General features: G+C 52.5%; 14 protein-coding genes, 7 long non-coding RNA genes, 2 other non-coding genes and 1 pseudogene across 51 annotated transcripts; 11 read left to right on the top strand and 13 right to left on the bottom strand.

Annotated features, from left to right (window-relative positions):
* Positions 1-20,196: 20,196 nt before the first annotated feature.
* Positions 20,197-57,125, top strand: ACP6 (acid phosphatase 6, lysophosphatidic). Of its 5 annotated transcripts, none has more exons than XM_074349333.1 (10): positions 20,197-20,850; positions 28,354-28,485; positions 28,578-28,708; positions 29,040-29,119; positions 32,361-32,448; positions 33,253-33,385; positions 34,677-34,777; positions 36,858-36,953; positions 38,424-38,589; positions 56,824-57,125. In XM_074349333.1, exons 1-10 carry the CDS (start codon positions 20,632-20,634, stop codon positions 56,866-56,868), a joined length of 1,191 nt encoding a protein of 396 aa, XP_074205434.1. In that variant the 5' UTR covers positions 20,197-20,631; the 3' UTR covers positions 56,869-57,125. The 5 variants fall into 5 exon arrangements, with proteins under 5 accessions (XP_074205434.1, XP_074205431.1, XP_074205433.1 ...); XM_074349330.1 differs by lacking the exon at positions 56,824-57,125 and adding an exon at positions 39,246-39,448 and having other exon boundaries at positions 29,040-29,116; XM_074349332.1 differs by lacking the exon at positions 56,824-57,125 and adding an exon at positions 39,246-39,448 and having other exon boundaries at positions 34,677-34,753.
* On the bottom strand, positions 48,475-59,719 carry LOC123612199 (uncharacterized). The gene is made up of 3 exons (XR_006719408.2): positions 57,801-59,719; positions 51,928-56,905; positions 48,475-49,072 (listed from the first exon to the last, which is right to left on the bottom strand). It is a non-coding gene; the product is annotated as an uncharacterized LOC123612199 (long non-coding RNA).
* Positions 59,720-60,417: 698 nt separating this feature from the next.
* On the bottom strand, positions 60,418-75,388 carry BCL9 (BCL9 transcription coactivator). The gene is made up of 7 exons (XM_010968209.3): positions 75,254-75,388; positions 73,969-74,285; positions 72,589-72,778; positions 71,577-71,676; positions 65,583-67,824; positions 64,099-64,359; positions 60,418-62,784 (listed from the first exon to the last, which is right to left on the bottom strand). The coding sequence occupies exons 1-7, from the start codon at positions 75,304-75,306 to the stop codon at positions 61,667-61,669; spliced, it is 4,281 nt and encodes a 1,426-aa protein (XP_010966511.2). The 5' UTR covers positions 75,307-75,388; the 3' UTR covers positions 60,418-61,666.
* Positions 75,348-139,389, bottom strand: LOC141574344 (uncharacterized). The gene is made up of 4 exons (XM_074349327.1): positions 139,105-139,389; positions 80,900-81,034; positions 78,934-79,024; positions 75,348-75,566 (listed from the first exon to the last, which is right to left on the bottom strand). Exon 4 carries the CDS (start codon positions 75,552-75,554, stop codon positions 75,348-75,350), a length of 207 nt encoding a protein of 68 aa, XP_074205428.1. The 5' UTR covers positions 75,555-75,566; positions 78,934-79,024; positions 80,900-81,034; positions 139,105-139,389.
* On the top strand, positions 90,926-112,948 carry LOC141574345 (uncharacterized). Its single transcript, XR_012501258.1, has 3 exons — positions 90,926-101,194; positions 105,269-105,358; positions 108,499-112,948. It is a non-coding gene; the product is annotated as an uncharacterized LOC141574345 (long non-coding RNA).
* TRNAC-ACA (transfer RNA cysteine (anticodon ACA)) lies at positions 122,414-122,486 on the bottom strand. Its single transcript has one exon. It is a non-coding gene; the product is annotated as a tRNA-Cys (tRNA).
* Positions 139,390-190,122: 50,733 nt separating the features above from the next.
* LOC105079505 (olfactory receptor 5V1-like) lies at positions 190,123-191,179 on the bottom strand (annotated as a pseudogene).
* Positions 191,180-236,459: 45,280 nt separating this feature from the next.
* On the bottom strand, positions 236,460-282,655 carry CHD1L (chromodomain helicase DNA binding protein 1 like). 2 transcript variants are annotated; one of them, XM_074349324.1, is made up of 23 exons: positions 282,497-282,655; positions 276,846-276,958; positions 273,988-274,094; positions 273,323-273,437; positions 272,726-272,757; positions 269,516-269,597; positions 266,544-266,706; positions 265,083-265,238; positions 264,301-264,393; positions 261,689-261,785; positions 259,903-259,976; positions 258,472-258,582; positions 255,625-255,739; positions 254,868-255,021; positions 251,270-251,435; positions 247,219-247,367; positions 246,258-246,421; positions 245,510-245,715; positions 244,339-244,437; positions 240,549-240,619; positions 238,479-238,593; positions 237,675-237,783; positions 236,460-236,801 (listed from the first exon to the last, which is right to left on the bottom strand). In XM_074349324.1, the coding sequence occupies exons 1-23, from the start codon at positions 282,591-282,593 to the stop codon at positions 236,723-236,725; spliced, it is 2,667 nt and encodes an 888-aa protein (XP_074205425.1). In that variant the 5' UTR covers positions 282,594-282,655; the 3' UTR covers positions 236,460-236,722. The 2 variants fall into 2 exon arrangements, with proteins under 2 accessions (XP_074205425.1, XP_074205424.1); XM_074349323.1 differs by lacking the exons at positions 269,516-269,597; positions 272,726-272,757; positions 273,323-273,437; ... (1 more) ...; positions 276,846-276,958; positions 282,497-282,655 and having other exon boundaries at positions 265,083-265,212; positions 266,544-266,687.
* Positions 282,656-282,691: 36 nt separating this feature from the next.
* On the top strand, positions 282,692-291,649 carry LOC141574343 (uncharacterized). The gene is made up of 3 exons (XR_012501257.1): positions 282,692-283,034; positions 288,534-288,680; positions 291,342-291,649. It is a non-coding gene; the product is annotated as an uncharacterized LOC141574343 (long non-coding RNA).
* A 4,533-nt stretch (positions 291,650-296,182) lies between these two features.
* On the top strand, positions 296,183-316,680 carry FMO5 (flavin containing dimethylaniline monoxygenase 5). Of its 3 annotated transcripts, none has more exons than XM_074349325.1 (9): positions 296,183-296,206; positions 296,640-296,817; positions 301,231-301,419; positions 303,355-303,517; positions 304,868-305,010; positions 307,602-307,801; positions 308,595-308,947; positions 312,346-312,418; positions 314,658-316,680. In XM_074349325.1, exons 2-9 carry the CDS (start codon positions 296,683-296,685, stop codon positions 315,001-315,003), a joined length of 1,602 nt encoding a protein of 533 aa, XP_074205426.1. In that variant the 5' UTR covers positions 296,183-296,206; positions 296,640-296,682; the 3' UTR covers positions 315,004-316,680. The 3 variants fall into 3 exon arrangements, with proteins under 3 accessions (XP_074205426.1, XP_045361174.2, XP_074205427.1); XM_045505218.2 differs by lacking the exon at positions 296,183-296,206 and adding an exon at positions 296,286-296,443; XM_074349326.1 differs by lacking the exon at positions 296,183-296,206 and adding an exon at positions 299,521-299,606 and having other exon boundaries at positions 296,698-296,817.
* Positions 316,681-326,208: 9,528 nt separating this feature from the next.
* Positions 326,209-384,548, top strand: KIAA0513 (KIAA0513 ortholog). Of its 8 annotated transcripts, none has more exons than XM_074349319.1 (14): positions 326,317-326,455; positions 357,903-358,018; positions 360,662-360,891; positions 362,392-362,886; positions 364,998-365,097; positions 365,838-365,911; positions 368,287-368,357; positions 369,481-369,685; positions 370,497-370,537; positions 371,025-371,103; positions 373,489-373,566; positions 377,668-377,748; positions 378,195-378,289; positions 379,302-384,548. In XM_074349319.1, the coding sequence occupies exons 4-14, from the start codon at positions 362,558-362,560 to the stop codon at positions 379,349-379,351; spliced, it is 1,203 nt and encodes a 400-aa protein (XP_074205420.1). In that variant the 5' UTR covers positions 326,317-326,455; positions 357,903-358,018; positions 360,662-360,891; positions 362,392-362,557; the 3' UTR covers positions 379,352-384,548. The 8 variants fall into 8 exon arrangements, 7 of the variants coding, with proteins under 7 accessions (XP_074205422.1, XP_074205417.1, XP_074205420.1 ...); XM_074349315.1 differs by lacking the exon at positions 360,662-360,891 and adding an exon at positions 334,402-334,545; XR_012501256.1 differs by lacking the exon at positions 360,662-360,891 and having other exon boundaries at positions 377,668-378,077; positions 379,302-379,335.
* A 989-nt stretch (positions 384,549-385,537) lies between these two features.
* On the bottom strand, positions 385,538-403,354 carry CIBAR2 (CBY1 interacting BAR domain containing 2). Its single transcript, XM_074349322.1, has 11 exons — positions 402,852-403,354; positions 402,084-402,273; positions 395,890-397,189; positions 393,816-394,050; positions 392,088-392,156; positions 391,900-392,001; positions 391,785-391,790; positions 390,912-391,016; positions 387,943-388,056; positions 386,577-386,684; positions 385,538-385,847 (listed from the first exon to the last, which is right to left on the bottom strand). The coding sequence occupies exons 3-11, from the start codon at positions 395,907-395,909 to the stop codon at positions 385,737-385,739; spliced, it is 870 nt and encodes a 289-aa protein (XP_074205423.1). The 5' UTR covers positions 395,910-397,189; positions 402,084-402,273; positions 402,852-403,354; the 3' UTR covers positions 385,538-385,736.
* Positions 403,355-416,722: 13,368 nt separating this feature from the next.
* On the bottom strand, positions 416,723-443,077 carry LOC123612204 (uncharacterized). 7 transcript variants are annotated; one of them, XR_012501253.1, is made up of 7 exons: positions 442,862-443,077; positions 440,756-440,877; positions 429,289-429,421; positions 425,949-426,176; positions 425,721-425,799; positions 422,113-422,188; positions 416,723-419,387 (listed from the first exon to the last, which is right to left on the bottom strand). It is a non-coding gene; the product is annotated as an uncharacterized LOC123612204 (long non-coding RNA). The 7 variants fall into 7 exon arrangements; XR_012501252.1 differs by having other exon boundaries at positions 416,723-418,631; positions 419,235-419,387; positions 422,113-426,176; XR_012501250.1 differs by lacking the exon at positions 416,723-419,387 and having other exon boundaries at positions 419,395-422,188.
* A 292-nt stretch (positions 443,078-443,369) lies between these two features.
* On the top strand, positions 443,370-800,370 carry LOC141574342 (uncharacterized). The gene is made up of 4 exons (XM_074349308.1): positions 443,370-445,875; positions 585,931-586,111; positions 764,499-764,587; positions 800,237-800,370. Exons 1-3 carry the CDS (start codon positions 443,560-443,562, stop codon positions 764,513-764,515), a joined length of 2,514 nt encoding a protein of 837 aa, XP_074205409.1. The 5' UTR covers positions 443,370-443,559; the 3' UTR covers positions 764,516-764,587; positions 800,237-800,370.
* On the bottom strand, positions 544,726-544,797 carry TRNAT-GGU (transfer RNA threonine (anticodon GGU)). Its single transcript has one exon. It is a non-coding gene; the product is annotated as a tRNA-Thr (tRNA).
* On the top strand, positions 731,164-835,667 carry GSE1 (Gse1 coiled-coil protein). Of its 4 annotated transcripts, none has more exons than XM_074349306.1 (15): positions 731,164-732,763; positions 810,818-811,017; positions 815,931-816,106; positions 816,535-816,732; positions 817,263-817,454; positions 817,901-818,211; positions 818,704-819,028; positions 821,581-822,194; positions 823,343-823,455; positions 823,680-823,950; positions 825,406-825,519; positions 826,197-826,568; positions 828,100-828,378; positions 831,002-831,105; positions 831,818-835,667. In XM_074349306.1, exons 1-15 carry the CDS (start codon positions 732,727-732,729, stop codon positions 831,950-831,952), a joined length of 3,441 nt encoding a protein of 1,146 aa, XP_074205407.1. In that variant the 5' UTR covers positions 731,164-732,726; the 3' UTR covers positions 831,953-835,667. The 4 variants fall into 4 exon arrangements, with proteins under 4 accessions (XP_074205407.1, XP_074205408.1, XP_074205405.1 ...); XM_074349307.1 differs by lacking the exon at positions 731,164-732,763 and adding an exon at positions 783,327-783,626; XM_074349304.1 differs by lacking the exon at positions 731,164-732,763 and adding an exon at positions 800,237-800,455 and having other exon boundaries at positions 815,934-816,106.
* Positions 835,665-854,404, bottom strand: GINS2 (GINS complex subunit 2). Of its 3 annotated transcripts, none has more exons than XM_074349311.1 (8): positions 848,842-854,404; positions 848,405-848,737; positions 846,673-847,916; positions 845,015-846,566; positions 844,633-844,747; positions 840,634-840,733; positions 837,499-837,625; positions 835,665-837,303 (listed from the first exon to the last, which is right to left on the bottom strand). In XM_074349311.1, the coding sequence occupies exons 4-8, from the start codon at positions 845,540-845,542 to the stop codon at positions 837,178-837,180; spliced, it is 996 nt and encodes a 331-aa protein (XP_074205412.1). In that variant the 5' UTR covers positions 845,543-846,566; positions 846,673-847,916; positions 848,405-848,737; positions 848,842-854,404; the 3' UTR covers positions 835,665-837,177. The 3 variants fall into 3 exon arrangements, with proteins under 3 accessions (XP_074205412.1, XP_074205410.1, XP_074205411.1); XM_074349309.1 differs by having other exon boundaries at positions 846,673-848,737; positions 848,842-848,982; positions 849,244-854,404; XM_074349310.1 differs by having other exon boundaries at positions 846,673-848,737; positions 848,842-849,545; positions 853,339-854,404.
* Positions 854,405-854,541: 137 nt separating this feature from the next.
* Positions 854,542-880,114, bottom strand: C21H16orf74 (chromosome 21 C16orf74 homolog). Of its 2 annotated transcripts, XM_074349312.1 has the most exons (4): positions 879,906-880,114; positions 871,744-871,788; positions 857,439-857,579; positions 854,542-855,075 (listed from the first exon to the last, which is right to left on the bottom strand). In XM_074349312.1, the coding sequence occupies exons 2-4, from the start codon at positions 871,769-871,771 to the stop codon at positions 855,017-855,019; spliced, it is 228 nt and encodes a 75-aa protein (XP_074205413.1). In that variant the 5' UTR covers positions 871,772-871,788; positions 879,906-880,114; the 3' UTR covers positions 854,542-855,016. The 2 variants fall into 2 exon arrangements, with proteins under 2 accessions (XP_074205413.1, XP_074205414.1); XM_074349313.1 differs by lacking the exon at positions 871,744-871,788.
* Positions 880,115-898,138: 18,024 nt separating this feature from the next.
* LOC123612193 (uncharacterized) lies at positions 898,139-901,983 on the top strand. Its single transcript, XR_012501248.1, has 3 exons — positions 898,139-899,695; positions 899,835-900,292; positions 901,467-901,983. It is a non-coding gene; the product is annotated as an uncharacterized LOC123612193 (long non-coding RNA).
* Positions 901,984-902,838: 855 nt separating this feature from the next.
* EMC8 (ER membrane protein complex subunit 8) lies at positions 902,839-917,855 on the bottom strand. Its single transcript, XM_010968197.3, has 5 exons — positions 917,375-917,855; positions 910,284-910,360; positions 904,624-904,693; positions 903,805-903,899; positions 902,839-903,314 (listed from the first exon to the last, which is right to left on the bottom strand). The coding sequence occupies exons 1-5, from the start codon at positions 917,603-917,605 to the stop codon at positions 903,155-903,157; spliced, it is 633 nt and encodes a 210-aa protein (XP_010966499.1). The 5' UTR covers positions 917,606-917,855; the 3' UTR covers positions 902,839-903,154.
* A 91-nt stretch (positions 917,856-917,946) lies between these two features.
* COX4I1 (cytochrome c oxidase subunit 4I1) lies at positions 917,947-925,226 on the top strand. The gene is made up of 5 exons (XM_074349303.1): positions 917,947-918,080; positions 919,233-919,306; positions 923,251-923,418; positions 923,995-924,126; positions 924,972-925,226. Exons 2-5 carry the CDS (start codon positions 919,234-919,236, stop codon positions 925,106-925,108), a joined length of 510 nt encoding a protein of 169 aa, XP_074205404.1. The 5' UTR covers positions 917,947-918,080; position 919,233; the 3' UTR covers positions 925,109-925,226.
* Positions 925,227-955,216: 29,990 nt separating this feature from the next.
* Positions 955,217-1,005,466, top strand: IRF8 (interferon regulatory factor 8). Of its 3 annotated transcripts, none has more exons than XM_074349300.1 (9): positions 955,217-955,366; positions 991,016-991,190; positions 995,964-996,147; positions 998,490-998,578; positions 999,777-999,882; positions 1,000,870-1,000,917; positions 1,002,535-1,002,921; positions 1,003,728-1,003,843; positions 1,004,417-1,005,466. In XM_074349300.1, exons 1-9 carry the CDS (start codon positions 955,245-955,247, stop codon positions 1,004,591-1,004,593), a joined length of 1,404 nt encoding a protein of 467 aa, XP_074205401.1. In that variant the 5' UTR covers positions 955,217-955,244; the 3' UTR covers positions 1,004,594-1,005,466. The 3 variants fall into 3 exon arrangements, with proteins under 3 accessions (XP_074205401.1, XP_074205402.1, XP_074205403.1); XM_074349301.1 differs by lacking the exon at positions 955,217-955,366 and adding an exon at positions 987,510-987,664; XM_074349302.1 differs by lacking the exon at positions 955,217-955,366 and adding an exon at positions 988,057-990,385.
* Positions 996,145-1,004,511, bottom strand: LOC141574340 (uncharacterized). Its single transcript, XR_012501247.1, has 3 exons — positions 1,004,372-1,004,511; positions 1,000,527-1,003,300; positions 996,145-996,623 (listed from the first exon to the last, which is right to left on the bottom strand). It is a non-coding gene; the product is annotated as an uncharacterized LOC141574340 (long non-coding RNA).
* A 99,830-nt stretch (positions 1,005,467-1,105,296) lies between the features above and the next one.
* LOC141574337 (uncharacterized) lies at positions 1,105,297-1,106,585 on the top strand. Its single transcript, XR_012501244.1, has 3 exons — positions 1,105,297-1,105,462; positions 1,105,588-1,105,754; positions 1,105,961-1,106,585. It is a non-coding gene; the product is annotated as an uncharacterized LOC141574337 (long non-coding RNA).
* The last annotated feature ends 19,682 nt before the right edge of the window (positions 1,106,586-1,126,267 follow it).

Raw genomic sequence — 1,126,267 nt, 5'->3', positions numbered from 1 at the left:
TGGGGACTAAAAGTGGGTGTGAGGGATTTTTATGGGGTGGTGGGAATGCTGATAAAACTGGATTGTGATGATGGCAGTACAGCTCTGTAAATGGACTAAAAATGATTGAATTGTACAATTTAAATGGGTAATATATTTTTAAAAGGAAGAAAACTTTGAAGAACATAGGACAAGCAGGTATCGGGAGCAGTCACTACCACGAGGGCTCGGCTAGAGCACCCAAAGAAACGCACTCCCCACACCACCAGTCCCACGTCCCCAGCACTCCTCCAGCCACCTCCCTTGCCTCTGACGTCACAGAAATTTGGAGCAATCCAGCATGAAATCCAACTTTCCACCTCATTGTCTGTGACCTCCTGCTCCTGTTTTCTCCAGACCCAGAGGGTGAAGGGTCCCCTTTCCCAGTCTCAGCTGGTCACGTGCTCTTCATCCCATCCTGCACTGACCCCCTGGGCTCTGTCCACACTCATCCCCCCTCCTTTAAGGTCAGCCTCTCCTTCTCCACTGCCCTCTGCAGCATATCACAATGCGCACACCTCCTCCACTGGGAGGAAAAGACAACGCCCTCTCTGGTTCTGCGACTCCTCCAGCTCCTTCTTTACCTTCTTTCTCTCTTAACCTCTCAAAAGAATAGCTGGCAACCACCTGTTTCCACTCTTCTCCTGATTACGTGTCAGTTCCCAGCAGTAAGGCTGCGGCCTCCATACCTATCAACTGCTGCACTCTGAAAACGGAACAAGTGTCCCCTCCCAGTTTCTCTGTCAAATAGATTCTTTTTTCAGACTTCATTTGGTTGGACCTCTCCAACCACTCCCTTCTAGAAGCTCCCTTCTCCCAGAGTTTCTCCTGAAGCTTGCTGTCCCCCTGCGATCGTCTCTTCTCAGTCTCCTGCTTCCTGGTGCTCCCTCGTCTTCTGACCTTGGCCCTGCATCTCAGGTCACATCCCTCTCCTGGGCCATCTCTCCACTCATGGCTTCATCAACCATCTCAGGGCTGGAGGCTCTGCAAACTCCAGACCAGGCCTGGCCACTGAGCCTGGTGTCAGAGATACTACTGCCTTCTGCATCTCTCCACCTGGGCGGTCTCCCCAGACCCACTTCTCCTCCAGGGCTCCCATCCCAGGAAATGTTGCCACCATCTAGCTAGCTTCTCAGCCAGAAATCTTGGCACCAACCTAATCTTCTTTCTCTCCCTCACTCCCCATAATCAAATCACTGAACTATTTTGCTTTTATAATACAATTCACAAATCTCTCTCTGTAACTGACCCCTCCTCCTTCCCATCCTCAGTGCCACTGCCTGGCCAAGGAGCAATGTCACTTGTGTGTGTGTGTGCGCACGCGTGAGTGCGTGTATTTTAAACCCTGATACGGAATCATCACCACTGAGGACCCTGAAGCTGGAGCCCCTTTTGTAACACTGATGGGGAGACTGATTTGGACCCTCTGACCTGGGTCAGGGTTTGTCATAGAATAAGAATCATAATTCAGTCCAGAGGATCCAGGCTGGCCACCTTCACCAGTGAAGCTGGGGAAGTGTGCTGACAGGGGAGAGGCAGGACTGAGTTGAACTGGAAAACACTGTCTGAAGGCAGCAATGATCCTCTGCTCCAGTCAATTGCCATGTGGAAATGCAGGCCTAGAGTTGCCAAATATTCTATTCCCCCTCGCCCCACAAAATCTAGAAATTCAGGTTTTTATCTAAAATCTTCATTTTTCAATGTTGGAAATTAAGTCAAAAAGTTTTTAAGGCATCGTGCAGTCAAACAAGGCCTATCTCCAGGACTGAAAGGACTTGTCTGGGACCTCCACCCTGGAAAGTTTTCTGTCTGGGGAGGAACATGGTAGCAGTATTTTGGGGAGGTGTTTCTGGCAGCCGCGTGCATGGTCCCCACTGGAAGAAGGGGACGAAGGCAGGGAACACCAGCCGCAAGCCCAGGTGCGGAGGAGCGGACCTGGCCTAGGGGACGGCGGTGGAGAGAGCGCGCCTCGGACAATCCCGCATGCCTGAAACCAAGACCCAACCAGATGAGGGCTTCGTGTCATCATTTTCCAAAGAACCCAGCACAGTGTGAGCACCAGCCTCCATCTCCAAGTCCACTCATCTACTGACATTTACCTGTACTCCTCAGCCCCATCCCATCCTCGTGAGGTGCCTGAGGGACCGTGGCGCCGTCCGTATGGCACTGATGAGGAAGTCTGCCCGCTAGTCCCAGAACTGCCATTGTCTCACTTCGTTACCTTATGCAAATGGCAGGCACGCAGAGCCCGTGTCTCCATCTGGATCCCCAAAGGAAAGCCTTCTGGACAACCTAACCTTCTCCGAGGCAGTGAAAGGAGCAAGGAGGAAACGTTTGCAAAGCCCCCGCACCCACCTGTTTGCAGAGGGAAGGAGAGTAGCTATATAAATTATGCAGGAGACCATCCGGAGCCAAAGGGAGTCATGGAAACTTCATCATTACGCGTGGTGTGTGGCTGCCTTTTGAATATGCTGCTTGCTTGGTTTCTAATTTCCTTTTCTTACGTGAGTCTTTCTCCCTCATAAATCTTTGCATCTCAATGTTCTGTTCTTTCTTCCTTTGTGTTCTAAACTGGGAGTTCTCATAACCCCTCCATGGTTTATCTACTCCTTCCAACACTGCTGTCTCCAAACAGCACCGTGCATGGTGAGGGCGGGGCCGGAGGGAGGAGCTGACGGGGCGCTGAGGAGGGCGCCGCGGGCAGGGAGTCCTCCCATCGCACCCTCCACCTCTCCCAGCTGGCCAAGGAAACACTCTCTAATCTTCTCTAGAACAATCCAACCAAGCACCACAAGCGCTGAGGCTGACAGCAGGCTGATCACAGAAGCAGGGCTTCCAGTGCCCCCAGGAACGGCACCTGGCCCAGAATCAGCAGCAAGCGCCCTCTAGTGGGAGTCGGAGGCGCCCTATCTGAGAGGCAAAGTCTCACGTCCCCTCTCAAACGGGCACTCAGAGCCTTGGGCATACGATGCAACAAACACACGAACAACCGAAAGTAAAATTGGTGTCATCATCACTAAAAGCTAGAGAGAAAGGCTTCCTTTGGTATCAAGAGGAATCTCGTCCACGAGCAAATGCGTGCCGCTGTCATGAGGCCACGTTCTCTGGCAGGAGCAGCACGAGGCGGAGGGACGGGAGTGATGGGGGGGGGGGGCGGTGCGAGTGTGTGCTCGAGGCTGGCCCGCTCTGGGAAACTGCCCCCGGCAACAGGGGGCCAGGCACGAACTTGCTCCCCCTTTGCCCTGGCTTTTGAAATGTGTTGAAGGAGCTGCAGCTGTTTAAACTGGCATCCCTGTTTATCCTTGTGTTCCCAGTGCCTCATAGTTCAGAGCCTGAACTGAGTTTAAATTGCTATAAGCTTGTTAATTGCAAAATAACAGAAAACTTTCAGGGGGGTGGCGGCGGGGCTGCATTTCTGCCGCTCTGCTTTCTCACACAGACAGCCCGCTCCCCGGAGCTTTTGCCAGATCATCAGAGGAGGACAGGTGGTGCTGGGCTTCACCTTTACGTCCTGAGGGCCAGCATGGTGTAATGGGGAAGAGCTCGCGTTTTGGAGTCAGATGCGACTAGATTTCAATAGGAGTTCCTCCACTTACTAGCTGTGGAGCCTGCAGAAGCTCATAAAACTTTCCGCACATCAGTTTCTTCACCTATAAAATGAAAATATCAGTACCTATTTCCGAATCTATATGGTTCATTTAGCATAATGCAAACTATTTAAATCATGCATAGACACATACTTAATGACATGAAAATTTTATGACATGCTAAGTAAAGAAAAAGTCATGGGACGTGCTATGGAAGGTCACCACTTCGTATAATGAAATAACACTGTTGTGTGGGTCTCCCGCTCTGTCTGCTGTTGGGGCCATTGCTACCACACACACATGGCATTGTGATAGAAACAGGGGAACCCATGTGGCCCAGGGGTCCCCGTCCACTGCTGCAGACTCTGCCCGTGGCCACCCCTCTGCGGTTGCTCATGGCTCCCCAGGGAGGAACCTCTGCGCCTTTACTCCCGCCACCTGCTCACTTCTTTCCCCACAGAAGCATCCCCTGAGGACTGGCATTCCATGCTTGAGAGTAAAGAACAGCGGTGAGCGATGGCAGGAGCTGCTTTACACTCTCAGGTTTTATACACATTTGGGCTAAAGAGACTTAAGCTAATCTAAGATTCAGGAGACTCCTCACTGTCACAAATTACTATTTAACCAGTAATTATCTCGTCTATAAAATGATAGGGAAAATGCCCTGAAATGGAAACCCCATTGCCATGCTGCACTCTGTTAATGACAGTAAAAAGCTGGTTCTACCCTTTGGAAAACCATCCAACAAGAGCCTTTAAAATGGCACACCCTTTAACCCAGCAATTCTGGGAATCTCTCCTAAGAAAATGAAAACCTTTATGCACAAAAATGTTTATTGCAGCATTATGTATGCTAGTAAAAAAAAAAAAAAAACAACCTGGGAACAATAATCACTCAAGAGAGAAGTAAATTATGATACAAAGGATGGAATAATTACATAAGATTATGACAAATGGCCTCCAAAAATGGCAGCTAACATTATGAGTGAGTTTTTTTCTTTCTACTTAAATTTTCACCTTATTCTATAATAAGTGAGAATAACTTTGAATTTGGAAAAAGGAATCTTCATTATTCAAGAAAGATAGAGTTTAGATTATCTAAGCTCTAAAGCTGGGTTCTTTGGAAGCAGATGTTGAGTTGGAGTTTGGGGAGATGTTTTGGGAGGATCAACGTTATGAAGAAAGAGAGAAGAAAAAGAAGCAGAGGAAGAAAAAACCGTAGTAAAGACCTGAGAAAACCTTCTCTAGGAAGCTGTAGAGCCAGCAAAGCCCACAGAGAATCTCACATTGGCTCAAAATGGCCCGACCTTTTCCCTCTCACTTCTCCTGGTCACCAAATGCAGGCTGTGCGCAGGAGGGCGCGCCCTCGGGGGCAGTGGCCAGGGCAGAGTCCGAAGGACCCGACAGCTGGAGGCTCTCTGCTGATTCCACTCCTTGCAGCTGGGCCTACAAGTCAACAACTGAAAATGAACGCAATTTCAAAATGAGCTTTTTGACTTAAAAATTTCTCCAAAGACAATACACAAATGGCCAATAAGCATATGAAAAGATACTCGATATCCACTACCTATTGGGGAAACGCAAACCAAAACCACAATGAGATGCCACCTCACCTCATTAGGATAGCTATTATAAGAAAACCAAAACCAAGGAAAAAAACCCAAACCAGAAAATAAGTTTTGGCAAGGATTTGGAGGAACCCTTGTGCATTGCTGGTGGGAATGCAAAATGGTGTAGCTGCTGTGGGAAATATTATGGTGGTTCCTCAAAACGTTAAACATAGAATCACCATACAGTCTAATAATTTCACTTTTGGATGTCTACTCAAAAGGACTGAAAGAAGGGACTTGAACAGACATCTGTACACCCATATTTATAGCAGTGCTGCTCACAATAGCCAGAAAATGGAAATAACAGATCAATGGATGAAGGAGAATATACACACAATGGAAAACCATTCAGCCTTAAAAAGGAAGGAAATTCAGATATGGGATATGACGTGGATTAACCTTGAAGACATTATGTGAGGTGATACAAGCCAGACACAAAAGGCCACATATTGTATGATTCCACGTATATGAAATGTCTAGAACTGGCAAGTCTACAGAGACAGAAAGGTGAGTGGCTGCCTGGGGCTGAGGGAGGGAGGGAGGAAAGGTAACTGCTACGGGGCATGAGGTTTCTTTTTGGGGGTAATGAATATGTCCCAGGATTACAAAGTGGTGATGGTTGCACAACTTTTGTGAACACACTAGAATTCACTGAATTGTATACTTTAAAAGGATGAATTTCATCGTATGTAAATTATAGCTCAGTTTTTTAAAAAGTCAAGTAGTTCCAACTTCCCTGAGCCTCCCAGTTAGAGTTAACCAGCCCCTGCTACGCACACCCTTCAGCTCCACCTTTATTGTGGACTTAGGTAGCTTTTTGTAATATACCAGTCCCCTCTGATGGTCTTGAGTACCTCTAGACAGGACTGTCTTGCCTGTGCCTCTATCCTCAGCTGGGCACGGTGCTTGAAACCCAGCACAGCAGACAGAGGGTGAATTGAAGAGACTATTTCCCAAGACTTTACAATATACAGAAATACTGAGCATTTTTTTGGATGTAATAAATGTTATGTATATACTGTGTGCAAGATTTTGGTGATATAAAACCAAAGATTCATGGTCTCTACCTTTGAGGAACTTACAAATTTGGGGTGAAAATGAGTACACTTACTTAAATAACTACAAGGTAGAAAGCAAGCACCGTGCGAACGGCGTCATGACCCACACCTCACAGTTCAGCGGGACTACCATGGGGCTGATGGAAGATTCTATGAAGGCAGAGGCATGGCAGTGAGGGATGTAACAAGATGTTAATATAGAAGTCTCAGCTGAGGCACATTCCAGAGCTCCCTGTTGGACCAAAATGCAAACACTTTGAAAGTAGGTGGTCAAAAAAGGGGAGGGGGAAGAGGCAGGTAGCTCTTGAACTGTCACCCACATTGATGGCACAAAGGGACGTTGAATTGGAGAGAGGAAGCTTTTTTGAAAAGGATTTCTTTGGAGATAACTACGGATGCGGGTGCATGCGAAGAATTCTACCCTCCTCACGATGTGGGAAGGGGGAGGAGGCGGGGCAGCTGCTCCTTACTTCAGACCAAAGGACAGGACTTTGAGGGAACCGTCTGCAGAGCTTACTGTGTGTCTCCTACCATTTGAGGGTCACAGGGCTGCTGCTGGGCTCCCGCCTGAGAAACCTAAACCTGGACGACTGAGGTGTGGGGAAGAGCTGCCCTCGCAGAGTCTGCTGGGAGGATGGTGTCTCCTGTGGGCCAGACGAGGCCCATGAGGGAGAGAGATGGTGTGGTTATGCTTAGCCCCCTGGGCAAAATGACCTCCTGCAGGGGTGACGGCTGGGAGGAACTGCTGCTGGGTACCTAGATGCTGCAGAAGCAGAGAAGGGGCAGGTCTCTGGGGGACCCGTGAAAGTCCCTCAAGAGAGCAGTTAGCTTCAAACACCTGCAAGGGCCAGAGGGCACCACCTCGAGCACTTCACAGCGCCGGTCAACTCAGAATTTTGTGAATCTGCTAATTCCCCTCCCCGAGCTCCAGACCCTGAAATGGTCAGAAACAGGTCTGTAAGGTGGGAGAAGAGAAGGAGCATGAGAGGAGCAAAGAGAGAAGCAGCCAGGAACCCCCTCTCCCTGACCTTCAAACTTCAGACTTCCAGCCCAGGGCCAGTCCCGGCTGGAAGAGGAGAAGCTCCAGCTCCAAGGTGAACTTACACTAATGCTTCCCTGAGACGGCCATCTTAATTCCTGATGGCCACTCCATGCTGTGCCTTTAAAAGTGACTGGGTAGTTTCATCACCTCTGAGGGACAGCGTTTGCCTTTTCTAAGGCTAAGGGAGAAAGAGCCTCTTGGTACAGGTTTTAAAAGATAGTGGGAGACAAAAATGAATTTGCTTTAAATTGCTCTACCAGGTGCGCTTGTTCAATGTAAACTTTACAGGCAGAGACAGGAGAAGGGAACTCAAACAAAAGCACAGAGGGAGCCAGATCCAAGCTCTACCTGGAAAAGGAAACACGGATAAACCTATCTGCCCTGGGATGGGGCTGGCGGGAGGGAGGCTGCAACTGCAGACAGAGGGCTGACGGGAAGGGCCTCCAGCGCCAAGCTAAAGAGTCACTTAGACAGTGGATAAAATTCCAGGATATTTTGGTGTTTATCTCACACAATACATATTAAATACTTGAGATCAGTAAAACTAAGTATTTAATACATTTCAAATATAAAAATTCATAAGCATAAATGTAAATATACTGAAATATTAAACATATCATTTTAATATAAAAATAAAATACTTCTTAAACACTACATAAAGTTTAATTGGGGTTTGAAATGAAGTAAAATTATGACTGTTTAAAGTGATATGGGTCTATCGATGATGTCATCACTGAGCTGTGGAAACTTCTGAATCTACGCCATTAAGGGAATGATAAGGAGATGTTATAAGGCGCTCTTAAATATTTTTTCTCTAGTCCGTTATCTTCACACAATCCTATCATCGCTTGGTTAATAACTTCGAGGAGAGTTTGGGATGGGGGAACATTTTCTTTGTGTGCAGGGGTATCTCTTAATTATAACAAGCCTTTTTTACTTCAAATAAAGTGTTTCCCCTTGTCTTCACCTTCCTGTCCCATCTCACATAGACAGATTTTAATGCTGAGATCATGCTGACATTAATAGTGTTCTGTTCATATTCCATTTGCTGGAAATCTTTGTAATAGGTAAGAATTATTCTTGCATTAGAAGCTGTGCTTTGGTGGTAATTACCTTCTTTTGCTCAAGGATTATGGAAGTACAGACGATGGCTTTCTAAACAAGCTCACTTTTATTTGACTCAAAATGTTAACGAGGCACGTCTCTGGTGTGTCTCAAGACATAAATGATTTAGGTTTTTTAAACTCCAGAGCTTCGTATCACACCACCAGAAGGGCCAGGATTCCAGGACCTGACGACAGCGTGGACTCCCAGAGCAGTGGACCACCGAGCACTGATACGTAAGTCATTCTTCCACGGGCAATGTGGAGCCAACAGAGTTGTCTAAACAAGGAAATGACAAAGATGGATAGATGCAGACATCGATGTACCCTGTTGGAGCTGTAAGGGTTGCAGAGAGTTTAAGCCCACTTCCCTGTGCCAAAAGTTCAGCGACTTCGGCGTGAGTCCCTGACAAGCACACAGGAAGTGGATCAATGAGGGAAGGGAAGGCGGGAGAAAGGCATGGAAGACACCTGCGGTCTCCTCATCATCATTCACCCCTTTTTAGTAAAAACAGTTCTGAGTCTCCTTTGAGGAACTGCCCACACCATCTGGCTCACGTAATGGGTCTGACTTCCCCCTCAACTCCAGAGATGGTCGGAAATGACTTGCCAGGAATTAACCATGTGTCCCAAATCTCACAGGTGATTCTGAGCCTCAGGACTTCTGTTTATATGGGGGGAGATCTTTGCTTCCAGAGTGTACTGAGGGGTAAGAGAGTGGAACTGCCATAGCCCTTGTGTGACCCTGGGGAGAACCAGGAGTCACCCGATAGAGTTTCAGGGAAAATGCAAGAGAGTGCGAAGTGGAGCTGGAGGCTGCAGAAGGAACCAGAAACCATTCCTGTCTGAGCTTCTACCTAGCGAAGCCTTCTGAAATTTTCAATTATGTGGGGTTAATTAATTCCTTTTTTTCCCCTTTTTTTGGTATTAAGCCAGCTTGAGTCAAGTTTTCTGTGATTTGAAACAGAAAGTTCTAAATGATATTCAAGGAAAAAAACAGAAAGCCATCAGTCAGGACTGAGGCAGTGGTAGGGAGGAGACTTACTGGTGAGAGATCACGGAGGAAAAACGGCCTCGATCTCCCTCATGAGAGGAGTATAATCAGGGTACAACATCACACAAATTACTGCTCCCCCCCCCCCCCGCCGCCCCACGATGAGTCTAACAGGATATATCTGTGGCCCACAGTGCAGGCTCAGACGTCAGACAGACAAGGGTTCAAATTCAGACCTAGACTCAGCTGCTGTGCATCCTTGGATAAGTTACATATCTTCTGTTCTCTAACCTCAGTTTCTTCTCCCATGAAATGGTGATGGGACCTTCCATTTTAGTGACCATGAGGACTAAGTGACACATCATTGCATGTAAAAAATTTAGACTTAGGTATAATATTATTGATAGTTTCGCTTTCCCAAGTTTGTTGGAGAGATCACTGGGGAGAATTTTTGTTGGGAGGGGGAACTCCCAGTGTTAGCTGCCTCCGTGTTTATCTTTACCTCTTTTCTCTTCTTTTTTTTTTTTTAATTAGAATATGGTCGATTTACAGCATTGTGTTAATTTCTGGTGTACAGCATAGCAATTCAGTTGTTCATATATATATATATATATATATATATATATATATATATATATTCCTTTTCATGATAGGCCATTACAAGGTACTGAATCTAGTTCCCTGTGCTGTGCAGTAGGACCTTGTTTATCCACTTTATATATAGTAGTTAGTATCTGCAAACCCTGAACTCCCAATCTGTCCTTCTCCACCCTCATTCCCCCAGTACCATTAGTTTGTTTTTCTACGTCTGTGAGTCTTTTTGTTTTATAAATTCATTTGCGTCGTTTTTTAGATGCCACAAGTGATACCATGTGGTATTTTTTTTTCTCTTTCTGACTTACTTCATTTAGTATGGTAATCTCTAGGTCCATCCATGTTGCTGCAAATGGCATTACTTTTTTTTTTTTAAGGCTGAGTAACACACACACCCCCCCCACACACACACACCACACCACAGCTTCTTTATCCAGTCCTGCTGATGGACAGTTAGGTTGCTTCCATGGCTTAGCTATTGTAAATAGTGCTGCTTCTATGAACATTGGGGTGCATGTATCTTCTTGACTTAGAGTTCCCTCTGGATACATGCCCAGGAGTGGGATTGCTGGATCATACGGCAAGTCTACTTTTAGTTTTTTAAGGCCTCCTTTCCCATTTTAGGATGACCCTTAATGAAGGAAGATCGAAGGCTCTTTCTGTCTAGGGCTGAGCTTAGTTGGAGAGGCGACATCTCCTGTCCAGGACTGACCCTTCTTCCTTTCTTTATCACAATTTCTCCCATTTCCTTAGGAATTTTGCCCTATCAGTTATTCCTTTTGGCCTTGTTTCCTCCCCATTGACAATATTCTCACATTTTTTGAAAAATTCTCCGAGACTAAAATAGAGCCCCCCCACCCCCACCCCCGCCTTGACTTTCTATCAGTAGATCTCAGAGTGCGATGTGAGGAGCTCCTGTTTCAGAATCACCTGGGGTGCTCGCTCCAAATGCAGTCCTGGACTCCCCCCAGTGCTGGGAGGACACATTGTTGCAAACACCCTAGGTGACTCTCATGCACCATAAAGCTGGAGAAAAGCTGCTCTTTATTGGGCCCTTAATGGTACCCAGCAAGCCTCTGGTTACCTTGTCATCCCCTCTCCCCCGTGTATGCTCTGGATATTTCGCTTTCCCAAGTTCCTTAAATCTCCAAAGGTACTAAACTTTATTCCTCCACCCCCACCCCAAACACAGATTTTTTTCAGAAGAAAAGAAACCTCCGCCCCCAAATCCTCTAAATCCCACGCTAGAAATGTAGCTCCACCGAGGCCTGCTCTTTCCTTCCCACCTGTCAACACGGACAACATGTATCTTCTTCTGGGGCTAATTATGACACTTAAGTTTTTCTTCTCATCTTTTCTTACCCTCCCTAAGCATGTCACTCTATCTGTTATCCTGTCTCTTATATTTTCAGCTTCTCCCCAAGTATAGCCTTTCTATCAACGTTTAAATGTACAAACTTCTATCTTCAAAAGACAGTTTGCCCTTCACTTCCTGAATCAGTCACCTCTCGCTGCTGGATTGTCCACCTTCTCTTCTTGGCTAAGCTTCTTGAAGATGTCGTCACTGAATTCCCACTCACTATCCTACTTCTGTGTAACCTCCACCCCACTATTTCACTGAAATTGCTCGCACTAAAGTGACCGAAGAATACTCTGTCAAACCCAGGAGACGCTCGGTCTGTTCATAAGTTGAACCTCTCTACTTCCGATTGACACTATTGTCCGTTCCCTTCTTCTTAAAACCTTTCTTCCCTTGGCTTCCTTAGTGCCTAAGCCTTTTCCCTCTCTGTCCCTCCTTCTCACTCTCACTCCCAGGCTTTTCTGCCTGAGCCCTAGACAGAGGTGTTCCTCACACTACTAAGCAAGGGCTCACTGCCTGATGTGCGTAAAAGCCAACACCATGGCACTGGTTTTTGGGAAGAGTTTTATCATGAGATCGACTGACTAAGAGACAGGAGGCAAAGCTCTCAGATCTTTCTGCCCGGCCCAGGGCCCAGGGTGAAATTTATAGAGGTATGGGGAATTTCAAACTTGGAAGCTGATTGGCTAGTCTTCAATTAGTCCATAAGAGCTACTCATGCTGCTGGAAGCCAGATTTTCCTTATTGAAGGAATTCTCACTTCATAAAGGGCCTGGTGGCAACATTTCTATTCTTTGAGTTCCATAGACTGGAGATTCTTGGTTCCAGGTCATCCTGGACCCATGGGTTCCCATCTTGCCCATGCACAGTGCTGTCTCTATAAAATAACTCCAGCTTTGACTAATCAACAGCCTATTTAAGGAGGCAAAGCCAGTTGAAGCCAGTCAAAGCCAGTCAGTGTTTTCTGTGCTGTGTCCACGCCCCCCTTTTCCTTTGTACATTTCTCAGTCTTGAGGGAAACAGGTCAACGACCAATCCAGCCACTTCCTGCTCATTGGGGGTATGAATTTTTATAAGAGGAATGAAATGGTTTTGCACTTAATTATAAATATTCGTGAGTCCCTCCTTGAACTCTTAAGTCTTGAGCAATCATCACACCAGTAGGGGAAGTCTTTTTAAATATACACGATAGACAATAAGCACAAAATCTGATGACTGAAAGGATTAACTCTAAGGTACACAGAACTGTGACTCTTAACACTCCTTCAGAAACAGATCTTCTTCCTTTAGGAACCCATGAAAACATGTTATAGTACCTAATTATTTTGCAACATGATTGTTTTCAAGCCTGTGCTAACACGAAGCCTCGGGGAACGATCTCCCACGTAACGTTTCCTAAGGGCTCGACTGGAGCTTGCTGACGGGGCCACTCTTACCCTAAGCAGGGCAACTGGGAAGACCTTATCCCAAGCTTGGTTGGTTTCTTGACATATTTTGGTGATTGTCTTTTTTAAGGTAAGATTCATCTTTTCAGTCTTTCCCATAGACTAAGGTCTCCATTAGCCATGTAACTTCCACTGTATTCCTAGGGTCTGAGACAACCCTTGAGTTACCTTGGCTATGAAAGTTCTTCCACTGTCACTGTGAATTGAAAGAGGCAGTCCAAAAGGAGGGATAATTTCTTTTAGTAAGGCCTTTGTTACTTCAGAAGCTTTCTCTGTTCAGCATCAACCTATCCTGTGAAGCTCTGACCCATCCTCTGAAGGTGTCCACAAATACGAGCAAATATCTACAATTCCCCGTCGCTCTTGGCATAACAGTTAAGTCTATTTACCAATCATCTCCTGGTTTTGTCCCTTGGGTTCGCACCCTTTTCATTATCAGGCATGGCCCAGCTTTAGGATTGTTTCTAGTGCAGATCAGGCAATTTTGCATTACCTTTTGGATCGTTCTTTGCATTTCTGGAACAATAAAAAGCTTTTGTAGCCAACGATAGGTTCACCCCTCCCACAATGGGCTCCTTGATGTAGACGAGTAATCATTCTTTCCACTAAATGCTCAGATATAAGCACTAGTCCCTCTGCATTATAAACCCAGCCTTCCTTGGTTGTTTGGTATCCATCACCATCTGAGTCTCGGGAGTCAGCATGAAATCCCCATTTGTCTGCTCTCTCTAGATCCATTTATGAATACTGAGGTTTAAACAGGGATAGGTCCACACTGGGAAAGAGTGCTCGGGCCTTAGGACCTGGGTTTTTGGTTCTGACCACCTGTTTTGCAGCCTGATTAACCAAATTATTTTCTTTAGCCATACAACTATGTCCAGTGGTGGCCTGGGCAATGTACCCCGGCTACTTCTTTCAGCATTATAATAGAGTCTAGTAAGACCAGTATCTCCTCTCCATGTTTAATTTCTTTCCTTCCTGATATTAGTAGACCTCTCTCAGCTGTGAGTCCAAAGTTAGGAATCCAAACAGGACCAAACCCAGCCATTCCTAAGAATCCTTACAATTGCCTTCTGGTGGTGGGTACAAACCACTCAAGTCAATGCGTCCCTTCCATCCAGCAATACGTTTCTTTGTCCTTTCGGTAACTCAAATCCTAGATGTTGTACAGTTGGTTGAGAAATTTGCACTTTTCCCTTGGAGACTTTATATCCCTGGTCTGCCAAAAAGTTTAAAGTTAGGACTGTATTTCGGTCTGAAGCTTCCCTTGTTTTAATACCAATTAGTTCATCATCCACATATTGGAATAAGATTCCTTCATTTAAGTGGAGATCCCTTAAGTCCTTGGCTAAGGCTTCCCTGAAGATGGTGGGAGCATTCTTAAATCCTTGTGGGAGTACCATCCAACAATATTGTTGTTTTATATTAGCCTTTGGATCATCCCATTCAAAGGCACACGGATCCTGGGACTCAGGACTTAGGAATATGCAGTAAAAGGCATCATAAACCAACAAAAGTCTCCAGATAAAGTTGTATGAGGATTTGGCACTACTCAATGTATATCCTCTCCAATTGGGTTAATGGCTCTCAAATCCTGTGCAAAATGATAATCTCCAGTCCTGGGTTTTGTGCCGGCAGGATTGGAGTGTTACATGGGGACTGACAAGGTCAGATTAATTGGGATTTAAGACAGGTGGTTATCAGAGGCTTTATACCTTCCTTCGCCCGCCTCTTCAAAGGGTATCGCTCTACACCTGGAGCACAGTCCCTGGAGGGAGTTCTGCTACTCCGAGATGGGCCGTCGTGGCTCTTCCTGGCCTCCCATCAGCCTGAGCACCTGCTCCTGTAGAATTTCTCCAGGGCCTTCTGGCTGAGGCTCATCTCCCATTTGTCATAGGGCAGCCTGGAGGGTGCAGGCTTGCTTTTCCTGGTGAGAAAGTCATTCAGTTTTGTTAGTAGGTCTCACCCCAGCGAGGGAGCAGGGCGTTCAGGCATATACAGAAAGCCGTGCTTTAAATATGCTTTTTTTCCAATTACACAGGTCAGAGGTAGAAAAGGGGGAGGACACATACACAGCTGCCCTGGGTTGACCTTGGTCATCTAGACCTGTGGGAACTAGTCTCAATGGATGCGGCCCTGCCTGAGGTGGAGGACCCCCTGGGCAGCAGTGAGTACCCTCTGGGGATGGAGAAGAGAGACCTGTCCCTCTGGACTCTGGGGAGGAAGGGTACGGGGCTGGGGCTGGACCGGGGGCTCTGGGAGGGCTGGTTTGGAAGCCTCAGCACCCCCCGCAGGGATGCCCCCATCGCAAGTGGGGGAACGGCAGGGCCGCGGGAGGGGAAGCCGATCCGCGTTAGGCTCCGGCTCAGGGAAGACAGGCTTTTCCCGAGGGTCTTCTTTCGAACCATAATTTTACACATCTTCTGCACATTCTTACTCTGATATGAAGGCTCAGTTTGGTTTTGCTGCTGAAAAGTGTACAAAATAAGTCAGAAAACCCAGTCGCGGTCAGAGGTCGCGAGCCCGCCCACCGAGCCGGCTCCGAGCGGAGGACCGCCGGCAGCCGCAGCGCAAGGCAGAGCTGATGGCAGGGCGGCCGCGACTCCTCCGGAGCCCACCCTCCACGACTCCTCCGGAGCCCACCCTCCACGAAAAGCAAGCCTCCAGCCAAGTCCGAGCCTTGAGGCTGGCTGAGGGACGTCCTTCATCACAGTGCGCAGGACAGCATGTACTGTACGAACAGCATACGTACAGGTGCACCCGCACATTTGAAAGCAGCTAATGCTAACTCCCTGTGAGCTTGGCTCATACAGAAGAGGGTTAAAACTCAGTCAGGAAGACCAAAAGGTATCCAGCTGTCTAAAGGCTCCTCCCTTGCACAAAAACAGGGATAAAGCTGATTTCGTCCCATTTCTCCTCTCTTTCGCAAAACCAGTCCAATTGTCAAATAGTCTTATAATTCAAAGACCCACTCTCGGGCCACTTTCCCCCTGACTCCAGTGATATTGGGGCCAGGCAGTGGGACAGAAGAAAATCATTTTCTTTACAACTCGAGTACAGCGGGTACAATAGGAAGTCAGCTAGAACACCAAGAACATAGTATGTTAGTAATTACAGAATGAAAACACACAGCTAGAAGACCCATCTAGTTATCCAAGAGGACAGACACAGGCAGAACGGGTGCAAAGCACAGACTTGCTGCTCGAGTTCTGTGTCTGGATAGTCTTAGACATTATCTGCATTAGAAGCATTATCTCCATCTTCAAAATACTTAAACTTTCTCAGGCCATTCTCTAGATGTATTTAACGTTTAATAGTTATTTTCCACAATCCCAGTAAAATTTTTCTGATCAAGTTTTGTTTGTGTTTTGGAAGGTTTTTTTGCTTTATTTTACAAGGCCAAGTCTGACTACTATATTTCTTACTTAAACTGCAAGTAATTATATAAAATCCCTGTTTGTCCTGTTACTACCTTAACAATCCCAACCTTCCAGAAATATCTATTTGCTGAGTAACAGTGCCCCACCTGTTCCGCTTCTCCTTAATCTCTGCCTTTCGTTATATCACTCTAAAGACCCAAAGCTGTGCTTTTTAATCCATGCTGACCTCCCATTTGGAAATAAATATTTCTCCTAGCTCCCATTTCCCCAATTTTACTCTTTATATTTCCTATTTATTCTTTACTGTGCTTACTCTATTTCTGAGACTGACTAATATGATCACGTTTTTCTTCATTTCTTCCCCCTTTCCTGTTAAATTAGCATGTGTGCGGTTGCCAGTCCCCATTTTGGAAGGGTTTTTTCCTCAGGATGACCAGAGCAAAATGATAGGAAGCAGATTCAACAAAGTTCTGCTGTGGTCATCCAATACTTAACCCCATCAGCCAATTCTTAGCAAACAAAATTATCACAGACAAACATAGATAAGCAAAGAAATCCAAAGACTCGGACTCTAACCCAGGGTCTGGGACTCAGTGAATGCGACCTTTTAGATGGTCTCCCTTAGGGTGAGATTCTAACCCACAAACTTGACTTGCCCCCAGAAATGTAGCTTACAGAGACCTTTGCAAAGTAAGAAGTCCTTTAACAAGAAAAATCTGGCTTCCAGCAGCACAAGTAGCTCATATGGGCTAATTCAAGACTAGCCAGTCAGAGTCCAAGTCCGAAATGCCCCGAACCCCTTCAATTTCTCCCTGGATGTTAGATGGAAGAGACATGTTTGAGAACCTCGCCTCCTGTGTCCTTGTCAGTCGACCTCAAGATAAAGCTTTCTTTTCTCAAAAACCAGTTTTATAGCATTGGCTTCTACGTGCACCATGCAGTGAGCCCTTGCTCAGTAACACTCAGAGTCCTGTCCTGGCCCTGTTTTTCTCTTTCCACTCTACTCACTCACCCTAGGAATCTTATCCACTCCTATTATTTCACTTAATAACTAGTAACAGAGGAGTCCCACCTATATATTCTTAGTCCCCATTTATCCTGAGTTCCAGATCCATGTAATCAACAGTCTAGAGGGCATTTCTCCTTAAATGCCTCACAGGTAACCTCCGAATGTACATATTCAAAATTAACTTGCTAATTTCTGTTCAACCTCCATCCAGGTAAAAGGTATCCTCTTGCAAGTTGCCCAATGCAGGAACTCAGAAGTCATCCTTGACACCTTCCTCCCGTTCACTCCCCACTGTTAACTCTACCTCCTAAAGGTTTCACGCCTGGAAGCCTGCCACAGCCTCCTAACTGACCTTTCCTCTAGTTCTGCTCCCTTCCAATCCAGGCTGATACCCGGGAGGAAAAGATTCCAGTTATACCAGCCGGTCGGTTCTAAATATTTGCTGTAGTTGAGTTTAAAATTAGGCTGCAAGCCCCCAGTCAGCCAAGGCAAAAATGAAGGAAAAGTAATCTTCATACATCTTAATGTTTGTTCTAATGCTAACACTGCTCTAAAACAAATTTCTCAAGATGAGATTTACATAGGGAGCAGTAAGTCAAGTAGTGGGCAATGTCCTCAACAGCATTCCTAGGATATATCCTACAATTCCATTCAGCAAATATTTACAGAGTACTTATGAGCCAGGCACCCTGCTCACTCCTGGAGATAAAGCAACGAATGCTGTTGCTTCTTATCTAATCTCATAATTCAAACCGAGTTGTATGATACTAAAGCAGCCGTACCAGGGCAGCTTGGTGGGAGCAGGGCTTATTTCCCAGCCACCCCTGCCGGATGGTCACAGTAACAGTTGTTCAGTTCCCCCACTGCCTGTGGCACCCGCCCCCCTCAGCCCCTACCACTCTGGGGCCATCCCCAGAGCATGATTTCAGGATTTCTAGCCTTTCTTTTAAACTGCAGTTTACTAACACCACCAGCACCACTATACACCACACACCAAATATTTATAAGATTCCCCAAGGGTTGTCTCACATGTGCTGACAAACACAGCTTTCAACCACCGCGTGGAATCTGTCACTTTCCAACCTCACCTGCTCTGGCTTCTGGCAGAGATCTGTTGCTAAGACATCCCCAGCACTGCTCCCCACCTCAACCACACCTGCACCCTGGCAGGGCCAGTTCACACAGGCCAAAGGTGCTGCTCACGATGCCTGGCAAGTCTGTGCTAAGGCTGCCAGGGTACAGGGTGTGGACTAGGATGGCCTGTCCATTACACAGAAGGTAATGGCACCCAGATGCCAGCATTACATTGTCTTAAGCTGCTCAGATGAGCTAGCACTCCCAGGCTGGTGGAGCTGCTCAAATACCAGGGCCCTTCTGCACTAAAGATATACCATATTTTCACTCAATTGCTGAGACCAGCTTTCCCTACTGAGGTTACATTTCATTACACAGGTTCTGAAACAGTGTTGTCTGGTACCAATACCTTACTTAGGCTAGAAAAACAGCTTTCAGTTTTTAATAATATCAGGACACACAATAAGACTCTGAGAAGTGAGTCCATGGGCTAGGTCAGGGGGAAAACTAAGACAATGTGCGGCGATCCAAAATGACCCTTCCCCAACAGTAGGGCATTCAGAACTTTCTAGGTTGGTGAACAAGTTGAAGCTCAAGTCAAGAGCCATACTCTGTAAGGATGTTGCCTTCACATTCTGGTCCAGTTTGACTCAAGGACAGAATCAGGAATGATGAAAGAACTGGTTGGGTGTTGTTTAAAAAAAAAAAAAAAAACACACACACACACACACAGGCCCCAAATGGCGTCACTTGTGCTAAAGCCCGTAATACCAAACCTAGATTGAGTATGGAGGTTTAGTACCTAGATCTAATTGCAATTTCAACCTCTCCCTGAAATGTAATGTTAATGGACTAGTCTGGAATTTCCTGGTTAAGCACCAGTAAGGTAATCTGTCACGAGGTCCCTCTCCATCATCTTACTCCCACCCCAAGAGCCGAAGAGGGGTCCCTTCCACTCTCCCACCCAAGTCCTGGCCTAAACACAACACTGTCTTTTATTAGTATCTTCTTGTTCCCACCTTCTGTCTATTAAAAATCTTCCATTTTGTAGAACCCCCTCCCAACACCCTTCTAGCTGCTATAAGAGATGCTGTCCAATTCATAAATAGTTGGGTAAAGCCAATTAGATCTTCAAATTTACTCAACTGAATTGTTTTTTCAACATCAATATATTTAGACTCTCCTCACAAATGTCTCTCCTCTCAACTTTACCTTTGCCTTGTGATGGACCCAGATGGTTTGATTGGACTCTGTTGCTGGAACACAGGCTTGGGGTAGCTGTATATTCCTGAAAAACCAGACCAGCAGGTGGTTAAGGTTGGCTAAGGTGCTTAGTCACTGGGACACCCACAGGCAAGGCAGGGGCTTTTCCACAAGAAATTCAGAAAGTAAGTAAATACATTGACGAGTTTAAAGTTCTATACGTTTGCAAAGTTTTAAGCCTCTTTAAACACAGAAGGGGGACAATAAATGAAGATTAAGTATAAAACACCCAGTGTCGCCCTTCGCAAATAGTAATCCTTCAAAAAGTAGGTGTCTCGCCTCTTAACTCAGAGCTTCAGAATCCCAGCCTCCAGAACCTCAGGGAAGTCTTCTACTCTCCGCAGACAAAAATAAGTCCACTCCACTACCCGATTCTACCCATCTTCCCCTTTCCTGCCCTATCAGCCCAGCAAACTGTGGGATTCACTCCCACACACTAGCCATCCAGTCTCGGAAACTTTGAACCCGCCAGCCCGGGCCCGTTGCCGAGGGCGGGGAAATACCTCTCAGGGAGGGCCCGGTGGCGCGCAGCCTTGTGGGACTTGTAGTTCTCACAACTCAGAGCCCTCGGACAGGCGTCACCGCGGGACTCGCTTTCCCGTGCTCCTCTGCGCGGGACCACTAGGGGCAGGTCTCGGGGTGAGTGAGAAAGTGGGTGGGAGCTTGCTCGCAGAAAAGTGGAGTCCAGAGATCTGTGTTAGTGGAGTCATTGCTGCCGAGGAACTCAGGGCTGGTTACCGTCCCTTCAGGAGTGCTGGAGACCAAACTTGGAATACAAGTTGAAGGTTCCCTAGGGGGCGAAAGCTAAGGAGCAGAGCCCTCCCCGGCCCAGTCTACGGCAGGAGCGCCAGCCCCGACCCGGCTTAAAACTCCTGGGGAGTCTTCGCTGTTCCCACCTCCGCTTCTTCTCCCTCCCGCTCCCGCTCGGGGTCCCCGCCAGGGCTGGGAGTCGCAGCGGCCGCGGCCCGGGGGGCTGAATGTGCGCGCCCGCCGCTTCCCGGAAACTTAGGGGCGGCCGCTGAGCCCCATCGCCGCGGAGGACTCGCGCTCGCTTTCTGCGCCCTCTCCCCGGAGGGCCGCGGCGGGGCTTCCACTATGATCCCCGGCGTCTTCAGGGTGCGCGTGTGGGCCCCCGTGGGCGTCCTGACCTCGCTGGCCTACTGCCTCCACCAGCGGCGGGTGGCCCTGGCCGAGCCGCGGGGGTCGGACGACCGGAGTCCCGTGGACCCAAGCCTGCTGGAGTTGAAGATGGTGCAGGTCGTGTTTCGACACGGGGCGCGGAGCCCTCTCAAGCCGCTCCCGCAGGAGGAGCAGGTGAGAGCTCGGCCGGGGCTGGCGGGGCGAGGACCCTGTGGCCAACCTGTGGCGGGCCAGCCGCCTCGTCCCGAACACACACCTTTGGAATTTTGCTCCCAGGGAGCGGGGTTCGGGCTGGGTCCAGAAGAAGGGAAAACTGTCCCCCCCCCCCGCCCCCCCTCCACCCCCCTCCACCCGGCTCTTGAGCAAAGGTGCCGGCCTGGCACTCCCGCCGCCCCCCAGCCCCTTCGGAGCCGCCCTCCGAGCGTAGGGCAGCCCCGGCACTTCCCAGTGACATCCCGATGGCTGTGCTGCGGCACAGCTAGTAGTAGTAGTGTGCTGCTTGCGGTGCGAGTAAATCGCCTAGGGAGCTTCCTAAAATGCAGATTCTGGTTCAGCAGGCGTGGGGCAGGGCCTGCGATTCTGCGTTTCTATTATTTGTGTGAACTTGAGCACAAGGGTGGAGTGCATTTCTGCGTGACCTTTTTGAAGGTTGTCAAAGGGTTGCAGGGACCTTTGTGACAGGAACCACCCTAATTAGGATCACAGAGATTAATACTTTGGGGAACAGGGTTTACTGCAGCTTTCTCCCAGGGTTTGCTGGAGACCATCTGCGATTCCTTGAAGGTTTTTTGGTAACAAGCGCTGTACCTTGGGGCTCTCCTTTCTTATTTTGGACTTCTGACCCTGTTGTGGAAGGGATTTGAGGTAGGAAAAAAAAATTTTTTTTAATTGATTAGTCTTGTGGCTTGGTCTTAAAGTCTAATCTGGTTTTGGTCAGGATAATGATGACTAAAGCACAATTAGTTTATTAAGTGATTACCCTTTCTGGATTTGATTCTTGGCGAGAGCCAGTGAAGATCTCTGGCCTCTCATAGCAGGCAGGCCTCTGATTAAAGACCGTCTTCCTAGTGAAGATAAACAGGCAACCTGAAATCCCAGGCCTCCAGGTGTCAACCTTACCTGCGAGGTGCTTTTGCATTTTTGCTCCTCCAGGTTGATGTTGGAGCAGTTTCAACAAAATGTCTAAACCTGTTTTTAGGCACGTTCGTGCTGGTAGTTGCTTTTACGAAAACCTCAGGGTTGTGTCCTCGCATAGTACGATTAAAACCCTAGTTGTTAAAGCTGGTCACACATGAAATTAAACCTCTAAAGCACTTTCCCACATAAATAAATACATTTTGGCAGGCACTTAATTCTATTTTCAGGTTTCTAGGTAGCCTTTCTATATGGCTGTACCACATTCTCCCTGATACCTGAACTTTTCCTTCCTTCCCTCCTTCCTTCCTTCCTCCTTCTCTCCCCTTCCCTTCTTTGATCCTTTTTCAGTCCCTTACTTTGCCCTTTATTTCTCATTTTTTCCCTCTCTCTTTTTTTTAATTGAAGTACAGTCAGTGACAATGTGTCAGTTTCTGGTGTGCAGCACAATGTCCCACTTGCTTTGCCCTTTTATATTAGGTCACTAAATTTCCCTTATGGTTTTGTACATAGCCCATCTCTTGTGTACTCCCCTTTCTTTTCCATTTATTCTTAGTACAGATAAGCTGTATGAAAAATAAGATACAACAATCGAAGACAAAGTTATCAGTAGTAGCAGAGAATCAAGGTCCGAATGTCTGGGCCTGGACCTCCTATAGACATTGTATGTACTCACTGAAGGACCTGGGAAAAGATTTAGTTTCTTTTGCAGCTTTCTCCTGAGCCAGTGGGTGTGTGATGGATATCCTCTGCCTTTATGTTGGAAGGGGCAGTTGGAGCTCAGGTAGAGTGCCAGCTTCACTCATCTTCTGTCTTGGTACACAGAATATAGAGTATCTGAGTCCTTGGGCTCATTTTGCAATTAGGTAAGGCACATTACCCCCCTCGTCTGCTCACATTCTCCAGCCTTTAGGCAGATGCATTAAGCGTCTTTGGTTATTGCATACAAATTTTTGTGCAGAAAAGCCAAGGGTAGAACCAGCTCTTGTTCAGCTTGGGCCACGAGTGAGCGCCCTGGCCTCCTGTGACTTGTTTCTGAATATTCTCTCTCAGGTTTTTAAATTTTTTTCCCCAAGCTCCAGTTTGATAGAAGCTATGATTGGGATTTTCCAGTCTTCCTCGTTCTGCTGTTATTATAGGCAGAAAGGACTACAGGGCAACAATCCTAAAACTAAAACTGCTTTGGGTAGCTGTTTCCAGACGTCTGGCTGGTTTATGGATATGTGACAAGTCACTCTATTTAGTTATCTCACAAATCCTCAGAGAGTATCATTGTTTAAAACTAGATGGTTTACTGAGTTTTCTTATGGCTTGATTGGCAGTTGAATTAACCTGTCCTCCTAAAAGTATTGTATCTTTGCTCTGGAAATAAAACCCTGGATCTTGATTGGCTATTTTTTTTCTGATCATTAGATTAGCTCCAAGTACACTTGCAAAAGATGCATTTGGTCCTGCTTTCGGATTTCTCTCCGCTTCTCTCTAGACAATGACAAGATGCCCCAGACCCAGGCAGATTCCTCAGTTTTTATAAAGTCAAGTCCAACCCATCCCAGCTCCACTGTTCATTGAGACATTTGGGTCCATCTTTGTTTGATAGTGTAGATGAGCCGGGAAGGACCATGTCAGTCTCACGGTTGATTAACACTTGTCCAAAGGGCGGCTAAGAGAAGTGCTTGTCAGGAAGCTTTACCAGAAGGATGTGCCAGTCAGTCCCTTCATTCCTGTGGTGCTTCTCAGCCTTGCTGGGACATTGGACTCTACCGGGGAGCTTTAAAAAATACTGATGCCTGGTCTCTCTCCCAGAGCTTCTGACTTAATTGGCCCAGAGCATCCAGACATGGTAAAAAGCTTCTCATGGTGAAGCTTTAGAATGATCTGGACTGGACAGCATTGAAAGCGCCGAGGCCGCACCCGCAGGAGACCTGGATGTGATTAGCCCTGGAAGGGGCTCAGCCATGGGTGACTTTAAATAGTTTCCCAGTGATACTGGGGTGCAGTGTGCAGGGTTTCAGACCATTAGTTTATTCTAAAATCCACACCTGGCAGTTTCTGTTTACTTTTATGTGGATTTTTTCCTTTTACCTGGAATGTAGCGTATCGATCCCAGTACAGTATTATCTTCACGGGAATGTGCGTTGGTGAGATGCTGTCATTCTGTGTTGAGGAAACTGAGAAACAATCCCGCAGAACTCACTGCTGTGACTACTAAAAAGATGCTCCTTGTGTTACTCCATCCTTTTTAGGAGGACCCTTGGGAGGAATTTGTCTGTTAGCGTGAGAAATGGTGTGCTTCTCCTGAACAGTTGGCTTGCTTTTATCTTTAAGCTTGTCTAGCTGATCAAATTTCTCCTTGTACATAAAAGCCGGGAAGCTCAGTGCTGAATCTTCTGGTCCACCTACAATAAGGATATGGATCTCTGTACTAGGAGTTTGGGGGACACTTTATTACTGTACCTCCCTTTTTTTTTTTTTTGTCCCTGTGCTCATTTGCTTTTGTCTTTCTTGCCTACGTTGAGTTGGTTATCTTACTATGTTTTAGGTGTTGCTGTCATCTACTTTAAGTTCTTGAAAATGGAGTATGAATAAATGAGTAATATTATAAAGTTAGTCTTGGTCACTAACTCCAAAGCTGAAGAGCAGAAACAAGAACTAGTGTGTGTGGTGGACACCACGTATGGAACTGATGTATCGTCCATTCTTGGAAATCTGAGAACGGGTTCTCTAGACTTGACGTGACCTGACCTCAGGAGACATCTCCCAGGAGACACCGAAGGCCCTCTGTTGGTGAAGGTGCCTCACGGGAGGAGACTTAGTGCAGCTGAGCAGGCCCCGTGGATCTGGTGTCAGGGCCTGCGCTTAGACACTGGGCTGACAGGGATAGCTAACTCATTCTCAGCTGTATATGAATTTATAATGTGATGAAGGAGAGAGAGAAAATGGATTCCAATGACGAGAATATGCTGGGAGTGCTGGGAACTCAAAGGAAGTGTCTCAAACTTAAAATGTACAAAACTGGATTCATTTTGTCAACTGTTCCTCTGTCTTGGCCTTAGTTTTAGTCAACAAGCAACTCCATAACCCTTGTCACCTTAGACACGCAGACCCCAAAATCAAAGTAATTGTTTTCTTGATTCTTCCTTGTTTACCTGTCAACACAGCCTCCAAAAAAAGCTTTTATCTACTCACTTGCCATGTTTGACCCAAATGTCTTGACTCCACCCCTTCTGTCCCTGCTGCCTTAGCTGAGGCTGGGCTCTCATCCACTGTTACCAACATCTCGTCATTGGCCTCTCTGCCTCTAGTCCTTCCGCTCCCACTGCGATCTGCACTGCTGGCTTCCCGACTACTCTGTGGCGCTGAGGGCTAGAGGGATGCTGAGTGGCTGGGGCTCTGGGTGCCCACTCCTGCTTCAACTAGAGAAGCTCCAGTTTTGCCTTGAAATAGACGAATCTAACTTTACTTGGTAATTGCTAATTAAAAAGTTTGAAAACCATTCCCAGGTTGAGGCAAACCAAACCGCTTCTTTCCTGTGGACATTTTCCACCCTTGCTGCTTTGCCCCAACTCCCTGCCTGTTCTCGGAATTCTGAACGCCGCCCTCTCATTACTTGCCTCTTACTCTCACGCCCAAGTCTCTGCTTGTCTAAACCCTATTCAGTTCAAATGCCGTTATCCCCATGAAACTCCCCCTGAATCCTCAGCAGAAGAGGTCTGTCTTGCCCCTGAACGCCTGTGGCCTTCCTCTGGTTCCCTGGAGCACGTAGGGTCTGTCTTAGTACTGCTCTCGTTTACATTCTCAGTGTTCCCGGTAGATGTAGCCGGTGTCCAGGTTCTTGTCCCGTCCCAGAAAGATTTCAGAGACAACACGTGGAGGTTAAGAAAGTAAAGTGGGGATTTATTAAGGGATGGATAGTACACTCTCAGGGGGAGAGCGGGCAGGCTCAGGTGAGTGGCTGCCCTGAGCTTTTTGGGGTAAGTTGGTTACACAGAGTGTAAAAATGAAGGGACGGAATATTCATTGGGGAGGGAAGGGTTTTGGGCCGTATTCCCTGATTTTCATTCCAACTCCATCTTCCTGAAGGGAGGAGGGACTTTTGTCCTTACTTAGTCTGGATCGGTGTGTCATGGTGTTGGAGCATGATGGATACTTCTGGGTGCCCACTCCGTACGGCTAGTTTTTTTGAAATGAAGGCATAATGAGCAAAAGGTTACATTCAGACACTGGAGATTCCTGCCTTTTCCCACCTTTCTTTGTCGGCCTCCAGGCCACTTGTCACCCCACAATGTGTGGCTGCTTATCACCCAGAGGGTGGCTGGCTTTTCCTTCTCTGCCCAGGGACCCCTGTTGCTCACGCAGTGTATGGTGTCCTGTGTTTGGCTGTTTGGCCTGTGCCCCTCCTGTTTGCCCAATTCCTGCCATTTGGCCTTGTCCCCCTTGCTCTGCCTGCTCTAACAATAGCTTGCTGTCTCTACTAACCTGAAAATCCAGAAAAGGCAATATCATGTTATCTCAATCTTGCTATCTTCCACAGAACCTAGCAGATTGCTAGAGCTATTAATTGTGCCTACTGTGTGCCAGGCCCTTTGCTGGACCTCCAAAAACGCAGAGGTCGATGGATGACGTAGTCTCTGTTCTCAGGAAGCTGAGTCTACTGAGCGGGGCAGACCCGTAAAGGAGCTCCTCCGATACAGTTTGGTAAAGGCCACCCAAGTGAGCCACTGCGGCTGCTGTGAGAGCACCATAGCCACAGCTGCTGGGAACGTGAGCTGTTTTGTGGAAGGAACAGACATCTTTCCAGATGAAAGGGAAAAGAAAATTCCAGGTAGAGGAAACATGAGGTGGAAAGGCCAGGAGGTGTGAGGATGGTGCCACAGGAAACAAAGTTGTGTGGCCAGAGGGGAAGTGTGTCTGGCAGGGAAGACGACGTGGTGAAGGGAGCGAGGCCGGTGCCATCACGCAGCTGTGAGCCCTTGAATGGTTTCAGGCAGGGAAGTTAGAGGATTAGAACTTGGAGAGAAAGAGCAGCGATTAAGATTCTAGGAAGAAGGTCTCTGCTCTCAACACCCAGTCTCCTGACCCTAGCTGCTGCAGCACCAGTGGGGGCAGAGGCTCAGGTGTTGGAGACTGGGTGCAGGTAAGCCGAGACAATGCCTTCTGGAAGAAGGTAGGGCTCCCTCTGTGTGAAGAGAACCAGAGACCCCGGCAGCGCTCTCCTGGGATGTTTCTGGGAGGGGCCAAGATAAATATAGTGGTCTGTGACAGAGCAGGTTTTCAAATGTTAGTTTTAAAACGAGATGAAGTAGTGGGACATTGAATTAAATATTGTCCTTTTGGTTGTAAATGCTGCCGAAATTCAGATAAGAAGACAGCCCATGAAAGCCGGAGTAGTCACTGATGGGGAGGTAAGACTTGAACTGTCACTGAACCTTGGAGAGAAGTTGGATGGGCAGATAGAGGCAGGCGTCCCCTCAAGAAAGGGAAGCAAGCTGAAAGAAGATGCAGAGGAAGCCAGTGAGCATGGTCTGGTCTGGGGAGGGAAGGAGAGCATCGCGGGAGGACAGCTGAGGACAGAGGCTGGGCCACGCATGGTGCAGAAGTCCTGGAAGGCAGATGTTTATCTCTTGAAACATTAGAAATGATCTGTTGATGTGATGAGAGTGGCTGTGCAAGATTAATCAGTGGTTCTGTATAGATGGACTGGGGGGGTTGGAGGGGAAGGAGTCTGTCACAGGCTTTTCCCAGAAGCGATGAGGCTTTACGTTCTGACGGTAAGCTAAAAGGACTGGGGGGGGGGGTCATTTTTTTCTAGCCAGTGATCCAGAGGGTTTGGTGAGGGGATGTGGAGCAGTGGGGAGCGTCAGAGGCTTGGGTTTTGGGGACCAGGAGAATTGGCATAGCATTGGGAGAGGCATCATCAGATGGGAGGAGGGGCCGGCTTATGGGATTAGGAGAAAAGATTCTGTCTTTCAAATTGAAATCATCACACCTGACTCAGTGAGTGTAAGAATCTTATGGGCAGTTGGCACTGTGAGACCTATGGCTATTTGTTACATTTTGAAAACCGTCGCGGTACAGCGGGGACAGGAGTCAGATTGCAAGGAAGGAAGGAAGATTTACCTTCTTAGAGGGCAGCTGCTTGTTTGAGAAACTGGATGAAACAAGGGGGAACACATAGTAGTTCCAAGGGCATTAAGTAGAGTCCTTAAGGGGGATCCTAAACCCTGCATGTTGACTCCTGAAAAAGTCTTACAAGTATATGGTCACGGTTGTGCTATGTTATATTCATTCATTTATTCATGCATTTGTTGATTCATTCATTCACCAAATGTTGGGCTGAGGACCCTTGGAATAATAAGTCATGGTCCTTTCTTCCCTTAATTAGAGCTGGAGTTAGTTTCTTTCCCTTCTTCCCGTAGGAAGGTTGCTGGTCTAGTGGTGTCGGCGTGATTCTAGCTACGTGCTGCTGGCTGTTAATGCTCTACGTTTCAAGAATCCTTTTTAAACAATGTATTGTTTTTTGTTTTTCTGTCTTTTGCGGCCACACAGGTAGAGTGGAAGCCCCAGCTATTAGAAGTCCCACCCCAAACTCAGTTTGATTACACAGTCACCAATCTAGCTGGTGGCCTGAAACCGCATTCTCCTTTCGACGCCCAGTACCGAGAGACCACGCTGAAGGTGAGCGCGCCGCGGCGGGCGGAGCTGTGCGGTTCCCGGGCTGAGCCTGGCAGGCTGCAGGTGGGTTCACTCTCTCCCGCTCCCCTCCTCAGGGGGGTGTGTTTGCCGGACAGCTGACCCAGGTGGGCATGCAGCAGATGTTTGCCCTGGGGGAGCGGCTGAGGAAGAGCTACGTGGAGGACGTCCCCTTTCTCTCTCCAACCTTCCACCCACTGGAGGTCTTGTGAGTCACTTGGAAAAGGGATGTTGCACCCAGTGCAAGTCCTGAGTGTGAGAAAACCTGCCTTGCCCGCCCCCTCCAAGTTCTCACACTCACGCAGGCAGGCTGGGGCAGTTACCCTTCTATGGTAGGATCCTGTGAACGAGTGGTGCGGGGCTGGGGGGGGGGGCGGTCACGCTTCCTCAGGGCCCCAGGGCAGCCGTCCCACAGCGGAGTGGACACTTCCCAGCCCCACAGCTCCCCTCACGTAGTCTTGAAGGCCTCCCAGCCGCCCTGGGGAGTGTATGTATAAATCTTCCTTTATGAATCTCTCTGCCTTTTTGCTTTTTTCCAGCATTCGTTCCTCTAACATTTATCGGAATCTGGAGTCCACCCGGTGCTTGCTGGCTGGGCTTTTCCAGCGTCAGAAAGAAGGTTTGACTTTGGGGTCTACAAGTCAGCCCCCGTCCCTGAGGCGCCTTTTCTTCTCACTTCCAAAGCCTCCCTCTCTCTGTCTTGGTGCCCGTTCCCTTGGTCTGTGTCCTCTTGCCCACGTGACTTCCGTGGTGTACTGACCCCTCTGCTGCGCCCGTCCCTGCCTGGCCCCCTGCTGCCCTTGTCAGCCTGACCCACGCGTCCGCAGCAGCGCACCAGCAGCTCTGACATGCCTCCGGCTCCTGACTTCTGTCCAGTGTCTATGGGGCAGCCCGAGCCAGGTCTTGTGAACAATACTGGGTGCTTTTTGTTTAGTTGAGACACTCCTGAAAAGGAAAGAGGGCAGAAGGGACACTTGGCTGGGCCCCAAGCCTGCTGCTGCTGCCCTGGTCTTGGGGATGACCCACAGCGTGGCCCACGTGGTGTTGCCTCTATTACGTGTGGCCCTTCCTAGTTCAGAAATTCTGTTCTGGGTTTTGACATATCCAGCCAGTGAATGCTCATAGCTCGTGGTTCTCAACCTTTTCACCACCAAGGCCTCCATCTGTTATTTTCCTCCATGGATACCATGTATCGAGGGCCTTTGACCATCAAATGAAGCTGCACTTTGTCACTTGTAATTGACTTAAGTTTATGTTTAATTGCTGGTCTAAGTTTCAGATCATCATGACCTCATCGGTATTAAATCACTAAAATGATGCCAGAAGACAAAGGTTCGTGTTGTTTTGTGTAGCTTCTTTAGCACTATCTCAAGCAGAGATAAAATTTCCATCAGGCTTTAAAAAAATGTGTAAACTACAGAACCTCCAGGCCAAAGGAGGCCGGCCTTGCCCCGCGCTGGGTTGGATCCTGCCGCTAATTCTGGCTAAAGCTGGCTGAACACCAGCAATGAGCCTAAGCAGCACAAAGCAAGCAGAACGGGCTGGGCCACCCCGTGCTCCTTGGGAGTCTCTGAGCTTAGGAATAGCCCACAGCGCCTGGCCTCCTGAAAGCTGTTTACTCGCTCAGCTTCCAAAAGGCAGATGTCCTCTTCTTAGAACTGCCTAAGGTATAGCTGAGATAGGAAAGATGTTTCTTGGTAACACCCTCTCCTACAGGCAGGTCTCAGATGGAGGCTGCCCAGGTTTCCAGTAGTGAAGGAAGTGGTCCCCTCACCAGCCCCTGGTGTGGCTGCCTGGGTGGCGGCTCCCTGCGCTGGACCCAGACGTCCTTACACTCCAGTTTGACTTCTGTCCCAGCCACTTCCATGCCTTGGCTCGTATCAAGGGATTTGAATGGACCAAAGGACCCCCCAGGATACTACCACTGATAGACGTGGTGTGACTTTAGATGGAGTAAAATTACAGGGACGTCCCAGAAGGCTTTGTATAAGCTGCAGGAGTCAGGCTGTGGGGGGAAGCTGGAGGTAACATTTGGTCATTGGTTTATTCATTCAACACATATCTGAGTGCCAACTCCAACGTGCCTTATTAATCATAGATCCTGGGAGGTACAGCATAGTGGTAGAGTGCGTGCCTAGCATGCGCGAGGTCCTGGAGTCAATCCCCAGGACCTCCATTAAATAAATAAATAAATTAATTAATTAACTAACTAACTAACCAACCTAACCCCTCCCCAACAAAAGAAAGAAAGAAAAAGGAACTGTCAGTCCAACATCCAGACACTAAGGTCAGGCACCAGATAGGAATTATCATGTGTTAACAGGAGATTTAAGTCATTGTTGTTATTATTCTAACATTTAAAGGACCAGATATTATTCTAAGAGCTTTGCATGTATTAACTTGTTTAGTTTTTGTGATAACCCTGTGAGGTAGGTAACATTATCCCCATTTTACAGAGAAGAGAACTAAGGCACAGAGAGGCTAAATGACTTTCTGAGGGACACAAAGCTGGTCCATGGAGGAGCTGGGGTTCAAATTCTAGCAGTCTGGTTGCACGTATTCTTCACCTTTCTGCTCTACTGCTTCTTGGAAGGCGTGTGTGTCTGGAGAGGGTCTATTCTGTTTACAGCATGTCCTCCAGAGCCCGAGCTCTTCAGAGGGGCGGGGAGCTGCAGAGAAGGAAGGGGCGCAGCATGCAAGTGGACTGTGCTTTGGACCCTACCTTGAAGCCGCCAGCACCTTTTCTTTTATTACCTGACCTAATTGTGGGAGGAAGGAAAGCTTCCTCTGCTTTAGAAACAGTTGAAAATTGATGCTATTAGTCTCACCCCTTCAGTTGACACATGAGCCCCAGAAGAGGGAGGTGACTTCCCGAGGCCATCCTGCTGCTTAGCTGTAGAATCAGGGCTGAACTCATGACCGTCAGCCTGATTTCCTTCTGTCCAGACCAACAAAGTGTGTCTGAATTCTGATGTTCTGCTCAAGTCACCGCAGGCTACTTTTAAAGTCCTGGGGTTTTGACCGTCAATCATTTGTTTGAGAATCATAGCTCTTTGGGGCTCAGATGCACCCAGTCACTCTATGGGTTGACCTCAGTGAATTCCAAAACCTGCTGATAGGAGCTGTTTCTCTTGCCATCAGAGAAGGTGAGCGTTGAGCCATGTGGAACAGGAGGCTGCCACAGGCCATTGCCATCTCTGGCACAGAGTAAAGCGTGGGAAGTGTTGGAGCACCTTCCGTGGGCACTGATCCTGTGAGCTCTGAGCAGAAGCAAGCTGCTGCAAGGTCTGGAAGGAACGCTGTTTGCAGTCTAACCTTTGGTTCTAGGTAGCTCATCTAGAGGCCTGGCTTTTCTTCTGGGCAAGGCTATGGGGTCTGAGAGGATGTGGCCCTGTGGCCATCTTCCTCAGATTGTCATGGAAGTCACCACATTGGCCTATAGGATTGGACTTTGGGAAGCAAGGAAGTCACCTAGTTCTGTTAAGGTCAGGGATGGCCCGTTCTTTATTAGAAGCCCAAATGCTGGCAGGCAATACCTTGAGGCAGACGTTTTTTGGAATGGGTCACGGAGGTGCCAGTCTGATCAGAGCCTGGACCTGCGTTGGCCTATAGGTGGCCCAGTGGGAGGGGCTGTGCTGGACCGAACAGGGCTGCTGCCCGCGCTTTCCGTTGTTCAGCCCGTAGGGGAGCACCTGTGGGCAAGGCCAGGGCAGGCGAAAGCGCTCGCTGTCCTTAAGGAGCAGCCTTGATGCCCTGCCTCTGGGAGCAGCTCCGTCTGTGTAGACGAGGAGAAGCGGGTGGAGATGTTGGGAAGAACAAGCTGAAGCCTCTTCCTCCTGTGCTTCCCGCCTTCCTTCCAGGACCCATCGTCATCCACACTGATGAAGCGAGCTCCGAAGTCTTGTACCCAAACTACCAAAACTGCTGGAACCTGCAGGAGAGAACCAGGTTAGTGCCCCGGGTTCTTGCTCACCAGTCGGGGACGGACAGCATTTTACTGCCTTTGCCGGCAGGCTCTGCCTGGGCCGAGGGCCTGCCCACACTGACCGCGCTGGTGGCTGAGGGACGGGAGAGGGTGCATCAAGCTCGGGTCCGATGTCAGCTGTCCAGGCCGTGAGGCCGCTCTCGCTCACAGTGAAGGTGCGGGAAGCCTGGGGAGGGCCGCGCGCTGGGCTGGAGAGATGGGTCCACAGCTGTGAGTGGGGCTGTGCTGTTCACCAGCATTATCCTCTCAATGCTCCTGGCCTCTCAGATGAGGCAGAAGAAGAAACTTACATACAAGATGAGAAAGCCAGTCATCGAGCTGCAATCCAGACGGACAAGCAGAAGACACGTTTCCCTGCTGCCACCAGCCTGCTGCCATGTAGGGGAGATTGGTTAGGGCTGATGGCACTTTCCAGTTTCCAGGTATTTCTGGGCCGCCCTGAGACCATGTAGTGTGTGTGCCTCAGAAGAAGGAGATGCTGTCTTTGAGCAGACCTGGCCATGCTTGCATTGATTTTGGTTTAACAGAAGGAAATGCTAGACTGGGATTTGGAAAACCCAGGTTATCATTCTAGCCTTGGTACTCACTAACTTACACATCATTTGATCTCATAGAGCCTTAGTTTACCCATCTATAAAATGGCAATGATACTTGCTAACTCAAGTGAGCTGTTGTTGAGGATTAAATGGGATCCCAAATGATAAATGTGATACACTTTGTAAACTTAATCACTATGCAATAAAAGGAATAACTTATTTTTTTGACAGAGGCCGGAGGCAGGCTGCTTGTTTGCAGCCAGGAATCTCAGAGGACTTGAAAAAAGTGAAGGAAGAGATGGGCATTGCTGGTAGCAATGGAGTGGACTTCCTCATCCTCCTGGACAACATGGCTGCTGAGCAGGTGGGATGGCTGCTCTCCTCGGGCTGGGGGTGGGCGAGCCTGGGGTAGGCTCGGTGGGCTGGCTCCTGGGTTAGAACCAGGTGGAGAGGAGTGGGGTGGAGGCCTCCAGGCATGGAGGCAGCTGCGATGGGACTTGCAGACGAAATGGATACAGGAGCTGAAGGACGGGGAACAGTCCAGGGGGACACCTCGCCGGGCTAGGAGCACAGACCTGTGACTCTAGAGCAGAGCTTTTTTTTCTGTTCTTTTCTCTTCTCTTCTTTTCTTTTCTTTTCTTTTCTTTTCTTTTCTTTTCATTGAGGATTTTTTAAAATATCACATTTTATTTTATTTTTTAAAGTGGCAGTTTCTTCTTATATTTAGTTTTGGGGTGGGGGGAGGTAACTAGGCTTATTTATGTGTTTTTTAGTGGAGGTACTGGGGATCGAACCCAGGACCTCATGCATGCTCAGCATGTGCTCTATCGCGGAGCTGTCTACCCTCCCCGCTCACAGGTTCTTGAAGCGTGTTCCCCAGGACACGCGTGATGTGAGCGTGTGCGCTGTGGGAGGCCGGGCAGGAGTGGGTGACAGGAGGGGAGGGGTCATTATCTAAGCTTTTGGATCCCTCTTTCCCGTAGCTCTTCTTGGAGAGTCTGTATGCACATCAGCGTGTGAAAGGATCTGAGAGGCCTGTAGTAAGGGGGCCTGGTTCATCTTAGAGTCTGTTTTTCTCAAACTTATTTAGCCATAGAATCTTTTTATCTAATAAAGACTGAAGACCACACAATGGGAAATGCTGCACTAGATTCAAAAGTCAGATGCCTGAAGGCAGCCTGGGTCCTCCTTCCTCCCTCTGTGAACATGGCAGTGCACCCTGAAAGCAGAAGTGCACCTTATGCTTATGTATAAAACAGATTTAAGGTTATAAAACACGGATTTATACATTTATGTGGCATACTTTTAGAAATCGCTTTGGGGAAGTGAAGGCTAAGTAGAAATTTATGAGTTCCCTGCCTTGTATTTTATTCAATTTCTTTTTTTATTTAAAAAAAACACTTTTTTTTTTTTTTTTTTTTTTTTACTTTGGAGTTGATGGGGAGCATCAGAAAGGGAGGAAAAACACTTTTTTTCCTGGGCCTTCAGATCTCAAGGAATAGCTTCAGCCCTTGGGTCTTGGGGACTGAGATTTCTGAGCTGTTAAGCCCTCCCCAGGAGCAGACAGGCCCCGAGGGCTTGGTGGCAGGGCTCGGCCGCCAGCCTGGGCAGAGGACAGGCGTGGCTTTCCTCAACGGCGCCTGCCACCCTTTCAGGAGCACGGCCTCCCGAGCTGCCCCACGCTGAAGCGATTTGCACGGATGATCGAGCAGAGAGCCGTGGATACAGCCTTGTACGTCCTGCAAGGGGAAGACAGGTGAGGGGCCTCTTTGGCTGGGGGCATAAAGTCACGCTCGGTCAGGCCTCCCAGTGTGTGGGGAGGCGGCTCCTCGGGCCCGCTTCCAGCTGCCAGAGTGTGAGAGGCTGAGATCACCCCATCCTGCTGGCCTTCCGAACGGACTCAGCACCAGCACCTCCCGTTTGTGGAGCTGAGCCTGGTGACCTGGGTTTTCCATTCACTGCTACACAGAACCAGGAGTCACCGCCTGGGGCTCAGTTTCTCTTAATCACTTTTTCTTTTGCTTCAAGTTTCAAAGGATTGGGTGGCGGCGGGAAGCTGAGGGAAGAAGAATTATTGCTCACTTACTTCATCACATTACAATTTACAAGTCATTTTTCTGTTCTTGCGTGAAGTAGGCGTCATTAGCCCTACAGGGTCCACAGCCCGGCTTTAGGGATGAAAAAACCGCACCTGGGGCCCCGCTAGCAAGTGGCAGGGGCGGGACTCGGACCAGATCTTCTGACTCTCAGTTCTGTTTTCTCTATTTCACTGGCATTTAGGGCTCTGTTCTTTGAAGACCTGTTTCCTGACTACCAGGATAGAGAGTTTCTCTCTGACCAGAGTTCAGAAAAACACCTTCTTCTGATTGGTTAAAAGCATTCAGCTCGTACTGAGAATAGGTGATGTGGGAGAGGTCCGGGGGAGGTGGGAGGAGAGGGCAGTCCCGGGAAGATGATGGGGAGGAGAAAGCAGCTCATGTTTCAAGAACCCACCTGGTCTGCTGTGTACAAGCCCCGCGGCTTCCCTCCCGAGCAGAGGCAGCCTGCCGCTCCGCACGTGCCTAGGGCACCTTGCAGGCTTAGCCACCAGACCTGGATTGTCGCTTACTGCCTTGCCCTCCACCAGGGCGCGCACGCGCACATACACATATGCGCGCACACACAATTTGGTACATGTTTCAGGCTGTGGGGCCCATGCGTTGTCTGCTGCAGCTACTCATCTCAGCCCACATGCACGACAGCAGCTGTTAGGTGACACGCAAACAAGCAGGCACAACTGTGTTCCAGGAAAACATTTGTTCACAAACACAGGCAGACAGGTTGGAATCGGCCCATGGCCACCATTTGCTTTCTCCTGGTAAAAAAAAAAAAAAATTTATACAAGAGCTGGTCCGTCCTCCTTTCCTTGAGCCCTGCTGTCATAAAGCTGAGCTTTCTTCAAGGACAAATGGTTATAACGTCACAAGGCTGTGCAGCCTGGCTTGGCCGGCGCACGTCCTTCTGGAGAGTCTGTGTTACTCACGGTATCAGTTGCCTGCTCCTCGGGACTGCTCCGGCCTTCCTTGGTCCATAAAGGTGGCCGTGCACCCAGGCGCCGAGAAGCAGGATCTGTCTAAGCCAGGCGCGGCAGCCCCGTTTCCTTTTGTCGGTGATGGGGTTCTGGGAGAGGGGCTTTTTCTCTTTGATAAAAAGTGAGAGGCACCCAAACCAAGCCTTTTTGCTGCTTCCTGGCCCCCATCTTCCTGCTTTGTTTGCTGCTGTGAGAACACACGCTTTGAGTTGAGGTAACCCCCTGTGATCAGGAGGTGACCAGCCTGAGAGAGTGTGGGGGCCACCGTGCCAACTGTGGGAGCAGGCCTGAGCTCCGGGTTACATCAGATAAGTGACAAATGTCCTTTGGTCTAGACTCCAAAGAAGGGGGCTGGCACGCGGGGCAGGAAGCGTAATTTGCAATGTCCTTCAGGCCGCCTTTCTAAGGGCCTTCTGGAACTTCTGGGATCCATCACACCTTGTCCTTCCCAGTCCTGTTCTTGTAGTGCAAAGGGCCTGGTTCTCCATGGCTTGTCCCGGTGACCCCTCCCGCGGCCCTCCCTGCTCACTGTGCTCACGCCAGGTCTGTGTCCGGGTGCTGGCACTGCTGGGGCATCTGTGCACGGAGGGCCCTGACACCGGAGGTGGTGCTGCTTCTCCCCTCGCTGCCTATCACTGTCCCTCATGCATTGCTTGGCCTTCTCTCAGCTCTGACTGGGCTTGTGAGGTGCAAGGGGGCAGAGCCAGCCTGTGGCCCCTGCGTGCCGAGGGACCCCGGGTGCTTGAATGTCGTTTGCTCACCGTAGGGAGAGTCTTCAGATGGCAGTAGGCCCGTTCCTCCACATCCTGGAGAGCAACCTGCTGAGCGCCGTGGACCCCGCCACCCTCCCCGGCAAGACCAGGTACGGGGCCCAGCAACACAGCTTTGCGCAGCTGAGGGCAGAGGGTGGCCTCTGGCTGCAGCGGGCAACGCAGGTTTTACGGGGGCAAGAACCAGGCTGTCAGTGACTGAAAGGGGATGTTTGAGGCCACGAGTCCCAGACAGTCACAACGTTTCTACCTTCCTTCCTGCCAGCCCTGTCCTACCATGTTTTGAAATTTTGATTGTAGTAAAAAGTATCCCTAAATTTATTTTTCCATTTTTTTTCTCACTAACTGAGCACGTGTCCAGCAGAACAGCTAACTGTGCTGTCACACAGATTTGGTATTATAATCACCCAAAACAATGATAATTGCTTAATAGATTGTTTAGTTTAAATACCTTCATTGAGTATATAGAAGGGTAGGATTTCTACTGAGCATCTAAAAATGCTGGAAGTGGCTCATGCACCTCCACTGTCCTGTTCATCGTGCCTGGAACCCCAGGTTAGGGGCCACGGGTTTGGACTGTTCTGTGTCCTAGGCACTTGCTAAGCCACGTGTGGTCTACAGATAAACAGCTTCACCATCACCTGGGGTTGTTAGATTTTCCGGCCTCAGCCGGACTCACTGAATCAGAATCTGCATTTCAACAAGACCCCCAGGTGGTCTGTCAGCTCCCTGGTACCAGAGAAGCACTGTTGTCCTCTGCCTTCTTGAGAGAGAATTGTCCATAGCTAGAAATATGCGATGAGTGTGGGAAAGGTGGAGGACAGCGAGTTGAAATAGGAACATTCAGGAACTTGGGGCCAAGATTTATAATAGCAAGTCATGTGAATGTCCTTCCTGGCCCTTCCCAGACCTGCAGTGACAAGGTACTTCTCCCGGGCCTTTGCCCCCTTGCCCGCTCGGCCCTGTGTCTGTAGGCTCCTGCAGGGCCCAGTGCTGGCCTTCAAGGCTGGGGGTCCACAGGTAAAATCCTGGCTCTTTCCCGAGACAGATACAGGGGTTTGGCAGGTGTAGGTGAACATGGCAACTTTATTACTGACTAAAGCCATTTGGAGAGTAACCGGGGGCCAAACAGGCTTATTAATATTCCTTTTGAATGAACTTCATTCCCCCAAACTGCAAGCTTCCCTAACAAGGAGAGCTTGCTTGAGGAGACTCGGTGCACGGCTGAGAACAGGAGGAACGTTGGCCGCAGGCAGACATCCCAGAGAGAGCAGGGAAGTGGGGCTGGGCCACACGCCCAGTTTCTTCTTCAAAACTCCCCAGGGAAGGGGTTGGCGGGTAGGTGGGCCGGGCAAGGCCAGGAGAGCTACTCCAGTGGGGATCCTTCCTGAAAACATGGGGCAGGGGCAAGGGTTCTCCCCACCATCTACTTCAAAGGACTTTTATACCAGGCTCCCCTGATTTCTAGTTGTCACCCGGTTTCCTCACTCAGAAGAGGCCGGCAGCGTGCTGGCCGCCAGAGTCCAGGTAAAGAATTGTGGAGAACTGTTCTCTTCCTGCAGAAAGCTGTACCTGTATGCGGCTCATGACGTGACCCTCATGCCTCTCTTACTGGCCCTGGGGATTTTTGACCACAAATGGCCCCCGTTTGCTGGTGACCTGACCATGGAGCTCCACCAGCACCAGGAATCCGGGGCGTGGTTTGTGCGGCTCTACTACCAGGGGAAGGTACGGCGTGTCCGCGGCGGGAGGGCCGGCGGCCGGGCACCCCCGCCCGCCCGGTTTAGCGCCACGTCCCCCTGCCCCGGCCCCGTGGGGCTCCACTGGTACATGAGCCTCTGAGTCCTCTCCTGGCTGTGGCCCAGGGATAAGGCGGAACTCGGCATGTAGGGGCAGGCTGGGATTTGGGCCTCATATCGTCCTGTTCCAGACTCCTTCTAAGAACAGGACCGCCCTCCTCTTCTCCTGAGTGTGTGCCAGGATGGAACATCCTGACTGTGAGGCCTGTTTTGAAAGTCAGTGTCGGTGTCTCTGGAGGGTAGTGTGTACTGTCAGTGCTCCCGGTGCCCCGGCTGCTGCAGCAGGGTGCTGTCCTGCAGGGCAGAGGCTCGAGCCCTCCGGCGGTTAGACCATCAGCCCTCGCGGCTCAGGGCTGTAGCATGGGTGTGTCTTCCGAGTCCGTTTGCCTGGTAGTTCTGGAGTGACTTTCACAAGCAGGGCATCGTGCTCTTCTTCTGGAAGCTGACTGATTAATGGGACCTTCCTTGCTGTTCTGTGTGGACACACACACACCACTGGGCCAGAGCCTTCCAGATCTCCGCGTGCAGCTGGAAGCAGCTGGCCAGGCTCCTCGGTGACCCTGCTGAGTTATGTCTCTTCCACAGGAGCAGGTGCCGAGAGGCTGCCCTGACCGGCTCTGTCCACTGGACAAGTTCTTGAACACCATGTCGGTTTACACCTTAAGCCCAGAAAAGTACCGCACACTCTGCTCTCAGGCACAGACGATGGGCCGTGGAAATGGAGAGTGACTGATGTATTTTACAAGCTGGGTGTGCTGATTTTTAAAATAAAATACCTTCACACAGTGCCTCTGGCTGTTGCGTTTAGGAGAGGCAGGAACAAGGGTTAATGGACTTGAGCACAAGGTAAGGGTGTTTCCTTCCTGCAGGTGTACTGAGTCCTCTTCTTGAAAGGAGAAGGGGTGTAACGTGGATACCAAAAGGATGAATCCTGTTTTGTGGCTTAATTTCCACGGCCAGAACACCTGCCGGTGACATTGGCCGGGAGCATCATGGCCTGTGGAATTGTGTGTGGTTTGGGACCTCAGTTCTTTTTTCCTGTCTTCCTTTCACAAACAGATACTGAGCAGCTATTAAGCAGTGCTCGTTATAAAGGTGAAAAGTTTCTGCCCTCAAGTTGTTTCAATCCAGTAGAAGAGGCAGGCAGGTGGATCAGTGAAGACAGAGCGGCCTGTTTCACTCTGTGATAAGGGACAATGGGGGCCATTTGGGGACAGAGAAGAAACCCTCAGCCCCAGCTGACAGGGGCTGGGGGAGGCAGTTAAGAAAGGCTTCTGAGGAGGTTCTGTCCTGATCCGAGGAGAGGAGAGAGTGACTAGGAGTTAAGCAGGTGAGCAAGGAGGAAGGGCATTGCGTGAAAGGTCGGCTTGCAGGTCAGGCACCTCGCCAGGCAGTGAGAGGGCGGACACTCCATCCTGGTGGCGGCAGCGCCGGGAGCGTGGGTGAGGCTCCCGCGCTGGGCTGGGGCCGCCCGCAGCATCAGCTCTAACCTGGACCTAGGCCCCTGGGTTCCCTGATGATCTCCCTTTGTCCTTATTAATTTTCTCATTCTTCCCCAGAATCTATTTCAAACTTTCTCTGATCTCAAACCACCAACCCGTTTACTTCTCAGAGAGAACACCCAGCACAGAGGCCTCTGCCTCCTGCTGCCTTTACATTGCCGACCGACCCCCGCGTCTGCTTCTCGAGCTTGGTTGCCTCCTTCCGAGCTTCAGACGCTCGCGTCCAGCTGGATGGCCCACAGGCACAGAAATTTCCCTCTTTCCTCACAGACCTGCTCCTCCCGCAGCCCTCCTTATTTGAATGAAAGACAGCCCCACTGTCCACTCAGTTGCTAAACCAGAGATCCATCCTTGTCTCTTTCCTCTCCCATCTTCCTATGTCTAATCAGTTAATTCTTTCAGTCCCACCTGTTTATTTCTTGGATTCATTCGTATCTTCTCATCCTCCATCTTCAATATCTCTTTGCCCTGCTAATTAGTTTCTTATTTCACTAAGGAAATAAAAGTAATCAGAGGAGAACTTCCATGTCCACCAACCTGCTAACCCAGTTGCACTGGTGCCCGGAAGGCCTGCCTTCCTGTTGCTGAGGATGAACCCCGCCCCCCCCATCCAAGGCCAACCCTCCAGGTTTGCATTAACTCCTACCATTATTTTTTTCGGTACTGTTAATTTTCTCTTCCTACCAATTATTCCCATTAGCTTACAAATACGCTGTGAAATCTCCTGTCTTAAAAAAGTGCTCCCACTCTTTGAACTACTGTGCTATTTTCTTCTCTCCTTGATGGCAAAACTTCTCAGAAGAGTTGTTTACCCTTGCCACTTCTGATTCCTCCTCCCTTCCAATTCTCTCCTGAACCCACCGTGGTTGGATGGTCACCCCTGCCTCCAGGGAGGCAGCTCTGTCAGAGCCAAGGAGAGAGGCCTCGGCAGAAGCCAGCCCTGCTGAGACCACGGTCTTGGACGTCCAGCCTCCAGAACTGTGAGGAAATAACGTTTCTGTTGTTTTCCCCCCATGACCTGTGGTACGCTGCGTCGTGGCCCAGGCGAAGCAGCCCGCCGCCTCCCGCCGCTTCTCCCCGCCGCGCGCCGCAGCGCACGGTGCCCCACGTCCACGAACGCAGGCTCCGGGAAGGCGCCGTGGCCCCAGCACCGGGAAGGGCGCCCGGCGCACGCTGGCGCCCACACATTGCGGGCACACCCCCTCTGCCCGGATCGCCGCCTGGGTTGCCCTCTGAGACGCGGCCCCCGCTTGCCCCTCCGGCCTCGTGCCTCGCGCCCCCTCCCGCAGCCCCGGCCAGGCTGAAAGGTCAGCCCCGCGCCCCTGGCCCTTGTGACGCACTGCTCCCTCCCTCGAGCCCTGACGCACACTCCCTTTGCCCGTCTGTCGCTTCTCATCCTGAGGCCTGCCATGTTTCTGCTTGTCCCTCGGTACGGGGGTGTCTGTCCTGTCCATTATTGTTTCCTCGGCCCAGGGATTTACTGAGTGGCCTCGCGGGCCCCGCGGCTGCTGGCCGGGCGGCTGCTGGCGCTCCCCCCGCTCACCACCAGGGGGAGCCAGCGGCGCGGGAGGGCGCGGGGCTTCTGCGGGGCTCAGGCTCGGGAGCTGGCGTTCTTTCTTTGTGACCCCCGGACGGGGTTCCTGAGCCTGTTTTTCCTCTCGCATAAAATGGAGATAGTTGTACCTACTCGTTAGGTTGTCGTGAGAATTAAGTAAATGTAAGGACCTTCAAGTGTTCTTTTTCGCCCTATGGCCATTCCTCCCCCACGGATTCTGAGCTGTGACGGGTTTCCTCAGCTGGTCGGAACGTCCCAGGCACCGTCCCGGGGCAGCGCGCCCCCTCGGCCCGCCCTGCGTGCGCAGGGGCGCTCCGGGGCCTCCCCGCGCTGTGTGCCTGTGGGCAGGTCCTTTAACTCCCTGAGCTTCTGTCTCCCCAGCTACAAAACGGTGATGTTAATATTTGCCTACCTGACGGTCTGTCCTGAGGACGGCCTTGAAAGGCACTTCATAGACTCCTAACTCGTCCTTGGCCTTGGCTCCTTCCTCTTAGTGCTTTTAAAATGAGTGCTGTTAAGGTTAAATTAATTTCCAGGGGGGCCCACCCATGGATGGCAAAGGAAAGGGGCTCCCGGGATAGAGCAGAGTGCTCACTCCTGTCCGCCACTCGGCTGGGCTTGCTGGGGGAGGCGGACTCCACCGGAATTCACCTGACAACGTCCCGGGGGCCTCACGGCCTGTCCCACCCAGAGCTCTTGGCTCTGGTGGGCACTGCTGTGTGCTGACCTTTAATAGTTTCACACAGATGGTTTAAAAGGAGGGCAGGAAGCACACGGAGACTCTGAAAGGTCCACCTTCCCATCCCACCCCAGCCCGTGCCTTGGCGCGCGGGCCCTTAGCGTGCTGGCCTGTTTGTGTTTTCTGTAAGAAACGCAGGTCTTTGCAAGTGATGCCTGGCACCCGTCTGCTCAGCCGGCACCCTGTAGGGCTCTGCCCGTCTGCCTGCAGAGGAGGCTGGGAGGGGCTGAGAACAAACGCTTTGTTTACCGTGTGCCTGGGAAGTATCGCTCTTCAGCTTTGGGGTCCGAGCTGTGTGCACCGTGCATGTGGGTCCACGGGGAGAGTCACGACCCCTTGGCTGGCTGGGGGATCTCTGGGGAGAGGGCTCTCTGCGCTCTGTTCAGACCCTGCCCTCTAGTGGCCAAGGGGACCGGCCATGCAGTCCTGGCCCTCCCAGTCCGCCCTGCCAACCTCTAGGGACCCGGTCCCTCTGTCTGAGGGTGAAGGCGAGAGGGGAGAAGCACGCTTCGCTGCGCCCCTTACCCCCCACCTGGCTTTTGAAATGTTCACTTCCCTGAGCGGGGGGCGGGGGAAGAGGGGTGGTGCCTGGCTCGCAGTCTCCGTCTGTGAAGCAGACATCCGAGCTAATGTGTGAGGACTCGAGCGAGCACTGGCCTCGGAGTCGCGCCACGTGAGTTCAAGTGCTGCCTGCGCGGGAACTGTCTGTGTGACTCCGGGCGCTCCGTTGACTTCCCCTTGACAAGCCTGGACAGCCTCGTGTGTAAAGCGGGGCTCTAATAAATAGTGCCTCCCTCACAGAATGAGCCCTCGCAGGGCTCACACAGAGTGGGCACGAAAAGCACTTTGTAGCAGGAAAAGCGTGACACAAGCGTGAGGCGTTGCCCCGGGTGTTCTCGGGCCGCCGAGGCAGTGGGCGCCCAGTCCTGGGTGGCCTGCCCGTTGGCGGGAGGATCCCGGCGACCGTTTTAGGGGCGCTTAAGCCACGCGTGGGGTGGAGCAGGCGCGCGCACCTTGGAGTAGAGTCAAGGACTTCAGTTCCAGCTCCGCCTCTTCCCCGGGCTCTGTGACCTCGGGCACGCCACTGGGCACTGCAGGGTCCGTCCTGATCTGTACGCTGAGGGTGACGGCGCGGTCGGCGGGCAGGAGGGGCCGGTGGTGCAGTGCGTGAAGCGAAATAACTACGAGGGGATCGGGAACACGGCAGCTGCTTAAGTACGGACTTTGAAGCTGCACCTTCATGCATCTGGGGCTTACAGAAACTAGAATTCACAAGGAGCTACATTAAATATCTCATAACAACCTATAATAGAGAAGAATCTGAAGAAGAATATATATACTTACATGTATTCTTTATAGGTATAATTGAATATGTATTCCATTATATATTATATACTCTTTATATATATTCTGTCTTATATATATTCTTTATATATATATAATTGAATCACTTTGCTGTACACTTGAAACTAACACAACATTGTAAGTTAACTATACTTCAATTTAAAAAAAAAAAAAACCTTAGAAAAAACAGAAAGAAACTAGAATTCGGCAGCTTACTATATGCCCAGAAGTTTGAGTCACTCCTTGTGCAGGGGATATGCAGAGAAGGCAGGCGTGTGCTTTGCAATCAAAGGTAGGGCCCAGGCAAACCGGTGAAGGAAGTATGCCGTGGGCCTGGGCCGGGGCTGGCGAGGCTGTTTATATTGGTTGGAAAGCAGGGCATTTTCCCCTGAGGCAGGCTTTCCACAGGAAAACCTGGATTCGAGAGAGATTAAAAGTCTCAAAGGTGAAGGGAAGATGTAAGGAAATGGCCTGCTCTGAATCACTGCAAAGGACAGTACTCATCAGAGAATTAATTTGGAAGGAAATAGAGTGTGAAATAGCTGCAAGGCTTTCAACTCTGGGCGCCGTGGCCTTAGAAACCCAGCCGGTGCCTCAGAAGCTCGCCAAGGCCCAGCCTGGGAGCTCCCTCCAGAAGAGCATCCGGGGATGCCCAGAGACCACAAAGTGCTGAGCTCGGGAGGAGCTGATTGAGTGTGTAATTAAGGGGAGGGTTGTATAACACTTGGGTAAGTAGAACTTGATGGGGTCAAACCAGCAGGGCTTCTGGGAGATGAGAGAGCAGTCCCTGGAGCTGTTAGTAACTGAAGCCGTGCACATTACATTAGACACAGCTTACCTGGTTCCTGTGGGGAGAGGGGTGGAAGGGATCAGGAAGGGGAAAGGGTGAGAGAGTGATTGCTCCCTAGATCAAAGTGTCCCCAAATACTTGATACCCTAGTGGTTCATTTCTAGGACTGGGGCAACATTATGGAGCAATGGGGAAGATCAGAGAGGCTGTGACTTGGCCAAGGTCACACAGCGCAATGAAGATGTAATGGCTGCTGAGACCTGATGGTGGTCCAGAGCGTGTCTTGATGTTCACCAGTGTTGGGACAGCTGGAAGGGAATGCTCGGACTGTAAAGGGGGCATCTCTGATCACGGGTAGGATTAGGAAAGGAAGTCATGCCTGGTTTGTTTGTGGACAAGGTGGGCGCCGTAGGCTGGCTGCCGAGGCGATTAGGCGTATTCCTAACTGCTTGAGTTCCTGTAGCAGTTAGGAACTCACGGCCTCACGTGATAAGCTCTCTGCCCACCTCGCCAGCCTCATTCCCCACCTCTCACTCCTCCCTCAGTTCTTGAGATGTTGGCTCCCTCTTGTCATTCAGACCTCAGCTTAAAGATGACTCTTTTCATATGAGAAAATCGCCTTACATGTTTGTGTGTACGTTTAACTCAGCGTCTATTTTTGCAGACACACAATAGAAACCTGGTGGTTAAAGACACAAGCCCTGGAGCCAGACCGCCTGGCCTGGTGCTCCACCCTTTTAGGAGCTGTGTGACCTCGAGCAAGTGTACTTTCTCCTCTGTGCCTCAGTGCACTTAATCTACAAAGTGGGAGTAACGATAGTGCTGCGTTTACTTCATAAGATTTTGTGAAGAATAAGCATGTTAAGTGTTTAGAGCAGTGCCTAGCACATAGGAAATGCGCAGTAAGCATTAGCTACGTGAGCAGTGGTAAACGTGTTCTCCTCTGCCCCCGACCCTGCTGTGATCAGCAGGACCCTCGTCTGGTTTGTTTATTGCTGTGTGTTTCTCTAGCACATAGATCACGAGCTGGCACATAGTAGGGCCTCAACACATATTAATCGAGTGAATTTGCTGAATTAATAAAGCAATTCAGTGGTCATTCTCCAGGGAGGTGTTTCGTGTTGTACGGTAGGCCTCTGCCCTTTGGACATATTTTTCAATGGTTTGCATAAAAATACAACTGAATAAACATATAGAGTGCAGGCTGGTCACATACACTAAAGGCGCAAGGCCGGGAGGAATAGCGTATGGGATGCCTGACTGACTGCGTGAATGAATGAATAGCTGCAAGCGTGTCAGATGTGTCCGTGTTACCTTTTGGGTCCTGGGCCAGATATTACCACATGGAACTTACTGGGGATGAACACAGAGTTCTTGATCTCACAGTCAGCTGCCCTTAACAGGAGAGGGGTCGTCGTGAGCAGTTTGCTCAGTGTGAATCAACAATATGCTGTGTTCCTCAAAATCCCGCATGTGCCGTGGCTGCGCCGGTACCGGGGTGAAGGGAGTGCTGGTCCCGCTTTATCCCGCACGGCTCGGCTCGGCGCACACCCAGACATCTGTGCTCGGATCTGAGAGCCAGACCTGATAGCCGAGGGAGACAGACATGCCAGCTGGAGAAGGACCATCGGGGAGAGGCATGGAGGGGCCGAGGGCACATCAAAGAGTTAATTTATGTGGGCCCCAAGGACCACGCTCAGACCAGTATGCCAGCTACTGGGACATACAAACTTTACATCAATATAAGGACACACTTTGGGCTAATCAGAGCTGCCATGGATGGACCAGGCTACCTCTAAGGGTTCCTGTCACGGGAGGATTTTAAGCTTACGCCAGCATTCAGCCAGAGTGTTGTAAAGGGTCACACCGCCAGCCAGGTGGCAGAGACTTTAAAGCCTCTGCCCACCCTGGGAATCTGTGGCCCTGTGAGGTCACAGCACCCTTCATCCCCTGTGAACAGCCTTAGTCAGAGCAGGACTCATTTTGTTTTTCATGTGGTCAAGGATGGGGTTTGGTCCTCTAATTTGATGATTCTGAACTTTAAAGAAGAGGGCAGTGCTTGAGAAACTGGTGACCTCAGTATAACCCTATTAAAAGTGTTGTTACCATTACCTGGGCCTGTCACATGGGACTGCGAGCCTCCAGGGAACAGCAGCCCTGGGAAGCACCTTCTTGCTGCTGCTCCCACCATCCCGTCTCGGAATCTCTGCTCTGGAGCTTTGCTCTCTAAGGCTTCTCTGTGTTACCTTTAAGTGCCAGGAGGGCGGCAGGAAGGCTCCCTGGGTCTTTCTTCTGAAAGAAGAAGCCCAATTTTCCAGCTCTAGCTAGAAGCTGCCTACTGCCCAGCCAGCACACATCTTGTGAGCTTTTGAATTTACTCACTAGAGCAGCCATTTCAGATATTTTTTTTTTTTGCATTGCAAGTCCTGGGATGAATCTCAAAAATGCTCTGGTAACTCAGCTTGTACTAGGCACATGCACGTATGTTACCTGGTATCAGTCTCATTAAAAACTCTGTGACATTCAGATGTAGAGCTGCTGGCTCACAGGGGTCCAAGTCAACGACCCAGGGAGAGGCAGAGGCAGGGCTCAGGCTCCCACCTCTGACCTCGAGGCCAGCTGGGTGTTCTCCCACATCCCCGCGCGCGTCCTCCGGGATGTGGCTTTCCTTTTGCTTTGCCTCCATCACCACCTGTGGTCCCGTCTTCCTCTCACGTTCCAGTTCCTTCCTTTCTCCACAGCTTCCCTCCACCTGCGCTCTGGTTCCTCTTCTGTTTCTTGTGATCTTCCTGCCAAGGATGGCAGGCGTCCCCTTGCATCCTCAATCCCTTCTACTCAATTGATTCCTTCCTTTCTGTCTTCAAATAGTAATATTTTCATTCTCTTAAACTTTATTTCTGCTTGCTTTCTGGCTGTCACCTCATTTCTCTTGCCTAGTACTGCCAGACCTACTGCGTGTCTGTAACTCCGTATCTCCTTGTCTCCCAACTCAGACCCTTTCCCCCGATACTTACCCTTGCAACCTGGCTTCCATTTTTTCTGCTTTACCAAAACTGTACTCTGGAAGACCAAAGTGTCATTGGTCTTCAGTCACTTCTGAGACCCGTTCTTAGCCTCCTCACGTTCCTTGATTCCTCAGTAAATTTGGCCCTGTGGCCCACCTCCTCTTTCCTGAAAGCCATTTGCCCACCCGCTCAGGATTTATACAACCCTGTCCCTTTGTAGCTACTCCAGTGACTGATTCTTTTTCATCTGAACAACCATCTCCTCATCAGTTACATGAGAGGTGGGCTCGACCATTTCTCAGCATTCTTCTTCTTCTGTGAATTTCAGTTTCTTTCGCTGGAACTTCTTCCCGCTTCTGACTGTGCCAGTCCTTCCTGACTTAGTTCTCAGCCCTCCACACGGCTCTCTTTTCCCTCACACCCACAGAGAGATGTTCTCTACTCATCTCCACTTGGAGGGATTCACATCTCCATAGCCGGTCCAGATCTCTCATCCGCTGTCCTTATTTCCAGCTGTCCACACACAGATGCCACATCGTCACTTTATACTCAGCACCTTCCTCAACCCCTAACAAGCACTGCTCCCCAGCTACCCCAGTTCTTATCCATGACACCTGAGGCTGGGCTGGGCTGGGCTGGGCTGGGCTGGGGTGCGGAGGGGAAGCCAAGGGCTTTTAAGCTGTATTCTGAGAAAAGAAATGAAGAAGTAAAATCTAATCCTAGGTATCTGGGGGAGAGGATTTAGTAGAGGAGACAGGCAGAACACCATTAAACTCCAAATCCTTCTATCCTTCCTTATAAGTCTTTCCTAAAAATGGAACCGAACCTCAAGTCAAAAATGGCCAAACATGGTTAGGAGGGATCAAGCCCTTCAAGAGGTGAGCACATAACACCTGGTTGCTTTTAATGACTTCAGCTCTTCATATCCAGCGAGTAATACCCCAAGGTACATAAGGAAGTTACCGGTGTCACTTCAGAGAATTATCTCTGAGAAATTAAGATGCTGTCAAATTTTTAGGCTCAGAGAGCCAACATACAAAGGCAAATGTGGTCCTTGTTGTTTAAAACCCATGAAACGTTAGACTCCAGAATCTGCAGACCACGAGCCCGTTGGCCTCCAGCAGAGCCAGAGTGGACTCTGAAACAAGTACAAGTCTGCGCGCACTTAGGGAGGAAAGCAGTGACGGCCGTTAAGAATGGGCAGTTGGGTGACCTATTTCTTTTTTGGTGGGAGAGGGTTGGAAGACCAGTAAGTCAGAGAGTCCCAAGAAATGAGATAAAATCCGTTTGGTCAGTTGCTGTTTCTCAGTCTCACATGTCAGCAGCTGCCTTTCCTTCTTTCATGCCAGAGTTGTGCTTGTAATCACTGTTCAGTGTCTGACTTCTTCAGTCAATAGACTACGAGTTTGGTGAGGGCAGGGTGGGACCTCTCCTGAGCAGTTCACTGCTGTATCCATAGCTCTTAGCTTTGTAGGCACTGATTAAAAGAATGAATAAAAGAATTAATTGCTCAATGGGTAGATGGAAAATGTGAGTTGGATGACAGCAGACTTATAAGTGATTACAAAAGTACACCGAAAAATATTAATGAATTACTGAATTGATGTCAATCTAAAGACTTGCTATAAAACTCTTAGAAGAAAACATAAAGGAAAAGCTTCATGACATTAGATTTGGCAATGATTGCTTGGATATGACACCAAAAACACAGGCAAGACATCATCAAAATTTTGAAACTTTGTGCTTCAAAGGACACTATCAAGAGTGAAAAGGCACCACACAAAAACTACTAGCGCTGATAAAAGAATTCAGTGAGGTAGCAGGATACAAGAGTAACGTACAGAAATCAGTTGCATTTCTTTATGCTAATAATGAAACATCAGAAAAGCAAAGTAAAGAAAAAGATCCCTTTTAAAAATCACATTCAGAAAAATAAAATACTTAGGAACAAATCTGACCAAGGAGGTAAAAGACTTATATGTGGAGAACTACAAAACATTGATTAAAGAAATTAAAGATGACTTAAAGAAGTGGAAAGATATCCCATGCTCTTGGATTGGAAGAATTAACATTATTAAAATGGCCATACTACCCAAAGCAATCTATAGATTTAATACGATCCCTATCAAATTATCCAGGACATTTTTCACAGAACTGGAACATATAATCCTAAAATTTATATGGAATCACAAAAGACTCAGAATTTTCAAAGCAATACTGATGAAAGAGAATGAGGCTAGAAGAATAACCCTCACAGACACAGAAAATACTACAGAGCTACAGTAATCAAAACATCATGGTACTGGCACAAAGACAGACATACGACTCAATGGAACAGAATAGAGAGCCCAGAAATAAACCCACAGACTTATGGTCAATTAATTGTTGACAAAAGAGGCAAGAATATACAGTAGAGAAAAGACAGTCTCTTCAGCAAGTTGTGTTGGGAAAACTGGACAGCCACATGTAAATCAGCAGAGTTAGGACACTCCCTCACACCAGACACAAAAATAAACTCAAAATGGCTTAAAGACTTAAACATAAGACAAGACACAATAAAGCTCCTAGAAGAAAACACAGGCAAAACATTTTCTGACATAAATCTTAGCAATGTTCTCCTAGGGCAATCTACCCAGGCAATAGAAATAAAAGCAAAAATAAACAGATGGGACCTAATTAAACTTATAAGCTTTTACACAGCAAAGGAAACCATAAGCAAAACAAAAAGACAACCTACGGAATGGGAGAAAATATTTGCAAATGAAACCGACAAAGGCTTGATCTCCAGAATATATAAGCAGCTCATACGACTTAATAAGAAAAAAACAAACAACCCAATCAAAAAATGGGCAGAAGACATAAACAAGCAATTCTCCAAGGAAGAAATATAAATGATCAATAGGCACATGAAAAAATGCTAAATATCACTAATTATCAGAAAAATGCAAATAAAAACTACAGTGAGGTATCACCTCACACCAGTCAGAATGGCCATCATTCAAAAGTCCACAAATGACAAATGCTGGAGAGGCTGTGGAGAAAAGGGAACCCTCCTACACTGCTGGTGGGAATGCAGTTTGGTGTAGCCATTATGGAAAACAGTATGGAGAGTCCTCAAAAAACTAAAAACAGACCTACCATATGATCCAGCAATCCCACTCCTGGGTGTATATCCGAAGGAAACTAATTTGAAAAGACACCTGCACCCCAGTGGTCACAGCAGCACTGTATACAACAGCCCAGACGTGGAGACAGCCTAAACGTCCACCAACAGACGCCTGGATGAAGAAGCTGTGGTGTATATGCACGGTGGAATACTAACTACTCAGCCATAAAAAAGAATAAAATAATGCCATTTTCAGCAACATGGATGGACCTGGAGATCGTCATTCTAAGGGAAGTAAGCCAGAAAGAGAAAGAAAAATACCATATGAGATCACTTATATGTGGAATCTTAAACACACACACACAAACTAGTGAACTTATTTACAAGAGAAAAACAGACTCACAGACATGGAAAACAAACTTAAGGTTACCAGGGGGAAAAGGGGGTGGGAAGGGATAAGTTGGGAGTTTGAATTTGCAGATACTAACTACTATATATAAAAAAGATAAACAAGTTAATCTTCTGTATAGCACAGGGAACTATATTCAGTATCTTGTAGTGATCTATAATGAAAAAGTATATGAAAACAAATATATGTATATGTATATGTATATGTATGACTGAAAACATTAAGCTGGACACCAGAAATTGATACAACATTGTAAACTGACTAGACTTCAATAAAAAAAGAAGCGTGAAAAGGCAGCCCACGGAATGGGGGCTACAAATCATGTATCTGATAAGGGATGGTTTCCCAGAATATCTAAAGAACTCCTACAACTGAACAGACACAAACAACCCAATTCAAAAATAGATGAAGGACTTGAATGGGTTTATCTAAATAAGATCCACAAATGGCCCATAAGCACATGAAATGATATTGAACATCACTACTAATCAGGGAAATGCAAACCCAAACCACTTCACACACATTAGGATGGTTATTTTAAAAAACAAACAAACAAAGAAACCCAGAAAATAACAAGTGTTGACAAGGATGTAGAGAAATTGGAGCCCTTCCCTTGAACATTCCTGGTGGAAATGGAAAGTGGCACAACCACTGTGGAAAACTATATGGAGCTTCCTCAAAAAAATCAAGCTTAGAATTATCATGTGATCCAGCAGTTCCACTTCTGTTCATTAAAGAAGTTGAATTACATTAAAGATTAATTAAAGAAAAAAATTTTAAAGGAAAAGTTAAAGTGGGGACTCAAACAGGTACTTACTTGTATACCCATGTTTATAGCAGCAATAGTCACAACAGCCAAAAGGTAGAAGTAACTCAAGTGTCCTTTGAGAGAGGAAAGGATTTTTAAAAATTGGATATATACACGCAAAGGAATATTACTCAGCCCTAAAAAGGAAGGAAATTCTCACACATGCTACAACATGGATGAACCTTGAAGAAATTACGCTAAGTAAAATAAGCCAGTCACAAAGGGGCAAGTACTATATGATAATTCCAGTTATATGAGGTACCCAGAGTAGTCATATTCATAGAGATGGAGTAGAATGGTGGTGGCCAGAGGCTGGGTGGGGAGGGAGAAATGGGGAGTTATTACTTATTGGGTATAGAGTTTCAGTTTTTCAAGATGAAAAGAGTCCCGGAGATGGATGGTAGTGATGGTTGAATCACAACGATGTACTTATTGCCACAGAACTATACACTTAAAAATGATTAAAATGGTAATTTTTTTTTTTTTACCACAGTACAAAGAAATAGGTTTAAAAAAAAAAAACCCAGTAATTCAGGATTTTATACTGGCCCTTTTGCCACTTGGATGAAAATCTTAACAGCTTTGCTTTTGATACAAAAATTAGAGAGAACCAAGAATGTTAGAACCAGTTTTTAAGGACTTTGAGATTCTGGAATAATAGATTAAAATTAATATTGAAATTAAAGAGGAATAACCGTAAAATTTGGAATTCAGGATAAAAAATAAGCAAGAATTATATAGGATTGGGGCAATGACTTATTTTACATGAAAAAGATCTTGGGGTTTTCATTTCCTGAAATTCCAAAGTGACCCCATAGCAGAAAAAAATTCTTTAAAAACATAAACTTTCACCTATTAGTAGAACTATGTTCAAATAAAAGGAAGTGACAGTCTCACTGTGCTCTGTGCTGATCAGACAGCACTCGGGCACCAAACGTTCTCTTGGGTTCTTCGTATTGTGCTTTCAAGGAGTTTATAAACTATAATAAAGCAGGATAAAACTGTGAGAGCTGTCTCTGAATAAAACAGACAAACAACAAAGTCATGCTGTACAGCACAGGGAACTATATTCAATGTACTGTAATAACCTATATTGAAAAAGAATATGAAAAGGAATATATATTTATAACTGAATCACTGAGCTGCATAAAAGAATCTAACACAACATTGTAAATCGACTATACTTCAATTAAAAAATAAAAATAAATTTTAAAAAAAAGCAAATTTAGAGACCAAAAGCCCAAACATCTCTTTTATATTTAGGAAAAAGGACCTGCAAGAAGAAATAACTGTAAGTCAACTTGATTACTGCTTTTGCTTAATATGTATTAAAGATTAAATAAAATATAAAATATATTAAATATTTAAAAAAAACTGTGAGAGCTGTTAGGGAACTCAAAATCAGGTCTCATGGGACTTGACTGATGGGCAAGGGGACTAGCCTGGGAAAAACAAAATTAAGGACAGAAGACCTTGTTTTCAACTATTTGAAAGACTGGCATCTGAAATAAGGACTGTCTCTATTCTGTATTTACCCCCAGGGGCAGAACTGGGATAGACAAAAAGCTAAAAGAAGCCTGATTCTTTGTGTGGCAGAATTTTCTAAGTATTAGAACAGATGACATTCACGTACCTGTCAGGAACACGGTTGACCCGTCGGTTGGTCCTTTCCAGCACCATGATTCTGGCTTGCTTCCAGTTTCTCAGTCTCAGAATCTCAACATCACTTTTGACCCCTCCCGCTCCTCCCCCCAAGTACCTAAATGACGTCTTAGGGTCTCTTCCATCACAGCTCTCTTGGCTCCACCCCTCACTCTCCATCGCGCCTGCCAGCAGCCTCACCTCCTCCACCCTGGACGGCGTGTGCAAGCCGCTACTCAGCTCTTCCCGCTTTGGGGCTGCTTCCTTCCATTTACTCTGCACGACCCTGCCAGACTCATTTTATAAAATATTTATCATGCAATTCCCCTGATCAAGACCAAACAGTGGCTTCCCATTTCAAAATGAAATTTCTTTCCTTGGTTTTGGGGGCCATTCTTCTTTTTCTCTCTTTTCAAGTTTCACATTCTGTGACTCAAACGATCTATTTTGGTTAAGCTGTTCCCTTCAATGTCAGCTGGCCTGTCTGTCTTCACTTGCTCATTCCCGTGCTCATTCCCTCATGTGTGTCATTCCCACGGTGTCCCGACCCCCAGCTTAATTAGAAGGACCGCCTCGTGTACCGCAACCACCACAGAATCTTTCCTGGCCACCCAAGCTCACACAGATCCTTCCTTTCTCTCATTCATTTACAGATACTTACTGAGCCCTCTCAGGATGCAGGTACAACGCTAGATGAACAAGCAGTGAGCCAGGAAACTGGTTCCTGACTTCGTGGAGTGGGTGAGAGGATAAATAATTGCTATAAATAATGACATAAACAAGACATTTTGCTACATAATGATGGGGTATGTGTGTGTGTCTGTTGGGGATGGGTGGGTGCTTTGACGGGGTGATGAGAAAAGGCCTTTCTGGGGAGGTAACAAAGATGCTGAGAGCTGAAAGGTGTGAAGGAGTCAGCCACCAGGAGGGCCAGAGTGGAGAGCATGCAGTGCAGGAAACCGGAGTGTGTGAGGGTCCCGCGGCAGGAGGAGCGGGGCACACTGGAGACCCTGGAAGTGAACAGTTTCGCTGGATCCTAGCAAGTGACGGGAGAAGCACGTGAGGTGAAACCGGAGAATGCCTGGGGCCAGCAGACCCTGTTAAAGACCCTGGATTTTATACAAATTATACTGGGAAGCCATTAAAGGGTTTTAAGGAAGGAATTGATGTATATGATTTATACTTTTTAAGATGACTCTGGCTACTATGTGGAGCATAGATTGAAGGAGAGCAAGAGTGGACGCGGAAGAAATGGGTGGTAACGTCAACTAGCGCGGTGGAGAGAGGCAGACGGGTTTAAGATGTGCTTTGGAAACAGACATAAAAGGATTTGCTTATGGTTTTATGTGAGGAGTAAAGAATTTAAAATGACTCCAGTGTGACAGGGTAACTAGGTGGATGGACATACGTCATTTCTTGTGATGGGGAAGTGGGGTGGGGGTGAGACTTGGTGGAAATTAGAAGTTAAGTTTAGGACTTAAGTTCGAGGTGCCTGCAAGACACTCCTGAGGCAGCGTCAGAGGTGCCAGCTGACTGTGAGTCTGGAGCTCCTAGGAACAGGCTGAGAGGGAGATAGAGAGTCTAGACTTGTGATCATACAGGTGGTATTTAGTGACTTGTGATGAGATGAGTTAGAAGAGTAAGCAGAAAGCCGGGACCAAGCCCAGGGCGTGCTTCTGTGCTGACGGGCATGAGCTAAAGGAAGGGGCGAGATGGACAGTGCAGGAAAGGTGGTGGGAGGCAAGATCACAAGACCAGTAACTTCGTTCGGTATGGCCCTAGTCTGTCTTTCTTGGCTAGTTTAGTTAATTAATTCAAAATGGACTATGAACATGGACAATGGCGATGCTGAGAACAAGAAGTGGCCGTGTTTTGCGACCTGTGTGCATCCCCGCCAGCGGACACCTCTTCAGTCAGAGGTGGGGCCCTTGCAGGCAGCTGTTACACTTCCCTTAAACTCCATGGTGCCCAGCACAGGGCGGGACACGCGGTGAATGCCCAGAGCTCCTTGACTAAGTGATGGCGAGAGCTTCTCCCGAGCCCTTGCTGAAACCATGGATTCCGTTAGCCGGTGCTAAAGGTGCTTGCTTTCCCTGGGCCCAGTGAGGCCTAGTTCATACTTTGTATGAAAGTAATTCTTATATTTCCTTATTGGTATTATTACACTTTTAAATAAAAATGAATATATTTAAAGGCCTTGCGGACACTAAGTATCACAGGAATGAAGAGAATTCTAGGGATTCTCCAGCTCATTGACAAGGAAAGAGCAGACTGATTTTTGCAGCAGTCTGTTGACATTTCAAAACTGCCATTTAGTTATTTACATACTGTGGTATATTAAAGGTACGTATACACTTGTATAAGTAAGTCTCTGTGTGTGTGTACAATTTTTTAATAGTTCAACTACTGACAGCTACAATAGAGAATTTCACCACAGCCTCGGGGAGCTTTTGCAGTTTGGAGAACAAAATAAATCAGTAATTCATGATCCCCTGTAACTGAGTACGTTCACTCTAGCAAGGCGCAGTCTGATGCCGGGGACTGAGCAGCCAGAGGCCAGCGCTCCGGAGCTGTTAACTCATGGCTGAAAGCACGTGCTTAGACCAGACTGATTCAGGGGGCGGGGTGGGAGTCTCTAGGCAGAGCAGCTCGTGGAGGAGCTGTGGGGTTTCTGTGTGGGAAGTGGGAATAATGAAAGCTCCTGAAAGCTTGGCCAAGATGAGAAATAAACACAGGCTCCCAGGAGTGTTCAACAGAAAGAACTTAGGCTGTGGCCAAAATAAATAAATAAATAAATAAATAAATCTTGAAAGTTAAATCCACCCTCAACACTAATTAATTGGACACTGAACACCACGGACTTTCATGAAGTCCTTTTTGCCTTTGACCCCAGCTCCAGCCCCGGGAGGAGGGATGAGGGTGGCCGTAGCACAGAGCTGTGGGCAGGTGGTACAGAATGAAGAGCTGAACTTCCCAGAGTCACATTCCCACCCAGTCCTGCCCAGCCCTGTCCAGTCCTGCCCAGTCCTGCCTCCCTCTCCCCGCTACAGGGCAGACCTGCACTTTCCTAGGGCTGGGTCTCCTTTTTTTTTTTTCACCTGTTCCCAGGTCCTCATAATTGCTTCAAGCTCTGAGAGGGGATTTTTCAAGGGAAGCCTGAGTTCTCCTGTGTGTTTGGTGAAATAGCTGAGTTTTTCCACGCTCTAAGTATGTGTGAAGAACTCACGTCTGTGCCGTCTCTTTACCTTCTTTTCATGATCACAGACTCGCCATCTTCCTCCAGCAGTCCTGGTTGCCAAGCACAGCTAAGCACGAGCCAGAAGGTGAACCGCTGAAGTGTGGTTACCTATAGGCAGAAGACGGAGCGCGTCTGCTACGGTGACCCAGATAAGGAGCCGCGTCAGGGAGAGAGAGGCTTTTGTATTTAAACAACCCTCATAGCATGCCTTCTTTTAAACTTAGTTCATTATTTAACTCCCTCCAATGGAAAATGGCCACAGACTGGTTTTTGTGCTTTATAAACTGTTTGCTTTAAATGTGTCATTAAAATTTTACCACCAAATTAAGATTCCATGACTTTTCTTAAATATAAGGGTTTGTGAGTTGGAAAAAAATTACTGGCCTAGGGACAAGAAAGGGGCAGGAGGCTCGAGCTATTTAAATGGCATAAGAAATATGATGCAGTTTCATATTTTTAAAGCAAAACTGATGAGCCTATGAGTTGAAAGATTTGGTAGAATAAGCGAGTTTCTACAAGTGATCTTCCTGTGGCTCCATCACCCACCCAAAGCCTGTCCTCCACCCCCGGCCTGTCCTCCACCCCCGGCCTGTCCTCCACCCCAAGCCTGTCCTCCACCCCCGGCCTGTCCTCCACCCCAAGCCTGTCCTCCACCCCCGGCCTGTCCTCCACCCCCAGCCCTCCCCCAGCACAGACATCTTTCTGCAGAGCCAATCTGATCACCAGATTCCCTGGCTTAAAACTTCGAGGTTCAAACTCCGTGGGTCACACCGGGTTCCCCTGTGACCTGCTCTCTCTCTCTCTCTCTCCCTCTCTCCCTCTCTCTCTCTCTCTCTCTCTCTCTCTCTCTCCCTGGGCTAATTTCTTATCTCCGCCTCCCTGGAAGAACCCACCCCACTTCAGCGGGCAGGGCTTTGCTGCCCCCACTTCCCATTTAAAAGCCCACCACCACCCTCCTTCCAGGGTAAAGTGAAAAACCAGCTTTGTAGAGGTCTCACTGTACCTTCCTCTCGGGGCAGTGGCACTCAGCCCACACCTTCACTGCGGCAGTGCTCGCATCTCATTGTACCGAGCAATTTCCACCTGCGTTTCCTCTGTCCGGCCTTCACAAAGTTCTTGCACACAACAGGCATCTCTCAGTGTTACTGAGTACATGAGCCCTTTGGTTGCATACAGCTCTCCTCTCCTCTCAGCAGTTCGAAAGCACTCAGAAAAGGAAAAGGAAGTGACCAAAGTGTAGGCAGCTTAAATGGAACACAGCAGCCACCCGGCCTGGGGCACCCCGGCCACTGGGAAGGGGAAAGCAAGAGACAGGACAGAGACCAGGACCCCAGCACCACTGCGGAGCTGCTGCGGCGTTCCTTGTTCGCAACAGCCAGGGTGGGGCCCGGTGCCAAGTGGACTTGTGGGGCCCCTGTTCAAAGATTATTAAGAATTCCAAAGGGTGACAGCAGAGCACTGAACCAAGCCCAGGAAGCTGCCCCGAAGACAGCAGTTGCATCACAACCACATCATCAAGGGTGTGAGAGCAGGGAGGCAGGGAGAAATTTGGGCTCAATTTTTTAAAGAGTAGCTTTAAAATATGTAAAATTATTTTAGAATTTATTACTTTCTCTTACCCCAACCCTTCTAAGACCCCAGTTATGTTTGCTCGTTTGTTTTCCTTTAAAAATACAGATTCTTTTAAAAAGTAAATCATTTGACTTCACATTGTTTTAGGGAAAATACTACATACTCATTAGTCCTTAAGAAATAACGCTATGATCCACACCTCACCACTTACCCCTGAAATGAAGTAACAGCACAACATTATTGCATTTCCTCCATTTAATCCCGAAGTTTCGGAGGGGCAGAGGTGGGAGAGATTGGCTGGCTTTCACAGGATTATGTCACCATGAAACGTCTTTATCACCCTTTCACTGATTTTTTTTTTTAAACTTGCATTATTAGTTCTCCATGCAAAAGCATCTGATCCCTCAAATGTGATTTTATTTCATAGCAAGATTAGCCAATTAGAAATTGTTACATTTAAACCCCAAGCGAACTTAGTTTGTCAGATGTCATCATGATGAAATGCTGGTATACGCTGACAATGTAAATGAATGAAGATTTGTGAAGGTGTCTTTTCCAAACTCAACTGCTTTGAAATGGGTAAGCTGACTTGCACTGCTGCAAGCTCTCCACCAGGGGGCGGCGCATGCAAAGTGCCATATCTCCAGCCTTTCCCAGCAGGGGTCCACAAGGCTCCTGCCAGCCTTTCGCTCCCTCCTTGGGACGGTAGCAAAGGGACCACACACCACCAGTGACCACAGCACTATTGGAAGCAGCAGGGAGGGGCTGCCCAAGAAGCCAGACCAGTGGACAAGTGCCAGGTCCCAACCTTCCTTAGTTATTGAGGGCTGTCATCTCACGATCCCCATGCTTCGCTGTTGCCCTGTTCTCATCTGTGTACTTCACAGCTGGAGAACCTAGGAATCGGGCTAAATTTATGAAACAAAATCCCTGTTTTACTCTTCTAACTTCTCCACAACATAAAATTTTCACTGCCCAGCACCATCTGAAAAGATCTGATTGCGTCAGGAATTCTTAAACTATTGAGCTCAGTTTTCTCATCTGCAAATGAGATGATTACTACCTACTTCCTAGGGCCCCTCAAAAATTAGCAAGAGAACGCACCTGGAGTGGAGGCGGCTGGTGGAGCAGGGGCTCAAATCAAATCTCCTCACTTTTGTGGTCTGGGGCTCTTGAAAAGGCAGGACTACTGAAGGAGGAAGAGACAATGACTCTCCAAACACTTCTTGGAGAGAGAAACACGCGGAGGTAAAACATTGCGTGGGACGCCCGCAGAGCCCGATCTGCGCGCTGCGGCCTGCAGCCGGCTCTGCCCACACCTGCCGTCCCCGCTCCCGCGCCCTCACCTGCGAACAAGCACATACAGACGCCCGCTCGCTCAGCTGGACGCCTGCAACCCAGAGAAATACACACATCGGAACAAATCTAACTGCACAGAACACAAACAGCTGGTCCCTCAGACACGCACCTTGCAGGACACACACCGCCGTGCTGGAGGCGTGTGCGGTGGGGGAACCGTGTAGACTGAGCGGGGCCGGCAAAGGGATGCTGGACAGGCAGCGACGGCGCGGGCCGGGGGGGGGGGGGGGGCGGGGCGGGGCGGAGAACAGACCACAGAAACCCACAGACGGTGGAAACCCATGATTTGCAGGTACTGGAATATTTTGCCTTCACAAGATCCAGGGACATTTCATAGCTTTTCAAATGACTAAAAAAAAAATCCCCCTGGCCTTCTTAATTACTTCACACCATTATATTGGCTCTCACATAAATTCCTAGTAAAGAATTGCTCCTAGAGGTAGAGTCCGGCAATGGGGAGCAGGGATGCCAGGATTTCACGACTGATACAGGAGCAGCGGGATCAATCCACGAGCGGGTCTTCCTCACCAGCCAGGAGTGCGCTTCGCCTGCAGAAGCACCTTCACACACACCCCCTCACCTTCACCTACTGACCAGCTCCAACACAGAGATGCTATGCTTCTGGGTTGCACGGCAACTGACATGCCCAACACCAAACAAACAGGGCTCCAAATGGACAAAAAAGGCGGTTCAATTTTGTAAGAAACAATATATTTTATTTTTCTGACACCACAGCTCTGGTGAGTGGTTTTGTACCAAATTTAATGGAGGTTACACAGAACGTTTTACGCATGGGAGGGGGAGGCAAGGGAAGGAACCACAAAATTAAAAACAAAAACAAAATCCTGGATAGCTTTTAGCATCTGTTCCACTCCCACATTAATAAAATTCACTTGGGAATTCCTAATAAAAGGAGAACAGAAAACCATGTGAGCAGGGAAGGGGAGGCTGGGGAAGAAAAGACGAGGGCAAAGAAGACCATGGAGCATCCCAAAGACAGGCCTTTCCCTCCCGGGAGCCGGGACAACACTCGGCAGGGAAGGCGAGGCTGCGCTAGATTTATTTCCCCCAAATCACGCCGTGTATTGCAGCTGCCAAAGGGAAAAAGAGAGGGAAGCAAGGGGTTACCAGTGGGGGCACCACAGGAGGAAACTCATTTAGCCCAGAAGACGGGGAAGGAGGGGGGAGGGAAAACAAGAGGAAACCGTGAAGGTGGTCTGGAGATCAGGAGAGGCGGACAGTGCTGAAGAACACTTGAACTGAAAATCGAATGTCCTAAGCGTCATTATTTTTAAAAAGAAAAATTTCCCCCCTCCCCCCACCCCTCGCTGAACTTAGTTCCTTTTTTTGTGCTTTTCATTAATACTCTGCTCTGAGGTCGTAGTTTGGTTTTTCTATACACTGGAGTTGAAAGAAAATAGTCCAAAGGTCTGAAGATGGATTCTCCACCTAAAGTAAACAGCCCAGCATTCCTGTTCTCCTCTTGTCCCAAAGACTAAAGTCTCTGCTAAAATCCCTTTTACAATATAGTACAGTACACAAAAAATAAAGCCCAAAGCAAAAACAGAACCAGAAAAGAATCCTGGGAGAAGCCAGTCCAAAGGACGTAAACATACAGAGAACGGTGCAACACATGACCGATGGCATTTCTCAAAGCACGGCTACAGATTCCCAAAAGTAGGTGCCATCATGGGATACCCAAGTCCACAAAAATAATTTTTAAAAAATAAATCTTAAAAAAAACACACCTGTTGATTAAATGAATAATTTGTTTTCAGATAAATCCATACATTCTCGAGTTCCCCCCTCCCCCAAAGCAGCCCTTGGGTCTCTGCTCTCCTATTGCATGACCAGCAGTACTCCTGGAACCCCCGCAAAGCAGCTCTCAGGACCTGGAATCTCATCTTGACGAGGATCGGCACATCCAATCTTAGCAGCTTAAAACATCATGTTTCCTGGGTTGCCAGGTCCTTGGCTAAATCCACCCATGCCCACGTCGGCGGCCATGCCCCGAGGCCTCATCTGTGGGGGGATCATGATGTTCTGTTGGGGTCCCATCATGCCCTGCATGGACATCATCATGCCTGGAGAGCCCACAGGCCCAGGGTGGGTGTAGAGCCCAGCAGGCCCCCGATCCTTGCCAGGAATCATGCCCACGGCAGCAGCGGGATTGCTCATCAGGGTGGGCTGGCCGGGCATTGTCGATTGTGCTGGTGACATCATCCGATGGTGAGGTCCCATCATGCCTTGCTGGAGAAAGGCTGGTGGTCTCATTGGGCTGTGGCCTGGCATGGATGGCGCTGTCCCGAGAGGGATGTCCGGAGTTCCCACTGGCCCTGGACCTCCCATGCCAGGTAACGCTAGTCCCATTCTGGGGGCTTGTTCACCCATCATCCCCTGCATGTGCGAAAACCCAGGTCCAGGACCCTGGGGCTGTTTACGGCCTGGGACTTCCCCTCGAGGGAAATATTGCAGTGTCTGGCTAGGCTTCTCAGATGGAATAATGCGAGACAGATCAAACTCAGGTATTCCGGTGGCTCCAGGTCGGATGACCTCCTGTAGATCTGGGTCTGTAAACACTGAAGGCATGCTGTTCCCCAGGACAGCAAAGGAGTCAGGACCCCCCGGGCCTCCAGGCTTGCAAAGTGCTGCATCTGCTGAACTTTGGGGCAGGTTGCTGGGGCGGCCAAGGGGCCCTTCTCCAGGGAAACCCATGCCTCCTGGGAAGCTGCCCTGTCCCCCACTGGGGCCATTGTGCGGGAACGGAACCTGCTGCGGAGGAGACTGCACTGGGGGGAAGCCCTGGGGGAAGCCCATCCGTCCTTGAGGCACCATCGGAGGATCCTGCGACCCATGCCCCATGACAGGGTTGTGTGACATCAAGCCAGGCCCCATCGGGACCCCATGAGGAGGTATGTTGGGTCCCATGGCATTCGGAGAGGGCATCTGATTGGAGTGAGAAAGTGGCTGGGTCATTCCCATCGGGCTGAGGGTTGGCATTGGAACCACGGGATTTGGACCTGAAATTCGAGGATTCTGTGTGTTAATGCCCATTCCTAGAAAAATAAAGATATCAGAGGAATCAACTCAACCAAAAGCAACTCAGAAACGTACAATTAATCAAAGTAACAGAAAAACTATTCTGGACCAAAGGCTCATGGTACTGTGCTGGGGAAACCACACACTGCGCAGCCTCTGCCCCAGTAAGATTAGAGTGCGTTCGGGAGCGCACAGACCAGCGGCTCCACAAGACAGTGTGCTACTGGGTCTTCAACCGTGTGGCACAGAGATGCACGGAAGACAGCTAGGAAGGGTCTCCCGTGTGAAAAGTTACACGCTGATATGCAAATGAGCAGTCTTCTTTGCTGGAGAGATTTAACATAGAGCAAAACGATCTGCCTGGACGACCTAGTACGGCCCTTTGCGGAAGAAGAGGATTAAACAGCCCTGTGAGCCCAGGAATCAGAAGTAACAGCGAGCAAAGCACGCAGTCCCCTTGCAGCTGACGTTCAGCTTCATCACTTCACACTGACTCACAGAGAGAGCACTTCAAACCCCAGGTCGTATGACGTGTTGAAGGAAAGCCAACTTTTAATGGAAAAGGAAAGCACACAGGTTCCACTCGGGCCTCTGGGACACTTAAATACTCAGTCTCTTCATGGAGTTAACTGCTGAGCACAGAAGGGACGGGGCCTGTGCTGGCCACGAGCTAAACTGAGTGATGGTAAGTAAAGGACATCCCCGACAATCAGGACGGAACTGGAACCAGAACCCCATGGCGGAGAAGTCCTGGTCTCCCCGCCGATCACCTTCCCCACCCCAGACGGCTTCCTGCCAGTGCGACCTGGGGAGGCGGGAGGTGCGGGAGCGAAGAAGGACAGGAGGAGGAGGGAAGGCAGGAGCCTTCTTCTCTCTCTAGTCCTAGAGAAAGTGCTTCTCTAGGAAACAGGGGCTTTCCACTGTCTGAAATCCTGTGGCTGCTTGCGGTTTGAGGCCGCCCTTCCAGGAAAATATTTGTGGACTAAAGACATTCCAATCAGCATGTTAAAAAGATACTGCTTTCAGTCTTGCTCCAGGAGACCCTCCCCCTCCCCTAAAAAAGCATCCAGGTACATGGAAGCATCAGAACTTCTATAAGAAAACTGTAAGAACTATTAAGAAACCTGCTTTCTTATCAACAAATACCAAATTAAGCTAATAAAAACTTGTTATCATTCACTTCCTCTAGTCAAGACACTAACTTAGATGCTGTACTTTTTCAGCTTGGTCAGTTTCCAGCTATTGAGGTCTACAGCCATCAAGAAAACACTTCGAGAAGTTTCTTCTTTTGTCGAGCACTAGCTCCAGATCCTACCATCCTGATTTCTTACCTGGCATATTATTCATTGATGGCAAGTTGGGAGAACGAGCTGGAGGGGAGTCGTCATCTGAGCTGGCCACAGTCTTGATGGCATCGTGGTACAACGGGGTAGAACTGGGCATTGCAAACTTGGACATTCGAGACATCATGATAGACAGTGGGTTCTGGGAAAGGGTCGGCTCTGGAGGCATGGTGTAGGGTGTACTAGAGGGCAGACTCCCCGGGATACTCACAGAGGCAGACTGGCTGGCGGTAGGAGGTGGGGGGCCACCTAGAAGAAAGCAAAATAAAACAAAAAAGGGGCAAGGAATTAGATTCCTCTTGAAAGCTACTGGGCTTATGATTATGAACTAGCAAGGCCAGGAATGAGGCAGATGAACAGGATAGACCCAGGACATGAATCATGCATCTTCCAGTCAAGCTCTGTGTGTGTGCAGAGGGAGACTGCAGTGTGAGGTGGAGGTGATGGATCAGCAGATGGGAAGACAAACGCACCAAGAATGCGTCAGAAATTTTAGTTCAAGCTCGGGAAAAACATGGGTCACAGACAACGGCTTCACAGAAGAGAATGGGAAATAAGTGGATCTCTCTCCCTTGCCAATCACCATTCAGAATTCGACTTGGGTATCAGTATGCCAGGAAGCCAGACTGGCCATCCGACCCCAGGGACTAACCGAATCACCCTACACGGGCTCGTGGTTAATTTCCACCACCAAGACAGCTGAACTAGAACGGCGAGGGGGCGGCTCCACCGCTCCGCTTTTGTGAACTGCTGCCCAGCAGAGAAACACACTGCAGCTCAGTAGGCTAAATCCCCCATCTTATTCTGATTCTGGTCTTCAAGTGGAGATGGCACAGACCTAGTGTTTACACCTCAGTGCTCATCTTCCCCTGACCACCTCTGGTCCCGTTCACAAAACCACCATCATCAGTGAGCGATTCTCCCAGGAAGAAAATACTTGTAAATTGTAGCCGATCTGTGGGAACAGCAGTCTGCGAAGGAGAAGGTTTTGGTAACTGTTTCCACGGTCAACACAGATTTACGAGAACCACTCGAGTCTCTCAGCAGCCTCCCCGCTTTGTTTGGGAAGACACTCAGAGTCCCTTGACGCCAAGGCAGCCCTTTGAAATGGGCGGGCCTAGTTAAAGCAGCCATTGATCCACCATCAGGACACTTTATTTCACCAATGTGTGCTCACTGTGCAAGTGTAAATCATTCAGTGAAATGGCACGTATTTCCCATTTGCCCTCCCAGTCCTATCTGATAAAACATATTCTGCACTAAGGGCCCACATCTCCGCCAGGACTGGGCACTGGTGCATAACCCCATGGAAGGACCGAGGACGCACCCTGCCACAAACATGTCCATCTTGGCAAAGGCCGCCTCCTCTGGTTGTGTAACAGGTTGGGACACCCGTTTTCTAGAAGTAAGTAAATCAGGCTTTTGCAATCTCTGGCTATAAGGTGAGACCGTGAGGATGAACGCATACTGACCTGACTCTACACTGCCCAGCATGGCTGGGGAGGCCATGGTGAGGGGTGCTTTATGGTTTGGAGGGATCCCGGGACTCTGAAGGGGAGGTTTTGGGGAGGAGGTCCATCCAGGTGACGGGGCGGGAAGTGATGGAGACTTGAGGTGAACAGGCGAGGCAGCAGCAGACCCCAAGACAGGGGGGGACTTAATGGAAGCAGCAGCAGCTGGGCCCGCCAGCACACCTGCCAGCTGCGATGGAGTCTGGGGGGACTTGAGGTTCCCCGAGGGCGAGCCCAGCATGGGTGACTGGACTTGGCGCATCGTGGGAGATTTCAGAGGGTTAATGCCTGGGGAATGCACCTGGCTGCCTGCCACAGAGATATCCAAGGGCTTGCGCCCCAGGCCACGCTGGACCGGAGGAGCTGAGCCGAGGCTCGCGGGGTTACTGGAGGGGTTGAGAGGTAGTGGTGGCATGTGGGTGAGCCGGCTGTTAGTCCTTTGGTCAGGCCCGATCGGTTCTCTGAGACTCCGCAAGCCACTGCTGCTGCCCGGACCCTGAGACGCGGGGAGGAACGGCCTGGGGCCCACGCCGTACTCTTGCTGAGGGTGCTCGCCGAATGGCAGGGGCACCATCTTCTGCTGAGCGGGCAGCATGTCTGCGGCCCCTGCGCGCAGCTTCAGCATCTCCTCGGGGCCCGCCCCAGCCTCTCGCATCTTCTGAGGTAACATCTGAGAGCTGGATCCCATGCTGACATTTAGGCTGACATCGCCCTTCATCCCGCTAGGAACCATCCCAAACTCCAGTTCCCGACCGGGGCCCATCTGTGGGGGCATCCCTTTCGGAAAGTCGCCCCTGGAAGGACTCAGAGGGCCCTCCACTGGTATTCGAGGGAAAATGGGGTTGTTCCCAGGCTCCATGTGTCGCTGGGAGCCTGGGATCATCCGGTTCATCTCCACGCTGGGCCGGATGCCTTCCATGCTCATGCCCGGGGGCAGACCCAGCTGCTTCTCCGCCAGCTGCTGTTGAAACATCTCTTCAGACAATCCCTGGGGGTTTGGGAAGCGCTCCCCTCGGCCGGGACCACTGAAGACGGCCTGGCCAGGCGGGAAGTTTCGACCATCTGGGATTTTTGGCACATCGTCTGGCCAACTGACTCCAGAAAGACCTGGTCTAGATGCCGGGTTGGGGACATTTGGCCCCTCCATTTCAGAGTTTATCATTCCTGCGAATCCAGGGAGGCGCATCTGGCTCCCGGGCATGCTGGGGTGGGGAGCCATGGCCCTCGGGGGCAGAGAATGTGGCACGTTGATCCCATCAGCAAAGGGCTCTGCAGCCCCCGGCCCCCAGGCCTCCCCGGGGGCCATCTGGTACGGAGGGGGCGGCCCTCGGACCACCCCCCGGGGCCCGTGCTGATGGACCATCATGTCCTGGAGGGAGCACTGCTGCACCACCGCCTGCTCCTGCTTCCTCCTCTTCTCCTCGTAGAACTCCTGCTGCAGTTTCAGCCACGCGATCTGCTCGGGGGTCATGTGATCCAGGTGGTCGGGTCCTATGGGCCCAGACTGGGAGTTCAGGGAAGGTGGAACCATCTCATCTGGAGAAAAGGGCACATCTCTATGTCCTTGAGGGCCAAATGGAGCTCCCACATCTGTCCGGGGCCCAGGGCCCTTACCGAGGCTTTGGGATTGAGCCATCATGGCCTGTATCGGCCCTTCTGCTTTTTTCTGAGGTCCATCTAATACCCCAGTGTTCTGCTGGGGTCCCCCGCTCTGTCCTCCCGTGAATTCTTTCTCATCAGGGAAAAGCATTCGCTGGATATCTCTGAGCGTTTGTAAGGAGCGCTCCCGGTGCTCCAGCTGCTCCTGAGACAGCCCATCGGGATTCTCGCCCAGCGTGGGGGGCTCCCCACTGGGCACTGGTGGAGGCGGGGGGGCTTTGGGATCTGCTGAAGAGCTATTGCTCCCCTGGGAGACAGGGGTCACTGCTCGATTGTTGGGTGTCGAGTTTGGCCCAGTACCGTCGGGGGGCAGTGGAGTGGAGCTGGCAGGACTGCCTACAGAAGGAATCAGCTTGTTTTCTACCCCAGGACTGTCCTGGTCCAGGGGACGTGGAGGCGCGGCAGGCTTGGGTGCTGGTGCCGGAACGGGTGGAGTTGGCTGCAGCCTGGCGTTCTGGGAGGAGTTCTGGTCCTGGCTCGCTGGAGCCGGAGGCTGTGGTGGGAGAGGTTTCGGATCATTCCGAAGGGCAGATATCGGCGTGTTCTGAAGATAAACGAGATTTTAAAAATCACTGGTAAATTGAACAAAAGGGCAATTAAAAGAGCAAGATACGTTCCCCAGGACTCGTCCCAGTCACATAAATCCATGCTGACACTTGCTGGAGAAACTGCTCGTGTACAACCTCACTTCGGACATAAAGACATCTTGATTTTTTTCTTACACGTTACTGTCAAACGGCATCCTCCTTCCCTCTCTGAAGATTAGGTTTCAATAACTATACGCTCGCCAAGGGAGAGACACTCTGCCAAAGTGAATACATCTGAGGATCTATTTCGAGGAACAGGTTCGCTATCACATGTCTACTATGTGTCTCTGATTCAGGGAGAGATTAGTTTCTTGGTAGGTGGCAGGCTGTACCTAACACCTTTTTCTATTCCCCGAAAGTGTAACTGGGCATGTAGACTTCTCATTGTCAATCAAAAAGTCATGTTTTCAACTGAAAGAGAAAGGACTTGTCACTTACAGCTCCGTGCTCTACCAGCCGGAGGCCGCCCCCTCTCAGCACCTCCTCTGGCATGGTAACTAGCAAAGCACCCCTCTCCTCGAGTTCCCGGGGGCCTGACGCCTCCGATTTCTGTCTGCAGTCTGTGATCACTGACTCCACGTGTGATAAGCATTTGTATGTGAACTACAGTGAGAGCGGCTGCAGGCAGCGGGCTCTGCGGAGCAGCATGAGGCCATCCAGCTCACAGGGCCTCTCGAGCTGCCCTTGCAGGCGGCAGCAGACCACCCTCTGTACAGAATGGATGACCGCCTTATCATCACTTACTAACCACCAGTGCTATACTGAGTCCTGGTGCAAGCATGCTCACCCACAGCGGGGGAAACAGATGTGGTGGTGCTTGGAAGAGGGACGGATAATGTCCTGGGTCAACTCCCGGGCGCCACTGAAGGTGCTGGGGCAACCCAGCCTCCCAGCTCCATCCCTGGGATCTCCCACCAGCCCCCTGCTGGCCGCCTGGTCCCTTTCTGATGTTCACTTGCTCCTGCTTGTTCACTTGATACAGTCTGCATTTCCAGCCCCCCGAGGCTCTTACTTACCTCCCCACCTACTCTCCCGAATGTTTATCAGGGTGCAAATCTGTACAGGAATAATTATGTGCCTCCCTGAATACGAACAGTTTGTGTCGCCTAAACACAAAGACGCCTCTCTGAGTGTTCATGTTCAGTGAGCACGTCCATAAACGTCTCCCTCGCAGGTGCCCTCCACACACACCCCCCCGCAGACCGAGACTCGCGTGGGTAAGACCGGCCGAAGCTGCGTGGCTCTGCGCCTTGCGGTGTCTCCCGCGCCTCTGACTTCTTGACTGCAGTGTGGAGGTCACCTTAATTTGCTCTCCAGCCCCATTTTAAGTTTGGTTTTGTCGGCCAGGCTTTGTTTGTTTGTTAAGGGTGGCACTGATTTCCTGTAAGGTGACTGTGATGGGAGAACAAGTCTAGCACCACCCTTCTTATTTTAGATTTGGAGCAGTGGTGACTGGACGAGTCCCAATTCCCTCCTTAACTCCTTCCCTATTTCATTTTAGTACCAGAGAAGGTGGAGGTAAAAACTGTATTAAGATCTGTCATTAAGTCAATAAAGTGTCAGTTTGAGTTGCAACGTACCTTGTGCATTCCAGAGCAATGTAAATTATGAATAAAGAAATATTTTAAAGTATAAATTTTAAAATACATACATTTACAATTATTATACATACATCTATCTTCTACCCTTGAGTAGCTGAGATGCAGAGGAACGTGAAATTTATTTTCTAAGTCTAGAAAAGCCCAAATTCTGCTATGTCACAGAGAGGGACTTCTGTGTTCATGTACAACTTGGATAAATGTCACTCATTCTACCTTAAATTGTCACTTCAGTCATTTATTGTCATCTAACTTCTCGCATGTTTGAGACTCATCCCAGTCTTAGACTTTGCACACTGAACCTCTTAGTGGCCCCACCACATTCAGCGTGACGCCTTGACAATGCAAGACACAAGAAATATCTTTTGGTTAAATTTGGAACACTACATGTGTAAGACAGCCATTGTATGCTTTTTCTAATGTAGTTCATAGTAGGTGCTTAAGTCCCAGAGAGAAAATAGTCTAACATTTACTATAATTTTGGAAATATCAAGCAATTAGAAGCATTCAATGGTCCTCTCACTTTGAAATAAATAAATCATTTTAAAAGTCACTGAGACCCTAATTATGGTGTTATCAGCATGTACTCTAGTACTGTAGCTTCAGCTGTTGCTTTTTCTGTGTTCTTCAACTAACTAAAGAGTGTTTATTTTTTAAAATTCTGCTCTGTACATAGGGTCTAAATTCAGGTTTTTCCCAGTTACGTGAAAGAAATGCTGAGATATCTATATATCTCCTTTTTTATTTTCTACCTCTTCCCTCCTAGTAATTCACCAATAGGTCAGCATGCTAGTGGGAAAGGCCAGCGCAGTGTAATATGCCTAAAACCACATGGTTGGGTTCAAAGCCCAGGATGTAGCTGATACCATAAAGCCTATCTCCCTATTAAACCCTCATGCACTGCTGGTGGGAATGTAAACAGGTGCAGCCACTTTGGAACAGTGTGGAGTTTCCTCAAAAAATTAAACTTAGCACTACTGCATGACCCAGCAATTCCATGCTGGGCATTTATCTGAAGAAAACACTAATTAGAAAAGATACATGTATCTCTATGTTCATTGCAGCATTATTTGTAACAGCCAAGATATGGAAGCAACCGAAGGGCCCATCAATAGATGAATAGATAAAGAAGATGTGGTCTACATACAATGGAATACTACTCAGCCATAAAAAAGAATGAAATCTTGCCATTTTTGACAACATGGATGGACCTAGAGGGCACTATGCTAAGTAAAATAAATCAGCAAGACAAATGTTGTATGATTTCACTTATATGTGGAATCTAAAAAATAAAGCAAATGAACAAATATAACTAAACAGAAAGAGTCATAGATACAGAGAACAAACAGGTGGCTGCCAGAAGGGAGGAGACTGGGGAAGAAGAGAGAAATAAGTGAGGGAGATAAAGAGGTGCAATCTTTCCATTACAAAAGAAATGACCCATAGGTATGAAATGGACAGAGTGGGAAATACGTCAACTATGTGGTATCTCTGGTGACAGACGTACAGACTTAGCACGGTGATCTTTAAAATGTACGCTCACATCGAGTCACTGCTGTTTATCAGCAACTCAACAGTTTTATAGGTCAATTATAATTCACAAATAACCAAACAAACTCACAGAAAAAGAGGTCAGATCTGTGGTTACCAGAAGTGGGGGGGTTGGGGGAGGCAGAATTGGAAGAAGGTAGTGAAACTGTACAAACTTCCAGTCATCAGATAAACAAGAACTAGGAACGTAATGTAAAGCATGATAAATATAATTAACACTGCTGTATGTTACACACAAAAACTGATAAGAAAGCAAATCCTAAAAGTTCTCATTACAAGGGAAAAAATACATATTTTTTCTATTTCTTTAATTTTATATCTATATGAGATGATAGTAATTTCTAGTAATGAGATCGTAATGAGATCCTTTCACCATGCCTGTAAGTAATCATCATGCTATACACCTGAAGTTTACACAGTGCTGTTTTCCAGTTACATCTCAATAAAACTGGAAGAAGGAAAAAAAGAGACTGCCTCCCTGCCAGCGGGGCTCACCGCCTCCTACCTCCGCAGCCTCTGCGGGGCCCTTACACCAGGGTTCCATTCCCAAAATGACGTACCAGGGGGGCTGTGCTTCTCTCTGTCTTGCTGCTGGAGACGTTCTGGATGTGGAAAGAGACGATAGTTTCCACCTGGCCCTTCAGTACGGCTTCTGCAGCTCTGCAAAGACAGGAGACATGCACACACTAGGGCTCATTTCTGTTTCACTGACTGTGATTCCAGAGCACTTCACCCCCAGATTAAACCTGTAAGGAGGAGGAGGAAGTACAAAGAACCACCAGCAATGCTGAATGAGAAGAAATAGAGAAAAAGATTTTCATTATTTATGTCTATCATTTACCACCAAACTTTTGAAATTAAAAGATAGCTAGTAACAAATCTCAAAGGACGCATTAAAAAAACCCAGGATTTTCTTCCTCACACCAATCCACTACAGCAGGTGTCATACAGAGAATCCGAGGTCAAAATTCCAACCCAAGAAGGGGAAACATCAATTCTTACAACACCTAATAATAATTTAAGGCTGTCAAGATTCATTTTGTACCTTAATTTTTAAAAATCTTAAGTAAAAGAAAAAAAAGTCAGAAAACTCTACTTAAGATATAGTCACATTTTGCATAAATAAAAATCCATTGATCCACCAGAAACATATATACCAGAACGTTCACAGTAGTCATCATTATGAATTCCTGAGATGATTTTCGTTTTAGTTACTTATATTTCCCAATTATTCTAAAATGGACATGCATCACTTGTGTCTTTTTAAAACGAATACCAAGCTGCAGGGAAATGCACGCTGTGCAGTCGGCCTTGCTGTGTTTAAAAAGGATGCGTATGTGTGTTTGCATCAGCTCCAAACCTTCTGGAAGGAAAGCCCAAGAAACGGCGCCAGGGGCTGCCCCTGGGGAGGAGGAGTGGGGGGTTCTATGCTGTATTTTACCTCTTTCTCTGTGTTACCTTTAAGTGGTAATACAAGTGGGCAAAAGAAAAGGGATCAACCTTCAATGGGACTGCAAACTCAGGTGGGCAAACACAAGCCGTGGTGACAGCAAGACACGGCCGTCAACTTACTTGTTGGCCATCTCAGTAGAAAACACGTACACCACTTTGGCAGGGGTCTTCTGGGCAGGCAGGGGCTCGGGGGCAGCGGTCTGGCCATGGGAGGGGGTGGCAGACCCAGGGGCGGTAGCGTTTGACGGGGTCATCGAGTGCGGAGTGTGCTGGGAATCCTGGGGCTTTATGTGGTCAGCAGAATTACATTCTAAAAGAATGAAAAGACTCGTGTCACAGGAAGAACAAGACTCCTTCTCTTCTGCCAGCATGTACAGCATCGTAACACAAACCCACCTCGAGGATTTCAAGAAGCAAGAACTTTGCTAAGAGGAAACCTCTTCTACTCATAAAAATACAAACACGCTTTTTCGTAAATGACTAATTATAAGGCATCCTCCCCCCCAGCTCCTCACTTCTGTTATGCATCCCTCAGATGTTACTGTAAATGTCTCCCCTTCCTGGAGACCTTTCTACAATCTCTTCAGCTGGATGCCCCTGCTAGTGACCAAAAGCCCCTTAACTTCCCTTACTTCAGCATTTATCAAATTTTATTGTAACTGCTCAATGATCTGCTGTCTAGGTGCACTCAAACCCTTGAGGACAGCAGCTGCTCTGTCCTGCTGACCATGGCACCCCCAGCACCCAGCACAGTGCTGGCACTCTGAACAGGCCTCCCCCAAACACCTGAAGGAGAAAGGACAGACAGGGGCCGACCACCCAGGTTTCCATTTCTAAGCTGCGCTGGGGAGTCACACTTCCACGCCCTGAATACTAGTCTCATGTTCTGGCCCACAGTTAAGAATTTTTCTATTTTATACTGGGAGACAAAAAGCCGAAAGCCACAGCCACAGGTCCCACACTCTTGCCCGCTCACTCCATTTGGTGCCTACTGTCTCTCCACCACATGTGGCCTCTCATTCCTGCCACACTGGAACTGGCCGTGACAGACCTGGACTAGCACAACTCTGGGAAAACGGCAGCCAGAGTGCACAAAACCCAAGTCTTCAAACATTAATTTGATGGAGGAGAGGAGGAGTTGTCAGAGAAACTGCTCCAGTGTGGGCCCTCGCAGAGATGAACTGGAGCCACTGGCTTCATACTCAAGTACCCAGAGCACGGAGGCCAGAAACTTCCATAACATGGGCTGGGCTGTGGAACATTCTACCAAAACCCCTAGAACACTCGCATCCTTGAGAGCAAGAACTCCTCATCAAGGTGGTTTCAAACTATTCCTCAGCGAGTAGGAAAATGGCCAGAAATCATTCCACCTTAAACTGAGAACTGCGCGCCCCGGGGCCTCTCTCCCCACCCGGCTGCCGCGAGGCTCCCCGGCACCCACGCCAGAGCCCTTCCCAGGAACACCTGCTTCCCTGGGTCTCAGCGATCGTGCAGACGTACCTTTCAGGTCAGGGTCATCGTTTGGAGTCCCAGGATCTCTCTGATCAAAGGAGTCGGCGGAAACACTTCGCTCCCTTTTCCCCTTGCCCTTGGCACCATTTCCAGCCCCATTCTTCAGCCCCATGCTCCCACCTGGGCCAGGGAGTGCTTTAGGGGTATGGCCCCCACTCTTGGAGTCACAGGGGGATGGCTGGGATTGGCTGGCTGAGCCCCCCGGTTTACCCTGATTGGAGAATTTGGAATCCAGCTGGGGGTTTCCAGATGGGGACATCACTGTAGGGGGACGGACCATCACCTCCTGCTTTGACTTAGGGCTACTAAAAGAGATAAACAACAACAGGAGATCAGACACTGGGTGTGGCTGGTCGGCACGAGTCAGGGAGCAGCAGTGCCGACCACAGGTCGAGGGGACCTGACTGAGCGAGCACCCCCTCCCCCGCCTCACCCCCGCTTGCTTGTTCCCTCCACCCCGCCCTCAGCTCAGAGCTCTCGGCAGAGAGGAGGACCAAGCAGAGTGGCCTGCCAGATCTCAGGAAGCCGAGAGCCACATGGGGACCCATCTCTAGGGCTTCTGTCAATAAAGGACAACGGTTTCTATGTACATAGAGAAATGACTCTCACACTAAGACTAGCTCAGAGTAAACAAACAGACATCGTCAAGATCAAAATACTACCCCCAGCCCCCACCCCAGCTGACAGCAAGGAACAGCTGTAGCCAGAGACTGGCTTCCCGCTGGAAAACACGAGCGGGTCCAGGAGAGCGCGAGGACGCCCGCGGGTGACTGGCAGGTGAGGGAAACCCCCCAGGACGCTAATCCCGCCAAGCAGGATCACGCCCGAGCAGACGCACTAACCCCTGCCAGGCAGGAGGAAACGGTTCTTTTGAAGCATCACTCTCAGTACCACGGAAGGGAGGGAAGCTGCATGCCCGGACCAGGGCTGGGGCCTTAGTTCTAGGACCCTGGGCCTCCTCGCCACTCCAGGCCTCAGTTCCCTCATTTGCCAAGTGCAGCACATTGTGCTGGGGGGTCGTTAAGCCCTTGTCTTGGTGTTTTGGTGAGGAGGGCGTGGTAGAGAGGAGCGGCCAGGCCATGATGGACAAGAGAACAGCAGAGGAAAACTCTAACCTAAGTATTCACACTATTCTGTCACTATTCACTTGTCTCTTCTTCCTTCCCCACTTGGGTCTCTCCGCCCTCTAGTTCAACACACTGCTCCTCCAATGAGTCCTGACGGTCCACCGGGACATCCCTGAGGGGCGGCCGCACCGGGCCCTGGCCCTCACCTCTGTGTGTTGCCTGACGGAGAGTTCCTCACTTTAGGGTTACTGGAATGCATTGATTGAGATCCTGAGCTTGCGGCCACGGACAGGGACGGGCTCACCGAGTTCCTCTCGGGCGGCAGCAGCAACAGCTGCTGAGGGCAGTGGCGGCGGCCCGCGGCTTGCTGGGGGCGTCCCTCAGTGCCGGCCACCTGTGCACCTTTTTCCTCTTTGTTTTTCTCCGCTGTGGAAGTGGGTCCTGTGCCCTTGCGGCTCCAGCATCCTCTGGGTGCGTGCCTCCTGCTGCCAAAGGAAAATCTCGCATCTCCAGGGCACACTGGGAACAAAAACAGAGACATCAACACCCTTACAGCAGGACCACGGCTAAAGCCTGCCAGCTCGACGGTGCAGAGCTAGACCATTCCTCAGCTTCCGTCAGGGTGGAAGGGAAGGCCGATGTTCATATTCTGGCCAGAAGGCTCTGGTGCTTAAGCTACTGAAGAGTGACTAAGACTTTCTGCCAAGCGCACAAGCCTCCCACCGAAGCATCACGCAGCAGGCGTTTGTAAGCAGATGAGAATAACATTTTTATCTTTAGCCATATATTCTACTTCCAAATACAGAACACTCAGAAAGTTGGGTTTTCTTTTTCTTTTTTCAAAACAATGCTTTGAAACCACAGGGTACTCCAAAGCCACAGAAACTAGCTGGTGTTTCACCTCCGATGGCCCTGAAATATAACAAACCCACCCCGATTGCAAACCATGCAACAGAGCATGTCTCTATTCTCAGGGCCTCGGGTGGGGAGACATTACAGGAGGTCCCTCTGAAGTCAACCAATACCCAGTGCGAACAGTTCCGCCCCGATTTCTACACTCTTTTTGTTCAATGATGCCGAGTACGTATCTTGTGCTCTCACTGCTCAATGACAGGGACTGTGGGAACAGGTAAGCATGGGGATGATCCATGGTGTTGGTAAAAGGTAAAAGAATACCTTTGGAGGCTAAGATATTTTCTGAGCCAATTTGCAAGGCTAATTTGAAGCATAAAGGTCAAGAAAATATTCCCAAACCCAGCCAGAGAACAAATGAGCAGCTCTTTATTTAGGGGAGCCTAGACTGGCTCAAGGAAACCAAGGTACACTTTCAGTCACCGCTCCTTCCAGGGCAGCTCCAATGTGGTTTTTTGTAACCACTGTCCCCTCACCTCCCCCCGCCTCCTGCTACCTCACCGATGGGGTGCAGCGCTGGAGGAGGGTATTAGACGCAGGATTAGTGGCTACAGAATCAAAGGGAGTTAGAAGCATCTCAGGTGTCACAGCTTACATGGACCCGGAGAGGCTCGGGGACCGGGCTGAAACTGGGAGGACCTGTTACCTTCCAGGATTTGGCACGGAGTATGATCACACTGTCAAGTGTCAAATGTCTATCTCTTCATTTAGAAATTTGCAAAAGCCACAGCTATATTCCCTGAGACCATGAAAGGAATTTACAGAAGTCCTGAGCGCACACAACCACATTTTTTTCCTTTTAAATGAAGACGTCGAGAAAAAGAACTAGAATAAAGCTTTACGGAACGTTTCTACGCCGACCTCAGGAGAAAGCACCCTAAAAACATTCTGGTCTTGATTATACTTAAGGATATATGTCTACCCCCACCACCTTTAGCTTTTTTTCCTTTTTCCCCCAGCTCTGACTATAAAATTGATTGTGGTTGTCAAGTTCAACAAATATGATCAGAAACCACTTTGCAGCCTTGTAGTAAACATCAAGAATCACTGGTGAAACAGAAGCTGCAGCAAAGGACTCTTGCCTGGACAAAGCCATCAGAGAACAGCCACCTCGGGAAAAGGAGTTACCACCTATACGGTCCCCTTCTGTAACTGCTGGTACCTTCTGTCTGCATCGCACATTCCAGCACTCAATCACGTGCTGTACTGAACAGTCCTACGTGTTATGTTCTATCTCCCTATGAAGACTATGCTCCTAGAAGACAAGAGCCTTGTCTTGGTTTTTCTGTAACACTCAGCACAATGTACAGAGCACGTGGTTGGACCCTGGGTGACTCGGCTGCTCCCAGAGCAGAAACACCTGGCATCCGTGTTGCACTCTCCTCCCAAACAAACTCTAAACATACTGCAAGTATCAGCTCACCTCAACCTGCCAGGCATTTCTGATGAGCTGGTAGCAAAGATTATTTCTAGTAATGATACTGTGAACAGAGAACACTTGTGATTTAAAAGTACTTCCCCACACAGTGTCTTATGCTCACAATTCACCCCACCTTCATCAGCGGGCATTTTACAGACGAATGAACGGAGTACACGGGGGTGAACGGCTTCTCCCAGGTTTCTGACCAGTGCTCTCTGACCCCCTCTTTCCGCTGAGCCACCTCCTGACCGTTCCTTTGCGGGTGGAGGGACAGCACAGCAGGCTAAGGCAAGCATGTGGGCTCACTCCGTGACGAGGAATAAAATCCAGGTGTTCTAACCCCTAATCCAAGGGAGCTGTCACCTTAGCGTTAGCCTGTCTGATACTTAATAACAACTGGGCAGAAAACCTGTCCCATGTCTCACACGCTGCAAAGAATAAAATGAGACTCTTTCAGCCCCTGGCATCTCCAGGTTAGCGCACACCTCTTCGCCTTTTACAAACCGGGAAAGGCCTCTCCCAGAACGGTTAACCACAGCCGGAGAGGGAGAAAGGACTTTTCCCCAATAGGACTAAATCTCCTAACTCGAAGATATGCTTTTACAATGTTCCTTTTCTTCTTAAATAATATTTAAAATGTTTGCTAACCATGGGTCAGGCACTGCCGTAAGCACTCTCCACACATACTAGCTCGTTCACAACAACCCCAGCAGGCAGGGACTACTATCTCCCCATTTCAGAGATGAGGAAAGCGAGGCTCTTGGTCTCCACACCACCACGTTTGCCCAGCTTTCCTCCCACCGCCCCTGCCCCCGTAACCCTTCACCTGCCTCCTCTGCAGGCCCCTTCTCCACCCAATCTCTACAATTCCAACTTCCTCACCACTCTACCCTGGGTCCTCTTCTCTTCTCATCCAGTAAGTTCTTTCCAAGCCAACAACTCCCAAATTTACATCTCCAGCTCAGCTTCTGCTCTGCTGACCTGTATACACAACTGCCAACCTGACATCTCACTAGATGTCTGCAACTGACCAAGGCCGAAGATGCCTTCTTTATCCCTATGCGGCCTCCCTCCCAAAAGGACTTTTCCTTCAGCCTCCCACGTTTTAGTAAAAGGCACCTTCATCCCTCCAGCTGCCCATGCCAGAAACTGGGGAGTCATTCCTGACACCTCTCTCCCTCACCCCTAACCTTTCCATTTCCAGCTGGACGGTTCTTGCTGAATGAAGGCGATCTCAGCTTCAGTGTTTCTCCGTCAGGGAGAAAGGACGCCAGAACGCCAATCTACGTGAAATTCTCCGTTACACTCTCGTCACAGACTCCTGTGTTTCTCCTTCACAGCATTTCCCACGTTATGTAATTAAGTGATCATCTGTGTAACAGTCATCTCTCTCACTAGGCTCCACGAAGGCAGGGATCGAGACTGATTTGTTTATCCCTCCATTTCTAGCATTTACTATGGCGTTGGCTCAAAAATATTTGTTGACTAAAAGTTGAAGCCTTCCCCCTGCTAAGTCGGGCGTGCCCTCAGTGCTATCAGCCGCAGGCCACTCACCGAAACCCCGAGGGTCACGAGACTGCAGTGCTCATCCTGGAGGCGAGGAGTGTGACGAGTCCAGGAACCCCTTCTCAAAGGTGCCCCTCACCTGGACGAGGAGAAAGCAAAGAAGAAGAGCTCCAAAGGGGATCAAAAAATCAACAGTATCATTTTGTTACTGAACATCTTGAGAGAAGAACAGGTTTCCTATTATTCTAGAGCATTAGTTTACGAGGAAGTTGTCGTCTCCCATGCACACAGAATCAGCTTCCAGTTAGTAAAGAGTATATTATCCAATCCGGAGACATTTCAAGGCAGGCCTTATGACTTTCCCTCCTTCCCAACTGCGTATTTCATTTTCAGAGACTGGAGAAATATTAAGGGCAAATAAAATCAATTTTTCTACCTTTTAAGTTTAGGAGCATTTAGTAGGGAAAAAACCCACACATTTTTGCTTCTTCTCATTCCTAATTAGAACAGAGAACTGGGAGCTGACTGTAAAGGTGGAAGAGGCAAAATTCCAGATACACATTTGAATTCACAAAGCGAATACCATTCATAGTTCCTCCCTACCTCAGCTGTAACTCTACATGGCCAGCATTCAGCAAGAAAATTCATTTTCACACACTTCTGGGGGAAGGTGGGGCTAACGACAGGGCCACATGAGTCCCTCTGATTGAGAGCCTACTATGTGTGAAACGCTGCACTGAGCTGAGCTGGAGAAGTCAACAAGCCACTGAGTAACACACCAGGCAGAACCACCTCCAACATCAGTCCTTATAAACTAGAGTTACACCGCTGAGCCTCCAGGGTTTATAGTTTTGAAATGGCAAGGAAGAACCAAGTTTCAGGCTGTCCTAAGGGCAAATTATTTAGGAATCTTTAAAAGGAGACTCTATAAAGTTGTTGCCACAAAGCTGTGAATAAATTCACAAATTAGTCCAACTTAATTCAGCATCACCCTACAATTCCAATTTCAACTCTTCCAATGACCTTTCCCCACTCTCCTGCTCTAAGAAGTCAAGTTTATTACAACTATGTCATGTTTAACAGATTTCATTTTTATGCTATGACCACTACACCATAAAAGGCATAGTATCAAACTTAGAATGTGGAACTAAAAGGTCTCAGGATTCCATTCCTAGCTCATTCTTAACTTCTGGCATGCCAACTACTCAAAGGCTTCCTCTCAGAAAAAGGACACAACAGGAAGACCCAGTCTGCCCCACACACGTGGAGAAAGGAAAACTATACTTGGGCGTGTACAGACGACCCCGATCCAAACAGAATACTAACGTATGTTTTCATGTACAAACGGTAACAACTCATCTACCGTCCTTCAAGCTAACAAACTTTAAGCAAGCAAATAAATAGGCATCAAACTGAAGAGTTCTGACAAAATTTAACCATTAAAAAATGAACTTCAACTGTCGTCACTTAGAACAATGGCTACCCAAAGTAAAATTTCAGACGAGTGTCCCTTCTTTGTTAAATTCTCCTTAATTCCAAACTACCCTCAGGAGTGTCCTCCACGACCCCATAGCATTACACTCGTGACACTTTTAAAACTGTACCCCTGTCATGTTCAGTCAGGGAGCTCCCTGAGGAAAGGGGCGCCGTCTCGGTACCCCACACCCAAAAGAAACTCAGTGGATGCTGGTTGCTCCGTTATTGTGACGAGCTTGGGGCTTGTGTATTGCTACTCCTGCCTCCTGTTCACACAAACCAATGATGACACAATAAATACCTGCTTAACTTCTCCCCATCTGCCTTTCCGAGAGAATCAGTTACTGCAGAAATCCTTGCCCACAGAAAAGCACAAGGTAACTGCACTCGCGGCTGTGACTCGCATTCAGCGTGCTGACCTCTGCTTGGGAAAGGCCACAACAATGAACACACGTAGTTCTAACTTACAAGAGACCCTGCAGAAGCAGAAACAAAATCTAATATGCACAGACTGAACAACAGAAGCTGGGCTCTTTACCTTCCAAGATGTCCAGTTTGCTCTCTCTTCTACATTGGGACACAGAGGAACTTTCCAAGATTGATCTCGGCCTCCCAAACAGAAAGGAATTTTTAGGTCAAAGTGGAGTGACACCAGCTAGTCTCACATTCAGTCCTACAGGAATGAGAAGAATGGAAAAGTTCATACCCCAATTCACACCAATGGCAAAGAAAACCACCCATTCCCCAGTGCTCTGTGGCCAGAACAATATTTGGAAGAAGGACTAGTAAGAAAATTAATTAGGTCAAAAAAGGAGGTGGAACCACTAAAACTCAAAATGCAAGACACTGGAGCACTGTAGCCTTAGTCCATCCCGCCGAAGACTGGGAAGTTTGGAAAAGTAAAGTCCATCAGACACAGAAGTCTCATTCTAATCACCAGCTTTAACTTGCTCCTCGACCAAGAACAGTCGTCAAAGAGTGCAAAATAGACTTTTACTTCATATCCTCTCTGTGCTCTTGTTCTTAGCATGGTGAAGATGCTTAAAAAAAATTACAGAGCCTAAAATGCAAGTGGCCATAATTCAGCTTTCAAAACAGCTGGTTCAGAGCAGGAGCTCCTAACTCGGGCTGCATGACCTCCCAAGGTGCCTGTGGAGACTCAGAGGAGGGGTAGCGGCTGTGAACTTGCTGGAGGAAATTTTGATCTTCATACTCACTAACCATTAAGTAAAACTTAGCACCGCCTTCAACCGTGAATATAGGTAACAGCCCACAGTAGTATTAGCAACCCTGTGACTGTGTCACCAAGAAACCACAGGACACTGCACATCACATTACAGCTGTTGAAGATATCTCAACATAATATTTACACTCATTGCCACTTCACAATTATAGTATCTGTTAGACCTGCACCTGCACATTACTTAATGTGTTATAAAGAAGCACATGAATTACTGTATCACAATTGTTTATCATCTTGATAACTGTTTCCATATCATCTGTAATTCTATATATTTTATTTTACGCATCTAAAAACCATGACTCTCAGAAGGGATCCTATGCTGAATTAAATTTCCAAAGGGGTACATGGGACATAGGTTAAGAAGTTCTGAACTAGAGCAAATAAAATTTCCACAGACCCTAACACAGTCACCAAGGCAGACAGACAAGTAAGTCATTCCACCAGCATTACTTCATAGTTGAAGAAAATTACGCCACCAGGAAGTCAAGAAACATGTCCAAGGTCACCCAGATGTGGGGTCGGCTTTGGCCTAGGTCAGCACTCACAGTTTGAATATTCCCACTCTTCCCTCGGGAACTTTGCTTACATTTCTACAATTGTCATCACTATTACTGCGTTGCCACTAAATAAGGAAGAGGTATCACCTTCCAAACGTCATATAAAACCAAAGCCCACACAACAGAACAAGGCGCTTGCATAAGGTACTCCTTTTTGTTCCTTGATCAAGCATGCTGCTAGAATTGTAACAAAAGCTGAATGTGGTCTGTTCCTGACAGAGTAGTTTTTAAGAAGTGAGGAAAAAGTTGAGCTACGTAAACTTTCATTCCCAAAAGTGTCCAAAGCACTTTGCAGATAAAGCATTAACTTGTTAAGGACTGCAATGCGTTAAGAGTGGTCAGGGCAGTGGTATTCCCACTTCATAAATGGGAAAACTAAAGAATAAATATGAGAGATGTGTTTAAAGTCACACATAAGTCAATGGGAAAACCAGCTTCCTGATTGTAAGTTCAAGGCACTAACCACCATACTAAATCACCATGATCAAATATTTAGTTGATTATAATGCTTGTGAAACCTCTGTACTTTTTTTCCCCTCCTTGCAAGCCAGGAAGCATTTTCTTTTGATTCACAGGAGCAGACACTTCTGAAGGCTATGGGGGAAATAGCCCATAGAAGAAATTCCAATGTACGTAAGTGCTTTTTCACTTATGCTAGTCATCAGAGAATCCAGGTCAGGAATCCTTAGCTCAGGAGCCAAGTTACTACACACAACTTGCCTTATAAAAAGAGAACAGCATGGAAACTGTTCCTTCATCTTTTAGTCAATGACCCCCTTATCGATCTGCCATACGTTTAGGAACTATAATCATTTTACATTCAGTAGTTATTACAAAGTAATATTCTAAGGGTTCAATACCATTAGAACTAGGTTTTAAACCTATGAAATGTCACCCCTGTCTCAACTTAGCATTAAATTTTCTCTTCTCATCCAAACCACCAATTAATGGAATCCTCATTCCTCAAAGCATCCTCATGTCATCTAGCCAATTGCCCCTTTTATTAACCCATCTCTGTCTTTTACAGACTGGATCTTTTTCCGTAATTAGAAAGGTCTTTGTTGAAGTCGTCCTTAGTACCATGACATTATTCACGTTATCGTCAACTCCTACTAAGACTTCCCAAATCATCAATATCCAGTCAAACCCCAAAATCAACAGGACATAGTGTACAATCTTCCATGAAGAGTCAAAAGTTCTTAATCCACACGTGAGTCTTAGCTCCCAATGTCTGTTCGCCCCCCGACCCCATACTCTCAACTATTTTACTACCTACCCTTCCTACCTGCTAATTCTGATTCATCACTTTGTGCTCAGGGTACAAGACTCCACATCTCTGGCCCAAGAATGAGCACTTAGTTCCTGAATATGTCAAATGCTAACAAATACTCCATCACACACCATTGATCAAAACGCCATTGATCAAAATGTAACTCTTTACACAGCCACTCACTCATTTTCCCACCGAAGTCACTACCAGTGACCTGCCCATTCGCCCTAACCAAAGTCTAATTTGCACCAATTCTATCCCACCTTAGTCTCTCTCTGCCAAGACACAATTGTGCCCAATTCTCTACTCCGTCTCAGAACTTTATTAGCCCCCAGTTGGGCTGCAGTCTAGGCTCTAAGTCACTTCTCTCTCTGCCAGGGCAGGGCTCTGGGAGGACAGATTTCAGGCCTCCTCATTCAAGCTTGAGAGCCTTCCCATTAGGCCCCCAGCAACACTATTACAGGCCTCTGGCCCTTCCCTGGGAACATAACAACCAACCCTGCTGTTTTTTTCCTTAGGATATCTCCATTTCACTAGGCTCACCCAGCTCTAACCAGTGACATCTTAATAGTCTTTGCAATGTTCAAAGGTCAATGACTAGAGCTCCACTTTGGGAATCACTGGTGTGTCCACGACCCCCACAATGACTCGGTGACCTCAACATCACCACCGCACCTGCTGGAGCCCTTTACTACACGAACCGCCAACATTCTTCTTAGCTTTCACTTCCCCCCACCCTTCAACAAGTCACTGGCCTGCAAAGTCCCCTTTGCCTCTCTGTCCATCTCCGGGGTCTTACAGACCCCACCAAACTCAACCCGAATTCCCTCATTGGGGTCTCCATCTCGCCCCTCCAATGCCCCTCCATCCCAGAACCCTGGGACCGTCCCAGCTCCTCATTTAGCCTCTCCAAGCACGGCTTGGGACACAACCTCTAAAAAGCCCGACAGATGCCTCCGTCTCTCCCCACTGCTCACTGAGCCGTGGGCAAAGGACACCCTCCTCCTCTCCCCACACAGGTTTCTCCAGACTCAACTCTAAATCCGCAACCTCGACCCCCGCCTCTTTTCTCCCCTCCCCCTACGGCTCTCCCCCTGCGGCTTTGACTACCCCTGCCCCTAAACCGGCTCAAAACACGCGGACACGGACCCGGGCCCCCCCACCCCCCGGCTCCGGTACTTCCCCTCCCCCTCCCCCTGAGGTGCCACTTACCCCCGCGGCAGGAGTGGGGGAGGGGCGAGGAGGAGCGGAGCAGGGGAGGGGGCTTCGGTCCGGGGCGGCTCTCAGCCCCGGGGGGCCGGGGCCGGGGCCAGCGGCAGCGGCGGCGCAGCGTCTCCCCCCGGCGGCGGCAGCGGCGGCGGCGGCGCCGTCCCACTCCCGCAGGCACACATAGGCTCCATTGTCCGCCGGCGCCACCCCCTTTCCGGCTGCCCCCTCCTGGTACCGCCCCTTCCCCCTCCCCTCGGCCCTCCCCCCGCCGCACCGCGCCACCAAAGGTACCGCGGGCCCCGCCTCAGACGCGGGCGGAGAAGTGCCCCCTCCCCGCGGCCCCCAAGTCCCGCCCGGCGGGGAAAGGGGGACTGCCCCTCCCGCTTGAGCGCCGGGACCAGCCGCCGGGAAGGGCCCGCCCCCCTCCAAGGGAATGTCACCCGTCCCCCTCCCGGAACGTGCGCAATGGTACCAACCCGGCCGCTTCCTCCTCCCCCCTCCCCGGCTTTCCCGGAGAGGCACCGCCCCCCGCGCCCCGCCCACCACGTAGCCTCGCCTTCTGGACCCCGCCTCTCCCTCCAATATTTTACTATGGGGCCGCCCCCCGCCGGCACCACCTCCTTCTTTGCATGGACACGCCCACCAGGTCCCCTCCCCAGTTCGTCACCCGGCCAGAGGTGACGCCTACTCCCCACCTTAAAGCGGCAGAGCCCCCTTTCTCAACAGAAAGAACCTCCCAAAGGGCCGGCTGGGTGAGAGGTGCGGCTAGGGAGGGTCTCTTCTCTCCCGCACCTTTCTCCCCACGCACACACTCACCCGGACCTCCCCACCGTCTTCCGCAGCACTGGGGAGCACCCCAAGGGGACTGAGACGGCGCGGAGGGGGAAGGGCAGCGTGGAATTTGGCCATCTTTGACAGAAACGATTTGGGAGCTGCCGAAGGAAGGGGTCTTTCCCTCACACTTCCCTGCTGTCCTGGGCCCGGCCTAGTCCTCAGTCTTTAAGGCGACCCCCGCCCACCTCCAGGATGCCGTGCCACCCTGTCCCATCCCCTCTCCCGACTCTTGTCTTCACCCCTCAATCTCGGCACTGCCTTTTCTGTTGCCGGCTTTCTCCCCTCCCAAGGGAGCAGGCCCCTCTCAGGGTTGCACTCTCCTCCACCCTCTCCAAAGCGCATTCTCGCCAGGTCCTGCAGACGCGGTGGCTGGTGCAGGGTCCCTCCTTCCATATGGGGCCAGCCCAGCCCCGATCACGCGTCGCTGCCCAGTGCCCATTGAGGACCTCTGCCCTGATAATCGAATCGCTTCACAACCGCTTTTTAAAATCGCAGTATCGCTTCCCTGATTTTTGGAGGGCCTGTGCTTTGGAGAGCTCAAAGCCTGGGCATCCCAGCACTGTCCCCTGTGAAGTGAGAGGCGATCCATTAGACTGCACTTTTTCTCAGAAGGAAAAATGACGGCATCGTGGTGAGCGCATGTTGCTGAATAAAGCTCAGATTCCGACGACTGTTTTATCTTCGCGGCCCTTGTTGCTGCCGTGCCCAACTGTTATTACAGACCTGTCTGCTCCACAGCACTCCCCGGAACACAGTGTTGTTACATCTCTGCATTTGTGCTTTGTAGAGTCTTCATCTAAGATGTTTCTGCAACTGTATGCACCGGCCCCACAGCTCTTCCGAATCAGTTAAGTGAAGACTGCCTGTGTTATAATGTGCTGCTTATTCCCCCTGAAGATAGATGGAGGCAACATGGCCAAGAGAAGTAGATAAATTTCCTTGTGCTTTTGGTCCTATCACCATGGTTTTAACCAGGTACTTATTTCTGTGTCAGTTTCCCTGTCTGAGAAAATAGGAAACCTTCCTTGGGGCAACCTTTTAACGGATGGTGCTGATTATAAAGGATGGTACAGGAGAGCCCTCAATGATAAAGCTTTCGAAACCACTTAAAACTCTTGGCTGGCCATGTAAGTTTTTATACCATGGCTCCCCAGCTTAGATCCTGTGAAAAAATGTTTTTTCATGGCAAGATGTTTTCTCTTTGTCTTCTGTTATGACTGAGCATATAAATAAAGAAAAAAGACAACAGTGGGTATAAATAATATAAATTTAAGATCAACTGAAGGATTCCAAATGGGAAATAATTAAAATAAGATGCTTTTTGGGGTCAAATTTTGGTGGTAGAGTATTTGATGTAACATAGGTAAGGACCTCTGTAAAAGAAGGCAGGAGGAAAAAAGTCAGGTATGGATATACGAAAAGACAGCTAAACCCAGGAATATGCAAGAAACATTTAGGATTGCTAATGTAGGTAGAAAGAAGGGGTACACAGACTCCCTGTAAGAGAAAACCACTACTAAAATAAGCTCTGGCCTGAGGTTTTCCAGACCAGATCACCTCTACTTAGAAAGCTCAAAACCAAGCTCACTATAACAATAATACACATGCAGGAAAGTCTTAGCCATTTTACTAGGACTTACACACTCACTCAACTATATGTGTCAAAGTTCAAAATTATTTACTGAAGCAGAAGAAGAAAGCAAATGAATATGAAATGTACAACACTAGGCTAAAAGAGCAAAAGTCCTGAGAATTTAAGCAAGCTGAAAGTCATGAAAACTGAAGGTTAGAGACTTCATAGTAACGTTAATTTAGCTACATTGCACATGGGATAGAAATGCCTCTTGGAATATTATTTATTGTATCAAATAGTTTATCTATTTTACCAGAATTTTGTCCTCTGAATTTTCTAACTTCCATGTATTTCCATCTCACTTGAAAAAGAATTCTATTTTGCTGTATAGTGATCTAGCATACTGTATATACATAAATATTAATGGATAATGATGAAATCCTTGTTGAAAGCATCCTATAAATAAAAACTTCAAACTGTTTCTGTTCCTCTAGAAATGCTAAGATAAATCATTTTTAATTCAAATGGTAAACATTGTTAAAAAATAAAAGCTTTTGACACTAGAGAGCCCTGGGTTTGATTTCTTCTTCTTCTTTTTTTTTTTTTTTTACTTTCTAAAATTTGCTTCTCCTAATGATGGTAAGCCTTCACTGTGATGCAAACATGGATGGTATGTTCAGTTTCTTAGTTCTTCAAGCAACCACAGCATCTGTTATTTAAGTTTGCCACCAGGCTTTTCCACCTGTAAACTCCACTTTCAGGTGCTTTTGTTCTCCCAGCTCTTGATAAACTTATACCTAAATTTTAGAGTTGGAAGGAACCCCCTCCTGTTCTTCAGATGAGAAGTCTAAGACATAGAAGTTTAATGCCTTCCCAAGATTATGCCCATTTTTAGGGACTGGAATTTAAGCCCAACACTCCACAGCACTGTTCTAACCACCAAGGACTGTTCATTCCGAACAATATTTACTGGGCTGGGAGAGAGCAAGAAGCGGTGCCTGGGGAAGGACGGAACTACGACTGAAAGGGTGCGCCCACTCAGCCAGCTGGCGTGAGGGCTTTAAGGGGCCCTGGCACACCTTCGCCTTGCTCAAAGCCCTCCGTTTGTCCATGATTTCCTGCTGCTTATACTGTTTCTTACCAATCAATTCATCCACCTCATTGTCCAAACCAAAACTGGCAAATTTCAACACCAAAGGACTACTACCAAGACAGTCATTTATGGCTGAAAATGAAGAGTTGGAATGGAATGGCATTTGGACTTCCGCAGTGCTGCTGCCCAAAGCTGTGACAAAATAGCCAGGAAGGAATTTCTTTGGGTCACCCATGAAGGAGAAGCAAGCCTCCCCACGCCAGCTTTCCCCAGTGTGTTTAAGCCAATGCGGAGACCCAGAGCTTCACCCTTGCCGGGAAGACTGTTTTGTAAGAAGTCAATGTTCCCACCACCTCCTTCCTTCCTGCAGTTCCCCCTGGGGCCACCAGCTCTCTGATGTGAGCTTGGGTCTTGTTCTGTGTCCCCACATATCTGCTTTCCACAACTTGGGAATCAGAGGCACCCTGTCTGTAAAAGCTCTGACAGATCTGTGATGTGACACTCAGATCCCCTTAGAAGGTACCACCAATGTTTCCCCTTTATTTTTACACTCAAACCTACATGGTTGTGCCTCCTGCCCTCATTGTCTGTCTTCTAAAAGTCAAGCTCCGCGGCATTCAGCCTAATTACCAAGCCCTAAATGGTTGATATAGGAATGCTGACCCCCTTCCCCGGTTTTCCAACTTAACCATTGCCCACTGCAGCTTAACAAGAAACAACCTGCGTGTTCCGCGTGCTCTAACCATTTCTCCCCAAATCTCTTGATCTTCACGCCAGCTCTTCACGTTTATCTTTACCGTCCCATGTCCCTTTTCCTCTTCAGTTTCCACTAACTTGCTATTTCATTTCTTATTCTTGGGGGGAGGGTATAGTTCAGTGGTAGAGTGTGTGCTTAGCATGCACAAGGTCCTGGGTTCAATCGCCAGTACCTCCATTAAAAATATAAATTAAATAAATAAACCTAATTAACTCTCCGCCCCCAAAAAAAATCACTCTAGCATTTCTTATTCTTAACCTCTTTCTCAACAATGATTCTGTATAAGTATTTCTACTACTTCATTCCATTTTCTTCTGCTAGACTTTTCTCTAGGAATTTTGTCCTTCAGATAGAGCTACCTTATTTTTCCTGGATTCTGCCTTCACTGCTGGACTCGTCCCCCTTCCCACAGTCAACCTCTTCCCAGCTTCTCTGGAGCTGCTACCCGATCACTGCAGCTTTCCCCTCACCTCCATGGTTTGCACCCAGGTTGCTCTCATTAACCACATTGCCTTTCTGAAATCCTTGGCCACCTACCATCATTCCAGCCATGGAAATTCCTAACGCTGAGATGTACCCACATTTCTTTGTTTCCACTCCTGGGCTAGCAGACATTACTAGAAAAACCCACGAAACCGATAAACTGGATCGTCAACAAAATTCAGGTGATGAAAATTTAACTGAACTTTATTACTTTTTACTTGGCAATCCTTTTACCTACCCTCATTGCCTCCTGTATCACTTCCCACAGCATTATTCCAAATTTTATCCACTACTTCTCCTACATCGTAAGACCAACCTTGTCATCTCACCCCACCTCTGAAGCATTTGGCTCAGTTCTCTTTTCTATTTTCTTATTCTTTGCTTTAGTATCTTCAGGAAACTCTTACACAAATAGTCTTTTTTCCCTTTTAGTCCCAATTTATCCAAAGAGTAACCTACATTCTCCACCATCACAATGTCTTTTCTTCCTCTGTAATTAACCCAACCATTCTACCAAAATTCTCTCTCCAATATGGCCAAACCTAATCACCAAATCCATCCAATAAATACCCCTTCCTTATTGGATCTCTTACAGTTTGAATTCCATGATACAATCATATTCTGGTTTTGTCTCCCTCCCCCACAATTTTATTGAGCTATAATTGACATGTAACACTGTATAAGTTTAAGATGTACACATAATGGTTTGATGCATGTATATATTGTGAAATGATTACCACGCTAAGCTCAGTTAACATCCGTCACCTCACATAGTTTTCTCATGTATTTTCTCAGTCACCAGTATCCACAAATTCCTCCTTAAACCAATCTCTTGTTTTCTATTCTCAAGTTGGGACTGTGACAATAGCTTCCAAATAGACGTCCCTGCCTCGGGCTTCTCCCTTCATCAGTCAATTCTCCATGCTCTTTTCAGATAGATCTTCACAAAATACGTGTGTGTGTGTAACATCATTTGTGCAGCGCCCACCTCTCTCTAATTACTTAAGCCCCACTGGTTCTTCTGGGCCCAACTAGGGCCCCTCCACCGTAACATCTCAACAGTGTGGTGCAGCAGGAACAGTACTGGCTTTAGTCACCTGGACTTGGGCTTGAATATTGGACTGTATTCTGTAGACTGAACAAATAACTTCAAAATTCAAAAGAAAAAAATGTTATTTGTTTACCACTCATTTCAGTAGTAGAGGTTTATATCCGCAATTTGAGAACACAGTCTAGATACGCATACTTAGTTACTGTCATCCGTCTTTTACCGTAGTTCCCATCCTCCCGTGTCCTGACGGCAGAACCTTACACCTCGTTGCGTTCTGCAGTCATTTACTCGTTGCTATGTTTGTTGATCATCTACTAGGTGCAGGGCATCTTGAGGGTTACAAAGAATGAAACGGATATCCAATTTTGTCCTTTAAGTATAATCAGACTTATACGGAAGATTCATTTGTTGAAAAAAAAAAAAAGAGTAAGTGCCTAATTGGTGCCAAAAATATATTGTGCAAAGTACTGAAGATTCAAATAAGGATAAGACACTCTCCCTGACGTTGGGATCTGGGGTCTATCTAGTTAGTAACACTGACAAGTCAACATTTATAATCAAGTGTAATGAATGCTATACTATGGATAAATACCAGGCGTTGGGGCCACACGGAGGAGAGCGTCTCACCCAGACGGGAGAGTCAGGGAACGCGCTAAGACCTGAGCGGCATCTTAAAGAACGCGCAGGAGTCAGCCAGGCAAAGGACCCAGCAACGTGCAGAGGCTCAGCTGTGTGACAATGTATATAAATAACCACAACACAAGAGAGAAAGTCATAAATAAGCGGCAGAGCAGAGGCAAAGAGTAAAACGGCAGTCGGAGGGGATACATTATTTGGGAGTTGTGTGAGGGGAGCAGAAACTGCTTCCTGGAAGTGAAGGCATCTGAAGCAACCTGAAGGGTTGAGGGGTCAGGTTCACACCTGCAGGGGGGCCAGATGCCCCTTCGTCTTCTCAGCATCCTCTGCAGTGCCCTGCACACGACGGCACAACACCTGTTTGCTGGGATGATGATGGCGACGGTGATGGTGACGGTGATATCTAGGGTTTTCTCATGAAGTTGCCTCTTCCATGTTCCCAGAATGTTTACAAGGAGAGACTCATGATTCAAAAAAGCCACTTCTGGATGAAGGGGCTCTCAATCAGACTGTTTGGCTTTGAATCCCAGCTCTGCCGTTAGAGGGCTATGTAATTTTAGAAAAATTACTTAACCTCTTTAGGCTGAGTTTTTTCTTCCACAAAGTGGAGTAATGATAGGATTTCTTCACAGGAGAGTGTGTGGGATAAATGAGCCACTGCATGCAGACATGTAGGAATAGTGTCGGGCACACAGTAAGTGCCCGATAAATGTTGGTTATTATTATTACATGTGTTCATCTCTGGATTATCCACAATGGGATTGGCCTTGGGGGAGATTTTAGGAGCACTGAGAAGGCCATCTCCTCAAGACTTCATTTACTCTCACATCAAATCTCACTCTCCAGTATCTCTTCAAATCTCCTAACACACTCCTTTAGATTCTGCCGTTAGAAATTCATACCTTTGGATTTAAGATGTTAAGCTCTTGGGAAGGGTCATAATAAGGGGTCATAATAAAGGTCATAATTTGTTTTAATAATTTATCTTCAGACTTCTATCCTTCTTAACTGCCACCTGTACTGAGGGAATATTATGGGGAAGAAAGAAAAGGCTAATTCTGAAGCTTGGAGAACCTTCCCCAGAGACTCAAGCTCGAAGGAGACACTCAGAAGGCTCTCTGTGGGCAGTAAGCCCTCTGGGATTGGAAGAAGAGGAGAGATTGGGCAGAGATGCAAAGAAGTAACAGGGAAAACAAAAACGAGGTCATCTGTGTCAGTAAAGACAAGCTTTACTGACTTGACAAACCTTGGCTTTGGGGCTCTTCATCTGCCCCCCCCCCCTTCTCCACTCTGTGCTGTGTTTGGGAATCAATAATTTTGCTCAGGATACATTTGGATTCATATTAATGAAGGAGACTACACAGGTGATCAAAAAACTCTTGGTTTTGAAATTTCATAATGCCTTTTGCATGTTTACTTTCTTAGTTATTGTTTATCAATCAAAAACTAATAAACACCTGCTAAGTGTCCAGTGTCAGCTGGAGTGGGGTAAGAGTTCCAGTAGACGCTGAAGACACAGGCCGTCTCAGGAACCTCACAGTCCAACTGAGGAACCAAAAAAATTTTAATAACAACTAATTCCTAAATTGTATTACAGATATGACACAAACTCTATACGTCCAGAAAAAAAAAAAAAAAAGCAATGAGTAGGGTCTGGAGTAGCAAACGATAATCTGGAGGATCAGACGTTGAACTGGGTCTTGAAGAAGAGGATTTGGGCAGTTCCAGGAGGGGACAAGGAGCCAAGCCAGGGACTGAAGAGAATAGCATAGGTGTGGACAGAAAATGGTGATGGGAAAGGTCATTACAAACAATCGTAAAGACAGCTGTTGCTTATTGAATGTTTAGTATGTGTATGTGCCAAGCACTGTTCTAAGCACTACATTTATATTGTCTCATTTAATTCCCATAATAACCTCATGAGCTATGAACTGCTATCCTCGTTTTACAGTTGAGGGGCTGGAAGTTTCGAGGAATAAGTAACTGCCCTAAATCATGCAGCTAATGGGAACTGAGATTAAAACCCAAGTCAATCTGAAGTGAAGGCTCTTAGTCACCCCACACCACAGCCTCTCTCCGGTGTGCTGTTGGGAGGCAGTGGGGCATACAACTGGTTAAATCAGGTAGGAATTTACTACACAAAATATGATTTAGAGAAAGCAAGGATACACTGTGAATTCAAAAAAAAGACAGAAAGAAAAAGCCACAGTTTACCAAACACCATTTGTGGAAGAGGTAACTTCCTTACAGTATCATCCTGAATGTGATTTATAATTATACCCATTTTACAGGTGAGAAAACCAAGATGAAGAGGTTAAATGACTTGTCCAAGCCTCACAATAGTTAAGCAACACAGTCCAGAGTTGAATGCTAGGCTGGCGCCAACACCTGTCCCCTTGCTGCTATCCTACGCAGCTTGTCCCCCTGAGCAAGGGGAAAATGGGTAAAAATAACACAGCGGCAATTTGCATGGTATTCTTCAAAGCATTTTCATATTCATAGTAACAGCTGAGCTTTATGATAACCATGTTATAGGTTTGGAAGATACCTTCATTATAGTGAAGAATAACAATAGTCATAACCGCCACGTAAGCAGTAACATTAGCCAGCACTGACTGCGCGCTCCTCACACACCCGGCTTTGTGCTAAGGACTTCACGTGGACTGCTGGTTCATAGCAACTCTGTCGGATAGGCTCTATTATGACCCTTCCCTTGCACATAAGGAACCTGGGGCTCTCCTAGCTGGTGTTAAGAGAGGTTAAGTAACTTAATAAAAGGGGCTGAGCTCAGACAAGTTACAGAACTAATTCAAGGTTATGTGACAATAAGTGTGGTTCCTGGACTAGAGCACAGGCCCCCTGGCTCCACACCCACGCATGCCCTTTCCGTGTTACTATCTTAACAGTGAGTCTGCAGCTACCAGAAGGACAACTGGAAGAAAGAACTACAAACAGCAAGCAGCGCAGCTGGAAGACTGAGCCGTGTGGTAAGTGTGCCATGGTGCACAGCCGGGTAGTGTGAGGGGCGATGGAGAGATGGCAAGTCCAGGGTTATCTGAGGAAGGTTGCAGCAGCTCACTTCAGCGGCAAGCACATGTAAGAGGAAGGAAAAATACCTTAAGCTTGGCTTCCAGCCATACGAGTGGTGGGGGGAGGGGGGTGGCACGTTGTGGTCAGAAATAGGAGTGGTTCAAAAACAGTACCCGTCCACAGTGAGATACGACCCACCAAGTAGGGGTGGCTATATTTAAAAAGGTGGACAGCATCAAGTGTTGTGAGCATGGGGAGAAGCTGTGATTTCTCATGCATTGCTGGTGGGAAGCTAAAATGGTGCAATTACCTTCAAAAACAGTTTAGTACTTTCTTAAAAAGTTGAACATAAGTTTACCATGTGACTCAGCAACTCCACTCTCATGTCCACACACAGACTTGTATGGAAATGCTCTACAGTAGCATTATTCTTAATGGAGAAAAAGTGGAAACAATCCAAATGTCCATCAACTGATGAACGGATAAATAAATGTGGTCTAGCCACACGATGGAATATATTCAGCAATAAAAGGGGACCAAGTAGTGACGCGAGCTGTAACAAGGATGCACCTCCAAATCACTATGCGAAGTGGAAGAAGCCAGATATAAAAGACTAAGCATTGTATAATTTTATTTACATGCAATGTCCAGAAAAGGCAAAAAGACAGAAAGCAGATTAGTGGGACTGGGAATGGGGACGGACTGCAAATGAGTGTGAGGGATCTTTTTGGAGTAAAGAAATTGTTAATAAAATTGGATTTTGGTGATGGTCGCACAACACTGTAAATTTACCCCCAAATCATTGAAACATACATGTATACTTACAATGGGTGCATTTCTGATATGCAAATTCTATCTCAATAAAGCTGTTCTTTAGAAAGGTGAAGCTGGTTTGGGAAGGAAGAAAGAGTTAAGGTTTAGACTTACAAGTGACCACTGGACACTGAAGTGGAGATGTCTCACCAGGGGAGGGGTAGGCTAGAGGTGCAGAGGAGAGAGCTAAAGCAATAAAAATGGATGAGCTCATAAAAGAAAAAGAAAAAAAAAAGCTTACAAGAGGAAAGGAAGAAAGAAAGATGCCAACGGCAAAACTTTCAGTATCGCTACTGTTTAGGGGCAGGGATGATGGTTTACCTGGGCAAACATGGTATTCACCCTGGTAGCAACATGTCCAGCTCATATTCAGATTTACTTGTATTCTCCAAGCCACCGAGAGCAAAGGTATGTGCCCCACAGCATGGCAAACAGCAGAGTAAATCTACCTGGGGGAAAACTGCCTCTAAGTGCCTAAAACACACAAGGATAACTGGGAATGGACTGAATGTGCTCCCTGTATTTTGGTGCTAAAAACGGAACTGCACAAACACTTCCCCAAATTAGAAATCACATCAGCACTAGGGAGGGCAGCTTTCTAGAGGAACGATGTTTCACTTAGTCACTGGCAGCCAAGAAGGATGGGTATTATGTTGGACCACCTCTGGAATTGGGCTCTTTGGCCCCAAAATTGACTTCTCAGTTTAGAAGGAGCCAGCAGAGACTCTCAGGTAAACTCTGCAACTGCTTCCCCACCTCAATTTGTGGACCCCTCCTCTTCCCCCCACCCCCCACCCCTACCCAAAGCTTAAAACTTTGGGGAGGAGACCCTCCCCGGCTAGGGACTAAAGTTCCCTCCTCTCCTCCAAGGCCTGACAGTCCTTTTTGTTTCTCCTTCTTTCACATTTCTGGTGTAAATGAAGCAAATTTAGACTACTGTCCTTGGCTGTGAAAATCAAGGATTAAAAAAAAAAGAATCAAAGAATCAGGGAGCTCAAGATAGAAAAGGAAGCCCAGGGTTGGAACAAAAATGGCTTCAGGACCACCCTACCCCCACCCATCTCCCACATCATGTCAGGGGGGTGTCAGCTAAGCAGGGGTCCTCAATCCTGAGTCCAGGGGAGACACTAAGGCTAGAATCTGGATGGAGGGAAAATATACCTGTATTACTTTCACTAATTCCTAACTGAAAGTTACCATTTCCTTCAATTAGGAATGTAGGCAATAGATGAGGGCAGAGCCATCCGGGACTGTCCACCAACAGAATCAGATCTTTCCCATCACCTTCCAGTCGGGGCAGACATCCCAGGTGTCACTTCTGCTCATTACTGTGACAAAATTACAGTACTTATTAGATTTGCCAGTTGACCTCTTTCTGAATGTTCTGATAAAGGAGCACATATATTACTACATCACAAATTCGATGCTTTGAATATTTTGATATTTCATTATATCTATTTTTGTAATGCTGTATATTTGATGTTATGTGTTTAAAATCATTACTCTGTCCATAGGCTTCACCAGACTGTCCAAGGAGGGGTCCAACTCTAAAAAAGGTGAAGGACTCGTGGGCTGGAAAAACTCCCTGGTCCTCATGCAGCGCCACCAAAACTGAGCCTCCCTGCTGTGCCTGCAGCCCCACCATTAGTGAACATTTCCTTTGGGTTTTTAAGATAACTATTAAATTGCAAATACCCCCAAAGGAGAAGAACTTCTCCAAGTGTTATTAACTAACCCTTTAAATGGGGCTGTTTAGCAGCTAGCTGAGCACAACACCCTACAACTCAATTAAGCCAACATTTATTGCGCTCCCGCCACGAGTAAGGAACCACGCTCGGGGAAGGAGAGCGAAAACCTGCAAGGTTGCCCCCCTCAAGGGTGCTTGCAATCTAGAAAGAGGCATAAAACAAGTTCAGAAAAAAACGAGAAGAGAAACGCTAAAGGAAAAGTGCAAAGAGCAAAGATCATTCTGGGGGAGGGATGGCTCAGAGGAAGAGCTCCCTCACGTTTGCATTCCAGAAGGAGTAACTGAGCAGCAGAGACTCGGTGCCAGGCCCTCAGGACACAGCCTGAGTCCAGGTCACCGCCTAGGGTTAAGGTAACCAGGTAAAACGCAAAGCAAGCCATTGGCGTTGAGTTCTCAATTAGGTAGAAAGAGCCGAGGACGCACAGAGGAGGGAGTGGCTTAGTGCCGGTGGGGGCGGGGAGAGTCCAGAAAGGCTGTTGGCTGTGATGAATGTGGCACGGAGGAAGTGACATATGAGCTGGGCCTACTAGGGTAAGTTTAAAAAAGAGAGAGCGAGAAGGGGGAAGGGAGGAGGGGGAGGGGCACCGCATTCCTGGCCGAGGTATGTGTAAGAGGGCCAGTTCTCAGAAGGCATTTTCAGTGGGAGCTTAGGGACAGTGGAGGGACCAGGCAGGAGAGGGGACTGGAATTGTGTAGCGGGGCTGTAGTGTGTGAATGGACCCCACATTTAATGGTGAGGAGTTGGCATCCTCTCCCTTTAGAACAATCAGAAAGGCTTCATGAAGGAGGAGATATTTGAGCTGGGCCTGAAAGCATGAGAAAAATTTCAACAGGTGGAGATGGGGCAGGAGACGGGGAGGGGAGTTTCAGGCTAAACGAACAGCATAGCCAGGCTCAGGGGCTGATAGCCTGCGACTGGGTAAGCTCCGTGCAAGAGCCGTGCGTGGTCCAGAGTGCACGGCACGGGGCGCACCTGGGGATGGGAGGTGGGGGTGAGGCTGAGCGGGGAGGTGGGGGTGGGGGTCGGGTGGGGATGGGGACAAGGGTAGGGGTCGGGGAGGGGGGGCGTGTTAACAGCTCAAGTTCCCCTCCCGAGAGTAGACCTGCCAAGGCCTCTCCCCGCAGGCGCCCGGTCACCAAGCTCCCCAGTTTTGATGCGCAATGAAGGCATTTAGTGACAATGGGAGAGAAGACTAAAAGGAAGGTAGACTTTGAGTCCCGGGAAAGAATCTGTACTTAAAATCGGAAGGCAACGGGGAGCTCCTGAGAATGGACCCAGACGGAGAGTGGTATTTATCAAAGCCGTGCTTACGGAAGGTTTACGAGACAGAAGAGTTTAGGGTGGAAAGTGTGGGGACCAGGTAAGGGCTCTTAGAGTAGTCCAGGCCGAGAGCAGTGCGGGCCTGGATTACGGCAGTCGTAGAGGGAAGAGGAGGGAAGGGACGGACGTAACTACGTTTGTTCGGGTGACACAATCCACGTGGCTCACCGGGCAACTGAAGAGGGTGGAGGGGCTGAGGCACAGGTGGCTCCAGGGATCTGAGCCGGGCAGTGAGGAAAACAGCGAGGCCTTTAAAAGAAAAAAGAGGGGAGGAAAGTGCCTCCGCTTTAAAGCAGGTGAGGAAGGCGCGGTGTCCAGGTGTAAGGAGCTGGCGCAGCCTCAGGGGCCAAAAATAGGGACGATCTTTATTTTGCGGGGCACCCACCGGTGAGTGGCGCACAGCGCGAGGCACGAGTGGCACACGCAGAGGAAGGCTGCAAGGAGACCTTTATCACCACTTTCTTGAGGATCCCCTAAGACGGCGCAGGGGACTCTGAGCTATCAACACAGACAAGTCCCTTCGCTTCTCAGGAGCTCCCATCTCCTCCCCGGTGGAAAAGCAGGTGATAATAAAACTTACCACCCACTCATCTCAGGGGAGTGCTGTGGAGAGCAACCCATCTACGTGCGTAAATAAGTCTAAGGCACTCAGCAAGCACAAAGTGTGCTAGCAACGCTAAACCGTAATAAACTCAGCCACCTCCTTCGCCAGGATAGTAAACAAGGTGTCTTTTTAAAGAAGCAGATGTGGTTAACCAGATACTAAATTTGAGGCTGTCTCTAACAACAGACAGACCCTCTGACAACAGGTAATTAAATCGGAACTCTTGATTTTTCAAGAACTCCTTCATTAGAGCGTCTCAGAGTGACCCAAATACCTCTATCAGACTGAGGCCTGGACCAGACAGCAGTGGATCAGCAGGAAAATTAGTTTATCATCCCCCTCCCATATTTAGTATCCACATGTGACTAATACCAGCATCCAAACTGCAGGCCGTCCCCACCATCCCCCTCAGCTGTCCTGTTTGTCACACCCCTGAGGTCCCTCTCTTGGCAGAATGGTGCCATATAAAATATTCAGATCCGAGGCAGGATGTGTGCAACCTACACGGGAAAGAAGGCTGTCAGACAGAAAAAGAAAAAAGAAAAAAAACTAAAAGAAAAAACAGCACTCCTAAAATGACAAAGATAGCAGGTCCATTTTAAGGGAACATGCCTCTAAATGCATGTTCCATGCACAGCAAATCTCTTAATAAATCCCACCAAAGTCTCTGCGCCCCTAAAGGGCAGGCCTGATAGGCAGTAACTCCCCTCCTCTGTGGTGAAATCCAATTTTCACACCTGGTAAATGAAATGACTCCACTGTGAACCAAGGTCGGGTGGGGTGAGCCGTTAACAGAAGGTTAGGGGCTGCGCACCATGTAACAGCTCTTCTGGGAACCCCTTCTCGAGATGTGCTCTTTTCATGCCAGTTGCTACTACTCAGCCAGAAAACCTCCAACCTCCTAGGTTACAAATGCTAAAGCTCTTGTCCCCCGGAGTGGTTACAAATGAGCACCACAGTCCACACGTCACCCGTGCGCAAGGCCCGGCTTTGGCCTTTATCTCTTGTTTGGTAGGAAGGCTCCTTACCGTTTGTGTACTTGTAGGAGATAAGCTTATACTGCATTCCTGACAAACTGACCGAGAGAGGCGGGGATGCTACTGAAAGGTACAGTTGTAAAGGAGCGATATACCAGGACAATAAAAAAGCAGAAATCCAGAAATCCAGCCAGGACCGGTGTGCCACACAGGTCTAGTCGGGAACAGCAGAGTGGGCACCCACAAGGAGGCAACAGTCACACACACACACACACACACACACACACACACATTATTAAAGACAACTGGAATGTGGGCCAGAAACATCCCAAGATACACAAGAATTTAGTAAAGGTGACATCACAGATGAGTAGGAAAAGGAAGACCTGCTCAAGAAATAATGTTGAAATCACTGTCCTACTGTTTGGAAAAAAAATTCAGATTCTCATCGCACATCATATAATAAAAAATTCCAGAGGGATTAAAGAGACAAATATAAAAATAAATTAGTTTAAAAAATAAAAACTAAAAGAAGACACAGATAAATATTTATCTGACCTTGGGGGTAGGGAAAAGATATTCTTAGAATAAAATCAAAGGAAAAAAATAAATAATTCAATAGATTTGACTGCATAAAAATGTAAAATTCTGTATGTGAAAAAAAACATAAAACTATAAAGCAAACAACCTAACAAAAACAAAATATTTCGAACAGATAGGACCAAAAAGAAATTAATATTCTTAGTATATAAAGGGCTCATACAAAGCAATAATGAAAAACGTAAATACCTGAGTTCAAATTTCACATACACAGAAAATTAACAGGAAAAAAAATCATTTGAACTTGCAGAAAAAGTCTTCTAACTTGTACTCAAAGAACTAATAGGTAAATTGTACTTTTCTATGAAGGCCTGGTAGATGGTAAACGCGTGGTATTTGTTGACTTGTTCAAACGAACGAAAAATAAGAAAATCCCAAGGTTCAGTGTGGTCAAATGAACACTCACATACAACTTGTAGGATGACATACGAACGCAGGGGTCAGCAAACTATGGCTGTCGAAAGCAGACAGTAAACATTTGGGCGTTTGTAAGCAGTGGTCTCCGCTGCAGCCGCTCGGCTCTGCAGTCGTGGGGCGGAAACAGCCGGAGACAGTGTGCGAATGAATGCACAGGACTCTGTTCCAAGAACACGCTGTTTATGGAAACTGAAATGAGAATTCCGTATAATTTTAATGTGTCATGAAATATTATTCTCCTTCAGATTATTTTCCCCAACCATCTAAACATGTAAAAACCACTCTTAGCTCATGAGCTGTGCAAAATCAGACCAGGGGCCAGACTGGCTGATGGGTGGTAGTTTGCCCTGTCCTCGAGCACCATTTCTGGAAACTAGTTTGGCACATCTATCAAGAGGTTTTAAGGAGGCTATACACAGGCTGGGCAGTATGAAAATAATCAGGTACAAATACTCTTTAAATAAAAAATGAGAAGTTTATGCTTTCTCCCTAATTGCCCTATAATTCCCTTTCTAGGGATTATTTATAAGGAAAAAGGAGAGGAGGAAATGCAGACAGAAATGTGTACAAAGGAGCATCTAACCACCCAGCAGAGTGGAAACGGTTAAACAGACCTTGGTACGTTCATATCACAAAATATGCACCCATAAATCTTTTGCAAAAAATACTTTATGACACTCGAAAAATGCTCATGATAAAGGCTGGATATAAAATGTATACATTGTCCTGGCCTAATCTTGCAAAACATATATGTACGTAACAATTTATATAGATAGAAATATAAATACACATATATGCATCAAGAACAAAACCGAAGGAAAAGCAATAAAATGTGAATAGTGTCTGGGACACTAGGTTCAAGTGATTAAATTTTCTTTATTCTTTTGTTCTAATTCTCTACAATGAAGTTTTTACCCTTGTAATTAGGAAGATACACTAATATTATATTTAAAATAAAATAAACTGAAAAAAAAGTCCAGAATCTGAAGTTCACACAGAATAGTTGGAGAAGGAAAAAAGAAAAGCCTTTCGAATGCAACCTAGGTGTAAAATCTTGACAAAATCTGCAATGAAAAACAGACCCAGGCAACTGAAAGTCGCCTGGGTCTAAAAACTCAAGCAAAATCACCACAGGAGGAAAAAAACGTTCTGATCAAAAGCAGCTGAGACCTGGAATCTACAGCTGACCCTACACGGAACAGAGCCTGACAAAGAAGCAGGAGACTAAGGGCTGCCCAGGTCCTCGTGCGCAGGCTGCCGGCGCACCCAGGCATGTCTTGCTCCCACCCTCCGGACAACCCCCCACCCCGAACAATTAACCAGAAGACAACCCTTGTCTCAAGCTTCAGGACAGAATTCTACCACTAAGCCGGCTTCTTAAATTTCTGAAGAAGTCCGGCTTCTCTCTTCCAAGTGTGAACTAACCACTTGCTCCTGGATGCGTCTCTGCTGGGGGGTGAGACGGGTTAGGGCAGTTTAAGGACATGGAAGATTCCTCACTCAAACTTCAATTTTTTCACAGTTTGGTCTAGAACCTGACCTACACACAATTAGAATAAGGGTATCTTTTGAGGAGTTGGCTGTTTTGCAGTCAAATATGCCACCCCTTTATACCACTGCATCGTTTAATTCTGATAAGCCAATAAGGAGGACTTTCCCCAACACTAAGCAATTGTTATACCGGTCAAGATGAGGCCTAGCGGGGCCAAATAATTTGCCCAGGATCATCTAGATAACGAGGGGCAGAGCCCGGTTTTGAATCTTACTTCCAAGTTTGTGGTATTGGTGGCTGATTTTAAGGAAAGGCAGGGTACAGCTCCAGTGTTACCATCACACACGCCTGAGTTCAAGGTTCAAGATCATAGTATGAGTTGATTTTTCTTAGCCTCAGTTTTCTCCCCTATAGAAATGGGGTCATAAAACCCATTTCTCAAAACTTTGGGGAAGTCAGAGATAATATAAGGAAAATGCCCTGCAGTTTTTAAGTGCTCCATGAGTGGCTGCTATTAGCAGAACAGAACGACTCCTCATTTCCTTTGCTAAGTCAGAGCTCAATTAGAGGTTCTCTTCCAGGCAGACGAAGGAGAGTGAAAGCAGGGAGACGGCTACGGTGACCTGGGAAAAGCCTTTTCCTCGTCTACATTTCCCGCAGAGCTTTAATTCTTTACTTTCCTATTTGAGATGAAAGGAAGCATGTTTGGGACAAGTTTGGAAATGGGGCTACTTTAGGGAATGTTTATGCTTGAAAAATCAAGTCTAAACTCTTTAAGACCACAAACCACTGCACACGGTGCTTTTCTAGAAGAGCAGGGACAAGGTGCATATTCCTGTGGGAAGACAGCCTCACAGGGCCCAGGAGATGAGCTAAGGGAGAACCTCCTACCCGCAAAGAGGAAGGTGGTAACGTCCTTCACTTCCCTTGTGGTTTTAACCCAAACCACAGCTCCTCCCTTCTAGCTCTGTCTTTTCTTTACATACATTCAGATGCACGTTAGCTTTCTTCCACCTAATATGTCACTCCCCTCCCCGCCATATGGAAAAATAGCATCTGCTTCTCTCCCTCCTGAGGAAGCGTATCCAGCACACAGGGATGGTTTTGAGCTGCTCTCACAACCCACCTATTCCAGCCAGGGCAGCCTGCTTGAGAGTCTGTTCCCAGAGACCTCTGAAGACCCCAGAGTTCTTCCAGCGCCCAGGCCTGTGGCTTGGAGGCAGAGGGATGAATCAATGTACTGTACGTCGCTCAGGCCAAAGAGGAAAAGCCTTGCTCTGAAAGGAATGAGAACATCAGTTTCCAGCTGGGAACAAATGGAGGAAATAGAATGTCTTCTTTGGGTTTTCTTCCTTTTTTTCTTTGGAGAAGAGAAGAATGAATGAAAGGGGAAATACGCACAATGCTCAAGCCAAGTCAAGGAAAATCAGGAAATACCCCAAAAGTGGTAGGTTCAGGAAGGTGGGCAGACGGCGGTCTCCTAACCGCTGCTGTGGCTCCTGAGTTAATATTTGCCAGACTTAGCATTCCTGTGAGTGCCGGTGGGATAATGGGCCCCCGCTCAGCATCACGTGAGTCCTCCAGCTCAGCCGAGGGACGGGATTTCAACCATATCACACACAGCTCTCATTACTTGTAAGGAAATGATCTTACTGAGAAAGGCAGCCCAAACCATAAACACATTGACTTAAAAAGGCAAAGCTGTTGGGGTCCCCCTCCACTTCATGGCTAGCACAGTGTGCTGGTCTGAGCTGCGGATGCCCGAGTCCAGACAGCATTTCCCAGGGTGGGCCTGGGAGCCCTTTCAGACCATGGGCTGCGACATGAGAGGGGCACGCTTGGGTTTAACTTTCTTGCCAGAGGAGTAGAATCGCAGTCATTTTCAAAGGAAGAATTTATTAAGCACCATCCAGGTCAAGCAGTGTATCTATTCCGTATCGTAGAAAAAGAAATACTTTGCCTTTGAGAAGTTTATCATCTTCTTAGGGAAACAAGATGCCAATAAATCAGAATTCTAAGGCTAGAATCATCTGATCCGTTCTCACCTTTTCCCTCCCCCCATCTTTTAAACAACCACCATAATAACATGGAAGCCTAGGGAGGCTGAATGACTGTCCTTGGTCACTCAACTAGTAAATTAGCAGAAGTAGAACCAACGGTTCCTAACTCCAGGTGTGGGTTCCATTCCCTTGTGATTCACTTCTACTTCAAAAGGAGCAACTAGAACAAATAACTACACAAGTTAATATGATACAAACCAGGGGGACGGAAGTATTGTGGAATGCAAAGTCTGAACTGAGTTAATCCAGAATGCTTTCTTTGGAGGAAGGTCTGAAGGATGTAATGGGTAGGAATTGTCAGAAATTCAGTTCAATTCAATAATCATTTTCTGAATGCCTAACATGTACAAAGCACTTGGCAGAGAGAGGAGGAAGCCCCAAAAGATGACTGTCGCATGGCGCATGCCCTGAAAGACAGCAGGACTGATGGAATGTGTTAATCGGAAAGGGGGATGACGGAAGTACGTCACACAGGCAGTGATACGCCAGCAGGAGGAGAAAGGCAGATTCCTGGAAACATTGTGATGGCAAAGTAAAGCTGGCCAGGAACCACGAGGAGATACACTTTAAGAGGGAGAATTCAAATTGTATTAAGATTTTACAGAGGAAGGAGTTTTTCTAAATTTAAGCTGGGTAAAAGGGAAACTTTTTTCAATTAACTTCCATTTCAAAAATATTTGGTGTCTGTGCTTACAGACATAATGTCTGAAGGCACCATACGATCACAGCCAGATTCATTCAGAGATTGATATCTTGAAGACATTTTTTTAAAACCCAATTAAAAAAAGACAATATGTAGAAAAACTTTGGAAGCACTGCTCCAGAGCTCAAACTAGCGAAATGCCGAAGACAAAGAGGCCTGCAAGGTCACTTGGGCCAACATCTCATAATGAATGGAAAGATGAAGGTCCAGAGAAACAAAGCAAAAACTTACCTTTCCACTAAGGAAAGCAGAAAGGGCTGGGGCCGAGACTACAGCCACTCTGTCCCAGCTCTAGTGCCAAAAAATTGGAACCCAAAATACAAGTGCTCGCATAGACATACTGGAACAGAATATTTAAAATGGAGACAAAAGGTTACTGTGGTGCTTGATGATACTTCCGGAACATTCTTCTGCACTGGTCCTTTTGTTTGCCACAGGCACGTTTCAGAAGGGAATCACAGCCTACTGAGAGTCGTGAGAGCCTTCCACGGTCATGACACCGGCATCAGAGTCTGTCTCTATGCAAGGTGAGCCCTTGGCGAAAAGAAACGGTACAGGGACTACAGGCAAGTCTTTGACAAACAGGATGAGACGATAAATAACATAAGACTATCAGTTCCCAGGGCAGCAGACTTTCTACCAAGCCTAGTATGTGCAGGGCTCAATAAATTCTAAATATAAACTGGAGTAAGCTGGGGACGCCTCGGCCAGCGCGCTCCTTGGGCAGCCTAAGATAGCCGTACTGCAGCAACTTTAACCCAGTTTATCTGTTACTTGCACAATCAGAAATCCAATTATTTTAATATCATGGTTAGATCATTTCTAGTTATTCAAAAGCCAAAACAATTTCCCCAAATATGAGTGTATTAACTGCAGGAAGCTTTGTGGATTATTCTTGCCCTAAAATAGCCATCCCAGATGTGCATCAGGCCTGTCCACACAGAATAACGTAACGATCGTGTCCTTGACAGACGGCTCTCTCCTGACGGTACTGGATTCCCATGAATTCACACTCACTTCCTCCCCTAACCCCTCTAGTCACAGAGACCTCCAGCAAGCTGAGGTGCTGACAGAGCCTGGAACCCACGGCGTCCGCCTCATTATGCTGGCATTGAGCAAACAGCCATACAGAAACGTCATCCTGAGAGTCAGAACAGAAAACCCAGGCAGCTTCAGGACTTGCACCTGATGATGCCATTGTCGTTGGTCACGCAGCATTTCTCATTCATTAGTTCCATATTTCAAATTTCAGTAAATCATCACGATGTTTAGTAATAGTTTCTAAGAAAACAGACTTAGAGAGCTTTGCACTTTTGGTTTCTATGTACTGAATTCCTCATTCTCACTTCCTGTCTTTGCCTTGACAAGGAAGTGAGCCAGTTCACCTTTATGATTCCGTGTGGACTATGCTGTTCTATCAAAAAAACAAAAAACCCCAACCTTTTAAAATGTATATATTTGCATACGCGTAGACTATCCCTAGAAAGGCTACCCCTGAAGTGGCTGGGGACGGAACAAGGTGGAAAGAGGCCTTTTCATTTCTCCCTTTTTATGAATTTTATGCTTTGTGTGAGTATCATTTACTTATTTAAAAAATAGGTTTAAAAATGTTAATGAATAAACAATATTCTCGTCCAAACTTCTTAATCTCTAAATACGTGGCAGCGGTGATCAAAACTGAATAGCAGTTGATTTCCAAAGTGCTAAAGGCGTTGGCCCCTTTCTGATACAGCCTGCCTCTCACTCCCCACAGTGCTTTATAAGCCACTTCTCCCTTTAAACATCCAGCAAAGTTCACTTTAAAAAAAATCCCAAGAATTGTGTGTCACTGTTCAAAATAACCAGACATTCTTGGGATGAGCCAAAACTATAGCCAGGAATCAATGATACACAGATTCTGAGAGTGCTAGTTACATTTTTAAAAATCTGCAGAATCCGATAATATATAAACGCACATAAATTTTATCTGGTTTCCTCTGATTCTCTTGGGCTTATTAGATTCAATGACCAGTCATTTGAGTATGAGCAGAAAAACCTCTAAATTGTAAGATCAGGTTGAAGCATTGAATGGATAAATATGGTCAGGGGTTCAGGGACCTGCTGCAAAACTGGAGTGCTGCATTTTAAAGTGAGAGGAAAGAAAGCACATCCTCCTGTCCCTCCCCCACCCCCACCTGTATCCATGGTGCTTGTGCTACTGAGAAACTTAACCTGGGAACTTTAAAACCTGAAAAAAGGAAGCATGATGCAGAGAAAAACACACAGACCGCAGAACCACACAGCTAAGTTTGCTCACCCAGCTCAGCACTGGGGAGTCTCTGACAATTCATTCAGTCCTTATTTGTTAAGTACCTGCTACACTGCAGGCACTTCGCTGGGTGCTGGGCACTGGGCAAGGAGCAGAGAACCAGGCAGAAATGAGTTTATCCCATTCGGTGCGGAAGATGGACACGGAGATTATAATTAAGTCTGCGAGGGAACATGACCAGGAGCTAACCTGGTCTAGGGTGAGAGATGGCCTTTCTGGAGGAGCGATGTTCACGGTTAAGTCCTAAAGGATGACCTGGAGTTAGCCTGGTGAGGCCACTCCCTCATCTTCAGGTCCTTGTCTGGAGAGCAGGGATTCTGGTCGCTTCCTCAGAACTTTTCTCTGCAGATCTGATCTCTAAGGCTTTAGTGCCACACCTGGTACATAGTAAATGCTCAATAAATGATAGCTAGTCTGTTTATTTTGTACAGTCTTCTCCCATTTGGGTCCAAGCAGCCCTCACAAGTACAGAACTTACAGAGTGAACCTCCAGCTACATACTTCTGCTCTGCACGGGCTGCATGGGCTGCCCGGGAGTAGGAGGGTAACAGACCAAGGGCACATCCTCTGGGCAGGAACGCCCTCGGGCTCAGGACAGCACACACACCCCGACCACGGAGGCAGGGCCCCCAATCTTTTTAGTCACGGGGTTAACATGTTCCATGAGTCAGATCTAACGTCCTGGCCCCCTCAAAGGCTGCTGGGTCTCCCTGTTTAATCAGACATGAAACAAATCGCGTGCTGCGGCAGAGGCGTACAAACACGCTTTAATTACAATATTGTAACACCAATTAGAGATCTATCTAATCGAGGACTCGGCACTTCCTGCTCGGATATTACTCCCATGTTGGGATAATTACTGCTAATTAAGCTTGGAACTAATTAGGCTAAATGATCTCATTTATACCAACAAAGATGACTTCTAGGAGTTCATAAGAAAAACTAGGGTGATTTTATCATTCCTGGACTATTTGGCATTTCACACTGGAAATAAAACACCATCCCCCGCCACCAAGGTGCACAGCTAGCTGACTCCTGGAACGCTGGTCCCAGATGGCAGAGGCTCTCCTCTTGTCTACACAGAGTCTCTTCCGCAGTGGAACAAACACTGTAAAAACACCGTCCACTCAGATCATACGGCGTCTTTCCACAGAGGACAGCCACAGCCTCACAAAGGGGCAGTCGGAGAGCAGTGATAGCAGTGAAGGGCGACCGCTCGCAGCCTCGTTCAGAGCCCCTCTTGTTTACGCTCACCTTCAGCACACCTCAGTAGTCTAACCAGTGTTCACGCACAGGGCAGGGCAGGGATCTGAGGGTCAGTGAGACCTGGGTTTGGTCAAATTATTTCTTCTCCCTAAGTTTCAGTTGTCCATCTCCTGTGAAGGCGTAATGATAACGCCACGCACGTTCCCGTGAGGGCTAATGAGGTAACACAGACGGGACGCAGGCCAGGCCCTGGCACACAGCAGACCCCGGTAAGTAACAGGAAGGCTTCTTTCCTTCAGGGCATCCTGACACTCACTTCTGGGCTGAGCCCCGTCTTCCGTGGCCGGCTCCCCTTCTGGCGGAGTGCGGTGGCGGTGGCAGTGGCAGTGGGGAAAGCACCCGACAGGGGGTTAGGAAACCCAGTTCTGTTCAGTTGTATCTCTAGCTAGCTGTGCGACCTGAGCAAGTCACTTCCCCTTCCTGGAAAACAACGACACCTGCTGCGTGTGCCCAGCCAGGTGCCGCGCCAGCTGTTGCACGCGCATTTCCTGGCTTCACCTTTACAGCAATACTCCTCATTTTAGAGATGAGGAAACAGACCAAAATCAATATTTTTCAAAAACAAGAACAAAAAGCTGTCACTGCTGGTACATGACAGGGTCAGGAATGGGACCCATGCCCCACTCCAGGGCCTTCCCTCTTCATCACTGTTACACTGAGTTGCCTTTTGTTCCCCTTCCCATTTGTAACTGAAGGAACAAGAGAAGGCATCCCCAAGGCCCGCTCTGGCTCTGGGAATCGGTGTTCCTGTCCTAGGGGGTGAGACTCTCAGCCTTACTCCTAGTCAGCGATGCCAGTCAGCTGTGAAGCGCTGGCCGCGCGCCTGCCGCGGGCTCCACGGCAGGGAGAACAGGACGCCCCGGGCCAGCGCAGACGCCCGCACGCGACACCCTTAGACGGCCTGCCTTAGGGCTCCTACGCTTTAGCAAATACTGCCCCATCAGAATTACACATTTTAACTCTTTTCACAACAATGAAACTAACTTCCAGCTTGTGGGAAATCCGGACTTCTGCTCTCTTCTCTGGGCCCTCACTCTTGGGCTTTGTTATTTTTTCCTTCTGAGAAAAAGTTCTAGGGACCCTGGTTCTCTTTTATCTTCAGAGTCTAATTAGAGTCCACAAGTGCTGGGCGTGCACACACACACACACACACTCTTTGCTGGACTGCTCTATCAGGGGAGAGAAAAATTAAAAATAAAGCCCAAACCTCTGTTCTTAAATGTGAGGAAGAATTAAAACCTTCAGCCCATGCAACTTTTCTTCTAGAGAAGTGTTACGGGGACCAGTGCAACACCAGTTGGCCACTACGGTCAGCTCAGATCAAGAATTTCCTGCAGCCTGACCTGGAAGTGATTTCCGCTGACGCCGGAAAAGGCTAGAATAGAAACACACTGGTCACCTGACTCCGAGGGGACTTTGCAGCAGAAAGCCTGTTGCAAGCCTGGCCTCCAGGCTACACCCTGCTAGAATGTAGACTCCTGGAGGACAGAATTGCTTTGTATGGTGTTTCATCTTCAGGACCCAGAACAGGATCTAGCATACAGTAGGTGTTCAACAAATGTACGTGGAACAAATGACCAGAGTACTGGGTTCCAGTGCAGGAGTTTGGGACAAAACCTAGAAGCTTCTACAAAATACAAAACAGAAACAGACTCATAGACATAGAATACAAACTTGTGGTTGCCAAGGGGACGGGGGGTGGGAAGGGACTGGGATTTCAAACTGTAGAACAGATAAACAAGATTGTACTGTGTAGCACGGGGAAATATATACAGGATCTTGCGGTGGCTCACAGTGAAAGAGAATGTGACAATGAATGTATGTATGTTCATGTATAACTGAAAAATTGTGCTCTACACTGGAATTTGACACAACATTGTAAAATGACTATAACTCAATAAAGAAATGTTTATATAAAAAATAATAAAAAAAATATTTTTAAATCTAGAAGCTTCTACACTTTTTCAGACAAGCGGAGGTCTGGGAAGTGCACCTTCCCTCCCCTCGGGTGCAAGTCGCAGGTGGCACATCCTCAGGAGGTAACCCTAGGTAGTCTGGGCTGTTCTTTGGCTCCTCTGTCTGAAGGGCTGCCCACAGCCACATCCTATGGCGAAGGCAGTCCTATCCGATTCCCTCATCACTCCAAGGTCTCTCCGTGGAGGAAAACACTACAGGAGTGGGGACAGGATGCTTTCTCACCTGTTGAAGAAGGACCCAAGGACCTAGCTAAACACCACCCTGCGGAAGGGCTGCTGGCAGACCTGCCCGAACACCCGGATCGCTGAGCCTCTCTCAACCCAGGGGCTTGGCTTCGATGGAAAAGAGGGGCTCTGTCTGCAGCTAACTCTTTGGAGACTGAAAAACGCTTAATCACCTTTGCCTCTGTCTGAAATCCACTGCCTAGGGGCAGGGTCCAGGTGGTCCCTCACCTGCAGGGTGGAGCCTCAGGGATGCCTGGTCAGAAAGCACAAAGAGAAGGAGGGAAGGAACAATGGATCTGAGATCAGAAAGCTCAGGCCTCAGACTGGGTGCGCTCGCTTTCCTCCTGTGGAAAATGGGAATAAAAAGAGCAGTCATGTCAGAGTGATACGGACCAAAAAGGAACAGGATGCCACACCGACTACATGCGGCCAAGGTCATGTAACGGTGACGCCTGCCCCCTGATGAATTGTCTCCAATTGTGCGGGGCCCTGCCTAGGAATGCTTGTGACCCACTGCGTCCTCGGGGACACCTGGGTGGGCTCCGCAGTGCACGGCTGGGGGTGGGGGGCACTCAGGCAGTTTCCCTGTGACCATCCATGAGTTGGTCTTTGCCCCTAGATTGCTCCCGGCACCTCATCTGGCAGGATGGCTCGAGAGCTTTACGCCTAAGCGGCAGGTGACACACATAAGACATTCCTGGCCTCCGTCTCTTACTCTGCTGGAGATGGGTTTATATGGATGAAGCCCTACGGCAGCTGAGTCCTGCCTTATTTTCTGCTGGTCATAGGATTGGTTCCTTACCATCTGAAGAGCATCGGCAGCCCTGGCAAGTGAGGGACTCAGGGAACGGCCCTTGGTCACAGGGAACCCCAGTTTGACATATTAGAACACAGTTTTAAAGAATCCGGAAAGGGAGCAGGAATTGGCATAGCCCTTAAAACATAACAGGTGATGAATTTAAGAGGACTAAAAATGAAGAACTGTATTAATGAGTAAATGAATATTTTGGCAAAATGAAGAAACTTTTTATAAGAGGAATCATGGTTCTCATTCTGCCTTTTGGGTGAACACAGAGGTTCACTGTATCATTTTTGCTTCCTGAACAGAGCTGTGATAACTCAGCTTCCTGTGTTATCTAGGGCCGGCCAGACCGAGGGCCAAGGGCCTCTGTGGCCAGGGTGCTGAGGAAAATATTGTGAATCCCCAAATCACAGCCTAGCAGGTCTGAGGGAGAATTTGGGGAGCCAACCAACCACTTCAATTTGACAGATAAGAAAATTGTGGCCCAGAAAGTCTGCGTGATGTGCCCAAGGCCAAAGAACTGCACGCCCTCTGAAGACGGCATGTTGGGGTACTTGCCTGAGAAAACATACCAGTGTTCCTCGTCTGAGGCAAGGGAAAAACAAAAATGTTCTACATTTGCTGCTACAGAGGGAAAAAATATCAATGAAGTTGCCAAAAAACAAGACCTCCCATTTAAAGGCATGGGAGAAAAGGCCCGGTGAACATGGGACTCTGAACAACCCAAGACTGGCTCCTGCAAGCCACAGCGGTACCGGCAAGTCACCTGAGGCAGAGGCGTCAGCGAGTCCGTGTCCTGTCCCTTCTGTCACCCCACTTGGCCAGGATAAGCCCCAAAGGGGGCTGATTTCTTCAGGATGATGTGCACCCATCCGTTCCCGTGTAAGGAGTATGCCCGTCCCTGAAAATACCACCCACTCTTACTTCTGTTAGAAGAACATGGTCACACACGTCGGGGCGGGCGGACTAGAGTCTCCCTAGTAAGGGCCTCACCACGAGGCCCCACTTCACGACGGGTCATCCTAAAAAGGCCCCAGCGCCCGTCCTCCCTAGGGGGACGGAAGTGGTTCTTCTCTGCGGTTGGGGGTCTGATTCACATTCCTCTGCATTCAAGCTTCTGCTCATTCATTTATTCACTTGTCCAACTGGCATTTGTTGGGTTTCTATTCTGAGCCACAAACTTCAGTGAAGGAGCAACTACCCTCACCTCTGCACCCCTGAAAACTAGATTCTCTATCGCTCTTCTCATCTGTGACGTGTTTTCCTCTCTTGGAGGGTGAAGAGGAGCAAATTCACAGCTGCTTGGTTTAAAGCCTCTGATCTTCATCGGGCAAAGGCCACGTGCCATCCAACTGGAGCCACAGCGAAGGAGGAGGCTGGCAGGCAGGTCAGAGAGCAGCAAGGTGGACCAGAGGGAGAGGGAGAGGTCCATAAGCTTCTGGACAGTAAAGCAAATGTCAGTGATGAAAAGGTTTTACCATTCATTCGTTCAACAAACATGCGTTGAGCATCTACCAGGTGCCAGGCACTATACTTGGGGCAGGGTTACAGATTAAATAAAGGAACCACCTTATTCTCAAGGATCTCAAGGTGTAGAGGAGGAAACATGAACACACACACAAATATGATGAAATAAGTCCTACAAGAAGTACGTGAACAGTGCTAGATGGAGAAAGAAAGCGCTGCGTTTGGAGACATTTCTAGGTGGAGTCCATAGGTCCCCCTGACTGGATGCAGAAGGAAAGGAAAAGAATGCGAGGAGTTCAAAGTTTCTCGCTTAGGGGGCCGGATGAGAAGCGGGACTATTTAACCAGGAAAGGGAGTACAGGAAGAGAGTCAGGCTTTTCAGATGAAAGTGAATGAGTTTTGTTTTGCTCGCAGTGTCCACTGATGGTTGTAAATGTGTCCGGGATTCAGGACAGCAATCAGTCAAAAGTGTTGCTTTGGGGGTGGGGGGAGGGGTGGTCCAAAGGGACAGGACGAGGAAGAGGAGCAAAAGGCCGAGCATAAACACACAAGAATTTGCAAACATGATCCCTGCCCCCAAGAAGGTGATAATGCAAAGCTCCCACCTGCCCCACTTCGTAGAAATTGCTTTCATTCAGGCCACAGATGGCTTCCAGTGGTCAACCGGGAAAGGCACTTTCCAGCCTCCACCCCGCCTGACTTGCAGGATTCGCACTGTGGGATGCCACCTCTCTCATTCTTCTCTCACCTCCCGCTCTTTCCCAGCTCTCCTCTACTTGTCACGAAGCATCAGGGGTCCCCAGACTTCCATTCTAAAACTTCTCTTTTCACTCAGCGTGCTCTTCCACGGTGATTTCCCCTAGTTTCAAGTGCCACTTGCAAACAGGTGGTTCTCAAACCAGTGTCTCTAGCCCAGACATCCTGTTGAACACAATAGTCGATGTACAGAAAGTCCGTAATGAACATTTATCTGTTGACACTAACTGAGCGCTAGCCAGGAGTTTTCCAACCACAAGCTCCAGTAGGACATCAGAATGTCGCACAGAGTCTTCAGATTCAGTGTAAACAGAACCAATCTTCTCCTGTGGCTGATCCTCCTTTTTTAACCCCTATTCTGTTTTTCATTCAGAAAATGGCACCTTTAACACCCAGGTGCCTAGACCGGAGGCCAGACTCTGCTGTCTCACAACCACGTGGTCTTTCAAAGTCTACCTCCAAAAGGTTTCAAACACACCCCTTCCTCCTCATTCTCACTGCCAGCGACTCTGCCCACCCCTCTCCTGTTTCACTGTGACAGCGCTGTTTAATATCTGACTCTGGTCCTGCCCTCTTCCCAAGTTCTGTCAGAATGATCTCACAGGGTGAAGTGGGACAGATCCTTCCTCTCCTGGCCCCTTGCTCATTTCCTTCTACTCTCGCCAAAAAAGAATCCTTTTCAAGAAAATAACTATTTACTAAGAAGGCTTGGTTCTTGAATGGCTCTATGCCCTTGCACGTTCTGTTCCCTCTTACTGGGTGTCCTTCTCCCACTGCGTCTCCCCCCCTTTGCTCCCCAGAGCCCTCCCCCAGCTGTGAAGCTCGGTCTAAGCGTCCCCTCCTTCCCCTGCCTCCCCCGGCTCTTTGGTGCCCACCTTCCCTCCTCCAGGTTCCTGTGTATAATTTTTGCAGCCTTATGTTGGACTGTTTCTTCATCCTTACACAACACAGTATGTTCCCTGAAGGGAAGGCATTTATCTTGCGATTCCTAGGGGTCCCTAGCACCTGGGACAGAGGTAGGTCCTCAGGGAATGACTGCATAAATGAATGAATGAATGAGAATGATGGGAGAAACAGGCCCGACGTGCAAACAAGCCGTGGGGAGAGGTAAGCATGGATACAACGACACACACGTAAGGAAAGCCCCCTTCTCTTGCAAAACCTCTGCTCTGGCCCTGGATAGAAGATGTCCTCCAGTCTGACTATTTCACTACCTATGTCTTTTAGGAAGACCCGTGGGAAAGAAGGAAGCAGGTAAGAGAAGTTGCTAAGAGTCCTCTTGAAGTTGCCCTATTGTTTCATCTGAGCCCTTCCTCTAGTTGAAAAAAAAGTGAAAGGTTCCCCTCAGATAGGTGTATAGAAATCACAAAGTACTAATTTTTGTTCTGTTTGGATCCAAGTGAAATAACAAAGAAACTGGTTGATTTTTGCCTTTTTTTCCTGGCAACCTGTCTGGTTCAGCATTGCCCAGGTATGACATTTACTGAGAGAAGGGATTTAAGCATTCAGTGAGATGTTGGACCAAATGGAATTTTGTGATTCCACAAAGTCCAGGTTTCTAGGTTGTATCAGAGAACAAGGTATCTGTTACCAAGAATTTGCTCTGTTGGGCTTTAAAGCCTCGACAGGCTGTGCAACATACCTTTTACGAGATAATTTGACCACAGTTTTGCCCTAAAGCACTTACATCCTCAAACAGATCCTCACTGGGAGAAGTAACAGAACTAGAACCTTCTTGCGATGGGCTTGGATGTCTAAAACGATAAGACACTGGCTACAGAGGTCAGGGGGACTGTTCACACACCTAAAGCTTGATATACAAGGCCTTCCAAAAGGGGACCACCAGCTCTGTGGAGGAGAGTGGGTGCGCTCTGCTAGTGTCTGTGTGCAGGCGAGTTACAGAGCAGTATGCATGCAGTTTGAAAGTGTGATTATTAGAGCTGAGATGAAACAGAAAATTTGAAATAGATAGCCAGCAGCCGAGCAGTCAGACCTGCTGGGTCACCAGATAAGGGGCCCTCTGCATTAGAAGGAAGGAGACATTGGTTTCTGTGATTGGGGCGGGGGTGGGGGTCCCAGGACAAGGACGGATTTAGGCTTCGTTATGCAGGAACACTACTTGCTTTCACTTCTTATAGTCTCATTATTTCCTCACATGTTTTCCTTCAACAAAGTTAGGCATTATTCCCCCAGGGGTGTCAGTTACAAGCCAAGTTTGATGCTTTAAAAAGTATATCAATTTTTGTACCACTAATTGTTGAACATAGCTGGTTTTTAAAATAAAATATTTTTTCCTTGCATTTACTGGACTCAAAAATAAATGAAGGGGTTTCATTTTGTTTTCTAGATTTCCCTTAGGCATATACCTAGTGTGTGTGAGATGTCCACTCAGTTAGAATATTTTGGAAATGAGTTATCTATGATGGTGAAACGCAGGTCAGAGGAGAATTCTCTTCCTCAACTTCCTGATGATCCTGCTGTTATCAGGGTCTCATGTTAAGGAGAGTTCTAAAATCCTGGTTTCCTGGCTTCTGTGCAGTCCGTGAATTCACTCTTACAAGAAATCATCATCAAAGCCAAGGGCTTGTAAGAGCCGCCTGTTGGAGATGCGTGTGTTTGCGCCTGTGTGGAGAGAGGATTGGGAAGGGGGTGCTTTTCGTAGAAAACAAGAGAGGAAGAAAAGGATACAGCATTACTTCATGAAGTCAAATACGACTGCAGAGACAATGTGAGCATCGGAGCGCGACTCCCTCCCCATGTTGGGAAAGGTTCTCGTCCCTCTCTGAACCACTCAGACTCTATTTCCCACAAGGCCCAATTCAACTTTTTCCCTAGCTTCCATACACGATCAGCGAATAAAACATGCCTGATGCAATAACGTCACACACCCAGAATCCTTCTATGATCAGCTTCCACTTAGCATCCCTGCTGCGCCTTCCCTCCCCAGTGGGGTATCGGACACAGAAGGAAACCCTCATGTTGGGCCTAAACCTATAAAGAAAAAAGACAATGACGCTCTAACCTCTCGTTCACAGCCCTCCTCCAAGGTCCTGCACCGAAGTCATTGTGAATATCCTTTTCTTCAGGAGGGTCCTCCAAACTGAATACGCTTCAGGCTCCCCCAAACCTGGACCCGCCTCTGCCTGCAGGTATATTTTGTTCTCAGGTACCCAGCTAACCCCTTTCCCAATAAGGCCCCAAAGGCCATTTCACCTGACGAACGACCCCCACAGGTGCTTAGTCCACACGCTTACACTCCACACACACAGCACGGATTTTCTGGCACACTTCCTACTTCAAATGTACCCTGTTGTCTCTAGAAACGCTTTTATACCAACTAGATCCTTTGTCTTGATAAGTTTGCAAAGTACGCTCTTCTCTCACACCTTTACAGTTAAATTGTTCCTACCCTGGACCCAGACTTGTAGGCTGTCAGTGAAGGTTAATCAAAGAGATGAGAACACATCAGGAATGAACACAACGTCGTAAAGCAACTACACTTCAGTTTTTAAAAAGGGATAAGAGTTTAAAAAAACAAAAAGCAAAAAACAAAACCTCGGGGATTGCAAGTGTTTTATGCCGTGATCTAGGGAAGGGCCGGCAGCTGGTAAGAGGGTCGGGGTGGACGCGGGCAGAGCCAGAGGGAAGGGCGTTCACCTTCTCCTGGGCACCTACTGCACACCACAGGCTGTTTAGCACTTTAATCCACATTGCATATAACCCTGGGGAACCACAATCCCCACTCTACATTCCCGAGCAGTTTGCTTAAAGATCCAATATTTCATGATTTAAATGTGTGTAAAGAGGAAGTGAGGCCAATCTCAGGGAATTTAAACTGATCTGGGGAATTTATTCAAATTCTCAATCACCAAATACGAATACTCTGTTCTCAAGGCAGCCGGCCTTCTAGGGCCCTGGGCACTTAGCGAAGGCAGCTGTGGACCGGAGAGCGGCCCAGCTTCCAGCGTGCCTCCGCTGGGACGGAGCGAGAGCCCGCAGGCAGCACTGGCCAGGCGGGAGAAGGATGCTGAGGGACACCACCAAGCGGCGGGTGAATTCCGTCTTGGGCGTATTTCCTTCTGAGACGCATGGTATTAGCAGCCCTGCAAGAGGAACACAAGCCTACTCTTTACTCAGGTGGCCACAGGGACACTGTGAGCAGAGCAGTGGCACCCCACGGAAGGGCTGCAGAGCTCGAGCAAGGGACTGATTGTACTTCCTCGGGCTTCAATTTTCCATTGCGTAACATTAGGAAGTTGGAGGAGATGGTGGCTAACATTCTTTTGATTCTTGATATTCTGTCATTATAGCTGTTGGGTCTGTACAGGTACGTTGGGTCTCAATTTCCTCATCTGGAGAACAACTAGCTTGGTTTTATCAAGGCTATCGCGCCATGAGAAAGGATGGGGAAATGGAAATCAAGAAAATCAACAACAGTGCTGTCCAACAGAACTTCTGCAAAGATGGACACGTCCTCTCTGCACTGCAAGATTTGGTGGCCCTTCGCTACACGTGGCTGTTGAGTTCTTGAAATGAGGCTAGTGTGTGACTGAAGAACTGAATTCAGTTTTATTAAATTAAATGTAAATGGCCACATGTGGATACTGGCTACCATATTAGGTAGGGAAGGGGTCAACTTTATTTAAGCCAGAACCTTAAGTATAAAGATAAAAGAAAAACATACAAATTCTATTTACAAACCAGAAATAGACTCGTGGACATAGGAAACACACTATGGTTACTGGGGGGGGGGAAGTGGGGGTGAGATAGATTAGGAGTTTGGGATTAATAGACACACATTACTATGTATAAAATAGATAACCAACAAGGACCTGCTGTATAGCACAGGGAACTATGTTCACTTTCTTGTAATGAGCTGTAATGGAAAAGAATCTGCAAAAAGACATATGTATATATGTATGTATGTGTATAACTGAATCGCTTTGCTGTATGCATGAAACTAACATTGTAAATCAACTACACTTCAGTAAAAACTAAGAATAAAAAAGTATAAAGATAAAAAAAGAATGAGGGAGTGGTTTGAGAACTGTTTCAATAGAATAAAGGAAGGCACGGGTTTAATTTAGGCAACTTACAAACAGAGCACGATGACTGTCTTAGACCTTCTACAAAGAAGGACGGACTCTCATTCCGGAAGGACAGCAACACTGGCACCTTACAATTGCACATGACTTCATGCTCTTTCTCCAAAGCTCTTTCATGGCCATAATCTGCTCCTCACAACCACCCCATGATGCAGAAGACAAGTGATATCTCACTTTGCAGATGAGGAACTGGAGATCCGCCTGCTTGCCCACAGTCACAGACTGCAAACAATGATGACGTGGTAACTTACGTCGATCACTTCAGACTTCATTTCTCCGGTTCCCTGTACGGACAGTACAACCTCCAATCCTTCCTCTTGCCTAACTCCTTGTGGAATTGCTCACAAATTATATACAGTCCTCCTAGGTCTGACAGCAGACAGACAGGGAAAAGCAGGGGACCCAATGCTCCACCAACTAGACCATCAGACACTGAAAGAATCAAGAGTTAGTTGTGTCTCTCATGAGAAAATGAAAGGCAGGAACAGCTAAGTCCCACTGTGCGCCAGGTGTTTTGTGGACTGCACTTGGCAGAACACATTCTGTGAGAACTGCTTTCTCAGCAGCGTTTCATTGTCACGACAGAGACACTGGTGAGAGACCCCACGCCTACTGAGTGGCACAGCCGGGACTCTGTTCTACTCCTCCTGGCTGTTCCCAAAGAGCGCATTCACGTCAGAGGAAGAGGAGGGTTCCCACCTCCTCCCCACCCGCCCACAAAGTCCAGGTCCACGCGCCTCACCACAGAGCAGGCTGCCAAGTGGTTAAGCGTGCAGGTTTCAGGATCTCTCAGACTGAATTTGAACTTCAGACCGAACGTTGTTCAAGGGATTTAATGTTTTGGAGTCGCAGTTTCCTCAACTGCAAAACTGGGGAATCTTTTTACCTACTTTATACGGTTTGGAGGTGGATTAAATGAGATAATGTGTGAAACACTGAGGACAGTACCTGCACAAGTGCCTAGTGAAGGCAAGTTATTAATATTTTGCACTATTATGAAGGTGCTGCAGACTCTGTGGGTAATTCTAAAACAGGAATTCCAAAACTATTTCAAAGTAGCATTTTTGCTCAAGTCTACCAAGTAGACAATCTCTGGAGGACGAAAGACACTTGTACACTGTAGGTTACGTTGGAGATCCGTTAGTATCCGTGATGGAGGCAGAAACATTAAAGCGAGGCCTTTGCTCAAAAAGACCCAGGAGCTGTAAGGCAGACGTCAAACCTGGCCCTCTCTCAGCTCCAGTCCCACATCTCTAAGTGTTTGTCGCCCACCTCTACCTGAATGTGACACCTGCATAAAAAGCCAACATTCTCCAAAGAGAATCCATTCACCCATTCATTCATGCATTCATTCATAAACTCCTGTGTGCTGGGCTTGGTTCCAATAATTGGAACACCGTTATGAACTAGACACAGTCTTGGAGCTTACTTTTGTTAGAGGGACACGGATACAAAGTAAGCAAATAAATAAGATCATTTCAGACGATGGTTAAGTGCCATGAAGAATAGAAAGCAGGACGAGGGGCTAAAGAGCAGCTGCAGGCGAAGGGCGCGGTAGCTGATTGGTTAGGGAAGGCCTCTCTGAGGAGACGACATTGAAGATGAGACCTGACTGACAAGAAGAGCCAGATATTTAGGGGCAGAGTGTTCTGGGCAGAAGGTACAGCAGATCCAAGGGCCCTGAGGCAGGAATAAAGTTGGGGCGTTCGAGGGACTGAACGAAGGCCAGTATGGCTCAAGCTGAGACCCTGGAGAGTGCTAAGAGATGAGGTTAGAGTGAATCAGGGGTCAGGTCGTGGAGAGCTTATGCTAGGCCATGGTGAGGAGTCTGGATTTTATTCTAAATGTAGTGGAAGGCCATTTGGATATTACTAAGCAGTGGCACAATGGGATCTGATTTGTCTTTTAAAAGGATTACTCTTAATCCTGCCATCCCCTTGCCCAAACACAGAAATATAAGTACACAGGTGGATGCACCCAGTTTCTCTTAAGAGCATCATTTTGCCAGTTACCTGTCCTGGGTGAATCTCTCCCCACCCCCGTTTAATCTGTTGCCAAATCCTATCAAGTCAGCCCCTCCTTTGCATTGCCACCGCCGTCCCCCTAACTCAAGTCCTCACCACTTCTCACCAGAAGTGTTCGAGTGGCTCTCGAACTGCTCTTCCAGCCCTCGTCTGATCCTTCCACCCCGCATACCACTGATAAATCTTCCAAAAGTAAAGGTCTGCTTAGGTCACTCTTCTGCTCAGGAACTTTCACTGGCTCCCCATTGCCCAAGAAATTAATTGTAATTCTCTCAGTTTTTTGGGTCCCCCACCAGGTGTCCCGAGCTGCTCTTCTCCCCATACTTCCTACATTCTTCCTATGCTTTGGCCAAACTGGTTTATTTGCTCTTCTCAGCACACGCCTTGCTTTCAGTTATGCTGTTTCCTGGGTCTGAATTGATGCGTCCTCCAATTACATCTGTGAGATGCCTTATCCTGTTCAATCCCTGGAGTCAAATGATACCATCCACATGATGCTTTCTTTGCTCTCTTTGACTAGATGTGAACCTCCCACAGGATTTGGTCCGAATCTTTTTAAAGCAGTTATTTAATGGTTCTTTGTATTATCGTTATCCGTGTACACGTCTTACTCCTCTACTAAATTATGAGCTCCTTGAGGACGGTGACTGAACCTTATTCATTTTTCATGCTTGTTCGTCAGCAGCAGAGAACACAGTGTCCAGGAGGTGCTCGATAAATATTTGTTGAATGAATGAATGAATGAATGAATGAATGAATGAACAAGTGAACAAGTAGACAATTCGATAGAAAATTCATCTTTAGGCGGCATTGCTCAGTAAGATGATTTTAGAAAATTATGAATAATCATAAGAGGGAATAAGAAGGACCAAGCCCTTTAATCTCCACCATGGCATTAAGGGCTCCCGGGAAACACAGATAAGCATGGAAATAGGTTTCCATTGTTTCACATGGAGAGGCTGTGAGAGAAGGCCACTCGGGAACTGCTGGAACCTGCGCACTGTGTTGGCGGTGCCCTAGGACGCGGCTTCCGTGTCTGTGGCTCCCACTACCCACAGTCCTTCAATTCCCAAGGCAGGTCTACGGGAAATAATGTTGGACCATTTCCCTTAGCAATTAATTTTGAGTGGAGCAGTTCCTTTTTAGAAAAAAAAGATAAAAGTTTCAGTGAATTCCCTAATTCTTCGTTGTACTATGTTGGCATTCCACAAAGACTGAATTAGCGTGCTGGGGTTTGCCTCAGTCAGTCGTGTTGGTGAGTTCATTTATCTTCTGTGACTTTGCTTTGGAAGAAGGGTGCTGAATGAACTTCCTCGTGGAGCAAAGGCTTCTATTTCGGTAGGAAATGGATACAACTGTGGCTTAGTAAGCCACAAGGCAAACTTCCCTCCTTCACCGTCTTTGCTTCGTGCCCTGACCTTGACTCTGTGAAGGAGGATAACGAGATGCCGCCGTTGCTGTCTGAATTATGCATATTGTTAGTACATTGTTCAGTTGCAAACCTTCTGTAATTAATTATGTCTGAGACCCATGAAGCCCCCGTGAACTCATGGTGCCTTGTTTGTATTACTTCTTATTTATTTTTATTTTATTTATTTTATTTTAAATAAAATTTTGTTTGGGGGGAGGTAATTGGGTTTATTTATTTTTTGATGGAGGCACTGGGGATTGAACCCAGGACTTCGTGCATTGTAGGCATGCACTCTACCACTGAGCTATACCCTCCCCTCTTGTTACTACATAATATTTAAAAAGACTCCTCCTGGAAGATTAAGGAATCCTCCAAAGCTCAGTCCCGCAGTGAAAGAGAAATGTGGCAGTCAGCGCCCCCTCAGAGTACGGCTCGCCGCGCCCCAGACCACAGCCCCTTAGGAGTCCCATCGGGGCCAACACACCTTCCTGCCTACCACCCAGCTGGAAGCCAGTCACGGTTTGAGTAGTGGAGGGTATTTTATATATTTTTTTAATTTACATTTTTATATTTACATATATTTTATATTTATAACATTTGTTTACATTACAATTGTAACTTATTTTGAGTATGAAGTCCTCATAGCTTGTGCTGAGGAAGGGAGAGAAAGGCTAACTCTGGTTTCTAGAGAGAGAGTGTGTGTGCGTGTGTGTGTGTGTGACTTTGCTACCAAGAGTTTAGGTAACTAGCTTTTGCCAGCTTCTTTAAATTTCTGTTTTCTCTGGGCCTAGGTCCTGGCCTTCAGGATCAACTGCTGTTGCATTGCCCAGAGGATCCAGGAAAGAGAGGTCAACAGGAAGGAAAGGGCGGGAGTCCTACCCTTGGAGAGGACTGAGGATCCACTCTCTGGCCAGAGACGCTCTCTTGTCTCTCCTCCGGGGGAAGGAGGAAGACAGGGCATTTCTACAGTGACATTTGGCTCCTTGAGGTCAGAAGTGCTCTCCTGTAGTTCAGGAAAATGAGATAAAATACATTTTCTGGATTTCAGCAAAGTAATTTGCAGTGGGTGGAGCCACGGCAGAGAAGGGATGTGAAAACATGGGTGCAAATCCTGGTTCTGCTTCTAATAAACAGGTAATCCTGGGCAGCTGCTGTCTCAGGCTCAGTCTGCCTAACTATAAACCAGGAACAATAGTGTCTGCTACACGGAGGTTTTGCCCAGGTTAAACGGGAGGGCATATGGAAAGCCCCTGGTACGGTCGTAGACAAGACAGAGGAATGCAGGGCGTGACAGAAGAGTTCGGTGGGCTGAGAACTGAACAACTAAAAGATTTCCTATGACCTCCCAAAGGGCTCTGTCTTTGGCCCTGTCCTGCTCAAACTGTAGAGCAATGATTTTGTTAGAGCTATAGAAAACCACTTTTTAAAAAAATCTCACTTGTGGATGTTACAAAATTGAGAGAGGTAAGTGTCAAACGCCAAAAAAAAAAAAAAAAAAAAAAAATCCAACAAAAGAAAACAAAAACCCAAAGTGAAAAAACTTCAGAATTTCAACTCTAACAAGGTGAATTTTGAAGTCCAGTTTGCCTACATAGCGGGTGTTTTAAAAAAAAAAAAAAGAGGAGGAGGAGGGGAGGGAGAGGAGGGGGAGGAGGGGGAGGAGGGGGAGGGGAGGAGAAGGAGGAGAAGAAGAAGAAGAGAAGAAGGAGAAGAAGAAGAAGGAGGAGGAGGAGGAGGAGAAGGGGAAGAGGAGAAGGGGAAGGGGAAGAGGAAAGAAGAAGAGTAGGAGAAAAGAGGAGGCGAGAAGGAGAGGAGAGGAAAGAAGGAGAAGGAGTCTACCCTCTGTGATGCGGTGCTGGAGGTATCAGATGTACCCACAGGTTGTACCAAGAGAAGTGTGGTACCTGAAACAAGGGAGGTGACGGTTCTCTACACCACATGGAACAAAATGATCAATTCTGAATACTCCTCTTTAAAAGACACATCAGTATAGTGGCCAGACAAAGAGGTTTCCATACCATGTCCTATAAGGAACTCAGAATGTTCAACTCAGAGAAGAGAGTCTTGGAAGGACCCACCTAGTTGTTTTCAAGTGTGGGAAGGGCCACAAGGTGCGCAGCGAGGCCAGCTCTACACGTCTCCACACACAGAACCAGGACCAGTGACGAAGAAAAGCTCACAAAAGGTGCACCACGCTGCCCAAGGGGCCCTGCTGCTGCTTCTCAGGGGCCCCAGGGCTCCTGGGGGGGCGGGTGTGGTGGTGCTGGTGTTGTCGGAGTTCAAGCACCAGACAGAGATGGGAACAGAGGAACTCAGGCTGTCCCTCTACTCTTAGAAATCCATGCTCTCGTTGACGTCACTGTCGTTCACAGTTTTCCCCCCTTTGGAAATGTTTTTGGGCGGTAAGTCCAAAGGTAAGTGCTTTTAATAGGATGCAATGTTTGTATTATGTATTTTCTAACCGCTCTGAGTCCTGGGCCAACACTGATTTCAATCAGCAGCAATCATGAAAAGAGCTTTTACTATGGAAAGAGCACGGGATTTGGAGATGGACTAATTTGGGTCAAACTCCAGCTCTGACACTCACCTGCTATTCGACTTCAGGCACATTGTTTGACTTCTCTGAGCCTCACTTTCTCCATCCAACAATGCGACTACTTAATTTAAGGGTTTGGGGGAGGATTAAGTGAGACACCATAGCTCAGTGATTCTAAGATGCATATTTTTCACATTTTAATAGCTCTGAAATAAAGATGTATTTTCACACTGACGGTGTGCCGTGGTTAACTGGGAGTGGTTTGTTTTTTTTTCTTTCATAGCAGCACATAAAGTGAGATGGCTGTTACAAAAATCAATTGCAACTTATATGCAAAGGAGAATGCTAACATATACTGAACACAGCATAATGACTGGTACACAGTGAGTGCCCAATACAGTGTTAATTCCATTCTTTTCCAGACAACTGTTTCATAACCTCTTGAGGAACAGGAAGGTCCTCAAGAATTAATTATTGAAAGTGGCCCACAGACTCTTAATATGGAAAATTAATGAGAAGGTTCACACCAGATCTTATCCTATCGAGGTTATTTCTATTCTGTGCGTGCACACACACACACACACACACACACAATATATAAAATTCCTTCTCGTTCCATTTCCTTGTCATATAAACTTTCTGTAATTTTCCAACTGTGCTTGCTCAGTTTATTTTGGTTCAATCATTTATTGAGCACAAAGCTAAATGTTTTTACCAGCTTTATCTTAGGAAAGAAGACATCCCTGCCATTACCAACCATCTACCCCCACTTCCCAAGCCAATCACCGACCACAGAATGTCTCTGTCAAGTTTAATATCCCTCAGACCTGACTTCTTTCCTCTTCTGGTGCTCAACTCCAGATGCCTTACTTTGTCAAAAGACGCATATCATAAATGAAATGCTGCAAGGACGTATCAGTCAGGGAGAATTTTTCCTCACCCGGCTGGTCCTGAACGTAATCATCAGAGAGGTTTTTGTAGTCAAACACTGTGGTTGTAAGTGTGGATTTTTCCTCACAGAAGAACCCTACCTGGTCCTTCGTAAGATGCTATCACGTGTACTAGCTTGCTGTTTTTGTGTTAGTGAGTTACCCCGGTGAATTACCTACTACACAAAATTCACTTCTTTATGTTTAACTGCTTAATGGTGTCTCTTATCTCATCTTAAGGCGATGTGAGGAGTTCGTTTGCTGTCTGTTGCTCTCTGATCCAGCTTCTGGGCAGTGGACTGTTGCTGAGGACCCTCACCAGGAGACATGCAGTGGCAAAGCTGAGCTTTGTCTTTGGTGGTACAGTCAGTTAGCTGGTTAGTCAGCGTTTCTCGAGGGCCCACTGTATACCCATCACTGTGCTGGGTTCCGGAATACAAGCTAGACCTTCAAGGTATTTATCTTCTAGACCAGACACAGAGCAGGAGCCGTACTGAGCAGGAGCTCTTAAGTGGCTGGCACTGAACCGACTGACCTGCGGCCTGCATTTCCTCTGCACATGTAAAGACACGGGGCCCATGACGTGCTGAGTGACTGCAGTCCCGGGAGGCCGCTCCAGGGCGCCTGCACCCTGCGACTCCCGACCCCGGAGCTGTCTGCCCACCACAAGCCAGTGTGTTGCTTCCCAAAGCTGCTCATGCTAGTTCTTCCTATTGTTGTAATTACACAAGTGAATTAAAGTTACTTAAAGTAATGAAATACGAGTGCAAAAGAGACAAGTTGTTTCTATACGATCTCAGCTGAACGTGTGGGAAAGGCATGTTAAAAGGGAGATACTAAAAAATATAGTGGCAACTTAGGTGTGGGAGAGCCAACGGTAAAACATCATTAAATCTGGGGGAAAAAATCTGATTGCCTCACAAAATGTCTTTAAGATCTCGCTCCACTTTAAAGAAACCGAGAGGAGATGATTGCGAACGCCTCGGAGGGGCGGCTTGCGCCAGGAACAGGGCGGCAGAGCGCTAACGCGAGGCCCTACACTCAAAGGGCGAGACCCCGGCCCCACAGCAACAACTCGAGGAATGTTTTAAGTTGAAATAACGGCTTAAAGAATGATTCTATCATTGTGTATGATTCTTGCTTTAACTCACTTGTTCAGCTAAATCAACTATTAACCGAACAGGGTATAAGGGTCTACCGCTGTTAACACGGCAGTATGCTAAGAGCTGCAGTTCCGGGCGCGAAGGCAGGCGGGGTGACTTCGCTCAGGGCAGGCGGGGGCCCTGGCCGGGCTCTGGCGGAGGTGGGGGCCGAGGGACAGAACTCCGGGGAAGAGCTCGGTACTGTCGTGTGAGTCAGTTGTCCAGACTTTTAAAATCAACCCAGAGGCAGGACAGTGTTGGCTTCACTCTTTATTCCGCCACCACTGTGTGTCCCCAGCACGCTGTCCAGCCTCAGCGTCTGCAGCCGGGAGGGGAGGAGGTTGCAGCACACGCCTCAGAGGGCCACGGAGGGAACTGCAGGGACGACCTTTAGACAGTCCTGCGTTAGTGAAAGCATATGCCAAATCACTGCAAGGCCTTCTGGGAGCTAGAGAGGAGGTGTGCTGCAGATGGTGCTGGGATGAAGGAAATGTCGCTTTACGGCTCCTAAAGTCTCCTGCCATGAGCAGAAGCAGCAGAAGCTTCAAGACAAGGGACGGAGCGGTGTAAGGCCCCGGCGCTGGGGGCCACGTCTGCTCTCGAGATGGGCAGGTCAAGGGGGGCAGCGGGCACCCGACAGCCAGCTCTCAAACTCACACATCACAGCTCACCAGCCACTTCCCATGAGCTCACTTAGTTCTCCCAACAAGCCGCTAATTCTACAGATCCCTCATTTCACAGACGAGGGGACTGAGTCTCTAGAAGCTAAGCTTATCACTCAAGGTTGTGCAGATAAACAGAGATGATAAACTAGAACCTTGGTCACCTTATTCCAAATCCTGTCTTCCCAGCACCCCAAACTGCTTTTCTCGTGGGCTGTTTGGTTCACAAACCCTGGGCCGCTGTGTTCTGTATTTGTTGGTCTGTTAAAACTTTTCACAGGACAGGCTGCTGCAACTAACAGCTAAAATGAGGGTTGGAGATTATCGGGGATGTCAATTATCCTGCCCATCGCTGACCTCCATTACCAGGGGTAATCAGAAGCAAGGTCTAGCAATTTTCTGAAACTTTCATTAATTTTAAATAAATTTATACAATGTCACCCCCCCCCAACCCTTTATCCAAATTAAAATGTCCTTGTCTTTTCAGTTTCTCATTACAGGCAAATCCCTTGTATGTCTTAGAGACAGTGTGTTGTTTTTCTCCAGATCCTTTGTATTTCTGCTTTGTTTTCTTTGAAATGAAAGGACCCAAAGCCGAATTCTGATTTTAAGGTGAAGTCATAATATCAATGTATATCATTAAAATGTTTTATTGTAATTACAGAAATAGTCAATGCCAAATTACATGCAGTATATTATTTTCTGCATTATTCTTTATCCCATTCTGAAAGTTAATACAGCCCATTATATCTCATTCATTCTCCCGACTGCTGCTGCGCGGCGAGCAGATGTCTCCATTGAGCCATCCACAAAGAATCCGAGATCTCTTTCCTGAGCACTTACAAGTAGAGTAATTCAGAGCCTATCAGTGAGCGTGAGCTGTTGCAATTGTTCCTTCCAGTGTACATTAGCTTGCACTTGTCTGCATAAAATTTCAAAGAATCATAGATATTAGAGATGGAAAAGGCCAGTTTGTTTATCAAGACTGCCCACTCCACCAGCGGGTAAAAGAAAAACAAAACAAGCAAAGGAAATAATTCTATCAGTTCATGCTATTTTAATGATGCTTATTAATAATAATTACAATGACTGTTTCTCTTATGTGGTTTCTTAAATCCTAAAGTCAGTTAAGATGATGCTTTTTTTTTTTTTTTGAAAAAGCAACGCTCCTTTTCCAGAAGGGAACTGGGGCTCAGACATCAATGTTAATACCCAAAGCCGATCGAACGAAGCCAAGAATTCAATTCAGATCGGTTCAATAAACATCTCTGAGCACCAAACACTTGTAAGGCAGGGACCCTGTTGGGCATTTTGTGGGACACACAGGTAAATTGAAACTAAAGCCTCTTGTTTATTACCTGTTAAGGGATTTGTGACAGTGAGCACAGAGAGCCACTATGATCATTCCAAGAAAACTGCAAGATAACAGGGACACCATGGAGCTGGAGGGATTTCTCAGGCTCTGGGGATAAAGACTTTGTGGGGAAAGTGACATGAGCCACTTTCCTGAGCCAGGCCTTGAGAAAGGATGAGCATGACGTCCACTGGCAGAGTTTGGGAAAAGGGGACTTGGGCAAAGAACCAAAACAAAACAAAGCGATAGGTGTCTTAGCTGGGTTTCTACCTCACAGCGTACAGACAAGGACAGATATCCTCAGTGCAGGTGGACAAGGTCCTTATGCAGGAGATGTCTGCTTGGCCTCTTTAAACAGGATCAGGATGTGGAAACTCACCTTAATTGACAACCGGAACACACAGACTACCAATCATGAATATACTTATGGAGACAACACAAAATGTTTTGAAATAGGACTGTCTCAAAAAAAAAAAAAAATTCAGAAAGCCTGGTATCGTACGTAAGGGAAACTGGGAATTCCCAACTACAGAGTAAACTCTCCAATCAAAGTGTAGACAGACAAATGGCCCGCCTGCCGGCGCCTTAGTACAAGTCAATGCCACACGATACAGCCGAGAACAGGTACTGGTGTACCACCTGGCCGCCTGAGGGATTTGTAAGGCCCTTGTTGGATGCCTGGACCCCTGCAGATCCCCAGCCTAGGATGCACAGAACAGAGAAGGCCGCTTTCTGATTCCTTCAATAGAATTGTGCATAGGTGCAGACCAGAAAAATGCCGCTCTAGCCCTACGATTAACAAGAGTAGATATTCCTCCACTTTTAGTCAAAGAACCTAATCTTTGAAAATATCATTATTCATCAATATATTACCACAGTACGTAGGTACTTTTGCCACCCTTTATAAAACCACTGGTGTGAAGAAAAAGGGAACTCTAGCAGGCGTCTAGGGACTTCTGTCCTCGCCCCCTGAAAGACTACTGCAAACGCCACCTCGTGCATGAAGCCTTCCCAAGTTCCCTCCACCACCAAACGAATGTCTCGCTCTTGCCTCCATAGCTCTTTGATCCACTGCTTGTATGCTTTATAATTAGTTGTGTGAGCATCTATCTCTCTCCACCAGAATGAAAGCACCTTAAAGGTCGGGGCTGAGCCTTACTCATCTCGCGTTTCCACAACGCCATGCCTATTTTTCATTGCCTGACACAGGATAGACATTCAACACAGGTTTGTTAAATCATTTCACGAGGCCTGAGAGACCTTATTTTGACATAATTTAATTACTAAAAATTTTTTCTCTTTGTACCCTTTCCAAAATTTGCCCTTGTCTGTCTAATCACTCAGATTCAGATGCAGATAAGTGTGTGACTGCCACTGTGCTTCACTCAGTCAGCTTGCGCCTCCGGGGGTGGACTGCAGAACCACTGCCCTCAACAAGACCTGAATCTTGACTCAGTCACATTCACATTCGTCCACTGCGTGACTTTGTAAAGCTCTGGAGTCACACTGACCTAAGTTCAGATAAGTTCACACACAAGCTCTGACTGCCACTTACCAGCCATGTGACTTTGGGCGAGTTAAACTCTCTAGACCTCGGCTTCCTCAACTATGAGATGAAGACATTAATATCACCTATCTTGGTTTAAATATGACAGCACATGAAAGGGTTTAGTTCAGGGCTTTGCACATAGCACATTACCCAACTGAGTATTATTATTGTATCCTCATTCATAAAGTAGAAATAACACCTGACATTTATATAATATTGTACCTAAGCCCCAATAAAAAATAAAGTAGAAATAATACAGTGTAACAATCCTGCAGAACTGCTATAAGGAATAAATAATATAACAAGCGAAGACTATACCCAGCACACTGTCTAGTCAATGTCTCCTTCCTTCCTTCCTATGTTCTAGAATATCTGTTACATTCTAGGTAATGTGCACCAGTTACTTTAAACATGTTGTGCAATCTAATTTAATTCATATAGTAAGCTACTGAAATAATAATCATTATCTCTGTTTTACAGATGAGTAAATTGAGTTTCAGAGAGAATAAATAACCAGCCCGAGGTCACATCACTAGTTCATGATGGATTGTTCCAGAAGCTAAATACAAGAAGGATCAAGTACAGAACAGAGAAACAGAAGGAGAAAATACAAGAAGAAAGTACAGGCAGACCCGCACTAAGAAGCTCAGGATTCCTTTTTACTCTCACCCTGGCCCCCAACTCCAGGATTACGCTTGCTTTTTACACTACCTCTGGGGTCCGTGTCAATATAGTCTCACTTTCGCTATTCACCTACTTTTGCTTTTAATAAATACATGAAATACTGTCATTCACCTAAGAACTAACTCTAATACACTTCCCTCTCCCAATTTCTTTCCTGGTTATAAATTTGCTATTTGTTCCCACAGTCTTCTTATCTCAGTTATACTAACTTTCATCCATGAAACATTTTAATTTTTAATAACCTGGTCATCCTTAATTTCTTAGACTTCCATAATGGGCTTAGATCTGTCAAGTACATTTGTTGCCAGCTACATGGAAGGGAAGATGGTCCTTCCACAGTTCCTACTAAAAGGCAATCCAGTTTTATATCAAGCAACAACCCCAGCCCACCCCACTCCCACCCACCTCCCTTTGCCACAGCGTCCTGGACTAGAGGTGACCCTTGGGCAACTCCAACCGTCGGCTGGGTAGAGTCCCATAAGACAGGACGATGAAAAGATGAGCTGGGTTCATTGGATTCTCTCTTGGGAAACTGAATCAGGGAATTCTGAGAGAATGAAGCGATGAACAGCAAACACCATGAATGAAAGAATATAAGGACAGAAGCCATGAGGAAGAAGCCACAAAGGAAGGGAGGTGGAGATGGTAGAGTTCTGGACATGAGGGTCTTGGCAAGTCAAGGAAGCGACACTTAGGTGTAAGCAAAAGCTACGAGACAGAAACTCCTCTTCAGCTCCTACCTAAATATCAAGACAGGGGGTGGGGGGGATGTTATAGCTCAAGTGGCAGAGTGCATGCTTAGCACACACAAGGTCCTGGGTTCAATCCCCAGTACCTCCTCTAAAAATAAATAAACGTAATTACCTCCTCCCCGCAAAGTAAAAAATAAATTTATAAATAAATAAATATCAAGACAAACTTCACCGACTCATTTATCATCAGTGATTCCTTGACATAAAAAATCAACTCTTAGGTAAGGGAAGCACAAAGGTCCAAGAACGGGAAACAAGACAAACAAGCTTTAAGGGAGAAAGACTGGCCATAAGAAATGGGAGGATTCAGGGGTATAAAAGTACTTTATTATGGATGTGTAATTTATTCTTTGCAAAGGGGGAGAAGAGTGAATACACTAATCCAAGAAATTTCCTTTTTTAATGTGGGATATAAGGTTGAAGAATTTAAGATTTTGATCTGTCATTCTTCTTGTATTTAGTTAATTTATTAATAAGCTATATTTCAATATAAGCTGTCTATTCATTCAACAACATTTATTGATCACCTGCTCTATCTCACCCCGTGCTTGGCATTTTGTGGCGCAAAAACTAAAGACAGTCCCAATCCTTGGGGGGGTGGGGGGGCTCACAGCCCAGAGTGGGAGGCAGATGATTCCAGCATAATAAGGGCCACATAAGCGCACACCCAGCCCAGGAGCGGTGGCGCAGAGACAGGGTGGTTTGGGTCTAAGATGCTTTCCAGGAGAAATGCCCAGGATGTGTCTTGAAGGAGCAGCGGGAGTTGGCTTCGAAAAGACAAGGCAGAAGAATGTTCTAGGCAGAGGTGGCAGGCAGCCTGGGCACTAGCACAGGAGCTAAAACACTGCATTCTTCAGACTGCGGTTGCCTTAAACAGCCCAGGATATCATGGATTTCTGAACAATAAATCACCGATCCAGGCATCGTTTGAGCACGTATGCCTTGACCTGCATTCCAAAAGCTCATTGTCCATAGACTCTCAGAAAAATTTCCTCTTCAAACATATACTTAACTACAGAAGCCCCAAGGATGATAGTCTGTCCAGTATATCTGGTATTAGATAAAGCTACCTCAAGATCCACAAGTTTCTCTTCTGAGTAAATGATGGCTTGGCTTGGCTTCTGTCAACTGCCATTACTGTTAATTTTGAGTTTGTGTATTTATTTTTCAAAAAAAAAGAGACATTATGGTTTTCATGGAAATCACTAAAGCTCTCCAAAGTTTTAGACTGAGGCATTTTGAATCTTTAAGTGAATAGCATAAAAATGCTTTTGATAATGATTCACATCATAAAAAATTAGATTGACAGCAATAATATACAGAATATGCTTTTCTCTTCCATTATAGTTCAGCATTTATCAGTAACCAAACACCTCACATACTTCTACAGAGTATATCCTTACATTCTAAAAAGCTTGCTGGAATACTATTTCACAACATAGTCCTGTTTTCCCATCTTTAAAGTCAATAATGCATTTCTCTTATGTGTCTACTTCTAAGGATTGTTATGAAATTAAGCAAGATAGCCAACATTAGAAACTGTAAGCAACCAGGAAGAAAGGACTAAGTCAAAAGCCATCACATGTGGTTTTCAAAATTCTCTTTCCCAGTTATAATTATATCTTACATGCTATTTTTTTTTCCAGATAGAAATAAGACCAATTCAAAGAGTCAGTGGTTTTCCTAATCGTCAAAGCTGGTCCCCCTTGCTGCCAGCAAGATGATATTTCTAAAACAGGGCAGGAGGACTTACTCTGGGGTTCTAAAAATTGCGTTAAAAGCTACCACGTACAATTTTTAAATTATATCTTTTCAAAGGTTTAACCAATTTCAAATGAATAGTGCTTGGAATTACTCATAGAAAACATGATTAATAAAAACGTCATTCACTCTCGACTCTCTTTGTCCCACTCTTGGCCACATTTCAGAAGCAATTTATTACTCACATCCTAAAGGTATTACACACACACACACACACACACACACAATTTACTTATCATCATATCAGCAAAGCTTCAGCAACATCCTCCAGGAGTTCCATACCACAAAGATGGTCAGTCCTGTCCTCCCCAAAAGCACAGTGTTGAGCACACAGCATGTTTTCTCAGCACTATAATTGCTGAAACTGGTCCCTCGCATCCTCAAAACAATATGTAAGCATAATCCGAAAAGGAATAGCACAATTTCTGTGAAAAAGCAGTGAGAATGGCGAAACTCAGAGATGCACCCAGTGCCTGTCCATTTTAAATTCATACTTATTATACAGGAAGACATGCATTCAAAACAGCCTATTCTCTTGAAAATAAGTCCCCCTGCACATGCGCCTGCGCACTGACTGGCAAATTCCCTTTTTAAAATCCATGAGTTAAAACCCCACTTTTTTCTTTTGTGCTTTTCACTTCAAAATGTCAACATAGTTTTGGATGTATTGGGATGAATCTCATATACCCACAAAACTCACAACATTTCCCCTTTGAACTGGGCTTTGTGTAAGGTGACCTAAAGACCAGGCTCATGGAGGATCCTATGCACAGAATCAGGGAAATACTGAATAACGGAGCTGGGAGGAAACTTAGAGATGATTTAGTCCAATCCTTTCATTCTAAAAGAGGTTCACGGGGTAGAATGGGGTCACAGACGGGCAAAACCAAAACCAGAAGCTGGGGGGTGGGGAGAAGCTATATAGCTCAGTGGCAGAGTGCGCGCTTAGCATGGATGAGGTCCTGGGTTCAATCCCCAGTACCTCCGTTAAAAATACCTAATTACCCATTCCCTTCAAAAAAACCCAGAAACTGGATCAATGTACTTCATAAAAAAGACATGCAATTATTAAATTGGAAATGGAGCTCTCTCTCTTTTGATTAACATTCTGTATCTTCATCTGTAGAACTAAGGCAAATTATGTGAATGCCATGTCAACACAGCACCTCTGGCCTGCACAGCATGCTGCGTGCCTCATCCCTCTGCTTCTCATCTCTTGAAGAGATGTCGCCTAATGCAGAGATTTAGTCAGCTGGCCATCTTGCCCCTTATTTTCTTGAGAGTCCTTGGGTGAGTCACATAAACTTACTCAAATATAACAGACGGCTAACAGTATTACTTAACTCAACAAGATTATTTAATTATAAGAGAGGACTAAGCAGGTGTCATTTGAAAGTGCATTAAAATGTCAAGACTTACAAGAAATGTAGAAAATTTCCATTTTACATCTTATATTTATGTCTCTTGGTGGGGGTAGGGGCACAAAATTCCCCTCAGTAAAGCTACATGCTAAGGCAGTGTTTGTAACCAAGGAGCCATGGGAACGCCCCACACGTTGTGCTGGTTTTCCCTTCCGCAGGACCAGAGGCTCCGGCAGTTTTATTTACACAAGGACCCACACATCGCACCTTTTTAAATGTCATCACAGTCTTCACCTTTATTCCCCGAGTTAAAGATGACCTGGCTCATTGCTGTCTGGCTCCCCAGTTCCGTGAAATCTTTCCTTGTTCTAGTCACTTCTGAACTCCCCACTCGGATTGCTCCTCTCTGGATTACACTTCCAGGGCGACTCAGATTGCCTCCCCCAGAGGCCGCTCCCCAGTGAGCAGCCCACGAGGGAGGGGGAAGCGTCTCGGAAACGATCAAAGACTTGCAAATGAAGTCATCCAGCTCACAGGAGAAGAAGGCGATGGCCACAGGTGCCAAACGCAGACAACTATGGCGCGCTCCGGATGGGGCGACGGCGTGGGGGCTGGCTACTTCACGGCGTAGTGACCACGGTGGGCGCACAGAAGCGACTCTCACGTTGCTCGGCACACAGCTTTACCACACAACCTGTGCGGGTTCCCAGAGTACAGACAGCAAATCTAAGACCTCAGTGTGGGTGGGCGTATCTGCCTGCCTTTTAAACTACTACGTTCATCTTGAAAAAAAAAGGTGAATTGACAATATTGAAGACAGCACTGCTGAGTACCAGAGAAAGACACAGAGCAGAAAGTGGGCTACAAGCATCCACACAGATCGGCCTCCAAGGACACGACAGGCACTTCAACCACACGTTCTCTCCGCACGAGACCACGAGGCGGGGTGGGGGCGGTTCTCCTACCTTTGACCTCATGAAACCAGCAAGGTTTTAACAACCCAATTAAAAGGGAACCTGCTGAAGAGATTTTTAAAATTTTTTCCCTTTATATATATGCGTCCTTGTTGAAAGGGATGGATAAAGCCATTTCATTACACTATTATTGTCCTTGGAATTCCAAGGTGACTGGGATAATGGTGGGGTGTCCTGCTGAGTGCTTAGTACCCACTGGAAGGCCCACGGAATAAGCCCAGTGAGACCAGAGCCTCACGAAGCACGCGGCCCCCCCAAGGCCCACGAGGGCTTCACGGCGCACAGAGGCTACCGCGGACGTGACTTGCCCAGTCACCCAGACGACGACACAACACAGGCTGGCCCAAAGTGAGTGTGAGGTTATTACACAGTGCAAGTGCAAAGGGTTAGCAGACATCATTTGTATCCATGCTGTATTGTGTTGAAGAGGGGGGCGGAGAGAGAGAGGGGGTTCCCTGCTGTCTTTGGAAACACTGGACTCTGTGAGTCGGGGTGCTACCAGTGGAGTGAAGTTGGCCAGGGCGAGACGGACTCAGCCGCAAAGGAAAAAGGACAGTTAGCTTATGTCTGGTTACCAACTTCAGATCAGTGATGAGGACGACTTTATGCCCCATGTTACCGCATCCGCATGCTGTGCGATCACGTTATCAGTACTGTCAGCACCAACTTGCTGCTGTGGCTAATTTAGGGGATTATACCGCCAAGACTTCAAGCTCCCTGAGAGCAAGGGTGCATCTGCCTTTTTCTTGCCCGCCCTCAGGGCTCAGGAAGGTGCCTGGTACATAGCAAGTGCCCCTAAAATATTGCTTGAATAAACAAATGAATGCATGTGTGAATTCATGCAAATTCATGTCGTGACACACGTCTGCCATGCTTGTGCCGGGCCCAGCACACCGCTCGAATCCAGCACAGTGAGCGGAGCTCCGAAAGCGGCGCATCTCAGGCTGGCCCAGTGCTGAGGTGGGCAAGACAAGTGTGGAGGCCAGGCGAGGGTGGCTCACAGTAACAACTGACCCTCAGGGCACTCTGAACCCCAGGGTGTGGTCCAGATGCGGCCGCAGCATCACTGAGTCCCCTCAGATCATGCCGGCCTTTCCCCGCCTTTGTGTACTCATGTAAAATCTGAAGGATAACCTTCCTCTTCCCCGGCAGTCCTGAAATTCTAACCTTTTAGGAAGATATCTGGACCCTGCAATCTTGCCAGAGACAACCCATGGTGAGACCTTCTGCTTACAAAGTAGAAAACAATTAAGTTTTAAAATATGAAGTTCAGTCCTGTTCCAGTGAAACATGATGGGGGAGGCGAGGGGAGGGCTTCTTGCCAGATCCAGGCCAGTTAACACCTTCCCCTCGTCTCCTCCCACACCGAGAAGTCCGGGTCTCCAGGCCCCAGCGGGAAGAGCACAGATGTTCTCACCCAGGGCTGGCGCGTTGCTTCAGCGTCTGGCTGCCACAGGGCGTCGGTCTGATAAACGCTTGCAGTTAATGGAAGGAGGCACGGCCTCCTAGACTTTTACAGATTTTTTTGGACAAGCATCAGAGTCACAGAAAACCTAGAATTAGCTAAGAAAGCGAAATTCCCCCAGAGAATTCAGAGAGAGCTACAGCTGACGGCCTTCCAACAACTGCTGTCCAAGAACAGAAGACAGGAAGCCCCACAACGCAAGAAAACAAGCCGACATTTTTTTTCTTAAAAAAATTTAAGATAAATATGAGGCACTGATATTAGTCCCCGACTTCCATCTCTCAAGATGTCACTTTAAAAAGCACAGGTTTTATCCACAAAACCACCGGTGAGTAAACAGCCTTCACATTCTTAGCCTCACACACACGGTTAAGGTATTTACTCTCTGATAAACAGCAATTGTAAATAAATCTCATTTAATCTCTAAAAGCCACAATAAAAATCTTTAGCCTCCAAGGCAGAGTTTACAGATGTGCCTGCACACCCTGCCAGCACCAGCAAGCACAAGGTCCTGAATAAACTCCTCTGACGGGAGGCACATCTCTCCCAAGCATCTTACACTGACCTTTTTCAAAAAAATATGTACAAGGGAGGAGGGAAGGGGCAACGCCAACCCCTCCCACCCCATTCTCTGTACAAATCGGCCAATAAATCTAAGGAAGAGACACAAGAGAAAAGGACAGAAGCCAACAGGTGGAAAAAGGCTTTTTGTTTCCCTAGAAATGCTCAGACACTTGATCGGTGCTCCCGGGTCTGTCTGTCTCAGGGCGTCTTAATGACGGTTTTATTATGATGATGATGATGATGATGGAGAACAATGATAGCACTTCCACTTTGTGATTTCCCCCGCATTTCTAGCGGCAAGGTTTCTCCACGCGTTTGAGACAAAAAATAAAATGCTGGGCTTCACCGGATCCCAGGGAGGCGGGCAGCAGCCCCAGGCCTCTCTCGGGGTTTTCCCGATGGGGAAGCGGAGGCACGGGGCACCTCACGACGCCTTCGCAGCGTCGGCCACCGGAGAAATCCCCGCGACGGGAAAAGTTTCTGGGTTGCCTGGCGGCGGAGTTCTCTCGCCCGCCCTCCGCGCCTGCCATGCCGCTCTTCCTGGGAGAGTCTGGGCTCGGCGGCGGGGACGGGGACGGCGGCGGGGACGGGGGCAGCTCCCCTCTAGGACGCGGCGCGCCAGGGCGGGGAGTGGGGCGTGCGCGCACACACTCACACACACACACACACACACACACACACACACACACACACACACACACACACACACACACTCACTCACTCATTCACTCACACAGGGCACCCTCGCACACACAAAGCTCCGTGCAGCCTCTGCGGACACTCGGCAGAGCCCGGCTCAGCCTGAGAAGCGCGGCTCGGCGCGCGGGGAGGCCTCCGTGGGCTCCGGGCTGGGGCGGCTGGAACAGGGCTCTGCCCTTCCTCCTCTCCCTGTCTTTCAGGCTTCGCTCCCTCTCCCTCTCCGTTTCCCCCTCGCCCCTCCACGCTCACACCCCCCTCCCATCCCTCTCCATCCACCCCTTCTCCCCCACCAACCCAGAGGCACACACAGATCGTGTTACTGGGGTTCCCTAGAAAGAGGGGCCAGCCGGCCCCGAGCGCCGGGCCGGACTCCAGGGGCCAAGGCAGCGGCTCCGACCGCAGGACCCCAGCGCCCGTGCGGGGCAGCGCAGGAACGAGACCCCCACTCGCAGGCGCGGCGGACAAGCCTGCCACAGACGAAGGAACCGTTCGGGCTCTTACCTTTTTTATGAGGAGAAATGCTGGAGAATCATTTCAGAAACTGAGGGGGGAAAGTGAATGAAGACAAAAAAGACCCTTTTCCTGCAATCCCTGGCCTCCTGGTATCAAGACACTAGGACAACATCAAAGCAACTTAGGGGGAACACTTTAGGGGCCTATTGTCTGCTCTGGCCTGATCTGTTTTTCTTCTGACTCCCCCTCTTGCTGCGGTGACACTTGGTACGGCCCAGGCATTCATGCCAAGTAGCTTTCACACATGGAAGCTTGTCTCAAGCAATTGCTGACAAGCCACAAACAAGACATTCTCCCTCCCTTCTCCGCGCCCCCCCTCCGCCCCCCTCCACCTTTCCCTCCTCCCTCCACCCCTGGTCTCCCCTCCTCCTTTCTTCTGAATGCAAACTAAAACTCTCCAGTGACTGGCAGGCTCGCAGGCTGGGCCTAGCTGTGCACGCAGGCACACACACACTCACACACGCGCTCTCTCTCTCACTCACACGCAAGCAGCTCAGCTAGTGGCTGCTGCACTGGTGGAGTTAAGAGGCAGGAAAAAGCCTAGGCTGAATTGGGGGCAGGGAGAGAAAGAGGGAGGGAGGGCGAGCGGGAAAGCCACCGCCTGTGTCCTGGTAAAAATGGCAGAAGAGAGGTGAGCCCTTTGCAAAAACAGCAGTGGCCACACACGTGTGCACACGGACACACACTGGGAGGCAGTGTGAGCTGCAGGAAGAGTGAAATAAATGACTCCACAAAGGAAAAAGCCGTGGCCCATCAGCTTCAGACGAGGGTAGTGGGGAGATCAGAAGGTGGTGGACCAGGCCTGGGGTGGCTGTGGAAGATTTAGGTGGTTTTCTTCTTCATAGGAGGAAAAAAAAATTTTTGTTCTCTAAGGATCTAGTCTTTCTTCCCTGCCGAATTGAGCCTAGACCTGAGCTACTAGTTAAAATAAAACTGGCAAGTGTGTAAATGTGCAAGTAAACTTAATTGTGGGTTCAACTTGTACCCACAATATTTTTAAGTGGATTTTTTTTTCAGCAGAAACCCTAGAGAGCAGTAGTAACAAGTAGTGTAAACTCCAAGAGCGTGAAGTGTGATGCTAAAGTTACTGATGGCCAGGCTGCTGGAATTTATGGAGGGTGGGCACTGCGAGCCGGAGGGGGGAAGGGCCAGTCTCCCTGAGCTGTTTTCTAGGAATGAGGGGGGATGAGGTAGGATAATGAATATGGCCAGAAGCAAGCAGGAATTTGATTGGTGTGGAGGGAGGAGGAAGGTGGGGGTGTAAAGGAGGGAAGAGAAAGAGAGGAGAGAAAAAAAAAAAACACTGCATTAAAAAGGAAGAAGAAAAATGGAAGCCCAGAGATTGAAACGTGCGGAGTGAATGAGATGGCAAAGCAAGGCATAAAATGTGAGCAAAAAGGAGCACAAAGGATGTGCAGATTTGCAGATGGCATGAAATCAGGAGAGCCAACTGAGATGGGGAAGGCCGACAGGATGGTTACAGACATCCGTCTTTGGGGCGGGATGTGGAGTCACAGACCTGGCAAGGTCCCCTCTGCTGCCGGGCCGGCTACCCCTGTACCAGCAGGGTCTGAAGGGGAGTGCAGCTCCTCACTGGCGCTACCAGGTCTGTGCTTTTGCAGGCAGGTTGCTTGTACTCTACTCCTCAGAATCTTCCTCTACAAGGTGCAAATTATGAGAAACACACATCACTCACTCCTTCGTAGGGTTGCAATAAGGAACAAATTATGACTTTTTCCATATAATACTAACTAAAGGGCTTGTCACTGCCTAAAACTCACGTCAAAGACAGATTTTTTTGTTCCCTTAGTTTGTTCCCGCATCAGGGCTGATCCCTAGAACTGTCTGTTCCTACTACCACTCATGATGATAAGAGTGATGATAAGGATCATAATTGCTTCTGATTGCGTATGTACTTGATTCTCAGCATTTTTCCCCAAGCATTCATCCCACGGAGTCATTTCTGTTAAGACCATCTCCATTTGCAGATGATAAACAATGAAGCACAGAGAGGTTAAAGAACTTGCTGAGGTCACACAGCAAGGTAGAGATGGAGCTGAAATCAGATTCAGATCTGTGATTCTACAGCTCCAGCATTCACCCGCCACTTTATATCCTCTGACCTGACCTGAGTAGCCCGGGTCCTCCACGGCACCCCGAATCCGCTTAGCCAGGCAGGCACACTGTTTCTATACCCCAGAGCTAGGTTTGGATCCTCTCGCTTTGAGCCGGGGACCTTCTGACCTCTCCTTAACAGGCTACTGACTCACCATCCACTTCTAAGTGGTGGTGACTCACTCTATACAATGCGGCCTCCTAGGCAAGAATTGCATAAAGGGTCAACCTGACCTTTAATGACCACGTGATTTACAGATTGCCAGGCAATGGAGAAAGGCAGCTAAGACCAGGAAGGCTTCCTTCCTTAAAAAAAATTTAAAAAGCAAACTGAAAACACCCACCAGGTGTTGATGATAATGATGATGACGACAATACCTAACGCTGATTAAGCTGGTATGTATATTAAACCACCCCATAAGGTATAAACTATTATTGCTCCCACTTTCCAGATGAAGAAGCTGAGGCACAGAGGTTCGGTAACATGCTAAGCTCAGTCAGTCAGGAGGCGCCCGGCTGAGGGGTGGTCCCAGGCAGCCGGCCTCCCCAGAGGCCACGCCCTCCACCACTAGGCTGTGCTTTGGAGGGACTGAAAAGAGTAGTTCTGATTAGTAGAGTGAAAATCTCAATGCTCAGCGAGAGAAGGAGGAGGCAGCAATAGTGACCGTCATATTTTCATGTGATCTCCACGAGCAGCTAAGGAAGAAGAATGCATGTACCAGGGCCCGCCAACAGCCCCAATTCCAGTTCCTCTGCAGTCCCACTTGGCAGAGGACAGAGAATTCCCAGCCTCTGGGTCAGAACATGTTGGTAGGAACAGCAGGTCAGACTATCTTGCCTCCAGCAGCGATGGCTTCTACTTGCCAACTCCAAAGGGAGAAAAGAGAACCCATGTGGATAAGCGAGCGAGGTCAGTGCATGAGTGTTTCTAAGTTTACGTTGCAAGACCTCTGGGTGCTAAGCCTGAAGTGTAGAAGAAAATGCCCTAGATTCTCAGGCAAGAGGCATGGACTGTAGTGCCAGTCTGACACTCACCAGTGTGTGAACCCATCCTGTGTCTGAGCTTTGTTTGCGCGATTATAAAGTGAGCTAATCACATTAGCTCTAGAACCCTCTCCAGCGCTGAAACGCTATCATCCCAACAATTGTCCACCTGATGAGAAAAAAGATTAGCAGCCAAGGTAGCTGGTGCAATGTGTGTGTGGGTGACGTATGCATGTGTGTGCTGGAGAGGGTAGTGGCATAGAGTACAGAGCAAGAAAGCCCCTTGCTGGGCTGGTCTACCCATCGGACGGCACGTCACTTCCAAATACCTTCTTCATAATAGCCATTGTCACTTTATTTTGTTTCACTGCTAGAATTTCCACCAATTTTACACATTTACATGTGATACTAATAATCTTTTTAAAAAGCAAACCTCTAGAGGGGATAAGGAAAACCAGCCTCTTGGACTTCTGTGAGAATTCTTTCATTAGGCTGTTTTCCTCCAAAGACCTATCAAACAGCCGTTTAGATTAGCAAGTGGAGTGCAAAGACCAGGGGAGGCAGGTGGGTAGGTTTAGAACTTAGAGGACGCTTTGGTGTAAGACAGCCCTGATCTGGGGTGGGGGTGGGGGGGGCAGGGGTTGCTCGGAGCCAGAGAAGATGAAGGGAACCTAAGAGATGGCACAAACTAGGAGAATGAGAGGAAATGCTAGAGGCAAGTAGACTGTTTCAAAATTATATCTGGGGCAAACCTGGAATTAAAGGCAGGAGCAGGCCTTTGCTTCATCTTCTTCCACATTCCCTTGCCTCCTCTCCTGCATCTGGTGCATATCCCTGACAGGCTCCTATGGGGGCAGGATAGGACCTGCGGGGTCATGATGGGTTCCTATGGGGTCATTATGTGCCTTAAAATTCCATCTAAAACATGGCTTTTGTGAAGGAAAAATGCTCAGCTTTCCAAACACCCAACTTACAAATTCACCCTAAAAACCCAGCCCGTTCACAGTTTGATACCTGTCTACCCGTATATATTTAACTGTGGGGGGAAGTGTGGGAGTCAGAAAAAAAGAAGCTTTTCTCTTCTCCACATTTCTCCAAGGTGAATTGTCTGACATAAAGGAGACAGTCAAGCAGAAAATCAAGGAACAAGTTTCAAGAGTTACCAAGACGAAGCAGCAATTTGGAGGCAGGCAAACTTGGAACTCACCTAATCTGGAAATAGGCACCTCCTGTAATAATAACTGAAATTAATTATATAAACATATAGCCCCCTCCATGATTAAAGGCAGAGTGAGGTTACTGGGTCCTTGAGTTAAAAGATCCGAGTTCCGACATCAGCGTGCTTATGAACCACATGGACTCGGCCAAGTCCTGAGCCGCAGCTGCATGGCACTTCCCATGCTGTCATGAGGTACCATCGCTATGGTACAAGGTCAATGAGCTTTATAAAGAGTAAAGTGCTACACAAATTGTAGCTGGTCGTAGGTAATCATACACGATGCGAATAAGGGCACTGACTACTGCCAGGCACGCTCTTCGCATGCATGATCTCGTTGACTCCCCACAGCTCACCTCGTAAGAAGTGTGTACTGCAGGGACACGACCTAACGCCGCGTTTATGTACTTGGTCTCAGGAGCCAGAAAGACGTGGCGCTGAGTTACAGACTCTGCCACCCTGTGAGTTTGGACAAATTACGCCGCCTTTCTGAGCTTCAGTTTCTTCGTTTGTAAACGAGGATATTAATAGTACCTTCGTCATAGGATTATTTTGAGGATGAAATGAGATAATGAATGCATGTGACATAATTAGCCCAGTGCCCAGCACATAAAAAGTGGTCAACAAACGTTAGATGTTACATTTGTTCTCATTTTACAGACTTGCAGAGATTAAGAGCTTTGCCCAAGGTCACACAGCTCATAAATACAAGGGCCCCAAACCTGGTTCTGTTTGATCCAAAGCTCCTGCTCTTTACTGTTCTTTTATGTCGTCTCTCTTGCCATCGACTTTTCTGAACCAGAGATAATTGAAAGGACATACTAATTGCATCATCATTTGTTTTACCTTTATTAGCTCCCGCTTGAACTAGTCTGTAAACATAAGCTCTCAGGGAAAATATTTTCCATGCAGAGCCTCTTAGAGACATAATGTTATTATTTAAAAATACTACTTGAAAAGATCCTGCGAAGTAATGCAGAGTGAAATTCAGGCATCTTAGAAAACCATTGTGACAAACTCATGTTTTTAGAAATTAAAAATTATTTGTTTAAATTTCATCTGCTTTTCTTAGCTAAGCTTCAGGTCAATAAAGGGCATGTGGTGGCCAAAAGCTACAGTATAGAAGAAGAAAGAATACGGCAGCCAGGTAATCCACAAACTGTAACATGCTTCCCCCCAAACTTTAATAAGAGATGGGTAGAAAATAGAGAACGATAATTTTTAGAGGCCAAAAAAAAAAAATGTTTAAGGGAACACAACTAAGGTAAAATAAATATGCATTAACAAGAGATTCACATTATTGAACTCCAGCGAGAGATGGCAGATAAAAATAGACTGCTGTTGTAGTGGGAAATAGAAACTCCCCTCTCCTTCAGAATAAATGAATACGGCTTCTTCGTTCTTTTTAAGCGACAACAGACCAGAAGAGTGGACTCACATGTGGGTAGGCTGAGAGGATTACCATTCTGGAAATGGCCAGCAGATGAAGTGCCCCAAGGTCTTAACACATCATATTTTACAGCAGTTATTTTTTTCCTTTTCCAGGCAACTTTCTGAAAAAGCTCTAATTGTTGCAAAAGACCTATGGATGCACTTAAAGGAGTCTGATTAACTGATAAAGGATAGAGATCTGCTTGAGTTCATGTAGATTTGACTTTATTTATAATTGTTATTTAAGTGGGTTAACTAATGGTAAACTGGAATTCTATGCATTCCATGAGGAGATGTGGCACGTAGGTGTGTGCCCCCTCACACACAGCCCTCTTGGGAGAAATACCAGCCTTGAACTACATTAAGCACCCCAACACTGAAAGTCTCGGAGCACCTAGTATGAACGGAATGCAGACATAATAATATAGCTGGCATGTTGGTGGGACAGAAAAGCCATTTTGTCTTGTCTCCTTTCGCTTTTCATCAGGATGTAGAAGGGAGCTTGGAAGACCCTGAGTAAGGCCTCCGGAATCCATGTCAGCCTAGGCCAGGGAGGCACAAACTAGAACATAATGCATTTGCCATGGGCTGCGTCTGTAACGCATCTTCCCTGAGATCTGCTTCTGCACGAAGCTTGCAGCTCATCAGAGCAGAAAGAGGTAGCAGAACTACCAGTGGGAGCAACTGGTTTTGGTAAACAATGAGCCAGCTTCTCCCCCAAGGGAGCAGACCAGAGGAGATGTAATAAATGAGGAGAGAAACCCCAGCAGGTACCAGACAGCCGCTCCTGGCTGCCCTTGGCGGCTGCAGCGCCTGGGCCTCCCCGGCCCTGGGGACAGGGCTGTGGGATTCGGGTGTGACCCGGGCGCTCCGCAGCTCCGGGGCCTGCTGGGAAGCCGGTATAGGCAGCCGCTACCTAGGCCACTGGCCACAGCTAAGCACTTCTCTGCTCAAACCGGCCTTGAGTTCAGATGGGGCTGACTCTGAGAGGGATGCATATAAAAGGATTTCTTACTAGCCTGGCTCCGGAGTTCCAGTTGTTCCGCCCTGCAGAGCTGGAAGCAGATAATTGCTCTGAAACTATTATAGTTGCAGTCGTAGTCCGTCTGGACCTGAGGTTATTTGACCTCTGAAAACCTGGCATGGAAGTAATGCAATTATCTGAGCTAAAGACAATTTAATAATAGTAAAAAAAAAAAAAATACTGAAGCCCGGAAAAGAAAATGTGTCTTTTATGCCACACGTCTTTTGCCTCGCAATGGAATGTGTACCTTTCACAAAGATGAAAGACGCATAAAGACCAAATAGAGGCGGTGTTTTCAATTCAATTCGGTGAGCGTTTGCTCTTACCTGTTGTGTGCAAAACACTGTACTGGAACTGGGGACACCGAGATGAATGGGGCTCTGCCCTGTTCCAAAGGAGCACGCTGTCTAGACAGTGCACAGGAGAGAGGTGTACACATGTAAACACAGCACGAGTCATCATGAGGCTAATGAAGCCGGCAAGAATCACAGGCATTTTGGGGTGTCTGCCCAACACACTCCCTCCTTTCTGGGAGAGTAACTCCCGGACTGCCCACTCAGATAAGCTTCGGAGCTGGTGTGTAGCTGCAGCCAGTTCCTCTGGCCAATCAGATTCTCTCTCCCAGAAACGTCAAATTAGCTAGTTGATCTGTTAGCTCCTGAATTGAGAGGACTGCTGAGAAAAAAAAGAATGAAATCAGCCTACTCAGAGAGGTAGACATGAAAGTCCACATGGCCTGAAACAGAAAGATGGTTGGTCAGCTTTCCAAAGCTTTTCCATGGTTCTAGCTCTGGTGGTGGCGTCCTGAATCTGGGCTCCTTCAGATGTTCCTGGTTCTAAATAACCGCCCCCTCTCCCCACTCCCAGACCAGCCCTAACGGGTTCCTTTTTCTTGCACCCAACAGAGTGAGAGTGACGCTCGGTAATTTGGTTCAGTCCTTCTCAGTTGCCAAGCACTTTGCTGGTTCCAGATGCACATCAAATAAACTGAGCTCACAGGAGTTGGAGGCCTTGCAGGGATTCTGGTAGCGGGAGAAGTACAGCATGTAGTACTATAAAGGAAGCGCGAAAAGAACCCGAGGAGGGAACAGCATTGAGTTCTTCAGGGGAATTTTGGGGGAGGCTTCACAGAGGATGTGGCACGTGATCTAAACCTGGAGCGGGATTTTAGCAGATTTGGTGGGATGATGCATTTCACACAGAAGAAAAGGTACTTCCTACTGAGAAAACAGGAAGGTTGTGTTCAGACATTACTTCGACACTGCACTGCTGCTCTTATTTTCAGCCAGGCTCCAGAACGGTGCACGCACTTGCTCCCTGTGACCCGGGGGCCCGGCCCAGCCTGTGGCACTTTTGTACGGCCCAGCCTGTGGTCTAAGAGTGATTTTTACATTTTAAAATAATGGTTGAGAAAAAAATTTAAAAAAAGAATATTTCATAACATGTGAAAATATATGAGATTCTATTTTTGTGCTCTGTAAATAAAGTTTTATTGGGACACAGTCACCCTCATTCCTTCCCAATTGTCTCCAGTTGCTTTCACCCTGCAACCATGGAGTTCAGTGGTTGCGATGGAAACCATATGGTCTGCAAAGCCTAACCTATTTCTATCTGTATCTGGCCCTTTGCAGAAAAAGGCTGCTGACCCGTGCCCTATACGTCAGCCTCAGAGGTTTCCTTTGAAAATTTGGGATGGTAAGTTGCTGCCTTCAGAGAGGGAACATCAATTATCCATTTATAGACAAAATGGTATATTGATATGTACTTTGCAGGATTGTTTTGAGAATCATCCCTAATATTTGTCAAGTGAACACAGAGCTGTGAAATAGTTTGCATATTTTGGATCTTCTGTTACATACAGATACAGACACAGAGGTATCAATGTAGATAGAAAAAAGCCTGAAAAAATTTGCAAAGAGCTATCAATATTGATTACTTCTGAGATATGAATTATGGAGAGCTTTATTTATAAAACAGCAACATTAATACTATCAATAATAACCACCTTATAGTGACTGCTTACTATGTGCCAAGCACTATGCTCAGTGCTTGATGTACATATCATCTTATTTAAATTTTCCAGGAACTCGAGGATACAAGAAGTATTGTTGCCCTCACTTAACTAATGAAGAAACTGGGGCACAAAAGAGTTAGGTAACATGTCTAAGATCACCCAGTGTCAGTAGCGCCATCATGCAGACACAGGCGGTCTGAATCCAGTGCGTTCCCTCTTTCCAGCACATCATGTACTTCTTGTCAGAATTTGTAGCATTGACCATCTGTTACTTTTGTAATCAGGAAGAGCATCTACTTTATACATAAATATGTACGTACGTAGCACGGTACCGAGGCACAGAGTAACCGCTGCTGATGGCGATGAAGAGGAGGATAAGAAGGAGGAAGATGATGACGACAGCTTACATTTATTGACCTCTTGCTATGATCCAGGTTCTGGTGCAATGTACCAGGCACTTTGTGTGCTGATTTAATTGAGGAGGCATCTGATAACTTTTTATTCCTGCCCCCATCAGGTGTTTCTTAGAACCCCAGAAATGGGCTGGGGCTCTGTGGGTCTGGGATGGAATGTGGCCCATTCTAAGGGCTAGGGAGAAGCTATTCATAATACTTCCCCCACTTGCTTGCCATTTTAAATGGTCTGAGAATGAATGAATGAATGAATGTAGACAGGTAGACCAGATGTCTGCTGGGGTACTGAAGGAGGGTCCTACGTCTCTGCAGTGTTGTTCCGGGCCTTACGTTATCATGGTTGCACATATTCGTCTTGTTTTTCCAATTCCCCCCTTGTGTAGCAGATAGTAGGTGTTTAAGGCAACTGGGAAGGCCCTGTCACCCTACTGGCAGTCCTCCCATAGCCTGAGAGTCTCTTATGAAAGATTCAAGCCACTGACACCATAGCGATTTAATTTCATGGAATCATAAAATGTTAGAACTAGGAGCCACCTAGAGTCTAAAGCCTTATTGTTCCTACATCTAAACCCATTCTTCCCTTTCCCCATCTACTACTGGGTGGGGGGTGTCCCTGCTCCCGTCTAAGCTAATCCTTCGCTCTCTACTCTGGATCCCACCCACCCTCCTTCTCAAAGACCTCCCTCGATCCCTTATGCCTTCTCTCTCCAACCACCACCCCTCTCCCTCTGCTGGCTTCTTTCCAGCTCAAGTCTCTCTCATCCTAAAAAAATAAAATAAAAAGCCTCCTGGGCCTCATGCCCCTCTCTAGGTGCTGCTTTGCCTCACCTCCTTCCTTCTCAGCCAAACTTCTTACAAGAATTGCCTGTAAACTCTGAGGAGCAGACCAGAGAACTCCAGGTTTTTAGGGCAGGCATACGTTTTAGGGGGCCCAGTTCAGCCTGAAGGAGGAAGAGCGAAGTGGCATAGAACTAGGTTGAGGAAAAGGAGAGGAAAGCAGGCGGTTCCTGTGGGCACACTGCCCATCTCATACTTTTACTTAAAAATCAGTCCTAACCCCACACCAATGAATAGTTCATACTGGTTTGGGTACCTGCTCCGAGTATGCCGCTTACATGTTGTGTGTGTGTGGGCAGCGACAGTCCAGTACTCACCACATCACCGCCTTTGAGTTGTTCACAGTTTCATCTGGGACGCAGGATGGATGAACACCCTCGATTAAGATACCAGTACAAGCAGCGGGTGACTCAGGCTCAGTGAATGGTGCAGGTTAGTGGTCCTCAGGCCACAGCATCAGCATCACTGAGGAATTTGTTAGCAATGCAAATTCCTAGGCTCCACCCCAGGTCTACTGACTCAGAAACTGGGAGCCCAGCCACCTGTGTTCTAAAACGCACTCCGGTGAGCCAGTAGACAATTTCAGATCATTTCCAAACTTAATTGTGCTTCTCGGCTGGTTGAAGAAGAGAAAGGATCTGAACTGAACTGCGAACTGGGTTGCTTATAACACTCAGACTCTGGTATGCAACCAGGCACAGCAGCGAAGGGCATGGGAGCAGGAGCTGTCACTCTGCAGTGACTCAAGTTTTGTCCAACAAGAAGTCGGACCTGAGTTTAAGCTAAATGGAACCAACCAGTTAGAGGAAAAAAGAAAATTCTTAAATAAATAAATGAATAAATAAATAAGTAGCATGCCCTCCAGGTGCTCCTGCTGCAGCCTGGAGAGCCCGTGGTGTAGGCAACAGAGACCCTGGGGCCCGAGGTCCAGGTCAGACTCATGGGGCGGTTGGCACTTAAATTTGATTCTGATCAATGAGATAGAGCAAAGGGTAGAGGGTGATTCAGGAGCTTGAACTGGGTGAGTGGGTGTATAGGGGTTGGAATGCATGAACCCCAGAAAGGGTGGGGGGAGAAGGTGCTGTGGGTGAGGTCGCTGAGGGACCAGGAGCTACGGCCTGGCTGAAGGGGAGGTTCCTGCAGAAGATGAGGGTGGGGCCAGGGAGCCTTAAATACAGCTGTCCCCAGGGAGAAACAGACAGCTAGCTCTCCTGGTTTTCTCTATGGAGAGGGCTCCACCTACCACATCCTGCTTCTTTCTCTCCTTTACCTTCACAGGCATTCTCTCCCAGCCTCTCATCTCCAGAAGGAGGATCACCCCTCTCCTTTGATCTTTGCTGCTCTGATCCCGAATGGTGTCTCTTTCCCTGCCTCCCCCATCAGTACTTCCTCCTCCCTCCTCTCAATCCACCCTCTCACTCCTTCTACAGATGAGAAATTATAAACCACTCCTTTGAAAAAGTGTTCCTAGAGAGGCTACATGATTTGAACAAGCTCCTATTGAAAGCGTCAGGGGAGCTACACCTGCCTCTTAGATTCTGACAGTGTGTACCAGAGATTCATTCAGCATGAATCCGAGGACGGTTGTCAGAGCCGGCTTTACACTGAGCCTCGCAGTTAAGTGACACGGGGCCCGCGGAAGGAAGGCTGCGGCCGTGGTGTGGTTGGAAGCCGCTCTCTGTGGGAAGTCCCTTCCAAAGCCCTGAGGAATGCCTTCAGCAAGGCGGGCCAGGCTTCCCAGGGAAAACTGCTCTCACGATAGAGCCTCCAAACGCACCTTTAGGCTCTGATGTCTAGAGCACCTTACTCCAGGGGAGGCAACTTGATGTGGCGGGATGTGCAGTGGGTGCTAAGTGCACAGGGGATTTTTCCTGTCTGAAAAGCGTTCTTCAGGAGACCTAGGTTCCAAGCCGGAGCGCTTCGATTTGCTGGCCGGGTGATTTTGTCTAACGTGTTTATCCTCTCTTGGTTGCCTTATCTGTAAAATGGGGATAATGAGCACCACCTGACGGAGCCGATGAGGCTCAGATGAGAGGGAAGAGGGCACCACAGTGACACGGTCCCCTGCGACACCCACCGCGGCGTGATTGCTCAGTCGGTCTCCTTTTCCTCTGTCCTCTCCTCGCTCCATTAGATCCCGTCCGATGTTATGAACTCGGTTCCCCAAACTGGTATTTTTATTATGTGGCAGAATGATATTTCAATACATTATTCTTTCCCACTCCATTTCACCTCCCAACATTTCCTTTTGTCCTTCACCTTTCAGTCGCTTAGTGGTACAAGGAACAAAAAAGAGGAAGAGACACGCTGGGACTCCTGCCACCTCGCACCACCTCCAAACCAGGAGGCATAGCCCCCCGACAAGGAGCGTGTGGCTCGGCCCCTCGTGGGGTGGGCCCGCAGGAGTGGAGACTCTCAGGGGCCCCAGCGTGGAGGGTGACAGCGGCCGAGGACCAGCTCCCGTCCCCAGTGTTGGCTGGGCCCACAGAACTTGGTCTCTGCCCTGAGCAGGGGGTACTACAGCCCCTTCTCGCTGAGGTGTCTTATTGTCACCACAGAGCAGAATGGGGGCTAGAAAGAAAGTTCTGTTTTGGGTCTTGAATATTTCAGTTTAACCCTGAATACTTAAAAAGCTTTTGCCGATCACGCTGTTTCCCTAATCTGAGGGCCTTGGGCACTTTGTACTGTCTTCAAACTCAAGCCCTATATGACCCTGTCATCTAAGCTCGCCCCTGTCTAATCTGCCCTCTCCCGACCCCAGCCAGGCCATCGGCTGCCCCGGTCTCTTCCTCCGGCCCCGACCTGGCTTCTGAGCGCCCGCTGGGTCTATCCCACTCCTCATGGGGTCACTCGGTGCATCGTCTCACACACGCCTCTTTTGCTTCTTGTGGCTCCACTCGCTGCTGCTAACCCCCAGGAAATGCAGTTATAGAAGCAGGTTCCTCGGTGCGGTGCTAGTCCTCCCTCCCCTTTACTCTGCACATCGAATCAGTCACAGCACCCAGTAGGGCCTATTTCCTAAATGGTTTTGGACTCTGTCTCTTTCTCTCCATGCCGGCTCCTATCACTTTAGCTCTGACCTCATTTTGTTTTAAATTGAAGTGTGTGGTCAGTTTACAAGGCTATGTCAATGTCTAGCGTACAGCACAGTGATATGAACACATATATATACTCCTTTCCATATTCTTTTTCTTTATAGGCTATTACAAGGTGTTAGATATAGTTCCCTGTGCTGTACAGTAGGATCTTGTTGTTTATGTTATATACAGTAGTTAGTATCTGCAAATCCCAAACTCCCAATTTATCCCTTCCCACCCCCAGTAACCATAAATTTGTTCTCTATGTCTGTGAGTCTTTTCTGCTTTGTAAATAAGTTCATTTGTGTCATTTTTTTTATATTCCACGTGTAAGTGATATCATATGGTATTTTTCTCTTTCTGGTTTACTTTGCTTAGTATGATGATCTCCGGGTCCATCCATGTTGCTGCAAATAGCATTATTTTACTATTTTTCATAGCCGAGTAGTATTTTATTGTGAGACAGATAGACAGACAGACGGACCACAACTTCTATATCCAGTCATCTGTCGATGGACATTTAGGTTGCTTCCATGGCTCTGCTATTGTAAATTGTGCTACTATGAACATTGGGATGCAAGTATCTTTTTGAATCGGAGTTTTCTCTGGTTATATGCCCAGGAGTGGGATCACTGGACCATATGGCCTCATTATCTTTTATTCTGACCACAGCTCTGCCTGTTCCCCTGCCATCCACTCCCCAACCACCCCAACCCTCCTGCATGGCAGTCAGAGAGGTAGCAGAGTGTCAGGGTTAAGAGTTTGTCTTTGGAAATCAAAATCCTTTCTGCTCCTACTACTTGAGTGACTGTGGGCAAGTTTGTTCCTCCCTCTGGAGTTGATAAAGGCCGTTGTGAGGTTGAGGCTTATCAACCACAGTTGGCCGTAAATAATGTGAGATATGGTTATCACTGTCTTTCAAAAATGCAAATGTGGTAAGTCAGCTCCCTTGAAATCTTTCCCTGATTGCCCCATCCTCTGAATAAAGCCCAAGTCCTGTGGAATGGCTTCTAAATGCCTTCTTAATCTGACCTCTACCCATCTCACTACCTTATTTCCCATCATTCTTCATCTGCCCTTCTACACTGGCCTCCACTGTGCTTCCTAAAAAGCCCTTGCATGCTGTCTCTTGCGGCTGCAGGACCTGGCTCCCTTGTGACCCACTGAGCCCCCACGCTACTCCCCAGGACAATGACACCCTCTGCATGCTACTTTCCACACTCCTCTGTCGTCGCACTCATCACATCTAACCTACTTTTTTCTTTATGTGTCTGCCTCCCCAACTAGACTACAAACTGTTTGAGGGAAGGACTGATGTCCTATTCATCTTTCAGGTGCAAAACAGAACTTTCCCAAGAGTTTGTTCAATGCTTTTGATGAATTAATGAAATAAAAGCCATGTTCATCCCTGCTCCTGTGAGTTTCCACCTAGTGACTTCCTGCTTGGCGTGCCACCCCCAGGCCCTATCCATTTACATGATACCAAGCCTTCAAATCAAATCAAGTCCCATATCCTGAGAAAGACACACAAGGCTGCTCAGTGAGCCCCTCGGGGAGCACCAAGCGGGCCTCTGGGGTGCGATTCTGTCCTGCCCTGCAGTGGAGCTTTTCTCATAGAGACCACCCCCAGTCCCTTGTCAACGTGTGGGCTCCCTGAGGGCAGCCACGTAGCTTCCTGAGCTCCCTGCCCTTCATGGCCTTCGGCACAGTGGGTGTTCAGTGTCTGCTAAGTGGTGAGTCAGTCTGTGAATGCATGCAGGAAGGAGCAGATGAGTTGATGTCTCCCCTGTCACCCACTGTAGCAGTTACCTGCTTTGACCATTTGGGGATATATTCATATATGATCTTGGGGTTTTTGTGTCGTATATTCTCTCCAACAGAGATTGCAAGCCCAAGCCTTAGACTGCTTTATGCTGCTTTTCTGTTTCCCATAACCCTGATCACAGCGCTGAAAGCAATGGTACAAATTCCGTAAATCCTTCTTGAGGAACTGAATCAACCCCTCTGATTAGTCATGGAAGTAACAGACTGTACAGAAGAAGAAACTGGTCTGCGTGTCACAGCAAGTTCCACCCGGTGTCCGTGCTCCCTCACGTCACTGTGTTTCCCCTGTTCCACTCTTGTTCAAGTCTGTTTCTCTAGCCTGCGGCTAAACATTACAGCCAGCTCGGCTCCCGCCACGCTCGCCCTGCTCAATGCCAACAGCAGCTTTCCTGGGGCTCCTCCCTCCGTCAGTGCCTACCCTGCCGTCTCCTATTCTAAGTTGACCCTGAACATGAACCTTTGGACTTGTCATCAGCCTGCAGGCCTGGTGAGATCAGAAGGATTTTTCTATAACAAAACCAGCAATGACAACGGGAACGGCTACCATTTAGTGAGAGCTTGTGACGTGGCAGGTGACAAGCTAACTGCTGAAAATATTTTTATATTTAAAAATACTTGACAGGAGGAGGGTATAGCTCAAGTGGTGGAGCGCATGCTTAGCATGCATGAGGTCCTGGGTTCCATCCCCAGGACCTCCTCCAAAAATAAACAAATAAGTAAACATACTTACCTCTGCCCCCCCCAAAAGATAAAAATAAATAAAAATACTTAATAATAATATCTGATTGCATTTCATCATAGGAGAGTTGCATAGTTCAGGATTATATAAAATAACACATCAAATGCTGAGCATTCTTTCCTGGATTTTGTCAATTAATTCTCCTAATAATAATAATAGCAAAGAAATATACAGGCAGGCACTATTTCATGCTTTCCACATATATTAACTTATTTTAAGCTGCACCACAACCTGTTGAGGTAGAAGGACTGTTATCACCCCCATTTTGCAGAAGGGGAAACTGTGGTACAGAGGCACAGAGGGATTTACTACCCTGGCGAAGCTGCAGTGGTGAAAGCGGCTGCATCTGAACTCAGGTTACGGGGGTCTGGCTCTGGTGTCCGTGTTCTTCATCACGGTGTTTGATCGCTATGGAGCAGCGCTAGTATTTTTCTCATTCTCATGTTACAGGTTTTTTTTCATTCATGCAGCAAATATGTATTACCAGGGACCCTAGTGACACCACAGCGATAAGGCAAAGTCCCTACCCTCATGGGGTCTCCATTCCCCACGAGGACGCTGGCGCGGGGAAGCGCTCGCCCAGCGAGTGCCGGGGTTGCGGCTGAACACAGCAGCGCTGGGGCCCTCGGCGTTGACGTCAAAGCGCGACCTGAGCCTGGAGCCGCACTGCTGCTCTGAACGGGCTCCAGCCCAAGGCCCCGGAGGACTGTGAGGATTACTGGAGGCGGCAAAGGGTGGGGACGCTCAACTGTACTCACAGCAATTACTTTCATCCCTCCTTTTCCACTGTCCTCTCTCCCTCCTCCTTTTCCTTATCACTTTCCTGCTCCTTCAGGCGCACAAAGGTAGATTTTAGTCCTGAGGGAGCACTCAGGCCAGAGAGCCTGCGGAGGTGAAGCCCACCACCACCTCCTCCACCCCCTCCACCTCCACCACCTCCACCTCCTGCATCACCATGACCTCCTCCTCCACCTCCACCCCCTCCACCTCCACCACCTCCACCTCCTGCACCACCACCATCTCCTCCACCACCACCTCCTCTTCCACCTCCACCCCATCCACCTCCATCACCACCCCCTCCACCACCACCAACTCTGGGCATCGCTTACTCGTCCTTAAACTACCTTCACTCTTTTTAATATGACCAGAAACACTATTTAATAATCTTCCTCTCTTCTGTCTCCCTGACAGCCTTCCTACCCCACCTCACCACCACTTCAAGACCTTCACGTTCCCAACAAGGGGGAGGTTCTGTCCAACCTCAGTCTGTCCTATGATGTCCCCCTCCTCTGGTCTGCCTGAGTCACTGGGACAGTTGGCCTCCCCACGCATCTTTCCTTTTCATTAATTCAAAGCACCCCTGCTCCTCTAGACATTCATCCTAGATCTGTTTCCCAAACTCATATATTCCTGTGACATCCTCTCTTGAGTTCTTATTATTACGCCTCCACCTGTGGGGCACAAAGCTCAACGCGTCTGCATTCAGGAAGAATCAGTCTTTCTGCCAAGACTGGGCAAGTAGGTCTGATGGCCCTTCTGAGCACACTTCCTGGTGAGTGGTCTGGGGAGCCTGGCTGTCTGCATTCCAAGCAAGTGCTGACCTGAGGATGGGCTGGGGGTCCTGGGGAAATCCCAGTCTTTATTCCCAGGTGCTGAGGTCCGGGGACTTGGAGAGGGAGGCATTCACCGGAGTCCCACAAAAAGCACTGTAGGTCGGCTGAGGTCCAGCTCTCCCCACCCCAACCCCGAGACTGGGAAAACAACAATCCCTCACAGCTCTCACAGACATGGGGGGGAGGGGCACAGCGCACGGCCACTTGCCCTCAGGGAAGTGCCCGGTGCCACACAGATGTGGGATCCCCCATCCCTCAGATCTCAGGCGCTCTCTGAAGGCCCCTGCTGACTCTAAGTCAAGCCCCTATAGGACTAACCCCAAAGAGGGAGTTGCTCAGAGGCCTGAGAGGTGTGGCAGAGAAAACCCACATCCCCTCCCTGGTCATGTCGTGTGACTCACTCCCATCTCTGGAAGAGCTCCTTTTCAGGGATGTACAGAAAAAGCAACGAGGTCATTCTTAACCTTAGTGTAGAGGCCCTCCAAGACAAGGGCTTGTGTCCAGGTGGTTAATTTGGGGAAGTGATACTAAGGAATAGGACTGGGGGGGTTGGGGTTCTGTGAAGATGGAAACAGGCAAGGAAGAGCCCATCCGTGATTACTTTATCGGATCATCACTGTGGGCAACCAGAGCTCAGTCCTACTTAGGACCCTCTGAAGAGCCCCCGTGCAGTGCCTCTCAGACCTGGCAGCCTGCAGGGTGGAAGAGGGAAGTACTGGTCCACCAGCTTCTGCTCCCCGTTGATCAAGTGTTGCTCCTTGGGTGTTAGCATCCACACGCTTCCAGGTTTGCACGTGCATCAGAGTGGCCGAGCAAGTTCCTGCAGGCAGCGAGGGCAGAGAACACAGGAACAGAGAGCCAGTGCTGCTCCAGGCACCGTTAGGTGGGCCCAGAAACTGTGGCTGGGGCCCTGAATTCAGGAGAGGAATTCTCTTTCCACCCACTGTGCCTTCAGATTCAGATCCCCAAATCCTTCAAAGTTCAGTTCAGTCCTCTCCCGTGAAGATTTTCCAAAGGAATCTGGTCATAGCCAACTCTTCCCCTTAACCTCCCAGAGCACATTCACTTCATTAGCACTTATTTTTTGCTTGATTTATGTTATAAACTACAGTGGTTTCACTCCTTGGATGATGACTTCAAGGCAGAGACTTAACACACCCCACTCCTAGGGCCTTCAGAGTAGTGGATGTAAAACAGGCCTGTCAATCAGTGCTCACTGAATTCAATGGTATAAACGTTATTAGCAATGAGAGCTCTGTAGTTCTCAAGCAACTGTTTGAAAGTGTTTGCTTTTTGTTGGCGTCACAGACTAAGCTGCAGCGACGGAAGGGGTGAACTTGGGTGAAGGTTTTGTTTGAGGCTCTAGATTACAAATGTAGCCGCTGGAACCATGACACTGTTCTGCTCCTCAAAGTCGGAGTTATCTCTAGCAGAAAATGTACTCTGTGACCTTCTCTTTGACGTGACCTGCGCTGGACTGAATGTCCCAGCTGGTCATTTCTTCCTGTGCCCTTGCTCCCACTCAGCCTGGCTCCCCCCGTCCTTCGTAAAGCCTGGTGGGGCTAGATGCACTCAAGTCACTGAACGTTGACCCAGGGCCTTCCACGGGCAGTTTCAGCAGTTCTCTACCCCTTCTCGGAAAAAAAATAAAAATAATAAGATTTTCTTCCACATGCTCTCTAGAATTAGAATTAGTGAAGTTTTGCTCTGCTCTGTTCAAATTCTTTGCTCATTCCTTGTTGTTGACTATGGCACTGGCAGGCAAAATGGCTGATTTGGGGAGTAGCCTGTTACCACTGGAACTAACATTGCTACTGTCTTGAGACAGAGGTAACTGGTCTTCTGAAAATTGAACCAATGACCTTGACCTCCCTGACACGATGCTTTAGCTGACACTGACTAGCCCATCACACACTCCTTGTTTTCTATACTAAAGAAGAGGAGCCCTGGACACGAATAATAGAAGCCACAGGTAATTCAATTCAAAAAATAGCTAATGAGGGCCTATGGCATGCCAGGCCCTGTGTTACGTGGGAGGGCGCTCTGAAAAGACCATCATATTTGGCAACAAGAATCCTGGGTTTGAATGGTGGATTTCTGCCACTTCATAGCTATGTGACCTTGGGTGAGTCATTTGACCTCCAGTTGTCTTAGTTTCCTTGTGGGCACAATGGGAACAATAATTTTTTGCCCACTGGGATTTTCGTGAGGATCAAAAGCGGTATTATACATGAAAGTACTTTTAAACAGTTAAGTGTGAAATATGATTAGTTTTTATGTAAAGATGAACAAGACCCAGTCTCTGTCTTTAAGGCTGAGTCTGATTAGGCTGAATTTCTCCCAGAGAGAAAAATGTCCCTGGGGAACAACGTCAGGCCCCCAGCCCACTTGAGCTGAGGGGAACTTCTCATGGGAATAATTCTTCCTCACTCCACAGGGGTCTCTTTAGTGTCCTAGCCAGGGAAGGGGCTGCCTATGGAAGGGCATCTGAATGAGCAGCAGCTAACTACTAGGTAAGGGCTCCCAAGCCTGGATAACCCGTATACAAATTATGCAGAATTGACAGATATATTAGGGTGGACCCCCAAATAAAATATACATAGATATTCTGGAGTAAATTGTTCTAGACAAATGGTTCAAAAATCAAATTTGCCCGTAATTACTGGTATGACAGAAACCTTCTCTCCTCAAATCCTACTTGATTTGAGAAGATGTAAACATTCTGGCTTGGGGACCAGTCAGACCTTTTGCAACTGGTTAAGTTGTAGAAATATGCAGTCGTGCACATGTTTGGCTAGTACCTAACAAAACCCATTAAATGAGAAATGAGAGTTTCCCAAGTTTGGGGCCCTGTAAAGTGATTAGAGTTTAGAGAAGGTTGAAAAAAAAATGGAGACCTTCAAAAAAATCAAGATTGAGAGGATTAGGGGATTTAATTCATTAAAAAAAAAAAATCACTCAGCCAGGGATAAGTGAAAAAATTGCGAGATGAATGAAAAAGCCTCATCATCTAGTCCTCTGACATTTACTGAGTGTGATGTGGCAGGATGTGTGCTAGCTGTGGGGGTGTCCTCCTTCCCTGGAGCGAGCACCCACCTGGCAGCCACGAAGGACTCACAGATGCGCTTTCCTGGGGAGGGGCAGGCGGGCAGCACTCCCCGCAGGGACACCTGGGGGGTTGTCACCCACCCCCCACTTCCTGCCCATCCCCACCCCCACGTACACATACTCGGGCAGGGCAGCCGCAGTGATGACCCATCGTTGGGGGCAGCAGTAAAAGCTCACCCCTTGCCTTAAGGTGGGACAGCCCTGTGGTATCATTGCAGATCCAGCCCCCGCCGGAACCAGGCTCAGGCTGGGCTTGGGCTGGGCCCGCGGCTGCTCTCCTCGCGCCCACACGTCCCACCCACGTCCCACCTGAGGTGCTCGCGCGACGCCGCGCGGGCCGGGACCCTCCGCGCCAGGCTCGCTTTACGGCGAAGCGCGACACTGCGGCCCCGCGCGGCCCCGCGCCCCGGGCGCTGGGTCTAGGGGCGGGTTCCCGCAGGCAGGCAGGCGCCTCCGCAGAGGGCGGCGGCCACACTGTCGGAAGACACGGCGTCCTGGGACGGGCGTGCTCGCAGAGAGCTTCTTTGGAGTAGAAAGCTTCCGAGCTGAGGAGCGGGGTGGGCCCAGGGGCCGGCTGGGCCGAGGGGTGGGGAAGGAGGCGGCCAAGCTGAAGGAGAAGGCGGCACAGAGGCCCGGCCGGGGCGCCGCAGCGTTCGGCCGCCAGGCTGCACGTGGTTCAGTACGCCTGACGCCGAGGGGGCCGGTGACGAGGACAGAGACCGGAGGGGTTAGTGTGGACCTGTTGCCGGAGACCCTAGCGAGCTGCTAACCAGTTTATATTACGGCAGAGGAAAAACAATGAGGATTTTTAAGCAGAGGATACATGGTAAAACTTATGTTTTTTAAAAAATTCCTGGGCTGTAGAATGGAGGAAGGACTTAAAAGGGCAAGGCTATTGGTAGGGACACAACACCAGGCAGTATTTCAGGTTTAATGTAATGGCTGAGGGCTGGAACATTAGCATTATAGAGATGAGGGTTTAAGTTCCAGCTCCAACACTTCCCAGCTTGGGCAAGTTACTTATTCTCTCTAAACTTCAATTTCCTGAGCTGTAAAATGGGACTGTTAACAGTACTAAACTCTCAGGGTAGGCGTGAACATTGAGGGATCTGATGTATGAAGAGGATTTTATTATTATTTTTTATAACTCTAGGCACCCCAAAACACCATCAGAATTGTCTATTATTAGCCACGTGGTCTGAACCAGGGCAGTGGCAGTGGGCATGGGGAAAAGTAGATGGAGTTAAGAGTTGTGGGACATGGAATGGAAGGAAAATGTAAACTGGTTGGCTGTGGAAATAAAGTAAAGAAGGTGTTGAGGATTTCTGGTTTGGGCAGCAGATGGACTGCAGCACCCCTCGTTGAGGTGGGATTTCAGGGGAAGGTGAGGATTCTGAATGGAGGCTGTGTCCTGTTCTGGGCATGTTGCTTTTGAAGCGCCTATGAGATACCCAAAGTAGAAATGTCTGGCAAGTAGCTGTCTATGTGACCTGAAGTTCAGGAGAGAGCTCTGAATAGGAGATGTTCTGGTGGATAGATGAGTCCTGAGAACAGAGGAGAGGGTCGGGCACTGTGCTGGACCTGAGAAAAAAGGTGGGGAGACATGACTTAATACACTCAGGGAACTCACAGTTTCACGGGGGAAGCAGATCATTAAACATTATTAGAATACAATGGATATGTTTTTGAACTGAAGCTATGGGGTGGGTCCCAGGGGTTGAAGGAACTAAGGATGAGACAGAGACTCCAAAGGTCAGAACCAAAAATGGAGACAGCCAAGGGGGTAGGGGTGGGGCAAGGAAGGAAAGGGTGGAACAGCTTGGAAAGTATTTTTTTAATATGCTTAACTCAGAGACAAAGTAATTGTAACATCATAGCATCAGGAAGAGTTTTAGGGCTTTTAAGTTCCATGCCTCTCAGTCTGTGCTCTCACGGAATCCTCAGAGTTCCGGGGGCCCCTGTACATGGAGGCCGCCATAGTGTGGGGAGCTGAAACCAAGCAGAAAGCCCCTGTTGAATAGAGTGTCATCATTGTTTTGGAAATTGGGACTTTGGGATAGTGTGCAAGTTTCTTTGGGGAAAACTGTTGTACAAAAAAAAAAAAAAAAAGCAAAAAGCTATTGACTTAGGTCAGTGTACAAGATAAGGAATCTGAGCCCAGAGAAGTTAAGTAATTTGCTTAAGATCATAGAGCTAATTAGGGGTCAAGCTGGGCCTAGAATCCAGATTTTTGATTCTCAAGCTAGTGTTCTTTCTTGCTGTATCTGGGACCTGTTCTTCTCGTGCGCCTAGTCTACATTTAATTGTATCTTCCAATTTTTCTGAACTGTAGTAAAAGAGATGGGTGTGTGGTTTCTTTCACAATGAAAGACTTTTCACAGTCAAAATCCCTTTCCTATCAGGGCAGCAGGAAGTTAACCCTGGAGGAAGCCCTCAGCCTTGCTGGGGACCCAGACATCACTGCCCTTTAAGGGAGCCCATTTCATCAGAAATGGCCTAAGTTTGAACAAACACCACCACCTGATGGTGGCATGAAAGCTCTACTATGATCTCTGTGAAAAGATTGTTCTCAATGAAAAGTAGAATCATGACTCTCAAACAGATTTAGAATGAACAGGCATAGAGGCTTTATTTAATTCAGTCAGTCAGGGAGCTAGGTAGATGGTACAGCTGGTTCAAAAGAGAATCCAAAAAGAACAGGCCCATTTCTAGGTCAGGATTTGGCATTAATGTGGAAAAAGAGGCAAAATTGGTTTCTTCCTCGGGGGCATGGGAGTCAATTGATCCTCCACCAGAGGGGACAGAAATTTGCTTGTCTATAGACGAGAATTGTTGTAGAATGCTGTCAGTTATCTATAATGTGCAGAGTTGCAAAATAGCTCCCATTGAATCAAAATCAGATAACACAAAATTGTGCTACAGGTAACACATAGTTTTCCAGTGATGTGAAAATTTTTTCCGACACCTAAGAGAAAAGCAGGGACACATGTTACAAACATGCGCATCCGGGGTGCCCTTTCTCTGTTGCCTATGTATATATACAAAAATCCACGCACACACTTGTTTGCATATGCTTTTTAAAAGTCTCACAAAGCAACACTTATCCTTACAACATGCAATGCACCCTGATATTTTCGGCTCTATTCTCGGGTTAATGCAGGTATCTACACAGATTAATTTCATGCCTTATCAATGGGTTGCCACCCACTTATGGATCAAGGATTCACAATTTGAAAATGGGGGACTAGCTCCGTGCTATTTAAACCACCTGTTGTGAAGAACCCATTAATTTTTTTTTTTTTTTTTTTGCAATTTCCAGTCCTTCATATACAGCTGACCCTTGAACAACGTCTGAGTTAAGGGTGCCAACTCAGCTCAGTTGAAATCCAGGTATCACTTTATAGCCAGCCTGCCCTACCTGTGGTTCTGTATCCAAGGAGTCAACCAGATTGTGTAGGACGTAGTCATATTTACTAAAAAAAAAATAGCATGTAAGTGGATCCACACAGTCCAAATTTGTGTTGCTCAAAGGTCAACTGTACTGGTAATTTTGTAAAACACAATAAAAATATGTGACTAGAAAAATGCGCTGGAAAAAAATGGCCAATTTACGAAGTGCAAGCTCAAATTTTTTATTATGAGCTTCAACAGACATCAAATTAGATGTTGAGGCAAGGTCACATTCCTATTAAAGTTTTCAAATGCTTACTCAGTTTCTACTCTTAGTCCCCGCACACTGGGACAGCGGTGGGCTCCACTGGTCCTTGGACCACCCTTTGAGTAGCACCAACTAGGTGAGCCCTGACCAGCTCTGACAGTCCCGGGATTTTTTGTTTTCCAGGAACCAACTCTCCCTTAGCACACCTCAGTCAGTGGGGGCTTCCTGCGGTGTGCCTGTGGCAGTAAGAAGAGAAACACATAATAAGAGCATCTGGCAGCGGTGGCCTCGCAGTGAGTGAAATGCCGGATGGGCCCTGGGAGGCTCTGGCCCTGGGGGTGGGCCTTCATCTCTGGGCTGTTCACCAAAAGCATGACCAGGCTGCTCTCTCAAGCTGTGTTCATTTTCTTGATGCTTCTCGTGGTGCTGATCGATTTTTGTTTTTGGAGTTTCTCCGTGCAAATTCCTGAAATAACTTTAATGCCCTGTCTAATCGTCGCTCCTGTTGTGGCAGAACTTTGTGTATTACTGGAGTTACTTGACAAAATTCAGATGGCCTGCCTTTATATAAGAAGTCAACTATACATCCGATCAGAGGGCAGAGAGAAGGCTCTTGTGACAGGAAACAGGGTCATCCTTGTTCAAGGGACAGCCTGGGGCCACTTCCCTCAGCCCAGCCAGGAATGGGAGGATGAGGCCAGCTGTCCTCTGAACAACTGGCCCATCCCAAATACACTGTGTCGTTCTCCATTCCAAATTCTAAATAACACTGAGATGCTACTCCCCAGGAGGCTTAGGGAGGGCAGAGCTGCCACGGCCACCACTCTAGAGTAACTGCAGGTGCAAGTCCCTCTGACTCTGCTACTATCCTACCGTGGAACTAGATAATAAAAAGACATTGGAGATTTACCCATACCAATGGGGTATTTCCTCCACTCTAAAATCAGGAGACCCTTTGTCTTTGTGAAGTATGCTTCTGAAGATCTTTGCAGGTCTGCAATCTCTCAGCGTCAGTTCAAAAGAATGACCAACTCAATGAAACACTTAGAACAATGAAGTTGTATCGAGAGGTAGACAGTGGGCAGGGGACAGCTAAGAGAGCATCACTGCCCACCGCAAGTCAGTCCTGCATCTGAGAAATGACAAGTCAATCCGTGTCCTGCACTCTGAGGGCTGCTCGTGAACAGTCACAACCAGTTACGTCAGATCCTTGAGTGCAAGCTCTTACACCTCAGATCCATATCCTTTCATTTACTTCGCTTCATGCCAAATGAACAGGCATGTGACTTGATGTTTAGATCTTCTAGGCTTGCCCACGCTCCCTGCACATAAGACGTAATGTGTATAAAGTGCTTAATGCTGCATCTGCCACCTGGCGAGCACTCAGTCAGTGTTAATGCTGACATACGTGTGTATTAAGCTTATACGATGGAGATGGCTTGAGTTATTTTTTGTGCATGTGGTGGTTCTGCTGCCTGCTTCGGTTATAGCTGTCTTCGTTATTCAGTACGACTCTGCCTTCTCTTACGTTCAGAGATGTTTTCCTGGGGTGGTCTCCTCCACTAGTTTTCAGGTTCATCTTAGAGGGTCCTTTACAGTCTGGCTAACTCCCTGCAGTTATTCGTACCCAAACTGCTCTGCGCACAGTGGGGACCCAGCAAAGGTTGCTGGCTGGCTGGCTGGTTGATTTACTGCCGCCTCCCCTCCGGCCCATTATAAGCTTTCATCACTGCAAATGTAAGACCCTCCTTATCCACATCTCCTGCCATCCAGAACAGTCTTCCCTGATCTCCCTGCCTCATTGACTCACCATCTCATTTTACCCTTTCTTCCTTTTCCTGGACCTTCTCACTTCATTTTTCTCCCCAGACTATCATTTTAACTCAGCGCACACATTATTTAGTTCTGGAAAATGTTCCGCATTTGCTCTTGTGTCTTCATTTGGCTGTACCCATTTCTATGGAGCCTCCCAGGATCATGAGACCATGGCTCCAAGGGCCACTTGTGAAAAATGAAAAGCTCCATGCGGATGGTCGGGGACATTAAACATATACTTGAGGCCGGAAGCTGAATCTACGGGAGAGAAAGCTTCCTTAGCTCGTCTTCTCTGTGAAGCTGTGTTGGGGTGAATGTTGTAAAGGAACTCTCTGAATATGGACAGGGGTTGGGGTGGGGTTGGGATGAAGCCTTGGCCATCTGGATGAGAAAGATTCAGATTCTGAAACAGATCTCTGGAGTTAATGAATTTCACAGCCCTTTGCTCTTACTGTGCTTCAGTCTCAGTCTAGGAACAGACACCTGTTTTGCGCTCGTTAAATGGCAGGCATAAGTAAGGAAGTGAAAAAGAGGTGAAGCAAACTGCTTTGCAAACCACTCTCCCTGTGAAATGAAGCAGGTAGCTTGAGGAGTGAAGGTAACTCAGCAGCCTCCTGGCTCCGTGCTAGGCGTAGCACCGAGGTTCACACGCGTTTACACACCTGCAGCTTTTTTTTTTTTTTCTAAATCAAGTCTGGGCTAATTACAGAATTTCACTGTATTTTCATACATATAATAATCTAGTTTACCCTGTAAATGATTCATTTACAATTTCATTAAACAGCCAAGGAGAACAAAATTTTAAAATAAACATGTATGGAAGTAAGATACAATATGTATAATTAGACATAGCACATACCCATGTCTTCGTGTTTGATGTGCACAGTAAAACAACAGGTCATTTGAGGCTATGCCAAATAGCAGGGATTAGATGACCTTTAAGTTCCTGCCAAGCTGGAGAGTCTATGATTTTGTGATCTGAATGAAAAATGAAAAATTCAGTGCGTCATCCAAATGTTGACAAGAATCCAGCTGTTTGATGTCAGGTAGGCAAAACAGCCCAGGCAACTGACAGAGGCATTTCATTTCCATCCAGATGTTTTCGCGTTGTGTTGATTTAGCCTGACACATAGCTAAGTTCAGCGACTTTCTCAAGATCTGTGACAGAAATCTTCTCCACGTACTGGCGGTAAATTTGTTAGAGGTTTGCCGTTTTGGCGTCCGCAGCACCGATGCCTTGCTCCTGCCCCACTGATAGCTTCTGGATCCATGTGATGAAAAGCGTCAGTTCAGTCCTCTGCATTCTCCAAGTCTTTGCTCTCCTCATTCCCCTGCCCCTTCCCAACGGAGGTCTGGTTAACCTGGGCTCTGACCCATGACAAAGTGGGCTCCTCCGTCACAGGGCTGTGCCTCGTGGCCTTTGTCTTTGAAACAGCTTCTGTTCACGGTGATCACTGTGTCTCTTGGACGTTGTTATCTGGCCAGGGGCTGGCCCGATCAAAATTTCTAGCCATCTTAAAGGTTGATTGCAGTGCAGACAATCCCAGCCACCATTCATCCTCCCATTACCATGGTCAGTAATACAGCTCATCTAGATTTGGCTGTGATTCACAGGCCTGGCTGAGGTGGCTGATGCCGACCAAAAGTCCTGTCCACACTCCATAAATCTAAGTGCTGTCCTTGAGTTGCAGCTGCGGCTTCTGTATGCAGAGCCCTGTGCTGTTTGCAAATCAGCCTCTTTGACTCAGCTTCTTCTGGTTGCCTTGACTCCCAGCGAATTTCCTGATTGCTGCCCATTCCTGGTACATCTGGTCCCTCTCATGCCCAGATGTCTCAAGCTTGACCATTCAGTTGAAACTGTGCTTCTGCAGCACCTTCCTCTGCCACCTTTCCCGACTTCTTTGCTTCCAGCCCCCTGCACCCTCATTCCCTTGGCCATGGCCTCCCTGCAGCCCTCTGCGCAGATGCCGCTGCGGATACTCAGGCCCTGCCTCATTGTGGACAGTGTGGCCTTGATGTCCAGAGGGCGGTTCTAGACCAAACTCCCTGTGTGACCTTGAGCAAGTCGTAACACCTCCCTGGCCCTCACTGTCCTTATCTTAACATGAGAGCATTGGGCTAAATCAGGTCTGAGGCCCCCTCCAGTTCTAAAATTATATTATCTCTCTAATACTGTTAGACTGGCTGCCTTCCAAGGTGTCACTGCTCATCATTCTATCTCGTTGTTATGCAGGGATTTTCGGGGTGAAAAAAATGAGGCTCTGGGACTGATACCTTGAAAAATTATCAAATGCATCTGCTACCCTTCTCATCTTCGTGAGCCCCCTCCTCTTCTTCTCTGTTGAATTGAAAACTCAGAGACTTAAACAGACACATTATGACAGCTCTGTCACTTCCCCAGTTGCACAGGAAAAACAGAGAAAGGTGCAGGTAAGCTTTGTGCCCCGAGTGTTACACAAGCCGTGCTGCTTCTGGGCCCCGATGGATGTGGGGCGGGGAAGGCAGAGGGGAGTGAGAGCAGAATGAGGGAGGAGAGACAAAGGGGGACTGCGGGAGGGTGGGCTCTCACCTGAGTGTAAGGGAGGAGTGCTCACCTGGAACATCCAGTCAGCACTTTGGAGTTTAGATATGTTAATTTCAAATGACTGTAAGACTTTCAGAAAAGACATTTAGCACATGCACAGTGTTTGGGTGCTTCCGGTGTTCAGACTTTCAGATAAACAGTCATCTCTGGTAGTAAAAGCTTGTCCATTCCTGGAGTGACTGGTCCAGGGAGATCACGCTAAGCGCTCTCCCCTCACATGTTTATGCAGGTGAAATCAGGTTAGTGGACATCTGGGGCAGTTTTCACGAAGTCACAGAGTGTTAGTCTACGGAGGGGGTGCTGACGTGGAGAAGAAGGCTCTTTTATACCCTCTCTTTATGTGAATGAGCAATAGGGGTTTTGCTGTGGTGATTGTGATGGTTTTTATCATTTGAAACCACCAGCTGATCACTGATTTTCCCACAACATCCCCCTGGTGGTGACTTTAAAAAAAAAAGTCACTTGAGAGTATCCTTGATTTTGGCCTCTAGGCTCAGGAATGGTTCTGAACAGCAACCCTGTTTCCAGATTAAATCACAGGAGATCAAATGTACGTGCTGTGTAGGTAGCCCAAGAGGAGAACGGGGCCCCTCCCTTTGGAGCTGGGAAGGGGCATCGTCCTGCTCAGTGCAACGGGTCGCTGTCAAGGGATCCTAGTGCGACCAGGGAGGGAGGAGTCACTGTCCTGTTTACCCAGCGACTCCTTTACCCTCACATATACTCCTTATTTCTCTCTTTCTCCCTTTCCTCATGCAATTTCCAACCTCTCTCCCCTGTAATCCATGGATTGAGGGTTTGCTGTAAAACTCTTTCAGCATTGTCTCCTTTCCAAGTCAGCTTCTCCGATGGCCAGGAGAACCTTAGCTCAGGGTTCCCCCCTCCCACAGTTTCTGCAGTGAGTGAAAGCAAGAGGGGGCTGGCAGGGTGGTTAGGAACAGAAATGCTAATCCTTCGTGCACAGGCAGTCACTAAGACCCCCAAGGGTGGGAGGACTCAGCCCAAAGACCTGAATTGGACCGAACCAGCACTGAGCTATAGGTGTGGAGGGGTGAGTGTAAGACCTTGGCTCAGCTGCTGACTGAGCCGAGTTGGGGGGCGGACCCGGCAGAGACGACGTGGAAGACATGCTGAGCAGCTCCTGGGTCAGAAGGGGGCGGGTCTTAGCGGATGGCATGTTGAGACATGATGATCTTTTGACTGTTGAGGAGATGGTGGGTCCAGAAAGAGGATGAGGAATCTGGAAAAGTAGGGGCGATCAGCCACACATAATTTGTTTTTATTGTTGTAGGGGTTTGTTCTACGATTTCACAGCTTACAAAGTACGATCACAAATACTATCTCATGCAGCGTCCACAATTACCCAAAATAACTGAGAAGTAGTTATGATTAACTCTATTTTGCAGTTCATCCCTTCATTCAGTATACTTTGAGAGCCATAAGATGCCCTGCTAGGAATTCAAGATACTACAGTGAGAGGGAAGGGTGCGAGCTTAGCATGTCGAGCTTACTACAACTCAGCTTAGCATGCACAAGGTCCTGGGTTCAATCCCCAATACCTCCATTAAAAAAAGAAAGAAATAGAAAAGATACTACAACAGACAAGACTACACCAACAGTTGAACAGTGACTGCAATGAAGTGTGATAGATTATGTTTGGGGGAAATAAGAGTGCCAGCAAGATTTAATCTGGTCTAGGGAAGTATTTTCAAAAGAAGAGACATTTAAGATGAGACTAGCAGGTAAGCAAGGTTGAACCAGGTGAGGGGCAAGAGATGGAAAATATTACAGTTAGAGGTGCAATTGATTAAAGAAAACAAAAACCAGAGACAGGAAAGGCAGAGAAAGCAAGTGAGTTTGGCTCATTCTAGGAGCTGTAAAGGAGTGATCACAGCTGGGTAAAGATTGTCAGGGGATGAATCAGAAGAAATGGAGCCGGAAGGAGAGGCAGGAATCAAGTCCCGAAGAAGCCTTGCAAGAAGCCATTGTTAGGGAGAATGAGAAAGATGACACTGAATTTTCCGATTTGTGCAGTTGGTGGACAGTCATGTGATTTTACTGAAATAGGGAGTTTGGGAGGAAGAGCAGGTTTTGAGGGAAAGAAGACGTGTCATGTGTGAGGCATCGTATGTTGCTGTGCCTTGGGCAGTTGGAGGAAAAGGTCTGGAGCTCAGGAGAGGAGCACGGGCTGAAGACAGCAGGGTAGCAGTATTTCTACATGGACGGTTATTAAAGACAAAGAAGTGGGTGAGGTTATCCAGGGAGAGTTGACAGAGAGAGGAGAAACAGGCCCAGGACAGAGCTCCACGGATCTGTAAAAGGAAAGGTTGGAGTAGGAGAAGAGAGCCTATAAAGGAGAGTGAGAAGCACGTTGTTTCTGTTGAGGGAATGTGCCCTGGAATCAGACAGCTCTGGCCATGTGTCTCTGGGCAAGTTCTGTCACCTGTCTGAGCCTTGGTCTCTTCTTCTTTAAGGGGCCAGTAGTAGTTCCTAGCTTGTAGGACAGAATCTAGGAAGTTGAGCATAATCTTGGCACGTAGTAGCGTCAATTCAGGCTAGCTAGTATGTTAGCTATTTTCATAAGAAAAATAAGAATGAGAACAATCAAAGGAAGCAGCAGCTGGAGAAGTCAGATGAGTAGCAGATGAAGATGATGTCATAAAAGCTGAGGGAAGAGTGTTCAGGGGAGACTGGTCAATGAGGACAAACTTGCTGAGCTGTAGGTCAGACGTGGATGACCTTTGCAAGATACGTGGTGCAAGAGGGGAAGGACCTGGAGATAATGACTGCTGGAGCAGCGGGTGCTCAGAAGAGCCGATGGCTTAGCCAAGGTCAGCGCAACCAGCAAACTCCATGGTCGCATAGTGACCAAAACTTAAGATCATGAGAATCCAAATGTGGTTTGCTTTCACTTGGAGGACTCAAAGAAGATGATTTAGCAAGTAAACATGACTCCATGACTTGTGCTGAGTTTGCTGAGGAAGGGAATGAATGAAAAAATACGAAAGGATGGGAAAGGGCGAAGGTGGGGGTATCCAGCAAGGGACAGAATGTGCCAGGAGGGGTAGTTAGGCGGACCCTCTCCCCGAAAAGGGAGGAAATTGGATATAAAACCAACAAGTATCTACTGAATACCTATCAGATGCGTCAAGCGGATGGGCCCTGTTGATGGAACCGACATAAGACGGGATTTCTGCTTCCAGGCACAAGTCATACGCATGTAAGAGCTTTAAGGGTTAAATAATTGTTAAAGGCAACAGTAGAGGAGCTATCACAAAGCAATATATGATTTATTGTCAGATGAATTGTAGCATTCAGTGAATGGACAGCTTCTTCAGACCTTGCCAAGGACGGCTCTCCCAGTGGGGGTGGAAGTCTAAGCTGCTGGTTTCGTGTAGATGAACTGGTGCCATTAGCAGGGAGCAGGTACTGAGGTCTCTGGGAGCTGTGTGATGAGAACGGGGCTGGGAAGAGGTGTGCAGGAAACAAGTCTCAGTGGGGCAGAGCCCAGAACCACAGCCCGTACCTGGGCTGTGGGATGAAAGCACTTTCTCCCCCTGGCTCAGGGGCGGTGCGCATCAGAGTGAAGTCAAGAGACAGAGAGACAGGAAAGCAGACACTGGGATACAGAGAAGACTATACAAAAAAAAAAAAAAAAGAAGAAGAAGAAGAATGCCCAGCACACAGTGGGTACTCATGGGATAAATGAACAGAAAATCGCAGGAGACACAATCCAAAGTTTATGGGAATGACCGAGCCACGTACTGGGAAAACTTCAGAGCCAGACTCAATCCTGACTCTTCTGATCTGCACACATTTAGACAAGTTTACTTAACTTTTCTGGGCCTTTTTTTTTTTTTTTTTGCCAGAAAGCAAGGCAGACAACTTCCTTGCCAGGCTCTTGTGAGGCCTGAATGAGATAATACGTACATAATGTGTACCATGCAGTCCAAAGTTGATGCTCAGTAAATATCAGTTGCCACTGACAGCTCAGGGTGCTTACAGATGGTCACCTTTTGCTGAAGAAGTTCAAGATGCTTTATAAATATTAGAACAGGAAGCCTCGTAAGACCCTGGAAAAGCGGATCACAAATGTTACCATCCCTCCTTTATGTGTGGAGAACCTTGGCTCTGAGAACCGGAGTTTTGCAAGAGGAAAAAGCAGTTCTGTGGGAGGATGGGGAAAAGAGGAGGAGGAAGCAAAGCATCCAGGAAGATTCTGGAAGCCAGCCCGCCTTCCTTCCCTGCTGCCCTCCAGCCAGCAGGTGGTGGGGTCAGATTACACTCTCCCCAACCCAGCCACCAGCCTTGACTGGGGCAGGCCGGCTGTGGAGTTTGCAGGGATGCAGTGTAACCCTGGGCATTTATTTCTCAAAAAATCAGGCAACATTAAGAGAATGAGCTCTGATCAGACCAACATTGGCTCCTCCTGAGAGCAGCAGTCGACGAATCAGACTCTCTTTGGCAAGCTTCTCCCACCTCCTCCACAACAGCTTGATAATAGTCCGTCCTGGTGGAATTTTCTCCCCCAGGACATTCCTGCAGCTGAGTTTCAAAACACGAGCCAGCAGAGTTCAGAAACTGAAACAGCCTTCTGTCTCATTAGCGCGCTGTGTTTCCCTGTTGTTCGGATTTGCTGTTGTGGTGCCTGTGTGAGAATGTGATCCCTTGTTAAAGTGCTCTATTTATATGGTTCTTCTCTTTAATTTCCCCCCGTTACTCAGCACCTGAGAAATAAAGAGAAGTCGGTGCATCGCACTAATGATTTGGGGGCTCTGGTTGCTCGTTGCAAGCTGGGAGATCCAGAGCCTGAGGAGGCTGTCAGCATCTGACCGGGTCCCTCCACCTCCGCCAGCACATCACATCCACAGGCGCGCGCCCCGGGGAAACACATCGTGGTCAGACGACTTGAGCGCATGGCAGAAGCAGGCTCCTGGAGGACTCCTGAGAACTGAGGTTGCCCAGGAGCTGCACACTCACATGCACGGTTGTGGTGCTTCAGAGCGGCCGGCAGGGAGAAAAGGCCTAGAATATAAATGAGGTGTGGGAACTCCAAGAGGGGTTGGCAAGCAGTAGGTGCCCAGTCACTAGCGGTTAAATGTGGAAAAAAATAGAACCGAAGCAACCAGGAGAGCGGGCCCAGTGCTGGGGTCTGAGGCCTGGGGCTTGGCGTGAACCATCTTCTGCTCACCCCGGGGCCTTGGCGAAGCTCTCTCTTCAGCAGGATCAGAGTTTATCTGTTTACATTTTAAAGTTCCCCAAAGTAGGAAACAGGAAGCCCTCCTCCTCCCTGAGCACTCTGTTCCTAACCCTTGATCAGGAAATTCTCCCCTCCTGTATGAAGCAGTCTTGTTTCCTCTGGCTCTGTCCTCAGACGAGGTGGAGAGGTAGTTTGCTGGCGTGATTTGAGGAGCCCCCTTCTGCACATTGCACGTCATGACTCAGGCCCTGACCTTTTCTCCTCCGTAACAGCGAGTCTCAGTTCCTTTCGTGTTTGTCAGGGCTCTTACAGACTGACAGTTTACATCCCCCTCTTGCCCCTGCCACAACGTCTGTAAGAGTAGTAATCAGGCTGAATATGGTGCAAAGACTGGACTACTTCTCGTCTGTCCCATTCACACCATGTTTGGATTAGTAACGATGGCTAAATTCATAGAGCCCCCTACCTTGTCCCCGGGCGACAGGTGTATTACCCTATTGTACCTTTCTGCGACCCTGTGAGGTAGGTGCTAATTTTGTCCCCAGATACAGACAAGAAAACCGAGGCACAGAGTGGTGGGGGACTCGCCCCAGGTCACAATTCAGAGTGGCAGAGCCTGGACTTGAACTTGAAGTAGTCTCATGCCCGAGCGGGCGCTCCTGGCAGCCCTCCCAAGAAGCCTCAGTGTCAGTGTCTGTCTGTCCCTCCCGCTCTCACCCAGCTCTGCCACTGGCTGCACACACATTGTGCTTTTACTTTCTTTTCTGTGCAGGCTTTTTCCATCCCTGAGCGAGCATTTTATTTTTCCTCTACAGCTTATTTCCTTCATACACTTATTCGGCTCAACAGGTATTCCTTGACCACCTCCTGGGCACAGGCTCTGTGGCGTTAACCCTGGAGATGCCGTGGCCTCTTCCAGAGCCCTGCTAGCCCTAGTCTGCCTTCCTCCTTTTTGCCACTCTTCCTGTCCTTACTTTATTCCATAGGAAGCAAGGTTAGGAGGGGTTTTCAGGATGTGCCACTGAAAGGCTCTCAGAAATTACCCTCCAACCCATTCACCTTGCCCATGGAGACCCAGGTCTGCAGAATTAATACGTGGCCGAGTCTTATTCAAATTAAAACTTGTTCTTTTTCCCTCTACCCTCTGCTTTAACCTCAGCACCAGGTACGTTATAAATGGTAAGTATTACTTGGCCATCTGTATCATTCTGTGACTCAAGTTTTTAGTCTGTAAAGTGGGAATAATAGTAATATTTACCTCTAACAGTTCTAGTGAGGACTAAATGAGTTAATACATGTAAAGAGCTTAGATTAGTGCCAGAGTTAATAAAGGTCAGTTTATAATTGTTTTATTAATTCCATGTCAGCACTTTTCATTACTACTTATAAGCCAATATTTCTAAATATTTGTCAGATTAAGATGTTTTTGTCCTAAACATGGGCTTAAAAAATGAACGTCTTTAATTGATCTTATGATGCTAGCAGTGAACTAATAGAAGATATTGTATATAATTTAAAAAGTACTGTGAAGTCTTCACAGCCCCCCTTCTCTATCTAGAGACTTTGGCAAGGTCAGGTCATGCATTTTCCTTTGCTTCCAAACACCCCGAACGTTAGATCCTTACTGCTTCCCACTCCCACCCATGCTAATCTGTGGGAGGCCTGAGGGCATAGCCTCGTCCTGTTCATCTTTTTATTGTCGCTCTCAGCACTCAGCGCCGGCACACAGTAGGTGCTCAGCACAGATTTGCTGTGGAATGAATGAATGCGGCATCTGCATATTTGTGTCCTTCCCTCCCTCTCCCACAGTCATCCTCAACTTCTTTCTAAGATATGTATGTATATTTTTTCTTGCTTGAATTTTTTACTCCAGTTTACCATTCAGTTTAAAACAAAAATACAGATTGTCAAATGCAGCCAGATAGATGGCTTACATAGAGACCACAGACGGGAGCAGTAAGCAAAAGTTAGTCAGAAGTCCCCAGTGCTATAGAGGGGAGAAGGTGGGCTGCGTGTGGACAGAAAAGGCCAGCTTTCAAAGCAGCCCTAAGCTTAGACAGAGAGGACAGGGACAGGACAGGGTGGGTGGTTGGGAGCCGTCAGCTTTGTAGTTAGATGTACCTGGACTTGAATGAGGGCGCTGACCTTGCTCTCTAAGCTTCTGCTTTACCAGCAGTAAAACGGGGCTGATAACTGGTACACTGCTCCTGTGGCTCTTGCAAAGACTGAGAGCATTTCTGTCCAGTGCTTGGCACATTGAGAAGCCTTGATAAGCCTCAGCTGCAGAGGAGAGGCTGTCCCTCCACAGTCCTCACCCCCTCCCAGGCACCCACAATAGTTCCTTGAGAACATCTCATGCCTTTTATTCTAAATCTGTGGTCACAAAGCGCTTGGTCTCTTGACAGGGGGCTGACAACTAATTCTGGGAATTGGTGAGTGATCTGTTCTGTTCCATGTGAATGTCTTTGCATTCTGGTGTATCAACCATTCCTAAAAGGGATTGCTCACCTGATGCTTGAACCTAACTGACAGAGGTCAGATCCTGGACCTGTGGTGGGTTTCCCTCACCCCTCCCTCCAAGCACACAAACGAGATGCAGCCACGTGGAGAGAACCTGGCAGAAAGAGCCAGGCATCTCTCATCATGCAAAGAGCAGCAGCAGTCGTTCCCATCATGGTCATCACCATTGTAATAGGTTAACAGGGCACAGGTGTATTAAGGACAAATGTGAGCTGTAAATATAAGAATAATTTAAAGGAAATAAAATCATTCATTTTAACTCTCCTCTCCGCTCTCCTGAGCTTCGCCGAAACTATACAACCAAACAAGCAGCAGGCAGACACCCGGCTGAATATGGTTACCAGAAAAAAAACTCCCTGCCTTTGCCTTGTGATTGGCTGAGCGTCTCCTGAGGGCCGAGAGCTTTTTAAGCAGCTGGTGCAAATGGATGCCTTTCTGAAATTAACCAGTTGATAAATGTCACAGGCATCAGGCTTCTCCAGGCTTTGGCCAGGCTGTGCTCAAACTGCCTGTCTCCCTCACGGCCTCCAGGGCCTGGGACTGACAAGGAGATGATGGTCCCATGCGGGCGGAGTGGGATGGGGGCGGGGCAGTCAGAAGGGAGCTGCTCAGCCCTGGGGGCAGGCGCTTCTCTCCCTCGCGCATCCTTGGATCTGTTGGCCGTGTGATTTCTGGACGTTTGTTCATACGAGGCCTCAATCCAGGAGGTTTACGTATGTGATACAAAGACCTGGTCTGAGCAGGTGGACTGACCCTGGCTCAGTTCTCAGTAACTGTGTGACCTTGTGCAGTTATTACCCACTCTGAGTTTGTTTCCTCACCTGTTTGTGGAGAAAATAAAACCTGCTTCATATGGGCATTAAATGATAATGTAAAAGCATGCTTCACCCCACCTGGAACATACTGGGTGCTCAGTAGATGGTAGGTCCGTGATGATGGTGATAATTACTGTTACTGAAGGATCCAAGAAGGTCAGCTAAATCCAGATATTACAGATCAAAAGTGCTATTGTCAGAGACTTAAAAGTTTTTTTCTCCTGGTAGGTCCTTTTGAGAAATGGATGTCAGCTGGAGCTGCTAGAAATGCATGCTAGTCACGTGTCTACACATAGCTGAGCTCCTGGCCTGGAAGAGGTGAGAGGTCACAAGACTAGCTTTGCTTACATTGTGATTTTGCCAAAAGTTGGACCCATGCCCAAAGGCCACTAAAATGAGTCTGGTGGAATACTGTGTTTAAAAAAAATGAGTCTGGTTACTGTGAGTCCCTCTAATTAGCCGATGGAGTGGGATCTACACACGCAAATGCTTTATAGTCCTGGTTGTTTCTGTCCTGCCAGAGCACTGGGATGGACCAGGGGGCTGGGCTGGTCCTGGCTCTGCCACCCTCTATTTGGCTTTGGCCACGTGTCTCTTTGGACCCCAGTCTCCTCACTTGCAAAATGAGAGGGTTGCATTTTATCGGTGACAGACACCAGGAGTGAGGAAGAAGAGTGGTGAAAGACAGAGATGAGTCCAGGCCAAAGCTGCTGAAGGGAGAAGCACAGGGCAGCTAAATCCGGGTGGGAGAAGTGATTCCTGCTTCCCAAGGACCAGCACTTGGGACACCAGCCTCCATACCTCTGAGGCCACCTCAGGAAGGTTATAGCCCACTGCTGGGTAGGCAATACTGGGTGTGTAACCCAGAGAGGCACAGGTTTTATGAGGCCAAACAGCCGCCCAGAGAGGGAGTTAGATTTCAGAGCCTCCGAGTTTGGCCCACTGCTTAGACACATGCAGCACCTGCCTCCCTCTTTCTTTCTCATAACACAGGTGCCCCTCAAACACCTACTGACTTCTACGTAATGGCCAGCATGTCAGCCGGCCTGCTGGTACTAACTGCTGTGCACAGCCTGAGCGTTTATGCAGTAAGTTGTATTCTTCTTAGGGGTCGTTAACATCATCCCAAGGCCAGTTGTTGAGCCTGGCAAGGTGAGCTTCCATGTATCTATTACTATTCTGGCCACAAGGCTCTGTTGTCTAGAGAGTACTTAGTGAAAGCAGTTACACGCACAACCAACTGACCAGCACAGGCCGGCTTTTAAGGACGCTGATGGCCATCAGCTTGTTGATGGACGTTCGTTGTGACAAGCAGGTCCACCTGGGGCTCTCCCCGACTCATCCTTTCCGCTCCTGACCCGGCTGTGGTGCAGTTGGATGTCAGCGGAGCGCCTTCTTAGTCTGGTCCCCTGTGTGCGGTGCTCAGGGATGTGGGAGCGGGAGTCCTGGAGTCAGAGAGCCGAGCTCCCGAGCCTGCCCTGCGGCTCCGCTGCTGGGTGACGCTGGGCAGCCATGCGCTCCCTCTAACGCTGCCCCATCAGGCTGGCGCTGCAGACCAGTCAAGGTTACCTGCTGGAGAAACACGCTGCAAACTGCAGGGCCCTGAGGAACTGTGAGCTCCGGGAGGCCTGGTCAGGGAGCCGGGCTTCTTCGGGTGGCGTTGAATATGCAGCGCCCAACGCAGTGGTTCTCAGCCACGTAGGACTCAGCCAGAGAGCTCTTAAAGGACACCAGCGCCTGGGCTGGCTCCCAGGTGTTCCTATTTAACTGGTTTTGGGTGGAGCCCTGGCAGTGGTACTTTTAGAAGCTCCCAGGTGATTCTAATGTGCAGCCAGGGCTGAGAACTACATTTGGCTCATGGCTGGAGGCTCAGTTCTGTTGGATGAGTGAATGATTCTAATTATGTCTTCCTCTCCCTGCCCCTTTGGAGAGGTGTGCTTTGTCCCGGATGGAAGGACACTTCCTGTGTCGGGTCACACTCAGGTGCCGGGCTATTTCTGGACCTGCTTTGTGAGATCATCTGGGCGTTCATGCTCAGAAGGTGCTCACAGTGACCAACATGCTGGTGGGCGGCACCTCTGAAGTCCAGGTTGGGGGCAGCCTTGCAGCTGCCGCCCTTGGCCACCAAGCTAGCATCCTGAAGTGGCCGCAGGCCAGGTCAGGGGTAAGCGGAAGGGAGCCGGGACTCCCTGGCCTCCCATCTCCTCCCGCCAACTAGGTCAGGCCAGCCCTCGGCTGTGCTAGCGCTCTGGGAAGTTCCTGGAGCTTTTCCCTTTGCTTTCCTTGCGGAGACGCCTCTGTCAGTGTTGTTTAATAGAGCGGCTCAACGTAAAATTCGTTTCCTGGGCAAGTGGGCAGTGGGGCTCACTGCTGGTACAACTCCAACTTTAGATTTCTCACTTCGGCTTTTGACGCTACTTCCTTCCAGGAAGTACTTTCTTACAGAATTCTACCAGCCTGTGTGTGTCTTTCTCTCTCTTCTACACCAAATACACCATGTTTCGATGTATCAGATTTACTACAGACAGATGTGTCAGGAATTCCTTCTTCTTTTCCCCACCTCCCCACCAGTCACTTTGGGCTTCCTTCAGAATTCCTTTCTCAGCCCCTCGGTGCCTGCCTTTTATAGCACCTCCCACGTTCTGATGTTTTTACATCATAAGCACCTCAGAGAAGATGGGGGCACCGTGAAAGCACAGGCAGAGCTGACCTGAAACTCCAGCATGGCCACTTATTTGCTGGGAGAACTTGGACACGTTACTTAACTTCTCTGAGCCTCAGTTTCCTCATCTCTAAAATGAGGCCAGTGAAGCCTGACTTTCAGGCTCTCAGGACTACTGTGGGAATAAATGAGATGAGATTAATACTGTGATAGAGGTGACGCCTGGAGTGGAACGGTGGTTACTGTTGAAGGCAGGATTCGTGTGTGTGTGTGTGTGTGTGTATACACGTCCTCCCACAATCCTCAGCACACTCCTCTGCCCATCAAAGGTACTCAACAAACATCCCCTGATTTGGGGTAGATGAAGAGACCTTGGGGACCCAAGTCCTAGGACAGTGGCAAGGAAGCCACTTTTCCCCCCACCTCCTAGTTAAGTTAGATACACACATCTCCTGGGGTTCTGTTTGTTTGCTTTTCAGTGGTATTCGGTGCCCTCTGTGCACCTCAGTGTGCAGCAGAGTATTGTCACCAGATGGGATTATTTGGGTTCATTACTGAGAGCTGCTCCACGAGGCTGAGCTAGTTCAGAGAGGAACCAGGGCCTCAGCAGAAAGGGGAAGGCCTGGTCAGCATTGAGTAAGTGCCAGGCGTCTCGACTGTGCTGTCTTAACCGGTGTGACATGACGCACGGCATGGCAGAAGCACCATCACCCACAGAGCAGACGAGCAGCGGGGAGGGCACAGCTTAGTGGTAGAGTGTGTGCTTAGCATGTGGGAGGTCCTGGGTTCAATCCTCAGTGCCTCTATTAAATAAACAAACAAACAAACAAACAAAAAAAATATATATATATATATATGTATATATATAGATGAGGACACTAAGGTTCAGACAAGTTAGGAAATTTGACCAACGGCACAAAACGAGACACAGCAGAACTGAAGATTCTTGGCTCTAAAATCCATGTACTTGCCATTATATCACACTGAAGTTTAAAGCCGAGGACCTGCGATGGAACTGTGACTGCCCCAACCAGCTGGGTAGCCTTGGGAGCAGCGCTTCGTCTTTCTGAGGCTCCAGTTTCCTCCGCTTAAAGGGAGAGTCAGACCACTCGGTGGTGGCCGGCTGTGCCCGTCACAGCTAGTCTCTGCAGCCCTCTAGTGGCGCTTTGCAGGTCACGGAGCGGCACCTTACCTTTCCCTCGCCATATCCGCAAAGGACCGATGCAGACTCCCAGGGCTGGTGGGAGCCAGGCAGCACTCTGACCTTCACTGATGACCAAGATAGACGGGGCTCAGAGGAGCCTTAGAGACAGAGATGAACAGACTGGTTCCCAGAATAGCTTTTAGTCCTGTTTGTTCTATGCTGTACCTAGAACTCTCACTCTTGAGTGATAAAGAATGAAAACCTCAAATATGGATTAAGATTTTGACTCTAAAATCACCTGTGGAATGCACACACACCTGATTTTGTCTGCATCCCACCGGTTCTGGTATCATCAGGCCACCTTGGCTGCTGGAGGGAGTGCTGAGGGGACACTGCTGGGGGCCAACATGCGTAGGTTCAAGCTCTGGCTCTGCTGTGTGTGTACCAGCTGTGTGACATCACTGGTCCAGTCACCTCTCTGTGCACCAAACTCTTCATTGATGAAACGAGGGGGTTGGTGGCAGAGCCCTTGCAAAGTCCGACGTCTTACTCATGAGCCTGGAGTCGCCTCTTCTTTAGAATGGCAGATTTTTCACATTCCATCCAATCTTTTACTTTGCTATTTTTGCCAATGGAAAAATGCTTTCTGGGAGCTGGGATAGAGGGTGTCAGGTAAAGGTATCATCTGAAGCTATGAAGCAGAAACGTGGCCTCCGGTAGCACCCACACCGGCGTACGCCTGCGTCTGATCATCTACATCTCATGATGCTCTTAGTGCCGGCTGGGCTTCCCTGAGATCCAGACTTGGAATCTAACTCTCTGTTCCCTTTGCAAGTCTAACAGATACTTCAAACCTATCATGGTCAAGTAGAGCTATCAGTACCCCACTCCCAAATACACTCCCCCACCCCTGCCTTCCTCACCGCAGCAGACGGCATCACCAGCCATCTCGTTGCTCCAGGAGCCCTGTTTGATTCCTCTCGTTCACTCATGTCCCCACATCTGGGTCTTCAAGAAGCTCCTTGGCTCTACCTACAAAATAGATCTCAAAGCTGGCAGCTCTTCCCTCCTCACTGTCTGCTACAGCACACCATCCTCTCCACACCTCAGTTACAGCCGTAGCCTCTTAAGTATCTCTGACCTGCACTCTTTCCCGGGTAATCCGTCCTTTACAGTGATCATTCAGAAGAGCTGATTGTGTTGCCCCCTTGCTTAAGTCCCTCTGGTGGCTTTGCCGTTGCACATGCGATCAAATCCAGATGCGTTACTGTGGTCCACCCAGCACTGCCCGGTCCAGCCCTGCCACTCTTGGCAGCTTTCCCCTCCTGTAACTGCCCCTCACTCACCTGGTGTTGCTCTGGCCACCTTGGCCTTCCCTCTTCCCTGAGATACTGAAGGCTTCCTCTTCTTGGGACCTGTTCTGTCCTTTCTGCCTGAAATGCTCCTCCGCGAGATCTTGGTGTGGCTGCCTCTTTCTCATTATCCATATCACCTCCTCTTCTCAAATGTGACCTCCTGAGGGACCCGCCCTGGCCACCCTACCTAAGTGGTGCCTCAGTCACATCCCCATATTTTATGTGCTTTCTAGCCCTTACTCATGCATGATTTTACTTACCTGTTTAGGAGTTAATAGGACTCTCTCTGCTGTAGAGGAAAGGGTAAAGGATGTATTTCTCTTGTTCACCACTCATTCCCTGGAACCATGAATGGTACCTGTCACATGCTTTTGTGATTCAGAAGAAAATGTCTTTCCAGTCATGGCACCTTTGCTTCATTGTCTAGTCTTAGTTGAACCCAGTGCCCAAGAAAATCTGTAGGTATGATTTATTTTGGCTCTGATGGTAGCGTTGGGTGGGATGGAAAGAAACAACCCGTGAATAAATGGAGGCAATAAGGGAGAGCACATATGCTGAGTGTGCACTTACATGTGCCTGCCTGTGTGTTGGAGGGCGGGATTTTTTTAATTGAAGTACAGTCAGTTACAGTGTGTCTATTTCTGGTGTACAGCATAATGTTTCAATCATACATATACATGCATCTATTCACTTTCATATTCTTTTCCATTATAAGTTGTTATAAGATATTGAATATAGTTGGATTTCATTCGCTGGTTGAGCATGGTGAATGGTTTTCAGTTGCACTCTCTACTGCTGTAAGCCTAACTTAGTGTAAATAAAGCACCAGGTGGCAGCAGGGCAGTATTACTACATTTTCTTAGCACTTAAGACACTTTCCCAGTGGATTAGCTGCTGCATCAGATGGACAGTTAGACACAGCCCCTGCACAGAGAGCTTGCAATCTACAGATGGACTGGTTGTCATTATATAAAGGTCTGTATCTTCACTATCAAAAACATGTATGCTCAGTGTCCTTCTCTGCAAGATATTAGGCAAAGACTGAAGAATCTTAGCAGACCAGGGAGAGCCTTGCTTTGTTGAAAATTCTAGTAGAAAAGGAAATACAGACGGTTGCACAAGCCCTGAACGAGTCAAGGCATGATCATGTATTGCGATTATTTGCCTACTTGTTTTACAGTTTATTGTTTGTCTCCTCCTCTAGACTGAACGTCCCTGGAGGGCAGGGCCCAGTCTTTTTCATCTTTGAACCTTGAAACACTTAGCAGAGAGCCTATCACATAAATGGGACTTAATGAATGTTTGTTCAAAGAATTAGAAAAAAGTTTTTTAAACGAGAAGGAGAAACAATAAATGTTACTGCACAGAAGGAAATCAGGAGCATGCCTTGTAGGAAATGTTTGAGTTGCACACTCTTAACCCCAGTTTATGATCACGTTCATCTTTCCTCCTCTTCTCCTCTTAAGAATAGTCAAGAATCCTTCCATGCCTCACTTCAGTGGAACATTAACCATGTAGGGCTCTTTAGGACAGGAAATCCAGCTAAATGCATGAGATTACTGTTCAGAGAACACCTTAAGACATACTCCCACTTAGCTGATGAGCATTGCTCACCATTTTTATAGCTTAAGAGCATTCAGTGTAAACTTGGAGACCATGTTCTGTGTTTTATAAACTTCAGCATCTTATTATCACCCAAGCAATGAAAGACAAAGACCATGTCTTGCTTCTTGAGTTTCTCTTGAGATGAGGCCCCCTTTTTCTTTCATGCCAGCCCGCAGCCTCCCAGCCCCACGGCAGAGGGGTCCTAGAGCAATTTCCCCCTCCTTGGGTGCAGAGGTGCTGGGATGGGAAGGAGAGGACTGATAAGCCTCAGAAAGCGGAATGGCAGAAAGGAAGACAGCCCCAGGCCAGAGGCAACGATGGCACAGGGCAGGGGACGGAGGAGGACACTGTGAAGAAGGGACTTGGGGTGTCTGGAGGCAGGTTAATGCAGGGCTGGCTTTCTCTAGGTCGCACTGCCTAAGCCTGCAGACGCCGCTTAGATTTCAAGTCAGATTAGGATTATGTTAGATTTCCTCCCTGAATATAGCTTAAATTCTGAGAAAATCCTTTTTATGTATCTTCTCCATCTCTAAATCCAGATCTGCCACCAGTCCAGGGGGGGTCTGAATCTAAATTTCCTTTCACAGAGGGAAAGTCTTTCTTTCCACAGTGACAGATTAAAAGGTTTAAAACTGCAAATGGGCATAGCATGTGGTATGACTGAATGTCAGAATATACCTGAGAGCTTCTCTCCTGTTTTGTTGGAGTGGAGGGGAGAAAACCACAGAAGGGACAAGTGGGGGCTGGAAACGTCAGTCAAGCTGGTTTTTTCCCTTTCATCCTTGTGCAGACATGAGAGGCTGTCAGATCAGCTCTCGCTGCCAAGATCACTACAGATACTTCCACTCCTTCTAATCTCTAACTTCCCATGATCTGTTCCACCTTTATGATCATCTCTAAAAAATAATATAAATGTATTCTAAGTTAATTTAAAAACTGACTGTGGCCTCCTAGTTTTGGTGTCAGAGTTCGTGTCCATTTATGATCATATTCCTGCCAAGTGAAGGCCAAATAATACCCCCAAGTCAGCAGCAGATGAACGTTTTGCATTAGTTCAGGGGAGTGAGAGTGCTGGGAGAACCGTCATCACTGTCATGTGACAAAGAAACATGGAACGTCAGCCTCGAAAGAATCTGTACGGATCACAGAGTGTGACGTGTACGGTATTAATACTTTAAGTGTTTTACTTGTATTCTTTGTCCATACCAACTTGCTGCAGTTCAATAGCAGAAAGCAAATCAATATGCAATAAGTAGTTTTTTTGCTTAAAAGAAGTTTTTTTAATTATAGTATTTTATTTGGGAAAGGTACACCCTTAAATTGATTGACCCATCCAAAAAAAAATCTGTGGTTAAATGAGCTCCTTTTTAAAAAAGGAAATGATCAACAATGATATGACAGTGATTTAAATGCAAGTTCACTGCACACAGAACCAAAAGAACCAAGTTAATAAGATGTTATGTTTTTATCAATAAACCCTGCATTGGCGATTTTGCTTAAAGAAAATAGTATTACATGTCACATTAACTTAATGTGGTCAATTTGAATTTTATTGGTTTTGCTTATTTTAATTTGTAAATTGATTTGGTTTTATGGTTGCTTACATAAGAGCTCTTCATATAAGGAGTGGAGTTTACATCTGGTTTTATGATTGTACATATTTATGTAACTTTATAATAAAAGAAATCTAAGCCAGTATCTTATGGGTCATATATTAAAGTTTGGGAAACACTCTCTGGACTAGCATTTTGCAAAGATTGTTCTGTGGTATGCTAGTGCCGGGAAATGAGCAGCAACAGCAGAATGCATTTGTCAACCAGTAAGTTTAAGAAATGCAATATAGCCTCCTTCTAGGAATTATAGTACATGGTAACATACCTCAACATGAAAAAACTGTTTAATTTTGCCCACAGTTTTCCAAAATTATTTGACTATATAAAGACATTTTTCATGGAACAATCATTAAGATCGTACAAAATTCTCCCGAACACAGTAAAAATTGCTCTAGACTAGAGAAAAGCAGGTCACATACTTTTCATTGAGGAGAGAAGATAACCAAGTCAGAGGCATAAGAAGAATGTAGCTCCAGGAGGTGAGAGGTACTGAAAAACAGAAATTCCTCCTGTGCAAATTCTAGTGATCTCTATGAGGAAGAAAGGTTGGGGAGCACATTAAAAGTGACCAGAGTGGCTGCACAGGGTGCTGTCTGGTCTACAGTCAAACCTGAAGAGGAACATTTGGAAGAGAGAGAGACGGCTACACAGGGTTGATTTCTTCACTGTGACCTAAATGAGGAGATGTTGGTGAAAGTTAGATTTTTTAAAAAATCTTTTTAGCCGTTCTGTGTCTTTTGATTGGAGAATTTAGTCCGTTTATGTTTAAAGTATTGTTGGTAAGTAAGGAATTACTACTGCCATTTTGTTCATTGTTTTCTGGTTGTTTTGAGGATCCATCGTTTCTTGTTTCTTATCCTGCTCTTTTTTTTTCCCTGTTTTCGTGTGTGGTGTTACCCAGGCATCCTGTTTTGACTTCTTCATCATGTTCCTTTGTGTAGCTACTACAGGTTTTCCCCTTGTGGTTACCATGAGGCTTGCAGAAAATTATGACAACATATTTTAAACTAATAACAATTTAGCTTCAATAGAATTCCTAAGCTTTGCACTTTTACTTCTCCTCCCCTCACATTTTAGCTTTATTGATGTTACAATTCACTTATTTTTAAATATGTAACTAAGAACAGATTATTGTAGTTGTGGTATGTATTTTACTACATTTGTTTTAAACTTTAACCTAGAGTTGTAAGTGACTTACGCACCACCATTACCATGTTACAGACTCTGTTTGAGTATGTATTTACCTTTACCGGTGAGTTTTTACACTGCCTTCTTACGTTTTTATGATATTGATTAACATCCTTTTTTACACTCAAATAACTCTCGTTAGCATTTCTTGTAAGGCAGGTGTAGTGGTGATGAATCCCCTCAGCTTTTGTTTGTTCAGGGAAGTTTTTTCCCTCCTTTATTTCTGAAGGACCACTTCACTGGGTGTAGTATTCTTTGAAAATTTTTTCTTTCAATATTTTGAATGTATTATCCCATTCTATTATTTCTATTGAGAAAGCCACCAATGGGCATTTGGGGGTTCACTTGTGTGTAACTTCTCTCTTTTCTCTTTCTGCTTTTAAAATTACTTTTTTTTTTGGTCTTTGACTTTGACATTATAATGTGTCTCGGTGTAGCCCCATTCAGGTTCAACCTGTTTGAGGTCTTTGGGCCTCTTGGATATGGATGTCTGTTTCTCTCCTCAGGTTTGGGAATTTTTCAGCCAGTATTTCTTGAAATATACTGCCTCTCCATTTCTCATTCTCTTCTCCTTCTGGAATTCCAATCATGTGAATATTGGTTTTGTTTCATTGTGTTCCATAGGTCCTGTAGGCTTTCTTTACTCTTTTTCGCTTTTCTCCTTTTTGCTCCTCAAATGTCTCATCTTCTAAGTTGCTGGCTCTTTCTCTGCATGACTGAGCCTGCTTTTGAGGCTCTTTATTGAATTCTTTAGTTCAGTTATTGTATTTTTCAGCTCTAAGATTTCTGGTTTATTATGGCTTCCATTTCTTTTTTAAACTTCTCATTTTGTTCATCCATTTTTTAAAAATTTCATTTTGTTGTCTCTGTGTTCTTATAGTTCACTACACTTCTTTAAGATTATTCTGAATTTGGCAGTTCAAAGATCTCCAGTTTTCAGGTCAGTTTTTAGAGTTTCATTAATTTCCTTTGATTGTGCCACATTTACCTGATTTTCCAGGAGATTTGATTCCTTATATTGGTATCTGCACATTTGAGTAAGTGGTCTTCCCTTCCAGACTTTGCAGGCTCGCTTTGGCCAAGGTGGTTCCTTACCAGTCAGCTCAGTTTGGTTTTGGACATGGCTGCTGGTAATGTCCTTGGGCAGGTGGGACCTGCTACTAGGGTCTATTTTGGGTGAGGCAACTGTTTCAGCTCTGAGGTCAAGAGCAAGAGGGTATACCACTGGCTGAGAACAGCTGGGTAAGACTGCTGGCTTGGTTCCCTGCCCAAGGAGGCTGCAGAGTGGGAGACCTTGTAACACTCTTAGGACACAACACAGTGCTTTGGTATTTCTGTACATTTCAAAATGGTCACCATGGTGAGTCTAGTTACCATCTGTCACCATACAAAGATATTACATAATTGTTGACTCTATTTCCCACACTACACATTTCATACCTGTGGCTCATTTATTTTCTAACTGAAAATTTGTACCTCTTAATCGCCCTCACCTATTTCTCTCCTTCCCCCATCGATCTGCTCTCCAGAAACTACCTGTTTGTTCTCTGTATCTATAACTCTGTTTCTGTTTAGTTATGTTTGTTTATTTGTTTTGTTTTTTAAATTCCACATACAAGTGAAATCATACATTATTTGTCTTTCTCTTTCTGACTTGTTTCACTTAGCATAATACACTGTAGGTCCTTTTGTGCCGTTCACATGGCAAGATTTCGTTCTTTTCTTAGACTGAGTATTATTCCATTGAATATTGCATTGACGATACCACATCTTCTACTGATGAGCACTCAGTTTGCTTCCATATCTTGGCTATTGTAACTAATGCTGGAATGAACATAGGGGTGCATATACCTTTTCTAACTACTGTTTTTGTTTTCTGTGGATAAATTCCCAGGAGTGGAATTGCTGGATCATGATAGATTTGTTTTTGTTTGTTTTTGTTTTTTGAGGAATCGCCATACTGTTTTCCGTAGTTGCTGCACCAATTTACACTCCCACCGATAGTGAGTGAGGGTTCCCTTTTCTCCGCATCCTCACCAACACTTGATGAGCATCTTTTCTTGTTCCTGTTGGCCAACCGTAGCTCTTCTCTGGAAGAATGTCTGTTCAAGTCCTCTACCATTTTTTGTTGTTTGTTGTTTGGGTTTTTTTTTTTTTTGATGTTGAGTTAAATGAGTTATTTGTATATTTTGGATATTAACTCCTTATTGTATATATCATTTGCAAATATCTTCTCCTTTTCAGTAGGTGGCCTTTTCATTTTGTTGATCCTTTACTGTATAAAAGCTTTTTTTAAAATTGTTAATTGAAGTATAGTTGATTTACAATGTTGTGTTAGGTTCAGGTGTACAGCAAAGTGATTCAGATATACATATATATATATGTAAATATACATATTTATCTTTTTCAAATTCTTTTTCATTATATGTTATTACAAGATACTGAATACAGTTCTCTGTGCTATATAGTAGGTCCTTGCTGTTTGTTTTGTATATAGTAGTATGTATATGTTAATCCCAAACTTCTAATTTATCCCTTCCCCCTTTCCCCTTTGGTAACCATAAATTTGGTTTCTATGTCTGTGAATCTATTTCTGGCTTGTAAACAAGTTCATTTGTATCTTTTAAAAAATTCCACATATGACTGACATCATGATATTTTTCCTTCTCTGACTTACTTCACTTAGTATGATAATCTCTAGATTCATCAATGTCACTGCAAATGGCATTATTTCATTCTTTTTATGTCTGAGTAGTATTCCATTGTATGTATATACCACAACTTCTTTATCTAGTCATCTGTTGATGGATATTAGGGTTGCTTCCATGTCTTGGCTATTGTAAATAGTGCTGCTGTGAACATTGGGGTGCATGTATCTCTTTGAATTAGAATTTCCTCCAGATATATGCCCAGGAGTAGGATTGCTGGATGATATAGTAAGTCTATTTTTAGTTCTTTGAGGAATCTCCATACTGTTCTGCTTAATGACTGCACCAAACTACATTCCCAACAACAGTGTAGGTAGGTTCCCTTTTCTCCACACCCTCTCCAGCATTTATCTTTGTGGATTTTTTAATGATGGCCATTCTGACTGGTGTGAGGTGATACTTCATTATAGTTTTGATTTGCATTTCTCTGATAATTGGCGATATTTAGCATTTTTATGTGCCTATTGGCCATTTCTATGTCTTCATTGGAGAAATGCTTATTTAGGTCTTCTGCCCATTTTTGGATTGGGTTGTTTGGTTTTTTGTTTTTGTTTTTGAGTTGTATGAGCTGTTTGTGTATTCTGGAAATTAAGCCCTTGTCAGTTGCATCATTTGCAAATATTCTCTCCTATTCCATAGGTTGTCTTTTTGATTTGTTTATAATTTCCTTTGCTGTGCAAAAGCTTATAAGTTTAATTAGGTCCCATTTGTTTATTTTTACTTTTATTTCTATTGACTGGGTAGACTGCCCTAGGAGAGCATTGCTAATACAATCTTGTAGTCTTCATTCTCACCATAAAGGTCAATTGCAGCAGTAATTTGGCATTTCAAAGACTGGTTTTCAAAAGATGTTTTATTTTAAACAATGACTGTTGATAATTCTAAGAATCTGTTTTGTTATTGAGTACCATGAATGATCAGATTTCCTATTTTCCATTGGCTATGATGTCATCAATGCATTCAGACTCCATCAGGTCAGATATCCAGTTCCGGACTTCCACCTCTGAAGGTCTGTTTCCTAGAACCTCTCCTGATATAAAATGCAATAGCAGTTTGTGTTCACAGAGGAAATTTAGAAAAATACTCTCAGTATTTCAACCTTCAGGAATTTAACACAGGAAGTAAGTGACAAAGGTTCTGGAAGGGCTGTAAGAGCAAAAAATGGGGGAAGGGGAGTAGGTAATATTACCCTCTGTGGAAGCTTCTACTCTTCCTATAGAGAGATACTCCTTCCGTACTTCAGTGACCTTATGTTTTAAGGACAGCTGTTACAGGAGACTGCAGACATCAGCTGAAGGCGCCGCAGGAGTCTGTTCCTGCCGCTGCAGTGCTGGTGTTGCTGCTGACAGATCCAGAGGGCGACAATTTCTTCTTTATTCCTTTTTCTTCTAATCTCTCGTGTATGACTCTTACACTGACAGAATCTAAGACGGAAAACTGCTGGCAAAGGAGTCTGAAAACTAAGGTTTCCAGACTTTCAGCCCCTGCGATGTGGGGAAAACTTAGAAGGATCTAGATGGTGCTGAGAACCAACACATGGTATCTGACACATCTTGACTTTGCTAAGTGGGAAAAAAGCACTTGTGGAGAGAGAGGAGAGAAAGGAGTTCTTTGGAAGATCAGTTTTAGGAACTAGTATGTATGTAGGAATTGAAGATCTGAATATAGACTTTCTAAAACTACGTATGTTACAGACACCTTGAAATTTTTTCAGGTGGTCGCATACCGCAGTTTGAAGACCATTGATCTAGACACTGATGTTGCCAGGGAACCCAGACCTTCCTGACAGCTTCTTCAGTGCACATTTGACCTCCTTGTTTCTCAGGCTGTAGATGATGGGGTTTAACATGGGGGTCATAACACAGAAGAGCACAGAGACTAGAATGTCCACGTCCAGGGAGTAGCCCTCTCTGGGTCTATCATAGTTGAAGTTGGCCGTTCCATAAAGACCACCACCACAGTGAGGTGGGATGCACAGGCAGAGAAGGCCTTGCTCCTGCCCTGAGCAGAGGGAATCCTAAGGATGGCAGAGATGATGAGTATGTAGGACACTGCGGTAAACAGGCAGGGGCTCAGGCCGATGGTGGCACTGGCCACATGGAGCACAGACTCATTGAGAGAGGTGTCTGAGCAGGAGAGCTTCAGAAGCATTGGGATGTCACAGAGAAAGTAGCTGATCTTGTTGGGCCCACACAGAGTGAGTGTGGCTGCCAGCACTGTGTGTGTCACAGAATTCACCAGCCCACATAGCCAAGATCCAATTACCAAAAAAACATAGACTTTCACACTCAGGAGGACAGGATATTGAAGAGGGTGGCAAATGGCAAGATAGCGATCGTAAGCCATAGCAGCCAATAAGACACCTTCAGTGCCAGCACAGGTCACAAGGAAAAAGATCTGGGAAAGGCAGCCCTCATAGGAGATGGTCGTCTTCTCCCGGAAGAAGTTTCCCAGCATGACTGGACTGGTGGTGGACGCGTAGCAGATGTCCAGGAAACTCAGGTTGCTGAGGAAGTGATACGTTGGAGTGTGGAGAGCAGAGCTGATCTTGGTGGCTGTTATTATGAGCATGTTCCCGAGGAGTGTTGTCAGGTAGGTGACCAGGAAGATCAGGAAGAATAAGCCCTGTAGGTTGGGGTGGTTGGAAAATCCCAAGAAGACGAATTCAGTGACGTCTGTTTGATTGTTCACTTCAAGTGGCATCACAGCTACAAAACAATGAGGAAAAAGAAGCCATAATGAGAATGTACAAAGAGCACCCCACGTCGGCATGTCTCAGGGAGACCGTAACTTCTCACAGCAGATCTGGCCAGCTCAGGCCCAGGAACCTCCCACATAGTTTTGTGTGGCTGGTGGTACATGGAAATACATGGAGATTTGGTCCAAACCTACAACAAGCAGCTGACCCCTATGTTACAGTAAGCTCATTTCTCACTGGCTTTGCGAAGTCTCCCTCCTAACATTGTACTTCACTGCATTAAATTCTTTTTTGCAAACATTTTATTTTTTAAGTAATACATTTTCACTGTGAAAAATTAAGAAAAATGCAGAAAGATACAAAGAGGAATAGAACCATCCACAGAATTAATGCTACCTTTCCGTGTATTTCATTTTAGATTCTTTTTCTATACACGAATCTTAATTTCTATAGGCTTAAAATATTGAGAGCACAAATTCCTAAAAGTGCATTATATATTATATTACACAAAATAAATTTAATATCTCTTTGAACATTTAGATTGCTCCCATTCATTTTGCTATTATAAACCCTAGAATGAAAAATTTCATATACAGATATCTGTGAACATCTCTCATTTATTCAGAATAAAATTTTGTTGGTCTACTTTTGAATAAATTAATCTTTTTTCTCAATAGGAACATTTATCTTTTAGGATTTATAGGGTATAAAGAAACTTAAGCAATCATATATTCTTAGGTATTTTTTCTCATTAAGGTAATCTTTAGTAGTCCAAAATTTAACCTCAGTCAAATATTACATGTTTTCTGGTAAGAGAATTAATATAATTATTAATTTTCTATTAAAGTATCTGTTCTAATCTCTGAGCCATTGTTACAAACTTCAATTTCCATTTTATTTTCAATCTGGGAGGCAAGATGATATGGCAGAACGAGTGAGCTCTTGAGTCAGACAGATGTGAATTATAACCTTATATCTGCTGCTTACTAGATGTAGACAGTGGATAAATTAACTGATCTCTGTTCCTTAGTTTCCTTATTTTATTCTTATAGCAGTAGTGCCTATCTCATGGCTGTTGGGAAAAGTAACATGAGATAATATGTCATGTGCCTGGCACATGTGTGCTCAATACCCTTTAGCACTACTTCTATCCCTACTTTACTAATAGTTTTAATCATGAATGGAGGTTGAATTTTGTAAAATGATTTTTCTGCCTCTGTTGAGATTTAGTATGTTAATATGGTAAATTATATTGATTGACGTTTTGAATGTTGAACTAGCCTTGCATTCCTGGGTTCAATCTCAATGGATTTTGATGTATTATCCTTTCTGTATATTGCTGTATTCAATTTGCTAATATTTTGTTTAGGAGTTTTGCATAATGTTCATGGGAAATGTTAATGGTCTGTAGTTTTTTTGTATTGTCTTTGTCTAGTTTTATTATCAACTATCAGGGTAATGCTGGCCTTATGAGATGTATTGGAAAGTTTCTCTCCTTTTAAATTTTCTAGGAGAGATTGTGTAGAATTTGTATTATTTCTTCCTTAAAGCCTGGTCAGATTAAACAATGAAACCATGTGGGCCTGGACTTTTATTTTTTGTAAGGTTTTAAACTAGAAATTTAGTTTCTTTAACATACATAGAATTATTCAGGTTATCTACTTCTTGAGTGAGTTTCATATTTTTTGGTGTCTTTCAAGAAAGTGGTGTATTTCATCTCATTGTTGAGTTTATAAGCATAGGGTTGTTCGTAGTATTCCATTATTATCCTTTTAATGTGGGGTCAGTATTGATGTCTCTTCTTTTACTCTTGATATTGGTAATTTGTACCTTTTATCTTTTTTGCCTGGTCAGTCTGGCTGGGGTTTATCAATTTAATTGTTCTTTTGAGTGAACTGGTTTTTAGTTTCATTGATTTTCTCTATTGTTTTTAATTTCATTGATTTCTTCTCTAATCTTTGTTATTTCCTTGCTTTTGTTTGCTTTGGGTTTAATATATTCTTATTTTTCTACTTTCTTAAGGTGGAAGGTTAGGTCATAATTTTATATATAAGCTTTTCTGATATAAATGTTAAATACAAACTTTGCTGTAAACCCTATTTTAGTTGTATCCCACAGGTCTTGATGTATTGTGTTTTTAGTTTCGTTCAAATATTTTTTCCTTTCATTGAAGACTTTCTATTTGCCCCAAGAGTTATTTAAAGCTATGTTGATTAATATCCAAATACTAATGAATTTTCCAGACATCTTTCTGTCGTTATTATTCTATTATGATCAAAGAATATGCCTGTATGACATTTATTATTTTAAGTTTGTTTATTTGTTAATAATCAGAATGTGATCTATCTTAATGAACATTCCTTGAGCACTTGAGTAGACTGTCTATGCTGGTATTATAGGGTCAAGTATTTTATAAATGTTAATTCAGTTAAGTTAGTTGATTGTTGTTCAGGTCATCTGAATTCTTTCTGATTTTCTGCCTACTTGTTCTCTCAGTTAATGAGAAGAGAGTGTTGAAGTCTCCAACTGGAATTATGCATTCATTTATTTCTGCTTTCAGATCTATTAGTTTTCCCCTTATGTACTTTGAAGCTCTTTTTCAGGCATATATCCATTAAGAATTGTTATGTATTCTTGGAGATTTGACTTTGTCATTATGTAATATTCCTTTTATCTCTGATAATCTTGCCTCTTCTGAAGTCTGTTTTGTTTGAAATTAATATAGCTACTTTGTATTTATTTTGGTTAGTGTTTGCATAGTATTTCTTTCTCTATCCTCTTACTTTTAACCCTTTTCTTTCCTTGTATTTAAAGTGGGTTTCTTTTAGACAGTGTATAATTGGATATTGCTTTTTTAAAAATTCAATCTGACAATTTCTGCCTTTCAACTGTTGTATTTGGAGCATTCACATTTAAAGTAATTACTGATATGTTTGAATTAAAATTTACTGACTTACTAGGTGTTTTCTGTTTGTTCCATTTACCCTTTGTTTCTTGTTCCCTTTTTCTGTCTTCTATCTACTGGGCTGAGCATTTTAAAAAATGATTCTATTTTATTTTATAACCTTTATCTACTTATTATTTAATTCTTTGTAAAAAAAAATCTGACTGTTGCACCAGGAATTGCAAAATGCATTGTAAATAATCTGAGTCTGGATTCATATAATATATACCACTTCAGTGTAGTTGTTAAGACCTTACATTTCCAATTTCTCCATCACTTCCTTTTTGCTGCTGTTGTCACAAAGTTTGCTTTTACATATGCTATGAACATGCACTACATTGTTACAATTTTTGTTTAAACCACCAATTTTGAGCATTAAAAATAAACAGTAGTTTTATTTTACTGTACTAGTTTCCTATGGCTGTCATAACAAATTACTACAAGCCTGGTGACTTGAAACAAAAGAAATGTATTTACTCACAGTTCTGGAGGCTTAGAAGTCTGAAATCAAGGTATCAGCAGGGTCATGCTCCTTCTGAATGCTCCAGGCGAGAATCCTTTCTTGCCTTTTCCCAGTTTCTGGTGTCTCCTAGAAATCGCTGGTGCCCCTTGCCTTGTAGGTGCATCACTCCAATCTTTGCCTCTCATCTCATGGCCTTCTTTTCTGTGTGTCTGTCTGTCCTTTCCTTTCTTTGAAGGACACCAGTCACAGAATTTAGGGCCCACCCTAATCTAGTATGATCTCATCTTAAATAATGACATCTTCAAGTGTAATTTGGAAATAAGATCACATTCTGAGGTTCTTGGTAGACATGTATTTTGAGTGGACACTGTTCAACCCAATACATTTACCTTCATTTAGTCCAGTTCTAATATTCTTTGTTTCTTTGTATGGCTCCAAATTCCTGACTTGTATGTATAATCATTTTCCCTGAAGAATTTTCATTAACATTTCTATTAGAGTATTTCTGCTGGTAATGTACCCCCTCAGTTTTTGTTTGTCTGAAAAAAGTGTTTGTTTCTTTTAATATTTGAAGGATATCTTCTGGGTTGACAGTTTTTCTCTATCAGCACTTTGCACCATTGTCTTCTAGGTTGCATAGTTAATGACGAGGAGTCTGCTATATTTCTTATTTATGGTGATCTGTCAGGTTGAGTTTTTTCCTCTAGCTGCCTGCAAGATTCTCTTTTTGTCTTTACAGAGTTTGAATATAATATGCCAAGGGTATTATTTTGTTTTATATGAATCCTGCTCTGTGTTCTCTGAATACCTGGATCTGTCATGAATTTTGGAAAACTCTCAACCATTATTTCTTCCAATATTTTTTTTCTCTGTTCATCCTGTCTCTCCCTTCTGGGGTTCTAATTATGGGTATATTAGACAGTTTGCTATTATTCCATAGCTCTTGGATGCTCTGTTCTTTGTTTAACTTTTTTTTCTCCTTGTGTTTTTGTTTGGGTAATTTCTATTGACCTGTATTCAAGTTTAAATTCTTTCTGTAGTTGTGTCAAGTATACAGATAACCCTGTTAAAAGGCATTCTTCATCTTTGTTATTATGTTTTTTATTTCTAGCATTTCCATTTGATCTTTTCTTACAGTTTCCATTTCTTTGTTGAAACTAACTGTCTGATCTTACATACTGTTTACCTTTCCATTAAAAATATCAGCCTACTAACCATTGCTATTTTAAATTCCTTGTCTAATAGTTTTAATATTTCTCTCATATCTGGGTCTGGCTCTGGGGTTTGTATTGTCTCTTCAGAATGCATTTTTTCTTATCATTTTTGTCTGTATCACAAATTTTTGTTGAGAGATGGACATACTGTATAGGTTAGTAAATACTGAGGTCAAACTTTTCTTCTGTTTGAAGAAGAGTACGTCTTTCCTTCTACTATACCTTTAGTGTGAGGGTTAATCTAGTGAGCAGCTGGACTGAGTTTGAGTCTGTTTTCCTATGGTCACAGGCTTCAAATTACTCTAGCAGTGCTTTGTATTTAGGGTACGAGCAAGTGTGCCCACATTTCTGCTTCTTGCCTTGCTTTGGGTTTTCCTTTTTTTTTTTTCTTGTCTTGTTCTGTAGAGATTATCTGTTTCTTCAAGATCTCCTAGCTGTATCCCACTGTTATTTGTATTCGAAGCTTGTTAGTGGGCTGGTGGGCGACAGGGGAGGAGTGTTTGCTGCAGGTCTGGTTAAGCGTTCTGAGCTCTGCTGGAAGCCCTCTCGCCTCAGTTGTACCCCACACCTCTGGTGATTCCTGCCAGGTTGCGGGGAGCAGGTGGGGCGAGCCTAGCTGGGTGCTGCCAAGCTCTAGCCGATTAATCCTGAAGAGCCCAGTGATTTCTACTTCGAGTGGAACCTCATTAGCTACCCCAGAGAAGGTGGCAGGGCACTGGCTGCCACTGGGGCACAGTCTAGGTTGTGTGAAGCTATTCAGGCCTGCCTTTCTGGGCAGGGTCTTTGGGAATAAAAGTAACTGAGTGCTTCTGCAACAGGTGCTTAATAAAATACCCTCCACCCCTCATGGGCTATCTGAGAGCCCAGCTGACTGCCTGGAAAGCAGGTTTTGGTGTGAGAACGTGCAGGCACGGTTGCAGAACATCAGCAACGGCCCACAGAGCACAACCTAGGTCAGGGCAGACTGGAGTCAGGGGACGTCTGGAGGGTGATGAACTGGGTTTTAGAAAATCGCCAGCTTTGAAAAACTGGTAAAAACCTATAGATCCAGAAAATGCACATATACCCACGCTGAGGGTCTTTTATGCAGCTGCAAATTGTGAAACCCATCCCCAAAGTCCATAATAGGCTGCGTGCCTTAGATTAAAACACCTTTGTTTAGTCCAAGAGAGTAGTGTGAGAACTGAAGGCAAAACAAAACGGCATATTGTGTAACTGAAGACAGTTTCAGAGCTTGGAGAAAATGCCTGAAGCAGTAGTTCACAGAGGAGGAAATGTGTTTGGAGCACTTTGAAGGTGATCGATGGTGAAGACACGGTGAGGACACCGAATCAGCGTGGGCAGGCTGGGAACCAGAAATAAACGGGGTACAGCAGGTTTGGTGAGAGGAGAGAGTGGATTAGATTTGAATAATATTGAATACTGTGGGATATCTGTGCAGAAATGCCCAATAGGCAGTTAAAAATAAATAATTGGTCCTCAGGAGACAGACTAGAGCTGCAGATGTGGATTTGGGAGTCATTGTGTTGGAGATGGCTTTTGAAGCCATAGGTGTCCATGAAATCAACCAAAGATATAAAGTGAGAAGAGAATAAGACTAAGGCAGGACCCTGATCCTCAGTGTTCACAAGGAATGTGGTGGAAGATGCATCCAAGACAGATTCTAAAATACTCACCACCCTGTCTAGGTTAGTGGTAGGCACTGCTTCCCCTAAGTCTTATTAGCTTTGATTTACAGTAAATTGGTGCTGGAATTGAGTTGGGAATCTGTGAGTACCCTTAGAAAGTTCTTATGTTATTGCATATGTTTTATTGCCTGTCTTGTCTATCAACTACACAGATGAATTTCAAGTCATTCAAAAATCAGTGACACGTGTATCTTTTTAAACTCCTGATGTCAAAAAGGTAGATACGACAATCTCTCTTAGAGATGTCTTGAGGTATTTACAGAAAGAAATGAAATTCCTTATGGAAGGTGGTTCCACAAGAGTTTCCTCTGGGAAACTGATGCCCGGTCTGTGGACATCCACACTGTGAAACTGAATTTTCAGTGGTTGGGGATTTAAAACAACATGGTTTCTGAAGTTGCATATATGGCTTTTAGCATAAAGCCCTTGAAACATGACTTCTAAGTACTTGAAGTCAGTCCCTGAGGAACGTATCCGTGAGGGGCACATACATATGCAGTGGAATCAGAACCATAATAAAAATTGTCATTGGTCTGACTGGCTAGACTAATTGCTCGTGGGCCCGGGGACTGGGGTGGAGTGCGGAGTCACATCCATCCGTTTCCCTCATCCGTGATGCTCGTTCTGTCCGTCTGGGGCGACTGTGTTAGATCCTCCGCCTCCTCACCGCAAACACCAACATCAAAATCTACCGCTAACCAGCACCACGTGTGCGCTGCACTGTGTGTGCCGCAGCAGATGCTTGTTGTTTCTGTTACATGTGAATAGGCAACCTCGGCCAAACCCTTTGCCGTATAGTAATGACCTTATTTTCTACATGTGGAGAAGACTTTATAGGGAAAATAGTTTAAGGGAAAGTTCTTACCCTAGGTCTATACACAAAAATGTCTGGCTTTTAAAAAATATATTGCTTAATGTAGTTTTTTAAAGGTATGTCTTTCTTTAAAGATTAAGCTGAGTTTAGTATAACCCATTCAATCAAAAAAACAAGCAAAAAGCCAATGAGTTACTTTGAAAAGATGCAATGTTTTTACATATCTGAACTCAATCAGGATTTCCCAAGCTGAGTAATAGGTAGAGACACACGTTAGTTAATAATAGCTAACACTTACTAAATTATGTGCCTATTATGTGCTGGCCTTTTACATGTATTACATCTGAGCTTTTTATATGTATTAACTCACTTGGTTCACACAATAACCTATAAGAAAACCTATTACACCCATTTTGCAGATTGAGAAACTGAGGCCCAGAGAGTGTAAGTCATATAATAATAATTGTTACTAATAATGACACTTTAGGTTACCTATAATGAAATCTTAATATTTGTAAAGTGCTTTATAGTCTTCAAAGCTCATGCATTCTTACCTTTTATTCTATAAGTCAAGGCATATGATTAATAGGCATGCATAACTTTCATTAAAAATTCCAAATCTCATAGCTTTGCAGTGCCTAAAGCATTTAAATTTCATTAGAAAGTTGGTACTGAATTTAAATATAATTTTAAAAATATAAACTATAGAAAATAAAGACACTAGAGGTCTTAAAAGGGGAAATTTTTTTGATGTGGTAATAAATAAAGTGTTCTGCTGACTAACCTTAAGGAGTTTGTTTCCTCAAAGGAAACTAAATGGGGATAAACTAAACCAGAGTAACTGGTATAATTGTGGAAACCCTTACGGCACGTAAAGGAAACATCTATTCGTATTTGATTTCAATGACACAAAACAGTGATTAAGATTTTTAAATCTAATTTTCCTGTGCCCAGCAAATTGCTTATCTACTTAAAATGCATGCAACACGCACACAGGAGAATTTATCTAAAAGAAAGTCCAAACAATCTTAGGCATCTGTGGCAAAGTTAATTGATTGGTGTGGAATATATGAGCTGTTTTCACCTGGTCCGGATTTCTGTTTGTACAGTGCCCCATGATGTGGGCACCTGGGACCGAGTGGAATCATCAGAGGCCATTGTACAGGACAGTGCCACTCCAGCTGTAATGTGCACGTCGGTCACCTGACCTCCAGCAGGCTCCGGGGTGATGTCCAGGCTGCTGATCCAGGGACCATGCCTCAGTGGCAAGGGTCTAGGCTGCTCCCACCTAACAGGCAGAGATGCCCTAACCCCTGTCTATGAGGTTCAAAGTCCTGTCTTAACAAATTCACCAGGAGAAACTGTATCTTATCTCAGGTTTATTTCAGCATTAACATTTTTTTCAGCCTTTTGCATCTCACCTGTTTCTCCTAGTGTAGAGAGGAAAGGCAAGACGAATTACTACCTTAAATTCTTCACGCTGTGAAGCTCTCATTTCCTTTCAGTATTTTCCAAGAACCTTTTCTTAGTAGCGGCTAGTTTTTAATTCAAACCAATCTAATTCCTCTGTGGGGTCCAGTATAGCCCTAGGCTAGGTATAATGAAGGAGTCCAAAAGGGAGTGAGACCTGATCCCTGTCCTCAACGAACTTACAGTCTCCTGGAAAGATAAACTACAGCCTGAGGCAGAAAGCTTTGCCACATTTTGTTTACCTTTAAGATTGTTATTATTATTTTGCTTGTCTTTGGTTGGATAGCCTCTGCTTGAACAGCTCCAGGAATAGGACACTTACTACTTGTTCAAAGTCCCTATTCCATCTTGAATATGAGTTCCTTGAAGTCATGGTCTAGGTGTTTCAACTCTGTGCTAAACACTAGTCGGGGGCCTTGCCTAGAGTATGCCCTTAATAAATGTTTGATAAAATAAAGACTAAATAAATGTAAAATAAAATAAAGGGCTGTAAGAACATCCATGGGAGTAGACATCAAAAAAAATTTTTTTAAGAGGTGGCATTGCCATGGCCCCTAAAAGATTTAAGCGGATGGAGATTTGGGAATGCGTATTTGAGGCAGAGAGCAGGGAAGCAAAGGCATGGAGATTGAGTGCCCAGAGCTGGTTCTTTTCTCCTGAACTGCTCCAAGTTTTGTTCCTCTCATGTTTGCCCCAAGTCATACATTCCTTTAAAAGACAGACTTGCTTTTCTTAGAGCATGATTTCAGCTTCTGCTTCATTATTTCCAAAAGAAAGACCCAGACTGGTAGACCCGTGAGATCTCTCCCCTCTCAAACCGCCTCTGGTGGTGATGGAAAGATGACCTTGTTGTCACCTGCTTAGTTTTAGAAACCTTTCTGCCAAATTTGTGAGTAGCCAGTCAAAGCTGCTCCAAAGTTGGGCTCGGTGCTTCCCTGTCCATTTGTACATGTTACAAATACCAGTCCTGTGCCTCTCATTTACTACTTGCTGAGCACATGCTATATGCTCAGCACTCTTCATGGATTAGCCATTAATTCTCAGTGCACACTTGAAAATGTAAATTCAGTTATTAATCTCATTTTGCAGATGAGAAAACCAAGGCTCTCAAGCGGTTATACCAGTAGTCTGAATTCAAAGCTTCAGTTTTGACCACTGAGCAACACTCCCTGTACTAACGTGTGAATATTCAGGTCTGCTCACAACTCTACTTACTTGATTGGTACCAAGCACTTTGTGGTAACCCATTTGCCATTTTGAACTGAAATCTCTTCACCTTTCTGCTTAATTGAGGTATGTAAATAGAAGTATCAAGGCCTTATATCGATTTTTCTTTGTTTTTTAACTTTTGCAAACTTAATTTAAACTAGGTAAGTTTCATAATATAGAGTAACGAGGGCCCATTACTGGAGATGTTCAAGAACAGTCTGCAGTTGCTGCATCTCCTCCAAAGAGGGTTGATTCAAGTCTCAAGTAAAGATCATTTGAGTTGCTTCTACAGTTCCTCTCAGCCCGGAGATTCCGTGGCTCTGCCAGTGTCAGCGCCATCTGAAAACACGGCATGACTGAGACCATGAAAATCTCCTATTTCATGTGCCTGGGTCAGGCCCAGTCTATCGGCGCACTCCTTACTGTTCACCTGCCTTGAGGAAATTCCCTTTTGGCATTTATGAAAATCTTTTAGGGTAGCAAGCATTTCGCAATGACTGAAAGCCCCCTTGGAAGTATTTAACTGGAGTTTAACGCAGGTCTATCTGGGTCTGAGAGCCATACTCTTTTCAATTTACTGTCCTGCTAGAACATTTCATAGGGTAAGAAAAGAAAGAAACAGAAAGAGGGGCAAGGGGAGGAAACCAAATAGGGAAAATATCTATGCTTTTAAAATTTCCTGAGAGTTCCTTCAAATCAGCTTTAAAAAATGGGGGGAAAAAAACCCTCAAGTTGATAGTGACACCAGTCAAACCCATTTCTTGGAATTCTTCAGACAAAAGGAGTGGAATTATTGACTGTTTACTTTTCCACCAGCGGCCTCTACCTGGGGGCAGCCCCTGCGTGCGAGCAGGAGGGGCTCGGCTTCCCAGCAGCCGTGTCTGCCTCGGTGTGATGTAGGTGGTCATTTCTCAACCAGGGTATTTAGTCTCAGGTCTGAGCAGAGGGTGGCTCTGCAGGGATGGGAGACTGTACCTGTCCCCTAGCCTATCCCGTGGGCTGCCTAGAGCCACGAATGTGAGCATTTCAGTTCCTTCTCGTGAGCGTGACTGTCAGAGCAGAGGAGGGCGGGCCTCACTAATGACCTGCTGGGGAGAGGGCACTTCAGCTCCGTGACCGACCCGGCGGCCTGGTACTCCCAGTGGCATCTGAGCCCCCCGCCTGCGGAAGCTGAGTGGGGAGCCAGACCTTGGGTGCAAAGCCCACTCACTAACAACTCAGGTTAAAAACCAACGGAGAAGGAAGAATGCAAAATGGAGCCGTATTGTCAGGCCCAGAGAGGAAGAAGGGATTGAGAAGGGCCGTCACGGCTGAGCACGGGAGGACGCGTCTGCTCGGCGGTTCTGACCTGAGAACACTCACGTTCCGTGGGGCCGCGGTGCGGCGTCACGCCCGCTTGGCCGTGGGCGCTCCGTGTTCTCCTCTCCCGGGAGGGCAGAGGCTCCGGGGGAGACCGGGTGATGGCTCTGGCTCAGTGCCCAGCCAGAGAGCAGCAACCCAGCTTTACTCTTTCCCAGCCAGTAAATCATCGCAAAGGCAAGTGAGTGAGAATGCAATTGGATAGGAATAACCTGAATTCATGAGATTTCGAAAAAGAAAGGGACTGTAAGGGAAGCAAATGACTCAGAAGCTACAAGGCTTTTACTACAGTTAATAAATTGCCTCCAACGTATCTCCCAAACATCAGTGTGTTGCAGCATAAAGATGAGAACCCCTAGGTTAGTGAACAAAAAGAGTTTCCAAATATGTTTTATGCAAATTTAATTACATTTTATTTAAACATATTTTGTGTGTCCTGAACGTCATACTATAATGTAGCCTAGGAGACAACACTCTTCCCTGAAAATTATTCCTTTCTGTCTTGCTTGTCAAAATTAGAGTAGGGGTAATACTATGCATTATAAAATATTTACTGTGAACAAATTTCCCCTCATATCACCTTACTTAAGGAATTCAGGCATCCCTCAGGCTTTCAAATACATAACCACTAAGGTTATTTAAACTCTAGTTTTATTATTACTATGTGGACATGGGTATGCACAAAAATGATTTTAAACCTATGTTGTTACATAACTGTCATGAAATTGGTAATGAAAATAGGTTTAATATTTTACAATATGCTCTTAAGAAGTAGGTGTCTTCAGACACTGGGCAGTTTTTCTCAGTTGTGCTACTTACTGCTGACTCTCACTGAAAGCCTTGGATTTCTGGCTTTGGTGGCAGGGCTCGCTGCTCTCACTCTAGTTTCTGGACTGGAAAGGACACTCTGTGCAGCAGGCTGTTGACTGCTATGCGTCATGACGGAGACCTTCCATTCCGGGAGCTGCCTTGAGCGTGCTCATCGCCGAATGCAGGAGTGGAAAGCCTTCTCTGATCTCTCCGGGAACTCGTTTCTCTAGAATGGACAGTTATAGATGCCGTGGACTGACCTTTGGGGAGTACCCATGCAGTCTCTCTCTCAGCATCTGCTCTGGCACTCCTCAGGGTGCAAGTACCGCTCAAGGGCAGAAGCCTGAATAGATACTGTAGAAACGAGGATCAGTTAATTCTCTCATGGATTCATTAAAGTCGTGGTGATCGTCTTTTCCCGGCATACAATGAGGAGATCAGCTTCTTGTCCCTTTTGGGACGTTTGTGGGTGAATTTCTGTACTAGATTTTTTGTTAGGCTGCAGGTAGCTAAAGCCTGGAAGACTGCCTTCTCCTTCCCATTATGGAGAGAAGGGGGATGTGTGGATGTGGGCTTGCTTGGTTGGGATTCTACAAAGCACAAGGACGTTTCCTCCGTGGGTTCTGTAGGCATGGCCTTGGATCTTGGAGGTAGGCTCCTGGTGTTTCATGCGCAGTCAGACGTGTGTGTGGAGCTGCAGTACTGAGAGTGCCCCGCTCCCTCAGTCCTGAGTCACCGAGCCAGGCTCCTCGCCTAGATGTGCTGCTTCCCTTCTTCCACATCGACATCTTTATGTTTTCACGTCCCCTGATTTCTGGTCCTGCTGTTGCTCATGGCCTGGTGATGACACTGTTGATCTGAGTTCTAAAGGGAAAAAGGCAGAGGCGCCAAACAGCTCTTTAGGGCACAGAAGCAGAGAAGGCTGTATGTTTGAAAGTCTTGCCGTATTTTACCTCACTAAAATTAGAATATAAACATTAGACAGGGTGAAGAGTTAAGTCTCTAAAGTTCAAAAAATCCCCTTTGCAACATGGGTTTTTCTGTACATGGAGGAGAAGCACAGAGATGATGCTTATTAAAAACCTCAGAATCATTAGCCATTAGTGAAATACAAATAAAAACAGTGAGCTACCACTTCACCCACTAGGCTGGCTGTCATCAGAAAGACTAATCACAAGTGCTGGTGAGGATGCGGAGAAACTGGAACTCCCGCACACTGTTGGTAGTAATAATGTAAAATTACACAGCTGTTTTGGAAAACAGTCTGGCAGTTCTTTAAAAGTTTATGTACAGAGTTACCATTTGACCCAGCAATTCCACTCACAGATATACACCCAAGATAAATGAAAATATAAGTCTGTAAAAACTTGTACACAGATGTTAACAGCAGCATTATTCATAATATCCCAGAATTGTACACAACCTAAATGTCTACAGCTGATGAATGGATAAATAAAATATGGTTATACCCACACAACAGAATATCATTTGGCATAAAAAGGAGTGAAATACTGGTACCTGCTATAGCATAGATAAAGCTTGGAAATGTGACGCTAGAGGAAAGAAGCTAGACACAAAAGGCCACGTCTTGTGTATTTCCATTTATGTTAAATCCTAGGATAGGCAAATTCATAGAAATAGAAAGTAGATTAACACTGCCTAAGGTTGGAGGTTTGGGGGGGAACTACGAGTACCTGCTTATGGGTTATTGTGCTTGTCTTGGAGCTGTGGACTGTTCTAAAATTGAGTTCACTGGCGAGAACACAGTTCACCTGCGATTACAATGTGTCAAGTGCTCAGCACAGTTGTAATTTTTTGCCTTGTTGGAATGGGGTGCCACAGTTGTAAGTAAAGAGATGCTTTGTTACCTTGCAGCCAGAATGCCCATGTTTTTCTCCACGTGAATTCTCCATAGTGAAATGCATCACTACTAGACTCACCTTACAAGAAATGCTAAATGCATTAAGTCGAAATGAGAGGATGCCAACTAACAACATAAAAACATATGAAAGTATAAAACTCACTATAACGGCAAAAATATAGTCAAATTCAAAATGCTCTAATGATGTGATAGTGGTGCATAAATTACTTTTAACTGTCATAAAAATAAAAAGACAAAATATTAAAAATAACCATAGCTACAATAATTTGTTCATGGACGCACAATATATAGAAGATGTGAATTGTGACAGCAGTAACATAAAATGCGGAATTATGAGAAATTAAAGTGTACAGTTTTTATATGTTGTATTGACCTGTAAGGAAATTACAGGTCAGTATCCCTCTGAACATAGATACAAAGTCCTTCAACAAAATACTAGCAAACCAAATTCAACAACACACTAAGAAGTATTATACACATTAAGCAAGTGGGTTTCATCCCTGGGGTGCAGTGATGGTTCAGTATATGCAAATCATTAAGTGTGATATACCGCATTATAGAATAAAGAATAAAAATTATATGGTCATCTCAATGGATGCAGGAAAATCATCTGACAGACTTCAGCACACTTTCATGATAGAGTTAGCAAGTTAGGTATGGAAGGAATATACCTCAAAATAATGAAGTCCCTACGTGACAGGCCCACAGCTAACATCATACTCAATGGTGCAAAGCTGAAAGCTTTTCTCCTAAGGTCAGTAACAGGATAAGGATGCCCACTCTCACCACTTCTATTCACTGTAATAATGGAAGTACTAGCCAGATCAATTAAGCAAGAAAAATAAATAAAAGACATCCAGGTTGGAAAGGAGGAAGTAAAACTTTCTCTGTTTGCAGATGCCATGCTCTTATATATACAAAGCCCTGAAGACTTCACCAAAAAACTCTTAGAACTAATAAGCACGTTTAGTAAAGATGCAGGATGCGAAATCAGCATAAAAATTAGTTGCTTTTCTACACACTAATAACAAACTATCTGAAAAAGAAGTTAAGAAAATAATTCCATTTATGATAGCATCAAAAAATACTTAGGAATAAATTTAACCAAAGGAGTGAAAGATCTGTACACTGAAAACTATAAAATATTGATGGAAGAAATTAAAGACACAAATAAATGAAAAAACATTTTATGTTTATGGATTAGAAGAATTAGCACTGCTAAAATGTCCCTACTATACAAAGTGATCTGCAGATTCAGTGTAATCCAAAATTCCATGGGCATTTTCCACAGAAGTATAACAAATAATCATAAAATTTGTGTGGAACTACAGAAGACACCAAGTAGGCAAAGCAGTCTTCCACAAAAAGAACAAAGCTGGAGGCTTCACACTACCTGATCTCAAAACTAGGCTACAAATTTATAGTAACCAGAAGAACATAATCATAAATATAACAAGACATGTAGACCAGTGGAACAGAACAGGGAGCCCAGAAATAAATCCATGCATTTGTGGTCAGTTTGTCTTTGACAAATGTGCCAAAACACACAGTGGGGAAAGGATAGCCTCTTCAATAAATGCTGTTGGGAAAACTGATTATCTACATGCAGAAGAATAAAATTGGACACCTATCTCACTCCATATATAAAAATCAACTAAAAATTATTAGACTTAAATGTCAGACCTAAAACTGTAAAACTACTAGAAGAAAACGTAGGCAAAAGCTTAGTGACATTGGTCTGGGCAATGATTTTTTTTAGATATGATCCCCAAAGCACAGGCAACAAAAGCAAAATAGGTAAATGGTATTTTGCATGAAGATAAAAGTACTTCTGCACAGCAAAGGAAACAATCAACAGAGTGAAGAGAAAACCTACAAAATAAGAGAAGATAGTTGCAAACCATACATCTGATTAGAGGGCTCATATCCAAAATATATAAGGAAGTCATACAACTCAGTAGCGAGAAAAGAAAAAAAAACTGATTTTAAAAATAGGCAAAGGACCTGAATAAACATTCTCAAAAGGACGCACACGAAGGGCCGACCACTGCATGACAAGTGCTCCACGTCGCCCTTCGTCAGGGAAATGAACAGCAAGAGAACAATGAGATGTCACCTCGTGCCTGTTAGAATGGTTGTTCCCGAAAAGACAAGAGATTACAAGGGTAGGCAGGAATGTGGAGAAAGGGAGTCCTTGTTCACTGTTGGTAGAAATGTAAATTGGTGTAGCTGTTACGGGAAACAGTGTGAAAGCTCCTCAGAACATTAAAAGCAGAACTGCTATGTGACGCAGCAATCCCACTGCTGGGTCTGCATCCCAAGGACGTGAAAACAGCCTCCCAGGAGATTAACATTTTTAGCTTTATTCCACAGCACAGTAGAGGGTGCACAACTTAGTCTCTAAGTCCGAGAATGGCATGAAACTAACGGGGAGCTAAAAATCAACCAAGATGCTGAGAAAGCCCTCAGAAGCACTTCACATGTTCTTGCCAGTGTGTAGGTTAGTCAGTAACGTATTACTCTTAGGGAGAAGCACCTAACATGTGGCGTAGTCCAAGAGGAGTTTCCAGAAGCAGTAATTCTCTAAAAACTCATTCCATACTACTTTGATTTTTAAAATAAATAAATAAAATATTGATCATCAGCAAAAAGGGAACCAGAAATGCAATGCTATAGCACTTCCAGGGGCAGTAGTCCGCAAGAGTACATGAGGTTCTGACGGCTGGCTCCCAGCAATGAAAAGTGGAGTAAGTGAAAGGCAAGAAGGATGAGCAGGAGGATGAGCAGACAAACCGAAAAGATTCGGAAGATTAAGGAAGAAAAGGGACACAACTGAAAGTTATCAAACCATGAACGGCATGGTAAGGTAAGCGCAGACTCATTTAACGTTTGTGGCTTCCTTACAGAAATCCTGCAAGGAAGACAGCCTAAGCGTTATCAACTCCAGTTTACAAATAAGGCGACTGGGGTTTGGAGAAGTTAAGTGAATGGGGTCACACAGCCGTCAGGTAACACAGCCAGGACTCCTCCTGCGGCACGCTGCGTATTACACTCCTCAGGCTCTGTGACTTCGTGCGGCACATGATAAACTCATCGCCCCCCGAAAGAGCAACACTTAAAGGAACTGTAGATAGACAAGATGAAAAGGAGTTAGAAAACTGATTTTTAAAAATTGAATCTTAAATCCTTCCTTGTAATAACCAGGATATACTAACTGAATAAGGCAGAAAAAAAAGGAAGTCTAATGTATTAGAACCTCTGAGTTGAGAACCAAGAAATAAAGGGGAAACACCATCAAGAGAGAAAAGGGCCAAAGAACGAAAACCCTGCATAAAGCTGATCCTCTGTGTGCGAAAGATGCAGCAGGCCCCTTGGGGAGCTACGCATCGACTGTAACAGCATTTAAAATCGGTTTTCAGAGGCTGCAGTCTTTGAAATATTGGGAGCATGTGATTCTTTGTAAATGGATGATCTTTGGAAACATCTCAAAGTTATTTGAAACAAGTTGTTTTTAGAACAAATCCAGTGAATCACACGAGCAATAAAGTTGGGTGACACCATCTGGGTGTGTGTGGTTCTGAGACTTGTGTTCTTGTGTGGCTGGAAAATTGGCTTGAGAGGAAATAGGGCCAAGCCAGGCCTCTCTTTAAGGCTTTCTGCTTGGGATTGTGGTCCCCTCCCTCCACCTCATCCGTCTCCGGGGGCGACCCAGTTGCTGGGTGGCTTTTCTGGGAGAGAGTGGGCGTGTCGTGACTCCCTTCGCTGGAGTGAATAATTGGAAGTGGAGAGTGATACGTTAGTGCTTCTCTGAAGGATGTAATTAGGTAATATCATGCAAGAAGGGAACTGTCATAAAGCTAATAAAATGCAAATGAGAAGGAACTGCAGCACTGCTCATCTGCAGCATCTCATTTGCAGAATTTAAGATGAAACAATAGAGATGAACCAGGAAGTTACATATATTCATCAGAATTGCTGGAGAGTTGTGACCCCTGGCCATCCATCGCAGGGGAGCACTCACTGCTGGAAGCTGGCCTTCACTGTACTTGGATGTGCAGCAGCGAGGACGAGGGATGGAACGTGGTCTGCTGAACGAATCAGAGGTAACTTTGTTATTATACCAGTAGTTCTCAAACTTCCCTCAGTCATGAGCTCTCTGGGAGCATCTGGCCCATCCATACCTGAATTCCCTTGCTCGCAAAGATGTCACAAAACTACTTCTGTTGCCCCTTCTGAAGCCATCTAATTCCAGGAGCTGAATATACCTCAAAGACATTAATAACTGTATTAGTCATAATTTATCCAAATGCTTTTGAAATGCATTTATTCTTCCTTGGGCCAATGAATGTATTTAATATACTTAAAAGTTGCCATCTCCCTGTCCCAGGACTTTGAGTTTAGTGAGTAAGCATGTCTCTGCTCACCTATTCATATTACTTACTATTACATAGATTTAATTACTTCCAAGTCATTAGATTTCTCATGTACAGACTGAGAGTCTAAATCTAAGCTGAAACAAAGGCTCCCTTTCACTCCCAGTGTCTCCAGTTATCTGGATTCTTCTCTGGATCTTTTCAAGTTATGGCAAACTTGTTCTTGAGGCACAGCAGTAAGAACTACATTGATCCTTTCAAGCAGAGACATACCAGGATAAAGCTTTGTTTCCAGTGTACTTTTTAATTTTTTTCATTCTCTAGGCTTTTTTGGCTGATGCAGAATATTGGGTCCATATTTTAGGGTCGATCTGTAATGACCCCAGGTAGTTTTCTTGAGTACAATCTGGTAAGGGAGAGTCTTTCATTTTGTGTATTTTAGATCAGTTATTCCCAAATTCACTACTTTTCCCTTACATTCATTATTATAACATCTATTAAGGATCTGCCCACTGACACTGATAAAATTATTCTGTAGTCTCTCTTTCTCTCCCCTCTGGGTGTCTCTCCACTGTCTGGAGAGATTTGTTCATCTTCTTCAACATCTTTTATACACCTACTTAACAATCCCCGCCCCGGTACAGATAGTTAAACAGTCTTACTCTTCTTTATCTAGTGATGTGTCTGCCTTTATTCCTTATTCCCTGATGATGAAAAACAATTCCCCATCAGCAAGTGATTCCACCTTGAATTGTCTTTGGATATTTAAATGAGTTTCCAAGATACTGTTTCCGGGAAAGCAAGGATGGTGGGTGTGGGTGGTTACTAATAATCTCTGAAACCTAATATACCAAACCTATGGCTTGAGAAACTCTTAAAGGGGAACAGAAGAGCTCCAGGGGAATGCGACAGTTGCCTCCAATGGCTCTAGGTTGAAAGCCCAAGTAGGAGTAAAAATAAATCTGCTGGATTTTATTTCCTTTATCAATTTGTTCACCTGAAGAATTCAGAGACTGTGTTGCCAAGGTTAAGTGGGTTATTTTTGTTTTAGTTTTGAATCATGCAATTTTGCCCAGCTGGCCCAGTATGGAGGGGAGATTCACCAGTTAGTCCACCTGGAACCTTTCTCATGAGTGAAAGGCACACCTGTGATGCTCTGGCCTCGTGGTCCAGAAATAGGCCGTTGTCTTTCATTGTCACCCTTGGGGTCCTGTGGAACTGACAGGTGGAGCTGGACGGCATTCAGTCCTAGGGAGCGATCTTCCTTTGTCTTGCCAGTTCGTGGGTAAGAGTAAGTTGCACGCGCTGCGAACATGTTGGATACGTATTCCTCCATGTATCTTAACCCTCTCTTCATAGCATAACTTCTCCTTTTACCTTCCAAAAGAGAGCGCCTTTTAGGTTTCTGGGGGTTTTAGGAGGCTAAAAGGAGTCGGTTTTGTTTGTCCACTTTCAGAACTTACTCGTGTCATTTATTGACCACCTACTGTGCTGGGCACAGAAATAATCACATTTTCTCCTGAGGAGGATGTGTGATGATAGAATTAGTATCAGTGGAGAAAGAGGCCCACACAGAACTGAGAAGAGTCGTCAGTGGCGGTGACAGTGAGCTGGGAGGGAGGCAGTCTAGGGAGAAGTGCAGGCAATCATCACATTCCAATAGAGCCCAGGTGTTGCTCTCTGAGTTTCTCCAGGCGTGGGTTTCAGTCGTATCAGGTTTTGGAGCCCATCAATGACTGCTCGTACCAACAACCCTCTCTCCTAAGACTGGAGACGTCCTGTTCCCCGCCTTATATTTTCATTAACTTCTCCTGAGACGTAGAAGAAACGACCAGAGTCAGTGTGCTGTCTGGTGCTGCAGCCTTGTTTCAGCTCTTGAGTGAGTGGACTACTTTCTGAAGCTGACATTGGGAACAATTACATGCAAATTTGATAAATCAGGACACAAGAGTGCTCTTTTCAGGTGCTCATCACACATATCTCACCTTCAGGAATCTGATAATTAACCTGAAAAGGTGATTGACATGGCACTTACAAGCACCAAAGATTAAATGGAAAAGTTACTTTTATTTGTTTATAGTGTAAATAGTAATAGCTAATTATTCTGAGTGCTTTATATCACTATATTATTTAATCCTAAGAACAACATTACGAGGAATATACTATTACTATCCCCAATACATAGATGAGGAAACAGGATGAAAAAATTTGATCACACGACAAGTGAGTGATTAGAGCCTCCATTTAAACTCAGCTCTACCTGTCTTCTAGATGAAAGTCTTGGTTCAACTGTGTCAAGTTACCAAAAAAAAAAAAAAAAAAAAAAAAAAAAAGATAAACTGGTTAGGTGAAGAAGAGAGTATGATTGGACCAGAAAATTAGAATTGGGTTATGGAAAGTGTCAAAAGCTGGTGACTTTGGATGAAAGCAGTCATCTCTTGTCTGACATTTCCCCAGGACGTCGGTAGATCTAGAGGTGTCTTGAGCTTCCTCTTCTAAGAAATGTTCTGAGTTTCAGTTTCTGATCACCATGGTCACTTACAACATTGTGCAATCAGCAAAGGTGTAAGAGTTGTTCTAATCATATTATCTATCATGTGCTGGCTGTTTTAACTCAGAGTTATCGAAAATATTATTTTTTAGAGCCCTGATGGCACGTATGCAAATTACCTGAGTGATTTTCCCAAATGAAATAGAAGCTATTATACGACATTTATTATATATTTTCCTTTTATTTATTTCTCCATGATATTTTTAATTTGGGGGTTTCAGCCCCATTATACTTCTTCCCTAGAAGATGTCTGTGATGGCAGTAATATCCATTCTAAAGACTTTGGTCGGAGTAGTTAAACAGAAATGAATTGTTTGATGAAAACAGACATGTAAAAAGAGACGTTAAAAGTGATTAACTGCTCTGTATTAATTTGGCAGTAAATGATCTGGAAGCAAGTATCTCTAAATTCACTGGCCTTGAGTTCATTACAACTTTATTTTAACCCAACTTTTGGTGTAAACAACTTAATGAGGAAAAAGCATATTATAGTCATATGAAACAACCAGTTGATGGAATTCTTGCTTTTAAGCTCATCGTTGAAAGCCATGGAGAGTTGTTTGTTGTTTGGTTCAGGCTACAAGCTGAGTTGGTCATCTTTGTCCCTAGATGTGGGGTTACCCACACGGATTTTGCTCTGTATTGATGCTTAACTATAAAATATTACAAAGGAGACTGGTCATACCTCATGGAGAAAGAAAGTGTAGTGTGTGTGTGTGTGCGCGTGCACGTGTGCGTGTGTATGTGCATGTGTGTGTCTAGGAGCTCATTCCAAGAACTGGACTCCCAGGAAGCAAGCCACAGCTCACAGGGGTGGGCACATTGTCTGTGCAGGGCAGCTGCTCATGTAGAGAGCACCCAGGCTTAGGAGTGGAACAGCACTGGGTTTGAATGTCAGCTTCTCTCTCCTACAACTGCATCATTCATACAAATATCAGAGGGAGCGTCGTCCCTAATCACCGCCTGGCTGATGATTGAAAGTTGCCCTTAAAAAGAGATCTAGAGGCTGCAAGGAGCTGGAAAGCAATAGAAAGACCATCCCACTCTCAGAGCATTGCTTTCCTTCTAAGAAAGAGGAACCTTACGTTGTTGATCGACAGCCTTGCCTTTTTACCAAGTCAGGATATAAAATATCATCCACCCAACTGATTCCTTGCTCATAGCTGGGTTACTTTCATCCCTTTTCTTGAAGTAAAAATTGAAATAACATGGAATCTCAATATTATGGACTGAATGTTTCTATGTTAAAATTCATATATTGAAGCCCTAAGCCCCAATTTTATGGTATTTGGAGGTGGGGCCTTTGAGAAGTAATCATGTTTAGATGAGGTCATGAGGATGGGGTCCCCATGATGGTATTAGTGTCCCTGTAAGAAGAGGAGAAGAGACCAGAGCTCTCTTTCTCTCTTCCATATGAGGATGTGGACAGAAGAAGCCGTCTGTAAGCCAGGAAGAGTGTTCTCACCAGGAACCAAATCCGCCGGTGCCTTGATCTTGGACTTCCCCGTTTCCGGAACCATGAGAAACAGCCATCCGTTGTTTAAGTCACTCAGGCTATAAAATTTTGTTACAGTAGCCCAAGCTGTCTAAGATACTTAGTTACATATTATTTTTCTGGAGAGTAACTTCCCAACAACCTCATACATCCATACATAACACATTGGAGGAACAGAAAGTGTTTTTTAATAAAAGGAAAGACCAGGAAAATTTCCTGCTACTACAACCACTCCCCTCTGCCAAAAAAAAAAAAAAAAAATTGCTTAAAGAAATGTAGAGTTCTGCTGGTTGCAGGTGCGTCAGCAAACACATGCAACAGCTGGCAGCATGAGAACAAAGTAAGAGCCAGAAGCACTTCAGAGACAGGGACAGCTATTTTATGTTTTTTTCTAATTAAAATATAACTGACATATAATGTTATATAAATTTAAGGTGTACAACATGTTGACTTGATACATTTATGTATTTCAGTATGATTACCTGCCACTACTATCGAGAGAGAGCTAACACCTCTATCAAGTGACATGTTTCTTTTCTGTGGTGGGAAGAATCAACATCTGGTCTCTTAGCAGCTTTGAAGTTTATAATATAGTGTTGTTGACTATAATCACTATGCTGTGCGTTAACTCTCCATGACTTATTTTAATCTACCAATTCCCAGTTTATACACTTAACATATCCCCACCTCCTCCACCCCCCAGTCTCTGCTAACTGCCATTCCACTCTCTGTTTTTATCATTTCAGGTTTTTAAACCCCACATATAAGTGACATTGTACAGTATTGTCATTCTCTGTCTGACTTAACTCACTTAGCATAATGCCTTCAGGGTCCACCCATGTTATTGAAGACGGCAGGATCTCCTTCCTTCTCGCGGTTGAATAGTAGTCCGTGGTGTGTATGCGCTACCCCTTCCTTCCTCATCCGTCTGTTGGTGGGTCCCACTTAGGTTGTCTCTGCGGCTAGGCATTGTGAATAGTGCTCAGTAAGCACAGGAGTGCAGGTATCTCTTTAAACTCCTGTTTTTATTCCCTGTGGCTATGTACCCAGAATTGCTGGGTCAGTGGTAGTTTCATTTCTAACTTTTTGAGAAACCTCCGTATTGTTTTCCATAGTGGCTTAATCAAATTACATTCCCACCAACAATATACAAGGTTCCCTCATCTCCACATCCTCACCGACACTTGTTTTCTCTTCTTGACATTAGCCATTCTAATAGGTGCGATCTAACAGGTAGTATCTCACTGTGGGTTTGGTTTGCATTTCCTTGATGACTAGTGATGTTGCACATCTTTTCATGCATCTGTTGGTCATTTGGATGCCTTCTTTGGAAAAATGTCTAGTTTTGCTGCTCATTTTTTTTTTATTGAACTGTTTGCTTTTTTGTTATTGAGGTTTTTGAGCTTTTAATATATCTTGGATATTAACCCTTTATTCAGTCTATGGATTGCACATATTTTCTCCTGTTCCACAGGTCTCCTGTTCATTTTGTCAGTTATTTCTTTTGCTGGGCAGGGGCTTTTTAGTTTGATGTAATCCCACTTGTGGATTTTTGCTTTTGTTGCTTGTGCTTTTGTTGTCATATCCAAAAATTATTTCCCAGTCTAATATCAAAAAGGTTTCCCCTATGTTTTCTTCTAGGAGTTTTATGGTGTCAGGTCTTATGTTCAAGTCTTTACTCCATGTTGAGTTAGTTTTTATATGTTGTATAAGACAGGGATCCAATTTCATTTTTCTACAGGCGGTTATCCAGTTATCTCACCATCATTTGTTAAAGAGATTGTCCTTTCCCCATCGAGTGTTCTTGACACCCTCATCAACTGTTAGTTAACCATATACACAGGGGCTTATTCCTGCATTCTCTGTTCTGTTCTATTGGTCTATATGTCTATTTTTATGCCAGTACCATACTGTTTTAATAACTATAACTTTGTAGTATAGTTTGAAATCAGGAACTGTGTTGCCTCTGGCTTTGTTCTTCTTCGTCAGGATTGCTTGGGCTATTTGGGGTCTTTTCTGGTCCCATACAAATTTTAGGATTGTCTTTTTCTACTTTTGTGAAAAGCACCATTGGAATTTTGACAGAGGTTGCATTGAATCTATAGATGACTTTGTGTAGTATGGATATTTTAACAATATTAATTCTTCCAACACAAGAACATAGAATATCTTCCCATTTGTTTGTGAGAGAGACAACAATTTTCTAAAGCAGAACAATCTGGGCTACTCAGTAAAAAACTTCCTTACAATTAAAAAAAAAAAAACTTCCTTACACAACTCAATAGTGATTATGGACATCACTGTATTATAACAGAAGGTATAACTTTTTAAAAAAGATAATCCTTCACCTTCAATAAATTACTAAATTGTGTTTCAACTAATTTGCTTCAGAAAGAAGTGAAATGCCTAACTATTTTTAGAAGATCACCCATGGAAGCAGTTAAAATTTTTAAATATTTTGGCACTTGAAGGAATAATTTCTCAATATATTGAAAATTAACTTATGCTGACCACCTTATTCTGGGTTAATAGAGGCACCCCTGTCTTTGATAGGCTGTACCAGTGAATCTCACATTTTTAATGTGACCTCTTTTTCCTCTTATATGAGTGTGGCTGGAAATTTTAGGCTTAACATTCTGAATACTCTTTAGGTGAGAGCCACGAGTGTTTCTTCGTGTCAGTTCTAACCGCCTGAACTAACAATTCAGTTGGTCTTTCTTGTGATCTTACCAGGCTCCATCATCACTGGTTTATCTGCAGCACGTAGAGTGGCTGGAGTGAGTTCATTGACACCCCCCTGGTAATCTGGACTATGTATGATTAGAAAGAAGAGGTGTAACTGCATAGCATCAGAACGGGAAGGGGCCAGAGGTAGCTGATCCAAGAACTTTATTTTGGAGATGGAGAAGTTGAGGTCCATAACTTGCTTAGGATACATGACTGGTGACTCTGCAGCCAGAATCTGCTTCCTAATTTGATTCCCAGTCCAGCCCAACACCCGTCATATTTCCCATCAAATGTGAGATAATGGTGAAGTATCTGTAGCAGCTTTGAGATATCTTTAAAAGTACCCCAAATCCTAAGTCAGTTGAAAAATCACTATTTACACTTTTAATGAAAGCTACAATAATAAGAATGCAAAATGATCTTTCACTAACCTCTCTAAATGTGCTTAACTAAGTGCCTAGTACTGACAAACCACATTACCTAGTGGAAAGTCAGTGAGAGAGATAAAGAAAGCATTTCAATTCATGCTCATCATTAATTAGTAGGTTGTCTCCCAAAGCATGTTCCCAGGTGCAAGGTTCCAAGACAGTGAAATTGTCCAGGGGCTCCTGCCCAGGGAGCAGCTCCTCGGTTCTCTGCCCTCCCCTTTAGAGTTCTGCATGAGGTTTCTTTAGTAAAATATAAAATAATCTGTGGCTAGAAATAATCTCTGAAAACCAAAGAAGTGCTGGACCCAGCTCCTCAGCCGAATTCTCTTGCCCACTAAGCCTCAACCACAATCCGGTGTTCCCTTGGTTTTGCTTGTGGTCTCTCTCAGTCTGACTTTTTTCTCCCCTGCTCCTTCTCTGCCTGGGCTGGGGAGGGAGGCTCTTTGAGGATTTTCCTACCTTATTGGATCAGGGTGTTTCTTTAGGGGAGGCTTTAGGTAGGGATTTCTTGTCAAGTAGATGTGCAAGTTCTCTTTCATCTGGTTCTGGTGCTCCGAGTAGTCTCCGAGGAATCAGAAGTTTGTGCCCCTTTACGAAAGCCATGAATAGTGATCGCCAGTCTAGCTACTCCAGAAGTTGCCTTTGTGATATCTACCTGAGACATTGCGTTTATCTAATAGTCAGCACTCTATGAAGACTTATACAGACTATTTTAAAATATTTTTTTTGTGGTAAAATGCACATAACATAAAACATACCATTTGAACCATCTGTAATTGTACAATTCAGTGACATTAAATTTGGTCACAATGTTGTACAGTCATCACCACTATCCATTTCCAAAATATTTTGTCATCCCAAATAAAAACTCTACCCAGTAGACAGTATCTCTTCATTCCTCTCTTCCCTCAGTCCCTGAGGACCTCTATCCTACTTACTGTCTCTATGAATTTACCTATTCTAGGTATTTCTTATAAGTGGAATCATAAACTATTTTCCTCCTGTGTCTGGCTTATTTCAGTTAGCATAATATTTCAAGGTTTATCCATGTTGTAGCTCATATCAGAATTTCATTTCTTTTTATGGATGAATGATTTTTATTACATGGATATACCACATTTTGTTTATTCATGTGTCTGTTGATGGATACTTGGATTGTTTCCATATCTCGACTACTGCTAATAATGTTGCTATGAACTTTGCTGTACAAGTATCTGTTTGAGTCCCTGCTTTCAAATCTTTTGAGTATATACCCAGAAGTAGAGCTGATGGATCATATGGTAATTTTATGTTTAACTAGTTGAGGAACCAACAAACTGTTTCCTTTTGTGGCTACACCATTTTATATCCCCACCAGCAATGTACAAGGGTTCAAATTTCTCCACATCCTTGCCAAAACTTGCTGGGTGTTTTGTTTTGTTTTGTTTTGTTTTGTTTTTGGCTGAGGGGAGGGGAGTTGTTTGTTTGTGAGCCATTCTGATGGTTATGAAGTAGTATCTCATTATGGTTTTGATTTGAATTTCCCTAATGACTGATGATGTTGAGTTCCTTTTCACATGCTTATTGGTCATCTGTATAAAAATGCACTTTCAACTTATGATTGGTTTATCAGGACATAACCCCATTGTAAGTTAAGGAAGATCTGTATCAGTAAACTAAATTCAACAGCATGTTAAAAGAATCATGCACCATGATCAAGCAGAATTAATCCGTAGAATACAAGGATGGTTCAACATATGTAAATCCATAGATGTGATACACCACATTAATAAAATGCAAGGTAAAAATCATGATGGTCTCAATAGATGCAGAAAAGCACTTGACAAAATAAAATATCCTTTCATGATAAAAACCCTCATAAATGGGTATAGAAAAACATACCTCAGCATAATAAAGGCCATAAATGACTAGCTAACATATACTCAATGGTAAATTTGAAAGCTTTTCCTCTAAGATCAAGAACAAAGACAAGGGTGCCCATTCTCATCACTCTAATTCAACATAGTACTGGAAGTTGTAAATATGGCAGTCAAGCAAGATTAAAAAAAAAAAAAAAGCATCCAAATTGGAAAGGAAGAAGCAAAACTATCTGTGTTTGCAGATGATATGATCTAATATATAGAAAATTCCGAAGACTCAACCAAAAAACTGTTAGAACTAATCAACAAATTTAGTAAAGTTGCAGTTAAATCAACATACAGAAATCAGTTGCATTTCTGTACATTAACAACAGAATATTTGGGGGAAAAACATTCCATTCAAAACAGCATCAAAAACAAAGAAAAACTCTAGAATAAATTTACCAAGGAGACGAAAAGGTATGAAAACTGAAAGACTTTGATGAAAGAAATTAAAGAAGACACAAATAAATGGAAAGACACCCTGTGTTCATGGATTGGAAGAATTAATAATGCTAAAATGTTTCTACTACCCAAAGCCACTTACAGATTCAGTGCAATCTCTATCAACATTCCAATGGCATTTTTCTTAGAAATATAGCAAACAGTCCTAAAATTTACATGGAACCACAAAAGACCCTGAGTAGTAAAAGCAATTCTGAGGAAAACAAATCCACTAACACTAACCCTAACCCTAACCCTAACCCTAACCCACTACATAGTCTAAGTGACAAAACCAGCTCTCATTGTCAAATCAGCCAGTCAGAAAAAAAATTGTGATTTCACTTTTTGATTCAAATAAACATATTGTTATGCATTCCTATCACAGTCCTCCAATTGCTGACTCTTTATAAGATAGCTAAATATATCAATACACAAAATATACAGACTTTCCAAGAGTGAAACAAGGCATTGCTGCCTTCTTGATGCTCTTCTTGTTTTATTCTTACTGGTCCAGCCCTCAGGAATGATGTGTTCTTGGTCAAGGAACGGAAGAGGCGAGATCATATTGAAGAAAAATTGTGGTTACTTCCGCTGCAATCTGTAATATAGACATCATATTACCCCTTAGATCACCTTGCTAATGAGGGATCAGGCCAGGATTTAAAATCACCGCTCCTGATTCAGTGATACAATAGAGCTTTTCATGAGAATTACTGAAAATTTTACTTAAAATAATTTTGTCTCAGCTAAAGATGATCGTGACAGATACAGATCTGAATTTATAACACCTAACATGGGTCAAAATGACACTGTTTCTAATGTGAAACTTCTCCCTGAACAGAAATTGGGAAAGATTGGGAAAGACAGAGTCACAGTAAGGTGCCTTGAATAGGAGAATTTGCTTAAGTCAATATTGTAAATCATCCTCTTGTTTGGTACCCTGAGGCAATGAGCTTATTTGGGTTTGGGATGGGTGAGAATTGTGTCCCTTCTTGTAAAGTAGAGGAAAGGCAAATGGAAAAGTGGAGATGAGAAAGGAGAAACAACAGGGGACCTCCAGCCTAGAAAAACTGACCTAGCACAGTGAAAGTCATTTCATGAACTAGGTGGGTCTTTACCTTAAAAGAAAAAAGTTCATATGGTATATGACAGGCCAGAGGCAAACTGATTTGTAAAGGACACAATTATTAATTGCAAACAATTGAAAGGACAAGGTCTGAAAGACTGAAAAGGACTTGTACTAAATAGTACCCCTAAATGCTACCATTAAGTGGATGGCTTCCAGGTTCAGCAGGTGCATAACTAGTGGCTCCCTAAACACTCGTTGAAATTAATCAGTGGAAGCGAATAAAGGATGAATGAAAAAGTGGTAGATACAATTCTGATTCATGGTTTCAAATGAACATACTGGACTTCCCCTACATGTTTTAATTAAATCATTTCCAGCTCTTTTAAAGGACAAATGAGAAAGAGTGCAGAGCAAAACTAATTAATTAGTCAGAAAAAAACTATATCACCATAAAAAGTTGAAAGAACCCCCCAAATGATCAGTGCAGTGGTCAGATCTATAATCAGTCAAGTTCTCTATATATCAGCAAGAACTTAACTCTTCTTTCCATTTGCCTGTATCCACAGATCCTGCCTAAATGCATTTTTGACATACTCTTCTTTCCAGTTTCTCCGGTGTTCTTTCCTTGATGCTAAGAAATTTGCTGAATCTGGAGTTTCATCAGTGGTTCGTTAAGGAAAAGACCAGCCCGCCCTTACCCCCATTTATTTCCTGCTCCATTAACAATGCCTACAGCTTTCCTAAAATCCAGCCTGATTATTAGTTCCATTACCTACTGTTATTCCAAATCAAATATGGATGACGTGACAAGATTTTGATGGGAGGATGCAGTGGCTTTCCTCTTCTGATTTAAGCTGCTGAGCCCATTGAAGGTTTGGCTCTGAAACTGATGAGTGGTAAATCAGGACTAATGAGACTGAGGCACAAAGAGGTAGAAGTTAATGTTTTTAAACTATAAATACAGTGTCAGAATTTAGGTTAAAATTATGTTCTGTGCTTTTCTGCTCTAGTTTATAGATTTCTAACAGGCTTCTGAGATGAGAATAAATAAAAACCAAAAGTAAATAAGGCAGATCTTCAAAAAACAGTTCCTGAGCACTTCATGACAAATAAGGTAGCGGGAAGACAGAGATGAGGGAATTATTTGTTCTTCACATGATCTTAACCCAAGACGGCTGCCGTCGGTCCTTCGCATAGCCCGGCTGCATCCCCTAACAGCCTGCCTCAGGAAGCCTTGACGCTAATCAGAGGCAATTAAAAGTTTCATTGGGCACTATTAAAACTTTCAAAGTCAATGAGTTGGAGTAGCAGTGGCAAATGAGTGGCAATGGGGATTGTTAAATAGTCACCGTTTGCAAGATACAGTGGTGGTAGGAGTGTGCAAATTAAAAGATTCCTCCTGCGACACCAAGTCACTGGGAAGCTCATTTAATCACATCCCTAAATAATTAGAAGCTCCGTGCCTTCATTAAGAACCAAAAATAAGTGCTTGCACCATGTGCAGGTAAATGACAGCAGGGACATGGAAAAGTTGTTTTCTAGTTCAGACTCAGAAAAATGTGTCATTTTTATTGGTTGAAGAAAAAAATTCCCTACAATAATTCTGCGATTATGCTCTCATTAGAAGCCGTGAGAGAGCACAGGAAGCCCAGAGCTCTCATCAAGTGTCCTGCTATTTCATCTCCTCCTCCATAACAGTTTTATGGTAAAACTAACATAATGAGACTTACTACTCTTCAGTCTTTGTAGCTGGGGATTGTCAGTGACATTAAACACATTAAGGTTAAAACGAGCCTCATACAAAAAATATCAGGTGGCCGGAGATCTACACAGCTCGCATTGAATAGATTTTTTTCAAAGAAATTATGCCTCAATTTCTTTGGAGGCTTGTTTGAAAAGAAGGAGTGCATAAGGAGTTAGGAAAGCCATTCTTTAATGGGAAGTAATGTGTCCACTCAACAGCTGGTGATGGTCTCTTGTATCCAGGTGTCATCTCTGCTGGGATGAGCCTCTGATACAGATACTAAGTTCTACACAAACTTGATAAGAGCTGGACACTCCCTTTGCAAACAGGCACTGAGCTCCCACGAGGCACAGAGCCCTGGGATAAGTGCTGAGGGGGATACAGTGTTGGATCACTTGCAGATCTTGACTCAGGAGCATTGATAGAGAGCATAAAGCAAGTTCCTCAACATTGATACTGCAACATGTAGAGAGAGGGGTACTCAAACGCCTAAGATACTTCTGGAAGATTACAGAAAATGTTGTTAAAGTTGTCTGGGAAAGGGGCTTAGGGACCAGGGGAGAGTGCATGTATCATCCAGAAATAGCAGATCACACATTCTTGATGAAAACATTCACCAAGATAGACTACATTCTGGGCCATAAAACATACCTTAACAAATTTTTAAAATAGAAATCGCACAATATCTGCTTGAAGACCACAATGGAATTAACTAGAAACCAACAACAGACATTGACTGGAAAATCACAAGATATGTGGTGATTAAGCATTATTTTATACTTTTAAATAACACAGGGATCCAAGAAGAAATCTCAAGAGAAATTTTAAAATATTTTGAATTATATGAAGATAAAAACCAACTTATTGAAATTTGTGGCATGCAGTGAAAATAGTGCTTTGAGGGAAATTTATAGCATTGAATGCATATGTTAGGAAAGAATAAAAATCTAAAGTCAATAATCCCAAGTTTCCATCTTAGGAAACTTAAAAAAAAATTATATCCAAAGTAGGCAGATGAAAAGAAGTAATACGAATTAGAGCAGAAATCAATGAAATTGAAAGCAGGAAATCAATAGAGAAAATTATTAAAACCAAAAGCTGATTCTTTGAAAAGTTCAGTAAAATCAATAAGCCTCGAGCCAGGCTAACTAAAGAAAGAGGCGTGGGGGACATAAATTACTAATATCAGAAATGAAAGAAGGCAGATCACTGCAGAGTCTATGGACATTAAAAGGATAATAAAGGAATACTATGAACAATTCAGTGCCCACATATTTGATAACCTAAATGAAACAGACCAATACCTTGAAAGGCAGAAGCTGCCAAACTCACACAAGAAGGAACAGACAATCCAAATAGGTCTGTATCTATTAAAGAAATTTAATCAATAACTAATAATTTCCAAAGCAGAAAGCAGCAGGGCCAGATGAGTTCACTGACAAATTCTGCCGAGCATTTAAAGAAGAAATTATACGAATTCTTAACAATCTCTTTCTGAGGATAGAAGCAGAGGGTTTGCTTCCTAGCTCATTCTATGAGGCCAGCATTTCCCTAATACCAAAACCAGACAAAGGCGTTATAAGAAAAGAAAACCTTAGACCAATATCTCTCGTGAAATTAGATGCAGAAGTCCTCAATAAAATATTAGCAAATCAAATCCAACAATGTATAAAAAGAATTTAGAATTTAGTCTCCTAGAGTAATGGCCATAAAAACAAAAATAAATAAGTGGGACCTAATTAAACTTAAAAGCTTTTGCATAGCAAAAGAAACCATAAGCAAAACAAAAAGTTAACCTGTGGGACGGGAGAAAATGTTTGCAAATGATGTGATGGACAAGCGATTTATTTCCAAATATACAAGCAGCTCACACAACTCAATATCAAAAAAATGAAAGAAAGAAAAACCCAAAAAAACCAACAATAACAACAAACCAACCCAATCAAAATGATGGGCAGAAGATCTACATAGACATTTCTCCAGAGAAGACATACAGATGGCCAACAGGCACGCAAAAAGATGCTCAGCATCACTAATTATTTGAGAAATGCAAATCAAAACTACATCGTGGTATCGCCTCACACTGGTCAGAACGGCCATCATTAAAAAGCCTACAAATGATAAATGCTAGAGAGGGTGTGGAGAAAAGGGAACCCTCCTACACTGTTGGTGGGAATGCAAATTGGTGCAGCCACTATGGAGAAGAGTATGGAGGTTCCTTAAAAAACTAAAAATAGACGTTTTGTGATCCAGCAATCCCACTCTGGGCACATACCCAGAGAAAACTCTAACTCGAAAAGGTTAGTGCACCCCAGTGTCCACAGCAGCGCTTTTTACAATAGCCAAGACATAGGGGCAATCTAAATGCTCATCGACAGATGACTGGGTAAAGAAGATGTTTTGGGGTGATGAAAATGTTCTGGAATTAGACCACAGTGATGGCTACACAGCTTTGTGGATATAGAAAAAAACCATTGAATTGCACACTTTAAAGGGGTGAATTTTATGGTATGTGAATTACATTGTCAGCAATTTTTTAAAACAGTAATTAACAGCCCTTGAATTTAAACTGATTGGCGGGGGTGGGGGGAGGGTGGAAATCCAGCAAATGACTTACTCAGTTCCGTTATCTGGTTATCTGGCTCGTACTGTCTTGGCTGGTCAGTTGGGCCAGTCAGCCCCATAGCATCACGTAGTTTTAGTCAGAGGCAGGAAAGACCGGGGTCATCCTGTCTTTGTCTGTTAGACTCTAAGCTGTAATGGCTGCAGCTGTCTCTTTATATTGCACTTGTAAATATGCACTGAGCCTCTCAAATAATGGACAGAACCAATAAACATAATGAATAGATTAATAATAAAACCAAATTATGAAAGGAAAAGAGCAAATGACTGGCATGCCCTGTTGTCAGAACAAATTCACTGAAGTGAGAAAAACAGCCTGTTGGATTCAGCTGTAAAGGAACGGCAATTTATTTAGAAAGCAGCTGCCTTTCCAGAATGGATTATCTTCCGATAAAAGTAATGAATATGTATGTATGAACAGGGAGGAGGGCTGGTTAAAGATTGCACTCAGGATAACTCAATTGATTCTTTCAGAACTGTGCACCTTGGCAATGAATCAGCATCACTGGCAGGGCGTTTGCTTTTCTGTAGCAGCGTGTGACTGAACACTTTTCTCTCTTGCCCTCCGTGTTATACTAGCGAACTCTAACCTGCAAAGTGACAGGAAAGTCTGTTCCCATAAGGATTTAGGACTGGGTCATTTTCATATTGCTCTCATCACGAATACATTTTATGAATGTAAAACAGTCATCATATTCCTTTGAAACCCTCAATTGAGAAGGGTTTTCAAGAGCAGGTCATGCATAAAATCTCTGCAAAAAAATCAAAAACAAAAAACCTAAAACCACAAAATTAACAATAAGCATCCACCACTCCCACCAAGGAGTGAGTGAAGTGGAGACATGACTGAAATTGCTGGCCTTGGGTAAGCTGTAAGGAGCCTCTTCTATCTTCCCGATTCCTTTCACTGCCTTACTCACCTTTAGATAAAGGGGCAGGACCCTCAGCTTCACCTGGTGGCCAAAGAATCCACCTCCCCATTCAGCATAGCCTGAATATCGTGGCTCAGAACCAGAGACCCCCACCCTACCACCATATCCAGCCAGGAGTTATACATTGCTGAGCAAGGATAGAACAGAGAAAGGGCCTTATTCCAGGTCTGTGTCCCAGTTCTAAGAATTATTTGACCTTGGGCAGGTCACACACTTTTTTAGGTCACTCAGCTTCTCATCTGTATAACAGAGATAATAATAGTATTTAATCTCAGGAATACATGCAAATCTGGACATAGAGTGCTCAGTGATAATGAGCTATTGTGGCTGATATTTCTCTCTTTACCTAAATATCCCCGTACATAAATGTAAGGAAAGAAACTGAGTCACTCATTTAGAATATCAAGAGGTAAGTATAAATCACTAGAAAAACAATGGGTCTCTACCAGTAACCTTTGACTGTTTTCTGAAAACATGGAATTCTATTGAATTGATGAAAAGAGAAGTTTTTCTTTCTGGAATTCACCTCCTCTGGCATCATTTGGCTCAGGTTAGTAACCCACAGGGCAGGTCTGGGTGACTGTGGGACCTGTGGGTCACGTCCTCCCCTGACCCATCCTGTGGCACGCACAGGGGCGGGGATTCCAGGGAAGAGCTGGGAAGAAGGAGGCTGTCACGCTGTGACTGATCCTGGTTGCAGAGGAGGCTAATCACAGTTTCCCAAGGGCCGATCCACGGTTCACTGACTCAGTGGCCCAGCCAGACATTTTGCTGGCAGCCCTTGGTATTTCTGCACTTCTTCGAGCTGGGGAGAAAAAAAGACCTTAGATACCAAAAGAAATGCCATGAAATGACCATAGCACGTGAGTTTGCCTGAATTTCTTCATAGAGGATTGTGGTTAGAGAGAATTACCAAGAATATTCATTGTACGGTACTGCTGAATCTTCAGTTTGTGCATGTGTCTGTGTGTATGTTTTCTTAAAACTTGCCTTATATGAGAAGGCACACCATTCCTTTAACTGGATGCACTTTGTTTCTGCCACAACTTCATAGAGCAACTGCGACGAGAAATCATTTTCAGTGACCGTAAGGGCTTCCTGGTGAGGAAAAACCGCGTCAAAGAGGAACAGCTCCTCATATTTTTCTGAGGAGAATTAAATACTATTCCCTTATCGTGAAAAAGAGAGTCATGGAGGTTCATGCTAGTGATACAATCAACTAACACGACTAGTTAGCTGTTCTCACGTACGCCGTTTACAAGAGAAGCAGCAAGACTTCCTAAAGAGAGGGACGTTTCCGTGAGACCTAAAGTAGTCTGGTGAAGAAGAAGGTGAAAAGATTATCAGGCAGCGGGAACAGCATACGGAAAAGCCCAAAGGTGAGAGAACTCCAGTGTGGCCAGAGACTGGCGTGTGTGCGCGCGCGTGCGCACAGGAGCTGGGCGGAGGGTAGGGGAACGGGAAGCGTCTCAGGCACAGCCGACCCCCCCACTTCTTCCTAGACGGTCCCCACCGGGCGGTCCTGAGCTGTGGGACGTGGCCGCCACCTCAGCGCGCACAGCACATGCCGACTGGCCTGCACCGCCCTCGGTCGCCTCAGTTCTCTCTCGACCGGTGGCTGGCCTCTGGTAGGTACGTGAAGAGACCGGCCTGCCCTTGAGAGGGCCGCTGGGAACTGCTCGCCTCTGGGGAGAACCGGACTTCAGCTAAAGCCTGAAGGAGGCCGAATGCATAGCTAAAGATGCTTGTCAGTCGTAGGACAGAGCCCACGGAAACTGGGTGGGAGAGCAACAGTGCGAAACGGGGGCAGAGCGCCGAGCACGGGGGTGGGAGGAGGCGTGCGCGGCAGGAGCAGGCGGCGCGCTGGGCGGCGAGAGGCGGCGGGTGGGTATGCGGCACGGTGGGCCTAGCTAATTAGGGCCCTTCCGGCCGAAAGTAACAGAAAGCCCCTTGAATTGGTATATTATAAAACAAGAAGTGCAGGGGAATTTGGTAGCTGGATACAGAGGTCTCTCATGTAACCGAGGGTAAGAATGTAGCCGGACCTGAGGAAGGAGCTGGAAACAAGAACCATTACATCTTTGCTTTTCTCTGCCCCTTTGCTGCTTTCTTATCTCTCCATGCAACTTTTTCTCTGCTTCTTTGTCCCCAGAGTGGACCAGATCTCAAATTTACATATTCTCTTTCTAACCAAATGAGTTAGCAAGTTGTAACTAACTTCAGACCCAATTACAAAGTCCCGGGAGAGACAATCTGATTGTCACAGCCTGGGTGGTGGCCAGGAGAGCAGAGTCACATGGGACAAATATGACAGTTAGCCCTGAGCTCCAGTGAGTCAGGAGCGCTGCCCCAAATTGCGTTTCAGGAAGTTTGACTCTAACACACTCAAAGTAATTCATCCTTACAAGTTGCTTTTTTGGATATACAGGGTGGGCTCTCTGGCGTTTCAGAGATTAGCTGACTCCTGGGTAGGTTCTCTTGCTCAGGTAGATCAGAGGTCCGATGGCTGTGAAGACCCCAGTTTCTCTGTGTGGTATCCCTTATGGTCCAAAATTAATGCGAATTCCAAAGTACACAGCTTCCCAGAGGGTGACCTGAGGCCTACAGTAGATGTGCATGAAGGTCACCACGGTGAAGTTCCCCCTCTTTTCTCCATGCAGGGCTGCCCTTTGCCCTTCAGGCACCCACTGAACTACAGGGGTTCTCAGTTTTTCATGGACACCAGAATCAACTGGAGCGCTTGTTAAATTCGTGTTCCCAGGTCCAGTCCAGTGATTTGAAACAATATCTAGAAATCTTCATTTTAAACAAGCATCTCAGGTGATTCTAATGCACGAAGTCCTTGAATCACACTTTGGGAAACTTGGCACTGCTGGCTTGATGGCCACTTTCTGGGCCCTGTTAATGCAGCTAGTTGAAAGTCACTCCGTAAAGCTCTATGCTTAGCTCATTTTATATGGCTGCATATATAAGTCACCAAGTTATTTCATTTGTTGACTCAAATTTGCATTAAATGCCAGACTTTTTTGGCATCGTGTTTTATCTTTCTTAATTTCACTCCCAGCGTTGAAATTGCTGCTTCTTAATAATTCTTGATGAATTCTTCTGTTTTCTTAGCAAACTCTTTTCCTTTAGTAAGTAATTTCCTGCTGGTGACAGTCTGATGGCTTGGTGCTTGTAGCACTTGGCTAACACAGTCGTGGGGGCGGGTAAGGACTGTTTTGCCTTTTGAGCTGTTACTTCTACTCCTTTTAGGTTAGAGGCAGGGTATAAAAGCATGCAACAAATAAAAATGTCAGGTTGAGTACTAAACTGTGAGCCAGGGATTCCAATGACCTGTTTATCCTAAAAAATCATAAAACCCCAGAATACTAGAACTGGTAGAAAATGTAGTTTGTCCAGTTCAATCCATCATTAGGTTGGCTGTTATAATAGAGCTGTTTATTAAGTAACTATTATGTGTGGGGTATTCAAAGTGCTTGCATCATTATTTCATCTAATCTTCACAATAACACAAGTAAGGAAGCATTATTCCTAATGGAGCCAGAGTTTAAGAAGCATCTCAAAAAGCTTGATCAGCAGGGACAGTCAATTAATAGGGATTAATATAAAGCCATTTACCTGGTCTCCAAGCCCACTGTACAGGTTTGAGTTGCGCAAGATCAGACTCCACAGCATTTCATGTGAGAAGACGTGTGTTCCCACTGACTGAGTTAAATAGGATTGAGTGGAACCACTGCCAGGAAAGCTAAGTGTTCCTAAGTACGTGAACGGAAGCTCTGTCCTCCCTGTTCTCTGCTCATTTTATGTCACTGTGGTGTGGGGTTGATTCCAGCCTCCACAATATATGAGAAATTTTGAACAACCAGAGCCCCACAGGAAGGAGACAGGGTCTTGAAAGACATTTCCTCTGAAGAGCATATCAAGGACTGGAGGCTATTCAAACGCAGATAACATAAAAGCTGCTTTAAATTCCTGAAGAGCCATAAGATGCACTCGGGAAGGGCAATGCATTGGCTCCAAGAACAGCAGGAGGCATGAGGGGTGGGCCTCAGAGGGAGAGAAATTTCAGCACAAGGTAGGGGAGAGCTTTCCCACAAGGAGGACTGTCCAGCAAGGGGCTGGACCCCTGTGTGAGGCATCGGGCTCCCCATCCCTGGAAGCGTCCATGGAGAGGATGAGTACCTCTTGCCCTGGAGCTTCCGGGGGAGATTCGTCCCAGGATGTGGGATTGTGTCCTGTGCCTTATCAGATCCCCTTCCAACTTGAAGAATTTGTTATTCTGGTGCAACAAACAGGTATTAGAAAGCTGCCATGCAAGAGACACTGAAAGTAAAATAATGCTGCAATATCTCTAGATTAGTCCCCCCATCCCAGTGGCCTCGGCTGTACCCGAGAGAAGTTAGATTGGCTTGCATGGCTTGGACACAAAGCAGCCTGTTAGCTCTCTGTACCTTCCACATCCCCACATCCCCATCCCAGATCCTGCAACTGCAGTGGGCGGCGAGGGGAAGACAAGTCTCCGCGGCAGCTCCCGTGTGGGCATGGCCTCCACCACCCGCCCTGGGTCTTCTCCACCCTGAGTGCTCGATGCCACCCTCACGCGGGAAGAGGGAAGGAAAGGTGGCCAGACGGCTGCCTGCAGGGAGCGGGAGAGAGGAGGGAACGCCACATTCGTGTCTGCTGAGAATGTTCTCTGAGAGCGTCGCCTGCCCGTAACTGGCCCATCCAAATCTGGGCCCCTCTGTAGGGGAGAGACTTCCTCTGGACCCCAAGTCCTCCTGCAGGAGGGCAGAAGGCAGGAAGTGCTGGGTGAGAGGGGCCAGGAGGGGCTTCGACTTTCTTCTCCTAGGGATCAGCATTGCTGTTTTATATCATGAAGTTCAAGGTGCCTATTTCTAGTTTACCTTCTAGGACGTTTTGGTGTGTTCATCAGACCTTTTTAAGGGCTGTGAGCTCTTTGAAGAAATGTTCTCCGTGCCTTGGCTTAGCACCGAACGTTAGTTAGAACGTGAGACTAATTTTTTGAAATATCTAGATAAGAATTTACTGAACATAAGCTATGTAATAGGCACTCTGTCAGCACCTACTAATAAATTATAGAATTTATTCTCATAATAATCCTGTGATTTAGGGCTTAGTATTAGAGCAGTAAAAGGTTTTGCTTTCCATCACACTTAAGTTTCACACAAGCATACTTCTGTTCATTCTGTGGCAAACTGTTTAAAAAGCTTCTGAGAACGTGGTTCTTAGGAATCTGAGGTGTGTTGCTGTTTCACAGGTTTGTTTGGTCTACACGTACTTCATGTGTCTTGTTTGCCAGTGCCCAGTCCTGGGTAGTTCCTTCTGCCTGTTTTCTCTGCTGCCACCGCCAGGCTACTGAGGCTTTCTGTGAGGAAGCACAAAGCCGTCCTCCTGGGGTCCACTCAGACACAGACTTTCCTGGGCTGGCCTCACGCTGCTCAGGCAATCACCGTGCACCTCGCTGTTGGCTCCCTGACACATCCTTCTCAGTTTCTGTTCCAGTTTTTCCCGTATTCCTTGCTGTGACGCCCTCCTTCTCTAGGACCACTTCATCCTCAGCAGATGGCTGTTCTGCTGTAATGTGGCTTCCCCATTCCTTCAAATGGGTGCTTCCTTGAATTCACTCCATACACTTGATCACCATGGCAACCACTGCTAGCTTTGGCTCATTTCCTCAGAAACCCCAACTGGCAGAGATGGCTAACTCAGGGAACTTTTGCAAGGAAATCCTGGGAACCCGTGGTACGGGGGGCTAAAATCTCAAAGGCAGCTCTAAATTTAACTAACCGGAAAGAAACAGATCCTTAAACACAAAGGAGAAGCAAAGGGGGCCTGGAAACAGCAGTCTCTTGTCCTGCCATCTTCTTGGAGGAAGCTGAAGTTCTGTGGAAAAACAGGGGTAGAGGTCAGCTGGAATTTGAGGTCCTGATAGCAAGACATTATGCCTTGTTTTATTCATTGGTTTGAATACATTAAAAGTGTGAACTTTAAGGCAAGAAAGTGAATATCTGACATTGTTTATTCCTTAACTCTAGTTCCAAAGCAGATTTATGGAGTTAAGGGGGTAGAGTGATAGTTTAAACCTATTTAGCAAACATTTGTGGAAAAGGATGAAAGATGATGGAAAAGAATGATTACAGTATAGACTCAGTCCTAACAGGAGATACATACACACTGGGGGGAAACAAAGAATTTTCAAATTCAGACTGAGGTCAGCTCTTACAGAGGCATTTCTGTCACAAAGTGCACGCGTGCCTGCGTGGGATCTCCGTGAATCTGGGAATGATGTCCAGCAGAGAGTGCTCAGCCTTCACGGCGCATCCAGCTGTCACCAAGGCAGTTCATTCTCCTTTGAATCAGTTCCCCGTGAGGTGGCAGCTCCCCGGTAAGGGACTCATCGTTCAGTTCTTGGGTTTTTTAATTTTCCCTTTCCTTCATCACCCTTATCCTTGCTTGTACAGCAGCTGAAAAAGCAGCTCTCTCGACCAAAATTTGAGGACGACAAATTTAAGTTACACAACAAAAAACTATGATAAAATGTAGTCACACTGTAGCCAGGTAAGGACGAAGTAGAGTGGGAACACAAGAAAGGGGGCCTGGGAGAGGAAGGGTTGGCAAAAGCCGCATAAAAGAAAAAAATATTTCATCTGTACTTTGTCCTCCTCCTTTAGTCTTAGGTGATCTTTAAATCATATTCTCCCTTTGGGAAAATTAAAAATAAAATGTCACATTACAAAAGAAACATGTATTCATAGAGATTAGAAAACCCTGTGACAGCTGTGACTCCAGTCCTCCACTGTGTTTGAGGGGGTGATCGTGAGGTTGAAGAAGACCCGGGCAGTAATTTTGAGTACAGAGGGTCTAGAAACCAAGTGGTAAGTTAAACATTTGTTATAATCAGACCTTTAAAAAAAAAAAAAAACAACTCAAAGCAACACTAAAGAAGAATGAGGAAGCTGGAAGAGAAGGGAAGCTATCCAGAAAGACAGTTCCTTTGTAATTCTTCCCAGCTCAGCCTCGACTTGCCGGGGTATCCTTGCAGGTTGTGGACTTAGGTGCTGTTATTAAGGACTGTGTCCACAGAGCCTTGTTCCCTCTCTATCCCAGAAGGCAGTAAACTGTTACTGATTCACTTTCCATATCCCTTAAGCTTGCATTACTTAAATTTCTTTCTTCCTGTTAGATTAGAATTTTAAAAATCTCTTATTAGTTTCCTCAAAGATCGAGGAAACCATTAAGTCTGAAGAGTGTTGGAAACCTTCGGGACACACAAGGCATTCAAGTGCTGGAGATGATGTCTAATGATGCCATTTTTAAAATCTTTCATTATTTTTGTCAAGTCCTGAAATCCCATAAAAGCATAACAGCAATGGGCTTAGGGATTGTAATAAATTAAAATTTGTGAAGGAGGAAGGACAGGAATGATGGTTTCCTTGATTTGCATTATTGTTTATCCCAAATTCCAGGAAAAAGCAAACTATTAGTCAAAACTCACGATTAGATGATTCTATACAGGAAGCCAGGGCTAGATGTTCACAATTTAACAGGGTTGATGATAGTAGGAAAGAATCACATCAAAATCTCGTTTCCCACTGGCAACACTTTCTGTGCCACTCCCAGAACGTTTCTAGGGCTCCCCTCGTTACACTTAGAATCACCCACATTGCAGAAAGCACTCTACAGGTATCAGCTATCTTACCTACTTTCCTAATTAGCTGTCGGGCACATCTCTGGAGACCTGGAAGGGGGTGGGTGTCAGGAACCCCTTGTTGACAACAGGAAACCAAGTGACAAAAGAGGTGATTTGTCTCAAGATATTGAAAGGCAAATTGGAAATGACAGCCAGACTCAAGTTTAGTTCAGCCTAAATAAAGAAAAATGCCTCCTTATTCACTGACACCAAAATATTCACCTTCACCTACAAAATGATTTTTTTCTGGCATGATTTTTTCCCCTTCGTTCAGCCTGAGAGATAATACTAATGATTACCAGTGATGGTAGTGAAAGCCAGGCTTAATCACCATAATTGACAATTAAGCTGGGTAACAACACAGAGACAGGTGATTTCACACAGGGCTAATGAAAATGGGCTATTAAAATCCGCACACGTTTGGCAGCAATTATGAGCTCCTGGAACCATTTGCTTTGAAATGTGCACATTTCACAGGCGGCTGCCTGCCAACGAGACAACCCTGAGCAGGACCAAGAGAGAAAGAGGGAAAGACAAGAATCGCCGGAGATTCCTGTAGGTGCCATTTCCTTTCAGTGTCTTGCTGGATCTTTATTATTACCTGCCTGATATTTTAAAGCCAAAGAAAAATGCACAGTTCACAGTTTTAGGGACTGATGCCCCATCTTCCTGCAGAACCACAAGGGGGCTGTCAGAGGACAAGGGAGAGGGCGCTAACAGCTGCACGGGGGCAGAGGAGAGGGTCTGTGGAGCTAAGGGTGGGAGGAGGCTGGGCTTCCTGCTAGGGTGCACCGAGGCCCTGATTTCAACAGTTTTCACAAAATGTCAAGTAGAAGTAATAATCCTTGTTTTCCAAGGATGACAGAGAATAGTTAGGTACGTTCAGTCCCTTAAAGGCACTGGATTCCGAAGGCGAGGCCACTCTACTGCGGTTTCTCGTGTTCCCTGGCTCACCCCCGCGCCTTCTCAGCACCTGCCACCGTTCTGCTGAAAGCGGCCCGCGGGTAAGCTCATACCACCTGGAGGGGCCCAGTTAGTAGGGAAGGTAACCAGCTCATTTCCAGTAACAGGAAGCCAAACGGCAGGAGCGGGAAGTAGCTGTCTTGGGGTCGCCTGGGAGTGACACCTGTGACCAGACGCGGCAGCTCAGCCTTGTCCTTTACGCACTCTGACTCCGCCTGTGCCCTTGTCGGTGCGTTTAGGCCGTTCATATGTAAAACGATTGTTGGTGTCATTGGGTTATGATTGGACCTAGTATGTTTCTTATTTATTGAACTTGTTATTTGTTTGTCTTCCTCTCTTTTCCTGCCTTCTTTGGTTTTAATTGGACGTTTTATATGATTGTTTTACCTCCTGTTAGCACAGCAGTTGCACTTTGTCAGTATTTTAGTGGTTGTTCTCTAGTTCACCACACGTTTACAACTGGTTTGTCTACTGCTTCATGTGTCGTGCAAGTACCTTATAACGGAGTTCCCCATTCCTCCCTCCCATCTCTTACAGCATTTTTCTCTTGTGTTTTATTTTATCTTTTTATTTACTAAATTTAGTATGTGTTGCTTTTTTGTTTAACCCTTTACATTTGTCCCCAGCTGATACGCACAGAGAAAAACTGGAAGGGCCCAGAGTGCTAAGGGAGTTAGTGAAGGCAGGTGAGAAATCTCCTGAAGTAACAACATATTGTCCTGATCTAGAATAACTTTGAGTAACTTTTGTATCAGAATATTTAAAACTTTGTGAGCCACATAAACAGGCAAAATATGTGACACCACATCCATCCATTTTCTGAAGGAAGAACTTGGTGGTAACAGAACATTTCAAGACCTAAGTTCCTCGCCATCTCAGTAAGCAGGGTTTTTAGATCAATGTTTATGGTACAGGCTTCTCCACGAAAGTTCATCAGTAAAAAAAAACAAAAAAAACCTGTGGTCCTCTTGGCCCTACCTTCACCTCCTCAGAGGGGAGGCTGGATGGCATCCAAGATGCTGTAGAAGAAGTGGCACAAACCCTTGGGACAAACAGCATGGGCAGCTTCTCTCATTCATCCTTCCCAGGGGGACAGCCTTGGATGCAGAGGCTGAAGGGATTCCAAGACAGACTTACCAAGCTACGGTAGGGCGGTGTTTCTGACTGGCAAGCTGGGAGAGGTAGAGAGGGAAGGCGGGGGGCTGCCGCTAACACGTGAGCCCACGTTGCAGGGAGAAGGTGCTGCATGAGTTTGCTGACCTCCTGTGCTGTTCTGCCCAGCCTACAAGGGGAAGACCGGCCTGGCCCCCGTCCTCCATCCAGAGCAAAGGCCCATGAGGCTGGAACATGGGGGACAGAGTGTAGGGTGAAAAATCACCCTCTTTCATAAAAACACCTGTGCCCCTGAAAAGGCCAACTGTGCTCCCTTTGGGAGTGAGTTCCTGCTCTGCCGCCCCTCAGATATTCATCCAGGGCTCGCCCCTGTGCTCCGCTAGCTGAAGGAAGGACAGCTTTTCAGGAGGGTCCATGGCTGTCACATAATCAGGTTTTCTTTGCATCTGCTGGTACTTCATGGGCTTTGGCTGCTTTGGGAGGCATGGCAATTACTCGTGCATTAGGTTAGGTTCCTCTACGTTCTCCCTTTTCGGAGTTCCAGTTCTGCTTCTAAGACTTATGACGCCAGTCAAGAGGTTAAAGTTATAATAACCATGTGTCAAGGGCTGAAGGGAAGAGTAGCAGATAGGAGGCAGTGAAAATAAAAGTACATTTTAGGAAAAACAAACTTGGGAATCATGAATTTAGGGTCTAATAGGTCTTCAACACAGATGCTAAATCGTGAAGGGCCGAGGAGCTGGGGAGAGAGGCAGATAGAACAACCCAGGTGCTAAAGGCACCGCCTTCCTTAGGAGGTGATGGTCCCAGCTCTGAGGCCTCCAGTAGCCAGGGTTCCCTGCATCCAAGGCCCAGGGCTGAGGCTTTGGAAGAGGGAGGCCTTTGGGCATCCCAGGTGTTGAGGGCCTCAAAGCAGCAATCAGGCTGGTTGAGGACAGTCGGCCAAGACTGAGACTTCACATACAAAAGCATGAAAAGCCATAGCTTGTGTGGTGTCTCCCCCTAAGACTCCTTCTCCGGGGGCTCTGAGCCCCCTGCCCTCCCATCTGACATTCAGTGTCAGCTCTGTGCCATTCCCACAATCCCTTTATTTCTTGGAGCGGAACTGAATTTGGAGGGAAGGGGAAAGGAGATCCTCTGATTTCTCTGAAGTCACATATGACAGGCCTCTGGACCACTGTGTGCTCTCCAAGATCTGAATGCTGAGCGGTATGAAGAGAAGGGTGGGGGGGGAGGGGTGGCGCTCCACTTCTCTGGGTCAGGATCCCTTTTCTCAGCCTCTGCCCTTCAGAGACCTGTCTTTCCAAGGCACGAACTGGCTGAAGGTGCTTCCTTCTCGGAGTCACCCTGTCCTCCTGTGACCGCTCATTTCTCCTTAATCCACATAACTTTTTCACCACAAACAGGTCAGTCTGATGGAGGGGAAGAAAGCTAGAGAGGAAAGAAAGCAATGAAACCACTAGAGATGGGAACTTTATTATTATGCAGATAGCTATGCAAACGGGCCCAGGCACGCTGCCCAAGGACCTTCTCACACAACCTGTGCGTCCCTGTACCACAGGCACCGAAGCAGCAACACCGAAAGAGAGCAACGTTAGAACTTCCAGAAAACAGTATCTCAGAGGCCACCGGGCCCTGATCCCAATGTGAACTGCTGTTACAGGAGCTCTGAGCAGACGGCTCGGCTGGCTGCTGAGGGCTGGCCCTGACGCTGGGCCAGCGGTTAAGGCACCAGCTGTCGTGAGGATGAAGACGAGGGCTGTGAATGAAGGCTGGCAGCCCTGCTTCTAGGAAAGTAGTATCTGAGAAGGGCGGTCAAGGAATATGTGTTTCATCACTTTAAAGTCAACTTCACTAAAGCTACGCGGTCCCTGGTTTAGTCATGATCAAAATAAGCAGCCCAGGAGCCTGGACCTCCTTTCTCCGTACCAGAAGCCCTTCCGACGCTGTCAGCGCCCACGACCGCTGCTCCGGCCTGCTGTGCAGAGGGCTTCTGATACCGCGCGTGCTGTGAATACACATAGAATACAACGTCTCTCTTAAGGTTCACAGTGATTTAAATATCCTGAAAACCACCGACTGAATTAACTTCAGTAACGAAGTAAGAGGATGAAGTTTCTGTCTGACCGTAGCTCTTGGGGGTCAATTCAGCTTCTTCTAGTGACTCTGGACTTAGTATAAGTTCCAGCAATGCTAACTCACACAGCAAGCGAGTCATTAGAAGAAAATACTAGTCTTGCAAAACTAGATTATACCCTGAATGGTCAAAATTATTTTCTCATTGCTCCTTAAGAACACACTGAACAGGTTCAGAAACACAGCAGCTCACTTGTTTTGCTGCGTGTCTGTCAGCAAACAGAGCGAAGCTACCAGCGTCGGGCCTCGGTCTGCCGGCCTGAAGGGGGAGACGCGGTGTGACAAGATCCGACACGTGCCGAGCGCGGCTGCCCTGCAGATCCCCCTCTTCAGGCGCCTCTAGCCTCGCTGTGGGCGGGCTCGGCCCCGGGACACACACAGGTCAGCCAGTCCATCTTAGTTCTTCCCCACTGTAAAGGGGCAGAGTGAAAAACGTGGCAGAAGAGGGCGTGGCCTTGGGTTAACAGTGACACCAGAAAACACAAGACGTCCTCCTTTTTGAGCTGCGAGAGCACACGATGAGGACAACGAAAGGATACATGTAAGTTGGGATGCCTCTTGCGGCCAAGTGTTTCCGAATAAGTCGCTCAGTACCGTACCAGTTAAAGTCTCTCGTGGAGTGTCCGATGCGTGGAAGATGGACACTTGCTGTTACAAAAAGAACACATCATGATGTCTTCATTCATCTGAAACTGAAGGGTACAGTCTATGCAGAGAAGGTACTAATGTCCTCTGAGTCACTCTAGTTCCCAGTGGACAACGTGTATAACCATGAGCGTCCCACTCAGAGCGCAGAATTATAATGTCAGAAATATTCTGGGGAGGGGCCGTAAGAGGGAAAATTAAATAATTCTATTGAACATGAGGATCTACAGGCTCTGGAAATAAGCAGGTATAATGGAAATAGAATATGACTGATGGTCGAGATACAATTCTTTAACAAATCAAGCAGTTCAACAAACCCTGAGATGCCCTGGGTTTGGAAACAAAGTGTAACTCTGGTCTTTGGCAGAGAACTGTCTGCTGATGTGGACTGTGACTCTCCAAGAGGGGACAATGATAAACAGCATTTCCCAACTGCACCTCTGGTCCTCTGCCTCCTCGTCTGTGCTCATGATACAAACACCCCAGTAGAGGCAGATAACGGGTACAAAGGAGATTTAGAAACGAAAGGGGCTTTACAAACAGGGTGATGCAGTCATTACTTCTGTGGTCTCCCATGTGGGGGCTTACCTTTACCACGTACACTGAATGGGGTCTTGACATCGCTCCCCTCCCTTTAAAACTCACATATGCTTAGAAATAGAAATTCACCTACTCCCGGGCACAAACGAAGAGATTACCTTTCTTTTTCTTTGCTGCGAAGAATATCTTCTTCAGGCCCTCTTCCAGGGCTGCCATCTTAATGCCAGACAGCACATTGGCGCGGTCGCGGTGCTGGGCCACAATCAAGGCCAACTAGGAGAAGCAGTCATTAAGTGGGTGAAGAGACATGAGATGCTCCGCCGCCAGCTAAGGGACCTGCCCCCGGAGGGCAGGCACAGCCCCTCTGAGGTTACCCGGACTTTGGCTTCACCTCTTTTTCCTAACTCTTTATTAACGTATAGTCAGTTTACAGTGTTAGTCTCAGGTGGACAGCAGAGTGTTCCGTTACACATATACACACATGTACTTCTCAGATTCCTTTCCATTATAGTTATTACAGGAAACTGAATGCAGCTCCCTGTGCTGCGTAGCAGGCCCTGTTGTTTACCTGTTTCTGGCCTCTCTTTGGAACGCGCTGCCTGGACAGCCAGGTCCTACGAGATCCATGACTCCACGCCCCGCTGTAACTGTTCAGTCTTACTTAGTGGTAATTTTATATAAGCTTTTCTTCCTCTTTTTAAAGATATGTTAAAACCTGAGTCCAAAGCACGCTGTCCTTTCTAAATGCTCTCAAGGGGAAAGAAAGAATTCTTGAGAATCTTAGGAGCAGGGGGAGCTTTAGAGGTCCTTGTACCCAGCTCTGGGGCTCCAGTCAGCTCTGAGGTCCCAGAGACAAGCAGGCACCCCAGCCCTGCTCAGACAACTCCCAGGAGGACAAAATGGCCAACACCACCCACCCAGTCCTAACCCGAGTGCAAGGGCAGCGCCTGGGACGGACGTCACCAGTTGCACAGCGGCTGCGCTGCTCCACGCACCCTCAGCTGTTCTCTGAGTCACTGGACTCCGAGTCTCTTAGGCACGACCACTGTGTCCTCCTCGTTTTTTAGAAATGACTAGATGACTGAATAAGAGACCACTCTGTTCTTAGTCGTGAGGCCACCAACCTCAAGAAAGCGCCCCTGTCTTTCAGCCAGATTTCTAAATTTCTTCTTTTCCTAAGTCAGTAAGATTTGGCTCGAAATTTAAATATGAATTCAGGCCTTGGAGAAAACTAGGTAGGTGTGGTAAATAAAACATCTTACAGGAATTCCAAGTGACAGGCGAGTGGGAGACACTTAAGGTGTGAAAGGAGAATTCTGATGCTGGCAGAAGTACGCACTGGTTCACCTCCTCTGCTTGTGGCTGGCAGGAAACACGACCTGCCACAGGCTTCTTCATGTGATAAGTGATGAGATCTTCAGAGCTTTCACTCATGTTTTCTTCTTCATTTAGTAAATGTTTATGGAGCATTTCCTATAAGCTGGGACTGCATGAGGCACTGAGGATAAGAGGACAAAACAAGAGCCCTTGCACCTAGGAGGGGCCTGCCATCTAGGCCAGCGGAGGGAGCAAACGGGGGACAGTGCTTCCGGGGCTGTGATGGACGGGGGTGGGGGGTGGGAAGAAAGCAAGGCCCAACCTGCTTGTTATGGGCTGAACTGTGTCCCCCAATTTCCTATATTGAAGCCCCAACCCTCAGTACTTCAGAATGTGACTGTATCTAAAGACAGTGCCTTTAAGGGAACTGAATTCAATATCCTGTAATACCCTTTAATGAAAAATACAAAAACAAATATATGTATATGTGTATGTACATGCATGACTGGGACACTGTGCTGTACACCAGAGACTGACACACTGTAACTTACTTCAATTAAAAAAGAGAAAAAAAGTGCCTTTAAGAGGCGGTGAAGTTAGAACGAGCCTTTAGATCTGCACTGCACAGAGGAAACACCCTGTGGGGACGCAGCAGGGAGGTGACCGTCTTCAAGCCGAGGAGAGACCCCAGAGGAAACCGGCCCTGCTGGAGTCCTAGTACTGGACTTGCAGCCTGCAGGCCCGTGGGAAAATAACTTTGTTTTTCAAGCCACTCGGTCTGCGTGTTTCGTGGCGGCAGCCCACGCAGACAGACACGCTGCTAGAGGCCAGCGCGAGCAGGAGCGGTCCCAGCGGGAGGTGACGCGAGCCAAAGTTCAGCTCTGATAAAAGATGTGATCTTTTTTACTTACCAGATCTTGCCCTTTGCTTCTTGACTCTTTGTCATCAATAGGAAATAAAAGGACACTTCCCAAACTCAAGTCTGAGGTAAAATAAAAAGGGGCAACAGAAAGAGCATTACATTCACGACGGGATGCGACCCCCAAGGAAGGACTGTCCTGAACCCCTCCTGTGCGTGCCCTGCCTCTTCCACAGCCTCCTTGGCTCACTCTCCTGGCCAGTGGTCACTGCCTTCGCCAGGTACTCACTTCACTTGTGAATTGTTTTTTCCTCAAAAACATTTATTTTTAAAATTTTTAATTGTAGTAAAATACTCATAAAGTTTACCATTTTAGAGGGGAGGGAATAGCTCAGTGGTAGAGTGTGTGCTTAGAATGCAGGAGGTCCTGGGTTCAACCCCCAGTACCCCCATTAAAATGAATGAATGAATAAGGTAGTTACCTGCCCCCCCCAAAATTAAAAAGTAAAATTTGCCGTCTTAACCATCCTTAAGCACACAGGTCTGTAGTGTTAAGCACATTCACCCTGTTGTGTAACCCATCTCCGGGACCCTTTATCTTGCAGGACTGAAACTGTGGGGATGAAACAGCCCCCCCACGCCCTCTTCCCCCAGCCCCTGCAGCCCCCCTTCTGCTTTTCTCTCGACTTTGACTGCTCCAGCTATCGCAGATAAGCGAAATCACACAGTATACAGTCTTTCTGTGACTGGCTTATTTTGCTTATTAGATTACGTCGCTATGGTTCTTCCGTGTTGTCGCATGTGTCAGAATTTCCTTCCTTTTCAGGCTGAGTAACATTCCACTGTATGTACATACCATTCACCCGCTGATGGACACTTGGCTTGCTTCCACCTTTCGGCTGTTATGAATAATGCTAACATGGGCATTTAAATGTCTGCTCAAGTCCCTGCTTTCAGTTCTCTTGGGTACAGACCCCTGCGCGGGATCGTATGTAATTTTAGTTTTAGTTTTTTGAAGAGCCTTCACACTGTTTTCCATAATGGCTACACCGTTCTACATTCCCACTATCAAGTTCCAGTTTTTCCATACCCTCACCAACAACTGTTGTTTTGGGGATTTTTTTGTTTGTTTGAGATAAAACTGACACATAACATTATGTAAGTTTAAGGTGTACAATGTATTAATTACCCTGATACATTTACACTGCACTGTGATTGCCACTGTAGCATTAGCTAACGCCTCAATCCCTCACATAATTTATCATTTCTTCTAGTGGTGGGACAATCAAATCTATAGTCTCTTAGAAAGTTTAACATTTAAAATACAGTTTTGTTGTCTGTAGTCCTGGACTGAGTATTAGATCTCCAAGACTTGCTCCTCTACCAGCTGCAAGTCTGTTCAGTATCTCTGCCACTCCCTAGCCCTGAGCAACCACCACGTTGCTGCTTTTAAGATTTCAGTTTTCATAGATTCCACGTTTAAGAGACTTCATATAGTAGCTGTCTTTCTCTGTCTGACATCTCACTTAGCATAAGTTCTCAAGGCCTCCATGTTAACACAAATGGCAGGATTTCCTTTTCTTTCACGGCTAAATAGTATTCTGTTTTGTGTGTGTGTGCGCGCACGCGCGCATGGGGGTATCCTGTATCTTCTTTATCCACTCACGCACTGACAGACAGGTGGTTTCCGTATCTTGGCTGTTACGGGTAATGCTACAGTAAACATGGGGATGCATATGTCTCTGTGATAACCTGCTTTTATTTCCTTTAGATTATACCCAGAAGTGGAGCTGCTGAATCGTATCTTAGTTGTAGCTTTAATTTTTTGAATAATGTCCATACTATTCTGTCTGCTGTTTGGACCAGTTCACAGTCCCGCCAACAGTGCACAAGGCTTCCCTTTTCTCCACACCCTGCCCAATACTGATCTCTTGTCTTCTTAGTGGTACCCACTGTTACAGACATGAGGTGATACCTCACTGTGGCTTTGATTTGCGTTTCCCTGATTAGCAATGTCATGCACCTTTTCGTGTACCTGTTGGCCATGTGGATGTCTTTAGAAAGATGTCTATTCAAGTCCGCCCATCTGAAAATCAGACTTTGTTTTTGCTATTGAGTTGTCTGAGTTCTTCACAAATGTTGGATATTAACCCTTAATGACACGTGGTTTGCAAATATTACTTCCCATGCAGTAGGCTGCATTCTGTTGATCGTTTCTTTTGTAGAACATACGTTTTTAAGTTTGATGTAGCCCCACTTGTTTTTCTCCTATTGTTGTTTGTGCTTCTGGTGTCATATCCAAACAACCCACTGGCAAGATCAACGTCAGGAGCTCCGTCCCTGCATCCTCTGTCCCTCCAGCCAGACCCTCCGCTCCAGCCTGACGGCCCGCGCTCCGCTCTCCAGGAGCACTCGCTGACCGCCCCGTGCTGGGGAGGCTGGGATTACAGGGGCACCAAAGAGAATGCGGCACGGCTAAGGGCTCTCTTGCCCTTTCTCTCCACCTATTTAAATTCAGCCCATCCTTCCAGGCCCAAGAAAACTTCCACCGCTTCCATGAAGCCCTCCATGGTAATTCAAGCCTATGTTTCATCTCTCCTGCTCCACCTTATTTCAGTCCTTCTTCAGAAGAAAGTACACACTCCCGTGTGTGCTTCCTTGCTGACCACTTGCACCTGAGCTCTGCAACCAGGTTTCCCGCTACACTCTCCTCAGAGGGCTCCGCGGCTGTGCGACTGCCCCCGGGGCGGACCCAGCGGGCTCTCCCCAGTGCCCGTCCGCCCGTCAGCACCTGGCGCCGGGGACCGCTTCTTGACGCCCTCCCCCCCTTACGCCTCGAAACCCCACGTTCTCAAGGTCCCTTATTTTTCTGACTGTTCCTTCTGTCTCCTCTCCTTGCCCCTGCTCCTAACTGGAGGTGTTCCCAGGTTCTGTTCTCCAGCCTCCCGCTTCTCCGTCCTATCGCCTGCAGGGTTTTAAACGAGGATCCAAGCGGGGACCCCTCAGTCTGTACCTCTAGCTCCAGCCTCCCCTGGAGTCTCTCCTTTCCAGCTGCCCACTCAAGATCTGGATCCGGGTGAATTGCGTCAACACACGCTAAACCCTCTGTTCAGTCGTCGGTTTTAGCAGGAAAAGTGCTCATTCTAAGTCTTTACATCCCTTTCTGCCCTAGAGAACTGAGGAGGGAAGTCAGGGAAAATCAACCTTTAAGCAATCTGGAGGGCCCTTCTCTATTGGACAACATCCTTTAGCCTCTCAAGCTTGGAGGAAATAATCACAATAATCACTTACTCCTCTCGCCACTGTGTGATCTCCACACGTAACAGGAGGCACCCCAGCCCCGTCTCCGTGCCGGCCTCCCAAGTTCCCCCGGCCCCAGACAGCTCCAGCCCAGCCTGTGCCCCCTGCATAGCATGGCCTCCCCCTGTCAGCGCCCGGCTCTCGTGAGCACTTCAGTGGTGTCTGATTTCTCTCCCACAGGTGTCTGACATTTTCATGAGACAGTCCCTCAAGAAGATGGGGTGAGTTGGGTAAACAAGGAAATGATCTTCAAGCCTGTCCTTTAAGGTGCACGCAGGCACTGACATTTATCAGAATACCTGCACGTTCATTATCCTCATTATAGTCCCACGGGGCGGGTGGAGCGAGTATTGTTCACAAATTACGAATGAGAAAACAGGGTTGCCTCAGAGTCACACATCGCCTCGCTAACTGAGGACAGAACTCAGATTCCAGCCAGCTCTTCTGCCCCTTCACCTGGTGCTTTTAACCCAGGTGAGCCTGTCCTAGGTGTCCTCCCCCCCGCCCCCAACCCGGACCCTCCTCTCTGGTTTGTTTCTCACCTTTCATCCTCCCGGCCAGCTCATATATTCTTCTTGGCTCGGCAGACCTTGTTTCCAGAGCTGTGAACAAACCCCCTCGGCCCCAGCGGCCAGAGTCATCTGTCAGAAGAAAGAGAAAATTTTTCTTCTATAGGAGACAAAATCCAGTCCACACTTTAAAAAAAACAAAGGTATGCCCCAAAGACTCAGGGAGAATGATTTTTCAAAGGGCAGGAGAAACTAAGGTTTTCTGGAATCTACCTGGTGAACACAACAGGAAAGCATGGGAAGAATTAGTGCTTTGAAAGCGTGAACTCTCTGGTTCTCCTGCAATTCCCAGGAGACAGCTGGCGGGACGGGGAGCAGATGCAGTGCAGGAAGGGCCGGAGCTCTGCCGGCACAGCCGCACACAGCTCCCACTTCCCAGGAGGAACGCGGGGAGGCTGAGTGCCCTGCTCAGGCCGGCACTGACACGGCTGGTTAGGGCCTTGTATTCAGAGTCAGTCATTCATTCAGTCATACTACAAACATCTGTTTCTGTTACATGTCAGGCACTGTTTTAGGCACCAGGATTACAGCAGTGGATAAAAAAAAATCCCTGCTCCCGTGAAGCTTATTTTCTAGTTCAGTGAAGCCATAAGCAAATACACACGGAATTTGTCAGGTGCTGCTGGGTCGTCGAGTGAAGTAAGGCAGGAAAATGGAGAGAAAACCAGAGCGGTGAGGGTGGGGTCTGGCGCTCAGGGGAGGCCCCGCTGAGGCACACACAGATGAGTAATGTTTGATGTGGCTACTTAGGGAAAGAGGGCTCCTGCAGAGAAGTCAGAGGTACCCAGGTCACGAGGAAAGAACATGCTCGGAGTTTCCGCTTTTGCTCAAAGGATTCACTTGCTTTGTAGATAGTGCCCCCTTTCACCCTCATAAAAACCTTGTGCAGAGAACAGAGCAGATATTATCCCATTATAGAGATAAGGCAGTTGCGGCCCAGGGAGCTTGGGCTGCTCAACCAGGTAAACAAGAGAGAGAAGAGTCAAATCCCAGTCTCCTGGTTGTAAAATTCACATTTTTTTGACCACATAAGTCTGCACCAGGCCCATTAATCACCCTGAGGTCAGGGTTCTGCCTCACCTTCCCCAGTTCTTGGCACCATAAAGATGGAGGCCCCCACCCAGACCCCCACCACGTCTCCTACCTACGCAGTGCACGATGACCGCATCCTCCGCCCCGGCCTGCGGGTGGGTGACGTCACCGCTAACATACTTGATGGAGGTCGAGTCTGGGTCTTCATAATCCAGCCGGGCAGAGTTCTCATCTTCCTCTTCCTCGAGGTCCTCTGGTTCGCTGTCCCCAGGAGGCAGGCAGAAGGACTGGTAATTGTTGGACTGCCACCAGGCCATCCTTCACGGGGCCAGAGAGAAAAGGACATTAACTGGGTCTATCGCCACGTCCCTCGGAGCACATTTCACATTGCTGTTCACAAACAGTAAGCGCCAAGTAGAAATGCAGTCAGAAACTCACCCCGACTGAGGTTTCCTGCCTACCTGTAAGTAAACAAGAAGTCTTACCAACGAGCCTGTCTCCTGACTACACGTCAATAATGAGCAGCCACCGGATGCCACTGTTCTTAAGGACATGTGACTAAAAGGGACTGTTCAAACTCCTCTTTGTCAGACAATGAAATCCTAAAATTTTCTGGCTTCAGTTGAATGCATCTTCTCTGCCTTCGACACTCAGGACTGCTCTCTTAAGTAGACTAACTGTTAAGGTTAAAGTTTAATCTTTAAAAAGTATTCTATTACCAGTAGGAACCAGCAGCTTCACAGGGGTCTTCTGCAATTTTGAAGTGCTGCTCAGCTGGGGACTCACGATACGGCGGTGCTGCCCTGACCGACCGTGGCCCTTGGCTTTATTCACGACACAGTCAAATGCCACACACATACCTTTTCTTACGTTCTGCTTCCTCCTTTTCCCTCCTCTTCTCCTCTGTTAGTCTCTTTCTCTTGGCTGCTGCTTCTTGTCTTTTCTTCCTTCTGTCCTCCAGCTCTTCAGGGCTCAGAACCCGCTTACGTGCGGTAGACTCCTCGCTGAGGCCTGGGAGGAGAACCTGGAGGAAGGACAAGACCCGTGAGCAGGGAGGCTGGGGGCTACCTGTTCCTCCGTGAGCTTCCTTCATCCCTAAAACCACTCTGCATGGAAGCAGCGTGCTAAATATTTCACAAAACCACGCCAACTTGTGTGCTGGCAAGACACCACCATGCACACGTCCTGGAGGCACGGTAACCAAGACCCCGTGCTCTGCACTCTGCCAGAGCCCGGGCACAGCCAGGGCAGCAGTGCGTCGTTTTCATTCATCTCACTGGGAATAAGCTACTTCAGAAAATAGCTTTTTTTTTTTTAATTGACAGCATACCTTGTAGGATGCCATTTTAGGGTTAACAATTTTTAGTGGAAATCCTCCTCACTGTATTATGTCATTCCTTCTTAAAAAGAATGTTTCAACATCATGATCATCTGAACGGTAACCAGCACTTACTGAGCACATACTAAGTGCCGGGCCACTGCGGATGCCACGCAGACCACCTGTGACTGCCACCGTCCTAACAACGCAGGGTCGCGGCCGTCAGCAGCAGGGCGCAGGAGGCTGGTGCAACACAGCGATGCCTTCAGGGGCCCCAAGGGACGGCTGCCTTCACGTGCCCTAAGTGGTGAACATACTCTCCTTGATGGTGTTTCTAATGCTGTTTTTACATCGCTTTTACACTAAGGTACAGTTAATTATACCTGCATTTCAACAAATACTTGCATACTTATTTCTTAACAAATCACTACCAGTATCATTTTTTGCTCTCTTAGGATGAAAGTTTGGAAGAATGTACTCTTCCATAAATGAACAGTTCTTACACGGCCTTTATTTCGGAGTAACCGGCCCTCTTGCCTGGTTTTCTCCAAAAGGGTTTTCTGAAGATTCACCAGTTGTTCAAACGATTTTCTGTCTTCTTTACTAGGCTCCTTAGAATAATCTTTACCTTCAAATAAGTACATGTGGTTTTCTAAGGACATAAAACACAGAGAGAGACATGTTAGATACTAAAGACAAATAGACCAATTCGATTCAAAGCAATAACCAGGGTGAACTAGCAAACAGCCTGTGTTCTAAACGGGCTGAGACTAGCTCACGAGGCAGGCAGTGGATGTCTAGTCCCACTGACGCTGACGGGTTTGGGATCCACGTGCAGGTCTCACGTGTTCACCTTTGAGGGGAGAGCGTGGCTAAAGCCCTCCGGTCCATCTCTAGATGGTCCGTGGGTCTCTGCCGGATGCCCCCACCCCACGGAGTCTGGCATCACTCATCACCCACTCACTCCACACTATTCCCCCGCATGAATCTCCCTGACAGTAAGGTTCACTAATAACGGGTAACGAAGAGCCTATTTTTTTAATTCTAAACACAGTTTTAACCCCTCTATCCCTTTTCTGCAATATTAACAGGAACGGGGAGAATCTATGAGAAAGTAAAGAATCTAACAATCCCTTAGATTTACGACGGTCTTTACAGACCTCGTGTAACACCCCAGTCCTGGTGCAACCGACCCCACTTAGAAAGGGAGAACTGAGGCTCCAACGGGGGAGAGACTCCCCAGTCCTCGGTGCTAATACATGAAGAAGGCAGGATTTGCTGACTCGAAGGCCGGGGGGCTCTTTTCGGCATACTACTACGTACAGGGGGATGGAAGGCTAGCGGGCAGGGACACTCATGACAGCGACAACAGCGATGACGGTGGGGTAAATGTGGACAGCACCTGATGCTGTCCGAGCCCTTATGTGACCACACCTGGCTGCTGTGACTGCGGGAGAGCAGAGCGGGCTCTACCAGCGCCACTGTACAGGGGAGGACACCGCGGCTGAGAGAGGCTGCTGGATGGCCTGCCAGGATCATGAATCACCGGACGAAGAGAAGCCGTAACAAGCCAGGACTGGCAACCAGGGAGCGGTGACACAGATATTACAAAGTCAAGCGTGTTTAATGTAATACACACGTGTTACCAAAGAACGTGTTTTCACAGCATTAGTAAAATCAGCGATAAGTGTGTTTTCCCTAAAGAGTAAGAAAGCAAACATTTTCATTCCCAAGAGATCAAGTGCTTCACACTTGTACCCAAACCCACCAGCTGCGGTTCTAACTGGCATCTGCTAATTAAATCAGCGGGGGGCTTTCAGTGAGGCGCTCTATCAGCAAGTGGAAGAAAACACAGCGCCAAGAGGCGTCAGACGTGATCGGCACAAGCAGCTTCACAGTGCAGTTCTCGACTCACGGACGTGCTTTTAAAAAGATTCCTGGCGGTCAAGATACAGCAGCGCTGTTTTTCCTTTCACTCTGGCGGGGTGTGCTCTAATTACCGCTCTTGCACACTCAGTTACATCCCTTCAACCGCGCTCCCTGTTTTCCCTCTGCAGCCGAGAGGAGGCGGGAGACCACGGGCTCAGACCCTCAATTGCCTCCAGCCAGGGGAGCCGCCTGCCACACAGTGAACCCACGCTCACTGATCAAGGACAAAACCCCAAGTTTTAATACAACAGGGGAATTTTTCAGGCAGCTTGGCTGCCTGAAAAAAAATAGAATTTTTTTTGGCAGTTGGACTGACGATATAATTATCTTTTTGGAAAACAGTGAAATTTTATTTCGTTCTGGTAAATGTTAGGCAAACAAGCTGAAATTAATCTAGATGAAATGGGTGCAAGCTTCAGCGCTTAATGTGATCAAAATGCAACTGAAAAACAGGACCACATGCATCTGTTTCTTCTCCCATCTAACAGAAGTAAATGCCAGTGACGGGATTTTTAAAAGATATGAGACAACAGTGAATGAAAAGTTCAATAACTTTGGAAAATGGAAAGTGGCTGATAACAGATTTAAAAGAGCAGTGGAAGCAAAACACAGGTGCCCAGTCAAAGGGTGATAATGAGAACAGGGACCCCTTCAACCCTCCAAAAGCGCAGAGCATACAAGGACGAGGACCCGTTGGGGGAGGACTGAGAGAACCTGCACACCAAGGAACAGGAGCGCCGGAACCCCTTCTCACGTCACCCCCTCAGCGTGAGCAGATTTATTCCAAGCTCCTACCCAACCTTTTCCAAGAATGATCTCAAGCATTCATCTCTGGAGAAACAGCTGCCCAGAGAAGAGGCTTCCTTCCAGACACAGACATCTGGGAAGGCCCCCTTCAGTGAGGAAGGCAGCTCGCCAACCGGTGACGCTGCAATAAGGACCCAGAGCCCAGACACCTGCCCGTCAGCTTTGGCGTTTCGCTGGCACAGGGGCCAGCCAGAGCCACCAGGTGTTTCAGGGAAACCTCCGGCGGAAACGAGACAGCGTTTTTAGAAAGGAGAAGCAACTGGAGGGAAAAGACAACACAGAGGCTGGAGGAGTTCTTTTTTCTAAGATAATAAATACCCCCCCCCCCGGAATACTTTTTAACAGCTATGATAAGAGAGGGCGCGACAGCCCTGCAATGAGAGCAAGATACAGGCAAACAGCAAGCAGAGAAAGGGCTCTTTAAAAACAGAAATACTAATATTAAAACATTTTTAAACTAAACAACTAGAAAGGTCACAAAGCAGCGTCCTGCCGAGTAACGCCGGCCGCCTGCGGGCCGGGCTCCCCACACACCCTGCGAACCCCACACACGGCAGCAAAGCCACAGCCGCGGCGGAACCAGGAGGCGGAGAGCATGGCACCCTCAGCCCGCAGGTGCGAGAGACGCGAACGGCCCAGGCCAGCCGAGTCCGCTGCCGGGCCCAGCCCGGAGAGGCAGGCAGGGGCTGCGCAGAGAGGGCAGCAGGCTTCTGCCAGTGTCAGCTGCAGATCAGACCTGTCCCCCAAAGAACGCCACACCCCAAATGGGAAAATAACGAGGGTCAGTCTGAGACCGGGCAGATCAGAGCAGTGACTACTAAGGAACTGAAAGGAAGGGACTAGAAAGGACTCGCAGCCAGCAACTTAGGACGGCACTGCTTCTGGGGAGAGAGGCGCCTCAGAAGGAGGGACATGCCTTGGCAGTTTGGTGGCAAAGGGAAAGAAGGAAGCAAGGGACGGAAAATCAGGGTCCCACGGAAACGGGAGAATCAGACCGCCACCAGTCACGCCAACCCCACCCTCCACCCAAAAGAGCAGCAGCCTGTAGAGACGCTGCACTTCTCCGTGAGTGGAACAGGCGCTTCTGAATTAAGTAAGACGACCAGTCAGACCTTCCGCCCGAGTCCGCACCGAATCTCTGGTACAGGCAGAGTCATTTCAAAACAACCCTAAGACGTCAGAAGACATCCTTACAAAGCTACCAAGTGAAAAAACACTGCAAATCAGAAATTCAAGTACTATAGAAACGGACAAAAGACAAATGTTGACCAAAAGCAAAAAAAAAATGACAAAAATCATCTTATGATTTACATGTATCGCTTCACTTAAAAACTAAAATTAATGGCACCTCACCTCATGGTGAAGATTAAATGAAAAAAAATTAGTACAAGGCACGTGACAAGCAGACTTCTGACTGAACACAGAGTAAAGGCTCAATCGGTGTTCACTGCAGTTTAAAATAAATCGTTCCACCATTCAGAGAAGGCCTCACCACGTGCAGCTCCACACCAAGGACAGAGGACTAAGGACAGACAAAGGGGAACACACCTGCAATCAAGGGAGGAAAAATACGCATTTACATCCTTGAGACGGATACCACCATAAGCACTGCTACCATCAACGTGGTTCAAAGTTCAGCCGCATGGGACAGTCCGACAACCTCTGAACCGCGTGAGTCTTAAACAGTGAGCCCACGGCGAGGGGCAGGCAGGGGAAGGGTGCCCGGGCAGCAGCACCAGGACTCTCCACGGGGACGCATCGCACTCACGTCCCCGCGGGGGTGGCAGGACCACCAGCTCTGCTCTCGCCCCCACTTACTTTCTTCCTCCTGGTCTCTGCTTCCTTCCTCCTCTGTCGGCAAGGCATCGGAGAGCCACTGGCCGTCTTTTGTTTCTCCCAGGATAGGCTCCAGGTCTATTTCATCCATGGTACTCCCCTCAGAAGACAGCAGTTTATCCAAACCGAATTTGAGGATCTCACTCAGCTTGAATGAGAAAACAGAAAAGTCCAGTTGGCTCTTGTGAAAACAAACCCTGGGGTATCAGTGATTTGCTAAGCGGCTTATGGACACCAGGCACGTCCCCTCCCTGACGGTCAGCGTCTCTTCCCTCCCCACGAAGGATGACACCACCAGGGCTGTTCCGAGGATGGATGATGGGTAACCAGAGAGGTAATAAATGACGGTCAGAGACGCTGACTCTGGCAATTCTCAGTAACCAAAAAATTTTCACCTGAAATCTTTCCTGAAGAATAATCATAATTTCCTGCGTTATCTTAGCACCTCTCGCACAGTCGCTCTCACAGGCATCCCAGCAGCCACATGAGAAGTCACAGACCCTGTTAGCTACTCTCCCCCGACTCCCGCTGCCAAGCTTCTCAGAAAGAGAAGGCTACACCGGGCACTCTACCTCCACTACTGACTGACTGACTGCTTTCCTTTGGCAATTTCGTTCCTGCCGCAGCGCTCTATGGAAACCACCCTGGCGAAGGCCAGTGACAAGTCCTGATCACCGGGCCTGAAGGCCATTTCTCAATTCTAATGCTCCTGGACACTGCTCTGGGCCTCCACGGCCCCGCTTCTCTTCCCTTCTCTCTACTGTGCTCTCGGTCCGTTTCCTAGGGATGCAGGAACCACCCAAAAAGTTCAGATCATCTTTCCTGGCTTTAGCGTCCCACCTTCACCTGTGTGCTTCCCTATGAGCTAACTGAGATGCTGGGCCAAGCTGCATTCACGTCTTGGCTCCTCATTTGCATCTTGTCCTCTTAGACTGGGTCGGTTATCTCTAGATGTTCTGTTTTGTGACTAGGAAATTCTCTGGTAGCTGCAAAAAAATTCAGATAGTTCACCGAAGCAACACACCGGGCTATACTGACCTTGAACCCTGATATACGTGTGACAAGGTGACTGGCTGCAGCAGCTGGCCCCCAAAATAGAAGAAAGCCAGCTATGTATGAGAAGGACTGGTCCCAATGGGACACTCCCTTTGGTCCATCTCATATTCATGCTTTCACTTATGATGAGTCTCAGCCATCAAGGGACTACCCGTGTTTTTACAGAAGCAATATTTTACAGCAATTAAGGGCAAAGGGATGTGCCTGGAGGTTAGAGAGTACCCAGACTGGAGTCCTAAACCTGAACGTCCCAGGGAAAATTACTTAAAATGGAAACAGCGCCTACCTCGTTCTCTGGTAACTTACATTCACGGAAACAACGGGAAGGAAACACTGCATGTAATACACAGCACACAGCAGGCGGTCAGTAGACGCTGCTGCAGCTGCTCTGCCTCACTCTGCTTCTGCCAACTCCTCCCTGCAGGGTGACAAGCCCGCTTCCCTCCTTGAGGGCGTCAGGAGCCTGTACTCAGACTTACTAAGCCACAGTCACTATTTTACTGTTGGATTCTTTTTTATTTTACAGACAAATAAACCCTGCTTTCTTCTGAGACGAGGGCATTGGGTTGTCACCTTTGTTTTCGGCCACCAAAGAGATAAGCTGTCTAGTCTTGGCAGGGAAGACAGAAATCCGCCATTAGAGCCAGAACGGAACCTTCCGACAGAGCCCGCCTCCAACAGCCAGTGGCCTACATCCCCACCAGGATTTGGCCCATGGCACAGAGGCATGTCTGCACGACCGCACGGATGTGCCCAGCAGCCTGCGTCACAGGGACACCGACTGAATCCCCTGAGCTCCTCCCCACGGGGGAGAGCTCAGACTTCTTACTGGCAACTCCTCCTCCTCCTCCGCGCACACCCAGAAGGGGGCCTCCGAGGCTCTGCCATTCATGCCCTCCACCCCGCAAGGCGGGCTCGCCGCCCTCGAGGCTGAACAGAGGACAGGCGCGTGGAGAACCACACTTCAGAGCTCCGCAGGCTGCCCGACCCCTCTCTTGAGCTTTCAGCTTACACCTGTAGTGGCCCCTTAGGTAGCGTTAAGACAGCGTCGAGCCTGCCCCGCCACCAGCATGGGTGAGCTCGCACACGTCAGCCGGGAGCCAAAGGAAGAACAGAAAGAGAAAAAAAAAACACTTTGCACCTTGAGGTTAAACAAAAACCAAACAAGAAGATGCACAGAACCCAGGGTTACTCTTTCTCGTTTTGGCCCCAACACAAAGGAAACCTTCAGCCTCTCCCGCAAGTTACTAACTCCCTGACAAAACCAGTGGGAGCCTCGTCTTTTGCAAGGCCGGGCGTAAAGGCCGGCGCTGCTCTTTGTGGACATGAAAACCACGTGAGAAGACGTTGTTTTTAACCAGACTAACTGTAGACCAGTGGCTCTGTGCGTAAGTGTGTAGCTTTTTTCCTTTTAAATACTTGTTGTATTTCCTGCTTGACAAACGAGACCTTTTAAAGCCTGCTCTTTCTTACAAACTTTTGCAGATGAAATTCTTGTCTCAGTTTTCCTCTAACAGTAGCTTTGTGTTTTTTTTACTGCAAACTCTGTTGACTAAAGCCTAAATTATCTTTCTAAACCTCTGTTCTACCTTCCACCTTCCTAACTGCTACCGGACTCATCACCTGGGCTTCCAGCCTCACAGCCACCTGTGAACTGTCCTTCTCCCCAGCCGTCCGCCTCTGACAGCCAACTCCTGTCACTTCGTCTTCCGTGCGCTGCTCACGCCAGGCCCTCGCACTGCTGCTGCCCTGGCAGAGACCCGCTACCCCCGGCACGCCTGGGTCTTTCCAATGTCCCAGGAGCTGGTCTTTCTGCTTCCAGCTCCTCATGCCTGGGTCAGAATGGAAGGCCCTGGGACACACGATCACATGGGTTCTAATTTTAACCCCAGGGCTGCTACAGAGTGTCTGTAAGCCCTCTTGCAGATAAAAGCTTTCTCTAAAATCTTCCAAGCCAGCATTTCTTCCCTATCCAGTGTCCCTGTCTTCAAGCAGTTAACTCTAATTCTTTCACCCACTTTTCCTATGTATGGCATAATTCCGAATTCCCAGTCTTGTCCACCCTCTTGTGAGCATGAAGAAGGTGATGTGAACTGACCAGAGGGCCTGGGGTTCAGGTGGAGATATGGGAGCAATCACTGTTTGTTACACTGCGCTCTTTATTTCACCTCGTTCTCCTAGCGGCCCTCAGAGGCGGCCCGCGGCAGCCTGGCTTTCAGAAAAGCAAAGGTAAAGCGAGACGCCTGCTCAGAGCCACGTGGCCAGCCAGCTTCAGGGCCTGGGCTGGAGTGCAGTCAGAGGGGCCCAAAGCCCGCCGCGTTCTAGACCTGCCGTCTGGACAGAGCCCGCTCGTCGCAGCTCCCACCGCGGCCTGCGGGAGGCGCGCCGGCAGCAGGACTCTGGCCTGGGAACAGATGTGCCGTTGGGGGCGGATTAATGCCAGTTCTTTTCACTTCCTTCTCATCCCCAGAGAGCACTGGCTACAATCACGACACTTTCCAAAGTGAAGAACGACGTGTGTTACCCGGAGGTCAGCATCCGCAGAGGGTCTCGGGGCTCCCAGGGTGAAGCGGCCCCCTTCCATGACCGCGCTGGTGAGCTGCAGCTTGGAGGCGGCCTTCCTGCAGACTATTTCTTCCACAGTGTCTCGGCCAACCAGCCGAATAACCTTCACAGACCTGTGCAGACGTCCGAGGAGAGGAATGTGCTGTAATAAGGGGCCTGCAAAGCCGGGCACAGGCACGCAAGGCCGACAAGTCCAAAAGGAGCCTCAAAATGCCGTGTCTGGGGCACCACTAAAGGGAGGTGGCCGTCAGAGATCTGGCCTCTCTCACTGAAACTTTCCAAAAGAGTCAAGGGAGGGACCATGAGGGGTCGTCACTGCGATTCCTTACCCGTGGCGGCAGCAAACCCCGGGTAGATCTAAATCGCCCTCAGGTCAGAGGGCAAGACCTATCTTCTGAGCTTAGTTCCATAAACCTGTAATTTCACTTTCAGCTGAATTAGACTTCGACTCAGGAAGGATGAGTTAAACGACCTCTAAAGGTTCCTTCTAGTCCTTTCTCAACTTGATTTTGCTCTTTTAAACAAAGCAAGTCTGGAACAGTCACGGGCCCAGCCCTGCACTACTCTGGAGTCACCAGCAGGGCTGGGCTCACGCCTCGCGGCCCCTCGCCCCCCAATCCGCGACCGTCCCAGCCCACGTCCTTCACCTTCCTCCCCAACCCAGAACCGCTGAGGAGCCAGGGCAGTGGGGCCGCGCCGGCGTTTAGGGCTCTCACTTGTTCTGGCCGATTCGGTGAGCCCTGGCGGCTGCTTGCAGGTCATTCTGAGGATTGAAATCACTGTCAACAAAAATAACAGTATCTGCTGCCGTCAAGTTCATGCCGACGCCACCTGCAAACAGCGCAAAAAGGAGCGTCAGCTGCAGCTCACGGGCGGGGGACCTGACGATCAGGATGCAAGACTACACTGGTCAGGTTGATAAATGGAGACCATCAGAACTGGCTTCATCCTCCACACGGACACCCCCTCCCCAACTGCAGACAGAGTCTCATAGGGGGCAGAAGTCCAACCCAGGCTCATACTGCCTGACTTGGAAAAATTTAACGACCAAGATAACAGAGTGAGGGGAGCAAGAGTAAGCGGCAAAAGCGGGTGTTAAGTGAGCGCCCTGAAGCCATTTTAAAATCTCTTCTGTTTAACAGTCTTCATTGAGTTTTGTTTAGAATAGCGTGTGGGAGAGGACACGTGGTCTTTCGGAAAGCAGCTTTAAACGTGAGCGAGGCCTGTCGCGGGCACTGTGAGAAGAAGAGCTCTCGGCGTCCACCGCAAGCGGCAGCGGGGCAGCAGGGCCCCGGGCGCAGGGGGAGGAGGAGAGGGGACGCCCCCGCCCCCGCCGCGAGCAGAGCAGGGAGGCCGCCTCCCTCTGACTGGAGAAGACTTCAGGCTTCTTTGAGCCTGTTTCCAAGTTCATCAAGGAGACGGTAAGAAAACCACCCACAGGACAAGAACGCTGCGCGGGACAGCTCTGCGCTTCCTCCAGCGCTGCAGGACGGGCCCGGAGGCTTCTTGGACTACGGGAATTAATTAAGAGAACCATGAAGGCAAATTACAGCCTTCTCTTTGATTAATGTGGAAACAAGTGCAAAACGGACTCCCTCTTGCCAGGGTCGTTACAGCTCGTTGCTGAAACAAGCAAGCCTGAAACAGCTTGTTCCAAGAGCCAGAATTAAGGACTGACTTTTGAGACGGGCTGCTGACTCCAAGCTGGATCTCAAGACAAGTCAGGCTGGAACATTCTAATTAAAGCCTTCATATAAAATTAAAGCTGGAATAAAGAGATAATAAAGACCGATTACTGAGAGATGCCAAATTACACCTACTCATAAGGCCAGCTACCCCGGGGCTGTGCTTCACTCCTTGCCAGGCGCCGTTCTAATAAGCGTCGCATATATTAACTCCTTTAACCCTCCCAACAACCCTATGCGTCGTTACTCTCACTATCCTCGTTTTACAGATGACGACATGGAAGCACAGGGAGGTCACGGGGTTTTTCAGAGCGTGCGCAGCTGAGGGTGAAGGAGCCGGGCTCAGTGCCCCGTGGTCTGGCTCCAGAGCCCACGCGCTATCCTCTACCCCACAGTCCCTCTCGGGCCCTCGTGTCACTAAAGCGCACTCATAAAATCTCTGCTTCTTGGGTTAATGTCATCTAAGCTCAGCTCCTCGTCATCGAGGGGTGCTATCTTACAAATAAGCCGTATCTGGGCTTGTTTGGGACGCATTCATGTGCTATTACTGCCACCTGGTGGCAATATGACTCAATCAGAAATAGTTCAAAGTTGGAGGGTAACTATTAAATAAATAATGATGCAAATCTACAGATAAAAAGAGAGTGAACAAGACAGTTAGTGTTTGGAAAGGCTCCTGTCCAGGACTGCTATGGCTCCTAAAAAAAATCACTCTGTTCTGACTAGTTCTGAGTACTCCAGGGAGGTAGGCTGAAAAGCAGAGCTCTAATTTTAGATGTTTCAAACCATGCCGCTCTCTCAAAACGAAGGCGATGAAATCAGTAACACGTCAGCGGGCTGTTTTCCCAACAGTGAGGATGTTCTGCGCTGCCCCTTTCAGTGTCTCCTAACAGCACCCCTAAGACCACAGATGACACGAATAAACGGCTGAGACCCAGGGTGCAGCCTACGACCCTGAGTGAACGGAGCCGAACTAGCCTGACTCTCCCTTTGTGCCGCAGAGACGACACACACACAGGTGAAGCGCCCTCCTTACACTCAAGGGTTACAGCTAACACTTCCTTTCATACCCTCTGGTCAGAGGCACTTAATAAATGCTTCCTAAATACGACTGAACTCTCTTTTCATAAAGACACTGGTCTCTTTATAGCAGAGGACACACATCCCCTTAGAGCTCCCGCATCTATTCCATCAAGATTTAGGTCTACGAAAAATAAAATAAAATAATGAAAACTTAAGACTCTGTGAGTTCAAAACTAATTTAAGGTCTGCTTGTTCCACGACATGAGAAAAATTTCATCTCCAAGAGTGGGTTTCGTATTATTGGAGTAAATGAAAGCATTCTGTAACGGGTAAAGCACGACAAATGCCATACACGATACTTCATATGTAAACAGTGTTACGAATAATTCTAAAGAGCTGCCAATTCCATTGTAATCACATGGTTTTTAAACCAGATTTTTACCTGTAGGAAGGACAACAAGCAGACAGGCTGCTATCCCATTTCCCAAACTCATGGTTGGGAGGAGAGCTGCCTCTACTGAATGTGACTAAAACTCTGCACAAATTCTAGAAAGCTTTCAGGACGATCCAAGGTCAATGGTCAAAGCAGGTTAGAATTACTTTCCAACAACCCCAGGTTTCAGCCTTACTTCTCTGATAAGATGAGTGCTTAGGGTGGACAGAAAAGAGCACCCCACTAGAAGTCCAGTGCCTTGATCAACCTACATCACACCCACCTCAAGTCCCCTTTCTTTACAGTCCTCAGTAATAACCTCACCTTTCAGAGAAGTAAGGGAAAAGGTACTAATGGTTAGGATGTAAATGCACAGTATCGTCCCTTATGTGTCTGTTTCTGTCAGTGTCTCTGCGGCCCACCTGCCCTGGTACTCAGGAGAAAAATAAAAATGGGCTGCTGTCCAAAGTTCTTAATGGCCAGGTGTCTCTCTTCTCCTCTCACAGAACCGTCCACACGCTCGTAGCTGTAGCCTTCACACAGAGGAAGAAAAAGGAGAAATATTAACCCTTTTCAAGTACTCTTTGTGGAATAAACTGCTGTCAGCTCAAAACCAAACGCTAATTTTGTCCCTTTCCAGATGCAGGCAGGCCCCTATTATAAGTAAATCCCACGGGAAAAATCTAAATCCTGGGGATATTTCACTGTTTACAAAAGAACTCACCATAATAAACTCCCCTGGGTTTTCTACACACATACGAGAAAAAAATACATAGAGCTGATGTATTGGCACTTGTGGGGTTAACACTCAGTGCTGACAATCCCAAGTCAGCCTGGAGGCACAGGCACGCTGGTCCCCACTGTGGGGCAGCTCCAATTCCCAGGCAAGTCAGACCAGCACTCGGGAGCGAATGAGCCCGGCCAGATGGCCCAGCGCTGCCTTTCAGTGAAGTTTCAGGGTTCTCCACCCGTCACCACAGACCCGCGGTCGGGGAGGGAAATCAGATGCTCAAGCCCTGCCTATGACCTGAGGACGCCTCCTCGACACGCCAGTGCATTCCTGCGAGCGTCCAATGGACCAGCTACCCTGCGGTGCTTGGGGGAATCACACGGTTCTAAGAGACCTCCTCTGAGTTCATTTTTTAAATAGTTACAGTCTGGAGCTGATACTTCACCACTAATCTCAAGATCAACCAATATTACAGCCTTTTTCCCCATCATCCCACATAAATTTTATTACGTATTAAACAGAGTCCCTAGGTAATAACTTACATTCCCCACTGTCTATGTAGAAAAAAATGTCCTTTGCTTTTCCTTGGTAGGTAGGTGGGATCTCTGTGATTCCCATATTCATCTTTCTACCGGTCCTGAACAAGTCCTCAGCTGCTGAGCTGAATATTGCAGGACACTGAAAGCTCGTATTTTCAAAAACACTCAAAATTTTGCAACACACATTTTCTCCAGTACACACAATTTTTTCTCCCAGTTTTTATTGAGCTATAATTGACAGCTAGCACTGTATAAGTTTAAAGTGTAGAGCACAACAGTTTGACTTACATACCTCATGAAATGATTATCACAGTAAGCCAAGTGAACATCCATCATCAGCATCCATCGTTTTCAATCACATCACTGACGGGGCTGTGTGTTTATTTCCGCCCTCCTGTCTCTACCCTCCTGTCAAACCCTGCGTCACACATCTCTCTCCTTACTTTCAATCTTCCTTTGGTTCTGAATAATGCCTTTCACTGCTTTCCTCTATAACATCCCCGCACCCCGGATCTCTCCTCATGGACCTATCTGGACTATTCTGCCTAAAAGTCTTGAGCGATGCAGTGGTCAAGGGGTGTCACCTCTATAATCCATGTAGTCCTGGAGAATATCCAACATCTGGGTCATCTGGGAGAAAAGTAAAACTCGATGGCCCCTGGCGAAAAAAAGAAAAGGGACAACTGCCAACCCCAGCAGCACAGAAGGTGGGTTTCCCTCAGGTGAGACTTACCAAAGAACGCACATCTGTGAAGCAGTGAAGTCCTGACGCAGAAACATAAATGTCACACTCGTTACAGAGACTTTCTGGGAAGTGCCAGACGCTTTACATAAGAACATGGCCCCACATGTGGGCTCTGGGCAGCAGCTCTCACCCTGGAGCGGGGGTGTTCCCAGAGGCGTGTGTCAATGCGCCAGAGGGCACAGGAAGCCCTGGGACAACAAGGCCCGTCTTTCTAGGGCATCAATGACTAAATGGAAAGAAAGACATGCTCTTCACAGCAAAATACATTTAAAAATTCAAAGAGTAAAATGCAAAATTCAAAAGTACGAAAAACAAAACAAAAACTGGAGAGCCTGAAGAGCATGAGGTCAGCCATCGACGGCTCATCTCCACGTGGAGGTGAAATCACTACCCTCTCATCTACAGCAGGATTGGCTGAAAATTCCAGAAGCGTCACTTCAGAGAAGCAAGGGGCAGGGGGCATCTCATATCCCACATAACACATGAGAAAACCTCTGTATGGGGAGAGGAGAGAGGAAAGGAGGAGGCAAAATGGACCACGTCAAGAATAAGGTCAAGCCTAGAGTCCCATGCTGTCAGCTGTAATTTTAAGTTTGCACAAAGAATTATGGCACAGTCAAAACAACACTCTCATTAGGAACGCTGATTTAACCTGAGTTTGCAATGGGTATAAGAGGAACAATTATGAAAAACTCTTTTAAGACTCTAGGCCCAACAGGTGGAAAGGGCACTGAACTTAAAGTTGAGGACCTTAATTCTAATCCCATCTCTGTCATTTGCTGGCTGTGTGACCTTAGACAAGTCACACAACCTCTCTGGGCCTGTTTCATCACTTGTGAAATGAAAAGGTTGGAGAGAAGATACTTATAGGTCCTCCAACTGTAGCAAACTTGGAGTAGAAACACCATAGCCAATGAACTACAGTGAGACATGCAGTTATTTGTCTCGCACATTCCTAGCACTGGGCGATTTTAGTTGGTTTAGGCCTACTTGGCACAACTGTTCCTAAGGGGCAACTTTGAAATCCTTGGGAAACTGGGGTTCTTCTAGACTGCTCTGTCCCTCTGGGGACCAGGAGGATTAGATACAGGTTGGACACCAGGCACTAAACATCAGTGGCTCCAGAAGTGACTTGGTCTTCTGATGCCCAACTCATGTCTCGGGCAAAGAGCCCCCCACGTTCTTCCTGGGTTCAAACTAAACCCCACAAGTTAACAAACGTGCATACTGACTAAGTACTTACTATATGCCAATTCCACACAAGGTACCAGCAGGCAAAAAAGAAATGCTTTCTGTTATCTCTGTCCTTGTGGAACCAAACAACCGGAGTGACATGGTTAACACACAGTAATCAACCAGATAGCAGATAAGGCAGTGCACTGCCAAGTGCTGGACTGGGAGCCTAAGGGCTGAAGGAATTCAGAGAAGGGAAGGATGATTATGGAGGGGATGGCGTGGGACAGAGTGGAATTGGGGGGTGAGTGCAGTTGCAAAGAAGGCAGAACCTGAATCAGGGTCTTGAAAAAAGGAAAACGGGGATAAGTTTCAAGAAATCAGTGAGTTGCTCATGACTCTGGTTTTTAAAGTCACCAGCTCAGAGCAGAAGACACGAACCTCCCACCTACTTAGAATACAGGAACGCCAGCAGCTTATCCAGGAGGTGAAGCTTCCCGCTGGCCTCGATCAGGTGGTCTCCAATTTCAAAAGGCTCTGGTTCTACACCTGGAAAAGAAAGAATCCCTCCCAGTAACGGGCCCCGAGCCGGGCAGGCCCTGACCGGAGACGCCGCTGGCCAGGCTACAGAGGCCAAGCGCCCTCACTGGTCACGGGCCCGAGTCGCACACCTCTGAAGCGTTTTCTAGTTACTTGTCTGCATGGTATTTCAGAGCTGCCTAACACCAGTCACAGAGCCTGCACACCCAGCGTGCCTAATGTCTACCCAGGGGTCAGAGCCACACTTTAGGAAACTGAGGCACAGGGAAGTGCTAAAGACCAAACAGTCCCAAACTGAAGTCTTGAGGCTCCCAATCTAGGAGACAAATGAAGAAACAGGCTTGGATGTATAAACAAGTAATTCTTAAGGGGGCAGTGGCAGAATAACCCGGGGGGCTTCTTTTAAAATCCACATGTTCCCAGTGCCCCCTCCCTTAAATAAAAAAAGTCTTGACTGGCACCTAGTTAAGAGTCTAGGACACTTGAAAATGCTTCATAGAGCTACTTGGCTGGGACCCCCTTGAAATGGCCGCCGCAAACCCTCCATGCTGAGCCTCAGTGCCAGACCCCTGCAGCCACCGAAGGCCTGGAGCTGGCCCAAAGGCTGCCAGTCAGAGTGAAATGAAAAAAAAAAAAAAAAAACCGTTTGGATGAAAATGAACACACTACATATCAAAATGTGTCAAGTGTGGCTAGAGCAGTGCTTCCAGGGAGCTGCAGACATCCACGAGACGAAAGGGAAGCAACAAAGGAGGCGGCGAGGAGCAGACGTGAGGCAGATAGAAAAGCAGGAGAAAGAACTGTCCCAGAGCCAAAGGGAAAAAGTGCTTCAAGAAGCGATCGACCGACACGCACGACGGAAGCGTTGTGCTGCGCACCAGAAACTGACACAACGCTGTCAACCGACTGTACTTCAATTTAAAAAAAAAAAGAAAAACAAGAAAAAAAGAAGAAACCAGATGCATAGGATAAACAACTTCGCTTCAAATAAAGAAATGCAAGCTGATGACTACCTTTTAATTTGGCAAAATTTCTAAAGGATGCCAATACCCATTACTGGCAGGCATGTGGGCTAACAGGCTCCATCCTACCCTGCGGGGTGGCCTGGGGCTAGACACCGAAAGTCTCAAATGGAATTTTCCCTTTGATACAGCATTGCATTTCTAAGAATCTGTCCAAGTGAAAGTAAACACTTTTTTACCTACACATAGAAATATGTGTGATTGTTAATTATACATACAAGTAGGTATAATTGCTGGTTGTCATTACACAGCAGTGGAGACAACACAAACGTCAAGAGATGGGAGGGGCTGTTAAATTCTTATGACACATCCATCCAATGGAATGTTAGCCATAAAAATACAATTCTTGATGCGGAAAGTCAGTCAAGTTGTGTAGCTGAGTATTAAAGAAAAAAAAAAAAAGCATGTTTCAAACACCATAGGTAATATATGATAAATGAGACTTAAAACTGATCCACAAGGTTACATATCCAGGGTTATAGTCAAGGTAGAATTATGAGGCTTTCAGGTTTATTTCTGCTGATCTACATTTTCTTATTTTGCTACAATGAATGGTAGTATGTAAAAACAATTAAAAGTAAACTAAAATTATATATGAAAGAAAAAAGTGATCAGCTGGATCAAAGGTTTTGAGAGGTTAATTAAAATGTGAACCACTGGTCGAGCGTCTGAGAGTCCGCTCGTGAAGCAGGAAGGGCGGGATAAAAGGCTGAGAAAAGGACATCCGATCATAAAGGAATGCTAAATCCAGATTATAAAACATGCCATAAAATAACCATCCTTAAGTCTTCAAAACTGTCAATCTCATGAAAGACCAAAAAATGGCCAAACAAACAAACAAAAAAGCTACCCTAGTTCCGTCCGGGAGTGTGTCCACCAGGCGGCTTCAACCACCCACCCCAAGAAGTGCCCCTGAAGCCGTCTCACTGGCCGTCCACCTCCACCCGCAGAACAGCAGCACCCAGCCGGCCTCACAGATCATCAAAAGGAACCAGCTGATCCCTAGAGTGAAAACTCTCTGAAATGAGAAAGAAGTCAGTGTCTCGGCCTGTCCACCGGATCCAGCCCATCCAAATGCCGGCTTCCACTGTACAGAGAAAGTGGTATTTTGCTCTTGGAAGCCTGTTACCTGAGACCCAGGGGAGTATCTACAAGGCCTTTTTGGTTGCATCACAGCAAAATGAATAAAAGACAGATGGTAAAGGGTGCTACTTTTGAAGACACACACAAAAAAATGCTAGGTTTTAGGAAAATTAAGAGATACAACCCAGCATCTATGACAGGATCTCGAATTTAAAAAGAAAAAAACAAAATCCTGAAGGACGGAAAAGGGACAACTGAAGATATGAGCAATATATAGGTAACACTGACATAAAAAAGTTAACACAAGAAAATAGGGAAAAGCAGACCGTAAACACAGGCAAAGCTTTGGAAGAACTTTGCTACGAGGCTGGCCACAGAAATGTGAAAAAGTAATGTCAGAAAAATGGGCACCGCCTTACCATCAAACAGGTACGGGTGACCCACGCACTTTCGAAGCTGGGACAAGACGTTCTGAAGTTTAACTTTCTTTGCCGTCTCATTTTCAAACGCGTCTGAAATTTTTTAAAGAGACACAGAGAGGTACTACTGAGCAACAAAAAACCCTCAAGTTTCCATAAATAACTTTACTCATTTCAATAATACATCTTTCAAACCTGTATTAACCTCCCAAATTTCACTGAATTGCATTAAGAATTAACAGCACATCAATATGCAGATTTCTTAACCATCATCTGGTTTTTAAAATCCACCTAACTATAAACAGAACTCAGCAGTACTCTGTTAGCCTTCTGCAGAATCCTGTTTCCTTCTTTGACAGCTACTGCAGAGCCAAGGAACAAAAAAACACAAAACTGAAAGGTCTTTCCACTCTCTCCCCCTTCCCAGTCCCAATTCCTCCCAGTAAATTTGATTCAACAAAAATGTTCTGCAATGTGTTACATACATGACATGGTGGGAAAACGCAAGTCATGACTGGGATACCTAGAAGTGTCCGCTTAACTACAGGCAGTAAGGAAAAGGTGGGGGGGGGGGGGCGGATTTCACAAACGCAACAACCGAGAAAGTCTGAGTTACATTCAAGACACTGCCAGTTTCACAGCAGCGGCCCTGAGTATTATTCAGAACACAAAGTTCCATCCCATATTCTCGCTACATAAAGCAAGCCTGAGTATAAAACACTGCCTTGCATGAAAATCATATCTTCATTTAGTTTCTAAACGGACAGGTGCCCTCTGATCACCTAGGTCCTTCATCAGAATGGCCCTGTAGCACCTCCTCTGCAGCGCCGACATGCCGTGGTACAGCACCACTTCCGTCTTCCTGGGAAGCTCTGCAGCCACCTCCGCTTTCACTCGCCTCAGCAGAAACGGCTGCAAGAGTGTGTATAGTTCACTTGCTGCACGAGGGAAAAAAAACACACGTAGCGTGGGACAGAAGCAAGACCGAGGCTTTGCACTACTAGAGAACACACAGCACTTTATTTTTGTTTCCCGTTTTCATGCCAATTCTGTGTTGTAGGCCAGGATGGTAATTTTTCATAGTATTTCTTCCTTTATTGGGTTTTCCCTTCCAGCTCTTCTGATTCTTACCAGTAATCTCATTTGCACTGAGCTATTTTGTTTCCGTGATACTTCTGCATTTGATCAGCGTAAAAGCTTAGAAATGTAAGGCAAGTAGATAATATTGTCCCCATTTCTAAGGCTGAGTGAGGCTCAGAAAAATTAAGCCCCTTATCCAAAGACACACAGCTGGATGCTAATGTTGCCAGCATTCAAACTTACAATCCCTTTGCTCCTTCCCCGGGTGTTGTGAACTTCAAAACCTAGCCTACACTGGAATTACACTGCATGTAGGGTTGCCAGATACAGCAAATAAAAATACAAGTGCCCAGTTAAATCTGAATTTGATAAACAACAAACAATGTTTTAAATATCAGTACATCCTGTGTAATATGTGACTGGGTGACATATATTTATCTGGCAACCCTGAACATGGGAGCAATCAGAGCAGTTCCCCAGGTAATCCTCAGCCTGCGGTGGAGGTGTTTCTGCTGTGAAAAGCCCTTCCAAATCACACTCACCTCGCACATACAGACCACACACTGGCATGCCTGCCATTTGTTCTGCATCACCATCCCGGCATAATATCACAGAAATAGACAGATAATTCCAGGAGGCAGAGGGGCACAGGTGTGAGAGGAAGAAGACTACAGATGGCCTGTGTGAACGACGTAGGCCTCCCCCCTTCACTTCCACCACCCAACCGTCCAGACTTTGGGTTTTGTGCAGTGTGCAAAGAAACACCAGTGCTGTGGAATGCTGGACAGTAGATTCAGGCTACAGCACCCACATATATTTCTGCCTCGGGAAGCAGCACAGAAAGTTTACAAAGTCCTTATAGAAATTACATGTTGGAAGGAAAAAAAAAAAAAAGCCTGCAAATCAGCAGTCACCATTTCTTCCAAAAATGGCCCGGTGAGCACTACCACAGACTCACGTAGCAAACAAGCAAGAGAGTCACCAAGAGCAGACACGGAACAGCATGAGGGCGCTGACGTCGCCTCGTCTGTGTGCGGCGCCTCCCCTCCCGGAAGGTGCCCTCTGATTATCAGTTCCCTTTCTTTTCTCTCCATAACCGTTATGCACAAGGGCACCTTCTGGGCCCAGGCCCCTCGGGCGTGGTTTGCGAGAAGGGAACTTGCCTGACTCCGATTCCTTCTCTATGTCCTGGTACCGCTGAACGAAATCTTCCACCTGCTCCCTGGGAAAGAGCTCCGGCTCCGCAAAACCGAGGAGAGAGTAGAGTTCCTGGAGGCTGTTCTGGATGGGAGTTCCGGTCAGCAGCAGGCTGAAGACGGCTGAGAACTCAAACGCATGAACACCCGAGGTGAAAACCCGTAACCCTGGGGGGCAAGGCCGAGTCCCCAGCACAACCATTACTCGTGCCCAGAGACGTGCGGTTTAACGAGAGGACCAGAGGGGCCGACACCCAGGGGCACGGGCGCAGGCAAGGGCTCCGCCCTGGCTCCAGCCCTGAGAGGGGCTGAGGATTCTCTGAAGACGACGCCGTTACAAAGATGCAGGTAAACTCACTTGTGGCTCTAAAGCACCGCGTGAACATTGAGGCCGGCTGCCGGGCTGCAGCCCGCGTGGGGATGCGCGCCGCGCTATCACTAGGCAGGGCGCCCAGCACGCAAGGCGGAGGCAGCGCTCTCCTACAAGAGCGCCCGTCTGTGAACCCTCACAGGTGCAGCCAGTGCAAGACGTGAAGACTTCTGGACTTTTCTGGACCATAAACAACCCAAAGTGGAAAGAAGCTCTAAACTTTGAGCAAAAGATGAGAACACCAAGAATAAGAGACTAATGAAGTAAAAGGTTAGGAAAAACAGTAACAGATACTAGTCAAAGGACAGCCTCTGAACTGACATCAACAAGAGCACACACTACTTGAGTTAAATAGCGCAGCACGCGCGCGCGCACACACACACACACAAATACAACACAAAGAGAAAGCCACAGCCTATGAATATATATCAAACATCGAAATACATTGTGTGTATGTAAATACATATATACACATACATAATCACTGCACTTTTATATTTAAAGTAATACATCTTGATTTAAAAAAAAAATACACACGCGTGCTTCTGTGTGGGCGCACTCATGGGCCGCAAAGGACGTGGCAGCGCGTACACTAAATGTTAACATGCAGCGCAACAGGGTCACTGTTGCCTTTTACTCTTCTTGTGTGTCTACGTTTTGATTTGGGAGGGGGGTCATAAAAAGATACTGCTTTTGAAGGAAGAAAAGGTAATGGGTGAAATGATGTAATCAGTTAAAACTGATTTGAAAGTCTTTTTTTTTCTTTTTGGCATTCTCCCTTTTCTGTTTTGTTTCTTTTTAGACTGTCTAATCAACGCCCACCCATTCATGCCTGCTATGCCTGTAGGGCAAAGTTTTCAAGCATTTCAAGCACGGGAACTGGTCACAAATAAATGTTTCTAGTAATCAAATCACATTTTTACAATATGTGCTCACCAAGCAAAGGGCTAAAGTGACCCAAAGAATATGAGGTCAACGAAGACAATCAAGGTTGTCAGGTACTAAAATCAGCTTACCCTACCACCTGAGTTATTCACATTTTTACTCAAAGCCGTGTCCATTTTGCATTAAAACTTATCAGGGAAAAAACTCCAGAGATAATCTCTGTTTGTGTGTGTAATATTCTGTAAACACTTTGCATAAAATATTTTACAAATATTTTCCATGTTACTAAACACCCTTCTACACAATTCTTCGCAGCAGCCGTACTCCGTAAACGCACTGTATGGACAGAGCATAAATTGTGTGACCACTTCCCGGTGTTCACATTTAGGCTGCTTCCAACTTCAACAAACAAGCTGAAAACAGTTTTAGGAAGCGGGGAAAAAAGGCAGCACCTTTCTCCCCTCCCTCGGCCCAATCAGTAAATATGACTGTTTCTTTCCGACCAGCCAGCTGCCTGCAATTCCAGCCTCACCTAAAAAGGAACCCTCGGATGACGCAGAGCAGTTCTCTCACTGAGTCCCTCCGAGCCTTAGTTTCCTTACGAGTAAGAAGAAAAGGCCCTGGAGCCAGGGGCAGAGCTAGCCTCCCCACTCCAAGCCCGGGGCCTTTTGCTGCACGTGCTCCTCTTCCCCGTCGCAGGTCAGGAAGCTGGCACGGCAGTTTATGAAGCAGGCTCTCATAAGGTTAGGTGCCAGGATGTGACAACCTCTTGGGAAAGAGATGCTATGCAGAGTCCCTAAAAAGAAGGCAAAGGACACCACAGAGCAGAGGGGGCCCACTAGGGGACAGCAATCCTTAAGACTGGGCCAATAACAGACAGTGGCCATATCTGCATAAAAGCACTAAAAACTGGACTTTTAACCAGTAAATACACAATTCAGACCTAAGACTCTCCTCTGAATTCCCTCTAAATTTATTAGCTGATTTATTACAGGATAGGAACCAAACTTCAATGATGGTCACACACATTCACACATGTGGTCTCACGAATGAACAAGCCTCTTTACTAGGTCGATACGGAGAAGGGCCCTCCGTCCGCACAAGCTACTCCACTAGCTCCTCAGAAAAGAGGGCAGATCTAGGGCTCCAACGACACGGCTCGCCTGCTGCGCCAGAGAGCAAGAGAGTGGAGTAAGGTCAAGGGTGTGACACTCAGAAGAACGACAGAGACAGGAGAGGCTGGAGGAAACGTTCTACGGCAGGAGATCAGGCTCCTCGTGGTGAACCGTCCAAGGTTTTAAACAGGTAAACGGAGAAGGGGTACAACATGTCAGATGCGGTCCTCACTGCAGGCAGAAGAACTACAGTAAGACTATTTTTAAAGAAACTGCCTCTTTGAAGAAGACCAGAAGAGAGCTGAAACGTTTCCAAAAATACAATGTGTTTTACTGGGGTAGAACCTCAGTCACTTGGTAACCAGATTTTAGTAAATATCACCCCTGTAAACGACAAGAGGAAGCAGTTAGGCCATAATAAGCACTCCTTCTGTCACCACAAAATGTTCATTTAACTGCAGAAATCTGACTGGAAAAAAAAAGTTTCAACTTAATTGGCTCTGTATAGACCTAAGCTAATGTCTCTGAAAGGGGGTTACATGAGAACGAAGGCTGCCCTGCGAGCTCACCTCCGAGAGCGTCCGATGCAGCAGGGAGCTCTGGTTCTTCAGCCGGTGAGCTTCGTCCACGACGAGCAGGCTCCACGCGAAGCTGCGGGGGGAGAGCCAAGCCTTCAGTCTCGTGTGACTCAGACACGTACCTCACCGCCAGGAGTCCTACCACGACACCACGGCGCTTGCTGGGAAGGCGGGTATCAGGCCCCCTCTGTTAGAAACACACCCACACTGCCTTCTCATCTGAGACTACCATGTACATACAGTTTCTGGATATGGCAATAAAATTAAGGGAATTTATTTTCCAAGATTGGAAAGACCATTGAAGGCAGAAAGGAAGGAGCCGGAGACAAAGAGCAAAAGGAAACATTTACAGTCACTTACTATGTGCCAAACACTCAGCTTGGGGCTTTAGGTATGTTACTTAATCCAAAGACTAAGGTAAGCAGACATCATTGAGCCCATTTTACCAACAGGGAGACTAACGCTCAGAAGGTAGGTAACCTGGTCAGGGGCATATAGCTAGCATGAGGCAGAGCTGAGATTCCGACCCAGGAGAAAAGCCAACAGACGGTGATATCATAGTAGCTAAAAAGGATGGTTTTAAAATGGGGAAGCGGTGCACAGGGTCAAACGTTACAGACAGGAAGCTTGCTCACTGGCTCTGTTCACCTGGAAGTCACAGTGGTGGGACAGAGCACTTCTGTGGCGTAATAGTTGTGACCACAACTTCCCAATAGGTTGCAGTCGTAAAAGGATACTCTTTGCAAATACTCCTGGGAAACTGTTTTTTCCCATGAAAACATTCAAAATTTGGAAATACATGCATGTATGAGTATGTTCCAAGCTGCATTATTTAAAAAAACAAAAAGCTTAAAATACTACCAGGTCCAAAATGCATGATGAAATATAGCATTTTAAATGATAAATGATTACACTGTGATAAAAAGCCTATATAACTAAAAATATATAAATATTGTATCTTTTTCAAAAGTGTGAAAATCATGCAGAAGATAATAAAGTGAAAGTTTAAGATTTTTAAGTTGATATTTCATTTGTAAACACTCTGTTTACAGTCCCATTACATTATTTTTATACTTAAAAAACTAAATGTATATACAAGTAAAGCAGAATATTGGGAGAGTAGTAGGTATAGAAATAAAAATCCTTCAAATACTAAGAGTAAGGTCTTGAGCAAAGCTTGGCCTTAGAAGGAGGGAAGCCTCTTCCTCTAAGGTCACACAGAAAACCCAGAAAACAGGCGCAGAAGCAGATGCCTAGCACCACTCACTCTCCCACCGAGGGTGGCGCAGGCAGAGGGAGGGAGAGCAGGAAGCGGGGCCACCCCCGCTGAACAGCAGGGGCCGCACCGAAGGACCACGGAGGGGAAGAGCGCAGCCGAAGCTGGACACACGCCATGAAATGAGGTGTGGAAGTGGCCACCGCGCAGTGCTTGGCTCCTGCCTGAATTACCATACAGAACAGAGTTGGTCCTGCTCCTCTGTGAAGAACTAGATACTCAGGTTTTGGCGCACAGCAAGCATCCAGTACAAAGCCTGTTCAATGGAATGGCTGCGGGGAGGGGACCTGGGCTCACCGAAAGGAAGGAGGGCAAATCACTCATCAAAGGACACCCTCAGGGACACTCCCCGAGAGGACGAGGTGGAGGGAGTTCCAGCAGTGGGTGGACAGTGGGACAAAGTAACTTCTAATCCTCTTGAGCTAAAGATTTCGTGTCTATTGTCAAAAAAAAATTTCCTATCTTTCATACATGCACAGCCTCAAGTCTCCACAATAAACCTCATTAGGGCAGAGATTACATTCCACTTTCTGGCTGTTCTCAGAGTGTGCGGTACAGTAACACACAATATAACCTTGCCAAATACATCAAAAGCAAGCATCCGTGTTCTTGCAGCCTATACTGAGTGAACATTATAAATGGCCCTTTATTACTCAGGTTCTTAAATTCACCTGGAGTGGATTCAAGACAGATGACCTAACACAGAAAGAGTGTATTTCTGCTGAATAACGTGAAACTCCAGTGCACCTAGACACTTTGACACGCTTTCTTAAAAAGCAGATCCACAGCACTGCATGGTGGGTTTGGATGTCTGCTTGGCCGTTTACTACCAATGTACCCCAGGATGGGTCACCTAATCTCTTACCTTCCTCATTTAGAACGTGGCTGAGAATCCCCACCTACTAGGGTTTTCACCAAGATTAAACAGGATGACGTATGTAAAGTCCCCAATAACATTTATGTCCCCATCTCCTCGTCTTGTGAGACGCCCAGGCACTGCCCGGCAGTCTGGCTGTCCAGGAGCTTCTCATTCCTCTACCAGAGTCTGTGTGCTCTCAGGGCTGCTCTGTGGTTCACTCTCCTGGTGCTGCTGCTGACTCCCCGAACAGTGCGTTTCCGGGGGAGAGATCTTCAGCACGTACTAAGCTGGGCATCGATCGCAAAAGAGAAGCGAGAAGGAAAGCATCTCTTTTTCTTAAGAAAAGTAATAAGGTACTGTGCTTACTTAAGTGACACTTAAAACAAAACACTGGGTGGAACTGCATCATAACTACACACGCTACGGAGAATGAAACCCTGTCAGCATACCTTCCTTTTCACCTACAATCTCGCTCGTTTCATTTGTAAGGTAACTTTTGTCTTGACTACACACTGCAACATGTCACCCCTCCTACCAGGTGGTACTAAGAGTTAAATCTAACTTTCCTGTATTTTGTGAGCTGATATGAGGCCTGAAAGCTAATTAATTAGAAAGAAGTATACTTAAAAATCCCCTTCTAAAAAGTTAATTTTACAGCACTGACTGCTACTTTAGGATATTCCCAGGAAAAGGCTGAAATGATTCACCTCCTGTGATGCAGTAAAGCCTCCACACGGCAGTCCTGAAAGGCGTCTATGCAGCTGCGATGTGAAGGCCCACCGTGTACACCAGATCTCATTTCATCCTCACAACCGACATTCAAGGTGAGAGATTTAATTATCCCCAACTTACAGATGAAGAAGCTGAAGTTTGTGGAGGTTAACTAACTAACCCAAGGACGTGCAGTTAACGAGCAGGGGGTCGGGCTGTAAGACTCCTGCCACGTCCCACACAGATGAACAGGACTCCCAGACGACGCACCAGGGAAGAAGCAAAGCACTGCAACGTGAAGGAAAGACACGGCTTTCACGGTACGCTAGACGTGAGCCCTGAACAGCATACTCACGACTTCAGGAATGATGCGTCTTTCAGGCAAATCTGAAAAATTAAAGAAGACACCTTATAAAGGCTGACACCGACATAACTCGGATGTCAATAAGCTAGTTTGTTATTAACTCTCCCAAACTACAGGATTTAGTTAAGTCTTATTCATTCACTGTGTAAACAAGCCCTGAGCATAAACCTAAGCAGCACCATCTGACAGACAGACACAGGCAGGCAGCAATGAGTGGACGGTCTTGCTTCCAGTGACCCAGGCAAGCTTAGCGCAACGAGCAAGGACTTAAACAGAGACTTGAGCTAAGTGTCCTCCTCTGCCATCCTCCAGTGACAGAGACGACGCCTCAGCCCACCGCCCTCCCCTTGCCGCCTGCCTATTGCTGCCCACCATTCGGGGGGCAGCTGCCCCCTTGCTCCACCAGGAAAGAGAGGGAGAGAGAGCTAACTCATGTGAGCACGCTTCTCTCCGAGAATCTAATGAAAGCAGACTTTCTTCCCAGAAAAATACGAACTCTCAAAAAAAAATTAAATATGATTCCAGTGGATTCTACGACCTCTAAGGTCCCAAGTGAAGAGCTCTGACTCCAGGGAAACACACAAGTACCTCGTAGGTAGTCAGCAGCACGTGGAAGCGTGACTCCTGTTTCAGGTCCTGCTGCAGCCGGGCCCGCTCCTCCTTGTCACCCGCGTATGCTACACAGGAAAGCCCTGGAGCCAATCTGAATCCACGAAGAGAGGCAGATGAACACACAGAACGAGCCGCGGGAAGCGGGTGCACGTCTGGAGGATCACACCTCACGGAAGGGCTGCCCTGAGGGTACCCTACGGCCAGAGCAAGCCCTGGGCCCTGGGAGCTCGCCGAGACTGACGGGTAAACCCGAGGGCGAGTTCTCGTGTGAAGATGGAAAAGGGCTGAGTGAACATCAAAAAGGGCCTTGTGTTAACCTAAAAAGAAAACTTTCATTCCATATTGGTTACTTTCTATGAAGTGTCACTATGTCTTTATGAAAAAGCTGGGTTTTCCTTTAGTTCAGCAAAATTTACTAAACATGAGTACTGACTTTTCAAAGTACCAAACAGTGACAAGAGCATCCCTAGGCCACCCCGCCCCAGCCCTCAGTCTCTGGCGGCACGGCCTTGGGTCACACTTTTCTGGAAGAAACAAACTCACTGCTTAGGGCAGTATGTCGTTTTATCATAGTTCAGATAGCACCCCAGAAAAAAACAATCAATGTAAAAAATAAAATTTCAGCTGCATCTACTCTGTACCTCTCCATCTCTTCTTTCCAGTTGCTCAAAACAGACAAGGGACAAAGAATCAGAAATGGTCCTTCATCATTGAGTCTTCCTGTCAAGTAAAGGAAGAGAGCGATAGTCTGAAACAGAGAAAAAGGAGGCAGTGTTGATCACATTCCCACATGAGGAACACAGTAAAGTTCCCACAACCTCGTAGAGAACACTTACAACTGCATCAAAAAGATAAAAACAAATGCAAACTGTTATAGAGGACTTGCTTTAACAAAACCTTGTGTACAGTCTCCACCCATTAGGAGGGTAATCCATTCCCGGGGGGGAAATCACAGCCTTAATACAATCGCCAAAGAAACGTGTGGTGCCCAGTTTCACCAACAGTCAATAAGCAATGGTGCTCAGCATCTATGCGACTGAAGCTCTAATACAAAGGGAAACATCAGGAAAGACAACAGGAAACAATGGGAACAATGCAAGGAACGTGCAAGATCAGGGATGCCCTGGAAACACAAGGCAGGGAGTGCCGAGACCTGCTGTGCAGAGGGCCGGCCGCGCGGGGCCCCACTGCTGGCCAGCATCTCCTAGGGAGCATGCCCCCCCTCCCTCCACATGCACTTATGGGGCACCTTCTATTTACCAGGAGCTATTCTGAGCTCTGGAACATAGTAGTGAACGGAACAGACAAAACTCCCAGCTCTCCCGGAGCATAAATTCAGTGAGGAAAACAAACAGTAAATAACGTCTCATAAGCTTACATCAGGGTCTACACTGAAAATCTTTCAGCGCCTAAGAGACTACTTCGGGATACAGCTGCACACACTTTGGACTAGAACATCTTCTTTGAAAAGTTGCCGTGACATACAGAGAACACAGCACTCTTTTACGAAACAAGAAGTCTGAGGGCCCCCAGCCCCACCTGCAGAGCTGCTTCTGAGAAAACCGCCCCTAAGGATGTAACCCCAAAATCCTGACAGAGCTGCACGGGCCCGGAGACGCCCACACCGAGGCTAGTGTCAGGACCGCGGAGAGGGAACGTCTGCACTCGTCCTCTGGAGAGCATTTAAGTAAAGTACGATCACTTCCCTTGACGGGTGTTACGCAGCCAACAGAAAATCATCACGGTAAAGAACATAATAAATGGAAAATAACAATGACTGCCAGATTAATAATATACAAACTACATGTGCACTATAATTTCAACCATGTAAAGCACACATTGCTCTCCGTGACTATGGTCAGCGTGCTGTGGTGAGGAGTTTTAACTGAGGTCACATTACTTTGATAACAGAAATAATTTTCTTTTTCACTATCCATAGCTTCCCAGCCCAGATTGTGCCCAAACACCCAAGAAGAACTTACTGAATTAAAACCATTCTGTTTAGTTTTCGCTTGAGGATACTGTTTAGAGAAAATTTATCTTTTATTGCCACGAGATATATTGACAAAATAAATCTGGATTCACTAGTGGATTCTTCCAACCTTCTAAGGAAGAAACAATAACTACACAAACTCTTCCAGAAAACTGAAAAGGAAGAGCTACTTCTCAGCGCAATTTACGAGGCCAGACTTACCCCAAGACCAAAACCATACAAAGGAAACTACAGATCAATGTCCTTCATGAACACGGATGCAAAAATTATAAACAAAATTTTAGCAAGATGAAATCTGAGGTGTGATACTGTCAGGGCACTTAAAGCTGGGCTATGTGAACACTCTGGGAAAGGCAAAGGACACATGGGATTTGCTGGCTCTGGATGGAGTCAGGGCGATTTCAGTGTCCCAGGCAAAGCAGAGGGCTCTGCTCCCGAGTGCAAGTCTTTTATTACCTCCCAGAAACATGGGAAACGTATCTCTACTGCACAGCTCTCAGTGCAGGAAGGTACCAGGACCAGGGTCATCTGCCTGGGAAACCCAAGGGTCATAAATGAGGTACCTGAGGGGACACACTCAGAGGTCGTACTGTATTCTGAATAATCCCAAGACTGATGAGGTATGCCTGGCTTAGAGCAAGGAGTCTCCAAGACATGGCCAGACTAGACTATGAGCAGAGCTGCTCCAGCGCAACATCTATGTACGTGGGTTAGACTTAAAAGGACTATGAGACCTTGACTCATTCTGTGTGCTCACTGGTGAACCCTCTTGGTATCCAAATATTTACACCTTCGTGTTTCAGCTCCAATTGCCTCTTCTGTGCATCCTGACTGCACTGGCTTCCTTTGGCATCTTACAGATGAGGAAACCTTGTGTAATTAACCCCAGGAGCGTCTGTGTCTGGACTGGCCAGAAATCCAAGCCTACTGCTAACATCTGTCAACACGGACTGCTATTGGTGATCAACCTACTGGAAGCGTTGACCTTAACACACCACTCACTAATCGATGCTCAAGGAGGTTACGTCTGATTCTCCAGGTCTCTAGACTGCAGCCTACCACTGTATGGCCAAGGCATTTCAGAGAACACAGGGCACTTTCTGTGTGCTTCTCTAGCAGGGCAGAGAAAAGGGAAGTAGCCCCACCGCCCACTGAGGAAGGGAGACTGATATTAAAAGTAATCCAGTTAACTAGATAAAGTATGACTAGGGAGGGCAGAGTCAGTTTGAGCCCTGGAACAGGTGTATTTGCTTTACAGAGAGAAAAACTCTATCCATTAATTTTAATTCTACGTCAAGGGCTAGATAAAACAAAGGGAGTGCAAAGTTCAAAACCGTCCCCATGGCTAAAGAAGTCAAGACCAAGATCACGCTCTCTTAACAAAGGCGCAGGCATTTTACCTCCTAGTATAAAAACACACGCCAGTAGCTGGCAGCTAAAGACAGTCACAAGCTGTAAGGAGGTACTGCAGTGGGAGCAAACAGTGTTCACTCCACAGCAACGTACCTGACAGGTCTTACCCAGGCCCATCTCATCTCCCAGGATGCAGCCATTCTGACAATGGAAACGCTGGGCTAGCCAGTTGACTCCCTCCAGCTGATAAGGGCGGAGACGGATCCCTAGAAATAAAAAACACGGCAGCCGTTTCAGCACACACAGGCTGTGTTCAAGACTTCGCTGAAGAAGGCCGCCTGAGTCCCCACACCCCCAGCCTTACCGGCCACATCCCTTGCTGAGAAGTTACAGACACGGAAACATTTGCTGACCTCCAAACTATGTTTTGAGCAGCCTTAGTCACCACTACACTCAAAGCCCTAACACAGCCCGTCGGTGTTAACAGGACCGCCTTGACAGACGAGAACGTCAACCTGGGATTTGGCCTCTATACTGCCTGAGTCTCACATCAGTGTCCATTCTAGGAAACGAGGCATTAACTGAGGCACCACAGCAGCACACAGCAGCACGCGGACTGGACTTGTGTCTGCTTGCCTGATCGCAGCCACTTAAACCTGCCATCGAGTGCTAAAGGAAAAAAAATCAAGACAGGACTAGATTCAGTTATGCTTCCATAGAGATGCAGTGCTGTTAAGAACTGAAATGATGCTGCGCAGGAGTTTGCCAGTGCACAGGGACCGCAGAAAGCGTGTGAAATCCACACGGAGCTTCTGCTGCCTCTCTTTTCTCTTTCACTTGAAAAAAAGTTCAATTTCAGAGAACAGCTATAACTTGGGAAGAGGGAAGACCCCAAACACACTTTACACAAGAACTATTCACAAATGCAAAACTTTCTGGTTTGAACTCATGCCCTTTAAAAAGAAACTACACAATATACAACTGTAGAATATTAAAAATATTAAGAAGTTATCTTTACTAAGCACTTACTAAGTACTGGGGAGAGGAGAGAACACTGAACCTACGTTATACCATTTAACGTGACAGCAATCCCGTGCCCTAGGTATTATCCCCACCTTATAGGTTAGAAAACCCAGAAAATCAAAGATTAATATGTGAAATCTGGAGACTTCTGCTGCTAGGAAGATGGAGATGTTCTTTTCCCCAGTCTTCTTGCTAATACAACTAAAAACCCTGAATATTACCAAAAAAAAAAAAAAAAAGAAGAAGAAGAAGAAGAACATAGAATGACTCTGAAAAGGTGGAGTGAGGAAAGCAGGCTGGTTAGTGCCCAGAGACCCAGCGAACAACAGGGTGATGAGTTAACCGGTTTCCTTTTGCCTCATATATCCCAGGCTTAGAGGAAACTGGCCACCCAGAAATGTCAATTGGCATAGAAAGAAAGAAAAAAAAAGGTCCAATAAAAGCCTGCCCGCATATGAAAATGAATATATGTATGTATATGCATGACTGGGACACTGTGCTGTACACCAGAAATTGACACACTGTAACTGACTGTACTTCAAAAAAAATAAAAGCCTGCTCCCACTAGCCAAAGGAAAGGGGCAGCCTAGCAAGACAGAAAATTTATATTTTTAGACAGTAACCAGTCTGGTTAAGCCAAACACCATAGGGGGAAAAAACTGTGGTCCAACCCACACCAGCAAAGGCCAAGTGAGGGTCTAGATTCTGCCCTCAAGCAGCTGTAACCAAGTACCCCAACACCTCCAGAAGTGAACCCACAAACTTTAGGTCAATTAATCTTTGACAGAGGAGGAAAGAACATACAATGGAATAAAGACAGTCTATTCAGCAAATGGTGTTGGGAAAACTGGACAGCTGCATGCAAATCAATGAAGTTAAAATACTCCCTCATACCACACACAAAAATAAACTCAAAATGGCTTAAAGACTTAAACAGAAGAAAACACAGGCAAAACATTATCTCACATACATCTCAGCAATGTTCTCCTAGGGCAGTCTAAGCAATAGAAATAAAAGCAAAAATTAACAAATGGGACCTAGTTAAACTTAAGCTCTTGCACAGCAAAGGAAACCATAAGAAAAACAAAATGACAACCTACGGAATGGGAGAAAATATTTGCGAAAGATGAGGCTGACAAGGGCTTGATTTCCAGAATATATAAACAGCTCATATGACTTAAAAAAAAAAACAAACAACCCAATCTAAAAATGGACAAAAGACCTAAACAAGCAATTCTCCAATGAAGACAAACAAATGACCAATAGGCACATCAAAAAATGGTCAATATCACTAATTATCAGAGAAATGCAAATCAAAACTACAGTGAGGTATCACCTCACACCAGTCAGAATGGCCATCATTCAAAAGTCCATCAATGATAAATGCTGGAGAGGCTGTGGAGAAAAGGGAACCCTCCTACACTGCTGGTGGGAATGCAGTTTGGTGCAGCCACTGTGGAAAACAGTATGGAGATTCCTCAAAAGACTAAAAATAGACTTACCATATGACCCAGCAATGCCACTCCTGGGCATATATCCAAAGGGAACCTTAATTCAAAAAGACACCTGCACCCCAATGTTCACAGCAGCACTATTTATAATAGCCAAGACATAGAAGCAACCTGAATGTCCATCAACAAATGACTGGATAAAGAAGTTGTGGTGTATTTATACAATGGAATACTACTCAGCTACGAAAAATAGTAAAACAATGCCATTTGCAGACACATGATGGCCCTGGAGAATGTCATTCTAAGTGAAGTAAGCCAGAAAGAGAAAGAAAAATACCGTATGATATTACTCGTATGTGGATCTAAAAAAAAAAAAAAGGCAAATGAACTTATACATAAAACAGAAACAGACTCACAGACATAGAATACAGACTTGTGGTTGTCAGAGGGGAGGAGGGTGGGAAGGGATAAACTGAGAGTTCAAGATTTGAGGATACTGATTGGTATATACAAACTATAAAACAAGTTTATACTGTATAGCACAGGGAAATATATTCAGTATCTTGTAGTAGCTTATGGTGAAAAAGAACATGAAAATGAATGCATGTATATTCATGTATGACTGAAGAATTGTGCTGTACACCAGAAACTGACACAACATTGTAAACTGACTATACCTCAATAAAAAAACATTTTTTAAATGGGCAACAAGCTTAAACAGAAAAGGAAGAAAAGGAAGACGAATACCCAAGTGTCCAACAACATTAGTAAACAACAGACATTAAATTAAACAATAAAACAGCATTTTTACATTCTCAAATTTGAAAATATCAGCATTGGAGAGAGTGTGGAAAAATGAGCAAAAATTCTATATACTCTTCTCCCAGAAATGCTGCCTTTGAAGAATTAAAAATTCACAGCTTTTTATAACTAGAGTTACTGTGGTGATCATTATGCAATATATACAAATATCGAATTGTTATGTCATACACCTAAAACTCATATAATGTGACATGGCAATTATATCTCAATTTTTAAAATTCATAGCAATAACAAGTATTTGGTTACAAGAGTATTTATTAATATTATGTAAAACAGGCAAAAAACCCTAAATACCTAAGTGAAGGGGCTGGCTAAATTATGGCTCACCCACACACTGAAGTACTAAATATAATACTGAAGAAAACTAAATGATAATAAGGAAAAAAACCATGGTTTCCAAAAAGTATGTACATGAATCCCCATTGTTGCACTTCTGCCTCAGTCCCTGCCCAGCCCGGGAAAAGAAGGGAAAAAAGAAGTTAGACATACACACGTATCCATGCACAGACCGAGGGCTGGCAGGAATAGGTAAAAACGCACTACCAGCAGTAGCACTATGTATGTAACTATTTTTTCTTTATGCATAGACTATTACCCTAAATGCTGGGTTTTTTTAATTTAACTGTTTTTTTTTTTTTTGAAATTAAACCTAAAAGATATTTGACATAAAAGTCAAGTTAATAAATGAGTCTGCTGTGGGCACTCAGTGGGGAGATGCTGTGAGGGTGGGGGATGGAGAGAGACAGAAGAGGAGGATGGGTGCCCCCTGCATGAAGATGCTGGCATGACCCATGCATCCCCCAGATGCGGCAGTGGTTACCCTAAATATTTCACTTGTGGAGTACATTTACTACCTGTTAATAAGAAAAAAAAAAAAAAAACTAGTAAGCATTTTTAACCAATTCACAAAGAACAGTTTCTCAGAATGTCAATTTATTCTGGCAAATAGAAATTTCAAGTTATATTATTAAATGGTTATTCCTCTGAATATATGCACTTTCTACTCATTTTCTTTCCCTCCACTACTCATTTATCCGTTCCCACCAAGCCCCCACATTTGTCTGTTTATTTCACTCACTCTAATTCATCCAGGCAAACTTGCAATCTCTCATCTATGGTCTCAGCTTCACTGACACAGCGCTCATCCATCCATGTGTGCATTTCTCCAGGTATATAATCTACAGTCTAATGTCAATGTGAACATTTGATCTAGCCTCCTCTCACACATGTTCTCAAAGTACCATACCCAAAAACACATGCAAGGAAATAGGCAAACATATAAAAACGTTAGCTTTATAAACATATAAACTACACAAACGTAGAAGCATCAGTCCATAAATCCATATTTAAGTTGGATACACACTCCTTGCAGACACAGAGCTATCATGCTCGTAGTCTCAGAGACTCAAGATGGGAGAGGTCTTTCTCTTCCATGTCTGTGTCCCATCCATTCATCTTTATCCATCCCTCTTCCAAGTTAGACACAGAACCGCACCTTTTGTCTCATTCACAACAAAGCCTCACACTTCCTTGGTATTTAGCACACAGTATGAGTTCAATAAATACTTGTTTATACTTTTGAAAGCACTCACAGTCCCCAGGCTAGAAACCCTAGGAAAGCAGGGCCCACATGGGTATCCTCACCTCTGTACCGAACACTTTATAGTATGTGGCTCTCAGAAACACTCAGTAAGTAGTGAGTTAAAAACTATACCATTGCTTATTACTGATTCAGGGTTCTGTCATACAGTTAAGGCACGGCTGCTTGTTCCCATTTTATAAAGAAAGAAAATGAGGATGGGAGAGGTTAGGCGGGAAGTTAAGTGCAGGCCGGGAAGTAGAGAAATGGGATTTGGGTGTCTCCAGTCCTACGATCTCCACGCAACAATGCGGTCCGCCTCCCTACCTGCTGACCTCAGGGAGACGCACAGTTTCGTGCTTCGAAGATTCTAGGGAAGGGCTAGTATACATAAAATAGTTACGCGCAGTAATGAGCTGATGAACTTTTCTTAGCTGCATATTTCAAACTCTAGCACTGGGGGAGAACTGGTCAGTGGAGAACTATCCCAGAACTGCGCGCGCACGGTGAACGAAGAAAACTGAAGCTTGGAGGAGAGTCTGACAGGTTTACAAAAGCAACCAACCCCCCGCCCCCCACCAGGCCAGGCCTCCAAACCCACCGCAACAGAAACTTTAAACTCGCATCCTCGCGGCGCCAGGACGACCCCCGCTTCCTCAGGGAGGACGGTCTCACCTTTGGGACAGGGGCCTCCCCAAGCCCCCCCCTCCCCGGGGCCGGAGCCCCGCTCCTCCGGCGTCCGCGGGCCCCGCGCGCCGCGCAGGCGGGGCTCCGACCGCCCGTCCCCACCGCAGGGGCGGGGAGGCAAGGCCCCGTCGTCCGCACCCGCGGCGCCGCCGGACCGGCGCCGGCGCGGGCTCCCGGGCCCGGGGGACGCGAGTGCCCGCGAGGCGGCCCGCCTGGGCGGAAGCTCGCCCGGAGCCACTGACCTGTCAGGCCCCACTGCCGCAAGTCCTGCTCCTGCACGCGCGCCCGCGGCGCCTCGGCTCGGTTTTCGCCCCGAAGAGCCAGCAAGAAGGCGGACATGCTGCACTCGCGCGTCTCGGCGCCCGCACGCTGCGTCCATCCGGGAGACGCCCCGCCCCGCGCGCCGCGCGCGCTTCCTTCCCGACGCCCGCGGCGCCGCCCCGGGCGCAGCAGCCGCCAGAGGGCGTGCGCGGGGGCTGCGGCGCGCGGAGGGTGTGCGGAGGGGCCCTGCTAGCTGCTGAGCAGCGCCTGCAGCCCGCGCACGTGGGGCCGCCGGAGTCCCACTCCTGTGCCTCTGGTTGTGCCCAGGCCCGCTCTAGGCGACTGATGACCAGAAGAATGGGAGGAACCAGAAGAGACGAAGAGGAGGAGCCTACGAGACTGTGAGAAGGAAGAGCGCAGTGTCCCTGAGCCAGATGAAGAGGAATTTCAAAAAGAAATGATGGTGTCAAATGCAGCTGAGAGGAGGGGTAGAGACAGTGGTGGTCATCAACGACCTTGGCAAGAACGATTTCTGTATACTGGAGTGGGTTTTAAAAAGAGAACAAGAGGAAAGAACGTGGAGACAAATGTCTCACACCTTCTTCAGAGCGTTTCACTGCAAAAGGGGACAGAAAACTGGGAGCAGTTAGGAGGGGAAACAGGGTCAAGGGGAGCGGGGCTTTGTTTTCAGATGGGTGGTATTAGAGCATATTGAAAGCTCCTGGGAACGGTCCAGTAGAGAGAAGAGCTGATGCTGCAGGCGTGGTGTCCTTGAGTGAGAGGAGAGGGGACCCGGTGCACAGAAGCGGGGTTGGCCTAGACAGGAGCATGGACACACGGCGCAGTGTAAGCGCAGGCGTGGTGGTGAGAGCGTGCGGATCTCTTCCAATTCTGTTGCTTATGCGGAATAAGAAAGAGGGTCATCAGATGAGCTTGAGGAAGGGGAAAGGGGCTTAGAGGTTTGAGGAGGGAAAGGTGTGAAAGAGTGGTCTGGGGACGTGGGAGAGTGAATTGACTGGAGAAATGCGATAGCCAAGCAGGAGCTCGGGACACTGGTGGTTTATGGTTGTGAGACCCGTCAGCATAGCGCATGTTGGGTACGGGTGAGGGATAAGTATGGGCAGAGAATCGGCTTTTACTAGGCTGGATTTTTGCCAGGTGAGTACTATAGAGAGTGATTATACGGGCCGTATCCCCAGTGTTTAGAGTGGCGGTGAACAAGGCAGAAAATGTCCCTGCACTTACAGCGCTCAGATTCCAGTGAAGGAGACATATAGACAAAATGGGGGAGGGGGTAAAAGCCATCAGGCAGTATCTGTGCTGATGAGACAGGGATGAGATGAAGGGCAGGCTGGGGAGCAGTTCTGTGTAGGAACAGCTGAAGAGCATGTCACTAACAAGATGACATTTGAGCTAATACCTGGCTGACGAGAAACCAGCTATGTGAAATCAGGAAGAAGAGTGTTCGAAGCAGAGAGACCACAAGGGCAAAGACATTGAGGCCAGGTTAGCAAGGGAGCAATGGACTCCCCAAGCTGGTGAGGCTATGCTTGAGAGGGCCTGGTCATCGATTGGGATATGGGGCTGAGGGAAAGAGAAGCACTGAGGCTGCCTCCCAGGGATCCCTGGCATGGACGACTGAGCGGGTGTTGCGGGGAGGGCGCAGCTCAGTGGTAGAGCGTGTGCTTGGCATGCACAAGGTCCTGGGTTCAATCCCATTTAAATAAATAAATAAAATAAATACCTAGTTACCCATCCCCCCAAAAAAGAAAAAGCTTGGTGAGTGGATGCTGATGCCAGAGAGTACAGGAGATAAAAAAGCTGGTCTTGACGCTGGAAAACAGACATGGGGTGTGAGGAGGGCCGAGTCCCAGGTCTCGGCTGAGCCCCTGGGACGTGCCCCATCAAGTGTGGGTCCTTGGCTTCACACAGGATAGAACTCAAGAGCAAGCCACCATTGAGTTAAGGTAGATTTATTTAGAGATACATACTGCATAGAGTATAAGGCAAGAGAAAGGCAAGGAAAGAGGTGTGGGAACTGGGTGCTCAGGTTGAAGTGAAAGTAGGTACACACTCCATGGACAGAGTGCAGGCGTCTCCAAAGGAGAGAGAGTGCAAAGGGCCACTAGGCGTGGTGGTGTCACTTTTTATGGTCTCAGTAGCTTCATACGCCTACAGGTGGGATCAATCCAACTGCCCTGGGGAAAGGGCTGGGATTACCAGGAATTGGGCCCCGTCCATTCTTTGCCTTTCTCGGTCAGCCTTGGGGCTGTCATGGCGCCTGCGGGCATGTCATTTGATCACGCTGTTACGATGAGCATTTGAAGAAGTGCAAGGTCTGCTAGAAGTTAAACCTCTTAATCCTTAAGGCCCACGAGGAGGTGAACCTTCCACCATTTTGGTGTTAACTGCTGTCCTTCCCTGAGTGGCTGCGCCCTGCCCCCCTCCCTCCTGTCTCAGTCTGAGGAAGGGAAGAGAGCGATTTCACTTTTAGGATACGTTGAATTTGTACCTAGAACACTGCCTGACACACAACAGGTATTGTTGAATGTTTGAAGGAGTTGTCTGTAGAACAATTCTAAAGTCCAGGACCTATGGTGGTTGTAATCTTGAGGCACAGAAAAGATATTTCCCAGGTGAGGAGACTAAGGCTTACCTACCTGAAGTGTGGGCAATCTGTCCAACGTTTTCTAGTGAATCCGTGGTAACTGCCAGAATAAAATATAACCCCAACTCCTTTTTCATTCTTGCTCAGGTTAAATAATCGTGGCGTCATGTTAATTTGTTTTATTGCTCCACAGGGAGGGCACACACTCTGACAGCAGCAACCAGTAAGGTTAATGGTAACCAAGTCATGCCATTGACGGGCCTTGGCATCTGCCAAGCGTGACTGAGCACAGGCTAGTAAACAAATCGTGTTTGCTGTCCTTTGGGTAACTGCTCTGTTGGGTAACAGATATGGATCTTGAGCAAAAGTTGTGACCACGGGGGGAACCTCTTTTCGGGTACATGGACTTAGACCTTTGGGCTCAGGTTAGGATCGGGTCAGTGCCCCAGAACAGAAAATCACTGTACCGAGAGGAAAGGGACTGGGTTTTCTTTCTCCCAAGAAAGGAAAAACTGTATTTTTCCTTTTGATACAATTATACATCTTTGGCATCAAATAACATGTAATAGATTTAAAACCCAGAAAGCCGAGGTGGGTCAGGAATTACATCAAAGAGAGTTCACATTTTAGAATATCAACGAAGTGAGTCTGCTTTACAGGATTCTTGCCCAGTCATTTCAGAAATCTCTACTAGCCGTTAACAGCAAAGGTAGCTTGACTATTAGCAAGTAAATCTTTGAGGACAAAGTTCAAAGACCGAAGATGTGCCTCCATGCACCCAAACTTCCCCACAGACCTCTTGTTCGACAAGACTGTGTTTGTTTTCCCTTTTAATTGCACACCTTTGGACTGTCAGTGACTTGTCATCCAATTAGTCACATGCAACTTCACTCTCTGTTCTCCCCCCAGCAGTGTAACGGTTATGCAATCCGTCTAGCTAATCTCAAAAACTTCTCGAGTTTCCTAACTCTGAAATTTAACTTTTGTGACCTATTTCCACAGAAGGAACAAGACATCTCAATAATAAAATCATGAAACCCAGATATTCTCCATGACTCAGCCTTACACTGAGATATCTTTAGACCACGTGAACGTGCTGTCAGGGACCTAACCCTGAGCATTTGCTCCTGCCGCGGCTGACAAAAGCCCAAAGCCGTTCTGTGACCGACCCCTGCAAAGTCTTAGGCTTGAAGAACGAGCACGCCTGTTGTACACGTGTCTGTATTCCTGGGGCACTACTACAACTCTGATGCAAGGGAGCTCTCCTACCTCCATCCCCACAAACTGCTCCAAATTGGCATGCACAATTAATCTTTGTAATCAAAGAGTTAAAACAATATGAGTGTTTCTGGAAGGCCTATGATGCACAGTCATTTATAATGAGGATAAAACAGCTACTGTAGAGTGATGTTGTGAAAATTAAATGAAATAGTTTTTTATGAGGAACTAAACACAAATTTGAATGTCCAGAGGACTGTGAAGGACCAAGACACTTAAGATGGGAGTGAACCTGGTGACACCCAAGTGTCTGTATCTTCCCAGTGGAGACGCAAGAAATCAGGAGTTAGCCCTCACTGTCAAGGTTCCATCGTCACCTCATTTGCTCAGGAAATCCACAGGCACCGTTCCGTAGTGTTGTCCTCATATGTGTGGCCCACAGAGATGGGTTCTGGAAGTAAACAGAAAACGCATGCACACAGAGCGTGGGATATCCACTCAGCCTTCTCGGTGACTGGGTTGTGACAGCCAGCTTTAGTAGACTGCACTCCTGTTCCCAGCTCTTCCCTGTCTCCCTATAAGATGGTTGTACACCCATGCTCTTGGCTGTATGACTCCAGTGTCTGCCAACAAGCAGAGTCTGTATCAGTTGCTTTAGTCAACGGAATGCAAGTGGAGGTGATGTAGTGTAGAACGTGGGCTAAAGCTTTAACGTGCTGGCTTAGACTGTTCCTCCCCTTTGCCACGAGAACTATACAAACCAAACAGGCTGTGCTGGTTAAAATCTTTCCTCATCTTTCCATGTCAGTATAAATTCATCTAATTAAAAATGAATTTTTAAAACCTTTAAATACATGTATGTTAGCCCACAGTGTGATGTTCCACAAGAGTGTCCTTCCCCATCTTAATGAGCATTTGTGACATTATTTCAAATTTTTCACTATTAACGTCAGCTAACACTTGAACTGTGTACCAGACCACGTGCAAGCACTTTACATCTATTATCTCCTTAGTTCCTCACAACAACGTCATAGGGTAGATCATAGTCTATTCCTCATTTTACAAATGAGAAAACTGAGCCACAAAAATGTTAACTTCCCTAGGGTGAGGAAAACAGTTACTGGTGGAGTCCACATCGTCTGGCTCCCACACCTAAGCTGTGCCCCAAACAACTCTGCAATCACATTTTTGTGACTATGCACAACTATTTCTGGAGGAAATCCTGCAAGGGAATTGGTGGTAAAAGGGACTTACAATTTTGGTAAAACTGTTGCACATGAAGGCTTCCTCAACTTACCTTCCACCCACAGGGGGTGAGCGTGCCCATTTCCATTACTTCTCCAGTCCTGAATGTGACCAATTTTTCTGTCTTGTCTTGTTTTCCGATCTGATGAGGAAAACGGATATCACATTGCCTAAAATATCTTTGGTTAGGTGTCTTACTGAAGATTACTTCATCGGCTAATTGGCCAGTTTTTAATTCCTTCTTTTTTAAATGGCTGTTCATGCCTTTTGCTTATTTTTCTATTGTCTTATCTTTTTGTAATAGTCATATGAAGCTCTTCACATTTTGAACTTTAATCTTTTGTTGAATTCCTAGTTTTGAATTCTTTATATAAAAAAGTTTTGAACTTGCATGTGTAAAATTCTCCTTCACTGTTCTTGGATTTTGTAGACTTATAGATGCCTTCCATTTCTCCCAGATTATACAAATATTTTCCCACATTATCTTCTAGTATTTTCTAGTTTTCTTTTTTACATTTATCTCTGAAACTTGTTCTTCCGTACAGTGCAGTCAGGACCTAACTTCGGCTTTTTCCCCTAAATCAATAACATCATTTATCAATAGCTCATACTTTCTTCCAATGATTTGTCTACTTATTTTTTATTTGGGGTTAGGAGGTAATTAGGTTTATTTTGTTTGTTTGTTTGTTTATGATGAAGGTACTGGGGATTGAACCCAGGACTTTGTGCATGCTAAGCTTGTGCTCTGCCACTGAGCTAGGCCCATCCCCTCCTTCCAATGATCTGAAATAGGATCTTTATTGCAAACTAAATTCCTTCGTATATACAGGCTATCTTTTTACCCAGTACCACGGTGTTTCAATCACTATAATGTTACAGTTTGTCTTGAACATTTCTTTTAAATTTTTGTCTCCGTTTTAATTTTTTTCACATATTTTCTTTTCCAGTATTCACTATAAATTTGAGAATCAAGTCATTAAGGTCCATAAAAAATTCAACCAGAATTTTGATTGGATTGCCTTGACATCACTGGTGCTGGGAGACTGGGAGAGTCGATACTTTTACAACACGAAGGCTCCCTGTCTGGGAAGAAGGTATTTATTCAAGTCATATTTTAGGTCTTTCAGTCAGGTTTTATTGCTTTCCTTAAATAGGTCCTACATATTACTTTTTTGTTTACTCTTAGGAAATGTTTAATTTTTTCCTGCTGTTGTTAGTGGGCTCTTTGATTCTATAACTTCTTCTAATCGGTATATAGGAAAACCACTGGTATACAGGGAAACCGCTGGTATACAGGAAAACCACGGGTATACAGGGAAACCGTTGGTATACAGGAAAACCGCTGGTATACAGGGAAACCGTTGGTATACATGGAAACCGTTGGTATACAGGAAAACCGCTGGTATGCAGGGAAACCGTTGGTATGCAGGGAAACCTTTGGTATACAGGGAAACCGCTGGTATACAGGGAAACCGCTGGTACACAGGGAAACCGCTGGTACGCAGGAAAACCGCTGGTATGCAGGGAAACCATTGGTATGCAGGGAAACCATTGGTATGCAGGGAAACCGCTAGTATACAGGAAAACCGCTGGTACACAGGGAAACCATTGGTATACAGGAAAACCATTGATATATAGGAAAAACATTGGTATATAGGAAAAACATTGATTTGTATATGTTGATCTTTTATTCTGCCTCTTTATTGAACTCTCTTTTTAGTACAGCTACTCAGTTGATTCTTTTGGAGTTTTTAAATTTCCACCCATGAAAAAATGTTACTTCATGTTACTGTGATCTTTATCACATGGTTTAAAAAGGTAAAAAAAAAATGTGTTTTCAGAGTGAGAATGAGTCAGTTATGCCAGCACAACCATGAATAATCATTAAAAGATACCGGCATACGTGGGGCCAGAGAGGAAAAAGAGCAAACATCTTGTTTTATGGCCCTACTAGCCATAAAACTGTGGATTCAGTGAACTTCTAATTTGACCCAAGATGATGAGGAGTCCAACCTCTAATATATGTCAACTGATTTATTTACTATTTTAAAGTTTACATATAGCAAATTTACTTTTTTTGGTTTACTATTTTATGAGATTTAATACTGCACAGATTCTTATAACCACCAACACCACAAAGAGGATAAAGAACAATTCTAACCCTCTTAATGGGTCTCTCAACCCATCCCTAACCTCCTAGAAACCACTGATCTGTTCACCAGCACTACCGTTTTGTCTTTCCCACAACATTACAGAAATGGAAATACACAGTATGTGACCTTTGAGACACTGCTTTCACTTAGCATAATGCATTTCATGTTCATCCATGCTGCTTGTGTATTAATAGTTTATTCCTTTTTGCCAATGCGTAGCACTCCCGTGTATGGATACGCCACAGCTGTTTTATCTGTTCATCCACTGAAGGACATTTTGGGTCGTTTGCAGGTTTTGACAGTCGTGAATAGCACTGCTATGACCCTTTGTGTGCAAGTCTTTATGTGGACATGTGCTTTCATTTCTCTACAAGAAGTAGGATTTTACATTGTAGGCATTTGTTTAACTTTATTAAAATTTACCAAACAGTTTTCCAGAATGACTAGTCCATTTTGCATCCTCACAAGCTGTGTAAGAGCTCTGGTGGTGCCAGGCCCTTACCAGCACTGGATAGTGGCGTTATTTTTTATTTTAGCCATTCTAGTAGGTGTGTCCCAGTTTCCCATTTGGTTTTAATTTTCATATCCCTGCTGACCGTTGGGCTCATCACGTGGCTTCTGCCATCCATGTATCCCCTCTGAAGTGTCTGTTCAAATCTTTTGCCCACTTTTTAAAAATAGGGCTTTTATTTTCAAGTTTTAAGAGTTCTCTATGTATTCTAGATGAAAGTTTTCTGTCAGGTATATGATTAAGTCAACTTCTTCCCAGCTAAGGCTGTCTTTTTATTCTCTTAAAGTCTTTTGAGAAGAAAAAGTTTTAACAAAGCCTAACTTATCAATTTGTTCTTCTGTGGATTATGCTTTTGTATCCAAGAAATGTTTGCCCTACCCAGTCATGAAGATTTTCTCCTATATTTTCTTATAATAGTTCTATAGTTGTACATTTTACACTTAGGTCTATTACCCATTGTAAATTAACTTTCTATATGGTGTAAGATATAGGTCAAGTTTCACCTTTTTTTTTTTTTTTTTTTGCCTTGGATTTCGAATTTTTCCAGGATCATTTGTGCAAAAAGACTGTCCTTTCTTCATTGAATTGCCTCTGTACCTTCATTAAAAATCAATAGACTGAATTTATGAAGGTCTAATTCTGGAGTTTATTCTATTCCACTGATACAAACAGAAATTAGAAAATATTTTGAAAGTAATAGTAATGAAAGTACAGCATGCTGAAATTTCTAGGATGCAGCTACAGTAGTTCTTAAATGGAAATTTAATGAATTAAGTAGCTATCTCAACAAGCTACAAAAAAAAAGAGAAGGTAGAGAGAGACAGACATAAAATCAGACATTAACGAAACAGAAAATAGAGAACAGAGAAAGTCAACGAAGCCAAAGACGGTTGGTTAAAAAGATTAATAAAATTGACAGAATTGATTAAGGAAAAAAAAGAGAACAACAAAGAGGCAACATCACCATAGACGGTACACACACTAAAAAAAATAGTATGAGGATTCATGAATACGTCACATCACGACAGTCATTCTACCTCCAAACCATATACCAAATCATCTACTCATGATCTCCATGGTCCCCACCCTAGGCCCAGTCTTGATGGTCTCTGATGTGCATGCCAGAAGAAGGACCCCTTGCCCGAGGAGTGAGTGGGAGGACAAGGACCCGCAGACATCCATCAGATCTGAGCGTTCTTCTCTACATGAGTGAGGTGGAGCCACTACCACAAAACTTCCGTCCCCTACTGATCCAGGATTTTACCTGGTTTTCTTTTGTGCTATTTTAAGGATTCAATAGGGTTTTACATTTCCAGTGCCTTAGCCACGGAAAATGACGTTGTTTCTATGGGAAAATGTATTTTGATGTTCAACAATTGATTAAAATTGTTAAAATTGATTAACTTTGGAACCCAATCATTTCTTCACTGGAGATTTTCCTCTTGCTTTTTATGGTGCTTTAAGTATCTTTAAATCTTTTTAATGGGTTTGTAGTCTGTGTTCCCAATCATGTTTGAAAATCAGGAAGGGCAGGGTCTTTCCTTGCTTGTTGTTGTGTGTGAGCGTGGCAGGCAGCACTGGATCCACAGGAACATAACCAGCAGGGCTGCTTGACTGACATTTCATCGTAAATAAACTGATTCACAGAAGGTGTCTTTCAGGTTCGTTTGCTTTTGAACAAGTCCCTGTATCCTCATCTTGTGCAAGTGTTTATCCTCTCTGAATGGGTTTCTTACAGCTGCTCTAACAAATCACCACAAACTTAGTGGCTTAAAGCAATGTAAATGTATTCTCTTACGTTCCTGGAGACCTGAAGTCCAAAATAGGTCTCTCTGGGTCAAAATTAGTGTCCACAGGGCTGTGCTCCCTCAGAGTTTCTAGGGGTGAGTCTTGTTTCCTTACGGGTTTTGGCTTCTAGAGCTGAATTCCTTGTATTCCTTGGTTCCTGAACCCTTCCTCCATTTTCAAAGCCAACAGGATAGCATCTTGCGTCATTGTTCAAATGTCCTCCCTCAACACTCAAATCTCTCTCACTCTCCCTTTTATAAGGATGCTTGTGATTACATTAGGTCCATCTGGATAACCTCCCCATCTGAAGACCTCCATTTCATCACGTCTACAAAGCCCCTTTGGCCGTAATAAGGTGATGGTCGCAGGTTCTTTGCACTAGGAGATGGATCTCTTTGAGGGCCGTGTTTTCAGCCTGCCATAGTGTCCATGATTTGCTTCCTCTTTCTCTTCAATGTGAGTTTTCCCCTTCCCTCCTCTGTGCCCAGCAGTAACACCTAGCACATAGCAGGCCTGGAAGAGAATCCACACTGTGGGTGGCTCCTGCACGGTCAGGTCTGACTGATGCAGCCTTCACTACTGTAACAAGCACGTCCTCAGATGTTAATTCAACAGAAGCGTAGTTCTCACTCACGCCACGCACGGTGCACGTCAGGCAGCCTTCCTTGGCAGCTCTCCTTCAAACAAGTTTCAAGCTCATTCTCTTATAAACCCGCCATCTTAAAAAAAGGGGGGGGGGAATATTTATTGAATTAATTTTTATTTATTTATTTGTTTGTTTGTTTTAGGCGAAAGGCAGACTTAACAGAAAGAATTAGGAAGCAGGAGAACCCCTGAGCAGAGGTGAGCCTGTGCTGCTCAAAAGCCCCTCCTGGTATGGACCTTTGCAGAAACTCATCCATAAACACAATTAGACATGCCTGTACACTTTGCACGCACGCACACGCGTGCGCACGCACACACACACACACACCCCTTCGAAAGTCTCATATCTACTTCCCTGGAATCAGCCCTCATCATCTGTCGTTTGTCTTAACTGCTCCTCCCCAGTCGCACGAGCAGCTTAGCGGGGTCTGTGTAGTGATTTGTGTGCGCTGTGACAGCCCCATGAAGAAATGACTCACTTGCAAATTTGCAGTTAGCCTAGACAGAGAGAAACTTTGAGTCAAGGCTGCAAACATTTTACAAGTAATCTAAAAACAAAACAAAACATATTTGCCAGATTTAAAAGTAATTAATTATAAAACACAATTAAAGTAGTAGAGCATTAGAATAAAGTGACATTTTGAAAGATGGTTTTAAAAGTGATTCTCGTATTGTTCTGAAACTGTAAACCTGATTCCGCAGGGAGAGGCGAACATTCAGGTTACAAAAGTATTTGTCAGTTTTCCTATAACTAGGCATCTCTAGTACATTCAAAATGATCCAATTCACACATAATTCATTTATAGGTTAAACTTCCAGTACGTAAGATGGTTGCATTGAAACTCTGTTCAGAATTTTACTTTTAAAACATACTATTATAGTATAAGTTCACATTTACGACTGAAAGCTTTTATGAAAGACATCAGCCTTAAAAAAGGTACAGGCCCAAAGAATATTGATACTAATAGTAATTAGAGTTGCCTAAACAGCTGTAGAAAGCAAAATTTAAAATTTAATAGCACCGCAAATAGCAGTTTACTTACCTCTAATACAACAGTCCAAGATTAATAGACCCAGAGGAGAAGATCTAGTCATTTAGGGCCCCAACCTGATGGCAGACCTACCTCTTCAATAGAGTTTCCAAAGGTCTTCTGATTATCATCAGTCTAGGCTACAGGAAAGCAGAATGAGCAGAGGTCTAGGGCAAACCATTGCCTTTTAAATAGGTGAGGCAGAACTTGCCTACTCACCTCTTCTTAGATTCCATGATGAGAACGTAGTCACTTACGTGGCCACGTGTAGCTGCAAGAGAAACTGGAAAATACAGTTACTATTGTAGCCACAGCTACAGTCCAATCATGTTGTAACAGGAGGAAAACAGATTTTAATGAAGAGTCAGCAGTGTCTGACACCCCTCTAGCCTCTGAAATTCCAGTTTCTTCATTCTCCTGATGCGCTCATCCCCACCCCAAGGGAGACAGCTCCAAACCCCGCCCAGGTGCTGCCCACAGCTCAGATTCTGGGGTCTCTGGGCGGCTTGTGATCGTCTTCCTTAGCCGCAGATTGGCTTCTTGCGGCCCAGCAGCTCATTAACTCAAACGAAGTCACCCAGTAAGCCATGGTCTAATAGAAACAGGGTGATTGTGTGAGATGTTCTTGTTCTTTAGTATCCAGTGGCCTTCCTACTACCATAAGTTTTGGTGAGGAATAAGATGAGAAGTTAGTATTTTTGAGGGAGATGCATTTAGGTAACTGAAAAAAAAAACAAAACCTGCTCTTACTTTCTAGGAGAGAGTAGCATTGGACAGGAGGAAAGACATTTGGCAATAAAAGACATTCTCTTTCATGGTATTTGGTGGTGAGGACACTAGTTAAATAAGGGGTTCTGGAGCAAAGGGAGAAGAGAATCCAGAACAAAAGTATTTAGTAGCTTTTTAAAAAAAAGAAAGAACTTTTTTGTTAGACCATCTTGATGTCACTACTGAAAGAGTAATGACACTTTGACAAAGAAGAACCACATCAAAACACTGTTTAAAAAATCGCTGAGAAATTTATAACTCCATCCTTTAGCTTTTTCCCTTTTATTCTCCCATTAGTCTATGTTGATGTTGTGTGTTCCCCACTGTGTGTGTGTGTGTGTGTGTGCGTGTTCATGTAATTCAGATCATATATCGAGCAGTAATCTTCCTGAGGTACCTGAATGATTCCCCTAACCAAAGATCTATTTTTAAACATATTTTGAGATAGTGGTAGAAATAAGGCAAGCTACACTCAGCTAAAATTAGTTCAACCAAAGTGTAAACTGTAAAGGCAGGAGTTAGGCAAAGAAAAGAGATGCAATAGCGGGAGGAGGGTATAGCTCAGTGGCAGAGTGCGTGCCTAGCATGCACCAGGTCCTGGGTTCAACCCCCAGTACCTCCATTAAAAACTAAATGAAATAAATAAGCCTAGTTATCACTTACCCCACCAAAAAAAAAAAAAAAAAAAGATACAATAGAGAGATGGGAAACGGACGAATGACTTGTGGCTAAACAAGATGTAAAAATATCCTCATAAAGGAGCAGTATGTATAGTGATCGGACGCCCAGGTCTGAAGCCAAATTGCCTGGGTTACCTCCCTGCCTTTTCACTTATTTGCAAAATCACTAGTACTTTCTTCACAGGGTTGCTGAGAAGACTGTGTCTATTCCAATGAAGTCTTGCACCATACAAGATAAACTCTTGAGAAGTAACCATTGGCCTGAGGGGTGGGGAGATACTTTTCGGGAGAGGTAAGTCAGTCAAAACCCACGGCTGGTATTCTTGGCATCAGGTCACCTTCAGCGAAGTTGCCTGAGGAGTTCCAGTAGGAGGTGGCAGAAGATGCATGACATGTCACAACCTACCTCTTAAAGAACCCCTTGTTTCTGTCAAAATGCACTTCTGGGTTGGACGCGCCCTGCGTCTGACCCAGTATGTGAAATCCTATATCCATTATATCGGTCTTTTCTGCAGGATATTTGAAAAAAATTGTTACATTTTAAAAGTGGATATTTTTTGCTCCTGATTACACACGTAACTGTGAGAGAAAGCACTTTCTAAAAGTATTTTTATTTCATTGAAATTATCAGTTTGTGTTTGGTCTTCACTGAACTATAACCTCCTCTGAGTAGGAAATTTAATCCATTCCTCACTATCCCCCAGCACCCAGCTCAGGGCACCGGTATTTTAAAGTAAATTTCTACCAGTAGCACAGAACCAAAGATCTGATTTCTGAGGCGGGGATGGGGGTCGAGAGGTGGATGAGGGGGCCAGGATCTGTTTTAACAGAGCTCTTAAAAGGTAAGTGTACTCCACTTTAAGCTTTTGGAGCAAGACTTGCTTTGGGGTTATTGACAGTGCCCCTTCGTCGGCAGGAGTTTGTCACTTTAAGGCAAAAACACACCAGGAAGTTTTAAGTGGATGGGAGGGGCTGGCGACGGAGTGACGGGTTTGCTCTCCGGAGAAAAACAGTTTCGAGTTCGGAGAACTGCAGCGGAAAAAAGTTAAGTTTTTTGCCGGAAGCAGGCTTCCGCCCACGTTTTATTCCTACTGTGCGGGGAGCGGGAGCCGCCCAGTGGGCGGGGCGCTGGCTGAAAGGGGGCGGAGCCGAGCAGCCCAGCCCAATTGGCTGTTGCTGTTGTTTGCACTTTGTGGCTTTATATTTCACCGAAGAGGGCCTAAGGTGCTGCGTGGCCTCCAGATCGCAGCTGAAGGATCTGCAGGTGTCGCCGGGAAGGCGGTAAGGTCCGGCACCCCAGCAGACCTCTCAGCTCTGGGTCTTGCAGGCGTGGGGTTCCCCCATCCAAGGTGTAGTCATTCCCCGTAGCCAAGAGGACACTGGAATCTGACACTGGAATTTGGATGCCATGGCCAAGGTCTTCCCTGAAAGGTGTTAAATGATATGTGTTCTCTGTCTTTTGTCACCTCTTCTTTAGGACGGGTTACACTGACACAGTCGGGTGAAGATCTCCGGAGACCATGACCAACAAAAGAGTTGCGGTGATTGGGTCAGGTGCGAGCGGACTCACGTCCATCAAGTGCTGCCTGGAAGAAGGCTTGGAGCCCGTCTGCTTTGAAAGGTCGGATGACATCGGAGGGCTCTGGAGGTTCCAGGTAAATCTCCTGGTTCCTTAATATTTGGAACCCTCGATGTAACTAGGTGCATGAGATATTCTATCTCGTGTCAGGAAATATGATGGGCTTGACTGTGATTAAACCTCTTAGATTTCAGTCTGCTGACAGCAGCAGCCAATACCTTGCAACACCATGCAGGTTCCTCTTTCCCTAGGCTGGCAGCAAAATGAAACACAGGTATCACTTGTTTTTTCCCTTTATTGATGCCTGTGAAAATGGCACAGAGATCACCTTCATTTACAGAGCTTCCTCAATTTACATTTTGGTAAGCCTATCATAAACTTAAAATATTCTAAGGTGAAAATGCACTTAATACACCTAACCTACCTAACGCTATAGCGAAGCCTCACCTACCTTAAACGTGCTCAAAACACTTAATTAGTCTACAGTCAGGCAAAATCATCTCACACAAAGCCTAGTTTATAATAAAGTGTTGACTATCTCATGTAATTTATTGAATACTGTACTGAAAGTGAAGAACAGAATGTCTGGGTACAGAGTGGTTGTGAGTGTATGGGTTGTTTACCCTCCTGGTGGTGTGGCTGACTGGGAGCTGCTGCTGCCAGGCATCACCAGACTATGGTAACAAATATTGCTAACCCCGCAAAAGATCAAAATTCAAAAGTCTGGGGTGGTGCCAAGAGCCTACAGTTCTAATAAGCCCCAGGTGATGCCAATACTGACCTGATAACTGCACTTCAAGTAGTAAAGTTCTCCAGTGTGTATGTGATACAAAGATACCGTAAGGATACAATATAATGTAAAATGAGGCATGTTGGGTAAGTGTTCATTTAAAATATAAAATTAACTAATAATCACCCTTAAATGAAGAGGTTTTTTAAAAATTCTTATATATATTAATCCCCCCCACCCAAAAACAAAACAACTGAATGGATGCAAAAACACTTAAAAGAGGGTAACTGTAGAGCCATGGCTGTCAGCTTTGGCTGCACCCCTGAAGAATCATCTGAGGAACTTTAACAGACGCTGGTATCAGTCCATCCTGATTCTGGCTTTACTGGCCTGGGACGCCAATAAAGCTGTGCACTAGTTATTTGTAACAGGATGTGCACATGGAAACCCTTGCCCTTTAGCTTTTACCCCAGCTGTCCCAGGTGATAAATGAGGATGACACTGCATCTTTGAAACAAAACCAATAATATTTTATTGAACACACATTTCTGGACCTCAGACTATTAGATATTATATAACCTCCAGCCACCGCCCTCAGTCATTCTGCAGTTTAGCTAAGGATGTGTGGAGAAAGGACTTTGAGTGGACGGGATAAACTCTGGTGCCCTGAGCTTTCTGGGGCCAGCACACTACCTCTTACCAGCAGATCCCAACCTTGTCTACCATTAGATAAGGAGCAATTAAAACAAGGTCTCTGGGAGCAGAGAGCAAGCATTAGTATTTTCTAGAGTTCCCCATTGATTCCATTGTGCAGACAACGTTGAGAACAACCATCCTAAGACAGCTTCTGTCCCGTGGGGTGCTGAGAGTCTGTCAAGGAACAGAAGACCCACACTGTCCTCACTGCTCCCACTGAAGGGGAGTCATGCTTCTCCTTCCTTCTGCCCTCACCACGGCTGCAACCTCTTCAGCTCCAATTACACCACCCTAGGTCCCCTCTTTTATTATATGAACTTCCTACTCTAATGCGAGAGTCGCGTGTTTAAGCAGGAAATACAGCCAAGGCACGTCTGTAGAGGGCAGATTTCTTCACTGACGATAGGAAGTATTCAAATGCAGGAGCAGAAGCTTCTTTTCCCACCCACTTACCCAGTGCTGCCCGGCTCTCGCTCTCGCTCTCTTTCATACAGCAGTGGGTTGACCGTGATAAACCCTATCTCTGATCCAATCAGGTGTTTAGAAGGGCTTGAAGGATCTTGCTGACCCGTGATAACACTTTGTTGTGTTCGTTACTTGGAAAAGAATACAAATATATGAGTATTGTCAGAGGGGTAAGATCTGTGATTCATTTAGCTCAGTGGACCCAGCAGACCTGCCGCGGAAAGCGTGGCTCTACTCCTTGTCTACACTTTGAACCCTGAAAAACCAGGGACAGAGTTGTATTTTTTTAGCATTTAATATAGTTGGTTTTTTTTATTATTATTATTACAGAGGTACTTTGGAGATGTCTGCTGAACAAATAAAGTCAAATTTAGAAGTTAGGAGTGTGTCGACCCCTGCCCCCACAAACAGCTTAATTTCAAAATGACCCTGCCACTCGTTCATTTATTTTAATTAAAAAAAAAGCCATGTACAAACATTTTATTATTTATATATATATACATATACACATGTGTGTATATATATCCTTTTTTCCTTTTTTTAATACAACGGATACTATTGATTTTTATTTTTTTTACTTTACTTTTTTGTGGGGGGAGATAATTAGGTTTATTTATTTTTCAGAGGAGGTACTGGGGATTGAACCCAGGACCTTGTGTGTGCTAAGCATGTGCTCTACCATTTGAACTATACCCTCCCTCTAAACAACATGTTTAAATAACCTTTTAATTGAAGAACAGCATTAGATTTACAGAATTATTAGGAAGACAGTAGAGTTCCCGCATAATCCACGCCCAGTGTGCTCTATTATTCACAACTTACATCACTATAATACATTCGTCATAATTAATGAGCCAATATTGATACATTATTATTGTTGCCGAAAAGCCAGCCTCTGTACCCTGATCGCCGGACTGAGAGTTGGAGGAAGAGTTCTGGGAGGAGAGAAAAGAACAGCTTTATTGCTTTGCCAGGTAAAGGGGGACCCAGCAGGCCGGCGCCTTAGAGACCGCGAGCCCGTCGTGGGGTTGGGGTCTTGAGGTTTCCTAGAAAAGTGATAAGAATCAGGGTGTTTTACAGGGGCTACATTCCTCTTCACCTCAGTGAATCTTCAGCAGGAACTTGGAGGTCTGTACACTCTTCTGAGATTATCGGCCTATTATCTCTGTGCTGGAGCACAGCCTCGGGGTTAAAGTCATTCTCAGTAAACAATCAGTCCGCAGGTAGTTTTAGCATCAGGGAAGTCAGTGTGTTAGTTTTGTTTACACTCCTTCGTTATTAACTGAAGTCCACACTTCATTCAGATTTACTGTTTTTTCCCTAATGGCCTTGACCTGTTCCAGGTGTTCCCATCCAGGACCCCACATTGCATTTAGTTGTCTTGTCTCCTTAGGCTCCTCTTGGCTGTGACAATTTCTCAGACTTCCCTTGTTTTTGATGGCCTTGACAGTATTGAGGATTACTGGTTAGGTATTTTATAGAATGTCCTTCAGTGGGGATTTGTCTGATTTTGTTTTTTAAATCATGGTTAGACTGGGGTGATGAATTTGGGGGAAGAAGACCTTAGCGATAAAGTGCCATTCTTGTCACATTATATCAGTGTTAAAGCTTATCACAATGATGTTAACCTTGATGACTTGGCTGAAGACGGTGTTTGTCAGGGTTGCCACTGTAAAGTTACTCTTTTTTTCCTCCCCTGTCATACTGTACTCTTTGGAAGAAAGTTACTACGCACAGTCGACACTTAAGGACAAAGTTGGCTATTCTAGGTCTTTCGTCTTTCCACATAAATTTTAGAATCAGTTTGTCCACAAAATAGCTAGCTGGGATGTTGATTGGGGTTGCATCGAATCTATAGATCAAGTTGGGAAAACTGACATCTTAACGCTATTGAGTCTTTCAATCTATGAGCACAGAATACCCTTCCCTTTGTTTAGATCTTTGATTTTCTTTATCTGTGTTTTATAGTGTCTCCATGTAAGTCTCCTACATACTTTGTTAGGTTTTTACCTAACCATTTAATTTGGGGGGATGATTATAAATGGGGCTTTTTTTTTTTAATTTCAGAATCCAATTTTTCACTTCTGGTATATTGGAAAGTAACTGACTTTTGTATACTAACCTTGTGTCCTGCAACCCTGCTATAATTGCTTATTAGTTCCAGATTTTTTTTTTTTAATTCTTTGGGATTTTCTACACAGACAGTCATATCATCTGTGAATAAAAATACTTTTATTTATTCCTTCCCAGTCCGGGTACTTTTATTTCCATTTATTATCTTATTACACTAGCTAGGATTTCTAGTAGTCCTGGGTGGAAGTGGTGAGAGAGGATGTCCCAGTCTTGGAAGCCCTTCAGTACCATCCCAGCTGCGTGCTGTTGGTCAGAAGCAAGCCATAAAGACAACTCAGATTTAAGGGGAAGAGACCACGCGAGGGCGCAGATACTGGGAGATGTGAAGGGGTGTGTGTTTGTGTGTGTGTGTCACTTTTTTAAAATTGGTATTTCTTTCAGGAAACTTGTTCAAATGTTTATGGGCTGTTTATAAACCGTGACCTTAATTCTCAAATGGCTATGCAAGCTTTCTATTTACCGCAGGAAAACCCAGAAGAAGGAAGGGCCAGCATTTACAAGTCTGTGATCATTAACACTTCTAAGGAGATGATGTGCTTCAGTGACTACCCCATCCCAGACAGCTACCCTAACTTCATGCACAACTCCCAAGTCCTGGCGTACTTCAGGATGTATGCCAAAGAATTCGACCTTCTAAAGTACATTCGGTTCAAGGTAGGGGATTTTGTGGTTATCTTTGTGTTTGAAGTTGTTTGTCAAGTAAGTGAATGATGTGGCTTCATTTGCCAGTGCTTGCAGGTAGGCTGGCATGCACATGTGTCTGTCCCACCCGGACAGGCTCCACGCCATGTCTTCTCTGTGAAGGAAAAATCTTCATGGAAAGGTCTCTCTTCTATATATTCTGGCTGCAGATCCAGGAAGCTACCTTCATCTCATGGCCTTCACTCTATGTCATTTGATTGCAATAAAACAAATGGGGGGAACTGACAGCGATGGGAGCTTTAAAACCTTCTAGTTCCACAACTTGTCTGCTACCGCTGAGCCCGTTCATGCTTCCTGAAGCACTTTTCAGTGCATTATTTTATGTGATCACAATGATCCCGTGAAGCAGTTACTGAAAAGTTATTGAGGAAGCAAAGAAGATAACTCTGGTGTAGAGAGAAGAACGCTGAATTGGGGAACAAACACTTGAGTTCTAGTCTCTAGTCTTTGCTCTACCACTAGTCAACTTGTGACTGCAGACAACCAAGCTCCTCAGCTTTGCTGTGTCTTAATTTTCTGGTTTGTAAAACAAGATGATTATCGTGGATCACTTCAGTGGTTCTTTCCTGCTGTAAAGTCTTTCGTGATATTTCTATCATTTTAAACCACGACCATAAAAGAATATATATTTCTGACAGCTGGCAAAAAGCCCAAATCTTCTTCTACCTTCTGATCATTCTACTAAATCATGCCTTTTTCTACTTAACAACAGAAATAAAACGGCAATATCCAGTGACGGCTCCCAGAGTCTGTCACGTACAGCCCAGCGGTGCTTCTCTTACTTGTTTAAACGCTTACTGAACAGACTTGTTACCATACCAAGTGGTGAAGAGACAAAGACAAAAAAAAAAAAAAATCTGTGATTTCACAGTCTAGTTAAGGAGATAGAAAAATGAAGCAAATTTCCACTGTAAACATAATCAATAAAAATAGTTACAGGGTGAGAAATATCATAGCGCTGTACACACTGCGGCTCAGAAGAGGGGTGCTAGCCCACCCAGGCACGAGGCATCAGGCACTAGGGACGTTTGCTTAGAGGAGGGAAAACCGAATTAAACGTTGAAGGTTGAGCATCTCTAAATGAAGAAGGTGTAAAAGCGTGACCCAGGCAGAAGCACCAGCCGAGATCCTGACGGAGAGGAACTATGAGCAGTCCAGGATGGCTTGGTCTACCAAGACAGTGTGGTCGTAAACCCTAGAGGCACACAGGGACACATTATTAATGTTTCCTCAGGCTGTAGAGTAACCCATATTTACTATTACTTTTAAAAGCTAAAAATTGTACCACTGACTATCCCATCTCATGCCTTCTTTCTTTATAGTCACTTGTCAAATGGACATTTATAGGTGTCAAAGGGGCTCATTTACATAAAATGGGAGCCACTGAGATGCTTTTCTCCTCTACTGGGAAACGGAGCCCTGTGGCTCCATCACGTGTTTAAGGCTGAGCAGTGAGCGCAGGAGCGGGGGGCAAGAAGACATCAGAGAGTCTCAGGGTGTCTGGGGGTCTGGAGAGGAATAAGCATGTAGTGCGTGGAGTGTCTTAGAGGCACTAGAAAAGCCCAAACTTTGTTCAAGTATCGTGTTGCCTTGGGGTATGGGCCAAGAGAACTGGTCATTTGCGCTCTAGAAGCAGAGGAGAGTGCCACTTCAGCCCACCAAGTCTGCTATATTTAGCTTGCCTCATGAAAGTTTTCTCACTCTGACCACAGCCCCGATCAAAAAAGTTCTTATCTGTGGAGTGCAAAAGTCAAGCATCCTTGTGAGAGCCCTGCGACGCGGCGTCCGTCCTCTGGGTGACGCTCCGCAAGGAGAGTCGTGTCAGGGAAGACATCTGCTGCACGGGCTGTGGCTGCAGTCCCCCATGGCTGTCCCTTTTTTCCTTAGACCACTGTGTGCAGTGTGAAGAGGCAGCCTGATTTCTCCACTTCAGGCCAATGGAAGGTGGTCACGGAGTCTGAGGGGCAAACGGAGACAAACATCTTCGATGCGGTCATGGTTTGCACTGGCCATCACACCGATGCTCACTTACCCTTGGAAAGCTTCCCTGGTGAGTAGCCTACCAGGAAGGAAGGCCCCGATCCCTGCCCGTGACCTGATCCCTGAGGAGTGGGAGGACCGCAGTCCGAGTGGTTCCCTGAGGAGTGGGAGGACCGCAGTCCGAGTGGTTCCCTGAGGAGTGGGGGGACCGCAGTCCGAGTGGTTCCGAGGAGTGGGAGAACCGCGGTCCGAGTGGTTCCGAGGAGTGGGAGGACCGCGGTCCGAGTGGTTCCCTGAGGAGTGGGAGGACCGCAGTCCGAGTGGTTCCCTGAGGAGTGGGAGGACCGCGGTCCGTGTGGTTCCTGCCTTGGGATTAAACAAGGCTTCTATCCCAACTCTGCACACTCCCCTGAACGATGCTGGGGACCTTGTATGACTGCTGTCTGGGAGCAGAGATGACGGTAATTTGGGGGACTAGAGGAAAATTAGAAGGCTCTGTATTTAGTCTCACCATGACCTTGGTTTTTCTAAGAATCAAAAGAAGGAATGTGGAGTTGCTGCATTAGGTTGAATGAGGGCTTTTTTAGCAACTGAGGAAACAAACAGAACTATTAGGTTTCTATAGAAGAAAATAAAGCTTAAAGAAAGTTTAATTATAGTCTTTGGCCTGGATTTTCATTTTGAGGGAAAAAAGCACTCTATACTCTAGATCATAGAAAAACATATATGCTCCAACTAAAATGGAAGTAGGGATTTACAGACGATGCAAGAGAGGGGTGGGGGGTGGGCAAAGTAGGTGAAAGGGATTAAGAGGTACAAACTACCAGCTATGAAATAAATCTGTCACAGGGATGTAATGTACGGCCCAAGGAATGTAGTCAAAATGTTGTAATAACTTTGTTGCATAGTCTATGAAAATGGGCAAGGTATAGCTCAGTGGTAGAGCATGTGCTTAGCGTGCATGAAGCCCTGGGTTCAGTCCCCAGTACCTCCATAAAATAAGTAAATAAATAAACCTAATTACGTCCTCCCTACCAAGTCACTTCAGATGTCGTACATTTGAAACTAATATGATCAGTCAACTCCACTTCAACGTGAAAAAATAAAGACGATGAAGAGACAGAAGAGAATGGAGGTCTTCTGAAGCAGTTTGGACTTATGAGTTCACACGTCCAAAATACAAACAGATCCTGATTTAAGCAGACAGCTTATGATAAGGAAATCACAAGGTTCTAGTCTGAGGCTGTGGGAAAAGAAAGCAGGCAAAAATAACCAGAAAGGCAAGAGTGAGCGCAGCTGAATAAAGGGGGAACATACGGAGAACATGTGCATAAACTCCGCACACTGCAAAACAAGGAAGGATTTAACAAGTGATGTCAGGTGAACCATCGCCCAATAAGCACTTTCCCTTCTCCTGCAGGAATTGAAAAGTTCAAAGGACAATACTTTCACAGCCGAGACTATAAGAATCCAGAGAGTTTCGCCGACAAGAGAGTCATTGTAATTGGCATTGGGAATTCTGGAGGGGATCTGGCTGTGGAACTCAGCCACACGGCTAAGCAGGTTTGAATTAGTAAATTATTTACTTTGCTTCACCAAGGAAGCTGCAGGTAGACCCAACAGAGTGTATGGATGCCTTCACATAGCCCATCAGTGCCAATGGCAAAAGTAGGGCTTGGTTTCACTGCCTCAGTTGGCAACATTGTAACTGATGATGCCATGGAGCTAAGGTTACCAGTTAGAGTCCCATCATTCATCTGGCCTCACACCAAGGATTTGGTCGTGATCACAGGCTGTGCTCATAATCTCACTCAGCTGTCTCTTCAGAGTGTGCCTCTGGCTTTGAAGAAGACCAGGCGATTGCTGAGAGAACTTGTTGGAAGGCAGCATTCGGAGCGTGGACCATCTGCTGGCCAGCAGAACTAACATCGATGCTCTGCTGTGAAGGAAAGCCTACTGTGTCATCGACAGCTTTTCACACATAGGCTGGTGGGGGGGCTTTTCCTCTTCACTCCTTACCACTCCCCAGATGGAAAAAAGAGGCAATGCAATCTTTCCAAAGACAACACACGAGTCAGTGTGAAAAGCGTTCACACCACAGCACACACAGTCACCTCTCCTCAGCCTCTGTGTACAATTAGGTGACACGGAGTGACATTCACTCTAGAGCAGTCTTTATGTCCTTGAGGTTTTTTGTTTGTTTGTTTTGTTTTTAATATCTTAGATTTTGAACTGAGAAGAAAGTATCTTCATTATAAATTCCTAGAAAAGGGATCATTGATATATTTTGCTATTCATGTCTTTATTGAATCATAACTTTGTGGCAATATGTAAATGCCTGGTTGTTCTTCAGTGACTTTAAGTTGCGCTCCTCCACAAATATATTTTAAATTATCTTAAAAAAATAGAAGTTTATTGCCACAACTTTGTTACATGACCTTAGCCAAGAAACCCATTCAAAACCACATCTTCGCAGTACTATCCACATCTATCACCACAAAACTGATTTAATATGTTACTCTGTGAATTAATTCAACAAGCATATATTAGGAAATAAGTATATAAAGAAGAAAGGGTCAAAGTGTGTGTGGGTGTTATGATAAAAGAATGTACAAGGTATGTGGTGGAAACCAAGGCCTGAGCCTTCTTTAATATCAGTGGCTTGTTAAATGGTCAGTTACAGAGGAGCTGGGCCTTACAAGCACTGAGGAGTTGGAGACTGCCAGGGAACAAAGCGGTGAGAAAGGGTGGAGGAGAGGAAGCGGCTGTGTCTGAGGAAGCCTTGTGCTGTGTTTTACTGCCACGACTCTATCCACGGAGAACTTTCAAACTGAGGCTCTGCGCATCTATAATATTCACACACGTACATAACGGAAGCTGTGCAGACTACGCCCAAAGGCCATCTGGTTCCTAGAACCATGCATGCTGTTTCAGCTGTGACATGCAGGAGTCAGCGCTTAAGGTCGCCGCCAGTGAGAGGCACGGACGAAGCACGTGACCATCCTGCGCGGACAGGTCACCTTCTACTGTAAGCGCTTAGACTAAAGCCCACAGAGCAACGTGCTCATGTACCTTGCAACTCCAAGAACCATCTCCAGAGAGTTTTATAATGCAGCTGAAGTGATGCTTTTGCCAGGGAATTGAATATTAAACTTTGATCGGCTCTGAACGTGGACTTCAGCCAGCGGAGGAGCAGCTCCCTGTCGTCCTACTGGCAATCTTCAGTTCTTCCACTAAATCAGTGACGAAACGTTTCTCAAGTACAGACTGTGGAGCTAATCAGACCTAGGCTGGAAATTCAGCTCTACCAGTTAGTGCCTGTGTGCTCTCAGGCAAGTCATTCATACTCTCCGCGCCCCTCATCCATAAAGTGGGCACAACGATAACTTCCTCAACAGGTGGTCGTATTGATTAAATAAAAATATAGAAAAAGGACCTCGTACCGTGGCAGGTTATAATTCTTAATAAATGGAAGTGATGATGATGATGATGATGTGCTGGGGAGACTAAAAGATGTGCTATACCTCCGCCCTTGGAGAAAGCACATTTGGAGAGACAGAAATAAAGAAAAGGAAAGGAAAGGAAAGAAAAGGAAAGAAAAGAAAAAGAGCGTATAGTGTTAAATATCAATATAAATGATTGATAAGTTTTCTTTTTGTATAATAATGCAAATAATGTCAAAGGCAAAAAAAAAATACTGAAGGTTTTGGATTAAATGATCTCCAGTTGCTTTCAAATGTACTGTCCCATGATATTAAGTGAGCTGGAGAGGTGGTAACTGCTAGGGGACTTCAGAAGACGGAGAGGAAATTACCAGCCAGAAAGGTCCGTGGCGCCTTCATGAAGGAGGTAGACTTGATCTAGATTTTAAAAATGAACAGGCTTTGGAGAGTTCAGAGGATAAGAGCTTTTCAGGGAAGCGTCATGACATTAAACAGAAATGCAGTGGTGGTTCAGAGTAAGACATATTCTTGGTCAATGAATAAGTCAATTTAATTGTAAGCTTAAGTGTTTGAGAAGAAAATGGCAGGAAAAAAAAAAGCCAGACTAATGAGTTTGAACTTCACCTTGAAGAAAATGGGGTCCCATTAAAGAACTATGAGCCAGAGCATGACAAAAGCACACGATTTCCCCCCCCCCCCCCCGTGCTCCAGGTTTTCCTCAGCACCAGGAGAGGGGCTTGGATCTTAAATCGTGTAGGAGACTACGGCTATCCCTTTGATGTGGTGCTCTCTTCCCGACTTAAACATTTTCTGCAGAAGATTTTTGGTCAATCAGCAACAAATACATTTTTGGAAAAACAGATGAACCAAAGGTTTGACCATGAAATGTTTGGCCTGAAGCCTAAACACAGGTATGTTCCCAGGATGGGCGCTGGGCAGTAACGGCCAAGGCAAAGAATAAGGACTGTTCACGTAGGCTGGTAGTGGAGCTCCCTCTGCATGTAACATTGAGCAAGTACACGGGATCTGAAGTCAGATTTCTCCTTTGCCCCCAGGGAAGTCCAAGATCTACTATCTATAATTTTCAGCCTGTAATTCTCCTTGGCATTAACCATTTTATCAGTCCCCATCTTTTTACATGATGCCCAACAGCAACAACAAAATGCTAGTAGATGGCAGCACATCATCCATCCATTCATCCAGCAAACACCAAGCATCCTTATGAGCCAGGCATTACACTGGCACGTGAATGCACAGGCTGAAGACCCAACAGTAGCATAACACAAATAATGACAGCCTGCCTTTCTGGGGACTTAGTGCAAGAGAAGTCCTCCGCTGAGTGAGTTACATGCACTATCTCATTTAATCCTCACAACAGCGCTAGGAGGGCACTGTTTTTATCTCCATTTTGCAAATACAAAACCGTTCTTCCCCCACTTCTCTAACATCTTCCTTTCAGTGCCATCCAGGGTCCAGTTTCTACTCTGAGATCCTTATCTGTATCAAGCTGGTATACGTTAGACCTTTCCCAAATTTCATGAAGAGACGAAAAGGGAGACCACTGACATATTGTTTAACCATGTCAATCAAAGCAGAATTTTACTTACATGGTAATGATCTCTCTCTCTCCACCTCCACCCCCCGCCCTCCTTCCCCTCTACCCCATGATCTCTCTTGTTTCTCCTTCTTCACCGTCACTCACAGAGCTCTGAGTCAGCATCCAACGGTAAATGATGATTTGCCAAACCGTATCATTTCTGGCATGGTGAAGGTGAAAACGAACGTGAAGGAGTTCACAGAGACAGCTGCCATATTTGAGGATGGCTCGAGGGAGGAAGACATCGATGCTGTTATCTTTGCTACAGGCTACAGCTTTGACTTTCCTTTTCTGGAAGATTCTGTCAAAGTAGTTAAAAACAAGATATCCCTTTATAAAAAGGTCTTCCCTCCTAACCTAGAAAAGCCAACTCTTGCAATCATAGGCTTGATCCAACCCTTGGGTGCCATTATGCCCGTTTCAGAGCTCCAAGGACGCTGGGCCACTCAAGTATTTAAAGGTAAGTGACCATGCAAATTGACTACCTAATTACTTAGTGGTATGTTTAATTATGTTTATGTTCTTGCTTATAGATAGCCGAGACAGTATGTATGACTGTAACAGTGCCTGGCACAAAATTAGTACTCAAAAATTAATTTGTGAGTGAATATGAAGTAGTAATTTATAACCATGGACATATATCAAAATCTCCTGGGAAATTTTCCCCAAATAGGCATGCTTTGCCTGGTGGTGTGTATTTAATAAGTCTAGGCTGGGGCAGACATAAGATCGTTGTGAAAATGTTCCCCAGGTGATTCCAACATGCACTCCAGATTAGAACCCACTTATCCAGATTTTAGACAACTGATACTATTTGTGAAGCAAAAGAATTGAATCTTCTTGCATTAGAGTTAGAAAAAAGTCAAACAGAGAAATGCTGTGATTTGATTTCAGCCAAAAATTAAGACCTGGTTGAAGATTAGTGCAGAACGTAGATTTAACCACTCAAATTCTCACCTTCCCCCTGTTATATTCCCTCTTTCAGAAGGTTTTGGCTAGGAAAGCATGAGGAGAAACTGTGGGGTTTTGGATAGTAGGCTCAATATGAACCAGCAGAATGACGTAGCTTCCAGAAGACTTAACTCTATCTAGCATCGTTGAGAAACTACAATGTCCTGGAATTTACAACCATTCCTCTCTAAGCTGGGTCAGACTACACCCAATGATATTTTAAAAAGTGAAACTGGAATACATTAAAAGGAGAGGGGCAAGAATGGTTAAGGGATTTGAAAATGAGCCATGTGAAAGTACAATTTAAGCAGCTGGACAGGTTTAGTCTGGAGGAGATAAGATTCAAGTGAGATAGGAAAGTTCCTTTCAGTTATCTGAAGAGATGTCCCATGGCAGAAGGGTTTTATTTGCATAGTATCACTTCCGAGGGTTGAAGCAGAACCAAGGAGTGAAACTTTGAGGGTTGCACAGTATCAGCTTAACATTAAAAACAAACAAGCTTTGGCCAGGCTGGTATGGAGTAGATACAAGCCTCAGAATAGGGAGAAATCAGATGACCTTTAAGGTTCCTTCTAACAAAGAAATTCCTTGATTCTATGCTTGTTATAATAAAATTTGCTACCGTTACTAATGCTTAATTAAAACTATTCAAAGTTCTTGTTCAAATTACAGCTTCCTCTTCCTAGTGAAGATCCTCATGGTAGCAGAGAAAAGAAAAAAAAAAAAGAAGCAATGGTGTTAGAGTTGATAGATAAAAAAACCTTTACAAATTTCCCCAAAGTTCTATCATTTCTTAATTCCTTTTAATTCTGTTCAGTAGATCATGTACTCCTTGAGCACTGGACAGCAATCAAATGCAAGTAACCCGATAAACTGGCTTAATTCCAGCCATATTAAGTGGATCTTTTAATTGGGTCAGTTAAGTAAGAGGGGAAAGTTGCATTTAAATAGGCCACAGCATTTTAGTGTACTTTAAACTACTGAGACTCTTTTCTAGGACCAAGTGAACTATTGAGAGGATAAGAGAAAAATGAGTGTTAGGAAGATTCTGCATCATGGCTGTGGGATTGGGGGATTTTAGGGGGAGTGCACAAAAAAGCCCGGCTTCCTGCGCTAACAAAGCTTAGTGCCAATTCCTCTAGCTTTCTTCTGACACTTGGAAGGAATCATCAGGAGAGTCCCTATAACTTTATCAAACGTCCAACAGGAACCCTGAGGTTTTTGTTCTACTCAGAGCCCTACTGTCTGCCTACCACATTCTTGCCTTTCTCATCTCTGAATTCTACCCTCACTGTGCCAATTTTAAGCTCTTAGGATCAGCTAGTTTCCCCCATTCTTTCACACCCGCCCAACTCAGCCTTTCCTCTTCCCTGGCCTGTCCTTTCCCTGCCAAGCCCCGCTTCCCTTCTTCCTCTGTTCTCCGGAATCACTGTTCTCTTGTCGAGAAAATATTCTATCCTTTTCTAGCACGCTGAGCCCACTTGCTTGCCTTGACTGAAATCTAGTTTTCTTTTATCTTTGCTTCTTTTGTTGCCCTGTAAAGAGCCCTTACAAGTGTTCCACTTTCATTCAGCACTTTCCCAAATTCTATCAATTCTCTGGTTCTCAAGAAGGCATTATGTCACAGCACGGCATTCAAGTTCCTTCACAAATTGGATTCCGGCTGCTTTTCTAGACCTACCTTTTACTAGTCTTCACATAATCCTACCATCTTCTAGATGCACTGAATGACTTACCCACTAAGCGGCCGGCACAGAAGGTACACGTGTAACCCATGCCTTTGCTGTTCTCTCTCCTTGGCATGCCTCCCCTTTACTCCTTTTCTGTGCAGAAAAGGCCTAAGTTTATCTCCTCCCTCCCTTAGTAGTACGGTGAAAGCTCTTTAAATGAAAGATTCATGTTTATTCGCCTTCGTGTTCTGAGGCTAGACCGGTGCCTAGTACACGGGGCGCATCTAATAACTCTCTATTCAATGAATGCAAGTTTACCTTCGGAGGTTTTCTAAACTCTACAGTAGAAACTTCTTATCTGAGGATCTCAGCTTGTGAGCTACCTTCCCAATTTCCAGTGTTGACTGAAATAAAATGTACAACCTAGAAGTTGAGAGTTATGTTTTATTTGATGGACTTCCTGAGGACTTGAGCCTGGGAGGCAGCCTCTCAGATCACTACCAAGAGATTGTTCCAAAGTGGCAAGGTAGAAGGCAGGATATGTAAGTTTTTGCAGCAAAGATCAGATGGTTGGAACATCAAAAAATTACTGTTAACTAAAGGAAACCAGACATCTCAAGTTAAAGAATTCAGTGCTTAGAATCCTAAGCATGGGAAGGTGCAAAGGTAGGGCTCATTGAAAGCATTCCTTTGACAAGCACCTAGTTTTCTAGGGCCAGTATAATGCTCTCCCACATCCTGAGCTGCCTCAGGGTGCACAGTTGGGGGCGGCTGCAGAGGCCAGGCTGCCTGCCTGTCTGCTTCCCAAGTCCCCTCTGCTCAAGCAGAATGGCAGCCACATCTCTTTTCTCTTGTAACATTATCTTTACATTAAAATGTGCAGGGACAAGTCAGAATTACATGAGTACAACCTGCCTGAGGCCTAAGAGCAGAGGGAAGCAGGCTCACCTCTTCTGAACCTTGTCTTGAGACCCTTAGAGAATCTCTGCACTTCAGCTCCTCCCTGTTCTTCAACAACATTCTTCAGCCAGCATTTACTGGTATCAGTGCATGCGAGGCCCTCTGCTAGGTGCTGGAGATGCAACTGTGACCAAACAGAAAATTCCTATCTTTATGGCACTCAGAGTCAAGCAAGGAAGACAGACAAGTAAACAGAGATTTAATGTGTTAATTGTTAATAGGATTATTGTTCCTACTGAGGTAATTTTACATTTAAAATTTTGATTTTTCTCTTTAGGACTAAAGACATTGCCTTCACAAAGTGAAATGGTAAGAGAAATAGCTGAGGCTCAAGAGAAAATTGAAAAAAGGTAAGAAATTCTTCCAGGAAGATATGTAGTCAACCTTTCCACTTAGTTCTTAATAAGAGCAACGTTGTACTGCATTTATTTCCCTCATGTTCGTTTAAGGTTTTAGATTATATTTGGAAGGAAAAGCAAATAATAGTTAATGACAATAGAATGGAAAAGTACCACCAAGTGGTTTGAATATGGATGGAGAAAGAAAGAAAAGCTTATGTTGAGCGCCTACAAGAAAAGTCAAGGATGAGGAAAAATCACATGGAGAGAAAGCCAGGTATATTGTTTTTGCAAGGATTACTTGAAGGGCTAGGAAAGCTGCCAGAGAAAGGAACGGCGACAGTGAATTCATGAGAGCTTAAGTACGGTTGAATCACAGATCTGTGGGTAGATGTAAAACCTGCAGAGGCCCCTCTGTTGGCTGTCATGTGAGGGCATGCGCAGGGCCCAGTGGCTCGTGGTGTGAGTGGGCTGTGTGACCTGGGAGGGTGGGGCTGTCAGCCAGCGGCCGCAGTTACTTAGCAAGCTGAATTTCAGAACCTGAGCTTGTTCACTAGGTGGCTTATTGGACAAAGTCGACATTGATGAAGTTCCCGAATTTCTGTGGAAAAGTCAGAGGCACAATGGTCCCGTGCCCAGAGATGTGGCTTTCTTCAGGTGATTACACCTGCACACCTCTCCCTTCTGGGAGGGGGAGAGAGCAAGTTTTCATTTAACCCTGACACCCTCTCCAGGTGGTTTCCTATTTCCCCTCTTCCCTTCACTGCCAAACTTCTACAATGAATCTTCTACGTTATATGCTCTAAGTTAGCACCCTTCCTCCCTCCACTGTGACTTCTATTCTTACTCCTGCAACTGCTCTCTTAAAAGTCACCCACGACTGACTTGATTTTCCCTCCTCTCACTGCTGCATTTGGTGCTTTTAAACATCTCATCTTCTGGGAGTGCTTCCCTCCTTGCTTTTCTGGCACGAAACTATCCCATTTCAACTTGCCTCCTCTCTTTCCTTTGACTTATTTTCGTCTAGTCATCTTCCCAAGGATACAATTTAACCTCTATTGAGGGTCAACTTTGCATAAATACTGAGTGCTTTATGTGCATGAGTTTATTTAATCCTCAAAACAACCCTACAAGGCAGGCACTCGTGAATCTCTTTGTGAAAACTTCATGAAACCACGGCTCTGGACCCACGACGACAGCACAAATGCTGTAAACCCTCGAGCCAGCATGACATCCATAAGGGAAAGCTCTCAAATTCTTCCGTCTTACCATCTTCTCTTGTAAACTTTAGTTCCACTTCAATAAATTCCTATTTGACCATCTGTCAGTTCCTCTGGAATTCCATCTCACCAGTTGTACCTCCAATTTATTTTCTATCATTTTTTTCCTATCCTTCTTTTTGGATTCCTCTAGTAAACCCATCTAATCTCAGTTAGCTTGACTTGGCTTTTCTCTTATTCCCTTTCTGTCCCACTGTTCTTTCTTTTATTTTCATTGTAGAAAGCAAAACGAGAAAGTCACCAGTCAGCTCTTTAAATCCCGATCCTTCCACGCAGGTATTACATTGTTCCCGTATTTTCCCTCTGACAAGTCCTTTTAGCTCTGTCAGGCCTGCACTTGGGACAGTCGGTCCATCCAGCTCCATCCTCCTCCCTTCAGGGTTCCAAACTAACACTGGCCCTGGGAAGTCCTGCTCCTAGGACCCCACCCCCACTGCCCGCATAAGGCAGGTGAGGATCCCAAACTCGAGAATTTTTGTGGTGGGTTCTCTCTTTCTGGTAACATCAGAATCCTCTGTGTGGGGTCCGCCGTGCTTGCCTTCTTATACCCGTCCTTGTCTTCCGCAGCGCCCTCTGCGGGAGGGAGGCCGTGCCCCCCGGGGCTCCGGACGCTGCGGGTCCCAGGCTTGTCATACTTTCCGCTTTCTTCTCAGCTCGTCTATTTCTTCCACATCCTTCCAGGGCTTATTACAGCTCTATTTTAACTACCCTTTTCTACATTTACTATTTAGCAATCTAAAACCACATGATTTTACCCAAAGTCTTCCATTCTCCTCCGTTTCACGTGTATCTATCTTATCTACTCCAGCAGGTTATAAGGCCTTAAGGACAGAGACAGTGTCTTTTCTTCCTTTTCTATTTTCTACAGCTCCTAGCCCAACCCGGAGCCAACACCCTGTACTCAGAGAGCACTGCTTAACTGACTGATTGTCTGAACTGTTAAGAGGCCACAGCTTCTGTCTTTGCTGCAGGTATGTGGGCAGCCCGCGCCACACCATCCAGGGGGACTACGTGAACACCATGGAAGAGCTCGCTGAGCTGGTGGGCGTCAGGCCCAACCTGCTGTCTCTGGCCTTCACCGACCCCAAGCTGGCACTGAAGTTGTTATGGGGACCCTGCACCCCAATCCACTATCGTCTCCAAGGCCCCGGGAAGTGGGATGGAGCTCGGAAAGCCATCCTCAGCACGGAGGAGCGCATCAGGAAGCCGCTGATGACCAGGGCAGTGGCGGGGGGTGACTCCACGGTGTCGGTGGCCACAGTGACCAAGTGTGTGCTGGCCGTTGCTTTCTTTGCTATGATCATGGCCTATTTTTAGCTGTCCCATTGTCACTGCCCCAGTGTTCTTTGGAAGCTGGATCTAGAGATGCCTTCTAGAAACCCGACGAGATTAAGCACTGCTCAGCTCCAAGTTGCCTAGAGATCTGCTTTTATTTCTCTTTCCAAAGCATTCATCCTCTTTCTTCTTTTCCCTACAGAGAAATCACGGCTTTTCACTTGTGTTGGCTTACCTCCCTTCCTCTCACGCCCCATTGCTTTTTCCTCCCAGTAATCCCCAGACCGGTGAGCTCAGATGCCCTTTTAGTCATTTTGTATGTCCCTAGCACACTTCTTGACAGGTGGAAGGTGCTTAGTGTTTGCTGTCATTTATCAGATATTATGGTGGGGAGCAGAAGCCAATATTTGTATGAGAAAGGGGTGATCAATGTAACTGTGCTTCTGGCAGGATTTGGTTTTCTACTAGAGGTTCACTCTTTTGTTTGTTTTCAATATTGTAACTAAATGTATTTTTCCTGAGAGGTAAGAGAAATGATGGTCTTATAACAGTTGGAGAGACCTAAGACAAGATACATGGGTACTTAAGCATTTTGTTTCACTAGCTATTCACTCGTGTCTCCAATACCTGGTCATTTTCTCTTTCCCCCTAAGCAACATGTCTTTATTTTTTTAACTGCCTTCAAATTTCTAGGCTCATGGATCATTCTCACAGTCTAGCAGCTGCCAATAGGTTCAACCTGGTTGAAAAAATGGGGATTATAAATTAGCCGTCCAGTCTTTTTTTCTCTCTTCGTTCCCGTATTAGGACACAGCAAGACTTCATGCCAGGAACTGTGACAATTAGCCGTGCACCGCTGCAGTGGGGCCTATAAGTGTGACTGGGTTTTCTCCCCCACTGCTACTGTCTCTCCTCCACCCCCTCCCACACAGAGAGCCTAAGGAATAAGTATTTGAAGAGGTCATTTATGTAATTAATTAGGACTGGTAATCACTAAACATAGGGGGTACTCCATGTGTAACAGTTCTTTTTATGTCATACGCTGTAGTTATGAAAAACAAAGCAAATGAGATGAAAACCAGGGCCGCCAGTTTCTGTCCAGCGCTGCTGTTGACTGTTTTCTCATCTGTAGATGTTTTGCTCTGTTCTTGTCTCTCAGAGAAGTTAACTAAGAGTTAGCTGTCAGGGACACTGAGTTCCATGAAGAAAGGTCCTGGATGGGCCAGCTAGGTGTGTACTCATAAATGAGCTGCTGTGCAAGACATTTTGGGATTGTTGACAAAAGAATATATTTGCATAATGGAAAGAACACCCTTCGAAATGATTATCTTTCCTGGTATAAACAAGAGAACCAGAAATGTGAGGACTGCAGCTGCCTTCCGTCACATAAGTGTTTGCACCATCCCCCGCTCTTTGGCAGAGTTTCCCTGGGGAAGTGCCTTTTGAGAATTAGGTCTTGGACTTCTTCCTTCCATAATCCTTGTGCTACTGTGATTTATCCTCTGCTAAAATGGATCTAGTATCTTTTAATCTACATATTACTCTAGTTAAAAAGTAAATTGAAAGCCACTTCTTTTTCATTTCCTTCTTTTAACGTACAGGTTTGCCTCTTTTAGCATACAAATTTGTTGAATTAACAGTCCTTTGACAATATAATTCATAGCTATCAGTTATAAGTATACCAGTTTCCTCTTTAAATAAAAAGTATGTAATTCTAAATTCATGGACTCTCTTATTCTACTTATAATATGCAAGGTTACAAAAAATATCATTGATTAAATTCCAAACCAAGCTAAAAGTAAGATGTGCAAAGGAAAGTAAACTCAAAATAACTCAAGATACAAAGGCCAAGTTACCGATGAATGTGTATTAATATTCATCAATTTATCATATCTTGCCTTTGTAATTATATTAAAAGGTTATATCATTTTCCCAATTATATTATACAAAAAAAAAAAAAAAGCTTTCCTGTAGTGCCAGAAAGTAAGGAAGTGCTCAAAAAGCAAACTGGGGGACACAGGGACCAACTGAAAGTGGCCCCAGCGGCCAAGGATGCAACAATTTGCGCAACGGTATAAATGACTTAGTATCGGATTACAATATAAAGTATAAAAAATACCCATGAATCCATACTGATATAAGTAAGTGACTGAGTAATAAGAATTCCATACAGAAGAATTCCAAACAATTTATTTACATAAGTACTCTGTCCTCAAGGAGTTGGAGCATAACTCCCCACTCCTTAAGTGTAGGCTGCAAAGAGTGACTTCCTTCCCCCAAAAAACAGCATGGAAAGGGGGAAAAATAGCTTCACAGTGGAGAAATCTGGCAAATATTATCTCAGCTGGGTGATCAAGATTAACATCAAGAGTGAGGTCACGCTGACAGTAAGTACTCTTAATATAAGGTGATGAGAAGGACACTTTACCTCTGGGGTCTTCCTCCCAAAAACCATAACCCAGTCTAACTGGAACTGAGCAGAACCCTGCAGCTATTCACCCCACCCCCCGCCCCCAGCCAAGTACAAAACTAAGCAGTTAATGATGAGGACAACAGAGTCAGAGACGCAGTCAGTGTCCGACGCACATTCCTGAGTTGTTTTACAGATACTATAGCTACCACCAGAGGGGAAAAAAGCTAACTGCGTGATGACCAGCCTGCAGCCATGACATAAGCTGCTCCACCTTGAACAGTACTCAGTCTATGACTAGCACAATTCCAAGAACTGGCCTCAAATGAATGGTATTAACATTATCGCTCATAATAACTTATATCTCTTTGGGCATCAAAATAATTGTAGTCTTCTTTGCCTGTGTATGTAAGGGGGCAACTAAAATTGTCAGCAAAGAGATGCTACAGACCCATGTCAGTATCTTCCACTCTGAGAATATGGCACCCTATGTCAGCATGAAGAAGTTACAGAAGATGGGCCTTTGCCCCTAATCCAGTAGAAATGGAATGACGTTTAACAGTGGGGAACTGAAAGCAGCTTTTTTGCCCCTTTCCTGTTCTCCCACTTCTGTTCCCCTCTAACCTGGAGGGAACCTAATTATAGGAATGAGACCACTAAGCAGTTTAAAGTAACTCCTGGCTTGTGCTCTCCCAAATGCACATCACACCTCGTCTAACCTGCTGATTCTTTTCCTAGATCAAAAGAAGTAAGAAGGACGAATCAAGTAGTTAAAGAGCGATTAGCTCTGTACCCTCAGCGCCCCCTTAACAACCCTGCAGCAGGTCACACAGGCGAGATAACGTCTGAAGAGTCAGCCAGTCTGCACACAACGGAGAACGACTCAGAACCCAAACCCCTGCCTCCACAATTCACTGAGATTCTTCATCTCCCCACCCAACCCCTCTTCCCCTTTAAAAACTGTCATGGACTAAAGCAGAATCTTTGGAGGTGCTCTCTGGACACAAGTCCACCTTCTCTTCAGATTGCCATCTTTTCTGATTAAAGTACCTTTCCTTTCTATTGACACTTGCTTCTTGGTCACTGGCCATGAGTGGCCAGCAGCCAAGTGTGAGTTCAGTAACGTAACCACGAGGAAAACATCAGACAGACCCACATTTAGGCATCTCTTACAAAATACCTGACCATCTCAGACGGTCAAGATCATCAAAAGCAAGGGAAGTCCGAGACATTGTAATAGTATAGAGGAGCCTTTGGAGACCTGATGTCTAAATGTAATGCATCTTGGATAGGACCTGGAATGTAAAGAGGATATTAAGGAAAACTTGAAGAAATGTTCATAAAGTGGGTTAGTAACAATGTACCAATTGGCTTATTAGCTGTGACAAATGCACGACAGGAATGTACGGCATTAACAACCAAGGAACTTGGGGGTGGGATATACAGGGACTCCTGTACTGTCTCTGCAAGTTTTCTTAAATCTAAAACTATTCTAAAATTTAAGATTTTTTTTTTTAAAGATGTATTCTTGTGGTTCAGGATTTGACCCACAGGGGATAGTCTAGTGGGATTTTCTCAGAGGAGGAAGAATATTGGATAACCATTCACTTAAATTACTATCTTTTCCCTTGATTCCTCTACAGGTTAAGTTGTTCTAATAAAGCATCCTGTAACTTCCTGTAGCAATTTTGTTCCTTTGCTGAGTAAGTACAGACTACAATTGTAGATGGGGAGAAAGTGGTAATTTAAGGCTAAAGACACATCTTCTTAAAACACTTAGGCAAGTTCTTTCTTGTATCTGAGCCAATAGTCTTCACAAGCAAAATGTATGGTATATTAATGACAAGTGTATTCGTGAATGAGATCGTTTTACTCAATACTGGGTCTGTGCCTGGTTACTTTTGTCAATAGTAATATAATATATAACACTATGTAAACATTTTCCGCACTGCCTACTTGAAATTTCCCAAAGGGCTGTTTCTCCATGCATATTCTCCATGAACATTCACATTCTCATGCTGCACCCTCCTCTTGGCTTATTTTTCATTTGCCCAAGATCTGGCCCCACCCAACAGCCTATATGCTTAAGTGCTGGGAAGCCTCCCTCCATACAACGTACTGGGTGGGAACACAGCCCCACCCATCAGCAGACTTCCTAAGCCCACAGCTGCCTCTAGACATGCCCCTACGCATGCTCACCAGAGGGCCAGGACCCAGCTCCAGCCAGCAGTGGGCAGGCACCAACCCCTCCTGCCAGGAAACCTGCGTAAGACTCTAGTCCAGCCTCACCCACCAGGGGGCAGATACCAGAAGTAAGAAAACAACAGTCCTACAGCCTGAGGAAGGAGTCTGTGAAGGCAGGCCAGACTTTGCCCTGGGACCAGCTGGGCCCTGGCTTTTGGGTCAGCAGAGGAGAGTGCACTGCTGTGATGTATAAGACATCTCGTGCAAAGGGCCACTTCTCCAAGGCTGAGAAATGTAACTAACATATAACAATACAGATAAAAATTTAGCCAAAATGAGGTGAGAGAGGAACATGTTCCAGGCAAAGGCACAAGATAAAACCCTAGAAGAAGAAATAAGTGATGAGGAGACAGGCAATCTACCTAAGAAAAGAGTTCACAGTAATGACTGAGAAGATAATCAGAGAACCTTGGAGGAGAATAGATGCACAGAGTGAAGTTTTCAGCAAAGAGTTAGAAAATATAACGAACACCCAAGTAGAGTTGAAGAATACAATCACCAAAATGAACAATACACTAGAAGGAACCAAGAATAGACTAAATGAGGCAGAAGACTGGATCAGTGAACTCGAAGACAGATCAGTGGAAATCACTACCACAGAATAGAAAAAAGAATGTAAAGAAATAAGGAAAGTTAGAGGCCTCTGGGACAACATGAAGCACACTAATATTCTCCTCATAGGGGTCCCAGAAAGGGAAGATAGAAAGGACCTGAGAAAACATTCAGAGAGATAATAGCTGAAAACTTCCCTAACTCGGGAAAGGAAACAGTCACCCAAGTCCAGGAAGCAGAGAGAGTTCCATTCAGGATTAACCCAAAGAGGAGCACACTGAGGCACAAAGTCATCAAGTTGACAAAAATTAAACATAAGGAGAAAATATGAAAACCAGCAAGAGAAAAGCAACAAGTAACATATAAGGGAACTCCCATAAGGTTGTCAGCTAATTTTTCAGCAGAAACTCCACAGGCCAGAAGAGGGTGGCACAACATACTTAAAGTGCTGAAAAGGAAAACCCACAGCCAAGAATACTCCACCCAGCAGGACTCTCGTCCAGATGGGATGGAGAAGGCAAAAGCTTCATAGGTGAGCAAAAGCTACAAGAACTCAGAACCGCCAAGTCAGCTCTACAGCAAACGTTAAAGGAACGCCTCTAGGTAGAAAAGGAAAAGGTACAACTAGAAACAAGAAAAGTAATAGTGAGAGGAGGAGGGTATGAATGCAGGGCATCTAAAATGCATTTGAAATTAAGAGATCAGCAACTTGAAACAATCATGTGCATAGACAGACTTCCACACCAAAACCTCATGGTAACCACAAACCAAAAAGCTGTAATAGATATACACATAAAAAAGAAAGAGGAATCCAAACGTAACTCTATAGTCATCAAACCACAAAAGAAGAGAAAAACAGAATAGAAAAAGGCCTAAAAAACCAAACCCATAACAGTTAACAAAATGGCACTTGTCAATTTGTTCAACTCTTTGCAGAGCAAGATAGCACTGTGAATCACAAAAATATAGGTGCACCTACCCTTTGACCCAGCAGTTCCACTCAGGAATTTATCCTACAGACTCACCCATGTACACAAAGATGTTTGCACTTGAGTATTTACAGTAGTATGTTTGTAGAAGCAAAAAACTGCATCACCCTATCTGCTGTCAATATATTAAATAAAGGGTGTTACGGGTATTACTAAGTCTATGGTGTGAAATTGTGTGTTAGTGTGAAAAAGAAGTGGGGGGATGTATACGCTTATACGTACACAGGATATCCTGGAAACATGCAAGGGAGAGGTCTGTAACTTAAGTTTTTAAACCATGTACCCATTTTTAAATACATAAAAATTAAAAATAAATGAGATGACTCAATAAAACAATTGGCAAAACACTTGAACAGGTAGTTCACAAAAGAATATCCAACACATGAAAGAGGGCTCATTTTCATGAGTCATCAGGGAAATGCAAACTTAAACCACAATGAAATACTCTTGACACACCCACCAGAATGACTCCCATGAAAAAACACCAAGGGTTGGCAAGTTTACGGAGTAACTAGGATTTCCATTCCCTGCTTCGCCGGTGGTGGGAATGTGACTGTTAGACCGCCACGGACAACTGTGAGGAGTATCTGCTGGACCAAAAGACTTGGGCTAGAATGTTCACACGGTATTACCCACAACAGCCCCACCCTGCAAACAACCTAAATCTCCACGAACAGCAGAATGAACAGTGGTGCACCCATTCAATGAAACACTGTGCGGGAGGAACGAACGTGCTCCACACAACAGAACAAATAAATCTCACAAATGTGATGTTGGGTGAAAGAAGACACAAAGGTACACACTATATGATTTTATTAATAAAATGCTCAAAATTGGGCAAAACTGATCTTTGGTGCAGGAAGACAGGGCGGGGCAGTGGTTAGCACAGAGTGGGGATGTTAGGGTCCTAGTAACAGTCTACTTCTTGATCTGGGTGCTGGTTGTACTGTGTTCACTTGGTAAAAATTCATCCAGCCATGTCCACTTGTGATCTGTAGGCTCTACTTCAAGTAAACAGTGGGTGAAAAAGAGACACTTCCAAGGGTTGCACAATGGAAAATGCGAAATTCCTTCAGAAGGGAGTTTGGGTTGTTTCTTGTTTTTTTCCCCACCAAGTTTGAGGTGTCAACTGCATCAGCCAGGGAGGAAAGCCACCAGGCTGCAAAGCCACACCCCAAAGCTGAATGATGTGTGCCTGAATTCCTTTGCACTGGGCCACCTCACCTCCAGCTGTGGGGAAGGGTCTGCTGGGGCCACGGGGCCGTGCTTGGCGGGGAGAGTGCATGGCTAGGGGACATGTCTGGAGCTTCAGTGAGTGCAGAGCTCTGGGCGTGGTGCCTGCATCCCCTGGGTATCCCAAGCTTGCTCCCGTGTCCTTCTTGTCTCGGATACATCTCCCTCCCTGGCCCCCTGTCTAAAATTTCTCCCTCTCTCCCATTCCTGCAACATTTCACTTCCCCCTCTCTGCTTTGTTCCTTGTCCCAGCTCATCCTCTGTCTTTCACCTACTTATCCTATCGTTTATCCCTCACTGCAGTGCAAGCCTCAGGAAAGGCAGGGAGTTTTGCTGGTCTTGTTCCCTGGCGAGATGTAGGCACTCGATGACTACTCATTGAATGTGTGAATGAACACGCTCTGGTCGGCCCCATTCTCAGAGGAAGAAACGGGCCCAAGGGGTTTCAGTAGTGCGCGGCAGGTCACACAGCTGGGGGTGGGTGCCTCACAGACTCGCTTCGCCCTCCCGTCCCTGTGACAGTGGCATGATACTTTTGTACAGCTGAGAAAAGAGGCTCAGAGTAAAGTGATCGCCCCAAAGAAGCAGAGCACAGCCAGCCTCCAGACCTCACTCTGCCTGGTTCTGAAGATCCTGCTTTTTGTCCTTAACACCCTCACTCTCTAAGGAGCCAGAGGCCATCCCCTCTACCATCCCAGCTCTCTACCAAGTCCCGAAGGCAGGCTGGGATGTGACTCCCCTGCTTCTGCTGCCAGGACCCGATCCACCGAGTGGCCTGGAAGCAAGTCCCTGCCCATTTGCGCTCTGACTCCAATAACTCAGTCCTCTTCTTGTCCTCCACTCTCCCCTCCATCCTTATCTTAAACCTATATTGGTTCATTCAACAAGTATTTAATGATTACTCTCGGCTTGGCACCATGTTAGGTGCTGCAAACATAAGTGAGCAAAACCAGACAAAGTTCTCTGCCTGTTACGGAGCTCAGAGCTTAACTGAACAAATACGTGTACAGTTACAAACTGGGGTGCTCCTCTAAAGGGGAAGGACGTGTGCGGTGAGGGAGTATACCTGGGAATCTGACCTGGTCTACGGGTCAGACAGAAGGCTTCCCTTAGGATGTGATATGTGAAGGACACGTGGGGATTTGATGAGTAAGGAATGCAGGGGATGAAGGACGAGAGTTCCAGACAAAGGGGTGGGTGGGGAGGCCCTATGGTGGAAAGCAGCATGGACTGTTTGAAGTTCCGTAAGGAGCCCAGTGCAGTGGGCGTCGGGGGAGTGGCTGGAGACCAGGCTGGAGACCAGCGTGGAAGGGTTCAGGTCATGGAAGTTCCCAACAACCATAAGAGGGAGTCTGGCCACATCTGATGGCAGTGGGAAACCACTGGAGAGTCTGATCACATTTGTGGTTTTAGAAGGTCATTCCAGCTGCTTACTAGAGAACAGACTGGAGAAGGGCAAGGATAAATGCAGGGAAATGTCAGCTAATAAATGCTGATGGAGGAACCGAATTACAACACTCAACATTTTGCAAACATCATCGCATTATCATTAATGGATGCTAAACCACTGGGTGAAAGTTCATTGGAAAATAGGATATTTACATAATCTTGAAGCATCTTCCCCACAGATAACTGATTACTTCCAAAGGGAAAGAAGTACCTTTGCAATGGAGAAACATATCACCATCTCAACCTTTGGTTAAATAAAGTGTCAGGAATAATGAGACAAACTGATGTTTGTGCCTCATGGTAGGATGCACGGAGGACACACATCTGTTACACGGCACCGCTACCCAAAATATGTGACCTGATTCTACACAGGAGCAGGCTGAAAAACATAACTGAGACACACAACACCAGCCTGGACTCTAAATACATGTCCATGTCTTGAAGGACGAAAAAGCTGAAAACTACTCCAGATTAAAGGACACTTACTTTGAAGTTGAAGGAAGAGATCTCAAGCCAAGGAAAAGGCAGTCTCTAGAAGCTGGAAAAGGCAAGGAAATCATTCTGTCCTGAATGTTTCCCAGGCCCAAAGTCAAGTTCACTGCTCTGTGGTTTGCAGAACTTACTTTCTTCTTTTTAAAAATGGCCATGTCATCTGCCTCTCTCCAACGATTTGGCAAGTTCAGTAGATCTGTTATGAGATATGGAGAGACAGCATCCATAGGACTCTCTTGAAGAGAAATGGTATTTCCCCCAGTGGAGTCTTGCCCTGAATGAGCTCTCATTTTCCAGTTTTCCTGAGTAGCTGGTATCACCAGAGTCAGAGTAAGGCTGCAAGACTCCATGCCTGGAACCAACTTCACTTGCTGAACCGAGGGAGGATTTCCTCCAGCTGCAGATGCAATTCTTTGTCCCTGTAAAATCTTCAGGATGGGCTTTTATTCTGCTGGACACAGGGCATAACTTCACTTCACAGGGACCAAGGGCATGCCCACCTGTCTGTAGTGCCCACAGAAGGAAATGAACACCACGTTCACTCCTTCCCTTCCTGAGTTCCCACCAACCTTGAAACACCGAGAGATCCAGTTGCTCACACATGATGGCTACACCAAGCTGGTCAAGCGAATCTGGAATGGACCAGAAGCAGCTGTGGTTTTGAAGGCCCCATGACTCTCATGGAACTGCACTCCCAGCTTTTCCCTTCAGGTTGTTCCCTTAAACTTTTCCAAACAAGTCTAAAGTGCAATAGGCCATCTCCCCAGGGACAAGCAGCTCCATGCTTGGGGCACAGGAAAGACACTCGATCATCAGTCCATATGTCATCTTTTCTCCTAAGTTGCAGGATGCCAGTTCCTCCTACATAACTCCTAGGACTTCAGAGAACCCCGTTTTCTAAAATTGACACTCTGCCCTAGTTCAGATACCAGGGCATTTATTTAAAGGTAGACCTTTATTATTTCATACAGGCAACCACCAGAAGGAACACTATAGCTCTGCAGTGTTGCTCTGAAAATGTCTTTAAATAATCAGTTCTCTATTTTGCTAGGTGCTGGAACCAAGTTCGCCATAACCCTAAAATTATTGGGAGAGAGTGTGTGTCACTTTATGTTCCTATACTTGCTCTAAAACTGAAAAAGCTTTCATAGGAGACACATATTTTTCACCTTTTGTGGGGTTTTTTTTTTTTGCTTGTTTTTTAAAGAAAAACCGAAACCGGATGGCCTGAATGTTGTGTTTATTGCATTTGGTGAAAAGATGCTGACTGGCCTAGAACTTTTGGAGCAGAAAGTGGACTCTATCAGCTTTTAAGACGCCCCCTTTCAAAAAAGCATGTTGCCCTTCTGTTCCGTATATCCTTGCCTGCCTTGTTTTACAGGTATTTTCGTTAATGTCAAGACTTCATCCTAACTCTGGAGGAGGCGAGCAGGAAATGTGAAACGGCATCCTTGTTCTAAAGGTGCGGACACCTGGGCGGGGACGCAATCAGAATCAGGCTGTATTTCCTGGCTCCTTGCAGGGGCTCCCCACACCTTCCCACCCAAATCACCGAACCACTCACTCATGTGCTCGCGGAACGGCCTGCCCCACCCAGCTCTTCCCTGCCCGGGAGAACACCCTCGTTTTGAGCAGATCCAGGAAACGGGTTCCCGGGACCTTCTGCTACAGCAACCCACCAGAAGTCCCCACGCGTGCTCCTGGGGGCTGGGGGCCGGGGGCCGAGGGCCGAGACATCCCGCCGAGGGGCGGCCCTCGCGCGGGGGAACCCGGGCCCTAGCAGAGACCGCCGGAAACGAGCGGCCGCCCCGCCCCTTCACGTGACGCGACTCCCGGGCCGCCCTGCGCCTGCGCAGACGGGGCCGTGTTTGGGGGCCGGGCACGGCTGCTGACTGACAGCTCGCGCGGGCCGGCGCCTCTGAAGGACCCGGCTCTGGGGCCGGCGCAGTGGCCGCGCCACCGAGCCCGACCGCGTCGGTTCGCTCCCCGGTCCCCGCGGCCGGCCGGCCCCCGCCGCGGTGAGAAGGGTCCCGCCGGCCCCCGTGAGGGGAGGGCGTGTCCAGGTTCTCCTGGCCGCGCGAGGGCTCTCCGAGGGGCGACAGCTGGAGCGCCCGGAGACCGGCGGGTGAGGGGCCGTGGAGTGGGTGGGGGTCGGGAGATCAGGGCTTTCTGCGGGGCCCGCGCGTGCCGGGGCTGAGGAGATGGGAAGGGGGGCCCGGAGCCCACGGTGTGGGGAGCAGCGCGATGCCTGAGTGGCGGGGCTGGACAAGGTGTCCCCAACCCCCGGTGGCTGACTATGTCGCCAGGTGGCTTTGGGATGGAGCTGGTTCCTCAGTTTGGGGGAGGAAGAACCCCCCCTCCCCCGACTCCTGGAGGGCATGCCGGGGAGGGGTGCCTGGGACTGGGCGGGGAGAGACGTTTGCCAAGTTGTGCTGTGTGTCGCGTTTTAAGTTTGCTGCCTCTCTGCTCCTGGGGTGGCAGCGGGTGGGGGGGAAGGTGTGGGGACCAGGGAGAAGGGGCGCTGCCTGTGCCTTCCCAGGGCCCCCTCCACCCACGATCAGGAAGGAAGCGGAGCTTTGCAGAGCGGACAGCGGTACAAACGCAGGGTTAGAATCTGTTTAGGGTGGCCTGGACCGTCCAGAGTCTTTGAATGGACAAGATGTGGTCTCCCTGGAGCCGGGTGTGCGTCTTCTCTTGGGTGAGGTTTGTACTTCCCTAGGTTGCTCGTTGATTAGATTTGAGGAGAACAAGACTTGGCAGCGGGCGCTGGCCAGCTCCTCTAACTCTGGTTAAGTGTGAGGTGAGGGTGGCAGCCTGCAGACTGGGCAGGAACTCGCCTCTGAGCTGGCACAGGTAAGGCGCCCTGATGTGGAGGTTGTTGCGAATCAGTGTTAGAGGCAATTTGACAGCTGTCAGGGACCAGGCTGCTGTAGCCAGGCTGCCTTCCAGACCACTGTCACCTACTGCTAAGGTTTCAGTTCATTTGACTAGAGGCACCCCCTCCCTAATGCTAAACCACAGCAGCCAAGATGCCTAACACTGAATTAAGCAAAGAAAAAAAAATTCAGTTGTATTAATACGTGAGCGCTTCCTCCTGTCGTTTCACATTTCTAAGTGTATGTTCCCCCATTGTTCAGTCTCTGCCTTCGGCTGTCACCGTTTTTATTTCCACTTTGTTCAGAAATAGGACTGCTTATGCATTTGAAGCTCAGGGCGATAGGCTATTGAGATCAGCTCACAATTGAAAAGTTGACTCATGAGATCCTCTTTTTCCATGGAAGAAACAAAGATCCTGAGGACACAGGCAGGGGCACTATATCTCTAGCCTCTCATTTGGTTTGGAGTACATTCCCATGGTTTGTTCGTTTGGTGTTTTGTTTTTTGGGGGTTTTTTGCAGTGTTTTTCTTTTGTATGGCATGTGCCTGTTAATGTGAGGATAGTTTGTGTGATCTGAGGACAGTGAAAAGCTCCCAGGTGATGTGAGTAAATCATGAACCTTAAATAACTTGCTATGGAATTCCAGAGAGTGGAGAATAGCCGTAGGTATTAGATGTGGTCCTTTTTTTCATGACAATAGCTTTGGTTCTTCGGAGGCAAATTGCTTTACGGTGACTCCACATGGCTCTGAGGGCACTTCTTTTAGGACAGTCTTTAGGAAAGGTTTAGGGTGGGATGAGTCATGCCTCTGTCTCTCTCCCTCCCGCCTCCCTCAAAAAAGAAAATAATTGGGTTAAAAGAAACATCAAAGGTGGCCTGGGGAGACAAAAAGTCAGGAAAAGTCAACTAGCAGCAGGAAGGACATGCAAAGGGGAGAGTAAAAATTCTTATCACCAGTGATAACCGCTCAGTTTTACATGACAGAGTAATTTGCAAAGGGCTTCACACACAAAATCTTAATTGATGTTCCCAATAAACGTGGAGTGTAGGCAGTGTTGTCATTCCCATGTCACAGATGAGGAAACTGAGGCTGACTTGCTCAAAGCCACTTAGATACTAGAGGCCAGAGCCAAGTGGTAAGCCTCACTGTCTGACCCCAGATGCAGCAGCCCATCACCCATCTGGAGAATGGGATGTGGGAAGGATGTGGGTGGATTACACACACACCACAGGGCCCTAGTGCTTTCCCAGCATCCTTCTCTCCCACTGCTTCCTCCACCTAAGTCAGCATAGCGTGCAGGTGTAGACTCGCCTTCACCATTTCCCCTACCCCAGGCTTGAGAGAGGCTGTGACAACTCAGATTTGTTTATAAGACTTTGAGAAATCTAGGAAGTGTGATTGCAGGGAGTGTCTTTTTGCTCAAGCACTCAGGGTTTCCTAATAGTCTAAGTGTCTTCAGCTGTGTGATGCAAGCGGCCAAGGCAGTGCTAGGGAAACTTGCCATAATAACTTTCCTTGTTCTCCACCCGGAAGAGAAATGTAGTGGTTGTGAAACCTAAGGAGTTGACCCAGTAGTTTTGTTTTATCCAGTTTTTCATACATGGCATTGTTTGGATTATGGTGACACTTTTTTAAAAAAAAAGAAAAAACAGGGCACAGCTGTTCTCATTAGGGAGAAACAAGCTTTAATCCTGTTTTCTAGATCTGAGCATCTAGGTCTGAAAAAGGACATCAGGGGAAGTTGGCTGAGATGTGTTTCAGCAGGTCCATGGTGCAAAACAGAATTAAAAGCCAAGGCAGTCCTGGCACACATCAGTACATGTATAGATCTGGAATGAGAAAGTGAAAGTTCCAGTCTATTTCGTGCTTGGAAGATGGAGTTCATTTTCTGGGCATTGTGTTTGATGAAGAACACAGAAAAAAATCAAGCATATTTGTTGAAAATTGCTACAATGGGGAATGAGTTAGAGCTGGTGAGCCTGAGAATCTTGGGAGCCATGATTCCAGAAGGTTCAGGAATGTCGTTGATTAAACTTGTCCTGTGGAGGCGTAGGAGCCCAAGAATGAAAGGACAAATGTAATACTTAGAAAGATTTCGGTTTTAAGAACTTGACTGTGCCAGAGTGACCTTTTAAAACCTACAGATCAAATCATGTCTCTCCCCAGTGACTTCTCAGTAGTCTTGGGATCAGAGTCAAACATCTTACTTGGGTCTCCTCTGTGAGTACTGGCCAACCTTCCTCGTTTCTTCAGCTTTATCGGTGACCATTCTCTCACGAAAACCTCTCCTTCTTTCTGTGCCTGGAGTGTGTCTAACTTGCTCTGCCTCAGAGCCTTTGCACTGGCTGTTCCTCCTACCAGATTTTCCCATGGCTGAATCCCTGTCACTCAAGTCACTGATCCAGTATCACACGCTTAGTGGGACCTTCCCTAACAATCTAAATGATGTCTTCCTGGTCCCCAGCACGCTCACGCATATCACATTGTCTTGCTTTCTTCATCACGGTGTCAGAAACGGCCTTGCTTGTGAATGCCTTTATGGTCCGCTCCCCTTTTACCATTGTATCAGCAGTGCCCCAGGCAGTGCCTAGCATACAGTAGGTGCTCAATAAATATTCGTTGAATGAATGATTGTTAGGACAGACGTGTTCAAAGATGGGAGGGATTGCTCCATTGGCAGATACCAAGTGAGTCGTCTTTTACTACAGACAGTCATGCAGAGGCTGGCTCGCCGACCATCGGGCAAGAGAATTCAAGCATCAGACGGTAAAGCCAGGTGACTTTCTGTATTAGCTTCCTAAGGCTGCTATAACAAAGCACCACAACCTGGGAGGCTCAAAACAACAGATTTTTATTCTCTTACAGTTCTGGAGATCAGACATGCAAAACCAAGGTGTCGGCCGGGTTGGTTCCGACCTGGGGGCTTGGAGGGAGAATCTGTGCGTGCCCCCTCTCACATCTGGGGCTTTGCAGCCATCCTTGCTGTTCCTCGGCTTGTAGCTGCATCCCTCCCCTCCCCACCCCCAAGGTCACATGGCCGCCCCGTGTGCATGTGTTTTCTCATTATTGTCCCTCTGCGTGTGTCTCTCCGTCTCTCACAAGGACTCCAGTCAAAGTGGATTTGGGGCCCACCCCCATTCCACTATGACTTTATCTTAGCTAACTGCATCTGCAGCCACCTTGTTTCCAAATAAGGTCCCATTCTCAGGTTCCAGGGCTTAGAACTTCACCGTATCTGTTTCAGTGTTCACTTCAATGCATAACACCTTCTAACTGCAAGGTCCAGTGACATTTTAAAGGGAAAAACTGGCAGGAGAGGCTGGATTGTTTTTAGACATAATGCCATGGATTTGGATGTTTGTGCCTAAAGCACCTGTGATCCTTACAACTTGCAGGGTAAGTGGGGATCTGTATGTGTTCCAGGTGAGGAGAGTGAGGGTCCGAGTGACTGAGTGACATGCCCAAGGTCGGGCAGGACCAGACGAGCCTCCTGACTGTGACTGCAGAGCGCACGGCCTCTCCACCCCTCCCCTGCCTGCTAGTGGACAGGTCTTCCTCGTGGCTCAAACCCAGGGCAGGACGCGGGGTTTCTCCGACAGTCCTGTGGGGCCCTGGAGGGGTTGTCTCCTTCCCCAGCATCTTGCCTTATGCTGTCCTCGTGGTGGAGGGGCCATGGCGCAGCCCTTGTAGCTGACGTCCGCCAGTGACATAAACAGTGCAGCTGGGCGCGAGGTTCCAGCGTCAGACCTCGCGCGGCCAGCTTTGACCCGGGGCCACAGAATTAGAGAAGTTGCATTTTCCCTTCGTTGGGCTTTTCCAGTGATTCCAAAGAGCTTTTAAGTAAGGTTTTGAGACTTCTGAGTTTCAATGTCTCAGATTTTGACCCTGAAAAAGTACTGCTGATGTTCCAGGAGTGAGCCGTGCAGGAGTTCGTAGAGAAACTTTCCTGATTTAGGGGTGGCAGGGTGAGAGCAGGGCAGGCTGCCGGCCAGATAGCCAATGTGACTTACTCCTTCGCCTTTAGGGACCTTTTTATTTCTGGCTCTGTCTCACCCAGGTCCCCCTTATCCCCCCATCTCCTCCAGTTTCTCATGTCTCCTTCCAGAGACCTGGTGTCCTTGAATGTCCTCTGGATGCCAGCCCCCACGGGCTGTGCTTCCGTCCCTGCTTTCCATTCTTCCTTCCTCCTGCCTTTTCAGACCCTTTTCTGGGAGGACCTGATAGGCTGGTCTGTTCCCAGGTCCTCAGAGCTGATGACAACACCTCTGCCAAGGGCTTTATATTTAGAAGGAAGGTGCTCGGAAGAAATGAGTCTATAATGGTGAAATGTGGGGCTTTGAGGCTAGGGTGTGGGGAAAGCTTTTATTTATGGCCTGATTTTCAGGTCAGGTTCCTTAAACTTCAGGGTTAGCCGTGATAAGGAGGCGAAGACAGAGCGCTCAGGGAAGAAAGGCGGCAGGGACAGTAGATGTTGTGTTCCTGAGGGCATCAAGGTGGTGGTGTTGCAGCTCCTGTTTATTGTGTGAGGTGCTCTGAGGGGGTTGTCACTAGCCCTCACAAGAACAGTGATGGGGTTGCTACTGTTGCCCTCCCCATTTCACAGATGAGAAAGCCGAGGCAGGGAGAGGCTGAGAGACATGCCTCCTGTCCCAGCTTGTAAGGGCAGGGCTGGCGCACAGACCCAGGCAGATCCAGTCCAGGTACCACGCTGTACTCCCGTGCCGTCTCCCCACCTCCTGATCCAGGACGGCTCTCATCCTTCCTTGTTTCATGTGTGGTTTGGTGGCATCTTCGTAGCTCTCAAAAGGCAGCGTGATCCCAGTGCCCAGTGTGGGGCGCTGGGGATGCTCCACGTTGTACGAGAGAGAAGAACCTCATGGAAGAAAAGCCTTCAACCCTGGGGCTCCCTGGGCTCCTTCCCCTGCCTTTCAGGGTCCAAACAAAGGACCCAGACATTCCACCAAAGGAATCATCTCCAACAGAAGCTGAGAGAAATGGTAGGCTTGGAGGGGAAAGAAGCGGAGAGCAGGGGATTATTTTTCCTCCTCATCACCGAATCCACATGGGGAAGCCTGTGAGTGTCCCCCTTAGTGACAGCCTTTTGTAGACCAGGTGTGCGCTGAGGCGTCATCCTGGCCTTTGCATCACAGCCAGGCATGACTCAGAGCCAGTGACTCACCAGTGACAAAAATGACCAGTGAGCTGGGGGAAAATGAGACTCTAGAAACAGCAGAGCAAACGGAAAATGCCAGAGTAAATGAGCTGGGAGGGCTGCTGTTCCGCTGACGTCCTTGAGTGAGTGAGGGGCTTGGGGGCGGGGGCGAGCTGGGAAACTAAGATACAAAAACAGGGCCCAAGAAAAGTGAGTGAAAACCTCACGAGAGAAGAAAACTGAACTGGGAGTTGATAGTAAATACCAAGAATGAAGTAAAAGAATTAAATGGGAACAGAACAGCGACAAACCTCAGGCCCCTGCCCCCTGATTTTAAACTTAATTTGGGCGGTTGTACAAAGGAAATAGGAAGCCAGTTAATGGAGGAAAGCTGCTCTGACCCCCTGAACTTGATCAGGCAGCAGAATCACTCAGCATCCTGAGGCCCGATTTGGGTAATCAAAAAAAATACTTACCTGCCCTCGTGGGGGAAAGAGGTCTTCTACATAATCAAAGTGTAACGTAAGGGGAACTGACGAGGCTCCCATACCCCACGGGGAAAGGCAGCATCTCGGACTTCACCTCTGAGGACACCTGGAGTGGCTGACAGCTGAGGGGTCCCTCAGGGCTGACGCCTCCTGCCCAGGGGTCCTGCTCTGTCCGTGCCTGCATGCCTGCCTTCTCTCCAGACAGCCACCAGAGCGCAGCATCTCTGTAAAGTCTAAGTCTGGTCATGGTGTTCCCATGATGCAGACCCTCCGGTGCTCTCCCAGTTGCTCCTGGGAAGAAATCTCAACTCCTTAACTTGGCCTCCAAGCCCCTGCTTAGTGCACAGCCCTCAGCCCTGCCGTCCTCAGCTGGGCCGAGTTCATTCCCACCGCAGAGCCCGGGAACTTGCCATTTCCCCGGGGCCGGGCGCTGGTGGTGGAGGTCTCTCAGGACGAGGGAACAGGAGGACGGGCTGAGCCACGTGCATGGGCTGAAGCTTCTAGCAGCCACAGTGAATGAGTAAGCAGGCCCAATGATCAGTATAAACATGGTTCACGAGGCAGCTTACTTTCTCCTTCTGCACCAAGTCTGGGATTGTGGTCAGCACGTTGCCATTTGGATGAGCCACGTTTCCTGGCTCAGTAGGCACACGGGGCGGGTGGCTATGGAGGGACAGCGCAGCGCTAACCCGCACGTGCCGTGGCTTCACTCAGAGCCTCTACGACAGACTGCAGCGATGTCCGCTTTCCTCTGTTCTCCGACGAGAACACACACTCCCTGGAGCCTGGACTTCTGTTTGTCCTGTTCACCAGGCGCAGCGCCTGACACACTGTATATCCAGAATATTTGCTGGGTGATCACACGAACATCTCACCAAACAAACGAAACGCACCTCCATCCTCTCCACGTCCTGGAGACAGCTGAGTACTAGTGCCGTTTGGAGCGTCCTCTCATCAAGGGAATTCCATGCACAAGGTTCCCTGTTTCCTGTAGGTCCCTAACTCTCTCACATCGGGACTCGTGTGTTGTCAGAGACCCATTGTGACTATTCTTTTTTGGGCTTCTTTTGGGAGGTAGCAGCAATACTAGCAAGAAGGATTTTCAAAAGGAAGCAGTTAGCAGGATTGAGATGCTGGTGGTGGTACTGCTCGAAGCTAATCCAGATCAGGGATTTTCAACCGGGAGCACCATCTAGGGACAGTTTGGGGTCACGACTGGGAGGTGCTTCCCGCCTCTGTGCTGCTAACCGAGCTGCAGTTGGCACGCGGGACAGCCCTCCCTGCAGAGAAGCATCAGCCCCGCCGTGGGTCTGCCTGACTCACGTTGGCAGCTAGCTGCCTTTCTGATCTGCCTCTGGTAACGTCAGGGAGCTTGTTAGTTTCCGGAAACTTGACAGGTTCTGTGTCGGCCCCATCTTTTCATTCCCTTCTCTCTGTCCTGTAAACCTGCTCCTACTTACCATTTCCTCTCCTCAAAGAATGGGCCAAACAGGGGCTGCCTCTGGCTGAGCATTTGAGATGAAAGAAAATCAGCTCCGCTTTCACACCGTAGATTAGAATTCTGCAGAGAAGCCATCTGGAGCAGCCGGCACCTGAGAGCCGTGGGGCGGTACACCTGAAGCAGCCCTGGGACGCTGTTCAGATGCCTTTGAAGCAAAGCAACAGCAGAAACCCATTTCTCTTCACTTACATTCAGGTAAACATCTGTCAGCTACGCTTTTTAAAAAACCACGTATTTATACTAAAAAGCAGGATTGGAGTGAAGAATTACATATTTCAATCCTTGTTAAATATTAACCCCCTGCCCCAAGTATTAGAGAATTCAGCTCCCATTTTATTGAGGGTAGAAAAGGGACTGGTTTTGTGTTTTAGTTTTAGGGTTTTAGGGACTACTTTCAAATACAAAGCGAAGTTGTGCGCAACTTGGCACTGTTTTTTTTTATCCTTCCCAACCTTCCACCGAGGTCAGAATAGGCCTGAACTAGCTGGACTAGGGTCGGGGGTGTCGACCGCCTCTTGCCTGCTGCTTCATGCCGTTTTCTCCAGAATAGCTCCCCCTTGTCTGACTGGCAGGCTCCTACCAGATTTGACCCAAACCAGGCAATCTTTAAAGTTTCCCCAGGCAGGACTGAGTACTCCTACTTCTGGGCTCCCGTTAGCATCTGCATCCTGGAATTACAGCACTTGTCACTTGCTATAATCATTTACTTGTGTCTGTCTCTTAGATGGTGTTTGGGAAAGGAAGGCCTGGCTCCTATTTATCTTTGTGTCCCCAGGACTTAATCACAGTTCCCAGGACACAGTAGTGGCTCAATAAATGTTTGTCAAATGAGTGACCTGAACTCTACAAAATAACACCTTTTATCTGTCCACGTCAGCACAGCCTCCTTCAGAGAAGGAAAGAGAGGCAGCAGCTCCGTTCTTTGGCCTTGGAGTGGTAAAATGCTAGGCCTTGGCACTGAGCGGAGAGAGGACTAACCAGTCCAGGGGCAGGAGTGGTCCTGCATTGTCCCTGGTTCTCCGGTTTGCTCATTGTGGGCAGGAAGTGTGGGTTCCAGGCGAGGTTCTGTATGAACCAACGTGCGGCTTTGCAGACACGCCACCCCTGTCACTTCTCTGCTCTGGGTCTCAGTTTCTCATCTCAGATCTCCTTCCGTGAGTCTGTGCCTTTCCCCTGAGCTCCTTGTCTGCTTCCCCTGGCCCTTTCTTGTCTACCTTCTGGCCCGCACCGTCTTCTGGACCCTGACATCTTGGGATTTTACTCGAGTAAAACAAAGTCTAGAATTATTTAGTGTGTAACAGTTTTGTTCCCATTCCTGGGCAGACATCTCCTTTACTCTTTTGTTATTATTTTAAAATCATTCCTTTTTCCCTTAAGGGAAATATTATATTTTATATTACTGAAAAAGTAATATAAAAACCTAGCATTTGTGAGTTAAAAGGGCTCAGCCCTCCCTGTTTGTCTGTCTCTACCAAAACAGAAATTAGGAAACATCTTTAAATGCTTTGGAATAAATGTCAGGTGGCTAAAGCAGACCTTGCTTGCATCACTTCCAAACAGGAAGACCTATAGACTGCTGTCTGCAGTAGGGAAGTGTTCATCGACTCCAGTCTTTGGCAGCTCTTGGAGCATCCTTCTCCGGGCCCGAATGAGCACGGTCAGCTCCTTACATCACAGCGAGGCTGCGCGGTCAGACTGCGTGAGCTTATCTAGTCCGTTCATTTAGCTCCGTGGTTTAGACAGCTATGTAAAACTCTCTCTCTAAAAAGCTACTTAAAGAGCTTTTCTAAGCCTTAATATTTCTTCAGCCATAAAATGGAGATGATGATGACCTAGCTCCTGTGTTACGAGAATTAAATCAGGTTATCAGCATGGAGTGCTAGTGCAGTGCCTGGTGTGTGGTGAGCATACAGTGAGTGTTGGTTGTAATTATCATTTAATTATTCAAAAGTACTAAATCATGGAAATAGTTAACCTTATGGAAAAGAACAGCCCAGACCAGCCCAGCTCTCTCCCAGGATTGTTGTTGGCTGAAGCAGCAGTAGGGAGCGGTGGCTTTGACCTTCTAAAGAGCACGTCATACCAGGAACCACGGCCACGCTCAGGGGTGGCAGAAGGCCTCAGGCGAGTATGTGGGAGGAGGGAGCAGTGACTGTTTTGAGATGTTTGAAAATGTCATCCTTGTATTCAAATCCAAATTTGTAAGGGGGGGAAATGTTTAGAAAAATGTGATTGAATGTGGCTCCTGCAATGAGTGGCATAAAAGTCTTTAAAATGTTTGATAAAACACCTCATTTCACACCTCAGAGCACTTTGTAGACTTGATGGTGCTCTGTCATTGGACCTGGCAGTGAGTTTTCCCCCGACCCCATGTCTCTTTTTCTGTCTCCGTCTTTCTCGCTTTCCCTCCTTCTGCCCCTCTCTCTGTCCCTCCATCTTTCCCCCTCTGTCTCCCAGGGAGCTAGGACAACCGAGCAGGTACGGTCTGATCAGAGGCACTTGGTGAGATGACACTCACTCCCATGGGGGAGTAATGTTTTGGGGGATTCTGAGTCCAAGAAGCATATGTGATCTCATGCTCACACTGAGAGTCTGGAATGGGATCTTAGGAAGGTATTCGCATTTGCTCAGTCAAGGGAAAGCAGTGGGGAACTGGGGTAAATCACTGTAGGACAAACTCACAAATCCAGCCATGGAGGTGGCGGCCTGGGAGCCAGTCCCCCAGAGGACCCAGAGCCATCACCCTTGGTTCTCCTGAGCCTCGGGGTGCGACTCTCTCCAGCCCCGATGACTGGCAGAGGTTTGGGTCAGGCGGTGGCTGAGCATGGGGAGCGTGGTGCCTCCCTGCCGGCCACATCCTTCCGGAGAACAGCGCGCTGCCCGCGTGACTTGCCTTCTGGCCTCTTCTTTTCTCTGCTTGGGTTGTTCTGCTCTGTATGTTGAGTTGCCTGGAATGCTTCACATGGACCTTGCTGTCCTTAGAGAGGTGTGAGCTTTCCCACCTCCGTTTCCTAAAAACCAGCATGGCTCAGAAAGAAGGAAGCCTCAGTTACAGAGGGATACTTGGCGAGGTCTCCGCGGCTCAGAGCCTTTGTCCAGTCAGTGTGTGCATAGTGTGAGTTGGAAGGAAGGAGGTGACCTGTGCCAGAGTGCCTGTCAGGGGCCAAGGGTCCCCAGGAAGGGGTGGGGGTGGTCTCCTCTGTCACCCAGGGAGGTGACTCAGAAGCCAGCCCTTGCCCTGGTGGCCCCAAAGGAGGTTTAAAGAAAATTTTTTTTTATTGCAGTATAGTTGACTTAACCATGTTTTGAGTGTACAGCAAAGTGATTCAGTTATACATAAATATATCCTTTTTCAGATTCTTTTCTAAGTTATTACAAGATATTGAATGTAGTTCCCTGTGCTATACAGTAGGTCCTTGTTGTTTATCTGTTTTATATATAGTAGTGTATATCTGTTAATCCCAAATTCTTAATTTACCCCTCCCTCCCTTTCCCCTTCGGTAACTATAAATTTGTTTCCTGTGTCTGTGAGTCTGTTTTTGTTTTGTAAAAAAGTTCATTTATATCATTTCTTTAGACTCCACATGTAAGCAATCCTATGTGGAATCTGTCTCTGTCTGACACACTTCACTTAGTATGATAACCTCGAGGTCCATCCAGGTTGCTGCCAATGGCATTATTTCATTCTTTTTTCGGAGGGGGAGCTCTGACTGCAGTTACTTTCACTGGTATGGAAGAGGGAAATCCCAGATCTCCCACAGTTCGGGAAACAGTCTCTCTCCTCCCACCACCAAAAGGCGGTGCTGCCCTTAAAGGAGGAGGTGTCTGTCCCTTGTCACGTCCATGGTCTGTAATGGACAGATGCGTATCTGGACATTTCCTTGGCAGGGAAGAGCGGGAGGAGAGGAGGTCAGGGCTGCACACGTGGCTGTTCTGCCGGCAGCTTCTTACCTGGTTAGCTTTAAAACACAACTAACTGGATCCAGGGCACTTCCTGCCTGCGTGACCCCTCCCTCCACATGGGCAAAGGAGGACAAAAAATCTCAGAAAACCTGGGGACTCTGGTACCGAGGACTCCCTCAGTTCCCCACCTCCTTCCCCGTGTGTCTGATGCTCAGCCCAGTCTAATAGGAGTTCGGACGCCCGCCCACCGGAGGCCCTTCTTCTCTGCGTTCATCATTTCTAGCCGCTTTCTGTCTACTGGACTCTTGATTGGTTTCTGTTTTCTTTGTCTCCGGGAGCAGTAATTCTTTCCCCAGGGGAGTGGCTATTGGCGAGTAAACTGTGGAGGAAGGAGGGCCTGTCCGTAGGCGGGGGCCGTCCTTTAAGGTTGGCTGGGACGGAGATTGAAGTGACCTGTTTGGTGGCCCTTGTTCTCCAGGGATTCAGGCTCAGGACCTGTTTGTCAGGAAGGGTGTGTGATTCCAAATGGACACTGGTACCGGCCAAACCAAGAAATCTGGGATGCAGCTGGGGAGTCTGGGTCCCTGGGGCCCCACTTTTTATAAGAGAAGGGAGCTACTGTTGACTTAGCCGCTGTTCTGGGCACCTTAGCACCACATAGGCCCCTTTATTCTCTCCCCTTTGTGTGTAGTTTTCATATGTATTACATCGTTTAATGTTGAAAACCTCATCAGCCAGTATAACTTTGGCTTTGAACTGTCAAACACATGTTAAAGAACTCAAGAGGAGGAGGATGGCCCACTTTATTTACCCAGAGTTTTTCCCTTTTCGCTTGCACCTCCCTCATTACTGGTGTTCCGTTTCCTTCTGGTATTACTTCTCTCTAAGGAAGTTTCCTTAACGCTTCTTGCAGAACACGTCCACTGGCAGCAGATTCTCTTGAGAATGTTTTCACCTTCATTCCTGAAGGTTGTTTTGTTTTGTTTTGTTTTTTTGTTTGGTTTGGTTTGGTGCATATAGAATTCTAGACTGGCAGCTCTCTTCTTTCAGCACTTAAAAAGTGTTTTACACTTCATTCTGGCTGCCATGATTTTTTTTTTAACATTTTTTATTGATTTATAATCATTTTACAATGTTGTGTCAAATTCCAGTGTTCAGCACAATTTTTCAGTTATTCATGGACATATACACACTCATTGTCACATTTTTTTCTCTGTGAGTTATCATAACATTTTGTGTATATTTCCCTGTGCTATACAGTGTAGTCTATTCTACAATTTTGAAATCCCAGTCTATCCCTTCCCACCCTCCACCCCCCTGGTAACCACAAGTCTGTATTCTTTGTCTGTGAGTCTATTTCTGTCCTTTATTTACGCTTTGTTTTTGTTTTTGTTTTTTAGATTCCACATATGAGCGATCTCATATGGTATTTTTCTTTCTCTTTCTGGCTTACTTCACTTAGAATGACATTCTCCAGGAGCATCCATGTTGCTGCAAATGGCGTTATGTTGTCGGTTTTTATGGCTGAGTAGTATTCCATTGTATAAATATACCACATCTTCTTTATCCAGTCACCTGTTGATGGACATTTAGACTGTTTCCATGTTTTGGCTATTGTAAATAGTGCTGCTATGAACATTGGGGTGCAGGTGTCATCCTGAAGTAGATTTCCTTCTGGATACAAGCCCAGGAGTGGGATTCCTGGGTCATATGGTAAGTCTATTCCTAGTCTTTTGAGGAATCTCCACACTGTTTTCCATAGTGGCTGCACCAAACTGCATTCCCACCAGCAGTGTAGGAGGGTTCCCCTTTCTCCACAGCCTCTCCAGCATTTGTCATTTGTGGATTTTTGAATGATGGCCATTCTGACTGGTGTGAGGTGATACCTCATTGTAGTTTGATTTGCATTTCTCTGATAATTAGTGATATTGAGCATTTTTTTATGTGCTTTTTGATCATTTGTATGTCTTCCTTGGAGAATTGCTTGTTTAGGTCTTCTGCCCATTTTTGGATTGGGTTGTTTATTTTTTTCTTATTGAGTCGTATGAGCTGCTTATATATTCTGGAGATCAAGCCTTTGTCGGTTTCACTTGCAAAAATTTTCTCCCATTCTGTAGGTTTTCTTCTTGTTTTACTTCTGGTTTCCTTTGCTGTGCAGAAGCTTGTAAGTTTCATTAGGTCCCATTTGTTTATTCTTGCTTTTATTTCTTCTAGGAGAAAATTTTTGAGATGTATGTCAGATAATGTTTTGCCTATGTTTTCCTCTAGGAGGTTTATTGTATCTTGTCTTATGTTTAAGTCTTTAATCCATTTTGAGTTGATTTTTGTATATGGTGTAAGGGAGTGTTCTAGCTTCATTGTTTTACATGCTGCTGTCCAGTTTTCCCAACACCATTTGCTGAAGAGACTGTCTTTATTCCAATGTATATTCTTGCCTCCTTTGTCGAAGATGAGTTGACCAAAAGTTTGTGGGTTCATTTCTGGGCTCTCTCTTCTGTTCCATTGGTCTATATGTCTGTTTTGGTACCAATACCATGCTGTCTTGATGACTGTAGCTCTATAGTATTGTCTGAAGTCTGGGAGAGTTATTCCTCCAGCCTCTTTCTTTCTCTTCAGTAATGTTTTGGCAATTCTAGGTCTTTGATGGTTCCATATGAATTTTATTATGATTTTTTCTAGTTCTGTGAAATATGTCCTGGGTAATTGGATAGGGATTGCATTAAATCTGTAGATTGCCTTGGGCAGTGTGACCATTTTAACAATATTGATTCTTCCAATCCAAGAGCATGGAATATCTTTCCATTTTTTAAAGTCTTCTTTAATTTCCTTCATCAATGGTTTATAGTTTTCTGTGTATAATTCTTTCACCTCCTTGGTTAGATTTATTCCCAGATATTTTATTACTTTGGGTGCTATTTTAAAGGGGATTGTTTCTTTACTTTCTTCTTCTGTTGATTTATCGTTAGTGTAAAGAAATGCAAGTGATTTTTGAACGTTAATTTTGTAACCTGCTACCTTGCTGAATTCTTCAATCAGCTCTAGTAGCTTTTGTGTGGACCTTTTAGGGTTTTCTATATATAGTAACATGTCATCAGCGTATAATGACACTTTTACCTCTTCTTTTCCAATTTGGATCCCTTTTATTTCTTTCTCTTGCCTGACTGCTGTGGCTAGGACTTCCAGGACTATGTTGAATAGGAGTGGTGATAGTGGGCATCCTTGTCTTGTCCCAGATTTTAGTGGGAAGCTTTTGAGTTTTTCACCGTTGAGTACTATGCTGGCTGTAGGTTTGTCATATATAGCTTTTATTATGTTGAGATATGTTCCCTCTATACCCACTTTGGTGAGAGTTTTTATCATAAATGGGTGTTGAATTTTATCAAATGCTTTTTCTGCATCGATTGAGATGATCATGTGGTTTTTGTCCTTTCTCTTGTTGATGTGATGTATTACACTGATTGATTTGCGTATGTTGAACCAGCCTTGTGTCCCTGGGATGAACCCCACTTGGTCATGATGTATAATCTTTTTTATGTGTTGTTGGATTCTATTTGCTAAAATTTTGGTGAGGATTTTGGCATCTATGTTCATCAGTGATATTGGCCTATAATTCTCTTTTTTTGTAGTGTCTTTGCCTGGTTTTGGTATCAGGGTGATGGTGGCTTCATAGAATGAGTTTGGGAGTATTCCCTCCTTTTCAATCATCTGGAAGAGTTTGAGAAGGACTGGTATGAGTTCTTCTTTGTATGTTTGGTAGAATTCCCCAGTGAAGCCGTCCGGTCCTGGACTTTCACTTGTAGGGAGATTTTTAATTGCTATTTCTATTTCCTTTCTAGTGATCGGATTGTTCAAGTGTTCAGGTTCTTCTTGATTCAGTTTTGGTGGACAGTATGTTTCCAGAAACTTGTCCATCTCCTCTAGGTTATCCAGTTTGGTTTCATATAGTTTTTCATAATATTCTCGTATGATATTCTGTATTTCTATTTTGTTTGTTGTAATTTCTCCATTTTCCTTTCTTATTTTGCTAATTTGTGCTCTCTCTTCTTCTTTGTGAGTTTGGCCAGAGGTTTGTCGATTTTATTTACTTTTTCAAAAAACCAGCTTTTGGTTTGGTTGATTTTTTCTATGGTCTTGTTAATCTCTATTGTATTTAATTCCTCTCTGATCTTTATTATTTCCTTCCTTCTGCTGCTTTTTGGGGCTTTTTGTTCTTCTTTTTCTAATTCATTCAGGTGGTGGGTTAAATTGTTTATTTGAGATTGTTCTTCTTTTTTGAGGAAGGCCTGTATCGCTATAAACTTCCCTCTTAGCACTGCCTTTGCTGTGTCCCGTAGGTTTTGAGTGGTTGTGCTTTCATTATCATTTGTCTCAAGGTATTTTTTAATTTCAGCTTTGATTTCCTCATTGATCCATTGTTTTTTCAATAACATATTGTTTAATCTCCATGCTTTCCTTTTTTTCTCCTTTGTTTCTCTGTTGTTGATTTCCAGTTTCATGGCATTGTGGTCAGTAAAGATGCTTGAGATAATTTCTATCTTCTTAAAATTGTTGAGGTTTCTTTTGTGCCCAAGTACATGATCGATCCTGGAAAATGTTCCATGTGCACTTGAAAAGAATGTATATCCTATTTTTTGGGGGTGTAATGCTCTGAAAATATCCACCAAATCTAGTTTTTCTATTGTAGTATTTAATTTCTCTGTTGCCTTGTTTATTTTCTGTCTGGAAGATCTGTCTAGTGATGTTAATGCAGTGTTAAAATCTCCAACTATGATTGTATTCCCATCAATATCCCCCTTTATCTCTGTTAGTAATTCTTGTATGTACTTAGGTGCTCCTATATTGGGTGCATATATATTAACGAGTGTAATATCCTCATCTTGTATCACTCCTTTAATCATTATAAAATGTCCTTCTTTATCTTTCTTTATGGCCTTTGTTTTAAAGTCTATTTTGTCTGAAATCAGTACTGCAACACCTGCTTTTTTGGCTTTTCCATTTGCATGGAATATACTTTTCCATCCTTTCACTCTCAATCTATATGTGTCCTTCTCCCTAAAGTGGGTCTCTTGTATGCAGCATATTGAAGGTTCTTGCTTTATTATCCAGTCTGCCACTCTGTGTCTTTTGACTGGAGCATTTAGTCCATTAACATTTACAATAATTAATGATAGATGTGTGTTTATTGCCATTTTGAACTTATCTTTGCAGTTGAATTGGTATATCCTCTTTGTTCCTTTCTTCTTCCTTTTGTGGTTTGGTAATTTTCCTTTGTATTATCATGGATTTTATTTAATTTTTGTGACTCCTTTGTAAATTTTTGGCTTGTGGTTACCCTTTTTTGTAAATCTATCAACCCATTACTATAACTGTTTTTATTAAACTGATAGTAACATGATCTCAAACCCATCCTACTGTTAAAAAAATTTAAAAAAGAAAGAAAAAAATATTCTATATTTCCCTGCCTCCCTCTCCCATTCTCAGTGATTTGTATGTCTTCTTTTATAATTTCATGTTTACTTTATTTGTAATTCATGAGTTATCACCTTTCCAGTTGTGTGTTTCTCATTTCTGTAGCATCCTGCTGCTTTTCTATTTAGAATAGCCCTTTCAATATTTCTTTTAGCATGGGTTTAGTGTTGCTAAATTCCTGCAGCTTTTTTTTTTGTCTGTGAAACTCTTTATTTCTCCTTCTATCCTCAAGGATAGCCTTGCTGGATAAAGGATCCTAGGCTGCATCTTTTTTTCATTCAGGGCTTTGAATATATCTTGCCACTCCCTTCTGGCCTGTAGTGTTTGTGTAGAGAAATCAGCTGAGAGCCTTATGGGGGTTCCCTTGTAACTTACTCTTTGCTTTTCTCTTGCTGCCTTTAGAATCATTTCTTTATCCTTGACTCTGGCCATCTTGATTATGATTTGTCTTGGTGTGGGTCTATTTGGGTTCTTCCTGTTTGGGACCCTCTGAGCTTCCTGTACTTGGATATCTGATTCCTTCTTTAAGTTTGGGAGGTTTTCAGTCATGATTTCTTCAAAAACCTTTTCAATCCCCTTTGATCTTTCTTCTCCTTCTGGGACCCCTATTATGCGAAGATGGGGACGCTTTATATTATCCCATAGGTCCCTTATGCTATTTTCATTATTTTTTATTTGCTTCTCTTGTAGTTCTTCTGAATGGGTGCTTTCTATTGCCCTGTCTTCTAGATCACTAATTCATTCCTCTGCATTATCTAGTCGGCTTTGCACAGCTATTAGATCATTCCTCATCTCTGTCAATGAGTTTACCCATTCTACTTGGCTCTTCTTTATAGCTTCAATTTCATTTTTGACATATTTTATATCTCTAAACACTATCTCTTTTAATTCCTTCAGCAATTCGATCACTCCTTTTTTGAAATCTTGATCTAGTAGGCTATCGATGTCTATTTCGTTGATCTTTCTTTCAGGGGATTTCTCTTGTTCTTTTAATTGGGAAAGGTTTTTCTGCTTCTTCATCTTGCTCATACCTCTTTGGCACTGTGGTTTATGGAGTATCAGTTGTTTATTTTGGTTCTTAAGGATTTTATCTATCTAATGCCTATTTAGGAATAGAACTTAGGAAAAAAAGAAAAAAAAATAAGAGAGAGAGAGAAAGAATTTTAAAAGAAGGGAGAAAGAGGGTTTGAAAACAGTGTATAATGAATAATAGAAGAGTGAGTTGAAGCAGAGTATTAATCAGGTTGAGACGTCCTTTTAAAACCTTTACAAAAAAAGGGGGGTGGAGATGAATAGATGTATTTGAAACCTGTGTCTAATCAATAGCAGGACATCAAAACCCAAGAGAAATAGAAATGAATTAAGAAGTAAAGATTAAGAGAGTAATAGAACAGGTAAAAACAGATTTAAAAAAAAAGGGGGGGGGGTTGTCGGTGTTCTCCTGGAGTCTGTGTGCTTTTAATGTGAAGTCTTTCTGTCTTCGTCCTGTTTTGGAAGCTCAGCTTGCTGTTTTCAGAGGCCCTCCGTTGGCGCCCACTTCTGTGCTGCTCCCAGCACCTGTCGGCAAGCAGATCGCGCCTCCTCCTAACACTGGGTCAGGTGCAGCTCTCTGCTGTGGGCGGGCGGGTCGCTGCCCCTCCGGATGCCGCAGTCAGATATTGCAGACTGGCCGGGTAGGAGGGCAGGTCGTGCCCCCTCCCAGCACCTCGGTCAGGGGCTGTGTTCCTGCCCGAAAGGCGGGGGGCCGCTCTCGCTCTACCTGCGCCGCCGCCGGTAGCTCCGCTGCTCTGTGCGGCTGCGCGCTCCGCCCTGGTCGGCGCTCCGCCCTGCGGCGCTCCGCAGGTGGGCTCGGGGAAGACCCAGGGGCAGCCCTGTCCCTGCTCTGAGCCAAAACCCAGCTCCTTGTCTGTCTTTGTGGAGCAAGTTCTATGAGGGACCAGGATGGAAGGATCCTATCTGCCCCGGGCTGCAGGCCAGTCTCAGTCTGGCCTTTGAGGCTGCTAAGCCCTTTGGTGCGGATGCAGGTTTCGCCCCCGCCCCCGCCTGAGTGCTCAGCGCGGAGGATATGGCGGCTGTGCCTAAGCCCCGCCTCTCTTCCCCCAAAAACTTCCCGCGGGTTTTCAGAGATGGGGGTGTGCACCCTTCCCCCAGAGCACATCAACCTTGCTGTTTTATGGAGGGCCCAGGTTGTTCTGCCCTGTGCACCCACAGCCACGGCGCGCAGCCCCTTGCGTTCCCCCGGGGCTGCCTCCGTGCAGCCACTTCCGTCCTCCGCCCGGCTTGTGCAGCCTGGCCATGCCCGCCGCTGCCCGCCCGCGTCTCAGGCTGGGTGTCGGGGGGGACGCTCTGTGCCCGTTTAACTTAGTTCTGTTAGTCAAGGGCTGCTCTGTACAGATCCGAGCCTCGGAGGCTCCCCCTCCGTCCTGCTGGCCTCTCAGTTGGAGAGGGGAGACCCAGCGAGAGAGCGCCAGTCCTCCTTTGCTGTTCCCTCCCCGCGGGACCCGTCCCGCGCTGCTTTGCCTTTTGTTCTTTCTTTTTTCCTTTTCTCCTACCAGATTTTTGGCGTCTTTATCTTTTGAAGAGGGCGATGTTCTGTCGGAGTTCCACAGGTGCTCTGGTTGGCTGAGTGGGTCTGTAGATGTAGGTCTTGGTGTATTTGTGGGAGAGGGTGACCTGCGAGCTTCCTTCTACTCCGCCATCTTCTGCGTTCCAACCTGGCTGCCATGATTTTTGTTGATTATAGTCATTTGAATCCTTATTTCCCCGAGAGTAATAGATGTTTCCCTGGTTGCTTTCAAGATTTGTCCTTTGTCTTTAGTTTTCAGCAGTTTCGTTACGATGAGTGTGGGTGTGGGTTCTTTGGATTTATCTTTTTGGCATTCGCTGAGCTGCTGAGATCTGTAGGTTTATGTCCTTCACCAAATTAGAGGAGTTTCAGTCATTATTTCCTCAGATGTATTCTTTGCACTGTCTTCTTTCTCCTCTCCTTGTAGGACTCTAATGACACAAATGGTAGATCGCTTAAGATTGTCCCACAAGCCCCCAAGGCTCTGTTCACTTTTTTAAAACCTATTTCCCTCTCTATTGTTCAGAATGGACCATTTTTATTGATCTGTTTTCATGCTTACTTATCTTTCCTTTGTCGTGTTCATTCTGCTTTTGATCCTATTTACGGCTTTTAAATGTTTCAGTTACTGTATTTTTTAGTTATAAATTTTTCATTTGATTCTTCTTCATCTCTTCTGTTTCTTTCCTCAGACTTCTTAGTTTTCCCTTTATTTCAAGAATGTTCTCCCTTACTTATTGGAGTGTTTCTTATAATGACTACTTCAAAGTCAGTTAATTCCAATACTTTGTCATCTTGGCCTTGGTGTAAATTGATTATCTTTCCCTGTGGAGTTGAGGATCTTCCTGGTTCTTTGTATGTTGAGTAATTCTGGATTGCTCCTGAATGTTTGAATGTTACATCACGAGACTCTGGGCCTTGTTTAAATCGTGAGAATGTTGTTATCTTTGTTGTAGCAGGCACTTGACTGGTTTAAGTTCAGGTTCTAAGTCCCCAGCGGCCTTCTCTGGATTTCAGTATCAGCTGTGTTCTCAAAGCCTTCGTGGTGCTCTTCAGATCTGCCCCCGTGTGTCACCGTGTGGCCAGCATGGGACCTGGGCAGTGTTCTCTGCTGACGTTCAGGACTCACCGTCTGCAGTCTGCTGGTTAGGATCATGTCTACACGGCCAGTGGGGAGCCCGGGAGCTCATACACAGCTTTATGGGCTTATTCCCTGGAGCCTGCCTCTCTTTGCAGTCTCTGTTTTTTCAGCCGGAAAACAGGGGCGTTATTCCTGCTGCTCTGCTCTACTGTTCCTGCAACTTAGCTCACAACCATGACTAAGCAAGAGGACGACCAGGAGAGAAGAATCCAACAGGGTTTTCACTCTCTCAGACCACAGCTCGTCCAACCAGAAAGGAAAGTTCCCTCCCTCCAGGTTTGAGGCATCTGTGGGCCCCTCTGCTGCTGTGGAATTGCTGGGTCTGGGGCATGAGAGAGCCAAGAAGACAAGCAGGAAGAAAGGAGACCCCTGGGTCTTGGCTCAATGTCTCTGAGAATTGGGCGGCCTCTTCCCTGCTCCTCGGCTTGGGCCAGCTTCTCCTGGAGCTCTGCGGATGCCTATGGCTTGGGTCTCAGGCTGTATTCAGTCCCGGCTGGGGGTCTTGGAGGCGGGGATGGCAGGACCACTACCACTTTGGTGATGCTTCGGACCCTGGGTATCTTCCCTCACCTGCCTGCTGCTGCGTACCCTTCAGAGTCCTCAAGGAGCTGCTCTGTCCATCCTGTCAGGTTTTATAGCCACATTCAGTGGGTAAGACAGGACAGAGGGTGCTCACTCCAACTTTCTCAGAACCCGAAGGAAGCCAGAAGATGTGTGTTTTAGAGGCATTCAACAAAGAAATCCGATCAAAGGAAGTCAGGCTGTCTCTGGTGCCGGAGAACTGTGGTTGGTTTGCATCAGGAAGGAGGGAAATTAAAGAAGGTGGGAGGATTAGGTGGATAGTAACAGAAGTGCCTGGCACGCAGCATCACGCAGAGGGCCTACCGAACCCTCTCGCTGGAACTTCTCTCACCCCGTCCTTACAGGCCTGGCCTTGCGGAGTGAGAAGGAGCTCCAGGCGGGCAGGTTGAAGGGACTGCTTTCTCTGTCAGCAGATGGGCTTTATCCCTTTCCATCAGGGATGTCAGGAAACGTATGTGTGGAGAGTCAGGAGTCTTTAATTTAGGATGTTGAGCATTTGTATCCAGGTAGTCACTGCCGCGTGCAGCCTCAGGCCGCAGAGCCTGGTCTGGACCTGACAAGGGAGCTAATCTCTTACAGCAGATCTCCCTCTCCCTCAAGTAAAGCGGAGCCTTCAGCCTTCGCTGCGAGAATGCTCTTGCCTTGCTCAGAGGTTTTCTGGCTGAGAAGAGACCGTTGATCCCAGTGGCTGCTGCTTTCCATCTGCACACGTTGAAGCAAATGCAAGCAAAGCCCGCCTGAAAGCCCTAAAGCAGGACTTGCCAAGCGGCCGTCTTCTCCGGGCTCTCTGGCGCCGATGTGACCGTTAAAGCTCCCGTCGCCCAGTGGGTTTGTGGCCTGAACGTTCTTCGAATGCCTGGTATTAGCACCGTTCAGAATTCGTGCAGTGCTTTCACCTTCTGGCTTTTTCTTCCTGGCTTGTTCCCTCAGCTCACCTGGTCCTCACAGCGGCGGTGCGGGGCAGGCGAGTGGCCGTGGCGCCGTCCTTCCTGGGCTGTTTTTATGTTGTAGTTACAGGGGGAGTAGGAGTTGACGTCTTGGTTTTCATTTTCACTTTATTTCCATTTAACATAAACATCTTCACGATGCCATGCTGTCGTTATTGCTCTGGTGTTTCAGTGACGCGCTGGAATTATGTAGCAGAATTTACGTAACTCTCTTCTTGTTGAGACTTTAGTTTGTTACCACGTTTTTTGCTGTTGTAAGGCAGGCTGCATATAGGTGTTTTGTTCATGTCTTGGATTATTTCCCTAGGATGGATTAATTCGATAGACTAAAAATATTGTTAAACACGTTTCAACATTAGGGAGGATTTCAAAAGACCACAAATGACCTAGAGAAAACACCAGCTTTCACACAGTAAGAATTTCCAGATTTCTCCATTTTGCAGGGCAGGTTTTGGATGTGCCGAGAGATCTAGTCAGAGGGAGGCGGGAGTGTGCACAGGGAAATGAAGAGAGCAGCAGCAGAGGCCCAGCAGGTGTCAGAGAGGGGGTGCTGGCCGGCGCGGGCAGACGTTCTGTCTTGAGGAAACCAACAACCCAATGCTCATGTGAGGCTCCTTCTGAATGACAGCAGTGCCCGCTCTGCATGTGGCCGTTGGAAAGCTGCGTGGGCAGCCTTACCAGCTGCACCTTGGCCACCAGCCAGAGATGACAGTGTCCTGGCTAACTGGTGACGGACACTGGTGGTTTTAGGCAGAGGGCTTACTGTGGCCTCCAGGTGATCCCACGTCCAGGAGGAGTCGTCCAGAGCCTTCCCTCCCGCGGAGGCGCAGGTGTCCCATGTGCGTGGCTTTTGTTCTGGCCCTGCGTTGGGCGGAGGGGAGCAAAGCGCCAAGCCCGAAGAGGATGGACGTTTGTTCAGCTCCGTCCCTCACTGCCTTGGGTTCTCAGAGGAGGACCAAGTCCCGGCTCTTTGAGGGAGCCTGTCCCAACCCAGGGAGGCATGGCTGTCTCTGAACAGTGGTCAGGGGCAGTATGCCATTATTTTGCCAAATTACCCGAAAGGCTGGAAGGCCAAGCCGGTCTCTGTCCAGATTGACTCCAGCTGTCCCCAAATTGTCAGCTGTGTCCTTCTTATACTAAAGCAGAGTAACTGCTCACCAAGGGAGGCTGTGCCCAGCGGTCAGTTCTGACGTTTGGTTAAAGCACAGCCAACACAGTGAGTTGTGGTGAGACTTAATGGGGAGCACCTGTCACCAGATACCCCCTTATTGCCTTTAACTCGAGGGCTCACCAAGTCGCCGAGGGACTACCTGGGACGAATTAAACATCAGTAGAGTGCAAAAGGTATAAAAGCATCCAGGTGCTTGTGGGAGGTGATTTTTGCATTGAGACTTGGAACAGCTTTTGAAAAGCTAAGCAATTTCAGAGACTTAGTCTGGGGAGGACCAATGATTTGTCATCATACTGTATCTTTCCCTTCCTCCCTGATCCCCTCGGAGCTGGGTAAAACCCTGGACCCCTCTGATTTGGGCAACGTGGTGAAATGGGGTTTGTTCTGGAGCTTTCTCTGCTGCAGCTGAACAAGGGAGGCAGAGCCACTAAGTTGTAGGGAACCTGTCTCTTCCACGGCCCTATTTCCTGCCCTGAGCACAGCACTTGGCCCCTTGTCGTGGTTTTAAAATTGATGCAGCAGGTGGGGAGGGTACAGCTTAAGGGATAGAGCACATGCTTAGCATACACAAGGTCCTGGGTCCATTCCCCAGGACCTCCTCTAAAAAAATAAATAAAAAGTCAAACCTAATCATCTTCCCCCCTCCAAAAAATTTTTTTTAATAAAACTGAGCCAGCGAGGTCACAGATTTGTTAGGAAGTCTTTGTGGAGAACCTGTCAGTCTTACCCTTTCACTGCGTGGGGGAACAAGCAGATGGTCCCTTATCTCTTTTTCCTGGGAACTGTGAATATTTTAGACATTTCCTTCTTCCCGGAGGTCATAAAATAGGAGTCATCGTCGGGTATAACCATCCTGACAGCTGCAGTGGAGAAAATCCTGCATTAAGTGTCATAAAATGTTATCGGGATAGAAATGGCATGAAAGCCTAGAGGTCCAGCGGCCTCGCCCACTAATGACCTGCCCACATCTGCGTCCGGCTTCCCTATAAAGGGGAAGCTCAAGGGACCCTCCTGGTGGGTGGAGATGGCCACCTTGCTGGGACTCTGCCGTTGGACTTGGTTCTTCCCTCTGGAGCCGTAGAGAACAATCTGATCCCTCGGTCCCATGGCCACGCCTCACAAATTTGAGCCCACTCTCCCATCTTCCAAGTTACTCACCCCTCAGCAAACCCCCTCAACTTACTCAGTATTGCTCATGTGACCAGTTACAGGTGGCTGTTTGTTCTCGTGTTTCTTTCTTTGGATGTTCTCCAGGTTCTCAGCAGCTCTCTCCTTTTTCCTCTCCTTTTTAAAAAGTCTTATAAGCATTTATGAAATTAAAATACTTTTGCCAGTTTAATAGTTTTTCTGAAGCAATGGATCCCACTGGGTTGCCTCGGGCCTCACGACTGGGGAGATCTACGCCTGGGTTCTTGGGCGTGTTTACCCAGATCTGCTGCCATCAGAGGAGGTGGCTCCTTCCTTCCAAGGTGTGGGCTTGGACAGGATGTTCCAGGAGCGCCTGGCCAGCAGAAGCAGAGTGGAGTGAAACCACCCCTCCTGCTTTGCATCAGGTCCTTCTGTCCGTGCAGCTGAAGGTCAAGTTCTGGTGTATTGTTGTTGTCAGTGTCAAACCCCCTGATTTGCAGCTTGCGTACTGCGAGCAGACAAGCTGCCTCTTGGTATTGACCTTGTCTCTGGACAGTGACAACTGTATCTCCATGGGCCTGGATGGGAGCAACGTTAAGACGTGTCTGATTTCACAGATCTTAAAATGCAAAAAAAGTGCATTTTAGGACAATGAAATACAGTATTTATGAGTCCAGCTAACTATGCTGCATTCGGGCCATATTTTTCTGTCTTGTCCTCAGAGCTGTATTGCATTTGTCTAGGACCTTGCTAAAACCCACGTACGTTTCTACAGTGTCCCCTTGATTGACGAGTCTGTAACAAACACGCAAATGGCTCTAGAGCTTTGACATCAGATTCTGACCTGTCTTCACTGCCTCCTGGTCTGGGTGGTCATCTGTTGGTGACCTCTAGACAGTCCGCAGCGTCGCTCAGGGAATTCCCTCACTCAGTCTGTCTCACCCTCTCCCATCTTCCCTTTTGAAATCTGGCTACACTGGTCCCTCTCCCACCTCTCCCCTGCCTATCATCTCCGCTTCCTCGGAGAGGAGAGATTGTGATTGGGAGACCCCCACCCCTCCACCCCACCCCCTCCCCGCACAGGCCGGGAGTCGTGATTGGTCACCAGGGGCTCAGCTCCCACCTCCTTAACCAGTGCAGGCTCTCCATCCTGATTAAAACCCATGAGCTGGTGGCTTGGGCGTCAGGGCATCATGTGCTTGCTCTTCTTCCCAGAACCTGCTGGGGCTCCTTCCCCGCACTGTTCCAGCTCTTTCAAACCGTTTTGATCAAGAAATCAGAACGTTGGCACCGCACGTGCTCTTCAGAGAGTTCAGCCAGGAACGGGTGGCGGTTGGTGCTAGCCAGAAGCCCTTTGGGACATCTGATATTTGAGGAAGAGGGACCTTCGTGGGCATATTAACTGCAGTGTTCCCAGGTTGTGATGCCCTGTCCCTGCACCACCAGGGAGATCTTATTCTCACCTCATAGCACACTCTCACCAGACAAATCCCTGTTCCAAATGGATTTAACATGTGCCTTCAGATTTTTGGAGACTCATTTTTTAAAATGTATATTTCAACATCTCTATCTTTTACAGAACCTTATTAGAAACTTTCATTATAATAATCAGTGTCTTTTCATATGAAGACCTTCTTGACAAATTAATTTTAAAATTCAGCATCTGGATAAAGTTTATCTGTGGATGAATTTGTCAGAATGAAAAGAATATTTTATGACCAGTGAGATTCCCTTTTTCACTTTGGCTGCCAGGAAACTCCACTACATTCATTGTCCAGCTTTAGGAGTGGGTTTCTTTGATTCCACTGTCCTGAAGTTGCCCTAGATCCACATTGACTGGATATAAATCTATGATGGAACAGCTGCCCAAACACACTGACATCTAAAAGGACAACGGTGACACTTCTTATTTGATACGTATTCATTCATTGGAACGACTGTTGCCTCATAGCCCCAAGTGGCCCCAAATTTCTTCCTGGTTCCAAGGCAGTGTCAGTTATCACCCAGCCAGAAAGTGCTGAGTGGAGTTATCTGTCAGCAGCCATAGGGCTGACAGCTCCGCCGCCGGCAGAGGCGGATGAAAGCCCTTGTTGTGGTCTTGCTGTGGGAGAGGTTCTGAGCAACAGGAAGCCGGTTTTCACGAGGCTCAGCTGGTGGCTGTGGTCTGGCTGGGGTGCAGTCTGGCTGGGGCTCTGCTTCACCCCAGCTGCCCTCGGCCAGCGCACGGGGTCTTTCTGTGACTTGTGACTGCGGGGGGGGGGGTGCCCTTGGGGACCAGATGCCAAGGAGCCGCAGGAGGAGCCTGTGCGCTGTGAGGCTGATCATCTGTGGCAGGCAGGCTGGGGGGTGTGGAATTAGTTCCTGCCCCCCATCATGGTGATGCTGAGAGCCTGCCAGGGCGGCGACGGCTCATGGGGACGGGGAGAGGGTGCTGTGCTGTGGGACCTTGAGGGTTTACAGTTCATCCACCAGGTCCTGCGGTCTCTCCACAGGATGACGGAGCAAGCTGTGTGCTGAAGGGCATCTCTTCTTCCCCGTCTCCTCTCCAACAGCTGTTTCCGTGTGGCACAGTTTTCCTGGAAACTGTTCATTATTTTGTCACTTAATAGCTGACCAGACACAGATAACAGCAATCTACTAATTGAGCCAAGGTCACCCATCTCAAGATAGCCCCAGAGACCAGAAGTCTAAGCCAGGGGTCTGTCTCCCCAGGTCCCTGCAGCCAAACCCAGGCGGCCTGTCGACCTTCCGTTAGGTCCCTTTGAAATAAAACACTCTTCAAAGGACTGGAGAAGACCCTCTCCAGGAAGGTCGCCTGCATGTTGTAGATGTCATAAGAGGGTGACAGACAGACGTTCAGATTTCTCTCAACATTGAAATGGTTAAAAAAAAAAAAAGTTTGCTGGTTGACCAGAGGAGAAGGGAATCCACACAAATGAAGATGAATTTTGTTGGCGCCATGGGACCAAGAGCTTTTTCTCCCCACCTTCTATTTCCGAATATTTCTCTCCCAATACATTTACGATAAAGGGATGTGAGAACTAAGTAATCTCCACAAACTTGACTGAGTGCTGGAGAGAACCCATCTCGCAGATCCATGTGAAGTCTACATCAGGTGGCAGAGAAAGGGTTTATCAGGCATGGCCCTGGCCTGCCTTCTGGGCCAGAGGTTCCCGAACTTCCCAGCACGTTAGCATCTCAGTCATTTTTTCCTGCCCACCCCTCGACCCCAGCCAGGCTAAAACAAACACTGAATAGTCTCAATGACTTAACAGGTATTTATGTCCTGACAACATCCTAGCTGTTTGTATCAGTTTCCTATGGCTGCTATAACAGATTCCCACAAACCCAGTGGCTTACAATGAATATTTATTCTCTTCCAGCTCTGGAGGTAAGAAGATCAAAATCAGCCAGACAGGCTAATGTCAGGGTGTCGGCAGGGCTGGTCCCTTGTGGAGGACCCAGTGGAGAATCTTCCTCCCTGGCCCTTTCCAGCTTCTAGATGTGCCTGCATCCCTTGGCTGTGGCCCCTCCCTCCACTTCAAAGCTGGCATCATAGCATCGACCCATCACCTTCTCTGACTCTGACCCCCCTGCCTCTCTCTCCCGCGGATCCTTGTGATTATGTTGGGCCCACCTGGAGAATCCCAGACCAGGCCCCCATCTCAAGGCCCCGAGCTCAGTTGTATCTGCAGATTCCCTTTTTCCTGTAATGTATGCAAAAGTTCTGGGAATTAGGAAGTGGACATCTTTGGGGGAACACTATTCAGCATACCACACCACTTGAAAACATACTTTTATTTCATTCTCAAATAACCATGATTACTTACTAATGGGACCTCTGCACCTTTTGTGTTCAGTACACCTTCTTGTCCTGGGAATCAGATTGGACTCAGCCACTCTCCTTTCCCGCTCCACGTTGATTTAAAAAAATTTTTTTTGTTTTGTCTTGGGGGAGATAATTAGGTTTATTTATTTATTTTGATGGAAGTACTGGGGATTGAACCGAGGACCCTGTGCATGCTAGGAGCAAGCTCTACCACTAAGCTATGCCCTCTCCCCCCTGTTGGTTTTTGTGCAGTGCTTGATCTCTGTTGTGGTAAACTGCTGAAAATACAGCCTCAGAAACAGGTGAGGTCATCAAAAGGTCTGTAGGCAGACCTTGTTTTACCGCACCTCACAGATACTGTGTTTTTCACAAATTGCAGGTTTGTGGCAGCCCTGCACCAGGCTGGTCTGTCGGTGCTGTTTTTCCAACAGCATTTGCTTGCTTCACGTCTCTGGGTCACATTTGGTAAATCTCATGATATTTCAAACTTTTTCATTATTATCTTATTTGTTATGATGATCTGTGGTCACCGATCTTTGATGTCACTATTGTAGAAAGATTATGACTTGGTGAAACCTCAGATGATGGTTAGCATTTTTTAGCAATAAAGAATTTAAAGTGTGAACATTGTTTTTTTAGACAATGCTGCTGCACACTTACTAGACTACAGTATAGTGTAAACATAACTTACCTGCACCAGAAGACCAAAAAATCTGTGTGACTCGCTTTGTTGCCGTATTTGTTTGATTGCAGTGGCCTTGAACTAAACCTGCAATATCTCCGAGGTCCATATTCCTGTATAGCATGACCTAATGGTGAAACTGTGAAATACTTGGAGCTAGTAGTTCGCTCTGTGTCTGGAAGGTGCCAAATATTGCTGTTTCCTTTGAAAAACTGAAATACCCCACAGCACCCCCTGTGAGTTTGCTCAGGAGTCTGGGGTACCCTGGCACCAGTTTGGGAACCACAACTTTAGGTTAAAAGCATCCTCACTCAGCTCCTTGTGGTGAGGACTGGGGGTTCCCCCTTAGCCAGGCTGCCTCCTCTAGTTGTGGGGAGCAGCCAGCTAAGACCACCAGCTAAGAAGATGCTGTCAGACCCAGAAGTCTGCTCCTGGCTGAGCCCTGGCCCCATTCCTGGCCAGTCAGACCGACGCTTCCCTTCCATCACAGGCCATGCAGAGGGAGTCAGGCTCTTCAGAACACCCTGTGGCCACAACCACTGAGAAGAAAAGACCTAACTTTTCTTGGGTTCTTTGGGCATATTTTCTGAAAGACAATTACTGAAAAGCCATAGAGGGCGTTAAATTGACTAATAACCGTGTTAGTCACAGCAGGTTGCGTGAGTGAAACAGGTGTCACAACAAGGGAGTGAACTGCCCTTCAAGGGTTAAATCTGAGTTCACATGGGTCCGATGACAGCTGGGGGACAATCATTAATACTCCTGCTTCCCCCTGGAGACCCTCACCTTCTCTGTTTGGAAGTACCTTTGCATGGAGTCAGGTGGGGTTGAAAGTCTTATGAACTGGAGTCTCAGGATGGAGGGTGTTTTCCTACAGTAATCCACACCTGGATTACAGGCGTCTGTGCATCTTTGTCACTGACCCTCTACCACATTTCAGCACAGCACGGTAGATTTTCTGTAGGGATGTTGACTCTCGGCTTTACAAGAGGCCCTGCAGAGGATGTTCAAGTTGTGGTTGGAGAGAGGTCACGTGTAGCAGATGCTCAGGCAGCTGGTGTGAGGGACCCTGTGGTCCTGCTCCGCACCCCCGCGGGGTACCCTCCCCGGCACATGCCTCCCTCCCCCAGGCCAGACTTCTCTCTAAAGTAGGAGTGAAAACGCAGCACTGCCCCAGCAGCTTGACAGAGTGGTAGAGAAGGAAGTGTCTTGATGTATTTTTGTGCCTTGGGAAGCACCAACTGCTCTGTTCATATTGCCTCACGTGGCCACAGCAGGCGCCTCGTTCAGCTCATACCACAGTGTGTCATCTCCTTTATCTCGATCATAATCCAGATGATTAGGGACAACGAAAATTCAAATTCACCTTTTCCAAAGACAGGAGACCAGTACAGATATCAGGTATTTTCCCAGTCTGAGTCTGGTTGGAGCTGAAACTCAAGGGAGGAGGCTGGTTTTTCTTTGGGCAAGTCGTTGGCAAAGCTGTCACACCAGATGCCATAGTCAGAGGCTGGGGAAGGGCACTTCTGGCCTCAGGGGTCCTGGTTCCTCGTCTGCAGGACGAACCTGCACTTTCTCACGTGGTGCTGCCACTCCACCCGAGGGACAAACGGGTCTGGGTTCTGGACTGGGGGGGTCAGACTGTGTTTTGACCTTTCTGTTGCAATAGAGATGCCCCCATAAAACCCCTAAGTGCAAGGGGCCACAGGACAGACTTTGGGAACGGTGATCTGGCAGTGCCATCTTGGCCTCAATGACGTGCAGGCCTCTGACCCTGAAGCACTGGAAACGGGCCCTCAGGACTGAGGATCAGAGAGGCTCCCTGTTGACCTGGATTCTGTGCCCCGTTACTTCCTAGCTGTGTGCAAACCCCCTGCTTCCTCACCCGAGCCTCGATTCTCTGATGCTGCGAGAGGGGCGAGCGGATGGAGAGGACCGGAAGCCGGCATGCCGGGCGTGCCGTGCGTGCCGTGCATGTCTCAGTGCTGTGCGTGCGTGCCGTGTGGGCTGCGCGTGCTGTGTGTCATGCGTGTCTGCGTGCCAGGCGTGCCTGTGTGCCATGCGTGCTGGGAGTGCCTGCGTACCATGCATGGCACGCATGCTGGTCCAGCAAGGTCTCTTCTTTTAATGGTAGGAGCAGCACATGTGGTGGCTCGGGGACACTGAAGAAACAGGAGCTGAGATGGATGGCAGAGGGCAGAGTTACAGAACTTTCTGGAGTCTCTCCAGGGGCCTGTCTGATCGCCCAAGGTCAGCCTGCTAAAGAAGTGCTCACTCTGGGTGCGCTGGGTGCTGGGGAAATCAGGGTTTGAGCAAAGCCCCTGGAGACATGGCCCGGCAGCCACAGAAGGTAATGTCCTTCCGACTTCCTGCCGCAGCTGGGGCCGCGTCGGGGTTGGGGGAGGAAGTCAGGAAACCTCCCACCAGATGTGCCCATCTGGCCACCTCCACTGGCCCCCTCGCTCTTGTCCCGTTCTTCTACCTGCTGCCAGGGCTGCCTGCCTGTCACCCTAGGAACCCAGCCCGGGCTCCTAGTGCTGGCCCTGCCTGCCTTGCCAACCTCTTCCCGTGAGCAGTCCCTGAACTCTACAGTCACAGCTGCTGAGGGCCTCTGTGCTGGCTGAGCCTCCACCTAGACCTCTGTCCTCGAGTCTTCTGGGCTGGTCGTCCCTCCATTTGTCTCGGCTCACATATCTGCCTCCCTGACCCTCAGGCCAAAGAAGCTGCCTCTCAGTGCTGGGAGCTGTCGCCGTGAGACTATCTATGTAGCACTCAGTGCCCCTGAAGTTCTGGCTAGGGTTTTTATTTTATTAACTGTCCTTTACCCTCCCACTGTCTTCCAGCGCGCGCGCACACACACACACACGACCAGTTTGCCGCATACGGTCTTATTCAGGTCTGTATTTCAACTCCTAGTTGGTGCATAGGAGCTGCTTATTAGTAAATAACTTGTATGAATGAGTGGTTAAGAGCTTTGGAAGTTATAGACTGACTTCGAATTTTGTCTAATTGTGTTGGTAGAAACTTCTGCCATAGGGCCCAGGAGGTGAATTGTAGAGATGTGGTCGCAGGAAGGTCTGTTTTGCTGCAAGTCTGTAGAAGTGCACTTTTAACATCCACTCTCTGTATTTGGAGAGATTCCACCATGATTTAAAACCCTGAGTCTCAGAGTCTGCAGACCTTGCAGTGGCTCTGGAGACCTCCTTGTACACAGAGGAACTGGGTGTAATCCACAGACAGTTTTTCTTTGTCCTATGATGTGTTTTGAAATAAATTTAAATTAGTTGCCAATGTTGAAGAATTGGATTTCATGTTGTAGATTTCAGTGCCCTTTAGAAAGCTCTTTAGATTGGGACCCACTGGGCCCTTGATCCTGAGTGGCAGCATGTGGTCAGTCCCCACTGGGCCCACTTCCTCTGTGTTCTCCAGCTGCTAGAACACAGGTGGTCATGTGAGGTGTGTGATCCTGGTGTGTTGAGAGCGACCGTCACCTTGTCCAGTGTAGAAGCCTGTAATTACGTTTCCTTCCTGGAGGAAAAGGCTGGGGTCACTTCCAAGGCCCTTAGCACAAGTGGCCACTTCACACTGGCATCTTGGCTCCACAAATGGGCTTGGCTATGCCACCTTTCTCCTGAGAGGGGAGGTCCCTGGGCTGAGGGGCCTGCATGCCCAGGACTGGGCCCTCCTGCCATTTCTACTTCCTCTCCTGCAGTACTAGGCCTGTCGCTCTGTCCCCCTCCTCCTGAGCCCACAGAGGAGGCTTCTGGGAAAGGATGACTCATGCACGCCCCAAATTTCCGAGCTGGAAAGGCGCTGGGAGAGCTTCCTGCCAGCCTCTGAGAGCGCCTCAGGCCGAACCAGAAATAGCCATGATGGTTTTCTCTGATCTGGAATCTCCTGTGTTGTTGTGTTCTGCTCTGGTAAATAGATGCAGCCCTTCAGACCAGCCACCTGAAATGTTTCCAGATACAGTAACTCGTTTTCTCTTCCTCTGGATTTTTATTTACTGCAAACTACATTGTTATGATAAAGGATAAAACAGAAAGAGGAAATTCTCTCAGTGCCAGCACTGTAGTACATTTCTGTCTTCTTTTTCAGTCCTTTTTCATATGTACACATAACTGTAATTACAGTAAAATTAAAATTCATTCACTTCAGTGTTTCCGGCACCCAGAACAGAGGATAGCTTGCAGTAGAATGATTCAGTAAACATCTGTCGATTGTAGAATATTTGTTTACTTAACTATGAAGTGAACATTTTTCTAATTGCATCATACACTGATTGCTCTTACATCAAATTGTTAGAATCTGTTTGCCACTTTACTATATTTAGATTTTTTCCCCCAATTTATCAAGATTGTCAATACTGTTGCAGTGAGCATTTTTCTCCATATAACTGTTTTTGAGTGTTTTGAATTTTCTTAGGATAAATTCCAAGCATTTGAATTCCTAGGTCAGAGGAGAGAAAAGTAGGAATTATAGAAATTGATTTCTAAAGTCTTATTTATCCTTCTTGCTGGGATTGTTTGAGAATATTAGCTTTACCATAATCTCATCTACACGTAGGTTATAGTGTTTAAGTTTTTGCTTATTGCATAGTGTAAGCTGGTACTTAATTGTTTTAATTTGCATGTCTCTATGTGTGGTTATTAGTGTGGATTGAAGAATTGCCTAGGCACTTAATAATATTTCCTGTTGTCTGTGTTGCCTATTTGAGTAGTTTGAATATCTATTAGAATATAGATTTTTTTTAGTTGAATTTGGGCGAATTTACCATATAGACATGGTTAACTCAATTTTCCTATCGTAGTGACTATGAACAATGTCCTGGTGTGTGATTTTCCGTTTTTAATATCAGGTGAGTCATTATAGGTGTGATTTTCTGTTCTTTAGAGAGCCTGAGAGCGTGTTTGCCAGAAGGACCTTAGAGATCCAACCTGACCTCGGTGTCTCAGACGGGGTCCCCAGCCCAGAGCACAGAGGCCATAGCCCACCACCCCTGCTGGCAAGAGGGGAGCCAGGGCTGGCCCCAACCACGACCCTTTCATCTCGAGCTCTCTGAGCACCTGAGCTCCTGCACGCCCCAATTGCTTTCCTGGCCCAGAAAGTTCTTTTGAGCTGAGGTTAGTGCTTCTCTGGTTTGGACCAAGCCAGGCTTCGTAGGACTGTCTCTCCTGAAGATGGGCTGTTGCCACTCCAAATGATGTGGAGCCAGCTGTTGCACCTTTCTGACTCAGGGCATTTAAAAATATCCCAGGCTGGGGAATTTGGAGGCGCCCATGATCAATTCATGAACATTAAGCTCTCAGGAGGCAGTAAATGCAGTTCTGATACTGAATCACCATCAGAAGATGCGCTAGTTCCACAGTATCAGCGACTAGCTGCCCACCAAGTGTTGTCCTAGATATTTGAGGTCCGTGGAGGTAGAGGAGAGGGACATGGCCCGGGATCAAGACGTGCCCCTGCCTGGAGGAGCTGATGCATCCTGCTTAGCTGTGTGCCCCTCGTCGCTGGGGAGGGAGCCCCACATCTGGCATGTCACCCCCAAACTGACCAGGAGACCTGGTTTAGAAGGGAGGAGCCTAATCCAGCTCTGCCTACGTCGTCAGCGCCCTAGACCCTTAGAGCAAGTTCACGGTCAGGTCTGGTCGTCCCTCAGCAGTAACACCGTGGACACTTAGGCTCTGCGCTGGGCGCTCAGGTCGCTACAGAGGGGGCTATGGTGTGGTCCACTCCTCAGGGGATTACACTTCACTGGGATGAACAGAAACGCTAACATCTACCCATCACACAAGCAGACTTAGAAATGCGTATAAACAAAATGCCACTGGGGCCACAGAAGAATCAGTAAATGGTCTGCATAGCATGGAGCAAAGCTTCTCAGAAGAGCTGGTGCTAAGCTAAGCCTTGAGGGGCGAATAGAACTCCAAGTGGGGCTGAGGGAGGAAGATGGGGGAGAAGGGAGAGGACTGCCCTGCCTTCAGAGCAGAGAAACAGGGTGCCGTCACGCAGGGTGGCCATGGTGCGGGGAGAGGGCAGGGAGGAGAAAGTGGGTCCAACCGCAGATGTCACTTAGAAACCATTGGCCATCAGGAGTTGGAGGGAGTGGTGAGAGGGGACACATATTGGACAGCCGGGAAGGTTCTGGGTCTTGAGTGGGAGAAGGCTAAGAAAGGAACCAGGAAGGAAGAGATGTGAGCCACGTGCCTGACAACACAGTCTTCCAGGTCTGCTGATCTCAGTGACAGTGGGTGGCGGGTGGCCATCCTGGTGATTTTCTGTTTCCAGTAGCCTCAGTCTTTAGGCCAGAGTGGGAAGAGGTCCTTCGGATGCAGCCCTCTTAAAGTCTGTTTGCTTAGTTTGGAGAAATCCTCATTGATGGTGTTTGTTCATTTATTCGACAAATATTTACTGGCTGCCCACGACATACAGGGTATTTAGCAGTCAGGTAGACACAGGAGGACCGTGTTGGCATAGATTCTGGAAGTTTGGAGCCTCTTCTCTTTACAGGGGGTTTGTGCCCTACTTCATTCAGCTAAGTCTGGATCTTGGTGCCAAACTTTCCTTATGTGAGGAGTTGCTCTCGTGGTGGGAACGATAATGTGTCTCTGCTTCCATTCCAGAAGCCTTAGGGCCACGTGAGCAGCCCCAGAGGACTCCTCCCCAGTGGCCAGCAGCAACCAAGCAGCTCACACGCGCTCAGCCGCAGGCTCCCTCTGACTTGCCTGGGAACCCCATCTGCCTGCCTCCCCACCCGCCCGGCGTCCTCGTAGCCTGCCCACCCGAGCCATGGAGGCCCCTGAGGTCCCTGTGGGCTCGCTGATTGACTTTGGGGCTGAGCCATCCTCCTCCTCGCCCCTGGAGGTGCTGCCCCCAAAGCTGCAGGATGGGGACAGCTCCCCGGGTGAGGGCGCATCAGAGAGCGAGACCACGGAGTCCGCGGACAGCGAGAACGACATGGGCGAGTCGCCCTCGCACCCGTCTTGGGGCCAGTACCGCCGCTCCTCCTCCAACGAGTCCTTCTCCTCCAACCAGAGCGCTGACTCGGCCAAGGACGAGGAGCCGCTGGAGCTCCGGGAGTTCATGCGCAGCTACGTGGAGAAGATCTTCTCCGGAGGGTAAGCCTGGCTGCGGTCCCCCTGCTCCCCTCACAGGGCGCCACCCGCCTGGCGCCACCTCTCACCAGCCTGCAGCGGCCACCTCGTGGTCTCGGTCCACCCTCTGCCCATGGACCCCCCTGGGGAGTTTCCCCGACTCCTGCCCTCCACTCACCAGCACTCAGACCTCGTCAGCACTAAATCCAGGCCACTGGCTTTGCTCCCATAGCACCCAAGCCCCCGTCAGGTCCGAACTACTAGGTGACAGTGAATTAGGGCCATGTTAGGCAAGGAGGTTTCAGTTACCCACACTCTTTGGGATGCTCACGGGCAACTGAGCCTTAAGCAGGACAGGGACCACCTCCCCTTGCACCTCTTTCTGGCCTCTCTTTGGTGGTTCTTGATGGGGTGAATAAGAAGCAGTGAAAATTGCAGCAGGAAGTGGAGGATGGAGTCGAAACGCGGACCGAGGAGCCAGGAGTCTGTCTCACCGCTGTTAACGTCTCTGCAGTGGAAGGGAAACCTGCGACCACAGATGCAGTCCATGGCCTCAGGTCTTGACAGCTGGTCCTGTGTCACTCACAGCAGCAGGTTAAGTGGTGCTGGTCAGGTCATCTCTGCCACTGGCAGCTTCAGCATCAGGGGGAGCTCGTTAGAAATGCAGAGTCCTAGGCCCCACCAGAACCACTGAGTCAGAATCTGCATCTGAACGAGGCCCCTGGGTGTGCACATACTGCATTCTGCCTGAGAGGACACTCTTCCATTTTCATTAAAGTGTGAGAAGAATTTCTGCCAGTTGACACCATACAAGGAGTATGTTGTTTCTGCCATGGTTTAGGTCCCTCGTTTGCTAAGTGGCAGGGCTGATTTCCACCTTTTTCAGGTGCACTTCAGTTTTCTATGTGGTTAGAGAGGGGAGGAGTCCTAGGACCCAAATAGCTGGCTATCCCCAAAACGCTTTTACGTTTGGTCCTGTGCACTCTGGGAGAGCAGTAGATGTGGCTTCCTACTTATTTTGTTTGACAAGCACTGAAATTAGCTTTCTCTGCGCACACCCAGTTAATAAAAAGGGGAGAAAGCCCAGAAGCTCGCTAATTTGCCAGGGAGGCCAGTCTGCATTTGTGGCAGCCAGTTGACGATATGGATCACGGACAGCCGAGTTGGAAGCATTTTCAGGAGCTTTCCAGAAATCCCTGCAAATGGCTGGCAAATTATCACATTTCATCTGGTGTTGGTATTTTGGGATAAATGAGACCAAGATGTTTTCTGCAAAACCTTAAATAAATGAAATTGCACAAGCCAATTAATCTTCAGCCTTCTGCTTCCCCTTTTCTGCCGTTAAATCTGGGGTAGAGTATTGGCTTCCTTGGGAAGGTGATCGGAAGTGGTTTGAGATCAGGTGAGCATTTTGTCCACCCTGGCAGTGGTGACCCCCAGGTCTGGGGCCCCCATAGTCTTCACCCCCCACACACACAGCTGGGGATCATCAGGGAGGTGGGCAGACTGGCTCTTCAGAAGGGCAGAGGAAGACGCAACCATGCCCTCCTTCTGATGGGTGGAGGTGGTGTCAGACCCCTCAGTGTTCCTTGGCCTCGCTGGGTCCTGCTGAGACTGAGCAAATTAGGAATTCTTGAATCCAGTGGGTGCCTCCTTGCCGACCTCAGCAGCAAAGATTAGCAGGAAGTTGGATGAGCTGGAGAACCAAGCCCTTGGAGGGTCGTGGAACCCTTGTTAGTGCCCGGACCTCGCTGGGGCAGGAGGACGAGCGTGCAGGGAGGTGAAGGCATGTGGGCCTTGGAGCTGGGAAGTCTGGCTGGAGCGCCGGTTCTCCACTCCCGGGCTGTGTCTGATCCTCCTAGCCAGTCTCCTTACCTTTGAAACAGAGATAATACCATTTCCTCACAGTCTGCCCGGAGGGTGAGATGAGCTGCTAGAAGTCAGGTGTCTATACCTGGCGGGGGAGCAGGACCCAGGGATGGACACACTGTGGCCACTGAACCCCAATGGTCCTGCACCCACGGACACCGACCCACTGCACTCAGGAGTTCCTCTCCTTCCTCTTCCCCGACTCTGAGCTTTTTGGTTCCAGAGGATTGAAGGTTTCTGCTTTTCCCCCCTGCCCTCTCTCTCAGGGAGGACTTGGACCAGGAGGAGAAGGCCCGGTTTGGAGAGTACTGCAGCAGTGAGGACGGGAAAGGCCGGGAATGGTTCGCCCGGTATGTGAGTGCCCAGGTGAGGAAGGCGGTGAGGTGGGGGCTGGCTGTGTGGCCATTCACCTGCCCTGGGGAGCGAGTCAGGGAAACGCCCCTGGAGAGGTTCCGGAAAGGCCTGTTTAGAATAGTGGACAGTGCCTCCCAGAAGGGAAGGCGTCTGTCCTCCACATGGAACTCCAGAAAAGTTCGTCTTGTTTGAGACAAGCACGTGGGCTCTGTCCATGGATATTTTTATTAAATAACCCACAATGTTCAGTTTTCATAAAGGTAGAATGTTCAAGACGATGACAGCCAAGTAAGTTCAGATAAGAACCAAGTTTTGTAAATAGCCAGCAGGTTCTTTTTCTTTTTTTTCTGTAAAGTGTATTAAATTCTTGGTTTTTAAAGTATTTTTGTCACAAATAATTAATTCTTCAAAGAAAAATTAGAAAATGCAGATAAGCAAAATTAGAGGAAGTGTCCAGAAACCTACAGTCTAGGAGATAGCCGGCATTGTCACCGTGGGGTCCTGTCCCCCCACACTTTCCCGTGCGGGGGTGAGCATGTGACATGGCTGGTTTTTAAGATCTCCTAAGGAGACACAGGAAGCACCTGCTTGCGCTCCACTGAGTGATGCTCGTGTGCAGGGGGCCAGCCCTCTGCTCGGTCCTGGGTCTGTGGAGTGGGGCCGTCCTGGGCTCGCATCCCGGCTGCGCCCAGTGATGCTCGGCGGGGCCCGCCCGCCGGCCACCTATGACGTGCCTGCCTCTCCCCGGACAGCGCTGCAACGCCAGGTGCGTCTCGGAGCCGGCTTTCTACCGCCTGGTGCAGTCCTTTGCGGTGGTCCTGTTCGAGTAAGTGACGCTGTCGCACAGAGCCTCTGTCCTCACAGCTGGCCCTCCCTCCCTTCCCGCCTGCGACACCCCAGTTGTGAGTAATGGCCACAGGCGTCATCAGCTCCGATGGCTCCGACGCCCCCGGCATCAGCTAAAAGAAGTCGTGACCAACATGTCACGAGAGAGTTGGCAGTCCCCACCTGGCAGTGGAGATGAGAGGCCCACAGCTGGGTGTGAGTAAAGCCTTCCATGCGGGTCCCGGGACAGGCTGTGATGACACACGGCCCCCGCCCTCCTCCTGGAGATCTGGAGTCCTCTTGGTTTCCTGTTGGGAAGTACTTCACACTAAGTCACCGCCCACTTAATGGTAGGGTGGGGTGACGTAGCCCGCCCTGAGTACCAGTTAGGCACTGCGGGAGCCTTTCATCACGGAGGGCGTTCTGGACAGTGTGGGGTGGGCGAACGGGCCCTCCCCTCGGTGTGGCCGTGGGAGGCAGGCCATGTGACCAGCAGGGCTCCTGCAGCCGTGGCTCTAGGACTGCCAGGCCCACTTGAGATGTCCTGACTTGCATTGGAGCTGGACACGCCCTCCAAAGTATGACCCAGAGGGGCTGTGTCTTCCTGGGGGGAGCTGAGCAGTGGCTTTCACGGTGGGGATGGTGTGCGTGGGAAAGGGAGTGCGGAGGGAAGCCCTGACCCTGATCTGACTGTCGTTTGTGCCCACTTGCCCCCATCACCTCCATGTGGCCTCGAGCAGGTCCTGGTCGTGTGGCTTATGCCATGGCCACTTCACCATGTCCCCATGGTCATTGTGTCCTTCCAGGATGGAAAACTCCTCCCTTACTGTCCCTTCCCCGTCTTCTCCAAACAGAAATGTGGCTGCTCCCTTGACCTTAATTCCTTGTGTCTTAGTGTCTCCCCACCTTTCTCTGTCCCCCCATGAATGGGGGGCATGTCCTGGAGGAAAATGACCAAAAGAGAGGAGCTCCTGTACTTCCGGCTCAGAATGTCCCAAGTTCAGGCTGCGCCCAGCAGGAAATCTGGGTCTGGGAGCCAGCTCAGGTGGACGGGTGAGCCCTCACCGGGGGAGGTGGAGCGTGCCCACGCTGGCTGGGGCACGTCGGGAGCTGCTCCGAAGTCCCCCCGGGTGGCAGGGCCAGCGTGCTCTCTTGCCCGGAAGACATCTGCATCCACTGGGATTTTCACGAACCCGTATTCGGGTAGGTGGTGCCTGTCCCACGTGATAACGTACTTTCCTAACTCTAAGTTTTTCTTTCAATTTGTCCTTAAATAAGTAAAACTTGGCGGTGGAGAGGGCAGTTAAATTCAAGGTCCAACTCTTTCACACTCTTGCCTCTCACTTCCGGTCCATCTCCCAGTGACAGCCACTCTTAGTGATGCACATGCCCACAAGTACATGCATTTTCAAAACAGGCAGCACCATGCATTTGCGTACAGTGCTGCGTCTGTAACAGCTGCGAGGCGGGCTAGTGACCGTGTGAATGGGCCATTGTTTATCCAGCACGTGCCCTGTTGACCCTCGTTTGGCTGACTCCCCATTTCCTCGCTCTCACAGTGCTGCACTGGACATCACTGTAGCCTTTGCAACTGTAACAGGAGAAATTCCTAGTGGCAGACAGGCCCTCTTTTTGAAGTTTTTCCCCCTTTTTTGTTTGCGGATGTGAATGGACCCACGTGCATCTCATAACCGTAATGTAGTAAGTGCAACGTATGTAGCGAGTATCGCCCTTCACGTTGTGGAGCATTCTTTAGCCTATCGGAGTATGGAATCATTTAATTTGATTTTCAGCAAATGACATAGGGAAGTAGGTACTTGCATTCCCTCGTTCTCAAAGTGCGGTCCTCGGGCCGGGAGCAGCAGAACCTCAGTGTCACAAGGCAGTTTGTTAGAAACGCACATTCTCGGGCCCTGTCCCAGACCTGCGGCCCCAGAGACTCGGGGGTGGGCCCGGGGACACCCTTCCTAACAGGCCCTCGAGGTGACCCAGCTGCTGCGCCCGTCTGGGGTGTGTCACCTGAGTCACTGCTCGCTCCTGAAAAGCAGGGGCTAGAAGGTGGCCTGGGGCCTGCGCCCGACCCCCAGCTTAGTGCAGCTTCTCGCTGTGGGGCTGAGCTTCCTGGGCCCTGGCTGTTCCACCTTGAAGGTAAAAGAAGCCCAGCTGACGGACGGCGAGCTCCTTCCCGTCCGGAACCAGACGCTCTCCCAGGCCGTGTGCCTGCTGATGACCCAGTTGTTGGACCCTGGGAGGAATTTCTGTTGCTTCTCCCACGTGGCCCCTGGGCAGCGAGGTGTCCTGGTCTCGCAGCACGGTGCTCGCGCAAGGTGGGCATCAGGTGGGTGCCTCTCCAGCCTGTCACCTTGCCCCTGCCAGGTGCCACCAGATGGACGACTTCGGGCCGGCCAGGAACCTCATGACCATGTGCTTCACCTACTACCACATCGGTAAGCCCCGGCATGGCTCACGGTGCGGGGCACACACTCAGGGCCTGAAGCTCAGCTTCTGAGGCCACATCAAATGAGGATTTCTTCCTGGTCCAGAAAACAAAGGGGTCTGCTGTCAGGGAGGGAGCCCACGAGCAGTGAGTCCCCTAGAGCAGGAGGACAGGAGTGGTCCACGGCGCCAGTCAGGAGGCTGGCGGTCCTGGCTGTGGACACACAGGGCAGGACGTTTCAGGGTCGACACACGGATTGCTGGGTGTGAGGACATCGGTCTCATGTTTTAGCCAAATGGAACACAGGATTGGCTGTGGAAGGGGGCGAGGAGGGGCCGTCCAGGGTTTTGGACGGGCTGGGGGTGCCTTGGTGGGGCATGTGGATTGAGATCTCCTGGCTCATTGCACCAGAACCTCCTGGTGCATCACATGTTCCGCTCCTTGGGCTGTGATGACAAAGACGCGTTCTGGCACCACAGGGACAGGGCTGCTGGGGGCCGGCATGGGCCGGGGCCAGGGCTGGGTCAGGGCATTGTGAGCCCCGGCCTCCCTTCCCACCGGTGGGTGCACTCTCGTGGTGCATCCCCTTCCTCTGCAACCAGGCTTCGTCCTCTCCTCGCCCCAGCAGCCTGCCCTCTCCGTACTCCTCTGTGCAGAAGCCCTTTGCCCTGAAGGGTGCCCTTTGGCCCGTAGGGGTGCTGGGCCTGCTCCACACACTGCCCTGAGGAAGAGATGTTCCTCCTTCTCGTGGGGGCCCTCCTCCCACTGTCTCCCTCGTCCAACACCCTCCTTATTCAGGACCAGTCCAGGGGCCATGAATCTGGAAACTGCAGGCCCCTCCCTCCACCGGGAAAGACTCCCCTCTTCCTCCATTTGTGTGCTGCGCTGTCCCCGTGCACTACTCACCTCGCTCCGGCCTCACTGCTTCCTTACTGTTGGGTCCCTGCCTGTTTCCTCTTTACCTCCTGTGGCACCTGGCTCACTTCTTGTGCACAGTGGGTGCTTAGTGACTGCCCTCTGTCTGCTCTCGGGCATCCTTGGGCCTCTTGCTCCTGCTGTGGTATCTGGCGACTGCAGGAGGGGGCGGCCCCACCATCCAAGCAGCTCTTCCTGCTCTCTCCTGCGCCCTCCAGGTAAACCACACCTACTCCGCTCAGAATCCAAGGAGAAGCCGGCTGGGAGCATCGACTCCTACTTGAAGTCGGCCAACAGCTGGTTAGCTGAGAAGAAGGACATCGCGGAGCGGCTGCTGAAGAGCACATCGGGCAAGACAGAGAGTGTCAAGGGCTTCTTTGGGCTGGAGACCAAGGCGAAGGGGCCCTTGGCCAGGAGAAACGAGTAAGTATCGCCTTGGCCTGCATCCCTCCCTGACTGTAGGACTGACAAAGGGCAGAAGCCAAGTTAGCCTGCGGGTGGTGGTGACAAGGAGGCCGCTGCCTGGCCTGGCGATGGGCCCTCGGCCATCCCTGAGGCTGGAGCACACTCCCGGGAAGCACAGCCTCCAGCCCAGCCTGCTCCCTGGCCCCAGAGTTTTCCAGGGTTTCCCAGCACTGTTCGGTTGGCTGACATGCAGGGATATTCCCCGTGGGTCCATGTTTCTAGGGCTGATGAGGAGCGTGTGGAAGTTGTCAGTAGGCGGGAGGGAAATTATAAACCCTCCCTCCTGCTCCTCCTCTAAGTGCGGTGCGAGCTTGTGTCACGGAGCAGGTGCAGATGCAGGAGAAATCATGTCCCCAGGATGGCATTGCTCCGGCAGTAGCTCGGGAACCTCTGGGGGCTGGGCACTTTAGAACAGTGTAGAAACTAGGACTTCCATGCAGCAAGAGAGAGCCCTGAGCCCTGGATGGTCCCTGCCATCACCTCCGATGACCTGGCTACAACCGGGTGACTTGGCTATATTCCTTCTCTGGTCCAGACAGTATTAGATTCAGAGAAAATGGCACAAAGAAGCTTAAACACCACATCTGTTCAATTCTAAAAGACCGGCAATTGGTAAATAAAGCCTTGAGTTCATAAACATGTTCCCAGAGAAAACCCCATTAAATGTACATATTGGTTACGAGTCATAATCCCATTTCAGCAGCGTAGAAGGGTTTCTTTGATTAACCGTGGGGGTCGTTTTGTCACTGCTGCGGTTTCTCTCCCCAAGGGAGGATGAGGGCAAGCCCCAGGAGAAGCCGCGGAAGACAGGTGAGTGCCTCCCTGTGCTGTTGGGCCCGGGGGCGCCAGGCCGGCACCCCAGCAGCCCCACTGGGGTCTGGCTCAGCCCACGACTAACTAGCAGCACCTCCAAGCAGGTTCCCCGGCGTCAAGGGCTCCAGCTCCCCTGAGGCACAAGGCGCTGCCGTACGTGATTCCAGGGTCCTCTCAGCTCTGGCCTATAATCTCTTCTTGAATTTCCATGAAAACCCACTCCTCTAGGGGCAAACGCCTCACCCCAGGGAGGCCGAGGGAAGTATCACCAGAGGTGGGGGAGCCATTACCCCGTCCTTCCCTCGAAAGGAGCCCTCCTAGCCAGGCGTGGGCATCACCACGGGCAGCAGAGCAGATGCCGAGGAACTTCAGCCTCGTGTCTGTGTGACCCCCGGGGGGACACAGAGCTGGCCGGGGGCAGTGCCGAGGGTTTGCCGACACCTGATGCAGGCAGCGCCCCCTCAGTCTCCTCCCCCTCCCGCAGTGACTGTGTGCAGCCCGGAAGAGGAGAGCAGGGGGGAGAAGATCTACCTGTACACGCACCTGAAGCAGCAACCCATCTGGTAAGGCCACCCTTACGGTAGCGAGTGCTGGCGGGGATGTGGAGACACTGGAACCTTGCCCACAGCTGGTGGGAGTGTCATATAGGGGGCAGCCACTGTGAGCAAGGGCCTGACAGTTCCTCAGAGGCTGAACAGAGTCCCCCTGGGACTCTGCAGTTTTGCTCCTGAGTAGATACTCGAAAGAGTGGAAAACAGGTACTCAGAGAAAAACTTGTGCACAAATGTTCATAGCAGCATGATTTTTAGGAGCTAAAAAGTAGAAATAACCTGAATGTCCATCTCCATGGGCATTTGATGTCTGGATACACAAAATGCAGGCTATTACTCAGCCATCTAAAGGAACAATGCACCCACACCTGCCACAACATGGGGGTGAAACATTCTGCTAAGTGACTGCAACCAGACACCAAGGACCACACAGTGTATTTATGTGAAGTGTTCAGGATGGGCAAACCCCGGGAGACAAGAAGGTTAGTGGTTGCCAGGGGCTGGGGGAGTGAAAATGTTCCATGAGATGGATGGTGGTGATGGTTGCACAATTCCACGAGTAGACTAAAAGCCATTGAATTTACTTTTAATCTTTTAGAATTATAGTTGGTTTAAAACGTTGTGTTAGTTTCAGGTGTACAGCAAAGTGCCTTAGTTACATGTGCGTGTGTGTGTGTGTATATTTGTATATGCTGTTTCAGATTCTTTCCCACTACAGGTTATTAGATGATATTGAATACAGTTCCCTGTGCTGGGCTGTAGGTCCTTGTTGTTTATCTGTTCTGTATATAGTAGTTTGTATCTGCAAATCCCAAACTCCTAATTTATCCCTCCCCACCCTCTTTTTTGGTAACTGTAATTTGTTTTCTATGTCTGTGAGTCTCTTTCTGGTTTATAAATAAGTTTATTTATATCTTTTTTTTTAAGATTCCACATATAAGTGGCATCATATGATACGTCTTTCTTTGCTGACTTACTTCACTTAGTATAATAATCTCTAGGCCCATCCATATTGCTGCAAATGGCATTATTTTATTCTTTTTTATGGCTGAGTAACATTCCTGATATTCCATTTTGTGTGTACACACACACACACACACACACACACCCCACATCACCTTTATCCGGTCATCTACCAGTGGACATTTAGGTTGCCTCCATGTCTTCACTGTTGTAAATAGTGCTGTTGTGAACACTGGGGTGCATGTATCTTTTCAAATTAGAGTTCTCTCCAGATAGCTGCCCAGGAGTGAAGTGTATACTTTAACAGAGTGAATTTTATGGTGTGCAAATGATATCCTAATTAAAGCCATTTCACGTATGTGTATAAATAATGTATACACATGAAGGCCGTAGTGAAGCAAGAGACCAGCGGTCGGGGAGCTCCCGCCCTCTGTCTTGCTCGGAGGATGCCCACTCGTGCTGCTACCATCCCTCCGAAGCCTCTCCATCAGCATGCTTTATTTACCCACAAGTAGGCAGCGTACTAGCCCCTGAAACCCAAAGGGTCTCAGGCGTGCCCCTCCCTTGAAGATCACAGTTGAGCAGTAGGAGAACTTGGCCACGGCAGAGCAGGGCACATGAGGTGTGTGGCCAGCAGGGGCTGGGGTGCAGCTGTCCGGAAGCCTCTGAGAGGGGCCCCACCTTGCAGGGCCGGGCTCAGTGGAAGCAGGGAGAAGAAGCCGAGCAGCCCGGTCCCACCAGGCCAAGATTTAGCTCTGCCCCTCTGGGCCGGGCCTTGGCGGCTGTCTTTGCATCTGCAACAGCACTCAGCACACTTCCCTGTAAAGAGCTGGGTGATAAACATTTTAGGCTTTGCAGGCAACCACTCTACTCTGCTGCTGGAGTGCAAAAGCCACCTTAGACAGGACGTCAGGGAATGGGCGTGGCTGTGAGCCCATAAAACCTGATTTACACAAACGGGCAGCAGGCCGAGTTTGGCCCACATGCCGTAAATTTGCTGACCCTGGTCTTTGGGAAGAATGATTCTGTCTTGTGTGTCCCTATAAATGTGTTTTCTCTCTGCATATGGCCTGTCCCCACCAGGCCCCCATTTATGTTTCTAGACCCAGCTCTAGAAAAATAGGTCTCCCAAAGCCTCCGATTCCCTTTGGGGGCCTCAGCAGGAGATGCAGCAGAGGAAATGGTCCCTGCCCGCATCCTGCAGGTGGCGGCTTCAGCTTTGACCTGATGAGTCGGGCTGACCCAGCTCCACCCTCCCCTTCACGCCTGCACATCCCCAGTGATGCTCTTCCCTCCTCGGGAGCCCAGGGACCCAGTTCCAGTGGGATAAAGGCGCATGCTCGTCTGTGTCCTCCGTCTCTGCTCTCTGAGGCTCCCCATCCCTATCCCTCAGGCGGACCTGAGACCGTCTCTCCCACCTGCTCTGTCCGGCAGGCACACGCTGAGGTTCTGGAATGCGGCCTTTTTTGACGCTGTCCACTGTGAGAGGAGGAAGCGGTCCCCCACGACCAGGTAGGGGCAAAGTCCGGGCCTGCGCTGCCTCAGGGACGAGGCCCAGGGAGAGGCTTCCTTTTCCCGTTTCTGATGAGGAGAATGGAAGAACAGAACGGCTGAGTCGATGCGTCTGTGTTTCTTCCTCCATCCCTTCCGGTCCCGGTGCCCTGCAAGCTGCCTGAAGGGTCCTGGGCACACAGCTTCGTGGGTGGGGGGCTCAGCCTGCATGAGCGCTTCCTGCCCTGGGGCTCTGGCATGACTTGGCCTGACCCTTCTAAAAAATGCAGACTCCCACTGAATGAAACCATCGGGACCTCCTGAGACCCCCTCTGCCTGTCTCTCTAAGAAGCCAGACTCCTGGGTTGGGGCCATGGCAGTGCGGTCTTGGGGTGCGGGGCTCACGTCTAGGGAAAGGCAGTTGCTACGTTCAACTTACTGCTCTGTGCTGCAGTCTGAACAGGCCTTTCCAGCTCCTTACGGGCAGTCTTGCCACCTTGGAAGCCCTTTTGTAAACCATTCCACAGAGCACGTAGTGGCCGCCGGCGGGGGCGCCAGGCCCAGCTCTCTCTGGCCACCGCGAGCTGAGGTTGCCGCCCGCTGTGAGCGGCGGCTGCGCGGGGAAGAGGCAGCAGCCACCAGGCCTGGGTCGCCGTGTTGGCCCCTCCAGTCCCGGGACTTTGACGTCTCTGAATCTCTCCTCGTTCATGAAACGAGTCCTCTCCTTCTCCAACTCGGGGAGACCCCTTCCACTTTCTCCGGGCAGGGGAGTAGGCAGGCACCTGCTGCTGAAGACTTTAGTCCCCAGCACGTGGCGGAGCTCAAGCGAAAGCTTTCTTTCTCGGGGGCAGTAGACCCTAACCGGGGCGGGAGGGCCTGCCTCGCACCCCGCTGCAGCCTGCTGTGGCTACGTTTCCTTGGGAGTCGGGAGCATGTGAAGGGGGGGAGTCGTTGGTACATTCCTGAGGATTCTAGAGAGAGAGTTCTCCGCTCTGCCAAGAGACACAGAAAGGAAGTGCCTGCAGGCGAGCCGGGTTTCCTCAGACTCCTAGGCAGCTGTCCCCTGGCGCCCCGTCTCCACCTCCGTTTCTGCTGGGATAGCCCTCTTTCCCGCTTGTTCTCTTGTCCGTCCACACATCTTGCATGACTTTGACATGTTCCTCTGTTTACCTGTTTCTGCTGCCGCTCCAGAGGGGATGCTGGAGAGGAGGAGAAGAAGAGGTGTGTGTCCACGTGGCTGTCCGCGGGCAGTGCGGGGCCCTTCTGGGGCCACTGGGGTGGGGGCGGGTCGCACCCAGACACGCGGGGACAGGCTGGTGACGGTGGGAGCTCACCCAGGATAGAGACCTGTAGTGGTCAGGGGGCAAACACCGCACCCGAGACCCCCACGGGGCCCGGTGTGCATTCCCAGAGGAGAGAGCAGTGAGGTCCAGAAAGTTAGCTCTGACCGTGAGCGAGTCTAGCCTCCACTGGCCGCTCCGGCTTCTCCGAACAGAGCCTGGAACCACACATTTGACCCCGACTCGGAAGCTACGGGTTGGGGCAGAGGACCTGTCTCTGCAATCATGCCCGGAGGCACGTGGGCTCTGGCAGACCCTCACCTGCTCTGACAGGTTTGGGGGTGGGATCCCGGAGAAAGGACAGCTGCTCCCTCCTCCCAGCTGCTGTGTGACGTGGAGCCTGTGTGTGTGAGGGGGTCTCTTGGAGAGAAGGGTCTAGAACAGGCTGTTTCCTGTGAGCCCATGGTGGGGGTCTGACTTTAACTGTTTGAACTTTATATTTGTTAGATACCTTTGTAAGATATTTTTAGAGTTAAAGGCTTGCTGATTCAAAATATAGTTTCTGATACAGTGAGTTTTTTTCCCAAAAGCATGTTTCCTTTAATCAGTGGTATATTTTTAGCTCTTATTGTTTTATGAGAAGTCTTGTTTTTTTAATGCAGCCTTATTATGGCTTTAAAAGGCCTGTTTAGGCACAGCAGATACCTCCATCTGTAGAAAGCCCCCACGCTCCCACAGCCTCTCTGAGGGGGAGGGTGATGAATCAGCCTTCCTGGAGCAAGGCTTCCCAGCACCACAGCCGAGGCCCGAGCGGGCTGGAGCATCACGGCCTCTGAGCTGGTCCGTGCTGAGCCCCGCGAGGGGAAGTGAGTCTCTGGGCCTCACAGGCCATCTCACCCAGAGCAGATGTGGTCTGGCCATGCACATCCCAGACCTGCCCCCCGGGACACCCTACATGACCCAGCAGGAGGGCAAGTGTTTGAGATTGGGGACTAGGGGCGTTGGCTCTGGGTCCTTGGCAACTTTGTGCCTCCAACATTATTGCCCTTTGGTAAACTCTGCTGCAACACCATTAGTACCCTCTCTGTTCTCAGAGGCGGAAATGTCCCCATTTCAGGAGGCTTCCTGTTCTGTAAGCTGTTGGTCACATCCCAGTTCCCACTGTGGCAATTTAGACACATGTTCTGCTCTCTTGTGTTATTAGACATTGACTGGTATTCGGCACTGAACTCAATTTTAAGGAATGGATTTGATCGTAGGCAGCCTGTGATCGCTGATGACCTTCTACCTGTTTCTTCAGAGGTCAGATTAAATGTCCCAATTTTAGTCCTAACCCCAGCAAAACGAATCACCTCCTCCGGAGGAGTAGGGGTCAAAGCTGCTGTGCTACATGATGGCAAGGGAGCCATTTCCATGTGGTCTGGGGTTGTGCAGTACACAACCTGCACAACTGTACACAGCAAGCCTGGTACTGGTGTGGGGATTTCTGTGCTTGGATACCTAAGGGTGACCCCTAGGGGAAAGAGGATGGGAAGGAAGATGGGATGGGATCGACGCAGTACCTGGAAGCACAGTCTGGGTCTCTTTGTGGGTGTCCTGTCGTTAGTACAAGGAGGCTGGGAGTGACGTTTCCACTCTCCTCTGTCGTGCCCTGGCGTCCCACAGCTCCCGCTCAGCTGCAGCGGCACCAGTGGCCTCCCTGGGCCAGGAGGGTAGAGAGGAGTTAAGAGTTGATGTTCATGGTTCTGTGCTGTTCCCTCGGCTTCTCCATCACCCTGACCCCGCTCCTAACACTGCCTCTTCTCTCCCTTTTATCTTTTCTTTCAACCCTGTTTTAGTCAGACTTCTCATCCAGAGTGTAATTTTTAAGGGGAAATAGGCTAAAACGAGCTTCTCTTCCATGTCTGCATCTGCTCACTTCTTAGTCGCACAGCCCTGTGCCCTGAGGCGGGGGTGGAGTGGTACAGGGGCAATGCCCCGGCCCCCTGGGACAAGGATGCTCTGCCATAGGGGAGGGGCCGATGCCCTCCAGGAGCTGGTAGAATCAGTCCACTCAGGGACACAGAGCAATTACAGCTCAAAAGAGAACCCTCCCCCTGAGCCTGTTTCTGCCCAGAGAACACAGCCCTGGAGCCCACGGGCCAGGTCCTTCCTCGTCGGGTTTCTGAGCTTTGCTTAGAAGCTTTGTGCTGTCCTGATGGCGGGTCACGGGTTGCAGTAACAGGTCCTATCCATGCACTCTGGGAGGGAGCAAGCAGGATGAGCCTGGAAGGAGAGTGACGGTGGCAGAGCCAGGCCGGCCTGGTAGGCAGTGTGTGGTCAGAGCATTTCCAGCCCCACAGCCGGGTGGGCCTCGCCAAGGAGCCGTGAGGCCTGGGGACAAGCAGAGGTCCTGGGACCTCCTCACTGGGTCTGCAACACTCACTCCCCACAGATGGCCTCCTGTGGGGCCTTGCCCTCTCCGCGGGTCTCCGGGCGGTCACATGGGCCCTGTGACCTCCTATCCTTGAACTGTAAAGGATGGCGTGGTGGCGGAGGGATGGGCAGCATTCCTGTCTCCTAAAGAATGTTCTGGGAACCACTCAGCACACATCATCTCTGGGTCCCAGACCTCCTATCTCCAGCAGGACCGTGTGATGAGTTTGTGTCTCGGCCCTCGGGCAGGCAGCAGGCCTTGGGCAGCTTCTCTGGAAGCAGAGCCAACAGCTCCTCCGCGGAGGTGCCCTTGTGTCAGAGAGGCCACACCCGTGCTGCCAATACCTGTAGTCAGAACAGGGGAGGCGCACGGCGGGGACATGGCCCAGGCTCTGAGGACCCCCTGCTGCTCCTTCTGTGCTTGCAGGGAGAGGTGGAGCCACATGACCCAGGAGGAGCGGGATGACAGCCTGCGCTTCAACGAGAACATCACCTTCGGGCAGCTGGGGTGAGAGCAGCGGCTGGTCTCCCCCCACCCCCACCCTGCGTGGGTGCTGATGGGGGCCCCGCTCCCCACATCAGGCCACCTGGGGATGAGAAAGCGGGGCGGGGGCACTGACACTGATGCCCAGACTCAGTGAGGAGGGGCTGCTGGGTGAGATGCTCCTGCCACCATACGATGTCACACGGCCGTGACTCAGGGCCAGACACTGTGCGCTCTCAGCTCAGAAGCACACGATTAACTGCTTTCGGCCTCAACTCCAGTTCCTAATCAACCCGCCCCTCAGCACCACCCCTGCCGGGGGCAGTGTCACAGGAAGAGTTGCCGGCTGGCTGGTGAGGCCCTCCCTCTTTCCTTCTCTCTAATGAGTCCCCGCAGGCTGCGTGTGGGGCCCCGGCTCCCTTTCCCCAGGAAGGCAGCACGGGCGCCAGCTCACGGCTGTTTTCCCGCAGCACGTTCACACACAACATGCTGGCGTTCGGGCTGAACAAGAAGCTGTGCACTGACTTCCTGAAGAAGCAGGCAGTGATCGGCAGCCTGGACGAGGGTGAGTGGCGGCGAGGCCGGCAGGGCTGCGGTCTTAAGAACAAGTGTGCTGCATGTGGGCCTTCCCACCCTGCTCTGAGGGTCATCCCTACTGTGGTTAGAAATGTGACTTTAAACGTTCCTGCCTGCCTCTGTGCTTTTCCTCCCGTTTGGAACTCCATTTCTACCAGTAGGATTTGCCCAGGGCTGGGGCAGCCTGCCAGGTCAGTGCCCACAGACAGGGCCAAGTAAAGGTGTACCTTGGCACTCAGACCCTGACCTTGAAAAGGGGCGAACTCTGGCCATGAATTGCCCCTTCTTGTAAACGGCCACCATATGGCCTGCCTTTGTTTCCTGGACCACCCTGCCGTGGGAGGTCCAGGAGCAGGGAGAGGGGGCAGTCTTGAGGTGTTTCCAGAATCTCTGACTTCTGTAATCGAAGGGGACACATTGCTGGTGGCCTTCCTAATCTACACCTGCCCCTGATCCCACCTGCTACAAGATAGTTCTTCTTCGTGGCCTAGAAAGCCTTCCACTCAGACATGTAATTGGACAGATCAATACTGTTTAAAAATAAAACTCCATCTTGCACCAAGTTAAAGAGGGTGGTGGACAGGTGGCCTCAGGAGGAACCCCCGGACGATCTCAAAGTCCTGCCACCAGCCCCCCACCTGGCAGAGGGCAAGGACACTGTCCCCTACCATGTGCCCCTCCATGGTCTCCAGGACGCAAGCCTGGCTCCTGTGATGTGGTTCATCTGACCACACCAGCCCTTCTCGGGGTCCCCAGGGGGCCTGTGGGGCTGCCCTCCAGAGCATCATTTCCACGGTAAGATGCATCTGGTTCCGAGGAGCCTACTTCTGGTACGTGTCTGAGGCCAGCATGCAGCACGCTAGCAGCTGAGGGCTCTGTGTCACCACGTGCTCACCCTTCCCTGGGAGGTCCTACTTTGTCATTGCCCCAAATGAGAAGAGCGTGACCGGCCTGTCTGCATCGCCCTCTCTTCCAAAAAGTCACGCTGTGTTCTCTTGCAGAGCAGTACAAGCTGCTGAGCGACCACATCGAGCAGACGGCCACTGAGTAGCCGCGAGAGGTGGCCCAAGACACCCTCAGGACTGTGGCGCACGCCACTCTCCTGGGCCAGCGGCTGGCCGTCACTCCCCTGCATGGCATCGGCAGCACCTGGAGCCGCTCCACGCCGCCCTAGAACTAGCGGTTAGAAGATTCTGGTCGCCCGTCCTCCCCGCCTCCCCTCTGCCTGTGTCTGCTCCCCCGTCCACGTGCCAAAGTGTCCCTGGGATTACACGGCTAAAACCGAGGTGACTGTCCACACCTCTGGCATCAGGCCTGTGGCCGAGACAGAGGAGGAGAGAGGATGCCTGGTCCAGGGCAGGCGCAGTGTCAGTCACAGCCTCCTGGGGGAGAGGGTGGGGCGTCCGTGGGAAGGAGGGGTGAAGGCAGCCGTGAGCCAGCACATGCTGGTGACTCGGGGCAGTCGCGGGTGACGATCCGGGGTCCTCCCCTGCAGGGATCTGGGGTTCTTCTCACAGTCAGGGCTCATGCAGAGGCGGCAGTGGGCCTCTCTGCATCAGTCTAGGGCTGGTGCTGGCTCTTCCCCGGCTCCCCCCTCCATGTGACAGGGACTGGAGTGACAGGATCCTCAAGGAGGAGAGAGATGGGGACAGAGGACACTTTTTCCTGTCTACAGAAGGCCCGGCCGCAGTTGGGTGTGTGTGAGTGCTTTGGAGACGTCACAGGGAACCTAGGGGCCTGTGTCAGGCCATCTGAGAGGTTCCTGGGCTCCTGGTAGCTTCCTTCTGAGCAGAGGAACTTCTGCCATTCGATCCTGGGGGTACCCTGGGGCTGTGCACCCCTTGACGAAGCACAGAAAAGTTTTTTCAGCAACTTCAAGACAGCCGCCCTTTATGAAGCACACAGTGCTGCTCTTGATTTCAAAAAAGACAGAAAGGTCTGTGTCAGTGCTACAGATGGCGGGGCAGGGGCGGCTTCTGGCGGCGACCGCTTGAGATGGGTTAGTAAGCGCTTGGGAGCCTCCGCCCCCCGCCCGGCGGCCCAGGGCCCGGAGGCTCTGAGGACTCTGCGGATGCCCCTGGCCGGCTTGTGCCGGTGCCCGGGAGCCGGAGCTTTGCTCCCTGGGGTTGCACCGGGCACAGCCACCAGTCTGAGGGCGCTGGGTCTGACAGACAGGCTTCCAGCATGCCGGCTGCCCTGCTGTGGATACTCCATCTGCCTGGGTCCCTCTGTCCGCCCCCAGCTCGTGCTGTCCCTCTTGCCTTTGTCCCCGTCCTGTTCTCCCTCCCACCTCCCCCGGCTCGCCGTCCAGTCGCTGTGTCCTCTGGAGCACAACAGACCATGCCTGGTCCTCAGCTGTCTCCAGTGCTCAAGGTCTCCCTCGTGCCCCGCTGGACTGTTCCTGGGTGTTGAATGAGCTGTAGGACGTGTGTCTTGGTGATCACAAGAGAGGCGACATGAAGCATGGGTGTGACGTGCTTCTCCAGGAGGACTGGGGGGCTGGGGCTTCAGAAGCTCCACTGTTTTTATGATGATGTGTGCGTGTGTGTGTGTGTGTGTGCGCACGTGTGTGACGTCAGCCTCTCTGGCCCTGTCACTAAACAAAGCACAACTGTGTCACCAGTTTGCCAGTCCCGCGCGGGGGCAGGTCACGCAGGGAGGGCACCCCCACCCTGATGTCTGGCCCAGGGATAGTGCATGTCTCCAGTGAATGCATTTCAGAGAAATCCCATCCAGTGGCCAGGCGTGCAGGCCTGCATGCCTCCTGCAGGTAACACAGCCCCTCCTGAGACCTTCAGCTGTAACCCCTGGGTGCGCTGTGTTCCCTCCAGCACCCCAGCAAGCCCCTCGGGGGGCGCTCTCCCCGGCTTTCCTCGTCATTTCTTAGTGGTTAGTTGAAATGCATTAAGACTTTATTCTAAGGTGCCCAAAAGACTTATCCTTGTATATATCAGATTTTTGTATGGATATTTGATTCGGTCTGATTTCTCGGGGAAGGGATTCGGTTCTGAGAGTCTTTGCAGGAGTGCTGGGGGGTGCAGGGCAGCTCTCTCCCCCCTGGGGGCGGGGGCTGGGAGGGCCCCCACAGCCTTGGAAGGAAATGCAGCTTTGATGTCTTCAGTTTTTTCCAAGCACTTTAACTTCACAATGATCTTGAGACTTTTTTTCCATATAGGCCTCTTGAAATAGCAATTCAAGTAGAAGCAAGGGTTGCCATGGGTTCTGCCCCCTCCCCTTGTTTGTGTAGATCTAGCTGCTCAGAGTGGAATTAGTCTGACCTCTGAGGTGCTACCTGTCATGCTCAGCCCCACGAGGGGACACTACAGAGTGACGATGTCGAGGTGGCTTGGAGGCTGCTCTGCTGTCTGTCTCCTGTTGGCAGCTGCCATTGGCTGGACATTTCACTTTGGAGTGTCTGGCCAGTGTCACCAGAGGGGACACGACATCCCGAGTGGAGGCCAGCAGCTTGCTCACTGAGATTTCCTCTCTGTGACACAGTCTCTTCCCCCCGGACCTGCCAGAGCAGACCCGGAGCATGCTTTCCAAGGTCCCAGTGCGCAGAGAAGTCTCACCTCGCCAGACACACAGGAGGCTTTACAGAAATAGCTCAGAACTCTGAGACTCGGTGCAGGATGTGTTGGGTCGTATTCAAGAAGAGAGTTTCCAGTCCCAGCAGGTTCGGTGTCCCAAGCCAGGAGTTTCGAAGGTCTGCATTAGCAATGGAATTTCGGGTTTCCTGCTGTCTGTCCTTCAGGGCAGTGTGAGTCGTAGGGAGCCAAAAACAGTTCACTCTTCCAAGTAAAAAGTCCCCTACTTTGGAAACAGGGTGATATTGAGATGTGGCTTTGTATGTTTTAGGCCATTATTAACAGTTTTAGCAATACTGATAGATGTTTAAGAGACCACGTTAATGTTCAGATTGTATCTACGGGGTGTGTGTGTGTGTGTGTGTGTGTGTGTGTGTGTGTGCGCGCCTTTAACCAAAGGCAGAAGAGAGCCAAGTTCCAATATTGTGAGTTACTCGTAAAGTGAAATGGAGTAGACCATGATTTTCCATTTGCCAAAAAACAAAGCAGGCCCAGGAGCCCTTACCAAAAGGAGGACTAGGAAGAGTCCAGTTGCTGAGTTTTGTGTCCAAATAAACCCTGAGATGGTCCGGGTAATGGGCAAGCCCCTGGGGTTTAGGACAGAGACCCTGGGTGGGTGTCAGAGAAGCCACCTGGCCTTTCTCTTCCCTCCTTCCTGGGAGTGGAGGCCAGGGGAGCCCACACCCTCCTGCCCTCCCCGGTTGGACGGCAGGGTTCACTGCTGTGCAGAGAAGGCGACAGCCCCGAGGTTTGCTTTTCTGTGAACTGTTTCCTGTGGGTTAAGCTATCATCCCGAGCACCTGGTATCCCAGCCTCCCGGTGCGAGCAGCACGGCGCCCACACCACAGAGGGGTTTGGCACGGGTTTTGTTTAACCATAACCAGAGGTCAGGCAGCTACAAGCCTGACCCTCCTGGCCCTGACTGCACCCTGACTAGTTGGCTTTTTAATTAGAGGGGATCTGGACAGAGCCGCATGGTTAGATAGCTGTATTTACCTGATTTAGATAGTGTACCAAATCACCTTGAGACAGCTGAGCAGCCAGGGGGCCGAGTCATTTGCCAGAACAGCGGGGAGTTCGGGGAGCAGGGGCCGAAGACAGGAGGTCGGCGAGGCCCAGTCCCCACCGCGGGAGAGGATCCAGCTGGGGGTCCCAGGGCGGTCTCTCGTCTCGTCTTCCTCAGTTCTTCTCAGCCCCCGAGTCCTTCTCGACCTCCCCTCCCCAACCTTCCAGTTCCCTTGAACCACTGCCTGTCCGACTTGGCCGTCTCACCCCACCTTCCTGTAAATCATTTCTTCCTTTTTATGACTCTCGAGGGTGGGTTTCACTTGGAAGGCTTTCAGCTGAGCTCCCCCAGGAAGGGGACTGTACTGGTGAGAAGCAGCCCTGATTGACTGGTGTGCAGGGTGCAGACCTGGGGCGGAGCCAGGTCTACCCAAGCCACACAGGCTGCACATCCCATGTACTTGAACTTGTCCTGGTTGCCGTGTGGCCTGAAGCAGGACTGTAGGCCCTCCAGATAACAAACGGGAGAAGCATCTCCAGATGGTTCATGTCCAGGAGTCCCCTCGATGCTGAGGCTCTCCCGGGGGCAGAGTTCCCCAGGCCTCGTTCTGTGCCAGGCCTCCCTGCTGTCCTCGGGGAGGGAGGCACCCACAGTGCGCACCCAGCCTGCCTGGGCCCCTGGGTGACCTGGCACAGGCCTGTGCCCCCAGGTGGCTGATCCGTCTGAGCTCTGAGCTTGAGGTGAGCAAAGGGCTCAGGAGGGGACCCTCCCCCTGGCTGTGTCCTGGGAGTTCAAGGAGGGCAGTGCTCCCACCAAAGAGTTCTTGATTACTGTTGAAAGGGGGAGCCTCATCATTTCCAGGAGAGAGCCAGAGGGTCTGGCTTTGCCAGTCTCCCATCACTCCCCGCAGGACCTCTGGCCTGTGCTGCAGGGTCAGACCCAGGTGCTCTCCCGAGCAGGACTGGGGTGGGGGCTGAACTGGAAGCAGGGCTCCTGATGGTGAAGCCCCTTGGACCGCAGTCCACCCTCGCCCTGGGGGCTGCGATGTTCCCTCCTTGGTCTTGGATGATGTGCTTGTGAAAACGAAAGGGTAGCGTGCGGCGGGCTCAGTTCCCACACACATTGCTGTGCTGGAGGCTTCAGTTCTCCTCCCCGCAGAGCCGCCAGCCAGCCTGGGGCCGCCCCTTCCGTGGACGCCTGGAGGAGGACAGGTCAACACTAGGAGATGCTAGAAACCCAGACAGCAGACACACATCCCCTTAAAACGCGTGAGCATGGGAGAGCTTTGCCACCCTCAACTGAGGCTTCTGGCACTTTCTGCAGGGCTCTCCTGCGCGCGTCCTCTGTTTCTTTCCTGTCATCTGTCTCGGACCTGAACCTGCCGTTGCCACACCCACGGTTGCCCTTAGTGGCCCAGAAGTAGGGGTCAGTGATACAGGTACGTGATGTGTTATGTGGACAGTTATGCAATTCCGTGTCCCATAGGGTGGTGTGCTACAGACTATATTTTAAGGTGGAGAAAGTGTCAAGGTTGAAGATCTCAGAACAGTGCTAAAATCAAAGCTGTCTCCTGTGAAGAAAAAAAGTATGTCTATATATTGCACCTCAGATTGTCAGAAGGTGGAAACTGAAATAAATTATCTTTAAAAAAAGAAGTCAGCCTGTTTAATTTTTGTTTTCACATATCCTTGAGGGCTTTAAAAAAAAAAAGAATTTGCAGTCTTAGTGACAGCGGTGGCTTTTCAGAAGAAAACATCTTTTTCTGGGGTCACATAGATGCTTCCTCACTTAGGCTGAGCGGCCAGGTCTTGTGCAGACGTGTGTGTGTCTTGTGGGAAATCTGGAAAGGGAGTGCCCCCGATCAGCAGAGTCCCCTGAGCTGCCGCCAGGGCCGGGCCTCCAGGAGGCTCTCACCTCTTTCAGCTGGGACCCTGATCCTGCCCCTCCTCTGGGCCCCGCTGCCTAGCTTCTTGCTTTTGGGGGCTGCGGGTGGGCTTTAAGTAGAACTAGATTACCGCTCCCGCCAGACACAAACAGGACACCTTTATCAGTCCTTCCTAACTTGGTTGATAGGCAGCTTTTGTGAAATGCTGGCTTTCTCTTTTTCTGATGATAAGAGGTCAGTGGCCCCACGGTCATCCCTGCACCTCATGTCCCTATGTTGTGGGTAAACTGAGTACCCCCAACACTCACATGTTAAAGTCCTAACTCCCCGGACCTCAGAATGTAGCCTTATTTGGAAATAGTCTTTGCAGATATATTCAGTTAGGATGAATGGGGTGGACCCTAATCCAATATGACTGGTGTCCTTATAAAAAGGGGACATTTGGACACAGACATGGGGAGACACCATGTAAGGATGAAGACAGATCAAGGTGATGTGTGTACAAACCAGGGAGCACCGAGGATGTCTGGGAAACACCCAGAGGTCCTCCTCACAGACCCAGAAGGACCCAGCCCTGCCAGAGCCCTGATCTCGGGCTTGGGGCCTCCAGACTGTAGGGGAATAGATTTCTGTTGTTTGAAGCGCCCAGTGTGTGGTGATTTGCTAAGGCGGCCCTGGAGACTGATCCACTGAGCTCTCAACGTTAACACAGGCTTAAACACCCGGAGCCCCGGTCATAAGACAGGAAGCGAGACCCGGCACGAGTCAGGGTGAGATGCACCCACATTTATTGAGCACCAGCTATACACCAGGCACCCGGCTGGCACCTTGATCCCCAGAGCGTCCTGAGAGTGATACTCTCCCTGTCGTACGGATGAGGAAACAGAGGCTCAGAGACACAGCAGAGCCCCCAAGCAACCAGCGTCAGCCCCGTTCCCCCGTCTCGGGAGTTCTCGTCCTAGTGGTGGAGGCCCTGCCCCTGCCCCCTGAGGTCCTCCACGGGGTCCTCGGCAGAGCTGTCCTCGCTCTCTGCTTCTTTTCTCTGGCTTCGCATGGTGCTCTGAGCACTCTAAACAACAACAACAACAATATCACAGCACTAATCATAATGATGGTGACAAGTATGGATTTCTAAGTGCTTCGGGAAGGTCTGTTCACCTACCACCACGATGCTTTGAGGGGTTACTATCATTCGCCTCACTTTGCAGGTGAGGCATCTAAGGCACAGAGAAATTAAGGAACTTTCCCAGAGTCACCCAGCTTGGGAGCAGTGGGTTTGGACTCAGGCAGTCTGGCTGGGGACCATACTTCCTTCACTGCCTTTAGAGAGAATTATCCAGAAAGCATGAGACACCCCTTGCCCCCTATTCGCTGGGTGACTAAATCTACCCTGACTGGCATGATGCTGCTTAGCGCCCTGATTTATCCCACCTGGTTGAGCACTCAAGGGTTTCCCTGCAGGAATATAAACGTGCCTGACCACAGGCCTTGCTGGGGCTCATCAGGTAGCAGGTAGTTCGTGCACCGCATTTCTTTCCGAAAAGCTGAGACGTTCTGAGCTCTGAACACGCGGGCGGGGCCCTGGGAGGCAGGAGTGCACACGCCCCCAGACGCCTCTAGGGGGCGCTCGGGAGCCGCGGCGGCCACAGGCACGGGGGCGTGGCTTCCTGAGTCCGGTTCTGGCCGGTTCAGTCCGCCTCAGGCCGGTCCTCTCAGCAGCTCTTTGGATTCCGGCTCTTTGGTGGCCTCTGGACCCTTCACTTTGTCACAGGCCTGACGCCCCACTGCCAGTGCTCACCTGGGCGAGAGACCACGGAGCAGCCGCGGCCGGGCCGGTGTCCGTGAGCGGCCGAGCGTCGCGAGGCCCGTAAGGCCTGTGAACTCCATGCATCTTGGCTCTAAAATCCTGCCGGGAGGGTTGAATCCGCTCAGGAAACAGAAAGGAGTGTGAACGGGAAGGAAAGAGGGCTGGACAGGATGGCGGGCGCACAGGTGACTGCCGGGCCCCCCACCCGCACTGGGAGCCTCCGGTTCCTCAGTCTGTTTGAGCTACAGCAGCCTTGTAAGTGGGCGTTATCACCCCATTTTACAGATGGGAAAGCTGAGGCCCAGAGAGGCTAGGTAACACGTCCATCGTCACATAGGAAGATTAGAAATCACCCTCCTGCCCCCCAAAATAGGGTAGAGATGAGTGACTGCACCGCAGCTTATCCAATCTGCATTTAACGTCTTATGGTGGTTTTAAAGCTCATCCACAAATTCTTTGACACTTTCTCCCATCAGGAGCTGGACTGTAATTCTCCCCTTGAATATGGTCTTTGTGAAGCTCAGATACTTCTGAGGTTAGGTCACAAAAGGTGACACAGTATTTCCGCCTGGCTCTGTCTCTGATGCTCGCTCTTGGAGCAGCTGCCACGGTGGGAGAGGCCGTGGTCAGTTACTCCGGGTGCAAACCCCACTACGGACCCAGACGGGGCGGGCCTCGTCGGGGTACATCTCATACCACTGCCCAGGGCCCCCAGCTCGGAAGGACTCTGCCGTCTTGGAATTCTTAGTAATTGTTGAACAGAGGGCCCATGTTTTCATTTTGAACTCTGAATCACATCGCCTACTGGCTACCCAGATGACAGCCTTCATCAACGAGACACGAGTGGGAAGCCTTGGAAAAGACTCAGCCCCAGCTACAGGCTGGCTGAAGGACCCAGATGAGGATGGCGCCGCTGAACCCTCCAACCCCAGAACCAAAGAAGACAAACACGGTGATGTTGGCTGACTTACACCACCAGGCTTGGCGCGTCGCGTCAGAGGTAACTCAGACAGCTTACTCTAGATCGCGCTCAGATCAGAGGAGGAGGATGAGCACCTTGTCTATATGCAGAGTGCAGCGAGCATCTCCCTGGACGTGCTTGTTGTTGTTGATTCATTTGTTTTTAAACACCCAGGTGACAGTGAACATGGTGATATCCCAGAGAGACAGTGCGGGGGCCATTACCTGCCCCTGGTCTGGCGCCAAGGGCCAGCTATTTAATGCACTTCAAGAGAATGAGCCTTCAAAGTTAGAGAAACTGCAAAATGTTGCCAACAAAAACTGCTTCTATCAAGACACAACCAACTTCAAGGTCAACCCCACACCCCAAATAAAAGATGGGGTGTACATGACCCACCTCCAGATCTCTCTCCAGATCGTACCTCTCCAGAGTCTGGAAGGCGCTGGAATATACCTCCACCGCTTTGGCATGGAAGACCATCTCAATGGTCACGAAATCCGACAAAATTTTCTATGGGGAGACAAGCCCGGATCAGCAACGCTGTCAGGACAGCCCTGGGGTCACCTCAGGCATGGACAAACCAGGAGGTGGGGGCTCAGTTGTCCTTGTGGGGCAGGTCCTTGGCAGGGAATTTCAATGTATTATTTCAAATTAGTTTATTTTTGTTTGAACACATAATGCATCTCCATAGTTCAAATGCTGCCTTGCACAGGGATTGTTCCAGAAATGTGTGAGGCCTTGTTTCTTGGCAAGGACTTTCTGAAGGGCATCCTGCTCTCAGCTCTGTCATCCTGGGCTCATCCACTCAGCCTTTGCTTGTCTCACTCTGCGGACAAGTGTTTGCAGGCTGATGCCTACAAACCTTCAGCCTCTGTCACCCACAAGCTGGAAGTGGGTCTTACCAGAGAGGGAGGGGTTACTGCTGGTAGACATTGCTCGGCCCAGAGGCCCCACGACCTGATCAGCCAGCTTGTCAAAACATTAGTGATAGAGAGGTAGGCTTCTCTTGATCAGATGGTTCAGCATGGCTTAGTAAACTCTTACAGAGATCCTACTGCATGCCTGCCTCCAGTGGGGGGCTTCTACTGTGTGCAAGGTCTAGCACAAGCTCCTACTGTGTGCCAGACCTGAGAGGAGATCCTACTGTGTGTCAGGTCCAGCACAGGCTCCTGTTGTGTGTCCCGCCCCAGTGTGGACTTCTTCTGTGTGCTGGACACAGCACAAGCTCCTACTGTGTGGGGAGCCTTAGCAGGACACAGGCTTGGTGCTAGGGGAGGATCCTGCAGTTTGGAAACGCCCTCTTCACGTCACATGGGAAGTGCCTGGGTAAGGTGGGCCGAGGAGGTCTGTAAGCTGACCTGGGAGAGGGAGTCCAAGGCTGTGATGGAAATCCCTGCCTCCCCGCTCCTCCCCGCCTGCCCTGGGAGGCGGTGCTGGCAGTAACACCTGTGAAACAAGGCCTCATCCTGCCCTTTACTGGCGTGTGGCCCGAGTCAATGACTTATCCCTTCAAGCCTCAGTTTACTCATCTGCACAGCAGAGACCAGAGCGGTCCCAGTTCACAAGGCCCTCCGAGATTCAGTTACTTCAACACCAGCCTCACCCGGGAGCTTATCAGAAATGCAGGTTCTCCGGCCCACCCGGGCCCACGGGATGGGACTCCACGGCAGGCTGGTCATCTCCATTGTAAGGAGCCTTCGAGGGGACTTCTGATGCCTGCTCAGGTAGGGGAACCCCTGCATGAGAGTATTGCTTACATTCTTTTATAGGAGTCAGAGAGTTGTTTTGTAAATGTGATCATTTTCTTAGAATTGCGATCTAAAACCAATATAATGATAATCATTATTTCAAGTTCTGGTTTTTATTTCTTTTAAAAATTTGGAGGTTTGGATAAGTGTCTCTTATCAGTTTAACCCCTGGATGTTAAAAGATGCTGGTTTTAAACTGCATGTTCTGTTGGCCCCTGACCGTAGAGAATGTTGGGTGCTCTCGCTGACCCCCCAGGAGTCCTGCTTTTAGTCCTCATGAACATCAGGTGTTGGACACTGGTCTGCTGTTGGACACTGGTTTTAGGTTCTGCCTGGACATAACAGCTCGGGCACTAATTACCACTGTTTCACTCACTTCATTCGTTCGTTCATTCTTTTGTTCATTTCTCAAATATTTACTGCATGTCTGCTGAGTGCCAGGCCTGGGGCCTGGTACCCAGGACTCAGTGGGGAACAAGACAGGCAGGGGTCTGCCCTGTGATGCTGACATGCAGCGTGGGAGCCAGGCAGGGAACAGTGAGCTCTGTCCCTGCTCTTATGGGGTCTGCGTGATCTGTCTCCCCCAAGGGTGTCAGCTCTATGAGGACAGGGCCTTGCTTTGTTGGCTATGGTGTCTCCAGCCTCAGACATAGCTCCTGGCACATAGTTGGTGTGTATTTAAACATCTGTTAGATTCAAGAGTGAATTAAAGATACAATGAATCCACCTTCTAGGATAACTGTCCCCCGAGGGAGCAGGGCAATGTGTGCTAACAGTGGGGTGGACCAGGTCTGGGGGTCCAGGCGAGTCTCCCTGAAGGACAAGGAGGTATTAATTTGATGCAGAGTAAGGGCAGAGCCCTGCTGGTAGAAGGCACAGCTTGTGCAAAGGCCCTGAGGTATGAAACGGCTTGGTGCGCTTGAGCTTGGAGGGGTATGTCCAGATGAGGCTGGAGGGCTGGGCTGGGGCTTCTGGAGACTTGGGGGGAATTTCAGCCTTTATCCTTGGAATGAGAGAAACCACGGGATGGTGTTAAACCTAGGAGTAACAAATCAGAGCTGTCTTTTGTGAGATCCCTGGGGCTGCAACTTGGAAAATGGACTAAAGGGGGAGTCAAGAGGGGGTACAGGGGCCTCTGTGACCATCTTGCCCTTAAAGACCCTGACTCCCTGAGGCCTCTTGTAAGAGAGGGGCTCTGGGCCCAGGATTCTGGGGGCATCGGGTTGGGGTCTGGGTGACTGGGGCTTCACAGAGGGGAAGAGGCAGTCAGGGCTAGTCCTATGCAGACAGGAAGGGGGCTAGGGAAGACAGACCCTGCCCAGGTCTCCTGGATGGTGGGGAGCCGTGCTGGGTGTTGAGAGGGCTGGGCTGCCAATGCTGGCTTCCAGGCAGGACAGCTGTGCAGGACAGCTGCCCAAGCAGCCGGCCTCTTAACCCCCGCGGCCAGGATGAAGCCAGGATTAACTGTCCTAGGAGCCTGGGCTCACACACACACGCACACACACACACACCATGTGCACACACACACACCATGTGCACACACACATGGGCACACTCACCAGTTCTCACACAAGAGGCAGCCCAGAAGACTTCCGCCTGGGGACCTCCCACCTCTACCTGTAGGTCCTTTAGCTTCTGCTTCTGGAAGGCATTGACCGTCTCCTCCAGCTGGTGGGTGGTACGGCCGGCATCCACCGAGGCTCTCTGCACACAGGTCTCCGCCTGGCCCCGGAGATAGAGGGTGTCATGGGGGCTCCATTCTCGATCATTTTCTGTCCCTTCACCCTACTTTGGGGCCAGCTTTCCTGTGTCATGGGCATCTCTTGCCAATTTAGTCATTGACCATGGCAAAAGGGGCAGGTGCCGCTTGGACAGACTCACTTGTCAGCTGTGTGACCTCGGGCAAGTCACTTAACCTCTCTGAGCCCCAATTCCTGCAAACAAGGGACAGTGATGAGGCCTGCTTCTGCAGGATCGTTGCAAGAATTAGAGTGGGCACCACCGAGATATTATTATAACAGGTACTCCACATTCACTGATCATGAATTCCTGCAGGTAGAAAGGTTTTAGGTAACTAATTTATTGGTTCCTTTGATTGACATCTGTATGACCGACTCCACGGTAGGCCGGCAGATGAAGGAGCTGGATTTCAGAGCCAGGCGCCCTCAGGGCTGAGTTCCAGGTTTGTCACTCAGCTCCCTGCGTGACCTAGGGTGAGTCACCTCTCTTGGTTCCCTCACCTAGACGGCCCGCCTCGTGTGAGCAGTGAGCACGTTACAGACCCGCGGAGGGGAGTGACTCCCTGACTTGCTGCGTGGTGTTGCTGTGGGGAGGGAACCCAGTTCTCTCAGACCCCAACCAACCGCTTTCCCAGCACCTCAGACTCCCGGCTCGAACTCAGGGCCCCGCACACACCTGCCTGGGTGAAGCTCACCTCACCATTTTGCGAGGCCATTCATTACCTTCCCCAGACAGACGTGTCCTGCTCACCTGGGACTGAGAAAGGTGCTGTTAAGGAGCCAGGTTAACCCGCAGCCCCTGGGGTGGCCCCTGCAGCCCCCCTCCTCCCCGGGAGCACGCGGTGCCCGGCCTCATGGAAGGATACGATCATCTGTCTGTCCGAAGGGGACTTCTGTCTCAGCTTCTCCAGTTTTTCCAGTTGTTTGATCTCATGGTTCCGGACATGTTTGAATTTCTTGATCTCAGCCTAAGGCAGGAGTTGGGCTGTTTCCTGGGGTCCCAGCCTGGCCAGCCTCTGATGCGGCCCACCCGCAATGCTGGGCCCTCACTCACCTGGGTCTGCTTTATCTGTGTCCCGTAGAGTTTCAGGGGGTTGACGACCTTGAACTCCAGCCTCTCCACCTGGGGGACCATGGACACACAGAGAGTCAGAATGGGCAGAGCCACGGAGGTGCTGGGAGACTTCGCGGCCTCTGACCTGCATTTATAGTGTGCCATCTGCATACCCGGAGCTGCACCATGGGCCCATGGGGGACAAGGCCAGGACCGGTTACCCTTCCCCTACCTTAGGGTTGAGAGCACCAACCTGGGCTCAGGGTGCTGCCTCCCAAGGGCTGGGGCGACACATTTCATATCACTGAGCCCTGTTTCCTTGCCTGTAAAATGGGTATGACTGTGCCCAGGGTTCATGGCAGCTCAAGGGGACCCAGCACTATTTCAGTTCTCGAAACTGCCTTAAGGCCTTCCAGGGGAGGGTGACACACCCGCCTGGAACGTGGACTAACACGGAATTCAGAGGTGACTGCTCTGTGCGGCCCCTGGGACACGGCAGGGTCGGCCAAGGCAATGCCTCGGGCCCCTGCATCAGTGCCCAAATGCCCAGCCTAAGGCTAGACACTCGAGTAAGCATGTCAGTAACAATAACAATGGTCACAATGACAGCTGGTGTGGATCACACACTTACCCTGTGGGGGTCACACTAGAGCAGGTGTAGGGGTGCCCCCAAGGGTTCCTTCAATCACCCATCGCCAGGCCCCACCCCAGAGGTTCTGACTCAGCAGGTCCAGGGAACCTGCATTCCTAACAAGTTCCCAGGTAAGGCTGATGCTGGAGGATGGTCTGGCCTGCCAGATGGGTCAGGGGGGCCAAAGTCCCCACGCAGTCCCAGCCTCCTCCTTCATCAGCACTTATGGTGCTTGTAAATGCAGATCTAAAACTCATGAGAATAATAGCTTTCCCAGGTACGGAAAGGGAAGGGGACTTGCTCCCTCCCTTTGCTGGCAGCGTTTCCTTTAGAAAACTTAAAATTGTAAATCCTTTCTCTGTCCCTTTGGGATGGATGTCAACCTTTTGACAAAGACGGAAAAGCCTCTGGCTGGTTTTACACCAGGAAAGATCAGTCATCTCTGCAAACGTCAAGGATAAGAGCGTCTCCTGGGGGTCTGCCTGGCGCCGGGCTCCTCACCTGCCTGCCTGCTTGTTGAGGGAGACAAGGAGTGTTCATTTTCTTTGGATAAAGACAGCCAGCACAGGTGGCCACCCAGTCACCAGGTGGAATTAGGAAGCCCTGTGTGACAAAGGGTGCTGTCCCCTTCCCAGTCCTCGGGGAGGCCCCGTCCCGGAGGACAGTTACCTCCCGGCTCCAGAACGTGCCCACAGCGGCTTCCTCCTGTGTGGCTGTCAGAGGAGCGCGGTTTCTGCCTTTGCCGTCACTTGTCTGATCCCTGTGACGTGCACTGCCTTGTGGTTTGATGCTTATTCAGTAGAAAAGGTGTTTCATTCTTTTCTGCCATCACAGAGAGGATTTTTCTGGGCTGGCTGGAGGTTTTTATTTTTCATTGTTTCCCTAACTCCCTGCAGCCCCCTTTCCCCCTGCTAAGCCTTCGGGCTCTCAGTCCTATAAACCGAGGTGTGGCCCTGGGGAGGGAGTGGTGTGAGTGTCCTCCCTCGGGGACACCTTTGCAGGAGACATGTCCACTGACTGTGGTCCCCACCAGTCGGCTCCATCCCTCAGACCCAGTCAGGCGATGGGGTCTGGCTCCTCTGGGGCAACCCACTCACCTCAGCCTGCCGGTAATCCTGTACTTTGGCCAGGTCCTCTGCGAAGTTCCTCAGGGTGGTCCGCATCTCCAGGTTCTCAGTGTTGGCGAAGTCGATGAGCTGTTTGACCAGCTTGTCGGCCTTGTCTCGCAGACGGGCCGTCTTGCGGGTGTAGGCAGCCAGCAGCAAGCAGAACTGGCCGAAGTACTTCTCGGCATTGGTCACCGTTTCCTCCATCACCCTCACCTGGCAGTCCCTGGGGAGTCGGGGGCCTGAGGGCCCGTTCTGGGCAGTGACGCTCAGCCAGATCAGGACAATGACGCAGGGGTCACCCACCTATCGCCCCCCTCCTGAGTGGCAAGCCCTAGGCCAGGTGTCTCTTCCCCGGGTTAACGCTCAGTTCTTGGGTCAGATGCGGGAGACTGGCAGGGTCACAGGGCTGGTCAGTGGCCAGACAGGAATGCAAACGTGGGTTTGACTCCTCACCCAACCTCTTCCACCCTGGGACCCTTTAGAGGGGCTTTATCGTCCCCACGGAGTTGGGCCAGATTGCAGCCATCCTGGCGGCCGCAGTGTCTTCCGTCTGAAACCCCCCGATTCTGTCTTTACCCCCAGCTGTTGAAATTCTCTCCTTTCTCTAAACTGTAAAGCTATTTTTTTTTAATTAAAAATTGGGGGGGGGGGGCGGGGGAACCGGTTTTAGGTTTACAGAGAAACTGAGTGGAAAAGACAGAGAGTCCCCAGATATCCTCTCCCCAGCACCTGTGGTTCCCCTGTTATTAACAGCTGCCCTCAGGGGCAGTGCCTTTGTTACAAAAGAGAAGCCAGTTGTGATATGTTCTTACTAACTAAAGTCCCTCCTTGACATGACGATTCCATCTCTGTGTTTTACGTTCCATGGGTTTTGACAAGTGCTTGAGGCCCTGTCTCCATCGTCACAGCGTCACAGAGAGAAGTCTCATGGCCCCAAAGACCCTGTGCTCCACCTGTTTGTCCCTCCTCCCTCCCCCAGCCCTGAACCTTTAGCTTGTCCCCCTGGCTCGAAGCTTATCACTTCCTGCCGAGCTTGGTTTTTTCGGGGTAAGGTGGGCTGGAGCTGGCTGACACATCTTTATGTGCTGCGAACCCAGTGCCTGCCTGCCCATCGGAGGTGTTCCATGAAATAAGATAGAGTGAGCGTAGGGCCTGTTGGATTTCATCTTCCCGAGACAGCAAAGGGAGCGCAGCCTCAGGCCCTCACTTCCCTCCCACCCCACTGCACCTCCTTCCAGGTGGTCACTGCCCCTGCCTGTCTCCATTTGACCAGGGCGCCATCCCCCTGCCCTCTAACCATACCTCTAAAGCTGGAAGCTGGAAGGAGGGCCCTTGTCCTCCCCCTGACAAACCCTAACTGCCCTTCATGGTTTGCAATGCACACGGCAAGCGTTACTCTGCAAGCAAAGTAAACGGAGGCCAGAGAGGTAAAGCGTATTGATCCAGGTCACATAGCCGGCCGCAGTCTCTGTCCCTCCAGCTGGGGTCCTGGGACCCTTCAATCAGAATCACCCTGGGGCACAAGTTAAACCTGCAGATTCCCAGTACACCCGCCCCCAGACTTGTGAACCATACTCCCTATGAGTAAGGCCCAGGGGGGTGCATTTTTAAAGAAGCACATTGGGTGGTTCAGAGGTGCCCTTGGTATTGCAACCTCCCAGAAGAACCAGGCATGGAAACAGCCAGGTAAAAAGCCGATGAGATGAGAGGTAGAATCAGGCTGCAGGCAGTGGGGTCAGGGATGATTCCACAGAAGGGTGGTGCCTGATGCGGCTTTGAGGCATGAAGAGAGGTTTCCCAGGTAGAGGTGAGCAAGGAAAGTTGGATACCCCAGAGCTGTGGGCAATAATGCTGGAAAAGCAGTCAGAGGCCAGATTCTGGAAGCCTCCATGGTCCCGGGCCCTGTCCTCCCTAGACCTTGAGGTGGGCTTGGTGTAAGTGAGAGAGCACCCTTACCACCGCCCCCTAGCAGTCCAGGCTGCCCCATCTGTCTTGGTGCATCCGGCCCTAAATACCTGGCCGCCACCTCCCTCCCAGCCGGGATCAGCGCAGGGCCACTCACCTGAAGAGAACAATGTTCATTGTGACCAGAGCTGGCAGCTGTCCTGGTCTTAGGGAATAAGGACAGAGCCCCAGGGGTCCTTCCCAAAAGCCTGGGAGAAGCCGCACAGGGCTGGGCGCAGCTCTGTGGTCCTGGCTCCAGAGACGCTGCCACCTGGTTGCCAGGCAATGTGGCCACCCACAGTCACCCTGGGAGGAGCCTTGGCTGGTTGCCTGGGCAGCCTCTCTCAGGGCCAGCCCCCGAGCAAGCGGGTTAGGAGGCTACCCCAGGTGGGGTCCCAGAGGCTCCTACTTTCCACATGGAGGTGGAGGTGCTTGTGAACTTGGCAGTGTTGGGGTTCGCCAGGAGGTGCAAGGACTGGATTTTGGGCTGCTCTCCTGGGACTCAGCCCCGGGCCCAGATGTGCTGGTGGATCTATCGCTGAGTCTCCTTCTCCCACAAGGAGGTGGCCTGGCCTCCCCAGGCTCCTCGGAGAGCTGGCTGTGCGGGGCAGGTTTGTGAAGAAGCACAGAGTGAACCTGGGGGGTCCCGAGGCCTTGTGACTGATGGAGGGGATGGCACTCACCCACAGGAACATCTTAAACATTTTTATCATCATCTTATTGGTTTTGTCCCCTTATGATAAAAACTGTCTGCTCATTATTAGAAAAAAAAAACCAAAGAGAACACAAAAAGGAGGAAATATAACAGCACGTATAAAACTGTACTAACTTAAGATTAAGTACAATCCATTTTGCTAATTGTAAGATTTGTGCAATTCAGTGTGCCTCCACTTTACCTAAAGAAAAGAATATGAAACTCACAAGCACAGCAAGCATGAGAGATGGGGTGGGAAGAGGGGGAGGTAGAACAGCAGAATGTTGGTAACTGTAGCCTCTGATACAAATCTGATACAAATTTAAATAACCTATAACGAAAAACTGTGTGTGTGTGTGTGTGTGTTTGTGTGTGTGTGTGTGTGTGTGTATAACTAAATCACTATGCTGTACACCAGGAACTGACACATTTAAATCAACTCTACTTCAATTAAAAAAAAAAAAAAGTGGGAGTTGGGAATCAGGAGGACAACAGAATCTGAGACATTTCACTTTCAAACCTAACCTTTCCAGTGAGCCAACTGCAATGGTCAGTTTTCCATGTTAACTCAGCTGGGCCAGGGTATCCAACCATTTCATCCAACGCAAACTCACGTGTGTGCATTTGGGAGATGTGGTAGCATCTGCAGTCAGTTGGTTTTAAGTAAAGAGGCTGCCCCTCAGTAATAGGGTCGGGGGAGGCTTCACTCAATCACTGGAAGATCCTAAGAGCAAAACAGAGGAGGGTTCCTGGAGATGAAGAAATTCCGCCTCAAGCCAACAGCGTGAGCTCCTGCCAGAGTTTCCAGCCCGCCCTGTGGATTTGGGACTTGCCAGCCCCCACATTGCATGAGCCAATTCCTTAAAATACATCTCTTCATGTATCCGATTAATTGATTCTGTTTCTCTGGAGCCCCCAGCTCTTCTAGGACCCCGAGGGGCTGCAAAGCCATTTCAGGTTTCTGCCGCTCTGGGAGGGTGGGCTTGGCATTACAGGCAATGGCCACGAGAGGGCAGCAGAGACCACCTAATGGGGAATCCCCGAGTGGCGGGCCGAGGGGACTGTGTGACCTCAGGAAGCACATCCCAGAGAAAACTGCCTTTACCCATGAGGGGAGAAAGAGCAGCGGGTTGGAGAGGAAGGGCAACGGGTAATTCACATCTTGAAACTTAAAGAACTAAGGAATGGAAACCACCTTTTGTAGGGCCACGTGGAGACATCTTGTGGCCAGAGAGGGAAAAGCTGAGGTAGTGGGGAGAGGGGAAAGTCGGGGAGAGGGATAGGGTGCAGGGGCTGAGTGAGGACAGAACTGGCCCTCCCTCCCCCTCACCCACCCCAGGCCCCTTCACTGCCCTTGGCCACAGGGGCAGGCAGGTCTGTGTCCTTGAGAAAAACTGCACAAACCATGTGCACCCCTCATTTAGAGCCCATGACTCTCTCTCTTTCCTACAAGTTAATTTTGCTGAACCACGAGAGAGACAATTGCAGACATCCTGACCTTTTCTCCTTGCAGGAGAAAGTTCATTCTCCTGCAAGACCTCAAGTGACTACACACCCAGGAAGGGACAGGGACGCAGTGCTGGCATCCAGTACTCTCTCCACTGTCAAGTTTTCCCATCAGGTGCTCACTGAGTGTCTCTCCCACCCCCAGGCCTGGGCTGCTGGTGGGGACGTGTCTCTACATAGGCAGACAGGTCCCTGCCATGTGAAGCTTTTGCCCAGGGGCCCAGTCCAGGCTCTTCCCTCCTAGCTAGACCCCAGGGCAGGCCAGGACTCCTCTGAGTGTTGATTTTTTTCATCTGTGAGGTGGGGACAGTAGTCATCCACCCTCATAGGGTCCCCTCAGGAAGGAAACGAGATGGGGCTGGGGAGGGACCCTTGGTGTCCGGCCTCCGTAGGATGAGGCCGGATGGGTAGGATGGGCAGGATGAGGGTGGCTACCAGTGCCTGGAGGGACCCCATCCCCACCTGGGGGTCTGCTCCCAGATCCAATGCACCAACATTTTTTGTGTAGCTCAGAAATGAATTAGCTTTTTTTTAGCAGCTGCATCACAGCGAGCTGGCATTCTACAGGCTTCGCGAAGCCAGCAGGCGGGCAGGTGAACTCCAAAAGGGGCACTGAGTTGGGGCTTCTGCAGACCCCACAGTTGGCAGTGGCTTTGCAGCCCTGTCGGTCCCCAGGGTTTCTTGTAATTCAGAGCCCGGCTTGGGGGATGTGCTCAGGCCCCACTGGGACTGGGGTCAGGCAGGTGAGTCTCAAGTGGTGGAAGCGGTGGGGTGGACTCTGTCCTAGATGGGCCCGCACAGGGGGCATCAGGGCAGCCGGAGAGGTAAGGCTGGAGGGGGCGATGGGGAAGGTTCCTCAGTCGTGCCAGGCCTTGAATTGGCAAAGAGCCCCTCACACCCCAGATTCTGCTTTGGCTGACTTCTGACCTCCAAAATACGAGATAATAAATGTGTGCTTTTTCTAAGTGGACCAGAGGACTCATGGGCCCACTGATTGTGGAGCCCTCTGCCCCCCTATTGGTCTTTCTCACGCTCCTCACTCCTGGGCCTGGGGCCTAAGCTCCAGACGGGACCCCTGGTGCCTTCCTGAGTGGCCTCTGCTCCTACTCTTCCCACTGCCTGAGCCCACAGACCCCCAGACAGGAGGACCCCAGAGCCAGAGTGCAGAGTCCAAATCCGGCTCTGTTGGGTGATCTTGGCGGCGGGGTTGAGGGTGGGGCACCACCCTCCCCGAGGCTCAGCACCCTCCCCGGGTAACGAGGGTGGCGTGCATCTACCCTACTGGGTTCCGAGGGCGTTATGAGAAATAATGTCCGTAAAACTATCCAAATAATGTCTTCGTCACGGTGTCTGATGGTGTCAATGCTTACCAGTCGTCCTCTTCTGATTCCTATCTTTGGGTCATGTTCAAATGCCTCCTCCATCTGAGCTGTGCCCTCTGGCCCCAGACAGCCCTGGTATCCCATGGACCAAGGTGGATGGTGTGATCACCTGTGATGACAGCGTAGTCACTGACATTCACTGGGCTCTTATTCTGAGCCAGGTGCTGGGCTGAGTGTTTTATGCAGACACACAGCGACTGTCAGTCTCACCTCCGAGCCCCCCAGCCTCTCTCATACAGCAGGCGCCCTACAGCCCCTCTGCAAACGACTGCAAGCCACTCTCCAACCAAAGGATGGTGCATTTCTTAGGAATAGTTTGGCCACAAATCAAAGGAAACCTCAAATAACCATGGCTTTAAGAAGATGGAAATTTCTTTCTCACTGTAGGAGGCTTCATGATGCTAGGGCCCAGGTCTCTCCTATCTTGTTTTTCCTATTTCTAGAGTTGCCCCTGTGTTCCAAAGTGGCAGCTGGAACTCCAGTCATCACATCTACCATCCAGCAAAAAGAGGTGGGGCAAAGAAGGGCATGCCCCCTTCTTTACTTAAGTTGTACACATCACTTTGTGTTCGCATCCCACTGGCCAGAACTTAGTCACATGGCCACGCTTAGCTGCAAGGGAGGCTAGGAAATGTAGTTTAGGCTGCAGAGCCCACATCTGGCAGGGTACACCTCCACCAACTCCCCATGGATTCACAGCCACTAAACCTCAGCCTCGGGAGACTCGATGTGGACTCCCTCAGACTTTCCTGGCAGGGCCCTGACATCGGGGATCTGGGGAACTTGGCAAACACCCAACCCTGTGTCTCCTAGAACTCAGGGCTCATGTGCTGAGCAAGCACCAAGGACAGACCTGATGTCCCATCTTTCTCCAAGCTGGCGGTGGCCTCGGGTTCCTCGGGCTCAAGATCATGTTTGTGGCATGCCTCGCTGCCTGTCTGCAGTCTTGACCAAACAATTAGAAAAGGGCTCTCAGATTTCTTCAAATGAGCAGAAGGAAAGAAAGAATCAAAACTAAAATATGTTTCTCTTGGAAAACCCAGGGGTGATTTCGAAACCGGGTGATGTAGGAAGTCAGGAAGGGGTTGGAGTAGTTGCTATCTGAGTCTACCAAACGGAGAAAAACTCAGGAGCACTACTGAGAGAGGGCCCTGGAGGATGGTAAGAGGGGTTCTGGGGAGGAGGACTCATGAGTCACGGGGTCAAGTCCTGCCTTGGCTGCAGGATGCTGTGTGACCTTGGGCAGGTCACTTCCCCTCTCTGAATCTCAGATTCTTATCTGTATAATGAGAGGGTGGGACCAAGTGTCCTCCCATTTCTGCTGCCCTGGGGATCAATTCCACATCCCGGAACACCCTGCGCTCTGACCCTGTGTAGCTTTCTGATAAGCAGAAAGTCCTCAGCCTGTAGCTCAGGCTGCCTGGGGAACCGTGGCTCCTGGAGCCCAGCCCCAGCTCCACGTGAAGGGGCCTCTCTCCTCTATTCTTTCTCATCTGCTGGACTCCTGGCAGCACAAATGTTTCCTGAACAGGAAAGCCTTGTTCCCTCCCAGGCAAGGAGAAGACAATTTAGGAGCAATTAGCAGCTCCCCAGGAGAAGAGACACAGGGAAGGATGGTGGGAAAGTAAAACCCTAAGATGCATCTTATTCATATATTTTACACAGCTTTTCCCCCCTAATTACAGAAAGTCCAAAAACATAGGTAGAAAGTGTGGATGGAAAAGCCAATAACCCGCATCCAGAGATGCCCCTTAGCTACACCGGGGTGCATGTCCTTACCATCCGTTTGGTAAATAATTTATACCATTTCGTGATTTCTACATATCACAGGCATGCCTGGTTTCTTACCAACTCTGTATTGGTCTAATTTTTGTTATTTTTTTCGGCTTTTCGTTAAGAAAGATTTCAAGTACACAGAACAATGGGAAATATAGGACATTATAAATTGTGTACCCACAGTCTCAGTTCAAATACCACGAACGTTTGCCAGTCGTCAGCCTTATTCTTGTGGTTGTATACATTCCATGACAGCACTTGTACTCGGACCTGGTCAGTTACCGAGCAAACATTTATGAAGTGGCTACTCTGTGCGCAGCGGTCTCCTAGGCACGGGGACCACACCAGGGAGCAATAGTCCGGCATTTGCCGAGTGGATATTCAGTGGGGAATCTTTGAGATCACGGAGCCATCAGCCAGCAGGTGAAGTGGAATTTCTAACATGCAACCAGCCTTCCTGGGAGCTCAGGGCACCCTCGAGATGGGTGAAGGTTCCCTCTGGGGACTTTTGACCCATCAGTTTGAGGCCCATTTCCTCAGTAGGAGGGAGTCGCCAGGGCCTCCCCCAGCCAGTGGGAAACCAGTGCCAAGTGGTCCAAGGCTTTTATCAGCCATGTCTCCCCAACAGCCACCAGCCATGGGTAGGATGTGACCACAGCAGGACCCAGCCCAGTGGCCCCCCAAGGCTGACCACATGGCTTAGCATTTCACAGTCCAAAGCCAACAAACAGGAAGGGCCACAGGAGAGGCAAAAATGAACTCACAAAGTGGGGTTGATCCCATTAAGAAAAAAGTGCCGGACTGTTGATTTTCTTTATTTTGGTGCTCAAGTGTCTCTTGTGCAAAACGTCAGTGGTTGTAAGTGGCATTTTTTAAAATGTCCTCACTTGGCAAAACGAAGAGTTGGCAACCCTTTGTTGGTTCCCAAAATGGGGAAAGAGAAAAACGACTAACCTGTGACATCGAAGAGCTGGGAACCACCATCTGGTGCACCTCTCACACTCGCAGAGGGTGGGAACAGCCAAGGCCTACATCAGGGTGTGGTGACCGTTTGCACCTCTCTGACCTGCAGCTTGACTTTCTCCCTGTCCAGACTGTCCCCGTGTCCAAAGGCCCCAGGCTCGAGGGAGAGGGGCAGCATCACCTGGGAGAAGGTGAGCCACTGGCGTCAGTGAGGGAGACGGCTCAGGACGCTCAGGGCTGCTGGGGGTACGGTTCCCTGGGACGTGTGACATGTGCACCTATCTCCCAGCCCTCTAAACAAGGAAACGAAGGCACAGAACGGGGTGGGGTCTGTGCCCAAGGAGATTGGAGCTGGGCCCCAAAGTCTCTGCCTTCCATCTGCTCAGTCCTGATTTCACCCATTAGGAAAATTTAAACATAGTTATTTGGGGGAACTGATGCAGATAAAATGCCTTTTTATTTGGCCAAGCCAGAAACATTTTTAAAAAGCCTCCAAAATGAAGAGCTCCCTGTCACAGCATTTTATTCCAGGAAAAACACTGTAACACACACACACACAGATGACCTCGGGGGTGGGTGCCAGCTGTCCCCTCACGCTGACACATTCTAAACGCTCAGCATCCTTATTTTGCTTTTCTGTTGAGTTCCCGTTGGCCTAGGACTCCTAGCCTACCTTTGGGGGACAACCTCAGCCAAACTGCTTGGTTTGAATCTCAGCTCCTCTGCGCCCCAGCCCAGAGGCTGTGGCAAAGGTCTTACCTGCCGCGGCCTCAGTTTTCTCATCTGTGAAGTGGGAACAGTAAGACAGAGCTTCGACAGGGCCTGGTGCATGGTGACTAGTCCGGAAATGACAGCCGCTTTGCTTCCCGGTCCTGGAGCAGGGGCCTGGCTGGGCTCAGCACCGCGGGGAGGAGGGGGAGCGAGAGCGAGGAAAGTGGGAGGGCGTCCAAGATCAACTCTGCTGACTTCAGGCTCCACTGAGGCCGCGGCCACCGTCCAAGCCGCCTCCATCAGAGGCACCGAAGGGTGACCGCCCCTCGGGCTCCCTGATTCCACAAGGACAACTCAGCCTCTTCCCTGGGGCTGCACAGAACTTTTTCCTCTAAACAATAAGCGTGGAGCTCCTGTGCTTCCTCCCTCACAGGGCGGCATCGCACATCCGCTGCGTTTGGCGGAGGTGGACACTGCAGAGGCCAAGGTGCGGGGGCCGGGCCCGTCTGGGAGCAGAGAACTGCAGTGGTGGGGCGGGGGAACTGAGACCAGGTCCCTCCCAGGGCAGTCACTTTGAGTGCGCCACCCAGCCCGGCGGGGCCTGCGGTGACACGTTAATCAGAACGTGACGAGAACATGGAAATTTCCACTGGATGCCAGTTTGGGTTTGGTTCCTTGGACTTCTGAGTGATAAAAAGTCTTTAAAGCAGTTGTGCAGTCAGGATTTGTGTTCACATGTGGGTGCTGAGGGTGGTCATAAAGTCATCCATTCATTCAACACAATTCTTATTGAGCGACTGCTCTGGGTTGTGGGCCAGGGGACCACGATGGACAAGTCAGGTGTGTGCCCTGACTTCCTAGAGTCTCAGTCTAGAGGGAGCCCCCAGTTACACAGGGGCATGGCAGGCCCGTGGGCAGTGAAGACTGTGTTCAGATGATCTGGCAGAAGAGGGAATTAAGAGTTAAGAGCCCCCACTGGGATGGCTACTAGCAAAAAGATGGACAGTCACAAGTGTTGGCGAGGATGCAGAGAAATCAGAACCCAGGGAATGGAAACTGGTGCAGCTGCTTGGGGAGATGGCCTGGCAGTTCCTCAAAAGGTTAAACATAGAGTGAGCATGTGACCCAGTCATTCCACTCTAGGTCTCTCCCCAAGACAAATGAAAACGCCCACACAAAAATGAGTACACAAATGTTCACAGCAGCACTATTCACAACAGCCAAAAAGTGGAAACCCAAATGTCCATCAACGGATGAATGAATAAACAAAATGTGTCCCTCCGTGCACTGGGAGATTATTCAGCCCTAAAAAGGAATGAAGCCCAGGCTAGGACGTGGATGAACCTTGAAACATTGTACTTGTGAGAGAAGCCAGTCGCAAAAGACCCACATATTGTATGATTCCACTCAGATGAAATGTCAAAAGTAGGAAGGTTCATGGAGACGGCAAGTAGATTGGTGTTTGCCGAGGTGGGGGGTAGGGAGTATTGGGGTGACACTAAAGGAAATAGGGTTTCTTTTGGGGGTGGTGAAAATGCTCTGGAATTATACCGTGGTGATGGTTACATACCCTTGCGAATATGTTTTTTTTTTTAAACTGCTGAATTGTACATTTTAAAATTGTGGATTGTGTTGTATATGAATTCTGTCTCCATTTAAAAAGAAGCATAGAGAAGGGCCAGGAAATGGGAGATTTCAATCTTTCATGGATCTCTCCACCTGTAAGTCCTGGAAAGTATATAGAATATTCATTCCTTTTAAATTTTCTGGGTTTTCAAAGGCCACATAGCTGTGGCCCCTTCTTCAAGATCTCTTTTGCTCTGGGTTATTTCTGTGGCCTGGGCTGTCCAGGGAAGGTACTGGCACATTCTGAGCACTTACTGTGCTCAGAAAAGACAGGTACATTAGAAGCAGCAAGGATGTCTGTCTTTCCTTTGGAGATCTAAACACCATTCAAATCCTCTGCGCTTCAAAGCCAGCCCTTGTTGGACCTTCTCAGTTTAAATGTATAGCCTTTGAATGAAAAGGAACAGAGAGGGGACTGCCAGGTACTGTTGGGCAGGTTGTTCACTGTGCAAGCAGCATTTATTGAACATTTACTATACACCAGAAACCATACTGAGCTTATTTTCTATAATGAACTTTGTTTAATTTTCACACTCAACCTTGGGTGAGAGTTGTTATCCTCAGTTTATGAAGGCAGGAGCCTTGGGAAGATTCGTGATTCCCCCGAATTCATGCTCTTTTCACGGTTGTGCCAGGAGGGATGCAACTCTGGCAGGAGCCTGGCCTTCCTGCAAAGCAGGGCCTACCTGACTCCTGGGAGGAGCCAGGAGTTCTCCACCACCCAGGGAGTGCAGGGAGCCTGAGGTCTGTCCAGAGCTGGCCTTGGCCGGCGGAAGTGCAGTGGTTAGACATGCGCATCAGAGGTCAGCAGGACCTGGGTTCAACCTTGCCGGTTCTGTTCTTGTGCAAGTTGTTTAATGTCTCTGGTCCAGAATCCTGTGCTGGTCCATTAGTCCATCGGGGCAGGGGCCCAGCTGTCCTGTTTGTAGCAGTACCTGGCGCCTGGGACAATGCCTGGTAGGGATAATATTTTTAATATTTTTTTGAACAAATGAGTGAATGAATGAATGAATGAATGAGTGCTACTTAGTGCCAGGGTCTGGGCTGAGACTGCAGGATGGGCCTCTGGAATTCACCAGACCCCTCATAGAGGAGGCCATAGCCCCCAGGTGCCCCATCCTGGCAGAGGTCGGATTCTCCATGGGTGGTCCTGCGCTGGGGTGTGATCAGCACAAAACCCAGAAAACACTGCTGGAGGGGCCCCTACGTGGCGGGGGAGTGCTGGCCTCTCCCCTTTCGGCCTTGCCGGCGCCGTGACCTTCCGCACCTGGCCCCGTCCATCTCACTGGCTGCCCTGGGCCGCCAGGGAGCTCGTGGCTGCCTGGCTTGCCTTTCACACTGAGAGGGGACCTTCTCCGTCTGCTCAGCCTCACCGGGACTTTCCTCCCCAGCTCTCAAGTTACATTCCATTCACAAAAACAATCTAGATCTTAAGACGTGTGAGCGCATTATAAGGGGAAAAGCGAGGTGGAAAAATGTGGTCAGGGAGCGAGCGAGCTGGGACTGGGGCACAGGAAATGGCTGCGCCGCCCCCCTTCCACCCACCCACACACATGCCAGCTGGGGAGCCTTTCCATCTGCTGCGTGGGCTTCTCGGCTCCGGCTGCCCATGCTGTGGAGGGGGCAGGGGCTGAGCCGGAGAGGCAGAGACATTCAGAGGTGAAGGCCCTTACCAGCAACTGTTCCGGTCTTTTTTCTCCACCAGGGCTGCCCAGTACCGTTGGGCAGGTTGCTTACTCTGCAGCAGGACCTGGCTGTGTCCAGTAAGTCCTGTGCCCTGGCACACGGCTCTGTCGCCCAGCAGGGAAGCTTTTCCTCACACACACACAAAGGCACTCATGGGCTAGCGGTCTTGGTTCCTGTATCTTTACTTCTAAGATGCCTAAAACAGAACTTTGCTAAGTGTGATCCCCCACCCTTCACTCTGAGACTCTCCATGGCTCCCACTGACCCACAGTATAAAAATTAGAAGAAGATGAATAGCATTCACATATCCTGACCATTCACTATGTGCGCAGACTGTGCTAAGGGTTTTGTCTGCAACGCCTCTTTCCCCATCACACACAATCTTTATATTACGAAGCATAAGACACATACGGAAAACTACACAAAACATGTATGTACTATCTAACAATTTATAAGCACTTTTAACCCTCACAGCAGCCCCATGAGGTAGTCACTATTACCTTCCCATTTTCCAGATGAGGACACTGAGATACAGAGGGTAGGTTGTAGGCCTGGGACCACACAGCAAATGGGAGAGGTAGGATTTGCACCCAGGCCTCTGGTTGCAGAAACCCACGGGGTTCGTGCTCCCCTGTCTCAGTGACACCCTGCGAGGGCTTCTCATTGTGCCCATTTTCCAGATGGGACACTGAGGTCCAGAGGGCTCAATTGCTTGTCCAGGGCTCGAGCGAGGCCCAGTGTGGAGGAGGCCACACTTATACCACACACAGTACCCTTGCACACAGTAGGTGCTGAATAAATGCCTATTTGAGTGAGGCTTGGGTGCATTCAAGTGCGCCAGCGCCCAGCCCCTCTCCAGGCAGTTTTGTGAGAGGCAGTGGGGGTGGGGTAGAGAAGGCTGCATTCCCTGGGATGCCGGCTCAGACACGGAGTCCTATGGGGGGGAGGCCTTCACCCCTTCTGGTGCTCCCCGCCAAATATCTTTGTGCCCAGAAGAGGCTCGTTTGAGGACAGAGTCCCAAGGTTGCCAGCCTTTGCTTCCCCCTGGCCACTGGTGCAGCAGGAGCCTCACATGCACCCTCCTTGCCCCGTGCGCTCTGCACACAGTAGGACCTGAATGGACTGGAATTCCAAACAGCATGGTCTCTGCTGCTGGGAGAACCAGCGTTCAACTGTCAGCTTGAGACCTTAGTGTCCTCACCTGCAGAATGGGGTGAACACCTTGCCCTTGGGTCTGCGGTGCGGCTTGAACCACCTCCTCTCTGCTGCCCGCCGGGGTGTGTGCTGGTGCGAGCAGTGGCTGTTTTCTCCCTGTCTTCACCTGGCAGGGCAGGGGCCGAGCCTGGGCACAGGCAGATCTGTGGCTTAAACAAAACCAAGGGCTGCTGTTCACATGAAATCCTTATCCACGGGGCCCCACAAGGCTTATTCCTGTTCAGGATTTTTTTTCCTGTTGCATCTGTCGGTATCATAAATACTTGCAAGAGGAAGAAAAAAAAATTCCCCCAGACTTTACGTCAACACAAACAGCCCTAATTGGTCCTGGAGCCTCATAATTCTCAGATTGTCTTGACCGCGTGTATCTAGGAAATTCACAGCAGCAAAGGTGAAGGGTGTTTTCATTTGTAAATTGAAGTGGAGGCTTTGTCTTCAGCTGAAATTTGGCTCCAGCCCCTCCTCGCCTTGGGGCACTTTCTCTATGTATGTGCAGAAATCTGACTTATCACTTTCTTAAGGGAAGGAGAAAATACATGAATATTTAATTATTTTGCTGCCAAGAGGGGAGGGTTGAGAGCAAAATGAATAAAGAGCTGGATTTTTCTTTTCAAAGGCCATGGCGGGATCCGACCGAGGCTTTCGGATTTCTCCCTGTCCTCCCGCCCCGCCTCGTGTCAGATCGGGGGCCACAGCTGTCGTGTTCCCACTGCCCCGGCATCTCTAGTTTTGGGAAGGATCAACCGTAGGCGAGTTTGGGTAATTTCCGGTTGGTTGTTCAGGGCTCCTTGGCATTTTTGTTTGGCTTGCAACAAACCTAAGGGTGGGGAAAGGGGAGGTGAGGTCCTAGCACGTCTTTGGCGGAAGAATTGCCAGCCAGCAGAGGAGGAGGGCCTGTGGCTGATGAGGCTAGAACATTCTGCAATGTGCAAGCCAAAAAATTCCAAAAGAAACATTCTGTAGTTTCCAGCCTGTAAGAGGAGGAAGAGGATTTCCTCTTTGGGCGGCTTCTGGGGGCTCTGGGGAGGGCCCCCATCAGTGGCGGCCCTTCTGGCGGCCAGCACGGAGGGGCAGCGGCGGGGGCGGGGGCAGGAAACAAGGTCGAGAGTCTGAGCAGGACCAAATTTGGAGAAACTCAGGGCCAAGCATTTCAGCCCAGGCAGGAATAGGCCTCTCTATGCAGGCAGAACATCCTCCCCTAATGGTGGTCCTGGGGAGGGCTGCGTCTGCTTCTTGGGGGGAGGGGTGCTTAAACCAAGGCACCAAGGTACCTTCACTTTGCTGAGCAAGTTTCCGGGAGGGCTGCATGTTGGATGAGAACGACCGAAAGGACCACCTGCTGGGTGGGCATCACAGGCTTCCAGTATATTCCCTGCGTCCTCAGCAGACCCTGCAAGGGCCTGGCCACTAGGCCCATAAGACAGATGTGGACCGAACTGATGCTTGGAGAGGAAAACGGTCTGGCCCAGGCTCCTTACATACAAAGAGCCACCTCTTTCCCCATTAGATAACTTTAAGCTGAACTATTATCTTCTTAATAACAACAGTATGCCAAACATAAAGGCATTCTATATAAACTGTTGAACATAAAATAATGGGGAATTCAAAATTTTCAGAATAACCTTTAGGAATAATTAAGACAATTGTGCTACGCCAACTTTGTTATAACGAGTTGGACAGAACATTGGCAGATAGATGTGCCACTAGCCTGTCTTTCGCATCAATAAAGCTATAATAAAAATACAATAATGTCTCTGTGTGAGCAGCATCCCCTTAGATATGGCACCTTGTGCAACGCACAACCTAAACAACTGAACACAGCAGCCCTGATGAATAAGCAGATTTGGGCTTGAGGCTGTCTTCCCAGAGCCTGGGCCAGGCTCGTCCCGTGGCTTGATTGGCTGATTTGGCCCCATCCCAGCGTCTAACCGCTAATGATAGAGAGCACAGATGAACCCTAGAGGAAGGGATAGAAGGAACAGAGGTGCAGGGATTAGAGACAGTTTGTATCACTCTCCCCGTGGTCCAGGCACAGGGCCTGGCTCCCAGTGGGCATCCTGAATGCAGACTGACTGAATGACTGTAGGAACAAAAGCTCAGCCCACCTCCCTTCCCCTCACTTCTTGTCTGTATCCCCCTCGGCACTGAGCTCAGGGACGTTGGCCAAGAGAGGGGCCACAATCTGAAACCCCACTGAGCCAGGGAAACAGGAGCCAGTTCCCACGGGCCCTGGGACACAGTGAGCTGTGTCAACGCCACCGGCCAGAACCTCTTGTGATCAGGGACAATGCTTGGCCCTCAGGCCCGAAGGACATCCCGGGGTCTCCGGAGGCTGGGCCGGTCCTGCCAAGCGCCCTGGCCTTCTGCCCACCCGGCGCTGCCTGCCGAGGGCGGGGCCCACCTGGCGACCCTTTCCTTCCAGCTGCTGGCTCCAGGGGTTCCGGCCACACCTTTCCTGTGGCTGCCCCTTCTCTTCCCGGCCCCCGCCCTGCTGGCCTGGCCGCTCCAGTGTCTGCCCACCACCACCCCTGCCTTCCTAGAATATTCCCCTGGGGCACAGGGCTGGAGGTCTCAGCCCCCAAGGAGGGGAGGGAGTAATGAGGCCTGGTGGGGGGTTGACAGCTCTGGCTTTGTGCAGCTGACTCATGTCACATGCTCGCTGAGGGTGCTTTTGAGACAGAGATGCTCATCTGTGTCATGGCCATTGTGTGGGTGCCCTCCACACTCACTCAGGCCTCGCTCAGCAGTCCTTGGATAGGCCAGTGTCATCATCCCCACTACACAGGTAGGGAAACTGAGGCTCTGAGAGGTTGAGTGACTTGAGGAGGTCACACAACTTTTACCAAAAGTGGGCAAGGTTGAGCTCAGGCGTGTTTGCCCCCAAATTGGGAGGGTCTAACCACTCTACCAGCCTGCCCTGTGGAGGCTGCAAGCCCCAGGACTTCAGCCCGCTCGCCCAGGCTGCATCTGGGATTCTCACGCCCGGTGGAGATGCCTGGGACTGTGTTGGAATCAGAGAGAACATTCCCCACCCCCACCCTTGCCAATTCCTGGCTCCAGTAACATCCAACAAAACCGCCTGAACAAGCCAGAAAGTTGAGTGGACTTTGCCCAAACAGCGGTTCTTACAGGGGAGACCAGAGCGGTTGTGCTGCTTCCTTCTGAAGTTTCTCCAGGACAGTCGGGGTGTGTGTGTGTGTGTGTGTGTGTGCACGCACATGTGCACACGCACGCGTGTGTGTTACCACCTACGCCTGGAGGACAGATGTCTCCTCAGAGCCTGGCTGTCAGAGCAGAGATGGGAGCAGACGGTGGGAGGGGTTGGAAGGAGAAGAGAGGAGAAGGCAGGCAGGGAACACAGTCAAGCCACAAGACCAGGGGGGTTGATGAGAGAGAAGGCATGGCTCTTCAGGTGGGGGTTCCCCAGGGCCGAGGGACGGGTCTGCCTGCAGATCCCGGATCTCCAGCCCTGTCAGTGGGAGCCACGGGTGCGGAGGAGAGAGAGCTTTGGCTCCGGAGTCAGGAGAGCCTCAGTCCTGCAGTTGTTAGCAGTGGTGTTTCTGGGCAGATGTATCACCACTCTGACCTTCAGTCTCCTCATCTGGAAAATGAGCAAAACATCGTTCCTAGCTCGTGGGTGGTTGTGAGGAATAGATAAGCTATCAAGAGGAGATTAGGGTGCTTCTTGGTGCTCATACACATTAGAAAAAAAAAGTAAGACCGTTCAGGCCATACCAAAAGGTCAGTTTGAGGGTTGAGGGAAAGAATTCTCTATTTCCTCCAGGGCCTGGCCTTGGTTTGGCCCCACTTCCTGTTCCAAACTGGCTGGTCAGGCCTGCCCTGATTTAACCCCTCCCCTGCCCAGAGTCACCTCAGCTGCTTGGCCAGGGCCTAACCTGGCCCAGTTGGTTTGATTAGCCTCAGCCTGGATTTTAAGGCAAAACTCGGTCTCTCCCCTCACAACCCGGGATGGCCCGCTGCCCACCCTGTGCGGCTGCAGCGCTGCAGCCCCTCCAGTGCTCCGACTTCATGGTGCTCTAAGGCCCCAGGTCAGTGGGTCGCTCAGCATGGTCCGCCCACTCCTGCTCTCCCCGCAAGTCAAGCTGAGGAACCAGGCACTGGGAGGCACCGCAGCCCCCTCGAGGCCGCTTCAGAGACCCTTTGCCCAGACCAGCACGCTCTGCCGCCCACTTGCTGTGCGAGCTCCGGACCCCATCTCCCTGTCCAAGGAGCAGTTCCAGTGACCTCAGACATCCTTCCAGCTCCACCTCTCACAAAGTCCACCTTCAGGGTGGTACTTCCCTCCACCTCTGTCCACATACAGAAGTCTCAGGGAAGGCTTTTGATTGGTCCTGGTTAGGTCACATGCCCATCCTTACACCAATCACAGAGCTAGGAGAAGGGGTGAATGTGATCAGTCAGGACTGGGTCACATGATCTCCCTGGTTGCCAAGGGGCAAGGGCAAAATACTGTATTTGTTACCTGCCCCCCACCCCCCCAATCTTGGGGTTTGGGTGGGAGAAGCCACTCTCCCAGGTCAGGGATGCAGTTCCACGGGGTAGGGAGTGGGGCTGTGGGGAAAATCCAACTGCCAGATGTCCACAGTCAGGGTAAGTCCAAGGTCGGGTGGGAGCAGGGTGGGACGGAGCCAAGTGGGCGGGACCGGCAAGGGGAATGCATGGGGACCCCACCCCCTTCCGCCACATGTCCAAGGAGAAGGGGTGCAGTGAGATCCCCTGTGCAGTCCCTGTGCCGGCCCTGGTGCCTCCGGCCTCCCTTCCCTGCCGCCAGAGCACACATTGCAAACATCTGCCCTGCTGACTGCTGGGGGTCGCCCTCCTGGAGTTTCCTGCTGCTGACAGGAACCGTTCGCCTTTTTATTACCCGCAGTGCACATCTGGGAACACTCTCGGATCAGTCTGGCTAAGCCGTGGGCTGAAGAGCCTACTCCTAGGCCAAGCTCATGGGAGCGGGGGAGTAGGGGCTGCAGTGGGGGCAGCCTGAGTCTGGGAAGCACCTCCCCCCACCCCCGAAGCTGCCCCATGTGACTGGCCTCCTGGACAGCGTCCACAGAGGGGTTGTGTAACCAGCCTTGTCCAGGAGGGAGGGGACCGCCTGGGCCCAGGGTGGGGTCCCACCAGTAAGCCTGGCCTGCCAAGTCCAGAAATGGGCCTCAGGGGTGGCTTTGGGACAGGGGACAGTGGGGCTTCTCTGATTAGGGGTTGAGGTGTTAATTCTCCCCCTTCTTTTCCTTCCTTTTCTTTCTTTCTTTCCTCTCTCTCTCTTTCTTTTTCTTTCTGTCTTTTTTCTGCCTTCCTTCCCTCCTTCCTCTCATCCCCCTTTCCTCCTTCTTTTTCTTTCTTTATTTTCTCCTTTGTTCTTTCCTTTTCTCTCCTCTCTCTTCTCCTTGAAATGACTGTTAATTTTCCCACTCAAAGAGCACATCCTTTGAAACTGAGCTGAAAGCAAGAGCCTGAACAAATAGCATTATTTTAGAGAAACCTGGTCTTTGTGCTTAAAGATAACTGGATAGGTAGGGGAGCTGGCTGTGTCTTGCCCACCTCTCTCCATCATGTGTTGAGTGCCCTTCTCCTTGGGCCTTTAAAAGTGAAAAATGACCCTTCAGCCTTCAACTACAGGCCCAGAGCTTTCCTGATGCTCATGAGTGGCAGATGCTTGCTTCGGAGGCAAACACGGGTGCGGAAAGGGCTGCACAGATCTCAACAGAGCCGTGAACTAGGCTGAGGTGCTAAGGAGCCCTTCCAGCTGTAGCCACAAACCCACCAGCCCCAGCTGGTGGGTACCAGGCAGCCCCTAACTTGGCTGACCCTCTGTCCATCCATCCATCCATCTGTCTGTGTCTCCCTCCATCAGCCACCTGCTCAATCCTCCATCAACACCAGGAGGCTTTATTTATTTATTATGACATGTTTATTTTGTATGCAAGCGTCAGCTCTTTCCAATGAAAAAAACCTCACCAGGGGAGTCTGGGTGGCCTTCCTATGGCTGGGGGATGGGATGCTATTGGTCCCAGGTCTTCTCAAAGCCCAGAGCAGCAGAGAAGCCCTGAGGTATTACTGAGGCTCTCAGCATCCCCAAAGCTTGGCCGGGAACATTCTCTGTGTCCCTTTAGTCATTCATTTATTTGTTTCACGAATATTGACTGAGTCCTTCTGGGCATCAAGGCATGTATCAGATATGTGGATTATAAGAGTGTGCAAGACGAAATGTCCCTACCTCCTTCATTTTAGCAGAATGTTAGAAATAAACCCAAGTGAGTAAATGTAAGTGATGACAATTAGGAAGGAGGGTGAGCCAATAAAGGCACCAGAGCCCATGGGTCCAAAGTTGACCTGCTTCAGAGCAGAGGCTCCTTCAGCCTGGGCTGGGTAGGAAGACAGGGTCCAGTCTTATAAGGAGTGGGAAGAATGTTCCAGGTAGCAGGGGCAGCACATGCAAAGGCCCTGAGGCAGGAACAGCTTGGTAGTTTCTAGGATCTGAATGGAATGCACAAGAAGGATAGAGGGACAAGAGGATGTTGGGGGTTTGGGGCCTGATAACTGGTCCCCTGTGGGCCCTGGCCAGGACTTTGGGCTTTGTTCTAAGAGCAGTGGTAAAGTCACTATGTAAGCTTACACAGGGGAGCATCATGATCGGCTTACCTTTTAGGAAAGGAAGACCCCTCACCAGGTGGTAGGAGTGGTGTAGGAGGGGCAGCAGAGAGCAGAGAGAGCCAGGAGGAGTCGACTGTAAACATTTAAGCAGAGGTGATGGTGGCGTGGATGGGTGATGCCCTGGATGTGGAGAACAGCAGCCTAAACCTAGAGAAGTCAGAGGGTCCCCCCTCGTAAGGGCTTTGGTAGCAAGCAAGGGGAACAATTAAATAAGCATTTACAAGACAGAGTAAAAAACATAAAATATAGAGGCAGCTCTGAGGAGTCATTCATGAGGGGCATCCAACCCCATCTTGGAACAACCAGGAGGGCTTCCTGGAGGAGGAGACATTAAAGCTGAAAATGGAAAGATGAGTAAGAGCCAGGAGAAAAGGGGGTTGGGGCAGTGGGAAAGTCCTGTTCCAGGCAAAGGGCTGAAGACAAGAGGAAGCATGTGCGTTTGAGGACTCCTGCAGGCCAGTGCTTTCAAAAGCAGCAGTGAGGAGGTGAGACCTGGGAGCCAGGGCTGGGCTGTGACTGGTCTATGGTCACGGAGTGGGTAGGACTTTGTTCTGTGGGCTCCAGGGGACACTGGAAGGTTTAAGTCTCAGTGTCATCATCAGTTTTGTGGTTTTGAGCGATCCTGTTGGCTGCAGATGGCATTGGTATGAGGGAGACATGCCCAGAAGAGGCAGTTCTAACTCTGCTGCTTTTTCTGAACTGCTCCCTGGAGAATCAGCCACCGAGCAGCTTAGCTCCAACAGGCCTCACCTGGAAGGTGGCAGGTGGCATGCAGGGCACAGTGGGTTCAGGAGTTAGGCAGACCCAAGCTCACACCCCAGTCCTGCTCTTGTCTGGCTCAGCGACAGATGGGTCGGTTGAGTGAGGTGAGATGCGGCTTCAGGAGGGTATTTCTGTTTTATGGTCTTGGAGTTCTGACTGCTGAATTTTTCCTCCTGGGTCTGGTGCTTTATGGTGGCCTGGGTCCAGCCCACCTGCATCCGACTCACCCGGCTCCACCTCAGAGCATCCCAGAGATGTGGGTGATGGCATCACTTGCCATGTCTGGTGTACTAGGAACAGGATCTTTTTAATTAAAAGAGGAACATATAGAATACGTTTTTCCTATGCAAAAAAAAAAAAAAAAGTGACAATGAAAATATGTATGTTCATGTATAACCGAAAAATTGTGCTCTACACTGAAATTTGACACAACATTGTAAAATGACTATTACTCAATAATGTTAAAAAAAAAAAGTAAGAGAGATATTTCAATACAGCAAGGCTACTTAGTAAGCATCATTTAAAAAAAAAGAATACGTTGTCCATTAAAGTTCTTGCATGAGTAACCTAACTTTTGAAAAAAACTTTAAAATATTTAAAGCAATTAAGTGCCTCCCTGTGGGGGGCTTTGGGAGCAGCGGTTGAGGCTGGTTGATGATGTGGCCCCTGGGTCATAAAAAGCAGGGTTTGGAGAAGCGGATGAGATGGAAGGAGAAACACTGATTACAGGGATTAGGCCCACCGATGTTCACGAGGCTCATCGTTGGCACCCCGTAACTACAGCTTTAGCATCATGAGCCCGCCGAACTCAGCGTCAGCCTGGGGTCCGCCAGGGGCCTTCTCTGGGGAGCAAGTGCTGCTCAGACTGCTTGGGGGATAAAGATTCACACCATCTATTTCCATTCTTAACACTCCCCCCCGCAACAGCCTGACCTGGGCTATGTTTGAATCAGGATCCAAATAAGGTCCGCACTGTGAAGGTTTAATTTAATATATAGACTCTGATACATAGGTTTCCCCTCCGCTTCTCTCTGCCTCTGTCCCCCTCCATTCACTGCTGTCTCTTTGTGTGTGTCTCTCTCTGTCTCTCAGTCTCTCCTCTGCCCTCTTTGTTGCATTACACTGTATTTATTGAAGAAACAGGGTTGTTTGTCTTGGAGAGAGTCCCACCGTCCTGAGAGTCTATTACTAAGTAATGTTTATGTGTATTAATATACAGAAGTCCAAAAGCCCCTGGGCTGTCTGGCCTTGTCAAGCTCAGGGCTGCGGGCAGCAGGGCCACTCATCCTCAGCAGTGGACTGTCCTGTGCCCTGTAGGACATTGAACAGCATTCTTGACGTCCCCTCTGGGAGGTCGCTGATGTGTAGGTGTTTTTTGGAGGGCCTCCTGGGTCAGCACCGCAGGTGGAAGAGGGCGGCTTGGCCGCCCCTACCCCCACCCCCAGGGAGTTGTGGCACTGGAGTGGCCCTTGCAATTGACCCCAGCTTAGCTGAGATGGCTGGGATTTTATGCACCAGCGTTGGTAGGTCACTGAGCCCGGGACACCTGGGAAGGGCCTGACCCGGGTGCAGCTCGCTTTAAGGGGCGACCGCTAAGCTGTCTACTGACAGCACTGCCCGTCATCAGGACACATCCACTTTGAGGGGGTCTGGGCAGCCCAGCAGGTCACCGGAGTGAAAGGACGTGCGTGTGAATGATGGGTATGTGTCTGAGGTGTCAGTGAGGGCGGCCGCAGGGCCACGAGTGCCCGGGAAGAGGCCCGGGGAGAGGCCTGGGGAGACGAGGCCAGTTCTTTCGCTCCTGCTCTGAGTCCCTCCTGAGCTGGGGCTCACACAGAGGTGGGTCTGCAGAGGTGAGAGGCATAGTCACTGAGCCCAGGGCCATGGGAGCAGGGCAGGTGATGGGGGCGTCGTTTGTCTTAGAGAACTTCACAACAAAGCAACTAAAAGGCCATCTGCTTTTTAATATGTAACAGTCTCATTGCTGTATAATCCACATACCGTAGAGTTCACCCGGTACAATTCAGTGTTTTTAGTACATTCACAGATTGTGCAACTGTCACTACTACCTGATCCCAGTACATTTTCACCAACCCAGAAGGAAACTCCTTTCCGGCAATCTCTCCCCATTTTTCTCAAGTCCCCACCCCTAAGCGTCTGCTGATCTGCTTTCTGTCTCCAGGGAGTTGCCTGTTCAGGGCATTTCCTGTAGATGGAATCATACAACGTGTGGTTTTTCGTGACTGGCTTCTTTCACTGGATGTAATGTTGTCAAGGTTCATTTGTGTTGTACTTCATTCTTTTTTAAGGCTGAATAATACTCCAGTGTATGAATAGACCATATATACTGATCCATTCATCCATTGATAGACATTTGGGCTGTTTCCACTTTGGGCTATTATGAAGAAAGCTGCTCGGAACACTTGTGGACAAGATTTTGTGTGGATGGGTGTTCTCAATTCTCTTGAGTTGATATGTGGGAGTGGAATCACTGGGTCATATGATGACTGTATGTTTAGCATTTTGAGGAGCTGCTGGACTGTTTTCCAAAGCAGCTGCCCCATTTTACATTCCCATCAGCAGTGTGTGAGGGCTCCAGTTTCTCTGCCTCCTCACCAATACTTACTGCTCTCGTTTTGATTCTAGCCATCCTCGTGGGTAGGAGATACTATCTCACTGTGGTTCTGATTTACATTTCCCTAATGACTAATGATGTTAAATATCTTTTCATGTGCTTGTTGGCCATTTTTATGTCTTCCTTGGAGAGCTGTCTATTCCAATCCTTTGCCCATTTAAAAATTAGGTTATTTGTCTTTTTATTGTTGAATTGTAAGAATTCTTAATTCTGCCTGGATACAGATCCCTCATCAAATATGTGAGTTGCACCTTATTTCTCCCATTCTGTGAGCTGTCTTTTCTCTTTCTGGATGGTCTCCTTTGGCGTGCAAAAGGTTTTCATTTTGACAGAGTCCAGTTTCCTTGTTTCTTTTGTTGCTTGTCCTTTTGGTGTCATTTCTGAGGCCCACTACCTAATCTAAGGTTATGAAGAGTCCCCCTATGTTTTATTCTAAGGGTTTTATAATTTCAGCTCTTGTATGTAGGTCTTTGATTTATTTTAAGTATATGGTGTGAGGTAAGGGTCCAACTTCATTCCTTTGCATGTGAATGTTTAGTTGTCCCAGCCCCATTTATTGAAAAGACAGTCTTCTTCCATTGAGTGATCTTGGCCCCTGTCAAAAACCAGTTGACTGTAGATGTGAGGGTTTATTTCTGAACTCCCCATTCTCTTCCGCTGATCTCTGAGTCTGTCCTCAGGCCAGAACCACACAGTCTTGTGGACTACAGGTTTGTAGAAAGTTTTGAAATCAGGCAGGTGTCCAGTCCTCCAACTTTGTTCTTCTTTTTCAAGATTGTCTTGGAATTTTCCAGATGAATTTTGCATTTCCATATGCAGTTTAGGATCTGCTTGTCAGTTTTTGAGTTGCTTTTTATTCCAAACAAATGATAAAATCTTTCTTCTACCACCATGCCCTACTGGGGTCCTAAGAGAGTGGACTGAAGAGCTAAGTGTCTGGGTTGAAGCCCTGGCCCCACTGCTTACTAGCTGTGGGACCTTGAGCAAGTTGCTGGACCTCTCTGTGCTTCACTCATTTCAGGTGTGTAATATGGGTGATGAGTGTCCCTACCTCATGGGGTTGCCGTGAGGATGAAATAAGCAAATACAGGTGAAGGACTTGATTGTATATAATAAGTGCTCAATAAATATTAGCTGCTGTGATAGGCGCGTGTTGCTTTTTTAAGCCTTGAAACAGTTCCAGAAGGTGGAGGTTCTCAGCCCCACTAGGCACAGGATGCTCCTGTGGACTTTAAAACATGCTCTTACCAGAAATTCTGATTTGATGTGTTCAGGGTGCAGCCTGGGAATCAGTTGTAGTTTTTTTTTTTTTTCTCCCAGGTAATTTTATGTTTTTCTCTCTCTTTAAAAAAAAAAACTTTAAACTTCTTTTTTGGGAAGGAGGTAATTAGGTTGGTTGGTTGGTTGGTTTGTTTATAATGGAGGTACTTGGGATTGAACTCAGGACCTCGTACATGCTAAGATAAGCATGTGCTCTACCACTGAGCTGTTTCACTCCCCACACCAGGTAATTTTAAAGGAGGTGGACTAAGGACCTTTGTTAGATTGAACACAATCATCTCCACTTGGCTGGTGAAGCACCTGGTGTGCACCCTCCCACCAGTCACATTCACGGATCCGGGGGGACACATCCTGCCCCCAGGCTTCAGGGTGCAGCAGGCACATGCCATGAGGAGGCTGAGTGTGGCTAAAGGGCAGGTTGTTGGCATGACACGACATGTGACATGAAATACAAATACTCTTATGAGCAAAGGTTCAAAAACAAAGCAAGCTCCCAGGGGTGGGCGGCACGGGGGGACCATGGGGTGCGAAGCCGACCAGGGAGTACTCACCCCATCTCCATCCCAGGACTGCTCAGAGGCCCAATGAGCTCAGCAGTGAGGATATGACTGTAATTTCCTGTGGCTACTGTCACAAAATCCCACCAATGCCGTGGCTTGGACCAGCACAGATACCTTGTCTTGTTCGTCTGGTGGTCAGTCGCCCTGATGTGAAGGCGAGAAAGGGGCTTCGTTCATTCTGGAGGCTCTAGAGGAGACGGCTCTCTGCCTTTCCAGCCTTCCAGAGCCTACCCCAGTCCTTGGCTCATGGCCTCTTCCCCCATCTTCAGAGCCAACAACGTCATCTTGCAGTTCCTTTCTCTCTGACCCTGCTTCTATTGTCCCATCTCCTCTGACCCTGACCCCCACCTCCCTCTTCTGAGGACCCCTATGATGCCTCCTGGATAGTCCAGGATCATCTCCTGTCTCAGGAGCCCACTTTGATTATCCCTGCAAAGTCCCTTTGCCATGTTAAGATCACATATTCCCAGGTTTGAGGGATGAGGGTGTGGACATCTTTGGAGCTGTTATTCTGGTGACCATGATGACAGTAGTTAACATTTACTGATTCCTTCTGACCCACCGGGCACTGTGCTTTTTGTACCAACCACATGGCTACCCTCAGAGAGCTAGGGGTCCCATCTCATCAGTGGGGCATCAGAGGACAGCAGAGGCAGGACCAGGACCCCCACTGGCTCTCTTGACCACACCATGCACATCTTCCCTGTGGGAGCAGCTGGGGCCACGTCCGGGACCCAGGAGGTTTCAGTCAACATTGGAGGTGGAGGAGCTATCATAATTGATCACAATTAGCACTAAATGAACTGGGCTGACAATTGGTGCTGAGATGGTGAGAGGAGTGACAGTCTCCCAGACAAAGGCCTCAGTCAGGCCTGGAACACTGGGTGTCTGAGAGGAGCCTAGCTGGGGAGGAGGCTCCCATTGGTGGAGAGGCCTGAGAGAGCCCTGAATGCCGAGTTTGTGTGTCTAGACTTGATTCCTTAGGCAATGGGGAGCCATAGAAGGTGAGTGAACAGAGGAGGAACATGAGAAAGAGGGTGTTAGGAAGGCTGCCCCTCACAGGCTTAAATGCCTATCACCCTCACCCAGGGCAGCTTTTCTGTCCCCTTCTCAGGCCCATGGAGTTCCCAGGGGCCACCTGGCCCAGTCCCTCTGGAAAGCACCAGGGCCACCGGCACCTCTTTCCTGTGCCCAGGGCCCCTCGGTGGCCGGAAGCAATGCATTGTAATGCTGGCCTCCAGGGTTTCCTGCAGCAGCCCAGGGCCTGGACGGGTCTTTGTGAAAACCCTCCCCAGAGAGCCCCGTGCTGCTTGGCCAGGGTCAGGCCCAGGGGCGGCCGGAGGGGAGTTTGCTCTGGGGCCTTGGGGAGAGGGTCTCACAGGAAGTGGATGCTCTCTGCTTACTGGGCTGAGGGGGCCTTTGCAGCCCGTCCACCAGCCTCCTGGCTCTGGGTGTGGGTCACCTCCTAGCCTCCCCTGACCCGGTGGTGGTGGCTGCCAGCTCGTGACCCCAGGTGGCCGTGGTCGCCTCCATTCAACAGAAATGTCATCTGCGATGTCAGGGACCTTCATGGGGGCCGTGTCCTGCTCCTTGTCAGCCTCACTTCCACCTCCCATGGGCTGGGGCACGATCCCCTCCACTGGAGACGTTGGGGGCAAGCTGTCAAAGGTCACCCTCGACCCCCCCCGCCCCCTCCTGTGACAGCTAGATCTTGTCACTCCTGGCCTCTAACCAGCCTTTGGCTGAGGCAGAGACACACAGGCCAAAACAGAATTTTATTTATACAAATAGTGTCCACCCAGTGCTGAGCAGACAGAGGGGGCTCAGTAAATGGGTGTCAGGGGGCCAGGGAGCACAGTGTTCAAAGGGAGGACACCCTGCTGCCCAGCCCGGCCAGGGGCGAGGGGCCTCCCACCCTGACTATGGCCTGCCACCTCTCCAGAAGGCTCTGCAGTTTGAGGCCACAGTACCCAGAGGCACAGCCTGGCCGGAGGCAGCCTCCAAACCCAGCCAAGGTCACATCGCACTTCCTGTCATTGACTCCTGTGGCCAGGATGTGTTCCCCACGGCCTGGATCCAGCCGGCCCCAGATTGCAAGGGGTTGGGGCGGGGCCTGGGCTGCAGTTGGGTGTCAGGGACCTGATTTCTGCCCTGGGGTGGCTGGAGGATTCTTTCTCTGAGCCCCCTAGTCTCTTTGGTCCCTCTGTCCCTGCACCTGGAGCACCTTGTCCCCGCTCTGCCCATCCACACCTGGCCAGGCTGGGAAACTGAGCTGCCCCTGGGATCCTTGTTACTGCAGAGCCAAGGACAGATCAGGATGTTTCCATCCACCTACAAAATGCTCCTGAACCCTGCTGTCTTCCTGCGGACCACAGCGATACTCCACGGGGGAAACTAGACAGAGCTGGCTGGAAGTCTGGATGCATGACTTTGAGTTCCGTGACCTCACCTAGAAAGTGTCCTTCCCCCTGAGAGCTGACACCACTCAGCTGTGGGTCTCCCCTGGCCCTCAGTCAGGCTGCAAGGAGGAAAGGGCTTCCGTGGGCTGTGTTTTCCATTGCCAGAGAAATTGACCACCTCCCTAGCCTGTGGATCGGGTCACCTTGGTGGCCACTGAACAGTCAAGGGAACGGAGTGCTGCTGTTAACTGAGCACTTACTGTGTGCCGCTGTTAACTGAGCACTTACTGTGTGCCAGCCTGTGCGGGGCCAGCACACTGGGCGTCTTGTTCAGCCATCAATGTCCAGAGAGGCAAGTGCTGTTATTGCCACATTACCGGTGAAACACCCAGACTCAGGGAGGGGTCGTGACCCATTCAAGATCACCCAACTGGTCAGGAGGGCTTGGAAGTAAGGACATCGGTCTTCACCTTCTGTGAGGGCTCTGTGGATCCTTCTCCTCAGTGTAGGCACAGTGCTGGCCTCAAGAAGATTCTAGAACAAAAGCTGAGCAATAAAGGAAATGATTTCCAAGTGTGGGGCATGCCATGTGAGCAGACCTCTGATGGACAATCAGGGAGCACTTCTTGGAAGAGGTGACATCCTCATTTCCGCCTTGCTGAGCCCTGGGAACAGGCAGAGCTTTGCATTGAGAGGGGACAAGCGCTCCAGGAGCTGCTTGGGCAAACACTCTGCCGAGAGGCTGAAATAGGCCACCCGCCTGGAGTGCGGTGATGAGGAAGGGGAGGGCAGACCCCCTGGGGGCCAGGAGGGTAGCTAGACCATGTGTGCTGTGGCTGAAGCCACACCACGCTGGGTGCTGTGGGACAAAGATGCCTAAATCAGGTTTCCTGCCTTTGAGGAAATTCCAATTAGATTTGAGGTGAGATGCAGAAGCGTGATAAGGTGACTAACAATGGCAGGCAGGCGAGGAAAGTGAGCAGGACCAGACAGTGAGGGTGCAGGAGCCCAGGGCAGGCGAGGCCCTGCCTGAGCCGGGTGGAGGTGGGGAAGGCATGGGCAGGACCCCGACAGCAAGAGGGGACGTCCAGGGCATCATGGGAATTTCTTGTGGCCACTGAAACAAATGACCACAAATGTGTTGGCTTAAAACATCACAGGTTTTTCTGTTACTGCTTTATAAGTCAGAAATCTGACGTTGGTCTCCCTGGGCTAAAATCAAAGTGTCAGCAGAGCTGGTTCCTTCTGGGCGCTACAAGGGAAATCTGTTTCTCTACCTCTCCGGCTTCTCAAGGCCACCACATTTCTTGGCTCGTGGCTCCTTCCTCTGTCTTCAAAGCCAACAGTACAGCGTCTTCACATTTCTCTCTCTGGTTCTGACTCTCCTGCCTCCCTCTTCTAAGGACCTTGTGATTACGTGGGGGCCACCCAGATAATCCAGGACAGTCTCCCCATCTCAAGATCGTTCTCTTCATCCATCTGCCAAGTCCCCTTTGCCATCTAAGGTCACGTATTCACAGGTTTCAGGGAGCAGGACGTGGACGCCTTGGGGGTTGTTATTCAGCTGACTGCAGATCAATATCTAGGTGGAATTTTGGGGGCTGGGCATCCAGGACCCCAGGGTCAAGGTGGGCGACAGGACTGAGCTGCTCCCTAAAGGGGCTGGAGAGGGCTGAGGAGCCGCAGAGAATCGCCGCGGATGTGACTGTTACATGCAGCTTGCACAGACAGCTGAGGTTGGTGGGGGTGGGGAAGCCCTGGCTTGGTCTCTTGCCAGTTGTGTGACCTGGGACAGGTCACGCTACCTTCTGAGCTTCAGTCTTTGCAGGTGAAGAGCAGGGGGCATGAGAGGGTTAGGGGAGTGCAATGGGATTGCCGACACAGTGCCCAGCACACAGGAGATGGTTAACCTGCAGGGGCAGCTGACCCCACGGGCATCTTGTGCAGGTCCTGAGGAGACTGTGCCATGGGAGTGTGCTGGTCAGGCCGCACCTGGGTGAAATGATCCATCCCAGGACCGTCTCACAAGCTGAGAAGGTAAAGGGTGTCCCAAGAAGAACAACTCTGGGGAACAGTAGGTGCTTAATGGTTGTGTGTAGAATGAACAAACAAATGAGGCGGGGGGCACCAGTGTTGGGACCTTGGTCCAGGCAGGGGAGAGGGCCTCAGAGGGGAGAGGTGAGGGCCGCTGAGCTCTGCCCGGGGACGGAGCCACCGGCCGGGGCCCAGGGTGGGCAGAGGCCTGGAGCTCAGCTCAGAGGCCCTCCTCTCCCGGAAGTGCCCCTTCCACCGTAAGAGCCCTTTGACCTGATGAACGGCCTGAGCGAACCCGACTTGGGAGGGGCAGCCGCAGAGCCCGCAGACCTGGGCGGTGACCGCCGGGTGGGTCCTCCCGCCCCAGGGCCACGGTGCAGGGGACAGTCCCAGGTGCGGTCAGGCTGGCCTCCTGGCGGGGGGCACGTGACCAGGGCCATCGGACTCCCAGGAGAGACGTGACTAAGTGCAGGACAGTAGCTACAGTGAGAGGTGAGTGGAGGGGGTGCTGCCCTCCTGCTCGGGGCCCCAGGAGTCCTCACAGAACAGCCCTCAAGGGAGGCCCATGAGCCACCCGGAGTCACCACGGGCCCAGTTCTTGCCACATGCACCCGCATACCCGGACAGGCTGTGATTCACACCCGAGGGACCTGTGCGTTGACAGAGCACCTGCTGTGAGTCCTGCCTCTTCGTGTGCTACTGAGTGACCCTTCACCTCTTTGTGCCTCAGTTTCCCCACTTGCCAAGTCAGGGGAGAACAGTACCTACCTCATAGGATTGTGACGGTGATTAAATGAATCAGCCTGTGGGACACCCTTAGAAGTGGCCCCGCCCTGGGGCCTGGCAGAGCCTCTGTGAGCGCCCACTGTTCTTTTTCTGTTGGCACAGCTTGCCAGTCCTCTCTGTAATGCATGGAGCATGGAGTGGAAGGCGGGAGGCAGACGTCATAGTGATGGGGACAGCTGTTTGGGGCTGGCCGAGGACGGCCAGATGGGGGCTGTGCCTGCTGGTTGGCTGGGGTGGATCCAGGACACCCCAGCCTCGGCCAGACTAAGAAGATGGACTGCCTCTATCCCCAGGATCTGTAATTCTCAAAAGGACCAGCTGGCTCTTCCTCTGAACACTCCCCACGGGGTGTCAGCTCATTTACTCTGCCTGTGACTTGGTGTGGGAAGCACCATCCTTACTCCACTGTACAGTTGGAGAGAGTGAGGCGCAGAAGCAGGGGGGAATTTATGATGTCACTCAATTTGTACGGGATTTGAACCCCAGTCCCCTGACTATAGAGTCCTTCCTTTTTGTCAATTTCCAAACTGCCTCTCTGGGGCACTAGGGAGCCACAGATGGCTTGAGGGCAGGGTAGTGATGTGAACAAAGTGGAGTTTTGGCAGACTGGGTGTGGAGCAGCCTGCTGATGGGCTGGCTGGGGCACCTGGGTTTGTGCGTGGAGTGGGGAGAAGGGGGAGAGCCTCTAGGAGACACTGTCCTGCAATCAGGCAGGAAGTGGTGTGATGGCCCAGGGGAGCGGTCAGCAAGGCTGGGACACAGCCAGGAGCCAGGTCTCAGGAGAATTTCAAGATGGAGGATGAGATGTGCCCATGCCACTGAGGGCTAGGGATGAGAGGCCAGTGGCTCAGGTCACGGGAGACGTTTGGCTTCCTGAGGACGGAGACCCACCCAGGCAGCTGCAAGTGGGTCTCCCTGGCTTGTTGTTGCTGCATTTTCCTTACCTCCTCTTTCCCTTCCAGTCAGAGCTGACTTGGAGTCCCTGGGAACACCCTAGCGGCCAGGCCTCCCAGAGGGCCTTCTACCTGGTCACTAGGGACCCCAGTGGACCACATCCTGCCCCTTGCCGGGAGCCCAGGCTCTTAGGGATACAGTGTGGCCTCCCTTCCCCCCAGATCTATTAAAATCTGGCCTGAAAGTCAGAGAGAGGCAGGTCCTCACTCTGCAAAGACGGCCAAGGGTACATCTGCCTGCATGGAGGCCCCAGGATGAGTGTCCTGGGATGCTGGCCTGCTGACCGACCATGCTGTGTGCTCACCTGGCCCCGAGGGCTCGGAAGTCTGCTAGCCTGGTGGCTGACCTCGGGCAGGTTCCTTAACCTCTCTTGATTTCTTTCTCTGTAAACACGGGGAAATTAATAACAATAAATGTTAAAAGATTCCCATCTGATGGGATTGTTTTGAAGATTTCTTGAAGAATAATGAAGGTCAGAGTAGCAGCTGCAAACAGGCTCATTACCATTCCACCCCCACTGGCAGGGCTTTACCTGGGAAGCTGGGGAGATCATGACATAAATCTAGGCTTTCATGAATTGAAGACTGTTTGTTGAGCACCTACTGTGTGCCAGGCAGTGTTCCAGGCATGGGGGAGAGAGCCACATCTGTGAATAAGTGGACAGAACCCCCAAGCATCTCCAGCTTTCAGTCTGGGGATTGTGAGCCCAGCCCTGGGCTCAGTCCTTCCACGTAGTATCTCATTCCCCTTCACAGAAATCCTGCAAAGAAGCACAATCATAATCAGGCTAACTGTCCCCCCCCCCTTTTAAAAATGGAAGCAAAATGCACATCACATAAAATTTACCAATCTAACCATGTTCAAGTGTACAATTCAGTGGCCTTTAGTATAGTCACAAGGTTGTACAACCCTGACCTCTAATTTCAGAACATTTTCATTACCCCAGAAGGAGACCCTGTACCCATTCGCAGTCACTCCTGAGCTCCCCTGCCCAGCCCTGAGCAGCCATTAATCTCCTTTCTGTCCCTCTGTGTTTTTTCTGTAAATATCCGGGACGTTTCTTATGAATCCTCCGTTTCGTGGCCCTTTGTGTCTGGTTGCTTTCACTCTGCGTGGTGCTTCTTGGTGGTTTATCCCCGTGGTAGCCTGTGTCAGGACCTCATTCCTCTTTAAGGCTGAATATAACTCCGGTGTGTGGACGGACCGCATTTTGTTAATTCAGTCATCTGTTGATGGGTATATGGGTTATTTCTACTTTTTTTTTAATCCTCATTTAAATACAAGGGAAGTGGGACCAAACCAGCTACTGGCTCAACACCTGCCTGGGACCCAGCGAAGACCCTATCTAAGAGGAGGGGGAACCCATTTGCACACCAAGAACTGCTAGTCCGCAGCAGCTGTGTTCACAGTAACCCAACGCTGGAAACCATTCACATGTCCATCGACAGGGGACGGGTGCACAAACGGGTGTCATCGGACACTGGAACACCTCCCATTAGTATGAAAGGAGGAGGGACCCATGCACGTGGCAACTTGGAAGACTCTCAAACACTTCCTGGGCATGAGAACACGCTGTATGGCTCCATTCGTCTGAAAGCCTAGGAAAGGCAACTCACAGTGACAGAGCACACACTGTGGTTTTCAGGGGGTCGGGTGGGGGGCCAGCTGGGAAGGGGCACCAGGGAGGGTTTTCGGGGTGATGGAGATGTTGATTATTTTGATCTGAGTGTTGCTACTCGGGTGTATATATGTGCCAAACTTACTTACATGGATGTATTTCATTATATGAGCTGTGCCTCTGTAAAGGCGGTTTGAGAAAAGAGCTGTGTGTCCCAGCCTCTCCCACCTGCTGTCCTCCATGCCCCTGCTCTCTGGACCACACAGCCTGGGTCTCTTTATTCGCATGGTCCCTGAGTTTGTAGCATCTTTGAGCTCACCGGTGCTTGGCACACAGTAGGCCTGCTGGAAAGCGTGGCTGTAGGCTGACTGAGGTCTGTGGACTTCCCACCGCGTGCCGTGACTCTGCCTGGATGCGGGCAGAGCCCAGGACTGCGAGGACTCTGTTCAGAGCCCAAGCCCAGGGCCGCGTGGCTCACTACTGTCCCCCTGGGACTGAAGGCCAGGTCCTCATCTGGACCCCGCAGTTCCAGCTGCCAGCTCTCTCTGCCCTGGTGGTGGGGACACATGTACCCGGTGGGACATCGTCTACCCAGGGCACCCACCAAGGTTCCTCACTTTTCTCCTGCACTCTGCAGCCCTCCTCCAGTCTCCACCCTCTACCTCACAGCTGACGGAACCCAGGCTCAGAGAGGTGATGTCCATGACCCGGGTCTCGAGGAGGGATGGGGGTAGACCCAGGACTCAAATGCAGGCTGCTGCCTGCTGGCCCCTGTGTATCTGCCGCTCCCGCATTGCTGGAAGCATTGGCCCTGAGCCGTCTGGCTGGGTCAGGACATAGGACACTGATGTTGGCATATGAGGTGCTGGGTGTCTGGGGCCCCATGTGTTCTGGGTCACTGCCGGAAGGACAGCCCCAGTGTCTGCTGGTCTGCTCCAGCTGCTCCACTAGGAAGCAGCTGATTTGGGGTGATGAGGCTGGCAGGCTGAGAGGGCCTTGGGGGGCTCTGTGTCTCTGACTCTATCTTTGTGTCTCTCTGTGTGCAGGGTCTTGTATACGTGTCTATGTGTGTATGTCTCTCTGTCTCCTTCTGTCCCTGTCCCTCTCTGCCTCTGTGTCTATCTTTGTATCTCTGTGTTTGTCTTTATATCTCTGCCTCTGTCTCTCTCTGTATCTGTCTCTGTGTCTCTCTATCTCTGTCTCTCTCTGTCTTTCTTTATATATCTCTGTCTCTGTCTCTGCCTCTCTGTATCTCTGTTTCTCCCTGTCTCTGCCTCTCTGTATCACTATCTCTCAGACTCTCTGTCTCTGTCTCTATCTGGTGTTTCTGTCTCTGCATGGTCAGAATCACCACGTCCCCTCCTGCTTCTGGCTCCGGTGGGAAGAAAACCCTTCTCAGGGCGGGGACTTGAGGGAGGGGGACAGGCCCGCCCTGACCTGGCGCGGCTCCTTCCCAGGCCTGCTCTGGCGCCTCTGGGCCGGCGGGAAGAGGCATTCAGCCCAGGGAGGCCAGGGCCTGGCAGGCAGGCCTTTCCTGGGACAGGACCGCCCGCTCCCCGCCCACTGCAGCTGGCTGGCTTTCCTCTTTACGCCTGTAGGATAAATTCCCTCTCACTGGGTCTCTGGGGCCCTGAGTGCTTGCAGGGGAAGGACCTGCCTGCTGCCCTCCATGCAAGCACCCCCAGCCGGCAGACCTGGGGTTCTGAGGGAGGGGAGGAGAGTGAGGACTGGGCCTCCCCCCTCGGTGCTGCCTTGTCCTCCTGTGCCCTCCTGGGACCCTACTGGTCACACCCCGGCCATCCTCCCACACCGCTGTCTGCACTGCTTGGCTCCTGTTTGGATGAGCTGCTAGGTAGCCTCTGACAGCTTTGTGGGGTGAGGCCATTGGCAGGACCCCGAGGTCAGAGCGGTCAGGACAGGGCTGGCCTGAGCTGCACTACAGCCCACCCAGAACAGCTATCTGTTACGAATACAGAGCCCAGTGGGCTAAACATGGCTTTGGGATCCACCAATCTGGGTTCACAGCCCATCTCCCCAGTGTCAGTTCTACATGTCTCCAAGTTCAAGGTCACCATCTCCCAGGAAAGCTGAGATACAGACAGGGCCCCCAGCCGCATGGACATCAGCTCCTCATTGCCCACCTACCACCCTGATGGGAAAGGCCAGCTCTGCCCTTAATGAGGACAACACATGCTCACAGCCTTTCAGTGGATCTTCACAAAGTGTCCTTCCAACTGTATTCGTGAAAACCCACCTGTACTGACAAGCCCCCACATGGCCCAGCTCCATCCCAGGCTCCTAAGATTCCGTCAGGGGCAGGCAGTGCCCATCCTGGAACGGGAACTCTCCATGAGTGCCGTTAGGCCAGTGCAGGAGAGGTACCTGGCCTGCGGGAGAAAAGGTGTCAGGCAGTGCCGGCTGCCTGGAAGAGGGTGCCTGTTAGAGAGAGCAGGGGGTAGCGCAGGGGGTAGCGCAGGGGAGAACACACTAACTGTGGCTCCTGCTGGCTCACTGGGTCCCCCTCCCTGCCCCTGATGGGTCAGAAGCTGTGTGTGTCTCCCGGGCCTCCGCCTGCAGGCTGGCACGGGGCACCACACACCAGGGTCCCAGCAGCTGGGAGTGTGACAGCTGGGCCCCACCCTGGGGACAGATTCCAGCATGTTCCCTTCCAGGGTGGAGGCAGATTTAGTGAGGAGGAAGGAGGGGGCCCTAGGAGGGCCAGTGGTGGGGCAGCTGGGGAGCCAAGTCCAGGCTTGCCCTGGGCAGACTGGCAAACGACTTGCCATGCCCCGCCCCTCATGTGAAAGGGCTGTTGATACTGACCACACAAGGTCACGTGAGACTAAAACAATAGCATGTGAGGCTAAAGTCGAAGAGATTGGATCCACGGCGTGTTGTGCGCTACCTCCTTCCACACGTCAGCTCTGAGAGGTCGGCGCTGTCATCATTACTCTCACTTCACAGGTGAGGGAGTTAAGGCTCAGGGGGCTTCAGGCTGTCTCTCAGGGTCTTGGCCATAGAGCTGGGAAGCGCTTGCATTTTAAAACTTTCGGCGTCTATATGACTTGTCTCCTCAATGGGTTTACAGGCTCCCCAAGGCCCTATTTCTGCACTTGGCACGGAGCCGGCTGGACAGTTAGAAATCGACGAGTGAATCAATGAATGTTAAGCTGTGTGGCCCCAGGCCAGCTCCTTCACCTCTCTGGGTCTGCATTTCGATACCTGTCAGGTAATGGGTGGGCGCATCCAGTTCTAAAAAGCTTTTAGATCAAACTCCAGGGACCCAGTGATGAGAAGGGCAGGGCCGGGCCTGAGCACAGGGACTTTCCAAGGTCCCTGGTCATTTTTAGCTTTGCTTCCAGAGGACAAGTGACCCTGCTCTGTCCTCGGCCCGGCCCGCTCTCGGCAAGTTCTTTTTCTGGCTGTATGAACTCAGGCTGTGTGCAGAGCCAGAGTTAAACTCAAGAGGGCCGGACACGTGGCCTGGGCAGGGAGCCGGAGCAGATGGCAGGCCACCTGTTGAGGGGTGGCTGTGAATCAGCGGCTCCTGCCCAGTGGCCTCTCTGCCGCCCATGCCGCTCCCCTCCCTCCCTCCCACCTGCCTCCCCACTCCACTCTGGGCCCCCAGGGCATACATTCCAGGCCTGGGACTCTCAGAGAAAGGGGAGACACTGAGGCTGGTTCCCTTGAGAGCCTGGTTCTCTGGGCTGGGGGAGGGAGAGGTCCCTAGCAGCCAGGCAAGGGGCTTTGTCCACCTTCTGACAGGACTCCGAGAGGGGCTGTGGCTAAGCTGTCCCTGAGTCTCCTGATACTCCTGCCCCACCACTGCCCCCTGAGGGGGTCATTTCCCCAAGTCTTTGGGCAGTTAAAGATTTTGGAATTCTAATAATTGGAATATTATTGGGGAAAAAACCACGAAGCAGTATATATTCATGGTTCAAGGTAGAAACTTTTGAAAATACCCATAAGCAAACCCCCCCCAACCCCACCATCTGTAGCCCCCGGTGTCAGGTGTGTCTGCTGCTCTGGTCTCTTTTCCATGTACACATGTGTAACTTTTTTTCCTCTTATTTTACTTTCACAATATGGCATTCATCACCTTCTCAGTCCATACCGACGTGGCCAGAGCATTATTTTTAAAACTTTTCATAGCATCATTTTGGATGGCTACCTCTTTATACAGGGCTCAGTCCCTTATCCAGAGTTCTAAAATCGCAAAAGCTGGAAAAACCAAGGTTTTCTGTAACTCATTTGGCCACAAAAACCTGCCTTGAGCTGACATGAGGGTATTTATAGCCTCCACGGCTCCCCCTTGGCATGAAGATTCATGTATTTTGCTACAGAGATCTCAGCGAGCTTGGTTAAGGGTGCTGCGCAGACCCCACTGAGGTACATGGTCATATTGGGCATAGGCAGCATTTTGTGTGTCTGGAATCCACAAAATTCCGAATTCTGGAGCTCCTCTGCTGGATGTACTAGACTTTAACTGAGTTGGATGTGTTCAAATGTAGCTTACATTTGCTGGATGTAACACTCTGCGGGTGTTTTGTGCTTAATACTCATGTCAGCAGGGAGAGATAAAACACTGGTGTTGTATGCAGCTTGCAGATGGAGACACGGAGGCTCAGGGAGCTCCTCCATCCAGACTGAACCCAGATCCTTGGCTGCCAAGTTCTAGCACACACTGCCTCCCTGCCTTGTGCCCTGCTCTTTCCTGATGTGATTTGAGACGGCACCACTATCAGTGTTTTTCAAACTATGGGTCACGAGCCGCCTGCATGAGAATCCCGGGATGGTCATTAAAACAATGCAGATGCCCAGGCCCCGCCCGGCTGGCGACCCAGATCCCGGGGAGGGCCACAGGCAGCAGCGTGCCGGACGGGCTCAGGTGGTGCCGGGACTCGTCAGGTTTGAGCCTGTCTGGGTCCCAGGGACTGGGGGGAGGAGAAATGCTGCCCAACTCCAAGTGGACGTGTGCTCGGGGGCTCCCAGGGGCTCAGCTTTGCCTCTATCCCCTGCTACCAGGGACAGGGCAACCCTGGCTGCCAGCTCAGGAACCTTGTGTCTCTGGGGCAGCCCAAGGCTACCGGGCACACCCTGTTGGTCTCGGAGCCATGGCTGGGAATGGGCTCTCCAGACCGAAGCTGTTAACCTTGGTTACCATGAGGGAGTCGCAGCTCCATTCAGAAGTTACCTTCCCTGCCTGCTCCTTTCTCAGGACGTGACCTTCCTGTAAATTTCAGCACAAAATTCCCATGTGAGCGCTGCCATTCCCTGCCCCTCTGCTTCTTCTCAAAAGAATGGTTGTGTCATTTATCTTAATCCAGCCTGCCTGTCTTCCCTCCTTGCCTTCTTTTTTCTAAGAATAAATCCTTCTTTCCTCCCACCGTCTATTTTTCTATTTATCCATCCATCCACTCTTCCTCTCTCCTACCATCCATGCATCCATCCATGTATCCATCCATGTATCCACTGATCCATCCCTGTATCCATCCATGCATCATGGCACCCAGTGAGTACCCAATAAATCATAATTGAATGAATGAATGAAGTTTCTCCAACCAATTTACCCAGTAACCTTATGAAAGAAGGAAACAAGATTCATCTGGAACAAGTGGTTCTGGCTGAATGAGTTCCTCACACCCCTCCTCATTCATTCATCCATTATTCCTTCTGTCAGCAAATGTTTATTGCGTGCCCCTAGGTGCCAGGCATTATACCAGGTTCTAGTGCTGGAGATACAGTGTTGAGCAAAACCAGATGTCTGGCCCTTACCCTTGTGGAACTTGCAAATCTGGGGGGAGACAGATGTTAATCGAATAACCACACTCATGAATTCATAATTGCAAACAGCAATAAGTGCCCAGAAGGAGAAGAAATCACCCAGCATATCCCAGAGGTTTCCGAGCCAGGCCAGGGGCAGGGAAGGCTCCTGTGGGGCTTGGATCCTCATGCAGGAGTCAAAGGATGAGCCAACAGCCGCCAGGAAAGTCAGGTGGCTCGAGAGAGGGAATCAAATAAAGGGACCTGGTTACAAAGGTGGGAATGTAGTTGATAGAGCAAGTAGGGGAGATTTGGAATGGCAGGAAGCTGTTGTCACCTTCAGGCTGGAGGGACAGAGAGGAGACAGTTACTGGAGCTGCTGCTGGAGCCACAGAAGAGATACAGCCATTCTAGAGACAGTGCCCGAAGAGGGAGGGGAGGATGGAGAAGTGGAGAGGGATAGATGTAGGGGGAGAGGTTGGGAGGAGAGGTGCAGAGGGGAAGGGAGGAAGGGAGAGGGGAAGAGAGAGGAAGAAATGGCTTCCCCCTCCTCCCACCCTTGGGTCTCCCTCCAGTGCCTCCACTGGCTGAACCAAACGGGAAGGCTGAAGGCAGGGGAAGCTGCGGTGTGTTGTTTGCAGGGTTGGCCTGCAGAGCGGGAGGAGGGTGAGGAATGGCTTACATCTGGCACAGCAGGAATTAAATAGGCACAGAGGGGAGGGCATCAAGTTCCTGTCAGCCAAAACAGCATGTGCAAAGGCCCTGTGTGATGCAGAGTGCACAGGCCTCTTGGGAAGGCCAAGGCACCAGGAGGGCACGAGAGGCCTAGAGGTCTTGAGGTCTCCTGGAGCCCTGGGCAGGGCCAGAAACAGGGAGCTCCATCTTCCACCTGAGAGCTGTGAAGCCTGAGGATTTTAAGCAGGATGGAGACCACCACCAGATTTGCACTTTGGAACAGATCATGCTGGCCCCTGGGTGGAGAGCACCTGTGAGACGTCCCCAGAGGGGAAGCGGGCAGGAGGCCATGGCTGCCCCTCCAATCCCACCCACAACTCCCAGCTTCTGCCCCAGGCCTGGCACCCCACCCCGACCCGGTCTCCCCACCCTCTGGCCCAGCACACCCACAGTAGGAGAGCTCCACCTTCTTATAATGATGCGGCTGCTTCCTTGATCTGCTGCTTCCCCCAGATGAAGTCCCCTGCTCAGCCTGCCTCGTCCACCCTCGCACCCTCCACTAAGCCCCCCAACTGCCTGTGGCCTGGGCTGGGGTGCCCGCCACCAAGGCACCTGTTCATGGCTGTTTTTTGCTTCTCCAGCGGCTCAGCTTTCAGATCTGATAAATATTGATGGCTGAGCAGTGTCGAGGGTAGCCCCGCTGGGAGATAGTCTTTCTGCAAGGCACTTCAGGGTGCCCGGCCAGGGTTGCAATGGGACACTGGGGCCTCACTTCCAGCCTCCTGGCCTGCCCCCACGCCACCCCTAGCCCAGCCCACTTGGGGGCGAGCCTGGAGCCCGGGAAGCCACCCAGAGCATCAGACTTGCTCTGTTCTCTCTGAAAGCTGGAGCTAGTCATCTTGTGAGCTGACCTTTGGGGTCTTGAGGAAGAGATGGGTCAGGAAGAATTTCTTGAACAACTGGGTGAGGGAACCTTGGCCTCAAAACCATGAACCCCCATTTCCTAAGGAGTGAAAGAGCTTTAGGCTGAGCATTTCCCTCGAGACTGCATGAGACCTCGGACAAGTCAGGGCTACCCTGCACCTGGGACCCTTTACCTGTTAAAGGGTGGGTTGGAGAGGGTCTACGGTCTCAACTCTCCCCAGAAGTATGCACTTTTTTTTTAAACTGAAGTATAGCTAGTTTACAACGTTGTGTTAAGTTCTGGTGTGCAGCACAGAGATTTAATTACACATATATACATTCCTTTTCATATTCTTTTTCATTATAGGCTATTACAAAGTATTGAATATAGTTCCCTGTGCTTGACAGTAGGACCTTGTTGTTTACCTGTTTTATATATAGTACTTCGGATCTGCAAATCTGAAATTCCCAATTTATCCCTTCCCACCCCCTCTACCCCTGGTAACCCTAAGTTTGTTTTCTGTGTCTGCAAGTCTGTTTCTGTTATGTAAATACAATAATTTGTGTCATTTTTTAAGATTCCACATGTAAGTGATATCATATGGTATTTTTCGTTCTCTTTCTGGCTTACTTCACTTAGAATGATGATCTCCAGGTCCATCCATGTTGCTGCGAATGGCATTATTTTATTCTTTTTTATGGCTGAGTAGTATTCCATTGTGTAAATATACCACCGCTTCTTTATCCAGTCATATATTGATGGATATGCAGGTTGCTTCCATGTCTTGGCTACTGTAAACAGTGCTGCTGTGAACATTAGGGTGCATGTATCTTTTTGAATTAGAGTTTCCTCCAGATATATCACAATGCATACACTTCTTGAAGGCGGGAATCATTGTGGGGAGCTACAGAGGGCAGAAAGGGGCAGCACCTGCTGTGTTCCGGGTGCTTCTGCGTACAGGGGTGTTTTGCTCTCCCCCAGGCCATGAGAGGTGATAAGCATGGTTATTCCCCATACTTGTATTGACTATGCAGATATGCCTGAGAAGTTCAGTTGCTTGCCCAAGGCCAGGCAGAGAAAAAATGGCAGGGCTGGGATTTCCATCCAGATGTTGAAAGCCAGAGGCAAAATACTGCAGCCCTGAAGAGTGTGGGCTCTGGAGCCAGACAACCTGGTTTGGAACTCTGGCTCTGTCACTGAGAAGCTGTGTGATCCTGGGCAAATAGTGTAGCCTCTCTGGGCTTCCGTCTCCTCATCTATAAAGTGGAAATAATACTTGTGCCTCTACCTCATGGAGCCAGTGGAAGGATTAAATGAGAGGATGGATGCAGATTTAGAACAGAGAGTGGCTGGCTGAGGGTCTGGGATGACCTCTCTCTAAGACCCACTTTCTTCCCACTGCACCATCCCGCTGCCCGTTTGTTTGGAGCCTTTGCGGCGTCTAACCCAGCCCCCTAGGTGGGCAGGCGCTCAAGAAATGCACTTTGAACCCAGGAGGGAGTGGAATCAGGTCCCAAAGTGGGAACCAGGGACTGTAAGTCACTGTTCCTGGTGAGCGCTGTCCTCTCGACAGCTGGAATGTTCTAAATCATTCTAAGACCTGGGCAGATTGGAATTTTAAAATGTGTTTCCCCTTTTAGAGCAAGCCATGCCTAAGTATTTCTGGCCTGTGAAAGGAACACAGTTTCAGAGCCAGGGCAGAGAAACCACGCGTGCTCACACAACCCAACAAAAATACCAGCCACCCAGCCCTTTTCCTCTGTGGCCCATTTGGGCTGCATGTGGGCTTCTGGGGGCTGGCAGGGGGTGGGTGCCCTGCAGGGCGACAGCCCACAGGGTCAGGCTAGTGGGTGGGCACCTGAGAGGAGGGGTCGGGGACTAGGGAACCCTGGGAGTTCCACAAGCCACCACGAATGTAGTTTCAAATATCTTAGTGTGCACTGAAATCTAACATATACCCACCCCATGACCAGAAGCTCCTGTGTTTTCAACAAAAGACCTGGACGAAAATTTTCAGAGAACAATATTCATGTTAGCCTAAGATGGGAGCTCCCGAAAAGCCAGTCAACAGTGGAATGGTTGAATATATTATGGTATACTCATCAATGGAATACTATATAGCAATGGAAAAGAATCAGGTACTCCTAGGTGCAAAAACAGGGAAGAATTTCATAGATGTAAAATAGAGCCACAAGCCAGACTCAAAGAGTACATATGATGTACTTCTATTTATATAAAACACAAAGACAGTCTGTACTGACACAAGCTCTAATATGGATAAACCCTGAAAACATCACGCTAAGTGAAAGAAGCCAGTCACCAAAGACCACATATTGTATGATGCCACGTATATGAAACCTCCAGAGTGGACAAACCCATAGAGACAGAAAGTAGACAGTGCTTGCCAGGGGCTGGAGGGTTGGGGAGGTGACAGCTAATGGATACAGGATTCCTTTTGGGGGCAATGAAAATGTTCTCAAATTGATTCTGGTGATGATTGCACAACTCTATAAATATGCTGAAAGCCACTGAACTGGTGGGTTGTGTGGTATGTGAATTAGATCTCAATAAAACTGCTAAAGAACAGTTTGGCGTTAGAAGTCAGGTTGCCCGGGGTTCTGGCTGTAAGTCATTCCCCTTAATCGGGGGTAGTGCCTGGACGAGGATGCAGGGAGGCTCCTAGGAGGCTGGACATGCCTTGTTTCTGGGTGCTGATGACGCAGATGTGCTCAATTTGTGAAAATTCCACAAGCTGCACCCATAGGACGAAGCACCCGGTTCTCTGTACATGTACACGCTTTTCTGTAGGTAAAAACCTAATGAGAGGTCTTAAAAATCACTACACCCTGGTGTAGTGCTGGACACACACTCCAATCCTGCTTGACAGCCCCATCAATGAGTCCAGCACAACCCACGGCAGAAGTGAGAGACCAGGGCAAGTGGGCTGGCAGTGGGGTCTGGAATATCCTTCAGTGACTCAGAGGAACAGCTGGAAAGAATCTGTGGCTGCTCCAACCACCCCCACCCTGCATTAGCCAACAGTGGGGACCTGCCGCAGCCCACCGAGTATTCCAGGGCCTGAGACCTTGGGCTGCTAAGGGTCCAGGGACACTGGGCTGGGCTGTGGCCACTGGTGGAGCCATAGGCAGGACTCGGGGGTGTCCAGCAAGCCCTACCGTTAGCCTCCCTGGCAGGACCCAGCCAAGGACAAGAACCAGAGGAGGCTGGCCTGGCAGTCCAGGAGCTGGGCACCCAGCAGGGTAGATAAGAGCAAGGCTCTGGGGCCAGACTGCCTGGATTTGAATCCAGCCCTGCCAGCTCATCTCTGTGACCTTGGGGACGTGTGTTCACCATTCTGAGCCTCAGTGTCCCCATCGGTGAAATTGGGTAAAGACTAATACTTATTTTGCAGACCATCATGAGATCTAAACTAGATGATGATATGAGCTCTGAACACAGTACCTGGCAGTCAGCATCCAGTAAACCTTAGCTACCATACACACTGGTGGACGCAAACTGGTTTGTCTTGAGCGCCTACTGTGTACTTGCCTACTGGCAAGGCAGTTGGAAGTCGCTACGGTCCACTTTTGTTTCTACCACCTCCCCTTCCCTACATTCTCCAAAACCTCCCTGGGCTTGGAAGCCTGGGAACTAACCACATGAATGATTACTATGGATTTTGTGCTGCAAATCAGGGGTCTATTGAGAAGCCAGCAGCAAGGGAGACTTTGAGTCCCCTCAAGATTTATGTGGAGTGTCTGTCTTGTCATTCCCAGAGGCAGGTCCACCCCAGTGATCATTTATCAAAGGAATTCTGCAAGGCCCTGAAGTTCACAGCGATTGGGGTCTCGAGATGGAGGAGTTCTGGGGAATGGTGTCACAGGAGGGAGAGACTGGGCTATTTGCTTCTGGAATGTTTCTCAGGTTCACAGGAACCAGGCAAGATTTCAGGAGCACCTAATTCTGCTCTTAGACTCTATACCCCATGCCCTGATCCTTAATTGTATAACACAAGCGGTGATTTTTTTCTTTTTAACAAAACCCTTTGTGCCTTACAAAATGCTTCTGCGTAGGCTGCGTCAAGCCCCGGAGATGGAAGGTGGTCCTCTCACTTCTACCCTCTGATGCTCCTGTATTTTAAAAAGGAGGGGGGGATGCGAAGCCAGGGTCATCAGACACACCATATATTTTTAATATTTACATGGAACAAATCTGCCCAATGTGTAAACATACAAATGCAAGGAAATTTCATCAGCCCTGGCAGCTGGGAGCTTATCCCGGTCTTAGGATCTGTGCCTTCGAGCCTCAGTTTCTCCATCTCTGAGATGGAGCTGGTGAATCCTGCTTTGCCCCCCTAGATGGCTGTGTCATTCGAGCTAACGGATGTGAGACGGCTCATAAACCCAAGGCTTCCATAAATCCTAGGGATTTTTTTATTATTATTATTGTTAACGGTTACATTCCTTCCCTCTGAGAAGGAGGATATGCTTTTGCCTGTGGCCTGCCATGTTTCAAGCTTTTTCTGAGGACAGCAGAGAAATGCTTGCTTCATTCTTAGGGGGAAAAAAATGGAAAGAAAGAAAAAAATAGGACAGTCAGATGATAAATTTTGTTTTTCTGGTCCCCAGTGAGCCAGAGGCCAAACACACAGTACACGTAGCCTCTAAAAGAGGAACGATGGACCAGCCTATGAAGGTAAATGGGTCCTGGGAGGGGTGCCAGAGGTGCACGCACAGCCTAGAGGGAGGAGGAAACAGGCAAGGGTACCAGTGAGGAGGGAAGTTGGGTTTCAGGGTCGGGAGAAGCTGGGGGCACGTGGGAGGGTCTGGTCTGGATTGCTGGCACTTGGAAGAATGAAAGATTGGAAGCCGGCAGGAGCAGCCGGGCGATTCTGGAACTTGGCAGCTGCAGTGAGGTTTTGGATCGAGCCTGGCATCCCATGTTCAGGCACAGACTGGACCCCTACCATATCCCAGCCTTGTGGTGCTGTGGGATGGCACAAAGGGAGCCACCCAGAGACAGACACACAGAACAACGTGTGATAAGTGCTCAGAGCCTGGAGGCTTGCTCTCCCCCGCAGTGTGAGGGCAGATTCCTGCGGTTTCTGGGCCAAGACAACCCTACAGGAAGCCGCAAATTTGAGATGTGCCCAGATGTTCCACGCTGACGGCCTTCTGGTCTCCACATGACCCGGGGTGGGTGTTTCTCCCCCTTCCCAAGGCCAGGGCTGCCTGTGAGCATCAGTCAGTGCTTTTCAAGCCTACTACACTTGAGTCCGAGGAACGAAGGTGGAGAGAGCCGGGTGGTGATTCATGTGGCCTCAGGGGGGCCTGGCACCCTCTCCCGAGCTGCAAGGAGGACCGCGGGGCTGGCTCTGCTGGGGTCGGGAGGCTGTGGCTCCGACATGAAGTTAATACGAATGAACCTTGAGATTTCACCTCATCTCTGGCCTACGCTCAGCCTCTTTTGGGTCTCAGTCTCCTTAGGTGTGAAACTGGGGACACAGGTGAGGACGAGCTGGCATCACAGGACCCTGGGCAAAGTTAATGGCTGATAAAGCCAGGGAGTGACAGAGACGTGATGCCTGGGCTGTGGCCCCAGCTCCCCCAGCGGCGGGCCCTTGAGCCTTTACCTCCCTCTCTGTCTCCTCCTCTGGAAATTGAGGACATAGCAGTACCTATCTCCCTGGCTTGTTGCAAAAATTTGGACATTTTGCCTCTGTGCGGGACAGGGACCCCTGTGTGATTAATATTGAATCGCTGTGCACAAGCACTACCGTTATTTCTGTGTCTGGAGGGTGTGCTTCGCCCGGATTGTCTCCATGCACCTTCCTCCCAGCCCTGTGGGGTGCATCCTTTCCTTATCATTGTTTTCCAGACAGGGAAGCTGAGGCTCAGAGAGGTTAAGGAGCAGGCCAAGGCTGCACAGCTAAGAAACGACAGGGCTGTGATGTCAGTCTGGTGTGTCAAGCTGCACAAGTAGCCCCAGCCCTGTGTCATCCTCCTACAGATGACCGTCCATCGTCACATGCCTCCTTCCTCCTCTGATCTGTGCTCTCCTGCTCCCTGGCTCCCCAGATGTGTGCCAGGGGGCTCTCCTGAGTCACCAGGTCAATGAAGGAAACCAAAACATCCAGCCCAGTGCCTCTCTACTCCCACTCCCGGCCCACTTTATACACAGGCACACACGTGAACACATGCATACACAAGCACAGGGATGCATGCACATGTGTGCACACTTAACACGTGCATACACAAATGCACACTCACGTGAATGCAGGCACTCATGTGCCCACTAAGATGCATACGCACATGCACACACATAAGTATATGCACACACCACACATGAATACACACACTTTCACACATGTGGCACATACTCAGGATATTCCCTGGATGATTCTAGCTTGGCCAAGAAAACTCCATCTCCCTCTTGAATTGTTGACCCCTGTGGCCCTCCTCCTTAAGACCGTGTGTGATCTCATCACAGTGCTCCCCTCACCTAGGAGTGCAGACAGGCAGGAGCAAGACCTCGTTAACCGCTGGACAGAGCTAGGAAGGATCAACACACACACACGCACACAGAGTCACCTACAACATGCCAGGCCCCTGTGATCCGTGCAAAAAAGCCCGGTGAGGATCACAGCTCCATTGTACAGAGCAGAAAACTGAGGCTTAGGGAGCTAAGAGGTTTGCCCAAGGCTCACATAGCTAGAGAGGGATGGGACAGGATGGAGCCCTAGGTATGTGGGACCCAAGCAGTGAGGCCTGGATGTACACGGTAAGACAGACCTGGTTCCCACAGAAGGGAGCACCCGGGCTCCCAGGGGAACTGGACAGGGAAAGAGTCAACAGGAAAAGAAATAAAATCATTGGTAAATTCCTATGCCAACGAGCTGAGACTGAGAATAACAGGGGAAACTACTTTAGATGGAGAAGGCAGGGAATCCTCTGGGGGAAGACACTGCAGCCAAGACCATAAAGATGAGAGGAGTTGGCTTCACAAAGACAGACTGGAAAGGCATTTGAAACAGAAGGAACAGCATGTGCCAAGCCTTAAGGGACCCATGTGTAGTCCCGCAGCAGACCTGCCTTTCCTAAGCCAGGGGTTGTTTTACCAGCAGCCTCTTGCACTGTGTGGGGCTTGAGAGGTGTGCTAGGACACAGACATCACCCTTTACAGTTTTCCTAATCAGGCCCCCTCCTCTCAGCAGGTATGAAAAATGCCAGAAGCAGGGAAAGCCCCTCGCCCAGCCCCCAACGTTCCTTTGGGACAGTTTTGCTGACACAGCTTTTCTCTGGTCTGGGTGAGAACCCGAAGTCCTGCATTTCTCGCCATGATGATGATGATGACTTTCCTGTTAACCCCTGGACTGTGATCCCTGCAACAGCCACCCGGGATTCCAATGAGGTGGCCCTTTTCTCTTATTCCATTTATTTATAATGCATGGCCCTCCTCCACGCCAAGAGGAGGCCTAATTTTATTTACATGTCAGTGCCCCAGAGGGCAGGGGGCAACTTGGCACCTTTGTCCTCATGACTCTGGGCTCCAGCTGGCAGGTTAGGACAGCTGTCAACTACTCAGAAATCAGAGACATAGAATTTTCAAGCTGGAAGGGGTGGCATTTTGCAGATGGAAAATGTAAGGCCCAGAAAGGCCTGGATTTGCACAAGGCCTCCCAGTCTGAGGCAGAGCAGCAGAGAGGATGGAGAGGTCCTGCCTGTGTCCCCTGCCGTGGACAGTCTCCATCAGCAGATGGATGACAGAGACCAGATGTTCGCCTAGTGCGGCTACACAGGCAGGCAGTTGTGAACAGGGGCCTGCAACTGGCTGCCGGGGTCTGAATCTCAGCTCCACCACTCCTGACGAGTACCTTAATACTCAGTGCCTCCTCTATCTCGTCTGTAAAGTGGGCTGACCATGGCACTTAACCCAGAGTTACTGGGAGGAGTAACTGAGTGGATATGTATAAAGTGCTTAGATTCTGCACCTGGCACATGCTGAGTTCTCTCTCCTTTGTTTAATAAATGCATGTATCTATACACATGTGCAGTAAATACATGGAAACAGTTAATCCCCTGCCAGAGCTTCTGTTTAACAAGAGGAAGAAAGGGCCCAGAGTTGTTGAATCTTTGCCCTGGAACACACAGCCCAGACACAGGACCCTTTCTGCCCTTGGCCAGTGTTGGGTAGGGGTGTGGCAGGCTGAGGAGTCTGTCCCCTGGATGGTGCCTTCACTAATGTGCTCCGGGAGACTGGAGACAGCTTCTCTTCCCTCTCACCAAAATTAGAACCCTGGGCCCTGAAACGTGCCCCCAACCCGCGGCTCCTCAGGGCTGTAAACGGCCCTTTAGAATGCGGAGGGGGTCAGAGCATCCCAGCTCACTCTGCAGCGTCCCTACTTCTGGGCTGAGGCTGCCCCTCTGGAGAGCTGCCCTTCCTGGTCGGGCTCCTGGGTCTCTGGGGATGCAGGCTGCGTCCTTACCTGGGTCCTCCCGCGTCCTGCTTGACCTTTACTTAAAGACCAGCTCCAGCGGCTGATGGGTTTCCGCGGGTCCCTGAGGAGACCCTTCAGACGGCTCGAGCCTGGCGCGCAGGAGAAAGCCCCTAATTGGGGCAATGAATCATCGAGCTCGGCTCCCGGCTGGACACAAAATAGATAGAGGAGCCGGCGAGCTATTGTGCGCAGTTTGGGACGCGGGCGGGGGGGGGGTGGCGTGGAGGAGAGCGGAGGAGGAGAAGAGGGAGGAGGGCGGGCAGGCGGAGGGGAAGGGAGGGGAAGCGGCGCGAGGGAGGGATTCCCCCGCCCGCCGTGCTCCTGCCCTCCCGCCCTCTCCTCCCCTCCTCCCTCCGCGCCACCCGCCGCCCCGCCTCCCTCCTCCCCAATTAAATGACCCAACGCTTTGGCAGGCGCCGGAGCTCGCACATGCGGCTGCCGCTCCAGCCGCCCGGGGCCCGCCGCCGCCGCCGCCGTTGCGTTCCGGGCGCGCTCGCCGCGGCGCCGCCGGGGGCTCGGCCGGCCGGGGGGGCGCCCCTGCGAGCGGCCGAGCGTTCGCGCCCGCGCCGGCCGCCCGCCGCCAAACTTTGCGGCGCGCACACATGCTCCAAGTTGGGCGCGGCGGCGGCGGGCGGTGAGGGCGGCCCGGGGCGCGCGGGGGCCAGGGCGGGCGGCGCGGCGCGGCCATGAGCGGGCGGCCGGCGCCGGTCTCCCGCAAGCAGCGGCTCATGGCAGCCGTGGGCGAGCGGGCGGCGGGCGGCGGCGCGCCGCTCTCCTGTTTCATCTGTGGCGGCGGCATCGGACGCGGCAAGGAGCTGAAGCTGCAGGTGAAGCAGCCGGCGGCGGCGGCGGGCGCGGGGGCCCCGGCGCAGCCCTTCTTCCCGTTCCTGCAGCAGCAGGAGCCGGCGCCCGGCGCGCGCGAGCTGTCCCCGGCCGACGGGTGCGTCCTGGTGTGCGCCGTGTGCCGCTGCTTCCTGGGCGAGCAGTGGGCCGCCTTCGAGCGCGCCCGCACGCCCGTGGACAAGCGCATGTACTGGCTTAAGAGGCCCCACCAGTGCGACGCTGGCGCGGGCGGGCGCCGCGGGGGCGCCGGGGCTCCCCGTGAGTGGAACGTCGCCTACGCGCTGGGCGGTGGGGCCGGCGACGACGACGACGACGGTAGCGGCGGCCCCGGGTCCCGCGCGGCTGCTGAGGAGACTCGAGACTCGGAGCTGTCGGAGCTGTCGGACACCGATCCCCTCTCTGAGCCCGACCCGGCCCCGCGCGACGCTGCCAGTCCCCACCAGGACGGGGCCCCAGCGGCGCGGGCTGCCCCAGGGCCAGGGCCTCACGGGGGCCGCTGCCCGGAGTGGAGGCCGGCGCCGGGACCCGCTCAGAGACAGGGCGTGGAGACCTCCACACCGGGAGACTTGGAGGACGAGGGAGTCCCTTCGAAACTCCACGTGGACGGGGAGCCCAAGACCGGCATCCGGCGCCGGCGGAAGGGCACCGGGAGGCACTGGGTCTCTGAGGCCCGGGCCAGCGTCCTGAGGGGCATTCAGGACCCTTGGCAAGGGCCTGCAGTCCAAGTGGCCCCTGCAGAGGGCGTAAAAGGAGCTCCTTCGGTGAGGGCCGCCAAGACTCCTGAGAGCAGACCGCTGAGGGAGACCCGAGGGGGCTACTGCATGTCTGAGGACAGTGACATCAACATCACCAGCGAGGAAGAGGACCGGAAGGAGCAGCCTCTCCCAGGCCCCTGCCGCCCCAAAGAGAAGGAAAACGGTGGCGGCCGTGCCCCCAGGGCTCCCCTGGATAGCCGGGCTGCACCACCAGAGGGCCTTTGCTGCTACATCTGCGGGTCGGCACTGTCCCCGGCCTCGCAGCACCAGATCCACGTGCAGAAGCAGGAGAAGCTGGCCCAGGCTCCCTTCTTCCCCTTCCTGTGGCTGCACAGCCCGCCCCCCGGGGCACAGCCCATCAGCCAGGGCGGCAGCACCCTGGTGTGTCCCTGCTGCTTCTCATCCCTCATGCAGCAGTGGCAGAGCTTCGAGCTGGCCAACGTGCCTGTCCTGCAGCGGCTATACGTGGTTCCGCTGAACAGCCACGCCCCTGGCATGGCCTCCAAGGGCAGGAGGCTCCCGAGGGAAGAGGGCCTGCCTACTGGGGCTCTGCCAGAGGCCTGCTACCTCTGTGGGGAAGACTGTACCCAGGATGCCCGGGCCGTGGCCTCCAGGGTCCTCAACGGCAATGCCAGGGGCTCCATGCATTTCCCCTTTCTCAGCCTCCTGCCCTGCCCCCCCAACGCCCAGGGCCCCAACAAGCGCTGTGAGGTCCGCAGCTGCCCCAAGTGCTTCAGCGTCCTGGAGGATGTCTGGGCCCTGTACCGGGCCTGCCAGAATGAGGAGCTCATCACCTCCGTTCAGGGCTTCCTGGGGAGGTACCACCAGGCCTTCTCTGCCTCAGACCCTGCTCTCTCCGAGCCGCCCACATTAGCCCAGGGCAGCCCAGCGTCTGTCTGCTATATCTGTGGGGCTGAGCTGGGCCCTGGGAAGGAGTTCCAGCTCAATGTGAACCCCTCCAGCCGCTTGGGTGAGAAAGAACCATTCTTCCCGTTCCTCACCGTCTACCCGCCCGCCCCGCACGCCAGGCCTGCTGACTCCACCGGCCTAGTGGCCACCTGCGTTCTCTGTTACCACGACCTGCTGGGCCAGTGGCTGCAGCACGAGGCCCGCAGCACCCACCACGCCATCAGCCCCTGGTCTCGGCAGTACCAAGTGGAGATGTTCGTGTGCTTCTTCTGCCAGCAGGAGAAGAAGCGGTGTCTTGGGCTGAAGGCTGTGAGGGTGGCCCGGTTACCCTTGTTTCTCTATACCCTGCGAGCAAGCCACAGCCTGCTAGTGGACGATGGGCGGCAGCTGATCATTGGCGCCTGTGTGGAGTGTGGGACCCTGGTGTGCGCTGGCCAAGGGCTTACCCGCCAGGGACCCATGGGCTGGAGCTCCCCAGTGGCAGTGGCAAGGAAGGTAAGCAGCAGTGCTCATCTCTGAAATGTGAGCAGGGAAAGCAGAGATGTTTCTGTGCCTCTGCTAGGAAGGAGTTTGCCCTGATTCTGTACTGTGTGTTCCAGCAGGAGGTGCCCTCCCCGGGTCACCTGGCTGGTGCTCAGTGTGTGTGTTGGCCTGGCTGAACTCTACGTGCGGCAGGTCAGAGGAGTTGGGGGGCCCACTGTGGTCTCGTAGAAGCATAGGGCACTGCTGAAAACAGCAGGCATGGGCCTGAACTTGAGTGTGTTTGCAGCGGAATCTATCAAACAGAGGAAGTTCGGGGCATGTCTGTCATCCGCCTGATAACATTGGTAATTAGTCCAGCCATGCAGGTCACCGAGAGGTCTCTGCACTTACCCGGTTTGAAACACATAAGCGATGGAAGTTCCTCTACACTAGCTCCCACTTGGCTCAGCTTTTCCAGAATTTTCCACCCAGGTTCACACTTTTCCTCCGAGGCTCTCTGGCTGCTTAATAGCAGATGGAGACAGATTTCCAGACATGGGGGTTCAGGACCCAGGGGAGAGTGGCCTAAACAGACTTTTCTCCCTGTGGGAAGAGAGTCTCTCTTCTCTGCAAGTCAGCTGTGCAGGGGGAGGGCGGGAGGCCTGGTGTGTGCCCTGTTTATAAGGCGCCTGCCTTCACGCTGCCTGCCCGGGAGCAGCCAGACGGGGCTCAGTTAATTTTGGATCTGGCTTTGCGAAGACTGAAGCAGGAACAGCCCCCGGTGGGTCTGGGGAAGAAGTTGCCTGTGAGTTGTGGTCTCCACCATGGCCACCAGGGCCAAGAATCCTAATTTCCACCAAAGCCACTGACACTGACTTGTTTTGGCCAGACGCCAGTAGTGGTAGCTGCTGGCGAGGGGCTGGCAGAGGGATGTGTGAACAGGCGAGGGTGTCTCCTCCTGATCAGGAATGGTGGTGCCATCGGCTTGAAAGTTTCCTAATCCTGCCTCCCATGTGTCCATGCGTGTGCACATGTGCAGGGTTCCTGGGTTGCGTGTTCACTCACAGTGGTTGCCGTCTATAAAGTAGATGCTATCCCCTGTGCCTTCAGGCTCTGCCCAGGGTTCCTTCAATGCCAGTGTCACCTTTGGACTCAGTGCTGTCTTTGGGGGCTTTGGTCTGGTCCGGGGCTTTTGTCTTTAGAGCTGTGTTTGGGTGGCCTCTCATTTAAAGTGGCCAAGCCTGCCCCGCCATCGTGGATGCTGACCCTCTCGTTTGCTGTGTGTGGTGGTCCAGCCTGTCAGAAGGGCCAGGACCAGAGAAGAACCCCGCTTTGGAGCAGGACAGAGCCGGATTCCAGTCCTGCCCTTTTTCTTGTTAATTGAGTTGCCGAGAGTACACTTCTCATCCTCCCTGAGCTCATTTTCTTGGCTGGGGAGTAGCAATAAGTATCACCTGCCTCGTGGGGCATTGTGAGAATTAACTAGATCGGGGCATTTGAACGCTTCCAGAAAGTCAAGGACTTGGCTCACAGTTGGACCTTCACGTGAGCCCGACATGTTGGGGCAGATTGTTGTAGGGTGCAGGGGGATTGTTTGCAAGGCTTTGGGTTTGCAGGATGGGTGCAGATTTGGGGCTTGGTGGTGATAGGCCTCGGGTAATCAGAGCTCCCCACCGTGAGGCTTCTCACTGTTTTTCTGCGGAACATGCAAATTGCGGTGAATTTTCTCACGTTGATTTGCTCACTCATCAGGAGTTGATGAGATGCCAGTGTAGGCCTTCACTGATAGAAACTTGAAGAAACAAAAGAAGCTGCAGTTCCCAGTACAGCTGGGAGTGGGGGACCAGAGGGTAGCCGGGTGTGGATGAAAACGCAGACTAGTGTCTGCCCAGAAGGAGTCAGCAGGAGTTTGGAGGGCTGAACATCACACTAACTGTTGCACCGTTTCTAAAGCAACTTATTTCGGGTACTCCTTACCATGTCCCTGTGAGTCCTTTTTATTCCCATTTTAGAGGTGAGTAAATTGAGACTCAGAGGTCAGATGACCCTGGTGACTGTCACACAGCCAGTAGGTGGCTGAGGTGGGTCTTGAACCCAGGTCTTCCTACTTCAAAGTCTTAATCCGAGCTGACTGCCTGGCAGAAGTGGAGCCTTGGAAGATGGGGAGGATTTGTTGAGGAGGGTGGAATTCAGGAGAAAGGGGAGTAAGGTTGGTGTAAACTAGAGGTTGGGTTTAGATACAGCGGAGCAGTAAAAAGTTCTTGAAAGAAGGCTTGGAATGGGCTGGGAAGAGCTCCACCCAGGGCCGGGCTATGGCAACAACCCAGGTGGCCGATGGGGCCTCGGGCGTGTGTGTGGCAGGGCAGTGGTGTGGGGCTCAGGCTCCTTTAGACAGAGGGAGAGAGGAGCCTCAACTTCTGCTTCTAAGAGGGCCTGATTGAAAGTCGGTGGAACGCCGGAAATGCAGTCTCTGCGCCTCCCCTTTCTCCCCCTTCTCCCCCTTCTCATTCATTTAACAAATATTTGTGGAGCGCCTGCTCTGAGCCAGGCGCTGTTCCAGACACTAGGGGTCTGGTGGCCAGCACAGAGCCTCCGGTGTTGGGGGAAGGGGGCACAGAGTCCGCAAAGAGTACAGCTTCCTGCAGAGCTGTAAGCAAATCAGGATGAGGCTAAGGCCAAGTGCCAGGGTGGGCACAGGGATGAGAGCGCAGGGTCACAGGAACTGCAGACAAACCCAGGGGACTCCAGGCAGGGGCTGGCAGGGGCAGAGGAATGGCTGGTGTCACCAGGGAAGGGGCCAAGGCCCCCACACTCCTTTCCTGATGTCAGCTCCTGAGGCCTTGGTTCTCATATCCATATTCTGTGTCTCTCTTTGGTGTGTAGTTTGAGAATTCGGGTGTGAGTGGCTGGGGCATTGGAAGGTGGTGCAGGGAAACGGCTTAGCTGGGACATTGTGTTCCAGAACCTCGTCTATCCCGCCCCCCCGTGATGCCTCAGTTGTTTCCTGTGAAGTGTTCATTCGTTATTCAATCAACTTTAACCACTACGAAAGAAATGTGGAAGAGAGAGGAAGGAAGGAAGGAAGGGTGTCACTGATGCCCTCTGTTTAGATCGTGTTTGTGGCTTTTCTCACCAGCTGGACTCCTGGCCCCTAGGAGGGCTCCCTGCTTTGTGGCCACCATATCTGTGAGCTGGTTCTTGAATAGGGCTGTGTCAGGGGGTGGGCTGAGGAGGCTTCAGTCCACCCTTTTGGGGATGCTTCCAGGGTAGGAGCCCCAGAACAGGAAGCTCTGCAGAGCCATAGGAAGACCCTGCCTTGGCCTTAAGACCAACCTGGCTTCAGTCTTTGTTCTCTAGAGAGCTGGCTGTGTGTCCTTGGGTAAGACTCTTGCCCTCTCTAAGCCTCAGTTGCTGCCCTTGAGAAGTGCAGATGCTCCTTCCTCTGGAAGGTTTGAGATGTGAGAGCAGCTGTTGGGCAGCAGGGGTGCGGAGCACACTCGCTTCTGTCTCTTCCCCGAGGTACTTGTAACAGAGGGCTGGGTCTCTCGTCGGCACCCATGGGCTCTAACGTTGCAGCCTCTGCCCCCACTTTTCTGCTGCGGGTGGGGAATTGTCCCTCCCTTCGGAGCTGGGAGGCACAGCTGGCCAGGCGGCTGGCAATGGCATCTGGGGACATAATAATGATGAGGATATAGAATGTTCTCTGTGTTCTAGGCTGTGCCACAGGCTTCACCTGTATTCACGCTTAACCGAATCCTCACAACAACCCCACATAGGGAGGTGCTGCTATCCCCATTTCACAGGGGAAGAAACAAGTCCAGAGAGGTCAAGGAGTTTGCCCAAGGCCACTCAGCAAACAACAACAGGGCCAGCATCTGACCCAGGAGCCCGGCTTTGGAGTATGCGTTCCAACCCTTGACTCTTCCCGGACTTTCTGTCCCGTCGGGGCTCCAGCTATAAAGGTATCAGTGCCCTGGGCAGGGGTTGTGGGGGGGTGCCTGGGTCCCAATTTCTTCTGCACATGCCTGCCCCCCCGCTTCAGCCAGCAGAGCAGCTGAGATGCAGGAGGCAGCTTGCAGAGGCCAGAGGCCCCCGAGAAGCCCCCACTGGCTGCCTCTGCTGTCCTCCCCCTACCCCACCACGTTTCTCCACTCGCTGATAAGTGGCTCCCTTGTGTTTGCTCCCCCAGCATTGCTCAGGTGTTCAGATTTCAGCCAGGACCGCCTTCTGCTGCTGGGAGAAGCTGGCTCCCGTCGAGGGTGGGTCTGCCGCGTGATGGTTCTGCTTTCCCTGCAAGCGAGTTGGCCTCCAGGCTGCCCTTCCCTCTCACGGCACTCCGTCCGTCCATCGGTCTGGGGAGCGCTGCGGGCGATGGAGCGTGCAGCTGTTTACCTAGCGGCACCCTGGGAGGTGGGGGAGCGCCCGCACAGGGCTGCCCCCAACCCCCAGTGTGGCCTCCAAGCCTGAACAGGTGTTGCCGCTGGGCTGCCTTTCTTTTTTCCGCTGACATCTGAGGCCTGCAGAGAGCGTCTGTCATCACTCGCCTGTCAGGGCCGCGTGCACATCTGTTTCCTGTGTTCCCGGCTCTCTGCACCCACTGGGCTCCCTGTTCTTCAGGGAGGGCCTGGCAACCCCCTCCTCCCCGGGTCCAGGCTCCAGGGGGCACCTGGGTAAGGCAGTTGGATGGGGGAGCCTTCTGGAAGGTGCCGGAACAGGCCACCTGGCTGGGCTGACACTGGCATCCTCTCCCTGTCAGCTGCTGGGAAGTGACTGTTCTTTGGGCCTTTCTCAAGCTCTGACCACCTCCAAGGGGAGGGCTGTGCTTTCCTTGGTGGGTTGGGAACCATCTGCTCAGAGGAGTAAACTTTCCAGATGCGCCTTGTCTTAAACCTGGAGGCGATCGGAGACAACTAGGAAGGCAGAAGGTCTTCAAAACTCAGCCCTCCCTGGAGGCAGGGAAGAGGCAGGGGCCAAGCTGCAGAGGTAGTTTGCCCAGAGCTTTCTGGCCCCTTCTCTGCTTAGGTCTGTCTGGATCTGACCCTTGGGAAGTTAACTTTGCCATGACTGTCTTTGGAGGGATCGAAGGTTCTGGACAGATTTGCCTCCCTGGCATGTTCTCTCGGCTGAGGAGGAGCCCACGTCTGGAATTCAGGTCCATCTCCTGCCCCAGGTCTGGATCCTGGAGGGGACGATGGAGAGGGATGTCACTTCTGCCCTCTGGGAGGAGCGTTTGGGACCTTGGCTTTTGGCCGCCACACAACCAATGGGAGGCTCCCAAGGGCGGCTGTGGAAGGAGCTTCTAGTCACCATGTGACCTTTGCTCATTTCCCCATCTGTCAAAATGAAAGGTCCCGTCTTCAGGGGTCGCAGCGGTTTGTCTCCCACGCATGGTATCTGACTGACTGCTAGCACTGTGTTGAGAAGGATGCTGACGCTGTGTCCGGACTTGCTGGGAGAAGACCTAGTGATTTATTAGCAGTTTTCTTTTTTTTCCCCAGCCTTATTGAGATTTAATTGGCATAGAATGTTATGTAATTTTAAGGTGTGCATCATGTTGAATAGATGTATGTATGTATTGCAAAATGACCTCAATCCCACTACATAGTCACCATTTCTTTTTCGTGGTGAGAGCATTGAAGATCTACTTTCTTAGCAACATTCAAGTATGTGATACGGTGTTATTAACTGTAATCTCCATGTTGTACATTAGATCCCCAAACTTGTTAATCTTGTTACTGGAAGTTTGGCTTTTTTTTCAGTGTCTCCTTATTTCATGGGCTCTGGGTTTTAAATTCCGTATGTCATGCTGGGGCCCTAAAACACCATGATGTTCCGTCCCGGGGAGGATGATACGTTATCAGATCCTCACTGATCATCACTTTTCAAGCAGCTGTACCAGAAGGACCAACAAATCCACAGCCTAAGGCCACTTTTGCTGTTTTATTTTTTCAGTAGCACAAGTTAGTTAGATGTATATGTTTTGAAAGAAGTTCTGCCAGTCCTCTTTCAGGGGTGCTGCTGCAGTTATGTCTGCTGCCCTTGATCTGGAGAAACATTCGTATACATTCTGCCCATTAGCGAAAGAAACGTTTGCACGTCTGCAGTGTACCAGGTGCTCTGTGAGCACTTGGCGCTCCAAGGACATGGTATAGAATCAGGCAGGCCCTGCCTGTGGGGGATGGGGGGATGTAAGGACCTGGCTATGGTTGTGCAATGTGTTGAGTTCTGTGCTGGGGTCTCCTGGGAGCCCACAGGATGGTGGGAAACGGGGATGTTCAGGGAAGGCTTCCTGGGGGAGGTGACACCTAAGCTGTCCCAGAGCCTGGAAAGGAATCAGCGGGGTCCACAAGGGGGTGATGTGCTTCTGGCAGAGAAGCATGTGCAAAGGCCTGGATGTGGAGGGTGAGATTTGCTGAAGAACCTTAAAAAGTTCTAGTGGAAGTAGGAGGAGGGGATGGAGTTGGAAGGTTCAGCAAGGTTTTGAATCCCCGGAGGCACATTTGAATCCACTAGCCCAGCCTGTTAAATCAGGGTCTCTGAGTCGTGGCACTGGTGTTTAAAGCGTCCGGAAGATCCCAGCACTAGGGGGGACAACTGCTGAGTGAGGGCTTTTTGAGCACAGCCTAGGAGTTTGGGGCTCTTGTCTTGAAGGTATGGCATGGCGGTCGTTAAAGGAGTTCTATTCATTTGTTCAGTCTTAATTAAGTGCCTTCTGTATGCCAGGCACTGTTCTGAGCATCAGAATCCAGCAGTGAGCAAACCAGGCCCGGGGGGGGAGGGGCTGTGATGGTGACTCCAGGGTGGCGGAGAGAGGGCTGAGTGGGCGCTGTCACCTGAGCAGTGAGGAAGATGGGAAGCGGCCTGAGGTGGGACTGCGGAACAGTGAGGAAGCCAGGGTCTGGGGGGCGAGGGTTCATCTCAGAGGCCAGCAGGGGTCTGTTAGGTGGGCCTTGCTGGGAAGTCAGGACTGTGACCCTGAGAAGACATTGTTTTATTTTATTTTTTTTGTTTAAAAATTGAGATGTAATTCACATACTGTAAAATTCACCCTTTTAAATTTTGGGGGACATGGGGGAATTAGGTTTATTTATTTATTTATTTATTTACTTACTTACTTACTTACTTACTTAGGATGGAAGCACTGGGGATGGAACCCAGGACCTCGTGCATGCTAAGCACACATTCTACCAGTGAGATATACCCTCCCCCCAAAATTCACCCTTTTAAAGTATACACTTAAGTGGTTTTTAGTGTATTTGAAGAGTTGTTCACCTGTCACCACTGTCTAGTCTGTCACCCCTGAAAGAAACCCTGTCCCCGTTAGCAGTCACTCCCCCTCCCCCAGCCCCTGGCAACCATGCATCTCCTGTCTGTATAGATTTACCTGCTTTGCATTTCTTAGGAATGGAACCATACAGTATTTGTCTCCTGTGTCTGGTCTGGCTTCCATCACTTATGTTTTCCGGGTCTCCCCCATGTTGTAACATGAGTCAATACTTCATCCCCTTTGATGGCTGAATAGTATTCCACAGTATGGATGGAGCATGTTTATCCACCCGTCAGCTGATGGACACTGGGCTGTTGTGAATGGTGCTGCTGTGAGCATTTGTGTACAGGTGTTTGTGGGGACCTGTGTTCCCACTTCTCCTGGGTAGGTACCCTAGAGTGAATTGCTGAGTCATCTGGTAATTCCTCGGTTACACTGTAAGTTCTGCTTTCCCATTGAGGGTTTCAGGCAAGCAGATAACATGGTACAACTTAGGCTTGAAAAATTCACATTTGCGACTCCTTGAAGCTTTGTTTGGTCCACTCACCGACCACAGTTGTACCTCCTGTGCCTGGTCTCCATCAACAGATATGTGTTTGAAGGTGGGAGTTGATCTCCTCCTCCCTGGGACTAGGGGGAGCTGTACTAAGGATTAAAAATGGGTTGCACTTGCCCCTAGGGTGTTTGACTTGCTCCAGCTATACCCTTGGAAATCAGAAGCCCCGGATTCTGGCCCCAGCATTCACAGTGGGCAAGACCCTCTACCTGTCTGGGTCTCAGTTTTCTCCTCTGTAGAATGGGATATGACGGTGGACGAGCAGCTGAGCCCCTCGGCTCCTGCCTAGCTGTCAGGCACTAGCTGCCTCATCTTTCTGCACCTGTTGGCAGGAGTGGGCTTGAGAGGAGGATGGAGAAGACCCTTGTGAGTCCAGCGGCTCTGAGGTTCTCTGCCCCATCCCTGGCTGCCCCAGCTACTTGCTACCTGACCTGTTCAGTGTGGAAACCTGTGTGAAATTGATTGCTGGATTGGATTGCCTTTGAGAGGTGCCAGCAACCTTGAATGAATGGCACAAAGGTCGAAGTTGGTATCTGGCTCAGCTGAGCCAGGCAGGCGTGCCAGGACCCTGGGCAGGAGCAGCTACCTCCTAAAGCTGTTTCTGCCTTGCGGGCTGTGGGGTGAGAGTAAAGTGGGGAGAAGAAGCCATCCAGGGTCCAAGGGAGGCCCTTTAAGGTCAGGGACCACCAAGACCACTGTTGCCCACCAGCGAGTATCAGGTGTTGGCAGAGCTGCTGACAAGAAAGGTCATTTCGGTTTTGTCCTAGTCCTGATGAAGACACAGGTCTAAGGAGATGGTGGTGCTGATGACATTATGGCACTAGCAGATGACATTGAGAGCACTCACTCTGTGCCTGTATAACCTCATGCAACCCTCTGTTAGCCTCATGAGGTAGGTTTTCTTATTTTATTGATAAGGAAATTGAGGCACAGAGAGGGGAAATCACTCGCCCAAAGTCACACAGCTGGGAAGTACCAAATCTGATTCTAACCAGGCTGTTTGGCTCCAGCATTCAGAAGCTTAACTGCTCCCCCACATGCCTCCCAAATGGGTACCAAGATGTAGCCACATGGGAGATAAAAGTTTGCCCAGTTAACAGTGGACCATGGTGTGTATGCTCAGTGGGGGAGACAGCTGAGGGCCCAGCCAGGACCTGGCCTAAGGTAGTTGCCAGCCGATATTTGGTGGCTTGGAGCGGATGGGAGTCAGGGAAGGCTGCATGGAGAAGGAGTCGTAGATGGGGGTCTTCAAATCGGCAGGATTTAAATAAGTGGTGAATCTAGAAAAGGCTTCCCCTTACAGGATTTATATGCCAGTAATGCCATTTTTCAAATTTTAATTTTTTTATTCTCTAAATGTATTGCTTGGATGCTGCCTGTCAACTGATTGTACCGTGGGAACCATTTCAGTGTTTTAAAGACATTTTCAAATTGTACTATATTTTACATCAAAAAAAAAAAATATGTGCTTCATGATAGAAAATTTGAAAACTTAGAGCAGGTAAGAGGTGGGTCATATGCAGGTTCAGCTCATCCCTGGCCTGTGGCTCCACTCTTAGCTCCATTTTCCACAGCTGCCACCAGCTAACTCGGTGACCTAGAGTAAGATGCCAACTTCCTCCCTAGACGGCACATCCTTCTCCAACCACGGAGGGTGGCATGACCTGCCCTGTGGGAAGATGGCATCAGCCCCATTTCTCAGATGAGGAGGCCAAGGCTCAGGACCCTGAGAGTTTTGGATTAAATGGCAGAGCAGGAATGTGTGAGAGCGGGTGGTCCCACACCCGACCTTGGCCTCTGCCCAAGGTTGAGCGGCACCTATGAGAGAGGATGTGGGGCTGGCAGGGGCCCCACAAGGAGGCTGCCCTGGGACTCCTGCACGAGCTTCCAGAGGGGCCTATGGGAGGAGGGGTGGGGCAGGGCCTACTGCAGCCGCGTTTTATAAGTCTTCCCAGACCCGTAAAGTCGTCCTGGCTTCCAGACGGGAGGGTTCACAGATGGGGATTAAGAGGCTTGTGTGGGTTCTGCCATCCGGGTAGGGTCGGAGGCAGGTGGGAGGCAGCCGTGGGCCTTGCAGACTCCGAGACACAGCAGCACCAGGACGGGGCTCAGGGGTCCTGGGGTCCACAGCCGTCGGTCCAAGACAGGGGAGGCGGGAGGAGCCTCTGAGGCTCAGACGGCCCGAGAGGGTGGCCTTGGATCGGCGTTGGCAGCTCTTTTAATCCTGATTCCTCTGACAGCAAGATTTCTCCCTGTGTCCTTTCCCTTCCAGAAGGTCTTGCTCAGTCCTGTGCTGTTCTTTCTCTGTGTGATTGTGTGATATCCCAGGCCTTTTGGACAGGGAGGCCAGGATATTTAGAACGAGGCTCCCGGGACAGGAGTCTGCACCGAACCCCCTGGATGCTCCGGGAGAGCAGCTTGGCTGGAGCCACCCAGAGGCAGAGATCAGGCAGCCTCACTGTGCACCATCCCCTGGGTCCTGCAGGGATGTTGGGTTGGGGGAGGCAATGCCACCCTGGAAACAAGGCCCTGCTTCCATCTCGTACAGGAGCCAAGACTCCATCGGGACCCACGTGTTGTATCCCTGCAAAGGGCGGTCCTGGAGCCCGGCCTGCGCACAGTGTGGCCCCGCAGCAGTCACCCCAGCTGCTGGGCGGTGGTCTGGCCCTTGGCAGGGGGAAGAGTTGCTTCTCTTGCCCTCACCCTCCTTCTCTTGTGAAATTGCGCTTTCTTTGCTTTTCAAAACCGTGCGGGGAAGCAAGGCCTGGCTTTCGGAGCTCCCTGCCATGGGGTGGCTGGAGTCCTTCCTATTAGTGGATGCAACCTGGACCCCGGTCACCGTTTACCTGCCACTCGCTAGGTGATGGGGATGCACCAGACCTTCTCTGGGGGCAGGTCCCCGGGGGCAGGCAGAGGAGGGGGCACTGGAGGCCCTGAATCGGAGGGACAGCAGGTGGTGGGGGTGTAAGAGGATGGAGCCCTTCCTCCCGACACCACCCCCCCTGTCCCCACTGACTCATGCAGACACCCGACACACTCACCTTCTCTCTCACACCCAAGTTGACACGCTTGCACTCTGACACCCACCCCTCGTGTGTGTGTGCGCGCGCTCCTACACCAGCACGCCCCCCACCTCTGCCCCACATTCTCTGAGAGGGGGTGTTAATATCTGTCAGTTTTGGATTTATTTTTTATTTTTTCTCTCTTTAATTTGGTCAGCTTTTGCTTCATGAACTTTGAGGCTCCTGCACGTTTGTGATCTTTCTGTCTTTCTGATGGATCGGCCCTGTCACCACAAAGGCTTATCCCTCTACCTCTGGCAATGTCTGTGTCTTGAAGTCGTCCCCATCTGAAAATCTAGGCCCCCGAGATTCAGAAAGGGAAAGTGACTTGCCCAAGGCCACACAGCTGTCACTGCTGGGAGTACAATTCAAAACCGTCTGTGGAGCTCCAGTAGTTTCTCCACCCCACTGGCTGCTTTAGGGCAGTGGGTCTGAGAGAATCCCCTTCCTGCTAACTTTCTGGGCGCCTGCATTTTGATGTCATGATTGTCAGGCGGCCAGAGCTGTGTCCCGGCCCGCCCTCAGCAGAAGAGCCCCCAGGAGCCCCAGAGGTCGGCCCCCACTGGAGCTGAGCATCTGGCCTGCAGCCTGCGGAGCTCAGCTGAGCATGCTTGGAACACCCTGTGGAAACTTCTGGCCAAACTCTGCTCCACAGCTTCTGGCCCCTCCCCACCCTGCTTGGTGAGATTGTTCCCAGCATGATGGGCGGGCCTTCCCAGGACTCACATGTGGAATTTCTCCGGGTGGCAAGACATGTCCCCCCTCCACTGGCTTCTCTGGTCTGTGTGGGCCTTTTGGAACTTGTGCCAAATCCACTTCCTGGCGGCTTCACCCCAGCCAGGCCCACGGCCTGGAGCTCCTTGGGGGCTCTGCGCTGGCAGCAGGCCGCTTGCCAGTGGTCCGAGTCATCCCAGCCAGCCCTGCTCCTGGGTCTGGAGGAGCGCCGCCTCCACCTCCCTGGGGCATTGTGGGAAACTCCAGTGCCTGCAGGGGGCCTGGGAGGGTTGTTGCCTAGGAGACATCTGTGGGGAGAATTGACAGAGTGAGGGGACATCTTTGCCTTAAGCTATAAATAAGAGCATAAACAAGGATGCTGGGTTGGTTCATCAGCAGAGTGTTACTGAGCCCTACTATGCGCCAGATGCTCTGCTCAAGAGTTATGGACCGTAAGTGTGTGAGGTGGAGGTTGGGAATGCTGTTATTTATCTAATCCTTGACACGGTGCCACTAAGCAAGAGAAAAGTGCTTCTCATGAAACCAGTCCTCCACCCACTGTAAGATTCGTCCTGATTTCAGAGAGGTTAAAATATAAAACAGGTAGTCCGGGTCTTCAAGTCAATGAGATGCAGTAAGATGGGATGATGGCAACGAGCATGGTGATACGGAAACAGCAGTGACAGCCACCACACGTTAGGTGCTTGCAAAACTTCGTCTTACTGACCCCATGAATAGGACCTAGGTGGGTGAGTGAGGAAAGATGGCACCTGTCTTCCCTCCTGGCCCCCTTGGGTGACTTTGCGGTGACTGGTGGGTTCTGCTGAGCCAAGCCGCGTTGGGGCTGACCCAGCAGCGACACGGCTGTGTGGAGCACCATGGTGGCAGCCAGCCTGGAGAGGCCTCTTACCTCTGCCACCTCCTGGTTCAGCACTGGCAGCATCAGGGCGTGACTCAGCTGATAGGCTGATGCTGTGGCGTTCTGGTGCCCAGGGCTCTGCGCCCCAAGGGGCCTGAGAGAGCTCTCGTGATTCTGGCTGCCGTGGTGCTGGGGCTTTAATCAGGTGGAACAGAGCATCAGCAGAAACTGGCCGCCGTGTGGCTCTGGGGCCCTGGCTGGTGGGAGGGGCAGGAGCAGGAGTGCCAGTGTCCCCACCTTCCATGTCCCCGTCACCCTACTGGGAGCAGCTTCAGGCCAAACCAAGCTCCTAGGGAGGGTTCAGGGTACCTGCCAGGAGCCTGAAAACTTAGGAGACTTTCTGCTCTGGGAAGAGAGAAACAAGAACATCAGAAATTTGCTTCCTAGACTTTCCCCATTATGAAGCACTTCTCCACTGAGTATCACCCAGCTCTCTCAGCCGTCCACACAAAAGGAAGTTGGAAGCCTTTGATACCCAGGAAACCGTGGGGAGGCCATGCTGGTGTGCTCTCCACAGGCATATGGTGTGGTTTGGCCAAGGGGATTCTGAAGTCAGACCTTGCCACCTTCCCCCACCACCCACGTGGGCCTCAGCATCTCTTCACCTTTCTGAGCCCCAGGCTTCTTGCCCATACGCAGGAACAGTCTTATGACGTCCCGCAGGGGCACAGGAGGCAGGTGAAGCCCCTAGTGGGGCTGGCAAGCAGTCAAGACCCCAGAAATGTTTGCTGTGGTTCCTGGGGACAGAGGAAGGAGGGAGAGTAAGAATCTGAGGCTCCACTCACAGCCCTGGCCTCAAAGGCCTGTGGAATGAGTGCCCCTCACCCTCAAAAAGCCCCACTCATGAGCCCCCTCTCTGAGGCCGTCCTGGTAAGTAGCGGGAGCTCCTGGTCAGTCTCCCATGAAGCTGGGCCTTGTTCAGAATGACCACCACCAAGCCGTGGCTGCTGCTGTTCAGAGGAGGGGGGTGGGAAACCTGGATGTGGGCAGAGGTAGCTGGCATCTGAGCTCCTGTGGTCCCCTCCCTGAGCTCATCTGAGAGGTGAAGGGGGCAGTCAGGTGATGGTCCTTCACGTGACTTCTGGCCCTGAGAGGAGCTACTTTGGTATTTGGTGGCAGTCAGCAGGCACGTGCCATCTGACTGCTTGTCTGTCTGTCTGTCTGTGGGCCTGCTTCCTCATCTGTATGTGGGGATGCCTGTACTGGGTGTGTCCCAGGGCACAGTATATATTACACACTCAGTAAATGTTGGCTCATCAGTGTTGCAATTTGTCATTTAATTTCCTCTCCAGTGCTGATGGTGCTGGAGAACTGACCTATGGACCTCAAAAAAACGGGAATCTGGACCCCATTAGTGAGTTGAGACGAACCAGAAGGGGGCACATTTTGGGTCAGGTCCTGAGGCAGAGGCACACTCTAGAGTCAGGAAGTAAGGGAATTTACGAAGATCCATCATTCTCAATGCTGCACCCCAACTCTCATATACAGGTTTCTTAACCTCAGAACTCTATGCGAAACCTGGTGCCTGTGGTGCATTTTTCTCGGGAGGGGATCAGTGGCTTTTATTAGACTCTCGAAGGGGTGTCTCCCCCCTAAAAGGTAACGAGCCATGTTCACATGCACCTGTCTGCACACACACTCACAGCGCCATGCACCCGAGCTGACTCCTCACCGCTCCTTGAAACTGTCCAACTTGTCCCCGCCACCATGTCTTGACACATGCTTTTCCTGCCTGTTTTCCCACTCCAGGAAGCCTTCTTTGCTAAATCCCGCCCGCTCTCCTGGCTGGTTCAGGCCCTTGCCTGTGTGCAACTTTTTCACACTTGGTAATAATTAATCACTTTATTATATGTGGTTTCACGTTGTCTTCTGATTGCTTCACATCTGTAAGCCGTCTCTCCAACTAAGTCAAGAAAATAGCTAAACTTGGAATTTTTATCCTTTGACCCTCCGTTGGTTTTCCCTTTGTGTGTTGTACACAGCAATTCCTTGCCAGGTGTGGGAATGCATTCCTGAAGAGCACCGTGGTTGGCAGAGCCACAGTTGGCAAAGTCAAACTCTCAGAGAGAATGCATTAGGGAAAAAAACAATAAAGATGGCATTAAGTATATAGCTTTAAAAACCACAGTGAATAAAAGTTCTAGAAGACATCATTGCCAAAACAAACCAGCTTCGTCCACATTTTGAAACCTGCTCCAGTCATTAGCCTTTTCCTGAATTACCTTCTTCAGTGGGTGGTTGACTTGGCTGTCATCTTGAGGTGCTGAGGGAGAATTCTCCCATGAGGTTTGTTTCTTCTTGAAACAATTTTGGTAATTTATGTTTTTCAGGGAACTTAATCATTTCACCTCGGTAGTTAAGTTAATTGACATAACTCCTCCATAACGTTCCCTTATTAGCCTTCTAATGTCTGTAGGCTCTGTAATGATATCCCCTCTTGCATTCCTGATAGTGGTCATTGGTGCCTTTTTTCTTTTTTCCCTTGATCAGTCTAGCTGGAGGTTTATCAATTTTATCGATCTCCCAAAAGGTTTATATTTAGAGACTGTGCCTCTTTAATGTTTTGAACCAGCCCTTTTGGGCTTGAAATGTAATGTCTTTTTACACTTATATCCTCTCTTGTTCTATTTTTGCAGGTATAGACAAAATATTTGTGAAACTACCGGGCCTTTTCCAAGTTATTTATGCTTAAGGGCATGTTTTCCAAGCCTGACTTTCTCTCTCTGTGTTGAGCCAGTGCTTGTTAAAATCATTTCTGTTAACCTGCCCTTGTGACCTCCACAGGTGAAGTCATGATGATATGTTCTTTTGCTTGAGGGGATTTTATCAAACCTAAGATAAGTAAGAAAAGGTACTAGACTTAAATTTTTTTATGCAAAATGTAAAACTACATTATCTCAGTACCACAGATTGTGAAGGATTGCCAGCTTTTTTGTATGTTGGTGGCTCTGTTATTTGGAACATATGTATTCAATAATGCTACGTTTCACTTTTTGTTAAACTGAGTATCCACTGTTTAAAATGTTTGTGTCCATTTATGCTTTTGCTACCGAGTATATTTCATCTGTAACCTGACTGAAACTTCTGTTTCTGTTGTCTTTGCAATCAAATCTCAGAGTGTCTCTTTAGAATCAGACTTGGGAGGAAGTTTAGTAATCCTTGAGTCCAACCTCCCTCCCTTTGTCAAAGAGGACCCCAAAGCATAGGGAGGGGAAGGGACTTGCCCATGAACACAGAGCATGTTCGAGGCTGAGGCAGAATGCCAGTGCCCTGGGACGTTTCCAATTCATCAGCTAAGGCTATCTCTCCAGTGACAGATATCTTGATATTTCTTGCATTAGCAATTTGAGGGGCTATGAGAGGCCAGTCCCAGCTGCTAAACCCATGTGGCATCCCCAGCACTTGGTACAAAGGAGGGGAACTCACAAAGGTGAGTGTAGATGGTGAACAGCACCCTTCTGTGAATCTACTGCCCCTCCATCTTCAGGGAGTTTTTTTCTGGGTGAGTTGCATTCTATTTAAAAGAACATTTTAATAGCATCTTTATTAAGATAAATTTGCATACCATAAAATTTACTGTTTTAAAGTGTACAGTTAAGTGGTTTTTATTCACAAAATTGTGCCACCAACATCACTATCTAATGTTAGAACATTTTTCATCACTCCTTAAAGAAACCCTATTCTCCCCTCCCCCCAACCTCGGGCAGCCACTAATCTACTTTCTGTCTCTGTGGGTTTGCTTGTTCTGGACATTTTATGTAAATGGAATTGTAGACTAGGTGGTCTTTTGTGTCTGGCTTCTTTCACTCAGCATAATGTTGTCAGGGTTCATCCACGTTGTAGTGTGTGTCAGTGCTTCGCTCCTTTTCATGACTAAGTAATAGTCCTTTGTATGTATAGGCTCCGTTTTATTTGCCCATTCACTCGTTGATGGATATCTGAGTTCTTTTCATCTTTCAGCTGTTATGAATAATGCTGCCATGAACACTCACGTACTGGGTTTTGTGTGAATGTATTTTTTTCTCTTGGGGTACACTAGAGTGGAATTGCTAGGTCATAGCATAACTCTAGGTCTAACCATTTGAGAAACTGTCAGGTTGTTTTCAAAGAGGCTGCACAGGTTTATATTCCAATTGGCAAGGAATGAGGATTCTCATGTGTGATTTGCTTTGAAAAGAGGAACAAAGTGGGTAGACACATTATGTTTGTATATTGAGTAACAATACATATTTAATAAATAGTAAAGTTCTTTTCCGTCCTTGAGCTCTCATATCAAAGGATGATTTTAATACTTTTTCATTGTTAAAGATGACAGATCCCAGCTCTGGCACTTACTGTGTGGTCTTGGGCAAGTTAAGTAACCTCTCTGTGCCTCAGTTTCTTCTAATGTAAAACATTTGTGGTGGTACCTATCTCCAAGAGGGGGGTTAGTGAGTTAATGTGTATAAGGTGCTTGGTATCTGGCAGTAAGCCCCATACAAATGCTGGCTATTATTTTCATTATGATTGTATTACTGTCGTAGGGATTTGGGGAAGTAAACAAAGGAATAAAGGAGAACTGGTTCCCCAGCCCACCCTCAGTACCTGCTCCCAACACAGCTCAGAGGCAGCTACTGTTAACATTGTCGTATGTTTCCTCCTGGGCATTTTCAATGTTGAAATGAACCTCTGTGTACAGTTGGACAGCTTGCTCTTACTCACTTAATGAACCAGCACAAACATTTCCCAGTGTTGCTGTAAACATAATTTTAATGTCAGTGTGATAGACTCCCAAGCAGGAAGGCCGTAACTTACCCACCCCCAACCCCCCCCCGACTGCCAAGAGTGAACATTTAGGTAGAGCAGAGAATTGATGCCACTGTAAAGTGCATTTCAGGCAATGCTGTGTAAGCTTTTTGGCTTGAAAAGCTTTCCCTGACCTCATGGCAGACCTTGGGGGCGGGTATGGTACAGTGGCCAGGAAGGACTTAGACCCTGAGCAAAGTTTCCAGAGCTCATGGGCCTGGGTGGGAACATGCAGAGGGAGAGCACCTGGAAAGGGGAAGGAGGTGACACTAGGGAGTCAAGGGCAGCTGACTTAACAGTTTTTTGGGTCTTTTCCTGAAGTTGAGCATGTTCTATGTTGAAAATGTGGACAGTAGAGGTAAAAGGGAAGTAATGAAAGTTACCCATCATTCCGTGACTCAGAGCTTCCGGCCGCTTCTGCACATGTGTGCACACACACACGTTCCTGTAGGTGGATCATACCTGTGTGTTGTGCTTTCTAGTCTTTTCTGCCTAGAGCATCATTAATATTTTTCAGAGGGGCTAAGACTTCGGACTGTGGAGCAAGACGACTGGGTTCTCATCGGGGCTGCACCCCTTACTAGCTGTGTGTTCTTGGGCCAGTTACTTGACCTCTTGGTGCTATAATTTCCCCATCTGTAAAGTGGAGTCATAGCAGTGTTTATATCAGGTCGTTTTGGAGATTAGACAAGCCAGCATGTGTCAGAGCAGAGTGCCAGCTGTTATCCTGTGGTTCCCACATCACTCAGCATCCTTTGAGAATAGGGATTTTATGGGCAATGTGGTGACCCCAGAACACCTGTTGCTGAATACCCAGCTTGTTTCTGGATTTTCACAGATGTGGCAGCTCTGCAATAAGCCTTCTTGAACCTCAGCTGCCTCCACCCTGGGCCTGCCCCCCCCCGCCAGCTATTACTAAGTGACCTCAGGGGCTGCCCTGGCCTGGCCTCATTGGGCAGTGGGGAGCCTGGGGGTCTCCAGCGTCCTTGCTAGCCTTGCAGCAAGTGGCCAGAGGACTGGGTGACCAGGAGCGGGAAGTTTTCTTTGGCAGCCTCTGAGTGGCTTCCCTGGACCAGCTGTAGGAAGGGGCTGGGCAGGAGGGGAGCCAGCATGGGGTTTGGGGTGGCCTGTCTCACACCTGGGCTTCCGCTGGAAACCATCTCAACCCTTTTGGGAGAGAGGTGGGATTTGAATAAACGCCTTCCCCAGCAAGAGTGAACCCTATTCTTGGTTCTGCTGGCAGTGCCTGTACCCACGCCCCCAGTCCCCGCTGGCTTCTGGCAGAAAGGCTGTGGGACGGGGAGGAGATCTACTCCCTTGGCAGCTGGCAAGTTTCAATAAAGCCTCTGATGTGGGGAGACCTCTGGTTGCAGCGGACCCAGCAAGCAGACTCCAAATGAGTTCACTTCTCTGGGCTGATAAGACCTTATCAAAAGAGTAAGGAAAAATTTTGATCACCTACTGTGTGCTCCTTATCTTCCTCCACTCAGTTCATCTGTTTCCTGAAAAGCCGCCGTGTGGTTTGGTTAGGCAGCGTGCAGGGAGTGAGAAATACACCGTCTTGTTGGGCCTTCGCCATGTCCCCAGGATATAGGTGTCAGCCTGCTTCATCTTAAGAATTTGTTAGTTTGAGATGATTGTAATTTCACATATAGTTGTGAGAACTAACCCTTGATCCAGTTTTCCCCAGTGGTAGCATCTTGCCTAATTATAGTACAACGTCACAACCAGAAGACTGACATTGACACAACCCACCCCTCTGACTCAGATTTCACCAGTTTTACGTGCGCTTGTGTGCACATCCAGGTGTGCTTGTGTCTGTGTGTGTTTACATGTTTCTCTGTTCAGTGTCATCTCTGTGTATGTTGGGGTCTCTGTGTCCTTGTGGCCTGCTTCATTTTACAGGGAAGAAGTGAAGCTCAGGGGTCAAGGCCTTACCCAGAACGAGGCAGTCAGGGCACAGCAGAGCTGAGCCACATGTCCGGACACTCTGAATTACTGTAGGGAAGAAAATCACCTCTACTCTTTGCTGCTGTTCTTGGACTCAGTAACCCCACTGGGTTTCTGCTGCAGCTATGAGCTGAGACCCCTATTCAGGCTGGAAACCTAAGGTGCTGGTGCTGAGCTGCTGGCTCCTCCATTTCACAGATGAGAAATCTGAGGCTCAGAGAAGTTAATAGGTTTGCCTAACATCACCCATCTGGGCAGGGGCTGATCTGGCTCTATTTCTTCCAACTCTGCACGTGGCAGCCACCCCAATGGGCTTCTTTTTCCAAGAGGTGAAAGGACAGAGGACACTGTTGATCACAAACACCAGGCTCCAGATTCAGATCAGTTACCAGGGAGGCAGTGGTAGGGGCCTTTGGGAAGGTTTTTGAGCAGGAGATGACTCCGGAAGTGTGCGCGGTGACCTCAGATACTTGGAGTGCCCCCAAGTGTGTGCCAAGGAACACTAATGACTCGAGTATTAGGATGATTTTTTTCCTCACATGCATTTGGGAAACAGTAGACGAAAGAAAGCTAAACAGGGTCGTGTGCTGCAGGACTTATCAGTGCCTTTAATGCATTGATGTGCACTATGACCCTCTTGGCAGGGGAAGGACTTTTGTTCTGCACAATGTATTTCAGGAAATGCTTAACAAGATACTCTGCTCCCAGGGCTCCGGTGGGCAGAAGTGCCCAAGAAGCGGGATACAAGGGGCTGAAGTCTTTGTATTTTTTTTAAAGAAGAGGCTGGTGTGGTTGCAAGTGAGCATTCAAGGGGCCACTTATAGGGCCTTCACTCTCAGGTGAACATGAAGGCCCCAGCCCAGCCCAGGAAATATTTAAGAGAGGGCAAGTAGTGGGATACAGATCTGTCCACCCACCGCGATCCAACCATGTGCTTTTGTGTGTGTGGATAGGGGAGAAACACGCATAGATGACGCCAGCTGTCCTAGGTGGACAGAATTTCGGGTGATTTATTATTTTTAATATAAGACTTTTTTTTCCCCTTAAGCCAGCAGAGGAGGTTGGGCTGCATTCACTGGGGCAATAAAAAGCCATTGTGTATTTGGAGCACGGGTTGAGAGCAATGTAACGAAAGTGGTTTTAAAAGAAGGATTTTTCTGATTGGCTTTAGGCAGGCAGGTTGGGAGGAGAAAAGGAAATAGTTGTCAACCACTTGGGAGGTGGCTGCTCTCACCCAGGCCTAGGCAGGGGTGGGAGCTGAGAAGGGAGAGCTGGAAGCAGCCTCACAGCTTCCGATTTTCCTGAGGCCCAGAGAGGTTAAGCCATTTGCCCCGAGTCATGCAGCTGCTGGTCTGCAGACCCGGGACTTGGATTCAGCTCTCTGATTTCAGCATCTTGGAACATTGCCATGTGAGACATAGCTGTCTTCACCTGCAGCGTATCTTCACCACCATTTGAGGTATGCACTGCTGACCCACCATGTAGAAAACAGGACTCGTGTGTGTGAATCAGGATGTCCACTGCAGCATCGCTTGTGGTAGCAGAAATTAACCCTGTGAATTTCTCCATGACGGAGAAGATTCAGGATGTCCCAGGACACGGCACTACTGGGAGTATCACGGGGAGGTTAGAAGGAAGGAGAGCTCTCTGTCCTTGTAAAAGTTAGCAGCTGCCGTCCATGTTGCTTCTGGTCCACATCCCTTGTCGGATGCCTTTAGGACCAGAAGTGTTTCAGAAGTTTTCAGCCCCTTAGGCAGATTTTTTAGTGCTGATGCTGTATTTCACGTAACACCCCAGCGGGGGAGGGAAGGGGCAGTACCCTGGAATCGAACCCTGTCCTGTTTCTGGGGCAAAATGTGAACACCCTGGTGGGAAAAAACCCAAGACTGTAAGTAGCCTCCAGGCAGGGCAGGTTTTGCTGGCAAATAAGTCAGGGATACTTTTGGCTTCCAGAACTTTTGGATTTGGGGCTTGTGGGTAAGGACATGGGCATCGGGGTTAGGACTGCCTCCACTGGAGCGACGCCTGTGAGATGTCAAGTCCCAGGTGTAGGAGAGTCTTGGTTTAGGTGACGGGGAGAGAAGGCCACTCTCCTCTCTGGACTCTTGTGTTTATGTGAAGATGGAGAAAGCCGAGGAAGGAGCTGATCTGATTGTATCCAACACCCACCCCCAAACAGGGGTGGATGGGAGACACGGCCGACTTCTTGTCCATACACCCCTGCACAGTTTGACTCATGCAGTGAGTGTGTGTTATTTTTTTTTCAATTTTAGGAAAAAAGGCAAAAATGGCCCCTGGTGTGCCCGGGGCTCCCCTTGTATCCAGTGCATTGGGGGTTTTTCTTGATTTGATCTGAAGCTTTCATAACGTTGACTTGTTTCCTTCACGAGGGGACCCAGCCTGTGCTCCCTGTGCTGCTGGCAGCCAGGCCTGCCCAGACCTTGAGCAGCTCCGTGAATTCCCCCCGTGACATGCTACCATCCCGCACAAAAGCTCTCAGGCAACGCTGGGAGGGAGTCCCGGACGAGGCGTGTTTAAATGGGGTGGGATCTGCTGGACTTTGTGTTCCCTCATTCAGAAGCGAAATGGATCTTTTATGAAGGTTAGCAAAATCCATTTTTAACCAAATTTGAAGGTTACTTTATGCTTGGGCTTCTCCTGAGGATGCTGAAAGCGACCGTGTGGCCACAGCATTTGAAAACGGGCCATGCATCTTGGAGATGGCTGCACTGCCTCGGGGCCTGAGCAGTGCACAGAGCTTCTCAAGACCCTTTTGCAGGACCTGTCGGCTAACTGGTCACCTTGGGCCAGCAGCTAAACTTCTCTGTTTCCTCGGGGTCAGAAGAAGGGGTGGATGTGGCTCATTCATTGATCAACCACTTATTGAGCACCTACTGTGTGCAGTGGAGAGTACTGGTCCCAAGGAGCTAAGAGCATGGTGGCGAAACTGGACAGACAGGCAGGTGCTGCCAGGACAGTGGGGCTGGGAACAGGAAGGCCCTCACTTACCTCGGGAGGGGCAGGGAACGCTTATGACCCCTAGAGCCCTTCCAGCTTTGAAATCTTGAATCTATATCTCATTTGAGGGCCTCAAACCCAAAAGACATCAGCTCACCAAAGTGCAGTTCAGAAGGATAGGTAATGCGAGCTGTATTTCTCCAGTTGCCGATGGTCACTCGGGCATCGGCCCCTTGGCAGAGCTACAGTAAATACCTCTGTTCGCCTGGTCACTTGGCACTTCTCTCCCAGGATCAAGGCCACGTGTCACCTAGTCTAGGAACCTGGTCCTGCTGTCCCTGTTCTGGGTGCCTCTGTCTCCTGGTTGGCAAAATGGGAAAATTCCGAGAGCTCCCAGAGTGGTGGTCCTGTGCCCTCGAGTAACCGCCTGGAAGCCAAGAGAGAAAGGGCGTGCGACATAGCAAGGCCGGCCCAGGGCTGACCCTCAGCCTGGCAGCTGGAGCAGAGCTGGTCCGTGTGATTGTTAAAGTCTGTTTTGACTCTGCCGTCAGTGTGTGGTGAGGGCAGGGGGCAATCTCTAGAGCCAATCAGTGACAGGCGGTTTTCCTCCAGGGGGTCAACATTTCTTACTTCCAACTAAGAATGCCTTTGTGACTGGGCGCATCCTTCTGCGTGGGCTGGTGGGATGTTCAGCGTGGTCCTCAGGGTCCTTGCCCCTGGAACCTGTTTGGAGGTGGGAAGGGGGGAGGAAAGCAAGAAACCCTGGCCACTTCCAGCCCATGCTCTCCAGCCCCCAGCTGTCCCGTCACCCTGGGAGGCCCTCGGGACCACAGAACAGGTCACCCCAGCCCCTAGCCATCGGGGTCAAGGGTTCACAGAGAGAGGAGCTCACAGGTCCCTGGATATAAAAGGGAAAGGAGTCTTCCTCTGCTGGTTGGATGAATGGATGAACAAGAGGCTGGCCAAGTGCATGCAACACATTCACTGAGCAAACACTTTCTAAGTGCCAGCTGCTGGCCAGGCCCTGTCCAGAACGGGGCGGGGGGCGCACAGCCATGAACAACACAGACAAGAGTCCCTGTGCGCCCGGAGCTGACCCTGCAGCCAAGAAGACAGGCAGTAACAAAGTGGGCGAGCAGAGCAGGCAGCACGTCTGACGGTGGCCTGGTGGGAGAGGTGAGGCAGTTGGGAGGGGGTGGGAAGGTGGTGGCCCAGAGTCCTGCTGGCCAGAGGCATGGCCTGGGGAGGGACACTGACGCCCAGAGGAGGCCCTGGTGGCTTCAGAGGTGCCCCCAAATTCCCCTGAACAACCCTGGACACCACTGTGTGCTTCCGATGAGCAGCACAGAGGCCCCCACACCCCCATCACACACCCCCGAGTGCCTCGCTCCATGGGCTTGGGTCCCGGCACTGCAGCGTGCCCAGGCCTCCTCTGTGTTGGCAAAGCCTGAGCTGAAGTGTGGGGCTTCTCCATCCCCCGGCCCTCTGGCTCATGTGGAGCAGAGAACAGACATCAATCCTTTGGACCAAAGACTCAAGGGAGGGAGATGTATTTATTCTGAAGTGTAATCACCCTCTCCAAGAATATACAACAGAGGTCCTGCTGTGTTTATGTTGTCAGAGGCGTGTTGGCTTAACTGCGAAAAGAGACAAGTTTGTTCACTAAGATTCCCCGCCTTTATTTCTGTGTAAATATGCAATTTTTTCTTGTCTGTCAAAAAGTGCTTTGGGTGGGAACTCAGAGTTTGCATGTCTGCCCTTTTTTTTTTTCTCTGAAATCTGGAGCTCAGGATCCAAAAAGGATTAAATGGGGACATTCTTTCCAGAGAGCACACTTTGTCCACTTAGCTACGGGCAGCAGGGAAGGCTTTTGAGCACGGCCTTAATGTGACCAGAGACAAAGTCAACCCCTGTGTGGAGGGCCGGGTGACCTCAGAGGCTGGCAGCTGGGAGAGCAGGGAGGAGGCTACTGCAATAGTCCAAGCACAGATGAGGGGATGGCGTGGATGGTCACTTTGGGATGCAACAGGTCAGGCCTGAAGACTGACTTATAGGCCAGAAGACATGCTCACCAAGTCTGTCTGACTTTGCCCTGCTCTGTTTTCCCCTAAGTAAAAATAGCAAAGACTGTCACCCTTCCCTCTGCTGTCTGAGGACAACCCCACCTTCTTCCTCGCCTGCTCCCTGACACCTCGTCACTCTTCTTCCCATTTACTTCCACCTTCAAATATACCTAGGTCTCATTCTTGTCACAGATGGTCCTGTGGGCCAATTTTATCTTCCCTTCTGGGGCTCTGAGTTCCCTTGGGGCAGGGACCTCTTGAAAGAATCCTTGGGCGTTTTCCGCATCTCCAGTCGGGCAGCCAGGTCAGCATCACTGATCTCTGTGGTCCTCACGTCATTATAGGGCTGATTGATATTTATGGATTGTTTCCTGAGGGTTTTGGTCTCCTTGTCTCAGAGGCTGCATGGACTCTGTTTCGAGAGCCAGGAAACGAGGAAACTTTACTTAGAGAGGTCATTTGACTTCCCCTACATCACACAGCTGTACTGTGGAGGCCAGACTTGAACTCAGGATGCTGGTCTCTGGGTCCCGAGCTCTCTCCTCTGGACCAGCCTTTCCCAAGTGTGCTTGGTGCTCTCACACTGGCCGATGTCTTGTAAGGGGCCCGCAGGTGCGGCATTAACGGATTGGGAATCACTCGGAGGGAAAGCTGTCCTCCTGGGCTCCACTTGTAATCTTACCACCGGGAGACATCTCAGGGCTAGCATCTTATTCAAACCACCCCCTCTCTTTCTCTCAATAAAGAAACAAACAAACAAAATGTATTGGGATCACATGGACATAACATAAAATTTGCCACAAACTTGTGAAAGGCGTTGCTTTTAGTCTTTAAAGCCTTTTCAATTTCAGAATTGAGGATGAAGAAAAATGGTGCTTTAAAACCAAGTCCTTCCTAGATACATTTTAGCTACTACCTGTGGATGGTGAATGGTGCTGATTTTTTTGAATCTTTAAAAGGTTTTTTAAAAAATGAGTTGAAAAGGAAATCTTCGCTTAAATGATAGCCCCAGTGGGGGGTATGGGGACTTAACCGAGCTCAGGGAAGTTGGGAGGCAGGGTGACACCCTCCATCTAGACCCCCCCATCCAATGTCCGTGGGCTCCGTGGTCCACAGTGTGGAGGAGCTGGGTTCCAGAGCTGAATCCCAACAGCTGTGGAGTTGGGTGGTGAGGGGCAGGAGCGGGCTGTCCTCATCCCAAAACCTCTCCTCCCCAGGCCCCGCTGCCTTCTGGAATCCAACACCTTCCCAGGAAGGGGCGTGAGGGCCAGGGTCTCAAGGAGCTTCCCACGGGCCCCACCTCCCTGCAGAAGCCTAGGTAACACCCCACGACATCAGTGCGGGGCCTGCTGAAGGCCCTGCGTGGCTTTCCGAGGCCAGGAGACAGCTGTCTGGCTCTTAGGGAGCTGGTGGGGTGGGGTGGGAGGTACTGATGGGAGAAGGAGGCTGACACTCCGGAGACTGCCCTGGAGAACACAGATACCCCAAACCAGGCTGTGGGTCCCCACGGGCAGAGCCCCCACCCCAGAAGCACTTGTAAATATGAATGTTTTCATTGTCACAATATTGGGGCCCCCAGCCTTCAATGTGCCCTGTGAGCCTCAGGGTGGACCTGCAGAAGGAATTGTCCCCCAAGAGTGCCAGGAGTGTCCTGATGGGGTCCCCCATGCCCCTTGGAAAGACCCCTGTGATCCTGGCGGCCGAGTGTGCGGGGAGATGACTTTGCTGCCCACACGGGAACCTTGGTTTGGAGTCAGACAGAAATCACGCCCAGTTCCCTGTGCCTACCCTCGCCTGAGTGCCCTCCCCACAGCCCAGACGTGGTCTTCCCAGGCCCGGAGCGGAGCTAGGCTGGGCCTCGAGGCGGGACAGGAGGCCAGGGGTCTGGCCTCGCCCCGCCGCCGCCCTGGCGACAGTCTGCAGGCCTCCTGGCTGTGCCCCAGCTCCTTGGGGAGGCCGCCAGCCCTCGGCCTCTCCCTCTCCCGCCAACTGCTCTCCTCCCCTCCTCCTCCTCCCAGCTCCTGCAGAACATCTGTGCGCTCCCAGCCCCAGCCGGCCCTGCAGGGGACTGCTCCCCAGATGCTCTGGCCCTAGTCCTCTCCTCTGGGAGCCAGTCCTCAGGGACACCTGAGCTGTGAATTCACACCTGGCTTTAGGGCCCCGAGCCCCCGCCTCTCCCCTAGGACCCCCACCCCATCTTCCCTCCAGCTGCCCTTCTTGGTGCCTGGTTTACAACGGCCACCCACACAGCCTCTCCCAGGCCTGCCTTGACCTGTGGGTGTTCTCAGCCTGCAGCCCCACTGCAGGGGGTGAGCGTCAGGCCTGCTCAGGTAGGGAGGGTCCTGACAGCCATGCACACACATGTCCACAGCCAAGGAGGACTTAGCAAAGGCCCTCTGTGCCCAGGTGAGGGCTGGTGTAGGGAGAGGAAGGGCGGGAGGCTCCCTGGGCTGGTAAGGGCAGCATTGGGGACCGAGGGAGGGCAGCCAGGGAGGTCTGTGAGCAGCGCCATGGATAGGACACAGGATAACAGACGGCCCTGCAGGGAGGGCCTGGGTGACGGACGCAGAAGCTACCCCGTTCTCTCCTCTGCCAGCCCTTCCCGCCTGAAGCTGGCAGGCTGGGCTCCCCATACCTATCACCCAGATTCATCTCGAGGAATGCAGATGGTGGGTGGAGCAAGCATGAGAGGTGGTCCAGGAGCTGCCCCGTTTTACAGTTGAGGAAACTGAGGCCAGGGACTGGAGTTGTAACAGTTTTGTTGAGATAGGATTCCCACAGCACCCAGTTCACCCACCTAACACGTACAGTTCAGCAGTGGTTGGCACGTCCACAAGGTCATACAGCCATCACCACTATTTCAGACCATGTTCATCACCCCAAAGGAAACCCTGTGCCCATGAACAGTCATTCCTCACTCCCTGCCGCCCGCCCCCTCCCCTCCCATAAAGTGACCACTAATCTTTCTGTGGAGTTTTCTTTTCTGGACATTTCGTATGAATGGAATCATCTCATATCTGGTTTCTTTCACTTTGCATAATGTCTTCAAGGTCAATCCGTGTTGGAGCCTGTGTCAGGACTTCATTCCTTCTTATGGCTGAGTAACATTCACTGTATGGATGCATCTCAGTTCATCAGTTGATGGACATTGAGGTGTTCCCACTTTGGGGCTGTTATGACAAGTGCAGCTTTGAACATTCATGTCAAGTTTGTTTTTAATTCTTATTTTTTTATGGAAGTGTAGTCGATTTACAATGTTAGTTTCACACGTACAGCCACGCAATTCAGTTATACATCTTCACTTCAAGGTTTTGTGCAGACAAATGCTTTAATTCTCTGGGTACATAGGAGTGGGATTGGCAGGTCACATGATAACTGCCAGACTGTTCCACGGCGGCTGCACTGCTTAACATGCCTGCCCGTGGTGCATGAGGCTTCCCATCTCCCCTCATCCTCACCACTGCTTGTTACTGTCTCTCTGACTCCAGCTGCCCCTGAGTGGGCACAGTGGTGCCTCACTGTCAGGGAGGGGTTTGAGCTGAGGTCTCTGCCCTCAGAGGCTGTGCCCTCTCCCCGGCAGGGCTAGCCCCGTGGGGCTGTCCCCCCTGGGGCTCCAGCACCTGCAGCAGCAGGCTGAGCTCCTGGACGGTGGGGTTGTGCAGCTCCTGTGATGCCGAGCCTGTCCCTCCCCTGCCCCTCCCCTGCCCCCAGCCAGCTGGGGGCACTGTGTGCTCATAGCTGCTTACAGAGTCCTCGGGCTAAGACCTCAGTGGGGTGGGTGGACCACAGGCCCAGAGTTCTGGAGTCCAGGAGGTCGAAGCCCCTGGTTGGGGCATTCCAGAGAAAATCCCTGACACTCCCCCTCCAACATTCTGGACGGATGGCTTGCCCGAATCATAAGGCTCTCGTTTGTTGGACTTCTCCCCATCTTAGCTCACTGGTCACTCACACAGCCCATGAAGAGCTGGGCACTGTGATCAGCATCTCCTTTTTGTGGGTGAAGAAACTGACGTCCAAAGAGGTCAGACCACTGGCCCAAGGCTACACAGCAGAGCCAGGACTTGAACTCAGCCAGCCAGTCCGTGCTCAGCCCACGGTCTTCAGAGCCTTGCTTTTTCTGCCTTTGTTTTCCCCTAACCCACTTCATCCTACAGTCCTGACAGTCAGTGGTGGGGGGTGCTCTTGTCTACGGCGGATGCAGGCCTCTCTCGGGGCCAGGAGATGTGCAGAGCTCCAAGGAGCAGGGGACACGGCCCGCGTGTGAAGGCTCCACTGACCGGGAGGGGATGTGAACTGAGCCTGGGTGACCTTTCTGCATGACACTGCCACTCCCATCATCCCTTCATTCACTGATTCATTCATCCAACAAATATTTACTGAGTGCAGTTAGGAACCTGGCAGTTAAGAAACTGTGATGTGCAAAACCAGACACAACCCCTTCCTCACAGAGCTTCCAGGCTGGTGGGAGAGAGACAGGTGCTCGCCACCAGACACGCAGACACCTGTGAACTTGCAGCCGGGACAAGGGTTTGGAAGGAGAGGGATGTGGTGTGAGGAGAGGAGGTAACGGGGGCCTTTGACTTCATGAGGGGGTGGTGTCTGGGAGGCTTCCTAGAGGAGGTGACTGTGGATCCACGGTCTGAACAGTAACGGCAAGTGGACAAGGCCTAAGGGGGAAAGGAATAGCATTCAAGGTGGAGGGGACAGTGTGTGGAAAGGCCCAGAGGCAGGAGAGAGGCTCATGGTGGGGAGGCTGTCTGGAGGGGAGGCTGAGGAGGCAGGCAGGGCTAGAAGTACCATGATATGAAGGGCAGGGGCCCTGCTGAAGGGTTTCAGCTGGGGGCAGTGTGGCTAGATTTGCCTTTTGAGAAGCCTTATGGTTCCGGAGCATGGAACCAAAATGAAGGGAGCAGGTTTTGAGCCTGATGTGAACCAGCAACAGGATCCGCCCAGGGGCAGAATGAGAGGGGCTGCTTCCCAGGGCTGGTGTGAGCTGTTTCTCAAGATGGTAAAAGGTTCTTCTATGTGACCTGGGCATCTCTGCACAGAGCTCTCTTGCCTTCCCAAGATCCAGCTGGAAGCCCCAGGTGGGGCTTGGGGTGCTAGAAAAAGTATCTTCCTCCCTTGGCCAAGGCCGGGGCCCCCAGAGAAGGCCTCACCCCTCCCCTGTCCCCTCTCCAGCCTGCGGCCGGCACTGCCCGGCTGGGCCTCCCAGCAGCCACACCACAGCGCATTCATTCATAGGCTCCCACTGCCTCCTCCAGAAAGGGGGAACTTCCAGGGCGCGAGGATGGAGGTGCTGGCCCTGGGCCAACCCAGCTTCCCTGCCCACCACCCCCTCCCCAGACACCCCCACCCTGGCCTGCCCTTTCTTTACGGCAGGCAAAGTGCTAATTCCCAGCGCAGAGAGGTGGGCCAGAGTCTGTGGCCAAGAGAGAGACTGTTTACAGCCTCCGGCGGTTCTTGGCTCCAGCGGTCCGGCGGGCTGGCCTTGCCGTGACATGTTTATTCTCCAGGCCCACTGCTGGCCCCGGCTCTTGGCAGGGCCGAGCGGAGGGTTCCTGGTGATGGGGACAGGCTGGCGGCTGGGGGGCTGTTTGTGTCTGTACTTGCCTGCTCCCTCCCTCCCTCGCTCCTATTTTACAGTCAAGGAGGCAGAATGTGGAGCTGAGGCCCAGGGGCCCCCTGCCCTCCCGGAGGGCACTGCGCCCACCACAACACCTTTGGAAGCTGCACCCTAGCCCCCTGCTTGGGCTCCCAGGAGGCCCTGTGTGGGCCAGGGTTCCAGAGCCCCACTGGGGAGGTCATCAGGGCCCAGCAGCACTTTGGGGGCCCTTTTGCCTGCTGGCTGGGTCAGCCTCAGTCACTCAGTCACTCTGCAGAGTCCCGCTGAGCACCTGGCATGTGCCAGGCCTTAGGTGACAGCAATGAGCAGGACAGATGGGGCCCCGGCCTCTGGGGTGGCTGCCCAGCTGGGCGGGTCTGGTGGTCCCCTGGCAAGGGCAACTGAGGCTCCTTCAGAGGTCCCCTCCCGGCCCAGCTGCAGTGCCTGCTGGTCCCTGTTACCCCTGAGGCTGGCTGCAGTGAGGGAGCCGGGCTTTGGAGCCAGACTGCGCCGGGTCAAATCCTAGCTCTGCTGCTGACCAGACTGTCCCAGTCCCTCTCCCAGCCTCTGCTCTCTCGTCTGTAAAATGGGAGGAGGAATGGGACACTTTACAGCTGACCTCATGGAGCTGATCACTTTCTCATTCAAACATCCGCTCGGGGTCACTGTGTGCCATGCTTGGCACATGATGACAAATGAACACGGGAGTGGCTTTTAGGGGCGGTGCAGGAAGCAGGGTCAGCTTTCCCAAGGGACCAGGCTGGGGAAGGACAGACGTGATGCAGAGTGTAGCTGGGAATGAGGTTGGTGTCCCTGGGTCCCCATCCCATGGCCTCACTCAAGGAGCACCCTGTCCAGGCCAGGGTGGCTCCATAGAAAGGGGTCCAACCAGGGTCTGTGGGGACAGAGGAAGTTCAGGAGGGTCGCAGGTGCCCAGGCCCCTGGGCAGTGTGGAGCATCAGCTGGGGGGTTGACTCACCTGGATTCTCGTCCTTGACTGGCTGGTGACCTTGGAAAAGCCGTACTGTCTCGCCTCAGTTTTCCTGAGGTCCAACCCTGTGGCATCTCAATGTTTGTCCAGATCTGGGTTCTGAGCTCCAGTGGAGAAGGGCCATACCACATAGCCAGGTCCCATCCCACAGTGGCTGCTGCTGTCCCCACTGCAGAGGCAGCACCGTCAGCCCAGTTCCCTGCTGGACACGTGCCCACTGCTGAGCCAGCACTTTCTCTGACCTGCAGGTCCTTACGTGCCACCCTCTGCTCAGCCACCAACATCCTGCTGCTTCCTCTCCTAACTCCTGAGGCCTTTGTGCCCTGCTGTCTGTCCCCTCTCCGCGATTCCATGGGGAACTTATGTGGCCCTAAACCAGGCTTGGCAAACTTTTACTCAAAGGACCCGGTGGTAAATATTTTAGGCTTTGTGAGCCAGTCCGGTGTCTATTGCATATTCTTATTTTTCACAATTCTTTTAAAATGTAAAAGCCATTCTTAGCTCAGGGCTGGCCAGTGGGTTGGTGGGTTACAGTTGGCAGCGGCCTCCTCTGGTCCATCCAGGTGGGGTGTGGGCTGGCTGTGCATCACCCATGTCCGAGGTTTTTGTTTTCTGAGCACTGACTGTGCCCTGGGCCTGCTGAGCTGCATACGTATTGGCTCCATTGACTCTGGCAACAACCCTGTGATAGGCACTGTGATCCCATTTCACAGATGAGGAAACTGAGGCCCGGGGAGATTAGCAAACCAGCCCATGGTCTCATAGCCGGTCAGTGCAACAATGGGGTTTGAACACAGACCATTAGCGTCTGTCTTAACCACGGTACCTCACTACATGGCTTTTGGCAGCTAGCTTCTCTGCCTTCTACCCTACCCTGATTATTTTTAATGTAAAAAGAGCCCAGATTCTGTTCCTGGCTTTTTCCCCACCACTGGCCTGCGTCCTCATTCGCATTCACCTCCACCCATCCTATTCCCACCACCTTTACCTGCCCCCAAGTTCGGGAGACACCCACTGGAGCAACTTAAATTTCCATAGACAGCTTCTGCAGCACCTGCTTCTCCATGGCCAGCCCTCAGGTCACACAAGGTCCCTTCAGCTGCTCCACCTGCATTCTGCAACCCTATATCAAGTCACATGGGCTCAGCCACATTATGTGACCGAGGCGGGGAGTAGGAGCCCAAGGCAGTCAGCCTGACACTGCCCGCTGGACTTGCCCTGGCAGTGGAGGCCTGAGGAGAAGCTGTCTCCTGTCATTGATCAGACGCAGAAAGTCACCCATTGGTGTCCTGAAACTGTGGACCACCTGAGGCTGGTTCTGAACTTCCTGGTCTCCCAGGCTATAAAAAAGAGAGTTTTGGACAGGTAGTTCAAATGAGAGAAAACACAAATAATACATATATGGGGAAATAGATACATGAAAACTATTAAAATACCAGAAAAATGGTAAGACTTGGTGCTGATGAAGGTGCAAAAATACGGCTCATTCGTATTGCCGATGGCAGCACAGATCTGTATCATACTGTCTTTCCCTCAAACCATTGTCAGTAGGTATCAAGGGCTTTAAAAATACTCCATACTTTGACCCAACCGTCTCATTTCTGGAAATGCATCCTAAGGAATTAACTTGCAGCAGTGAAAACGATGAGGCACACAAAGATGTTCTTTGCACTGTTATTTATAATAGTGGGGAAATTCTGAATGTCCAACAATTAGACACAGTTCAGCAAACTGTTGAGTGTCCCTTGTGTGGAATATTATGTGGCTTTAAAATGCATGGAGCCCTGATGACACAGAGACAACCTGATGATCTAATGCTGAGTAAAAATAGTTAGAACACAAAATTGTACATGTGTCTTGATTACAACCTTCAAGAAATATGTCCACCTAAGTTGCAGCTGAAAGAGAACCCGAAAGGCTGATGCGGCTGTGTTCAGCAGGGGATGGGATCCCCATCCCATTGAGACCTACTTACCTGTTGTCACCATGCTGTCTTAGCATTAAGTATGAGGGAGGCACTTTTGCCACCTCTGTGCTGTGTGATCTTGGACAAGCCACCAGACGTCTCTGAGGCTCCCTTCCATCATCTGTGAAATGGGCGGGCACCTCCGCCACTGCCCTTGGGGCTGAAGGACCCAGAGGACTTGCCTTGCAAGGCCTTCACGGTGACAGCCGTTATCCTGTATGGAGTTGGGTCACTGCCATCTAGCTTGGGGAGGCCAGAGTTGGGTAGGATATTGAGGGTGGAGGGGTGTAGAGCAGGCCCCAGGGAGCTTGGCCTCTGATACTGAAGACCTATGAGGCAGGTGTGAGGTGGCTCGTCTAAGGCCACATAGCTCCTGAGACTTGGAGCTGGGAGCTGACCCAGGCCCTTTCCTTGACTTTGATGTTGCCGCTTGGGGTAGAAGGTTTCAGACAGGATTTCCTTCCTGGGAGCCAGTAAGATCTTTGAACTCTTGGGTCTCGTGCAACAAGGTGGCTGAAAGCCTCTGTGTCACCTTGGTGCCGGTGTCACTTGCAGCATGGCTTCCGTTTGGTGGCGGATGCCTGTCAGGGTCTGAATTGTGTACCTCCCAAATTCCCATGTTGAAGTGCTAACCCCAGCACCTTAGCATGTGACTGTATTTGAAGACAGGGTCTTTACAGAGATGATTAAGGTAAAATGAGGTCATTAGGATGGGCCCTAATCCAATAGGACCAGTGTCCTTGTAAGAAGAAGAGATTAGGACACAGACAACACACAGAGGGAAAACTGTCTGTGAGATACACAGACAGCCGTCTGCAGGCCAAGGAGAGAGGTCTCAGAAGGAACCAAACCTACCAACAACCTTGATCTCCAAATTCCAGCCTCCAGAACTAGGAGAAAAGTATGTCTTGTTTGAGTCTCCCGGCCTGGTACTTGGTTGCAGCAGCCTGAGCAAACCAACACACAGCCCCGTGGACATCCATGAGGGGTGTCCAAGGGTAGTAACTGAGGATGTTCAGCAGCATGTGAAGGGGGATGTCTGGGTTTTATTAATTGTACCTTATTGTTGGACACTTAGCATGTTTCCCCCACTATTATAAATAACAGTGCAAAGACTATCTTCCTGCACCTGAATGGTTTTCATTCTTATACATTTCCAGAAATGTCCCAGGGCCAAGGCTGCTGCACATAGCTCTGCACCCACCCTGAGTGCGTTAGTCAGCAAGACTGGTGGTGCTGCGTGAGGAAGACACTCCCAGGCCTGGGGTGCCTAGAGCCTGGGCTCGCACCTGTCAGGAGTGCCCTCAAGGGGAGCACATGACCTTGAAGATTGTCTGCTGGGCTCAGACTCTGAGTTGGGGTTTTCATAGGCAGAGGGAGCACTGGAGGATCCCCACAGCCTGGGGCGGGAAGACAGGCGGCTGCAGGCGGCTCAGGCTCACAGGCTCCGAGGGCGGAGGTCAGTGGGCTGTTGGCAGCTGCGCTGAGTCAGTCGAGTGGGAACAGAGGTCTTGGTCGTCCCCACAAAGATCTTCTGTGGCTGGTTCTGTGTGAGAGGGAGGGGCAGAAAGAGAGCGCTGTGAAGTGGGGCAGAGGCCATCCCAGGGCGCCTCTTGCCAGGTGGGGGTGCTGGCACTGACGCCCTTCCTTCGGGTACATAATATCCCATAGTAGGCTCTGGCTGTTAGGAGTCCAGAGACAGAAACAACGTTGACATCGTGCAAGTGTTGGGTTTGGTGAGCGGGATGCCTGCTGGCCCCTTCTCTTAGCGTCTTCTGTTCACTTGATGAGATCTGCTCAGGTGCCAACACTTTAGGGGACCGTGCTGGGGGGATCCCCCAGATTCACGTCCACCTGAACCTGTGAATGTGCCCTTATTTGGAAATAAGGTCTTTGCAGATACGATCAAGTTATGATTAGGTCGGAATGGATTAGGGTGGCCCTAAATCCATTGCCTGGCGTCCTTATAAGAAGGGGGGAGTTTGGACACAGGCGGGGAGAATGGTATGCAGAGACAGACACGCACGCGGAGGCCACGTGAAGGTGGACGCAGAGATGGGAACGATGCAACTACAAGCCAAGGGATGCCACGGATGGCTGGTGGCCACCAGAAGCTGCAAGAGGCAGGAAGGTTCCTCCTCTAGAGCCTTAAGGAGTGTGGCCCCACCCACACCTTGATCTCAGACTTCTCCAAACTGAGAAAACTAATTTCTGTCATTTAAGGCACCTGGTTTGTGGGACTTTGTCACGGCAGTCCTGGGGCACCAGTGCACACACCCACTGCCCCTCCTCTGTTTTCCTCTCCCTCCTTGTCCCGTCCTGGCTTCTGGGCTGTGGTGGAGAGGGCAGCTGTGCCAGGCCCAGCCCCAGCCAGAATGCTCGCTGCTCCAGTCCCTCTCCTGCTTCTTGCTGGCTCTCTGGCTTTGGGCAACTTACCAGACCTCAGTTTTCCCAGCTGTGAAATGGGTCTGCAGTGCTGCTTCTCTGAGCGGCCTTGGGGAATAAGTGAGCTGGCCCATGGAGGGCAGTGTGCCTTCTCTGTCTGTCATGAGATAACTGACTCTACCTTCTCTGTCTCAGTTTCCCCATGTGGAAAATGGGGGTGATGAAAGCACCAACCTCACAGGTGGCTGGGTTTGAAGGAGTACAGGGAGCCTCGCACAGGCTCTCAAAGCCTGCACCTCAAGCCATAGTGGGAGACAGCATGCTTGGGTGCCTGACAAGGACAGGACACACCATGCCTGTGGAATTGGCTTGTCTTCATTTCTGGGCTGCGTTTGGGGCTGAGGAGCAAAGTTTTGTCCAGAAACCAGAGGAAGCTTCTCCGTACAAAAGCCTTTGCATCTGAATGTTGGTTGCCCGAAAGGGCCATGCAGAATGTGACAAGGTGGGGGCTGGCAGGTCCCTGACCTCCCACCCACATCCCCGCCGGCCGCGTGCTTTTCAGAGGGAACAGGACTTGGGTGTGAAAGGTGGTACTGGTCCAGATCCGCATGCTCTGCCCCTGCCCTGGTTTACGTACTGAGTCTATATGAAATTGGGGTTCCCCTCCACCCGTGCACCTCCCTGCTGGGACCCAGCACATGCATCCGGAAATATCTGGCAGGAGTCAGAGGGCTGTCTGCACCGTGGAACCGAGGCACCCAGCTGCAGGTGGAGACCTGCCTCTGCCTGACGGGGGCCTCGGGCCTGTCTCTCCCATCCTGTTATCCCTTGGGCTGGGAATGTGCAGCTCCCCAGGATGGCATCTTTTCCTGTGGTCACGTCTTCCCTTCCCATGTTTTCCAAGATGGCAAACGAAGCCCCCATGTGCCAGCTGCAGCCCCAAGATCGTAGGACCCCATCCTTGTCTCCCCAAGACCACCATAAGGGCGGCGTTATGCTCACTGCACAGATGGGCTCACTGAAGCCGGCCAGGCTGGCGTTTCTCTGTTCTGGCCTGGGTCAGGGAAAGCAGGCTTCCCTGGTCACCAGGCCCTGTGGGTGACGCGTTTTCTCTGGGACAGGTGGGCAGCGCTTCCAAGGGTGGCCCCAGCCTGAGGGGGGAGAGCCCTGCTGCTATTTTCAGCCCCTCCAGGGTGAGGGGGCTGGGCTGCTGCCACCCTCAGTGGTTCATGGCTGCCTGGACTTGGACCTTGGCTCCCGAGTGATGTTGGAGCATCCTCCTGGCCCCGGGGGGGCTAGCACCCCCACACTCAGCCCCTCACCCCTTTCTTGGAGGCAGAGGGGGGAATCCCAAGGCGTGTCCCCCACCCCTCTGGGCCGAGGCAACTCAGCATAACCCCGTGCCTGGGTTTCCTGAGCCCTTTTCGGGCCCCCCTCTCCAGTGGGTGGCTGTAAAAATAGCACTTGCTTTCAGTTAGGAGCTGGGGGTGGCGGGGGTCCGGTTTCCCTGCTCCTGGAGGAATTACCGGCCCACATGTTGCCAGGAGCCTTGGCTGGGAGAGGCAAGCGCGGCTCCAAGCCGGCGAGCGGGCGGCGGCGCAGATGGAAACTCGATCCCGGCTCAGCAGACTGTTTGATTTATTTTAAAATCAAGCAGATGGCTGCTGCAGGGGTTTGTTTAAGTTCAGCTCTGAGCCGGGCCCGCGGCCAGGAACCTCGGGACAGCTGCGCCAAAAATTTTTCAATGACTTTGGTCGTCAAACCACCTCTTCCCTCCCTTTTGAACTTCAGCCTCACCACACACATGTCCGACGCTCGCGCCTTCTCCTGCGCCCCGCGCTCCCTTTGTCTTGCTGCCTCCACCTTTCTTTGTCCTCCAGTCTGTCTGTGTCTGTGTCTGTGTCTCTGAATCTCTGTATCTCTGTGTCTCATGGCTCTGTTTCTCTCTCCCATTGCTTCCTTTTTCAGGAAACCGTCCCAGATTGCCCTCCCGGCCCCTGGGATTCCTGGAGCATCTCCCTGCCCCGCCCCCACCCCGCCTGTCCCCCCACAGCAGCCCTCCTCCCCCGTCTAGCCCACAGGCATATGGGAGAACAGCCAACCTTTGTGGCCACTCAGCATCCCCTGGGCTGTCCCCTCTCTGAGACACTGTGGCTGGGAAAACTAGGCCCCAACTGTAAAATCCTGGCACAGACCAGCCCTCTGAGGTCAAGTGGCTCAGCCCCCGCCTGGGGCAGGGAGGCTGGGGCGGCCCGCAGCTGTGCCTGCTGTGGGGGCGGGTGGCCTGGGCACCCTTAAGGAGCCCACTGTGTGGCTCTGTGGCTGGGAAAGTCAGCTAGGGGCTGCAGGCAGGATTCATGCCCCCCCCGATGTGCCGATGGTGAGCAGGCCAAGTCACCTCCCCCACACCCCCAAAGGGATTACTTGGTCCCCTGTTCAAACGGCAGCAGCAGGCTCGCCAGCCCCAGGACCGCCCACCGGCCCCAGACCCCCAGCCTCATCCCCTAAGAGGCCAGCACACACTGCCCGCTTCCTGAACAAGCCAAAGCTTTAAATAGCAGCCAGCTCTGTAAATAATCCCAGGTCCAGGGGGAAGCTCTCCAGGCCAGTGGGGCGTGGCCCGCAGCCACTCCTGCACCAAGGGAAGGGGTTGCTGATGGCCCCTAGCCTGGGCTGGGGGCCGGGCCCCATGGCAGGCCCTGGTTGGAGCTGGCCGGGGTGTTTTTCTGCCTCCCCTCTGGTTCATCTGGTGGGTGCTGACTTAGCTGCCCATCTCAGCCTCTGTTCCCCAGGGTCACCTCTGACTCACTGGGCCACCTCGGGGAGGTCAGGAGAGGCCTACACCAGCCTGGGCACAGGGCAGCTGGGGGTCCGCCAGGGATGCCTGGCGGAGAGGGAGAAGCCAGGATGCTAGTTCCATGCCTCCCCTCCTCTCAGCTGGGTCCATGCTGTCAGGGACCTGGCCTGGCCCCCAGAGACCCTCCGTCCCCGCTGGGGTCCTCAGTGGAATGACCTTACATGCTTTAGGGTGGAGGCCTTGGCCTCTTCCTTTGTCAGACTCTGCCCTGAACTGGGCCCACAGACACCTCGGGAGCAGATCTGTCCAGTACGGCAGTGTGCGGAGCGCCCCCTCCACTGGTTCCAGAATGGGACTCCTGCATCCCTCCGCTGCCGGCGAGTTGGTGAGGTGGGACCACAGGTTAAGGTGGAGGCAGCGCCCTTGGTCACAGGACCATGGCCTCCACAACACCCCTTGGGGGATATTTCCACATTGCAGTGCTGTCGCATTAGTTGGCTGGGGAGTCGTGGAGGGTGGAAACCAGCCCACCAGCAGCTATAAATCTTGAAAAAACCCTCTCAAAAGGTTTATATTTGTTTTTCAAAACAGCTGATTCCCACCTCCCTTAGCTGTGCACCAACATCTCTGTCAGATCAAACAATTTGAAAATTGTAACCATCTTAGAGCCTTCTGGAACAGTCCAGGAGGCTGAACATGTGACCCAGTTAAAAACTGCATAGACTAAGGGAGGGGAGTGATTCTCGTGGAAAATGCTCCCTCGGAGGTGGAGGTGGGGAAGCTTTCATATGTTTATTTTCTGTCTCCCTGGTCTTCCGCCTGTGCCCACCATCCCCGAGCAGAGCTCCATCCACACTGTGACTTTTCTTCTCCTCTTTCTGTTTTAACTTCTGTGTAAGAAAGAGGAAAAGAAACATTTGGAAACTACTATATATCCCAAAAGCATGTGTGTGAAACTCTCTGAGTTTCACTTTGTAGGTGGTTTTTCCAGGTGGACGTTTCCGTTTGTCTTCTGGCGAGCTGTACAAAGGCGCAGCCGGTTCACTGGGCAGGCGGGAATCAACAGCTATCGCACCCATGTGTTCTCTCTCAGGAAAACACAGAAAAATGCCTTGAAACCCACCAGTGTTATAAATGATAAAATCTTCAAACTGTTAAACTTAATGGCCAAGCACCGTTGGGGCCAGCACCAGTTTTTTACAATTTTTTGTGTGTGTGTAAAAAATAAACACCATGTAACTTTTACCATTGTTAAAAGGTTTAAACCATTTTAAAGGGTGCAGTCTATTGGCGTTAAGTGCATTCATTGCTGTTGAGCAATGGTCACTACCTTCTGGTTCTAGAACTTTCTCATCACCCCAAACGGAAGCTCCATCCCCATTTCCAGTACTATTTTTATGATGTTCTGGAGACAGAGAGACTTCCCAGGCAGCACAGGGCACATCTCTGAGGCCCACAGAGGAGGACTTATACAGAGGGCTCCTGTGTAGGGGTGACAGCCCCTGACGCGGCAGAGAGGACAGAGGAGCAGAAAACCAGGGCAGAAATCAGTGAGCCACTGACAGGAGTGAGTCCAGAGAGCGAGAGCAAGGAGGGGAGAAGCAAGGGAAGGGGGGTGAGGAACAGAGACAAGAGGTTCCTGGAGCCAAACTCATTAAAATAAAAGCCCTTGGTCTGGTTGGCAGCCGAGAAACAGCGTTATATTTGGGTTGAGCTGGAGGCTCTACGGATTAGCACGGTCTGTTCCAGTTCCAGCGTATGGCTTAGTTCATTTCGAGTCTGACTCCCTGGTTTCCTGGATGATGAGCCCTTGGCAGGAGCCAGAAACGCCATCATTCACTCCATGAAGGTCTGTTGAGCACCTACTATGTGTGGGGCACTGTTCCAAGTAAGGCAGGTGCTGTCCTGAACATGGCAGACTGCCTCTGCTCCCCCCATGCCTCCCCAGTTGCTCCTGACGTTAAAGAAAACAGGGAACAAATACACAATATGGTATCACGTGGAGATGGTGAGGGCTGGAGGGGGTCTAGGAGCAGGGGCTATGTGTGGATCGACTAACCGATGCTGTAGTCAGTGGCGGGGGCTAGGGGTGGCGAAGCCCTGACTGGAGTGAGGGGCAGGCCAGGTGAGGAGTGGTCCTGGCAGGAGGAACAGAAAATCAGTCAGTGCAGAGGTACTGGCTGGGGAATGAGCTTCGGGTTTTGTAGATGAAGCAGGAGGCTGGCATGGCTGGAATCGATGAACAGGGAGAAGGGAGAGCCTAGGGGAGATCTGAGAGGTCAGTGGGGCTGGAAGACATGGGGCCTTGGGAGTTTAAGTGGGAAGGGGATCCACTGGGGAAGTTCCCCAGGTATTTGTGACTTGGTTCATGTAACCCCCATTCCTGTGGCTGCTAGGTGGAGAGCAGACTGGAAGGGGCAGGCCTGGACATGGTGACATAGCATCAAGAATACAGTGAGTACAGTCAGGGTCCACTTACTCCCCTTTCAGTTGCCCTTTGATCACTGATTACTTCACAAAGAGTCTCAGCTTGGAATTGCTGTCTTTAATGCCTCCCTGACACTTGCTGTGTAAGTCATCTAGTGCTGTGTAACAAAATGCCCCAAACACTTGCAGCTTAAAACAACAAATACTTATTACCTCACAGTTTCTGTGGGAGGTGGCTCAGGGAGGGTGGTTCTGGCTCCAGGCTGTAATCAGGATGTCAGCCGGGGGCTGTGGTCTCACCTAAAGATTTGACTGGGGCTGGAGGAGCAGCTGCCAAGATGGCACCTTCACATGACTGTTGGCTAGAGGCCTCAGACCCTTGCCATGTGGGTCTCTCCCAAGAGGAGCTGGCTTCGCCCAGTGTCATCGATCCAAGAAAGAACCTGAAGGGAGCTTCTGTGCCTCAATGACATGGTCTCAGAAGTCACACACTGTCACTTCTGCCCTGTTCTATTCATCAGAAGCGAATCACTAAGTCTGGCCCATATTCCAGGACCCCGCCTTTTCAAGGAGGGCATGTCAAAGCATCTGCGGACATGTTTTTAAACACTTGCTGATCTCCCTTTTTAATAGAGAGAGAATAGGTGTTGGATCCAGAGCCTTCACCTGGGAATAGTATTTGGCTAAAATGAGTAACGTTGCTGCGTGTTCACAGTATATGTTTTTAGGGTTACCTTCTATTTCTGTTGTTCAATACTGATTTTCCTTTTAGGGTTGTCGTATACATTCAAACCAATTTAAACTTAAGAAGTGAATGGACTTAAGGAAAATTATGAAGTAAGAAATGCTAAGTAAATACTAATTAAGTTGAAGGACCAGAGAGTGCAAATCCCAAGTGATGGCCAAGTCTGGGGCCTGCTGTCAGCGGTGGCTGAGGGTGCGGGCTCTGGAGCCAGGCTGCCTGGGTTCGAGTCCTGGCTCAGTCCCTGCAGCTGTGTGGCTGTGAGTAATGATCTCACCTCCTGGGGGTCTCCTTCTTGATAAAATGAGGGAGCAGCCTGTGGAGCTCAGGTGGGGTCTTCACGGAAGGCTTGGCACAGAGCTGGATAGGCAGTAAGGGCTCAGTGAGTGTGCTCTGCAGGGAGGTGGCACAGTGCTTTCAGCCTCACCACGTGGTCTGCAGGGCTGCTCGTGACAACCGGGGTGTGTGTGTGTGTGTGTGTGTGTGTAGATGGACAACTAAGGAGATACCAGACACACACTCCCCCCCGACCCCGCTCACTCAGAGCAGTGGTAGCACTTGGTGAAGATGGAGAAGATTCCTTTGTGGGGGTTTCTCATCAGGTCAGGAAACTGAGGTTACCCACGAAGGGGTAAGTAACCCAAGCAGTGGTCATCCTCCCCACCCAGTGGCTGCCTGACCATGCACCCATCCATCCATGCATCCGTCCTTCCTTCCTCCCACCCACCCATCCACCCCTCCATCCTCCATCCATCCATCTTTTCTGTCCTTCCAACCCATGCGTGTATGCATCCAATCTTCCTTCTTTCCATCCATTCACCCACCCATCTATCCATTATCCACACATGCATTCATCCATTCATCCATGCACCTTTCCTTCCCTCTTCCCCCCCCATTCATATCTCTGTCTTACCCAACTCCTTCATTCCATTCATCCATCGATTCATTTCTTTTTTTCCCCTCTGTATATCCATCCACCAATCCATCTACCTATCCCTCCATCCATTTTTCCTTCCTTTCTTTCATCCATCCATCTGCCCATTCATGTGTCCATCAGTCCATCCATCCATCCATCCATCCATCCATCCATCCAACAGGCACTGGATTTTGCACTGAGGACATAACAGTGAACGAAACAGCCCCTGCCACCAGAGAGTTCCTGTCCAGTCAGGGAGGACCGTACATTGTGAAGGATCTGAGAGGAGGTGGTTAGTTATTCTGTAACAGTGTAGTGAGCACCTGCTGTGTGCAGCATGGTGAGCAGTGAAGGCCAACACATGAGGACCTCACGGTAGGTATGTCCACAGGACAGAGGGTGTCAAAAGGGGGCGTGATCGGATCTGCCTTTCGAGGGATGGAATACCTGAAGGGCTCTTGAGGGATGTGCAGGAGTTGGCTGGATAGGTGAGGGAGAAAGGGTGTTTCAGGTAACAGGAACTACACAGGCAAGTCTGGGGAAGTCTATGCAGTGAGGAGCGTCTAGGAGAGTCATGGAGGATCTTGGAGGTTGCAGTCAGAGTCGGGAGGTGGGGTTGGGCCCCTTGAGGGAACTCTTGAGTGTTGGGGAGGATGAATGTAGACAGAGAACACAGGAGCGGGGTTCATTTCAGGCCAGCCAGGACTCCAGATCTATGCTGGCTCTGCAGTGAGCCCTGGGAGAAGGGAACTCATTCATTCATTCACTCACTCATTTATTCACCCAGCATATCCTGAACGCTGGCCATGTGCTGGCACAGGGGCTGCAGCAGTAAACAAGACAGGCAAAATCCTGCTCTCACAGACTCACAGTGTAATCGGAGGCATCAAACACTAAACATAAATCAATGCCAAGAGCATGCCACACTGGGTAGTGAGAAATGTGGTGGAGAAAATCCTGCAGGAGAAGGGAGCAGTAGGGAGCACTGCCTCGGGGAGGGCCAGGGTCGCCTCTCCGAGGAGGCGACACTTAAGGAACAGCATGCGCAAAGGCCCCTGTGATGGGTGTGGGCCTGCCCTGCTGGAGGAGGCAGTGCGTAGTCCCTGCTCTCAAGAAGCTCTGTCACTTGGTTTGTGGTGGAGAGTGGAGTAGTGGAGTGATGTCAGAAGTTAGAGATGGAGAGGGCTTTCCAGAGGATTGTTTTCCTGTGGGTGCTGGGAGCCACTGAACGTTGTTGAGCAGGGGTGGCTTGTCAGCCTTGTTCTTGGGCAGCGATGTGAAGGATGGCCAGGAGGGGGAGGGCAAAGCTTGGGACCGGAAGCTTCTGGGAGTGCTGAGTCAGCGCAGTTACTGCCCAGGCTTTGAGGTCAGTCAAGCCTGGCTCTGAGTCACTCCCTTGCCATGAACTAGTTGCGTGACCCAGGCAAGGGACTCACGCTCTCTGAGCCACAGTATCCTCGTCTGTAGAATGGGAATAACTATGACACCTGTCTCTGGGGTCACCAGGGATTCGTCAGGGGGTGTGGCATGTGAGCAGCCCAGTCCCGTCTACGGAGGAGGCTGCTGCTGGGACTTTCGCCCCTCGGGCCAGTGAGAGCCACATGAATCATGGTAGCAGGCAGGCAGCAGGGCAGCTCAGCTGTGCCCGATGAGCTCAAGGAGAGGAAGGGGGTCAGCGGGCACACATTCTTGAGCCCAGAAGACCAGTGAGCAGAAAGGATCGGCTCAGAAGAGGAGCCGGTGCAGAAGGAGTTTATCCTGCTGCCGAGGAGCCTGGGGCCTCCACCCTCCTGGGAGACAAGAACATACCCGAGAGAGTTACGCGGCCCCCAGCCCAGCAGCCTGTTCTGAGCTGCGCAGAGCCTGGGCATCCGACAAGCCAAACAACTGTTTTTGAGTCACTGCAGTGCGGCTGCCAAGTGGAATCGCTTCCCCCGTTGGCTCTGGCGGGAGGGGTGGAGGAACCCCGCCTTCCCCACGAAGATGAGGCTAACTGGCCTGGGCTGGAGGAGCCTGGCCTGCAGAGTGGGGGGTGGGGCATCTCTGCACCCGGCTGAGGTCCCCCCAGGCCCGCTTGGCGCCCACCTAGGGGTCTGCCAGCCTGGTTCCGGGTCGGCAGGGGCGGAGGGAGGCGACCGGCTGCGTCATGGGGCGTCTCTCCCTGCAGGCGTCGACAGGCTGGAGCCAGCTGCTCTGGCCTCGACAGGGTGAACCCGGAGCAAGTCAGCACAGCCTCCACAGTGCCAAGGCTGGGAGCAGTCTGCGGCTTCTGTTCGGCTCCTGCGGGCCTGGGCCTCTGTGCCTGCCCAGCTGCCCCCAGGCCTGGCCTGGCCCCCCACAACCCCCACATTCTCTGACAGCGATGGCTAATTAGAGCTAATGTCTATTGGGCACTTTCTTTGTGCCAAGCACGGTGCTAAATAAATGTTTTCAGGCGTACTAAGTTATTTAACACTCACAAATATTATTTACCTTTTATGGAGAAGGAAATGGAGGCACAGAGAGGTTAAGTAACTTGCCTAAGGTCGCACAGCCAGCAAGTAGTAAAGCTGGAATTTGAACCCAAGAAGGGTGACTCCAGAATCCATTGCCCTTAACTGCTTCATGAGACCAGCTCCCACAACCAATAGTGAGAGTGTAAACTGTAGCCTACAGCCCCAAGTATCCAAGAGATGATCTTTTCCTGAAATCAAAGTAAATCCAAGTATAATTCTCTTGTCCCTTTCCTCATGGTTGCAAGCTGCCTGCCGCAACTCCAGGCATCACGTGCTCAGGATAGCATCCAAAAGCAGGACAGGCAGGGGCAGGGGGCTCTCTTGGCCTTTTCTCTTTGGGACAATGGTGTTTTACAGAAGATTTTTAGCAAATTTGGGCCTACTTGTCCAGTCTGGGTCATGTGCCCATCTGTAACTGCAGGGTACTGGGAACACGAGTATTTGACCTTCTCAGACTTTATGCAGTGCAGGTTGTGCCATCAAAAAAAAAAAAGAAGAGGGTAGGACTGGCTGGTGGGTGAGCAGCCCAGTCAGTCTGCTCCGTCACTGACAGCCTTGCACTGTAGGGGGTGACGTCTTCATTTCACAGACAGGGAGGCTGAAGCTTAGTGATAGGGGCTTTGTCTGGCCTCTTTGGACCCCATGCTGGCTTCCAGCATCTGGGCTGCGTGGCTTTCCTCCTTGTTTGTGTTAGAACTACATCTCCAGCTGGGGGTCAGCCTCTGGCAGGTCAGAACAGGGATTGTTTGTCTTTTGGGCATCCTGATTTGACTCAGGAATGAGCATCTAGAAGGTTCTAAACCACCTTGTACTATATAGGAAGGGTTTGTGTTACTCACACCCGTTTCTGTTCAAAATGCCACAAACCCAACTCCAACTCTAGCAAAAGGGGGTTTGTTGACTCAGGTAACTGGTGAGGGTGGAGCTGGCCCCAGACTCTTGCATCGAGGCTCATCAAATGTCTCCATTCTCAGCTCTGCTTTCTCCCACGTGGGGTTCATTCTTGGGCAGATTCGCATTACATGTCAGAGATGGCCCCCAGCAGTTCTAGGCCAACGTCTAGTGACTCCAAATTGGGGGGGAGGGGGGAGCAGTTCCTAGCAAATGTCCCAGGGAAGATTCTGACTGGCCCACCTTATAAAGGGAAAAGCAGTGTGTTGATGGACAGACAGCCCCACTGGGTGGGGGAGGGACAGACTAAAAAAAATGAAAACGTTGCTTACTACAGATGAGTGAGTGGAAGGACAGAATGATGGAAAGACGAAGGATGGATAGAAGGATGGATGGATGATAGATGAGTGAGTGGATTGGTGGAGGGACAGCAACATGGAATGACAGTGGATAGATGGATGATGGATATTTGGATGGATGAATGGTTGGATGGATGGAAAGATGGACAGATGAATAGATGCATGGTTGCATATGCTGATGGTTAGACAGACAGATGGATAGATGGATAGAAGGATGGATGGACGATGGGTAGATGGGTGGATAGATGGATGGTGCATGGATGGGAAGACGGACAAATGAATGGATGCATTGTTGTGTGTGCTGATGGTTAGACAGACGGATGGATAGATGGACAGATAGATGGACAGATGGAGGGATGGATAGATGGATGGATGGTGGATGGATGGAAAGATGGACAGATGAAGGGATGCATGGTTGAGTGTCCTGATGGTTAGACAGACAGACGAATAGATGGAGCAGTAGCTGGATGGATGGTTGGAGTTGGGGGTGGCTGGCTGGCTGAAGCAACCCCCCGTTCCCTAGGGGCTCCTAGGGTAGAGCCACCTGTGTGGGCAGTATGATGGCTGCATTGGATCTTCCTCTCAGGCCCCTAACTCCCCAGGCCCCAAAGCCCATCTCAACCTTCAACCTTTCACTGCTGTATCAAGGTCATTTCTGCTCCTTCCTCCTATGAGTGTTTTTAATAACATTTACTCTTCCCCAGCATAAAACGATGCCTGGTCATCTCAGAAAATGTGGAAGATACAGAATAACTTGCAAAAGCAAATGGAGAGTCAGCATGATAGTGGCCTCCGGGGCCCCCAGTGCCGACAGCTGGTGGGTGTCACTCCATGGCTCTTTTCTGATGGCTGCCAGGGCCAGTGATGGTGTCCCCTCTGCCCTTGGTTTAGGGAGTGCCGGGTTCATGGGGTCTGGGCCCAGCCAGACTTGCTTCCCCACGGTTGGGGGTGGGGGGTGAACAGTGATGACCTTTTTGGGCAGGCAGACCAGAGCCAAGACGTTGGTCTTTGGTACATCTCTTCAGAGGTATCTTTTGCTGCCAAAAGGCTACACAGAGCCAAGCATTTTTATGACTTCTTCCTTGGGAGCTGCCTTCTGAACCCCAAAGAACATGCAAATCCCGGAGAAGCCACGTGGTGCTTCCCCAGGGCACACTCTGAAGGGGCCAGCCCTTGCATCTGAATGTGAATGTTCTGCCCATTTTAGCACCAGTCTGTTCCCCTAGGGCAGGGAGCCCAGACTACCAGGTGTGACACCCTCAGAGGGGTGGGCGGGTGGACGGGCTGTACGTGTCTGGAGTAAAGAGGGACAAGGCTGCTCCCAGTGCTTTGTCCTGCTCAGGATCTGGGCTTGGGGACAGAACGGACAGATCCTCAGGCAGGGTCTGCAGTCATGGAGGCCCTTGCAAGGGCCAGCTGAGTTCCTGTGTGAGGCATCAGGCAGGGAGAAGGTGGTCCTCTCCCCCAGCCCTCGCTTGGTGTTCCTTCCTAGGCTCTGGGGGTGGGGGTTCCTGCCCTTCTGCTCAGAGTACCAGCTCTTTTTCACTGAATGCTCATGTCACCTCCTCCTGGAGGCCTCCCTGACTACTCCAGCTGAAGAAAGCTTTTCTGCACCCTGGTTGCATCTTTAGGATCTAAACCATGTGTTTGTGTTCTTTCTGATATGGATGGATGAATGGACAAATGGCTCCAGGTTCCAGTGCGTGACGCACACAAGCCTGAACAGGACACCCACAGCTGGGCTTCCGGGTGTGGGGTGTGGGTCCGAGAGGGTGGTGGGCAGGCAGCAGCGAAGGACCTGCGCTGTGGTCCTAGGGCCCTCCTGGGGACCGCTGGCTGTGGATGTCCCCCACCCTCGCCCTGGCTTGGTTCTCATCAGCGAACTGCATCAGAAGTACAGTACCAGCCTTCTCGCCCCTAGAATCCAAGTAGTTACCGCCCTCCCTGCTGCAAAGGCAAGGCGTCAGCCAAACTACGTTTATCAGTCAATTGTTAATTCATTTCCTCATTTTTTATTAATCACTCTGCCCACCAGCCAGAGCTTCGGATGGGGATGAAAAGCATGGGGGAGGCAGCTGGTTGTCAGAATTGCTGCTCCAAGTAAAGGAACCAGGAGTTGGAACCTGGCTTGGGCCCTCAAATTGGGGCTGCAAGGGGCTGCTCCACCTTTGGGGATATTTACCAGGGGCCCAGTCTGTCTCCTTATTGGGTGGGAACTGCTCTGACAGCTACGTGCATGCACACATGTATCTGTGTGTTTGCATGTTTGTGTTCCTGTGTGCATGCATGTGGCGTGAGTGCAGTATGTTTTGTGGTGCACATGGGGGAGGTGTGGGTGTGTGATGTGTGCACACACAGAGCCTGCATGTATTGTGTTTTCTTGCATGTGTGGTGTGTGCCTGTGGGGGGGTGTATTCATGTGTGTGGTGTGTGTGTCTGTGCAAGTGGTGCATGTGTGTGCAGTGTGCATGGGTGGAGGCGATGGGAACAGACGGACTGATGGGGAGTTTCTCTGGATGATTAATGGGCTTTGGAAGGAGGCGCCGTGTCCATCAGACGCTGCTGGCAGGTTCTGAGCTTGGCACTCTGCCCACCTCTGCTGAACCAGCCCAGGTGGAGCTATGTTCCCAGCCCAGTGGCCAGGGCTGGTAGGCTGAGTCCTGGGGGGTGGGGACAGAGAGCCCCCTTCAGAGCTGCTTTCAGCTTGGCCTGCCCTAGGCCCTTTCAACCCATCCCCCTCATCCACGGCCCAGACCACGTCGGCAGCAGCATGGAAGGCAGCTCCTCAATCCCCCTCAACATATTTATAATAAATGCAGTTCCAGGGCCCCCCTCCAGGGACTCTAGTTCAGTAGGGCCAGATCAAGGCCCAGGAATCTGCATTTTAACACAAGTATCACAAGGGTCTGATTCTGGAGGGCTTCAGACCACACTTTGAAGAACCCACCTAGTGCTACAAGGAAAGCAAAGGCTAGGAAGGTGCCCTCCCCTGCCCCCTCCTCTATTTGCCCCTTGGGCATCCATTCTCTCGGCCTCTCATTTGCAGTGTGACCCTAGGCAAGGCACTTTACCTCTCTGGGCCACTTTCTCTTTTTTTTGTATATATATTTATTGAAGTATAGTCGGTTTACAATGTTGTGTCAATTTCTGGTGTACAGCACAATGCTTCAGTCATACATGAACATACATATATTGGTTTTCATGTTCTTTTTCACTGTAAGTTACAAGATACTGAATATAGTCCCCTGTGCTATACAGTATAAACTTGCTGTTCACCTCCTCATTTTTAATAATAATCCTATCTCTTACTAGCTTTGGGATCTTTCTGAGCCTCAGCTTCTTTGTCTGCAATGGGGTTAACACTAGTGCCAGCCTCCTCAGTCTCAGGTTCTTGGGAGGAGTGAATGAGCCATGTCTGAGGAGTCCCATAGGCACCTAAGTGACTGTCACTGCTGTCTCACGCCCTGGGGATGGGCTGCGTGGTTAGATGGGACCATGTGCGCTCAGTGGGTGGTCAGGAAGGTATGAGTTTCATTCTAGGTCCTAATAACATAGTATCCGGGCTTACTGAGCCCTCCACAACCCACGGCCTGTGTTCTCAACATTCCCAGTTTATAGACAGGAAAACAAAGGCTCAGATAAGTCACGTGACTGGCCCATGGTCACCAGGCCCAGGAGGGCATGATCCCCAAACCAGAGATCTTACTCTGCCCTTGGCCTTCAGGTGGGAGAAAGTGAGGTTGAGGCTGCCAGGCCACTGTGCCCCCCTTCCCCTGGCCCCCAGGCACCCTGGGAACGCCAGGCAGAGGGGCACAGCAAGACGGGAGGGGCCGGAGGGACTGGGAGCCGTTGGAGCCACAGCCGCAGGCAAATCCAGCCCAGCTGGGGGATTAGAGTGCATCTGGCTCAGTTTACACCCGAGAAACAAAGGCGGCTGCCGGCGCCTTTATCTGGTGGGGAGGGGCGGGAGGGGGCAGGAGCAGGCTGCCCCCAGCCCCGTGGGGGACCTGGGTATTAGGGAGGAGGGGACTCTGGGCCCTGATCAGAAACTGGCTCCCATACCCACCCCATGACCCTGCAGGGTGGTGACCTCACTTCTCTGGATGGAGGACAGGGTGTTCCTGGGGAGGGGTAAGGTGGAGGGGGTAGGCTGGGGACAGTGAGGTCCCTCGTTGGGGGGACAGGGAATCCTAGGAGCCCTGGGGTCCCTGCAGCTGCACTTCCCAGGCCCCCTGCCTGGCCCACAGAGGGGATCCCCAACCTGGGGGGCATGGGAAATGCAGTACCTCAACCTCAGGCCACAGCCCCAAATGTAGCACTGGGTCTCCCTTTTCCATCACAGAAGGGAAACAGCCAATAAAACAGAAAATCAGAATAAACTCCCAGTCCCCCCTTCCCCACACAAGCGTCGAGAAGTGTTGGCTGGGGCGGGGCTGGGTGTTTCTGCCCCCCTCCCACCTGCAAGGGGTTCTGGCTCCCAGAGGGGTTCGTTCTTACCCCTCCCTCCCACCACAACTATGGGGTGGGGAGGTATTCTGGCCCCTCCCCCGTCACCACAGAGCGGGTCTGGGGATCCCCCTCACTGCAGCAGGGGTGGAGGTGGGTCCGGGCCCTCCCCCAAGGCCCCGGGGACGAGGGTAGGGGCGCACCTCCCGCCCCAGGAAGTGAGGCGGCGCGGGTGCCAGGCGGGCGGAGGCCGCCGGTGAGTGCGCGGCTCGCCGGAGCCAGGAGCTGACCTTATTAGCCGGGGGCAGCTGTGCGCGATGCACATCTGGCAGCGGTCTGCCGCAGTACCCCCGCCCCCCTGCCTGGCCTGGCGTTACCTTCCAGGAATGCTGGCAGCGCCTCGTGCATCTGGAGCGCGTTTCTGGGGGCAGCCGGCGCCCCCTCCGGCGCCTGGCCTGGGGCTGGGGTGGGCGCCGCCCCGCCCGGATTTCCTGGCTCCTCCCTCCTCTGGCAGCCTGTGTGGCTCCCGGGCAGGCTCCCTGCTAGGCCCCCCGGACGGAAAGGGCAAAGGGATGTGGCTTTCTCTCCAAGGTGGGGAGACTTCGGGACCAGCTGCTTGGCGCCCATTGTAGAGAGGGCGAAACTGAGGCCTGGCCAGGCGCCTTGTCCAGGGCCACGCAGCTCCCCTGTGGTGTGGGCAGTTGTAGGGCAGATGCTGATTTCAGTGTTAAAATGGTACAGATCCGAGTCTGATAGAGCCCACCGAGGTTCATTATCACGCCCCTTCTGGCTAGGGCTTCACCTCTGGCTGGCGGGGCTAGAAGCTCTGGGGTTTGGGGCCTGGCCGGGGGCACAGTAACGAATGAAAGGCAAAGCAAGGTCCCCAAGGCCAGTGCTGGGACAGTCCTAGCTGTGTAATGCATCCTGGTTCCCAGCCCAGCACCATCACTTTCCAAGCTATATGACCTGGGCATGTGACTTAACTTCTCTGTGCCTCACCCTTATCTGTAAAATGGGCTAGTTTGTGTACCTAGTTCAAGGAGTGTGCCGCCACTGTGGAGGTAAATGGCTCAGGATTTGAGAACAGAGCTGGATGGGAGGGAGGGAGGAAGAAGAGGGCTGTATAAACACACACGCACAGTCAGATGTGGAGCAGAGAAAGGGGCGTGTTTTGCAAAGAGACCAGCAGGTGCATGTGCCTGAATCTGGAGTGGAGGCAGGCGGGTAGTTTGGGGCCAGCGTGACGGCTGGGAATGCTCGCTCCGGGAGCCAACACCCAGCATCTCGGACTTCGTGGCCAGGCCATGGGGAGCCCATGAAGGTTCATGAGCAGGAGAGTGGCCTGGGACACCCAGGCAGCAGCTCACTCTCCAGTGCCCCAGGGACCGTGAGGGAACCACCCCTACTCCCTGTAAGGCTCCCAACTGACTCCAGCTCCCACCAGGCCCCCCGGGAACTTTGCCTAGCTGCCCCTGCCACCACTTCCTCAGGCCCACACCCTTCTCCTGCAAGGCCTCCTGTGAATCACATACACCCCGAGTGCTTTGGTCACCAAGACCTCACACTCGGGGGTCTTCAGTTTAAAGCTAGTCTCTGGTGGAGAGGATGAGGGAGACTAGAGAATGGGACCACAGACAGAGGGACTGGTGTGGACAGAGGCTTGGAGGAAGGGGTGAGCTTGACCAGGTATGCACTCCGGGGCTTGTCCCAATGACCTGAGGGTGGGCAGGGCTGGAATCCTGAGAGGGGAGTTTAATCTAGGAGATGACAGCTTTGAATGCATGCTTGGGGATTTGCCTTATCCTGAAGGTATGGGTTGGGGGGAGCCATTGAAGTTGAGTGAATGAAACTCTTTGGGGCAAGATGGGTCTCTCTGCTGCTCCAGCCCCAATGCCTTGAGTAGGCTGGGCACATCCTAGGAGTCCTCTAATTACTGGCTGAGTGAATGAAGATAGGGTGCCGAGGAAGGAAGGCCAAGGGCTTGGCATGGACAGGGGTCATGGAGGATGGTGGACAGCAGGGAACTGGGGCCCAGGGTCCTGGCTTGGGCCATCCAGCTGACGGTGCTGTCAGACACAAGACAGGGGGAGGACTCCTGGGCAGTGGTGTCCCGCCAGGGACACTTTCTCTGCCAGGCCCAGCCGGAAAAGCCTGGGGTCCCAACCCTGGCCTGGCGCCATAGGGCACCCAGGGGGGCCACCCTCCAGCCCAGCCACCCGCCAGCCTGCCCTGACCTCCCCCAGACACTGTGTCTCTCCTGCCAGCATCTGCTGCCTGCTTCCTCCCTGCCCCCAGCGCCTGTTTGTTTTTCTTCCAGAACCATCGCCTCCCACAGAGGCAGTCATCCAAGGGAGGTGGTGTTCTGGAGACATCCCTCTGCCCTCCACAGCCCCATCATGCCTCACAGCCCTAAAGGGGATAGTGTGGGAGGCTGGGGCCCTGGCAGGCGGGCGGCATCCTCAGGCGCCCGGGGTTTTGTCAGCTCTGGCTCCTGGTTCTGCTGGTGGAATTCTGAGCATGCGTGAGAGCAGCCCTCACCTCTGTGCGTCCTAGGAAGGGGCTCTGGAAGGCCCTCTGCTTGTCTTGGCCCCTCTCCCTGCTCCCCCTCACCCCTTTGCACCCCCTCAGGCAGGATTTGGGTCAGAACTTTGGCAGGGGAGGGCTCTAGGCCGGGATGCAGGGCTCTCCCTTGTGGCCCAGGGCCTTGGGCCTGATCAGGGCAGGGACCTGTGCAGTGTGCTGACTCCTGTTCCTCTCCCCACACCTCCAGCCTCATTCCTCCTTCCCACTTTTGACTTTCATTTAGTCAATTCATCCAGCAGACACTCTGTGAACATCTACTATGCGCTGGCTGGCAAGACCTGCCAAGCAGGGCCTAGGACTGGAGAAGGCAGTGGAGCCATAGGAGGGCAGCAAGGAGGGTGCGGAGACCAGAGTTGCATGTGTGACAGCCCACTGTGACTTGCGGAGAAAGGAGGTGAGGTGGCTGATGTGCGTCCACGGGGACAGATGTGTATTGAGCAGTGCGGGGTGTGAGCAAAGCAGGCAGAAACGCCCCAGCCACTCCCCGAGCAATTTGGACAGGGTTGGCAGGGGTGGGGAGAAGTGGGTTCTGGAAGAGCCACAAGAAGGGGCACCCCTAGCTGAGATTCCCGCTTGCCCTGCCGCTCCCTCCAGCCTCTCCAGGAGCTGGGGCTCAGGCTCCATCAGGACTAGACACCGCACCCTTGAGCACTGTGCGCCCTTGAGCTCTGCTGCAGCTCTCCAGGGAGGCCATGGCCACTGTGCAGAAGGTGGGCTGGGCCCTGGAGAGATGGGAGGCCCAGAGCCAGGAGGGCTTCTTCAGGGTAAACGCTTGAAACAGGGCTGGGGCATCACCCCAGGGTCTGTGATTTTCCGTTTGTCATAGTTCAGCAGAAATCTGTTCTCTGCTCTGGGCTCCGCTGCACCACATCCTGAAACCTCACACTGGAATCCTGAAGATCCCAGATCCCAGAGTGGGGGGACTTCAGGCTGGCAGGGGTGGGGGCCAAGCATCTGTTCCACTGGCTCCCAGGACGGGCAGCCAGCCCATCCAGACAGTGATGAGACCGGTCAGTCAGGAGAGAACACGGAGATGCCCTGGGGGCTGGAAATATTCTCTGTCTCAAGCTGCTGGGCACAGGGTCCATCCAAACGTACCTCAGCACTGGGCTGGACGTTGAGCTGTGTGCACTTACCTGTTTGTGAACGTCTGTGGCCCAGTGGGAAGACACAGGCCCCCGGGCCAGGGCACCACCACGGAGCTGGGTGACTTGGTGTGAGTCACGGCCTCAGTGTCACTGTCTGCAAAGTGGGGGCATAGGTGCTGCCTTCCTTGGGTTCCTGGGAGTGAATTAGCACAGGTGCAGTGCAGTGCTATTCTGATGAAACATACGGCCCCGGGGGGTTTCCATGCCACCCACAGTCACCCTGTTGTTGCTGGGCTGGGTCCCTCCCCAGCCCCATAGATGGCAGATGAGATGTTCCAACCCTGCTTTTACCTGTTCTGGCTCCCTTTTGAAAAATGCCTTATTAATGAAAAGCTGCTGTCTGAGGTGCTGAGGTCCTGGAGCCTCCCTCCAGCCGGGAGTGTGTGTTGAAGCAGGTCCCCATCTCCCTGGTGGGGGTTGAGGGCCCTGTTATAAGCCCTCTTCCTCCCTTTTGAGACCAACAGACCTGGGTTTGAACATGGCTCTGACACTTCTAGCTGTTTGCCGTGGGGCCGTTACTTTCCCTCTCTGAGCTTTATCTTTGCATTCGTAAAATGGGGCTGGTGATTTTCGCCCTGAAGGGCTGTGGTGAGGACCCAACCCAGGAGCCCCAGCCCAGCGCCTGGCACTTGGCAGATGCCCACTTTGGCTGTGTTCCCTCCACCGCCTCCCAGGTGTGCCCCTGCACACCCCCTCCCAAGTCAGCTGTGGTGGGAGTATTTATACCATGGAAATCGGCAGATGCTACGAATCGGAGTTGTTTTGTTTTTGTTTTTTTCAGAAAGCTGATTGTTAAATGTTTACCACACACCACTGGGGAGGGGTGTCTGAGTCTCTGAAAGAACTGTGTCGTTTACACAGTGTGTCCTCCCTCCCAGGACCCAGTGCCTGGATTTGGGAGCATGTCACCTAGCTAGCAAGTGACAGAACAAGGAGTTAAGCTGAGGTCTGCAGGAATCCAGAGCCCTTTGCTTTAAGTTCTCAGCCTGCAAAGATGGTCAGGGAGGGCTTCCTGGTGGTGATGGGGCTCCCAGCCAGGCTTCAAAGGGTTCTCTCCCCCAGATCTCTCCTCTCCTCTGGCTTTAGAACTAAGGCTTGGCCAGACGCCCTTTGTGGCATCCTCTCCAGCCATGAACTGGCATCGTGCCCATCGTTTGTGATGGGCAAGGGAGGGAGCCAGCCCCTGGAAGGCCGGTAACGTCTCCCAGTTACTGCCTGCGCCCCCAGGTCTGGCCAGGTCCCTGTCTGTTCCCCTTCACCCAGCGCAGCTCCCACCCTGGCCCACCTGATCTGCCACCGTCCTGATGCTCCTGCAGCCCAGATTCTCAGAGCTGTGTGGTCCTAATGCCTCACGTGATTTCCTAGCACTGAGGTGGAGTTTGATGCCCTCCTCATCACATGCCCAAATGTCCTCCCATCCCCTCCCCTCCTTCCTGAATCCCACAGACCTCAGTGGTCCCTCCTGCTGGACGCAGCTCTGCATACACGTCTTGGTCACGTGTCCCATAGGTGAAGAAAGAGCTGCTAGGGCTGCTGTGTGGGGCTGGCACCTTGCACACATTGGATGTTCAGGCACCAGTGGCCACTGGACCGGGAGGATTCAAGGTGTGGGAGCGGAGCCCTGAGCTGCCTGAGGCCCCCAGGGTGAGTAGGGACCAGGATGCCCCCAGTGGCCCCCCACCATCCTCTCTGGGGTGAAGGTGACAGCAGACTGAAGTCAAGACACCCACGTGTCAGGTGTCCGCTGCTAGGCACCTGGCTCCTTATTTTGGACTCACAGCAGCCTAGTACAGAGGATGCTATTACTGGCACTTTACAGATGGGAAAACTGAGGCTCAGAGAGGACAGAGCCCCCTGCCAGGCACGATGGGGAGCGGGGTCTGCAGCAGCAGCAGATGTCAGGTTGGGGAGGAGAACTGCTTTCACAGCCCAGGCTGCGGCTCCAGGAACAGGAGATCTGGGCCGCATCCCCACCCTGGTTGCCCCTTAGAAAAATCCAGCTGCCAGCACTGCCGGGGGCTCTGATTCAGCAGGTCTTGGGTGAGGCCAGGGCATGTGTAAAGTGCCCCAGGTGGGTCTAGTGGGCGGCCAGCGATGGGCCACACGCGGCCAGCGATGGGCCACACGAGGGTATCAGTTTGCTGTGGCTGCTGAAACAAGTAAACACCAACGCAGTGGCTTAGAACAAGACCCGTTTATAATCTCAATAATTAGTGTGTCTGGATAATATCTAAACAGTAATGTCTGGGAGCCAGAGGTCCACAATCAGTCTCACTGGACTCAAGTCAGAGTGGGCAGGGCTGGTTCCTTCTGGAGGCTTCAGGGGAGAATCTGTTCATTTCCTTTTCCAGCTTCTAGAGGCTCTCCGGGAGGACAGACGTGGGAGGGCAGCAGGGCTATACTAGATGGGACGCACACCCCTGACCTGACAGTTCTGCCACCAGGACTGCATCTTCTGCTGTCGGGGGGGGGGGGGGGCACCATGTCCCAGAGCAGCCTGACACATTCCAAGAAGGTGGGGTACATGATGCCAGCTATGGCATCATGTACCCAGGCCACCCATGCCCTGCTAGGATGCAGGATGGTGAAATCAACCCAGCCCTCTGTGCAGCATTTGTGCATGATGGGTTTTGGAGAGATGCTCACGAAAGCACGGACAGGGGCTTCTCCTGGAAGTAACGGTGCAGTGTTCTGTGCTGACTGGCTTTTTAAAAATCACGTGTCTCACTATTTAACATTTTACGCCTTCGGTGTAAAGCGAAGTGTTACCAGGGGCCAGGGGGCCATCACTGCTTCACAGGCCGGAAACTTGGAGGTGGCTTTTTCTGGTTAGACATTCCCTTAGGGTGGCGCTGGACGAGGAGGGAGGGCCCGGGAGACCTCGGGTGGCGGATGCACACAGGTTGCTGTGTCCTTGAGATGTGTCGAGCTGGCAGGGCTGCCCGCTGTGCTTTGCCCTGTTTCACTGCTCAGCCAGGGGTCTCCTGGAAGGGGCTTGTGTGAGGGGGTGCTGCTGGGTGTCCAGTCTGGACAGAGAAAACCTCAAGCGTCAGGTGTGAGAAAGGCTGCAGTGTGGATGAAGGGGTAAACTGAGTCACAGGCACACTGATTAGAGAGGAACCCAGGGGCGAGTGTCCCTGAGCGTTGTGTCTGGCGACAGTCAGCCTTGTGAGGGCACCTCCCAGACTTCGTCACACAAGGGGGATGAATTGAGGGCCAGGGGACCACTTCGTGTCCAGAACACCGTCCTGGTTCAGATGTCCAGCTCTGCCAGGCCATCCATCAACCTCCTAGGGCCACTGAGTCTTCCCGAAAGACAGACACAACACACAGCCCCCTTGTGAGGAGGCCTCCGGCACCACCTTCTGCTTGGCATGTTCACCCTCACATGACACTTATACCAGTATTCACTTCATAATTTTATTTGCATAAGGTCCCCCCTTTTAAAAGTAAATTTAGGGAGGAGGGGATAACTCAGTGGTAGAGCACGTGCTTAGCGTACTCAGGGTCCTGGGTTCAATCCCCAGTACCTCTATTAAAAAACAGAGAGAAAAGTAAATTTATTGTAAAAGGAAGCCTTGCACTACAGTCGTGCTAGGCAGCAGTGGCCCTGGCTGGAGGGAGGAGTAAGGACTATTTTAAGAACTAAATATATAAAAATTTTAATGTAACTGCTTAAAAGACCAAGGCGTGTAACTTTATCTCAATAATCCAACCAAAAGGGGCCAAAAAGGGGTTTTTATCACAGTCAGGAAGCTCCTTCTCCAAGGACAACAACGATAATATTAAGGGGCCAACTTTTTATTTACACATGTACCAGAATTGGTACAGATGAGGGGACTTTAATACAAAGAAGTTTCCTCCTCTGGCAGGAGGGAGGAGATGAGGGTGCGGGGGCTCTGCCTTGTCCAGGCTGGCAGTTCCAGGAGATGGGCCCTAGGTGGCGCCAAAACACCGAACTGCAGTTTCCTGGTCCTCACTGGGGGGACCCTGTGTGCATGTGCCTGTGTGTGTGTGCATGTGTGAGTTTCAGGGAACCTGAAACCACACAGTCTCCACCGGCCCCCCCCACACCCTTGCCAGGAGCATGGTGGACTTGGGGTGTGTGGGCCTCCCTGCAGGAGACCCCAGATGCAGGGACCCTGCGCCCCCACCACACCCCACCCCACCCATCCTCAGGAGACTTGATTAGCAGATGTACAGGGCCAGGCCATGATTTATGTTCCTGGTTGCCTAAATTATTCCCAGCCCTGAAGGAGGAGAAAGAAAATGCTTTGCTGAGCTGGGAACCTGAAATCCCAGCGGGGACTCGGGGTAGCCAGGCCTACCCCACCCCCACCCTCAGTGGCCCCAGACCTCCCACAGCCTGGAGAGGGGACTGGGTGGGCAGCCAAGGGCACTGTGCCTCGAAGTGATGAAAGTGGGGGTCTCTGGGGAGCAGACTGGGGCAGGGGACATCGGTCGCCTCTTCTGAGTGCTGAAGGGAGTCGGGGCTTGGGGGATCCCCGAACTCAGCCTCCCTCTCAAGGACTTATGGCTGGTGTGTCCCCCACACTCAGCCCGAGCAGCTTTGTAGAGGGCCCAGCTTGGGTCACCCTCTGCTTGGATCCATGAAGCAGCATCCCAGTGCTCTTAAAAGGAAATTCTAGATCTGAGTGCCCCCTTCCTGTCTGACCTCATTTTGTAGCCCCCCACCCCCCAAGGCCCGCTTCCCCCGACCACTGGCTGCTTCCCACTTCTCAGACATGCTAAGTCAGTTCTCCCTCCGTTTTTGTGTCCTCTCAGGGCTGCTGTCACCATGGCCTTCCTTGACCCGTGTTCTTGGGCCCTCGTTGCTGACCACAGGTGCCCTTTGCTCCATGCAGGCAGGGTCCGTGTCTGCCTGTTCCCGCTGTCCCCAGTGCCTGGACAAGCACCGGTAGATAGAGAGAGCTCAGTAAATATTTGTGGTTTGGATGGACAGACAGATGGTAAGCCCACAGCCATGCCAAGAGGCCAAGGCTTGGGGCAGACATGACCTCAGGGCCCAGAAGCAACGGGGCCTTGTGAGTGGGGAGAACGGAGTGGCCTTGGAGACTGCTCAGGACCCAGAGGGGTCTGCTGCCAGGGGGACCATGTCGTGCTCATGGAGGAGTCCTGGCCTTGGCCAAGCACACAGGGGTTCTCTCTCCCTCCTCCTCTGGGAGACTGGCTCAAGCCCTCCGCCCCGGGGACTGTGTTTGTTCCTTAGCCTCCAGCAGGAGACATTCAGCCCCCAGAGGCAGTGTACCAGGGTTCAGGAGCGTGGCTCTGACCTTGGGTTACTGGCCTTGAACACTCACATGGCGTCCCCGGCTGGGTGGCTTTGGGCGGGCCAGTCACTCAACCCCCGTGTGTCTTTCCTTCCCATCTCTGCATAGGTTGTCCCACAGGGTTGGTCGAGGGACTCAAAGAGGGGTCGCAGGGAGAGGCTGGGTGCATGGCAGACATCCCGGGGGGCTGGTCTGTGGTTGCCAATGGAGAACTCCGACCCCCGGCTTTCTCTTCTAACCAGTGTTGGGCACCCACTGTGTGGCTTGCAGCTGGACTGGACAGGCACCCGAAGGCCTTTCCATAGAAAGGTCTGGGGCTCTGTGCTGTGATGACTCTCACCTTTTGGCTGTAGGAATCCCTGGGGGATAAATCAGGTGTGGGGTTAAGGCCCGCTGTGGGCAGCCCTGGCCTTAGAAGGGCTTTCTTGGGGCCTGCCTGGTGCCCTCTAGCTGGGCCTGCCTGCCTGCAGGGCCAAGGGCAGCATGGGGCGAGCCCAGCTGCAGGGGCGGGCAGACAAGGATGGGCAGGGCCCTGCCTGTGTATCCTGCAGGGGACCCTGATGGGCAGGTGGGCCTGGGCCCCTGGATCCCCACACACCTGGGAGAGCTCACAGCTGCCTCCTCCCTGGCTCTCCCTCCAATGTCTGTGTCTCTGACTCTATGCTGTCTGCCCATCTCTCCCTGCTCCTTGACTGTCTGTCACTGTTTGTCTCTCTCCATGTCTCTCTGTCATCCTTGCTGTCTCTGTCTCTTTCTCTCCTTTTGTCTCTTTCCCTTTTTCTGTCTCTTACCTCTCTCCTTTTTTCCCCTCCTCTCCCCCTCCCTCTCCCCCTCCCTCCCCCTCGCCCACTTTCTCTCTCTGAGCAGCTGTTACCTAATAGGCTGTTAATGATGATACAGTAAGTGGAAGGCAGAGTCCTGCGGGAGCCACCATGATCTGTGTAATTGGTCTCGAAGGAGACAGAAGTATCTAATATTTACACACCAGCATTAGTCCTGTGGGAGCCTTATCTTGGCTGGAGCCGATCTGGGAGAGGCAGTTCTGGCTGGTGCCATCTCCCCTGTTGGCACCCGCTTGGGAGTTCTTTGGTCATTGGGCTTGGAGATGCCAGGGCCTGGGCTGATGGTCCCAGAAAGCACAGGCTCAGTGATGGGGATGATCTGATTGGACCAGCCTGGGTGGTCACTGGGCACTCAGCATCCCTTCCAGTTAGTGCTCTGGGGGCATTGTATGGCAGGAGTCCCCCAAGTGTGAGGCCAACATCGAAGAACTCAAGGCCAGAGGGCAAGAGGAGAAGAGACAGAGACAGACAGTAGGCAGCTCCTAGGTGATGTGTGTATGAGACTCTGGATCCAGCTGTGCCTGAAGTCCTTCTACCCCAGACTCTTCACTTACCACATCAACAGAGTCCATCTTTTGCTCAGCCAGCTTGAGGCACAACTGAGAAATCTTGCCTTACCCAGGCATGAAAGGTTTTTAAGCAGCAGTGGTATTTGTTCAGATTTCATTGTACCCAGTAGCCCAAAGTACCCAGTCAGGTGGAACAAAGCTGCTGTGGAGGGAGGATGCTAGTCAGATCCCACTCCCACAGGGCCCCTTCGCTAGGTCCCATGGGGCAGTGGGGAACCCCTGCTTCAGACCCTGCCCTTGGCCTTCCAGAAGGAGGCATGGGGCCTGGCCAGGTGCAGTCCCAGGGAGAGCCAGGGAGCTCCTGCCGTTGGAGGACTTAGCCCGCCCAGGCTGGGTGCCAGTGTTTTATGGGCCTCCTCCTCCATGGGAGGACGGCGTTAGCCCGTTTCAGAGACTGAGAAACTGAGAGGCACAGCTGGGATGCAAACCAGGACTCCCAGCTCTGGGGGTGGGGAGCAGTTCTCTCTAAGGTTGCAGCCTGCCTCCGGGCAGGGACCTCACAGGGCAGAAGTCACTCGCTGGAAACAACAGGTCTTCAGAGCCAGTCTCTGGGCTGCCTGCCACTGGATGGGACAGGCTGGCCTCCAGGCCGGCTCTCAGGGCCCGGGGGGGCTGGTCGGGGCCCCCGCTGCCCAGCTGTCCACCCAGCAGGATGCTGTGGGCCTTCCATGTGGCTGTCCCCACTGCAGTAAACCAGTTCCAGTAAGTTGTGCTTCCTGGAGTTCTGTGAGCCTTTCTAGCAGATATCAGACCCAAGGAGGGAGTCATGGGAACCCCCGACTTAGAGCTGGTCAGCTAGAAGCGTGGGAGCTCCGGGACTGGTGGTTGGCGTGGAAGTGGGGGCCCCTCGCGGGCCTGAGCCGTTGTTCACCGTGGGGTCTGTGCTAACTCCGGTAATTAGTGTCAGAACTGAGTTAAATTGTCGGACACCTCGTCCTATGAGTAGAGATGGATGGTAGTCGTGGGGAAGGGGGTTATGCTGGGAGTCCAAGTGCCAGGCTCACACTGCGATGGGGCGGGAGGCAGGCAGGCGCCCCGCAGCCCGGCGCCCTGACACCCTCCGTGTGGACGGCCAGTGTCGTGGCAGATGTCACTGCTGCAGCAGCTGCAGGTGCTGTAGGACTGAGAGATGTGACTGGGGCCCCTCCTTGCCTCGGTTCCTTGTCTGTACAACAGGGGTGACTGATTCCTACTCTCCGGCTGTTGTGGGTTCGCTGGGGCAGTGGGAGGTTTGCGGAACAGCACCCATGGGAACATAGGCCACGCGCTCTGTGATGTTGTGATTATATTGGCCGTGGCCTCGGGCAGTCTCTTGCTGATCCTAATTTCGTCCACCATCCCAAGGCCAGGCCAAGCCCCTCCTCCTGCCCTCTGCAGAGAGAAAAGATGGTGGCCTTCCCTTTCCACGGGTCCTGGTGTTCAGGGGGCCTGGTGGTCAACCGAATACCGCCCGGGAGAACCCCCTGCAGCGGAAGTCCCCAGGGAACCCCTGCCAGCCCAGACATCTGCCCCCACAGCCAGGCCTCCACGACCTGCTGACCGTTTACAGACAGAAGCCTCACAGAAGCCTCGGGGCGTCTGTTCTGGGTCCTCCCCACCACCTCCCCCGCACCAGCTGGTTGTCTCCAGGGCTCCTGGAGAGCTGGGCTGGCGGGGACTGGGTGCCGCCCCTCTCCTGCTGCAGGCCCGTGCTGCCTCCTGGGGAAGCTGGACAAGGCCTCCCCTCCCTGAGCCTCCACAGCCCTGCCCGGAAAACCCCTTTGCTGCATAAAACAGGGTGCCCACAAGCACCTGTGTTATATCTCTGACCACAAAACAGTATGTGCTCATTCCTTTTAATTTTTATTATTTCAAAATGTATGAAAAATGGTACTTTAAAGTGTTATTTTAAGTATAGTTTTTAGAATAAGAATTTTATAACAATGTACCCATTTAAAGCATACAGTTCAATGGATTTTAGAACAGTCACAGATGTATGCAACCATCACCACCATGTAATTCTGGAACCTCTCATCACCCCGAAAAGAAATCCCTTGACCTTAGCAGTCATTCCCCATTCCTCCCTCCCCCAGCCCCTGGCAACCACGTATCTACTTTCTGTCTCTGTGGATTTGCCTCTTCTGGAGATTTCACATAAATGGAGTCATACAATTTGTGTCTTCTTGTATTTTAACTTCTTTCACTTGGGAGAATGTTTTCAAGGTTTATCCACGTGGTAACACGTGTCAGTGCCACACTCCTTTGGATGGCTGAGCACCATCCGTGGAGTAGATGTGCCACATTTGGTCTACCCGCCACCACTGGTGGACATCTGGGCTGCTGTGAACGCGCAGGTACAGAGTGCGGGCATGTGTTTGCGTTTCTCTTGGGTTCACACCCGCAGGGGTGGAATTGCTGGGCGACTCCAGGCTCCGGTCCGTTTTCACCAGAGAACCTTTCCTAGATCTTCTGGGCTCTGCCCCGATGTTATTCAGTCTGGTCCTCTCAGGGACTGCCCGAGAGCAGTATAGCCTGTCCCTCCGGGGGAGGACTTGGGGCTTGTCTGCTTCTGTGTCTCAGTCCTGAGCACAGCAGTGGCACTAAGTAGGTGTTCAGCAAACATGGGGTGGCTGGCTGGGCCATGAGAATCGGTGTGTCAAGCACTGTTCTTAACTAGTAGATGGATGTTGTGGGCTGGATAGCGTCCCCCCAAATGCCTGTCTACCCGGAACCTGAGAATGTGACCTTATTGGGAGGGAGGGTCTTTGCAGATGTAGGTAGTTAAAACGGGGTCATACTGGATGAGGGGAGCCCTGAATCCAATGATTAGCATCTTTATAAGAAGAGCAGAATTTCAGATACAGAGTGGCATGTGGAGACAGAGACACGGGGAAGGCCAGGTGAAGATGGAGGCAGAGACGGGAACTACGGTGCTGCAAGCCAGGGACTACCGGCCACCCCAGAAGCAGGGAGAGGCAGCAGGGACCCTCCCCTAGAGCCTCCGGGGTGAGCATGGCCCGGCTGACACCTCGGCTGCAGCCTGCTGGCCTCCTGAGCTGTGTTGTATCCAATCCATGAGCTCATTCACCCACACTGTCATCCATAGGTAGGAACTGTCTTTGGCTCCATTTTGGAGATAGAGTCTCTCACCTGAGCCACACAAGCTGACAAGAAGCAAAGGCAGGATTTGAACCCAGGGATTCTGATCCTGAGCCCCCGAGTTAAGCCCTGCACGTGGGGTTCAGTGACCCTGCCGCATGCTCAGTGATGCTGATAAACGTCTGCTGCTGATGAAGGCTCCCCGTAGAGCTGTCTCTGCCGGGCTCCTTGGCGCTCTGGGGCACTGGGCCTGTTATTACACACTCAGTATTACCTCCCTCCCTCTGCAAGTTTCCAGAATCTTCCTCCCCTCCCCCATCACTCCAGACTGTGTCCCCATGGGCTTACTGTGGAAATCAGCTCTAGACAATTTGTGGTTTAAGCGGACAAGCCCATGACCCCTCGATTTTCCGCCAGCTCCCCAGGCAGGCCCCAAGCCCACCTGCAGAACACGGAAGCTCTGGGAACGCAGACTGAGAAGCATGAGTCAATTTCAGCCTCCAGGCTAAGAGTGCCCTGAGACCCCTCTTCTGGGATCGTCAGAATAAGAGGAGACCGGGGAGGCCGAGGTCTCCAAGAGGGCCCTGATGCTCCCATGGGGAGGAGGAAATCCTGGTGTGGGGACTCACACAAGCAAAGCTTTGAACAAACCCAGCCCCAGTGACCAGAGAATTCCACGAGGCGTTGTCCCACCCAGCCCCTCTCAAGTTACAGATACACAGTCGGAGGCTGTGGGCCACAGGACTTGTCCTTGTACGCTGTGTGGCCTCAAGCAAAGCGCTCAGCCTCTCTGAGCCTCCATTTGGCGGTCTGTAGTGTGGGATCGCAGACTGGCCTCCTTCACCGCGGGCTGGCCCTCCTGCGAGCAGCCCCCTGTGCAGCTTGCTCCGTGTAGTAGTTGGGGTGAGCTCCAGTTTAGAGGCACCCCGCCCCCGCCAGCAGGCTGCCTGCAGGCCCGCCGAGGATGCTGTCGCAAGGAGAGCATATGGCGGGCATATGCCACACGGGAACATGGCTTCCCACGGGAGGAGGCAGCAGGCGTTCTGAGAGAGGGAGCTGAGACCTGCTTTGGCGCCAACGATGCGCAGTGCTTGCTCGAATTCCTGGCGCCCCTCACCCCAGGTCTACCTGGAGGGTGAGCCTCCGCTCTGTTTGGTACTTAGGGTGAGCTGGGGCACCTCCTGGGGTGATGACCTCTGCCCACTAGGTGTCGCTGTCCTCTGCAAGATCCTGCGGACCACAGCCTAATCAGGCCCTGGAAACGGGGTGGGGTCTCTCTCAGGGGGGCTGCCTGTGGACCCTCGGCCTCGCCTCCTTCCTGGAGTCGGTGGGGTGTGGGTTGAGACCTGGAGGGAGACTGTGAGTTAGCCAAGTGGTGATGGAAGGTGGCCAAGGGTGTTCCCAGCAAGGACCTGCATGTGCAAAGGCCAGGAGGTGGGACTGGGCCGGGTGCTTGGGGCGGAGGCTGGTGTGGTGGGAGCCTGGCCAGGCGTGGGAAGGTTGGCTGGAGCTGGAACAGCAGCCTTCTCATCGGCCCACAGCCTCCCTCGTGTTGAGCACCTGCTGGGTGCCAGGTGCACCTCACCCTGTCCTCATAGTCACTGTAGAGTGGGGTGCTGTTCTAATCCGTGGTGTGCTTGGCACTCAGAGAGGCCAAGTAACTGGCCTGCAGTAACACAGCCAGGAAGTGGCAGAGCCAGCATGGAGCCCTCCCACAGGGTCGTGTCAGAGGTGAGGGAAGCGAGGAGGGGTCCTGGGGTGCCCACTGAGCACTCCCCAGCCCTCAAGGCCCAGCTCTTCTGCCTGTAAAGCCTTACCTGCCACCCTGTCCCTCCCTGTGGCCCCCTTGGCCCACACACCCTGCAGGCCTTGTCATCTTGGCTGCCTGTGTGGAGACACGTGTTGACCCTCAGAAGTTGTCCTTTTACCTCTGCCAAAGTGCCCTGTATGCAGCAGGCACCCAGTACCTGTTCTGTTCTTGGTAGGTGGCCCCTCAGTGTGGCTGTACCATGGGGAGGGGTCCGCTGAGTCCTCAGGAGGCCTGGCAAAGGGTGGTATAGGTTGAGACAGACTCCTCTGGGCCCTCATCCTCCCCGGGCCTTTGCCACCAGCTGGGGAGCCGCAAAGGTCCCCTCCCACACATGCTGTCCGCCCGCACCTGGCTTGTCCTGGGTCTCAGTCGCACAGCAGGTGGCGAGGAAAACTGTATTTCTGGGACAGCAGGAGATCTTTGTAGTGGGAGTGTTGTGGGACCCGTGGCCCTGTGGTCAGAAAACCCACAGAGGGAGACACAGGAAGTGGTCCCAGGTATGGGTGGAAGCTGGTTCAGAGCTCGACACCATGTCGATGGTGTGTGCTGTGCCATCACTCGTGTGACAGGGAGGTGAAGGGGCATCCAGCTCACTGTGCCCACCACTCTGTCTCCCCTGGGGGTCCCCTGGCCCAGGAGAAGGGGAGGGTGGGGGGCCAGCCCCCACTACGACAGCAGCAGGCAGTCTAAGCAAGGACCTGACGCCCACCCCGATCCTCTGCGGGAGCAGATGGGCAGGGAGAGGGGAGGAGGTGGCAACAGTTGGTGCTGCCAGCTTCCGGCTCCCCCGCAGCGGCGGGTGTGAGAAGCAGGGATGGGAGCGAGTGGCAGAAGCCTAGCCTGCTGTTGCCACCTCTCCCCCACCCCCATCCTGCCTCCTTGGCCCTTCCAGAGGCTTCTCCCCAAAACACCCTGCCTCAAGCCTGCCTGGGAGGCCTGAGAGCCCAGTGGTTGGAGCCTGAACGCAAGACGCCCAAGTCTTAGCTGCCAGCCCGGCTAAGCCTCTTCCTGGCTACACGACCCAGGACCACTGAGGATGCCCCTCCCAGCCTGTTTCCCCATCTGTAAGATGGGGCAACGTCAGTGCCTGCTTTTGAGTCCTGGCTGTGCTATGTGGAGCTGTGTGGAGAGGTAGGTCCCCTAACCTCTCTGTGCCTTGGTTTCCCCATCTGTGAAGTGGGGAGAGTTATAATACCTGACATGTAGTGTTGTAGAGCTGAGAGGAGTTTATTCTGGTAAAAGCATGTCTGGTGGGTGGCCACTTAATGAAATAGTTAGAAATTCCATTCTCTGATCACACTGGCCGCATTCCATGTGCTCCATGACCACACGTGGCTGGTTGGTGGCTGCCGTATTGGGCAGCACAGATCTAGAACATTCCATCATCAGAGAACATTCTGTTGTAGAGTGCTGCTGCTGCCTCCTGGGGAGGCTGAGGGGTGCAAGGTAGGTGACATTTGCTGTTCTTATCTAAGAGGCAGGCGGGAACCTAGTGGAACCACTCTGCATTTTATGCCGTATTTCTGCAGGAACTCAGTCTGTTACGTTTTACCAGACCTCAAACTGGAGCACACGGTCTGGGGAAGGATAATCCTTGTATATTTGTCAATTGATTTATAGATGTCTTAAAAGACATGAAAAATGAAACCACATTTGGTTAAGCCTTTTTCAGATTGCCTCTATTGAAAAGAAAAAAGACACTAAAATGACACATCTCTCTGAACATCAGGGACGTTTGTCATCATTCCTTTGGGCCTCAGTTTGCACAGCTGCATGAGAGCTGATCTCCTGGGCCCCTAGCTTGGAGATCCGGGGGACCTGGCATGGTGGTAGGGAGCACAGGGCCTGGACTCTCATCCTTGCTTTGCCCAGCGACCTTGGGCAACTTAGCCCACTTTCGAGGCCTCAGTTTTCTCATCTCTAGAATGGGCAGAATACCCCTGGCTGAGCTGAGGATCTCACTGGGGGCATGTGCAGTGCCTGGGGAAGGCCTGGCGGGAGCCACTTTGAGAAGAGGCAGAATGGACAGAGCTGGGCTAAGAGGCCCCTCTGCCTTGCTGCTGGCCACTGATGCCACGCGGCCCGGCCTGAGTTAGGCCATCTGACTGCAGGCCCATCACACAGCCCAGAATAGCGCGGCTCTCCCGTCGTGGGGTGGAGGGAGGGAAGTGGGCCCCAGAGCTCCCTGGGAACACACATTCTCCAGGCATTGTGTTCTCGGAGCAGGGCTCTGAGTTCTTCCAGGGGTGCAGATGAGAGCAAGAAAGGTGCAGAGGGGGTGGGTGTTGCCCCCCGCGTCCACAGGGCAGGGGAGGGAGGAGTCAGGCAGACTGAGTTTTATCTCAGCGGGTCTTTTGTCTGCACTCAGCAGCCTCCTCCCACCCTCAGCCACTGGCGGTTGTGAACATGCTGTTTGTTCATCCTTCCGTAGGCATATCTCACTGGGTACCTACTACGCGCTGCAGAAATAGGGAGCACGGCCAGGGAAGCCCTGCCTCCTGGACCCCACAGCCTCTTGGCCCCTCCTGGCTGGGAGAGGGGTAGGGGGCGGGGGCTACTGGGGCGCCCTTTGCCTCAGAAGGCATCAGAGAATTCCAGCAAGAGCCCCCACCCCTCTGTGTGAGGGGAAGGGAGGTGGGCTTCCCTAGATGTCACCACACTGTCCTCGGAGAGGACATGGCCTTGTCATGTTGGCCCTTGTGAGGCCCCTGCAGCCCAGCCCGACCCGGCCCTGGTGGGAGGCCAGGCCCGTTGCTCTGCCAGACTCCACTCCTGCCAGCTGGCCCGCCCTACATGGTTGCCATGGCAACCCCTCAGCATGTCAGCAGGGCCTGCTGCTCCTCTCCATCTCTCTCCGGGTTCAGAGTCACTTTGGGGAGGCCCCAGGGGCTGCTGGGCAAAAAAGGGGGTTCCCCAGAGGCCAGACCTTGACCCCTACCAGAGGAGGGTGGAGGGCACCAGACAAAGAATGAGGGTTCCATGGGTGGCCAGGGAGTTGGTGGGAAGCTGTGGGTAGGGGGAGGGCAGAGAGAAATGAAATAAAAGAACCCTGAGGTGGGGGGGGGGGGTGTCCCTGGGTCTCCAAGGGCCTGGCTGATGCCTCCCAGCCAGTCATCTGTGCAGCACCCTGTTCTGCTGTGCAGCACCGGGAGGCCTAATCCAGCCCCACTGAGTGACCCCTCTCACTGTGTGGTCCTCCCCTACTGTGTCCCTCCTACTGTGTGCCCCCACTGTGTGCTCCAGCCCGCTCCACTGGGGGCCAGGCACCAGAAGACTCTTCCTTGTGTAAGGAGCCAGACGGGCGTGTCCGAATGGAGACCACAGTCACAGCTATCCCAGGGGATTGGTGGCTCTCCGGGAGGCACAGAGAGGGTAACTGACCAGTCGTTAGCTGCGCAGGGATGTAGTTCGACCTCCCTCCTAGGGTTGTTCTCACTGTGTGGGAGACATCAGTGTGGGAGATGGGGGACCCAGAGAGGAGGAAGAACTGGGGGAGGAGATTCAGAAGCAGAAAGGGGTCCAGTGCAGAGCTGGGAGAACTCTCATAGTGGGAGCACCGGAGCAGCTCAGAGGAGGTGGGGCCCCTGATCTCACCCTCATGGAGTTTAGTCTGGCTGGAGCTGAAGGAACGGGTGTGGAGGGCGAGGGCTGGTAGAAGTGGGGGTCTAGTAAGGGATGGGGCAGGGCCACGCCCCTCCCCGCACAAGCTCCTGAAAGGACCCTGGATGGTGGTCCCAGGCTGGGGTGGCCCATGGGAGGGGGCCCATGGCAGCCCACCTGCCCTTCCAGCAGCACCGGGTTGGGGCAGCTCCAGCCCCACCCCCTCCATCAAACCCTCCCAACCACCTAGCCTTGCAGTCACCTCTGGTCTCAGGGGGTACACTGTGGCTTTAATTTCAGTGACCTTGACGCTTGTCAGGTCAAATATTTCAACTCAGTGGACTCATCCAGCAGGAACAGGTTTCCATGGCAATGGGGGCTGACCCACAGGAGCCTCCTGGCCCCCTGGGCCCTCCCGGGTCCAGGAAGGCGCTCTGGGCTCCTGCCGGCGTGTCCGCCGTCAGAGCCCTTTCTGCAGGAGCTGTAACTGCTCTGGGCTTGCTCATTGCCCCTGAGGCTGTGCTGTGCAACAGCCAGGATGGTGTCTGGTGGAGCCCCCTCGCCCCTTCGCCATATCCTGTGATATGAGTGCATGGGCTATTGTCTGCGAGGACTCAGAGACTCAATCCATGTGTGGCCTTGGTTATCAGCCTCGAGGTGGGCTCTTGTTTTTTTCCTGGGGACATCCGTTGACCCGCACTGCCTGGCTGCAGAAATAAAGTGGAAAGACTTGAGGCCTTTCGGCATTTCGGCAAGGATTCAACCAAGACGGCCCATGTCCCGTGGGAATCGTCCTCTCCCAGGCGCGCAGGCCTCGCGGGAATTGGGCTCTCAGCCAGCGTCGTCAGTTCCCAGCCCTCCCCTTCACCCTCATCTCCCCTCCCCGTGATCCCGGCTCTGTCCTCTGCCCTGGGAAGCCCCGTCTCTGCTTGTGTTCCTGCAGCCTAGGCTCAGAGCCAGCGCTTTCCTGCTGATTGTGCTGCCTTTGTGGCCCCATCACCAACCAGCATTTATTGAGTGCTTGCTGTGTGCTCCCATGTGGAGCCCTTTATGTGCACGACTGAATCCTTGTGACAACCTATGAGGGTTCTTGGGGGACAGGAATCCCCGTGCCACCACTTACTAGGCGTGTGACTTTGGGGACGTGAGTTTGCCTCTTGGGGCCTCAGTGTTCCCATCTGTACCCTGGGCTGATGCCGGAACTCTGTGGGAGAATTCATGTAGAGTTTAGAACCATGCCTGACTTCCGGTTAGGGCTCAGGGAGGGGCAGCAAACCTTGTGCTTCTCCCTGCCCTGCAGAGAAGGGGAGCCCAGAGAAGGCACTCACATCTCCAAGGTGGCACAGCTGGTTCTGGCCACCAGGCAGCACTTCCAGCAGGTTCCACGGGGGCCGCATGGGAAAGGGGAGAGCCGGCTCAGGGTGAGGGATTAGCTGAGCCCGGTCTGCTGGAGCCCTGGCCACCAGCAGGAAAGGACTTGACATTTATTGGTGCCCCTTATCCTGAGGCCATCCACCTTTGATGGTGTCCATGGGACCCAGCCAGTGCCCTTGAATGGTTCATCAAAACAGCAGCCGTCTACTCGGGCATGTTCTAGGCGTTTCTGCTTCTTTTATTCATTGAGTTCTCCTGAGAACTCTTGAGATCTGAGCTGTTGTCATCCCCATTCCAGAGAGAAGTCAAGGATTTGAGCATCTTTTCGCTCAGCGGGGATGGCAGCAGCATAGAAGCACTTACAACGTTCCCGTGACGCGAACACTTAAAATGCACTCATCTCCCCTAAACCTTATAATGTAGGGCCTCTGATCACCCCCTCTCTACAGAAGGGCAGACTGAGGCCCAGGAGCCACTTGCCCAGGGTCACACGGTGGCAAGGACAGAGCCTGTTCTGAATCCAGAGCCCAGGCCGTCCGCCACATTGCTGGCACCTCCCAGCCAACTCTCAGTGCACCCCAAACAGGAAGTCTGCTCTTCAAGAATAACTCCTTTCTGCAAACTGACGAAGACAAATTATTTTTTTAATGGCTTTAATTTATCCCTCTTTCCTCAGAGAGTGTCAGAGGCAATCTGCTTCTCTCTGCCTCTGCGAGTGTCCCCGTCTCTTGTTAGTGGCTCAGCTTTGAACATATTTCTTTTTATCATGTGGTGACATGCAGTGGCAGAGGGCAATTCCAGGAGAAGCTGTCGGGGAGGGGCCAGGCTAGAGTTTGCATCACTCCTGACAGCTAATTAGCTGTGTGTCTTTGCACCAGGGGGTCTCTCATATGGCAGGCATCAGCCTCAGGGCCTTGAAGCCGCACACCAAGGCTTCAGAGGCACGCCATGGCCTCCCACCTGCATCCCCGGATCGGAGGTGCCCGGGGTGGCGGTTTCCATTTTGGTGGTGCCCTTGGACTGTGGCCCCTCTGGGGCCTGCTTGTTGACCGGGGTGGGAGGGTGAGGCTGGCATGGCTGATCCCTGCGGACCGAGTTTGCCACTAGTTAGCAGGGTTCTGTATTAGGACCCAGACCAGAGTGGGAGTCTGAGGCTCCGGGTGACCTCAGGCAAGTCCGCTCCTCCCCGAGGCTCAGTTTCCTCATCTGTAATTTGAGTGTAACTCATTCTGGCTCCCTGACACCTGCGGCCTGCATCCTGTCAGAGAATGTGTTGCACAGTGAGCCAAAAGAACTAAGCAAGCGTCTGGGTTCCTCCGTTCAGGGATCCAGTATGTGCTGAGCGCCTACTGTGTGCTAGGCCCCATTCTAGGCACTGGGGGTATAGAGCAGTGAACAGAACGGTGGCTGACCTTCTAGAAGGGAGGAGATAATAACAAACCGAGAAATAGACTATGTAATCCCTGCTGTTGTCAGGGAGGGGGCCAGGCTCGCTGGCATTCTCCTGACAGCTAATTAGAGGTGATTAGAGGCCTGGAGGAGAGGGAAGCATGGGGTGGGTGGAGAGTGCCGGGAGGGGAGAAAGTTGCCATTTCAAACTGCATGGTCAGGAAAAGGCTCGCCATCAGCATCGATCATTATTAGTATTGTGCTTGTTTACGAGGATGAGTAACAGAGATCATGAACCACCCCCACCTTTTTTTTGGCTTGTTAGAAAAGCACAGTGTATTACTTTATGTTTTTTAGGGCAGGGTTGTCACACTGGAGCAGTGTCAGGATTCCCTGGAGGGCTTGTTAAACACACAGCCGGGCTGTCCCCAGAGGTCCTCATCCAGAATCTGCATTTATGACAAGGTCGCAGGTGATGCTGATGCTGCCGGCCTGGGGACCCCTGGGCTGGGCCGGGAATAAACTTGGCTCACATGTTACAGCTTGAACCAAGAACCACTGATTCCGGGGACAAATACATCCCAGATCAAAGTGTATGAAATCACCACGTTTTCCATTTCATTTGGTTCAGCTCCAGATGTGCTGGGTCTAAACAGCTGTTCTGGTCCTCATGGAGCTGCCAGTCACCAGGGAGGACACACCTATGGACCCCGTGTGCTGGAATAGAGCCAGCCTGGGCCTCAGGGAGGGCTTCCAGGAGGAGGTGACACCTGAGTGACAGTTCCATAGGCTCTCAGTACCACCAGGTGGGGAAGATGGGATGGGTGTTCCAGGTGGAGGGGAGTTAGGAGTGAGTGACCATGGGGCACAGCCTGCTGGGGAAGAGCCTGGGGACTAGATCAGGGTGTGGGGTCCCTCTCCAAGGGCCTCAAATGTCCCACCAGGGACATTTCTTCCTGGAGTTTCATCCTGAGGGCAGAGGGGGGCCCTGGATGGATGATGTGTGACATCTTTGTGCAGATGTGTGTCCCGGATGCTGAGTGTGATTCTGCCTCCCCCAAGATCCTTTCTGGAGCACAATGAAACCACCAGGGGGACCCCATCTCAGACTGGCCAAGTGCAACAGCATGAACCAGGCCCCTACCCCACGGGCCTGGCACTGCTGGCGGGGAGCTCGTCCAGGCAGAGAGCCTTGGCCTTACCCCGAGCTGGCTTTTGTTGGGGTATCACACACCTCCACTCTGGGTTTCTGGGGCCAATCTTTATTTACTTGAGTCCCCATGACCTCACCATCTCCTTATTTTTTATTTCTGACCTGGTGGTGCTCAGAGCCTCTCCCTCCCGTCTCTCCCCACTTTCCATCTTTGGCTTTAAGCTCTCACAGAGACCTGAGAACTGCCTTCAGAGCAGCCTCGGGCAGGAGGAGGGAGGGAAAGGACTGGCCGGTGCAGCCCCAAGAACTGCACTTTGTAATGTCCATCTGTGTGCCGTGATCCTGGGGGCTCGAGCCCTCTCTCCCTGCCAGCTTCCCAGCAGCAGCGATTCCAACATGTGGAGAGTCAGGGAGAAGGATGTGAAATTGGTCCCTCCCTCTGTTGAGAACCCTGGTGTATGATGTGTCTGGAGGATGCCAGCGGCTGGGACCAAGAGGGCCAGGGGCAGTGGGGTTAAGCCCTTGCGGTTTGAGGTCAGACAGCCTAGGTCCTGACTTGGGTTGCTGTGTGATGCCAGTCTAGTGATTTGGCCTCTCTGTGCCTCCACTTTCCCCTCTGAGAAATGGGACAGTAACAGTGCCATGGCCATGTGGGGCTGCGGTGAAGAGTAAACAGGCAAGTGTGCTTGGAGTGTGTCTGGAGTGTTGTAAATGCGCAGTAAGCATTTGCTGTTACCACTGTACAGTTCGTGGGGGTGGGAGGGCTTCTCCCCAGCATCGCCAAATTGGGAGTGATGTGAAGGGGGAATAAATATCATTTTGGTTTTCTTAAAAGCAAATGAGCAATGGAATCAGACAAACAAGGGCCTGCGGGTAGATGCAGGGGGTACAGATGGGAGCTGAAACCAGCTTATATTTGCAGCAGGAAAAGCTTGTCACCAGTCGTGGCTGCCTGGCGCGCCAGTTTCCTAAACAAAACAGAAAGGAGCTTGCGGCCATCCTTTGGTGGGTGGAGGCAGTCATGACTGCTGCTAATGGGAGCTGACTGCTCAGAAATGCCGCCTTTCCTGCTGAGTCTGACCTCTGGGGACCCCGTCTCCAGAACCCCCACCCCATGTAGACCCCCCGAGCTCAGACCCCCTACTGGCCGCCTCCAGAGTATGCCTGAACTGTCTCTTATAACTGGGATTCCCCGCACCCCTCCTTTATTCTCTGGGAAAATTCCTCATTGCAGGTGTCACTTCCTCCAGGAAGTCTCCCATGATAGCTTACCAGTAGCTACAAATCAGCTTCCTGGTAACTGGTTTCACATCTGTCTCCCGCATGTAACGTGAGCTCCTCAGGTCAAGGCCTGTGTCTCCAGTTTCTCCTGTGTGATCAGCACCACTAGGGCCAGGGGCTTTAAGTTTGATGAATGAATGAATGGTATTATCCTTTGCCCCAAATTCTCCTGGGACCGACTGGACCCCAGCTGGGCTTCCCTCCCCATTCATTGCTTTCTTCCCCTCTGAGTAACAGAGGACCCCGGGCCCTACAGTCATCAGCCCTGCTTACCATAGGCCCGCTGGGGTGCTGGAAGCCAAAGTGAAGACAGCCATCCCTCTACCCAGGGGCTCCCTCAGAGCTCCCTCCAGGGGTGGGAGTCTGCACAAAGACGGGGGCGAGGCCTCTACGGACGCCCGGGGCATCACCACCTGCCCCTGCCCCGACCCAGACCTGCTGGAATCCATCTCCATATGCAGAGAGTTCCAGATCACAGATGCTGTCACACTGTGGCTCCCCTCACCCTCTGCCTGGGCCACCTTCTCTTCTCACTGCTTATCTCTTTCCCAGGCCAGCCTCACTCCCCCTCCTCCAGGAAGGCCTCCCTGACCTCCCCCATCCACTGGACGCCTTTATTTCTTAGCCCTGTGCCTTCCCCAGTGGCCGCCCCTTGGACCTGGGGTGTAGGTTTCCACAGGCCCTTATGGGGATTCATAGTCCCCCCAGGGCTGCAGACCCCTTCCTCCAGGCCCCATGTCCCCGGCGTGTGGGAAGTTGCCCCGTGATACCGACACAGACCCTGCAGTGAGGGCGGGGGGCAACCATTCGCCCTGGGCATGTGGTCCGGCTCCAGGGCACTGCTCACCCCCGCCACCGAGAGCCACACGTTCAGGTTCTGATTTTCGTGAGGGAGGCATGTTCTGATCAGGCCATGGGGAGCTTTCTGCTACACATGGGAAGTGGGGTGCCTAAGTCCCTAGCTGCACCCTAGATGTTCGGGGCTTTTGGAACCTGGGTGAGTGCGTTTTTCCAGTAAGCATCCCAGGGTCAGGAGGTGAGGTCCCAAGTCCACGATCACGGGGCAGGTGCGTGTCCAGGTGTCAGCACTCAGCCCTGACATCCTCCAGGCCCTGGGCCCTGAGCTGCCTGAGGACGCTCGCCGCGCCCCCCAGGAGAGTGTCCTGGCAGCCGGCGGAGCCCTAGACAGATGACACGGAGTGATGGATTCCAGGCCTTGGCGCCGGCTCCAGAGGGAGGAAGGGAATCGCTCATGCTGTCAGGGGAAGGCCATTCCAAGGAGCCCGTGGTTGTGGGGCTCCTTGGGGGCCATTTCGACCCCTTCCTGCCGTGGGGCGAGGCTGCTGGGAGGTGTGCAGTCTCTCTCCGGGATGCCCTCTGCTGTCAGGAAGGAGTGATTCGGAAGGTGGGTGGGGAGGACCTTGCTTGTTGCCCAGTTAGGGAAACCGAGGCCTAAGGAACAAGTTAATGCTTGCCAGCACGCACCACGGAGGCCTTTCCCCCTTCTCACCTGCTTTTTCACCGCTCACAGCGGGCACCCAGAGCCACCTGGGCCGCCCCAGAACCGGGCCGGGGTGACAGCATGCCTGGAAAGGAAGCAGTGCTGGGAGCCGAGCTGGTGCTCCCATTGCGTGGTCCCGGCTCCCCCAGGGGCTCCCAGGAGCCCGGCGGCCTGGGCCAAGGCCTCCACATCGGGGCCTGTTTCCTCCCAGCCTCAAGGTGGCTTCTGCTCTGCCCACTCCACAGATGGCGAGACCCGGGCCAGCGATTCTCCCGTGCTGCCTGTCACAAGCCAAACCCGCACCCACCCGCCTAGCTGCTGGGCCCCCACCTCTCCAGGAGGGAACGGCGGTGGTTGGAGACCTGGAAGAAAGAGGGAGAGCAGCAGAAAAAAGGAGGGAACATGGGCTGGAGGTGGGGTAGGCAGGGATCTAACAGGGACTTACAGGTACTGGCCACTTTGAGTCTTGAGTGAGTCCATCCTGGGAAAGACCGTAGGCGACCCGCGTCTTTCAGAGGCCTGGGGCTGACATCTGACCTGAAGGCACACAGCCAGCAGGTCGGGGAGCAGAGATTTGAGCCCCTGCCTGTGTCCTGCCCCCCCCCGCCACCTTGTCCCCTCCGCTGCCCGCCATCCGGTGCCTGCCAGGCCGCTCTGCCCTCAGCCGCAGGTCTCAGGCCCTGGAGCAGCCGGCTCCTTCTTGCCTCAGAGGAGGGATGCGTCTCCAGCTCAGCTAATTATGTGGAAAATTGGAAGAAATTGCATGGGCCTCGGCAGGAAATGAGGTCGGGGCTGAAGGTTATCGGAGCAGTAGTGGTGGCCGCCCAGCCAGCCTCCCTTGAGACTCCTGGCCTCTGCCCAGGGCCCCCTCCCCACCTAGAGCTCAGATTCCCAGGAAGAGGGGGCAGCAGCGGGTGGCCATCCTCACTTCCCCACTCCTGCTGCATCCCTGTTCACCGAGTCCCCTCTCTTCTCATCTTCCCAAGGATGCTTGGAGTTGGGGGCAACGCAGGGCAGACCCGGACAATTCAGGGCCACCACTGGGGATGGGCAGGAAGGAAGTGAGGGCAGTGGGGGGGGTGCATATGTGCACACAGGTTTGTGTGTGTGTGTGTGTGTGTGCAGGATAAAGCCAAACGCCTCTGCCTACCCCTCCCAGCCTGCTTCTCACTGCTCTCCCTGCCTCCGGTGCCTCGTTCCATACCTATTTATTGAGCACCTATTGTATGCCTGGCGTATAACTGCTTTTCTCCACCTGTACTCACTTCTCTCCAGTCTCTTGAGCACATGCACACTTTCCCCAACCCCTGAGTTGTTTCCTCTGCTGGCCAACCCCTATTCACCCTTCAGAATCCTCTGCAGGCAGCCCCTCCTCAGACAGCTGCGCACTGCGTTGACATGCTCTGCTGTACAAGAGAGACGTGTGCCGGCTCAGTGGGGAAGGTGGCTCCAGGTGCCTGGTTCAGACTCTGCTTTGCCACAGACTAACCAACAACCTTGGCCAAGTTGCCTCTCTGAGCCTCAGTGTCTTCCTCTGTGAAGTGGGGACAGCAGAAGCGCCTGCATTTAAGGTCAATGAGTCATACGTGGAATGAGCTTGGTTCCCACCTGCCATAGCCCAGGGCTGTCATGTCAGGGTTTGTCACTGGTGGTGAGGAGAAGTGGTTTTCCCAGCCCCTTCCCCACCCCCCAGCAGCCTTCTCTCTTGCCTCTGTGTTCACACAACGCTGTCCGTCCTGTTGCCAGGGTGGGTTGTGTGTGGCTGGGCCTGGGACGAGCTGTGTTCTCTGTGTGCAGCACAGAGCTGGGCAGCGGGGCCCCAGAGGAGGTAGTATAGTGTGACCCTTTAGCACAGAGCGTCTGTCAGCTCTGACGCCTGGCAGCTGCTCCCTCGGGTCCTCCGCATACTAGTGATGGTGATGACCGTGATGACCATCCTACAGGGACTGTGTGGCAAGCCCCTTAACATACTCTGCACCTTGCACACGACACTTCCTCACCTCCTGTCCCCACCGGCCTCCTCCCACCACGTGGGTCCTCGGTGGGGAGCACTGTGGGCAGCGGGTCTCCCCATTCTGGGAGGTGGCCTCTCCACACTCAAAGCTGTCCAGACACTGGGTCTAAAGCAGGAGACCCATTTCCACCCCAGATGTCTGTGCCAGCTTTCCCCCTTCTCCCACTAAGCTCTGATTTTAATGACCAAGGTCCAGGTCGGGTGGGGAGAAGGGGAGGCTGCAAGAAACTCCAGCATGGGGAGGGACTGCCCTGACATCCTCTGAGCCAAGGGCTCCCTGTAGGGTGGCCCTGGGGTGGGCACAGGCCCCCCATTGTACAGATGGAGAAGCTGAGGGCTGGGATGTTCAGGAACTTGTCCGAGGCCACAGTGGAACCACACCATATTTTTTTTTTTATTGCCATGCTATTTAATATGGAGGTTGAGGGATGAAAAGAAATGAGCCCCCCCAACCTCCAATTTCCTTCTGATTGACAGGTGGTAGCCTCCTTAGGGCTGGGGGGCCTCTCCTGGGGGAGCATCCCACGTCCTTCTGCAGTGTCCCAATGCGGTGCCACGGTTGCCCCCAGGGACATCAGAGGCTGGCAGGGAGGTGGGCGTAATTGACTTGTAACATACAGACCGTGACAGGCTGTCATCTGTGTCAGGCTTGGGGTGGGAGTGAGTGTGCGCGCGCATATATGTGCTGTGTGTGTGTTCTCACCTCGTGTCTTACGGCAATAACAGTATTTCCTGATTAGGGAGAACCTGACCAACGCGGCGTTGGTGGCACACAGGGCTGGGGACCAGGATGGAACAGGGGACTCCTGACTCCCCAGAGCTTCCTCCCTTGCTCTGCCTGCCCAGCCCCTCTCTTGGCCCCTGAGAAGTCCCTCTCTCCAGCCTCCCTTGCCCACCTTCAAACCCAAGCCATAGGAAAGGACTCCCAGGTCTTCTGAAAAATGGCCAAAGTGTTCTTGCACCCTGGCCTGTGGCAGCAGGTCTGCCCGGGGTCTCTGGGCAAGAGATGGCTCTGTAGTCAGGGTGCCTGCGTTTCACACACTCGATTTGCCACTAACCCATAAGTGGATGCTATCGAACACTTTGGGGTTTGCATAGCCAGCCCATTTTGCAGCTTTGAACCCTGACGCCCAGAGAAGGCAGGTGACTTGCCCGAGGCTGCACAGCTGGTAGAGCTGGCATCCAGACTCAAGTCCACTGGACTCCACCCCCATGCCCTTCCTGTGATGCTGCTGCGTTGTCTTCTGCCCAGGGCCTGGTGTGGCTTTGCTCCTCTAGGGTCACTCTGGCCAGAAGGGACCAGATAGGTGCTCAGTCATGACCTCCCTGGGCCACCAGCTCCCTGTGCAGACTCCTGGGGCTCCAGTCCCTGGTCCTGCCTGCCACAGCACAGCCCTGGGGTCTCTGGGGACCGATGGGGCACTGCCTAGACCCTCGTTGCTCCAGGGCTCCCTGGCAGGGCGATGACCGTGCTGACCAGCTGCTCTCCCGCTGACATCACTCAGGAGCCTGTTCTGACGGATAAAGAGGTCCTCCCCTCCCTGTGTCCCTCTCCTCCTGGGCCACTTGTCTCAGTGACATCAGGGTCTCACTCCCTCTGCCCAGGTGACTCTGGGGACGCAGCCCATGTGGACATCCAGCACAGCGAGCTCCAGATGCCCGGTAGCCAGAGGTGGAGTTTTCCATTTGCATTCTCTTTTCAAATATTTTCAGAATCTGGAAACAATTAAAGTGGCCCAGTGGGGGCCACTTTTATTAAATCAAAGCTCGCAGACTGTTCTGTTTGTTGGATTGATGCTGCCCTGGGCTGGCTGCTTTGTTAATGTTTGGTCCTGCGTGCGGCCTTGAAGGAAATACACACCAGAGGGAGGAAAAATCCATTTAATAACCCTCGGAAGCCCAGCTTCCACGAGCTGCAGAGAATGTCGCCCTGGGTGTTTCCGGGGTGGGAGCGGTTCTGTATGAGGTCTTGCCATCCGCTCCAGAAAGAGCAGTTTCTAAATGTGCCTGTCTGCAGCCTCCGACAGCCCATCCATCCTGGGCTCGACCAAGGCAGGAGGAAGGGAAAGCAGGCAGCCTCGGGGGCAGGCACGCCTGGCTTCGGAGGTCTGCCTCTTCTCACAGTGGCTCAGATGGCTTTGGTTTCTCTGTTTCTTGACTGCAGCCGGTGTTCCTGTTTCAGGGTTTGTTTGGAGACACAGCAGAGGAGTCAGGCCCGCCCGTGGCCCCATCTCCCTCCATCCCGCAGGCCTGGCCCCTGAGTGCTTCTGAGCGCACCTGGCCTGTGGCTGGAGATGCTGGAGGTAGCGCCCTTCCTGGTGATTGCAGGGAACTGGTGTATTGACCCCCCCCCAGCCCCCTCCTGTCCTGCTCCCAGGACAGAGCTCCTGGTGGGATCAGTAGGCTTGGGGGTCGGGTGACCTGCTCCACATGCCTCCCTTCCCTTCCCTTCTCCCTCCCTCTTGCCTGCACTCCCACATCTCTGCTCACACTTGGGTCCTGTCTCCATCTGCCCCTGGAGCTGGGTGGGGTGCAGAGTGGCCTGCAGACACAAGGTCTGGGAGCAGTGGCGAAGTGTCATTGAGGTTCTTGGTGTCAGCAGCCTTCTGGGGGTGAGTGGGGAGGCACCCCGAAGCCTGATAACCTCTCCAGGCTAGAGAGGACAGCCATGAGGTGTCTTTGACGTTTACAGACTGCTTGCCTGTCACTCGCAGAATCAGTGCCGTCCCATCCCGAGAGGCAGTCGGAGCCTCCAGAACCAGCCCCGGTTTACAGCTGGAATAAGGCCCAGAGGGGCCGAGGTTGCCTGCTAGGTCCCAGGCTAGCGGGGGTCTTCTGACCGCATGCCCCTCTTTCATGGGTCCTGGGACAGAGCCCCAGTGGAGAGGGCAGCAGGGGAGGGAGGGGATGATGGAGAGGGAGCCAGGGGAGGGTCACATTCTGGCTAAGACATGCCTCGTTCTGGGGAAGCAGCCGGAGGCCCCAGGGCTGGGTGGGGGCCTGGGAGAACCTGAGGGGCCTCGGGGCCAGGCCGCTGTCTGCAGGGCATCTTCTCCGAGGACTTCTTCCAGATGCCCTCCCGCCTCGCCCCTCCCCTCTATGGAGGTTGCTCCCCACGTACTGCGGGTGGGTGATTCCGCCAGCCTGGGCACAGGTGTGCAGGTGCCCTGTGCTCTGGTGTCCCCAGGCCCGGATCCAGCGTGCTCATCACTGTCACCTTTCGTCCGCCGGGAGCCGAGGGACAGACAGGCCCCGGGCTCTGTTCTCCTACACGATTCTCAGCTTTTGGCGTTCCCAAGTCGGGAGCGCTCCATCCTCCCCCACGCTTTGAAATAGCCTTCAGCCTGGGAATGATCGAGGAACCACGTCTGGCCTTCACCATCCTTGGAGTAAATCCTTTGACAACTTTTTCTGTTTCTTCCCGGGTTTGACGTCTGTTCATGTTTCTACTGCTTCCTGGATCAATTTTGACAGTTTTTAGTTTCTTGGAAAACTGTCCGGTTTTGGTGAGATCTTCCTCTGGTCTGCCGTTCAGCTACACGTGGTGTTCCATAAACCCTCAGAGCGTCTGCCTGATTGGTGCCTTCTGCCCTGACCCCCCAGGCACTTGGCACCTGTCTTGAGAAGCCCCCAGTCGGTCTCGTGCTGCAGCCGGCAAGCCAGACATTAGGGCGGTGAGACCGGCTCAGCAGGCCCCCCTGGCCGTGCGCAGGGGCTTGGTTTAGGGCCAGGAGGGGGAGCAGGAGGGAGCCCTGCAGCCATATCTGTGCCAAGCAGCCCTGCGCCTTCTCAGGCGAGAGTGGAAGCCAGGACTGTCTGGGAGTTGATGCAGTGACAGCCTGGAGGTTTATGGCGCCTGCTTCACGGCCACACCTGCCTGCTCAGACCCCAGGTGCACCCCCAGAGCTGGGGGACCCCCGGGCAACTACTCAGCCTCTCTAGGTCCCAGTGTCTGCATCTCTAACATGGGACAAACATCACCCACTGTACAGGGGTGTGAGGGCTGAAGGGGAGACATGGGACCATCGAAGGTCAGTGAAATGTCTACTTGAGAAAAGCAGATTTTACTGCATGTAATTGCACCTCAACAACCTGACTTTTAAACATTTTAAAGGAACTTACACATGAATATTCATGGCAGCATGATTCACAACAGCCAAAAGGTAGAAACAGCCCAGATGTCCATCAACAGATGATAAACAAAATGGGATCCATCCATCTCATAGAATATTACTTAGCCATGAATAGGAACGAAGCACTGACAGACTACAATGTGGGCGAACCCTGACAACATCATACAGAGTGAAAGAAGCCAGTCCCTGAAGGCCACTCCATGTATAGGAGATGTCGGGATAAGCAAATCCAGAGAGACAGAAAGCAGATTAGTGGTTGCCAGGAGCTCGGGTCTGGGGAAGGAGGATGAGGACTGACAGCTAATGGGTACAAAGGGTCTGTTTCGGGTGATGAAAATGTTTTGGAATTAGAGAGAGGTGGAGATTGCAGAGGAAGATACCAGAGCACCAGGGATTGGGAGGAGGGTGGACAGGTCCTGCAGGACAGCTGGCCTGAGCCCCAGTCCCAGCCACTCAACACCAGACACGCAAGCCATGTAGAGGGCAGGCAGGGGGCTGGGAGAGGAAGCCCAGGCCCTGGGCCCTGCGAGGGCGGAGGCCTGGGGGTGGCCGAGCGCAGGCTCAGGGAGGGCCTTGGGCCCGGGCCCTGGCCCTGGCCCTGGCCCGGGCAGGAGCATCTCGAGGAGAGGGCCTGGACCTTACACACAGAAGTGCCGTGCTGTGCGTGAGCCTCCCCAGACTCATTGTAAATATCCAGTGAGTTTGAACCATGCCAACAAAAGGAGAGAAGTTTCTAGAGCCCGCACCTCCAGTGCACTGCCAGGTTCATGGGCATCAAGGCTGAATCCCAGGGGTCTGTCCTGGGTGGGGAGCCAGTCAGGTCACAGGGACTGTAGAGGCCCATCATGGGTACATTCAAGTCATGACCCCACCCAGCCAGGACCTAGGTGTGAGCAGAGCAGAGGAGTGCGTCAGGGTGCCAAGCCCACTACCCCCCAGCAGATGGTGCCCTTGGCCCAGGAAGGGAAGAGGCAGATGGCTGAGCTGCTGGCCTGCCCACTGCCCTCTGGCCCAGTTTATTTCTGCACATGTGAGTGCAGGGCCTGACAGAGGCCCTCCCTCAGCTCTAGCAGGGCTGTGGGCACAGCCAGAGGGGGTGCTGCTAAGTTCATAGGCCCCAGGGTCCCCATCCCAACAGTGGGCACATTTCCTGCCTTCAGAGTGGGAAGCCCAGAGATAATTTACCTATGTGTTAGCATGGCACCTGGTGGGTGGCCAGAGCTGCAGAAGAGGTGGTCCCAACTCTGAGATTGCATTGGCAGGGTTCAATCTGTCCCCATTTTGCAGATAAGGAAACTGAGGCCCAGAGAGATTGAGTTACTTGCCCAAGGTCACACAGCTGGGAGGTCTAGACCAAGCCAGTTGTCTCCACCTTGCTGGGCAGCTAGAAGACCGTCCTGGTGGCTGCTGACTTTTGCTGCAGGCTTGCTGTATGCACTGTTGGAGCACTTTATGCAGATCTCCTCACTTAATCCAGAAGGAGACTGAGGCAGAAGGAGCTGAGGAAGGTAGCCCAGGAACCTCAGAGCTGCCACGTGGTAGACCAGGAGGTCTGGCTCAGAGCTAGACCAGGTCAGACTCATCCATTCACCCAGGATTTTCTGAGCACCTACTGTGTGCCAGCACCCTTCCCCATGCCCCTGCAGCCTGCCAGGGAGGACACTAGTGAGGTCAGCTGATGAGTCACTGAGCAGTTTCAGCCACGGCAGGGCCCAGGAGAAGACTGCCCAGTGCCTTGGCGCAGTGTTAAGGCTGTTGGATCCTGAAAGGGCAGTGGGGTCAGGGAGGCCTTTGGAGCCTGGCGATGAGGAGTGACCAGGGGCAGGTGGCCCAGAAGAGGGTGCAGAGATGGGGTGGGGAACAGCCTTACTCCAGGTCTGGTCCAGGGCAGGGGACAGTGGGGCCAGGCAGCCGCACGGACGTCACCCAGACTTCTCAGAAATGCACTCCTGGGCCCATAGAGGCCCAGCCCCAGGTCTGTGCAGCTCAGATGTGCTCGCCAGACACCAGGGCTCTCATGAGTCCAGGGCAAGGCCTGAGACTCTGCATTTTGAACTCCCAGTGATGCCTGTAATGCTGGTCTAGACCTCACTTTGAGCCCCCACCTGGAGAAGGCCCTGGGGTGCAGCTGGGCAGCTGGCAGGGGTCAAGCGGGTAGGGGTCTGATGGGGCCCCTCCATCAACCGGGCCCCCCTCATGGACTATCTCCTCTCTCCTTTGTGTCCATCTCCAGCAGCTCAGGCCTAAAGTTCTTTCCCATCCCTGGTTTTGACCTGTGTCCAGGCCGGCCAGTGCCTCCCAGCTGTGTGTGCCTGGGGGAGACCCCTAGTGACCCCAGGATGTCTGGCTGCAGGGCCTGTGGCAGGGGTGGCCTGTGATTTCCTCTGGGCCTCCTCCTCGGGACTTCTTCCTGCCTAGGGGACGTTGGGACCCCGTGGGGTCTCTGCACACAGGGCGGCCGTGGGCAGCGAGGCAGGCGGCCTCAGGGGCTGTTTCTGCTCCGTTCAAGGGAGGGAGAGTGATCGCTGCTCTTGCTCTAACTAGATGGTCCCGCTCAAACCTTACAGCTGCTGCGCTAGGAAAGTGATGATTGTAACCCATTTTTCAGATGACAGAACTGGGAGAGAGGTGCCCAGTTCCCTGGGCCGGAGTGCAGGATCTGCTCCCAAGCTGAGGCCCCATCACCTTGCCGTGGAGCAGTGGAGCCAGGCGGCGGCCGTGGTGGTCCTGACCTGCTGCTTGGGGGGCTCTGCGCCCGTTACCAGATGGCACTTTTCCTGTTTTTGTTTCCGGGTGCTTGCTTCCCCTTAGCTTTTTTGAGGAAGGTGACATTGCATTTAATAATGCAGTTTTTTTTTTAAAGCACTTGATTCTGGATTGACTGGTGCTTCTCTGATGAGCATGGATTCCTGAAGGGCTTGTTGCTGTTGTTTTACTTCAAATGTTTTGCACATTTACCCCTAATTTTTAAAAATGCAAATGTTACATGGTATCGAAGAGAGGCTTTCAGCCCGGTTCGTTCCTCCCGCTCAGGTGTGGAGCGTAGTGGCAGAAGGACGAGGGAGGGAGGGGGAGCGCCAGGTCTGAGTCCCTGGCAAGGGGACCCATGTTTTCGGGTTTCTGGCCATGAAACGCCTCTGCCAAGCCTGCCCTTATCCCACTGAAGGTAGCTCCACAGCCTGGAGCCTGTGTCCTCACTTGTAACCAGGGTCACCCCACCCCTGCTTGCTTCTCAGGGTGAACAGGGAGCAGAGGAGCCCCTGCACCTGAACACCTGTGCGTCTGCCCAGAGCCAGGCCAGCGCTGGAGGTGGTTGCTTTCTGAACTCCAGCTTCTCCTGTCTTCACTCAAACCCTGGAGCCTCCGAGCCTCCTAGCCTCTCCTGCCCAAGTTAGGATCTGGATTTTGGGAGAAGCCCATTTCTCGCTGGAAGGAACAGCATCTCAGAGCAAATAGGGGACTTTACTCCAGGGAATCGTGAGCTGGGGAGATGGCCATTCGTGGAGTTAAAGTGCGTGACCCCAGGAATCGCTCAATTCTTTGCACCCACGGAGTTGAAGAGGGAGAAGGAGCCCCGCCCAGGCCCTGGAAGGCACGCCTTTCACCCAGGGCTGCGTAAGCCAGCACTTCCGCTGGCCATTTTCCCAGAGCTAGAAGGTCTGCAGCTCTCACTCCAAAGCCCATGTCATTTAAGAGGAGATGGAACTGGCCCTTGGAAAACCAGCTTCCCTGCAGGTGGAGCCTGAGGTGGGGGTGGGGGTGGGAGGTGGGAGTGCGGAGGGTGTAGGGAGCCTGCACCCAGCTCCTGCGTCCACCTGCTCCGTGACCTTGAGCAAGTCCCTTCACTGGTCCAAGATGAGGCTTCTCTGCCTAAGAGCCTTCCCAGCACCGTAGCCTCTGACCCTTGGGGGCTAGTGCCTGGCTGAGGTCCCTGGGGCCCATGATCTCCCCCTTTTTTTTCCTCATTTCTTTTGGTTTGGAGATCCTCCCCCACACATTGTTCCTGCAAACTTATAATCATTAGTTTACAAAATGTCTCCCTTGCTTCCTTGTATTTGCATAAACGTTTTTCCTTTTTCAAAGCCCACTGAGGACGTTGACTTGTGTTACTGCATCTGGCTTCTCAGGCAAACCAGGCAGAGAGAAGCGGAGGGGCTGGGGACAAGGAGTGGGGCCCGTGGGCCCAGCTGGTGCGGTGAGGTTGGCTCCCCAGGGCAGAATCATCATCACAATTCCTCAGCCCATCCTGGTTGACTTTGCTCTAGCAGCAGGGCCAGGTGAGAACTCCCCTGGGAGGACCAGCCCTGGTGGAAGAGCTTGGCCAGGTGCCCTTGCTGTGCTCCTGTCTCTGGTCGCTGTGGGCGAGTTTGGGAGGAATGGGCCTCCTTGCTCTAAAGCTGCTTAAGGAGAGACCCAGAACGTGAAGGAGCGGACGCCCTCTCTTTCAGCCCAAGCACCATTAAACTTCCGAGCTGCAAGGGGTCTTAAGGGGTCTTACAGGACGTCAGTGCTGAACCTTGGTAGGGGATGGGCGACATCCAAGGCCTGGGGACTTGTCCGAGGTCATGAATTCTTGACAGCAGACAAGGATGGCTTCTTACTGGAACCTCGGGGTGATGTTCACACCCTCCAGTTAGGACGCGGAGTGGCTCAAAGCATTCCAGCCATGAGTTAATTAACCCTCCCAGCACCTCTCCAAAGGGGATAATTATTACTTGTATCCCCTCCGTAGGTGGTTAAACCGAGGCCCACGGGGTTGGGCGAGGGTATGAAATGCCAAATGGAGAAGTTTCTCCACGTCAGAGCTTAATCTAACCTGCCTCGTAATTAGTCGGGGCTATTCGTTACCAACTACTTTCGAAGACCCTGTGTTTGTTGTCTTCTAAAAACCATATGCAATGCTCCAGCAAAAGAAAACCTCCAAAGAACATAAATCTAAAGTCTGTCCCACCGGGTCTATCCCAGCAGACGCGATGGAATGGAAGTGGGGTTGGGGGCAGTGACTTCCCAAGGGGCACCTGTCTTAGTGCATCGGCCCACTGTCCGGGCAACGGGCGGCGTCCTTGTGGGATAGGAGCCCGGGGCGGGGGCTCCAGGGGCTGGGGGGGATTAGAGTTCCCTTTCCTGCTTCCAGAGGGCCCTGCTGGAGGGATTCACGTGTCTGAGTGGGCGCGATCCCCGGGACACGCAGGATTGTTCAGTCAGAGATCACGGGGTGCTGGGTTCGTGCCCCGTGGAGCCCCGGGGCTTGCATTTGCCCCATGTAGGGCCTTGGGTGCACGGGCTGTGCTGGGGGCCACATCAGGCCTGTCATCTGGTCACCCTGCTTTTCCACTAGTACTCATTGTCGACTTGCTGGCAACCTGCTTCCCACTGAGGTTGACTCATATTAAAGTTCCTCCCTCCAGGTTTGTGAAAGTTGCTTTTCCAAAAGTCTGCTCCAGACTTCTTGGGTCTTCTGGGGACCCAGGGTGTTTGCAGAACTAGGTCAGGGCTACAAATCCCAGACTGCTGAATGGCCAAGTCTGAAAGGTCCAGAGCAGCATCCAGGTGGCCGGTCGGTTTGATGACAAGGACACAGAGCCCCTGGAGGAACGGGCTTTGCAACAACACACATTGCTCGAGCCAGGGGGACCCCAAAGACTCTTGTTTTTCCTGGGAGGATTTTATCATGACTGTGACTTCCCTTCTTTCTGTCCATAATTTTATGTTTTCTACTTCAAGGTTTCTTAAGTCCAGATTCACCTGGATTGCCTCCTGCAAGGTTTTGTTTCCCAGTTAACTTGTACAATTCAGTCACTGATGCGAGATCACTCATCTCCCTCAAACCCAGTGGCCTGAACCACTGCCAGCATTGACTGCCTCTCATGGTTTCTGGGTTGGGATTTCAGGAGTGGCTTGACTGGGTAGTCCTAACTCAAGGCTTCTTGAGTCGTCAGCTGGGGGTGGAATTGTCTCCAGGCTGGCCTAGGGTGGGAAGATTGGCTTCCAGGGTGATGCCCTTGCACGGCAGGGGAGCTGGATCCTGTCCACGTGGGGCGTCCCCCCACGGGGCGGCTTGAGGGGCCTGGCAACGTGGCGGCCGGCTTCCCCAGGAGAGCAGGAGGGAGGGGGTCTAACCTGCAATGTCCTGGCCTCAGGAGTCACAGGCTGTCCTGTCCACCGTATTTCACTGGCCACACAGGTCCCTGCCCTTGCTTCAGTGGCCTTCAACACCTGCTCCTTGCTCTGGCCTGACCAAGCGGCTGAATTGGCAGAAGCTGGAAATGCCCTGTGGGGGCGGGGGGGCCATAAAAGTGGGAGATGAGTGTGTGCCAGCCCCGTCGTGCCCCACACTTCTTAGTGCCACTTGGCCTCCAGCTGGGTCCCCCCTTGACTTGTGGGGCTGCAGCCGGGCTGAGTCACACGTATGTTTATTTTGGGAGCACAGGGGGCTCATGGGCCACACAGCCCTCATGCATCCAGTCCACAGATAGCTGGATCTTCACCGGCTGTAGCCAGAGTGGGGTGGGGCCAGCGCTGAATCCTTGGATGCCCTCCCAGCAGGCTGACTTCCACAGCACTGCACGAGGACTGCGAGAGGGACGGGTACCTGGCCGAGGGGGAGAGGAGCACCGCGGTTGTGTGTGCCATTGTTCTCAGTGCTTCCCGAGTGTGTTAGCTCATCTCATCCTCCCTAGGGAGTACAGACTATCGTGGGCCCCATTTTACAGATAAGGAAACTGAGGCCCAGAGAAATTAAATCCCTTGCCTAAGGCCACACAGCTAGGAAAGACTGGAGCTGGAATCTGAGCCCAAGCAGTCTGGTTTTCACTCTGATCCAGTTCTCTGTATCCTTCCTGCCTCAGGGCTGTTGGGCGGGTCTCTGTGCCTCTGAACCTCGGTTTCCTCCCATGAGCTAAATAGAGTTGGGGCGAAAGGCAGGACTGCACAGGCCCCGTGCTCCCTCCCGCAGCTCAGTGCGTGCCTGTGACTGCGGCTCTCCCTTGCAGACAGCCGCCTGCCAGCCCTCCAAAGCACGGTGTTCTGCTTTCGAGCTGCCCCCGGCCCAGGAGAAGGCCCCGCGGGTCAGGAGGCCGGGAGAATTGAGGATCTGTCCAATGGGTTGTGCTTTAGCTGTCGCTGCGGGATGACTCTTGGTGTGTAATCACAGTATGCAGCTCGGGGACAAAGACATGACAGCAGAGGATGATCAGACACAGAGAAGGTGGGAGAGGGCAGAGCAGGTGGGGGCCGGGCCTGGGAGCCTCCACTTACATCTCCTTCACGAGAACTCGGGGAGGTGGCCAGGGAGACCTGCCCCGTGCCCTTCCCTCTTCTCCTGCCCCAGACACCTGATCCCTGGCCCCAGGATTCTGTCATTGCTGCACACAGCTTGGTTTTTTCATGTCCACCAATTAAGGGATTTGCTGGGTTGATGATTCTCAGGAACTTGGTGCAGATGTATTCGAGCCAGCGAGGGGGTGGTGAGGTTCCACTACCTGGATATTAAACGCCTGCTGCTGGGAGAGTCGTGGTCCGCTGCTGGAGGGATCATGGAGGAAATGGTGACCCGCGGACTCATAAAGGGAAGGCTGGCACACACGGCCACCGTGCACACAGAGGCTGCCTTTCCACAGTGGCAGGAAACAGGCATCGCTAAGACTTTAGCACAACTGTATCTGAGTTTCTTTTTGTATTAGATGTATAACAACAGACCCAAATTTGAATCAGAAAATTAGTAAGCACGGAGAGAATGAGGGAGATAGAAGAACGCCGTTTGCAAACAGCGCAGGAATCATTTCAGGCAGGAATCATCAATGGATGACAAAATCAGTGGGCACGAGGCACACGCTCTCCAAACAGGAGGTAACATGGTGTCCTTCGCGGTGTGTAATACCAGGAGGCCCCTCCACGTCACTGGTACTTTTGTGATGGTAACACTGAGCGCTTGGCACAGGGTTAAAGTGACCACTTTCCCCTTCAAAATCCATAAAGATCTCCAGGAGAGATACTTTGAAACGACATCAGGATCCTGGTTCCCAACACGCGTCTGCCCACTGATTTCAGCAACCGTTGTTGACGTGGTCTGTGCACCAGCGGCCCCCTCCCCAGACTGTGGAAGAAATACAGATCTCGGGCCCCCCGCCCCAGACTAGGACCTGCACTTTGACAAGACCCCCGGGTGCTTCACATACACGATGAAGGCTGCAGAGAATTCTATTGCACCTTCCAACTCTGAGAGTATAGGTTGGATCCAGTTCGTTTCAACATCACAGGGAGCCACGCAGGAAACCAGAACTTTGAGGCAGGACCCTGGCAGATGAGAGGAGGCAAATGGGGAAACCAGGGCAGGTTACTGGGGAGAATGGGTGGCACAGGGTAGGGGGGCAGGCGACGGGTGCCACCCCCAGCCGTCTGCTGCGGGCCCCACGGACTGTTCGTGCAGAAAAGGAGATGTCCTGACACATCTCAGCCCCTCATCCTGAGCTGCTGAGTTTACAGCCCAGGGCCCACGCTGGACCTCCTTCCACCAGGAGGAGGTCAGGAGACCCAGCCATGGAAAACAGGCACAGGCAGAGGGCTCGTGTCCCAAGCTCATTACCAGGAACACAGCGGCCACTTGGTGTTTTCTGAGGAAGGGTTCAGGCGGGTCAGCCCACGTGTTGGCATCGGCGCCTGGTATCTTTGCCAAGTGACTCACTAGAAACAGAACATTTATTTGAGGGAGTGTGTGACAGCACAGCTCTGGAAAATAAAATGGGGGTTTCAGTGTCTGCGTGCCTGGCCCATCTCCCCTCAGACCGCTGTGTCACCACCTCGCTGAATGGGGGACTTGGCATGCCGGGGTATCGGTCCACAAGGTGGCTTCCAAATGCTGGTCCTCGCACCAGGAGACATCCATCCCAACAGTAGATTATGGTGGAGAGCCTGGCCCGGAAGGCTGGGTCCTGTTACAATAAATTAAGAGCAGGCACGTCTGAGCTATAATCAGCATCATGAGTTCCCCAGCTTGCCAAAAATTGTCTGGCGCTGCGGTGCACACATCTATTAGTCCAAGTGCCCAACAGCTTCAGATTGGATTGGGTGGGGTTATTTTTTGAAAGATGAAAGATTAGGGGGCTATTGGAACATCTGTTCTGCCATCACTTGGGAAGTTTAAAGTCAGGCGAGTTTATATTATCAGCCAGAATGGAATGTTTTATTCCCTGTGTAGGGAGTTTCAAAAAAAAAAAAAAAAAGAAAGAAAGAAAACAGTGAAACTGACACAAGCATTTCCCTTGTCCTGCGGCGTGGAGCTCGGGGTTCCCGGGCTCCGGGGCCCTGTGGGAAGCAGCCCACTTAAAGAGAAGCTGTTGCAGAGTATGCCTCCGCTCCGAGAAGAGCCAGGGCCTGCGGGCTCCGGGCGGGCGGTCCCTCCAGCTTCCTCGGGGGTGCCACTGCCTCGCCCCAGCTGCACGCACTGTCTCCCCTTGCGTCTCAGGGGACAGGGACGGCAGATGAGTGTTCTGTGGTGTCACTGAGAGCTTTGGCTCGTGCGAGGGACCAGCTGGAGGCAAGCGCTGGGGTCTGTTCGAGCAGATGGCGCTGTCAGATTCGGCTCCCGGAAGTTGTGCAAGACACGCTGCACCTGGCGGGGCTGCAGGGGCCTGTGCTCCGGGGCGGCCTCGGGGCCGCCTCCGTGGGGCCCGCAGCAGACGGCTGGGGGTGGCACCCATCGCCTGCCCCCCTACCCTGTGCCACGCATGCCAGGGTTTTACGGGAGGACCTGTTGGAGGACCTTGAAGCCTAATGACAACTCACAACCTTACAGTGACCCCTGAGCTGCCCACACCCCTACCTCTGGCCTCCTCTCCTCTCCTTACTCACTCTGTTCTCGCTCAGCTGCTCTTCTTGCTGTTCCTCAAATACACCAGCTGTGTCCCTGCCTCAGGGCCTTTGAACGTGCTGTTCCCATTACCTGGAATGTTTTCTGCTGATACCTGTGTGGCTGGCTCCCTTGCTTCCTTCTGGGGACTTCCCTCAATTGTTACCTTCCCCTAACCACTCTCTCTGAAATTCCAGCTCCCAACTCAGCCACTCCTCTCCCACCTCCTGAGCTTTATTTTCCTTTACCATGTGTGTCCCCAACATACTGCTTTACTTGTTTGGTGACTATCCGCCTCCAGTCCCTCCAAAACCTGAGTAGGCTCCACTGGCCCCAAGACTTGGCGTGGGTGGTTTGGGACACCTTGAGCAGAGGAGGTTGGTGAGAGAGCAGCAGGGTCTGGCTCCTATGAGCCTTTAACGCTGAGGCCACCCTTCCTGCCTCCACCTGGGGGGTCCGTGCCGTGGCAGCCCTGACCATCTCCCTCAGAACAATCAGACCCAATCTCAAGATTAATTTTCTTTTTTGAAAAAACTTCAGCAAAGCCCCGGTGTCTGGCAAGGCATGGCTTTGACCTAAACAGATCGAGTGCAGACCTACTGTCCAGGTACACTGGAGCATTCATCCCCCAAACCCCTCTGGTGAACTCATTTTGACCTTGTCTGTCTCCCTATGAATGCTGGGGCTTCACCTGGGCCCAAGAGGCCTCATCTGTCAGGTTACACAAGCAGGTGTCCCTCAGGACACACTTGTGCCCCGGTTTCCTGCGCCCAGCTCCACTTCCCACAGCTGCACCCAGGCCAGCCTCGTCCACCTCAGGGCGTGTCCCCTGCGTAGCTCACCCTCAGTTGTCAGGCTTTTCACAGTGCAGTGCGCGAACCCCCAGCCCTTGCAGAAATGCAGGTCTGTGCTGGAGCCTGAGACTCTGCGTTCCTAACCTGTTCCCAGGGAAGGCCAGCGTGCTGGGCCACGGATGTACTTCGAGAATCACCAAGCTGGGCTGTTTGCACAGCTGCTGCCCACTGGGGATACCTGCAGAATACTGATGCCCCGGGCCCTGCCTTCAGGGATGCTGGGCTTAATTGCGCACATCACCAACTTTTAACGGCACAAGCCCTGGGGTTTTGTCCGCCCGCTTGGTAGATGTTGGGCAGATGTTGGGCGGTTGCAGAGAAGGAAGTGAGTGTTAGGGGGGAGCCACCAGGGTGGTGGAGACAGGAAGGCGTGGGGTTGGTGGCGGGAACCCCACAGCTGGTGGGGGACGTGGCGAGGTCCTGGGGAGATGGAGTGTGTGAAAGTGGGGTGAAAAGAGTAAAGATCTTTAAAACTTAATTTTGGCTGTTAGTTCCATTACAGGTAATATCCTAAAACCCGCTTTAACCCCCGTTTCATCGCCGAGGTGTTTAGCAAACATGTTTGTCCGGGCCTGGGAGCAGCATGTGGCTGATTTGATTTACGTTGTCTGGCTCCAGAGTAAGATGAAGGAAAAGGCCTCATCCCGCCATTGGAATTCCTGGTGCTGCAAAGGGGCAAAGGCAGGACAATGCGGGTGGCACTTCTGTGGGAGCAGTGATGGTACCAGTGGGGACCATCAATCCAGGAAGGCTTCCCGAAAGAGGTAATATTTTAGACGAGCCTTGACAAGCCTCTGTCTGATGGAGGAGGACAGGGCGCTCCAGGCAGACAAAGAAAGAAAGCCAGTGTGTGACTTTGAGCAGACAAAGTGAATTATTCAAATAGTCACATGGCGCTTACAACACAAACACTGCTGTCCCCCTCCCAAGTCAGACCCAAGCTTGGTGACCTGCCAGCACTCATAGGCCTCCTCTCCTTCTGTGGCAACACTGGGAAGCTTTGCATTTCCTCAGAGCCCATAAGGCTCTCACCTTGGGGAGGTGGGGACTGATTTTTTGAAACAGCCAGCGGTGATTGCCAGTGAGCCTGGAATAAATGAGGAGTAGGTGCCATGTGGAGCCAGGCTGAGAGGCAAGTGTCAGGTAACAAGGCTCCTTCTCTTATGTGACCCCAAAACCAAGACCAAGTCTCCATCTGGGGTGGAACCTGCACTCTTCAGATCTTCTGAGTCCTCCTGATGCCACCTCCTGAGAAGGGCTTTCTCATCCCTGTTTGCTTGATGAGGACCGAGGCCCAGAGAGGTTGAGAACTTGCCCGAGGTCACACAGCCAAGAGGCATTGGACTAAATTCCATATCCCCTACAGTAGGCAGAGGTCCCTGTAGGTCAGCCCATGCTGTCTTTGTCCCTTCTGGGATACGGAAACCTCCACTTTCTTTTCAGCTGTCAGGTGAGGCCTCTGTCTAACACCGGCAGTGGGGGAGTTCAGGAGATTGGCACTCATCATTTATTGCTGTTGTTGGATAGCATTTTCTGAACGCCAGGCCAGGGTCAGTTGTTGTTGTTCTCAATGCTTTACAAGGATTGTCTCATCCAGTTCCTCACCCCATCCTGGGAGGTAGAGACCAATACTGTTCCCAGGATACAGAAGGGGCAGTTGAGGCCCAGAGAGGGCAAGTAACATGCCCAAGGCCACACAGCTAGGAAGTGATAAGCCAAGATTCAAACCTGGCAGCCCGACCCACTGGGGCACATCTAATGACCAGGGCTCAAAGGACCTCACAGGGCTTCCCAGCACCTACTTCCCCTTCTGGAGTGTGTCAGGCAGGGAGAGCAGAATTTTTGCTGTCAGGCCCTCAAAACCTTGCTTGAAGCTTCTTTGGAGTCTGTTCCTGGCCCTCGGAGACTCCTGGCCTCTCTGAAGCCCCCATGCAAAACAAAGCAAGTGGTGTGGGAGGGGCACTGGGAGGGAGCCCAGGCCCCCACTGCTCCGCTCCGCTGCCCAGCTGGCCCTGCTGGCCCTGCAAGACGAGCTGTGACAGCTGCTGAGGGATTTGCATGGGTAAGGGCTGGAGAGGTTTAGGGGTGCTGAGCAAGTCCCCCTGGGGTCCTCATCCACCAGATACCCCCTTTCCACAGACATGGGTAAAGCTCAGAGTGGCTCATTTCTGCTTCCCAAAGGGGCCCTCTTCAGGAGGGGCCCTGAGCCAGCCCCCTATTCATTTCGGTTCCAAGTCCTCACGTGGCAATAACAACTGTGCCTCTGAACATTCAAGCCTGAAGCCAGCCTGGGCCCCAGGGCTCCTATCAGACTGGCCTCAGCACCCCCACAGCCTTTCACGGAGGGAGCGCAGCGCAGGGTGGCAGTGGGTCAGTGGGCAGGGGGATGTGAAATGGCGCCTTTCTTGGCCTATCTTCCCACCACGTGGGCCCAGGGGCTGGCACACAGCCATGCCAGTGCTGGCCAAACCATAGGACCTTGAGTGCTTAGTGTGACCCAGGATCACCTAGTGCCCTTGCCAGACTGGTCTGGTAGCTGCGTGCTGCACCCAGGCCCAGGAGGTGAGGGTCAGGCCACTGGGTCCCTGGGGCTAAATTTAGCTGTTCTGCACCTCGGCTTCCACATCTGTAAAATGGGAGGGTTACATGGTACTTATGAAAGCACAGAGCACTTGCCTGATGCCGTTATAAGGCTAATGCTGATGTGGTGGATGGTTACCAAGGGCTGAGTTAGGTGCTGGACACTGTGGGCTGGTCAGAGAGGGCAGCTGACATCCGTCAGGGGCTTCCCGGGGTAGTGACGTGGCATTTAGACTTACAGGTCCAGGCGGCAGGGGACGTTGGCTTCTGGCCTGATTTGATTACAACTCTGAAAACTGAGTGAGAAGGGAAACCACTTGGCTTCCCAGGCTCAGCGTCCCACGCCTGGGTCCGGGCCAGCCAGGCCAGAACCATGCCTGGGGGGCTGGCTTGTTCTCAGGGCTGAGATAGGGGATGTTTGGAGAGAAAAAGGCGAGTGGAGACCCCGGGGGCCTAGATGGGCAGAGGCTGTTTGTGGGCGAAGAGCCCTGGTACCCAGGGAGGAACCGAGGGCGATGGAGGTTCGGGCCTCGTTGCCAAGTGGGGAGCCCTGAAGGTTTGGGGTGAGGGGCACCTCCAAGCCAGGGCCTGCTTGGTCTCCTCGGGCTGGGGGGGTGGGTCACCATCAGAAGCTGTCCAGGTCTTTGGAGTGGGGAGGGATGGCACCCCCGGGGCTGTGAAGGGAACAGAGACCACCTGCTCACAGCCAGGACCTCCCTCCCCTCCCAGAGAGGCTGAGGTCCTGTGGCCCCAGGGCAGGCTGCCAAGACTCTCCATCCAGCCAAGATTTTTGCTGACTCAGCTGACCACCTGCCTGCTCTTCTTCCCTTTGCTAGAGTTTCTTCTTCCTCGTGTGTGTCATCTCAGGTGAAGGTGGAGAGGAGGTGTTTGGGGACAGGGCCAGTAGCGGGGACCTGGTGTGCAAAACCGCTGGATATAGGACTGAGGCCGGTCTGGGGTCCGGGCTGACCCTGTGGGGAAGTTAGAGGATTCCTGTCCCTCCCAAAAGTGCCATGTGGGTTTTCCTTGATGCAGAGGGGAAGTGGTTTGGATACCCGTTATTGGACAGTTAAGTCCTTCAAGAGGAAAGGCCGTCTTCATGTCACACCTGAGGATACCTGTCCTACCCTTGGGCCCAGCCCCAGCCTCTTTAGCTGGCCCAGCTTGTCCCCTAGCTGTCCTCTGACCACTCAGCCTTGTCCACGTCGCTCCTCTTGCCTTGCCATTCTACCAGGAACACTCTGGCCTTCAGGGATCCTCCCCACCCCAGGCTTCAGCACCACCTCAGTCTGTGCCGTTCCATCAGGTGCTGATCATGTGCTGCCTCACATCATTAACTGAAATGTGAGTCTCTTTCCCGCACCTAGATGCTAGGCCTCTAGAGATCAGGTAACGTGCCTTAAACCCTCTGTCACTCATGTGGCTTTCTGTTCATAATTCCAGGGCTCCCATGTGCAGTTGTGCAGGTTCCACACTGCACAAGGACACCAATTGAAAATCTAGCCTATGCACCACATACCAAACTACATGTCTTGGAGCAAGAGCACATTTTTTTTTTCTAATGTAAACCTTTAATATACACCTTGCTCCTCTTTTTGAAATAATCTGTGATGTTAACAACTCTGCAAAAGCCTTTTCGGGGTCAAGAGGGACACGAAGAGGATAGGAGGCAGCCACCTCACACCCTGTCTGTTAGTTTCTGAGTTACTTTGTGTTCTGACCAGATGACAGTCAGGGACCACTCCTGTACTTCTTTGCCCCTGCTGCAGCCACCGCCAGCTGGCACAGTTCCCCGAGAGTGGGCAGCCTGGCAGTGTCTGCTTAGTGCTCTGGGGCAGGGGAACCAGGAGGCATTTCTTCACCGTTACAGCCAAATCAGCAAACTCAGCAGGGCCGCCAGCCCCAAACAACCGCAGGAACAACAGCAGACCCTTCTATGGCATGGCTTGTCTACATAGGGTCTGGGGCGTGGGTGAGAGGCCGGGGTCGGGGGACGGGGGCGCTGTCCCTCCCCAACCCCGGGGCAGCACAAGCCCAGCACAGTGGCCACTTTGCAGAAGAGTGCCTTTGTGTCTGTCTGGCTCTTGGTGTATTTTTTCCTTCCTGAGGCAGTCAAGCGGCATTTTCCTGATTCTTCCCTTCCAAAAGGCCTGCTGCAGCCCTTGGAGAGGCTGCCGTGCCTCCCGCCCCCTCCCCGGCCCCCACGTGCCCTGGCATCCTGGGGCGCGGCGTGGAAGGCAGACGTGCCCACGGGGCTCAGGGCCATGGCGCGGGCACAGTGTGTGGCCTCTGCCCAGCAGGCCGACCAGGCCTCATCCCAACCCTTCTTCCTCTGCCAGCCCCAGCTGCTGACCAAGCTCCTGACCCCGGGGAGACCATCCCCACACTGTCCTCACCATACAGAAGGCTGGGGGTGCAGGGCAGGGATGGCACAGCCCTCTAGTAGCAAGAGGCTACCCGCCTCCAGGCCTCTCTGTGGGGTCGTTAAACTCCTGGCTAGCTCTGCCCTCCTCCCCTTCCCAGCACAGAACAGTATGCTTGTCACTCTACCCACAAAGGGCCCTTATTTCCCTCCGTCTTTTATTAGATCTGGCTTTGGGTTGACTGGGTCAGGCTATGGGGACTTAGACAGAAATAGGGAAGCCCTGCCCTTGACCCCTCAGGCAGAGAGGTAAACAGAATAATCACCCTCAACCTGGGAGGTGCCAGCATCCCACACCAGTGGCTGTTTGCTGTGCATCTTTGGGTGAATTACTTAACCTCTCTGGGCTTTGACTTCTCATCTATAAAATGGGGGTAATCATAGATATTACTTCTTCTGTGAAGAATAATTTTGTAGTGTGTGCATCTGCAGATTAATTTGTTGTATTTTTAACATTTTGATCAGCTTTATTGAGATATAATTTATATATACTAAAACCCATGAGTTTCAGGTATCTAATTCAGTGAGTTTTGACGAATGTTTGCAGTCATGGAACCGCCACCACAATCATTTCGCAGAATGTCTCCATCACTCCAGAAAGTTCTGTGTGCCCTTTGGTCATCAGGTGAGCCCCGTCTCCCTGCCCTACCCCTGGCGGCCACAGGTCTGTTTGCCTTGATTAGCTGGTCCTTCCCTGCTAGCTGCTGGGCAGGTGCTAGGCCTGCAGTAGTGTCCTGGGGCCAGCATAACTAATGCCCACAAACTTGGCGGCTTAAACCAACAGAGGTGTATCCTCTCAAGTACCAGAGGCCAGAGGTCTGAGGTCAAGGTGTTAGCAGGGCTGGTTCCTTCTGGAGGCTCAGCGGGAGAATCTGTCCATGCCTCTCTCCCACGTCTGCTGGCTGCCAGCCATCCTCAGTGTTCCTGGGTTTATAACTGTATCACTCCCATCCCTGCCGCCCTTGTCACAGGCCTTGTCTGTGTCTTCACATGTCCTTCTTATAGGGATACCATCACTGGATTTTAGGCCCACCCAAACCCAATATGACCTCATCTTAACTAATTACATCTGCAAAGAACTATTTCCAAGTAAGGTTGAGTTCTTTTTTCTCCCTCTTAATGGAGGCACTGGGGCTTGAACCCCGGACCTCGTGCACACCAAGCACGTGCTTTACCACTGAGCTATACCCCCAACCCCCGTGGTCACATTCTGAGTTTCTGGGTGGACATGAATTTTAGGGGGACACTATCTAACCCAGGACAGCACCTCTCTGCTTCAGTTTGCCCATCAGTACAGTGGGGATGATGGCACTAACGCCTCTTCCCAGGCTATTGATTAAATGAAATAACAGAGGGAAAACCCCAGAGCATGGCCTGGCTGCCAGCATCAGCCGATTCAGTTGCCTGTTCCTGCCGGCATCTCTCCAGCAGCAGCGGGAATGCCCTGTGTCCTCTCCACCCCAGAGCAACCCTCTGTCAAAGTTTGAAAGTTCAGACTTTCAGGACAGGTGGCTGTAACCAGAGACCTCCTATGGCTTAGCTTGGCCTGATTCTAAGCTCTGGATAAATGGTTTCCGGCAGTCTGTGCCCTTCAGAGCCGGCCTTTAGGGTTTGGGGTTTATTCTCAGGGTCGTGTAGATCTGGCTGCTCCTTTCCCCAGCTGCGTGGCATTCCATGATGACGTTCATTGGTTCGTGTTCTGCCGAGGACAGGGCATTGGCTCCTTCACCTCCTGTTACAGATGCTGCCTGGTGCCCGTTTTTTAACCTGTGCTTACAAGGGGGCGTTTCTAAGGGTTTGCAGCTAAATTTCAGGCTGAAGTGCTGAGGTCACCTTTCGCTTTTCTGGACGATTCAGATGCCGCTGGTTTGTGGGAGGGTTCTCCGAGGTCAAGAGCCTTGATCCATTCAGCCAGATGCCTCCTCCCCTAACCCGATATGCCCAAGAAGAAACTTTTTGTCTTTAGCCCTCTGCAGCCTGCAAGGCTTTAGCCCTCTCCAGCCTGCAAGGGCGCCGCCCAGCCAGGCCCCTCCCTGGAGTGTCCTGCTGCCCTGTCACTCACCTCACCCCACCTCAATCCCACCGCCAGCCTGCTGGGATGATTCTAGAATGTTTCTGACTCCATCTTCCTCTCCCCACCTCCACGCAGCTGTGGTTTTGACTACATCTGCTGAGGGCTTCATGGGAGACAGCCAAATCTTAGCTAAAACACTTGCAGGCAAGACGTCACCTGAGATTGTCTGTTATTTCCAGCCAGGCAGGAGGGTTCCCACCCCAAACAGATGGTTCTCTGGGTGGTGGGACGTGAGCAGCAGCCCCCAGGGAGTTCTGGGGGTGCAGCGTCCCCCCTGCAGTTGGGCAGGCAGGTAGACCTGGCCCCTGCATTTTCACCTGGTTGCTGTCAAGGCGGGGGAGGGAGGGTGAGTGGTTCCACCTGCCTGAGTGTCCCTGACTTGGGCTGCCGGATCCTGGGGTGCAGATGGGTGGGCGGGAGCTTCTCTCCGATGTCTGTGGAGGTGCTGTCACTGTAGGTCCCAGGCAAGGGCTCCCGGAACTTGGCAAGGTCCTCCTGGTTTCCCCTCTTCATGGATATGAAAAGGGGTGGGAGGGAGGGTAGAGCTCAGTGGTAGAGTGCGTGCTTAGCATGCACGATGTCCTGGGTTCAATCCCCAGCACCTCCATTATAAATAAATAAATGAATCTAATTAACTTCCCCTCCAAAAAACACAAAAAGAAAAAAGAAGAGGGGTGAAGAGGTACCCAGGTCCACACGACAGGCCCATGGTCCCTTAAGCCAAGGACGAGGAATCCCTCTCCACCCTCCTCATTTTCTCTGTCTGAATGGGTTTCACGGAGTGCTTTTTCGTGCCCCTGATGAACAGCTGCTTCTCAGAAGTATGAGAAGAAAGAGCGTCCTGGTCTGGAAGAGGGTTATGGTCTGATCGTGATATTGGTGCCGAGCTGGTCCTCAGTGATGACCCCTCACCTGCCGGGCTGGACTCGCTGCTCCCGTGGGCCTGAGGGGCTCCTGGAGGCAGGACAGATGTTCTTGATGCACCAGAGGGCCCAGCTCTGTGCCCAGAGGGTGGGCTGGTGTGTCTAAGATGCAAGGCTGGCCCTGGGAGCCCCCAGTCGGGGTGGGATATGGCCCCGGTGGTCCTAGGAGATGATGCTATGGGGGTGGGGGCTTCAGTTGTACTGCTAGGTTTGGTTTGGGTGGGATTTGGGTGGGTGGCTGCACAGTGGGCTCTGGGCATGGGGAGGGGACACTGAGATTTCAGCAGCAGGCCCTTATGGAGGGGAGCAGGGGAAAATGTAAGTCGAGGCCCTGTCGGAAATTTCCTGGTGGAGTTGATTCTGTGGACAGCAGGCGGCAGTGATGACTTTTGACAGGAAGTGACACCAGGAGAACTCTTCCCATAGACATGTATTAGTCCCCTGCCAGGGGCCAGCACAGGGCTGGCGTTTAGCAGGCAGCCTCCACATCTTCTCTGCCCTCCACCTGCAGACTTGCCAGGATGCAGAGGGAGGAACGGCCCTCACGCCGGCTGAGCGGCTGTGGCGTGGCAGAGTGTGGACCTGGATGACCAATACCAGGGCTGTGCGTGACTTGGTCCCTGCATGCCCCACCGGGAAGCCATGTGGGAAGAGGGGTTTCCTTGCAGGACCCCGCCTTGTGCTCAGATGACCAGCAACTCCGTTCTATCTCAGCCACTCGAGGAGAGACTGTGTCAGGTCACACAGTCATAGGTTCTGGGGATTCAGAGGACTCATCTTTGCGGGACCTTATTCTGACCACCATACCCTGGATGACCAGTTAGTCGGGCAGGTAGGGGCCAACAAGGAGGGACAGGAAAGAAACTAGAGCCCAGGGACCCAGGGCCCCCCCCCCGAGAAGAGGGAGGGGGCCAGCTGCAGCCCTGCCACAAGGAGCCGAGGGGACATGGCTAAGGACGGCCTGGGGTGGTGAGGGAGGGTGGGTGAGGTGGAGACCCACCCCTGGGCGAGCATGTTTCCATTTCTCAAGGTCAGTTGGCCCAAAGGGAATCTCTGTTTGCCACACTTAGCAGCCAGCCTGGGTGATGTGCCCCCTCTGTGGATGGAGGACCCCAAAGCTCCAGGCAGGTGCTTTGTTAGGGGCTTCTTTCCGTGTTGCCCTTGGGGTCTGGAACGCCCTCTTTGGCTGGTCAACATCCTTGGTCCCTGAGATGGGCCTCTGGGAGGGACATCTCTTTGTCTAGCCCTGATGAAGGAGACCACATAATATTTTAAAATAATTAAGTGGATTGGAGCCATGTTAATGTCATGGGCAGGGCGCGGACTTGGTGGTGGATAGGCTAGAACTCACTGCAGTGGCTCAGGGGAGTCAGGTCTTTATGCACCTGGTGTCGGAGAATTTTCCTTCTTGGCCAGCAAAGTCAGTCCTGCCAACCACCTGTGGTTGTGGGCACACCTCCATCTGTCTGTCTGTCTTCCTGACATTCCGCAGACCTGTATCTCAGCCCGCCATGGGGCATGGCCTTCTCGTCAGCAAGTTTGTCCAGTGAACGTGGTTCCAATCAAACCTCGTACGGTTTTACGTGTACCTTCTCATCTTCAGGGAGGAAGACGCACTGGGGTTGACCTGGAAAGTCTAGGAAATACACTGGTCCAACAGGGCCTTGTTAATGGTTTGGTGCAGAGTCTGGCATGGCAGAATTCTTGTGTCTGTTTGAGAATCCGCCAGTCTTAGGACAGCGCGTGGCAGAGCTGGGGACGGGACCAGGCCTCTGGGTCCTGGGCTGCCTTCCTGTGTGCCTCCGTCCAGCCAGCCCTCACCTGGCTTCAGGGAAAGCCGGGGCAGGTCCACACCCACTTCCCCCCTGCAAACAGTTGAGGCCTGAGGCTACAGGGGGCGTGTCCAAGAGCTGGCCTGCCTCTAGGCATCCAGCAAGCTCGACTTGCTCTTAGGGTTCAAGTGCAGCGCATTTCTGCCTGAGGCCTCTGCCCTACCCCTTCCTCTGCAGAAATTAAAATGGCTTTCACTGTAGACTGAGCAATTACATTTTTTATTGTGTTAGAATATAGATAATGTAAGCTTTGCCGTTTTAATCGTTAAGTGTACAATTCAGTGGCATTAAGTGCGTTCACTGCGTTGTACCACTCTCACCACCATCTATATCCAAAACTTTCCATCTTTCCAGTAGAAGCGCTGTCCCCATTCAGCAATAACTTCCCGTACCCTTCCAGCAGCTCCTGGTAATGCTGGTCTCCTTCCTGTCTGTGAACCTGCCTGGTCCAGATGTGCCCTATAAATAGAATCAGACAACATCTGACCGTTTGGCCCAGCCTTGTTCGCTCAGCAGGACGTTTTCCAGGTTCATCTGTGCTGGAGCCTGTGTCTGTGCGCCATTCCTTTTTGGGGCTGAGTACTATTCAGAGCGATTATATTTTATTCACCCACTCATCTGTTAAGGATGACTTTTCTGAGCCGTCACTGTGTGCCTGGCACCTACCTCAGTTCTCCCAACAGCCCTGCGATCTAGGCCCCAGCCTCACCCCAGATTGTGGATGGGACTTAATACAGGTGAGCAGTTCGGCCTCGACCACCCACCTTGCACATGTGTGGCTGAGCTGGGACACCCAAGGGTGGTTGCCCATCACACCCATACCATAAGCCCCCCAGCCGGCCTGCCTCCTGGAGTTTGAGGGTGTGGTGGGGCTGGAGGAGGGGGAGACACCGGCAGAGTTGCAGCCGGGCAGCTGGTCCCGTGAGCTGGTGTTGCAGGACTAACTCTGCTCTCTGGCCCCCTTGAGTGCAGATGGGACCTTGTCTAGCTGCCCTCCCCCCAGGGCTCCGTCTTCCTGCCTCCTCCCATCGCTCGGAATTCCTGCAGTTCCAGCTGCCTGCTCTCTGAAGTGGCACAAACCTTCCCAAAGCCACAGGGCCTGGCTGGGACCCCCCCTTCCCTCTCACCTCACATGGCGCCAAGCCCGCTACAGGAATGTTGATGGTTAAACCTCCCAAGTCGAGACCGTGTTGATTTTATGGCCGTGTGGGCCCAGCAGAGTGGTGCCCTCTGTGAATGTTTGCTAATAACCCAGGCAGCTGGCAGAAGCAGCCTTCACTTGGGGGGATGTGTGGAATTCCTGAGAGCAATTGGAGAAGCCCCCAGAATGGGGAGGCCCCTGGGAGGCGGGTTCTAGGGGTGATGAGTGGTTTCCAGAAAACACAATCTCCTCCTAAAAATCTGTCCCCCTAACACAGATTCTTTCTGTCCTCACCTGTACAAGCCACCCTTCAGCAGGGCCTGGGATGGGAGCGATTCGGTTTATCCCGAGCTGCCCTAAATGGGCAGCGGAAAGAAAGTTCACCCAAGTAACGTCGTGGGGCCGATGACCGGCCTCTCTGTTTTGTGCATCCTCGCTGGGGACGCTGCTTCCTGACGCTCATCTGCCTCTCGTCGCCAGCTCTGCTGCTCTCTGTGTCTCATCTCTGTGCTGTTGAAGCCCGGCCCCGCCTCCCTGGGTCCTCTCCCAGGGCAGGGCAGAGGGGTCCCCCTGCAGGCAGCAGCCCCAGTGTGGACCCACCCTCCTTCTACCTGGTTCAGAGGCCCTGGGCGTCAGACCCTGCTGTTTGTCTCATGAAACCAACACAACCTACGACCTTGTCCCCCTCCAGCCTACACACCTCCAGGCCCCAAGAGTCCAGCCCTGCCCGGGAGGGAAGCCAGGTGCAGGCCAGCCTGAGCAGCTGGGGGAGGGAGCAAGCCACTCTGGGTTCTGTGACCCAGGAATACAGCTCTGCCTCCTCGGTGGGTGGAAACACTCACACAGCAGCAGAACTCTCCAGGCAGACACCCTCCCCGGACCTCCCCGCCCGGCTGAGCTGCTGAACAGCCCTCTGAACAGCCATTAATGACTGCCCCAGATCTCCAAATCCTCCACTTCCAATTTCCCGTCGCAGAATGTCACCTGGGGGAGGAGACACAGCCCAGGAAGGGAGAGAGGAAATAAAAGGGAGAGAGAGAGAACTCGAACGCACACTCTAATCTTCGCTCGGCGCCTCAGCGTTCAGGAGCCCCAATTAATCATTATTAATTTAATCCAGGATGACTCAGAGTCGTCCTGACAAGAGATCAGCCACGATTTATCCCACCTGCTAAGGGACGACCTTATCAGAATTCGATGAATTTGTCATTGCGTTGAGCAAGGACCCTAATGAATCTCTTGTCTGCTCAGTTTACTGAATGACCATCGGCCGCCTGTGACTCACGGCCTCCCCACCCCCATGGTGCTGCTGTCAGGGCTTTTCTTGGACAGCATTATGGGGGTTAGCTGGGCTCAGGCACGAGGACCCAGCTTTTCCCTTCTCTGGCATCAAATGAGAGGTCATAATTTTCTGCTCTGATGCTGGCAGTTCTCACATGCATTGTGCATCAGAGTCACTGGGGGTGCTGGCCTGAGATGTGGGTTACAGGGCCTCCCCCAAGCTTCTGATTCATAAGGCATTGGCTGGGGCCCAGGAATCTGCATTTTAACAGGCACTCCTGGTAATTCAGATGCAGAAGGCCCATATGGCTCTCCCTAAGAGCGCTGTGAATTCCTTGAGGTAGGATCTTGGCCTTAGCCATTGTTGAAGTTCCGTGTATTAGGCGGCGGAGGGGGGAGTGATGCTAGCTGCTGTAACAAATAGCCCCCAGTTGTCAACGGTTAATGCAGTAAAAGCTTATGTGCATTTACATCATAGTTGGATAAGGTATTCCTAAGGTCTTCCGTGAGATGGTTCAGGGGCCCAGGCACTGCTGTCTCTTGGGACCTTGGCACCCCCACTGCTAGCCCAGAGTGGCAAGGGGTGGAAAATATTGTCTAGCTGTGTGTCCAGAGCTGTGAATCAGATTTGGTGAGTATTGGCCAGTCTCTGCCTCATCCAAGGCCTGGCGGGGTTCTCAGCACATGCGTGACATTTAGGTGAGGTGGCCGAGTGACTGGAGGCTTGCCATGTGGTGGTCACTCAGATTTAGCTCGTTTCTGGGGCTCCAGGACATGCCTTAGCCATGGTCATGCTAAGATCAGGAGCACCCAGAAAGTGGGTGCTTTGGGTTTCAGGCTTGTGCTTCAGTGCTGAGTCACAGTCAGTTGTTCCCAGAATAGAAGCCCATCCTGGTGTCACCGCTCACCTGCGGCCAGTGGCTGGGGGCTGCACATCTCTTCCTGCAGGAGACCTCCCTGTCACCAGAGGGCGCTGAATGCCCCATCCTCTGAACTAGAACTAGGACTAGCACTTGTGGTATTCCTAGTAACTGGCCCTTATTGAGCGCTTGCTGTATGCCAGGGGTTCTTCCTGGGCTCATTCATTTGACCCTCACAACAAGCCCTGGGCAGCAGCTCCCATTGAGGCCCAGAGAGGTGAAGCAGCCTGCCCAAGGTCACATAGCTCACAAGCTGCAGACTAGGTGACAGATACGATAGCCAGGAGCAGGGCTGTGAAGCCAGGCCACCCAGGTTCACAGCCGACACGGCCTCCTGTGCTCTGGGGGGCCTGCGAAAAGTGACTTTAACCTGGCCCTGCCTCAGTTTCCCGGTGAGTAAAGTGAGGGTGAAAACAGGCTGCACCCCACAGGACGGCTGTGAGAATGACAGGGGAGAACGTGTGTGCATTGCCCGGCAAGCATGCGAGTGCGGTGAGCACAGCCCTGAGGCTGCCGCAGCTCCTGCTTTCTCGGGCGGGGTCTTCAGTCCCGAGGCCCCAGGGCGCTGCGCCCTGTGCTTCTCCACGCACTCCTCGGGCTCACCAGGCACACTAACTGCCTGACCACAGGAAGTGTCTGCTTCCCTGCTCCAGGCGAAGACAGCGACTCAGACAAGGAGAACAGGACCAGGAGAGGTCCTGGGTGGAGAAGATTCTAGGAGAGAGGACTAGACAGGAGGAGATGACAGAAAGTGCCTCCGGGGTGACTGTCCAAGCTCTGTGTCCTTTCTGCACCTGACACCCCAAATCATGGACTTTCTGAGCACAGAGGGACCTGGAGACAGCCTTCCTGTTTCATGATGGGGAAACTGAGTCCCAGGAGGAGGAAGGGACCAGTCATTCTGCTGTTTTGTGTGGAGCTTAGAGTAGCCCCGTGGTTAGCAGAGGTTAGGCACTCAGCAGGGTGGAGGCCCCTCTTTCTGGAGGCCACCGGGCATCTTCCATGCCAGGAGGAGCCCCAGACTGTGTCTTCAGAAAGGAAAGGGAAAGAGGGCTTTGGGGGTGCCACTGTGGGCAACCACCAAGGTGGGGGTCCTCTGTCTCGAGTCCATCAGACCCGGTGTGAAAAACAGCCCCTGGCCACTGGGCTGTGACATTCCCAGCAAATATAAGCCACGCTCACAGACGACAGACAGGGTACAGAGGGCACCTGTGGCCTTGCTGGCAACAGGCAGCCTCAAGCCACTCTACAGCCCTGGGGGGCTGAATGTCTCCTCTTCCACCAGTATCATGGCTGCTGCTCCTTTGCCAGAGGCAACTCTAGCCTTCTAGAAAAAATTAAGATCCCCTAACACCAAACAGCCCTACTTTAGGACAAGACCCAGCCCGGAGCAGGACCCACTTCCTTAAAGCCCGCTTAGGGCTATGCTGCGCAACCCAAGTCCTCTTGGAAACCTGTCCCTCTGCGGCCCATCAGGTGCTGCAGGTGCATCCCAGTGGTGGTGGCGGGGTGGGCCCTGCCCTAGCAAAGCTGCTCCCTGGGGGTCCCAGATTCTCCCCACCCAGCGTGGGCTCGGGGGCCATGGTCATCGACTCCACCTGCAAATTACAACCACCCATGGAGCTTTAAACAAAATGCTGGTGCCTGGGCCTCCCCACCTTACCCCAGACCAACTAAACCAATCTCTGATGACCGTGGACCTCAGGCATCAATATTTTGTGACGTCCCCTGGGGATTCCAGTGTGCTGCCAGCATCAGGGGTTGCCACTGTAGAAAACGATCAAGAACCTTCCTCTAGTTTATTGGCTGCCTGCGTCCGTGAAGCACTGCCAGTGGTCTCCAGCTCTGGCTGCGTCCTTGCCCAGCTTTGATTCCTAACCCGCCCCACTCAGGGTGGGGAATGGGAGGGCAAGTGGCAGCGCATTGGAACACTGGCCCGGCTGGGCAGGTCTGGAGCGGGAGGCCGACCAGGACGCAGGTGCTGGAAGCCACGCCACTCCAGGTCAGGGTGAGTGGACTGCAGGTGCTTAACCACAGGCCGCCAGGCGGCTGTTCTTGCACAGTGGATTCATCATGTCAAGAGTGAGCAGATTTATTCTGGATGGAGCTGAGGGCCCCCTCAGACTGGAGGTAGTGTTCCAGAGGGCTTTGACTCAGTAGGAGAGGGACCTTTCTAGCAATTTGGGGCCAACCAGAGAGCTGGCTGCCTCTGGCCCTGGGCTCGGCCATGCAAAGGCAGATTTGAGGGAGCCGTGGGGTTGACAGAGTGGCTTTTTAGGCCAAATGTTTTCCAGAGAGGGGAGCGGCCCTTCAGAGAGACGCTTCACAGTGGGAGAGGTTGGAGGGCCCCCCCGAGCACCCTGGTTCCCGGCACCAGGTCTCCTGTGCACCGGGGCACAAGCTCTGCTTTAGGGGAGGAGGAGGCCCAGTGTCCAGACCCAGCTCACGCCATCCAGGATTCTAGCCCTGCGCGCCAAGGTGAGGGCAGGTGAAGGCCGGTGAGGGGCTCTGCCAGGCCCACCCAGCAGCAGAGTTTGGGCAGAGTTTGTGCTCAGGTCAGAGGGACAGGCTACGGTAGACCCGCTGCCCCCTGTGGTGGGGGCGGCTGGGGCCTGGCTCACCTGCTGACATGTGGCTTCTAAGGGACTTCAGTGGTGTGTGTGGGTGGGGGATGCTGGTACCCCCCACCCCCGTCAGATCTCACAGCTCCTTGCCTCCTTTCTCCTGTTTCTTCTCTGCATCGTCTCTGGTTTAGCCATCCGCAAAGTTCAGAGGTGGCCCACAGTCTGCCCTCGCCTCTCCCACCAGTGTGGCTGTGGTGAGGTCCCAAGGCCACTGTCAGGTTCGAAAATCTGCCTACAGATCTCAAAGCTGAGAGCTGCTACGCTCACAGTTGTGGATCATGACAGCAAGAGGATTCAGATGAAAATCAGCCAAGAAAAGAGGCCTCTGGGGCAGGTCCAGGAGGGGCCCATACACTCAGCTTCCAGCTGCCCCTCCCAGCAAGTCAGGACAGCCTTTATTCCTGCCAGCAACAGTGGTGATGTGCACAGAATCTCACGACAGGGACGCTCACCTGAGCCTCGGTGTCCAGAGTTTATATCAGGGCTTGGTCACAAAGGCCTTGGCTGACCACCCACAATGCTGACCTTCATCCCCAGCCCGCCCCACCCAGAGGTGGCCAAGACCCTCACTGTAGTCACACCATTCACATAGACAGTGCTGTGGCTCAAGGCCCCAGCAAGCTATCCCAAGGGCCTGGAGGTCGCCTCCTGGGAGCCAAGGGCCAAGGCTGGACCTCTGTGGACATGGTCCACTCTTCGCTACTCACCACTGCCTGGGAGTTTTGGAAATTTGGATTCAGCTCTGTTGAAGTGGATGACATGTTCCTGATACACGGGAAAAGAGGGGTGTTTCCTCTAGTAAGGCTGATTGCTTCCCCTAGGGAAGGGCGGTAGGGCTCAGACATGATTCAGGGGAGGCCCTGCATCAGTGCCTTGAGGTTTGGATTCCTCACACTTGAACTAGAATTTAGAGCTATTTCCTCTCTAAATTCAAAGGACGTGTCTAAAGGAACCCTCAGCTCTGGCAGCCTCACTGCACGTAGCTGATGTGTCCACAGTGAGAGCCAGTGGGTGGGAAGGGCTGACGGGTCCCCGCTGTCTCTGGACCCTGTGTCCAGCCTCCAGGAGGACTCTGAAGGGACATTTTGGGACACTAGATGGGGTGTCAAAGCAGTCTCTTGGCTTCCCAGGCCTGGAAAGCCTCCTCGAGTATCAGCACACACTTTAAGCCACAAATGTGATGCCAATGATAGACTAAGGCACTGGGGCTTATTTTAAACTGCTTGAGAAAACAAGCTCCCCAGGAACTTTTAAAGTAACTGTCAGCGTACCTGCTGCAGTCAGTCCTTAATGAGAAATCTGTCTTATGAAATATTTCTTGTAAAACTGGCACCCACAAGATCCTCAAGGCAAACGGTGTCTACCCAAAGTGAATGAAATATACATATTTTAAATGCTTTGGCTGCGGAAGGCTCTTGGTAAACAGTTCTTGAGTTCTGCAAGCTAGACAGTCTCTCTCCATTTCGTTTAAATCAGAGGGGTTTTGACCAGAAGCCCTTTGGAGGGACCAGGGCAAGTTCAGCATTCTGAGATCATGCTTTCTGCCACCGTGACCCACAGGAGTAACTTCCCCTCGCTGAGGCCTGAGCTGCCTCGGACGGAGGGGAGGGCATTTCCGCTGACTTGAGGCCTGCAGGAGCTCAGATGGGCGCGTGGCAGTGCGGGAGGCCTGATTCAGTTCGGAGACAGGTCACAGGCGCAGTGGTTGTGGGGCTCCAGAGTTGGCCAGGGGACACAGGTTTGATTCTGCAAGCCTAGGTGGGGCCTGGGAGCCTGCATTTCTGAGACGCTGCAGGGGAGGCTGTCAGCTGTGGGTCTGGACCACTGTGTTTAGCGCAGCGCTGGACCCAACTGAAATAGACCGCCAGCCACATATGTAACGTTCAGTTGTCGAGTAACCACATTGTAAAGGTAAAAAGAAGGCTAGTTTTAAGAATGTATTTTATTTAACCTGGTATCTGAAATAGCACCATCGTGGGCTGTAATCAGCAGGACCAGGCAGGAGGCAGTGTCCCCTTTGGTGGCCCTCCAGGGTGCAGGTGGGGAACAGCGTCTGCAGCTGCCAAGGCCTGCCCGCCCACTGCCCCCTTCTCCGCGGGCTCCGTTCGGGGCTAATGATCCGTCTTCAGCTGCTGGTCTGCGAGCTGGCACTCAGGCGCGTGGCTCTGCTGCAAAGCTGGGCAGCAGGCTGAGCCAGTTTGCTGGGCCGGCTGGCGGCCTGGGGCTCCCGGTGAGGGGTGGACGTGCCGGCAAAGCGTCCATTGTGCCCGCAGCAGCTGAAGCACTTACAGCTGGCGAAGAGACGGCCGCCCCCGCCCCCTCCGCCCCGGGCTCAGGAACAAACATCTCTTCTTACAAAAAAATAAAAAAGGAGAAGTGACAGGGGTCGTGGCTGTGCTTTCCACATGACCTGCTAGGGAACAGAGTGCGTCTTTGTTAATCCAGCCGTCTGTCTCTTGGCCTCTGCGCGGAGGCATAAGCCACTTAGCGCCGCCTCACCCCTGACCCGCCAGCGGGCGCTCGGCTGGGCTTGGGGGGGCCCCACCCCTCGGCCTTGGCCTGTGCCTCCTGCTGGCTTCCCCACCAGCGCCCCCCGCCCCCGGCAGAGTATTCCAAGCAGAGCTGTGCTGATGGTGAAGGGGAGAACTGGGGAGCAGCCCTCTGTTCTGGTACCCATCACTGCTGCAGGCCTCAGTTTCCTCCATCAGGGAAATGGAATGATAGTCATGGCAGACCTACTGGATGGCTGTGAAGACCAGCTGGCTATTTTTATTAAACCATCATTTTTTATTAGTATTATCATCATCCCAACCCTCGTTTTCATAATGACTGGGATTAGCCTTCCTTCCTCCCTTCCACTGTCCCCGCCCATCCCCCTCCTCTCCCTCCCTCCCCCCTCCCTCCCCAGACCCTCCCACCTGTACCCCTACCTTGTTCCTTCTCCCGCTGTCACCCTCCTCCCTGCTCCCAGGCACCTGGGCATCATTTATCAGCCACTCTGTCCAGTGTTGGGTCAGGACTGCCGAGGCCTCCCAGGGTGAGATGGAGACAGCTGGAGGAGAATGCCAGGTCAGGAAGGGGGCTTCCAGCCCCACCTGTAAAGGGCAGTGTGTGGGGTCACCCAGCGAGGGTGCTTGGAGCTGACTCTGGCCCGTGTTCTTCTCCTGGCCTGCCCGGGGGCTGCCCAGCCGCCCATCCAGAGCTCCAGGTCACGTGGCCAGGTGGGCTGCGACCCTGCCCCTCTCCTGCCCCCACCCGGTATCCTTCAGCGCCTCGGACTTCACAGCCCCCAAGGCGAGAGCAATTGGAGACTAAATATAGCCACGCCAGCCTCTCCTCTGCAGTTGTCAGGAGTCAGCAATGGTGGTGGGCTGTCAGGGCGGATTAGCTGGCCTTACCGCAGGCAGCAGCTCTGACAGCAGCGGGGGGCAGCCGGGAGGGGAAGCACAGCCTGCTCCTTAGCCTTAGATTCCAAGGCCCAGTAGAGGCCTTGTTTCTTGGGCTCTCTCCCCCAGCAGATGGGCTGATACCTAGGTCCCCACTGACGCTGGCACGAGCTGGGCAGGCTGAGGGTCCGAGCAGGTGTCCTGCCCTGGACACCAGGCAGAGGGCTCCCCTGCCAGGTCTGGTGGCTCCTCGTGCTCCTTGGCTTGTGGCTGGCCCCCTCCAATCTCTGCCTGCATCACCACGTGGCCTCTCCTCTGCCTCTCTCTTATGGGCCCCCTGCCATTGGATTTAGGGCCACCCTAGTCCCATCTGACCTCTTCTTTACTTGATTGCATCTACAAAGATCTATTTCCAAATAAGGTCACATTCACACGTTCTGGGGGGACACGCATATGGGGGGCACTGTTCACCCCAGTACAAGCAGGAGGAGGAGGAGAGGTCTTGTCCATCTAGACTGAAGCTGCCCTCAGAGGTAGGGCGGCCGCAGCCCCTTCCCCCGGTCGTCCAGGCCTGGCTGGGCCAGAGCATGTCCCAAGGTGCTGGGCCAGCAAGCAGGGGATGAAGCAGGCATCGGGCCAACCAGGCCGCTGTCCACTGAAGCACAGAGTGAGGCCTGATACCCCAGCAGGCCATCAGCCCCTAGACCCCGGCCACGGGGGCAGAGCCCCTCCCACTGTCCTGACAGGGCACTTTCTCAGGGCGGGGGGCGGGGGGAGGCCCAGCAGTGCTCTTGTCCCTGAGAAGGGGTGGGCTCTGGGTTCCAGTCCCTGCTCTGCTCCTTCCTGGCCGACCTCGTCTTCCTATCCAGGAAGTGGCCACCCCAGCAGTGGCCGCACCTCTCTGGCTGACACCCCTGCTCTGTGTGTCTCCCCTTCAAAGCCCCTGGGGCTCCTTGCTCTACCGTAGTCCTGTGATTCTGTGTTTGGGGGGCTGCCCCGCCCGAAGACCACCCTGGAGGACATCCCAGGAGAGCCTGCCTGGCTGGGCTAGGGCCAGGCCATCTTGGCCTCCGGTCTCTCTGGTAGACAACGGGCCCTTTCATATCAGCTCTGAGGAAGCCAGGCAGAATAATCCCACCCCTGCCCCCAGTTCTCTTTCCTGCGCCCCCTGCATCCTGTCCTTTGCCATGAGAGGGTTTCCTGCCCTGTCGGTCACCCCAGGACAGCTGGAGCAGCCTCACTCGAGCGGCCTCAGGCCGGGAGGAGTGAGGCCTCAGCCCAAAGCAGGACTCCAGGGCCAGTTCAGCAGACCCTGAGGGCAGAGCCTGGGCAGGCCCCAAGGCCTGGGGGCTTGGACAGTGGTGGGGAGAGGGTGTGGGAGCTGCTGAGCTGCTCTCTTGTCCCAGACCTGGCTTCTGCCACCCTCCAGCCAGGCTGAGCTGGCAGTGTCCACCCTGGGCCTGCTGGACCCCCACACCTGCCCACCTTGGGGGCTGAGAGTCTGGGAGACCCAAGAGATGGGAGCAGGTCCTGCAGCAATGCGACAGTGCACTAGGCCCAGCCGTGTGTGTGTGTGTGTGTGTGTGTGTGTGTGTGTGTGAGAGAGAGACTGTGTGTGTGTGACTGTGTGCGTGTGTGTGTGACTGTGTGCGTGTGTGTGTGTGACTGTGTGTGTGTGAGACTGTGTGCGTGGTGTGTGGATGCAGTCAGGGCAGTGTAGGGCACGGGGCACACCCGGAGTGTGGCCGTCATCGGGGCAGGCAGTGGCAGTGGTGTTGGCCATGGGGCAGGCTCTGGAACAAACCGCCAGTGAGGATGTGGCTTCTCGGCTCCTCCCTCCCCCGCAAGCACCCCCAGAGCTGGTGCCAGGAGACACAGGGCGGGATAGGGGGGACTCCCAGGACTGACTGGGCCTGCTTAGCCCTGGGCTCGAGCCGTCGTGTTGAACTGTCGATAAATGGCCTTGGGCCTTAATGTTCTCACCTCTAATGGGCCCAGCAGCCTCACAACGTGGCTGATTCTGGTTCTTAGGGAACCAGCCAGGCCAGCAGGGGGCGAGCCCTGAGCTCAGATGGCGCGTGGCCCAGGGTCTGGGCGCCAAGTTCTCCGGTTGGAAAGCCAGGGTAGTTCTGAAGGATGGGAGGGGTGACACCCAGCACAGAACTGTGGAGCCCGGCACCCAGGAGGCGCTCAGTACACCCACGCCTCTCCTCCGCTCCCCTCCTGCCCTGACACTGAGACCAAATCCCAGGGGGCGGCCTCAGCTCTCAGAGCCAATGAAAAGCCCAGCCCTCCTGTCAGTGGTCGTCTATTTGTGAGGGAAGCACCGAGAAAGTGAGCGTGTGACCCATGTCTCTGTGCGACCCGGAGCACTTGTGGGACAGGGCAGCAGAAATCCTTCTGGAAGCTTCTGGATGGAATGGCGTCCTAGCGGGGCTGCCGCAGGTGGGCCTCGTCCTCCCACTTCCCTGGACCTGGCTGGTGGGGGGGGGGCACCGGCCGTGAGCTCACTCGTGGGTTAGAGCCTGTGGGTACCTTTGGAGGCTCAGGCAGCCGCTGTCACGACCGCGTCACAGATGAGCCAGCAGAGGCTCCACCCAGAGCTGAGTCTATGGGGCTGCGAATGCCGGCCCCAATGGTGTTTCACCCCGTTTCCCCAAACGTCCCTGTGACCTCTCAGAGGCCTGTGTCTTGGTCCTTGTTCCCTCTTCACCTTCCTTGACCTTCTCACAAACTGCACACACTCAGTAAAAGACCGTCGGACTGAGCTGAGGCTGCATGTGTGGGAGCAGCAGACGAGCGGTCGGGGGTGGCCTTCCATCTGTCCTGTCTGCGCCACCTCGTCCTGGGGCTCACCACCCGCAGAGTGTGTAGCCAACATCCCTAGCTGACTTGTTCCTCCTTAGGGGCTGTGCGCCCTTAGGGAAAAACGGCAGGTTCTCGAGATACACGAGGATGGGTTCCGGCTTGTCCGAGGGGGATCTCTGGGAAACTTTAAATAGGGCAACAGGGAGAAGCAGTTGGGGCCAGCCGATCCATGTTGCTTCTGTTCCTGGGGCCCAAGGCCCTGGAGGGGCCCGGGTGGAGAACAGCGCCCTGGTCACCCCCCACTGAGGGAGCGGGCCCTGCGGTGTGGGTGGCTGAGCAGACTTGTCACTGGAGGGCTCTCGGGTGAGCCCAGGCGCTGAGTGGTTTTCCTCTTCTCCCCCAGAACACCGCCTGTTAGCTTCCTCTGAGACCGAGCCCGATGCAGTAGGCAGTTTGATGTAACACAACCCCTTACACTGCCAGTCAGGTAGCGCCATGCCCCCGCTCCGTGTCCGTGTTGACCCCCACCTCGCCCCAAATAAAACCAGAGTCCGTCCCTGGGTGTTGGGGGTCCTGGGGCTGCCACCACAAATGACCACCAACTAGGGGCATACGCATCAGAAATCTATTCTCTCGCAGTCCGGAATTCGAAAATCAAGGTGTGGGCAGGGCCAGGCTCCAGGGGAGGGTCCCTCCTGCCTCTTGCGGCTTCTGTGGCTCCAGGCGTCCTTGGCCTGTGGCCGCCTCCCTTGCACTCCTGCCTCTGTCTTCACTTGGCCTTTCCCCATCTATGTCACTGTGTCCTCTCCTCTTTTTATAAAAAACACTTCTATTGGATTTGAGGCCCACCCCATCCAGTGGGACTTCAAGTTAACTAATATACATCAGCAGAGACTCTATTTCCAAATAAGGCCACATCCCGAGGTTCGGTGGGGGGACATGGACTGGGGGGATGCTGTTCAACCCTGTCCACTTAGCCTGCCAAGGTGTGATCTGACCCCTTAGCTAGCTCTCCTGCCTCCTTTCTTCCCACTCTCCTCGGCTGCCTCAGCCACACAGGCCTTCTTGCTGTTCCTCCAAAGCGCCAAGGGTGCTTGTGCCTCAGGGCCTTTGCACCTGCTGGTCCTTCTTCCTAGAAGGCTCTCAGAGCCCCTTCCTCTCTTCCCTCATGAGTCTCCTCAGGTGGGCCTTCTGGAAACAACACACTCCATCCCTCTTAACCCCCCTTGTGTGGTTTTAGTTGCCTTAATTTCTCTCACCCCCTGCATCTCATATGTTTGTTTCTGGTCTTGCTGCCTCCAGGAGTCTGGAAGACTCGTGACCTGGTTTGTCTTGTTCACTGCTGGATCCCCAGCCCCTAGAATAGTTCATTGCACATAATAGGTGCTCAGTTAATCTGTGGCCTAAATGAATGCTCATGGATCTCCGGTGTTCAGACTTCAAGGATACTATGGTTTCCTTAAAATAATGATTTATTCAGCAGTGAGGCCTCGGGGGGCCACAGGACAGGGAAGAAGGAGAGGAGGGGAAGCAAAGAGGTCATCTCCACACCCCCTTATGCCCAAGCTGTTCTGCCTTTATCTGTTTCTTATTTGAAATGAGAGGCCTGTAGCCAGTCGAACCTCCAATCTAGATGTGTAGCCCAGTTTTACAGATGAGGGCACTGCGGCTCAGGGGAGGGGTCAGGGACAGGCCTGAGGTTCCTGAGCCAGTCGAGGTAGAGCCAGACCTGGAATCTGCTCCCTGACCCCAGGGTGTTGTCCCCACACCAGGCCAGACCCCAGCTCCTCCTTCCCCGGGCAGCTGCGGGGGACTGTGGCTCAGGGCTGGCCCTGGGCTTTTGTGGGAAGGCGCCCGGGGCTCTGCACCAGCTACTTGCTGGTCAGAAGGGCCAGACCCTCCCAGCTTCCAGAGCACCGTGTCTCTTTCCAAGATCAACATCACCGTCTGCCAGAGGCCAGCTCAGTGTCACGTGGCCCACATTCCAGGACACTGTGTGTCCTCTGCCGTCCCTGGCAGCCAGTCCCGGTCTGATAGCACCTGACGGGTCAGCACCCTCATAGTGGGGGGTGCAAGGGTGGGTAAGGGCAGCCCACCCAGAGCGAGAGGCTTCTGGAAACAACGTAACCGGCCACACTGTTTGCACTTCCAAACCCTGTTGCAAAGAAAAATAAATACATAAACCATATCAGATGTGAATTTGCCACATGCAGTGACCAGGGACTATTTACATGGCCTCTGTGCCAGCAGCTAACATCTATGGGGTCTGTCGGGCCCGGGCACCGAGCTCTGAGGACGTCTCTGCCAGGGAAGGGCTGTGTCTCCAGCTTACATTTGAGGAAGGCAGGGCTCTGACAGTCCTGAGGTCCTCTGGGGACAGGGCCCTGGTGGGTCTGAAGTGAACCCCAGGCTTGTTCTGCTCTGTCTTCAGCCTCCCGAAATAGCCTTTGAAGGGAACAGCCCCAGGCGCCATGGCTTGTCGCCTGTGAGCATCTATGGCTCAGGGAAGAGACAGAACCTCGGAGAACAGCCCGAGAGTCAATCTCAGGTGGGCCTGGGACTCCAAGACCACTGTCTCCAAACCAAACACGGGGTCACGCAGGCCCAGGGGCATTTTGTTTGGTGCCAAAGACTTAGCATTTCAGGAACCTTCTGCTGGTGGGTGTGATTGGACCCCCTGCCCCCCTTCAGCTGCCCTTAGAAAGGGCGAAAGGTTAGAGGTCGGGGTGATGGCTGACCAGAGTTGTGGGGGCGGGATTCCAAGGAGGCTGTAAAGTTGAGCCAATTCTGGAAGAAGCAAGAAACTTTCCAGAGGCAGGAGGTTCTGGGAGGGAAGGTGCCAGCTTGGAGACGGGTCAGTGGCTGGTGGAAAGGAGGGGTGTGTACCCGAGACCTGTAACCTGGGACCCCAATCCCCAGGCCTTTGTGGGTGGAACCTGCCAGAACTCCTAGAAACACTGCCCTGTGGGTCCCCACCTCCCGGACTCCTCCCCAGCTGAGCAGAGCAGAGGGCAGAGACCTGGAGACAGCCTTTGCCAAGGTGCTGTCCACGTGTCCAGGGCCAGCTCTGTGGGTGTGCCACTTGCAGTCACCCAGGGCCCCACACGCACTTTGGTGCTGTCGCCACCCTGACGTTCCTAATCACTGTTGAACAAGGGCCTCCTTTGCATCTTGCTCTGGGCCCCACAAGGGATGTAGGCTGTGTGCTGGGGAGAGGCTATAAAACCTAAAAGCTAAGGATGCCACTGGCCTGGTTTGAATCCCAGCTCCACCACTTCCTGGCTGTGTGACCTCAGGAGAATTCCTTAACCTCTCTTTGCTTCAGTTTCCTCATTTGTAAGTTGAAAATGAATGCTGTTAAGATGAAATGTGTTTAATGCTTAGAACAGTGCCTGGCACTTAGGAAGTACTCACTGTCTGAGTTTATCTCACGTTTTAGGGCTGACCATCAGCCAGCCTCTGTGGGCACGTGACCTGCGGGGCCCCAGGCAGGGGAAGGTGCCTCGCCTGCCTGGAGGTGTTCTCCCACTAGTCATCTTGCTGTGTGACTGGCCACCCCAAACTCGGGAGCAGGAAACGATGGCAAGCATTGCTTTTGCTCATAAATCCACCACTTGGGTGAAGTTGGCAGGGAGGACCGGTCTCTGCTCCGTACTCCCAAGATGGCGCACCCACCACTCACAGGGCTGGTCCTTGGGCGGGCTGTGGGCTGGCAGCTCAGCCCCATGTGGCCTGGGCTCTGTCACAGCACGGTGGCTGGGTCCCCAGACCAAGTGTCCTGAGAGAGAGAGAGCTGGGCAGAAGTTATACCACCTTCATGACAGGACCTCCTTGGTCCCCTAGTGTCTACTTCGGCCAGACCCCTTCACTGGAGGTCATCACCAAACCCCTGCCCGCTCCAGGCTTCAGGGAAGGGGACACAACTAGAAAGTTCTAGAGGGCCTCTGGGATCGGAAGTACCTCTCTGGCCATTTGGGGAAATGTAATCCATTCATGTGACATGAAAGGTCAGGGCTGGATGGATTTGGAGAGGGCACCCACTTTAAAGATGGGGAAAACTGAGGTGCTGAGAGGAAACTGAGTGCTCAAGGTCCACAGATTCTCCCCTGTCGCATATCAGTTTTGGAAGGATGCCATCTTTTCTGTTTGATAGCAAATTGCTGGAGAGGAGGAGCGGAGTCATCTTTCTCCTTATACCCCCCTGCCCTCCCAATGAGTTGCCTCCCCTGAGTTGGGCATCAGATTCCTGGCCACCTGAGTCCAGCTGACCCCCCCCAGGCCAGGTCCCAGAAGGCCGCTCAGACCTTCAAGGTCTCCCTCTCACGTTGATCTCTCAGTGCTGCATACATTAAATGCTCAGTCAGTGCTTTAGAGTCTGCTCATGCCTGACCAATGTCAGGTACCTCAGGGCCTGGCAGCCCCCTCCTCTTCCAAACTGAGCCCCGAACCGCCCACCCACCACGGGAGTCAAGGGCCTAGAGGTGCTGGCCTGCCTGGGGACCCCCACCCTATCTCAGAAGGGAAGAGAGGCCTGGAGGGCTGGCTTCCTGAGCCCCCTGCTGGAGGTGTCTCTGCGGCTGCAGGAAGAGCGGGCAGAGCCAGAGAAAGGCCCAGCGGGGGCCCTTTCCCAACAAAGGGAGCCTGCAGAGGCCTCTTCTCTCCCGCCTGAACACTCCAAATGCCTTTCAAGCTCCCCGGCTGACTGGCGGGCTATTCAGAGGCAATGGGAGGAGGTAACCACAGCACAAAATGGGGAGGGAGGTGCCTCTGCCTTCTTCCAGCAACCCAGAGGCAGATCCATTTATTTTAAAAGAAATAAACAAAAAACCCCATGTTCTAGCATATTCCTTCTCAGAGAGCAGTCCCCATTCTGGGCCCTGAAGGCCGTGCACTGGGGAAGGAACTGGAGAGAGGCCCTGGGCCTGAGTCCCCCACCGCCCTGCCATGCCTGCCCCTCCCACCTCCTTGGGGTTGTTGATGGCTCCGCCTCTCCTGTGATTTACGAGGCTGCCACCCAGCCCATGGCTGGCTGTTCCTTGGTGGGGGTGGGGGGGGGGCGGGGGGGGGGCTGGCGTCCCCACCCACCCCACCCTGGGCCTCCTGCAGTTAATTGGTTGGATGAGGACGGAGATGTCCAGACCTCCCTGCTGCCCTACCCCTGCTCTCGCCCCCAGCTTCACAGGAGGAGACCTCTGCATCTGCAGGAGGTGGCTGATGATTCTCCAGGATCGAACCCTCCAATGAGACAGGCATTCAGTGGTGGGCTAAGGGAGGTCATTGCCCCTACCCACAGTGGGACCAGAGGTTCTGGCGACATCTCTGTGTTAAGGTTTGAATTCTGCCCCCTGCCCCTGCTGCTACCCACAGCTCTCTGGGTTCATCAGAAAAAGCTGCAGTCTTGGAACCATACCAAGCCTAGCTGGAGTCCCAGGACCACCCTTTATTTGCCAGCAAAGGCTCCATCTGTTCTGCACCTTGGTTTTCTCATCTGTAAAGTGGGGGTTAATATTGCCTGCCTCCCAGGGCTGGTGAGTGAAATTAGTTCAGGAGCTGCCTGCACAGTGCCCATGTCCCTGCGTATACAGGTCTCATCTCCCCTGGGCGCCCCCAGGGACCAGGGATAACACGGGACGACAGTAGGGTTGGTGTCAGGGTATCAGCCACTTGGACAGGCAAAGCCTCAGAACAGTCTGGGCTCCTGGTCTAGCTGGTGCTTGTAAAGGCAGGGGCCCTGCTAGCTCGGGGACACAGAGTGGCCTGCAGGATGCCACTCAATCTGGGCATGCACTGGTCCCCGAGCCTCAGTCCCCCCTGCACTGCTGGGGCATCTCCTGGCAGGGCTGAAGTCGCTCAGTAACGAGCCCCAGGGGCGCTGTGGGGCACCTGGGAGAGGGCAGGACAGGGTTCACTGGTGCCAAGGCTCATTAAGCCTGCTGTTCAGATGGGGATTAGGCGGGAGCCAGCCCGCAATTCCTTGGGTTTGGTTATTAAAGGCTCCTTGCAAGGTAAACACCAGGCGCTTCCTTTCAAAGCCGCACCTGCTAATTAGAGGGCAAGGAACTCATTAAAACTGTAACTCAGGGCTGCCTGGGAAGAAGGGCGGGGGAGGGGAGGCTGGGCTGTGTGTGGACAGAACCCAAGGCACAAAATCCTTAATGGGCATTGGAGACAGACACTCTCCCCATCATGGCACAGCCAGGCTGCTTGAGAGGCAGGTGCAAGGCCCCCTTCTCCAAGGGGCTTTACCCAAGAGCCCAAGCCTGGACCCCTGGCCCTTCAGCTGTCATTCCTTTGCTTCCACCCCCACCTGCCTGTGCTCTACCATCTCCTCGGTGGGCTCATCAGGGTCCACATGTTCTTCCTGTGACAGTGAGGAGTGGGGTAATGATAGGGGCAAAGCCATGTTTATTAAAGCCTGCAGTGCCAGGCTGAATAACAGTCCTCAAGATGTGCCTGTTCGAATCCACAGAACCCATGTGTATGTGACCTGACGTGGCAAAAGGAACTTTGTGGACGTGATTAAGTTAAGGATCTGGAGAGGGGGTTCTTGGATTATCTGGGTGGGACCAATGTCATCCTTGTCCTTATTCAGGGTCCTTATTAAGAGGGAGGTGGAGGAGGATTCTACAAGGAAGGAGGTAGGACACTTGACGGCCAGAAGTGTTGGAGTGAAGTGAGGAAGTGGCCACAAGCCAAGGGATGCAGGTGCCTCTAGACACTGAAAAGACGAGGAAATAGATTCTCCCCTGGAGCCTCCAGAAGGACCCAGCCCTGCGACACTTTGGTGTTAGCCCGTGAGACCTGTGGCAGACTTCCGCCTTCCAGACTGTAAGAGAATGAATTGACAATGTCTGAAGGACCCAGCTGGTGATCATTGTTGTAGCAACCATCTATAGAGACCGAGATGCCTCTGCCAAGTGACAGCCACCCTGCATGAGTCACTCCCCTCAAGTCCACGACAGAGGCCTGGGCCAGCCCCACTGACGGGCGAGCGGGGGCCTCTCAAAGCTTCCAGGCAGGGATACTGGCTGCACAGTGGTGTCCATCGCTACTGGATTGTGGAGGGGGTACATGTGGACAAGAGATGGGCACCTGCATGCTTGCTACATTATTTTCTGTTATGTTTGAAATATTTTATAATTTAAAACGTTTCTAAGGGACATCTGCCTGGTCCCAAATGCTGCACTCTCTCTCAGACTCCTCTTGCCCCTCTTTGGCAAATATTAGTGGCCAAGTATGTGCCCTTGGGGGACTGGAACCAGATCTTCCTGTGCTCGGACCAAGCCCCTGGAGAGTCTGAGGGTCCGCAGGGAGTTGGGTAGCCCCGAGCACAGAGGAGCTGTTATTGGCTCCCCTTTCCCAGCCTGGCTGCGGGACAGGAGTTAATCCAACCAATCAGATGGGAGTTAGAGAGACCAAATTCATACCCTGCTGTGAGACGCTGGGCTAGGCACCTAACCTTTCTGAGCGCAGCCTTCTTCTGTAGCAAACAGGGAAATGCTTCTGATCTTTGAGTCTCTCTTGAAGATGTTAAGACCCAAAGCAGGCGCCTCCTTCTCAGGTGGACTCCTGGGACTTCATGAGCGTGTGTGTCAGGCCCTGGGGCCTCTGGGTGAAAGAGTGTGCCCACCTGAGTCACCGTGTGGTGATTTGGTGCCCCTGGGTGCTTCCAGCCTTGATGTGGAACCTCAAGGTGGAGGACCAGCTTGGCCACATCTGACTGTCTCTCAGCTGCTCTTCTCCAGGCTCTGGGCATCTGACAGGGACCCCTGGGACCCCTCTCCTATACTAGCAGCCCCGGGGGCAGCCTTGGGCACAGGACGGGGGCCCAGACTCTCTGTCACATCCAGCCACTGGGGTAGGTACCAAACACGGCTCTTACCTAGAGGTGGAAAAACGCAGTGCTGCAGTGCGCTGTCTTCTAGGGCCATGTCACCGTTGGCCACCAGAGGGGCCACTGCTCTATCCACCCCTGGGTCTATGCACTGGGATATCTGGGTTTCTGGACCCACATGTGTAATTCCTTCTCCTGCATCCAAATAATGATAAAACTAGCAGAAGGGGATGAAGAGTACACACCGTGTACCTCTGAACTCATAGAGTCCTCCAGCAACCCCGCAAAATAAGGACCCCCGTTGGCCCTGCTTTCCAGACGGAGCTGCAGAGGCTCAGAGAGGTGAAGTGACTTGACTGAGGTCACACAGCAGGATTCACAGCCAGCTCTGTTGGGTTCCAGAGCTGAGCTCCTAATGGAGACCAGTTGGTGTCTCCCCTCCCCTTCCCTCCCCTCCCCTCTTCTCTTCTCCCCACTTCTCCCGTCCCCTCCCCTCCCTCCCCTCACTTCCTCTCCTCTCCCCTCCCCTTCCTCCTCTCCACCTCTCCCTCCTCCTCTCCACCTCTCCCCTCCCCTCCCCTCCCCCCTACCTCTCCAGGCTGACAGCAGCTGAGAAGCCAGCGCCTTGGTGTGTTCTGTTCCAACTGTGGAAGACATCTCCTCCTCTCCATTCTTAATTTGCGTAGCGGGAGAGGAATGTGTGATTTTTTTTCCCGCATGCTGTATTCACTTGTTTTCCTTTCATAGAAACCCCTGGTTCTGCCTGCTCCCCTCTGTTTCTCTCCGAAACCCCCATCTCCGCGCTCAGTCCCTTCTTCCCCAGAAGTTATTCTCACTGCTCCCCAGTCCCAGGCAGGCCCGTGCTGAGGACTCCCAGCCTCAGAACTCTCTCTCCTCCCCGCCACCACCCCTGTCCTCTCCTTCCCTGCCCAGCCAGTCTCTGCAGGGTGGTCTGCACCAGGCTTCTCCGACTGTGGGAAGCATCTGAACCCCCAGGTCTTGGTGAAGTGCGGATTCTGACGCAGCAGCGCTGCGTGGGCCTGGGAGTCTGCGTTTCTCGCAAGCCCCCAGAGGTGGCTGCTGCCCACTGAGGCCCCTGAACGAGGCTTTTAGCTCTGCTCCTAGGCTGTATTTGCTTTCCGAGGCCACCAGCAACTTCTAGTGACTGCTAGTGACCAGTCTTGGTCCACGGCCCGCTTTGGCCCATCTACCCATCAGGGTCTAACCAGAGAAGCAGGGCCAGCCGGAGATGGATGTGAAGACATTTACTGTCAGGAACTGACTGAGTGCTGGTGGGGCTGGTGGAGCGAGTGTGGAATCTGCAGGGCAGGCCCCCAGGAAGGGCAGCTGGACCTCTGCTGCCGGGCTGGAGCTGCTGTCCCTGAGCAGGATTTCTTCCTCCTCGGGGAAGCATCAGCTCTGCTCTCAAAGTTTTCACCTGATTGACTCAGGCCCATACGGAGAATCTAGAGCCATCTCCCTTCCTGAAAGCCAACTGATTATGGACTGTTATCACATTTGCAAGACCCAGAGGAGTGTTTGAATCACAGTAGCTTGCCCCCTCCCGGGCAGGGTACAAGGGCTCCCTGGGTGAGAGTGAACTCACAGAAGTGGAGCTGTGCAGGCAGCCCCTAGGACTTGGGGAGGGCAGCCCCTTTCCTCTGGGGCCACACCTCTGGCTGCTTCCTGCACATCAGTTGGTGCGTATCCTGTGGGTGCCACTTCCCTTGAGTTCAGGGGGCTCACAGGCACCTCCTCACCACACCCCCACATGCCCACACCTTGTCCTTCTCTGGGCTGAGGGTCCCCTGGCCCGGGTTTCTCAGCCTCCACACTGCTGCCATTTGGGGTCAGATCATCCTTTTCCAGGTGGAGGTGCTGTCCCCTGCATTGCAGGACATTGCGAGCATCCCTGGTCCCTCCCCTCTAGATGCCAGGAGCACCCCCAGTCGTGATAACCCGAATGTCTCCAGACAGGGCCAGATGCCGCCCCCTGCTGACAGCCCCTGCCCCCACCCACCCAAGGGGGTCAGCTTTGGATTCAAAGCATATTCCTCCTCTAGGGGCTGGGCCCCAGGCCTCTGTGGTGCCCAGGATCTGGCTTCTTCCCAGTTCCAGTTCCGTTTCCCCCCCAGGACCTCATTGCTTTCACTGAGCCTTTCCCACCACTGACGGCACCGCGGCCCTCGCCTCTTGGCCCACCAGTGTGGCAACGGCACTGCCCTTCCCTCCACCCTCCCTCGACTCCCCACTGCCCACGGGGTAACTGGCGCCACGGGAACCCAGCAGGGGGGCAAGGGTGTGAATTCTGTGGCTCGAGCAGCTGCTCCCCATCTGGGTGGCCCTGGGCCTCTTGGCGTCACTTTTGCCCTCTGGAAAATGGGTGTCATGGTGACAGTTACCCACACTTTGGAACAGGGCCTCAGTAGCAAGACAGGGGGGAACAGCCTGGGGGCTGCCGGTGCCCTTGGCCCCTCGTAAAGGGCTTGTCTGGCTTTATCTGCTGTCATTGTCCCCCTGTGCCTGGGCTGGGCAGATTCATGCCTGGTGAGTGTGCCCCTTCTCAGCTTCCCTTCCCTGGGATCCCTTCCTCTCATCTGTGTCCTCAGAGTCCTGCTCATCCCAGGAGACTGAGCTCCCGCAGCACTAGTCTCACTCTGGCATCCCAACCAGAGGGGCAGGGGCAGCATGGTGGCGTCGGGGCACTGGGAATGGGGTGAGCTGCTCATGGAGGAGCCCTTATTTGGGGCTGTGGGACACCAGCCAGCTTCACAACACCAGCCAGGCACCAGATACAGGTCAGCCCGTCCCCTGAGCTGGCCCAGAGCTGGCCTGCTGACCCAGCCCCACGGCCGCAGGTGCCCCAGGCAGCACTGACGGGGTCTCTGCTCTGCGAAGCCGGGCAGAAGGAGGGTAGGGCTCAGAGGCGGAGGGGAGGCGGACATGGCACCGGCTTAGCTTTGTTTCCCAGGGAGGCAAGCAGGCAAGTTCAATCCACTTTTTAATAAACGAGGCCTTTGATCTGCAAAAATGAGTAATTAGCAAGGAGCCAGTGAGTTGGCACCTTGGCAGCCTCGGGGGCTGCAGGAGGTGGAGGCTGCTGTACAGAGCAGGCTCCAAGGATGCTGGGCGGCTGTGTCTGGGGGTGCGTCACCAGAGACGGAGCCACGCACCAAGGGTGGGTGCCTGGCTCTTCTGCCCCCACCCCAGCGGGGACGGCTCTGTGCTGCTCTGAAGCTGCCCCTCCCCACCGTTCCCTCCCTCCCCAGGGCACCTGGAAGCCTCCCTCTGCTGGCCATGCCTGATTTCTGTGATTTCTGTGATTCTGATTTCATGTCCATCCTCAGGGCATCCCCGCCTTGTGAGCTGCAGAGCCAAGGAAAGGCTTTGGGGGCTTTAGTTCCCCTTCATCTCCATCAGTGCCTCCAGGTGTCCTAAATAATCGAGTGTGGAGTTTAAAACGAGTGTTTGTTGGGCCAACCTGACTTGCAGGCAGCACCCTCTCCAGCGGATGGGCTCCCCTCTTAGGGATGCGTGGAGCCCCCACCGCTCGCTGGCTGGCTGGATCCTGGCAACAGGGTGCGGGCCACCTCATGCCCCTGGGCTGTGCTGGGAGGACGGCCAGGGCACAGCTCACGGGCCTTGATGAGGCAGGACCCAGGCCTTCCTGGGGCCCCAGCATCTTAGGACTGTGACAGAACAGGGCATGGGGGTTACTTCTGACTCAGGTGTGGGCTGGGGTCCTTCTGGAACTCCCTGTGCCTCGGTTACTGGTGATCACCAGGGTCATTTGGGAGCATTTATTAACCCTTCTCCTGTTGTGTGGGACTCAGTGGTGTCTGGGGCTTGGCCACTGGATTTTGAGCCTGTGTTCTTTCACTTATTCATTCCACAAACGTTTATGAGGCCTGGCCCTGGGCCAGGAGGTTGGCAAGGGTTTGCTCAGGGAGCTCCCAGTCTGAGCATCAGGCTTTGAAGACAGTCTCCGAGGTGCCGGCAGCAAGGGAGCCCCACAGGGAAGGCGCGGCGTGGGATCAGAGCACCCAGCCCCTGGCAAATCGCGGTGGACCTGGCAGCCATCTCCAGCTGCCACACTGTGAGCTACTGAACAAGGGCAGTACATCACACACATGCACACCCCTACACACATGCGTTCACACATGCACACATACACACGTGCACACGTGCGGGCTGACACAGTGCAGTTCACATGTGCACATGCTTGTTTATGGGTACGTGCATGCTCATGCACACACAGGCTCCGGTGCACACACGCCCACGGGCACACACACTCCAGGTGCAGACCTTGGTGCCTGTGGGGCTGCTGGGGACAGTAGACAGAGACTTCCCGCCTGGCCCTGGTTCCCACGTGGCACAGGGCTCACACACGTGGACACCTGGCCTGCTGGTCCAAGCTCCAGCCGTGCTGCACCTTGGCCGCCCTTCAGGAGGACAGACTGGACGAGGAGGGGACTGGGGCATGCAAGCAGGGAGACACCGGTCCTGAAACTGTCTGAGAGCAGGGTGGCAGTGGGGTGTGGCACCCCCTTGGCCCCACAGACTCCTTGCCTTTGGGGACACTTGAGGGAGGACCAGAATGGGGGTGGACTCTAAATACAGGGTCTGGAACAGGGGTCCTGGGTGTCTGGGTCTGAGGCAACGCTGACATACTTCAGTAACCGGAGGATAAGTTTCACAAAATGATGTTTTTACAGCAGGTGGTGCATTCCAGTATTTTTTTTTTTATTCTATTCCATTCCCTTTTAATAAAAATTGCTCTCATATGGGAAACATCCCGGAATTTGAGAAACGCGAGGCAGACGACATTTCAGGCTGCCCCCGCTCTGAGGTTTGGGGGTGCTGGAGACTTCCCGAGCTCCCATTCATCTTTGCAGTGAGACAGAGATTACTCAAACAAAGCCGGCTCCTCCGTGCCTCCGCAGCCCGCTCGCTGCCCCCGCTCGCGCCAGCCCCTCTGCCCACCAGGTGCCGGTGGTGCTTTTCCTTTTTCATGATGATCAAAAGAAGCACAGCATCAGAATAAAGATCTGGAAAATAGACGCAGGACCAAGGGAGGCCCCTTCCTGCTCCCAGGACCTCCTGCTCCCAGATGCGCCCTCCCCCTCTCCTCGCTCGTGCCCTGGGGTCACAGACCCTTTGCTGCCCCAGAAGGGCTGACTCACCCTTGTCGCCCCCTCCCCGTTTCATGTTCACTCTGTTCCGCTGTCTGATTGTCGTACTGTGAGATCTTTATCCCACTGTGTCTCCAGACTTGCCTTCATCCAGATCTCACTTCACCTCTAACCAGCTGTTTGTATGAAGTTGCTTGATGTCCTTTGTACGATGGGGGTAACCTGAGTGCCCTCTGAACTTTCTGGGCTGTTCTGGGGGGTGCAGTTTTATGTGGAGGTTAAAGGTACAGACTAAGGATGACAGCATGACAGCACTGGGGTGCAGAGCCGACTCTGTGTGACCCAGGGCAGCTGACCTACCCTCTCTGTGCCTCAGTCTTCTCATCCACAAAATGGGTGTGTGACACAGCAGAGCCTACCTCATAGGCGTTTTAGGAGGATCTAGCAAGTTAGGATGTATAAAGTATTTGAACAGTGCTTGGCACATAAATCAATGACATTGAGTAATTATCTGAAGGAGTGGCTGTCAGGAGAAATAAAATCTGGGCTCTCTTGAGCAGCTCCTAAGGGCCAGGCGGTGTTCTAAGCAGCTGTGTCTGGGGTCTTTTTCTTTTCCTGTGAAGTGAGGACTGTCATGACCATTTTACAGGTGAAGAAGCTGGGGCCCAGAGAGGATTCAGTAACTTCCTTGCAGCCACACAGCCCACAGTGAAGGAGTTGCTGCCTGAGTCCAGGCACGCTTTAATAGGTGGAGGCTGCTGTCGACCTCCTGCGTATTACTGATACTGGTGCTCGAGAATGAAACGAGGTGATGTGTGTGGAACACAGCCGGGTGTGAAGTGAGCTAGGCTGCTTTTCCCGTTGGCGCTGTCGGTTTGAGCAGTCAGGCAGGTGACTGTGTGAGGTCACAGCGGGGCATCTGTGCCTCAGGTGGCCCTGGCCTGACCCAGGTGGCTGTCGTGGGCTGAGTGAACACAGTGTGGGATCACGCAGGTCCCCCCGCGTCTGCTTCCTCGCCCACAGAAGGGATTCCACTGGCTGGGCTGCAGTGCCCCTCCCCGCGCCGGGCTGGCAGCCGCGGAGTCATCCTGGTGCCCTCTTACGGGACTGCAAATTGATTCACCACACCCGCCCCCGCCCCCCGCAGCTGCCCGACGATTTGTTCTAGAGTCTGCGCCGGTATCAGTGCCAAGCCAGCTGGCCTGTCATTTCCCTCCTGGGAAAGGGGCGCGTGTCTGTGCTGTCCCCGGGGTCAGCTCTCACGTCTCCCGTGATCTCTCTGAACAAACAGCCGGCCCTGGCGTGACTCGCCCACGTCATTCCCCATTTTTACTTTTCCCCTTTCCACCTCTATCAGGACTCGCTCCAGTCAATTATTCCCCTCAGATCTTTTCAGGGAAGACAGCAGTGCCAGGCTTTGAAAATCACTCCTCAATGTTTCTCCCATTATTAGATTTCTTTCCCTGGAAATGGGGTGTGTGCATGTGTGCCCACGGAGAGAGAGAGAGAGTGGGAAATTCTTCTTTTTAGAAGAGTAAGCTTAAAATCCTTTGCTTGTCAGACTCTTAGATTTTTGAATTGTGTCCTTACATCAGGAGACCATGCTTGGATTTTCATTTTTGATGACTTTCTTTTTCGCCTGTGGGCCCAGAGTCAGCGGCTGTGCTATTAATGTCTTCTTCCAACCTGAAACGTCAGTGGCAAGAGGCCTGGAACTTTCCCCATCTTGCTCTGAAACCCCAGTGCCTAGAACAGTGCCTGGCCCAGGGCAGGGGCCTGATACATATTCTAAAATTAATTCCTAGGTGCAGGGAGAAGGGTACAGCTCAGTGGTAGAGTGTATGCTTAGCATGCACAAGGTCCTGGGTTCAATCCCCAGTGCCTCCATTAAAACAAAAATAAATTTAAAAACCTAATTACCTCCTGCCCCCGAAAAGTTTTTTTAATTAAAAAAAATTAATTCCTGGGTCTGTTGGTTCTTCGACTCCCCTCCTCCCCGTGGACACCGAGCACAATTTTGAGCCACTGGCGGCCATGGGAAGTTTAGGTGAATTCTCAATCCCGTAGGTGAGGGTGCAGCCAAAATAGAAGTAAACTGCGCAAGCCATGTAAAAATGTGAGTGTGCGGGACTGGCCCCAGTGCAGCTGCGTATGCTGTGTTCTGAGTTCAGTCGCTGTGCGCCTGCAGCTGCAGGGGCCCAGCCTCTGCTGGGCTCAGAGGCGCCGGGCATGGGGTTCGGAGGGCAGCTCTAGACGAGGCTTAGTGGGCTCAACCCCTGCTCTGCCCCTGATTGTCCCTCCAGGCAGGTTACACAAGCTCTCTGGGCCTCCAGACGCACTTTCTCATCTGGAACGATGCTGATAATGACAGTGTCTAGCTCCCTGGTTGTTTCGAGGATTAAGTGAATTAAAATGTGTGGGAAGTACTTAAAACAGTGTGGAGCGCAGAGCAGGTGCTATGCCTATGTTTAGCCATATTTTATTGCCATTATATTTATCATTCCTTCATATCTCGAATGAAACCTTTTGGCTGCCAGGAGACGGTTCACTGCTGTGACCAGAACACACAGATTCTGTCTCGTTGTCTGGGGCCCCTGTCATTAACATGTTTGAATGGGTGAATTTCAAGTCGGCGTCCAGCTTGGTGAGCAGGGCCCCGCAATGACAGTGGTGTTGGAGCACTGGCTTGGCTTACTAAGGGCTGGTGACCTGTGCCCCCGGGCCTGCAGGATGCCAGGACACCCAGGCTTCCCAGCAGTGGAGTTAAGAAGGGCCCTGGCCATGTCCTGCCCGCTGTCCCTCCGTAAGGGCTGGGCGAGCGGGCCAGCGTCTCTGCAGGCCCCCAGGCGCCAGCCTCCAGCCCGGCCTGCCGCCCCCTGACACTGAGGGTCGCTGAGCCGTGACCCAGCAGATGTGATGCCCTGGGAGGCTGTTTGCTGTGGCTGTCACTGTGTTTCCATGATCCTGTGACAGAAACCCTGCCCCGGCATTAATTTACATTATAGCCAGTGCACCCGGACGTGTTTTTAAAGGGTATAATTTCTATCAACTTCAATTAGAGCTATTTTTATTTTTGTCGCCCTGAAGAATTTCCCTGCGGTTAAGCTGCCGTTTCTCACTGTAATACCCCTGGCAAGGGCTGGGGGAAAATTAATAGTCTAGCGATCACTTAGCTAATGCACTGTCAACGCTTGATAAACTGACTGCCCTGGGTGAGACAGCACGGTTCCCTCCACAGGAATTATGTCATGTTCACCTGCAGCGGCCAAGGCCCCTGTGGTGAGGCCCAGGGCCGAGCTAAGCCCCGACAGAGCCCAGGGCAGGGACCCCTGCTCTCACCCTCTTTTCGGGATCTGTCTTTACAGTGATTGAGGTGCACCAGGATGGGCATCGGCCCATCTTCCTGCTGTGTGGCGTTTGGCAGGTTGCTAAACATCTCTGATCTCTATTTGAATAGGGAGCGCTCCAAAGGGGTTACTGCTGATAAGCCACCTGACCTCTCCAGTTTGGGGCATCAAAGGAAGCCATGTAGAAGGAGGGTTGTGTGTGTAGGTGGGGTGCATCATGCCTGGTGAACAGGGCTGTGATTTATGATCGGCGAGAGGTGCAGACCCTCACTGGGGATTTACTAGGTAAAGCCTGGAAAAGTGCAGACCCTGAAGACAGGAGGAGGGAGCTGGGACAGGGCTGGGGTAGGATGTGAACCTGGGGTGAGGGCAGAGGGAGTAGCTGAACCTGCAGGGAACCAGCTTCCCTCCACCTAAATCAGGCAACAGGCTACAAACTGTGGCACAGCCTCGCCAGGGACGACTCCTCCGGAATAAAAAGGCACAAACCACCGATATGCCCAACAAGCTGGTGACTCTCCAGGGAATTATGCTGAGTGGAAACAGCTAGTCCCAAAGGGTTACACACTGTGATTGCATTTACATAGCATAGTTGAAATGACAAAATATAGAAATGGAGAACAGCTCAGCGGTTGCCAGGGCTTGGTGTCAGGGGCAGGAGGGAGGTGGATGTGCTTACCACAGAATGTCACAGGGGTTGCTCAGGATGGGGCTGTTCTGTATCTCAGCAGGGGAGGTGGGTACAGGAACCTGCGCCAGTGATAACACGGCACAGAACAAAATACACACATGGACAAGTACAGGTCAGATGGGGAAATGTGCATAAGATAATGAGGTGTCCTGTTGGTTTCCTTCTGTGACCTTGTGCTGTAGTTTTGTAAGATGTTACCATTGAGAAGACTGAGCAAAGTGTATGCAGGATCTCCCTGTATCGTTTCTCACAACTCCATGTGAATCTAGAAGCATCTCATTGTAAAAAATTTCAATTAAAACAAAAATAAAAATCAGATCACATCTCTCCTTGGCTCAGAACTCTCCCAGCTCCTGTCTTACTCCAAATGACAGCCAGAGTCCCTTAGAGGCCTGGGAGGCCCTCCATAACACGACCCCATTACTTCCCTCACTCTTCAGCCACATAGGCCCTGTTGCTGTTCCTCAAACATACCAGGGACTCTGCCACCCCCGGGCCTTTCCACAGGCTATTCCCTGTGCCGGAAACACTGTTCCCCAGGCCACCACATGGCTCCTTCCATAACTTAGATGTCTCCTCTCTGCTTTCGTGGAGACACTATGCCAGGCCCTGGGGTTACTGAGTGCTGTGGCTCAGGTTACTTTTGTGCTGGGGAGTGACAGTCTGGGGGAGGGGCAGAATCAAGGGTTCTCAGATGAGGGCACCAATGGAGGTGGTCCAAGGCGGGGTCTGGCTCTGCCTGGGAAGGAGAGCTGCGGAGAGTCCAGGGGAGCAGGGCAGACCCTTGGCTGAAAACAAGGCAGGAAATTGGGGAGGGGCGGAGGGCATTTCAGGGTGAGAAGAGGGACTCACGGGCATGACAGTGGCTCATGAGCAGACCTCTATGTTGCTTCTACTCCGAACCCTGAACCTGGGGAGCCCTCGCCATTTTATAGATGAGGAAGCCAAGGCTCAGAGAGGTAGAGTCACTTGCCTGAAGGCACACAGCTCATGGGCAATAGAGCTGGGATTTGAACCGGGCTTGATGATTTCTGCATCTGCCCTCAGCCCCTGCAGGATGCCCGGAGGGGTGAACGGAAGGTGGTGAGCCCAGCAGTACAGGCGCACGGATGGGCGCCCACATCCTTCTGTCCTTCCGCAGTCCCTCCCCCACAGGTGGATCTTAGTAAACAGCAAGCCTCAGCAGTGCTCCAGCATCTCCCATTTCTGGAAGCCTCTCCTCTGCTCTGAGTCATGGCTCGGCTCCCCTCCTCCCACAGACCCCTCCTCCCCCAGGTGTGTTCAGGAGTCATTCCACACCCACTTCCACCCTTCCAGCCACAGACCTCCTTGCTGCTTCTAGAACAGGGCTCAGCAAACTGCCCACAGGCCACATCCAGCCTACAGCCTGCTTACATACCACCCAGGAACTAGAAATGGATTTTACATTTTTAAATGGTTGCCAAAAAAAAATCAAAGGAAGAAAAATAACATTTCACCACATGAAAATTATATGAAATTCAAATTTCAATGTACATAAGTAAAGTTTTATTAGAACAGCCACACACTGTCCATTTGCATGCTGTTTAAGTCTGCTTTGGTGCTCCAAGGCCGAAGCTGAGTAGTTCTGACAGAGACCACACAGTCCATCAGCCAGAGATACTTACTATTTGGCCTTTTCAGAAAAGGTTTACAAACATGCTCCTTGCCTCAGGGTCATCGCGTTTGCTGTTCCCTCTTCCTGGAACACTCTTCCCCCAGGTATCTATCCCTGTGGCTAGCTCCCTTGTTTCCTTCAAGTCTGCACAAATGTCCCCTTCTCAGTGGGGCCAGCTAATGGAGAATTCTACCTGCACTCACCCACCCTTCTCCCCATCCCCTTCTCCAATTTGTCTTTCTGGCACCTCCTACCAACTGACATGTGAATATGTATTTATCGTCTGTCTCCCCCAGCCAGCATGCCAGCTCCTTCACGGCAGGAAGTTTAAACTGTTTTGTTTGCTACTGTATCTCAGGCACAGTGCCTGGCAATAGCAGGTGCTTAATAAATGTTTATTGGTTGAATGCATAGTTGCATGGATGGACAGATGGATGGATGGATTGGTAGACAAATGGCCAGCTGGATGGATGGATGAATGGACAGACAGGTGGATAAGTAGGTGGGTGGGTGGATAGACAGATGACTGGATGGACGATGGATGGATGGACAGGTGGATGGCTGGGTGGATGGATGTGTGGTTGGTTGGGAAGGTGGGTGGGTGGACGTGAGGCATGACAGATGTGTGAAACACTGGGCTGGCCTAAATCACATGGCTCTTAGATGCCACATGGAGGGCTCAGAACTTCCCTGAAGGGTTTTATGTAGGCAGATGAATGTGGTGTTTTGGACAGTGGGCTCAGGCCCAGCCGTGGTTCAAGTGGAGTGAGCAGAGCTGTGTGCCCAGAAACCCTTGGGGGGCTCTCTCCCTGGGAGGCAAAAAGAGGTAGGCACAGTAGGAGGGAAAGGGGACCCCAGGAGAGCTGGGGTGTCGGGCAGTGATTGGTCTGGATTAGTCTAGCTCCCCCTTCCGGCCTCCAGGAGCTGGCCTTCCAGGATAATTCCAAGGACTCTGGAGCCCCCATATGCCCAAGGGTTCTCTCCCTGACCCTGGCTCTGAATTGGGTTCCCCCAGCATCCCCCACATGCTCTGTTGCCTGGCAGTCATAGGGAGGCATGCTGGCCTCTGGAAATGGTGAATTCCTCCATCCAACCCCCTGCCCTGTCCCAGGCCTTATGAGGGAGTCAGCCGGCTCAGAGGCCTCCCTTGAGAGTGAGGGCTGGGCTCATGCCTCCTAGAATGTTCCTTTTAGCCACAAGAGCACCAGAAGCTGGGCATGCCTGCCCCTGGCCAGTTCCTACTGGCCTTGCTGCCTGAATATCCTACCGATCTCCCTGTGGCCCCACCCTTCCCAGCGGCACCTGCCTGCCCGGGTGTCTCTCTGTGCTCTGGGTGCTGTTAGCAGCAGACTCCAGCTTTGTAATAATCTCCCAGGGACATCATGCTCCACCTACCCATCCCACACTGTGTCTCAGTTGCCCCATCTGTGTAATAGGGCCTAACAGTTCCGACCCCCAGGAACTAAGGCTTAATGAGGCTGACACCCACAAAGGCTGACCTGGGGCCTGGCACTCAGTAGGTACTATCAATATATATTGAAGAATGCTGAAGCCTCTGCTTTAGGGTTATGGCCCGTGACCCTTCTGCTCCAGCCCTACAGGGACAGACAGTGGCTCCTGGCTTGGAGACACTGCCTAGTTTCAGCTGAACCCAGAGAATCTTTCTTCCCGGCAGCCCCAGGTCTTGAACCAGGGGCTTTCTGGTTCTCTTTATGGAAAGTGGGACTGGGTTCTCCCTCTTTCTTTTCTTTTCTTTTCTTTTTTTGAAGTATAGTCAGTTTTCTATGTGTCAATTTCTGGTGTCCAGCATAATGTTTCAGTCATACATATAAATACATATATTTGTTTTCGTATTCCTTTTCATTATAGGTTACTACAAGATATTGAATATAGTTCCCTGTGCTGCACAGAAGATCCTGGGCTAGGATGCATGAATCCAGCCTCGGGTATTTAACCTCCTCGCACTGTGGCTGGAACTCTCAGCATTCCCTTTTTAGATGAGGAAGCTGAGGCCCAGGGGCGTTGAGCCCAAGATCACCCACCTTGGAACCCAGAGTGTGTAACTGCCTTTGGCCCCTTTTCTCCACTGAGCTCGGCCACTGTCTTCCTGAGAAACACCAGTGCCTTTCTCCTTACCAGACACCCAGGGGGAGGTGTCCTGTGCCTGCTGGAAGGGGAACCAGGTTGGGTGATCTCTGTCCACTTCCAGACCTCTTAGCCTCAGTTGCCCCATCAATAAAATGGGCTGGTCAGACTCCCCACCAGGCTTTACCCGGCAGGACCTTTGCAAAGCTCTGGGAGGTGCCTGTGTGCACACGCTTTGCAAATCATTCAGATGGAGAATTGTGACTGTTCCCATCCCCTCAGGTGGCTGCAGTGAGTCTTCACCTGGCGGGATATGAAGCCAGGAACAAAACCTTCTTTTTATTTTTCTCAGTCCTGGACCTTGTGTCCACTTGGGCTTCTCAAGGCTGGATGAGCCTGGCACCTCACTCCACCCCTCCCTCCGGCCCCTGAAACGTGGGGGCACCTGAGGGGACTCGGCTAGGGAAGAATCTGATTGAGACCCCCGGCTGTGGCTCTGCTGCCCGAGCCGGTGACCCCCTCCCCACGAGCGCTGCAGCCGGAGTGCCCTAATTGCTGTCACAGATGTGCCAGCCACCAGCCTCTCCCGCGCGATCTGCTGTGTCGCATGAGCTTAATTAGTCCCTGATTACTCATTTACTGGGTGCTGTGTGTATTCCATATCTAATAACTTTCCAATTACGCCCGGGCGCACCGCACGTTTAATAACCCGTCGTTGTCTGCTTATCGGGGCCTCTGTATTTGGCAGCTCCATCTCCCCCTGACCCGGCGCCTTATCGTTCTCTTTATTGTAGTATTTGGAGTTCTCCGCTTGCCATTACGGGGCTATTACAGGGAATTAAGGGGCATAAAATACTGTTTTTCGGCCTCTGACGCACCAGCTTGTAGTGTGGAACAGGAAATGTTACCAGAGGGGGTCGAACACATCTTTGTGGGTGGGTTCTTGTGGGGGCCCAGAAACGGGGAGGAGGGGACCTGTGCAGGGCTGGCCCGAGTCCTGATTTCCCTTCTTGACAGACAGCGCCAGGCCTGGACCCACGTGTCCCCGGCAGGTGGCAGAGGTCTCTGGCCAGAGCCGGAGGTACACCCCCGGCCGTGCCCACCCAACCTCCAGCCAAGGCAGGCAGCCAGCCATGGCTGCTTGGGAGGGAGGTGGCTTTTGTCCCCGAACTTGGCTTCCTGCCTGTGTCTGATTTATCCTCAGGGCAGAGGGCAGGCGATGCTGTGTCCTTTGGTGCCATCAGGATGCTGGCGTCTCCTCCCCCCTCAGCTGCAGCTCGGTTTTGTCTCTTCCTCCCTCCTTGCTCTTGAGGTAAATCAGTCGCCACCCATCAGCAAACCCACTGCCCCTTCCGCACGGCCTAACCCTTCGTGCTGGAGACCACAGTCCAGTCACTGTGTGTCTGCTGAGGCAGCGAGTACAGAAGCCAGGCCCTGCTGGCGCTCAGTGAGCACCTACTAGGGGGTGAGCACCTACTGGGTGCCGGCGCAGTAGGGGCTGGGTACTTGACAGACGACTGGCCTGGGTTCTCGGCTCTGTGATGCCTCCAATTACCAGGGTCCCCAGGCAGGGAGCAGTGTATGTCCCAGGCCTGGTCCTAATGGCACTGTAAGACGAGCTGTGAGCTTGGAACACTTGGCACTGGTAGAGACTACATTGGTTCAAGAGCCTGCTTTTTATTAGTCAGGAATTGTCGTAAATTTGTCCTTGAAGGGTGAGGAAAGGCGGCTCTCTGCCTCTGTGTGATGGTCTGGCTCAGAACCTTTGCCTCCACCTAAGATGCGGCCAGCATGAGATAATCCAGATTCAGCACACCACGTGTGTCTGGCAGCCTCCCCCGTCCATTAATAGTGATTGAGCCCCCAGGAGTCCCAGGCAGCTGCTGACAAACGCCAGAGAAGGGGCTAGAATCCTTTGACTTCCAAGGGGAGTCAGCATAGGGGAACAGCTAGACCCGGAGGGTCTCTGGCACACGGAGGTGCCAGGGAGCGTGTATTTCCGGGCAAGCCTTGTTCTAGAGCTTTTTGATTGTATTAGTTATTTACTGCTGCGTAAGAAAGGACTACAGGTAACCAGCCCGCAGCAACACACGTATGACCACCCCCTCAGCGGGGTCTCCTGCCAAGGGCCCCACAGGCTGCCGGTCCAGCATCAGCAGGACTGTGCTCTCAACTGGAGGCTCGCCTAGGAGGAGCCCACCTCCAAGCTCACTGTGGGCAGGATTCATTTGTCTGTGAGCTGCAGGCTGCTTCGAACATTCAGGTGCAAGTTTTTGCGTGGACCCACATTTTTGGTTCTCTGGGATATCTACCTAGGAGTGAAATTACTGTGTCAAATGATGACTCTGTGTTTGACCCTTGAGGGACTTCCCGGCCGTCCGCAAGGCCACTGCACCATGTACAACCCCACCAGCAGCGCATGAGGGCTTGCTTAGTGTTTCAACCCTTAATAGTCATGAGAATGCAGCTGTTAAAAATGGATTCCCAGCTTTCTCCAGGAAAGTTGGACCTGACAGCATGGGGCTGGCTTCCCTCCCTGTTGGGAGGCCGGTGCTGGGTGGGACTGGGGCAGTTCCCCTCGTCTTGTCTACCCAGATCCTCGTTTACAGTTTACCCTCCTGGCTTCCACGGGGGTATGTGTTGGAATCTCTCATCCTTCCTGTCCCCCCTCCCTTTCAAAGCCTGCTCCTCCTGAAGGCTAAGTTCAAATTCCACCTGCTCCGGGAAGCCTGCCTGGATTTCCTAGCCCTTGGGGGATTTCTTCCATCCTCAGACTCCTTTGTGCTTGTCTTCTGCACCCCCTCCCACTCAGTAGCATTCTCTTTTGCCATCTGCTGTTCTCCACTTAAGAGCTATGTCCTCTGGTTGCTTCGTAACAGCGGAGTCTTCTCCCAACTGCCTGAGTTTGAATCCCAGCTCCTCCAATTACTGTGAGAGCTCGGGCTACTTTGCCTCTTTGTGTTTCCATGTTTTTGTTTGAGACAGGACTGCTGGGAGGATTAACAGTGGCACATGGTAGGTGCTCAGTAAACGGCATTCTCGTGCCCACAGCTCCCCATCCGGGAAGCCATCCCCACCCCCATGAGGCGTCCCCCAGCCACCTTCCCCCTGCAGGCCCCTGGAGGACAAGCAGGAGGTGGGCCTCAGCCCCTCTCTCCTGTCCACCAGCCTGTGAGCAGGGTCAAGGCTGGGGCACAGTGCTGCCCTACCTGGCTCCCCGCCAGCCCGCCCCCAGGGGGTTGCAAGAACGCTTCCTGGTGACCAGGTGCCACCCCATAGACAGTATCTGGGGGTGGCTGGACAAGTCAACCTGTGACTAGTGGGGGACCCAGCAGCCCTACGTCTGGCAGTTTTCTGAAGAGATGGGGGCAGCTGCACGAGCAGCTGAAACCCGATGGGGAGGGATCTGTGGGCTCTAAGGTCCCCCACGTGCTGATGGGCCCCCGACCCTAATCTACCCAGTGAGTGAGTGAAGTGAGCTGGACCCAGGCGCCGCCTCCTCCTGCCCCCGCTGAAGCCGAAGCCGCCAGCACCCCTGAGGGATTTGCGGAGGCTGCGGTCTGGGCAGTGTCAACATATGGATCCCATAAATTAAAGCGTTCCCGGAAACAAACAGTAGATTTATCTGTCTCTCCCATGTGGGGCTGGGGGAGCCTGGATGGAGGGCCATCCATCTCTCTCGGGCGCTTTGGTTTTAAAGCACTAATCCCGGAATAAACAGGATCAACATGAAGTTGCTTTTGCACAGCCAAGAGGGACCGGAGCTTGTAATTGTGGAGTTGGGGGTTGTGTCCCCAGGACTGGTCCCCAGGGAACTGGAGCCCTGGGAGGGGCTTCCCCCGACGTCCCGCCCAGGCCCTGAGGTCAGAGGTGTGGGCCCAGGGTGGGGAGCCCTGCTGACCTGGGTTGACCCTGCCTTGGCGTCTGGTCTGTGACGTGAGGCTCCTCCCGCCCCCTCTGAGCCTCACTTTCCGAATCCGTGGAAAGAGGCTGGGAGACCAGGATGGCCACAGTCACCGAGACAGAAAGTAGGAAGGCGGTGCCCAGGGTGGGGGAAGGGGTGTGGAGCTAGTGGTGAATGGTATGGGGTTGCCATTTGGGACGATGAGAAAGTTCTGGAAATAGATACACATGGTGACTGGACCTAATGCCACTGAGCTGAACACTTGAAAATGGTCAAGATGGTAAATTTGATGTTATGTGTGTTTTACTACAATTTAAAAACCTAAGACAAAGCGGGAAGTGCAGATGGAGGGACTGCCCTGCAGGGTGGACTGAAGACTAGCTAGGCTAATCGTTACAGTTGTAACTAACTAGTAGGTAACCGTTACAGACTTCCGTGCAGAGCTGAGGGGCTCAGGCAGCGATGGGACCCAGGGGGAGATCCCCAGTGCGTGGTGGCTGGCCTATGTCCCCAGGCAGGGTTTGCTGGGTGAGTTGGCCTTCTGGGACCAGCTCTGCCGCTGCCCTGAGCCGGCCACGCTGAGTCCCTGATGACAACGCCAGGCCTTCGCTGGGGAGGCGCTGCCCAGTGGCCCACGGGGCCCACCCACTGGGCACCTCCAGGCAGGCGTGGCCAAAACTTACCATGTTCCCCTCCTGTCCTTCCAGGTCACCTCTGTATCTCTTGAGGCGTCAGCGGCCATCCACCCTCCTGCCCGGGAGCTTGAGCCCCGGCCAAATGCCCCAGCAGAGAGCCTGCCCAGGGGCCCCCGGACCACCCAGGAGCAGGGGCCAGCCTGGTGTCAGCAGAGCAGCCAGGACGGGGCTGGACCGGACCTCACCAGCACAGGTAGGTGCCGGCTTGTTACTATGCCTGGGTACTAGAGTGGATCAGGCCGCCCCGGCAGTGAGGGGTCCCCAAAGCCAGTTCGGACGCAGACTCCCACCCCACAGTCGCTGCATTCTAGGGGAGAGCCAGGAAGCTGAGTCTCCCTCCTTTACCCGAGTCTGAATTTTTTTTCATGCTTCTCAGGAATTAAACCAAACTGTGGTTTCACCAGAATTCCTGCTTCTCGACACTCTCTCATCCTCGATTCACAAATCGCCTTTGTTGTATTTTTTTTAATCTCTGTGTGCATCATATTCATTCATTCATTTAAAAAATAATGTCGGGGGAGGGTATAGCTCAGTGTTAGATAATAATAATTTAAATAACTAAATAAATAAATCCAACTACCTTCCACCCCCCCAAAAAAAATTAAAAATAATTTAAAAAATAATGTAATGGCTCTCCATGAACCGCTACCCAACCCAAGCCCCAAATCGCTCCATCCACCTGGATGCCCCACCCCACAGAGGGATCCGTGTCTCCCATTTGCTCTTCTGTCACACCTGTGTTTGCCTGAACACCCCATCACCTGGTTTCTGGGGGGCTGAGCTTTGAGCTTTGCCTTCTGGGCCTGGCTCAGCACTGCAAGGTCCGTCTGTTGTCACAGCTGCCGCAGCGCTTGGTTCTGCCGCCACGTGCTGTGCGAGGTGCAGCTCTGCCCGTGCGGGTACCCGCTCTCCTGCCGTGTGGGTGCCCCGCACACGGCTCTCGGTGTTAACCTTACCCTGGCCGGGGGGACGAAGGTGTACGACCGTTCTCCAGGGTGGGCATTTACAGCCCCCCCGGCCCCAGCCACAGAGACCCCGTCCGCCTGTCTCGGCCCCGTCGGACGCATCACTTTCTCCATGATGGAGAGGCTGGCCCCCTCCTTGGTTGTTGGGCCCGTGAGTGTGAGTGTGGAGCTCCAAGGTGTTTATGGTGGGCCATATGGGCCCTGGGCTGGGAGCAGTGTGTGGACTCCTGCGTTATTACCTAGGGAGGGTCGTGGAGCAGCCCCGTAGGCCAAGACCCCTCAGAGTGGGTCCCTGTGTGTATCTTGCCCCCATCACTGTCCCTGAGAGTCCCAAGACCCCCCTGGTACCAGCCCTCTGCAGGGGCAGCTGGCAGAAAACACTGCTTATTAGTGAGAGGGCCTGGAGCCAGCAGGTAGGGGGAGTGAGTGATGGAGATGGGGGTAGCTGCACTCCCCCTGCCCCCAGTCCTCAGGTCCTGGGCGTCCATCTGGGGCATCCATCTCCAGGGAAACAGCAGTATTCACCTCTTTCTCTCTGCAGTATGGACTCGGGAAGGGAAAGGGCTGGCCAGGGATGGAGCTGGCTAACCGGGGGCTGTTGGGCCACCCGGCCCTCTGAGGGGCTTCCAGACCCAAGCAGATGGGGACGGGGTGTCAGGGAGCAAAGGGGACATGCGGGTGGTGGGCAGGGATGCCCCCAGCACACTCAGAGCCTGGGACAAGTGACTTCTTGCTTTGTGCCTTGGTGTCCTCATCTGAGGGATAGAAGTGAAGGCTAACGAGAGACCCCGGCCCGCGGGGCAGGCGTGAGGACTGAATGCCTGGAGAGGAGCCCGTTCTGCGCAGGACCCGGCCCCTCCCCTGCCCTGCCTGAGTGCTCGTAGTTCCGGCTGGCGTCAGCGCTATTGTTTGTAACTGCTAGTCACCCAGCAAGGTGCCTCCTCCAGGCAGCACAGAGGATCCCTGAGGCTGTTCTCCTGATCCACCTCCTTCACCCCGGCTGCCCCTCAGCTCTGGGTAATAACCTGCAAAACCGTGACCCTCGGGGACCCTCCCTTGCCCCAGTTGGCACATGCGAGGCCCTGCCCCCTGCCCTAGGGCCACCCGGGGCAGGGCAGTGGCACAAGACCCACGTCTGCCAGCTGCTCCCTGTCAGGCCCCCTGAGGAGGGGGGTGGAATGCAGCTCCACAGCTGGAGACCCGCCAGGAGCACCATCCCGCAGTCAGGCCCTTCCCAGGGAGGCTGCCGCTGCTGCGTGGAAACGTGACAGTGACTAATGGTTTATTACACACCTGCCACCTCTCATCGGGCGGGCGGGTACAGCCCCCGGGGCCAGCTGCGCACTGCCAGCTGGATGGCGGGGCGGGAGCAGCGGGGCAGCACTCACAGACACATGGACACGCACGGGCTCAGGGACACTCAGGACAAACACAGACGGGGGAACACATGACACACAGGGTACCTGTGCCGAGGAACACGCAGACACACACATACAGACACGCATGCACAGATGGGCCCCGGGACACTCTAACACGTGCACACAAACACACGTCGCAGACAAACACCTGGGAACACAATATATGTGTGCACACATGCTCCCCCCCGCGCACACGTGCACACAGCCCTGTCGCTCCCCCTCTCTAGAGCTCTGAACCCCCTCCCGCTCCCTGTGTGGGAACGTTCACCCCAGCGCTGGCTGGGGCGGGGGCCTTTCCCAGAAGGGCAGGTGGCCACGGGCAATGATGCCTGGAGGGACAACTACCCATTGTAGTCCATTTCTGACTGCCAGTTCCCTGCAGACCTCTGGAGTGTAGGGACAGCAGCCTTCACCATGTGATGGAAGCTGTCACACCAGCAGCCCTTGTGCCGGGCTGGGTGACTGGGTCAGCTCCCCCGGAGAAACACATGATCAACCTTGGTTTCTCCCAGGGGAGGCAGCTGTGTGGTTCTTGAGCACCGCATTTGGAGAGCCCACCTGGGGAGTAGTCACTTGCTGGCTGCAGGGAGAACAGCTCCAGGGCTGCAGGGGAACCAGGGACCCACAGAGCTGGGAGGCCTCTGGCAAGCGAGGCCTGAACCTTGGACTGACCAAGCTGCTGGGAGAAGGGCACAACCCCAACCACACCAGAGGCAGCCTTCCCTAGTTGGCGGCAAGCCCCTAGGTCCAGCTCTTCCCAGTATTCTTAAGCCTTTAGTCAAAGGAGGATCCATTTTTCACGTGCCGCTAGCAGGCAGTATAAAACCTGGCGAGAGGACACTCCTAATTCATCACCAGCTGCTGGGGACAGGCGTTCCTAAACAATTATCTGTGTGCCATCACAGCCTCCTTGGGAGAGAAGCAGCACCATCTGGTGATAAGTGAGGGTGTGGCTTGGTGTCCTAGACCCAAGTCCAAGTCTCTGAGTCTCAACACTGCAACTTCCCAGCCATGGAGTCTTTGCAAGTTTCAGAATCTTCCCAAAGCTTGGTTGCTCCAACTGCCAAGTAGGTGTGATAACAAAAGAAGTCTTCCTTGTAGCATAGTGTCAGTGACTTGGGAGGAACACCAAGGAGGCACCCAAGGCTGCAGTGCAGAGTTGTGCAGGTTGCACACTGCACAACTCCAGGGAGTGCCATTCTGGCTGTGGTCTCTGTGACTGTGCTCCCTGCATGGCCATCAGGAGGACCGTGTTGCACAGCTGAGCAGCCGCCCTGGAGTTCTGCCACATGGGCCCTAGACATCCCTCCTGAGGTGCGGAATGGCTTATAAAGTGGTTAATAATATCTTCACTAGTAGAGACAGTGGAAGCTGCAGACCCCACTGATGGGTTTGGGATGGGGTCACCAGAAGCCAGACCAAGATTGATTCTCCAGGCATGGCTGTGTTCCTGGGGCTCCTCCCTTTCTCCCTGGCCATGTTGGGGTGCTGGGGTGAGCCACCCGTGTTGGGAATGGTCTGTGCATTCCTGCTGTCCTAACTGCTGCAGCTCTGCTCCCACCCAGAAAGCCTCCATTCTCGTTAGTGCTCGTTCCAGGATTTTGGAGACCACTGGCCCAGTGGGGAGGGGAAAGGAGGAACAGGGCTGGCAGGGTGGGGTAGGAGCTGACAGGAGAAGGCACAGCGCACCTTCTCTCTCCTTTCTGAGCCGGCCCAGAAGGCCCCTCCCGTCCCCTGCTCTTGTCACCACCGTGGAAGAGTTGGGTGTTAGCTCTTGCTGCCGCCATAACAGATTATCAGTGGCTTAAAATGACACACTTTTAGTATCTTATTGTCCCAGAGGCTGAAGTCTAACTGGGCTAAAATTGAGGTGTGGGCAGAGCTGCATTCCCTCTGGGGGCTCTAGGGGAGATTCCGTTTCCTGGCCTTTTCCAGTTTCTGGAGGTGCCCACGTTCCTTGGCTTGTGGCCCCTTCCTCCATCTTCAAAGCCAGCAGCGTTGCCTCTCCCTGCCCCGCTCCTGCAAGCACAGCTCCTCTGACTCTTTCCTATCTCCTCCTGCCACTTGTGATTCCGGGGACCCACCTGGACAATCCAGGAGACTGTCTCATCGCCAGGTCAGCTGGTTAGCAAACTTTGTTTCCCTTTGCCAAGTAAGGGAGCATCACCCCTGGTTCCAGGGATTAGGACCTGGATATATTTCATGGCCATTGTTGTGCTGACCGCAGAATCCCTGATAAAGTCAGTTGCATTAGTCAGGGCAAGCACTGCCAGGTGCTGTAACAGGGAGCCCCACGCCCACTGTGGTTCCTGGTTGGGTGACACAGGGTCTCCAATTCCCTTTAGCCTTTGGTTCTGCCAGCTTGTGGCTTACAGAGTTTCCTGATTCCATCACTGGCAGACACAGGGGAGAAAGCCACTGGACACTCCCACACCTTGGCCTTGAGGTGTCTTGTGTCCTTCCATGGGCCTCTCCAGGATCGAAGGGCGCTGGCTAGTGACAACTGTCCACTGCAGGAGGGGCCAGGCATGGTGAAGGGTTGGCTGGCCATCTCTACCCGGCCGTCCATCCCACTGGGCAGTTCATCCACGGCTTCCTGAGCTCCGAGAATGTAGGTCTGAGTCTGTCCTGCTGCTCCTGGACACCTGGTCCCTGTGTGCTTTGGGGAGGGATTGGGACTTCTCATCACCTGCAGGTGTGGGAGCATGAAGCCCAGCCCCTCAGCTTCCAGCAAAAGAGCAACTTACCATCCGGAGCTCCCCTGGGCCGGGCTGGGGCTTTACCTGGAGTGGCCCCTGCTTCCTCATCCTGTCCTGTCCCTGCTCCCTGGGTGCTCTGCCTTATAAATCACTTGCACACACGTCCTTGTCTGCTTCTGCAAAACTGCCTAAGACAGCGTGGTTCCCTGGGCTGTGTACTCGGCACTATCTGCAAACAGCATGGCAAATGCATGTCCCGGGCCCCGTGTGTAACCGGCCTCTGCCTGGGCTCCTCCTCCGCTGAAGCTGGGGGCTTGGCCGCAGGTGCTGTGGCTTGGCCAGCTCTCCCAGGAAGGGTGCCCCCGGGGTTAAGCTGAGTGCATGAACAAAGGGCACCCAAGACCACCGAGAACTAGGCAGCTTCCCAGGAGCTGAGCCCCTCCAACCCGGGCTGAGTCTGTGGGGCCCCGGCCACGCCAGGGAGCTGTAACTGGAGGGCTGTGAGGACACAGCAGTGTGAGGGGCTGGATGCTGAACCACGAGAGGTGCCAGCGACGGTCCTCGGGCTGCTTCCTTTTTCCCTCTTGTCTTTTCAAGCCCTGAGTTTAAATCAAATCAGTGTTTGTTGGGTATGGACACCCTTAAGTGTTCTGATCCAGACTGGTGCTCTCTGAATTCAAATCCAGGCCTTGTTCCTTCTGAGCTTTTGGTAGAAGGCAGACAACCTCTCTGGGCCTTGGTTTCCCCTGCGATGGCTGTGAGGGTCTGAGAGTCGATCCATGTCCCTTGCTGAGCACAGCGCCTGGTGCTCAGGAACACAGGGGCTGGCCCTGGCCCTGGCTCCTGCCGGGGGAGGGAGCTGGTGACCGCCGGAGCCCTGGCCCCCTCTCAGCTTTGTCTCTCCTTCGTTGGGCATGTGGGCTCCCAGACGGCAGGGCTGGGCCTCCATGCCAGGAAGGCAGGGCCTCCGCTTAGGTACTTGGCTCACGCCCTTGGCGGGCCTGGCCTGGAGCGGGCAGGTGAGGGTACTGAGCGCTTGGGCGGGAGGCGCTCGGAGGACTTGTGCCCCTGTGGCCAAGCGGCAGCTGCTCGGAGGCGCCAGCAGCCGGGTTTGGCGGCGGCTCTCCCGGCCCTCTTCCCGGCCCGATGGAAAGGCGTTCTATGCAGCAGGAATGCCTCTCCGCTCCCTTCGCCCCGTCTCTGCCTTTGTGCGTCTCCAGCTGAGCTGGGGTCCAAAGTCTGTTTTCTCTCCAGCTAGTGAGTGTTGGCCTTCTGGGGGACTTCTTGTAACGCTTGGGAGCACAGAGCTCGTGAGTCAGGGCAGGAGGCTGAGAGGCCCAGGCAGCCTGAGAGGCTGTTGGCTTGTAAGTCGCTTCTCCCCAGAAGCCTTGGAATATTTCGGGGGGCCTGAACCCCTCCTGCCTCTCTCCTGCTCACCAGGGTCTGGTTGCTTTCAGCCGGTCCCTTGGCTGGTGTGTGACTCTGTGTGCCTGTCTGGTTCAGATTTCTGTGACATGAAAAAGGGAAGAGAACTTGGGCAACCTAATTAAACGATAAACTGAGCGTTGACTTAAACGAAGCTCAAAATGGCATGAAGATAAATGGCCAGGTCTGGCAAAGTTCGGCCAAGAGGGTCTGTTGCCCTGAACTCTAACCCCTTTCCAAATAAGTGTGTGATCAAGACTTCAGATGGAAAAAAGGAGAGATCAGCTTAGCTGTAGAAATGACTGTTCTGGGGCTCAGGGTGTGATGTCCCGGGTGCAGTGTTGGGGACCCCAGGGAGCTGGAGGTGGCACAGACCACCCCCCAGGGGCTACTGCACCTGGGGTCCACCTGTCTGCCATACTGGCCATGGCCTCCACCCAGCCACCCACCACCCTGCTTTCCCCTCAACAGGGTTCAAGGTGGTAGATAAGCTGGCAGTCAAGGGACCTCGGCTATCCCGTTTGGCACCGTGTGGATTTAACTGGCTCGAAGAGCATCACTGTAAGACTCTCCCTGTGTCCACAGCAGCTTTCACCCACAACCTTCGAGGTTAGAGCAAAAACCGTTTGAAAACTGGGCATCTCTCCCAGCATTTGCTTGTGTCTTCACCATGGCTGCCTGTTTACACCTCTGTCCCCACTTCTACACAGCCATTCACGTGTGTGCATCAGTTCACAAGTATTTATTAATTACGTGCTATGTGCCCAAGACTGTTCCGGGCAGCAGGTGTGATGCCAGGTGCTGAGAGGTGCCATGAAGCAGAACAAGGGAGGGGAACAGGGTTGCAACTTTAGCTGGGCTGGTCCCAGAAGGCCTTGCTGAGGAGGAAGCATCAGGCAGAGAATTCCAAGCCAAGGGAAGTGCAAAGGCCCTGAGGCAGTCTGTGCTCAGCATGCGTGCTCTCTCTATGAAGGCAGGGACCATATCTTAAGGGTCCTCTTTATCTCTCCAGTGCTTGTTGCAGAGCACAGAGTAGGCGCTTGATCAATGTTTGTTGACCGAATACAAGTTTTTAAGTCAGCTTGTGCTAGGGGATGGGACAAGGGGAAGGTAAAGAGGAAATGAGATTCCTGTAGGCATCGGGGATGGACGTTTACCCCAGCTTCCTGGGCTGAGAGCTGATGTTCTGAGCAGGTCCTTACTCCATTCTAGGACTTTTCTTCCCTCTCCAGGGCTTTGCTCTAAGGTAAAATTCCAGCAACCACAAGCTGCCTACTCTTCCTCGAGGTTTCACATGTGATCATGTTGGGGTCAAGGACACTTCCAGGCCATCTGTGAGCGATTGGTCCTTCCTCCGCCTCGGACTTGGCTGACTGGGGAGGGGCTTTGGGCGCCTGGATCAGCACCTGGAAAAGAGTGCCTATTGAGCAACTGTTGTACGTCAGGTGCTGCAAGTCTGGGAACAGGTTTCTTCCTGGTTGTATTATTCTCCTCCGGCTGCTGTGACAGACCCCCTAGAACTTGGCAGCTTAAAGCAACACAAGTTTATTACCTTGTAGTCCAGAGGTCAGAGGTCAGACACAAGTCTCGTTGGGCTAGAACCAAGGCGTCGCATGGCTGGTTCTTTCTGGAGGCTCCAGGGGAAAATCTGTTTCCTTCCTTTTCCGGCTTCTAGAGGCACCTGTGTCCCTTGGCTTGTGTCCCGAGTCACTCCAGCCTCTCACTTCTGCCATCGCATCTCTCACTCCCCACCCCCGCCTCCCCCGTACAAGGACCTTTGTGATGGCATCGGGCCCACCTCAGGGTCCATGACTCAATCACACACCTGCAAAGTCCCTTCTGTTCTGTAAAGTGACACATTCACAGGTTCCAGGGATGAGGACGTGGCCGTCTCTGGGCCCATTATTTCACCTGCACAACAGTCATTCTTGCTGGGCTGGGCTGACCATGTGCTGCTCATAGGGCTTGGGGCCCATGCCCATGACTGACCCAGCCTGCCAGGCCGGTGAGGTCTGCATGGGGATACAGGAATTTACTGCGCACTGGCCCTGCACCAGGTACCGTTGTGGGCGTGTTGCCAGGACTGGCCCTCGGGCCTCACGGCCGTGCTGCCAGAGGACCTGAGATGGCTGGTTCAGCCCCAGCAGGGGCACCCTGTCGCCCTGGGTCAGTTTTCTCCCCTGGAACATGAGGGTGATGGTGGAACCTTTCTCATGAGGCTGTGGCATGAAGATGACCTCAGTCACTAATCACAGCATTTAGAGTAGGGATGGGCGCCCTCCTGGGGGCTCCCCAGGCCACCCTGGTTGGGAGGTTTCCTAGGAGAGGCTGGATTCTCTCCCATCCTAGGAAGTTCTGGGTGCAGTTTGGCATTTGCCCAGGAGATGGCGCAACAAAGCACCAGAAACCTGTCCAAAGCCCCAGCCTTTGGGTTGCTCCCAACTCTGGTCCCTCTGCCTGCAACCCACCTGGATACAGGGAAGGGGATTGACCCCAGAGACCCAGACGTGGCTCTGCCCCTCCCCTAGCCTCTCACCACTGCACCCCAGTGGGAAGCCTATGGGCCCACCTTTGTGCATGTCAGGTAACCCTCTGGACCCGGCCTGTGCCCTAAGGCAGCTGAGTTGTGGTCCCCACCCTCAGCAAATGTCCAGCCCTTCTGTCCACAAATATGCCAAGATAAGCTCTCACAAGGACTGGATAACAGAGAAGGCTTGTGTATCCAGGAGGGCTCCCGGGAGGAGGCAGCATTTGAACTGGGCCTCTGGGCCCTTGTAGGAAGGAGGGGGGCCAATCAGGGAGGAGACCCCAGGGGCTGAGACCCCTGTGACAACAGGCTCCCTCCCTTCCCCTCGTCCTTCCTCCCTTCTCCCCATCTGTGAGTCTCCTATGAGAGCTTCGTTATGGGTCACCAGCAACCACAGCCCATGCTGGGGTGCTGCCCACACCCCCAGCTTCTGGAATTCCCTCTGAGCCTCGGGACCTCACCCGCCCTTGCCTGTTCAACAGCCCCCTCCTCTCCAACAGAGCCCCTCTGTTCCAGCCTTCTCCTCGCCACTCTACCCCATTACAGCCCCTCCTCCCACGGGCACCGGCCTGAAGCCGTAGGTCCAGGGCAGGAAGCCTGCACCCTTCCTCCCCTTGAGCTGAGCTCTCCTGGGCCCTTTCTCTCCACGAATGCCCCCCAGTGTGGCTCCTGCTGCCTGAAAGATTATCTGAAGGAGCGAGGGCGGCCTTGGTGGAGGGTGTGACTCCCTTTGGGACCTGGGGTCTCCTCTGCTACCCAAGGCATGGGTCTCCCATGGGCAGTAAATCCCTCGGGCCCACCGGGTCCTGCTGAGGAGAAGAGTGCCGGAGCGCGTGGGGAGGCAGGAAGTGGCCGCCTCCCTCCGGGGCATGGCTCCTGTCTGCAGCTGGCAGGGTGTGTGCCAGGGCGGGAGGGGGCTGGGGGCCGGAGGAGGGCCTGCGCCGCGTGGTTGTGCTGTGGCTTGCTGGGCAGCCCTTGCTTGCATGCGCACGCTCTCTCTCTCTCTCTCTCTCCTGACTTCTCGGGAGTCTGCTCCTGGGGCTGGTCTGCAGACCTGGGAGAGAGGCTTCCTCTGTCTCCCAGCCTTTCTGCTCCACCCCGCAGCCCTCCCCCAGTCCAAAGGGAGCTGCTCCAAGGTGGCCAGGCCAGGGGGCCAGGGGCTGGGACAGCCAGGTCTGATGGACCAGAAGAGCCCCAAATGGCAAGTTCTCCTACAGGGTGAGTCCCCGGGACGGCCCCATGCAGGGCTGTGGGGTTTGGACTGGGTCCTGGGACAGTGCCCAGACTCGCAGGACAGAAGACAGAGATGGGGGAGCAGATGCTGGGCTGTGAGGCGGTGAGGGGTGTGCATCCTGGCTGCAGGGCATGGCGGCTCATGCATGTGTGGAGCCTCATGGCCCAGGGGACAGACAGAGTGTCCCCAGAAGCCAGCATAATGGCCCCAGTTTGAGCCTGGGGGCCGAAGGGCAGGCATTGGGACCCTCAAGGGGCCCAGCAGAGCGTTGAGGTGTGGCAGCCAGTGCTGCAGCCCCGAGGCCCCCCTGGGCATGTCCTCGGTGCCCATACCAAGGGCAGCTCCTCTTCCCACTGTGCGTTCCGGGGCACAGGCTGTCACGGGGACTAGTGCTGGGCCCCCGAGAGGCCCCCAAGGGCGAGCACAGGTGATCCTGCTCTCCTAGCTGGTGGAGGTTAAGTGCAGAGCCGGGTGGCCCACCAAGGTCACTGAATCCTGCCCTCCTTTCCTACACAGGGAGCCTAAGGCTCAGAGGAGGGAGCACACTTGTCTGTCTCTGCCCAGCCACCCAAGACAGAGCAGGGTCTAGAACTCAGATGACCCTTCTCCCAAGCCACCTCCTGCTTCCAGAAGTGGTGGGGAGAGGAGCCAGGAGCAGGTGGAGAAGGCCAAGGGACAGCCTCCCAGAAGGTCCTGGGAGGGACACAAGTGTGCACACGCAGGTGACGCTGAAGCCCCAGAGCTCCTGGTCCCATACCAGGTGGGGTTTGAGGGCTCTTCCCCCTCCCTCCACCATGGCCAGCTTCTTGGACGCTCAGGTGACATGCAGGGCCCTGGACCGGGAGGCTGGAGGCACAGACTAGTCCTGACCTTCCACTCCCTGGTTTGGATGTAATCTGATTATGGAGGAATGCACTGACAAGGGGGGCACACACCCCTGCCGGTCCACAGGCCGGTCAGTGGTTAGGTAGTGAGCTTCCCGTCATCGATAGTATTCAAGGAGGAGCCTCCAACCCATTGGAGAGGTTGTGGAGGGGCAGTGGTCAGACGGGACAATATTTTTTCCAAGTCTCAGATTCCAGGTCTCTCCTCCTCTCTGTGCCCCATATGTGCAGCAAGAAGGACTACAGCAGCTGGCGTTTAGCGAGCACCTACTGTATACCAAGGCTCTTTGCCACCCTTAGCTGGCACCAGCTCACACACCCTTTGCGTAGTTGCCATTATTCTCCCACGTTCAAGATGAGAAGACTGAGGCATGGAGGGTCAGGTGACTTGCCAGTGGTCACCAGGCTGGCCAGTTGAGTGGCAGAACTGGGATGAAAAGTGCGGCACAGAGTGTGCATTCTGACCCACCATGCAGGATAGGATATATCCTCAATTATGGGAAGTCCAACCCCATTTAGCAAAATGTTTCCTAAGCTTTGGGAAGCCCAAAAGTTTCTTCAGAATCACTGCAAGGCTTTGGCTGGGAAGACAGTGGGTGGTGCCTTTCCAGGCCCCAGGTCCTCCGCCAGGCCAGGGACAGCTCCGGTCCTGCCAGGACAGGCAGGTGCCCAGCAATGAGGCACCTGTCGGGTTGGGAGGTGGGGCACCTTGTCCACCCAGTGGGGCGGGACACTGGGTGCCCAGGAGCAGGCCCAGGCCCAGCCTGCCTTGCAGGTGCTGGGAGGGCAGCCAGGGGCTGCCAGAGCCTTTGTTCCCATCACAAAGGCCCAGCACCAACTCCAGCCTCCTCACATCCTTGGCAGACAGGCGGGCCACACCCGCCAAGGCAGCCCCAGGCCCCGTCTCCTACACTGCCTGGTACTCAGTGTCTATGCTTTCAGGGATCCTTCAAACCAAAATGTCCTTAAACAGAGGAAGGAAGCTGAGCCCTGGCCTGGGTCATGGGCACAGGATCTTGGTGGGTATTGTGCCCCTTTCTCCAGGTGCAGCTCAGCCCTGCCTCTTCCAGGAAGCCTTCAATGATTGCCCCATCCTCATAACCGCCCCATTTTTGTTTTTTGGTTTTTTTTTTCCTCTCTCTCTCAATTTCATCTTTTCCTCAGCTCCAGAGCACGAGAGGAGCTCACTTGGCTTCACCCAGGTCTGAACCAGGGCAGGTGTTAGGTGGGGACGTTAGCTGAAAACTGGGACTGTCCCGGGCAAACCAGGACACATGGCTGCCTGGCTTAGACCACGATTGTTGGCCATTAGAGTGTTGCCTTCTCTGGCTCTCTTTCTTGTCAAATAAGATGGACAAAAAACTGGAAGGGGGAAAGAGGGAGAGGAAAGAAGGAAAGAGAAAGACTCAAAGCACAGGCTCTCGTGTCTGCTCCTGTCTAGCGGAGCCTCGGTTTCCTCACCTGTGAAGCAGGAGTGCTGGCAGCAGCTGCCGCAGAGGGTCTGTGTGGTCTGAGTTTGTGGGCATGTGTGGCTCGGTGTGCATGTCACTGTGCATGTGTGTGAGCCCAGCAGGCCCAGAGGGCGAGGTGGCCTCTGTGGCTTTGGGCTGAGGGAATTAGTGTGCAGACAGTGGCTTTGGCAGGCGCCAGGCCCACAGTCCCTGAGGGGTGTGAGCAGCATGGACGTGACACACGTCTGACCTGCTGGTTCGGTGGGGCCACAGAGGAGAAGGCCCCTGAGGCTGGGACCCTAAGTCCTCTCCTACTGGGTTGCCCACTGCCACCCAAGGCTGGAAGAAGGCCCCTGTCCTCTGTGGGGTGAGGACAGATGAGTGGACAAGGGCCAGCCTCTCTGCCCCTTCACCTCGGTGGCAGTGGCACTATATCTTCCCTTATGGGGACCGAGAGACCATTTCAGGCACCCCTTGGGTCCCAGATGTGTGAAAAGTGAGGCTCTGGACCCGGCTGGCCTGGGTTCAAATCCCAGTATTGCTGCTTATTGTTGTGTGCCCTGGACAAGCTGCCTGACCGATCTGGACCACTTCCTGATGTGAGCCTCGCTGGCCAGGGCCGTGAGGGTGGAGCGGGTCCTAACCTGAGGCCCTCAAGACAACACAGTTCAGCAGTGTGAGCTGTCAGCACCCTGACTGTCACTGTCCCCCTCGTCATTCTGTTCTTGTCTGGGAGTATTTGAGTCACAGTGTCACCCCCCCATCCCCTCCCCCAACCACCCACAGCCCACTTCCTCCAGGTGGGGAGAAAGGCAGGAATCTCAGGACCCTGACTGGGCCAGGGAGGAGCCCATCAGGCCCGGTGGGGGGTGGGTAGGCAGCCCGCCCCACCATGCCCGCCACGGTGAGACACAAAGTCCTTGTCCAGAGTGAAGGAAGTGCTCGGAAATCACAGAAAAGCAGTATCCTGGGAGCAGCTTCCAGGCGCCCTTCCCCTCTCCCCCCGCATCCTGGCCCTCTCTCCCTCTCCCCCAGCAGCGCGCAGAAAGGGAAGGAGCATTTATGGAGCACCTACTGCATGCCAGCTCTCAAGCCATTAGCCCTGTTTTATAGATAAACTGAGTCTCTGGAGGTGGGAGGTCTGCCCCAGGCATCCTGAGGCCTGGGAGCAGCCCAGCAATTCCACAACAGGAACTCCCACCGGGGACCAACCTCCACACTCTGAGAGGGCCTGCCTGCCTCCTCTTTAGATGCGAGCAGCTGCTCCCTGAGCCCTCCAGGTCTCCGGGTGCTGCCCCCCTAGCCCTCTCCCCACCACCAAGCTGGCATACCCTCCCTGGCTTCCCCACCTCACCCCCGGGAAAGCAGAACACGGGGAGAAAGCTGACTGCAGTCTCAGGAATCAGACCCTGCCGGCAGACCTGTGTACTGTCTCTGAGCCTCAGTCTCCCCAGCTGTAAAATGGGGACAACTGAGGGTGTTCATCTTCTCTGGCATTGGGAAGGCCAGGCCCCTCAGCCACTGCCCGAGGCCCCATCCTGGAGGACCGCCCTGGCCCCCAGGGGCTGATCTGGGGTAGGCTCAGTGGCTGGGTGGGCTGGTCTGGCTGCCTCACATCTCCCTAATGGCAGGTTTGGGCACAGACAGAGCCTGTGGCCCTGCGGTGTGGGGTGGTGGCTCTGCTCCCCCACCCTTCTGCCCTCCTGCCCGCCGTGTGGTCCCGGCAGGAGACACGTGAACACAGCCTGGCTCTGTTCTCCGAGCTGTGGGAGGCGGGCTGTCACCGCGGGAGCCGGGAGCTGGAGGTGCGCCCAGGAGCGGGGGAGGGGCGGCGGATGTCTGCGCCTTCCCTCGCCCCTCAGCGCCAGGCCCTGCCAAGCCACAGGTGCCCCCGCAGCGCAGGAGGTGGGTGGGGCGAGGGAGGAGGTGTGAAGGGGAGTACAGCATGGAGGGGGTCTGCTGGGGAGAGAGTTGCCCCACTCCGTTCTGGGGAGAGAGGTATCCAGGCGACATGGGCTGGTTTGCTCCGCCACCATCACCAGGGCTGCAGGTCCCACTGGGTTTCCGAGCAGCTCCTGCTGTTGTGCAGGCTGTGCACTGCGCCATCCTGGGGGCCCTTAGGTTAGAGTTGGCAGTGTGTGGTGGCCTCGGCCTCCCTCCCATCTTCTCCACCTACCACATTTTGATCTTTGGTTCTGGAATTCTGATCACCTTTGATCAGAAGCCTGGAATGTTGGTGCGGGTGATGTGTTGAATGATTGGGGGTGACAGGGCACCCATCGTGGGCTGTGCATGGTGTGGGGCTTGGGGGTTGCAAGAAGCTGGGTTTGTCCCTCAGAGGTCAGAGGGATGTCTGTGTGTCTGAGCGCCCCGGGCACCCCATTCTCCACAGGCATCTGTGTACCATCAGAACGTTGTGGGTACTGTGCCTCCCTACCCGCTGTCCCATTCTCTCCTTTGCCTCCTAGCCCTCCTTGCCGAGACACAGCGTCTTAACTCGAGGGTTCCCTGTGGGCTGCTGGCCAAACAGAATCTGGAAAGAGAAACGCCGACCAAAACCTCTCCCAGCTATGTGACCTTGGGCAGGTTCCCTAACCTCTCTGTGCCTTCGTTTCCTCATCCGAAAAGCAGAGGTAACAGGGTTGTGGGCAGATTAAATGAGATAATGATGGAAAGCGCTCCGATCTGGGATAGCATGGAGAAAATGCCAGTTGCTTTCTCACTCCACGTGCTCTTGGTAGAAACTGCCAGCTTTGTTCTTTGCTTGAGTGCTTGGAGGTCCTGGGAGGCTGGGGTTCACCTCCTTTGTCCCCCTGGGGCGGCTGACACCAGGCTTGGCACAGGTGAGCCCTGGATTCATAAGCAGCTGCAGGGTTGCAGGGGGAGCCCTCCCTCTCCTGGAGCTGGGGGAAGGGTGTGGGCCCCCATCCCTCCGCCCACCCACGCTGCCCTTGCCCCTTTGACCATGCCCTCCCCGCCCTCCCCCAACCCCATGAGGAGGAAACCGTGGGCTCAGCACTGCCGCTCAGCTTTATCTCGGGCCCTCTGCACACAGCCCTGTCCCCAGGAAAAGGGTTTATCAGCCTGGTCATCTGGGCCCCAGCAGGCTTGGGGAGACATGTGGTCAAGTGGCAGGGGGCTTGGAGGGGGAGGCCGGGGGGGCGGGGGCACACCCACGTTGGCCTGATAAGGTCCCCTCCTCCATGGCGGGCTCTGCGCACATTAGGAAGAGCCAGGAGTCCAGACTCCCTTCCCAGACTCCATGACGTTCAGACCCCACCAACCCCATCCCCAGCCCTCGGACTTGGTGCCCTCCACATGGTTGCCCGTCCGCTAGGGCCTTCTTGGGCTGAACTCCCAGGGAACAGCCAGGGGAGCCTGGAGGGTCATAGCTGGGAAGCCCATTTCAGGGAGATGAGCCAAGAGAAGGCTGCCCAGCCTCCCTGGTGCCCCGCTAAGGACCAGGAGAACGTGGTTCTACCCCCTTTAAGAGCAACAGCTCACGTGTGTGGAGCGCTTACTGCACAGGGCGGCCCTGCTCTCCGTGCTTTGCACAGATTCACACTGTGAATCCTCCCCACAACTTGAATGAGGCAGATGCGGTGTTATTAACCCATCTTAGAGACCAGAAGACTGAGGCCTGGCCACCCTGTGCCCTGTGGCCTTGTGTACACCCTGGGTCTTGGGGCACACCAGGCAGCCAACTTGAGATGGAATATGGTCCCTGTGGTCCCTGACCATCCTGCTACCCTAGCACCATTCTGCCGTTGTCTCCCCCTGTTGTGGCTCTTGTCTCCTCCCCGAGGGAAGCAGTCTTCCTAAGCCAGTGGTGGGGGTAGCAGAATTGGACCCTCCCCAACAGCAGGCATCCGGAGAGGCGACTTGAGAATTTAAACATCTGAGTTCAGATCCCAGCTCCAGCACTTACTGGCTGCCAACCTGTACCAGCCTCCTAGCCCTCCGGGGATGTGGGGGGCCACGTGGTCAGGGGGCATGTGTCCCTTCCATGCTCCCCGCATGCCCCCCCAGGCCTTGGCCCTGCTGCTGGCTGCTCCCAGAAAGCCGAGGGCCCTCCCTGTCTTCCCTCAGGTCTGAGGGTGAAGTCACACCCTCCACAGCCTCTTCCACATCACATCCTGTCCTTCCTTAGGCTCTCCTGGACACACGTCATTACCTAGTGATGGATTTCACTGATTTTCATTGATTGTTGTCTGTCATCTCCACTGGCTGGGCAGCTCCAAGAGATCAAGAATTTCCATCTGTTCTTGTTCTTCTCCGTCTCCTCAGCACCTAGATCAGCACACAGCACGTAGTAGGCCCTCAATAAATACTTGTTGCAGAAATGAATGGCTGATCAGCAAGACAAAACAAAGAGCTTCTTCAGGCTTGTCCTCTTATTGATCAATTGATTGTTACTCTCAGCTCGCTCCCGAAGAGACTGGTGGTGCTCCCAGCACACAGTAGGTGCTTTTGAGTCTTGGCGTCCTTCCCCACGTCCAGACTGAGCAGCTGCTCCAACCCCGGGGCCTCTGGTTCTTGGGACCAGTCAAGGTCTCACCAAAACAGAGCCAGGAGCCCCATATCCTGGCAGGCATTTCCTGCTGCCCCAGCCCGTGGGTGTCAGTTCAGACCCCCGCAGGGCCGTGAGGGTCCTGGAGTCCCGCCACTTGGGTGTGTGCTCCATCTGCTGCCTGACCCCCAGCCTGGCCAGAGCCCTGTGGCCGTGGTCCAGGAGGCATGGGAAGCAGGTCACTGCAGTCACCCTCCCGCTCCAACTCCTTGGACATAAGACCCTTTGTAGGTCCACAGCATGGCCATCAAGAGGGTGTCAGGCCTGCTGGACTTCCTGTCCAGTGCACACCTACTGGGTGCCCCAACCCTGCCAAGCATGGTGGCAATGGGGCTTATTTTCCAAATCCAAAGATAGGACATCAAGTGTTTGGCCTTGGGTAGTCAAAACACTGTCATTTCCAGAAAATTCTGGTGGATTATAAGGACCTCAGGACTGGCCAGGAAGTTCTACCATGGACAGTCAGCATCTCCCTAAATGACAGCAGGAGTTCAGAGGTAGAAATCTTGTCCTCAGGGATCTTAAAGTCCAGCTGGGCACCGCAAAGCAGTTTGGGAGGGCTTCCTGGAGGAGAAGAGACAGAGCTGTGACTTGAAGGATTCCAAGATGCAAAGAAGGGTGGTTGAGGTCTTCTTGGAGACACAGGGAGACTATTCTAGCCAGGAGGGGCGGTGCTCCAGGGCCTCGTCTGAATTGTGGGCATGTTAACGCCTCGCCCATCTCCTCCCTGAGCCCTGGAATCAACCCGTGGAAACTGAAACCCAGGATGCTGCTTCAAGGTCAAGGTCATAAGCAAGCCGAGGCGGAGGCAAAGTAAAGTGAGGAATCCCCATGTCTGCTGCCCAGGTGTCCCTGCCTCCCAGCCCATTACCATGATTGGGTTAAGAGTTGACACTTAGACATTTGGTCTGTGCTCTTCCTTAAATGGTAGTGGTTTGAAATCCTGACATAAACATGGTTAACAAATTGGCTCCATTTGGTGTGGCCCCATGTCTAATTGTATCCAATTAACACTCACCGGGGGGGTCTGAGTCGTCAGCTCCTGATCCATCATCCAGCCTCACAAACCAACCCTCCACTGCTCCTCCATCAGCCAGGAGGTACCATCCTGCCCAGATGGGAGACACATTCCTCCCAGTCTTTGCGTTTGGTTTGGGGACCTGTGAATTTCCGAATGGGTGTGGGAGCCCACTGGTTGTCTGGTAAAGTCTTGGCAATGTGTGTTAATTTAAGTTTTTTCTATTGAGATAGAATGCACGTAACATAAAGCTACCCATTTTAAAGTGGATAATTCAGTGGCATTTAGTACGTTCACAGTGTTGTGAGACCATCACCTCTTTCCAGTTCAGCCCCTGGCAACCACTGATCTGCTTTCTGTCCGTAAGGATTTGCCTATTCCAGACATTTCATATACATGGAATCATATAACATGTGATCTTTTGTGTCTGGCTCCTCTCCGTGAGCGTGTGTTCAAGGTGCATCTGTGCCGTGGCTGTGTCAGGACTTCATCCTTTTTCATGACTGAATGGTATTTCACTGTGTGGCTGGCCTCATTTTATGTATTCATTCTCCCGCTAACGGATATTTGGGCTGTCTCCATATATCGGCTGCTATGATGAATGCTGCTGTGAACGTTCATGTACACACTTGACTTGTGTTTTCAGTTCTTTGGGGTATACAGTTGACCTTTGAAAAACATGGGGGTTAGGGGCACCAATCCTTCGAGAAGTCGAAAATCCACATGAAACTTACAGTTGTCCCGCCACATCCACGGTTCCTCCGAACTAGTAGATGCAGCCAACCGCGGACTGTGCCGTACCGTAGTCTCTCCTACTGAGAAACACCTGAGTGTGAGTGGACCTGCTCAGTTCAAACCCGTGTTGTTCAAGGTTCAGCTGTATGCCCAGGAGCGGAATCTGCTCGGTCATACTATTAATTTAATTTCATAAAAATGTGCAGTGCTCTGATTAGGTGCCACTCATATTCACGGCATCCCTACGAGGTAGAGACTGTTGGCCCATTTACAGATAAGGAAGTGGAGGCTTGGCAGTTAGACCAGGACCTGAACCTGGCAGTCAGAGCTGGTATCTCCCACTATACAGAACTGAGGCCAGCAGCTCCGTCTGGCCCTTGGGATGGTGACCACACCTCAGGGTCACCCAGAACACCAGACAGGCCCGGGAGGACTCACCTGTGTCAACCACCCTGAGAGGCTGTTGGGTAAGCCTGAGGCTGGCGTGTCTGTTCATAGAGAAGTGTCACCAAGAACAAACTGGAGGTGGGTACCTCTCCTGGTCCAACAGCAGCCTGGGGCCTCTGCGCTGACCTGGGAGCTGGCTGGTACACACCCCCCTGGGGCTCCCCCTGCTGCTCACCCAGGAATAATAACAGCAGTGCAGGCTCTCAGTCAGCTCCGCTCTCCAGGCCCCCGACTTCCTCAGCGCCCCTGCCTCTGCTGATGCCCCCTCCTGCGGGCAGTCAGCTCGCCCACTGTGCATCAATCTCGCGGTCCAGGGCCCTGGCCTGGCCGCCCCCTGAAACCTGGTTATCCCCCCACCACACGTGCTGTGGGGCCTGGGGGCGCAGGCAGCTCCGATGGCTCGTCCGTCCTGCCTGCTGCTCCCTCCCCAGTCCCTCCGAGTCGGGCTTTATCTTGCTGTTCTGGGCCCTTCCTTTACCCACAAGCCCTGGCTGCAAGTGGGATGGGGGTTGGAACATCGGCTGTCCCGGACCCTCGGGACAGGGTTTACGCCCCACACAAGGCTGATCGGGCAGGAGGCCCCCACTGTGAGCACTGTGTCTGAGAAGACACATGGTGACCCCTAAACCTTCCAGACACTCAGACCCCATCTCTGCAGCGTGGGTGACTGAGTAAAGCACCTCCCAGTCACCCAGCCCCAGGATAGCAGGGCAGGAGGCCAGCCCCTCGATTTCTCTGTGACCGCGGCCTGGACAACCAGGGGACCTGCTTGTGGGCCCTCAGCCGGCACCCAGGCCGGGGAGCCCACCCTGGACTCTGGGTGAGTTGGAAGGACAGATGGGTGTGGGGGCAGAGCAGGTCAGAGCGCTTCCAAATAAGACCAGAAATCCTCAAAGCCCTCCCTCTTCCCGAGGCTCATCTGGGAGCAGGGCAGACTCCAGCCCGTCCAGCCCGCGGCTGTCCCTGGGCCTTCCACCTAGCCTCGTGGGCCTGGTGTGGGTACACGGACCTCTGGTCATGGGTCTAGGTGTGTGTGCAAACGTAGCCAAAGTTCCCAAGTGTACATGCCTTCACACACACACACACACAGCCTCAGTACATAAGCACACACATACACTCATACATGCACACTGGACACACACACACAGCCTGTCTCACGCTCAGGCATGCACATAGAGCCTCCAGCATACGCACGTGCGCGCGCGCGCACACACACTCATACGGTGTCTCTCTCTCTTTCTCTGACACACATGCTCCTCCCCCAAGGCCAGCCTGGGTGACTGTGAGTTTCCTCAGAAGCTGCCCACAATTGACTATTCATGCTTCCCTCTAATTGCCTCGTGGGTGTTTGTCTGCTTGGCCGGGAGGATCTTAAGCCACAGGGTCTTGAGAGTGGGACTCGGGTAAGAGGGGTCTGCCATTAAAGGGACCCCCCAAGGGCAGGAAATCATCAGGCCAGGGGTGGGAGGACCCCCATGTGCCTCCTATTTGCAAAGCCTAAGGTCAGAATGGACCACTGGTCTCTAGGCCACAGGGATGTGTCTTTGGCCCAGAGGCAGCTGTCATCCATCCTTGGCTGTTCCCTGTGAGGCTTGGCAGCCACCCCCAGCTTTGGTTCAGATCCTGGTTGGTTTTTCCCTCAGAATCAAGTTAATGCCAACCATCCCTCCACATCGGAGGACACTTCCTTTGCCAAAGCCGCTTCCCAGAGTGTCCCTCCCCAGAACTCACTCCCTGCTGAGAAGCAGAATCACCTCCCTCCACAGATGAGGACAAGCTCAGAGACGGGCAGCGATGAGACAGTGGGGACCGCCCAGCCCAGGACCCTGATCTGGGGCCCCGGAGGCCCCCCCAGGAGAGAACAGGGACTGGGCCTCCTCACACCGGCTCTGAGGATGTGGTGGGTGTTGCAGGGCTGTCCCCTTCATCCTGTGAGGGCCGGGCTCGGGTTGGAGAACCTCTTCCTGGCCCTGAAACGCAGCCGACAGGCACAGGGTGCTGGCTTCCCTCCCAGCCCTGCTGTTTACTTGCTATGTGACCTCCAACCATTCTCTTCACCTCTCTGAACTTTCACCTCCACACCATAAAACGGAACCAACAGGATCACCAACCCACAGCCTCACCAGGAGGGTCATGTGAACTCCTGCTGGTGGCTCAGCCCAGGGCCTACAGAGCAGGCACGGAACCAGTGGTCTTGAATATCATGGGAAAAGATTTCGTTTACCTGTCCCCCTGTCCCCTGGGTCTTGCTCTCTCTTCTCATACAAGCTGGAACCTGTGCGGGTGGCAGCTCAGCCCACAGCAGGGCCGAGAGCTCACAGCCAGGCGCGTGGGTGGAATGCTCTGAATGCCCAGCAGCCCTCGTCTTCCGGGACCGTGATGAGCTGGTCTAATGAAGCCCCGGCCCTCCTGCGGGGACACGTGTGTGGACAGAGGAGTGGGGCGACTTAAAATTGGCCCCACAGGGGAGAGGCTGGGAGAGTGCACAGAGCAGGCCTGTCCGAGTCTTGGGGTCCTTTTCTGTGTCCTGAGGGCTCGGAGCCTCCGCTAGGCCAGGCTAGGGTGCTGGGCACCTGCCCGGCTCCACCCAGCCTCAGCTCAACCAGATACCTCAAGGACTACTTCCTCATAAAGGTGTCGCTGTCTCCCTGTCACCTGTCCCAGGCCCCGGGTTGTTCTGCCATTCAGGAGGCAAGCCCATTCTCGCCCAGCAGACCCCTTGTCCCACGCAGGGCCCAGCAGGACAACCTCAGCAGGTGTTTTTGGGTGGGTGCCAGCCAGTGGCTGCTTGTCTGGGGCAGGGGGCCTCGGCAGAGATAGGAAGCGTGTCAATGCTGTGTCTGGCAGTGTGGCCCCCACTGTCAGAGTACACTGTCCAGACACCTGGACAGACTCATGGCTGCACAGTCGGGGCCTGGTGGGAGATGCTTGATCCTGCCCCCACCGCAGGCTGTCAGCTCCTTCCTGGTGTCCCTGGGGAACGAGGCAGGAGGCAAGGCTGAGCTGAGCGTTGCAGCTTAGAGGGGGTGTCCACCCCCCCACCCCCCGGGGTCGGGCTGGCTGCTGATGGATGGTAATGAGACCCGGGGAGTCTGATGAAGTTCATTTTTCACCTGCCTGTGTTTTCGCCTCCCTGCTCTCCCAAGGCAGCCGGTAATCCATCCTGGAGCCCTTGAGAGGCCTCGGCAGTAATGGGGTCATAGATCACTCCCTTGTGGAGACAGAGCTGGACAGCAGAGTGGAGCCATTAAGGATGACCACCAGTGACCCCCAGGCCAGGCCGGCTCCAGTGCGGACTCCAGATCCAGACGGGGCCTGCCACGCCCTGAATGTGGGAGTGAGTGGGAGAGGCCCCGGACATCTTCAGGGTTGGCGCAGGCCCCGTGGGTGGTGAGGGGGCACCAGGAGCGGATGGTTCTTCCTAACTGGAGGGCCGGACCCCCGTGCCCTGGGGACACCCAGAGTGGGCATCACTTTGCAACTGCCCCTTTGGTCAAAGCCTCTCTGTGACAGGTCAGGGTGGAGGGGATGCCAGCTTGGAGACCACCCTCACCTCCCACCCTGTTTAAACCCGGTAACTGCAGGTGGAATCCTTCGCATGCCCGCTTGCCCCCACCAGCTCAGCAGTGTGGCCCACAGAGATTGAAACAGCAGCAGATGCCTGGCCCCCCCCCACCCCTTATCAGCCCTTCTGCTCCCAAAGCAGGATAGGGGGCAGTTGGTTCCAAAGCAGAGCAGGAGCCCTGTCCTGCTTGGTTCAAACCCCGGCCTCAGCATCTTAACTGCTGTGCAAATGAGCAAGTGCCGACCCTCCGTTGCTTCAGTTTTTCCATGTGTAAAATGGGATAATAACTAGTGGAGTTTCGTGATGATAAAGGGCATTATAAGCGGGACGTGCTTTTGACAGCGCTGGGCACCTAATGCCTCAGAATTGAGATGTGTTACTATTATTGTTGGTGACAGCAGCATTAGTTCACGGCGCAGGCTCTGATCCCAGCTGTGTGACCTTTGAACACATGCTTACCCTCTCTGGGCCTCAGTTTCCCAACTTGTAAAATGATAAGAGGATTGAACAGGCTACTCCTGAAAGGCCTTAGAAGGAAGCCTCCGTGGAGTCAGCACTCAGGAAAGACTAGCCCCAGTTACTGGGTGCCAGAAATAGCCCCCCACCCCATGCTGCCCTCCTGGGATCTTCCATAGCACACCAGAGAGGGAGAAAGGAGGGCTCCCAGTCACAGGCCCCGACGGTGAGACTCTGGGCCAGGCCCATGGACAGGAGCCAAACACTCCTTACAACACAGGGGCTTGGGGACCCTTGGGGCCACACAGGTCCTCACCCAGCTTCCCGAGTTCTCAACACTTTGAGACTGGGGCACCAAGAGCCCCTTGAAGGCCATGGGGAGCCTTGCTGGGGTGTCCCCACTCCCGTCTGACAACTCTGGTCTCTCAAGACGGCTTTTCTGGTCCAGGATTTGGCAGGTTTTCCATGCACGCTGCCCAGGCACCTGAAGGCTGCACCTCCAGGCCCCGCCGAGCCCCCACCTCCACCAGTTTCCCAGAATCACTCCTTCCCGAGCACGCAGCCTCCTCCCCACCCACCCCTCACCCACCCCACTTGAGCCCCATTGCTGCCAACCCCCTGTGGTCCCTTCTTTCCTGGTTCTACAACAGGGCCTTTGCACTTGCTCTTTCCTCTGCCTGGAACACCCTTGCATGATTGGCTCCCCTTGCCTTTCCGGCCTTAGCGCCAATGTCACCTCCTCCATGAAGCCCTTCTGGATCACCCGATCTGATTGCCTCCCCCGAGGATCCCTTGTTCTCAAATGCCTTGATTTGCTTTCTTCCTCACACCGGCACTAGTCACCCCAAAATCGTCTTGTTCATTGGTTTCCATGGTTTTTAAAATCTCCCTTGGTTAGAACATACTGTTGTGAGAGCTTGTCCATCTCTTTTGTTCACTAACGTGTCCCCAGAAAGAGGGATAGTGCCTGGGGCATAGTAGGTGACTAGTAAATATAATTGGCTGCACAAATGGGTGGAAGGAAGGAAGGACGGGTGAGTAGAAGGAGGGGGAGGCAGGGAGGGTACTTGGGTGGATGGACGAATGGTCCCCACCCAGAAGGCAGACAATACCTGGGCCTCTTTCCTTCCTTGACCCGGTTCTGCCCATTGACGGGGACAGTGGGAGATGGCTGGTGGCTCCGTATTGGTGGCTGGGTGGTGACAAGGTGGGCGATAAGATGGGTTAGATGAAGCACCTCCAGGCAAGGTCACAGGTGCGTCATGATTTCTAAAAGGTGGAGAAAATCTCTGTGACGTCGAGGGCCCTGTCGGAACCTTGGAGTGGCCGTTACTGACCAGGAAGGGGAACTCGGCCCCGGGGCCCCCCAGCCAGGTGCTGGGGAGAGAGGCAGTCAGCGCCCGGCACCAGCCAGGGCCCGCCTGGCATTGTCTGGAGCTGTGTGGTTGAGCAGAACCTCTCCAAAAGGCTGCCGGGCTCATCCCCGGCCGGGGCGGGGGGGTGTCGGGGCCACGGTGAGGGGAACAAGTGCATTTGCATCAGATTTACGCGCAGGTGGCGTCAAGCCTTGTTGTTTAGAGCTCCTTCAGGTGGTCACGTCTCTGCTTTTCCTCCTGCACCCCACCCACCCTGTTTCAGTGTCCCAGAGACCCTGAAACAGGAGGAGGGCACCCTGTGCTGCTGGCCGAGCCTCCTGGGTCCCCTCTTCAGGGTAAATACGCATAATCCTGACACATCATTGAGCTCTCCCTGCAGCAGCCCGACACCTGAATTAACCGCCCGAATCCTCACAACCTCTCGGGGTGGTGCAGCCACTGCCCCCGTTTTACAGAGGAGCAAACTGAGCCCCAGAGGGCGGTGTCACTCACAGGCAGCCACGTGGCGGGTAGGCTGGGGCTTGGCACTTTGTATGGATCAGGGCACTGAAGTCTCACGTGGACCCCACGGACAGAGGTAGGCTCTTCGCCCATCTTACCCAGAAGGCCTGAGAAGGGGTGGAGAGAATGAAGCACAGCTGTGCTGGGGGCTGAGCTCAGATTCACCCTCAGGTCAGGCTGGAAAGTCTGCGTTCTTTCCCGTACTGCTGTGTGCCCAGAATCTGGGACCATCGCTGGAGAGTAATAGGTGCTCAGTAAATACTTGGTGCCTGGCGCTTTGGGAGGCCGCACACCTGGCTCTGCCCAGGCAGGCAGGGGGCACATTCGGGTGACCAAGGGGAGGTGCCCAGCAGGAGAGGAGGACGGGGCTCTTCACAGCAACACCAAGGTTGGATTCCTGCCGAGTGAGGGGACCCGGGCCCAGGCTGGCAGGCAGGGCCACGAGCCCCTTTGAGCCCTAATTCCAAGAGCCCGCTTTGTGTCCCGCTGTATAACAATATGATGGGTTAGGGTCAAGTTGTGGTCCCATAACTTGTGGGAAGACATTTCAGAACAATAAAGGCGTCTGGCTTTATATCTGCCCATATTTTATCCTTGCTTTAGCTTCTCCCGCTTACTTGCCTTGGATTTACTGTGCGAGTATTTTAAACGGGTTGAGGTTTGATGCCTGCCAACGGTCCCCCGGCGGTGCCTGTCCCCTCCCTCCTGCCCCAGGGAGCCTGGCCCTGGCCAAGCCCCCCGTGCTGGCCTCCGCCTGCTGAAATACTTGCCTCCAGGCTCCTCTGACAGCCGGAGCTGTCTCCTGAAGCAGAGGTTATTGGACTGCGGATGTTATGACATTATATTTTGTGTCTGCGCTCTCGAGATGCGTGATGCTGGCAGAATGATAAGCTTGAGGTTGGGCCGGGCGAAGGGGCTGGGTGCCGCAGGCGACTGATAGTGGATGAGTTCCCAGCCCCACCGCTGGCGCCCCAGGAGTTGACAGAACCAGGGCACCAGCCTCCCCGGCTGGGGCTGCTCACACAGTTTGTTGCTGTCAGTGCTGCTTACTCCAGAGGGGCTGGGACAGAACAAGACAAAGCCACACCAGCAGCCCTGCCTCCGCTGTGCTGGCCAGGATTTAGGTTCTGGGCACCGTGCTGAACGCTCTGGTTTATGAATGTGCTATGCCCATGCCACCAGAGGAGACAGGCGTTTTTATCCCTTTTGTTAGTGAAAGAGACTGAGGCACAGAGATAAAGTGACTTGCTGTATCCGTGTCCCAGGGCTATAAAACGGACCACAAACTGGGCAGCTTCAAATAGCAGAGACTGGCCCTCCTATGATTCCAGAGGCCAGAAGTCCAAGATCAAGGTGTTGCAGGGCCGTGAGCCCTCGGAGGGCTCCAGGGGAGGGTCCTTCCTTGTCTCTTCCAGCTCCTGCTGGTTTCCAGCCATCCTTGGCGTCCCTTGGCTTGTGGCTGCATCCTACTGGTCTCTGTCTCTGCTTTCACACAACCGTTTTCCCTGTGTGCATCTGTGTCCAGATTCTCCTGTTCCTCTAAGGACCCTGAGCATTGGATGAGGGCCCACACTGGTCCAGTATGACTCACTTTAACTTGACCCCCTCTGCAAAGACCGTCTTTCCGTCAGGGATCACACTCTCAGGTTCCAGGTGGACGTGAACTTGAGGGGACACCGTTCACCCCAGTATGCTTGCCCCAGTCCCTGTAGCGGATGCTCCTGGGGCCCCGCTAGCTTCTCCTCCGCCCGTCCCGGCGCCTACCGGCAGAGAGCTCCAAGGTCCCCGTGGCTTCCAGATCCCTGTGATTCAAAGCGTGAGCTGCCACTCCAGGCAGGAGGCTGACATCGCACCAAGAAGGAGAGGCGTTGCTGAAAGACCCCGTCCTCCGGTCCTCCCTAGGGACCTTCTCTCCCAGGCTGTCCAGCAAGACGGTTCATCGTGGCCCCTCCCCCCTTCCTCAGGCGCTGCCTCTGGGGGAACTCGAACGAAGGCGATACAAGTAGTAAAAATAATAACAGGACAGCCAACACGCACATCACTGGCTCTGTGCGAGGCAGTTAACGCATTTAATGTCCACAAAAGGCCTGGGCGGAGGGCTGCCAGATTTACAAAGAAAAACAAGACAGGATGCCCCACTGAATTTCAGCTTCAGATAAACAAAAAACACATTTTTGTACAAGTGTGTCCCATGTAATATTTGGAATATGCTTATGCTGAAAACGTATTCATGACCTAGGGCTGGGGGAAAACGGAAGTGACTGCTAGTGGGTAGGGGGCTTCGTTTCGGAGTGATGACTATATTCTAAGATGGACAGTGGTGGCAATTGCCCAACCCAAGAATGTACTAAAAACCATTGAATTGCATACTTTAAATGGGTGAATTGGGTAGGGTGTGTGAATTATATCTTCATGAAACTGTTATATTTAAAAATGTATTCATCGTTTATCTGAAATTTAAATTTCCCTGTATTTTATCTGGCAGTCTTGTTAAGGTAGAGGTTCTCCCACTGTCCCCAGTTCACAGATGAGAAAACTGAGGCCCAGCCAGATAGCACAGCCAGAAGGTGGTGGAAGGGGCTAGCCAGGCAGTTGCCTCCCTGACCTTTAGGGCAAGGGCTCTTCGTTAGAGGGGGAGTGACCCTGTGAGCTTCAGCTGTGTCCGAGGGCCTCCGGGTGCACAGGGGCAGGGGGCAGGCAGTGGCCTACACCCTCCCGGGGGCTCCAGGCCAAATGAGCTGTGGTGTCTTGATTGCATCACCCTAGGCCTCCTGTTGGCACTCGTGTCTGCTGCTGGTACAGCGCAGTCCTGCCTGGCACCTGGCACACAGTAGGCACTTAATAAGCGCTACTGGCATTGACCGTACTTTGGAGCTGCAGGGCTACTGAGGCAGCTGGGAGGATGTTTTGTTAACTTCATTTAGCAGAGATGACTTCTGAGACCCAAAGGGCCACCTGTCACTGAATGAGACAAGCCTGGAGCCTTCTGGATCAGTCTTTCTTCAGGCTGCGGTGTGATATGTGGTCCCACAAAGGCCCTGGGACCCACACCCACGAGGTAGCAGCCGACTCCAGGCTTTGCTCTTTCTAGGAGTTCTGGTCTAGAACCAGGCAGTCCCCCAGCCTTGGCCTGAGCCAAGGGGTTTGTGGTCAGCACCGCCCCTCCACAGGCAAGTGGGCCTCATCACCGCCAGGGGGCAGCAGGGGCTTGGTTGCCACCCCAGCCCTGCAGTCCTGATTCAGGGCCCCTGGGACAGAGCTGGGCTTGGGGAACTTTGGTCTTGGGGGTTGGTGGTGGGGTGCGGGTCTGTAGGCATCGGTGTAATGTCCACCCCCGTCCCAGGGGCTGGCTGTCCCAGTGCTCCGTCAACCTACCTGTGAGCAGAGGGACTGATGAAACGCCACCTGCCTTGCATCAGACTGACGGTTACTGCCGGCTGCTCGCTGCCTGTGGGTGGTGATTGTTGAGTTCTGCTGTTCCTCCCAGGAGGAGGAGTATTTAGTCCCTGGGCTCAGGGAGCCGGCTGTCAGGTGGTCCAGGAAGGTTCCCACCCTACCTGCTGCCCGCAAACTTCTGTGAGGGTGGAAGTCGGCAAGAGGGTGGCAGGAGAGGGAAAGAAAGAGGTCAAGGCCTGAGAAATTAAACGTTCATAAATGTAGGCCCGGCACTCACAAAGTAGGGCAAAGCCATTAGTGCTCATTAAAATTTAATACCTGCCTGTGCTCCCGCGGCCCCGCTGGACACTCTAATTCAATGGGTATAGAGGGAGAATTCGCAAATCATGGTGGAGGTTGGGGACTTGCTTTTCTCATGTTAACGTGAGGAGGATGGTCTGGCTTTGAGCTTCACCTTCAAAGTGGTGACGTGGGGGGTCCTCGGATTAGCAAATCCTCTGTGCCCATTCTTCGTGGGGTGGCTCTCCCCTCTGCAGGTGCACCCCAAGCTTCCAGGCCCTGCTGGGAGCCAGGTGTGGACCTCCCCTCTGAAAGTCCCTGGAGGGGTCAGTATTGCTCTTTTGTCTTCGTTGGAGTGAAAGGCCCCCCTCCCCCCAGAGCATCTTTTCCCCAGCAAAGTAAGCCTTTCCTGTCCAGTTTCCCGCTGCCTCCAGAAAGCGTGTCTTCCCTAGGCACTGTGAACACCCTCCGTGCCAGCCTCAGCTCTGTTGGCACAGTTTCCAGGCTCAGCATTGGCCCAGGTCAGGTACTCTGGAAACTCTACAAGGTGTGGCAGGCTAGAAGCATCCCTGGAAGGCTCCCTGGAGGAGGTGATGCTTAAGTCCTCAAAGGACATGTATAGGAGTTAGGCCAGTGGAGGGAAGCGGCTGGGCATTCTCTATGGGGGGGGGGGGTGAGCTTGTAGGGAGGATGGGGCTTGGGTACCTTAAAAAAGGGAAGCTGGAGGTCAGGCCCTGGCAAGGTGGGAGATGAGCAGGAGGGAGGGTCTGGGGTAAACTGGGGCAGGGCCTGCATGCCAGGCTAAGAGTATGGATCTTGCCCTGAACCACTGGTCTGAGAATGGAATGGATCAAGCCGAAGAATCTCAGCCTGGGGCAGCCCGGGCTTCAGGGCAGCTTCAACTATGGAGTGTGTTAAAAGGAAGAAAAGGGGGAAATTGAGATTATTGCATCCCTGCTGTGTGCCAGGCTCTTCCATGTGAGAAGGACAGCACGAATCTCCCCATTTTATAGGTGGACAAACTGAGGCCAGCGTGTGGGCCAGGTCTGCCCAAGGGTGGAGCAGGAATGCAGAGGGGCGTCGCAGAGCCTGCAGGCCTGGCTGGGCTAGACACAGGCTGGCATGTACGCTGGTCAGAGACACTTCCCAGGGCCAGTGCCCAGCTCTGTGGCTCCAGCTTCGGGCTGGGCACCACGCCCAGCCCTCACCACAGTGGCTCTGAGCCTCCCTTCCCACCAGGGCTCCCACGAAAACCCTTTGCATCTTTTGAGTCACCCTTAATAAACGGGCCTTCCATCTGTCACCTCCGCCCTCCCCTGCCCACACTCTCCAGGGGCCTGCCCAGAGCAGCTCCTAAATTATCCACGCCTGCCTCCTCCCGGCTTCCTCCAGCTCCCCGCTGCCCTCCCCTGGCCTCAGCCCCTTTCCCAGCCTGGCCGGGAGCAGAGCGAGCCCAGAATAGATCAGGAAAGAGGAAAACCACAAACACCCCGGCCCTGAAGCAGGGACGGCTGGGGGAGTCCCACCGGACTTGGGGCTGCCCCAGACCAGACTCAAGACCCCCGTCCTGGGGCCCGGAGGGCTGGCGGGCTGTCCCGGGGCTCCTTGCGTCCACTGAGCTCAGGGGTGCTCAGGGGTTTTCCTCCTTTTTACCCCTGGCTTCCTTCCTGGAGAAAGTTCTCACAGATACTAGTAAGGCCGTTGAGAGCATCCTCTCAGACCCAGGCTGCCCGTTCCCAGCATCAGTCTTTCCTGCTCACTCAAAGCTCACATCCCATGTTGGAAAACCCACTCAGATCCCATGAGAAGAGGAGGGATGTACACACTGCTCCCCGGCCCCACCCCCGCCACTCCGAGCCTGTGGGCAGTGAGGGAGATAGATAAAGTGCAGCCTCTTCTCTGCCGGCTCAGCACTTGGCGGTGGGGGGTTGGGGGCGGCTTGGGGGTGGGCGGGTGTCTCTTGTTTTAAGAGACAGGAAATATTCAGCCACAGGCCCTAACACAGACAGGTCCCGGCTTGAACTCCAGAATACAGCAGATTCACTGCAACGGTGATGCGAAGACACGCCCCTCCTCCAAAAGCACCACTTCCAGCTCCAAGTGGGAGAGACTGCTGTCCTGGGGGCCGTGGGCGGGCTGGATGTGGCCCCTGCTCACTGTCTCCCTCCACGCCTGCGGTCTGCCAGCACCTTCCGATGCCAGGCCGCTGCCAGAGGCGGGCTGCCCACCACCAGGCGCCAGCAGAGGAAATCAGTTGGCTCGGGGCCCGGCGGCTCCCTCCTCTCCCCAACTTGGCAGGGGGGTGGCTCTGAGCAGTTTGGGGCGTCCAGGCCATGTCCAAGTTCTCCCAAGGGGTCAGAATGGACATCCAGAGGCTGCCCAAGTGGAACAGCGCCCCTTGGAGGGCCTGTGGGGACTGGAACCAGGGGTGTGTCAGGAGGCCACATCTGGAAGGCCCTAGGGCCGGGAGCACTGGCGTGGCTGCTGCCTGGGAGACTGCTGTGTCCCGTCTGTGTGGGAGCCTGTGACCCCACAAGGCTTGGGACCATAAGACAAGGGAGAGACAGGCAGAGAGAGGGAGCAGGGGTGGGTGGGCAGGGAGCAAGAGATTGTGAGAGAGGGGTGGCCCCTCCAGCTGGCGAAGCTGGGAGAGGATGCCAGGATGCAGGGGAGGTATGGAGTGGATGGACGCAGGCAGAAGCCAACCCCGTGGTGCCCTCCCTCACTCCCAATTCCCTGTGGAGTTCGGTGAGGAGGAAGGGAAGCGATGAGGCTTGGTTTCAAATGCCTGGGTCGGGGGTTCAAATAAATACCTTCTCTCAGTCCCTGGGACAAAGCAGAGATTTTTCTCCCCTTTCCCAGATGGAGAAGTAAATTGCGGCTCAGAGAGGCAGAGTGCTGGACCAGAGCCACACAGCAAAGCCCGCTGGCCCGAGACCCGTGGCCCTCCGCCTCTGCACATGCACACACACCTGTGTCCACGTCCTGCTGCAAGTGCTGCTCTGCCCCCGCTCCCCGGCCGCTGCACGGCCTTGGGGTCCCCTTCCACTGTCCCTGCTAGGAACACATGGTCTCTGGTGGCCAAGGCTTGCAGAGGGGCTGGTTCTGGAGAGGGGCCCTCCTAGCTTCTGAGCTGTCACGTCTGAATTCACAAGGTTCCAAAGTCACCTTCTGGGCAGGGAGCCTGGGCTTCTGACTGAGCCCCTGGGCCTCCCCGGAGCCTCTTGGCAGCACGGGCGGCACCACCTGCCCGCTGAGCAGCCATCTGGCCCCGCTCAAGGACACCCGTCAGCTTCACACCTTGGTCGTCTTCGCAACCGCTTCTCTGGGGACCTGCTGGCCTAGGGCGTTGGGACCAAAGTGACGTGGGCAGGGAGCCCCTCCTGTTGTCTGATTTTAATTCGGGCACCTCCCCCGGGACCCTCCCTGGGGCCCTTGAGGAGGGAGGCAGGAGGCTTCCAGAAGCCGATGAGCCCCGGGGAGCTGCCCCCCACCACAGCGTTGCGCTTCCAAAATCCTGAGGCCCACCTTCCACCCCACAGACCAGTTCACTCAGAATCTCAGGGTGGGAGGACCCAGGAGTGGTGGATTTTCCAGGCTCCTGGGTGACTCCATGGGCCACCCCGGTGAGAACCTTGGTATAGCTGCACCCTGCCCTGCATTCGAGTCTTCAGGGTTCAGACCCCGGTGGGTGGTGTCACCGCCTATACCTCAATGTCCTCATCTGCAAAATGGGCCTGACAGTAGTGCTGACTCCACAGATGGGCCTAGGGGCTCAGTGAGTTAACGCAGGTGAAGGGCTGGGCGCCTCTGGAAATTGGGGCGGAGTGTTAGTGCCATCTGTCTGCAGGTGGAGGAGCGAAGGCAAATGTGAGAGCTTCCTCCCTCCCGGTCGGGAGGTGGGGGCTCAGAGGTGGCAGCCTGTGTCTCATCCCAGCTGCATTGCTGGTTGTCTTTGGGTCATTGGTTGCACACCCCCCCCCACCATGTCTGCACTGTGGGGACCTGTCTGCCACCTGCGGCTGTGGCAGGAATAGAGGTAACGTGTGAGAGCTGCTGGGTTACCAGCATGAAACTAACCAGTTCCCTTCCTCTCAGACAGATTGCTGGGCAACCTGGTATCTCCATGTCCCCAGCTGTAAAACGGGGGAATTAGGCAAGAATTGAGGGGCCAAGTTCAGGTTCCTGCAACTAACAGGGGAAACCAAACCTCGCAGCTGGTGCCAGGTTGCTGAGCTAGTGGACAATGTCTTTTCTGGTCACTTGGTCCTGCTCAGGGGAACATGTGTGCACGTGTGTGTAGGTGTGTGTGCATTTGTGTAGGTATTTTAGATGGGGGGCTGTGTGCATGTGTAGATATGTGTGATTGTGTAGTGTATGCATACTCACATGGTGTGTAACTATGCATAAACATGGGTGATATTGTGTGGGGCACACACGTGTGCATGTGATATGAATGTGTGTGGGTGTGTGCTTTCATGCACATGTGGCAGTGTTTGCTGCATTGCTGTGTGCACACACACTGATGAATGCATTGCATTGTGTGTACAAACAATGTATGTGTGTTTGTCGTGCTATCTGACTGGTGTAAACACGGGTGCAGTGGGCGTGCACTCGTGGGGTGCTATTGGGAAACTTCCAGAGTCGTGTCAGCCTCGGCATCTGGCCCCGTGCTCACAGGGGGCTGCCTCGTCCGAAGGCCCTGGGGGTCCCCCCAGCTGCCCCCCCGACCCCAAGCAGGACCCCATGCAGTCTGGAAAGGTCTGATCCCATGGGGTGGGGTTCAGTCCACAGGGGCTGCAAGGACTTTTACGTGTGTCAGTGTGACTACTTGATGCGCGCAGAGAAGTACAGAGAATGGAGCCCCTTCTTTCACATCACGCACCCAGCCTCAGGAAGGAACTGCTGCCAGCGTGCTTCCTCTCCCCGCCAGCCCCCTTGGGCTTGTTAGAGCCCCTGCAAGCCCCTGGGGAGACCCCCCCCCCGGTCTCTCAGCCCTCCTGCCTCACTTCGTTGCTGGGAAGTGGACGTAACAGCGGCGCCGAGCTTTGCTAGGCGTGCGTGTCTGCTGAGCGCTGGCCGCGGGCCAGGCGCCCTGAGCACTGGGGCTGTGTTGGCGGTGGACACACGAAGCCCCCGCCCTCATGGGTGCACATTCCAGGGCGCGTTCTCCCTGCTCCCGCTCGTTGACTGCTGGCAGGTCACTGCTGGCTGGGGGACAGACCTGGACCAGCCCGGCCTCAGCCGGCTCTGCCCGGACAGCACACCTGGCTGAGGAGCAGCGGCCTCGTGCTGCGTCCCCACTGGGCCCCAGCCCATAACGCTGCACTCTCCTAGCCAGGCCAGCACCTTGAATAACGAATGCAAATTCTTTAAAAGTCAAGACAAGAGGCAAAATATGGGATTATCCACCAAAGTTTCGGCCAGCCCCTCCCCATTCTGTCATCAAAGACAGGGGAATGTGAAATTGACACCACATTGGAAGCTGACTATCCTCCAACGGAACAAAAAGATGTGAGAAAACAAGGTGTGACTGTGTGTTATGTATCTTGTGCCTGTGGAGGTCTCATCTCTGTCTGTGATTGTGTCCATCCATCCGTGTGTCTGTGTGCCTCTGGATGTGGTAAGGACATCTACGCGTGTCTGTGTGGCTGTGTGTCTTACGTCTGTGTGTGCGGGATTGTGTGTATCTGTGTGTGTCTCTGTGTTTATGTGGTTGTGTATCTTGTGTGATTGTACATGTGTGTGTGATTGTGTATGTCTGGTTGTGTCTGCATGTGTTTGTGTTCTGTATGTGTCTGCAGCTGTGTATTTTGTATGATTGTGTGTGTACCTGACTGTGGGTATGGTTGTAGCTGTGTGTCTGTGTGTGTGTCTGAGCACCTGTGCTTGGAAGCGGGTGTAGCAGAGACCTGGCTTGGACCATGCAAATATCTGTTTGCAAGAGAAGGCGGCTGGGTCTGAGGCCTAGTTTGAATATCCAGATCACTAGGGTGTGGACCCCAGACCCCGTGCCCCCAAGTGGCCCCAGAACACCTCCCCCAAGATCGAGTCTAGACCTTGAAAGACTGGATGGGAGCAAGTGTGCCAGGGCCCAGGAGCTCTAAGTCTGAGCACCCCCTACCCCCGCCGGGATGCAGTCTCTGGGGGTGTGGGGACCCCGCCCAGGCAGGATGGGGAGGGGAGCCAACATCATACATTATTCAGCAGCTCCTGAGTTCACATTCTTCTCCCTGATACTTTTACAACCTGTCAGTAAATAAAAAGATTCTACATTATTTATAGAAATGGAGCAGAATTGGCCATGAGGATTTAGGATTGCTGTTATTAGGGAGTCCTCAGGACCACTGGAACGGGCACCGAGTGGGAGGGACAGGAGCTGGCGAGCTGGCCCAGAGGCCCCGGCTGTCTCCCTGGCTGGCCGGGGGCTCCTGGGGGAGGGCATGGCCAGTCCTGCCAGCTGAGCCCACTCCGGGCCGGCCTCACTCTGGGCGGGCGGCCTGGCTGTGGCCAGAAGGTAGTGGGCGGGGACCACCCACATAGGATGAGAGCAGGGGCAGTGGGGGACACCCAGAAGCCAAGTGCTGAGCGAGGTGCCAGGGAGTGTGCGAGAGGCCCTGATTACCCCCAGACAGTGTTCATGGAGCACCTGTTCTGTACGCAAGGCCCTGCACGGCGTCCAGGGCAGGGCCCACCTCCCCAGTCCCTTTGTCCTAAAACTGTTGGACCATCAGCCCAGTCAGGGTTTGGAAATGGTGTTGTGCCCTGGCCTGATGCGCACACCCCCTGTCCCACTTGTGGACGCCACGTCCTGCCCTGCCGGACTGTTCTTGCCAGATGAGTCATGTGTGGGGCCGAGTGATTCTCAGCCTGGAGTCCCCCGGTTCCCTACCAGAAGTTTTTAACTTTGCACTCTCCACTTTGATGGCAGTCTAAACATAACCAACATGAGCATGTTCTGTTGTTGGACGACCACCCTTTGAGCATTTCTGGGGACTCGGGGTGTGTGTCTATGTGCAGTTACATTCACACAGATCTCTCCTTGGGATGGCAGTGAGTGCCACACCCTGGGCTTCTCAACGCTGGACCCCAGGCACACTAAGGTCTCCCGTTGAGAGAACTGTTTTCTCACAAGCCCTGCAGTCCCCAAATCTGAGAACTGATGGCCCAGAGAGGGCAAAAATCCTGTGCCGTTTGTCTGTAAGCCCAGCTTCCTGCACATAGAAGGTGCCCTATGGTGTTGAGCTGGTTAAGAGTTATTCATCCTTAGGAACCTTGCTGTCTGGGGAGGAGGCGAAACAAGCCATGGACACTGAGACTGGGGAGTAGCCTGTCATGAGGACCATGGCATTTTCTAAGCTGAACCTAGAGATACTGAGGGGCCCAGGGGAGCGGGGAAGTCAATGGGACATGGTTGATCCAAGAAGTCAGCCATGAAGGGGAGACTGGAGGGGGCCTGGAGGAATGAGCTGAGTTTGCAGAGGTGACAGAGAGCGGCCTCGCAGCTGAGAATATACTGACTGGGACCTGTCATCTTCTAACTGAGGGCTGGGGCCAGGCTGCACTGCAGGAGGTTGGAGATAGGAGTGTGGATGAGGAGATGGGGTTCTGACAGCTCAGCTGAGTGTGGGCTACAAAACCACAGGCCAGCACTTCCCAGAGAAGGTGCTGAGGGTGTGTCTGGCTGGGTGTATCAGCTATCTACTGCCGTGTAACAAATTATCTCAAAACTTTGCAACTCCAAACAACATTTATTATCTCACAGTGTCTGTGGGTCAGGAATCTGAATACAGCCTAGTGGGATCTCCAGCCCTCACAGGTTGTGATCTGGGTGTTGGCCAAAGCTACCGTCTCATCTGAAGGCTCACTAGGGAAGGACCCGCCTCACAGCTCACTCACAGTCATTGGCAGGATTCAGTCCCTGGAGGGCTGCTGGACTGAGGACCTCAGTCCCTTGCTGAAGGTTGGCTTGAGGCCTTCCTTGATTCCTTGCCACGTGGCCCTCTCCCATGTGACAGCTCACAACGTGGCAACCTGCTTTATCAAAGTGAGCTGCCAAGAAGGCAAGAGCATGTGTGCTGGGGGAGAGGGAACCAGTCTTTTAAACAAATCTCTTGAGTGACATCCCATCCTTTCTGCCGTATTCTGTTCATTAGGTGCAGGTCCCTACGTCCAGTCCATGAAGGGGCATGAACACAGGGAGATGGGGTCGCAGGGAGTCACAAGAGAGGGATAAAATTAGCGGTCTTTCTCCCGAGTGACCATCTTGCGAATCATCCAAGGTTTGGGGGACTGGTACGTAAGGAACAGTGACAGTCTGAGCATGGAGTACGATTGGGGTGCTCCCCTGAGCTGCTGTGGGGAGGGGTGCTCAGGAACTTGCTGCACTGCTGGGTGCAACACAGAGCAGGGGGCACTTGTCTAATCCCCTAAAACATCTCTGCTGTGACCCTTGGCTCTGGCTGTGGTAGAGGTGAGAACAGCTACTGGGCAGCCTCCCTCTGCTCTGCAGGTCTGGGCACTCTGAGGGGCTGGTCCTGGCCATGATGCTGGGACACTTCTGAGAAAGTGGCCCAGGTTGTCTGGGCTGCCATCCCACTGGTGCATCTGGACCTCTGGGTGTCATGGCCAGCTCCATCATCTCTGGTCCCCATGCAAGATGAAAGTCAATCTTGCCTTCCCACAGGCCTGGCACCCTGACCCACCATAGATGGGTCCTGAGGGATCACAGCCTCCACCCCGGAATGTGCTGAGTACCCAGTGAGGTGGGAAAGAGGGGCCCTCCCCAACACTGCTATCCCAGTGACACCTACATGGGTGAAGTCAGGGTTCTGCTTATGGAAGACCTGGCAGGGAGCAGGGCACTGATGGGACTCATGCAGAAAGATCAGGCACCTCCACAGGCCAAGAAACCTGGATTTCAGGAACCGCATGGCTTGCCAAATGACTGCTACAGACGAGTGTTTCCCAGACTTCTGCATCTGTGACTCACAATGTGAATTTTACATTTTACATCATGACCCAGCCTCTGCGCATGCACGTGTGCCCTTGGGACGGTGCTCAGATGATGCTGGTGTCTCCTATTTTCTTTTGGGCAGTGGAGAAAAGATCCTTACCCCAGCCACAGAATGATTTCACGGCCCCTTCTTGGATCTTAACTTGCAGTTTGAAGAAGAAAGGTGAGAGTCAGTGCCCCAGAGCTGTTTGGAAATCAGATAGGCATAGATATCAGGATAGCAGGGGGCGACTGTCACACCTGGGGGTCCTGTCTTCTCAACTTGGGTCTTCTTGAGGGGGGAGTGTGTCCTCTTCACGTCCACACGCGACCCAGAACATAGAAAGTGCTGAATAGAATATTAACGATGGATGAATGAATGAATGAATGAATGACTACATGATGAACCCACTGTGGAACCAGGTGGTTCCTGCTGGGATCCTGATGTCCCATCAAACTCACATCTTAGAGAAAAAGAGTCTGCAAACCAGGGCAGGAAGTGACTGGGTCCCGGGTCCCGCCCCCGCCTGCAGCCGAGGCAGCCAGCCGTCTCTGCCAGTCACATCCCCCAGCAAACCCTTCTCCCACCACCAACCTCTGTTGACCCCTGTAATTGGGATCTGCTATTTGAAAGAAGATTCATTCCCTTTGCAGTTGACGGACCTGCAGAAGAGGTGGGGAGGATGGGAGGCGAGGCCCCCTCAGCCTCCAGAACTTAATGGCTTGCCCCCCTGTCCTGAAGGTGCTTGCTGCCAGCCCAGCAGTGACAGTTTTATTGGCAGGCGGGCCTGCTAGAAGGATTGTGGGCTATTTACAGTGTCGAGGCCGTGGCTTTGCGCAGAGACAGTTAACATAAATTCACATGATAGATCCGTTATCACTTCATTGAACTTCTGGCGGACCCATCGAAGGCCGAGCGATAACACACTGTTTCCTGGGCTTGCACAGCACTGGGATACATTAAATACACTTTATTTACGGCTCTCCATCGTGGTGCTGTGGGCAGGAGAATGCAGCTTTTGCAACTACCGTCTAATTTTATGATGAGCATTAAAGCCGGGCCTATAATTTGCACCTTTTTATTCATTAGACAGTGGTGCAGCCATAAGTCAAAAAGGCCCAGGGATTTAGATGCAGATCCAGAAGATAAACTATTGACAAGCCAGATGTATTTTTACATTAGAGCGCCTTTACAATAGTTTATGTTGAGAGTGGAATATAAATTGCGTTATTAAATATGAACCGCTCTTGGAGCCAGTGCTCGCCAGCGAGAGGAGGGAGGGGGCTTGGAGCCCGGAGCTGGGAGGGGCCGCCTAATTTCTCAAGGTTGAATGTATGATTCTGCTCTGTGAGTTTTGTCTGTTCGGAGCCCCAGTCAGCATGATGGGGTGGAGGCAGCGGACTCAGACTAGCCCACCGCTGAGCAGGCGGGATGTCCAGGGCTACGCTTCCCACCCAGCTCCTTCCAGGAAGGAGGGCTCGGTCAGCTGCCAGGCCAGGAGGGCGCATGCCCACTAGCTCTCTGGAGGGGGCTGGGGTGACACTGGTGAGGTATGGTGCCCTTCTGACCTGCAGGACGCCCAGCAAACTCTTCCAGGACATTTCAGCTGCTGTGCAGAGTTTGGCAGGAATGGGGGCCTGGCACATGGCCTTCTGTGGGGTCACCGGTTTCCTGGTCCTGGGCTGGCTTGGGGGCCCAAGAACCTGAATACATCCCAGGGCTTCTCAACACCACTGCTGTTCAGGGCTCGATCACTCTCGGTGAGGGGCCCTCCTGCACACAGTGGGATGTTGAGATGCCATTAGCACCCCCCCCAAGTTGTGACTACCCAGAACGTGTCCAGGAGTTACCAGCTGTCCCCCAGGGGCAAAACAGTCCCCAGAGGAACCCCTGATATAGTCCATCAGGCTCTTGACTTAACATCAGAAGACCTGAGGTCACATTCTGGCTCGGCCGCTGGCCACCCCTGGGATTTCAACTTTCCTGGCCTCCGTGTTCTCACTGATGGAAGGATGGGGTCGGAGCACTGGATTTCTGACTTCCTCCGCTTACCTTCCTGTGGTTCTAGAAGGGCTGCACAGGTGTGTCAGGACAGCTGTGGGATTACCGCCGTTGCTGCTGGTCCAGAGCATCTCCGTGACTGGGTTTGCAGCTCTGTTCCCCTGGGTGGCCCAGGTGACTCCAGCGAGCATGCACTCAGGTGGCGTTCCTTGGATGGAAGGGATGGGCCTCCGGGTCCCAGATGTCCTCAAGCTTCCAGTGGGGCTAGATCGAGGTTCTCGAACTCCTGCAGCATCACCATCCCCTGGAGGGTGTGTGAACATCTCTGGTGCTGCGCTCTGTCCTAGCATTTCTGACCCAGCAGGTCTGAGCGGAGCCAGAGACTGCATTTTTAACAAGTTCCCAGGTGACGCTGACGCCGTAGGTCCAGGACCACAGACAGAATCACTGGGCTAGAGGAAGTCAGGGTGGGGAAGGGCTCCTGGGAACGGACTGATCAGGAGTCTCGTGGCAAAGTCATAGAGGTGGGGCTGACAGGCTCCAGGCTTCGAGGCTTGGGGCCCCACGGCTATCCGAGGCGTGTGCTTGACAACTGGATGCCTCAGAAGCGGAAGATGAACCTCACTTGCTGCCTTTCCCAGCAAGTGGCTCATCTCCACTCCCATTCTTTGGACAAGGTGGACTGCCTCGCTCCCTCCTGGCTGCCCATCCAGATTAACACTCAGCACAAAGCTCACCTTCTCCAGGATGCCCTCTCTGACTGCTCCAGCCCCCCAGTGCAGAGAAGCCACTGCCACTTGTGGGATGTCGGTGACAGGCACCACCACGAGGATGTGGTCCAGAGCTGAAAGGACTCATATCCCCATGTCATCCCTTCCAGGCCCCAGCCCAAGGTCCTCCGGCCGCTGGGTGGGGAACGGACAAAAGGGGCAAGGACAGAGGCCGGGAACTGTTAGGAGTTTGTTGCAATAATCACGGCGAAGACATGATGGTTTCTGGGTCTGCAGTGGTAGCTTTGGAGGGAGTGACTGGATTCAGGGTACGTTTGGAACTCGGAGCTGTCGGGATTTGCTGGTGGATTGGAGGTGGGATTTGAAAGAGGACTCAAGAACATGTCCAGGGTTTTGACTTGAGCAACTGGAAGGCTAGCGTTGCCAGGAAGAATGGGTTTGGGGAGAAGAGCTGGGGATCCGTTCTGACTGCATTAAGAGATGCTGTTATGCACCCAAGTGGAGATCCAGTTGGCAGTTGGATATTTGAGTCTGGAGCTACAAATGCAGCGCCCTTGGTGCACAGATGGTGTGTGAGGCTGGGAGCCTGGGGGAGACACGTTGGGAGGGAGTGGTGTTTGGGGAGCACTGGGCCCTGGCAGACTGACAGTTTCGGGGTGCTGTCTTGGTCACTACAAGGACAGCAGCGAGGGTGCATGGGCCCTGCCTCAAATAGACAGCTCCCCCAGAGAGAGTGCTGTGGACCGTCAGGGACTCCATCTAGAGAGGGATCAGAGTTTACGAATACACCAGCCTTTCCCTTGGTGGTGATGCAGTGCTTCTCAGCCTTGAATCCTTGTTCCCATCACCCGGGAAACTCTAAAACACCAGATGCCCGGGCCCCACCCACAGAGATCTGATAGAAATGGGCTGGCTGGGGCTTCTGTGGGGAGGGTTTTGAGACCTCCCAAGTGACTGCGAGTTGTAGACGAGACTGAGAGCCGCTACTCTGGGAGGGCCAGGGTCGTGGGGCACTGGGCTAGAGCAGGACAGGGCATAGGCAGGGCCGGGACCTTTGCTGGAGAGTCCCCTCTAAAACCCAGCTGGGACTGTTCTGTCGTTCCTTCTGCCGGCAGTTGTCACGGGTTTGTGAAGTGCCCAGGCCCGTGTTGGGATGCTGACCTGACCTGAGAGATGAGTCCCCTGTCCTCCCTCCTGGTGTCTAGAGGGGTCTGACAGTTACCTTGGCAAACACTAAACAGCGTGCTTGTCACAGTGGCTGGTAGAAGTGCTGGGAGCTGAGCCTGAAATCAGGGAGGGCTTCCTGAAGGTGGTGATGCTTGAGCCGGTCTTTGAAGGCAAAGGATGTTCCCTATGTGGAGAACTGGAGACGGGCATTCCAGACAGAGGGAATGGCATGGGAAAAGGCTTGGGCTGTAGGGGGCGGATCTCCACACAGCTGGGACAGAGGATGAGGTGCTAGCGGTGGGACGCAGTTGTGGGGAGCAGCAGGGGCCAGGTCAGCTTGGGCGTTAAGGTGAGGAGACCGGACTGTGGCCTGAGTTGTTGCTGAAGACGGGGCTGTGCTGGTTGGGTGGTGTCCCCCAGGTGCACGTCCACCTGGAACCTCAGAATGTGCCCTTAACTGGAACTATAGGGTCTTTGCAGGTGTAGCCAAGATGAGGTTATACAGGATTAAGGCGGGCTGTAAACCCAAGGCTGATGTCCCAACAAGAAGGCCCTGCGAAGGGGCCAGGGTTGCTGGCAGCCACCAGAACCTGGAAGAGGCAGGAAGGCTCCTCCCCCGGAGCCTCCTGAGAGTTGATCTCAGACTTCTGGCCTCCAAATCTGTGAGAAAATACATTCCTGGTTTTGTAGGTCACCTCATTTATGGTGCTGGGTTACAACAGCCACGCAGGACTCATACAGGGCCAAGCAGATTTTGATTCTCACCTGGTTTTATCCTCCCCCTCAGTTCACCTCGAAGGAAACCAGGGAGAGGCCCTGAGAGTCCCAGGTGGTCCCAGGGCTGACTGTGCACCTGCGCTCTCTGGTCCCACCCGACCACACCTCCTACTGCTGGCCAGTTGGATTCCCTGGTAATGGAGATGGTAACAAGTGAGCCCCTGGTGACCCGGTACACCTGCCCACGCCCCGAGGCTCAGCATGTCTGTTTGCCTGTGATCAGTACGTGCTGGCCCAAGGATAAGGGGGCTGAATGGTGGCTTTTCAATGTCCTGTTGGAGGTTTAGGGCCTCCCACCAGGGCCCCCAGAGAGGGTGGGGGCGCCCAGGCTGGAGCTTCAGTACTGCAGTGTTGCAGGCCTCCATAAGGGGGCGTCACTAGGATGCAGCCCGCCCTGCAGGGGGCGTCCTGGAGGCACCTGCTGCCTCCTGTGCCAGGCATGTCTCCTGACCCTTTGGGCCTCAGTGTCCTGCTCTGTCAAATAGGAGTAAGAACAGTACCCACCCCAGGGGTCCCTGGGAGGATTAGAGTGGCATCTGCAGAGTGTTTAGAACAGCACCCAGCAGGCGGTGAGTGCTACAGAAGTGTCTGTGAAAGAAAACCCAGAAGGGAAGCCAGGCAATGGGGATGAAAGCGGAAGCCTGGTCTCTCCTTAGCGAGGCCCCGCAGCAGCCTAGGCCCAGGACAAAGGTGTCTGGGGGTCTCTCTGGCCCTGGCCCCGGCCCCGGAGTATGGGAGGATGGGAACCCAGGACATCCTGCCGGGTACCTGCTTTCCATTGAGTCACCCAATTCCCCGTGCCTCTGTCTCATCCAGCCCTGGGAGATGCACCCCACCAACGAGCGCAGCAAGCAGGGCATCCAACCCCTCATTCAATGAGAAGCAAACTGAGGCACAGAGAGGGGCAGAGCCTGGCCCAAGGATGCACAGCTGGCTGAGGTTCTGACTCCACCCACCCTGCGATGCGCTCTCTGTGGTGTCTCATTTAATCCTCACCTGTGATGCGAGGGGTGGAGATGTGAATCACCCCAAGGCACAGCCTGACCCTGACCCAAGGAGTCTCATGGGCCCAGGTCTCAGAGAGACCTAGAGGTAGAGCTGGGCCTCCAGCAGTGGCCCCCGGCTAGCTTATCACTTACTCACTCAACAGACTCCTGGACAGCTACTTTCTGATGGGCAGAGGGGGGAAGGCAGGTTTCCTGACTATCTGCTGCTCATTCTGCAGACATGGCCTGGTGAATGGTCTCCGTGTGTGTGTGTGTGTGTGTGTGCGCGCGTGTTGTGTTGGCTACATGTCACTTTTCATCCTACCTGCTTTGCCAGCTTCAGAGGTGGGGAGAAAGCAGGTAGCTGTATTCCCATCCTTAATGTTTCCTTTAAGAGTGGCCTATCTGGGGGTCCAGACTCAAGGACCTTCTTCCTAAGAGAACCCATATTAGCTGACATTCACTGAAGCTTCTTCTGGGGCAGGCCCTGCTCTGTTCTTTCCACACATTACTTGCTCAGCCCTCACCCCACCCCACGAGGTGGGCCTTTGTTGTCATCCTGGGACCTTCTTGATGAACACCTCTTGATGACACCCTTCCTGATGTGGTTTTGATAAATGCGCAGACCTGACCGTTCATTTTTAAATGGATGACCCAGCGTGGGGAGGCGGTCCTGGACCCCAGGTGGCCCATCTGTGGACCCCTGCACCCAGCTGTCCCCAGGGCACCTGAGGCCTAGGTCGCCCCATCTCTGGTCCCTGCCTCCCGCATCCAAGGCTGTGACGCAGCAGCAGCTTTTTCTAATGGGTTAAGTGACTTTGCTCCAGACACAATCCTGCTTATATTATCGGCATGAATAAAAGATGAATTCGGCGGGGGTGGCTGTCAGGACCCTCCCTCACACATGCACAGAGGCTCTGGGCAAGACTGACGGTAAGAGGCTTCTGGGGAAGGAGCTGGGGGTGCCCCCACAGAGCCACTAAATGAGGGATGTCAGCTTCCTCCCCTGGGGGACTGGGGGCTGCACCGGAAGTGGGGGAGGGGCGCTGAGGAGGGAGGGGCAGAGGGGCACTGGCTGGGAGTCCAGGCCCATCGGACACATGTTTATTGAGCTGCCACTCTGTGCCTGGCGCTGTTCTGGCCAAAATAAATGGGGAGGGTGTGGGGGAGAAATGCAGACAAGGTCCCACCCTGGGGAAGGGACATGCATAGAAAATACACTTGTGCTCAAGTGAGTACATGATGCTGGGCAGAGTGTGATAAGAGCTGTGGAAACAGTGAAGCCAGGGAGAGAGGAGAGGGACAGGTGGGAGCTGAGGTTTCAGGAGGTGACCTTCCGGCCTGAAGGGGTGAGGAGGAGGTGCATTCTGGGCAGAGGACACAGCAGGTGCAAAGGCCCTGAGGTGGGCATGTGCTTTGGTGCATTTGAGGCTAAAGCTGGAGAGCGAGGTGGGGAGGGGCGGAGGCCATGGAGGAAGGATTAGGGCGGGTCCTGCAGGGCCTCCAGGACCACTCAGGGCTCTGGCTTCTTTTCTGAGTCGGGGTTGGGCTCAGCAGACTCTGGCAAGCTGGCTTAGAAGGAGGGGCTGCTGGAGTCCCCAGGCTGCTCGTTAACCAGGCCTGGTCGCTCTGGGCTCTGGCAGGGCAGAGCAGGGCAGGGCAGGGCACCCTGCTCTCCTGCTTGCCTGCTTTATCTTGGCAACAGATTGCACAAACCCCTGAGCTAATATTGAACTTGCCTGGATTTTAAATAGCAGCTGTAAACACCACTGCTCCCAAGCCCCAGCCCTCTGATGCCTGCCCGAGGAGGGCATTCAGGTGCGGCTGGCCCCAGGTGCTGCCTGGGCAAACACTGTAGAGGGTAAGGGGGGCAGAGTCATTTACCCAGGAACCAGAATCCTAAACATCTGACCTGCTCCTGAGTGTAGATGTCCCTTTGTCTGGAAATGGCCAGAAGGGACCTTTCTCTAGAGAAAGGGGCAAAGGTCCCAGTCTATCTGGGGAGCCATTTCCAACCCTGTATGGACACCCTCGCTGATGCAGAACCAGGCTTCTGTCCTTCTGCACTGCCTGATTCCACAGGCCTGTGCTGGGGTCAGGCCCCTCAGCAGGAGGCCTGGCCACCCTCCCCCACTGCCCAGAGGCTAGGTCACTGCTTCTGGAATGTGGTCACCGTCTGCTGAGCCTTAGACCCCTGGAATCACCCTCGGGCAGAGTCCCACCTGCAGGGATTCCCATTTAATCTGTCTCAAGCAGCCAGTTCATGGGGGGCTGCTATGCCCTGAATGCTACAGGCCCTGAAGGGTGGGTTCTGTGATGCACTGGGGGTCGGGAGGGGCTTGGACAGAAGAGAAAGTAGATCAAGCAGGGGGGCAGGGTGCCAGGAGGGGTGGGGCAACATCCTTCCTCCACCAAGCTGACAGAGCTGCGGTGAGAGTGTGCACCTACCTGTCGTCTGTCTGTCTGTCCACCCTCCCTCCCCCACCGATGCTCCAGCTCTTCTTGTGCCTGCAGAGCTCCCCCCAGATGTCTGCTTCCTGGCCTAGCTCACAGGGCGGGGCCCCCGGCAGCCCCAGCATCATCAGGAAGGGGCTCCTGAGCCCCTAGTTGGGGTGTCAGTCCCAGCTCTTCTCCTGGCTTGGGGGCTGACCTGAGGACACTTCCAGAGCAGAGCTTCCTGCTCTAATTCCTGTCCAGGCTGAACCCCTCATGAGACCAGAGCCCCTCTCCCCAGCGCCCCACGGCTCGGGCACATTGCTTGTTCAGACAAAGAATATTCTAGGGTCTCCTGAAGGAGCCAGAAAGGCAGCTCTTGTCTCCCTACTAACAACTGTCCCCATTCATCAATTCACTCATTCATTCATTCATTCATTTGTTCACGGAGGACTTACTGAGCACCTCTGTGTGTCCTCAGCACTGGGGTGGGCAGTGGACCCGAGACCCTCTGCACTCACAGCGCAGGGAACAAGTGTTCTTATGTGAAGCTGAGCTTGAGATGTGATGTCAGGGTCACTGTTCAAGCTGCTTTGCCTGGTGTGCCCCAGGCCCACGTTTCATTATGGGTCACGGGGAGACGCACTTTCCTGTCACGAGGCCAAGCCTTCTGGAAGCAGCTTGCTGGGACTTGGGGCCACAGGATGGAAGAATGTCAGTGTTTTTACAACTGGCCCAGCTGGACTAGCGACTACAAGCTGCACATTGACCCACCAGCTGGTGGGACCCACTTGTGTCCTGCGGTCCAGCCCCCCACCCACCTCTGCAAATCCAGGAGGCTGATCCCTGGGGACATGGCCAGCCACCCAGCCTCCCCGCGCCTGGCTCCTTTTCTCCCAGCCTCCAGGATCTTGCTTGAATACTTTAAAACAATCTAAAAGTAATTATCACGAACAGGCTGCTTGGGAACACCTGCTCCATCCGTCCCTCGGAATAGCTAATGTGCCTGCACGGAGCACTGACAGGCGTCGGGCCCGCGCGTGTCCCGAGTCGCCAGATGCTCCTGCGCGTGGCGCCCCCATCGCCACCCCGCCGCGTGGCACCGCGAGGGCCACCGAGCCCATGTTTCCAGCGCTCCCTGCACAGCTGTCACTTACTGCTATCAGTAGGAAAATCATCATCCCACGAAGTCATACATATGGAACATCATATTTGCAGAATATTTATTTTAACACGTGTCAGGGCCTCCTCGGGTTGTAGGCAGAGCCTCAGCCTCACACACAGGCAGCTGGAGTGGGGCTTTCTTCCCAGAGAACAGCGGGGCAGGCAGAGAGCCAGGTGGGCAGCACACACCAGGGGGGCTGGGCTTGGGGACCCCAGCCTCCTACCCAAGGCTCCAGAAGGCCCACCCTCGGTGCTCTGGAGTTGGGGGTCAGCAGTGCCCCCATCCCTGGATCTGCCACATCATCACAGCTGTTGAACAGCTGTCTGTTCTGAGCCATCTCAGCTGGGGGCCGGCCAGAAAATAGAAACCACAGCGGGTATTTCAACAGAGAGGATTTAATACAGGGCATTGGTGAAACAGGTGTTGGAGGACTCAAATGGCAAAAAGGGGACACGCAGGTAACAGAGAGGTAGTGCCTGCAGGAAGCAGCACACCCCCAGGGCCAGGACAGAGGCTGGGGCTGCTGGGGGCCAGATGTTTGGCAGAGGAGGGACCCCAGAGCTGGGAGGCCGACCTTGGAGGACGGGGAGTGGCTGGGCAGGAGCTGGGAGTGTGGGGAGAAAACAGAAGCTGGAGAGAGGAATCGCTGATGCTCATGAGACAAAGCAAATCTCATGGTGGCAAAAGGGGCAGGTCTGGGCACTTCCTGCTGGGAACTCAGGGGTGGAGCTTCACTGCTGCTGCCCTGGGAGATGCAGGGCTGCAGGGACAAGGGGTGGTACCAGACACCGCCACCCCCACCCCCTCCAAGGCCAGCCTGCCTTTCCCACCTTCCGTTTGTCAAGCTGTGCTGGCAGTCTTACCTCCCTGGCTCTTAAAGCTAGGAAGGAGCGACTCTGCTCCCAAATTACCGATGCGGAGACTGAAGCTGAATGGTGAAGTAACCTTCACCTTGGCCAAGAATCCACAGCAAGTAGGACGCCGGTAGGCATCTTATAGATAATACCTTGTAGACAGCTTAGTCCCTTCATCCTTTCTCATAGATAGGGACATCAAGGCAGGGAGAGGTGAGGGTACCAGCCTAGATTCGCTCAGCTCATCAGTAGCAGGGCCAGGATTCAAACTTCAGACAGTCCTGCTCCAGAATCTACACTTTTAGTCACCACTGCCTAAGAATTTGTTGGAAATGAATGGATGGATGGATGGATGAATGGATGGACAGATAAATCGAAGGATGGATGGATGAGTGGATGGATGGAGGGAGGAAGGGAGAGAGGGTTGGAAGGAAGGAAGATGGATGGATGGGTGGATGGATAGATGAATAAACAAACAACAGAATATTATCCCCTTGGCCAGAGGCATCTGCAGTCACTGGAAAATGTGCTGAATTAATCCTGGCTTTAGCCCCCTTCTGGTGGCTCAAAGATCCTCATCTTTTATTTTCTAGTGAGAGGTGCAAGAAGAAGAGACTGGGGAGGGTGGGACAGAACGTGGGCTGTGATGTGTGGGCTGTGGTTTGAATCCTGACTGCACCCCTTACTGCTCAGTGACCTTGGAGCCTCAGTTTGCTCCCCTGGGAAATGGAGTGGTGAGGCTGTCTACCCCACCTCCCCGCAACCTATGACCTTACAGTGGGAATGGCTGGGCACGTGCTTTCTCTCTGTATATACTTGACCCACCAGCAGCTCGGAGGCCATACCTACACAGGATGCACACATCCGATACACCACGTAACTTCTGAACACACACGTGGGAGCAGCAGACGCTCATGGGCACTCACGTTCCTGCAACACCACCCTTGAACAGAACATGCAGAGCCACACACACAGAGAAACAGCACAGGACTCCTGCCCCGAGCACATATCCAGGGCGCCCCCAGAGGACACCCTGCAGGGCCACATGCCCACCATCCCATACAGTAACAGGTGCGTGTGCAGCACACCTGGGGCACAGGGTACCCCTAAAGGGACAGGGCCAAACTGCCACCCAGGCAGGAAGTCCCCCCGGGAAACTGCATGCACAGGGCACCAAGGACCCAGTGTTTACCCCAAGGGGCTCTGGTGGTAATGGGTGGGCAGGGGGCAGCTTGTGCCATGTGACAAGTGTAGATCTGCGAATGAGGTATGGTCATGTCCCTCCTTGCCCAGAGCCTTCCGTGGCTCCTGTCACTGGGTCAAAGCCAGAGCCCTTGCTCTGGCGTCTAGGCCTGGGGTGATCTGTCCCACACACCCCTAGCTCCATTACCCCCTGTCTAGTCTCCTCCCACTCTGTCCAGCCACAACGGCCTCCTCTCGACTCTTAGACATGCCCCAGGGCCTTTGCACTTGCTGTTTCCACTGCTTTTTTTTTTTTTTAAACAATTCAGGAGTGTTCCAATGAAAAGTTTTTTTTTCCCCATTGCCTCTTTCCACTCTTCTCACTCACACGTATCTGCATGATTCGTGGCCACCCTTCCTTTCACAGCAGAGCCTCGGGGAGGCCTCCCTCCCTTCTTCCTTCCCTCTCTCAGGACTCTGCACCTACTCTGATGTTTTCTCCAGAGCTCTGCACCACAGCTGATATACACATGGATGTGTGTATTTACTAAGTTTCTATCTCCGTGCTGCACTGTCAGCTCCACCAGGGACTTGTTCCACTCAGAGCGCTATTCCCAGGTCTGAAGACAGGGCTGACACCTGGCAGGTACACAGTAGAAACTGTGGGGAGAGCAAGTGTCCGTGGATTTCATTCATTCTTCTGTCTCTTCTTCTCCTGGTCCTCCGTGAGCAGATGAGGGGCTTAGGCTGCGTCCAGCTCTGTGCCAGCTGTAGAGCAGAATCGTTAACAACATCTAGCGCTTCCTGAGCACTCGCCGCGCCCCAGGGGCTGAGCTAGGGGCTGCACGCACTACCTTGTCTAATCTTCACAACCTCATGGCTCATGAAGCACGTTTTGCAGCTGAGGAAACAGACTTATGATGAGGATAAGATTTAGCCCCTCGCAGTAGTTTGGAGCAGTCAGACACAAATGAAAAGGTGAACGATGACGACCAATGATGGTAACTGTCAGGACACAGGGTGCGCCTCCTGTATGGTCCTAATCCATAGTTCATGGGTGCGGGGAGAAGCTCACACAGAGAGAGCAAGCAATCTGCCCGAGGGCACCCAGCTCAGCTCAGCAGGACCAGCTCGGCGGACCCTGGGAGGGACACAGGCAGAAGCTGCACTGGGAGGGCAGCCTGGAGAGTGGAAGGAGGTGGGAGAGACTGGGGGGCAGGCATCAGTCACAAAGTGGCTCTCAGGCTGGGCTGTACGTGGCAGTCACCTTGGGAGCTTTCCACAATACAGACACTTAGCTGCTACCCCCAGGGGTTCTGGATGGGTTACTGGGGAGCAATCTGGAGGTGGTGTGGAGGGCAGTCACCTTACATGTACAGCTGGGGGGACTTATGTGTGTGTACACCTGGGTTATCTCCACCCAGACGGAGGTCTAGCAGTGGTTCCCGGACTTGCATGTGCCTCAGAATCCCCCCGGGGGGTCCCTTCAGACACAGAGTGCCGGCCCCAGGCCCAGGGTCACCCACGCAACAGGTCAGGGGTGGGGCCTGAGAACCTGCATTTCCAACAAGCTCTGCGAGATGCTGCCGCCGCATGGAGATCCTGCTTTGAGAGCCACTGACACAGCGTGCCCGGTCTGTCAGAGTGCGCTGGGCACGAGGGTTTCTAGAAGCCCTCCTGAGAGACTCTCCGGCGCAGCTAAGGTTGGCATCTTCCACCTCAAGGGGCAGAGCCTTTACGTCTAGTGTGCAGAGCCAGACTCAGACTCCAGGATCCTCTCGGGGCGTTTGTGTGCAAAGCCTCCGCGTCTGTCCCAGTGTGGCTGAGGGAAGCACGCACGGGAACCAGAGGATGGGGGAAGCAGCCTGGGTGTGCGTGGAGGGGTTTTCGGCAAAATCTGGCATTTGGCCACATGATGGGGCGGCAGGGGCGTGGGGGCGGCTTGCTCAGCCAGGCTGATTGTTGCTGCAGGATAGCGTATGGCAAAAATCTTTGTATTTTTCCAGAGAATCCGGAAGTCCAGATTTTTCTGTCAAATCTGATTTTTAAAGTTGGCAACGAATGCACCCATGCCATTCTTACCACCTAGCGAAAACCACACCAAACCCCAACTGCGCTGGCAGGCCAGAGCACAGGTGCTCCATCCAAGCACCCGCTCGCCCCTAGTCTGATCCTTTAGGGAGATCAGGGCTGGAAATTGGCCTCTGGGGGTGGGTGTGGAGTCTTTCTTCTGGCTCCCTTCTGACACTCGGCCAGCCTGTCTCCTGCCCAACTCCAAGCCCACCCGGGCAGGGGCGGATCCCTGACACCCTAAGGGCCTTGGGGGTGTCTGGGCCCCCTCCGCCTCCAGCGGCCCACGCACCCTCTCCTGACAGCTTTATCAAGCCTCCAGCCTCCCCATTCCCATTGTTCCTGACATCTGTTTCGGTAAGTGATTAATTGCAATTAGCGAGCGGTTTGAAAGCCCTGGAAGAATACTCAGCAGAAAACTCATCAAGATTAATGAGTGGCAGGGCTGTCAGGAGGGGGCATCGCCGCCATGCCACCACGGTGGGACCCAGCGGAGTCGTCATCACCTGCGCAGGTGCCAGGAAGCGACTTGGAGGTGACCCCCCTCCACTCCACGCCCCCCAACTTGCCCCGAAACCCTCCTCCCACATAAACTACCACTAGATGACTTCTCATCAAAATGCATGAATTACCCACTAATAGGCTATTAATAAAACCCTTAGAGTGCTATGCGGCTCTAAGCATGCAGACTGGATTGCGATGCTTCCAGAACACTCTGCCAGTGGCTGACGTGGACACGCCCAGGTGGGGGAGGCAGGAAGGTGGCAGCCTGTACACTGCCGTACCCCACCACCCCCATCAAGTGATTGCTAGGAACTGGGGAGGCACCTGAAATCCAAGTCCATTGCGAACTGAAACCTTCCCCCTTGAGATGGGAGTCTCAGGGGCATTCGCCTCACAGGCAGGTGGAGACCAGGTGGGAAAAATGCAACGAGCAGCTTGAAACTGAGACCCAGTTTTGGCATTGCAGCCATGTTTTTCTGCTCTTCCAGGTGCCCCAGCACCTGCGTGCCATGTCGCAGAACGCACGTCTCCACGCGGTTGTTCTCATGTTTGCACGTTCCCTTCCAGGTCTCGCCCACACGTCTGTATGTTGCACCTTGTACGCACATGGTACACGTGTGTCGTGTGTCGTGCACACTGTTGTACATGTGGCAGGTATCACTCGCGGGCCATTGCACGCCACCTTTGCTGTCCTGCCCTTCGTGAGTCTCCCTGGTTCCCTGCATCCCCTCTCTGTCCCATTTCTAGTGATAACAGGTATTTATTGATAGACAATTAGATGGTGAGTGTCTTACAGTCACTCTCTGCAATGCTTCGAACGTGCCTGAAGTGCCCCTGGTTTACAAATGAGGAAACTGAGGTTGGACCTTTAAGCAGCGTGGCCCCGAAGACACCGTTAGTGATGGAGCAGGGATTTGAACCCAGGTCTGTCTAACAGCACAGATTGAGCTGCTGTCCCCAAGGTCTAGAGGAGTCACACTGGGTATGGATGGAAAGGCCCTGCTTTTTTTCTTATGCTTTTTCGGTTCTGCTGTGGAGCCCAGGTGGTGATAAACACCCCCAGAGACTTTTCTGGGGAAATTGGGAGGGACCTGGAGGTTCTGGGGGACCCAAGGGCTTGGCAGGCTGAGGCATCCACCCGGGCAGGCACTGTTACTGGCAGTGGGCGGCGAGATGTGAACAAGGCATCCAGCGTGCTTTGGGTTAAACACATTTTCTGGCTTGGTTCATGTTGTCATCTTCTTTTCATTTGGTCTGCACACAGCCAGAGGAGGAGGCTCTGTGCCCTTCATACAGAGAAACTGAGACTCGGGTAGGTGAAGTCACTTGGGTCAGGTCACCAGACATAAACTGGAACTCTGATTTGATCGAGCTCAGATCTGTCTGACCTCAATCCCTTTTTCTGTTGTTCTAACCCCCAAGTCACTTGTCCTGCCCTCTGTCAGCTGTAGAGAAGGAAGCTGAGTGTATGCATGGACTTTGACCGCTGTCCACTCCCAGGGCCCTCTGCTGCCTGCTCCTGGCAGGATCTGGGACCCTTCCACTTGGCACTGATACCTGTCTCTCTAACCAGATGAAAGTTGTGTGGATGGATGGATGGACGGATAGATGAGTAGATGATTGGGTAGATGTTGGATGGATGGATACTTGCATGGAATTGGAAGAATGGATAGATGGATGGTTGGTTCGATGGATGTTGTGAATGTTGGATGATGGATGGCTAGATGTTGGTTGGAAGGATGGATGTTTGTTGGATGACTAAATGTAAGGAAAGGAATCTCTGACTCTGGGAGGGGAAGGAAGAGCCATAATTCCTCATCTCCCTTGTGGAAGGGATGACTTGAGCACAAATTCTGCAGCGTCAGTTTGAAGGACTGTGGCCCAACCCCTCACTATACCAGGGAAGAAACTGAGAGTCAGAGACGGGTAAGGACTTGCTGCAGTCACAGGATTTATTCACGGCAGAGTTGGGAACCCTGGCGTCATTCTTATAACACAGTATGGTTCCCACAGGACACCCATGGTCCTCTCCTGCTCTACGAGCCTCACCTAGCCTATGACCCAGGTCACTAGGGTAGTTGCCCATAATAACAAAGGTTATAATAATCAAAAGTAATAACATTCGCATCACGAGTATTCTGTGCCAGCTCTTTACATGTGTATGTAACTCTGATTTCTCCCAAAACCCCAGTGAGGAAGGGGCTCTTATCTGCGTTTTACAGATGAGGAAACTGAGGCACAGAGAGATTGAGTGGTTTGCCCAAGGCCACACAGTCAGGGAGTGTCAGGGCAAGAATGACAGACTGGCTGGGGCCTGTGCCTGCTCATCCCTGCCCTGCCCCGTTGGGGCGGGCGCCCTGCTCCCTGATCCCACAGCAGGGGGGACCTCGTAGGCATGTGACCTGTCCAGTCACACGGAGCCCTAGGCTTGGTTCCAGGCTCTGGTGTTGCCATCTTGATGCTCAATCCTTTTTGAACAAGGGGCCCCACATTTTCATTTCACACTGGACACTATCCAGCTCAGGGACGGGGCCCGAGCCTGCTGAGAGGTGGCAGCAGGCCTGGGATGCTTGGAACCTTGGGCCGTGTGCAGAGGCAGGAAGGCAGGCTCTGGCCAGTGGCCTCCCAAGGATGGGCCTGGTCTGGGTGCTCCCTCTGCCCAGCCCTCCCCCCTTGCGTCCCCTCCCCCCACTGCAGTGGGGCTCCCCTGGGGCTCCATGTGCTCCAGGCCCACGCCCTAGATCTGTCAAAGCCCCCACAGCAGGTGCACAGAGCCTGACCTCTGGGCTGGGTCTTGTGGGAAGGCGTGAGGCCTGCTTGCTTTCCCACTGCCCTGACCCCCAAGTGCTCCAGCTTCAGGGGGTCCTGGTGGGTAATCTAGGCCTGGCAGTGTGTCTGAGAGAAGAGGAGAGGGAGGGAGTGAGCTGCATGTAGAATGGTCTAATTGTGCGGGGAGCCCTTTAAGTCCTTTTCCTTAATGCCAGGCCCCCCCAGCTGTCTCTGCCAGTGTGTGCCTGTTCTGTGCAGTGAGACCTGGGCTGGGGTTTGACAGGGGGCCACGCACCGGGTGAGCCTTCTCACTGCTATGGGCCCCATTTCCCTGTGGGGGAAGCTGAGGCCAGGGGGTCACATGTGTGTGCTCAGACATCAGCCAGTGGGATCAGGCCACATTCCACCCCCAGGTGGTGGGCTCTGAGGCCCCTGGTGTCCCCCAGCCGTCCCAGAGGACAGGCACAGTCTGGACTTCCCAGTCCTGAATCTCAGGGATGTGCTTTGGAAATATACTTAAGGCTCTGTTGGTTCCCCCAACTTCTGCGGCCTTCCAGGGAGGGGCAGGGAGCCTGGGGCAGGGCTGCTGAGCCTCTCAGGCCCTGGGTTAACGGGAGGGCAGTTAGAACTCTCCTTTCCCTCCTCTGCGCTTGGTTCCAAGGAGGTGTCAGAATACATCATCAGTTCTGCAAGGTCGTTTTTTCTTATCCTGATTTTGCAAATAGGGAAACTGCCCAGAGACCTCAAGACACTGGCCTCAGTTCACACTGCTGAGAGTTGGCTCAGCCTGTTCAGAGCCCAGATCTTAGCTAGGCGTCAGCTCGGTCGGTGGTCACTCCAGGGCGATGACATCAGCTGCGCCTCTCCCTGCAGTCCTTACAGCTCTGGCTTGCTGTCCAGTGGTGGTATCGAAGCCTCTGCTGGGGCAGGAGTAGGGGTTAACCGGTCATGTTACTGGGGCAATTCTTTATCTAGAGTGCAGACAGGGTCCCTGTTAGAGGGAAACTCCCTTCCTCAGTAGGGGTGAAAAATGAAACTCTGGGCCCAGAGGGTTAAGGCCTGGACCTCTGCAGCCCAGAGAGGGGAGGATCTAACCTCCCGGGGAGTCCCTGGGAGCCAGCTCCAGCCCCAGGCCTGGCCAGCTGGGCGCGGCCCAAACCCCGGAGGGCCCGTGGGCGCCGGTCTCCTGCCTGAGGGGGGCGGGATGGCTGCCTGGCCGGGGCCCCGCTGGCCAGGCGCCCGGTTCCCGGGCTGGGACCCCACGCTGCGGCCTTCCCGGGTTGGAGAGAGAGCCTGAGGGCCTGAGAGTGGGCTGGGCTTGGTTCCCTGCCCCCGGCCGGAAGCCTCCACCCCGGGGGTGGTGGGGTCCGACTGGAACGAACCTCCAGCTCATCAATGGGAGACATCTGCTTTAAAAAGTGGGGATGAGGAGAGGAGGTTAACACCGAGGTCAGAGCAACGGAGCCCCCAGCAGCGCCCCACACCTCCCCCGGCGACTTTCGGCCTCTGAGCAGATGGTGGGGGCGGGGGGCATAGGCGCAACCCTCGGGTCTCACGTGTTACCACACCCATTAAATTTCCCATTGTAGGGGGTGGGGGCAAGGAAACGGCTGCCTCCCCTCACCCCCGCAGCGCCTCCCCCTCCGCGGCCATCTGATCTCCCTCCCCGCGGACAAGCTCCGCCTGGATCCCTGAGGAGGTGCCTGGGGTCAAAGAGGCCCCCTGCGCGCCCTCCACACAGTCCCCGCCCCAAGAGGAAGTGGGGGAGGGTCGGGGAGCGCCGCGGAGAACTTTTTACATATAAATACAAGAAGCGGCCTCCTAGAAAGGCTTTTGTTCCTCATTTTTATTTCTGGAAAGCCTGAGGTTGCCAGGGCCCTCCAACTGGACCTGGAGACTGGGACGCGGAAATAATGCCGCCTAGGGGTCGTCGCCCATGCCCCCCCGGCCCTGGGGAGGGGGGTGTCTACACAGCCCGGTGGGCTCTGGCCCGGAAGTGGGCAGGGAGGGGGAAGCCACAAGGTCTGCTCGGGATCAGAGCCCAGGAAGGGATCTGGGTTTGCGTCCCAGTGCCGCCACTAACTGCCTGTCACTCTAGGCTGCCCCTTCCCTCTCCGGGCTTACGTGTCCACCCCCCCAAAGTAAGTGTGCTTTTCACTCCCCTGGTTCCCAGTTTGGGGCATAAATTCGTTGCTGGGCCCATCCACTAGGACAGGTGCCACTCCTAGAGCCCGCTGGATGACAAGTCAGGGACAAGACTGTCTCTGGGTTGAAATTCTCTGACCCTTTAAGGTGTGTGGTCTTGGGGCAAGTCGCTGAACCTCTCTGAGCCTCCAGTTTCCTAGATCCTAAAGGACCTGCCTCACATCATAGGATTTTGTGGGATTCGTTCAGTTATGGGAGTAATATGCTGGGAAGTGGTGAGCACGCAGAAAACAGCCCACTGCTCTTAGGACTTCCATCATGTGGCTCAGCGTCCGCTTCCTGGGTAGCTGTCCCAGGCTTGGAGGAAGGGGTTCTGTCCTGAGCATCCTCGGGGCGCTTACCTCTCCATGTGTGTATCTGCCTGAGTAGGATTCTGTGTTTTCTGCTTCTGCCTACCCCATCAGCCTGTGAGCCCCCGTCGTTCCTGTGCACTCTGTAAAATGTGTGGAATGGGCCTGCGAATGAATGAACAGCAGAGGTCATGTGGTCTCCAGGGGGCAGAGGAGGGGGAAGAGTGTGCCTTCACCCCATTACTATTGGTACCCCCAGTGCCCACCCCCTAGGACCTTAATGGGTAGTTCATACTGGGTCCAGGCCCTGTTCCAAGCACTACCTCATTTAATCCTAGGGAGCCTAGGGGTAGGTGCAAGCATCCCTGTTTACAGATGGGGAAACTGAGGCCCAGAGCAGCTGAGTCACTTGCTCAAGCTCAGCAAGTCAGGAAGAAAGATACCAGAATTCTAACCAAGCAGTTGGTTCCATAGCCTGCCTGTCCAGCCACAGCCTGTCCCGTTTGTTGAATGACTCTAAGAATGACTCTTAGTCGTGCTGAGGATTCTTAGGGGACCCATATAAAGCCGGTGTGAAGACACGAAGGTCTAGGTCACTCAGCTGTGCCCAGGTCCCTGGGCCATGCCTGTGCTGCCCCTTACAGTGTGCTGCCGTGTGTAGAGGTCTGGACCGAGGCGTCGGCTGGTGCGGGCAGCTGCTTGGGGCCGCCCCGCGCGGCCTCCTGCTTGCTGCCCGCAGAGGCCGCCTGGGCAGGTTTGACCTGAGTCTCTGGCCCAGGGCCTGTGGTCAAAGGCGTCCTCCCCATGCGGTGGGGCCAGCCTCCATCACCCAGAGGCCCAGAGCAACCTTGGACCCTCTCGACCTCCCCGCTGGCCCCTGGATGTCCCTGGCCAGGGCTGTCGGGGGTCTTTGGCAGCCACTCTGTCTGGGGGCCCTGGGGGCCGTGCCCTTTTCTGCCCTGCTCCCTCTCCTGACCCTGACCTGGAGGGTGATTTATGCGACGGTGGCAAAAGGCCACTGGCGGTGAGGCCCAGGGACAGGGGTCAGGACAGCTAGGAGGCGCCGAGGATGAGGGTGGTGGCCTGGCCTGTGACCCAGGTGGCTGGGGGGCTCAGGGGAGGGGGCAGCAGCTCTGGCTCAACCTCCCTTGGGGGAGATGAGGCCTTGATTTCTGCCATCTGGCTCCCCCAGCCCCGGAGGTCGGGGGGGGTGCCCCCCCACTGGCTCTAATGGCGGAGCCCAGCAGGAGGGGAGAGACAGATGGCGGCGGGCCAGCTAGAGAGGTAGAGGGTGGACTTTGTTCAGAGGCGCTTGCAAAGGGGAGGACAGGTCTCTCTCACACACATGCACGAACGCGCCAGGCACCACTCTGGGGTGCTTTGGAACCCTGGGCCCGTGTCATTGCCGGGGTGGGCTTCTGATGCGCCTTCAGATCCGGACTTACCTGTTGAAGACTCTCCCCAGCACACAATCACAGACACGTGTGCACATGCGCGCACGTGCACAGAGATGCGCAGACACACGCGCACACATGCTCACCCCCTGGCTCTCGCCTTCAGGGTCGCGGCGCACCGGGAGGTAGATTGCTGCCCCTGGGCTTCAGAGGGGACTCTCTCTCCTGCAGGGCACTTGGCTGTCACCCATGTGCTCTCCCCACAGCAAAGTCTCTTCCCCGAGAACCAGCCTCTCTCTGCTCTGCCCCCTCGTGTCGTGTCGCTATGTTTATCTGAACCTCCTTATCATCTCTTTTACACCTACATGTGTAACCCTGAGCAGACGGCCATCCCCTGTCTTGTTCACCAGCATACTCCCTGAGGCTTGGCATAGTACATGTTTGTCGAAGGAGTGAATGAATGAACGGATGGCTTGGGGCAAGTCTGGCCTGCAGAGATACCCTAGGCCGTCGGAGTTTAGAGCTGAGGGTCAGGAGTCAGTTAACCTCTGCTGGGCTGTGTTCTGGAATAAAACCCCAACCCTTTAGGATGGCTTAGAGGCCTTGGGTGCCCTGGCCCTAGCAGCTCTCCCCAGCTTCATCCCCTCTCTCGCATGGAGCCCTGCTGCAGCCACACTGACTGCCTTGCTGGTCCTCAAGCGCACAGATCTCGCTCCTGCCTCAGGTCCTTTGCACTTTCTCTTCCAGCGGCCTGGTGTTCTCTTCTTCCAGATACTTGCAGGATTCCATCCCTCCCTTGTTTCGGGCCTCAGCTCAAATATCACCTTGACAGAGAGGCTTTTGCTGGCCACCCCTCCTTAAGACAGCCATCTGCGTCTACCTCCCTTTGAGCAGGCCTCAGGGGCTGAAATGTTTGTTACTTGTCTACCTCTTTGCTGACGGTCTCCACCACCCCAGCACCAGCCCCACACAGGCAGGACCTTCATCATCTTCCCTGCTGTATTTTCAGCACCTGGAAGAGTGCAGGTGCCCAGTAGTTGGTTGATAAATGTTTTTTGAATGAAAGAACGAAGGGCGGGTGTGATCAGAGCCAGTTCAGAGTGGCTAATGTGTTGGGGAGCAGGAGGTTGAACCTAACTCCAAAGGTAAACAGGCTCTTCTGATGCACAGTATCTGATGCTACACGGTCGTCCAGATTTTTTGATCAGGAGAGAGGCATGATGTGATGCCTCCAGATTCCGTACCTTGAACTTAGAGGGTAAGTTCCGTGGGGAGTCCCGGTCAGGCGGCCCATCGGGTGTGGACCCTTCCTCAGTGGTGGCTGCCCGGCTAGCCCCCCATGTTAGTGTCCTGGGGCTGCCATAACCCAGCATCACAGACTTTGAAATGACAAAAGCCTCTTCTCTCACGATTCTGGAGACCAGGAGTCCAAAATGAAGATGTCCAGAGTGAATTCCTTCTAGAGGCTCTGGGGGAGGGTCCTTCCTGACTCTCCCAGCTCCTTGGCGGCTCCGGGCTCTCCTCCACTGTGGCTGTGGCACTACAGCCTCAGCCTCCATCCTCCTGTGGCCTCTCCCTGTGGCCACCCTGCCTGCTGAGATCCGACGTCTCCCTGGTCAGTTTCCTTTTTGGGGGGTAGATGCAGCTTCCATCTCGGGGGGTCCAGGACAGATCTCCTTGTGTGGTCTCCAGCAGGCTGGCCACCTTGAATTCTTGGGTGACGAGTGGCTTGATACTACCTTTTCCCCCTGGACCATAAGAAAGCCTCAGCTGGAGCCCAGAAATCTCAGTTCCCTGGTGTCTGGACCAAAGATGGTCCAGGCAGCCGTGACCAGATAGTATTGGAGATGGGCCCATCAGGGCCGTGCAGTGCAGCAGGTAGTCAAGAGCATGGCTGGGCTGCTTGAGTAGAGATTTGAATCCTGGTTCCCGCTGTGTGACCTTGGCCAGTTTCTTTACCTCTCTGTGCTGCTTTCCACATGTAAGACAGAGGGAGCGTTAATACCTTCCTCCTAGTGTTGTTGAGGGGATTGAATGAGGACGTGTATGTGAAGTGCTTAGATCTGGGTCTGGCCTGCAGTGTTACTTATGTGAGTGTTCGCTGTTACTACTGGCCAGAACTTAAGTGTGGTTACAAGGAGCAGAAACCTAGAGGCAAATGTGGACAGCAGACATGGTGTGTGTTTGGCGGGGACGTGAGGCTGCACAAGGGAATACTGCACACGTACCCCGGCCCTGCTTTCCTCTTCACTGAGTGCCTAGGACAACAGGGGCTCTAGCACTTGGAAGATGGAGGAAGCAGCCCTGCAGGGAATGTGGCAGGCTGGGTGACCTTGCCTGGGTACTCTGACCTCTCTGAGCTTCTGCTGACAGGGTGATTGTGTCCACTTGTCCCTCCTCCGCAGCCAGCCAGAAATAACGTCTGCGGAAGGCCCGGAGCTCCTGCAATTCAGCGAGGCCTTGAAGGGTGGGGATGAGGAGGGGGCTTTCCAGGCTACAGGAAGGGCACAAGCCACATTTCCCGGGGGCAGACAGGAGCGACAGCTCAGGGCTGGGGGGACTACATCAGGATGGCCAGAGCCTCCAGTCCTGGGGGAAAGATCAGAGAGTTGGCAGGAAGGCTGTGCAATGCCTTTTCCAGATCAGAGGCCCCTCATCCAGCTGGATCCCCGAGGTGCGTGATGCAGAAGGCCGTTCGTTTTTACAGCTGCTGAGTCTGATTGATTTGGAGAACGGACACTCAGAACAGCCCGGGAAGCATCGGGGGTGGGGAGTTTTGGTGGTTGTTATGTTTCCTGGGCTACCACCCAGAGGACAAAGGTCATGACTTGCAGTGCCCTCGTACCCCACATCACAGGCTGGTTGGGGTGAAGCCTTCGGCCCCTGCACCCCCACACACAGATGTTCCCGTGCTCACACGCTGCAGCTGGGGCTCTGTTGCTGGAGAAAGCTGCCTTGTCTGGACACAAAGCTGTGATGCTAGGAGGAGTGGAACCAGCACCTGGGTCAGGCCTGACCTCTTGTCCAGTGTGGAGCCGGGGTCCTCCCTCACCCTCCCTCTAATCCCAGCTCCACGTGGGCTTCAGATGTGGACACAGAGGCTCACGGAGGCTCGGTGAGCCCCCTGGAGTCCTGCCCCACCCTTCTGGTGCCACCTCTTCTTGGGAGGCCCCAGCAGGACTCTTGCTTTGCAGCAGAGTGTCAGCCTCCAGTGATGTCGAGGCAGCTTCTAATTCCTCGGGCTCCCCAGCCACACACACGCCAGGAGGCTGCACGGTGCTGTCTTTTCTGCACGGCTCGCCCTTGATCTGCTCAGGCTTTACCTTCCTGCCTGAACCGCCGGCGGCGCCCCACGAGGCCCCCTTGTTCGGCCGCCTGCCCGGAGTCGGGCTTGGGTGCTGCATGCTCTGCAGACGGCCCCCCTCCACCCCTGCTGCCCCCCAGCGGGGCCCCTCGCCACTTCCTCTCCCCTCCCAGGAGCACCTGCCATGTGTGGTAATTAGGGGCTCGACACCAGGTGTGGCTGGGCCTGGGCCGGCTTGGCAGAGGGGTGCACGCTCCCTGCCCCACTGGTGATGCTGCAGCACCAGGCTGGGGTGAGCGCACAGAGGAGGGAGAGACGGACGCCGCGTGCCTGGGTGGCCACCTCTCGTGGCCCCGCGCAGGTGCAGGCCTGGATTCTGCTGAGCTGAGCTTTGCGTGGCGGGCGGCTGGCAGGGAGCTGCCGAGCCTTCCCAAGGTGGCACCATCTGCACTGTGATAAAAAGCCCCGAGGATGATAAATAGACAAGTCGCGCTTTTATTGGATTTAAGCTTGGGCGCAGCCACTTTGGGTTTGGCACTGTGCTAACGACAGATTTCTGCTTCCCTTGCAAGGCCTGGCCTCTCAGGGAGAATGCCAGCCGGCGGCCCTCTCCTGGCGGGAGGGAGAGCGCCCTCCCCACTACCCCCAGCCCGCGGCGGCTGGCCTGCTCCCATCACGTGCCTGCCTGTGGGGTTTCTCCAGGGGCCCCCATGTCACAGCCCCTGGGATCAGATCAATGGTCTCACACCCGGGCTCTGACACCTAATGGCTATGTGCCTCCGGCAGGCCACCTAACCTCTCTGTGCCAGAGGCACCCCATCTGTGAAATGGGCAGATGATGGTGTTCCCCGCCCACACAAGCTTGCGAGGTTCTGTGAGTAATGGTGGGGTACGTAGGATTTGGAACAGTGCCTGGCGTACATTCGGCGAGCGTTATGTAAATATTAGCTGCTGGTATCCCCACCACCACCATCATCATTACTATCAGCGTTATTGCTTCCAGAGAGCCTAGCCTGGCCCAGCATCCTGCTGGGTGGGGAGCTGTGTGGGGTCAGATCTGGGAGGAGGGGACCCATTCCTGGGATGACCCGGGCTCTCCCGGGACACCAGGGCTGCTGTTCATCCCTCCACCCATTGGGTAAAGGTGGGAGCTCTGGAGCTATGCGGTCTGGCCGCCTCCCAGTCCTGCACTGACAGCTGTGAGGCCCAGGGCACGGCTGCAATACCCTGGGTCTTGGCTGCCCCCGCTGTCACGTGAGGACAAGAGCAGAGCTTGCCTCGCAGCGTGGTTGAGAGGCTGAGATGCGCTGACCCTCTTTAAGCTCTGGGACCATATAGTTGGCATCAGTAAACATCGGCTCTTGGTGTTGTGGACGGTTCCCTGTGTTGGACACTGTGGGGACAGGGAATCAAGACAGGAGTGAGACGGTGGCCGGAGCAGGGGGTGCCTCCAAGGGTCCTCTGTACACGGCCCACCATTGCTCTTGGCATGTGAAGTGGAGATACCCACTGTGCCAGCCCTGGTGGGCCTGCAGCTCAGCCCAAGGAAGGAGGGAAGGCACAGCGTGTCATGGGGACGGTGGCCCCTCTGTCCCACTTGGCTTCCTGTGAACCATCGTGCAGGTGAGCTAACCTCTCTGAGCCTTGGTGTCCTCGTTGGTGTCTCCTCAAGGACCCCCCCTGGCCCGGCTGCCTTGCTCCCTCGCCTGCCTGCTGTCCCCACCTGACCTCCTTTCCTTCTGCAGACACAGGGCTTCCTTTGTTGTTCCTTCCTTCCTTCCTTCCCTCCCTCCCCCGACCCTGTTCCTCCACCAGCCTCCCTATACCATGTCAGGTGCTGTGTGTCCTGCAGCCCCGAACTAGGTCTCTCTGCTGCTCCAGGCACCAGCCCCGTGTAGCCTCTCACCCTGGGCCCCCCTTGCCTCTTTCTGGGCCCCCGTGCCTTGCCTGCTGTATTCCCCGACATCAGTGGTGGGCACGGGTGAGAGTGTGCCCCCTCCACCTCCTTCATGGCCCAGGGCCCTATGTGTGTCCCAGTGGCCCTGGTGGGAGAGCCCAAGACAAGAGGAGGCACCAGAAGGAGGCCCACAGGAGTACGTGGGGGCCATGATTTTGGGCTCACAAGTTTGAATCCCAGCGTCACCAGTGGACCTTGGGCAGGCGACATCTGCAGATCTCAGCTTTCTCATCTGGAGAATGGGGCTGCTGAACAACCAGCCCCGCAGGTGTGTTGTGAGGTCTCAGGACTCAGGACACGCTAGCTGTCACCATCGCTGGGCCAGGCACTTGCTCGGTGCCTGTTTTGCTTTCATAAGGACCTGTGAGGTTGTTCCATTCTTCCCACTTCCCAGATGAGGTGACCGAGGCTTTGCAGGGCTCAGAACTTTTAGCATCGTCCAGGAATCTAGTTTCTGAATTGAAACCCCATTTCCTGAGGGGAGGATATGGCTCAGCGGTAGAGTGTGTGCTTAGCATGTACGAGGTCCTGGGTTCAATCCCCAGTACCTCCATTAAAAAAGAAAGAAAGAAAGAAAGAAACCCCATTCCCTCACCACATTTCCCTCCAGACCACAGAGAGCTCAGAAATGCAAGAAGAAATGAGGCAGGATTTTAGTGTGAGGCCAGACCTTAGGGTGCCTTCCAGGCACAGCTTTGAGGCTGTCTGTACCTAGTCAGCACCCAACCTTGCCAGCAAAAGTCCAGAGAAGTTAAAGAACTAGCCTGGCATCACACAGCTTCGCACTGCCAGGCCGACATGCTCTCTCCTGGTGGAGTGAGCTCGGGGAGCAGTTCCCTGTAGCTCTGGGCCTGCTCTGTCTCCGTGTCGGAGGACAGGAGGGCTGGCAAGGAAGGGCAGGGCAGCCTGGTGGCTAGCGAGGGCTGCCTCCTGCGCCCAGCTCCCCTCCTCCTGCTGCAGCTGGCTCTGGGCTCCACGTGCCCTCCAGATAGTTCTAACACAGCCAGGGTGTAGAACCCCTGGCTCCCGAGCTCTTTAAATAACTGTCCGGTGTTGAACGGTGGCATTTCAAAACCACTGGGAGGCCAACTGCGAGGGCAGAGGGGAGGGAGCATTTATCGAGCATCTGCTCTGCACCCGCAGATGCGCCAGGCCTCTGACACAGGTGCATGTTAGCCCAGCGAAGTGGACGTGAGACCCAGGGGAATGAGGTGGGACCCCGGGGGAAGGGGTGCCTTCTAACAAGAGCAAGGCCCGGATCTGTGGCCATTTCCTCTCCCTCCCGCTTACTTATCTGGTCCCTCTTCTTCCCTCCATCCACTGAGTTAATGCAGACTGGCAGGGGTGGGCGGGTTTGGGGCACCACTGGCAGCCCGCCCGCGCCTGCGGCCCCCGCTCCCTGCCCCCGCAGCCCTGGGCAGGAAACCACCAACGTGCTCGTGAAAGAGGCAGGCGCAGCTGCTGTTAACAGGTGAGCCCTTCCCGAGCTGGCCTCTCCCCGGGCCTCCTGGAGAAATCCGTAATGAAGTGCAGCTGTGAACTCCGGTTTTGGGTCAGAAAGGCAATTTCTCATCTCTCCTCACAGCAATTGAGTCGAAAATCCGGGAGTCGTTTGCCTCTCCGGTGCCTCCGCCCCTTGGCCCTGGCGGCCGAAGCCCAGGCTCCGGAGGCGGGCATCAATATTGCCGCTGTCAGAGGCAGGTGGCCGGGCGCGGGAGGGAGCGGCCCTGCGGGGCCGGCAAGGTGGGAGCAGGGAGCAGGGAGCAGCTGGCCGGGGTGCTCTGGGGGATCCGAAGGCTGTTTTTCCTCTCGTTTTAATTGGTCTTTGTGACTCTAATGGTGCCCGATTCACCTCGTGGCAGCGTGCTGGTCGGGGGCTCCCGCCGCGCCCGCGTCTGAGACTTTCGGGCCACGCCAGGCAGCTGTTTCTGGCCTCATGACATTCCTGGTGGTGCTGGGCCAGAAAGAGCCTAGAAAAACAAACCCCGGGTGGCTCGGAAACCTAGGGCCCTCCCTGGGATGGGTGGCAGTGGTGGCAGTGGGGAGTGGGGGGGGGCCTGGCTTCCAGATCAGGCCCTGTCACTCCACCTTTGCTGCAGGGTCACTGGAGAAGCCAGTTTCTGTAAGGCCTGGATGACTGGAGAAACACTTGCCAAGTAAGATTGATTGAAAACGTGAGCCCAGCAGTGTCTCCTCTCCTCTCGGGAACAAGGTTTCTGAAGCCCCATTGCCTTGTTTACCTGGCTGAGAATCATGCGGTGAACACTGAGCACCTGAGCCTAGCGGTTGTGGGTGCTGGCTCTGGGGTCAGCGTGCCCAGCTTTGTATCATTGCTCTGTGACCCTGGACAGAGAGCTTGACTTCTCTGATCCTGTCTCCTGTAAAATGTAGAGGTTGGATTTGAAAAGCCACTTTGAGGATCTGATGATGACCACAATGACAATAATAATACTGTGGAAAGACAGAAAAGTGTGCCACATCTGGCAAGTTACCAGTTGCCCCCTTCCTGCCACCCTGCCCATGAGGGCTCCCTGCTCAGCCTGCTGAGGGGCAGGGTCTCAGCCCCAGTGGCCTTCCCCCTCCAGCCCCTTTGCTGTGAGTCTGAGTTGCCTGGCTGCATCCCACCACTCTCTCATGGGTTCACTTTGTGGCCAGCTCTATTGTGGGTTCCTTACTTTTTTAAAAATCAGGTTTATTAAGACCTAACTTACAGTTGGGGGGTAGGATATAGCTTAAGTGGCAGAGTGCATGCTTACTAGGTCCTAGGTTCAATCCCCCAGTACCTCCACTAAAAACGAATAAATGAACCTAATTACTTCCCCCCTCAAAAAAAAAAAAAAAAGACACAACTTACATTCAGTAACATTCACTCTTTTTTTTTTTTTTAAACGCAGATACTGGGGTTTGAACCCAGGACCTCCTGCATGTGGTATGCGCTCTACCACTCAGCTTTACCCACCCTTTTTAAGTGCACTGTTTGGTGAGTCTTCACAAATGTTTGCAGCAGTGAGACTACCACCACAATGAAGATACAAAACACCCCCCGCCCCGGAAAAGCCCCTTGTTCCCCTCCCCCACCCCTGCAACCACAGGTCTGTTTTCTGTCCCTCTGGCTCCGCCTTTGCCGGACTGCTGGACTGTCGTAGGGGGAAGGCGTTCAGCGGGAAGACTACGGGTCTGGCCTTCTCCTCTCCGCACGCTGTTTTTGGTGCCTGTGTCGTGGTCGAGACTGGGGTCCTGTGGTCAGGATGCACCACAACCTGTGTGTCCACTTGCCTGTGGAGGGACACTGGGGTGTCTACTTTGTGTGTTTTAATTCTGCCACAGCTGTCTTTGCCTGCTCAGGCTGCTGCATTGGAGTGCCATGAACCGGGGCTTAGCCAACAGCTGTTTATTCCTCAGGGTTCGAGGCTCGAAGCCCGAGCCCTGGCACCGGCAGCCTGGGGCCACCTCCTCACCATGTCCTCACGTGGCTGCTGCTTGGCGCACTTGCAGAGACCATTCTTGAGTCTCACTTCTCACAAGGATGCTAATCCCATCGTGGGGGCCCCATCCTCACGACCTGATCTAACCCAAATTGCCTCCCAAAGGCCCCACCTCCGGACACCATTGCACTGGGGGCTAGGGCTTCAACAGATGAATCTGGGGAGGACACAAACATTTGGTCCACAACAGCAATTCACACGCTGCCGTGAAGCCTGTGGCATCGTCCCCCCCTCACCGGTGGATGGCGATACAGAGGCCACGGAATAGGCCCTCCTTGCCTGCCTTTCTCCCCTTTCTGGTTCCCAGCGAGACTGAGCAGGGCCCATGTCCCCTAAGGAGTAAGTCTATGCACCCCCGGACCCGTCTCCCAGAGTCAGGTCTGACCTTGGCTGAAGATGCCTCTTTGTCTCTGCCAGAGCCCCGTGGCCAGCTCGAATAATTGGATTTTAATAAAACGGATGGGAGTGCGGGAGCAGTTCACCACCCTGGCCTGCGCCGAGGCCCTGCAATTAAACCGATTATGTCTTGAGAGTCAAGCTGTCTGACTCCGCATCCCTAATTTGGTGGTGCTTGCCCGCCCTACCAGCATGGTTGTTTATTTATTTATTGGATTTTCACGAGCTGGGACATGCAGGGGGGGTGGGGGGGCGGGGTAATTAGCATGAGGTGGTGAGCTGGGATCTGGACTTTGGGTGTTCCCACCCCAGCCACCCACCTCTCCCTCCCTCCAGTTTCCGGGTCCTGGCAGCTTAGGGGATCACTGGGGACTTTCAGATACTGATGCTGGACCACCCCTCCCCCAGGGTTGTGATGTAGGTAATCTGGACTGTGGCCAGGCCATGGGGAGTTTTCAAAGCTTCCCCAGTTGAGTTTGACCAGCAACCCCTGGAGACAGATTCTTCTGGATGCTACCTCCTTCCTGGACCCACTGTGCTCCCATGGGCGCAGGCTGTCCCCACACGAAGGCTTGTGGTCATCTCCTCCTTATGGGCTCGTGGAATCCCGTTAAAGGGTCTGAGCTCAGGGACCCTTGAGATAGACATTGCCAGAAAGAAACATCTGGTGGGCAGGACGCCTGGGGGCTTTTCCAGGCATTTTCTCTCCCCCGTTTATTTTGTTAATAAACACTGAGCGCCTCCTTTCCGCCAGGTGTTCTGTTGGTGCTGGGTGGGTGGAGACCCCTGTGTCGGGGCTGGGGTCTGCTCTGTGGCTTCCACCCACCCTGCGGGCACCAAGGGTGGAGACCTTTGCCTTCTCTGGGAGTGTGTTTTGGCTGTAATTACCCCCATTGCCTGTGTATTTTGGGCTTCACAACCCCTAAGAGGTGCCCCGATGCTGCTGGTCGTTCTGGCACAGACCCCGGCTTAGCACCTCAGATGAGGCCCAGACCCCAGAGCCAGGCTCCCTCTGTTACCTGGGGTGGTAGTTGCCCACCACAAAGCAGCCCCTCTTGTTCCCACGTTGGATGAAGGTTCTGGATTTTGGCATCAGCAGAGCGGAAGAGGGAGTGAGGAGAAGCTGTTTGGGGGAGCCCTGCAATAAAATCACCAGGGTTTGGGGACCCTGGGCAGCTTGCCCACGCTCTGCACCCCTTTCTTTCACAGCCCCTCCAAGAGCAAACGCATGTGCAGGAGGCCGGGCCCTGAGCAGTCAGTGTGCTCCAGGTGTCTGATAATTATGATTAATCGGGAAAGGGAAGGCCACAAAGTAGGCTGTGAGCCAGCTATCTGGAGCGACTGGGGCTGAGGGGCTGCCTGGTGGGAGCTGGGCCCCCAAGCTCAGGTGGGAGGACAGCCCCTTTAATTAGGTGAAGTCAGTGGGTGGCCATGGGGCAGGTCCCATCTGGTGGCCGCCTTGTGGGCTGTTGGGGGTCCTGGAGCCCCAGCTGCTGAGGACTGGGGTTAACCTGTGTCCCTCAACCCCCAAGGCAGCCCCGCAAGGCTGAGCTCAGACGGGCAGTTCCTGGCCTGGAGTTGGAGGGCCAGGGAAAGGGGGAGCCCTCACCTTTCATGTGAGTGACCCTGCCCAAGTCCTCTTCCCTCCTGACACCTCATTTTCCTTACCTGCAAAACGAGATGACACCCCAGCCTGTTCTGGGAAGATGCGTGTCCAACTGAGGGAGACCCCTAGGACCGACCCCACCGGCTCGGTGCTCTGCTCTGAAGCCCTCTTGCCCCTCAGAGCCTCTAAATAGCTGCTCCAGGACCCTCATCCCGAGCCTGGAAGCCCTCATGGTTGGCTCGTGCCTGCCGGGAGTCCTGCCACCCGCCTCCCACCCCAAGCTGAAGCACTCATCCCCCACCCTCAGGCTAGGATGAGCCTGCGGGTCAGGCCCTGCTCCATGTGCCTTACAAACCCATGTGAACTTGTGTCATCCTCACCATAAGCCTACAAGGAGATGCTTGAAGCATATGCATTTTCTAGATGAGAAAACTGAGGCTCAGAGAGGCTAATGACTTGCCCGGGGATGCACAGTTGTTAAGTAACAGCTGGGATTTGAACCTGGGCAGTTGACTTTCCCCCTGGACTCAGCTTCCCCTGGCCTGGTTCAGGGGAGGCAGGTGTCCCGCTGAGTTAACACAGGCCTGGCCTCGGGGAAGGTCAGCGGAGGGCAGGATGGTATTTTGGGAGATGCTGTGTGCCAGTCCCATGGTGTGTTGGACGTGTGGTACACTGTGGACTGTCGTCAGCGTTCTCTTTGTCTGGGTTTGGGGACCGATGGTGGAGTCCAGGAGAGAGGGCATTCCAGGAGGGAGGGACTGGCCATAGGACACGTGCCAGAGCAGTGCTTCCCGTTTTCTGCTCTGGAATTAACAAACTTCTGGGACCTCAGCACACACAGCCCAGCATTGCACACTGTGTGGAGTTTGGTGGGGACCGGGAACCCCTGCAAATCCCCAAAGACCCCGAGGACAGGAAAGGGAGTGCTTTCTGCCTTGTGTGTGTGTGAAGCACTCGAGGTGGCTAAGTGGTATTCAGAGAAGATTCAGCTAGCATCTGTAGTAGGGAAAATTGGAGTAGGGTGTGTGCTGGCATCCGAGAGGCCTGCTGGGAGGCTGTTGTAAGAACCCAGGCCTTGGAGGGAAGACCTGCCAGGCCCCCTCCCCAGGGGAACCACGGGGCAAGCTGTGTTTTCCAAAGAGGATACCATTCCGCCCTTCACCGCACGAGGACAGAACAGCCCCTTCCCTGCTGAGCCACAGGGAATCACGTGCGCCCAGAAAGGCTGACAGGGCTCCCGAGACGCCTTCTGATACAGGAACCTCAGACGTCGGTGTCCCAGGCTTGCCATCAGCCCGGGGTGGCTGAGGAGGTGAGCCTGCCGCTCCTGCCCCCTGCTTTCCTCTGACCCCAAAAGAAAGGGCAGCTGGGTTTGCCCCCTGAGCCCTGGGAATATACAGCCAACAGCCAGATAGGGGCGGGGAGAGGCCCTGTCGGGCCTATCTGGAAAAGGTCAGGCCCCCGGAGCTGGCCAGACCCAGGGTGGGAGGAGGAGGGGCAAGTGTGCCTCGACCTCAGGAGCCAGGAAGCAGGGGCGGGCGGGCCTCCCCTGAGAGGCCTGGGCTGCAGCTGCCTGCTCCTGAATCCCAAGAATTTGGCGGCCACAGGGGTGAAGGCACCTCTGACCTGGGATGAGGATACAGGCCATCTTGGGTTTCTCTCCTGTCCCTGAGAGGGTCAGCCCGGCAGACCTTGCCGCCTCCCTCACCGGGATAAAATGTGTCATCACCCCAGGAGCCGGCAAGCCCCCAGCTCTGGGCATGTGAGGAGTGGGGTGAGGTTCAGGGGTGGGCTGGGCTCCATCCCAGGGTCCCCCTGGCCATCTGCACACGGCCCCTCCCTCCTGCCCCATGTGAGCAGGCCAGTGAGGTCCTCATCCCCCAGGAATCAGACTGGGGGTCATTCTGCCTCAGCCCTCCAGGGGGTCCAGCTTCGGCGTGGATGGACGGGGGACAGATATGGGGGCCGAGGGAGCATCCCTGAGCCGGGAAAATATGACCTAAGGCTTGGTATTGCCCCCTGGTTTCCCAAGAACAACAATAATAATAGCAACCAGCATTTATAAAGCCTCGCTGCACAATGGTTGCATTCTGAGCCTGTCTGCACATTGCTTCATTTCATCCCAGGACGGAGGGTAGTACTAGTGGCCCCATCTTATAGATGAGGAGGCTGAGGCCGTGCCCTCTGGCTCCTGTCTCTGGAGCAAGGTGGTGTTCAGGTTTGCTTGTGCCATTTTTGGTCCTTTGTTTTGCTTCCATTTTGCTACTGTATGCGACACCTTGCTGCTGGCTTGGTGGTTTCAAGTAACGCCTGAACGCATTCACCCTGAAAGTATGGCATTGGGGCCAGGTCAGGAGGCAGGCAGGATCTATCTAAGGTAACAACCCTGCCCACCCCAAACACTGTCCTGGTGCTCTCCTTTGTCCTGTTTACACCTGCACCTGGGAACAGATGGGAATCAATCATTTACCACTTTGAATGATTTTAAGAGTCTGTGTCCTTCCTGGGAGGTTGTACTCCCAGTCTGTTCTCTCAGAGTGCAGGGGAAGACTATCCCTAGGAAAGGGGTTCAGAACCAGGAGGGTAGGACTTAGCGAGCAGCGGTAGAACCACCACCAGCCCGCACAGATCTTCTGTACAAATTAGAAAGTGCCTCTTTCTCCAGGCAGATAGAACCCATTCCCAGGTTTGTTTTATGAGCAGAGTGAAGGCTAGGTTTCAGCTCTCATTTGCCATTTCAGCCAAATACTCTTGTGCAGTGAACAACTTGAACAACTGTACTTGAGGACTCTTCTCCCAGGGTTCCTGTTGTCTCCCATCATCACCACCCCCAGTTGGCTGCTAGGGACTCAGCACAGACCCAACACCACCCACCATTCTTTCACCCTGGGGAGACCAGGGTGGCCCTCACCACTGCCCTGGTTGATGTCTTTTGCCAATGTGTTTAGGGGGACTTGGCTGAGACCTGTTAATGTGGGTCAAGGGGTGGTTTAGAGGCGGAGGATTCTAAAAGGTCATTTAGCCCAGTGTGCCCATTGTACAGTTGAGAAAACTGAGGCCCTGTAGGTTAATGTGACCTTGAGCACATCAGTTCGACTTTATCTTCTCTGTGGGATGAAGAGGAGGGGACCCCAGGACACAGACAGGACACAACTTCACCCAGTTCCTGGCCCTGTGGCTGGTCTCCCCATGCCTGCCCTGCACAGGATAAGCAAGGGCAGGCACCCCTCCTGCCATCAGCAAGGCAAGGGTGGTGGGGTGCTGCTGCCACCACTGGGAGTTCTAGCCAACTCTGGGGGAAAGCAGCCCGCATCCCTGGACCAATAGGCTACTCTGCCACAGCCATTCCAGCCAGCCTTGCAGGGACCTCATGTACCTCCCACTAGGTTTCCTCCCAGCCTGCCTCCCTCGCCTCCCGCCCCTTAACTCTCCTCTTCCACCGTGGGGTCTGGGCCTCTTGCTCACCTCCCCCACCTCCTCCTCCTCTGGGAGACTTTATCTCAGCCCCTGGCCCTCCACTAGCTCCTGAGAGCCAGCCTGAAGCCTGGCGGCCCCTCCTTCCCCCTCTCCTCCCAGACGGTGGCTCTCAGCGCCGGCTTGATTTAGTAGGCGTTGGAGGAGAAAGGCAGCTTGAAGAGTCACTAAGAGATTCGATGCTCCATGCTCGCCAGCACTTATCTGGAAAGGAGAGGCCAGCAGCCCCTGGGAGGGAGCTGGGGTGTAAGGAGGAGCACACCTCTCAGCCAGGGAGGGGGCTTGGCAAGCCAGTCTCTTCCCAGCCTCTGCAGGGTTATTAGCACCTGGGCTACAGTCCCCCCAACCCCCAGCACACAGCGTGGGGGCTGTCCCTCCTTGCCACAGTCCCAGAGGGTGGAAGGGAGGCGAGGTGGGGTGTTCCTGCAGTGGCCTCCTGCGGGTGGGGCTCAGCTCCTGGCAACCCCAAATTGGGGAGCTCAGAGACCCCTGGGTTAGAAAAGATGTCAGGTGGGCTCAGAGGGAGGTGGCCTGTGGCTGCTGACTGGCTGTTGAGGGGCAGGGAGGGCCCCCTTCGTGGCTCCCCTGCACCCCCACCTGCCTTTTGCTTGTTTGCCTGCCCTCCTCTCCTGGTGCCCGTCCTCCTCCTTCTCCTCTTCCCTGATGAAAAATACAAAAGGAAAATGCGCCAGTGCCCAGGTCTGGGGAGCCCCAGCCCGCGGGATGGAGAAATGAAAAGCGGCCCCAATTAGAGGCTTTGGTTCTGCAAACTTGATGCTCGGCACTTGAACTGTCACGGCGGAGCCTTAATTAGCAGCGGCGGGGGAGAGGTCAGGAACAACTCAGCAGTCTTGACAAGCGCGTTATCAAGTGCAGGGGAGCGGGGGCTGCCCGGGGAGCGGGCGGGGCGCAGGGGAGGGGAGGGGAAGAGAGGAGGACGACGGGGGCGCCGCGGCGCGCGGGAGGTGGCGGGGAGGAGGCGCGCGGCCCCAGCCGAGCGGGAAGGGAATAAAATGGTTGCTGCCAGGCGGCCGCGCAGCCACGGCTGGCGGTGCATGAAGCCGCGGGCGAGGGGGCGCGCGGCGCTCCTGAGGGCCGCGTGAGAGGCCGCGCGGGGCTCCCGGGCGCCCCGGGCCTGCCCCCCCCCGCCCCCTCCCCTCGCCACAGCACCCCTCCCGGGGCCCTCCAGCAGGCAGACAGGCGTCCCCGGGGGCTCCAACCCCTCAGTTCCTGGGCCCCTCTGGGGGCATCCCGGCTGTCCCGTGACCGCCCCCCTCCTCGGCGTCGCCCCCCCCCCCCGCCACCTCCCTGGGTTCCCAGCCCCCGGCGTGCAGCGGGCGGGAGGAGCGCAAAGCGCGCGTGGACGCCCCGCCGCTGGGTGACTCCGAGCCCACGCCGCCGGCTATGCGGGGAGGCCCCTCCTAGAGTCCCCCGGTCCCCGCGGGCCCCGGCGAGGGCGGCACAGCATGCTCGGCATGAAGACCTGGTCGTCCCTGCTCCAGAACCTCAGTAAGTGCTGGGCTCGCCGCCCACGGAGAGGGAGACGGGGAGGGACTGGGCTGGAACTTTCTGGGGCTGACTGCCGACCCGGATTACCCCAGGTCATGCACGTGCCCCCAGGCGCGCCGCCTGCCACCTCCTCTTCCTGTCAACTCAGAAAAGAAGCCAGTAGATTTCTTTTTTAAAGTAGAAAAGCCCCGCCTGTCTGGCCATACCTGGGACATCCAGGGTGTAGCGGTGAGACCATGGAGAATCACCTTCAGATTTTGTCCCGGGGAGGTGGTCGGCCTGCACTAGCCTTGCAGGGGTCTGCGATATCATGGCTAATTAGCAACCCTGGGATGAGAGTGTTAACCTAGGCCTCCCCTTGGGGCCCGCAGGAAACCAGGGGGCTGAGATCCAGGAAGAAACAACGGGGGGAGGGGGGAGAGATTTCTTACCCTCTTGCACACAGGAGGGTACCAAGGGTGGGATGTGTGGCTTAAACTACGTTTCATCCATCTTGTCCCCTTCCCAAGCTGTGCTAGCATCTCCCTGGGCCCTCCTCGTGAGGGAACTTTCTCAGGGTATCAAGGCTGTGACCTCGCATTGCTGTGCACTAATTAGTCAGTGAGAGGGCCAGCGCTGTCTCGGAGCCCGCTGTGGGCAGTGTCCGCATCAGTCTCCGCTGAAGAGGGTTTAGTACGTCTCCAAGAGATACCTAGAGCATCCCTGCACGCTGAGGGTTGAAGGTGGTGGTGGGGACAGCAGAGGCCCTGAGGCCCTCGGCTGGAGGTCAGGCAGAAGGGGTGATGGAAGTCAGCCACGGACAGTAACTCAGGTTGCCGAGGTCCCTTCACAGTGGTGCCAGTGACAGAGGGCGGGTAGGAGGATGGCATCAGCACAGCTCCCCCCTCCCCTGTAAGGCTGGGCATCCTGACCTGCTCCTCCGCTGGTGACCCTAAGGTGCCCCTCCTGCTCCCCCACCCCACCCCCTCACCCACCCTGCTGAGGTCCCCAGCCCCTCCTCCCCGCCTCGCCTCCCTTCCAGCCCCACGTCTCTGTGTATGCCTCTCTGCCTGTTTGAACTGAGGCTTTTAAAGGTTTTTGCCTTTTGAAAACTCAGGGAGGGGAAGAGTCGCTCATGGAGAGGTCGTGAACAGTGGATGATTACAGTGCAGTGGGTAGAAAGGGCTTAAAACAAATCCCATCCGTCAGATGTCGGCTTAGGCGGTTTCCCGTGCTCCCCGGGGGGGCCAGGTGGGGGCAGCAGCTTAGAGGAAGGGGGAGGCTTTTTCCCTTTCAGCTGGGCGAACCTACAAAACTCCCATCTCACTCAGGTGTTTTGTCATCATTCCCTCTGATCACCCTTCTTCCCAGGGCTGGCAGAGGGGGGTCACGGAGGTCCCACCCCGAGGGACCTTGGCAGCCCCAGGAGGCCCCTCACCGGCTGTGTGCCCTTGGCCAGGTCACCCAGCACGTCACACCTGAGATTCCCCAGGGTGAGCGGGGATGGCGGTCACGCGGGTGTGCGCCACCACCTGCCAGGTGGACCGGGTCCCGGGCCCACGGTGCTCGAAGGTGAAATCCCCGCTGCCCCCAGCCCCCAGGTAAAGAGTCCACCTCCGTGGGGTTGAAGGGGCCTCACCTTGTTCCTGAAGCCCAGCTGGAGGGGTGGAGGGAGAACCTGGCCAGAGGGACCTGTAGAAAAAGCGCTGCATCAGCTGCCGGGGCTCAGAGACCTTTGCTGGCGGTCACACCTTGAGCCTCACAGCAGCTGCAGGGGGGAGGCGCTGGCTTTGTGCTCTCTAGTTTCTCCAGGTGAGGAAAGAGGCTCAGAGAGGTTACCCTCACTGCTAAGAGTCACACAGCTAGTAAGGGGCTGAGGGAGAAGCGATGGGAACCCGGGCAGTCCCACTTGGGGGCCGTGTCCCTGCTTAGCCATCTGTGGCTGCCTGGCGCCCTTTCCTCTGGCAGGATCTGGTGGCTGCTCCGTGGCAGTCTTGGACGGCCCCTCTGTGCCTGTAGGATGCAGCCACCACGTGAGAAGTCTGAGCTCCACTCTGGTCCCGCCTTCCCCAGCCCTCCGGCCAGCTGACTCCCACGTCTTGTCTGTGCCGTGCCCAGCCATTCCTCTCTCTGCCTGATGCCTCGGCCACTCGGGAGGCAGGGAGCACAAAAGCAAAGAGGGCCAGACCCCCGAGTTCCTATCCTCCTACCCCCCTCACTTCTGTGTGACTTTAGGCAGGTGACCTAACCTCTCTGTGCCACAGTCTCCATCGGAGCATGGGGATAATGGTTCTGCCCTCTCAGGAATAGATGCATCAACCAGGTTACTGATAGTGACAGCGTGCTGTCAGGTAAATAAATGTCAACTGCTACTATCTTCTTCCTCCATCTGGAAAGCCCTTCCAGTTTCTCTCTGCAGTCTACCCAAACCTCAAGGCCACCTCCTCTGAGAAGCCTTCCAGTTTCCACCCAGCCATTAATCATTTCTCTTGCCTCCTCTTGTCCTCATGGCCCATGTTATTTTTTTCTAGGTGGAATCCATACCTTTGTGCGTGTTTTCTCTCTACTGTCAGACAAGAGTTTTGTGAGGAAAGATCCTTTTCTTCTCATTTCAGTCTCCTAAGATGCTGAGTATGCCATAGGTGTCCAATACATGCTTACCAGATGACTAGAGGGCTGCCATTTTTCTGGCGAGACCAATCGGTGTTTGGACCCACTTCCTCCATGCACAGTGGGCGCTTGGCTCTCACAGATACTGGAGTAACATCCAAGTCAGTGTGGACCCTTGGGGACACCTTCAAATGGCTTCCAAGTCTCCCCAGGGGGACAGCTCACTGGTCACAGTGGGGAGGCCCTGGCCCTGAGAGCTCCCTCCCTCCTTGGGCTGAGAGGTCAGGCTCACATCTGGACAGCTGGACAGCTGTGGAGAATGTTAGAACGGGGCACTCTGGGGGGACCATGTGGTCAGCTGTTGAATGTGGGGTCACCCCCAAAGCCAGGTCGGGGTAACCCAGCTGCTGGCCACTCTACAAGGGGCCAGGGGCTGGGGCGTCAGAGCACTGTCCTTGTGTGTTGAGATGAGAGCCTGGAGGTAGCGGCACACAGTCTTGGTTGTTGGATTATTCCCGAAGTGGGGTCCCAGGTGAATGGGAACTCCCAGAGGGTGGGCGGTGGCTGTCAGAAACACTGCAGGCCCTGGAGGACCTGGACCAGGCTTCTCCCCTGAGATTCTGTGGCCTCAGAGGGCCCTGAGGGCAGACTCTGGCAGCAGAGCCTGTCGGTCCTCGGGTCAGCAACTGTGAGAGGTGGGGTTGGCGCTTGCAAACCCTTCAGAGAAAGCCAGGTGGCAACACGTCTGCCAGCGGTGCAGGCTCCTTGGGGGAGGCGATGGAAGGGACATCATTCGTGCTTCTGTCTTTCAGTAAGTAAACCAGATGTGCCATTGCCAGGTTCGCATACAAGTCTTGCCCTATTTGAAAAAAACCTCCCTAGAGACCCTCCACCAGGAAGGAAGAACTGAATTAAGAAATGGGGCAGAGCAGGTAGCTTAATTGCCAGGTCCTGGGCTCCGGACAGCCTCAGCAGCCAGGTGGCCATGCTGGCCGCTGCTGGTTAAGGTGGGGCACGTGCCTCTGCCCGTGCCTGGTCTAGCAGTTCAGAGTGCCAGTCTGGAGCCAGACAGCCTGGATTTGCGTCTAGATCTGCCTCTTATTGGGTGTGTGCCCTTGGGCAATACAGTTAACTGCTCTGTGCTTCTGTTTCCTCCTCCATAAAAGGGGAAATAACAGTAGCGCCTGTCTTGTTCTAGTTAGCTATTGCTGTGTAACAAATTGCCCCAAGGCAGTGACTTTCAGACACGTCTCAAATCTCCCTCCTCCATGTTTCCTAAGGATGTTGGACTAAGTGGTTAATACGTGTAAACTGTGCTTAGAACATGGCGATTACCTTGTAAATGTTAGCTCTCCCCAGTGCTAGGTCCCTGAGAAATTCTTTGCATCTAAAGTGACACTGGGTGCTGGAGGAAAGCATGTGGAAGTGGTTGTGGGAGGGTCTGGGGTCCTAGGCCCGCCTGCTTTCATGATACCATTTCCTCTCTGCCCAGCCTCTGGTTTTTGAAGTAACCCTTGACCATTTCTCCCACCTTGATTGGAGTCTTCCTGGTGGGCTGCCTCTCACCTGCCTGGTCTCCTGTAGGTCCGTGTTCAGGGATCCTGGGGCCACAGTAATGGGGGGGATGTCCTGGAGGAACAGGAAGAATCCAGGTGCACATGTGTGTCCTTGGACAAGCACTTCCCTTCTTGGGGCCTCTGCCTCCCCAGCTCCATGAGGATGGCTTGGACTGGCCCCTCCCAGGCCACAGTGCCAGAGTCACGGGCTCAGCCACTCAGACCTTGGTGCAGGTAAGTTGAGCCACTTCAAGGCTGACATCCCTTCCAAACCTGTGGGAGGACCCAGTCCTCGGCCTCACCTCAGAGAGCTTCCAGCCAGGGAATGGCCCTCTCCTCCTCTGCTCCCAGCCCCCTCCCTGCCTCACTGTCCTCGAGAACAGTGACCACCTCTCCCACCTCCTGATGGCGAAGAGTCAGCTCTGGAAGGAAAGTAGGGGAATGTGCATGTTAGCGTGCTGGTGACGTTGCAGGTCATCTGTACTGGGGTGAATGGTGTCTCCAAAGATTCATGTCCACCCAGGACCTTGGGTTGGGACCTTACTGGGAAACATGCAATTGGCTAAGGATCCTGAGAAGAAATCAGCCTGGATTTGGGTGGATCCTAAGTCCAATGACTGACATCCTTATAAGAGAAAACAGACACAGAGGCAAGACAGCTGTGTGCAGATGGAGGCAGATTGGAGGGGTGGGGCCACAAGCCAAGGACACCTGGAGCCGCCAGAAGATGGCAGAGCCAAGAAGTGTCCTCCCCGAGAGCCTCTGGAGGGAGTGAGCCCTGCCCACACCTGCATTTTAGACTTCTGGTCTTCAGACCTGTGAGAGAACACATGTCCCTTGTTTTAAGCCCCCCAGACTGTAGTCACTTGTTCTTGCAGCCCCAGGATACTAGTACACCATCATCCCCCCCTTTATATATTTTTAAAATATATAAAAAATACCGAAGGCCCCCAGTATTGTGACATGGCTGAGAATACAGACCTGGCTTTGGGGACCTGTATCCCCCAGCCCTGGAGGCTAGGACCTCCCTTTCCCTCTCTGGTCTCCAGTTCAGACAGGAGAAATGAGCTGGGCTGAGGGAAGGAAGGCCTGACCTGTCTAAAGTGGGCACAGCAGAAGGCGGGCTTGGCCCAGTAGCCGCCCTGGCCGCAGCCCATCTGCAAGAGACAGGGACCCCGGAGGGCGAGGGCGAGGCGGGGAGCGGAGCCAGGGCCGCCGCCCTGTGATTCTTGCACAGCTCCAGCCTGAGATGCTGCCGCTTCCCCTGCCCCCACATCCGCCCTTGGCCTCACTGCGGGGCGAGGCTCCCGGGTGCTGGAGCCAGAGTCTGCAGGACCCCCGTCTGCGCTCAGCTGTTTATCGCCTCCCGCTCTCTTCTAGAAAGTGAGCCAGCTGGTTTGTTCACCGAGGTATCCCCAGCACCCAGAACATGCTGGAACCTGTAGGTGCCCGAATCCTTGACTTGAAAGGACCTGTGGGGCCGGCGAGGTGTCTGCCTGCCTCACCCGACCCGACCTCACCGCCTGCGCACCCAGCCCATTGCTCCGGAGCGCCAAGCCCTGCAGATCTAACTCACGCCTGTCCCAACGGCCATCCGACCAACTGCATCTGGCCCCGGTCAGACGTAGGAACTGAGGCCTGTGCAGGTCAGGGCTTGCCTGGGGCCCGGCGGACAGGGCTGGAGCTGGGATCTGAGTCTCCTTCCCGGGTGAAGCTGCCATTCCAGGTCCGAGCTGCCGCCCAGATCTCTGCGCCTGGCCACTGCGCCCTGGGACGCCCCAGTGCTATCTTCACCCTGGCTGCCTCTGGTTGGGATGCTGAGCTCATCCTGCTGGTGACCCACGCCCGGCAGAGCTCGAGTCTCTCGGGGCAGAAAAGTAATCCTGCCAAGCATCAGGAGTGAGTGACAGGGTCTGTGTGGACTGCTGGGTGCCCCCGCGGAGGGCGGCACCTCTCTACTCTGCTCCCCGGGGGTGGGCGAGCTGGCAGGGCCTAGGGCCACCGGGCTGCCCCCCCAGCCACCAGCGTGGAGAAACCCCGGTGACCCAGCCAATGTTTCTTTTAATTAGAGACAATTAAAACAGTGTGGCGGGTGGCAGTTTGGTGGCTTCTTTAGGAGGAAGCAGAGAGCCCAAACGGAACCTAAAAAAATAAACAGGGAAAATAAAACCGAGTGAATTTTTAATAGCGATTATCTCCTGACACATAGCGCGCTGCCATCTGGCAGACACACAAGCCCACTGAAGCTTGATGCTGGTGGGGGAGGGGGGCAGCAGGAGGGAAGGGTTCCTGTCGGCAGTCTAGAGCAAGGTGCTCCCTCCTTGAATGGTCCCTGTGGCACGTCGGTGAGCCCAGCCACGTCGGAGGCCCCTGCCTGCCCTCCCTGGGCTTTCTCAGCCCGGCCCCTTGGCTTCATAGACCTCACCCTCAGCTGAGCTGAGTGGAGAGGCTGGGTTCCCAGCATCTTAGCCCACTGTACGGTTCTGCTGCACCGTGGTGGCGTTCAAAGAGGTTGTGGCTCCGTCTCAGTGGCCACAGCCTAGGAATGGAGGTGGTACTTTTTGTTACTCCCTGCTGCACACCGCTCTCTCAGATCATTCATTCAGCCCACGTGTTTCAGGCCTCTGCAGGTGGCTGGACCTGGGATGGGCCCTGATGGCTCAGGAATGAAAATTTTGTCACGCTGTCACTTAAGCTTGGGGGAGAAATCTTCACATGGGTAGTTACATCTTAAGGTGTTTGGACACCATTGATGTTTGGGGCTGGAGGCTTCGTGGTGGGGCTGTTCTGTGTGTTGTTAGACGCTGAGCAGCCCCTAGGCTCTGCCTGCTGCATGCCAGTAACATCCCCCAGTTGTGACAACCAAAGATGTCTCAGACCTTGCCCCGTATCCCCTGGGGAGCACAGTGGCCACAGCTGAGAATCACTAGCTTAAGGTGAGTGTGAGTAACAAAAACCACAACCTGAAGGTCTTCAAACAACAGAGATGTGTCTTCTCATAGCTCTGGAGGCCAGAAGCCTGAATCAGGGTGCAGGCAGGGCCTTGCTCCCTCTGAAGGCTCTCAGGGACGGTCCTTCCTTGGCTCTTCCAGCTGCTGGTGGCTCCAGGCACCCTTCCAGTCGGGAGCTTCTGTTCTAGGTGGTAAATGATGGAAGCAGCACCTGCTGTGGTGTGGTCTGAAAGTGCAGGTGCTGTGAAAACCAAGTTGGGGGCGTGGGGCACTGCCGGATTCAGATGCAGGATGATGAGCTGTCCTGCAGCGGCAGTAATGAAGCGCCACAAACTAGATGCTAAATAAGACGTTTATCCTCTCAGTTCTGGAGGCCAGAAGCTGAGGCCCCGCAGGCCTGCTCCCTCTGGCTCCGGGGAAGAATCCTTGCCTCTCCCAGTTTCTGGCGGCTGCTGGCGTTCTTTGGCTTGTGGCCTCATCTCTGCTCCATCTTCGTAGGCCTCCCCTCTGCATCTTCTTCCTCTTATGTGGACACTTCTCATAGGACTTAGAGTCCACCCAGCTAATACAGGGCGATCTTATCTCAAGATCCTTACTTAATTACATCTACAAAGACCCTTTTTCCAGATAAGGCCACATTTGCAGGTGTCCAGGGGTAAGGACATGGGCCTATCTTTTGGGTGCCAGAGCTGGTCGCGCTGATGCCTGGGGGAGAACTCCAGGCAGAACAGCTGGGGCAGAGCCCTGAGCGGGGAACTTGCCCAAAGTGTTCAAGAAACAGCAAGGAAGCCAAGGCATGGGGACAGCGGGGTGTGGAGAGAATGAAGTGTGTGTGTGCAGTGGTGTCAAAGATTGGCCTTTCCAGGGGGTGAGGTGGGGGCCTGGAAGTGTTTGGGCAGAGGGGAGACATGAGCCAGCCCCCCTTCTCATGGGGTCCTCTGGTGCCTCATGAAGCATGAAGCATGGGGCCAGGACAGAAGCTGGGGACCAGCAAGTTAGTTGGCTACTGCACAAGTCTGGGTGAGAGGTGTCAGCTCGGCTGGAGAAGGTGACAAGGGGCCTGGGTTTGGCTCCCCTTCGGGGAAGAGCAGGCATCTGAGTGCAGCTTCCCACCCAGGGCAGCCCGCTCTCGGATCAATTTCTGAGTGTCTTGTCTTCCTAAACAGCCCTCCCGCCTCCTCCCTCCGTCCTCCTCCCCACCCCACCACACCACGCTGGCAGCTGTTGTTCCTGGGAGCAGGGAGAACGCTGGAGGTGCGGGAGGGAGGAGGGTGGGGACCCTGGGCCACAGGGACGCTGGAGGGGCTGTGCCAGCCCAGAGTGCACTTCCTCTCCCTCTGCAGCATTTCCCACAACTAAACCTGAGTGCTGGGTGCCAAGGCGTAACTGTGACCCTGTGACCGTGACCCCTGCTCCCCATCCCTCCCCCACGTCCCTCACCGGCCCTTGCCCCCTCTCTCCTTTCCTCCAACTCCCCTCCTCCTGCTCCCTCCCCCTCCCTCTTCTCTCCCCCAAGGCTGCCCTCTGCCTGGAAGCTGAGCCTCCAGGCCCCCCCCCAGGGCTGGGGGAGCAGGATGCTGCCAGGTCCTGTGCCAGTTTCCGAAATGATGCTGTGCTCTTACTGCACCGTCCTGCCGTCCTGCTCTCTTCTGATGTATCAGACGTACCCCTGGCGCTGACCGACTCCCTGCTCTGACCTTGGGTCTGAATTTCGGTGTAAGCTCCCTCTTGGCTCTTTTTCCAGACGGTTCTAATTTATCTCCTGATTGAATCAGGGGCGACCCCACGTCCCCCATGCCACAGCTAATGTGGCCGAGGGACAATTAATTTTAACTTGTCATAACCTTCCCGAGGGATTCATTGACCCGCCTCTGGGGTCCCGCTGACCTCTCTCTTCTCAGCCCCTCCTGGACCGTGTCCCAGTTCTTCTACCTCCATCTTCCTCATCTCTGCCCCTCCCAGCCAGGTCCCCAACCTGGGGCAGCCAAGGCAGGACAGTTTGTAGGGGAGTGCGAGCGTAGACAAGAGTATTGCTAAATCTTTAATCAGCGCTGGGAGCCCCACGGTCCCTTGACCCTCTCCGGCCGTGGTCACCAGGCCACAGGGGGCCAGGCCCAGAGACTGCTTTGAGGGGGCTCTTCCTTCCCACAGGGAGGACTATTTCTGGTCACATCAGACTCATGGAGGCCGAGTCACCTGCTGCCCCTTGAGACACGGAAGGGTGAGTGAGGGCAGGAGGCTGGGGGCCTGTCTTCCAGCCTGCCACGCTGAGGGAGACAGGCTTCCGTCTCAGAGCCTGTGATTACGCTGAGGGGTGATTGTTTATAACACCAGCCCAGCCGTCGGAAGCTGCTTGATTTGTAGCATACCATGGTCTGTCTGCAAAGACGGGCAATTTGGGGCCTTATAAATCTGGGGCTGCTGGCTCACATCTCTCTGTGGCTGCAGGAGCCCATGTCTGGGTGCCTGGGCCTGTGGCTTCCCGGATAGGAAGCTCTCTTGGGAGGGAAATAGGGCATCTCGCTTCTGCTGGGAAGGGAGAGGAGGCAGCCCAGTGGGAATTATCTCTTCCTGAGGCCTGTGAGGGTTCCTGTCAGAACATGAAGGCCTGAGATGCCTGGAGGGGGCTCCTTGGCAGCTTGGAAGGGCCTGGCAGGATCGCATGACGTTCAGAGAATCGCAAACTGCGAACAGTTGGGTCTCCTGTGCTTTCTAATCCTCCAACTCACACACACATCTGACTGTCCCCAGTGAGGCGGGCAGGCTGCAAACCTGGGCAGCAGGTTTTGCTTTCAGCTCCATGTTGTCACGGTCTGGAGGGGACACCTTGAGTGTTCAGGGTGCAGAATGGAGCAGGGAGATTTCCATCGTCCCAGACTTAGGTCCTCACAGCTGCCACTTGCCCCCTGGGTCCAGCCTCACCAGCCATTTTTAGTTCATTATGTTCCCATTTGCCTCACAGCCTTTGCACATGCTGGTCCCGCTTTCTGTAATGATGTTCCTTGCTGACTCCAACTTTTCCTTTGGGTCGAGAGTTTCCCAGCCCGTTTTCTGGGTCTGCTTGGTTTGGGTGTGTTCACATGACACCGTGCTTCCGGCTGTCTCCCTGCTAAGCTGGGCTGCACCAGGGCAAGGACTGGGTCAGCTCTTTGGCTCGGGGCCCATCATGCCTAGCAGCTGGAGCATGTATGCAGGAGGTGCTCAAAAATGATTCCGGGTAGATGTTCTGTTTTATGTGCTTCCTGACTCTTTAGCCAAAACTAAAGCTGGGAGATCTTCTACCAAGTGCTGCCTGCTTGTGAGCAAGGCTGTCCTGGCCAGGGGCCAACTTCCACCCTGGTCAGGCCATTCCCCATGTGAGTGCCTCTGCCTGTTCCACCCCTGCCCTTGTGCCGACTGAGAGGAGTCACTCCTGGGCCCTTGGGAGTCACTCTCCAGGCAGAGAACAGGCTACAAGAGTTGGGCTTTCTTAGTGGTTTTATTGAGATCTAGTTCGCGTACCATATAAACCATCCTTTTAAAGTGTACAAGTCAGTGATTTTTAGGACATTCGCAGAGTTGTGCAACTGTCACCACCATCTCATTCCAGAACACTTTCATCACCCCACAAAGAAACTCTGTATCCATTCCTCCCTCACCCAGCCCCTGGCAGGCACCAAGCTACTTTCTGTCTCTGTGGATTTACTAGTTCTGGACATTTCATATAAACGGAATTATAGAATTGGGGGCTTTCTGTGTGTCTTCTTTCACTGAGCATAATGTTCTCAAGATTCATCCAACCTGTAGTGTGAGTCAGGAACTCACCCCTTTTCACAGCTGAGTAATAGTCCAGCATGTGGATGGACCACATTTTGTGTATCCATTCATCCGTGGATGGACATTTGGGTGGTTTCCACTTTTTGGCTCCTGTGAAGAGCGCTGTGTGAATGTGTGCGGACGCGTTTTCAGATCCCTGGGCCTCCCTGTGTTTACGTCACTCACTGCCCCTCCCGTTCAGTAGACTTCCTGTTCGCGTTGAGTGCAGTGGGGGTGGCTGCGGGCGTCCAACTTCACCGTGGAGTGTCGCTGTGTGCCCAGTGCTGGTTGGAGCCAGTTCACAGAGGCCCGGGCAGCTCCAGGCCGGGCTGTTATCATGCCGAGTGCTCGGCGGGGAAACTGAGGCCCGGGGGCCCTCACTTGTGGCTACAGCGTCAGGGTTTGTTTCCTGTCGCGGTTCTCCAGGCTCTGTTTCCAGATGGGAGGGAGGTGGGGGCAGGGGCTGGAGATGACATGCAGTGATGGGTGGTACTTCTTCAGCATCTCCTGTGTCCCCTGGCCGTCCTGAGCCCTGGGTTGAAATCTCTAGCCTCTCATAACACCCTGCTGGTGTGCGGACTGGTGCTGTTCCAATCTGACAGATAAGGAAACTGAGGCACAGAGAGGCCAAGCAAATGCCATGGTCGTGGGCCTTGAGTGTCAGGGCCAGGAGTTGAACTTGGACACTTTGGCTCCAGATGCTGCTACCTGAACCCTGACATGTTGGGGCTCAGGCAAGAGGCAGATGTTTGGACGGGGACAGAGAGAAATCTCAGGGGCCCACTGGGCAAGGTGAGATGCAGTCTTTCAGAGCCTCTGTCTTGGTTTCTTACTGGGGCAAGTCTGGAATCTCTGCAAGTCTCCATCCCCACCCCCACCCCCTGCCTGCTCACAGGTCCCTGGGGATCCCTACTGCTGCCCCCCTATTCCTAAGCCAACCTCTCTAACTTTGCTGCTCCTGGGAGGCCCAGCAGGGCCCCCACTCCAATCCCCAGGCCCCCCCGCCCAATGCTGATCAGAGGCCTGTTGCCTGTTCCTGCTCTGTGTGTGGTGTCCGATTGCTGTCTCAGGAGGCAGAGCAGGGACCATTCACCAAAAGGTGTCATTTTCACAGCAGGTGTGTCAGGCGGTGACGGCGGCCAAAGCTCCCAGGGAAGAGTAGGGGCCAGATTGGGTGGCGGGCACCATCGGAGGGGTCCCTGACCCCCAGTCTGATTTTTCTGCTTGGCACCTCCAGCACCCGCTCCCTGAGGTTTCAGCTTGAGGCCCAGAGCCCTCTACCCACCTCCCTCTGCTTCTGAAATAATAATCGCCCGGAGCAGCTGGGTTCCCTGCCGAGCAAGCACTGGCGGGTCTCCCAGGGAGCAGCGCGTGCAGGAACCACAGGTCTCTGCCACCCATCTCCTGGGACAGCGTGCGCTGCCTCTCCTCGGATTTCAGATTTGTGTTTTGGCTTGCCCTTGCTTCCTCCCTAGGCCGAATGGCCTCCTGCCTCATTTCGGCGATTTTCCCCTTGTTGTTTCACCAATTCCAGCCAATCCTGACACTGGCTCTTCCTGAAACAGCGCCACCTCCCTGAGATCAGAGCTAGACTTCCTAGGTTCAAGTCCAGGCTCTGCCACTGGCAGGCTGTGCAGCCTGCATGTCAGTTCCCTTATCTGGCAGATGGAGAAATGGCATTTCCCATTTTGAAAGATTGACTGAGCCACATAAAGGGCACATTGTAGTGTCTGGCTCATGGTCGGCGGTTCTTGTGATGAGAGAGGCACACATCAGGCTCAGAGATGACAAGCAAGTAGCAGTGGTAACTCGGTGTCAGGGGTTGCAGAGGGATGTGATGCTTGAGAAGAGTTTTGAGGGGTGTGTAGGAGTTTTCTTAGTGGATAAGGAGAGGATAGAAAGATACTCGAGGTAAAAGGAACCCCAGGCAAGAAACTCAAATTAGTCCTATGTAGATGGACTCCTCTTCCTTCAAAGTGGGGAGCTGATCAAGATGTTCCAGCTGGGTTGAAGTCCTCTGGCCTGCGCAGGTGCCGGATTTGGAAATTCAGTGCGTTTGCTGAAAGTGCTTGGTGCGGTCAGTGTCCAGGAGCTGCGAGGAGCTGGCGGAGACAGGGCCTGGCAACCTCCCTTGGCCTTGATGCCGCTAATTCTGCTGCTGGAGCCAATAATGCGTCTTGGAGGACACCCACCCTAGATGCTGGCACTTGGGGAGATGTGCTGAGAAGCACAGAACAGGTGCAGTGAGGACGGCCCTATGCTGCGTGCTTCATTTTGCACTTATATTATTCTTATAACGACCAAAACGAGGAGGTGATTCTGTTTTCATCCCCATTCTACAGATGAGGAAACTGAGGCCCAGAGTCATGACTTGTGGCTTGCCTGAGGAGAACAGCTGGGAAGTGACAGAGCTGGGGTGCAATCTGACCCCCACCCCAACATCTGCATCCTTAGCCACCATGCTTAACAGCCTCCTCAGACAGGCTGGCCCTTCGCCCTGTGGCCTAGTGGCCTGGTGTCTGGAGACCTGGTCCCTGACTCTGCCCCTTGGAGGCAGGGGAACTGGCCTGAGTCATTTCACCTCTGGATTTCACATCCTCACCCCAAAAATGGAGCTGCTGTTGCTGACAGCCCTCCTGGTTGTCCCATGCATTTGGAGGCCCTGGTGGCTGCAGAAGGGCTTTGTAAACTCAGTTCCCTCCCATGCTTCTGCTGTTCTCCAGAGAGGTGAGTGGTCCAGGCCCAGAACATGCCAGAAGTCTCTGCCCATGGACTGCGTTTACTCTGGGGGCTGCCTGGGTGGTACCGTTAGTCCAGGTAAGAGGGAGAAAGTGTGTGCGTGTTCCTTCTGGAGGAGGGACACTGCTGAGCTGGGCCTGGCAGGTGCCGGGTGCCTGGGTATCAATGCTCAGCTGAGGCTCAGCTCCAGGGCAGGGCCAAGGCCAGGTGGCTGGGCTCAGATCTCCACCCCAGCACTTACCACTGAGCCAGTCACTGAACCACTCTGTGCCGCAGTTTCCCCCATCTGTGCACTGGAGAGGCTAGGGGCTGGGTGTGAGGGCCAGAAGAGCCCCGAGAGGCTGTCCCAGGCCCAGCACCTAGTAGGTGTCCCGTGGACAGTAGTTTCTGTGCCCTTTCTCTTCCACCAGCCAACGCCCGGCCCTGGGCCACTGTCCCCGCCTGCTTGGCAGGCCCTATGGGATCGAGTGTCCCAGAGGCGGCGGACCTCCCGGCTGCACACCTGAGAAGCTGCTCCTAGAAGTGTTTGCTTAATTAATTGACTTTCTGAGAAGGAGCCTGTCCCCGTGTAAATCTACCAGCAGGCCCTGGTGCTTGTCGCCGCCGGATGCAGCAAATGCAAGACTAGACTTTAAATAAAGGTGCGGTTATTGTTTGAATAATTGAAGAACATCGGGGAAACAGCCCTCCTCCCGTCCGTGGCCAGCTGGCTTCTGGGCCCGTCTCCGCTGCTGGTAGCCCCTTTACCCACACAGGACAGAGGGGCTTTCAGACCTGGGGGCTGGTTGAAACCCCCCAACAGCCAGAAGGAGAGGGATAGATCGAGTGCCCCCATTCTCCAGACTGGGCAGCTGAGGCCGGGGCATTTCAAAAGCAGGGCCCCGGCCTGGAATCCAGCGTTCCGGGCTTGGCGGAATGAAGGGAGGAGGTGGCCCAAGTCTTAGGGATTGTGACGTTGAACCCATGAAGGCCCATGGATTTCCAGAAGGTGGCATCCCATGCCATGCGATTTTCTGGGGGGCCTGGGACTGCTGTGTGTCCTACAGGAATGTAACCTTAAGCAAAACCACCCTGTGGCTTCCCCCGCTCTGCTGTTTCCTCCTGATCCTGCGGTGAGAAAGGCCGGCAGGTGTCTGTGGGCCCCACACGCTCCAGCCTTTGCTTAATCCCCTTTGAACAAGCTGGGCTCAGCCAACAGGATCCGGGAGGATTCAAGGACAGGGTGGTGCCTTTTCTTTCCCCTGGTGATTGGCAACTTCCTTCTGGACATAAATTGTTTTTTAAAAAAAATCAGTTGTTGTAAATTATCCCTCCAGAAACAGAACAACTGGTTGATCTGAAGGCGTAATAAGTGTGTAACTTGGGGGTGTACAGGCGTGGTGGAAATCAGAGCAGTGGCCCTGAGGGACAGAAGCCGGGGAGAGGCTACAGCTTGGATGGTGGTGGCTGATGTGGCTGCAACCAAGAGCCGGCCCTGTTGGAATCGGCTTCATGCACATCCAGTCACCTTTGTGACACTCCGGGGAGCACTGTTACTTGCTGTTTTACAGATAGGGGGATGGAGGCACAGAGAGGCTAATTAACCTCCCCACCTCACACAGCAGAGTGGGGACTCACATCAGGCAGTCTGGCCCAGAACCCCCTGGAGCCCCCAGCCCCTCTTTCTCTGCAGCCACCTCTCCTACCCCTCACCTCCTCATCTCTCTGGGCAGTCCTTCCAGCTCATGGGCTTTGCTTGCTCTGCCATGACAGCCTGTGGGGGGTGCCACCTCCCCTGGGCCCGCCCCTGGGGCCTAGGGCACCTGCAGCTGCCTGGGCACGGCCGCATCTGAGCCAAGCCTGAGGCTTAGTCAACCTTGACTCCCCAGCACCTGTCTTAGGCCCCTTGCCAGGGCACCCACTGCCCAGATGGTGTGGTAGGGTCATTTCCTCCATCACAGGCCAAAGTGAGATTTATGGTTGTCAGCAAACCATCCGGAACATTCTGGGTGATGTTCACGCCACCATACGCCTCCAGACAAGTGAGGGACAGCCAAGCCCGGAGACAGGCACCCCAAGGCCGCCCACTCATGGTTTCCTGTGCCCTGTGGGCATCCATACTAGCCCCAGCTTTTCCCCAGAGGACGGTCTAGGCCCAGAGAGGGAAATCCACTTGCCCTCAGTCACCTAGCAGGAGTATGGCCAGGTCCCACCTTTGCAACTGGGTTCTCAGATCAGAGGTGGGGGCTCTGTCCTCTCTTCCCCTGTACCTGCACCCCTGCCTTCATTTCACTTTTCAGACCAGGGAAGGAGGGAGCGAGGGGCGGCCCCTCTGAGCGTTGTGCCCGCCTGCTGTTCCTGGGAGGGCATCCTTCATCCCGCAGACCTGCGTCGCCACCGCCGCATTAAGGACAGATGGATTACAGCTAATGAGCCTGCTTGCACCATTAACACTGGAGAGCCTTCCCGGGATTAGAGCCGGCTCACAGCCCGCCGGGGGCCAGCTTGTCACTCTCGCGGTGGCGCCAAGGCGGCTGGCTGTGCATCCGCGTGCCCTAATTGTTCCTGTAATTGGGAGCCTGATGCCACCCTCCCTGGGGACAGCCGGCCAGCAGGAGCTGCCCTCTGCGCTCTGACCCCTGCCCTGCCTTTCCTACCCACCCGACCCCTACCCAGCTTGTCCCTAGGGGGCTGGGGTCCTAGGAGCTGTGGTTTGTGGCCCCCCGCCCCTCACATGCCCACTGAAAAGGGGAGGAGCCCCCCCAAGGCCTGGATTCAACAAGCCCCTATTCTTGCCCTGAAACCGGCTGGGGAGGGATCGTGGCCCCATTTCACAGATGAGTGAGGGGGTCTGCCTGACAGTGAGGTGCACCCAATGGGACCCACCCCCGCCCAGCCCCCTCTACACTGTAGTCCCCTCTTACTCACACGCATTCCCTTACAACCCCCCATGCACCTACATTCTCACACTCATGACCACACGCAGGTGCACACACTGACACACTCACCTGTACTGTCACAGACATCCATGTGCACGTATGCTCCCGTCCACTCACACTCCTCTCACACACGTATGCACACGAGTCTTGGGAAGCCCCCCAGGAGCGGCACTGCCTCTCCCCCACTGTCCTCGGTGTCACGTGGTCTTGCACGAGTCACAGTAGCCCTCGAGTGCAGGCGGCTCAGTTCAGGGAGATGATGTTTCTTCCGTCTGAAAAGTTCGCGATTCTGGAGTGATGTCGCTTTGCCTCTGTGCGGAACCCTCTGTGGCTCCCTGTGGCTGGCTGGCATGGGTGCGCCTCCAGGGTGGGGGTGAGGGGTTTGCCAGGTGCTAGCTGAGCGCCCAGCACAGGGGCCCTGCTGAGACTCTGGGAGGTTCTGAGTCCACTTGGGAGGGGACAGAAAGCAGGGAGGGAGCAGCGTGAGTCATCACTTCCTGCGTGAGCCTGGCTGCCGTCAGCACCTCCACCCCACACCCCCAGGGAAAGTTCTTGTGAACTCAGACCTAGTTTTCCACCCAGAAGGAGTGCATTCATCTTGCCTCATAAGCTGTACCTTCCTGCTCGTCCAGCTGATCCCACGTGGCTGGAGAGAAGTTGTTTAAACCCTGACTTTGCAGACCTGAGTTGTGGGGGCTGCAGGACTGGCCCCAGCTGTGGTGAGGCCAGGTCTGTTGGTACCCTGGGCGAGTTGATTTAATGAACACTTGACGGAGGGCTCTCTGTGAGCCGGGCACATCTGAGTGCGTCCAGGTCCCATGGCAACCTCATGGTCCCTCCCACTTTATCTCTGTTAGGCCAGGAAACCGAGGCACAGAGAGGTTCGGCGGCTTGCCCAGGAGGCGTAGCTGGTGGTGGCAGGCGGGGCTTGAACGCTGCAGTCTGGCCCACAGGGGGATCCCCGTGCAGCCCTGAATAGAACAGAAGCGGGAGCCAGGCGCTCAGAGGCCAGGGCTGTGCCCCTGGGAGAGGAGGGAGGGAAGTGCGATGTCATAAGGAACATATATTTGGTCTCTGCCCTGGTTCCGGCCCAGAGCTCCAAAGCCCCTTGGAGTTTCCCAGGTGATGGGAACATTTTTGTTCTAATGAGGCGACTCTGGGTGGGCTCGGGAACAGCCTCAAGGTGGGTCTGGTCACCAGGACCAGGATTGGGAGTTTGGGACTTTCAGCCCCACCCCGATCCTCCAAGGAGGGGAGAGGGCTGGGGCGTGAGTTAATCATCGATCGTGCCTATGTGATGAAGCCTCCACAAAAATCCCTGATCTCTAGAGTTCCAAGAGCTTCCTGGTTGGTGAACACGTCCTCTGTCAGGAGGTGATGCACCCAGAGAGGGAGTGGACGCTATGTGTCTGCCCCCAGACCTCGCCCCAGGCATCTCTTCCATCCGCTGTCCCAGAGTTGTATCGTTAGTGATAAGTGGGAAAAGTAAAGTGTTCCCCTGAGTTCTGTGAGCCATTCTGGCTAATGGTGGTTCAGTCCCTGAGGCTGTGGTTTCTAGCTGCACAAAGTGTTGTTCAGGCTGTGGTGACCCGTCCCCAATGCCCTCTGTGTCCCCGTCACTTCTCGGGTCTCTGTAGGGCAGTGGCAGCATCAGTAGGATCAGGAGGTAGATGGCGCTGCTGCCCGGCCACCGAGGCTGCAAGCAGGAGCAGGCAAGGTGAGCCTGGAAAGATGACCCTCAGTGATACAGGGAGCCGGTGCCCAACCTCACCGTGACCTTGCGATGGCCACCTGGCTGTCTGCGCGTGGACAGAGGCAGAGGATAAGCAGAGCTGTGGAGCAGGCTTCCCAGGGAGGGGTCTGTCCTCCCAGAGGACGCAGGCCCCACCCACCTCGTTGTCTTAATGGTCCTTCTAGCTCTTGTTTCCTCGTCTTCTTGCATTCTTTTCCCCACTTAATTCAGCCTGTCTGCTGCCCTCCGTTTATGAAGCTCCTACTGTGTGCTCACACATGTGCTCAGCGTCTGGAGGGAGGGTGTAGGACCTGACCCCTGGACTCTGTTTGCCACTCATTCATTTATTCATGCAGCTGACACCTGTCATGGTCCTCAGGGCTCTGGGCAGGGTTAGGCTGCAGGAAACTCTGGGTCTAGTTGAGAGAGAATTCTGGTTTCTTCCTCCTACAGCACATCCAGACCCCCTGCTCTCTACCAGGCATTAAACTGACGAGTTTGGTTACAGCCAAGGAGAGGAAAACAGGTGCACAAGTGACTCAGGTTCGTGGAGGGAGACATCATGAGAAAGGGAAGTACAAGATGTTGTAGGAGCGGGCTTCCCAGAGGCCGTGAATTTGATGGGGTTTTGAAGTATGCCTAGGAGTTTGTGAGGCCGAGAACAGAGGATGCAGTTTTTGAAACTGTGGAGGAGGGCCTTGTGGAGGAGCTTGAGCAGATCAGGGAAATGGGCAAGGGCAAGAATTAGGGAAGAGTAGGGAGCGGTGGGTGGATGACCTCTTGGAGTCGAGCCAGGGGCTAGACCCTGGAGAGTGTGTACAGTTCGGTCAGTGATGGGAGGAAAGGTGAGAACACTGAGTCCTAAAGCCCCCCAGGGTTTGGACTTGGAGTACTGGGAAATCAGTAGCTCTGTATGCGTTCGTGTTTTTCACTATTACCTTTTTTTTTAAATTTGCTTTGATTCTTTTTGCCCGTGGTACAAAATACACAAGAAAAAAACAGTCTGGCATGCCCGTCCAGTATAACTTTCTACATGGTGGGAAATGTTCCACGTCTGTATTGTCCCACGTGGTAGCCACTAGAGCTACACGTGGCTCTTGTGACCAGGGAATGGAATTTCAAATTTTATTTAATTTTAATTAAATTTAACTTTGAATTCAAATCACTACCTGTGGCTAGGGTGTTCTGTCCTGGGCAGCAGAGCTGTGGATTGGAAATGAAGCCACCTTCCTGCCCCCAGAGGCCCCACACCCTGTCTTGATGAGCTTTGGAGCAGGGCTGATGTGATCATTCTAAACAAGGACCCTGCAGGCAGGTGCTCAAGGTGTTTCCTGCCCACAGCTGCCCTTGCGTCTCAGTAGGTTCCGTGGGCTCCTCCCAGCTGCCGAAGGAGCCTGCCAGGGAGCCAGGGGCTTGTGGCTCGAGCAGCCGTCCTGCCTCTGTAGGTGCTCAGAACAGGCTGCAGAAGCCCCGGGGCAGAGATGGGGGTGTCACATCACCTCTCCAAAAAGCAGGTGCAGCCCTCGGACCTGCTGTGAGCCTGGCCTCGCGGGTTCAGTTACTAAGCGGCCGAGGGCCTCCTTTAGAAAAGGGTGGACCCTTCCCAACCGTATCCCTAGTGTTGTGGCTCAGAGCCCATCTACACTGGGATGAATAGTGTCCCCTCAAAATTCATATCCACCCAGAACCTCAGAATATGACCTGGTTTGCAGATAGGGTCTTTGCGTATGTGATCAAGTTAAGATGAGGTCGGGCTGGAGTAGGCCCAGATCCAACGACTTCCTTGTAAGAAGAGGAGAGAGACACAGACACAGGGGAGAAGGTGGGAGGGAGGCGGCCACAAGCTAAAGAATGCCCGGAGCCACCAGAAGCTGGAAGAGGCAGGAAAGATGCTCCCTAGAGCCTCCAGGGAGGGTGTGGCCCTGCTGAACCCTCAGTTTCAGACTTGTGGCCCCCAGAACGTGAAAGAATGAATTTCTGTTGTTTGAAGCCCCCAGCTGGATGTTGCCTGGTGGTCCCTGTGCTGGGTGTCCCACTGTGTCCCTTGCTCCATGCTGAGTGCCCCTCACAGGCTGGGGCTTCCAGGAACACCTCGTATTTTCCATCTTTGCTGGAAGAGACCACCACGGCTCCATTCAGCGTTCACTTGGGGTGGGGAGGCTCTAATGGAAGGATTGGGTGGCCCGGGAGCCAGGAAACCCGTCTGTCCAGGACTCTGCTCACTGGTTTGCGTCCCTTGGCCTCGGTTTCCTCATCTGTGAAAAGGGGCCATGGGTGGGATGTGGCAGGCGGTATCCATTCCAGCAGCGTCCTTGGAGGCCTAGCTTACGAACTTGCCCCCCCAGAGATCCAGAGGCGGGTGTCACGGACAACAGGCGCTCAAGGCTGTTGCCGTGTTGATGGCAGCCGGCTCCCAGGCCTGCCCACCTGGCCCACCTGCCCTTGCTGCCCTCTTGGAGGTGCCAGGTCAGCCCAGCCGGTGCTGCACCGTCCAACTTCGATCCCAGGGCCGGGCGGGAGAGTGTTGCTGACACCCCCGCTCTAGCCCGGAGCACGGTGTCCATCAATACAAGAGGAGGCTCTGTGCAGTAATAGCATGGGGCCTGCCGGGCAATTGATTTAGATCATTTTATAGAGAACCTATGTAAAATAAAAGGCCTTTAATCACATTTGTATCCATTTCCAGGCTCAGTAAATCAATTTGAATTGAGCTGGGTGCCACAGTTACAGCTGATTAGCGTGTGTATATATGGTCAAATTAATGCCGGCCAAGTCTGCTGGATGGGGCACAGCCATTAGCTCCTGCCTGAGCCTGCCCGCTCTCGTCGGGGCGGGGCCGCACCCTGGACCCGACCGCAGGGCAGGCTCCTCTCGGTCTCCCTCCGGCCGCCCGGTTCCCCCAGCCCTGCTTCAGGTGGTTCCCGTGGGTGCCACATGCTGCCACCATCCTGGGGGAATCTTCTCTGCTGCGGGAGGAGCTTTCTCAGCCGCTGTGTGGTGGCTCCCCCTGTGTGGGGCCTCCCCGCCCCTCCCTGCTGAGCCTCGGGTGGGCTGCCCGGGCTCCTTCATGTGGGCAGCAGGCGCTGATTGAGGCCTCCTCTGGGTGCATCCCTGGGGCCAGGAGAAGGGACCCAAGATCTGTTTGCTCCTTACCCGGTATTTGTGGAGCACCCAGGACACATCAGACTTCACAGATAGCAATCTGTGCCCTCAGAGACAGGTAATAAACCCAGTGCATCCGCAGAAGAGGTGGAGTGTTGGAAACTTGGATGCTCTGGGGAGGGCGTAGATGGGTTGCAATTGTAGACGAGAGTGTATTGGGGAGGTGGTGTTTGAGCAATGATTTGCAGGCGGTGAGGGGGTGGCAGAGGTGTGGGGAGGGGTGGGGGATGGGGAGGGTTCTGGGGGCAGAGGGAGCAGCCAGAGCAAAGGCTGGGGAGGAGGACAGCGTGGCGATGGGGACGAGCAGGGGCACAGACTGTGTGGCAGGTGCGTTGAGGAGCTGAACAGGCATCCTCGGAGGGTTTGGGCAGGGCCAGGCGTGACCCCTCTGGTTGTTGTGCAGAGGGAGGAGGGGAAGGGCAGAGGCAGGGAGGCCTAGCAAAGGAAGAGGTGAGAAAAAGGCTGGGGGTGGGGTGGGGTAGGATCTCCTGCTCCTGGGATGGGGCAGTGCGGTGCCCTGGCCACGGCCACATGGGGACCCTTGAACCATGTGTGGGCTGAGCAGGGGCAGAGAATCGGGGTTGAGGGGCATTTTGGGCCTGGCTGCATGCAGCCCAGACAGTGTCCCTCACTCGGGGGACACAGTCCCCCGCTATACCCTGTGGCCCATGTGTACAGGAGGTGCTTTCTGTCCTTTGTCCTTGTCCCCACATGGGGTCTCAGGTCTGCTGTGGACAACCCGGGGCGGGGCTGGGGCATCTTCCTGCTTGCCAGGCGCCACCAAGATGCAGGGACCTGGGGGAGGGTATCGCTTAGTGGTAAAGCGTGTGCTTTGAGTGCACGAGGTCCCAGGTTCAATCCCCAGTCCCTCCATTAAGAAATAAATAAATAAAACTGATTACCTCCCCCCCAAAACAAAACAAAACAAAAATGGGGGAGCTGACCCCTGGGCAGAACCAGGCAGAGAGAGCTGGGTCCCTCTGGCCACCGGAAGCTGTGCCCACACCTTGGAGGCTGCAGGTGCCAGACGGGCTCAGCCAAAGCACTGAGTTGACTTGCTCCTGCTTATCAGAACTAGCTTTTCAGCTAGGGACACTGCAGTCTTGCTGTTTGACCCAGAAATAAACTGAGTCTGACTCTTTTAACGAGTTTGCTGCTCCCCAGGGGCCACCCAGATAGACCTGTGCAGGGGTCCCTACGATCTGGCCCAGGAGGCCCCCATCCCAAATAACCTAGTGGGTGTCTTCCATTCAAGTCCTGCCCCTCTGATGGAGTCTCCCTGGTGTCTCACCTCCCCGGTCTTTCCCACAAATCCCCACCACAGCAGCAGCATCAGTAAATGCTTACCTGGTGCTTAGGAAATGCCACCAGTGTTCTCAGGGCCCCATCCCTGTTAACTCATGTAATACACACAGCAGTTGCATGAGGCAAGTACTTTTCTATCCCCATTTGGAAAACTGAGGTTCAGAGAGGTTCAGTAACTTTCCTGAGGTTGCACAGCTTGGAAGTGGCAGAGCTGAAATTTGAGTCTAGGTCGTTTCCAGGTACTGAGCCTTTAACTGCCAGGGCAGCCTACACCCCAGAAATGATGCTCACTTGGGCATCTTCTCAGAGGAATCTGCCCTGGAGCAGTGATGCCATAGGACCTCTCAGTGCCTTTCCTAGCCCTTCATGAGGTTGCCTGCCCTGGTACTTGGCCCACGTCACCCAGGTGTATCCTACCAGTGTTTACTGAGCACCTGCTGTGTATCAGGCTCTATGCCTGGAGTTAGGAACACAGCAAGAAGCCAGGTAGACACCTCTGCTGGGGGAGCTTATATTCTGCTTCTGTGTTGGAAGGAGGGGCGGTGTGTGTGACAGAAAGCACACAGATAATGGTCAGAAATCAGTCCAGGGGGGTTACGCCCTAGGAAGAAAAATACAGCCAGGGGCAGAGTATAGAGAACCAGGGGCTGATGTCAGTGGGGTGAGCAGGGGAGGTCTGTGTGCATGTGACTTTGAGCAGAGGCCTGAAGGAAGGAAGCAAGCAAGCCCTGTGCTGTCCGGGGAAAGTGTTCCAGTGAGATGGGGTGGCATGTGCAAAGGGCCTGAGGCAGACCCTCACCTCAGCATATTCCCAGTAAACCTGGTCTGAGGTTTCAGACTCTTTTAGTTTCCTAGGGCTGCCCAGCAAATTACCCTAAACCGGGTGTCTTAAAGCAGCAGAAGTGTACTCTGTCCCAGTTCTGGAGGCTGGAAGCTTGAAATCCAGGTGTGGGCAGGGCTGTGCTCCCTCCAAAGGCTCTAGGGGAGTGTCTTGACCGCCTCCCCCAACTTCTGGCGCTCCAGCAATCCTTGCTGTTTCTTGGCTCACATCACTCCTGTCTCTGCTTCTGTCACATGGCCACCTTCTTGTGAGGACACCAGGCGTATTGGATCTAGGGCCACCCTAATCCAGGATGACCTCATCTTAACTAACTACATCTCCAAAGCCCCCATTTCCAAATAAGGTCACGTTCTGAGGTTCTGGATGGACATGAATTTGGAGGCAATGCTCTGACACCCCAGCACAGACTTGGATTGTTACAAGGAGCTTTGGGACACACTCAGCAAGACCCTCTCATCTGATGATGAGGAAACAGAGCCCAGGTGGGTGAGGTGCCTCGGGGGCCTCCTGGCACACAGTGAGGAGGTGGTAGGCTTGGCTCCACGCCTGGTCCAGGCTCTCTGCGTTGCCCAGCCTGAAAGCATTGCATTGTGCTGCCTGGAAACAGAGCTGGATGGTAGGGAGGTGACCGCAGGGTGAGTGGGCCGAGCTTTGGTCTGGCCTGGCTCAGCCTGGCTCAGAAGTTTCTAGGTCAGGCCAGCAGCCCTCCTCCTGGCTGTGATCACGGTGGACTCTTTCTGGCACTGCATTATTTAGAACATGGCCATGCCGGTGTTCTGTGGCCCCTGTTAGGGGGTGGAGAGGAACTGGGAAAAGTCCAGAATGTCAGTGACCCATCCCCCAAAAGCCACTGTCAGGCTAATTTTGGGAGATCCTCTCCCGTGGGTTCTGAGGCAAAGGGATTCATCAGGAGGGCGGGGAGCACTGGAACCGGAGTCCAGGCCCCTGTCCTAGTCCCAGCCATGAAACCCCAGCCCCCTGGCAAGTTGCTCACACCCTCAGGGCTTCTAGACCCTTCACTCTCAGACTATTGACAAAAGACAGCCCTGTCTCCCTGGGTTTTGAGACTTGAATGAGGACATGCTTTGAAATCTTTAAACTGGTGAGAGAGTGTTAAAACCAAATTGTAGCCTCCAGGAGGCTGAGGGCAAGGAAGCCGAATCTGTGACCCGAGGGGGCTGGCTGGAAAGGACACCTGAAGCCTGGAGACCTGGGGTAATCCATCCAATGTCCCCGAGTCTCTGATCCCTCATTTGTCAAAAGCTACGGCGGCACCTGCCTCAGCGCATCATCAGGCAGCCCCAGCGAATCGATCGTCCTGGAGCCAGAGTTGGAACCCCCAGTACACAGGCCAGCCAGATGCTAGTATGTGGGAGGGCGATAGGGCACTGCCCCGAGCAGGGGTCTCCTGCTTCATTTCCCTGGGGGCTGGGCCCACGATGGCAGTGACTTGACCCTGCTCCCCGGAGGTGAGAGGTCCCCACTTTGCAGCCGCCAGTAATTCCCAGAACCATCCATCTCCTGCCACCCTGCTCCTCCGAGTACCACCGTTGGGGATGAGTGATGGGGCCTCTCGAGAGCCTGCGCTGGGAATTGCTACAACAGGTTTATGCCACGTGAATGATGGTGTTTGCACCGCTGACGCCAGTGCCACCAGGACCCGACAATGCCAGGGACAGGACTTCACAGAGAGCAGAACAATAAACGCCGTGAGATGCTTCCAAAGAGGGAGCCATTACCGTGCCCAAGAGACCACTAAAGGGCACCGGAACAGCAGTTGGAGCAGGAAGGCTGGGCCCTGGGGTGTGTCTGTGAATCGGCCACCAGGCCTGCCCTGCAGCACATGAAAGGCTGGGCGGTTTTGGCAGGTGGGGGGCAGAAATGGAACTGGGGAGAAATTGGCTTATTTGGAGGAGAGCTGGGACCATGCTGTCAGTGTTTGAAAGACTCAGAACCTCTGATTTTGGGCCAGGTTCCCTGGAGTGTGTGTGAGTGGCTGGCCGCGGGGGAGGGGGGCGGGTGGGAGCAGAGACGGCTGTTGCCCGAAGACTCGGGACAGCCTGCCTGGGAAACGTCCCTTACCTGCTGGCTGTCACCCGGCCGTCTGGGGGTTCAGGATGGCCCTTGTGGTGGAGTGTTTCACAGCCCCCTTTGTGTCTGGACTTTTCTAGTCCCACCAAAGCTGTCACTTAGCATTGTTCCCTGGGGCTTACCTGGGGACCCACCTGGTCTGCTGAGGTCCCCTTCCCCCTCTACTTCCTATTTACATTGGGATTTGGGAATACCCACACCTGTGTGGCTGAAGCCGTGAAACCAGAGCCAGAGCCTTCAGTCTTGGGGCCTCAGTTTCCTCATCTGCAAAGTGGGGCTGCAGGTCTGTCAGGTAGGATTGAGGACAGTCAGGACAAATGAGATCATGTGCGTGAATTCTGCAATCCAGTGCCAGCACGACATTCCCTGGAAGGCATTGAAGACATCTGGGTGTTATTTTCTGTCGCTATCCCTAATTTAAATATCTTCTCCTGGCCTCACACTTCTGCGCGGCGGTATTGTGAGGTGGGTAACACCTCCGTGTCTTAGCTTACATCTCAGTCAGAGCTGCAGAGACACAATCTCCAAATAAGGTTTGCTGGGAGGTTCCAGGGGTGAGCACGAGGACACAGCCCACAACCAGGTCAAGGTCATGGGATGGGGGGCCCCAGGACTGCGCTTGTCCAGTGCCTGCATGGTCTCAGCACCCAGCGTGGGCAGCGTTTGAGCCCTCAAGGCCTCCTGGGGAGGGTGGCGCTCTTGTTCTCCCCATTTTGTAGATGGGGAAATGGAGGCCCGGGGAGCTGCCGCCACTTTTACCTGAAGTCTCTTGGCCGGGAGCTGGGGGAGCAGGTGACCCAGGCTCTGGGTCGTGCTCTCCTGCCTGCTGTGTCTGTGCTGCCCATGAGTGCCACCTTCAGTGGATGGGCCAGGGTACCTGGGCCCAGAATCCAAGGGATGTGTGGGCAGGGGCTGGGCCGCCGATGGAGAAAATGGTGGTGGGCGTGTGGGGAGGACACAGTGCACGCCCGCTGCTGCTGCCGCTGACCAGGCAGCGATTCCCCTCCCAGGGTCCTCCCAGTCCTGCATGTCCGCAGCCCTGACCTGCTGGGTTGTCCCGTGTTTCCTCATTCCCACCCGCAAAGCACATTCACACACAGATGCACAATCACACACAAGCACACGTCCACACACATGCATACATGTGGACACACGCATATGCAAATATGCGTGCACACAGACACACTACACCTGTGCACACGCTCGTGTACACGCTACACACGCGGCGCATCCACACATCCACACACACATTATGCACAAATACACACAACATGCACATACACGTATCACATGCATACGCATGGATGTGGGCCCTGAGGGGCAGGGCCTGGGTCTGCCAGCTTCCCAGACTCCCCATGGGTGGCACGTTCACAGCCCCTCCACGTCCTGATGACAAGGAGGATGCCCGGCGCCAGGGGAGGCCCGCCCAGCGGGGCGTGGTGCCCTGTAGGACGCTTCCACCTTGTAATTTCAACCCGGCCGCTCCTGCTGACAGCAGCGAGGTGCGACAGAAATAGCAGCAGGATTCATGCAGCGGTGACAGCAGTGGTGACAGCCGGAGTCCCCACAGAGCCTGGAGCTCTGGCCCCTTTGGTTCAGGGCAGCCAAGGAGAGAGAGGCTCTGCAGCTGGCTGGGATGCAGGAGGACCTGGTCAGGCCCCGTCTCTGCTGAAGGGACAGTGTCTGGCCACCCACGGGGCAGCAGGGTCAGTGTGGTCCCTGTACCCGCTTTGCTTGCAGAAGGGTAAGGAAAAGCAAACACTTGCTTGAGTAATTGGAAACCTGACATCAGGGGGCCAGTGGATGGGTCTGGGGGCCCAGAGTGACTTGCACTTGGTGGACGGGGGGGAACAAGGCTTTTCTAAAAGAAGTTGAGATCTGATGGGCTGGGCAGGCGGAGGCACTACAGGGTTTTGAGTAGGGGAGGAAGCCTCCTTTCTGAGCCCGGTGTACCAGTGGGACTGGAGCATGCTCCTGAGAGGTAGGCCTGGGCACGTGAGGTGGGCACCAGTGAGTGTGCAGCCAGCTGCCACAGAGCCATCTTCACACAGGTGGGAAAATAATTTTTGAAAAATGCAACTTAAGGTAAATGTACTTAATACCACTGAACTGTGCACTTAAAAATGGTTAAGGCAGTCAGTTTTGTGTTGTATGTGTTTTGCCACAATTAAAATAGTTTTTTAAAAAGTTCACCTACACCTACATTTAAAGCCACCCCCCACCCCTGAGCCGTTTTATACCTGCTGAGTCAGCTCCCAAATGCAATAAAACAATAACATGCATTGCTGGCACAGTTGTGGTGAAATGGACAGACGCCTGGAGTCTGGCAGTAGGACAGGAAGAGCCCTTTTGGAAAAGCAAAAGGGCGGGTTGTAGCGAGACTCACGGAGATGCTTCTTCGCTCGGGTCCCAGAAATCCCATGCTGGGATTTATTCTAAAGAAATCAGTCTTCACAAACAAGCAGGCAGCAGAGCAGCAGAAATGAAGATGTACTTGCTGCTGTGAGAAACTGGGACCACCTTCAGTCCCCCCGACAGGCACTGATGTCAGCATGGCAGAGGATTAGGGTGTTCTCAGGACGATACTCCCAGAGACAGAAGGAATCGGGAATAAATAACAAGCCATCAGGTGCACAGAGGGGTCCACACGGCCTGGAAGAGGTTTGTTCTTCTTCTCCTCCTGTCCTTCTGGGGACGGGAAAAACAGACACGGATGTGCTATGTTGTTCCCATGGATTCCCTGAAAACCTCCAGAGAAGTGATAAACAGATCTTTGCATCCTGGTGCTGGCTAATTTGTTTTCAATAGGTTTCAATCAATTACGTGGGGTCCTCAGGAAGGGGAAGTGGCCCAGTAATTGGCTAATATAAATCACTCGGCACTTCAAAAGCAGCTCTCCACTGAGATGCAGCAGCCCAGCCTTCGATTCTTAATAAACAGGCGTGTTTGTCCCTCACCCCTTGGTCCCCCAGGCTCAATGGGAACCGTGCACTAAGGGTCCGGGAGGAGGGACACATGTGGCAGTGATGGATTTGGCCACCCCGCAGAGGTCACCGAGTCTGGCGTGCTCCTCTCCTGTGTGCCTGCAGGAGTGTCCTGGGGCTGCCTGACAAAGTGCCAAAATCAGGCAGCTTAAGCAGCAGAAATCCGTTCTTTGGCGTTCTGGAGGGCTGAAGTCAGCCATCATGGTGCGGGCAGGGCCGCGCTCCCTCTGAAGCCCCCAGGGGCGGATCCTCCCTGCTCTCTTCCAGCCTCTGGTGTTGTGGCCCCTCCTCTGTGCTCCTTGGCTTGTGGCCTCATCCCTCCGGTCTCCGCCTCTCTTGTCATGTTGCTTCTTCCTTGTGTGTGTCTGTCTCTGAGTGTCTTCCCGTTTTGTGAGGACCCCAGTCACACCGGATTAAGGGCCCACCCTGGTGCAGTGCAACCCTTTCTCATCGTACATCTTAATTATGTCTGCAAAGACTCTGTCCAAATTGGGCCCCATTCAGAGGTACCAGGATGAGGGCTTCGCCGTATCTTTTGAGGAAAACACAACTCGGCCCACACACCCCTTTTTGGGTGGGGACCTCAGGGGGCGGGCTGCCGCTGACTGATGCCATCTCCTCTGTGTGTGGTTTTGGAATGGACATCTGTTCCCTTGTGGGGCCCTGGCCTCTCCCCTCCTTCTCCTTTGCCGGCTGTCTTACCTGGGCGGAGGGTGTGGGGTGGGCATGAGGCAGGCAGAGGGTGGGATGGTGACGTTCTGCAGTGGGGGAAGCACCTGGTGGTGGCCCCGTTTAGCGTTCATAATCATCCTCCTTCAGCTGTGAGATTGCCCTGTGCTCATCCTGGGAGGCTCAGTGGGGAGCCGGGGGCCAATGGGGAATTTGCTCCAGCAGGAAGATCTCAGGAATGAGGAGTGGGCAGAAGTGGGGGCAGCTCCGTGGGGACAGCAGGGATGGGGTGTGTGCACTGCTGGTACTGAGGCAGGGGAAGGGCAGCTTGAGGCGGGGTAACCGAGAACCCCCAGCCCTGGGCATTGAGAGAGGCAGAGAAATGTGTGGGTCTGGGGGCCCAAGGGCTGAGGCTCCCAACAGCCACGCTGAAGGCTCATGCCCCGTGGTTACGAGGACCTGGAAGTGCATCGTTCACTTTGACCCTGGCAGTCGCCCAGGGAGGTCAGCCTGACCCATCCCCGACTTCCTGGGGCGAGGTAACCGGGAAGTCCTCCAGGCTGTCCTTTCCTAAGCACTGCCCATGCTTCAGCTCATCCGCTCCTCAGAACTGCCTCTCGGTGGGGAGAAATAGGACAGTCCCCATTTTCCAAACGAGGAAAGCAGGCTCGGCAGGACGATGGCCCGGGACATCCAGGCAGAGAGCCGTCTGGCCCCAAGCCCCTGCTGTTAACTGTCTCCGAGGAAAACTGCCTTCCCCTTGGCCGGTCAGCCCCGAGGCCGAGCCAGAGCCCAGGTCTGTAGGTCCTCTGACCTCAGGGTCTTGCTCCAGCCTGAAATGCTTAGAGAAGTGGGAGAAGGAGCGCTAAATGCTCAGAGGCAAGCTGCTTTAGACCCCCAGGGGAGGGCACACACCTGGGGTGGAGGCCCAGAGGTGCAAGCTGGGCAGGTGGTGTTGCAGGGGGTAGTGGCCCCAGGGGACTAGGAGGTGGCGTGATAAAGAGCCATTCATTCCAAGAAAGGCCAGGGCTCAGTCCTGTTGGAAGACAACACAAGCCAGGGCATACACTCATAATGTGGCCTCAGAGGTGATGGGGGTTCAGAGGGAAAAGACAGGATGCAGGGGTGGGCACTGGGGGTAGGGAGGTCAGGGAAAGGCCCCCCTAAGGAGGTGACTGAGCTGGCACCTGAACAAAGACATGGGGAGGAAACTGTGTTGGCATATGGGGAAGCAGGGTCAGGGCAGAGAGGGCCACAAGTGCAAAGGCCCTGTGGTCTGAGCTCGCCTGGCCTGTGCAGAACAGCAAGACATGGAAACCACAGACCAAAGAGCCAGATTTCTGGACCCAGGATTCTCTCTTCCCTACTGCTGTCTTTGGCATCCAGGGGTCTCTTGTCTTTGTCATCACACTGCCTGCCAGGGTGACCCCAGGGGAGGCAGCCCACAGCTGGGAAGCACGAGGGCAGGTGTGGTCCTCTTGCATCCCCGCCCAGCCTCCACCTGCCCCTGCACGAGAGCTCGCTCCTCTCTCCTGCTCACAAATCACTGCCGCCTAATGAAGTACCCTGCGCCTTGAAAGAACTCCAGGGCCCCTTGCTCTGAGCCAGGTCAGAGCCCCCGCGAAATTACAGCTGTAAGACACGGCGAGGGGGAGCGGGGCCTCGCGCCCTGCCTGTAATTACGGCCCACGGAGTGCTGATTGCCGCAGTCCAATTAATTAAACACGGCAGCGACCCAAATTATGATCCCTTGCCTCATACCGAGCAGTATTTTTAACCTTAACTGTCGCGGCTGAGCTTAAATTTCCTATCTGGACGGGAGTGTCACCCGCGGGAGAAGGAGTAGTGTTGAACCAAACCTCGCCGGTGACAGACCCCGTAATTAGGAACTGTAGTGTCCCCAAGACTGGTCTTTAAAACTGTCAGAAGCCAAACGGCCGTCATTTGACAGAAGACTATCATTACCCGTGAACCTATTAGCTGCAGGTAAATAACATATTATGCTGGGGACGGGAAGCAGGCAGGTTAGGGAATTTGCTGACACTTAATTAGGACCTGCAGCACCAAAGATGGATGGTCACCTTCCCGCTTCCTTCATTAGGAGGAGGGACAGGTGTGGTGGTGGTCGTGGGAGGGAGCCCAGGCTGCTGACTGCAGAAAGCGCAGCCTCCCTTGTCCTCATCGCCTCTGCCTCCCGCTGCGCTGTCTGCACTGCCCTTCCAGACTGAGGTCGACGCTGATCCCTGTAGGGTGAGAGGATTCAGTGAGACAAATGTGTGTGCACCCTGGGGCTGAAGGAGGATGGTGGAGCAGACCCCCTACTCGGCAGAGGGCATCTCAGTGTGGGGCTTGGGGACCTGGATCCTCCCTGGGATCTGAGAGGTGTGGGCTGAGAACGACACTTTACAGTTTGTGAAGCCCGTCCCACTCGAGTGCACTGAAGCTTCCTGATACTCACGCGTCTCTCCCCTCACACTTTACAACTGGAAAGACCTTCAGGCCCTGCAGGCCTCGTTTCCCAAGGTGCACGGTGGATTCCAGTCCCGCCCACAGGGCCGTCACAGGCGGTGTGTGGATTCACGTCTTCAAACTTAAGGGGGACCCAGCTGTCATTCTAGCGTGTATCCCGGGGATGTACAGTAACAGTGAAGCCAGTGGCGTCTTGAGTGTCCGGGCTTAAGTGGTGACTTGAGGCCGTTTAGACAAATATTAAGTAAATGGCTCTGCGGGGTGTCTGGGGCTGCAGGTGTCAGGGGGCCTGACTCCACCGGCTTAAGGGGACTTTAATATCCCAGGGCAAGGGGTGCAGAGGTAGGTCAGGTGGGCCGTACCCCTCGGTGGGCATCAGCCTTGGGCTTGTTTGGTAGATAAAGGAAGAATTTAGGGAAATGGAAATTGAAAGGAAATTAGAACTAGTAAATCACTGGAGAATTCCCGCGGTACCCAACCATCCCCCCACACACACACACCCACACACCCACACACCACACACACCTGTGTGTACCTCCAACAGCACACACGTGCACACATATACCCACATGCACCTATGTGCGTGGACACACACACAGGGACACCTGATGCCATGGGCCCCTCCCCACTCATTCTCCAGGTTGGATCCTGGTTTTTAAGTGTTCGCTCTGTACCTGCTCCATCCTCATGGCTCCAAGTGGAAGGACTCCTGGGCGCTCTCGCCACTGGAGGCCAGGCCTGCGCTGAGCAGGGTGAGCCATGGGTGACGAAGCCGTGTGAGAGATGCCCAGAGGCATGCATGGGTGGTGCCCGTGAGTGCAGGGCGATGGGGGTGGACAGAGAACAGGTGTCTCCACATCCACGTATTAGTGTTACCTGGGCCTTTCTGTCACCTGTGGGGCCCAGGAGGGATGCGGTGGGACCCACCAGGGTAGGGAGGGTTATTTCAGGAGAAGGGGATGGGGCTGCAAAGGGCAGGACTGCTGGGGTGGGGGAGACTCCTGGAGTGGCCGGTGTAGCGTGAGGATGGCCCCGATGGAACCCCTGGAACACCCTTCTCGGGTCAGGGATTCTGTGTGGTGCAGGTAGGTGGTCCGCGCTGATGCAGTTCTGGGCCTGGGAGGTGGTGGAGGTGCAGTGGCACCGATCGCAACAGCTCACGTGTGCTTCCGTGTGCCTTGTGCTGTCATTTGTTCATTCATTTGGCAACTATCCAGGGAGTTCCCGCTGCTTGCTGGGGAGCAGGACAGGCAGTCCTTCCTCTCCGGGCTCTGACAGCTCAGTGAGGGGAGAGAGCGGTGAAGCCCCCTCCTGTTTCCCCTCCTCCCCGTGCACTCACTTTTCCTGAGTCAATACCCCTGTCCTCCCAATTCCCAGACCTGATCTGCATGCGCACTGTCCCCACACTCAGAGTCCGCAGCCCTGCCAGCCCTCCTTCCTTCCTTCCTTCCCCCCCGAGGTCCATGCGTGGGGGCTGGTTTCCCGAGAGTGTGTCTCAGTGACATATTTGGTGGGCCCGGCTGCCTGGCTGGGAAGATCCATCAACTGGCGTCCTCGACGCTCGCCAGCCCCAACCACGGTTTAATTTGCCAGTCTGTGGGCTTCCTATCCACGCATTCATCTACATTTGTGTCAGACGAGATTGCCTTTGTCTTCTTCTGCCTGCTAATAAATCCCCTGTAGATCTTGGCCGAGGCGTTCTGCTTACTTGGGATCCGGTTTGGAAATTGGGTTGGGGGTGACTCTGAGGGAAAACAACCCTGTGAAGCCAAACCGAGCAGTCTCTCCCTGTCAGAACCCCCCCGGAGGTGGCCGGGCTGACCGCAGGGCCCGCGGCCCACAGACGGGTGCTTACTGCTTGGCTCTGGACCCTGTAACAAAGCACCAAGGACTCAGCGGCTGAGACAACAGATGATTAGTGTTTTCACAGCTCCCGAGGCTGGAGGTCTAAGACCCAGGTGCTGGCAGAGTCGGCGCCCCCTGAGGCCTCTCCCCTGAGCATGCAGACAGCCGTCTTCTCCCTGTGTCCTCACGTGGTACCCTCTCTGTGTGTCTGTGTCCTGATCCTTTTTCTTATAAGGACACTGGTCGTTTTGGATCAGGGCCCCACCCCATTGACCTCATCTTAACTTAATCACCTCCTTGAAGATCCAAATATAGTCACATTCTGAGGTGCGGGGGGTTAGGACTTCAGCACAGGAATCTTAAGGACCACAACTCAGCCCGTAATGGGCCCCATTTCCCCTTTCCAATCATCTGTGAAGTATGATGAGCATCAGAAAAGTGCATAGAAATGCCCACCTCATGTGTGTTTACCAGCTGAATTCCCCATGTAACCAGCACCCAGAGAAGAAATGGAGTGTGGCCAGTCCCCAGGAGCCCCCTCCGGCCCCTGGTCAGTCAGTGTTCCCCTGGGGAAGCCAATGCCCCAACTTCTAAGCCCAAGAGGTAATTTTTTAGAACGCGTGATGTTCCGAAGTGACATGTTCTGAGTGGCTTCTGCACCACCAGGGGCAGAATGGGGGAGAAGCAGAAACAGCTCCAGGAGTGGGTCGGGCCATCCCGGGACTTGCAGGCGGGCTGCCTGCGGGAAGAGACACGGTCCAGCTGTCCCCTTGACTGGGCCCTGAGTGTGCCTCGGGGTGGGGCTGGCCAGCTGCTGAGTTGTCCGGCAGCTGCTTCACGGACATGTGGCAATTACCCAGAAACACAGGCCTGAGGGAAGAGGTCGCCCTGCGAACTAGACGTGCAGAGGGATGTTGGCTTCTTGGTTCGTTTTATCCCCAGAGTGAAATTCGCAGGAACTTTGTAATGTTTTTTGTCTTTTACCTGCGTCCTGACACCCCTGAACTTGACATTCAGAGAAACAGCTTATAAACATCTCGTGTCCAGCCTCATGTCACATTCTGTGGGATGGATCGTGTGCCCATCAGCTCTGTGCCCTGGGACTGTGTGGCTGGCACTCGGACCATGTGGACAAGGCAGGCGCAAGTGTCTGGCGGGGCAGTAGCTCCGAGGGTAACTGAGTACTGGCTGGTTGGCACTCATTAGGTATGACCATGGATATTGGAGTTCCCAGAGGTGGACGGCGGCAACGAGGGTAGAGGGTGGACTTGAGCCAGGACCCGAGGGAAAGGGGTGTGGGGAAGACCTCAGCAGAGGAGGGGAGGCTGTGATGGGGAGCACACAGTGCAGACAAAGGCTAGAAGGCTGGACCACGCAGAGCTACTCATGGAAAGTGGCCATTCCACGTGACGGGAGCCAGGTTTGTGTGGGCACATGAGGAAAAGACGGCAGCCGGAAGGGTTTGAGCTGGGCCCGTGGACAGCTTTGAGAGCTGGACTTTGGCGAGATAGCAAGAGTTCTGGCTGTGGGGAGGCCGTGTTTGTGGGGGTCTGAGGGCCCCAAGTCCCGTTTCTGGGCCCAGTCTTGAGGCTGCCTGGGCCTTACTCAGAGCAGTGGGGTGGTGGCCGGCTGGGTGACCCCATGTCTTGTTCATCTCAGGAGCCCAGAGCTCCAAATATGGGAGCTGCTGTCCAGGATCCTGGCACATGGAGGGGGAGGCCAAGGGCCTCTTCAGGCCATCAGCAGCCTCCTAGCCCTGCAGGCTGGCTCCGGCTGGAGGACACCCACCTAGAGGGCACCTCTGCTCCAGACCCTCGAGTCCTGCAGCCACGGGTCTGGGCTCCCCTGGGCTGCCTTGCCTGGGCCACCACCTACCATCAGCTTCCCTGGCAATGAGTGGGCACCTGAGCACTGTGGAACCCCGTGGAACTGGGAAACAAGGAGGCCCCGTCTAAGGTGGAGCAGGGGCAGCCCAGCCAGGCCCACACGAGCGTGCTCACGAGGACGTGGGCACGCGCACCCCTCCTCGCCCAGTCCGCGGCTGCTGGCGGCTTGGAGGTGTTTGGAACTGGACCCCCCGCCCCCGGCTCTGCATCCTGATCACCCCTCCTGATCTCTGCGTCCCTTGCAGACGGTCTCCCTGACAGAACCTGACAAGAGCCATTTCCAAGATGGATTGATTCAATTTAGCACAGATTTTTGCTGGATTTGGTGACGTATGGCTCCCTGTTGGAAGCGCATCGAATGTGACTCCGAAGAGAGAGGGTTTATTAGGCCAGGCGGCACCGAGCAGGTGGGGCCCAGGGGGCGGGTGCTTCCCACCCAGCTGCATCTTGTGTGCTTGCCCTGGGGTGCCTTGGGGTCCCCACCTGCCCCCAGCCCTCCTGTCATTAGGGGGCCGCAGTCTGGCCCAGCTCGGCCCAGCTCAGAGGGAAACGCCTTGTGAGCCGGCTTTACATTGTACTCCAGGGGCCAGGGGCTGAATTTCCATTTTATTCCCAGAAGTAAAGTTTTGCTACTGCCGTGGACCCCACCGCAGGAAACCCAGAGCTAAAGACTTCCCTCTGGGCTGATAAATTTTTAATGGAGGCCGCAGCTCCAGCAGGCACAGCATTGCCCACGGCTCACCCCCAGCCTGGGACCAGCGCTGTGTGTGTGTGTGTGTGTGTGTGTGTGTGTGTGTGTGTCTGCGCGTGCGTGAGTGCGCATGTACGTGCAGCATGCATAGCCTGCCTTGGCCAGGGCATGCACGCCACAGCTGGTGGCCTCACCTTGTGCCCACAGTCGTGTGCATGAGCTCAGGCTGCTGGACTAGATACTCGGCAAGGGCCAGGGGTGGCTCCTGCTGGTCGCTGCTGGAAGAAAACACTGGAAGGGGGAGAGAACCCGTCTTGGGTAGGGAGGCAGGACCCCAAGTGTGGGTTCATGTGGCTTTGGCCTTGTTGTAGGAGCCATCCCACAGGAGCAAAAGTCAAAGTCATAACTAGAACTATAAACCCTTCCTTGACCCCCCAAACCTACTCCCCTCTCCTGTATCCACCTCCGACTCCCCTTCATCTGCTTCACTCCAGCCACGCCGGCCTCCTTGCTGTTCTCTGAACCCTCCAAGCACACTCTAGCCTCAAGGCCTTTACACCTGCTGTTCTCCCTGCTGAAGTGTTCTCCCTGAGACCTCCACCCTGCTCATGCTCCTGGCTCCTTCAGGCCTTTATTCAAGAGTGAACTGCTCCATGAGGCCGACGCTGACCACCCTGTCGTAACACTGAGTTCCTCTCCTGGCTTTGTTTCACTTCATACTTATCTCTCTAGAACCGCATACACACAGATGCTGTGTGAAGACGGGAGCCGCATTCTGTTCCCTTTACTGCCGTATCCCCAAAGCGCAGATCCATGCCTGGCACTCAGGAAGTTGTAGACAGGTCAGAGTTCCTGAATGAGGGTCTGGCTTTGGTGGTCATCTGAGCTGGATTTGCAGAAGCAGGAGCCTGGCTTGATTTTCCCTTTGTGCATGTGGCCCCCTCAAAGACATCCTGTCCTGATGCCTGGAGCCTGTAAATGGGATGTGATTCAGAAAAGGGGTTTTTACACGTGTGATTAAGTTAAGAACTGTGCAATGTGATTCGCTTGGATTATCCAGGTTGGTCCTGAATGCAGTCACAGGAGAGGTAGAGGGAGATGTGAGATGTAGACGTGGAGAGGCCAGGCGACCGTGGAGGCAGCCCCCCAGCCAAGGCACACCCGCGGCCGCCAGGAGCTGGAAGGGGAGAGAAGGATGCTCCCGGTGCCCTGTCGGGGGCACGGCTCTGCCAAGACCTCGACATCAGCCCAGTGACACTGATCTCCAACTTCTGGCCCCCAGTGCTGGGAGGGAGAGAATAAATGTGTGTTGTTCCACTCCTCCAGTTGGAGGTAATTTGCTGTGGCAACCACAGGAAACTGATGTGGCGTCTGGCGCTATTTCACACAGCACGTGGATAAGCCCCAACAGCGGGGCAGGGGCCGGACAGGCAGCTCGAAGCTCACCCTCTCCCCGAAAGGCCAGCCTCCCTCCGTGCTCTGAGTCTGGGTCTCTGCCTGTGGGATCTTCTGGGCTGGGGATGGTTTGGACGGTGGGAGAGAGGGTGAGGGTAGGTAGGAGAGGAAAGGGGAGGGTCTGCACCAGGATGTGAGAGACCACAGGGAGCACAGCCCGGCCGTGGGGATCATTAAACTCGGCCATGAGGCAGGGGCGCAGGGTCTAACTCAGCCTGGGGTCACCCTGGGGCTCAGCAGAGTCCTGGCAAAACCGAGCCTGCCCCTCGAGCACGTTTCTTGGAGTTGTGGCCCCGAGGGACAGAACGAGGGACCAGGGTGGAATCAGAGCAGGTGGTAGGGCCAGGCGGCTGAGGGGAGGCTGCTGGGCCACCTGGCAGCATCCGGGACCACCACCTGGGTTTGTCGGGAGGGACCCGAGACCCGCCCCGCTCCGAGGGCCGCAGGCGGCCTGGTGATGATTTCCCACGTCCTGGCAATCGCCGCTTGTCTGTGTGGTTGGAACCCCAAGCTTCAAAGTGCGAACGTACTAACCCAGACCCCTTCCAGTATGTTTTGGGGGGCTGCTTTTGAAATGTGCAGTGTTTTCTCCTTTCTTTTGAGGCAAATGGCTGATGGATTGCCTTTCATCTCCTACTTTGAGGAGCTGTAAGAGCTACTTTATATAAACATCAATTACTGGCATGTAATAAATTAAGGGTCCCTCACACCACACGCATTAGAGTCCAGCCCAGTAACAAAGCGCTGCCATCACCCAGGAACGGGAGGGCGGGGGCTGATGAGCTGCGCGACGTTGGTGGAGACAGAACGCTAATTTAATTGCAGGTCTGCAAGAGGGTCAGGGACAGAGGGACCTGGAGCTCACCTGCTTGTCCCCCGCCTGGCGAGCACAGGCAGTCGGGCAGGGCGCTAGCCAGTGTCTTGGGAAGTCTGCCCCACGCTTTTCCTGACCTGAAGCCCAGTGTTCAGCATCTGGGTCACTTCGGGGACCTCTGGAACCCTTTGAAACCCTCCTCCACCCAGACCTCTGTCTGCTTCCTCCATGGCTCTGCTCTCTGGCCCTTTGGCCCATTCTGGGCAGCTCCTGGCCATCGCCCAGTCGGTACTCCATGCCATGCCCTGACTCCTGACTCCCAGATCTGCCTGCCACCACCCCCTCGCCCCCGTCTGCAGAGAGGGTGGTTGAAAGCGTGGACCCTGACTCTGTGCCGGGTTCGCTTCCCTCCCCGCTCAGCCCCTTTCCAGCTGGGTGCCCTTGGGCCACTGACTCGCCCTCTCTGTGCGCTCATTTGCTTCTGTGTGTAGTGTGGGAGGACTCTGCTGCTCAAGTGCTTAAGCCAGCCCGGCACCGCGCTGCAGCAGCTGTCCTGCCACTGTTGTCGTCACGGGCTGCAGCCTGAATTGGGGCTCTCCTAGGCTGCCCCACCAGCACTGAAGCCCCCTGGACCTCACCCCGTAGGAGCCACTTTTCTCTCTTCCCACCCCTGCTCCTCAGCCTGAGCACATCCCCAGGTGTCCCCGCACCTCCCCTTCATTGGGCCTCCCCGTCCCTTGTCTGCCCGACTTCTAGAAGGATTTGGGGGCCACTCCTGCCTTGAGCGTCAGCCTCACCCTCCCCTAGGAAGCAGTGGGACCCTCCCTGCTTGGACTCCCACAGCTCTCCTCACCCGGCCCTTTCCTTCCTCCTGAGAGCAGGTTGCTCTTGGAGGGCCCCCTGGCGCACACCCCAGGTTGGGGTCCGGCCCACCCTCCACCCAGCATCCGCATCTCCTGGACGGATTCTGTGGTAAAAAACGGCTCTGGGGAGAGCCCGAGAATCTGCATTTCTGCTCCCAGGTGCTGCTGCTGACGTGTGGGAACCCCACTTTGAGAACTGATGCAGATTGGAATCCTTGGGGGCTCCTGGAAAAGCTTCCCAGGTGATCCCAGGGTACAGCCAGGGCTGCGAAAGCCTTGGAGGGCTGTGTTTGGAGAAAGAGGGGCGCTCACCCTTGGGTGCTGAGGTTAGGGCTGTGGCTCCCGAAGGTTTCTCCTGGGGATGCCCACGCGGCCCCTCCCCTGTTCTCTTCCCCTCCTAGCTTCCTTCTTCCCGCCTCCCTTCTCTCCCCAATCCTCCTCCCTTTTTCCTCTCCCCCTCCCCTCCTCCCCTTCAGTCTCAGAGGTGGAAGACCAGGGACCCAGGCCTCCACTCTGGCCAGGAGCCCCCAGGGCTTCCCTGGAAACAGACCCAAACTGCGAGCCCCCTCCCCAGGGTGAGTGCTGCCCCTCTCCAGGGTGCTCCCTGCCCTCAAGCCTTCCCCCGAAGAGTGGCTCCTGGAGGAGGGGTGGGCAGGCCTGGCTTTGCAGCCCCTGGCCCAGCCCTGTGGGGAGCAGAGGGCCAGCTGGAGGTTTGGCACAAACCCCACTTCTCACACACCACACATTTGACTTGCCCAGACTCGTAGCACACAGGCGCCCGCGGAACTGAGAGACTCCAGCCCATGGTTCAGGGAAGGGCCCCTGTTGCCAGAATCTATTACGGGATGGAGATTTCTCAAGTCCAGACCAAGAGACCTGGCTGTGAGCGCCCGCTCCCCTCCCCACTGTTCTGTTATGGAGCCCCCAGCCCCTGCTCCTCTCCCCCAAGCCCCACCCTCCGCCTGGGTCTGCCCGCAGGCCTGCAGATATCCAAGGAGCAGAGGTGAGTCAGAGGCTTGGCAAGGATGTGTGCATATGTGTGCTCCTTTATGTGTGCACTTATGTGCGTGTGTGCACATGTACCTCTGTGCATGAGTGTGAGCGTGTGGGTGTGTGAGCACACGTGAGTGTGTGCTTGTGTCTACATATGCATGTGTGTGCATGTGTGCACCTGTGTGTATCTGTGTTCGTGTGTGAGGAGGGCAGGAGGTGTGTGTACATGCTCCATCTTGGGGAGCCCAGGAGCCCCCCTCCAGCTCCCAGAGCGCCTCCCAGTGATGAATGAGCAGTGATGTTCCCCAAGCAGCATTCCAGCTTTCTGAATAGTTCCCATCTGCAGGCACCACTCTACCCCTGCTCCATCCCTGTCCCTGTCCCCAGGGGCCTGCGCTCCAGCCTGGGGGTGCCCAGGGATCCAGGGGCCTCCTGGCCTTGGTCCCCCTCTTCCCCACCCTCGCCTTGCCCGTGGTCTCTCGTGCCAGCCTCCAGTGGGCTCCCTGCTTGACAGGGTTAAGTAGGGAGCTGGCGTTGCCGGGAAGAAGCACAGCTGCTCCTTCCAGCTCCGGGCAGCGGGATGGGGGTGCTGGGGGAGGGCAGCAGCCTCAGAAGGAAGGGCCAGAGGCTGTCCTAGTGGCTGTTCCCAGCTCATGCCTGTGTCTCCTCGGGGCTCAGAACTGGTATTTCTGTGTATGGGCAGATGCCCTGAACAGGTGGGGAGCCGAAAGTGTCCCCACATTCTCCCAGGTTGCCCTGTGGCCGGCTGTGCCGCAGTGGGCTCTGAGGGTCTAGTGGGGTGGGGAGGGGACAAACATGCCCACAGCAGGGCTCTTTGGTGGGGCCCCCAGCACGCCTCAAAAATATGGAGTGGGGAGAGGGCTCCCATCTCTTCTGCCAAGACCTTCAGCCAGCCTGCTGCCGTGCTAGTCCTGTGGCTGGTGGATGCCCCCTACCTTTGGACCCCGGAACCCCACTCCTGGCCCAGCTTTCTCCCCACTGGGCACACAGGATAGTGGTGGGCAGAGGCTGGATGCAGAGAAGAGGGAGAGGAGGCCCTGGCAGCAGGCTAGGCTGGAAAGAGAGGCCGTGGGGCTTGGAGCACAGCGCCAGCCCTGAGGGCAGCTGCCCTGTGGGCATCCTGCACCTGCGCTCAGGTCCCTTCTTCCTGCCAGAACGTCATCAGAGCAACGTCTAGGGTCCCTGCCTGGGGACAGATCATTGCACATGCTCCTGGAAGGTCACCAGCCAGCAAATGCTCGCTCCTGGGAGGAAGGCAGTGCAGACCCCGAGGCAGGAGACGGGGGAGCTGGGTGGTGTTCTGGCTGTGACCCCTGTGACCCCTGTGTGACCTTGGGTGGGTTCTGTCCTACCTGTGACAAGGAGACAGTGCAGGCCCTGCCCCTAGGAGTTCAACGGGGTGATGATTGGGAAGTCAGCCTGGCTGAGGCTGGTAGGCGTTCCTCTGACGGCTGGATGTCCTCTGAGATTCTGTTTCCCTGGCTGTACAATGAGGGGCTGGACCAGGTACTGTAAGGCTGCTCCGCCATTTTTCTGCCTTGATTTGAAAAGCCATGGTGGCACGAGTGGGTGGGCTTTGCTTCCTGACGCTCCTGGTGGGTGGGAGGGGGCAGGCTGTGTCCCCCCCGGAGATGCAGAGGCAGCCTGGGGGTCTGTCTTCTTGGCACCCAAGGGGCCTCAGACGGGGGCCCTCTGGGTCTTGGCTTGGGATCTGATGGGAGGAGATGGAGGCCCCTGAGGACACTCCCAGGGGCTGGGCTTCCCAAGACCTGGGTTCCAGCCCCTGCTGCACTGTCACAGGCAGTGGCCCCGCCACTTGACCTCCCTGTGCCATGACTTCCTCATCTGGGAAGTGGGACCGTGGGGCTGGCAGTGATTAAGGAACCCATCCACGCAGGTAAATGCTTCCAGGAGATCCGCAGGTGCAGAGGGACCACCCGATGACATGTTAGCATCTGTGTTGTTTGTCTTGGAACCAGTGGAGCCATCCTGACATCGGGCCACAGCCCAGACGCTTCCCCTCCCCGCTCTGAGGTCTTATGCTGAAGCCATTTGCCTGGAGAGAGAAAATGGCTGTGCGCACCCCCTACATCCTGTGCTCCCCTACGAGCCCTCCTTTCGAAGCGGCTCCCTCGCTTCCAGCCCTGAGCAGCTTTTTCTCTCTCTTTTCTTTTTTTTCAATCTTGCCAGCAGAGCATCTCCCGGCCGGTCATTCCATTTCATTTCTGGTCTTGGGAGAGTGACATTTACATATTAATATTTTCCGAGGGAGCCCCACGCTCGCCGGAGCAAGTGTCTGCCTCGTGGCCTCACATAATGTGAGGGAGATAAAGCGCCTGGCTCCTCCATGAATAACGACAAATGAAAGCCGTGTGGCCATGAAAGGCCTCACATCTGCCCTGTCAGCATGTGGTACATCGGCTCAACAACTGATTTAGCGCCCGCTCCCTCCCAGGGTTTATCTCCACTTACAGAGGACGCGCTCTTTGTGAGGGGCCGTCTCCCCACTTTGCCTCCCTGTCCCTTCCCGCTGCTGCTGCCGCCGTCTCCAGCCCGGTGCCAGGGCGGGCTCCCACCCGGGCTCCCACCCGCAGGGCTGCGTCAGGTGCTGGGAGCGGAAGCCAGCCGGTTATCGCGCCCCTGCGGGGCTGCCCGTGATGCCCCCACGTCCCCGGCCGCCCAGGCAGCTGTGCGTCCCGGTCCAGAGTGATCCCACGGCGCTGTGCAGGCACGTGCAGGGGGCTTTGGGAGGGACTGATGGGGCGGTTCTCTTGAGGTGTGAGGGTCCGGGAGAGAGTGTGGGGGGGGTGTCTCTGGGCAATGAGGATGCTCCAGTAAATGGGACAGAGCCAGCCACGGCGGTGGTCATGGAAGGAGCCACGATAAAATGGCCATGATACATGGGCCACCTGGGACCTCTGTGGACCTCAGTTTCTTCTTCTATGCAGTCATGTCCCCTAAGCCCCCTTCCTGCTCCCTTGCATTGCAGCGTGGGTGCACGATGCGTGCTTGTCTAAATCATCTCATTGTCCATTAGGCAGGGACATAATATCAGCATTTTACGTCAGGGGACAGGGCGTGGTGAGGACCAAGGCACAGGGAGGGAAGTGGCTTGGCCAAGGCCACACAGCTTGGAGCCTAGAAGAGCTCCAGGTGGCCACATTCAGGTTCCAGCTCTGCCTCAGACCAGCCGCTGCACTGAGACTCAGTTTTCCCTGCTGTAAAATGGGGACAGCATACCACACAGGGCAGATTCAGAGTTGGTTGGAAACACAATACACGGTGTGCAGGGAATGACTCTTGGGTATAGACAAAGTGGTTGATGTGTGTTCAGGACACGTCGTCATCAACGTGAGGCTCTCCCCGGCCTCATGAGGTGCTCACCCAGAAGGCACCCACCCTGCCTCCCCGCTGTCTGGAGGGCCTTTCCTGCTCTATCTGTGAGTCTGTTGGTCATCTGCCCCCAAGTCTCCAGGCTTGGCAGAGTCTGGCTGAGAGGTCTTTGCTCCAGGGTTGAGGAAGGTTGGGGAGTGAGTCTGAGGTCTTCAGCAAGGCCTTCAGGAGGAACACAGTTACAGCAGGAACTCTGACCTTGGGGCTGTGTGCCTGCCTTGCCCAGTGCTGGTCTCCCACCCATTGACTGCTGACTGCAGTCCCGGGTGCTTCCTGGGGTCCTAGGGCAGGGTGCAGAGGGCACAGGGCCCTGTGCCCAGGCCTGGGAGCAGGTTTTCTGTCCAGATTGAGAGACTTATACCCTAAGAATGTCCCAGGCTCACCTGTTCAGATGAGGAGTTGGAGCCCAAAGCGAGTTTGTGCCTCAGCCAGAATCATGTTCCAAGCCTCCTGCCTCTGGGCCCAGCACTGTCCTTCCTGGCCAGCCCTCTGGGTACTGTGGCCCTCCCTCCTGCCTAGTGCAGAGGCCTGCCCAGGGCTGGCCTGTGGGCATCGAGAAGCCTGAGCTCCAGGCCCATCTTCATCTGCTGCAAACTAGCTCTGGGCATGTTTGGGACCTCTGTGGACCTCTGTTTCTTCTTCTATGCAGTTATGTCCCCAAAGCACCCTTCCTGCTCTGGCATCCTTCCCTTGCATTAAGCATGTGTGTTTGCAGCTTCCCCGCCCTCAGCATCTGAGAGCAGGCAGGAAGGGGTTTGCAGCCCCACCCCTGCAGGAGGAGTGAAGGACGTGCATGGGGGCCAGGGGGTGGGGGCGGCCTGGCTGTGCACTCGGGCCACCCGCTCCGAAGAGGCCAGCCTTTCCGTCTCAGTGTTCTCAGCCTGTAAATCCCGGAGCCTGCTGGCACCCAGCCCGGGGGGTCTTGAAGGGTTTCCACATACTGTTTTAAGATCCTCTGCTAATGAGGGCCCTGGCAACACCAAGTGTTCCTGTGCCTGTGCGTGCCAGCGAGAAACTGGGCACAGCTCACAGAGGCGAGTGGCGTCTCCTAGCTGGTGAACATGATGGGGGAGCAGCCCTCACCCGCCTTCCTGTGGAGCCTCTCCAGGGCCTCCTCGAAATTCCAGGAGCCCTCGGGGAAAGAGGGCGTTTGGAAGCTAGGCCTGGCCCTGCCAGCCGGCGGCCTTCCCTTCTCAGAGCTTTCGTTCCCTCATTTGCAACAGGGGCTACCTGAACGGGGGCTGGGAGGGCAGCGGCTGTGAGGATTTAACTAAGCAATTGTCACACTCCCCTCCCGTGCCCCTGACCTCAGAGCACCAGGGCTGGCCTTCGCTAGCAGAGGCCCCAGACATGCTCTCCCCGTACCCTTAACCACGCCCGCCCGCGGGCGGTGGTCAGCTGGGTCAGGGTGTCAGTGGGTGTGAAGGCTGAGCACGGCCCAAGGCCCCCCGCATCCCAGGCTTCCCTTCCCTCCGGGTGGCCAGCCCCCACCCGCCTTGCTTCTCGGTCAGTGCGGCGCCCTCCCCGGCAGGTCTTCAGGGCTCACCCCGCTACCCCATCGGCCTTCACCGTGTGCTACCTGGGTGGGGTATTTCAGGCCGGGAGTGGGGACAGCAGAGGTCCTGGGGCGGCTGCCCAAGGCAGCACTGACCTGAGCCCCTTGCGGCGTTGTGCAGAGCTGATTTACCACTCCCAACAAGAGGGGTGACTGTGCTCGCCCTACAGATGGAGGAGTGGAGGCACCTTGTGCACACTGCCCGCCCGGGAGCTCGGCTGAGGGGTGGGGGGAGGGTTTGAACTCCAGAGGGCTGGCCCCAGAGCCTGTGTGTGTGGTGTGCATGTGCGTGAGTGTGTGTTGTGTGTGGATGTGGATGGGTGTGTGGTAAGAGCATGACCCCACCTTCCAGCACAACCCTGTCTTCTGCTTTTGTTAAAATCCCATCTCTGCCCTCTGAACATTCAGGAAGGTGCTGGGTAAATATTTATTGACTGACTGTCTGATGAAATTGTCTCGGGTGGGCCAGAGTTGGGAGGAAGAGTCTTTGGGGACTGATTAAGGAGCTGGGGAAGGAAGTGGGACTGGGGGACTCTGGGGGCTGCCTCCTGCCTCCCCTCCAAGACTCCCAGCCCTGGGGGCTGGAGCTGATGCAATTCCAGGCAATTGAGCAAGGAATGGGGCCCCTGGCTCTTGGCTGCCTGCACCCTAGACCTTTCCATAGGTTCCAGATGTCACCTCATGCGGGGCTCCCTGGACATCAGGAGAATGGAGAATCCCAAAGGTCCAGCCTCGGTGTTATCTAACCCCTGGGGAAAGATTTACCCTCTCCCCACCCAGCTTTTCCTGGCTGGTGAGACGGCAGCACAATAAGCAGGTGGGCAGGCCTCTGGGAGGGGGAGTCTGGGCGTAAACGGCCCAGGCAGAGCAGGGGTCCGGGCTGCAGAGGCGCTGCCTGCCCAGGGCTGGGGCCAGGTTGCTCACTTGGTTTCCAGGCTCAGTGACGAGGCTCTGGGGGGGGGGGGGGGGACTGGGGCTTTGAGGGGGTGACACTGTCTCTATCACACCTGAGTACCTGGGACGGGGGCCTGAGAGAAGCCGCTCACCCTCCTGATTCCCTGGACTGGTTCCCGGAGGGGTGGGGCACCCCCATTTCCCAGCCTCCCCAGCTCTCTAAGGCCAGGGCTCGCAGCAGCCCGCAGGTGGCCTGCCCTCTCTGGCTGGTGGGGGTCAGGCTAGATGGGCTTTGCCCCTTGGATGTCAGCAGAGTAGGCGATGGGGGCAGGGGGCAGGGGGCAGGGAGCAGGGTTGGCGCTCAGGCCTTGAGACCCAGTCCGCCGGGGATCTGATCCCAGTCACAACTCTTGCTGGCGGTGTGGCTTCAGGAAAGGAGGTTGGCTTCTCTGGGCCTCTGCTCATCTAGCAATGGGGGCTGCTTGTGAAGCACAGGAGATGGCCTGTGTAGAAAGAGGCTTCCAGCCCACCGGAGGCCCTCGCCAGGCAGGGTGGTGCCCGTTTGAGGGGGCTGGGAAGCAGGAATGTTCATAACGCTCTGAGCTCTTCACTTTTCTGGGCTGGGAAGCCAGAGTCAGGCCTGTAATTAGCAGACGGAGAGAAGAGGGCAGGGGCCAGCTGGCTTCCCCCCACCACACACAACCCTGGGGAGATCTGTCGGGGGCGGGGGACATGGGTGGGGCGGGGCGTTCACACGCTGGGGAAACTGACACCCACTTAACACCTCAGGGTTTGTCCAGGGCAGCTTTACCCTCATCTGGGCATTTCTGCGCTGTCCCACCGCCCCTGGGGGTGGGGAGGCTGCCATTTGTGAATCCACAGCAAGATTAAAGCCAGTGAGTGACCACCGCCCTTGCCGATTCCCCTCTTGCAAACAAACAACTGTTCCCCTGGGTGATCCGGCTGCTTGCTGGGCACCCGACCCTGAGGGTTAAGTCTCAGCCACTGCTGGCCCTCGCTCCTTTTTCCCTGCCTCCCAGCCTCTGTGGAGCCCAGTGGCGGGGCCAGCAGCCAGTTGAGGGGGCCTGAGAGGAGCTGTTGGCCGCCGAGCACATCCCTACTTGCAGCTGGGCCCCTCTGGCCCACTTGTCTCTACCCCAGACTAGTGGCACAGACGGCCCCTCTGCTGGGATTTACTCGCCCTCCCACCCCCGAGCCCTCTCTGGCGGAGACCCCCAAAGGATCAGCAGGCAGAGTGGTGACCAGCCCAGCTAGAGGGCAGGACAGCTGTGTAGAAAAGCTAGCAGCGTCAGGGGCCCAGCTGCCTGCCCAGTGGTCAGCTCTGCAGGGTGTGGGAGGCACAGCCTAGGGGTCAGAGTCTCAGACGGAGCCCAAACACAGCCACACAGCTCTGGGGGCGCTTAGACTGTGAGCTCTGCCCCCGAATATCTGGGTTTGAATCTCTTCTCCACAGTGGCTAGCTTTGTGACCCCAGGCAAGCTGTTTAACCTCTCTGGGCCCAATTTCTTCCTGTAAAGTGGGGCAGGAGTGGTGCTTCCCTGCACGGGGTTGCCATGAGGCTGACATGCGTCCGTGTCAGGAAAACTCTTAGAACAGCACCTGGCGGAATGCTATTGGTCACCTTGGTCATCTCACCACAGACCTCACGTTCTGCAAACCTGTAACCCAGGGGCAGGCGTGCGACAGGAGATGAAGACCCCCAAGCTTCTCCTCAGTCCCCCAGTCCCTGGCTCCAAGGCATGGACGGTCCCAACCAGGTAAGGTTGCCTTGAGACAGCCAGTCTCACTCTCCTCCTGTCAGGGCAGCTGGTCCCTGACTCTGCAAGCCAGGCCCTTGGCACCCCCACCCTGTGCAATAGGAGACACATTGGCACCTGCTGCGGGTATTAAGCACCTACTGTGTTCCAGGGCCTGGTCCAGGCACTCCCCAGCGGTTACTCGGTGAACCCTTGTCCCAGCCCCCTGAGATGAGCCCCAGGCAAACACAAGCGTGTTAGCAGCCTGGCCAGCTGGACGGAACTCCCGAGGAGTGATGCTAGTGGCCGAGGCTGTGGGCTGGAAGAGGTGAGCCCAAGGAGAGAGGCGTGGTGGCTGAGGATGGCCGGAGCGTCTCCCCACCATCGTGGGTCCAGGCCCAGGTAGAGGCAGGGCCTGCCAGCCCCGGCCACCCTCTGGCTGGGAAGGCAGAACTCCGTTCCCTTCTGATGATGGATAAAGATGTGCGCACTCTCTCACAGGCGACCAGAGCTGATAATTAGCTTTTAACCTGTCCCCGCCGTTAACTCAAAAAGGCCACCATTTGTTCCAGGGAACTGCTAGTGTATAAAGAACCAAACATGGCCAATTTTGTTCAGGATGAATTAAGACTTGTAAATGTAGAATGAGTTCATCTATTTAATTAAGTAGCGGCAATATGGACGTTAAATTAAGTTCACAGCGGACGTGCCAAAACTGTGTTATAAAAATGTTGTCGGGGATGGGGGCAGGGAGCTGGGGAGGGGTGTGGCTGGTCCCTCCCGCCCCAGAGTGGCCTTCTCCCCAGGGGAGCTGGTTGCGACAAAAATGGGCGCCTCGTGTTCCTTAGGAGGGATCATCTGCCAGGCCGCTGCTGGCTTCCCCTGATTCCCAGGCCCCGGCCCCGCCGCTGTGTGCACACGTACCAGAGGCTCTGAGGCCGCCTGCCATGTAGGCAGGTGATTTATGGGAAAAGTGGTGCCCATGCTGTGGGCGGGGGAAGCAGAGAGGACAAAGTGAAGGGAGAGGTTTGCTACAAGAAGGACCCTCCCAGGGAGGGCAGAAGGAGGAGCCGGCCCAGGCTGAGCAGGAGGGACAGGGTGAGGATGAGGGTAGCTGCCCCGCGCAGAGCTGCAGCGGGGCCTCCCAACCCTCACTCCCAGCAGCTCTGGCATCTCAGAGAACGGGGGTCACTCAATGCCAGAGAGCACAGAGACCATCCGGAAAGCGGTTCCTTTCCTTTCACCCACAAATCAGGCTGCCCTGGGGAGGGATTGTGGCAACAATGCAGTTTTCTGGGGACCGTCAGCTCCCCTGGGTTGGAAGTGTGGAGCTTTGATTGACCGCAGTGGGCTGACTGCAGAACACAGCAGACTCCTCCCTCAGAGACGGGCGCAGTAAATGCCAACGCAGCACCTGTTGGAGTGATGACGGGAGGAGGGGTTAATTGTAGTCGGGAGTGAGGGCTAAGTCAGGGAGTGTTTCCTAAAGGCGGGCACTTTGTCACTGCGTTTTAAAGGATGAATAGGAGCTTGCCTGGTAAATGGGGAGGAGGAGGGCACTCTGGGAAAAGAGAGAAGACCATGCATAATGTGCTGAGCACACTGCAGGGGCTCGTCGTGGAGGGAGAACTGGGAATACAGCTGGAGGGATGGGCAGGGATGCGAGGGGCCTTGAACAGCATTCTGAGCAGCTTGCAGGGGGACCCTGAAGGAAACGGAGAGACATTTAGTACTGTTCCGGCCTGGGCGCACATTAGTTAATGAGCCACACAGACAAAAATCCCTGCCCTCACGGAGCTTACAGTCTAAACGAGGCCAAAGATGAGAAACAAACAACAACAACAAACAGAGAAATAAGGCCAAGGTTTGATGGTGAAAAGTGATGTGGAGAGGACGTAACAGGGTGAGGGTGATCAGTGCAGTGGGGGTGGGGACTGCTTTTTTTTTTAATGGGGTGACCAGGGAAGGCGTTTCTGATACCCCTTAGCAGAACCTGGAAGAAAGAAAAGGTGTCGGGGACGTCCTGTTTGCTGCAGGCGGTCCCAATTTGTGCCTCTTGTTCCGACGTGATTAATAATAGAACCTCATCATGGTCATGTGGAAGTCCATTGGAGGAGGTGGCCCAGGTTACAACAAGGGAAGGGCAAGTGCAAAGGCCCTGGGGCGAGAGTGAAAGCCAAGAGGCCAGCGAGAGGGAGAGGTGGGCGGGAGGTAGATAGCACAAGATCCCAGAGAGGGTTTTAAGGGCGTGGCATTTACTCAGAATAAGATGGGAGCCAAGGAGGGTTCTGTGCAGAGGCGCTAGCATCTGCCTTTGGTGTGACAGGCCCCCTTAGGCTGCTGTACTGAGAACAGACTGCAGGGGGCGCGGGTGGCAGCAGGAGGTACTGCAATAGTCCAGGTGAGCTAGGACAGGGTGAGAGGTAATGCAATTGCAAGTATGTTTTGAAGGAGGAGCTGAAGGGCAGTGGATCATGCTGAGGGTCAGAGAGAAAAGGCAGTTGGGCTGAGGGAAAGTTTGCGCAGAGAGGCAGCTGTTCCAGGACGCAGGGGCGGCGCAGGGGCGGCGCAGGGTCAGCTCCGCGGCAGGTGGATAGGAGGTCTCTGAGAAGGAGCAGAGCCTCCTGCTTGTGGCTGGTGGAAGACCTTGGACGGCTCAATATTTGGCCTGCAGCTGTGTTTTACTTGGTCCCCACACAGTGTTTTATTTATTTTTAAAAATGTATTGCCAATATTTAAAAACCAGGAGGTTTTTTTTTTTTTTAAACAACTAAATTTCTACCTGTCTTTGAAAAGCCTGAAGCTCTGGTTCCACCAGGTCTGTGTTCCCCTTGGCACCTGTCAGTGGGAGAGGAGCAGCCCCTGCCTGTGTCGGGAGGGGCACGTGTCCTCCCATTCGCTCCAGGCCCCGGTGTCAGTGCAGGAGCCACGAGACCTCAGCCTGCTAGGCCCCTCCGCCCAGCTCCTTGTACAGTGCACTACCTGCCCACATGTGCCCAGCCTGCTCGCCCTGATTGGAACCTGCTCCTAAGGGCTGGTGGGAAACAGGAGATCTGTCTGAAAATCCCCATGGGTTGTGCCTGCCCTCCTGTCCCCCCGGCCCCCCAGTTTCCAGCTCAGCTGTCTGCCTTGGCTCCTTGAAGCCTGTGGAACCATTTAAAAGGCTTCTAAAGATATTGATCAATCTCTCTAAAATGGATTATCCCCATTGCCTCCCAGCCTGACTGGGCGCCCTGGGTGAGATCAGAAAGGAATTATGTTAGCCCGAGGCCAAGGGAGCAAGGGCGAGAATGTGTCTCCTCCCCAGTGATGCAATCTTATCAGAGCTGAAGTTTACTCTCCATCTTGGGATATAGGATACTTTGGGGCTGTCGGAAAGAAAGAATAATCTCACGATTTGCAGCCTGCTCGACACGGAGCCAGCGGTGGGGGCAGGCTGCGGTGAGGACCATTTTTCGATAGCTATTCTCTGGAGGAATCAAGCCCTGGCAGAAATCCCGTTGGAGCCCCAGTCTTGGGTGTCGCGCCTGCGACCCGCTCACAGCCTGCGCCTGGGGCCCAGGGGACAGGCGCGTTCATTAAAATTTGAAACACAAATGGAAAATTGCTACCTGAAGCCTCAGCAAGCAGCCAGCCTGTGGATCTGAGTTCCCGTTAATGGATGGAATAGGGAGGAAGCAATTACAGCCACCACCCCACAATTCCTTTGGAGATAGTCGGGTCTAATGGGAGGAGAGAAAATCCAAACCCGTCTGAGGCAGGAAGAAGCCTTGAGGTCCAAGTGGGGACAGTTCTCTTCCTGTCCCCTGTCCCAGGGCTGAGCCCCAGGGGCTCTCCTCTCAGACACTTTACTGTTCTGGCTTCTCTCCCCCCACCCCACCCTGCACCTCTGTTGTCTGGAGGGGATGAACCATGCCTGGGCCCTGTTGGGTTTGTCGTCCCCGCGGCCCCCCCCTCCCCATGATGCTGGTAGCGCAGGGCTGTCTCTGGCTGGGTCTGGTTTTCTGGATCCAGGACTTGGGTGCAGGGAGGTGATCCCAGGAGATACCAGTGGGGATAAGAGATGCGGTTATGAAAGAGCCCCCGTGTAGGCCTCTGGAGCTTGGCTTTGCTGCGGACCCCTGAGAGATGGACCCCTGAGAGTCCTGGGGCGGAGAGCGTCAGGTGCAGCGTAACCCAGCCGGGGCTGCGGTGGGGGCTGATGGCAGCAGTGGCTTCTTGTAACCTGGGGCAGTGGGCAGCCCTCACCTGGCACAGGCCCTTGCTCTCACACCCAGACAGCCTCTGACTCTGATGCACAGATGTCCAGAGAATGGAGAGGCCCGTGTGCACGGGGGCCTTTGTGTGGGTTTGGGTAGGAAAGAGGCAGGAGCCTTCTGAGGGCCTCAGCTATCCAGGCTGGGTCCTCGGGCAGCTCTGCCAGCAGACCCTTCTGGGTGGGCTCCAGCTCCTGGGGAACCAAGGGCTGGTGGGGTAGGGGCCCCCCCAAGCCCAGAGAGGGCCCTGGTGGCATCATCAATGGAATGCTCTGGGAGCTGTGCCCTGCCCGCCCCTTCCGCCCTCTGGTGCTGCCCCTCACTGCCCTGAGGCCTGTGCTGGGATGTCTTTTGTGTGCACTGCTGTTTATTGGGCCAAGGGCTGGGTCAGGGACTTGGAGTCCAGGCCAGTGTGAGGAAATGGGGGTGGGGGGCTCCCTGGTTCTCCCCCAGGACAACCGGATGGCCCTGGGTCCTGAGACAATGGGCCCAGGGAGGGGGCCAGGTGCTGGGCCCAGGGCAGGAAAAGGAGGACTTAAAGATAAACACAGACCCGCCCCGTGGACTTGAACTTGAGCTGCAGAGCAGTGGCCAAGACACCCCTCCCTGGTGCCCCATGGAGCCTGCGGGAGACAGAGGCAGAGGGGGGGAGGGCAGAGATCAGAGACGGTGTCCAGATGAAGTAACAGCCAGTGGTGGCCAGCGCTTGGTTTGCTTCAGGGGCTTCATATGTTAACCTTTAATTCCCACGAGCACCCCACAGGGGAGTACCATCATCTCCCTTAAATACGGGGAAACTGAGGCACAGAGGGGTGCATCCAAGGCCACATGGCTGGACAGTTGGCAGAGGGGGATCTGAGCCTGGGGACTCTTGCCCCATCCTGCCTCTTGAAGCTGGGCTCCCCCTGCCCACCTTGTGTTTGGGGTTGCCCCTCCCCCGAGTTGCTTCCAGCTGCCACCCTGGGCAGAGCCTGAGCCCCCCCAGGAAAGGTAGGACACACCCATCCCTCTGGTGGGGACTCTGGACTCTTGAGGATCCTGGTGCACTGGCCCATGTGGGTATTTGGAACAGGGCGTGTCACATCTGCTCTTTTTTTTGGGAGGGTGAGTAATTAGGTTCATTTTTTTAACGGAGGTACTGGGGATTGAACCCAGGACCTAATGCATGCTAGGCATGCGCTCTGCCACTGAGCTCTACCCTCCTCTCGGCACATCTGTTCTTACACGTGTGGGTGGGAGAGAGAAGGGGTATGTGGCACCAGTCTGACCCCCCTGCACGTCCTGTGCCTGTGGCCTCAGTCTCCTGGTATCATCAACAGAGCACAGAGCCTTGTGATTCTCCGCAGAATGTGCCCCTGTGCCCCTGTGCCCCAAACCAGTCCCCACCCCCCAGCTCTTCCTCCTCCTGCAGACACTGGGCGTCTCCCACAGACTGCCCCTGACCGCTGTTTTCCAAAGGAAGGCCGCGCAACCCACTAACTCGGGAAGAATATGCTAGATGTCTTATTTTTCTCACCTCTAAAAAATCTTTCCTTTTACATATATTTTATAACATTATTAACATAGAATACATAAAAATAATTTGTAAGTATACGTGTATTGAGATGAGTGTTCAAAGTTTTTTTTTACGTTTAAAATCGACTTTATTGAGGTACCGTTTTCATTAAAATGCAGCCATTTAAGGAGTTCTGTTCATTGGCCTTTGACACATGTGTGTATCTGTGTCATCAATAGCTCAACCCAGACATAGGACTTTGCTGTCATTCTAGAAAGTCCGTTCCCAGGCGTGCCTGCCCAGACTTACCTCCACCCCAACCACTGACCTGCTTTCTGTCACCCTAGGTTAGTTTCTTCTTTTCAAATTGTGCATCTTACCTATTGTGCACATCAAGTTTAGCATCTTACCCATTTTCAAATGTTCAGATCAGTGGTATTAAGTGTGTGGCCAGTGTTGTACAAACATCACCACCATCTGTCTCCAGAACTTTTCCATCTTCCTAAACTGAAACTCTGTCCCCAGTCAACACTCACCCCTCGTTACCTATCCCCCAGCCCCTGGCAGCCACCATCCTACCTCCTGTCTCCATGAATCTGACTCTCCTAGGGACCTCCTATGAGTGGGACCCACGGTGTCTGGCCCTTTGTGACGGGCTTCTCTCATCAGCACGACGTCCTCAGGGTTCACCCACGTGGTAGCAGGTGTCAGTGCTTCATTCCTTCCTAAGGCTGAATGATAGTCCGCGGCGTGTCTGTATCACAGTGTGTTTATCCACTCGTCCGTCAGTGGGCACTTGGGTTGCTTCCCCGTTTGGGCCGTTGTGAGCAGCGCTGTGCACATGGGGGTGCCAGTGTCTGTGTGGGTCCCGCCTTTGGTTCTTCTGTGTCTGCGCTCAGGGAGCTTCGCCTGCGCTCGAGTGAGTGGAGCTGTGCCTCGTGTGCTCTGAGCCTGGCTGCCTTTGTGCGACATTCTGTCTGTGACACTCGTCCAGGTTGCTGCGTGGTGTTCCTTGGTGAGTCAGCACAGGTGTCGTTCTGTTCTTTTGCTGATGGACAGACACTCGGGGCTGTTCTGGATAGAGAGTTAGGGGCTGTGACCTGGAGAGCCAGGTGTTCGCCACGTGGTGCTGGCTCCTTGCCCGCTGATCGGGCAGGACTCTCACTTCTGCCCAAAGTCCACGCCTCTCTGAGCAGTCCCTGGACCAGGCTTCTCTGGGTGCTGGATGCAGATGGAAGTGAGACCCAGCCTCTGCCCCTAAGGGCACCGGGCACCAAGACAAGGAAGAGAGGCTGCCGTTAAGACAGGGCGGGGGGAGTCTGCTTCTGGCTCTCTCCACGGTTCCTGCTTGATGCTGCCAAGATTATAAACCAGCAAGCGAGCTAGGCCTGTAAACAGGCCTCCTCGCGGAGGCCCACCAGCTGTCAGGCCTGGCTTTCCGCCCAGCACACCCCCTTCCAGGCCACCGTCTTGGCCTCCTGGGGCCACTGCGAGGTGTCCTGGGGTATGAGGTTCTTCGGAATGGGGAACTGGGCCCTCCCTGCTTCCTTCTCCACTCCTCCCAGGCTAGGGATGGGGTCAGTGGAGTTAGCCTCCAGAAGCCCCAGGCCGCATCCCACATCCTTAATGGGGAAGCTTTTCCAAGTCACCAGGGGAAGCAGGAGAGGGTAAAGGTTGGCCTCCTTATCAGGGCTCCTCTGAGGGAGGGATGAAAAAACAAAGCCACCGCAGCCCTCTGGGCCTCTGGGCGTGACAGCTGCTGATAAGAGGAAGGCTGCCTGGGTGGTTTGTGGTGACACCCAGTGAAAGCAGAAGTGGGTGGGACCCTCGCTAATCTGGAGCTGCATGTGGTCAAGACCCTAGCCCCAGACCCAGGGACTGAGAGGTCAGAGCAAATCAGCCCCTGGCCCAGGGCCCTTTGGGAACCATTTATTCACCCCTACTCCCATTTTGCTGAAAGGTACTGTGTGAGTATGGGGCCTGAAGATTGGTTTTCCAAATTCCTTCAGTTGTGGGCCTCAAAGACCCAGCCCTGCCTTGGCTTCATGCGGTATCCTGACATGCATTCATGGAGCACCTGCTGTATACCAGGCCAGCATTCAGTGATTACCTTCCCTGGGCCTGGACTTCTGGATTCAAAGATGGAAGACACAGTAAAGGCTGGGTCATCAGGACAGTGGTGACAAAAGGGGATCATGACGATACAGACCCCCAAGGGCCGAGAGAGAGACTCAGGGGGCACTTGGAGGGGCTGTCTAAGGGGAAGTGTCCCAAAGAGGGAGGCCAGGCAACTGCCTAAGGACTGGTAGAATTGGCCAGGTCACCAGCCAAGCCTCCTTGGGTCTGGCTAAAGGCCAGGACACTCTGAGTTCTCCATGGGGCCCCACTGGCTTGTTTCCTTTAGGGAAGTGGTCTGATGCTCAGGCTTAGATCAAGACTCCTTTGAAAAGGGGAAGCAGAACCTTCTCGGTGAACCGACAGTGAAGTTGGCTATGTGGGGCGGGAAGAGGCGAGGGCCCTTCCTGAAGCTTTGGGGGCCAAACCACCTCTATTACCAGGGTGGAGGGGGGGATCCCGAGGTGTCTGCCACTTGCCAACCACATGCTCTGGTGGCCCCTCCCTATGTCAGCCTTGGGCAGGGGCCCATGACACAGAGCCATTAGCCACACTTTACATACAACAGGATACGTGAGAGGGTGGGGTGGTGGAATGTCCTACACTTTCCCCCCACACTCAGTGCTGGGAGCTACCTAGAGGTCACCAGTGGCAGGGGGATTTGGACCCAGGCCACCTGGCCCCCAGGCTCCCCCACCGGGAGGCTACATGTCCCCCCTGTTTCCCTCAGGGCCTGGGAAAGGTGGGGAGTTTGGGGGCTTCCAGTCGGCCACCAGTCAGACATCGAGACTGCTCACCGGTCACGACAGGGGAAGGTTCCAGAAACTCAGAGACTGGCACGGTTGGGGGCCGGTGAGGTGAGGACTGTACTGTGTGGAGCAGGGCACGTGCTCCAGGAGTTTGGAGAAGCAGGAGACAAAGGGCCCGAAGCAGTCAGTGCCCCCCACCCCAACAGCAGGACCCACCCCACCAGGTGGGGTGAGGAGGAGGCCTTTCCATCGCGGCTCCTGGGAAGGCCCCGTTAAAGCAGAGGTGGGAGGAATTTTAGGGGGAATGAAATTCAAGCCTGCTCTTTGGGGACCGAGCAACAGCTGCGGGCGATGTTTGCTGGGGCAGAGGGTGCAGGGCCTAAAACTGGGGCCTCGGTTATCAGTGTGCTGCAGTGTTCCCTGCTCCCGCCGTCCCCTTGACAACAGATACTCGCGGCTTGGTTGTAAGGAGGAGCCAATCTTGATTTGGGTTTTCATGGGCATCTGCTGGGAGCAGCAGGGCAGGAAGAGGGTCAGACGGAGGCGTGAGGCTCTGCTCCCGGGAGCTCAGTAATTCTTGGCACCAGGTCAAGCTTTAAAAATTCAAAGGCTAAATGAGGAGACATAGGCTGCTCGGCCAGACCGACCTGTGGTCACCTTTGCTGCCCGGGGCCACAAAACTGCAGGAGGGCTGCAGCCAGAGATGCCTTCCAACTCCAGCTCCCGTGGAGAGGTACCCTCACTCCTTGGAAGCTTCCAGAGCCACGTTCCCTATCGGGTTTCTCGCTGGGCTCCTCTTCTATCCAATCTGGGCATCGTTCATTCATTCATTCATTCACTTATTCAGTATGGAGTCCCCACTGAGTGCTAGCATCACACTAGGCACTGCAGGGACTTGGTGGTGGGGATGCCAGGTAAGCCCCACAGAGAAAGATGTACAAGATGACAAGGTGTAAGTTCAGGGATGAAGTGCTACAGAAACCCCACTGTAGAGGGAGGGATGGGGTGACCAGGAAGGGCTGTGTGAAGCTTCTTTTGAGGGCAGTCAGGGCAGGCCTTCCTGAGGAGGTGACATTTAAATAGGGGGCAGCAGGATGGAGGAAGCTGTGTGGATAGCTGAGGGAAGAGAGTTCCAGGCAGCAGGCACAGCCAGTGCAAAGGCCCTGAGGCAGGAAGAGGCCAGGCAGGCTGATGTGGCTGGAGCAGGGGTGAGGCAGAGGCGGGGCTGGGGCCAAGTCTTGTAGGGACCGTGGCACCAGAATCCCAGGCTTGAGCCTGATTCCTCTTGGAGCAGAATTTCCCAGTGGTTACCTGCCTGCCTCCCAAGCCTCTCATCTCCCTCAACCGTAGCTGGAAGAGGAGGAGAGAAGGCACACTGGCCATTCTGAGCCCTTGCTGGTCTACCCTGAAGCCACCTGTGGCCACCCGGCTGGCCCATCGGCAATGGGTTTTCAATTATCCAAACATTGCCTGTGCCCTTTGCTTCCAGCCGGGACTGCTGAGCGCTGCAAAAGGCAAATGGCTTTCAGTGGCGCTGAGGGGGGAGCGGGGGGCTTTGCTCCCTTGCGTGATTGCAGCGTCTGTAATCTGCTAGGTTTTATTGTTGAGAAACCATACAGCAGCGTGGCAGGGAGTGTAGGAAGTGTGCGGTGGGGCTGGTGGGGGGACCCATTGTCACCAACAGCCATTTACCCTCTGGCACTTCCTGGTCTCATCCCTGGCCATGTGTGTCCACATAACATGGGTACGGTTTGTGGCTGGGGAGGCTTGGCCAGGGCCTGAGTCTCCACTGAAGGTGCCTTGAGGGAGCCAACCTTGGAAGCAGGCAGGTGATTTGATTTTGGACCTCGCCACCCTTCGGAGGCCCTGGGGAGGAGGAGGTGGCAGAGGAGGAGAGAGCAGATGTGGCCGCTTTCAGGGAAGAGGTCGTGTGCCAGGCCGAGCCAGCCCGTGGAAAAGGACAAAGGAGGCTCAGTCCCGTCCTGCTGTCCCCTGGTGGTAGAATTTCTGCCGCCTTGACTGCCTTCCCTCACCCAATCTCCCTCTCGCCCTGGGGTGCGTCTGGAGACCCCTCCCCCTCCCCACCAATCCTCCTCTAGCCCCCAGGTCGGCCCCCATGCCCGCCAGCATCCCTTGGCTGAAGTGGTCTGCAGCCCCCAGTGATGGATGGAGACCTCCCATCCTGGTGCCGCCATCTTGGCCGGAATGGCATCGGCGTCCTGCGTCTCCAGGCCGGGCCACGGCCTTCCTTTCCCCCATCTCCTCCAGCCTTGCCCACTCCTGTAAGTGGCTTAATTAAGGAGCTGTGTGGTTTATTTATGTATGGACCTCGCCTAATTGGCGTGTTTGTCTTTTCTCATTATTCCCAGCTGGACAGAGCCGTTTGAGCAACAAATGGAAAGAGGCTGGATTTCTCCAACACAGTGTCTATTTTTGAAAGCCGGCTCGGTGCCCCCGCTATTAGCTGCGTGCACATGTTTGCCGGCTCCAGCCACATGCCCATAAGCACTTAATTGTGGGTGCAGTTAGTCAAGGCGGGCGGCTCTCTGCAGATTTCAGGGGTGAGGGAACCTAATTACACCTGCAATTGAGTGCTTTAGCAGGGACAAAAGATGCCTGTTCAGCTAATTGCAGGCACCAAAATTGCCCCCACAGAAAGATTCCCTGGTAGATGCTTTGAGAGCCAAGGCCATGAATCGTAATAAAGAACGGATACTCGAAATTATAGCGGTGGGGGGGTGCTTGTTTTGGCCTCCAGGATTCAGCGTTTTTGCAGTAGTCATTATCATTACACTTCTGGGGTGTTTTTTCCCACTGTGAAGGCCGTTCTGTGACTCAGTTTGTTTTTTCATTAGCACCTCTACCTTCACACAGAGAAATGTCACTAGTGAAGGAAAATTTGGGGTTAATCACCTTCTCTCACCTATTTGCTCACTGACCACAATGATTCACCAGATCTACCTGGAGCCAGCCTGGATCACCACGCTCTGGCCTCCCTGAAGGTCTCGAGTACCATGTGCGCTCGGTGCGCGGTCTGCAGGTACCTGCGGTATCTCCTGAGCTCGGGCTGTGGGGCCGGCGCGGTTCTGGCGGGTCAGGGGGCAAGGAACAGGCAGAGGCCCTGCCCCGGTGGAGACTGCAGCCTGGCAAGGTCTTAGATGTGATGGTTCTCCAGGTTCGGTTTCCCATTCTCTGCAGGGTCCTTCAGGCTCATCTTTTCTCCCTTGACCGAGAGCTGCGGACGCTTTGGTAAGTCCCACCCCTGGGGCCGTTGCAGGTCTGCTTCTGTCCGCCGTTGCTGCTGCCGACTCCCTGCCAGGAGTGTGCACTTCTGATGCCTGGTCATTATGGGTTGTTTTTTGTTTTAATTGAAGTATAGTCAGTTTACAATGTTGCATCAGTTTATGGTGCACAGCATAATGTTTCAGTCACACATACACATATATGTTCCGTTTCATATTCTTTTTCATTATAGGTGAAGTACAAGAATTGAATACTGTTCCCTGTGCTCCGCAGTAGGACCTTGTTGTTCACGTATCTTATATATAGTTAGTATCTGCACGGTCATTATGTTTCTTTCAGACTTTGCCCGTATAAGTTGAAGCCCAGGATGGAGCTGATTTCCTTTGGGAGGGTGTGTATTTGTTTCCAGTGGGTGCCTAGAGACACAACCGCTTTGGAGCCTCCTTAATCCAGCCCAGAACTTGATGTTCCCGGGGCGCCCTCGACTTCAGTCTGACTGAGCTTCTGCATAAGGGCTGGCTGGCTCCCCCATCACTCTCACCCTGACTAGGTAGTTCTCCGGGGCCCTGACTTATTGTGGGGAGGGTCTTCCTATTAGACCCCTGACTAGTACAGAGGGACCCAGGCTTTGCTTTCTGTCCTCCTTAACCTTCAAGGCCATAAAAACCTAAGTTCAAATTTCAGTGACTCTGTCCACGCCCTCAGGGCCAGTGTGGCCTCAGGTCAGCTCTGACGATTCCAGTTTCCCCGTCCCTATTGGCCTGGTGGTTCCTTATTGTCTTTTCAGCTCTTTGGTGCGCTGAAGGAGCTGGAGGGATATTTTTATGTGGCTCCCTGGGTTGATTTTATTGGCCATTATGAGAAACAGGAAGTCCAGGCCACTTCTCCAAGCAGAGTCTGGGAGCAGTGGGCAGGACTGGGGACACAGCACGAGACGGACATCTGTGCTGGGCGTGGAGAGTGGCCAGGAGTGGCAGACGCTGTGTCCAGGGTGGTCAGGACAGGAGCAGGTGGCCAAGTGCAACAGAGAGAGTCTGAAGACCAGCTGGCTCCCCAGGGGCCACCCACAGCCAGAGAGCCCTCTGTGGGTGGCCCCCTGAGTCTCAGCCGATCGGAGTCACAGACCCTGGGTGGGGGCTTTCCTAGGACCCTCCTGTGCAGGCCCAGCCAAGCAGGACCTGGGCAGTTGGGGGAAGCCACAGAGTGGGCCCATCAGAACACCTAGCTGCTACGTGGCCATCACTGGTCTAACCATGTCCTCGCTGCCCAGGCTCAGCTCTGGGGCTTGGCTGGGTCTCACCTGGCCCAGAATGTCTCCTTCACTTCCCTCCTCTTGGCTTGGCTTCAGGTGCTGGTGATCATAGGCCACTTGGTGGACACAACAGGGCCACTGGCGTGGCACAGAGGGTCCATGTTCTGCGTCTGGCAGCAGAGTGGCCCTGTTACCCATTTCTTTTGCACCTGGTGTTAGAGGTGAGGCCACCTTGCTTGAAAGGCCATCAGTAGGACATAGCCTCGGGGGCATCCTCTGTGATGAGCCAGGCTGTGGGAACTTGCCTTTTGTGGCACAAACATGTGACATGCATGTACTCTGCCCAGGTCACGCCCCTGCCACCCTGCTTGTCATCTGTATGCCCTCAGGGCAGACCCTTCCCTTCTGGAGCTCAGTTTGCCCCCGTCTGTGAAGGGGGCAGCGATTCTCACTCCCCAGCACCGAGGAGGAGCTGAACCAGTGGGAAAGATGAGTCAGCGCCAGCTCAGCTGTGAAGTTTGGGGCTGTGTTAGCAAGATGCATGTCTCGCCCGCCGTCCAGCCGGAGAAGGCATCATAAAGTGTGCAGGGCCCAGAAGGGGGCCAGTGGTTCAGCTTTACCGGGGCATCAGCTGACTTCTGCATCTGTGACCTTTGCGGAGAAGCGGAGGAGATAGCTCTGGGTGTGATCGTGTGTGTGTCTGTGTTGAGATTTTTCAAGTCAGGGCTGGGATGCAGGGAGAGTGTGAACCCACACTTGATCAGTCGGCAAAGGAGGAAAAAGCAAGCTACACGGGGCAGTTTTCTCTTGGAAACCTGTTCTGTTTCTTAAATGTCAGAGTGAGCAGATGGTGTGTCTGAGTTCTATTAATCATGGGCTTGCGGAGCTGGAAGGCCTGTGGGATCATTTAGTTTGAGCATCCTACCAAGGAGGAGACTAAAGGCCAGAGATGGCCACAGCCACACTGTACCTTCAATGGGGGTGGGTGGAGCTGCACTGGGACCCAGCCGCTCTTCCGAACCCACACCCCTCCCACTCTATGGGATTAAATAGGTGGATGCTCCCCCTACCCTAGGAAGTCATCCTACCTCCCAATCAAAAGCTGAAGCAGAACTGATTCGGGGATAATACACCCCCACAAACAACCGGAAATCCTGTCTTTGAGACCCATGGGTCAGGACTGTGGTCACCAACTGAGAATGTTCTGGCCTTGGTGCTTTGTTCAGCTCAGCGCAAGCTGGTGTTTTCCAGGTGCTATCAGGAGACTGATGGTTGTGAAGCCTGGGGCACCTGGCCGCTCAGTGCTGGCCACTCAGCGCCTGGTTTGGTGGTGGTCCTCCTGGACCTGCCTGTTTATCAGAGTTCTTCGGAGCCGCATAACTTCTCCCAACCCCAGCTCTTGACTGATGCTGTTTCCTCCCCCGTGGCAGCTGTTGTAACGGGCCATAACACAGGGAACCCGGAAGTTCACCTCCTCACATGATGTTATGAAATTGAAACCACCATTTCAACCCAAGTGGGCAGAATGGCTCCTTTGTCCTGCTTTCCCCAAATATATCCCACAGCTGTTTTCCAGTTAGCCCTGAGATGGCTCCAATCAGGGCCATAGCCTTGGTTTTATGATGATAGTAAAGTGGGGCTAAATCATACTAGAGTGTAAATGACTGATAGCAGGTACTTTTTTTTCAGAGCAGGCTTTGTTTAGGTTAGAGAGAAAGAGGACTGTGGAAGAAAGGCCACAAGGCACCAGGGTTGCCCACTTAACATACTGGCTCCTCCCTCCTCTTTTTCTATATGAACACCACAACATCACTGGATTCCTTTCCTTATGATCCTTTTTCCTGAATCACAAGCTCAGCCCCACTTTGGAACCGTTGGTTCTAAGCAGCATCAAAGAATCAGAGACAGCTGGAAGACCACAGCACCCCATTCAGCCCCTCTAATTTTTTACGTGATAAAACTGGGGCCAAGAGCAGGCATTTGTTTGCCCGAGGCCAACGGTGGTGCTGGGTTTAAAACTCAGGTCCCTCAGCGTCCTGGCTGGATCCTCTGTGCTACATCAGAGGCTTTCAACCAGGGTGATTTTGGTACCATCTCCCACAGGTGAGGCATAAATTTGAACTTGTCTCGAGACATGTTCATTGTCACAACTAGAGTGTCCCATTGGCATCCAGTGGGTCGGGGCCAGGATTGCTGTTACACAGCCTACAGTGCGCAGGGCAGCCCCCTCAGCAAAGAACTGTCTGGCTCCAAATGTCAGCGGTGCCACATGCATGCTTTGCAAATGACTAGGCAGAATAGCTGTTCTCCGGGCGGGGAGAGTCTCTTCTTGGGGGCATGTCAGGAGTTCCCTCAGTTCAGACATGACCCATTGGAGGATAAAGAAAGGGCAGCTCAGTGGGGAGGTACAGCTCAAGTGGTAGAGTGCGTGCTTAGCATGCATGAGGTCCTGGGTTCAATCCCCAGTACCTCCTCTAAAAATAATAAATAAATAAATCTAATTGCCTCCCTCCACCGAAAAAAAGAAAAAAGAAAGAAAGAAAGAAAATAGAGGGCAACTCAGGCCACGGAGGACCGAAGAGAGATGCTGGGCAGGGGAGGGGCACAGGGATAGGAGTGGCGGGGCCCGCCCAGGATTTCTGTGCAAGGTAAAGGCGGAGAAGAGTAAAAAGGGGGCCCAAGGCTCCCCACTTGGATTCTGTCCCACTGAAAAGTGTGCCCAGCGTGAGGGGAAGCTGGCAGAAGCCGCCGTTCAACACCATGTCATGTCAGCCAGAGGGCTGCACGGACCTGGAGCGGCTCGGCCCAGGGGGAGGCGGGAGGTCTGTGCATCATCCACAAACAGGTAATTACATCCCGGCGGTGACTCCTTCCTTCCCGGCAGACGCCAGCGGCAGGCAGCGGGAAAGGCTGTTCACAGATGCCTTTTTCCCTTGAACAGGCTTTTTCGCCTGATCCCTGGTGTGCAGGCACCAGTGGGGAGAAGAAAGCCTTGTCAGCTTGCCCCCAGGCAGCCAAACAGGACAGCGGCTGCAGCAGGATCTGAAGAGGCAGGCCACACGTGGGCTGTCGCCGTGTCCCAGAAGGTGCTGCCGCGCCGACTCCCGTGTCTTCCCTACCCCCGGAGACCTTCCTCGGTGCTTTCCAACAGCTGCCTGCCAGCCCTGTGCTTGCTGGCTCTGCACGAAGCAGAACGTTGACAACCAGGGCCATCCGAGGTTACGAATAGTCTGCCTGCAGAAGCGGCCCTCCTGCACCCTGCGGAGCGCGCGAGGACAGGCAGAGGGCCTTCTTGCAGGGACATGCTGTGTGGCCCTGGCAGTCCCAGATGCAGTCTCTGTCTGATTTCACTGGCATCCACGCAGCCCACAGGGAGGGAGCACTTTGGCCATATCACAGTGTCTGTCTTGTAAAACCATTATTGCAGAGTTCCCCAGTTGTGAGCTTGCCGGCAGCCTGCTCCAGTGGCAGCCCTAACCTGGAGGTCAGATACACAGTTCTGTGTGTAGACAGCAACGTGCAGTGTTCTTGCCCTTCCTGGTGTTTTTGTTTGCTTGCCTGGCTTTTCCTTAAAAAGGGTTTCCAAGGTTGGAGGAGGGTAGAGCTCAGTGGTAGAGAGCATGCTTAGCATGCCCAAGATCCTGGGTTCCCTAGCACCTCCACTTAAAAAAAAGGAGGGGAGCACAGATTTCTGGGCAAAAGCCCCTTTGCCAGCTCCTGCTAGCTTGGTTGTCATCGAGAGCAGTTTAAAATGCAGGGTCTGGGTTCGAATGTGAGTTTTCCTCTTACTGGCTGTGTGACCTTAGGCAAGTCACTTTACTTCTCCAGACCTCAGTTTGCTCATCTGAAAAATGGGATGATAGATTTATTTTTATTGTGAGGATGAAATAAGATAGTGTACTTAAAGCATCCAATGCAGTGAGAGTCATTAAGTAAATATCCATAAAGGAGACCTATTGGTATGTGTATTAAGCTACCACTCGCTGCTCTAACAAAGAGGCCTTGAGAGCTCAAAGACTTCTGGCACTAGAAGTTACCCTCCACATGCACTCCCAAGGGAAGTTACACAGTAGATGTTTATTTCTTAATCACATCCCAACATAATGTATAATTGACGGGGAGCCAGGAAGGGGCCTCTGCTTTCACCAACACCTGGGGGTGCTTGATGGAGGTGCTGCGTCTTCTATATGTGGAGTCAAGGTCATCCTTGTTGCTGACCCGGAAGGGGAATGCGGAGGCTCATGCATGAGGCCTTTCTGGGCCAGGCCTGAAAGTGGCAAGTTCTTACTTCAACCAGACATTCTCTTGGCCAGAATGTGGTCATCTGGCCCCACACATCTGCGTGGGGGGCTGAGAAGTGTAGTCTGGGTATGAGCCCAGGAGGAAAGGGAAACAGGTTTGGTGAAAAGCTGGCCACCAGGCTTCTGTAGTTTGTTGTTGTGGCCCCAGGCCTTGTGGGGCCGGCTGGGATGCAGAAGGCAGGCAGAGCCCTCAGTTCATAGGATAATGTGGCTGGGCTGGCCAGCCCTCTGTTCACCAGCAGATAGCCATACTCAGTGATCTCCTGCCACCCGGGCTGCTGCCCATTCCCCAGCCAACACTTGTGTGTCGTGGGTAGGGGAGACGAGAGGGCCGGTAGGTGACCAGAAAGCCCCCTAGTCAAGGGGGTTGACTTCAGCTTCACCTAGAGCAGGCAGCTTGAGCACACACCTGCCCTTGGGCCCTTCATCTTCATCCCGGCCTTTCCTGTAGGCCTGAAGCTCAGATCGACCCAGCTGGCTCGAGGCCTGTGGCATCCAGCCTTGGACAAGGCCCAGGGCCTCCCTGGGCTGGCAGGATAGAGGGCTTTCCGTTTTCACAGATGTGACAGGATGTATGAGTTTCCTGTGGCTGCTGTAACAAATGACTGCAAACTGGGTGGCTTAAAACATCAGAAATGTAGTCTCTCCTGAATATTTTGAAGGCCAGAAATCTGAAATCAAGAATGTCAGCAGGGCTGCTCTGCTCCTTCTAGAGGCTCTAGGGGAGGGTCCTTCCTGCCGCTTCCAGCTCCTGGCGACTCCAAGTGTCCCTGGGCTTGTGGCCACGCCCCTCCAGTCTCTGCCTCTGTCTCCACGTGGGCTTTTTCACTTGCGTGTCTTCTCCTCTTTCTCTTTTAATAAGGCTACTTACCATTGGACTTAGGGCCCACCCTGATAATCCAGGATGATCTCATCTTGAGATCCTTAACTTAATTACATCTGCACAGACTCCTTTCCCAATTAAGGTCAAATTCATGGTTCCAGGTGGACATATCTTTTGGTGGGCCACCATTCAGCCCATCATTACATGGGGCAGGTGGAGGAGGCTGCGAGAGGCGCAGTTAGACCCCTGAGACGGGACAGCACTCCCTGGATGGGGCGCGCCCTGGAGCCCCTGGGTACGAGGAAAGCAAAAGTGAACACACCAAGATGGAAACGAAGCCTGGGTCTGCAGACGTCACCCTGACGGGACATTAGTTCTCCCTTTCTCTCCCAACGTCAGACTTGCTTATCTTGAGACAGAACATTCACACACGTCCAGTCACCTAAAGACCAGAGCCGGATGAAGGGAGAAAGTGGGTGTGTCCGCTCCCTGCGTGCCCTGGGGTGAGTGACTTCACCTCTTGGGGCCTCAGTGTCCTCATGTACAGAATGGGGTGATGGTCGGTGTAGGTCTGCCCCGGGGGGTGGGGGCAGGTTCCAGGTAAGATAACATCCTTAGCAACGCACGTAGCGCGGAGCCCTGGGTGTGCCGAGGCCCCCGCCGTGGTGGCTGCTGTTTTCGCTGTTACCACTGTTACCCAAAACATTGGCATAATTTCCAGGTCTGTTTACAGAGTCCTCACTCTGTGCTGGACACCAGAGTGGTTACACACCCGCATCTTCCTGGAATGCAGCGGCAATTTCATCCCATTTTCCAGGTGAGGAAACTCAGGTGGTGACATCACTGCCTGAGGGCACACAGTGGGTGGGAGCCCAGCTGGAATTTGAACACTCTGGTCTGTCTGACTCCACACCGCGGATGCATGTGGACATGGACTCTGGACCCAGCTCAGCTTCAAACTGCCACTTACCCACTGTGTGTCCTTGCGCAAGGTGCTCAACCTCTCTGTGCCTCATCTAGAAAATGGAACTCCTAATGGTGACCTTGAACACAGTTGTTATGAGGATCCAATGAGTTATCCATGAAAAGTGCTTAGAACAGCAACTGGCGCAGACTGAGTGCTCAGGGAACATCAGCTGGCATAATTATCCTAGAGAGGGAAGTGGAGGGGGCAGTGAAATGCCCAAAGGGGCATTTCAGGTTAGCCATGTGGTCTCCCAGACTCCCCTCTCCTCCCTTCCCTGGAATCCTTGGGGAGGTCGCAGCCTGGCCCAGGCAGCCACAAGTGTTTCAATGGGTAGAGAGAGGCAGTGAGCTCTGGGGCTCAGAGCCGGACACCCCATCGCTGCACACTCCAGACCCCGTCCGCAGTCTGTGTTCTCAGCACGTGCTGCGAGACTATTTTTATTGCATTCAGCTGATGCTCTTGGCTGGCTAGGCTGTCTCCATGCTGTGGCAACAGTAGCCCCACTAGAGGGAGTCTGGGGCCCCTCCATTTTGAAAGTGCAGCTGGGGAGAGTGGGAAGGAGGGGGCCCCCCTGCACTAGTGGGGGTCTAGTGGGCTCCACGCCACCTCCAGGGAAGCAGCCAGCCCCCGGCTTGTTTCCCCATCGAAAGATGAAGTGGTTTTCTTTGCCTTTCTTGACACTGCTTGGAGCTTCCCTCTGACCCTGGGTTGGCTGGCAACCTGGGCAGGGGTCTTCGGAGAGGTGGGGATGAGTTTGCCCTTCGGTGGCCTCAACTGTCAGAAGGGACACTGGAGACTCAGCTTGCACCGATCGCTGCCTCTTTTCTGTAAGTGCCCAACTGCTCCCCAGAAGTGAGCTGACAGAGCAGGAGGACAGGGTATTGCCACAGCCAGGCTCTGAGAGAGAAGAGGGGATGGAGATGGTATTCCAGCCTTGCAGAGAATCCCACTGAGCTGAAATCCCCAGAAAAGTGTTATCCTTCTCACCTGGGCACCTGACAGCTGGTCCAGGTTGGCCCAGATTGGCTGCCCCTCCCACCCGCAGCCAGTCCATAGGCACCACCACAGGAGGGGTGACTCCCCTGGAAATGAATGGCCTTAGTGATGGGTTCCAAAAACTCCAGCCAAGCCACAAGGGCCGGTGGGAAAGGGAAAATCCTTCCAGCTCCCCCGTTCAGCCACATTATGGCAAACAACCGAGCCATTCAGTGGGGAGTCAGCCGGTTAAGCAGGCTGCTTGGCACAGCAGGGGTTGCTTTACATTTTTCAGCTGTTTTGGCATCGGGTTGGGAGCTGCGGTGCAGCCACCCTTCCATGGCAGAGCTCATATTTTCCTCCCTTACGCATGTCTCTGTCACCAGGAAATGTCACTAACCTCCTTTGAGCTACCCAGACCCAGGGCCCAAGGAGGCTTAGGGTATCACTAGAATCTTAGTGCTCACCTCCTTCCCAAGGGAGTGGCCAAAAGCAATTAGGGCTTGGCCTGAGCATTTTGAGATAATTTGATGCAGGCGTTCAAATACTTACTGGTGGGGGGATGTTTGCCTTTTGACAGGGAAGCAAAGATAAGCGGTGCTGGTCAGCCAGTGTGGGGTCTCCCCTTCTCTCTGCCTCCTACTGCTTTTAATGTTCACCCACCAGCAGCGAGCCAGGCCCCCATGCTCTCCAAGGCTCTGCCATGCCTCTCCTCCCACAATTTCAGTCTTGGTTGGCCCTGGAGCAGCTGTCTCCAGAGGGCCTTGCAGAGAAGCCGGGTCGTTGGAATTCGAACTAGAGACCCCCATTGCCAGCCCCCAGTCTGGGAGCATTCTCCACAGGTGGCTCCCAGAAGGCAAGCTTCTTTCTGACACCATCTTCTCCACTTTAGTAGGGGAAGGGGGGCGCCCAGCAGATTGGGGGACCATCCCTCCCTCTGTACCCTGCCTGTGATTGGCCCATAATTACAGGTTTATTGCCTGTACAGCTATTGTGTAATGACATGTTTTCAAATTAATTTTTATGGCTCCTGCCATTAGCATATACAGTAGAGGAAGGTTCGGTATTAATTGCTACTGTTGTTCCTGTAATCCCCGAGAATTAAAAACCAATAAAAGAATGACAACAGAAACTGATAGTTTAGGGTCTTTAAAAAAGTTATATTTTTCTCCCCCAAGCAGAATCAGAGATTCCCTATGTTTCTGAGGGGTCTAGGGGGTGGGGCAGCTCACCCTGGCTGTCTGATGCGCGCCTTGGTGTCCCCTGCTCCCAGGGAGGCGCAGATTATCAACTGGACGGGTGCTAAATGGGTGCTAAATAGCTGGGAGGTGAAAGTGGGCACTGAAGCAGAGGCCGATCCGGGGGCGGGCGGCAGGTGTTAGACCCGGACCCTGCCGTGCCAGGCCGTCGTCTCCCTCGCAGGGCCGCCAGCGGCGACGGGCGCAGGGCGGGGGGGGGGGGGCGCAGGGAGCGCCGAGCGCGCCGCCACGCAGCCCCGGAAACAAAGGGCCGCCGCCGCCGAGGGCCGAGCGCGACCTGCGGGGTCAGCGCGGGGCGGAGCGGCCAGATGCTGGCGGCGGACGCCGGCGGCCCCGAGCGGCCGGTTTCCTCCAGGTCGGCAGCCCCGGGGCCCTCCCTGGTGCCCTTGCGCGCTCGGCCGCCCGCGGGGAGGGGGCGCCGGGCGGGGCGCCGCGGGGAGTGGGGCATTAAAAGACGCTCCTCGCACCAGCGGCGGCCCAGCGGGCGGAGAAGGCAGCCGCCTGCGCGCTGCACCCACCCAGCTGTTTGGTGGTGGCGGGGAAGAGCGCCACCCCTCCCCTTGGCTCCGAGCGCTCCGCCCAGCCCATTTAAGATTTTCTGGTGGGGTGGACGTGGAGTGGGGGTGTGGTGAGTGGCATAAAGGGTCAAAGGACACGCGGCGTCCGCCCACCTCCTCCAATTTGCCCTCCTGAGCTCTCCTCTAGAGTATCATATTCCAGGAGTCCAATTGTCACCTGAAGCCCTCGAGTTTAGCAGGGACCCCAGCTTCTGCTTGGGACCCCTAATTTACGCAGCGGCTGGAAAGCGTTGGCAGGAACCCAAGCCTGGCGTGACCCTGGTGCCCCTCGGTGGGTGCCTGCAGGCTCAGGTCCGTTCCTCAAACGAAGGTGATTGTACCTGGGGTCAAAAGGTGACCCCTTAGTGTTACCAAGTCGTGATTCCGGCTGGTTGTGCCACTGAGGAGCCCTTCAGAAGGTAAAAGGGCTTGAAAATAAATTGTCACATCAAGAGGCAGCTGTGCAGCGCGCGTTGAAGTGTATGTGGGGCGGGGCGTGGGTAAATGGATCCTGTCTCTTTAAAATCGCTGGGCTGGACAATGAGTGCACAGGATGTGGTTTGGCGGCAGGGTTTTTTCCCCTTCGATTTGGGGAATTATCACATGGGGCCTTCTTGAGCTGGTGTGAAAGAGAGGCGGGTGGGGAGGAGGGATCCAGTCTCCACACTCACTCACACACTCTGTACAGTTGGTCGTTTTCTTAAACCAAATTAGCTAGGGCTCTCGTTACTATGGTGCAGCCGGGGCTTGCAGAATCCCAGTAATAGCATTTATTAGGTCTATTTGCCTGGAAGCATGCCTTTCCCGGATCTGATAATGCACCAGTGCAGGGAGAGTGTGGGAGATGGTATCAAGCATTTGATTACACTTGCAGCAGGGATTTTTAAGGGGTGGGGTGAGGGGTGAGGAAAAGAAAGGGGAGAAAGAAGCTCCTCGCCTTAGGAGCTCACCCTGGGCCGGTGCAGTGTGTTTCCGCAGCCCGGTGTGGGTTTCACAAAAGGCGGGATAGAGCTCCCGGGGCACGATTTGGGGATCCTCCTCCCAGGCCCCAGCGGCGAGTGAACTCCTCGCTCCCGCAGCTGTCAGACGTGGGTGGGGAGGGAGGGAGGACGCACGGGCGGGCGGGCGGCCAGAGCGCGGAGTTGGGCAGCCGGAGGGGGGGACCGGCGGCGCCCGCAGCCGCCCACAGTTTGCAAACGGCCCCTGCTTTGGGGCAGAGGGGAGCACCCCGCCTCCAACAGCAGCACCCTCCCCGCCTTAGGAGAGGGGAGCCCAGCTTTCCGCGCCCCGATCCCGATCCGCATGGATCTGCTGCCCGGCTCGGCGGCCGCGCGGGGGGAAGCTCGCAAGTGAAACTATTATTATCGCCCTGTGAAGCGTGGAGCTCTTGGAAGATGCCGAGTAGAGACGGAAGGAGCCGCCGCCGCCTGCAGCCGCCCCGCCGCTGCGCCCCTACCCTTTCGCTTTCATTAGGGGAGACAAATCTGCTGTCAGGCAGCCAGCTTTCCAATTTACCGATAATGATTCTTGCATGAAAATTGATCGAGGGTCTCTCCACCGCCGTGCGCTCTCGCCTGCCCGCTCTCCTCCTGGCTCCTTCTGCCCGGGAGCCCGAGCCCCCGCGAGTTCTTTCTCCTTCCCCCACCCTTGCTCTCTGAGTCAGTGGTGGGACGCCGGGCCAGGGAGATAACCAAAAAAAAAAAAAAAAAAAAAAAAGTGGGGGGAGGTGGTGTTGGTGGCGAGAGGGGGAGGGGAGCCGGCTCCTCGGCCTGCTTTCTTCTGCCCGAGACTTGTTTGCAATCGCTGCCTCTTTTATTTACGAGAAGAAATCTCCCCCTCGGTACTTCTTGGCTGTTTGGGTATTAATTTTCTCCTCTCCCCTCCCTCTCCCCACCCCCTCCTCTCCCCCACCCCGCCCCTCCTCACCCAGTAGCTAAGGGGAAACGAAAACAAAGCCGATTTCTCCTTGGCAACAAGAGATACCCCCTCCCGCCGCCCCCCCTTCCTTTTTCCTTCTGGTTCTGAACGTGAAACCCTGTTGGAAACAGGTCCCTTGACCCTCGCCCTTGACATTCAAATGGCTGAATGGAGGAGAGATTGCTACTCGCACGTTTTGGGGGCTGCTTCTTTCTCTCTCTCTCGCTCTCTCTCAAATGAGTAATCCCTGAAGATCTTAACCCCCCAATTTCCTCACCCTCACCTCCCCCCTTTATTTTTCTCGCGCTCCTCTCCGCTCTCCCGCCTGCTTCCCTCCGCCGTGCGCCCCCTCCTTCTTTTATTTGCATCTCAAGTCCAAAAGGCAGAAAATACACACGCGGCGAAGACACCGGGCAGCCGTGGAGGCTCCAGCCCTTCCCTGGTCGTCAGTTACCTCATTGTGGATCTGCCAGGGCCAAGGTGGCCGAAACTGCTCGGGTGCTGGCCGGAGAGAGAGCCTTTTGATCATTTTAGGGAGAGAGGAAAAAAAAAAAAAAGACTGATTTTTTTTTTTCCGTCGCTGTCAGGATCGCTCTTCTGCCTTTATTTTATTGTTTTGGACATTTTTGAGCGCCGTGGCTCGGACGGCGCTTTTTGTCTCCTCACTGGGTTTTAACATTTTTTTCCTTCTTCATCCCTCTCTGGCCACTATGGAATTCTAATCTGAAACATGTTTGGATTGAAGCCTCCTCTGTATTACTTACCAGGTAAGCGAGCTCTGTGCGCCTCCCCTGGTCCCGCGCGGCGCCGGCGCGCCCCAGACCCCCACCCCACCCGACCCCTCCAGATCCCCCCGGCCTGGGTCGGGGCCGTGGGTCCGCCGAGCCCCCAGCGGACCAGCAGGCGCGCGCGGCCCCCGCTGCTCCCGCTACGGTCCGGCCGGCGGTGTGTGCGCTACGTGCGGCGAGGAGCGCCCACCCGGCCTGCCGCCCGCTTCGCGCCGCCGCCGGGGGTTGCGCGTCTCGCTCCTTTTGTCTGCCCGGAGCCGGCTCCGTGGCGGCGGCGCAGCGAGCGGCCGGGGCACTCAAGCCTTCCGAGGTGAATTAAGCACCGGGTGTGAAGTTACTTTCCTGCAGGCCGCCACGATCGGGTAGCATGCGCCCCCCGACCCCCGCCCCGAGTCCCAGGGCTTATTTTCCTCTCCCTCCAGCCAGCCCCTTGCGCGGTCTCCGCGTGAGCGTGGTGTGTCTTCCCCCCACCGCCCCCCTTCCTGCCTGGGATTCCCTGGAAGGTTTTGTGCCTGCCGAGATCGGAGGAGAGGGCCGGGGGAAGCTCTGGAGGGTGGTTGGCGTGTCTTCCTGTTTCCCTAACCTTCCTGAGCGCTGACAGCAGCCTGCCCTGTAACTTTCTGTTTCGGGGCGAGTCGCGCTTGCAGCCCAAAGAGGAGGAGCGGGGGTGACAGCCGGAGGTTTGGGGAACCCCTCTTCTGTCCACCTTATTTGGACTTTGAAACCTTAAAAATAATTACATGTAGGCTGAAGAGTAGCTGGTGAGCCACAGTTCCTGGTGAGGGGGTTGGGAATCTTGGCGATCCCTGGGGCCCTCCCCGCAGCTGCGCTGTCACCCCCCCTCAGTGCCCCATGGGTCGGGAGTAACTCACCAGGCCTATCCCTGGTGTGCCACGTGACCCCAGGTCAGGCAGGCTGGTCTGCGTATGACCGCTGGTCCTAGGAATGAGCTGTTTTTATTTCCCTTTCCTTCCTTTGAGAGTTTTATCTTCCCTGGGCGTTGACACACATTTCCTATAGAAGTTGGGGCGTCTGTGGATTTGGGGGTGGGGAGACGTTGGGGTGCTGTAGGGGAAGTTCCTGGGCTTTTCATGTTGGGGCTTGGAAAATTCTGCAGAAGACACTGCCGGTAGAGGTTTATTTCTGAACTGTTTTGCTGGGGAAAGGTGCACGTGGCTGGGTGCTGGGTTTTGGTTTCTTTCCCTCTGTGTTCAGAAGCCCCTGTCACTTTGGCTGTGGCTCCCAGTGCTGTCCTGGATCCCCCGGGAGGACTGTGGGGGAGGGAATGGGCCTGGGCAGGACCCAGATCTGCGAGATTTGGTCCTGAATCAGGGCAAATATTTTTACCAAGTTGAAAGAGTAGGGGGAGGCTAGGAGGGAAAAGAAAAAGTGGGAAGGACTTCTCAGTTCTGTGTGAAGTCCGCACGTTTACCCTTTGTGAGTTTCTCTGTGGCTGTTTTGGGTCCCTAGCCCTTCCCAGGAACTGACAAGGTCTGTGTCTCGTTCTTGGTGTCTCCACCACTTTTAAAGGAAGAATATTCAGGGGCTGCACTCCACCCTTGATCTCTTTTTTCTTTCCTTCACTGCCTGAAATGCAAATCCGGCCCCTTGCTCCCCTCTGTATTACCCTCTGCAGATCCGGCCCGAATTAGAACCGGAATCCCCAATTTACAAAAGGGCTGTGTTCTAACACAGGGCCCAGTCCTTGGGCTCAGAGCCGCCCCCCCCCCCCCCGCCCCCAGTCTCTCCCATAGGAAGACCCCAGGTGGCTGAAAGCTGGTGCCTGGTGAGATGCCCCAGGGCCCTTTGAACCCAAGCTGTGGCCCGGCATTCCTGCTCTGGCTGGTGTCTCCAGGCGGCCTCCCCCTGGCCTGGGAGCCGCTGAGAAGCTGGCAGGATTCTTTCCTCTTTGTACCTGCAGCGCCGCCCCCAGAGCTGCGCCTTGCCTTGTAGACACTCAGTGCATTTGTGGCAAGAATGAATCTTCTTAAGTACAGGGCGTCTTAAAAGCACAGGTGCTTGTAATCTACACCCCACTTCACCTGCCATTGGGTGGCTGCTGGTGCATATTTATTCATCAGGTGACCGATTTTCTATTTACACTGGAAGCCTCAGAGAGAAAAGGAGGAAGTGTCAGGCTAGGATCCAGAGCAATTAAGCAAAATCAATCCTGGCTGGTGTGAAGTCCTGAGCGGCAGGGTGAGGGCTGTAGGTCGGGACCCCAGGGAGGTCAGGGCCCGCGTCCTCTCTGCCTGTGGAAGGAGGTTTGTCCTCCCTCCACTAGAGTTTTCTTTTTTTTTTTTCAATTGCCTCACTAGGATTTGTACTTTATAATTTTGCTGTAACAGTGTAGAGGCTTAATTGGGAAGAGCTGTGGTCAAGTGCTTTGCTTCCCTGGGCTTTGGCCAAGTCCTCTTAGAGTAGTGGAGGGAATAGTCAAAGGAATGACCTGGTTCTCATGAACTTTCCCAGCCCCCTTGCGTGTGCTTTGCGGGAATCTGTCCTGTAACTCTCATTCCCACTCCTGAGCTCAGTGCTGGTGTCTGCCCATTTCACAGATGAGGAATGTGAGGCTCAGAGGAACTAGCATTTGGCCCAACTCAGAAATGGTGGAGCTGGGACATGAAACTGGCTGCTGCCCGCCATGCTGGCCTGGGAAGCAGGGGCCTGGACACGGCCAACCTGGTGTGCTGGGGCTTCATGGCCTTAGAAGGCTGACACCCAGGTGCTCTCGAGCCTCTGGGACCCTGTTCTGTCCCCTGTCACAGTATCTGTCACCCCAGGGAGCCAGGGCCCAGAACCTGCCTGTACAGCCTTTCCTGGGGGCAGTCCATTCACAGCCAAGCTGGCTTCAAGCATGGCTCCCCCTGCTTCGCAGGCCTGAGGCCGGGCACTGTAGGTTTGAGGTCCTGCTCTGCCTCTTCCGAGCCATGACCTTGGGCAGGTGACTTGAGCTCTCTGGGCCATCTGGGAAATGGGGTCTATAATTGTATTTACCTCAGTATGGACATAAGGCAGGGGGTGGCCATCTGCGTCCCACTGCTTGATCTTTGTCAATAAAGTTTTATTGGCACACAGCCATGCCCGTTCTTTTTTGTATTATCTGTGGCAGCTTTTGAGCTATGACAGCAAAATGGAGTAGTTGTGACAAGGCTAGCCAAGCCTAAAATACATTATCTGGTCCTTTACAGGGGAAATTTGCCAACATCTGGTGTCAGAGATTAGAGTGAATCCTTGCACTGCACTCAGAATGGTGCCTGGGGTGAAGTTAACACTTAGCAAGTGATAGCTATAATAATAACTATTATTATTAAGGTGCAATTATTTGTAGAAAGTCACAGGGCTTCTCAATAGTAGAGCTGGGACTGGAACTCGGGTGTTTGGACCAGGCCTATCACCCCAACGATGCAGTGTCTGGCCTCTGGTGCTCATTCACTGGTGGGAGGGTTGGGATCTAGCAGAGGACACTTCCTGTACCAGGAGAAGGGGACTTGGGCATGTGCGAAAGGAGCTCAGGACCAGTGGGTGGCTGGGATCTCTAAGGCTTCTCAGAATTCCCTCTGTGTGCACATGCGCCCTGCTCCCGCCTTTCCTGAACTTCACCAGGCTGTGAGCTCCATGCAGGGGGGACTGTGTGTTTCTTAAAAGGTCTGACTCAGCATCAGACCAATAATAACAATAATAAAAATGATAAGGAGGAAGAAGTGGCAGCAGTCACTTTTTATATGGTGCCCACTCCATACCAGACATGGTGTTAATGGAATCCCACTTGTCAGATGAAGAAACTGAGGCACAGAGAGGTGGAGGTCACACGGGCAGTCAGCGGTACAGCCGGGCTTTGACCCCAGGCAGTCTGGCTCCAGAGTCTCTGCTTCATAAATATTTGTTGAACGAGTGAGGGAGGGAGTTGCCGTTGGTGTTGGCGGTGGCGCGCTGCCGGCCCCCTTATCTTGTTCCTGGAGTTCGTGGAGGGAGTACTCCTCGGCTGTCAGCTGACCCCACCCTGGCCCCATGCTGAACTCTGGGTGACCCGGGCTTCCCCTGTAGATTTACTGTCCACTGCTGGGAAGGACACTCCAGATTTTCCAGTGAGGAAACTGAGGCTCAGAGAGGGCTGGGACTTGGCCCAAAGCCACACAGCCCGTTGGTGTCTGCTATCAGAGAATCTTGGTCTCCCTAGAACATTTTCCATGCCCCCAGGTTCCCCCCAAGGGTCAGCTGGCCCAGACCCCGCTCTCCACATCCTTGGACAGAGCTTGCAAGAGGCAGGCTTCCCCTGCTGGGGGCTGAGGGTGCCTGGGAAGGTGAACTGAGGCCCAAGTGGCCTGTGAGGAGCTGCCTAGGCTTTACTTTCACCCCCCAGACTGCTTCCAGGAAGCCCTGGATGAGGCTGCAGGTGCGAGCAGGCAGGAACCGTGGGCCTCCAGCTGCCGGCGCCCAGATCCTGGGGTGCCACCTCAGGAGCTGAAGCTGGGTGGGGGGCGGGTTGACCACAGTTGCCAGCGGTGACCAAGCTCATGCCTGGCTTTGGCTCACTGTCGGAAGCTGCCGGGCCACGAGCAATGGGCTATGGCTTTGGGGGCAGCTCTGGAACCATCCAGGGCCTGCTCTGGGAGCAGGTTGGGCCTAATGGGGTCTGATTTCGTCTCCCATCTAGCACTTTCCAGGCAGTCACCAATTAACCTTCCGACACCCCTGAGAAATGGGGAGGGGCCACCACATTTCCATCTGTCGGCTGGGAAAGCCAGGGGCCCTTTTGTCCCAGATGCGGCCCAGCCCTTCTCCGAGGGGCCTGGTCTGGTTCCCACCCCCCTTCTCAATTTGGTTCTCATTAAGATTTTTTTTCTTGCTTAAATGTGTCGCTCTGACTCCATGGGTGGGAATCTGATACAGCCCAGTTGCAAACTCTCCTACTTCTTATCTCCTTGACTCTTGGAGTCTGGAGAAGTCTCTTTTATGCTCTTGGAGCAAACAGTCATTATGCTACCTGGAGTCCTGCCCCAGAATGGGGCAGGGGCAGGGAGGATTCTCTTCCTTCTCTGCCAGGGGAGGTGGAGGGTTGGAGGGCAGCTGGCCAGGGCCACCCAGCTCCAGAGACAGAGCCAGGGGAAGGATGGAGTGTCTGGACCTGGGCTTGTGTTCCAAGTCCAGGGCTCCATGTCGCTTGTCCATCTTACCCCTGGACGTGGACATGTGTGAATGGAACAGCCCCCCTGTGCTTCCTTCTCTCCACAGTCAAGTGCAAATGGACCCCTCCAGTCATCTAGTCTGCCCTGCATTTTGCAGCTAAGAACACGGATGTCAGAAGACCTTAGGGACCTGTTGACTTCTAATTCTTAGATTTTTGGTGAGATTGGGTTGGTAGATGTGGCCTCTTCTTCTGCTGGGGTACATCCTATCCTAACAGATAGGGCGTTTATCTACTAGGATATTCCACTTTGCAGGAAAAAAATGTCAAGCTTTCATGGCCCCCAAAGTAGCCTTTCCCGAAGGACAGTGGACCCCCCTCTTGGGGGACCTTAGCAAAGCAGTTCCTCGTCTGTGTTTGGAATTGTCTCTCCTTGGTGGTCTAGCTATGCAATCAGCAGAAATTTCGAAGCCACCCAGGCGGGGGGGTGGGGGTGGAGTATATTAGAGCGGAAGGGGGAATTTGGGGGTGAGGGAATAAAAATAGATGCAGTGCTTTTTTTTTTTTTTTTAAGAGCTCCATATAGATTTAAAGTCCTTTTGTTAATTTAGGAACATAAAACCGTGTGATGTATAGCTTAGTTTGCTCGTAAAATTACTAAGTGTGGCATATTTAGAGCTGTGAAAGCTTGGGGTAAAAGGGAAAAAAATCAGTGAGAATTTTTTTTACAAGTCTTTAGGGGAAGTGCATTTTTTTTCTGGCTTGTTCCCATCGATGCCAGGCCCTCCACAGTCTGCGCTGGGGTTGATGGTTGCCCTCAGCCCGGATTACAGCTGGGCAGTGCTTGCTGGGGGTGGGCTGGATTTGAGTTAATCTGGGCCCAGGTCTCACCCCCAGAGCCTTAGCAACCCCAGCCCTAGAGCCCAGGCCCCCGGCGGAGGCCCGTGGTCTTGAAGGATCAGTGCCTCCGTGTTTTTTTCCCGGCTCCTCCTACAGAGAGACAGGAAGCGCCCTCTGACCAGCTCTGGACCGCTGCCCAGTGGGCATTTGGCCACTTGTTTAATGGCCTGCGGGGTTGGGAGTCACAGAAAATTGGACTTGGAAGGGATCTCTGAGGTCAGATGGCCCAGCCCCTCTCTTCTTTCGATTTGGTGGTTACTGAGGGTCAGACATAGCACTCCACCATGGGCCATTAGAACACTGCTTTTCACAGGGAGCACACACATGCATTTGACCTAGTTCTGTCCTCCTGGGACACAAAACAAATCTGGTCCCTCCTAAGTATCACCACCAGAACTGGGCAAGGCTTGCCCCATGGGGAGCTGGGCCCTGTGTTGACCTGTCAGGAACAGTGAAGGAGGTCTGTGTCTCATTCTCAGGTTGCTTCAGGAATACACAAGGAGCGAGATGAGCAAGGACGGAGTGCTCTGAAGTCTCCCAGGATCAATCACCCTGGTGGAAGAAATCCAGGAAGGCTCTGTGGAGGAGGTGGCATTGGAGGCAGGCCTTGGAAGTGAGGGGTGCAGAGGTTGAGACTGGGTAGAAGGAGGCTATTACAGTGAGAAAGAATGAACAAGAATAGGGAAGCCACTGTTAAGATATTTGGCATGTAGAGTTCACGCCAGGCATGCTAAGAATGGGGCCCTGGGCTGTCCCTGCTTTGGTGGTAGTGGGGGACGCGGATTGAGTAATTCAGGGTGACAAATGTTGCCCAGGGGTGTGTGTAGAAATTTCTAGGAGTGCAGAGGAGCCAATGATTGGTTTTGAGGTAGGGGTGGCGTCAGTATCCAGGAGGCCTCAGAGAGGAGATGACGTTTGTGCTGGCCTTTCTGCTCTGAGCACTTGGAAGGGAAGGCTCCCACTTCTGCCCTGATTCTTAGAGGTACCCTCTGGTGGCAGGGCTCTGAAGCCTGTGCGTCCTTTAAAGAGGATGAAGACCCTCCTTGCGGGTGTCCAGACAGCAGGGCCCCTTTCAGACTTGGTGGGTCCTGGACGGGAAGCATGGGAAGGAGAGAGTGAGCGGGCAGGGTGGGGCTCACACAGAAAGCCTTCCCTGGCCGCCCAGGGGGCTTTCAAGCCTTTCTCCCTTCTCTGTTCCATCCCATGTGCCAGACCCCGGAGGCCAGGCAGCAGCCTTGGGACCAGCCCTTGCCCTCAGAGTCTGGGCAGGGTGGACAGGACCCAGCTGGTGGGAAGCAGAGATGACCCCGGTGGGGCTGGGCCAGGCCCCTGGGAGATGGTGGCCCTTGCACTGCACCCCAGGGCCAGAAGGGATAGTTTTTGGGGAGGGGAGAGCTTGACGAGGAGGGATGATGTAGTGTGGTGGGAAGAGAAGCCAGTGGGTGGGTTGAACCGCATTGGGGCGGGGCTTGAATGTCATGAGGCCAATGCTGTAAGTGGGTGGGAACCCAGGGCTTTAAAGTAGCCAAATTCATCTGTTTATTCCATACATGTTTATGACATGCCAGGCACTGGCCCAGGCACATGGAAATACAGCCAAGAAGCTCCCAAGAACCGTGCCCTCTGCTTTAGCAATGAGCATGTGGTTCTGTATCCCACAGTGCTGGCTGTGGAGAAGGCAGGGGGTAGCCAGGGTGTGGGCAGAGGGTGGCTAGAGAAGCCAGAGACCTGAAGACAGGGAGGTGTTAGCCCTGGAGAGAGCTGAAGGGGAGATGTCCAGGCAGAGGGTCCAGCATGTACAAAGGCCCTGAGTCCTTGAAGGGCATGAGCCATGGGGAGAGGGTGGAGGGGAGATGGAGCTGGGAGTTGGGGGGTGGGGTAGGTGGTACAAATTCAGCAGCTCCTCTGGCTGCAGAGCTAAGAGAGAGTCCAGGTGGTCAGAAGGCAGTAGGGAGACCAACGTAGAGGTGACTGCTGTGGCCTCAGGCCAGACAGGTGGCAGGCTGGACCAGACTGGCAGCCTGGAGGCAGTGAGAGGTGGGGGGGATCTGGAGATGCAGGTGGGTCAGATGGTGGTGTGCCTTGTCCCATCTGTTTTAGGAAGGTGGCCCTGACAGCCTCCCTCGTGGAAGCAAACTGTCTGCAGAGGTTCCCCTCAGAGTGATGGGGTCCTGCAGGAAGAGAGCAGGGCAGGGGGCCTTTGAGCCCGGACTGACTCTTCTGTGGTTCTCAAAGTGGGGTTCCCAGGCCAGCAGCATTAGCATCAGCTGGGAGGGATTCGAGCTGCAGATTCTCGAGGACCCCTTCACAAGACCTACCGAGGCTAACACCTCCCTGTCTTCAGGTCTCTGGCCTCAGTGGCCCCCCTCTGCCCACACCCTGGCTGCCCCACGCCTCCTTCTTCTCTGTGGCGGGGTCCGGCAATCTGTGCTCGCGAGCCCTCCAGGAAACTCTCATGCTCGCTCAAGTGTGAGAACTGGTCTAACACTTCGGCCTGCCTGTGGAAACTGAGCTGGGGCAGCTGGTCCCCGGGACGTTTGAGAATGGGGTTGTGATTATCACCGGGGCCCTTAGCTAGACAAAGGTCAGGGGAGGCTGGGGGCAGAGGGTGTAGAATAACCAGGAAGGGCCTCCTAGGAAAAAAGTGTGTGGGTTTCCAGGGCCTGCACTCGGGAGGAGGCAGGTAGCAGCCGGGAGCTGGGGTTCCGTGGTGGCCCTGGCGGCCTCGCCGGCCCCAGATCAGCAAACTTCTGATGCTGCAGCCCTGGCTGGAACAAAGACTGGGGCGACAGCACTGGGGGCGATCCTGCCTCAGCTCCTGCCTGGCCATGTGAGTCTGGCAGGTTACTTACTTTCTCTGGGCCTCAGTTTCCTGTATTGTTTGGATTCTGAGAGGCAGGTAATTGGGTTTTTTCATTGATTCCTGCTTGGAGCAGGTACTGGCGATTGAACCTGGGACCTCTTGCGTGCTGAGTAGGCGCTCTACCAATTGAGCTATACCCTTCCCCCTGGGCCTCAGTTTACTTATCGGTTAAACCTGGCCAATGGCGGGCCAACTTCCTCGGGCTGTCATGAGCATTCGATGGTTCCAGGTTCATCCGTGGAAGCCCAGACCACGTGCTGTAGAACCGTTAGCTGCGATTACCTTTGGATCCGTAGTTCCCGGCCGTGGACTTTGTGCTGCCTGTGTTAGATTCTGGATGGGCGTCAGAGGAGGCCCTTCCCGAGGGGCCTGGCTGAGTCCTGCTTGATGAGGGCAGTGGCCGGGGCAGGGAGGGCATTGCCTGCGGCCCCTGGGGCTGGGCAGGCTGCTTTGCTCAACTTCTTGAAATGGCTGTCGGCCAGCTGGGGCCGTGCATAGCGCTCTGGTCACAAGATGGCAAGTTCTAACTAAGTAAAGAAGAAATGGAATCGCCTTGATTAGATCGCCCTGGCCCTTTTCCCACTGCCCCCCACGTCAGAAAATCTATATTGGGTAAACCCTGGGCCCTGAGTCTTACTGGATGGTAGGTGGCATGGCCAGATCGTCTCTGGTGGAGAATTTCATTTTAATGAATGCCTTCTCCGACCTCCCCACCCCCAGCGGACTCCAGTGTCACCCTCAAGCCAGCAACAGAGCCCACCTCCAGAGGCAGACGGCACCTTGTCTCGTACCTTGGGGCCTTCTTTGAAGCTGCCCGACACTGGTCCCCACCCCCTTGTCACTCTTGTCCTATAATTCATTTAGGATTAGCTTTCAGACCTCCTCGCCGGTCCTAACTTCTGTTGTCTTGGTAACTGTGTCAACCGTTTGCTGGTTTCCCGTGATTATCTGACAAGAGAAAGGGGGGGCAGGCAGGAAACATAAAGGAAGGGGAGGAGGAGATAGTGCTTGGGTCTTAATTGAACTCACTGGAGGGGCCCAGCGGGGTGGGGCTGCCTGCCTGCGAGCAGTTGGAGAAAGGACGGGGTGAGGTGAGGCAGGGCTGGCAGCTCACACGGGCTTCTCACCCACTCTGGGAGTGAGTGTCTCAGCCTTATCTGGGGCCTTAAGGGCCCAGGGCCAGGATGTCCCTGTCCCCCCACCACTTCTCTTTTGGGAAGGTTCATGCACAGGCAGATTTTAACCCATCCTTACTTCTGTATTAACCACAGGGTCCTGGCCGTGGGTGGGCGGGCCATGTCAACAGTTGGGTGGCTGGTGGGTGGGTCTGCAGGGGACCAGGACTCCCTGGGAGGGAGGGGGACTTCTTAAGCCCATGTGTGGTTATAAAACAGCATAGTTTTAATATACTCATGGATGTTGTGAGGCAGGAATTCAGAAAGGGCAGGTTGGGAAACCACTGGTCTCTGCTCCTGAAGGCCTGGGGCCTCAGCTAGGGAGACTGGAAGGCTGAAGGCAATTTGGTGGCTAGACTCTGGAATCATCTGAGGGCCCGTCTCACTCTCCCGTCTGGCAGGTGATGCTGTGGCTGCTGGCTGAGGCCTCAGCTGGGGCTCTTGGTCTGAGCGCCCCCGTGGGGCCCTTGCACGTGGCTGGGGCTTCCTCACAGCATGGCTGCCTCTGGGGAGCTGTGCTTCCTATATATGGGGGTTAGGGCTCTGAAGACAGGGGTCCTGGCTCACAGGGGGAAGTGGCATGGCCTCCTAGACCTAGCCGCAGAAGTCACATAGTGTCACTTACGCCACATTCTGTTAGTTACAAGTGAGGGATGAGCCCCCGAGGGTCAGCTGGGGGAGGGTGAAGCCTGCTGTTTTGATAGGGGCACAGCAAGGTGCTCGAACAGCACGTGGGGTGCAGTCTGTCGTGCGCACGCCACCCCCCACCATCTCCATGTCCAGTTAGGTGGCAGCCTTGTCTTTAGCAGGGGAAGGATTCCGTCCTCCTCCAGGGACAGCTTCCGAAGTGTCCTAAGGCAGATCTGGTGGAGCTCCACGCAGAGGCCTCGGTGGGGGGGGGAGTGCTCAAACCTGGGTGGCCTCCCATGGCAGCGGGAGCCCCCAGTGTCGGGTTCACCAGTCCTGTTCACATAAGGGTTGTTTCTCGAAGTAACAGCCTTGTTACTTGTCACAGAAGAAAGACCGGCCTCTCACCAGGACCGGTGAGGAGCCTGGAGTGACTTTTGGGGAGCTGCTAATGAGCTATGTCTGATTTTTATGAAACTCCATGGTAAATTATTAATTTGGGCCAGAAATGAAAGTGTGGAACCAGACAGGCTCATGAATATTCATCCTCGACTTCAACACGCAGGGATTGCTCAGTGGCTGGAGCAGCCAGCGAGACTTGTGACCCAGAAGCGGGCGAGCCGCCCGGAGAGGAGGCTCTTGGGAAACCGCTCGCCCTTCTCTCCCTCAGTTTCTCAGTCCACTGATGGGGCTGATAACTCACATCTCATCAGCACAGTTGCAGCGAGGCCAGCGCCAGGACTGGCCTGAGAGGGGAGCATTAGTCAGAGGGCTCCTGACCCACCAAGTTTCACAACAGAGACTGGCATCGCGGAGTCACCGACAGTGATACACCTGCCAGAAGGGAACCCGAGGCCCACGCTCCTCTGCCACTGCTGCTCTCCTGGGATCTCCCAGGAGTCATTGCTGGGGCGCCCCAGGGACATGAGATGCCCTCTGATGGGCACCCTTTGGTTCTGGCACAGCATCCGGTTGGTTTTATGGAAACTGCCTCTGAGATGGACTCTAACAGGCCTCTGCCATATTGAACCGCTCTGTGTAGTAGGTTAGCGTTTCCAGAATGGTTCTGCTGGGATCTGCTCTTCCTTGATGGAGACTGGCTTCTGAGCATGGGAGGCAAGGCCGTTGGGAGTGAACCCTCTGCCTGTCTGTCTAGCCTGACCTCTGCCCCTCCGCCATGCTTAGTCCGGGCTCACCCATCAGCACTGGGTATTCCTTTCTCTGTGCCTCCAGGTTGTGATGGCAGGAGTGACCCCCCCCCCCCCGACCAGCTTGTCACATGTAAGGGAGCACAGCCTGCTAGTTGAGCTCGTGGACTCAGAAGCCGGGTGGCCAGGGTTTGAATCCTGGCTCTGCCATTTTTCCCTTGTGAGACCTCGGGCAGGCTCCTGGAACGCTCTGTGCCTCAGTTTACTCAAGTGTAAACCGTGGGGGATGGCACTTCCTGAGCTTGCTGTGAGAAGTAAAGGGGCCTGTAATTTCCAGCGCCCAGCGGGGCGCACGGTGCGGAGCGGGCCCTCTGCGGCTGTTCGCCTGCTGTTGGTATTGCTGTTAGCGTGCTTGTCACCATCATCTCGTTTCCAGCTGGGACCGGAACTCCGGGCAGGCTCCGCAGGCCTCCCCAGCCCAGCGCTGGAGCACAGGCGGGGGCCTGTGACTGCAGTCTCGTGTCATGTGTGCCTTCCCTGCTTCTTGGGAACCGATGACTTCAGATCACGCTGTCGCCACAGTGTGCCGCGGGCAGGGCCTGGGAGCCCCGGCGGGCTCGTGTGGCTTTGGGTGAGTCTCTGGGGCTTTGCACCTGCCCCCCGCCTGGACTGGCCCGCTTGTGTCGCAGACCTCAGAGACGGCCTGTGTGTGGAGCTGAGGCCACTTCCTGCCTGAGCCCCGGCGGGTGGAGACGGGGGTTTCGATCCCCCGCCTGGCAGAGGAGGACACAGAAAAGCGAGGTTTCTGGCGGCTTCCGGGGTTAGAGCCAAGATATGACCTGCGGCCCTGGGTTCCCAGGCTTCACAGGCGGCTCCTTGCAGTGAGCTTTCAGAGACACGGCTCTCGGGGGCAGGCCGAGCTGCCAGATGGGATTAAATGTGGCCTGTCTGAGTCCCAGGCACACAGGCCTGTTTTGGGGCCTTGTCTGGTCAGCGTGGGGGAGTTCCAGGCAGCCTTGGCTCTCGGTCAGCATTGGTCTTCAAGGCCTTGGCGTAGGGGGAGATGCTCAGAGCCCAGGACTTAGGGGAGGCTGCCAAGTGCGTGGTGGGGAGTGGGAGCACCCTGGAGGAGGAGAGATCTCGCCCTTGACCCACCTCTGCCAGCAATGCTCGGGGGCCTCTGGGGTCCCGAGGTCCAGATCTTGGAGGGCTGACACCTGCTGTGTGACAAAGCCACGGCACTCCTCCCGGCTTGCAGAGAGGGTCATGAAAAGCACATGAGGCTTTGCTTGGTTTATTGAAACCAGTAACTCCACCTGCCTGCCTTTCATTCTGGTTTTGGTGCCTTTGACTCAGGGCTCTGTCACCTCCCAGGTGCTTGGGCTCGGAGAGAGGCAGCCAGCGGGTCAGACCGGTGGGGTGAGCCTGGTGGAAGGAATAATAAAGCAAATAGCCTGCAACCAACTTTGTTCTCCTTGCCCTGGTTTGGAAAGATGTTGGCTTCTTGCAACTGCAACTGCTCAGGCAGTTTCTGAGCACCTTCTGGGTGCCAGGCCTGGGAGGGGCTGATGGGAGGATCGAAAGTAAGTCACAGGTCAGGCTCTGAGGCCCTCCTGGCCACCTGAGAAGGGGAGAGGCTGAGCCACGAGCTGGCTGCAAGCTCTGGGGCCTTAGAAGGATGCAGGCGACTCCAGGGATTTGGAGGACGGGAAGTTCCCCTTTGGCTGGAGCAACCTGAGAGGGCTTCCTGTAGGAGGTGATGTTGGAAAGAGATTCTCAAGAGTTGTTGGGTTTTGAAAGGGGAAGATGGGGCAAGTGTGAAGGGAGGAGGCACAAAGTGTACTGTGTACTCAAATGATCTGGGATCTTAAGGGGCAGGTTCTGATTCAAGTGGGTCGAGGTGGTGCCTGACAAACCAGATGGGGACTTTCCCTCCCTTGCGCTCCAAGGTCATCTGCATCCTCCCCAGGCCCGGGTGGCACTGCTGCAGCTGATCCACTGGCCACACTTGGAGTAGCGAGGGGCCAGACCCAGCCACATGCGGCCACAGAAATGGAAAATTAAATTAATTAAAATGAAACAAAATCAAAACTTCCATTCCTCTGTCACACTGGCCTTACTTCAAGAGCTCGATGGCCGTGTGGGGCTAGTGGCCACCATACTGGACGGTCAGGAAGAGAATATTTCCATCATCACAGAAAGGTGCATCAGACAGTGCAGGCTTGTGACCTGGGCCGGGGTGGGGGGGTGGGAACGCCAGCAGGGGCCTGGGAAAGCCTTTGAGTCTTCACAGGGAGGGTCTCAGAGCCTGGGGCAGGGGTAGGGGGTGCTCTTTGCTGTGTTGGGACCATGGGGAACCCCTGGACCTACCTGTAACATTGAACACAGGAAGGATAATTCGGAGGTAACAGGAGCTCAAACAGGGTTTCCCAGAGCCAGAGCCATTGTGGAGTTCAGGCTGGCAGTGTCCCTTGTGGGTGACAGGGCCAGGGAGGGGTGTGTGGGAGCTGGAGAGACGGTGTCAGCGCCCATCAGTGGGATGGGGAAGTGAGCTGGGATGGAGGTTGGGGCCAGAAACCACCAAGTGACAGTTTGATGAAGGAAGGAGTGATCTCCGTTGTCAAGTGGCATTGGCTTTGGGGGCCAGGTGGGCCCCGGAGGACCACAGCTCTAGTGATTTACAATGTGCAGATCCACACGCACTTCGTCTCCTGAGCGGGATGTCTCTTTAGAAGGTCTCCAAACGGATTCTCTGTTTCACGTACATGCACGCTTTAGTCCATCCGTACTACTCCCTGGGAGGCCCAGGAGGATGGGGAGCTTTATTTTCCAGAGCAGGTGAAACGATGTACCCGGAGCACAAACCTGAGAGAAGCTATTCTGGAACCCAGCTCCCCCTCTCCATCCCACTCTGGTTTCTGGGACCGCCCTCAATCCTAGGGGTCCCCGCAGCCATGAGACCTCAGTGACCTCTTCCAGGTACAAGCGAAGATCCCGGAAAGGGACACCTCTGCGTGCCCAGGAGGCTTTCTGTTCCGTCTGGGGAATCTGCGTGAGAGGGATCACAGGCAGAAGCCTGGATGTCAAGGAGGGGGAGTCCTGGACTGGGAAGAGATGGTTTTGACTGTGAGTGTTGGGCCTGCCTGTGGGGGTGCCTGAAGTCCCAGGCGAAGGGGTTTAAGGGGCTTCCCATGGATTGGTTCCTCCAACGTTCACATTCGCTCTTAGCCAGGCACTGCTATCACCAGCCACATTTACAGAAGTGGAAACTGAGGCACAGAGAGGTTAAGTGACTTACCCGAGGTCACACAGCCAATAAGTAGTGGAGCCCCTGACATTTGGATTCCAGAGGCAGTAATGACCCCCCTGTTTTCCAGCCTCTCAGTTGTCACCCCCTCCACCTCCCTGTAGGATCATGGCCCCAAACTGTACATAATGTCAAAACAAGACCCCCACGTGGAGTCCTGCGCACCCAGGGATCCCCTCCCAGGCCTTGCCACCTTGCACGTCTCTGAGTTTCCACTGGCTTTGTAAATTATTGAGAGATAATTCACATACAGCAAATTTAAAGTCTGCGCTTCAGTGGGTTTTAGTACAAAGTATGCAGCCATCAGCACCATTTAGTCCCAGAACATTTTTCACCCCAAAGGAATCCTGGACCCATTTTATGCCATCACCCAAGCCCTGGACAACCCCCACTTTCTATCTCGATGCATTTGCCTGTTCTGCACAGTCCATGTATGTGAAATCATACAGTACGTGGTCTTTTGTGTCTGATTTTTTTCATTTAACATAATGTCCTCAAGGTTCATTCATGTTGTAGCAGGTGTCAGACCTTCATTCCTTTCCGTGGCCAAATACTGTTCCAGTGTGTGGCTGGTATACATTTGGTTTATTCATTTGTCCACTGATGGACATTAGGGCTGTTTCCACTTTTTGGCTGTTGTGAATAATGTTGCTACGCTCCTATGTGTTGTGTACTATGTGTTTGTGCGGACATGTTTTTATTTCTGGATCACATGGTGGCTCTAGATTTAAGCTTTGGGGCTGCTGAGCCTGCCAGACTGTTTTCCTGAGCCTCAGTTTTTACTGCTGTGAAATGGAACAGTGTCCCAGGGACCCGCTGTTTTTCTGTCTCAAGCAACTCATTCATTGGAAACTCTATGAAACTAAAAGATGACTTCCACATCTGCTATTCATAGCAACGCCAGGGCTGCCCGGCAGGAGAGGCCAGAGCAGGTGGCCAGCAGCACCCCGGCCCTCGCCAGTCCCTTCCTGGGAACTCCCTCCCCTCTTCTGGCCGTCGGTGCTCCACGTGGACTCACTGTGAGCGAGTGTCCCTCCTGCGTTTCTAGGGAACTTCCTAGGAATTTGAGAGACATTTCTCCAAAGCTGAATTCCATAGAAAAAGGGATGAGGGCTGGGACATGTGGGTGAACTCTGCCACCCACCTCGTGGTGGGGGTTTGGGGGAGAACTTGGGCAGATGTGGTGCTGCCTTCTTGGCTGAGGCAGAAAGACACCTTGGGCCCACCAGCTCCCGGAGAGCTGGTTCAGAGAGCCCCCCGAACCCCCCTTGGGGTAGGAGCGCCCAGGCCTCCTGTCTGGCTCTGACAGGCAGCCCCCGAGCCTGAGTTTTTCTTGGAGGACGTCCAACTAGTGCAGAGCTGGCTTGGCCCTGGTGCTCTTGTGGGAGAGAAAGGAAGCTATTGAGGGCCGGCCGTGGAAGTTGTAAAATGGATAAATGACCTTCCAGAATGCTTTTCCTCAGCTCTGCAGTGAGAATTCAGCCTGGGAAAATCCCAGTGGCCAGTATTCAGCTGCAGCCCAGAGAGGGAGAGTGACTTGCCTGGGTTCACACAGCAAGTTCAAGCTGAGCTAGGAAGGCTCCTCCTGAGAGCAGTCTGTGCCTTTCAGCAGCTCTGAAATCCTCTCTTGCCCTCTGACATAGCCTCTTCTATCCCATTAAAACCCGAGGCTTAATCCCCGCGGGTCAGCAGCAGCCAGACTCTACAGAGCTGCCCCTCCCTGTACAGGACTTGGGGTCATGAGGCCACCAGAGCGACCTGACCGAAGAGATGCCCAAACCAGTTCCTTTCCAGGCATCTCCATCCTGCCTCTAAGGGGCTGCCCGGCCACCCTGCCAAGAGCTCCCAGGGGAGCAGGTTTGGGAACGTGGCAGGTTCACCTTCCAGAAAGCACCAGGCCAGCCTGTCCCCTTTGCAGCTCTGCTGAGATTTGGGTGGGTTTCTCTCATGCTTTCTAGATGCCACTCGCCCTAAGGGTTTCCTTCTCACCCATCTGCACAAGGCGGGAGGCGGCCTGGCGTCTGTCCCTGTCACCCTGGAGATCTGCGGGGGCCCCTCGAGGGATCTGGACAGGGTGATGGGATCTGCTGTGTGGGGGACCCCTGAGTGCCCCTGTTTCCAATTTATCGTGGTTGTCTGTGCTCTGCTCTCTCCTGACAAGGCCGAAGCCCCCCTCGCCCCGCCAGCCACTTGCTTAAACGGTTAATCCCCAGCTCCCTGGCTGCTCCCCACACCCCCTCTCCCCCTCCTCCCAGCTTTTTATGTTCCAGTTAATTAAATGGGGCCACCTATTGTCAGAAGACAAAGTTGGATATTTATTACACTTCGGGGCTCCCAAATGTCAAAGGTGCACACGGTTTGAAGAAATCTCGGCAGGGAGTAAGCCTGCGCACATGTCTGCAGGGTCCAGGGCGGGCGGGCGGGCGGGCAGGCAGGCAGGCAGCTGCCACCTTGGGTGACCTGAGTCCTTCCAGATTTAGCTGCCGCTGAGCGCTTCCCACAGCACGCATCTGACTGTGCGTGTCGACTGGGGGAGCACGGGCAGAATGGCCGAGAGGTCTGGTCCCGGCATAAACCCCCTGGTTCCGGAGATTACTTCATTGGAAGGAGTGAAAGATGCCGTTAGAATGTGTACAGCTCCCCCTTACACGTCTCCCGCTGCGGTGGGCGCCTGTCTGGCCAAACGCCCCGTGTAGACCCAGGCGAGGGGGACACGGCTTCCCCCTCCCTGCCTGCCCTTCGGACCCCCTCCTTGGGGTGTCGTTTTATTTCCCCATTTTCACCTGGGTACTGCCAAAGCAACGTGGCTCATGGTGATGTTTTTTTTCATGGGGTTGGGGGAGAAATACGGATGTATTCACTTTATAGAGTTTTTTTCCCCCTTAATAATAATGCATTAAAGATGTTTGACATCTGTAACTAACAGCTGGCATCCTGTTATGGAAGACTGTCCTTTTATTTCAAAGCAGGTTGAACTGTCATTAATAGTATAATTAGGTGATTATCACTATATAGCAGAAAACTGCTTAATTGCAGAGATTGCTTTTCTAGGAATCTAGTCTTTTTATGGTTATATTTGTTTTAGCTGTTTGAATTTTCATGGTATTTTGGCATTTGGTATGGTGCCTCGTTTTGTGTTTGTGTGTGGTGTGTGTGTGTGTGTGTGGTGTGTGTGTGTGTGGTGTGTGTGTGTGTGTGTGTGTGTGTGTGTGTTTTCTTCCTGTTTTATAATGTGTCTGACAGCTGTCTTCAGGAGCATTTGGTCCCGAGGAGTCTTCTGGTATTAAAGCAGTGGAGGGGGAGGAAGGGGAAGCATTACCTGGAAGGGGTTTCCTACCCGAGGGCCCTGTTTAACCCGCTCTGTGCCAGGCTGGTGTCCTGCGGGAGCAGGCCCAGAGTCCCAGGTCCCCTTTGATGTGTCTGATCTCACTGTGGATAATGGTATGAAATTAGACATTTAACCCCAGAGCCGAGGTTGTCTGTTAAGAGGCCCCTTTTACAATGCAATTTATTTTTATGGCACGTCCTTAATACACAATATTACCAAATGCTTCTGAGTCGTGTGGATTCTGGAGAGAAAGGCACATTCTACAGGGATGTGGTCTCAGATATAACTGGAATTTGAAAATCACTGGGTTTTACAGAATCCAAGAGGAAAGAGTTTATCTACCTAAGAAGAACTTTGAAAGAAAATGAGTCCAGAGGTGAGGTTGCCTTTCAAAAGCCAGCAGAAGCCAGGCGCGGCCTGTCTCCTTCCTGGGCTGGGTTCCCCGGTGATGGGGGAAGCTGGGTTTGCGGAGCCCCAGGGCTGACCTCTGAGCAGCTTCCTTCATCACACCCCCAGTAGACTGTTCCAGCCCTGCTCCCAGCGGGAAGTCCCTCCATACTCTTCCTTCCAAGAAACCCAGTCCTCCCAAGAGCAGGGCTGTGTTATGGGTGTCACAGCCCCTTTGCTTCCTTTGAGGCCCAGGGAGAAATTCAATGGCAGTGGTGTCCTGGGGTTGCGATGTGGGTCCCAGGATCCCTTGGCCATGCCCACATGACCTTGGGAGCCTCGTGCTTCTGCCTTGCTATAAACTCTGGGGACGGGCAGCAGGGCCCCCTGGGCTGTCACTGGGCCACTAGGGGAGCCCCCACCTACTTTGGGCTGGTTGGTTTGTAAGAGCAAGCAGGTCCCTCCCTAACTGCAGGCCCTGCGTGATATCACTCCACCCCCTTGTCCCAGACAGGAAACTGAGGTCCTGGAGGTGGGGTGGCCTGCCTGCGGTGCCAGCCAGAAGCTCAGCAAAGCCCTTCAGAGCAGGGGGACAGGGGACCCCGTGGTGACCACCCTCCAGAGAAGTGGGCTGTGCATTCAAGACACTTTCATTTTTTATCTGCTGTCAGGAGCAGACTGCCCTGCTGACCGTGGTGGAGGAAGTGGTTCAGGGCCCGCCCTCCCGCCCCCAGCTCTGCCCCGACAGCGACAGGGGGCAGGGGTGTGGGGGGGCCCTCTGAGCACCTGCTGTGTGCCCCGTGCCCTGCAGTTCCTGCGTATTAGCTCGCTTAGCCCTCTGCCCACCCCGGCATCATCCCCACGCATCATCCCCACTGCACAGGCGAGGAGGGCAGTGCCGCCTGCTCAGGGTGCGACAGTGGCCCAGAGGTCTGCGTCGCTCACCCTGGGAGCCACACCTTCAGAAGGCACTACCTTTGACTTGGAACTGATGTTTCTTTCCACCTGTAGTTTTCGGGAGAAGTCGGGGTGCCCCCCACCCAGCCCCCTAGGTCTCCAGCACTTTCTGATTCTCAGCCGATCCTGCCAAGCTGGTCGGAAGCCCAGTGGCCGACTCCTCTGTCCAGCAGGCGCCTATGTCCGGGGAGCCTGGGGTTGGCAGCTGGGAAAGACAGCAGACCTGTGCGGTGTAGCTGCAGGCTAGCCCCTTCCCCTCTCTGAGCCTCTTGCTGAACTGTCAGCCACCTGGTGTTAGGAGGCTGCTGGCCTTTGTTCTCCTGGAGCCAGCGAGGCTGGTGGAAGGCCCTGTGAATCTTAAGATAAGCTCTGGCTCCTCCCAGCCCCTCCTGCCAGGGCCCAGCAGGCTGAGGCGACTGGCAGGAGCCTCTCCCAGGAGGCTAGCGCAGCCCCAGACTGCGTGCTGACACCTGGGAGGGTGGAGATGAGACAGCTGCTCCTGCATGGCGGCCCCTGGGTTTATGGCCGCAGGGTAAATAATTCCTAGTCAGTTTTTTCACCTTAATGCTGTTGATACCGCTGACAGCATAGCTGCTGGGCCCCTGTGTAGATAAGGGGGACGGGAGGTCTGCTCTGGGTCACCTCGGGTCCCAGGTGAGGGGCCAAAGACACAGGTCACCCTGCCCCTGGTACCCATTTTACAGATGGGGCAACTGAGGCTCCAAGAGCTTTCTCCCACTGCCCCCTCGTGTGCCAGCCCGTTGCTTCTGTCCTCTCTCCTGTCCTGCATAGTGAGTATGTGGTAACTTTGGCTATTGTATTTTGCAGAGAGGAACAGAGGCTTAAAGAGCTAAGTGACCTGCCCAAGGTCCTGTGGCCAGAAAGTGGCAGAAGGATTCCTATCTAGACTGAGCCAGCACTTAGATCAGATCAAGTGGCTCCTGCTCAAAACCTCAGAATAAAGCCTGCAATCTCCCCTCACCCACTTAACGGAGGCACTGGGGATTGAACCCAGGACCTCGTGCACACCAAGCACGCATTCTACCACTGAGCTCTACCCCTGACCCCCAAGCCTGCTGTCTTAACGGCACTGCTGTGCTCCATGCCTGCTTTCACACATGGCCCTGCGTCAGGGCCTTTGTGCATGCTGACCCTCTCCCACCCTGCATGTCTGCCTCACACACCTACAGTGCATTTTTTGTGTATTTTCTTGTGTGTCTCCCCAGATGGACTGTAGGCGCTTCCAGAACAGGGAGAGGTTGGGTTTGTCTTGTTCACGGTAGCAAGCTGGCGCTAACACAGTGCCTGGCACACAGTAGGTCCTCAAGAATACCTATTAGTGGGAAGCTCCGCCTCACTGCAGGTCACAGCCAGCATGTGGCTTGGGATTTGTGGTTCTCTTGCCCCTAAGAAAGAGGGCTCCGTCTGAGGAAGAGGAGACCCTGGTGATGCCAGCTTGGAGCCTCCAGGGCTGGAGGAATTCTGGGATGGAGCTTCCTGGGTGGGGCTTGGGCTGTGGAGGACCCTCCCCTTGGGGCGGGGCTTAGAGACCCTGAGGGCCCTTCCGTGGGCAGGGCTTCTGCCTTAGGGGCAGAATGGGATTTCTGCGAAGTCTCATCCACCCGCTTCTTTTGAAATTCTGGCTGGGGCCAGCTTGGGTGGGGATGGGGGTGGGTCAGTCACAGACACAGCTGTGCTTTGTATTCTTGGAATACTTCTGAAGCCAACTTGTTGGGGAGGGCGCTTTGCATTGTAAATTTCCACGGCGTAATTGTGTCTTAATGTATGATAATCCTGCCTGGCCCTGCTGCCAGGCGGCCTGTGTCAGCCATGCCTGCGCGGGCTGTGTGCTGGGCAGGCCGGGGCAAAGTGACATGTCCTGGAGGCCTGGGGGCAGCAGGGTCTGGCTGGGTCCTGCTGTGTCGCTCCTAGGGGGCCTAGGGCTGAGGTTAGGGGATCTCCCCAGACCTGAGCGTGGGAGACTGCTGGAGGCTGGTTTTCTTGCGTGGTCTCCAATCCCTCATACGGGAGCAGGGTTTCTCAAGGAGCCCGTCTCAAAAACTCACAGAACTGCCAAGTCTTGGGTCAGAACCGGCCCTGAAAGATCATCCATGCTTGGGTTGAATACCTCCATGGACGGGGCACTCATTCCATGTAGTCAGCAAACATTTATTGAGTATCTACTGAATGTTGGGCACTGGGGATCCAGGACTGAGCTAAGCAAATGAAAATTCCTGACTTCCTGGACCTGACAATAGTTGGGGAGGTAGACAACAGACAAGATCGATAAGGTATGTGTTAGATGGGATTACAGAGGAAAGGTACAGCAGGGAAAGGGGAAGGCCAGAGCAGGGCGAGTGGTGGGCAGAGTTTTCCATAGGATGGCCAGAGGAAGCCTCTGAGCAAGGGCTTTGATGGGAGTGAGGGAGGCAGCCCAGTAGATTCCTGGGGGAAGAGCAAGCCAAGTGACAGGAGCAGCAAGTGCAAAGGCCCTGTGGCTGGAACCGGGCTCAGCTCCTGCACTAAGTTGCCAGGTGTCCCGACTGGCAGCCTTCTGCTGATGTGTAGTGAGTTCCTTCAAGTCATAGGGAAAGCAAAGAGGAACAAGCGGTGGCTTGGGTTGCAGATACTATGGCCCTGCAGTGGAAAAACGTGTGGTGAGAGGGAGAAATAGATGAGCTGAGAAAGAGCAGCACGTGCAGAGCCTTTGGAGGGACACTTCCCAGAGATGTGAGAAGGACCTGGGAGGAGGTGGTGAGCCTTGGAAGCTGCGCTGCGGCTGAGCCCCCAGAGAAGGAGGGCAGGGCTGGTGTCTCTGCCTTGCTATTGAATTTGGGCCCTCCTGGCCATCTAGCCTCCAGCGGGGAGGTGCGCAAGGAGCCTGTCAAACCTCATCTGGACCTGCCTGCCCCTGCCAGAGAGACTGTTATCTCTGTTTGACACATGATAACCAGATGATGCCCAGAAGTTCAAGTGTCCTGCTGGCCACACAGCCTGGTGGCGGTGGCTGATGCGTGTCAAGGGGTCGCTGTTATGGCCTGAATGTGTGTGCCTCCCCCCCCAAATTCATATGTTGAAGCCCCAACCCCCAGTGTGGCTATATTCCGATATTGGGCCTCTAAGGAAGTAACTAAGAGATAAATGAAGGCGTAAGGGTGGGGCCCTAACTCCATAGGATTAGTGTCTCTTCTAAGCAGAGCCACAGAGAGCTGGCGCTCTCTCTCTCCACCATACGAGGACACAGGGAGAAGGCAGCTGTCTGCACCCCAAGGGGAGAGCCCTACCAGCACCTTGATCTTGGACTCCCAGCCTCCAGAACTGTGAGAAAATACATACTTGTTTTTAAGCCCCTAGGCCGTGGCGTTCTGTTATGGCAGCCCGAGCGGACCACGACAGTGACTAAGGCCCCAGATACAACACCTGGGCATTGTCTCCTGGTCCTGCCCGGTGGCAGAGGAGTGTGGAGGTGGGCTGATGGCCTCCGGGCGGGGCCGGGCCCTGGGCCTGACCTGGAGAATGCTTTTAATAAGGATTTGGTGAAACACCTATGGCCTGTTTTGGGGAGGGACTCCCCTCCTCCCCTCCTGCCTCCCTCTCCTGCTGCATTAGGAGCTGGAGTCAGGCAGATGGAGGCTTCCTGAGAGGCCGAGAGATGAAGACTCCTTGTTTCCTCCCACCCCACCCCCCTCCCCTGCCCATGCTGGGAACTAAGTAGGTGACAGTGTTGACAACTGAGGTTGTGGCTTTGACAGCAGACTGCTGGGAGCCAGAATGGTCAGTGTGTCTGGTGACAAGGGATTCCAGGGAACAGACACCAGCACCGCCTCGACCAGGCCCGGGCCAGGGCCGCGTGGGGTGGTGTCGTGGGAGCCTGCTGGGCCCAGGGGCCGGGCCCAGGAGGCCGGGAGCTGAGGAGGCTGGGCTCTCTGCTGCATCTGAAGGGGACGGGCACATGAGGGCCAAGACAGACCTTGGAGTGTGCCTTGTGGGATTAGGGTTTGGGGGAGCTGGGGAGGGCAGGGTTGATGGGTCTTTCCTGTTTCTGTACCACTGTTGTGAGAAGGGACACTAGGCAGGACGCAGGTGAACTGTTCCTGTGGGGCCCTTGCTCCCTGACTCCACGCAAGTGTGTGTGCGTAGGGGACAGGGACAGGCATGGCCAGGTAACTTGGCTGTCCAGTGGGGACTGGGCCTGTGGTACCTCCTGTCTCTGATCCCAGGGACTAAACGCACCGTGTGCACAGCTGCGTGGACCTTCCGCACTTGGTGAACTGGGCTGACCTCTCACCTTCGCTCAGTGTGCAGCCCCTCCAGTGTTGTAATTCGCTGGCTGAGGTTCCCAGCCCCAGCTGGCTGCATCTGAATTTCACGGAGTTAAAAAAAACACAGACTCCCCACCAGTGCCCCCGCCAGGCCCCCTGCCACCCAGCACATCTGGTTCAGGGGACCTGGGCTGGGGTGGAGGGGGCAGGGTGTCTGCATTTTTCGAAGCCTTCCACCCCAACTGGATAATGAGTCATATTCAGGAAGCAGACAGTGCCAGTGTGGGGATGCCTAGGGTGGGCTTGGCTCAGAATTTCTAAATCGGTGGCTAGCCTCTGTTTGGTTTGTGGGCTATTGGCTGTTGGCGCGGAAATCAGGAGGCAAGGGGGTGGGAGTAGACAGACACGGCCGCTTCTGCATGAGCCCTGGTGTCATCTCACTTAGAACTCTGAACCTGGCAGATGTAAGAGGATGCACTTAGCACCCCAAACAGGGCTCTGCAAACACTGCCCCTCCTCCCCTGGAGGTGTCAGCACCCCATAGATTAATGTGTCCCAGCAAGAAGGGAGCATGCCAGGGTTCCACGTGACCTTGGATCCTTGGCGCCTTCGGGGTGGAACTGCGCTGCAGGAGTTGGCCGGGGTTCAGAGGGGTCGGAAGCCCCCCTGTGCTGGGCTGCTGTGAATGCCAGGTTTGAGGAAGGAGATGGCATTCTTTGAGCCTCTTTGGGGGCTGGCCAGAGCCCAGTCCCTTGGGAGAGGGCAAAGCTCCCCTGGCCTGCAGTCAACCAGGGCCAGGGGAGGGGTCCTTCCTGGCTTGATTCTGTCTCTGGGGGAGCCTGTCGAGCACGGTACCCCCAGGTACTGAGCCCAGGTCTCCCTCCCAGCCCCCTGTGTTGATACACTGAGCTTCTTTGCTCAGTGGTTCAGGGTGTCAGGTGGGGACAGGCTGTCCTGTGCAGGCCCCCCGACACCCCCCACCTCCTAATGCCTTTTTACCCCCAGAGCCCGTCTGCAGAGCCTGCGGTTGGTCTGCCGCCTTGTCATTTAGCTGTTCCAAGTCAGCGATCGGGAGGCAGCACAAACTGTGGCATTTGCTGAGCGTAAAAATTCAATTAATTCCAGAAGGCAGATTAAATATAAGTGAGTTTTAATAATTTGCTGTAAAGTCAGAGGATTACCGCGGGCACGAGGAGGGAAACCACACATGCGTGCGTGAGCAGGTTGGCACAATCATGGGGATGCCAGCCGGGGACGCTTCCTGGAGCCCCTGATTCCTCCCAGTGGGGCGTGCCGCTGCTGCCCAGCAGCCGCCTTCCGGAGGGTGGTGTCATGGGGTCTCCGGCTGGAATTCTAGAAGACGGCAGGCAAGGCTGGCACCCCTACCCCACGTGCCTTGTAGCCGGGCAGCAGGCAGCTGAGGAGACAGGTGGCGGTTCTCAGCTGGGGTCTCCTGCCAGAATCCTGAGGAGTGATGGTTGTGCCCAGCGTGGGCAGCCCTGGCCACGTGTGCCCTGCAGTCTGCAGTTCTGCCAGCAGCCCCAGTGCCCCCTAATCTCACCTTTCTTTGTCTGCTTCCAGGGTCCTCAGGGGCTGAAGGTTTCCAGTTCTGGGCATGGGCTGGTTTTGTTGTCTTAACTTTTAAGGAAGTACATTGAGAGCAAGAAAGGAGCTCAGAAGCCAAGGTTCTCAACACCTGGGTCCCCCCATCATACACATACGTATACACACACTGACACATCTCACATCAGGCGTGGGGAGCTTGCATGCACACACAGTCACACATGCACTCGTGCACATCCTTGTGTGCACACATGCATACAACCGCACGCAGTGCATGCACAAGCCACACAAGGCATCACACATGGTTACAACACATCCACACCCATGTGTGCACACAGTCACACACGCGTGCATGCACACATGCGCACAGTCCTGTTCCAGAAAGCCAGTAAGTTCATCACCTTCCTGAGTTCCCTCTAATTCAGAGGCATCTGGGAGACAGCGTGCTTTCCATGCCTGCCTTTTGTCTTTTCCCACCGCCAAAACACACACGCAGACCAGACCGAAAAAGGAGGACTAACCCCCTCCCCACCCCGTTCCTTGTCATGCCACCAGAGATGAGGCCTGACCCCAAAAAGGCAATTGGTGGTAGGTGCTGTCTGGAGCCAGCCTCCCTGGCCGCCCTGCCCCAGGGGAGGGAGCGGGAGAAAGGAGGCAGGCAGCTTTTATGTAAAGACAGTGATGGTCCAGTGAGTACAAAATGCTATTTCAAAGCCAGCGTTCATCACTACCACTTCCCACTGTGATCTCCATAGATTTCTTTGTCTCCTTCAATTGGCCCTAATTATGGAACTGGAGGCTGCCTGATCAGTTTCATTCTTGTCATGAAATCCTGAGGGCACGCATGGGGACGGGGACACAGGCTCACCAGCTGCACAGCCCACAGACTGGCCTTGGGTCTTTGTGTGCGTGCCTGCATTTGTGTGTGGCCCTGAGTATATGTGTGCATATGCGTGTGTGCGTGTGCTTAGAGACCTCTCTTCCCCTCTGCTGGTTCCCCCAAATGCCTGGCTGGTTCGTGGCCCCTCTTTTTGGGCAGGAGGGAGTTCCCAGTGGACCTCCCAGCTGAGAACTGGCTAGCCGGGATGTGCATATGGTAAGCAGGCTGGGATGCTGGCTGCCATCGAGATGAACACCTGCAAAGATGAAAGCCACAGCCAAGTGTGGCATACCCTGCCTTCCCTCCACGCTCCCTCTAATGCCCTAATTATGCCATGTTTGTTTCAGTAATTTACACTCTCCGGGTACTGATCCATCAATAATGAATGTATTACCTGTCTCTGGTAAGGTTTGGGAGATCCAGGATGCTGCTTTGAAAATGTCTGCAAAGCAGGAGGATCAGGGAGGCAGAATGGTTCCCCCGCCCCTGCACACTTTTTTCTCTCCGAACGCTCGTTCTTTCTCAGATGGCATCGTATTTGGCAAAAGCCGTCTGAGGCTGGTACTTGGTACAGCTTTTCCGTTCCCCTTCCGTTTTACGCCTTTTTAATATTTAAAGCCATCATTGGGCTGAGCGATAAAATTCTTTCAAATCAAAATTTATCCTCCAATCTCATGCTCTGGCTTCCCTCTGGCTGGAAAAGTTGGTGGGGGCAGCGCTGGCTGAGCTGGGGTGAAGGTGGGGCCGTCTGTTTGGATGAAGCGCGTGCCAGCGTGGAGGCTGCTGAGACCCCCGCCAGCTCCCTGCCTGCCCGATCCCCTCCCTCCCCCTGACTCCCATGCACCATCCATCCAGAACCCTCTTGGAAATATCTAGTGCTGTCCACATTTTCTGGGCTGACACCAGTGACAGACCCACCCAAGATAGGCTGGGGAACGTGTTCCAGGGCCGGATCCCGCCGTGTGGGGCTGGATCCTCCCTCCTCCCTTTTGCGGGAAAGAAAAGTTGCCGGGGAGTTTTTTTAAAAGGTGTGGGGGTAATGGCGTGATGAACAGTGAGTGGTTTGCCGGGAGGGATAGAGGTGGCGGCCTCCACCTGCTCTGGTCTCAGCGGCTGGCCAGGTGGACAGGACAATGAGATATGCCTGGCCTCCAGGTGCCAGCCTCCGTGGCTCTGTCTTTCAAGCCTGTGTGCCGCCGGCATCCTGGGGTGTCCAGAGGTCTCTACCCGTCAGTCCCCAAGGGTGTGTCTGGAATGCTCCTCGCTCTGCCCTGCTGCTGTGGCTCCTGAAATGGCCGTATCCATCCACCTGAGGCTTCCCTTCTCCCCCTCCCCTTTTTGGTAGCCCTCCTCCGTGGCCGCCCAAGTGGCATTTTCAGGATACCAGGGATGGAGCCCAGAGCTGGGGTAGGGGGACACATTCCAGGAGACACCAGCAGGGGCGCCTGGGACAGCAGGACCCTCTCCTGCGTGGCCGGGAGCTTCTCCAGACTCTTGCTTTGTCCCATTGTTGGTTTGGGGATGTTTCTCTCCCCAGCCGCATCTCTGTTGGTGGTGGGAGGAGGAGCGTCTTCTGCCCTTTCCCAGCCCACGTCTAGTACCCTCCTTCGTAATTGCTGTCTGGCATCCCGAATGGCCTTGGGCAAGTCACCTCTCCTCTCTGGGTCTCAGATGCCTCCTTTGTAAAGCTGGCGGCGAGGACACCAGCAGTGGTCTTTCCTGAGTGTTTCCAAGCCAGGCACTGAGCCAGGTTCCTGGGCTACACCTCTTCTTGCTCAGGGGTGGGACGTGGTGAGTAACACGGACCCAGAGCTGGCCTGCCTGGGTTCATTTCCTGGCTCTGCTGTTTACTAGCTGTGTGACCTTAGGCAAGTTACTTTACCTCTCTGTGCCTCTGTTCTCTTGCTTGTCAAATGGTGGTAATAGAAGAACCTACTTCACGGTGGGAGGTGGGGCTTTGCAAGGACTGCATGTAAAGTGCCTAGAACATCAGAATGCAGTTATTATCACTAATGAATTTTCTGTTACCTGTGAAGGAAGACAGTAATGATCCCCATTTTATAGATGAGGAGCCTGAGGCTGACCTAGGTGGCCACTGGTTTCAATTCAGATGTCCGAGAAAGGGCTGGTCAGCTGACCTAGGGCTGCCACAGCAAAGTACCACAACCAGCGTGGTTTAAAGGACAGAAATGTATTGTCAAAGAGCTCTGGGAGCCAGTAGTGTGAACTCAAGGTGGCTCTCAGCAGGGCTGGTCCTTCTGAGCCGTGGGGGGAGGATCTGAACCAGGCCTCTCTCCTGGGCTGTCTTCTGTCTGTCTCTTCACATTTTCTTCCCTCTACGTGCATCTGAGTCCAAATGTTCCCTTTTTATAGGGACACCCATCGTTGGATGGGGGGCCCACCCTACTCCAGCATGACCTCATCTCAGCTAATTAATTACATCTACAATGACTCTCTTCCCAAATGAGGTCATACTCTGAGGTCCTGGGGTTAGAGCTTCAACACAGGAATTTGGTGTTGGGGTGGGGGGGACACAGTTCAGCCCATAACTGAAGCCCAGCGTGGCCTCGGACTCAGGAATCCTTCTGGCTCTCGGTGTGAGCATACCCTGGCCTTGCTGGGGGTTGAGGACCTCACTGCCCCGCTGGGCTCTCTCTTCCCACTCCTCTCTCTCATCGTGCTTCCCTGTAGGTGCCCCACCAGCTGGTGTCAAGGTGTGGGTCCTAACGGGGCTCCCAGGATGGACTCCTTCCCTCTGGGAGCCCAGCCACCCCAGCTGTTGCTCTGCCAAGGTTGCATGCTCAGGAGTCATAGCTGCTCCTGGAAGGTGCTCACAGTCCCGCTGAGCTCTGTTGTCGTGCCCACGGTCCCGCTCTGTGGCCTTGCATACGGAGAGCATTCCCAGTGCACACACAGAACCCTGGGCACACAGCTGGGTGCAGAGAGGCTGCTTTCTCTGTGTTGCAAGGAACCTTCGAGCTTCTTTCTCCCCCCTTTCTCTGTGCACGAGTCATCCATGCCCCCAGGCCCCTCTGTAGCCCCCGAGACCCCCAGTCCCACATCACTCCTCCTGCCTGGTGGGAGCTCAATGTGGAATGCACAGTAGCTAGCTTTTTAATTTTAAGTAATTCCAGCAAGCAGCAAGGGAGAGATAAGTGCCCACGGCTGCCAGGGGTCTTGATGTAGCTGGATTTTATTGAGCTGCCTCAGTTCAGTGTGTGGGTTGGTTAAAGCCTGTCTTTCTTGTTGGGCTCACGTCATCCCTCCAAGGCATGGAATTGGGGGACACCTCCATTGCTCACAGCCTGGAGAAGACAGAAATAGGGATGCCCCTCGGTCCAGGCTGGCTGCTGGCTGCAGCCTGGATTCTCTAGTGGGATGATGAAACCCCCACCTCCGGGGGCATCTGGAGGGCCCGCCTGCGGAAAATGAAAAAAATAAATAAAAAAGAGCGGGCAGGAGAAATAAAGGGGGAAAACGGCGATGTAGAGCCCCAATTGCTAGCAGATGGTGCTGGTATTAGGAAAATGAAAATACATGCAGTAAATTTGCTATTTGCCAGTGTTAATTTCTTATCCCAAGGTAAAACCTTCCCCCTGGCCCTAGCCATGCCATCTGCATGTTCATAAAACACATTACAGCAGAATTGATCCAGCGGCAGCGCATGTGGGGCTCTGGGTGGTCGGGCTCCCAAGGGGGGAGGGCAGGAGATGAGGGCGCACCTGCTGGGGTCCTGGGGACGATGGTGTGCGTCCCACCTTCTGCCCAGGTATGTCCAGGGACACACCTGGGTGCAGCAGGGCTTCTAGAATCAGGCCCCTGGTAGGTTTTGCCCCATCACTGAGCACAGGCCCAGGGAAGGGTAGGGGAAGGCTCTCAAGACCCCAGGAAGGTCTCCCACGGGAAAACTGGCTCTTGCCCGAGTTGTCCTAGCAGGGCTATTGATCCCCATCACCCCATCCCCATTCCTTCCTCGATGCTTCCTTGGGCCCCCGACCCCAGACCTTCCCATATCAAGTAAAGAGTTACAGTTTTGCAGGATAGGCAGCCTTGGACCCTGCTTCAGCCTCTGGCCTTGCTGGACTGGTTGCAAAATTGTTCAATGTTATTCCTGTAGCTGTGCCCCTCCAAGCTGTCTCCTCTGGTCCTCCCGGCTCTCTGCAGAGGAGGCCGTGCCCCTTCCCTCTCCAGCCAACCCTCTGCAGTTGCCAGGAGGTCAGCTGGTGAGCCCATCCCTTTGGTGGTGGGTTCGTGTCCACTGTTGCAGGTCACTGGGGCCGCCCCTGCTCTGCAGCTGACTTCCTGCATCCCACTGAGTTCCCGGCAGGAGGGCAGAACCCGGCCGGCCCACTGGATGCACCCAGGGCAGCTACCATGGAGAAAGGACCCCCTTCTCCGCAGTTTTAGGATGTAGTGTTCCTTACTGGGCGGCAGGTCTCAGTCTCCCTACATTGAGGGTGGACTCTGAGCCTCTGGGACCCCTGGACTTGAGGGGACACTGCACACGCTCAGTGGATGACCAGTGCCCCCCCCCCCCCAGCATCCGGTGCTCTCCCTCCCTCTCACTGTGTGCCTTAGGGGGCCGGTGGCCCAGCCTGGGCTGCTCTGTGTGCTAATTACCAGTGTGGGAATGGCTTTATGGTCCTCCGGGGCCCTGAGCGAGCCCCCCACATCTGGTCAATTAATGCTGAATCTGTAATTCGGATGACATACAACCCCAGCCTGCTCTCCAAATGAGGCGATTAAAAGGCTCTTCTCCTCCTTCGCTGAAGAACAAGCAAAACCGGGACCTTCTTTATTTCGCGGGATTGATGGGCCCTGCCCGTGACCTTTGGTAGGACAAGAAGTATTATCAGGAATACTTCTGTATTTCCCGACTTTGCAGGCTGCATAAATCTCCTATCAACTCAGGCAGGCGGCGGAATCTGCCGCCGCTGCGTTATTAATACGGTGCACTTCCCCAGAGGAAGGCAGGCCTTTGTCAGGAGGGGCCCCGGGGTGGGGGCTTGGGCTGCAGGAGGGGAGGCAAATGCCCGCGCCCCTCCGCGGCCTCCCCCAGCCCACGCGCGCCCGGAGGGCACGGTCGTCCTGACCCCCCTGGCCCCCGTCGCCCCCTCCCCTGGTGCTCCCCCCTCCATGTGCCGCCAGCCTCCAGGCAAGAGCTAAAAGAGCTTTTTTTTTCCGCCCAGATTCCTCATCGGTTTGAGTGTGGTCAAGAGTGCCAAGGCGTGAGACCCAGGCACGCAGTCCATACCTGCTGGGGTGGCTTCTGGGTCAGGTAGGGCCCTATTTCCGAGTGGCAGGGGTGGGTGGGCTCACGTCCGCCCCGACTGTACTACAGACTCGCTGGAGAGGCTGAACTGGGCGCGGGTGGAGAGGGCGGCGGGCCTGTGATCCCGGGCAGCGGGTGGGCGGGGCCGGGGCAACAGCTGGGTAGGGCCGTGAGGGCGGGGCCGAGGGTGGGCGGGGCCTTGCACCTGGTGGGTGGGGCTCTGGGCGTTTCTGGAAGAACTCTTGGAGTTCCTAGTGTTTGAGTTGCCCCGGGGTCTGTGGAACGGGGTGGGTCGCTACTGTTTGTTTACCAGCTCTCCATGGAAATAACATTTAGGAAGCATCAAGTGTGAGGGTGTGAGTGCCAGTGTGGAAGGGGTGTGGGGGACAGAGCAGGGACCCAGCAGACCCCCAGCCGCCTCTTCCAGCTCAGGCCTGGCTTACACCCCGGCCCCGCCCACCGACTCTGTGGGCCTCAGCAGTTTGCATGCCTTCGGGAACCTCTGTTTTCCAGCCTGTGAAATGGAGACAATACTGTCTCCCAGGGATTCCGCACGTACTGCGTGGCTGGGCAGTGAGGGAGCTTAGGACCAGGTTCTTAGAGGACGGGACAGGCTCACAGAGCTGGACTGGCGCGGTGGCCCGCGGGCGAGTGCCCTTCTCGGGACAGTGAGGGCTTCTGCCAGCCCTCTGCGCTGGCATTGGAGGTTGGGGCCAAGGTCACAGCCTGTGTCATGAAGGCCACCTGAAGCCCAGCTGGAGCAGGGACCCCACCACCCTGCGCCTTCGGCCGAGCTGCGGGGAGGCCAGAACTTCCCAGTGTGTGCAGACACATTAGGTCACAGACCCCTGACGCTGCAGCTTGGTTAGGGTTATCCTGACAGTCTTTGAGCAGAAAGTCCGATGCTTTCATCAGATCCTCAGAGTGCAAAGTTCTTACTGGGCGGCACTTGCTAACGCAACCCCAACACGCGTCTGATCCGAGGGCCCTGGCTCAGTAAGGGAGGCACTGAGGATGGCTAGTTCAGAGAGGAGGCACCCCTCCCTCCGCCTCGGCTCCCCGGGTCTGCGTCTTGGTAGGGAATGGGCTTATTCACAAAGAACCATCCCTCCTCCCCACGGCCTTGCTGGGTGGGGGTCCTGGGGAGGTCGCCTGGACATCAGCTGCGGTTGGGGGCCAGCTGGTCAGCATGCAGACTTCACCGGGACTCCAGCTGCTCCTTTTCCACACCAGCACTTCAGTCCTTCTTAGGGGAGGCATTGCATTCACTCACTCCTTCCGTAAGTGAACAGCTGGGCGCTGCTCTAGATGCTGGCAATTCATCTGTGAACAAAACAGACGAAAATCCTGCCCACCCATACCTTACCATGGAGCAGTGCTTCAGTGCAAGATTTCACTGTGGTGGAATGTTCTAGATCTGCGATGTCCAAAATGGTAGCCACTGGCCACATGTGGCTGTTGAGGACTAGTTTGAGGAACTGAAGTTTTTGTTTGATTGAATTTTAAGTAATTTCTATTTTAGTTTGAGAGGCATTCTGGGCCAGTGGCCACCCCCCTAGAAGGTGCAGATCAGTGGGAGAAACACCCGTATTAGGAACTGATTTTCGATGTGGTTCTCCTTTTCTGACCCCCTTCCTGTGTCATGGGGACCTTCAAATGGGTCTGTGGGAGGAGGGTTTGCCCCTCACTACAGGAGTGGGAGGGGAGGAGCGTTTCTGGCAAGTAGCCCCCTCCTCTGCTTAATCACAGCAGATGCAAAAACGTCACTCCACCAGAACACAGCTCCTTAAGAAAGGGGACCTTTTTCTAGGTTGCTTTTTATGTGTAACTTCCAGCCCCAAACTTGGCATGTCAGGGTCTGCTCAAATATCTGTTGAATGAATGAATGAATGAATGAATGCATGCATGCATGACCACCCCAACTCTGCTATTTGCCGGCTGTGTGACCTTGGGCAACTTACTTACAGAGAGGGTTCTCTGTGCCTCAGTTGATGGAAATAACGCTAGCCCCACCTCTCAGGGTTGCTATGAGGCTTATGGGGTAAGACACCCAGAGCCTTTGAAGCAGGAGTTATCGTGGATGTTCTGCAAGTTTTTGCTTTGATTAGTAATAGAGGAAACTGATGGTGGTCCCTGGACATCCCCATGGGCACCCTGTCCCTCTCCAGGTCTCTCTTTCATCTGCTCAGCTGCCTCTGGGAGCCCTGGATCACATTTGGATGTTGGTGTGTATCGCAACAATTTTAGAGTAGCAGAGGGACGGAGGAGCCATCATCTGTGGTCCCTTTGTTTGGAAACTGAGCCTAAAGACAGGTGACCTGACTAGGGTCACACAGCTGCTTGGTCAGCCCCGGAGCTGGGACTGATCCTGGCTGTCCTGAGTCCTGGTCTGGAGGTCCTTGTTGGTGGTCGCCACCTCTCTGAACAGACCTGTCCTCACCAGGCAGCTGGCTGAGAGGCGCTCACTCGGAGTCAGCCCGTGGAGGGATGGGCTCAGGGATTGACAGAAACACCCTTTCTGTCCCCTCCAGCCAGCCCTGGCCACCTGAGGGCTCAGCACAGGTCCAAAGGCTGCCCTGGCCAGCCACATCCACACCAGCCCAATGGGCCACCTGGGCAGAGAGCCTTGCTAGGCCTCAGTTTCCTAATCTGTAAAATGGGGCCACTGGTGCTGTACCTCCAAGGTGGTGGTGAGGAGCAAACAAAATAATTCATAGCAACCTGCAAAGCCTAGGGCTGGTGCTCAAGAGAGCCTCGGGGAATGTCACCTCATCAGAGGGCCCAAGTCCCCTCCCCTCATCCCCCTGCCCTGAGACTCCCCGGCTGCCACTCACAGTCCTGGAGTGTGGCTGCCCGTGGGCTTGGTTCTTGGATCCTCAGCTTGACCTGTCCAGCCAGGCCTCAAGTCACCCTGGAGGTGCCTCCCCCCAGGCCTAGCAACACCCGGGTCTCTGCAGCTCCTGTCTCACTGGCTGCCCTGACTTCCCTGTCTCCCCAGGGCCTGATGTCATCCCAGGGGCAGCCTGGAGGCTTGACGGGAGAGGGGTGATTCCCACAGCCGAATCTCCTCCCCTCCATCCCCTTCCCTTCCATTCTCTTCTCTCCTTCCTGCTCCCCATCCTTCCTGACCACCTCTCAGCCCGGCCCCTTAGCCTCCCCCCCACCAGCCCCTCCACTCCCCCCTCCCTTGGGGGCTGCCCTGTGCCAGCTTCTGCCTGTGTGAATGTCTAATCTCCAATTTTATTCGCTGGGCTCCAGCCCATTTGCATAATCCACATAGTCACCCTGGTTTTAATTGCCCACAACTCTGCAGAAAGATCATGTGGTTAAGTGGTAAATCATAATTAGATAAATAATTGGTTTGGCCACAGCAAGCTGCTTTTGTTACACCTGCCATCTGCTGGACCCGTTTTTTCTTCTGGCCAGAACAATGCGGTTCTGATGACAGAGCATGCTGCTTCTCTCTTATGGGGAGCGGGGTGGGGGGGGGTGCGGGAGCCGGAGGAGGGGCCGGGTGGGAGGAGGGTTGAATGGAGGGGCTCAGAAGCAGAGCCTGGAAAATTGCCCGGTTGCTGGGGTCTGTGCCTGGCCTGCGTCTCTCTCTCCCTCCAAGCGGGCACACCACACAGTCGCCATTCATTACCGGCTTGGTTAATGCATTTGAGTGGCAAATTTGACTTCTTTGCAGAAAAGGGAGGGAGGAGATGAGCCTAGGGGAGGAGTGGACCAGCACAGGCTGCCCAAGGCCTGGCCTGCCTGCGGTTTGTTGAGAGGCCCTGACAGCTAGGGCAGGAGGCCCGCTGCTGAGGGCCTTGGCCCCATCCCAGGGGACTGGTAGGGGCAGGTGGGCAGAGGTTAGAACCTGCAGGTCTCCTTGCCCACTGCGGTCAGCTTCTCCATCTGCTCTTCCATGTCTCAGGCCCTATCTGTGAGCCCAGGAGTCTCCCCAGGAACTGGGGATCCTGGGCCGGCCAGGACTCCTGTGGGGGCCTTCTGCAGGGCCTCCTGTGGGAGCCTGCCTGCCTTCACACTTCTCTTGCACCCAGCCTCAGTCCCCTAGCCCACCGGGAACTGCTTCAAATGGTCCGTCCTTCACTCACTGGCTCATGCAGTCATTCAACAAACACACAGTGTGCTTCTTCCTGCGTGATGAGTGTAAGTTCGAGCCTTTGTCCCTTTGAGCCCGACCTCCCTGGGCAACTTGAACAAGCCCCGTGACCTCTCAGAGCCTGTTCTTCGTTTGTAGGGTGGGGATCATGATTGTCCCTGCCAGTGGGCTTGGGGGAGCATCAGAGGACATGACAGGGATAAAGTCCACCAAGCGACGCCTGCACTAAATAGATGCTCAGGACGTGTGGTCACTGGGGGATGTGGCCGCCCTGAGCTGTGCTGAGGGCCCTGATGGGAGAGGCCCCCAGTGCCATGAGCAGGACCCAGGGAAGACAGGGCTCGGGACAGGAAGCCCAGGTGGTGCACAGAGGAAAGGCGGGGGCCGCCTAGATCTGGATATCCCTGACTCCAGGGCATCTGTGCTTCTGCTTAGGACAGACCGGCCCCGGCCCCAACAGCACAGCCCCTTTCCCAGGCCTCACAGGCAGCCTGCTGGCCTTGTGTGTCTAGTCTTCTGGGGTTTGCGTCTCAGACATCCAGGATGCCTCCTTCCTCTGTGAGGGCTCCTCTTGTCCTTTTCAGCCTAACAAAAGGCAGCCTGAGAGCGCCAGCCCCTTTCCGGAGACCTAGTGAGGGAGAGAGGAGGTGGCCTCCCGGCCGAGGACCCCTGGGGGCAGATTGCTGGCTCACTGGCATCATGATCTTACTGACCAGGGAATACTTGTATCTTCCTGAAAACCCACTGAGGCCTGTGGGGAAAACTGGACACAGTCCATGTGGCTGGGACTTCTGAAAGCAAACGTCTTCTGTTTTTCCATCGGTCTGTCCATCCATTTACAATCCTTACACTTGGTCCAAAGGTGGGACTCTGCGTCCTCACTCAGTGCACATCACAGCTCCCAGGACGGATGCATTACCTCGTCTGACACGGTCACAGTGGCCCCCTGCCTGGTGAACCTTAGCTGCAGACCCCTGTCACTAACTAGAGAAATGAGGCCTTAGCACAGTTCCCTGGGGAGGAGTGTACTCAGACTCCAGTGATGACTCTAGACTCCAGCTTTCCAGGAGACCCTCTCGAAGGCAGCCGGGGGTCTGAACTCACTAAAGATATAAGCTTTGGATTCTCCCCAAATTAAATACTCTGCCTTGCTTTCTCAATGAGCCCACGTGTCCCTGTCAGGCCCAAATATCTCAACCTTTGGCTCAGAAAATGTGGTTGTTTTTATATTCTATGTCTCTGCCTCCCAATATGGTAACCACTGGCCACATGTAGCTATTAAAATTTAATTTTTAAAATTTAAGTTAGTTAAAAGTAAATGAAATGAAAGATTCAGTACCTTGGTCGCACTGGGCATGTTTCAAGGGCTCAGTGGCCACACGTGGCTAGGGACAACTGTATGGGACAGCTCAGATACAGAACACTTCCGCCGTCACAAAAAGTTCTGTTGGACAGTGCTGTTTTAAGTGTTTACTTATGCAGAGTCTTAAATAATTAAAAGATGGTCCGTCCTCAGCTGTTACTGGTCTCAGGTTAGATTTTCCTGGATTCTCCTGATAGAGGAGGGAGGACTGGGCTGGGAATCAGATTTGAATTTCCGTCTTGTCTGTGGTGCTGTGTGACTTGGATTTGATCACTTAACCTCTCTGGGCTGTAGAGATCAAATTTGGGGACCTTTGGGAGAGGCGGTGTCCTGTCTTTCAGAATCATAGAGAGGAAGGTGAGATGTGGGACAAAATAGATTTGTAGTGTTCCCCAGGCTAGAAGAAACCATACTTGTTAGTGACAGAAAACATAAAAATGGCTGTGGTTCCTTGGACCAGACCCTAGGCATTTTCAGGGCAAAACAGTGTGCAAGGAAAGATGTTTTCCTAGCTCTCTCTCTCTTTCTCCTCCTGGGCCTGTGTCCCATCTCCTGTTGCTTCACTATCTCATCTCTCAGAGGGGAGGCTGGACACAATGGCCCAGAAGTTTCTTTGTACCAGATGCCTGCTTTCTGGGTCTCTGGGGGCTGCCCTTGGGTTTGTCAGCACCAGGCCTGGGCTGGTCACTCCCAGGTGTCCCCGCCCTGCCTCTTGTCCCCTCTCCGTTGTAAATCATTGCCCTGACCACGAAGCTGCTGGCCCGACTGCCCCGTCACACCTGGCCACCGTGGGGAGGGGGTCAGTGTGCTCTGGGCCTCGGTCATCTCCAGCAGCAGGCATCAGCTCTCACAGAAGGACCCCTATCCCCAGCCAGACCTGGCTTTCTGAGCTCTGTGTCCTCACTCCAAACCAACTTTGATCTTTCAGGAATTGCCCGTGTAATTTACAAGGAGCTTAAGAAAGCCCTAGCGCTGCAAATAGCTGGACAGGGACTTCTGATCCCCCTCCCTGGACCCCCGCATGCTCAGCCTTCTCGCAGAATCCCTGCTAAGGCCGAGGTGTGTGCCTCCTGGGCGGCCAGGCAGGGAGGGGGCTCCTGGGCAGCCTGCATGCAGGGTGCTCAGGGCTAGGGCCGCTCCCCCACCTGCTGAGTGCCGGGAAGGGGAGGCTCGGCTGGTCAGAAGGGGCCTGGAGATTCCTTCTGCCCAAAGTTCTGTCCTGACAGGCTCGGTGGCACCAGCCCCAACCCCGTCCGCATGTGGGGTGCCCGATGAGACATGCCCAGAGGGGACCTGCCACCCACGGTCAAAGCCATGGGAATTCTGGGGGGAACTTTCGGCAGCGAGTGGCACCAGGAACCGCAGTGCCCGTGGGCCCCTCCCCACACCCTCCTTCCTCCTACTCCCCTAATTATTTTTCTTGGATGTTGTGAATTAAATCTTCCAGTAACCACAGGAGACATCTCTGGGTAAGGCCCTGCTCACATCTCCATGCGCCGATAGAAGTTGTTAAATGAATAATGTTGACTTGCGCTGGGGACCCAATTCTTTCTGAATATAATTCCCCTTTGAGTTCCGGGGAGCTTCCTGCAGAAACCATAAAAATAATAAACACGTCTCCATATCAGAGATTGGTAATGCTGCTTCGAAGCCTTTTGGGGGAGAGAGGCGGGGAAGAGATAAATTAAAATTAATTTTTAAAAGAGGATCACGCCACAAGTCAGATGATCTGTCAGCTGGGATAAAGGGGTGGTTCTCAAAGGGGCAGCCCCGGGGCACCCCCCCAGGAGAGGGAGCCCGGGTTGCCTGTTGAAAAGGCAAATTCCTGGGCTTCACCCCAACCCCACCCCCAAATTAGAATGTGGGCAACGGACATCACAGCTGGGGAGTGACACCTGCGGACCTGGTTGAGGACAGTGAAGTTTGGAGGTCATGGGTTAAGAGAAGGAGCAGAGGGGTGGCTTTGGAGAGCCAGCTTCCTGTCCAGGTTCTGCCCTGGCCAACTGTCACCACAGCTCTTGCGTTTCACCTCTCTGGCCTGCTCTCTGTCTGAAGCACGGCCAGAAGTGGGTGGAGGTGGCCGGAGGACTTGGAGAACCATGCCCTTCCCCCTCCTGGCTCCTCTTCCTCCTAAGATCCCAGCCAGACTGTAGGAGGGGTGAGCTTGTCACCCCAACCCATGGGCAGGGCTCCGAGATGCTCCCCCAGTCACAGAGGATGGCCGTCCTCCCTGCTGCGATAGGGGTCTGGCTCCGGCAGGCAGGGTCCCACCTCGGGAGCATCTGAGGCTGCGGCTGTGTGCCCCCGGCCCCCTGTGCCTCGGAGGCACAGTTGGGTAAGCATTTCCTCCCCCAGGAGAGATGCAGGGTCACCTCGAAACTACATGGCTTCCAGCAGAGCCTGCTCACAGATGGGGTCAGGCAGCGTGGGGACTTTCCCAAGGTCACGACGCAATTTGCCGGCTGAGCCAGGAATAGAACTCCTGAGCTGGCCTGTGCTCACCCTGGGCTCAAATTGCTAGCCAGGCAGGTCTGCACGGGGAGCTGGGCGCCTGGGGAGGGAATGGAGTCCTAGATGTGGGCCAAGGGGAGGGGCTGGGAGCTGTCACCCTGAGTCGACAGGAGGGCCAGGCTGAGAGCTTTCTCCAGTGTCCCTGTCATCCCTGGGAGAGGAGACTGAACTCTAGGTGAGAGGCTGGTGCTGGGTGGGGCTGGCTGAGTTTGAAGCTGGGAAAGCTCTGGTGGTGTGCCTCTCTGCGTGCTTCTTTTAAGGTCGTCTGGGAGCCTTAAAAACGACAACAACAGAACCCCCGCGTTTGCTGCCCTGGCGCCTCTGTGCAGAATACTGTACTTTTGGGGGAGGGATGGGCAGCCTTGCAGATGTAGGCTTCTGTAAGGGCTGTTAGGAAACACCCGTCCTCGTCTACTCTGGACAGGCGCTGAGCATTCTAGGAAGAGAGGACGTACATTCTGGGAGGTTCCTGGGTCCTGAGTTTATTTTGGGGCAAGAGGGATTCGTGCAGCATTTGTTGCTGATGAGGGCTTGCGTCCTCCCAGGGGCTTCTTAAATTCATTTAGATGAATTCAGCGAACAGTTATTTAAGGGCTTGTGAGGGTCCAGAAATAAGGAAGGCTGTTTTCTCTCCACCATTGGCTCAGCCTGGTCAGCACAGGACAGAAAGGAAAGAATTCCAGTGTGTCTAGACTCTTCTAGAAAGGCCTGTGTGTGGGAGGGTGGAGACGTGGGCTGGCACCTGGATTTGTAAGTTGTGGCAGGAGAGGTGGGCACGTGAGGTCCTGAGAGGCGAAGGTGTAGACATCCAGTGGGAGAGGAGCCCGAGGAGGTGAGGTCACAGGGCAGCCCAGGAGGGGACCCTGGAAGAGGGGGTCTAGCCTTTGGTGTCTGTCAGGAGAGCACTTGTCCCGAAGCCCCTGACCTGGCCGTGGGGGCCGAGGCTGGGTGAGGGCCAGTCCTCTGCCCACATCCAACTTGTCCAATTGGCCAGCGATAAAGGCAACTGGGATTTCATTGTCTGAGTGATGGTTTAGGACTTTAATGGCAGGCAGTGGATAATGAATCCAGAAATGATCAGGAGCTCTGCCATCTGGAAAGGATGGGGGTGGTGCGGGGAGAATGCAGGGGGAGGGGAGAGGAGGGTGCAGTTCTAGAGTGGAAGCTGGGTTCAAACCCCAGCCTTAGCCTCCTGCTCCAAGAAGCCAAAGGCCTGGCACATAGTAGGCACTCAGCAAATCTCAGCTCCCAGAGCCCTGCTGGCTACCTGGCGGGGGGGGGGGGGGAGCGGGAGCAGCCTGCCGGTGCAGGCGTGGGCGCAAACCCACGGGCCCCACGGGTACGCTTCAGCATGGCTTTTTGATACATAAAGAACTCTGAAGGCTTTTAAATGTGCAAGGAGAATCGGGGAATGTGGGCCCCCACATAAGTTTCTGGGGGTCCTTTCAAGTTGGTGCTGTTGGGGACCCCAGGGGCCTGGCTGGCCCGGAGCCCTGTCCAGCCCCGCCTGGCCCGGGGCCTGGGGTGACTCGCCGCCCCAGGGCTCTCCTGGGCCGGAGGCCTGTCTGTGTGGCCACTTGGGTGGGGGTCCTGGCGCCCTGTCCTCTGAGCTGACTGATAGACCGAGAAGAAAGGAAAACCCCTCACCGGGCTGGAGGACAGCGGGTTAATTTTTACAGAGGAGGGTTGTTCCTGAGAAGCTGAAGAGGGAACCACCCGGATTTCTGCATCTGCTGGGTGTCCGGGCTCAGAAGGCGGAAGTGTGCCTGCCCCCTGGGCACATGGGGCAGGGAGCTCCCTGGGCGTTCCGGCTTTCGACCCCCAATGGGCCACGCTGGCCTCAGGTCAGGGGTCCAGGATTGGGGTCTCTCCTGCCACTGGTGATCTCTGGGGGCCTAGCCTCCCCATGCCACCCCACCCTCCACTCCCTCCTTGTCCCCTAGGCCTGCCCAGGTCACAGCTGGCTGCTTTCCAGCCCGGTGGCCAGGTGGCGGGAGCCAGCTGCAGTGCTGCTCCAGGACAGGTGTGTGCCTTTCAGTGTCCTGACCCCCAGCTGCTCAGAGCTCACGGGGCACGGCCTGCCCGCCCCCGAGGCTGGAGAACTGTTGATGGGGGTGAAAAACGCAGTTGGGGGAGGACAGTGCCAACCCCCACCTCGAGGGCTCAGAGGTCCCGTCTGCAGGGACAGCACTGAGTGTGTTCCACGTTTGTGTGAGTGGTGGGGCTGAGCATGGAAAACGCCCTGGAAGCAGAGAATGCTCGAACCTGACGAGTTTCTCTCGAAATACCCAAGGCGAACAGCATGAAAGGGAACTCCCAGGGGATGCTGGGGTTCTCTGGAAACTTGTGCCCTGCCCTGCGTCTCCCAGGACCAACCTAGGGGGCCTTCAGATTGGATCTTTTTTTTTTTTTAAATTGAGGTAAAATTCACACAACGTGAAATTAACCATTTTAAAGCGAACAATTCAGTGGCGTTTAATACCTTCATGAAGTTGTGCAACCAGCACCTCTATCTCGGCCCAAGACAGTTTTTCACCCCAACAGGAACCCTGTACCCATTAGCGGTCCCTGCCCCGCCCCTCTGTCCCTGGCCACCACTGATCTATTGTCCTTATGGATGTATCTTCTGGATGGACCTTCCCGTGGATGGAATCACACACTAAGTGGTCTTTTGTATCTGGCTTCTTTCCCTTAGAATGCTGTTTTCAAGGTTCATCCGTGCTGTAACACACTCAGTATTTGCTTCCTTTTCGTGGTTGAATAATATTCCACTGGGTGGACAGACTACATACAGGTTTTTAAAATCCACTGTCAGTTGATAGACAGTTAGGTTGCTTCCATTTTCTGGCTGCGCTGAACATACTGCCAAAAGCATCCATGTCCAAGCTTTTGTGTGGACATACGTTTTCAAGTCTCACTGTATTAATCCACGCTGGAGCATGTATCAGGACTTCACTCCTTTTTATGGCTGAATAATAATCCTTGGCAGAGATGGATGACACCGTTGTTTATCTAGTCATCCGTGGAAGGACACTGGGGTGGCTGGATGATTTTCAAAAAAAATTTTTTTATTGAATTGTAGTTGATGTACAATCTTTCTTTCTCTCTTTCTTCCTTCCTTCTTTCCTTCCTTCCTTCCTTTCTTGAGGTACAGCACACTGAACCCAGGACCTCGTGCGTGCTAAGCATGCACTCTACCACTGAGCTAAACCCTCCCTTCCCAGGTCATTTTTAAGACACATCTCTGAGAAGGAAGTCCTAACTGCATACTGTCAACATTTTAAAAAAATGACAAACCCAAGAAATTTGGTGGCTCTCTCTTGCTCTCCTCCTGTCCATCCGGCTACCCACACCCTGCAGGTGACCGACCAGTAGTACTGACCCCGAAGCCAGCATGGGGCTGTGCCCGGGGAAGGGCTGGCGTGATTCTCGGAGGGTCTGTGATGCCCTAAGGCCTCTAGCCAGACCCATGCTGCCCTGGCCCACGCCTCAGTCCCCCTCCCCCAAAATCGTGCCGGCGTGGCCTCCCTGCCTGCCCACCTGCTTCCTTGTAAAACTGTTTTATTTGCTGCCTCCTTGCCATCCATTTCCTTCTCACACCAAATGTAAGTAGTTCTCTTGAGCTCCAGCTGTGTTCCAGGCACTGTGCAAGGCTCTTTCCGGTTTAGTGTCATGTTTCGTCCTCACTTTAAAGCTTGGGAAGGGACTGTGTTGCTTGCATGTCAACAGCTGGCAGAACTGGGGCCCAGTGAGCGAGGAGGCCATTTGCTCCGCCAGGCCGCAGCCCCTCAGGCTTAGCCCAGGGGTCTTTCCTCGGGCCCGCTCCCCGCCCCACTCCCATCCCTCCCGAAGGCCAGTGGGCTCTCTCAGAAACCGTGTTTTCAATTGGCTTTGTGGCTGATTCTGGAATGAGGTTGACACAAAGATGACCGGGCAGTCGTGTTTAGGAAGCGACGGTGAAAAAGTCAGCTGAGGCTGTGGGAGCTCAGCGGCTGGAGAAGGTGGGTGGGTGGGGGGAAGGCAGTTTCACCACAGCTGCCCGAGGCCTTGAACGCCAAGCCAGGAACTCAGCTGGCACTGCTGGGACTGGAAATACTTTCCTGCTGGGAACAGAAGTTGTGAGGACAGGCTGCTCCGGAACAGAGGGGATGTTTCTGGTTGGTTTTTGCTTACTTGACATTATTGAAAATGGCGCGTGTGCTGTTGATTTTGGCCACGTTTTCTGCCACCACCCCTCCACCCTGGAAGTTTCCGCTGCTGCCCGGGAAGGCAGAGCTGGGAGTCTGCACCCCGTACCCCCTCAATGTCAGCCTGCCAGTAGACAGGACGTGGAGCTGAGGCTCAGAGTGCTCTACGATGTCATGAAAGCCTGCTAGAATAAGACCACTCAGGGACATGTTCTCTCCCGGCTTTACACTGCAAATGTTGACAGTAGGAAAATGTGGCCAGGTTTCTCTCAAATATGAAAAATGGGAACTAGGCATGTGAGTGCGGAAATGAAAACTGCCTCTCCCCCCAGCAGCAGCGTGGAGGGGGAGGTGCCTGCCAGCCCCTGGCAAGCAGTTGACTTCTCTGAGCCTCTGTTTCTTCACCCAGGCAGTGGGGTGGCGCTGCCCCAAGGGGCCCTGAGCACAGCAGGGGTGTGTCCTCCCACAGCTGCACATCGGAGGTGAGCACACACGAGTGGGGAAGCCCTGGGCCTTCCTTGCAAACTGTCTTCTTGCCAGAAGCTGCACCCTGGGGGCCACTTTCCCCACCATGACTCAGCCAGCAGCCAGGGGGAGGGACGGGTGACGGGGAGTGGCCTGAGGCTCTGCTTACCTGGCAGGGCCCAGCCAGGCCCACCACGAGGGTGTGGACTCCGGCCTCATGGTCTTGACCTGGAAAGGCCTTGCGACTGCCATTAAATGCCTGGGCCCCTGTGTGGGTAGGGAGCCAGGAGGGTTTGTGCTTGATCCGTGGTGAGGCCACCAGGCCAGGGTCTGCCAGTTGGTATCCTGCAGGGAACAGCAGGCGTGTTGTGGGGGTGGGGTCGCGGTCGCGGGTGGCAGAGAAGTTCAGAACTACCAGCCTCAGGCCCTCCGTGGACCTCTGGCAGCCTGGGCTGCCTCCTCCAGGAGCCGCTGCCCCCCTGAGGGTCTGAGCAACCCCCTCATCCATCCACCCTCCCCTGCCATGGCCTGGCCCCGCTGTATAAAGTTTAAAGGTTTTAAATGCAAATATTTCTCTTTTATAGATGCCAGCTGTCTCCAGAGAGCGCGTTTCCTCGCTGCTCAACTTTATTGTCCAATTAGCTTCCCATATCTGGGTACTGGAGAGCCTAGGGGGCTGGGGGGGCGTGGGGGGAGGGGAGCACTGGCTCCAGCAGCGGCTCCAGGGCTGGAAGCTGCCCCCAGGGGACTGTGTCTGGGGGAGGTTGTGGGGCCCGGGTCAGAGTGGGGAGGGGGTGGGCATCCCTCCCAAGTTTGGGGGGGCATCTTCAGATTCCAGGCAAGGAGAGGCAGGAGCTGAGCCGGGGCAGTTCGTGGTGGGAGTATTCTTTTATTAAAAAATAAAAATAAAAGCAGCCAGCCCCGCGCACACTGGCTTCCTTTTAGTCCCTCTGGAGCGTCCCCCCTCCCCGCCTGCTTTCTAGCCGTGCGGCGGCTTCCCCATTCACCGGGGCTCAGCGGCTCACAAAGCGAGGCAATTAGAATTGAAAATCTATGCAAAACAGCTGTTAACTGATTGTAAAGGAGTGCAGCTGTGAGCTGGGTGCAGCCTGGAAGCCGGCGCTGAAAGGGCAGGAAATGTTGGGGCAGCCCAGGGTTAAGAGGCAAACTCCTGCCACCTTGTCCACAGGGGTCGTCTGGGCCTTAACCCTTCCTGCTCCCTGGAGGTGACCTTGGCCGCTGGACAGCCGGCCGAGATGGCGAGGCCAGGCCTAGACGTGCCCCCCTCCCCAGTCCCTGGAGAGCTTGGCTCCTCCCTAGGAGGGCAGGCCTGGGGAGGGAAGGGGAGGGGGAAGGAGAGGGGCTGCCAGGGTTTTCCCTCCCTTTTTACCCTTTCTGCGGGTCTGCGTGAAATGTGAGTGTGCAGAGGCCGGCTGGAAGCTGGGGCTGTGTCACTTCCCCGCTGGGCACCGACTCTCTCTTGGGTGGGGGGAGTCCAGGGCTCCAGTCATCACAGGGAGGCACAGGACCCCCCACCCCCCCACCGCCGCCCCTAGCTTGCTAAGGATGCGCTCCCTGGCCCTGACCCAGACTGTAGGGTGGCCTGGGAACCTGTATTTCGCACACTCTTCTCCCACCCCTCCTCTCCGTTATCTGAGACCCGCTGCCCTGTGCGATCTTTATCTAAGAGTGGGACGCAGTCCCTGGAGAGATGAATTCTAGAGGCAGGGATGGGAAAAGCCTTCTTGGAAGAGATAAGATTTAAGCTGGGCTTTGAAGAATGGAGAGGATTTCTGGACCAGTGATAGCTGGCTAGAGAGAGAAAGGGGACTTCAGTGTACAAGTGATGGAGGTTTGGCCACAGGGCAGGGCAGGAGGGGCTGGGGATGGAGGGGGCGGCTGGGCAGGCCCCTTGCCCCTCAGCCCTTGGTGCCCCTGGTGGTGCCCTCTACATCGGTGGCCTTGGGGTGAGTGGACCACTCATGCAGAGGGATGGCACAAATCCCAGGGTGCTGGGCTCTGGGTCCCTCAGTCCCCTGGAAGGGAGAATGGTTTCAGACACTGGGACAGCCAGCAGAGATGCTGCAGCTACCCCTTCCCCGTGTATCTGCAGCAGAGGCTACGGAGAAATGTTGCTAGGTGTAGGCAACACCCCCAGTCTGGATCAGGCTTGGGGTCGAAATTGTGAGCCCTAGATGAGTCAATTAACCGTCTTGGGTCTCCTCACTGGGCTTTGTGATGGAGATCAGGAGGCCACCTTGCAGGGCCTGAGAGGATTAAGTGACAGGAGCTGAGCTGCCTTGGCACATGTTAGGTATCTGGTAAACAGCAGAAGGGAACCTCCCTTCCCACCCACACTGAAGTCCAGGTCCCTGATGCTTGTCTGCCAATTCAGATGCTGAATGGAGTGTCTGGGGTGATGGAAAAATGATGGTGACATGCAGCCCTTATGTGCTAGGAACAGCTGGTTAGGGTGGAGGACACTGTTAGACCATGAGTCCTGTGGATCAGTGGCAGGAAGATAAAGAACAGGACTGCAGAACCCCCGTCCCTGGCATCCAGGGCCCATCATAGACCAGGGGCTGCACCTGTGCTGAGACTCAGCGGAGGACAGTGGCAAGTAGTGCCTCCAACTCCTGGGAACCTTACCTGGCCCAGGACGGTCCCTGGGTGGTGGTGGTGGTGGTGAGGGGTAAGTTGCCAACACGCCCTCCTGTCTTCTCAATTCCTTGCTGCCTCAAAGTACCCCTCCTATCAGCACCCTCCCCCTTGGGCCTGGCATTTTCAGTTGTGTATCTGGGAAGGCTAGTGTGTTTGTTGAGTGACAAATGTCCACCATGTTGGTTAGAGTCAACCCTTTCTTCCCAGGAGATCCCTTGTCAGTCCCGGGCTTCAGTGGGTAAGTTTAACAGGGTCCTGAGGCTTTTCCTTAACTGAGGGCTTTTTCATGCCTTTGGCTGGGTAGGCTTCCCAAGTCCCAAGCTCCTGGATGTGGGCTGGATTTCACAAGGACGCACCTGAGTAAGTGCTCAGGGCCTTCTGACCCCTGCTTCCTGCTCCAGGAGGCACTGTTCACTGACCTGAGTCTGGGGGTGCGGGCAGGCACTTGCCAGCAATCTATCGCCTCTGGTGAGCAGGGTCATCACGGCAGGTGTCCTCAATCTGGGAAGTGTCCCCCTACAGCCCCCCATAGGATTGGCCCCAGCCTTGGGTAAAACTTGCCCTCTTACACTGGACCTCCTCTTTCTGCCAGGTTTCCAGGCATATGGGAATGAGGGAGAGGAGTGCAAGGAGGGAGCACTTTGCCAAGGAAGAACTCACGACTGGCTGCGGGGTGGGAGCTGCCAAGGAGGAGAAAGAACACGCCTGGAGGGAAATGGAGGGTGGCCAGCCTGAGATTAGGAGTCAAGCTACAAACCTCGTTAGTGAGGAGTGCGCGGGCTGTGGGAGAGCAATTCCCACCCTTAAACTCGGAGGCCAGCTCCCGGATTACTAATTTCCTCCGGCCGGGCGCACTGACAGTGAGTGTCATCCATCTTCCCCCGTGCCAGCCCGCCTGGTGGCTGCCAGCATTTTCTAGCCAGGGCACGCACAGCCAGCTCGCTGCTGCCTCCCGGCGGTCGCTGGGGTTTCCTGCAGCTCCCAGCCGCCTCCGCCGGCTGTGCTGCGAACAGGGAGACTCCAGCAGGTGCGAGCAGCTCCCAGCCAGCAACAATCGCACCAGTGCCTACGTGACCTTGAGCAACTCTGGCCTCAACTTCCTCATCTTTGAAATGGGGCTCAGATTGCCCGTCTCGCAATCCAGTGGAACCAGATGTCTATAAGAGAGGGATCGGCCAGTTCTAAAAATTAGCCAAATGATAAACCGCAGTGGCCACCCCACAGATTTTTTGTTCGACCATTGTGATCCTTCTTAAACAGGTGGAAGAACTTGACCTTTCCCCAACACCACCACCGGGGGCCCCCCAAGGAATAAGGGAAATAATCGCGAGCCCATGTCCTGGTGAGAGAGATTTGGAGGTTGGGCGTGGGTGCCCAGACTGGAGACTGGGCTGGGAGGAGACTCCTGGGCAGGTGCGAGTTGTTTCATTTGCAAGTTACTCCCCTCCCCCCACAGCCTGTAATCTAGGTGGGAAAGGGCTGGAACCGCCCCCAGAGGTTTTTAATTTTGTTTTTCAGGCCCTAGGCCGGTAGTTGGTCTCTCAACTCCTCCCTCCCCTCCCCCCACCCGAGACTCTAGACCGGGATGGAGGCACCCCTTCCCCCACGTCCTGGCCGCCAGGGCCGCGGTGAATATGCCGGCCACTGCTGGCGATAAATTACCGGAGGCCGCGCTGCGGAGACACCGTGTGGTGCCTAAATTACAGCGTCGGGCAGAGGCCTAGGCCCCCTGGAGGGAGGCTAGGCCCGGAGCGAGGCGGGTGGTGGAGAAGCGCCCCTCCCACATGGTGCCAAGGCCGGCCAGCGCCCGCAGGTAGGAGCCAGTAACGGCCCCCGGCCTCGCGAGTCCGTTTCCCTTTTCGTTTGTGGTCGGCCAGGAGACTTGTGCAAGGAGAGGGGCCGACCCGCGGTGGAAGGTGGATCAGGGGAATGAGTGGTTTGGGGGCGCCTGTCCGGGCTCTGCCCCTCGGCCCCCCGCGGGCACACAGGCGGGTTCTCCTCCCTGCTGGCGCGGGCTCCGAATGCTCCAGGCCCGCCAGCGTCATCGGGAACAGATGGATGGGGGGTGGCAGGCGCCCAGCGCTCCCTCCCGTCGCAATCCGGACTGGCGCGAGGAGGGAGGGAGAGGGAGGAGGGAAGGCGGGGGAGGCTAGGCCCGCGGGGACGGCTGCGTGCGCGCCTGCCAAGCGCGGCGCGGGCAAGTCCCGGGGCAGGTTTGGGGCTGGCAGAAGCGCGGGCTGGCACCGGTGGGCGAAAGTTGAAACCCGCAGCGCGGCGCTAGGGCGGCTGCTTGGGGCGGTGCGGGAGGGGGCGGTGGGTACTGGTTTGCCTCCGGGCTTAAAGGTGTGAAAGCTGTAGGTTAGAGAATTTTCAAAAGGAGTTGTACAGGGAGAGACCCGGGGGCATCTGAGCAACGCTGGGAGCTTTGGACGCCCGCAAGGTCAGAGCCCTGGGGCGCCGGAACGCGCCAGGGCCTGGGGCGTCGGGCGAGGCCTGCCCCATTAACCCGGCGCTTCCTGGAGACGCGGGCCGCGTGGGGGGTGGGCTCGAGGCGGGTCGACGGCGCCGCTGCTGGTGGGGGCGGGGCGGAGCCGGGAGGTGGGGAGGCTGGGGCCTCAGTCCTTCGCCGTGCCGCCTGTGGGTGCCCAGGAATTTCAGGACGCTCCCTGAGTCATTCCAGTCTGTCAAGTGCCTGGGTGAGGTAGGGTGGGGGGGGGGGTGCCAGGAATGGGGAGGCGCTGCTCCGGGGCCAGAGGCCCAGTGGGTCGTGCCAGTTTCTGGAGGCGGGCGGCCTCGCCTCTGACCGCAACCCCAGCTACTTAATGATCCCCCTGGCGGAGCGGCGCCTCCGTGGACTCTCCAGCCGCTGAGACATGGGTTCTTAAAAGAACTATCCCCGCCCCTCCCCGCACTGTGGCCTTCCGAAAAGTTACTTAAAACAAAACGAGAAAGGGGAGTTCCTAGAATTTTGAGAGGAAGGCACGTAGGCCCGAGTTCTTAACATTCAGCCATTTCAAGTTGGGATAGTAAGGGGTGGGGGTGGGGAGGATAAACGCACAGCCTATCTTGTACTACCCTCCCACCCCCAGCACACACACTCCGGCTCCGAGAAAGTTTTCCTCCAAAAGGCCTCCAGGAACACGTGAGTTTATCCGTTCATTCCTTGTTGGGCCTGCTTGTTCCAGACAGTTCTAGGCGCCGGGGAAGCGGTCGTGAGACGCACAAGGGCTCTTCTCGCTTGGCGGGCGTATTGGAAGTGACTGCTCCCTACTTTTGGACTCAAGTGGCTAGGCTTGGACACCAGTGTATTGGGGACCCCTGACCAGTCGAGCCAGGGACCCCCGAGAGCCTGAGGGTGGCACTTTCCCTACCAGCTGGTGTCCTCGGCTCACCTGGCCGGCCTGGCTGGGGAGGGGCGTGTGCCCGCGCGGGTGTACCCGGGCGTCCGTCGGTGCGCGCGCGCGTGTTTGCGGCTGAAACCCGACACCTCCCGCTGGCTGAGGTCAGGGAGCCGGGAGCGAGCCAGTGGCCCGGGAGTGGGCGGCGTTGCGCTTGGGTGTGTCCTCGGCGGCGGCGACAGCAGCAGGTGTTTCTTGGCCCGGGCCCCGGAAGCTCCACCTCCCCAGCGGGCCCAAGTCGTCGCTGCCGCCGAGCAGCCCCGGGTGAGATAAGCAGTTTAGACAAACACTGGGCGACGGTGGCTCCAGCATGTGTCAGCCGAGGCGGAGCTGCGGGGCCCTGGCATGAAAGGTGAGAGCGCCGCTCCGGGCAGGGGGCGGGGGGGGGCGGTCTCCGCGCTCCCTCCCTCCCCAGCGCCCCCCTCTCCTCCAAGTTCGCGGGTTCCGCGGGGGCAGCCGCCAACGGCTCCAGGGCAACTTCCCCCAGAGTGTGAGCGGCGATAAGAGCTGAGCGGACAGGCAAGCGACCAAAGCACCCCCCCGCCCGCGGCGGGTCGCAGCCTGGGCCGCCTGGCTCCGGGCGGGGGCTCGAGCCGCCGCAGGCTCGGGCTCGGTGGCTGCGTTCAGCGAGGGACGCTTAAGAGCTCGCGTGTGGGGAGCTGGGGGGCTCTCGGTGAGCTCTCGACACTCTGAAGCCGGAGTGAAAACTTTGCGGCGGCGGGGGAGGGATCGAGGGGGGCGGCGGTGCGCCCCCGCGGCAGGTGCTGGCGGCGGCTGGGGAGGGGGTTGCTCGCCGCCTGGGGCCGCGCCGTTTGGCTTTTTGTCTTGCTCCCCTCCCCCTTCCCTCGGAGCGAGGGAGACTGCCGGGAGGGCGGGACTGCAGCCTCCCAGGTCTCCGACCCCCACGCCCTGCTTCCCAAGGGCGCGCCCCGGGCTCCGTCGCTTCTCTCCTCCCTCTCTGCCCACCCCCCCCCCACCTCGCTGGAGCAGTTCCCCTGCCCCTCCCCCTGCTGAAGATGGCTGCCCCGGCCTCGGAGGTGGGAGGTGATTGCATCCGCTGCCCCCTACTCGCGCTGCCTTTTTTTCCTCCCCGGCCCTTCCTGCCTCGCCTGGATGCGCCTCCCCACCCCCAGCTCGGCGGCCGCGCTGATGGGCGGCGAGTGGCCCGACTGAGTGGAGCCGATTCAATTATATTGCAGCACCAGAGACACCTCCTCGGCCGCCCGCCCGCCTCTCCAGCAGGCTAATTAAATTCCCTTCGTGGAGGCGGAGCGGGAGTTGTGCTCACCCTCCGGAGCTCTGGAGGGGGGGCCGGGGACCACTTAGGAGTGCGCAGTGGAGGTTGAGTCGCGGGTCTTGGGGAGAAAGGGTTCCCCGGATTGGGTGAAGGGTTGCTGCGACGCCCCCACGTGATGTGCCGGGGCTCCTTGGTCGAGCGCCGGCTTTAAGTTTGGAGGGCTATGCGCTCGGCGGGGAAGCACCTGCTGGGTGGTGGATACTAGCCGAGTTGAGTCGATTTGGCTCTTGTTTTGTAAACTAGCCTTTGTCTGCGGAGTGCGTCTAAAATACATTAAACCCTTGTTAACCCCTGCAGTGCCTTATCTGGGGCCCACACAGGCTGTGGTTTGGAAACAAAAAGCGGGACCACCAGACGAAAAAAAAAGGGCTGCTTTTGTGAAAGACTGGAACAAAGGGCCCAGCGGATTCTGGGTGGGAACCTCCCCGCTTAAGCCGATTTCCAAGCAGAGGGACAGAAGGTCAGAAGGTCTTGGTGTGAGGCACTTAGAAATGTCCCCTGGTTAGCTGGCTGGGTCCTCTCCCCTGGGATTCTGCGCTGCCACCCCGCCCACCCCCCGTGGAAAGTGAAGGGACCAAGGTGAGCAGGCTGCCTCTGGATGTTACTTAGGTTTGGGACATGTAAGTGTTGCTCAGCCTGTGTTTACGGGCTGCCTCCACCCGTAGGGACGGTGGAACCTGACTCAGCTGGGCCACGCCACAGGTGAGGGGGCCCAGGGCGCAGGCTCCGACTGGCCGCCTGTGTGTCATCCCAGCTGCTGGCTGTTCAGGGGAGTTACCGCCGTGCCCTGGCCCTGGTGGACTAGGAAGCTCGCAGGCCAGGCTCAGAGATAACAGCTACATGGATACTTCACATCAGCCCCTATCAGTGCAGTCCTGATGCCAGGGTGAAAGAGGGTGCTGTGGGATTGGCTTTTGTCACATTGTCTCAGAGCAGGAGTAGACCCCGCACTGCAGTGAGGAGGGAACGGGGCCTCAGGAGCCAGCCAGCCAGAGTTTTGACACTTCAAGCTTCCTTTATGTGAACTTTGGGGGCGGTGCAGAGTCTGGAGCTGGTGAGCAGCCAGGGTGGTGACCCAGGGTCAGCCCCGCCTTGGGAAGGGAGGCTGGGAGGCCCATCCTATCTGTGGGGCCAGGCTCTGAACAAGGTAACAGGCAGTCCTTGACAGCGCAGGCCCTGACCTGTTGGGTACAGCTTCCGGAATCCTGAAACTCCTTGTTGCAGTTGAGATGGGTTTATAGATCCTGCAACCTGGTTTTCTACAGTTGCAGGTGGCCAGGCCTCCCCAAGCCCAGTGAAGCTACTGCCTCTGGGTTCGCGGCCCCTGCCTGGGGAGTTCTCGGGGGTCCCCAGGTGATTCTACTGTGCAGACTGGAACTGAGAACCAGAGCCTAAGCTCACAGCTAGAAGCAGCTGCTCCCTTTGGAGCTCAGATTCCTTTGTCAAGCCATGCCCTTATGCAGTCCTTTGGCCTCTGATAACTTCCCTGCCTCTGCGGGAAGATCAGGAGCTGCAGTTCCGAGAGAGCCTTGGGGTTTGGGAGCAGAAGCCTCCAGCCCCTGGGTTCAGCATCTCTGGCCAGAGGAGCCAAACTCTGCACAGCGCCACTCTGTGGCCATCGTGGGTCTTGCACCTCCAAGCCTGACACCTCCCCAGTCCACTCAGTCCCTAACAGCCCTTGACCCTTTGGCAGGAGTTGTCTCTGCTTCTCCTGCTCTGAAGGAAGAAGGACTTCTGGGCTTGGAGCCCCTACCAGAGGGGTGGGTGCCTGCAGCTCTCACTTCCCCAGAAGAACGCGGGTGAGCAAGACCTGGCTGCTACCTCTCTCCTCTTGCCCCAGGAACTCGTAGGGGCTTGTGGAGTCAGCCAGCAAGGCAGGTTTTTCCTGGCCCCATCCGAAGGCTTGGAATTCCCAGCCTGGGTTACTCGAAGTCTGTGCCGGGCTGGGGCTGGGTGGTAGCTCGTCAGTTCCCTCTGTTGTGGCAACACAGCAGCCTCCAAACCACAGGGCTGCCTGAGGCCGGCCCGCCCGGCTTCCATGCTGTGCTGGGGGAGCTGTTTTTCCAACCTGCAGGGATCTGTGCTTCGGGTGACATTTCAGCTTGGCCACTCGCTTTAATTTCTCTCCTCTTGCTGAGTGTGGTGCGGGTTGCTGAGCCGCTGGCTCCACTTTCCAGCGCTGGCCTTTCTCCTCAGCCGAGGCCACGGGCGGGAGGTGACGTTTGGGAGCATTCTAGTCAATGAGAATTTATTGAGCTGGGACGTGCACACACAGATAACACTCTGCCTGCCTGCCAAAACGGGGGGGGGGGTGGCTTTAATCTTGCCTCTGTAGCGTCTTTCCCCCACTGGCCTCTTGGCTTGTGCCCCTGCTCCAGCAGGATGAAACCTCAGGGGTTCATACTCAGTGCCTTGTCTCCCTGTCTTTGCTGGGGCTCTCCTCTGCCTGGAATTCTCCACTTAGCTCCACATCCCGGGGGTCCCTCAGACCAGCTGCCCCTCCCTTCCTGATGCCTTCAGCGCTTTCAGAGAGGAAGCCACTGTAGGGCTGGGGGAAGTGAGAGCAGCCTCTGGAGAGGGTGGGATGGAGGCCAGGCCTGGAGAGAAGGGGAGGGTACCAGAGTTCGCACACATCTGGGGGGAAGAGGGGAATTTGGGTGAACTTGAGGCTTGGGGGGGGGTCCCTGTGGGACTTGGAGGTCTCCAGGAGGTGACTTTTAACGGAGGAAGGAGATGTATGGGGAGCAGGAAGCCCCCAGCCCAGGTGCTTGCCTACACTTCAGACTCACCTGGGGAACTTTAAAACGCCCAGGCTGGGTCTGTGACCAAACAAGACCCAGATCTCTAGGGGTGGGGCCCAGACATCTGCGTTCTGTAAGCCCCCAGCTGAGCTGAGCTGAAAGGGCCTCCTGCTGGGGGTTGGGAGGAGGAGATAGGACTTCCTTTCCGTGGGGAAGGTGGGGGGCGGAGGTTTTAAAATTTATTTTTAACTTAAGTATGGCTGATGCTTCTTGAGACGTGGGGTCTCACTGGGAAGCTGGAGTCTGCCCTGTGTGCCCCAGAATTGCATAGGGCCGAGCACCCCTCCCCTGGCTGGGCAGGCAGTGGATAAACAGTGCCGGAGACTCCGTTACTGGGTCGCTGGCTGCCTGGGGCTTTGCATTGACCTCGGGTAAAATCCTGAAGGTAGGTGTCCTTCCTGCCCCAGGTGAGCTGGGAGCCCCTCTCCTAGTGAGGCTGTCCAGTGCAGAGGTGGATTTGGATGGGTGGCTTCTGTGTCTGTCTGGAGCTCTGGCCCAGCCTTCCCGTTCTGGAACTGGTTCCTCCAGCTGGAGAACTTGACCTGTGTGAAGAGTTGCACGTTGCCGTGACTTTGCTGCCAGGCCCAGGACAGGGGGGGCATCCCGCGTGGGCAGGCCGTAGCGTAGGTCCTCCCACCGTAACCAGCTGTTTCCCACCTGTAGACTGGGAGTGCAGAGGCCTTTTCGGAATTGAGGATTTATGACGGAACGTAAACTGCATGCCTGCCCTGAAGGGGTCCATGCAGGGGAAGGGCTGAAAACCTTGGGGACCTGGCATGATCCCCTGGCGTCTGCTCTTCCTCCTGTGGATCTGTGGGGCAGTCCCTGGCCAGGGCGTTAGCATTCACCTGTGGCTCAACCCCCACAGCCTTGCGCGCTTTGCTTCTGGGCCTCGGTTTCCTCATCTGTCAAGTAGGGATGACGGGCGCCTCATTCTCGGGCTGTTGAGGGTTAAATGCTTTCTCTCAAAGCACCCAGAGAGAGCAGCGCCTGTCACTGAGGGCTCTTGTGTCCAGGTTTGTCAGAAACAGCACCAGATCATCCCCGTCCTGTTGGCTTTAGGATTCCTAGGATTTTAACTTCAGAGGCCTGGAAGGATCTGTTCCCCCGCCCTGGCAGTGTCCGGTGTGGGGAGGGGCTGCGGCCACTTGTCCCCCCAAGACCCAGAGGCTCAAAGTGCCAAGTGGGCCCCTGCTGACCCTCTCCTGTTGGGGCTGAGCGGGCGGCTTCTCCTGGGGCCTCGCCTGCCCCCAGGGCCTTGAAACCACGAATTCTTACTGTGTCCCCCTCCCAATGGGGAGGGAGGAGGGCGGTGAAACGGCAGCCCTCCCCTAGCCCCGCCCTTCCTGTGCTCAGTGCTCAGAGTGGGTTGTGGCCACAGGCAGCAATAAAAGGTACCGACTGGCAGACTCTCGTTCCGGGTGGTGTTGACGTGGGACTGGTTAAGCCGTCCCAAAGGAAAACACGGGAAGACCCACGTGTCACGCTGAGGAGGGCCAGGACTGCGGGGGCCTCCTTCGTGTGAATCCGTCTCCTCTCCCCCCAGCGGAGCCAGAGCTTGGGGCGCCTCCTACCACGCCATCCTGCCTGTTTAGGGGGCAGGAGGGACAACTGCCTCATGCGACACACGTGACATGGGGATGTGCTCTTACTTTGCTGTCCGTCTTTGCAGGTAGGGATTGACCATTAGCTGGGAGAAATGGAGGCACCACGGGGCCTGTCTGTCTACCTACCCTCTGTATGAAATGGAAAACCAAGGGACATGAGCGAATTCATCCTCCTGAATTCTGGGTGTCCGTTTATCTCTGAAGGCAGTTTTGTAACTTTTTTACGTAGGAGGTGAGGCCTTCCTGTATTCCCTGAAACACATGAGGGTTTGCTAGACTAGACAAAGTTGGATGTGGATAAAGCTAAAATTCTTCGTCAGATGGGAACGTTGGAGGGACTTCTGCCAGAGGTGGAAGGGCTGCGTGATCATTAGTTGGTTGGTTGCTCCCATTTAACAGGATAAGCAAACTGAGGCCCCCAGTCAGCCCCCGTGGCCTTGCCCTCTGGGCTCTCGGGGCCCTGTCTGTTGAAGAGGATTTCTGGTTGACCCTGCTAGGACATGGAGGGGGACGGAAGCATGGGCTGAGGTGGTGTGTTTTAAGTCAGATTGATGTCCAGGCCTCTCCTTTCTGAAAACATCAACTTAGCTTTTTGCAACGTGCAGTTTTCACCTAAATATGTGTCTTTGTAAGACTAAGGAGGGGTGCCAGACCTGGGAAGCTGTCACATGAGCACAGGGAGTGCATCTTAACCAAACAGCTGGTTTCCGAGTGGAAAGGGGCAGGACCACGTCTTCCTGATGTGGTAGTGTACGCGGCGGGGTGTCCGTGCCGGGCTCTCTCCTGCCGGGGCCCTTGGCGGGCCTCGGGGTTTCGTACTGCAGTCACCAGCAGCGTCCGTGCCGCGTACGGGGACCCCCACGGGTGTGCACACACCTCGGGACTGATCTGTTGAAGAGATTTCAAGAGGGGAAAGGGCTGAGTGACGGATCTTTAAAGATGTTGCCAGATTCCTCCAGAAAGAATGTCAGGGACTCGCTCTTCTGCCCGCCTGTACAACTCAGACATTGACGCACCCGATTCTGGCTAGTTGGGGTGCCTGCTGTGCCCCTCAGCCCTTGGCCTCCAAGGTCGTTCGTTCCCCCCCCTACAGAGGAGTGAAAGCCCTTTGATCAACCTTGGGTTTTGTTGCCCCTGCAGCGGGTCCCAGGGGTAGACTGGGTCGCTCCTTGCCACGTGGCCTGGCGTCCTGGGGGATGAAGCCGGTACCCGTGGGAACTGGTTTTGGCCTCAGCGTCCTGCCTGGAGCCTTACAAGTTCCCAGTTGGCGCTGTGGAGGGGATTTTGTTCCTTTTGAGAAGTTAGGGGTTGTGCAGGCTAGGCTGGGCAGCAGTTGCTGGAGAACGGTTGTGGCCAGAGGAGGGTGACCAGCTTGACCCGGCGTGTGCCAGGGTTGGGACGAGGGAGTTCGTGGCTGGTGGCTTGTGACTGTTTCTGCAGGCTCTTCCCTGGTGGCCCTACTTGGAAGCCCATTTTGGCTGCAGGGTAGTTGTTTTTTTCCAATGGGGTGTTTACTGATGTCTGGAAATGGTACATGGGACTTTGAAGAAGGTACATAAGCCCAGAAGAGGAAACACCGTTAGAACTTGGACCGTGGAAGCACCATTAAGGACTGAGTATCCTTTTGGCCCAGGTAGAACATATTGGGGAAAGGTGTTAGTGCAGAATTCAGTGGGGTTTTTTTCTGGGGAGTGGATCTGATCTGCCACTTGGAACCATTGTGAGAATGGACCTTTTGTAAAAGCAGAGAAACCTTTCTTTCCCCTCTTGATGGAGGCACTGGGGATTGGACCCAGGACCTTGTGCACGCCAAGCATGTGCTCTACTGCTGAGCTATACCTGCTACCCCAGAAAAACATTTTGTAATTTGAGGCAAGTCCTGGCTTTGATTCAAGTGGGACCCGCCTGTGGTTGACACGCACCGGGATCACGGCCTCCTTCCTGGTGGGCCCTCACCTCTGAAGCTAAGGGTGGATGGGGTTACCTCTTCCTGTTGAATCTGGATGAATTCAGATGTTACTAGCACCTGAGTGGAGTGTCCTGGTCGCGCACGCATTTATTAAGCTCCTACAAACACTGTTCATCGCCCAGGCAAACCCACGTCGCTTCTGGACTGGAGAGACCTCCCGGCGTTGGGCGAGCTGACCAGCCTGAGACAGTGGGGTGTAGTGGGGCCTCTGGCAACCTGGGGACATAGGGACAGATTAAGGGACAGTTGCTACTCTTGGGATTCTGATTTGGTGGCTCCTAATTTTTCAAGAGAAACTATGTTGTCTTTTGACTTGAAACTTCCAGTTTTAAGATACTGTCCATTGATTCACATTTAAACATGTCTTGACTTCAAGCCAAATCAAACCAGGTGGATGGATGAAAGGAGGCCAGCTTAGCCTCTGGCACCCCCTGTCTAGTCCCCCCTCCCACCCAAAGTACTGATGGGGGAACCAAGGCTCAGACCACATAGTGACCTGACAGGACCGCACCGGGAGGTTCAGGGGGAGCCAGGCCGGGGACCAGGTCTTCTGGCTGGTTTTCCAACCAAGGGTGCAGTCCTTTGTCGTAACCGCCGAAGTTACCAGTCTGCCTGAGCACGGATGCCCGGTGTCGCCTTTCTCCAGGTTGAATCTGGTCGGCTGTGCACCTGTGAAGATGTAGCTGACGTGCCTATGCAGGCTGTGGACCTACTGTGTGCCCTTCGGGTCTAGGGATGCAGGTGGGATGCCTGCCCTGCACAGACAGCTTTTGTCAACATTCACTCAGTGTTGAAGGGGCAACGCTCTTGAATCCTCCGTTCCTGCCACTTCACCTGGGGAGCGGGGCACGAGCTGTACTAACACCCAGTGTCCTGCTTCCTCTTCTCAAAGTCTGGTCCCCCACTCAGGTTTCCTCCCTCTGTAGGAAGGACCTGGTCTTGACCCCTGCCCTCCTGGCCTGTTTCCCCACCTGCTGGCCCTAGCCTGCTGCTCGCTCCATAGAAACTTGAAGGCTTCCAGTGGCCATCTCCTGGCCAAGTTGGGTTCCTGTCCTTTGGGACCTCTGCCTTGGACACCTCTGACCCCCACCCACATCTTGCACCCTGTGCCTCCAGGCTCTGCTCAAAGGGCTCCTTTGTGAGTGAGGCTCAGCTTGGAGGTGGCCTGGTTCGCTCAGGGGCCTCAGGCACACAAAGGAGTCACTCCTGGGGTTGTCCTGGGTGCCCTCCAGCCCAGGCTGCCAGAATGTGGGGCGCGGGGGTCGGGTGGACCCCGAGGTCAGTTGTATTCCTCCTCCCTGGCTGGGTGCTCACAGCAGCCTGCAGGATGGGAGGTGACCCCTAGTAGGGGGGTCCTTTCCAGTGTCTCCTCATTTAAAGGGAAGTGGCCGGGACAGCAGCAAGGAAAACTGTTTTCCCGTCCCTGCTCCTCAGCCTCGGCTTGCAACCAAAGACAGGGGTGCGACTCTCTTCCAGCCTCTGTTTAACCGTCTGTAGAATGGGGGCAGGGAGTGGGTTGTATAGAGGCTCCTTGGGTGACCTGTCTGCTCAGGGTCTGTTCCTAAAGTTGCTACGAAGGGTAACTGATGCTCCGGGCAGAGCCAGGCCATGTTGTTGTTACTGCCCGCACTGTTTAGGAACGCCTCAGTGGTCCTGGGCTCCAACCTTGACCCTGTCTCTCAGCCTCTTTTGTCTTAATTGTGCGCTTCCCCGAGGCTGCAGGTTTTCTGCCTCTTCCCACCCCGCACCCCTCCCAGGCCGCCCAGCCACCCCCTGGCTGCCGCCAGCCCTTCATCTGTCCGTCCCAGGCTTCTCCAGACGCAGCAGCCCTTAGGATAATCGCCGTCAAATGTCGCTGCCATCTGTTGCCTGACTTCCGTCCTTTGCCTCCACCGGAACCTCCTGGACTCCTGGCTGTCTGCAGCCTTGAACCTCAACCCCTGCACGGGCCTCGATCTCCTCTCACCTCCACCTGCTTTGCAGCAGGAGCCCGAAATGTGGCTGCCCTCTCTTTGCAGCTGTGGGGCATTGCTGGACCTGTTGGCAGTGGCTGCCCAGTGACACCAGAAATTAGCTTTGCCAACAGCTCACCCGGAGGTGCTGGCGCTGGGCGGTGGGCTCACACCTGGGCTCCCATTCTCATTGACTGGGGTCCTGTTGGACAGTTCCTGCAGCTCATGGGCTCCTGCACTCATTACTCTGGAGTGACTTAATAAATGCTGCTGATAGATAGGTCTGCGCGGGGGAGGATGGCAGACTCCTTGTAAAATGAGCTGCCTTGTTACTCATTTCACTCCTGGGCCAGGGTCCCCTCTGGTCGCACAGGCTGGCCTCCCCCTCCTCCCATTTCTTCCCCTCCCCTCCCCCCCTCTCTCCCACCCTCCTCTCTGGTTCCGGGTCAGGATCCAGGCCATCTGCTAGGGCCGGCCCCTGCTCCAGCAATTAGCCGTGGCTTTGGCTCTGCCTGCCAGCTACGGGCTGTAGCCTTAGGGAGTACGTCCAGTTCTGGGACTCAGGGCCAGAAGAAGCCCCGTCCCCTTTGAAACCTACAACCTTAGTTGAAAAGAACGTTAAGGCGGACAGCAGGCTCCCCTGTGCATCTAGGAACAAGAAGACCTTCCCCGACTCTTCCAGTCGCCTCCCCCGCCCCCACCCCCAAGAAAAACTGCTTCGTGCGGGTGAACTCAGAACAGCCGAAGACAAATATAATAATGAATTTATTATGAAGCTGCTCAGGCTCCCGGGATCACGTGGTGCCCCACGCCGCTGCTGCCGCCTTCCAGGGTCTCTGCTCAGGTGACCTCCGCCTTGTCAGGGCTGCAGAACCCTCACCCCTTTGCAGGGGGAGCCGGGGCATGGGGGGCTCCGAGCTGGGGGACGCCCTGTATTTGTTCACAAACATTTCTTTCTGTGGTAATGATAAATTACCAAGAGGGGTGATTAGAGAAACCCAGTCCAGATTGCGCACGCGGGCCTGGAAGTGAAGCCCTGCTGGGCCCAACCTCGTGGGGTGTAATTACCCCAGGGGGGGCCGTCGGGGGAAGGGGCGGATTGGTGCTTGAACCGGGAGCCAGCAGAAAATTCATCTCAGCTATTAGCTTGTAATTACAGAGCATGGAGGGAGCAGGCCTGAGGTCTGGTGCCGGGGAGAGCGGGATGAAAGGAGGCAGTAATTACAGGAGCCGCGGGGGGCTGGAGGGAGGCCGCTGCGTGCTGATTAGTAACGCCCTCCGCCAAGCGCAGAGGGGGCGGGAGCCGCAGAGGGGGCGGGAGCCGAGGCCGTGTTTAATGGAGTGTTAGGGGCCTGCCCCCCTTTTCATGTCCTGCTGCTCGGAGCATTCGGACAGCAGGCACCCCGATCGATCTAGGTCTGTTCTGAAGCATTGGGAACAAGGTGGTTCTGGAAAATGTCCTCTGTGCCACCAGCTGGGCTCACCATTCTGCCCTTGGATTTTTCTTTGCTCCCCCCCCCCCAAAGCTTTGTGCTGCTCCTGGCCGTGCTAGAAACTTAGGCAGAGACGAGAAAAAAGTATGATGGAAGCCACCACACTGGTGGAAGGAGCAGGGCGGCTGAGGGCCTCCCTGGCAGTGCTGGACGGGCGTTAGGCCATTGCCACCCGAGGGACACGGTCTGAGGGGCCGAGTTGATTTGCGGGTGCTGCCAGGCTGGGGGCTTCTCCTTTCCTGCCCTCGGCCTCGCGGCTGCGTTTGCCTCTGGGCATCTGGCTGTGGCGGCTCTCTTCTCCTGGGGGGTCGCGGGGGCAGCCAGCGGTGGCAGGAGGCACCTGTCCAGAGGAGGTCAGCAGCATGTGATGCAGATGGAAGGCCGGGAGGCCATCTGAGCTCTACACATGCTGGGGCTGGTACAGCGGGGAGGGAGCCCCGTCCCTGTCCCTGCCCTGGGCCGCCCCAGCCCCCGGGCCTCATCCATCACTGGCCTTCACGCTGTGGAGCCTGTTCCCAGCTGTTAGGATAATGAATTTACATGAGCTGATAATGTAGACACAGCTCAGCCCATGGCCAGGCACCGCAGAAGTTAATAAATACCTCTCTAATGAGGGCGGGGTAGGGGTAGGCGCCCCTGCTCTGGGGGCTGCCCTGAGGCCCACTGTCCCCCTTACTTGCCCCTGGGGTGTCCATTATGTCATGGTGGCACCTGCCTGGCTTCAGTGGTAGGACACCTGGGTGGGCAGGGGGCAGAGCAACCCTGAAGTGACTCCGAGCCTGTGACTAGTGGGTGAAGCACAGAGGTCGGGGTGGGCTCCCGGAGGCTGTGTCAGTTACCAGCAGGTCCAGGGTGACCCGTTATGGGCTCTGGGTCCCTCGAGTTTGGCCTTTGTCCTTCCATGTCCTTTGTGCCAGGGAGCTGTCACCCCGGCTGCCGGTGGTCCCGAAGCCCCCGCTTCCCCTCCCCGGCCATTCTGATGCACACTTGCTGAGGAGGAATGCTAATTTTAGACTCCCCTAACGAAGCTGTTCATTTGGAATTCTATTTTAAGTGACCTGACATCAGCAGAGCAGCTTCCCCAGCTTGAAGCTGCTCCAGGGCCCACAGCTGACACCACAGCAAGAATGCTGGCTTTGGGGGACCCCTAGGAGGCCAGGGGGGCTGTACACCGGGTGCTGCAGGCCTCTGGTGGGGCCTGGGCAGCAGGTTCCAGGCTTGGAGGAGAGGGAGGACAGACTCTGGGGGTAGAGTGTCACTGGATGCCTGTAAGGGGTGACAATGACATTCGGGTGGTAGCTGACCCAGGGAGGCAGGAGGCAGAGATTGGACCCTCCTGCTGAGACCCTGGTCACCCAGGAAGGGCTAAGGCCATTTGTGGGGGTTGGGGGCCAGCCCCAGTTCCCTGGGCTCCTGCGACCGGCCAGTGGGAGGCCCCAGTCTGGGGGGTGCCCCGTGCTCCTGTTGGTTATACCAGCCACGTGAGGCAAGTCTTTGTCTCTTTGAGGGCCCCCTTTTAAAATCAAAAACAAAAAAACCCTGGTTTGCTACAGAAAAGGTAGAACATAGGGAGGTAAAAAGGCCAAAAACGAGGAAATTGCGCCTCTTACTGCCACCAGAGCCCACCCCCAACAGCCTTGGGGGCGTGTGGTGTGTTGGAGTCTGGCCTGCGACTTGCTCCGTGGCTGTCCCCTGCTTATTCCAGCACCTCTGTACCATCCTGCCCAGCGCTGGCACTTGGCCACCACAGTGTGTCCACCCAGGTCCCAGCTGGCCAGCCTGTCATGTGGCCACTAGGCAGTGACCTCACATCTGCTCCCTGGGCTCGGGGGACAGACGGGTCACTGGGAGGCGGGAGGACCGCGTGGCCTGGGTCACATCCCTGCTCCCCCTCCCCCGGCCATCTCATGACAGCGTGTAGTGGGGGCTGTGGGGCAGAGTAGAGCCAGCCCCTCTCCCACCGCCCCAGAATGGGTGTGTATCTGGGACCTGACCAGCTATATGTATGGTCAGGTAATCCCAGCCCTGCTGTTGACTGTGTGTTGGCCCAAGGGCCTAAGCCTGGATTCTCCCATCTGTAAAATGGGCACAGTAATGCTTTTCTCTTAGAGTTGATAGGATTTGAAGGAATGCCAGGAAGAACGGGGAGGTGGTTAATGGCCTTTGATGGCATCAGAGGGGCCTGTTTGGAAGCTCTAGGTAAAGACACAGGAGTATATGGAGATGGTTGAACTTGGGGTCCATGAAGAAAGAAAATAGAGATTGAGGGTCTTGATGGAGGATGCCGTGATGCTCACTGGACCAGTTATCTGATGCTGCGTAAAAACCTGCCCCAAAGCCAAATGTGGGATTTGGGAGTGGCTTGGCCAGGAGGCTCTGGCTCCGTCTTTGATACCATCTCGTCTGATGACTCCCGGGGTCAGAGGAGTGAGCACCTGCCAAGATGGTGCCCCACATGGCTGCTCAGTTCCCCAGACGTGGGGCTCTCCACAGAGAGAGGAGTCCGAGGAGCCCAGGGAGGTGGCCAGGGGCTCTGATGACCTCACCTTGGCAGGCACACTCCATACCTCTGCTGTACCCTATTCAGCAGGAGAGTTGAGACGTCTGGCGCACGTTTGAGAGAAGAGGGTTTGTCTCCACCTCTTGAAGGCATGAGTGACAGACTTTGGACGTATTTCTGAACCCCCATCATAAATCCCAGCTCTGACGGTGTTTGCATCTGTGGTCTGGCATCACAGGTTGGCCTTGGCAGGTGGTGTCATGAGTGGTGAGGACGTGTATCTGGGCCTGGGAGTCGGGTTTGAGTCTTAGGTGTGCTGCTGAACTGTCCCCGGGGCAGCCCCGCATGGTGGTGCCTTCCTCCGAGTGCTGGTGGGACCTCCAGGACCTGGTGCGCTTTGTGCCGGGACTGGGTCTCTGCAAGGGCGGTGCTTCGTTGTATACACCCTCCCCCAAAATAGAACCCCACTGATCCACTGAGGGTGTCTGGTCCCAAGCGAGACTTGGATGACTCCTGGGCTGCCCAGATCAGCTCGTGTTGGGGTCATGTCCTTGTCCCTGCAGGCAGCAAGACGAGAGCTCTGGTCCCCCTCTGTCTTGGGGTGTCCTGTGTGTTAACTTCCACCAGCTACTGCCACTCAGGGACGTGGAGAGCTGGGCTGTGCAGCTCCCGGCCTGGTCGGAGCAAGGGACAGTGGCAGGGAGGGCTCTCAGGTTGGGGTGAGGGGTGCCCATCCCAAACAGCACACGGACTCCTGACACCGAGTCACCTCTCCTCATCGCATCTCTGGTCCCCCAGGTTGGGGGGGGGGCTAGTAGCAGGTGGCACAGATTCATCAGCTCGGGTCCCAGTTTGCTGAGCCTGACCTGTATGGACTCGCCAAGCCCCTCACCCACCCAGACCTGGGTTTGTTAATGCCCTCGGTAGCTGACTAGCTGTATGACGATAATAGTGGCCCCTGGCGTGTGCCAGGCCTGCTCTGAAGCCCCTCATGGGATTAATTTCATAAGGGACTCTGTCTTTATCTGCAGCTTACAGATGAGGAGGCTGAGACCAGAGGGGCAGAGTAACTTGTCCAAGGTTGCACAGCGAGAGGCCGCAGAGCTGGGACTCGAGCCCCGGCGTCTGGCAGCCTGTTCGGTGTAAGCCCTGACCTCTAGGCTCCTGCTGCTTCCTTGCGCTGTGGCCAGCTGTGCAAGTCCTGCGCTCTCTGTCCCTGGGAGAAGAGGGCACCGACAGGGGCCTGGGGCTGCCCTTCCAGAGCTCGGTGTCCGTCGTGCTCGAGGGTCTTCCAACAGCTGGCTGGGTGCCAGGCTGGCTGAGAAAGGACTCTTGTTAGGAACCTGCATTTTCTAGCCATCGGGCGCCTGGGGCAGGGACCCCCCACCCCACTGGGTTGTTGCGTTCCCTGCTGGGCTTGCGGTGCCTGTGGGCATGTGGATCCCACCCCCGCTCCCACCTTCTCCCCAGTTCTTCCAGAAAGAGGAAGACACACAGGGTCAGCCTCCGGTCAGCGCTGCCCCAGCTGCTCAACGGGGTTGCTGCTGCCGGCGCCGTCCCCCTCCCCCTCCCACGTGGCACCGCCCACGTGGCCGCCAGCAGCTGGGAGGCCAGCCTGCTGGCTGTGGGCGCAGGGGCTCTTGTGGGGGCCCTTTGTTTCCGAGGTACAGACCCTCTCCCAGGAGAATGGTGTTCCCTCGAGCTTGCGCCTGCCTCGGTATTGTCTTTTATGCCCCAGCCCCCACCCCCCACTGCCATGGCCGTTTACCTGGCCATGCCCCCAAGATTTCTTTTCCCACCTGCCTGGCAGGAAACTGATGGCGACCTTAGCCCGGCTGTCCAAGAATCAGTGTTTGGGATGTGTGTTGGGGCCTGCAGCCTCTCCTGGCTAGTTCTGGGGGCAGCAGATGGGCAGGGCAGGTCTTGGGGCCCACCTGTGGGGATCTCCTGTGCTCACCTGGCCACCCATGGGGATGGGTGAAGAAGCAGGTTCTAGTTAGACTTCAGATGGACTGAACACAGAACCCTGCAGAGATGAGAAGGGCTCTGGGGGGTGCAGAGAGCCTCTTGGGGTGGGGGCCTCTGCCGGGGGAAGCACACGTTCCTGCCACGTTATTTTCTTGAATGTTCTGTGTTTGTGTCCGCCCTCCCCTTCCATGCCTCCCCCGGACCCCTCTCCAGGTGACCCCATGCTCTTCCCTGGAGCTGCTCCCCTGAGGTCTCCGTCTGAGGCTTTGCAAGTTGGTTTGCCTCTCCCTGCGCACGCCCGCCCGTTGGCTTGCCCCCTGTGAGGCCGTGGGCCTGGGTTCACGCCCCTCGCATGTACTCATGGTGAGGGAACGGGGACTGGGCCAGTGCCCCCGAGAAGGCAGGAGATGTTAATGGAAAACTTATTTATGGTGCTGCTTGCGCCCGCTCACAAGGGGGCCTGGCCGGCCTTTATGATGGGGCGGTGAGGCTGGAGAAGGTCCAGCCTCCTTGGGACTTGAAAGGATGGGGGCTCCTGGGAAGGCGTCTGATGTCACCCCATGTGGGAGGCAGCTCCTCGGCCAGCCAGCCTGGGGGAAAGGGGGCTTCTCCGCGGATGGCAGTGCAGACCCACAGTTATAGTCTTTTTTGTGTGGGCGGGGCCCCGGCACAGTCTGCGGGCAGCTGTGCTCTCCGCCTGCTGCTGTCCTCCGAGCTGCCTTCTCAGTGCAGACCTGCCGGGTCCCTGGTGGCTTTGAGATTCAGCGGGGTGTGTTGGTGGCACACAGGGCTCTGGCCAATCCCCTGGAATGATCCTAGATCTGTGCTGCCTGCCTGTGCGAGTCTCAGTTTCCTTTTCTGGAAGATGGGCACAGTACAGAGCCAGCCTCCCCAGAGTGCCAGGCAGGTGGCCGGGCAGGCTGTGCTCTAATGTGAGCTGTTCTCGTGATCAGCACCGATGCCGCCCTTCTGTCTGCGGGTGTTCCTGCAGTTCTTGCAGGAATGCGGGCCCGCACCTCGTCTCCCCCGACCCCTGTCAGGAGGCGCTTTCCAATCTCCATGCTGCCCTGGGGAGGTGGTGGGGTCGTGCCACGGGTCGTGCTGGCACGAGCTGTTTGGCCTCTAAAATCACCAGGGTCCTGGGCACAGGGTTCTTTGTGGATGGATCTTAGAGGGTGGGGATCGCCGGGGCGAGGCTCCAGTCTTTCCGCAGCGCTGGCTCTGTTCTGCTTCACCTGTCCTGCCGGGTTGCCCGGGTCTCCTGCCGTCTCTGCATGCCGCCTGCTGGTGCCGGTCCCGGGCCCTGCAGACCCCGCTCTGGTGCTGGGCCCTCCTGCTCTCTGGGTGACCTCTGGTTCTTCTTTTCCTGTTTCAGGCATGAGCCATGAGCCCAAGTCCCCTTCACTAGGGATGCTTTCCACCGCGACCAGGACCACCGCCACCGTCAACCCCCTCACCCCCTCGCCGCTCAATGGCGCCCTGGTGCCCAGCGGCAGCCCCGCCACCAGCAGTGCGCTGTCGGCCCAGGCCGCGCCGTCCTCCAGCTTTGCCGCCGCGCTGCGCAAGCTCGCCAAACAGGCGGAGGAGCCCAGAGGTAAGAGGCGCGCCTGCCAGGCTGCGGCACGAGGGAGGGGGAGAGAGCGAGAGCAGCCCCTTCCTTCCTGCCCAGGCCTCGCCAGCTCCTGCGAGGAGCAGGTGCCCGGGACGCAGCTGTTCCCACGAGCCGCGCCGCCTTTGAAGGTCTCCGGAGGCAGGGCCGGCCCGCCCACATGCTTGCAGCCCCGTCTACTCTTGTTTCTCTCGGGCTGCTCGGTCCCGGCGGGGACAGCGCTGTCTGCCTGCAGGCCCTCCCGGGCCCCGGGAGCCTGGGAGCCCGCCATCCCCGGCACCTCTGCTCTGCTCCTGCTTCTCGCGCGCTCTGCTGCTTCTGTCTTTCTTGGGCTCCGGGAGCCACTGCGGGGGTGTCCGGTGGCCCGTGGCTGAGGCGGTGGGCGTGCTGGGCCACGGGAGCCCCAGGCGACTTCGGAGGGCGTGCTGGGCCCTGCTGCCCGCCTCAGGAGCCCCCAGCCTGCTCGGGGGAACCTCTTCCCAGGCGTCATGTTTCCCGGGAGACCAGGAACTCCAGGCCTTGATACCCACCTCAGACGTGGCAGGGCATGCTGTCTCTGGAAACGTTCCTTGTCCCAGAGTGGAGGGGCACAGCTTAACCCCCCAAGGCTGGAGTTTTGGGTGGCGTGGACAAGTGTCCCCCAGCAATCCAGAGCCCTATCCCGTGGTGTCACTTGGGCAGTGATGTGCTGTGTGACTTTAGGCAAACACGGACCCTCTCTGAACTTCAGCCTTCCTGTTTGTACCACAAGACTTGCTACAGCACTGGCTTTGAGCACTTCTAGGGGTGACGGTCAGCCTGTCTTGGTGAAGGGCTGCTGGTTGGATGAGTCAGGGTGGCAGGAGCAGTTTGCTGCCAGGAGGCCTGGGTCCTTGCGGGTTCTGGTGCAGGCCTCTCAGACACCCTCTGGGCTCACTGCCTAGAGGCAGGGAGTCGACCTCCCAGGCAGAGGAAGAGGGTACCCTGGGTGCTCTGCTTGCCCTGAATGTTCGAGGCTTGATCCTGGGCTCCGCGGCCCTCTTGGGCACCCAGAGGACATGAGTGCGGGAACTCTGTTTTCACAGACCCCAGGCCTCCAGCTCTGCAGAACGGACATTGGTCCTGACTTGGGTGGGCTCGGCATCTGCCAGTTTCTGAATTCCACCTGTTCCCAGGCCCTTCCTGCTTCCGTGGTTACTGGTGGAGGAGGAAGTGTTGAGGGAATAGGCTGGAACTGACGGGCAGAGTGGATATCGGCCCAGGAGGAAAGGCCATGCGCGGGGCCTGCTCTGCTAGGGATGGGCTTTGCCACGGGCATCCGCCTGCAGTGGGCTGCCCCGTCCACCCAGACAGACAGGCCTTCCCTGTCCCTGCACACGCGCCTCTCCTCGCCTCCACGCCCACCAGGGGACGCCCTGACCGCATGTGGGCAAGACCAGCGGCAGGAGCCCCGCTGGTGTCCGGAGACCCTGCCGTTCCGGGCCACCGCACACCACACAGCTGGAGAGCAGAGAGGCAGTGAGCACCCTGCCTGGCCCGGTGCAGCCCCCCCCCCCCCCCCCACCGAGCACTCGTCCCAGGCTGGCCGCAAGCCCCACAGGAGAAGTGTCTGCAGTGGGAAACCTGAGCCGGGGTTGAGACCTGGGGGTTTCTTCAGAGTCTGCGAGAAGCCCCCTGGGGCAGAATCTGCCCAGCAGACTTGACTGACTTCCTCCTTGGCATCCCAGGAGGCAGAGACACAGGGCCGGTGCGGCTTTCAGAGACGGCCGTCAGCACGTGGGAGGACGCTGGCTCCATCTGGCTGAGTCACCCCCGAGTGTCAGGGCTTCATCCACCAGCTGTGTCCACTGCTGGCAGCTGGGCTCGTCCCGGGGTGACACCCCTCATGCACAGAGGATGTGGCGGTGCAAGGGCAGGCAGTGGCGAGTTCTGCAGACATGGCTCATGTGAGGGCCTCAGGCACAGAGCAAAGCTGCCTTGATGGCCTTTGTCCCCTCTCTGCTGCCCCAGGCTGGCTCCAGTGTCCGGCTTGAGTGACAGGCCAGTGGGCAGCCAGTGTGGCAGAGGCTGCCGTGCCTCACTGGCCAGGAACAGAGTGTGCCGCTGGGAGGGCCCTGCTCCCCCAGCTGTATCCGAGTGTTCTGCGTGGTGCTCTGGGAAGGGTGCCCAGGGACTTTGCAGCAAAGGGTCAGGAGAAGGAGAGGGGTGAGCCACGCTGGCCCGAGCTCATACTGTCTTCAGAGGGTGGTGTCTGCCGCGGGCTGACCCAAAGTGAACCCCATCATTCTGATGAGAAGGCCAAGGCCTGGGGGACTCAGCACCTGGGGAGCAGTATTTGGACCCTGGGCCGCCCTGGTATGAAGTCGTGCTGTGTGTCCTGGGCACGCGCCATTTCTGGCCACAAGCAAAGTCTGAGAGTTAAAAGTAGCAGCAAAGAGCGCTATTTGTGATGCTCCATCTGGTCAACCCCACTGGGGCCTCAGGTTGAAGACATGAGCTCAGTCACTCCTTGGAGCATCCTCTGGGCCACACCCACACCTGGTCCCCGTTTTTCGCACTGAGTCGCCCCAGTGCTGACTGGCCAGCTCACCTGCCTATAGATTGGGCTGGCAGCCCAGAGTTGGCCCATTGTACAGATGGAGAAGCTGCAGCTCAGAGAGGTCAAGGCGTGAGCCTCAGGTCACACAGGTGGCAAGAATGTGCCCTGTGTGTGTCCTTTGCTGCTGCATCTTAAGCCTTTCCAAGTGGACATAGCTGGACTCAGGACGGCAAGCCCGAGTGCATGGCCCTGGCTGGGGGAGGGGTGCCTCGGCCCCACCCCCAAGCACCCACCACAGTGGTGCAGGGTCTGTGCTTGGTGGTGGGGTGGGGGTGGGTGCAGAGAGAGGTGGGGGCTGTCAGCTTCTGGAAGCCTGGATGCAGTCAGGGCTCGAGGGGAGAGCCAGCAGGCCCCAGACCCCGTGCCCTGCCCCTCCAGAGAGCCCAAGGGGGATGTTTGCTGGGCTTGGTGATGGGGGAGAAGGTGTGAGTTTTTTAAACCTGTTAATTTCTTAAGATATCATTCACATCCCTTGAAACTGATCTTTTAAAGCATACGATTCAGTGGGTTTTCCTGCATTCAGAGTTGTGTGACCATCACCCTTAATTCCAGAACATTTTTGTCACCCCTAAAAAGCACCCCGTCCCCACACCCTTGCCCAGCCCCGGCAGCCACGATCTGTCTCTGAGTCTGCTGTCTGGATGTCTGCCACCTGTGGGCTCGTGCAGCCCCGTGACCGGCTCCCGCGCTCAGCCCGGTGTCTCTTTGGTTTTGGTGACTGAATGAGCTGGCGGTTGGACGGCACCTCACACCTGACACCAGGTGTGTGAGGAGGTAGCCCCAGTGAGGGCTGTTCCCTCCTTAATCACGGCGGTGATGGCCTACTGAGCGCCTGCTGTGTGCCAGGCAGTCCCCCACTGCGTCCCCAGTGCAGGCCTGGCCTTTGCTCTCTATCCATCTTGCTGCCGCTGGACAAAACCTAGCTTTCAGCTTCTGGCTTCCTGAGTCATAAGCAGCAGAGGGGAGACTGGAAACTCCGCGAACCTGTGTCCCGCCCCCACTAGGCCCCCCCACGCCCATGTCCCCCTCCTCATAGGGAGGGAGCCAGGGCCTCTGCTGAAGGCCTCCCTCCTGTGAGGGCGAGGCCTCCTATCTCTTTAAGGTGCCCCAGGATGCTGGGGTAAAACGCCCCTGTGCCCCTAGAGGAGCTAGCATCTTAGTATCTGGAGGCTGAGGTGACCCAGGACCCCATGACCAAGCCCCAACAGCCCCGTCCTCACGGGCAGAGCGGTCCCAGGTAGAGCCAGCATCGCTCCAGACCTGTACAGGGAGGTGGTGGGAGGTGGGCCTGACGGTGCAGAGGAGACAGGCGAGGCTGCGGGCCCCCCTCCTGCTGTGGGGCCGTCCTGATCGGCTGCACACCGCCCGGGCTCTGGCTTCTGCCCTGGGTGCCTCCGGCTACCCGTGACCCTCCCCGCCCCCTTCCCCCACCGCGGAGGCGTCTTACTCTGAGCCGCGAACCGGCTCTGCCCTCTGCTTCCCAGGCTTGTGTCTATCCTCACGTCGTGTCTCCGGGGCGCGGTTTAAAAATTCAATTCCGAGGAAGGAATCTACACGCCGCATCACTTGCTCTGCCCCCGAGAGAGGACATGAGGAGGTGGGAATTTTACCTTTCCTGAGGCTCCAAGACACGTTCTTTCCTATATAGCCACACGGCCCTGCTCGGGCCCCCGTCGGCCTGCGTGTCTGCCCCTGGGGGACTCCTGAAGGGACTGCATGCGCAGGGGGACGCCTGGACCCGCGCGGCCCTGTCACCCACTTCCAAGTGGGCACTCAGCCAGGCGGACATGGGTATTGGCAGGCTCTGGTCATGTCCTTGCTGTGTGTCCTGGCACGGCGCTCTCCCTCTCTGAGCTATCTTCTGTTCTCAGGGTGAGGATAACATCCTGCCTTAAAGATACTAATGACCCGGGGGGAACACGAGCTCCAGGCACAGCGCTGCATGCAACAGATGAGGTCCACCAACCATGGCCACCCTGTTCCCTGCCCCCACTGCCTTCCCCCGCCCCCAGCAGCACAGCCCGGGGCTCTCGCTGGGAGGGGCTGGGAGAGCAGAGTGCTGCGCATGTGTGCGTCTTGAGACCCAAATTGGCCCCATTTTGAGGGAGAACCTGTCCCGTCTGGGCTGAGGTGGGGGGTCAGCCCTGGCCTCCAGGGCTGCTGCTGCCTGTCCCGACAGCGTGGGTGCTTCCAGGCCCAGGGCAGCCCCCGCCACAGACCCTCGTGCCCCTGAGACCCTCGTGCCAGAGACCGTCGCCTTCGGTCTTTGGAGAAAGGGGGTCTCAAGACTTGACCAGGCCCACGCTGCACGTTCTGCAAGGAGCCTTGGGGTGCAGTTTGGGTCTGACCCCACGTTGGTGGTCCTGGTTGTACCCATGAGACCCTTTGTCAGTGCCAGGCGGGGGCTCCCCAGCTGCAGGGCAGTGTGGGAGCCCGACGTGTTGGCCGCTGCTCAGGGATGGCGCGTGAGACTCAGGGCCGTGCTGCCTCCCCACCCCCGGGAGCACGTAGGGCAATCCTGACCGGTTCCCCTCTGGTCCCCATGAGGCCAGTCTCCTCTTCTGGGGGCAGAGGGGGCAGGGCGGGCTCTGGAGCCACAAGGCCTATTTGCATCCCACATCCAGCCCTCCCAGCGGGGCGTGGGGGTTGCCGAGCGGCCTCACCGAGCTGGTCTGCCAAGAGCACAGGCACCGATTCCACCGCCTGCCAGAGAAGTGACCTGTCAGCCCCGAGCGCGGTTGGAGGGGAGCAGGCGGCTGCTGTCTGCAGGCCTCGTCTTGTGGCTGGCTTTGCAGTTGGGTCTGGTTTCCGTTGGGCCCCCGGAGCCTCCTAGACCGAGGTCCTGTTCCTGGGAGGCCAGGGAGCATGCCCCGCTCTGTCGAGGTTGGGGGTGTGACTGCCCAGCAGTGGTGCCGTCACACAGCCAGCCGGAGTGAGGCGGGAGGCGGGAGGCGGGGCTCTCCTGTTGGGCCTCCTGAAATCTGCTTCTTTTAAAGAAAATAGCTGAACAGATGAGGGGAGAAAAGATCCCGCCCGGCATGCTCACGGCATGTGTTTTGGGTGCGTGGCCGCAGGGCTTGGCGGTGCAGCACTTCCTGGGGCATCTGCAGCCCCGTCTGTCGTGTCGCATGGGTGTGAGCTTAGGGGCGTCTTGGCACCTTGTCCTTCTCTGTCTTCCAGGCCAGGGATTTGGAGGAGAGCGAGTCCTATGGAAAGGAGCTGGGCCTGCCCTCTGCAGGGAGCCAGATGGGAGAGGAAGGGTTAGTGGGTGATGCCTGGCTCTGGGGCATTTGGACAAGACACCTCCCCAGGCCATGTTGGTGCAACAGTGACTTCCCCTGACACCTCCCAGAAGCCCCCTCTGCTTCCCCTCGGCCCACCTTCCCCCCTTCTCCCTCGTGTACCCCCTCTCTGCCCCTCATGTACCTTCACAGGCAACACGGGAACCCACCATCCTCCCAGCCCCAGTCCTGCTCATTGTCAAATAATTGGCCCCTGAAAACGCATCTCATGATAAAGATCACCCTTGCCTTTGCTGGTTGGGGCTTAGTGACCATCACATGATGGCGCGCTGGGGACAGGAGCGTACCGCTGGCTGGAGGCATGAGGCGGGGTGAGAGCTCCACAGACAGCGTGGTGGGTGGACAGGGCCCCGGCTGCTCCGACCGTGGAGAGGCTGGCAGGCCGGCCGGGAGTGTCCCGGGCCAGGGAGGGAAGCAGGCCTGTGCAGCCTGTGGGGCTCTTTCCCAGGGGTTCTCCCTGAGCTGTAGGTTGGTGGAGCCATCGACCTTTGTGCGGCCGAGGGCAGCCCTGTGCACACCGAGTGCCCGGCTGGCCCCTCTGCCAGGCCTGTGGGGAGTCCAGGGGGCTCTCACCCTGCTCCCTGCCTCCGTGGGCTGGCGGTGGGGACTTCGTCTCTGTGCCTCACACGTGGTTGTGTCGGAGGGTCTCAGGTGGCTGCCTGCCCTGCTGCTTGATCCCCACCCTAGACCTGTCACGGCCACCTGCAGCCAGCACCCCAGCTGTCTCTGCGGCGTGGGCCTCTCCAGCCCTGCGAAGCCTGGAGTGGCTCCGGCCACAGGAGTGGGTGTCTCAGGAAGGTGTCCCAAGGGTCCAGTTTCAGGGAACACATCAGGTTGTCACTGTCCCTCATCTGCTCTCTGTCCCTGCCCTGAGTGAGGTGGCCTGACTCACTCTGCAGTGTGACTGAGGCCTGGCCTTGCCCCACCACCGCCACCCACCAGTGTGCCAGGCGGGGGTGGTCCTGGCACAGAAGCCCTTGTTAAGGGCATCCAGTAGGTGCTCAGTGGCTGTTTGCATGGCTGGTCGAGCAGGCGTCTAGGAAGTCCATGGGCGTCTGTGTTGCTGTAGTTTTATTTCCAGCCTTCCTCCTGCTCCCCTTGCCACGATGTTGGGGTCTCAGCTGTTAATTACATGTGCCCAGGCGGCCTCGGGCGCTAATCCGTGAGGTCAGATGACAGAGGTGACGCCCTGCCGCCTGTCATCTCCCATCCACACGCGTCTTGCTGACTCTGGCCACATACCGCCAGTTAATTACTGCCCTCGCAGTCGCCCTGAGAACGGGGGTCTGGCCGATCACACTAATTGGCGGGTGCATGGTAAGGGATCGATCTGGCCGCGGAGTGACAGCCCGTCTGGCCCACCCCCAAGGGGCGAGGCTGCTGATTGCCCGAGGCCTCCGCGGGCGGGCACACCCGGCCCCTGGGCTCCCGGTCTCTCGCCGGCCCCTCCTGCTTCCTCACTCCCCCGCATTTAAAAACGAGGGGAATCGGAGAGACCGAGCTAATGGCACGGGGGCAGAGGCTGGGAGGGTGGGCTGAGAGGTGGCAGGGTGCAGCCAGGCGGGAGCCAGGTGGCCCTGAGTCCCCACGTGCAGATGGTGTGACCCCTGAGCCGTCAGACTCTCCTGGTTGCGAGGCCCCAGGGACTGGTGCAGGCGGGGCTCTGAAAGGTTTGCTCTCAGCCTCCCCTCCCTCTGCCCGGCCTCTTAAGGAGCAGAGCCCCCTGACCTTGACCCCAGCTTTTCCTCCAGGCACTGCAACCTCTGTCTTGACTGCTGGGGGCCCTTGTGTTTGTTTTTGTTTGTTTCTTTACTTTTTTAGCTTCACAGTACTTTCCTCCCCCCACAAGCAGAGTTTCCACGGGGCAGTCCGGGGTGCAGGCCAGGCACACAGTAGGTCCTCCAAGGCGTCCATGCACCTGGGGCTGAGGGTGGGGGGAGTGTGAGCAGCAGTCAGGGTAGCACCCTCCCCAGGAGCCCAGAGGTGGACACACCCCAGTGTCCACGGACAGATGACCGGTTGAACAAAATGCAGTCGGTCCGTATGGTGGGATATTACTCGGCCAGGAAAAGGAATGATATCCTGACTCAGGCGTCCCCGTACACGAGCCATGAAGGCATCATGCTGAGGGGACAAAGCCGGGCCCAACAGGCCATAAAATTCCGTTTCCATGAAATGTCCAGAAGAGGCAGATTTATGGGGACAGAGAGCAGGTGGGTGGTTGCCAAGAGCTGGCAGAGATGACAGGGACTGCTGATGGGGACAGGGTTTCTCTTTGGGGCGAAGGAGAGGTTTGAGTGTTGACTGGTGCTGGTGGCACGGCTGTGAATGTACTAAAAACTGGTGAATTGCGTACTTGATGTGGGTGAGCGTCAGACGAGAGAGTTACAGCTCAGTAAAGCCATCATGACTGAAAAAAGAGCAGTGGGAATTCCATGGAAGTTCCTTTTTTAAAGAGAAAGATTTCTCACCTGGTTCCCCCCTCCCTTCTCCTGAAATTTAAAATGAGACTATTACCAAAATCTAAGTATCTGCGGGAAAGTACATAGACGTTAGTGTCCGGCAAGGCAGATTTTCAGAGTGAACCACGCCTGATAAGGAAGTGGTGAGGCCCTGGCCACCGTTCTGCCCGCACTGGGTACAGCATCTGGATCCCATTTTTTGTCTTCCTCGCTCAGTGGCATTTGTGCCACCCACCTGCGTGGCTGAGGGCTCTGGTGGCTTTTTACTCCCCCCACCCCACCCCGGGGCCCCCGTTCTGAGTTTCCCTTTAGAGCTGCTGGGCCTGTGTCTTTGGTGGACGGCAGCCAGGTCCCCGGGCAAGGGGTTACCTGGCCCTGGTGTGGGCAGAGATGGTGCTTGGGAAGATGTACCCAGTGTCCCCAAGTTGAGCAAACCTGGTGAGGGAGCAGGGATGCCCTGTGCTGACTTGCGATGGATGGCAGCGGCCAGCTCCACGCCCCAGGGCTGGCCGGGTCAGCTGAGACCCGCCTCCTGCTGCTTCTCATCCGCTTGTCAGGCGTAGCTTGTTTCAAAATCTCGGGGGCTGCCCCCCTGGGAAAGGAAGGTGGCCTTGTTGTCTGCCATTGGCTATCTGTGGGCAGTAATGACATCTGACCCAGAGCCACGGAGCTTGCCCCAGCCACTGGGCGGCATGGCTGGGACCTGGACCCAGGGCTCGGTCTCAGTGGTTGGCCCTGGCCACTTTGGGGTTGCAGAACTGCTGGTGCGTGGGCTGAGGTTGGCGAGTCCGTCTGGGGAGTTGGGTCACACCTCAGGGGCAGCAGCCTTCAGGTGACGGCTCACTGCCCTTGTTGCCAGACGCTGATGGGTGGGAGCTGGGAGTGAGGGGGTGCCTGGACTTGGTGGTGTTCCCGCGGTCGCCGAGCAGCTCGGCTGGGGGCAGATCTGGCTGGACCTGGTGTCTCTTCGTGGGGCTGCCCTGTACAGTGTGTGAGCCGTGCACAAGCCTAGGGAGTCCACACTGGAGCTGCCCAGCCGGGAGCACCCTGGCCAGGGCAGAGCTCTGTCCAGACAGCTGTGGGCCCTCAGTATCCGTGCTGGCCCGTCTTCCTCCCCAACCCCCAGGGTTGCAGGAGCCCCCAGTGGGCCCCCTCAGAGGGGAGTATTTGCAAGATGGGGGGCCTCTGTAGCCAGATCCGCCCACATCAAGGCTGGCACCCACCCCAAGTCAAAGCCAGAAGGAGGAGTGTTCAGGTCCCAGTGCCGCCACCTCTGGCCACATGAGCCCACACAGCCCCTGTGACTGTGGGCAAACGTGGTGCCTAGAATTTGTTGAAGCTGTGCTGTGGAATAGAATCTGAAGATCCCCTATTTGGCCTGCCCCAGACACAGGGCCCCAGGAGCTCTCCGTGGCTCTCAGATGAGGTGGGGTTTGCCTTGGGTCTGGGTCGCGGACCTGCGTGCCGGAGGGGCTTCTGTGTGAGTATGTGCGGGGGTCCCTTCCACCCCCAGGCTGCAGCCCAGAACAGTGTAGGGTGTGGGTATGCCCACACCTGAACCTTGCTGGGCCTGGGCGTGGCTCTCAGGAAGCCACCCCAAACAGCAGAGCTCCAGGGGCCACTCTGCTACCCCTCTGCCAGGATATGCCTCAGTCACGGACCAGAGACACGGCAGGAGGCATCAGGGCGAGCCTGGTGCCTGCTGGGCTTGGGGGAGCCGGCACACCTAAACCCTGTCACCCCTTCCTCACACATGGCCCCTCCTCTTCGCCCCTTGTGCTGCTGGCCAGCTTGGCTTAATATGGGTGCCTTCTTTCTTGGGACCCAAAATGAATTCCTCCCAACCCCTAGGGCCCTGCCTCTCCCCCCCCCCCCCGGAACTGCCAGGAACTAAACTGACCCCTGCCAGCCTGGAAGTCCCCAGACCTCCCTGGGGGGACTACACATGGGAGTGATGCTTGGGGCTGGGGACACCTGTTCAGGCTACTGTGTCTTTCTCCCGCAGGGTCTTCACTGAGCAGCGAGTCGTCCCCCGTGTCCTCTCCAGCCACCAACCACAGCTCCCCCGCCAGTACGCCCAAGCGTGTGCCCATGGGCCCCATCATTGTCCCCCCCGGGGGCCACAGCGTCCCCAGCACACCCCCCGTAGTGACCATCGCCCCCACCAAGACCGTCAATGGCGTCTGGAGGAGTGAGAGCCGGCAGGTGAGTGCAGGGTGTGTGGGTGGCGGCCAGATACGGCCACAGCTCCTGGGAAGGCGGCCTTCCGCAGAGCAGGCCTGGATTTGGGGTTGAAATCTCTCCCTGAGTCCTCACGTGGTCGCATTCTGTGCGTGTCTGTGTCCTGATCTCTTCTCATAAGGACAGCAGTCCTATTGAGTCAGGGCCCACCCTAGTGACCTCATTTTAACTTAATCACCTCTTCAAAGATCCTGTGTCCAAGTAGGGTCACTTTCCAAGGTCCTGAGGGTTAGGACTCAACCTCATGAATCTGGGGTAGACTCAAAGCTTAAAACGGTGTTTGCACATCATAAGCACTTGGTAAACAATAGCTGTTATTATTTATTGCACACACAGGATTAAAGTAGCGAAAATGCCAGCCCATATTTTCACACGTCACGTTTTCCTGTTTCTGTCTTAACTTCTGGCACCTGCCCACCCCAGGAGGCCCTTTCCCACACTTGGGGGTCCCCAGATGTGCCCTGCCCAGGTGACCTGGTTGAGCAGAAGGAGCCAGTGGCCTTGGGAGCGGTTTTCAGTACCGGCCCCGGGGCTGAGCCCGGCCAGCCTCCACCCGCCCCGGCTCCCAGGTGCTCCCAGCCTGCAGGGGCCTTTCCTAATTGAGAACCCTAGTGCTGCACTTCTCTCCTGGATTTTTCTGCCGAGTTCCCAGAGGGATAGCACCACTTGGAAATACTAATTAAACCACAAAGAAAGTGGAGGAAGGGGGAGGGGGGAACTCTCACCTCACCCCAACCCTGCTCTCTGCCCTGCTGGCTCCAGTTGGGGGACGGGCACCAGAGCCCCACCTGGTCATCACTCAGGGTCTCTTTGCCCTGGAGGTTGGAGGAGCCAGCCTCCATCCACAGAGGTGGATCCCTGGATTCCTGGAAATAGGCCAGTACCCCCAGCTGAGTGTGGCCCTAGCTTGACCCCCACATCAGAGGTGACGGGCCTTCCCAGATGGTCACTTGGCCATGGCCCCGTGCCCACCCAGAGGCTGCTCTCCTGGCTTTGTTGCAGTTGGGAGACGGGGCGGCAGGGCTGGGCCTGGCGGGCAGGTCCCGGCCTGAGCCCCCCCCAAGTCCTGGTTTGAGGTCGAGGACAAGAGGTCTTCGCCGGAGCCTCCTGCCTCCAGAGGGTCCCCTGGCCCCCTGGCAGTCAGCCTTGACCGCAGGACCCTGACCACGTGACCCTCGTGACTCACTGGGCCCAGGCGGGTTCTGGGTCCTGATGCGTCCCTGGGTCAGCCCTGGCTGGTGATGGTGCCCATGGCCCGAATCCTCCCTGTGGTCCTGCACACAGCAGCTGCCCCTCCAGACCCAGGAGCCTCCCAGCTGTCTCCCTCCTGGACGCTCACATGCCTTCACGGTGGGCCTCCTACCCCCCAGCACGGCCCTCCCTCCTCGGGGGTCCTGACTGCCTTAGAAACACTCAGTAACCCCAGAGGAAGGGCCGTGGTGGGTCTGCCCCGCCGTTTACCGAGCCGGCGGTTCATGAAACACTGATGCCACCAGGGAGGGTGGGGGGGGACAGAGCTGGATTAGCGGATGATGTACGGCTTGTCAGCTCCCGCACAAAGGCTCAGCGGAGAATTTAATCCTCCTGGGGAGGGGAGACGTGAGGACAGGAGAGGGAGTCACTTCCTAAAGTCCCGGCACGTGAGTCACGGGGGTGGGGCTCCTGTGCAGCAGGGAGTCGTGGGGGGCCTCGGGGCCTCTGCGCCGGGGTCACCGGTATTTCCCGGGTAGCGGGAGCCATGAGAGGACAGATGAAATGACAAATAGTCTGTTTTAAAGCTCACAGGGCATGTCTGCCCGTCTGCCTGTGGAACCCTTCCTAATCACCAGAGAATGAAGGGTTCTCCCGCTACCCTCTCCCCCCCACCCCCCATCCTCCCTCCTTCCATCTCTCCAGCTGCGCCTGAGGCCGCCTGCCACTCAGAAGCGAGAGCCGCCCGCAGATGCCCCATGGTGCAGGCCTGGCCGCCGCAGTCAGGGGCCTTGGGGGGGCCAGCTGAGCCTCCCAGGCCTGGCCAGGACTGAGGGCTGCTGCCCCAGCCCACCCTCCTGACCTCGTTCCCAGGTGCCTGTCACAAGCTTGGCAGGGCGCCAGCCAGACGGGAGACGCGTGGGTCTGGCACTGGACTCCCTGCCCGCTGGCCCTCCCCGCCCCCGCCCCCCCCCCCCCCCCGGCTCCGTATTTGTCCGCAGCTAGCCGGGAAGGTGCCATCTGGCCCAGCTGCCTTCAGGCAGGGCTTTGTCCCGCCAAGGGTTGCGGGGGGCTTCTGAGGACGTCTCTGGGCTGGGGGCGGTGGTGCATCCAGGCCCTTCCTCTGTGGCAGGGGCTGCCTGGGCCCCCCCCCCCCCCGTTGGATTTAGCAAACACAGTCAGAAGCATGGGGAAGGGGGTGATGGCCTGGTTTGCCTAGAGCTTCTCCCCAGATTTTATCCTCAAATTGAGATCCCCTTCCAAGGACTCTGCTGTCCTGGGCTGAGGGTAGAACACCTTTGGCTGTTGTCTCCCAGCCACTCCTGCCCGAGGGGGAGTGGGGCCTTGCTGCCAGCGTGGAGGCAGAGCCCAGGCCACCCGGCCTGTCGATCAGCGCAGCATTTGTCAGAGGAGCTGCGCTGGTACCTGGGGGCCCTCAGGTTCCAGCTGCTGTGTCCCCTTCTGGAGAATGTCTCAGGGCCATGCTGTTCCTTGTTTAGTCCACCCCAGACTTTGGGCACAGGGCCTCTCCACCCCACAGTGGCCCCTGTGAGGGGCAGTCAGCCCTGTGCTGGTGCCAGTGGAGGGAGGGGTGTGGGGGGGGCCCAGTACTGACCTGGGAACAGTCCCTTGGATAAGGAGCACAAGGAGGGGGCTCGGCTCGGTGGCGCGGCTGCCGTGCACGCCCCGCTTCCCCCTTATATCTGTCTGCACGCTGTCCCCTCTGCTCTGTGAGGGCTGCTGTGATGGCCCATCTGACAGCCAGGGAAACCGAGGAGCAGGCACTTGCAGGACCCGTCCTGGGTCTCCAGGACCAGACCGCAGTCCACCCTGCGCCTGGCCCAGCCCGTGTAGGCGTCTCCTGAAACCGGGAGGTGGGAGTTCTGGGCTCCCCGCCCTGACCCGGGATTGGTGCGCCTGTGTGCCCCACCCTTGCCACCTGCCTCGTGAGCACCCCTCCTGGGAAGGGCAAGTTGGGGTTCACGCACCGCAAGGACCCCGCCGGGAGACTGGAGGGGCTGTGCCGACGCGCGGGGAGGGAACAGATGTTGCCGCTCATTAAAAATTCCAATCAGCGGCCTGTCTCCTTCAATTAACGGTCGCTGCTGTGTCTCCTGGAGGACTGAGGAGGGCGGGGTGGTGGCCCGGCCCTGGCTTGTTTGGTAAATATGCCTGACGGATGGGCCCTGCCTGCTCTGCGGCGTCACCCCTCCTGACATGGAGGACGGGTCACGGGGGTGGGTGCAGTCCGTCCCTTGTTGCCCACGAGGGGAGTTAGGTCAGCTGGGGGGCTCTGCTGCCCCGTCTCCTGACTCTGACAGAGGGAGACCATGGGCAGAGCTGGGGCTGCGGGGGCTGGAGGAACCAGGGGAGGACGTCCTCTTGGGGACGGGCTCTTGTCGCTGCCTTGTGTGCGGTGGTCGTTCCTGGGTACGTGCCCATTCAGAGAGGAGGCAGAGGCGTGTTGGCCCCCCTCTTTCTCAGGGTGTTGGCATTCCGGGCCGTGGTGGAAACACCGCAGGTTTAGGTGGACAGGCCTGGGTTCGTGTCCTGCTTTGCTGCTGTCAGGAGTGGCCAGACCTGACCCCGGGCGGGGGGTGCTGTGCGATCCGCCCCAGGAAGGGCCGGGCTCCGGAGCTCTCGGGCTCGGGGCCGCCGGGGCCGGCAGCATCCTCGCCGAGGCTGTGCAGGGCTCTCGTGGTGATGCAGCCTTGGCTGCGGTCAATGCTCTGCACCTTACCTCGCGGCTCCCGTTAAGCCGCGTGAATAACCAGAGCGACAGGACCTTTCGACGGTCATGGAGCTACACGCTCCTGCGGATGGGCATGCAGAATGTTCCTTTGTGTGGCCAGGGGTGACGGGGGCCGACTTTTTCCCGTTCCTGCCTTGAGCAAGCCCCTTCTGTTTCCCCGGTGTCTGCCTCGCCGGCCAGGCCCCAGGCCTCGCCCTCTGTCCAGGAGTCTGGGGGGGGCAGGGCACAGCCCTCAGCACCCTCAAGATAAGTCTGGCCAGTTGAAGCCCCACAGCTGCCTGCTCTGGCTGGTGCCAGGGCCACCCAGGGTTTGATGGCAGGGCAGGCCGGCATGTTCAGCCCGGGGACAGCGCCAGCTTTTTGGCCACGTTCTCCATGGGCATCGGGGGCGAGGTATCTGTGATGCAGGCCAGCAACTGCCAGCACAGCTGATGTCCCGGCCCCTCGGGTGCCTGTGCGCACCTGGTGATCAGCAGGCAGGGCCTCCAGACGGTTCTGTGCACGCACTGTCGGCAGAGCTCTCTTCCTAGGGTGCTGGAATCTTCAGTTTGGAGCTGGCGTGCCCCTGTGGGAGATCGTGCTTGGATGGGCATGGGTGCGTGTGCGAGGCGGGGTAGGTCCCTGCGTGGCTGTGTTCCTTGTGGGCACTCGGCTTGGGGACCTGTGTCCGATCCTGAAGGGTCTATCCTTGCCCGTTGACTGAGGAGAGCGCAAACCCGTGTGTGCTTTTCTTCCTGTTGTGCCTCCCACGCCCCGCATACCACGGGCTTGGGCAAGAACCCTGAGAAAAGGCCATCTCTGGAACGTGCGCTAAAGGAGCACCCCCGCCCCGGGGGTCTGGGGGATGGCCCAGCCCGTCCTTGCTGGCAGCAGCGCAAGCTGGCCGGCTGCCTGCCTCCTCGCCCCGCCCTGACCGCTGCTCTCTGCCCTCCAGCAGGACGCCGGCTCCCGGGGCAGCAGTGGCGGCCGGGAGCGCCTCATCGTGGAGCCCCCGCTGCCCCAGGAGAAGGCGGGGGGCCCAGCCATCCCCTCCCACCTGCTCAGCACCCCCTACCCCTTTGGCATCTCCCCCAGCTCGGTGGTACAGGACTCCCGCTTCCCACCGCTGAAGTAAGTACAGGTCGGAGGCCCGGCAGTTGGGATGTGCGGGCTGGGGCCTGGGCTCCTGAAGCCGGCAGTGTGAGTCCGCACCAGCTGAGCCGAGAGCCGCCAGATGGTGGCTCAGCCCTGGGCCGGCAGCCCTGTCTGCACCCACCGGCCGTTTCCCCGCTGAGCTGATGGCTGGCTCTGCTGCCCACCCAACAACCCTAAACGCCCAGCCTGGGCTCCTGGGCCGGGGGTCTCTCCAGGCTTCAGGTAGCAGGCCTGCGCCCACTGGTGAGGACAGCAGCTGCCCACCTCTGTGCCCAGGGCCTCCTGCCTGGACCTGTTCCCAGAGACTTGTCTTTGTGAGGGGTGCGGGGAGGTTGGCCTGTTTCCCAGCCTGGAGCAGGAGCTCCGCTCACCTCCATTGGTTGCTCCTTCCATCCTGCTTGCAGCCTCCAGCGGCCTGTGCACCACGTGGTGCCCCCCAGCACAGTGCCCGAGGACTACCTGAGGAGCTTCCGGCCCTACCACACCGCCGAGGACCTCCGCGTGTCCTCCCTGCCTCCCCTCGGCCTGGACCCGGCCGCTGCTGCTGCCTACTACCACCCTGGCTACCTGGCCCCGCACCCCTTCCCCCACCCGGCCTTCAGGTGAGGGGCCCCCAGGCGTCCCCCACCCACCCTCACCCAGACACTGATCGGGGCCAGCTTCCTGGGGAGGACCGGGGGCTGCTCCTCCCAACCTTCCAGATTAGCTGTTAAAAGTTTGCCCTGGTAGAAAATTTGCATTTGAGCTGCTGGCCTTTCCCACTTTTGTTTCCACTGGCTCCATTGGTGGCATGTGACTGTCACAGAACAGAGCCGTAGTTTGTGTGTGACCAGGAAGCCCCAGTGGGGATGGAGCGGTGCCCCTGCTGTGTGGAAGCTTCCTGAGTCCCACCTGACAGGCCTGCAGCTACGCTGTGGAGTGTCCTCCACGGAGGCCTCCGCTGGGCCTGGCGCCCCGAGCTGCTGATACCTGTCGGCTGCTGTGAGGAAGGGGCTCTGCGGCTGGCTGTGGGTGTGGCCTCCGTCTGCAGGACCTCTGTGGAGGTGCCCTGGCCGGAGCACCTGGTGGAATGGCGGGCCCTGCCTTTTCCCTTTAACGTCGGTGCTCACTGGGCCCCATCTTCTCGGCACAGGATGGACGACTCCTACTGCCTGTCAGCGCTGCGCTCGCCCTTCTACCCCATCCCCACGCCCGGCTCCCTGCCCCCACTGCACCCCTCGGCCGTGCACCTCCACCTCTCCGGGATCCGCTACCCGCCCGAGCTCTCCCACTCATCCCTGGCGGCACTGCACTCAGAGCGGATGTCCAGCCTCGGTGCGGAGCGGTAAGCCGCGTCCCGGGCTGGGTGATCTCCGCTCCTCCAGCCCTGGCTGTCAGAGCAGGAAGAAGCCCAGGCCAGCCACCCTGGCCTCGGTCTGCCCGTCTACAAAAGGGACGGTGACAGTGGGTGCTTGGAGCTCCTGGCTGGTGCCTGGCGGGGCTCTGTCCTCAGAGTCACGGAGTCACCAGCCCCCGGCTGTGAGCTCTTCGTGGCTCTAGAGCGTTTGTACACACCTTTTGATTTAATGGACTTTGGGTTTCTTTACGTAGTAACAGAAGCAGAACCTGGCTTACCTCCCATCAGTATTCGGATGGGAATGCTGGGTTTTCACGAAAACCTTGGGCTCGGGAGTCAGCCTCTCACTTCTGGGCACGCTCCCTAAGGGACCGTCCCGGTCCCTGCACACCCTGTGCGCTGGAGGTCACCGTCCCCGTCTGCTCACCCTGCAGGCTGCAGATGGATGAGGAGCTGAGGCGGGAGAGGGAGCGCGAGCGCGAGCGGGAGGCTGACCGAGAGCGGGAGAAGGAGCGCGAGCGGGAGCGGGAGAAGGAGCGCGAGCGGGAGAAGGAGCTGGAGCGCGAGCGGGAGAGGGAGCGGGAGCTGGAGCGCCAGCGGGAGCAGCGGGCCCGCGAGAAGGAGCTGCTGGCCGCCAAGGCGCTGGAGCCAGCCTTCCTGCCCGTGGCCGAGCTGCACGGGCTGCGGAGCCACGCCGCCGAGGAGCGGGCCAAGCCCCCAGAGCAGCTGGCCCCAACCAGAGCAGGTACCAGGGGGAGGGCTGCGCCAGGGGCCACGTGCCGTGGCAGCTCCCCGAGGACGGGGCTCAGCTGTGTAGGCTCCGCCCGAGGGCGTGGTGCGGGCTCAAGGCCTCCCGCTGTCAGGCTGGGGGGGGGGCGCGGCTGGGGAGAGAGGCGTGTGATACAGACAGCAGTGCAGATAACTTAAGGACGTGCACCGCAGGAAGGTGTAGCAGAAGTCTTAGGAAGGGATAGTTTTGAGTATTTGTAACTTTTTTTTAAAATTATAAATATACAATCTTAACTTTTAACAACATGTTTAACAGTCAGCCTTGGTGCCCCATAGTCCATTACTTGGTGGCAGTCTCCAACTAAACAAGGGCCAAGGCCAGTTCCTGAGAGCATCCATGCCCCTCCGGCTGTAGAGAGAACCCTTTGAAGGGCCCCCGGGGTAGGGGGGCTGAGAGGGAAGGAGCCTGGGGCCAAGATCCTGCTGTGACGGCCCTTCTCCCCCACAGAGAAGCTGAAGGACGCGGGCCTGCCGGCGCCCAAGCCCGTGCAGCACCCACTGCACCCGGCGCCCGCCCCCCACCACGGCTTGCCCAGCCTCCTCTCCAACCACGGCCTCTTCTCGCTGCCCGGCAGCAGCGCGGCCACGGCCCTGCTGATCCAGCGCACCAACGAGGAGGAGAAGTGGCTGGCGCGGCAGCGGCGGCTGCGGCAGGAGAAGGAGGACCGGCAGTCGCAGGTGTCCGAGTTTCGGCAGCAGGTGCTGGAGCAGCACCTGGACATGGGCCGGCCGCCAGCGCCCACAGAGACGGAGCACAGGCCGGAGAGCACCAGGTGGGGCCTGGCGAGCGGGGTGGGCCAAGGGTGTGGGAACTCCCTGAGGTTAGCATTTATTGAGTGCCTACGGTTTGCCTTATTTCTGCTGAATGTTGTCACTTCTTATTTCCTTTTGTCCTCTGACCCCCATCCTGCTCGTGAGGGAGCAGTGCGAGGACAGGAGGCAGTTGCCCGAAGGCGCCCATCCTCAGGTTGCCTTGCCGCCAAGCCCGTGCCCAGAACCGGATCCTTCCCATGCAGCCCAGCTGCGCCCCCACTGGGACACCCGTGGTGCCTGCAGAGGGCAAGGGAGGATCTTCAATTACTAATTCCATTTGTTCTTTCCGTTTCTCTCTGCCCAGACTTTTTTTTTTTTTAATGAGAAGGGGCTGCCTTTAATTTTTCTGTAAGCAAAAAATTAATTCTGTTTTCATAATTTAAAAAAAATTCCCATCTCCTGGACTTGTTATGAAAGCGTTTCCTAGAGGCCTTTGTGCCTGACCCCCAGCTGCCAGCGCTCACCCTGTGAGCTCACGGCTGTGGCCCCGGGCCCCCCAGCCCACCCTCCATCCCTCCAGAGCTCATTCTAAAGGGCTAACCCTAACCCTCAGGTAGAGTGGGCGGAGAGAGTCCAGCCAGCCCTCAGGGATGCTGGACCCTGCTCCCCTTCTCTGGGCCTCGTTTTCCTCAGTTGTGCACAAAGGAGGTGGGGCGGGAGGCCCTCTGAGCATCCTTCCAGCCTTCAATGTCCAAAGTGCTGTCTGGGGACAAGAAACACTAGGGTGTCTGGGTCTGAGGTGTTTTAACGTCCACTTCTTCCGCTCCCTGTCTCTCATTCCTCCAGCTTTTTGCTGACGGGTGGGTCTTCTCGCTGTGTCCTAGGCGCCACTGGCTCACCCAGCAGCCACACGTCTGCACCCACTTAGGCCCCAGAGAGATTCCATGGCTAATTGGGTGTGACTGGGAGTGAACTGTGGCTGGGCTCTGGCTGGGTCTCCGGCAGCCTCCGGCTTGCCCTGCTCAGTATGGCTGCAGTGAGTCCCCTCTGCTGCAGACTGTCCCCCTGCTGCTCTGGGCCCACCCCAAGGCCACACAGGGGCTGGCTTGTCTGCTTGTGAGCTGCCCTCTGCTCCTCCAATCCCTGCACACTCGAGACCGAGAGCGCAGTCAACATCTCCTAGCATCACACGTCTAGCATCTCTGGATAAATCTGGAGTCCAGCTTTGACTCCAGAGGGTGTCTTCCTCTCCATGGGGCCCCCAGAGTCCCAGCGCAGCTGTCAGGGCCTATGTGCTGCTGCCCCCAGCAGGGGTGGCCTCTGCCCAGATCCTGGTGGAGCCCTGGGTGGGGAATAGGGCCCTGGCCCGGGTGGTGCCTGTGGCTGCTGGCGGCGTGCGCGGCCCTCCAGCAGCACGAACCTGATGCTCTTTGAAGCCGTCATCCTCCAAGCTAGAAAGCCACCCTGTGCTTGGCTTCAGAGCATGAAACACTCACTCTACTGATGGGTCTCATCCCTTTGCTCTTTACTTAATGAGGGTCTGTCTGCCCATTAGAGGAGCAGCGGCTTCGGGGCTGTCTCCCAGCTTGAGCTGGGGAATAACTCAAGGAGCCTTGGTGGCTGTGGTTACCGTCCCCTCCTTGGCCTGGCAGGGAGGGCTCTGAGAGCCTGGGCACGCGCCCGCCGTGCTCTCTGCACCTTCCGTCCCCTCAGGCCTTGCCCTGGGTCACCTTGGCGGCATGGGGCTTCTCTTTCAAAAAATAGATACTAACTTTGGAAAAACAACACCCAGATTGTCTTTTGTAAGTTGAATTTTGTTTTAAAGGCACCAAGGAAAGAGTCATTTAGTTTGGCTTCCGGCAAAGCTGCTTGTCTGATGGAAGGTCCCTTCCAGTTCCCTCCCTGCCTGGCTCCCCGGTCAGGCACTCCGCCTGGTCCTTGAAGACCCTTTGGGTGTAGCTGCTGTTTTAGGGGCTTGTGGGGTTGCTGCAGTTCTGCCGGGGACCACTGGGGGGCAGCAGCAGCCAGGCCTGCCCTCGCTGTCGGGGTCTCTCCAGCAGCTGCTCTCTGGCTTCTGTCCACGTGCAGTGGGGAGAGGAAGTTGTGGCCACACCTTAGGCGCCAGAGCCATCTTGTGTCCCTGTGGTGGGTCTGCCTGTGGAAAGTAAAGATGAGGCTCTGTCCTCACGGAGTTGATGGGAAGTTAGGGAGTGGTGGGACAGGATGAGCCACTGCCAGGTCATGAGTGAGAAACAGGACAGAGCGGGGCTGCGCCTTCAGCAAGCAGAGCCCACCTGGAGTCTCTGTCTCCTCTCGTGAGCGGGCTTGCGTGTACCTGCCTTAGGCTGTCTTCGAGGAGGTGTGGTCCCTCCACTGTGGGGTAGGGGCCCTGGATGGGGGCCTACAGGAGGCCTTTACTCCCCTCCAGCTCTGGCGGGCTAAGTGAGTTCCCATCTGGGCTGCCATAGAAGTTGTCCCTCGCTGCCAGGTGCTGGCAGGTAGCCGGGGGCCAGTGGGTGGCTGATGGCAACCATCCTCTCAGGACTGATGGCTGGTTCTGTTCACTCCCTAGGCCGGGACCAAACCGCCATGAGCCGGGAAGCCGAGACCCTCCACAGCACTTTGGAGGGCCCCCACCCCTCATTTCGCCCAAGCCCCAGCACCACTCCGTGCCCACAGCCCTCTGGAACCCGGTGTCCCTGATGGACAGCACGCTGGACACGAGGCGTGCCCCAGAGGGCCATCCCCTGCACAGCCACCCCACCCCATTTGAGCCCAGCCGCCAGGCGGCCGTCCCACTGGTAAAGGTGGAGAGGATCTACTGCCCGGAAAAGGCAGAGGAGGGGCCCCGGAAGCGCGAGGCCACCCCCCTGGACAAGTACCAGCCGCCGCCTCGGGAGGCAGGGAGCCTGGAGCAGCCGGCCTTCCCTCACGGGTCCGCGCCCTTCCTGGCTGAGCTCGAGAAGTCCACGCAGACCCTCCTGGGCCAGCAGCGGGCCTCCCTCGCCCATCCTGCCCCCTTCGGGGAGCTCACCGGGCCCCTAAAGCCAGGCTCGCCCTCCCGGCCCCCAGCTTCTCGGGGCCCCGACCCTGCCTACATCTACGATGAGCTCCTGCAGCAGCGCCGGAGGCTGGTCAGCAAGCTGGACCTGGAGGAGCGCAGGCGGCGGGAGGCCCAGGAGAAAGGTCCGCTCTCCCCAGGTGGCCCTCGCCCCCAGGACCAGGGGGCGGTGGTTCTCGCCTCTCGGCCTCTCTTCTCCCACTCCTGGCTTCTGCTCTGAGGTTTAGCAGCTCCAGGGAGCAGGTTCCCTGTCTTCTCCTTCGCCTGTCTTGCCATAGTGCAAAGCTGACTCAGCATGCACAGTTATAAACGATGAACTGGGGCTAGTAAGACAGTCCTAAGTATTAACAGTGCAGCACAACAAGCAGGAGGCTGTTGGGAGAGCGGGCCAGGGTCCAGCGGGGGCTTCTCACTGGGGCCAGGGTCACAATTGCAGGCAGGTGGCCCCAGGGCTGGGGTGGGGGTCGGGAGGTCTGGTCACCTCTCATTCCAGCTCCTGCTAGGGCTGGGATGGCACTTAAACACCAGTTCCTCGGGTTCCCCCAAAGAGCCAGAGAACAGGTGAGCCGGCACCCACCTGCACCCCCCGTCTGCCCAGGAGGGATCAGAGAAGTTCCAGACTAGTTTCTTCTGTGGAAAACTCAGGTTCTGCACAGTGCTGAATTCAGTGTCTTAGCCAGAAGCTGGGGCCGAGGCCGAGTGAGTCTTGTGTGGTTGTTCTAGGCTAGATTTAGGGCCTGAGAAGGCTGTCCTCTATTCACCTCGTGAGGAGGAGCGGGGAGCGCGCTGGTGCCCTCAGGTGCAGAGGTTCTGTTTTGCATGTGAGTTTATGTGCATGCTCTGTGCCTTTGAGAGAGCGGGGAGCTGAGGGTGCCTGTCCCCTCCTGAGTTACGGACCCAGATGGCCACAGCAGACAGCAGATGTGCAAAGACAGCTTTGGGCTGCCTTGGACACGGCCCCAGGCCTGTGCGATGAACGGTCCCCTGCCGAGGGATCAGTGTCAGCCCAGGGACCACCTGACCATTTGGGGGCTGTGGATCCAAGGGAAGCCTGGTGCCTGCCTCCTGCCCCCCACTTCCCAGCCTTGAAAAGCCCTCGGACTAGGGGTTAGTGTGCGTTTCCACCTGGGACGAGAGGAATCTAGGTTTGGGGGTGTTCAAAGGGCCAGTAGGGCCAATGGGTGGGTTTGCACACTCCACGGGGTGCTCTCTATACATCCACTGGAGGATTGAGGCTCCCTGCCCAGCTGAAGCAGTGTGTTCTTGCTGCCAGGATACTACTACGACCTGGACGACTCCTATGATGAGAGTGACGAAGAAGAGGTCAGGGCCCACCTCCGCTGTGTGGCCGAGCAGCCGCCCCTCAAACTGGACACATCCTCTGAGGTATCTGGGGTTTCGTGGCCACTGTCAGGCTGTGGGCTGGATGCTGGCACCCTCCTCGGGGCCCGCCTCTTGGCTTTCCCGCCGTCGGGGTCCTCCTCCCTCGAGGCCCGGCACAGAGTGGCCATGGCACATGGGCTTCAAGGACCCCAGGAGGGGCCCTTGGGTCAGTGGAGGCAGACCACTGCCAGTGGTTTCAAACTCATTTGTTTTCTTTCCCAATCTAGAAGCTAGAGTTTTTGCAACTTTTTGGCTTGACCACCCAACAGCAGAAGGAGGAATTGCTGACGCAGAAGCGGAGGAAGCGGCGGCGGATGCTGAGGGAAAGGAGCCCGTCGCCCCCGACGGTTCAGAGCAAGCGGCAGACGCCTTCGCCGAGGCTGGCGCTGACCACCCGCTACAGCCCCGATGAGATGAACTGCAGCCCAAACTTCGAAGAGAAGAGGAAGTTCCTGACCATCTTCAATCTGACCCACATCAGCGCGGAGAAGAGGAAAGGTAAGGCCTGCCTGGACCTCGTGGTGGGGGCGGGGCCGCCTGGAAGGCCGAGTGCCCCTTGGGAAGCTGGGGGGGGGGCCTGGGCTCCCCAGGGAAGCAGCCCCTCTGCTCTGACCTGCCCCACTGTCTCTTCGCCATCATGCTCCTCTCCGCCCGAAACTCAAGTCGCCCCATTCGAGGCCCATCTTCTCTTTCTCCCCCCGGGCGGAGCTGAGGACTCGCCGTTGTTCTCTGTAAAGCCGCCGTAAGCTTGATGGTTGCTCTTGGCCCTTTTCGGCTCCCCCAGTGCCTTCGACCCCCGGGCGTGGGGTGGAGGTGCGCCTTTCCTCTGCTGGGCGCTCCAGGCTCCTCAGCTCCGGGCTGCTGCCGTGGCCGCTGGGCTGGGTACTCTGACGCCAGGAGGCGGTGGGTGGTCCGTGGCAGCCAGGCAGAGCCGACACCCACTGTGAGTGGACGGCTTCTCCGAAGAGATGCTTCCAGATCAGTCTGGCCACCAAGGGCCGTGCTGGGGCCGGTTCTTGGGCTGGAATCCTTGGTGCAGAAGAAGTGGTGCGTTCTGCACGCCACCTGGGGCATCCGCTTTCACTCACTCAGTGCCAGGATGTGGCTCGGGGAGAACTTGGCCTGTGTGGGGCACACACCTCCGAGTCCACCGCACTGACACCGGGTCAGCTCTTTCTGGAGGGACGTCAGAGGAAAGCAGAAGTGCTTATCGGTCATTTAGTTGCTTTCCTTTGTTTTAGGTGGGTGTGGCAGTTTGGTTTTTGTGTTTAACCGGCGAGCTGAAATTCTTGCTTTGCCTCAAAGGGGCAGTGGCACGTTGTTCTCAGTACAGATCCCCAAGAATGTGTGTAGTTTTGTTTGTAAAAAGCATCTTTTTTCCTGACTTAATTGCTAGAAGCCACCAGTGACGTGGCCACTTAAGTTTGTCAGCAAGAGGTACCTGAAGTGCACCAGGAATTTGTGGCATCAAATGTCACAGGGTCTGGGTCTCTTTTCCCCAAATGGCAACCGTCGTGGAAATCACACTCGCGTGACGTGAGCGGTGGAAAGGAGAATGTGCCTGGAAGCGGCCTGTGCTTCCGGACAGTGGGGTGTGGCTCTTCAGCTCTTCAGGGTTGTTTCCTGTGTTGGGGACAACTTTTTCATCTTATAAATAAGGACACATCCTCAGGAGATACCTCAGAAGATCGTTGATACCTGTTATTTCGCCATACACGCACGGCTGTTCTTGGAATACATCTGAAATGTTACATAGTAAAAGCCAGGAAGAATCTAGGCTCGCTCTGAAATGAAGCTTCTTCCTTTAAACCCAGGCTGTCCCCCTGGCTTTGTTTCTCCTTTTAAAGGACTTAACTGCCTGCCTGCCAGTCATGGCCTGGGCTAGACTCCTGCCCCCTTCCCTCTCAGAAATGATGCAACCATCTTGTTAATCTCAGGCTGCTTTTCTCATAGACAAAGAGAAACTTGTTGAGCTGCTCCAGGCCATGAAGCAGAAGGCACTGTCAGCAGCAGTGGCAGACCCGCTCAGGAACTCTCCGAGGGACAGTCCGGCTGTCTCCCTGAGCGGTAAGGCCAGCCCATCCGCCACTGACCGGGACTGTCCACTCCAGGTCGTCTTCCTCCTGGAAACAGCGTGCGCTTCTCTCCGTCTCTCTCTTAAGCTTCCTGGGCGTGTGAAGGACCTCCTCGGCCAGAGTCAGGGCTCGGAGAGCTAAGGGGGGGTCCCAGCTTCGGCAGAGCCCCGCCCGGTGGGCAGCATGGTTGTGGCCGTTGTCCATCGGTCGGCCCTTGGTTGGCGCTCTCCTCCCGGCGTCTCTGTCTTGCTCATTCCGCCTTCCAGGCCTCTCCGCCACCTGCTGTCACTCCTCTCTCTGCTCTGGCTCTGACTCTTGACTCCACCTCGCTGTGCTGCTAATGGAGCAGGAGACGTTGATGCTCCGGCCCTGTCCTCGACTCCTAACGCGGTCTTTCTTGTCGGGTTGGGCTACATCACTTTCTGCCTTCTGGATGACCTGAGGCAACTTGCTTCTTCCTGCAGATTCTTCTTCCTAGATGCCTTCCTGGGGCAGCACCTTTCAAGGATGGACTTGCTGCTAAACATACCACACTGTGCACTGACATTTAATTAAATGGCTCCCAGTTCTTGGTCCTTTGCACTAGATCTCTATTCAGTGTAAGCTCTAGAGGTCAGGGTCTGCCTGTTCACTTGCAGCTCTTAACACATTCCCTACTTTCTCTAAAAGAACCAGCCACGCAGCAAGCCTCTCTGGATGTGGAGAAGCCTGTGGGTGTTGCTGCTTCCTTGTCTGACGTCCCGAAGGCCACGGAGCCTGGGAGACTGGAACAGCTCCGGCCCCAGGAGCCGTCGCGAGTCCAGGAGACGGCTCCTGCCAGCGGCGAGAAGGCCAGGCTGAGTGAGACCCCCGGGGGCAGGAAGAGCCTGAGCATGCTTCATTACATCCGGGGCCCCGCGCCCAAGGACGTCCCCGTGCCGCTGTCCCACAGCATCAACGGGAAGAACAAGCCCTGGGAGCCCTTCGTGGCCGAGGAGTTTGCACATCAGTTCCACGAGTCCGTCCTGCAGTCCACCCAGAAGGCCCTGCAGAAGCATAAAGGTAACGAGGCTACCTGGGCCCGCTCTGCTGCTTTGTTCTGGAGCGCCGCTCAAACCTCGGGCGGGGTGCGAGAGACACCTGGTGTTCTTATTAGAGGCAGATTCTGCCTCTGGGGGTCCAGGATGGGGACCGAGGATGCTCCATTCCCAGGAGATGCTGGTCTGCTGGCTGACTATACTTGAAGGAAGTTTACATCTGAATTGAGTAAGGCCCGCCCTTTCAGTAAGGGCAGGCTAGGTGCCTTTCCAGCAAAAATAGGATCCATGCTTCTCGAGGGAGTCATTTTCCAGAGTCCCCCACACAGACTCGCCTGGAAACCTGCCTTTCCTTCGATGATCAGACACGGCGAGCACTGAGTGACATAATGGTTGCTCCAGCCCCACGTTTGAGCCCCCAGATTCATGCCTCTTGGACATTCTGGTGGGAGCCCCTGCAGGTCGGAGGACAGAGGTCACTACATTTCATTCCCACCAAATCAGATTAGGCTGAAATTGACTAGGAAAGAACCCTTAGTGAATATGAGGGATCCTACTGAGTATAAGTGAGGGTTGCGCTCCCCAGGAGCCAGAAAGAGAGCTTGCTTATCACACCAAAACCGTTGACAGTTTTCTGTGATAACGTCTAAGAGCGGAGGAGATAGGTGAGCGTTTTTAGACATACAGGTCTGATGTCGTTAGCGTCCTTCAGGTAAGTTAATGCTGTCGGGAGAGAAGAAATGATACCCAAAAAGGAAAGAAAGGGCAGTGGGTTTTGCAGTGATTTTAAAAAAAGAATTCCCCAGGTCAGGAGGAGGGCTTTACTGGGTGTTTGTCGTGACGTTCCCTGAATCATGTTTTTCAAGAAGGAAATGTTTTGACTAGATGGCTAGGTTAAACCCCTCTGTGCCCCTCTAGGACACGCCCACAGAGGCTTTCCTGTGGCCAGTGGACACGTTTTCCCTGCTCCATTTCAACCCTTCTCCGGTATTACATTTGACCATTTCCTCGGGATTTTAAAGTCGTCCAGCCCCTGCCAGGCTGAGCTGTCCTAGTGCGGTGACTGCCGTCCACAGGGAGGCAGCGTGCACCTGGTAGGCCGCCTCCAGCAGGGCCAGCACAGAGCGGACCTCGTCTCAACAGGCCCCAGCGACAGCGGAGTCCTGGTCAGGGCAGAGCCCTGGGTGTGCTCGGGACTGAAGGGCCTGCATTTCATGAGGGAAGTGATGCTTAGCGAGGGCCGAGCTTAGACTCCAGAGCAGCTGAGACTCCCGTGTTACAGAGCAGGGCATGGCAGCTCAGAGACCGGCTCAGCTGAGATCACAGACATGTCTGGTCAGTGGGAGCCCAGAGCTGCCGCTGTCTTCATGACTCCTCCAGCCACTTCTGATGGGGCCGTCTTTGGTGTGGGAAGGGTACGGGCCTCTCTTACTTCGTCTTGTCTGCTGGGAGACCTGTAGTCATGCTGTCGCCCCTTCTCCTCCTGCTCCCTGCCCCTCCCTCCCCCAGCACGCGGCCCCCACAGGCCCTGTGACGCGCTTGTCTTCCCTCCCCAGGAACCGCAGCTGTGCTGTCTGCAGAGCAGAACCACAAGGTTGACACGTCCGTCCACTACAACATTCCTGAGCTGCAGGCCTCGAGCCGGCTGCCCCTGCCCCAGCACAACGGGCAGCAGGAGCCCCCTGCTGTGAGGAAGGGCCCCCTCCAGCAGGAGATGGACCAGGACTCAGAGGACGACGACAGCGATGACGGGGAGGAGGACGATGAGGACCCCCCCAGGCGCAAGTGGCAAGGGATTGAGGCCATTTTTGAAGCTTACCAGGAACACATAGAAGGTACGCGGTGGGGCGGGGAGCAGGCTGAGGGCCCAGTCGGGAAAGTGCAAGAAAGCTTAATAGACTGGTCGGTGCAAGATTTCCCTGCCACTGATGGAGGCTCCCGGGACACAAGTAGAAACAAACACTAGAAGGTACCTTTTCTTCAGCACTATTTCCAGAACTATTCCTCCGGCTTCCTTATGATGGAAGTCCTCATGGACAAAACTGAGGCCATTCTCACTGGTGGAATTTAAGCACCAAGCTCCTGTCCCCATGCAGTATGACAGTGCGAACCTGGGCCTTGCCCTCTCTGCTGTTTTCGCTGCGCTCCTAAATATTCTGTCAGTCCTGACACTTGTGGCTACATACAAGGGTCCCAGAAAATGCAACGCTGATTAACTTCACAGAGCCCCCAGAGAGGCAGGCCTGTCACTGCCTGAGCCTGTGCCGCACTGGAAGCATCTCAGGGTGGTAGCAGACTTCCCTCACAGGCACTGCGGTCCTGGATCAGCGCAGACTGTCCTCGCTCAGCTGCGAGTGTGGACCCACCTGGCCTGGGGCAGCCCACGCTGGCAGAGCTCAGGCACTGTCACTGTGCCTCCAGCACACCACCTCCTGTCTCTGTGCCTGTTAGACAGAGGCTGTGGTCTAAGTCTGGCACAGGGAGAATTGGAGGTCCCCCCCTCCTCTGCAGTGAACCGGGCAGGGGGCCCTTTTGGGGCAGAGCGCTGACGCAGGCACCCCACGGGGGCCCCTCTGCGCTCACCATCCTCAGCAGGTTGGCGGTGCCAGGCATCGCTCCGACAAGAGTTGGGAGGTGCCAGCCACCGCTCGCAAAACCTAGGCCGCCACCGCCACCTTCTGTTTATTACCATATTGTACAGGAGTGTTCGTTTTTATCATGATTATCGTGATCATTTAAGTAATACTTTGAAATAAGCATTTACAATTTTTTCTCCTTTTCCAGTTTTATTAGATAGAATTATTAGTTTGACTGCACCTAAAACAAGCATTTTAAAACCAGCTTATTAGTACAGACGAAAGGAATGTCCCTGTAGCCACAGTCAGAGCATCGACACCTACATTTTGCTTTTTCTCTTTCAGTTAGAATCCTCATTTTGCATGTTACCATATTTTATTTTACTAGAGTGAAGTTTCTCTCTCCTAGGTTGGCTTTTTGGGGTCTTGTTGGGAATTCCTTCCTTACCCCAAGGACATACTCTCCATTTCCTTCTAAGTCTTCAAGTTCTGCTTTTCTTAGGCCTAGACTCCATTTCCATGGATGGATTAAGGTAGAAATCTAGCCCCACCTTTTGCACCTGGACACCCTGTTATCTGGTGGGTTTGGGGCGCCCTCTCCCCACGGGGGGCTTTGCGACACCCCCATTGCCTGGGGCAACTCGCCGGGACTTTTCTGATGGCTCAGCTGTTCTTGGCCCTCGGCTTTCCCCAATGAATTTTATGATCACTTTATTTGTTCCACCCCCAAAAAATCCCACTAGATTTTTCAGTTGCATTGAATTTACAGATTTGGGGAGGTTAGACATTTTGGGGGGGGTTAGGTTTGTTAAAGGAGATACTGGGGTTTGAACCCAGGACCTCGTGTATGCCAAGCACGTGCTCTACCCTCCCCGAGAATGGACATCTTCGATAGTGCTGTCCATCTACAAATATGGCATTAAGTTGTGATAGATTTTTGCTGTTTTTCTCAATGAGCAGTTTACTTTTCTCAGATTTAGTTTAGGCATCACCTCGTCATTGTTATTCCTTAGATAATCATAGATGATCAGACCTGCAGGTGAGAACCTTAGTTCTTTCCTTTTGAATTCGTACTTTTTCTTGTCACACAGCACTGCCTAGGATCTCAAGGCTGTTGAATAGGGGCACTGGTGGGGCCCTTGTTTGCAAAGCTTTCAAAACACTCCACTAAGAATAAAGGTTCCTGTTTGCTGCTGGGTTTACGGTTGTGTGGCTGTTGAAAGTTCACGTGTATTTTCTAGATGTATCAAGATGAGGACCTTACTTGTTTTCATCTTTGATGTTTTTTTTTTGACGTTGCTTCCTCTTAGCTGAATTAAGGTTTTAATCTATGTTCTTAAGTGATATTAGACTGATTTTATTGTACTTTATTTTGCTATCATGATGGTTCTGGCTTCTGTAAAGTCAGTTAGGTAGCCTTCCTGGTTTTCATTCTCTGAAACATTTCATATAAAGTAGGCATTTATTCTTGAAGGTTTGAAGTCCTGTTAAAACCAGGTTCAGTATCCTTTGGAAAGGCAGAGATTTTACTAACTAAAACTATACTTGATATTTCTTAAGTTTACTTGGGTCTTTTTCTAACAGTTTAAAAGCCTTCAAGCCTAACTCTTATCTTTTTATCTTTCTTTCTGAAAAATCCTTATTAAGGCCATAAATTTACCCTTACTTCCTAACCTGTATTTCTTAAATGCCTTTTGACGCTAGATCCTTTAGTCTTTATTCCACTGGGCTGGATTTACTTTAGTGGCACTCAAGTATTTCCCAGCACAATTGAAAGGGCTGGGAGCAGCGTGGCCCAAGGAGAGGACTGCTGGGAGGGGAACGCCCACCAGGCCGTGGCCCCTGCCTGCAGAAAATGTGTCAACATTGCTTGACTTTTCAGAGCAGAACCTGGAGCGGCAGGTGTTGCAGACGCAGTGCAGGCGGCTAGAGGCCCAGCACTACAGCCTCAGCCGCAGCGCGGAGCAGCTCTCCCACAGCGTGGCGGTGAGTCTCAGGGCCCTGCCTTGGCCGGAGGGGCTGCCGGTGGGCTCCTGGGAGGGTCTCCGAAAGCAAATACATGCTTTTTTTGTTCATCCTTTCAAGTTTGGGTTCGAGAGCGCCCATACAGGCAACTGCTGAAGGGAACCCTGCTCTTGAGAGATCAAAACTTGTAGTCTTAGGGGGAGATTCAAGAATCAGTTAATGACCCAAGATACACCTAAGGAAGGACCTGTCTGCCATTAATTCACAGAATATTGATCCTCAAGGGTGAAGATGCTCTTTGAGGGAACTGTTTACTTCCTTTATCAGACTCCCCTACTGTGCTTCGTTAAGAAGGATGGAAGGAGGAAGGCTCTTGAGGCAGGACAGGCTCCCCTCCCCCGCTGCGGCCTGCCCGACAGCCACACAAGCTTCCTCCCCACCCGCATCCCAGCCCTCGTCACCTGTCTTGGGCCAGGTCTCGCACACCGTGGCCACTCCTGACGCAGCAGCTGTTAGTAGCAGGGCTGGTTCTCGCAGGGTTGAAGCCGAGACAGCAGCAGACACGGGTTCTGTGAGAACCCAAGGCTGGGGGCCGGCTGGAGCTGGCTTTCCCAAGGCCCCTGCCAGAACACCGAGCTGCGAGGGCTTCCTTCCCACGGGGCCTCCAGCGCACGCCACACATTTCCTCACAGCGTGAGATGAGTTTGTTTTACCTGAACCTCTCTCTCTCCAGGAGTTGAGGAGCCAGAAACAGAAGATTGTTTCAGAAAGGGAGCGACTCCAGGCAGAACTGGATCACTTACGGAAGTGCCTTGCGTTGCCTGCAATGCATTGGCCTAGGGGCTACTTTAAGGGCTATCCTAGGTGACGGTTTCCCTTGCACTAGGCCGAACCTATAGTATAGAAATATTATCTATTTTATTACCTTGAATATTTAATATTTTTCACTGGGAGGTTTGAAGCTTAAAAAAAAATGAGAATGTGCCATGCATGAAGCAAAGGATTCCAGGCTCCACAGAAAAAGAAAGAACTCGCCTTGACTTCAATGCAATTGAATCACCTTTGTAATTCAGCGAGCAACCAATGTAGGATGCCCGTAGCTTTTTCTTTTTGAAGGCGGTTTTATTCTTTTCCCAGGCCATCATTTTTTAATCTGAAAACGAAGGCTCTATTACCAACACTAAAACTCTCGTTTGTAGCCCCTGGGTGCGTCAGGTCGGACCCCACGGCTTCTGTGCCCTTCCTTGCCGTGTTCCCAGGCCTCGAGAACCCAGTTTGCTCTCGCTGCAGGCGGGGCCGGTCTCGTTCCTCCCCGGGGCGGAGGAGACCTGCTTCAGCTGGAGGAAGGCGGGGTGCGTTTTAAGTAAAGGGCTTATTTGTTTGTTTCAGTTATTTTTCTGCAAAATTCCCTTCAAAGCAACAGGTCCTTAAAGCACACAAAGCAAGAGTACTGAAGCCTCACCCAAAGGCTTTTCCCTGGAAAAGCTCTTTACCTAAAGATAAAGCAAATCAACAAACTGAAGGTACCTTTTTATTACTCTGGGGCGGGGGGGGGGGGGGGAGAACGTACCGAGCTCTGTGTATACACATACTCACCCCGCGTTGTTACTGCAGTGGGTGGTGTTTTCATACAAACGTAAATTTTGAGAGAAAAGTCAAAGGTGCTTCAGCCTTGTACTGTGTATATATATTAAAAAACAAAGTTTTGTATGTTTTTATTACTTTAATTATTGTTATAAAAAAGCCTGCCATTTTTAATATGTGGTTTGGGGGGATTTTTGTTGTTTGTTTTCCTGTTTGGGGGTTTTATTTGTTTTTGTTTTTTTGGGCAAAAACTTGCTTTTAGTGTTTGTACTGCTGCTGGTCAGGACATTAAAATACTGAAGCGTTTTTAAAAATTAAAGAAGACGAAAAGTAAAAGAGCTTACCACTGGCGCCTATGCGATCACTTCATTTTTGAGTCGCACCAGAAGGTCATGTAGAAAGCCCTGCGCTGCTTTTTACCTCCGCCTGTGCCCCTTCCCCACTCAGGACAGCAGGCGGCGATGCTAACCAGTCGCTATTAAGTGAGGAGAGGCTGGTCTGCAGTGGGAACACCGTAGCTACTGTGGTGCACCTTCACGGGCACACGGGCACACGGACACAGGGCTTTGGGAAGTGAGCAGTTTGTGTGTCCAGTCTGAGAGCAGCTGCAAAATAGCAAGTTTAGGGGCTTTAGATGCAAAGCTTTTTTAACAGCCTAAAAGCAGGATAAATGGTATCTGAGCAGAACTCCTCTTGAACCTACTGTGACGGCACAGCAGCAGCCAGGAGCAGGCGTCACCCTATCAGTGCAGGGCCCGGGCAGAGAGAGCTTCCTTCCCGTCCCACTCACCGCTCATTCAAGCAGTGCTGAATCCAGATCAGGAGGGGCTCTCATGCCCCAGTGGGCCTGACCAGAGGCCACAGCAGCCAGTGGTTGGTCTGGCGGGAAAGAAGGGGAGGAGCCCCTTGGTCCTGGGCCAGGGAAGGGCTGGTTGACCTTCAGGAAGGCCATTCCCTGTGACCGGTGGCCATGCCCTCAGCCCTAGACCTTAGCTGTGTGGAACAGCTTGCTGGCAGATGGCAGCGCGTGGCTTTATCTGTTCCCACACAGTTTGCTCTGTATGCCTGCCAAGACTCTTCCCGTTATTAGCAAACTCAGACAGAAAGTGCCGCCAGTATTACCAGCAGTCAGCCAGCACCTTCTTCTCTGCAGACATGACTTGACTTGACAAAAACTAAGGGCTGTTCTGTGGGCCTCCTTACCTGCGAAGATGCAGGGCACTGTGTTCCACAGGTGGGCACAGGTGTTCAGAGGGAGCCCCACGGCCGACCATCAGGGCCAAACATCATTGAATTTCTCTATTAATAATCTGCTTACTGTTCCTGGTCTGAAGGCTTGAGTTACATCTTACACTTCACCCCCAGTCCTCTTCCTCCATCACAGGGGTCTGGCCGCCTCTGCTACTCAGCACTGAGGGAAAAGTAGTCCATTTAAGTTGATGGGGAAGAAAAGCACAGACCAGCCCTTCACCCGAGGGGAGCCCCTCAGCTGGGTTTTGGTTACGGGAGGGTTCAAGGGATGCCTGCCCGGGGCAGGGAAGCTGTGTCACCAAGAGCTAAACTAACGACCTTTTCCCTCTACACGAGTGACACCCCCCCCACCCCCCGGAGCTTCTCCATCGCTCTGCCGCACGGTACCCCACCCATCCGTGCGGCTCTCTGAATGTGCTCGGGCTCAAGAATATGACAATCAGAATATGATGTAAACCAGTGAGGCAGCATGAATAAACTAAGAAAAAGGTAAGAAAGTGTCTTGAAAACAGAAGTGCACCACTGAGACAGTACCCAGTCGTGGCTTCTTCAGTTAATAACCTGAAAACACTTGATTCTGAAAGAACGCAGGAGCATCTAAGTCTCTCCAGCCTGGGCTTAACAAAAATTCACAAATAGGGAATCCCTGCCACTGTCCTCAGCTGGCTCACACTGCAATGACAACGTTCAGAAACACCACATTTGCCCTAGAATCGAATCGATTATGGAACTTTTGCCAGTATTTTCGTGAAGACCTCAGTGCTTCACGACCGCGCGTCTTCCCACAGCACCTGGGAGAGACGCTGCCATCTGTCCTCCGAAGGCGCTTTCACTGACCCTTGTGAGGCATTTCTTCCAAAGCTGAATCCCGGGCTTGTACAGTTAGATTGTCAGAAACCACCCAGAGCTTTCCCCCAAACTTGGCACCACACAACCTGATCCTTTGAAAATGAGGCTTTCTTTGTTTCATATAATCAGAGCCAAACTGACATAAAATAGCATGATCTTAATCGATTATTTCAGACAGGTGACCAAGATAAGACTTTCAACAGCTTAGTCTATATTCTACAGTAAATAAAACACTTGATTGGCATTGATTATGCCCTCAGGGAAATTCAGACTATTAAGAGGAGCCCACACCTTCAGCAGCAGAGAATTGTTAACAGGAAATCTTAAAGTTCATACATGGGATGGTGCTTCAAGTAGCTCACAATGCTACCACATCTCAAAAATTAAATCAGACCCCCCTCTTTCCCTCTGAGCCATGGTTTGAGGTGTAGAAAGTTCCAAGGACCCACCATCAGATGGAGACGGTCAGCACCGCCCATGCTGTGACTCCTCAAGTGTATGTTAGCCACTTGGCAGCAGTCCCTGTGCTCCTTTCAAGTAACCAAGCTATTGACTTTCTTACTACTTGCATTAGTCTGTCCCCAACTTTTTGATCCAGCGCTTCACTTAAACCCCTTAGCTCTGCCTTGACCTGAGGAAGCCCACGCTGATCGGTTGTGTTGCTCTGTTTGTGCCCTGTGCTTACCTGCTAGAACAGTGAGCCAGGACGGGAGGGAGGAGGGACGGTGCCTCGGTCACTCTGGGGGCAGTTTAGATGCTGTGAAATTAAACCTGTTCTAAGTGTACTTGTTTGAATTAATTGTATTGTAATATTATTTGTTGAATGTAGTAATTAGATATTTATGAATATATTGCTGTAATTTCTGACAACATTCAAAAAATAAAATCTTCCTAAATCATGTTGAGAAAAAATCTTTTATGTTATAATAAAGCCCCTCAAAAATAAAAGCTCAACAGTTCTATAGCTTTACAGGTAAAACATGCAGACTGGATTGTACCTCAGCCAAGTTTTAAGAGAAGGGTATTCGGGGTGAGATCTGAGACACGCGCAGCTCCCGAGCTGCCACAGTAGCTCGTTTCATGGTAGAAGAGTCTCCAAAGTACATCTGAAGGACTCTGCGTAAGAGCGAGCTGAAGAGGCAGGACTAGGTCTTCTGGGTCCTGATCCCTCCACATCTGGCCCTCAGTGCTCAAGTAAGAGCCACCAGCTGTTTGTTGGAGGGACAGCTGGGCACCAATCTGGGCTGGGGAAACAGTGCTTGAGTAACTTTAGGCTTGTAACTTGAAACACTGAAGGGCAGAGACCAGCAGGCACTCTAGCCTCATTTGATCAAGCACACCCACGCCTCAAAAAGCCCCCGAGCTGGTGCACCGCTGCCTCTGACCGCCGCTGCGACTGCTGCCAACAGCTGCTCACTGAACCCACACGCGCGCGAGTAGACCATCACTCCCCTCTCCAGGTAAGGCGCTTTCTACAGGGGACGTAGCCATTCGAGAATGCTACAGCTACATGGTTTTCTCCTAGGGAGAAAGTAAAATACCTTTCAAGCCACCGCTGCCTGTAATAGTCCGTCCAGCACCACGTCCCCACTTTCCCTCCTGGTGTCATGTTTCAGCTTCACCCTCACACTCAGTAACACGGGATTAATTTTTCCCCGACTTTCCCCTTGATGGCGAGCCACCCTTTAGACCCGACCCAGGAGCAGACCAGAGAATGAGACGTGCAGAGTCCTGGGCTGAAGCTGACGGCCACCTGCTACCTACCTCTCTATTTGGTCGATCAGGCTGTTTTAGCCACCTGGCTCGCCCCTGTCGGGGGTAGTTATGCAGGAAACAAACCCAACAGAGATTTGGGCCAACCCATCTTTACTATGTCTCAGGGCTCAGATGGACATGGCTCGCTGTCACCAGCCACTCGTCTGCTATCCTCTCTGTGAACTACCTCTGTAAGGAAATTCTGAATTAAATCCAAGTGATCAGTAGCAAGAAAGAAAAAAGGCCGAGGCCACCACTGCCACTCCTACTGTGGCTCTATCTTTTAAAAGCAATGCCTGACATCAGTGAATACTCACCTGCCTGTGACAGTTCTGTGCAGGAGACCTGAGTCTCTGCTGGGGAAAATAACTTGTTTTGCCAAAGCTCTTTTTCTCCTCCACCCCTATAAAAGGACAGCTGGCTGCTAGATACAGACGGGGAATTAATGAGCACCTTGGGGACTAAGCACAAGCCTGTTGCTTCCCAATGTTATAGGTCCATTCCTTGCTTCACGGCGCTTTTTTTCCCCTACACGTTCAGAAGTAGTTCTTGCGCTCCAGAAATGTGAGTACCTTCGTCAAGTCCTGAGCACGCACTCACCAGCTGGGGAGCCTCCTGCCGGCAGACACGAGGCCTTTACAAACCAGAGTCTCCCTAGAAATCCTGAGACTGGGCACCTCCAGGAGGCTGCAGGTTTGTGCGGAGTTTGTACATGTGATTGAGCACTTGTGTGAGGAAAGCCCCACTGGTGTTGATCTCCATCAAGGTGAGGTTATCCAGCTAAAACAGAAGGGAGAACAGGCTGGGTTGGTTTGAGTTTCTGCCTTCGAGAAAAAGATCAAATCTACTGAATAAAAATAAACGAGTAAATAATTTTTTGAGAGCCCAGCACAGCCAGTAATCTCTTCCTGCGACGGCCCCCCCAGACGAAATGCAGATGTCAGGCCCTTGTGGGCGGGCCCGCTGTGCACCCACCTTGGCATGTGACTCTTGCTGTCTCACGAATCTGTCAGCAGACACCCGGAGCTTGGCTATGCGAGTGTCCCACACATCCTTGATCAGGGTCCGGATCTCATCTGCTTTCGGGATGTTGTCCGAAGCACTAAGGGAAGCAAAGGTGACATAAATTGCATAAGGAAGCACTCGGTGAACTAAACCAACATCCAGGTGGAAGTGGTTTCTTTTTAAATGTTTCTTTGGATTTAGGCAAAGTGCACAAGCTGTTCTAGACTCCAAATTGGTTATGCTCTGTTTTTCCCATTTTAAAATGTAAGGATTTCTAGCGGTTAAGCTTGGTGCCAAGAAAATTCAGCCATGATCCACACCGAGTTATCTGGGTTCCTGTTTATGGTCCCACGGCAGGTGCGGTGCCAGGACTTGAAGCTCACCTAAAAGAGAGTTAGCTCTCCGTTGGTCATCGTCTGTCTCAGGATAACTGAGTGTTCTGTGCTGTAGAGTTTCCATCTAGAATCAGTTTCTTTCAAGGGCTGGCTCAGAGGTCATGGCTTCTAACGCTAATACCCCATCGGTTATCCAAGAGGGTAGCAACCCACCAGGGAGAGAAGACCACACCTCTGCCTGGCACTGCGCGGCACTGCACAGCAGTCCCACCCCACAAAAGCCCTGAAGGACAGGCGGTGTCCCACTCTTCAGGGAAAACAAACACAGATTTGCAGAAATCAGGAGAAGTCCCAGCTGAGCATCTGCAGCACAGCAGCAAGCGCTGGGGGCAGGTCCGGGCGGGGGCAGGTGCGGGGCACTAACAGCCTGCCTTCCTGGGTGACACACTTTAGTTTAAAGCTCATCTTTAAAGGAAGAATGAAACTAGAAGACAAAAGCAAAAGCCAGCACGTCTCATCACCAGACATTCTAGGAGAAGCTAGAGATGGATGGTCTTTCCACATTCGAAAATTAGCTCGTGATTTAGTAGATGGAGAATCAGTGGTGAAAATTTATGTCGCAGATTTTATTTGAGATCCAAACATTTGGATCTTAAGCTCTGAACTGCAGGTTAGAGAACAAAGGACCCGGGGTTCTTGTTAACAACTGCAGAACAAAGGTCTCCCTGCTGAGCGAATTACTGTAAGGAATTATAAAACAAGGGCTTCAAAAGGAACAGCATACATAACGTGCTGAACTGAAAAACCAAACATGAACAAGCCTCACCTCTGCTTCTGTATTCTCCCCTGAGTTGCCCCCACCGCCACAGTGGTCCTCTCAATCCCCCGTGACACCCGCCCAGGGACCTTACCACCACAGGCTTCCCTCCCGCACGGCTCACGTGTCTGGGTGTGTCCCGGCAGCTCTGGTCCCCCAGACACACCATGGCCTCTCACACTTCTGTCCTTCTACCTACGCTGCCCCCTCCCCTAGTAAGTTATCCCTCCTCCTCTAAGCCAGGGATCCCCTCTGGCACCGCCGGGTGTTAGGTTTGCATCCAATGTCCTCCGAACAGCATTTATGACACTGCAGGGTAACTACCTGCTAACAGGGTCACAGCTCTTCCCCACAAAACCGGGACTCAAGCCTGCATGACTGTCTCCACTACCTAGTGCAACACTCAGTTTAGCACACTGTACACTCAGAATGTTGTGAACTGCAGCCCTGGATCAGCTTAAGGACAAGTCCACATTATGCACATTTTTATCTGAATTCCGCAGTGCTGCTCGGCGGACGCCTGACCCTCGCTGCTCTACGGCAGGCAGTAGGGAGCTGCCAATTTTTGTTCTAGTTCCCCTCTTGAATCCATCAATGAAAAGGTACTCAGGGCTTCGAAAGCTTGACTTCTTCCAAATTACATTCCAAGTATCTCCTAATGTGACAACCACAGAATGAAAAAGGAGGCCCCGCGCAACAACAATCAGGGCAGGCTCTGATCACGGCACCAGCCACACCCCCAGAGGGGTAACAGCCAGCACGCACGGAAGAAAGACGTGGTGACCATCCATACTAAGAACAGCCCTCATGACAAAACTATTAAGACACACAGTCTACACAGGAATGCTCCCACTTAAAAAAGAACAGCCCTTTAAGACCACAGTAGATAACATACTCCAAGTATCTCCTAAGCAAAGTATCCACAATTGCCTGCCCCCTCCACAGATTTTCATTCATTCATTCAACAAACAGCAGCAGGCACTGTGCTGGCACGCACAAGACACAGTCCCTGCCCATTAGAACTGGGGGTGGGGGGACAGCACAGGCATACAATAATTAGAGAATTACAACCGACAAACGCTGCAGAGGTACACAGAGCTGCCAGGGGGACAGGCACACTCAACCTGGGAGGGAGGACCTGTTACGTGAAACCAAAGGAGGAAGCAGAGACGAGACGGACTAACTGGGCAGAGGGACACACAAGCTCTGCGTGTGTGAAGAAGTGAAAGAGGCCAACGTGAGCCTGGAACTTGGACAATGAGAGGGAAGAGCGGGCCACAGGAGGCTGTGAGAAGGCAGGAGGGAGACAGGCTCTGCGGTGCTTTAAAGACCGTCATGAGGACCTCAAACCCTGGAGAGGCTCCCAGGAGAAGGGGAGATACATGGCAGCTTTACCTTTGAAAGTCCACTCTGGCTGGAAGGTGGAGAATGAATTAGAAGCTGATGGGGAGCCTGGACTGGACGAGGGGACACAAGAAGTCACTACAGCACATTTTTGCCCCCAGTGCACTTTCCTTAGAGCTCAGGGTCGGAGGCAACTGTGAGCCCTGGGCCTTTCCTATGAAAGAGATGCAAGAACTCCAATGCACATGCCCAAAGGAGAAAGGGGTACAGCTTTACAACAAAACATGTGCAGTTAAGGAAAAGGCTACTGCTAGGGAGGCAGAGGCCCGTCCTGGAGTCTGGTATCAAGTGGCCGTCGGCACGCAGAATGGAGACCCAAGGGTTTACCGGGAGAGGGAAGGGTGGAGAGAGGGAAAAGGGAGAAAGGAGAGAAAGGCCCCGGGGCAGTGCGCGCATGCCCACAATGACTCCCAGATCACTGACCGAGGAGAGGAACGGGGTGGCCAAAGATACCCCGTGCCTCGGTAACAAGTGTGGAACACGGCAGGAGGGGGTGAGAAATGCGAGCTCCAGCTTGCGTGTGGGTTCCAGGAAGCGCGAGGTACTTACTGGTTTAACAGGAGTTTGGTGAGTTCCACGTAATAAGGGCTGGGCATAGGGGTGAATGTTTCTTCCTTTCGTTCATGATCCCTCATCATCTCCAACTTTTCTGAAATTTAAAAGTAAACACAATTTACCATGACCATAACCAAAACAGTTTTAAAACCTTCCAAAAGTTACCAAGCACCTATGTTACTTACTCAATCAACTAACAACATGAGGGGAAAACTTTAGAATAACATGTCTGTCGCTAACTAGGTAATTCACGGCCTATTTCCTCAAACACTTCTCTTAGAGAAGGTGGTAAATTTTTGCTATTGTTGTTGCTTTTTTTAAAATTATTTTTTAATTGAAGCATAGTCAGTTACAATGTGTCAATTTCTGGTCTACAGCACAGCGGCCGTCATGCATAGACACGTATGCATTTGTCTTTTTTTTTTCATTAGAGGTTATTCTAAGGCATTGAACATAGACCCTCATGCTGAACTGTCGTTGCTCTGGCCTACAGAATACATTAATGAAAACAGTATGTCCGAGCCAGAAGTTCTTTTTTTAGGGAAAGAGCAAATTATTCTACCTACACGCAAGCAGGGATGAAAGGAACCAGTGACTGGAGAGGCGTATTTATACTGAACCTTGTTCCGAAGAGAGCAAGACAACTTACAGCTAATAGGGGGCTGGCAGCCACACACCTGAAGAAAACAGCAGAGTCCAACTCCACCCAGCAGGAAACGCTCCACACACTGCAACAGCCTCACTCCCACCCCTCTGTCCCTCCCCCACGCCTGAGAAAACCCCAGTCCTGAGTCTGCGCCCACCATGGCAAAGGGCCACACAGACACCACTGTGCTGCCAAGTCTCACCTTGAATGGCTGGCCACCCTCCCCCTCTGCGCGGTCCTGCCCCTGACCCTTCCCGGCCCTGCTCACCCTTGGGGTCTCCATCCTGCCGCCCATCCTCCCCCTCATCTCTCACCTGCTGCCTCACTGGGCGCCCACCCGCCCCCTCTGGCCACATCGCTCAACCCCCTGCAACTGCCCCCGCCCTGACCCTCCTCTCCGACTTGCAGACCACCGCTCAGCAACTGTCTCTCACTCTTTAGTGACCAGTATTTCACTATTTGACCATTCTATCAAACTCTATGTAACATCTTTCATCAGAAAAAGAAAAGCCTCCCCTGACACCAAATCCTCCAGCTACCAATTCATTTCTTGTGCCCTTTACAGCAAAACTTCAGGGCTCTCTGACACTGGTGGTAACTGCCTCTCCTCAACCATTCAGGTGGGTGCCTGTCTCACCCTCTGAAACAGCTCACACACACCACCTCTGCTCAGCCAAACCCAATGGCCACGACTCGGGCCTCATCACATCTGACAGGGGTCAATCCTCACAGTGTATTTATCACTTGGCTTCTGGAACACCACTGTCCCCGAGTCCTCTTCCCACCTCCCCACCTCCTCCAGGCCCTCCTGACCTCGACACACTGGAGGACAGAGCTCAGCTCCCGGCACCTCTCCGCACCTAAACCTATATCCCGTGTGTTCTCATCCCACATCATTTAAATGCCATCTATTCACTCGTGGTGGCTTCCAAATTTGTATCTCCAAGACCAGCCGCTCCCCAGAATTCCTGACTGCCCACACTGTCTCCACTTGGGCAGCTAACAGGCACCTCCAATGTCACATGTTCAAATCCATCTCCTGGCTCCCCCTCCAACCCTCAAACTTCCCCTAGTCTGCCCAGTCTCAGGGAACGGCGCCTCCCCCTCCTTCTGCAGCTCGAGCCAGCAACCCTGGTGGTCACCCTTAACTCTCATCTCTCAGGTCCCACAGCCTGTCCTTTAGCAAATCCTGCTGATCCTTTCTTCCAAATGCGCCTAGACTCCACCCAACTCTGTCAACTAACTAGTCAAGTCACTCTGAGCTCTTGCCAGGGTAACTCCCTACTGCCCTCTCCCCACACTCATCTTTTCTACACAGCAGACTGATTCTTTTCCTTCCTAACATCTAAATCGGACAGAGTATGAAATACCTCTGTTCAAACCCTGCAATGAATCAACTGACAACAGCCAACGCTGGCCAGGAGTGGAACAACAGGAACTTTTTTTTTCTTTAAAACGGGAACTTCCTTGCATTTCTGCTGGGATTGTTATGAGAGTGGCTCAAGCACTCTGGAGGGCTGGGTGGCAGTTTCTAACAAAGTTAAGTACAGGCTGCCCCATGACCTGGCAACTCCACAGCTCTAGGTATTTATTTACCCAAGAGAAATAAAAACACATACCCACAGAAAGACTCAGCTGAGACTGTTCAACGCCGCCTCATTCACAGCAGCCTACACTATGACCCAGATATCCACCAGCAGAGGAACGGGTGACCAAACTGGAATACTCAGTGAATGAAACACGACTCAGTGATAGAAGAATGCTGCAACCACACGCGCAACAGGGCTGAATCTCAAAAACATTGTGTTAAGAAGTCAGAAAAGTCAGCTGACACGCCAGATGGCTCCATTCAGACAAAGCCCAGGAACCGGCAGATAGGAGGAGGAGTGGCTGGCTCCCGGGCAAGCCTGCGGGCTCACCAGTGATTTTCACTACTTCTCACCAGAGTACGGCCCAGGCCTGTGAAAAGCTCAGGCTGACTCTCTCTGCACCTTCTCTCTGACGCTGGCAGGTTCATGTGCCGTATCTCCTTGGGTTTGAATAGGCCAAAACTGCCAGACAAGGATGCTGTACTAACAGAACCAGAGTCTGTTGGAGTTCCTGCTAAAAAAAAAAGCCCTGCAGAGTAGAAGGAACTGGACTTTCCTGTTATGTCCGAGCACCACCAGATTCACTCATCCTAATCGGACAGGGATGAAGACAAATTGCGCAAGCAGTCTTTCTTAAACTATACTTGAGTGTGCCTGGCTCCCCATGTCCTTGCTTCTAGGAGGGGGACTCCAGGTGACTCCCAAAGTGAAGGGGACAATCAAAACTACTCAGGCTTTGTAAATTCTCTATGCTCCCCAACCCCGACCCCGAATAAAGTTAATTTAAGATTGTTTACCCTAAGGAGCCACTCATACCTCCTAAGTGACAACTGCAAAGTTTCAGGATAAGTCTGTCTGCATCTTTGATGCAGTATTGTTTGTTTCCAACAGTTTTACTGAGGCATAATCAACCTACCATACAACTCACCCATATAAATTGTACAACTTAGTGGCTTTTTAGTATATTCACAGAGGTGTGCACCCATCACTTCAATCAATTTTAGAACATTTTCATCACCCCAAAAGGAACCCTATAATTGTTCCTTCACCCCCCCAAGCCCCCACCCCTAGGTGACCACTAATCTACCTTGTCTCTGTGGATCCTCCTGCTCTGAACAGTTCATATGAATAGAATAATACAATATGTGGTCTCTGTGTGTGGGGTTTTTTTTTCCTGCTTAATGTTTTCAAAGGTTTATCCATGTCGTACCATGTGTCACAACCTCATCCCTTCAGGTGGTCATATAATATTTCCTTGTACAGATGACGCGTTATTTTCATGCATCCTCTGTAATGTAAGATAATGACACTACTCTTCAGCATGCTTGTGTGTGTGTGTGTGTGTGTGTGTGTGTGTGTGTGTGTGTGCGCGCGCGCGCGTTGTGCAGGGGGGCGGTAATTAAGTTTATTTGGTTTTTCAGTGGAGGTACGGGGATTGAACTCAGAACCTCCTGCATGCTAAGGATGTGCTCTACCACTTGAGTTATACCCTCCCCCTAACTCAAAAAAAAAAAAAAAGTTCCTTTAATGTTATATAATATTTAAAATTTTAAGAGCAAGTCGAAATGTCTTAGAATCAAAATCTGAACTACAATTGGTAACCCCACCCCAACGACCATCAGTAACAGTGGCTCCCAGCAGACTCTGGGAGGTGAGGCTGGAACCATTCACTGATTTCAGCTTAAGGACCCCGTGCCCCCACCAGAGAGAGGGTGTCCCCCAGCCCCCAGGGCCCCCTCTCCTCCCCCACATCCTTACCCACGTCCATCCACTCGGGAGGAACCAGCCGACACTTCTGTCTTTGTTTCAAGTTGATGGCCAGCCACAGAGGCACTTCCACGGGTAAGCCGGGGTTGAACGGCCCCAGGTCGCCCTGCCCAAGGACACACACCCCGTCACACGGCACAGAGCATCGCCGCCGCCCACCAAGCTGAAGCCCAAATACAAACAAGAGCCCGCGCGCGACCTCGGCCGACCGCGGCGTTTCCCCCGCCCCCCGCGCCCCGAGCGCCGCCCGCCGGCACCTGTGGGAGCCGGGCCCGGCTCCGCCCTGGGAAGGAGAACCGACCGCACGAGTCGGAGGCCGGGCGGAGTCCCCACAAGCCCCGACCCCGGCCTCTCCCCGGCGCCGGCTCCTCACCCCGATAAGGTAGATCTTGTCCAGACTGAAGTTCGGGATAATGGTGACCAGCTCCTTCTCGGCCAGGAACTCCACCTCGGCCGAGTCCATGGCGGCGCCAGCGGCCGGAACGGGACTCGCCGCGGCCTCCGGCCCCTCAGCGTCCGGGAAGACGCTCCGCGGCCACCGCTTTCCCGCCACCACGTGAGGCCCACCCCTTCCACGGCCGGAAGGAGCCTCAGCCGGCCTATAGGAACGCAGCGCTCTCCGCGGGGTGGCGGAAGGTGGGGATCGCGGCTGCTGCGAGCCCGCCGATTGGCAAGCTTGAAAGAGGCTGCGCGCAGACCCCGCCCTCTCGTGGATAGGCCGCGCCCTCTCCCGTGTCCCCGCACAACCCAGCTGTGGGCCGCGCACCTGGCGCCGCGGGCGGGCCCTCCTGCACGTGGAACCACTCTGAGCGTCCCTTTCCCTGCCCTGGGCGCCTTCCCGCCAACACCACGAGTCAACCTGGGGGGTGGGGGGTGGATTCGGAGCCAGGAGTAAGTGCATTTAATAGGTCGCAGAGTGAGGGAAGGCATTGTTCCTTCTAACTTTACAATCTTCAGTCCTCCCTACACACATGGGTTAATATCTAAAAAAAATGCTCATTCCTCCACCGCACCCACATCTTCCAATTCAGAAACTGTGGGAAAGAGGCTCAGAATTTGCACATTGGCAGGCTCCCCAGGTGAGACTTGTACAGGGGCATGTTTGTTCGGTTGCAGCAAATACTATTGAAGTGCTCATTTCCTGGTTGGTCCAGGTGCCCCCTGTACAGTGTGAAACCTAACAGCAGTGGTTCTCAAACCCTCCCAGCAGATTCCCAGTGTGCACATGCACACGCTTGGGGTCCAGGGTGGGGACAGAGGGTTAAACTTTAACCAGAGATTCTGATGGGTCAGTAATAGGCTAGGAAAGCTTCCCAGGAGGTGAAGCAACTAGAGGTGGACTGGTGGAATCAGGCAAGGGGCTGAGTTTGAAACCCTGATCATTAGGCTCTAAAACAAAGCACATGTGACGCAGGATTTCGGGGTTCTGTATTCCTACAGGAAAGCTGCCCCACCCTAGAAAACCCCACTCTTTCCTCTCTAACCCTCTGAAACCTGCCCCAGGTCAGGCTGTTGGGATGACGAAACCATAACTGAGGTCTGCCCCTCACATCACCTAGAAAGCTGTCTGTTGCTTGCCTGCACTGGAAACTGCCATTACAGACCTGGAGATTTTCTTCATTGTGTCCTTTATGAAGACATTACTTTAAAAGAAAATAAATAAAAGATCTCTCAGGAAGCTGTGTGACCTCTGAGCTTCGGTCTCCTCATCTGCAAGCAAGATAGGAAGAGAAAGAGCCCCGGATGTTTGGGGAGGAGGGGAAGCTGCAGGCCACCTGTCCCTTCCTAAAATAGAATCTCCCTCAGGCATCTGCAGAGAGTCTGTGCCAGCTTGTCTGGGTTTTGATTGATGGGGGAATGTTTTCTTGATTGGCAAATATTTGCGTTCCAGAGTTGGCGAGGCTTCCCTCCCTGATTTTCACAGCCTGGAAAAGAGCAAAGGAAAAGAGCTGGTGGGAAAGCTGAGGTTGGGAGAGGCCTCGGCAGGCTGGGTAGGAGAGCTGGCAGAGCCTGGTGTCCTGGTGTTCTTACCTGTAAGATGGGGACAGTGTCGCTTGCTGCTTGCCTGGCAGGGCCTTGCGAGAACCAGATGCAAGGGCTACAGCCTTACACTCCGCAAAGCGGTAGTGTCCTGGAGTCTCAGACCTGAGTGTACATCAGGGTCCCTTGGGGGGGCTTGTTAAAGCAGCACGATTCACAGCAGCCAAAAGGTGGAAACCATCCAAATGTCCATCAGCTGAGGGTTGGATGAACAACACGTAGTCTCTACTATGGAATATTACTCGGCCATAAACAGGAATGAAGCACTGATTCATGCTCCAGTGTGGATGGATGAACCTTGAAAACATTACACTATATGAAAGAAACCAGATGCCAAAACCATGTTTCTATTTATAGGAACTGTGAAGAATATGTAAAATCCATGGAGACATTAACTAGATTAATGCTTACCAGGGTTGGGGGAGGGGAGTGGGGAGTGACAGCTGATGGTCATGGGGCTTCTTTTGAGGGTGATGGAAATGTTCTGGAATTAGTAGTAGCTGCACAACACTGTAACTATACTAAAAACTACTGAATTGCAAACTTTAAAAGGGTGAATTTTATAATATGTGAATTATTCCTTAATAAAACTTATTTAAAATGTCTCTTCCTAAGGTACACACTCAGACTTTCTGATGCAGTAATCACACATTTGACATGCCCCCTACTCCCCAGGAAGTTCTTATAATTGGGAAAACTGGGGAGGGGAGTGATTTGCCCCAATCCGGTCCAGCTCCCAGCCACTCCAGGACCCAGAGAGGACTTCTGAGAGCCTGGCCTCTGAAAGTGGGGGAAAGAGAGAGTAGACAGACAAGAAGTAAAGTGGGGGAGGGGGGAGTATGGGGTCCTGCTTTGGATGGAGCAGTCAGAGCCCCCACACCATGGTCTCCTGTTGTAAAACCTGCCTCCCCCTAAGGGGTCAGAATGGCCCATAATGAATTAAGAGCTGGACACAAAACAAATGGGGAAGAGTCCCTGGGGCAGAATTCCAGATGGTGTGTATGGATGCTCACCACTTCCTAAAGTCTGGGCCGCCTGTGGCCACTTCCTTCCACAAAGGACAAGACGGAAACAGGGAAAAACAGAGAAACCTGACCAGCACGCCCTCAGCCAGGTGACCAAAGTCAACATCAGCCATGACCCGCCGTGGTGACCGCAGGCACCCCCGGAAGGGTGTATGAGGAGGGTGCTTTGTCCTGGGGCTTCCTCCCCGAACCTCCAGTTCCAGGCTAATCCTGAGAAGAACATCAGACAAATCCTACTAGAGGGACAGTTCCAGACAACTGGCCAGTCCTCCTCCAAACATCAGGTCGTCAGAAAGTCTACAAAACCATCCCAGTCCAGGGCAGACTGAGGAGTCTTGACAACTAAATGTCTTACTTGGATCCTGGATGGGAACCTGGAGCAAAGAAGAACATTAGGGGAAAACCGAGAAAATGTGAATAAAGTATGGATCTTAGTTAATAATCATGGATCACAATTGGTTCGTTAATTGTGACAAATGGACCAGCGTAACACAAGATTAAGGGTTAATGACAGGTGAAACTTGGCTGGGGGTGCAGTATACGGAAGCCTCTGTTCTATCTTTGCAACTTTTCTGTAAATCTAAAGCTACTCTTTAATAAAATGTTTAAAGAAGCCTCCTCTGCCGGTTCCAGGGCACCTAAATCACTGAGCAGCCGTGAAACGCCTGCCCCATTCAGGGGGTCAGCACTGCGCATACCTTGTGGTCACAGTAGAATTTAGGCTGCAGAACGGAACAGAACAGCAGCAACCTGGACTTCTGATTTTAAAGGCATGGATTCTTCTGCAATGCTGGAAATGTCCTGTAGTCATGGTGTCCAGGACGGCGGCCACAAATCCCAGGTGGAAACAGTTTTGTGGGGGACTGGGATCCTCTGAAGGGCACTCACTCCTGCCTTCGATGCACCCTCGATGAGTCCCAGGGCTGAGCACATTTGGGAAAGACCCCGAGCACCTTCGTTCCATCCCGGATCAGTCTGCCTCTTGCTCTGAATCTCTGCCACGTGGGAGCGGTTTTCTCACAGTGAGGAGGCTGTGGTCCAGGAAAATGAAGAATCGAAGAGGTGACTGAGAAGCTCCAGGAATTCTCGGCCCTGCCTGTGCATGAGAATCACCCGCTGGATGCCCTGGCCATACCTGGACTGAAGGAATCAGAAACTCCGGGTGGGGCCCAGGCCTCGGCCACAGTGGATGGTCCAACTGCTCTCCCATGGTCTCCGGAGGACATTCAGGGAAGCAGTGACTTGCGGCTATTGGTGTCTCCTGTCTAAGGAGGGGCTAGAATTACAGTCATAGCAGCAAAAGAGAGATGCAGGATGGAAAACACCTCCTCCCCAAACCCTCCCATCCCTTGCCCTGGCTGAGAGAGGCGACAGGCTGATACCGGGCAGGGCCCTCACAGTAGGACAGGATTGCCTCCCTAACTAGACCCCTACCACGTCCAGGGGCCTGAACGTCTGTGGGCGCTGCCTGCGCCTCTCCGCACCTCTTCGGTCTCTGAGGTTGGGGTGATCACGACCCCTGCAAGCCTGACCTCACCTGCTGTTTCTGGCCGGCAGCAGCTCTGATGGGTGGGGCCCAGCTGCTCCAGCTGTGACCTGTCCTGATATCCCCGTCTCCTGGAGCCCTTGGAGGGTGGGCGGGATTGACGCAAGCAAGGTTCTCAGCTGCAGTGACATAGCTGGGCCCCAGAATGGAAGTTCCACGCCTGGTGATATTTCCACGACAGCCCTCAAGGTGTTCTGCCTGCTGGGTGCGTGGCAGGTGAAGCGAGACAGACAAGCAGCGGCCAGCTCTCCAGGGCCGCTGTGTAAGCTGCTCCCCAGAAACTGGACGAGATCCTGAGCCCAACGGGAAGCCGTTTGAGGGACACAGGTGGGGGAGAAACATGAACAGATTCGCAGTTTAGAGAGAGAACTCTGGGGGATGGAGTGGGGATGCGGTCTAGCAGCTGGAGACTCACCTGGAGGCTGGTGGTGATGGCTGGACCTAGGGCAGCAGCCCCGGGGACCAAGAGGAGGGACTGCTGGGAACCAGAGCCATTGACTGCCTGCCGGTGTCCAGAAAAGCCAGGCCGGGGATGCCTCCGGACCCCACCAAGGTGGCCACAGGTCTTCCCCTTCTACCTGTGACGCTGCACAGCCCAGCAGTGTCCCCCCGCCCCCTTGCATCCCGCTGGCCACCAGGGTTTGGTGGGGGAACCATCACGCCATCCGCATGGCGCCCATCACGGCTGAGCCGGCCGCTCTCAAACGGCTCCAACACGGTGCGAATACACCCGTGTGTCTTTTCACCATCTGCTGCTGTCATTAAAAAACTACATTTCCATCTGTTTTCATGCTTCTCTCCCCTCCAGCCCTCCCTCCTGGAGGCAAACAGCACAAATCCCAAGTCGAGGACCCCAACGTTCCCCCACCTCTTGGGACCTGGGAACTTCTCCGGGACACACCAGGGCTGGGGTCATGGGCTTGCTTGGAGCTGTTAACTCCTCTTAGGCCACCATGGTCTGTGACCTCTGCCCCACTCCCTGCCTCTCCACACACACTTTGCCGGGAGCCATTTACCAAGCTTTTTCATTGTGGGTTTTCATCAGTGTGTGTGGCTTTGGCATTAAAAATAAATGAAAAATAAACTGCAGACATCAGTAGCCATTCCCCCAGAATGTATTTAAGGAAGAACAGACTCAAGAAAGAAGAATCAGGGAGCCATGTTTGGGGTTCAAAATAAACTGTCATTCTGGAGCCCCCCCGACCTGTACAGCACCCCTGACCTTTCATGGAGGGTCACGTTCCCGTAGAACCCAACAACCCCAAAAGGCTGGGACCACAGATCTTCTCAAACACGGCTTTGCAAACATCAGCTTAATCGCCCACATCCTAGAGGAACTTTTAGACCCTGTGCCAGGCATGATTCTAGGTTCCGTAACCACCTAGTTGCTAGCCTCATTTGAAGACTGAAGCAGGTGAGGCTCAGAGAGGCAAAGTAACTTGCTCCAGGTGCCCCAGCTGACCAGTGCGAATGCAGGGATGGATACCCACAGGCTGGGAAGTGGGCCTCGAGGCAGGCTTTAGGTGGAAGTGGCTTCTTCGGAAGGAAGGCAGGCCCAGGAAGTCCTGGGAAGGTGGGGATACTCCAGAGGAGCTGGTTCAGGTCAAGGAGCAGATTTCTCCTGCTGCCCCCAGGGCTCAGACCCCTGGAACCTCAGGCAGCTAGGAAGTGTGTCCCTGGACCCACATGGCTGCCCTGGGAGCTTGTTAGAGACGCACCATAGCAGACCACCCCCCCACCTCCCCAAACGGAATCTGCATTTGAACCAGATCCCCCCTGAGAGCACATTCGAGTCTCAGAAGTCCTGGGTAGACGAGAATATTTCTTAGAGTGGCCTCACCACCCCCCAAGGGACTGGGAAGGTGGGGTACCTATCTGCTAACTCCCATCCATAGGGGTCAGGGGGACTGCCAGGTGCCGTGAAAGCCCCCCTAACGCTGCAGCGGCTCTGGCACCAGAGGAAGCCCTTGCAGATACGGGTGCTGTGGCACAATCCTGCTGTCACATAAACCGGGGCACTGATGACACCTCTGCGGATGTGGTCCCAGGTGCTCTGCTCCAAAGCCGTCGCTCTAGCCACCTACCCCACATTCACACCCTCAATGTCATGGATTCCTCAGGTCCCCGTGGTGCTGTCCCCATTCCCCAGATGAGCAAGCAGAGGCCCAGGGAGTTAGGTGACCTGCCTGGTCATGGCTCCCATTTATCGACCATTTGCTCTGTGCTGGGCACCATGCAGGGTTGTACATGGATTATTTCCCTTAATCTACAGATGTGCCCCACGTGGGAGGTCCTGTTATCCTCACTTTACAGGTGCAGGAAGGGTTCAGAGAGCTTGAATAACTTTCCAAAGTCACACTGTACAGTGCAGGTCTGGCTGACACCAAAGCCCTTGCTCAAACCCACTCCCTCTGTTGTTTCTCCTAGCTCCTAAGAATGGTGCTGGGCTGCAGCGGGGTGCTCTGCCCCTGCTCTCATGCCCTCTGTGGTGAGCGCTTGCACTGAGCAGGGCCCCTCCACCTCGCCCTTCCTTTATGGGGAGATAGAGCTTGCTAGAAGCCAGAACCTCAGGGACAGGTGCTGGACAGCGAGTACTGTCACGGGGTTTCCTGCAGCCTGGGGCGCAGATATCGCCAGGAAGGGTGTCTCTGCCCTCACCCAGCAGGCACTGTCCTGGGGTGCATCCCCAGTGCTGGCTTTACTGGGGACAAGCCCTCCAGATTCAAGAAGCCCCAAAAGCCCAAGACAGGTGTGGGTGCCTTGGGCCCCAAGGCCTTTCCCCAGGAGAGCAACGGGCTCGTCTGGGCCCTGCAAGAAAGCCAGGTCCAGCACCCTAGGGCTGCACAGCCTCCCATCTCCAGCTCACAGCCCTCTCCCTGTTGCCATGGGCACTAACAGCCTGGGATGAAGTGGTAATTAGCCACAGCAGGTTGCTGAGTGGGCTAGAGGTCTCTGAACAGTACCCACGGAGCTATGGGGGCTCCCCACACCTGTGGACTGAGCCAGCCTTCAGGGCGAGCACCCAGCCCCAGCCCTGAGACCCAGCACCCCCCGAGTTCCAGAGGAAACAGGACTGGGGCAAAGTGCCAGTTCACTTGCAGAGAATCCAGGAGGAAAGGGATGGTTTGCCTGGACAATTAACAAGAGATATGTGCTGGGGGCCATCGGGGGAAAGCTCAGTAGAGCACATGCTTAGCATGCATGCGGTCCTGGGTTCAATCCCTAGTATCTCCATTTAAAAAAATTGGGGAAAAAAAAAGAAATATGTGCTTGGTAAGTCATCCAACCTCTCTGAGGTTTGTGTGGTTGGTAAGACTATGGGGTCTGGGTTCAAATTCTGCCTCTGAAAAAAAGGGAACCCTCCTGCACTGTTGGTGGGAATGCAGTTTGGTGCAGCCATTATGGAAAACAGTATGGAGATTCAAAAAAAAATTTAAAAATAGACTTATCATATGATCCAGCAATCCCACTCATGGGCATATATCCAGAGGGAACCTTAATTCAAAAAGACACCTGCACCCCAATGATCATAGCAGCACTATTTATAGTACCCAACACATGGAATCAAACTAAATGTCCATCAACAGATGAATGGATAAAGAAGTTGTGGTGTATTTATACAATGGAATACTACTCAGCCATAAAAAAAGAATAAAAATAATGCCATTTGCAGTAACATGGATGGACCTGGAGAGTATCATTCTAAGTGAAGTAAGCCAGAAAGAGTAAGAAAAATACCGTATGATATCACTTATATGTGGAATCTAAAAAAAAGAGACAGACGAACTTATTTACAAAACGAAAAACAGACTCAAAGAGATAGAAAACAAACTATGGTTATGGGGGTGGGAAGGGGACGGGAAGGGATAAATTGGGATTTGGGGATTTGCAGATACTGACTACTACGCATGAAATAGGTGAACGACAAGTTCACACTGTATAGCTAAGGGAACCTCGCGGTAGCCCACGTGGAAAAGAACATGAAAACGAGTGTCTGCGTGGTCACACATGACTGAAGCGCTGTGCTGTACGCCAGAAACTGACACGTAGCACACTGACTGTACTTCAATAGAAGTATGTACATACCAAAAAGAGAATTTCAGGACGGCAACAGCGGAGCAGGAAACCAAGCGTGGGGCCTCCAGAATGTGGGCTCTGTTGGGACCTGCAGGCTGTGCACCCACGGAGCAGGCCCTGACCGTGTCAGCGGGCCAGGGTGTGCCCGTGTCTCCTCCGCAAGCCCACTGTCCACGGGCAGCCCGGCAGGAAGTGCTGGGGGTCCCGGGGCGGCCCTCGGCCAGCAATCAGTGGAGGTGACGTGCGCAGACCCCTTCCTCCCCTCGGGCAGCGGGAGCACGGACGGACGGGAGCCCCACGCTCCCTCCTTCCTGTGTCCCCCGAGCTCTGGTCTTTGCCCTCCGCTCCTGGGCGGCGACCTCTCGGCCCTTGGAATATCCCGCCTGACAGGAGTGTCTTTGTTTGCCTGGGGCCTCAGCCACATGGGACAGTCTGAACAGTGTACTCTGTGGTGGGCCTGGGTCCCGCAGCATCAGCCTGACCTCTGGGGAAGCTGGAGACTGAAGCCACCGCACGTCTCCGTGGCCAACCCCCGGTGAAAATGAGCTCGGTGCGCGTCCCGGAGGGGTGACCCCCATGTGTGCTGCCTGCGTGCCTTTGCTGACACTCATGCCTGCTGTCACCTCTCGGTCTGCATCCTTTCACTGTCATAAACCATAAACTCCACTATAAACTACGAGTTCTGTGAGTCCCTCTGGTGAATCACTGGGCCTGAGAGGGGCCTTGGGGCCCCGATCCCAACCCCCTGTACCCCAGGATCACCTCCCAGATACATTTCTTGCTTGCGAAGGCACGGCCCAGGCCTGCTTCAGGAAGAATGCTGAGAGAGTGGGCAAACCAGGACCAGGAGAAACAGCGGAAAATAAACAGAAACACATGTGCACGATCAGAGCAGTCTATGAGGAGAGGGCGACACCAGCAAGTTCATAAAAACCCCACCACCTCCCATCCTAGAGACGCGGCATCGCCAGGATGCTGCGGCTGTGCGCAGGCATGGCGGGGCTGGAACTCGAACGAGGTCCATGTGACTTCAGAGCCCGTGCCCTTGGCCACACACACCCAGGCCTCCTGGGCCATCAGCAAATCGAGGCGCCAAGACCATCCAAAGACCCGTCACCAGATGGACCAGCCCCTCCGTGACAAGCAATTCTCAGAAACCTACCTCCTCTGTGTGCCACCTCCTCTGCCCCCCCAAGGAGCAGGGTCCACTGCTCGTGGCACAGGGTCTTTATTTATAATAATGCAAAAAGGAAATTATAAATCACTTTTGGACTGTTTCTCTGTCTGTAAGACAACTTGTGAAAAATGGAACCCGTCCTTTGTAAGTTCTTGTGTGTGCTGACCTCCTGGGCAGCCATCTGCATGGCCCAGGGCACTGGGCGTCTGTGTTTGTCCAGAAGAACGCCTCTCCCTGGCACCCTAATGGCCGTCACCGTGACCCCGGGGGTCAGCAAGCACGTGTAGGCGTTAGAGTCTGGCCCACTTAGTGGGGCCTGGGAAACGTTGTTCTGGAAGCGGGCAGGGCTGACTCCCCGTGCGTCTTGCCACTCCTCTCTGGTCAAGTGCCAGAGTCGCTGTTCTCCCATCCGGCTGCTCAGCGCATCTGTCCCAGGCTCCCGGGCGCGTGGAGTGAAGGGCAGCCAGAGCAGGGGCCGGTGCGGATGAATCCCCAGCCCACGCCTCCTCCTCAGGCCTCAGGGTCTATCTCTCCATCCTCCGGGCACGACCCCGTCTCATCCAGCCACACTAGGAGCAGAGGGAGAATCAACATCTGGATGGACCCCCCACCACATCCAGGCCCCCTTCCCGGGAGCTCCAGGGCCGCTGCCCCTGGGCTCCCTGCCTTATAGCACGGCCTCGAGCCCTTCCACATATGGGCAGTGATGTTGGCAGATTCTGAGAGGGGACCCCAACCACACTGGGTCTCACGGGACGTCCCTCCCATCCTCTGCCCACACCCAGTGCCGAGCCCCCCAGATCTCTGGCTGAAGTCTCTGGGATTGCTGCCCACCCCCCCGGGGTCCCACCCTGGCTCAGCCTCTTCTGAGTGCCATCCTGGAGATGCCATCAAGCCCCAGGCTGGACAGGAGGTCAACACATCCACCTCCCATTCTAGATGGGAAGTGGAGGCCCAGAGATGGGGAGACCTGCTTCTGGTCAGCAGGGTGGTCTGGGCAGGCCTCTCCCCAGTCCCTCACTGTCGGGGGACCCCCAGGTATCTGATCATCACTCGGAGCCCACAGCCCGGAAGGAAGCACCGTCCAGGTCTGGGGGTCTTTGCTTCTCCCCTAAGTATCTCTGGTGAGAAGACCAACAACACAGGAACCGTGCTGGGTGGGAAGCCAGGCCCTCCTTGTCTCGCATCCTCACGGCCTCTCTGGGGCGCTGTCGCTCTCTGTGCGACGGGGGGGCTGAGCTCAGGGAGGCAAAGCCCTCTGCTCACAGCCATGCGCTGCTGCCTGGCGGGGCCAGGGTCCCAGGTCAGGGCTCCCGACTCTATGGCCTGTGCCCTTTCTCCTGCACCCCTTTCTAAACGGGGAAGAGCAGAGCATCAGACCTGAGCTCTGCCACCGACAGGACAGGAGGCCGATCCCCCTGCACCAACCTACTCCAGGACCGCTTACGCGTAAAGGGGTTTAGGAGTCTCCGTGGGCACCAAGGGCCTCTAGGCTCTCACCCCACAGACTGTGTAGAGTAACCATGAGCCCCCTCTGCACTCACTCCGGCCCTGGTGCAGGGAAGGTGGTCATGATCCAATTTTACAGATGAGGCCACTGAGGCTCAGAAAGGAAAGGGAGCTTAGTGTCAGAGCCAAGAGCCTGGGCCTCTGCTGCCTGTGCTGAGCTCTCTCATTAGACACTGAAACAAGAGCCCAGCTCTTCTCCCACCTTGCTGTGTGACCTTGGCTGAGTCTCTGCCCCTCTCTGGACCTGTTTCCCTATCTGTAAAGTAGAGAGAATGGTGATCCTCACAGCCCATAGGGTTGGAATGAGAATTAAATAAGACTTGTGAAAAGCATTTAGCCCAGTGCCTGGCACTTGAAAAGGTGACACAGGAATGTGACCCACGGCAATCAGTCACTACTGAACATGGCCCAGCCCCAGAACCTGCAGGGGGCCCGGCCCAGAGCCCATGGCTTCCTCCAGGTCACTCACCCTGGTGGGCATCCAAACTGAGAACTTCTGGAAAAGCCTACCCGAGTTCCCCACCAGACCCCCACGAGCCCCACGCCAGCCTTGTTGGCCTGTGTCCCCTGCACAGGCCAGGCTGGGCTCACACCATGACGGTCAGTTGGCTGAACAATGGTACACTGAGAGGGCGTCTAGCCTGGGGTCTGGAGGACAAGTTCCAGATCACAGCACCTGGGTCTGAATCTCAACTTACCAGCTGTGCAGTGAATGAGTCTCAACCTCCCTGAACCTCAGTTTACCCATCTATAAACCGGGATGAAAACTGGACCTAACTCAGTTACTGCGAGGCCTCAAGAGAAAAATACACTTACTGCTACCATAATCACTACTTGTTACTATTACGATTACTGTTCTTACTAACACCAGCAGCCGCAGCACACAGCACAGGTCCCGCTCAGTAAATCTGCTCATGAATAAAAGCAACCTGAAGCCCCGGCTCCACCGGTGTCCACAGAGGGGCCAGTGGGGTCCTCCCCCTCTCACCCACTCCCTGGGAACAATCCCACCTCCTTTCTTCTCCCTGCAGCGAGCTGCACCTGCCAGGCCCGGAGACCAGCCCTAGGCGGGGCGTGGGTGAGTTTCCAAGCCCGTCTTGTCCAGCTGAACCACTGCAGCCAGTGACATGGAGCCCCAGGCCCCTGGCTGCAGGGTGGGGGGGCGCCCGTCAGTCACCTCAGCGGCCACCCAGCCCCAGCCATCACTCGGCCGGCTGCCGGCGGGGGCTGTCTGGCTAATTACTTAACAGGCCATGTCTTGCTGAGGCTGGTGCCACAGCGAGGCCCACGGGTGAAGCATATGCAGATCCAAGTATAAATTTTTAATAAACTGGAGATGGGGCAGACATGCAGTCCAGATGTGGCCCGTGTGAGCTGTGCCCAGCCAGACCCCCAGACCCGCCCCGCCGCCAGAGGTCCTCACCTGCCCTCCGGGAGTCCCTGGGCAGCATCATGCCCGTGGGCGTTGGCGGGGTGATGATGATGTTAGGTACATCCAGGTGCTTGTCGCTCAGGACGGGGGCTTCGTCGTGGCTGCCGCTGCTGCTGACACACATTTTTAAGCCTGAGAGGGCAGGTCGTGGGACACACATGTACACACATGACAGAGACAAGCATCAGTGGCCGCTGGGAACTGCCCGCCACCACCTGCCCCCTCCCACCACCTGCCGCCTCCCGCCACCAGCAACGTGGGACCCGAAGGTTCCACGTCCCCACTTCGCAGGGGTGGAAAACCGAGTCTCAGGAGGGCGAAGTGATCCACCCCAGCTCGCCTAAGTCTCTTTCCTCTGCTTTGTTCACTCACGTCACCTCCATGTGTGACACACAGTAGGTAACTCAAGACAGGACTCAGAGTGGATGAAAGAAACAGGGCCGGAAACGGAACATGGGCCCGGGTGACTCGGAGCCGTGCGGGGAGCCGGCGCCCACCACTTATTTTCTGGGAGAGGCCGTGTGAGATCAGTGTTGCTTAGTCCTTAAGTGTTGGGCTGAATTCGGCAGAGAAACTGCCTGGGCCTGGAATTTTCTTTGTGCAAAGACTTTGGATTACAAATTTGGTTTCTTTAATAGAGATGGGGATTTTCTGTTTCTACTCGTGTCCGTTTTGCTAAGCTGTACTTATCAAGGAATTTGTCCGCTTCAAGATGCTGAATTCGCTGTCCTATGGTCTCCCATGAACTCAGGGCAGATAACCCGGCCGAGCCCAGTTTTGATCTCCGGCTGACATAAAAGTACTCGCACCATCTCCTCCGTGGACCCCTTCTTCCACTCTTCCCGTGTGTCAGTGCCACCACCATCTGCCAGAAACCACAGCCTCGGCCACAATTCTTTCCTGTCCTCCTCACCCTCCAGCCAACTTAATCAACCACCAAGCCGGCAGATCCCACCACTGTGGTATCTGTGACATCCTTCCTCTTTCCTCTGGCCTCCAGGTAGCCTCTGCTCCTGGCTTATCCCTCATCCACCCACTCTCCAAATGACAGCCAGAAGCTGCAAATGTGATCACACCTTGTACCTGCTTAGAACATTCACTGGCTCCTGACAGCTAGCTACAAGCAGCATTTTCCAAAGTGTGTTCCCTGGAACACTGGCCTCCTCAGGCTCCCTCAGGAAGGGGATTCCATGATCAAATGAGTTTGGGAACCCCATATATTTGACTATTGGCTGAATCCCACCTACTGTATTCTTCTCTTGGAGATCCTCATGCATGTTCGAGAATTAAAGGCTCTGAGAAGTCCTGCAGTAAGGAAGCTGCTTTAATTGTGCTTAACCCTAGGCTTCCTGAACTTAAATAACCTCAAGTCCGTTTTTGGAGGAACACCTGTTAACAGCTCACAAAACCCTGAGTCATGAAATACACTTTTGGAACTGTTGATCATAAATTAGTCAGCCTCAGCCCAGCTTTCAGCCTTCACGATCTGGCCCAAACTCATTCTGAAGCCTTATTCCCTGCCACCTGCCCACACTCCCCAAACTACTCACAGATATCCAAGTGCCCTGGGCCCCCCAGCCCTCTCATGCCTTTGCACGGGCTGCTCCTCCTGCCTGGAACACTCCTTCCAGCTTTGTCAGGGTGGTGAGCTCCTACTTATCCTTCAAAACCCACTAAGGCTGCTGCCAACTTGATTGAAGGCAGTGGTTTTTACACCTTCTTTAAAGCAGTAGAGCCATTTCTTCCTGCCATCTTACACAGAAACCCGGAATGTAAAGCAAATAAAAAGAAGCCACTTGGAGGAAGCCATCGTGTTATCCCTGTAACAGTCGGCATTTAACGATCATCTGACGCGTGCTAGACATGGGGTGCCCCCAAAGCACTTCCTCCTTCAGTCTTCACGGCTGCCCTGTAAGGTGCGAACTCACAGATGTGGCAACTGGGACCAGAGAGGGTAAGAACTTGCACAGAGTTGAACAGCTAGTGTGTGGCGGATGCAGGATCTGAACCCAAACCTGAGTCTGTCTGACCAAAAGCTGGTGCTTCTTGCAACCACGACCCTGTAACAGAGCCGGGAGCCTTTCTGCAAAGGCCGGACAGTAAATATGTTTGACTTTGGGGGCTGTGCAGTCTCTGCTGCGACTTCTCACCTTTGCCCTTGAGCGCAGAAGCAGCCACAAACAATATGTAAATGAGGTGGGGCTGTGTGCCAATAAAACTTTATTTACAAAAAAACAGGAGTGGCAGCTAGACTTGGCCCATGGGCTAGGGTCTGCCAGTCCCTGCTCTATAACACCCAGGAGTTGGAGAGTTTGGATCAGGGATATGCCTGGTGCTCTAACAGGTAACAGTGGAACCTGGAAAGCCTGAGGCCCATTAATGCCAAAAGCAAACCCCACATCCCAAACTCGGCTGCAGGGGGGTGACAGGCAGTGGGCTTGAGCAAGTGAATGTAATGAATGGAATGAATGAATTCCTGGGAAGCACCTGCCCAACAAGCCAGGGGGGCCAAGAGGGTGTTCAGTTCTTGCTAGTTTCCTCTAGAATCATCCATAAGGCGCGTCTCAGAGCACCAGCCACAAAAGCCAGCTCTGATTATTGATATCTGTGACAGGGAGCCTCCCCCCTCTGTCTCCTAGGACCCTTCCTTGTTGAATATTCCCAAGTCCTAAAATAAATGCTAACAGAGAGAAGCCACCCTCCTCCCAGGGCCCACATCTGCATTTTAACCTGTTCTGGGAGTTCTGTGGCAAAGCCCACATTCTTAATCGGGAAGCATCAGGTCACTTGGTGGGCCCTGGAGAGACATTGGAGGTAGAGAAGAGGGAGGGGAGGGGAAGAGGGGGGAGGAGGGAGGTGGGGGAGGGGAAGAGGGGGAGGGGAGGGGGAGAGGGGAAGAGGGGGAGGGGAGGGGAGAGGGGGAGGGGAGGGGGAGAGGGGGGAGGAAGGAGGTGGGGGAGGGAGGGGAGGAGGAGGACAGGGAAGGAAGATGGGGAGGATGGGGAAGAGAAGGGAGGAGAGGTGGGAAAGAAGGATGCCGGGACCCCAGCCCCTCTCAGTCCTCCTGGGCGGCCCAGCCTCAGAGCAGAGGTGGCTGAGCAGGAGGAAACAGCTCTCAGGAGATAAGGCCGACTCTGGGGATTAAAAACAAATGCCAACCCTGTCCCAGACAAGAAGTTCATTTGTGCTAAAGCCGGAATTGTTATTTGTTAATTATGTGCTGGTCTTGGGCCATTAAGAACCCATTTCCTAAGGGGAAGGGCTTGGCTGGGATTCCAGGGGGCCAGGCCCTGAGGAGGGAGGAGGCCGGCAGTGAATCCCAGATCCTCAGAGCTACTGAAGACAATGCAACGAGGAGCTTGCACAGGAAGCTTCTGGGCTGGTGGCTGTCACCAGTCCTGACCAGGCCCCTGCTCTGGGGCACACACAGTTCTCCATGCTGGAGACGGAGCCGGCTGGGCCAGACAGCCCTGGCCTCCTGGAGCTGGCCTTCCTGTGACTGGAACACAGAGGCTTTGTGACATAAGGTCAGGCGGAATCCCTCTGAAACCTGGTTCTGCCCTTGCCCGGCTCCAGGGCAGTGGTTTTCCACCGTGGCTGCCTCCTACAACCATGTAGGAAGTTGAAAAAATATACCAAGTTGGGGGGACCCTGCTCCCAGGGGGCCTGATTTCACCGCTCTACACGGGCCACCAGGACTTCAACAGGCTCTGATGGGAGCCTAACAACCGGAGCTGGAAACCCAGAGCGAGGGTGCCTGGGAACACGAGGCCGTCCTCTCCCAGCCGCGGCATCCCTGGCTGGGAAAGTGGAACTATGACACCAACCTTCTAGGAATGCAACACTGGGCGTGGGGCGCGTGGCTGCCCAGTGTGTGAGAAGTGGCCAAGGTGAGCCAGCTGGCTGGGGCTCTGGGGGGTAAATACCGGGACAGGTGAAGGTTGCTGCCACCTCCCAGAGACCAGCCGCCCCTTCTGAAGCATCCCCCATGCTGGGCTTTGGGCTGAGTACGCCATTCCCCCTATAGCATTAATCCTCACTCCATCCCTCAGGGCAGATGCTGGGGCCATGGCCACTCTCCAGTGAGAAAACTGAAGCTCAGAGAAGGGAGGTGACGTGTCTGAGGACATGCAGAGGCCAGATGGTTCAGGGCCTGAGCACCCACATCACCTCTTCTGGGATCAGCCACACCACTTCTCATCTTTCAGAAGCTCTCTGTTCAGGACACCCTAGGCTCGGAGGACAAGGCACCATTCCTGGCCCCTAGGCCACCCAGAGGCCACAGCCTTGCAGGGCTGGAGCCAAGAGCAGGTGCAGCCCCTCTACAGGCAGCGTGGCTTAAGGGCGCCCTCTGCTGGTTCTTTCCAAAATGGCGCTCGATCAGCACCCTGGTGCCAGCTCAGAGACCACGTCCTGGGGACCACATCCACTCTCCCCCACAGCATCATCACACACAGTGGTCCTGCTGAGCCCACAGTGCAGCAGGAGGCCAGAATGTACTCCTGGGCTTCAATGCAGCCAGGGCCTTCTTTCCTCACCTGCAAAGTGGGGTACTTAATAGTCCCCACCTCCAGGGGGCTCTGAGAGCATTAAGAAGAGCCAAGGGGTCTGACTGCTATTTCCATTTAGCCGGTGAGGAAACCACAGAGCCAGCCTTGCCGTGCACGATCCACGTGAGCCGTTATTAATAGCATGAGAGCCCAACCTTAGCACTTAGTCACTGACTCAGCCAATACTGAGCACCTACTGGGTGTTGCCCCCCCACCCCAGTGCAGGTCAGGGATCTCGTCTCACCCCTGCAGTCACACAGCTGGCATCAGGCTCAATGCTGTTTGTGGGGTGACTCTGACAAGATATTCCTGGGTCTAACTTAACACTCGGAGATCCTTTTCCTCACTGAGTTGGCATGGCCACGGGCTCGGGAAGGAAGAAAAACTGAGTCAACTCCCCATCGTCCTGCTGCCCTGCTGACTTCGCTCCGCTGGCTTGCTCACCTGCACACTGAGGGATGCCCCCTTCCCTTGCTGCGTGGGGATAAGCCCCCAGCACAGAGCTGGGCCCAGGGGAGGTGCTCAGTCAACAGGCATCTGTTGTGCACCTACTGTGCGCTGGGCATTGTTCCAGGTGCTGGGGACACAGCAGAGCACAACACAGTCTCAGCAGATGTTTCTCTGCTCCCACCCCCACTGCCTTCCTCCACCTTTTGCTTCAGGCCCCAGCAGCAAACTGGGACCCCGATCTCAGAGGAGGCCAGAAAAATTAATAGGGAGGGTCTCCTATTATCCAAGCCATTGTTGGGAGGGGCCCCTGCTGCTGAGCTGGGAGGACAGTGCTCACGGGAGCCTGGGGGCTGCGTGAGCACTTCGCAGGGATTCATCATTTGGTCCTCCCAGTGAGGCTGGCAATGTGAGAAGCCCATCTTTCAGATGGACACACTGAGGCACAAAGAAATCGCAGGGGATGTGATGCAAAGCCTGCCCTCCTGGGGGCCAGGAAGCAAAAAATACTTTCCAGAGCCTGGGCCAGTGATAGGAGGAAGAAGGAGCAAGACCTGGGGAGTCAGCAAAGGCTTCCCCAAGGGAAGAGATGGGAGTGGCAGGAGCGGCGGGAGAGACGTGGAGAGGGCACTCAGGTCAGTGGCAGCATGCACAAAGGCCCTGGGGCTGGGCGGAGGCTGGGGCTGGCACTAATTCCTCAGAGATGATGGAGTATCTGGATTGGGTGCAGGTCTTTCAAAACAACAAACTGACAAATGCCTCTGAGGGTTCCAGATGCACATAATCTTTTTTTTTTTTTAATTCCAATTAAGGGAAAAGCTTTGCATTATTACAAATGAAGCCAGGGTGGGAGGGGGTTTTACCTTTTCCAAGCAGCCAGGGCCTCATGGAGATGGCAGTGGATGTTTTAAATCTCTTTTTAATTAAGGAAAAAGCCCCAGCTTGCGTCAGGGATGAGCTGCTGGAGAGAACCTGGGAGGAGGAGCCAGAGATAGAGAGACGCTTCCGGCCCAACAAGGTGGGGAAAGCGTTCGCCTCCCTGGGCTGCAATTGCTTTCCTGCCTCCGCCTGGACTCGGGCAGTCCCTCCCTCCCCGCCAGCCCTTTTTGGCTCCGGCAGATGGTCCTCACTCCTCCCAGCACCAGCCCCTCTGGAAGGCTACTCGGGGTCTCGGCCACACAGGGTGAGGGCTCAGATGAGCCAGATCCGGCTCCATCACCTCTCCACTGTGTGCTGGGCCAAGCGGGCCTCCTCCTGGCCCTCAGTCTACCTGTCTCTAAAATGGACTCGGGGATAGACCTGCCCTCAGAGGATGACGGTGAGACCTGAAGTCAAAGAAAATCCGCAAAGCACTTGGCACCTGCCTGGCCGGTGGGAAAAGCGCGATGTGCGCAGCTCAGGGTCCTAGGCCTTCGTGCCGCTGGCGTTTGGGGCTAGGTTATTCCTGGTGGCGGGGCCGTCCCAGGCACTGGAGGGCGCTGAGCGGCATGCCCGGCCTCAAGATGCTGCAGTTCCTGTCATTTGTGACAAAAAAATGTCTCCAGACGTTGGCAAGGGTCCCCTGGGGGCAGGGTTGCCAGGTAAGATGCAAGACACTTTTTTAGTATAAGTATATCCCAGGCAATATGGGGAACATACTTATCCTTGACAATGAGTTCATGTTTATCTGAAATTCAAATGTAACTGGGCAGCCTGTTTTACAGTATTTTTTCCTCCGAAATCTGGCAACTCTATCCAGTGGGGGGCAAGATCCCCGCAGAGCTGAGAACCATGGACAGAGCCATTAGTGACTGAGACCATATCTGGGCATTCAGAGCAGGTGCCTGGGAGCTGCTGGTTTCCTCTGTCCCGAGTGGCCCCCCCTGCACACCTACATGGCTGGAGCCACGGGAAGGGGCTTTGGGATGGCCTGGGCCAGAGGGGCTGGCCTCCCCAGTCTGCCCTTTGCCAGCTGTGTGAGCTAAGCAAGCTGCTGACCCTCTCTGAGCCTTTGTTTCCTTGGCTGCAAAGGAGCTACATGTGGTTGGCCCCCTGCCAGAAGAAAGATGTGTAAGGACATGGGACATCAGGCGGCAGGGGTCTGGGGCAGCATGGCCAGTAGCAGGTGTTTAGTGGGGCCATATCGTTATTGCTACTATTAACAGTTATTACTGCTATGAATAGAACATTACTGTTATTACTGTGCAATTAAGCAAGTAGATTCCAGTTAGTCCCAGAGGAAGGAGGTGAGTGGTGCTATCCTGGGGGTGCCTGGATCCCGGGGACAGGGACGTGTCCACCCAGCTGTGGGTGGCAGAGGCCTGAGAGCGGTGCAGCCAGACAGCAGAGCGGACCAAAGACTGGGAGGTAACAACGACTGCTTCCAAGCAGGTGGCTGGGAGAGAGGAGAGTGCAGGCTGACCTTTTACTACAGATCCTTCTGCACATTTTACGTTCTGTACCCTGAAGGTGGTTTACACAGTCAAAAAAATAATTAAAAAGAGAAATAAAACATTTTCTGAGGAGATGTTGACACAGACGGATTTAGTAGGTGGAATGGGGAAAAGTGGAAGGTAGGGCACTCCTACTGCAGGATAGGTTTGATCAAGGTGAGGAGGTGAGACGGTAACAAGCAGTGAGAGGGCTGCGGGAGAATTCAGAGCATAGGCCTGGAGAGACAGGAAAGGGATGGGAACACCACCAGGAACACTCCTTCTCCCTGAACCACTCAGGACCGCCACCCAGGGTGTGGTCGCGGGAGCCCAGGGAAGCCGGGAGTCCAGCCCACAGAGTCCCGAGGAACGGGATCAAGCCAGCCTCCCCAGGCCAGAGACACAGGCAGCTGGGAGAGACCCAAGTCCACCTGAGTCCTGCTCTCACCTCACTCCCCAGCCACCCAGCTCCTCTTCACTTGGAGACAGCCATGATTACCATGTTCTTGTATTTCCTTCTGGAATATTCTGTGTATATATGTGTACATACGATCATAGGAATATTCCTGTTCTCTTTCCAACACCAGCGGCGGCATCAGGCCCCGTTCTGCACCTTGCTCTCTTCCCTTCCCTGCCCGTGTTGGAAATGGCTTCCTACGCGTTCAGTGGAGCTGCTGGTCCTTTTTCACAGCTGTAGACTATTGCCTTGCACCACTCACCCTTCTGACCCTCAAGTGGGAAGCCCATGGCTGGGCTATCAGAGCGTGTGACCTGGAGCTAAGGCTGGCTGTGGTGGGTGGCTGTGACTGGGGTCTCTGGCTTAAAGGTCAGGGGTCCGCAGGGCCAGGCCTGCTCTGCGTCTTCGGCCTGAGTACATGCTGGGCTGTGCAGCCCAGACCCACCCTCCTGGCCCAGGATAGTCTCCAGCGGCCCAGAGCGCTGCCCGCTGATGGCTCACGGCTAAGCCCCTCCCAGGACCTACCCTCCGCCCAAGAAAGCTGTTCATCAAGCTGGGTGGGCCTGCAGCGGGACAAGCAAGAAGCTTAGGGGGCACTACTTCCCGAGGCACCTGCTCGCAAGGCCAGATCCGTGCCTCACTCTCCTTGCCCTGGTCTCAGCCCTACCCTTCCAGGGACAGCTCTCCCCATGTCCGGGAGATGCCAGGAAAGAGCCCTGCCCCCTGGACCAGGACAGCTCTGCAGGGTCATCTCAGCTCCTGAGCTCCTGGGACTGGTGGAGGTCCTGCCACAACCACACGGAAGCCCAACCCCACCCGTGGGAGCCCGGCTGCCCACCGCCCACGTGGGCATGATGCCACGAGCACTCCCCAGGCCACGGTCTGCCCTGCCACCTGGGACAGACTGAGGACAGCTACCTGTTTGTGTGCGGGACTCTTGGCTGAGTCAGTGACCACGGGGTGGGCGCCAGGACTATCGCTTCAGCCATGGAGGGCCTGGCTCACGGGCATAAATGCAGCTTCAAAGATGTTTCAAAAGTGAGGAGAGTGGGTGGGCACATCTTAGCAATAACCACGGCCCCCAGTGGCCACTTCTGCACACACACCACGCCCCAGGCCCTGTACCCAGCTCCCGACGCGCGCCCTCCCATCCCAACAACAGCCTTGGCCCAGCAGCGCTAACTGAGCCCATTCCACAGTTAAAAACAAAAAGCACCGATTCAGGGAGGTGTAGGCTCCAATACAGGTCTCTTTCTAGAAACTTCTGAACAGATCTTGGCCCAGGAGACAGGGGCTCGCTGAAGCAGATGGGGCTTAGTTTGACCCCGCCCCTGCCCCCACCTCCCCCTGCCACCCGGGAGAGCTTGCAGCCCTCCTGGCTCTCTGCAGGGATTTAGCCCCTTGTCAGGCTTAAGCTAAACCCAGCACCTGCTGTCCTCCCGAAGGAGGGAGGGAGGGCCTCAAGTCTCCCAGCAGGTGGGAGAGGAGTCGTGGTCCCTAACCACGGCACACACAGGATTAACCTCCCTTTCCTCTCACTCTCAGGCTCCGCGGGGTCAGGAATCATGCTGCCCTGCTGGTCCCAAGCTGGCAGTGAGGTTAGGGCCCTCCCCTCCCCAGGATCTCCATGGGCAGGAAGCCCCTGCCCATTTCACAGATGGGCACACTAAGGCTCAGTAAATTAAGAGATTTGTCTTTGGTCCCACCATGGGACCTTCCCTTCAAATGCATGAAACCCCTAAGGTATGCTCAAAATGTATTAGCCAAATGAACACCTTTGTGCCTCCCTTCTGTGGGGGCCTCCCGTCGCGCTGATGTAAACCCCAGTTCCCTGTCCCGCATCTGGCCCCTGCAGTTCTCACCTGGACCCATCTGCAGGATCCTGTCTCCATGGTGATGCTGGAATTGGCAGGAGCTGGAGCTAGCATCCTCTGGGGACTCCCAGAGACCACACCAGTGCCCTGAGGTGGCTGCAGCGGGAAACCCCACACCTCCAGCTGAACTTTCCCCTGCTAGGGTCCCCACACAGCTGGGGCTGCCTCTGGATTGGCAAGGCGCCAAGGGCCAGGAAACCCAGGGCACCGTCTCTAGTGCTCATCATTCTTGAAACTTGGCCCAGGAGATGGTGCCACTCATCACTCCATTTCACAGACGGGTTTGGGCAGGGCAGGGAAGTGATCCTGCACAAGGTTGTAGTTGGTTAGGGACTGAACTGGGATTTGAACCTGGATCTCTAATTCCAGAGCTACTTCACTAGTGGTTCTCAACCTTGAGCGCCAGAATCCCCCAAAGGGGATTTCTTAAAAACCCCCAGAGTTTCTGACTCAGCAGGTCTGGGTGGGTCCTGAGAATTCTCAGTATCTGTCTGGTTCTCAGGTAACGTGGAGGCTGCAGGTCCGGGGACCCCTGCCCACTGAGAACCACACAGCCCCACCGTGCTGTTCCCTCGGCAGGGCCACCACTGCTGACGGGGACAGAAAGTGCTCACGAATCAGGGAGACCATGCGCCCTCCCTGCCGTCCACCGAGCCAAGCCCTTCCTGACCGGCAGTGGGGCATGGAGCCAGTGGGAGCTCCCTGTGCCTTGGTCTCCGCTCCTGTGAAGTTACCTCCGCTGCCCAGCTTTAGTGAGGATGAGATGAGTGACTCAGGGGATGTGGCTTAGGGAGCAGGGCTTGGATCACAGGGACGCCAGCACACGCCCACCTTTACATGGGAAGGCATAAGGGGACGCTCTCTGGACAGTGGACCAGTCCCACAGGGCACAGCTGCTACTGCCAGGCCCGTGAGCACAAGGACCCCACTTAAAGTGCACCCCTGTGCCCGCCCTCCTTTGGAACCAGAAACAAAAGGATTTCAGCACAGCTGTGGTCCTCTCCCCAGTGTTACACTGTCGTGATTTCCCGCCTGGGGCTGACACTGCACTGGCAGACAGGCAACAGGACAGAGAGGAGCCTTCTCATCTCACGCGCAGGAGGCTCCGAGGTGAAGGAACTTGTGGTGGGTTAAGCGCCCCCCAAGTCCACATCCACCCGGAACTTCAAAATATGGCCTCATTTGGAAATAAGGTCTTTGCAGATATAATGAGCTAAGGATCCTGGGATGTGATCACCCTGGATTTAAGACGGGCTCTAAGTCGAAAGACTGGCATCTTCAGAAGACAAAGGAGACTGCGATGTCTTCCTAAGAGACAGGACACAGAGAAACACAGGGGAGGAGGCCATGTGAGGACGGAGGCAGAGGTGGGAGGGAGGCGGCCACAAGCCAAGGATGCCTGGAGCCACAGGAGCTGGAAGAGGAGGGGTGGGGGGCCTTCCCCGAGAGCTCCCAGAGGGAGCCTGGCCCTGCTGACACTCTGATTCCAGACTTCCGGCCTCTAGAATGGAGAGAAAATAGATTTCTGTGGTTTTAAGCCCCCTAGTTTGTGATCATTTGATACAGTGGCCCCAGGAAACTAAAACACCATCTTACAGGTTAATGGGAAGACTTAAGAGATGACGTAAACCAAGCTCCTGGCTACCGCGGTTACTTCAAAGGTTGAATTAAAATGTTTTCCTCTAAAGAGGCCACACCAGCAGTGACTGGAGCGAGGCCTCTGGGACCGCCCTGCCTGGGTTCACACCCATCCTGAGTCCCAGCTGTGTGGCCCCAGGCAACTGCACTGCCTCTCTGTGCCTCAGCCTCCTCCTCTGGAAACCGGGAACCCCCAAAGCACCCACTTCATGGCGGGAGAAGGGACGGATGAGTGGACCAGCTCAGAATGCCCGAAACCAGGCCTGGCCCAGGTGAACTCCCCAGTAAGAATTCACCGCCTGTCCTTATTATTGGACCAGGTCATTCCGATTTCTGGAATTTATCCCAAAGAAATAACTTTTAAAAATCAGAAAGCAAAGATGTTCAAAATGGCACTATCCACAAAAGCTCCATGTGGTGAACAGTCCAAAGCCCGACTCTTGGCGGAACGGAATAGAGGCCTTAAAGAACCAAGAAGGGGCTTCTGCCCGGAGACGTGCAGCGCTCGCACCCACACGTTAAATACAAAAAAACACAAGGCAGCGCACAGAACTGCACTACCCAGCGCCGACAGCCAGGTGGAAGCACCGGGCAGCAAGGGACGGGACATAGACAGGGTGACCATCACGGGGCACAGCTGTCCAGCCCTCCGCCACTTCCCGTCCGGGGCAAATCCCGAAAAAACAAGGCTCAGCAGAGCAGGATGCAGGACCCCTGGGCTGGTGGGCCTGAGTCCTCCCGGCTAAGCACAGGGAGAGCGGTGAGGGGTTCTGTGCCCCCGCCCCCCGCCCATGCCCTGAGTCACACCCAAGCCTGTGCTGACTTCATCCCCTCCAGAGACCAAGGCTGGGGTGGCTGGGGGTGGGAGAGGCCAGTGGGCCGGCCCCAGAGAGCCAGCAATAAAAAATGCATGCGCTCCCTGGCTTGGTGCCTCAGGCCCCGCACCCAACCCAGCACTTAGCTCCTCCAGGGCCTGAAGGTGGTCGTTCTAAAAGCTCCCTGCTGCCTGGGCATCAGTCCTGCAGGGGTGGGGGCGGGGGCGGGGGTGGGGCAGGGAGGTCTCCCAGGGACTCTCAGCACCTACAGCTCCTGGGTCTCCTCCCCTGGCCGAGCCCCCGGTCTTGAAAGGGAAGGAAAGTGGCCCCACAGGTCCCTCCAGGATCTTGGTTTGTTAAAGATGTCCTGACACAACAGCCAAATGTGGAAGCAGCCCAGTGTCGGCTGAGGGGTAAATGGATAGACCAAATGTGGTCTGCATGCATGGTGGAATACTATTCAGCCATGAAAAGGAAGGACAGTCTAACAGATAAACAGCAAGGTCCTACTGTAGAGCACAGGGAACTATATTCAATGCCTCATAATAGCCTATAATAAAAAAGAATCTGAAAAAGAATATATATATATATATGTATAAATGAATCACGATGCTGTACACCAGAAATTAACATAGTAAACCAACTATACTTCAATAAAATACCTCAAGAAAACAAAAGAAGGAAGACTATTCTGACACCTGCTACAACATGGACAAACCTTGAGAACATTACAGACACAAAAGGACAGAAGCCGTATAATTCCACTCATATGAGGCACCCAGAGGAGGCAAATTCAGAGACAGAAAGTGGGTGGTGGGTGTCGGGACTGGGGGAGGAGAAGGGTGAGTGAGTGTTTACTGGGGACAGAGTTTCAGTCAGAGAAGATGGAAAAGTTTTGCAGATGGATGGTGGTGATAGTTACACAACAATGTGAATGTACTTAATGCCACTGGATTGTACACTTAAAATGGTCAAGATGACAAATTTTACATTGTCTGCTTTATTACAATTAAAAACCAAAAAAAAAAAAAAGCTTGTCCTGAATGCCTATTCTGTAGGGAGATTCTACAGCAAAGTCTAAGGGAAGTCGGTCCTTGAGCTAAGGGAAGGGCTGGGGCTCTGGACCCAACCACAGGCCCCTAACCCTCCTGGACGCCCACCTGCTCAACAAACACCTCCCCCCACTCCTCCAGGGGAACCACTGCTTCCCACCCTGGAGGAGCTGTCCATCAAGACGCCCCGCCCCCTCTGAGGGCCAACCAGACTCTCTCCTGGCGTTCCCTCATCCTGGCAAGGGGACCTGAAGGCTGGTCCCTCATCCCAGGTACCTCCTGACTGCCTGTGGCAGAGGGATGGAGTTGGGGCCGGCCTGAGACAGGCAGGTGGGGAGTCAGGGCTGGGGGGCACGCTGCACGTGGGCGAGGGTTAACAGGGCGACTCCCAGATTCCAGGCTGGGGAGACGCTGGGTGGGAGCATTTGTCACTGAATGATGGGCTTGGAGGGCCAGGGGTCTGTGCGGGCCATCTTGGTCTAGGATGTCCCCAGGTCTTTCAGATGCTGGACAGAAAGGTCCGGAGCACAAGACAGAGGTCCGGGCTGCCTCGGCCACCACCTACAGTGCCCTCAGTGACTCTGTGTCCTTGTGGAACTCTCTCCCAGTGGCCTTCCCTTCTCCCAGTCCTCCTTCCCCAGTACCCGGCAGGCAGGCAGGACTGCCTGCCTTGGTGATAGCAGGCCCTCGGGGCGGAGAGCGAACACCTCGGTGTGTGCCTGGAACCTTCCTCCGCAGCCCTTCACCCCCTTACTCTGCACAGCCTGGGAGCAATCCCTCCACAGGGGGAACCGAGGTGTGAGGGGCGTGGTGACGTTCCCCCATCACCCGACTCCAGTGAAAGGGAAACCCTGAAGGAATGCTCAGTCAGAACACGCACTTACGCACAGCCTACTGTATACAGGTGCTGCCTTCAGTGGTGGTCCCCTCTCCCCACCCTGAGGCAGCAACACTGGGGACTCTGGGTCTCCCCTGACTCCTGCCTCCCTCCCTCACCTCCACGCCCCTGCCCTACCCCCCACAAGAGCTGGAGGGGAAGAGCCAGCGCTTACCTTTCAGGCAGGTCAGCTTAAGCCCCATGTCGGTGCCTCTGCAGCCTGGGGAGACAGGAGAGGCTTGTTTTGTACGGGCCGCACACGGCCAGGCCCCCACCCCCGGACTGAGGGGTGCACAACAGGAAGTAGTGGCAGAGAGAAACCGCGACCTGATGGCGCCCACTGACTACATCTGGGCTGAATTTGCTCACAGACGGGTGTGTGCTGGTAGAAAAAACTTTCAGGCACCTCCTCAAAGCTGAATATATCAGAGGAGGCCGAGTGCGGCGGCCAAGCCAGTGAAGTTGCAGGTGACGGCTTGGCCGGGGCCGATGAGGCAGAACCAGGACCACCTGCCTTTCTTTCAGGGAAAAGAGGACCTTTGGGCGAGCTGTGGAGGGGCCCTGAGCCCTTATGATGGGCACACCTTCTGTTATAATGCTGTCCCTCTTCCAAAATGCAGGCTCTTTGGAGATCTAACAGAGGAAGGGAACCCAGCCCCTGGCCCATGGGTGTTAAAGTGTTCCCAGGCAGCGTTCCCATGCTCTTCCTGCAACGTGATGGCTCCTGCGCACTGAGTTACTGATAAAACAGGCGGCCCCTGAGGGCGCGCCTGACTCTCCAGCCTCAGTTACAGTGCTAGGAGGTGCTATCACCATCCCCACTTCACAGAGGAGGAAATCAAAGCTCAGAGGGTGGTGGCAGCTGCCTGAGGCCACCCAGCTGACTACAAGGAGTGGAGCTGGGATTCCAACCCAGGACTGCCCTGACCCCTGGCTGCGGCCCACCCCAGAGGCTCTGCAGGCCCTTATTTCCACCTCGGAGGGTCCTTGGGTCTCTGAGAGGCTGCGGGCAGGGATCCCCTCACTCCTGGGAGAACCAGTGTGCCAGGCTGGTGGGTGAGGGGGTGGGGACGGCCACAGGCAGCACCCCCAGACCTCTGATGTGGGTGTGATGGAATGGGAGCCCCACCCTTGCAAGTTTTTTCATCCTGCACGGAGGCTGGGATCTAAGGCAGGTCAATACTGGGAGACACAAGCGCCCCGATGGCCAACTCTGGTTTTGCCAAGGGTCCTCGGATGCCCCCTGCTCCTGCCTTCTCTGCCTCTGCCATTCCTTGGGCACAGACCTCCCAGCCCCCATCCCTACGTCCCTTAATACACTTCTTGCACACCTCCCATCCTGGCATCTGGTCCCAGAAGACCCAACACAGGTGGATATAGGGCCAAATGGGGCCCTGTGCCTGATACAGGCTGTTCAGATGATTGGGGGAGGGGTGGAGCAGCTGACAGAGGTGTGGTGAGCCCAGGGAGAGCCGACTGAGGTCAGGAGGACAGAGGAGGGCTCCTGCCCCAGCCTGGGAGGCCTAGGGACCATGTCCCTGAAGACAGGCAGGAGTGGACCAAGTAGGAAACAGCCTCCCAGGTCTCAGGAACAGAATGTACACAAGAGGGGCGTGGCCCATGGGAGGAACCAGGGTGTGGGCAGTCCAGGCAGCAAGAGGCCACAGAAGGGTCAGAACTGAGCTGGACAGAGCCTGGTTCCGTAGTTGAGAAGTTACTCTGAGCGCACACAGGAGCGTCTTTATTCCAGGGGCCCATGCGGGCCAGGGCTCCCCAGGCCCTCACTACCAGCAGCCACAGTGCAGCACCCAGGCGCACCTGGCTGCACGGAGCCAGGCTAGACATTTGACAAAGCCCCTGGAGATCCACGTGCTGGTCAAAGTGGGAGCAGCTCTGCTCTGGGCCGGAAACTAGGAGCCTGGGCACCTGAAGTAAAAAAACTGACGCCTGGGCCCCTCCCCTAGAGATTCCGGGTAACTGGCCTGGGGTGTGGCCTGGCACTGGGATTTTCAAAAGCCCCTGGGGAGGGGAGTCTAATGTTCTAATGTGCACGATGAGATGCCAGGGAAAGTGTGTCCTCCCTCAGGGGAAAGGTGGGGGATGCTGGCGCTGCAGAAAGAGAGCCCCAGACCAGGCCTGGGGGAGTAATGGGCGCCTCTCCTGAGCATCCGCGTGTGCCCAGCAGCCTTCTGAGCTCCTTCACAGAGACTCACGGTCACTTAATCCCTACAACAGCCCGTTGAGACTGGACCATTCTATCCCCACTTTGCTGATGGGAAAACGGGCACCAAGAAGTCAGTTAACCTGCAAAAAGGTCCTATGGGCAGCAGGTGGCGAGGTCAGGATTCGAAGCCCATATTTCCAACCTCAGCTTAGCTCTCTCTCTCTCCCTGACCCCACCCGACCCCACCCAGCCTGGGTCTCCTGCCAAGGGGTCTACAGCTCTGAGGTCAGGACCATCAACAGATAAAACCCAGGACCCGATGGCCACCCTTAACATCACAACCATACAGACGCTGCGTGTAGCGCACTCTGAGTTTACAGTTTGCTCTCTTCCACTTGGTCCTGGGTAAGTGTTGATCACAGCCCACCCAATAGATTTTACGACATCCCACCCCACAGTTTGTAAAAATGATTTATGCTAAAGTCCTCACTGACGATGACGTGATGAAGGACTCTGCTGTACAATACTCCAGAAAAACAACAACAGTGAGGGGGAGGGCACAGGGTGCTGTCCACTGCTGCAGCTGGGAGATGGAAGTTCATCACATACTTTTGTGTCAGTTGGAAAAGTAATAAAATGGTCAAAAGAAAGACAACTGTCTAGGAGGTGACAGTAGGGGGCCAATGTTGAGTTTTCTAATTTTGATCATTGGGCTGGATTTTTGTAAGAGAGGGTCCTCAGTCTTAGGAAACACACTGAAGTGTTTGTGGCCAAGGGCCATCATTTCTGCAACTTAACCCTCAAAGAGCTCAGCCAGGGATCATTAACACGCAAGCAGGCAGACAAAGAAAACAACTGCGGGGAAAGCTTCATGTCTGGTGGAGGATGCTCGTCGCATCTCCTGTTCTGCAGCCTTCCTGCAAGCTCAAAACTATTTCAAGAGAAGAACTCAACGGAGGAAAGAAAAGTGGAGTCCCTCTGCCTCTGCTCGGCACCGCCGCCCCCCAGCGGCACCCAGGCTGCGGCTTGCTCTCCTGCAACCTCTCCCACGGGGCTGGAGGGGCGGCCGGGACAGGGCTCTGGCTCGGGGGAGGCTCTGTGTTACACTGTGCCTGGAGCAGCACCTCCCAGAAAATTGTCCCAAATGCATAGGTTTTGCCCCCAAAGCTGCCTAGTGACTTAAGAAAAAAAGCTATCTCAAAACACTCAGGGAAAGAAGGAAGTCAATAAAGGAGGAGGACCTGGGAGTGGCCGCAGTGTGGATCAGGGGACACCGGGGGGCAGGGGCAGGCAGACTCTGCATTTAGAGGTCACGTCTACGTGGAGCGCTTCTATTTCAGGTTTCTAAATTTCCTGAATGGAGCTTTCACAAATTGACTTTTCTTATCCCAGTGCCTGTTGCTGTAACTCCCCACAAGCACAGAAGGAAGGCGGTGGGCGTGGGAGTGGCTGGGAGGAACCGGGGGTGTGTAGGAGCTGTGTGACCTTAGGCGAGTCACTGCCCTCTCTGAGTCTGAGATGCTGATGCTCTGGCCCCCAGGCTCCGTGTCCTACCCTGTAAAACAGGCATCTTGACCCAGCCTCCAGGACAGGGCCTAGGAGAGTCGTCACTCTCATCACCTCACTATCAGCATCCTAATGTCACGATCCAGTGCTCCTCTGCCGGTGCTGTCCTGTAGTCCCTGATTCCGAGGTGCGGCCTCTTGCATCAGGAGGAAGCGCTTCCAGGGGCAATTTATGTAGGATTGTGGACAGAGCCCTGCCCACTCCACTCCCTCCATGAACAGGGCTTCGAGAGGATGGTACTGGGGCAGGGCCAGCCCCCTGCAGAGACGACAGATGCTTTCACAGGAGAAGCCCCCTCCTGTAAACGGGATGAGATGTCTGGGAAGGAGGTGTGAAAGCGTGATTCTCCCTCCGTCCGAATGGAAGCCAGACGCCTAACTGTGGGGACGGAGGTGACTACCCCATGAACTTCAGTGGCACCACCATGACAGCTGACAGATATCGAGTGAATGCTTTCAACAGGTGGAGTCCTGGCTGAGTTCATCACAGAAATTTAACCCTAACCCTAACTCCACCCTCCGAGATACCATGATCGTCACCCCTGCCTCTCAGATGAGGGAATGGGGCTCAGAGCAGCAGCTCTGGGAGGCCGAGCCCCCGACCCCTCCACCGCTCAGTGCGCCAGCATTCCACATGCACTGGTCTCTACTGTCTGAATTTGTTACCAAGATACACATGTTTACAATTAGAAAATGAAGATTTAATGGGAGGAAAGAAAACTTAATGAGAGGGCCCCCTTAGCTTGGCAAGATGCTGAGAAAGCAGTGGGGCCCAAGAGAACCGTGCGATTAGGTATAAATGTTCTCTTTCTTTCACACATTTGCAGGGGGTGAGAATTTCTCTTTCCTATTGAATCGGGCTCTGTTTACGTCCCCTTCAAAACATCAGATTGTTAATTATTTGCACAACAGCTTGAAGGAGAACAGGTTCTTTCTTGTACCCGGTAAAAAAAAAACCCTCCCCACCGCCAAATGGCCACTTTGACAGGCTCCTCTCAGTCCTGGGCAGAGATAAACCGGTACTTCCTCCTGCAGGGGTCTGCCCCTCCCCAAGCCGGCGAAATAAATGGAGAGCTGCTTGCACACCACACAGCCTCTCTACAGCCCCGAGCATCTCCAGGGGAAAGGACCCACAGGGCCAGGCTGTCTGTTACAGCCTGTATAGATGCCTTGAAGGTAAGAGCCGCCAGCCCCCAGCCCGCGGCAGGGAGTGCTTACCAGCTCTCTCCCCCACCCCCCGCAGGCCTGCCACATGAAGACAACAGCCAACTTACGTGCTCTCTGCACAAAGTAAAAAGTAATTAAGATGGAGCCCTGCATGTGGGAGACACAAGAACCACTCAGGGCCAGAAGGGACACTGCTTTTAGAATTCTGGCTCCAACGCTGGCCAGTTCCCTGCAGTTTCTCTTTTTGGGGCTCCTGAAGGTTGGGCTCTGGGGGACGGATTGAACCCTTCCCGGAATGAATCACACAGATCTGGAACTGGAAGTGGCTGCCATATAAAACACGGGATGCCCCTACAGCATGGGACATACACTAAAAATTACCCACCGCTGATCTGCACTTCAAATTGAACTGGGCACCCTGTATTTTGCTCTGCTAACCCTGGTGACCCTACCCAGACGAGGGGTTCCCAGATGAGACCATGCAGGCCTAGGGAGGGAAAGCGAGGGAAAGGCAGGGTCAGGTGAGAGATCTGATCCTGGTCTCTGCAGAATCAACCCCCAGATGAAATCAGAATAGCCCCGTGGAGGTCATGGCTCAACACGGGGCACGGAGCCTCACATCCTTACCAAAGACCCCACTTGAGGACCAAGGAGAGGGCAGGGGTGAAGAGTCACAGCTGAGGAGTGTGACAGTGTGCCCGGGTGGGTGGACCCACCAGACTAAATGGAATCAGCTCCCACGCCCAGCTGGGGGACTCTGGGCAAGCTCTCTGTGCCTGTTTCCTCACAGCAAACACCAGGAAGGTGGTACTGGCAGAATGGCCAGTCGGGCCTCCCAGCAGGCACATGGCACGTTTTGGTTTTCTTTTTTTTTTCTTTCTTCTTTTTTTTTTTTTTTTTTTTTGTAGAGGGGAGAGGTAAATAGATTTATTTGCTCATTTTTAGAGGAGGTACTGAAGATTGAACCCAGAACCTCATGCATGGTAAACATGCACTCTACCACTTGAGCTATACCCTCCCCCATTTCCCCTTTTTTTTTTTTTAAGGCACTTTCTTTTTGCCACGGGATCAGAATCCCTACAATAACAGCCAAAGGGACTGTGCAGGGAACAGATGCTACAAGCGTTAACTCGCCTCCCATCCTGGTACAGAGTGCAAACCCCAGCGTCTCCCTGGCTTTAGCCTACAGACCTGCAGGAGGCTGCTTGGGGAGGCCCCGCAACTGAATGGCCCACAGAGGCCCAACAGGAAGAGAGAGAGGGTGGGGGTGGGGTGGGGCAAGGTGCCCACCAAAATCCCCACCTGCTTTGCTGTCATTGGGCAGGGTCTTGGGCCACCTGGCGTCTAGCTGTGGGCTTCCACTGATTAGCCATGTAAGCCTGAGCTAAATACTTGCCCAGTGCCCCTCTGGGCCTCTGTGAGATCCAGTGCAACACTCACGGTTTGTGCAACTTTCCATACATTATAGGTCCATAAAAACGTTTTTCAGAGTTTTGTTCTGTTTTTTTAATGGTGGTACTGGGGATGGAACCCAGGACCTCATGTATGCTAAGTATGTGCTTTACCACTGAGCTATACCCTCCCTCCCCCAAAAATGTTAATTTAAAAATAAAGGGGTATTCTATTGGAAGTTGGGTTAATGGTTAATTAATCATGGGGTTAATTAGGAAACATGTCATTGTTTTTACAGCACCCTTGAAGTCAGGAGCCACAAACTACCAGCCCTTAGCAGTGAGGGCTTGCCAGCTCCAACCAACCCCCCACTCCCCCACCCTGCCACGACAGGTTTGCAACGCAAAGAGAAAAGACAACTTGTTCTCTGCACCAAACAAAAAGTGTGGCACTGTCTGTGGGAGACCCAGCACCACCCCCTGGCTCCCAGGGGAGACTGTGGCTGCAACGGGCAAGAGGGAATTCTGGGGGAATTTCTGTTTCTTGATCTGAGTGTGCACTTTCAATGTGTGCCTATTCTTGTGTGTATATCTTAACAGTATTTTCATGGGAGGATGTGTGTACTTGGTGTACCTCCTACACTATGAGGGCTAGAGGTTCAAGGCCAGGCCTTGCCACATACCCGCCCTGTGACCTGGGATCAGTCACTGTATCTTTACAAGTCTCTGTGCCCTCATCTGTAAAATGGGGATAACAACAATGTATGGTCAGAGAAGGAAAACAGAAAACACAGGTGATGGGCACCAGCGTTCAGTGCAATAAACGTTAGGTATCGCTGTCTTTCCGTGTCCACTGAGGGGAAGTTCCCATTCAAGTCTCCAGGGGTGATCTAAACCTTGGGCTCAGGGCCCACTGAGAGCGCCCCACTGGCAAGAGAGAGGCTTCCAGGGAGAGGAGATTAAACTGGCGGAGCTTTCAGCCTCCTTGGGCCTGGCCGGGGGATTAAGTGTTTCCATAAATACACTGCCTCCCTCCCATCCAGGGTGGGGACCCAGAACCCAAGGTGGGTGTGGCCTGGACAGGTAAGGAAGTGCTTTGTGGAGTTAGCCCAGCCTGGGACGTGGGCTCCGCAAGCACCTTTGGGGGCTGTGCAGGAAAGGCCATAGCCTGCCAATCCAGGTGTGCCTCTCTGAGCCTCAGTTTCCTCATCTGTAAGATGAGGTGTTTGTTCCACAAAGACTGCTGTATCAGAGAAGTTCCTCCATCAGGCTGCCTTCCACTCCCCTCCTCCCTGTTTCTCAGTGAGGCAGAGGTGGCTCAGCCTGTACAGACTTCTCTGATTCCGTCGCGGCCTAACAGCCTGGGGGCACTCTGAGAGAAGTCCCCACGGCCCTGACCCTGCCCACCAGCCTGGCCCTGTGGGGCGGCGGGTCCCACTTTGCCATGAGTGCCTATCCCCGGTTCCGCTGAGCTCAGCCGGCTGAGAGAAGTCGCGAGCGCGTTCACACTGGTCGCCCTTTGCGGTTGCAAACCCGCTTTGATGCCCTGGGAGCGAAGGGGGCCCCTAAGTGAGGCGGTGCATAAATAATACATTATGAAATACTCGATAGAGGGGAAATGGTTCCTCTTGAGGCCTCCTGCCCCCACCCCCAGGCCGGGCTGCTTTCCAGCTTTCAGGAATGGCGGTCTAGTCCATTCCCCAGGAACTCGTGACAGCGCGGGGCGCAGGTGGAGAGTAGGGGGCCAGAGCGTTCCACGCGCGGGGACCACCCCCCCCCCCCCGCCCAGTGTAAGTTGTAACCCGGCCACAGAGGGCCTAAGTTTCCCCAAATCCGCGTCTCCGCAGAAAAGTCTGCAAAAGTTGAGGGGACGCCCGAACCCGCGAGGGTCCCGCACCGCTCCCCGGGGCGCCCCTCCCGCCGCGGGAGCTGGCGGGGCGTGGACGCTGCTCCGCGGGTCTGCGGCTCTCAGCAAGAGCACCGTCTTCTAGAAGGGGTGGGGTGGGCAACGTCCTGCCAGGCACCCGGGCGCGCGGCGCGGGGCACTCACCGCTTCCTGATAGGCTCACTGCGGGGCCCGCCCGGGAGCTGGTGGAGGCGGCGGCCTGGCTCGAGGGGCCGCGGCGACGAGCCTGCAACAGAGAGCAGCGGGGGTCATGGCCCGGGCCGGGCAGTGCGCGGGGATTCCCGCTCCGCCGCGGCCGGGCTCCGGGCCGCAGCCGCCGCCGCCGCGCGCACACCTCCCCCCGCCCGGCCCCCGGGGGGCGGAGCTGACAGCAGCCCCGCCCCGCCCTCGGGCGCAGGATCGCACTGGTCGGGGGCGCGGGGGGCGCGGCGCGGGCCCGCCACCTCCCTGGGGAGCAGCCAGGGGCGCGCCCAGCGCCCGGCCTCCGGCTTCTTGGAGTACCCCTGCCCTCCTTAGTTTCCTCTCGCCGGCCGGGACGCGGGGTGCGGGGAGGGGTAAGGTTAAGGTGGCGGGTGAGTTTGAGGGGTGAAAGCCGGGGCAAGTTTGCGCCGCGGCCGGGGAGGTGGGGGGGCTCTCCACAGCGCGCCCCTCCCCAAGGCTGCGTACCAGGCTCCGGCCGTGCACCCCTGGGTGGTAGAAGGTGGGCCTCGGGGGTTCCCCCATACCAGATGGCCGTGCTTGAGAGGGCCCCACCTCCAGGCTGCAGAGAGGGGAGGGGAGAAGTGAAAGGCTCCACCATATCGCCACTCCCCCTCCCCCCGCCTCCCACCCCTGCCCTGGGCCCCTGGGGACACGTTAGCAACGCGCAGCTTCCCCCACCAACCCCATTTAGTCGCAGGCTTGTGGGGCTTCAGATGGCCTGGTGTTAGACTCTGGCCCTCTGGCTCTGCACACATGCTTTTGCCCCCTACTTCTGGGGGTGAACCAGACGGTGCGGCCCAGCTTGGGGTGTTAGGACTTGCCTCCTGGCTGCGGGCTGGCTTCAGGTTTTGAGGACGCCCAGCTGATAGTAATTCCCTGGTTCCCGACTGTGTGGGTGCAGAGACCTTTTATCCAAATGGGTTCTTGAGGAGGCCTCCCACGGAGAGGAGGCCTTTGCAGGCACCTACCCAGCTTGCCAGGAATAACAAAGCCATCCCCTACCAAGTGCTTTTCATGTCATTGTCACAAGCCTGTCACACCAGCTCCATCTTACCAGTCCAAGGTCACCACACCCTGTGCTCTGTGTCCTTCTGAAGGCTTAGGAAGGGAAACTGAGTCTCAGAGCAAGACAATGACACTCCTTTGGGGAGCACAGGAAAGAATCAGGTTGCAGGTAACAGAGTCAGCACCCCAGCTGTGTTCTCCCTTTGAGTCATTCCTAAAAATATTGCAATCTTTTGGTTCCCCTGACTGCATCAAGGTGAGAGTGACAGGCAGGAAATGTCTCCTGTCTCCCCTAAGCAGAAGGACAGAGTGGGACAGGGTTAGGGGCAGGGTGCCCCACTACCCATCCCCACCCCCATCATCCTGGGGGAAGGTGGGGTGTGATGGTCCTCGTCCATGTTCCTCCCCAGGGAGCTGTAGGGCAGGGCTGCTCTGCATGGTCTCCTGTGATGGTAACAACAGAGGGGTAGGGAAGCCCCCAGGGACAGCGGGCACAGCCACCCATCTTCCTGTCGCGGAAACGCAGCCCTTTCCGCTGGCGGAGAATCCTTGAGCCGGCTGAGTGCTGGGAGCTGGCTGTGAGCTCGGCCTGTCTCTGGGCCCAGGTTTCCACAAGGAGAAGTGGGATCCATTAATTTCTACAAGCACCTTTTGAGCACCTACTCTGTGCTGGGCACCGGGTACCACAGGGAACAGCATAACTGGCACTGACTATCACCTCTGCGCTTGGCCCCATGTCACCCCTGCTCAGGATGGCCCTCCTCTCTGTTTCCCAGGTGTGGGGCCTGAGGCGCAGGACAGTCACAGGTCACCTGGCAGGTGAGTTGTGAGTTCTGACCTGTGCCCTGCTCTCCTGTAAGCAGAGAAAGGAGAGGCCAGTCTCACCAGTCTCTTGAGGGAGCCTGGCCCAACTCAGCACAGGGGACAAGGGGCTAATGACAAGAAGCCCCTGGATCATTTTGTCAGCTGGGGTTGAGAGGAGGAGTGGAAAGAATCCAGTTTAATTTGCTTCCTCTCCCAGGAGGCCTCTGCCCCTTGAAAACAGTGGAGTTTGGGCTTCAGTATCAGAATTTCTCCATGTCAGCACTTTGACGTTTGGGGCAGGTTCATTCTCTGCCATGGGGGCTCATCCTGTGCACTGTAAGATGTCCAGCAGCCTCCCTGGCCTCCACCCCCTAAATGCCGTGGCATCGCACCCCTCAAGTTGTGACAACCACAAACATCTCAAGACATTGCCACCTGTCCCCTGGGGGGCACAGCTGAGAACCCCTCAGTGTATTCCAGTAGTACCCAGTCCTGGTGCTTAATCGATAAATGAATAAAAATGAATGAAGCGAACACCCAGACCCAGGTTCACCCTGGGGACCCTGACCTGAATGGTCCAGGTAGGGCCCAGGTATGGGTGTTTGGTAAAAATTCCCAGGCAACGTTAATCGGCTGCTTGTGTGGACATGTAGAGTCAGAGCCCACTTGGAAGACTACAGACTTGAGCCACGAATCAGCCAAATGCCATGCGGGAAGCCTGGGCAGATCCTGATTTGAACCAACCAACTAGAAAAAGGTATTTGTGACACTAGTAGAAAACTGAACACAGTCTGGGTATTAGACAATATTGAGAAATTATTATTAATATTGGGGGGGTAGGTATAGGTCAGTGGTGGAGCACATGCTTAGTGGGCACAAGGTTCTGGGTTCAATCCCCAGTATCCATTAAAAACTTAAAAAAACTTAAAAAAATTATCACTAATATGAATAGATGTGACAGTGGCATCACTTTTTTAAAGCCTTGATCTGCGATCTGTCAGTAATACCTATGGGAAAGCATTTATGAGTGAATTAGTGTGATGATGAGGTTTGCTTTAAGACTTAGGAAAATGAAAAGGTGGCAGAGTGAGAGTGGGAGGAGTAAAGGGAGATGAAAACAGTGGAAAATGTTAATTGTTGAAGTTCAGTGATGGGTACATGGAGGCTCATTATACTAGTCTCTCTACTTTTCTCTGTGTTTGAAATTTTCCAAAATAAAGTGATTTTTTTGTGTGTGTGTGGTTTTTTGGTGAGAGAGAGCCCACTTGGACACTTTTCCTGGCAGCCACTTGAGGTGCCCACCCTGAGGAAGTTGGTCTTAGTTTTGGGGTGGGGGCAGGGAGAGGAAGCTGGGGTCCCCAGGGGCTCTGGAGGAGCGTGGAGCTCAGTGGGTTTACCACCCACCTGGAAGCAGCTGCAGCGACTGGAGAGGAGGGGGCAGCCTTGAACCCACAGAGCCTGGAGATGAAGGCAGGGCGGCAGCCCCATACTTGCCTGTGAGCAGAATCACTTGGAGCTTTGGGAAAAGGCAGGTGCTGGAGGGAGGATTCCTGAGGTGTGGGCTCCCGGGAGTGGTTTGTGAAGTCAGGTCCCTGACACTTGTGCCCAGCACCCTCCCTTCTGAGCCCCTGGGTCTGCAGAGGAAGTAGGAGGAGAGTAATTAGAGCAGTTCCACCCCTCCCCTCCCCTGGGGGCTAAAGGCTTGGAGAGCAACTTCCTGTGTATGATTCATCAAGGATTCCAGCGGTGACAACACCTGCCATGTACCAGACACAGTTCTAGGCTCTGAGAACCCAGTGAGTGAATGAGACAGTCAGAAACCCTTGCCCCTTATGGATGTTAGAGTCTAAGTGCTAAAGGAGAATAAAACGGCAGAGGAGGCTATAAAGGGTGGGGAGCTAAAGCTTTAGACAAGGTGGACAATTAAAGACTCTGAGAAGGTGGCCTTTGACTAAGCCCCTGGAGGAGCGGGGAGCCGTGTAAATATCAGGAGAAAACACTTGCTGTGCGGGGTTCTGGGTTCAGGGTGCGGCCCAAGGAAGGCAGAAATGACCAGATCAGTAGAACGGCGCCTCCTCCTGAAATGCCCCTCCCCCCACCCACCCATGTCCAGTGAACTCCTCCCGACTTCACAGCTCTGAGCAGGTGTCCATTTGCCAGGCTACCGCAGGCTGCCAAGGGCTCACACCGCCACTACCGGTGGTCTGTCTCACTAGCAGGGAAGAATCCATAGCTAAGTAGGTACTAGGCACTGTTTTAAGCACTAACTTTGCATGGCCTTCTGAGTGGGTGCTATCGTTACCCCCTTTTTATAGACGAAATGATCGATGCCCAGAGAGGAGCTGTTACTTGCCCGGGGTCTTGGGCTAATGAGGGACAGAGCCTGATATCCTCACTCTGCTGGGTGCCCCCCTCAGTGCTCGCTGAGTGAAAATCAGGGCCTTTGCGTGAGTGAGAGAGACAGCAAAACACAGCCCCAGGAAGGCCCAGGTCATCACGCCCAGCAGGAAAAGCAGTGCCCACCAAGAGCTGGAGGGTCACAAAAATCGATGGCTGCTTGATCTAAATTAAAAACTTCAAAAGACGCCGTTGAGAAAATGAAAAGTCAAGCTGCTTGCAGGGAGAACACATTTGCAAATCATATACCTGGTTAGGGACTGAATACATAAAGAACTCTCAAAACTCAATAACCAGAAGGCAAAGAACCCAATTAAAGCTGAAATTTAAATTTAAAAATTTTTTAAAAGATTAGCATAGGTATTTCACCAGAGAAGAGGTACAGATGGTCAAGGGGCACATGAAAGGACACTCAACATCACTAGTCTTCAGGGAGAGGCAAGCCAAAACCACAGTGAGACCCGCCCTCACGTGCGCTAGGACGGCTATAACAGAAAAATGAAAGGAACGTAACAAATGCTGGTGAGGATGTGGAGAAACTCTTACTAAATTACTACAGGGAATGTAAAATGATGCAGCCACTTTGGAATCCAGCTTGCCAGATTCTTAGAAAGTTAAATATTTATTTACCAAATAATCCATCAATTCCCCTTCTAGTTACCGGCCCAAGAGAAATGGAAACATGTGGCCATGCAAAGAAAAGGCCTGTATAAGCACTATCCACAAGAACCAGAAGCTGGAAACAACCTGACAGCCCCCCGCTGAGCAGGGCTACCTACACCGTGTCCCTCCGGACGTGGGATACTACTCAGCCTTAAGTCGGAAGGAAGCAGTGACACCTGCCACGGCATGCGTGCACCGCAAAACCAACATGTCAGTGCAAGAAGGCAGACACGGAAGGCCACACTGAGGATGATTCCCTGTATAGGAAGTGTCCTGACGGAGAAATGCATAGAGACAGAAAGCAGACTGGTGGTTGCTTAGGGCCGGGGCTGGGAATGAGGAGGGACTGCAGATGGACAGAGGGATCTGTACATTTACTAAAAATGATTGAGCTGGGCACATAAAGCAGGTGGATGCTACGTGTGTAAGTTACACCTCATTAAGGCTGTAACATGACAACAGCAATGACACCAGCTGCCGCATTAACACCTCCTGGGCTCGGCCACGAGAGCTGATGCAGGAAGAGGCACGGCCCGCCAGGGACCAGGCCCTGGAATGACTGGGCTTCTGGAGCTCTGGGCTTTTTAAGAGGTATGGGTGGTTGAGCCACACCACCAGCCTGAGGGCAGCTCTGCAGCAGAGCAAGCGAGCCCTGGAGTCTTACGGAGGGGCTGGAGCACCCGTAGAGGGGAGCGGGAAGGCAAAGGTTGGGCCCCCACAAAGAAGGGTAGGGGGTGTGGAAAGAAGAGGGAACACAAAGCAGGAGCGCCTGGAGGAGAACGGAAGGAGACAGAGGAGGAGGAATGGAGGCAGAGAGGGCGAGGAAGAGGAGAGGGCGGCGGCGCCCGGCACCTCGGAGAGCACCCCCGAGGCGCCGCAGGCTGGGCAGCCCGGCCCCGAGGGAGGGGCACACGAGGGCAGAGGAACCAGGTCTGGTGTTTCCCAGCCCACACTTGTGCCAGAGAAGAGCTGGGGCAGCCGCCCATTCCTTCAGCTCCTCACGTGCGGAGCACCTCCCAGGTGCCCGCACTTTTCGGTGCTGGTGGTATGGGGGAAAGACAAGGAGGACCCTGCCTCGTGGAGTCTGCAGGCTGAGGGGAGAGAGCCCTGCCATGTGTGGGGCAAGCACGATGGGAGCTATGGGGGCAAAGGTCGGGGGCGGCAGGGCAGATGGCAGGGTTCAGGGATGAGGTAAGAAGGCAGGGAAGGTGGCAGGATGGGAGTGACCACAGGGCGGCCCTGCCTTGAAGTCCCTTGGGAGGCCTGGCGGAGGAGCCCAGAGTGGGAGGGCAGCGTGAGCCATGCCGAAGGTCAGAGGGGCCAGACCAGTTGGCCCCCGGGGGTTGAGGAGTTTGGCAGCGTTCTCAGCCGGGTGGTGGACAGACTAGAGGGCTGCAAAGCTGGCCCCACTCTGCTGCAGGGAGGCTGGGCTGGAGGGGCTGGGAGAGACACTGGTCAGGCGGATGGACCAGGGCTGCACCAGGCCCAGTGGGCTCTCCATGACCTACGAATGGTTCCAGAGCTGGAGAGAAAAACAGTAAACGAAAACAAACAAGACTGCAGCCACAAGAAAGAACGGCAAAGCTCTTCAGGTCTGGAAGTGGAAAGATCTTCAAGTGAAGAAAAGCAGGGGTCAGAGGCAAGACTTACTTCACATGTTCTCGAATAAGCTTGGCTTTCCCAGCTCAGCTTAGTAGAAGCATTTCAAAGCCAGGGGGCAGTGAGCTGGGGGGATGCGGGAGTCAGGGGCCCTGCTGGAGCCAGAAGCACCAGCTGGTGAAGAGCCTGGTACCAGAGAAGGAGAACAAAGACCCAGAAAGTGTGCCCGTTGGGGACTGCGGTGGAGGGACAAACAATCCTGTGCTTGACAGACCCTGGGGGTGTCACCATTCATCACAGAGAAAAGGATAAACACCATTGTTAACTATTTCCCATCTAAAACCATTAAAGTATGTTTAAGCGCTGGGCCTGAAGGGGTCAGATTCAGTGACCTGAAACCTTAGCTTAAGTGAACTAGACTTTTCCCAAAGATTCCAGATGGGAAAGCTTTCCTCACATCTTTGGAAAGAGAGGGACCTCCCCCCCAGTTCAGCCTGGGCTCCCCATCTGCTCAGGGGCAACTCCTCAGAATGCGGCGGGCTAGAGCCTTAGGGCTCATTTTTCAAGCCTCGCCTGGCTCAGCCGCCTGGACTGGCATCTTCAAAGGTAACCTTTCTGAGGCATCAAAGTGGGCGCCTGGTGCGCAGGGCTAGGGCACTGTGCCCGGGGCTGAGCGTTCTTCCGGGAGGACTTGGGTAGCCAAGTGCTGGCTTGCAACCCTCAGTGTGGTCCTGGCCTCCCCAGGGCTTTGGATGAACCTACAGGGGACAGTGCCAGAGAGTGGGGTGTCACATGCAGCGGCTGGGACGGGGCAGACTCCAAAGGCGCCGGAGCTGTTCTGCAGAACATTGTTTCTCTGGCCAATATGGGGCTTTCCGGGAGGCCGTGCTCTAGGGGGCTGGCCCAGCAGATGCCTAGTCTTCCCTCCACAGGCTGTCGGCTCCTGCGGTCACTCCCTCCCTCCCCTGGGGTCTCCAGTAAGGGACCAGCTGCTCTGCACAGTCTGAGAACACCAGGAATGGGCCACAGGGGACTCAGACACACCATGGTTCTGTTCTCAAAGCGTTGGTCACTCACTTACTCATCAAACTTTCCCAGGCCCTGCCACAAGGCGCTAGCCTGGCTCTGCTCTCCAACAGAAATCTCACTCAAGCCCCAGGTGCCGTTTACGATTTCCCAGTAGCCTTGTTTAAAAAAAGTATAAAGAATAGCATATTTCATTTAGCCAATTTATCCAAAAATTATTTCAACATGTGGTCCATATAAAAATTACTAATAAGATAGTTTTATATTCTTTCTTTCCATGCTAAGTCTTCCAAAGCCCATGTGTATTTTACACTTAGAGTGCATCTTGATTTGGACTAGCCACATTTCAAGTCCTCAGAAGCCACGTGTGGCTGCCGCCTGCCATATGGGACAGCACGGTTCTAGAGATGCAAAAAATAGTAACATGGAGACCTTCTGTTGGAGGGGATCACTGCCCCAGGGATGAGGGATAAGGGGGTGGTGGCTGCAGACTTGTAAATAACCGATTATGTAAATCAGAGCTTGGTAAGGGCTGCAGGAAGGGGGAGCAGAGACCCTCTGTCTACAGTCTCCCACGTGGGATCCTGGGCTCAGGGCACTGGGCTCCTGGTCCCTGCTTTGCCACGTGGTAACTGTGTGCGGTGCCTGGTGAACTCTGGCTGCTGGTAAGCACTTAATGAATTAGCTGTGAGGAGATGCCACTCCATTGAAAGCTTACAAGTGCTGGTCCTGGCCAGAGAGCTGAGAACTGCCTTCCTTGCTCAGGGAGTAGAAATGCAGAGACTGTAGGGCAATGTGCACCATCTGGGGAAGCTCACCCCTTGCTCTGTCAGCCACCCCATGGAAGGATCTGTGTCCAGAGAAGCCTGCACATGTGAGCATGAGGAGGGGCCTGGGGCTGTTCCCTGCAGTGTCCTGTGTGAAACAGTGAGCTTGGAAATACTCTGCTGGTCAGAAGGACAAACAAACAATCTGTGGCATATTATTAGGACCTATTCGTCCGATGGAAGACCGCCCAGCAGCCAAGGGCAGTGAACTACATCTGCCTGCATCTACACGGGGAACACTCGAAAGCACACTGAGTGGGAGAAAGCAAAATCATATGGTGTGAGGTCAGTGGGAACGCCTTGAGAGAGAGAAAGCGGTACCTCACTGCACATGTGACCGCCCAGGACTGTCGGAGAGGCACGCCCACCGGCTTCAGATGAGCAGTGGATTCTGGGAAGCGGGGAGGAAAAGGGGAGTGGGACAGGAGGACCAAGGGGGTCTTATCTCAACATTTTCTCTGTTAGGAAATCCAGCAAATACAGCCAAATGCTAAGACAGGTGAGGCACCTGTGTACAGGTTAAAGCGGTCTCTGTACTTTTCTTCACTTGAAATATTTCATAAAACAAAACTAAAACCGTGCTGAATGAAAAATATGAATGGCTGAAAGGCCTTGAGAAAGTCACCTGTCCTCTCTGTGCTTCAATTCCCACAGCTCAGAGATGGGATAAGAGTACCTGTGTCACTGAGCTGATGTGGGGCAAAAATGTGGCCACTTTCCATGACCAGCAGCTGGTAATAGGAACTTTGAGTCAGTCACAGTCGTGACTGTTGAGTGCTGGCTCTGTGCCAAACATGAATGAACTGACTTAATGACATCAAGGGCAAGAGGGAGGCATCCTTGCCCCCATTTTACAGATGAGGACACTGAGGCAGAATGGTTAAGCCACCAGCTGGTTACCAGTGTCACCAGCTAGTAAATGGTGGAACTGGGATTTGAACTCAGCCAGCCAGGGTCAGAACTGGCATTTTTACCCCTTTCGTATATGCCTCTGATCAGTGCAGATTCTCTTTCGTTTATCCAGAGACTGAAGGTTATTTTTCAAGTCTGCAAGTGCCAAATCAGTGCCCAGTGCTCAGGGCGCCGACTACTCCCTGGAGAGCAGGTGGTGCCCACTCTGGCAGCAGGTGGCTCACAGGGGAGCCTCAGTGCCCGGCCCTCGCCCCGGGACAGACGAGCCCGTCTGGAAGAGCAGACGTTAGGAGACCTCCAAACACACCAGGTCCAGGCAGCTTAGTAAACGCAGGCCCATCATCACGACTCCCACCTACAAAGATACTCAGCTGCGTGGGGTCCTCACAGAAGAGGGAGTTCCGAGTCCAAATCCACCTTCAAGTTGCCTTGGGGCCCAGAGTGTAGCTCCCTCCCTGGAAGCCCCCGGCTACCTGAGCTGGGGAGTGAGGGGGTCACAGCCTCCCTGCGGCCCAAAGACAAAACCTGGACGATCGGAGAGTCTCTCCTTGGCAGCGAGCTCTCCTCCAAGAAAAAGTGATCTGCGCGGCTGGGAAACACCATCCTCCCTGCAGGCGCTGGCAGCCAACAGAGAGAGAAAGTCGACTGGCTTTCCCACGTGTCACTTAATTTCAATACCTCGTTTCATTGAATTTGGAAAGACTGACTTTAGTTGGTGACGTGGGGTGGGGGGAGTGGGAAGCAGCGGCACTGCCACCTCTTCCTGACTATGAACGCCTATAATCTTTACGTTAAAAACAAAAGCACAAACCCAGGAGTGTCTTCTGCTATTAGAAAATAAAGGTGGTTTTCAAAATTCAAGAGAAGAGAACAGGAAAGTGCTTGCACAAGGCTGGGCATCTGGCAGGAGTTCCCCAGTGAGGACAGAGAGGGGCTCCCCCAAGCCTTCTGGGGGTCTGAGGGGCACAGCAGGGGGGCCAGGCTGCTCTCCCTCCACGCCCTGCGCTGAAGCCCCTGCAAGGCTGCCGGCGCCCCAACTCTTACCTCTAGGAGAAGAGGTCGGCGGCCGTCTCGTGCCTCCGGCTGGGGACAGTCACTCGCTCTTCTCGGGTGGCCATCTGGGCTGTGGCTGCTCCCGGTCCCTGGCTGGCCAACTGTTTCCTGACTCTGCCCATTTGGACTAAATGCCTGGCCTTTGCAGAGAAGGGAAATTATCTTTAAGCTCAGGCCTTCCGATGGCCCCCATGGCTTTCGGAAGCTTACTCCGTGCCATTAATCCCTGGCTCACATCCCCAGTTTCTGGCCTCGAGGACAGAGGGTTGGGCCAACCGGGGCCCAGGCATAAGGGCATCCAAACCAGACAGGGGAGGAACGGGAGGGAGGACGGGGCGATTTCTGGAAGGCTGTCCTGGGACGGCAGCTGTGGGACTCTCGTGGGGTCCAAGGGGGTGACGCTAGGGTCAGCGTCGGGGGATGCTGGGAAGTGGTTCACATACAGAAGGGGAGATGTCTGGAGGTTGGAACTGGGGTTCTCAGAGTTTGGGTGTGTCAGGCACGCTGGTCACCACATGGGGTTTACAGGCAGGGCTGACCTGATGACTTGAGAGCCTGGGAGGGGTGGGAGGGTCGCCCGCAGTCTCAGCTCTCCAAGCAGGCAGGACCTCAGGGAGGAGGAGCAGAACGCAGCCCCTCACAGCACCCCCACAGCAGGGTGGGGGCACCCCTGACCATGGTGATGGGAGGGGGCTGTGCTCCAGTGGAGCCCACGTGAGATGCCAGACAAGCAGCCCCAGGGCAAGAACGCAGTGCTGATCCTGGCCTGGGCGCTTCAAACCGCCGGCAGGCCGCCGCCGGGACCGGATGGTTGCGTGGCACTCGGGTGGAGGGTGCAGGGTCTTCACGTGTGGCCGAGAGCTGTGGCGGGGCTACAGCACCAGCCTGGCCGAGACAGACCAGGGGTTTCCAGTAAGCTGGTCAGACCCGAGTTAGCCCTGGCAAGGGCATCTGCTCAGACCGGGGAAACCCACCCGGAGCCACCGTTCACACCAGTTCTCGGAGAGAAGACGGGCCTCTCCTCCCAGCAGTTCGCAGGCCTAGTGCCGGAGCCTTCTGGAGTTCAGATGAAAGCACCACTGAAAGGCTCGACTCTGACGCCCTCCACCAGGAGCAAAGGATGCTCCTGGAATCAAAGCCTGGAGCCTGGGAGGCAGAGGCGGTGGAGCTGGGCGTAGAGGGTACAGTGTGTATGGGTTCCCACGCTGAGAACACAGCGGCCCCGAGTGGGAGAACCAGAGGCCTTGGCGTTGTTGGCGACTGGGCTGGAGAGGTAGCCACACCCAGGGGCTGCTGCTCGCACCAGGAGCCTCCCTTCCAGGTCCCAGTGCAGGCCATGGGGCGCTCTGTCGCCGCTGTGGGGCAAACTTAGAAACTTTCTTCCTAGAGCTGCGTGGGGCTCTGAGAGCTGGAATGCTTCAGGAAGCCACGTGTGGGGCTGCGCAGTCCTCGGGGGTAACTAAACCCTGGTGGCCGAGCCTGGCCTCTGCCCCAGTATCTCCACTCCAACCACTTCCGATAGATACCACATCACTCTTGTAACAGAGCTGCTCTAATGCCTGGAGCGGAGGCGGAGCTGAACCCGAGGAGGGAGCCCCAAGGCGCAGCTGGAAGTCGGGAGGGAGATGGCCGTGGTGGCAGTTTTCCCAGACTTATCCTGGCTTCTAGAATTCTGTTGTCACCACACGCATCAAAGCGCCAGGACAGTCCTGGCACTGGCCCAGCTCCGCTGCTCCTCTGGCCCCTCTGCTTGGGGTGGGAAGGGCCAAGTAAGGACACGGCTCTCTCCTCGGCCTCTCCAGTGGCCGGCAGTCTAAGTCTCTGGGGCCAGCAGCCTGGGGCCAAGCCATGAGTGTCACCGCAGGCCTGGCCGAGCCCCGAGCTGGCGAACCAGTGGCTGTGCTGCTTCCTGCCGCAGGCGCCCCTGGAGAAAGGAGGCCCCTCAGCTTGGGGGTTTTGTACCGTCAGAGCCTGGGTTGGCAGGTGGTCCAGTGGGGTCGGTAGGTCCCAGGGAAGGGCCCCGTGGCCACACCTCCTCTTCTGTAGTTGACTGGGGAGGCTTTGCTTGTCCTAGGGCCATGGAAGCTTCTGGCTGGTGAAAGTTAAGGGTGCCACATGGTTCTCCTGGCCCTGAGAGGGTGCATGGGGCAGGTGGATGGCGAAGGCCGCCTCTCCGAGGGGTGGAGAGGTGATGAGGTGCTGTGGGACCCACCCAGGTGGTGGTGCCAGGACCCACCCAGCCCTGTGACACTCCTTTCCAACGACTCAGCAAACAGCAGTCCGGGCGGGACCGTCTGCGGAGCTGGGAGGTCTTGCCCCAGCTAATTGCTCCCTGTGGAGTGGGGACCATAAATGACAAGATTTATTCAACTCCAGGCTTAGCCAGTGACCCTCAGTCTCCAAGTCAGCCAAGGGCAGTGAGACAGACGGCCGGGCTCTGTTAGAGGCGCTTGTCAGAGGCCTGTATTTCCAGGGCTTTCCCCTCAGCGTCTGCCTCCGGGGGGTCTGGTGTGGGTCCGACAGGTTCCCCCCGGGTGGCGCAGGGAGCCGCAGCCGTCAGAGGTGTCTCGTGGGAGCTTCTGGGCGAGGTGGGAAGTGGGCGGGCACATGCTCCCAAATCCACGGCCTCTCTTGTCACGGGGAGCCCGTGCCTGTTGGCACAGAGGAGGGAGACCGGCACGGAGAGCACTTCCCTTCCCTCGAGTCACTGGGCTGCTCCCTCTCTTCCTGAACTCCTCTCCTGCCCCGTGGAGCCTGGACAGACAGCACCCGCACTTCCTGCGTGCTGCACGTGGGGGACGCTGCCTGGTCTGGATGTCCAGGTTCGTGAATCACAGATGCACACAAACGCTGAGCCAGCTCTCACGCTGGCTCCCAGGCCTGATCCCTCGCGCTGACGGTTCCCACACCCGCTGCCAGGCCCCGACACCGACCCAAACCCCAGACCCACAGGGATGGGGCAGTGGCGCTGTCGGGAAAGCCCAGCAGTGGAGAGAGGCAGCGGCCAGGGGTACCTGCCCAACCCACTGGGGGCTGGTCCCTCCGTGCTGCCACGCCCTGGCTTTCTTGTGCCCTGACTTCCGTGCTCCCCGGTGTTTCCACCAGGTGGACGGCCCTCACCTGGGGACTCAGGCTCATCCTACCCGTGTGCCTGCTCTGGCACTGAGAGCCTGTGGGCAGGCCTGCAGCTCACTCTTCTCTGTGCCTTCTGCTCCCTGCACAGTGTCCAGAGGCCTGAGTAAAGGAAGGACCAGCAGGAGTCAGCTGGGTTAGAGGCTGCGGTGGGGGGAGCGGCTCCGAGCACTCACCCCTGATCTTTCTGCAGGCCGAGGGAAGGGGTGGGGCCCACAGGGTGTCTGAGGCCGTGCCCACATGGGCCTGGTGCCCAAGATGGGCTGCTTGGGAGACACATTTGGGAGGACCGCCAAGGGATCCCTTGCTGAAAACAGAAACATATTTAACCTCCTTTGTGTCCCAGGCTTCTCCCCATCTGCTTTGCCTCCCAGCCTCCCCAACCAAAATGCACTCCCCTTTTCTCTGCTGCCAGCTTGCCCCACTTTCTCAGGTTCAGCCCTGCCTCAGTTTCCCTCTCCCACATAAGAGTGACAGCCCGGCGCGTGGCTTTGTCTGCAGGTGCATCAGCTCACCTAGGTAATCACGCTCCTATAATTGTGAACACTGTCCCTTCTGGATAATCCCGTAATGCCTGGACGAATTGTGCCTTTTTTCTGGGGCTCCAGCCAGCACAGAGCCTGCTGGTAAAGGCACCCCAGGTCTCGGTGAGTTTTGAGAACTGCCTCTTTGCCCAGAAGTAATTTAGCAGAGAGCTCAGCTGACCACGGGACAGCCATTATACCAGCAGGATCTGCAAATGGCTTTGAGCTCCTCAGAAGCAGGTGCTGAGTAAATTCCAGGCATTAGGGGTGACTGACAGAACAATTCAGCTCTGGCAGGACCGGCTCTGAGCTGCAGGGCAGGATGAGGAGGGAGGCCAGGATGGCAGGGGCAGCCAGTGACATCGATAGTTTTCCTTAAAAGTCTCACAGAGGGACACGTCCTTAGCCACAGCTGAGCGTCTCAAACCAAGCACTGCAGCTCCCTGTTTGTGGAGCCCAGGGATAAAGCCGAGTCTCAAGAACACGCCGCCCCAGCACCAAAGGAGCTGCAGAGGCTGCCGTGTCGGGTGCCCCTGGCGCCACCACGGCGTGTGGGGCTGTTCTGGGAGGCCTGGGACCTGTGAGCTGCGGGCGTGGAGGGCGCTGAAATTCTGCTTCGTCACACTGTCTTCCCATGACAAAACGGACTCTCAGGTTTTCAGTGTGTTTCTCCTGATGACATTAGTTGAACACATTTTCATATGCTTACTGGCCATTTGGAAACCTTCTTTTGGGAAGTGCCTGATCAATTGGGCTGTCTTTTAAAAAATCTGACCTGTAATTTTTAATATATTTGGATGGATATTGGATAGAAGTCTTTTGTTGGGTGACTGTATTATAAATATCATCTCTTGCTTTGACCTCCCTTCTCCTAGTCATAAATTTTTTTTAACGAACAAATGTTCTTGACTTTAATGTAGTATAATCGATCACATCTTTATGTGTCTTGTTTAAAAATCTATGCCAAGCCCAAGGACATGAGTGTGTTCTCTTGTTATTTTCCGGAAGACTTATTTTACTTTTCCTATTTAGACCAATATTCCACGATACCACTACACACCACCGAAACGTCTAAAATTAAAAAGACTGACCACACAGGGTTGTTGAAGACATGGAGGAACTGGAGCTCTTACAACTGCGGGCAGGTGTTCAACTGGTACAACCCACTGGTTCAACTGGCAATGTGCCCTAAAGAGCTGAACGCACAGCCCCCAACGAGATCACTTGTGCACATAATCCTGAAAGAAACGTGCACCTATGTACAGAAAAAGGCACATACAGGAATGTTAACTGCAGCAACATCTGTATCTGCCCAAGTCTGGAAAACATCCGGATGTCTATCAACAGTGAAATGGATAAACTGGGGTACGCTGATACAACGAAATAACACACAGCAATGAAAATGCACGGAAAACTGCTACAGGTAACAACATGAATGAATCTCACACAGTTCGAGTACATGCTATATACTTCCATTCATATAAAGCTCAAAAGCCAGGCAGAACTAGCCAAGGGCTTGGGTACGAGGGCACTCCTGGGTGCTGGCAGGGTTCTAGTGTTCTGTATTTTGAACCTGGTGGTGGTTACAAGAGCCTGAGCCCACCCGCTTCATTCACTCTGTGAAAATTCACTGAGCTACTTACTTGTGCTTTGTGTGCTTTGTGTATACATGTTGTACCTCAGTAAGTAAGTATTTAAAAAAAAAACCTCTTGGGGGAGGGTATAGCTCAGTGGTAGAGAGCGTGCTTAGCATGCACAAGGTCCTGGGTTCAATCCCCAGTGCCTCCTCTAAAAACAAACAAATAAACCTAATTACCCCCCACACACCAAACAAAAATCCTCTTGCAAAATATGCCTGAGATGGGAACACAGAGAACATAGGATGTGAATACAAAAGGCAAATGTAATGGTTCTGGAAATGAAGTGATTAAATAATCCAGAAAATATAAATTACAGTTCTTTCAAAAAATTTAAATCTAGGACTTCAAAATTCACAAATGAAGAATTCTAACATGTAGGGGAGAGAGGACCAGGATGTTCAGCGAGTGGGGAGATCCCAGATGATTCTGCATCGTAGCTTTGACCAACGGCAGGGCCCTGGGAGCATGTCCTGCACTCATGGGGGCAGCTGGACAGAGAGCTCCTGCCAGAGCGCCTCCGGAAGTGGGGAGTACTGACAGGGCCGAGGTGGAAAAAAAAAACAAGAATAGGCCTTCCTAGGCGTTAAGGAGCCAGACATCGTCCTCGCCCTGCAGTCCCGGATCCGGGGCCATGAGCCTGCTCAGAAGCTGGCAGTCTGGTGTCAACCTGTCTGCTTCCCGTTGCTCAAATGTTAAAGGCGCGTTTGTGCATTTTGTGCGAACACACTTTAAAAGAGAAAAAAAAGAGCTTCCTGCTGAGACTGAGTTCACTCAGGAGACCTGACTCCTGCCAGGCTGAACCCTATGGAACCGTGATGCTTGAGCTGTTAACCTGCTGACTTGTTGACCTAGCAGTTTCCCAGGGGTCAGCCTAATGGTCGGAGTCCTCTGGCCAGATACATACATTGGGGAATTGCTTCAGTTCTGAGGATCTTAAATTCTTAATAATAAAGCATGGGTTTTGGTCAGAGATCTGGGTTTTTTAAAGTATAGGCTGAGTCCACCTGCTGAAAACTGACTTTTGGGCCCAGAATCTCAATGAACTTGGATTCTCAGGGCCTGAGCCCAGGAATCTGCACAAATTTTCTAACGTTTACTTGTAGTTATGCCTTTTACCTCTTCATTTGTAGTGTAAGCTGCTCAGATGTAGGCCCCATGCTTCCCACTTCCTTGCATTTCAGTATTTGAGACATTACAGGTCTCAGGAGATCTTGACAGAGGCGACAGCTTTCCCCCTTGTCTTCGTGAAGAGGGTGCCAGGAGGACGGTGGGACAGGGGAGTCTTCAGTTTCTTTTTGCTTGTCCACCATGATCACACGCTGACATTGTGGTTTGTAGTTAGGAAGAAAATGCATTAGGACTGGGGTGGGGGGCAGGAATGAGGACGGGGGGTGTGGAAAGAGGAGGAATCCTTTGCTCCTTGTCTCCCAGGGGAGGCCATACCTTCTGGTCTGGTCGTGTGAGCCCTCAGGAAGCCACTTCTGCAGTCCAGGCCTTGGTTCCCCACCTGTAAAATGCAGACCATAATACCCTGACACACCCCCGGCTGGTTGGGAAGGCCAGTGTAAGTGAAGGGTAAAAGAAATGTCAGCTCCTGTTACTTCTGAGAACAAATGCTTTCATTCATTCACTTATATTTCGATAAACATCCACTGAGTGGTCACCATAAATAAGCACTTAGGTCTTTCTTAGCAAAGGACTAAGCAGTCCTTCGCCGTGGGGGTCAGCCCGGCAGACAGTACTTTCTAGACCCGTTAAAACATTAGTAGCTAAGGACCTTTCTCAGTGTAGCCCAAACACATCCTACTAGGAGCTGGCACACGTATTGCTCCCTCTGGTCTTCAGGATGTCCCTGCAAGTAGGTGTTATCACCCTGCTTTTCAGATGAGACATGAGAACCCCAGCTGGGGTTCACCACACACACCTACTCCTGCTGGGGGACACCAGGCATGGCTGCAGTGTGGCGGAGCTGAGGCGGGGGATGAGCACTACCGCGGGCAACAGGAAGACTAATTTTTGAGAATGTCCAACTCTGAGGAATGATCACGTCTTCAATAATGAGGTGAACACAGCAGAGGAGGGAAGCCGGGGGCACTACAACTGGATCCATTTCACACACTTCACTTAATCCTCAGCGCCCAGGTGTACCCAGGGCTCTTGGCAAACTTGGCTAAGTGTCTTGACTCGGGGCAGATTCCCCAACTATGCGGGCTGTGCCAGGCCAGCAGCCTTGACCGGAGAACTTGACGACTACAGGCAGATCTCATTTGATTGCACTTTGGAGATACTGCATTTTTTTTTAAAACGGCAGGTTTGTGGCAACTCTGTGTTGAGTCTATCAGTGCCATATTCCCAACAGCATCTGCTCGCCTCAGTCACATTTTGGTAATTCTCACAGTATTTCGAACCTTTCTGTTATTGTTATGGTGATCTTAGATTTTACTTTTGTAACTGTTCTGGGGCACCAGGAACCACGCCCACATAAGACAGCAAAGCTAATCAATAAACCGTGTGTGTCCTGACTGGTCCTCCGACCAGCCGTCCCCCCATCTCTCCTCCTCGGGCCTCCCTGCTCCCTGAGACACAACGATGTTGAAATTAGGCCAATCAATGACCCCGCAATGGCCTCTAAGTGTCCAAGTGAAAGGACGCGATGGACGCCTCTCACTGAGAGTCAAGAGCTGGAGACGACGGTGCTCAGCGAGGAGGCGCGTCAGACGCCACGGCGCCTGCCGCCCAGGAGGAGTCCTCGAAGGGGGTAAGCGCTGCGCCGGCGGGCGCGCTGCAGGAAGGGGGTCCGAGGGGCCGGGACACAGCTCCCCCTTAAGCCGGCGCCCCGCCCAGCGCCGGGCCCCGCTCGCTCCGCTCCGGCAAGGCCGCGGGAGGGGAGGCCGCCGCAGACGGCGTGGGGCTGCCGGCGCCCGCCTCCCGAGGCGGCAGGGAGGCCGCCGCCCCGACGCGCGGCCGAGGCTCCGGCGCCGAGCCCGCTCGGCTCGTCCGCTAAGGGGCTGGGGCAGCACAGCACCCACCCCCACCCCCACCCCCACCGCAGGAAGACGCCCCCGGGGCTCCGGCGGCGAGAGGAGGGGTCGGGGCCTGGCTTCGGAGCGCCCCGGGCCAGGCGGCCCTCCCGCTGGCGCTGCCGCCGCCGGTGACCGGAAGCTGAAGCCAGTGCCCGCCGACCCTTCCGAGACCCCCAGGGCCCTAAGAAGGGCGCTGAATCTACCCTGCCTGTGCCCCAGAAATGGACCCACGAAGCCTGGACGACAGCGCGTCTGTTTACAACATGGTTTAGTGCAAGGTTTTGGTTCCACTGTTGAGACCCGAGGCTCAAATAAAAGAGATCTTTTCAAAATATTACTGCTCACTGACAACACGCCTGGTCACCCAGGAGCTGATGGAGACGTACGAGGCTCATGCTGTTTTCATGCCTGCGACACAGCAGCCCCGCAGCGCCCAGGGATCGGGGAGCGGCTCTGCCTTTCCTGTCTTATCACTTAAGGGACACACCTCGAGAGGCTGCAGCTGCCACAGCCAGTGATCCCTCTGATGGATCTGGACAAAGTAAATCGAAAGCCCCTGGAAGAGGATTCACCGTTCTAGATGACATTAAGAACATTTGTGATTATGGGAAAAAGTCCAATTATCTACAAAGGAATCTGGAAGTTGACTCCAACCCTCAGATAACTTTGAGGGGTTCAAGACTTCAGTGGAGAAAGTAACAGCAAACATGAACATACTGAGAGAGCTGAGAGAACAAAGAAATTGGTTTCTTGAGATGAAATCTACTCTTGATGAAGATGCTGTGAAGACAGCTGAAATGACAACAAAGGATGTAGAACATTACATCAACTTAGTTGATAAAGCAGGGTTTGAAAGGACTGACTCCAGTTTTGAAAGTTCAACTATGGGTAAAATGCTTTATCACACAGCACTTCGTGAAGAGAGATTGTTTATGAAGTCAGTCCATGCAGCAAACGTCACTGTCGTCCCATTTTAAGAAACTGCTGCAGCCACCCGAACATTCAGGAGGCACCCTGATCAGCTGGCCACCAACACTGAAACAAGAACCCTCCACCAGTAAAAAGATTATGACTCGCTGAAGGCTCAGAAGATAGTATGTTTCAGGAATGAAGTATTTTAAAATTAAGGTACGTACACCGTTCTTTTCAGGTACAATGTGTTGCAGACTTAACAGACCACAGTATAGTGTAAACATAACTTCCGTATGCATTGGGAAACCAAAAAATTCACGTGACTCACTTTATTGTGGTATGTGCTTTATTTCAGGGGCCTGGATCTGGACCCACAACATCTCCGAGGTGTGCCTGTATTGTGAGACACACTTGTTTACTATAGCCTTACTGATAGTATCTGGAACTTTTTTCAGACAGCACCAAATAAACGATGCTCATCTGCCTTATTTGGCAACACAAGTTCAAGCCGAAGGTTCCCTCCAGTCAAGCTGACGTGGATGTTCTGCTGGCACTTGTCACATACTTTGAAAGCAGAAGACCAAGGAGAACACAGCTTTTGGCAGTTCTAAAGCTGGACTAGATCCCAAGAAGTTAATCTTTAAGGAAAAAAAAAGCTCTGTAGAAGAATGGTGATTTATTTCAGAGAAACGCAAAACCTGATCAGACTTTGTATCCCATTCAAGGATATCTTAAGCATTTCAAGGAGTAACATGTCAACATTACGAGGACACAAATATTTAAGTTATGCCCTAGATTCTGAAGTGTCTGGAGGTAAGTTAGAGTAACAAACCACCTCTCTGAGAGTTGTCAGGGGGAACACAAACTGACATTTGCTGCCAAGCTTTCTAATGAACTGAAGGAAAAACCCAGTGCTTGAGAGGCACTGAGTTGATGGGAAGTCTCAAGAAATGTCAATTAACAAAACCAAAGTCTATTTTAAAATTCAGCTCTTTTCATTAAAAGGGCTAAAGATGTCTGCAGGGCATGGAGATTAATGTGCAGGCGATTTTTCTTGCTTCCACTCACCACGATGTCATAAAGCAGCTACTATGTTAAGACAGACATGAAACTAAAAAGGGGCAGTTTTAGAAGCAAGTATTTTTCTTTTGAAGGCAAAACAAAAAAGGTAGGTCAGAAAAGCTGAAAATTACTACATGTAGGAACAATAGCTTTCCAAGTACATCAATCAGAAAAATAAGCTATCAAATCAAAGCTAATTATACAGAACTTTTTACACTGAGGAGGCTTAAAAATACCAGATCCCTGGAAGATTTAAATTGCTCAAGATAGTTCTAAGTCGTTTTTTATTCTAGGTCAATCTAATTTCATTAGAATTAACAAGATCAACTTTTCCTTAAGACGCACACTGCTTTTCTGTTCTTTATGAAGTCACGGCCTACTTTTTCATGTTTAGTATTCTCAGTTCTTAAAGGCAACCACGATTAGACATGGAAAATGGCATCTTTATGTAAATCGGTAATTCACTTGTCCTACTCACTTGTGACGGATGAATGCCATGGGAGAAAAATGACCACCAGTATGACTTTAAGCACATGGCTGGTTCTAAGGGGAGGGGCATCTCAACACCCCCCCACCCCTGGCCCTCCAATCCCTTCAGAGTTTAAGTACGGAAGAAATATTTAGGAACATTTTGATTGACAAAGATTTCTTCAATGCACAAATGTACTTTGTGCTGTCCCTTTTTAAGTCTTTTCTATGAAAAGGCAGAGTATGAATCCATTCCAGTGGCTATCTGACAGGCTCTCATTTTTATTCTGGGTGGGGAAAGTGAAGACTGTCTCAGGGCCAAGGAGACTGCAGGTCCAGTGCCCACACAGCAAGGCTCGGGAAGAGGGCTGGGGGCTCGGCAGAGGCTTTTGCTATTTTTACAAGCATCCAGGAGCAGGTATCTGCACTTTGGAAATCTGCTTTTGTTTTTTCACAGATGCATTCTTCCCTCTGGAGTACTTAATATGCTTTCTTCTGAAAATGTAAGCCTGACTCAGCCATAGAAAGGGCACCCAGTTCCAGGCTGAAATCCAAACTGGAGAAGGACACATGTTCCTGGGAAGCTGGTGGGAGAATCAAGAACAAGAATTCCACAAAGAGATGAAAATGAGGGAAAATAATACTCTATGTTTGCAATGCCTCCAAAACTAGCCTTGGCCACACCTTTGATTCCAGATAGCTCTGCCAGTTCCCTTTGACCCTGAACTGGAGGGAGCCCATGTTTGTTTTAAATCCAGGAAAAGACAGCCTTCTCTGTGGTAAATGCTGGAGATGATTCTTCTCTTGTTTGAAACAAACACAAACCCATCTGGAATGAGACTGTCCACCGCACTCCATCTGTGGTGGTCCTGGCACCCACAGCGAGGAGAGTGAAAAAGATAAAGTGCACTGACCCACCACCCTTCACATGTGTTCCCCACGTGAAATATAGTCAGTTTACAAAGTTAAAGGTAAGAGGTGTTTGAAGAAAGAGAATTTGGTGGATCAAATAAAGTGCATGTATTATAACCAATGTCTGAAATGTTTTTCCTACTTGTTAAGAAAAAATAATGAATGCTGTCATAAACCCTTTCAACAGATCACGCCAATTGTTACAAGGTATGGTTCTGTGAACTCTGCACAAAATAATTCATATAAAAGAAAAAGCTGCAACGGAACCATAACATTTCCCCATCAATTTCCTATGACTGGGTTAAAAAGCCTGACCAAATGTGTCAAGTACAGTTCCCGACAGCGTGCTGTGAAACTCATGGAGCCTAAGTTCTGTTTTGCTTCTGTTGCTTCAAATACAAAACAACTGTTTTGAAGACATAAATTAGAACCATTTGGATAATCATGCAAGTCAGTTGGGAGTTAGGACTGAGTCTTGCCTTTTTAAGATAATCTTAGCGTAGTTCCATTTTTCCTTTCTGGTTCCGAAGGTTTCCCAACTTTCTGGTTGAGAAGCATTATACTGGGCTCCTATCCAAGCTGCCTTCTCAACGATGTTGGTTTTTACCCTGAACGATGAAGGTTTCTCAGGCAACAGTGGCATTATTCCCACGTGTAGAGTTGCAGCAGCTACGAGAGCCTGGCACCGGGTGGGGCAGTGCTGTCTGTGGCTGCAGCCTCTGACACCAGCACACGGGTTCTCAGGCACAGCTCAGCACCGGCGCACCACGCGCCGGCCCGATCCCAGGACTGGATGACGTTAACTCAAACAGGATGAAAACTCACAATCTCATTTGGGTATAAGACGTGGGTTTTTTGTTTGTTTGTTTAGGTTTTTTAAAAGATAGTTCATAAGCTTAAAAAGTATTCTCTCCAGATTATAAAAGGTTAGTTAAAATTGTTTAATAGGAACAATCTTGGACAAGCAGAAATAGCTTTGATTTGGAGAATTTTAGCAACGTACAGCTGGGAAGGACTCCACAGGGATGGTCAGATTGGAGACTCTGTACCTGTTCTAGAGACTGCATTAGAAAGATGACTGATGGGACATTCTCCCCTCTTTCAAGGCACAGGCCACTTCTGAGAACTGTCAGCTTTCCACACAGGCTATGAGATACTTTATTTACATTTAAAAATAGCTTTTCTTCTTCAGTGTAGTGGAAGTGCCTAGAGACCAGTCACTGAAACCCCTCCCTAACACAGATGCAGAACAGCTTTATTGATCTCTGGGTTTGTCCAGTCATTCCGAATGTCATCCAGGTGGTTATCAAAATCCACGAGCGTTTCGTAGGACCGGCTGTCCAGGAGCGATGCTGAGATCCTCTGGGCCTCCGGCCAGTCTTCACAGTAATCACTACGAGGTGAAACAGGAGAAATCAACCCCTTAATGAAAACAGGCGGCTTTCAAAAGAGTACCACACCCAGAGTGGTGCAAAGGAAGACAACAAAGAACATGAGCAAACATGTCCAGTTAAACACATGAAGATGTACATAGAGATATAAACATGAGATGCCCTCCAAGTGAAATTCTGAAAAAAAAAAAGATGACTGATGCCTCCTGACTGATTACAAATAAACCAAACCAAATGCCTGGAAGGAGGTATGGCTTGGGGAGAGGCGCCCTGGGGCTGGGGAGGGAAGACCCTTGAGTAACATTCATTTTCTCTTTACCGCTTGGAAACCCTACAGGCCTGTCTCCCAGGAGCCGGGGAACATGCATAGTTTCTGTGTCAGTTTGCACACTCCTCTAGAGAACACATTAACTTAAAAACCCAGGAGGCTGGGACCAGCTTTCCTGCGCGAGATGGGTGCCTGAGCGGCCATCCCAGGCGCGCGGCACTCACTAGTGCGGGTCTCTGCAGCGCCATTTGTTTTCGTGGTGTTCGTACACGTGGATCGTAGGTACCACGCAGTCCATCGTAAACTTAGTGTTGTCTACCTGTGACAAGACAAAGGACATGCTTGTGAACAGAGGAGGCACCTTTCTGCAAGTCGCAGGCACCTCCTTGTGGCTCTCCCAGAGCAATGTCAACACTGCCCACGGCGCAAACCTCGGCTCAGTGCCCGGCGCTGCGAACCTGACGCCACGGCGCGCCAGCGGGGCCTGCCGCATGGGGTGCTGGGCAGGATAAACGCTAAGTACTTTATTGCTGTTTCACAAACGTGAAGCTTCCATGCGTTACTTTGCTTCCCTGTTAGAATTCCACCTGAATGGAGATGGACAAGGCTCTGACATCCATTACCCACCCACCCGACTCCCCTCCTCCCACCACTGTGCCAGCCCATCTAATCCGACAGTCCTCACACTGGAGCATGCATCAGAATCACTGGGTCGCTTATTAGAACAGGCCCAAGGCCCTAGAATCTCCATTTCCAACAAATCTCCAGGCGGTGCTGACACTGCCGGCGTGGGGACCTCGCCTGGAGAGCTGCTGGGGTCGAATGACCCCCACCTTTGGAAATCCGTGTGCTGTGGCTACAGTGGCCTATGTCCCAGCAGCTTTAAGCCTGCAGCCGGGAGGGGACGCAGGACGCAGTACGCCGAGTGGGCCACGGTCTGAAGTCCCCGCAGAAAGGAAGACCACTCACATGATAAAGCCTCCTGCTGGCAAGGGGCCGCTCAGCAGCGCCCCGCACACGGAAGCCCGGGGGGAGGGACTCACCATGATGAGAGCTGTATCGCTGAAGCCCTCGGCGATCCTGGAGGCCACCTTCTCTGCAACCTGGTTTGGACTGTGAAAGAGGAATCAGCGAGTTTACCGTGTTCTAGTTAAGGCTGCTCAGCTGTCTGCCTGGCAGAGTTAGCAAGGATACAAAGACCAACAGTGCCGATAAACTGCCTGTACTTGTTACACCCATTTGAGTAGCTTTTGGTGACCTCGGTCCTGCTGCAGTGACTTGTGGGGGCAGGGGACGCTGGGAGGGCAAGCACAGTGTAGCAGCTCCCTTGCCCTCCCTCACCAGGAAGCTGAGGTGGAGCGGATCTTGAAAGGGCGGCTTCTAAACAGAAACGCTCCCTGGAACCTGGTGGAGAGCGCCCCCAGGGCACACGGCCCTAACCTCGGAGCCCTCGGCCCCCCACCTCCACCTGCGCTCGCATTCACTTCTTACTGTGTCACTTGCTTTTTAAAAAAAATTTTTTAAATTCCTAAGCCATTCCAAAACTTCTCTGTGCTTGTCAGCCCTGGCCCTGTCCCCATCCCAACCCTGACAAATGACAACTTTCCACCATAAGGCAAGTTGACAAAGTGACCTGGAGACTGGCTCCCACATCACCCCCGCACGACCCTCCCGACACAAAGTTCTGTCTCTGTCCTGTCCAGGAAGAGGCCTCCTCTCCCCAGAGGCCCATCCACACTCAGCCTCCCCCTCGGGGGCCTTTTTTATACCCCACCTTGTCCTCCGCCGTGGGCCCAGCTGCTGTCACATCTAAGCCTTTTCCTCTTTAGGACAAAAAAAATGTAACTAGTTCTCTCCAAGCCACCATCCAATGTCTCTTCTCCCTTTCAACCATAGTTCTTCAACTTAATAAGCTGGCATCTTGTCCCTCTCACTCCATTTCCTCACCACACATGCAACCTGGTGTCCGACCTGCCCGGTCAGCTGAGGGTCAGCGCCCCTGAAGCCCCCCTACCACCCGCCACGCCCCCAAGGCCTCCCAGCTGGAATCCGCTGCAGGCAGGTCTGCTTACTTCCAGTCTCCCTGATCGAGGAGACGTCCCACTTTCCGCCAGCCCCCCAGCAGGTGCTGCAGATTCTCCCCCTGCCTCTGCTGCCTTCATTCTCCCTGCCACCCGTTTCCTCCAGGCTGTCACCATAGGCAGGGGTTTCTAAAGTTGCTTCCTACCTGCTCTCAATTTCTAGGCTCTTCTTACATGAGGTATTCTGAAAACTGTCTCTAGAATCATTTTCTTGAAATGAAACTTCCATCATGTTCCCCTGGCTCTCACCATCAGCTTCTAAGATAAAAGCCCACTGTCCTCAGCCCGGCAGATCTGGCCTCTCTCACCACTGGACCAGCCACTGTTCCTACTCCCAGGAGCAATGCTCTGTGTGCCTTCAATTTCAGTAAACAGTTTACACAGCATCTCCCTCACACACCCTTCCCTCCCTCATCACTCATACTGTTCCCTGTTTGGAATGCACTTCTGTGCCAGTCTCTGCTCACTGAATTCCTTCCACCTTTAATGCCCAGAAAACACCATCCTCTCTGGATGTCTTGCCAAGCTATTCCAGATGGGGTCCATTTGTCCCTTCTCTAAACACTTACTCCTTGGTATGCAGTTGTCTTTTGTGTGCATCTTATTTTCCATGTACAAGCAGAGTCTTGGCTTTTTGAAGCAGGACTGAGCCATATGTATTTTCGTGGCCATAAAAATACATTGATTATTCGAGTTTATTTAAGGAAACACACTATATAATTATAATCCTTTCCTTGTGGTTGAGGTGAAAAAAAAAACAGGTTTAATGCTTTATAAAAATAAATTATCCATTATTCTATTTTCAATTTCAAAATTGAGAACTTACAGAGAGAGATGTGTGAATATATATTTGCAGTACCAGTTTAATATAGGAAGGGCCCCAGGGATTCGTGTCCCTCAGGTCACCCTAGAAAGCTCTCAAAGTGGAGGCACCCCTTCCTGGAGTCGGCACAGCTGCGTCCCCACAGCTCAGACGGCTGGCAGCGAGGAGCAGAAACAGAGCTGTGGGAAGAGACCTGCTTATTCGTCCGCCAATGGTGGAAAAGGCACACCCCGACCGCTCCTGCATCGCTGTGGGTCCTCACTCACTCACATCTCAGGTGCAAAGGGAAACAAAGCCGGCATTTGCTGAGAGCACGCTCTTCCCCCTAGAGGCATCTGCCATGAAGAACCTTGCAAAACTACTATCCTAACATTATAATTATCACAGTACATGGTGATTTTATTGGGAAGAGGATCAAAAAACATTTATTAAAAACAACCACCATTTCAGATGCCCCCCAAACTCAAATTTAACATGTATTCCTTTGAAAGAAGTTAAAACTTATAGCTAATGACTTGCCAAAGTATTTCAAAGAATTACCAATTCTGTTTACTCTTTGTGTTACACGCTTAGTCTCAAACACCAACCTGCTCTATTCCTAACGCACACTCCTCACGTTATGGTACTCAGGTCAGAACTTGGCTTCCTCCTAGGCTGGACAGAGCCTCGTTCACTGAAGAGTCAGCTCCCAAGTAAGACTGTGGGGACCCTGGAGAGGGAAACCTCTTTGCCAGTCCCCTTCCCAACCAGCACAAACTCAGGCATTAACTTGTGATTGAGACCTCACGTTGACATCTAAAAGCTCTGTGCTGAGTGTCTTCTTCAGGCCAGGGTACTGCACCTGTCAGGGACATCTACCCACACGAAATGCCAGCTGTGAAGCAAAGCACTAGCAATTCTGAAATGACACAATAAAACTTGATGGGATGACCTGAAGCTTAGGAAATGAGTACAACTTTAAACACCTTACATTTCTTTTTATCAGATTAAAACACTGAGTGATCCTTTCTTTGAAAAAAAGTAATCACAGGACTAGGACTAGTCTCAGCCTCTACTCTGAACCAAGCCCAAAGCTGAACACGCTGCGTGTGGCTGCAGTCTCCCTCCTCACGACCACTCTCTGAGGGAGGAACTCGTGGTTCCATTTTACAGACAAGACGACTGAGGCCCAAGGAGGTGAATCAGTAAGTCACCTAGGACTTGAATCCAAGTCCACCTGGCTCCAAAGCTTATGCTATGAGACAATGTTAATTAGCTGTTATTCCTAGAAGAGGAACAAAATTTTAGCTCGGAGTGGCTGGAGACAGAAGGCAAGGTTTGCAGATAGAAGCAAAGAGTGCTGAAGAAGAAAGCTGGCTTGATCCCAGCTCCTGAGCTTCCAAGCTGGGTGGCTTTTGTGCAGGGAGCGACTCTGGCTGGGGTTTCTTCAGCTGAGTGTCCTTGTGAGGATTCAGAAGGATGACACCAGTAAAGCCTGAGGCTGGGCGCGGTATTAGGGACTCGAGGTTCCCTCCAGACACACTGGAGGGGCGAGCTAGGTCCTGAAGTGTGGCAGAGGCTCCCGGTCAGCAGGGATGTCAGGGTTACTGGGCACACCTCTTACCACCCAAGCATCCTCTACAGCTCGACTCCCCTACGGCTGGTAGGTACTTAAACACTGACTTCAGTGACAGAACGAAGACATACTAAGCAGAGCAGGTGAGGGAATTGGGAAGTTCTAGAAGGTGTGACTAGTGTGAAAATGGTGTCTGAGTAAGGTAATTCCAGGCTGGGCTGGAATGAGGTCCAAACAGAAGAGGGAAGATGAAGAGGCCATGAGCCAATTGAGGCACGTGGACCAGACAGCCTGCGCAGGTGCACTCGGGGCGACCGGGTGAGGCGTGGATCTGGGGCTGGGGGAATGGAGGAAAGGGAGGCGTCCACACTCACTCGACAAGCAGTGCTATCACCTCTCGCCTGGGCTCCTCTCCCTGCGCGAACAGCTACGGGGAAGTACTTGCTGGGTTCAGGAAAACCTACTGGGACGACTCCCCACCACTTACAGAATCACGTGGAAGGCCTCCCTCGGATCACCCCCTCCCGCCGTGCCCCACTCCGGCCAGTTTCCAGCCAGCGTCTTCATCACGCCGCCCCCTCCCCAGGCACTCTTCCCTCCTCATCTCTATGTCTGCCCTCGACCAGGCTCTGCCCACCCTCAAGCGCCCAGTTCAAATGACACCCTTCCTTGAAGGCTTGTCTGGTCACCCCAATGAATTTAATTCTTTCCTGTTCCTGCGGGCACAGCCCTCCACACTACCCTCACGGCACAGGGCCCCTGTCCCGCACCACAGTCCTGAGTTTCAGTGCCTTTCATACACAATCTGACAAATTGGAGGCCAGGGCCAAGCCTCTAGCTTGGCTCAGCACAGTGCCCGGCCAATCTCTTTCATGTAACAAAGACCAAGCCCGACATGGCTATGAACAGGCCCGAGCGCATCACCACACGGGAGGCAGGTGGGATCAAAAGGAGAGAAGGTCCCAGAAGGAGAAGTTAATAAGAGACGCGCCAGAGGGGAAATTAGCGGCCCCTGGGGTGCAGACGGAGAAGAGCCAGAGAGGGAGTGGGAGAAGCTGGAGACCCGGGCTCCAGAGGGCACCGCAGCTGCGGCCCAGCAGAGGCTGTGAGCGGGGGCTTCGTTGCGCCCAGCTCAGTGCTGGTGGCCCCGCTGCCCCGAGTCCTGACTGGGCCCAGTCCTCCAAGGGTAACATGGCTTACATCCCGGAAGGGCTTCGTCACTTTCTGTACTGTTTCCAAAAATGCCACTGAGCCCCATCTCTTGCCCAGGCTGAGCAGGGGGACACGACCCCAGGAGGCACTGGGGTCTGGGCTCCTTCACTGCACGCCCTCACCGCCTGGACACGGGACTCAGGCAGCTCTGGCTGACAGCGGGAGGGTGTCTAGGCGCGGGCCTCTGGCTGGAGAAAACCAGAGGGCGGCCGGGGTGCTGATTCCCCTGGGACCCTCCCCGCGGGAGGGCACGTCAGGCCAGCTGCTGGCCGTGTCCCTCGACCGAAGGGCACCGCTCTTCCTGAGGTGGCTGCTTGCCCTGCCCCCTCCTCACCCCACCAGGCCAGGGCAGGCCCCGGCTTTGGGCCGTGGCTTTGGGCAGCACGCCGGCCTCTCCCAAGTCCTTCCGCGCCCTTTACACCTTTGGAAGCCATCGGCTTATCAAGCCCTCTTCGAATTATCCTTGCTCCAGTGTCCCACGTGTCTTCCTGCTGGGACTTTGACAAAGTTCTCAGCTTGGCTCATTAGTGAGACCCACAGTGGAGGCAAACAGCTGGGTAAAAGAAACAGGACCTAGCACGAAAGAAGCAGCAAACACCGTATTTTCATCCAAGCATCAGACCCTAAGAGCACCACACCTAAAAGTTGCTTTATTTACCCCAAAAGAGAGTGGTGTTCTTTCCTAATGCTCTGCCCTGCAGGAGGCCTAGTTTGGGAATGGGAAGCAGGCACAGCTGAGTGGGGACAGAAACTGGAGGACCTGATTGTTGTTTTCACTGTACGAATTCCCTTCAAGCAAAATAAAGAAGATACAGAACAGAATCCCAACATTAATATAAATGTTCAGAATTTGCTGTTCTGGAATCACCCACACCCTAGTCCCCCTTGAACACTGTAAGTAAGCTCAGGGGCTAGGAGGGGTTCTGTTCTCAGATTCACACCACGAGCCTACAGAGGTTGAAAAGCACATCAGAGATCGTCTCGGTCACAGGATCACCGTGTCAGACCACAGAGGGTTCTGCATGGACATACCTGGCATCCTTTACTCGTTCATTAGCTTGATAATAACCAGCAATCACATAGCTATTATCTTTGCACCATGAATCAATCTGAAAGAAGAACAAAATTTGAGAAGAAAAGATGAATGATCTTCCCTTAAATATCAAGTCTCAATAAATACAGAGCACCCCCCCCAACCCTCACCCCAATGCCGGGACAAGACATAATACAATCCCTGCAAGAAAGGCTACAAGAATGAAATGGGTGTTCACGGGGAAGATGGTCACCCCAATCTGCTTTCCACAGTCCACGTGAGACCAGAGAAAGCACAGAAGAGCACGGGCCCCTCACTCGCACTGAGGTGGGATGTCTTCCCAGACGAGGATGCCAACGGCCAGGAGGGGTGGTGTTGGACACGAGGAGGACCTCCTCCCCCTGTCCCAGCAGAAGGCCCCAGTGTCAACACATTAAATGGGTGCAGTGCCATGGGTGAGGGGACAACAGCGTAACCCACATTTTCTTACAACAGGAAGCACTGAGGCACTGGGGCTCGAACAAGCCTCAGGACCATTTAAATCCATCCTTCACAGACAGGCAAACTAAAGCTACGAGAGGTTCTGAGTTTGCACAGCCAGGCAGCAGAGCCAGGACAGGAGTCTAAGTCTCTTTCGAAGCCAAGTCCTTTAATACTATACTTGAGGATTCCTAGCAGCATAGCATGAAAAACGTGCCACGCCGGGACACGGGGCAAACAGGCACACGCACGCAGGCGGGCAGGTGCGGGCAGGGGTGCACCTGGCACACCCACACCTCTCTGCAGCCTGCTTTTAAGTGGGAGCATGGCGGCAGACTTTGAAAGTTTTTTGTTTTATAATGCCACTCTTCTCTCATCAGATTTAGCTTCCTGCAGGTCTAATGCTATTATTAAAAACAACAAAAGGTCATCCTGTTTTTGCCATAGTGGAATTTTAATAATACACTGAAATAAATTCTATTCTGTCTGCAGAAGAGGAAATAAAATTGATCCTTGATTTTTTTCAGAGTGAATAAACTGGTTAAAAATGTTCTTCCTTTCTTTTCCCTTCTTAAAGCATAGCTCTATTGCTCTTTTTCTCAAATTCTGGTTTGGGCCTCCAGCAGCCTCCTTTATGACTAAAGGCAGACATTACAAAATAGTTTCAGTCCAAGGTTCCCTGGCTCACACAAGGATTAGAATAATAATTCTGGTCTCCTAAGAGCCCACAAATTACCATATTGGGACAAAACCAAGACTCATTGAACCAATTAGATGTTTTGGTCAAAAGATGAGGACTATGTCTCCAAAATATTTCTAATAGCTGTTTCACTGTCACTTTGATGAAAATTATTTCACAATTACTTACATTTTGTTTCTATCACTTCTTTTTTTTCATTTTTTTTGGATTTATAATCATTTTACAATGTTGTGTCAAATTCCAGTATAGAGCACAATTTTTCAATTATACATGAACATATATATAGTCACACTTTTTTCTCTGTGAGCTACCGTAAGATCTTGTATATATTTCCCTGTGCTATATAGTATGATCTAGTTTATCTATTCTACAATTTTGAAATCCCAGTCTGTCCCTTCCCACCCCCCCATCACCTCTTAAAGAAATGGGTTCTAGAAACTTTTACTGCTGCTTACTGCAGCAAATTCTTTCATTTTTTTCTAAATTTATCTCTATGTGGTATCAAAGGGCATAGCCTAGTTCTAAAATTTGGCATGTGGCCCCATTCCCTGAACTCCAACCTGTATGTTTATTTAGTGTAGCCTTCTCGGCCTTTGTTTCTGATCAAAGACCAGCCTCCGGAGTGCGTCCTCACTCGGGCGACCTCACCTCTGAGCACTTCAGCGCTCCTCTCCCAGCTCTTCAGTGTGGGCTACTCTTACAGCCAGAGTCAACTACAGCTTGTAGCCTGAGTTTGGCTACTGTCTTAGCAGCCTAGTGCCCTCCTTGTAACAAGTTACAAAAACATAGTGGCTTAACAGTACAGGTCAGAAGCCTAACATGGGTCCACAGGGCTCATTCCTTCTTCAGGAAGGAATTTCTCCCTCGCCTTTTCCAGCGCCGAGAGGTCTCCACACTCCTTGGCTGGTGGCTGCATCGCTCTGACTCTGCTTCTGTTGTCACAATCTTCTTTGACTCACCCTGCTGCCTCTTACAAGAACCTTCTGGGCCTATCAGATAATCCAGGATAATCTCCACGTCTCAAGATCCTTAACTTAATCTCATCTGCAAAGTGCCTTTTGCCCTGTGAGGTTACATGTTCAGAGGCTCCAAGAAGTAGGATGTGGACATGGAGTGGAGGGCACTTTTTGGCTCACCACAGCCACTGTTAATACAAAGACAATAAAACTGTTTGCTCATGATGATGCCCTGACAACCCCAAGCAGTAGTCTTTAGTAAACAAATGTCAATGGAACCAGACATCCTGAGTGGGAGTGACCTGGTGTGGAGTAAGTCGGTGTGTGGAAGGAGACAAGCAGTGTGGACAGCAGGTGGGGATGGGACAGGGCAGGCAGCCCAAAAGGCTTGCTAACGAAAAGCCCTAGTGGATTTAAGTGGCAGCTTATACAGTAAAGGCAACTCGCTCCCTTCCCAGTGGGGCAGGACAAGGCCAAAGAACTGCAAAGCTGTCTGACCTCTGTTCTCAGTGAATCCATTTCCACCTCCCTTACCTTGCTGCTATGACACCTTCCTCCCCGGACGCATCTTGTGAACAATCAAAATGAGTAAGCTCGGGACAACACTCTGAAACTTGATGTCAACTTAGTAAAACTGATTCTGAACAAAGGGTCCAAACTGCTTCTGCTTATGCAGTTTTCCTTTGGAGAGGGAAAGGAGGTCACTTTGTCCTTGGCAGGAGCCCACTCCTCTGCTCAGTGCCCTTTCAGGCTCATTCCATTCCAGGCACGTGGAGAACTACGAAAGGCTCGGGCCCAGCTCACCTGTTCCCAGTTGGACTGCACGCAGACGGTGGCTGCTCTTGGCAAACTTGCTCCTATCTGCATGTGTGCGGCACTTGTAATTTTCAAAGCTCTATCACCTACCTCCCGGGACAGTACAACAGCCGTAAAGCAGGCGAGGAGGGGAGCTGATAAGAGCCCCCTGAGGAGGGCACCGCTCCCATGCCTGCCACTGACAAGCTGGGGGTACCCGTGAGCCTCCAGGCTGCAGCAACACGCAGGCCTTGGTGTCTAAAAGTAGAGGAGGTGTTCGTTTTGCTGAGAAGAAAAGCTCCTCCTCAAGCCGGCCGCTGGGCTGCTGGCTTTTCTACGGCATGGAAAGGGCTGGCTCCATGGGGGAAGAGCTCTGGAGGAAGTGGCATGGGGACAGAGGGTGAAGGTCGGGGGAAGAACTGAAAGGAGAACCCAGAGTGGCCACCTCCCCCTCCCTTATGGTCTGGAGACAAAAGAGGCAGAAGGAAGCAGGGAGCTTAGCAAAGAGCCAGAGGACAGCAGCCTGTGTAAACGAGCACCGAGAAGGCTCCCACGGAGGCAGCAGAGAGAGAGTTCCAGGTCAAAGCCACGGTGACTAAACCAACTGGCGAATAAGGAAGTCATCTGAGCAGAATGTAATGGAAAGCTGCTTCACAGCACTAGGAAACCAACGAGGGGAAAAGGACAAAGAGGGCTTAGAGACAGCAGGTTTATGCTAATTTCCCTACTAACATTTTATGGGTTTTTGCTTTTAGAAATAATTCCATCACTACCTACGTCAAAGGGCTATAAGGATAAATTAAGATAACAGGCATACGCACTTAAAAAATAGAAAGCACCTACAAATGCAAGGCCTTTTTAAAATGGAAAATTATAATGAAAAGCCTTTCAAAGGAATCCGATGCTGCCCTTTGACAGACTGCATAAAAGTCAGTCTTTCCCACTTACCAACGATACCTCAATACAAAATTCCCTGAATAGAAACAAAGTCATAAGAATCAGGTCTCATGTATACTGTTTCATGGATTTGATGCTTTATTAAAACTACATCTTCTACAGCTGATAAACTACGGCTCTGTACACTGAGATTTTTCATTGCCTTCAGATTATAAAGTTGCTAAGCCAAAAGTTGAATGATGTAATCATAGAAATCTTAATTGTAATACAAAATTTGCGGATAGACTCAAATTGCAAATCTTCCTTTATAACTTTATTCTGAAAGTTATTTAATCTGTATTCAACTGATGCCTTTCTCATATTTGTCAAATGCTAAGTCTATGGTTCAAAGTTTGGGTCAATGTAAGCGAGAACAAACCATCACTGCTTGGCAAGGACAGAACTTTGGCTGTTTGTTTGCAGTGCCCCTGTCTTGAGAGTCAAGGTCTCCCCTGGGCATCTTCCCTCCCCAGGTTAATGGTGGAAGCAGCCCTGCTCCTTGGGGAAAATTCATGTAAAGTGACTCCAATGCAGTTGTTTATAGTCAGTATATTTAAATCACAAGTACTGCATTCATATCTTATAATAGGAACATAATCCTTTAACTCTGTAAAGGTTACTTAAGAGTGAGAAGAATTAGTCCTATTTTGACAAGTCCAAGTGAGTTTCAAGTTCTTTTAAGATGCTCCTAGATATTTCTGATAGGATTTTCTATGGATTTAAAGCAACACATCTTTTTCCTCCTACCCTCTGTGGCTACACCTCGGTTAGTCTGCTGACTCCCCTTCTTCCACCCACTCTGTAAAAGCTGGAGTTCCTCAGGCTTCTGCTCATGGTTCTCTACTTATTACACACAGCCCCAGCCAATATGATCTGCTTTCATGGCTTCAAAAATCATTGAGAAGCTACTGGTTCCCAATCTATATCTCCAGCCCATCCATTCTCTAAGTTCCAGACCCATTTTTCAACTTTCAACAATAGGTCGTCTTCATTTTCCCTCAATGAATGGTACCATTGTCCTCCTAATGCATAAGTCAGAAACCAAGGTATCTGTCACCCTTGTGTCCTTTCCCTATGTCCACACAGGATTAGTCACTGAATGCTGCGGATTCTCCCTCCTGGCCCTGTCTGTCTCCTCTGCATCTACAGTGCACTCAGTTTAGGCCACCTCTCTGCCTCTAGTGTTACAGACACTCCTGTTTCCAACATCCTCTTTGGTGCAGGCTGGAGCAATCACACCAAGACACAAATCTGACCGCACAACTCTCCTCCAGTGGCTTCCTTTTGTCCTCATGACGGAGCCCAAACTCCTCTGTGTGATCTGCAAGGCCCTCTACAATGCATCAGGCCACTGCTCACCTCTCTCTACACTCTAGCTTTTCCCTAAACACCCCTCCCCCTATTTTCTTCTGGTCTTTGCACATGTGGGTCCCTTTGCCTTGAGTGCTGTGCTCTTCCTCCATCCCCACCCCTTGGGTTAACATGGCTGGCCTCCTGCATGTCCCTTTCTCTGGGCGGCCTGCGTTCCCTTACTCTACAAGCCTGGGTTAGCGGACCTCTCACCACTTTCTGCTTAACCCCACGTGTGGCACTTTCTCTTCAGTATCGTACTTGTCCACCTGGTACAGTTGCAACTTCACAGCCATACCCCTCCCGCAGCAGCGGCCTGGCACTGTTGGAGAACTGAATAATCCTGCATTAATGCTACTGGTTAATCTAGTTCCCTGCAAATAAATGCACTTCACATATCCAGTCACCCTGCAAGTCCCTTGATAACAGAATAATCAAGACAGTTGGTTGAAAAGACGTGCATTAAGTGGGGAGGGTATAGCTCAGTAGTTGAATGCATACCTAGCATGCACCAGGTCCTGGGTTCAATCCCCATTACTTCCATAAAAAATAAACAAACCAACAAATAAATAAATAAACCTTCCCCTCCCCTCTGCCTAAGAAAAAAAGAGAAAAGACATGCATGAAAACATACGTGCATGCCCCAGTGATATTTTGGTACCAACAGTACATTCCTTCAGGAGCTACAATGGTTTACTTCATAAATATCTACTTCTTATCTATCTCCTGCCCCAAGATGATATGAAGAAATTCACACAATGACTCAGTTTAACAGGCACTCAAAGATGTGCCCTGTAAGCTTAGGCCAGGACCATCTGTCTAAAGATACTTCTTGTTTACCAAGAATTTACATGGGTGTCATAAACAGCTAAATTATGAAATAGATTCATTTAACTTGTTCATGGGTACAGAGAAGGATTCCTCCCTACATCTTCTCAAACTTACCTATTTTTTTGCAGAGATAAACTAACTTTTTTTCCCCCCAGTATTAGAGTTTACATGTCTATGAAAAACAGTACCTCAGCCCAGGTACTGAGGCAGGTCCAAAGCTATAGTTTATTTCTCCCTAAGGTTTTAACTTAAATTTATAGGTGGTCTTTTTTCCTTCATTGGTTACCAGACCTCAAAAACCACTGCCTAGAATTCAATGATCAGCCAGTCTACCCTTATGCGACATCTTTTCCCACTGTACTTCATTAACGTAGTCGAAAGCAGACACAGCAGTGTGCGGGCTGGAAGTCATGTCTGCTCCAGCTTTAAAATTCCAGTCTTTAGCTCTTAAAACCAAGGGTGCGTTCTAGATAAGTTACCAAGGAGAACAGGCAAGTTCTCCATACATAGCGCTCACGCGCGTTCTAGAGCAGCAGTGTCCTTGATGCCAACGCTGCCTTTCTAAACGTGTCTCGAAACTGGGATTCTGGAGCACTAACATCGGAAGAACCACAGCCTTTACACCCACGGCCCTGGGAAGGTATGAAAGAGCCAAACCGCAGTATCAGAACTTCCCGCGACTCAAAATCCCACATACAGTGTCGAATCATCACTCAGTTAACGACGGCTTGTTTCTATGAAGACTACCGGTCTGAGGAAATTAATGTATAATGCGTCGCCTGAAGCACCTCTAAAAACACCCAGGACGTTAAGGTCGCTCCTTCGGCCGCTGCGTGTACGAGCTGCCATCTGCGGGGCGCTTGCCAAGTGCAGGAAAAGACCCACGCGCCCTCGCGGGTCATCAGTCCATGATCACCGCGACCTGGCGGTGGGTCTAGACTCCGGCTGGACCACTGTGAGTCCAGTTGGGACTGCTTGGAAGCCGATCGCCAGCCCGTCTCCTGTCCCGCCGATTCGCAAGGAGGCCCCTTCCCGCGCTTACCAGGGTGAGGGCCACCTCCAGCATGGGGGCGAGGGCCAGGGTGCCGTGGAAGAGGGGGATACAGTCCACGAAGAGGGTGTGGTGGGCGCCTGGGCCGCCCAGGGGGAGATGCTCCTTGCGCGGCTTCTGCTTCTCGGCTACCAGCAGTCCGTTGACGGCGCAATGCGGGTACTTGGCGCCATGCAGCACCATCTTACAGTACGCCTGGGTGGTCAGCTTCACCCCGGGCATGCTGAGCCCGGGAGGGCCCCGGAGGCCCGGCGCCGGCCGAGGCCTGGATCTGCTGCCTGGCTGCGGGGCGCCTCAGCTGAGAAGCGGGACGAGGCGGCGACTGCCTGGCGCAGCCTCGCGGCTGGCGTAAGCCCCACAGACCCGGGCCCTCCGGGAGCGGCTCCTCGGACGCCGGATATTGCCCGGGAGAGGCGACAGGCACGCCTCAGACTCGACTAGCGCTTCTCCCCGGTCGCCGCCGGAAAACGGTCTCCCAGCATCCGCCGGAAGGCAGCCCGGCCCGGCATTTTACGACGTTCGCCGCACACCCCACTTCCGGTCCTGTGACCTCCGGCTCAGCTGGGCGCGGGGTGGAGTCCTCTTCGATCCCGTGGTGCTCCGCGGCGCGGCTTCGTTCTCTTCCGGTCGCGGGCAGCCGGGGCGTAGAGGGCGGTCGTGGCGGGCACGGTGCGCAGCGGCTGGGAGGCTGCGACAGGTGAGGCAGGCGGAGGCTAGTCCGCGCCGCGAGGCCGGGGAGGGGTCGGGCGCCGGGAGCTATCGAGTCTGCGTGCCCACCGCCTAACGCCCGCAGGAAGCGGCGGCTGGGCCTCAGAGCCGGGTGACATTGAGGCCGGCCCCCGAGGCTCCGGTTTTGGGGGCAGGCGCATCGTGGCCTGTGTGCCGTCAGGACGCACCCGGCTTATCCCATCTGCCCTGCCGCGCCCGCAGGCTGCCGTCGGGCTCTGACCTTGGAGTGCCCGCTGGTCGAGGGCGCGGGCCCGAGGGCAGGCCGCTTTGCAGGCTCCCGATCACCCTTTCAAACGGTGTCTGCGCCACCGTCTAGGATGTAACGGGGCTCCCAGGGGAGGCATCCGCTTCCAGGACTGGAAGAGGCTCGGTGTCTGCCCACAACACGGTACAGGCTGAGGGAGAAAAACACGGGAAACGGGGGCGAGTTCAGCCCTGACGTCATGCTTCTGTTTATTCTGCCCCTAATGGGAGTATTTTCCGAATGCATTCGTGATCTTTTTCATCGTCAACAGTCCCCTGAAAGTCTCAGTTTTAAGGGAGGGGGAGGTGGGGGAGATGGGCCTGACTCAGGAAAGGCCCAGGTGAGAGGTCGGTCATCCCGGTCATCCGTTGCCCTGCAGGGATTGGAAGTGGACCTAGGCCGTGTTTGCAGCCTTTCTCCCGTATTTTCTCTTCCTGTCCCATGCACATATTAGGTGTTTAACCAAATAGTGGGTGCAGTGCATGACGCAGTCCCTTTGAGTCGTTTACGTTTTTCCTCTAAACAGTGGAGGCCATCAAGGCAGCACAGTCTTGCTTTTCCAGTCTCCTTCAGAATTTTTTTCTCTTTGCTTTATAAGAAAGCCCGTTTTCTACGAATTGCCTTAAGCGTATACATACTATGGTGCTTGGTTTATAATGAAGCTCCATTAAAATGTACTGACTACTGAGAAGAAAACCTCGTCCTGGGTGGTTTTGTGAATTCAGAGCTGGTAACGAAGAACGAATCAATTATGTTGGGGGGGAGAAGAAAAACAAATTGCATTGACTTCCAAAATGCACTGGGGCAAAAAGAAGAATCATTCCTAATAGACGTTAACCCACATTCATAGAGAAGGGGTACATTTTTATCTTTCAGAATGTTGGCTACCAGAGTATTCAGCCTAATTGGCAGGCGAGCAATTTCCACCTCGGTGTGTGTACGAGCACACGGTAAGTGTAACTTTTCTTTTTGTTCCTGCTGTGTGGAAGACCCTGTGCTGGATTTCAAACACAGAGGGCTCAGATGGTTAAGGTCCTGATCATGTTGAGGTACTTTAGGAGAGGCGTAAATGTTTTAACAGGGCGTAGTTCTAGATTAAAGAGTATTTTTGAATCATACTGAGTACTAGTCTGGATGTTTGCTTATACTGACATTTTCTTCCTTTTCCTTCTTTCCCATGTTTTCGGATTCATGTTAAAGTTCCGTCACTTTTAAGAACTCTCCCCCTCCAAAAAACTCCCAACCACTTACCTTGAATACCATTTACATTATTGATTCAGTGGAAGAGAAGGAGCTTGACTTTCTAGCCTGAACTGGGTTTAATCTCATTTCTGTCTTGGACTAGCTACTTAAGTTTAAGAATCTGTTTTCTCACCTGAAATATCTGCAAAGAGCTTAGTTCAGTCCCTGGTGCATAGCAGGTTTATTTTGCGTTTATCAAGCATTTTCTTTGTACCTGACACTTAGGCACTTACAATGAAAAGAATATGAAATATGGAATCTTTCCACAAGAATGTTTGCAATCGGGAGAGGGACAGATACCTGAGGACAGTGTTTCAGTAAGAGATGGACCCTCAGGAGAAGTATTTGGCCTGGCCTGGGGTACAGGGGAGGCTTCTGGAGGAGAGGCCTTTATACTGAAGGAGCAGCGGGGTTAACTTCACATTCAAGAGGGGAATGGCATTCCAGGCAGAGGGAAAGTAAGCAAAAGGAGGAAATGGCAATCAGCTTGGCAAGTTGTGTTACCGAGGGGTCAAGTGCAAGGCTGGACTGGTGGGTGATGGAGTCGGGGACCACGCTTATGTACCCAGGGACTCAAGAGCTGTTACCTGAACTGCTTTATGTGTGAGTTTCCCCTTGAAATTGTGTCCTTTAATTGGTGATACTGTTGTCTTAGTTTTCTCTATATTCCTTATATTGCAGGGTAACACTATGGACACAGACTCTAAAACAAATCATTATAGTAAGAGTGTTACTGAAATATGTTATTTAAATGAGTAGATAATAAAGAAAAATTAGTTGTTTGCTTAATACATACAGAAACATTCCTTCACTAAAAGTTTAGGAAGTCACCACAAAGGATAAATTTTGTTTCCACTTTGGCCTTGCTAATGTATTTCCTTAGCTCTTTATTTGGTTAATTTAGTTTGAAGTATAATTTACAGAAAGTAAAATTTATCTTTTCTAGGTGTAACGTTCTGTGGATTTAGATAGACTCATACAGTTGTACAACAGCGACCCCATTCACAACATACAGCATATCCATCACCCCAAAAAGTTTCTTCCTGTCCCTTTGGTCGTTCTGATCTGTAAGAAGCCAACTTCTATTTCCTTTAGTGGCTCTGGCCATGACTTATTCTTAGGTATTGATTTTGGCATAGGAAGTAAGAGCTTGTCAGTCCCTTCTTAAAACCCTAGAATAAGAACAGCAACTGGCCTCTCTGATTTCATCACATTGTACTCAGAAGGGCAGATAGCAGCCCAGACCAGCCCTCCCTGTTTGCTCACCGTCCCAGCCCTGCTGGTGTTTTGTTCCTCAGATACACCAGGCTCGTCCTCCTGTCTCAGAGCTGCAGAGTTGTGGATGGTTGCTGCTCTGTAATCACGCTTGGCTCTGACCACTGGTTCTAAAGATGCTCCCTCCTTACCCCACCCTGCCTTGTTTTCCTTAGAGCACCAACTGGTGTGCTGTGGGTTTCTGTGTAGCTCGTCCTCTGTCTCTGTCTCTAGAATGCAAGCTTTTGGAGACCAGGACCTTACCTGGTTCATTCACTGCTGTGTCTCCAGCACACAGTAGGCAGGTGGAGAAAACTGCAGTCCACTAGATGAGTCTTGTCCTTTCGTTTTAAACGTCTGATTGTTCAAGTCTTATCTGAGTACATGAAGCAGTTCACAAGTAAAACAGGAACACAATATACTGAGTGCTGTTGGTAGCCACTGTCGGCAGCTTGGATGTTTGTGCGGTGACGCGTCTAATGAGGGGGATGCTGTAATTCACCAGGTTTCCTCAGCAGAGACTCCCGAGTCCATCGAGGTTGAGGATAGAACTGGTAAAACATTCAGCAGAATGCTGTCTTTGCTCTTCTCTTTTTAAAAGGAATAGGTGGTGCATTAGCCACTATGTGCCTGTGGTTCTCCCCCCACCAGTTTGCTGGGGGCCAGGCCCAAGGTACTGAAGAGTCCATGGCAGCCCTGAGATTGCGAGTTGGCCACTCTTGGTCTAGAAAATGCAGTCTTGTGCTTAGAGTGCTTTAAGGAGATGAGCATTCATATCTTTATAACAGCTTTATCGAGATGTGATTCATGTAATACATTGATTCACCCATTTAAAGGGTACACTCCAGTGGTTTTTATGTCTTCACTGAGTTGTGCTGTTATCAGTCAATTTTAAAACATTCTCATCACCCTAATTAACATCTATTTTTAATAACATGCATAAACTTGAGTGCTTTTTAGTCCACTCATCATTTTAATAGAATATTAGAATCTTAAAATTGTAATTCTAGTCATTTTCATCTCAGATCCTTTAGGGATAAGGTTGGGTATGAACGTACAAGTGTGCTAGTCATTTGCATGGCACAGATAAGCATCTGGAGAAATTATACTGCTTTGTTTAAGACTTAATGTTTGATTTCAGTACTGTTAACGTGATTTGGGAGATGTTAATCGTTGGGACTAAGCTAATGGAGGTGAAGCATTTTTGTAGGACTTCATACCTCCAGACCAGTTTGGAACACAGTTCTCTTGCAGGCACAGGGTAGAACCAAACACAACTTAGGAGGGAAAGCCCTAAATAAAATTTAAGACATTCCTTTTGTTGTCTGCACCTTTTCCCTCTTTACTGGAGTAATCCATGGATACGTACTCATTTTAAGGCATGAAAATTTCTATCTTTTTGAGCAGAAGTCCCCATTTCATCCTGTCTTCTTTCTACTGATAATGTAGGGTTTACTTTGCCAGGAGTTTTATGTGTTTAGTTACATATACATGTGAGTATGTGTAAGTAACATCTTTAAAAAGAAAACAACCCTGATCACGTTCTGTGACTTGGTGGGCACACACACAACTGTCCTTCCATTTTGAGCACACGGCTCTCCCTCATTCATTTTACTGTTGTAACTTGTTTCCTGACACACGTATACCCTTCATTCCCTTTCTCTGCCCTGCTTTTTCTTTTTTTCCAGAGCCTTCATTTCCCAACACAGTGTCATTTATTGTTTGATTCTCACTCCTAGCCTGTAGACACCGGCAGGAACCGTTGCTGTGCTCACTGATGATCCTAGACTCCAGAACCACACTTGGCATACAGCAGGTGCTCGGTCAGCGTTTGTTGACCAGACGAACGAATGGTTCCGTGATACCCCTTTCTAAGGAGCGCAGTTTCTAAGTCCAGCCTCTAGTGGACATAGCTTATTTGACATTTTGCCGTAGTAAGTAGTGCTGCAGTAGCCATCTTGTGCGTCTTTCTTTCTGAAGTTTGAGCCCTTGTATGTTTTTTGAGTTTATATTGCGCTGGTTCTTCCTCATTAGTTGGAGTCACTTGCAGAAGGGACTTCATTTGGTCCGGCCTCCAGTCTGGGGTGGGGACCTGAGAGCTGTGTCTGACCTCTGCACGAACACGGTCGGTTACAGCAAGTGCTGCCTCGTTAGCCGTGCCCGGAGGCTTCTGGTTGGCCGTGGAGAGGGTGCTGCGCCGTTAGCCGGCCCCCGGCGGCCCAGCCTGCTCCCTGTTTCACGCTGCAGCCCTGCAGCTGTTTGGAGTGGTGGCCGCAGCCCCTAGGCGACTGAGGATTTCGGGGTGCACATACTTGTACTTGGGGTTTTAGAAGTGCCACCTTGTGTGTAACTCTGAACCTATGTGAATTTTCAAGTCTTTATCCAATGTGTTTTTTAGGAAGCGTTGTGAAGAGTGAAGACTATGCTCTCCCGAGTTACGTCGACCGGCGTGACTACCCCTTGCCCGACGTGGCCCACGTCAAGACCCTCTCTGCCAGCCAGAAGGCCTTGAAGGAGAAGGAGAAGGCCTCCTGGAGCAGCCTCTCCATTGATGAGAAAGTTGAACGTGGGTATTGCAGGGAGGCGCAGGCAAAGCCTGGGTCAGGAGAGAATCCTCCTGGGTCTGGGCTGCGAGCTCTGGGCTGCTGCCTGGAGAGCGGTGTGCTGGGGAGCGGGGCGGGGGTCCTGGTTCTGTGGGGCTGTTCTGGGCCTGGTCCCTTTGTCTGTGCTTGTGGGCTCCAGCCCCGGGAGGAGCATGAACGCGGACGCAGAGGCGCTGAGTGCATAGCGTGTGAGTGCACCTCCTCGGGGCTCTGCTGGGTAGGCCTGGGCGTACTGTAGGTTATCGGCGGAAGACCAGGGAGCACCGTCAGGTAGGAAAGAGGCATGAAAACACTGTGCTTAAACAGACCCTTCTGCCTCAACTTAGAGAAGAAAGAATGTTTTTCTTTTTTGCACCCAGAGCCAACTCCATGCATTGCCTTCCTTCCCTCACCCCTTGCATGTGTGTGTGTGTGCATGGGTATGTCAGGGCCTTAGGCATGTATTGTGTTCCTGGCTCCATGTGTGCCCCGTGTCATGGGGAGGGAAGTTGGGGCAAGGAGGGTCTCCGGGCCTGCGAGCGCTGTTCGTCTGTCCCCAGTGTATCGCCTTAAGTTCAAGGAGAGCTTCGCAGAAATGAACAGGAGCACCAACGAGTGGAAGACGGTTGTGGGCACAGCCATGCTTTTCATTGGCTTCACTGGCCTCGTTATCATCTGGGAGAAGTGCTACGGTGAGCGGAGCGGGAGGAGGGGCTGGCGCTCAGAGCCTGGAGTTAGCCAGCATGGCTCCATCTCAGTGCTGGGGTGGCCGGCGGGGTGGCCATCACACACCTTGGCCACCTCTGTTCTGGGCTCCATCCAGGGGTGGTTTGCCAGGTTTGGGAAACTGGCTGACGTGGACTGAAGTGGTGTTAAGCCAGAATCTTGAGTTATTCAGAGTGGGCCTTGCTTGGTAGTGAATGACTTAACTCTGGACCACACACCGCATTTCCAGTAGTGGTTTATCACTCAGAAGAAGGCGTAGTGAAGGTTCAGTTGTGGCAAAGGGAACTCTTACTCATCTAAGGGACGTTTCAGCTGTTCAGGACTGTAGCTCAGTAACCAGAGTTCTGGGTATTGAGACCTAACAGTTACTGCATAGCCAGGGTTGGGGTGGCCTGCCAGTTCTGGTGCTGCCTGTCCCAGGTTCTTTGTTTCCAGGTGGAGTAGGTCCAGTCCCCTCTGAGAGGTATAATGTGTCCTCGTGGTCTCCCGTGGACGGGGCTCAGGAGCAGACCCGGGCCTGTCTGACCTCCCCCAAGTACCCTGTGGTTGTGTGTGCTCTCCACTGGCCTGTAGACCCATTATCTGTATCCTAGAGAGATGTTCTGCTTTTAGCTGAAGTATTTTATTGCTAACTTTTACAAACAAAGGAATAATTTGGAAATATCAAGAGCTGTCAGTGCATTTGTGTGGCTGAGGGTGTCGAGTGGCGGGTGACTTCACCACTCGGGTGCCAGGGAGACGGGGAAGACCTAACCCATGTAGCTTGTTGGCTTAGAAACAACTTGCCTCATGAAGTTGTTTTGGACTGTAGTGTACGGCCCCATCCCGCGCACCTTTGACGAGGAGTGGGTGGCCAAGCAGACCCAGAGGATGCTGGACATGAAGGTCAACCCAGTCCAGGGCTTCTCGGCCAAGTGGGACTACGACAAGAACGAGTGGAAGAAGTAAGAACCTGCCACTCGTGCACCTGGCCTCCCCTTGTTCTGTCACCTCCGTGCAGCTCGGCCTACTTACTGGAAGCCGTCCTCACAGCATCAGTGCTAATAAACGAGCCGTTTACGTGAAATCCTTGTGATCCGTTCTTTGATAACTGAGTGAAATGAAAGTGTCATCTAAACACAATGGGTTTCTCCCAAGTGTCTGTAGTAAATACATTTCGGGTATAAATGAAATGGCAAAAGTAAACTATAAGGTGATGTATGAAAACTAAAAATACAGAGTCCTGTGGTACGGTAAGTTTTAGATTTTTGACAAGAGGTTTTTATGGGCATTGAATCCCATTGTAGTAGCCAGACCGACAGATGTCACCGTGGCCACCTTTCTCTTGGGATTGTCTCTCTCCCCTTGGAATTGTCAGTGTTGGGGTGTGCGGCCCCGAGACTGGGGAAGGCAGGCGGAGTTCTGAGCTCCCCAAGGAGGTCCGGGTGATGGACTCTTCCCTGGGCCTGCTTGTGGCCGGCCCTGTCCCCTGGGTACTCAGCCTTTTTATCTAGAAGGCAACAAGGAAGCCGGTGCCAGGTCGGGCAGTGGTTGAAGGGTCCCTACCCTGCCCCTGGCAGGCTCCCCGTGGGGCTCGTCCCACTGTCCTGTCCCCTACCCCGCTCGCTCTCCAGTCTCTGCCCCTCACTGGCCGTGGGCCGCAGCATTGGTACAGGAGCGACACCAGGACGGGGGCTGTATGGGAGGAAGTTGGCCCCTAGAGCAGGACCAGTGGAGTGTCACAGGAGGCCTTCGGGAGGTCGTGGGACAACTTGAGCTAACCCACTCAAAATCCAGAGCAGGTTAAATACTGTCTCTGATGGTAGTGTCTTCCTGCGGCCTTAGAAATGCCCTTGACCGTTTGTTCTCAGAGGGCCAGCTGACTCCCGTCGGAGGCCCTCTGGTGGGGACAGAAGATGCTGGGAGCTGCGGGGCAGGAGTCTGCCTGTGAGGCCCAGTGTGCCCCTGCATGGCTTCGCCTACGAAACTGGGGCCTCCCACTGGGTGATGCCATTTTGGCTCCTTCCCAGGGTGGGTTCCTGGGGACCTGGCTCAAGGTCGCCCCAGCCCATCACCTGGCTCTTCCGACCCTTTGATGATCGTGAGTGGGGCCCTAGTCTGGGCCAGGGGCCCCAGTACCACTGTCATTCCTCAGAGGACCCGTAAGAGGAAGGGGCCCTGCCTAGGATGGATGGTGGGACTGAACTCCGCTGGAGGCAGAGGGCTCTGCCTGAGTGGAAGTGAGAGGTGGGGACTGCAGGTCCCTCTGACCCCTAGACTCGGCTTCTACCCACACGGAGTCTCCCTGAGCCGGGGGCTTCCTGTGGGGGGATCAGGCTCTTCCGGCCTCACCACCGCGCAGGAACCACCCTCTTGCACTTGCTAAGAGGACTGCTGCCACCTGTGTCCGTGTCAGATTCCAAGCTGTGACTGTTGTCCTGTCATCTCTGTTTTTGTGTGTGTATGCCTTCAAAAAAATCCCTCTACTGCCATTTTAGTGGGAATTCAGGAGGGAACAGAGTTAGTGCTGGGCCTAAGCCCCTCTATCCTCCATCCTCAAGCTGGAGGCCCGCTGACCATTTGCGGGTCATCTGCATGTCATGGGGACATAACGGTGAAAAGGACCCTGGGGACCACAGGAGCGCCGAGGACAAGGGAAACAATGGAGAAAATAAGTTTTAAGGGCACTCTGAGGGGCCGATGGAGGGGCGTTTTGGGTGGGGATGGGCGGCCTCACCGAGGAGGCGGCACGTGAGCTGAGCCTTGACTCACACCCAGGCTCGGCAGAGGCAGGGACAGTGGGGTGCAGGCGTGGGTGGTTCACACTCACAGGACTGTGGGAAAGGCCAGGAGGAGGAGAGAGCTTGCTCTGTTCAAGGACCTGAACGATGACCAAGGGGGCTGTGAGGGAGAGGGAGGGTGTGGGGGCAGGTGGAGAGCTCAGATGCCCAAGCACAGGGGCCTCATGGGCCCCGGAAAGAGGGCAGGCTGAGTCCTCTTGAGGGGCACGTTCTCGTAGCCCCTGATGCCCCCCACCCAAGGGTGTTCTGGGAGAACCTCGTCGTTCCTTTTGTAGCATGAAGTTGGGGGCAGGACTTTGAGAAACACCAAGAAGGCTGATGGTGCAGCCCAGAAGGCTCCCTGGCCCCCTAGGAGTGGTCCTTAATGGGGGTCCTCAGAGTGGGGGTCCCTGCCCGGCCCCGGCACTACACCTCTACCTGGGACCATTGCAGAGCCCTGTAGGCTGCTCCTCACCTCGACATGCAGCTGGCCTGTGGGAGGGCCTTCTGAGCACTCAGGTGGGCCCTTGGGTGAGAACGGGCTCGAGGGGAGGGAGGGTGTCTTACAGGGTGCAGTGTATGACTTCTTTATGTCAGTTTTTTATTGTGGGAGAATCTATGTAACAGGAAGTTTACCATTTTAGCCATTTTTAAGTGTACAACTCTGTGACATTAAGTATTTTCACGGTGCACAGATCACTATCCATCTCCAGAACCTTCTCATCGTCCCAAACTGAGAACTCCGTACCTGTTACACAGTAACTGCCCGTGCTTCCTTCCCCAGCCCTGGTAACCACTCTTCCCCTCTCCGTCCCTGTGAATTCGATGACTCTGGGGAGTTGTACTGTGTGTGGCCTCGTGTGTGGCCTCGTGTATGACCTCGTGTGTGACTTACTCCACGCAACTTGACCTCAGGGTTTGTTCATGTTGTAGCATATGTGTCAGAATTTCCTCCCTCCTTTTTCAAGGTTGAATAGTTTTCCGTTGTATGCATATGCCTCATTCTGTTTACCCCTCTGTCCACTGATGGACATTTGGGCTGTTTCCTTTGGCTACTGAGAATAGTGCTGATATGAACACGAGAATACAGATAACTGTTTGAGTCTCAACTTTGAGTTCTTTTGGGTCTATACCTAGAAGTGGGAAAACTTTCTTTCCTTTCAAACAAACCTGTGCTTTTAATCAGAGACGAATATGTGGTTTTCTCTTTCCCTTAGACTGAAAACAGGGGTCAGAGACCTGGGGTGGGAGGGGGACTGGCTCCTTTCACTTTCAAATCTAATAAACACCACACTGCAGCGTCTCTGTTTCCCACTTCTGAACATGCTCTAGGTTGGGAGGTCTGATGCCCTAGGGAAGCAGTGATTCCAGCAGGAGACACAACAGTGGCTCCAGGGGACTGGAGATTGAGTCCCCCGAGATGGGGAGGGGCTCCTCATGCCTCAGACCAGCAGAGGTAGGGCTCCTCGTCCTGTGGGATGAGTGGTCCTGACTTTAAACGGGAGACGGCTTTGTGTTTCACAGCTGGCTCGAGGAAGGCTGTGTCTGGAACCCTGGGGATGCTCTTGGGGGCCTCTTAGAACTTCCAAGTCCAACAGTAAAAGTTAACAGAAAACAATAGGACCACCAAGCGTTCAGATCCTATGTGAACGAAGGTCGCTCCAAGAGGTGAAGAACTTCAGCCCACTGAGGCCTGGGGAGGGGAAAGGAAATACAGAGTGGGTGGTGGGTGAAGGAGGCGACAAATGCCGGCCGGGGCTCCACGACTGCCCCGGAAGTGAGGGCTGTAGCAGCGATGCCGTTCTTTTTCCCTGCTTGTCGTGTGTGGCCGTGTGCGTACTAACTTTCTCTTTCCTGCCTTCCTGTCCCTTACTATTTTATACAAGTTTGTTGGAGGTTGATTTGCCTTTTTAGTCCCTAGGTGACAGAGTATTCAGATGGCACGGTGACTGAATTTGAGGAGCAAGTCACATGGCTCAGGGATACCCCTCCACACGGACTTCTGGGACTTACTGAGTCCTCATTTTGGGGTGAGGGTCAGAGCGTCTTCCTTTGTATGAAGGATGTCTGCGTCTCGTCTGGTCAGGTCGTAGAGTAGTTTTGATGCTGTCTGGAGGTGCCTAACTGTGCATGATTGCAGAGCAGCCTCTGAGATGGACTGTGCCAGGTGAGTTACTGGCTCTCAGCCTCAAAGCCCCCTTCCGTACTGGCTGACGGGTGCTGGGGCCGGGGTGCTGCACCCCCCGCCTGGGCTTGGCCAGCTGCAGTAGCCTTTGCTCTCGGGGCCCTCAGGGAGCCGGAAGGCTGGAGGAGAAAGGAGCTCTTCCCATCTGCCGCTGCTTCCTGTCTGCCTGCTGCCTGCCTCCTCTCACTTCCTGGGAGCGTCCCCTCAGCACGCCCCTTCACGCCAGCAGCGGCAGCTCCTTCCACAGCAGCCGCGGAGCCTGGCTTTCAGTAGCTCCCGCTCCTGCAGGACCGGCCTAAGCGTGTTTCTTCGAGAAGCCCTGGCACAGGTGCAGAGCTGCGTGCAGCAAGTCCTGGCGTGTGGGGGAGTTTCTGGGGGACCTACAGGCCGTCAGGTGGGGCTGGAAGCCTGAGGTACCCCCGGGCCCCACGGATGTCACAGCACTCTCCGGAAGGGACTGTCACCATGGGAGACATGGTTAATTATTATTTTGAAAAGAACAGTTGAATAAGTTGAACACTGAACACTTATTTTTAATTTACTCTCGAGATTGGTGTCTAAGGGGAAAAGCTGTTACTTAGGAGGAGGTCCGCATGTGCGCTCTTCTCCTTCCCTGTGTGACATGCAGCTGAGTGAGTTCCAGGCCCCGCGCAGCGCCTCACGAGCCTCGCACTTAGCGGTCTCCCACCTGGCAGTCTGTGCCTCCGACCCCCTTCCTCCAGCCCCCTCACCCAACTCTGGTAACCCCCTGCCTCTGGTAACCACAAGTCGCACCTCTTTTTTATGAGCTTGTTTTTGTTTTGTTTTTCAAGTCCACATATAATCGAGATCATACAGTGTTGTCTTCTCTGTCTGACTTACTTTGCTCGCATAATACTTTCAGGTCCAATCATATTGCAAACGGTGGGATTTCTTCATTGTCTACGGCTGAGTAGTATGTATACCACCTACTTCTTTATACGTTCATCTGTCGATGGACACTTAGGTTATTTCCATGTCTTGGCTTCTGTAAACAATGCTGCTTTGAACTGGGGGTGCATGTATCTTTCTGAGTTAGAGATTTCGTTTCTTTTGGATATCTTTCCAGAAGCAGAATTGCTGGGTCACATGGGAGTTCTATTTCTAATTTTTTGAGAATCCTGCATACTGTTTGCCGCAGTGGCTTCACCAGTTTATACTCCCGCCAGCAATGCACAGGGGGCCCTTTTTCCCCTCCCTTCCCGCATTTGTTGTCTTTTTTAATGATGGACATTCTAACAGGGGAGAGGTGATACCTCATTGTGGTTTTAATTTGCATTTCCTTAATGATTAGTAATTTTGAGCATCGTTTCATGTACCCATTGGCCTCTTGTGTATCTTCTTTGGTCCTTGGCTCATTTGAGGTTCGCTGACTTGGGCTCACGTCCTTTATCACCCCTGAGCTGAAGTTCCCGCCCCAGAGATGGGGCTCACGTGCCTTCTAAAGGGCTGTCTTCAGCTTGCAGGCATCTCAAATTGAGCACTTGGGTCTGTGTCTTTGAGAGGGAGACTTAGTATTTCAGTGGGCCGCCTTCGCAGGTCTGCGCAGCAGAGGGGGAGCTGAGGCCTCGTCCGCCCTGTCTGACGGGTGGGGCATACGGAAAGTGGTCCTGGCAGAGTGAGCGGGGCTTTCTCCTGGGCTTCCTTCAGGGTCAGGGCACAGAGGCTGAGGGTGGGCAGCATATGTGTGCGCACACCCTTCCCTGTCTCTGCTTCTCCCACAGGCAGGGCACTTGCAGGGCGGCTCTGGCCAAACCTGTCAAAACCAGGCCATGTCCCCATGTCCCCATGGGCGGCGATATTCTCTCCTCCAGCTGCCCTTTCTCTGTCCTGCAGAATCCTCTGGCCCGTGGGGACATCCTGCTGCGGGTGCCAGCTCTGCAGGCTGGAAACTTCATTTCACTGCCAGGGATGCTTTGTGTGGCCTCTGACTTGGCACAGACCCCAAAAGAAAAATGCAGTTTACAAGGGTGTCGACTTACAATGACCAAGACCCAGGTGCTTCTGGCACTGCTGCTCCCTGGGTTGAAATACCTAAGGGCTTCATCTTTGAAGTAGGCTGGCGAAGAGTGGTGTACCGTCCCCAACTCAGGCTGCCTGGGGCCCAGCTCTGGCTTACTGCCCTATGTGCATTATTTCCTCTTTACAGATGTGAGGTTATTCTCCCATTTTACAAGTTAAGGGATGGGGCACAGAGAGGTTAAGTGACTTGTTTAAGGGCACATGGCCAGTGAAGGCAGGGCTGGGATTTGAATTACAGTTGGCCTCCTCCAGAGCCCACTCAATGCCTCCTGTGTTGATGTTTTGGCTCGAGTACCTTGTACAACTCCTGGCATATAGTAGGTGCTCAGTAAATGTTTATTGAGTAAACAAACATGTCCAAACCCTACGAATGGGTCAATCTCTAAGGGTCTTGCCAGCCGATTTCCTCATCTTCTGCCCTGTAACAGTGATTTCTCCCCACCCGCCAAACCAAAGCAGAAGTCAACAGCAAAACCAGCTACACGCAGCCGTCCACTGCTGTCCGGCCGACCGACAACCTCCTGAGCCTTCCCTTCTGGACCTGCCCTGTGGGCAGCACCTGGTCTCGAGGTGGATGGTAGGAATCCTGTTTCCTCCGTTAAGCACAGTTATGCCAGTGCCAGATTCAGTCTGGCACACGGATGGGGCGTGCATTGTGGATAAGCGACGAAGGCAGGCTTGCCGTCCTTGGGGATCACAGACCCTTCGCAAACCTGGGGCCGCTCTGGCTGCTGCTCTCACAAATGCACACAGCAAGGCCCAGCCCCAGTTACTGCCGGCCTGAGGCAGGTCTGAGGGTGAAGGTGACACTCTTAGTACCTTGTTTTCCCGGGATTGTCCCGGTTTTAGTGCCCAAGCCCTGCATCGCTGCTGTTGTCATTTACCCACCAGTTACTGTGGCAGAAAATAGCTCAAACTGTGCAATTTCTGTGATTTACTGAAAAAAGCTGAAAACAGGACACTTAGAGTGTCCTGACCAAGTCCCAACAGGAGCAGGATATAATCCCCAATTACAGGACAAGTCCACACAGTCAGTCTACACATCCCTGGACCCCTTGGTCCCAGGATAACCAGAAATGCTGCCACCTGACCGAGGAGTGGGTTCACTGCTCGGCATCCCTCCCAAGGGCGCTGGAATCTTACGGAAAATTCGTGGAATGCAAGCCTTCGTCCCAGTCTTTCTCAGCCCAAGCTGCACGTAGGACCCCCTGGGGCACTACAGAAAGGTGCGAGACGTGGGGCTTACCCTAGGTGCAGGGGCAGGGTTTAAACTCTGCCCCAGGGGGTTCAAGTGCAGGTTCAAACCGCTGCATTCATTCCCAAATTGCCTGGAAAACCAGCTGAAAACACAGACCTCTCTGCCCTCTCCCCAGGCTGCAGGATCAGGATCTCCAGGGGGGCGAGGCTGGGGTTAGTTAACAAGTCCTCAGGTGCTCTTGAGGCCGGGCTCAGGGGAGGCTCCCCCTCACCCAGCCTATTAACTAGAGGGGACCCCAACTGCTGAAGTGGCTGAGAGGGGAGGGGTGGGGAGGTCAGTAAATGCGAGGTTCCTCTAGGAACCACCTTCCCTCACAAACACTTGAATCTGACACCTTCACAAAGCTGGGTGTCAAATCCCAAGTGAACACGAGGTGGCGTCCAGTCTCCATGCTTGTCCTGGAGCCCCCAGAGACTAGCTCTGCATTAAAAAAATTTTCCCCTTGTCAAACTTGTGTACTGAAAAGTTGGCAGGAGTTTGTGCAATCTGGATTACAGGGCAGTGACCTGAATTGTCCTTGAGTGTGCGTGACGTCCCCTGAGAAGCCTCGTATTTGATCATGAAAATCCATGGAAATTTTGTATTCTGCTTCATGATATGGCTACATTTGTTTTAATATAGAAATAATGATTTCCACAAATTACGAGTAAAACTGGCCCCCCAGGAAGATACACTGGCTTTTGCAGGCTTCTTGGCACCACACACCTCAGATCTGGGTGATGGGCTGCAGATCTGCCCCCTGACATGCAGTGGGTGGTGGGGAGCGAGACAGACTGTCTCCCCCTTTGTCCGTTTCCTGCTGTGGGAAGGAGAGGACCTCCATCCTCAGGGATCAGGTGACAAGCATTTCCGTCTGCTCTGTAAAGTCCTGTTTACTTCCAAATGTGTCATTATCAAATCGCTCAGGAGCTTTCCCCCTCCATGCTCCGGAGGATGCATGTTATGTAACAGAACCAAAAAACATCTGACAGATGGTGTCGAAGATGCACTTCAGAAATGGGGAGCTAGAAACTTAGGGAGCTGGGAGGCAGTGAGGAGGCAGGGCGGTAGGGAGGGGGAGCCAGGCCCTGAGTCAGGTTCTGGTCGGCTGAGTAGCCTGGCAGAAGGTCCTGGCCTCTTCTTGCCTGTTTTTATGGTGGGAAAGGCTGTCCCTGGGGAGTTGTGAGGCGCCCTGAGCAAATCCTGAACTCTGGCCACACGGAGTAGCCGCCCCCTAAATGCCCCGACTCCCAGCACCCAAGTTGCCACTTTGTCATCCAGAGTCCGCCTGGTGGCTATGTGGCCCTGCGAGGGAAGCACCAGGTTTTATGGGGAAAACAGTTCCCAGAGACCTTTTCAGAGCCTTCGGCTCTCAGCACAGTGTCCTCACCGTGGGGAGCGCAGAGCAGTGCTGAGCTGCTCCAGAGCCAGCGCCCTGCCTGCTCTGCCCGAGAGACACGTTTTCTCAGAGGCCTGACAGCGCGGTGCTTCTGGCCCTGCGCTCGGCCCAGGGCGGTGTGTGAGTGTGTGTGTGTGTGTGTGTGTGGTTAGTGTCTCAAGAGCCACAGGAGTAAACAGGGCATGTTTTCTTGGGGTATCATTTTCACTCAAAGTTTTGGAAAAAGGTCCTTGTTGTTTACAAGTACAACAAACATGGACATACCACAGAGTGGAAGGAGAGGTTCAAGCCCATTTTAGAGCTAAAACACACGATCCTAAAAGGACTCGCGCGGTGGCTGGTTTGAGCTGCCCTTGGAGGAGCTCTCCTCTGCCTAGAGCACCTTGACGAGTAAGTCCGCCAACAGCACCTACTTCTGGAGCGCCTGCTGCGTGCGAGGTGCCGCGGGCCTGGAGGGGCGAGGGGCGGGTGACCGGCTCCTGCGCCTGAGGGCCTTGCGGTCTAGAGAGGGGTCTTGGCTCCATCTCCTGCACTCTCCTCCTCCTCCCCTTCCTCCTCCTCCTCCTCCCCTTCCTCCTCCTCCTCCCCTTCCTCCTCCTCCCCTTCCTCCTCCTCCTCCTCCTCCTCTTCCTCCTCTTCCCCCGCATCACCACTATCTCCAGCTTCAGCATCATCACCGTCCTCATCACCATTATCCCCACTGCCACCGTCTCCTCCTCCTTCACCTTCATAAACTCCAAAACATGTGTGTCTGCTCTGCTCCCTATGGTGACCCTAGTTTCTGGGATATCACCTGGCATGTATTAGGTACTCAATAAATATTTACGGAACGAGGGCCTTGTCATCATGTAGTCACGCTAACAGCTGTGTTATTTGTTATCTCAGGGACTGCTTACTGTAACCCTAGGATAGGGACCCCAGGTGGGGACACTGAGAGGCTGAATGACTTCCAAAGGCTGTACGCCAAGGAGGTGTTAGGGTCAGGATCTGACCCCCAGTCTGTCCACCTTCAGCCCTGGTGGCCTGAGGCTCCTGGCACAGCCGTCAGGTCAGACTCCAGCCCAGAGGGCATGAGCCCTTGGGGATGGCTTTGGTTTAGTTTCTCCTTTGGATACTGAGATGATTCAGTGTTCAGAAACCAGAGAGCACGAGCTGGAGGTGACCACTTGTGTCCAGGAGGTGTGACCAGTAGGGGATTTGGGCATCATGGTCAGTGGCCGCGCTGGCCTCTGGTGCTTCCCAGGTACTCCTGTACATGCCGTGGCCACGCTGGCTGGAGGGGGCGTTGAGGGGCTTTCCCTTTGATCAGGAGCCTGCTGGGGTCACCTGGCAAAACAAGTCACAAGGCTGCCCCAGAGGACTTTCCCAGCCACTGGGGCCACCACTTCCTCAAATCTCCCTGAGGCCCTGCTGGAAAACACCAGGTTGGGATGTTCATGAGTGTGGGAGAACCACTGTGCTGGGGCTGTAGGGGAGACAGGCTGGAGAGGCTGAGGACCCATGTCGGGGCTGGGCGCACTGTTAGGTCATAGCCAGATGGCAGAGTTGGGCGGTGTCCTGTGTTTATCAGAACGAATTATGCCAAACTGGGGGCTTAAAACAATAGGAATTTTCTTCCAGTTCTGGAGTCCAGAAGTCCACACTTGCACACAGGGATGCGTGTACACCTGCGCACGCATGCATGCACGCATGCGCAAACACACGCCCTGAATACTGACAGCTTCATTTAAATCTCTAGACCCCTTCACACCAGAGCTGACCAGGATTCCCAGTTACGTGTTTCCATAAACTCCTTTTCCTTTTGCCCACTGGGGGTGGTGGTGGGCTTCTGTCACCTTCAGTACATTTCATGGGCTTGCCTGGGGGACCGTGCGGATCTGATCCCCTCCATCCCGAGTCGTAGACGGAAAGCTCAGGTTCAGAGAGGTGAGCTGTAGAGCTAAACGCTCTCCCGCCCCTGTGCAGGCACCTTGTTTTATTGTACTTTATTGTGCTTCAAAGATAGTTTTTTTTGTTTTTTTTTTTTACAAATTGAAGGTTTGTGGCAATCCTGCTTCAAGCCAGTCCATTAGTCCATTGGTTCCATTTTTTCAACAGCATTTGCTCACTTTGTGTCCGTGTGTCACATTTTGAGAATTCCCACAATATTTCAAACTTCTTCATTATCATATTTGTTGTGGTGATCTGTGATCAGTGAACTTGGATGTTACTGTTGTAATTGCTTTTTGTCTTGCTTTTTAAATTAAGGTATGCACAGTCTTTAGACATAATACTGTTGCATGCTTAATAGGCTCAGTATGGTGCAAACATAACTCTTACATACACTGAGAAATGAAAAAAATTCATGTGACTCGCTTTATTGTGGTGCTCTGGAACCAAATCTGCAGTATCTCTGAGGTCTGCCCATAAAAGTGTTTTCAACTCGAGGCAATCCCAGGAAAAAACCCTCGGAATCCAGCTGTACCGCAACACCTTTGGCACAAAAGGGAGCCAGTGGGCAGGCGCTGGGATGTGGACCCTTGGGGCCCCGTGTCCTGGCCCCGCGTCCAGGCTTTCCCTCGTTTACTCCACACACCGCCTGTCATCGCCAGGCTTCTGCTCATGGTGACTGAGCTTTGGTCACTGGCCACAAAACCCTCCACGAGTTTTTTGAAATAATATGTAACCAGGCACTGGAGCAGTGGAATGCTGAGCTATTTATGTTGCAAGTGAATTATGTATTTTTGTCCATTTGCAGAGAACAGATCCTTCAGATGTTTACGTAATAATATCCCTGTGAGTCTCAGAATCAGAAAAGCCAATGTTTGTTTCAGATGTCTGAGCAGCCTGAATTTTTCTTTCCTTGGGCTTGAAAAATACAGCAGGTTCCTCAGAGGCCAGGAGGCTGTGTGAGCACGGTCGGTGGTCTCCCTTGGGGTTCTTATAAAGGAGGCAGGGGACCGCCTGGGCAGGCCTGTCGCAGGGGCTGGGTCAGGGGGCCTCCCTGGGAGTCGGAGGAGCTGTGGGCAGCCCCCACCAAAGCCACGACCCCATGGTCACGGAGGGCTTGCTCTGCTCTTGTTCTGTCTGCAGGACGATTCAATCCCGAGGGTCCGTCTTGGGACAAATGGTGGAGCGTCACGTCTGCTGCAAAGACCACCAGCCTTTGCTAGAATTCTTCAGCGTGTTGATGAGTCCGTGTAGTGGGCTTGTTTGCCTTTTGCTTTACAGTGATTATAAAACATTTCAGACCCAGAAATGTGTGTGCAGGACAGCACAGTGAGCCCTGAGGACTTGTCACGTGGTGTGAGCCAGTGTCACCGGGGACCCCTCCTCAGCCGCCCCCACCCCCCGCAGCTCTGGTGCCTTCCTTGGCGCAGGTCTTCCCTTGTGGGCACTTTTCTCTGCCCCTTGAAATCTCCTTCCAAAAGAGGAGACCTCGGGGTGCTTATTCACTTTTCCAAAGGACCCCTGAGGCCTCGTGGGGCTGCAGCCTTCAAGTGGCCTTGGGGGCCACTGGGTGGACCTGGGACAGTGCAGGTGACCCACAAGGGTGAGCAGCTGAGTCCTGTTCTGGTCGGCCCCCACCTGCCTGGCCCAGGGCAGCTGTGTCACCGCCCTGCGACTCCGCAGCTTCCTGCTCTGAACAGGGGGGTCACAGGGGTTCGCCTCAGAAGGGCTGTCGGGAGGATGGAGTGGGCCAGTCCCCTCTGCTGGTTGACCTTGAAGCCTTGGTTGGTATTAGCTATTAGTATTATGCAGCCTCTGGACACATCTGGCCCCATTTCTCAGGGAGCTGGAGAAGGGGAGCTGTCTCCCCCTGTCCTTGGGGTGCACCAGCACCTGTTCCGCCATACTGGCAGGATGTCACCGCCTCTCGGCTGGATGTCACCGCCTCTCGGCAAACAGACAGTGCTGGATTCCTTCCCCAAAATAAAAAAGCAAAAGAAAGGGGTTTCATCATAAGCTGTTTAGCAACCCAGGGAGGGAAAAAACAATCAGAGACGTGGAAACAGTTTCTGGGGGGGCCCGCCGTGCAGGGAGCGTGCTTCCCTGCGGTGAGCCCGCAGAGCCGCCGGACCACACGCTGCAGGGGCCGCCGCTCGGGAAAGGGGAACAGGAAAAGCATGGCGGGTTGAGCAACTGGAGCCCAGATTGGGGCCGGACAACCACAGCCCCTAGATGCCGCAGCCACCGGGTGTTTGCACAGGAAGTGCCCCCAGCCCAAGACCCTTGGGCCCTTCCGTGCAGGCGGCGCCTTGGGGTCAGGCCTGGGCTGCCACCGTCCTGCCCACGGGCCACTGCACACCTCAGAGGAGGGGGCGCCGGGGGAGGCCCAGCTTCTAACACGAGGGTCAGACAGGCAGGGGCCCAGGGCTGGGGGCTCTCTCCTAAATCCTCAGGCCACACCTCCGCCGGCCTCTCCCAGGGAGCCCCCGGAACTCTCCAGAAGGACTGTTACCTAATTAGTTGGCCCCTTCTCATAGCTTGCTTCTTAACAACCTCTCCCCTATGACTGCCTTGGGGTATATGTTGTTTATGTCCAAAAACTAGACCAAAAACTCCATTAGAGAAAGTTTAGGAAAAGAAAATAGAATTTACCTCTGATCCCATATCTGCACACTATAGCGACTGCAATTTTGCTGTATTGCCTTCCAGACTTTTCCCCCTTAATTCCTATTTTTGCCTATGATTTAAACACAGTGTAGACATAGTTGGAGAGTCAGCTTAGACCTGACAACCCCCCCCCGAGCATTTCCCCATGCTGCCCTGGCTTTCATACATATCCTCATCAGCACCGTGAGTACGTGGGCTGTTGTTTTATTTGTAAATTTTCAAGAAAGCGTTTCAGTAGGGAAGAATTTCAAACATATGTAAAAGTCCAGTGAGTAGGAAAAGGAAATCTCCAGGTTCTCATCATCCAGTTTCAACAACTCCCAGCACGTGGCTCGCCCTCTGGTATTTTTTTTTTTAAATTATGGTAGAACATACACGTAACATAAAACTTAGCATTTTTAGCCATTCAGAGTACTCGGTTCAGGGTCAGTAAGGCCATTGAGATTGTCCTGCAGTCGTCACCACCATCTCCAGGAATTTTTTATCATCCCAAGTGGAAACTCTGTCCCCATTAAACACTCGCTACCCACCCGCCCCCACAACCTCTATTCCACTTTCTGTGTCTATGAATTTGGCTGTCTAGGTGCCTCATTTAAGTGAAATAAAAGTATTTGGCCTTTTGTGTCTGACTTCTTTCACTCAGCTTGTTTTCAAGAGTCATTCACGTGGTGGCAGGTGTCAGCCCTCCATTCCTTTTTAAAGCTGTGTAATATTCCTTTTTAAGGCTGGGTAATATTCCGTTGGACATGTATACCACATTTTGTTTATCCATTCATCTGTCGACGCACATTTGTGCAGGTGTTTTTAAGCAAGCTCCAGACATCATCTTGTTTTTCCTCCGGACATGTCTAAGTGCTCTTAAAGATGAAGAATTTAAAAATAATTATAGCAATAGCTTGATTCCATGCAGACAACTTGATATTTCCTTATATTGTCCAATATCCAAGCAGTGTCTACACTGCTTGGGTTTTCTCATGAACGTCTTTCTGAAGTTGGTTCGCTTGAATTAGAATCCAAAAAAGCCTGCTGCACCTTTTAAATCTCCTTTGATCCTTTTTCCTCTCTCTGGCCATGTGTTCGTTGAAGAAACCAGGTCGTCGTCCTGGGGAATGTCTCCCCTGCTGACGTGGGTGGTGTGTCCCCGTGCCTCCCTCTGTCCCCTGGCTGGACCCAACTTGGGCTCAGTTTTTGGCAGGAAGGCTTCCGAGTGCACCGAGTCCTTCTTATGACATTGACTCGAGTGGGAGGCATGGGCGCCAGCTCCGTCACTTTGTGTTTTGCTTGTTTTTGTTTTTTCTCCTTTACGTGTATTATTGCTCTATTTTGAAACCTTTTCAAACTTATAGAAACAAAAGAATATTTCAAGGAATCCTGTGCACCCTTCACCCAGAGACCCCATTCGGGTTTCCCAACAGATGGGACCCCCAGTCTCCTGCTCTCTGGGGCAGGACCCCATCTAGGGTCACATGATGACCCGTCTTCAGTCTGGATCTGTTCTTGAGCCTTTCCTTGGTGTTCACAGCCTTGACATGTTTGAACATCACAAACTAGTCCATCAAATGCCTCTCAGTTTGGATTTGTCTGATGTTTCCTCTCAATGAGATGCGAGTTTATTCATTTTGGCTGGAAAATCAAAGAAATAATGCTGTGTTCTCCAGGAATCCTATTGAGGGGGAGAGGTGTGCATGATGGAGGTGTGTCTGTGTTTATTCACTGACATCAGTGTGCTTTCAAGGATTCCTATTTTATTCAAAGCCAAACCCTGTTACTGTCATTTATTTTCATCCTCAAGCACACATGCATTTCTAACATTGTTTTTGTCACTGAACTGTACAACCGAGCTTGTCCCATAGCAGGACCTCGAAGCCCCAGTTCCTACTGACTATGCCTAGTTACTCCATGAGACGGCAGTTCTATTGATGGTTCCTTAACTGCCTCCACTTTCCCCCGAGGACACTGCAGTGAGTATCCTTATGCAGGGACCCTGTTCCCTTGCGGGAGGCATTCCATTTGAGAAAGCATGAATTGCTAGAAATTTCTTCCTCCTTTTGAACCCAAATCCACCTCCTTGCAGCTTCCACCCGCCACTGGCAGAAGCCATGAAGCTCTAAAGCACATGTTGTGCCTGATAATTCTGTGCTGGGTGCTGTCGAGAGCCCTCTGGGCTTGCCCAGGCCTTCAAGCCTCTGCACCCACAACCCAGCAAGCAGAAGCCAGCAGTGGCCCGTCAGCTGCCCCGAGTCCCAGGCCTGCGGGACAGAGCCTTGACCTGGACTGGCATGTCCACCTGCAGACCAGACCGGAGCAGAGATGCGCAGGCCAAGAGTCAGACGTGTCCATCCTGCGCAGACTGACTGGCGCCATGGCGGGTGCTGGCATAGCAGAGGAAGACCAGCTTTCATGGTGGATGGAGGGACTTGGCCTGCTGTGGGAGTCTGGAGAAGGGAGAGTCCCAGAGGCCACTGCCCCTCCAGGCGGTGCCCAGGGCAGTGGGTATCAGCTCTGCCCCAAAGGGGCTCCAGGCCCACTGGTTGCGGATGCTTGTCCACCGAGGGACGGGCCCAGACATCGCAGCCGGGGCTGGGGAGCGTCTGCTTCGTGCAGACCTGGCTGTCTGGCCCAGAGCCCACTAGAACATGCGTGTTTATGACTCGGCTTCCTATGCAGATCCATCTGGGGGCGGAGACTACAGGGAATGCTGACAAGAGGATGCCGCTCCCCCACTCAGAATTTAGCGACAATTAGTGCGGCAGCCTTCTGGTTCTCCTTCTGGTGCTAGTCTAGCAAGTTGGGGTCTGCATTAACTCTGCATCTTTGAGACCGACAGACCCCGGGGAGCAGGATTAACGGGACAAGGGGATGGATGCCGCCTCATGAGGCCTCCTGGAGAGGGCCCCCTGGTCTTTTCATGTTTTCCAGTGAGCAGGGCAAGATTGGAATATAAGAAGTGGTTCTCAGAGAAGCACTGCTCTACAGAACGAAGCCTTTGAAGCCACTACAAAATGACACTTTGCTGTCAAAACTCGGGCTTTAGAAACATCAGCGGGCGCAGCAGCCTGGGTAGGGCTAATGATGTGTGTGGGCTTGGTCCCTCACACGTGACATAGCTCTGCCTGGAAGGGTTTGAAAGGCAGGTAGGTCCCTGAGCCTCAGCTGACTCTTTGGTCATTTAGGGATCATAACCCTCAGCCTCAGATTTGTTGGGAGAATCAAACAGAATCAAATGCCAGTGAAACACTCAACATTAAAGTTTATTTAAAAGGTCACCATTAAAAGCAGGCTGAAAGGCTGCGAGTGGTAGCACGAAGCTTATGTGGTCAAAGTCATTTACAAAAACAAGTTCCTGGCTTTTGAGGTCAGTTGAGTTTCTATCCTCAGAAAAAAATAGTGACAAGGTCAGAAACGATTCTGTTTTCAACTCTGGAGTCCAAGCTCCTTTGACAGGTAGGAGTGAATGTTCTAAGAATTCATAATGAAGTAAAACGTCAAATAAGGGAATTATAAAAATTCCGTATTTTGGAGAAAGAGGCAAATTATAAGAAAGTTGGATGACATAAGGCGTTAGAAGTGGCCAAAGAAAGCTCAGCTTCCGGGGCCGTCCTGGGGCTGGTGTGGGTCCACCCCCATCGCAGACACCTACATGGGCTGGTTCTTGACGTTTCTAGAAGCGGACGTGCTTCAGGGTCCTAGGAAGGCCTCCGGCTCAGATGAGGAAACGGCTGCAGAGCTTATGTGAGTGAGAACTGTCCATCTCAGCGCCCAGGCACTCGGGAGACCTTCAGCTCCCCTCTGCCCTCCCCGGCGAGGAGGCCTCAGTCCCCCAGCTCCATGGCTCAGCCTCCGAGCCACAGGGGTGACTCACCCAGGTGACAGCTGATGAATCACCGGCTGGATGCAGGTGTTCAGTGTCTTAACACGGCCTGGGGTCCCTCCTGGAGGCCGTCGGCAGCCCTTCCACCCCCTTGACACTCAGAGACCACTGAGCTAGGCTCACATGTGGCTTCCAGGCAGGGAATGGGGGCGAATCCCTAGAGAATAGTGGTCAAACTAGATTAAAGCCAGCATCAGGTCGGGGAAGCAGCTCAAAACACATCGGCTGCCCTGGGGCTCAAGCATTGCCCTGCAAACCCTGTTCCTGACAAGACGACCCATTCCCTCTCCCGTCTATGCAGGAAGGAATATCACAGCTGGAGCGGATCCAGAAACGTGCTGAGAAGATGAGAACGCAGTTGGCGTGGTGTTAAATGTTCCAGCGAGACCAGCTGGCAGAGATTTCGCAGTTATGAGGTGGGGGCGAGGCATGGATGGAAATCTCGGGACGGGGAGGTCAAATGTGACTCAGGAAACACCTGAGATGCAGAGCGCAGGGCAAGGGAAGCCTCGCGAGAGCACGGGCCGCACAGGCGGGAGCAGGTGCGGCATTTCCCGCGGCGCCCCGCACTTAGGCACCGAGGCTCGGTGCGGAGGATGGGTGAGCCGCTGGGCCTGTCCCGGTGCCCCGGCTCTCCCTCCGCCCTCTCCGGGCGATGACCCCGTCAATGGGCTCAGTCTCCCTCTCGGTGGCGGCGCACCCCAGCTCCAGCGTGTCGGTGGATGAGGCAGCCGGCTGTCTGCTGCTGGCGGAGCTCCGCATGGAGCCCGGGGACGGGCAGGTGGGTGCACCGCGGAAACGAGGAGGCAGTTGGTGGTCCAGAAATGAACACCGAACAGAGCAAACCCAGTGTGGTCTTGCCCTTGTCCTGGCCTGGGCCCTGGGAACCGGGATCGTGCCCCAGCTGGGTCAGGCCGTGCTTTTTCAGTTCCCCATCCGCCCTCATTCCCAGGGCCACTGCCGCCCAGTGCAGCTGGGAGCCTGGCCACGGGGCTGCAGTCCCTCCCCTGCGGTGGGCCAGCAGCTGGGAGCGGGGCTCTGCGTGCCAGCGCCTGTCCCGCCCTGGATGGGGACGCAGGTGTGGGCCCGTCTGACTGTGTCAGCTCTCAGAGGGCCGTGAGGTGCAGGGGATGGCGGGGGTCACGGCCGCCCAGCCTGAGCTGGATGCTGTTTTTGGGCAAGTCACCAGCCCCCTGGAGCCCCTCTGTCAACTTGTGCGCTAAGATCTACAGTAGAGGGTCCCTGGGGGCTCACATGGGCCCCATGTGTAAATGCCATCAGGCTGCTTGGGACTCAGACATGGACTGCACCCACCTTCTCTTTGGAGGCCCCTCTCAGGACCTTGCTTTCCCATGAGGGACACCTCATCAGTCTCCCCACATCCAGGACAGTCCCTCCTCTTCACTTCTGAGGACACTGGTGTGGGTCCCTTTAGTTCTGCCCCCTCTCCTCTCTGGGGACACTGCGCCAGGTCAGACATGGAGGGTTTCCAGCTTTCTACACTGTCGTCCTAGAGCCCATGGCTGGGACCCCGTCTGGTGTCGGGTGGGGGGCGCTCACTACATTAGCTGAATGAAGGGATCCCAGTGAGGCACCCTACTCAGGGCTTGTGGGTGGCCTGGGCTGGGGAGGGGCGGCGCCTTCCAGCAGAGTCAGTCTGGCCTGCCCCCTCCCCCTCCCCAACAGGAGGCCAGCGGCAGCCACACAGTGGGAGGTCAAAGCCAGCAGCTCCCTGCAGGTGTCCCTCCCTGCAGGTGTGAGCTCAGGGACAGTGCTTTTACCAACAGACTGGATGCAAAAACCAGCCCTGAGTCCCAGGGACAAGCCTCTCCTGCTGTTCTTCCCAAGCTGCTCTCTGTCGGAATCCGTTCTAGAAACTCCCAGCACCTCACAGTGTGGCGCCCAAAGCCCAGGAGCCCATCCCCGGGTGTGCAGAGGGGCTCAGGGAGGGGTGACCTCCCACGTGCACGTGTGGGTCAGGGCAGAGCCAGGACTCGTTCCACGTCCCGTCCCCTGGGTCCCCACAGAGAGGGGGAGCCTCTACTCTATGCCTTTGGAGTTCAAGGAGGCTTGGTGGTCCTGCGGTGCTCCTTGAATTCTCACGGGGCCCAGGAGCCGGGCCTTGGCCAGGCAAAGGCTAACATCTGGATAGCCAGGGCTGCTAGGGAGACCTGGCACCTCGCCCGGGTGTCCCCTTGCAGCCTTAAGGCTCTTAGTTCTTCCCCAAGGTGGCAGCTGGGGCGAGCCCCCCAGGCTGAAGGGCCCTGACACATGCCCCCAGTCCCCATACCTGCCCTGCCGCAGCGGTGAGTCCTTGGGGAGGGCTTTCTGGGTCTAGTTCATGAGACACATTTCTTTTCCTTCTCTTCCCACTCACAGAGATGCCCTCCAACGCTTCAACCCAGCCACAGCCTCCCCACCCTCCAGAAATCAAGGAAAAGCTTTCTCTCACCCATTCCCCTGCCGCCAGCTGGATCAAGTCCTTCCCCCCAGAATCAGAGAGGTGGTGATGTACCAGGGGGTGGGGGCTGAGCGGGGCCTTTGTCCCAACCCCACCACTGGCTAGTGAGGATCCTGGGAACGTGGCTTTGCCTTGTCCAGCTCCTTTTCTCACCTGTCAGCTAGGTGACTGCAGACGTGCACAGGGCTCTCACGTGGATCACAGGGCCACTGGCCACGTGAGGGAGCCCCAAACTGGCCCTGCCTCTCCCTCCCTCCGTGGCACTCTGGGAGAGTGACTTCACTTCCCTGGGCACAGAATCTCCTGCCCCTTCAAGTGTGGGATTTGGAGACTCTAAAGTGCAAGGTCCCTGCTGGAAGGCGCCCGGAGTCTCTGAGGTCGCTCTTGCGGGGCTCTGGGTGCTGGATAAAGCGGCTCTTAGGCTGCGACCCCTCTGGCATTGATTGCTCCCTGCACGTGCCTCCTCCGCTTACCTGTCCACGTCTCCAGCTTGGCCCAGGCCAGCGACCCTGTTGTGGCCTTTTTGGTCCTCCCAACATGCATGTGACTTAAAATCTGCTCTGGGGCGTTAAGATTCCAGTCTGTCTCTAAACTCTTAAGCACCCTGGACAAATGCTTTGAGGGAAAAGACTCTTCTTTCAATTCTAGCACAGAGAATCTAAACGTATTTTCCCCACGCACAGCCAGCCCCTTTCACAGCTCTCTGAGTGTGATTGATCCCTCCCCACGGCCAGAAGGCTGTGTTCTTACGGGCTTCCCTGTCCCCAGCCTCTGGGGACCATGACTGAGAACAAACCCACCTGTCAGGGAAGGGTGTCCTTTCACCATCTACTGGGACTTGATTTGAGCCACCTGCCTTCGACTGAGAAGCTGGGTGTCAGAGGCTCTGCCTCCCCAGAGCAGAAGGGGCTGATTGATGCATGGATTTGAAAGCTGTGACTCATGCCGTTGTTCACTGCCCGGTTCTCTGCTGCACAGGGTGAACAATTTTGAGGTGTGTATAAAATACCTCTGGTGTGGGTAAAACTTTGGCTCATATTGGGTGATACAAGATACGTTGCACTCGCGCTGCTTAGCTCAGTGAGTGTGTTAGTCCCCTGGGGCCACAGTAGCGAAGTACTGAATACTGGGTGGCGTAACACAGTGGAAGTGTATGGGCTCGCCGTTCTGGGGACCAGAAGTCTGAAGTTAAGGGCAGCGAGGCTCTGGGGAGGGCACCTTCCTTGCCTTTTTCTCCTCTTCTGGTGGTTCCCGCAGTCCTTGGCTTTCCTTGTCTCGCAGAAGCACGCCTCTGACCCTGATCTCCATCACCACGTGGCCTTGTCCCTGTGTCTGTGTCCAGACCCTTTCAGCACCAGGTAACGCATTAGGGCCACCCTAACCCAGTCTGACCGCGTCTCCACTTGATCACATCTGCAAAGACCCTATTTTCAAATAAGGCCATGTTCACAGGTCCCAGAGGTTAGGACTTCATGTATCTTTTCAGGAGACACAATGCATCCACAATAAAGAGGGAAACGGTGTCCTGGTTTTTGTTTTTGGAAATCAAGCTAGCTTACATTCAGAACACATTAATTTTGGAAGTTTTATCAAAGAGTGTGGCACAGCTTGTTTTATTGATTTAATTGGCTTTAACTATTCCAGGATAACTCAAACCCACCTAGGTCTTCCTCGCTCTCATTTGTTTGTATGTGGCCTCTTACTGGCCTGTGTGTGGCTGGATTTTTAAGAACGCTGATCTCTACTCTCCTAACCTGGAATGCCCCTTCTCCCTTCCAGACGTGTAGTTCATGGATAAAGCACGAAGCTGGGTTCCAGAGCTGGTTTAGCCACTGGAAAGGGAACGGGTGTGTAGGGCAAGGTCGAGGGGAGCCTGGCTCCAGCCTCCAACTCCTCCCCCGGGGAGTCGCACAGCAGCACGCCGTGACAGCGCGTGTGCGGCGCTGTCCAGCAGGGACGCGTCAGAGATTCAGTGCCCCGTGTTCTTATTGGAGGCTGGTCACATGAGCGCCCTCTTCCTGACACACACCCAAACCCCAGACTGCAAGGGGGACAGCAGGGCTGACACCAACCATACTGTTAGTGCACATGGTTTAGGCACAGAGAGCCACTCGTCCATCCTGGGGATAAGGGGACCCTCCCCCAAATCAAGTTCCCTATGCCAGCCGAGGGCCAAACTTGGAAGCAGGCCCTTCTGGGGACCGAAGAATCAGGCCTGCTGTTAGCCCTGCTGTACACAGACATTGCCCCCAGTCCCTCCACCGCTCCCATCCTCATGACCACACTTCAGGGTTTAGATATTTGGAACTTTCTAAGGATCCCAGCACCTCTCCCATTACCCTCCCTGTGCTCTGCATTAGCCCGGCATCCCCCAGCCACCATATTTGTTTTGAATTTTTATCATTTTTTGATCACACTGAGCAAACTCACTGCATTGTGTCTTTGCTCAGGTACCCCAGGATAGGATTAGTTCTTTTTCTTTTCTTTTCTTTTTTTTAAATTGAAGTACAGTCAGTTATAATCTGTCAATTTCTGGTGTACAGCAGTGTCCCAGTCATGCATATATATACATATATTCATTTTCATATTCTTTTTCATTAAAGGTTATGACAAGATATTGAACATAGTTCCCTGTGCTATACAAAAGAAACTTTTAAAAAATCTGTTTTTATATCTAGTGTCTAACATTTGTAAATCTCAAACTCCAAAATTTATCCCTTCCCACCCCCTTTCCCTGGTAACCATAAGATTGTTTACTACGGCTGCCAGTCGGTTTCTGTTTTGTAGATGAATTCATAGCGTCCTTTTTTTTTTTAGATTCCACATATGAGTGATATCATATGGTATTTTTCTTTCTCATTCTGGCTTCACTTAGAATGACAATCTCTAGGTCCATTCATGTTGCTGCAAATGGCATTATTTTATTATTTTTTATGGCTGAGTAGTATTCCATTGTCTAAATATACCACAGCTGCTTTATCCAGTCATCTGTCGATGGACATTTAGGTTGCTTCCATGTCTTGGCTATTGTAAATAGTGCTGCTGTGAACATTGGGGTGCATGTATCTTCTCGGATTTAGAGTTCCCACTGGATATATACCCAGAAGTGGAATTGCTGGATCATAGGGTAACTCTATTTTTAGCTTTTTGAGGAAACTCCATACTGTTTTCCATCATGGCAGTGCACCAAACTGTGTTCTCACCAGCAGTGTAGGAGGATTCCCTTTTCTGCACAGCCTCTCCAGCATTTATCATTTGTGGACTTTTGAATGATGGCCATTCTGACTGGTGTGAGGCGATACCTCATTATTGTTTTGATTTGCATTTCTCTGATAATTAGTGATATTGAGCATTTTTTCATGTGCCTATTGGCCATTTGTATGTTCTTATTGGAGAATCGATTGTTTAGATCTTCTGTCCATTTCTGGATTGGGTTGGTTGTTTTTGTGTTATTAAGTTGTATGAGCTGTTTATATATTCTGGAAATTAAGCCTCTGTCAGTCACATCATTTGCAGATATTTTCTCCCATTTCATAGGTTGTTGTTTTGTTTTGCATATGGTTTCCTTTGCTCTGCAAAAGCTTATAAATTAACTTAAGTCCCATCTGTTTATTTTTGCTCTTATTTTTATTGCCTGGGCAGACTGGTCTAGGAGGACACTGCTGAGATTTGTCAGAAAATGTCTTGTCTGTGTTTTTGTACAGGAGGTTTATGATGTCTTATCTGCTATTCATGTCTTTAAGCCATTTTTTGGGAAAATTCATAAAATATTAATTTTGGAACTCTGTAATAGCAGATTGTGTTTCCTTTTTTTTTGGTTGCTTATTCTCCTTGGAATAAATCTGTTCTTTTTTAAATTGAAGTGTAGTCAGTTACAGTGTGTCAACTTCTAGTCTACAGCACAATGTCCCAGTCATGCGCATATATATATATGTGTATATATATACATATATAAGTATATAATCATTTCGTATTCTTTTTCATGAAAGGTTATAGCAAGATATTGAATATAGTTCCCAGTGCTATACCGAAGAGACTTTTAAAATCTATTTTTATATATAATGGCTAACATTTATAAATCTCAAACTCCCAAATTTATCCCTTTACACCCTCTTTCCCGAGCAACCATAAGATTGTTTACTGTGGCTGTGAGTCTGTTTCTGTTTTGTAGGTGAGTTCACAGTATCCTTTTTTTCCTTTTAGATTCCACATATGAATGATATCATGTGGTTTTTTTCTTTCTCTTTCTGGCTTACTTCACTTGTAATTATGATCTCCAGGTCCATCCATGTTGCTGCAAGTGGCATAATTTTATTCTTTTTTATGGCTAAGTAGTATTCCATTGTATAAGTATACCACAGCTTTTTCATCCAGTCATCTGTTGATGGACATTTGTGTTGCTTCCATGACTTGGCTATTGTATATAGTGCTGCTATGAAAATTGGGGAGGACAGGATTACTTCTATCCTCAGCATTAGCATTTCATCTCTCGGCCTGTAAATATAGAATGCAAATGCCAGATCATTTGTAAGTCAGTTGATTTCTAGGCAGCATTTCACCCTGTTTAGTGTGTTAGGTCATGGTAATGTCTATTTGCTGTTCTTAGGCTGTTGTCCATGGTGAGGGGGATATACCTGTGTTTCCGGATCAAGCCTGTCCCCGCAGCGCCACCTCATCTTGGTCTCTGCTGGTTTGCCCCCGTGTTATTAACCGGACCCCATAAATGCACTCCTTGCCTGTGTGTTTCTGGATTCAGGAGCACTTTTACTCTAATAACATAGCAGAAGGCAGCTGTTGGAAGGCAAACAGGCTGGGGCTTGTGACTAACGTGCACTGTTTAAGGGACATGGTCACCTCCTTTCTGAGGTTCTCAGTGACTCCCCTTAAGAGCCGCCACCTCCGGGCTGTGTCTTACCTCCCACCATTTCCACACTGTGGGTGTTTGAAGGTGAAGTGTGGTTGAAGCTGTCCATGGCACAGGAGTGGCCGGGTTCCGCGTGGTGGGGTGAGCTTGTGTTTCGCCACTGACCCCGTCTGACAGGCTCAACATCTCAACATCCACCATTTGGTGCAGCTTCCAGAAAGTTCCAACTTCTGAATTTCAGCATGTGACGGAAGAATTGGGGAGTGTGTGTGTGTGTGTGTGTGTGTGTGTGTGTGTGTGTGTCTGTGTGTCTGTGTGTCTGTCTGCCCGTCTGTCACATTTCATTGAAAAAGGTTGACCCTGAAAACAAGTCCGGCATATGGATTCCTTCTTTTGGTGAAGAAAGGGCCGTGGCCAGGGCTCAAGCATCGCTGCTGGTTGGAGCCGGTGCGTGTGCTCTGTCGATTTACCAGAAGTGCAGGTTTCTCCTCCAGCCGAGCTGGGTTCTCCGCACCTTTGCTCATTTTTAGCACAGGGTGCTGCTCTTCAGCCTGAAGGAGGCCCCTGTGCCCAGGTTAAGGACGCTGAGCTTCTCCCTTGAGGCAATTTGTCTGAATCTCAAGGGAAAATATTGCATAATCTTGGAATGCCCATTATTTATACGTTGGCAAGAGAAACACTGTCCTTGAAGGAGGCCTCGGTCTCCGGTGATTTTCCTTCCAGGCTGCTCTCACCCTCCCTGCCCTCGCCTTCCCCTCCTGCCACAAATATTTATCAGAATGCTCCAGTGGGCAGACATGCTGGGCCCCACACTGCGGGGAACAGAGGCACAACCAGGAGTAGATCGTGCCCTCAGCCAGCTTCCGATGTGTCAGTGGAAGGAAGACATGCTCACAATGATCCCAAACCCAAGGTCTCGGGAAGGCTGGCTGCTAATTTGGGACGAGTTCTAGCAGGACCGGGCCCATTGTATCTGCTACATCAGAAACTTTGCCTCGTGCCAGTCACTCAAACTGCCCGGTCCAGCCTCCATCCAGAAAGTTGCAGGACAGGTGGGATGGCAGGATCCAGCAGCAATCTGAGGATGCCAACAAAGCTGATTTGGGACATTTGGTGAGTCGAGCGCTGTTGTAGGTGTGTGAGCAGGGCTGGTGCCTTGTGAGGGTCGCAGGGGCCCAGAGCAGGGCTTTCTGAGAATGGTGACCAGAGACCACCTTTGGATTCAGTGTTCACGGATGGCCTGGCTATTTCAGTTAAGCCCCAGAGCTGGCCACTAGAGAGCAGGGTGGGGAGAACGTTCTGGATCACAGGAGCGACACACAAGAAGACCTGAGTCAGAGGGGTGATTGCTAAGGAGTGTTTAAAGTCGAGAATACCACGGCAGTGCTACTCTGAATGCAAGATTTGGCAATTTCACCACCAGCCGAATGGAACCTGGAAATGTGATATTCCAGGAACCTAGCATGGAGGAAAGGAGAAACCTATCAGCAAAATCTGTGGGGCCTGGATCACGTGTCTGGGGCAGGAGGTTGGCCTGACTCCAAGGCCTGGGGGGAAGCCAGGCGGCAGAAAGATTGGGTGCCCAGCCTTGGCTGCAGATAAGGGGGACGGGGAGGCCACAGAGGGCCGTGAGCTGCGGGGAGCTGGACGCAGCTGTGGCCCTGCTCGGAGGCTGAGCGGCCGGCGTTCCGTATCCCCAGGGCAGTGGCCAGACTGAGGAGGCTCCCTTTCACTCCCAAAGGACTGCCCGTTGGTGCAGGACTGGACAGAGCATCTGCATAACAGTCAGAACCTGGGAGCAGTCTGGGTCCCACCAGTGGAGGATGGAGGAGAAAGGGCAGTGCTTTGTGCATCAGAATGCCCCTCAGTGGTAGGAAGGGACAGACTGCTCACAGCCACGTGGCTGGCCCCCAAAGCAGCGCTGCGTGGAGGAGCCCCGCTCAGGAGCGGACTCACCACGCGGTTCTGTTTCTCCGACGGTCTAGAACTGGCCAGGCTGCTGTGTGGTGGAAAAAAAGTGGGGGTGGTGGTCAGTGTTGGGGGGGCAGGCTTGAGTAGAAGAGGCATGAAGGAACTTTCTGGGTTGAAGGGAGCATCTCTGTCTTGACAGAGGTTTGGGCTGCACAGCCATACACGTTTGTCAAAATGCAGCAAATATGTAAGTAAAATGTATGCATTTCATTATTGGTAAATCTTCCATGAGAAGAAAAAATGGTAAAGAAATGTTAACAACATGATATTAAGGCTATTAAGTCACTTAATGTCTCTAGGTTTTAGTTTCCTCATCTGTAAAATGAGTCAATAGAACCTCCATCACAGGAACGGCTGGGAGGAAATAGTGCACAGAAAGGTTTGGCAGTTTCAGTAAAATGCTCCACTTCCGTTTGCTCAGCACCCAAAACAGCGCTCGCCATGCAACCAGAACCTAACAGCATTCAGCCGAGCGCTTTGTGCCCTGGGTCCTTGCAGGTCCCCCGCACCCCCTCACTCCAGGGGCGCGATCCTGGCTGACAGCAGCCCCACGGCCACTTCGGCCCTTGTCCTTGCCTTTTGCCCTCAGCCAAGCATCTTCAGTGTCTTCCTTTCCACAGACTGTTTCTTCCAAAGAAGTGACATAATACCAGAAAAGGGTGCTTGAGCTGGAGTTAAAAAAAAAAAAAAAAAAAAAAAAAACTGGGCTCAGAGCTGTGAAAACTTCAGCCAAGTATCTGACGGATAAATAGCAGCCATCACGTCTCACAACTGAGTAACAGCAGTGGTCACAGTCATGGCACCAGGATGCGGCGTGTAGCAGGTGCCCGCGAGGCTGCCCTGCAGGCCCCGCCTTACCCTCTGGGCCCCCGAGCCTGAGAAGGTACACAGCCAGGCTCAAAGCTGGTCCGCCCGACCCTGGCGCAGGTGCCCTTAACCTCTTGCCTTACAGCGTCCCGGGACTTGGGCGCCGCTTCTGCCCCGTCAGTTATAAGAGGATGAAAGACGGCAGTCCTGCGCACCAGGCTGTGTGGAGGAAGGAAAGAGCGGTTGACTGAGTCCAGCTCTGTGACATTCTGGAAAAGACAAAACTGTGCAGATGGTAGAAAGATGCGTGGTTGCCAGGGGCTGGGTGGTAGGGATGAACAGGTGGGGCGCAGAGGACATGGGGGGCAGGGGAACTAGTCTGTACGGTACTTTAACGATGGATACTTGTCCTTAGGGATTTGTCCAAACCCATAGGATGTGCAACACCAAAAATGAACCGTGTGGTAGCCTCCAGACGCCGGGTGGTGATGTGTGGGCATCAGCTCTAACAGACAAACCACGCCGGTGGGGATGCTGATAGCGAGGGAGGGTGGGGACAGGTGGGGGGACATGGGGAAATCCCTGTACCTTCCTCTCACATTTGCTGTGAACCTACAACTGCTCTAAAAAACGCAGTCTTAAAAAAATCTAAGTGACACAGTCTAATCGTAGAAGTACTAGAAATACAAATTAAAAGCCACCCACAGCTCCACCAGCCAGAGGCCATCGCCAGAGGTCATCGCTGTGTCAAATTTTGCTGAGTGGCCGCTCAGAACTTTCGGATGCGTACGTGCAGCCGTATTAACATATTAATATTTACTTTAAACAAAGACAGAACGTGATGCAGCCTCGGCGTGGGAACTTCCCTTTCCTCTCAATCCTGTATGGTGGCCTCTGGGTGGTGACTGCCCCTAACTCACTGAGCTAGCCTCCCCTCCCTGGCATTTATGTTGTGCTTGCTGTTTACTCTCCTTTCCGTTTTATTCTTTGCTCCAGCATTTTGCTTTATCTTGTACTGATCTTTTTATATTCCCCCCACACCCCACTCCCCAGGTTTTCTCATCTGCACGTCTGGAGGATGTACACTGCTTTCCTATTATTTTAGTAGGCACCCTTAGCTTCCCCCTTTTATTGTGTTATGTTTTACAGAAAAGTACATGAAATATAAAAGTGTCCCTGACATGTTCCTAGGATGCATGCCCCCCACCAAGCCCTCCTCCTCGGAGCAGACACTGTCCTGGTGTCCGGTGACACTGTCCTGGTGTCCTGGTGACACTGTCCTCAGGGCCCAACTTGGCTTCCACTTCCACTGCCTGTGTCCCTAAATGTTCTGTTTTCATTGATTTCCAGCTTGGTATCAATGGAACCATATCGTGTGCATTCAGGGGGTGGGGTGGGACTGGCTCCTTTCACTCAATACTTCATTGGAGATTCATCTATGTTGTATGTAACCCTAGGCCATTCATCTTCATCGCTGTATTTTATTCCTTTGCATGAATATACCACAATTATTTTGTCCATTCTAATGTTGGTAGAAAACTTCCCCCAGGCTTTGGAAATTACCACACAAATACACACACACACACATACACGCACACACGCACACACACGTATGTATGTGTATATATACTTTTTTTTTTACATGTATTCAGTGTTTGCATCTCTATTGGGTGTGTACTAGATGTAGAATTGTGGATCATAGAGTATAAATAATTGAAGCTCATTGTGGTTTTAATTTGTGTTTATCTGATTATTAATGAGGTTGAGCATGCTTTCACATGTTTGTTGGCCTTCTGCATTTCTTGTGAAAAGTGTCCAAGTTTTTTCAGTTATGGTGTCTGTCATTTTCTTGTTAATTTGTAGGAGATCCTTATACATTCTGGATAAGAACGATTTGTTTAGTACATGTGTCATAAATATCTTCTCTCTGTGAATTGCCTTTCACCTTTCTAATGGCATCTTTTGATTAATAGAATTATTGAATTTTAGTAGAGATGAATTTATCAATCTTTCCTTATATGTCTAATGTCTTATTTCCATCTTAAGGAAAGCTTTCCTACCCCAAGCTCATTAAGAGAGACTTCTACATTAATTCTAAAGACTTTGTAGTGTTTCTTTCACATGTAAGGCCTGTAATTCACATAGAATTTTGTATATGGTGTGAGGTAGGGGTCCAACTTCATTTTTTCCCCCTTACAGATGCCCAGTTCTCTCAGCAGCCTTAATGAAGCAGAACACAATAGAATAGTATCTTCACAGAGATGAACAAAAATAACTGTCCAGCTAGAATCTCAACCTGGCTAAATCACCACTCAAGAGTGATTGTGAAACAAAGAGCTTTCAGTTGAAGACTAAGAAGGTTTACCACTAATGACCTGTACTGAAGGACTGTTCAAGGGCTGGATGCAGAGTGGAGTAACTGAACACAAGTGGAAGATCTACCCACAGCTCAGCTTGACTCAGTAGAAACGCTGTTCATTCCATGTTTTGAAGTCATTAGAAGTGTTCAGATAGAACCCAACTAGCCAGGCCATGAACATAGCCAGTGGTGAGGACTGGGGTTCGGTCTGATCCACCCTCAGTGTCATTTTCATCCCTAGGCTGGGCAGAAGGTTGCTGGCTTAGGTGCAGAACCCTCACTGAAGCGAGGTTTTCTTTGCCTTCACAAGTGAAGGAAACCAAGGGGAATCTGCTTGTTCATGTCCTCTCCAAGTGGAAGGGAGAAGTTTTTTACAAGAAATAACTTTTTCAGCAAATCCAGTATAGTTTTTTTTTTTGACCCCTCATTTTTTTCCCTGCAGTTGTGACATGTCTACATGAAATTGGCCACAGGAAGGAAGCCTCGTTCAAGAAGTTATTTTCTGAACATCCCTCTACACCCGAGATTTCACAACATGCATGCATTTAGGTGGGGAGATGGAGCCCTCGTGCCCTCGCTGGCAGCTGCAGTTTGGGAGTCAGAGGTGATCAGGGAGCTCTCACAGCTTCTGTGGATCCCCTTGCACGGACAGGGAAGGTAAGAATCGAGGGGGTAATTCAACATTGCCTTTAGAGAAAGAGACTTTCAGAGCAGAGGATCCAAGCAGTTCTGGAAATAAGCCTGAAGTGAGAGGTCAGCTCAGTGAGACTCTCCAAGGGGGAAGTTAAGAGTTTAGAGAAGGACTAGGAAAAATAGACTGACCCACAGGGAGGTCCCAGTGACCCGGGATGGCTGCTCTCTTTTTGGTTGTTTGTTTGAATTCACATAATTATTTTTGAAAATCCTGTCAAACGCTGATTTCTTTTCCATTGACACCACCCCCTCCCCATAACTGGTCAGTGCTAATTGTGCAAGTTTGGCTAGATGTCTGTTGAGCTAACAGTAGGCAGATCCTAGCGCAACACTTGGGGAACACTGTTCTCACGGAAGCGATAAATCCTTTTCCTAGAGCAGTGGTTATCAAACCCGTGGGTGCCTTAGAATCACCTGGGGGCTTCTGTGAGGACTGCTGCTCTCAAAAGTACCCTTTCACTTAAGATGGGGAGCCTGTGGTCATTGGTTTATGGCCTGAGGCACATGCAGCCACCACTGGCATCTCGGAGAGTGACTGACTTCAATATTTGCTCTGGTCTGTATACTCAAGGGAGGGCTACCCTCCAGTTTCCCCATCAGGCTGGCCCCTGTGAACTGGGTAGACTTTGCATCCAGTCCTGCTGCACTTACAGGCACTAATCATTCAAGTTACAGGCGTGACCGATATCTCCTGACTTCTGGTCCTTCCCCTCCCATCATCATGGGCGTCTCCACGCACAGCCGTGTTGGGGTATGGATGCATCTTATAACTGCCATCTTCAGTGCCTGCCAGGCCCTGGCTGCTTCACGTATCCCATTTCAGCTCCATGACAGCCCTTTGAGGTGGACACTTCTCTCTGCAGTTTGGAAAGGTAGTCACAGGCTCAGGGTGGTCCAAGGGGCTCTGGGCGAGGGCGCGTGTGGACTGCACCCTCAGTGGCCAAGCTCACTTTGCTCGGCGCCGCATCCTGTGCTTCTGTGAGGGCAGCTGCAGTGGCCTTGCCGTCCTCTTTGCCAGCGTCTTTGGAATGGGGGGGGGGACTCCAGCCACGAGGAGGCACTGCTCACTCCTGGGCGCTGCTCTTTGACTTGGCATCTTTACCACTGCTTTAGTTATTAATGTAGTTTCAGACAGTTAGGGTCCTAGTGATAATCAAATTGAGACTCAGGTTTTCAACGAGGAAGCAGATGCACAGAGAGGAATAAATGGACTGGGGTGATGTATCCAGTCAGTGTTGCTGTGTAACAAATCACAAATCACTCAGTGGCTTCACACAGCAATGACTTCTTATTCCTCATGGTTCTGTGGGTGGACTGGGCTGTTGTTTAGTTGGTGTCACCTGGGTCATTCACATGGCAGCAGCCAGCTGAGAAGCTTTTCGTCCTGGGCATCTGCAAGTGATGGTGAGTGTTCTGAGAGGGCAAAAGCAGGGGCTGCCACGCCTTGGAGGTCGCAGGTCATTTCTGCTCTGTGCTGTGGTCAGAGCATGTCACGAGGCCCTCACAGAGCAAGGAGTGGGGAAATAGTCTCCACTGTTGACGGGGGAGCAGCAAAGCCACGTGACCAAGGGGGAGTGCACAGGACGCACAGTCTATGGCGGGGTGGGGGGTGGCGATCGTTATGGCAACAGTTTACCTAGATGGTGTGGCCAGTTCCTGGCAGAGGCAGAACTTGAGCCCAGGACCCCTGATTTTGTTCTTTGCTCTGACAGCGAGCTGCTCAAACATCCCAGGACTTTCTAGAATCCCACGGGTTCCTCAGGAGTCTCCCTGCTCACCGACAGGCTTCTGGCTCTGACGAGCGAAACTGTATTGCATATTTGAAAGTTGCTAAGAGAGTCCTTGAAAGTCTTCATCCCAATGGAAAAATGTTTGTCATTAGATATGGGGCCGGATGTTAACTAGACACCGTGGCGATCATTTCACAAAGCACACAAACACCGAACCATCATGTTGTTTCCCTGAAACTACTATCGCGCGGCGCGTCTAGTCCACCTAGGTCGAAAAAACCGCGCAAACTTCTTTTCCTACAGTTCTTGAGCCAGAAGTCCGACACGGCTCTCACGGGGCCAGCTCAGGTGTGGGCAGGGCTGGCTCCTTCCTCAGGCTCCGGGGAGGACAGTCTCCTGGCCTTCTCCACCTTCCAGAGGCGCCCACAGTCCTCGGCTTGTGGACTCTTCAAAAGTCTTAACAGCTTCAGATTTCTCTTTCTTGCCCTCTCTGACTGTGTCTGTCGTCACATCTCTTTCTCTGACTCACCCTCTCGCACTCCTCTTGTAAGGACCATTGTGATGCCGTTGGACTTGCCCGGATAAGGCAGGGTAATCTCCCCATTTCAAGGGCCTTCTGTCTCTCCCCGCCCCCCTCCCTCCTTGCTTCTTCCCTCCACTGGACCTGCACAATTTGTAATCCTGTCTGTGTCTCCCCCACCGTTTTAGAAACTGTCTTGTTCAAGCTGTATTCCTGGGACCTAGAAATGTTGGCTGGATTACCCTTGAATTGAAAATTTCCTCCTTTGATCCACTCCCGTCCACTGGCAGGCCATGCGTTTTTCCAATGAGAGAGGAAGACGTCCATGCGCCGTTCCCGCCCCGGGGCTTTCCGGCCAGTGCTGGGGCCCTGCGCGCGGGTAAGCATCGCGGCCTCCCCACGTGGCCTCGCGCTGTGGGCAGTGCCAGGCCCGGGGAGTTGGGTGCTGGGGAAGCAAGCCCTCCTTGAAGACCCTGACTACAGGTGGACCTCGGCTCCCATCCCTTGTCTTCTGGTCACTTCTGTCTTCTCAGTGAAGTGGGAACAAGATCAGGGCAGTGCTGGAGGCTTGAGGAGAGAGAAGGCATGAGGCGGCTCCCAGGAGAAGGACCAGGATGGAGCAGTGGGCCTGGGCACCAGGCAGCAGGAGGGCTGAGGGCTGGATGAGGAGGGAGGTGGGCCAGCATGCGCGTGCCCTCCTCGGCTGGGTTCTGCACTGGGCACAGGCGTGGGGAAAGCTAGGTGTTTGCCGAGGAGGTAACACTGAGCGGGAACCGGTTCCCCTTCCTTTCCGGCGGAGCAGGTGGGACCTCCCACTGTGGACGGAGGGCAGGTCTGGAGGTGGGAGTGGTGCTCGTGGACACCCAGAACACGCTTCTCAGAAGCAGGTAAACTGCAGTGGGTTTTCCCTCAAAGCTGTCCTTACCTTTGAGCTCATGAGCACGTGGCAGGAGGTGAGCACAGGTGAGGGGTGAGCATGAACAGCGAGGGCCCTAAGGCCGCTGTCCCGGACCTGCTGCCCCCACTGGGGACTGTTGTCCGAACAGAGGACTCACCTGGAAGGCAAAGTTCAATCATCACCATCATTTTCAAGCTTATGGCATGAGCGTCCACCACGTGCCCAGCAGATGGGGGCCATGAAAGTATAAATCCTGAGGGGAGTGACATTCTGGCTGTAACAGATCAGCTGAGACCAGAACACAGTCATGCATGGCACTTAACAAGCTCAGAACTTATTTCTCATCCATACCTGGGGACTGTGGCCCAGGCTGGTTTGAATTTGCCCCTGAAGACAGGCAGTGGGAAAAAACCAGGGGCTGGAGGGTTGACGACCAAGTTTCTGCCTGTGCAGCGGGCGCTCCTGACAGGTATATTCTCAGTGCCTTTTATGGGCCACGTCTGGGACTCAGGCAGCCCCAGGGACTCCCCCGGTTTCCCGCTGTGACAGGTCCCGCTGATGGGATGTGGTGCCCGATAATTCAGTTTCCTTTCTTATCAGATTCTTTTGAATCCCGTTACTCTGACACTTAAAGATGGGTCAGGAAAAGCCCTCCCTTGGAACTTCTGGTGCCATGGGCATCTGCCCTTCAGACTGCCCAGAGGGCCTGGGCACTGACAGACAGAGCTCGGGCTCCCTCAGGCCGGGAGGCCCCAGCTGGGGAGAGGGAGCGTGGGTGACGCCCAGCAGGCAGGTCTTGGCCACTCCCTGCTGACTGCCACTCGCCCAGGGAAAACAGCACTCAGTCGTTTTAGAAGCCACCGTCCTCTCCACTGACCCTGTGCTGGGTCACGGACCCTTGGGCAGTGTCAAGGGGGTGAGTTTGGTTTTGGGGCAGATTTGAAGGTTGGGGAGCAGAGGCAGGAGGGAGTGGAGGGGAAGAGATTTGAAAGATTCTGAAGCAAAAGGAAGAAATATAACTCAGTGGTTCTCAACCCCCCAGGGGACACTGGGCAGTGTCTGGAGACATTTGCGGTTGTCACAACCAGGGGAGGGGGTGCTACTGGCATCTGGTGGGTGGAGGCCAGGGGTGCTCTCCATACCTGCAGTGCCCGGGACAGCCCCGGCACGAACGGTGACCCAGCCCCGACTTGACTCAAGGGACCAGCTGAGGCTGGAGGGCGAGGAGCCTGAGTGTCTCCACCGGAGTCCCGCAGGGAAACTCATTTGACTGGGAACTCCTCTGACGGAGAAAGCTCCAGTTTTTCTCTTGAGCTGCAACTAGTGTGTGTGATGCGGCCTCTGGCCAATTGTGGAAATGGAAGAGCTTATGTTCCGGCTCTGGGGTCTGATTCTGGTCTTTTCCCTACAAAGCATCCTTTCTGATTTCCCCGATCCAAACAGGAGAGGGTGTCACTAGCCATTGGCTCCTTGATACAGATATCCACCCCACCATGCCACCCCCTTTAGATAGTCGCCGTGGAACTGTTCCTCTAATGGGCTGGTTTTAGGAGGTCCTAGGTACCCGGGTGCGGCAGATGGCGCTACTGGTGACGGCTCCCTGGGGACTGCTCCCCCCAGCCGAGCCTTCCTGAGTGTGTTCCCCACTAATTTGGCTCTCGCCTCCGAGGATGGCACCTTGCTGACCGGGACCTGTCCTGTGAGGGCTCAGCCCCGAACAGCCTGCCTTGGGGGTGGAGCACAGCGGGGCTGGCCGGCCTCCCTGCCTTGTCTGACTCATGCCTTTCCAGGTGGATCTGAGGGCCTGGCTGCTAAGTGGTGAGGAACAGTGGGGGCAGAAGTGATCAGTAAGGGGAGAGTGGGGTCTCGGCATTCAAGGGGGCACATGGGTGAGGACCTGCTGGGTGTGTGTTTTGTGGGGAAGAGCAGAGAAGCCCTGGCTGTCCCCGGTGAGGTGATGGCAGTGCAGTGACAGCAGCGTCAGCTCCTGGTGGGCCGGGTGATGGGGCCACTATTTCTGAGGCTGTGACTACTTCCCGGGAGCTGAGGGCTGAGCTGTGCGCCTGGCGGCGACACGTCCTTCTCCCACCCAGGTGTGTCATCTCGGGATGGGTCCACAGAGGACCTGTCTCTCTTCAAGACCTCCCCTGGTGTAAATGTTAGCCAAGTGTCACCGGCCACTGAAGGATGAGGGTAAGGGTGAGCACGGTCAGGTGACCGAGGCGCCAGGTCCGGGATGTCCACCGGGGAACACAGCTTGGAAAGTACACACCGACATGGCAGCTGAGAACCAAAACCCCTCTGAGCGTGTGGTCAAACCCCTCTAGAAAAAAGAAACCAAGAGTCTCGGGCCATGTGCCCAGACTGTCGCGTGTTCGGGCCGGGGCCTGGGGTGGGGGAGGCATCAAGAAAACTCCGGAAATTCTGTACAATGTTTTGCTTTCAGTCACCTAAATTTAGAGGAATCCTCTGGCAAAATGAAACTGAAATCTCCCTTCCCCGCTCTAGTCCCCTGGGGACTGCAGTAAGTGGACTTGCTCCTGATCACAGAGTGGGTGCTCCCGGGGGTTCGGCCGTGTCACCGTGTAATTTATATACAATTACAACCCACCAGTTTTAAGCCTACAATTTGATGAGTTTTGACAAAGGTGTACCGTCCTGTAGCCACTGCAATTACCAGACAAAACGTGCCCATGGTCCCCCGAAGCGCCCTCACCTCTTTATCACTAACTCTTGCCTCCTCCCCCTGCTCCCTGGCAGCCACTGATCTGTGTTCTCTCACTGTGGTTTGGTCTTTTTATATAATTGCACAGACATGGAATCTTACAATAGGTAGTCTTAATGTTCGGCTTTTTAAGCTTGACGTAATGCTTTCATAAGTCACCCACACAGTTGTGTGTATCGGCAGTTTGTCCTTTTAGCTGAATGCTGTTCCACGGCCTGGAGACACCCAGTTTGTGGATCCATTCGCCAGCTGATAGACGTTTGGGCTGTTTCCCGCTTTTGGAGTCTCAAGTAAGGCTGCCATACACCTTTGTTTACAGATATTAACGGGAGCGTATGCTTTCTGTTTGTGTGGTTAATACCTATGGGTGGAACTGCTGGATCAGATGGTAGCTTTACATCTAACTTTTCAGGGAACCAACCACCGAACTCTTTTCTAAGGGTGCTGTGCCATTTTGTGCTCCTACCGGCAGTGCCAGAGGGGGCCCGTTGCTCCGCATCCTTGCCAGCGTTTGGCGGGAGTGTTTGCGTTTTAACTCTCCTAATGGCCGCGTGGGGGCGTCACTCTGTAGTCTTCATGTGTGTTTCCCAGGCGGCCAGCGATGTTTTCATGTGCTTATTTGCCATTTGTTTATCTTCTTTGATGAAATGTCTGTTCAGAGTGTTCGACCACTTAAAAGAACTGGGTTGTTTGTTTTGTTATTGCACCGCGAGTTCTTTGTTTTCTAGATACAAGTCCTTGCTCAGATATGCGTTTTGCAACTCTTTTGGTGGCTCGCCTTTTCATTTCCTGAGCAGCGTCACTTAAGAGCAAAACTGAAAAAAATTTTGATGAAGTCCAATTTGTCAAGGATTTCTTTGATAGTTTGCACTTTTTCATGTCCTATTTAAGAAATCTTTGCCTAACCCAAGGTCACTAGCTTTTCCCTTATGTTTTCTTCTAGTAGGTTTATAGTTGGAGCTCTTACATTTACGTCTTAGACTTACTTTGAGTTCATTTTTGTATATGATATGAGTCATGGTTCTTTTTTTCCTCCCTGTATAGATGCCTAGTTTCAGCTGTTGGGACTGCCATTAATTGAAAAGATGATTCTCTCTTAAATTGCTTTGGCACCTTTCTAGAAAATTGGCCACGTGTCAGTGGATCTGTTTCTAGACTCTACTTTGTTCTGATTTTACTACAAAAAGTAAGATAAAAGCACAGTGCCTCTCATGAAAACACATTCATACTGTATCCAGTAATGTTTTTATCTAGGACGCCAATTAGAGTATTTCTATTCCCTCTGAAAAATACAGTCCATTTTTGTGCAGGTTCGTAGTGTGCTTTGGTCAAAAGCATTAATGGTTGGGCACAATTTAAATACCGTAACTCATGAAAACAAATGGTCAAAATGGTCTAATGACTTCTTTTTTAAACGAAGTATAGTCGATTTAAAATGTTGTGTTAGTTTCTCGTGTACAGCATAGTGATTCAGTCATACATACATACATTCCTATTCTTTTTCATTTTCTTCTGGGTAATGATAACTTACCACAGTTATTACAAGGTACTGAATACAGTTCTCTGTGCTATACTGGAGGACATTGTTGTTTGTCTGTATTATATGTAGTAGTTTGCTAATGACTTTTGAGAAGGAGATATTAACTAATCTGAAACACACACCCTGCCCCGACTTCTGCATTTCTTTATCTTGCACGACACCCAGGCCGATGAGCATCCAAGAAGACCTCTGCCTCCAGCCTAGGAAAATGGGAGCTGGTCTCCGTGTGAATGCACCTGAGTGACATTTCCCGGCTTCCGGGGCTACTTGAATTTTCTTTGGTTAGTCCAATGTCAGGCGTGAGACTACCTAGGTGAACTTACGTTCCTTTGCTCAGTGATTAATACAAAAGTTCATTAGTTGGACATGATCGCGTGTTACACAACTCGTGCCAGACGCGCACCACACAGGGTGTGGTGGGGGGAGGGGAGAGGGAAAAAAGCACTTACATTCTTGCCACCACAAACCCTATTTTTGTGCTGGCATTTATGTATCACGTGCACAGAAAAACAGGTAGTCTGATGTTGTATTCTGCTTTCATTTATGACATGTCTCATCACATGCAGTGTTCTCTGGGGCTCCTTACTCTTGTGTTTCAAAGACTAGTAGGAAAAACACCTGTGTCTCTTGGGGAGTTGATGCCTTAATTTTGTAATAGTCACTTAAAAAACCAGCTACCATTACAGTAGTGTCATTTATTCATAAAGGAAAGGATATTTTAGCTCCAAATTATGAAGACCCCCTCAGACAGGCAGCAGTATCCGAGACCTGTCGTTCAGACCCATGGAAGGGACGCAGGGCCAGAATCAGGCAGGCTCGGGGTGCCAAGGGTACGAGAGAGGGGATTCCTGCCAGGGCTGGCGAGGAAGAGGATGGCCAGTGCAGCTGCGTGGTCGGCAGGGTCGGCTGGTGGGGCAGCTGGGGCACCCAGGAGGACTCTTCCCCACCCTATCCCTGTCAGCGACTGGCTGGGGGACCGGGGACAAATAGACTCCCAAACCGAACTTCTAGGGGCACCTCCAGCCCTAAAGTCACATATCTGTTTCTTTGGCAAAACAGGGCAGCTGGGCTGAGGGCTGGGCCATCAGAGCAAGAGGACAGAGAAGCAGTTCCAGGTTATTCCACATCATGAGATCACCTGCTCTTTGTGTTGGAAAGGACCGGGGGGGTGACCTAACACAACTTCCCCCTGGCAGGAATCCCCTCTCTTGTACCCTTGGCACCCCGAGCCTGCCTGATTCTGGCCCTGCGTCCCTTCCATGGGTCTGAACGACAGGTCTCGGATACTGCTGCCTGTCTGAGGGGCTCTTCATAATTTGGAGCTAAAATATCCTTTCCTTTATGAAAATAAAATGTGGAGTTGCTTCATGTTGTTTTCGAAGTGTTAGTCATCGCAGTTAAAAAGGGATGTCAGACTTGCAAATGGTGGGAAAGGACAGTCACGACTTGTGGGTGATGTAAGTAAGCATGTGTGCCATCTACTAATTAATAATGGATATTGATCCTCGCAGGGAGGGCACTGCGGAGGCCAGTCATAATGAAGCTCTCAGAAGCCTGCGTTTCCTTTTAAACAAAGGTCATCTAGAAACGGTCACGGGAAAACGAGTTCATTCACAATAACAAAATGTGTGGAAAGCAGGAGAATTTTCACAAGAACAGGTAGGATCCCAAGTGAAAAAAGTCAAAGGGCGTAAAAGATGACTTGGGTGTTCTTGGATAGAAAGACCTACTATTGAAAATAGAACAGCTCTTCATAAATTTCCTATAATTCAGTCCAGTTCCAAGCAAATTATTCATGAGCTTAAAAAAAATAGTTATTCTAAACGTATCTATAATAAAGCGCACAGAGAAGGATGGCCAGTAAGTGTGTGTGTCTGTGTTTCTAGCTTCTATAAAATTTATTTTAAAGTTTACATACAATCAGTCTCACTTTTTTTGAGGTCCAGGTCTTTACATTCTGACAACTGCATGGGGTTCTGTAGCTATGACCGCACCAGGATTCAGTTCCACCCCCTCCCCCAACCCCTCATCCAGGGCAGCCGTGGACCTCTTCTCTCCCCGTCTCATTTTGCCATTTCAAGAACGTTGTGTAGATGCAGTTGCACAGAATGTCATCATGGGTCTGGTTTCTTTCATGTCATGTATTTGAGGTTCATCCATGTGGTGTGTGATCCATAGTTTATTCCCCATTTTTTCCCTCTTTGGCTGAGCAGTATTCTGTTGAATGGAAACACATCACATGCTATATCATTGCATGGAAACAAACATACCACAGTGTCTTTATCTCGTCATCCACTGAAGCACATCTGGGTTTCTGATTTTTAGCAATTAGGAGCAAAGCTGCTGTGAGTTTTGTGTACAGATTTTTGGGAAGATGTGTTTTCAGCTCTGCAGGGTGAGGGTGCATTTTTGCTTGCCTTAGAGCTGAACTTGGGGAAAAGCGTTCAGTTTTTGACATTAGGTATAGTGTTAGCTGTAGGTTTTTTGTAGATGTCCTTTATCACGTTAGAGAAATTCCTTTATATTCTTAATGTGCTGAGAGTTTTTTCTTTACTGTCATGAATGGATGTGAGATTTAGTCAGATGCACTTTCTGCATCTACCCAGGTAATGATGTGGTTTTTATTTTTTAATCTGCTAAGACAGTGGGTTACGTTGATTTTCTCACATTGCTCCAACAGAGCCTTCCAGGGAAAGCTCTCCTTGGTGTTGACTGGTTTTCTTACGACTGGCTATGGTTCCGCGACACTCTGAGGAGGACTCTGCACTGTATCCGTGAGGGATGTTGGTCTGCGATTTTCCTTCCTTGTGCATTTCTCTGGTTTGGCAATCAGGGTAACGCTGGCTGCGCAGAATGGCTTGGACATGGTTCCCTCCTCTTCTATTTTCTGGAAAAGACTGTGTAGGATTTGTATTGTTCTTTTATTAACTGTTTGTTGAAGGGCTTGGGATTTCTTTCTTGGAGGGCGTTTTAAAACTTCAAACTCAGTTTCTTTAGACCTAGGACTGTTTAGATTATCTGCTCGTTCTGAGTGAGTTTTTGTAGCCTGTGTACTTGAAGGAATTGATCAGTTTCATCCAAGTTGTCAAATTTGTTACAGAGTTGCCTATAGTGTCACTTTGTTCTTTTAATATCTCTGAGATCTGTATGATGTCCCTTATCTTGGTAGTTTTTGTCTTTCTTTTTTTCCTGGTCAGTCTGGCTAGAGGTTTATCAATTTTCCTGATCTTTTCAAAGAACCACTGTTGGGTATATTGATATTATCTATTTTGTTTTTAATTTAATTCATACTTATTTGTGTATTTATTTTCTCTTTTATTTTGCTTTGGTTTAATTTGCTCTTCTTGTTTTCTCTTTTCTTAAGGTAAAGTCTCCGATTATTTATTTGAAAACCATCTTCTTTTTTAATAAAAGCATCTGATGTCTCTAAACTTCCCTCTAAGCACTGTTTTACTGGCATCTCACGAATTTTGTTAAGTTGTATTTTCATTTTTATTCCATTCAAAATATTTTATAATTTCCCTTATGACTTCCTTTTTGACCAGGGATTACTGAGATGTATGTTTAAATCCAAAATGTTCAGGGAGGGGTTCTGAGCATCTTTTTGTCATTAACTTGTAGTTTAATTCTGCTATGGTCAGAGAAGATACTTCATATGATTTCAATTGTTTTCAATTTTTTAAGGTTCGTTACGTGACTGAGGACATGGTCCATCTTGATGAGAGTCCATGTGCACTCACGACCGCGTTCTGTCATTGGATGCAGTGGTCCCTATATGCTGACTTGGTGGAGTGGTCCCTATGTGCTCACTGGGTCAAAGCTGGTTGCTGATGTTGTTCAGGTCGTCTGTATCCCTGGTGACTTTCTGTCTACTTGTTTTATCAATTACTGAGAGAGTGTTTACTTCTCCCAGTATCATTTTAGAATTTGGCTGTTTCTCCTTTCACGGCTATTATGTATTTATTCATGTGTTTTGATTCTATGTTGTTAGGTGCATACACATTTAGGATTGTTACGTCTTCCGGATGAATTTTTTATCATCATATATTATTCCTATTTAACTTTGGTAATTTTCTTTGTTCTGAAGTTATGTATATATCCCTTAACACGGAATGATCACTGCAATGGTTTGTTGAGTGAAAAAAGAGCAAACATAATGGTTTTATTTATGTAAATCTAATCTATCATCCCTCCGGCAATCAGTCAGTCATTTATCTACCCTTCTAATCTATTTAGCCAATCTACCTATCTCCATCCGTTAGAAGAGCAAGGGACTTGGAAAAATGTTAACCAAATGTTGATGGTGGTTATATTGAGTGGTTTAATTTTGGGGAATTTTAATTTTTTTCCTTATGTTTTCCTACAGTGTGGAAATTTCCTACAAGTATCTTTTATCTTTATAGAAACTAAAACCAGTTTTAATAGGGGGCTACCCCGAGTTTAGTCAACAGTGCCGAGCAGGAAAACAAAGGTATCAGTACGTGGAAGCAAGCAACTTACGGAGTTACATGGGAATCCATCTTTATACTCGCTCTCAACTCCTCAAAAATTTTACTGTATTTTTACTACATTTTTAAATACATTTTTACATCCAAAATATATATTTCCATTTTTTTTTTCTGCACAAGTTCAAGGAAATAGCAATCTCACTTTTCCCCCATCCTGCCTTCCCTGGTCAACTGCCGAGTCAACGTTTCAGAGTTGGAAAGTTTTCACTGTTGTAAGGTTACTAGTTCTCATCCAAAGAGTACATCTAATCCATTTTTTCCTATTGCTGAAAGTGTTAAAAATTTTTTTTATACATAACGTAAAACGTACCACTTATCCACGTTTGAGTGTACAGCTCAGGGGCACTAAGCACATTCACACGGTTGTGCAGCCCTCACCACCATCTGCTTCCAGAACTTCTCCATCTTCCCAAACTGAAGCTCTCTGTGTTGAACACGAGTGCCCCTTTCTGCCCACCCAGCCCCGCTTGACCCCATTCCACTTTCGCTCTCCGTGGATCTGCCTGCTGTCGACACCTCATGCAAGTTAAACCGTGCAGTGTTTGTCCTCCTGTGTCTGGCTTCTTTCATTGGGCTTCATGTCCTTACCGTTCATCTGTGCTGGAGCAGGTGTCAGAATTTCCTTTCTTTTTTTAAGGCTGAATAATAGTTGTACGGACAGACCACATTTGTTGATCCGTTCTCTGTTGATGGACATTTGGGTTGAATCTGCCTTTTGGTGATTACAAATCATGCTGCTATGAGCATGTGTATACACATCAGATAATCAATTTTTAAAAGGCAAACACACAGGGGAGTGGCGGGGGGAGGAGCTTCTAATCCGAAGCACAGGATGGACTCAGGCGAAGGCGCCCAAAATTAGCCACGTGAGACACTGGCACGTTAAAACCCTTAATAAGAATTAAAATATGCAAAGGCTCCAAGGCAGAGCCATAACTTTTGTAAACAGAATTTCAGTTCATCTCCACTGTGAGAAGTATCATAAGCTGCTTGTTGAGCTCCTGGGACTTGAGGGGACCATCTGTCCCTCCTGACCCACAGTTACCCCTGTCGGGTCGTGTGATGCAGAAGGAAGCACACCCTCCCGGGTCACGCTCAGCCTATCCTGGGATGTGCAGGAAGGAGCCTAGATCCTTGCTGGAGCCACGGTCCAGGTCAGCGAGGTCAGCATCTTCGGAGCAAGATTTTTTGAGAAGTAACAAAGAGTGTCACATGTCATGACCAAAACCAAGTAGAGAATGGATTTCAAAACATAACCCTGGAGATCCCCCTACCAACACCATTCCTCCACCCCCGAGAACAATCCCAGGAGGTCTTCTGGGAGGCGGTGTGCTTGGCAGATCTCTGCAACCTTGACGAGAGGCGTGGCGATTATAATAATAGCTTTTCTCAGGGAGGAATTTGGAACTCAGCATCCTTGACACCATGAACACTGAGTTGTAAATGGATTGAACTGGCTAAGAGGGCTTGCAAATTGAACATAAATTGAAATGGGATACTAAAAGAATGTAATGTATGTATGACAAGTGTCTTGGGACTAGTAGACAAGGAAAACGGATGAATGGTGAGTGAGCGCGAGGGACTGGGCCACATCCTTAAATCACCAGGCTCTGAAATAACCTGTTTCTCCTGGTGTCGAGGAGGACGCCTGCCCCCCGCCTCCTTGAGCACTGGGCTCCAGGGCACACGGAGGGACTGCCTTCTGCAGTTTTTCTGCATCTTCCTAGAGCACAGGCCGCCACTGCCCTTTCTGCTCTCAGACTGTGTCCCTATGGGATGGAGCGGCTGCCCGTGCCCCTGACGGGCAGGCTGCCCTGCAGCTGCGACCCGGGTGATGGGAAGGATAGTGGGTAGAACTTGCAGAAAGGTAAGAGCACATCTTACTTCTTTGTTAGTAATTCAAATGCTAGGGCTTATGCAAGGCATTTACAAAAATGGACCGTGCCGTATGGGTCGTAACCTTTCCTTTCTTGTAGCATGTCCTTAGCATGGAGAAGGGGACCAGGAACCCCCCGTTTCCCTAATGACTGCTGTATCGCTCGCTTCAGTGGCCCAGTTCCCTGGCCAGTTCCTAGAGTATTATTTGAAGCACCACGAAGTGTCTCCCTCTACCCCAGAATACTTCCCTAAATCGACCGGGTTGTGGTTTTGTCCCCATCTATAGCCGTTTGTTTGGTTTTAGACATTCGTGGCCTCTGTCAAAAATGCAGACTTTTGTTGTTGTTTGAGAGGGTGGCCCACCAAGCAGTGGGAGAATGGGCTTTGGGCTCTGACAGCCCCGGTCCCCATCCCAGCTCTGTCTGCTCTCCCTCAGTCTCTGATGTTGAACACCTTACTTTACTCTGCAAGGTCTGTTTTCTCCTCTGAACCACAGGGTAGCACCCACCTTGCAGGGTGGCTGGGAGGGTTACACGAGGTGATACGTAGGCCAGTACTGTCCAGTTGAAACGCAATGTGACACACAAGCCTAACCTATCGTTTTCTAGACGTCACATTAAAAAACTAAAAAACAGGTGCAATCAGTTTTTATAATATAGTTCATTTGTCCCAACAGAGTCAAACATTATCAATGCAACGTGCAGGCGATTCAAGAAGTATTGATGAGACGGTTGACCTTCTTTTTTCTCTTACTGAGTCTCCAAAATCTGGTGTATTTTCCATCTCAGTTCATACCAGCCACATTTCAAGTGCTCGCTGTCGCCCTGTGGCTGGTGGCTGCCGTGCTGGATGGAGCAGGAGTGCACAGGGCCTGGCATCACCACTTCCTCCCCATGCGAATTTGCCAGCTCCGGCCGCCAGGCTGCTGGCACAGCCCTGATGGAATGTGACTTGTGCCGGTCTCCTGCTCCTGCACGCTGAGCGGTCACAAACTGAGTGGCTTTCAGCAACACCCATTTGTCGTCTTGATTCTGTACGTCAGAAGTCCGCAGGGACCTAGCTGGGTTCTCCACTCAGGGCCCCAAGGGCTGCGGCCCCGGTGCCAGCCGGTCTCCCAGGGCCGGCTGCTTCCAAGCTCACTCTGGTCGTTGGCAGGCTTTTGGTTCTTGAGACTGCGGGACTGAGCGTCCCCGTCTCCTTGTTGGATGTCATCTGGGGACCCGTCTTTGCTCCTACACCACCCACATCTCCCTCGTGCTTTCCTGGTGGCCCCTCGTGCTCTGACCCTCTGACTCCCCCTTCTGCTACCAGCTGGAGAGAACTCTCTGCTTTTGAAGGGCTCATGTGATTAGACTCACCCAGGTAGCCTCTCTTGTGATTTGCTCAAAGCCAACAGATTAGCAATTACACACACACACCTTTTTTGCCGTGTAATGCAGCATAATCAGCGTGACATCTCATCACCTCCACAGTCCCGGGGTTAAGGCGGGAAGTCATCTCACCACTAGAAGTGGACGTGGTGGGAGCACGGGGCAGGCTCACACGCCCGCCTCGTCGGATGGCACCGCCGGGGTTACGGGCTGCTCTGAGGCCATGGTGTGTGGAGGAGGGGCGGGAGGGTGCTGCGGGTGACGAGGCGCCTGTAGATCCCACACGCCACTGGGATCTGGTGCAGATTCCGGCGCCTGCTTCTGGGAGTTCGCTCTCTTTCTCTGAACTAAGCATCTTCCCAAGTGGTAGACCCAGGCCGGCTGGTGGACTGGTTCCCCACTAAGTACATGGGCCCGAGGACACTGTGATTTGATGCTAACACGTTAGGCCCTTCTGAGTTTCTGAATGCAGTGGTGATGTTTGGGACAAGATTATCTTGAATATTTCAGAAGCAAAACAGTATTTGTTGAGGGGCTGGTCATCACAATCCTTTCTTCCCTCTGGTTGTGAGAGCTGGATCCCACTGCGGGAAGAGGAATGCTGGTCCACGGCAGGAGGTGCGGACTGGCCCTGGGTGCAGCCGGGGTTTGAGCAGGTCCTGCGCTGGAGGCCAGTGGGCCTCTCGAGGAGCCAGCCGTCTCTGCCCCGTTGCTGATGTCACTGTGGTGCAGAGCTTGTGTGTCGCACAAGGAAGCTCAACAGAAGATGTGCAGCAGAACTGGTCCGTGTGCCTGTATCCCCGTGAAAAGGCGGCGTGTGGGGTTTTACTTCCCACACTGGTCGCATGGCCCTGAAGCCGGGCCTTGCATTTCAGTCAGGATGTCCTGGGGAGAGAGTGTGGGGTCACGACTGCTCTGTGGCAGAGCACACAAACGGCCAGCGGCTGTCCCTAAGGAATTCTGATACACAGGTTGCTCAATTGGCAGGATTCCTGAGGTGTCTTCTGTTACCAGATAGGGACCAGCACCAGGGAGTTCTCTGGTGAGAGCCACAGCAGTGTCTCCCAGCTCTTCACCTGGGGCCCTTGGGGCCCATGGAGATAAGTGTACTTCCGTACAACTGGGTTTTATTTTTGGCAGTCCTGTACATTTCATCACATGCATTTCAGAAATGTCGTCCTCGACAAGGGGCCTCGCCGGATTGCCGTGGAATCCATACGAATTTCCTGTGGTGGCTGTAACCAATTGCCAAAAACTGGGTAGCTTAAAACAACAGAAATGTGTTCTCTCACAGCTCTGTCTCAGGCTGCAAGTCTGAAATCAAGGTGCTGGTGGGCTCTGAAGGAGAATTTATTCCATGCTTCCTTCCCAGCCGCGGGTGGCTGCCAGCAGCCCAGGGTGGCCTTGGTCCCTCTGATTTCTGCCTCCATCTGCATGTGGCCTAAGGCCTCTGTTCTTCAAAAACACCCTAAATCCAAGATGTTCTCACCTGGAGATCCTTAACTTAGTTACTTTTGCAAAGACCCCTTTTCCAAATAAGGTCACATTCCCAGTCCTGGAGTTTAGCACGTGGCCATGTCTCTGGAGGGGTCACCATTCAACTCACAAGGGAGCCCACGGCAGAAAGAGGCTAAGGACTCTCCTCTCCTTCCTGGAGGGTCACTGAGCCTTCCTGTCAAAACGTCCTGGCTTTTACTGCTGTAAGTTGCTTGCATTCCCAACTTGCAAATCGAAAGTAACAGTGCACTCCCCTGGCCTCTTTAAAAAGTTCAGGTGAGGGCTGACAAGTGCATTTTTTTCACTCTAAAAATGATCGGATCAGGAAAGCACTGAGTGGACGTCTGTTAAAGTCTCTCCCGTGTACGTTCTACAGCATGAAACTTCCTGAAGGCTTCCTGGCAGGAGGGAACTCCCGCAGTGCTTGGGACAGGGCTTCTGCGCTCTGGGCTCATCTGTTTCGTGTAGGTCAGTCTCACGTCGGACGCCCACGTCCCCGCCACTTCTCTCGAGAGGCTGGGAGCCTCTGCTGGGTCAGAGCTGGCCAGGAGCCGCGTCGTTTCCAAACCGCTTTCGCCCACCCGACATCGGCGGCTGGGGCGCCTGCTCCCTCTGGCTCACGTGGCCGACCTCTTTGCTCTCGGGTCGCAGCTTAAATGTCACCTCCTGAAGGCTGCCCGGCCACCCTCTCTGCCCCAAGGTCCCTTGCGTTTTCTCTTCCCTTTTTTCCTGTGGCCTTTTGCGGGTGGTGTCTGCACGGCGAGGAGGCAGGCCACCCTGATGCCTCAGGATGACATAACTTTTAAATTTCTTCCAGTCAAAACCAGAAGAGAGAGGTGGAAAACCTTGGGTGAAAACCATGTCCTTCAATAGCTTAGGCAGAGTAAAATTTTGGTGATTTTAGTTTGAAGGTTCACTTAGAGTCTTTCTGAAACAGCACAGTAGCTAAAAATTGACCATCACACAGAGCTGGGAACGCTTCCATCCTCAGGCCCACGACTACTTTTTTTATGCTGGTTTCTCTTTGTTTCTTTTTAATGAGTTAGAATCCACACTCCATAAAATGCACGGTTTTAAAGTGTGCAATTCAGTGGATTTAGCACCACCACAAGGCTGACCCAAGTGATATTTCGGATGCTTGGCTGTTGCAGAAACAAAGTGTTTTAATGTTTTCTGGTGTGGAATTTGTGTAGTGTTTATTAAGAACACCCCACTGCACAGAATTAAAACCCCATTTAAAAAAACTGACGAGATGAAGAATGGTTTTCTGCGCAGAGCGTGTCGGGTTTGGGGAGCTGAGTGTGAGGGGTGAGCCGGTGGACGAGGTGCTGCCCCGCTGGCTGGCGACAGGGAGGGCGGCCACCCCGGAAACCCCCAGATCCACGGTCAGGGAGACCCAACGCCCACGGAAAATTTTTCCGAATGACACAATGTGTCCTTTCATCCTGGCAACAACCTGACATGAAGATGCCCACGGAGGCTCCCTGTGACTGGGGATCTTCCTGAGGGACCCTCCATCTGTGTCCCAGTGCCGCGTGGGAGCCCGCCTGGTCCTGGCCCAGAAAGCCCTTCCTGCGTGTCCCTTTCTCTCCTGTCTGTAACCTGCACACCGCCCACCGTGACACTGCTGTCCCCGCACGCCCACCCGAGACGATGCTGCCCCTCACATGCAGGAGGCAGCGTAGGTTCCAAGGCATAAAACCAGGCCCCCTTGTGCCCTCTACCCTGCCCCGGGGTCCCCGGCACACTTCTCTCTCCTGCTCTGGTCTTTTCTTCCTGGACCTGTGAAAAGCCTTTCTCCACCTGCTTCCTCTGTGAAGTCTTCCTTGAATGTTCCAGCTGGGGGTAAATTCTGTGCAGGGGGTCAGCCCCACTCCTTCATGTCAGAGGACCTGAGCCTTCTAACCACGTGCACGTGTTTTATTTATTTATTTACATGTTTATTTCTGTATTTGTTTGCTATTGAAGTATAGTCAGCTGACAGCGGTGTGTCAGTTTCTGGCGTACAGCGTGATGTTTATTTTGCTTTGAACTATAGTGATTTGTGCTCCCGTCCCATCTTCCCTCCCCAAGAGGCCCCAGGCTTCCTGAGAGAGGAGATATGGCTCCTATTCTTCATTCCTCCTGATTATGCAGCGTGTGTACATTTTCTAAGCAGCCAGGTTAAGAAGTCAGTCGTGGTTCACGGGCCAAGGTGGAGCCCCTCCCTGTCTTCCCTGTGCCTGTCTCTGTGTTTTAGGGTGAGCACGCGGATCCCGCCAGACTCTCTCTCTTTTGCACCTGGAGCCCATCTCTGGGTTTATCCTTCGTTGGATTTCTGCTTTTAGCTTCAGCTGTTCTGGCTGCTGCCTCCTGCGCCCAGACCCGCCCCTGCCTGGGGTCTGCCTGCCGGGGCCCCGGCGCTGTGCTTCTCTCTCCATTGCTCTGAATTCTGAGATTCTGGCTTCTGCTCTGCCCAGCAGCACCCCACCCCCACCCCCGCCATCTGGACCCTGGGCCTCGGCAGCCAGGCTTCTGGTCTTTCTGGGCCTTTCTGGACACCACCTCAAGGAGGTTACCTATGGGTCTCCGTGGTAACAAACGTGTGTTCATGGGAACATTTCAGGGTAGCAATAGATGCCAGTGTGTTTTGAAGCAGATAGAAATAGCCACCTCCACTTTTATCCGTTAACACAACCAGATGTCCACTCTGGCTTGTTTGCATCATCCAGCCTGTTCCAGATCCAGCCCGGCCTGGCTGGGCTCACAGTGACCTCATTTCACTTCTTCCTCCTCAGAGGCAACAACCAGCGTGAACTCAGAGTCCGTCATCCCCATGCAGGCTTTAATTTTATTTTCATATGTGTGCGATTCCGTAACAGCACACGATTCTGTTGCGCATTTACTTTCAAACTTTGTATAAATGATGTGACGATGCATGTGGTTAGCCTGCAGCTTGTGGTTTTGATTCAAAATTAGACTTTTCGGGTCTGTCCTCTGATCTGCGGCGTGGCATTCTCTCGTGTTCACGTGCTGCAGCTCGTCTGCCCGCCGTGGGACGGACATCCGCGCTGCTTCCGCGTTTCACCTGGAGAGGCGTCGCCTGGGTCCTTCTGTCTGCTGAGTGCGTGCGTGAGGCTTTCTCCAGGGTCTGCCTGCAGGTGGGATTGCTGACTCGTAAACCGAGCATCGCCATCCTTCCTAGGCATCCCCGGAGTTTCCTGATGTGGGTGTCTGATGCCCCGTTTCTCTGTCTACTTTCTTGGCCGTGCTGGGTGCTGCTAGACTTAGAGATTCCGGTTGGTGTGATGAGTATGAAGTTCCCCCTCATTGTTTTGACTTGCATTTTCCTCGTTACCATTGTAGGTGAGCATCCTTCAAACGCTAATCGGCTTTTTGGCTTTTTCTCCTCTACAAATGCTCTATTTAGATAAACATATTTAAATACAGCTTTACTGAGATATAATTTGCATCCCATACAATTCACTCATTGACAGTGTACAGTTCACTGGCTTTTAGTATGTTCATAGAATTATGTAATATCACCACCATCAATTTAGGGCATGGATAAAAAGAAATTCCTCACCCATTTTCCTCCAAACTCCCCAGCCCCAACCACCGATCTACTTTCTGTCTATAGATTTGCCTGTTCTGGGCATTTCATATTAATGGAATCATACAATATGTGGTCTTCTGTGACTGGCTTCTTTTAATTAGCATGATGTTTTCAAGTTTCATCCATGTTATAGCATGATCAGTATTCCATTCCTTTTTAGGGCTGAATAATATTCCACATTTTGTTTATCATTCATCAGGTAATGGACATTTAGCTTTTCTTCTTTTTGGCTATCATGAGTAATGCTGCTGTGAACATTTGTGTACAAGTTTTTGTGTGAATGTATGTTTTCATTTCTCTTGAATAGACACCTAGGAGTGGAGTTACTGGGTCATATGGTAACTATATTTTATTTATATCTTTTGCATATTTATCTTTTAGTTGTTTGCTTGTTTTTTTGTTTTTTTTTTTGGTTCTGTTTTGTAGGATTCTTTTCCTTTCTGGATAGAAGTCTGTCTATACTGTTTGTTACAAATATCTTCCAGGCTGTGGTCTTGTCACCTTTTCTTTGTGGTGTAGAAAATGTAAATCTATTATTTATTTCCTGTATGCTTTATGCTGTTTTGTGTCTTGTCAAAAAAAGTCATCCTCTATTCTGAAGCTATAGAGTTATTTCCCTATATTTTCTTCTGAGGACTTTATATGTTGCCTTTTACAATCAGACCGTTAATCCATCTGAATTTTGTTGGATGCTTGTGCAACATGGAACTCATTTTCTTTTATTTTCTTTATGGATAGTCAGTGTCCCTGCTCCATTTATTATTACCCAGCCCCCCTCCCCCCCAATGATCTCCAAGGCCTCCTCTATCACACGTCCAGTTTTCACATATTCAGGGAAACAGTTTCTGGACCGATCCTGCTGTTCCATTAGTTTCAGCTCCTAACCTGTGCCACTACCACATTCTCTTAGTTCCAACAGGTTTATGATAAGGCTGGACACCTGGTAGGGCAAGTCCTCCCATACCGTCCTAAAACTTGGCTTTTCTCTGTGGCATCGAACTTTCCAATCCATGAACATGGTATAGTCTCCATTCAGCTTTGTTTTCTTTTGTAGCATCCAATAATCCTGTGAAATTTTTTTGGGGGGGACACAAACATTAATACCATAGCATCATTCAAGGAAACTGATGTGTTGAAACAGTAAATAAGCTAATTGAAGCATCAAAGAGGAAGTAAAAGCATAAGAATCATATTTAGGGAAAAGAGATCTGACTTGCATGGCTTGTGTAGCTGCCTAGTCCGTGTCGGGGAGTTGCCGCATCGAGAATCCTGTGTCCTGGGATGAAACAAGCAAGTTTTCCATTCACTTAAGCCCAAAAGAGAGTCCCTGGAAATGATTCTAGAAAGGGATAATCTCAAACCCGTGGGGACTCTGGGGGCAACCCAAAGAATTGGAGCCGAGTGAAGAAAGAGAACTGATGTGAACTGACATGACCCTCACGCGAACTGACCCTCATACAAGAGTAACTTTTATCCTTGGTCCAGGAGCAAGGCACGAAGCAAGCGTTTGCACAATCTCTAGCTTGACCTGCAAGTGGTGATGCATTTATTTGCATGAGTGGGTTACAGGGTTAAAAATGAAGAGCACAGACCAAGAGGAAGGCTGTCAGGAAGGAAATGACTAACTTGTAAAGAAATTTCAGCCATTTGTGTGCCCTGCCTGGTGCCTCCCCCACCAAGAGTTCCCGGTTGGTTTGTTTTTAAGTTTAGCATAACTCTGCCTGGAGAAGTGAGCCATTTCGATCTAGAAGAAACAGAAGCACCCGACCGGCTCAGGCCTTTAATTTTCCAGAAGAGGAAACAGAGGTGCGAATGACCCTCAGTCTGCTCCAGCTGCACCCTAGCCCCTGAGCAAAGCAATGTGAAGGACTGGAAAGAGCCCTGGTGTTGAAGTCAAGAGGCTCCAGCCTCCACAAGCCTCAGTTTTCTTACCTGTCAAATGGGGACAGTCCTACTCTTCGTGCCTACAGGGTGGTTTTGAGAACCAGACAAGAAGATTTGAGAACAGTGTTTTGTAAATGAGAAAGTGAACGACACACTGAAGCTGTCCTGGCTGGTCTCACCTGAGGCTGCACAGTGACTTCTTCCGTCCCCTTCGTCTGCTGTGCCAAGTTCTGTGATGCAGCGCTGGGAATCCATGGGGCTCATTCTGCACCTTGGCCTGGGAGCCAGCTCTGCTCTGCACCTCCCTAGGTGGTCGTGGGGCGTGTCACAGCCAGCCACGCGATTACCGCGAGAGAAATTATGACCTGGCGTGAATTTAGCTGCCTCCGTTCAGGAATTATGCACTGAAGACTCACAAAGTGAAAATGAAGTTGAACTGGAATCACGGAATCTTAAAGTCGGAAGGGACTTAGACCTGATGGCCTAAGCACTGCACTCTTCCAAGCGACACAGGAGCATTGCCGGCAGGAATCTTTCACAGGCGACCAAGCCCTGGCTCCTTCCAGGGAGGGGCAGCTCCCCCTCACTGGGTGCTTTGCCCCGTTTTTAGAAAGATTCTGAAAGCACAGCTCATTACTAAGTGGACTGTCTGCCCACTGACACAACCGCCATAGGCCACGTAAGTCTGAAATGAAGATTGTTTACAAATAAAGACCGAGTCTGCAGTCCTGCTTCTTAGAGCCAGTGTAAAGCTAGAGTTCTAGCATCCTAGTTTAGAAGTTTCTTAGAATCCTCAAAATGTGTGATTGTTTAGAGGTAAACAATTATTACTGTGCTGATTTTTTTCTGCAATTAATCTATACATTATTAGAGAAATATTTGTTGAGTCACTCGGCGATGGATATGGATAAACATTTTCTGGATTATTCAGCACAGCTCATTAAGTGTGCACGTCTCTGGACCCCACCCCCAAGATACTAGGTGCCCCAAGTTACAGATGCAGATTAAAATTTAAAACCACTCATGTATGCTACATGTCAGAATTCATGCGTCCGGTAAACCAGTATTTCCCAGCAGTAACCCTAAGTGTCGCAGGTACTTTTGATCTATGCTTAGTATCCTCTTCCTGTGAAGAGCTGTTCTTTTCCCGGACTTTTTCAAGCTCTTTCCCTAGGAATCAATATGAGTAAAATTTACATTTGAAAGGCAAAAAAAAAAAAAAGCTTAATGAAATTCTTTTTCTTTACATTAAAGTTGTATATGCTTTGACCTCCCCCCACTTGGGAGTCTGGTTGTGAATCAGATACATAGCACATTGCAGGAATTTAATAAGCATCCAATAAACGAATGAATGATGCCTTTAAAAGTAATTTTAGGATATAAACAAACATAGACTTAGATCTTTATTATGCTTCTGAAGTAAAGAAATAGATTGGGGCAGTATTAGCAGCTATAAATTATCCCCTAAATCCGTCTAGAACAAACAGAGAATTGATTCAGTTAAAACTGCACCTAAACAAGTGGGATTAAAGGTCACATCTTCAGCGCAAACAGGTTTTACCCAGTTTCTGAATACTTCTCTTCCCCAGGGCTTTCAGTCAGTTCCAATCCAGCACCTTGAAGAAACGTCACTTTTTCCTGGAAGATTGCCTCTTACATGAAAAAGTTGACCGTTTGTACACACGGACGGACACACACACACACACACACCCACCCCCATACCCATGTGTTTAATGGCCTGATAAATAGTAGCCATTTGTTCTGTGCTGGATAAACTAACGAATGAATCTTCTCCTTATCTGCCACGATAAACTGCCAACTTTCAAGAACTACTTTTCCCAGGTGAGTCATACCTGCCCGCTCCTGTGGGCCCAGGGCCGCCATGCCTGGAAGCGGGTCTTGGCTCCCAACCTAGCGAAGGTAGGCCAGGAGCCTGTGCTTGACTCGGCATCTTTGTCAGTTGCCATTTTTCGGTACCAACCATAGGTGTCCAGCAGGATGACACCTGTGCACGTCCGTGTGCAACCCCCAGCTGAAGCTGTGGAACATTCCAGCCCTGGAAAGGCTCCCTGGTGGCTCATTGCAGTCAGTTCGCATTCAACCCCCCTCTTCCCACTCGAGGTGACCTCTAGTCTGACCTCTCCCACCTTGGTTGTGCCTCTTCTTGAACTGTGTGTAAGTGAAGTCGGAGGCCTAGCTGTTTTTTTGCCTTGGCTTCTTCCACTCAGCACAGGGTCTGTGGCTTCAGTGCTTGCGCTGAGCTCAGGGCTGGCTTATTCTTTGTTACTGTCACACAGCATTTCACTGGCTGTTTACACCGGAGGTGGTTTACCTGGTCTCCAGCTGGTAGCTGTTTGGGCTGTTTCCAGTCCAGCATTCGGAGTGACTGGGAATAAAGCTGCAGCCAGGTTCCCGGAGTGTGTCTTTTCGTGGAGCTCCTGCCCTCGTTTCTCTTGGGCATGTATTTAGGAGTGGAAGCACTGGGTCTAAGATAGGCATAGATTTAACCTGTGTTCTCCAAAGTGATGGTACCGGTTTGCCCTCCTGCCAGCACTGTGTGAATGGTCTAATCTTTTAAAGTTTAGCCATTCTGGGTGTGTAGTGATATCTTGTGGTTTTTAATGTGCGTTTTCCTGAATAGAATTTTTATCATCTTTTCACGGGCTTCTTGGCTATTGAGTTAGTGCAGTGGTTGTTCAATCTTTCTATTTACTTTTCAAAAATTGAAGTACAGTCAGTTACAGTGTGTCAGTGTCGTGCACAGTGCAATGTCCCAGTCATGCATATACATACCTATATTCGTTTTCATATTTTTTTTCCACTGAAGGCTATTAAAACATATTGAACGTAGTTCCCTGTGCTATACAAAAGAAACCTAAAACGATCTGTTTTTATATATAAAACATTTGTAACATTTTCATGATATCATATGGTATTTTTCTTTCTCTTTCTTAATTCACTTAGAATGATGATCTCCAGATCCATCCATATTGTTGAAAATGGCATTATTTTATTATTTTTTATGGCAGAGTAGTATTCCACCATACAAATATACCACAACTTCTTTATCCAGTTATCTGTTGATGGACATTTAGGTTGCTTCCATGTCTGGGCTATTATATATAGTGCTGCTGTGAACATTGGGGTGCCTGTATCTTTTCGACTTAGAGTTCCCTCTGGATGTATGCCCAGGAGTGGGATTGCTGGATTATATGGTAAGTCTATTTTTAGTTTTTTGAGAAATCTCGATACTGTTTTCCATAATGGCTGCACCAACCTATATTCCCACCAGCAGTGTAGGAGGGTTCCCTTTTCTCCACACCCTCTCCAGCATTTATTGTTCTTGGACTTTTGGATGATGGCCCTTCTGACTGGGGTAGGGTGATACCTCATTGTAGTTTTGATTTGTATTTCTCTGATAATTAGTGATATTGAGCATTTTTGTCTATTGGCCATTCCTATGTCTTCACTGGGAAAATGCTTGTTTAGGTCTTCTGCCCATTTCTGGATTGGGTTGTTTGTTTTTTTGTTATTAAGTTGTATGAGCTATTTATATACTCTGGAAATTAAGCCTTTGTCAGTCATATCATTTGCAAATATTTTCTCCCAATTGGTAGGTTATCGTTTTGTTTTGGTTATGGTTTCATTTGCTGTGCAAAAGCTTGTTTGTTTAATTAGGTCTAATTTGTTTATTTTTGCTCTTATTTCCATTGCCTAGGTAGACTGCCCTAGGAGAATGATGCTAAGATTTATGTCAGAGAATGTTTTGCCTATGTTTTCTTCTAACAGATTTATTGTGTCTTGTCATATATTTAAGTCTTTAAGCCATTTTGAGTTTACTTTTGTGTATGGAGTGAGGGAGTGTTCTACCTTCACTGATTTACATGCTGCTATCCAGTTTTCCCAACACCATTTGCTGAAGCGACTGTCTTTTCTCCATTTTATATTCTTGCCTCCTTTGGCGAAGATTAATTGACCGTAGGCCTGTGGATTTATTTCTGGGCTCTCTGTTCTGTTCCATTGATCCATATGTCTGTTTTTGTGCCAATACCACGCTGTTTTGATCACTGTAGCTCTGTAGTATTGTTTGAAGCCTGAGAGGGTTATTCCTCCAGCTTTGTTCTTTTTCTTCAATATTGCTTTGGCAATTCTGGGTCTTTTGTGATCCCATATAAATTTTAGGATCGTTCTAGTCCTGTAAAAAGTGTCCTGGGTAATTTGATAGGGACTGCGTTAAATCTGTAGATTGCCTTGGGCAGTATGGCCTTTTTAACGATATTGATTCTTCCAATCCAAGAGCATGGGATCTCTTTCCTCTACTTACTTTTTAAATTCAAGTATCACAGTGTTTACTGATAGACAAGAGTAGGTAAAATCAGGGCATGAATAAGACTTCATCATTTCAGCAGACCTAATTTCATTACTCTTATAAGAGGGACCAATTCAAATTTACCATTGTTTTGCACCCACAAAAAACCTCTTCAAGGACATTAATGATCTCTCAAAACTGATCAGCTTTGTGCAATTCTATCATTTTTTTTAAAAAAGTCTAAGCACTTGCCGAGGCTCAAGGCTATGAACACTTGGCACATAAAAAAGTACGGGAGATAAAAGTACGGGCAGTGTACTATTACAGCAACAACTACCAATTACAGCTGAGAACTTTGCCATAACAGCCAAGTGGATAATTAAATACTGCAGCAACTCAAATATGACAGAGCAAAGTGCATTCCTATAGTAGCCACACCTCCTGTTCTATTTTCTAACTTAAAATTTCCGCAAAGATCCAGGCAATAAACTGCCTCTGCCAGAGAATTTAGAATGGAATCTTTTCCCTTACTGATTCATAGGATCTCCTTGTATGTCTGGGTATAAGCCCTTCCCGGGGAACGCGTGCTCTATCTTTCCCCCCGTCTCAGCTTGCCCCTGCATTCTGAGTACTGTCTTTACTCAACATAAGCTCTTGCTTTTAATGGAGTCCAATCCGTCTGGCTTTTCCTTTCCTGGTTAATACTTCCTCCATCCTGTTTAACAAAGCTTTGCCCCCCCCCCCCCGACCCCCCACCCCGACTCTAATGTCTCCTTGACCTTTAGCTTATTTCTCAGCAAATGTTCTGCTTCATCTGCTTTGTGTTTCTGACCTACCAGCTGCCCCGACCCCATCGCACTGATACTCCTCAAAGCCCTTCTCATCCATCCAGGCCAACGGTCTGCTAACGGGTAGCCCTCTCATTACCTCCTGTTTCTTGAGCCCATCTGTCCAGCTTTCTCTGGTTTGCCCATTCACGGTTTCAGCATTAGTACCATTCTTAGCATTAACTATCGTTTCTTTGATTTGGTGTTGCCCTTCTTGAAGGAAAGCAAGTGTCATTGCATGGACGTGGCCATAGGTTGAAAGTTCAATTTCGAGTCAACACAACACATCAGAGGGGATCAATTCCATCAGCGCTATCCTTTATCGGTCTCTTGTGGAAACAGGCAGACAGGAAAAATTTCCAAGATGTACGTTTCTATGCCCAGAGTTGTGCTCGGAGGACACCGGGGACAGACTCGGGAAGAGGGGAAAACCAGGGGCATGTTGAGACCCCACGTGGCTGGCAGAGCCAGGAGCCAGGAGGCACCGCAGGGCACACGTGGGCAATCTGGAGAGCAGAGACAACTGGGAACTGTAAAGCCTGAAGAGGGAGGAAGAGCTCCCACTCCTACGTTTTCGGTGTCTGGCGAAGTCAGCACGACTGCTGTGGCTGGGACGGGCCGGTGCTGCCAGGTGGAGGCGCGGCCGCGGAGCTGCTGCGGGTGGGGGGAGGCCCCTCCCGGGAAGACCTGGCACCCCGCCCTCCTCCAGATGCTGGTGGCAGCAGCTCCCTTGTCCTTAATATGAGCCCGCAGCCTCAGGGAAGCCGAGAAAACTCCACTCACCCTCGTTAATGGCAGGTGAACGCAGGTACCTGATGGCAGGTGGGGAAGCCACAGTCACCTTTAGAATAAGTGTAGGACGCTTTGCATGTCAAAACCTCCTCAGAATTAGGAGCGCGCGCAGCAGAGTTACCACAGCAGGCGTGAGACTTCGGTCCTCAGAAAGGCCTGCTTCCAAGGTTGGCCCTTGGCTGGCATCTGGGAACTTGATTTTGGGGAGGGTCCCCCTAGTCCCAGACTGATGATCAGTCCCAGACTGATTTTGGGGAGGGTCCCCCCTGTACCTAAACCGTGTGTACAGTGTGGTTGGTGTCAGAGTCCTGCTGTCCCCCTGGGAGTCTGGGGTTCGGGTGCGTGTCAGGAAGAGGGCGCTCACCTGACCAGCCTCCAGTAAGAACACGGGGCACTGAATCTCTAACGCGTCCCTGCTGGACAGCGCTGCACACGCACTGTCAGGGTGTGCTGCTTGGGGACTCCCTGGACCTCACCCCACACACCCGTCCCCTGGGCAGTTCGTGCTCTGCATCCTCGCACTGTGATAAACCCGCTGTGGTGACAGCCATGTGCTGAGTCCCTGAGTCCCCCTAGTGCATCACTGAACCTGGAGGCGTTCCTGGAGGCCTGGCTCATACCCCCAGCGCGTCCTGAGCCCAGAAATGAACAGGTGTGCTCCCAGCTCCCCTCCCGCTGCTTCCCTGGGGATCGCCTCTTGCAGTGAATTCACCCTTGCTATCTGACACCCCTCAGTCAGCGCTGTGCTAAGTAGGGGTACTGAACTAAAATAAGATTTTACCCTTTATCTAAAGAAGAATTCAGTGAAATAATTCACATATTCATTGAGTCCTAAATTATGTTATAAAGACTTCAGTGTTGCTGGAGCCTGGTGTTTGTGAAATGAGGGTCAGTGAAGGCTGGGGTAGGAAAACAGTGACCTGAGGTGGGTCTGAAGGATGGCGCAGCAGGCAGAACTGTGGCCCTAAAGACACCCACATCCTAGTCTGGGAACGTGTCACCTTACGTGGCAAAGGGGAATAAGGTGCTGATGGAATGAAGGCTGCCAATCAGCTGACTAGAGGCGGGGACAGGGTCCTGGACTGTCCAGGTGGGGTGTGTATAGATGCCCAAGGCAATCACAGGGTGCTTAAACATGGAAAGGGGAGATCTTTGTTCAGGCTGCTGCAGGAAAAAACACAGGCTTGGGTGCTTATGAAGAAGATGAATTTATTCCTCACAGTTCTGCAGGTTGGGAAGTCCAAGATTACAATGTCTGGTGAGGGCCAGCTTCCTACACGGCTGTCGTCCTGCTGTGTCGTGGTGTGGTGGGAGGCGGGAGGGGACCCCCCGTCGTGCTCTAGGTTTCCAGGGCAGGAGCTGCTGCTCTGCTGTCGGGGGCCTTGGCCTTCTCAGGATAATTAACCTCTGTCCTCTGAGCAAACACTGCAGAGCCCTTCTGAGCCCTCTTGCTAAGGCTGGGCTTGGGAAGTGTGAAGGGAGAGGTGTGGACTCGAAAATGGAAAAATTCTCTCCCAGGAAACCTCTTCACCAATTCCCTTTACCTAGTCCCCAGCCTCCCTCAACCCACACGATCTCACTCAGTCCTCACTAATCCTAAGAGGCAGGAATGGCTAGTTGAACATCAGAAACTGTCCTTTCAACAAACCCAGCTGATATTGCCAATTTCAAACAATTTAACTTGATGTTATCAACACCATTACGTGGATGAGAAAACTGAGGCCCAGGAAGGTTTAAGTCATTTGCTGAAGGTCACACAGACAAATAGTCGGAGAATTTAGACTGGAACAGGGGGCCTGACTCCAGAACCTGCTGTTCTAATGGCAGTGACAGGCTGCTGTCCACGGAAGGGGTTCTTGCTGGATGATGGTAAGAGAGAAGGTTGAAAGAGTTTGACTTTTAGACACGAGGGGTGAGCATCTGGGCCTGATGTGGCAGCCACGGAGAAACCACCGTAGATGGAAGGGCTTAAGCTGGGGGAGCAAAGAGCAGGCTAAACAGGGTGGTGACATGGAAGCAGAAGGCCAGCTGGCTGCTGTAGGAATCAGGATGCTGGCGGTAACTGGAGAGGAAGGACTGACCAGAGATGCTTTGCTTTTTGGGGCTTCTTTCCTTGGCACCATCTCTAGCACATAGCAGTTGCTCAAAAAAATGCTCATTCAGTAAGAAGTGAACTGAGCAGATAAGGGTAGAGATTGTTCCTAGGCAGCGAGGATGCACCACGTTGAAAATATGGCGTTTCTGGAGCAGCTTTCATGCCGGCCAGTGTGCTGTGAACAATTCCTGTCATGCCTACAGTGACACCTACTGCCAGTAACACGTGCTGGGACCCTCCACTCCTGACTTCTCTATACTCGTTGCTCCTGTCTTTGCACCTAAGTGGAGCGCTGAGCAGAAATTTGACTACACATCTTTGTGTGGTGGACAGTGTTTGGAAGTGAGTAATCTAGTAGGCTTAAGGGGCACGTCTGTGAAAAGATAAACACGCACACAGGCTGTTACAAGAACCTCTAAGGTCCCAGGCACCCTGAGCTCTGGACACTGATTCCACATCATAACAAACATGTTAAAATACTCCCACCTATGTAAATACTCTTAGAGAAGTTAAAATTAAAAAATTTTTTTTTTGAGGGGAGAGGTAATTAGGTTTATTCGTTTATTTTTAGAGGAGGTACTGGGGATTGGACCCAGGACCTTGTGCCTGCTCAGCATGCGCTCTGCCACTTGAGCTATACCCTGCCTCGGAGAACTTATGCTTTAAAAGAATACTTTTCACTTGAAACTACTTGGCGATAGGGAGCTCCTTTAATTAATGGTTGCTGCGACTCCCCCGCGACTGTTGTATTAGGAAGTTCTAAGTGGTTTCTCATGTCATTATATTTGAAAACCGTGTATATCAATCAATACATTACAGGTATGAAGTTGACATGTTATATTTTGGAGATCTCTGAATATTTATTCATTTCAAGTTTGTAGTGTAGTTTTTGCATTTTGGGGCTAGTAAAATTTCTTTTTCAGTCGCAAACCTTTTTCATAGGTCCTTGAAAAGCCTAATGAATAAACCAGCCGGGTGAACACTGCTGCTTGTGTAGGATTGGCCAACTCGACGTAAAAGTCAATGAAGACTCACTTTTCTCTATTCTAAGGCTACCCCAGAACAGAACATGGGAAAACGTATCTTTTTTTCTCCTGTTTCTAGGGTGGGCTTTCTCATTCCTGTCACCAGTGTTGTTCCCCAACTCCACTCCCATATTTAGAATAAATGCCAGCTAACATGCAGGAGAGGCTGGACACTGAGCATAGACACACAGGGGACCCTTCCTGAGCAAACCCGATGTTTCCTGGGGAAAAGAACTTACGATGAAAATGTCCCTAGTTGGATGTACTAGCATTAACAGGCTGGACACTGCCGCTTTTATTTCTGACGTTTAGTGGGCAATGGTTTCAGACAGGTCTTCAGCTGGCTGTTTTTTTTTTTTTTTTTTCCTGACACTCTCGGTCAATTGCAGATGACTGGTCACCTATGACTGGGTCTGTAACTGGCTGGTTCTTCCCTTGACCACATCTCAGGTGGGCGATTTGCCACCGTCTAGACACGTTACCAGAGACTTCGTCTGGATGAGTGATGCTTCCCACGCAGCCTCACTGGGCTCGAGTGGGGACCCGGGGGTCAGTCTGCGGGGACCACAGCATTGGCCTCTGAGCCCCCACCATTCCCGCCTCGACCTGCACTATCTGGCCTCCACGTTGGCCCCGACCTCCGCCATCTGACACCCACCCCGCCCCCCGACTGTCCTGACCTGCGCCATCGGGCACTCACCATCCGCCTTGACCTTGACCTGGGCCGGCGGAAGCCCCTGCGGCCCTCGGGAATTCCGTGGGCACTCCGAGGACCCCTCGGCGAGGACCCCGGAAGACGCCCTGACCGTCCGGCCACCGACGCCTCTGCGCAAAGTGATTTCTCGGAAAGCGGAGCTCTTCGAAGAAGGCGGGCCGGACGCGCCCCGCCCCCTGGGCGGTCCCGCCGGCCCTCCAGCGCCCATTGGCCAGCGCGACCGTCACTCGGCACGCCGGGCCCGTCCCCGGCCTTAAATCCCAATGCCTAAGCCTCCCAGCCCGAGCGCAGGGGCGAGCGTGGGAACGCGGGCGGCGGCGCGGAAGGCGGGCGGCAGCCCGGCCGGTGGTGCAGGTAGGCGCCGGCCCGGGAGGGTTCGGACTTGGGGCGCCGACGGCGGCTGGTGCGCGGAGGCAGCGGCCGTGTGGCCTCGGCGGGCGCGGCCGCCGCCCAGCTGCTTTCTCCCGCCTCCTCTTTCCCCTGAATCTGAAGCGAGCGTCCACGCTGGAGGTTACTGTGCGGCTGCTCCCGAAGATGAGCTGATGCTCTTGAAAAGAATACCGTTTTCTTAAAGTCTGGTTTGCAAGGAAGCCTTTAGCAATGAAGGGAAATATTGATCCGTTTATTGTAATACCTGCTCCCCTTCGCGCTCGCATCCCGCTGCAGGGAGTAGGGCTGGAGAGTCCTGACTGTGAAGCCGCTCCGGGGCCAGCTGCCGTCTTGGGGGGGGGGGGGCTGTGAGGCGGGGCGGACTGGATCTTTTATTCTGACTGGGCACAGTTTTTAAGATTTCTGATTGGGGTTGGAGGTCCTTTGCTTCCATTGTAGCCCAGTGTTCCTGGCAAGAAAGTCTGTCTGGGGGTCACAGCTAGAAGAGCATTTTGGTGTAACGTAAGCCGCAGGGCAAAGGGCAGACTTTTCCAAGGTGCCATGTGCTCCTTACCGAGGGTGTGACAGTGCTTTATGAATGGAGGCTGAATTTTCCAGTTTCAAACTATCCCACAACATATGGGTGATGTAAGACACTTTTTTTAGGGGGAAATCTAAGTTAGGATCCATTCCTTAAACGATGGTTCTGAGCGTCCTTTTGGATTATGGCAGGTTCCTCCCTGAAGAGATTTGGGAGAGGTTTAGGCATTTTAGCAAGATTGAGACCAGAGGGAGAAATGGCTTTCATGCTTTCAGTCCTTTTGGTCCCACGGGCCGCCCTGAGAGGCGCCGGAGAAGGTGAGTCCGGCGCCTGCGCCACCCGTCAGGCCCTTCCTGGAAGCCGGGTGGGTGGGCCCAGGGCAGCCTCTTAGCGCCTCCCGCCCAGGAAGCCTGACCCGATTTATAGGGGTGCAGATTAGCTCCAGAGAGCACTTGGCCCATAAAGAGCTATCACCTAAAAAATCAAGGAAGAGGAAGTTATAAACATGTGACCGGGTTTATAAATTTTTCCTGGCTTGGCATTTGGTGGAATTAATTTGTTAGTGTTCAATAAGTCGTTCTGCATCATGTTGTGAGAGAATCTTAGGCTTTTAATGCTTAGAATCTTGGAGGTGATCTCAGTGACAGTTCAGCTGTCCACGTGCTGAGATCTCACCTAACCATGTCTTTTCTCCGCAGAATTAGTAAAATGAGATGCTGCTGGGGGGCTGGGGGCTGAAGTGCCTCTCTGGGCCTTAGTATTTTCTCTTCTGAACAAAGGGTGTGAATTAGATGATTTCTAAAGTATTTCCATGTTCTGTGACTCACTCTTCCTCTCCATGCCGTCTTTCTTACTTTCCTTTTTCTTTTTCTTATAAATCGTCAAGACGTTTGTCCTTAACAGTTTTGGGGTTATGAATCCACTATGAATCCTGATGAAAAGGGCTTGAGCTGCTTTCTAGAAAGATGTCCATACAAACAAAATTTTGCTTTTTATTTCAGGAGCCTCCTGGAGCACGGACTCTAGTTTATGAACTTTGTACTCAGGGGGTGAGCTAAATAAATGCTAACAAGCGGAAGCATCTCAGTAGGTCCGCAGACACCAGCCTTCTCCCCCCCCCCCCACCCCGCCCCCATTCCTGGAGTGGAGCGGGGGTCTCTGTCTTTCCTCCAGGAATGCTGTGTAGGAACCTGTCCCCTGCTGAGTTATTTTCTGGGGAGTGGGGTCGTTTTCTCTCTCTCACCAGGTGCCCTGGCCAAATCTGTCCCTTCTTATTTAAAAACACGAAGGACTGTTTCAGAATTCTGGGACTTGAGATCCATTCACTGCAGATGAGGAGAGGCTCAGAGAGCTGGTCAAATGACTTTCCCAAGGCCTCATTAGAGGAAAGCCTTTGCTGGAGTCTGCAGTTTCCCAGTCGAAGTCCAATTCCCATTTCACACACTTCACTCCTTTCTGAATCCACAAATGGGCAGCTCGGGTTGTTGGATGAAAAAGTTAAGAGTTGGCACTCCCGGGCCCTCAGGTCCTTCTCTCCGGGACCTGGACTCCTTCTCGACCTCCCGGCCGTCTGCAGGGTGGCTGGAGTCTCCAGAACACACACTTCTTGCTTTATGGACCAGGGTGGCTCTGGATGTGACTGTTCTTGGGACATAATGTCTTGTCACTGCTGATTGTTTCAAACTTGTTTGCCTGAAAAGGTCACATTTTAATCGGAAGAACAGAAATGCTTTTTTTTTTTTTTTTTTTTTTTTTTCTGGGTGGGCGTCTGTCCAACTGCCTAGGGGATTTCCACCGTTCTTGTAAACGGGCTGGAGTCAATACGGTGTGGTTGTTCTCTCTCTGTGCCCCTGGGAAAGCCATCTGCTCTGGCAAGGATATTCTTCCCAAGAATGTCTCTGAGCGCCCCAGGACGGTGAGGCCCCTGGATTCTGGTGCCTTCTGGAAGAGGCTGGCTTCGCTCTGTTCCGTCACTGTGGTTAATTTCCTCACTCTTGTTCACTGTCTCCCCGTTGGTCATGAGTTCCCAAGGAAGAAAGGAGGGATGTAATGACAGCTTCTGTTGTCTAGAGAGAGTCCTCCAGGGTCCAGGCACTATCGCAGGTGCTTCGTACTTGTCGTCTGAGTCCTTGCTGCCATGACGCCCAGCACCAGCAGTCATCCTGGTACGTGTGCCTGCAGCGCAGTGATGATCCGGGTCACCCAGCTGGGAGGTGGCAGGGCTCACGTGGGCCCCCAGCTCTCTCATTCCCAGCCCTGCTGTGAAGGAGCAGTCTAGAAAAGATCCTCTTTCTCTGAGAGCACAAATGTTGTATTTGCTCACGCATGCTGGCCCGGCTGGGCATTCAGTGGTGGAAAGGGCTCTGAGTGATGGGCTGCTCGCTGAAGGGATCTGAAAAGGTCGAAGTGATTCCCCCATCTCGTGCAAAAAACAGAATGATGAACGACGCTCTCAGATGCGGTTGTGTTTGCCTGAAAAAGAACGTGGGGTGAAAGCTGGAAAGAACGCAGCCAGGTCTGTCGGTGGTGGCTGTGGGGGTGCTGTCTGGCCCACGCACAGCTGCGGATTTCCCAGGGAGCTTTCAGTTTTCGCTGGGGCTGGAGGTCCTGGCGGCAGGCATTGTCTTCTCACGGCAGGTGGCCCAGAGTTCCCGGACCTGTGGGTTTCCCCCCACCGCCCCTCCGGCCAGGCACCTGGGTCGCCACCCTCTGGTTTTCCTGTTTGCAGTATGTGGGGTGCTGGGAATAGTGAGACAGAATCTGTAACATCACAGGACGTGCCTTTTCTCTCCAAGGATGTGTGACCGAAACGGCGGCCGGCGGCTGCGGCAGTGGCTGATCGAACAAATCGACAGTGCCATGTACCCGGGGCTGATCTGGGAGAATGAGGAGAAGAGCATGTTCCGGATCCCGTGGAAACATGCCGGCAAGCAGGACTACAACCAGGAGGTGGACGCCTCGATCTTCAAGGTAGCGCCTGGGGCCCCCCACCCTCGCGGGCACAGGGAGGCGTTAAGCGATGTCTTCCTTGTTTGCTTGACAATTAATCCAATTTTTTAAAAACAAATGGTGATTGAGTGCCAAATGGGTCTCAAAAAATAGACTAGGCGATTTTACATCTATCGCATGATTTAATCACTCTGAGGTCAGTTCGATACTGTTGGTCAGTTGGATACTGTTTTTCCAACAAGGAAGCTGAGGGCACTTTCTTCTGCACTACTGGTGGGGACAAGAAAACACAGAGAGAAGACACTTCTTTGAGGCCCTTGAGACTTAAGACCTTTTCTCCTGAGCTATCACCTAAATTCCATTTAGAATTCTAGGACAGGTTTCATTCTTCATTCTTCCAAAGTTACTGCCTCTGCTTGGCAGCGCAGGGTCAGCTCCGATGAGGGAGATACCATCTGCCATTGCTTCCGGGGCCGGGTCACGTGGGTGTCCTGGACCTGCAGCGGGCGTCTAAAAATAGTCCCCTTCCCTTGAGAACCGTCAGTCCCCCATGCATGGAGAGACCTGCTGTTTAGTTCCACCATGTGCATCCTGCCAGCCAGCGCTGACGGGGAGTCCGCGCCGCGACAGGCCCGGCCCACGCGCTGTGTCTGTCTGCCCCCCGTGGCCCAGTGCGGGAGGTGCTGCTCCCGTCCTTGCTGTGGGGAGGAGAAGGGGCTTGTCCAGGCTCTCCCGGACAATGGAGCCACTGTGTGAACCCAGGCAGCCCAGCTCCTAGCAGGGCTGTTCTCCTCGATTCAGGCAGAGGAGCCAGGAGTCAGGGCAGCCCCGCTGGTTATCAGAGTCCCCTGTGGGCTTCCTGAAGGCTCCAGGTGTGCAGGCCCCACTCCCGGGGGGATCTGGAGCCCCAGGTCAAGGTGAGCCCAGACTTCCACATTTGCAAACTGGCAGACCAGAGGTGGTCTGGCTCAGAATCTGGGGTGCAGACCACTGCTGTGTGTGCCTGTTCTGCTGACATTTGGGGGCCAGAGTTGAGAGGGGTGAGTGAGTGAGTGTGGGGAAGAGTGGGAGGCTGGGACTGGGGGCCAGGACAGACCCCAGGTGTGCATGACTGAGGAGAAAGGCTGCAGACCCAGCACAGCCTCTGACTCTTAGCCCAGATGACTGTCCTTGACACACAAAACCCAAATGACAAGAGATCATACTTGGGCCTCAGAGCGGAGCACAGATACGTCTAAGCTGGCTTATGAGGCATCTCAGTTCGTCAAGTCCCTGCCTGATGTTTGCTGGGGGGCTGCATGTTGTAGCAGTTCTGCTGATGTGTAACCCAGGTCTCAGAGCTCTCAGACAGCTGGATGCCAGGTGCTGGCCCCTGCAGGAAAGGTGGGTGCACACGGCATCCTGCACTCACCCTCCAGGGGGCCTGGCCAGTCCTCCCGTCAAGGAAGGACCGGGGCAGGGGCCTGGGCATCCATTCTTGGTGGCAGTGTGGACTCCTCTCTTGTAGAAGTTTCTTGCCTTTGGCATCATGGGGAGCTTCCGTTGGGAATGGCTAAATTTTAATAGTGCCCAAGGTCTACTTGGGAATTCTCGATCATAGCCGGCTACAAGCCAGGTCTCCTGCTCCTTGGCACCATGGACATCGGGGCCAGATCATTCCTCGTGGGGCGTCCTGTGCTCCTAGTAGGAGGCTAAGCAGCACCCTGGCCTCAATCCACTAGATGCCAGTAGCACCGTCTGCCCCACTATGACCACCAGAAAGGCACCCAACATTGCCGGGTATCTGCCCCCCCAGGGGCACCCTCTCCCTGACCGTGGAGAGCCCCGCTGGGAGCTGAGCCCGACAGGATGAACAGATTTCAGCAGGGGTGGGTGCTGAGGGCCCCGCACAGTTCTGACCACTACAGCCCCCTCAGCAGGCTGGACCTGCGGCTGCACAGCCCTGGCTTGGGTCTTGCTGGTGGAGACGCGAGGCCTCTCCCTTCATCCTGCTCCCTGCTCCAGCTTTTGCTCAGAGGATAATGAAATAGAGCCCCAGATTTATACATCTTATGCAACGTTCTTCACGGCCGTTTCAACAGCATTGAGGAAAATGTGCAAGATTCCCAATGTTTCCGTTGATTACGCAGCCGCTCGGTGTGGCAATCTTGGTGAGTCCACAATCTCAGCAGGAATGGGCGGCGGGCCGGGGCCGGGTGTCCCCCTGAGCCAGGCGGCCAGCGAGAGGGCCACAGCGGGGCTGGTGGGGACACGTTGGTGGGAGGATCGGTCTGCACGTCCCTGAGTCCAGCTCCCTTCCATCCTCCGAGGGGCATGTCTCTGCTGCGTCCAGCCAGCAGAGCTTTGCTGTGGGAGGAAGCCAGCAGTTGGGCCTTGAGCCACCTTAGGGGTTTTCTGGTCGAGTAGAGAAACTTTTGTTTCAGACGTTGAAAGAAAACTTACCAAAATTTGAGTTAAGGAAAAAAACACGAGCCCGCTTCCCTGCCTTAGTGAGTGGGCTGTAAGAAGCCGCTTATACCAGAGTGTCCTTCATTGCCTGCTGGTGTCGTGCTGCAGTCAGCTTCGTGGCGTGGACCAGAGATGGGCGATGGGGGAGCCGTCGGCTCGCAGTGTGCTGTCCCTGAGCACACGGAGACTTATTTTTAAAAAGTACTCTGCCTTCCTCCTTTTCATGAGGTTAGGGGTGTGCTTCCCGGGCTGTCCCTCCACCGACAGGCTTGGTGACATCACACAGCAGCAGCTGTTTCAGGGTCAGTTGGCCTCCGAGGAAGCAACTCGCATTAGGTTTTTAAAGCACGAGGATGGACAGTGTTAAACGGGGCAGAGCCGTGGTCCTGGGCTAGCTGCTGGCTCCTGGCGAGCGTGCGGCAGTGCGGACAGGGGCCGCCGCCTGGCTGTTAGGGTGGGCCTCCAATGACTCTGTTCTGTCTAGTATTTGCTATGAAGGGCTTTGAGAGATCACCCAAGTAAGTCGATATTTTCAAGCCACCCAGAGAACCCCAAAAAGGCCTTGGCAGGTCGGCAGTGGGGACCCTGAGGCCAGCCTGGTACACGTCCCGGCCACGGGGTCCTGCTTTCCTCTGTGGATGTCCTGGCTTGCTTTACGGGCTGAGACTGTGAGCTCTGAATGGGGCAGTGACCACGCCAGGGCCCTGCGGCTGTGCAGTTCTGCTCATGCGCTGGCTGGCGCCAACACGGCCCCCACAGGCAGGCTCTCCCGGGTCTGCCTGTGATGTGGGTTAACCAGCCTAGTGGTTCTCAAATGGGACTGTGCACGTCAAGACCTTACTTCCCTGGGGGACACATGGCAACGTCTGGAGATGTTTTGGGTTGTCACCCCCAGGAGTGGGGGTGCTACCGGCATTTAGTGGGTAGGCCAGGGGTGCTGCCAGCCTCCCCATAGTGCCCAGAGCCCCAAATGTCCGTAGTGCCTGGTAGAGAAACTGATTTAACGTAATACAAATTTGACATTACTGTTCAGGGTGTATGTGGTTTACTCTTAAATTTGTGTGAAGAAATAAATCAATGCATGGTCTGCGATGCAGCTGCTAGATGAAGGAAAAAAAGATTGCAAAGGATTGAGAACCGTTTACTTCTAAGCCTGTTTTTAAAGGGGACTGTGCACCTGCGGGAGGAAGGCGTGGCTCATGCTCATTAGGAGGAACACCCTTCCAGTCTCTCTCCCTCGGGCAGAGATGCAAACTCTGAGCTCAAGGCATCAACAGAGGAGCGACCACAGGCACTGGACTGTAAGGTCTTGTTCTATCTGGGGAAAGCGCCAGGACTCACAGTGGGGATGGGACTCACAGGGCCGCGACCAAGTTTCTGGAAGCGTGGCCTCCTAAATCGCAGTCACTGGGATGCTGGCTAATGGTGCAGATTCCCAGGCCTAACCCACAGCTCCGCAGGGACTCTCGAGGGCCAGGGCCCGGGCCTGCATTGTACCTAGCTTCCCCAGGGACTGGTGTGTGCCAGAAGCTGCGAAACACTCGCTGCTGACCGTAGTGTGCTGGACATCCCTTGGAAGTCAGAACGGCTGGTTTTCAATCCCCAGGCTGGGTCATGTTGGGAAAGGCACCTCTCGTAACTGTTTTCCTGAGTGGGGTTGAGAACTCCCTCCAGGCCTCGTATTATCTTAGGCTGGAAGACACACCTGCTGCTGCCTGACAGCAGCCTGCTAATCACTCTGTTCCAGTTTTGAAATCTGAAAACTGTGCCCATACACAGGTTTAATTTTTTTTTTTCTAATACTGCCCCATCTTACCTTTTAACTTCAAGTTTCCAGCTGGAAACATGTGGTCCTGGTGTAGATTCTAAGGTTTGGAGAGGTCAGAAAACAGACCTGTGAAAAACCCACAGTTTTAAACAGTACCCTGGCATAGGAGGGGATGTGGGTAGGGAGGGTTAGAATAAACGCCAAAGTGCAAAACAAAATTGCTGCTAAAAGTAGCAAGGCAGGGGATGACCACATTCAGACTTTTTTCCCCTACAAATAAAATCTTTTATTTGTCACCATTACACATTCAGACTTTTTGCAAATGTTCCCTTAGCCAGAGGTTGATTTGAAAAAGCAAGTGTAACTTCCTCTTTGTGTTGTGTTTCTTGCTTGCCCTGTCTGGCACGGAGCGCAGCAGCCTCCTCCTCCTCCTCCTCCTCCTCCTCCTCCTCTCCCCCCCCTTCTCCCCTGCCACCCAGTGGCCAGAGAAAGGTGACTTTCAGGAGGGCGAGAAAGGTCTGCAGATACTGTCCATCGTGACAGCTGTATATATCATGTGCTTCCTTTTCTTCCCTCAGGCCTGGGCAGTTTTTAAAGGGAAGTTTAAGGAAGGGGACAAGGCCGAACCTGCCACGTGGAAGACAAGACTCCGCTGTGCTTTGAACAAGAGCCCAGATTTTGAGGAAGTGACCGATCGGTCCCAGCTGGACATTTCTGAGCCATACAAAGTTTACCGCATCGTCCCCGAGGAAGAGCAGAAATGTAACTATCCTTTTGGTGCCCTCAGCCTGAGAGTCTGGGTCTAAGTCGCCACGCACGGGGTCTGGGGCAAGTGCTTTTAGCTAAACAGTTGCCTCCTCTGTACCAGCAGAGGCCGAGGTCTCCTTCTGCAGTTTCCAGTCGAGTGAGAGGTGGCAGTTGGGGCGGGGGGCAGGGGGGGTGGCTGCTGGCTGTGCTGCTCAGACCAGGAACACGTGGTGGCGCCTCTGGGAGGCTCAGAAGTGGGTGGCGCAGGGCTCCTGCAGGTGTGGATGAGGGGCTCCTTGTCTCCCAGCAACTTGCAGGGCAGCCAGGGGCAGCGGACAGTAGACGAGGACCGGCGGGCTTCCGGGGCGGAGGGCAGAGGGTGACCGCGCCCGGCCGGCTTCGTTGCTGGAGGGCGGATAGGCTTCGCTCTGTTCCATCCTGACCACTGTCCAGGAACTGCAGGACAAGGTAATTCCTGCAGTCTCCTCCCGCTGTAAAATCACGAGAGCGATTCTGAGACGACTAAAGCAGAAGAGTGGACCCCTGGCTCACAGGCCCCCATCCTGCTCCCCACGCTCTGATCAGGCATTGCTAACCAAGCAGGACTGCCTGAGTTCTGCTCTGGCCTCGGAATCCCTTCCGAAGCATGCTGAGCAGCTGCTGTAGGTCAGAGCTGGCCTGGGAGATGAGATCCAATCACTGTCACTGGTTTAAAACATTCCTTTGATTTGCTGATTTTCTGGCCATTTGATGTAGCCTTAGAGTATTGGCCCAACATCCTCTTCTCCTTAGAAGCCTATTTACTAGCCTGATAATGTGGGGCAGAAATAGAACCCTCGAAACCTGCCTCGGGCTGGGCATAAATCCTGAGATTCTGGGGGTGCTCTCCCCACTGCAGGGAGGTCGAAAATGTTGACATGTAATTCTAAAAAAGTTAAAATCGTGGCTCGAATGAAGCTGGTGAGCCCAGGTTGGGGAGCTATTTCCCTCGCTCACAAGGGCACCAGCACGACGACAAAGGCTGCTTGATGGAAGATGAGATGTTGGTGCCCAGGGTCAGTGGGAGGCGGAAGGCCGAGCTGAGCCCATGCGTGTCCCCCCGGGTCACAGAGCCGTGCTGGGGCGGTGATCTTTCCTGCTGATCGTTTGTAGCTTTAAATGCCTGTGAACTAACACCTAACTGTGCTGAGTTGGAGCCCTGACCCATAATCAGGGGTAAGTCAGGCTGGCCTTCCGCATGGAGAAGCAGCTGCCCCGCAGGGACACCGCTGCGTTCACGCTCGAGGTTGCCTGCTGCCCCCTTCCTTCCTGCCAGTTTTGGGTAATTTCTCCACCTCACAGAGTAAACTGTGATTTGAAAGAATACAGAAGTTTCTCTTAATTCCCTGCCCCCAAGATCAGCCGAGCCTGAACTGGCAGGTGACCCTAACTTGTTTACAGTGTGGCGCGCAGCCAGCATCACCTGCAGGGGCGGTGTTACAGAAGCAGCAGGTTCTCGGGGGCAGAGAAGCGCTGTATTTGCATAGTGTCTAGATGGATACACTCTCCTCTGTACTTCAGTGGTTTGCAGGCTGCACTGGGGGTGCCCCCACGTGCCCCCTACTTCCCCACCAAGAGCTGCTGCATGAATTCTCAAATCTATCAAAATGGAATCAAAATTCAGTCGGGATGAAACAGTGGGTCGGTTCATCCCAGTTTAGATGGTTGGGACTGATGAATTCCAACAGACAAGTGTTTGCTGGTCATAATGCGTCTCCCACTAGGCTAGTCTCTGCTGGGGAAGAGGCTGGGGGGGAGGGGCAGGTCCAGAGTGCTTGAGGTGGAAACGCTCCTGTGCCTGTAGACGGCTCCTGATGCAGGCGGGTCCAGCCTGGGCCTCCGTGAGCCTCCACGGCGCGCCCACCGTGTGGGCGCCACAGATGCACACGTGTATATTTGGAAAGGCCAAAAAGAGATTTCCTGCCCATTAACTTAAAAAAAGAAGACTCCGAGCTGCAAACACACTGCAGGAAACCTCTGCATGTCTTTAGATGCCCCTGCCTGTAATTCTCACCTCTGTCGGGTATAGAGCCACTCTGACAGGAGCTCATTTTCATCTCGGCCAACAGAAGGCAGACACCCGAGTGCTCCCTTGTCCTGTGCGTGCGGGACACAGTGGCCAACTTCTCTTTTGACTTTGCTGATCACACGGCTGTGGCAGCCTGGGAAAACGGCATCTAGGCCTTTCCCCAGCCCCCAGAGCCGCGTACGGACTTTTATTTCCTTCAACCTAGCCTTTAGAAAAACCACTGACCGTGGCCTCGGGGGCGGTCGTGATGCCTCAGCGCTCTGTCATGCACTTGTCCGGTTTTCCATAGGCAAATTAGGCGTGGCAGCTCCTGGCTGTGTGAGTGAAGCCCCGGAGATGGAGTGCGGGCGCTCCGAAATTGACGAGCTGATCAAGGAGGTGAGTGGGGGCCGTGCCTGGGGACCAGCTCTCCCAGCTGGGAGGTGAGGCCGGGCGGCCTCCACCCGCTCTCAGCCGCCTGTGCCCGGCAGCCTGCCCTTCCCCGGGGGCTGGTGCGGAGCCGCCTGCTCTGCATGGCGAGGCTCCCTCAGGCTCTGAACTCTTTCTGTTGTCACCATTTTGAGTTGGCATCGCATCCTCCCCTGCCTTTTTAGGCAGGCAGGCGGCCGTGCAGTGATGCTGCTCGGGTATCAGCGTACTAGCTGGCGGGCTGCCTGTCTTGTAAGTTGCAGCGTTTAGTCCTTGATGGGTTGGAAGGCCATAGAAGCAGGCTTGTTAGAATTATACACAAACTCATAGTTAACAGGCTGTAAGTAAAGGCTTGATGGGGTTTCCTTAGGCAAAATGCGTGGGTTTTTGAACACTAACTTAGCTGCCATTAGCCTTCTAAGTTTTCATGAATAGTCCCCGGCCGGCACTGCCCGGCTAAAATGATCCCACAGCTTTGGCAAAAGGTGGTTTGGTGCTCTAGCAAGTTTCTCAGTTCTCACGTGGCAGTTGTAGAAGCCTTCAGAGTGGCCTGATGTCAGAACAGGTGACGTGACCTAGCCCCCGTAGGCTGCCCGACTTCCCTGTCGACAGCAGCCGTTCAGTTTCCAGGTGGGCTTTGGCAGCAGACCCGGCGAATTCCTGGCTTCATTTCTTTCCAGCAATGTCCCATTTCCCGTACAAGGCTTTTCTGCCAACTCAGTTGGACTGGCACACCAGGGTCATAGGAAAATCAGAACTCAAAACGTTTCCTAAATGGATTATCCACCTCCTTCAAGGAACTGGTCAGAGTGAAAATCTCGACCCGTGGAGTGTGGCAGAGTTCGTCCAGCCTCCCCATTCACTGGTGTCCCAGGACTCGCCTGCTTCCCCTGGGTATCAGGGCAGCTGGATGACCTGGCCCTTTGGTTATACAACAGGCAGGTCCATGTCAAAGGCCCATGAACCTACCGGGGCCCTGAGAGGCTAGTGACTTGGCCCCATGGTCTAATTGCTAAGCTGGGTAGAGTTACTGTCCTGGATGTTTCAAGATGCAAAGTGAAACGTTCCTTCATCGCGTGTGATAAGAGATGACACCAAGGTTTTAGTTAAGTCTGTACCAGCACTGGCGTCCCAGTCACAGCACCGCTCTTCTCGGCCCTGCCTGCAGCCTTCCGTGGACGAGTACATGGGGATGGTCAAGAGAAGCCCCTCCCCGCCGGAGGCCTGCAGGAGTCAGCTCCTCCCAGACTGGTGGCTGCAGCAGCCAGGCGCAGGTGAGGGTGGAGCCCAGGGCTGGCGAGTGGGTGCCATGCACATTCAGTGGTTATCAGCCTTCAGTCCTTTCTGCCTTACGGCCACCGGGGTTGGTGGGGCAGTGGGGCTACAGTAACCCGTTTTACTGCAGGTGACTGAGCCCAAAAAGCTGCCATGGCTTCTAACCCCCAAGGCAGAGCCCATCCACACCTCTGCCCCGACTTGTCACCACCCCCTGGAAGGCCCAGTGTCCTTCCCACGTAGTTGGTGGCGCTCCCCACTGTGCTCCTGGGAAAGGTGGGCGGAGGGGCGGGTCCGCCTTCTCCAAGGCCAGAGGGAAGACGCAGCTCCAAGCCACGTGGGTCACTGGCCCATTTGGTCAGTCATTCACAACACAAAGGAGCCCTCAGAGCCAAGGGCAGCTCAGGGTGTCTGGAGAGGGGGAGAGCTTGGAACCTTGAATTTAAATCCCAGGTCAGGAAGTTGCATGTCTTATTCAAACCTCCGTTTACTTGTCTGTAAAATGGGCACACCAAGACCTGCCCACTGGGTCATGAGGACCAAACGAGGCATTTGCCCTTTGATTAGCTTCTGATGCTCCCCGCCCCCTCCCTGAAACGACCCTCCCTCCCTCGGGCAGGGACCCCTCTGCTTCCTCCTTTACCTCTTTCCCCCACTGTCCGCTGTGGGAGGCCGGGAGGTGACAGCTGGCCCAGTGGCCTGAGGCCGGCAGGCTGTATGGGGCAGAGCTGCTCCGACTCTGCTGCAGCGACGGCTCCAGGAGCGCTCGCTGGGCCCGGCTCCCCTCCGACACCAGGCCTGGGTGGCGGGCACAGTCCTGCCGTGTTCTGGTAGCAGGCCCTCGGCTGGGGAAGAAGTGTAGACCCAGTGTCACCGCCACACGGTCAGGAATCTTGCCACTGGGTCGGGAAGGAAGACACTGGATGCAGCGGAATCCTGTGGCTGGGTCTGGCTGGGTCTGAACTGGTTTTCGTCCTTCTCCGCAGGCTTGCCCCTGGTGCCGGGCTACACTGCCTATGATGCGCACCACTCAGGTACGGAGGTGCTGGGGGTGGGGTGGGCATCCTCTAAGGACACAACTTGAAGGCCCCTTGTGGGTCTGCGAGGGCCGTGGACGAGGGTGATCTGGCGTCCGAAGTTGGGAGTTGCTTCCTCCTCCTCACCGTGTGGTTTGGGAGTTAGCACGTGGCTGGTCTTTTTGAGGCTCTTCTTGGGTTCGGCCAACAAATACATTCAAAGAGCTCTTTACAGGCGTAACTAGGGGGAGAAAGAGTATGGGGACAGACCAGCTCCGCCCCTCCTGTGTGGCCCCAGGGGGAGTAACTGAACCACCTGGAACCTCAGGCGCCTGATCTATGAAGCGGGAAGAGTAATGACCACCACCTCCGAGCTTGTGACGCGGTGTTATTATTACAGCTTTCTGGGAGGAGCACAACTGGCCAACGAATGTCCCTGGTGTCAGTTTCCGTTACTCTCTCCCAAACCCAACTTTATAATGACAACGAGAATAATGATGGTGTTGATGGTGGTCTTGGTGGCCATGGTGCTGGGGGTGATGGTGGTGGCTGACATAAACGCACGCTGGCTAGCTAGGTGCCGGGGTCACTGCTGGGACCTTCGTGGCCTCGTCTCCTTGCTCCACCACCTCTAGGTAGGTGCCATTATTATCAGAAGCCTTGGGTCGCGTACCTCATGGGCGGCAGAGCCAGGCTCTGGCCCCAGGCTGTCCCATCCGTGCTCCCGGCCACATAAAATGCTGGAGACAAGTGCAAGTTAACACACCTCACTGCGCGGGCAGGTGCAGACGCCCTGTGGCCGCCAGCGTGCACTCTCGGCTGTACAGAGCCGAGGTGATCGGGGCGGAGGCGATGTTTGGAGCTGGTGGTGTGGCTCGGTGCCGAAGAGCATGGCCCCGCCAGGCGGGGTGAATCCAGGTGCCCCCCCCACTAGCAGTTGTGTTGCCAGGGCCTTCACCTGTCTACACCTCAGGTTCCTGACCTGGGAAATGGTGCAGTTATGAAGTCTCTCCATCGGGGTCGTTGTGAGGCTTAAATGTGCTAATAGGTCCAGAGCTCCGGCTTCTGGCCCACGCTGGAAGGCCGGGACGCACTCTGTAGCTCCTCTTTTGTCTGTTTTCCCAATGTGTCTAACAGCCGCCTGTGCGGTGCCCCCATGTGCCCAACACAAAGATGGGCGCTCGGCCCCCTCACGCAGAGGTGCGGGTGCCATTGTCCCCACTCTGCCGATGGGAAGACTGGGTACAGAGTGGTGGGGCCGCCTGCCCTGCTCCCCGAGCTTTGGAGTCCGCACTCCTGGGATCTTCGCCGTGCTGCCCCTGTGGTCAGACCGTCCCAGCAGGGCCGCCCACGGGGGGCGAGCGCCTGGGACGGGAGCAGGATGGGGTTGCTGTGGGCCGCAGGGAGAGCTGACCGGGGCTGCCTGGTGGCCTTGGTGAGTTGCTGCTGCTCTGCCATTGGGTGTGCAGGTCATTGCTCAGGCCCTCGAACCTTCTCTGAGCCCAAGCTGTCCTACAGCAGGAGGGGCGGTCACTACCACAGCCCCCAAAAAGCCAGCCCCTGAGTTTGGGAGAAAGGCAGGCTCTGGATGTTTGCACAGAAGGGACCTGCTGACCTGTCCTCATCTTCCCACAGCCTTCTCCCAGATGGTCATCAGCTTTTACTACGGGGGGAAGCTGGTGGGCCAGACCACCACCACCTGTCCCGACGGCTGCCGCCTGTCCCTGAGCCAGCCTGGCCTGCCTGGTGGCAAGCTGTACGGGCCCGAGGGCCTGGAGCTGGTGCGCTTCCCGCCTGCGGACGCCATCCCCAGCGAGCGGCAGAGGCAGGTGACTCGGAAGCTGTTCGGGCACCTGGAGCGCGGCGTGCTCCTGCACAGCAGCCGCCAGGGCCTGCTGGTCAAGCGGCTGTGCCAGGGCCGCGTCTTCTACAGCGGCAACGCCGCGCTGGGCCGGGACGGGCCCAACAAGCTGGAGCGCGACGAGGTGGTCAAGGTCTTCGACACCAGCCAGTTCTTCCGAGGTCCGTACCGCCGGCCGCGCTGCCCCCAGCCTGGAGGGCCCCGCCTGCTCCCGCGTGTCCTCCGCCCCTGGAGCGCGGGCACGTCCTGGCCGGGCGCCGGGGGGACCCTCCCTTGCCCGCGTGTGCAGTGTGCTGGTCGCTGCCTCACGCAGCCGACGGAGGATTTAGGAAGTGAGCGCCCGCTGCTCTGTGGTGGGCTGTCCCCACGCCCTGGGAGCCAGTTAGAAACGCAGCCGCAGGCCCCACCTCCGGCATCTGGCGCGGTCCCTGCATGGTGGACGCGCTGAGTGCTGGGACCACACCCGTGCGCGGAAGTGCTGCTGGTGGCCGAGGCTGCTCTGTGAGGCGTGTGGCTTGGACCCCGTCCTGCGAGTTTCTCCTGGAAGGTCAAAACGTGACAGCAGTCAGCCTGGCTCCAGTCAAAGCTGCCAGCTGGCTCCCTCCCCTGTGCCCCCAAAGCTCTTTGCTCCTCTCCCTGTAACGGCAGCAGCTGGAGCTGGTTTCAGGCCTCTCCTACCACCTGGCTAGTGCACTCCTGGGGGCTTCCTGGAGGAGGCCCTGGAAAGGTGGGCAAAGTGGTGTGTGTGAGCTCAGGTGCGAAAGCCCTGAGGCGTCTACCTGCTAGAGCGGGTCGTGAGGCTGGGATGCCACCCCCTCCCCTGGTGTCAAAGAGGGTCCTGAGCTGGGGACGCCGCCCCCTCCCCTGGTGTCAAAGAGGGTCCTGAGCTGGGGACGCCGCCCCCTCCCCTGGTGTCAAAGAGGGTCCTGAGCTGGGGACGCCACCCCCTCCCCTGGTGTCTTCACAGAGCTGCAGCAGTTCTACAGCCACCAGGGCCGGCTCCCTGACGGCAGGGCAGTGCTGTGCTTCGGAGAGGAGTTTCCAGATATGACCCCCTTGCGCTCCAAGCTCATTCTCGTGCAGGTAAGAACGGGCAGCTGCAGGGCTTGTGGCCAGATCTTGCCGCCTGCACATCTGGACCCAGTTCATACTTGGTCCGGAGAACAGGTGGCCAGGACTGGGGACTCTACTGTGTGCAGAGGCAGGCCTTGGTGAGACCTTCACGTGGGGGACATAGGTTCTTTTTACCTCTGAGCCCTCTTCTCCAATTCTGGGACTCTCACAATCTATGTGTTTCCACTCTTTTCTGTTTGGTTTTTTAAAAAAATCAAAACCTCTTTTTCAGAAAGAGTTCACCTTTTCAGTTGTCTTAAGGTCTAAGTGACTGATTAGGGCTTTGCTAGCCCTTAACTCTAGTCAAAGGAATGAAACTCTAATGGTGGAATTCTGGACCTCAGCCAGAACAGAACAATCTGGGGAGAGTACTCATAGGAGTCTTTGCAGGAATACTGCTTGCTCTTTCTTTCCATCTGCCTATTCTGGGTTCACTTGGGACTCACGTGGAGGTTCTGAATGATAGCTTTGGACTGGGGTAATCAGAGAAAGCCTTACCTCACTTCACACCTCCAAGTCTGGCCTTGTGCACTGTCCCTCCAGGTTGAGCAGCTCTATGTCCGGCAGCTGGTGGAGGAAGCAGGGAAGAGCTGCAGCGCAGGCTCCATGATGCAGGCCCCCGAAGAGCCCCAGCCAGACCAGGTCTTCCGGATGTTTCCAGATATTTGTGCCTCACACCAGAGACCTTTTTTCAGAGAAAACCAACAGATCACAGTTTAAGTCTCTCTCTCGGTCACCCCACCCGCATCTAGCCTTTACCTTATTGCAATTACTATCGTAATTATTTAAGGAGGTGGACCACTCGGCCTGGGTGGAACGCTTCCCTCTGCCCTTAATCTGGTGAGGGTGTCCTCTGAGGACGTGACAGGGAAACACAGCCGAGACCCACTTCTGAAATGCAGACCTACACGTGGAAACTCACACCAAGTGGTTTGGATGCTCTGACTGTAACCTGTAACCAAGACATTTATTTCCTGCGTTTCCCCCTATCATTAGTTGCTATGATTCTTTCAGCATTTTGAGAAACTTGATATTTCCAGAGATTTGGCATTCAATTTTACTGGCAAATAGCTGTTTCCAGTAAAGAAATATGGACTGGAAGATCACCTTTGGTTAGAGCTATAGACTTATGATTTCAAATGCTTGATTCAATGTGAAGTGTCTTTTTACTTTTAAGCATGTTAATAGGATTTAAAAATACTTGGATACTAGGCTCCCTTTAATAAGTGAAAGCAAAACTCTTGGACTGTTAGAAGACTGTACATTCTGCCTAGAATTTGGCGCCAGGAGACCATTTCCATCGCCAGGTGAGCTGGTGTGTTTTCATCTTCACACAGGGAAGGCTTTTCCTTTCGCCTTAAGGAAGCTGAGAGCTAAATTTATGTTTTCATTTCTGTAATTATACCTCTCCTTCTCTTCTAAATGATTTCGACCAGTTTTAAAAATATTTGTACTTTTAACTGACCTATTTTAAGTTAATTGTCCTGTTGTAAACTGCTTAAAAAAACATTTTTTTGATAAAGTGGGCCAGATATAGACCACAAGCTCAAAAAATAATTGCAGATTGTACAAGCATGTTGATTGTGCCTTAGATTCAGTCAGCCCCTTCCCGGGCCAGTGGTGGGCACCTCGGGCGCAGCCCCAGCGGCCTGGCCACACTGCGCCGTCCTCTCCCCGCTCACTGGGCCCCAGCCGTAGCGCGCCCTGGGGCGCACCGGCTCCCACCCTTCAGAGTGGGACGCTGGGATTCCAATGGACGTCCCAGTTTCAGCCCTGGAAGAACTTACCCTATTTAGCAGCAAGTAAGATGCAACTACTACCCAAAGCTGTGTACAGATGTTTACCCTAAATCATGGAACTAATCAAAAGCTGGGCAGAAGCCTGCAACAGCGGCTTGGCTAACCGGGTCACGTCACCCCACTGGCCTTCCGATGTGCGGTGTAACACACGTTGTAACTTGCACGGTTAAAAAGCACCAGGACATTTTTCTCTGAAAAACAAAATGTCTTACCTGCTAGATCGGGGCCTCTTGTCAGTCTGTACGACGCCCCGGGGCAGGCGAGGGCTGAGGGCCTGCAGGCTCGCTGCTCCTCATAGTCTGTGGATTAGGCTGAGTCAGTGCCACAGTCGGTGTAGACTCCTGGTGGGTTGGCGAGGGTCTGTCTGCTTCTCTCCCGCCTCGGGTGGAGAGAATTTTTTCTCTACTTTTTCTCCCAGCCTGGTTCAATGCCAGCCCTGGCCCAGAATCTTGCAGTCAGCCCTCATTTGGAGAAGTGGGAGAAGTTGGGGTTTGGGGGAGAGGGTTGCCCCAGCTCAGCCAACATGGTGGCCTTGTAGCTGTAAGAGTCCCTGATTTAAAATCTGAAAAGCCAAAGAATAAAGGATGCCCGTTTATCCTTCCCACTGCCACTCCTGCAGAGGGGCTGGAGGTGTGGCTGCAGCAAGGCTCAGCCCTGTGTGTTCTTCAGCTGTGTTTGAATTCACATGGGAATATGATAATGCCAGTAAAAGCGACTTGCTCTCGAGCCAGCAAAGCCAGCCTTACGTTAAGGATGACGTACCTGTTCCTGAGGTTTTGCCCGATAACAGTGGGCTTTAGTGCGTGGCGCAAATCCATGTTAAGCGCACATCTCTAATATGCTGAGTGAATATTTATTTTTTGTATCCATTATAGATGTTTATTGATCTCTTTTACTTTTATTAAAATGCTTTTCTAAAGCTGATGTGTGCCTTTTTTTTTTAAGTCACTGTCAAGTATCTTATTTTCAGCAGATTCTAGGTTCTTTAAAGAGGGAAATGCTAAACGATGCTGCGCCTCACCTGGAAGGGCTTTTGGCTCTTTTTCACCCATTCCCAGAACAAAAGCAGAAAGGTATGGGGACTGGCAGATCATACAGAATTCTTTGGAGAAAATGTGGGGGCACATCTTGTTTTTACAAAACCTGAGGGGTTTTAAGATCACGTTTGGGTTTCTGTGAGCCAGCTGGAGGGAGAAAGCAGGAGGCTGGCGCTCAGCCCCTGGAAGCTGCTGGAAGAGCCCCGTGGGAGGGCTGCCCGTGACAGGGGAGTGTCTCCTTCCACGCACGCACACGTGCTGGGCTTCAGGGATACAGCGGGGACGCCAGGGGCCTGGTCTGAAAGGGTCAAGGGGATGGCTTCATGGGATGCGCCCCCGGACCACCCAGGACAGACTGACCGACTGCAGGGCGGCGGACCCAGCCCGGGACCGTTCTTACTCCGCTTGCAGGCGAAGAGACTGAGGCACAGGTCTGCTGCCCTTTGTGTCCTGGGGGAACAGCTCGGTCTGCGAGGCCTTTGGACAAGCTCGCACAGCATTGATTAAGCTCCCCGGCTGGCTGACAGCCCGGGGAAACGCAGCAGGCAGGCGAATCGCTGGTTTCTTGGAAGTGAGTCACATTCATTCCCACACACGGCAGCTAGGAATTGTGTTTACAAGCAAGTCCATTTGTGTCCTGTGGATCAGGGCCAAATGTGGACACGTGACAAAGTCTGCTTCCCCCTAGACTTCAAGACCCTTATGCAGACAGCTGACAATCCTTCCTGCTCGAGTTCTCGCAGCCACCTCAGAGGGAGAGGAGGGGGCTGAGGAGGGCTTTCGTCTGCAGGGGAAAGAATTCAGGGACAAGCTGCTTCAGTCTGGGGTTCTAGAAAATGCCACTAGGGTCCTAGATGTGAACTAAGTTTTGAGGTGCTGACCCTCCTCTGCACAGTTAGCTTCTGGGATCTTGTATTGTGGGAACGGATCTCATGAGACATTCCAGAAAACAAGCAGCCTTCACTCTTTGTATTTTAAAAACATCGTTAACAAAATTAAGATATTTCAACAATTGCTTTCTGAGTGATGGTCACTTATCACAAAAAGGAAATTTAAAAAAATCCCTTTTAAAATTGCATCAGAAATAATTAAGTACTTAGGAATAAACCGTACTAAGGAGGTGGGGTAAGTATTCCACGAAGAATTCCACAAAGAATTATAAAACATTGATTAAGAAAATTAAAGGTGATTTAAAGAAAGGAAAGATACCTGGTGCTCCAGGATTGAAGAATCAGTATTCCAAACATGGCCGTGCCACCCAAAGCAACCTACAGATTTAATGTGATCCCTATCAAATTATCCAGGACATTTTTCACAGAACTAGAATAAATACCTAAAATTTCTGTGGAACCACAAAAGACTCAGAACTGCAAAAGCAACGAAGAAGAAAAAGAACAAAGCTGGAGGCATACCACTCCTGGACTCCCTGCAATAGCACAGAGGCACAAAATCAAAATGCTGTGGGGCTGGCATAAAACCAGACAAATGGATCATTGCAACAGAACAGAGAGCCCAGAAATAAATCCACAGACCTATGGTCAATTAATCTTCACCAAAGGAGGCAAGAATATGCAATGGAGAAAAGACAGTCTCTTCAGCAAGTGGTGTTGGGAAAACTGGACATTTGCATGTAAATCAATGAAGCTGGAACACTCCCTCATGCCATACACAAAAGTAAACTCAAAATGGCTTAAAGACTTAATATAAGACAAGACACGATAAAACTCCTAGGAGATAACACAGGCAAAAGATTTTCTGACGCAAATCTTTGCAATGTTCTCCTAGGGCAGTCTACTGAGGCAACAGAAATTAAGGGCAAAAATACACAAATGGGACTTAACCTGTAAGCTATTGCACAGCAAAACAACAACAAACAAACAAACAAAACCATAGGCAAAATAAAACAACAGCCTTTGGAATGGGAGAAAATATTTGCAGATGATGTGACTGACAAAGGCTTGATATCCAGAATATATAAACAATTCATACAACTTAGTAACACAAAGCAAACCACCCAGTCCAGAATTCGGCGGAAGACCTAAACAAGCAATTCTCCAATGAAAACACACACATGCTCCATATCACTAATTATCAGAGAAATGCAAATCCAAACTATAATGAGGTTTCACCTCACACCAGTCAGAATGGCCATCATTCAAAAGTCCATGAATGATAAATGCTGGAGAGGCTGTGCAGAGAAGGGAGCCCTCCCACACTGCTGGTGGCAATGTCATTTAGTGCAGCCATTACTGAAGACAGTATGGACTTTCCTCAAAAAACTAAAAATAGACTTAGGCTATGACCCAGCAATCCCACTCCTGGGCGTATATCCAGAGGGAACCTTAATTCAAAAAGACACCTGCACCCCAGTGGTCACAGTAGCACTGTATACTACAGCCGAGACACGGAAGCAACTTAAATGTCCATCAACAAATGACTGGATAAAGAAGCTGTGGTATATTTATATATCAGAATACTACTCAGCCATAAAAAACAAAATAATGCCATTTGCAGCAACATGCATGGACCTAGAGATCATCGTTCTAAGTGAAGTAAGCCAGAAAGAGAAAGGAAAATACCATATATTATCACTCATATGTTTAACCAAAAAAAAAAATGATACAAATGAACTTGTTCATAAAAGAGAAACAGACTCAGAGTCATAAAAAACAAACTTATGGTTACCAAGGGGGAAAGGGGGTGGGAAGAGATAAATTAGGAGTTTGAGATTTGCAGATAATATGTAATATATAAAAAATAGGTAGACTACAAGTTTGCACCATGCAGCACAGGGAACTATATTCAATCTCTTGTAATAACCTTTAATAAAAAATAATATGAAAATGAATGCATGTATTTATAAGTATGACAGAAACATCGCAGTGCACACCAGAAACGAACACAGCATTGTAAACCGACTGTACTTCATTTAAAAAACCTTCAAAAAAGAGGGGCATTTCTGAGACCAAGCCGCACGGTTCCTGGCTGTTTACGGGCTACACGTGCACACGGAGTGTGTGGTACATACAGTCACCCCTTCCCTGACCTCGGTATTCCATTAAGAGGACCAGAGTGTTAAAAAGAACAAAGAATCTTGAAAATAAAACTGTCTCAGAGAAACACAAGAGGGAGGGGCTCTGCCTGTTTTCGTTAAGTTTTGGGGGGCAAATCACAGTGCATTTAACAGATGGAGGTTCTCTCTCCCCTCAGGAGTTTGCTTCCTGCAGCTTCTGCAGAAGCCCTTCCTCTGACCCCCTGCTCCTGTCTGAAGCGTGCATTGAGCAATCCAGGCCAGTTAGAAATCCTGAAGCCAGAAATAAAGTGACTGTTGCTTTGCTGTCCCTGCACGTTTGCTCTGGGCCCGGCAGAGGCAGAAGGCAATGTTTGGAGGAAGCAGATGGCTTGGTCTACTGTACATTTCAGAACATTTCAACTGCAAGGCTAGCTGGGGCTGTTGCATCACTGGGCCAGACAGGGTCACAGGACAGAGGCAGGGACCCCTGGAAGCCAAACCGGTGGGCTGCAGGCTCAGTAGTCCAAAGGCAGGGCTCGAGGGGAGGGGGCAGAGGCTGGAGAGGAGAAAGGGGTAAACCAGTTGGGAGAAGTGCCTGAATTTTTACCCAAGTCCAGCACAGGCTGATGCAAGGGCCACATATATGGGCTGCGAAGCTGTGTTCAAAGCCTGCTGCCGCTGCTGATTCGCTGTGAGACACTGGGCAATGACCTCCCTCCTCTGAATTTCAGTGTCCTTGGCTATGAACTGTCCATCATTCCCACTTCACGTGGATGCTGTGAGGATCCACTGCCCTGATCTCATGACGTTGCTGGGAGAATTCACTGAGGTCATTCAGGAGCAGGTGACGTGGGCAGCAGTCTGGGAGACTGAGTACTGGGTGTGAAGCTGAATAGGGAGGCAGTTTGGTTCTGAGCGAGAATCGGCCTGGGCACACACTGTTCTAAGCCCATCACGCTGGGTGTCTCCACTGCCCCCAGAGTCCACCCTGCTCGATCTCCGGGAGGCTGGGCGCCGTGGACTACTACCAGGCTCCCCGCCTCTGGCCTCCGGCTGAGCGCAGCCAGTGGGACCCCAGCAGGAGACGAGAGGGAGGCGAGAGGTCAGGGCGCTCACACCGTGGTCTTCTCCCTGCAGGCCCGAGTCAGCCATGTCCCTCCCAGGGCAGTGGACTCTACATGACTGTTCCTGGCCCCAGTAACCACTCCCTCCCCTGTCCCTTTGGGTGATGACAGCTCTGCTGCTGCCTGTCCCAGCTCCCGTGCTCTCTCTTCTGGTGGCCTTAGACCAGGTGTCAGCAAATCTGGTGAATGCAGCCCCCTGTCTGTTGCTGTAAATAAAGTTTTATTGGAACCCGGGCAGGCTCGTTGTTTACACACTGTCTGTGGCTGCCGTCACACTTAATGACAGAGCTGAGCAGCTGCCACACGGCCCCCAAAGCCTGACACGTGTGCTGCCTGGTCTTTAGAGTTTACAGAGCAGTCTGCAAGCTCCACCTTAGAACCCCACCCCGAGGAGGTGGGTGCCTTTGCCAACGCCCCACGGCGTCTGGCTGGCACTTGATCATCCTCACACCTGTGAGACAGGGAGTCTGGTTCCCTGCATCCTGCAGAGGACGACACTGGGGCCGGGGGAGGCCAGCTAACGACGGCAAGGCAGGGCTGAGACGCGAGCTGGGAGCCCAGCGCCGGCGCACCCGCCGCCTGACGGCCGCGCTCCGGGCAGCTGCGCGCTCAGCCGGGCCGCCCTCGGCAGCGCGGGCGGCGGCGCTGGCCTGTGCTGGTTCGGCCCATTCCTGGGGCTGACACACCCTCACGCCTTGCTGGCCTGGGCTCGTTCGGACACTTCTCCTTCGCCACACCAGGCGTGGATTTCACAGCCTAATCTCTGAGGGAACCCTCTCGGGGATTTCGACGTTCCTGGGGGAGAGGGCCCCTAAAGCCTGCACACGTCGATGACACCCCTGCCTCTACCACATCTCCCCACGCAGCACCAACAGGGCAGGACCAGAGGCCACGCGAGGACCCTGGTACCGCCTCCTTGTGAGTGTGAGCAAGGCTGGGGGCACCTCTGGGCCACCTTCTTCTCCCGGGGCTGGAGGACTGGGGTCTGATGGGAGTCTGGCAGGTAATTACACGTTCCTCTTGTCACGGTTTAGTCAGTGCCCTCATCCTCTTTACCAGGGTGACTGTGCCCCTCAGGGACACTTGGCCATGCCTACAGACATCTTTGGTTGTCACCACTGGGGAGGTGGGTGTGACTGGTGTCTAGTGGGGAGAGGCCAGGGTGCCACTCAGTGCCCAGCAGTGCACCGCCAGCCCGCTCCCAGCTAGGACTGTCTGCCCCCAACATCGGCAGCGCTGATGGGAGAAGCCCTGCGGCGGGGGGAGGTGTCTGCCTTGCCCACTATCAAGTCTCAGTGTACCGCACGTGCTCAAATAATAGTCCTTGGAGAGATGAGCAAATGCTCTCAGACCCACGGGAACGGGGCCATAAACGCTTCCTAGACCTAAGGCACCACATAAGCCCCGTGCTGGCGGGGTCTTGGCACTGGGGTCTCAGAGGATGGAAGCGGAAAGCAACCCGGGGCAGGGGGACTGGTGGACCCCTGAAGGAGGAGGAGGACTGGGGTGTCCCGTGGGGAGGCACTTGGGCTCAGAGTGGGTGGGAGATGGGGGCCCGTCTGAGTCTCTGGAGGCAAACCAGGGCCTTTGTGCAGCTGGAGGGAAACAGCAGATTCCAGACACTGCACCTGCTCGGCCCAGCCAAGGCTGCAAGGCTGTCAGCCAAGACAAGGCTTTACTCAAGACGAACCTGCTTTTCGGAAGTCTCGGACGAAGGTGTGGGACTCCGACGTCCTGAAACTCAAGGTAATTCCGTCAACTGCGCCTTTCGTTTCCTGATTGTGAAGCGAGCTGGGGTCACTTCCCTCCCCCTTGGGTGTAACCTGCCAGCACCAGAGGTCAGCAGCACCTGCCTTTTGGATGCCTGCCCACAGACCAGGGGCTCTGCCCCACCTCTGCCACATCTGTGACTGTGTAACCTCTCTGACCCTCAGTTTTCTCGTCTAGCAAATGGGTGTGAAGCCACAGAGTTCTGATTTGCTGAGGAGCTTTGGATGCTGCAGCACAAGCAGGAAGACACGCCCTCACTGCCTGGGCTTGGCTGGTCCTGTCCGTGTGTGTCCAGCTGGCGTCCTTTCTCCCAATGGGGTGATGGGACGGAAGGACAGCACTGTCTTGACTTTCAGGGTCAAGGTAACTGCTTCCCTGATTTCCTTTATGCTTTTACTCCCAAGCAGCCCCTGAACACACGCCTGTTTTGGGACGTCCGGCAACAGAACCTATAGCTTGCTTTCCTCCTTGTCTGGCTTCACTCGCCTGCCATGTGGGGAGTGCCACCCGCTGCCTGGACTGTCCTCATCCAAGAGCTCGGGTGGCATTGCGATGCTCACTGGTGGCACGTTAGTAACCTCTGTGCCCCCAGACTGCACTGCTGGTAAAGCTGCTACAGCACCTGCACACAGGTACCCTTGTGGACACCCAGCGCAGCTGCCAACTCGGCGGTTAAGACTACGTGGGGCTGTGCGAGAAAACCGCCCAGCTGCCTTCCAAACTCCACACTCCCACCAGCGGTGAGTGAGTGAGCCCTGAACTTGCTCCGCAGACCTTTGATCCCTGTTACTCAGTGAGATAAGCACAGTTCCCGCCTCTGACACCAGAGTGGCTGTGACGGATGTGGTCAACGGCTTGGGCTCGGGCAGGAGGTGGGCTCCCTCACCCACGTTGGCTGTTCACGTCCAAGTGCCCATGGACAGAACAGTTACCACCCCACAGCCCAACCCGTACCGTCCTCGTCTGTGGACGGGAGATGTGGGTAGGACCCAACTCAGGGGACACTGGCGGTTTGGATGGGGCACTGCAGTAACTGGGGGGATGGAAGGCAACCATGAATATTAGCCACCAGCTAAGTATTAGTGATACTAGAATATGAGTTGTAACTGGCAGTGAGCTTCACAGAAGACTTCTCTTACCCAGATGCTTAGAAAGTTCAAGAGAGAAGGAACTGGTTGAAGGCGGGATAATGTCCCCCAGAACGTCCACATCCTAGCGACCTTCACGGCAAAAAGGACTTTGCAGATGTGAATAGGTTAAAGACCTTGAGATGCAGAGATGGTCCTGGATTACCCAGGTGGACCCCTGTCATCACAAGGGTCCTTACGAGGGAAGGCAGGAGGGTCAGAGTGAGATACTGGAAGATGCCACCCTGTTGACTATGAAGATGGAGCCAAGGAAAGCAGCGCCTTCAGAGACTGGAAAAGGAAACAGGTCGTCCCCTGGAGCCTCGAGAAGGAACCAGCCCTGCGATGCCTGGATGCTAGCCCAGTGAGACCCATTTCAGACTTCCACCCTCCTGACTGTGAGAGAATGGATGTGTGCGGTTTTAAGCCCCTAAGTTTGCGGTCATTCGTTACAGCAGCAAGAGGAAACGGATCCAGAACCTCCGTAAGGACACCAAGGCTGAGAGGCTGTCAAGGGGCTGAGGTTCCCGGGCAGGGACGTGGCCCTGCAGGGACATCCTCCTGCCTTTGCTTCTCCGACTTGCCTTCTCTCCCGTCCTGAGTCCAGGGCTCTGTTGGTGATATATGGGAGCTACCCTGCCCAGAACACTGGGGACAGGGGTGAAAAACCCCAAGGTTGAAAATAGCTCTGTACCCGGTGTGGTTCGGTTTCTGCTTCTCAGCTGGCTGTGAGGTTCGGCAACTCAAAAGCCACTTCCTCCTGCCTCGCTTCTGCCAGCCCGTCTTTGCTGGCACTTCCCCCGCTCCCATTCCCACTCAGCTCAAGCTGTCTGAAAGCCAAGCCCTCGGCCATCCTGGGGTCAGGAATGTGTCTTTCCATGGAAAAATTCCTGACACGCTTCCCGGACAGCCTGCGACCCGGGCTTTCTGGTTTGGAGGATTTGCTTTTTTTCTCTTTTTTTGGTGACGATTATGGTCTTCCTCCTTTTGAGGTTAAAGTCAGTCTTCCTTTCTCTAGTGTGAAATTCAACCATGATGCTTTTACAGTCAAGATTATTTCCATTCAAAACCACTGTTAGCACAGTGTGAAGACACTTTCCTTTGCTTCCACTGAGTTCTTGGGCTTGACCTACAGGTGCCGGGCGGCTGGGAAATGTGAGAGTCATCTGACGCCTCGCCTGAGCTGCGTGGGAGGGAGGGGATCATTCTCTAAATGAGGCTTACAATTTCTGTTTCATTTCAGATACGAACACTTCAAAAATGCCGAAGATGTTATAGGAAAAGCCTGTGTTTCCCATAAAGACTCAACCTAACAGCAGCCAACTAGTTGTCCAATTTACTCCCTAGCATGGAGGTGGTCCTCAAGGGATATCTGCTGAATGAATAACCAAATGAATGAATGTGTGAGTGGGGTGGGGGGCAATGAATCCTGGAGCAATGGAGATGTTCCAGAGTTTGCCCTCACATTCAACCTCTTTTTGAACCCTTTATCAGGTGAACAACCCCGAGAGTGGCTGTAACATTCGCTGAATGGAGACCAAGATGAGCCAGAGGGCCAGGAGGGAGCAAGCCTTCGGAGTCTGGAAGAAACAGAGCCAGGCTTTGGCTCACTAAGTGCACGAACGACGGCAAAGGCTGAGGGGGACTTAGTGTGCGGGGAGGCGCGTGTGTATCACATGGACGACAAGGTGTCTTCCTAACTGCGAAAAAACTCACTGTGAAGAAACGCACAGCTGTTGAGGACCTAACAACTCATTTACCCACCTTCTAAGAGCATCATTCCCATTATCCAAATGAAGAAACGGAGACTCAGCAACATATAAATAAGCAAACTGCCCAGGTCTGGGTGACAGACCAGAATTTGCCTGGAGTTTGGTCTGGGAAAAGGACACCATCCACTTGCTCTCTTCTTCCTTGCTCAGGAGCCCCAGTTTTGTTCGTCTATGTACTCCTCCACGTGATTTATAGTGAGGGGTCCCCACCTTCAGACCCGGCTGCAATTCCTTGTGCCTCTCTAAGACAATACTGTCACCCCTTGCCCTTGGCACTGAAGGTTCAGGAAGGAGCCTGTGACTGAGTAACGGCAAGGAGCTGTGAGGAAAAGACCTGCTGGAGCTTCTAGGGCGTCTCCCAGAAGCAGGCCCCTCCTTCCTCGGCACGTGACCATGTGTGTGTGTGTGGGAGGGGTGACAGCATTGCTGCTGCCATCTTGCTGGGGGCCCGTGAGCAATGCAGACACCTGGGCGCCGCGGGGTGCGGCAGAGGAGCGCCAGACCCAGGCTGCCTCAGTTAAGCATTGTTTATTTTCAATGGCAGATATTCCCTTGAACCTGCAGTTTTCTGCTCCTGACACACTGGTTCCTCCTCCTCATCTCCTCCCAACTTCCTTCCCTCACCAGCTAGGAGAGCACGAGGACGCTGAGGCCTCCTGCTCCTGGCCCAGCCCCTTCATTTACACAAATGGTCTCTCTGGCCCCCCCCCACTTGCTCAGCTGTAAAATGGGACTCTCCTGCGGTGTTCGCTTCCCAGCGTGACCGGAGTGTAGGTGAAGAATCACACGTAAAGTAAGGCACCCTCAGAACTGTCACCGCGCAAAGAAACGCTGGCAGTGTCGATCCACTTACCCGCCGCGCCGCCGCCGCGCGTCCGGAGGGCCGCGCCGCTGTGGACGGCGGTCTCCTCCCAGCGCTCCCTCCCCGGCCCGCGCGCTCCTTCTGCGGGCGGACTACCGTTAGTGAGAGCCGCCGGGCCCCGCCGGCTCCTCCCCGGGAGAGGACGGCTGGAGCAGGCCGGTGTGGGCCCCGAGGGGTCCAGGTCCGCGCTCTCCGGGGACAGGGCCGGGATGTATGTGTGTGTGTGTGTGTGTGGCAGAAGCCTTAGTTGTAAACAGCAGACACCAACTGCTACAGTTAAGCGTATAGAGCGCTCACTGGGAGGACGTCAGGCGGGTGGAAAATAACCCGGAGGGCGAGAAGCCGGCCTCTCGCCACTCCTCGTGCTTCGAACGCATGTGTGGCCGCATCTGATTGGCGAGCCTGTGTCACATGACTGAGCCCCGCCTACCAAGGGAGGCTGGGAAGTAAGGGCTAGGGCCTGATTGGCTAGATTGGGTCACATGACTGAGCCCTAGCTGCCAAGGGGGTGCTGGGAAGTGAGGGCTAGAGAGTGACTGGCCAGACTAGGTCACATGACTGAGCCAAGGAGGCTGCTGGGATCAGTGAGGACTAGGGCGTGATTGGCCAGCCTGGGTCACATGACTGAGTTCCACCTGCCGAGGGGGTGCTGCTGGGAAGTGAGGACTAGGGCCTGATTGGCCAGCCTGGGTCACATGACTGACATGGTAAGAGGTGAGGACTAGGGCCTGATTGGCCAGCTTGGGTCATATGACTGAGCCCTGGCTGCAAGGGAGGCAGGGGAGTGGGGGACTGGCGTTTTCTTTTCCCCTTTCCTGGGTGGGAAGGTCCCTTGCAGCAGATAGGCGTGAAGGCTGGGTAGCCCAGGTCAGGGAGGAGTGACTGTCCTCTTCACGCGGGTGTGCCATCTGTATCCCGTCCATGCCGACTGGCTACATGGGCAGGAATGATGACTTAAACCCCTAAGACGCCTCAGTTCAGCTGGCTAGTCTCTGAGGGTGGGAGAGGGACTCAGACCAGGGCTTCTCAGCATTTTTCTCTCGGCACCTTGCGTTTGAACACTGGGATCTGTGGCCAATCAGCTGAAAGATTAAAAGTGTCAAAATAACAGGTCAAAACAGCACTGAGGGCCAGTGCAGGTGGAGTGTAGACTCACATCTAGGTCTGGGTCCATGTGAGCCCCAACCTGCAATTATAGGCATTTGGCTGCGTTTCCTTTTCGATTGATTGTGTTAGCCACCAAATGACGGAGTTTTCAGAAGTACAGTTTGTTCATTCACCCACCCAGCTGTTCACTCTCCATCCACCCACCCATCCACCCATCGTCCATTCATCTTATCACCCATCATTTGTCCACTGAGCCAAGCTCGGTGCCAGGCTTGGGACACAGTCAAAGGAATCACCCCTGCCCTAAAGGCACCCACAGTCTTGGTGACCTCACAAAATGCCAGGCAGCTCCCATTTGGAGTTTCTGAGACTTAAAGGACTTGGGCAACTCTCCTGAGTCTCCCCGGGGCTGCCGTGGGTCGGGCACATTCAGGTAATAATTGAAGGTTGGACCATCAAATTTGCATTTTTTACCCTTTTGGTCTCAGTATTGCAGAGGAAACTTTTCTGGAAGTCTTAAAAAAAACTGAAGAAAAAAAAAAAAAAACACAGGAAGCCATGTCTTGTGTTCTTTGTAGCGAGTCTTGTGCTAATTTTGAACCAAGCTTTATTTTCTTTTATTTTTAAATTCAGAGTCTGTTGTGTGAAGAGAGGTTTCCTCCAGTAAAGTGGCAAACTCAGCCCTGGACCTGCAGTGGGCAGGAATGTTGAGAGGGCCCTTTGGAGTCGGGCAGAGAGGGTGAAATGCACACAGACACTCCCAGCTCTGCCACCTACCAGCTGTGTGACTTTGGGGGAGCAGCTCTGTCTCTCAGTGCTCTAGCATCCTCATCCCTAATCTGGCAGCAATACTGGTAGCACCTACTTGTCAGGGTCCAGTGGGGGCAGGAGGAGTAAACACACACACACACGCTACTCCATGGGGCATGAGCTCCCCGGTGCCTCTGGCCCAGGCAGCACAGCAGACGAAGATGGAGGGAGAAAGGGGTGAGGTGAAGAAACGCAGGGCATCCCGCTGCTGCTGCCAACGGTCCAGGGTGAGCACGGGGCCACAGTAAGCACTACAGACGTGCCTGGGGTACACCCACTCCTCTCTGAGGTGCTCCAACCTTCTCAGGTTATGTTGGTGTCATCGCCAGGTGGGAATTTATTACTTCGTCTGCCACCTCCTTCGTGTGACATCTCTTAGCAGCTTCTCACGTGACAGCCACGCCACTGGCTGAAAATGTCCAAATCCACATCTTTAGCACCAACATGACAGATTCCCGAACCGTCTAATGAACACCCCCTTGACTTCTCTGCTAAGATGGCCAGACGCCTCAGACTGAAAATATCCCTAATTCCTTATTTCAAACACTGCCCTCCCCCCGAAAGCCATTCCCCTTCCCATCTTCTATGTCTCAGTTAAGGACAGCTGCAGAGTCTAGAAACCTGAGTGTCACCCGAGCCACCTGGCTCTCTCCGGGCCCCCACCATCTCTTGCCGAGATAATTGCCCTGGTGGGGTAACTATTTTCCTGCAAACTTCTGGCCACGAGCCACACAAATCTGATCACACCATGACTCCCCAGCCTGAACCCCATGGTGACTTAGAGCTATGCTGTCCAATATGGTGGCCACTCACCCACGTTGCCTATTTACAGTAATAAAATTAAGTTGTGACTGCCACCCAGCTGGCCTCCAGACTGCCTGCTCTGCTCCATCATCCACACAAGAGCCAAAGAGTACAGCCTACAACCTGGGTCTTAAGAGACCAGTGCCCAGCTCCTTCCCTCTGCTTAACCATCACTTGCAGCCCATTCTGTGGCTCATGCCCCTGGCTACCCCTCACCCACCTGTCTGGCCTCCTCCTCCCTGCCTCCTTCCACACGCCTCACTCTCGGCCCCCTCTCCACCCTCTGGCTCCCTTGGCACCTCTGTGGCTCCAGCCTGCCCTCCATCCTCTCCCTTTCCTTGCTCCTCCCACAGGGCCCCAGGCTGACATGTAGGTCCCTCGCGTGAGGAGGAGGCGGAGGCCCAGTGCCGGGTGCCCTGCTGTGGGGATGCTGGCTCCTCGGCAGGCGCCTCGGGCCTCATGAAACTGATGTTCCAGCACTTCTTTCTCACGTGGGCGTTTTACTGGGCTGTGCGCCAAATTTTGTATTCTTTTCTTTTAAAATATTTTAAAATTCGATTTATTTTTGTTTTCTTTATCTTAAAGAAAGAGGACCTTACATTAAGGCCCACAAACCTAGATCCACTCTGGGCAAGCCGTTTGGCCCAAATAACCCGTTTCCCCCAAATAACCCGTTTCCGCATCTTTCAATTAGGAATAAGAAGACCTCTTCACGGGGCTAGAGCGCCAGCATGATGGTGTAAGAAAACGGGGTGGCGCTCAGCACCATACCTGGGGTACGATGGGGTGGGACAGTTAATGTTGGATCACGCGGTTTGATTGATAGAATGAATCAGTGTTCACATTGTTAGAATTAACAGGTCCAATTTATAGGCATGCTGACCTTGGCCTCGGCCTGTACAGCCTGGTGGGGTGGGTGTCACGGTTGCTCCATTTTTCAGATGTGGAAACTGAGGCTTAGAGAAGCAGAGTGACTTGGGGTGTCAGGCAGTGGCCCACTGGTGGGGCCAGGTCTCTGTGGCTCAGAAGCCAGGCTGTTCCTGGGCGGGTGCTGTTCCCCGGCGAGGCGCTGGGAGTGGGTTCTGCCTGTGGAGCACACCCGCCCGGTGCAGAGACCCTGGCTGGGGCTCCGGAGCGCGTGACCGGCTCAGGCTCTGTGCCCCACTCTTCTCCTTTCTATTTCAGCTCTTCTCATTCTGAATTTCATTTTGGCTCGGGCTCCTACCTTGACATACACACCCAAGAGCGGAGCAAAGTTTCGAGGACCCCCAGCCCCAAGGTAGTTCCACAGTGACAAGGTGCCCGGCTCACGGGATGAGTCATGCACCTTTCTGATAAGAAAAGTGAAAAGGCGAAGTTGCGACCTGAAGACGCCCTGCAACTTCCTGAATCCAGCGCTCCACGTCCTGCCCCAAGGAACAAGCGACTCCCCGAAAGGAGGCACAGGTGGAAGTCCCACGTTTCGCTGCCGTTGGAAGGGGAACTGGTCGGGGAGGCTTGGTTTCAGGATCTCACCTCCCTGCCGGTCGGGGGGTCAGGGAGTGTCCCCCGGAGCCCCTGCGGAGCAGCGCTGGGGCGGCCTGACCCCTCGTGGCACCTGCGCCCGGTGGCCCACGGCTGCACCTTCTCCGTGCGGCAGGACCACGCTGTTGCGACATGGGCTGCTGAGGGCTCTGCGGCCCCTCTGGTCAGAAGGCAGCCCAGGTGCTGTGGGCGAGGCCCCCTTGAGGAAAACACCAGCTGCCTCACTCTCCCCGGGGCTGGTCTCGGCCCTGCACCCCATAGTGCCTGCACTCGGCGGGTCAGCAGCCAAGAGTCTAGGCTCTTTGGTTAGACGTCCCGGGTTCGGGTCCTGCCTCCTCTATGTACTTGCTGGGTAATTTCGGCAATCTACTTCCCCTCCCCAGGCCTCAGTTTTCTCATCTGCATGATGGATGAACTAATAGTATCTGGTTCACAGGGAGGCTGGAAGGACCGAGCACATTGCATGTCAGGAGCCTGTCGTTGCGAGAAATGAGGCACAGAATGAAGGAAGGAGGTGGGGGCCCCTAAAATGCTGCTCACTTGACACAGGGGAACCTGACACCACCCTGTGAAAAGCTTTTACTTGGGAAACAATTTGAAGTGAAGCAGAAAAGCTTTAAGAATTGTGCAAAGAACATGCTCATACTTTTCCACCCAGACTCACCTATTTTTTTAAAAACTTGAGGTATAGTCAGTTGCAATCTTGTGTCCAATTCTGGTGTACAGCATCATGTTTTAGTCATACATTTACATGCATATATTCATTTTCCTATTTTTCATCACCTATTTTTTTGTAATAGCTCTGAGACCTTAGAGCATACAATTTGCTCATCTAAAGGCTGCCATTCAGTGGCCTTCAGCATCTTCAGAGATTGTGCAACCATCACCACAGTCAATTTTAGAACATTTTCACAGCTCCCTCCTCCAAGAAACCCCACACCCCTTGGCTCACCCTCATCTATGGTTAATATATATATTTTTAACTGTTGATACTTCTATGCATCCTTTTGACTGGTGGCTTCCAACATTTTTGAGTCTTAGAGACCCTTTAAGTGTTAAAATAGTCTGCAGAGGCCTAACATTCATTTATTCACTCAACACGTGTTTCTTGAGCGCCTGCTGTGTGCCAAGCCTGGTTCTAGGAGTTGTGGCTGCAACAGAGAGCAAATCCCATGCTGAGAGAATCCACGTGAATCACAGCATGGAGAAGAATGAGGAAAGGGGCACTGGAGAATGCAGCAGGGGAGTGGGGGCAGGCTTCTGTGGGCGTCGTGGAGCTGGGTGTGTCCGGACAGAGAGAACAGCACATGGGAAGGAGCTTGCTCGAAGGCAGAACGGACAAGAGGCCGGTTTTAACTGGAGGGTAACCTGAGGCCACAGGGGCGTTGTCGGGGGTGGGAGCAGACCACACAGGGCTTGCAGAGGGTTTGACATTTCCATCTCCATGCACTGGGAACCTCCATAATTATCAGACACTGCGCTGAATTCTGTAACATGCTTTGGCCCACAGGTTTGTCCTTAATCACAGCAGCCTCTGCTCTGTCTGAACAGTAGTTATGTACACGTGCGCGAGAAAGAGCGGGATGGGAATGCCTTGGGAGGACTCCCTGCTGCTCAGGAGCCCATGTCCTACCAGGTAGCCGGACACCACTGCTTTAGACCCTCCTTATTTCAGCATTTTATAAACTCCATTCCACAGGTCACTGTACCCCATCCCCCCCAAAACCAAAAGAAACCCCAAGCGTTCACAAGTTTTGGGAGTACCCCAGTTCTTTCTGGGCATTTCACAGTGCACAGGAGCATCTTTAAGGCTCTGAAAAGTCTCGCAGGAGAGAACCCAGGGATTGCCAAACTCAACCGCCCAGGGAACGCTTTTATTCCATTACTCCCATGAGACTAGTGTTATGTGAAAAATGCTTTGGGAAAGATGGCTTAATTCTGCAAATGAGCCAGCTGAGGTGTGGAGGGGGGACGTGTCTAAGACCCAGCTAGAGCCTGCACAGAGGGGAGGCTGCTGTGAAAAGCGGAAATTACAGGGTGTTTTAAGAAGAGTTCACTCTTATTACTCTTAAGGACGCAAAAGCCCCCGACACCTGGGCACTGGCCTGGCTCCCGGCTGGGCATAAACCAGCTCCCAGCACACCAGCCTTGGGCAAGGTCATGGAAAAATGAGGCAACAAAGATTGCAATGGAACCGACAACGCCATCACAGGCGCTCCTGGAGGGGCTCGGCTGGGGAGCCTCGACACGCTCAAAAACACACAGTCCTCCAAACTTGCACACCCGCCCTGCGCTAGACATGAAGCGGCTTTCTGAAAATACATGGAATCGTTTTGCAAAGACATTCACTGCGATAAGGCTTGACTCAGGGTGACTGTGTCTTCCAAGCGAGTCATAGACCAAGAAGCACTATATCATGATTAAGAGGGACAAACAATCAGGTATAAAATAAACTACAAGGGTGTATTTTACAATGTGGGGAATACAGACAGTATTTTATAGTAACTATAAATGGAGCACAACCTTTAAAAATTGTGAACCACTATGCTGCGCACCTGTAACATAGAATACGGTACGTTGACTATACTTCAATTTAAAAAATGTGATGTTGTAAAATAAACATGTAAATAAATTAAAAACTTAAAAAACGCTGACATAAAAATGCCCAGTCAAAGTGCAGGGAGCTATGACGGAACATAGCAAGGTCTTCACCTAGGGTGGGAGGGTCAGGGAGAACTCGAGCCAGCGGCAAGCAGACTGAAGGTGGACAAGTGGACGTGAGAGCCAGGCAAAGAAGAGTGGGCGAAGAAGCTGGCAGGTGCCCCTCAAGCTGACAGTGTAGCTCTTTGGACGGCTCTGAGCCAGGGAGGACCTGAGCCTATTGGAACGAGAAGAAAAAGCAATATTTTCGTGGGTGGGAAGTGTGCAGTGTGGGGAACAGTCAGCAACTACGTAATAGCTTTGTATGGTGACACGTAGCTAGAATATCGTGGTGGTCAGTATGAAATGTACAGAAATATCAAATCGAGTCACTATAGGTCAATTATATTTCAAAAACAAACTCATAGAAAAAGAGATCAGATTTGCGGTTACAGCGAACTGGATGCAGGCAGTCCAAAGGTGCAAACTTCCAGCTGCAAGATAAAACAAGCACCAGGCGTGTGCGGTACAGCGTGGTGACTGTGCTTAACGCTGCTGTATGTTACATATGGAACCTGTCAAGAGAGCAAATCCTAAGTTCTCATCCCAAGAAATGTTTTCTTCTATTTCTTTAATTTTGTACCTGTACGCGATGGTGGATGTTTACTAAACTTATTGTGGTAATCACTTCGTCATGTATGTAAGTCAAATCGTTATGCTGTGCACCTGAAACCTGTACAGTGCTGTATACCCGTTACATCTCAGTAAAACTGGGGGGAAAACAATTTTTTAAAAAAGAAGTACTATATCACAAATGATGGAAAGATACAGTTTACTCCCCTCTCCCCAAGTCCAAGCTTAAACCCAGGCCTCTCTACACCAGAGTGAGCCTTTTCCATCGCAGGCCACATCTGCTGTCAGGGCACTGGAGGAACTGGGCGAGGTACCCCGCAGCTCCACACGGAGCTGGGTGAGGACTTCCACGCTCCTGGCTAAGGGGGAAGCCGGTGATGTCTGATGGTTATGATCGCAAATCCAGGTCCATTCCTTCTGTAACCCAGTGACCTTGGGTGAGTTTCTCCATGTTCCTGAACCTCAGGGGGGTCTGCTAATATTAGTGTCCACAACTCATATTTGCTTAAGGATTTAGTAGAAGGCATGTATGAAGTGTTTAGCCCGGCGCCCCGTCAAAAAACGGTGACCGGCATGGTTGTTGTCACCGTTACTAACTACCTAGTAGAAGATGAAAACGAACATACTTACATATATGCATGACTAGGACACTGTGCTGGACACCGGAAATTGACACCTTATAACTGACTGTACTTCAACTTAAAAAGAGTCCCCGTGTAGACCTGCGGGCAGCATCCTTTCTAGACTAGATCAAGCTCCCAGCTCTGGCTCTCCACAGGAACCACCGGAGGAGCTTTGACAACTACAGACGCACCCCCCAACCCCGAGATTAGGAGTAAGAGAAAAGCTGGACATGGCCTCCCTTCCATGAAATGTATAGAACTCTGCTGAGTGAGCAAGGACAGATGGTTGGACGGTCTGTTCCCTGCAGCCAGTGCCCTGTTTTGCAGCCCTGGGGCCATCTTTAGAAGATCGACCTTGCTGGCTGTGCCCAGGGCTGCTGGAAGCCCAGGAGTGGTGGGCGTCACAGGGAAGTGGTCGGCACCAGACCCTGCATCACTCCCCCGCGCGCTGAAAATAGCTAACATGTGTGGAGTGCTTCCAGCATGCCCAGTGCCGCACGTGCACACGCGGCTTTGATGCCCACAACCCTGCAAGGTACGTGAGTTAGTTCCCAGTTGCTGCTGTACCAAAGGAGTCCAAGCCTGCTGGCCTAGAACAGCACAAACGTCTCTTCTTACGGCTCTGGAGGAGTAAGGTGTCAGTGGTGCCGTGCGCTTTCTGACGGTGCCGGGGCAGGACTGGCCTTCTTGACTCTTCTAGATCCTAGAGGCACCCACATCGCTTGGCTCATGGCTCCTTCCTCCATCTTCAAAGCCAGCACTGCCACGAGGAGTCCTTCCTGCATCACTTCCCCTTGACTCCCTCTTCTGCCTCCCTCTTCCACTTTTAAGGGCCCTTATGATGACATTGGATCCACCTGGATAACCCAGGCTAATGGCTCCATCTTGAAGCCAGCTGATACATGGATAACTGAATCGCTTTGCTGTACACCTGAAACTAACATTGTAAATCAATTACACTTCAAGCAAAAATAAAATTAAAAACAAACGTGATTAGCAAGCTTAACAGTAATTCCCCTTTGCCGTGTACCCTGACACACCCACGGGGAGCTGGGGTGGGACACCTCCGCGGGGACCGCCGCCTACCGGTCTGCATTCTATTCATTGTTCCCGTAACAGAGATGAAGACACAGAGGCTCAGAATGGCTACGTGGCTTGTGACCGACCACACAGCAAGTGTGGGCTCCAGCCAGATCCCCGGACCCTTCGCTGGGGGTCAGGGGCCCGCCCTCCTCCTTCTGCAGCCTCTGCAGGCCTAACTCGGGCTATGGGCTTCCACGTGGTCGTTCTCCATGACACAGAGGCTCGTCCCATTCCTGCAGCCTGAGCAGATGCAGAAACCACATGCAGAGGGGGGAGGCCCCTCGCTTCCCACCCCACTCCCAACCCCCTTGAGTCACAGATGGGCTTCAACCCAGCTCCCCACCACACCCTTTCCAAGCCAGTTTCTGTTCATTTAATTGGACCCATTGCGTGTGGAGCCGAGCCAGCTGGGAACATGGAGGGAGGTAAAAATAAGAAGCCGTTTAGACTCTAGAAACTTTTGCGGCCTCACAGGGGCAGCGCCACATGCTGGGGGCACCGGGTGGGCTCGTGACCATCTCAGAAGGTGCTCCCTCCATCTCCCCGCTCTCTCTCCTGAAGCCCTGCCCCGCCCCCCAGCTTACCCAGCGGTAAACTCTGGGTTCCTGGACCACTGGTCCAGCCTCTCAGGGGCCTTCGGGGCCTTACTGGGAATACGCACCTGGGAGCCCATTAGCAGGTCCCATTGCTGCCTCTCTGGAGCTGCGGGATGTGGAACCGTAAGGTCCCAGCACCTGCTCCGCTGGATTCTAGAGTCTACATGGGGCCCAGCGAGTGGAAAGCTCCCCGGGTGACTCGAGTGTGCGATGTGGCTGAGAATCCCCACTTAAAGTTCTAAAATTTCTAGACCCTTCTGACGACGGGGTTTCGTCTTTGGATTTTTTCATCTGTTCTGAATTTATTTTTGCAATGAGCATTAAAAAAAAATAACAGTAAGACACAATTTATGTACATAAGTTTCCATTTGAGAAAACATAAAGCCAAGACTCTCATCGCATGGAAGGCTGAGTGTGAGGCCGGCAGAGGAAACCCAGTCTTTTCTACAGTTCAGGCCCCATGGGGGACCTGGTCAGTGCAGGGCTCACCTGGCAAACGCCAGGTCCCTTCCCTGCTGGGGGGTGTGACACTCCATGACATGGAGGGCAAAGGGACATGGAGGGTGGGGGGCTGGGCGGGGCCGGCCCAGCCCCTCCCTCTGGTGGCTGCAGGGGCTCCCACTCCTTCCGAGCTGCTGGCTGCCCGGCCTGGCCTGGCGACAGGGCCCTGGCCCATGACTCCGTGGCTTTCTCAGCAGGGGCCCGGGCCGGCACTCCCAGGACAGGCACAGAGCTGGGCAGGCAGGATGCTTTAAGTCCAGGTAGCAGCAGCATCATTTAAGAGACAGCAGTCGGTGGGTGGGCTGGCCCTAGGGAGGGGACAGTCTGGGAGAGGAACAAGTGAAGGGAGCAAGAGGGGCGGGCTTTCCTTGAGTCCCTCGAGCCTCGAGCCCCTCGCCGAGGGCGGCGGGCAGGCACATGAGATGGTACAGGCAAAGTGGTGCAGGGCAAGGCAGCCTCTGATTTGCCTGTGAGCCTGGGGACGGACGGCAGGAGAGGGCTGGGGGCTGCTGAACTCGCGGGGCCAGGGGCAGTGAGCCTGGGCCTCTCTGGGGCCGGGGCTGGCCTGGCCTTGGATTGAACACAGGTATTGAGGGAGGGGAGGGCGACTTCCATCAGGGGTGAGAGGAAACCCCTGGTGACCCGAATGAGTCCCACACAGCGGGATTTCAGGCAGAATCCAGGCAGGTGTTCGGGGGCGATGTTTTTCCAGCTGTGAGAACACACTCCTCTTACACCGCCTGTTCTAGACACGACACCCAGTTACGCCCTGGGCCAGGCGGCCCCCCGAGGGCAGGGTTCTCACAGGCCTAAGCTCCCTGCGGCCCTCCGGGGCTGAGTGCGGCGTCCCCCGGGCTGGCTGGGCTCCAGGAGGCGGTGGTGGCAAACCTGAAACATCGGGGCGGGGGGCGGGGGCGCTGGTATCATGAGGAAGAGAAACCAGCCTTTTTCGTTGCCCACCCTGCCACTGGTTTGGTTGGAACACATTTTCCCCTTTAATTTATTTCTAAAATTATAAAAATAATGCAGCAACCGCATTATATAAAATTTGAAAAAGGAAAAAAAATCCTGTCCCCCCACACCCCCACCCCTGCCACCCCCCCCCCCCAGCTCCTGGTCTTCGTTCTGGTGTGAGACTATCTGAACTGTGATGTTTAAGTGCGTTGTATCACGCACGCTGTCCTCACTGCTCCGCGCCCCTCACGACTGCCTGGAGCGTGGGCGGCACCCACGTTGCCAGTGTGCTGTCCTCTGTTCACCTGCCCCCGAGGGGGTGGCCAGCGAGGAGGTTTGGCAACTTCTGATCCTTGGGAAAGCTGCTGCCAATGCTGTGGGTGTGTGTTTTTGCTCCTTGTTCATTGTTCTTTTAGGATAATGTCCAGGAGTGGCATTACTGGGTGGCCAATGTAATCCAGCCCCTGGTCACTTTTCCGAGGCGTCCCCCTTCGCACCCTCCCACCCCTTGGTGGCCACAGGGAGCTCCTTGCTGTCCTCAGGTGTGTTCATCATGGCCCCACCTCATGGCCTTTGCACGGCGGCCCCAGAACCCTCTTCTCCCAGCCGTTCGAGTGGCTTCCCTTTACCTCACCTGGGGCCGGCTGGGATGCCACCGCCTCAGAGAGGGCCGCCTCCCCTGTGTCCGCCACAGTCTGGCTTTACTTCCCTTGCGTGCACTTGTCACCGTGTGACACAGTGCAGTTGGTAGCCTCCCGCTACACAGTAAGCGCCACGTGCACTACGTCCGGGGCATCGCCAGTTTCCCGTGGTGGTGCTGAGCGAACATTCGAGTACACGGAGAGTTACGGCCCTTCATGTCTCCTGATCGGGGTTTCTGGATCGTTTACAGGACGTGTGGACGTTTCCCAGCCCTTGTTAAGGGCTCCTATGACGGTGCTTGGGACCCAGGGGGCAATTTCAGTTGGGGATTTTCCTTTGCACATTTGTGCCTCCAAAGAGTTGGACACGAACAAGTTCTGGGTGTTAATTTGGTTCTGGGGTTGGCCCCTGATAGAAGAATAGGTCTCTGCCCTTAGAAGCAGCATTTTAGGCCCTGTTTGACCATGAGAGCCCCGGAGGTTCCAGGCCGTTCACTCCAGCGGGGGCTGATGCTGCTCCAGGGGCCAGACCACTGTGGTCCAGGGATGCTGGCCTGTCCCCGGGGTGGCCTGCACCAGACTCAACCCAAACCCAGACTCCGATGTCCCAGCTCTGGGGAGTCCACCCTGAGTGTGGCGCAGACGACAAAGCAAAGAAGTGGCTCAGTCCATGCTGCCCGAGCGTCTGGGAACAGAACTCACCTGCTGTCACAGGAAGCTGGCTGGCTGGGTCCAGTGACCCAGGGAACAAGCAGAGGGCAGTGCAAGTCTGTGCTCCCACACGGGCTCTGATGCCAGTGTGCTGTGTGCCCTTGGGCAGGTCCCCACTCTCCCTGAGTCTGGGCGTCCTCCGGTGTAGACGTCCCAGGTAGGATGGAGGTCTGTGCAGAGCTCGCTGTGGTGGGGAAGGGGCGCCAAGATACATGGAAACCCAACTTCTCAGCACCCCTCCCCCAGTGTCCCTAGCATGGAGGACAATCCTGACCCAGTAAGATGACCATGGAAACCCTTACACACAGGGACTCTCGGTCCTGGAAGGGGCCAGTCCCCTGGAGTTTTCCTTGTGGAGCAGCATCCTGGGGTTTATCTTAACGAGTCTGTTGACCTGGGAGCCAGACCACCACAGGGATGGTTAAAGGCGTGACGTGGCTTCCAGGCCTGGCTCAGCCGCGTGCGGTCTGGGGGGCCCAGGCGCGTGGCTCGCATGACCCAGGACGTGCATTCTCACCTCCAGGATGGGCGCACTGAGGGACCGGCCCTCCCGGAGCACAGTGCCCGGGGGGACTCGTACTGTCAGGGTTGGAAGGGGCCATCCAAGCGGGAGTGGAGCTGCCTCTCTCTGACCTGGTTCACGTGGGAAGCACCCAGCTTGGGTGAGGGGTCCGTGTGGTCCATGTTGCTCTCGGCCCCCCCCGGAAAAGGGAACCGACTCTCTCCCGCGAGCAGTTGGTCTGGTCTCGTAAAGACTCCGGCCCCATGTCACAGGGATGAAATGCCTGCCCCGAAGCCCTGGGGCAGCTGCCCGTGGGCAGTGAGAAGGCCCCACGAGCGCCAGGTGGGGGTGCACCCAGCAGTGCACGCACGTACTAGTTTAATTCTCCCCACAACCCCTGGGAGGGAGCATCAGCCCCATTTTACAGCTGAAGACACTGGGGCTCATTACACGGAAGGTGCCGCAGGGGTGCATTTGGCCCCTGGGGCTGCCTGAGGCGGGAGCCGGCACCTTGACCTTGGTTGGGAAGGACCGGCCCCCGCGCCCCGCGGTCCTGCTGCCCGTGGGACAGCCCCGCTGGGACGGCCCCGCCTGGACGGTGGCGCAGCGCCTGCTGCCAGCGGCGCTCCCGCCCAGGCCTCGTCCCAGACATGTCTTGGCGGGGCCTGGGGGTCTGCATCCTAGCCAGCTCAGCAGCTGCTCCGCGGGCAGGCAGCTGGGCATCTGGAGAGACCACAGCACTGGAAGAGTCAGGCCTCCGCTCCCCACACCCTGACCACACGGGGAAGACACTTTGCACCTGGGGGGCCGGCGCCTGGGCGGGCCGCGGCTTCCCCACCACTGGTGCGAGGAAGTCCTGCTGCACGGGCGCTGATTAAAGAAAGGAGACAGACCCTACGCGCTCTTCGATCTGAAAGGACACCTAGGAATCACGCAATGCTCTGGGTTTTTCTTCCTTTTTAATTTTGATGTTTTGGAAAAATGACTGTGTTTTTAGAGCAGTTTGGGGTCCACTGCAATACTGAGTGGAAAGAACTGCCATTAACCTCTGCCCCCTGCAGTCTCCCCACAGTGTCCCCCAACCATCAACACGCCCACTGGAGTCGCACGTTCGAAATGTCATCACCGCCCAAAGTCATGGTCGACATTTGGGTTCAGTCTTGGTCTGGTGCCTTCTCTGGGTCTGGTCAAACATATAAGGGCAGGTATCCGCCATTAGAGTGTCATGGAGTAGCTTCACTGCCCTAAAAACCCCCTCTGCTCCGCCCACCCGCCCCTCCCTCCCCTGTACGCTGCTTTTTAAACTGCAACATCCAGTTGCAGGCAGGGGCGCCCCAAGACACAGGACAAACACAGCCATCCCCCTGAAGCACACGTTACAATATACTCTTTGGGGAGAGGGAATAAAGTACGACGTTACAATCATTAAAGTGATTTACTGGAATGAAAAATAATGTTTTCTGAAATAATTGCAAAATGCACAGGAATTGTAAAGATAAGACCTGATACTTCCAAGAAAGTGGGCCCATTTCAAGTGGTTAGCTGCTAAAACTTCCGGCTCTCCAGAAAGAAAAAGGCACTTGCCAACTTCTGTGGTGTAAATGCTCCCACTACAGCTGATTTAAACTGCCAATGCGACGTCCCTGAGCACAGTTGGCTGTCACAGGCTGGTGCGAGCTGGCTTCCACACGGCACGGGTCCTGCAGACCTCGTGGGAGTGAACTCAGATTTCTGTGTGGACAGAAAGCACGGGTCTAAGAGGCTGGAGAGGTGGGAGCATTGGTTACAAGTCTCTCAGGAAATCAGTAACGAAGCCAGTACTAGAGCCCAGCTCCTGACCTGCAAACAAGCGGGTTCTTCATCCGCACGCTGCGTGCCAACTTCTCCAGACTGGTGTGAACAAAGCCTCGCCGTGGGCACCACAGCCACAGACAAGCTCTCCATCTGAGTGTTTTACCCACTGATCTCCTCATCTTCACTTCTTCACCAGCTAATTAAGGAGCCATTGACTGAACCCTGGCCCCGCACTAGTGTTATTCCAGGTGCTGCAGGAGTGAGCGAGATGTCTATGGGTGCTCCTGGGGTGGGGGGGACCCCTGTGTGCTCACGGCCTCATGAGGAGGGGAGCCAAGGAAGCTGCAATGGAAAGCAAGACGCAGCTGGAGTCTTCTGGACTTTCCCAGGTCTCATCACGCGGCTTGGCAGATGTCTGGTGACTTCAGGGGCTTCTGGATTCCTGGTAACCGCACACCTGGCCCAGGACCGGCACAGCACAGGTGCACAGTGGATGTCCATGGGACGAATCGGGGCTGGGTCCACAGAGGGCTTCTCCCCGTGGTGGTGGGGGGCTTTGACTGTCATTTCCACCTTCGCTCTGGTCTTCCTGATCTCACCAACACCGCCCAGTTCCAAGGTGGTCAACCGAGGGAAAGTCTGGTCATTTACCCAGAAGCTCACTGGGTCATGGAGGGGTTGAAATGAAGGCAATTTATGGTAAAAGGTTGAGTTTGGAATCTGACCAATGTGGCTTCAAATCCCATCTCTTCTACCCACTTGCTGTGTGGCCTTGAGGAAGTCCCTTCCCCTCTCTGAGCCTCAGTTTCCCCATCTGTACATTAGGGATAAAATGGCCCACTTCCCAAGGTTTGCTGTGAGGATTGGAAATCATATATTGATATACTATATAATAATACAACAATAGCTTGTGTCTAGCACAGAAAAGGCACATAGTATTACAAACAATGAAAGCGACGGACATCAGATCTCGCAGAAATCTCAGCACGTTGAGGGCAAAGGGACTCTGGGATTGGTCCAGCTTTTAACTTTTCAGATGAAGAAACTGGGAACAGAAAGGGGAAGTGACTTGCCCCAAGTCACCCGGCGAGCTAGTATCAACACTGAAACTCGCCCCTGGTGACTCTCGGCTTTCGGGGTTTGTGCCGAGGGTTCCGGAGGCTGCAGGAAAAGGAGACGGGCTGGGGGTTAGCCGAACTCCTGCTTCAGGGGGCTGCTCTGCCTTCTGAGCCAGAGCCACAGTTCTTCAGGGAGATGAGCCAGCAGCTATGGAAGGGCTTTGCAAACTGTGAAGTAATGTGCGTTCTGACCAATAACTAGACTAACTGATGTCGACTGGGTGCTGGGGGTATGTCAAGTGCTCTGCGTGTTAAGTCCTGCTGAAAGCCCCAGGAGGGAGCTACAGTTACCCCTGTTTCATGGACCAGAGGGGTACAGTCACTTGCTGCAGGTCGCACACCTGGAGCAGTCAGAGCCTGTATCCAACTGTCCCCGTCGCCTGGTCCACATCTGGGTCCTCCAGGAGCCTGAGCAGGACCCTCGCAGCCCAGCGCACTCCCCAGTGGAAATCACCCCGTCTCCTTTTCAGATGAGAAACAGAAGTTGAGGGCCTGGCCACCTCCTGCATGGAGCCCCAGGGGTCGAGACCAAAACACTCCCCTGGCCCTTGAACCCATCTGTCCCCACGTCCCTTGGGTCTGCCCCACCGATGCCCATGCCCTCGTACTTCCCAGGTCACAGAACCCAAGTCCTGTGAGAGGCCAGCAGGGCTGGGGCTTGGATCCGCTCTGGAAACATCTGGCTCCTGACGACATTTCGTGGGAAACTTGTACCCACCCACACACCTGTGGGTCCTCGGCTGAGCTGAGAGCAGGCGGCCACCTGGACTTTCCCCTTGGCACCTTTGGGCTGGGTGGGGGCAGGCGGAAGGGGGAGCAGCAGCCCCGCCTCCAGGATTTCCATTGAGGGCTGCTCAAGGGTCACTCTGGTTGGGAAGGAAGTGGGGGTGGGGTTTGAAGCAACGCTTAAATGGCACTTCGAACAAGAATCGAAGCAATGTGACTTGTTCAAACAAAGTCTACATGGATGGCTGCTTGAGAAGCAGCTGGGGGCCACACTCACCCTCACGTCCCCCCGAACTTCTCGGAGGCCAGAGCCCTCCAGAAATGGAGGGCGTGAGCTCTCTGCTGGTGGGCCGGCCTGGCAGGCGGGCCCTGGGGCTTCTGCGGCGGGCCTTGCCAGGTGTCCTCCATGACCGCGGTGTGGGTGTTCACTGAGTGTGGGCTCCCAGAGTCAGGGCAAGTTGGGGTTGGAAGCCAGCTGCATCCTGCCCCTCAGGCTGGGAAGGGACAGCTTTCCTAACTCAAGCAAAGGCAGCACTGGGTCAGCTTCCTGGTCCGTATCAGTAGCAGGCATGGACTCCAGCAAGCTTCCAGAATAAGGACGTTTGTGATTTAACATAACAGCGAGTTATGGGGAGGCTTCAGGGCTGGCTGGTCCCACGGCTCAGGGCTGCCCTCAAGGAGCCAGGTCCTTTCCATCCCCCTGTTCTGCCAACCTTGACGTAGGCTTTGTCCTCGGGCTGGTCACGAGACGGCAGCAGTGGTTCCAAGCGTCCCGTTCAGATGACAGAATCCACCCCCTCCGTGGTACTCCCCGGAGGCGAGGAGACCTCCCAGGAGGCCCCTGGCCGACCGACACCGCCTTACACTTCACTGGCCAGGACTGGGTCACATGCTCACTCCGGAACCAGTCGCACTGGAGGGACGCGATTGATGGCTGACCGAGACTAATCATAGCGGGTGGGAGGCTGAGGGTAGTCAGCTTAAATGACCGTGATTCCAGGAGCCTGTGGGGCTTTTTCCTCTGGAAATCCAGGTCTCCCTGTTCTTCTGAATGAAGACGGACAGAGCAGACTCCCCAGACAGAGCAGACCCAGAGCAGCTGCCTTTGAAACTCTCAGAAGCCCACCCGGCCCCTGCCACGGATCAACATTTAACACGTCCTTGGCTGGCATCTCACGTCCTGAGCTGCAGCCCGCGACCCCCCACCGCCCCACCGGCGTTCCGGCTGCGGCTCAGCCGGTGCCCAGCGTTCTCTCCCTTTCCCATCTCCCACTTCGGTCCCTTGCCCAGAAGCCCAGGCTTCGGTCTTTGTCCCCATGAGCCTCCGTTCTCTGAGGGCTTCCTTCACCTCGGATGGTCCCTCCAGTCCATCCAGTTGAGTCTTGGCAAAATGATCAGTGGAATTCTTTTTGCTTCACTTAACCATCTTTCCTTTTGCACGCCCCCCACAACTTTTTACTATGAAAAATTTTCAAACAGGTAAATTAAGAGCGATGAGCGCCAGTATTTCCCCACCACCCACATTCAACAGCTGTCAGCACTCTGCCAGAGCTGCTTTAGGGGTCTGCGTTTATGCTTGTGTTTTTGTTGATCCGTTTGAGAGTAAGCTTGCAGGTGTGTTCACAGACCACACACAAAGACATTAGACCTTCTCCTCTGGAATCCCAATGCCGTTATCACATCAGAGAAACTTGGCACCATCTTTCACATCCAGCCCTACTACAGTTTCCCAGCGACGCATCTGTCACTGGCGTTCATTTGAATCTGAAAAGCAAGGAAATTTATTCCAGCATCTGAGGGGTTAATGAGTTTACTCTAAAGTGACCAAAAAATACACCGAAAAACACGTGCAATTTTCCCAGAAGTCCTCCTTATCCTTTCCTCCACTCCCACTTACATCTCTCAAAGTGTTTTTTTTTATTTTTTTAGGTCAGAGATAGGGCAGAAACCAGATGGCATTTTAATCAGCAACTCAAGGGCCTTGTCCTGGGAAGGCTCCTGGGTCTTGGCACGAGACAAGGTCTCCCTGGTGTCCAGCAGCTTGCTTGGAAGTGGGCTCCCTTCCTCCTCCTCAGCATTTGCTGGTTCAGATTCTCTTGACTTTTAATAATACCACAATGGCTGCCGCCTCTGGCTCTGCCTTTCCTCCAACGCTGAAGCGACAGTTCCTCCAAATTAGGTTTCTCAGTAAACTGTGTTGACTGACCCTTTTAGGGAAGTGACCACAGGGTCCGTGGCCACAAAAAAGTTGGGGGGGGTGGTCAGCCAGAAAAACAGCAGACGCGTGTGTTTCCCAAACAAACGTGCGAGACAGCGGTGATTCTGTCTTCTAGTCTCAGAGGGATGAGCAGCAACTTCTGTCCCTTCTTACGTGCTCCCAGCCACCTCCGGTACAGTGTTAGATAACTAGTAGCATTGTCATTTTTAATTCAAGTACAGTCAATAACACTGTCCCAGTCATGCATGTACATACATGTATTTGTTTTCATTTTTTTTCATTGAAGGTTATTACAAGGTTTCAAACACCGTTCCCTGTGCCGCACAGAAGAAATTCACAGTAATTATTATCGAGGCAGCTCACATTCACGAAGCAGCGGCCGTGGGTCAGGCGTGACTTGACCCACCTCACGGGCAGTGTGGTGGGCTGAACGACGCTCTTCAAAGAAAGCCGTGGCCTAACCCTGGGCACCTAGGAACGTTCGCTTATGTGGGCAAAGCAGGACTGTTCAGAGGTGATTAAATCAAGCATTTTGAGTGGGGAGATTCTGCTGGATGATCTGGGTAGGTCCCAGTGCAATCACACGTGTCCTGAAAGGGAGGGAAGGGGGAGATTTTACACAGTTTGGAGTACAAGCCATGTGGTCATGGAGGCAAAGGTTGAGTGATGAGGCCACAAGCTAAGGAAAGATGACAGCCATCGGAAACTGGAAGGGGCAAGGAAACGGCTGTGGCAGACGGGGGCAGGAGGCTGAGGACCAGGCCGGGGTCCTCGGGGCTGGATGAGGTTGTGAAGAAACGGGGTTAGGTGCCAGGTGCTCTGGATTCCACCTGGCTGGCTGTGCGGTCACACACACGTTTAACGAGAACTTACTCCGTGCTGGGCACTGGGGACACACGGCAAATGAGACGCAGGTCCGGACCCGGGGAGTGTGCAGTCTGGTGGGGCGGGCAGAGCAGCGAGCCCACGCGGACGGCTCAGAGCTGGGTGCTGCGGACGCCGTGCGGACGGCCTGGCGGGGGCGGTGAGACGCCTCGGCAGAGGACGGAGCAGGTGCAGACCAGAGTCGGGGAAGCACAGCATGGACGAAGGCTTTCGGCCCCGGCTGCACAGCAGACCAGTGGGAGCCACTGGGACCCCACCCCAGAAGTCTAGACTGACTGGGGAGGGGCCTGGGGGTCTGTGTTGGAAACCATCTCCTCAGATGACGCCAGTGTGCAGTCAGGCCTGGAGGGAAGTGGCTCAGGGGTGGGGGGGCCTGCTCTCATCTTGAGGGGCTGGACACACAGCAGCTTCCTGGAAGAGGTGGTGTGATGCCACATGCGGTGTCTGCTTTCCCTTCTACTAAAACCAGAGATGGTTGTGCCTCCGGGTCCCGGAGGTCCAGAAGCCTGGGGACACCCTGCCTTGCTGCTGGCGTGTGGCACTCAGCCGAGGCTGGCGGGGCGGCCAGTAAAGGCTTCAAGGCTGGGTGCGCAGCCCGCCCCTGGGCGGTGGGCACCAGGAGCACACACTGGATGGGGTACTTTTTATCCTCCCCAGGGAGCAAGCAGGCATTTTGAGAGACGCAAGTGTTCAAAAAACCATGTTGTGTGAATGGATGAATGAACAGCGGTGAGGGCCGATGATGGGCGGGGCCGAGACGGCGCACCTCCCTCCAGCCCCGGGGGACCCCGGTGCCGGTTACAGGCCACGCTTCGAACAGCAAGGGCACAGAAGAGCCTTATTCGCCCTCGAAGGGGAATCATGTTGGGAGTTTTGAGTGGGCCTTAAAAAAAGACAGTGCCTGAGGTTGGTCCAACGACGCTTGAAAGATCAAAAGCAAATACTTCAGCAGGGGAAGAAAGCACTGGGCTGACAGGCAGGTGTCTCTGGGTGCCAGTGAGGACAACTTTAGCCTCAGCCCCCCTCCCCCTGCCCCGGAGCAGCGTCTGCCACGCCACCACCGCCTCTGGGCGTGAGAATTCGATTCAAGAACAGCACAGTTCTTTTACAACGACGCGTGAGGCCCGGTTCTGTGTTCAGCAGTGTTCTGTTGGGGGTCGTGTCTCACGAATGATGCGCAGCACAGTCAGAACAAAGTGGCAAGACAGCTTGTTCAGAACGAGTGAGTGCGGGTCAGCAGAACTTTACAGATGAGAAGAGACGCCGGGAAGCACTTGGTTTTCGGTGTGTGGTGATTATGGTTGCTCAGGAGGGAGGAGAGAGTGGGGGCGGGGGGAGGACAGGGACGAAACCCGAGAACATGAGAGCGGACCTCGCACCTCACCCCTCTGGGAGGGGGAGGCCCATAATTAGTTCTGCTTTTTAAAGAAATCACCTAAAATATGAAACTTTCTGCTGCCCAAAGGCTGCTTTCTCTGGCTTAATCATTTCATTACTTTTGGTTTTCCATTTACCTTTGTGGTTGGAATTTGGGCCCTTGGCTGCTGAAAATAGCCCCCAGGGTTGACTTCCTTCTGAGGGGCAGCATCCCGCTTCCACCTGTTCTGAAAGGCTGGGGCTCCTCCCGCGCGCTTGCCTGCGGCCCACCTGCTGGACAGGCCCCTGCCGTCCTGAGTCTCCCCGGGGGCGTTCGGGCTCCTCCGCACCGTGAGGCTGGGGGGCCCGCATGCGTGGCCCTGGCCCTGGCCCGTCCTGGCTCCGAGAGCCGCATTCCTTTTGTTACTGGGCTCATCGGTCACTGTCCCAATACTGTGACTCCAGACATCAGAGGTCAGAAAGCGCCAGCCGTCCAGAAAGTAGCCGTGAAAAGCAAAATGAGGATGAAAAGTCTCAGGTCCACCTTGTGACCCAAAGACCCGGTGTTCCCGCCCTTGCCCTGTGGTCGGGGGGCAGGACCTCTGTGTTTTGCTCAGTTTACACACAACAGGATTATCCTGAGTGCACTGCCTGCGCCTGGCAGCGTCTGGATTCCGCACCTGGAGGAAAGTTTACGGTTTTTTTTCACGGCAGTGGGACCTGAGAGTGACCTGCTGGCTCAGCCCTGGGTCTAGGATTCCTGCTGGTGGGGCAGCGGAGTGAGAGCTTGTGCCGCGGGTTGCCTTCGCACGGGACGGCCTTCTCCTGGGACAGAGGAGGGTGTGAAAGCAACGTGTGTCAGGTTCCCCTCTCGGAACACCCGGTGTGGAGATTCTGAGCCGGAGGAGGTGGTGCTGTTGCTTTGGGCAAAGTCTCCACGGCAGGACACCAGGTTAGATGGGGAGGAATTGTGCCCTGGGTCTCAGCTTTTTTTTTTAGTGCCACAGGCTAGAGCCATTCTGGTTGAGAATAATTCTGAGGAAAAAGTGCTTCTGAATCAGTATAAAAACAGTTATTTTGCAAAAGGGCAAAACTGAAAAAAAGTTGTTTTAGAGGGCATTGCAGTCACAGAATTGTGTCGCCTAAAATACTCTGTAACGGTTTGTGGGAATGTTCGCAGCCACATTATGAAAGGACCCTGCGTGAGAGTTTCCAAGGGCAATCTAGAAAACCAACGCCGAGCCCAGGAGCTTGGCCGACCCGCCCTGGAGATGTCACAACACAGGGCTCTCGGGGCCACCCTGATGCTGGACCCGCGGGGACCGGGCCGTGGCTTTCCAGCCTCCGTTAGGAGGGACAAGGGGAGGATTTGTTCTGAGGGCAGCTCAGCCTGCCCCCTCCGGCCCCAGCACACGCGCTGAAAAGTGGGAATCTTAAAGGAAAGTTTTGCACTTTGATTAAGAAGGGAAAAAGAAAGGTCCACTCACCACTTCCTCAATTGTCACAGCTTTTTCACCACTGGGAATGGTGGAGGTTAGGCAAAAATAGACACGGTCATGATTTGTCACTTAGCAAGGAATCCCAGGCCCTGCTCAGGGCGCTCCCCTGGATTTAGTCATCAGCTTGTCCTAGAGACTCAGACCCCTACCCCTCTCCTGTGGGCCAAGCTCCACTAACTCTGCCCCAGCCCAGCCCCCGCTCAGCTCTGCTCCCAGACCTCTCTTCCCTGGGAAGATGGAGACTGAGCTGCAAATTCCTAACCTCAGTGGGTGCATCGGGGGTGGGGCGGATACAGGAGCGGGCCAAGCTGCTTGATGAATTTTGGTACCTTAACGCTCCATCTGTGATGGGGGCTCCAGACCCACACTCCTCCCTGAACTTATAGCGACACTGCCAATGACCCTGCTCACGTGTGTAGGCGGAGGGGGGGAGGTCGGCCCCTCCCTGCCAAGACGGTGGCAGGGCAGCATGTAGCTTTAGCTGTCTCCCCTACAGGCAACTGACTTGATCTAGAACATGATGGTTCTTCTCGGGCCATTCACTGGCTGTGTGACCTGGGCATTCTGAATGACCTCTCTGGGCTTTAGTTTCTGCATCTTTAAAAGGGGGACAGGAGTCCTAGCCCTTCCTAACATACAGGGATGACGTGAGGCGACTGCACTCTGGGCAGCTGCTAAATGCTCACCGTGACCCCCACACACCGCCACGCGGCCTACAGATCCACTGACCCCTCCTCTCTCTCCGTGCGCGTTTCGTCTTGATGGGTGCAGCCCCTGGCGTGTGCCTTGGTTTAATTCTCGGTTACCCGCCAGCTTACTGTCCACCCGGCATGGAGCTGGGCACTGGGTGGACAAAGAGATGTGGCCAACATTCTGGATGTGGAGACAGGAAACCCATGACTAACAGACGAATGTAAGTGACAACCTGAAATAAAAAACAGGGCTCCCTCTGGAGCAGTGGGCTGCCTGTTTCAGGTGGGCGCTCAGGGCGGGCTTCTTTGAGGGCATCCTGGAGCGTTAGAAGAAACATGCAAAGGCGGGGTGCTGGAGGTGGGGGACAGGCTGTCCAGGAAGACAGCACAGCCAGTGCAAAGGCCCTGGTTACCAAAGGGGCTCTGCGTGGGGGAGGGAACAGGAAGGCAGGTGTGGCGGAGGGGCTGCTGAGAGATGGGCCCGCTTCCTCTCCTTCTGATTGGAGCCTTTTCTATAGGATTAGGAGATGCTCACTGTGTTCATCCCAGGGACACTGGGCTGTTTTTAATGCTATGGTGGGAACGCTGGTTTTCACTGAAGGCTCATGAAGACTTGTCATGTTCTAGATCAAGGTGGCTATCTAGAGGGGAAACAGTTAGAGAGACACGTGGAAGCCTCCCTGTAGCACAGTGACCCTAATTTATATTCAACAAACTCACACGCGTAGCGCTTACTACATGCTGGGTGTGACTGGATAAACTATAAATACGAATCAATGTAATCCTCCAGTAGCCACACAGGGGTAGGTACCACCATCATCGTCACCACCATCACCACCATCACCACCATCACCATTACCACCGTTATCATCTCCATCATCACCATGAGCATCTCCATCAACAACACCATTAGCATCATGCTCAGTAAGTTGCCCAGGGCTGGTGTGGTTGGCAGAATAATGACCCCTGCAGAGATGTCCCCACTCTAATACGCAGAGTATGTGATCTTACATGGCAAAAGAGACTCTGCAGATGTGATTAAAGATCCTGAGGTGAGGAGATGACCCTAGATTAGCCAGGTGGCTCGACGTAACCACCAAGGTCTCATACGAGGGAGGCAGGAGGGTCAGAGCCAGAGGGATACGTGAGGATAAGAGCAGAGTCAGAGAGAGATGGGACCTGCTGTGCTGCTGGACTGAAAGATGGAGGAAGGGGCCACGAGCCAAAGAAAAGCAGGTGCCTCTAGAAGCTGGAAGAGACGAGGAAACAGATTTTCCCCGGATCCTCCGGAAGGCGCACAGCCCTGCCGACACCTTGGTTTTAGCCCAGGGAGACCCCTGTCAGGCCTCTAACTTCAACAAGGCTGAGATCATACACTGGTATGTTCTCAGCTGCTACATTTGTGGTCCTATGGATGGCGGCTCCAGGAGCCGATGGATGAGAGAGTGATTTACAACCCAAATCTCCAGCTTTGTAACATGGTGCCCCTCTCGGAGCAGGGATAGGCTCACCGCCAGGCTCACCACGATGCCAGTCACCCAGTGTCTGCACGCACCTCGGGGCCGACCCCCCGCCCACCGCACCCCCCCAACCCCGAGGAGGTTGTGCGAGGCTGTGTTCTGGCTGCATGCTGTGCTGCGGATGGTGCTGTGCTCAGTCTGGCAGCTAACTTTTGAATTGTGAGCTAGTGGGATGTTGGAAAAGTGACTTTCGCAAACTTTTGGTGTGATTGTGCGAACTGTAAATATGAATCAATTTAATCCTCCCAGTAGCCACATCGGGGTTTGTGCCACCATCACCACCACCGCCATCGTCATCAACACCACCAACAACATCGTGCCCAGGAAGTTGCCTGTTGGAAAAGTGACTTTGAGCAAACAGAGGAAAACGGACAGGCTTTGGATGTAGGATGCGGTCCAGCCCCCACTGCTGGCCCAGAGAAGGAGGCACCAGCCCTTACGACGGATAAAATGAATGTCCCCTCTTGGCTCACAGCTGGTGAGACCTTGATCTTTCACATAGAAAAAGTGCAGAGAGGACAAAAAAAGGAAACCAGAAGCTGAGGGGGAGGGGGCAGGGAGAAAATACAGTGCTTCCCAGAGCGCCTGGTCTGAGCTTGAGGGACACGGGGTGCAGGGGGCCTGGTGGGCACCCCCTTGTGGAGGGTGGAGGATGACTTGGCAGCAGTGGTGACCTCTGTGATTCTGTGAAGCCCCTGCGAATGGTGGGGCCGAGACCTTCATGGCGTGGGGACCCGCCAGCTCCAGGCAGAATCTGAAGCAGAGGAACTTGGCAGAAAACTAACTTCTCTAAAAATATTAAAAGCCTGCAGCCCACAGAGGCCTGATTGCGAGGCCCCTTGGGCTCCGACAGCCAGGTCCCTGACCGTTGATACCCAGCGTGGTCCCTGGCATTGAGCAATAGGGCTCTGCCCTGGCCCCGTCCCCACCACCCGCCCCGCCCTGCTCCCACGGAGGCTGGGGGGAGAGGCCGCTGCCCGTGTGCCTGGGTGTGTGCACGCGGGTGGCCGTGTGTGTGCATGTGGCTGGACAGATGTGTGCGTGGGTGTGCATGTGTGGCCTCATGTGCCAGTGAGTGGCCCCACAGCCCTCCTGGTGGCCTCTTCTCCGAGGATAGTCAGAAAAGCTCGCCGCAGGGCCCCAGCACGAGTCCTGGGCTGCAGTCTGAGTGGGGTGGGTAGACAGAGGTAACAGAATAACGAATTAATTGAGCTCTTACTATTTATTGAGCTCTTACGGCGCTGGGCCCTGTTCTAAGCACTACATAGCACCAATCCACTGAACCCACGAGCCCATGCGGTAAGAGCTACTTTTAGTCCCCTTGAATGGAGCATAACTCAAGTCCAGAGAGGTGAATTCATTTTCCTGACGCCACACAGTATTGGGGCAAGGAGCAAGGAAGCCTGCCTAGATACAGGGCTGAGGCCCAAACACCTTACTCCACGGCCTCGTGGAACAGTAACAGCCCGAGCCCCCGGGCAGGTGTGGCCTCAGTGGGGGCGGGAGGGCACTTCCTCTCGCCCACAGTTGGACTGCGAGGTGGCCCCTTGGCCCCCTTGAGGCTTCTAAATCCTCTGGCAACTTTGCAGGGAGGCCTCCTCCCAAGGCCTGGGAGGGTCCTGGCAGCACTGAAGGCCCCGAGGGACGGCAGGCGCGGCGGCGATGGGTGGGGGGCTGCGAGGCTCTGAGGCCCCCAGTTAGGAATTGCTCGAGTACGGCTGAAACATTTGTCTGCCAGCCTCTAGAGTCTGGTCCCAGGGCATCTTGCTGAGAAGCCCCAAATCTGAACACGGAGGCCCAGGAATTACAGGGGATGCCTGCCCTTGCAGCCCCACTCCTCGCTGGCCAGGGCCCCCGGCCCCGCCGGAAGGGCAGCAGGCGATCTGGCTTTCCTTCCTGGTGTCTGGCTGTGCAGCTGCCCCAGCGCGGTCTCCAGCCCCGCCGCGGCTTCCTCCCACACGGAGTGGGGCTGTGCCCTCGCTGGTCACGTAGGAGCACCCGCGGGGCCCCTGCCCCTCTGCGCCCGGGAAGGAGGGAGACCTGTCTCCCCTAAACCTCGCTGCCTCCCTCCTGGGCTGCCTGGCAGTGTCAGAGCACGATGAGGACGATGACACGCATGGCCCCGGCCCCTGGGGACCCGGCTTGGGGGGGTCGTGGTGTGGCAGCCCCAAGCCCAGGTCCTGGGGCCCCACTGCGGGGCTCACCTCCTAGCCCCCCAACTTCCTAACCATGGAAACTACCAGTCCTCCTGGGGCCTCAGTTTCCCCAATAGGGACGCGGGGAGAGAGTAACAGTCAGTGTCCACCTCACCAGACAACGGCGAGGATTAAGGTGTTGCCTGCACGACGGGCTTGGCGCCGGGCCGGCGCATAGTAAGTGCTCCCTGTGTGTAGCTGTGAGTGTCGCCTTCTCAAAGGAGGGACGAAGGTGCTCGGAGCTGTGCCTTGGCCGGGAACCAACAGTTGTTGTCAGTCGTGCCATCCCATTTTGCAGACGGGGACGTCAAGGCTCCGGTGCTCAGACCCCAGGAAGGATCAGGCTCCGGGCTTATGCGCTGAGACTCTTCCCTCCTCTTCCTGTACCCTCCTGAACATCAAGGAAGCAGTGTGCCCTGCATATTCCACTCGTAGAAAATCCAGTGCGCACTTTCGGCACCAACACCACTGCATCCTGGCCCAGTGAGGGTAGATGAGGCCGCGTGACCGTCGCTCACTTTGGACACATCCTGGGCCCTGCTTCTTTCCACTGAGGTGAAGTCTGGAGCATGACCTTGAACCACTGGGGCCACTAAAACCTGCCAGAAGCAGACGGTGTGAGGGCTGGGTCTCAGGCTCCAGCATCAGAAGCCCTAGGTTCAAATCCTGACCCTGCTCAGGGGTGAAGCACTGTCTCCTAGATGACTTAATCATCTTCTGCCTCAGTTTACCTGTCTGTATAGGGCTCCCGTGAGCATAGCAAGGCAAAGCTCTCACATTGGGCAGCTGACCAGCCTCTAATAAGGGAGGAAAAGACTGTGGAAAGGAAAACACAGAGGAGTATAACCGAACCACTGGGTGAGCACCAGAAGCCAGCACGGCGCCACATGTCAGCTGCACCCCAATTTAACAAAGTTTAGGTCCCTTCACCTTCTTTTATAAGGGATTCGCAACTCACAACACACGACTAGTTATTGCTAGTACTTTCTTGACGGACCCGCATTTTGCGGATGGAGAAACTGAGTCCTGGACAGAGGAGGTGACTTCTGTAAGTGCAGCCTGTCCCGGCAGCAGAGGGGCCGGTGGGGCCGACACAGAACCGCACTCCTTGGAGTGAAGGGAGGTGTGCCTTCGGGTCTGCTCCTCGGGAGTCAGAGTGCAGCTGAAGGCGGCCCCCACGCTCGTTCAGCAGAGCCCGGAGAGCAGGGGAGCGGCCTGGGTCCCCCCACCCCCCGCGGTGAGCGCGGGCCCCGGCCGCGTGGCCTCGGGAGCAGGGCTAACCACTCGGGGTCCCGTTTCCCCGCCTGCAGCACCACCGCCGACCTCCCCAGCGCTGCCAGCCTGGGCCATGTTTTCAAGCCGCAATGGAGGAAAGAAGTTTCCTTGGGGCCACGACTATCTAGAAAATACGCTGACACAGGGACACAGCTACATGATGTCGACCGCTTGCTTCCCTTACCCCAGCAGTTCCTTCTTCCCTTGACCTGTGGGCTAGAGATAGTGAGCACTTATTTCTCTCCTGGCATAAAGTAAACGTTACACGGGTGTCATGCAGAACACTGAGAAAGCCCAGGAAAACACAAAGCTGGAGGGAAAAGCAAACAAGAACGCAAGGTGGGGGGAGAAACCCAAAACAAAAAGAGAGTGAAAAGCAAAGTCAAGCAAAGGCTTACATCAAACGTGGTGCTGCCGTAAACCCTCCACATATCCGGAACGCTGCCCCAGCTCCCAGTATGAACAGCTTGTACAAGTTCAGGGTGTTCCTCTCCCAGAAGCCATCTGGGAGCGTTTTCTAGAACCTTCTGCCTGCCAGATGCCCCGTCATCCACGAGGCGGCCCGGGTCTGATCCTGGCCGAGCTGGAGGTCACAGAGTGCTCCAGGCTCAGACTCCCTGGGCTGCCCCCTTGCACACTAGTTTTCTAGGTGACCTGGAGAGAGTTCCCGCCCTCTCTGTGCCTTGCCTTCCTCGTCTGTGGAACGGGGCTCCTTCCACATGGGTAAGTCTGACGTGCTCAGGATGGAGGGGCCACGGTGGTGGCCACCGTGATTTTAGATCCAACCCGAGCATCTGTTTCATAAAGAGCAGCTGCTTGGAGAACACGCGGGGAAGCTGTATGGGAGGAACCCCGGGGAAAACCAAGCAGCGACTGCCTCGCGGACTCGGTGGAGCCAGGCAGGGGCTGTCGGGAGCTGACGGGGGCAGGGCCACTCCTGGTTTGGTTGGTACTGTTGGTCTACATTTTAAAGATGAAGAGATGCCCAAACAGTTGCAGAAACAGACAGAAGTTCAACCTTCTCCGGTGCACATCCTCCTTCAGCAGCCACCGCCGTGGGCCTGCGGCGTCTCCGGGTCTAGCACAGAGACCCTTTGCGACGGGGGCACTGGCTGCCCCGTTGTGGGAGGCCCCGGCCTCGCGGCCACGCCATCTCCAATGCTAACACCCTGCCTGGGGCATAGCAGGGGCCCGGAAAACACTGAGTAACTGAATGAAGAGATGAACGGATGGACAGGATTCAGTCTTCATCAAAAGAGCAAAGATGAGGACGCTTTCTGGTCTCCAAGCCTAGGGAGCCTAGGGCTCCCCAAGGTTCCAGTGGTATCAGCACTCATCACGACAAGGGGACGGCGCCCCGGGCCCGCGCCCCAAGCCGCTGGCACTGCTGTCAGGGTCTGCTCAACTTTCTCTTTCATTTTCACTTTCGGTCTTACCTTTGCAATTCAGAGTCCACAGGCCACGCTCGCAGGGCCACAGAGGGGGACACGTCTCAGCCAAATGTGTGGAGGCTCCTGGCTGGGAGCTCGGGTTTTGACCTCTGACGTGCTGGGCTGGGCCCCGAGGTCTCTCTCACTGTCTGCTTTCTTTTCCTGATGACCAAGTGATGGCAGAGGAGGACATCTGGGTGTGTGAGGTGTGGGGAGTCCTTTCTGCCCAGTGCATGCCCGTGACCCTTCCTCCCCCGCCCCCAGCCCCGCCAGTGGACGACCCGGGGGCTCAGGCCAGCTCCAGCTGGTGCCTGGGGTCACTGAGAAGGCACAGGGGCTGCTGGGACCACAGCCACAGAATGGCTTCTCCAAACTCCTGGGACCCCCTGGGCCTCCAGGATCCCAAGGGAGGCAGCACCCCCTGCTGGCTGGTGCACCCCTTCCCTCCAAGTCCCCTGCCCTGAACCGACCGGATGTTTGCTGACCTCTTGGTCCTCTGGGGCTGTGGGCATCGGTGGGGTGGCTGATTTTCACCCATGTGGCCTCCTGAGAATACACAAACAACCCCACCATTGCAGCCCTGGATATAGGCTGCTGAGATAAGCCCACTCGGGCCCATCAGGGGGCACGGGAGAGGACTTCAACGCAGTGTAACCTGTGCGGGAAGCCCAAAGCCGCCCGGCAGGGTGGGCAACACGGAGGGCGTGCCGCCCAGGGCTGTGCAGCGTGCAGACAGGGTGGGCAGGTGGCAGCACAGACTAATTTCAAAACAAAATAACAAACCCAAACAGAATGAGGGTGTGATACGTTACCATGTATCGACCAGAACAAACCTGTGGCTGCAGGTGGGGGGAGTGGACGAGGGGGGACGAGGGGGGACGAGGAGGGTTCTATGAAACTGACAATTGTCTCGCTGCTTTTGTTTAAACCTACAAACAATGAGAATATCCTATTGTGTGGCCTCACGAACTGCAGTGTATTTACAGAGAAGAGAACAGAGCGATGAAGAGGAATGTTCTACACCACAGCTGACGGCGTGGACGACTGGCCAAACGGAACACTCAGCAAAACACCCAGAAACAGGACAGTCCATGCGACTCCACTTCAGAGCTCAGAACCGGGCGTGGTGCGTCTCCGTTACTGGAAGCCAGGGTGGGGGTTACGGTTTGAGCACTTTACTGTGTCTGTGTCACCTTCAGGAAAGGCTCAGGAGTGCCCGCCTCTAGAGTGACCATGCGCTCTTGCAGGAAAGCCCAGGGATGGCGGCTCTGCGTGCGGTGGGCTGAGGGGCTGCCCAGGATGCGGAGGGCAGGGGATGGGAAAAGGCCTGGCCCTTTCCTCCACCTCCTGGGCATCCCAGGCAAACAGCAGGGGGCGCTGGCGACGGCAGAGCCCCCCGCCCCTCCCCAGCTCCCCCGGCACCCCTGCACCACGGGCCCAGCTCTGGCAGCGGGAAAGGAGGAGAGTCCCCGCTGGTTTCTTTTCGTTGCCACCAAACAGGCTGCAGGTGTTTGCTCCTGAAACCCAGGACCGAGCTAGTCTTACGTGGTGAGGGAGACGCCGCAGGGAGAAACGGAACTGGTGGCTCGGGGGTCTGATCCGACGGCTGGGAGTAATGCTGGGGGCTGCAGAGAGGGCCCCTCTGCTGGCCTGCAGAGAGGGGGCCACAGGTCTGTCAGACACGGGAGCCACCAGCCCCCTGGGCCTTCATTTACAGCCTCAGACTGGGATTAAACTACTGGGTCGGTTTTGGCCTCTGTCATTCGCTGGGTCCTTTGGGCCTCGGTTTCCCCATTTCTAGGGGGAGGGGGCCCATCAAGTGATGCCTAAGGACCCCAGAGAGCACATCACTGTGTCCTATCTTTGCTTTCCTCTGCCATTTTAGGGGACTGATCACATCCCAACAGCAGAAAAAGTCATACTGTGTTTGAATTTGTAGACACACTAAAACCAACAGCACAAGCAAGCTGAGTACTTCCTAATTAGCCTCCCATCAGACCGCGAGCGCATGCGGAGGCCGCCCAGGCTCCGGGGACAGGACACGCTGCAGGAAGCCGGGGAGGTCACTGCCGGGTCCCTCACGTCAGGTGACACTGTCCAAGAAGACCTCACTTCATGATCGCTAATTTGTGGCTTGTATACCCATCCCAAGCGCTTCCAAAGCTCTCAGCCAAAAGGCATATGAGATTTTGTAAAGATTGGGAAGCAAAGTAATCAGCCACACTTCGCCCCACCCAGAGAATTCCCCTTTCTCTGGGTGGCGGATGTGACTGTGAAGTTGAGAAGGAAATAAATGAATTCTCTCTGAAACTCCTCTTGGTGGTCAAGAGCCCTGGTGTCTCACTGCATTACTCAGAAGCTCCCACCGTTCCTGAAAGAGAAAGTGTTATTTCTGATCTTATTTTTTCCAGAGGAAGGGGGGTGATTCATGTGCTTTTTTCCCCTTATAGACAGTAGTTAAACTAGAAAAAAGACTTGGGTCAACAGGAGCACGTCTGATGGCCCTGTGTGGACAGAGGCCTCCCCAGTGTCCTTGGGATGCTGGGAGTTCAGGGCGTTGAACTCTGTGGCTGTAGTTGTAAATCATGGAACCTCAGCTGGGAATGGAATTGAGCAAATGAGGAAGGGCGGATGGGAGAGAAATGAAGTGCCTTGGGGGGCTGGGGGCCCTAGGGAGGCCAAGGACTAGGTGTTTGGCAAACACGTGAGAAGAAGAAACTGTGATCTGAAGTCTGGGGGTGTCTGAGTTAGGGATTCTGGAGAGAGAGAGAGAAGGCACCTGTGGGTCCCCGAAGCACAACGGAGAAGGAGGTCAGTGAAAGGAGGAGATTGAGACACCAAGCATGAAATTCAGCTCTGACCTTCCTGGCAGCCATGGCAAAAAGGGAGCAGGATAAACACCTGTCTAAGAGAAAGTGCATGGGTCTTCCCTGTAGGTATGGAATCCACCTTGAATGACAGGTGGAACGGGGAGGAGAGAGAGTGAGAGGGCTTGTGAACTGGGTGTCCAAACCGTCACCGAATGAGGGAAGTATCCAGGAGTTAGCAGCTTGCACGACCAGAGGCTCAGGGGAGGGAAAGCGCACAGACAGCTGTCGTGTTGCCGTCCCTGCAGATCTAGTAGAGCGCAGTGGGAGTGCCGCCAGCCCTGCTCAGGAGCACGGCCCCCTCCCCTCCTGCGGGGATCGGTAGTCTGCACCAGGGGCCGCACGGAAATGAGGTTTGTGCTCAGAGATAGTAGCTTCATTAGCCCAAGTTTTCTGGACCTTTTCACTTAAGGCTGGTCATGTACCATTTCTTGAAGGGCTCCTGATCTTTGACAGTTATTTGGTGGTGGTGGGTGGGTAACCATTTAATCATGTGAGCTGTTCTTTCACAAGATGCGGCTTCCAGGTCTTTCTGCAGGTGGGTGGGTCAATACAGATCATTTCAAAATGCTAGCTCTCTGTTGCACGGGGAGACACTGAACTGGGAGAGACACACTTGACGAAGGTCCCTTCGGTCATAAATGGCAAAGCCAGGACTGGGGCTGGACTTGGAGAGGTCACGACACCTGCTCACTATAGCACAGGACGCAGGTGGCAGGGCTGAAGCGCAGGCCAGGTCTGTCCAGCATTCAGTGCTGTGACTTCACCAAAGACCGAACCATAATGAACTCCCCAGGTGACGTCCCAGGCACAGGCCTAACCTTTTGCACTGATGTCACGGAATGCAAAGCCCATCCCTGGTCACAAGATGTCCCTCGTTACTGCTGTCAGAGGCCATCAATCCCTGGGGCACCAAAGGTCTAATTCAGCAGGTGCTTTCACATGCCCTTCAGTTATGTGTGACAGTCACTGAACACTTCATGAACCTTCCTCCCAGCAGGGAAGTGCAGTGCTCTGTTGACCCTGGCAGGGGAGGGAATGGAGCCCTGGCCAGGTGTGCGTGAGGACAGCAGGACCACGTGCAAACAGGCCATGTGCCAGCTGCAAAGAGGGGTCTTGCCTTTGGTGTCCCCTGTCCTCAGGCATCCCCCTGGGGGTGGACGGCGGACTTGCCTGGGATCCCAGGACATAGGGTCCCCTCTCCGCCGGGCCTATCCTAGACCAGATAGGGAGGTTGCTCTCGATGAAGCAGAAAGTACATTGGTTCTTTGATCGAAACGGAGCGACCATTCTCATCAGGCAAAGAGTCAAACCGAAACACCGACTCGGGCTGCAGACTGGTCTGAAGGGCAGGTTTTGTTCTGGGTTATTCGTTTGAGAAGACTGGAGGATCCCATCCAGTTGCTTTGAGGGGTTGGGGGACCTAAGTTTCTACCATTTTGTTTCCACTTGTGGCTCACTGAACACATACACATACACACACACGCTCATGCTCACACACACACATTTGGGTTTTATTCCTCTGGGATTTGGCAAGGGGAACTGTGGGCCTCTGGTCTACTTAAAAACTCAACAAACATTTAAGGTAACCTACTGTGTGCCAGATAAGTATCTGGGATATGAAGACAAAAGACAAACTAAGTCTGCGGCCCAGCCACGTACATTTCGGGGAACACTCAGAAGCCAGTGGGCCTGGAGCAGAAAGTCAGTGGCGGAAACTGGCGGATGGGACCCGGCTGGTCCTTGCTCCTGAGACCAGGAGTCTGAGCAGTGTCCTGCAGGCGGGGAGATGCTGAGCGCTTTGCTTGGGGTCAGCCAGCGGCACAGTCGGTGACATCTGAGTCCTGGTGGAACCCAGGCATCAGCACTGTCCGTTCTTCAGAGGACAAAGGAGGAGCGGCGAGGATTTGGAATGAAGAACTGACCCAAGGGCCCACATCATCCCATCATCCCAGGCAACGGGAACCGAGCGCCTGTTTTCAATTTCCTGCACAGGAGGTGGCATACCCACCCCTGCCCTGTTCAATCACATAAACACTGTTCTTTAGAAGTTGGAAGAATAGAGGGTGGGGTGAAATCCAGAAACACAGTATGTGGCTTGAATCAGAGACAGAGTACTCGCTCTGTCAGGACAGTCCCATCCAAAGGCCCGCAGTCCTGTAAGAACCGTCCCCTAGGAACCCGTTCGCTGCCCTTTCTCCCTCTTGCAATCAATAGCGAGCTCCTCTCCGAGGCGGTGAGTCTCTGCAAGGCGGGGCTTGGGCTGCTCCTTTCCCTCGGTCTACATGTGGCCCAGGCCCACCACCCCGGCCTAACCGCGACAGCTCCCCCGTAAGAGCACCTACTGTGTGACTGGCATTGAGCCCAGCGTCGGTGCTTCGCAGGAGGGGCGGCCACCATCTCCATCTGACACGCGGGGAGACGCAGGCACGAACGATGGAGTAACTTGCCCCCTGGCTGTGAAGCCGGGACGGCGGGGTCTGGGAATGGAGGCCTTGAAGTCTCTTAAATCACTTCGAGATTGTGAGTGTGCTAAAAACCACGGAATGGCATGCTTGAAATGGTGAACTCTATGTTACGTGAATTACAGTATATAGAAATATATATTAAATATGTTATTAAGTATGATTATTATATATTCATATAGATTGTTACAAAATGCAATAAAAAAGAGAATTCCGGTGCCCCCCAAGCAGGCCTCCTGCCCAAGGTGGCAGAGGTGCCCATCCTGGCCGCGGCCCTGGGTGCAGGCCGAGGGCGCTCCCCGACTACCAGGAGGGGGGGGTGTGGCAGGAGGGAGGAGGGACAGAAAGGCAGGTGGGAGGGAGGGAGGGAGAGCACCAGGATAAGCTTGAGCCGCAGCTCAGCCACACAATCCCTTTGAGGCCTGAACTTGTCGCTTCTCCCTGGGTCTCAATGTCATCATTTAAAAAGTCCTCTCTGCCCTGATACTGAATCTCAGCGCCACCTCTAACATGTCTGGTCACATGACTCCCCCGCCGAAACCGAGGGCGAGCCTGGAGGGACTTCAGGAGTAGATGTGCCCCTGGGTGTCTCCCACCTGGAAGAAACCAGGAACCGCCAGGCAGGTGGGCCTTCCCTGCTTCTGCGGGTCTCCCTGGGGGCCCTGTGGTCTCTGGCCCACCTTCTTGGAGCCCGGCTGCTGTGCCCAGGGCAGGTCTGGGTTTGGAGATGTGATGAGCCTCCAGAGGGAACTGGCTGAGTTCTGTCAGTCTCATTGCAAGTCACAGGTCACCGCAGGCCTCCCACACGAAGCCACAGCGGCCGCCAAGCCGCCTCCACTCAGATCTCACCCCGCTTTGGCTCAGGTAGAAACTGGGATGTGGACACTATCTTCTACGAAACCAACTTGCCTCATCTTCAAAGAAACCAAGCCTACCTCCCTTTTGGGCAGATGAAAACCAGAAACCATTCTCGGGTGTGGGCCGTGAGGGTGTGGGCCCGCTCTGCCGTGGCCGCTCAGAGCTGGAGCCGGCCTGCCGGGCTGGAGGGCGCCGCTGTGGGCATCCCTGCCCCGCTTGTATCTGTGACGTCCCGGAGCAGCAGGGACCAGCGGTGCTGGGTGTTACCCCACGGGGGCCGGCGGACACGAGCCCAGGGTCCCTCTCCCAGAGCTGGTCGCCGAGCGCCGAGCACCAGTCATGCTGAGGTGCACGGGCATTGCCTCGCTGGCTCATTGGCGCCTCCCGGCTCGGCCTCTCCCTCGGCTGCCTGGTTTCTGCTGCCTGCTGGAAATGTCCACCCGCGTGCTCCTCTGGCTGCAAGGGTTAAAAATCTCCAGAGTGAAGCCAGCACCCTGGTCCTCCCCACGGCGTCTCTGGTTTTCTCTATTCTTGTTAATGACACCAACTCGTCCTCCAGTTACCTAGGCTCCAGACCTCAGAGGCACTGCCAACTTCTCCCTCACTCGCCAAACCGATCGCTGGCTCTTGCTTTTGGCCTTTTCTTTCGTGTCCAGAGTCTTTCTTTACACCCTGTCACTTCCCAGGCTCTATCTTCTGCAAACTCCAAAACAGACCACATAACTCCTTCTGACATCCCAGAAGCACAGCTTTAAACACAACAGGTTCTCTGGTCAGAACGACCGTAGCCATCAGGCCGACGTTCTGTTGCCTAGGGAAGTATTCAGCGCCTGCTGCAATCTGGCTCTAAGTGCGTCTTTCCCCTCCCCTCCTCCGTTACTCCCTCTTCAGCGCTGAGATGGTATTTCATGGGCCAACTGTGACTGGTTGGTGGTTGTGGGTCTGGAATGTTCTACAGTGGAGCTGTGTGATGATCACAGGGTTCATGAGGCTGCCTCTGGACTCGCTGCAAGAGTGCTGCAATCGATTAGTGATGTCTGCTACGGGTGAGGGATAGTGAAATGTGCCACATATTTGCCAAACGACTTCTCACCAGCCTGGGCTTCTCTCTACAGCCCATGCCAACCTTCCTTACACTTTCCTACATCTGTGCTTTTCCTCCAGTGCTGTCCCTCTCCCTGCATGCTCCACCCCCACCAACTCCTTAAGAGCTGGCCTAAGTCTACTCTTTTCATGAAATATTCCCTTGGTGCAGCTGATGTTGAATCAGGAGCATACGTGTGACTAATCCAGCCAGAAAATGATGAAGGATATGATTGGCAAAGCAAGGGTTCCTGAGCACAGGTGTGGGCTGGCTGAGCCTGCATCAGGGGGCAGGATCTTCTGAAGTCCAAGTCCTGGGCCGAGCCTTGGATCTCCTGTGGTTGGGCCAGAGATCTGCATTTGAAATAAGCCCCCAGTGACCTTAATGCACTGTCTGTAGGTGAACCGCTGTGTAGGAGGCCCGAGAGTAAATTCTGCCCTCTTTCACAGACCTGAGACCTGAGGCTGTTAGGGAAGGGCCAGTGATTAAAAATGCCTTGGAATAATGGGACCTAAAACTGAAACTGAAAGTATCAGTGGCCCCTGTCAGCAGTCAGGAGGCCAGCACCTTATCTCAGCGGACCCTGAATTTCTCACCTTTGAAACGTCGTGAGCTGTTTACTGCTCAGAACTCCGATCAGCAGGCCAGCGTTTTACTGGTTAGTGCTGGATGTGAGGTGCTCACTTTTTACCGGATGAGACAGACTCAGGGTCGTCTGCCTGCCGTTGGTTTTATACGTGCGACGAAAATATATCCTGCTCTGTTCAGTGGAAAATTCATGTTTATAATTTTTCTTTGGCACTAAACACACACAGCGATCATTTACCTGGTAGGCTAGAAGGTTGAGTCTTTGTTGTTTTTAAGGAGAGACGCTTTCCAACTGAAAGTGATTGATACAGAGAAATGCTTGTACCATATAAACCCTGTATGTTTGGCATTAGGTGATAAAGCTTAAAAAAGGATGGGCGGGAGGGTACAGCGCGAGTGGTAGAGCGCATGCTCAGTGTGCACAAGGTCCTGGCTTCCATCCTCACTACCTTCTCCAAAAATAAATAAAGAAATAAACCTAATCACCCTCCCAAAAATACTGAAAAAAAAAAAAAAAAAGAAGCTTAAAAAAGGATGGTTGACCTCTAATGGATATATTGGGAGCTGATCCATGAGAAAAACTAGGAAATTATCTTTCAGATTAAAAAAACCGAATCCATTGCACACTGAGACTTTTCCAAATACAGTAAATGTGAATTACTAGAAAAATAAAATAAAGATACACGAAATACAAGCCAGGGTTGGGGGAGGGTGTAGCTCAGGGTGTAGCTCAGGGGCAGAGCATGTGCTTGGTGTGCACAGGCTCCTGGGTTCAGTCCCCAGTATCTCCATCGAAAAACTAACTAACTAACTAAGTCTAATTACCTCCCCCCCAAACACTAACAACAACAAAAAAACATAAGCCCCAACTTTCCAAGTGGGAGACTGAAAAGCACTCTGTCAAACTGCTACGTAAGTGTCCCAACCCTTCCTCGCCATTGCTTCACCGGACAGCGCGTGGACTGGCAGCTGCAGCACATCTGGAATCACACCGGCTGGATCGATGTCCTGAGCTCCTGTGGCGGCTGCCCACCCCTCCAGGAGTTCTTCCCAATAAACACGCGAACACAACGCAAGTCCCGCTCACATTACGGTCACCAAAGTACTCGAGTGCACTCCGGGAAGCGGGAGGGCTGGCGTGTGAGGAGACACGTGAAGGAGGCACACGGCCTCCAGCGCGCCTTCTTCTTCCTAGTGCTCCCCCTCCAGCGCCCTCTCCTCTCCAGCTACAGCCAGCTTCCTTCACGCCCCTCTGCTCCCTTAGCAAAGCCCACTGAGCAGACCAAGTAGTCACCCCCCCAAAAGTCAAGAGGGGAAGGACTGCCCAAGACACTTCGCTGCTTCTGGGAAACCTCCCCTCACTTACAGACTCAGCCGGGCCTCCGTCGGCGCGCACGCCCCGAGCGCCTGCACACAGGTTGCAATCCTCATGTGGACCTTGGAGGATAAAGCCTCGGGAGTAACCAAATGAGTGTTTTTAGGAATTCACGTAACTCCACTCTAGAAACAGTACTCTGGCAGTGGAGCTGGAGACTGCTTACCTGTCTACACAAACAAACAAACATCTAATTTTGGTTGGGACCTTGAACCTCAGACCGTCAAGAGGACAAGATATGCAAAGTGCACATCTCCACCCTGTTAAAAATACATCTGGGCGCTGGGCCTGGCTTCCTCTGTTCACTGGACGGAGGACCTCGTCTCAGGTGGGGTGGCTTGGCCACTATTTGCATAAACTGTTTACTTCTGAATTCTAAGAAGTGGGGTAGCCAGTGGGCATCCAAAGAGGTAGTTCTCCGTGGCCAGATTCAGACTTGTCAGGAGCTGTGTGACCTCAGTTAAGTCCCCCAAGTTTTCTGATTTGGTTTCCACGTGTCTCAGACAAAGCAGCCAGACTTGGCAGTGACGGCCACCTTTGTGGACACCTTGCTGCATCCCAAGACCCTGCTAAGCCTGCCCCGTGCATCACCCTGACTTCATAAGCTCAGCATGGTGACTGAGCCCATTTCACAGATGAAAAAAACGAGGCTGGAGGGATCATCACCTGCCGGAGCTCACACCGTGAGGATAGGACTTGAATCAGACTTGACCCCCCTGGAGGTTTGACTCCAAAGCCTGCATGTCCCGCCCCACCCCCAACTTTTTAAATTATGAAAACGTTCAGAATATTATGAAATATGACATTATTATGAAACTGTTGGCATACTTATGTTTTCTCTCTCTCTGTGGACTGTGTACCCCGTTTGAGAGGACTGCCTTTTAGCTCTGGCTGTGCTGAGGTCTAATTGAGGTGCATGAACCACACAGACTTCGGGTGGACAATCTGATAAGCGTTGACACACACATGCACTCATAAAACCACCTCCACTCTCAGACTGCAAGCATACCCGGCACCCCCGAAGTTTACTCTGGCCCTTCGGTCACCCCTCCCACCTATTTTTCCTGGATGCACCCCACCCCCCACCGCAGCAGCTACTGAAATGGTTCTCATCACTACAGACTGCATTTTCTAGAATTTTGTACAAGTGGAATTGCATACTTGGTATGGCTTTTAGGGGGAGGCTGGCTTCTCTCATACAGCATAATTACCTTTAGGTTCATCAGTATTGTGGTAGGCATCAAGAATTCATTCTAATGCCTGATGCACAGCATTGCATTGTGCAGACAGACCTGGGTGTGGTTTCCAGCCTTTGTGGATTACAGGTAAAGCTGCTCTCATTTGTGCATAAGAATTTACACAAAGAGGAAACAACCCAAATGTCCATCGACAGATGACTGGATAAAGAAGCTGTGGCATATTTATACAACGGAATACTACTCAGCCATAAAAAAGAATAACATAATGCCATTTGCAGCAAACTGGATGGACCTGGAGATGGTCATTCTAAGTGAAGCAAGCCAGAAAGAGAAAGAAAAATACCATATGATATCACTTACATGTGGAATCTAAAAAAAAAGACACAAATGACCTTATCTACAAAGCAGAGACCGACTCACAGACATAGAGAACAAACTTATGGTTACCAGGGGGTAAAGAGGATGGGAAGGGATAAACTGGGAATTTGAAAATTGCACCTCCTGGGGAGTGATGGAAGCGTTCGCTGTCTTAATTGTGGTAGTGTTTCTATGGGTGTACACATCTATCGAAAGTCATCAAATTGTACATTTGAAATATGTATAGTTTACTGTACAGGAACCATACCACAATGAAGGTGTTAAAAAAAAAAAGAACAAAAGTGAAAAAAATAGAATTTACATGAATATAGGCTGTGGTAGGCAGAACGAACACCTTACCCAAACCATTCATAGCATTTTCCTTAGACTCTGTGACTATGTTACGTTATACAGCAAAAGGGATTTCTGCAGGTGTGCCTAGGGCTAGATACCTACAGCTGGATTATGCTGGGCGGTCTGGGCGGCTCCGACTCCGGGCGATCACTGACCTGCTGATGGACTACAGCTTTGCCTTGCCCAGAGCAGACTTGGAGTCGCCCGGCAAGCGGGCTTCAGAACCGGCCTGTAGGTACCTGCAAACCAGCGGGCTGCTGTCGGTCGGGACCACTTGGAATCCATGGATCAGTTTTGGGAGAACTGGCATCTTGGCATGTTCTCAGCAGGTTTTCCAGTGAAGCCAAGTTCTGGGTCTTGCACAGGTGTAACTGCTGTCAGTGTCACGGGCTCACACGCCTGCAGGGAAGTTTGGGGCTCATCTCCCTCAACCCCTTTGTTTTACATACAATGAACTGCTTCTGGTGCTTATGCGGACGGACTCTTGTGGCCCTCATCCCAAGTCTATGCCGGAGGCAACGACGGTGCCCATTTTGCAGATGGGGAAACCAAGGCACAGAGAGGTTCACCAACCCACTCAAGGTCACTCAGCACTAAGATGTGGCAGAGCCTGGTGGTCTGGCTCTGGAACCCCTGCTCTTAATCACCCTACCCTGTGAACCCCACTTGGCAGACTAAGAGACTGAGGTCCAGAGAGGGGAAGTCACCCATTCAAGACCAGAGTGAGCTCGCACTGGAACCGAGGCCGTGGCTGTGGTGGCATCTGGCTGTGCTGGGAGCGACTCGTCCGAATCGACCTGGGTGTCTGTGGACTGTCCTCTCACTGGTTTGACGGCCCCTAGAGGGTGGAAATCAGGGCTTCCTGTCTTCAAAGCTGTGCGTCGGGGACAGTGTTGGACGCACCGGAGGCTCTCCTTAAGGGCCTCGGGCTGGGATCCCCCGAGTGTCACACCATGTCCTTTAGACTGAAAGGTGGTTGCACAGGTGAAACGCAGAGCTCAGAGTCTGGGGCCATGTTGAACACAGTGAACAACAAAAACAACCACAACCACACAGTGAAATTCTTCTGGTTTCCCTGGCTCCACGGAAGTCTAGGTCTGTGTCCTCGAGCTGCTGCTCTTACTTCCCTTTTCTCATGGTCTGCGTGCCCTTCACGGAGCAGACAGGCCCAGCTCCCTCCGCACCATCATCACCGAAGATTAAACCAAACCAAACCTGAGGTCTCCTGCCCATTTCCCCCTTCAAAGGTGCAGAACAGCACAGCAAAACCAGAAGATGAACCAAAAGGTTGCTGGTGGGTTCTAGAAAACTCCAACCACAAGGATGAGGAAGGATGCACTGAGTTATATAAGAAGTCGGTTCAGATGTGCTTTGGTTTGGGGTGTGGGTTCTGCGGGGCCAGCCGTTGTGAAACAGCCCTTTCCCGGAGAGCACCTGGGCCCGCTCCCCTCCTGCTGGCGCCGCCCAGGGGGCAGGGGCGGGGCCAGCGCGCTCCTGGTGCCAACACCCTCTAGCATCTATTTCTGAACATCTGGAATTTCACGAGATGACAGCACTTCAAGGTGCTTCCTGGAGACGGTGCCTGTGGGAACACTGGCTCCCGACCGAGATGGCGGGGTCGGTGGCATGCGGGGCTGCAGACGTGACAGAGACCCACCCACTTACCCACCCCCGGAGCGCCGCCCGGCTAGCTGGCTGTGCGGCGTGTGCAAGCCCTCCCAGACGCACACCCCAAGATGGTTTGAGATTTACAGCAAGATGCTTACAGGCGCTGCGCTCCTATAATACGCCAGGATGCTGGTTACTACATGCAGTGAGAAATCAGCCTTCCCCTCCACCCAGGGTCCACCCCGGGGGGAAGCCAGGTCCCTTCTCCTGAGTGCTTGGTTACCTACAAAGCCCCTGACCGGATGCCATCACTGCCGCAGGTCCCCTGGGTGCTCGGGCTGGCGCAGGTGGCCCATCGGGCTACCTCTCCTGAGAAAATGGACACAAACCCACTAATCCGCTGGCAGAAAAGACGCCACGGCGTCTCTCCCTTGGAGCTGTGGGATCGGATCCTTCCAGGGGCCTGTTGTAAGTGTGGAGCCTCTAGAGGCCGCACGAACCCTTTCAGGCTCCCTGGACTGGGCGCTGATGGGTGGGTTTGTCTGACCAATGCCTGCGAGGGGCCGGGGCCAGGCCTCCGGGCAGGGCCGCAGCAGGCGCTGGAGCAGACGCAGAGCCTCCCTCCGGAGCTTCCAGTCTGGGCGGGGGACAGACTCGAGCGAGCACACCCCATACCCCGACGGGGACAAACGCCAAGCAGGGAGCGAGGTGGCCGGGCGCGCCTCTGAGGGTCTCCAAGGCCCGGAGAGGGGTTCTGTGGCGGAAGGCTGTCTGTCGGGAGGGGCCGTCCGAGCGTGGGAACAGACTGCCGCTGCCCAGGGGCGACAGTGCTGGGACCGCTGGGAACTTTGCCCTGTGGTTCGGGCACCTTCAGAGGTTCCTGGAGACTCTCCCTGGTTTCTGTGGTCTCACCTCTGCCCTCACTGTGCCCTGGGCGCCGCGCTGGGCAAGGTGCAAAGAATCCGAATCCCAGCCAGCACCCTGGGAGTGTGGTTGGGGAGGCGAGTGTGGACAACAGAGGAATCACCCCCTGAAAGGGATGGGGCCCAGCGAGAGGTGTGCACCTCGGGGGTCAGCCTCTGGGGTCAGGCTCTAGGGTGCTGGAAACAGGGCCTTGCTCTCTGCTGCTCCCCTCTCACGATTTGAGGCCTTCTCCAGATAGGACGTGGGAGCCCAGAACCCCGTGGACCTGGGTGTGGGAGGAGGGGGGCATGAGGCTGTGGCCAGGACACCTGCATTGGCGTTGCCTTTGCCACTAAACAGCTGTGGGGCCTGGTGGTCCCTTCTCCTCTCTGAGTCTCAGTTTCTCCATCTGTAGAGTGGGGATTGCCCAACTAGCCAGCTGGGTGTGCACAGCAGCAGCCGCTAACCACTGAACCTGTGAGTCTGAACTGAGTTGCATCCTAAGTGTGAAATGCTCAGCAGACTTCAAAGACTTGGGACAGGACGTGGGTGTGAAATGCCTCGCTGATCATCTTTCAGTACCGGATAAGCGATAACATTCTGGATCTATTTGGGTTAAATAAAATATATTATTAAAATCAATTTTTCTTGTCTCTGCTTACATCTGTTAACGTGACTAATAAAACTTTTAAATGACACTGGGTCACATTACACTTGTATTGGGCAACGCTGGTCTAGAACACAGGCTGCACGTCGGAACGCCCTGGGAGCCGTACAGACCACTGATCCGTCCTGGAGGGTCTGCTCTAACTCTCCTGGGGCAGGGACCAGGCATTCGAAGTTTTCAAAACTCCGCTGGGGATTCTTATGTCAGCAAAGCTTGGGAACCCCTTCTGTAGAGAGATCTGCAAGATTCCATAGCAGGCGTCCTTACCTCCCAGCGACAAGGAGGATTACCTGGCATGCTGTGTGCAGCCGGGCCAGGGGAGGAGAGAACCTGGGGGGCATGGGTCAGGTGCATCTGCCGCAGCTGCCTGCAGCCACTACCTTGTGCAATTGTTAGTTACCCCCTACGATAGGGACTGTGTTGCCCCCATTTTACAGATGAGGAAACTGAGATAAGAAGTCACTTCTCAGAGTCACAAGCCTAGGGAGCAGAGAGACTAAGATGTGAACACGTGCTTTCTCCATTGCACACCCCCGTGGGGAACGCTGTGCGCCCCAGCTCACGGATGCACACACAGTTGAGGAGGCATGCTCCTCAGATCCCAGGAGGCGGCCCGGGGAGGGTGAGAAAAGCAAGGCAACGGCCACAGCGCGTGGCTCAGGGGCTCGCACGCCGTTGGTGCGGCACGGGCTGCGGCCGCGGCTTCTACCCTTAACCTCACCGCTCCCGCCGCCACCGCCGTCACGGAGCCTCGGCCAGGGCTTCTCGCCTTCCGTCTTCCCGGATCAGCTGCGTACGTTCTTCCGTGAAGAGTTCACAGGGACGAGTGGGGCAGGGTCGAAGCAGTAGGAAAAGTGACCCAAGCTCTTAGGCGCCATGGTATTTAGAGGGTGGGGGGAGGCAGTTTTTTGGATTCTGATCCCTGCCCCGGATTACAGCTAGGTCCACAGGTAGCAATCCAGGGCTCGGACCATATTCATGACTGCCCTGCAACTCTGCTCAGGGAGAGCAAAGCCCTTATTTCAGGGGATATCTGATGATAGGTTTGCAATAAGATAATTGCTCTTTTGAGGGAGCCTTGGTCCTGGCATCTTCAGAAATAGCTCCAGAGCTGCGGAGTAACTGGGTGTTGTTTTCAGAAACAAGCAGAGTTCTTCCCTGAATTCTAACACTCTTTCTACTCCATCCACGGGAAAGAAGGGCAGCAACGGCAAAACTCCAAGCCTCTTTCTGAGGAGCAGGATGAGCATAAAACGAGAAGCCGGAAGATCAGGGTTCGAGTCCTGGCTCTGCTGCATCCAACCGTGCATCCTTGAAAATCAGCCTCCTCATTAAAACCGAGGATAATAACATATTGATTCAAATCTGACAGCGCTCTTGTGAGCACAAACAGGGATGGACAAAGGCTTCTGAACTTAGAGCTCTAGTGTTACTCAGTTATTCCCACAGAGATGTTATGTATACACACGTTTGGATGTGACCCTATACACTATCCAAAAGAGCGCTAGGGCAGTGCCGCCCCACAGAACCTCCTGTGATGACGAAATGTTCCGAGTCGGTGCTGCAAGTCACAGTCACCCACAGTCTCGGGAGTGCAGCCGTCCTTGTAAGGCTGGAGCGGGTATGCAATTCCCCGAAGGGAAGGGTTCCCTCACAGGCGGGTGAGCCGTGGCCTGCGTGGGTTACGGAATCTTCTTGGACTTACTGAGGAGGGGGTGGGCTTGGTAATGGGACACAGGAGGGACCCCATCATGACTACTTGACATTCACCTCCAGGACACACTCCCTGGTGCCCTGCACTCTGACCCACAGGGAACTCTGCAATCACAGAGGACTTATTGTCCACCCCTCCCATCAATTCCCTCCTTGTGACCACTTGGCTTGCTGTCAACTTCCCTGCCCTCTGTCTTGGCTCTCTGACCTCACTTCCCACGGCTGGGCCTTGTTGTCCAAGGACTCCCTCTACCAGTCTGTCTGTGCTACACATATAGGAGCTGTTGGCACAAGAGAGTCCCTTTTCCTCGCCAGCAGGCAGACAATTGGTCAATATGGCAAGACAAGCAAGCTGGATGGAATGCTTTTAGCTGCAAACCACAGAAGGCCCAAGTCCAGCTGGAGTAATCTACCCGGGGACACATTAACTTACCTCACAAGTTCTCTACTCTTACCTCACTACTTCTCTACTCCAAGGTAGAGAAGTTCCAGGGTTGACTAATTCAGTAGGTCCCGACATCATAAAGGACTCAGGTTTATTCCACTTTTAGCATTGCCATCTTCAGCCTGATTTCCCCATGGGCCCAAGATGGCTGCCACAGCTCCAGACCTCACATGCAGGCACAACTACTTCCCACTGCATTCACTGGCTGGAGAGCATGTGATTCACGGAGATACACCAGAATGCACATGGAATCACAGCAGACTGTGTGACAACACACCTCCTGTTTCCTAACGTTTTACGGACATTAACATTTCACAGCTTTGTAAAATATCAAGGCTGGGGTTGGGGACTCTGCTCTGCAGAGGAGAAAGCTGACGTTCAGAGGTGAAGGGCACTGCTGAGGCCGCACTGTGAATCCACCGGTGACGGGCCTGGAGGTGAGGGTCCAGGTGCAGGGCATGGCATCTGAATTTGGGCTCCTGCTCCCATGTTAAGTGTTCCCTTTCCTAAACATCTCTGACTGGTGTGACCTGAGGATCTTCCCTAAACTGCAGCCACGCTGGACCCACCAGGAGAAAGAAAACTGCTGGAACCTGCCATCTCAGAGAGGCCTCAAGGCTGCGTCTCTGGGGCGCTGGCTCTCTCTAGTGGATAATCTCAGAATTGCAAGGTGTTCTGTCAAAGTCCACAGCAATTCCCCAAGGGAACCTAAGAAAAACCTGAAGGGCTTGCTAAGATGCAGATTCCAGGGCCTCATCCTCAGGGATTTGCATTCCGCAGCCCTGGAAAGGGGCCGGAAATATGCATTCTAAGTAGCATCCAGGGTGACAGGGATGCTGCTGGTCCACGGACCGCACTGAAAACCACAGCTCCCTGGCAGTTTGGGGTCAGAGAAAGCACATGGATGCATGTGGAGTCTGAAGACCTGAATGCTAGTCATGCTGTGTGACCTTGGGCGAAGCCCGTTCCCTCTCTGGGCCTCTGTGTTCTCATCCACAAATCCAGCAGGTTGGACTGGAGAGGGAGGAACAAGATTTGGACTCACTAGTCACTTCCTAACTATGGGGCTCCACCTTTTTAGGCATCCATGTCTATACCATAAAATGGGTGCAGCAGAGCTCGCCTCCTGGACTCTTAGGGCAGCCGTTCTTCTGAGCTCTCACCTCTCAGGATCTTGACAAACTGCAGATTTGGATGGAGGAGGTCTCGGTCGGGGCCTGAGACTCTGCATTTCTAATCGGCTTGGAGGGGCAGGGCTGCTGGTGCATAGGTCAGAGGGTTTAAAAGACCAAAGGAGACAGCACAGGGAAAAGGCAGCTTGTAAATTTTAAGGTCTGATCATCAGGTAACTGTCTCCCTCGGTCAAAGAGCTGGGGAAATTCTCCTGGGGACTCGCAGTGGCGAACGGCCTGTGAAGTTAGCAAGCTGAAAACAACGCCGGGACGCTGCTCCCGCCCGCTGCCTGTTTGGCTCCCTTGATGCACCTGCCCTGTCTTTGCACCGGCTGTTCCCTCTGCTGGGAAGACACTTCCTGCCCTCCTTGCTCACCCTACTCCTCTTGCAGGTCTCAGCTCCCTCCTGGAAGCCTTCTGTCTTCCCGAAACTGGGCAGGAGCCGGAACTATGGGCCTGATCACCACATGTTGGGTCAATGAAGGAACAGCAGGGACAGGCGTTGCCTGGGAACAGAGGCCTGGGCTGAAACTGGACAAGGAGGACACACGTGCACGCACACGTGTGCCAGCACGTGCACATTCAGCACAGAGCACTGTAAAGTGTCAATCAAGAGACCTGAAGATCATGCCTCTTTGAAAAGGTTTTTTGGCTATCTAATCCTGGAAAAACAGAATTTTCAGATTAGCCAATTCTGAAAAGATAAACACTATATCTGTTGGGACTGAGTCCAGAGAGAGAAAAAAACCCGGAGAGACTTCTCAGCTCCCACTGTCCACCAGACAGGCTGGTAACCTGGGCTCCAGAGACAGACGGATGTGGGTTTGAGTCCCAGCTCCCTCACTTACCAGCTGTGCGACCCTGGGAGAGTCGTTTCACCTCTCTGGGCCTCTATTTTACCAGCTCTAGAATGGGGACAGAGAACAGTGCCTCCGTCCAGAGACTGCGTGGGGCCCACGTGAGGCAGGGCAGGCAAAGCTCTCACACGGTCCTGGTGCTCAGCCGGTGTCTAAGGAACGCTCATTATTATTTCATGTATTGTTATTGACCAGCAGATTGCCTGCCTTGCTCTGATTTCTAAGGGAGGTTTAATTGGACAAGACTTCGTAATGTGGAAACTGAACTGGTGCCTTCTGCCCAGTAGAAAGGATGAAAGGATTCTGGGCTTGTGCCTGGGGTTTTGCGTACGGCCCATCTCTCTGGCCTCAGTATCCCCGACACCAGCCTGAGAGGGATGAAAAAATGGCTAAAACGAGAAAGGCAGACAGTACCAAGTGCTGACAAGGATGTGGGGCAGCCGGGCTCTCTCATATCATTTGGTGGGAGTGACAAAAAACTTGCTACAAGTATTTTGGAGAACTTTTGGTGACCGCTCCTGGATTCATCCCATGACCCATCACCTCCGATCTTGGGCAGACACGCAAGAGAAATGTCAGTCAACATACGTTTACCCGAGACACAGACAAGCAAGCTCACATCAGACAAAGCTGGCAACTGCCCCGATGCCCATCAAAAGTGCACGGAGGAGCAAACTCTAGGCCATGCACACAGCGGGCGAGGCCCCGGCAGCGAGAGTAGGCAAACCAACGGAGTGTCAAAACACAGTTCTGCCTCCAAAGAGCACCCACTGTGTGACTCCACTGACATCAGGTGCAGTGGCCGGTGGAGCACATCTCTGCCGTAGAAGTCAGAGGGGTGGTCACCTTTCTGCGCATGGGGGGAGGGGAGTGACCCCAAGGGGATGCAAAGCGTGCTTCTGCTGCTTAGGACGCATGCCCTCTACATACCATCCGTGACACTCGGGTAAAGTGTTTACACGGAAAGAAGGAAGGGTCAGGATGACATGGTTCCAGGGCCATTCTGGCTCCCGCACGCAGCCCCGCTTCCTCCTTTCAGCTGTGCTCAGCTCCCAGGGAGAGGTCCCGGCAGGAGGGAGGGGACTCCTTGCTTGGGGTTTGGCAAAATTTTCTGAGGTCAGGCCAAGAGGCGGCTATGGATGGAGAGATGAGTAAGGGCTGAATTTCCCTGCAGGGAAGACGTGGGTCTGACTTTGGGCTCCACAGTGGTTTCCTTGGCAACCAGCTGTTGTCCAAAAAACAGAACAATGTGAGAACACGGCAGGGCCAGGCAAGGAAAGACCCTCCGGGCAGCTCACGCGCAGAGAAGAATGAGAGGAAGCGTCAGGGCAAGTGGCCCCAGAAGGCAGACCCACCCCCCGTCCATCCCGGGAATTTCTGCTTTAATCAAATGTGTGCCAATCAAATATTCTTTTCTCATTGACAGATAGCAGACATTATGGTCCCAAGGCCGTGTTTCCCAAAAAGGCAGTCGTCGGGGCTGTGACGTGTCACTGGGTCTGCCCAGCTGTCCCCAGTCTGGAGGTCAAATAGGACCCCCTGACGTGTTTTAAACACAGTAACTGCTTACGTTCAACTTGTCCTTATTTGCTCCTAGTCTAGTCTCACCTCTTAAAGACCTTACCTCCCTCTTACCCACAAGCTTTGGAACGGCCCCTGCGCCAGGTGGAGGTCAGGCTGCCCACACAGTGCAGGCTGGGGGGCTGAGTAGGAGCAGGCCTGGTGCCCCGCCCGTCACAGAGCTGCTGCAGAGGTGGCCACACGGCGTCACTGCTGAACACTGGGTTTGCACAGCCCGTGGGACCCTCACCTGCTGAAGTGGGACCCCCACGTCCGGGCTAGCGCTCTTGTGATTCACACTCCCAGGCTCAGATTTTGTTCTCCCAGTGCCGCATGCGCCAGGGTGACTGGGTCCAGAGGTGTTTCTAGACTCCCCAGAGAGGGGATGCAACCACCTGGATGTCACACAGCTCAAAGGACGAGGCTCCTGAAACACGCACACGCACACGCACGCCCGCACGCGCTGAGGGTCACCTGGAATTGTGAAGTGGGAACTGACTCTGAGGTACGTTAGGGACGACGTTGCTCCAGCTACAGACCCTGCGAAGACCCCCGGTGGAAACGCAGGTGGAGCCTCCAGGAGGTAGAGGAAAAACTGGACTTTCGAGTTACTTTTGTATTACAGCCCTGGTTCTGCCAAATCCTTCTGGAAACTCCAGGCAAGCTGTTTCACTCTCAGAGCCTCAGAAAACGGGTATTGGAAGAGTCCCCACTGGGGAGGGCCGGAGGGAGGAGGTAAGGACTGACGTACACAGAGCGCCCCTAAATGCCCCTCCTTCAGGCGCCCAGCTCCTGGTGCCCTCACCCCGCCCCAGACATCCTCCCTCAGGACGGGCTCCGGGCTCCTCCTGGCGCTCCCTGCGCAGCCTGGAATCAGCCACTTCTGCAAGGAGCTTGGGTTCTGACACTCGTGGTTAAAACCTCCCCAGGTGGTTATAACGGGAACCGGTGTCGCGAGGCCTGGGTGGGCTCCCATGTTCCTTCCGTTGGCTTCACAACTGCGTTTTGTGGACATTTACTCTGCTCTGGTGCTGTTTACAGATCATCATACGTGACCTCACAAACAGCCCACGTGGGGTAAGTTGTTAACCAATTCTGCACGTGAAAAACCAAAGGCTCCCAGAATTAGGCACTTTGTGGGGGCCACACAATTAGTGGGGAGCAGAGGCGGGATTTGAACCCAGGTCCCTCTGCCTCCAGAGTCCCTTCTTTTCCCTGTTCTGCCTCGAATTCCTGGCTTTCCAGCCCTAAGAGTGATGAAAATCTTCCCTGCGCGCCCAAGCTTGCCTCCTCGTCCCACCCCCACCAACGACGTTCCTCCAAGGAGTTTTATGTTTTAATTTCCATTCTTTCATTCCTTGCAAAGCCACAGGGTAGTGAAGCGGAAAGTATATTCTGCACGTGGAGCCACACAGACCCAGAGCAGGCAACTGGCTGGCGTGCAGGGCGGTGTGGCTGGCGGGGCTGGTGGCCTTGCCGGGATGACCTCGGTCTCAGTGCAAAGGGACAGTGTATCCTGCAGACCAGACACAACAGGCAGCGCAGGGAAACGGTTCATACACGGAGGCAGCAAAGTTACAGCCGTCTGAGTACCTCTGCACAGCGGCAGGGGGCTACACCGGCTGTAAACACCCGGAGGACCCGGTGAGAGCGGCGGCATCGTGACCCCGAACAACCCAGAGTTTCTCCAAGAAGCAGAAGGAGAGGGCCAGCCACCGGGCCCTGGGCCTGCTGCGTGGGCGTCTTGTACAGTTTATTAGCTTCAGATTCTTCATTTAAAAAGGGAATACAGGTTTATTAAAAAAGACTTTGGAAAATACATTAACAAAATAATGAAGCTTCTGTTGGCCACTCGAATTCACGATGGCATCTGGTGTACTTCCTTCCAGAGCCCGTGAACTGTCCCTGCACTGCCTCCTGAATCCATCTGCTGTTACGTCACAATGATGATGATAACACAACCGCGGGCACTGCCAGGCACCGCCGAGCACTGCTCAAGTCTTGACCTCATCGGCTCACCGGTCCGCACAGTGCCAGGTGGAAGGACGAACCTTCACTCATCCTTGTTTACAGATGGAGGCACACAGCTGGGCCTGGACTCGAAGCCGGGCGGTGGCAATTAGACGGTCGGCACAGACGTGTCTGGATGCCTCCACCAACAGCACCCGAGTTCCTGGCATCTCAGGGTTCTATCCGAAGCTTCCAGGATGCTGACAAAATCAAAATTACATCTCTGACAGCTCTGTGAATTCCTTCAGGGCCCCCCAAGGCTGGGGCTTCAGTCAGCCCTCAGACTGGCCACGCCCTCCTGGAATCGCCGGACCCCTGGGTATCACATCTTTCTCCGGGAGGCCCAGAGCCCAGAAGGTGTCAGAGTGACACCGCCCCTTGTCTCTCCCCTGCAGGGCCTCCTGAATGAAGATGCTGAGTTGGTAGGTCTGTGGGTTGCTGGCATATTTTAATCTCGGGGCTCCCTGGGTTTGGAAAGCATCTGGGCCTCGGCCACCTGCCCTGCAGCTGAGTGACTGTCGGGTAAGAGGGTTCCGGCCGCCAGCCAGGCCCCCTGTCAGTGTGGCCTCTCCACCCCCGCCTGCCGGCTGACACCTCCGTGCCCTCCCTCCCTGCAGAGACAGATAACATCTTTCCCCAGGAGGCAACAAGGGGCAAAAGGTGTTCTGGCCCCAATTAAACTGTGCTGGGGCTCCTGGCTAGGTGGCGGAGTGCTCTGAACTCCAGGAACAGCGAGGGGGCTGGCGTCCTGGGCCCCCCATCCCTGGGCTCATCCATCAGCGGGACGGCTTTGATTCTGATAACGGTTTGATCTCCAGTGACAGGAGGGGTGGGGTGGCGGGTTTAAGGCTCCACTTCCCCCAGGCCTTGCACTGAGCTCAGTGGCTCCAGAGGGACCTTACCCTGTATTTGGCCCTGGGAGCCGGCCGACCTGCTGGCCAAAGTTTGAGACAAAGCAAAGGAGGTGCAGGAAGCCTGCTTCTGGGGACCTGATGGGAAAGGAGCTCCCGAAACACTCTCCCCCATGGCTGCCTTTCTAGTGCATTTTGAATACGTGTCTCATGTAATTACAGTCACTGGAAGGGAGGTGTGAGAGGGTGAGCCAGTTGTCTAAGGCTCAGAGAGGGTGAGCCAGTTGTCTAAGTCTGCCCAGCTAGGACAATGGAGCCGGAGGTCATGAGAAGCAGGCAGGGCAGCTACACCCACAGGGCTGCAAAGAAGCCAAAGCAGCAGTGTCAGACACTAGAGAGGAGAGAAGGAGGGAGGGGGAAGGACAGGGACGCGGAGACAGAGGCTGTGATGCGCCAGGAGGGGAGGGAGGGCCTTCGTCTGGGACATGACCTCCCAAGACCCTCATCCTGCCCTGCTGGAACAGCGGGTGGGAACCTGGGTTGTGGGTGCACAGAGCACACGTGTTGAGTGCATGTGTGGGCTGTGTACACTTGTGTGCCTGCCCTGGGTCCCCTCCCCAGAGGAGCCCCCTCCTCATCCTGAGAACTGCTCCCTCCCAGGACCCTCCTCCTGGGGCCCCACCAAGCAGGCTGCTGGATGGCGGCAGCGCTCAGGGCCTGCAGCCTCACCCCGACTGAGGTGGTCCCACTGGACCTGGGGCCCCTGCCTCCACGTGGGGTGCCAGGTTTGGGTGCCCCTCCCTCCCTCTCGTCACTCCTGTCCTCCCACACGGCCACCCCTGGGCTGTCCTGCACGGAGACCACAGTCACTGGGAGTGCCGGCCCCACTTTGCACCCTCCTTCCAACCCACGTGGCGCTGTCTCGTGGAGGTGAGAGTGGAGCCCTCGGGCCTCAGCTTTCTGCTCTATGAGGGATGCAGGGCCACATCATGAATACATTTTCTACGTTCTCATTTTTGAACCGTATCATCTATGAAAACAAACCCAACAGAAGAGCAAACAAAACCCCAGGCCTGGCCCTGGGGCTGAAGTAGACTTAGCCAGACCCAGCCTGATTGCCTGCCAGGTCCTTTACGTCCCCAGTCTCGTTCATCTCTTTTCTAAAATGGGGACAATGCCGGTCCTTACCCTGGGGGGTCCGAGGATGGCCGAGACACACCTGGCCACACCAGGCTGACAAGCCCACGCTCAGTACTCAGGTGGCTCTGGCCGCCTGGGTCCTGATCAGGGCAGCGCGGGTCCCTGGGGCCGTGGGCGGAGCTGCCACTTCAGGGAGGGCCGGGAGAGGTTCCCAGGCCCCGGGAGCCAGCCCAGGGGACTTTCTCTGCTCCCTCCCTCTAATCCTCTCGCCTTCCAGGCTGCGCCCCAGAGGCTTTGTTCTGCATGTGGTTTCCGGGGCCCTTCGGTGGAGCTGACAGAACAAGGAAATGCCGCACACGGTTCCCAGAAGTGCCTGGCTCCGCGCTGCCCTGGCTCCATCAGCCGCGGCCGGAGACCAAAGCCGCCTCGCGCTTCTGACGTCCGGCAGCGGCCGAGTCTGCGGCGGCGGGGCCGGGCCAGCTCCCCGCCGTCCTCGCCCCCTGGGAGCTCGGCTGGCTCAGGCTCCCTTTGAAGCCACTGGGAACTCAGTGCCCAGGGCCGCTCTCAGGGATCAGGGGCAGGATGAGTCCCCTGGTCCCAAGAGCACACTCTGGGGTAAGTGGGACTTCCTGAGTCGGCTCTCGGCCGGGAACACGGAGCTTAAGCCAAGGTCATTCAGCAGGTCTGCTCACTAGCATGCGCTCGCTCACTCACTCATGCATTCACCTCCCCCATCCCGTGAATGTGACATTTTCTCTACCTCTCAGAGACGGCTCCGCCATCTGTAAAATGGGATAATAATGACACACATTTCAAGGGGTTGCTGTTAAGATCAAACGAGACAGTTCCAGTATGGTGCCTAGACACAGCACATGCACATGGCTCCTCTGACCTGACAGGGCAGCTGAGCGGTCTGACACTGAAGCCACCCGCCTCCTGAGTTCCATCCCAGGCTCCAACACCCACTGGCTCTGTGACCCCTGGCAAGTCACTTAACCTCTCTGGGCTTTGGTTTTCTCACCTGCAAACAGGGTACAGCCACAGGACCCACATCAGAGAGTTGTTGATGATACACAAGTTCATATTTGCAAAGCATGTAGAACAGAGCCCGGCACTGAGTACGTGCTGTATCAGTGTTTGTGGAAAAATATAGATATCTCTTCCAGAAAGAGCTGGCAACACAGGGCCATGATCCTCAGTGCAGTCCTTTGCTTGAGTGCTTGAGGGACGTCTGTTTTCCTCGTGACTATCAGTGTGGTTGGGTGGAGCGGGAGGGCACAGGGAGACAGTGCCAAAGGAGAAGTACCGTCTAGCGCCTGGTCCAGAAGACTCTTTCCCACTGACCACATTTTTGGTCTGAAGAGATGGAGGCTCAAGTTGGCGATGTGACTCACCCGAGGCCCCATAGTGAGGAAATGCTAGAGCTAGTATTGAACCCAGGCTGTCTGTCTTCAAGACCTGTGGATCCTGAGACCATGAGGCAAAGCGACTCTCACCAAGTGGCCAAGCCAGAGAGGTGGGGGGGGGGGCTGAACACAATTGTATTGGCTGAGACACAAGAAAGGACTTGATTTGTTGATCCATATAAGGAATGTTCCGGAGATGGGTAGGCATCACTGTTGATTTGGTTTAGCATGAATGGTATTACCAAGGACCTAATTTCTTTCTTTCTGCAGTGTTAGCTCATTCTCAGGCTGACTTCCCTCTAGATCATGAAAGAGCTGCAGGAGTTCCAGGCATCACACCTAAACACCATCCATCTACAAAGAGATAGAGCTAATTTTTTAGGAGAGGCCTCTTTCCCAGAAGCCTCTAGCCAGCTCCCTGGGTCTTGTTAGGCCAGGTGGATGGTGTGCACATTCCTGGACCAATCCCTCTAGCTGGAGGAATAGCATGCTCTGATGGTTTAGGTCTGACTTACCTGGGCTGATCTCTGTGACAAGGATTCATACCTGAACCTTGGGGTAGGATCAGCCCCTCTTCAACACCTATGTCTAAATCACAAAGAGGCAAGCTAGAAGGGATCTCAGGGACACTCTGGACACACCACGAGCTCCTCCCATGTGCCAGGCCCTGGAGGAGGGGAGGTCAACAGGACATTATCCTGTGCTCACACCTGGTGGGTGAGACAGACAAGAAAGCAGACACAGTGCAGTGTGATACATACCATGGTAAGGCAGGCACGGGGAAAGGAGAGCTGACCTAGCTTGAGACGGCCAGAAAACTAGTTCTGGACAAGAATTCAAACTGAGACCTAGCTAGAGGGAGGGACAGGAAGGGTGCTTCAGGCAGAGAGAACATCGTGTGAACTAAAGGGAGACAGGTGTGCTCTGTGATTGATTAGCCATGCCTGCCGTGGGTGCAGCGTACTGGACAGTAAGCCATGCGCTGAAAAAGTGAATTTGCTTAAAGTGAACTAGCACTTCAGAGTAAACTGGGCCTTTATCTTAAACAAACAAACAAATCCCAAATTATGAAAATAAGCTCATTTTAAAAATACGCTGTTTAATAAAATTGGATGTATAATGGCATCTCTAAGCTAATTCTTAGACAACGTGCAAAGTTGCTTTTGTATAATTTTATAAAATTTACCACATTGTGAGGTGGCTCATCAACATGGGGGTTTAAAGGCCCAGAACTCTTGCTCTAACAGGGACTGCTCTGAAGCGTCACCAAATCTGTGGTGCCCTCCACGGACAGTGGAGGCCTCTCCTGAAACAGCATCCCAGTCCAGAGTCTCTGACTACCTGGGCCTGCCTCCTCCCTGTCTTCTCCCTTCCTGGAAGCTCTCCCTCAAAAGCCTCCCGCAAACCAGGAGTCTGCCTCTTGGGAGCCCAACCCTGTATTATCTTCCTTCCTTCCTTCCTTTTTTTTTTTTTTTTTTTTTTACATTTTTTAATTGAGTTATAGTCATTTTACAATGTTGTGTCAAATTCCAGCGTAGAGCACAATTTTTCAGTTATACATGAACATACATATATTCATTGTCACTTTTTTTTCCGCTGTAAGCTACCACTAGAGCTTGTATATATTTCCCTGTGCTATACAGTATAATCTTGTTTATCTATTCTACATATGCCTGTCAGTATCTACAAATTTTGAAATCCCAGTCTGTCCCTTCCCACCCCCCGCCCCCTTGGCAACCACAAGTTTGTATTTTATGTCTATGAGTCTGTTTCTGTTTTGTATTTATGTTCATTTTATTTTTTTTAGATTCCACATATGAGCAATCTCATATGGTATTTTTCTTTCTCTTTCTGGCTTACTTCACTTAGAATGACATTCTCCAGGGACATCCATGTTGCTGCAAATGGCGTTATGTTGTTGTTTTTTTATGGCTGAATAGTATTCCATTGTATAAATATACCACATCTTCTTTATCCAGTCATCTGTTGACAGACATTATCTCACATACATCTCAAAAATGTTCTCCTAGGGCAGTCTACCCAAGCAATAGAAATAAAAGCAAGAAAAAACAAATGGGACCTAATTAAACTTACAACCTTCTGCACAGCAAAGGAAACCATAAGTAAAACAAAACGACAACCTACGGAATGGGAGAAAATTTTTGCAAATGATGAAACCAACAAAAGCTTGATCTCCAGAGTATATAAGCAGCTCATACAACATAATAAGAAAAAAACAAACAACCCAATCCAAAATGGGCAGAAGACCTAAACAAGCAATTCTCCAAGGAAGACATACAAATGATCAATAGGCACATGAAAAATGCTCAATATCACTAATTATCAGAGAAATGCAAATCAAAACTACGATGAGGGATCATCTCACATCAGTCAGAATGGCCATCATTCAAAAGTCCACAAATGACAAATGCTGGAGAGGCTGTGGAGAAAAGGGTACCCTCCTCCACTGCTGGTGGGAATGCAGTTTGGTGCAGCCACTGTGGAAAACAGTATGGAGATTCCTCAAGACTAGGAATAGACTTACCATATGACCCAGTAATCCCACTCCTGGGTATATATCCAGAAGTACCCCTACTTCAAAAAGACACCTGCACCCCAATGTTCATAGCAGCACTATTTACAATAGCCAAGACATGGAAACAGCCTAAACGTCCAACCCTTTATTTTCTAAAGCTCCTTGCTGGAAGGTGTATTTTTCTCCCTTCTTGGAGATGCAGGGGGTGCGGGGGGGTGGGAGGGGGGAAAGTGCAGGTTTCTGAGCAGTAGCTTAATCAATGCCACCTTGTTTTCCAAACCCAGACTGGACAATCTCAGAACGAGTCCCGCAGGGCTACCATCCAGCGCTAATCCAGGGAAACCCACACCATGTGAAAGGCGCTCTCTCTTTCTCCACTGTATTTCCTACCAGAGCCAAGTACTTTCTGCCTCCACCCTGACCTGGTCAGGCCAATTTTTCCTTAATGCTCAATTTCACCTGCCAATTTGTGAGACAAGAGCCCCCTATCCTGTGGGAGGAAGGCGCTGCCTTAAAAGTCTCCCGAGGGCCCCTCTCCCTTCTTAGAGCACCCACAGCTCCACACAGCCTCCTCTCTGGGTCTGTTTGGAGAAGGCGCCTGGGATTTCCAAGCCTCACTCCCTGGCCGGCAGGAAGAGCCTTCCTTTGCCTGCACGCTGACATTTTCTAAGAGGCTTTTCTTATGGGAGTAATTGGAGCAGGCCTCATTTCTCCAGGAGTGAGAGCAGAGCAATTTAGCAAGGCTTTATTAGGTCAGACGGAGAATGCCAGGCTTGTCTGATGTGCTGGCGGCACAGGGATCCTTAGTGAGATGCAGGAAAGTCGGGGGGCCCAGCGGGCAGACGCAGGCCTCTGGTCAAAGCCGTGGCTTCCCCAAGCCCAGGCTTGGGGTGCAGGGGGCTGAGCCTGGGGAGACCCTTCAGCTCACCGAGGAATCATCTGGGGGCCCTGGCCTCTGTGCCAGGAGGGCAGGCCCTAACAGCACCCCCAGAGCGTGTCTGGCCAGGTTTGGGGAGGGGTCTTGTGGACGTTTCCGGGCCCTCGGGTCTCTGGTGCCCGTGTGGCTCTGACGTGTGCGCCCCCAGGGGGAGGACTTGCCGGGGTGGTCCTTTCTCCCGGGATGCCTCAGCATCTGCCTCCTCCTCTGTGCTGCTCGGCTGAGGGCTGAGCTGTGGGTGGGTCAGGCAGGTGCCCTGAGCTGAGGCTGGGCGAGGGGCCCGGGAAGAGGGGGCATTGCCTCGGCAGGAGTACGGAGACCCAGCCCCGGGCCCCCTCCCGCCAGCTCGCTGAGGGGCTACCTCGCGTTCACATGCTGAGTCTGGAGCCTTCACGTTGTGGTCCGGTTCCTTGAGTCAGGTGGATTGAGGGGCCGCAGACAGACGACCGTGAAGAGCTGTTGTGACTCGGGTCATAACCACAATCCTCCCCATCGACAGAGACTCGTGTCCGGGCCTCGTCCGGGGTGTCCCCAGGCTGCGACGGCCACCTGGGCCTGCTCCTGCTGGAGATGCTGGCCGCCCTCCCCTGTGGGCGCCGGCGACGGGACCACGCTGCCGCAGAGCTGTGGGGGGCGCGGCGCGGCCGGCCGCGGGGGAGGAGGAGCACCGAGCAGTCTCAGCTCCGCGTGGCTTTCCCAGTTCCACGGTTCTTTCCCCAGCGGGCCTGGGGAAATGGTAGCTCTCACACATTCTCCTGTGAACGCGTGAAGGATCCCCGGGGCCGCGGCAGATCTGACCTGAGCTCCTGAACGCCTTTGTCCCACGCGGTCTCCCCGAGCCGAGCGTGGGCCCTGAGCCCCGGCGACGCGCCCGTGCGACGCGGGAGCTGCGTTCTCTGGTGCATTGTATTTCCATGAGTTTTACCTTGAAAATGGATACTCCATTCAGTCATTAAGAAAACCTTTAAGCACCTTTGCGCCAACTTGGTATGTAAATCTACCTTGTCAACTATACATTTTAGCAGCTGTAAATACAGAGCAAATATTTCTAGTGAAAGTTTACCCATCCAAATGAAGATGTGGAAGCGTGAAATTACGCCAGATTTTAGAGCGTGTAAGTGTAAAATATACACCGGGTTTTGAAGATTTAATTGAAATGAAGAATGGAAATATGTCATTGGATTTTTTATATTCACTACATGTTGTTGTCTTGGGTATTTTGGGTTAAAGAAAATATATTATTAAAATTAACATCCACCCCCTTTTCCCCCTTTTTAAAAAAATATGGCAACTAGAAGGTTTAAAATTACACACGTGGATGTATGCATTAAACACTTGCTGAATTAAAAAAAATAGAAAAAAATTTGCACGTGTGGCTTATGTTATATTTTGGGCGAGGAGGCACAGTACTGGTCTAGATGGCCAAACTGGAGGTTTGAAACATATCTGCTGCTCTGACATTGACCAGTATCAGCGCTCTGTGACCTTAGGAAAGCCCCAGCTCCAGCTGAACCTCAGGTTCCCAACACCTAATTGAGGAGGTCGGAATGGACCAGCAGGTTTGGGTTATTGGAGGGAGACTTCCAAAACCACCAGATTTGATGACCGCAGTTCCTTCCCACTGTGATTCTAAGATTGGGCTAAGGGCTAACTCGCACCATTCCCACTTCAAGGCTAGGCAGCTAATGAAGTGACAAGAGAGCTGCTGGTCACAGTTGTACAGTTGTTGACTGCGCAAGAGAGCCTTTCCTGATTTGCATGAAGTTGAATGTCAAGATTTCTCAATGTGAATAGAAAACACGTGCAGGGCATTTTTCTCAGTTTACAAGGACTTGCCTATATCTAGATGTTAACGGAGTTAGAATCCACTGTTTCCTGAGGGCACCTAAGAATCTGGAAGGACGGAAGAGTCTCGGATGAGGACTAAGTTCACGGTAAGGAGGGAGGGTTGTTGTTGGACGTGGTGGGTTCTGTGTACACTGTACAGAGACTTTAGCCTTCAAAATTGAAGTCTGAGCCCTCAAAACAGAAAGCTGCTCCTCCAGAATCTTCAAGACTGTCCTCTGGACATGCTCCCAGTGGACAAAGCTGCTGGCTGACTGCTGCCTACAGTCATTCTCACTCGGTCTTTAACAGGCCCCCTGGCAACCACAGCGCAGGCTCACCACACGGCGCCCTCTCTCCTTCCTGGGCACAGGAGGACGCCCTGCCCCGGCCCCCCACATCTGGGTGGGACCAGGCGACTTGTTTTTGCCGAAGTAATAGAAGCAGAAGTGACGTGGGCCATTCTGGGCCCAGTGGTTAAGAACGGCCTTCCTTCTCCACCTTCTCTTCCTCCCCTGTTTCCTGGCAGGACAGGAAGGATCCCAGAAGAGGAACTGGACACGCCCAAGGACACAGAAGCACAGGTAGACTGAATGAGTGTGTGGAGCCGTGCTCCCAGGACTACGTCAGGTGAAAAGTGAAATCTGTGCGAAGCCACTGCAGTCTCAGGGCCTACTCGTCACAGCAGTTGGTGCACTGACTAGGACGGCCCTTCAGGAGGGACCGGGCCCCCCCGCCCTGAAGGACTGCCCTCCCAGGCCACGGGAATCGGGTGTGGAGCCTCAGTGAGGACACACGGGTCCTGGGGAGGACGGAAGTTTCTGGGCTTCCTGCCCCGCTCCCCACGACCCAGCACACCCTTCTCGGTCCCCACCCTGCCCTTCTCCGCCACACGTGGGTAATGAGAAGCTGCTGGTCAGAGGCTGGCTGGGAGCCAGGCATTTTCTTTACATGGGAAAACAGAAAATAAGGTTATAAGTTCCGAGCCATGGAAACCACCTAGAACTCCAAAGATGTTTTGCCGAGCACTGTCCTGATGGAGTCTCAGAGGGACCACTGGCCTCCAGACGCCAGGATGACCATCTTCCCTCGGCCTTGAGGCTTTTCTCTCCCTCTGGGCCCTTGTTTGGCACCAGAAGGGAGAACGGAGGATGCTGGAGGCTTCTGGACTTCCCAGCGAGCAGGAGTCTGGAGGGCCTGGGGGTGGGGCGGGGATGAAGGGGCCTGCGCAGTGCTGGAGGGAGATTTCCGAAGGGTCGTCATTCCAGCGGAGCACGGCAGGGGGCTCCGTGGGGTCTCGCCCTCCTGCCAGCATTCTAGCCTGCAACGGAGGCATGGCTGTCACTGAGGGAGACCTGAGAGAACTGTCAAATTTATAGGAAAGCGGCCACATAAGTCGAGTTGGAGAAGGTCGCTCTGTGAGGCCCAGCGACTCACCAGCCTCACATCCTTAATAGCTGATGGAACCGGGATCCCTGGAACCTCGAGCCCAGGCTGCGGAGCAAGCAGACACGCGGGTGTCTTCTTACATCAGAAAAGAAGGAAGAGTTTGCTCAAATTCACACACTAGACACTAAAACCTGTCAACTGCGACCTGCCTTCTCGGAGTCTCCTCTCGCTGTCAGCTGGGATCCTTCGCCCCGCCAGGTCCGGGCAGGCTCTGTGACCGCCGGACAGAGAGAGCTGGCAGCAAGGAGGCTGTGTGGCTTCTAGGCGGCCAGGGGAGCGGGTGGTTTCTGCCTGGCGCTGTCAGGGTGCTCACCGGTCACCCCGTGGCCACCCAACTTCCCCGAGGCCCCCACACTGGAGGGGCCGGGCTGGCGCCCCACCCACAGCCCAGCTGAGCTCCAGACACCCAGGCCAGTCAGCACCGCAGCCTGGAGCTTCACTGGAGCGTGAGGCTCCCCCGCGCCCTCTGAGAGCGGGCACCCCGAATCCTCTGCTCTCTCCCGACTTCACTTGTGCAACAAGGGTTTATTCAGTGCCTTCTCTGAGCTACATTTTTCAGCCGGGTGTATTTTGAAGTCTGTGTTTCCTTTGGATTTTAGGGAGACGATATGGGGCTTACAATAGTGATTTACTTAACACCTTTAGTGGGGTCTACTTCTTTTCTGTTTCTGTTTCTCCAACAAAACATGATTTTCATGCTAAGTCACTGAATAGCCTCAAATCAGATCAGCTCAGGCTTTGCCCCAAATTTTCCAAACAAAAATGTTTTCTTGCCCAAATAATTGCGTGCTTCTCGGAGCCTTCAGGTTTTGGGGTCGCGGACAAGGAGTGCTGATTTCATGGCTGCCTTCCATTTATGGGAAGCGGGACTCATTTTCCTTTTATCCTGGCGATAAGCGGTTTCCCTTCTGAATAAAACTGCAAGTTACAAAAAATTGATTGAAGTAAACATATTATGTAAACAAAAAATACAAGCTGCAGGCAGATATAATAAAAAGAGTGATGGTTTCACTTGAATGACCGCAATTTAGGGAACACAGATCCAGCCCAGCCCCCACTCTGACATGGACCATATTTTCAGTTCCATTTTGCAGGAAATAGTCGCTATTACTTATCAGGAACTTATTATGGGCAGATCTTTGTGTATGCACTTTCAAGGTACTAACTTATTTCATTCTCACAAGAAATCTGGGAGGAGGGTACTTTATTACATCCCCATTTTGCAGATGAGAAGACAGGGACACAGACAACCTGCCTCAAATCACTCCCTAGTCAGCGGTGGGGGAACTGTGTGCACTTAACCCTCGCACTCAAGCGAGCACCCGCCGGACCAGAGGAGCAGAAGCAGGAGGAGATGGAGATGGAGATGTGGGTGTAGACACAGACACACAGACAGACACAGTTATCTAGACGGATGGATACGGATCTAAGATAGAGAGATGTAGATGGATAGATGAATGGACACGTGGGCACACAGGTGGACACATTTGTCACAAGGCACTGGGGACTAAGCACCTCCAGAGTCCACAGGGCCGGCGTCAGGAAGGGAAGACAAGGAGCAGGCTGGGACCGGCGGGCATGGGGGCAGCTGCCCTCAGACTTGAAGGAGGGGGATCCAAAGATGAGGGAGGACGCTGAAGGCCCTATGAGTGTCTGGAGTCTCTGCTTCAGGGTGGATCTATATCTGCATCCTTCTTTTTTCCCTTTGAAATTGAAGTATAGTTGATTTACAGTGTTGTGTTAGTTTCTGGTATACAACACAGTGATTCCATTATACATACATACATTCCTTTTCGTTATAGGTTATTATAAGATATTGAATATAGTTCCCTGTGCTATATAGAAGAAATATGTTTTTTAATCTATTTTTATATACAGTGGTTAACAAAAAATGTGCTTTAAACTTGTACAAATTTTTTATCAGAGCAGAATGGCTGTACAGAAAATCCTGGCACTGTAAACACAGCACTGAGCTCACTGGGGATCCCAGCTCCCAGGCCAAGGGACAGACCATGACCCAACCCCCAAAGGACCCTTTGCCCCGTTCCCACAACCACCTTGTCCCAGGAACCATAGCGCTGACCTCCATCACCACAGAGCGGTCTATCTGATTCGGAGCTCTGTGGCTGTGGAGTCCTGCAGTGTGAGTACCTCTGTGTCTGGCTTTGTGAGCGTGAGCCCCGTGTTCATTGCTGTGTAGTATTCTGCGGTGAGACAACGTCTCGGTCTATTTCTCCGTTTTACCATTGATAGATGTTTGGGTAGGGCAGCCGTGAACATTCCAGTACGTGCCTTTTGGTGAGTGCACACCCTCTTGGTTGGGGGACACCCACAATGGTCCTCGCCGGGCCCCGGGCTGGGAGCACGAGCAGCTTAGCGGATTCCGTGACTGTCAAGCTTAAAGGTGCCTCTGAAGCCTTGCGGTCCTCGGGGCTTTGGAAACCTACCCACTCCTTGCTACAAGCCGGCAGCTTTAAAAGGATTTCTTTCTTTGCAGCTTTTAATAGCCATGAAATTCTTGGCGACATAAAATATGCTCCAAAGGGGGTAAAAAGAGACCTGTGCAAGTTCTTGTTCAAATAAATAGCCTGTCTCTGGGTTGAAAGGGAAATCTGTTCCTTGCACGGCTGGACTTTGTTCTGTGGCCCCTTGTTTCAATCCTTATTTCTTAGTCCTTGAACGAGGCCTGGGGACCCTGTCAAATAATGTAACACTTCCTCAGTTTTACTCCTTTTGGCGGGCACTGGCCTCCCGGGCGCAGACGAAGTTTCCCTGGGTCAGCCCAGCATTCGCGGTGCATCTTCTCTTCTGAGCACCCTGAAGGCAAGCGCGGAGAGGGGGAGTCGAGGGGTGGGGGCGACGGTAACCGCCAAGGGGGGGTTCCAGGTGTGAGTCTCGGTCTTTCGGATGCCACACGACCCTCCTCTTTTAGAAAGAGTCCCCTTCCCGACTGCAGTGTAATGTGCACGCGGGAAAACGCACCAGACGCGAGGGACCGCTCAGTGAAGCTTCACTGACTGAACACAGTTGAGCCACCAGCACGCGGGTCAAATCTCAGACCTAGACGCGCCCCTGAGGCCCATTTCGTGGCCCATTGGGCACCCCCAGCCAAGGGTCCATCACTCTCTCACTTCTAAGAGCACAAATTAGTTTATCTGTTCTGGAAATCCATCAAACACAGCATCACAGAATGCCTTCTCTTCCCTGCCTGGCTTCTCTCTCCCCACACGGTGTTTGTGAGATGCGTCTGTGTGGATGCGTGCAGTGACAGTGCACTCATTTTCACCCAGCTGGTTTACCGATCCCACTCTGGGCGGGCATTTCGGTGGGTCCCAGTTTGGGGCTGTTAGACTGCCATGAACATCCCAGAAAGTGCCTTTTGGTGAACACAGGGGTGAGTGTGCTGTGGGGCACACACCCGACACGACACGGGGAATGACACTCAGGCTCAGCTTTCCAGTTATTGCCCCAGCATGAGCTCCCACCTGCAGCGCAGGAGATTTCTAGATCTCTTGCGATGTCCTTTTAGGTTCTTGGACGCCTGGGTGAGTTTTTTCCCCACTGTGTCCTCAAAACCAGGGGCTTCTAATCCAGCCAGGATCCTGGGACGTGAGGGTCTGGCGAGTCTTCTACATGCGCAAGCGGTTAGGGTTTCAAGTGACCCAACTATCTCCCCACAGTTATCTCTGTGTTCGCTCACCCCAGGACCCAGTTATCTCCGCAATCCGAATCCCTGCCTCTGAAGTGGAGCTGGGTCTTTGATCTTCCCTTCGGGGAAGATCTGGGCTGGCCTGGGGTCCGGGCCAGGCGGGGGGGGGGGGGGGTCCTGGTCTTTGGCCAGGCGGGCTCCCTGGGGATGCTGCCGGGGCAGGCACCGCGGGGGAGCCGGGGGGCCCCTGCAGTCCCGCCTTCTGAGCCGGGGGCTAGATCAAAGGGCTTCGTTTCCCTTATCTGGGCAGCAAGGCAGCAGGCAGCCAGGGACAGCCAGGCTCTGAGGGGGAAGGGAATAATTTCTTCGGCCACAGATCGGGGAGCCCCCTGGTGTGCCAGGCGCTGTGCTGGGGGCGGGTACGGTGACGAGAGAGGCCTCCCTGACCGCGTGAAGTCCTCAGGGCTGAGACTGCAGCAGCAGGGCACAGGCATATGCACACGTGTGGGGCGCTGAGGACCACGGAACAGTCAGAAGCTCCTTAAACACAACCCTGACGAGGCGACCATAGAGGCAAAGTTGACACAATGGACATCATCAAAATAAAAAACTTCTGTTCCCCAAAAGACACCATAGGGAACTCAAAAGACAAGCCAGACTGGGAGGAAATATTTGAAACACACGTATCCGATAAAGGACTCACATCCAGGATCTATAAAGAACTCCCACAGCGCCACGGATCAGTAAGAAGAAGACAAACAGCTGGGTAAAAACCAGGCGAAAATGCAAGGAAGACACAGAGTGGCTGGGAGGATGCGGACAACCGCTAGGCATCCTCCCTGGTCACCAGAGAAACGGGACTTAAAGTCACAGGGCGGTGCCGCTCCCACCCACAGGGTGCCAAGGGCTGGGGGCAGGGCGGCTGGGACTCCGCCTGGGGGGGCCAAAGTGATACAGGGGCACGGGGACACCTCTCCATGCCTTGGTGGCCCCATCTGTGAAATGGGGATAATGAGAGCCTCAGACACTCCAGCACAAGCAAGTGCGCAGGTGCAGGCAGAGGGCGCCCCCTTGGGGAGAATGGTGCTGATGAATCCCCCCAGAACCGCACCAGGTCTGGTTTTGCGGAGCCAACCCACTCCCCATGAGCTTTTGGGGCTGGGGACACGGGCTCCAGTCCCTGCCAGCACCTGAATTTCATACCCTCTGTCGTCTGTCTGTGAAAGGAGGTAACGATGAGGGTGACCTCAGGGGGTGGCTGTGTGGCTGAAATGAGCCCTGAGGGCTTTGCCGGGAGCCTGGCTGCAGGACCAGCTCCGCACAAAGCATTCATTGCCCCAGAACTTCCCTTAATCACCTCTCTCCTCAGTCCCTTCCTCCTCGGACTTAACAAATCTTGCCTGGTGACATTCCTGTTTGGTGACATTCCTCCTTGTGTCTGTGCACATCTTCTGTCGCTTGCACCACTACAGTAACCTCTTAACAGCAATCCCTGCCTGTGCATCACTAACAGACTGATCTTTTTAAATAAGAAGCTTTCTCACGCCACTCCCTTGCTTAGTAACTGTCCGTGGCTCCCCACTGCCTAACAGGCAAGAGCCCAGATTTCCTTGCAAGACACCAGGCCCTCCCAGGCTAGCTCGTGCTCCTCTTTCTGGTTTCACATCTTGTGATGCAGCCTGTGTTTCAGCCACACCTTGAACCTGCCTGTACTTGGGTTTTTTCCTTCCTTCTGGAAAGTGTCCTGCTGCTTCCCTTCAGCCAGCGGTCCTCAGCTAGAAGTACTTTCGCTCCCAGGGGATATTTGGGACCCAGAGACATCGATGGTGCCTGTTCCTGGTCAAAGCTAGGGATGCCACGCAGCATCTTGCCGTGCGCTGGGCAGCCCAAGCGTCAGGCACGCTGAGGCTGAGGAGCCCTGCTCGAAGTCCGTCAAACGCCACGTCTCCTCCGGGAAGCCCTGTCACAGCCCAGGCGTCAGTGTCACCCCCACCCCCCAGCCCATGAAGCCAGCTGTTAGGTGGCGTGACTGAGAGCTCAGACCACGTGGGCCGCAGTTAGATGAGACAGGTCACCTCCCTGCCAGCCAGGGGCTCCCCGAGGGCAGGGGCTGCATCTTCATGAGTGTCACCACAGGTTAACCCAGGGCCTGGGACACGAGGGAGCTTGGGAACTACTGATGGCCTGGAAATGGAGGAACCAACTTACTGCACTAATTACAACTAGGATTTTGGCCTGGGACCCAGGAAGGAGCATCAGAGAAACATGAATCCCTGAAATTGTAGCACAGTGAGGTGGTCAAGAGCACAGACTCTGGGTTTAGATCAGCTGTGTGACCCTGGCTGCTCACTTAACCTCTTTGTGCTTCTGTCATCTCTCTCGTAGAATGGAGATGATATTAGTAATCATCTGTGGTGGATTTCAAACATGTCCACACATTCTTCAACCCTCCTCCCATCTGGAGGTGAATCTGTCTCCTCTGCCTGAACCTGGACAGGTGACGTGACTGCCCTTGGGGAAGAGAATGCAGCAGAAGTGATGCTGTGTGACTCCGAGTCTAGGTCGGAAAAGGCTGCACGGTTCTGGCCAGTTTTTCTTGGGAGCCTTACTCATCATTGTTCCCTCAGGGAGGAATCCCAGGTTCAGAAGAGGATGGGTGATGAGCCTGCAGTATCTGTGGGGCTCTTACTCTTTCTGGGCAGAACGCGGGACAGGAAACCAAGTGCCAGGTCGTGGGAGCAGGCCCGGGCTTGCCGAGCCGACACAGCGCCACACAGGGAGGGCCTGAGGGCGCCGGTTCAGATCCAGCTGTGGGGCCTCGGGTGGGGCACTTAGCCTCCCTGCGCCTCGGTCCCCCTCCTGTATGGGGCAACAGCGATCCCCTCGTGACCTCCGGGGCGGCTTTGAGGACCCAGGGAGACGGTGCTGGAAAAGTTCTGAGCCCACAGCCAAGGCTCTGGTGCTAGCATTTCCTCTGCTCAGGGAGAGGCCGATGAGCTCAGCCCCTTTTGTTTCTAGGAAACTCATCTGCAACTGGTTCTAATAAAAGCGGGGCAGCTGGGCCAGGGAGGGCAGGAAGCGCCAAAGTCCGGGGCTGCTCCCCTGGGCCCAGGAGCCTGGGTCACACCAGCGTCCTTGGACCCCCCTCCCAAGGACTTGGAGGCCAGGCATCTTCCTGGCCTGAGGTGGTCAGCTGTGGTCCCGGGGAGGGTCCCAGGGGCAGGGGCAGGGGCAGGGGCACACACGCGCGGTCCCACCGCCCTCTGCCTTCCCACCTCTCCTGAGCCAGCTGCTGACATTGTGAGGAATTGCTCCCCAAGGCAGTTTGGAAATACAAAAGGACATGCTTCAGCGGCAATAAATCACGCTTTATGTCCTGGGTCCTGCCGAGGATGCTTCAGATTGTGAAGTTTCCTGGGGATTAAGTGAACCTGATGACAGGCAGAGGGCTGAAGCTCCTGTGGTCAGGCTGGGCTGGTGGGACCTCCACGGTCTTGGCCCAACACAGATGCCTTTCCCTGCAGGGCTGCGGGGGGAGGCCAGGAGGCTGACATTGGAAATGGCTTGAAGCACCAAGATGTCTCTCTGCCTCTGAATTACCCTGAAGTGTAACTGACAAGACACCCTACTAGTTGGTGTTGAATCCCCGCTTGTGTAGAGGGTGTGAGTGTCCCAAGAGGCCCCCTTTGAACTAATGGCAGAAACAGGGTAAAGTCACGGGGACCGACAAGCCATTTTGATCCCAGCGACGCCTGGACAGGGCCACCCTGTTGGGGCTCTCACAAACATAGGTGCTCAGTATTTCTCCCTGTAATGTGGCTCAAGTCACACTCGAGGTATTCCCAGCCTAGAATGCAGAAGGGCTGTGTAGAGAGACACACAGGGAGCAACTCCAGCTCTGCCCAGGCTCGGGGAGCCTGCCCTTCACTGGTGCCCAGGCTCCTGGGCTCTAAGATGAATGTATCAGGGCCAGGATCCAGCCTTGATCAGTCCACCAAAGAGGGTCCAGTATCTGCAATATGCCCGGCACATACAATACCACAATCAACTAGTTTATTCCAGGAATGCAAGGTTGGTTAAACATATGAAAATGACCACATCAACAGAAGAAAGGAGAAAAACCATATGGCCATCTTGATATAATCAGAAAAAAACATTTCAAAAATTTGGAACCAATTCATGATAAACTCAGCAAACTAGGAGTAGAGGAAATCTTCCTCAACTTGATAAAGGTTCACTGATAACATGAAAAACCTACAGCTGACATCATACTTGAGAGTAAGGACCAAATGCGTCCCCCCTGAGGTCAGGAACAAAGAGAAGACACCCACTCTGACCACATATATTGAACAGGGTCCTAGCTAATGTGAGAAAGTAAAACAAAGGAAGGTCAATCGGAAAGAAGGAAGGAAAATGACTTTCTTTATAGATGGCATCATTGTACACACAGAAAACCCTAAGGAGTCTACGGGAAACTGCTAGAAGCAATGAGCAAATGCAGTAAGGTAGCAAATATACTAGGTCAATTTGCTAAAAAATTTTTTTTAGTTCTGTTTCTATATAGTTGCAATTGATAATTTGAAGATAAAAATTTAAAAGTATCATTTGATGCTGGAGATGCTGTGGAGAAAAGGGAACCCTCCTACACTGCTGGTGGGAATGCAGGTTGGTGCAGCCACTGTGGAAGACAGTATGGAGATTCCTCAAAAGACTAGGAATAGACTTACCGTATGACCCAGGAATCCTGCTCCTGGGCACATACCCAGAAGGAACCCTACTTCAAAAAGACACCTGCACCCCAATGTTCATAGCAGCACTATTTACAATAGCCAAGACATGGAAACAGCCTAAATGTCCATCGACAGATGACTGGATAAAGAAGATATGGTATATTTATACAATGGAATACTATTCAGCCATAAAATGACAACATAATGCCATTTGCAACAACATGGATGTCCCTGGAGAACGTCATTCTAAGTGAAGTAAGCCAGAAAGAGAAAGAAAAATACCATATGAGATCACTATATGTAGTATTTAAAACAGACTCATAGACATAGCATACAAACTTGTGGTTGCCAGAGGGGAGGGGGTGGGAATGGACAGACTGGGAGTTTGAAATTTGTAGATACTGACAGGCATATGCAGAATTATAAACAAGACTATACTGTATAGCACAGGGAAATATATACAAGATCTTGTGGTAGCTCACAGTGAAAAAGAATGTGACAATGAATATATGTATGTTCATATATAAATGAAAAATTTTGCTCTACACTGGAAATTGACATAACATTGTAAACTGACTATAACTCAATAAAAAAAAGAAGAAAAAATACCATTTGAAATAACAGCAAAATTGCAACATATTTGAAACTAACTCAACACTGTTAATCAACTATACTTCAACTAAAAAAACCCGTAACATATTTAAGGAAAATAAAACTAGAAAGTATTGCTGAGAGAAATTAAGGGAGACGTATAACTGGGGTGATATATCATGTTTATGGATCAAAAAAGTCACCGTTTTTAAGATGTCAGTTTCCCCCAAATGGATCTATAGATTGCATACAGTCTTAATAAAATCCCGACAGGCTCTAAGAAGAAATAGAAACTGACAAGCTGACGCTAACACGTACATGGAAGGGGAAAGGGCTTAGGTAACAAAAACAATTTTGGAAAACAAGAAAGAAGTTGGAGGGCTTACATGACCTAATTTCAAGCCTGACTGTAAAGCTACGGTGCTCGGGACAGTGTGGTACAGGCAGAAGGACAGATTCAGATCAGGCGAGCAGAACCGAGAGCTTGCTGACTGACCTGCAAGCACGTGGTCAGTTGATTCTTTACAATAGTGCTAATGTAAATCAAGGAAAGGAAAGGACAGTTTCCCAACAAACTGCACTGGGATGGACCAGTGCTGCCCATTAGAAATATAACGCAAGCCACAGACATAATTTTAAGGTTCTGGTAGTCATATTAAAAAAGCAGAAGGAAATAAGTAAAACTGATTTTAATAATATTTTAAACCCAATATATCCAAACATTGTCATTTCAACACTGGCTTTTACATTTTTTTTCTGTCTCAAGTCTTCAAAATCTGGTGTATATTTTATACTTGCAGCACATCTTGATTCAGACTAGGCACATTTAAGTGCACAAAAGCTACCTGTGACCAGTGGCTACCATTTCGCACAGCATAAATTATGGATAAAAATGCACCTTGAACACCATTATAAAACTACTCACATCATTTATAAAATTAAATTGAAGTGCATCACTGACCTCCATACAAAAGCCAAAACTATAGAACTTCAAGAAGAAAACATAGGAGAAAATCTTTATAGCTTTAGGATAGGCAAAGATTTCTTAGACAAAACACAAAAAGCATAAACCATAAAAGAAAAATATTCATAATTGAACTTAATCAAAATTTTAAACTTATGTTCTTCATAAGACACCATTAAGAAACTAAAAAGCTCACCCCAGTCACTGACTGGGAGAAGACATTCAGTGTACATATTTGATGAAGGACTTACATCCAGTATATATTCAAAATATCCCAAACCCATAATAAGAAGCCAATAACACCATGAAAAAAATGGAAAAATTATTAGAAGTGTGTGAAAGAGTGGTACTGGCACCAAAAATGACACATGGGTAGTCAATAATCACAATAAAAATGTTCAACCTCACTAGTTACTGGGGACATGCAAATTAAAACCACAATGAGACACACACTCATTAAATGGCTAAATTAGAAAGACCAACAATACCAAGTGCTGGCAAAGATTAGAAGAACTACAACTTCCGTTGCCGGTGGGCATGCACAATTATATAAGGGTGGAAAACAGTTGCATAGCTTTTCCTGGAACCAAACATGCATTTACCACACGACCCAGCGACTCCGCTCCTGTGCATTTCCTCAAGAGAAATGAAAACACGGGGCCACAGAAAGATTTGAACAACTAAGCTCATGACAACTTCGTAGCTGGAACCCCAAACTGGAAACAATCTAAATGCCCATCAAGAGGTAAATGGATAAATAAGTCACGGCATATCCATATAGTAGAATACTACTCAGCTTTAAAAGAAAAAGAAATCCTACTGATAAATGTAACATGGGTGAACTTCAAAACCATTATGCTGAGTGAAAGCAAGCGCACACGGGAGAGAATGCACAGTATGACTTTATTTATATGAAACTCCAGAAAAGACAGATCTAACTGAGTAACAGAAAGCAGATCAACGGCTGTGTGGGGCCAGGACTGCAGGAGGGCGCAGGGTTTGCCTGAAGAGGGGCTTGAGAGAAATTACTGCGGGTGATGATGGGATGTTCTATAACTTGTTAGTGGTGACATTTACATGGGTGGTATACATTTTTTGAAATTTGTTAAAACACACAAAGTGAGTGCATTTTATTGTATGCAAATTATATCTTTAAGAAGTTCATTTAAGAATATCTGTCATTTCACAAAAAATTAGAATGCACAGATTAACAAGAATTACAAAAAAAATCACCTATAATCTTACCCTTTGGAAATAATCCTGTAAGTACTTTGCTGCGCAGCCCAGACGACACTGCAGACAGTCTCTGTGTGCATATCCCATGCATGTGTAGGGTTCTACAAAATCAGAGTCATGTGACACTATTTTGTAATTTCCTTTTTCCATCTTGAAATATCTTTCCATATCCACAAAAGCACTCCCATATCCACCCTTATAAATGGCCGTGGAAGCATAGCAGCCTATGACTCTATCCTCATTTACATCATCTGACGCAGCCTGTCGGATATTTAGGCTGTTTCTCATAACCATGCTGAGCTACACATCCTAGGAGTTACATCTCTTAGCTCATCAGATGGCTTCCTTGGCTGAATTCCAAGCAGCGGAGGCGGCTGGGTCAAAGCTACAGACTTTGTTAAGGCTGTTGAGCATCACCCGGCAGTGCAGGACCCACCATTGGATGGATCTGGATTTCCTTCGTCAGTGTGTGAGGTGCCCTGGAGCACCAGTTCCAAGAGCCAGCCAGCCTTTTTCCTACTGGCTCCCCACTTCAGTTCCATCAGAGACAAGAACTGATGAAAACTTGCAGAATTTACTCTTCTGGAGCGCGTGTGGGTGGAGGTGCGTGGGGGAGGGACCTGGCACCTGCAGGGAGAATTATTTGGACTGCTAGGAGGGTTTCTCTGCCTCCGGCCCTCAGGAAGGCCTGCGGGGAGGCTCCTCTGCCTGGCAGGGCTGGGAGGTAGGCCAGGCCAGGAGCCACACTCCCAAGCAAATACCGCCTGGTCCAGGTCATCCCTGCAGTGAAAACTGGGGCGTTGCCCAGGGACCTCACCTGGGGCTGCGCCAAGGGTAGGGGTGGAGCTGGTGGCCAAGGGCCAGAGCAAACTGCAATTAGAAACTTCTCTCATCTTTTCCTGCTGGTGTCTGAGAAATGGTTGCTGTTGTCGGCACGGAAGATGATTTCGTTAAGTCAAGTGTCCACTGTATCTTTACAGGGCTGGCCACAGCAGGAAAAAAGCTACAAAAACAGGTCTTTGGCCCTTTACTACCTGCTCTCCCTACACAGCACATGACGCCTGGTGATAAAATCTGGATAAATTTTTCCAAAAGGCTGTTCTCTTTCACTGCCGCTACCCTTCACCCCTCTCCTTTCAAACAGGTGCTAACCAGCCTACTGCTGTCTCCCTTGGGGGAACAGATGACTATTCTATATGGTCTCTCCCCTCTAGGGGTTCGTGTTAAGATTCCCATTTGAAAAACAGTAATAATTACATAGGAGAAAACTAACTTCAAACAGTGAAGAACGAGGGAGGGTGAAAAGGAGCTGTCCCCGTCCTCCTCGAGTCCTGGTCCCCCAGCGCCCCCCCGGGGGAGCGAGCCGCAAGGTCTCTGGGCCGACATGCGCAGGCGCAGGCGCAGACCATGGCACAGAGAACCTCCCACACTAGTTCCTAAGGCAGTCGTTCCATCGTTTCAGGCTCACAGCCCTTTAACAGGTGCTCTGGAAAACCCCCAGGCCTTTGGGGTTCACGGTAACACGGCTGAGCTTCGACACGTGCCTCTGGGGTTCACAGAGGCACTCTCTGCGTTGGCAGAAAGCTCTTCCGGGCTTATGGACCAGGACTTCCGGGGTTCACAGAGGCACTCTCCGAGTATGGACAAGGACTTCCGGGCCGAGGGCTCAGGGTCGAGAGAGTCTCTGGACTCCGTCCGTGCACCTTGGGGCGCACAGCTTACCTCTCTGACACTCAGGTGTCCTCACCTGGGGCACTGGGATAAGAAAAGCGCCTGCGTGGCTGTGCTGTGTGGACTGAGAGGACGTCCCAGCGCCTGGCTTGAAGGACGCCTGCAGTGAGTGTTGGCTTCTGTGTCCAGGGAGAGGGGGTCACATGGGGACGAAGTCAGAGAAAGGGTGAAGGAACCGAAAGGCGGAAGGACTGCTGTGTTCAGGTGTCTCACAGGCCGTGACCAGACTTGCTTTATGGGGTTGGCGCCAAAGGTCCGATGGAGGAATGGGCAGGAGGCCAGCTTCATCTCATCATGTGGGAGACCTTTCCAGCCCTGGCAAGGAATGAGCTCCCCACTCCTAGAGGCATACAAGCCAGATGACAGCTTCTTGGTGGCTCAAGCACTGGAGCAAGCAAGGAGTTAGACTAGAATCCAGCCAGCGGATGGACACAAAGGGAGAGTGTTTCCCACAGTGCCTGGCCCAGTAAGTCCTGCACGGTCTTTGGTCATTGTTCTTATTTCATTGATGCCACTGTGGTGGTTTATTTCCTTTGTTCTGCTCTACGTGTTTCTCCACTGAGCAGGTGTTAGTGGTGCAACAGAAAGGCCACGTAAGAAATGCTCTATCTATGACCTGTGGGGACCCCACGTGGTCGGTGGCTGCCTTGGGGAGGGACAGATGGCTGTGTCATTGGTGAGTGAAGCTCATCCTTTCATTTCAAAGAAGACTCCTCTGCCAACCCTGGCCACCCTTGCCTGTGTCTGTCTGGTGAGTAGGTGAAATCCAGGTGGGCTGCCTGGCAGGAGCAGTGGGAACGTGTGGGTGGAGGCGGCCCATTCATTAGTGGAGGATGGGCAGGGGGTTTCAGGGGGCAAAGGGCAGGCAGGAAACCAGCAGCCCACCCAAGTCTGCCTGCACAGGCTGCGCTGGGCAGAAACTGCTTCCTCTCTTGCCTGGCGTTGGGGAGAAAGGAACTACACTCAGTTCCTGAATTGGAAAGGAGAGGAAAAGGCGAAGGCTGTGAACTGTTGACAGCGCTGCACTTTCCCCAGCCCTGGGAGCGAGCTGCATGGGAACCACGAGGCGGAAGCGATATTTTAGCAGCTGCTTTCCAAGTTTGATGAACAGCAGAAGACATGGTCGTTAAGACAACAGATCCAGATTTCCGGTCCTCAAGAAGCCTTTCCAGAAAAGTGGCAAACAGTGTGTGTGGCACCTGGGGGTCTCCCATGCCATGGCGGGCCCCAAGGCAGTCTGCGTCAGCCCTGCTAGCTGTGGCACCTGGGGTAGCCTCCCTCGCCCCTGGCACTGCACCTGGCTTTCCCTGCCTGGAGACAGCGTCCCTCGCAGGACTTGTCTACAGATTTGATTGAGGTTGTATGAAAAAAGTAACTGCTACTTATGATTTCAAATATCTGGATTCTGGAAGTCAATCAGACCTTACCAAACGGCCTCTAAGTGGTTTGTCATATTAAATTATTCTAATAACAAACAAGTCAGTAAGGACTTGCAGCAGCTTCTGGTAAAATTACAGCAGTAACAGTATCAGTGTTTATACCACCTACCAGGTGCCAGGCACTGTGCTAAGCGCTTCATGTGGATTTTGGGAACCAGTCGCCATGGGTCCTGCGATGGTCGTATTGTTCTACCCATTTTGCAGGAAAACTGAGCTGAGAGGGGGAAACATTTCCCAAGGTTACTCAAACTACAGTGGGTGGCTGGTGTCCAAATGCAGGCCCTGTCTTGCCCATTGCCCTCCACTGGACACACACACACACACACACAGGCAGCAGATCTTAACCTGGGGCTCATGGTCTCAAAGGCTCAAAGGCAGGTGCGGGTAGACTTCTGGGGGATCCAGAACTGTATGCAAATTTATGTAAATATGAATTATTTCTCCCTGGGAAGCAGCTGCATTGATTTAAAAGCTCTCTAAACAGGCTCATTGGGAAGTTAATCAACTGAGGGTCATCTACTGGGTTCCCTAGAGACAGACCACCCCCCCACCGCCCGGAGAAACCAGGAAGGGGTGAAGCAAACAAGGAATGAAGACACCAGGCCAGCATGAAGCCGAGACCCCGCCTCAGCCTGGGCCCAGTGGGGGCTCTGGAAGGTGAGTCAACGCAGCACTGGTTTCCGAGTCCCAAACAGTAAGCCGTGGCTGAGGGCTGCCCCGGGGGCTGGGCCTGGCGGTCCCAGGAGCCCTGGGACCGTTCTCAGAAGAGTCTCAGGTGCATGCCCGAAGCAGCAAGGCACAGCGAAGCTGGGGGAAGTGCACGTCAGAGCCACGGAAGGGGTGGGGCACCGGCAGCGTCTGCTGCCAGGTGTAGGCTGCCCGCCGCGGCTGGGATATGGGGCTGGCGTGACTTATGTGGAGCTGCCAGGAGCCAGGGCTCCAACTTGCCGGTGCATTTGGGCAACTTTCTCCCCGGATCCTTGGCTCCCCATCCACGGAGATGCACGTGATTCCCAAGTCTCCCCCATTTCTTCCTGCTGCAGCCCTGTGACTCCCTTCCCATCCCGTGAACAGTGTTTATGTGCCTGCCCCTCGGTTTCCCCTTCCTCGGGAGTCTGCAGACCACTCTGGCCTCGGCCACATGTCATGGGACAGGTGTCCTGGAAATGTGCTGCCTCAGCCTGTCCAGGAGGGGGAGAGGAGAGGAGGGGAGAGGGAAGAGAGACAGACAGACAGAAAGGGAGGAGGGGGAGCAGCAGGGGAGGGCGACAGGGGCAGGGGGAAGAGAGAGAAGGGGGTGGGAAGGGAGGGGACGGGAAGAGGCAGGTTCTAGGAGGGGGAGGGGCCGCCCTTGGAACGGCGGCGGGGTGGCCGGCACATTCCTAGTGAGAGTCCCCTAGGGGCCTGGTTCTCTGGGCCGTTGCCAAGTTCCCTGCCCCCTGTCGCGCTTCTGGCCAAGTCATCACGTACCACTGGAGCACCTACTGGGTGTAGGCACTGGGCCACTTGCGAGGGGTCCAGCAGTGAACCCTGGGGCAGCCTCTGCTTTCACGGGGCTCATGCTCTAGTGGAGTTACACCCCATCCAAGTGCACGACATGGTGACTCCAGGCAAGGACCCAGCTTCTGGCCAGCTTGCAGCCCAGGAATGGGTTTGGTGGAGACCCTGATTCCCTCCGGCCCTCACAGCTGGCCTTGACCACGTAGGGAGATGTGCAGACAGAGGCCCTCCCGTGGCCCCTGCCTACCTCTCCATCCCAGCTATTTCCACTCTCCCTGCTCTGGAATTTTCTAAGTACGCCTGAATTGAATCCCAGCTCTCACACCAATCTCTGCCATCCCCCAAAGACAGCAATTCCTGACCTTGCAAGAGTGAAGAAAACAAGCAAGCAAGCATTTAATTGTTCTGCCCGTGGTGCCTGGAGCTGAGAATTTCCCCCTAGGCCCTTGCACCCTCTTCTCTGTTCAAGCTCCTCCCTAGCCAACTGCTCACCTGCTGGCCCTGGGCATGTGATTTCAGCCTGTCCCTCAAACACCCTGAGTGTCATGGCCACAACCCCACTGCCACCTGGCAGGCCCCCTCGTGCCCAGCTGTCCCGGGAGCTGCCCTGGACCCCGGGGCGGTGGAGCCCCAGAGCCCCAGCGCAGCCAGCCTCCCCTCCCGGCACGTTCGCATGTCAGCGCTTGAGCAGTGCTTTCCTCTCTGGGGGCCCTGCTGGAAAGTGCTGATGGGTGTGAGCTAATTGTGGCCCACTGCCGCCCGGGGTCAGGGCAGGTCGGGGCACTTCGGGAGCTGCCGGAAGGCCAGAGTGCAGGGCGGGTGGGAGTGCCGGTGGAGGACCCCTGTGCTTGAGTTTCATGGCCTTGGCGGGGTGGGCAGAGGGCTGGCCCAGAGCTATCCTGGGGCAGGCATCCCGCACTAGCCCTGAGCTGGCCCTCATGTCCTTCATGGAGTGGCCTTGGTGGGGAGAGAAACTGAGCCATCACCTGGGATGATGCCAGCAGCCGGGAGCAGCTGGAAGGGCACATGGCTGGTCTCAGCCACCCGGTGCATCAGGGCCAGTGAGGTGGGCGTGTTCGACGCAGCTGGATTCAGTGGGATGAGTGGGCCTGAGACTGCATTTCTCTCAGGTCCCTGGCAGCGCCGATGCCTCCGGCTGGGGCCACACATTCCTCTGGGCTGGGTGAAGGCAGCTCCCTGGGTGCCCAGCCATGGGATGGAACCCTGCCTTCCTCCCCGCCCCTCACAGGGACCGAGTGCCGGCCTGCGGGTCTCCACCCTGAGCCCTTGCGATGCTGCCCAGCCGTCGGTGCACATGGTGCCCGCTGACCCTGGGGCCAGGGGTCAGCTGCCTCCATTCGTCATCATGAACCGAGCTGAAGGGAAGCGGGCCCTCTTCCTGAGAGGAAACTGAGTGTGGGCAGCGGTGGCCTTGGACACGGAGGCCTTTGCTCAGGATGGTGATCCCAGCCTGCCCCTGCCCTCCCCTGCTCGGCAGCCTCTGGACACTCTAGCTTTCCATGAGGGCCACCTCCGCATGGGCGACCAGCTGGGAACCAGACGACAGGGAAACTTGAGAACCTAGCTAGCTCCCCCAGATGTGAGTGGCTGCCCCCACTACCCTGTGATGGTGGGAGAGGCTCATTTCAGACTGTGGTTCCCAGGTTGCCCTCATCCTGGAGACTCTGTGACCCTCCCCACAAGGTGATGAGTGCAGTTCTGCTCTCACCCTGACCTCCTCTGAGGTCCAGGCCTCGGGGTCCCTCAGTGCAGGGGGCCTCCACTTCATCTGTCTGAGTATGGTTCTCTCGCGTGTTTGCTGGAGGCAGCCCTGATGCAAATGTCCGTGGGGCTGCAGGGACAGTCCCTGTCCACTTGGCCCCCCCATCTTCTCCCCCGTTCCTACAACCCAGCCACCAAGAACCCCTTGCTCTAAACGACCAGGCAACACCGCCCTTTGGCCCAGCCTTTGCTCTGGCTGTGCCCTCTGCCTGGAGCGCCGCTCCCCACCCACCCACCCGACTCCATCCCGCACTGCATTCGCATGGCCTCCCTCTCCACCTCACAGCCACCGCCCCTCACCGGCCTCTGTGATCTTTCACAGCACTTAGAGCCACCTCGGCTTTTGGGTTAATTTGCTTTGTCTGTAGTGTGTAAGCTGCTGTTGTCTGGGGCCCCGTCTGGAATGGGTTTGCCTTGTACAGCAGGGCTTTCTCTGTCCTGTCTCGGGGCAGTGGTCAGCAGACAGCAGCTGCTCAGAAAAGATGTGTGGCAGGGTGAATGAATGAATGAGTGAGTGCGTGAACAGCACAAGCCATGCTTCAGACACGGTCCTGAGCTCTGAGCGGCCGGGAGTCACGGAGAGGTGCAGACCCCTGTATGAGGAACGCGGCTACTGACCGCGGTAAGCGGGGGCTGGAAGGGCTCTGAGCGTCACGGGGCCGTGCCCCTTCTGTCCAGCAGAGGGCAGCCCACTCCCGACCGCGTGGCATTCTTGCCGTGCTCAGAAGGGCTCGTTTCTTTTTTGCTCTTTTAACTTATTTTTGAAGTTTAATGGGAAATATTATTTTAAAAAATCCCACAGTGCACATGAGGGGGCGGGGATATAACTTGATCTGACACACAGGCGACTGGGAAACTGTTTCCTCCTAAGTTTCAAAGTCCCTTTTCTTTTCCAGGACTCTAACGAGATCTGGGTGTGGGTCTTGGACTTTGACCTGCTCCTAAATGGACCTGTTATCTAAAGATTCTTCAAAGTACATCACGTCTGCTACAGCCCAGCACCACCGGCCTGCCTGCTGGCGTCATGGGCACTGAGCTCTGTCTTTGGAACAGAGTTCCCCAGGAGATGTCTGCAGCTGGTTCAGGGGCCGCACTGGCCAGGGAGGGAGCGGGGACAGGAAGCCTCGGCTGTGTGTCTGGTCTGGTACTAATTAGCTGTGTGACCTTGGGCAAGTCACTTAACCTCTCTGGTCTGTTTAGTCTTCTTTTAAATGGGGTGCCAGATCAATTCACCTTGAAGTTCCTCTGAGCACAAAAGTCAGTGGGGAAGGGAGGGCTCCTAGCCCAGTGCCTGGAATAAAGCAGGCTTTGGAAGTACTTCATAAATGTTGGTGGACTGTGTGGGACACAGGCGTGGACCTGGATGGATCTGCAGTCGGTGTTCATCTCCAGCTCTGGAGTGGAACTGAGGCTGAAGTGACTCTTGGCCCTGCCACTAACTGGACGGGTGACCTCCATCAGCTGGTTTGTCTGAGCCTCAGTTTACCCATCTGCAGGCTGGGATCAGGGTGTCCCTTTGCAGGGGTATTATGAGTTTTCAATGCGATAACAAATGAGAGTGTGTGAGTGAGTGTGTCAGCAAGTGAGAGCATGTGGCTGTGTTGAGTCCTGAGTGTGCACATATGTGTAAGTGTATGTGATGGGGGGACATGGAGAAAAATCTAATACATACTCTTTTTTCATTGGGGTGAAATTCACATAATACACAATTAAAACCATTTTAAAGTGTACAATTCAGTGACTAAGCTTTCCAAAACAGCATAAACGTTATGGAAACAATGTGAGAACCCACTATCTGCCAGGGCCTACACCAGATGCCTTGCCCACGGGATGTCGCTCAATCCTTACACTCCACAAAGGAGAAAGGGAACTGGCAGACAAGGAAATGGAAGCTCAGAGAGGTTGAGCAACTTTCCCAAGAGCACCCAGCAGGGACGTGCAGAGCAGGATTCAACACCAGGGCTCCCTGGTCCAGGCGCAGGCGGAGACGAGGGGCCCGTGGCCTGTTGGCTGTCCCTCTGACCCAACTCTGGAGCCTGGGGTAGGGCCGCCAGCAGACTCGGGTGGGGGCCTGGATGGTGAGCAGTGCGGCAGGAGCCCAGTGAAGTCACTTGACCTCGTCATCCCTTCATTTCCTGCCCTGCCAAAGAGGAAATGTTTACACAGCGTCCCCACACAGACGCTCCGCAGGCCTGGACTTGCAGTAATTAGTGAACAATGAGGGTCCAGTGGCTATTGAGTGGCCCAGGCACTGGCCTGGGGTCAGGCGGCCAGGGACCTGGCTCCTCACTGACAAGCTTGCCTTGTGACCCTGGCCTGTCCCCACGCCACCCTGGGCCTGTGTCTCTGCGTGGGAAAGGCAGAGGCTGACGACTGGCCTCTAGACCCCTCTAAGGCCCTGCCAGTGGGCGATGCACCTGGTGGCGCCATGTAGGGAGGAAAGCAGGCAGGGCCGAGGGGGGCCGATGTCAGCAGAGAACTCTCTGCTGACCTGTATCCCAGTGCGATCCGTTTGGGGTCTGTGAGTCAGCTCAACATCCAACCGCCATTTATGAAACGTCTTGTCCAAGTGGTCTGTTTGCTCCTTCATTTGCTAATTCGTTAATTAAGGAATCAAACGGATACTTATTATGTAAGCACGGCTAGCTGTCCTCCCCAAACTGCTGCCCTTTATGTAGCGCTCTCCTTAGGAGTGGCTGCCTGGCCGCGGACTGCATTTCCCAGACGTCTTTGCTCCAGGTGATCACGTGACTAGTCCTCGCCAGCAGGGGCGCGCAGTGAAGACGGTGCTGCTGCTCACACCCATCCTTTAGGAGGGGGGTTGTCCCCCCCAAGGGGTGAGGGGCCGGGCAGCTCTTGGTCGGCTGAGGGCCGCTCCTGAGGGGTGTTGATATGTTGATACCAGTTCACCTTGTGCTCAGGTAGAACAGCTGCTTCCAGGTGTCTAGCAGTGCTGTCACAAACTGGGTGGCTTAAAACAGCAGACATCTCTCCTCTCCTGGTTTCGGAGGCCAGAAGTCTGCAACCTGTGTGTCTCAGGGCCGCTCTCTCTGATGGCCTTGCGCAACCCCGCGCCTTGCGGTGGGTGGTGCCGGCCATCCTAGTGTCCCTGGAGGCGCTGCCTCCCCCTAGCCTCCCTCCCCTGGTGTCTTCGTGTGGCCTTCCTGTCAGGACAGCTGTCAGTGAGTTTAGCCCCTAGTCTGACCCAGTGTAACCTCATTTTAACTAAAATCAAATCAGCGAAGACCCAATTTCCAAGTACCATCCCATTCACAGGTTCTGGATGGACGTGTGCTTAGAGGAGACACACTGTGCAGCTTCCGCGCGTGGAGATGCCGGCCTCGGCAGCTGGCGGTTCAGAGCCCTGAAAGGGATGGTCCCGGGGCAGGCGCTCCCTGGCATTCACTAAGACCGGGAGCTGAAGCCCAGACTTTCAGCTGGGGGCTAGGTGGTCAGAGGGCTTGGTCCTGGTGTCAGGGTCGCCTGGTATCAGGATCTCACTTGCTCAAGAAGACCCTTGCTTTCGCGCAAGTGGCTTCTCCTTCAGATGACCGCATCCTTTGTACTGTCCGGTTAATGCCGTCCACCGGGCTCCACGGGATATATGTCTAGAAGACACACTGTGAGTCGACAGCTCTATTCTCTCTGCGTGTTGAAGAGGTTTTAGCACCTCATGGACCAGATGGCAAGCTCAGGCTCCACCACTCTCTTATTGTGTGTCCGTGGGCAAGTTACTTAACTCCTCTGGGCCTCGGCATCCTCATCTATAAAATGGGATGGATGCACATAGTACCTACTTTGTAGGGGCTACTGTGAAGACTGAATGAGATCATATATGTGACAATGTATGTAAAGGGTCTGCGCACAAATGATGGCACTTCTTTGTCTGGTGGCTGTGTGGTTCCGTGGTTCCATTCCCTGAGTTGCCTAGGAACAGAGCTGTCGGGCTGGCTCTGACCTCCTGCCCCTCCTCCCCGAGCTGCCTGGAGGGAAGGTCCCAACAGGGGTGGCACTGTATCCCATCCATTGTTTTCCTCCGTTCAAGTTCTCCTCCAGGGTCCCTGAGGTGAGGACATGTCCTCTTTCCAAATTCCACCCCACTGTCCCACAGGCCCAGGACAGGATGCGAGTGCAGGGGAACAAAACGGGAAGCGGGAATCCGCCCGTGCAACGCGGCCCACCAGCGCTCTTTCCCAGGCATGACTCAGGGCGTTGGAATCACCCACATTTGGTTTCCAAAGCCAGCCTGGGCCTCCGCAGGGTTCACGTCCCCTAATAGGTAACAGGACAGCTGGGCTCTGGCTTCAGCTCGGACAGAATCTGCAGATGTAGGCCTCTCCGGGCTCCAGGTCCCCGAGTCTTCCTGAGCTTCGGAGCCCGGCCAGCTGCCCTCCCGGGTCCTCTGTCTCCCTCCCCAGGGCAGAGGGGCAGCACCAGCGCCCTCCTGCCCTCTCTGGGGCCTGGCTTTGCACTCATCTCCACGTGGCCCTCTGTCTGGACAACTGATGCCAAGATCTGATGCTCCAGTTGAGCAATCTGGGGCAAGCCTCAAGCAAGACTTGTCCTGATTTTCAAGATAGAGTCCAGACGTGGTGGAGCTGTGGCCAGTCCCGATTGCGCCTTTCCCTTGAGCGTCGCCTGGCCTCTGCTGCCTCGTCCAGCGAGGCCTGCCTGCCACGCACTGATCTGGACTTGCTTTTCGAAAGGCCCAGTTTGCACCTGGCTGAGAGACTCATCCTTAGCGCAGTGATACGACCTGATGGCATTGGTAGGACAATGGCAGCTCATCACGGCCACCGCTGCTGGAGGACACAGTGCTGTACCTGCGGTCTCCTCACACGCTCCCGTCGGCCATGTGGCGGGCGAGGCGGCACTCAGCTCTCAGCGCTGGGTCCGCCAGGCTGGTTGTGTATGCCTGGCCCTGCTCAGAACGTGTGATGCCTGTTCCGTGTGAGCGGCTAGGCATTTTGCTTATCATCCCTGGAGATGGGTGAATATTATCATCCCATTTCACAGATGGGAAAATGGAGGCTTGGGGAAATGAAGTTTCACTTAGCTGGGAAGAAGAAAAGCTGAGTTTCGCAACCAGGGCAACCAGACTCCACTCCCAAGTCCAGGAGCTTGGGGCAAAATCTTCCCCTCTTAGGACAGGGACCCCACTTCCTGCCGCCTCCCCACCTCAGCTGAGCAGGGGGTCTGTTCTGTCCCCACTACTGGGGACAGAGGGGCTCTGAGAAGTTTGGGGAAAGCAGCCAGTGTTGCCAGGCTCTTTCTTTTAGGTGAACAGGCCGTCAGGGTCAACTGTGAGACCAAACTTGATATTCCTGCAGCTAAAACTTAAGAGCTCTGGGACCCCTGGCCGGTGGGGCACGTGTAGGCTAGAGTGGGGGCTGCAGCAGCGTGAGGTCCAGTTCCACACACTGAGGCTCACACAGGCTCCCAAGAGAACAGGGCGAGGGACGCTTGAGGCCGAGTGGTGGTGGGCTTCATCTCGGCAGGTAGGCTGGGTCTCCCGGAAGCAGACACCGAGATAAAGATTTGGAGTGTAGGTAGCTTGTCCGGGGGGGCCTGCTGTCAGTCGGCAGGTTAACCCCAAAGACCTCCCCCCCCCACCGCCCCAGCCCTGGAGCCAGTGAGTGTGTGCTCTGACATAGCAAAGGGCACTTCGCAGGTGTGACTGGGCTAAACATTTTAAAATAGGGAGATTATTTTAGATTACCTGAGTAGGCCCAGTGTAATAAGCAGAGTCCTTGAAAGATGGGAGAGAGACTTGAAGATGTTATGCTGCTGACTTTAAAGATGGAAGAGGGGCTGCCAGCCAAGGAATGTCGACAAAGGTCGTTAACAAGTGTGTGGGCAACTGGGGTTCGGCCCCAGCAGGGATCCTCTGGGGGACCACACAGAGGTCTCGGAGTCCTGCCCTAGGGCCGGGGACAGGGCGGGAAGTGACGCATTCGGCCTCAGGCGCCCATCACTCACTGGGGGAAGGTTCTTGGCACTCCTGGGCCTCCCCCTGCGGCGCGGAGCAGTTCCCCGGCACAGGCGGGGAAGCAGAGAGACGGGGGCGCGGCCGCCCTGGGGCTGCAGTCGCGGCACCAGCCTGACTTCACCCAACTACCGCCTCCCCCACGCCCGTTGTGGTTTTGTTTCCCCTGTACCTTTCGCTAGTATTTTTTTCAAGTAGATTCGCTGTAGAAGACATTTAAGTGCACGTAAAATGAGTCTCGGCCCTAATAATAATTCCTGAAAAATGACAAGTTTGATACTTAATTCTGCATTTTTCCATAATAAACACGAAAAGAAATACATTTACCATTAAAATAAAAAATTTGCCCATCAATCACCTAAAATCTTCTGTTCCACCCAAGAATCCAACTGTACACTTTTGAAAATGCTGTATTATCTTATATGCCACAACAAGAACCCATCTCATGAATGGGGACCTGAGCTCAGAGAGGTTAAATGATTCTCTTAAGGACACACAGCAAGTGGCAGAGCCCGCAGATTTCTCAGTCGCCAAATCCTGTAGCCTTCTACACCACACTCTGCCCCATAATGACAATGACAATAATAACCATCATCATCCTTGAGGCCCAAGCTCTCTGCTCTAAACAGAGCAGCAGCTCCTAGTTATCCTTGCCCTATTATTTCATTTCATTTACAAGGGAAGGTGTTATTTTATTCATATTAGTAGCAAGTATCATTGGCTCCATTTTTTCAGAGGAGGAAACAAAAGCAGATAGAGTTTAAGTCACTTGCCCAAGGTCATACAGCAGGGCTGGTTCCTATAGGGTTTCAGGTTCAGCCTCTGCCTGAGACACGGAGTTCCAGAAGCGGCTGTAGATTTATTCTGCTCAGGGGATAACCCGGCGCTGTGCTGGGGGCAAGTGCACAGATGACTTCCCAGACCCTGCTGTGTGGCCTCATTCTCGCTGCTGTCGAGTGCTCCCCGCCCCGGAGCACCCTGAGGAGCAGTAGGAAACCGCGTCTGTGCAGAGACCCCAGGTCCCCAGATGGCCCAGATGCCCCTTCCTCCTGGATGTCTCCTTGCCTGGGCAACGCTCAATAATAATTTAAACGTCTCAGAATGAAAAGGGCAAACTCCCATGTAGGGGCCCGGTTCAGTCCTAACCAACAAAAAGTGAGGAATTTCTATCTAAAGGGGCCTAGTTGGGGCCAGGTCATCACAGCCAGCCAGCCAGTGGTGGCCCCAGGCTGCTGATGGACACCAGTGGTTGTTCAGTTATATAATGACGTGTCACCTGATGGGCCACAGGTGTCCAGAGGAGGCAAGGAGGGGGCATATGGCCGGAGGCAGGACCTGGTTGGAAGGAAGCTGTGTCCTGGTGCCCCACCACCAGCCGCCTCTTCTGGGGAGAAACTGGGGGCAAACAGTTCTTGTTTTTTTTTTTTTAATTCACATAACTTTTGTTGCTCTTTTCTTGTTATCAAGGACATGACTTAAGACTTAGAAGTGTGTAGGTAAGGGCAAGGAGTGAAAAAGTGAGAGGTGCAGGTGCAGATGTGGGCGGTGGGGGGCGGCTCATGAGTGGCAGCCCTGCCCGCATCCCCTTGGCTTCCAAGGCTCCTGGGGGTCAGCCTGAGGCTTTCGAGAAGGCCCACCCCCAGGGGAGACGAGAAAGGGCAGAAGGAAGGCTGCTGGGAGCTGGCATGAACCCGGGACAGCTGGGAGCGCGTGGATACGCACGTCAGCCCCCTCTCCCCCGGGACGGCCCGTGAGGGCCCCGGGAGGTAAGTGTCGTCTGGCAACTCAGGCACTCGGTCTGGCGCCTCAGTGCCCCCGAGAACAGGGGGTATTATATAGCTGGCTCCCCTGGGGTCCAGTCTCCTCAAGGCGGACAGGAGGGTCCCGCAACACACACTGTTTTGTTTTGAGGAGATAGTGTGGGGAACAGGCCTGGTCTGTGGCCTCCCACAAGGGCCATCACGGCTTGAGGGCCAGTCTCGGGTCACCCTCCCATCTCCTCTCACTGGGCTGGGGTTATTTGTGTCCAGACCAGCTTCTCTAGGGGCAAGGACCATGCTTTAATATGTAAGAAGTTTTAAAACTTTAACTGTATTTCTTTTATGCTGGCCAAGCATTGACAGGGTTCTGCGATCACCAGGTGCAAAAAGGTGTGTGGACAAGGGGGACGTCGCAGTTTCTTTTTCAACGGGCGACGACCTCGTCTGAGTCACCCGTGATCTGTAGATTCATCTCCGTCTCTTTCTTTCACGAATTTAATTATTTTAAATTTTGATCTCATTTGAAAGGTAAAGAAGACCAATAAAGACAGCATCGCCCGCCGCCGCCGTGACAAAGAGCCCACCCTCCCCCCCCAACCCCCCCCGGCCCCAGCCTGGTTGCCCCCTCCCCCACCCCCCCCCGCAGGGCAGGCCGCCCCTCCCCCCAGCCCCCCACCCCGGCCTGGCCGCCCCCTCCCCCACACACACCCCGCAGGGCAGGCCGAGGGCCGCTGGGGATGTGTCTCAGGGGAGGAAGCCCAGCCTGAGGGCAGTCCCGGCCCAACATCCAGCGTGGCGACAGTGTTCTTCTTGAACCCAAATCTCTTGGGTTTCAAGAGCTGTCGGAGGGGTGGCTCCAGGATCGTGTGTGAGAGGAGGGTCCCTTGAGCTGCATTTCGCCTGAACTTCACTGAAGGAGACAGCAGCTCCCTGTGGGACAAGGCTGGTGTACCGGTGCCCAGCGGCCCGGGTCCCCCCTCCGGGCCGCCTCAGTCACTTGGGCCCTCATTTTGTCCCTCGGGGAAGGGGATGGTGGCGGGACCTGCCTCTCGGGGCTGTTGCCAGTCCTCGTGGGTTAATGGAGCACGCGGAGCGCTGGCGCCCTGCCCAGTGCGTGACGAGCCCCCAGCCCATGTCAGCTGATTAGGGAAGTTGGGGTGGAGAGCCTGTCCCCGCCCGGCCACCCTGCCCCACTGGACACTGCCGAGCGAGGCGGGGGAGGAGAGCCTGCGGGCCGCAGCCTCAGCTCTTGGGGAGAGGCTCGCTCCCTCTCTATCTTAATCCCTTGAGACGCTGAAAAAAAAAATGGCCCGAGTGGAAAGCGCCTCCTTGGGCGCCTCCCACCTTGGAGAGGCCGCATTCCTGAGGACGCCCGCCCTGCCTGCCTTGGCAGTTGTGGTCTCTTCCTGGGAGGCCCAGATGACATACGGCCCGAGGCCCACCCTGGCCCCAAATGACCACACTGTTCAGTGAGAGTCCAAGAGTTAGTGTGGAGAGATCACACCCCCTTCTGGCCACTGCTGAGGGGGCAGTGTGGCCCGGTGGGTAAGGCTGGAGGGTTTAAGAAGCTGTGTGTTTTGGAGCAATTTACTTCACCTCTCTGAGCCTCAGGGTCATCATCTGCAAAATGGAGATAACCTTACTTCACTCAGAGAGTAAGTAGACTGCCTGTTGGCCCCCAATATCCATCTTCCCTTCCTCTATATAATAATACCCCCCGTTTTAAGCCAGGGAAGTCATGGCCCCAAATAAAGACCCCACTTCCCGGACCCCCTTGCAGCCAGGCGTGGGCATGTGAACAGGTGCTGGCTGTGGGTGGTGAAGATGTGATTCTGGATCTGCCCGCATCCCTGTGTCCCTCTGCTTGGACTGCACTGTGGACGGGTGGCGAGCCACTCTGGACCCGCCGGACAAGGACATGCGAGACGGGGGGCCAGCAGGATGGAGGTAACCTTGCCTGCCGCGGGCCTCTACCAGCGGGAGAAGTGGGCTTGTCAGCTGGGGCCTGTTAGACACGGCTCAGCCTCTCAGCTCTTCGGTGCAGGTTTATGAGGCCAAGAGCAGGGCTATGAGTTTAATGTGCACTTTCGCACTTAATTTTCATAACTGCCCCTTCAAGGGGGGTCAGCACCATGATCATCTCCGTTTTGCAGATGAGAAAACCCAGGCAGAAAGGGGCTTACAATCATTTGGCTCCAGTCACACAGCCACTGAAAACGCAGACCCCTTACTCAAAGCACAGTGTCTGGAGAGCCCACAAAGCTACTCCTCTGGAAGCCCAGGGTGAGTTTTCCCGGTTCCTAGGAGCAGCTCTTGCTGTGGGGACTGGGGAGTCCTCCCCACAGGACTCTGTACGTGGAGGGGCTTAGTAAGCAATGATTAATTGGGGTTTTTTTTCTGGGTGGATATCTCAAGAAATTTGGTTCTCGTGAAGATGTGAGACGGGTAAGAGCGACACCAGCAAGGAGCTGAGTTCTCGTGGAGAGTCTGGGAGCTGCGTGCCTCATGATCCCTCTTTGCTGAAAGGCTGAAGCTTCTGTGAGGAGCACCGTCTGAGCAGCTGACCCGGCCACAGAGTTCAGAGATACCTTTCTTTTTAGAGAACTCGCCTTCCTCCGGATAAACAGTAGCACCTGAGCTGAAATAAAATAAAAAGCCTGCTTCGCAAAAGGACTTGTTCCAACAACCCTCACAAGGAACCTGTGTGTCCATCTTGAACGTCCGTCACCCAAATCTCCGTGTTTCTATGGTCAGTCAGCGGGAGCTGGATTTGGCTCACACGGCTTGCTGGGCTGAGGCAGGTCAAGCACTGGGTGCCAGGCTGGGGAACAGAACCGAGGTGCCTCTTGCAGCATCTGGACAGAAAGGGGAGGGAAGGGCCCAGCCCGCGACCCTGTCCCCGCGGCGGCCGTGCCCAGCCCTATCCTTCCGCTACGCACTTGCCCCTATTGTGTGGCTCCCCTGGCACCCGGACGGGCCGCGCTTGGCCACCATGTTCTGAAAAGGCGTTCTCACATTTGTCTTCCAAGACGGACGGCCTCGAGCATAAACAGTCCTGGACGGTGGGCATCCGGCCTCCGGGGTCCCGTCGGTTCTATCCGGTGTTTGTCATTTCCCGGAGCCGGCCAGGGTGAGGGGTGGGGTTTGAGCCGGGATGGATGAGACGAGGGGAGGTCGGGACAGACGGGGGCCCGCTGTTTACCCTGCGTGGCCACGTGACACCTCCACCTTCAGGTGGTGACTGGAGCCCACGCAGCTCATTCTGTTCTGCGTGACAGGAAGCTTGTGGCTCAAAGGTGGGGTGTTTGGGCTAGGCTTCGTAATCTCCTCTGTTTCCGACCACCTGTGAGGATCTAGGGGCGCAGGACCCGCTGGCTAGCTCTTCCCAGGAAATAGTGGGGTCCGAGTCATGCAGCCCTTGGACAGATGAAGATGGTCGGGGTGGGCCTCTCCTGGGAGGTGGCGGTCAGTTTGCATCCTCGTCCAAAATTGCTCTGTTGGCACCCTGGCCCCTCAGGAACTTGAGTGTGACCCCCGTAAAGACTCACAGAGGGTGAGTAAGGAGCTGAGCATCTGGCCTTGTGAGCTCAGGCAAGTTTCTGGGAGCTGAGCTTACTGGATTCCAAGCCTTTAAGGTTGGCTGACCTGACGCCGTGGTGTGTGTGGGCGAGTGTGTGCACAGACGTCAGAAGGGTGATACAGCCCTGATCTGTATCACTTTTCCCCCCAAAAGAGAACCAGTCTTGAAGATCAGCAGGCGGGCCCTGGAAAGCCTGTCCAAGGGTCGGTGCGAGGGGTGGACGGGGCCTCCCCCAGGCCATCCATCATTTGGAGGGTTGACGGGGCGTTAGCACGGCCTCAACAAGAGATAGCAGAGGAAAAATGGCCTGGACAGGGGAGGTGCTTATCTGGCCCGGGGCTGTGAGCCGGTCCATCAGTCACACCAGCAGCGGCTGCCCCCGGCTTGGGCCTCGGCATGTCCGGCACCCTCCTGGCCACCTCCAGCTCTTGGTGAGGCTTTTTTGCCCAAAATGGCAACGGTGCTCATCTGTGGCAACAACACTGCTCCTGGGGCACGGCTTCCAGTTCCTTTGTGGACTTGGATGAGGGACGTAATTAAACATGCCAATTTCGTTTTTTTAAACGAATTGCTGTTGGCCTCCAGCAGACAACGGGCAAGACCACCACCACCACCACAATCATCACTGCTGTAAGACTTCCGTTGCGTCCGAATGGCTTTTTGCCCCTTAACTCACTTGAGGTGGGCAGCAGCAAGCACACATCCTTGCTTCCCAGTTAAAGAGTTTCTGAGAGCAAATAGCTGGGTATTGGGTTGCTGGACCACACACTCAGCTGACCTCAAAAGACAGGTGGAATTCCCGGGGCCGCTGTCCTAGAGCGAGGAAGGCGGGGGTTATCAGGGCAGTGGTGATTTATAAGGTGCCAAGTGGCCAAGGGGACCCAGCATCCCCCCAGCTCACTCACCAAGCAAGTGTCCGAGCATCTCCTGGAGCCTGGTGGTGGTCGGCTGAAGGGGGAGATGGGAAGGGGGGCACCTTGCTGGCTCTCCAGGCCCCTCTGTGGGCGATCACCATCCATGAGGGGTCTCTGGGTTATCTGCAGCCTGGGGGCCGGCCTCTGGCTGATGACACATGTGCTCTCGTAGAGGTTACAGCTGACATGTCTCGGCCCAGATGGCCCGTGATGGACTTTATCTCCCAGGTGGAGGAGGGTGGCCAGGGGCTGGACCTCCCTGGCTGCCCTGTGGGCGACCTCCACCTGCCTCAAGGAGGTGTCCCTCCTCAGCCAGGTAGATGATGACAACAGTAATAAAAGAAACACAGCAAATTGTGGCGGCAAGACTCACTCACTACGTGCCAGGCGCTTTACGCACCATTCTTCCCTCTAGCCCCGCAAGGGTAGTTGTGCCCTGCAGGCAGATGCCCCGGCTCCCAGGGCCGGCTGCTGGCTCTTCCACACCCGCTCACCTGTAGCCTTCACAGCTGCCTGGGAGGGAGGTCCTACTGTGACGCCCATTCTGCAGGTGAGGAAACTGAGGTTCAGAGAACTTGTGACGTGCCAAGGCCCCCAGCCGCCAAGTGGTGGAGCTGGGATTTGAACCTCGACCCACGCCCTCCTCCATCAGGACAGGGGCCTCTGGGCATGGCCCAGGGAAGGGCCCTTGGTTACAGCGACAGAGGGGTGCCCAGCAAAGTGGGGGCTGACATCTTCCTTTGCAATAACTTCAAACTAGATGTTGCAGCCTCTAAAAAGCCATGTGGGAAAATCAGAACGCGAATACACTTCCTTACACTGTTCTTGTTTGCACGAGACACGGTGCGGCGGGCCGCAAAAAAGAGGCTGTTAGTCAGGATCCTGGCTCCCGCTGGGCACCGGGAGGGGCCGTGGGGGGCTTCAGGGGACCACGAGTCACAGTCTGTTTCCTGGCCTGGGGCCAGGTGCACGATGTGCTCGCTTTATGAGGACTGACCCGTCCACGCATTCATGGTCAACGTGCTTTTCTGTAGGGACGCTTTTACTTCAAGAGAGCATTCTCAAAATCAAAGGTAACTGAGCACAGAGCTTCTGAAAAATGACACTGCTGTTCGGTACCTTTGAAAAGACCCACTTACAAGTGAAACTGCTATAAAAGAGAACATTTCTATCAAGAAATCTTATGAGTAGTGGATTTGTAAATACGTATATTCCTATGTATATATTTATATTTTATATGTGTATTTATGTATGGTGAAATATATATATATATATATTTTGCTGTTGCTAAACACGCTAGAGATCTCTACAAAGACAGAGAGCCTGACACGTCACAAGGACACTAGCAGATACGCGGGACTGGCCCCTCCGCTCCCCGTGGTTCCAGTCTCAGCAGCTCAGCTTCTCAGCAGCTCACTGGGCCGCCCCCCGGGAGGGCTGCTGGCACACAGATCGCTGGCCCCACGCTCAGAGTCTCTGACTCGGGGTCTGGGCTGGGGCCCAAGAAGCTGCATTTCCAGCCCCTTCCTGGGGACGCTGCAGCTGCTGGCCCGGGAACCCCACTCTGAGAAGCGGGTCTCTAAGGTGCTAAAACAGATAGGCCAAGCGGGTTCCTGGAATGTGGCCCCAGCCCTCTGTCTGGACTCCTACCATCACATGCCTCCTTCCTTCCTCCAGCTTGTGCGTTCTGGGCCCAGAGGGTAGCAGATGCGGGGCAAGCTGCTTTCGCATCCAGGTGTCCCCTGCCCTGGCTTCCTCCTGTGTCCTCACCCACAGCCCCTCAACATTGTGCTTCCATCCACGGTCGGCTCAAAGCTGTCTTGGCTCTTCCCGTCCTGTTCTCCCCAGCCTCTCCCCAACACCCTGTTCCAAAGCCATGCCCACATTTTCAGGTATTTTTTACATGCCTCCCACACCCAGGTATCCAAGACATGACTCTGCTTCTCGACGGCCCAGTGGGGGTGAGCGCTATCCGCCCGAGGGGCCCAGGGCGGCGCAGGGCGCACTGTCTCAGACGACACCTTGCCTGTGCTTGCACTGGTCCTGGTGGCCGGCACGGGGTGGTGGTGAGGACACCGGGACTCCCACTGGCAGGCGCCCCTCCACGTCCACCAGCACTCCGGGGCTTTGAGTCATGCCCGGTGGCCACGATCTTTTCTCCCCGGATCTGAGTTTCCCCAGAAAAGGCGGAGGGGGCACACATGAGGTGGTCTCATAGCGGGGAGACCAGGGGGACTGGGGTGGCCCGTGTTCACAGGTGAAGAGTCGGGCCCAGATAGGGCTGTCTGGCAGGGCTCGGGGGAGGCCTTGCTCCTGTGGCGTGAGGGGGCCCATGACGCATCTGCAGGGATCCAGGCCCCGGGACTGGCTGCGCTTGAAGTGTCCCATCTGACTCTCCTGCCTCACTAGTGAGGGGACGTGGGGGGACTCAAGACCGCGGCAGGGAGGAGTGGGGGATGCCGTTGACTGAACTGTTACTACTGCTAGCTTCTGGGCTAGGAGCTTCTGGGGATGCTGTCTCCCCAGTCCTCACCCATTACCCTACTTCACAGATGGGAAGACTGAGGCCAAGAGAGGCCATGTGACTTTCCCAAGGTGACTCGGGTGGGAGTGGGGGAACCAGGCCTGGACCTGGGCCTGGGCCTGGCTGACCCCAGAGCCCTCAGGGGAGGGTCTGCTGCCCACCTCGGAAGCAAGTCTGTGCTCACAGGCCACCTCTTGGGTGAGGTCCTGAAGCCCCCATCTCCCTGCACTGCTTCCCAGAGAAGCCGGCTGAGGCCTCACGCCCTGAGGCTCTCTCCGCAAGCCCGGGGCCCATTTTTACAACATGTATTTGAAAAAAGCAAGCACGGCCAGCGCCTTGGTGTCCCTCCTCAGCCAAACATCAAGGACCTTCTCTCAGCTGGGCAAGAAGCCCCTCCGGGCCCGTGTGCCCGCGCACGCCGGGATGGAGTCTCCGGCCGACCCCTGCCCGCCTCCTGTTGTTTCCTCTAGGTTTCCAGAGAGAAGGCCTTTTAAAGTTTGCTGGTATCTGTTCCAAGGGGTCCGGCGATGTGGGGCTCTCCGGTTTTCACAGGCAGTGGGGGCGGTCAGCCGTGCCCTGCTAACTTGACCCCAGAACGGGCGGCGTTATCAGCCCATCTCTGCAGCCTGTGCGAGGCCGGGTGAGTTATGTCGGGGAGGTTATCGGGGACAGACGGTAGTTCTCCGCCAGGGCCACCAGGGCTCGGGGTTAATGGGCAAAGGTCAGTGCCCGCCAGGGCTCCATGTGGGATGCATTAAGTCACCACTGGGCTCGGTGGAGGGCGGCCGCAGAGTCCTCATGGAGGACTCAGACACTCCTGGGCCAGCCCCCGCTAAAGTCACCTCCCTGGGATCACAGGGCCCATGTCCAGGAGGCTGACTTGGTTTTTCTCTGGAGGAAAAAGCCAGTGGACTCTTTGCTTGGAATCAGGGTGTCCCTAATGTGAGCAGATTGTGCTCACCCACCTCCACAATCAATGCAGATGATATAATAATATCCAGTGTGTAGGCACTTTGCAGGTGAAGTGCTCCTAATAAGCCCATTTTACAGACAAGGAGACTGAGGCCTGGGAGGCAGCAACACTGGCCCCAGCAGCCTGGCTCTGGTTCACTTCAGAGGGTGTGAGTGCCTGCAGGCCCCCGTGTGGCAGGTGGCCGGCGCCCAGGCACTGCTCTGGCCTTCTCCTTGCTGACGAGGATCCCAAGGCCCTGTGATCTTGGAGGTCGTGGGTTTCCTGAGCTCCCTAGTCCAGAGGGGCAGCTTGCGATCATAACTCTGAAGCAGGAAACCCCAGAATTCTCTGTGGACCTGGGGGGCCCGGGCTTACCCGAGATCTGAGGCATCTTCTGACCACGAGGCCGGGTGTAACCAGGGCACATGCCTCCCGGGCCCTGCTGTTGGGAGCTGCCGGCCCATCGCAGATTCCAGGCTGGGGGAGCCTGCAGTGTGCAGAGGCCTCAGGATCGAGGCGAAGGAGGCACCCAGACAGAGGGAACTACAATGTTTGGGCTCTGGGTTCCCTCCCCACTGCGCCAGCGTGGGGTGCAGGCTTGTTGTGTTTTAGATATGGCCGTGAGGGTGTTCACCAAGAAGGCCCGAGGATGAGGAGAGTAATACCTGGGACCATGTGGTTAAAGGCGATGATGGCGGTGCCCACCGCCGGGGGCGCGCCGGGACCGGAGACGCACCTGCTGATGCAAGAACTGCTGCTGCTGACCGAGTGTGAAGCACGCGCTGCAACCAAACCAGGGGCCCGGCCGGCGGGCGCTGACGATGCGGAAGTGAGCTCTCTCCCAGTGCTGGAAGGAAGAGGTACGAAACCAAGGGGCCGGCTCCCTCAGGAGGCTCCGGGGAGGGTCTTTCCTGCCTCTTCCAGCTCCTGTGGCTCCAGGCGTCCTTGGCTTGTGGTTGCATCACTGCAGCCTCCGCCTTGGTCCTCACGTGGCCTCTCCCCGTGTCTGTGTTGCAAATCTCCCTCTGATCTTCTCTTATTAGGACAACTGTCATTGGACCTAGGCTCCCCCCAGATATTCCAGGATGGCCTCACCTCAAGATCTTTACCTTAAACACCTCTGCTAAGACCCTTTTTTCAAAAGACCCACAGGTCCCGGGGGTTGGGACATGGACGTAGAATTTTCAGGGGCCGTCAGCCCACTGCATGGGCCCAGCACGCCTTATCCACACTCCTGATTCTCACAACAACCCTCATCATCCATCGCGAGAGGAGGCAACTGAGCCTGGGGCCCCTGGAGCCCGAGGTCAGGCGGCAAGTGCACAGAGCTCTCGTCTGGGGGAGCAGACTCAGTTCACCCCAGGTGTCCTCCTCGCCTCCCCACGATGCAGACAGACGTCCGAGGTGGGGAGGCGCGGATTTCTCCTGAATCCCTCCTCCCCAGCGTGGCAGCGCTGTGCCACAGTGGAAGGGGAGGGGCTGGGGAGGGAGGGGATGGCGCGTGCGCGAGGTGGGCGCGAGGCGGTCGCTATGTCGTGCTGTGTGACGAGTCACTATTAGAGTGGCGACAGGCGCCACAGTGAGCAGCGCAGGGGGCCCCGCCCTGCTTCCTCCCAAGAGCTGCGTCTGTCCTCACAGCTGCCCTCCGAGGTGGGGACTACGTAGCCCCGTTTTACAGTTAAGGAAACTGGTTAACTATTGACTCACTTCCAACTTTTCTCTGGAGAATTCCATCACCGCCAGGACCTCAGTTCCCCCTCCCTCTCTCATCTCCTGCACGTGATGCTGTGCATCTAGAATCAATCTGATGGAGTCATTTTGACCCAGAGGGATGTGTGTTTAATTCCAGGACCCCCTGACCCCTGCCCGGGCAGGCCTGTGAGAAAGGAGCTGTTGAGGGTTCTTTGAGGTTTGGGTGGAGGGGACACCCTGGGGCGCTCAAGGCCCAGGAACAGTGCTGGGTCCCAGATAAGGCACGGCCTCAGGTGGCCCACCTTCCCAGGACACGAGAGGCTGCCTGGAGCACAGGAAAGCTCTGAAACCTTGGACCAAACACGAGGGCCAGGCTGCTGGTGGGTGGACGAGCACAATCTGGCAGCAGCCTGGGTGCCTGCCCCCATCCCTCGGCCTTTCTCCAGGCCCAGGAGACCGGAGCCCAGGGGTGCTGCGGGAGTGGGACCTCTGGCTTTTCCACTGGAGGACCCGGCTCTGACTCCTTTTCCCAAAAAGGCTTCCACTAAATTTGATGTCAGGTCAGCTCCTACAGAGGGTCCAGCACCCCACGCACCAGAACCCCCGGTAAGCCGTGGGAGCAGTAGCTCTGCCAGGCCAGAGGCCGTGCTCCAGGCTCCAGGGAGCTGGGGCTTCGGTAGCCCTGGTGAACCTCGTGTGGGGTGCTTCCGAGAGCACTGGGCAGTTGAGGGCGGGTGAGGGCCTGGGTGGGCCACAGCTCCCCGGCCCAAAGGGCAGGTGGGCTCGGCCCCGGCTGGGCTGTGGAGCCCCGCCACCTGGGTTGGAATCCAGTTCTTGTTTCTGCACTTGTGGCCTTAAACAAAGTCTTTTAACTTCTCCAGCTCTCGACTTTCTTATGTGCAAAATGGGACTGATAACAGGACCCACCTGGAGGCGTGCTGGAGAGCTCTGCGAGGACGCCCCCGTTCCCCCCCAAACCTTCAAATCCCGTGAAAGGCCTGGCGGGAAAAGCTCGTTTGCGGTCAGATAGGTCGGAGCAAATGGCAGGCTTTATCCTCCTCTCCCTGCCGGCGGGTCACGTGTCGCCCAGCGCACAAGGTTCTAGAAGCCCAGTGTCAAGAAAACTTTGAAGCCCACGTGTGGCACCGACAATGTTTGTCAGAGGAGCGTCTGGGATGGGAAGTTGCGAGATGAGTCAGGAGAAGGAGGATGAGATGGTTACAAGTTATAAATTCAGAAGAAACGGTACAGATAAGAGAAATAGGACAGAGCTGCAGGGGTGAGGGGTGCCGAGTCCTGGGGTCCCCATAGGTGGGGTTGGGGGCTCAGGAAACTCAAACCCTGGCTGCCAGTGGGACCCCCATCTCATGGCTCTGACATTTAACTGACAGACGTGCATGGCAATGGCACGAATGGGAATTAGGGGGACACCCCTGGGGTCCAGCGAGCCTCCCCTGCAGGGAGGGGTTTGTGTCCTAGGTGACGAGTTAGCTCGGGGAAGCTCCGGTCATGTCTGGACTGACCGTGGTTGATGTCAGTGTCTACAGTGAACCACTGGGTAGGGTCCCCGCCTTGTCTCATGCTGTGCTCACCCTTATCCCTTCCTGGAGGGAGCTGGGGTGGGGAGAGGGTCTCAGTAATTGTCGCCGCCACCTGCTGACATGACTCCCATCTCCCACCTCGCCCAGAGGGCCGGGCCAGGCTGGCCCTCCTGTCCAGCTAGCACGAGAAGAGGGGGCGGTGCACTCTAGTTTTTCCAAACCTGTTAAACACAGAACGCCCCTCCTCATTTTCGCAGTGGACACCTAGGAACATCCCGCTCTGACTGTGCTGGTCAGGATAAGCTGGGCTGTGCTGCAGTAAGAAGGAACTCCCACATCTCAGTGGCTTCAGACAAACAAAGCTCATCTCTCACTCACCCCAGGTGCTCAGAGCAGGACATGACAGGGGCCTCCTTGCTGTGGTCGCGCAGTGCCCTGAGCAGATGGAGCAGCCTCTGCTGTGGTGCCAGTCCCCAGGCCAGAGGGAGGTGGGGGCTCTGGGGGAGGTGTCTAGCACCTCTAATTAGATGTACTGGCTTGGAATGACACTCGTCACTTCAGCTCAAAACTCATTGGTCAGAACTAGTCACATGACCCATCCAACCACAAAGGCTGGAAGTGCAGCCCTGCCCTCCATGATTTACAGGAAGGAAATCACCTGGAAATATTGAGTGATGGGCACTTTGGAAACGCCGTCCAAGCCCAACCCAGCATTGTGAGGATGGCTGGTCAGTGAGCATCCTATGGTGGGTGGAGGGAGCACCGCCAGGCACTAGCAGTGCCAACACCAGCCTCCTCTGTGATGCTGGGAAAGTCCCCCATGTTCTCCGGGCACCTCAGTTCCTCCTGGGTAAATGGGAAGAATTACATCCGCCCTTATTTCACTCTTTGCCTCAAACCACCAAGCCTTGTTGCCATGTGTGGATGAGACCAAGGAAGATAAGACCCGTGAAAACTCACTGAAAACTCAAATGGACTAGATTAATGTAGAGATTGGACAACGAAAATAATGCCTAGCAAACCTCATGGACTTAGCAAAAAACCCCAACTTTTTAACCTGGAACAATTTTAGATGTACAGAAAAGTTGCAGAGATAGTACAGAGAGTTCCCTTATGCCTTCCATCCTGTGTCCCCCAGTGCATCACCTCCCACAACCGTGGGGCGTTTGTCAAGACTAAGGAATTAACATTGGCACATTACTACTAACTAAGCCACAGACTTTATTCAGATTTCACCCATCTTTCCATTAGTGTCTGTTATCTGACCCATCCCCCAGTGCCACACAGAGCAGCTCCAATACCCTCAGAATTCCTGTGTGTGTCCGCATCATAACCAATTACTCTCCCCTTTCCCAATTCCTGGCATCTACTCAACTATTTTCCATCTATAGTTTCTCCTTTTCCAGATTGCCACATAAATGTAATATATACTGTATAGCCTTTTGGATCTGATTTCTTTAACTTAGCAAAATGAGTTCAAGAGGAATTCATATTGTTGCATGAGTCAATAGCATATTGCTTTTTGTTGCTGGGTAGTATTCCACTGTATGGATTTACTACAATTTTAATCCATTCACCTGCTGAAGGATGTCTTGGTTGCTTCCAGTTTGGGGTAAATAAAACTGCTATGAACATTCACTGAACGTGAGTTTTCAGTTCACTTGAGTAAATACCTAGGAGTAGGTTTGCTAGGCTGTACAAGGAGTGTTTGGTAGTAGAACAAACTGACAAACTGTCTTCCGTGGTGACTGTACCATTTTGTGGCAACAGCAAGGAATGGGAATTCCTGTTAGGTTTGGATTTCAGCGGTTCTAAGAGGCATGTCATGATATCTCATTAGGTTTTAATTTGCATTTCCTTAATGACCAGTGATGTTGAACATTTTTTCATATGTTTATTTGTCATCCATAACTCTTCTTTGGTGAGATGTCTGTTTAGATCTTTTGCCCATTATTAATTGGTTTGCTTGTTTTCTTATTGTTGAGTTTTAAGGGTTCTTTATATATTGTGGCTATGAGTCCTTTTACCAGACATATGATTTCAGATATTTTCTCCAAGTATGTTGCTTATCTTTGCACCCTCTCAATATTCTCTTTCATAAAGTAAATGCTTTTAATTTTGATATGAGACAATGGGTTGATATTGTTCTTTGATAGATTGTGATTTTGGTGTCATATCCAAACACTCATTGCCAGAGACAAGGTAATGTTGATTTTAACATGTGCTTTTTTTCCTAAAAACTTTATAGGTTTACATGTTACATTTAGGTTAGTGATCCACTTTGAGTTACTTTTTAGGTAAAGTGTGAGGTGTATATCAAACTGTTGAGTTTTAAGAGTTCTTTATAAATCTTGACCTTGTGTCCTGTGACCTTGCTAAGCTCATTTATTTATTCTAAAAGTTTTTTTTTTTTAAGATTCTTTGGGATTTTCTAGGTAAAGAATCATGTCAACTGCAAATAAAGACAGTTTTATTTCTTCTGTTCCAATTGACATGCTCTTTATTTCTTTTTCTTACTTTATTGCACTGGCTAGGACTCCAGCATGATGTAATTAGGACTGGTGAGAGAAGACATCCTTGCCTTGTTCCTAGTCTTAGAGGAATAGCATTTGGTCTCCCACCATTAAGTCTGATACCAACTGCAGGTCTTCTGTAGGTCCCTTTATTAGGTTAAGAAAGTGCCCTAGTATCTTTTCTTTTTGGTCATGAATGGATACTGAATTTTGTTAATTGCTTTTTCAGAATCTTAATTCATAAGATTATCATATGGTTTTACTTCTTTAATCTATTAACGTGGTAGATTACAGTCATTGATTTTCAAATTCATTGAATTTTTGAACAAAAATTACATTTTTTAGTGTTTTTTGTACCATTACTAACAGCGTCTAGGTTTCTCCTGCTGAGTGACTCTGAATAAATCATTTAACGTTTCTAGGCCTCAGCCTGTTCGTGGATAAAGCCTGTTTGCTTGTGGGTTTTTTTGTAAATAAAGTTTTACTGGTACACGGCCCATCCATTCCTTGGTATAATGCCGATGGCTGTTTTCTCACAACAGCAGAGTTCAGTAGTTGCAACAGTGATGGTATGAGCCCCAAAGCCCCAGACATTCACCATTTAGCCATTTACAGAGAAAACTGAGCGACCTCTGCTCTAGATACAGCCTGGATGGCCAGTTCCCAGAGTGGCGACTATCTCTATGGAGAGATTATAGGCGATTTTACAGTTTTTTTTTTTTAACGTCTCTTTCAAAATTTTCTGAAGCATCAGAAATGTAAATGCTACTTTGGCAATAAAGAAGAAAAATCATCAGTGCTTCTCAATTACAAAATAAGAACTATGAGAGAGGGGAATGGAAGGTGTCGTTGGGCTGACCCTGAAGCTGAGTCATCACCGTGTGGCCCCTGAGCTTGCTGCGTGGACCCCAGGAAGCCTCTGGCACGGGCACTCATCCAAAAGCCTTTTTCTTTCCAAGGGGCTGTTGACGTGGGAATGAAGAGGGAGGGGTGCAGGGGCCAAGGAAGCCAGTTAGCCACCGGCGGACCCGAGAAGGCTGGGCTGCACGCCGTGGGGGGGCTCGGGAAGCGAGGCCCATCTGGTTTGCGTTAGGTTTATAAGGTTGATAGCAAATAAGGGTATTAGAGCTAATTTACTTATTTAGAGAAAGACGACTCAATCCCAGAGGCTGTGATTGGGACGGAGCAGCCTCCCGCTCCCCGGCCTGCAGCCATGCCCTGTCGGAGGAGGGGCCTGCTGTGCCAAGGCCCTAGTGCAGAGATGGGTATCAGTTTAAAAATAGCCCTGCGATCACTCCAGGCTGGGCTCTGGAACTTGCCAGCCCCTCCCCCTGCCTCCTCCGTGAGGCCCACTCCCACCGGGAGGATCTCGGCCCTCTTAGACCTGGGTTCCCACAGCAGCCCTGGGAGGCAGGTGGCCCATGGAGCAAACGCAGGGCAGGATCTCCCCCAACCCGGGGTCCCACATCCAGCCCCCTCAGCCCCCGGGTCTTGGCTGCAGAGCCCCACAGTCGAGCCCACACACCCCAGTTCCCCTGCGCCTTCAGCGGCCACAGGTGCCCACCCGTGCCGCTGGAGTCCCTGCCCAGCTCACTGCTTCCTCGTGGACACTTCCGGGCTGAGGTCCTTCTGGCAGGCTCCACCCTCAGACCCAGGGCCCTGGAGTCTGGACTTGGGCTCCCTTTGGCTTGGTTTAATGGAAAACACCTGGGCTTTGTAACGAACCCACAGTAGGTTCCAGTCCCAGCTTTGCCGACTGTCACCTGGGGCGCTTCCTTTCCCTCGTCTGTGCGGTGTTGGAAGTTGGGGCCTAGTGAGCGAGGAGGACCCAAAGGGGAGGCAGAGTGCGTGGTGATCCTGGAACTGGGGGCAGAGAAGGCAGGAGGCTATGTGGACCTGGAGTGGCTGGGGCATGCACTGAACCCGAGGGGTCCCCTGGGAGCTGTAGGACCACAACGTCAGAACACAGCTGGGGGCGTTCAGGGACCACTCCCCCTCCTTCCTACCCTCCTCCTTTCCCCCCCTGCCATCTGTTCTCCTCCCTCCCTCCTTCCTTCCTTCCATTACATTTGTGATGATAAGCTTCTCAATATGGCCAGTGCATCCCCCTTATTCTTGGACAAGACAGTGTGTTCTAGATTTACAAGACTTAATATTCCTTCTTCAGACTTTAGGGTTGTCATCTCAGTAGCCCCCATTAGACCCAGGAGTTCCTCTTAGGTCCATAATTAGGACTCCTGTGCCACTTACCAGAGAATGAGTCATTTGACAAGAAATTATTAAATGTCCACCACCAAGCTCCATCTCAGGAGCCGAAGTTATAGCCATGAACAATCATAACTAATTTAGGCTCAAAAAATAAGTAAAAAGAAAAAAGATATTACAAGGAGCAAAAGGTGAAGGAAATAGAAATCAAAACCCTTAGAAAGGTTTGTAGCAGCGCCTTTCAATTCTAGCTGCATATTTGAATCACTTGACAAGGGTTTTAAAAGATATCCACATTGGTCCCACTTGAAAGCAACGAAGTCAAAATCTTGAGAGTGAGAGTGAGGAATCAGGTTGGATTGTTTGGCAGCTTCCCTGCTAAGGTGAATGCACTCAATGTTGAGAACTACTGGCCTCTAGTCAACCTCATTCACTAAGTAACTAAATCTCCATTCTTGCTCTAATCCAGTGATACTCAAAGTTGGGGTCCCAGACCAACCGCGTCCACATCCCCTGGGAACTTGGAGATGCAGGTGCTCAGGCCCAGGCCCAGCCCCAGCCCCAGCCCCGCTGAATCAGTGACTGTGCACGCGTATAATTCTGAAGCAGGCTCTGATCCACACAACAGGGCTGCTTGCTCTTGGCCCTGGTGCTTCCAGCCTCACCCCAGCTGAGCTCCCCAAGTCTGGTGCTCCCCCTGAGGCCTGGGAGGCCCACAGCTCTCATCCCCCTATGCCAACCCAGTCCACTCGAGTGGCTTCCTGAGAAGCACCAGGAAGCTCTGCCGGGGCTCAGTGGGAGGAGAGTGGTAATCAATTAGTGATGTCTGCATGGGAACGGGCGTGGGGAGCTTCGGAGCTCCTGCTCAGTGTCTGCAGCCAAGATTTAGGTAAAACTGTTCATTCTACATCAGAAAACTTTATCATTGGAAACCTCCAATAATCTCAGTTAGGGTGCTGGTGGGGGCTTGTTGAAATAGACTGGGTTTGATGGCCTACTTTCTCTGTAGTCTTAGCAAGAAAGCGTCACATTCACTGCCATTTTGGATAAAGCACAGTGGAATGAAATTCCAAAGGACAGCGAGAACGCCAACAATTGAGCATCCCTCCAGAGGAAAATCCCCTCCGTCTTGGTTCTATTATGCCCGTGGCCGACTTCGTCCCTCCTGCCAACTTGGAAGTCCAGGTTACTTCTGTTATTCTTTTTCCTCTAAAATAAAATTCAGTTTTGGTCTGAAGAGATAAAGGAATATCCCTTCACGATAGAAAACTGGGGAAAAGCTAAACAAAAAGGCATGAGGAATTAAACTGCAATCGTCTGCAATCCCATCGCCCAGACCCTCTAGTTCCATCCTTCCAGATCTCCCCTCTCCGGCCCCCGCTCCTCATCTCTCCTTGGCAGGGGAGGGGAGGCTAACTTCTGTGTACACACTGCCTGGTTTCACTCTTTTGAAATTACAATGAAAAGTGCATGGCTTCATGAGAAAATGAGGCCCTGGGTTGTGAGGTGCAAGCAGAGAACAGCAGAGTCACTGCGGTGACCAGCGCTGGCCGGGGCTCAGGGACCAGGCCACCAGCCCTCCGCCTATTTGTGTGTCCAGGGTTGCAGGTGAGCTCAGCCCGCTGACTACATCGCAGTGTGGCAGCTGTTTTTACCACCCCCTCCTTGATAGATGAGGACGTAAGAGTCCGGGAGAGGGGAAGCACCTTGCTCAGGGCCACACAGATAACAGGGGCAGCATCTCCAGACCCCCCTAGAAGGGTGTTTGCATCTACCTGGGAGAGAAGAGGCTGGAGTCAGGGAACCTCCTTGGAGGAAGAATGGCAGGACTTTAACCTGCATACTGTGCTTCTGGAGAATTGCCCCTGTGTGGGCCTGTGTGACTCCTCCTAGGTCATGGAAGTGAAGAGTCTTTCCATTTTAAGTCACAGAGACTCATTTTATATTTAAGTTAAAAAAAGAAAACTCTTTATGAATCATGTAATACAAGGACCCGGTTGCAGGAGTTCAGGCACAGCTGGATCCAGGTGCTTGAATAATGTGGTAGTCTCCCTCTCTCCCCTTCCTGGTTTCTACTTTGCTGTAGGCTGTTTTCATTTGCAGAGGCTTTTTTCCACGTCCTGGCCTCTGGCAGCTCCAGATGACACTCTACTGGTTTAGTGACGTCACCACGAAGAGGGTGCTCCTGCTCTGTTGTCCCAGCTGCATCCTGGTATTGACTCTTACTGGCTGGACATGTGATACCTCCCAGTCCATCACGGTGACCTGGGTTGTCTGGGCCTGGGTCCTGTGTTCACCCATGAAATGGGTGGTGTCATCTACCACCTGAATACCATGGAATGAGAATGGGGAAGGGGTAGTTCTCAGAAGGAAACTGAGAGGCTGATCCCTGAAGCAGAAGTCACTATCTAGTCAGGTGCCTGCAATGCCACTGTGGGATACGCCCCCTTCAAGACCTTCTGCAGAACAGGGTCTTTTCCGCAGGGCATGGCCTTCTGCTGCTCTAATGGGGTGACCGTCATTAACAGATTCACAGGGATTGGGGTTATCTGAATATGTCATTAAGCCCCGCTGTCATCCAGCTCTGGCGGGGCCTGTGGTCCTGGAGCAGGGGACAGACAACCAGTGAGGGAGAGAGGCTTCTGGAGCTCAGGAAGCCTCCGTGGGAGGCTCTGACATCCAGAGGATAGCGTGACGGTCCTTAGCGTGGGCGCCGGGAGTTTCCAAACAGAGAGAGGTTTGTGGACAAGCCGCATGATTTCACAATTGTGCTCCCGGGTCAGCCCCATCACGGCAGAACTTTTGAGCAATCTCTCAGGCCCTCCGGACAAGCGCTGGCTGCCGTGTGCAAGGATGGTTCCTCCAGGTGGAGCCAGTTCCACTGCCCAGCAGCTGTGTCTCTGTTTACACGCCTTGGCTCCCCACCACTCACCCTCCGATACTCCCTTTCGTTTTGGTCTCCTGTGGTGGGAAATTCCAAGAGTGTGAGGAGTGAGTATGGTGCATTCATGACCCTACCTCCAGTGCCTGGCACACAGCTGGTGCCCGCTAGGGGCCGTGTGTTTTGATGGGTGATGGATGGTTGGTTGAGTTGGTTGAATGGCCTCTGGGTGGAGAGTGGGTTAGATGGATGTTTGGATGAAAGGATGGTTGAGTGGACAGACGGCTGGATGGAAAGTTAACTGGAGGCAGAACCATTTAATTGTGGAGGACAGGGTCTTGGAAGCCAGACTGCCACGGTTCGAATTCCAGCCCTGTGATGCACCAGTTCGCTGATCTCAAGGAGATTTCAGCCTCTTCGGGGTACCGTTTTCTGATCAGTGCAATGTGGATATTAGCGGTCCTCATCTCAAAGGCTGCAGTATGTGAGGCGCAGCGCGGGCCACAGGGGTGAGGTGCTCACCAGGGGGCTTCCCAGGGTGCGGGGCGGGAAACGCGGACGCTGTGCCCACGAAGCGGAGCAGCCGCATGCGCACGCGCACAGCAAGCGGCCCGGCCCGCTGGGACCGGCCGCCCTCAGCAGCCAGCGCCGCGGCGCGGCACGCCAAGGGACAGCTCCAGGCTGTGCTCGCGTTTTCCACCGCGTGGGTGGTTGCTGCTCCTAAGGCCAGCTTGAGCAAGTGTGCAGTTTGATGAATTCTGACCCAAGGACACCCCCCGTGGCCACCCCCGTGGAGACACAGAGTGGCGCCTTCCTAGGAAGACCCTCACCCTCTGCGACCGCCCCCCAGTCCTGGCCTCAGACAGCCACGGTCTGCTGTCTGTCACTCGAAAGTGGTTTTGCCGGCTCCGGACTTTCACACATGGGACCGTGAACATGCCCCTTCCTCTTGGTGACACTCGGGGGACTCGCCCTCGGGGGCGTGCACCAGTACCTCTTCCCCTTTGATTGCCGAGCTGTGATCCATGGCACGGAGAACCACATTCGGTCACCCTGTCGCCTGCAGGTGGACACTGAGGTGTCTCCAGCTTGGGGCTCCATCGATTAAGGCAGTTATGAACATTTTGTGACCAGGTCCTTTGTGGAAATGTTTTCATCTCTTTGGGGTAATATACATAGGAGTGGAATCCACCTGGAGTTATTTTCCATTCAGTCTTCTGACGGGGTGGAGACCTGCTAGCTGTTCACAGCTGGTTTCCCAGATGGACCATGGTTCCCAGCAGCCCTTGCAGTCCGGGGAGGCCACAGGCCAGGGTGTATCCATGGAACATGGGCAGAAGGGGTGGACCCTACTTTTGGACCTGGTCCCCAGCCCCCGTCCACCCTCTGTGCTCTTTGCCCCTCTGCCGGCCTGGCTCTGATGCACCTCGGCTGAAGAGGCAGAGCCATGGGACAGAAGGGACAGGGTCTCTGGTCACAGTTCGGATGGGGGCCCCTGGACCACATGGGCTTGCTCATCCTGGACTCTGGGAACAGGAAGCACACCCGCCCCGTGCTGGGCCAGGGCACACTGCGGGCTTTTCCGTTATAGGCTCAGCATTGCCTGCTTCGCTGCTCCAGGCTCTCGCTCCTGGAAGACCCCTTCCCAAGACAAGGCAGATGGGGACACAGCCGAGGCCGCAGGGCCCCCCGAGGCCACGGGACGTAAGGGAAACAGCATCGGTTTGGCATCAGGGTGCCTGCCTAGGAGTGACCCATGTGAGTCCTGGAGCTTTCCAAGCTTCAGTGTCCTCATCTGCAAAATGGGACTGGTCGGGCCCACCCAGAGCATGAGAGACCTTACTGAGCCCCCCGCCAGTCCCTGGGGCATTGTAGGGGCCTCCTGACTGTTAGCTTTCCCTCTGTGTTCAGTGTTGCTTGTCTGTCTCCCCACTTAGGGGAGGAAATGACCAGTTGGGCCACCTCAACGTCCACCCTCTCCTGATGTCCAGCAACAGAGTGGGGGTCATGAAACACTGACGCTTTCCCAGATGACTTCTGTGTGCGGCCAGGTTGAAGACCCCGTGTTAATATAGGCCAGAGGGTCCCAGAGTGAGGTCCTTGGGCCAGCATCACCAGGAACTATGCTAGAAATGTAGGTCCTTGGGCCCCGGCCCGGCCCTCCTGGATCAGGAACGCGGGGTGGGGTCCGCGATCTGCGCGTTAGGATGCTCTCCCTCTGGGTGGTTCTGACAGCTCTCCGGTTTGAGAACTACAACTCTAGAAGGTTCTAAGGTACAGAGGAAAACAAGCAAGCCCTGGGGGAGGGAACAGGGCCAGTAAAGAATCCTCTCTGCTTAACGCTTCCAGGGAACCCAGCTGGGCCGGGAGCCTAGTCCTAGTTGGGACATTTCAGAGACGGCCGGGTGGATGGGCTTGGAGGAAGGGCCCGGGCAGCTCCAGCACACATGGCTGCTTTCATCTGTGCCCCTTCTCAGCAGGTGTGCCCGTCCCTGTCCCTAGGAGCTCCTACCCACCACAGCCACGCAGCCCGCAGGACAGGACGGGAGGCCTTGGGGCGCACCCGCTCCTTGCCCTCCTCCCCGCACAGACGGGCCGGCAGTCGGGAGGGCTCAGGTGCCGGCCAGGCCCCGGCCTTGCTGCCGACTGACTCATTAAGCCGCATCTGGATCTAATTAGCCGTGGAGTCTCTGCAACCAGAGGGCTGCCTTTATCGGGCACATGGCGGGGCCGAGACAGGAGAAAAATGGCCGCGATAGGCTGGGCTTCCTGGGGAGCTGTGAAAAAGCAGCGGGACTGCGAGGTGGGGGTGTTGGGGGTGAGGGATGTGGGAGCCGGGGGGCTGAGGAATGAGAGATAGTTTGGCGTCGGAGGGAGAGGCAGCCCGCTGTCCCCTGGTGACCTGGACGCCGCGGGGGCCAGCAAGGCCCACCGCCCTGCAGGCACCTCCCTGGGCAATTCACGCTCCCTTGGGGCCCTTCCGAGGGGAAGGCGCCGCTGCGTTCTCATCACCGCCTCGTTGTGCCTCATGACCCCTGCGGTCAAAGACCCTCCAGCGTTTCTGATTCAGGAGGGTGGGGTGGGGCCCAGGAACCTGCATTCCCAGCAAGCTCCCAGGTGGGGGACCTCACTCTGAGAGCCTGTGCTTTAGATGAACACGGGTCCCCGGCTGGGCCACCCGGTGAGATAATCTGAGAACGTGTCGTCTCCTGCCGTCTGAATCTCAGCCCCGAGATTCCGGTGAACTGCTATCTGTCTGGGGGCGTCGGGGTTTTTTCCCATTTGGCACTGGGGGTTTTAAAGGTCACCGGGTGACTCTAAGGTGCAACAGAGTGATGACGCCCAGAAAGGCCCGGCATTTGCTGGCCATCAGCTGTAGGCACTCCAGAACTGACGTCAGCGCCTAACTCGCAGCCCTCCTGCGCTGAGTGTTAACAGTAATAGTGCAACGTGACAGTCATCGGACACTTTCCGTATCCGGCGCTGTGTGAGGCATTCCACATGGATTAACTTACTCCTTTCTCTCAACGTTCCCACTAAGCAAAGGCTATTTTATCCGCACTTCAGAGATAGGAACACTGAGGTAGAAAGCGAGGTTAAGTAGCTTGTGTGGACTGAGATCCGGAGCCCCGGTGGCCTCTGCCCCAGGCAGGGGGTG

Source organism: Camelus bactrianus, chromosome 21, assembly GCF_048773025.1.
Source record: "Camelus bactrianus isolate YW-2024 breed Bactrian camel chromosome 21, ASM4877302v1, whole genome shotgun sequence".
NCBI lineage: Eukaryota > Metazoa > Chordata > Mammalia > Artiodactyla > Camelidae > Camelus > Camelus bactrianus.
Note: the sequence above shows the minus strand (reverse complement) of the source record. Positions and strands in the feature narration are given on the sequence as shown.

Excerpts from the sequence above, each read along its gene's own strand:
- ACP6 (XM_074349328.1), top strand. The coding sequence starts at position 20,632 with ATGATCCCCGGCGTCTTCAGGGTGCGCGTGTGGGCCCCCGTGGGCGTC. Across the intron at positions 28,486-28,577 it reads ACCGAGAGACCACGCTGAAG|GGGGGTGTGTTTGCCGGACA; the intron begins GTGAGCGCGCCG and ends TCCCCTCCTCAG. Across the intron at positions 34,778-36,857 it reads GTCCTGCAAGGGGAAGACAG|GGAGAGTCTTCAGATGGCAG; the intron begins GTGAGGGGCCTC and ends TGCTCACCGTAG.
- BCL9 (XM_010968209.3), bottom strand. The coding sequence starts at position 75,306 with ATGCATTCCAGTAACCCTAAAGTGAGGAACTCTCCGTCAGGCAACACA. Across the intron at positions 67,825-71,576 it reads AGAGAAGCACAGCCCCCCTG|AACACGCCGATATCTGCCCT; the intron begins GTACGTCATTTT and ends GTTTATCTTCAG. Across the intron at positions 64,360-65,582 it reads GCTGGGCAGTGTAGAGTCAG|GTGGCCCCCCACCTCCTACC; the intron begins GTCAGTATGCGT and ends GCTTTCTTCTAG.
- LOC141574344 (XM_074349327.1), bottom strand. The coding sequence starts at position 75,554 with ATGCGAGATTTTCCTTTGGCAGCAGGAGGCACGCACCCAGAGGATGCT.
- CHD1L (XM_074349324.1), bottom strand. The coding sequence starts at position 282,593 with ATGTCCGCCTTCTTGCTGGCTCTTCGGGGCGAAAACCGAGCCGAGGCG. Across the intron at positions 266,707-269,515 it reads TGCATCGGACGCTCTCGGAG|TTCTCAGCCGTCTTCAGCCT; the intron begins GTGAGCTCGCAG and ends CATGCGTTTGAG. Across the intron at positions 255,022-255,624 it reads CACCGAATCGGCCAGAACAA|GTCTGTGAAGGTTATTCGGC; the intron begins GTGAGAGCCCTA and ends ACGTCTGCACAG.
- FMO5 (XM_074349325.1), top strand. The coding sequence starts at position 296,683 with ATGACCAACAAAAGAGTTGCGGTGATTGGGTCAGGTGCGAGCGGACTC. Across the intron at positions 301,420-303,354 it reads TAAAGTACATTCGGTTCAAG|ACCACTGTGTGCAGTGTGAA; the intron begins GTAGGGGATTTT and ends TTTTTTCCTTAG. Across the intron at positions 305,011-307,601 it reads TCAGCCACACGGCTAAGCAG|GTTTTCCTCAGCACCAGGAG; the intron begins GTTTGAATTAGT and ends CCCGTGCTCCAG.
- KIAA0513 (XM_074349321.1), top strand. The coding sequence starts at position 362,558 with ATGGAGGCCCCTGAGGTCCCTGTGGGCTCGCTGATTGACTTTGGGGCT. Across the intron at positions 369,686-370,496 it reads CCCTTGGCCAGGAGAAACGA|GGAGGATGAGGGCAAGCCCC; the intron begins GTAAGTATCGCC and ends TCTCTCCCCAAG. Across the intron at positions 373,567-377,667 it reads AAGCGGTCCCCCACGACCAG|GGAGAGGTGGAGCCACATGA; the intron begins GTAGGGGCAAAG and ends CTGTGCTTGCAG.
- CIBAR2 (XM_074349322.1), bottom strand. The coding sequence starts at position 395,909 with ATGAACATTGTTCTCTTCAG. Across the intron at positions 386,685-387,942 it reads ATCTGGAGAGAGATCTGGAG|GATTTTAGAGCCAAGATGCA; the intron begins GTGGGTCATGTA and ends CCCTCCCGGCAG. Across the intron at positions 385,848-386,576 it reads CTCCGTGGTCTCTCGCCCAG|AGTGCTCAGAGCACCATGCG; the intron begins GTGAGCACTGGC and ends GTTGTTGTTTAG.
- LOC141574342 (XM_074349308.1), top strand. The coding sequence starts at position 443,560 with ATGAGCGGGCGGCCGGCGCCGGTCTCCCGCAAGCAGCGGCTCATGGCA. Across the intron at positions 445,876-585,930 it reads CAGTGGCAGTGGCAAGGAAG|GTCACCTCTGTATCTCTTGA; the intron begins GTAAGCAGCAGT and ends CTGTCCTTCCAG.
- GSE1 (XM_074349304.1), top strand. The coding sequence starts at position 800,239 with ATGAGCCATGAGCCCAAGTCCCCTTCACTAGGGATGCTTTCCACCGCG. Across the intron at positions 817,455-817,900 it reads TCCAGCCTCGGTGCGGAGCG|GCTGCAGATGGATGAGGAGC; the intron begins GTAAGCCGCGTC and ends CTCACCCTGCAG. Across the intron at positions 823,456-823,679 it reads AACTGGACACATCCTCTGAG|AAGCTAGAGTTTTTGCAACT; the intron begins GTATCTGGGGTT and ends TTCCCAATCTAG.
- GINS2 (XM_074349311.1), bottom strand. The coding sequence starts at position 845,542 with ATGCACTTACTCCTGGCTCCGAATCCACCCCCCACCCCCCAGGTTGAC. Across the intron at positions 844,748-845,014 it reads ACAAGATCTACCTTATCGGG|GGCGACCTGGGGCCGTTCAA; the intron begins GTGAGGAGCCGG and ends GTCCTTGGGCAG. Across the intron at positions 837,304-837,498 it reads AGCAAGAGTCACATGCCAAG|CTGGATAACCTCACCTTGAT; the intron begins GTGGGTGCACAG and ends CTTCTGTTTTAG.
- C21H16orf74 (XM_074349312.1), bottom strand. The coding sequence starts at position 871,771 with ATGGGGCTTAAGCTGACCTGCCTGAAAG. Across the intron at positions 857,580-871,743 it reads TAAGCTGACCTGCCTGAAAG|GCTTAAAAATGTGTGTCAGC; the intron begins GTAAGCGCTGGC and ends CTGCCCTCTCAG. Across the intron at positions 855,076-857,438 it reads CAGGGACTCCCGGAGGGCAG|TGTGGCTGGATGAGACGGGG; the intron begins GTGAGGACCTCT and ends CTCTGCTCCTAG.
- EMC8 (XM_010968197.3), bottom strand. The coding sequence starts at position 917,605 with ATGCCCGGGGTGAAGCTGACCACCCAGGCGTACTGTAAGATGGTGCTG. Across the intron at positions 903,900-904,623 it reads GCGATACAGCTCTCATCATG|GTAGACAACACTAAGTTTAC; the intron begins GTGAGTCCCTCC and ends GTCTTGTCACAG. Across the intron at positions 903,315-903,804 it reads CGCTGCAGAGACCCGCACTA|TGATTACTGTGAAGACTGGC; the intron begins GTGAGTGCCGCG and ends TTCACCTCGTAG.
- COX4I1 (XM_074349303.1), top strand. The coding sequence starts at position 919,234 with ATGTTGGCTACCAGAGTATTCAGCCTAATTGGCAGGCGAGCAATTTCC. Across the intron at positions 919,307-923,250 it reads GGTGTGTGTACGAGCACACG|GAAGCGTTGTGAAGAGTGAA; the intron begins GTAAGTGTAACT and ends TGTGTTTTTTAG. Across the intron at positions 924,127-924,971 it reads CATCTGGGAGAAGTGCTACG|TGTACGGCCCCATCCCGCGC; the intron begins GTGAGCGGAGCG and ends TTTGGACTGTAG.
- IRF8 (XM_074349300.1), top strand. The coding sequence starts at position 955,245 with ATGCATGCATTTAGGTGGGGAGATGGAGCCCTCGTGCCCTCGCTGGCA. Across the intron at positions 991,191-995,963 it reads TGGACGCCTCGATCTTCAAG|GCCTGGGCAGTTTTTAAAGG; the intron begins GTAGCGCCTGGG and ends TTCTTCCCTCAG. Across the intron at positions 999,883-1,000,869 it reads GCTGCAGCAGCCAGGCGCAG|GCTTGCCCCTGGTGCCGGGC; the intron begins GTGAGGGTGGAG and ends CCTTCTCCGCAG.